At 39.1% G+C, this 1,021,879-nt stretch overlaps 5 protein-coding genes, 1 long non-coding RNA gene, 4 other non-coding genes and 1 pseudogene across 31 annotated transcripts; 6 read left to right on the top strand and 5 right to left on the bottom strand.

Annotated features, from left to right (window-relative positions):
- Positions 1-82,916: 82,916 nt before the first annotated feature.
- On the top strand, positions 82,917-232,580 carry CBR4 (carbonyl reductase 4). Of its 3 annotated transcripts, XR_004053655.1 has the most exons (7): positions 82,917-83,281; positions 85,816-85,936; positions 87,024-87,160; positions 91,187-91,321; positions 178,260-178,400; positions 186,721-186,856; positions 232,566-232,580. XR_004053655.1 is itself a non-coding variant. In XM_010364013.2 (5 exons), exons 1-5 carry the CDS (start codon positions 83,140-83,142, stop codon positions 103,553-103,555), a joined length of 714 nt encoding a protein of 237 aa, XP_010362315.1. In that variant the 5' UTR covers positions 82,917-83,139; the 3' UTR covers positions 103,556-106,119. The 3 variants fall into 3 exon arrangements, 2 of the variants coding, with proteins under 2 accessions (XP_010362315.1, XP_030774160.1); XM_010364013.2 differs by lacking the exons at positions 178,260-178,400; positions 186,721-186,856; positions 232,566-232,580 and adding an exon at positions 103,377-106,119; XM_030918300.1 differs by lacking the exons at positions 82,917-83,281; positions 178,260-178,400; positions 186,721-186,856; positions 232,566-232,580 and adding exons at positions 83,310-83,864; positions 103,377-106,119.
- Positions 178,505-612,927, bottom strand: PALLD (palladin, cytoskeletal associated protein). 8 transcript variants are annotated; one of them, XM_010384437.2, is made up of 23 exons: positions 612,820-612,927; positions 597,340-598,324; positions 441,952-442,130; positions 427,992-428,058; positions 426,274-426,379; positions 423,827-423,901; positions 418,679-418,820; positions 418,133-418,156; positions 398,430-398,549; positions 395,449-395,791; positions 228,473-229,141; positions 215,794-215,929; positions 211,800-211,898; positions 209,862-209,912; positions 207,794-208,015; positions 202,736-202,885; positions 192,908-193,002; positions 190,913-191,045; positions 185,197-185,404; positions 182,508-182,673; positions 181,860-181,993; positions 181,657-181,702; positions 178,505-180,711 (listed from the first exon to the last, which is right to left on the bottom strand). In XM_010384437.2, exons 2-22 carry the CDS (start codon positions 598,245-598,247, stop codon positions 181,689-181,691), a joined length of 4,041 nt encoding a protein of 1,346 aa, XP_010382739.1. In that variant the 5' UTR covers positions 598,248-598,324; positions 612,820-612,927; the 3' UTR covers positions 178,505-180,711; positions 181,657-181,688. The 8 variants fall into 8 exon arrangements, with proteins under 8 accessions (XP_010382739.1, XP_010382737.1, XP_030774134.1 ...); XM_010384435.2 differs by lacking the exon at positions 181,657-181,702; XM_030918274.1 differs by lacking the exon at positions 209,862-209,912.
- Positions 221,408-221,510, bottom strand: LOC115895787. The gene has a single exon (XR_004055903.1). It is a non-coding gene; the product is annotated as a U6 spliceosomal RNA (small nuclear RNA).
- On the top strand, positions 237,640-243,265 carry LOC115893598. Its single transcript, XR_004053656.1, has 4 exons — positions 237,640-238,239; positions 241,303-241,518; positions 241,917-242,009; positions 242,271-243,265. It is a non-coding gene; the product is annotated as an uncharacterized LOC115893598 (long non-coding RNA).
- LOC115895825 lies at positions 422,659-422,767 on the top strand. Its single transcript, XR_004055930.1, has one exon. It is a non-coding gene; the product is annotated as a U6 spliceosomal RNA (small nuclear RNA).
- LOC104678991 lies at positions 503,752-512,245 on the top strand (annotated as a pseudogene).
- Positions 612,928-629,460: 16,533 nt separating the features above from the next.
- On the top strand, positions 629,461-749,004 carry DDX60L (DExD/H-box 60 like). 13 transcript variants are annotated; one of them, XM_030918215.1, is made up of 39 exons: positions 629,510-629,601; positions 636,250-636,349; positions 637,379-637,497; positions 637,706-637,775; positions 638,292-638,481; positions 648,431-648,772; positions 652,483-652,599; positions 654,338-654,454; positions 657,204-657,362; positions 660,952-661,093; positions 662,151-662,306; positions 670,350-670,455; positions 670,895-671,010; positions 672,551-672,711; positions 675,885-676,143; positions 679,444-679,610; positions 680,536-680,685; positions 681,292-681,441; positions 682,958-683,077; positions 683,785-683,880; positions 686,362-686,477; positions 687,366-687,508; positions 687,656-687,765; positions 699,727-699,831; positions 700,353-700,481; positions 702,316-702,440; positions 705,441-705,602; positions 710,293-710,458; positions 711,806-711,958; positions 713,176-713,280; positions 719,964-720,164; positions 725,728-725,832; positions 726,051-726,192; positions 727,080-727,201; positions 729,996-730,143; positions 731,701-731,843; positions 733,763-733,914; positions 744,830-744,892; positions 747,683-749,004. In XM_030918215.1, exons 3-39 carry the CDS (start codon positions 637,494-637,496, stop codon positions 747,810-747,812), a joined length of 5,142 nt encoding a protein of 1,713 aa, XP_030774075.1. In that variant the 5' UTR covers positions 629,510-629,601; positions 636,250-636,349; positions 637,379-637,493; the 3' UTR covers positions 747,813-749,004. The 13 variants fall into 13 exon arrangements, with proteins under 13 accessions (XP_030774071.1, XP_030774066.1, XP_030774058.1 ...); XM_030918224.1 differs by having other exon boundaries at positions 629,521-629,587; XM_030918241.1 differs by lacking the exon at positions 636,250-636,349 and adding an exon at positions 630,102-630,225 and having other exon boundaries at positions 629,522-629,601.
- On the bottom strand, positions 638,687-638,816 carry LOC115896259. Its single transcript, XR_004056161.1, has one exon. It is a non-coding gene; the product is annotated as a small nucleolar RNA SNORA51 (small nucleolar RNA).
- A 36,506-nt stretch (positions 749,005-785,510) lies between the features above and the next one.
- On the top strand, positions 785,511-889,577 carry DDX60 (DExD/H-box helicase 60). The gene is given in 39 exon segments (XM_010384440.2): positions 785,511-785,692; positions 792,908-793,017; positions 793,209-793,278; positions 796,070-796,259; positions 797,541-797,882; positions 801,845-801,961; positions 810,302-810,460; positions 812,647-812,805; positions 816,526-816,667; positions 817,640-817,795; positions 819,422-819,527; positions 819,986-820,101; positions 821,323-821,483; positions 824,374-824,577; positions 824,579-824,630; positions 829,064-829,230; positions 829,735-829,893; positions 831,160-831,309; positions 831,829-831,948; positions 833,079-833,174; positions 836,246-836,361; positions 837,238-837,380; positions 837,527-837,636; positions 842,388-842,492; positions 843,030-843,158; positions 844,169-844,293; positions 849,095-849,253; positions 852,424-852,571; positions 854,038-854,190; positions 857,168-857,272; positions 858,841-859,041; positions 867,779-867,883; positions 868,151-868,292; positions 869,178-869,299; positions 879,855-880,002; positions 881,426-881,568; positions 884,014-884,165; positions 885,169-885,231; positions 888,860-889,577. Coding segments are annotated over 38 exon segments (5,139 nt in total). The 5' UTR covers positions 785,511-785,692; positions 792,908-793,013; the 3' UTR covers positions 888,960-889,577.
- LOC115896289 lies at positions 793,487-793,589 on the bottom strand. Its single transcript, XR_004056191.1, has one exon. It is a non-coding gene; the product is annotated as a small nucleolar RNA U13 (small nucleolar RNA).
- A 30,935-nt stretch (positions 889,578-920,512) lies between the features above and the next one.
- ANXA10 (annexin A10) lies at positions 920,513-1,021,622 on the bottom strand. The gene is made up of 12 exons (XM_010384441.1): positions 1,021,441-1,021,622; positions 983,277-983,358; positions 970,901-970,995; positions 949,427-949,540; positions 947,773-947,863; positions 946,735-946,814; positions 930,797-930,850; positions 930,607-930,700; positions 928,931-929,026; positions 926,783-926,841; positions 923,515-923,637; positions 920,513-920,832 (listed from the first exon to the last, which is right to left on the bottom strand). The coding sequence occupies exons 1-12, from the start codon at positions 1,021,456-1,021,458 to the stop codon at positions 920,764-920,766; spliced, it is 975 nt and encodes a 324-aa protein (XP_010382743.1). The 5' UTR covers positions 1,021,459-1,021,622; the 3' UTR covers positions 920,513-920,763.
- Positions 1,021,623-1,021,879: the final 257 nt, after the last annotated feature.

Here is a 1,021,879-nt window from a genome sequence, read left to right as displayed (position 1 = left end):
TGCTAGAAGTTGTCTTAGCCATAGAAGGAATAGCAGACCTGTAACCAATGGTATGATAACCCGTAAGTCTCAGCATGGCTTGGGGACAAAATCCCCCATCATGGTTTTAATCTCCCGTGAAATGAAAGGGCCATGTAAGTCGTGGTAAAAACTTTTCCTAGTAACTTTTGGCTACTGTCAAATGACTTATCAGAATTGAAAATCAGGAATTCTAGGTTGTATTGTAGCTTTGCCAAAAACTACCTCTGTAGCCACCTGGGCAAGTTGATTATTACTTAGTTTCCTCCTTTTAGTGTCCCATCTACCCCACTGGGTGAGGATGAGGAGCAAAAGAGATAATCTCACTGTTTTTGAAAAGTGCTATTTTAATATGTGGCATTAATTTTATCTCTGGTTTCAAATATTTCATCTCACTCTCTTGGAGTATATGATATAATGCTTTTCAGGGTCTAATTGGTTTTAGAAGGAACAGATTAAGGTGATGTTTCCAACTGCTATGCATTTAACTTTCTGTTCCTATAATATAACATATTTGCATACCTCCAGAAGAACATTCAGTTCTCTGAATATTTCAATCCAGAGCGATAAACGACATTAGAATTCAGGTTTGGAAAATGTGTTTAATAGATGTTTGACTAAGTTTAATAGATGTTTGACTAACAACTCTCTGTGTATTCGTCGAATTTTTAAAAATATGTTTGAATCAATTAAACTATGTCATTATCAATGTAGCATCCTATTTAAATTACTTCTTTTCCAGGAAAAATAATTAGCAGCCTACCAAATCAATAAGATATTTATAAGAGATTAATCATGTCCAAGCAAAGGGGTGTAGCCCTCGCTAACTCCCTGTGGCTGCAGGCTATAATGGGGTATACTGGGGGACTTTGCCCTGCCCATTAGTGTCACCAGAGGCAGGAAGGAGCTATTAGAGTGAGTAGTCACCTGCCAGTGTGAACAGTGACAGTTTTAGAATACCTTCTCTCAGATTTACAGGTGAACATCCCTTGGATTCCTTTTGTGTTTCCTACTAATACATTTCTGATTTGGCTAGTTTTCCATTTCAGAAACACCACCTGCATCTCACTCATTGCAAATTCTTACTGTACTGTGATGATCCAGGCTCTGTAAGCATGCTGCAGGCACCTGCAAGTGACATTAATCTTTGAGTCTCCATTCAATACTATTATAGAGTCAGACTACTCTAATAAGTCTACAAAGATAATGGAATTATCCCAGCCAGTAACCGGTGAGCCAGCTGCCACTTCTATTGCCTACACCTTAGATAAGAAGTTTGGTTCCAAGAGGTCTTTGACCTTGGGGTTGAATCTTTCAAGCTCTGAATCCTTGTGAAAGTACTAGAAGAAACCAGGATAGACTTTGGCATGAGAAGGCATTCCTAAATATGATTCAAAATTTAGAGACTATTAAAAAAAAAAAAAAAAACCTTGATAAATTGTACAAAAAACCAAAATAGTTACATGACAAAATACCATAATCAAAGTCAAAAGAATAAACAATGAAATAAATTATTTGTTAAGTCCTGTAGCAGGCAAAGAGATAATTTCCTTTACATATAATAAAACTTCTACAAATAAGAACAAAAACCCCAAAGTAACATTTACGAAGCATTTGTGACAGAAATTGCCAATTGTCTCTGAATATTTTCATTTTCTTTTTTCTTATTAACTGATATCTGGGCTTTGTGTTTAGTTAAAAAGTTCATGTTCGTCAGGGTGTGGTGGCTCATGCCTGTAATCCCAGCACTTTGGGAGACCAAGGCAGGCAGATCACCTGAGATCAGGAGTTTTGAGACCAGCCTGGCCAACCAACATCGTGAAACCCCATCTCTACTAAAATACAAAAATTAGCCACATGTGGTGGTGCACGCCTGCAGTCCCAGCTACTTGGGAGGCTGAGGCACGAGAATCATGTGAACCTGGAGGCGGAGGTTACAGTGAGCAGAGATTGCCCCACTGCACTCCAGCCTGGGCCACAGAGGCAGACTCAGTCTCAGAAAAACAAAACAAAAAAACTTATTTTCCAGTCTCCCTTAAGGTTAGATGCAGCCGTGTTACTAAGTTCTTGCTGAGACACGAGCAAAAGTGTCACAGGGAACTTCTGGTAAGGCTTTGTAAAAGGGGGAGGAGGCCGGGTGCAGTGGCTCACACCTGTAATCCCAACATTTTGGGAGGCTGAGGTGGGTGGATCGCCTGAGGTCAGGAGTTCAAGACCAGCTTGGCCAACATGGTGAAACCCTGTCTCTACTAAAAATACAAAAATTAGCCAAGCGTGGTGGGACACGCCTGTAATTCCAGCTACTTAGGAGGCTGAGGTAGGAGAATTACTTGAATCTGGGAGGCAGAGGTTGCAGTGAGCCAAGATCGCACCACTACACTCCAGCCTAGGCAAGAAGAGCAAGACTCTGTCTCAAAAAAAAAAAAAAATTTAAGTTATTGTCAGAACATAGGTGACTGTTGGAAACAGAATGCTTGTTCCCAGGTACCACAAGGAAAAATCAGTATTCAGACAAAAAGTTCTCTCAGCAAGGCAATTTTACTTTCTGCAGAAAGGGTGCTCTTAGCAGATGGAACAATGGCAAGAGTACCCTTTCTAAATAAAAATGATTTATTGTGGGATTGTAGAAAGTAAAGAGTTTCCTCTTCAAAGTTTCCCTTCTTGTTAAAGGATAATAGTAAATCATAAATGTTAGAAATAATTTAAAGACTAACTTTCTTCAAGCCTCCTTGCTTTGTGCTAGTAACTTTTTGTTAAGCCCTAGCCTGTGTAGCTGTTAGACATGCTCGCAAGGCACATAGGACATTCTGTGTCTTTGTATCTTAACCGAGATACTTGTGCTAGACATGCTCACAGACACATTCCAGCTTGCAGCCTAAGCCCTTTCCCTATTTGGCATAAGCACCTTCCTCTTTTCCTTTGTTCTCCCTTGCCTTTACCTGTTTAGGAAAGTTTTAAATTATTAGCCAATCAGGTTTTAGTTTAGATTGTGCAGTCTGGCTCCAGCCAGTGGAGACAGGACACAGTAGCAGGGACAAGCTGCGTAAGGGATAAAAATTGCTTCCCTCCTTTGTTCAGGTGTGCTCTCGCCATTGTTCCATCTGCGAAGAGCACCCTTTCTGCAGAGTAAAATTGCCTCACTGGGAGAACTTTTTGTCTGCTTGCTGATTTTTCCTTGCAGTACCAAGGAACAAGCATTCTGTTTCTAAATAAACATTTTACATATAACAGTGACTTTTAAGATGCAAGAGATGTACTAATGTGTTGGAACAAGAAAGAAGGAAGGAATATGATACCCCAGTAAACTTGAGCCTTCATGCCAGCCTGAACTACTCATCTCTAAGTATGATTTATTTGAGAACAAACCTCTTGAGTCCAAGCTACTGTAGTCTTAGCCACCACCAACCTGACTGGTATCAATACAAACTGACAGTTCATTAAAAATATATATTCGTATGTAAGCATTATTTCTATATTATTATTTATATATATACACTAAAAGATGTTCCACCTAATTCGTAATGTAAATGCAGTTAACAACAATGGAATATTTTTTACCTATAAAATGGGAAATTTCTAAAAATTTGAAATAACTGTTGGCTAAAAGAGGGACATTCAGTATTTTGCTGATGACGGTGTAATTTCAAAAAATGTATAGGGAAAGCAATATAGATAGAAAATACCAAAATTACAAATGTTGTTTACCCATTCGACTTTTAAGAATTTGTCCCAATATACTTACTCGTCAAGTGTAAAATGACAGTACCATATTCTTTGCAGTGTTGTTTAGAATAGAAAAATATTGGAAACGACCTAAATGTTTACCAATATGGAAATGGTTAAATGGATTACAGTAAATCTATACAGCAGTATTCTGCATAACCATAAAAAAAAAGAATGAGGAATTTCTGTATGCATGGGTATGGAAGCATCTTTGAGATAGCTAAACAAAAAAGATAAGGTAGAGTATGCTACCATTTAGTAAAATGTTAGGAGGGGAGAGAATATATATACCTGTTAGCTTGTATATGAATACAATATATGGAAAGAAACTGGAATGATGGTTGCATTACCACTGAAGATGAGACCTTGTGCTAACTTAAAGTACATTAAAGTCTCATCAGAAAACAGACACATCCAAGTGAAGTGGCTCCGTTGTCTGGGGTAAATACCTGGAGTTCGTCTTCTTGTCCCAGGAAAATTTAGGACACAGACGCTCACAAGGAGGTTAGGAGCGGAGGTTTAATAGGCAAGAGAAAGGAAAACAGCTCTCTCCCTAGTGAGAGACAGGGGACTTCTAAGAGGAAAAAGACCAGCCAGCAGGGGATGTGCTGGATTTTATAGCCAGGTGTGAAGTGGTGCTGTCTGATTTACATAGGGCTCACAGATTGGTTTGATCAGGCAAGATGTTTACATAGTGCGCAGGGAAGGCTGGCAGCCCCACCCTAATCTTATGCAAATGAACTTCCCCTTGGCCGGGGCCATCTTGTCTCCTCCTTACTGTACACGTGGCTGACGAAGAGGAGGGAAGATGGAGCTGCCATCTTGAACATGATGGGCACAACTGCCGGCATCTATGCCTGCAACTAGATTTTATAGGCTGCTCTTTGTTAAAAATGATTTGGGGCTGCTTTTCATTAAAAACAAAAGTCTTACCAAGGACTTCCGTGCCCTCACTAGCTGTCTAAGTAATTTCTTCTTAACTCCTGTATCAAAAGTAAAGTCCCTGACCTTCTATGGAAGCTGTATATTTAGAAGGGAGAGAGTGAAGAAAGGAGGAGACAAATGTTAAAATTGCTTTAGGAAAATGAGATATTTAAAATTAGAAAACAGAGGATACCCACTTTGGTGAGAATTATTATTTAATGATTGAGTTCAAAAGCAGACAGAAAAATGAGGTCATTTAGACAGCCTTACCGAATTTCTTCTCCTTTTATAAGTATTCAGAACACATTAAGAATTCAAGATAGCCCTGAGGTTGCCTTTCCACAAAGGATTAACTTCTACTTCTGTGCCATTACTTTGGGAAATTGAGAACCAACTGACTTATTTTATGGTGCACTGGAACCCGTGAAAAAGGCCGTACAATATAAATTGTACATGTATCTAAATCAATAAGAAGATGCTACTGGGGCCTCTGCATGTATTCCCAAGATGCAGAACCCCTGAGAGACTCCTTCCATGGTGTGAAGCTAAGGAAAAGTATCAACCAAAGGTGAATCTATGGCACACGCATCCAAACTGGGGTCTCATCTGAGGACAAACCTGAAACAAGGCAGGACTTCCTCAGGTGGCTGTCACTCCTGTGTCTCCTGGTACAGAAGCTGCCAGAGGGGTTGTCAGCTGTTCTAGTCAAGCACATTACTTAAACGTCCATGGAAACAGATTCAGATAACAGGTAGCTCAGCATCCAGGTATTGGAAGATGAGAGAGCAAGAGCAAGGGTTGTCTGCTTGGCAAATAGGAGCTCATAGACCTTGCCCACTCCTGTTGGTTCATGTGGAACAAAGCGGCCTTCCAGCCTTAATGCCACACCCCTCAATAGAGCTGCTTTAGGCAGGAGGGTGAAGAGAAACAACGAAAAACAAGACTTCTCTCACAAAGCAGAAAGCAAGTAAGGTGTGAAAATCAGAGGGTCCTTGCTGGCACTGTGACTATAACCATTCTACAGCTCTTTCTGCAGATTCTCAAGTTTAACTTCCAAAGAATTCAATTATATTTGAAGGTGGAGTCTGTGAAGATGCACCATTGAAGGGGACCAATCTGTTGCATTCAAGTGGCCATGAAATCACGAGGCCTAATTGATAGCTAAAACAGTCTGACGGCCGGGCGCGGTGGCTCACACCAGTAATCCCAGCACTTTGGGTGGCCGAGGCGGGAGGATCACGAGGTCAGAAGATCAAGACTATCGTGGCCAACGTGATGAAACCCGTCTCTACTAAAAATACAAAAATTAGCTGGGCATGGTGGTGCAGACCTGTAGTCCCAGCTACCTAAGGCAGGAGAATCACTCGAACCCAGGAGGCGGAGGTTGCAGTGAGCCGAGATTGCACCACTGCACTCCAGCCTGGGCAATATTGAGCAAGACTCTGTCTCAAAAAAAAATCAATCTGATGACATTTTAAAACTTACATTTAAATTGCTGCATAAATGGGCATTCTGAATATATAAATGTGAGCATAGGAGAACAACTTTATCAATCCATCTTTTCTAGAGCAGCACTGTCCTGCTGTTGAACTCGGAACAGTGATGAGGATGTTTTCTATCTGTGCTGCCCGATATGGTAGCGACTAGCCGCACGTGGCTACTGAACCCTTGAAATGTGGCTGCTGTGACTGAGGAAGTGAATTTTTTTTTTTTAACAAGGAAACCAAAGAAGCCAGGAAGTGAATTTTTATTGGTCTTTTTATCTTTTTTTGGGGGGGGGGGTGGTAATGAGGACCCAGGCTGGAGTGCAGTGGCACAATGACAGCTCACTGCAGCCTTGACCTCCCAGGCTCAGGCGATCCTCCCACCTCAGCTTCCCAAGTAGCCGGGATCCCCAGGCATGCGCCAGTGCACCTGGCCCAGTTTAAATTTAAGTAGCCACAGTGCCTAATGGCTACCATATTGGACACTTCCATTTTAAAGAATAAAATATTTTGTGTGTGTGTATAGAGACAGCGTCTCGCTATGTTACCAATGCCAGTCTTGAACTCCTGGCCTCAAGTAATCCTCCTGCCTTGGCTTCCCAAAGTGCTGGAATTACAGGCATGAGCAACCACGCCTTCCTAAAACTCTTATTTTTAAGTGATCACCCACAAAAAGAGAAAAACAAAAACAAAAACACAGCATTACAGTCCTGTATCCAGCTTCTCGTTTGGAGGCACCAACTTAGAACTTGATTGTGTTAGAAACCCTACCAGATACATGAAAACATCTTAACTGTGAGCAACACAGATTCTTTCCTTAATTTTATTTACTTTTTTAATTTTTTTCTTTGAGACGGAGTCTCGCTCTGTCACCCAGGCTGGAGTGCAGTGGCGCGATCTCGGCTCACTGCAAACTCCATCTCCTGGGTTCATGCCATTCTCCTGCCTCAGCCTCCCAAGTAGCTGGGACTACAGGCACCCACCACCATGCCCGGCTAATTTTTTATATTTTTAGTCACTCTATTAGCCAGGATGATCTTGATCTCCTGACCTCGTGATCCACCCGCCTCAGCCTCCCAAAGTGCGGGGATTACAGGCGTGAGCCACTGTGCCTGGTGTTTTTTTTTTCTTAAGACAGAGTCTGGCTGTGTCGCCAGACTGGAGTGCAGTGGCATTATCTCGGCTCACTGCAACTGCCACCTCCCTGGTTCAAGCAATTCTCCTGCCTCAGCCTCCCGAGTACCTGGGACTACAGGTGCCCACAACCATATCCAGCTAATTTTTTTTTTTTTTTTTTGAGACAGAGTCTTGCTGTGTCTCCCAGGCTGGAGTGCAGTGGCACGATCTTGGCTCACTGCAAGCTCCGCCTCCCGGGTTCACGCCATTCTCCTGCCTCAGCCTCCCAAGTAGCTGGGACTACAGGTGCCCACCACCACGCTGGGCTAATTTTGTGTATTTTTAGTAGAGACGAGGTTTCACCATGTTGACCAGGATGGTCTTGATCTCTTGACCTCATGATCTGCCCGCCTCAGCCTCCCAAAGTGTTGGAATTACAGGCGTAAGCCACTATGCCTGGCCTACTTATTTTTGATATAGGATTTCTCTGTGTTGCCTAGGCTAGTGTGCAGTGGCACCATCATGGCTCACTGCAGCCTCAAACTTCTGGGCTCAAGTGATCATCCTGCCTCAGCCACCTGAGTAGCTAGAACTACAGGCATATGTCATTATGCCCCAGCTAACTTCTTGTTGAGACTGGTTCTCACCATATTGCCAAGGCTGGTCTCAAACTCCTGGGCTCAAGCAATCCTCCTGCCTCGGCCTCCCAAAGTGCTGGGATTACAGGTGTGAGCACTGTACCCAGACAATTTATTTAATGTTGAAGTATCTTTTGCTTCGTGTCCTTCAAAAAATAGATGAAGAGAGTGGATTCAGTAAGAGAATTGGGGAATTCTACTAAAAGCTTTTGGTTTGGTTGAACGGACTGCTGACTTCCATGCAAGGGGGACCTGCACTTTCCCAAACATCAAGCCTGTCTCTTCCATGCATGTCTCGATTTTAACATTGACCGTGCTCTTTTCTTTTTCTTTTTTCCTTTTTTTTTTTTTTTTTTTTTTTTGAGATGGAATCTCGCTCTGTCGCCCAGGCTGGAGTGCCACTGCACAATCTCAGCTCACTGCAACCTCCACCTCCCAGATTCGAGCGATTCTCCTGCCTCAGCCTTCCGAGTAGCTGGGACTACTGGCATCTGCCACCACGCCCGGCTAATTTTTGTATTTTTAGTAGAAACGGGGTTTTGTCATGTTGCCCAAGCTGGGGGGCTTGAACTCCAGACCTCAGATGATCCGCCCGCCTTGGTTTCCCAAGGGCTGAGATTACAGGCGTGAGCCACCGCCCCCGGCCTGCCCATGCTCTTTCGTTCACGAAGGGTCACCAGCGTGAGCACATGACTCCCAAACTTGTTAGGATGATGATCCAATGATCTGCCTACTGTCAACTTAATGGACATTTTCTCAGCAGAGTAAGATTGGGGTTTATAAAGAAAAAAAATGGCACTCTGGCCCTCTAATTAAATATGAAATGACATCTCTGGAACAAAGGCCATGCTTCTTATTCCCCAACCCCTGCAGCAAGGTCATTCAAGTGAAGGCCAGTGCCTTATCTTTCCAATCACATCTAGTTCATTTCTTTTGCCAGCGAAAATTGAAAGCTTAATGGAATTACCTTCTCCTTTTTTCTAAGCACTCAAGGGTGCTACAAGACATAAAGCGAAAACGTCCTTTTGAGTAAAACCAATTTCCTTATAAATTATATCGCAAAAGCACATTCAACAAACTCCCTAGAGGCAGAAACACCGTAAAGACTGATACCTTGCCGCCAGCTCACTCTCTAATATAAGCTAATTCAGCCAGCCCCTGGAGTCGTAATTTGTAACTCCTCTTCCTTTTTTCCCTCTCTTACCAAGGCTTAGTAAGAGCTCCTGTTAAAAACGGATTCTGACTGAGAGCTGGGGGATGTGGGTGAGGATCCCATGAGTAAAATCCTTTTTTGTTTCAGATAAACATTAAAAGATAACAGCACCACCGAATCTGTGGATCTTCTGTGCAAAGCAACTGCTGGCTTTAAGCTACTCCATATCAAATGAGACCACCTTGTTTGTTGAAACTTATCTCTGTACAGTAAATAAAGATGGACACAGAGAATAAGAGGCATGGTGCTGAAAAGTGGTTCATGTATTATGTGGGCCCCTATGGTGCTCAAGCAGCCAAGCCCGTGAAAAACAGCAACCTCCAAGGACACAAGTCCCAGGAAAGGAGTGAAGGATCCTTCCCTCATTCCTGCCTGGAAAGGCAGAGCTGAGCTCCTGCGAGGCCGAGGAGGTGTGAGCTGCTTGCCTCCCTCTGTCGTACAGGCCACCATGGCAATAAGGCAGGCTCCATATATAGCCGGCACTGCCCATTCTACTGGGGTAGCAATTGTGGGATTCCTATGGTGTGCTGATGGTTGCAGAAATCCAAGTTGGGCTGGAATTTCTACCCTTTAAACCAAAATGCTTCTTTCCTGTGATTTATTTGCCCACTGAGACAGATGTGTGGGACTGGCATATTATCGGTCATTCCCTACAATAAAACCAAAGTGAGTGAAGCTTTCAAGAGGGTATCGCAAAGGAAGTGCTTCCCATGAGAAAGCTGCAATAATCTCTCCTACCATCTATATCTACCCAGTGGCTTAGGCCTAAAGAAAATGGCCTCAAAACATTTAAAATCAAAATGTTACCCTTAGATCCTAAACTATTCCTTATGCTAGAGAATGCATTTTTGCCTTTTCTTTAAAAAAAAAAAAAAAGTCCTACGTTTTGAATTGTTTCTTCGTGTCTCCCTTATCTCACCGTCTCCCTGTCTGTCTCCCTATGTCCGCATCTCTGCCAGCCCCACCCTCCTCTCTTCTGCTCCCCAGCCCCCAGCACTCTCTTCAGTGGTGACGTTGGTAATGGCGCTGGGTGTCTGGTGGAATGTTCCAAGTGTCCTCATCCAGAAATGGTGTTCTCAACTACTCCCCATAAATTCCCATCTGAAAAGCCTTTTTCTTTTTATTTATTTATTTTAAGGAAGAGTCTTACTCTGTTGCCCAGGCAGCTCACTGCAGCCTTGACCTCCTGGACTCAACAATCCTCCCACCTCAGCCTCCTGAGTAGCTGGGATGACAAGCACATGCCATCATGCCCTGCTAATTTTTTAAAAAATTTTTTGTAGAGACTGGGTTTTGCCATGTTGCCCTGGGATCAAGCAATCCTTCAACCTCGGCCTCCCAAAGTGCTGGGATTACAGACTTGAGCCATGGCTCCCGGCCACTGTTTTTTTTGTTTTTGTTTTTGTAGTTTGTTTTGGCCTTTTCTATCTCTTTAGTTTTAGTTGTACTAAGTCATCATGATCAGGATTCTGGGATAATAAAAGAGGACATCACGACTGAATCAGTGCGGGGGAAAAGACAAATTATTCCATTTAGATTCAGATTTTTTTTTTTTTCTTTTGAGACAGAGTCTCGCTCTTGTTGCCCAGGCTGGAGTGCAGTGGCGTGATCTCAACTCACTGCAACCTCTGCCTCCCAGGTTTAAGCAATTCTCCTGCATCAGCCTCCCAAGTAGCTGGGATTACAGGTATGCACCACCACGCCTGGATAATTTTTGTATTTTTAGTAGAGACGGGGTTTCACCATGTTGGCCAGGCTGGTTTTGAACTCCTGACCTCAAATGATCCACCCGCCTCGACCTCCCAAAGTGCTGGGATTACAGGCATGAGCCACTGTATCTGGCTAGATATAGATTATTAAAGGGCTGAAATATACTTTTTATTTGCCTAAAATTAATACACATGTGTTATATCCTAGTATATTTAAAAACCAATTACAGATTTACTGAGTGAGTTCTCACAATCCATTTTGTGTTTGGCTAATACAATAAAAGGTATTGTGGTGTGGTGGCTCACGCCTGTAATCCTAGCACTTTGGGAGCCTTGAGGTCAGGAGTGGGCCACTTGAGGTCAGGAGTTTGAGACCAGCCCGGCCAACACGGCAAAACCCCATCTCTACTAAAAATACTAAAATTAGCCAAGCGTGGTGGCACATACCTGTAATCCCAGCTACTCAGGAGGCTGAGGCAGGAGAATTGCTTGAACCTGGGAGGCGGAAGTTGCAGTGAGCTGAGATCACACCACTGCACTCCAGCCTAGGGACAGAGTGAGAAAAAAAAAAAAGAAATACTTTTTGTTTTGCATATGTTTGAGGATGGCTTACAAGAACATACACAGTAAAAATGGGAAAAATAAAAATCGGTAAAATGTAGGATAAGGAAAATGAGTAGGATAAGCAAGACGATGGGATAGGAGGAAGAAAGAAATGAAAAACATCGTCTCTGCCCTCGAGGAGATGACAGACTGATTCCGAAGCAAATACATACTCAAAATCATAAGAAATATTGGAAGACAATGTATCAACCCAGTAACTGAGGTGGAGACTACAAATACAATATGAACTCAGAAAAGAGGGAGGTCAAGGAGGGCATGAGTAGGCTTTTGATGGAAAAGTGATGAGACCTGGGCAATGAAGCACGGATAAATTTTGGATAGGTATTACAAAGTAAAGGACATGCTGGGGACAGGACTGCAAGCACAGGGGCTCAGCAGCAGACAGCAGGGCAGGCAGCTATGTGAGGAGATGGAAAACCCGTGACTAAGGCAGAAAATGTGTATATTTTGTAGTTGGCTGAGGGCCAGAGGCTGGCAACTCAATATAAAAGCCAAGCAGAGGCCGGGCGCGGTGGCTCAAGCCTGTAATCCCAGCACTTTGGGAGGCCGAGATGGGTGGATCACCCGAGGTCAGGAGTTCGAGACCAGCCTGACCAACATGGTGAAACCCCGTCTGTACTAAAAAAAATACAAAAACTAGCCAGCCATGATGGTGGGCGCCTGTAATCCCAGCTACTTGGGAGGCTGAGACAGGAAAATCGCTTGAACCCGACAGGTAGAGTTTGCAGTGAGCCAAGATGGCGCCACTGCACTCCAGCTTGGGCGACAGACCAAGACTCTGTCTCAAAAAAAAAAAAAAAGGGCCAAGTGGAAGTTTTACCTTGACGGTGCTAATGGGTTCTGCGTATGGAGGTGACACGGCAGAAAGATTAGACGGGCACTGGTACATGAGACTGGAGTTACGGAGAGAAACCAGGGAGAGCAGGGGCCAGGGAAATCATGATGAGATCATGAAGCGATCGCAGAGTTAGACCACAGCAAGTGGCAGACGAGTGGAGAGGAAAGTAAAGCTAGAAGAGATACTAACATTTTAGAAAAAAGAGCCAATAGGAATTGATGGCCAAATGAATATAGCAAATGGAGGAGAAAAAAAAAGTTACACCTAAGATTTATAGCAAGATGACTGTGGCAATGGTGGAGCCTTTGAAAGGGATGCAGGGGCTGGGCATGGTGGCTCAGGCCTGTAATCCCAGCACTTTGGGAGGCTGAAGCAGGTGGATCACGAGTTCAGAAGTTCAAGACCAGCCTCGCCAACATGGTGAAACTAACTCCATTTCTACTAAAAATACAAAATTTAGCTGGGCATGGAGGCGCATACCTATAATCCCAGCTACTCGGGAGGCTGAGGCAGGAGAATCGCTTCAACATGGGAGGCAGAGGTTGCTGTGAGCCGAGAGCATGCCATTGCACTCCAGCCTGGGCAACAGGGTGAGACTCCATCTCAAAAAAAAAAAAAAAGGAAAAACAAAGAAAGGGATGCACTGGACATAGTGGCTCACACCTGTAATCCAGCACTTTGGGAGACCAAGACAGGAATATCATTTGAGTCCAGGAATTCTAGAATAGTCTGGGCAACATAGGGAGACCCTCATCTCTAAAAAAAAAAAAAAGCTGGGCATGGTGGCATGTGCCAGCAGTCCCAGCTACTGGGTAGATGAGGTGGAGGATCACTTGAGCTCAACAGGTCTAGGTCACAGTGAGCCAAGATCATGCCACTGCACTCCAGCCTGGGCAACAGAGTCTCACACACACACACACACACAAAAAGGTGGTGGGAGGGATCCAGAAGTTGTATGGGAAGTATATTTCCAGGTCAAGATAGTATGTTTTATTGTGGAAATGTTGAGCTTGAAATGATGGCAGGAGTTTAAAATGTAAATGTCTTATAGGCAGCTGAAAATATGAATCTTAAAGTAGGGTGACAGAAAAATACCAGTTGGGTGATCTCGAACTCCTGACCTTAAGGAAAATGGTTATGTGTAGGTGGACAAGCCAATGACCAATGGCCGCGGTTTGGAAACGCTCAGAGTTAACTGCATCATGAAGAGGACTGTCCTAGAAGCTTTTTCTTTTTTCCTTTTTTTTTTTTCCTTTGGTAACAGAATAGGAAGAGAGGATCAGAATAAGTCCTGAAGCTAAGACAGGAGTTTCCAAAAGTAGAAGTCAGCAGCCTCTACCATAGCAGAGAGAAGAACTGAGAGAAACCTTTCTATTTCCCAATCTCTTCTCACATCACCAACAACCCCACCAAATCCCTGAATGGGATGTTACATTTGACATTCTGAGAGATTCTGCTCAAAATGCTTTGGAACCAAACCAAGAAGTTGTTGGCAGCCATCCTGGCCCTTTCCCCACTTCTGTTAAGAAAAAAAAAAAAAAAAACGCTATTTTTCTTCAGGAAAAGAATGCAAAGATCTTGTAGACCCAATCAGAGTTAAAATAAAATTTCTGTGTTCTCACTATAATGTGTGCAATGATGTGTAAATCCTGCTGGCAGATCATATGGGGATTGACATATAAAAAGGATGTCTTTAAAATCGTATAAAAAGCTCATTGAACACTGCATGACACTTGATGGATAAATATGACAATGTTTTCCTTACATTGATTTTTCTCGTGCAAAATAAGAGCATATCATTTCTAAGAATAGTCCCATATCACCCTCACCTACTGTGCTGTCATATAATTGTGTGCGGAGAACTTACATCCCTGGTATGAGGAGCAGTTTCGGCAAGTGCTTGCTGCTGTGAACACTTACAAGCATCTCCATTTGCTATTTGGATTCACATCTTGGCCAGTCATTCCCTCTCTGCAATTTTTTCCATCTCTAATTTTCTCTGCTTCTTATATTACATCTCTCTCTGGGCACATGGCCACAGAGAGGAAAGAAACACACATTGTTGTTGATTCTGCAGTTCTTGTGATGTCTATTAACTCTGCTGGGGATTTCTCAAGATCAAGAACATGGAGTGACTTTTAAAAATGTTTCCTTCCTGATGGGACAAAATGGAGGAGAAGTACCCAGAACTGTTTGTGTTTCTGCTTTGCAGTACAAAAACATCCCGGGAGCCAGACAATTCTTTGCTGATCCTCAAAGATAGCAAGTCCAGACCACAGATCTGTGTGTCTCAAATTGCAAAGCATGTTCCTGTGTGTAAACGCTGGGAGACTAAAGCTGTCCTCACAGTGCTGGCTGGCTTCATCGTGGGCTGGGAGACCTGGGATGGGCGCATTATCTGATGTGACTCAGGGTCCTCCCCCCAGCCCTGTGACCCATGCTTGTACCTTTCCCACCTGTTCCTTCCGTTCTGGGTTGATCAGTTATCACACACAACCATGAAAAAGAAAGAGATGATCAGAGATGCCACAGGGTCCCCACCTATGCTGTGCCAGGCAGTGTGGAGGGTGGGATTCTCCCATGCAGTCTTGCCCCCAGCTCGGACGCCCGGGCCCAGCCCTGCTCCTCTGCTTGTGGGTGACTCAGGCATCCATGAGGAAGCCACAGAGGGAGGCCCACCTGCAGTGTCTCCCTTTCTCTCTTCTGTAATTATTCACAGAGAATACAAAGTGAACATTTTCTAAGCATTTCTCCAGTTTCTTGCAGTGGTCTTTGAAAGGGGCCAATTAGTCTGGTGTTTCAGATCGGTCAGCTTTGCACTGTTTAATCTTTTGCTGTGTCTGCTGACTTTTTCCCCCTTTTGTGGAGAATGGGGTCTTGCTATGTTGCCCAGGCTGGTCTTGAATTCCTGGGCTCAAGCTATCCTCCTGCCTCTGCCTCCCTAAGTGCTGGGGTTACAGGCATGAGCCACCATCCTGGCTAATTTTTGTCTGTTGTGATCTTGCTTATTCTTAAAGAAAGGGGTCTGTGTGTATCTGATCATGGGGAATTAAGATGTGTCCTTGGCTGGACGCGGTGACTCATGCCTGTAATCCCAGCACTCTGGGAGGCCAAGGTGGGAGGATCATGAGGTCAAGAGATCGAGACCAGCCTGACCAACATGGAGAAACCCCCTTTCTACTAAAAATACAAAAGTAGCCAGGCGTGGTGGTGCATGCCTGTAATCCCAGCTACTTGGGAGGCTGAGACCGGAGAATCGTTTGAACCTGGGCGGCCGAGAGTGCCATGAGCCAAGATCACGCCATTGCACTCCAGCCTGGGGAACAAGAGCAAAACTCCATCTCAAAAAAAAAAAAAAAAAAAAAAAGGCCGGGCACAGTGACTCACGCCTATAATCCCAACACTTTGGGAGATCAAGGTGGGAGGATCATGAGGTCAGGAGTTTGAGATCAGCCTTGCCAACATGGTGAAACCCCATCTTTACTAAAAATACAAAAATTAGCCAGGCATGTTGGTGTATGACTGTAGCTACTCGGGAGGTTGAGGCAGGAGAATTGCTTGAACCCGGGCGGCCAAGGTTGCGGTGAGCTGAGATTGAGCCATTACACTCCAGCCTGGGGGACAGAGCAAGACCCCGTCTCAAAAAAAAAAAAAAAAGTGTCCTTTTAGAATGATGTGGATTCTTTTTCTGAGACGGAGTCTCACTCTGACACGCAGACTGGAGTGCAGTGGCGTGATCTCAGCTCACTGCAGTCTCTCCCTCCGCAGTTCAAGCAATTCTCCTGCCTCAGCCTCCTGAGTAGCTGGGATTAAAGGTGCCCGCCACCACATATGGCTCATTTTTGTATTGTTAGTAGAGATGCAGTTTCACCATATTGGTCAGGCTGGTCTTGAACTCCTGACCACAGGTGATCCACACTCCTCAGCCTCCCAAAGTGCTGGGGTTACAGGCATGAGCCACTGCGCCCAACCATATTTAGATTTATTATAGTTTTCTTTTTCTTTTTCTTTTTTTTTTTTTGGAGATGGAGTCTCGCTCTGTCGCCCAGGCTGGAGTGCAGTGGCGCAATCTTGGCTCACTGCAAGTTCCGCCTCCCAGGTTCATGCCATTCTCCTGCCTCAGCCTCCCGAGTAGCTGGGACTACAGGCACCCGCCACCATGCCTGGCTAATTTTGTGTATTTTTAGTAAAGATGGGGTTTCACCATGTTAGCCAGGATGATTTTGATCTCCTGACCTCGTGATCCACCTGTCTCGGCCTCCCAAAGTGCTGGGATTACAGGCGTGAGCCATACCTTACACATAACGATAAGTGCAGGTGGAAAGTTGTTAAGACCGAAGGCAGCCATATTCTTTGGACCTAACGTTTTCTTGTAGGAATAATTTGATTCATTTTACCCCCCGGGAGCAAGTGTTCAAGAACCTCTTCCCTGTAAGTGCAGAAAATTTAGATGTCTGTCTCGCTGAAATGCCCCAGCGCCCTCCTTCTCACTTGTCCGTGAGTTCCCCCATTGTTTGGTTGGGTCCAGATGGGCTTGGTCCCATGTCTACGTATAATGAGGGTGGAGAGGAGTTGAGGCATAGACCCTGGTGTCATCAGGTCATGTCCTGAGCCTAGATGGACAAAGCCCAGAACTCACCTAGTGGCCAAGGGCATTCAGGAGAGGCAGTGTGCCCTACAGAAGTTGATCTCAGCATTTGTGCTGCCATCTCTTCCAGTCTAACTGGCGAGGGACATTTAGGTGAAGACCTTTCACATTGCCTTCCTCGCAGTCAAGGAAGAGGTCAGCTAAATTGATCCAGGAACTTTGAATCAAACTCCTTCAATTCCTTGTCAGCTCATGGGTGTAGGCAGCAGTGAGTCATGGTGGGCACAAGTGGATAAGGAGTTGGGAGAGTTTGGGTCTTCTCAGTAGAAGGGGCTAGGTAGGGCTTGCATCTGCCTCTGGATTTTGTTGTTGTGGTTGGTGGTGGTTTTTTATTTGTTTGTTTTATAGAGACAGAGTCCCACTATGTTACCCAGGCTGGTCTCAAACTCCTGAGCTCAAGAGATCCTCCCGCCTCAGCCTCCCAAAATGCTGGGATTTCAGGCGTGAGCCACTATGCTGGCCCGCCTCTGAAGTTTATATCTTCTTTCCCTGCTGTAGCATTTAGGCTAGAACCAAGCCCTTTTGCAGCAGTTCTGAAAACAGACAGTTCTACAACCAGCCTTGGCTTCTGGGACCTCACTCCCTATTAGGCCCAAACTCAGAGTGTTCTATCTCTTAAGGACCAACTCTTTCATCATAAGTACATTCACCCCAGGGGCACATCCCACCCCAGGAAATGGAACCCAAGTCTATACCACCACAGAGAACACCGTTCCTTCTGGCTTCTGAGGGAATGATACTGCCTGAACCTGCGGGATGCGGCAGCGCCGCCAGGAGCCTGGCTTGGAATGGTCTCCCTCTCTGATTCTCGCCACCCTGTGGGCCAAGACCATCCCACATACCCGCTTTCCAGGGATCTACTCTCCTGGGAGCTGAGCAGATGTCTTCTTAAACCTGAAAGCCCAAAGTGTCTTGTGAGTTTGCCCCTTTTCTCCAGACAATGTGGATGCTTGACCTACTCCTACTCTCCCAAGGGAGGGTCCCCTCTTCCACTCTTACCAAGAAGGAGAGATGACACAACGTTCGTTTCTGGTAGGGTGCTACTTTAAAAGGCACCCACCACACACGTGCCTCAAGCCCATCTGACATTATCCAGGGTGCTGGCCTTTCTCTACCTATGCAGCTGCCCTCCTGGAAGCCTGGGTTGAGAGGGACCCAACTCGTTCAGCAGGCCGTCTATGCTGGGGTAAGCCCGAGCACGTTGGCAAGGTCTCCCCGGCATGGGATCCAGCATCCGGTAAGCTAAGGGGCATCAATGGGGCAAGCTGGGATGGTTCCAACTGCCCATGGCCTCCTCTCAGCCTTACCCCACCTCACCCCAACCAGAGAGGTTGGCAGGCTCCCTCTGGTGGTGCCTCCCTTCTTGAAGGCAGGATTCTTCCCTCCAAAGCAATGGATCATGACCTGGCTGGTCCTTCTTTCTCGCTGATCTTGGCCTCAGTCTAAGTTTCAGTTATGTGTATAACATTATCCCTTACCTATCAGGAATTGTATAGGTTTTAAAATACACACACACACACACACACTTTGGAATATTTGTATCAAAATGCATAGGTTTGGAATAATACTGCAATGCTTTTTTGTTTGTTTTGAGACGGAGTTTCGCTCTTGTTGCCCAGGCTGGAGTGCAATGGCGCGATCTCGGCTCACTGCAACCTCCGCCTCCAGGTTCAAGCGATTCTCCTGCCTCAGCCTCCCAAGTAGCTGGGATTACAGGCATGTGCCACCACGCCTGGCTAATTTTGTATTTTTAGTAGAGATGGGGTTTCTCCATGTTGGTCAGGTTGGTCTCAAACTCCTGACCTCAGGTGATTCACCCACCTCAGCCTCCCAAAGTGCTGGGATTACAGGCATGAATCACTGTGCCCGGCCTGTAATGCTTTTTTTTAATTTTAATTTTTTTGTGGAGACAGGGTCTCACTATATGACTTAGGCTGGTCTTGAACTCCTGGGGCTCAAGCAATCCTCCTGTTTTGACCTCCCAAAGTTCTAGGATAACAGGTGTGAGCCACCACATCTGGCCTGCAATGGTTTTTTTGGCCAAATATAAGTTAGCTATATTAAATGAGACTAACAGTGATGTTTAATGATACTAAATAAGACCTGGGTAATATAAACCACCTTTTATGTGATTATTAATATTTATGTGAATATTAATATTTATGTGATTTATAATCAAAATTAATAATTATTAATATTTAATAATAATATTAATATAGGCTGTATGTGTACAATGATAGAAATGAGGTTCAAAAGCCAAGCAGGTATGCCTGGGATAAGTCATAGCCTTTTGTTAGCTTTATGCCACTAACATTCATTCATAAGGTACATACTATATTCAAGGACAGCACTATGGTCTGAATGTTTGCATCCCTCCAAAATTCACATGTTGAAATCTTCTTTTTTTTCTTTTTCTTTTCTTGTTTTTTTTTTTTTTTTTACAGGTAGCCTTCTGAGCCAGAGTAGGCTCAGAGACTCCCTCATACGTTGAAATCAAATCCCAGTGTTTTGCCTTTAAGAGGTGGGGCCGTTGGATCTTGAGGGCAGAACCCTCGTGAATGGGAATAATCCCATCATTAAAGAGGCCTGAGGGAGTTTGCTTGCCCCTTTTCTCCTTCAGCCATGTAAGAATGCAGCAAGAAGGTGCCCCGTATGAGGCAGAGGGCCCTCACCAGGCACCGAATCGGGTGGTACCTTGATGTTGAACTTCTCGGCCTTCGGAACTGTGAGCAATAAAATTCTGCACTTTTTGTTTTTGTTTTTGTTTTTTTTGAGATGGAGTCTTGCTCTGTCATCCAGGCTGGAGTGCAGTCATGCAATCTCGGCTCACTGCACACTCCACCTCCCAGGTTCAAACTATTCTCCTGCTTCAGCCTCCAGATTAGCTGGGATTGCAAACTCCACCTCCCAGGTTCAAACTATTCTCCTGCTTCAGCCTCCAGACTAGCTGGGACTGCAAACTCCACCTCCCAGGTTCAAACTATTCTCCTGCTTCAGCCTCCAGATTAGCTGGGATTGCAAACTCCACCTCCCAGGTTCAAACTATTCTCCAGCTTCAGCCTCCAGAGGAGCTGGGCTTACAGGTGCCCGCCACCACGCCCAGCTAATTTTTGTAGTTTTAGTAGAGATGGGGTTTCGCCATGTTGGCCAGGTTGGTCTGAACTCCTGATCTCAAGTGATCTGTCTGCCTCAGGCTCCCAAAGTGCTGAGATTATAGGGGTGAGCCACCGCGGCTGGCCACATTCTGCTTTTTATAAATTACCCAGTCCAAGGTATTTTGTTATAGCAGCCCAAATGGACTAAGACAATGTATTTAGACTGGAGGGCATGGGGTTTGGGTTTAGATATTTGAAACTGCAGAGAGATGGGCTATGCCTCGCCTTCGTCTGCAGGGCTAGGACAGGTTCCGAGGAATGTCTGCAGTGTCAACTGGATGATGCAGTATTCAAACAACACAGAAAATGGAATTCCTTAACTCTTGCTTTGCTTCTGTCTTCTCAAAAAAGGACATTTTTCAAATCAAAAAGAACAAATCAAACCTATAAGGAGATTGTATGAGAATATTTTCATAGTAAAGAAAATGGAAAGAATCTGTGGAGGTGATTGAGAAATCTTTTGGATGATCTCTAGGAATCATGAAAAACAACAGAACCACCGAGATGGGAAAATGTAATTCCAATTTTCCAAAAAAAAAAAGAAGGTGGATTCTGTGACCTGTAGATCAGTAAGCTTGAGATTGATCCTCGGTGGGAGTCTCGAAGAGAATGCTAGAAGCTGGTTTCCGAGCTCTTAGAAACCAGGAGGCAGTGATTATGAAGAGTCAACCCCATGTCACTAAAAGCAAATTGTGTCAGCCTGAATCCATCTCCTTTTCTGATAGGATTACTCGACTGGCAAACTTAGAGATACGAGATGGATATGGTCCCACTACACGTCGGAAAGGAAAGTGACATGGTTGCTTGGGGACCCTGGGGATAAGGCAGAGAGGCAGAGTGTCACTCACAGTTTTTAGATCACAAAGAATAGAAACAAATTCTAGTGAGTTTGAACAGAAAAGGGATTTTATTCAAGGATATAGGGAAGTTTACCAGCTCTTCAGAAGGGCCAATCAGGCTCGGATATCCTACATCTGATATGTGATTTATGGATATTTGGATGCACAGCCGCATCCACAATCACAGCCCTGGTCTTTGGAGGGCACGACAGCTTGTCAACATCGGCACGAACACCAAGGTTTGCTCTGCTGACACCGCTAACACTAACCCTGGTGTCCCGAAAAGGGTATAAAGCGGTCCCCATCCTCTGCCAGAACGGAGTCCTTAGAGTCCCAACTTTTTTGCCTCTCCAGCTCCCGAGTCAAAGTTCAGCCCCATGCCTCTGTTTGGTGGAGCCCAGATCACATGCGCACACCTTAGCTATGGAGGGAGCTGGGAAAGCCAGGTGCTGACATGTTTCACTTCTCATAGGAGGAGGTGGTCTCTGCCTTCTGGCGGACTCACGAAGTAGGTAATTCTCCCATGTAGAAACGGGGGTCAGATGATAAGCTGCCGTAAAGAGTGGCTAATATTGCCCTCACAGGGGCTGAGGGATAGAGTAATCGTTGCCCTCACAGGGGCTGAGGGATAGAGTAATCGTTGCCCTCACAGGGGCTGAGGGATAGAGTAATCGTTGCCCTCACAGGGGCTGAGGGATAGAGTAATCGTTGCCCTCACAGGGGCTGAGGGATAGAGTAATCGTTGCCCTCACAGGGGCTGAGGGATAGAGTAATCGTTGCCCTCACAGGGGCTGAGGGATAGAGTAATCGTTGCCCTCACAGGGGCTGAGGGATAGAGTAATCGTTGCCCTCACAGGGGCTGAGGGATAGAGTAATCGTTGCCCTCACAGGGGCTGAGGGATAGAGTAATCGTTGCCCTCACAGGGGCTGAGGGATAGAGTAATCGTTGCCCTCACAGGGGCTGAGGGATAGAGTAATCGTTGCCCTCACAGGGGCTGAGGGATAGAGTAATCGTTGCCCTCACAGGGGCTGAGGGATAGAGTAATCGTTGCCCTCACAGGGGCTGAGGGATAGAGTAATCGTTGCCCTCACAGGGGCTGAGGGATAGAGTAATCGTTGCCCTCACAGGGGCTGAGGGATAGAGTAATCGTTGCCCTCACAGGGGCTGAGGGATAGAGTAATCGTTGCCCTCACAGGGGCTGAGGGATAGAGTAATCGTTGCCCTCACAGGGGCTGAGGGATAGAGTAATCGTTGCCCTCACAGGGGCTGAGGGATAGGGTAATTGTGTTGGTTTTCAACGGGTTGAAGGGTCATAGCCAAAGCTTGCTAATTAATTGATTCTTTTTCATCCAGAGCACTGTTTTTATTGGAATACCACAGGACTCTGCGTTTTCGTGCCACATGAGGGTTTGTTGTTGTTGTGTTTTTTTTTTTTTTTAACCAGTGGCTTGGCCAAAGACCAAACTAAACTTTTGTATTTGCAGGTGACACAGAGCATGAGTGCAATACTAATACATTCGAGGGCAAAATCAGAACGTCAGATCTCTAAAAGTCTGAATGAATCAGCCCGTATTACAAGATAAAGTCCATAATGGTAAATGGAAGGCTCTGGTCTTGATCTATAAAATCCAACCACTCAAATATGTAGTTGCTGGTAAGAAGAAAAGCCATAATTTCATGTGGTTGCCAAGAAAGCTCATTAAGTCCTCGGCTGCATTAATAGATGTGCGGTATTTACAACAAAGCCTTCTGCTTCATTTTGCACTGGAGAGACCACAGCTGAGCCCCGTGCCAAGCTATGTGCACCACAGTTTTCAAAGGGCTCGACAAGTTGGAGGCTGTTCAGAGGGGAGCAGCGGGGTGGTAAACACTCTCAGCCCCTGGATAGAGGAAGCATGATACCAGCACAGGAGCTTGGCGGTGAAGAAGAGCCACGGGGGAGCGATGAGATCGTGGTCACTGATTAGCTACAGAGCTTTCACCTGGAAGATGGGTGCGATTTATCCCACGGGGTATCAAGGCATGAAATTAGGTACAATCGATGTAAATTATAGGGAATCTTCAATTTAAGAAAGGGTTTCCATTGGAGCAACCCCAAAATGGATGCGTCTGTGTTGGGGGGGAGCAAGTTACCTCCCTGTCACTGAAGATGTTCAGATTCAAGACTGGATGGCCAGCATCCAGGGGTGCTGTCAAGGGGCCTCAAGCTATGTTTAGTCTAAATGAACTTTCAGCCTTAAGGGTTTTTTTTTTTTTTTTTTTTTTTTTTAATGAAAACATAAAGCATTACAAAGGAGAGAGAAGCCAGGTGTGGTGGCATATGCCAATGGTCTCAGCTACTTGGGAGGTGAGGTGGGAGGATCTTTTGAGCCCAGAAGATAGAGGCTGCAGTGAACCACGATTGTACCACTGCCTGGGTGACAGAGTGAGACCCTGTCTCTAATGTTAAAAGAAAAACCATAGAGACATTTAACTTAACAGAGTTTAACTGAGCAAAAAATGATTTGTGAACAGGGCAGCCCCTGGACCAGAAGCTCCAGCTTAGGCACATGGTGGAAGAAGATTTATGGACCGAAAAAGGAAAGGGATGTACGGGAAACAGAAGTGAGGCACAGAAAGAGCCAGGTTGGTTACGGCTTGATGATTGCTTTATTTGTTCATGGTTTGAAGAACTGCCTGCCTTTGGCCGGAACTCGGTGATTGACACAGGAGTAGGCAGCCGACTGTTTACACACCCAGTCAGGTGACAGTGCACTACGCACGAGCAGAGCTTTAGGCAGAACGTAAACTATAAAGGAGGCAGCTTGAAGATCAACTTAATTTTACACTACATAAATTTTTAAAAATTTAAAAAATCTTTAAAGGTAATATAAGTTGGCTCTAATGTGCATGTGAAGATTTCAACTACATTTTTAGTTTTTTTTTAAAAAAGGAAGTTTTGTGGCCATGGGGATGCTGACAAAGATTGCTTGGGATGCACACAGGCAGCTGCAAAGCCTGGGAGGAGGGGTGCTGCCAGGCCAGGCTCTCCACTGGCCACGCCCAGAATCTTCCTGGGCCTGTTTGGTTTGGCCTCTGTGAGCGTGGGCCACAATCACGGGGAAATAAATTGCTAGGAAGTCAATTCCTCTCTGAAGGAAGGACAGAGCTGAGGCTGCCGTGTTTTCTGGCCACCCACACAAGCCAACAAGCTATTCCCTGGGGGCAACCACTAATCTCTAACCAGACAACCGGTAATCTCTTATTCATTCTCTATTGAATTCTTGGGCTACACTCAATTTATAATAGAACTTAAAGAATGTCCTCATTTTACCTACAGGGTTTGTAATGCTTTTATTTCAATTCCTCGTGAATCATTATAGTCATGGATAGCTGGAACCGCAGCTTCCCTGTAGACAGGGGAGAGGGGAACAAGTGAAATTATTCCAGAGAAAGCAAACAAGGACGTTTAGCTCCAGGGCACGTGGAGAGTCACAGTCTGAGTCTCTCACCGGCACACCAGGAGATACATAATTCAGAGGCCTAACAAAGGGAGGCGGAGTAGTCAAACTGGTTGAACACCTGGTCGGCTGTACCCAGCTAAACAGGGCTGGTGTCTGTGAGGTGTTCCTAATCATTGTGGATGACATTTAAAGAGAACACTTGTAGCAAATGTTGCATTAGAATTTTCTCCTTCCAAGATACCAGTCAGAGTCGGAGGGGAGAGAAATGAGGGAAAGAACAGATACCCTACTACTTATCATATTGCCTTACAGTATACATCATGAAAGTAATTCTGATTTTCTTTTTGAGATGGAGTCTCGCTCTCTCTCCAAGGCTGGAGTGCAGTGGCATGATCTCAGCTCACTGCAACCTCCACCTCCTGGATTCAAGTGATTCTCCTGCCTCAGCCTCCTGAGTAGCTGGGACTACAGGCACCTGCCACCACGCCCAGCTAATTTTTGTATTTTTAGTAGAGGCAGGGTTTCATCACGTTGGCCAGGCTAGTCTCAAACTCCTGACCTCAGGTGATCCACCTGCCTCAGCCTCCCAAAGTGTTGGGATTACAGGCGTGAGCCACCACACCTGGCCTAAGTATGATTTTTAAGATGACAACAGGGCTATCAATGTTCATGTCTTTGTGTCCTCTATGAGATCGATGTATCTCTTGCCTCAACACTTCACCCAGATTAGATTTCTGGAAGCTCAAAGTCGTGCTGATCGCTGTCTAGTCCTGGTCTTGCAATCACACGCCACCAAAGGCAGGCAAATTGTCAGCATATAAGGCTGCCTCTGTGGTGGGAACATTTTGGGAACATAAAAGGAAGGCAGGGATTTCTTTTTTTTTTTTTTTGAGACGGAGTCTCACTTCGTCACCCAGGCTGGAGTGCAGTGGCACGATCTCGGCTCACTGCAACCTCCACCTCCTGGGTTCAAGTGATTCTCCTGCCTCAGCCTCCTGAGTAGCTGGGACTACATGTGCCCACCACCACGCCCAGCTAATTTTTGTGTTTTTAATAGAGATGGGGTTTCACCATGTTGGCCAGGATGGTCTCGATCTCTTGACCTTGTGATCCACCCGCCTCGGTCTCCCAAAGTGCTGGGATTACAGGCGTGAGTCACTACGCCTGACCTGAGGGCAGGGATTTCTAATGTGTAGTGGGTTTCAAGTTTACAGTGACATCTCAGAGGTGCAAAAATGAAACATTATTTCTCTATAACTGTACTCAATTTACTTACGAAGTAGTGGAAAACTCTTAATCTTGGCACTTTAGGATCATTGACACCCTTCTGGTTTCAAAGCTTTTTTAGGATAAGTCCTCAGTCAATCCAGGATTTTAATTCCATCAGGGCCACGCTCCCTCATCTCCTCCTCTGGATGAGCTCCAGGTCTGTCCCATGCTTCCTATTCTCTGGCCCACCTTGACCTTGGAGACATCTTGTTGCCTTGGTGGTAGGTGTCAGTCTTGGTCACTGTTGCCTTCACCATTGACCCAGTTTGTCAACTGCTCTAAGGCAGCAAGAGGAGAGGTGGCTGCTCCCTGCCGGCCAGGCCCCATCACTGCAGTGGTGGTGCTGCTCTGGCTTCATTCTCTGCCACCTTCCTCACCCCTCACCAGGTGCTACGGGCTCTTCCCCTGATTTCCCCACACAGGAAGGAAGTGGGGGAGACTCAGGTGGGGCGGTTCTTGGAGGCCCATTTGCAGTCCAGGTCTGCCCTTCCCGCCTTTCCACTCTGCTTCTCTCCCCTCTCATGTTCTTGCGGTGCTGGAGGCAAGGGTTTTAGAGCAAACAAGGGCCAAATCCCTTCTGCCCTTACCCCTGTACGCTCTGTCCCCTGCCAGTGAAATGTCGGCTAAGGAGGCAGAGCCACCGCCCCCTCAGGAAGAAGCACACCTCTATCTGTGTCTCTTGCAACTCTTCTCTCCTCCCCCATATCTGCTCCCCAGTTCCCTGGGTGCTGAGTCAGGAAAGCTTTTATTCCCCCTCACCCCCCACCCCCTGCCAATAAGCTTTTGCAGTCCCAGGAAAGCTGTGTTTTTAATGCTTATTTAAAAAAAAAATTTTTTTTTTGAGACAGAGTCTCATTCTGTTGTCCAGGCTGGAGTGCAGTGGCGCAAACTGCTCACTGCAACCTCCACCTCCCAGGTTCACGCCGTTCTTTGGCCTCAGCCTTCTGAGTTGCTGGGACTACAGGTGCATGCCACCACGCCTGGCTAATTTTTTGTATTTTTAGTAGAGATGGGGTTTCACTGTGTTAGGCAGGATGATCTCCTGACCTCGTGATCTGCCTACCTCTGCCTCCCAAAGTACTGGGATTACAGGTGTGAGCCACTGCACCCGGCCAAAAAATTTTTTTGTTTAAGGAATAGGGTCTTGCTATGCTCAGGCTGGCCTCGATCTCCTGGGCTCAAGCAATGCTCCTGCCTCAGCCTCCTGAGTAGCTGGGAATACAGATGTGTGCCACCATGCCTGGGCAGGAAAGCAATTTGTATTACTTTCTTTTGTGGTGGAGAAATGACCTTGCGCCATGACCTGCATCCTTAGAGCAGGGCGTCCAATACCTTGGCTTTCCTGGGCCACATTGGAAGAAGAATCATCTTGGGCCACATATAAAATACTCTAACACTAATGATAGCTAATTAGCTTTTAAAAAAATCAAACAGTCTCATAATGTTTTAAGAAAGTTTATGAATTTGTGTTGGGCTGCATTCAAAGCCATCCTGGCCACAGATTGGACAAACTTGCTTTCCCCTAACACCTATAAATGCTATGCTCTGTCCTCCAAGCTTTTACATCATCTTGCTCATTTATGCCTAGAGTTCCATTATTGGAACGCTAAGCATGTGGGAGTTATTTATATCCTACTGCTCAAGGCATTGCTAAGGTCTGATTTTTCAAATTAAAAAAATTGCCATCTCAGCCATAAATGGGTTAAAACTAAGCCATTTTGAAATTCAGAACAAAACTACCCCTCTCTCATGTGACTAGCTCTTTCAAGGACTGTGGCTTCAGATGATGTGAATTATCCATCAGCTTTGTTCTCGCTGTTTTCACTTTCTCCTTAAGTAATGAATGCCACTGAGCCAATGGGGGCAGAGTAAATAACTCTGAAGAAAAAGAACCTCAGTTTAAAATTTTAAAATATTATTTTTAATTTTTGATAACTCATATGCCTTCACTCCAAGTAAATGAAGACCAAAATATGTGAATAAAAGTCAAGATGACAGGCCAGGTGTGATGGCTCACGTCTGTAATCCCAGCACTTTGGGAGGCTGAAGCAGGCGGATCCTGAGGTCAGGAGTTCAAGACCAGCCTGACCAAAGTAGTTGAACCCCATCTCTACTAAAAATACAAAAATTAGCCAGGTATGGTGGCACACGCCTGTAGTCCCAGCTACTCATGAGGCTGAGGCGGGAGAATCACTTGAACTCGGGAGGCAGAGGTTGCAGTGAGCCGAGACCATGCCATTGCACTCCAGCCTGGGTGACAAAAAGAAAAAAAAAAAAATTCCAGATGACATCAATCTAGTTTGTCCCAATCCTGGTGTAGCTTGAGGAAGGAAAAGCAGATGCCCTCGTTATAGGTCAAAGTCTCTCACCAATGTTGCTCATGTTTCTGTTTTTAAATCATCCACAAAGAAAATCTCATGTAGGTCACACTGTCCTCACTGAAATCTAGTGGAGCCTCAAACCATCTGTATTCCTGTTTTCACCTATAAGATCTGATAGATTTTTTTTGAAGGGCAGGGGGAAGGGATCTTGCTCTGTTGCCTAGGCAGGAGGAGTGCAGAGGTGTGATCATAGCTTACTGCAGCCTTGACCTCTTGGGCCCCGGCGATCCTCCCACCTCAGCTTCTTGAGTAGCTGGGACTATAGGCATGCACCACCATGCCCAGCTGATTTTTTGTATTTTCAGTAGAGATAGGATTTTGCCATGTTGCCCAGGCTGGTCTTGAACCCCAAGGCTCAAAGGATCCACCCACCTCGGCCTCCTAATGTGCTGGGATTACAGGCATGAGCCACCTCATCTGGCAGAACTAGTGGGTTTTTTTCTTTTTTTGAGATGAAGTTTCGCTCTTGTTGCCCAGGCTGGAGTGCAGTGGGGCGATCTCAGTTCATTGCAACCTCTGCCTCCCAGGTTCAAGTTATTCTCCTGCCTCAGCCTCCCAAGTAGCTGGGATTACAGGTGTGCACCACCACGCCTGGCTAATGTTTGTATTTTTAGTAGAGATGGGGTTTTGCCATTTTGGCCAGGCTGGTCTCAAACTCGTGACCTCAGGTGATCCACCCGCCCTGGCCTCCCAAAGTGCTGGTATTACTGTGAGCCACCGTGCCTGGCCCAGTGGAAATGATGTTTAATGAGGCAGAGGGAGCAGCATTTGATTCACAGACATTTCGTGTATACTGTTTTCAACAGTTTACCACAAGCTGCAGGGGGCAGAGGTAGATCCAGGTTTTGAAAGGCCTGAAGCTTACAGAATCTGGGTACCCTTTTTAAGTAGAAGAATACAGAGTTATGTAGATAAAATTAGTTATCACATAATGAGCAAAGAATTTACAGCAAATCACATTATCAAAAGCTAACAAACCACACAAAATCACAAAACTCCAAAAAATACATAATATTTTATTAATTAACCACTCGCTATACTTCTTTTTTTTTTTTTTTTTTTTTTTTTTGAGACGGAGTCTCGCTCTGTCGCCCGGGCTGGAGTGCAGTGGCCTGATCTCAGCTCACTGCAAGCTCCGCCTCCCGGGTTTACGCCATTCTCCTGCCTCAGCCTCCGGAGTAGCTGGGACTACAGGCGCCTGCCACCTCGCCCGGCTAGTTTTTTGTATTTTTTAGTAGAGACGGGGTTTCACCGTGTTAGCCAGGATGGTCTCGATCTCCTGACCTCGTGATCCGCCCATCTCGGCCTCCCAAAGTGCTGGGATTACAGGCTTGAGCCACCGGCCCGGCTTTTTTTTTTTTTTTTTTTTGAGACAGAATCTTGCTCTGTCACTCAGACTGGAGTGCAGTGGCGCAATCTCATCTCACTGCTACCTCTGCCTCCCAGGTTAAAGCAATTCTCCAACCTCAGCTTCCTGAGTAGCTGGGACTACAGGCACGTGCCACCATGCCCAGCTAAGTTTTGGATTTTTTTAGTAGAGACAGGGTTTTGCCACGTTGGTCAGTCTGGTCTCGAACTCCTGACCTCAGTTAATCCGCCCACCTTGGCCTCCCAGAGTGCTGGGATTATAGGCGTGAGCCACTGTGCCTGGCCCACTTGCTAAACTTCTACCGTACTCCCCCACTCCTTATATTTTTTTTGGCTGTGTATTCTTACGTGACCTTTTGAGAGAAAACAATTTTATAATTTCATTTTCTCTAAAGAGAATAGAATCATTCAGTTTTTCCTCTGGCATGGTTGATTAGAATGTATTTATATATAGTTTGAAAATTTTGTTTGGTAATGTCATTTAAATTTTTCTTTTCTTTTTTTTTTTTTTTTTTGAGACCAAGTCTCACTCTGTTGCCCAGGCTGGAGTGCAGTGGCATGATCTCAGCTCACTGCAACCTCCACCTGTTGGGTTCCAGTGGTTCTCCTGTGTTAGCCTCCCAAGAAGCTGTGCTAATAGATGTGTGCCATGACACCTGGCTAATTTTTGTATTTTTAGTAGAGATGGGGGTTTCACCATGTTGGCCAAGCTGGTCTTGAACTCCTGACCTCAGGTGATCGCCCACCTCGGCCTCTCAAAGTGTTGGGATTACAGTGTGAGCCACCGCTCCCGGCCTGTCATTTAAAATTCTATCTAAGGTTGTTGTTAAATTTGGTATAACCTCTATCAAGTTATCTTGATATACGTACAAGTTATAAAATTGGAAAGAATATTCCCCCAGACTGGTTTCTGGCTCCAAACTGTGTTTTATGTTCATGAGACACATACTTGTGGTGCCAGAAGCCACAGCACGCATTTATATCACTATGCAAATTTTGGCCTGCACCTTCACGTCCTGATGCCCAGTGAGTTGGCACGGCCGGGGGAGGGGAGTGTTTTCCTGGAAGCTACTCCTACATCAGGATGAGTAGCAATAACTTCAACTATGCACAGACACATCTGCAAATCAGATGACTGTGTTTTACCAAGTCCAACACAATGTATCCCTAACTGAACTTGCCATTAGCTGGTTCCCCAAAATGCTCACAGCCACTTCTAGGGCCCATAACACAAGGGGCGTCAGAGCAATGCAAATGGTCTTAATCCCCTAAAGTTACAATTTCTTACTTTTAGAAATTTTATATAGAAACACACACACACAGCTAAGGGTCCTTGTAGGGCCTTGGAAAGAGCCCGTGCAGTGAGGGATTCTGAAGCTTCAACCCCATTAGCTTCACTGTGCAGACATAGCTGATGGGGTGGGAGGATGCTGAGCAAAGCCAGAAATCAGGTTCTTGCTGAGAAGACCAGCACAAAAGACCACAATGCCACAGTCCGCAGTCCAGTGACTTGCTGACTGTGTCACTCTGAAGGAGAGATGCGGGTGGGATAAATAAAGTCCTGCATGGCAGCTCAGAGAGAGCCAGGGGGGATTTTCTGCAGGCCCCGGTGCCCACAGTTACATCGCCCTCTTGGTACAGCCTCATCATGATGAGTTTCAAGAGAGAATTAAACAATGTCTCTCCTCTCTCAACTTTTTGGATGCTAAAGAGTTGTGATTTTTGTTAGCGCCCTGTTTTTGTTATTACTGTTTCTAATTCAGATGGCTGATCAAACTCAGTGTTTTCTGATGCATCTGTGAACAAAGATTACACTTAGATAATATCTAAAATGCAGTGTCAGCTGAGTGCAGTGACTCACGCCTGTAATCTCAGCACTTAGGGAGGCCAAGGCAGGAGGATTGCTTGAGCCAGGAAGTTCGAGACCAGCCTGAGCCATATTGTGAGGCCCGATCTCCACAAAAAATTTAAAAATTAGCCTGCAGTCCCAGCTATTTGGGAGGATAGGTGGGAGGATCCTTTGAGCCAAGGAGGTCAAGGCTGCAGTGAACCATGATCATGCCACTGCACTCCAGCCTAGGTGACAGAGTGAGACCCTGTCCCAAAAAAATTAACATAATAAAGCAAAATAAAATAAAATGCAGTGACACTTCCACCCTCATATGCTGGAGTTTGGTGGGGGAGCACATTGATTTAGATGCCACAAAAGCAGCATTTAGCTGTGGAATCACAGTTGTTACCCATTTGGGCATATTTTACTCTGCCTGGAAAGGTTAATGTGTTTCACGGTTGCTACTAAGGGAGGACGCAGGTCCCGGGAGATCCTGGTTCAACAATGACTGTCTTATGTAACAGAGTCATTCTCTTTATGACCACCTTAGGAACCACTAAGGAACATAATAAGAAATACACAGAACTGATTGTGAAACTGCCCTTTCTCCCTGCGATTCAGAGGGGAAAAGATAAAGCCACACAGCCCTGGGGCCTCTTGCTTAAGAACACATCTCAGTTTAACTGCCAAGGCCATTATGATAACAAAAGTCAGTATGGAGGCGTGAACATCAGGGGCTATTCAAGGACACTTCTCTGATCACTGCCATGTCTGTCTGCTGTGATCAGGACTATTTTATAAACACCCTTCCTACCCCATGCAATCAGAATTTTAGGGACGATGCTTCAGTAATGATCGTTTTTTCCTCCTTCCTCCCTATTTTCTCTTTCCTCTGAATAGCTGCCAAAGTAACGAGAGTCATATAATTTTAGAGCTGGAAGCTCAGGGAGAGAGGCTTGGATCCTGATGACCCAAGCACGGGAGGGACCTGAAAAAATGTGAGCAGTGCTCCGTTGTTGATCCCACACATTTACTTAATATGAGCTGGTGCGGGCGGAGGTTTATGTTGGAAAGGCTGCAGCTTTCTGTGCCCCACATACATGAGATAAAACTTGGGGAAAGAGGAAAATCTGGGAGTGTTGGTTTAAATTAGAAAGGCTCTGGTTTTTATTTGATACTAAACAAATCATGTAGTTTACAAGTCCGGTGACACTCTAAGAGTTAACCACCAGTTTTTAACATGCTACACAGGGTCTGCGAGAGACAGTTGCTAAGATAGGGGCTTTGAAAATATGAGACATCTGTAAATAATAACCTTTGGGTGCTTCACCTGTGGTTGCTTCTTTATATTACTTTTGTGTGTGTGTGTCTGTGTGTTTTTTGAGACAGGGTCTCTTGTCACCCAGGCTGGAGTTCAGTGGCGCAATCTCGGTTCACTGCAACCTCCACCTCCTGGGTTCAAGCAATTCTCCTGCCTCAACCTCCCAAGTAGCTGGGATTATAGGCACTTGCCACAATGCATGGCTAATTTTTGTATTTTTAGTAGAGATGGAGTTTCGCCATGTTGGCCAGGCTGGTCTTGAACTCCTGACCTCAGATGATCTGCCCGCCTTGGCATCCCGAAGTGCTGGGATTACAGGCATGAGCCACCGCGCCTGGCATACATTACTTCGTTCTAAAATTAATTTAGATCTGGCATCCTCTTTTTGTCCCTCAAATGTTATTTTACCAAAACATATATTATTGGGACAAGAGGCAAATTGCATGGCCAAGTTGAATGACGTTATTCTCCACTCTGACAGCTTTTGTTTTTAACTCTAGAATTTGTACATATGGCTTTGGAAACCTCATCCAATACTAAGTAATGAACATACATGAGGATATTACGTATTTTTCAAGCTGCAAGCCCAAGATTTCAAACGCTTTGGTTTATCGCCGAGAACACATCTCTCAAATTGCCCTCAATGAGTGCTGCAGGAGGCACATTCATTCGCCGCTAGCCCAGGAAGACTGCAGGAATTTCTTCAGAGGGAAGACGGGTAGGGGAGAAGTGGAGATGGTTAATGGGTACAAAAAAAAAAAAAATAGAAAGAATGAATAAGACCTAATATTTGATAGCACAGCAGGGTAACTATAGTCAATAATAATTTAATTGCACATTTAAAAATAATGAAAAGAGTATAACTGGATTGTTTATAACATCAAGGATAAATGCTTAAGGGGACAGATATCTCGCTTTCCATGAGGTGATTATTACGCATTGCTTGCTTGTATCAAAGTGTCTCATGCACCACATAAATATATACCCCCAGAAATTAAACATTCACAATTTAATCTTTTTAATTTTTGAATTTCTTTTTTTTTTTTTTTTTTGAGACAGACGTGGTCTTAGCTCACTGCAACCTCTGCCTCCTGGGTTCAAGCAATCCTAGTGCCTCAGCCTCCGGAATAGCTGGGATTACAGGTGTGTGGCACCACGCCAGCTAATTTTTGTATTTTTAGTAGAGACAGGGTTTCACCATGTTGGCCAGGCTGAACTCCTGACCTCAGGTGATGTGCCTGTCTTGGCCTCCCAAAGTGCTGAGATTACAGGCATGAGGCACTGCGCCTGGACAGAAAGTTAAAAAAAAAAAAATTGTTCAGAGGGAACCCATTTCCTCTTCTGCTACACAGATAGCCAGGCCTGACTTGCGCTGTTTCTATCCCCCGAAGAAAGAAGCAACAACATCACCGAGAAGATATTTCTGTTTGTCTTAACGATCAACATAGCTCTGTATAGTTGATTTTGTGCCAGCAACAGGCTTCAGTCACAACAACATGAGATTCCAGGCCTTTTTGCCTGCCATGCTGGACACAGACTGGGCCACAGAGAATCGAAGAACCTGTGTGTTCTTCTCAGTTGTCTGTGAAGAAACATACACGGGGAGAGGGGTAGATATGAGTTACTGGAAGAGTGGAGATGTGTTGGGAATTCTCCAGCGTTCCTTAATTAGACAACTCAGTGATGTTCTTTGGAGCCCAAGACCCCAGGAGGCACTTTGAGTCCCGTGATCTCAGGAAGCTAAAAATGAGGGCAAGAGTCAGTATGGCTTTAAAAATCTCTGATCACTCATTCCCCAGAATGAAATCTGGGACTCAAAAGCTCTGATGGAAATGAAGCAGACTCTTAGGAGGTCTGCTTTCGGGGGTGCTCCAAGAGCTGAATGTGAATGTTATTTGTTCCAGAAAGTCCTGGCAACTTGGTGCAGCAAATTTGATCAGCACCATACGTACGACCTGTCTCAGGAACGGTGCCATGCATGTGACTAGGACTGCAAAGCAGCCTGTGTTTGTGGGGAAAATGACAGGCACAGGAAGGAAAAGCTGAGAACACTGAAACTGTTCCTAATCATGCAGTGGGGAAAGGAGGGCGACTGCCGCGCAGAGTGGCACGTTGGCTGGAAGAGGGGATTGATCGGCAGCGCTGGCAGGAGCAGCACAGGCTTGTCGTGTGATCTGACAGAAAAGGCAGCAATCTGGAGGCGCCCCAGATCAGAGAAGAGACATCAAGCCCCAGGAGAAATGGATTTCATTTCTCCCCACCCATCAGCTGGGTGGGAAGCCCGAAGGAGCCTTTCATGGAACTGTGGGAAGGGCTCCTCCGACGCAGAGGGGATGAACTGGAAGCAAGATGCTGACGGTTTCCAAAGGCTTGACAGTCAGAGGCAGGCATGCTTCAGCCTACTGAGATACTTTACCCAAGAGGATTTCCACTTAGGTTCTGGCTTGAAAGAAATATTCGCTCCCAAATTTCCTCCCATCGAGAGTGCTTCTCCCTACAGAAGGCTAAGGCTCACAGGTTGTTCCTGGGGACACATTTCTCTCAGGTAGGCTGACTAGTATGTTTAAACTGAAAAGCCGATTTACTGGAAGATTGCTGTCACCCCACAGCCTACCATGTCGCTGGTGTGGCCGGTGTTTAACAGACAGTGGTGTTTCCAGTGTGGGCCTGAATGAAAGATGAAATAAAAAGAGAGGTGCGCCGGGCGCGGTGGCTCACGCCTGTAATCCCAGTGCTTTGGGAGGCCGAGGCAGCAGACCACTTGAGGTCAGGAGTTCAAGACCAGCCTGGTCAACATGGTGAAACCGTGTCCCTACTAAAAATACAAAATCAGTCAGGCATGGTGGCACTTGCCTATAATCCCAGCTACTCAGAAGACTGAGGCAGGAGAATCTCTTTAACCTGGGAGGTGGAGGTTGCGGTGAGCCAAGATCACACCATTGCACTCCAGCTTGGGCAACAAGAGCAAAACTCTGTCTCAAAAAAAAAAAAAAAAAGTTTCTCAGCTTTGGGAAATGCTGAATTTTCCAGCATGCCTTTGCTCAGAAAAGCACTATGATATAAAGTGACATAGGAACCTTGTCCTAGGAACCAAGCCCAAGCTCGGGGACATGATGTGGGGGTGACATAAAGGAGGCTCTTCTGTCACTGTGCTTGGGTTACAAGTAATTCTCGACATGGGAGCATGTTGACTTCTAACCATCGGTGGCAAAGCTATGACTTCCCAAACTGGTGGCTGACCTCAAGAGAACTATGTTAGACATTGTGGGAACACAGCCTGAAAAAGGATGGCTACCTCCCTCTCTATCCCATGACCTCTAATAGCCGAGTCACCACCATGGCCTTTTGTCCCTGGAGAGGGACAGGAACTTTGGAAAGTGGGGTCACTCTATTGCTTCCACAGGTCATCTTCCCAGACTTGCCTAAGCCTCAGAATCTCAGCCTTCTGTTCTGTTTTGCACATCTTTTTTGAAAAGTTTTTTAAAAGTACAAACTACTGTACAGAAGAATATACAGAAAATAATTTTTGAAAATAATGTAACAGATATCTAAGTATCCACCACCCAGATTGGACAGGTATTAACGTTTTGTCCCATCTAGATCAGATATTATTTATTTATTTATTGTTTATTTATTTTTGAGATGGACTCTGGCTCTGTTGCCAGGCTGGAGTGCAGTGGCGTGATCTCAGCTTACTGCAACCTCTGCCTCCCAGGTTCAAGCGATTCTCCTGCCACAGCCTCCCAAGTAGCTGGGACTAGAGGCGTGTACCACCATGCCCAGCTAACTTTTGTATTTTTAGTAGAGACAGGGTTTCACCATGTTGGCCAGGATGGTCTTAATCTCTTGACCTCGTGATCTGCCCGCCTCAGCCTTCCACGGTGCTGGGATTACAGGCATGAGCCACCTCACCCAGCCTATTTTTAATTTTTTTAAGACAAGGTCTTGCTCTGTCACCCAGGCTGGAGCATGATCTTGGCTCACTGTGGCCTTGACCTTCCAGGTACAAGCGATCCTCCCATCTCAGCCTCCTGCGTAGCTGGGACTACAGGAGCACACTACCACACTTGACTGATTAAAAATTTTTTTCTTTCTGCAGAGACAGGGTCTTACTATGTTGCCCAGGCTGGTCTTGAACTCCCGGGCTCAAGTGATCCCCCTGCCTCCGGCTCCCAAAGTAATGGGATTACAGGCATAAGCCACCACGCCCAGCCTATATCAGATTTTTTTTTTTAATTGCAGATAGAATTAAAAACTTGCATATCTATTTTTAGTAGAGGGAAAAACCTAAATAAGTTTATTTCCAGTAAGTTGCTGACTCTACACAACAACTTCCTTTCAGTCTTCAGATCATGGAAACTTTGTGGATTTATGCACAGCACTCAAGCCCCAGGGATCTGCCCCAAACAGAAAGATTGCCAACAAAATGTTTGTCCTAAGACTTGAACAAATTTTCCTCAAATTTACATTGTGTATTTTTCTCCACCAGTTTGCTATATGTCCACAAGGTTAATACCCACCCAGCCAAATGAAAAGATCATTGGGATCAGGTGCGGTGGCTCACGCCAATTATCCCGTTCCAGCTACTTGGGGAGGCTGAGGTGGGAAGATCTCTTCACCCTGGAAAATCGAGGCCGCAGTGAGCTATGCTCACGCCATTGCACTCCAGCCTGGCCAACAGACAAGAGCCTGCTCTAAAAAATGAAAATAAAAATAATAAAAGAGCACTGGGTCTCCACAGGTAACAGGTGTGAAATACACCTTAGCCTATCAGAATTTTGCCCCATGAAATAAGGATTACTAAATATTTCTAAATATTACTAAAAATTTACAATTTTTCAATGTCCACATCAGCCAAACCCATGGAAAGCTAAGCATTAATTCACCTACTGTAGGAGAGGCTAGACTATTTAAGGCATCGCTCCTGAATTCTGGTCCTGAATTTCCAATGCAACTCATGTCCACTAGAATGTTCTGTGAATGTTTCAAGCTTGAAACGCCTGCAGTCAAACTTGTTTTCTTTCCATCCAATTATATCCTCTTTCCAATGTCCCCCATTTTTCATTAAAGGCACCACTATTCTTCCAGCCACCCTGATTCACAGGCTCAGAGCCGGCCTCAATTTCCTTGTCTCCTTCGTCTTCCACATCCAATTATTCACTAAATCCTGTTGAATCTTTTCTCAAAGCATTTCTTGCATCTGTTTATTCCGTTCCACTCCCACTGCCACCTTTCAAATGGGGTATTTTCCGCCTGTGTGGTTCGGCTCCCGCAGCAGATTCTGCCGCTCCCCTTTCTCCTTTCAATGCATTATCAGTATCAGATTAATCTGCTGCAAGCAGCACTGTGTGCCATCCTGCTCAACATAATTCAGTGATTTCCAGGCGGCTTACCAAATAACAGCTTTTAAAAATATCCAGAACCTTCAGTGATTTTCATGATCTTTATATGCCCAGCTTCCTAGACACATCCCTTATTAGGATCCCACTGAAACCTCTGCCCTGGGCACATGGCACTACTGGCTCGCTAATTCTCTGATTCCTGTTCAATTATTTCTTTGGCCTAAGTCTTCCTTCTCCTCCTTCACGACATGAACCAATCTTCATGGTGCTTAATAGGAACCAGATCATCTGGTGGGCCTGTAATACAACAGTGAACAAGACAGAAACAACCCCGGCCTCTATATACTCCTTACAACCTAGTGGAGACAACAAAAGATGAATAGGCAGTTGGCATGCCAGGCTGTGCAGGAAGAACTGTGACAAGGAAAGACAAGGCCGAGGTGGGCAGATCACTTGAGGTCAGGAGTTCAAGACTGGCCTGGCCAACATGGTGAAACCCTGTCTCTACAAACAAACAAACAAATTAACTGGGTGTGGTGGTGGGCGCCTGTAGTCACAGCTACTCGGGAGGCTGAGGTGGGAGAATCTCTTGAACCCAGGAGGTGGAGATTGCAGTGAGCTGAGATTGCGCCACTGCACTCCAGCCTAGGTGACAGAATGAGATCCTGTCTCAAAAAAAAAAAAAAAAAAAAAAAAAAAAAAGACAAGGACCCCAGAGCCAGGCACGGGGATTCAGAGCAGACTTTTCAGAGGAAGGGACACACAAGTTATTATCCGTTCTTCATGATGGCTAGCGAGGTGAAGGAGAGGGAGAAGGGGCAGAAAAGAACTCTATAGCAGAGAGAATCATCCTGCTCAGCCCCTATCCATCCTTTAATGCCCACCTCAAATGCCTTTTTTTTTTTTTTTTTTTGAGATGGAGTCTCGCTTTGTTACCCAGGCTGGAGTGCAGTGGCACCATCTTGGCTCACTGCAACCTCTGCTTCCTGGGTTCAAGCGATTCTCCTGCCTCAGTCTCCTGAGTAGCTGGGATTACAGGCACCCATCACCATGCCCGGCTAATTTTTGTATTTTTTAGCACAGACAGGGTTTCACCATGTTGGCCAGGCTGGTCTTGAACTCCTGACCTTAGGTGACCCGGCTGCCTGGGCCTCTCAAAGTGTTGGGATTACAGGCATGAACCACTGCGCCCAGCCTCAAATGCCTTCTTGACCAGACCAGTGGTACTGTGAGAACACAGACTTAAAGTCATCCAGAACCAAATCCTAACCCTGCCTCTGCTACATGCTAGTTGTGTACATGACCATGCAAAATTTGCTAATTCTTATTACGAGTCAATCTCTTAATCTGTAAAAATACTCTTTTTTTCTTTTTTTTTTGACAGGGTCTCCCTCAGTTGCTTGGGCTGGAGTGCAGTGGCACGATCACAGCTCACTGCAGCCTTGACTTCCTGGGCCCAAGCTGTCCTTCCGCCTCAGCCTCCTGAGTAGCTAGGACTACAGGCATGCACTACTATACCAAGCTAATTAAAAGACAATTTTTTTTTTGTAGGGACAGGGTCTCACTATGTTGCCCAGTCTGGTCTCTAACCTCTGGGCTCAAGCGATCTTCCTACCTCAGCCTCCCAAAGTGCTGGGATTACAGGCATGAGCCACTGTGCCCAGCCAAAATACTCTTATATTACAGAGTTTATTCATTCAATAAATATTAAGCACAAGAACCACATACTCTTCTCGGTGATAAGGATACACTTTAGGATAGAAATCCTGGCTCTTATGGTGTTTACATTCTAGTAAAGAAAAAGTGACAGTAAATAGGATAAATATGTACATTATGGAGTATATTGGAGGGCGATGGATTCTATGGGAAAAATACATCAGAGAAGAGAGATAGAGAGTAGGGGGGAATTGCAACTTTATTCATTTGTTTATTATTTAACTCATTCATTTATTCCAACAAATAGTATTGAAGGTCTGCTACATGCCACGCCCTATTCTAGGCCCTGGGCATATAGCAGGTAACAACGGACAATAATCTTTGCCTTTGTGGAGCTTACATTCTGACGGGAAGGAGAGACAAGAAGCAAAATAAAAATAGAAAAATATGGAGATGTAGCCAGGCGCAGTGGCTCATGCCTGTAATCCCAGCACTTTGGGAGGCTGAGGCAGGTGGATCACCTGAGGTCAGGAGTTCGAGACCAGCCTGGCCAACATGGTGAAACCCCATCTCTACTAAAAATACAAAAATTAGTCAGGTATGGTGGCACAATGCCTGCAATCCCAGCTACTCAGGAGGCTGAGGCAGGAGAATCACTTGAACCCAGCAGGCAGAGATTGCAGTGGGCTGAGATTGTGTCATTGCACTCCAGCCTGGGCAACAGAGCAAGACTCCATCTCAAAAAAAAAAAAAAAAAAAAAAAAAGCCTGGTGCAGTGGCTCACACCTGTAATCCCAGAACTTTGGGAGGCCGAGGTGGGTGGATCATGAGGTCAGGAGTTTGAGACCAGCCTGGCCAACATGGTGAGGCCCCAACTGTACTAAACATACAAAAATTAGCTGGGCGTGGTGGCGCAAACCTATAGTTCCAGCTACTCGGGAAGCTGAAGCAGGAGAATCGCTTGAACCTGGGAGGCAAAGGTTACAGTGAGCCAAGAATGCACCACCGCACTCCATCCTGGGCGACAAGGGTGAAACTCCGTCTCAAAAAATAAAATGAATAAAAAATAAGAAAAAGAAAAATATGGAGATTTTAATGTAAAATAGAAAGATGGATAGGAAAAATAGATGAGTTCCAACATTCAACAGGGAGGCCAGCTAACCCGACTGAGAAAGCAGTCGTTATGAAAAGGTATGGCAGGATCTAGGCCAGCCATGTGAACAAATGGGGAAGAGAATTCCGGGAACAGCAAGTGCAAAGATGCCACAGTGGGACTGCGTGGTGTGGGCGGGAGGAGCGAGTGAGGGGAGAGCAGAAAGAGGCAGATAGGGGAGGACGAGGCAGGTCAGGGCCCTGTGGGTTATTGTAAGGACTTTGGCTTTTACTTGGAGAGACAAGGAAACCTAGTTTGGAGCAGAGGAGTGGCCCCGATCAGATTTGTATTTTAACAAGATCATGCTGGTGCTGTGTCAAGAATAGTCAAGAAGGCGGACCAGGGCAGATGCTGGCAGGGCAGCTGGGAGACCACCACAATCACCCAGACAAGGGGTAAGGTGGGTGTGGAAAAGTGTGATGGCAACAGAAGACGGGGAGCTGGCAGGGTTCTGGATATATTTTAAAGGCAGGGCTAACAGGACTTGTGGTGATCAGATACGGGGTGCAGAAGAACTAAATTGATTCTATTTTTGGCTTGAGCAACTGGGAGAATGAAATAGCTCTTTACTGAGGTGGGGAACTATTAGGAGTCCAGCTTTTGATGCACTGAGTTTGCTTTAGGGTGATCCCACAAAGTTTCACTGCAAAGGAGATGGTTCAGTAAAGACTTGAAGGAAATGAGGAGCAGAACTTGGGAAGTTAAATGAGAGGGTGTTTGAGAGGGCACTTCGCACGGTGCAGTGCCGGCCAGCTCAGGCTCCCTCAATTCCATTCCCTCATCCGTAACAATCTTCTTCCGCTCCAGGGGGCAGGGGCTGGGAAGCATCAGTACATTACTGGAACATCCTCGCTCTAGCGGGTAGGCTGCACCTTGTGCATTGTAGTTGCCAAACTCTATGTGCTGAATTCACGAAAGGAGTAAGCTATAATCAGTAAAGGAAACTGTTCCAACCGGCTTCCCTTTCTCCTTCCCTTCCAAAAAAGAGGTTTTAGCCAAGATGCTCTTGCGTCTGGGTGAGGGGAATTGGAGGTCTGAATCCTCTGTCTTATGGTGAACACAGTGTGGGGGTTCTCTGAGTGTAGAGCCACCTGCAGCCCAATGAGCAGGGATAGTGGTAAAATATGAATTCCTGGACCCTTTCCCAGACCTTCTCATTCTGAATTGTTAGGGGAGAAGCGGGGATCTTTCTGTTACAGACACATGCAGTGCTTCCTTGGAAACTAAAGTTTAAGAACTACCAACACTAGGGAAGATGGCCCTTCATTGACATTGCTCCTCGGAGGCAGATCATTTCCAGTCATGATGTGGTGAAGTACAGCCGCTCTGCAGTTTTGTGAATAATGTGTGCTCATCACCTAATCACACCTCTTCAGTGGAGGTAGAACCTGGCTGGCTCAGATCCCCACTCACATTGTCAGGTGATTGCTTTAGCAAAAGGCCTTCTGCCAAATACCTCTTGGTTGAACTTTGCAGCTTGAGGAGAGAAGTATGCGCGAACACATAAATGCCAAATCTCTTATTATTCTGAGTTTTCAAACAATGAATAAGATTCCACCCCACATTCTTGAGAAAGGGCAGCACACCTATCTCACCCTCAGCTATGATGAAGCAAGAAACTCAGTTTCTTCACATTGTTCGCTGAGTCTATACCACAGACAGGACTAAAAGTTACATGTTGACTTTGGGTACCATTTTACAGTGAGCCTTTCATAGCCCATCTTCCAAGGCTATTAAAATGTCAGCTCCATGAAGGCAACATTAGTGTCATTTATTGCTTTCTTCCCAGTGCCTAGAAGAGTGCGTGGCACACAGTAGTCATTCAGTAAACGGCGGAATGAATCCATTCCACTTCCTGAAGTGAAGAGCCAAATCGACACACATTTCCATCTGTGGAGTATCACAGTTTCCTGCAGTTTACTTCCACATACTTCACTCCACCAGTTAACTACCCCCTATATAAATCTGTGCAGTTTTCACTTAAGATATAACTTTCTGGTGACCCCATAAAAAATTGGCAGAAATTCTCGGAAAGGATGATAATGTAATTGGTCTTGTGGGGGATCCATGGAGGGATACATTTCACATTATTCATGTTTCCAGATGGGCTTCAGTCCCCAGAGCAGTCATTCCAGAACCCTTTCTCAGCGTTAAGTTTACTCCAAGAAATATAAATAGTGATTTAGGGCTTGATTGCTCCTACAAAAGGCGCCCCTGTTTTGGTGCAGGGTGGGAAGGGGGGCAGAGGAAGAGGCAGCTGGGAAGCCGAGTGAGGGGCCAGGCGCCTGCAGAGGGGCCACTGGGTGTGAGCCAGCGGCTGGTCAGAGTCTCTCTGGAGGATGAGGGTTTCACGGGTGGAGGCTGGGGACTAGCTCGAGATGGGATTGTCCATGGTCAGGCAGTGCAGGAAGCTTTCAGCAGCAATAAAACTTGGATGTGGGTATGCCAAGCTTGGAGGAGATATGGGTCCATTCCCATCCTTCTGAAAAAACAGTCTTCAAACACCACGGCTAGTGTCCAACGCTACTTAGCTCAGCTGGTTGGGGTGCTGAGCTACTAAAATTTTACTGTAGCATTTCTTGAACTCTTACTAGGCTCCTGTATTAACACCTTCAACAAATATTTGTGTGTCAGCCTCTATGCTGAGGGCTGGGGATACAGCTATGAACAAGGATGTGAACTAAGTACTATCTCTTTACCAGTGAATTCTTCTGTTTCATAGGCCTCCGATTCTGGCCCTAGTCAGATATTTCTCAAATACCTGACGTTGTTTCCAAAGGGGTACATTCAGAGTAGCTAGATCAGAGCAGATGCTTCAAGGGTTCTCAACAATAGGTCAGTGGGACCTTGATATTCTAAGGACATAATGATCTAATTTAGACTGAAAATCATCTAGCCAAACACACACTAGGCATTTAATTCATGTAAGTCTCAGTCAGATTGTCAGTATGAACCTGATAGGACAGAGTGTTCATTTGTAGAGAACAATATCCTGGTTTGCCTGGGTGGCTGCAAAGCCTTTAAACTGAAATCCTTGCTTCCACTCTTGTTCTGCACAGCAGCCAAAGCATTTTATCAACCCTCCACCGGCTTCCTGTTGCAATTGGAATAAAATTCCATCTCCTTACCAGCATCTATGCAGCCCTGGAGTCTGGCCCCTGGTTGTATCTCTGACTTCTCTGGAAGCTGGTCCTGGCCTTGGAGTTGACCTGAAACTCTTTCCTGCCTTATCTTTTCTCACCTGGCTCCTCATTATGCAGAGCTTTGTTCAAATACCTTCCCAGGGAGGTCCTTCCTGGCCAGTCTTTCTGCAGCAGTTCTGGACCTTCCCCAAGGCATCTCCTTATCTCCTTAGCATATTTCTTATTCTTCATAGCAGGAAAATTATAGCAATTTATAGCAATAAATATTTGTTGAGTGAATTAATATGTATCACACTTACTAAACACCCAAAGGTTTTCTGGGGATGTCTATAACAATTACCAGATTGCCAATGGTTTGACGGCACTTTATTTTTTATTTTTTTTTTACAGCCCACCCATAGGATATGCCAGTACTTTATTTTACTTTATTTTTATTTTAAGAGACAGGGTCTCGCTATGTTGTCCAGGCTAGTCTCGAACTCCTGGGCTTAAGCAATCTTCCCACCTCAGCTGCCCAAAGTGCTGGGATTACAGGTGTGAGCCACCACTTTTAAAAAGGGTGTGACAGCACTTTTTAAAATCATGTTTGAAAACCTGGTACTTGACACAGAGCCCTAGAACCTAGTATTAACAAAGTGCTTAATGTTTTTTTGTTGTTGTTAAATTGACTGTCACTAAATTAACACCAGACCAGTGACTGGAAAAATCACATGTGACCAGAGAATCCCATTGATGGTGCCAGACAATGACCCAGGAAGAGGGGTTCATAGCAGCTGCTTGTTTCCTTACTGGAAATGCAGGGTGATAGCAGAGCTCAGGGAACATAGTGCCATCTGGTAAAAGAAACAGCTCATAGGCGGGGTGCGGTGGTTCATACCTGTAATCCCAGCACTTTGGGAGCCTGAGGCAGGCGGATCACCTGAGGTCAGGAGTTCAAGACCAGCCTGGCCAACATGGTGAAACCCCGTCTCTACTAAAATACAAAAATTCACCGGGCATGATGGCGAGTACCTATAATCCCAGCTATTTGGGAGGCTGAGATGGGAGAATCGCTTGAACCCGGGAGGCGGAGGTTGCAGTGAGCCGAGATTGCACCACTGCACTCCAGCCTGGTGACAGAGTGAGACTGCATCTCAAAAAAAAGAAAAAAAGAAAGAAAAAGAGAGAAAGAGAGAGAGAGAGACATAGAGAAAGAAAGAAAGAAAGAAAGAAAGAAAGAAAGAAAGAAAGAAAGAAAGAAAGAAAGAAAGAAAGAAAGAAAGAGAGAGAAAGAGCGAGAAAGAGAGAGAGACATAGAGAAAGAAAGAAAGAAAGCGAAAGAAAGCGAAAGAAAAGAGAAAGAAAGAGAAAGAAAGAAAGAAAGAGAGAGAGAGAGAGAAAGAGAAAGAGAAAGAGAAAGAGAAGGAGAAAGAGAAAGAGAAAGGAAGGAAGGAAGGAAGGAAGGAAGGAGCCCATAACAGGGGCAGGGCTGTTTGCAGTGTGATGAAAGGGTAATGGTGCTGCAGTCTTGGGCCTGATGTCATACTGAGACTGGATGTCGGTAGGATGGTGCCCTTCTCTAATATGGTTGGTAGCTGCACTTGCTGAATTGACAGCCTCTCTGTTTAAAACTGACAAGGAGAAAATTAAAGTTTCCCCTGCTTTTCATGTCATGCATGAATAACTAATTGCTTGGCAGCTAGTTAAAATTCATATTTCCCTTGTCAGGTTTTTAGCGACTGTGAAGATCAGGTTAATGTAAGCCTTCCCTCCTTTTGCCCTCTTGGCTAACTAGCTAGTTATATTTGCATTTCTTTTTATATAAATCTTTTTTTTTTTCCTGTCCCTTAGACAGCATAGTATCAGAGATGGCATATTATCTTCAGATGTTCCATGCTGGAAAGCGTTTGCTCTTATATAAATATAGAGACAGAAAGAGACTGTCTTTCTTCGCATGTATCCAATCCTTTTAATGACTCCAAGTCAAAGGTTGTTTTTTCTCACCAACAAAAAGGATTTGTCAACTATCAGGCATCTGAGAGTTTTCTAATCCTGCTGGGGTGGGAAGTTCTAAACATTGTGACACAGACTTTTCTATTTGTATAGAGTCACTCACAGATCCTACACCATACAATTCTATCATTGCCTCATGGAAAAGAAGACACTCTTCAACTTTAGCATGGTTTTGACACCTGTGAAACACCTGGTAATGCTAGCTTTCTATTCAGTTCTCTTCTCAGCTCTGCAGAACCATCACATTTCAGAACTGTGGAAAACAGAGAATCTTTCCCTCTCTTCAGTTGTGTCTTCTTGATCCACAACTTGCATAGAATTGGAGCTGAGAGTCACTGGCAGCTGTAGCCACATCTTCTCTCCAAATCACAGAGAAATAACTGAGCAGGGAATTAAGAGTTGTCTCTGGGTTGCACAAACAATGTCTCAGGAACATGCTGGCCACCACTCTGTATGAGGAATGAGAACTGGAGAGCAGGATATGAATTTTTCTCACCCTCAAAAAACCCAGGAGAGATACCCTCCTAAGGTTTATAGGAAATTTGTTTCTGACCCAAGGGTCAGAGAATAGCTTACTATAAATTTTAATTGGCTCCCAAGTAATTGCTAATTCATCTCTGACTTTGGCAGGAAAAAAATTAAACGTTAAAGAAATGGATTTAGCAGGAAGACTTTTTTTCTTTATTTTCTTTTTTATATGAGCACAATCTTACAGCTGCTAAAGCCTAACAGAGAAGATGGTAAATAAACATGTGGGGCTAGGGGTGTTCATTTGCAGAACTTTCTGCTTGAAGAGGAGCCTGGAAAACTGCAGGACTCATTTTGGATTATAAATCTTTTTAAATTTTTCTTGAGATAGGGCCTCACTCTGTCACCCAGGCCGGAGTACAATGGCACGATCTCGGCTCACTGCAACCTCTGCCTCCCGGGTTCAAGTGATTCTCCTGCCTCAGCCTCCCGAGTAGCTAGGATTACAGGCACATGCCACCACGCCCAGTTAGTTTTTGTATTTTTAGTAGAGATGGGGTTCTACCATGTTGGCTAGGCTGGTCTCAAACTCCTGACCTCAGGTGATCCGCCCACCTTGGTCTCCCAAAGTGCTGAGATTACAGGCGTGAGCCACTGTACCAGGCCTGGATTATAAATTTTTAATGCTGACAAAGGAGTTATCCTGCTACTGCCAGAAAGAAACTACACCAATTTTGCGATGCTGTGAGGCAAGGCACAGTGGGTGGGAGATGCAGAAGGAACAGGACACAGGAGGGCCTGTCTCACCATGCAAGTCACATGAAACCAAAACCAATCTAACTTGGGTTTGAGAAACTAAAGTCCCAGGTGTTGGACTCACCTCCTGCCCTTGTGGACTTCAGAGGATCCGTCTTCGTCCCCACCCATTCCTCTCATTTCCTCCCTCCCCAATTTTTTTCCCTGACATTTCTCTGCTCAAACTCACATTTTCTCTTATTTGATGTCTGCTACATATATAACATATAATATGTTTTAAAATGTATAGTTGAATCATCAAACATTGAAATTGAGCATTCTTTCTGGGAATTTATGCTGCCTGGCAGATAATGTCCATCTGTTCACTCAGCAGGCATTGCCGGTCACCTCTGCCCTTGTCTTTCTCTGTCGTCGAGGCTAAAGAGAGAAATTTTCAACTTCCCCAATTGCCCGTGGCTAGGTGGAACCGAGGAGTCAGGTTCCTGCTTAAAAACCCAAGTACGGCTGGGCATGGTGGCTCACGCCCATAATCCCAGCACTTTGGGAGGCTGAGGCGGGTGGATCACCTGAGGTCAGGAGTTTGAGACCAGCCTGGCCAATATGGTGAAACCCCGTCTTGCTAAAAATACAAAAATCAGGTTGGTGTGGTACGGGTGCCTGTAATCCCAGCTACTCGGGAGGCTGAGGCAGAAGAATCACTTGAACCCAGGAGGCGGAGGTTGCAGTGAGCCAAGATCGTGCCACTGCACTCCAGCCTGGGCGACAGAACGAGACTCCATCTCAAAAAACCAAAACCAAAACCAAAACAACAACAAAGAAACCAAACCCATGTGTGATTTTTTTCAGGCCTGACCGAGTGCTATTCCAAAGGTATTACCCGTCAGGCCTCACGGGAAGGCTGCACAGCCGGTGCCACCTCTGAGAGTCTCCGGCAAGGGGTCAGGCTCCTCTGGCTGCTCCTGCCCTTTTGTGGATCTGCATTCCTAGTCCAGGTGCTGCGTTCAGAGGGCTCAGGGACCCTTAAGGAAAGATACTTTTCTTCACTCTGACTCAGTACTTTTATACTCTCAGCTTTTTCCCCTCTCACTACCCAACTCCCCAGCCCCTGGTGCACAACCCTTCAGGGAGCCTTTGGTTTGGGGTCCCCTCAACAGTGAGACGACCCCCATAGCTCTGCTGATGCCCCTGACCCTCAAACGTATGGGTGCATCATTCTAAGGGGAAAATGAAGCAGGGGAGCCCAGCACTCCCTCCAGTGTTAGCCTCTTGCTTGTAGTACTGCAGTGAGGGATTAAAGTCTCCGCTATTACTTCCATTTGGGCTTGTTGTAGCTTCAAGTGGCTACTCTAACACCTGACAGCTCAGCTCTCTTCCAGCTCTACAGAGCTCCTGACAGCCATGCAATGCAATTTGGGGCAATTTAATCTAAGAGGAATTCAGCTGCATGGTTATATAGGGGCACGGGTGGAGAATAAATGACATTCTGCCTAAAATACAGGTGTGATGACTGGAGACGCAGAAGCCATTCCATTATATGAACATAACATGATAAGCCAAGACCCTAAAGATGCTGAAAAGGGTCAACAGTGCTTGGGTTTTTTTTTTTTTTTTTTTTTTTTGAGGCAGTGGTCTCACTGTGTTGCCCAGGCTGGTCTCAAACTCCTAGCCTCAGGCTTCAGCCTCTCAAAATTGCTAGGATTACAAGTGTGAGCCACTGCATGAGACTGGGCTGTTTTTTGTTTGATTTGGTTTTTTTAGGGACAGGATCTTGCTCTGTCATCCAGGCTAAAATATAGTGATGTGATTACAGCTCACTGCAGCCCCAACCTCCTTGGCTCAAGTGATCCTCCCACCTCATCCTCCCAAGTAGCTGGGAATATAGACATGCACTACCATACCCAGCTAATTAAAAAAAAAAAAAAAAGAGTTTAGTAGAGACAGAGGTCTCCCTATGTTGCTCAGGCTGGTCTCGAACTCCTGACCTCAAGTAATCCTCCTGCCTTGGCCTCCCAAAGTGTTGGAATTACAGGCGTGAGCCACCGTGCCCAGTACTGTCTGGGTTCTTAATAACATTGTTGAACCCTTGCCATAGCCTTGGGATATTGCTCTTTGTACTTCTTCTTATGCAAGAAAAATAGATTCACAAGTTATTTGGCTCTCTTCCCATCAAAAGGAAAAGTCTAATTCTTTTTCCTTTAATTATGGATCAGCTTGAGCTTGTTCCTTCTAACAAATGGAAGATAGCAACATGCTAGAGCAATCACATGGAGGAAACTCAAAGGGATAAAAGTCCAAGGGATCCCAGCTGTTCCAGCCCCCAGACATTTGAATCTACTCAGGCACCAAGTAAGGAGGTGAACAGCCTTCAGATGATTGCGGCCCACTCCCAGCTGAAGCCAAGTGGAGCACAGATGAGCTGCCCCTGCTGAACCCTGCCCAAATTGCAGATTTGGAAGCAAAATGAATATTGTTTTAAGCCACAGATATGTGAGTGTTTTGTTACATAGTATAAGGGGCCAGAACAGCTCTACCAATGTAAATTATAGTCAGATATGTTGCTATTTATAACCAAAGCATTCCTAACTTATAAATGTTGCAACATTAATAAGCAGAAAAAAGTGTAATAATCTTATCAAGGTAATACAAGATACTTGTTTAGTGTAATTACCTTCATGGCAAGCCTCAATTTCATAAACTAACAACTTCAAGTACAACTTGGACCTAATGGGCAGCTTTTTTTTTTTTTTTTTCTGAGACAGGGTCTTGCTCTGTCACCCAGAATGGAACACAGAGACACAATCGTGGCTCAGCGCAGCCTCAAACTCCTGGGCTGAAGTGATCCTCTTACCTCAGCATCCTGAGTAGCTGGGACTAAAGGCAGGCCCCACCATGCCCAGCTAATGTATAGTTTTTTTGTAGAGATGGGGCCTCGCTATGTTGCCCAGGCTGATCTCGAGCTCCTGGGCTCAACCAGTCCTCCAGCTCAACCTCCCCAAGAATTGGGATTATAGGCATGAACCACCACTTTTGGCCTCTGCATAGCATCTGATAGAAAATATAAAGCTGATACTATAAATTTTACATTAACAGATTTCTATAATTAAAAATCTTGGCTAGATTTTTTTTCCTTTACTTTTTTTTTTTTTTTTTTTTTTTTTTGAGATCGAGTTTTACTGTTGTTGCCCAGGCTGGAGTGCAATGGCGCAATCTTGGCTCACTGCAACCTCTGCCTCCTGGGTTCAAGCGGTTCTCCTGCCTCAGCCTCCTGAGTAGCTGGGATTACAGGCATGTGCCACCACGCCTGGCTAATTTTGTATTTTTAGTAGAGACGGAGTTTCTCCATGTTGGTCAGGCTGGTCTCGAACTCCCAAACTCAGGTGATCCGCCTGCCTCAGCCTCCCAAAGTGCTGGGATTATAGGCATGAGCCACTGTGCCCGGCCTCTCTGCTCTTTTATTAGAAGAGTTAATATCCATTCATTGGGCACTTGCTGTGTGCCAGGTGCTAAGGACACAATAGTGAACAAGACTAGTCACCTAAGATCCTTGTCCTAATGAAGCTTACCTCCTGTGGGGGGGGGGGGGAACATGATAAAAATGCAGACAAGTATGTCAATATAATAATTTCAGATCGTAATGTTGTGAAGAAATTAGTGTGCAATATGTGGGGGAGATGGGGAACAGATAGTTTTGCTTTAGTTAAAATGTCAGGGAAGACAGCTCTAAAAAAGAAACATCAGAGATGAGACCTGGGTGATGAAGGGAGCCAGCCATGGGAAGTTCTGGGGTAGAAGTGCTTCAGACTAAGGGAATAGCCAGTGCAAAGGGCCTGTAGCCAGAATAAGGTTGGTAGAGTCCACAACAGAAGAAAAAAAAAAAAAAGTGGGGACAAAGGGTGGGGTGGGGGAGATGGTATTAAGTGAGAGAAGGGGAGCATGCAGGACCCATATCCCTTAGGTCCTTGTAGGCCATAGTAAAGAATCTGGATGTTATTTTTGCAAGTGCAATGTTAAAGGTAGTGACAGGATATGATTTGCACTTCTAAAAGATCACACTGTGGAGAATGGAGTGCAGAGGGGCAAGAGTTGAAGCAAGGAGACCGGTTAGAAGGCTGCGGCAGTAATGAAGAAGAGATGATTACGGCTTGATTACACACTGCCAATGGAGGTGGTGAGGAGCTCTGAGATCTGGGATAAATTGAGACAGAGCTTGAAAGAGAGCTGACGGAAATTGCCAATAGAGTGCCGACAGATTTCCACATTGACTAGAAAGGCAAATTATTAATTTATGTGAATCTCAGTGGTTTTGCCATCATTTGAGTGTACCATCCGGTTGTCCCCTGAGCCTACATGTATGGTATTTGGAGGATAAATAGAAGGAGCACAAGGATGCAGACACTAAGAGTTTAAAGCTGAAGCCAGGCATGTCCTGTGCATTATTCCAAGCAGGTGTTGTTAATTAATGCCTCTCTCTGGCTGTATGGCAACAAGCTGTAGAGTCCCCTTCTGGGGCCATCCCTCTAGCTCTCAGTTCCTTTTGTTCCAAATCAGAGCACTAGGATTTGGGTTACTTAGGATCTCACATGAATCATTCTTGGGGAACTAGGGGCAGGGTAATGAATGCTACTAATTAGCCTGCTAAGTATTCTCTGTAACTAGAGGATATTTGGTTGCAACTAGAAAGCTGAGGTAATTATCTCTTTATTATGTACAAATCTTATTTACATGAGCCACATGGGCATTTATGACCGATTAGCTCAGATAAATGGACATCCAGGCTAATGACAACATCACAGATTCATTCTCTGTAGAATACTTCTGTTTTAGGGCTGTAAACGGTATTCCTTGTAGTATGAGGTGGCCAGCAAGTCTGGGAACACAGATAATACTATTTTTATTATGTACGATTTATAAACCATTCATTATGCTTTTACCTGTGTTTTAAGAATTTGGTGGCCACCCTGGAGACACTTCTTGGGATATCTTTACCAAAACTCAACATACCAGCTCTCAAACCATTCTACCTTTCTGAGACGCACCCCATTCACAGAAGTGGGCTTCTAGGGACTCTGCCCATGTGAGTGATTCACCTAGCTGGCCTCAGGTGATTGGACAACAGCTGAACACTTGATTCAAGCAGGACCAATCAGATTCCTTCTCCCAGAAGTAAAAATGGAGAGACAGGCACAGAGTCTCTGTGAATGACAGAACAATCACCTCTAAACTTGCTGGGGTGGTTCAGCCATATTCAGCCTTGTGGATAAACAAGCAGAGAAAGCAGGACTCTGGTGTCAGAGAATGAGGTAGATGTGCAAAAAAAGTGGAGGAGAGATGAACCAAGAGTGCATCTTGGGAATGTGGATGCTTTTTCGTTCTCAACTTTGCCCTTCCTAAGGTCTGGCTGCACTCCTGCGTTTGGTTCCTCAACACACTTTTGTATACTTATACCAAACTCCCCCTTTGTGCCTAAGTGGAGTCCAGCTGGTTTCTGTCACTTGCCACCCAAGAGTCTTAACTAACATGACTTTAGATCTTGTCCACAGTCTCCCCAGCTATTGGTCATGAGGGTCAGGAAGGAATACATAGATAAGTGTTAATCCGCTGTCACTCAAGTGGAAACAATTTAAGAGCATCCTCTTCTAGAATGATGCCAATACTATCATCTGTAAACACGAGGGGCAGTTGCATCCCATCCTGCAGAGCAAGGAAAGCTCCCCTTTCTATTCCAGAATCGACATTTTTCTATTAGAAAACAGTTTCCCTGAGGTACTGACAGAGGAATCTGCTCTTTGAAAAACAATTTCAAATCCTTATACTCCAGCAGATCTGCACCAAATGAAAAGCTGGCCTCAGATATCCGTGGCTGAAATGTCCTCAGAAATTGTTTGCACTGTCCTTTACTAAAACTAACTCTATCAAGTATGACCAAATAGACTTGCTTTCCCGGTCTTGGTTCTATGTACAATGCCACTAAACTGCATTTTATTTGATGAAAAAGGTGATGTTTCCAGTTTCGAATGGTTAGCAAAAGGTGTGTAATGTCCCTTCTTGTGTTTAGCTATAAGGGTCAGCAAAAAGTATCCCCCCAAAATGGTAAAAGACTTTAAATATAACAAGAAACGCAAGAAATAAGGAAAGTAAAAGGCTAGGCTGGGCACAGTGACTCACACCTATAATCCCAACATTTTGGGAGGCTGAGGCAGGAGGATCACTTGAAGCCAGAAGTTGGAGACCAGCCTGGGCAATATGGCAAGACCCCATCTCTACAAAAATAATAAATTAGCCAGGTGTGGTCACATGCAACTTTTGTCCTAGCTGGTTGGGAGCCTGAGGCAGGAGAATCTCTCAAGCCCAGGAATTCAAGGTTGCAGTGAGTTATGATCACTGCACTCCAGCCCGGGCAACAGAGCGAAACTCTGTCTCCAAAAATAAATAAATAAGCTATATTTTTTAAACAAGAAAAAAAATAAAAAAGGCTAACTACGCAAATAGCACAACCAGAAGCAGTGGGTGCAGGGCCGATCAGGACGCAAATTCCTTAAGGGCAAGGGCCTTTTGCCCCAGAGCCAAGCACTTTGCCTGGAATAGAACAGGAAATAAATGTTTATAGAGTAAACCGATTGTATGAACACATGATTGAAAGCATTGATAAAATGAAAGCCAGAAAACTATATTACCCATTGCTAATAGGACACAAATTGGTTGCTGTCAAATTTAAAGTATTAAATCCTCCTGAATTTGCCCACCCAATTAGAATCTGATGTAGCCGCTGGCTACAAAAACTAAGATTCTAAAAGCTCATCAGGCTCCCGCAGTTACTGCTTTTTTTTTTTTTTTTTTTTTTTTTGAAATTGACTCCGTCGCTCAGGCTGGAGTTCAATGGCGAGATCTCGGCTCACTGCAACCTCCACCTCCTGGGTTCAACTGATTCTCCTGCCTCAGCCTCCCAAGTAGCTGAGAGTACAGGTGCGCTCAAGTGATCCGCCCGCCTCAGCCTCCCAAAGTGCTGGGATTGCAGGTGTGAGCCACCTCTTACACTATTTTGATTACAGGTGTGAGCCACCGTGCCCGGCCGCTGCTCTTATACTATTTTGAATATAGGCTGGCCACAGTGGCTCACACCTGTAATCCTGGCACTTTGGGAGGCCAAGGTGGGTGGATCACCTGAGGTCAGAAGTTTGAGATCAGCCTGACCAACATGGAGAAACCCCATCTCTACTAAAAATACAAAAATTAGCTGGGTGTGGTGGCGGGCACCTGTAATCTCAGCTACTCAGGAGGCTGAGGCAGGAGAATCTCTTGAACCCAGGAGGTGGAGGTTGCAGTGAGCCAAGATCGTGCCATTGCACTCCAGCCTGGGCGACAGAGCAAAACTCTGTCTCAAAAAATAAATTTTTTAAAAAGAATATTGATATAAGTCACAACCTGAAGACCCCAACCTCCCCACTGCATATGTGACTGGGGAGTTCCCTGTGGACTCTTTCTGCGTGACCACTCTCGAGATCTTAATGGCTGCTGTACTTGGGCTGCCGGACACCATAAAGGACAAGACTGAAAGATTCACCTCCAACCTGGTGTTTGCAACCTGAGGCCAGTCCTGTCACAGGTCACAGGGAACCACTGCCACCCCTTTTAATTACAGTGTCTGGAGGAAGAGGCCGAACCCCTTCTGATTTGGAGAAAGCCTGGTTTCTTTATCTTATTAACAACAACTTATCCCAGCTCCAGTAATTACAGACCCATTCCTGAAGCAATCAAATTGCTTATTTGAAAGAAAGACTATTTCCTTTCCCTAATGAATGTGAACAGTCCCCCAGAGCCTGAAGGTATGGGTATGAATGCCCCACTGTAACAATAAAAAATGATTATAAATAAAGACACAGAGCTGCTCTGTTCTTAAAAATGACCACATGATCAATTAGAAAGACTTGCATGAAGATGGGACTCACGAGATTTTGTTTTAATTATCCTGCCCAAAGGAAAATGATACTTTGCTCTTTGCTGGCACCATTATACAGAGAAGTTTAAAGAGACTTTGAAAACAGGATCCTGGTCATCCTTCTCAAACCACAGGCAAACAGGCAAACACAGTTGCCCTCATTTTTTGAAAGGGGAAACTGAGGTGTAGACAGATGAGTGTTTTCTGTGTTTAGCAGGCTATTTACAGACTCATTTATCATCATATCCAACATGTTTTTTATGTCTCTCCTCTACTCAGCTGTTCTGATCATTGTATTTGAAAACTCACCAAAAAGGGGAGAAATTAACAAAAGGCTATAGAAAAGGTGAGCTTTTACTTTTATAAGCTGCCAACTTCTTAAAATAATTTTAAAATGAGGCGTGTGTGTGTGCCTGCGTGTGCATGTGTGCACGCGCGCGCACACACACACGTTTGAGTATGCCTTGGTGTTGGGGTCAGGAAATAGTAAGGATAGAAAGATAGGAAGAGGTGAGGGCACTTCACTGCAGCCCCTGAATCCGGGAGTACCTGGCCCTCCTTGAAGGCTGCAGCCTAGTAGCCAGAGGGCCTGGGATATAGCCAGCGACTGGGACTGGAGTAGCGAGGTTGATGAAAAATCATCTACTTTATAGTTCTGTCAGACCAGGGTACCCTTGGAATAAAATCTTTTATAACTTGAAAAAATATCCACTTACTAGTGAATACAGGACCCCCAGCTGAGATTGCTGCCCAGGATGGCAGTTTATAATTAATATTTCATCAGGGGTCAAGCTGCAGACCACCAAGAAGGCCCTCTGAGACCATACTGAAAAATAAACTTGTAACTCTTTGCCATTTTTTAAAAAATAAAAAAGGGAATCCATTTGAAATTCATAGATAGGAGTCTGCAACTGCAAAATTTCCAATAAGATTAACTAAAAATTCCTGAGGAGCCTGAATATTTATATTTCCAGAGATTCTTTACTGCAATATCAGTACTTCTTAGATGTGTTTCTTGTTCATGGATGGCAAGTGCCTTTGCACTGCTTCTTTGTACAATTTGCCACATGACTTTCCTCAGGAGTTGACAGAGTCCCCCACTCTCCCCTCCAAAAAAATTCAGAGGTGCCTTATTTCTGCTTACTTTTAAAGGAAGAGAACAAAATTATTTGAAAGGGTTTCTGGAATTTGACTATCTATATGGTTTGACCGTGTTAAGTGAATCAACTAATCACATTGACCAAATCACTAGCTAATTCAGTAAAGCAATCAGCTTAACTAATTGTCCAGCTGATGATCAAATCAATGAACTGGTCTTGTTTTGGATCTTTTGTTTTCGGTTTGCTTTGTTTTTGACATTGGGTAGGCACAGCTCAAGTTGTGCAAGCTAGACATTCTTGCCAATGATTATAGAAAAGAAGTGGACAATATACTTAAAAATGTGAGAATCCATATGGAAAACAGAACTTCATTAAAGAATTAGATGGAATTAAATGGGTTAAGCTCATCAGAAAAAAAAAAAAAAATTAAAGGAAAAGGCTATTCTTACCAGAGAATGAAGTCTCTGCAAAAATTGATTATGCAGAGGGTCCCTTTGGGCCTTGGAACAATTAGCTCTCAGAAAATTAGAGGACAGCCTTTGGCTTCTGGGGATTCGAATGTAACAGGTGTCTGCTGTCCCTTAGGAAACTATTCACTCCTTCTAGCTGCTCATTTTTTGGCTGCCTGCCCCTGCAGGGTAAACCCAAACCCTTGAGAGTTGAAGATTTTGAATCATAGAGAACCTGAATAATTGGATTCTTGGAAGGCATTACTTTTGCAAGATTCCGCCACAGATGTACTTCCTGGGGTGTTTTCTGTGATAGAAAAAAAAAAAAATTCCCTTCTCCTACTGAGAACAGACAAGAACTAAGATGCCATATTTCCTGAAGTGGGTAACGGAGAGCAGACAGTATTTTTTTCTGTCCCTGTACTTAGGTCCCTGTACTTAGGACAGCATGAACACTGGGGGAGGTGACTGGGCCTCCATCTTCTGAATACCTGAGAAAAGTGAAATGTGATCTCTGTGGTGATCAGGGTAGAGTTATTAGGCATGGACAGAAAGCATGGAGTGCACAAATGCCTTTGTGCAAAGGAGAGTGATCTTCTCATTTTACCTGCTGAGAAAGTGTAGAGGTATTTATGCCAGAACGGGTGTTATCAAACAGATGAAGGACAATCTGACAGAGAGTTAATTAAGGATCTTGAGCGGTCAGGAGACAGAGAAAGAGAGATCTCGCATAGAAGGCAGGTATGGGAAAGGTAAGTCCGAGACGGAGGGTGAGTACTTTTCCCACAAAGGGGAGGCAGCACATTCTTGCTTCAGGGTGAAGGATACAACACATTCTGAAATGAGGTTTGGGATATTGTGTATTTTTAGCTGCTGCTGTGAAAATTCCTTCTAAGGAGGGAGCCATCTTTGCGGAAATTGCCTCTCCAAGTCTCCCTGGGTAGGGGCTAAGCCTCCAGGGTTTCGCTAGGCCAAGGCCCAGCTCTCAGAGGCCAGGGTGAGGTGAGGCTGCCTATAGAGGATGAAACCTGGGAAGAAGGGGAAGAAAGAGATGAAAAAGGCTTCCGGAGGGACCTGGGTGTGAAATGACTGGGTCTACACAGGATGTGACTCCTCTCTGTGGCTCTTCAAATCTTCGTAATAATTAAACTGACATGTTTGGTGGAAATCGATTTTTTTTTTTTTTAAACCAGTGAAATTGGGCCCCAGGAGTGGAACAGAGATACAACGTGTGGATGTAGGGTCTGGAGCGGAGGACCTCTAAAACTATGTCTATGCTAGGGGCACAGGAACCATGGTGGGCCCCACCTGATGTCTGAGTTTCAGAGTAAAACAAAGTGAGGCTTTGAGAGTGTTTGCTGTATGTTAATATGTGGTTGCAGAGATCAACACACAGCAGAAGAGAGAACCACTTTGCAATATAAAAATCTATATCCAGGCCGGGCGTGGTGGTTCATGCCTGTAATTCCAGCACTTTGGGAGTCAAAGGTGGGAGCATCACCTGAGGTCAGGAGTTCGAGACCAGCCTGGCCAACATGGTGAAACCCCGTTTCTACTAAAAATACCAAAATTAGCTGGGCATGGTGGCGGGCGCCTGTAATCCCAGCTACTCGGGAGGCTGAGGTAGGAGAATCGCTTGAACCTGGGAGGCAGAGGTTACAGTGAGCCACTGCACTCTAGCTTGGACAACAAGAGCAAAACTCCTTCTCAAAAAAAAAAAAAAAAAAAACTACAGTGGTGATTCTTATTTAAGTGTGCACATTGGCACTTTTTTGTTTTGAGGGAACTACGGTAGTATCTATCAAAACTTAAACTAGGAACAACCTCCAACTCAATAATTTCACTTCAAGGAGTCTGCCTTATAGGAACACTCAAATATGTGTACAGATATGTAAATGCAAGGAGGTTGTTTTGAAGCATAACTTGTAAGAGGAAAAACTTGGAAACAACCTGATGTCCATAAATAGGGAAATAGTCAAATTGATTATTATACAATTATATGGAAAGATCTCCAATAATTTTTTTTAATTGGGGCAAAATTTACATAACATAAAATTAACCACAAATCATTTTTAAGTGTACAATTTAGTGGCAATTAATACATTCATAGTGTGCAACTGAGTCAGCCAAATGCCTAGGCAGATAAGAAGGCGTCCCCAGAGACTCTCCAACCCGTCCCGCAAGCGTTTACAACGGATGCTTTTGCGCAGATGAGGGAACCGCCGGGGCTTGTCTGGGCATGCCCACAGTGGATGGGAGCTCCACCTGCGCACTGGGGGAAGTGGGTGGAGCCATGGGGAATTCGCGCCTTACCCAGGGGAGGAGCCTGCTCTCTCCAGTTCCTGTGTGGTGGCCTGGGGTTCAGCTTGTGAGGTGGAGGGCGTGTTACAGGACTCCATCTCACTTTGCTGAGTTTTTTTTTTCCTTTTTGCCCAATAAAGTCCTGCTCTACTCACTCTTCAATGTGTCCGCGTGCCTAAATTTTCCTGGTCGTGTGACAAGAACCTGGGATTTAGCTGAACTAAAGAGTAAGGTTCTACAATACAACCATTACCTCTGTTTAGTTCCAAGACATTGTTATCACTCCAAAAGGGAGCCTCATACACATTAAGCAGTCACTCCTCATCACCCTTGAGAAATGATTTTTTGAATTTTTGAGACAGGGTCTTCCTTTGTTGCCCAGGTTGGAGTGCAGTGGTGCAATGATGGCTTACTGCAGCCTCAACCTTTCAGGCTGAAGCAATCCTCCCACCTCAGCCTCCCAGAGTAGCTGGTATTACAGGTGTGTGTCACCGTGCCCAGCTAATTTATAATTTTTTTGTACAGATAGGGTCTCACTATGTTGTCCAGGCTGGTCTGGAACTCCTGGCCTCAAGCCAGGAGTTTCCCAAAGTGCTAGGACTATAGGTGCAAGCCAGCACACCTGGCTGAGAAATGATTTTTTTTTTTTTTTTTGGAGACGGAATCTTGCTGTGTCACCCAGCCTGTAGTGCAGTAGGGCGATCTCAGCTCACTGCAAGCTCCGCCTCCCAGGTTCAGGCCGTTCTCCTGCCTCAGCCTCCCGAGTAGCTGGGACTATAGGTGCCTGCCACCACGCCCGGCTAATTTTTTGTATTTTTTTTAGTAGAGACGGGTTGTCACCGTGTTAGCCAGGATGATCTCGATCTCCTGACCTTGTGATCCACCCTCCTTGGCCTCCCAAAGTGCTGGGATTACATTTGTGAGCCACTGCGCCCGGCCGAGATGTGATTTTTAAATGTCAGAGTAGTATGAACAGTGTCATCCTATATATGTATGAAAACCATCCAAACTATGTCCTGTGTTTCCTTTTACTGACAGAGGCGTTGTAGAATAGTGGTTCTAGGCAGAGCTGCAGAGCCAGGCCACCTGGCTTTCAAATCCTGGCCCTGACACAGACCAGCTGTGCATCACTGGGGGTGTGTTTAGCCTATCTGTGCCTCTGTTTCCACAAGTGTAAATTGAGCATAATAGTAGTGCCTATAGAGCAGTTGTGAAGAGGAAATCAGTGAGGACAAGCCTAATACAGTTACTGTTTAGTCTACTTACTTCTGTGTTTGAAATTTTCTTTTTTAAGTCAAAATCATGGGCAAATAAACCTATTGCCAGTGTAGGTAGCAGGTGCATGGAACACACATTCCTAGACTACTCCCTTTCAGGATACCAGCTGAGGGCTACCCCAACTCAGTGCTTGCCTCTTGCTTAAAGCAAAGGCTGCAGGGAGGATGCACATTTTCATGCCAGCACAGAGCACCCTTTAAATCTCCTCAACAGCGTGGCAGAAATGTAGGCTTTAAAGAGTAACAAAATCCTGACTGACAAGATTCAAGGGAAATACCTGATCAGAGAAGTACAAGAACAAGATTCAGGGAAGTACCTGAAAATGTAAGTTTTAGAACTTACATTTAACTCAAGGGCCAGCAGGCATTTCAGAGAGCAAGAGGGAGGGTCTCTGTGAAGCTGAGATATCCAAAGAAGAAGGAACAGAGGGAAGAAGGAAGGAAGGGAAAAGGAAGAAGGAAGGAAGGGAAAAGGAAGAAGGAAGAGGGGAAGGAAGGGAGAAAAGAAGAGAACAAAGAAGAGCGAGAAGGAGGAAGGAAAGAGAAAGGGAGGAAGGAAGAAAGAGAAGGAAGAAGGGAGAAAGGGAAGAAGGAAAGAAGGGAAGGAGGAAAGGGAAGAAGAAAGGGAGGAACAAAAGAAGAGGGTAAGAAAAGAAAGAAGGAGGAAGAAAGGAAAAAGGAGAGAGAGGGAATAAGGAAGGAAGAGGAAACGGAAAAATAAAAAATAGGATGAAGGAAAGGAAGAAAAGACAAGGTGAGGAAGTATAAGGAAACAGGTGGGCCCCAGCCCTGCTGTGATCTCAGGCCTCAGCTCTAAAGGGTTCAAGTAAAAACAAAGCACAGGCAAAGCCTTTCTTTTTTTTTTTTTTTTTTCCTAGATGGAGTCTTGCTCTGTCACCCAGGCTGGAGTGCAGTGGTACGATCTCGGCTCACTGCAACCTCTGCCTCCTGGGTTCAAGTGAGCCTTCTGCCTCAGTCTCCGGAGTAGCTGGGACTATAGGTGCGCACCACCACGCCCGCCTAATTTTTGTAGTTTTAGTAGAGATGGGGTTTCACCATATTGGCCAGGCTGGTCTCGAACGCCTAACCTCATGATCTGCCTGCCTCAGCCTCCTAAAGTGCTGGGATTACAGGCACGAGCCACCGCGCCTGGCCAGCACAGGCAGAGCCTTTCAACCAAAAGATCAAGAGATGTATTTGTGATTTCAATTTTTTCCTACTCAGTCCTAATCTAATATGGAGGTCAGAAACTGGACAATACAAAGCTACCATGCATCAAGGAAGGAACAAGCACAGCCGCCACCAAGCTCTCACATTCCCGGGTGCTTTCCAGGATGCCCCTCCAGGGTGCGAGAGGTGGTCCACCCCCAGAGGTGCCTGCAGAAATTGCTACAAGGGTGATCCCCTGAGAAACCTGTCACTTCGTTTCTGAATCAGAACCAGCGGACTTGGGGCTGCTGGACTGCCAGGGGTGTGCAAATATTTGCCAAGGTTTGGAGGCAGTGAACACAAAGCTTAGGTCCAGCCAATTTCTTAGCAGAAGGCGGAAATGCAAGTACGGAATTGTCTTGCAGAAAAATGCAGTTTTGAACTTCTGTCTTTTCAAAGACAGTATTTTAAAACTCAAATGCTACGAAACTACCAGATAATGAGGTAGTTAGATGGAATTTTGCTAGCATATATTTGCAAATATTTTAAGAATGCTTTGTATACTTCTGTTGATTTAATGAAGTGATTGAAAAGGGTTAAGCCGCGTTTGGCATCTTCAAAATGGCGATTTTGCTTCTGATAACTTTCCAGAAAAATTAAAGGTGTTGTGAAGGATAAATTATAGTTTGATTCGAGTCGTCTTGTTAAAATGTCATTCCTCTTTCTCAGCAACCTACTTCCCGTCTCATTAAGCCAGTTGACTGGATAGGTCTAGACAATTATGACGATGATTTACTAGCTTCATGCTCAGTTGTCACTGGGAGCCGAGGGATGGGGGAAGGGAAGTCACATTCCCATCTTAGGTGTCTCTTAGAGGGACAATCAAGTCCTCAGCTGTAGCGTTAAACAGCAATATAAAGCAGAGACACAGTAAAGCATTTTCACTGCTCTTATGAGCTGAGATATAAAATGAGATTTATTTGCAGCAATCTGATAGAGAAAATTGAGTCCTGAGAATTGATGTCCTAGAAAGGCTTTCAAGTCATCCGGAAGTTACTACAGGACGTGAGTCACACAGCAAAATATCAAAGAGTTGGAGGAGAAAAAAAAAATTGAGCTTTGACATTTTCTGCAGCCACTGTTAAAGAAATTGACCAATGTGTACAATATGAATTATGGTCACAATTACAATCTTCCCTGATTCAGTCTTTCCCAACAGTTGGACACCTTAGGCCCTTAGATTGATGTCATCATTCAGCTTTTTGCTTTTTAAAAAAATTCAGTTCTACTGCAGATAAATAAACAAACCCCCTAAATGGCTCTCTCCTTTCCCCCCAGAGGTTTAATCCTTATAAATAACTCCGAATAATTGTGATGTATCTTCTGGTATTTCACATTTTCTGAAAATTACCATTGAAATTTGAATTTAATGATATAATAACCCCCAGATATATTTTAAACTGAAAGTATAAACTAGAAGTTTTGGTGAAATCTCATTTACTCAGGAATTCATTTAGTGGCCACTATTTGCCATGATTTTAATGTGGGTCTGACATTGGTAGGTCATGTTCGGAGTGAAGATATATGCAAGTTTTCAATTTGTGTAATCCAGTTAGTGCTTCCAGAATGTTTTCCATGTCTCTGCATGTTTGCAAATTATCAGAGGTCACAGATAAAATTTTAAAACGTGAGAGTTGTTCATGAACATATTTGGGCTTTGTCAAAATCAGGATGTCTGCTTTCCCTGTGTAGCTTACATCCTTTCTTTTTAAATAAGTAATGGGTCTGAAGCTTCAGGACAAAGATGACCAAAACCAGTTTTTCTGCTGGGCCCTCTGAATTCTACCCAAGATAATGCTACACATTTATATAACGCCCACAGCTGCTTATGCTGCAGTAATTCTTTCAAAAGTTCTAGCAATCTAGACTCCTCTTTTTATCTGATTTGGGGATTTAGTCACTAATCTACAGTTACTTCTAGAAATAAGCAGATGACTGCTTCAAAAAGCAAAAACTTTCTGACACCTTTTATTACCCTCTAGATGAAAATGAGAACGGTAGTAATAGTCAAAGGTAACTGATACACTCAATGGTGGCTCACCACCTCATTTCAGACAACCAGTGGGGCTCAATGCACAGCTGCTCTTTTATTCTCTTCCAAGAGAGTTTGTGTAAGAACTTTGCAAGCATTTCCTGTACAATTTGTCTTTCTGGGAAAATTGCATGTGGCATAGGTATAACTTGCTTAATAGTCACAATTTGTTAATTTCACCTTTTTTTCTTAAGAGAGGTGGAAAAAAATGACTAATTGTGTGGTGGGTGACAGAGAGTCTTTCTTTGGACCATAAAAGGTAACTGGATCAACATTTCTTCAAACAATGTTACTGACTTTTACCGTATTTTTTGACCCATTGCTTATGCTTGATAAAGACTTTTTTTTGAGACAGAGTCTTGCTCTGTCACCCAGCCTGGAATGCAGTGGCACAATCATGGCTCACTGCAGCCTCCATCTCCTTGTCTTAAGCAATCCTCCCACCTCAGCCTCCCCAGTTGCCTGGACCACAGGCTCACACCACCATGCCCAGCTAAAAAACAACACTCCCCGCGCTGCCTCACCAAATTAAAAAAAGAAGAAGAAGAAGAAGAAGAAGAAGAAGAAGAAGAAGAAGAAGAAGAAGAAGAAGAAGAAGGAGGAGGAGGAGGAGGAGGAGGAGGAGGAGGAGGAGGAGAGGAGGAGGAGGAGGAGGAGGAGGAGGAGGAGGAGGAGGAGGAGGAGGAGGAGGAGGAGGAGGAGGAGGCTCTTAAGAAGTTCTCTTTTCTAAGTAAAAATTTGTGAAACTATGTTTGTTCTTTCATTACCATTCATTTCTAAGACCAAAGGATATTGTTCTCTACTTTCTTACCCCTAAACCAAATGTTTTTTTCTTTCTTTCTATGGTTATGTCATGTTAATTTGTTTGTTTGTTTGTTTTAGTTTTGGTTTTTTTTTTTTTTTTTGAGATGGGGTCTCGCTCTATCACCCAGGCTGGAGTGCAGTTGCGCCATCTTGGCTCACTGCAACCTCTGCCTCCTGGGTTCAAGCGACTCTCCTGCCTCAGCCTCCTGAGTAGCTGGGGCTTCAGGTGTGTTCCACTACACCTGGCTGATTTTTGTATTGTTAGTAGAGACAGGGTTTTACTATATTGGCCAGGCTGGTCTTGAACTCCTGACCTCGTGATCCGCCCCCACCTCCACCTCCCAAAGTGCTGGGATTACAGGCATGAGCCACCACGCCTGGCCATGTCATGTTAATTTTAATGAGACAAAGTATCTATCAAGCTTAAAATCATATGAGAAATTTGAAGGAAAATGATTATAGATTTTATTCAGAAAAGATACTCTGGGTCGTCAGTTATTCCTTTTTTTCTGATTATTAAGGCTGACTTTTTTTTTTTAAACCCTTTATTCTGAAATATGTATGGGCTCACAGAAAGCTGCAACACTTACACATAGAATTCCATGTACTTGTCGCCCATCTTCCCCTAGTGGTGACATCTTATATAACCATAATACCATATTAAAATCAATAACCTGGCATGGAATAACACTAGTAAGTAGAGTGTAGACCTTACTCTGTGTTCACCAGTTTTTACATGCATGTGTGTGTATGTGTGTGTGTGTGCCTATTTATAGTTCTATGCAATTTGACACCAGTTATAGATCGGTACACCATTACTGTTGTAGCTAACACAACAATTAGGATACAGAATTGTTCCGTCAGCACAAAGGAACTCCCTCATTCTACCCCTTTGCATCCTCCCTCCCTCCCCTTTTCATAATCCCTGGCAACCACTAATCTGTTCTCCATCTCTACACTTTTGTCATTTCCAGGATGTTCTATAAATGGAATCATACAGTATGTAACCTTTTGAGATTGACTTTTTCACCCAGCATAATGTCCTTAAGACCCATCCAGTTTGTCGCATGTATCCATAGTTCATTCCTTTGCATGGCTGAATAGTATTCCACTGTATGGATATGCCAGAGTTTGCTTAACCATTCGCCCTTTGAAAGACATTGGGATTGTTCACAGTTTTTTTGCTATTACAAATAAAGCTACTATCAGCATTCATGTACAGATTTATTCTGTGTGTATGAACATAAGTTTTCAATTTCTCTGGGATAAATGCCCAAGAGGATATGATTGCTAGGTTATGTGGCAAATGCAGATTTAGTTTTATGAAAAACGTTCAAGAAATTTTCCAGAGTAGATGTACATTTTATACTTCCACCAGCAGTATAGGAGGGGTCCAATTTTCCCGCATCCTTGCCAGTAACCAACTTTTTTAGATGAGTAAGTGAACATGAAAACATTGTGAGATGACAAAGGCCACATATAGACTGGGCAAAGTATGTGAAAGGAGATATTTGTCTTGTATATGAGCCTCAGACAGCTTTTTTAGGAGAGAAGACACAGCAACATTTGTTGTAATATAAATCTCCCCCGCTCTTATCAGCCTGTAGCCATGTATCAGTTAGCAATGCAAGTGACAGAAAACTCTATACAGCCATTTAAGCACATGGGGCTGTTTTCCTCACAGAACAAGAAGTGCGGAAATCAGCGGCTGCAGAGGCTTAAAGATGGCTGCTGCTGCTGCTGCTTCAGGAATCACAGTCCACATTCCTCCAGGAAGAAGACAGAAGGAGAAAAGGCAGTGTTTGTATCACAGAAAAAAAATTTTTTTTTTTTTTTTTTTCCAGAAACACCACTAGTGTTCTGTTTTGGTCACATTGCCGAGAACACTGCCTCAGATCCCCTCATGGCTGGAACAACACGGCAGGGAGAAGGGCCTTGGAATGCTGATTGGGTCTGGAATTCACTATTGTCTGCCACAGGGGACTGTCAACATTAATGGTCAAACTTTGCCAGCTTAAGGCTTCCCCCGATGATGCATGGCCACATCCTGTTGTAATGTCCTCCATCCTAAAGTATTTCTGGGTGTTTCTATGGGATAGCTCACTTGTGCTTATAAGCAAAGTCCAGTCCCACTGCTCAACACCATTGTCCTCTGCAGGTCCTTGTGAGGTACAATGTTGTCTGCAGGGCCCTCCCCTCCCCTAAGCTTCTGCTCTGGTCCTCTGGTTGTCGCCATGGAGGAACTAGAAACTTCACGCAGTTGGGGCTGCATTCCTTGCCAAAGTGGGGAGAGAGCTTTCCCCCCTGCTTTGGGCACCCTTTGTCACACTGTGTGCCATGCATTTCATGACTACCTTTCTGAACCCATTTCCTCACTTGAGCTTGGGAACCTTCACTCTTCATTGGTTCATACATTGTCCATGGGGTTGGACAGGTGACCAGACACGAGGCCATCCTTTCCACTAATAATGTATTTCTCATTCTTACATTCCCACAAAAGTACAACCTAACATGCCCTTTTTCCTTTCCTTTCCTTTTTTTTCCTTACTTTTCATTCTTCCCTTTTCATTCCTTTCTATTACGTCCTTCTACTTATTCCTGTTCATTCATTCTTTTCTTTCCTTACTCCTTACTTCCTCTCTTTCTTTCATTTCTCTCATTCTTTCTTTCTCTATTTCTTTTCTTCTTCCTTCCTTCCTTCCTTCCTTCCTTCCTTCCTTCCTCCTTCTTCCTTCCTTCCTTCCTTCCTTCCTTCCTTCCTTCCTTCTCTCCCTCTCTCTCTCTCTCTCTTTCTTTCCTTCGTTTTTTGAGATAGTCTTGCTCTGTCACCTAGGCTGGAGTGCAGAGATCCAATCTTGGCTCACCGCAGCCTTGACCTCCTGGGCTCAAGTGATCCTCCCACCTCAGACTCTTAGGTAGTTAGGACTACAGGTGCAACCACACCCAGCTAATTTTTGTAGAGACAGGATCTCCCTATGTTGGCCTGGCTGGTCTTGAACTCCGGGGCTCAAGCAATCTGCCCACCTTGGCCCCACAAAGTGCTGGGATTACAGGCATAAGCCACGATGCCCGGCCTAGCATGTTCTTTCCACGGCAAACCAGCTCATGCAAATATACAGCTGTGTAGGGGACTTACCCAGCCTTACCTGTCCAGACGTGAATCTCAGTGTAAGCTGAGAAAAGACCACCTGTGCACACTGTCTTCCTATTGGATTGCCTGTGTGAATTCAATTGGTCTGACTGAATCACTAACTCCTAACTCCTTCCTCCCTCACTGCTCACAGTTTCTTCCCCTGGTGTTTGTTCATGTTACAATGAAAAATGACAATTTTCCAATCAAGGATGTAGACCCAGTTAGAACTTCTTTAGATTCTAGTGGGACAAAGGAAGCTTCTTCTGTTTTATACTTGGTCTTACCCAAAAGGACAAAAAGTGATCCCTCCTTTTTTCATTGCTGCCTTTTTGACTTAGTGCATGCAACAGTAGTTGGGATGTGCATTAGTTACCATGAAAATGTCAGTTGCTATAACAAAAAGGCCAATAGAACAGAGATCTAAGCAAGAGAGAAGTTTATTCTCTCTCAGATCTCAGAGCTGCTATGGGACCTCTACCATGTCAAACACCCAGCCACCTATGCTGTTGTTACTCTGCCATACTCAACACACAGCTCCAAACCCTGTGTCCAGTATGGCTGCTCTGGCTCTCACCATCATGTCTATATCTAGCCAGCAAGAAGGTGGAAAGTAGAATAGGAGGAAATATTTCTTTCCTTTTATGGGCATGACCAGGAAGTTCCCCATACAATTTTTGCTTAAATCCTGTTAACCTGACCTTAGAAGCACCGCCCTACTTAGCTGCATGGGAGTTGAGGCTGGGAAGTATGGTCTTTATTCTGGATATTCTGTTATCACAACAGAATTATACACTTTGGTGAGCATCTAGCAGAATCAGGTACAATGACCTCTAGATTTGGGGCCAGACAGGAATGCTACAATTTTTGGTGGTGGTTCTCAACCAGGGGCGATTTTGCTCCCCTCTACCCTACTCTGCCCCCATCCCCTTCCAGGAGACATTTGGCAATGTCTGGAGATATCATTGTTTGTCACAACTAGGAGGATGTGTGTTACTGGCATCTAGTGGGTAGATGCTGTAAATATTCTGTGATACACGAGACAACCCCTGACAACAACAAAAATTACTCAGTCTAAAATCTCAGTATTGCTGAGGTTGAGAAATCCTGCCTTAGGAATCTGTCTTTACAAAGCCTTAGCCCACCACGTGTTAATCTCTCTCGGCTTTCATTTTGTGCTTTTCTAATAAAATTTATAAGATTTAGGCATATCAATATGCTTCAATAAATTAGAATTAGAACTGTAAGACACTGTTAGCTCTGTTTGCCATAGGTCATTTTCACAAGAAAATGAAACTTTGTTAACCCCTATCTGTAGTTCCACAACCACCATTACTAACCCAGCTTTAGTTCTGAAGAGGAAGGTTTCCTTCTTTGGGTTTTCTGAAGCTATTTAATAATATACAATATCCCACTAATCCCAAGTAAAGAAGAAAATCTATTCAATTAAAGGCAAGTGTAATTGTGTATAATTAATCACAGTCTTCTTAAGGGAAATAAACATAATTTGTTTTTAGTAAGAATGAATCTATAATTATTCAGTGACAGAGGAAAAACCATCCATTAGTATATCATGTTTACTTTTAATGTAATGAAATGCATTGTAGTTTTTGCTGTTTCAGGCATGAAAACCTGTGTGTTAAATCTTGTCATTTCTGGTTCTGATAATCTGCTTTGGTGACAGATTAAAAATGCAGTTTGTCACATCAGGACATAAATCTTAAATAATCAACCTGAGAGAACAGTACCAAACCCTCCGGAGAGGTTTCCAACATGAGATGGTGACACTTCTTAATAAGCTCAGGATTAATGATCTAACTTGTCACTGGTTCAGCTGGAAAAAGTAGAAAAATGACACGGTTGCTACAGTGTCCACTCAGGAGTTGTCTTCTATAAATCTGGAAAATCAACTTCTGGAAATTCTCCCCTGAGATGAAGATGTAGTGTGTGTCAGCAATGCATCACAGAAATCTTTCATTATTTTAGGTTGTTATTTAGACATCATACATTTTTCTTGGGGACAGAAACAAGCATACTGTTCTTCATTTCCTATTCGTCTAGATCCGAGCACTTTCCTTTTGGGTTCATGGGACTTTGTAATTATCTCTTTTAAAACATCATTTCACAGGGAGTCACGTGCTACCTTTGCATTTTTATTCCATTTCCACCTATTGTTTTTCATATCTTTATTATTTGCCTTTCCAATGAGACAGTGTCTTGGAGAAAATGTTTATTTCTTTTATTTTGTTTATCCCACGACATTTAGTACAATTCCTTACATGTACGATGCATCTTTACTGACTGTTGTGTTTTCCCTTTGTTTAATCTCATGGCTATAACTGTGCTCTTGTGGTCACAAGTAGACTTAAAAACCATTGTAAGACTGCATGCAATTACACTGTTATTATTATGATGGAATACAAAAGAATTTGGAACACGAAAGAGTAGAAAGGCCGGGCACGGTGGCTCACACTTGTAATCCCAGCATTTTGGGAGACTGAGGTGGGCGGATCACGAAGTCAAGAGCTCGAGACCATCCTGGCCAACATGGAGAAACACAATCTTTTCTAAAAATACAAAAATTAGCTGGGTGTGGTGGTACATGCTTGTAGTCCCAGCTACTCGGGAGGCTGAGGCAGGAGAATTACTTGAACCTGGGAGGCGGAGGTTGCAGTGAGCTGAGATTGCGCCACTGCACTCCACTCTGGCGACAGAGCAAGACTCCATCTCAAAAAAAAAAAAAAAAGATTAGAGAATAAAAGATTGGAATGTTGTGTGACTGTGACATATTTTAGGTAGGGAACTAAATGCACATATGTGTATTAAAACAATGTACAGAACTTTAACTTGTTGTTAATAATCTCTCTCTGCTTTCATTTTGTGCGTTTCTAAGAAAATTTCTGTTGTATCAGCAGATACAACAAATGATCTACCTGGTAAGGTCATTTAATGCAAAATGTGTCTGAAATATTAAGCTTATGTGGCAATGAAGCAAAACTTTTTAATATCCTTGCTCATTTGTGACGAAGAAGAACATGCAGAGCCTTTGGCATCCAGGCAAAGACTCAAGGCTCTTGTCACACTTCACCACTTACTAGCTGTGTATCTGTGAGTAACTTACTGTAACCTCAACTAGCTTCATTTTCACTGTGTGTACAATGGGGATTATGATACCTTCCTTTCAAAGATTAAATTAAATAAATTATCATTTACATCACCTAGCACACTGCCTGGCAGTGTCAGAGTTCTTGGGACACAAGCAATAGAAACCCACCCGTCCAAACTTAAATGAAAAAAGCCCATTTATTAGAGTAATACTGGGGGCCTCATAGAATCAAGGAAGAGGTAAACAACCCAGTTTCAGGACTGGGGGACTCTGGGCATCTTAGCAACAGGAAGTCCTGACAGCTTTCTGGGCACAACATCTCCATAGGTGACTGGGCTCATCTTCAACCACTCTTGGTTCTTCTTAAGACATATATTTTTAGGAGACAGATGCTTTTCTCTGGACTAGGTTACCGATTTTACAAAGGCTGGAGGATTGGGTTAAGTCACTGGCTGCCTCACTAGATCATCAGGAAAGTGGGAATGGAATTCTCTAGCCACTGGACTCCAGCCTGGGTGACAGAATGAGACTCTATCTAACAACAACAACAACAAAAAACCAAAACAACGAAAACAAAAACACCCTTCTATGGCTTTCTATTTTCTTTAAGATAAACACCAAAATCTGCAATGTGTCCTTGGAGGTTTAGCATAATCTGACCTATGCTTAATGTCTTTCCTCATCTTGTGGTTTTCTCTTCCCTTCTTTCTCAAGCTTCAGGCATGTTACCTGAGGTTCAGTTTCTGGAATGGTTTCTATCTTGGTCATCATGTAGCCAGGTGCCTAGACCTCTCTTCTCCACATTTCACAGCCCCTGCCCCACAGCTTTCTTCGCCTGATTAACCCTTTCTCATTCACCAAGACTCAACTCAAGTGGAACTTCCTGGGGAGTTTCTCCTGATTGCCCAGGCTAGGCTAATTGCCCGTTATTCATTTCTACGGCCCCTCCACCTGCACTTTCTTTTCTTCACATTTTTCATAACTATAATTACTTGTTCAGCACCCCTCTTGCCCTCTATTGGCAGCATGAGGGGAATAACTGCAGTTCACTGCCGTCTTCCTTGGCTCTACCATGGTGAAGGGAGTGCAACACCTTCTCACTGTGCATCTGTGGGCTCAGGTCTTCAGAAAAACGAATCCCCCAGATTAACAAAGATGTGCTAACTAAATATTAATTTAAAAATGTGAACACAGCTGATCACATAGTTTTATTATTTATTTATTTATTTGACATAGAGTCTCACTCTGTCACCCAGGCTGGAGTGTAGTGGTGTGATCTTGGCTCACTGCAACCTCTGTCTCCTGGGTTCCAGCGATTCTCCTGCCTCAGCCTCCCAAGTAGTTGGTATTACAGGTGTGTGCCACCATGCCTGGCTAATTTTTTTGTATTTTTAGTAGAGACGGGATTTCAGCACGTTGGCCAGGCTGGTCTCGAACATCTAACCTCAGGTGATCCCCCAGTCTCGGCCTCTCAAAGTGCTGGGATTACAGGTGTGAGCCACTGTGCCCGGCCATCACATAGTTTCAGAATTAGTCTTCTCCTTATTGATGTGGACCTGTGTTGTGATTTTTTTTTAAGTACGAAATATCTACAATATGAAGTATACATTTTCTGCTACTAAGGTTATTCTTAGATCATGTGAAATTAAATATATTGATATTTTGTGGTGCTCCACAAAAAATTCCGTGTCCTTAAAGATGGAGACAATAGACACTGGGGACCACTTGTGGGGGTTAGGAGGGAGAAGTGGGATGAAGGTTGAAAAGCTATTGGTTACTATGCTCGCTACCTGGTGGATGGGATTATTTGTATCACAAATCTCAGCATCATAAAATATACCCACGTAACAAACCTACACATGTGCCCCCCAAATCTAAAATAAAAGTTGGGCTTATTTAAAAAAAGAAGAAATAAAATTTTATTTCACAACTGTATTGGTATAAAGGTGAATATATTAATATTATACATTAGACATTTTATCCAACCTAAAAGAAAAATAAAGGTATTTGTTAAACACAAAAATAGGCCAGATGTGGTGACTCACACCTGTAATCACAGCTCTTTGGGAGGCCAAGGCATGCAGATCACTTGAGTCCAGGAATTTGAGATGTGTCTGGGCAATACAGTGAGATCCTATCTCTATAAAAAATACAAAAAATTAGCCAGGCATGGTGGCGTGCACCTGGGGTCCCAGCTACTTCAGAGGCTGAGATGAGAGGATTGTATGAGCCTGGAAGGTCAAGGCTACAGTGAGCCAAGATTGAGCCATTGCACTCCAGCCTGGGTGACAGAGTGAGATCCTATCTCAAATAAATAAATAGGACAAAAACAAAAAATAAAAAGAGAGGAAAGAAAAAAATTCCATGTCTTTCATGTGTCATCTATACTGTTACTGTGAGGCTGGTGTGTGTTAACATCTCTTCTTCGTAGATGCAATGAGGATGAGACACCCCTATGGTCATTTATGTCCAATACAAGTGCTTTGCATGTGTATCTATTTCTGTCGGATTCACCACTTCATCAGTAGCTTCGAAATGTCTCCCAGAATTCCACATAGGTCCAGACTTGTGCTAAAAAGGAAATTGAGGATATAATAGATGCTATTATGTTATTCTGAGGACTGGAACTTTAGAAACATATTTGAGGATAATCTTTTGCAAATAAAGAAACTTGCCCAGGTTGAACCCTCAGGCCTCAGATATATTTTTTTAATACATTGATTTGAAAGAAATGGAAGCTAGAAGCCAGAATTAATTAATTAATTAATTTTTATTTTTATTATTTTTTTTGAGATGGAGTCTTGCTCTGTCACCCAGGTTGGAGTGCAGTGGTGCGATCTCGGCTTACTGCAACCTCCACCTCCCAGGTTCAAGAGATTCTCCTGCCTCAGCCTCCCGAGTAGCTGGGATTACAGGCGCGTACCCCACGCCCAACTAATTTTTGTATTTTTTTGTAGAGACAAGGTTTCACCATGTTGGCCAGGATGGTCTCAAACTCCTGACCTCAAGTGACCCACCCACCTCCTTGGCCTCCCAAAGCGCTAGGATTATAGGCATGAGCCACCATACTAGACCCAGAATTGTGACTGACATATTTTGTGTGAGATACAAGAAGTAAGAAATATCAGAAGAACAAAAACAGAAGATGTTTTCTGACCTGAGAAATCAGAATAATAATATAAGGCAAGTCTGTCAATAGTGATGGCTGAACTATGGCTGTCTGATGCATAAATCCAGCATTCCTATTTCCCATTGAAAAGAGTTGCTACTAATTATTAATAATTGTAAGGGGATGACATTGTGCTAAGCATTTTATATAGGATCAACCTATCTTATGGCTGTCAATAACCTCATGCCAATATTATTTTCCCTTTTTTTTGCATAAAGAAATCTTAACCCAGAGAGTTTAATAACTTGCCCAAGATTACACAGCTTGTGGTAGAGCCAGAATTCAAATTCAGTAGACTAAATCCAGGGTTATATATGATGCTATATTGCCAGTTTTATATATGTTTATGAAATTTTACCTGAAACAGTTAGAGTCTATGTTGTGAATGATGTCATCTGTCACTTTTTTTTTTTTTTTTGAGACAGGGGGTTTCTGTCTGTCACCCAGGCTAGAGTGCTGTGGCATGGTCACAGCTGACTGCAGCCTAGACCTCTTGGGCTCAAGCAATCCTCCCACCTTTGCCTCCCAAGGAGCTAGGACCACAGGCATGCACCACTACACACAGATAATTTTTCAATTTTAATTTTGTAGACACAGGATCTCTCTGTGCTGCCCAGGCTGGTCTCAAACTCCTGGGCTCAAGTGATCTTCCCACTTTGGCCTCCCAAAGTGCTGGGATTACAGGCATGAGCCATGGTGCCTGGCCTCTGTCATCTTCTAAGTCAATTCTTTTCAACTTATTTATTCCATCTCTATTTAATAGAAGGGAAAAAGGATATTTTCCATAGTTTTGGTTAAGGATCATCTACTTTATACTCATTTATTTAAAATTATTGTGGTTTAATGGTTAGCCTAGAAAATTAGCCAAATAAATTAATGTCATTTTTTAAAATAAGATGAATTCTGGCCCATTTTTTTGCCCATTCATAGGTTATATAGGGACCCATAGATATGTACTCCTCAACTCAGCAACTTAAGAAAATTATAAGTGCTACTTGCCAGAGAGGACGGATTCATATTCCTTATAGGATTGGTGTCTGTTTCACTTCTTAAAAATTCATATCTCTCTCCTCATACATTATCACCTCCTTTTCCATTTCTCTTCATATTATTATATGTTGCTTGCTGGTTCTGGGACTCACTACTGGTTACTTGGAACAAAACATTTACAGATTTCATGGGACATTGAGTTCAGCTATTAATATTTGAAAAAGAGAAAAAGGCAGTAGTCTGTTAAGGAGACTAAACGGTGTACATGTTGCATGTAAAACAGAGTTTACTTTGAGCAAAGATCCCCTAGGGGAATGCTGCTTGTATGGTATATCTGATCTGCTGTGGAGCACATGCCCAGCCAAGCCTCCTTTAATAAGGCCGCCCACTCTGAGCCCCTGTGGCAACGGTGCTTGGCTGTGGGTGCACCTTCCGCCTTTGAGCACCCCACCCACTCACAGAGCAACCTGCCTCCCCCCGCCAACTGCTCTCCACAGGCGTTAATCCATCCCCTCATTAACGACCAATCCAATTCTCTGTCTTGAACAAAGGGAGTCAGAGTTTAGTCCCTTGAACTGAAAAGTCCTATGGGGCTCAGCCATTTTCAACTGTCTGATTAGTAAATAAAGTGGGTCTGCAGGAAGAAGGAGAAATTTAAAACAGAGGACAGCAGACAAGGGGGCTCTTATGGCCTCAGAGAGCATTAAGGGGGCAGAGGGATGTGCTGCTGTGGTCCCCGAGGTTCCCAATGAGGTCCATCTCCAGTTCCACGTGGTCCCAGCTTGCTTTTTGTTGATGTCATATTCTGCATCATAAACACATATTTGAATTGCTTTAGAGGACTTCTCTTTCTTGCAGCCAAAAAAAAATCTCAACTACAATTACAACTATAGAAAGTCAGTTTCCAGATTTGGATTTATGTGTATATGGTACATTTTCAGCATTCCTGGGAAGATGAGGGAGAGACAATACAATGTAGTGGTTGGGGAGAAGGCTCTGTAGCGAGACTGCTTGAGTAGAAATTCTAGAAGTTCTGCCACTTACTGGTTGTGTGATCTTGGACAATCTAACATCTCTGTGCTTTGGCTTTCTTGTTTGCAAACAGAAGGGTAGCAATATTTTTCTACATCATAGTTTGTTGTGAGAATTAAACACATATAGACAGTGTGCTTGGCACATAGCGTTTAAGTTACCCATTGAGCATTTGCTGTTATCTTGGAAAGGGCTTACTTTTGTTTTTTTTTTTTTTTTTTTGAGATGGAGTTTCACTCTTGCTGCCCAGGCTGGAGTGCATTGGTGCAATCTTGGTTCACCATAACCTCAGCCTCCTGGGCTCAAGCAATTCTCCTGCCTCAGTCTCCTGAGTAGTTGGGATTACAGGCATACGCCACCACATGGCTAATTTTGTATTTTTAGCAGAGACGGAGTTTCTCCATGTTGGTCAGGCTAGTCTCGACCTCTGGACCTCAAGTGATCCATCCGTCTTGGCCTCCCAAAGTGCTGGGATTACAGGCATGAGCCACCGTGCCTGGCCAGTAAGCACTTACTTTTACACACCCACCCACCAACACACTCTCACAAACACATATATGTATACACATACATATAATAATGCACACATACCTATAATATATAATAAAATATATGTGTGTATATATGTATATAGATGTCTACACACACACTTGCCCCCCCCCCCCCCCCACCTATCTGGCCTGAGCCTGAAGCTCTATGTTCCTATCTCACTTCATTCACATTTACAGCCTTTATCACACTGTATCGTAATCAGCTTAGTTGTGTTTCTCTCAACACACGTGAGCTCCACAATTCAGGTAATTGCCTTCTTTGCCCTCTTATCCCCAGAGCTTTACATCTGATACTGGGGATGTTCCTGAGCTCACAGTAGATTCATATTGTTGGACAGGGAGATGCTAGATGATATTTCACTGTTAGATTGTCTTCCCTTTAGCTTAACACTTGACTCTCTGCTCAATTTACATGTCCCTAGGTGACGTAACACTTTATGCTGTTACATTATTTACCACACAGAGAGAATGAATTTCCAAGTCCTCCCTGAAAGTAAGCTTTGGCGAGAAGATAGGAGAGGACCTCGAGGGGTCTGGATGCTGCGGGCCATGGGCAAGTGAAGAGGATGAAATTTACAGTCTTCCTATTTCTGCTCTGGAATAGGTCTCATAGTAACATCCTCTCCCCAACCCAACTCACACAAGCAGCAGTGGCTGCATGGTATTACCTAGCAGCACGTTGCAGCTTGCTTGTAGTAGAGAAGAAAGTGAACAGTCACATTCTATTGGTCTGCTGGGACTGCCGTAACAAAATACCACAGACTGGGTGGTTTCAACACCAGAAATTAATTCTCTCACAGTCCTGGAGCCTGAAAGTCTGAGATCAAGGTGCAATTGTGTTGGTTTCTGGTGAGGCTTCTCTTCCTAGCTTGCAGATAGATGCCTTCTTACTGTGTCCTCACATGGGCTTGTACAGGGAGGCAACAGAGAGGGAGGGGGAGAGAGAGAGAGAGAGAGAGAGAGAGAGAGAGAGAGAGAGAGAGAGAGAGAGAGAGAGAGAGAGAGAGAGAGAGAGAGAGAGAGAGAAAGAGAGAGATTTCCAGCACAAGCTCTCTGGTGTCCTATTGGATTAGGGCCCTCCTGTTAGAACCTCATTTAATCTTAATTATCTCTCTAAGGGCACTATCTCCAAATACAGCCACATTGGAGGTTAGGACTTGAACATATGAATATGGCGGGGAAGGGGGGGGAGGGGCACGATTCAGTCAATAACACACATTAATCCCAAGTGGAGGCCTATTTTAATTAAGTTTTGTGTATGGCCCAAGTATTCTACTCTGCGTAACTATTTAATCAAAATCCAAGCTGAGAGATGGGTCTCTGTAGCCTGTAGATGAGAAACAAAAAGCAGTGATCCTTAAAATGAGATTCCTACAATCACACAGGTGCCATCTGGAAATGCAGAAGCTGTTACATGCAAGTCAGTTTCAAATGTTAAACCACACAGTATCGATTCTGGCTTTCCCAGGTGACCTTGGAAGAGTGAGAACGTCTTGCAGAGCCCAAGTGCAGTGGAGGCTGCCAGGCCAGGGCCTCTGATACAGATCTAGGAGTCTGAGTAGCTGTAGGGCTTGGATGGGGAAGGCTCATTTAAGTCTGGGAAATGCAGCAGGTGAGTTGAGAGCCACATGAGACTATGCAACCAGAGGGTAGAGCTGGGAAGGCCCTGAAACAAAGAGATGGAAATGGAATAGTAGGAGGCTGGAGTCAGAGGATTGAGGCCAGTCTTAGAACTAATTTCAGGAACACTGAGTTTTCCTCTTCTATGTGGCTTGGCAGGCATGCTGCATTTGGGGCCTGATTTTAAATATCCAGAGCTGGCTTTACATCATTAGAAAATTTTTGGCTGGGAAAAAAAAAGAGTTTCATAAAAGTTCAGGCATTATGCTCTCCCATGGTACTTCCTGGTGAAATGTCCAACCTAAGTGATCTCATCTAGGCGTAATACTAACTCTACTTTGACTAACAATCTCTTTCATCATTAAAAGTGAATTTTTAATTCTGATTTTTATTCTTCATGTATAAATTGTTATCACCTAGTTGGCTTTGCAACATAATAAATGGATAGTAGCTGTAGTTATTCATTCTTTGCAATCTTTCTTTGTTATTATTCATTTATTTATAGAACATTATGTCCCAAAAGAAGAAGCCTTCTCTGACCCCAGGCCCCCACATTGGATCAAAACCCCTAGTTATGATCCCTTCTAGCAGCCTGTACTTCTCCTTTATAGGCCTTCCCACCATTGGAATTAAATAGTAATTGCATGATTAATTGTTTAATGTCGGTCTTCCTTGCCAGATTATTTTCCCAATGAAAACAGGAGCCAGGTCTATCTTAATCACAGCTGTATCGACACTGGTTCTTCCTTATAGCAATAAATTCCTTTTAAATGAGTTATTTCATTCACTCATTGATTCATTTGTTAACTCATTTATTTAGTATTCACAAGCCTTAGGAACTGTGCTACAACAGGGAAACAAAAACCAATGTGATCATTTCTGGATTCGAAGTGTTGGCAATTTAGTACAGAAAGTTTTTAACCATTTTATTTTATGTTTTATGTTTTTTTCTTTTTTTTTTTTTTAAAGATGAGGTCTCACCATGTTGCCCAGGCTGGTCTCAAATACCTGGGCTCAAGTGATCCTGCTGCCTGCATCTCCCAAAATGCTAGGATTACAGGCGTGAGCCACTACACCTGGCACTTAACCATTTTAGGTGAAAGTTCCCCTTGAGAACCCAGTGAAGGAAGTGGACTCTTGCAAGAAGCTACTCATCTAAAAAGCACATGAGATTTTGTATTCAGCTTGGTAGGTTCACAGATCCTTGAGAATCTATTCACTGTCTTCCTAAAATTATGTGGATTCTGAGGTCACAGTAAGTCCATGAAATACAGACTTGAAGACACATACAAGGTAAGAGGACGGATAAAGAAGGACATCAGCATGTCCTCCTTTGGGTCAGGAGAGGCTTCCACTGCGAGAGATGTTTGAGCCACGTTTTGAATGACAAATCTTATGTTACCAGGGGAAGTAGTGGGAGCATTCGAGGTTGAGAAGACAGTGTTTGGAAAAGCATGGATGTGTAGAAGTGGGAATGGTATTTAGGGAGGAGAATCAGTAGGACTTTGTGACTGATTGGATGTGGGATGTGTGAGAGAGGGAAGGAATAAATTCCATACTTCTGCCTTAGGCAACTGAGTACTAGGTTTAGGTCTCGGTGGGCAGCCTCAGAGGCATAAACGCCAATTCAACAAAATAACAAGCTCAAGGGCCACATTTTTTTTTCCACTCAAAATAAAATAAGCTTTTAAAAGTGATAAAAAGTACATTCCTTACAATTTAGATTACTCAGCAGATTGGATATAAGAAGGCCAATGAGGAAATCAACACGCCTTTTAATCATAAAAGTTGTATCTGTGCAGCCACACTAATGCAGCTTTCTAATCTTTCTTCTTGAAAGAAGAGCATGGTCTGTGTGAGAAGCTATGCTGGCCACATGCAATTTGGGTCATGCAGATTATCATCACCGCCTGAAGAATCCTGGGAGACTGCTTGCTGGCAGGAAGGCTTACACTTCAATTATGGATCTGATAAGCTGGATGTGCTTAGTATGGTGCATTTGTAAAGAGGATTCTCAATGAATATTCAGTCATAATTCATAAATTTCTTATAAATAAGTTTTCCTGCATATTTGGAATCTTAGGCATTATAAATCTTGACGTATGAAAAAATATTCATGAAAGGTACAACCCCCTTATAATTAGTTGCAGATTCAGATTTCATATAACAGGACACTAGGCTTTAAATTAAATTTTTTTCAATAACAATTCCATTGGGATATAATTTGCAAACCATGCAATTCACTCACTTAAAGTGTACAATGCTTTCAATGAGTTTTTATTTACTTTAAAAGTTTATGTTTTCTAACTTTTAGCAATTAAATGGTATTCCTTTTGTAATCAGAAAAATAATACAAAGTATGCATATTTAAAAACTTGTATAACAGTCCTTATACATAAGGAATTTTCTCCTTTGATTGTTGGAGACAAGAGAAAATATATCTTACGTGAGTTTAAGTTAAAGTATAAAATATGGTTAAAATATTACCACAAAAGTGGCATGTTTAGTTAGAAGGAAAGACTAAAGGTGGGTTGTTCTAATGGCTTTCTTCAATGTCCTGCTGGGTAGGGAGACCCGGTTTAATTTACAGATCCTCACTTCACTATTAGGGGCTTACAGAGAAACTTCCCCTGCTGTAACCTTCTCAGCTAATGGGTGATGTGCTGTGATAGGTGTATTCTCACCCAGGATAGTGGTGATATTGTATCAAGAGGGAAAAAAATAAATAATTACCTTGGGATTTAACCTGAGGTATGTGTTGAAGAAAAAGCCCAACTTATCCATTCACTGTATATATACAGTGAGAAAAGTTGGAAAGTTTTCACAATTCTGAATGTCACCTGATATCATGTGTTAGTGATCTTTGTGATAGATGGCATAGATCTAAAAACCATGTTTTTTTTTTTGCTAAAATAACAATGTGTAGAAAACAACAATCATTTTCCTAGAAAATAGAGAGAACTGTGCAAAAGATGAACCGCTCTGGTTTGACCTAAGGTGTAGAAATACAGTTGGCATTTAGGCTGACCCTTATATTGGTAATTTATGTAAAACAGTTTTTTCTTTCCAAGATTGCATAGTGTATAGTAGGAAGGTGAGTAGACAAATTTGATCTGACCCATTTTTACATCACTGGGAAACTAATGTTTGGTTTTTTTTTTTTTAGAAAAATTTTATTTTGAGACAGGGTCCTGCTCTGTCACGCAGGCTGGAGGGCAGTGGTACAATCACGGCTCACTGCAGCCTCAACCTCCTGGACTTACATGATCCTCCCAACTCAGCCTCCCAAGTAGCTGGGACCACATGTAGGCCACCATGTCCAGTTAATTTTTTTGGTATTTTCTGTAGAGATCGGGGTAGGAGGGGGGTCTTACCATGATTCCCAGGTTGGTTTTGAACTTCTGCTCAAGCAATCCTTCTGTCTCAGCCTCCCACAGCGCTGGGTTTACAGGCATAAGCCGCCATGCCTGGCCTGCTAATAGTTCTTAAATGCAGCTCTTATCTTGTTGCTTCTGCAGTTAAAGGCCTGTTTAATGCTTGGCACCTGACTTTAAAGCTGACTATAATATAGCACCATCCCAAATTTCCTCAGGCCTGTTTCCTCATTGTTTCAAACATATATTGTTTCAAAGACACGTTTTTTATGTGTGACTGTTTGCTTATATTATTTAACTTCCTTTGTATTTGCTTTTAATAAAGTCTAATAGATGCTATAAAAACAGCCTTACAATCTCTTTTTCTTTTCATGAAGCACACTGTCTACTACAATGCTTAGTGTGCCATTTAGGAGGACCATGAGGAGGGAGTTTTGCTCAGGCTTCTCTGCTGCATAACCAGGAGACTTATTTCTTACACAAATTACCACTTGTAATTATATTTTCTTTGTTGCTTTCACTGGCAGGAAACTCTAAGTTTATAAATCTCTTCTTTAATACTAAATAGATTCTTATAGCATGACTTTATTCGTATTTTTTCCACTGACTTAATTTATTATTCTGGCCTTGCGGGAGAAGGGGCAGTGATCCTCTTTGCCTTTTAAAAGCAAATACTCATGTATTTTTGCAAACCATTTCAAATCTTTTATTGGCTCTAAACGGAATAGGAATAACAAATTTAAAATAATGTTCAACTTTTTATAGACTTTTTGCTCTTATTTTCCTTTTTTCAAACCTCACCCAGCCCTCAAATCCAGCTTTTCCATGCATGCCTTCATTCTTCACTGATCTCCGTTTTCTCCGAGCTCTTGTGTTAATATAATTTTGCATTTTACTAAGTATGATTTTGGATAACTCCTAGTGTTTCATGTGTATTAGTCCTGTAGTTCTGGGGTGTAGTTTTTTTTAGTGGTAGGGACCATGGTTCATACTTTTCTGAATCATCTAGTAAAATAATATTGTATCAAGAAATGCTTTCTTTTTACACTATGATTGTAACAAACATTGAAATTTTTAGCTTATTAACTGTCAGAGCACCCAGCACATCTTTAGAATTGCAGGAACCCATTTTTGTTTCTTCACAGCAGCCGAAGCTTGTTTCATAGATCTTGCAAAACTATTCAGTCGTTCAGTTAAAATTCCTTGACCTCCTGCTGGATGATGTTCGACAGGGCATTCATCTTCACGACATCCTTCGCGATGAATGGTAACATCTGGGCGGGTAGAGGTCTATTTCTGCAGCATCCTGGGGGAGGAAAAGATAGGGTAAGTTTTGGTGTGGGTGCGATACTTGGGGACTTCTTCAACAGGTAGGACATCAAGTCTGTAGGCAAAACAAAACCTGGGCGAAGGGCAAATACCGGAGCCCCGACCGGCTTAAGCCCACTAATGCTTGCTCTGGGTTCTAACTACGTGATCAACTCGTCCCGGTTTGCCAGGGAAAGCCCAGCGTCTTGACAACGCTGTCAGTTCCGAACAAACCGGGTTGATTGGTCACCGGGGCTCGAATCCCGACTGATAACGACCCAGCGGAGACAGAGGATCCCCCTCAGTGCCGTTAAGTACATTTCCCACCGAGCAATGCGCCGGCGCCAGTTGCTCTCCTGCGTCAAGACTACAAGTCCCAGAATGCATCTAGGCACCCCCCCCCCCCCCCAGGCCATTCTTCCGCCGGGGGAGCTCTCGCCGGCGTACTTGTTAGGCGCGGCACGGAAGAGTCCGTGCGTGATGACGTCGACGCGGCGTCGCCGAGCTCTTCGCCCCTCTTTACGCCTCTTGCATTACCAGAGTCCGGCCGCAGGAGGTGTCGGTGTCGAGCGGCGTATTTTTTTTCTGCGGGTTGCCTTTTGTTTTTCCTTTGGAACCGCGGTTGTTCAAAAGCTTAACGGAACTTGGAAGGGGACTCCCACTCCCCTCCCTCTTTTCGTCGAGTCTGTGACTCCGAGATGGACAAAGTGTGTGCTATTTTTGGAGGCTCCCGAGGCATTGGCAGGGCTGTGGCCCAGTTAATGGCCCGGAAAGGCTACCGCCTGGCGATCATTGCCAGAAACCTGGAAGGGGCCAAAGCCGCCGCCGGTGACCTCGGCGGTAGGTACCAAACTGGAGTTGTCCAGTTGTATGGCCGCGGTCCAGGCGCTTAAAATCTTTGTGAAACGAGCGGGTATGGCCTTATAGGGCTCTGAGGTTTCTCGATGCAACCGCGTGCAGGCGCTTTCCCGTTCCAAGGGTAGAATGCGTCTCGTGCAGAAAACCCCGATCTCCCTGTGCCTCGCAGAACGCCAACAGCGCAGCCTGCCGCCGAGGGCTGAACACTTGGGGTTTTCTTTGAGACCTCGTAGTCTTATGAGGCCCCACTAATAAGCACTCTCCGCCCTGCGGCTAGTGCTAACCCTGAGGAACGTCGCTGTTGTGGGAGAGAGCCACGTAACCGTTTACTTTTAATGTAGGGAAAAGGGCGAGTTCTCGGCCCCCGGAGACAGGGCTGGGCCGAAAGGAGTTCAGGCAGGAAAGGTGGGAGTGCAGGTATTAAAGGGCTCCCTTCAGTTTTGCCCAAGGGCGGTGCTTTGGCCGTGCGCGAATGCACAAAGCAGTGTTTCATGAAGAAACCCTTTTGAGGACCAGCCAGTTTTGAGATATACCTGATTTGCTTTAATGTTACTAAATTGTTTTGGTGAGTTTTGCAAATGGACAGTTGAACTTTGTTCTGCCAAATTCTTTTTTGTTGCATTTAAACTTCAGGATTTTTTTATTTCCGGGTTATTAATAGTGGATTAGTCATTTTGTGAATTTAACTCTTCCTTGATTTAGGGAGAAAGGACGTTAGAAAGATCAGAAGATGCTGTTTAATTACTAGACTGGACAAAATTATACTTCATTTACTATCAGGGAGGCATAGGGAGAATAGAGGCCTAGGGGTGCGTCTTGCGGCTCTTACTGTTTTCGTGTGTGTGTGGTTTGTGTGGTTTTTTTTTTTTTTTTTTTTTTTTGAGACGGAGTCTCGCTGTGTCTCCCAGGCTGGAGTGCGGTGGCGCTATCTCGGCTCACTGCAAGCTCCGCCTCCCGGGTTCACGCCATTCTGCTGCCTCAGCCTCCAGAGTAGCTGGGACTACAGGCGCCCGCCACCACGCCCTGCTAATTTATTTTATTTTATTTTATTTTTTAAGTAGAGATGGGGTTTCACCGTGTTAGCCAGGATGGTCTAGATCTCCTGACCTCGTGATCCGCCCATCTCGGTCGCAAAGTGCTGGGATTACAGGTGTGAGCCACCACGCCCCGGCCTTTTTTTTTTTTTTTTTTTTTTTTTGAGAGGTCTTCCTTCCCATTTTGTTACCTGGGCTGGACTCCAACTACTGATTTACTGGGCTCTGGAGATCTTCTCACCTCAGCCTCCCAAGGACCTGGGACTATAGGCGCCAGGTGTGGCTGTTCTTTTTTAAGTTAACATTATTGATCGGTTTGGTATCACCTGTTCAGTGCCGGTTGGGAGAGTATTGGGCTCTCTAAAAGAAAAAAAAATCCTGTAAGTTATAACTCAGGGAGAGTGCCAGTGAATGCTTCTTGAAGCTCATATTCCTTGCCATTCTAACAAAGGAGGGGAAGAGTGGTGACCCTTACCGAGTCACCCCAAGCCATCAGTGTTTGCTGGACTGGATTGATGCCATTAGTTGAGCTTTCAAAGGTGATTTTGGACACCACCAGTCTTCAGGTGAAAACCAAGAGTAAGACACAGGATGCTTTTGGGCCCTGCATTCCTTTGAATCGTGTTCCATGAGTGATTGGTTTTCATCTAGAAAGTATAATTCCCCAGGTCACTTACTGTTTCCAAAGGCTTGATGTCGTAATGTTGGTGTAAGCATATTTGTCAAGGTCAGACAGGAAATAAGCAGTTGTTTTAGCTTTTAAAAACAATTCTACATTTTAGAGTATTAAAATGGTAGATTATTACATAGGGAATGATGCTTTATTTTCCTTTGAAGTGTTTTTTGGCATTTAATTATTTTTTAAAAAATGGTAACAGTTGCTTTTAGTAAAAAGTGTTCCCCCCCTCCCCCCCCCCCCGTGGTTTATAGTTTTAGCATTTTTACAGCTTCCTGTGTTGTCTCTCCTGATGGTCAGGTTTGAATAATAGTCGTTATAATATATGTGCCATAGTGCATCTGTAGCACTTAAAAAGAAGAAACCTCAGAGTTCCTGTTCAGGGCCAAAGAAACTAATTCAACAAAAACCTGACAGAATTAGACATAAATTTCAAAAAAGAATATAAAACCCAGAAGACTGTCTGATTGGGTAGCGTAAGTTCAGTGTTAAAGCTATAAATACTATTAGATGAATCTTACGGAGGCTTTATAACTTGAAAAAGCCCTCCCCTCTTTGTTGATTAAAAAGAAAATTTTAAAATTAACTTTCTGTAGTAGTACTTTATTTCCTCTTTGTTCCCCCATCCCAGTTTGATTAGACCAACTCTATGAAAGCCAGGCCTCATGACATTACTTTTTTAATCTCTAGGTTCTAGATTAGCATAGGCCTGCCATCTTAGGTAAATGCTTAACGAATGTGTATTGAGTACATTTAAAATTTGAGTTATAACTTATAATTAATTCTTATTTGACTTTTTTATGTAGGAGATCATTTGGCATTTAGCTGTGATGTTGCTAAAGAACATGATGTTCAAAATACATTTGAAGAGATGGAGAAACATTTAGGTCGAGTAAATTTCTTGGTAAATGCAGCTGGTATTAACAGGTTGGTCACAGATTTAAATAAATTTCTGATATATATTTACAACTTTTATTCCTAATATGTCTTTGATTAGTATAAGTTAATATGTTTATTTTATTTCTAACTGGGAGTAAAAACTATTTTAAAACTTGTCAATCCATAATTATTTTCTTTTATATTGAGATACAACATATAATAAATGTCCAGCTTAATCGATTTTTAAATTTTATTTTATTTTATTTTTTTTTAATTTTTATTTTTTGACGCGGAGTCTCGCTCTGTCCCCCCACACTGGAGTGCAGTGGCGCGATCTCGGCTTACTGCAAGCTCTACCTGCCAGGTTCACACCATTCTCCCGCCTCAGCCTCCCGAGTAGCTGGGACTACAGGCACCCGCCATCGCGCCTGGCTAATTTTTCTGTATTTTTAGTAGAGACGGGGTTTCACCGTGTTAGCCAGGATGGTCTTGATCTCCTGACCTCGTGATCCGCCCCCCTCGGCCTCCCAAAGTGCTGGGATTACAGGCATGAGCCACTGCGCCCGGCCCAGCTTAATCGATTTTAACATTGTAGTCATCACACATATTGAGGTGTAGAATGTTTCCAGTGCTCCAGAAGGCAGTGTCTTTTCAAGACTTTCTTGTTAGTAACTATTTTCTGAGTTTTGTCACCATATATACGTTTTGCCAGTTTGTGAACTTAACACTAATAGAATCATGGAGTGGATATTATTTTTTAAAAGATGAATTTATGAGAGAATATTTAGAATAACATATGAATTTTCTTGCTAAACAAGGCTTAGTATGACAGTTGCTCAGGTCATTCAAACTATTTTGGCTACATGGTACTACTTTTAGGGGTTAAGAATATTTCCACTCCAGCTGAGACGGGGTAAGAACCTGTCTTCCAAGTGGATCCTTTTTGGTTTATCAATTGTTATTTTAATGTTTCTCAAGCCAAGTTCAAAATGGGACTCTAGGTATTCTAGTTATTCTAGCTCAGATAGGAAGCACTTCTTGCACTCTACTTTCAGTAAAAATGTCATATTAGTCTTGACTTTGTTTGTTTGTTTTTATCTTACTATATACTGTTATATGCTGTTTCATTTTGTAGGGATAGTCTTTTAGTAAGAACAAAAACTGAAGATATGGTATCTCAGCTTCATACTAACCTCTTGGGTTCCATGCTGACCTGTAAAGCTGCCATGAGGGCTATGATTCAACAACAGGGAGGGTCTATTGTTAATGTAGGTGAGTCTTCACCTTTGTGAATTTATAATTATCCCATAATACCTTACCATAAAAATATTTAATCCACTAATTTGTAATTTATTGTGAAACATGAATGAAATTTATATTATCTATGGAAAAAAGGATTTAATTAATTGATTAATGAGTAAAATAAGAGTCACACATTCACATCCCTATAGGATTCAGGCCGGTGTTGAGTGAGTGACACCACTGAGTACTAGAAAAATGACAGTTCCAGCCATGTGATAAATGATATCCAGCGCCCATATGGAATGGTGGAGGCCACTACTTAGATTCAGTAGATTGTTGGTGTGCAAGAATGTGGTCCCAGTTTTGCCAGCAATTTTGATTTTTCAAGAGAAATTGGACCATCCTGATTTTTATGTGAAACTTTTTGTTTTTTTTTTAAATAGAGACAAGGTCACACTATGTGGCCCAGGCTGGTCTTTAACTCCTGGGCTCAAGTGATCCTCCTGAAGTGCTGGGATTATAGGCGTGAGCCATGTGCCTAGCCAGGAACCTAATTTTTAAAACATGGACAAGGAATTAAAGTAGACAGTAGGGGCTAAGTAATATTGTCTACAGCAGTTGCATGGGTTACTATTAAATCTTGTGTAGAGGTTTAAAGGAGGATAAAATTTCTCTGTTTTTAAGAATGGATGTAAGTAACCCTGAGTTTTCAGTTCATCTAACCCACAGGGCAGATAAACTGTGGAGTATATGCCTGTAGAACTTAAAATGCAAAATGACTTGAAATTTTATTTCAGTTTGGTAATTTGGAAATACTAGTATGCAATTTGTTTTTATTTTCAAATGGTAAAACCTTAAAAGGCCACAAAAGGGGGATGCTGCTCCGTAAAAGTAAATGACCCTGTTCTTTTAAATGTAGGAAATGGTTTTCCAAGTCAGAATTTAGGGTTTTTCTGTTTTGAAAACAAGAAAAGGAAAGAATACTATGCTAATAAACTGAGGGGACATGAGAGCATTTTGGACATTTACCCTTAAAGGTTTAAGAGATCCGTTTTCTTATATAAGAGATTAGTCAATGAGTCAACCTTTGCCTTTTAACACAGCCAGATAAGGACTTGGAATATTTATAAGCAGGCAGACAGGCCTGTATCTGTCACCTGATAACCTGAGGTATATTTATTTAACTCTAAAATATTCTTTTTGTTTTTAGGTGTATTTAAAAAAACCCATCAGTCCTCCTTATGCATGCAAAACTTTCAGAATTGAGCTAAAAGTAAATAATAGATAATAAAAAGTAAATTGAGAATCTTACTGCAGAAAGGACTACTTTAAACTGCCAGACACTTCACTGATGTTTCAGAAATTTTCACTTTTTGACCTGATGAACAGTAGTGCGTGGCACAAATCAAAGCTGCTAAAGCTTCTGTTTGGTATTTCTTTTTTTTTTTTTTTTTAAAGCCACTCATATTTAGCCACCAACTTTAGTGACACTATTGTTAATAAGTTCTGATAACCTGCTACCATCTGACCAGCCCTGTTTGGTATTTTTTTCGTGCATGTATTTTTCTTTTTTTGTGTCTCTCTGTATTTTTCTTTCTGATAAACACTTCTTTCTCTCTCCATATGCATTTCTTCGGTCTGATGTCTTTTCTCTCTGTGTACTTCATAGTTCTCTTCCTTTATTGTTAATTGGCCGACAATGTATAATGTAGATAAATATTCTAATACTGAACTTGTTGATTCTAATAGATGTTTGGAATGTTTTCTTTTTTTAAAATTACTTTTAAAAAATTTTGTGAGGTCCTTGATTAATTTTTATATCATAAGTACAGGTCAGTGGTGCAGAAAATTACTTCCCCACTTCTGTTTTGCAAGAATTTATTTGCATATAGTTGATACTTGAATTAAAAATTATTACATATTCATTAGATGTGGTCACTCAAGAATCTTCAGCAGGCAGTACAATTTACAATACATCACTGAATGTAATGAAATTGCACTTTTACAAAATGTTTATAATTGAAGCTTTGCCAATTTAGATCGACAGTACAGTCTCGCAGATATTGTAGCTTTGGTTCTACTCCACCAGAATAAAGCGAATATCTCAAGAATGTAAGTCACACAAATTGAATTGCTGCAATCTCATGATAAAACAAATGGGTGAGGAGTTGCTTCTTATGTATGGATAAAGTTGTTTCTCAAGATGGAATCTACTCCTTGTGAAGATATGAATAGTGTTGAAATGACAAAGAATTTAGAATATCCTATAAACTTAGTTGATAAAGCAATAGCAGGGATTGAGAGGAGTGGCTCCAATTTTTAAAGTTCTACTTGGATAAAATGCTATCAAACAGCATCACATGCTGCAGAGAAATCTTTCATGAAATGAAGAGTCAATCAGTGTGTCAAATTTTGTCTTATCCAATTGTTTAGTTTCTCAGTGCATGTAAAAGTTATATTATGATCTGTTAGGTATGCAGTAGCATTATATCTAAAAACAACGTAAATACTTTGTTGCTAAAAAATACTTTATTGCTAAAAAGTGCTAATGATCATCTGAGCTTCTTGCAAGTCATAATCTTTTTGCTGGCATTGGGTCCCGCCTTGATGTTGATGGCTGCTGACTGATAATGGTGGCTGTGGCAATTTCTTAAGACAAAATTTTTTATCCAAGTAGAACTTTAAAAACTGGAGCCACTCCTCTCAATCCCTGCCATTGCTTTATCAACTAAGTTTGTAGGGTATTCTAAATCCTTTGTTATTTCAACACTATTCACATCTTCATAAGGAGTAGATTCCATCTTGAGAAACAACTTTGTTTATCCATACGTAAGAAGCCACTCCTCACCCATTTGTTTTATCATGAGATTACAGCAGTTCGGTCACATCTTCAGGCTCCAGTTGTAATTCTGCTCCATTGAAGTCTTGAACCCCACAAAGTCGTCCATGAGGGTTGAAATAACTTCTTTCAAACTCCTGTTAATGTTGATATTTTGACGTCCTGCCATGAATCACAAATGTTCTGAATGATATATGGAACAGTGAATCCTTTCCAGAAGGCTATTTACTTTGCCCGGATTCCTGAGAGGAATTACTATTTATGACTGCTGTAGACTTATAAAGTGTTTCTTAAATAAGACTTGAAAGTCAAAATTATCGCTTGATCCATGAGCTGAAGAAAGGATATTGTGTTAACAGGCACAAAAACAACATTAATCTCCTTGCACATCTCTCCATCGGAGCTCTTTGGTGAGCAGATGCATTGTCAATGAGCAGTAATATTTTATTTGTGGCACCCCAACAGCAGTGAACATCAAGAAACACTGACCACAGATCATTATAACAGACATAATAATAATGAAAAGGTTTAAGATGGTGTGAAAATTATCAAAATGCGACAAAGAGACACAGAGTGAGCACTGCTCACAGTGAGCCATGCTGTTGGAAAAGTGCTAATAGGATTGCTTGATGAAGGGTTGCTACAAGCCTTCAATTTGTTAAAAAAAAAAACAAAAACCCACAATATCTGCAAAGCACAATGAAGCAGAACAATAAAATGAGTTATGCACGTAATTCAATTTTAGTGAGATTTGTCTTTAAATGAACTAGTTTTTAAAGAGAAAATGAGAGCTTTCTGCCTTATGTCTGTGTTGTAGAATCATAAAATTAGTCAGCTTTTGTCCGACTAATTTTTTTTTTGGCTTTAACCTCTACCTGCTGGAAGCCTTTATAAATACCACAGAATTTTCATACAGAGTTTTCATCATATCTGATATACTCAGAAATTAGAGTATGTCCCCTTCACATAATGGATCAATTTGCAAGCACCTGCATTGGCAGTTTTATATCAGCTGCTTTCAGATGCTGTTTTCTGTATGTATCTGGAGCAGACTTGGACTCTTATATCTTCCGTAAATGACTGATGACAATGGTTAGAATTTCTAATTTTAACAAAGGACAAGGTGAAGTGGGTTTTACCTTTTTGTTTACTATAAATTTTCTGAATTTTCAAATAACCCCATTAATTGAATTTAATATGCTTTTTTTTTGTCCTAGGAAGCATTGTTGGCTTAAAAGGCAATTCTGGCCAGTCCGTTTACAGTGCCAGTAAAGGAGGATTAGTTGGATTTTCACGTGCTCTTGCTAAAGAGGTAGCAAGAAAGAAAATTAGAGTGAATGTAGTTGCACCAGGTTAGTGAAAACTTTATTAAAATAACTTGATTATGATTATTGTTTTATCAGGAAACCATTATTTGGAATATTAGTAATTGACATCTTGGTGGAATAGTTTGTAAAATGATTGTGAAAAGAATGAAATAATGAACTGGGAGACTCAAAAAATTTCTTGTACCTCATATTCTATATAAAGTCTATCTGTTAGCCTGTTTGCATTTATATAAAGGACTATCTGAGGTAATTCATAAAGAAAAGAGGCTTATTTGGCTCTCGGGTCTGCAGGCTGTACAAGCATGACACCAGCATCTGCTCAACTTCTGGTGAGGCCAAGGAAGCTTTTTTTCAATCATAGCAGAAGGTAAAGAGGTAGCAGGCAAGTCATATGGGGGTAGCAAGAGCAAGAGAGAGAGGAGGTGGCAGGCTCTAAACAACCAGCTCCGGCGTGAACAGCGAGAACTCATTTGTTACCATGTGGAGGGCACCAAGCTATTCATGAAGAATCCGCCTCCATGACCCAAACACCTCCCACTAGGCCCACCTCCGACACTGGGAATCACATTTCAACATGAGATTTGGAGGGGACAAACATCCAAAACATAGGAGTCTTTATTTTTAAATTTTGCACTAATGGAATAACTTAAGGTGGAGAGGGTCTTAGAGATCATTTTTACCAGTCATTTTTGTAGATTAGAAAACTGTACCTGGGATTCAGAGTGACTTGCCTAAGGTTATACATCTAGTTTATGGAAGAACTGTTACTAAAAGCTTTGTCTTTTGATTTCCACCTAATGGAAGCTTAAAAATAATATCCTACCAAGTGTAGTAGCTCATGCAGGAGGCTGAGGCAGGAGTATTGTGAGGCCAGGAGTTCCAGATCAGCCTGAGCAACATAGCAAGATGCTGTCCGTACCGAAAGAAAAAAAATTAGCCGGGCATAGTGGTGCATATCTATAGTCCCAGCTACTTGGGAGGCTAAAGCAGGAGGATTGCTGGAGTCCAGGAGTTGGAGTTTGCAGTGAGCTATGATCATGCCATTGTACTCCAGCCTAGGTGACAGAGCGAGACCCTGTCGAGACTCTGTCTCTATAAAAATAAAAAATTTCTTTTTAGGTTTCCTTTATATCATTACACAAACTTTAGATAGTCTTGTTCTTTTACTACTATGGTCTGTGTAAACTATCTGGAACCTCCCATTTTCCTAATTTTTACTTTTCCATTATTTGCCTTTTGCCAGGTTACTAGTTGATAAAATTGCCTGGATTAATGAAAAGGGTAATAAAAAGGTGCTAAAACTCAAAAATACATTATCACTAATTAGCTGGTGTGCTAGAAATTTTGATTTAAGTATTTACTTGGTTTTTGAGTAACACAAGTGTTTTTATCTACCTCTGCCAGTTAGCCATGGAATCTTTGTCCTAGTCTACTGTAGGTACTTAAGAATTAATCACCTATATAAGAAAACGCAGTTTATTTTGGTTTGCTGGTCATTTGTAAGAAAGAGAGGGCTGAAGTAGACGTTTGCCACCTTTCCCTTTCCAGTCACTAACGGCTCCAGCTTGGACCTTACAGTTGGTGTTTTCTTTGGCACTGAGATTGAGCCAGCAGGTATCAGGGATTTATCAAAATATCCTGTTAACCCTTTTGGTCTATAGTGTGTCTTTATTTCAATTATTTCTTTTTTTTTTTTGGCACAGCGACTAGCTACATTCAGACATTCTAAATCTATGAATATTTGATAAGTGACTGTGGTTCAGATACATCTATTTTCTGGGAGTAGGGAGAGAAAGAAAAAGAAAAAGCAATCCAAAAGCAGCATTTTTGTTATCTTAGTGCTGTTTTCTCTTTGTGTATGCTTTATGTAAGCTGATTGATTTTTAGCGTTAGCCTAGATGAACCATCTATGGAATAAATTATTTGTGGTTTGGAACTACATGTATTTGCTTCCCTCTCTTTTCAGGATTGGAATACTGTGGGTAATGAAGGGTTAATTTTAGTTCATGATAATTTAAAAGCTGAATGGTTTACAGGAAATGCAAGTGTTCTTAGCTAACAGTAACTCATGCAGCAAACTTTCTGGCATGTCTCCTACATGCAGGGGCTGTGCTAGCTCCCCAAATACAGGAATGAATAGATATTTCTGCACAAGGAGCTAAGTATAGTGAAAAAGACTGACATGTAAACAAATAATTGCAATGTCTTATGATAAATATAAAATAGAGGTACATGTATGGTGCTATGGAAATATTGAAGAAGGAAAGAATGCTTAATTTTGTCTAGTTAAGAGTAAATAGTTGTCAAGGCAGTAGACTAAATAGTGGGAATCCAGTTTGCATACTAAGGGGAAGTTTTAAGATTGTTAGGGAAGTGTGGTTGTAGTCTTTCTTTCTTAAAGATTTTACTTTCCAGTGCAGTCTTTTTTTTTTTTTTGAAAGTGGTGGTTTTATTTATCACTCCCCTTTTTTGTTGAGCATAGAACCCTTATAGAGCATAATATATATTTATATATTATGGATTTCCAGTGCAATTTATACTACAGATAATGACCTGTAGCTGAACATGTTGCCATTTAATAGGGTGGCCTTTATGTATATTTAGCAAATTTGATGGTATGAATATGCATCATTGGTCAGAAGCAAAGTGCAACTTGAAATAGTAGAATTACATCAGTTCTATGGATTATTTACCAACTTTATTTTAGATAGTAATTTCAACCAGATTCTTCAACAGATCTTCTAACAGAGCTAACAAACATCAGAGTTAACAAATATGTGTCCTTTTATGTCAGTTTTCCTGGTCACCTTCAAATAGAGTTTCCAATTAGCAGGAAAACAGTTTAAAAGCAAATTAAAACAGGAAAAGCAAGGAACAAGGAAAATAATACATTAGGCTGCCATTCATTGCCTAATATTGTTGACGGTTCTTAAAGATCAATAGCTGCTAATCTTTGGTATTACTTTAAATATGAAATAAACTGTTCATGGTAAATCTTACTGATTGGAAAATATTGAATATTAGAAACAACATTTGATAAATGGAACCTATAATGGCTATATTACTTCAAAAAAATATGTGTTTTGAATAGATAATATTGTACAAAATTCAAAAGTACAAAAAGGCATGAAGAATCTTTTCTCCTCTGGACATTCAGTTACTTAAAAGTAATTGCTGTTAACTACATAGTTTCTTTTGTATTTCATATAAGCCAATAAAGCAGGCTAGGCGTGAGTGTAAGAAAACACAAATTGTATCATGCAATTCACAGTGTTCTGTATCTTCCTTTTTTCATAGAACAATATACCTTGGTGATGTTTCTATGTTTTTCCATTTAGAGCTGCTTCACTTTCTAAAATAACAGCTTTGTGGAAATACAATTCACATACCATACAATTCACCCATTTAAATTGTACAATTCAGTGGTTTTAGTAAGTCACAGAATTGTTCAATCTTTACCACAGTAAATTTTAGAATATTTTCATCATCTTTAAAGAAATCCTAAACCCATTAGCATTCATTCCCTATTTCTTTCCAATCTCCCCAGGTTTTGGTAACCACTAAACTACTTTCTGTCTCTACAGATTTGCGTATTCTGGACATTTCATATAAATGGAATCATGTAATAATTGGTGTTTTGTGACTGTTGTGTCACTTTTAATGGCTGAATGAAAACAGAAAATAATGTTTGTTTTAAGAGTATGCCTAACTTATTTAACCTGTTGTCTTTTGATGGGCATTTATTTTGTTCTGAACTTTTTCTGTTACAACTGCAGTGACAATACTTGTATATAGTTTATTTTGCACATTTGCAAGTATATGAGTGTAATCTTGGGACTGGAACTGCCAAGACCTCAGAGGTATATGCATTTTTAATTTTGACAAATAGTATTGTTTATTTCTAAAGGATACTTTAAGTGTTTCAGCGTTTTTATTTATTTATTTTTTAAGTTGAAGAGCTTTTATGTTTACTGCTTGGAGAAAATCTTGGTGACAAAGATTTGCATGGGTTTGGCAGCTACTCAGAGCAGATATTCTAAGTGTTCTTATGTGCTGTTTGGAATGAAGTGGATTTCTCACTCTGCTTCCTTCTACAAACATAATATTAAGACATAGAAATTTGTTCTGGTTAAAATCTTGGTTTGGTTTTTTGGTAAGAGCCTTATTTCTTCTCCCTTAGAAAAGTGTCTGTGGTGGTTTTTGTTATTTTTGAGTCCTGGAAACTTTAATCAAAGAGTGGACATCTGAGCTGGTAGATACATCAAATAGTGCCCCATCTCACAATCGTTAGTACTAGTGATAAGCTAAAATCCTGATGCCTTTTTAAATATAAAGGCTCTGCTGTATATAACAATGTTGAAAACTAAAATAATGACCTAGGAATATGGAAATGAAGTGTTTCTATTTATACTATATAGCTAGTCAGAAATAGATAAAGGAAACAACCTTTTTAAAAAAATTGTTAAAAATTTTTTTTGAGATGGGGTTTCACTCTGTTGCCTAGATTGGAGTATAGTGGTGCAGTCTTGGCTCACTGCAGCCTCGACCTTCTGGGCTCAAGCTATCCTCCTGCCTCAGTAGTAGCTGGGAATATAGGCATAAGCCACCACGCCTAGCCTGTATCTTTAGAGTTTATCAAATATAAATTCTCACTGGGCAGGAGCCATGCATTTACTTTTATGAGCAAGAGTATCCCTGTTCCTAAAGAGTTCCTGTAAAAATTGTACTGGGTTTTTAATCACATGTGTGGAACTAAACTAGAAGTATCTTTACTCTAAATTGGTTTAGTGCTTGTCATTTCAGTTATCTTTTCATTGATTTAAGAAGTGATAACTTTGTAGCCAATTGGAAACCTCTGACTGTCCAGGTGATGCAGTAGCATCATTTGTTGGACAGTGGCATCTACTGGTAGTTTGTAAATTTTATAGCCTATTTTGAAAGGCATTGTAAATCTATACCTGGCAAAAAGGGGAGTAGAGCACAATTTCCAGAATTTTATAACTGAAGTGAAAGAATGATATGGGGGAAGAGTCCTTTGGGGCCAAGAAGAGAGAGCACAGACCAGAAAGTAATACAAGCAGAAAGAAGGGTGTGTGAGTTGTTTAAGGACTGTTAATCTGTCTCTTCAAGTCTGTGATACATGATATGGAATCCAAGAGACTATTTATATGTCATGCCCTGGGTTGTGAATATATTTATAAATGAAGATCATGTGGTTCATAACCTTTAATATAAAATGACATGGAAGTTCCATACAGCGCAGAGTAATTTATCATTAGAGACTAGCTTTACATTTTTAATTTAATTTCTGATAAATTTTAATTTCTGATAAAGTGGGGACAGATACATGAGTTTTTTTTTTTTTTTTTTTTTTTTTTTTTTGAGGCGGAGTCTCGCTCTGTCGCCCAGACTGGAGTGCAGTGGCGCAATCTCTGCTCACTGCAAGCTCCGCCTCCCGGGTTCACGCCATTCTCCTGCCTCAGCCTCCCGAGTAGCTGGGACTACAGGCGCCCGCCACCTCGCCCGGCTAGTGTTTTGTATTTTTAGTAGAGATGGGGTTTCACCATGTTAGCCAGGATGGTCTCGATCTCCTGACCTAGTGATCTGCCCGTCTCGGCCTCCCAAAGTGCTGGGATTACAGGCTTGAGCCACCGCGCCCGGCCCAGATACATGAGTTTTAAAAAGCTACAGACAGATTATTAGGGCAGTAAAACTATTCTGTATGCTACTGTAATGGTGGACACATGATGTTATGCATTTGTCCAGACGTGTAGAACTGTACAGTCTAAAGAGTGACCTCTTAGCTTGTGAAGACAAAATGGTATTAAATAAATGAATAAATAAATACATAAAATAAAGAGTGAACCCTAATATAAACCATGGGCTTTACTTAATAATGTATCAATATTGGTTTATCAGTTGTAAAAAATGTGCCACACTAAGGTAAGATGTTAGTAATAGGGGGAAATGGGAAGGAGGGGTGAAAAGGGGGTGCATGGGATCTATCTGAACGTTGTGTTCAATTTACTGTAAACCTAAAATTCCTCAAAAGTGTAAAGTTTATACATGTTTTAAAAAGCTACAGAAAATGAAGAGAGGCTCTTTGGACATGTGCTTGTCCTCCATAGAAAATAACATAATCACAGAGGAAAAACCAGCACTGGTGAATTCATCCCTTCCTTTCAGCTTGGCCTCTTTCATGCGCTTTACTTTTAGTGCAGAGTTCAGTGATGGCTAGCAGCTGTCCCCTGATATTTGTTATCCCAAGTATCCATTCATAGGTCTCTGGAGAGGTTGTGGCAAGCTTTCCCCAAATAAATCACACCCTTGTCTTCTAAGCTTTAGCAGTAGAGGGAGACTCTTCATTCGAGGTGGGTGGCTGAACATCATTCCTGTTCTGGACTTCTTGTAATCATGTTGGATTCAGATTGTACAGATCCGACATAACATAGACATAGACCATAGCAGAGATGAATCCAGGCTGTAATGTTTAACAGGACCTTATTAAAAGCTTCGAGATGTCAGCCTTTATCTGTTCCATATCTAGCTTACTTGGTTGTTTTTGGGGATCACATGTCTGTCCTCCAAATTGGAAACCCCTTACTCTCCAGGAGATGCAGTAGCATTATTTGTTGGACAGTGGCACCTACTGGTAGTTTGTAATTTTTATAGCCTAGTGTGAAAGGCATTGTAAATGTATACCTAGCAAAAAGAGGAGTAGAGCAAAATTTCCAGAGTTTTACAAATGAAGTGAAAGGATGATATGGGGGAGAATCCTTTGGGGCCAAGCAGAGAGAGCACAGATTAGAAAGTAATACAGGCAGAAAGAAGGGTGCCAGCCTGTGTCCGTGTGGTAGAGGTTATCTTTCCATCTCTCTGGGATTGTCCCTGAAAGTGTCTCACTGCTTAGGTCTCCTTGCCTGTTTAAGGCTTGGAGACTTTCCAGTATCTCATGCCTTATTCTAGATCTGCTTTTTTCCCGAGGTGAAAAACATGTTCAAATGGTCACTCACAACTTTTGTGGCCTTACTTTTTGTGTCCAAAAGGACAAACATATCAGAAATAGCATCTACCCAGAAGAAGGGTCAATCAGTTCCTTTCAACACAGCATGGATGAAAACCCAGGTTAGCATTAGTGCTTCTTGAATTGGAAGTATTCTAACCTCTATGTACCTACCAATGTGAGAACTGAGGGCCCTTTTAGGGGAACTTACTTTCCTAAATTTCAAGTAAAGTTGTCATGAAGAGTACTTAATGAGGCATACTTTTAATCTTTGAATCATAGGGTTGCAGGGCTAACAGAAACCTCAGGCCAGGCTGCATGGTGGCTTACGCCTGTAATCCCAGTACTTTGGGAGGCCAAGGCAGTCTGATCACTTAAGGCCAGTAGTTTGAGACCAGCGCAACCAACCTGGTGAAACCCTGCCTCTACTAAAAATACAAAATTAGCCTGGTGTGGTGACGAATGCATGGAATCCTAACTAATCAGGAGGCTAAGGCACGAACCCAGGAGGTGGAGGTTTCAGTGAGCCGAGATCATGCCATTGCACTCTAGCCTGCGTGACAGGAGCCAAACTCCGTCTCAAAAACAAAACAAAACAAAAAACAAAAAAACCAAAAACTAGCCGGGCATGGTGATAGGCCCCTGTAGTCCCAGCTACTGGGGAGGCTGAGGCAGGAGAATCGCTTGAACCTGGGAGGCAGAGGTTGCAGTGAGCCGCAGTTGTGCCACTGCACTCCAGCTTGGGTGACAGAGCCAGACTGTCTCAAAGAAAAAAAAAAAAGCAAAAAAGAAAAAAGAAACCTCAGAGATCTGTCATTTTCCATCTATTTCATTCATTTTATGATACAGAAATAGTCATTCAGTTGCAAATAGTACATGACTGTTGGGAACAGGCCCCCAAATCTGGCCATAAACTGGCCCCAAAACTGACCGTAAACAAAATCTCTGCAGCACTGTGACATGTTCGTGACGGCCATGACGCCCATGCTGAAGGTTGTGGGTTTACTGGAATGAGGGCAAGGAACACCTGGCCTACCCAGGGTGGAAAACTTCTTAAAGGTGTTGCTGAACCACAAACAATAATAGCATGAGTGATTTGCACCTTAAGGACATGCTCCTGCTGCAGATAACTAGCCAGACCCATCCCTTTATTTCGGCCCATCCCTTCATTTCGACCCATCCCTTTGTTTCCCATAAGGAATACTTTTAATTAATCTATAATCTATAGGAACAATGCTTATCACTGGCTTGCTGTCAGTAAATATGTGGGCAAATCTCTGTTCGAGGCTCTCAGCTCTGAAGGCTGTAAGACGCCTGATTTCCCACTCCACACTCTATATTTCTGTATGTGTGTCTTTAATTCCTCTAGCGCTGCTGGGTTGGGGTCTCCATGACCGAGCTGGTCTTGGCACATAATTTTTCTCAGGTTATAGCTTTAATAGTATTAGCAGAGCAGGGAACAGAATCTAGTTTAATGTATCCTAATCCAGTGGTTTTTTTAACCACAAAATACTGCCTTTGAGAAAAGGCCAGGCCAGCAGAGTCAGAAGTTGAGCCTGGGATTTGCGTAGTCACAAGGTCTTTCTTGCAAACCACTTCTACTGTAGTTTATCGTGTTTTTCTGTTTTTGTTTTTTAGGTTAAAATGCATCGATATTTATGCTGAGAGTTTGTGAGAGTTACTGGGAAGTATTCTATGCTAATTTTGCTAGAGTTCGAAAAGAACTTAAAGGATAATTGTGTCTATCTTTGAGAAAATAACATGAACTTTTACATGTTTTTGACAACTTTTATTCATTCTGGTTTTATTATGAGATGAGGTTTGCTTCCTAGGATACTCTCTGAGACACTTTTGAAAATACTTTTGTTGGCTGGGCACAGTGGCTCATGCCTGTAATCCTAGCACTTTGGGAGGCTGAGGTGGGTGGATCACCTGAGGTCAGGAGTTCAGGACTATCCTGGCCAACCTGGTGAAACTCCGTCTCTACTAAAAATACAAGAATTAGCTGGGCGTGGTGGCATATGCTTGTAGTCCCAGCTACTGGGGAGGCTGAGGCAGGAATTGCTTGAACCCAGGTGGCGGAGGTTGCGGTGAGCCGAGATCACACTACTGCACTCCAGCCTGGTGACAGAGTGAGACTCTTGTCAAAAAAAAAAATAAAATAAAACAAAATAAAAAGGAAGATACGTGTGTCTAAAGGCAGAAAACTTTGGATAGCAAGAACCCCCATGATATTGTTAAGATGATTGGATTGCCTGTTGATTATTGTGACTCTTCACTGTAAATTAAGTTTCATTTACAGTTCGTTGGAAATTCTACAGAGGCTAGTACCAATATCTGTGTTAGCTGCTCCTCCTTTTATTCTTGCATTCCTTCTGGCCTTCTCATTCTTCTTAAAGATGAGAGGGTATGAAGGAAATATTGCTGACTTTTAAAATAAATGCGGTAAGATTTTATGGCAGAGAAGACTGTATTTCACAGTGTAATTTCACAGTGAAACACACATAATACAAAATTAGTTTTGTTATTCCAGGCCTTCATTACAGACTATCTGAAGGTAGTACTGTGTGTATTTTTCAACAACTTTATATCTGAATACAAAAGTAATATATGTATCTGTTGTAGATAGTTTGCAAAAAGCAGAAAAATATAAAGAAAATAAAAATCATTACCTGTAATTCTAGTATCTAATGATAATCACTGTTAATATTTTGGTATAATAATACTTTTTTCAGTCATTAGTATAAGTTTTTTGTTGTGTTTTTAATAGTGGTATAACAATTCATTTGTAACCTACATTTTATACACAAATGTTATTTTTAGATTTAAATATCCTTCTCTAGCATAATTTTAAGTTTTTATTTTTATCTTATTTTATTCATTTATTTGTATAAATACAAATGAATGCAGGTGCAGATGCAGTTTTGTTACACGCATAGATTCATAGTGGGAAGTCAGGGCTTTCAGGGTGTCTATCACCTGAATAGCACACATTGTACCCATTAGGTAATTTCTTATTCACCTCCGTCCCACCCTCTCACCCTTCTAAATCTCCATTGTCATCACATCCATGTATACACATTCTTTAGCTCCCAGTTACAAGTGAGAACATATAGCATTATTTTTAATACCTGCATTATTTTGTTGTATGGATGTATCATAACTTATTTAACCAGTTTCTTATTGAAAGACATTTAGCTTGTTTCAGTTTTTCCCTAATGAAAGTGTCATTCATAAGCTTCGTGATAGACAAATCTATGAATATTTTTCACAAGACTTTTAAGAATATGCATAGATATTTATAACTGCAAACCTAAAGAAAGGAAAGTTAAGTAATTACATAGTATTGCGTAATAAACCAATGGCCTAATGTTAATTCTTAATTCATTGTTTACTTCACATTTATTATGGTACTTTAAAATGTAATATATTTAGGTTTATCTATAGTTTGAGCTATAAATGATTTAGTTTTAACATAAGGCAATTTGGAAACTATATTTTTGCGATTGCACATTAAATGTTTACTTCACGTCATGTTGAACTTTTAGTCCATCTATTTTTCCTGACCTTAAAAAAATTTTTTTCTAACTATTCTTTTCATGAGGATAAATATTGCTTTCTTTTTAATATCCCAAATGATTGAGTAATATACAGGATACTGATTTTAAGTTAAGCATTTTATTAATAATGTGTATTTGTATGTCCTATATTAATCTTACAAGATTTTCTTCATAGGTCTACAGTTCTCCCTGGTATATATTTGCAATTATTTAGGATTAGTTGGTTATATAATATGTAGTTAGTTCTTTATACTGTAGAACTTTTTACTGAATACACCAGTACTATATTAAATTTTGAATTTTCTGTGTTTACTTGTATCAGAATTCGATATGATCATAAGATTTTAAAATGCGGATATGGGAAATGCCGGCCTTTCTAATCATCAGCTACCAAATCAGTTCATGTGTCCACTTTTGCGATGCCTTCCTTCCTTTGACACTACTTTCCACTCTCTTCTATCCCTACCTTAGTGAAAATTAATCTATTCGGTGGTATTTTATGTACGCTTCTATCAGGATATTCACCAGACTTCTTACATCATAATTGGGTATGCAAGTGACCATTTCCTCCACAAATCATAGGTTCCCCAAAGAGTGGAATTTTGTTTCATTCATGTTTGTATCTACCTACTTATATTTTGCTAGGTGGGCCAGATACTTAGGGGTCAGATATTTTAGTGTCCAGTAAATATTCATTGAGTTAAATTGTATAAAAATATAGGCTTGGTGTCTTGATTACTAACAAAACTATTTTGTTTTGTTTTGCTTTTTTTGAGATGGAGTTTCGCTCGTCACCCAGTCCTGGGGTGCAGTGACGCGATCTAGACTCACTCCAACCTCCGCCCGCCTCCCAGGTTCAAGCAATTCTCCTGCCTCAGACTTCTGAGTAGCTGGGATTACAGGTGCCTGCCACCACACCCAGCTAGTGTTTTGTATTTTTAGTAGAGACGGGGTTTCACCAGGTTGGGCAGGCTGGTCTCGAACTCCTGCCCTCAGGTGATCTGCCCGCCTTGGCCTCCCAAAGTGCTGGGATAACAGGCTTGAGCCACCACACCCAGCCAACAAAACTTATTAAAATTATTTAATAATTTCAAATTATAAGGTGGGTGTGGTGGCTCATGCCTGTAATCCCAGCACTTTGGGAGGCTGAGGTGGGCCGATCCCTTGAGTCCAGGAGTTTGAGACCAGCCTGGGTCACATGACGAAACCCCATCTCTACAAAAAGTACAAAAACTAGCTGAGTGTGGTGGTGCACACCTATAGTCCCAGTTACTTGGGAGGCTGAGGCAAGAGGATCACTTGTGCCCTGGAGGTCCAGGCTATAATGAGTCATCTTTGCACCACTGTGTTGTAGCCTGGGTGACAGAGCAAGACCTTGTCTCAAAAAAAAAAAAAATTTTTTTTTAAAAATAATTTCAAATTAAAATTTTCAGAAACAAATTTATTATGTTTTTTTAAAATTCAGCAGATGTCTTAGTGTGTACCCTTTTCAACTAAACAAACATTTCTCTTTTAGGATTCGTACACACAGATATGACAAAAGACTTGAAAGAAGAACATTTAAAGAAAAAAATTCCTCTTGGAAGGTTTGGAGAAACTATTGAGGTGGCACATGCGGTTGTGTTTCTTTTAGAATCACCATATGTTACAGGGCATGTTCTGGTAGTGGATGGGGGATTACAACTCATTTTGTAATTTATAGATTATTCAGTTATAGGGGTGGTTAGCATCAGGGGCACACTTTGGCTGCAGATTAGACAATTATACCTACATGGGTAACATTTGCTAATCAAATTTGCTGATGCTACAAATGTTAATTTCTGTCTTTATAAAAATATGTCTGAAAAGAACAATGTGTGACAATTTTTTTTTTTTTTTTGGTCTAAGTTACAGCAGTGTTATTTTGTTTAAAAAGCCTTCATGAGATACAATTCACATACCATATAAATCACACATTTAAAATATACAATTCATTGGTTTTACCATATTTAAATATATGTGCAACCATCCCCCCAGACAAATTGTGTTTTCTAAAGGGTATGTATCACTTAACTTCGGTTACCTTTTAGAATGTAGCAATCTTAGTGTATAGACATTTTGCAAGTCATGGAGACAAGTATTGATTTATATATTTTGCCTTAAAAGTGGAAAAATTATATTGTCTAATTATGATGAATTATTTTCTTGTATCAAGCTGAATTTTCTAAAAGTTAAGCTTATGGGCTATTGCCAAAATAAGAGTATTTAGAGGACACTGATTAGTTGTCAATACTTTAGCAAGCCCACTAACGATAAATATATTCCTTTTGCCTGTGCTTGGGTGATCAGTTTTTATACAAGTTGCAAAACATAGTGTTCATTAAAGACATGAATTTAGAATTGATTTCTTTGAGTGGTATTTCTCTTGATTGAGCAACTGGACAAAATAATCTGCAAATTTAAATGTGGCGCATTTGACCCATTCTTGAGAAATTCTCATAAGTGATGAGGATTAGCCCTTATCTTAAGGTTTTAATACCTGGTACAGTAGTGAGCTGCATAGATCTCATGAACTTGGGACGTGTTTTTTATTCATGAAGAACTTAGAATAGTGAACTATTAATATTTAAAAACAGAAATATAACATTTAAAAAATTAAGAGTATTTTGCATTAGTGATTATGATTCTTATCCCAAAATTCTAGAAAGTAATAAATTCTGTATGAATAACCATAAGTAATTAATAAATTTGCAATAACAATAAATTAAATGTCTTTACAAGAAGCAGTTAAAGCACTGGGTCCTAAGTGAGAATATTTGCCTGGGAGTAGAGATAAAGACACAAACTGAATGTAAAATACCAGGTAATGATTATTTTGCACTGAACTCTTTTATGGGGAATAGTATGATATTTTCAGTGTCACTCCATTCATGTTGATTTGGAGTTGACAATTATTTTGTGTAATTGTGTAAATATTTAATTTTATATTGAAAGTGCAAAATTATGAATGGGATATACTAATAAATGCAAAGTAATAACAAAAATCAAAGCAGTGTTCTAAATCAAGATTCTGGGTTCCTTAATTATTTTAATTATTTTAAATTTATCTTTGAAATAGTTTTCTAAGATTAATCTACTCAGGATATGAGAAAGTCAATTAAGTGTGAGTATCATTAAACAAATTGTCTATTAAATGCAAGACGTGGTAACATACAGAATTTATCGGGCATTACCAAGTCTGGGCACATATAGGAAATGCAGCACTCAGAATGGTTTCAAATGTAGTAGCTGATGCTTGTAAGGTAGAAGAGCTTATTCAGACATAGTAGATAGTTTCCCTAATGCTGTCTCACCTACTGGCCTTTGTCTACCTGTACTTCCCCATTATGGCAGTCCATTCAGTCTTGAGTTTTCTTCTCTGGACACCTTATGCTCTGAAATCACGAGCAAGGCTGATTCAACTGGTGATTTGGGTAGAAAGCAGTATCTTCTGCTGACATTAAGATGTAGATTATAGATAGGTTTAGCCTTTAAGTGTATGTTTTTATACTTTAAAATAAGAAATATAAACTTTTAAGCTATTCCACCTCCTCCCCCAGCCTATCTCATACTGGTGGAATATATGGAGAGATCTTGAAAGAGGTGAAATAAACCTTCACTGCTCCACTCCAGGTGAATCCATCCACTCCCACTGACCTAGTAGAATTTGTAATTTAATACTTACATTCTATTTCTGAAATCAGTTGTGAACTGTTGCCTTATTTTCAGAGGTTTGAGAAAACCTCAGTGAATTCGTTTTTTAAAATCTGCTATTCTGAGAAGCACTGAATGAATTCTTAACAAGAAGACTCACTCATCTGTAGCTGTTTGCAGACTCTTATAAGCCCATAAGGGTTCTGTGCTTAGCATTAACAAAATAAGGTTTATAGGTAAAGCCAATGTATTAATTTTTTTTTTGCATGGAGGGCTTTAAAATTTGTGCCCTTTTTCATGTTTTATTCATATTCAATTTATGGTTTATAACTGCTTTTTAGGGAGATAATTATATGTTATAAATTAGTTTTGGGGGAATAATTGTGCAAAGAGGATAATTTAATTTACATGCTTCTGTTATTCAAAATAAAGAGAGAAGACTACGCTGCATATTCAAGAGTTGTGCCTTACATTGGTGAAACATTTTTTCTAAGATTTTCAAAAGGAATGTATAAATTGAGAAATGATACCACTGTCCTAACTTGATAAACATACTGTTCTTAAATAAAGTGTTTAATGATTTTAAACTTTCTAATGTTAATTTTATCTTTGTCTGCAACTATAAGAGTTTAAAAATTTGTCTTTCAATTACATTGTAAAACTTTTGATGGACGAGACCGTACTGTTTTCCTTCATTTAACTAATTAAGTAATTCAACAGATATTGAGTGCTTACTAAATATTTTGTATTTGTTTTGATACCCACACCTTGCCTACTTATCTCTGAATATGTTGGATATGTGCAGTAAAATATTCATTAGTCATTACATTGTGCCATGGTTGGGGAAATCATTGAGATAATTCTGTTCTGACTCTCAGTTCAATATCTTGGAATAGTTCTTGGTCACATTCCTCTGGCTTTTTATGCGACTTTAATGCTTGCTTTCACTTTATAACTGAATTTGCAAAGTGAATCAACTATTTTCTCTTAGACAGTATGCTTTCAGTTTGAGTAATTGTTAATACCAGCAATTTAATTAGAAACCTTTGGCCTAATAATCCAAATGGAGATGGTATCAGTATTACCTGGAGAATATTTTTTAAAATAAATTTTAAACATACATCAGAAGCCCCCTCCCTGGAAATTTTAATAAGTGATAGGGTGAGGGAAATGTAGAGATACATTTAAGATACTTTTTAATTTATTTAATTAAATTGATTTATTTTGAGATAGGGTTTTGCTGTGTTGCCCCAGCTGGAGTACAGTGGCATGATCACAGCTCACTGCCGTCTCCAGCTCCTGGGCTCCAATGATCTTCCTGCTTTCGCCTCCCAAGTAGCTGAGACAACAGGTATTGAGTGCTTACTAAATATTTTAGTAAGTGCTGGATTACAGGCATGAGCCACCATGGCCTGGCTAGGAAAATTTCTTAAGGATTCAGATTGTTCATTCATTCACAAAATATTTATTTATTCATACTACATATGTAACACTCCTTGTCATAGGAGGTTAGAATGGTGAGAAAAAAATATTTAGTAAAATGTTTAGTAAGCCATGGATTTAGGAATCCATTTGGATTATTAGGCCAAAGGTTTCTAATTAAATTGCTAGTATTAACAGTTACTCAAACTGAAAGCATACTGCCTAAAATAGTTGATTCACTTTGCAAATTCAGTTATAAAGTGAAAGCAAGCATTAAAGCATTTAGTAAACCATGCCTGGCTAATTTTTTAATTTTATTTTTGTAGAGGCAAGGTCTCACTGTGTTGCCTAGGCTGGTCTTGAACTCCTGGCCTCAAGTGGTCCTCCTGCCTTGGCCCCCGAAAGTGCTGGATTACAGGCATGAGCCACCATGGCCTGGCCAGGAAAAGTTCTTAAGGATTCAGATTGTTTGTTCATTCACAAAATATTTATTCATTCATACTACATATGTAACACTCCTTGTCATAGGAGGTAAAATGGTGAGGAAAAAAACAACAAAAAAATGAACTCTTAAGTTTCTGGAGCTCACAGAGTAATACAGTATGGTGGGGTCAAGCAGACTTAATCACATACATGTAAAATTGCAACCAAAATAGGCATTACAAAAATGAGAAGCTCTTGTTGCTGTTAAGTAATTAGGGGAATTTGACTTATTCTAAAAGGTCAGGAATGACTTCTCTGAGGCAAGGATTGTTGAACTAAAGTTAGACTACAGTTGGCTCTGAATATGTTTGGGGATTGGTTCCAGGATCCTCTGAGGTTACCAAAATCTGTGGATGCTCAAGTCCCTTACATAAAATGTAGTATTTGCATATAGCTTATGCACATCCTCCCGTATACTTTACATCATCTCTAGATTACTTACAATATCTAATGCAATGAAAATAGCTGTTATATTTTTTATTTGCATTATTTTTGTTTTTATTGTTTTTTCCCCCAAAAATATTGTTTTTGGATATTTTCGATTTTTGCTTTCCAACTTTTATTTTAGATTTAAGGGGTACATGTGTAGGTTTGTTATATGGGTAAATTACATGTCACAGGGGTTTGGTATACAGAGATAGTTTTGTCACCCAGGTCATCAGCATAATACCTGATAGGTAGTTTTTCCAATCTTCTCCCTCCTCCCACCCTCCACTTTCAAGTAGGCCTCAGTGTGTATTGTTCCCTTTTTTGTGTCCATGTATACTCAGTGTTTAGCTCCGACTTATTCTAAATGAATTAATGCAGGAACAGAAAACCAAATGCCACGTTTTCATGTGTGGTATTAAGATACTTAGGATAATGGCCTCCAGCTCCATTCATGTTGCTGCAAACGTCATGACCTCATGGTCTGGTTTATTTTTTGTAGCTGTGTGGTATTCCATGGTGCATATGTACCACATTTTCTTTATCCAGTCCACTATTGATGGGGATCTAGGTTGGTTCCATGTCTTTGCTGTTGTGAACAGTGCTGCAATGAGGGCATGAGTCTTCATTTTTAGAATGATTTATATTCCTTTGGGGATATATGCAGTAATGGGATTGCTGAGTCAAATGGCAGTTCCATTTTAAGTTCTTTGAGAAATCTCAAGACTGTTTTCCACAGTGGCTGAACTAATTTATATTCCACCAGCAGTGTATAGATGTTCTCTTTTTTCCACAACCACCAGCATCTGTTGTTTTTTGGCTTTTTAAATAATAGCCAATCTGAGTGGTGCGAGATGGTATCTCATGGTGGTTTTGATTTGCATTTCCCTAATGTTTAGTGATGTTGAGCATTTTTTCATATGCTTATTGGCTGCACGTATGTCTTCTTTTGAGAAATGTCTGTTCATGTCCTTGCCCATTTTTTAATGTTGTTGTTTTTTGCTTGTTGATTTGAGTTCCTGATAGATCCTGCTTGTTAGACCTTTGTTGGATGCATAGTTTGCAAATATATTCTCCCATTTTGTAGATTGTCTGTTTATTCTGTTGATAGTTTCTTTTGCTATGCAGAAACTCTTTAATTATGTTCCACTTGTCAGTTTTTGTTTTTATTGCATTTGCTTTTGGAATCTTCCATCAAGTTTTCACCCGGGCCCATGTCTAGAATGGTATTTCTTAGGTTTTCTTCTAGGGTTTTTGTAGCTTTAGGTTTTACATTTAAGTCTTTAATGCATCCTGAGTTGATTTTTGTATATGGTGAAAGGCAGGGGTTCCGTTTCAATTTTCTGCATATGTCTAGCCAGTTATCCCAGCACCATTTATTGAATAGGAAGTCTTTTCCTCATTGCCTTTTTTTGTTGACTTTGTTGAAGATTTGATAGTTTTAAGTGTGCGGCTTTATTTTTGGGTTCTCTAACCTGTTCCATTGGTCTGTGTGTCTGTTTTTGTGCCAGTACAATGCTGTTTTAGTTACTGTAGCCTTTTAGTATATTTTGAAGTTGAGTGGTGTGATGCCTCTAGCTTTGTTCTTTTTGCTTAGGATTGCTGTTGCTATGACTCTTTGGGCTCTTTTTTGGTTCCAAATGAATTTTAGAATGATTTTTTGTAATTATGTTAAAAATGTCATCGGTAGTTTGATAGGAATAGCATTGAATCTGTAAATTGCTTTGGGCAGTATGGCCATTTTAACAATATTGATTCTTCTTATCCATGAGCATAGAGTTTTTTTTTTTTTTTTCTTTTGTTTGTGTTGCTTCTCATTTCTTTCAGCAGTGTGTTATAATTCTCATTGTAGAGTTGTTTTACCTCTCTGGTTAGTTGTTTTGCTAAGTATTTTATTTTTGTGGCTGTTGTGAATGGAATTGCATTCTTCATTTGACTTTCAGCTTGGATGTTATTTGTATAGAGAAATACTACTGACTTTTGTACATTGATTTTGTATCCTGAAACTTTCCAGAAGATGTTTATCAGACCTAGGAGCCTTTAGGCATAGATGATAGGGTTTTCTAGTATAGCATTACATCATCTGTGAAGAGAGATCATTTTACTTCCCCTCTTCCTATTTGAATGCACTTTCTTTCTTTCTCTTGCCTGATTACTCTGGCTAGGACTTCTAATATTATGTTGAATAGGAGTGGTGAGAGTGGGCATCCTTGTCTTGTTGCAGTTCTCAAAGGGAATGCTTCCAGCTTTTGCCTGTTCAGTATGATATTGGTTATGGGTTTATTTAGATGGCTTATTATTTTGAGGTATGTACCTTCAATGCCTAGTTTGTTGAGAGTTTTTAAGATGAAGAGATGTTAAATTGTTAAATTGTACCTAAAGCCTTTTATCTGTCTCTTGTGAAGATTACGTGGTTTTTGTTTTTAGTTCTGTTCATGTGATAATCACATTTATTGATTTGTGTATGTTGAATTAACCTTGCATCCCAGGAATAAAGCTTACTTGATCATGGTGGATTAGCTTTTTCATGTACTGCTGGATTTGGTTTGCCAGTATTTTGTTGAGGATTTTTGCATCTATGTTCATCAGAGACACTGGCCTAAAGTTTTCTTTTTTTCATTATGTCTCTGCCAGGTTTTGGTATCAGAAGGATGTTGGCCTCATAGAATGTGTAAGGAAGGAGTCCCTCCTTGACTTTTTGTAACAGTTTCAGTAGAATTGGTACCAGTTATTTTTACATCTGGTAGAATTCAGCTGTGAATCTTTCTTGTCCAGGGCTTTTTCTAGCTGGTAAGATTTTTATTACTGATTTACTCACTGTTTGTTATTTGTCTGTTCAGGGTGTCAGTTTCATCCTGGTTCAATCTTGGAAGATAGTATATTTAAGAATTTATCCATTTATTCTAGGTTTTCCGGTTTATGTGCATAGAGGTATTTATAATAGTCTCTGAGGATTAAAAAAAAATTCTTTGGGGTTGGTGGTAATGTCCCGTTTGTCATTTCTGATTGTGTTTCTTTGAATCTTTTCCCTTTTTAAAAAAATTAGTGTAGCTAGCAGTCTATCAATCTTATTTATTCTTTCAAAGAACCAATTTTTGGTTTTGTTAATCTCTTGAGTGGCTTTTCTCATCTATTTCATTCAGTTTAGCTCTGATTTTGGTTCTTTTCTTCTGCTAGCTTTGGAGTTGGTTTGTTCTTGTTTTTCAAGTTCCCTAGGTGTGATGTTAGGTTGTTAATTTGAGGTCTTTCTAACTTTTTGATGTGGGCATTTAGTACTGTAAACTTTGCTTTTGACATTGCTTTAGCTGTGTCCCAGAGATTTTCATATGTTGCATCTTTGTTTTCATTAGTTTCAAATAATTTCTTGAATTCTGCCTTAATTTCATTGTTTACCCAAAAGTCATTCAGGAGTAGATTGTTTCATGTCCATTTAATTGTACGTTTTGAGAGATCTTGTTGGTATTGATTCCTGTTTTTACTGTGCTGTAGTATGAGAGTGTGGTTGGTATGATTTTGGTTTTTTGAATTTGTTGAGAATTGCTTTATGAATGAGTGTGTAGTCAGTTTTAGAGTATGTTCCTTGTGCAGATGAGAAGAATGTATATTCTGTTGTTTTTGAATGGAGTGTTCTGTAGATGTCTGTTAGGTTCATTTGGTCAAGTATCAAGTTTAGATCCTGAATATCTTTGTTAGTATTCTGCCTCAGTGATCTGTCTAGTACTTTCGGTGGGATGTTGAAGTCTCCTACTGTTAGTTTGTGGTTATCTACATCTCTTTGTAAGTCTCTATGAACTTGTTTTATGAATCTGGGTGCTCCAGTGTTGAGTGTGTGTGTATATATATATATTTAGGATAGTTAAGTCTTGTTGAATTGAACCTTTTTATCATTATGTGATGCCTTTCTTTGTTCTTTTTGATCATTGTTGGTTTAAAGTTGGTTTTATCTAAAATAAGAATAGCAACCCCTGCCCCTTTTTGTTTTCCATTTGCTTGATAGATCTTCTTCCATCCCTTAACTTTGAGCATGTGAGTGTCCTTCCATGTGAGATGGTCTCTTGAAGACAGCATACAGTCTTGGGTCTTGCTTCTTTATCCAGTTTGCCATGCTGTGCCTTTTAAGAGGGGCATTTAACCTGTTTACATTCAAGATTAATATTGATATGTGTGAGTTTTATCTTGTCGTCATGTTTTTAGCTGATTGTTATGTAGACTTGATTGTATTAATATATTTGCTTTATAGTGTTAATAGTCTGTGTACTTGAGTGCATTTTGTGGTGGTCAGTAATGGTCTTTCATTTTCAAATTTAGTATTCTCTTATGGACTTCTTGTAAGGCAGACCTGGTGGTAACAAATGCCCTTAGCATTTGCTTGTCTGAAAAGGATTTTATTTTTCCTTCACTTATGAAGCTTAGTTTGGCTGTATATGAAATTCTTGGTTGGAATTTCTTTAAGGATGCTGAGTATAAGCCCCAAATCTCTTCCGGCTTGTAGTGTTTCTGCTGAAAGGTCTGTTGTTAGCCTGATGGAGTTTTCTTTGTGCGTGACCTGCCCCTCTCTTTCAGGGATGCTAATGAGTCATAGATTTGGCATCTTTACATAATTCCATATTTCTTGGAGGTTTTGTTCATTTTTAAAAATTCTTTTTATTATCTGACTGAGTTAATTTGAAAAACTGTTCTTTGAGATCTGAGATTCTTTCCTCAGCTTGATCTGTTCTTCTATTAATACTTCTGATTGTTATGAAATTCTTATAGGGAGGTTTTCAGCTCCATCAGCTCAGTTTGGTTCTTTTTTTTCTTTATTTTATTTTTTTGAGACTGAGTCTCATTCACTGTGTTGCCTAGGAGTGCAGTGGCACAATCTCGGCTCACTGCTACCTCTGCCTCTTGGGTTCAAGCAATTCTCCTGCCTCAGCCTCCCAAGTAGCTGGGATTATAGGCATGCACCACCAAGCCTGGCTAATTTTTGTATTTTTAGTACAGACTGGGTTTTACCATGTTGGCCAGGCTGGTCTTGAACTCCTGACCTCAAGCAGTCCACCCACCTCGGCCTCCCAAAGTGCTGGGATTACAGGTGTGAGCCACCACAACTGGCCTAGTTCTTTCTTAAAAGAGCTATTTTCATATTTTTATCTTTAGAATTGTTCTACTGGATTCCTTAGATTCGTTGGAATGGGTTTCAGTTGTCTCCTTAAATCTTGATAATCTGAATTGCCATCTAGATTCTGAATTATGTATCTGTCATTTCAGCCGTTGCCTTCTGGTTAAGAATCAATGCTGGGGAGCTAGTGTGGTCATTTGTAAATAAGGAGACTCTCTGGCTTTTAGAGTTGCCAGAGTTATTGCACTGGCTCTTTCTCTTCTGTGTGGGTGCTAATGTTCCTTTAACTGTGGTGTAACTTGACTATAGTCAGTTGCCTTCATTTCTGGATGTTTTCAGAGGGCCAGGTCTGTGCAGGGTCTTTATTTGTGGTTGAATTCTTTTTTCTTTTTCTCTTCCTTTTTTTTTTTTTTTTGAGACAGAGTCTTGCTCTGTTGCTTAGGCTGGAGTGTGGTGGCATGATCTCAGCTCACCACAACCTCTGCCTCCCAGGTTCAAGTGATTCTTCTACCTCAGCCTCCTGAATAGCTGGGATTACAGACATGTGCCACCATACCTGGGTAGTTTTTGGTAGAGACAGGGTTTCACCATGGTGGCCAGGCTGGTCTTGAACTCCTGACCTCGAGTGATCTGCCCACCTCTGTCTCCCAAAGTGCTGGGATTACAGGCGTGAGCCACCATACCTGACCTATTTGTGGCTGAAATCTTGTCTGTGTTTTCATAGGCGGGTAGATTAGCAAAGTATTTTTGGTGTTGAAGTTAGGGCTGTGATGTGTTTAAGCATACTGGCCAGTAGGTAGGTTCTTGCTCAGCCCTGCGTCTCCTTTTTTTGCGTCTCCTTCCATTTGCAGTCATGTGCCTTCTCAGCGCTCCAAGTGAACCCCTTCTCAAGTGGGAGAGGAGGGTGTGGGCTCCTCTCCCACTTGGGTGCTGTAGACCTCAGCTTGTCATTCCCAGGCTTGGCACTGCAGCCCTGGGGCAAGCCAGACTTTTTGTTCTCTCTCCGTCTTGAGGGCAGCAGAGAGGGGGGACCTTGGCAGTGTCAGTGGTAGAGGGCTTTTCATTTGTCTCTTTCGGTTGCACCACAGGGATATACATAGCCGTTGTCAATCAGAATAATCATCCCAGTGTGTTGCGGGCCCAAGCTAGGGAGGCCCTGCCTGATGATGAGCAGGGGAATTGGGGGCTCACAGGGAAGACAGACTGGCGTCTTCATAGGGCGGCTGCTGCATGCTGGAGGTGAGAGTAAGGCACTCAGGATCTTTGTTTCTTCCCCAGTCTGAGGGTAGGTGGCAAGGGCAGTACCACTGCAGTGGCAGTGGCAGAGGGGCTGTCAGTTGCCTGTGGGAGCTCCGTCCCTGGGAAATGCAGAGCCACTGCGAATGGGAATATTCAGCTGGGGGTGGGGCAACTGCTCTGGGGGCCAAAGCCAGAGGCCCTACCAGGTGAAGAGTAGGTGGCGGGGACTCACAGGGAAGAGAGACTGGTTCCTCTCCCTGTGGTGGCTGTGATGTGCTAGAGGTACCAGTGAAGCAACCAGGCTCTTTCTTCCTTCTTCAGTCCAAGGGCAGCTAGGGCAGTACCGCTGAAGCTGCAATGGCAGAGGAGTGTCTCTGGTATTTCCTCACCAGGCAAACACAGAGCTGCCACTGACTGATCAGTCAGGGGCTGGGTGGCTGTGCTGGGGGCCCAGTCCAGGAGGCACTGTGTAATGAGGAGTAACATGGACAGAGACCTGTGTGGAAAACAGTCTGGTTGCTTTTCTGTAAGGGAGCTGTGCTGTGCTGGGGGCCTGTGATAGTCCTGAAGCTCTTCCTTCCATTCCGAGCCAGAGGGCAGTAGGGGCAGGGGCTGCAGTAGTGGCAAAAAATGGTAGACCTGCCTCCTACCACTGGGAGTTCCATCCTAGGGAAGTGCAGAGCTGCTACCAGCTGAGAGCTCAGTGGGTGTGGGGTGGCTGTGCTTGGGGTGTGGGGCGCAGGGAGGGGGGCTTGTTGGGGGCAAGTCGGAAGGCCCTGCCCAAGGAGGAGTAACAGGAGGAGGAACCTGAGTGGAAAATAGTCTGGCCAATTTTTCCGCAAGGCAACTATGGTGTGCTGGAGGCTCAAGATAGTCCTTAACCTCTTTGCTCCCTTCTGATTCTGATAGCAGTTGGGGTGGGGGCTGTGCAGCAGCAAAAGTGGCAGGCCTGTCTTTTACTTCTGGGAGCTCTGTTTCAGGGAATTGCAGAGCTGCTACCAGCTTGAGAGCTCAGGCAGGGGTCGGGTGGCTGCACTGGGATCCCAGGCCAGTGGGCTTTGCCTAGGGTGGTGTAGTTGGGGCAAGGCTTGCAGTTCGTCTCCTTCTCAGTACTGTGGATGCAGCCTCTCTCCTGGGGATATGTGTGAGAACCTGGCCTTCTTTGTTGGCAGAGCTACAGCTGCTGGTGCAGGAGTGCTCAGGGTTCCAAGACCCTTGGCACTCCATTTGTGCCTAAGTGGCACACTCTACACGCTTTCTGTGTCAGTCTGGAGGCCGCAGGGGAAGGGAGTCAGGGGAGGTCTCCAGAGCCTGAAATTGCAAAGGTTTGTGGCAGAAACATGGGTTCCTGGGGCTCTTATTCATCATTTTCCTGCAGTGGGGAGCCTCCCTTGGCACCGTACCAATCCCAGGTGGGCTGCTGTCCTGTCTTGCTTTTTTCTGTTCTATGTGGGTTGCATTGCTTCCTCGATGAATCCCAACATGTCCTCTTGGACTGTTTAGTTAAAGAGCTAGCGTTTACTGGCCACTCTGTCTTCTTTCTGTGAGAGCAGCACACACTAGCTGCTTCTAGTCAGGCATCTTGCCACTCCCCTCCCCCTAATATTTTTGATCTGTAGTTAGTTGACTCCAAGGAAGTGATCACACAGACACGGAGGGCTGACTGTAAAGCCTTTCATTCAGAAGGAACAGCATGGGTAAAGATCTTTTGGTGACAAGGAACATTGTGAGTCAGGAATTGAATTGCTATGATACTTGGCATGCAGAGGAGGAGAGCATGGTATGAGATGAGGCTGTAGGTCTAGACGATGCAGATCTTTGGAGGTCATGTTAAGGGTTTTGAACTTTATCCTAAGAAGTCTTGAAAGATTTCAAGTAGGAGGATACATGATGTATTTGGAAAGATGATTCTGGCTATAGTGTGGAGAAGAGGTTGAAAGGGGCTGAACTAGTGCAGGAAGACCCATGTGTGTAGTAGTTCAGGTGAGAGGTAATGGAAAATTGAGCCTAGGATAGTGAGAATAGAAATGGAGACAAGCAGTCAAACGATATTTAGGAAACCAACAATACTTCGTGATGAATTGAATCGAGGAAATGTGTTTCTGATGTGTAAATCTGGATGAGTGGTGGTGCCATTCACGAAAAACACTGCGTAAGAGCAGGTTTGTTGATACTTGGCAGGGAGATTATGAGTTCAATTTAAAATATGCTGATTTTAGGGGCTTTGGAGATAGAAGAGAGACATCAAATATGTATGGGTCAGGAACTCAGAGGGGAAATCTGGGCAAGAAATATATCATCTGTGTAGAAACAGTTATTAAAGTTTTGAGCATTAAGGAATGGAAGAGATGGCTTAGGTAGAGAGTTTAGAGTGAGAGTTTAGATGATGATAATCACAAATACTCAGTATTTACTATGCATCAGGCACTGTTCTATGTGTGAGCATAGGATGGAACCTCGAGGAACACCAGCAGCATTTACTGACAAGTTAGAGATAGATGAGCCTGCAAAGGAGTCTAAGAAGGACTAGTTGGAGCAGTAAGTAGAAAATCAGGAGAAAGCTGAGTGCTAGAAGCTGATGAAAGAAACTTTTCTTGAAGGAAGGAGTTCTTGATATCAATACTGCTAGGCATATAAGATGGATTGCTAACATGAAAATCATTGGTAACTTCAATGGTAATTGTTTTTATGGGGGAGATGCTGGAAAAGTTGGCCGATAGGAGACAGGACTAATGTGCAGCTCCTGCTTAGATGGACAGAACAGGGTCTGGAGACTCACACTGTGAACCTTTACTCCAAGAACCACCACAGGAACATATCAGGAAAACTGCAAGAATTCACAGATCCTTTATAAGAAGTGACTTGTCACTGCAAATGCTGTGAGACAGCAAAAAACTTTGAGTTCCCGAAGTGTGAGGGGGGAAAAGTTGGCCTCCAAACACACATACCCAATGGGAAAATGTGTCAGGCCCCTAGTGCAGTTAGGGAGGCATGGCGGGAGTGAGACTCGTCTTGCTGACTGTGGGGGAGTTGGGTGAGGCCTGTCACTGTCAGCTTTCCCCCAGTTCCCTGGCAACCTATATGATGCAGCAGAGGCAGCCATAATTCCCTTGGGAACATAGCAAGCCCTGCCCAAGGAGAGTCTGAGCTCAGACCCACCTAACCCTGCCCCCACCTGATGGTTTTTCTCTCCCCACCGTGATAGCCAAAAGCAAAAGATGTAATCTCTAGGGAGCTCTGTGGCCCTGCCCATTACCCAAGAAACCTGAGTACTCATCCTGGCCAAAGTAGGGCAAGATTATATCTCCCTTCTACTACTGCAGCTGGCATGGTCTTGAAAGCATCACCTCTCGGCTAGAGGCCAATGAACTCAAGCCACTACAGCAACTCAGAACAACTCTGCTCCAGAGAAGGAGAAAACAGCAGGTAATTCTACCACCTGCCACACCCTAGCTAACTAGAGGTCCTGAGTCTATCCATGTGACAACTTCACTGCTAACATAACCAGCATTCAAGAAAACCAGTGCACTAAATTACAACCAAGGACTCCCACAGAGTCCACTTCACTCCCCTGTCACCTCCAATGGAGCAGGTGCTGGTATCCATGGCTGGGAGACCTAAAGATGGATCACATCACAGTATTTGTAGACATTCCTCAGTACCAGCCTGGAGCCTGGTGGCTCTGAAGGGTGGCTAGACCCAGAAGGGCAGTAACAATCACTGCAGTCTGGCTCTAAGGAAGCCCCATTCCTAGAGGAAGGGGGAGAGAACCACATCAAGGGATCACCTATGGAACAGAACCTGAACAGCAGCCGTTGATTTCCAGATCTTTCCACTGAAACAATCTACGCAAATGAGAAGGGACCATAACTCTGGTAATATGATAAAACAAGATTCTATAATAACATCTCCAGGAGATCACATTAGCTCTCCAGTAATGGATGCAAACCAAAAATAAATCTCTGAATTGCCAGAAAAAGAATTCAAAAGGTTGATTATTTAAGCTACTCGAGGAGACACCAGAGAAAGGTGAAAACCAACTTAAAGAAAAAAAAAAAAAAAAAAATACGGTATGGATGAAACAGTCTCCAGAGAAATAGATATCATAAAGAAAAGACAATCATAATCCAGAAATGAAACAGACACTTAGCAAAATGCAAAATACACTGGAAAGTTTCGGCAATAGAATTGCACAAGTGGAAGAAAACATAAGAGCTCAAAGACAAGGCTTTTGAATTAACCCAATCCAACAGACAAAAGAGAATAAAAAAAGAACAAAGCCTCCAAAAATTTGGGAATTATTTAAATGACCAAATCTAAGAATAGTTGGTGTTCTGAGGAAGAAGAGAAATCTAAAAGTTAGGAAAACTTATTTGAGGGAACAATCAAGGAAAACTTCCCTGGTCTTGCCAGAGATCTAGACATCTAAATACAAGAAGCTCAAAGAACACCTGGGAAATTCATCGCAAAAAGGTCATCACCTAGGCACATGGTCATCAGGTTATTGAAAGTCAAGATGAAGGAAAGAATCTTAAGAGCTGTGAAGCAAAAGCATCAGGTAATCTATAAAGGAAAACCTATCAGATTTCCAGCAGTTTTCTCAGCAAAAACCCTGCCAGCGAGAAGCAACTGGGGTCCTATCTTTAGCCTCCTTAAACAAAATAATTATCAGCCAAGAATTTTGTATCTAGTGAAACTAAGCTTCATAAATGAAGGAGAGATAAAGTCTTTTTCAGACAAAGAAATGCTGAGAGAATTTGACACTACCAAGCTAGCATTACAAGGAGTCCTAAATCTTGAAACAAAATCTTGAAATACACAAAAATAGAACCTCCTTAAAGCATAAGTCTCACAGGATCTATAAAACAATAACACAATGAAAAAAACCCCAAGGTATTCAGGCAGCAACTAGCATGATGAATAGAATAGTACCTCACATCTCATTACTAACGTTGACTATAAATGGTGTAAATGGTCCACTTAAAAGATACGGAATAGTCAGAATGGATAAAGATGATTCAAGACTACTATGAATACCTTTATGGGCACAAACTAGAAAACCTAGAGGAGATGGACACATTCCTGGAAATATACAACCCTCCTAGATTTAACCAGGAAGAAATAGACATTCTGAACAGACCAATAACAAGTAGTGAGATTAAAAGAGTAATTAAAAAATTGCCAACAATGAAAGGCTAGGATCACGTGGATTCAGAACTGAATTTGGTCAGACATTCAAAGAAGAATTGGGGCTGCGTGTGGTGGCTCACACCTGTAATCCCAGCACTTTGGGAGGCCAAGACAGATGGATCACCTGAGGTCAGGAGTTTGAGACCAACCTGGCCAACATGGTGAAACCCCATCTCTACTAAACATACAAAAATTAGCTGGGTATGGTGGCAGGTGCCTGTAATCCCAGCTACTCGAGAGGCTGAGGCAGGAGAATTGCTTGAATCCGGGGGGTAGAGGTTGCAATGAGCTAAGTTCACACCATTGCTTTCCATCCTGGGCTACAAGAGCGAAACTCTATCTCAAAAAAAAAAAAAAAAAAAAGAAAAAGAATAAAGAAACAAAACGAAAAGAAAAGAATTGGTACCAATCCTGCTGAAACTATTCCAAAAGGTAAAGAGAGAATCCTCCCTAAATCATTCTATGAAGCCAGTACTATCCTTATACTAAAACCAGGAAGGAACATAACAACAGCAACAAACTACATACCAATATCCCCAATGAACATAGATGCAAAACTCCGCAACAAAATACTAGCTAACTGAATTCAACAACATATTAAAGATAATGAACCATGATCAAGTATATTTCATGATGGGGATGCAGTGTTGGTTTAACATACACAAGCCAATAGATGAAATACACCACATAAACAGAAGTAAAAGCAAAAATAATGATTATCCCAATGGTTGCAGAACAAGCATTTGACAAAATCCAACAGCTTTTTGTGAGTAAAACCCTCAGCAAAATCGGTAAAGAAGGAACATAGCTTAAGGTAATAAAAGCCATCTATGACAAACCCACAGCCAACATTATACTGAACGGGGAAATGTTTAAAGTATTTCCTCTAAGAACTGGAACAAGACAAGAATGCCCACTTTGACTACTTCTATTCAACACTACTAGAAGTCCTAGCCAGAGCAATCAGACAAGAGAAAGAAATGGCATTCAAATTGGTAAAGAGGAAGTCAAACTGTCACTGTTTGCTGATGATATGATCGTATACCTAGAAAACCCTAAAGACTCATTCAGAAAGCTTCTAGATCTGATAATGAACTCAGTAAAGTTTCAGGATACAAAATCAGTGTATACAAATAAATATCACTGTTATACACCAACAGCGATCAAGCTGAGAATCAAATTAAGAACTCAACCCCTTTTACAACAGCTGCAAAGAAAATAAAATATTTAGGAATATACCTAACCAAGGAGGTAAAAGATCTCTACAAGGAAAACTACAAAACACTGCTGAAAGAAATCACAGATGACACAAACGAATGGAAACATATCCCATACTCATGGCTGAGTAGAATCAATATTGTGAAAATGACCATGTTGCCAAAAGCAATCTATAAGTTCAGTGCAATTCCCACCATAATATCATCACCATTCTTCACAGAAGAAGAAAAAACAATCGTAAAATTCATGTGGAACTGAAAAAGAGCCTGCATAGTCAAAACAAGATTAAGCAAAAAGAACAAATCTGAAGGCATCACATTACCCGACTTCAAACTATACTACAGGCTATACTTACCAAAATAGCATGGTACTGGTATAAATATAGGCAGGTAGACCAATGGAACAGAACGGAGAACCCGGAAATAAAGCCAGATACTTATCGCCAACTGATCTTTGACAAAGCAAATGAAACCATAAAGTGGGGGAAAGCACACCCTATTCAACAAATAGTGCTGAGATAATTGGCAAGCCACATGTGGAAGAATGAAACTGGGTTCTCATCTCTCACCTTATACAAAAATGAATTCAAGATGAATCAAAGACTTAAATCTAAGACCCGAAACCATAAAAGTTCTAGAAGATAACATCAGAAAAACTCATGTAGACCTTGGCCTAAAGACTTCATGACCGAGAACCGAAAAGCAAATGCAACAAAAACAAAGATAAATAGATGGGACTTCATTAAACTAAAAAGCTTCTGCACAGCAAAAGAAATAATCAGCAGCATAAACAACTCATAAAGTGGGAGAAAATATTCAGAAACTATTCATCTGACAAAGGACTAATATTTAGAATCTACAAAGAACTCAAATCAGCAAGAAGAAACAAATAATCCTATCATAAAGTGGGCTGAGGACATGAGTAGACAATCCTCACAAGAAGATATACAAATGGGCCAGGTGCAGTGGCCTGTGCCTCTAATCCCAGCACTTAGGGAGGCCAAGGCAGGTGGATTTTTTGAGGTCAGGAGTTCAAGACCAGCCTGGCCAACATGGTGAAACCACATCTCTACTAAAAATACAAAAAAAAAAAAAAAAAAAAAAAAAATTACTGCGTGTGGTGGTGTGTGCCTGTAATCCCAGCTACTCAGGAGGCTGAGGTGGGAGGATTGCTTGAACCCAGGAGGCAGAGGTTGCAGTGAGCCAAGATTGTACCACTGCACTCCAACCTGGGTGACAGAGTGAGACCCTGTCTCAAGAAAGATAAAAAGGATATACAAATGGCCAACAAACATATGAAAAAATGCTCAACGTCACTAATCAGGGAAATGTAAATCAAAACCACAATGTGATACCACCATATTCCTACAAGAATGGCCATAATTAAAAAATAAAAAATAATAGATGTTGGTGTAGACACAGTAAAAAGGAAACAGTTTTACTCTTGTGGGAATGTAAACTAGTACAACCACTATGGAAAACAGTATGGAGGTTCTTTAAAGAACTAAAAGTAGAACTACCATTTGATCCAGCAGTCCCACTACTGAGTATCTATGCAGAGGAAAAGAAGTCATTATATGAAAGAGACACATGCACACGCATGTTTATAGCAGCACAATTCATAATTGCAAAAATATGGAACCAACCTAAATGCCCATCAACCAATGAGTAGAGAAAGAAAATGTGATATATATATATATATATATATATATATATGGAATATGGAATACTACTATATATACATATATATATGGAATTCCATTTATATATATATAAATGGAATACTACTCAGCCATATAAAGGAATGAAATAACAGCATTCACAGCAACCTGGATAAAGTTGGAGACAGTTATTCTAAGTGAAGTAACTCAGGAATGGAAAACTGAACATCGTATGTTCTCACTTCTGAGTGGGGGCTAAGCTATGAGGATGCAAAGGCATTAAGAATGACATAATGGACTCTGGGGACTTGCAGGGAAGAGTGGGAGGGGGATGAGGGACAAAAGACTACACATTGGGTGCAGTGTACACTGCTCAGGTGATGGGTACATCAAAATCTCAAATCACACCTAAAGAACTTATCCATGTAACCAGATAACACCTGTTCCTTAAAAACTTGAAATAATAATTTGAAAAAAAAAGTAGCTTACTCAAAAAAGTTTTCTTTTGTGAATTGATGAGGACATAAAGTACAAATCAAGTAGGGAAAAAATTGAAATTGGTTCTTCACATGATACACAAAGATAAATTCCAGATGGAAAAAAGAACTTAAATATCAAAATAAGATGTTTAGTAGAACATATGGAAGTGAATATTTTTCTGATTCTGGGGTGTGGCAGGAGTTCTTAAACATAAAAAGGAAAAGTTTGGTCAAATTGACTATATTAAAATTAAGTCCTATTTATCAAAAAAATCCCTTAAAGATGGTGAAGACCGATTACAAACAGATAAATGTGTTATGCAATATAGATAACTAACAGTATCAAGAATATATAATGCACAATAAATCATTCAGAATAACCTGATAGGAAAATGGGCAAAAGATAAAAAACAGGCATTTCACAGAAGAGGAAACACATAGCCAACATATGTTGAACCTGTGTTCACACTAGAGATATGCAAATCAAGACCATGTGAGATTTCAGTTGACATTTGAGTGACAAAAATTAATAAGTCTGATAATATCAATTGATACAGGGCAGGGCTTCTCTAGCTTCAGCAGGAATTATCTATGGATCTTTTTTTAAATGCATCATTTGATTTAGAGGATTTGGAGCGTGGCCTGAGATGCTGTATTTCTAACAGATTTCCAAGTAATGCTGATTCCACTGGTCTGTGGACTGCAATTTCAGTTGCAAAGTTGGAGAGTATGTAGATCAGCAGGATCTCTTAAATATGACAGGTCCATTTTTGTTGTTGCTGTCAACTGGCGGCCAGTCTTTGCTTCTTGAGGCTGCCTGCATTCCTTCTCAAGTTTCCATGGGCAACATGGAGGCTCAGCAGTGGCAGGTTGAGTCCCACTCATGCTTTGAATCTGTCAAACTCCCTCCTTCTGCTGCTGTTTTCTGATTCCAACTAGAAAAATTTTCTTTGCTTTTAAGGGTCCATGTGATTATATTGGGTCTAGTCAGATTATCCAGGATGATCTATATTTTGAGGTGTATAACCTTGGTTATATTTGCAAAATCCCATGAGCCATGTCATGTAACATTCACAGGATCCAAGGATTAAGGAATAGGCATCTCTAGGGGGATCATTCTGTTTACCACAATGAAAAATTATGATCTTTCGCTCAGTTCCTAGACTTGGACAAGTTCTCTGATGCAGATCTAATCAGTTTAAGGGTCTCCTTGATGAAGAACCCTGCAATAATACAGCAAATGTACACAGAGCAGCTGTCCAGGCTTTCTCAAAGGAATCTGTGCTCACTTGTCCAAGTAACAGTACACTGGAGAAAGGAATCTAACCAGATATTTCAAAGATTATTGGGAATACAGTCAAGCTAACGTTACCCGGGTACCCAAAACACCATAGTGGCTCCCATGTTAATGGGAGCATATGGAGATGGGGTAATGAATGGAGTGCTGGCCCAAGTCTGTTTACAGTTGGGTCTACTGTGTCCCTAGGCATACTCTGTGGTCATTTTCCCACTTCCTGAATGCATAATCAGCATGGACATATTTAATAACAGGCAGAACCATCACACTGGTTCTTTGACTTATGGAGAGAGAATTATCATGGTAGGAAAATACCAATAGAAACCACTGAACCTTCTCTTTCTGTGCAAGATAGTAAATCAAAAATAATACTATATCCTGGTAGAATGGCAGAGATTCATGTCAGTCTCAATGACTTAATGGTTGAAGTGTGGTGATTCCTATCATATTCCTACTTAATCAAACTGTCCTTGCAAAGGACTGATGGAATGTGCTAGGTGATGGCGAACTATTACAGTACATTTAATCAAGCAATTTCCTGGCCACAGCTGCTGTACCAGAAATGGTATCTTAACTAAATGAGATGAACACAGCCTATGGTACTTCATAAGCAGCTATTGACATGGCGAATGCCTTCTTTCAGTTCCTGCCTGTCAGGAAAGAGAATCAGAAGGAGTTCACATTCACTTGGAAGTGACAAAAGTACACATTTATGGTCATGCCCTAGGACTGTGTCAACTCTTCTGCCCTCTGTCACAGTATAGTCCAAAGGGACCTTGATTGCCTGGACGTTCAGTGAAACATCATGATCCACTCTACTGATGATATCATGTTAGTCAGTAACACACTTTGGCAATGCCCTACAATCTTTTTCTCCCTTGCATTTTTATCACACTTGTTTGGTAAAATCATAAATTTACATGGTAAACTTTGGATTTTTTTTCCTGTAGAAAATGTAAGAGCTATATTAGAAAGTCATAAAAAAGGGCAGATTGGTTTTATGCTGAATTCACGATTACCAACCTCAAATGGTGACTTTTATTTTCTCTGAGAAATTACTTGCTGGCTTTTGGTGTGGCAAAGGAAAGGCACTGGTGTTTGAGGACAGTAGAGGATGTTTGAATTTGTCATTATGGAAAGAGAGAGAGTGAGGTGGTTAGAAGAAGACAGTATAAAGATCAGGTAGTGTTGAGGGCCATCTTTGGAGATGCGCTAACACAACAGTTGAGGCATGGAGTATCCTATAATCATGTTTCCTCCCATACTCATTTTTGGAGATTTTCTGGGATTAATAATTGCTTTGTTTTATATTGGTGTAGTTTGAATTGTGTCTATTATTATTCTGTCTTCAAACTCAACAGAACTCTAGAATTTCTCTCAATACCATGGTCTATCAGTTTTTGTTTATTTGAGATATACTTTTTAGTACCCCTTCTCACCCACTGTCCATCCATCTGCTCCAGTATGGACTGAATGGTTTTTTGTGTGCTGCACAATTTTTAAAGTGGGACTTTCCTTCACCACCATCCTAGAAATTTCTTTTGGCTTATTTCTGTTTTCAGTGACCTATTTCCTAAGTAGCAGAGACTGCTGGTTGTTTTCCAAGATCCCTTTCCTTCATAATAATAGAACTCCCTATTTTTAAAAAATTATACTTTAAGTTCTAGGGCACATAAAGGTTTGTTACATAGGTATACATGTGCCGTGTTGGTTTACTGCACCCATCAACTTGTCATTTTTACATTAGGTATTTCTCCTAATGCTTTCCCTTCCCCAGCCCCCACCCCGCAACAGGTCCTGATGTGTAATGTTCCCTGCCCTGTGTCCATGTGTTCTCATTGTTCAACTCCCACCTATGAGTGAGAACATGCCGTGTTTGGTTTGCTGTCCTTGTGGTAGTTTGCTTAGAATGATGGTTTCCAGTTTCATCCATGCCCCTGCAAAGGACATGAACTCATCCTCATCCTTTTTTATGACTGCATAGTATTCCATGGTGTGTATGTGCCACATTTTCTTAATCCACTCTATCATTGATGGACATTTGGGTTGCCTCCAAGTCTTTGCTACTGTGAGTAGTGCTGCAGTAAACATATATGTGCTTGTGTCTTTATAGTAGCATTATTATTTTTTTTTTTTCAGACGGAGTTTCGCTCCATCGCCCAGGCTGGAGTGCAGTGGCGTGATCTCGGCTTACTGCAAGCTCCACCTCCCAGGTTCACGCCATTGTCCTGCCTGAGCCTCCTGAGTAGCTGGGACTACAGGTGCCCATCACCACACCCGGCTAATTTTTTGTATTTTTAGTAGAGACAGGGTTTCACTGTGTTAGCTGGGATGGTCTCAATCTGCTGACCTCGTGATCCGCCCACCTCGGCCTCGCAAAGTGCTGGGATTACAGGCGTGAGCCACTGCGCCCAGCCCTATAGTAGCACGATTTATAATCCTTTGGTTATATACCCAGTAATGGGATCGCTGGGTCAAATGGAATTTCTGGTTCTAGATCCTTGAGGAGTCGTCACATTGTCTTCCACAATAGTTGAAGTAATTTACACTCCCACCAACAGTGTAAAAGAGTTCTTATTTTTCTACATCCTCTCCAGCATCTGTTGTTTCCTGACTTTTTTTCTTTTTTTTTTTTTTTTTTGAGACGGAGTCTCGCTCTGTTGCCCAGGATGGAGCGCAGTGGTGAGATCTCGGCTCACTGCAAGCTCTGCTTCCCGGGTTCACGCCATTCTCCAGCCTCAGCCTCCCGAGTAGCTGGGACTACAGGCATCTGTCACCATGCCCGGCATATACATATATATATATATATATATATATATATATACAGTGTAAGGAAATTAATTTTTGTATACAGTGTAAGGAAAGGATCCAGTTTCAGCTTCCTACATGTGGCTAGCCAGTTTTCCCAGCACCATTTATTAAATAGGGAATCCTTTCCCCATTGATTGTTTTTGTCAGGTTTGTCAAAGATCATATATATATATATGCTGGGCGTGGTGACAGATGGCTGTTTGTCTATATATTGGTATATATATATGCATATATATATATTTTGTATTTTTAGTAGAGACAGGGTTTCACCGTGTTAGCCAGGATGGTCTCTATCTCCTGACCTCGTGATCTGCCCACCTCGGCCTCCCAAAGTGCTAGGATTACAAGCATGAACCACGTTTCCTGACTTTTTAATGATTGCCATTCTAACTGGCGTGAGATGGTATCTCATTGTGGTTTTGATTTGCATTTCTCTGATGACCAGTGATGGTGAACATTTTTTCACATGTCTGTTGGCTGCATAAATGTCTTCTTTTTTTTTTTTTTTTTTTTTTTTTTGAGGCGGAGTCTTGCTCTGTCGCCCAGGCTGGAGTGCAGTGGCGCGATCTCCGCTCACTGCAAGCTCCGCCTCCCGGGTTCACGCCATTCTCCTGCCTCAGCCTCCCAAGTAGCTGGGACTACAGGCACCCGCCACCTCGCCCGGCTAGTTTTCTGTATTTTTAGTAGAGACGGGGTTTCACTGTGTTCGCCAGGATGGTCTCGAATAAATGTCTTCTTTTGGGAAGTGTCTGTTCATATCCTTTGCCCACTTTCTGATGTGGTTGTTTGTTTTTTTCTTGTAAATTTGTTTAAGTTACAAGATTCTGGATATTAACCCTTTGTCTGATGGGTAGAGTGCAAAGATTTTCTCCCATTCTGTAGGTTGCCTGTTCACTCTGATGATAGTTTATTTTGCTGTGTAGAAGCTCTTTAATTAGATCCCATTTGTCTATTTTGGCTTTTGTTGCCATTGCTTTGGTGTTCTGGTCATGAAGTCTTTGCCCATGCCTATGTCCTGAATGGTATTGCCTAGGTTTTCTTCTAGGGTTTTTGTGGTGTTAGGTTTTACATTTAAGTCTTTTATCCATCTTGAGTTAATTTTTGTATACAGTGTAAGGAAAGGATCCAGTTTCAGCCTTCTACATGTGGCTAGCCAGTTTTCCCAGCACCATTTATTAAATAGGGAATCCTTACCCCATTGCTTGTTTTTGTCAGGTTTGTCAAAGATCAGATGGTTGTAGACATGTGGTGTTATTTCTGAGGACTCTGTTCTGTTCCATTGGTCTATATATCTGTTTTGGTACCAGTACCATGCTGTTTTGGTTACTGTAGTCTTGTAGTATAGTTTGAAGTCAGGTAGTGTGATGCCTCGAGCTTTATTCTTTTTGCTTAGGTTTGTCTTGTCTATGTGAGATCTTTTTTGGTTCCATATGAAGTTTAAAGTAGTTTTTTTCTAATACTGTGAATAAAGTCAGTGGTAGCTTGATGGGAATAGCATTAAATCTATAAATTACCTTGGGCAGTATGGCCATTTTCACAATATTGATTCTTCCTATCCATGAGCATGGAATGTTCTTCCATTTGTTTGTGTCTTCTTTTATTTTGTTGAGCAGTGGTTTGTAGTTCTCCTTGAAGAGGTCCTCCACAGCCCTTGTGAGTTGTATTCCTAGGTGTTTTATTCCCTTTGTAATAATTGTGAATGGGAGTTCACTCATGATTTGGCTCTCTGTTTCTCTATTATTGGTATATAGGAATGCTTGTGATTTTTGCACATTGATGTTGTATTCTGAGACTTTGCTGAAGTTGCTGAAGTCAGCTTAAGGAGATTTGGGGCTGAAATGATGGGGTTTCCTAAATATACGATCATGTAATCTGCAAATTTTTAGTTTCATACATGGATACCAAAAACAAAAACAAAAAACATGTCCCAAATTGCCTTAAAGTTAAGTGTGACCATGTGACTGAATGCTGACCGATGAAATATAAGCCTTAGAATCTGGTTCATGGTAACTCAAAGTGCTGAACACAGTGATCTACACATACGTGCACAATAAATATTTGTTGACTTACTAAATCAATGTTTCCTCAGCCTTGGAGACCCTTCTTTCCTGAGAAGAGTTTTTCTTGCTTATTGAAATCTTACTTTTCAAGACTGCTCTCAAATACCATGTCATCCAAGAAGTTTTCCTTGTCCTCTCCTCCATCAGAGTTATTTCTTATATTAATGTTTATACTTCAGTTTGGGGAGTTACAGCTGATACCCATTCTCTTGATAGTGACCTCTGTGTGGTTGTTAACAGTGGCTGGGTTTGTTTGATATGAAGAGTATTGCATACTATTCTGTGACATTTTTACCGCTGCTTACCAAAAGAGAGACAGTACATTGGCTTGTGGGGAGAAAAATATATTGTTTTTAGGCTTTACTTGTTTCCATTGGATTGTGTGCTTCGATTGAAGGTCATCTTTATTTTTTATTTTCCTTGCCTTGCTGTGTGTCTGGCATTATGCATAAGAAAATCAATTGATTTTGACAAAACTTAATGGCCTCAAGAAAGCTGAGGTTAAAGGAAAGAGAGTTTGAGAGAACATATGCATACTCAGATCTTTGTTTTGTATAACAGCCTAAATTTTAACCAGACAGTTGTCTAATCATGGAACACAAGCAAGGGGAATGTAGTTGAATGATATTAATTGTCAGAGTACTGTTTGTGATGGCTCAGATGCCATTTCCATAGAAATATACCTACTTGCTTGATCATGCTGGTCAGAGCAAACTTTCCCACCTGCTGGATCCCATTTATGCATTTAGCTTGATGGGTTACTATACTACTGATGAACTATATTTCCTGCCAGTTGCATTTTAGTCATTCCATCCTGGGAGTACTGCCATTCACTGTGATTGGGTTTGGATGTTCCCCAACTGTTCTTGGGCATGACGTTAAAAAAAAAAAAGATTTTTGAATAACCAGCTAATCTTTACTGTGGATGGAGACACAGTAATTATACTCCCATCGGCGCTTTTTGTTTCTTTGGTCTTGGAGCATCCCTCTGCAACCTATTCTGTGGCTGATGGTACAGTAGCTATTAATAGTTTATACAGGAGGTCAGGCACGGTGACTTAGGCCTCCCATCACTTTGGGAGGCTGAGGCGGGCAGATCACCAGAGGTAAGGAGTTTGAGACCAGCCTGGCCAACATGGTGAAACCCTGTCTCTACTAAAAATACAAAAATAGCCGGGCATGGTGGTGAGCACCTGTAATCCCAGCTATTTGGGAGGCTGAGGTAGGAGAATTGCTTGAACCCAGTAGGCTGAGGTTGCAGTGAGCTGAGATCACACCTTTGTACTCCAGGCTGGGCGACAAGAGTGAGACTCCATCTCCAAAAAAAAAAAAAAAAAAAGTTTATACAGGAGTTTCTGAATTTGCTAATGTTCTTGGGAACTCAGGTGCTCTAATTGTCAATCCATTGTCTGTGGCATAAGACATCTGTGTTCTGTTATCTTCTCTGAATGAATAAGTAACTCTGCTTTCAACAGTTACCCACCTTTTTAAAGAACATCTGACTAGAGTAATTTATGAAGTATCTGGATTTTAAAAATTATTAGCATTTTAATTTTTCCTAGCTGAGGTGCTATGATAACCTCAGGATAAAACTGGCTTTCGGCAGTCAGTTGTGCTGAAACCAAGCATAATTTAAGTGAGGGCTTGTCCATCCACATCTTTCTGAGTGCTTCCTCAGTCCTTTCCATTAGTTTTAGTGGAACGAACATGGATTTTGAAATACTGGAATTAAAATTCTGTTTTAGCACTTATAGTTTTACTTGGACAATTATTTAAACTACCTGAATGATAGGTTCCTAATGCTCAAAATGAGGACTATACTTGTTAAAGTAAGTGTTTGAAATACTTTGTATCTAGTAAACATTTAATACAGGTTAGTCGCCCTTCTCTTCTCTATTTTTAAGAATTCTAAAAGTTTTTTTGCCCCTTAGGTTCTGTGACATCTCATTCCTTATTTTCTTTCTCTTTCTTATTTTCTTTATTGATTTCTTTTATGTGATCCTTCACTCTGCTGGTCTTTTAGCTGTTGATTTCTCAAAGTTCTGTCCTGGGCTGTCTTCTTATTCAACACATTTCCATTAGCAATCTAGATAGTTTTTATAAAAATGCGTATAATATCCAAGTATATCTTCACTGTAGCTTGTTTTTATAGTTTGGATTCATATATTTAACTGTATTTTTCTTGAATATCCTACAGATTCCTCAAATCCAACATGTACAAAATGGAACTCATCATCTTTCACTACCAACCAGCAATTCTTCTATGTTCTTAATCTTAATATTCACTCTCAGTTATTAAGTGGATCAAGCCAGAGACCTGAGTATTATCTTCAAGTCTTTCTTCTCTTCCATCCCACACATTTACTTATTAATCAAATCTTATTAAGCCTAATTTCCAAGCAACCTTGAGTTCTTTTAACTCCTTCCATCCTGATATCCACTGACGTGGTCTAGATTGGAAAATTATATCAGCAGTAAATCAGAATACCTACTTTTTAACATCTTCACCTGTCTTGAGTTATAAAAACACTTTGCTGTGAATGTAATATATGGTTGTGTATTTTCCATAAAGTATTTCCCTTTCAAGACGGGGAGAGAGTAGCAAAAAAGAAAGAAAGAAAAAAAAAAACAAACCTCAGTTTTTGACTTATCTTTTAATTTTAGGATTTTATTTGAAATACATAGTAAAATGGTTTTCCTTTGTGTTTTCTTTCATTGCTGTACTCTTTCAGAGATTACCTAATTTTTAATTTTTTACATCTTTTTTCTCTTTAAAAACATTTAACTCTTTAATATAGTGGTTTTTTTTTTTTTTTTGCCTGCCTCCTCTCCTCTCCTCTCCTCTCCTCTCCTCTCCTCTCCTCTCCTCTCCTCTCCTTCGTTCCTTTCCTTCTCCCCTCCCCTCCCTTCCCCTCCCCTCTCCTCTGCCTTCGTTTCTTTCTTTGACAGAGTTTCACTCTGTTGCCCAGGCTGGAGCGCAATGGCACAATCTTGGCTCACTGTAACCTCCGCCTCCTGGGTTCAAGCAATTCTCTTGCCTCAGCTTCATGAGTAGCATGGCGCCTGTGGCCATGCTCAGCTAATTTTTGTATTTTTAGTAGAGACGGAGTTTCACCATGTTGGCCTGGCTGGTCTCGATCTCCCGACTTCAGGTTACCCACCTGCCTTGGCCTCCCAAAGTGCTGGGATTACAGGCATGAGCCACCGCACCTGGCCTTCTTTTCTTTTTTTAATATAGTGTTTTTAAAGCTATTTTAGTTCATGGATCTCATGGAGAAACTGGAAACTGGACTTTCCACCTAGAAAAGTACACATATTGAATTTTACACTTTTAGGGGATTCACAGTAGACAGCTGGAAACCATGGATGTTTTAGATTCTTTTGGATAAAGCATCTCTAAACTGTCTAGAAATTCTTTTTTTGTTCATAATATAATATTCTATAGATATTGAGACAACTCTTTACATACAAGACAATAAATTTTTATGTATATATATATATAGAAAAGATGTAAGATTTACAGTTTCCAACTTACTTTTCATACACTTGGCATATGGATGAAAACTTGGCATTAGCTCCTTGTTTAAATCTGAATCTGCAACTGAACAAGGTATTCATATGATTTATGTCTCAGAGTTAGTGCCAATTATAGAAAAAAATGTCAATAGGACAGTAAAAGCGTCAGTGTCATCTCTTGCCTTTCAGTTGGTGAGTGCTGCTTTTATACTGTTACCTAGTACTCATGACCACTGCCTTGTAATATACAATCAGACTTGACTTTATAGGCTCTAAAGTTGCCTGTCCCCATCAAAGTCTCTTGTGGAATTGCTCAGAAAGCAGTTTGAGATTGGATAGAGCTCATTCAGATTTTGGTGTTCATGACTAATAATTTTGACTGGAGAGAGCTTGTGCTTGTAGAGTTGTGTTATTATCTAAGTTGAAATAGATGCCACCACATCCCTACCAGCATAATCTAGCAACAGGAAACATGCTCATTTTGGTAAGAGGTACTCTCTCTTCTAATATAAAGACTTTTAAATCTCAGCAAACATATTTCTTTCTTGTGGCAATCTTGTTTTTAGAAAGTACATGGATTTAAGAAAGTAAATATTAATATGATCGCTTACACTATATTCAAGAGTAGTTTCATGTAGTACTTATTCTAATAAAGGTGTTTTTAAAAAGGAAATAGTAAATAGCATCTATACAGCATTTACTGTGTTCTTGGGTTGGAAGACTCAATATTGTTAATTGATCTGTGTATCTTTTCAGTACAACTGATAGTATACAAAAGTGGAAAAACTTGTTTCTGCTATCTGAATGCCTCTGGTGAGCTTCTCTGGATCCTTCAAGACTTCCTGAATATTTCATACATTCTCTAGTTATAGCACATACTGCATATATTAAAATGATTTACGCATATTTTCCACTAGATTGTGAGCTCATATAGTGTTTGTTATATGGGTCCATGTTTCTTCTCCCTTGTTTTGGTACTTTGAAATAATAGTAGACACTGGAGAAATGTTTACTGCATTAAAAGCAAAAACAAAAGTGGTTAACTTTGAGATATGTGGCTATAATGTGTTTATGAAATAATAATTCCATGTAGAAATTACCCTCTTTTACCAGATAAGTTGTACCAAAGACAGAGAGTTTGCTTCTGGAATGGCAGCAAACAATAGGAAAATGGGAAGAAATTCCATTTACAGTAGCATCAAAAGCTGTAACATTTAGGAATGCATTTAACAGAAGTATAAAACCTGTATGTTGAAAATTAGGTAATATTGATGGATAGAAATTAAAGTTATAAATGATGAATTGAGGGGTGCTGACGAGTTGATGGGTGCAGCACACCAACATGGCACAAGTATACATATGTAACAAACCTACACGTTATGCACATGTACCCTAGAACTTAAAGTATAATAAAAAAAAAAAAAAAAGAAATTAAAGATCTAAATAAATAGACAAATTTACCATGTTCTTGGGTTGAAAGACTCAATATTTTTAATATGTTAGTTTTCTCTAATTTGATGTGTATATAAATTCAGTACAATTCAAATACAAATTTCAGAAGGTTTTTTTTTTTTTTTTTTAAACAAATTGAGGCTGGGCGTGGTGGCTCATGCCTATAAATCTCAGAATTTTGGGAGGCCGAGGCGGGCGGATAACGAGGTCAGGAGTTTGAGACCAGCCTGACCAACAAGGTGAAACCCCATCTCTACTAAAAATACAAAAATTAGCCAGGCGTGGTGGTACGTGCTTGTAATCACAGCTACTCAGGAGGCGGAGGCAGGAGAATTGCTTGAACCCTGGAGGTGGAGATTGCAGTGAGCCGAGGTCGTGCCCTGCATTCTAGCCTGGGCAACAGAGTGAGACTCTGTCTCAAAAAAAAAAAAAAAAAAAAAAAAAAATTGATAAGCTGATTTAAAAATTCGTGGGACTCTAAACCACATAGATTAGCCAAAGCAATTTTATAAAAGGTGAACAAAATTGGAGAAATTATATCACCTGATTTTAAGACAAACTATGATGTGACAGTAATCAAGATAGTGTGGTTACTGGTGAAAGGATAGATATATATATATAGATCAGTGGAACTAAAGAGAGAACTCAGAAGTGGATCCACACAAGTATGGTCAATTGATTTTTGACAAAGGTGCCAAGGTAATTTCAAAGAAGAAAAGGAAAGACTTTGAGCAAATGGGGTTGGAACAACTGGATAGCCATGTGAAAAAAGTTGACCTTAATCCCTACTTCACACTATACAAAAAAATTAATTTGAAATGGATAAGACATAAATCTAAAAACTAAAACTATAGAACTTCTGGAAGAAAATACAGGAAAAAAGTGACTTTGGGGTAGGCGGTGTGATTCTTTAGATAAGACACAAAAAACATAAACCATACAGGAAAAAAATTGTAAATTGGGTTTTATCAAAATCAATAAATTTTGCTCTTTGGAAGATACCATTAAGAAATGGAAATGAAAAAGAAAGTCACAGACTAGGTGAAACTATATATATACATACATACATGAAAAAGGACTTTTAACCAGGATATATAACAGACTCTTAAAACGAATAATAAGACAACAAAATAAAACATGGCCAAATGATTTGAATAGACCTTTCACAAAAGATATCTGAGTAATTGTAGGTATGTGAAAAGATGTGCAGTAGCTTTAGTCACCAGGGAAATGCAAAGTAAAACCACAATGAGATGCCACCAGATACCCATTAGAATGGCTGAAATGAAAAAGGCTGACAATACCAATTGGGGATATGGAGTAACTAGAACTTTGTTGCCGGTGGGAATGTAAAATATTACAAACTCTGCAAAACTGGCATTGTCTTAAAGAGTTGAACATACACTTAACATAAAATTCAGCCATTCTACTCCTAGATATTTTCCCAATATAAATAAAAATATGTGTTCACACAAAGATTTGTATATTATTGTTCATAGCAGTTTTATTCGTAATAGCCAAAATTGTAAGCAGTCCACATATTCATTAATAAGAGAATGAATAAACAAAATGTAATCTATCCATACAATAAAATATTACTTAGGAATACAAAATAACTATTATACACATAGATAAATTACAAAATAATTATGCTGAGTGAAAGAAGCCAGATTCAAAAAGAGTATGTATTTGTCTGTTCTCCTGCTACTATAAGGACATACCTGACAGTGGGTAATTTTTTTTTTTTTTTCCTGAGATGGAGTCTTGCTCTGTCACCCAGGCTGGAGTGCAGTGGCATGATCTCAGCTCACTGCAGCCTCCACCTCCTGGGGTTCAAGCAATTCTCCTGTCTCAGCCTCCCGAGTAGCTGGGATTACAGGTGCCCGCCACCACACCGGCTAGTTTTTATATTTTTAGTAGAGACAGGGTTTCACCATTTTGGCCAGGCTGGTCTCAAACTACTGACCTCATGGGTAATTTATAAAGGAAAGAGGTTTAATTACTCATAGTTCCGCAGGGCTGAGGAGGCCTCAGGATACTTACAGAGGGGAAGCATGGCAGAGGGGAAGCAAACATGTCCTTCTTCACATGGTGGCAGTAAGAAGTGCAGAGTGTAGGTGGGGAAAACCCCTTATAAAACCATCAGATCTCGTGAGAACTCACTATCACAAGAACAGCATGGAGGTAACTACCCGCCATGATTTAATTACCTCCCACTGGGTCCCTCCCACAACACATGGGGATTATGGGAACTGTAGTTCAAGATGACATTTGGGTGGGAACACAGCTGAACCATATCAGAATGCATATTGCATGATTCCAGTCATGTAAAATTCTAGAAGATGCAAACTAACCTATCATGGCAGAAAGCAGAACAATAATTGTGTAGACCTGGGAGTGAAGGGAGGGGTGGACTTCAAGGTGCGTGAGAACACTTTTATAGGTGGTGGAAGTAGTTTGTGTCTTGATTCTGGTAGCAGCTTCGTGGGTGTATATGTTTTCAAAATTCAGATACACTTTAAATGAATGAGTTACATCTCAGTTAAGTTGGTAAAAAGAAAGGGAGGATAGTGGTGATGGGAGAAGGTTTCTGAAATTTGGTTGAGGAAACAACCTCGGGCACACAGCATTTGGAGAACAAAATTTCCCCCTACCTACACTAAAGGGCACAATGTTTAGTCTTGTAGTGACTAGTCATATGTCATCTATTGTGACGTTTGTCAAAGTGATTTTTTACTCTTTTAATTAGAAGCCTCTTTAAGAGTAAGTACATCATTTTTAGTTTAGTCTAAATAAGAACGTTTAACATTGCTTTCCTCCTCTGAAAGCTTTTGAGTGATAAAGGCTTCAAGTGAATGGTGGCGATGTGGTATTTGGAATATGTTCTGAAGAGACAATTCTTCCTGGGAGTGATGGAAATCCATGCCTCATCTTTAAATAATTTTAGCTAACTCACATATTATTTAAGTATCTGTGGGCATATTTGAAATTAATACCTACTGCTTTTGCCAGGGGGAAGATAGGAATCTTGTTCATGTATATTTTTACTGGAATTTTGAGTGATGTCTTATACTACTCATCCACTATAAGGTGATTAAGTCACTAATTCTTAGTGTCCTTTCATAGATGTCAAACATCTCAGTATAGGGTTTCACATATTTTGCAGGGAGGTTAATGGAAAGATAAGGCCTTTGGAGCCAGATAGTTCTGGTTTCAAGTTCCAGTTCTGTAAGTAATCGTGGTTTTGGCAAATTATATCCTTTCTCTAAGCCTGTTCTTCACCTGGAAAAGAGAATAACTCTTCCTACACTTATTGTAAGGATTAAATGAAATAGAATTAAGGTACTGGTATAAACCTGACATGTAGCAGGTACTTAGTGAATATTATTTCCATTCCCCCCCCCGCCTTTTTTTTTTGAGACAGGGTCTGGCTGTGTCGCCCAGGTTGGAATGCAGTGGTGCAATCTCAGCTCACCACAACCTCTACCTCCTGGGCTGAAGCAATCTCCCCTCAGCCTTCTACATAGCTGGAACTATAGGCACATGCCACCATGCCCAACTAATTTTTGTGTGTTTTTTTTTTGTAGAGACAGAGTTCTGCCATGTTGCCCAGGCTGGTCTTGAACTTCTGGGCTCCTGCCTTGGCCTCCCAAAGTGCTAGGATTACAGGAGTGAGCCACCGCGCCCAGCCTATTTCCCTTACTCTTGATAAGGAATGCTGGTGCATTGTATCTGGTGTCCTCCCAGTGCTGGAAGCATTATGTTTTATATGCCAGTCTTTTCCACTTTGCTGATATACATTCTGAGCCTTGTTTTTCAAGTCCTATTTTCAAATTTATCTATTCATTTTGATCTGAAACATATGGGTTCTGAGCAGTATGATTTCTGGTTTGTTCACAAAATGTTAACTCTGATCTATATTGCTGAACATAATGTTAACTCTGATCTATATTGCTGAACATATCTCAGAGAGTGAATACTTTTTCTAAAAGCAGTGCTGCTGTGCAGATTGTATTTTATATACATCAGAGACTTTAATACCCTTAGTTAAGGGGTCAATTAGAAGTAAATATTTGTGGGGGCGGAGCAAGATGGCTGAATAGGAACAGCTCCAGACTCCAGCTCCCAGCCTGAGCGACACAGAAGACGGGTAATTTCTGCATTTTCAGCTGAGGTACCTGATTCATCTCACTAGGAAGTGCCGGACTATTGGTGCTGGTCAGCTGCTGCAGCCCGACCAGCGAGAGTTGAAGCAGGGTGAGGCATTGCCTTACCTGGGAAGCTCAAGGGGGAAGGGAATCCCTTTTCCTAGCCAGGGGAACTGAGACACACACCTGGAAAATCGGGTAACTCCCACCCCAATACTGCGCTTTACCAAGGGTCTTAGCAAAGGGCACACCAGGAGATTATATCCCACACCTGGCCGGGAGGGTCCCACACCCATGGAGCCTCCCTCATTGCTAGCACAACAGTCTGCGATCTAACGGCAAGGCAGCAGCAAGGCTGGGGGAGGGGCACCCGCCATTGCTGAGGCTTAAGTAGGTAAACAAAGCTGCTGGGAAGCTCGAACTGGGTGGAGCCCACAGCAGCTCAAGGAGGCCTGCCTGTCTCTGTAGACTCCACCTCTGGGGAAAGGGCACAGCTAAACAAACAAAAAAGCAGCAGAAACCTCTGCAGACGCAAATGACCCTGTCTGACAGCTTTGAAGAGAGCAGTGGATCTCCCAACATGGAGGTTGAGATCTGAGAATGGACAGACTGCCTGCTCAAGTGGGTCCCTGACCCCTGAGTAGCCTAACTGGGACACATCCCCCACTAAGGGCAGAACAACACCCCACACCTCACACTGCGGGGTACACCCCTGAGACGAAGCTTCCAAAGCAGGAATCAGACAGGTACACTTGCTGTTCAGCAATATTCTATCTTCTGCAGCCTCTGCTGCTGATACCCAGGCAAACAGGGTCTGGAGTGGCCCTCAAGCAATCTCCAACATACCTACAGCTGAGGGTCCTGACTGTTAGAAGGAAAACTAACAAACAGGAAGGACACCCATACCAAAACCCCATCAGTACATCACCATCATCAAAGACCAGAGGCAGATAAAACCACAAAGATGGGGAAAAAGCAGGGCAGAAAAGCTGGAAATTCAAAAAATCAGAGTGCATCTCCCCCTCCAAAGGAACGCAGCTCATCGCCAGCAACAGATGAAAGCTGGACGGAGAATGACTTTGACGAGATGAGAGAAGAAGGCTTCAGTCCATGAAACTTCTCAGAGCTAAAGGAGGAATTACGTACCCAGCGCAAAAAAAACTAAAAATCTTGAAAAAAGAATGGAAGAATGGATAACTAGAATAATCAATGCAGAGAAGGCCATAAACGAACTGACAGAGATTAAAAACCATGACACGAGAAATACGTGACAAATGCACAAGCTTCAGTAACCGACTCGATCAGCTGGAAGAAAGGGTATCAGCGATTGAGGATCAAATGAATGAAATGAAGTGAGAAGAGAAGTCTAAAGAAAAAAGAAGAAAAAGAAATGAACAAAGCCTGCAAGAAGTATGGGATTATGTAAAAAGACCAAATCTACGTCTGATTGGGGTGCCTGAAAGTGAGGGGGAAAATGGAACCAAGTTGGAAAACACTCTTCAGGATATCATCCAGGAGAGCTTCCCCAACCTAGTAGGGCAGGCCAACATTCAAATTCAGGAAATACAGAGAACGCCACAAAGATACTCCTCGAGAAGAGCAACTCCAAGACACATAATTGCCAGATTCACCAAAGTTGAAATGAAGGAAAAATTGTTAAGGGCGGCCAGAGAGAAAGGTTGGGTTACCCACAAAGGGAAGCCCATCAGACTAACAGCAGACCTCAGCAGAAACTCTACAAGCCAGAAGAGAGTGGGGGCCAATATTCAACATTCTTAAAGAAAAGAATTTTCAACCCAGAATTTCATATCCAGCCAAACTAGGTTTCATAAGTGAAGGAGAAATAAAATCCTTTACAGAGAAGCAAATGCTTAGAGATTTTGTCACCACCAGGCCTGCCTTACAAGAGACCCTGAAGGAAGCCCTAAACATGGAAAGGAACAACCGGCACCAGCCATTGCAAAAACATGCCAAAATGTAAAGACCATCGAGGCTAGGAAGAAACTGCATCAACTAATGAGCAAAATAACCAGTTAATATCATAATGGCAGGATCAAGTTCACACATAACAATATTAACCTTAAATGTAAATGGACTAAGTGGTCCAATTAAAAGACACAGCCTGGCAAACTGGATAAAGAGTCAAGACCCATCAGTTTGCTGTATTCAGGAGACCCATCCCACATGCAGAGACATGCATAGGCTCAAAATGAAGGGATGGAGGAAGATCTACCAAGCAAGTGGAGAACAAAAAAAAGCAGAGGTTGCAATACTAGTCTCTGATAAAACAGACTTTAAACCATCAAAGATCAAGAAGGCCATTACATAATGGTAAAGGGATCAATTCAACAGGAAGAGCTAACTATCCTAAATATATATGCACCCAATACAGGAGCACCCAGATTCATAAAGCAAGTCCTTAGAGACTTACAAAGAGACTTAGACTCCCATACAATAATAATGGGAAACTTCAACACCCCACTGTCAACATTAGACAGATCAACGAGACAGAAAGTTAACAAGGATATCCAGGAATTGAACTCATCTCCTCACCAAGTGGACCTAATAGACATCTACAGAACTCTCCACCCCATATCAACAGAATATACATTCTTCTCAGCACCACATTGTACTTATTCCAAAATTGACCACATAATTGGAAGTAAAGCACTCCTCAGCAAATGTACAAGAACAGAAATTATAACAAACTGTCTCTCAGACCACAGTGCAATCAAACTAGAACTCAGGACTAAGAAACTCAATCAAAACCGCTCAACTACCTGGATACTGAACAACCTGCTCCTGAATGACTACTGGGTACATCACGAAATGAAGGCAGAAATAAAGATGTTCTTTGAAACCAATGAGAACAAAGATACAACATACCAGAATCTCTGGGACACATTTAAAGCAGTGTGTAGAGGGAAATTTATAGCACTAAATGCCCACAAGAGAAAGCAGGAAAGATCTAAAATGGACACTCTAACATCACAATTAAAAGAACTAGAGAGGCAAGAGCAAACACATTCAAAAGCTAGCAGAAGGCAAGAAATAACTAAGATCAGAGCAGAACTGAAGGAGATAGAGATACAAAAAACCCTCCAAAAAATCAATGAATCCAGGAGTTGGTTTTTTGAAAAGATCAACAAAATTGACAGACCGCTAGCAAGACAAAGAAGAAAAGAGAGAAGAATCAAATAGACGCAATAAAAAATGATAAAGGGGATATCACCACCGACCCCACAGAAATACAAACTACCATCAGAGAATACTATAAACACCTCTATGCAAATCAACTAGAAAATCTAGAAGAAATGGATAATTTCCTGGACACTTATACTCTCCCAAGACTAAACCAGTAAGAAGCTGAATCCCTGAATAGACCAATAGCAGGCTCTGAAATTGAGGCAATAATTAATAGCCTACCAACCAAAAAAGTCCAGGACCAGATGGATTCACAGCTGAATTCTACCAGAGGTACAAGGAGAAGCTGGTACCATTCCTTCTGAAACTATTCCCATCAATAGAAAAAGAGGGAATCCTCCCTAACTCATTTTATGAGGCCAACATCATCCTGATACCAAAGCCTGGCAGAGACACAACAAAAAGAGAATTTTAGACCAATATCTCTGATGAACATTGATGCAAAAATCCTCAATAAAATACTGGCAAACTGGATCCAGCAGCACATCAAAAAGCTTATCCACCATGATCAAGTGGGCTTCATCCCTGGGATGCAAGGCTGGTTCAACATACGCAAATCAATAAACATAATCCAGCATATAAACAGAACTAAAGACCAAAACCACATGATTATCTCAGTAGATGCAGAAAAGACCTTTGACAAAATTCAACAGCCCTTCATGCTAAAAACTCTCAATAAATTCAGTATTGATGGAACGTACCTCAAAATAATAAGAGTTATTTATGACAGACCCACAGCCAATATCATACTGAATGGGCAAAAACTGGAAGCATTCCCCTTAAAAACCTGGCACAAGAGACAGGGATGCCCTCTCTCACCACTCCTATTCAACATAGTGTTGGAAGTTCTGGCTAGGGCAATCAGGCAAGAGAAAGAAATAAAGGGTATTCAGTTAGGAAAAGAAGTCAAATTGCCCCTGTTTGCAGATGACATGATTGTATATTTAGAAAACCCCATCATCTTAGCCCAAATTCTCCTTAAGCTGATAAGCAACTTCAGCAAAGTCTCAGGATACAAAATTAATGTGCAAAAATCACAAGCATTCTTATACACCAGTAACAGACAAACAGAGAACCAAATCATGAATGAACTTCCATTCACAATTGCTTTTAAGAGAATAAAATGCCTAGGAATTCAACTTACAAGGGATGTAAAGGACCTCTTCAAGGAGAACTACAAACCACTGCTCAGCGAAATAAAAGAGGACACAAACAAATGGAAGAACATACCATGCTCATGGATAGGAAGAATCAATATCATGAAAATGGCCATACTGCCTAAGGTAATTTGTAGATTCAATGCCATCCCCATCAAGCTACCAATGAATTTCTTCACAGAATTGGAAGAAACGGCTTTAAAGTTCATATGGAACCAAGAAAGAGCCCGCATTGCCAAGACAATCCTAAGTCAAAAGAACAAAGCTGGAGGCATCATGCTACCTGACTTCCAGCTATACTACAAGGCTACAGTAACCAAAACAGCATGGTACTGGTACTAAAACAGAGATATAGACCAATGGAACAGAACAGAGTCCTCAGAAATAATACCACACATCTACAGCCATCTGATCTTTGATAAACCTGAGAAAAACAAGAAATGGGGAAAGGATTCCCTATTTAAGAAACGCTGCTGGGAAAACTGGCTAGCCATAGGTAGAAAGCTGAAACTGGATCCTTTCCTTACTCCTTATATGAAAAGTAATTCAAGATGGATTAGAGACTTAAATGTTAGACCTAATACCATAAAAACCCTAGAAGAAAACCTTGGTAATACCATTCAGGACATAGGCATGGGCAAGGACTTCATGTCTAAAACACCAAAAGCAATGGCAACAAAAGCCAAAATTGACAAATGGGATCTAATTAAACTAAAGAGCTTCTGCACAGCAAAAGAAACTACCATCAGAGTGAACAGGCAACCTACAGAATGGGAGAAAATTTTTGCAATCTACCCTTCTGACAAAGGGCTAATATCCAGAATCTACAAAGAACTCAGACAAATTAACAAGAAAAAAACAACCCCATCAGAAAGTGGGCAAAGGATATGAACAGACATTTCTCAAAAGAAGACGTGCATACAGCCAACAGACACATGGAAAAATGCTCATCATCACTGGCCATCAGAGAAATGCAAATCAAAACCACAATGAGATACCATCTCACACCAGTTAGTATGGCAATCATAAAAAAGTCAGGAAACAACAGGTGCTGGAGAGGATGTGGAGAAATAGGAACACTTTTACACTGTTGGTGAGATTGTAAACTAGTTCAACCATTATGGAAAACAGTATGGCGATTTCTCAAGGATCTAGAACTAGAAGTACCATATGACCCAGCCATCCCATTACTGGGTATATACCCAAAGGATTATAAATCATGCTGCTATAAAGACACATGCACACGTATGTTCACTGTGGCAGTATTCACAATAGCAACGACTTGGAATCAACTCAAATGTCCATCAGTGACAGACTGGATTAAGAAAATGTGGCACATATACACCATGGAATACTATGCAGCCATAACAAAGGATGAATTTGTGTCCTTTGTAGAGACATGGATGAAGCTGGAAACCATCATTCTCAGCAAACTATCGCAAGAACAGAAAACCAAACACCGCATGTTCTCACTCATAGGTGGGAACTGAACAATGAGATCACTTGGACTGGGGAAGGGGAACATCACACACTGAGGCCTATTATGGGGGGGGAAGAGGGATTGCATTGGGAGTTATACCTGATGTAAATGATGAGTTGATGGGTCCTGATGAGTTGATGGATGCAGCACACCAACATGGCACATGTATACATATGTAACAAGCCTGCACGTTATGCACATGTACCCTAGAACTTAAAGTATAATAATAATAATAATAATAATAATAATAATGAAGTAAATATTTGTGCCCATAGATTATTAAGGAGCTGCCAAGCAACCATGTTTTTCCCATGGTACTAGGGTCTGACTCAATCTCACGTTTCTCTCTGGTCAAGTTGTATTGAGCTCAGATTAATCCCTTGTGGCCATTGCTGCTTCATAACTGGCAGCTTCTGTGCTCTAGGCCCATATTCCATGGTCTGTCCTGACCAGTCTTTTGACATAGGTAACTGATGTCAGTTCTAAGGCTGGTTTTCCCGGCCCTTAATCTTTGATCCATAGTTGAGGCAGGCTGGAGGTAGGGATGGGGATATATTCCTACAGGATACTTTGGAGTTCTACCTTGCATCGTAATCCTGCTTTGCTTTCCAGTTTTCCACTACTGGGAAAATAGTTTATCATTCTTGTGAGTGAGAAATGTCACCTAAGCTACAACCTGAAAGCAATTAAAGAGAAAACTATAGTAGCATAAAATACGTTCAGCTGTCTTTGAAAGAGTGTCTACTATCCATAGCTCCAGCAATACTATTCCTTTTCATCGTAAAAACCATAGTTACTTTTGCACCAACCTAATAGTTTAGTGTTTGTTTAAGTTTAGTTTTTCTGTTTATCAGGTATACATTATTTGGAGAGTTATTTCCTATTTCTCAAAGAGAATCACTTTAATCTCTGATTCATTTGGTATTAGCCCCCTTATTTCTAATTACCATATTTCTTGATTTTTCAGAATTAGGCCTCATCTATTGACTTCTCACTAAGGAAGAGGAGGATTTACCTCTCTTTGACCAGCACCTTACATTGGTATATGCAAGCATACTTCCCATCCTGCCATCCTCCAATATAGTTATATCATAATCATTAACTACATTATGACAATTACATAAATATAATTCACAGCTAAACTATGTGGGATTTGATACTTTTCCTTGCCTGCACAGTATTTTGTTTTTCCTGGAATTGATAATTCTATTTCTTGTTCATTTAATTAGTTATCTGCATTCTCAACACTAATTCATTAATTCCAAACTATTCTCAGTTGTATAAATATCCTGTTCATATATTCAGAAACATTGAGTAATTTATCATTTTCATATCTTGAATAAATATTTCCTGGAGTCTTCTGATCTGTTCCAATCTTGACTGATTGTTTCCTGCTACATAGCTATTGTTCAGGGGCAGTATATTCTTGTGGGTTTTCTTTGCCTCTCTAATACTTTGGATCCTCTCTTCCATGGATCTCATGTCTTCCTTTTCTTGGTTTATGACTTCATTTGGTGGAGTAAATCTTCAAGTAACTTTCCGAGAAAATGTGTTTGGGAGACAAAATATTTGAGACCTTTCGTATTTGCAGATGTTTTAATTTCCCATAGCTGAATTGACTGAGTGTAGAATATGCTGTGGTTTAAGTACCCCCTCCAAAACTCATGTTGAAATTTAATTGCCATTGTGATAGTATTAGAGGTGGTACTTTTAAGAGGTGATTAGGTTATGAGGGTGGAGTTTGGTTGCCTTTCTGCTTTCTGCTATGGGATGATGCAAAAAGAAGGCCCTCACCAGATGGCTAAGCAGATGCTGGTACCATGTCTCAGCCTTCAGAACCACGAAGCAAATAAATCTCTTTTCTTTATAAATTACCCAGTTTGTGGTATTCTGTTATAATAGCAGGAAATGGATTAAAGTTACTAGACTGGAAACATTTTCCTCAGAATTTTGAAAGAATTGTTTCATTGTCTTAAGTCTTTCAGTGTTGTGCTTAAGGAGTTTTAAATAAAATGTATTTTATTTGTATGTGTATGTGTTTTTGCCTCTGAAAGTGCTCAGGACATTTTCTTTACTTTCATTGTTATAACATTTTATTGTGGTAGGCTTTGATTTAGGTCTTTTCTCACCTGTTGGTGGATTCCATAAATCTCTCTTTCTCTCTTTTTGTACTACTTTCTGGGAGATTTCCCCAGTTTTATCTTCAAACTATGTTTGAGTCTTTAATTTTAGCTACTTATTTTTTTACTTTCTGAGAGTTTCTTTTCTAAATATTTCTTATCTATAGCATCCTGTGCTTGTTTCCTGGATGCAGTGTCTTCTGTTATTTCTTTGAGCTTGGACAAATTAGTAATAGAAATTTTCTTCTCTATGTGCTCTAACTTTCCAAGCTTCTGTATTATTTAGATCCCTATCATGTTAGATACTGTCTTAAAATGTTTGGCAATCCTTGGCTATCTTCTTATGCTTAACAGTGGAGTGTTAACAAGCAGATTGGGCTGGGCATGGTGGCTCACGCCTATAATCCCAGCACTTTGGGAGGCTGAGGCAGGAGCATCACTTGAGCCCAGGAGTTCGAGACCAACCTGGGCGACACAGGAAGATCCTGTCTCTACAAAAAATAAATAAATAAGCTTGGCAGATGGTGCACGCTGTGGTCACAGCTACTTGGGAGGCTGATGTAGGAAGATTGCTTTGTCTGGGGACATTGAGAGGCTGCAGTGAGCTGTGATTGTGATTGTGCCACTGCACAGGCAATGGAATGAGATCCTGTCTCCAAAAAAAAAAAAAAAAAAAAAGTTGATCGGAGAACCCAGGTTTTATTAAGCCTCTAAATCTACTGTTTACCTCTGGATCCAGCTGTCAATTTGTAGGCAATAGAAATACTGAGGACACAACCCTGCTTGCCCACTGTCTGGAAGCAGAAACAGATTTGGTGCTTTTGGGGGGGCACGTGGGAGTAAGACCAGCCTTTCGACTGGTGTGGGAGCTGAGTGAGGCCTGTGACTGCTGGCTTTCCCTCCCTTCCCTGACAATCTGCAGGATTCAGCAGAGGCAGCCATAATCCTCCCAGGTACACAACTCCATTGGTCTGGGAACCTCGCCCACATCCTCCACAGCAGCTGCAGCAAGACCCACCCAAGGAGAGTCTGAGCTTAGACATGCCTAGCCCTTCCCCCACCTGCTGGTCCTTCTCTACCCTCCCTAGTAGCTGAAGACAAAGGGTGTGTACTCTTGGGAGTTCTAGGGCCCTGCCCACTGCCAGTTCCTTTCCATACTACCACAGCTGATGCCCTCTGGAAAGTGCCACCTCCTGGCAGGAGGCCAACCACAAAAATAGAACATTAAACCACCAAAATTAAGAATCCTCGCAGAATCCATTTTACTCCCCTGCCACCTCTACTGGAACAGGTGCTGGTATCCATGACTGAGAGACCCATAGATAGTTCATATCACAGGACTCTGTGCAGACAACCCCCACCAGCCTGGAGCCTGGTAGACTTGGTGGCTAGACCCAGAACAGAGATAACAATCACTGCAGCTCAGCTCTCAGGAAGCCACATCCATAGGAAAAAGGGGAGAGTACTACATCAAGGGAACACCCCGTGGGACAAAATAATCTGAACAACAACCTTCAGCCCTAGACCTTCCCTCTGACAGAGCCTACCCAAATGGGAAGGAACTAGAAAACCAGCTCTGGTATGACAAAACAGGGCTCTTTAACAGCCCCCCAAAATCACACTAGGTCACCAGCAGTGGATCCAAACCAAGAAGGAATTTCTGATTTACCTGAGAAAGCATTCAGGAGGTTAGTTATTAAGTTAATCAGGGAGAGCCCAGAGAAAGGCGAAGCCCAATGCAAGGAAATCCAGAAAACGATACAAGAAGTGAAGGAAGAAATGTTTAAGATAATAGATAAGCGTAAAGAAAAAATCAAAACTTCAGGAAATATTGGACACACTTATAGAAATGCAAAATGCTCTGGAAAATCTCATCAACAGAATTGAACAAATAGAAGAAAGAAATTCAGAGTTCGAAGTCAAGGTCTGTGAATTAACCCAATCCAACAAAGACAAAGAAAAACGAATAAAAAAATATGAATAAAGTCTCCAAGAAGTCTGCGATTATGTTAAATGACCAAACCTAAGAATATTGGTGTTCCTGAGGAGTAAGAGAAATCTAAAAATTTGGAAAACATATTTGGGGAAATAATTGAGGAAAACTTCCCCAGTCTTGCTAGAGACCTAGACATCCAAGTACAAGAAGCACAAAGAACACCTGGGAAATTCATCACGAAAAGATCATCACCTAGGCACATTGTTGTCAGGTTATCTAAAGTTAAGATGAAGGAAAGAATCTTAAGAGCTGTGAGACAAAAGCACTAGGTAAACTTTAAAGGAAAACCTATCAGACTAACAGCAGATTTCTTAGCAGAAACCCTACAAGTTAGAAGGGATTGGGCCCCTATCTTCAGCCTCCTCAAACAAAACAATTATCAGCCAATAATTTTGTATCCAGAGAAACTAAGCATCATATATGTGGGAAAGATAGTCTTTTTCAGAGAAACAAGTGCAGAGAGAATTTGCTACTACAAAGCCACCACTACAAGAACTGCTAAAAGGAGCTCTAAATCTTGAGACAAATCCTGGAAACACATCAAAACAGAAGCTCTTTAAAAGCATAAATCTCACAGGACCTATAAAACAAAAATATAGTTTAAAAAGCAAAAAGAAAAAACCAAGGTACACAGGCAGCAAATAGCATGATGAATGGAATGGTACGTCGCACCTCAATACTAACATTGAATATAAATAGCCTAAATGATCCACTTAAAAGATACAGAACTGGCCAGGTGCAGTGGCTCACGATTGTAATCCCAGCATTTGGGAGGCTGAGGCAGGTGGATCATGAGGTCAAGAGATTGAGACCATCCTGGCCAACTTGGTGAAACCCTGTCTCTACTAAAAGTATAGCTGGGCGTGGTGGCGGGTGCCTGTAATCCCAGCTACTCAGGAGGCTGAGGCAGGAGAATTTCTTGAACCTGGGAGGTGGGGGTAGCAGTGAGCCAAGATTGTGCCACTGCACTCCAGCCTGGCGACAGAGCAAAACTCCATCTCAAAAAAAAAAAAAAAAAAAAAAAAAAACCAGAACTGCAGAATGGATAAGAACTCACCAACCAACTATCTGCTGCCTTCAAGACACTCACCTAACACATAAGGACTCATGTAAACTTAAAGTAAAGGCGTGGAAAAAGGCATTTCATGCAAATAGGCACCAAAAGCGAGCAGGGGTAGCTATTCTTATGTCAGACAAAATGAACTTTAAAGCAACTGCAGTTAAAAAAGACCAAGAGGGACATTATATAGTGATAAAAGGCCTTGTCCTACAGGAAAACATCACAGTCCTAAAACATAATATGCATCTAACACTGGAGCTCCCAAATTTATAAAACATTTACTAATAGATCTAAGAAATGAGATAGAAAGCAACAGTGGGAGACTTTGCAACTATTACTCCCAGAAAGTAATAGTGGGAGACTTCAGTACTCCACTGACATCACTAGACAGTTCATCAAGACAGAAAGTCAACAAAGAAACAATGGATTTAAACTATACCTTGGAACAAATGGGCTTAATAGATATGTACAGAACATTTCATCCAATAATCGGAGACACTTTCCATTCAGCAGCATGTGGAATTTTTTCCAAGATAGACCATGTGATAGGCCACAAAACGAGCCTTAATAAATTCAAGAGAATTGAAATTATATCAAGCGCTCTCTTAGACCACAGTGGAATAAAATTGTAAGTCAACTCCTAAAGGGAAACCTACAAAACCATGGAAATATGTGGAAATTAAATAACCTGCTTTTGAGTCAAAAATGAAATCAAGATGGAAATTTAAAAATTCTTCAAACTGAATGACAGTAATAACACAACCTATCAAAACCTCTGGGATACAGCAAAGGCGGTGCTAAGAGGAAAGTTCATAGCCCTAAGTGCCTAACAGAGCATAGCAGACATTCTAAGGTCACACCTCAAGGAACTAGAGAAATAAGAACAAACCAAACCCAAACCCAAACCCAGCAGAAGAAAGGAAATAACCAAGATCAGAGCAGAACTAAATAAAATTAAAACAACAACAACAAAAAAAAAAAATACAAAAAATGAATGAAACAAAAAGCTGGTTCTTTGAAAAGATAAATAAAATTGATAGACCATTAGGAAGATTAACCAAGAAAAGAGGAGAGAAAATCCCAATAAATAACCTCAATAAGAAATGAAACGGGAGATATTACAACTGACAGCACAGAAATACAAAAGATCATTCAAGGCTACTGTGAACACCTTTACCCACATAAACTAGAAAACCTAGAAGAGATGGATAAACTCCTAGAAAAATACAAACCTCCTAGCTTAAATCAGGAAGAATTAGATACCCTGAACAGACCAATAACAAGCAGTGAGATTAAAATGGTAATTAAAAAATTATCAACAAAAAAAGTCCAGGACCAGACAGATTCATGGCAGAATTCTACCAGACATTCAAAGAAGAATTGGTACCAATCCTTTTGACACTATTCCACAAGATAGAGAAAGAGGGAACTCTCCCTAATTCATTCTATGAAGCCAGCTTCACCCTAATACCAAAACCAGAAGAGAACATAACCAAAAAAGAAAACTACAGACTGATATCCCTGATTAACATAAATGCTAAAATCCTTAGCAAAATACTAGCTAACCAAATCCAACAACGTATCAAAAAGACAATCTACCATGATCAAGTGGGTCTCATACCAGGTATACAGGGATGGTTTAATATATGCAAGTCAATAAATGTGATACACCACATAAATAGAATTAAAAACAAACATCAAATGATTATCTCAATCGATGTGGGAAAAACATTCTACAAAATCCAGCATCGTTTATGATTAAAACTCTCAGCAAAATCAGCATACAAGGGACAATACCTCAATGTAATGAAAGCCAGCTGTGATAAACCCACAGCCAACATAATACTGAATGGGGAAAAGCTGAAAGCATTCCTTCTGAGAACTGGAACAAGACAAGGGCGCCCACTCTCATCACTCTTCTTCGACATAGTACAGGAAATCCTAGCCAGAGCAATCAGACAAGAGAAAGAAATAAAGGGTATCCAAATCGTTAAAGAAGAAGTCAAACTGTCACTGTTTGCTGAAGATATGATTGTTTACTTCAAAAACCCTAAAGATTCCTCCAGAGGGCTCCTAGAACTGATAAAAGAATTCAGCTAAGTTTCTGGATACTTAGATTAACATACACAAATCAGTAGCTCTTCTATACACCAACAGCGACCAAGTGGAGAATCAAATCAAGAACTCAACCCCTTTTACAATAACTGCAAAAAAATTTAAGTACTCTGGAATATACCTAACCAAGGAGGCTAAAGACCTTTAAAAGGAAAAGTACAAAACACTGCTGAAAGAAATCATAGATGACACAAACAAATGGAAACACATCCCATACTCATGGAAGGGTAGAATCAATATTGTGAAAATGACCAACCATACTGCCAAAAGCAATCCACAAATATAATGCAATCCCCATCAAAATACCACCATCATTCTTCACAGAATTAGCAAAAACAATTCTAAAATTCTTATGAAACCAAAAAATTGTCCATATAGCCAAAGCAAGACTAAATGAAAAGAGCAAATCTGGAGGCATCATGCTACCTGATTTCAAACTATACCATAAGGCCATAGTCACCAAAACAGCATGGTACTGGTATAAAAACAGGCACATAGACCAATGGAACAGAATAGAGAACCCAGAAATAAACCCAAATACTTAACAGCCAACTGATCTTCGACAAAGCACACAAAAACCAAGTGGGGGAAGGGATACCCTTTTCAACAAATGGTGCTGGGATAATTGGCTAGCCACATGTAGGAGAGTGAAACTGGATCCTCATCTCTCACCTTATGCACAAATCAACTCAAGATGGATTAAGGACTTAAATATAAGACCTGAAACTATAAAAATTCTAGAAGATAACATTGGAAAAACTCTTCTAGACATTGGCTTAGGTAAGGATTTCATGACCAAGAACCCAAAAACAAATGCAGTAAAAACAAAGATAAATAGCTGGGACTTAAACTAAAGAGCTTTTGCGTGGCAAAACAATCAGCAGAGTAAACAGACAACCCACAGAGTGGGAGAAAATCTTCACAATGTATACATCTGCCAAATGACTAATATCCAGAATCTGCAATGAACTCAAATCATTAAGATAAAAACAAACAATCCCATCAAAAAGTGGGCTAAGGACATGAATAGACAGTTTTCAAAAGGAGATATACAAGTGGCCAACAAACATATGAAAAAATGCTCAACATCACTAATGATCAGGGAAATGCAAATCAAAACCACAATGTGATACCACCTTAGTCCTGCAAGAATGGCCATAATCAAAAAATCAAAAAACAGTAGGTGTTAGCATGGCTGTGGTGATCAGGGAACACTTCTACACTGCTGGTGGGAATGTAAACTAGTACAACCACTATGGAAAACAGTGTGGAGATTCCTTAAAGAACTAAAAATAGAATTACCATCTGATCCGGCAATCCCACTACTGAGTATCTACCCAGAGGAAAAAATGTCATTATATGAAAAAGATACTTGCACGAACATTTATAGCAGCATAATTCACAATTGCAAAATCATGGAACCAACCCAAATGCTTGTCAATCAATGAGTGGATGAAGAAACTGTGATATATATGTACGGTGGAATACTGCTCAGCCATAAAAAGGAATGAATTAACAGCATTCACAGCGACCTGGATGAGACTGTTATTCTAAATGAAGTAACTCGGGAATGGAAAATTAAACATCATATGTTCTCACTGATATGTGGGAGCTAAGCCATGAGGATGCAAGGGCATAAGAATGACACAATGGACTTAGGGGACTTGGGGGGAAGGGTGGGAGGGGGTGAGGAATAAAAGATTACAAATAGGGTGCAGTGTATACTGCTCGGGTGATGGAGGGGGGTGAGGAATAAAAGATTACAAATAGGGTGCAGTGTATACTGCTTGGGTGATGGCTGCACCAAAATCTCACAAATCACCACTAAAGAACTTACTCATGTAATCAACCACCACCTGTACCCCAGTAACCAATGGGGAAAAAGAAAAGAAAAGAAAAGAAACACCGAGGACATAGGAACATACGGAATTGCACCGTGAGTAATCAGCAAACTCCAGGGTGCAGAACACTCTACTGGCCTAAACAGTCTGCTTTCATCGATAGATAAATTGTAAGAAAAAGAAAGTGATGGGAAGGAATTTTCAGACTAAAAGAGACTTTAGAAACTTACTAAATTTCAAAATAGGTAAACCAAACTGTACATTCAAAGTGATTAAAATGGGAAATATTATGTTGTATATCTTATCCCAATTAAAAAAAAAAACATGACAGGGGCACGACTAAATTATAGATCTGTGGGGCATGTAGAGGGACTTCTGAGGTGTCTGGCGAAGTTTTATTTCTTGACCTGGATGATAATTTCAAGATTGTTAGCCTTATAATAAATCGCTAAGGTATATATTTGTTTTATGTGGTTTTCTGTATCTGTGTTTTAAAGTAATTTTTAAAAGCAGATTGAAAGCTCCATGTGCATAGTTGGGATTGCTGGCAGTGGTCTTCGCTGTGGGATGGTGTATGTGAACAGACTTTTTACCTGGTGGAACCCCCAATATCAGTTTCTTTAGCTCATCAGTTCTCAAATGTTTTGGTCGCAGGACGCTTTTATGTGCTTAAAAAATGACTAAGGACCACAGAGAACTTTTGTTTATGTGGATTACATTTGTCAGTATTTACTATAATAGAAATTAAAACTGAATTTAAAAATATTTATTCATCAAAAATACAAGAGTAAACCCGTTATATGCTAACATAGATAATGTATTTTTTAATGAAAAATGACTCTATTTTTTAAAGTAAAATATTGGAAGAGTGACATTACTTTACATTTTTGTGAATCATTTTAATGTCAGCTTAATAAAAGACAGTTGGATCCACATCTGTTTCTGCTTTCAGTATCTTACAGTATCACACATGGTGCAGCATTTGAAAACTCCACTCTGAACTTTTGAGAGAATTAGAGTAAAACAGGCAAATGACATTGTAGAATTATTTTGCAAATAGATTTGACCTTGCTTACGCTCTGAGAGGAGGGAATCTTAGGAGTTCCTGGACCACACTTTGAGAACCATTGTTATAGCTGTTTTTCTCTCAAGCTGGTCAGATTCTCTAGAGAAGACTCTCCTGTCTGGAAAGCTGACTGTCAACATTTCTGACCATCAGTCTTCTAACTAGCAGCGTTCTGGAACCCAAAGAGGGAAGAAAGCTGTAAAGTTTGATTTTGCTCTTCAGTTGTCAGCATGGTAGTCTGTAATAAACTATTCCTGGTATCTCTCAGCTAAGGAAGCTTATATTTTAAGGTTCCGTCTCCCATGCAAGGTATAGGAGAGGATGAGAGAAGTCTAATTGCTATTTTAAGCACTGCCCTCCTGTCGACTTGCAGAAGTACCAAAATCAACTAATTTTATCGTCTTTTAGGAATTCTGTCATGGAAGTTTGATTGTTTTTCACTTTTTCCTATTTCTGGCCAAAATTCAGCTTTGTGGGTCTGCTTGTAAGTTAGTGCCTAACTCCCATCTGCTTTCTAGCATTTGTCTCTTCTTTCTTGTTCTTTTGGATTTATGCCTTTAAAAAGTAAACACATAACTGTCCAAGGTTTTGTTGTTGTTTGGGGACATAGTAGGGCTCAAGGTACTACCTTTAACTGGAAATCCCAGCAGTGCCATTTAAATGGTTGTTTCTCTAGCACTTATTTGTATTTTGTGGTAGTATACTATTTTCCTGGGATAAATGCATGTCCTTAGAGAGGCTTTGCCTTTCCCATCAGATAATCCTCATTCTCACATTGCGAAGGATTCTGGTGATATTATCCAGCATTCTTGGGAACCTGAACAAATCAAGTGAGGCTGCCTCTGCTGAAGCAGTAACCACTAATTCAGCAGATCAAGAAAAATGAAGTTCCTAAGGCCCCCTGAAGACAGGCTCATTAGCAGAGAACAGACTGTCTTGGTCTGTTGTTCTCACCAAGTAACTGTAAAGAACCATGTGCAAATACCACTGTCTTTCCTGAAGGAAGATTATTTAGTACTAACTTTATAGAGATTCTTTGAGGTTCTTGAGACTACAATGGATAAATTCGGACCTTAGTATCAGTTGAGCAGGGAGGGAATTAAGATACCTGATCCTCCTAAGACAGTGGTTCTTAAGCTTTGGTGTGTATTAGAGTCATCTGGAGAGCTTGTTGAAATTCGGAGTGCTGGGCTCCACTCTCAGAGTTTCTGATTCAGTAGGTTTGGGGTAGCGTTCAGGAATTTGCATTTCTAGTAAGTTCCTGATAGACTGGGGGTCACACTTGGAGGACTGCTTTATACAAGAGCTAACCTTAAAACTTCCCAAAAGAAGGAATTTAGTGAAAGCATGGTTATTGTCTAACACAGTTATTTCTAGTGAAGTAGGCGAACTCTTTAATTAGATAAAGTTTTAACATAGAGAAGAGAATATGAATAAAACAAAATGTCACATGCTACAAATGAAGTCCTGAAATGTCACATGCTCTGAGCAGCACAAGTTGTGATTGATATTTCTGGTTTTATTTGCTTGACAGGCTGTGTTTATGAGGATCAGTAAGCAAACAATTGAGAACTAGACCACATAGGAATATAAAATGAATACATATAAATTCCATTGCACTTTAGAGGCATGTTGGCATTAAACATCATCTTGTCCAATTCTTTATAAACACAAAAAGAATTACCTCTGACACTTTTTTTCCTATTAAATTCTTCCATGTTCTTTTCTTTTGAAGAAATACACTTTATGAAAATGTATATATTGTCTAAATTCATTATTAAACTATCCCTTGTGGTTGAGGAACTTAAGATCTCATGAAAAAAATAAAGGTTGCGAGACTAAGATTGAGAGTAAACTCATAACTTTTTTCTTTTGTTTTCTCTCTCTCTTTTTTTTTCTTTTCTTCTTTTCTTTTTAGAAGTAGGGTCTTACTTTGTCTCCCAGGCAGGAGTGTAGTGATGTGATCATGGCTCACTGTAACTTCAAACTCCTGGGCTCAAGCAATCCTTCTGCCATAGCCTCCTGAATAGCTGGGACTATAGGCAGTACCACCACGCCATGCCTGGCTAATGTTTTTTTTTTTTTTCTTTTTTTGTAGAGATGGGGGTCTCACTACATTGCCTAGGCTGGTCTCAGACTCCTGGCCTCAAGCCATCCTCCCACTTTGGCCCCCCAAAGTGCTGGGATTACAGGTGTGAGCCATTACACTCAGGTAAAAACTCAGAACTTTATGAGTGAACTCATAAAAATAGAAGTATTTTAGTTTGCTGAAATAATGAAGACGCTTTTTCAAAAGGGAAATGTCAACATTTTACAAATTTAAAAAGTGCTAAAAAGCATTTATTACCCTTTGATTGCTTGAAATCTTTTAGAGTCTCCCTGTTCAGTACTTTCTGTTAGATTCTTGTAAAATGGTGTTGCATTATCAGAGACTTTTTGTTTTTTGTTTTTGTTTTGTTTTGAAACAGAATTTCCCTCTTTCAGCCAGGCTGGAGTGCAGTAGGGCAGTCTTGGCTCACTGCAGCCCCCACCTCTCAGGTTCAAGCGATCCTCCCACCTCATCTTCCTGAGTAGCTGGGACTACAGGTCGTGCCACTATGCCCGGCTAATTTTTGTATTTTTAATAGAGATGGGGTTTCACCATGTTGGCCAAGCTGGTCTCGAACTCCTGACCTCAGGTGATCCACCCGTCTCAGCCTTCCAAAGTGTTGGAATTACAGGCATGAGCCACCGTGCCCAGCGTGTAGTGGTTGTTTAGTTCCCCATTCACATATTCAACTTCTCTCTGATACTTTGGCTTGAAGTTGTTCACTCCCAGCATATTTTGATGGTTGTGATGTAAAAAGTTATGGAGGACGTTTTAGAGCTCTGCTCAACTTACTAATGGCTGAGATAGCTTTCTCAAGCATGACTATAATGTATGTTGGATATAGTCATTTGGCTTTGCTTCTGGGTGCTTTCAGTGGAAAGGACCCTGTATGAGTTCCTTGGTTATTGATAGCCTTTGTGCGGTGGCTTTCTCAAATGCCAGTTGTAGTAGTGATATATTAGGCATATGAGTTGGCTCACTACCTTCTACAGGGCTGGGATTGCAGAGGTCTCAGGAGGCTTGTCTCATTCTCCAGTGCTGTATGTACCCTTTGTCAGTGGACTTTGTATTGGGTTGTGTAGTTTGACCTTCAGGCCTATAGGTGGCACAATTGTCGGTAGGGTGCAGATATCTCTGATATATTGATTTCCTTTCTTTTGGATAAATGCCACTAGTAGGATTGCTTAATCGTATGGTAGTTCTCTTTGTAGTTTTTTGAGGAATCTCCATACTGTACTCCATAGAGGCTGTGCTAGTCTACATTCCCACCAACAGTGTATGAGTTCCTGTTTCTCTACATTCTTGTCAGAACTTACTATTTTTTCTTTTTGTTAATAGGCATTCTAACTAGGATGAAATGATATTTCATTATGGTTTTGATTTTTATGTCCTTGATTAGTGATGTTGAGAATTTTTTCATATATTTGTTGGCTGTTTCTATGTCTTCTTTTGTGAAATACCTGTTCAGATCACTTGCCTATTTTTTAATGAAAATTTTTTTGCTGTTGAAATGTTTGAATTCTTTGCATATTCTGGATATTAATGCCCTGTCAGATGAAGAGTTGGCAGATATTTTCTACCATTGTGTGGGTTGTCTATTCACTCTGTTGATTATTTCCTTTACCGTGCACAAGCTTTTGGTTTGATATAATAATATTTATTTTTACTTTAGTTTCCTGTGCTTTTAAGGTCTTATTCATAAAATCTTTTTCTAGACCAGTGTCCTGAAGCACCTTCTCAATGTTTTTTTCTAGTCGTTTTGTAATTTTGAGTCCTACATTTAGGTCTTTGATCCATTATTTTTTCTTTTTCAATTAAGATTTGAATGTGGAATTTTAAAATTTCTTTTTTTTTTTTTAATTGTACTTTAAGTTCTGGGATACATGTGCAGAATGTGCAGGTTTGTTACATAGGTATACATGTGCCATGGTGGTTTGCTGCACCTAACAACCCGTTTTCTAGGTTTTAAACCCTGCATGCATTAGGTATTTGTTCTAATGCTCTCCCTCCCCTTGCTCCCCACCTCCCAATAGGCCCCAGTGTGTGATGTTCCCTTCCCTGTGTCCATGTGTTCTTATTGTTCAACTCCCACTTGTGAGTCAGAGCATGTGGTATTTGGTTTTCTGTTCCTGTATTAGTTTGCTGAGAATGATGGCTTCCAGCTTCATCCATGTCCCTGCAAAGGACAGGAACTCATTCTTTTTTATGGCTGCAGAGTATTCTATGGTATATATGTGCCACATTTTCTCTATCCAGTCTATCATTTATGGGCTTTTGGGTTGGTTCCCAAGTCTCTGCTATTGTAAATAGTGCTGCAGTAAACATACATGTGCATGTGTCTTTATAGTAGAATGATTTATAATCCTTTGAAGAATATGAACAGACACTTCTCAAAAGAAGACATTTATGTGGCCAAGAAGCATATATAAAAAAGCTCATCATCACTGGTCATTAGAGAAATGCAAATCAAAACCCCAATGAGATACTATCTCATGCCATTTGGAATGGCATTATTAAAAAGTCAGGGAACAACAGATGCTGGGGAGGCTGTGGAGAAATAGGAATGCTTTTATACTGTTGGTGGGAGTGTAAATTAGTTCAACCATTGTGCAAGACAGCATGGTGATTCCTCAAGAATCTAGACCCAGAAATTCTATTTGACCCAGCAATCCCATTACTAGGTATATATCTTTTTTTATTTTTCAGTTAGGATTTTGATGTTGAATTTGATGCATTTTTAGTTGATGTTTGTGTAGAGGGATGTTGAATTTTACCAAATGCCTTTTCTGCATCTGTTGAGAGGATCATATGATTTTTTCCCTTTATTTTATCGATGTGATATATCATGTTTACTGATTTGCATATATTGGACCATCTTTGTATCCTTGGGATATATCCTACTTGATCATGGTGTATGATCTTTTAAAAAAAATTTTTTTTATTATACTTTAAATTCTGGGATACATGTACAGAACGTGCAGGTTTGTTACATAGGTATACACGTGCCTTGGTGGTTTGCTGCACCCATCAACCCATCATTTACATTAGGTATTTCTCCTAATGCTATCCCTTCCCCAGCTCCCAACCCCTGACAGGCCCTGATGTGTAATGTTCTCCGCCCTGTGTCCATGTGTTCTCATTGTTCAACTCCCACCTATGAGTGAGAACATGCAGTGTTTGGTTTGCTGTCGTTGTGATAGTTTGCTGAGAATGATGGTTTCCAGCTATCATTGATGGTCATTTGGGTTGGTTCCAAGTCTTTGCTATTGTGAACAGTGCTGCAATATACATACGTGTGCATGTGTCTTTACAGTGGAATGATTTATAATCCTTTGGGTTTATGCCCAGTAATGGGATTGCTGGGTCAAATGGTATTTCTGGTTCTAGATCCTTGAGAAATCGCCACACTGTCTTCCACAATGGTTGAACTAATTTACACTCCCACCAACAGTGTAAAAGCGTTCCTATTTCTCCACATCTTCTCCAGCATCTGTTGTTTCCTGACTTTTGATGATTGCCATTTTAACTGGCATGAGATGAGATCTCATTGTGGTTTTGATTTGCATTTCTTTAATGACCAGTGATGATGAGCTTTTTAAATACATGTTCGTTGGCTGCATAAATGTCTTCTTTTGAGAAGTATCTGTTCATATCCTTCACCCACTTTTTGATGGGGTTGTTTTTTTTTTTCTTGTCAATTTGTTTAAGTTCTTTGTAGATTCTGGATATTAGCCCTTTGTCAGATGGGTAGATTGCAAAGATTTTCTCCCATTCTGTAGGTTGCCTATTCACTCTGATAATAGTTTCTTTTGCTGTGCAGAAGCTCTTTAGTTTAATTAGAGCTCATTTATCAATTTTGGCTTTTGTTGCCATTGCTTTTGGTATTTTAGTCATGAAGTCTTTGCCCATGCCTGTGTCCGGAATGTATTGCCTAGGTTTTCATCTGGGGTTTTTATGGTTTTAGGTCTTACGTTTCAGTCTTTAATTAATCTTGAGTTAATTTTTGTATAAGGTGTAAGGAAGAGGTCCAGTTTCAGTTTTCTGTGTATGGCTAGCCAGTTTTCCCAGCACCATTTATTAAATAGGGAATCTTTTCCCCATTGTTTGTTTTAGTCAGGTTTGTGAAAGATCAGATGGTTGTAGATATGTGGTGTTATTTCTGAGACCTCCATTCTGTTCCATTGGTCTATATATCTGTTTTGGTAGTACCAGACTGTTTTTATTACTGTAGCATTATAGTATAGTTTGAAGTCAGGTAGCATGATGCCTCCAGCTTTATTCTTTTTGCTTAGGATTGTCTTGGCTATGTGGGCTCTTTTTTGGTCCCATATGAAATTTAAAGTAGTTTTTTTTCTAATTCTGTGAAGAAAGTCAATGGTAGCTTGATGGGAATAGTATTGAATCTATAAATTAGTTTGGGCAGTATGGCCATTTTCATGATATTGATTCTTCCTGTCCATGAGCATGGTATGTTTTTCCATTTGTTTGTATTCTCTCTTATTTCCTTGAGCAGTGGTTTGTAGTTCTCCTTGAAGAGGTCCTTCACATCCCTTGTAAGTTGGATTCCTAGGTATTTTTTTCTCTTTGTAGCAATTGCGAATGGGAGTTCACTTTCACTCATGTCTTGGCTCTCTATTATTGGTGTATAGTAATGCTTGTGATTTTTGCACATTGATTTTGTATCCTGAGACTTTGCTGAAGTTGCTTATCAGCTTAAGAAGATTTTGGGCTGAGATGATGGGGTTTTCTAAATATACAATCATGTCGTCTGCAGAGACAATTTGACTTCCTCTCTTCCTATTTGAATACCCTTTATTTCTTTCTCTTGCCTGATTGCCCTGTCCAGAACTTCCAATACTATGTTGAATTGGAGTGGTGAGAGAGGGCATCCCTTTCTTGTGCCAGTTTTCAAAGGGAATGCTTCCAGCTTTTTCCCGTTCAGTATGATATTGGCTGTGGGTTTGTCATGAATAGCTCTTATTATTTTGAGATACATTCCATCACTACCTAGTTTATTGAGTGTTTTTAGCATGAAGGGGTGTTGAATTTTGTCGAAGGCCTTTTTTGCATCTATTGAGATATTCATGTGGTTTTTGTCACTGATTCTGTTTATGTGATGGATTACATTTATTGATTTGCGTATGTTGAACCAGCCTTGCATGCCAGGGATGAAGCCAACTTGATCGTGGTAGATAAGCTTTTTGATGTGCTGCTGGATTCAGTTTGCCAGTATTTTACTGAGGATTTTTGCATCGATGTTCATCAGGGATTTTGGCCTGAAATTTTTTGGTTGTTGGTTTTGTCTCTGCCAGGTTTTGGTATCAGGATGATGCTGGCCTCATAAAATGAGTTAGGGAGGATTCCCTTTTTTTCCTATTATTTGGAATAGTTTCAGAAGGAATGGTACCAGCTCCTCTTTGTACCTCTGGTAGAATTCGGCTGTGAATCCATCTAGTCCTGGACTTTTTTTTGGTTGGTAAGCTATTAATTACTGCCTCAATTTTAGAAATTGTTATTGGTCTATTCTTCCTGGTTTAGTCTTGGGAGGGTGTATGTGTCCAGGAATTTATCCATTTCTTCTAGATTTACTAGTTTATTTGCATAGAGGTTTTTTTTTATTTTTTATTTTTTTTATTTTTTAAATTTTTTTATTATACTTTAAGTTCTAGGGTACATGTGCATAATGTGCAGGTTTGTTACATATGTATACTTGTGCCATGTTGGTGTGCTGCACCCATCAACTTGTCAGCACCCATCAACTCGTCAGCACCCATCAACTCATCATTTACATCAGGTATAACTCCCAATGCAATCCCTCCCCCTTCCCCCCTCCCCGTGATAGGTCGCGGTGTGTGATGTTTCCCTTCCCGAGTCCAAGTGATCTCATTGTTCAGTTCCCACCTATGAGTGAGAACATGCGGTGTTTGGTTTTCTGTTCTTGCGATAGTTTGCTGAGAATGATGGCTTCCAACTGCATCCATGTCCCTACAAAGGACTCAAACTCATCCTTTTTTATGGCTGCATAGTATTCCATGGTGTATATGTGCCACGTTTTCTTAATCCAGTCTGTCACTGATGGACATTTGGGTTGATTCCAAGTCTTTGCTATTGTGAATAGTGCCGCAATAAACATACAAGTGCATGTGTCTTTATAGCAGCATGATTTGTAATCCTTTGGGTATATACCCAGTAATGGGATGGCTGGGCCATATGGTACTTCTAGTTCTAGATCCTTGAGGAATCGCCATACTGTTTTCCATAATGGTTGAACTAGTTTACAATCCCACCAACAGTGTAAAAGTGTTCCTATTTCTCCACATCCTCTCCAGCATCTGTTGTTTCCTGACTTTTTAATGATTGCCATTCTAACTGGTGTGAGATGGTATCTCATTGTGGTTTTGATTTGCATTTCTCTGATGGCGAGTGATGATGAGCATTTTTCCATGTGTCTGTTGGCTGTATGCACGTCTTCTTTTGAGAAATGTCTGTTCATATCCTTTGCCCACTTTTTGATGGGGTTGTTTTTTTCTTGTTAGTTTGTCTGAGTTCTTTGTAGATTCTGGATATTAGCCCTTTGTCAGAAGGGTGGATTGCAAAAATTTTCTCCCATTCTGTAGGTTGCCTGTTCACTCTGATGGTAGTTTCTTTTGCTGTGCAGAAGCTCTTTAGTTTAATTAGATCCCATTTGTCAATTTTGGCTTTTGTTGCCATTGCTTTTGGTGTTTTAGACATGAAGTCCTTGCCCATGCCTATGTCCTGAATGGTATTACCAAGGTTTTCTTCTAGGGTTTTTATGGTATTAGGTCTAACATTTAAGTCTCTAATCCATCTTGAATTACTTTTCATATAAGGAGTAAGGAAAGGATCCAGTTTCAGCTTTCTACTTATGGCTAGCCAGTTTTCCCAGCAGCGTTTCTTAAATAGGGAATCCTTTCCCCATTTCTTGTTTTTCTCAGGCTTATCAAAGATCAGATGGCTGTAGATGTGTGGTATTATTTCTGAGGACTCTGTTCTGTTCCATTGGTCTATATCTCTGTTTTGGTACCAGTACCATGCTGTTTTGGTTACTGTAGCCTTGTAGTACAGTTTGAAGTCAGGTAGCGTGATGCCTCCAGCTTTGTTCTTTTGACTTAGGATTGTCTTGGCAATGCGGGCTCTTTTTTGGTTCCATATGAACTTTAAAGCAGTTTTTTCCAATTCTGTGAAGAAACTCATTGGTAGCTTAATGAGGATGGCATTGAATCTATAAATTACCTTGGGCAGTATGGCCATTTTCATGATATTGATTCTTCCAATCCATGAGGATGGTATGTTCTTCCATTTGTTTGTGTCCTCTTTTATTTCACTGAGCAGTGGTTTGTAGTTCTCCTTGAAGAGGTCCTTTACATCCCTTGTAAGTTGGATTCCTAGGTATTTTATTCTCTTTGAGGCTATTGTGAATGGAAGTTCATTCCTGATTTGGCCCTCAGTTTGTCTGTTACTGGTGTATAAGAATGCTTGTGATTTTTGCACATTAATTTTGTATCCTGAGACTTTGCTGAAGTTTCTTATCAGCTTAAGGAGATTTTGGGCTGAAACAATGGGGTTTTCTAAATATACAAGCATGTCATCTGCAAACAGGGACAATTTGACTTCTTCTTTTCCTAACTGAATACCCTTTATTTCTTTCTCTTGACTGATTGCCCTAGACAGAACTTCCAACACTATGTTGAATAGGAGTGGTGAGAGAGGGCATCCCTGTCTTGTGCCAGTTTTCAAAGGGAATTTTTCCAGTTTTTGCCCATTCAGTATGATATTGGCTGTGGGTTTGTCATAAATAGCTCTTATTATTTTGAGATACGTTCCATCAATACCGAATTTATTGAGCGTTTTTAGCATGAAGGGCTGTTGAATTTTGTCAAAAGTCTTTTCTGCATCTATTGAGATAATCATGTGGTTTTTGTCTTTGGTTCTGTTTATATGCTGGATTACGTTTATTGATTTGCGTATGTTGAACCAGCCTTGCATCCCAGGGATGAAGCCCACTTGATCATGGTGGATAAGCTTTTTGATGTGCTGCTGGATCTGGTTTGCCAGTATTTTATTGAGGATTTTTGCATCGATGTTCATCAGGGATATTAGTCTAAAATTCTCTTTTTTTGTTGTGTCTCTGCCAGGCTTTGGTATCAGGATGATGTTGGCCTCATAAAATGAGTTAGGGAGGATTCCCTCTTTTTCTATTGATTGGAATAGTTTCAGAAGGAATGGTACCAGCTTCTCCTTGTACCTCTGGTAGAATTCAGCTGTGAATCCATCTGGTCCTGGACTTTTTTTGGTTGGTAGGCTATTAATTATTGCCTCAATTTCAGAGCCTGCTATTGGTCTATTCAGGGATTCAGCTTCTTCCTGGTTTAGTCTTGGGAGAGTATAAGTGTCCAGGAAATTATCCATTTCTTCTAGATTTTCTAGTTGATTTGCGTAGAGGTGTTTATAATATTCTCTGATGGTAGTTTGTATTTCTGTGGGGTCGGTGGTGATATCCCCTTTATCATTTTTTATTGTGTCTATTTGATTCTTCTCTCTTTTCTTCTTTATTAGTCTTGCTAGCAGTCTATAAATTTTGTTGATCTTTTCAAAAAACCAACTCCTGGATTCATTGATTTTTTTGGAGGGTGTTTTGTGTCTCTATCTCCTTCAGTTCTGCTTTGATCTTAGTTATTTCTTGCCTTCTGCTAGCTTTTGAATGTGTTTGCTCTTGCTTCTCTAGTTCTTTTAATTGTGATGTTAGAGGGTCCATTTTAGATCTTTCCTGCTTTCTCTTGTGGGCATTTAGTGCTATAAATTTCCCTCTACACACTGCTTTAAATGTGTCCCAGAGATTCTGGTATGTTGTATCTTTGTTCTCATTGGTTTCAAAGAACATCTTTGTTTCTGCCTTCATTTCGTTATGTACCCAGTAGTCATTCAGGAGCAGGTTATTCTGTTTCCATGTAGTTGAGCGGTTTTGATTGAGTTTCTTAGTCCTGAGTTTTAGTTTGATTGCACTGTGGTCTGAGAGACAGTTTGTTATAATTTCTGTTCTTGTACATTTGCTGAGGAGTGCTTTACTTCCAATTATGTGGTCAATTTTGGAATAAGTGTGATGTGATGCTGAGAAGAATGTATATTCTGTTGATTTGGGATGGAGAGTTCTGTAGATGTCTATTAGGTCTGCTTGCTGCAGAGATGAGTTCAATTTCTGGATATCCTTGTTAACTTTCTGTCTCGTTGATCTGTCTAATGTTGACAGTGGGGTGTTGAAGTCTCCCATTATTATTGTATGGGAGTCTAAGTCCCTTTGTAAGTCTCTAAGGACTTTCTTTATGAATCTGGGTGCTCCTGTATTGGGTGCATATATATTTAGGATAGTTAGCTCTTCCTGTTGAATTGATCCCTTTACCATTATGTAATGGCCTTCTTGATCTTTGATGGTTTAAAGTCTGTTTTATCAGAGACTAGTATTGCAACCCCTGCTTTTTTTTGTTTTCCATTTGCTTGGTAGATCTTCCTCCATCCCTTTATTTTGAGCCTATGTATGTCTCTGCATGTGAGATGGGTCTCCTGAATACAGCAGACTGATGGGTCTTGACTCTTTATCCAGTTTGCCAGTCTGTGTCTTTTAATTGAAGTATTTAGTCCGTTTACATTTAAGGTTAATATTGTTATGTGTGAACTTGATCCTGCCATTATGATATTAACTGGTTATTTTGCCCCTTAGTTGATGCAGTTTCTTCCTAGCCTCGATGGTCTTTACATTTTGGCATGTTTTTGCAATGGCTGGTGCCGGTTGTTCCTTTCCATGTTTAGGGCTTCCTTCAGGGTCTCTTGTAAGGCAGGCCTGGTGGTGACAAAATCTCTAAGCATTTGCTTCTCTGTAAAGGATTTTATTTCTCCTTCACTGATGAAACTTAGTTTGGCTGGATATGAAATTCTGGGTTGAAAATTCTTTTCTTTAAGAATGTTGAATATTGGCCCCCACTCTCTTCTGGCTTGTAGAGTTTCTGCCGAGGTCTGCTGTTAGTCTGATGAGCTTCCCTTTGTGGGTAACCCGACCTTTCTCTCTGGCCGCCCTTAACAATTTTTCCTTCATTTCAACTTTGGTGAATCTGGCAATTATGTGTCTTGGAGTTGCTCTTCTCGAGGAGTATCTTTGTGGCGTTCTCTGTATTTCCTGAATTTGAATGTTGGCCTGCCTTACTAGGTTGGGGAAGCTCTCCTGGATGATATCCTGAAGAGTGTTTTCCAACTTGGTTCCATTTTCCCCCTCACTTTCAGGCACCCCAATCAGACGTAGATTTGGTCTTTTTACATAATCCCATACTTCTTGCAGGCTTTGTTCATTTCTTTTTCTTCTTTTTTCTTTAGATTTCTCTTCTCGCTTCATTTCATTCATTTGATCCTCAATCGCTGATACTCTTTCTTCCAGTTGATTGAGTCGGTTACTGAAGCTTGTGCATTTGTCACGTATTTCTCGTGTCATGGTTTTCATCTCTGTCAGTTCGTTTATGGCCTTCTCTGCATTAATTATTCTGGTTATCAATTCTTCCACTCGTTTTTCAAGATTTTTAGTTTCTTTGCACTGGGTATGTAATTCCTCCTTTAGCTCTGAGAAGTTTCATGGACTGAAGCCTTCTTCTCTCATCTCGTCAAAGTCATTCTCTGTCCAGCTTTCATCTGTTGCTGGTGATAAGCTGCGTTCCTTTGGAGGGGGAGATGCCCTCTTATTCTTTGAATTTCCAGCTTTTCTGCCCTGTTTTTTCCCCATCTTCGTGGTTTTATCTGCCTCTGGTTGTTGATGATGGTGACGTACTGATGGGGTTTTGGTGTGGGTGTCCTTCCTGTTTGTTAGTTTTCCTTCTAACAGTCAGGACCCTCAGCTGTAGGTATGTTGGAGATTGCTTGAGGTCCACTCCAGACCCTGTTTGCCTGGGTGTCAGCAGCAGAGGCTGCAGAAGATAGAATACTGCTGAACAGCGAGTGTACCTGTCTGATTCTTGGTTTGGAAGCTTCCTCTCAGGGGTGTACTCTGCCGTGTGAGGTGTGGGGTGTCGGTCTGCCCCTAGTGGAGGATGTCTCCCAGTTAGGCTACTCAGGGGTCAGGGACTCACTTGAGCAGGTAGTCTGTCCGTTCTCAGATCTCAACCTCCGTGTTGAGAGATCCACTGCTCTCTTCAAAGGTGTCAGACAGAGTCGTTTGCGTCTGCAGAGGTTTCTGCTGCTTTGTTGTTGTTGTTGTTGTTGTTTAGCTGTGCCCTGTCCCCAGAGGTGGAGTCTACAGAGACTGGCAGGCCTCCTTGAGCTGCTGTGAGCTCCACCCCGTTCGATCTTCCCAGGGCTTTGTTTACCTACTGAAGACTCAGCAATGGCGGGTGCCCCTCCCCTAGCCTCACTGCTGCCTTGCAGTTAGATCGCAAACTGCTGTGCTAGCAATGAGGAAGCCTCCGTGGGTGTGGGACCTTCCCGGCCAGGTGTGGGATATAATCTCCTGGTGTGCCTGTTTGCTTAAAGCGCAGTATTGGGGTGGGAGTTACCCGATTTTCCAGGTGTTGTGTGTCTCAGTTCCCCTGGCTAGGAAAAGGGATTCCCTTCCCCCTTGCGCTTCCCAGGTAAGGTGATGCCTCGCCCTGCTTCAGCTCTTGCTGGTCGGGCTACAACAGCTGACCAGCACCGATTGTCCGGCACTCCCTAGTGAGATAAACCCAGTACCTCAGTTGAAAATGCAGAAATCACCTGTCTTCTGTGTCACTCATGCTGGGAGTTGGAGACTGGAGCTATTCCTATTCGGCCATCTTGCTCCGCCCTCCCATGCATAGAGGTTTTTATAGGATTCTTTGATGGTAATTGGTATTTCTGTGAGATCGGTGGTGATATCTCTTTTGTCATTTTTTATTGCGTTTATTTGATTCTTCTCTCCTTTCTTCTCCAGTAGCCTGGCTAATGGTGTTTTTGTTGATCTTGTCATGAATTCATTGATTTTTTGAAGGATTTTTCATGTCTCTGTCTCCTTCAGTTCTGCTCTGATCTTAGTTATTTTTGTCTTCTGCTAGCTTTTGAATTTGTTTGCTCTTGCTTCTCTAGTTCTTTTAAAGCACACTTTAAAAAGAGTGTTGAGTTTAGATCTTTCCTGCTTTCTCTTGTGGGCATTTAGTGCTATAAATTTCCCTCTAAACACTGCTTTAGCTGTGTCCCAGATATTCTGGTATGTTGTGTTTTGTCTTTGTTCTCATTGGTTTCAAAGAACTTATTTATTTCTGCCTTAATTTTGTTATTTGCCCAGTAGTCATTCAGTAGCAGGTTGTTCATTTTCTATGTAGTTGTGTGGTTTTGAATGAGTTTCTTAATCCTCAGTTCTGATTTGCTTGCACTGTGGTCTGAGAGACTGTTATGATTTCCATTCTTTTGCATTTGCTTAGGAGTGTTTTACTTCCAATTATGTGGTACATTTTCTAATAACTGTGATGTGGTGCTAAGAAGAATGTATATTCTATTGATTTGGGGTGGAGAATTCTGTAGATGTCTATTAGGTCTGCTTGGTGCAGAGCTGAATTCAGGTCCTGAATATCCTTGTTAATTTTCTGTCTCGCTGATCTGTCTAGTACTGACAGTGTGGTGTTAAAGTCTCCCACTATTATCGTGTGGGAGTCTAAGTCTCTTTGTAGGTCTCTAAGAACTTGCTTTATGAATCTGGATGTTCCTGTATTGGGTGCATATATATTTAGGATAGTTAGCTCTTCTTGTTGCATTGATCCTTTTACCATTATGTAATGCCCTTCTTTGTCTCTTTTGATCTTTGTTGGTTTAAAGTCTGTTTTATCAGAGACTAGCATTGCAATTGCTGGCTTTTTTTTTTTTTTTTTTTTTTTTTTGCTTTTTTATTTGCTTGGTAAATATTCCTCCTTCCCTTTATTTTGAGTCTATGTGTGTCTCTGCACGTGAGATGGGTCTCCTGAATATAGGACACCTATGGGTCTTGATTCTTTATCCAATTTGCCAGTCTATGTCTTTTAATTGGGGCATTTAGCCCATTTACATTTAAGGTTAATATTGTAGTGTATGAATTTGACCCAATTGTTATGATGCTAACTGGTTATTTTGCCCATTAATTGATGCAGTTTCTTCATAGTGTTGATGATCTTTACAATTTGGTATGTTTTTGCAGTTGCTGGGACCGATTGTTCCTTTCCATGTTTAGTACTTCCTTCAGGAGCTCTTGTAAGGCAGGCCTGGTGGTGACAAAATCTCTCAGCATTTGCTTGTCTGTAAAGGATTTAATCTCTCCTTCGCTTTTGAAGCTTAGTTTGGCTGGATATGAAATTCTGGGTTGAAAATTCTTCTCTTTAAGAATGTTGAATATTGGTCCCCACTCTCTTCTGGCTTGTAGGGTTTCTGCAGAGAGATCTGCTGTTAGTCTGATGGGCTTCCCCTTGTGGGTAACCTGACGTTTTGTGATCCTTCAAAGATGATCTTTCTCTCTGGCTGCCCATAACTTTTTTTCCTTCACTTCAACCTTGGTGAATCTGATAATTACGTATCTTGGGGTTGCTCTTCTCAAGGAGTATCTTTGTTTTTGTTCTCTGTATTTCCTGAATTTGAATGTTGGCCTGTCTTGCTAGGTTGGGGAAGTTCTCCTGGATAATATCCTGAAGAGTGTTTTCCAGCTTGGTTCCATTCCCCCGTCACTTTCAGGTACACCAGTCAAACGTAGGTTTGGTCTTTTCACATAGTCCCATAATGTTTGGAGGCTTTGTTCGTTCCTTTTCATTCTTTTTTCTCTAATCTTGTCTTCATGCTTTATTTCCTTAAGTTGATCTTCAGTCTCAGATATCCTTTCTTCCACTTGATCGATTTTGGCTGTTGATACTTGTGTATGCTTCATGAAGTTCTTCTGCTGTGTTTTTCAGCTCCATCAGGTCACTTATGTTCTTCTCTGAACTGGTTATTCTAGTTATCAATTCGTCTAACCTTTTTTTAAGGTTCCTAAGTTCCTTGCATTGGGTTAGAACATGCTCCTTCAGCTCGGAGGAGTTTGTTATTACCCACCTTGTGAAGCCTATTTCTGTCAATTCGTCAAACTCATTCTCCCTCCAGTTTTGTTCCCTTGCTGGTGAAGAGTTGTGATCCTTTGGAGGAGAAGAGGCATTCTCATTTTTGCAATTTTCAGCCTTTTTGCACTGGTTACTCCCCATCTTTGTGGATTTATCTACCTTTGGTCTTTGATGTTGGTGACCTTTGAATGGGGTTTTGGTGTGGACATCCTTTTTGTTGATGTTGAAACGATTCCCTTCTGTTAGTTTTCCTTCTAACAGTCAGGGCCTTCTGCTGCAGGTCTGCTGGAGTTTGCTGGAGGTCCACTCCAGACCCTGTTTACCTGGGTATCACCAGCGGAGGCTGCAGAACAGTAAAGATTGCTGCCTGTTCTTTCTTCTAGAGGCTTCATCCCAGAGGGTTACCCACCAAATGCCAGCGGAGCTGTCCTGTATGAAGTATCTGTTAACCTCTGCTGGAAGGTGTCTCCCACTCAGGAGGCATGGGGTCAGGGACCCACTTGAGGAGGCAGTCTGTCCCTTAGTAGAGCTTGAGCGCTGTGCTGTGAGATCTGCTGCTCTCTTCAGAGCTGGCAGGCAGGAACGTTTAAGTCTGCTGAAGCTGCGCCCATAGCCGCCCCTTCCCCCAGGTGCTCTGTCTCAGGGAGATGGGATTTTTATCTATAAGCACCTGACTGGGGCTGCTGCCTTTCTTTCACAGATCCTCTGTCTGACTATAGTGGCTCTGCCAAGCTGTGGTGGACTCCACCCATTTCAAATTTCCTGGCGGCTTTTTTTATGCTGCAGGGAGATAACTGCCTACTCAAGCCTCAGTATTGGCAGACGCCTCTCCCCGCGCCATGCTGGGGTGTCCCAGGTCGACTTCAGACTGCTGTGATGGCAACGAGAATTTCAAGCCAGTGGATCTTAACTTTCTTGCTGGGCTCCCTACGGGTGAGATCCACTGAGCTAGACCACTTGGCTCCCTAGCTTCAGCCCCCTTTCCAGGGAGTGAATGGTTCTGTCTCGCTGGCGTTCCAGGAGTCACTGGGATATAAATAGAAACTCCTGCCACTAGCTCAGTGTCTGGCCAAACGGCTGCCCAGTTTTGTGCTTGAAACCCAGGGCCCTGGTGGCACAGGCTCCTGTTCTATAGGTGCAAAAACCATGGGAAAAGGGTAGTATCTAGGCTGCAATGCACCGTCCCTCATGGCACAGTCTTTCACGGCTTCCCTTGGCTAGGGGAGGGAGTTCCTCGACCCCTTACACTTCCCAGGTGAGGCGACGCCCCACCCTGCTTCTGTACGCCCTCCATGGGCTGCACCCACTGTCTAATCAGTCCCAATGAGATGAGCTGGGTACCTCGGTTGGAAATACAGGAATCACCTGCCTTCTGCATTGATCTTGCTGGGAGTTGCAGAACGGAGCTGTTCCTATTTGGCCATCTTCAGTGTATGATCTTTTTGATGTGATGTTAGATTGAATTTACTAATATTATGTTGAGGATTTTTGCATGTATGTTCATTAGGGATATGTAGTTTTGTTTCATTAGGGTCTGTAGTTTGGTTTTTTTGTTATGTCCTTATCTGGTTTTGGTGTCAAAATTATGCTGGTCTTGTAAAATAAGTTTGGAAGAATTCTCTTCTGTTCAGTTTTTTGGAATAGTTTAAGAAGAATTGGTAGATTTTGTTTTTTTTTTCTTTTTTAATATTTGGTAGAATTTAGCTGAGAAGTCATCCAGTCCTGGTTTTTTCCTTGTTGGGAGGCTTTTTATTACTGATTTGTTATCATTACTTTTTATTGATCTGTTCAGGCTGCTTCTTTTTGGTTCAGTCTTGGTAGATTGTGTGTGTCCAGGAATTTATCCATTTCCTCTACGTTTTTAAATGTATTGACATATGGTTGTTTATGATAGATCCTAATGATCCTGTGTGTTTCTCTACTATCAGTTGTGACAGCTCCTTTTTTGTTTTTGATTTTGTTTATTTGGGTCTTCTCTCTGTATTCTTAGTCTAACTATTGGCTAGTTGATTTTGTTTATCTTTTCAAAAAACCAACTTTTTGTTGATGTTTTTTATTTTTTAAATCTCAGTTTTGTTTAATTCTACTCTAATCTGTATTATTTATTTCCTTCTGCTAATTTTGGATTTGGCTTGCTTTTGTTTTTTGTTTTTTGTTTTTTTTTTTTTTACTTTTCTAGTTTATTTTAAAACTTGTTTTGGAGACTGGGTCTTGCCATGTTTCCCAGGCTGGGGTGCAGTGGCTTTTCACAGGCTAAATTGGAGTGTGCTGTAGTCTCAAATTCCTGGCCTCAAAGCAATCCAGCCCGAGCCTTCGGAGTAGCTGGGGCTGTAGATGTGCACCACTATGCCCAATTTTTTCCTAGATTCTTAAGATGAATCATTCAGGTATTAGAAATCTTTTTACTTTTTTGATATAGGTGTTTATTGCTGTAAACTTCTCTTAATCATCCTTTTGCTGTATCCCATAGAGTTTGGTATGTTGTGTTTCTGTTTTCATTCATTTCAAGGAATTTTAAAATTTCCTTCTTAATTTCTTCCATCACCCATTGGTCAGTCAGGAGCATGTTGTTTAATTTCCATGTATTTGTACAGTTTTGAATATTCTTCTTGTTATTGATTTCCAGTCTTATTCCATTGTGGTCAGATAAGACACTTGATATGATTTCAGTGTTTAAAAAGTTTTTGAGCTTGTTTTGTGACCTAATATATGGTCAGTCCTGTAGAATGTGCTGATGAAAAGAATGTGTATTCTGTTGCTGTTGGGTGAAATGTTCTGTAGGTGTCTGCTAGGTCCATTTAGTCTGTAGTACAGTTTAAATCCAATGTTTCTTGATTTTCTGTCTAGATGATCTGTCCAGTGCTGAAAGTGGAGCGTTAAATTTCCCAACTGTTATTTTACTGAGGTCTATCTCTCCTTTTAGATCTAATAATATTTGCTTTATATACCTGGGTGCTTCAGTGTTGGGTGCATATATATTTACCATTGTTACGTCTTCTTGCTGAATTGATACCTTTATTATTATATAATGTCCTTCTTTGTCTCTATCACTTTTTACTTAAATAGCCTGTATTATCTGATATAAGAACAGCTACTCCTGCTCACTTTTTGTTTCTGTTTGCATTGATTATTTTTTTCCATCCTTCACTTTCAGTCTTTATGTGTCTTTTACAGGTGAGGTGAGTTTTTATTTGGCAGCATATAGTTGCATGGTTTTTTTTTTTTTTTTCGAGACGGAGTCTCGCTTTGCCGCCCAGGCTGGAGTGCGGTGGCCAGATCTCAGCTCACTGCAAGCTCCGCCTCCTGGGTTTATGCCATTCTTCTGCCTCAGCCTCCCGAGTAGCTGGGACCACAGGCGCCCGCCACGTCGCCCGGCTAGTTTTTTGCATTTTTTAGTAGAGACGGGGTTTCACCGTGTTAGCCAGGATGGTCTCGATCTCCTGAGCTTGTGATCCGCCTGTCTCGGCGGCCTCCCAAAGTGCTGGGATTACAGGCTTGAGCCACCGCGCCCGGCCAGTTGCATGGTTTTTTAAATTCATTCAATGTCTTTTAATTGGGGAATTTAATTTGTTTACATTCAAGGTTATTTATTGCTAGGTGAGGATTTACTCCTGTTGTTTTACTGATGGTTTTCAGGTTGTATATTCCTTTCTCTTTAATCCTCCTTATTGTTTATTTTTGTGGCTTAGTGGTTTTCTGTAGTGATAAGGTTTGATTTCTTTCTCTTTCTCTTTGTGTATCACCTCTACCAGTGAGTTTTATGATTACATTTGTTTTCATCATGGTGGTGATGAAAACAGATCTAAAACTCTCTTGAGTGTTTCTTGTAAGGCTAATCTAGTCTTCCCTTAGTTTTTGCTTATCTGAAAAAGACTTTATTTTCCTTCATTTCTGAGGAATAGCTTTGCTTATATTTAATAAAGAATATTAAAACAATATGCCTTACTGACAATATTTTTCTTTTAGTACATTGAATATATTTTTTCTTTTTTTCCCGGCCTGTAAGGTTTCTACTAAGATATCTGCTGTTGGCCTAATGGGTATTCCCTTATACGTGACTTGACATTTTTCTCTTGCTGTTGTTAGAATTCTTTCTTTGTATTTGACTTTTGACAATTTGATTATAATATGCCTCAGAGATGACCTGTTTAGGTTGAATCTCTTTGGGGACTTTAAACTTCTTAGATCTAGATGTTCATCTCTTTCCCAAAACTTGGGAAGTTTTTGCTATGATTTCATTAAATCTGCTTTTTATACATTTTTCCTTCTCTTCTCCATCTGGAGTTCCAAAATGTAAATATTTGGCCACTTAATAGTGTTCCATACATTCTGTAGGCTTTCTTTATTCTTTTTTTTTTTTTTTTTTTGTCTGCATGAGTTATTTCAAAAGGCCTACCTCCAAGTTCAGAAATTCTTTCCCCTGCTTTGTCTAATCTGTTGTTGAAGCTCTTGATTGCATTTTTTATTTTATTTATTGAATTCCTCAACTCTAAGATTTCTGTTCTTTTTTTTTTTAATGCTCTTTGTTGAATTTCTCATTCAAATCATGAATTATTTTCCTGATTTCATTGAACTGTTTAGCTGTATTCTCTTTACCTCACTGAGCTTCCTTAAGATTATTATTTTCAATTCTTTTTGTGGCATTTCATGTATTTCCTTATGATTTGGGTGTGTTACTGGAGCATTATTGTGTTCTTTTAGAGGTATCATGGTTTCTTGTGTTTTCATGTTTGATATGTTCCTTGATGTTGACTTCTACACATCTGGTAGAACAGTCACCTCTTCCAATTTGATGAAAGGTTTTGTAGGGAAAGACGTATTTGTATTGGTGGATGTTAGAGTGTCAGTTAGGTGGGGTGTGTTAGCTTTGGTTCTAGTTGGATGCAGTACTCTAGTGTCTGTGCAGATTCTTCAGCTGTAATCCACTCTGCTGATGTTTGTAAGTGCCCAGTGGCCTAGACTGTGAGGATTTGTAGCACTGGTGGTACAGCTTTGCTGGGGTGGGCTCACTGGACTGTTTCTCAAATTGGAGGCATGTGTGTGCACAGTGTCAACCAACTTGGGGTCTTGCTTGCTGGGATTGGGGCCACAGGGATGTTTCTCAGGCCCTGGATACAGGCATGCTCATTTGGCCTGGGACTGTGTCTGCCAGAGGTGGGCCAAGTAGGCTGTTTCTTGGACTTGGGACAGTGTTGTGCCTCTTAGCCAGCCAGGGGGTGTGTCCATAGGGGCTGAGCCCATGGGGCTCTTTCTTAGGCCCTGGGCATGGTCATGTGACTGCTCAGCTGACTTAGGGGTGTGTCCACTGGAAGTGAGTCTCCCAGGGCATGGGCACAGGGCTGCTGGGAACATCTAGGACTTGTATGCTGGGATTGGGCCTACTGGACTGTTTCTCATGCCCTAGCCTGGGCACAGGTCCACTGGGTAGGCCTGGGGGCATGTCCATGGAGGTAGGGGGCATTGGGCTGTTTCACAGGCTTAGGAGATAGGCTGGTAGTTGTTCTACCAGGGGCCCAGTTTGGCCAGCTCAAGGGTAGTTATGTATGCTTTGGGAAAATTTGCCAGACTGTTTCTCTGCCTGGAAGTGCAGGCAGTGATGGTTGGTTTTCCTGCTATGCAGGACCAGAGAGAGTCACAGCCAGTCCTGGGCCCAGGTTCTGAGCCTCCAGGGTTGTGGCATTGCAGCCACCCATGTGGGCTTGCTGGAATGACAGAGCCACGGGGCTGGAGAGGTGTATTTGCTACTGGGCCCCACAGCAGGCACCTGAGGGATGGAGAGTACATATCTCATGTTCCTCATCCAGAGGAATGCAGCTGTGCAAATCCACAGGGGCTCTCTAAAGTCAGTTTAGGGCTTGTGAGGACAGTGGAATTCTCCTGTAGTAGGGATTGTAGGTGTTTGCAGTGGTAATGGGGGCTGATGGGGCTCTGCTTACGTTTTCCCAGCAAAGGAGTTTCTTCTCTTGACTCCAGGCCAGTCAGGGTTGGGGGGTGCAGGGGCATGGGGCAGCAGAGACAAGGTGTCCCTATGCTGCCTTCTGGCCTTTCAGTGACTGACAGTACCTCTCCACTCCCCCACTGCACTCTAGTGCTCTTCCATTGACACTTCAGTTGAATGTTAACTGTTTGTTCATTTCTTGGTCCTTTCTTGGGGGGATGAATGCCAGGAACCTCTAGTTAGCCATCTTGCTGACATCACTCTTATGTAACTCCCCTTCCTTGTCAAATACTGTTTTTCATATTTATTCATGCCAATAGAAATGAATCCATTTCTTCACCTTTAACTCTGAATAGTAAGTAATATTTCATTATATGAATTAATCAGTTTTGTTCCTTCTTCTACTAATGGGAAATTAGGATTTCCTCAAATTTTTTATCCTTTTCTACATATTTAAGTTTCTGTGGGGACTGGTTCTTAATTTTTTTTGTGCCATATGCCTTTTTGACCCTCTAGTAAATCATCTGGATCCCTTCTTAAAATAATGTTCATGAGGCATAAAACACACAGGAAAAAATTATTTTTAAGTAATTATCAAAGTATTAAAAACAAATTTATAATACAAATGCCTATAAATTACAACATCTATTGGTAACTCTAACAACTGCCATAATTTTGAAGTAATGCTGAATTTAGATGGATTTTAAGATATTTCAGTATTTGTAATATAATTGCTACCAGGACAGTCCCAGGTATTTTATAGTGTTGTGTTTTGTGCCTACATTCATAATTGAGGGAAATTCTAAATTTCAGCTAGGGGATAATTTTTTTTTCCATCCAAGTTCACAAATTTTAACCATCTGTATAATTTTGTTGGGTGTGTACACATTTTGTAATTGAAATTTTAGTTTCTAACTACACGAAAATAATAGCTGAAATTTATTGAGCTCTTACTGTGTGTCAGGTACCATGTCAAAATTATCCCATATAATCTTCACAGCAGCACAGAAAGAGGGGTGCTGTTTTGATCTCCATTTTCCAAATAAGGAAACAGAGGCTTAGGGAGGTAAAGTAACTGCTTATGGGTCACACATGATCAAAATAGCTGGGATTCAAAGCCTGGCTGGCCAACTCCAACACTCAAGTTCCTCACCACCATAATATAGAAGTTGTATTTCTATAATTTAAAGGAGTCTAACTAAATTTACAGGATGATACAGTAGGTTCTAGCTACAATCCAAGGGGATTGTCATGTTACATGTTACACGTTCATAAAAGGGAAAATCAAGGACAAATTCAGCATTAAAATATATAATGAATCTTGTAAACTACATAGCAAGTCATGGGGTACAGAAGACAATGTGAAATACACAATTTAGTCTAATTCAAATGTATTCAAATGTATCCTCAAAGCTCCATTATATTGCTTATGTAAAAGATAAAATATTTTTACCTTATGGAGGCTGTGAATTACATAAGTGACCAACTTTCTCTTTCCCATAGTAGGAAAGCCTAGGCCCAAATATGTTGTCCATCTTTTGTAACTATGTAGATATTAATGCTATATGTATATATGAATATGGGTGTATGTGTAATCTCATTCCTTGTTCCATTTATACTTATTTTCTTCCTTTTTCCCCTCACTTTTAATTTATATCATCTTGCTGTATTTTATGTATCCTTGTATGTCATGACACTCATGTATTTACATGCATACCTACAGTACACTGCTGTGGCAGGCAGAATTCTAAGATGGCCCCCAATATTCCCATCCTCTGGTGTATACAAACCTTCTCTCAGTTATCCAATCAAATGGCAATCTAGCTGCTACTTTGAAGGAATTTGTAGATGTAATTAAGGTTCCCCAAGTCAGGTGACTTTAAGAAAGGGAGATTATCTGGATGGGCCTGACATAATTTAAAGGGACTGGGCCTTTGATGCAAGAGAAAGTGTGAAAGGGGTCTGAGGTGAAGGAGATTCTCACTAACCCTGAAGATGGAGAGGGCTACATGGCAAGGAATACAGATGGCCTTTAGGAGCTGAGAACAGCTCCTGGCTGAGGGACTAAATGAGACGTTTCTTCTACAATTGCACAGAGCTATCACAACCACTTGAATTTCGAAGAGGATCTTGAGCTCCAGATGAGAATACAGTCCAGCTGATACAATGACTTTAGCTTTATAAGATCCTGAACAGAGAACCCAGCTACATCCTGCCTGAACTTGATTTACAGAACTGTGAGTAATAAATGAGTGATGCTAAGCCTCAAACATCAAAGTTTATGCTGTTATGGCAGCAATAGAAAACTAAAACTGAATGTTTTGCTTCACAAAACTGCAACTATTATTTGTCAAATATTTATTGATGTTAAATCCACATTACACCAGCACAACAATCCAAAGTAGTATGATAGTACTTTTTTTTTTATAAATACAATATAAAGGTGGCAAAATAATGCTAGTTAATCCCAAACCCAGCAAATCAGCAAAAAAAGTCACATTCAGAACAATTTGGCAAGTAAGACGTAAGTCATAATTCTACAATAGAGATAGGTCCATGAGAGACTGTATGGTATCTTAAATTCCGTATTAGCAATGCATTGAAGTGTGGTTAAAGAAACTTGAACCACACTGCATAGAACATCTGCCACCTGGTGCTCAAGCCTATTAATCACTTAAACCTTGGTTGGTTGGTGTTCTTACAAAGAAGTAGAAAGCTGTACATGTGAAACAGTAATATGAAATATATGTGGTGGTACACAGATATAAAATTACTTTAAAAAATACTACGTATGAATTGAGTAACTGAGCTAAGAGAGGCCACTTATTATAAATAATGAAAGATACATGTGTTTTGCATAAGGAATACAGTGTTTTCTTTTCATAGCAAAGTACCATTAAAGCCTCATATTTTATACTACTAGGTCAAATTATATTTTCTCCTTTTAAAATTTATTGGTTCCGACTTAAAACCATCAAGTCTGGTCAGAATCAACTCAGTCTAGCTGAATCAACTCAGTCTAGCCGATGCAAAATCATATGCATTCAAAAAGCAGTCTTTACCGAGATGCCTTTATAAACCTTGGAATCCAGCACCTTCTTAAGGCAGTTTCATGGCAGCCGGGAAGTGAACTAATAATTTTCATTCACCACATCTTGGTGCCTTTGAAAAAATACTTTATGGCACAAACCTGTTTTTGTCTCTCCTTATGTCTCCACTTCCTTCAAGTAGACTAGATCCTACAGGCAATTTCTCATTTATGCCACCATGCAGTCTCAATCCATTTTCAACTTGCTCTACATACCTAAAATCCTCCACTACTACACAAACTTCAGACACACTGCAATTCCACCGCATATGTACTCCACACTTCCAGCTGGCCCTAGGTTCCTTGACTTGTGAATGGCAGTGCTTTTTTCACTTATGTTTGAAGAAAACCAAAGAAAAGCCTGGCCTTTGCTACCTCTCCTGCGCCTTTAACTTTTATCTAAATGAACACACTATAATTGTGCTGGTTGCATTTTCCTTCATTCTCCTCCCTACTCCTTCCAAACCTCTGATTCCTCCAAATACTATATATGCCTTGGTCATTTGGGTCGTTTGGATACTTTTTGTGGAATGAACTGTAATATATTTCTGCTTTATTCAGAGCACTTTATATTATTTATATTTAAATTAGCCTTTTAATATGGTTTGTAAATAAGTTTCCTACCAAGGTAGCATGAAAACACAACACATAAAGAAAAAAAAAAGTTAAGAACTAAGGTATTAACCTTGTTAGAAAACTCTTTTGATATTAATAAAATTTAAGGCAAGTAGTTCCTTCCTTATGATTTAATATAAAAACATTTGCAAAGACAAGGCATTTACTTGGATTTCTTTGTCATTTCTTCTTTTTTCATCCTTACATATTGCACTTGGTTCACTTATCTGTCTGAATACACTGTGCTTCAGAATCATTGTAGTATTGTTTGTGGTACAACTGCCTCATTAAACATTTCACACTATCAGGCTACACAGCACCTATATCTTGTGTTTAAAGGCACTTGTAGATAATACAAATTGTAGTTACCTGTGAATAATTGATTTCCTTTAGTATTTTGGCATTTTAGATCACTTTAATCAAAGCAATTCCAAAGTTTTAAATTGGACAGTAAATGTGAATTTTCTGTGCAATGTGTATATTTATATTAGCATTATCTACTTGAACTCTAAGTTTGGTATATCAAGTAAGAAAAATATTATTTTGGTGTTTTTTTTTTTTTTATTTCTTATAGTCAAAGATATGTTTCTGCCTTTTACATAATGTGACAAAGGAATATGTTGGTCAAGGCAATGGCTGTTTCAGTGTTTCAGCTTTAACAAGAATGCCGGATTACAGGTCCTCACTTTCTACCAAGGCAGTATTCAGTGTCAGGTGAGATGGGTTGGCTTCAGGTTGGAACGCTGCTTTGATGTCTAGTCCCTGGTCCGAAAGTGCTGCATAGCGACTGGCTGAGGGCCGCACTTTTTTTGGCTTGGTGCTCTGTGACTGCTGATGCCACTGGGCTACAAAGAAAAAGAGTAAATAAAGATTTTTAATTAAGATATACTTGGAGAGCCTTTAGATATTTCAAAAATATACAGAATGTCTAGATATATGCCAGGCACATACTCTGTGAAAACTGAACACATCCATGGTAGAAACATGGAAATTTAGGAACACTGTTGCATTTTATTCAAATGTTGCAGATTTACTGTCTATACAGGGTAGTGGGAATAAAGCAGCTAGATTACAAAGGTCAAGAGTAGTTTATCTTTTTTTTTTTTTTTAAACTAAACACTGCAGCACAGGGAATCCTTTGGAATAGCTGATAAGCTTCCTAATTCTTATCCCCCCTCTCCTTTTAAAAAATATTTTTTTCTTCAATAATTACAGCACTTAGGAATTCTGCTGGATGTGGATGCTTTAACACTAATCAATCAACTGAAAGGAATTGTACAGTAGGGAAAGTTGAGGCCACACATTTCTTGATGACCCTCACAAAGTTATTTCAAGAAGAGGCAAAATCTGAAATAAATTCTTAATTTTTTCTAGTTTTCTTTTTATGTCAATGGATCACATAATGTTTATTGTACTAGACTATAAATTCAATAGGAATAATTTTAAATTTAGGATGCATATACACAAATATACATATACAAACACAAGTCTACTGCTGGCTGCTTAAGATATATTAATGAGAAAAGCACTAAGCCACAAAAGTACACATTCCAGGATCAATGGAACACACGTTTAGAGTGCATTAGGACACTGCAATAGAATACAGGAAGAAATGTTAAAAGGCAGTCATTTGCAGAACACAGTAACAAGAACATGTGAAAAACATGGTTATGCCCTTGCCTACTGTTAACTCCTAAGGATGCTTGAGTAATGAAGCCACAACTAACTAGCCAATGTAAGAGAAATCAACATGCATATTTTGCTAATAATTCAAAGTTCCTGAATGATACTTGGGTATTTGTTTTCCTGGTGTGGTTCGCTATTAATGTCGAGAAACTATAAATAGAAAGAGAGAGAGAGCAATATGAATTTTTGACAAAACACAATAGTTGTTTATAAGATTATAAAGAGTAATGTGATTTGCTGTCTAGATATCTAATTTTTTCATAATTTAATGAGTAAATGCAATGAAATGAGATGAAGTGGCACTCACTGTAAACGTCCAGCCTGGCAGTACAGGACACAATCCCTGCTTCATTCTTGGCTGACACAGTATACCACCCAGCATCTTCTTTTGTGGCTCCCTGAATGAGCAGGCAGATGTAGCCATGGTTGTCCTGGTGCATGCTGGAGAAAAGGATAAAGTCATTAGGGTTCTAAATTTTTAAAAAATGGCTTGGACATGAAGCATCATTTTTTAATTAGATCATTAGAAACAGAATTGTGCAAGTTGCTGATAATAGGGTCATACTTATTCTGTAGAGACTACTAGCCCCATTAAAGTTAACGGGAGAAAGAACAGACGTCAAGAGTTGAATACATCTGTGTACTTAATTCCTAGTTGAAGAGTCGAAGATCTGCCTTTACAAAAACCACTGAATAGTCTTTTACCACTAAAGCAAATGAATTCATCTTTTCTTTTAGATAGAAAGATAAACACTTAAGAAATCACCATTAGATCAAATACCATTATAGCTTCCTTCTAAAAGCTTAATCCTACATTGGGTAAAGCATGGTTGTTGTCTTTGATTTCATCAACAGCATGGCTTTTACACAGATTTCCATGCTACATAAAATGTATCTTTTGATACATAAGTAGAACTGAACAGTTATGGATCAGGTTCTCATTGTGCATTCTTACCTCACTCGGTCAGTGCTGTGAGTGAGTGATTCATTTTCTTTCTTCCAAAATATCTGAGGTGGTGGCACTCCCAATACACGACATTCCAGCCGTACTGGGTACCCATCAGCAACTCCTGTGTTTTGGAGCTTCTCAATAAACACAGGGGGTTTGTGTGCTTCTTTAGCTAAGAAAACATGAGATGAATTCTCTATCAATGATACACAAAAGGAGCACTAGAAAGAATTCAGAAGCCTTTTGGAATATTGCTTGAATAGATCTTTTATGATACCATTTTTTACTCCAGGTGGTAAGATGCTAGTCACCTCTCCAAATTACTCTTTTACCAAGCAAAGTTTGTATACTTCATTCCGCTCATTTTTTCCTCAATTAATTCAAGTCTGATAGGCTCACACTGTCCACTGGCCATCTGCTCCACAGAATGCCTGTCTGACGTGCTGTGGGAGACTCCTAAGTCATTGCTAGCATCTGTGATGGCTTCACTACTAATTATGTTACCGATCATTCACAGCCTTAACCAACTACTGCCACCTAGTGGTGCTGAGGACAAGTAGTTCCAGGAATTTGACCACTTAGATTCCCTCACTGCCATTTGTGATCTTTGCCATGAAGATTCTGAATATTTGTAACTCTTAAGTGAGACATGCCATAGAATTTAAAGGGGGCAATTTAAAGGGGAGGCATCTTTATCTAAATTTGGCAGCTTTAAATAGTTACCTGTAAACTAGGAACATATCCTATAAATTACAAATTCCAATTTGTATTCTTTGAAGGAGGCTATAAAAAAGCTTTATTATAACCTTGAAGGAAGGAACCCATTAAAAAAAAAAAAAGGCAACTTTAGTACTTATTCTGAAAAAATCAGGACTGATTGTTAATAACACTCTGAATATTACCATCCAATGGGAAATTGTTTTGTTGCATCAATTGTAGTAGTGGTGGAAACTACTTCAGAGAATGAATAAAGTTTACTTATTTTCTTTTGAACTGCCAACAATGAATCTGAGAATGCATTCCTTTTCCACCACTACTCCCTCAGCTGGAATGACAGACATATAGCAAAGCAGCTAGGAAAGAACTCAAAGAGGATGAAAATTCTACCTGAATTTTTCAAATGCTTAAGACTTTCCAACACCATAAGTTAGTTAGAAGGTTGGATTTTTATTGAATTTTACATGGTTGCCCATCCTAGGCTATTCTGGGAGAAGTAGGAACAGAAGCTCACTTTGTATTCTTTCTGGGGCTCCAGTTTTGCAAAGAACATAAAATGTATAGGTCTTATTGTCGTAGCAACTCATTAGTAAGAATAACATCTACCACTTTGGAGCACTGCTATGCAGGGTACTAGTTATGTAGAGCTTCATACACATTTTTATGATTTAATCCTTAGGAAAACACTGTGAGGCATTATATTCCCATTTTATATATGGAGAAACTAAGTCACAGAGATACCTATTTGCCAAGTGTCACACAACTAGTAAAATAGACAAGAGCCAGGACTGGATCAGATCTGACCCCAAAGATTTTGCTTCCAATTACTGTACATCACCATCTTCTGACAGGAGTGCTAACTGATGCATACTGAGATATCTATATGTCTTTTGGATCCTGAGTCTGTGTCCTAAAGGACAAATATGATCAAAAGGCATATTTAACAGCAGAAAAATGAAATTTTAGTTTGAGGTTAGAGGAATGAAATCAATCGTAGCATGTAAGAATATAGAGTACTTTGTACAAAACTTGAAAGCATGGCTAACCTGTAGCACCACAGCCCACATATTTACCACATTTTTATGTGAAAACATCTTGGTGCCATTATCAGAATCATAATCCAAGAGTTTTATCAAGACCTCCTGAGTTTTATTTTCATTGCTACTTTATTTCTTGAAAGAGCTCAGTGACTTAGTATGTTTAGAAGAGCACTAGGAATCAACAGATTGTGTTAAATCCAATCATCAGCTTACTAAGTGGGACCCTGGTAAAAGTCAGAGAAGATTTGCTGTGATTATCTCATAAGGCTGATGTGAGGGCCAACTGATACATAACATAACTGAAGCACTTTGCATACAGAGGTATAAGAAATAAATGTTTTGTTATGTTCTTTCTTAAAAGAGATCAGGTAATCAGAATCTTTACTTACACCTAACTCTTAAGGATGGTATAAAAACCTTTCCATAAATGTGTTTTCCTTTTAGGCTTCTCAAAGCATAAGACTTCATGTAACAACACTTTTACAGAATAATCAGTGAAAAAGCAAATGTGAGTGTAGTTTGACAATGACTTTGAGGGTAGATGACAATGTTGTTTTAAAAACTAGGGGTGTATGTGTGTATACATATATATGTGTGTATATATATATAAGCAAATTATTTGGTTCTTGGATTCCATACTGCTGTTACTATTTCTCTGTGTAACACTGGGGGCCACTGCACACACGGGAGGTCAAATGACCCAAAAGAGCTAATGAAATCTTTTTCTCTCTTTGCCAGGTTAGTGGGAGAAATGAAAGATTTCTGTTTCTGTTTTGCTAGGCCTTATAACCATGTCCTCATTGGCTATTTTGATGATACAATCTACTTTTTCAATACTTTGATGTATTTTCCATATTGGTTAGTAATGTAGAATTAGTTTACATTTGTAAGTCTGATGTTCATGCTGTCAGAGAGCAAGGATTCACAGATGAGCCTACCAGCAACCACAAGCTCCAGGCTGAATGAGTTCTGTCCTGCTCGGTTGGTGGCTATACATGTGTAGATGCCGGCATCACGTGACGTGACTGGCTCTATGATCAGAGAGTGCACCCCGTTCTCACGCACCAGCATCTTGTGAGCACTGTCAGGGCGTATGGGCTTGCCATCCAGTTGCCAGCTTAGATCTGGGGTTGGTAACCCACTGACCTAAATCATAAAAGAAATACATGTAAATTTTTGTATTAAAACAGGGTGAAATCACTGATAGCGAAGAGGTCAGCATAAATTCCTCCTTCAGTAGCACAAGAGATGGCTTTTTTTTTTTTGACAGAGTTTCACTCTTGTTGCCCAGGCTGGAGTGCAATGGCACAATCTCAGCTCACTGCAACCTCCACCTCTCGGGTTCAAGCGATTCTCCTGTCTCAGCCTCCTGAGTAGCTGGGATTACAGGTGCCTGCCACTACGCCAGGCTAATTTTTGGTATTTTTAGTGGAGACAGGGTCTCACCATGTTGGCCAGGCTAGTCTTGAACTCCTGACCTCAGGTGATCCGCCTGCCTCAGCCTCCCAAAGTGCTAGGATTACAGGCGTGAGCCACTGCACCCAGCCAAGAGATGGCTTTTACTATCAGCTCATGTTACTCTTCTGCTTAAAACTTTTCAGTGGCTTCCTGAGCACTCACCAGCTTACATATAAACAATTCTTACAGAGCAACCTAGAGATGACTGAGATGGGATTTTAAAAATTATGGTCATTGTCTTACCTTGCCCAGGACTATAGAGATTAATGGGATGATGTCAGCACCAGGCTCTGGGCTTTTTTGAAAAAAGATGCTCAACAATAACAAATAGCTGGCATTTATACACAGTACTGTAAAGCTTCTCATCAAGGAGTAGCAGTAGTTATGGAGAATGCATTTGTCAGCACATAGGGCTGCTATTATTTTATAATCCTTGAAACTGAATAACAAGAGCAATACAAAATTATCCAGAAAGCCATCTCAACAAATTACCATCACAATGGAAACATCATAAAATCTTGAGGCCTTGACAGCTGTGTTGACCAGAGATCAGATAAAAGCACATTTAATTGCTAATAACATGTTGTGCTGCAAAGGGTCAGGATGGTTGCCATCTGCCAGCTTTTTAGTTTTGCCCTTGATTTTGAATGGAAGAAATGCACTGTTAAGGAAGGCCTTTTTACCCCCGACCCCCAGCTTTACTAGTAGGAAGTTATATACAAAAAAAATGTCACTTAGACTGCAAAACAGTTCTGAAGAACCAGCTTTGCCAGAATCAGCCAGAGGACTCACAAATTCCATTCCTGCTACGTGATACTCACTGATATTACCCGCAGGATGCCTCCCACCACACATGTAGCAAAGGGCTGCGGCATTTAAAGTAAATTTAAATGACTGGTTAAAAGGATAAAGAGGTTTTGGAAACAAACAGCAGTAGTTAGGCAGCTTGGCTTCTGAGATGCTCAGGCTCTGTGTTCTCCCATCTATCCACTTGTTGTCCCCAGCTCTCCATATACAGTGCTTGACCTGTTTGGATGTCATCAGAAGTGGTGTGGAGGAAGAGGGAGTGGACATCTTTGATCAGGCTCCTTGTTCCCACATCCAGAAACGAAGTGGCACTGCTTCTTCCTACTTTACCAGGTTAGATCCTATATAAGCCATCTACTGACTGAAGTAACAGTATGTTTAGTAGGAGAGATGCCCAAAGCATGGGTACTCTCAAACCACATGATTCACAGTGAACCTACCCAGTGGATAGTTATTCATGCTAGGGCAAAGAGAATGCCCCTCCTACCTTTTTTCTAACCCATTCTCCTGGCTAAGTAAAGACAGCATGATCTCAGGAGCTGAAGGTCCCCACCAGCAGGTCACAATGTAACTAGATCTCTACTCTTAGGGCACATGGACATAGTGGGGAGAGAAGAGCATGCTTGTTGCTATAGGAGTGGAATTCGTTATTTTCCTGAAAATTGAGTACCAGTCAAGGATAATCAGTGTCTAGGAATGTTCCTCAGGGGCTAAAAGGGGAGGGAGCTTTTTAGAGGAAAAGCAAACCACTGCTTTAGCATTTGGTGTTTGGCTTATCTTCAGGACTTTTTCCCCTTTCAAAGCTTAAATACACTGATTTTTTTTTTCTTCCTTATCTATCTGTACATGTGGCAAGATTTTTCACTTTTTTTTTTTTTTTTTTTTTTAAATAGACAGAGGCTCGCTCTGTCACCCAGGCTGGAATGCAGTGGGCACAGTCTCAGCTCATTGGAACCTCCGCCTCCCGGGTTCAAGCAATTCTCTTGCCTCAGCCTCCTGAGTAGCTGGGATTACAGTCACCTGCCAGCATGCCTGGCTGATTTTTTTGTATTTTGGTAGAGATGGGGTTTCACCATGGTGGCCAGGCTGGTCTCGGACTCCTGACCTCAGGTGATACACCTGCCTCGGCCTCCCAAAGTGTTAGGATTACAGGCGTGAGCCACTGTGCCCGGCCGATTTTTCACATTTTCTTTATCCAGGTCAGATCATCATAGTGAAATAAATAAGCAGTTTACTTTTTGTTTCCAATATTATTTTAATGGCAGGAGTTTTAAGGACACTTATGTGCCAGTCCCGTGAAAGACAGTACTATTATTTCTTTCTTAAATATGATTAAAAATAGAGATAACAGTATGGTGAATGTCTATATACCCATCATTTAGTCACTCTTATTTTTTATATTTTAAAATAAATCTCAGATTTCATATACTATTACCCCCATATAGCTCAGTATGCATTTCTAAAAACAAGACTTTTCTTATATAATCACAATTCCATTTTACACATAAAATAAATAATTCCTTGGTATAATCTAATGATCTATTTAAAATAAAATTCTCCTGGTTAACTCAAAACATCATTTTACAAGTGGTCTGTATGAATTTTTAAAAGTATTTTTTAATTGATAAAAATTGTATATAATTATGCACATATTTTAAAATATGTATATGCTGTGAAATAGCTAAATTGAGCTTATTAACATATGTATGACTTCACATGCTTTTTTGTGGTAAGAACACTCAAAACCTACTCTTAGCAATTTTCAAGTGTACAGTACGTTGTTATTAACTATAGCCACCATGTTGTAAGACGGATCTCTTGAACTTATTCCTGTCTAAAACTGAAATTTTATATGCTTTGGCTAACATTTCCCCAACTCTCCCTCTCCCCATCCAGCCCCTAGTAATCACCATTCTATTCTCTGCTATGAGTTCAACTTTTTTAGATTACACATGTAAGTGAGATCCTGTAAGTATTTATCTTTCTGTGCCTGGCCTATTTCACTTAACATTATGTCCTCCAGGTTCATCCATGTTGTCACAATGACAGGATTATAATTTTCCACCGTGTGTCTATGTATGTGTATATATATCTCGTATTTTCTTTATTCATTCATCTGTTGACACTTAGGTTGATCCCATAGCCTGGCTATTATGAATAGTGCTGCAATGAACATGGGAATGTAGATATTGCTACTAATATCTTTTTTTTTTTTGAGACAGGGAGTCTTGTTCTGTTGCCCAAGTTGGAGTGCAGTGACACGATCTCAGCCCAGTGCAACCTCTGCCTTCCAGGTTCAAGTGATTCCCCTGCCTCAGCCTCCTGAGTAGCTGGGACTACAGATGCGTGCCACCCACCTAGCTACTTTTTGTATTTTTAGTAGAGATGGAGTTTCACCATGTTGGTCAGGCTGGTCTCAAACTCCTGACCTCAAGTTATTCACCTGCCTCAACCTCCCAAAGTGCTGGGATTACAGGTGTGCACCACGACACACGGCCTCTGATTTCATTTTCCTTGGATATATAAGCACTAGTAGAATTAACTGGATCATATGGTGCTCTACTGTATAATTCTTAATTATAGACCAAAAATGAAGTAAATACTCATATATATATATATATATATATATATATATATATATATATAGACTGAAACCCAATTTGTGTATTTATACTGTAAAAAAATGATCCTGAGAAATAAAATATTTTTGTTATATTTATTTTTATACATTTCTACAATCCCAGATTTACTTTCTGAAGAAACAATGCCCAAATCCTCTAAGCAGCTTATATTTGTGTTCTGATATCCCATAGAAACCAGCAGAGGGAGCCCAAATAACTTTTTAAAACCTTATCCATATTTAAGAGTTAAACTGAATTTAAGATCAGTAAATAGTGGGGCAAAAAAGAAATCAAACGAAAAATTTTAGAGCAGTGTTTCTTAAACATTTTTTCCCTAGACTCCTTTGAGAAATGGATGAAAATTATCTTACACACATAATTTTGTAGGTAATTTCAGAGTTCAAACACCTAATGAAGCCTGCCTACCCAAGGACTGTGGGTTAAAAAGCCTTGCTATAGGCCGGGTGCGGTGGCTCATGCCTGTAATCCCAGCACTTTGGAAGGCCGAGGCGGGTGGATCACGAGGTTAGGAGTTTGAGACCAGCCTGGCCGACATGGTGAAACCCCGTCAGTACTAAAGATACAAAAAATCAGCCTGTTGTGGTGGCGCGCACCTGTAATTCTAGCTACTCAGGAGGTTGAGGCAAGAGAATCACACTTGAACCCGGGAGGTGGAGGCTGCAGTGAGCCGAGACCACGCCACTGCACTCTAGCCTGGGTGACAGAGGAGACTGTCTCAAAAAAAAAAAAAAAAACAAAAAGCTCTGCTGTAAAACAGACGAAAGAAAGATGTCACTCTCACTTCTCTTAGAATTAGAAAATGGGGGCTGGGCACAGTGGCTCACACCTGTAATCCCAGCATTTTGGGAGGCTGAGGTGGGCAGATCATGAAGTCAGGAGTTTGAGACCAGCCTGACCAACATGATGAAACCCCGTCTCTACTAAAAATACAAAAATTAGCTGGGCATGGTGGCGCATGCCTGTAATCCCAGCTACTCAGGAGGCTGAGGCAGGAGACCCGGGAGGTGGAGGTTGCAGTGAGCCGAGATTACACCACTGCACTCCAGCCTGGGTGACAGAGCAAGACTCCGTATCAAAAAAAAAAAGAATTAGAAAATGGGAGGAATAAAAGTCAGAGTAGATACATGGATACAAAATTTGTATGAAAAAAGAATGAAGACATGGTAGATTTATCATATTTATTATTTCAATATTTAAAGGGATAAATAAAACTCCTGATGACTTTCTAGAGTATGTCATGTAGGGTTCTGAGTAAAGAACATATTTAATTTAGATTTAAAAGTAAAGAATCATAGTAAACAATATATAAATATCCAGCATATTTCACTTTTCCCCCACTTAAGCTAGAATCATTTTATTTTTTGAGACAGGGTCTTGCTCTGTCAGCCAGGCTGGAATTCAGTGGTTCAATCACATCTCACTGCAGCCTTCAGCTCCCAGGCTCAAGCAGTCCTTCCAACTTAGCCTCCCAAGTAGATGGGACTATAGGCACATGCCACCATGCCTGGCTAACTTTTGTATTTTTGGTAGAGATGGGTTTCTCCATATTACCCAGGCTAGTCTTGAACTCCTGGGATCAAGCGATCTACCCGACTTTGGCCTCTAAAGTGCTGGGATTAAAGGTGTGAGCCACTGTGCCCAGCCCTCATTTTATACTTTATGTAATTTCCCCAAAAGGAACTATAGAGAAATGGCAAGTGAGAGAGAAGTGAGGCAATAGGATATGCAAGCAATAACAAAATCTTACTTTGCAGTCCATTCTGCAGAGTTTTCCTTCTTGAACAGTCAGATCTCCAGGAGCCTGCAAGAAGTGAGGTCTGAAGAATCGCTCCTGAATTGGTTCATTTTCGTCTCCACTGTCCCTTGATCTAGAACGAGGCCTTGAAACAAGAAAGATGACATATAGAAATATAGATAGTAGTTATTTACAGACTTTTAGTCATCTGTTTTCTTAAAATACATGGGTTTATAATATGATTTCTTTATCTGATCCCTATATCTAAGATTTACACATTAAAAAATCAGAAAAGCAAAATCTTAATTTGGAAGTTTACTATAAATTTAATTATCTGCCAATTGCAGGGTTCTATAAATCATAAAAGGGGAAATGGAAAAAAATGGGGTATTATATATTAACATTTTTCCTAAATGTTTTTAAACCTTTATGAAAAGTAGCATTATTGCTCATTTATTACCAAATCTTTTTGAACAGAAGTTACTAGAACTTTCCACTGTGATTTTCAAATTTGTAGGAAATTAAAAGTTCTGATGATCCTATAAAATTCAATATATTTTTAATTAAAATTCCTTTTTATATTAAACAGGAAAACAAATTACATTTTTAGGCAAGTTTTCTTTTGCATTAGTTATCCATATGCCTAGAGGCATTATTTTTTGCTTTAAAAAATGAGATTGTACAAATCTCCCAGATTCTGTGCATCTCTGTCACTTTTAAAGGTTGCCAGAGAAACCTTTAAGAGGAATACAGTTGAAAGTAATTGCAGGGAAGACTTAAAAGATGTTGAATACAAATTCTGTATGTAGTCACTACAAGAAAAGTTTTAAAACACTTCACTAGGAAAAGCAAGAGTGGAACAAATGAAAGAAGTATACTAGGCTAATAATTATTAGCTTTTTAATATAGTTTACCCTTCTCCAAGTATAGATCTAATTTATGAGAAAAAGCTTTCCAGGACCCACTGATATATGGAAAGGCTTAAATGTGTTGTGCACAACAAGAAAAGCAAAGAGAATAACGCAAGACAATGGACTGAATACTGTATATGCAGTGTTTATACTCAAAGGTACAGGCTAGCATCCTGTGAACAGGCATTGCCATGATGAAGTTAATCTGCACATGCTCTGGTGCCAGAACTGTCTTCCAAATGTTGAACAAAAGTCTTTGTGGATCCAGTCACACCAAGGAGGTGTAGACACACCACTTGTTTGATGCTTACTCAGTTTTCTGCCTACTCTCTGAGCTAACTATGTATTCTCTTCACTAAAGGCGTTTGCACCTATGGCCTGTAATTTAGAGTCAGGACTATTTGAGAATATTCTGTCTATAAAATATCTAAACAGGCCAAGTTGACAGTATGGTTGACTCACTGTATTTTTTTCTTTAAGTGCAAATTTGTTACTAAGAAGTAATATCCTTTCTCTATCCCTGCCTACCATTGTTCCATCAGTGTCCTTGCATAGACTCAGAACTACTAGGAATGGAAAGCATCTCTATTGCCAGCAGATATCTGAGTATTTAAAATGTGACAAATCTTACCTACAAGATTTGTAGTCTAATGGTCTTATGTTTTGAACTAAGTGACTGAAAAATGAACATTAATAAATGAGCTGATTTTAAGAAACCTAGTGGCAATAGTTTTTAATGGTCAACTCACACAGCTGTTGGTTAGAGAGGTTTGGTTTCCAACATTTGTGTACCATTTCGTAGTGTTTTCATATGCCATTTAAAAGTGCTGATTCTTGATTTATTTGTCTATAGAATATGTCTATTTAACAAACTAATAGAAAATCTGGATGGGCTTAGCACACATCAGCAAATGTTTGCTCCCATTCCCTTTCTGCATCGCAACGGAGAATAATCAAGGAGCCACACACTTCAGGTTTGTGTTCATATTGTCTTCCAATTATGTTTACTTTTGTGGTTATATGATTCTAATAGTACTAAATTTATAGTAATAAATAAAATAATAGCGACACTTATGGGAAGGAACATGTTAAATACCTTCTGACATGAGGATGGCCTGAGGGAGACCGGGGACTTCGACCTCTTTGGTTGACAGCCTGTACCATTAGCCGTCCAGTACAACTGATGCGGCCCTATAGAAATATTAGGAAATAAATGATTTGTTATTTAAAACTATTAACCACTAAGCATTATCATGCCTACTATCCTATTCTCTATAAGACATTATTTCATAAGAAATCAGTGTGCCATGTTAGTCATCGCTCTAACCCTTTTCAGAAAAACACTTTCCCTGTGAGTTCCATGCCTCAGTAAAACTGTTTTTACCTGAAGAACTTGAAGGTGACAAGGCCTTTTTTGAAAATCTTAAGTAAGCTTTACTGTTTTATCTAGGATGGTATTTAAAATGACAACCTTTGATTAATTGTAACCAGCAAAGGTCTCCATAACACACGACGCTGAATTGTAAAATATAGCAGGACATCAGTCTCTTGTGAAGATTCCATTTTCATGGTCATCTACCAGCTGTAGCCAATTCTGAAATCAAACCTAGATGATTTCAGTTTTTTTAGTAATATACTAATTATAGTAATATACTAATATATAGTATATAGTAATATACAAATTAAATGTTAGTGGCTGGCCGGGCGCGGTGGCTCATGCCTGTTATTCCAGCACTTTGGGAGGCCAAGGCGGGTGGATCATGAGGTCAGGAGTTCGAGATCAGCCTGGCCAATATGGTGAAACCCCGTCTCTACTAAATAAATACAAAAATTAGCTGGGCGCGGTGGTACACACCTGTAATCCCAGCTACTTGGGAGGCTGAGGCAGAAGAATTGATTGAACCTGGGAGGCGGAGGTTGCAGTGAGCTGAGATGGTGCCACTGCACTCCAGCCTGGGTGACAGAGCGAGACTTCGTCTCAAAAAAAAAAAAAAAAAAAAAGTTACTGGCATCCCTTTCTTAAACCATGTATTAAAATGAGCATGATAATGATAAAATGAGTGTTATGTAAGAAGTATGAGTGGGATGATAAGGAGAGCTTCATGAGTAAATGAAGCCATATTCTCATGAAATGAAAATATTTGAGATTTAAAAACCGGAAGCAGTTAAATACCTAAAATATGTGGGTCATATGATAAGGGCCTATGTAATAATAATAAAAAAAAAACCTATATTTTATCTCTTAAATTTGTCAATTGAAATTTTGATGGGGTGGTGGGGTCGGGGAGATAGCCAGAAGTTGGTGAATGGATACAAAATTACAGCTACATAGGAGGAATCAGTTTTAGTGTTTCACAGCACTGTAGGATAACAATTTATTATGTATTTTCATACAGCTGGAAGAGTGGATTTTGAGTGCTTCCAACACAAATGATAAATGAGGTGACAGATATGCTAATTACCATGGTTTGAGCATTACACATTTTATACATGCTTTGAAATATCACACTGTACCTCATAAATATGTATAATCATTATGTCAATTAAAAATAATAAAAGCAAAAAAAGAGATTGATAAATGCTGTCACATGTGAACAGACAAGTGATACTCAGGGCACCCAGATGACATGGATAAGCCACACATTGTTACTTTGGTTTTTGTTTCAGCTCCTTCTCTTAATTTTTTTTTCACTGTTACCAGCACAGTAGCAAAAAAGATGATTTTTCTCCTTCACTCTCTCAGAATGAGAAGATGTGCTTCTAAATTTTGATGACTGCCAAAGGTAACAGCAAGAGAGGAAAAACGAGAAGCAGATGTACCACCAATGATTAGACTTAGTGAATTCTAGCTCAGAGTTGATGAGAAGCCCTCATGCACTTACACTCAGAATATAATTATTCCATTGGCTCTCAGTTTCATTGCAAGCTGCCTATAGAGACAGGTAACAGAAGCTGCAGTGTTCTGTGTGTTTTGAAGAACTGCTTTCCAACTGTGAGTAGACTGGAGTGAGGGTCAGGGTGAGGGCACTAGTGGAGGGAATGCAGAGAAAAAAACCCATAGTAGGATTCAGTGAAGGGCAGGACTCTAACTGGGCGGGGGGGTCTCTGCAGGTCTCCTAAAACCTGGACTTCTTTAGGGCTACAACCACCCAGAAAAGGCAAAGACATAGGAATGTAATACAGACAGGAGAATGAGGAATTACCAAAAAGAGGTCATCACAAAGAAACAAACATAACTAGTTTTATATCACTACATATGTGACTCCCTCTGGCACTCACGGTGTTTGCTATTGAGGTCACAGTTAAAACACTGTGTTTCCCGAAAATTTCCAAGGAGACATGAAGTCTAACATTATGAAGGAGAATTATTTCTAACTCAGATTAACTGTATCTGAAGCACAGGCCACTTGATACAGATTCTCTCATGCTAAACTCTTGGCAAACATTTAGGATTCCCTAAACTAGCTTGAAATCTAAAAATTAATTTCATCCAACTTCTCCAGATCTGTACTTGCTATAGAAAATCTAGATATAACTTGCTTAGAAGACCCCCATCATGAACTACCCAACTGATGCATCATACAAGATAACAAATGGACACATAAAATTAATGATTCTTTTTGGAGGTTGAGGACAAAGAAGTGTGTGTATTGTTCTACACAAATAGCTTCAATTGTACTGATATGGGATATGGCTTCCTTATTATGTACTTTGCGGCTTCCATGATGAAATGCTTATAATTTGGATATATCCTTCCTTGTGACATGAAGCCCAGAAGATCCACAGTAAGTTAAAATGAACTAATCATTTATGCAGTTAGAAAAAGATATAATGTAAGTTAAATTCAGACTTAACCTTGAATTTGGACAAGGAGGTATGGGTTGTTACAAACAGTCAAACAAACCCACCCCACTAACCTGGATTTGAGTTTTGACTTTTCATAAAACTTCGAGCAAATCACTGAATTCGTTCAAGCCTTTGTTTCTTCTTCTATACAAACAGGGATGCTACATGTACCTCTCACAAGGATGTTTTAAGGGTTAAATGATGTAACCTAAATGCTCTTGTAAATATCAAATGATATGTGACATCATAAATTATCATTATTAAATTCCTCATAGCTGGTACTGTGTTACCACGGGTCTGAGATATTATGCATGGACATGCATCAAGATGGTTTTTAGGAGCCCCAGCAGCTTGGTGGACCCCAGTAAGAATTTCCATGTGAATATACTTTATGTGAGGTATATGCGTACCTCCTTTTAAAATTCCTTCATATTTAACCAATATCTCCCCTGCCACTTAGTAGTCTTAATCCTGGGATGGGCCTCAAATACCTTCGTGTGGCACTCAGTGGCTCTGGAATCAGTCTAAGTTTGCAAACCAGTTCTGCTGTCCCTTACAGACGAGTGACTTTAGGTAGGTAACTTAATCTTTCTAAGTTTCCTTCTCTGTAAAATAGGACTATATAGTTAATACCTAATGGGTTCTTATGAAGATTAAAGGCATTAATACTTGTAAAGCACCTGGCAGCATTGTGTTTTGCATGAAGCCAGTGCTCAAAATGTTAAATTATTGTAGCACTCACTATGGATATAATTATAATAACCAGTTTTGAGGCATCCTTTAGAATTGTTTATGTAATGGGATTTTATTTTTCTTGGTATTAGAATGTAATTTACTCCAAAGGAAAAACAAAATACCTTTGGCATAGGAGGCAGACTATGTGGGAAGCAGATTAACCTTTTTAACTTCTGTTGGTGCTTGAAAGGTGCTAAGCACAATCATACTGAAATGTGCTTGTTAGTGTGATGGCTGCATTTGAGGTGGAGGAGGAAATATGCCCTATTCAACTCTAAACAGATCCTTGATATGCTTAGCCTGCCTCTTCCTCCCCTCTCCACAAACAAACAAACAAACAAACAAAAAAAAATAGGTTGGCATACTACTCTGGAGAGATCACACATTTCTACACTGTTTTCAAGGTTTTCGCTGCTACTGCTTAAAACCATATATACAAATATTGCCACAGAATATTTCCTTAACTTCCCAAATTTAAGAAAAAGGAATAGTTACCATTTGTAATCTTTCTATTCTGATAGCAGCCTTCACTTCTGAACATGAAAGGGGAAGGTGTGGTCTTCGGGAGGCAGAATTATTAGTTTGATTTATATAGTGTTATTGGCTAAATATATTACTAACCAATACATAACCAGGAGCATTTAGAGAGCATCCAAACTAAGAAGTTGTATAATTGTGTCGTTTTTGTTTGGGAAAGAGAAAGAAAAAAACTCCAGGGTTCAGTGAAGCTTTTTTAAAAAGATGTCTTCAATGTGCATAATAGAAAGTTCAGGTTTTTAAGTCTCAACATACTGTTTTTGACAAAGATCATACAGAATTAGCAATAAGTGATTTTAATAATATGCCTAAAACCCTGGTAATCATAGTAGGCTCTGATGCACATTAATGCTGTTGCATTTGCTTTTATTAATTTTCTCATTTCTATCTGCTTTACTATTAACGTAAGAATAATGGAAGGGAATGTTTAAAGTGAAGTTTGAAATGAGCCAGGAAACCTTATAATGCTAAAACAAAACACAAGCAACAAACTAACATTTTATATTTAACTCAGTTGTGTGTTACTTTTCTATTCCAAACAAATCCACAGAGTTTAAAACTTACATTACAAGTAAGTTTGAATTTTTAAAGTGATTCTGTATGAAACATCCAGCCTGTAAACATTATTTCACACCTTGTGCGAGGCCAATTATTTATATAATATGGAAATAACATTTATATTTCATAGTTTATGAAATTTAATTTGTGGCACACAGGTCTTCATAAAAGCTTGCCACTTGTATACATAATGCAGTTTGAGGAAACATCAAACTGCAGAATACCCATTCCAAAATCCAAGTGCAATACAAAGTAACTTAGCAACACAACAAAACAAAGTAAAACATTCGTGTTTAGATGTAGTTGTTCTTAAAGACAGGATTAGAGTCTAAAATAAACTGTATTTGTGATCCTCATTTTGGCATTCTGTTTGGTGTAACTGCACAATCACTCATTATTTTGCTAAACTATGTGATTGCGTTGGTCTCTTCTGAATTGCTTGAGCTACACACATCAAGTGTGACATACAGCCCAGTATATGTTTGTGTGTTCTATCCCAAGTAGAATTTGGATGCAGTCAACAATATCTAATGTTTTTCTTATTCCCAAAAGATTAACCCAGGTGGAAAAATATCATATTCTATAAATATTCTGCTGAACTTGAATATTTTCCTCCCTCCTTGGTTCTCACTCTTCTCTTGGCTGCTTGCTGTAATTATTTTCCACTGCTCAGGAGAGCTCTACCGTCTGTGTTTCATTACTGAACTAATTTTTCCACTCTACTCTTCCTCTTCTCCTTGGTCATTTCACATCATCTGGGCTATAGTGTACTAGAAAACATACATGTATTCTCCCTTTCAAACCCAAATACTTTTTTTTTCTAAACCCTAATAACTTTTAACATTTCAAAATTTAAGGTAACTAAAGGGCATTAAGGAAGTAAGGAGTCAACTTCAGTTTTCTGTCAACTACACTTTATGCTTTTGGGATTACTATGTCTTGAAAGATTTAGCGATTTTGAATTTTTTTTTACCACCTTTTATGACATGACTATTTCAACTCATGTCTTAATTCATAAATTACAAGAACAAAATGTTTTAATATATGGTAACAGATGTTGTAAAGTTGAGATTCTAACAGTGTTAAACATTTCCAGAATGGCATCCCTATAGCAACAAATGGTAACTTATACCAAGAGTTAGGTAGAAAAATGGTCTGTCACTGGTCATGGTTTAAATGCCACTTTGTTTTTCTAATGGGTAGTAAAGTTCACTCCAATTTTTAAGTGATGACTCACAGAACTTATATCTGTCATATTTGGACATACCAGTTACTAAAGACCCCAAGACAGAAAAGAGGGGTTTTACTCTTGGAATTAAAATCAACCAGGCAACATGCTCAGAAACTTGGAACAAATACTACTACTGCAAAGTGCCGTAAATATCGAAATTCTCTCACAACAATTTCAATGGGACATACCCATCTACACACTGAGGCCTAGACTCAGAGTCATTTCATGAGTTTCCCTTCCTTTTGCCTGTCTTGGGTTATTTAGGTAAAGAAGATTCTTAGCCCTACCCCTTAATTAAGATATTGGGAGTGTCAACTGATCTTTGGAGTCGGTTGGAATACTTAATAGGTAGTGTTAGGAACTGGTCTGGTTACTGTGATGCCTGGGTTCTTTGAATCTTTGTTTTTTGGCTCCTTTTGATAGACCCAGAGTAGTTATTTTACCTTTGGCTGAAATCACAGGTTGGATAGGATATTCTGTTAGGAGGGCTGGTCTAGTCCACTTTTCATTGCTTTGTCTTCTCTCCAAAGGGTAGCTCAAAGAACCAGAGAGGGTTAACCATGGGGCTCAGCCTGGGATTTGTAAAGCAGTGAATTACTGGGGCCTGGAATGAGGGCAGTGATCACTCTCTTTTGGGGCTTCTCTTGGCCCTGAGGGTGCTGAGAGCAGAGAGCAGCTTCCCAGCTTCCTGTGTGGCTGATGTCAGCTGTGCTATGGGTGTGGCCGTCCTCTAGCTCACAGCTCCTCCACCCAAGCCCACAGCTGTGGCAGTTGTGGCACAGCCACATCTGCTGCCTAAGTTCTTTCCCATGGGGGTGATAAAATGGAAAAGCCGGGAGGTCAGAAGACCACACACCAACAACATACTGGGTAGAAATTCCACCCCAAATTGACTTGCTTACTTTCTGACAGTACTGTGGGAACGGAGTACCTAGACACGGAACTGATCCTTTACATCTGGTTCCACAGGCTTCTGTTATAGGCCTGTTGCTTTAAGATGGGGTAGTTACTGTCTCTGAATGAAAATAATGACAATAAGTAGCATTTATTGAAACTATACTATGTGCCAGGTAAACAGAATGCTTTTTACATGTACTATTTAAATCTGTATTACTATTATTCTCATTTTACGAAGGAGGAAACAGGCAGAGAAGTTAAGTGACTTGCTAAGGTCACACATGTAGTGAGTGGAAGAGCTAGAATTCCAGCTCAGATCCGCCTGATGCCAAAGTTCATGCTCGTAACCCCTGTATTGCACAGCCTGCCGGCCTCATCCTATGTTTTTTGGTATCATCAGTGTTGCCCTACAATCTTGGCGTTTGTAGTAACATTTCTGTTTTATTTCCTTCCTTTCTTTTTTTTCCTATGTTTACAAGGTTTTCTTTTTTTTTTTGGCATTATATATTGGGCTTTGGGTAAGATCACATTTATTTTCTAAAAGTTTAGTTTTGGCTAATGGCAGTGCTTTGGGAGGCTGAGGTGGGAGGACTGCTTGTGCCCAAGACTTCTAAGTTGCAGTGAGCCACGATCATGCCACTGTACTCCAGCCTGGGTGACTGAGGAAGAAGACCTTGTCTCTATGTAAATAAATAAAAATTTATTTTTTATTCTAATTGACAAATTATAATTGTATATATTTGTGGGGTACAATGTGATGTTATATGTATGTAATATGGAATGATCCAAGGGAGATCTGCAGCAGCTCACCTTCATCTAGTGACCTCATAATAATTTGTCAAGAGAGTTTAAATGATTGGAGACTACTGACCCCCGAGGCTGGCCTGCTGTCTTAAACTCTGCACACTGCCATTGGCCATGAGCATTAAGTCAGTCCTTCCCCACTGAGAACTTTTCCACATGTAAAAATTCATTACTATAATTTGAGGAAGACACTAAGCAGACTCACAATTGCAGTTTTACGTTTATGTTCTTTTGTTCTATAAAACGACTTATTCCAATAACAATTTATAACATGCTAAGAAAAATGCCTTGAAATTAATAGCAGGGTCCTAGTGTTGGAGATACTTAAGGACTACAGATAATTCCATCCCATAATATATCCCAGCCTTTCTAGGGCAAAAGAGGAATGAACGACCCAACACGAAGAAAAATTTTGGATTTTGTCAGTTTTCCACCATTTTCTTCAACAGGCAGAAAACTAAACTAAAAGCTAGAATTTGTTAATGTCAAGGAAATGCACTGAAAATATACTAAGGAAAAAAGAGGCCAAGGCAGGTTGATCACCTGAGGTGAAATCCCGTCTCTACTAAAAATACCAAAAATTAGCTGGGTGTGGTGCTGCTGAGGCAGAAGAATTGCTTGAACCCAGGAGGTGGAGATTGCAGTGAGCCGAGATCACACCACTGCACTCCAGCCTGGGCAACAGAGCAAGAGTCCGTTTCAAAAAAAAAAAAAAAAAAAGCAAGTTCCACTTTTGTTTCTTCATATATATCAAATATAAACACAAACATTAAAATGCAACTTCATAATAGTGATTTAGACTTTTTCAGGGTGATGGTCATGTGTTAATTGATTAAAAAGTTTAGAACTTCAAGAATGTGCATTAATATAGAAGCTTTTCATTAACAGTGAAGAGTTTGCTGTGTTCTATCACAACCTGATTAGCTGGATAATTTGTTTTCATTGTGATCTTAGTATTATTGCCGAAAAATATATGTATATGACCATGGAATATCAGAATATAATAAACCTTGAACAAACTTTATTTATTTAGAAACAGAGTCTCACTCTGTCACCCAGGCTGGAGTGCAGTGGCATGATCTCAGCTCACTGAAACCTCTGCATCCCAGGTTCAAGTGATTCTTGTGCCTCAACCTCCTGAGTAGCTTGGATTGCAGGTGCATACCACCACACCTGGCTAATTTGTGTATTTTTAGTAGAGACAGGGTTTTACTATGTTGGCCAGGCTGGTCTCAAACTCCTGGGCTGAAGCAATCCACCTGTCTCAGCCTCCCAAAGTGCTGGGGTTACAGGTGTGAGCCACTGCACCCGGGCCAGAAACTTTAATTAAGTTTGTAGCATCATTAAAATTATTTACATAGTTTCTAATGCTAAATATTTTCTTCAAAAGAAATAATATGGAATGATATAAATAGATCAGAGATTCTAAAAAGATGACTTCTAGAGAAAACTGTTCGTTTTGCCATGCCTTTTTTTTTTTCCTTTTTAAAAGTGTATTATTTATACGACTTTTACAGACTTAGTAAAACTACCTGTCATACATTGAGCTCTTAAGGTACAAAATAACTTCTTACTCATTTTTGTATCCCCTATATCCAGCATAGTGACTAAAATGTATAACATAATAAAAAAGAATTTGCAGGCTTGAACTGGCAACACAATACCTGCAGCCTCCTATTAAATTCTAAGAAGGCAACTGATTTTTTGACCCTAAGTTAAAGGCAAATACAAGAGAAAACATTTTGATGAAAACTGATAAACCTGAATGGTAACAAAATTACCATTTGTCTACTCTGGCACATTAAATCCCACTGATGTTTCTTTTAAAATATTTACTTTGTTGAGTTTTTCTTATACAGCCTATGTATGCCACTCACTCTCTTTTCCTCCTTTATTTTCTTCATGTAATTTTATATGATTTACTTAAAGTAATATAACTTCATGTAAAGTTATATTATTTATGTATTTGTTAATTGCTTTTTTTTTTTTTTAACCATAGGACTTTCTCCAGTCTACCACTGCAACCCCGTCACCCACATAGAAAGTGTGTACATATTAGACCCTTAATATTTGTGGAAGGAATGAACATCTGCACCATAATCATTCCTGTAGAACAACATCTGATGGAATAAATAAATATTCATGAAACAAAGAATTCTTCTATCCTCTGAAACCAAGATGGATGTAGAATTTGGAAAAATAGTTTCATAAATCAAAGAAACTTCTTAACTTCACCTTTTAAATAGTTCCTTTGTCCAATCAAATGCCTGTAAGCACTAGACACAGAACTGAGCCCAGAACTATATCCTTCTTTACCTGAGGGTTTGCAGCCATAATTGTATAATTCCCATCGTCATCTAGGGTGGAGGCTGTGGTATAGAGGGAGCAGGTCCCATCGAGATCTCTTTGAATGGTGTAGTGATCACTCTTTGGAGAGATCTGCTTCCCATCTTTAAACCAGTAGATCTGTGAATAGAAACAAAGATTAAAGATTAAGAGTTTGTGTATTCCTACTCTATTTGGAGAACTGAAAGTAGTAACAGTGTGGTTTGCAGAGCTGATCTGAGTTTTCATGTTAAAACGTTAAACCAAATACCTGAATAAGAAATTGATTTTTCAGTGAAAAAAAGCAGGTAAAAATTTAAATTCTATTGGAGTTTTTAAATTATATACCTTCCTTTTGTTTTTAAAAATGTGGTACTTACATTCATATATTATTTATATGAAGGGATATATTGAATTTTGGCAATGATTATTTCTATGAAGTGGCATTACAGGCTGTTTTTCTTTTTGCTTCTTTCTTTTTTCAAATGTACCAGCAATTAAAATGTATTGTTTATAAAATAAAAGTAAAAAGGTTGTTTTGGAGAACAAAAGCAGACCCCAAACTCTAACCATTTCACTGAATTGTGTTTGACAGATAAAAGAGGTTGGTAGGGAGGGAGGTAATGACTAAGGGCTGGTGATGGGTGGAACACTATTGCTTCATTTCTGGGCCAGGAAGCATATGATCAAAGGTTAAGTGTCACCTATCCCCATTATGTTAAAGAAAACACAGTAGTATTGAAAAGTATAATTTTCAGATATATAACTTGGGTTAAAAAATTAAATGTGGGCCAGGTACAGTGGCTCATGCCTACCTATAATCCCAGCACTTTAGGAGGCTGAGGAGGATTGCTCAAACCCAGGAATTAAAGACCAGCCTGGGCAACATAGTAAGACCCTGTCTCTACAAAAAAAATTTTAAAAAAAATTATCTAGGTGTAGTGGTGCATGCCTATAGTCTTAGCTATTTGGGAGGCTGAGTCAGGAGGATTGCTTGAGCCCAGGAGGTTAAGGCTGCAGTAAGCCGTGATCATGCCACTGCACTCCAGCCTAGGTTACTGAGGCCCTGTCTCAAAAGAAAAAATGTGAAAAATAAAAGTAAATTTTGACTAAATACAATATTTTAAAGTAGTCCAAAGGTCCTCTTTCCTTCCCTCACTTTTAAACAAAACCAATTGTCCATGGATGTCTGAGTTCTGAGGTTTTGTTTTGTTTTGGAGACAGGCCGCCCCAGGCTGGAGTGCAAAGTGCAGTGGTGCAATCTTGGTTCACTGTAACCTCTGCTTCCCGGGTTCAAACAATTCTCGTGCCTCAGCCTCCAGAGTGGCTGGGATTACAGGTATGAGCCACCATGCCTGACTAAGTTCATTATTATTTTTGATTTAGTGGAACAACACAGTTGAAAGATAGGCTCATCATAATGAATCACAGTGCCAACAGCCCTAACATGACTGAGATGCTGAATTAATAGCTACATCACCCCACCTCCAGACTTACTAGATAAGCAAATAAACCTTTCCTTTTTTAAGCCATGGCAAGTTCTTTGTTGTCATTTTTTTGTTCCTTGAAGCCAAAAGTATTCCTAACTGATTCCTAACAAAAGAAATATACTTTAGACCCTTTAGTTGTTAAAACAAACTTCTTCCTTCATGTAAATCAGTGTAAACTGGTAACATAGACTGGCATTCAAATTCAACTGTCTGTCAAAGTATTTGAATCTGAAAAAATCTTTTTGAAACCTCCATCCTAAGAAAGGAAAAGACTAGAAATATATAGCACTAAATAAATGCATGAATTATCAGGATATGACTGCTCTAACTTTTCAAACTCATATTTTTCAGATAGCTCCAAATTTACAGAAACTATATTATATATTAAACTCTAGAATCTAAAAAGTAATCATCAACTAGACGAATAACTTTCAGTTCTAAAACTTAAATTATGTAAAGTATCATACTTCATAATTATTTTACTTTTTAGTAGTTGATGCTTTCTTTTTCTTTTTTTTTTCCTTTAAGACGAGTCTAGCTCTGTCGCCCAGGCTAAAGAGTGCAGTGGCGTGATCTTGGCTCACTGCAATTTCACTTCCTGGGTTCAAGTGATTCTCTTGCTTCAGCCTCCTGAGTAGCTGGGATTATAGGTATATGCCACCATGCTCAGCTAATGGTTTGTATTTTTAGTAGAGATGGGGTTTCACAATGTTGGCCAGGCTGTTCTCAAACTCCTGACCTCAAGAGATCTGCCCGCCTCAGCCTCCCAAAGGGCTGGGATTCCAGGCATGAGCCACTGCGCCTGGCTATGGTTGACTATTTCTGATGGAAAAAAGAAGCTGTAATAAGTATACAATTACTTCCTTTTGCATTGTTGCCACAATGCCAGTTCTTGAGTTATTTCTTTAATCATATTTTTTCACCTCCATTATACTTAGCATACAACTTTCAAATAAGATCTGAGAAATATTTCCAGAATTTTACCAAGCCTACTAATGCAGGGAGAAATTCGGGAGGGCACGAGAATGAGAATAGGGTAAATTAGAAATTATTTTCAATCTTCCTATGGCTCGACTAGAACAGGCATGTCAAGGGAGGAATAAAATATTTTTAAAACATAAGCCTAAAAAACATGTATTTCTTTAAACAAGAATATTCCATAGTTTAACAATCCTAATGTAATTTATATGGCATATGCCAAAGTAGACCTTTAATAAATGAGAGAGGGAAGAAAAGAATGGGAAGGCGAATGAAGGTTGAGGGATAGGAAGGAGGGATGAAAGAATAACATTTAACAATAAAAAGTTTAAACAATTAAGTTAGCTGTGAAACATTTAAATTTATATTAGGAAGAAAATAGTTATATTAAAAACAAAAGCCCATCTTTCAAGTTAATGTAGTATTCTATAAGAATCAATAATCTTAGAACTTGATCAGTGATCTTAAGTCTTGTGTAAGTTTTGAAAATAATGTAGAATCTTTTTGTGAATATCTTGGAAGTTCAAGATATAATTCCTTGTTGAATTTCATTCATAAGCTACAAATACATGCATTTGATAACATGTTGTGAATACACAGCTGTTAACGTAAATTATGCCAAGAATATTGTAAAAAGTTTTCTACAACAATGGAGTTTATTTTAAAAATCCCATTTTATTAGGAAGTATATAGGGTTTGAAAATTGAAGGCTTTTTTCTTTGATCTTTGACTTTGGCGTTGCATGTCAGTTTTAAGAAAAGAATATGATGGTAAAACCTGCCATAGTGGAATAATAAAACAATGCATGGAGCTATTGGAAATTAACACCTAAAAGTGTCAGGTATATATATATATATTTATCACTTTTCCTTCTTTCATTTAATGCCACTATTAAGCTTTTTACTTCAATGAGTACATTGCTCTATGCTTATTTTATAAATTTGTATTCTTGTTCTTTCATTATAGTTTCCATTCTTTTTAAAATTTTTTCAATCAATTTAAAGTTATTTTAGAGGCTACTTAAGATTGTTCAATATTGTGCAATACTTAGCCTTCTGTTTTTCTGTTTCTTGTACTATTGGCTCTTACTATGGTTTGGATGTCTGTCCCCTCCAAATCTCATGCTGAAATGGGATTCCCAATGTTGGAGGTGGGGCCTGGCAGGAGGTGACTGGATCATGATAGTTTAGCACCATCCCCTTGGTGGTAAGTAAGTTCTTGCTCAGTTAGTTCACATGAGATCTGGTTGTTTAAAAGTCTGGGACCTCCACCACTTCTCTCTCTTGCTCCTACTCTTGCTGTGTGATTCACCTTTTCCACCTTCGCCTTCGCCATGACTGTAAGCTTCCTAAGGCCTCACCAGGAGCAGATTCCAGTACTATACCTGTATACCATGCAGAACTGTGAGCCAATGAAACCTTTTTTTTTTTTTTTTGAGACGGAGTCTCATTGTCGTCGCCCCGAGCTGGAATGCAGTGGCATGATCTCGGTCACTGCTGAGTAGCTGAGATTATAGGCGCCCACCACCATGCCCAGCTAATTTTTGTATTTTCAATAGAGATGGGGTTTCACCATGTTGGCCAGGCTGGTCTTGAACTCCTGACCACCCATCTCGGCCTCACAAAATGCTGGGATTACAGGTGTGAGGCACCATCCTTGGCCAATAAAACCTATTTCCTTTATGAATTACCCAGTCTCAGGAATCCCTTTATGCAAAAATGGCCTAACACAACTCTCCTCATGGTTATTTCTTCATATATTATTACCTTTATATAAGGCAATTTTTTGCTTGCTTCTAAGAATTTTAATCATCCAGCACTAAATTTCACATTTCTCAGCTTTTGGCTCCCTATCATATGATAGTGTAGTTTAGGGGTTTTAATTTTTTGCCTTCTTTATTCTTTTCACTCAAGTTCTAGGGAAAAGTGTACTCCTGTTTATTGCCTTGCTGGGCTAGTAAACAGGGATTCTAAGGCCTTCCTTTAAAGAGAGGGCAGCTCCTTATCCAGCATTTCCATATGTTTGCATGGAGGGCTCCCATCCAGGTCATCCTAGTCCTGCATGGTATCAGAATTTGTCATTATCCGTTCTAAACAATATTCCTCACCCCACCTCCCTCTGTAAATATTAATAGAAGGAGCTTTGGTGTTTTGATTAAAGACCGTAAGTTATTACAACCAGTGGTGAGCATTACTTCTCTGTATGGTACAGAGCACTGGATTCATATGCAGGCTTGGCCACTCACCAGCTCTCTGACCTTGGAAACTCACCTCACAGAACTCAGTTTAGTTATTTGCGATTTGGTAGTAACAATGAGGAATAACTGTATAGGTGTGTGAAGAGCTCCCTGTTAGTTATTCTGTATTCTATTCTTCAAACCCCAACTCCACTCCCCCACCACCTTTTTTGGTTTCTAATGCCTCCGGAAGATGGCCCAGAACTTCAGAATATTTAAAACCCTTTATATCGTGGGTATTGAGAAAGATCATTTGTATCTCTTTTCTCCTACCAGCATGCTATATTTTGGAAGCTAAACCTTTCCTCAGAGAATGACTCTTAAAAAGCCATGTTCCCAGCTCACCTTTGGCTTTGGATTTCCAGCCACTCTACATGTGAAAGTTACTGGCATTCCCTCAAAGATCTTGTAATGTTTCAGCTTCATCTCAAAGAATGGTGCCATTCCATTTTCCACAGACACATCTCCATACTGAACTTCATCACCTGATTCATCCACAGGAGACCTTTCTAGCCTATACTCTATTTCACTGATGAGTCTCTGTTCACAGCTGGAGACTTTGTATTCCTGTATCAAGGAAAGTTTAAGTTAGCAGACTCAATCCCTTCTGACAAAGTGTCAAGTCTATCCCTGCCCCCCAATAAGGACCTAGAAGACAGTGGTATTTTTACCATAGAGCTTAAAAACACAGTCTGAGCCCAATTCAATTGCATATGAAACAAAAAACATCTGGAAGTGAGTTTATATGGTATTGCAGATTGTCTTCAAGTCCTATCATCCAAAAAGAGCGGGGGAAGAAAGATCAATTTTTTTTCCTTCTTTTCTCTCAGGCAAGGGGAAAGAAGAGGAAGGAAAGAAAAAGGCAAAAGCAAAGCTATGTATTCCTAAACTGTTGATAACAATAAAATATAATGGAACGCTGATTTCCTTCTGCAGGGTAAAAGCTGATGCAGGGTGGTGCATCTCTCCAGAAGGCTAACAGTACATGTGGCAAACAGATGCCATATTAACACAATTTTAGCAAAAGAATAATGGAAAAAATGGTACCATTTTGTTTTGTTTTGTTTTGTTTTTTTCACCTATAACAATCCCTGCCTTGCAAGGGCCTCCTCCTCAGCTCTGCAGCTGCTAGGAACCCACCATCTTTAGAAGAAAAAATAGGACAGTCTAGTCAAAATTTGCCTAAAAAAAAAAAAAGCAAACAATCCATCGACATTCCTATGGTGATGAAGGTGGATCCTACAATTTCCTTGCCTATAAAGTGCAATAAAGGCCAGGTACAGTGGCTCATGCCTATAATTCCCAACACTTTGGAAGTCCGAGGTGGGAGGATTGCTTCAGGCCAGGAGTTTGAGACCAGCCTGGGCAACAAAGTGAGACCCTATCTCTACAAAAAATTAAAAAAAAAAAAAAAATAGCTGGGCATGGTGGTACATGCCTGTTGTCCCAGCAACTTGGGAGACTGAGGTGGGAGGACCGCTTGAGCCTGGGGAGTTGAGGTTGCAGTGGGCCGTGATTGTGCCACTGCACTCAAGCCTGGGCAAAAGAGTGAGACCCTGTCTCCAAAACAAAAAGGAAAAAGTGCAATGAAGACAAGGCAGTCTACGTAAAATATTCCCTACTTAATATTAAATGAAATATGACTTTAACGATGTTTCCTCTTAAAGAAGTTACTCAGTGTTTAAAAAACAGTTTGTTGGTTTGAGGGAAGAAGTACAACAGTATGAATAAAACTGCAAGAATTATACCACAAGTTGTTTTGCTTCATCTAATTGCTATCAAATTAATCACTTGAAGAATTAGCACATTTTTTCCCCATAGAAAGGTATAACAAATGAAAAACTTTTCTTGCTTTAATGTTCAGAGTATCCACTAATGACAGAATTAAATTCAAGTCGGAGGCCAGGCACTGTGGCTCATGCCTGTATTCCCAGCACTTTGGGAAGCCAAGGCTGTTGGATCACCTGAGGTCAGAAGTTCGAGACCAGCCTGACCAACATGGTGAAACCCCCATCTCTGTTAAAAGTACAAAATTAGCCAGGCATGTTGGCGTGCACCTGTAATCCCAGCTACTGGGGAGGCCGAGGCAGGAGAATTGCTTGAACCCAGGAGGCAGAGTTTGCAGTGAGCCGAGATCACACCATTGCACTTCAGCCTGGGCAACAAGAGCGAAGCTCCATCTCAAAAATAAATAAATAAATAAAAATAAATAAATAAATTCAAGCTGGTAAATACATGACAAGAAAACTCATGTTGCAGTAATTTTGTGTATCTGATATTAAATGAAATAGACACTGGTCATAACATTTATAATTAATATATGACAGAAAAGATAGAAACACACGTAAAACAGGAAGAACAGAAGAAAATAGACACAGTGAAAGACTGGAAGAAGAAAGGTGAAAAGCTTAACCTTTTGACCATCCAGAGGACTCCCTACAGAAGCATGAGGAGAACCAATGTCCTGTAATGGCAGAAAAAAGATGTGAAGACTAATAATAGAAATAATAAGAATGCAGCAAGATTTCCAATTTTCCTTAAGTGAAACTTTTGTGCTAGCAATAAGCATTTGATAGTAACGGTACTGTAAGTACTCACACAACCATTCTGCTTTTCACTTTCGGTACAGTACTCCATAAATCACATCAAATATTCAATACTTTATTTTAAATAGGCTTTGTGTTAGATGATTTTGCCCAACTGTAAGCTAATGTAAGTGTTGTGAGCACATTTAAAATAGACTAGGCTAACCTATGATGTTCAGTAGGTTAGGTGTATTAAATGCAGTTTTTTTTTTTTTGTTTTTTTTTTTTTTTTTTTTTTTTTGAGATGGAGTCTCGCTCTGTCACCTGGCTGGAGTGCAGTGACACGATCTTGGCTCACTGCAACCTCTGCCTGCCGGGTTCAAGCGATTCTCGTGTCTCAGCCTTTCACGTAGCTAGGACTACAGGTGTGCACCACCACACCCGGCTAATTTTTGTATTTTTAGTAGAGACAGGGTTTCACCATGTTGGTCAGGCTGGTCTCGAACTCCTGACCTCAGGTAATCCACCCGCCTTGGCCTCCCAAAGTGCTGGGATTACAGGCGTGAGCCACTGCGCCCGGCCTTAAATGCACTTTCAACTTACAATATTTCCAGCTTACAATGGGTTTATTGGGACATAACTTCATACTAAGTTAAAGAGCATCTGTATATATGTGAAAGAAGATAAACAGATAATATTTTCTATTTTTTTTTGACTAGCCATTAAGGCTAAACAGTTGACCTTTGAACAACACAGGTTTGAACTGTATGGGTCCACTTATATATGGATTTTCTTCCTCTTCTGCAACCCAAGACAAGCAAGACCAACCCCTCGTCTTCCTCCTTCTCTTCAGACTACTCTAATTAAAGATAATGAGGATGAAGACCTTTATGATGACCCACCTTCCACTTAATGAATTGTAAATGTAACTTCTATTCCTTAAGATGTTCTTCGTAACATCTCTTTTTTCTAGCTTACTTAAAAGTACAGTCTATAATACATATAACATACAGAATATGTGTTAATAAATTCTTTGTTATCAGTAAGGGTTCCAGTCAACAGTAGGCTATTAGTTAAGTTTTTGAAGAGTCAAAAGTTACATGTGGTTTTTTTTGTTTTTGGAGACGAAGTCTCATTGTACCACCAGGCTGGAGTGCAATGGCACAATCTCAGCTCACTGCAATCTCCACCTTCTGGGTTTAAGCGATTCTCCTGCCTCAGCCTCCCAAGTAGCAGGGACTACACGCATGTGCCACCACACCCGGCTAAGTCTTGTATTTTTAGCAGAGACAGGGTTTCACCATGTTGGCCAGGATGGTCTCAATCTCCTGACCTTGTGATCCGCCTGCCTCAGCCTCCCAAAGTGCTTCAATTACAGGCATGAGCCACTGTGCCTGGCCATATGCGGGTTTTTAACAGTGCATGGGGTTGGTCCCCCTAACTCCCGTGTTGTTCAAGGGCCAACTCTAATGGGAAATATTCACTAGTTATTTCAAACAATGTCAGTGAAAATGTGTTTCTCCACACAAAATTATTTTGCCAAAAACATAGGATAGGAAAATGGAAAGGTACTGGAAAGGAGAATAATCAAGAAGAAGATAAAAAGAACAGGCATCACTTGATGGAAGGAATTCTGTCAGTCACTTAACATAGTATGTGCTCAATAAAAATTAGCTGTGAGGTTGACTGATGATATTAATACTACTCTTCTGTGACTTGCCCTCTACTTTCCACAGAATGAATCCCAAAAACAGTATCCATAAGGAAGATGGAAAAAGGGGACATAATAAATGTTACCCTAAGAAGTCCAGAGCAACATGGTGTACCTGATTAGCTGTTTCCTCTTCTGGCTCCTGAATATTAAAGACAGTTGCACTGTCAGCACCTAGTAGTCGGCGAGCCATTCTTTCTTCGTATGTTAACCTCTAAACAAAATAAGTCCCAAAAAATATAAAATTAGCAAAATCACAAATATGTATTGCCCTATGAAAAAGAGTAAAAAACAACACATTTTAATGATTTTCTGCAACTGTTCTCTCTCCAGCTTCAGATACCTGCATATTTTCTTTTTCTTGCTTCAGCTGTTCTACCTTTTTACCTCCCTTTCTAGTACTAATGGCCTAATCCAGAGAGCCACCAATTGGTACAGCACAAATTTAAAGTGAGCAATAAGTGGTAAGGCAGAAACCACACAGAAAAGATTTGTCGTGTCCTTAATGAAAAACATAGAAAAAAAGATATTAAAACAGCAAAATACAATTTAAAAGAGATGTTATTTTTATAGTCGTCCATCAGCTTCAGAACAGCCAAGTCATCTCTAACACTGACTGAGAGAAAAAAGAGAAAGATACTCAAAGGAGAATAAACTGACTAAAAAGAAAAGAACGGGTATCACTAATGGAAATCATTCTATCAGTCATTTAACAGTATGTGCTCAGTAAACATTAGCTAAAGGAAGATTTGGATGAGCTGGCAGTGATGGGGTTCTCACCTCTAAGAGCATTTCCCAGGCTGCTGTGTAATGTAGGGGATTGGAGGCAATTATTATAATCCACAGAGAATGATGCACATGGCTGAATTAGCAATAGGTTTATGCAAGACACTTGCCAAAGCTAACGGGCTCAGTTGACTTGACTCAGAAGCAGACTGCTTGCCCATCAGGCAAAGAAAGTGGTAGTGTTCTTGCATCTCACAGCTAGCACTTTGGAATTGGCCCAAACCGTTTTACCTATGCCATTCTTATACATAAGAAATGCCAGCATTTTTGTGTGACTATTGGGGTGATGCCTGCTCTTGAATACTCATTCTAAAGTGCCTTAGACTTACAGGTCTGGAAGGAACTTTCAGACATCATCTGCCTCATCAGGGGCATTTTATAAGCAAGTGTTTGATTAGAAATAGAGAATAATTGGTAAGGCAGAATCTAAAAAATGTACAGAAATTATTTCAGATAAACTTCCAAACTTCTAAATATAAATGCAAATTTGACTGGAAGCTCTTTCTAATCAGGAAAATATGTTGGGTAAATTTATAATTTCCAGTAATTGCTGGTCTCAGTCCCAGCTGAAACCGGGAAGTGAAACACGTCAAATGCCAAATGACAAATAGTCCTGCAGTTCAAATTATTTCAATTAATAAAGAAAGGGCAGAGGACAAGAAGAGGCAAAGGTAGGAGTCTGAGTGCTGCATGAAGCATCTGAGTCCATTATGTTATTAAATTAATTTTCTTACACCTATTAAAAAAAAATCAGTGAATTCATTTTTCTTTTTTTTTTTTTCTTTTTTTTTTTTTTTTTTTGAGATGGAGTCTTGCCCTGCCGCCCAGGCTGGAGTGCAGTGGCCGGATCTCAGCTCACTGCAAGCTCCGCCTCCCAGGTTCACGCCATTCTCCTGTCTCAGCCTCCCGAGTAGCTGGGACTACAGGCGCCCGCCTCGTAGCCCGGCTAGTTTTTTGTATTTTTTAGTAGAGACGGGGTTTCACCGTATTAGCCAGGATGGTCTCGATCTCCTGACCTCGTGATCCGCCCGTCTCGGCCTCCCAAAGTGCTGGGATTACAGGCTTGAGCCACCGCGCCCGGCCTAGTGAATTCATTTTTCAAAGAGTCTTAAATATCTGATCTCTTAAAAAGCTTTTTTAATCTTTTCATGGAGAATTGTAACACATCAAAGGCAGGCCTGAAGTGATTTCCACTCTGTTCCTCATAAGCAGAAATATCAATTTCATATCTATTCCTTCACCAGAATGCACCTGCTACCACTAGAAGCCAAATATACCTCACAGTTTTGTTTCTAAGTCACTATGCCATCTGGCTATAAAAGCCCTTGTCTACAGACACCAAAAATAAGAAAGAGAATAATATATAATATTAGGAAAAAGTTGGTTGAGAATCCCATTTTCTAAAAAGGGAAACCTTACTTATCATTTTAAGCTCTCAAATATGGATAACTGTGGAACTTACTGTGAATGTTATTCACTGCTAAACAGATGAATATAAAAATACATATAATATATATAATGTGGGCTGACCAATAGCTTATGGAAGTCTTACCTTAACCAAGAGAATCTTAGTCCATAAGGAACACTGACATAGATAGCCAAAAAGAAAAAAAACAAAAAACAAAAAAAACTGGAGTGATGCCTTACCTGACTTGAAAAAGTTCTCATATGTATGTATTTTAATCTTTTAAAGGCTTTAATTGACAGAGCCAGGGAAAACTTCCAGAGTATGTACATTTACACATGCAATCACTTATTTCAGGGAGAAAATATTTTCCTTTTGTGAAAATCTTCTATACTCAGAGAAATGAGTAACTAACACAAAACTTCATTCAAATTTTAATCTTTCTTAATCAGATTAAGATACCCTAATAACTAAAATCAGCATTCAGCACCCCTCCTCTGCTCTTCACCTTTCTATTCAAGTGTGGTCTGTTCTCAGAGTTTTATTTATCAATGTTTGATAATTAAAATTCTCAGAAAACATAATTAGAGAGAGCTTTCTACTCTGAAAAAGGTGTGTGAAAGGGAGATTTTAGACAAAAAGATCCTTTTTTTTGTACTTAAGAGCCAGGCAAATTTTTCTGGTGATAATTCCTTAATAAAGCTACAGAAGGTTCTTCTCCTTTACCTGGTATGTCTTATTTTCTAGATTCGCTTTTCCCATCCCCTTAAAATATTCTGGAAATAGTATTTTAAAAAGAAAAGAGTATTTTAAAAGAATAGCATCAACAAAAGAGATGGAAAAAGAAAACCAAAAAACTGATGAGGAAAGACTTAAATCCAGTGGAGAAAACATCTTATCTATATATTTTACCAAATCTATTTAGGTATTGTACAGTTCTGCAGCTGTAAAATAATTATTTTTTCCTACAGTTTAGTTGTCTTGCTCTAGCAAAACAGAACAAGATTTTGGAACAGCCTTTACTCTTTCAGATGCTGAATCAATGTCTAGTAGTAGTACGAGAGAAAAGAACAGAACTTCCCCAATGGTTTCTCTAGTAGATTTTTGTGTGTGTGTATAAGCAGTACATACCATAGAAAACAAATTCTCTTTTTGATACTTTAATTGCAGATTGCTGTTTCTGGGTAGATATAAACCATTCCAAAGCACACCTTCTCCATCCCTCCCCAACCCTATCAGTCAGAATGGAATCCCTGTGTTGCTTTTTTTTTTTTTTTTTTTTAATATCATTGGCATTGCTCATTTGTTCCACTCCCAACCAGATATCTGCCCTTCCTTCTTCCTTTCTTTCCCACTTAACTCTCTTCATTCTTAGAAAGATTTTATGCATAGGAGAAAGCAGTGAAGACTGAATAGAAGGAAGGCCTTTCGTTTTCTCTTTTGTCTCTGGATTCAAATGTTAATATTAAGAGAAATGTTGACATTCAAGGGTAATAAAATAACGTGGCTGTGTGCAATGCCTCACGCCTGTAATTCCAGCACTTTGGGAGGCCAAGGCGGGCAGATAGCCTGAGCTCTGGAGTTTGAAACCAGCCTAGGCAACATAGGGAGACTCTGTCTCTATAAAAATAAAAAATTAGCCAGGCATGGTGGCATGTGCCTACGGTTCCAGCTACCCAGGAAGTTGAGGTCATAGGACTGTTTGAGCCTGGGAGGTCAAGGATGCAGTGAGCTGTGATAACACCATTGCACTCCAGCATGGGTGAAGTGTGACCCTGTCTCAAAAATAATAATAATAATAATAATAACAATAATAATAATAATGTGGACAAATATCAAGAGCCCTAAGTCTTAGAAAAAGGAAGAAAGGTATGTGGGTAGCTAATATTCCAAATGCGGGTCCCAAATCTATCAGTACCGGCTGGCCGTTGTTCAGGAGGTCCTCCTTGAAGCGAAGTTTTCGTTCCAGATCTTGAATAACAGCATCCTTTGTGCCTTGAATTTCCTCATCAGAGGCTATTCTAGCAGTTCTACTGGCCTTCTTTGGAAATCCTCTGCAGGACAAAAACACAAGGCAGTATAGTTAGTCGCCAGGCATATAAATCCAAGTCAAACATTCAAGTCCAACAAAGACAGTGCAAGGTGTCAGCATGTCCTCCCACTCTTTTTTATGCTACATCTATTGCAACTATTATGGAAAGAACCATGAAAGCTGGTTCAGGTAACACTAATTGGATCCAGGTTTCAGAGAAAGTTCACATACATTAGGGGAGTATGCCTTAGTGGGTAGGCAGATGCCAAGGATGGGGAAGGCCTACATTTTAGTCTCAGCAAGGCGGCAGCATAAAGTGAAAGAATGATATGATTTGTAAGTAGACCTAGGTTTAAAATCTGACTCTATCTTGTATTGTTTGTGACCTTGGGCGAGTTTTAAAAAAATATGTATCACATATGAATGTTGAGAGGAAAATATATACCACATATGAATGTTGAGAGGTTGAAAGAGACCATATTTCTGTCATATTCAGTCTTCTAGTGCTTTGTAATCATTATTCAACAATAGTGCCTAGCCCATTTGAAATCAATATTAAGTTTGTTACCTTCCCTTCCATCCCCTTATATCCTGATTTGATTAGGGTAGGCCAATGTTATTTGAGGTCTATTTTATACAAGAGGGCTCTGGGAGGTCTGCGGGTCCTGCTGTGCCTGGTGTCCCAAAGCCTCCTGAACTTTGGGCGAGCCCAGGGCTCTTAGTACAGGTGATGTCTCGCTGCCTCTTTCCTTCCAAAGGCAGCAACAATGACCTGAACTGTGTGAGCCAAGGGTCATTGGTGCTGGATGCTCGGGGGGTACAGAATCACTTCTGTGGGTGCCTTAAGCAAGTTGCTTCCTATTTTTCTTCCTTTTCTCTCACAGGGCAGTGGAGAAAAATTAATGAGAAACAGAATACTAAGCAATGGGGAAATGAATTGACCTATCGCTACCCATATCAACAAAGCTGAACTTCAAAAACAAAGTTCCGGTGGAAAAAAAGCAAGTCACAGAAGAATATATATGATATACTTGTGTTTATAAACAGGCAAAAGCAAAACAGTCCCCTGCTACAGCAGTGGTTCTCAAAGTGTGGTCCCTGGACCAGCAGCATTAGCATGACCTGAAGTTGTTAGAAATGCAGATTTTTGGCATCACTCCAGACCTACTGAATCACAAATTCAGAGCTGGGGCCCAGTAATCTGTATTTTAACAAGTTCTCTAGGTGATACATGCAAAAGTTTTAGCAAGAAATGGAGGGGGAGCATACGTACATGGTAAAACCATGAAGAGAAGAGAATGATTAACTCAGAAATTCAGGGTAGCAGTTACCTCTCAGGGAGAGTAGTGGATGCAATTGGGGAGGGTCACATGGGGGCTTCAAAGGTACTAGAAATGGGTAAGAGTTTCATTTTATTAAGGTATACATATAAATTGTATATAGTTCCTTATTTATATTACATACTTCATGATAAGATATTTCTAAGTTTAAAAATTTTACTGCAGGCCGGGTGTGGTGGCTCATGCCTGTATTCCCAGCACTTTGGGAGACCAAGGTGGGTGAATCCTCTGAGGCCAGGAGTTCAAGACCAGCTTGGCCAACACGGTGAAACCCTATCTCTGCTAAAAATACAAAAATTAGCTGGATGTGGTGGTGGGTGCCTGTAGTCCCAGCTACTTGGGAGGCTGGGGTATGAGAATTACTTGAACACTGGAGGCAGAGGTTGCAGTGAGCCGAGGTCGCACCACTGCACTCCTGCCTGGGCGACAGAGCAAGACTCCGTCTAAAAAAAAAAAAAAATATTAAAAAAAATAAACAAACAAAAAACTTAACTGCCAAAGTGTCAAGGCACTATGTGCCTCATGTCACTTCACTGATACAGTGGAAAGCACAAGTAAGGCTAAGGAACGTACCTAAACACTGGGTTCACCATTTCACCCACCAGTGCTGGGAACAAAACAGCCACTAAGTATGCAGCAGAAACTCTGAGGATCCTGTAAAGACTCTGCCCCCGTCCCTCCTGAGTCACGATGCCACGCACTCCTGAGGCCTGTGCTCCTGGTCTTCCCAACAGCCTTTCTTTCCTCTTGGCCACTCCCCTTTGCTTCCTTGCTGAATTTTTCCTGATGTTGCTGGGTGTTCACCCTTCAATGTGCTTATAGAAATGTGATCCCCCTCCCCAGACTCAGGGGGTAATTAATGTACACCAATTTAAATGACCTCAGTCCCCTGGAGAGTGATTAGCCTGGCCAAAGGCATGCGATATAGCCTGGGCCAATGAGAATGGGGGAGTGGCGGGGAGTGAGAGGGTGGCGGTGCTCTAGTTAAAATTCTCTCATCTCTGAAAAGAAACAGAAGGAAGAAATGCCCCTCTTCTTTCACTGGATATCACTGTGTCAGAAATGCAATGTCAAAAGCAGCAGTGTTCACTCTGTAACTGTAAGAGGAGAACCCAAATGTGCCAATGATGATAGACCGAAAAGACGGAGAGTACCTGGGCCTTGATAATGTTTTGGGGGCACTGTCTTAACCTACCACCAAACTGCCCTACCCCAGACTTCTTTCATAAGTCAGTAAACCCCGTAGATCGAATCTCCTTGTAGTTGAGTTTTCTGATACCTACGGTGGAAAATATGCTAACTGATTAAAACCTGCTATTCTAGGTTTGTCCCTTTTAGTCATTTGCCCTGAAGTTCAAATAAGATAACACTAGACTTTACGAACTGATTTTGATATTTAGGGAGACCCTGAGACAGTAAGAACCACAGGAATTATTTATAACTTCGATTTCTAGTACCATGCAATCCTTTAACAAACACGTACATAGCTTGCTAGTTTTCCTAAGCCTGGACCCTCTCTCCTCCTACTGCTTTACCTGGGGTTGTTATCATCAGTCTTCAGCTTAATGACTCCTTGGAAAGGATGTCCCTGAGTAAGCCTGTCCCATTAGTTGTTTTCTTGGTAGTTTCTATCATGTTTGTTTTCTTGATAGCATCTATCACTCTGCTATTGCTTTTTCATATTGTCTCTCCCTTACCATGGCTCCTTTGTTAATCACAGTGCTATTAACAGACACTCAAATAATATTTCTGAAATGAGTGAATGGATGTACTATCTATCTCTACTTCTGATTTCTCTCTCCCCTCCCCTCCTCAGTCAAGAAGACTTGTGCCAGAGCCATGTGAAATCAGACCATATATAAAAAGTCAGCCTCAGGACAAGTACAAATTATACAATTTTAGATGTAAAGTTCTCTGCATTTGACTACAGCCTTGCATCTGAGAACTAGAAGAGCTAGGTTCTGAAGTCATCTTAAAGGTAAACTGAAGACAGCCAGCTCTCTGTTACATCAGCAAGGACTGGGAATACACACGTTCCCATTATTACTGTAAGCCTGTGCGAGGTAAACCATTGCACAACTATGTGCTGATGAGCAACCTTCGATGACAGAAGGCACCACTGTGTTTCTGCAGGTAGACTACACTGAGAGCTGTGTTCTCAGCACAAATGAGAAAGAAACCGGGGACAGGGGGACCATCAAGGTCAGAACAGGTCATCTCAACAGAGGAGCAGAGAACTGGTTTTTAAAAGTCAGCCACAAGTTCCCTTGGACCAGAAAATATCTGTCTATTCACTGTAGAATAAGTCCTGTTCCTTGGGAAGCATTTCTCAGTATATTTGACTCTTAAAGGGACTTAGAACAACTGCTCTGGAACATTTCATAGAGTTGTCACCTTGGTTTGTGTCCCTGTCACAAGGGTAATTTATCCTTTCAAAGGGTACAATTACAATTAGTCTTTGGCTCAAGTAAAAACCCTGATTATTATTATTATTATTATTTTCACACTGTTGCCTAGGCTGGATTGCAGTGGCATCATCTCAGCTCACTGCAACCTCTGCCTCCTGGGTTCAAGCAGTTCTCCTGCCTCAGCCTCCTGGGTAGCTAGGATTACAGGCACATGCCACCACACCTGGCTAATTTTTGTATTTTTAGTAGAGACAGGGTTTCACCATGTTGGTCAGCCTGGTCTCGAACTCCTGACCTCGTGATCCACCCACCTTAGCCTCGCAAAGTGCTGGGATTACAGGCGTGAGCTACCACACCTGGCCTCTATCTTTTAACAAGTCAATTCCCTCAACATATCAAGATTTCCAGTGTTAAGGGCAGTTACTTAATTCCTAATTTCCCACAATGTTAAAGAAATTTTCCTCTTTACTTACAGAATTTAAGGTACTCATATTTTCTTGGTTCCAAATAATTAGCACAGAAATAAAAATTAATCAACTGAAATATGTTTTCTCTTTTTATAGACTGGGTTTCACTCTGTCACCCAGGCTAGAATGCAGTGGTGTGATCACAGCTCCCTGCAGCCTTCACATCCTAGGAGGCTCAAGCAATCCTCCTGCCTCATCCTCCAAGTAGCTGGGATCACAAGTGCATACCACTGTGCCTGGCTAAATTTCCATTTCTTGTAGGGACAGGTTCTCCCTATGTTGCCCAATCTGGTCTCAAACTCCTGGGCTCAAGTGATCCTCCTGCTTTGGCCTTTCAAAGAGCTGGACTTACAGGCATGAGCCACTGTTGCCAGCTGAAAGATATTTTTAAGTGTCTAATAGTGATTAGACAAATATTTATTGAGCATCTAGCAGAGCACAGTGCTAGGCCAATACATCAATACAAGGCCTGTAAAGCCTAGAAAAAAAGAGTTGGTTTCTAAGGTAAGTGATTGTTAATGCCTGATGACATCATGGAATTCTATGTATGAAGATTTTATGCATAAAAACGAAAATACATTTAAAAAACCCAAAAGCTTCATCATGATAGTCTGAACACTAACAGTTTTTGCTTCTTAGTACATTTAATTCAAGTTAGTATATTGAATAACTGTACCATTAATTACTTATATCTTCCTTTACTGATCTTTCTTATTTGTTTTTCCACAAAGAAAAATGAGAGAAAATTAGAATTTGGACTAATTTATATGTTTGTACATACATACATAAGTGGTGATGGGAACTGTAGGTTCTGTACCCAAATAGTTAGGTCCTGAAAGAGGACAATTTATAGCAATGATGACACATGCATTATTTACATTATTTGGTGCCTTGTAGATAGCATGTACAAATACTTGCCTCTATAGTTGGAATGATCATCACTATCTACTACACAGTTTATATTGCATTCATCCTTGAAGGCTATGAAAATTAGATTCTGAACCTAGAGTTTGCTGTTAGGCCACCTCTGCCTCCTACTAAAATGAATGTGTCCAGCCTATCAAAGATTCTCTTCAACAAGCATGAGCTCCATGACATATTGCATTGCAAATCTGACTTTCTGCAAATGTACGTGGCTGGAGATATGCCAATCTTAGCAGTCAGTACTTGAAATTGAAACTTGAAGGGGAATAAGAAAAGATTTCAGTGGGCAATATTTACAATGATTAATATTTGAACATTTTTAACTTACAAAAATGGCAGTTTCATAGAGGCTATATGGTTTAAAAATACAGAGTACTTCATGACTTTGTGTGTCATCCTTGCACAGAGGCCATGCTAATCTTCTCTGTATCATTCCAATTTTAGTATTCGCACTGCCAAAGTGAGCACTCAACATTATTTAAGTGAGATGGCAAAGACCTCCCAAATCCTAAAGGATGGTCCTTGATCACAGAGGCTGATAACCGAGTTGGGGAATAAGTTAAGGAACAAACCATGTGGAACCAATTCTAGATGCAACTGGAATAAAAAAGAAACAGAAAACAGTGCTGGCTAGAATGACTGCAGAAAGCTCCATGAAAGAGGCAAGTTCTAAGCCCTTGAAAGATAATAAGGATGTAGACAAGTAGAATGGAGAAGAAGAAGAAGAAATTCAGAGTCAGCAGGAATAAAGAAACAGATGTGAGAAGCTGCTTTTTTGTTTTATTTTGTTTTAACCACTTAAAAGCTGTGTCGTTTGGGCCAGTGACCTGATGACCATATGTCTCAGTTTCCTCCTTTGTAAAATGTGGGTATTAACAGCTTGTATCTCATAGGATCACTGGGTAAACTACATGAGCCAATGTGTACTAAACACTTAGAACAGCGCCTGGTATAGTAAGAGTGGATCTGAAATATCAGTGGATCAGAAAATATTCAGCATGGAAGTGAGTCACAGAGACGAGATTGGCCGAGAGAAACAGAATGGAAGAGGGGAAGGAGTTTAAAAAGATGCCAAGAATTCTTGACCAGAATTTCCAAGAATGTGCAAATAACCCTTACTGATTGCCTTCTCAGTGTTCAACTCTGTTCTAGGTGTAGAAATACAATGTTGAACTAGGTCATGGTAGTTAGAAAAACTGCATTTTTATGGTGGATATGGCAGAAAGAGATAAGAGAAAAAAAATGGAAGGCAAGACATATCAGGAGGTGGTAAACGCAATGAAACGGCAGAAGTATGAATAGATGACTGTATCAGTCAATGTGGTCCATCAGAATTCTGAGGTTGACTCTACAGTGGTGGCCTAAACCATAGGAAGTGGCTGGCTACGTGAGACCTACGGGGAGAGCATGGCAGTGCAGAGGTCCTGTGACCGGAACCAGCCTGGCAGGGCCAACAGATGGGCACTGTGAATGAGGAAAGAGGTATAGAATACAGTTTTCTCACACTTATTCTAATACGGAACCTCTTCTCTTTTTCAGAGCATCTCACTGGACTAATGTAATTCAGAAGCACTTTACGAAATTGTGTTAAACACTGAGGACAGGGTTTAGGGGTAGCATGCAAGGTGAGAGTTAGAAATAAAAGTGAAGTATTTTGAAAGGGGAGGCATGAGGAAAGAAAAGCAATGATAAGTTTTGAGGCAAAAATTTGGCAACTGAGTTTGTTTTCCTATAAAACTAATGCTATGTTAGAGTTTGTAAGATGGTTGTAGTTCTGCTCCCTGAAGTGGCACCTTCCTTTGATAAATGAAGAATAGCAACTCATTAGGAAATAAAAAGAGTGGTGACAAAGAGATGATCTCCTTTTTTTTGATGGTTTGTGCAATTAAAAAAATAAAATAAAGTAGTATTCAAAGTTAGTAGTTACCAAAACCAGAACTCTTCACAAAAATCCATACTGAGGCAAACCTTAACCAATAAAGCAATTCGTAACAGGCCTCCCGGACTAAATACTTCATTGTATACACACTTAGCCCAACTGTACAAAAAACATTACTGATCTGTTTACTCTGGCTTTAACAGTAAGTCATTTGTCATTTAAAAATAATATTGATGTGGTTATGATAAAAACATCTCAAACATATACACAAGCATCTGGAAGGTAAAGTCTTCCAGATTCAATCAGCACCAAATCCCAAGTGATTTCTTTTTTTGGCTACTGAATAGTCTTGAAAGCATCCTTCCCTTGATATGCTATTGTAGGTCAATTCCGTGAGTAGATTTCAGAAACTCAAATTTCCAGAGCACAATATTGATGTAAGAGATAGGGTACCAGAATCAACCAGATAATTTAACTATTACAAGTCCTGTTATTCTACTCTTCTCACATTCAGTGAAATCTGATGGTAACTAAATTCCACAACATTTCAGAGTGAGCAAATTCATTAACATGTTGGCATTTAAATATCACTTATATTCAAGAATATAATGCATTAATTAATATATAAAAGAGCCCAAGATATACAAACTGAGTTTTTGTATGTCAATTCTATTTTCCTTTTACTGAATTTTATGGTAAAGCAAAGGCTGCTAAAGTACAAAAAATGGGCACCTTAAGCTCATATTTAAAGGAAAATAGATAAATTTATTCTAATATCAAATTCTCCTCACATTGTATTTTGGGTTCTTTAAAAAAGAAAATGACAAAGGCACATGGGTTTTTTTTTTTTTTTTTTTTTTTGAGACAGAGTTTTGCTCTGTCACCAGGCTGGAGTGCAGTGGCGCAATCTCAGCTCACTGCAATCTCCGCTCCCCAGGTTCAAGTAATTCTCCTGCCTCAGCCTCCCGAGTAGCTGGGACTACAAGTGCACACCACCATGTCTGGCTAATTGTTTGTATTTTAGTAGAGAAGGGTTTCACCATGTTGGCCAGGATAATCTCGATCTCCTGACCTCGTGATCCACTGGCCTCAGGTTACTTCTGTTCATTCATTCTGTACAACTTGGTACACAGCCGTACAGGTCTGATTTTGAGCTACCCCAGGGGCAGAGACATTTCAACAGAATAACCCAGTAGCAGCGGATCCTGGAGGCCTCACCTACTAATTTGTTGGTAAATACTTGCCCAGGATTGGATACAACTTGGTAAGATACTGGACCCTAATGAGCCCATAATAACACCTCCAACCCCTTCAGGTCAGAGAATGAAAAGCCCCATGCTATCTGTTTCCCCAAAAATAGGAGAAAGATAGGTATAATGAGATGTCTGCAAAGTACATTGCAGCTTGTATCTGTTGGATTCTTTTTCACTGGTTACTATCTAACCACGGTCTTGACTTGAAAACTGTTTAAAATGCCCTGTGTCATGAATCTTAAAGTACAACTAAATTTGTTAACAAAGTTTTCCTTGACTCAGGGGATTCTGATTGGCTGCTTCTACAACAGTTTTCTTTAATCAAGAAATGTTAGACATTAGAGTTATTCGAGATGAACCTAAGTCATGCTATTCTCTCCTTGCTCAGGCATTTTTTCCAGAACCCTGGGAACTCCTGTCACCTCTTGAGTAACAATGATGACAGTGTCCCCACCTACCTGCTTCCTATCAGGGAGAAAGAGAGGGACAATGAGATAATGTCCATAAGGAGCTGTGGGCTTATATAATAAAAGCTCTTATTGACACATGCTCTTGTGACAAAGATGCGGCAACATTTCAAACCAAAGCCCTGCTTACATAAAAGAGGCAGTTAAGAGCATACAACATTGTGGCTCTGTGGCTATGTGGCACTCCCTTATGAGCACAGATTCCAAGAATGTGAAGATGGCAAAAGAAACAATGCCAGTCTGGTTCCAGAGATGGACCTGATCTGATTCACCTTTCAGACTTAGTACAGCTGCTCAGAGACCAGCAGAGGCAGAACTGCCACACTATGCCTGTCGGCACTGCCCAATCTTCTGGGTTTCTTCCATCTCTTAGGGCTGATTTACTATGTAGAGAAACATGGTTACAGCAATGATGGAGGCTGTAACACCAACTTACCAGCAATAGTGAGGGGAGTAGAATACATTAATTTTATAAAAGTGCAAACAGATTTCTCTCTAAGGCATGCTCTCCTTACTGCCTCCATCTAAAAGGGTTTGTCAACTTAGTATTTGTATCTGTCGACAGCTTTGAGCAGGGCAGTATTTTCTTTGCCAGTGACCCCAGTAAATTTGGGGAAGATGCAGCATAAAGGAAGAAAGGCATTTGAGGAACTGTATGTATAGAAGTTCCCCAGACCGCAGTCAACCTCTCTCCAGCTCACAACAGCAGCATGCAGTTGGCTGAATGCGGTCTGGGGAACTTCTATACATACAGTTCCTCAAACGCCTTTCTTCCTTTATGCTACATCTTCCCCAAATTTACTGTCCTTTGCCTTGGCTTTGTGGTTTATCACTGACATCCATGACCTTTGTTCCCTGCTTTGACCTCTGCTACACAAACATATGAGAAACAGAACCTTATCTCCACTGACTGTTTAGAAACTTAGTACTTACTAACCTTCCTGTCTACAGATTAAAATAAGAACAATGCGAAACAAACAGAATAAAACAGCAAGTATGCAAGTGATGATTAAGAAGACTAAGAGGGGCTGGGCAAAGTGGCTCATGCCTTAATCCCAGCCCTTTGAGAGGCCGATGTGGGCAGATCACCTGAGGTCAGGAGTTTGAGACCAGCCTGGCCATCATGGTGAAACTTCATCTCTACTGAAAATACAAAAACTAGCCGGGCATGGTGGCTCACACCTATAATCCCAGCTATTTAGGTGGCTGAGGCATGAATTGTTGGAACCCAGAAGCGGAGGCTGCAGTGAGCTGCAATCGCACCACTGCATTCATTCCAGTCTGGACAACAGAACAAGACTGTCTCAAAAAAAAAAGAAAAAAAAAAAAAAAAAAAGAAAAAGAAAAAAGAAAAACTAAGATATTGGAAATTTATATTTAACATTTTGGTAAAACAAGGCAGGTTAAAAAAAATCTAATGAATGTCTACTTCATTGCGTTATATGTAATCAGTCTATTTGTTGGTACTTGATATATATGGCAAAACCATCCAGCTAAAGAAATAACACTTATAAGTGAAACTGAATATATACATCTTGTGATAACTTGGCAGTTCCTGCAAGTTCCAGGATGCCAAAGTCATGGCAGCCCTGATAGGGACACTCAATCTTTAGCAAATTATTTGGATTATTATGATAAACAAAAATAGTAACATTTTTGTTTTTAATTCAGAATGCAAATGACAGATCCCATAGTATGCCAGAGGAAAAACATGTTTCAAAAGACATATGTATCAAACCAAAATAATGAATTCTTCAAGTGTGTGTGATTTAGCAACAGGAAAATTCCTTGAGGACAAAATGGTAACCACATAATAATGGCTTACTGGGCTGGCATGGAGCTAACAATCTGTAGTCGGGTATTTCCACTTAGATGTCACAGCATTTACCTATCTTTGGGTACAGTTTTCCATGGCCACAAAATCAGCATGACTTCCCCATTAATTTTTTTAAAATGGCAGGAATGACTGGACTCTTGTGGTAACAATTATAAGCTATTTTGACTCCATAAAATGAGTCACTTTGAAAGATGGTGACAAGAAGCAAGTGCTCCTGTTACTTGAAGTAAGCCCTTAAAACTGCTTAAGAAGGTTTCAAAGTCACTGATTAGCACAAACTGCTGTTTCTACTAAAAATGATAAATGGCACAGTCATTACCACCTTTGCCAAAGTAATCTTTGATCAAATTCTTTATGAGAAATATTAGAACAGATTATTTACAGTACTCCTCTTCCTGGGAAGCAAGACTTGGTATCCTTTTAATGAGAGAGGAGGAAAAAGTGTCATGCAACAAACTCTGGCTCTTTGGGTCTCTCTAATAGCTTCTTTGTACCAAGATAATACACTTCCTTTTCTAACAGCTAAATAAAAGCTCAAAGAGAAAAAGCAGGGGAGAAAGACAAAGGTTCTCCTCAGACAAGTTGACTGATAACTTTTAACAGAAGTCCATTATCACGTCATTACTATATTTGGCTCCTTTATTGGACTTGTTTCTTTACATATTCATTTGACTGTGTTTCGTCCAATAAGGATTTGAGAAGAAGGCAGATTTCAAATTCATGTAATCAACATTTAGGAAGTGCCCAACAAAAGAAGCAGTGCTAACTGAAGCTGCCTGGTACACCTCGTGGAGACCCGACATAGAAATGCTGGCCTTTAAGGTGGCATAAGTATATCCTAGCAATGGAACACTTTTATAGATGAAGGAAAATAACTTGAATTCTAAGATCTTCTCCTTTTTGCTCTTTAGTAGAGTTTCCTTCTTTTTCTCTCTGAACAATAGTATGCTTCTGGCAAACTCTGAAGTAGGATTTCAGCAGGAAGAGTTGAGATACTGGTGCTGGCTTAACCTTTGCGAGCACTTACTCATTTTTGAAATCTTCAGTAAAATGAGTGAGTGCTAGCTTTTACTCATTTTACTCTTCAACCAAACATGCCAAACATCTGTACTGTATTTCTTTTGAGGATTTTACTGTACTTCTGTGGTTGTTATTTATCCTCAAAGTTTTTCCATTTTAAAGACCTCATAGGGCTGCCACATCATCACTGTGATGTAAGGAGAGACATATTAGATCACCTGCAAACAGAAACAGATAAGAGGAGGCATGTAATGTATCTCGAGATCACAGGCCAGGGACAAAACTGGCAGCATCATTTCTCCACTAGGTTGCATACACCCTCATTTATCTACATTCTAGTCAATCACTAGATTCACACAAAGGCTTATTTCTTAAATCTGTTAATTTAAGTTTTTCAAAAACACTAAGTGTATACTTAATAACCAAACTCCTTTGCACCCATTGTAATGCTGGCATGAAATATTATAATAAAACACATAGTTTAGTGGTGAGAGCATGGATTCCTGTCTCGGTTTAGTGGCTATGTGACCCGGGGCAATGTATTCAACTCCTACACTCCTCAGTAGTTTAACTGGGGCGATGCTACCTCTTAGGAATGTAGTATCGACTGAAATAGTATCTGAAATAGTATACGTGAGTTGCTTAGCACAGTGCTCGGTAAACGGTAGCTAAGCCCCTCCCCCCGTCATTATTATTGAGAGCACTGCATAGATTTTGAATAGTTCCTCATGAGAATCTCATATTAATTCAGACGAAAAAGTTCTGATTTTGATCATGTCAAGTGGCCACGCAAGAATCACTGAATCAAATTGCCATTAAGAATTTTTACATCGCATGGAGGGAAATGTGTGAAATGTTACTGAGGTGCTCTGGGTTGCAGGCTGATGGGCGCGCCTGTATGGGATGTGGGAGCCCCAGGGCGACCCGAGGTGGAGAGGCAGGGAGGCGGAGGCCTGCGGCTGTTACTCACGCGGGGGTGACACCCTTGGGCAGCCCCAGGGCGTTGACGGCCGCCGCCGGCGGCTGCGAGGGCAACAGGGCGCTGAGGAAGGCCGCAGGCGTCTGGCTGTGGCCGAAGCGGGTGGCGGGAGAGCAGTGGGACGCCTGCCCCGGGCTCGGGAGCGGCGGTGGTGGCGGCGGCAGTGGGAACACGTCGGGCACCGGGAAGGCAGCCGTGGGGCTGAAGACCGGGGGCGGCGGTGGGGGGGGAGACGGCGAGGAGGAGCCCCACGGGGCATCGGGCTCGACGCCGAAGGGCTGCGCGAAGGGCGGCATGGGCGCGCGGCCAAACTGCCTTGGCGTCGGGGACATGGGCGACGGGAGGCTGGACGAGCTGGGGCTGGAGGCCGGCGTGCCGTGGCCCGACGCGGGCCCGAGGTTCTGCGCGGCGATGAACTGCTTGGGGCGCGCGTAGTTGAAAGAGCCGGAGGACTGCATGGCGGGGGCGGAGCGGGAGGCCAGCGCGCTCATGGGCTCCGGGGACGCCGGCGGCGTGCAGGCCGCGAGCTCGGGGAAGGCGGGCGGCGGCGGGAAGGGCGGCGAGGGCGGCGCGCTGCGCGGGGCTAGCGGAGGCTGCCGGGCGCCGGCCTCCTGCTCCAGTCGGATTTGGTTCTGGAGTTGCTGGATCTTCAGAGGGTCCCTGTGGGGAGAGAGAGAAGCGACACCTTCAGAGAGGGAACAGCAAGGAACGTGCATTCCAGGCGTGAGCTCAGCTTGTGAGCATCGCCTGGCACTTAGGCCAGCTGCAGAGAGCACCCAGGGAATGGGCACACATAGCAGCCCGAAGTGTGGTGTGCCAGCAGTTCATTCTGGACCAAGCGCTAAGTCAGTGAATTATGCTCGCCCATTTCACTGTCTCATTTAAGTTTCACATAAGGTGATCCCAACCAGTTTACAAATCCTGATGGAAATTTTGTCTGACTTCCAGGAGCCATATTTTGTTTTTAACGGATCAAGAAATATTAAGAGAAAAACATTTCGACATCAGTTCTCAATCCTCTCATTCGCAGTCAATTTTTGGTAAAAGAATTCTATCAAAATGAGAAAGTTAAAAGCAAAAAACAAAAAAACAAGCAAAAAAACCCACTTGGTTGAAGTTATATTTGGCAGATTTAGGTGAGTCCAACTTGCCTACTTCAGTGCTGTCAACTCTACATTCAATAAATACCACACGTGGATTTAAAAAAAATTACTTTAATCTCTACATTTGTCCCCTAAGAAAGTCTTTATGCAAAATTTTAGTAGTAAAATGAATTGCCAATTTCTTACACAAACCTTAATACACACTGATATTGCATGCTGTTTCAAACACAGGTAAACAAGTGACATCTATAACAGGTAGCTGTTCAATAAACAATAGGAAAATATTTTATAATAATGTATACTTAATTCCCCAAATATTTACCATTGGTAAGATATAGTTCAAATTTTTATTTCTGAAATAAGAGTAAGCAGCTAGCAATGATCTAGTATCTCACTCTTTTACTCCAAAACTTTGCTGTACATCCAGGATGTTTTCCTTTATTCACATGAGGTAAACATAGGGACCAATAGCTGTTACAAGAAACTTCAACTTCAGGTGGCACTATAACAAGCAGATGAAACAAGTATCTATGAATAGACAGTAAACCTTTCACAACTAAAAATCAGACCCCAAAACTTTCTTATCCATAGGCAAAAATCAAGCCTTCAGAGACTCAGCAACACAAAGAATTGAAGCGGCCAATAAAAAGTGAAAAAATATCTAGGTCTTTTCTCAAGTATCATGAGCTGTGGGAACATCAGCAAGTTCTAAACTCTGTCCTGTGTCTTCTGTTCCCTTCTATAATTATCCAGTAAAGTGATTACACTTAAGTCCATGAGAAGACAGACACACTTTCTTGGGAACTGAAAGGTGTAATGAGGAGATGGTTCTATGTTCTTAATAGGTACAGAGCATCAAATACTTGAACAACAAAGAACTTTGTGGGATCCTATTGAACTTGAGTGTTTTAAAAGTAGCCATGTCACTGCTGGGATTCACCACTGCCCTGAAATTCCAGATGTCTATGTGGTTTGGGTAGACTGTCCAGCACATGTGCTCTTGCATTCATGCATTTAGAACTGGCCCAGGAATAGAACTCATAAAAACCACCCACTAGCTCTAAAATCCATTATCCAGCACTCTCCATTCTGAGTCCCCAAATGCTTCATCTCCCTGCCTTTGCTGTCTCTCTTACATTTCCTCACTAGGGCAGCATGCATCCCCGTCCCAGGATGTTTACCATCAACACTCTTCCACAACCTTCAGCTGACCTCTGCATCTGGATTGGAAGCCATCTGTGTGGCTCTCCTCAAAGGCGCTGCTCCCCTACTCTGTCCCCACCTGGGCTCACAATGGCCAAAGCCACATCTGTGTTTTAAGTATTTTAGGCTTGGCCTGACGTCAGCAAATTGCTGTGTGTGGTGGCTCTGCTGAAGTAGCTACAGACATCATATCATGCCCTGTACCTGATGTGAGGATTCCCTGACCCCAGGATTAGGGAGTGCCTCTTGAGAGCCAGTCTTCAAAGAGACCAGGGCAGGAAAGCCCAGACCATGACTATATTGGTTCTAAACTTCTCTATGGGTCAACCTATTCATTCGGGCATTAAAAAGAACCACCATGTTTGCTAACCCAAGTGGGCTTAAAGCTGTGGAAGTGCTATCTTTAGTATGAAGTGACAGTTTAAGAAATTATTAATGTAGCATTTCACAAGAAATGAATGGGCATTCTAGTGATTTGGCTGCTAGTATATACTGCAGTGAAGAACTTTGCTAGAGTTTTGACCTCCCCATTTTTCAGTGGTTCAGTGAGGCATGAAGAATATAATATGCAGGGACTGGAGGGGGCGGGGAAAAGGAGCACAAACACATCTTTTGAATTTTAAAGTGTCTCACTTTATTTCTGTGCAAATGATAATCTTTTAAATACTTGAGTTAAATGAATTTCCTATCTGGAATGTGATGTGATGAAATGCACAATTTTACCATTTTCTTCTTCCTCATTAAGCTATTTTTAGAAAAGTTGATTTTCACAGAGATTAAAAAAGGCCAAAAGAATGAAAGGTACCAGAAACGCAAGGTTGCCTATAGCTTTTGGAAATTACTTCGAAGTTATTTGTCATAGGAAATTCATTACTTCTTTAGTTTCTCCATTTTTTTTCTGCTGTCTTTTCTCTGAAAAAAAAAAAATGAAACTGAACTTTTTGGAAATACTAGCCAGCTACTAGCTTGTGGGGTCATTGTGAGAATTAAATGATGAGCACAGTGCCTGGTTCGGAGTATGAGCTCAATAAATTATCTTTCGCAGAAGAAGAGAATCATATCAATCCTGGTTACTTTACAAACCAGACCTTTTAAAACAGGAACAATGTTTAATTATTGCAGGGGGTTTCTCTTCACCTATTTCCATTGCAAGTGACTGGCAAAGGAATAGCAGTGGCAGGTGGGCCGATGGGGAACTGGAGATGGGGCTGTCGTGAGACCAGCTAAGATGGCTGGTTTTAGCACTGCTCCTCCCCCTTCTCCTCATCACGAAGCCATAGGGCACTTACCATGTGTCTAGCACTGGAGACACACACCAACCCTAGGAGGCAGGGATTGTTATCCCCATTTAAAAAATTCACCATCAGTTAGTGAGGTCAAGTAATGTGTCCAAGGGCAGAACCTGGATGTGAAGTGCTGGCTGGCTCAGAAGGCCTGGTGCTACATCATTCTCTATAGAGTGCTCAGTAAACAAAAAAGGTTTGTTAAAATGTTGGCTATTATTACTACATATCACTTTTTCTCTGGGAAACTGCAACCCAAGTTTAAAATAAATGATGTGAAAGTAAACTTCCGCAAAACAACTTTTATTTAAATTGGAAATTCCTGGTAAGTCTCTCTGGAGCAATATTTCGATTGCAAGTAATTTATCCCCTGCTCATAATAATAAAGAAAGGGTATTCATAATCATCTAGAACAACTCTTGAGATCACAAAGCTAAAAAAAAATGGGTGATCTATGAATAAATACGCTGTTGGTTTATATGCTTTCTTTCATAGTTGACTGTATGATAGAAGCCATTGTATGAAGAGCTACAAGACTGCACCCTCTGAACCATAAGCTCCTCTGGTCCTGATATTTATAAGCACTTTAAAGGTAAGGAGGGTAACTTTTGGCATCTTCACAGCACCTGGCCAAACACTAAACATGGTGGACTCATCACTGTCAATGACAACAATGATACAAATTTCTTACTGCAATTTCTGTACCCCATTGGGTTCATCAGGCATATTCAATAGGACATTCCTATACTAGGAGGGTCCCATATTGGACTGGGAAATCTTAAAAATTTTCAAATGAAGGTAGGTAAATGAATTAGGGGTAAGCTGGTAGGTGTTCCCACAATGTATTCCCATCTGGCTAAGATTAGCTCAGTATCATATGCATGAGACTTCAATGTATCAATTATGGGAATGTATAAAATAGAAAATAAAACTCCTACAAGGGCTTCCCACTCAGGTAGTACCGGTTCAGTTCCATCTATAACTTTATTATAGTAATGCTTCAATTGTCTTTTAAAATTCTATTACTCATAGCTCAATTGATATCTTCATATCACAGAAGCTAGGTCCACTGCATGAAGGTCAATATCTAACAACTTGATTTGTTTAGCACTAACTTATGATTGCCCATTGGGAAAAGGCATATAAATCACAATCTTAAGAATAATCACAGTAAGGATTAATAAAAGACAAATAAGAATGTATTACACTAGGCTTATAGGAGGTTGTACGTACAAAAATAATTAAAATACATTCCCCTAAGGTTAGGGGAGAAGGCAGGGATAAAAATCTGGATTTTCTAGAAAGTACTATAAAAAAAAAAGAATTAAAATTGATTACTGCTTGGGAATATGTATAAGTTTAAAATGTATTGCAAAAGGACACAGGTTTCTTTACAAAGCCCTATTTGTTGACCTTCAATGCATTCTGAACCTTTTGTAAATTGTGTGACTTTCCAAACAAAGCCAGAACTGAACACAATTATGGAGGAGGGTTCAAGGGAGAAGTGACCTGAGTGAAATCAGCACACGACTTGAGTCTCTTTTAGAGAGACTTTTCCTTTGTACTTAGATAAGAGCCATATTTGGCTCTGCCACAGAAAAACAGTAGCTTTGTATGTCTTAATGCATAAAGTTGATCTCTATTTGAAGTCATTCCATGTACCGAGAGAGAGAGAGAGAGAGAGAGAGAGAGAGAGAGAGAGAGAGAGAGAGAGAGAGAGAGAGAAGGAGCAATTGAAATTGATGACCAATTCCTAATCCTCCTGGGAACTTCTGTGGAATATCAAAGGATGGCTGAGTCTCTCATGTAACATAAGGAATAGGAATGAGAGTTGGGGAGATGGTGCTCTTCAAGGGTCAGTAGCAATGTGAACTGTTTCTCAGAAGTTGACTCCTGCCGCTGGCTGCCAGATGTTGAGATCTCGTCTAGGAGGTCTGTGGAGATCCAGCTCTGTGGGATAAATGGTCACTTTGGCTCTGGGAGGGCTGCAGGATGTGGTCCAAAGCATTTATAGCCCCACCAGAAGAGCAGGATTTGTAGCCTGATATAAATTGCATATGATAAGGGACAGACTTTACCAGTGCCTGCAGTTGTGATGTGCCTGATGAATCTGACTAACACAGAACACTGGCGCTTCAGCCCCAGCCTGTTTTTTAGGGAGGAATCCGAGGTCAGCTTCTAAAACAGTTAACTCTGCATCACAGTTAAATGCCCAAAATGATTTTCATTTCTACTGATGCAAAGGCCAGTGAAAACTGCAGCAAGATATTAGTTGATTCTTATAAAAACTATGCTAATTTAGTGGACATTAAAAGGAATTAATACTGACTCTTCCTAATAGAAAATGTTTGGTTTTAATTCTTATCATAGACAAAGTACATTTTTGAAGAAAAATCTGTTTTTCAACCTTTTTTTTTCAATGCTTGAAGCAAAATCAGTGATCTCATTTCTAATCGAAACTCCAAAGAAAAGCTCCCTGTGAGACAGATTTTGAGGAACTTTAAGTTCTTAAGTATAAAATTTCTCTGAGATTTTGAAGAATTAGGGAAGAAAGGACAAATATTTTACTTTCTGTCTTCCAATGAAATGACGAATTTGGCATATTTTAAGGTTTCATATGGTTAATGTTTCCCCAACTTTTCATTTTCATTCATCATAGTGGCTGGTGCCATCCCTTGTGTCAGTCCCATCATAGCTTATGCTTGCTGGGTAGAATACATCCAAAACAGTGGTATGCAGTCAGTATTTGTAAGAGTTGATTACTACTAAGGGCAGAGTGTCATCTCTTTCCAAACAAATAACCATAATCTGCTCCCCAAATGTCTTTACAAAAAATAGCAATCCTCCCCTTCGCTGAGCCCTCCATTTTCAGTATCTTCCTCTTTACTCTCAGGGAAGCCACTCAATAAATATCTGTTGAATTGAAGTTAAATCCCTAGATTTCTATGCAATGTAAAACTCCCTGTTCTATCAAGCTATATGGCATTCAGCAACACACAGTTGCATTTTCCTAAGGGAGTACTCTTAGAAATAAAGCCACTATCGTGCAGGTTATTTACAAGAAAAAACATGGAGTCAGCCCAGTAGAGAAATGTTCCAATAGTGTGGCTCCAGCTCTGCCACATTCTGTTTATGACTTTGGATACTTCATTCATCCTTTCTGGGGTAGTTTTTCAACTTTAAGGTCCTAGTAAACTTTTAGATTTTATGACCTGTCCTCTTTAGCCCTGTAAGATTTAAACATTATAAAGAACCTAATTTCAAAGAAACGGGTAAACTTGGACAACTGAACAAGTCCAAGTATGGTGCTTATTTGTGTGTGTGCATATATTAACCTTATGCAGATGCTGTTTTCACACCGATTTCAACTGTTTTTGAAAAATGTATATATCAGTTTTTGGAAAACAGAAGATTTTAAAGGCATTTGAGAGGCAGATAAAAACAATTCCATGGTAAATCTTCTTACAAAAGGAATACTTTATTCTGTGAATAATCTGTTCTGTGAATATTCTGTCAACTAACTGGCTAACACTAATTGTATTTTTTTTTTCTTAAGACAGATATACCTATAGATAAGTTCTACCCAGATCAAGACAAAAATGGCTTTTAGGTTTTATGTGTCTCAAAATAGCTTCTATGGGGCTAGAGTTGGATGTGGTTCTGCTATATAATGCTTTCCCTTAAAGGAAACATGCAAACTGTTTCAGTGGTAAGTGGCCAATGTTCTGTTAATAACTCTTTCCCCTCTTTCTGCCACAGCTCTTTGGATGTTTTGGCCTGATTTTGTAAATCTTCCAAAAATTCATTTGCCATTTCATTCAAATATGAAGATAGGGTTGTGCTATGCTCAGCAGTCCCGTGGCTTTTCTCTGCCCTCATTCTTGATATCTCTGCAGCCTCTGACAATGGGCTCACCCACTCCATCTTTCTTGAAGCACTCTTCTCCCTTGACATCACTAACACAACTCTCCTTGTTCTACTTCTGGGACTGTGCCTTACTTCCTTCACTAGTTCTTCTCCATCACTCTAAATATGGGTATCCTACCAAGATCTAAACTTTATGCTCCTCTTTGCACAAGGAGTTAGTCAACTGCATCACTCTTGCTCCCTGATCTCTTTAACCCAGCCCTCAGTCCTGAATTCTATTATCCACTTCCATGTAATATAAATGTGCTACTTCACTTCAAACTTATGTCTAGACAGAGCTGCTCTCATCCCGACCTAACTTGTCTCCCTAAAATAATATCTGATATTTAAGATACCCACAATTTGGCCTCAAACAGTCCTAACAATCTTATCTCCAACTAATGCTGCTCTCTTTCTACCTTTTCATTCTTCTAAGTTTGTTACTCTTATTGTTCCCCAGACTGACTGAGTTTTCCTTCCTGTTGGCCTCTTCTCATACTGCCCTCTTTTGGAAGGCCACCCCCACCAATTTCTCTCCATCCACTGTCTTCATCCTTTTGTGCCCATTTCAATGCCCATTTCTTCTTGAAGCCCTCCCTAGTAACATCTAGCAGTTCTTACTCCCTCCTCCATACTACTCCAGCCCACAAGGCTGGCACGGTACTGTCAGCTTGGCAGTGGCATTATCATCTCACACACCAGCCCAGATCGCCCAGAGCCAGATGTGTTCTTTCTTCTTATTACAGTATTTTGCACATAGATGTCACTTACCACCTGTCAAAAGATTGCCAGGCATCCTTTTGTGTGGAATACAGGAAAGGGAAATGCAATCTTCTAATAAAGGAGATATATATGTATCAGAGCTCTTATAGTAACAGTACTTACATATTTCTGGCTTGTTAGTATCCAAAATGCGAAACTCCCAAACCCGAGTGAGAGCGTTTGTGAACCTGGTAATGCAGCTCCTAATTTGGCATCTGTGAGGCACTCCATCATGTTCCAGGCAGTGGCAGCCTGTACCAGTGCCCATTTTCCATTTTATTTGGTTATCATCAGTCAAAAATGCAATAAGTTTATGTTTACCTTGAAGAGAAGTGCCTCGGGGATATTTTCAGTACTTGGTGAGAACTTTAGTCATCTCTAGGCAGTACTTTGATAGGACCCATTCTTCCCATCCTGCACTGTTCTACAGCCACTTTTTCAAAACATAGACTGTATCCTGAGATAACAAAGTTGGTCCCTATACAGAGAGAGGAAACAGCTCCCTTGTGTGTCCATTGTGTAGTGTAGCAGGTCATAAAAGACCGGACAGAGTGTTTCTAACAAGGCCGCATTGAATGCCTGTGTTGGGGCTGGAATCTAAAGCACTGATGTCTGCCTGGAACATCACACTGATGTCTGTATTCATTTTTCAAGTGTTGTGAAGTACTGCCCGGAATTGCTTATGGCTGATACTAAGTTAAAGAATGTGTAGGTGGAGGTCATGCTTTATTTCTGGAAGGAGAATGAGGCCAATGGTTTAATGCATGGCAGTAAGCATTCACACAAGCAAGTAATGACTCACTCGTAGGTGGAGAATTGAATGAGTTTCTTCTTAAAGTCAATTTCCTGAAACTCCAAGTGTGGCAGACATCTGTTTTTATTCTCTACCATTCTTCTTTCATCTGGTAACCGCACTCCTCCCTCCCTTTACAGATCTGCTTCTACCCTATTCCTTGTGGGCCACAATCTTCTCGCCCTTGGTTGCAGGGTGAGCATGTGATCCAGGACTAGTCAACTGTTATATGGCTTCAGCAAATTATCCAATGATAAGTATATAATCCAGGTCAGGCCAATCAGAGCCTTTCCCTGGGACTTTTCATACTGAAGATGGAAGGGAAATGTGTCTAAAAGGATAGAATCACCTCGAGTTCCTGGCCATCATGGAAGGGTCTACAAAAAGGAAGCTAGTACATAAAAAACAGCCAATTCCTTATATAAAAGAAAAAGGGAGAGAGGCAGTTAAAATTGAAATACTATTTTAGCAGCTGGATCCAGATAACCCTCAGACCAGTTTTATCTCAGAATTTTTCTTTTTCTTTTTCTTTTTTTTCTTTCCACTTAAACTAGTTCAAATGGTCTCTTAACACTTTTTAGAAAGTGGCCTTGGAAACCAATAAGTCCCATTTCTTATTTTACGATATGCAAATGGAAACACAGGGAGATCAAGAAATTGCTGTTATCAGCTGGTTGGTACCAAAGGCCCAACAAGAACATCTTGCTGGTAAGAACAATACAAAAATTAATCTAATAGCACTATCAGAAGTTGATGAATCAGTAAATGGACGAATTCATATATTGTTCATAAACTTGTGAAAAAAACTACCAGAAGGGCTAAAAACAAATAGTTTAAAGTGTTTACCTCTGGAAAGTAAGACTAGAATGAGGTGGAGGGAGGATATCTTTTATTTTGTAACTTAAAGAAGGTCTTAGACAGTTACAAAATATCCTGGAAGCCTGAGAAGGGTATCCATTCATCCATTTCCTGTGTTTAAAGCCACCAGGGGAGGTCTTTTCCAAAGAATTTCATCAAGCATGACTATTGCTACTACTACTGCCAGCACCAACAGCGTCACCACTATCTAGTGATGAGAGGTAACTGTTACAGAGCACGTACTATGTACCAAACACCATTCAAAGCACTTTATCCATCTAAACTCATTTAATCTTTATAAAAACTCTAGGAGAGAGGCCACTTTTATTATCTCCATTTTACAGATGAGAAAATTGAGGCACAAAGATATATAGTAAGTTGTCCAAGATTATGCAGCTGGAAAGAAGTGGAGATGGGACTTAAACTGAGGAGCTCTGGCTCATGACCATGATGTTAGCACATCTGTAACCAAAGCACCACGACTTATCTCGTATTTACCACATGCAGTGTGACTTCCTCAGATACAGAGGACCTTTCTGATTTGGGCTCCACTCAAGACTATGGCTCTAAGTCTGCCTCTCCTATCCTCTGTTTCTTGGTTACTGAGATATAGATATTACAATGGAGCCTAAAACAGCTATAGAGACAGCCAGGCTATGTTCTGAACACATTCCATACATATAATTTTAGGTAGTTATGTCTTATATGCTACGCTTAAAAACATTTATTGGAAAAACTATAACAATGTACAAAGCAACCTGAAGGAGTTGATTTTGAAACTAAGAAATTAAATTTGCTTCCAGAATTTCTTATTTCAGCATAAGTACCATCAACTAGCACTCATTATATTGAGAAACTAATGAGTTGTTGGTCTGTACTAGCCAAACATCATGTATTTACAGCTAAATATTGTACTTCCAAAATGTGAACAGGAAGATGAAACCAATTAATAAAGGTTCTTACTTCATATTTTCCAAGTATCATATTAATTCGAATTTCTGAGAAAAATCAAGAGACATATATCACATAAGGGCAATAAATACTACCACGGAATTTCATGGTATGGAAGTTCCTACATACTTATGGTTTTGTCCTTCACTCTCCTTCTTGAACACAATGTTTGTGGTAGAAAAAAAATAAATATAAGAATAATAATTTCCAAAATAATTGGATTTGAATTCTTAAAAATAGCTTGGTATTTATTTATGTGTTTGTTTATGAATAACACACAGAGTCTTGCTCTGTCACCCAGGCTGGAGTGAAGTGTATCATCTTGGCTCACTGCAGCCTCAAACTCCTGGGCTCAAGTGATCCTTCTGCCTCAGCCTCCTGAACAGCTGGAAATACTGGTGCGTGCCACCACACCCAGTGGGTTTTTTTTTTTTTTTTTTTTTAGTAGAGACAGGGTCTCACTATGTTGCCCAGGCTGGTCTCAAACTCCTGGGCTCAAGCAGTCCTTCCACCTTGGCCTCCCCAGCTGCTGGTATTACAGGCGTGAGCCACGACACATGGCCTAAATAGCTTTGTTTTTAAATCACCGACAGCCCCTTTCAGCATCTCCTGCCACTGGGCTACTTTGTGCTTTCCCTGGTAGAAGTGACTGTGCCACCAATTATCTGTGTGGCCTTGACTAAATCATTCTCAGTCTGACTTTCTTCATATCTTTGCAGTATAGTTGGATTATTTTTAAATAGTCCCCTTTAAATATTTTTCAAATGTGCCCATGCTATAAAATTCACTCTTTAGTCTTTCAAGATTGTACATCTATCACTAATATCACTCATCTGTTATGCTGTTCCATCTCTTGAGATACTGTATCACTAAATATGATGCAATTTAGAAACATTATATCACATGGTGAACACTATAAAGATTACTTTTCAAATTTCTATTAAGATAGGCCTATAACTGAAGAACTAAACATTTCTGAATAAATAATAACAATGTAGCCAATAACATTTTCTACATATTTTGGTCTTGCAATCAATGTGAGGAATGCACATTTGGATCTGGATTCTCAGAGTAATTTACTTCCTCTTACAAGTCTACCATTGCTAGTTTAGGTGCTAATGGCCAAGATAGACAAGCCAAGGGGTCTGTGGTGTGAATGCAGGGCTTGCCTGATCTCCAGACTCCCTTCCCAACCTCTCATCTGAAGAAGGAGAAAGTTCTTGAAAAAGCTCAAAAATGCATTTTGGCAAGCTCAAGAGATGCAGCTTAGCAGCATGAATTAAGAGGCTTGTGACTGTGGAAAAGAACAGTAAATTTTAAATGGCTTTGGCCCTTCTTAGCTTTTGACCAGCTGACCTTGACATTCCTTAGAGGCCAAAGGATGAGATGCAGTGAAGACAGTGCTGCCTAGCCATTTCCCCTCAGGAGGCAGAACCAGTCCTTCCAGCAGTAGATGAAGTCTATCCAGTGTGTCTTGGGGAGAACTGTAATAAATGAGGTTCCCTCCCTGAGAAATGACTAAAACCACAAAAATAATTTCTTAGATGAAACAGCTCAATTATCTAATGTAATTACTCCTAAGGAAAAAATGAGAGAAATTTATCATAGTTACATGAAGTTTCCAATGTGGTTATATATGACTGTGTATAGTCAACAGTTATTCATCTGGCAGTTCTATCAAACAGAGTTTTCTTTAATATGGTATCTGTTTAATATGTTTCCAATACACTAAAAATGCTGTAAAATCTTGAAATGCTTTTCAAAAGAATACTTTATAGATGTACAGCTGTAGTATTGAGCTTATTTTGCTGTACTTTATTAATCTTTCCCAAAACATGTAAATAATGAAGTTTGTTGCACACCACATCTGGATTTCATGATTATTCTGTAAGACTTATACAATAGATGGCCCCTCATTTAGGGAAGTAGTATATACACCGGAATGTGCCTTTTCTTTTTAAGATTTAAAACAATGGAAAAAGTCACTGAAGTATGTATAGTATCTGTGTGCCGAGATACACAGGAAAGCATGGATCGTGTGGATGGAAGGAACCGGGATCATCTCATCCAGCTGAGTAATAAGTACGTTTGGTGCAGTGCCACACAGGAGGCCACCAGCAGAGCCCAGAGTAGTAACTGGGTTTCTTCACTCTTAGCCTCTCAAGTGATGAGACCAAGGTGAGAACTCCTTTCACTAAAAGGCTTAATCTTTTAAATAGCTGAACCAGAAAGTCATTTCTAACAAGAATACAGATAAACATTACAAAGAACACAGAAGAGATATGTTCAAAATCTGTCAGGTTCCAACAAGAGATACTTTTTCCCTGAAGAGAGAAGATGAACCATTGCCTAGAAGTAATGTGTAGCTGACTGTCCAGCGGTTCTATGTCTGAGTAGCACAGTCTCATCACTCGTGTGTATGTGTGCATATATACATGTATATGGCTATAGTGGTATCAGCAATCATGCATATTTTCAAGCTTAAATATGATGAAATTGTTAAAGGACTATAATTCTAAGTAAAACGAATACAGAGTATACTTAATTACACTTCTGTTCCCAACTTGTCCTTTTAGGCATGATCTTATCTCTTGATTGTGGCCACCAGTAAAGAAAAGCATATCTCTAATCTCAGAAGCACAAGGAGTTCATACAGGAAACCAAGATTAGTAAGTATTTTTGTGGTGACTACCTTTTGAATAAGACTGGATTAATGTAACAGTTAAAAGTATAGAAATAGAAAAGTTACGAATTTACTAGTGATTTTTTTCTTTGCTGTGGACATTTGTTGATCTTTAAAATATATCATGGGAACAAATAAAACATCTATAGAATTTACAAAAATGTCAAAATGAACCAGAAGACATTAAAGTCATTCATGATATACGTTAATGACCTAATAGAGGAAACTTTTTTTTTTTTCCTTTCAGGAGCATCATGTTATCATTTTTCAAAATTACTATGTAGGATCGGTGGAACACTGGACACTGATGGAGTGGGCCCTGCATCCTTCACTGCTTCCTCATGGCAGGATCTCCAGGAACGGGGCCCTCTTTGCCTGTCTCCTCCCTTTGTGGCGAATATGGGTGGGGGATGGATCTGGGCGTGCTCAGATCAGCCCCTCCCTTGCTCTTCTCTCTTTGGATCTTGCTCGCAATCAGAGGGCTTTTTCTTCCTGTTTTTTGGAGGGTGGGATCTGCGTGGAGCTGTTCAATGCTGCCTGTGACTGGGTATTAGTATGCTTAGCTCCCTTGCTAACAAGTGCACCTTCAAAGCAATAGTCATTATTTAGCATTTATCCGAAGAGGCTGGCCCCAGCTCTGGTGAAGGGCAGAGAAGGTGTGGGTGGCCTCATATGTTCTCAATGTCACAAAATGATAGCATTAAACAGACCCACTCCCTCATGGAAGGCAATGTGACGACCTTCTATTGATATTGCAACATGTGTCTCTGGCAGCAGGATCTCAGTCCTTACGTAAGGGATACGGGATGACTTCCTCCACTTCATGTATATGCTCTCCCTAAGCAGATCTGGCAGATGCAAATTTATCCGTATCTTTTCATTACCAATGAAGTTTTAGTATCCACATCCCGTCTTTGTAACCCTTTTTATTTCAGCTGATCTAAATAATTAGTTCAGATTTACCCTGACAAATGTCTTTTACCTTATATTTTTAGTTTCTTACCTTATAACAAAATACTACCATCAAGTTTTGATTATGAAAATGGCTGAAGGCAAGGGACCATATGAGAGAGTGCAATCAACAACATAGTCTTTTTGCCCAACAGAATTTGACATTTTTGGCTTAGAGAATTAAAGTACAATGACTGTTCCTGAAAATCAGCACAGTAGTCATGATAAAACTTTTTTCTTGGCTGGGCACAGTGTTGCATGCCTGTAATCTCAGCACTTTGGGAGGCTGAGGCGGGAGGATCACTTGAGCCCAGATCTTGAGACCAGCCCAGGCAACACAGTGAAACCTCGTCTATGCTAAAAATTAAAAAAAAATTAGCCAGGTGTGATGGTGTGAGTCTGTAGTCCCAGCTACTTGCTTGAGCCCAGGAGAACAAGGCTGCAGGGAGCCACGATCACGCCGCTGCACTCCAGACTGGGTGGCAAAACAAGATCCTGTCTCAAAACAGAGCAAAACAAAACAACTTTTTCTTTTTAAAATTGAACTCCTTATTATAACTGCAGACATTTCTATACAATATTTCTTTTTAATCTCTTTTGAAATTAAATCCTATTTTTAAAAGAATATACATGATTAAATAAAAACAAAAAACCCCTCCAAACCCTATTGGATTTCCAACCTCAGCTCACAACTGATACCTTATATAAAAGTTAACTAATATCAGTCTTCAACAGGCCAGGGATGGTGGCTCATGCCTATAATCCCAGCACTTTGGGAGGCTGAAAGGGGAGGATCACTTGAGCCCAGAAGGTTGAGACCAGCATTGGCAACAAAGTGAGACCCAGTCTCTACAGAAAACTAAAAAATTAGCCAGGCATGGTGATGCATGCCTGTAGTCCCAGCTACCTGGGAGGCTGAGATGGGAGGATCAAGTGGACCCAGGAGGTCATGATCTTATGGCCACTACACTCCAGCTTGGGGGACAGAGTGAGACCCCAGCTCTAAAAAAATAAAAATAAAATAAAATAAACAAAAAAAAAAATTCAACATAAATGTGAATCTAAAACTGTAAAATTTCAAGAAGGAATCACAGGAGAAAATCTTTGTGACCATAAGTGAGGTAAAGATTTCTTAGATAAGACAACAAAAGGGTGATCCATGAGAGAAAAAAAATTGATGCACTGGGGCTTCATCAAAATTAAAGACCTCTGCTCTTCAAAATGCAAAAGGTACAAAGAGAACACTGAAAAGTACATCTTCATCTCTTACTTTTTCTTACCAGTCCAATTTCCCTCTCCAGCATCAACCAAACACTATTACCATTCTCGAGTTTCCTCCTAAGCTACCCCATACATAATAAGCATATAGATACATACTGTATGGTGGTTCTAGTGCTTTTTTACTGAGTTTTTTTAAAAAACACAAAACTTCCATATTCGATAGATTTATTTGATTATTCAGTGTAGTCCTACACTCCCAACAGCATTCACTGGTCATCCATGTAGCTGAGGCAAAATTCTTTGGAAGTAATTAGTTTTGAAGTTTACTTAAGCAAATATGGAAATAAAACATGAAAATCTTTAATTTGTTTGCCTTGGTTAAAACAAACAAAAATATTCCCTAAGTTATCAGCTCACTGTGTATTATTTAGGCCATACTTCATATTTTAGCTATGTCAGCTGTGGTATCCTGGGGGAAAGATGTTGTCATCTGGGGCCTCACACCAAATATTATTTGAAGTTCATAGAAACCAGCTTCTTCAATTTCTTCAATTTCTTTGGGTATTGTGTTTTTAAATAATGAAATTCTCTCTTAAAGAAAAATAAGGATCTCTTTAGTCACATTGAGGACTAGAGGGAAGTATTTGCCTCAGGCTGAATTTTTTGTTATTTTGAGACTCTGTCACCCAGACTGGAGTACAGCGGCACGATCTCAGCTCACTGCAACCTCTGCCTTCTGGGTTCAAGTGATTCTTGTGCCTCAGCCTCCCAAATAACTGGGATTACAGACGTGCGCCACCAGGCACAGATAATTTTTATATTTTAGTAGAGACAGGGTTTCACCATGTTGGCCAGGCTGGTCTCAAGCTCCTGACTTCAAGTGATCTGCCCACCTCAGCCTCCCAGAGTGCAGGATTACAGGCTATTGCCACTGTGCCTGGCTCTCAGACTGAAATAAAATCACCTTTCACACTCCACAGCACAACTCACTTCCCAGATGACTCACTCAACTATTGGAGTGAGCAAGAAGAGTACTCCCATCTCTATTATCTTGTTTTATTTACTTCACAGCATTTATTACTGAAATGATTACATTGATATATTTGTTTTTAGACCTTCTGCCTCTGCCCCAACTCCAGCCCTGGGAGTCAGAGGGGGCTTCTGTCCAGCTGCACATGGCTGTGGTTGAAGATCTGGAATCAACAGATCCTTCTCCACCAAATCAACTCCACTTCTACCACTGGGATTGGCCCTTATTAGTGTTATCTGGTTTGTACATTCAGCAGCAGTTTTCAGACACGAAAAGATAAGAGATGAGCATTTAGATTAATTACCATCAATTCTGCAGCACTGGTTCGGGTGTAAAGGTTGTGTGTTTACCTAATTTCACATCCTCCAGACCTACACTGTCCCACTATGGTAGCCGTTAGCCACATGTAGCTACTAAGTGCTTGAACAGTGGTTAGTCAGAATTGAGATGTATTGTAAGTGTCAAATACACAGCAGATTTTAAAAATTTAGTTTAAAAAGAGATTGGAAAATGATCTTGACTAATTTTTATATTATTTACATGTTAAAATAATATTTTGAATATATTGGGTTAAAAAACATGTACTATTAAAATTAATTTATTTTTCCTTTTTAGTGTGACTACTAGAAAACTGAAACTGCATACATGGTCTGCATTTATGGTGGTTCACATTCTATTTCTACTGTACAGCGCTCCTTGAGGCCTAGTTCTAAAACTTCCCTCACTTCTCAAAAGGGTTACTGTCTGTCTGTCCTACTAGAGGTTCGCCAGATGCTCTACTGAACAGGAATCAACTGCAGAGCCTCAGAATATAAGAACGTGGTGGCCGGGCGCGGGTGGCTCAAGCCTGTAATCCCAGCACTTTGGGAGGCCGAGGCGGGCGGATCACGAGGTCAGGAGATCGAGACCATCCTGGCTAACACGGTGAAAACCCGTCTCTACTAAAAACACAAAAAATTAGCCGGGCATGGTGGCCGGCGCCTGTAGTCCCAGCTACTCGGAGGCTGAGTCGGGAGAATGGCATGAACCCGGGAGGCGGAACTTGCAATGAGCCAAGATCGCGCCACTGCACTCCAGCCTGGGCGACACAACGAGACTCCGTCTCAAAAAAAAAAAAAAAAAAAAAAAAAAAAAAAAAAAATAAAGAACGTGGTCTCTGAGGGACCAGTATTTGGGGTAGCAGTGATAGATTTGTCCACAATAGTGGCAAAAAGTTGTCCTCCAATTTTTTTACAAGTTTGCTAACTTATTTGCTGACCTCCCATCAAGTAATATTAGAAATGATTCTAAGATTGCATTTCTCAAACCTTTCCACTCTTCTAAGACATTCACACATACTCAGCATGTCTGGGGCACCGTCGGTGCTACCCATATACAGATGAGAGCCCCCCATCTCCAGCAGAGCCTTCTCCTTCAGGCAGTGAGAGAAGACTCCGTTTCCATAGAGAGGCTCATCCTATTCAGATCAACTACACGGCCACAGTTGTATAGGAGTCAGTTCTGCCAGCAGCCGTGAGCATGGATAACTATCAGTCATGGGGAGGAAGCTGTCCCCTCCAAAGACTTAGGGTAAAAGGCAGAAGATAGCAGGCTATGGGGTGGAGATGAATTTGACTTTTCTCTCACGTGAAACGCAGTGTAAGCCCTGAGTCACGCAACAGAGCAAAGCAAAAATGTTGTAACACGTTGACGAGAGGAGGGAATGACCAATTATAATGCTGAGGTTTTACGTTTAAATGCTACAAATTTGATTTTTCTCCAGTTTATAAATATGTTTAAATAAAAGTCTTAATGCAAAAGTACAAAAATGATAGTCTACCATCTTAAGACACACAGAGTATTTTTATATTTAGAGTAAGGTGAGGGGGATGGAAGTGAATCTAGATTGAATAGTGCCAGACAATGGGCAGAACATGACTCTTAAACACACATTATCTTTCTTCTAAGAGACTACTATTGCTTTCTTCTAAAAGCCTGCTCTGGATTTTTTTTTTTTTTTTTTTTTTTTGAGACTGGGTCTCATTCTGTTGCCCTGATTGGAGTGCAGTGGCGCAATCACCGCTCACTGCAGCCTCGACCTCCCAGGCCCAAGTGATCCTTCCACCTCAGCCTCTCAAGCAGCTGGAACCACAGGTATGTGCCACCATGCCCAGCTTTTTTTTTTTTACTTTTGTAGAGATGGGGTCTCCCTGTGTTGCCCAAGCTGGTCTCTAATTCTTGAGCTCAAGTGATTCTCCTGAGTTGGCCTCCTAAAGTTCTGGGATGACAGGCATGAGCACTCTGGAAAGTTAATACAGTCTTCTGAACCAAGGTATGATTATTAGTTATCTTTTGACCCAGAAACCAGTATCTCAGAGAAACGTGCCAAAGTAAAGAGATTACAATGGATACTTTCTTCACATGCGAAATAAAAGGTAGCATCTTAATAAAAGTATTTATGCTTGATCAAACTTTATAAAAACAGGATGCCTGGAAAAATATCTTTCAGCGCATTTATGACTGTATAACTTAAAGAAAAAATGCCCCCGATGTACTAACTTTGTGTGGCTAAATATAGTTAGCAGCCCTCATGCTTCATAGCGCATTTTCCCCTGGAATTCAGCTAATATAAATAAAACAAAGAAGGGAACCTGGACCCCCTCCATGAACATTACATCATTCTTCCTTATTAGGAAAACTTCTTCAAATCTGAAATTTTGCTCCAAATAATCAGAGTTTCTATTTCTCAATGAGTAACAAGGCAGGGGGCTCCCGTCATCAGAAGTGTTGCTGTGTGGGGAGCAATGTGTGTGACGCACAGGCTCACTGGAACAGTGATGTTTCCAACAGTAATAGTAACACCTGGGAAAGCATTAAGGTGCATTTAGGAAAGCGCATGTAATTCTCTCCAAATTTTCGCTTTCTACATATTTTTGGATATATGCCTGTGTTATGGTAAACAGAAAGACAAGAAAGCAGAAATTCTTAGGTTCTTTTGTAATACTGGTTCTGACCAAAGATTTTTGTATCTGATTGATCTTAATTAACAGGAGGACGCAGTGGTTAAAAATCTAAGGCAGACCTGCCGCTGCTCCCTGAAACACACTTGAGTTTCCTCTTAAGTGATGTCTAATTTGTTAGACAACTTTAGGTTATCTATTTTTGCTCTCAGCCCTCAGCATATTAACACACTAGTTGAGCTAGGCTTCTTGGTATGAAAGGTAAGATTTATGAAGTTAACGTGTACATGTAAAGTAAAAATCAATTAAAACAAACATCTTCTTTAAACATTACCTTTCCATGGATTTAAACAGGGCTGTTTATCAGTTTGCTAATTCTACCTGGTGTTTCACCTTTCTTTCATCTTGACGTTAAGGACTATTCTCATGAAAAATAAGTAAAAAAGAGTTGGAAAAAACAGTTCTAAATGTGAAGTCCACAATGGTGTTGACGAAGCTAATACCATATCCTAAAACAAATAATTTATAAATAAACAATCCTGAGATGCAATGGAGCATTAGCGTAATGTGCTAATGCAAACAATGAAGCCTTCTTACAGAGCCCTCTGACAGGCAGTACATACCAGCCCACTCACCGAGTTCTCATGCTACACTTTGGCTAGCTAACAAAATCAGAGTAGTCAATCACACTGTTCATGAAAACATGGAGGGCGAGGAATGGCCATGACAGAAGGGGTTGTCGAGAGAAGGAAGATTGGTCTAGAAAATATGAGGATGGTTCCAACAGTTACAAGTTTATACTTCTAAATCTCTTTTATTTCTGAACTTTTCTAACATTTATGTTTTCAAAAGAAAGAAAAACAAATATGCCTTGTGCTTTGTGCTCAGTTAATTGGACTGCTGGATGGTTCTCACTGTTTCCCATAAAGGGCCCCTGCACTGGCAAATTGGGAAAGCGTTTCTATTCAAGGACTCCAAGAACTTCCCAGTTCCAAAGGACCCTTCCATCGTCTAGGAGTTTTATTCATATACTTCTTAACTGGTTCAGGAATGAAAGGTAATGCTGTACTTCTTAGGCATGTAGGCTCTGGAGTTAGACTGCCTGTGTTTAAATTTTAGACTCTATTATTTACTGGCTGAGTTTCTTTGATCACTTAATTTTTCTGAACCTGATTCTTCATCTTTAAAATGGGGGTCGTATATTTCTCAAAGGAAGACATAAAAGCAGCTGACAAACATGAAAAAATGCTCAGCATCACTAATCATCAGAGAAATGCAGACCAAAACCACGAAGAGATGCCATCTCACACCAGACAGAATGGTTATTATTACAACGTCAAAAAACAACAGCTGCTGGCCAGGATGTGGAGAAAAGGGAGTGCTTATACACTGTTGGTAGGAATGTAAATTAGGCCACTGTGGAAAGCAGCTTGGAAGTTTCTCAAAGAACTAAAGATAGAACTACCATTAGACTCAGCAATCCCAGTATTGGGTATATACCTAAAGGAAAATAAATAATTCTATCAAAAAGCCCCACATGGTACATGTACGCTCTCTCATCATAGCACTGTTCACAACAGCAAAGACGTGGAACCAGCCTGGGGATGCCATCAATGGTGGACTGGATAAAGAAAATGTGGTACATACACACCACGGAATACTATACAGCTATAACAAAGAACAAAATCATGTCCTTTGTAGCAACATGGATGCAGCTGGAGGCCATTATCCTAAGCAAATTAAACCAGGAACAGAAAACCAAATACCTCCTGATAAGTGGGAGCTAAACACTGTGTACACACGAACATGAAGATGGCAACAACAGCCACTGGGTACTCCAAAAGCCGGGAGGGAAGGAGGAGGGGAGGGGCTGAAAAACTTCCTCTTGGGTACTGTGTGCTCCACCTGGGTGAGAGGATCAATGGAAACCTAAACCTTAGCATCATGATTATACCCTTGTAACAAACCTGCATGTGTGCCCAGTCAATCTAAAATAAACAATTTGGGGGTCCATCATAGCACTTACCTCCTCGATTGTGAAGATGAAATGTGTTAGTACATATAAAGTGTTTTGAGCAATGTTCGAGCATGTCTTCAATAAATGTGAGCTATTAGTATTCAGGATGGTTGTGTAAATAATTCACTGTCCAAATGTGGGCCCTTTAATCGGGGACACAGGCTGAACTACATAGAACTCTAGACGACTGGCAGATTGATTGTCCTGGGGAAAAGGGAACATGTAGCCATCCCATTCACATTACATAATGTCAAGGTCACACACTGCACAGACAGACTGACTTACCAAAATTAACAAAATTTGTGTATCCCTGGGTACTAGAGTGTATAAGAGATCAGATGGAATAAGAAAGCCTTAATTAAAAAATCATGAATTATAATTTAAAGCATTTAAGATAGACTGACCGCTTACATGTTAATCACTCATTTTGCTGAACATTCCTTTTCAGGCCGGGCGAGGTGGCTCACACCTGTAATCCCAGCACTTTGGGAGGCCGAGGTGGGTGGATCATGAGATCAAGAGATCGAGACCATCCTGGCCAACATGGTGAAACCTTGTCTCTACTAAAAATATAAAAATTAGCTGGGTGTGATGGCATGCGCCTGTAATCCCAGCTACGTGGGAGGCTGAGGCAGGAGAATTGCTTGAACGTGGGAGGTGGAGGTTGCAGTGAGCCGAGATCTCGCCACTGCACTCCAGCCTGGCAACAGAGTGAGACTCTGTCTCAAAAAAAAAAAAAAAAAAAAAAAAAAAAAAAAAAAAAAAAAGGAACACTCCTTTTCAGCATTATCCCAAATATATTGTCAAGTTTAGTTTAAATTATTTTTACAGTGTTTTCATCCTTCTTCATGGCCTCCTTCCCACAAATATCAGGAAAATGGGAACTGGTGAGGAGAGTAACGTTAAATAAAAGGGAAGTACAAGTAATTTTATTGTTGTGCTCAGCACAGACGGACCCAATTACAGTTCTACAAGTACCTAGGTTGCTTCCCTTCTGAGCTGGGGAACAGTCTCCTGGTACACTGTCATTGTGGAAACAGAGAAAACACATCTGTTAAAAATGAGCTTTAGTGGAAAAAATTCAGCTGGCATTCTCTTTTCCTCTCTGTTGTCCTTTTTTAATAGCACTCTTATGTAAGGTCGTTACTATATATAGTAGAGAACAGGGAGCTGTGATTTGACCTGTACAGAGGCAGTCAGATGTGGGCCATTTCCTACCATTTCCTACCTTTGTGGGCCCAAAGGCAGCTGAACCTGCTGGACAGCAGGAGCAGCGGCACCAGGAATCCTTGCCCTTTGAGACCTCGGTACGGCTGCATTGCTGTTCTCTTCTTGCATCTTCAGCCTCCCACCTATAAAATCGGCCCAAGGCCTACTTCTGATCTAACTCACTGGGGATGCCTGTGGAACCTCAGAGAACATCTGGGAAACATTTTTTTGGCTTTGTCAATAATGCGTATTTTTCCTCTGTATATCCATCCAAGATTTATGCAAGAGCTAAAATTCTAACATTCCAGTCTAAGAAACCTAGACCATCCTACCATCCCTGACCAACTTGTCCAAGCAAGATAATTGCTTGTTTATTGTCTTTTACTCCCACTAACAGTCTTTCTCAAGAGCAGAGTTCACATCTATTCTGTTCCACAATGTATTGTCTTAGATACAGCGTACAGTCCATGAATGAATGAACGACTCCGTGAGTATACAGAGGTAGTAGTAGCGAACATTTACTGAACACTTACCAGTGATTCTAGACAATTTAATCTTTTGGCACCTCTGTTTTCTCATCTGTGCAATGGGATAATAATAGAACCCACAGAGTAGGGCTGTTGCAGAGATTAAAAGAGAGCAGTGCTTAGTTGTTACTGGAATCCTCTCTTCTTCTCTAGTCAGTGGCACCATCCCTGATCCTGTTTCACAAGTCAGAACCGCAGGAGTCAGGCCTGCCTGTCCCCATCGGCCTCATCTCAACCACCACGAGTCCTGGCCTTTCCCTCTCCTACACTTCTCCTACACACTGTTCTCCTGCAGCCAGCCAGTTTCAAAACCCACATAGAATCCCGTGACTCTTGACTTCCCTGTCCCCAGTGGTTTTCGCTTGCTCTTGGGATCAACTCCAAATTCCTTCACCTGGCCCGCCAGGCCTGGTCGCCCCCTATAGCCTCTTCTTTTCTTCCTCCCACCCCCATTCTCAGAGTCTCAGCCCTTCCCTTCAATGTGCGATTCCTCCTGACTGCACACCTGTCTCTGTCTCCCACTTAGCCTTCAGATGTCAGGTCAAACATCACTTCCTGAGGCTCTTTCCTCAGGCCTCCAAACCACATGAGGTCTTTCAGTTTCCTGACCTCAGAGGTCGTGGTGCATTTTTTCACGGCATCTGCCACACCAGCACTGCCTACACGTCTTTTATCTGGTCTCTAATAATTCTAGGCACCCAGGCCCTTGAGGGTCTTTTCTAGCTTTGGTGAAATGCAAGCTGGGAAGCAGGATGCTGATAGAGGAGTGAGTAAAGGCTGGTCTAGAGAGCATCTGAGAGCTTCTGTGGACTTCCTCTAGAGGGCCCAGTGGTCATCTGTAAACTAACCTGGATTTGACTTTTAAGGCCAAAATTTCTAAGGAAAAAAATTTCTGTACACACATGGGAAAAGCTAGTAATTATGCTAGCTAAAAGAAAAAATAACTATGTGAGATGCTCATATACGAAGTCCTCTCAGAGGTTGCTATCTAACTTCTCATTTTCCTATCAATAATTTTCCTATTGATTTCCTGTCAACAATGACTTTTCTCCCTTTACATTGCAATGTGGTTTCTTCTGTTTTTCCCAAATGGCTAAAATTATGAAAACTAATTTATTAGTCCTAAAAAGCAAACTTGACATTTTTTTGTAAAGTTTAACAGTAAATAAACAGTTAATATTACCAAAAACAACTGAGGCAGGGAAAAGGGCAATTCCAGTGCAAAGTCTGCTACCCACTGATACCTGTCAAATATAAAATATTCTAAACACAACATGTAGGTTTCTTGATATCCACACCTAGAAAGCATTAGAGGGAATTAAGAGAAATTGTAGCCGATTTACTCATCTAAAAGCCCACAAAGCAGAACAAATCTAATTACCACAGCTTAAGGCAAATAATACCTCTTGCAAAATAACCAAAAAGTCAAACTTAAAGAGCAACTACACTCTTGTAAGCACTACTAACTTTGGGGATGGTTCTTTCTTTTTGAGACAGGGTCTCACTGTTGCCCAGGCCGGAGTGTGCAATGGCATAGTCACAGCTCACTGCAGCCTTGACTTCCTGGGCTCAAGCAATCCTCCTGCCTCAGCCTTCCGAGTAGCTGGCACTACAGGTGTGAGTTACTGCACCTGGCTAACTTTTGAAGAGACAGTCTAACTATGTTGCCCAGGCTTGTGTTTTTTGTTTTTTCTTTTCTTTTCATTCTACCTTCTTGCCCAGCCCTCTCAGTGAATTTAACAAATACTGATTGAGCTTTTACTACATGTTGGGTGCCAGAAATCTAGTAGTGATCAAAACAGACACAGCACTTGCCTTCATGAAGCCACATGAAGCCAGCAAGTACCGTGTGGCCTAAAACAGAAGAATGTTTAACTGCATGAAAGCAGGGTGCTTTGTATTGCTGGGTTTGGTGTATATTTCTTCGCTATCTGGTTTAATATATTGAGCTTTACATCTGTGCAGCCTTGCATGTCCATATACCTTTGCCGGGCATTTCTAGTCAGGTGGCATGGGGCAAGGGGTGTGCTATGGTTTAAGTCCCTCATTTCTCCAGCCTGTCCAGGTAGTGTCTATGTCTCCAGCTCACTCAGAAAGGCAGGAGACTTCCAGATTCACTCCACTGGTATCAAGAGTTAAGTTCTGGTGAGAGAGCTGGCAGAAGCTTCAGAGGACCTTGCGTCTCAGCCTCCTTTTTTTCCTGCCCTTAACAGCAAGTTGTTGCCTCCATTTTCCAGGAAATCTCAGCACATTTCCAGGAGACCTGAAATGCCGTGGACTGCTTCAACATTAGATTATTTTGGTAGACAGGGACAGTATTTAGTGTAATGTCACCTATATGCTTATCAAATAGGGGTAAGAGAATCATAATTATTTTAATGTCTAATATTAATGGTTCTTTAATAAATTACTTATTAAAGTTCCAAGGTATAAGTCTTTTAATAGAAACAGGTATCGGCCAGGCACGGTGGCTCATGCCTGTAATCCCAGCACTTTGGGAGGCCAAGGAGGGTGGATCACTTGAGGTCAGGAGTTCGAGACCAGCCTGGCCAGTACGGTAAAATCCCATCTCTACTGAAAATATAAAAATTAGCTGGGCGCGGTGGTGCTTGCCTGTAATCCCAGTTATTAGGGAGGCTGAAGCACAAGAATCGCTTGAACCCAGGAGGCGGAAGTTGCAGTGAGCCTACGTCGCGCCATTGCACTCTAGCCTGGGTGAGAAGCCAGACTCCATCTCAAAAACAAAAGAAAACAAAAAACAGGTTTGGAATGAATGCAAAACATCTACAAGAGACTGGCCAGTTGTACTATTAAGTTATCCAACAGTTTTATCCTGCCTCTCTCTCCTCCATTTTATATATTTAAGTCACTTTTAATTTATGGGGGTATGGAGGTACTCTGGAGATGGAGAAATGAAAAGCAAGCCAGACTGTGGGTCCACAGGCTCTGCAGCAGAGAATAAGTGTTGGTGCAATTGGCAGGTTAGAGACACATGGGAGGAAGGGAAGAGGATGTAACTGAGACAAAGACAAGGAGGGAGACTGCAGGAAGCTGTGCGTGTGCTGCTGGCTTGGGAGACGGCACCCACTGACCTCCTCTGGTCTCTCAGTCACACTTGGGCCAGATTCATTCAGCAAACTTTTCTTGCCTGTCCATGGAATGCCAGGTACTGAGCTAGGGTTCATGGACACATGCTAAGCAGCAGTAAAAAGTGCTTATTTTGTATAATACTCAGCTACTTACTACCTAGCTAAAACTAGGACAGCATATTAGAAAGGACAGACTTAGGCCAGGCGAGGTGGCTTATGCCTATAATTCTAGCATTTTGGGAGCCTGAGGCGGGCGGACCACCTGAGGTCAGGAGTTCAAACCAGCCTTACCAACACGGAGAAACCTTGTCTCTACTGAAAATACAAAAAGTAGCCAGGTGTGGTGGTGCATGCCTGTAATCCCAGCTACTCAGGAGGCTGAGGCAGGAGAATCGCTTGAACCTGGGAGGTGGAGGTTGTGGTGAACCAAGATTGCACCATTGCACTCCAGCCTGGGCAACAAGAGCGAAACTCTGTCTCAAAAGAAAAAAAAAAAAAGAAAAGAAATGACAGACTTAGAAATTATATGAGTGAGAAAAAGAGACTGATTTTCCCGACAGTATACTGCATTTTTCCAGGCTTTTCAAATAGGTTTGCCATGTGAACAATCATTATCTTTTAGAGGACTTTTATGAGGGATTTTAGTAGTGTAGGCCTGGACATACCATATTAAAAACAAACCATTTTAGAGTCAGGGAAATGTTTCCCTCTTATCTTTTAAATTCTTGGTGGAGAGTGGGGTCTGAAGGGAGAGCATTCATTCCTTCCAGGAGCCAGGTTGCAGAAGAAAGTCCTCTCACGCAGGAGCCTCGCGAGCTAACCCCACACTTGGTCTGGCAGATGACTTACATTTCAGGACCTAGGCAAATGAAGTTTCCTGGCTATATGTTAAGACAAAACTTTTCCTGCTTAAAGTCAGATCGTTCATTTCTTAGTATTGAGTACAAGGGAAGATTAAAAGAGTTTATTGCTTTAAAAATTAAGGAAATACCTGAAAAACTGGATAGGAGTTTATTCATTGTATTTTATGACACCAAAGATTAGCAAATGCATTTGTAAGTATACATAATAAAACAGAATAAATATAGCCTGGCATGTGTTTTAATGGAGGTAGCTTGGGGGTGAGAAGAGGGAATGGGGAAGAGAAGCTGGGGGCTGGCTCTGAATTCTTTATGAGCCCCCCGATACAGCCAGACACATGTGGTATGAATCTCAATAGTGCCAGTTAGTTTTTCTCTCCACGGGTGTTTTTTGCTTTAAAAATGGGGATAATAATACCTGTAATGAGATTTCTTGTAAAGTTTAAGTGAGGTTATAAATGTGAAAGTCTAATGTCAAACCTGGCTATCAAGAATTTAAATTTCCTTTCACTTTCCATCGATAATGATAAAACGTGAATATTAAGCGTGGTTTGGATTGAAAATCTTCTCAGGGTCTCAAAATCTAGTCGATAATTCAATTCAGACTTTAAAAAGCAGACATTCAGTTCTCTCCAGATTTGTGAATGAATGCATTGTTACTACAGAAGTTGAAGTGCCAAAATATACACTGTGTCTTCCTTTCTCCTTTTTCTTCGGCAGCTAAGTCAGCCAGAACATTCTAGAGATCACCTTAAAAACATATCCCTCTTCTCCTACTGGAGTTTATACATTGGCAAAAATCTGATCTGGCTTCTTCAAAAAGCAAACAACAAAACATACCAACACTTAACATAACCCTGAGTCTTTAAAAGAAAGCTGGTGCTTGCACCAGGGGCGTGCAGACGTCTGGAACCCTTTACAATCACCTCCCTGAGGGGCAGCTTATCTCTTCCTCTGATGCTATCAGTTTGCCAAGGAAAGTTAAAGACAAAAGTCAACTGTTGTACCCAGTTGGAATGTGAACACGTGTGAGAACTTGAAATACACTAATTTATGTTCCGATGGGAGTGGCTCTCATGGTAAGGACTGAATCAGTATATCCTGCTTGAACAAAAAAAATTCTCACAGCCTGCAGGAAGAGATGCAAAATAACCCCCTCTCATCTTTACTGACTCTAATTAGCGCTCTTGTGTTGCATTTTAGGGAAAGTTCATTTGTGTCTGCAGTGGACTTCGAAGTTAATCATACTACAAAACTGTAGAGAATGAACATCTTGAAATTATTTCTGAAATAAGAGCTCCAAGTAGCCTTTGAGATTGGTAAAGTCTAGAAATAAAGTATACTTAAAAAGCTGCATCTTATTATGTTGCAAAAGACTGATTTAGGATCATTATTCGGTGTGAAATACATTTTGCCAGTGTAAGCCTTTCCTTTCAACTGTTTAAGGCATAGAATACTAGTACATTCTACATTTAAGGTTTGAATTCTACCAGTTTTAGAGCTCAGAATTCAAATTAGCATAGTTCTAAGTTTGACAGTTATCCTCCTTTTGCTTTTAATAGTGTCTCCCTTCATGTACTGAGTGTGCCTACATTTTCCTTGAATTGTTTTCTCATCGGGGTGGTGTGAGAAGCCTTCTTTTAGGAGAAAAAACACAGAACACCCCCAACTAGATCTGTGTCTAAGATGTCCAGTGTATTCGGCACACTCTCTGGGCTGACAGGCACTGAACAATGGCTCTTGCTCAATAGGCCTGGTTTCCAGTCACTGACAGCAACGATTAGTACCTTCAATCTCTAAATTACACAAATTTACAGCTTTGATTTTTAGTCCTAGAAGCCATCAAGGACAGGCCCCAAGACAAAACAAAGCAGTTGGCTCCCATCTGCTGAGTAAGCAGAAGGGACAGTGGAGTTCCTCTCAGTTTGGTTCACTTTCACTTTGCCCAGGGGTGGGGTGGGGGGGGTGGGCGGAGGGGGGGGATGGGACGGGGTGGGGGGGGTGGGCGGAGGGGGGGATGGGACGGGGTGGGGGAGGGGGCGGGGCGGGGGTAGGGTTGCCAGAGGCGGCTTACTCAGTCCTCAGTCACCACCTGAGGGCCACTCTCCAGGAACTTAGCCGCCCTGGGTTTAGTTTTCTTAGAGTTATCAATGAGTAGATTAGGCTAAATTCTGGCTCTAAAATTGAGTAACTATTACAGGGAAGTGAAAAATAATTCTGAATAACACTGATTGGGAAATAGAGTGTCAGAATTAGTTCTACAGCTAATTAGTTCTCTCTTCATATGGCTGGGACTTAGTTTCTTCCGTTTTTTTTTTTTTTTTTTACAAAAGGAATATTCATTGTGAGAAATTAAAGTATCAGAAAGTATAAGCATAAAAGAGTATAACTGGATTGTTTGTAATACAAAGGATAAGTGCTTGAGGTGATGGACACCCCATTTACCCTGATGTGATTATAACGCATTGCATGTCCATATCCAAATAGTTCATGTACCCACACACACCTACTATGTACCCACAAAAATTAAAGATAAAATATTAATTAAAAAATAAAGTGAAAGTAGTACGATAATAAAGTAAATGTAAAGAATTTCCCCCATAACCACCAATCCTCATACAATTCCACTCCACGGGGCAAAACACCAATAATATTTTGGTGCTATCTTTCCAGAACCTTTACTATACAAATATAAATACTTATAACACCCACATATGTTTACATGTATGGGTTTTTGTTCACAGAAGTTGGATCAAGCATAAGCACATTCTCCCTCAGTGATCTTTTATCTTTCAACGACATGCCATGGGTATCCTTCCATGTTGGTACATGAAGATTTACTTCATGCTTTTGAATAGCCTCATGGTATTCCAAAGTACAAACCATTCTTTATTAATGATAGACATGCTCTCTTCAAGTACTCATTAGTGCAAATAGTGTAGCAATAAAGCTTCCTGTACAACTAACTTGTACTGTATACTTGTTTCGTGTTTTCTGTGGGAAACATGTCTAGAAATGAGATTATTGGGTCAAAGGATATGTGAATTTGACATTTTAATGGGTATAAATTGCCCTCAAAACAGTTCTTAGGACTTTATCTGGAAACAGAGGAAAGAGTAGATAATCTTTTTCTTTATTCACCTGAGCTTCCAATTCAATTAAGAAGCCTTAAAAGCTGGAATGGAAGATGGGAGCAGCTTGGAACTCCAGTCCCCTTTCAACCAGTCCACTAATTTCAAGCCTTTTCTTTTTTAGTACTTTTTTAGTACTTTTTTAGTATCAAAACTCTCTGTTTTGCTTTGGTCTTAACATTGTCAAATTAACATTTTTTCATGCATGGTAATATTGCTAACCATAAATGAATTGCTTATTTCTAGTAGTGGGTAAGAAATGGATGTCCTGGTACCTGCTGGATGCCATGGACATGTACCCAGTGATGGTGATGCTGACACCACGGTGTGGGCACCATACCCACACTTTGAGAGTCTCAGCTTTTCAGAAAGCCCTTTAATTCTTTGGAATAAGCCTGTAGTTAGAGGACTCCTATCTTCCTCTGGGTAGACTGTGATTTACATGTATTTGAATGGTAATCAGTCACCTTAATTAATATAGCTTTTCTGTTACATCTCACTACCATGACATGCAGGCTCTTTAACAGGTCACCTGTAAAGAGGAAACTGCAAAATTCCACATGGGCTTCCTGGAGTTCCTCTTACAGACCATACCTACACTCCCTCGCATAACGGGTGTTTAAAATTCATTTAAGGCAACTGCAAATAATTCCGTGCCTTGCTCATCTTATAAAGGGAACTCTTTGTTGACCAGATGTTTATTAGTGTTGCAATGGATTCCTTATATATTATTTAAGGTGTTAGATTAACATTAATCACCAAGTATCTGTAGCTGCTTAAACTACCCATATCAAACGGACATCTTTAACTCTCAGTTATCCAAGTTATAAAAGGAAACACGAGAAAACTTGAGACTTCTCCTTGACTGCATGCAGTGGATCTGTATAACACTTCCAATCTGCTTTCTGTTCTAGATCTTTTACGTAAGAATGAAAATAGTAAAGAGTGCAGTGGGTGTAGGGTTGAGCAAATGGACAACTTAATATTTGTAAACGCATGGCTGAATGCCTATTAGAGAAGAGGACTTGGTAATGAAATGACATTCTGTAAGGGACAGAAGAGTAGGAAAAAGAGGTATCCTAGAACAGCTACTTGCTAACTCAGATTATTGCAAGAGGAAGCCTCACTGATTGAGACCACATTAATTTGAAATCTGTGATACCTCTGAGATTTTCACTAACAACTGAAAAGGAGGCTTGTCAAATAAATCAGTGGTATAACAATTGGCAAAAGTGCTGCCTAAGGCAAACGACTTTCAAGCCCTTGGGAAGCATTCGTTACCTTACTATTTAAAACTGTGGCTTTACTTCCTACCAGTACTTTCTTAGTCTTGACTAGCTGAGTTCTTTGTATAAATAAATCTTCCTTTTTACAAAATGTTTTATGATTTAGGAGTCTCATAAACTCTAACAACCTGTCGCGTGAGTACAGTGGTCCCTCAGTATTTGAGGGGGACTGGTTCCAGGAACCCTTTGGATACCAAAATCCACAGATGCTCAAGTCCCTGATTTTTAAAAAATGTCCTACCATTTGCACATAACCTACATACATCCTCCTGTATACTTTAAATCATCTCTAGATTACTTATAATACCTAATATAATGTAAAGGCTATATAAATAGCTGTCATGCTATATTGCTTTTTTACTTGTATTATTTCTATTGTTGTATTATTGTTTTTGTTTTTCCAAATATTTTTGATCTATGGTTGGTTAAATCCATGAATGTGGAACCCAGGGATCCAGAGGGCCGACTATTATCTAAGACAGAAGATGCTATTGGAAAAGAAGAAAGGTGTTAGTAAGGGTCCGAAAATTCTTTAAAGGATCTAGAATGATTTCTTCAATGATCTAGATTTTTCCAATGACAGGTAGGAAATACTTTGATCAAATTATGACTGTATCCCTTGATAGAAAGCACATTTTCATGTTTTCCATGGCACTTTGGGTGTAGCAAGCAAGGCCTTCCACAGCTGGTAGAGCCTCCCTCACCTCCTTCACTCCGGTGCCTCTCCAGCCACACCAGTCACCTGCCATCCTCCAGACACACACCCCTCCCCCTCCAGCTTCTCTACCCAGCTTCAGCCTTCTATCAAACTCTCCACTCTCATGTCTTGGTTCTCTCCTGAAACTTCTCCTTACGCCCCCAGGCAGAGCTGGTCAGTCCCTCCTCAGAGGACACTGAATCTGTTTCACCCACAGAACTAATCAATTCATTCTGCATCCGGGCCCTCCCCTCCAAGCCTAACCCATGATGGCCTGGTCAGTGTCCTACTTACTCAGCAGAATGCTGAGCACAGAACAAACTCAGTACATGTTTGCTGAATAAATGATACTGGATGTGTTTGCTAGCTTTTTACAGCATTTGGAAAGACTTTCAAGTATGTCTTAATAACTTTTTAATATTTGGAGTTCATCCTTTATTAGGAAGTTGGCAGGGAAGATACGCTGTGGGATGCCATAGTCCAATTTCCTGTTGCACAACTTTTTTTCACCTCATATATTCTAATAAATCTCAGATAAAATTAGAATACCACAGAAATCATAGGGTCTTGCACTGATGGCAGTTTTTGAGGAGAGACTGGGACTTGGAGAGAGAAAAGTTGTGTTAGAAAAGCTCTGAGCTTCTCAACCATTCTGAAATCCACAAATTCTTGAAATTCTCAAGGCTTGTGGGGTTCCCCACTTCTCTGTGTGTGTAGATGTGTATTAACAAGGATAAACAATGATCTCACAGGACTGTTGAGAATTAATACAGAATGTAGATAAAATGCTTTGTAAATAACCAGCATCACTGAATATGTATCAACTAAATGGGTAAAGCAGTTCACTTGGACTTGGGTAGGAAAAGGCCAGTCAAGTGTAGTCTTTACTTCTAGGCACACTTGATCATGGTTTTTAATTTTTTACAGGTTATAATTTTCTAGAAAAATTGCACCCAAATAAAAACAAACAAAAAACAAACTGTCAAAGCTCTTTGATTTGCACAGCCAGAGAAATGACTTTCCTCCTAAGCAGAGATTCACAGTAGACAGACAGCCTAACAGCATCCTTGTTAACGCGTGAGGGAAGGACATCCACATCTTCCTCCTCTCGTTTGCTAAAATTCAAGGTTACCGACTCCTTTTCACCTTCGCTAAAGTTCTCACTAGATGTGCTATAAAGCTGTAATTACTCTTGAGACACCCATGAATAAAAGAGGTGCCCATGCTTTGGTGAGGTGTGGTAAATTTGGCAGGAAATTTCAATTTCCGTAACATTGTTTCCATCCCAGGAAATGTCTCAGGTGGCTTGGTATGGGTGAGCTGCTGCCAGGTTTTCAGGCATGGGCTTGCCACCCTTGGCTGACATCATTTGACTGGATTCTTTACTTTGCTTGCCCCACAGAAGCCTTTGCATTCAAGTAGTCTCCATTTTCTCAAACACCCCATGCGATCACCATCATGTCTATGTCTCCAAAAAGCCTAATACGGAAAGCCTCTAGTGCATGTGTGTACTCTCCTTGCCTATGAAAATAGCAAGAGCATTTACTACTACACAAATCAAAACCACAATGGGAAAACTTTGATTGTAGCATCGTTATTACCTGGGATAATGGGCTACAACTGTGACTGCGGCATTATATCAACAGAATTCTTATACTACATATGTGCTACACTGAATTTGTTTATCCTGATGCCCAAGAACTCTCTGAAATCATTAAATGTCAAATGTAAATTTAAAATACTCTTTTTTAACTAGGTAAACTTTCCTAACTTGAGCTAAACGAAGAAGATAAGTTGCTGACCAGGTGGAACCTGTGATTTTGCAAGCCAAACTTTCTTCTGTTCCCCTGGTCTAGAGGTTGTACCAATTCATTAATCATCCCATGTTTCCCAAATTAGAGTATATCCAGTGGGTATTATCTCCTGAAATATAAATTAGCATAAACATTTCCAAGAAGTTTGCAGGGAAGTCTTTTATGTTCTGTGGCCCAATAATGGCAAACCTTCCTGCATTTAGAATTCCTTTCTGACAAAACCACAGTAATTATGCTTAAAAGCTGGTTAGGTTAGGTGGCACTATGTATTTCCCTGGCCTTCGTATACTATGACATATACACAGCTACACATTTGTGGGACCCCCGTCTATCATCATTTTTTGGGTAATGAGTACTTGGGATTTTTGAGAAGCTTTTATTTCTAATATAGTTTTACTTATTATGCATAGGCTTATAATTTGAACTAGAATGTGGCACTTACTGATGTCTGAGATTCATCTTTTTATTTCTCCAAAACCAGGGAATCATATTCCATAAAGTCATCAACTTAAATGTTTTAACCAAATACTCCAAGAGCGCATGGAGAGAAGATGGAGCAGACAGAGAGAGAACTGGATGGGAATGCCTTTTAAGTACCTCCTTACATGGCAGGGACAGCAAGGCTGAGAAGAAAGTAGCACTTCTCTCCTCTAGTCTTTTTAAGAGAAGACTCAAGGCAATGTAGGTTGTCTGGGGGAAGGCTGCTGGCTGTGGATGGCCTGAATGAGAGCTACCAGCCCATCAGAAGATAGACTTGGAGTGACAGCCATTTTCTCAGCCAGTTCAGAAAATAAAAGAAAGTATCACAAAGCAAGAGGCCTGCAAGTCCCAGACACATTTCTACACTTGAGTCCATCATTAACTCATGATATCTACATCAGGATGCAGATTTCTGGATGACCACGGAAAACACCAGGTGTCTGTTAAGTCTGCCAGAAGATGACCCATATGTTCGGTCAGATCCTGTGGTTTCATAAGAGTTTCACCTTTAATCAGACTGCTGTGAGCTGGAATGTCATGTTTTCCCGGTTTGTAATTTCAACTGAATGCCCATCACCAGTAAATGTGAAGTCGTTTTTCCTTTTTTAACTTTGAAGAATGTAGCAGAAAGGAGGCTTATCTGAAACCAAACCTAAAAGCACGGTGAATGAAAGGAGGAGCAGATTACCTCAAGGTGAGAAGAAAATCCAAAAGCCACATATAAAGAGGGAAGACAGACCTAGGATTCAGAGCCCAGCAACTGCACAGCCAAGCTTTGTGGCAAGATATTCAGTCTCTATCACATTCCCTGCTAACTCTTCAAATGACAGTATTAACAGTGGAGGTGGATTGCTCTGTAAATGCTACATGCTTGCTTTATTTTTCACACAATAAACCAACAATTGTTGGACTACATAGGATAGGAAATCTTTCACCATCAGAGTAATTCTGAAATATATCCTAGAGATTTCAGTAGACTGCGATGGTGACAGGAAACAACGGGAGCCAAATGACATTGGGCAAACATTCAGGAGTCCAAGGTAATTATTCTTTCATTTTCAGATTTGCGTTTAACTTAATAAGTAGACAAAAATCAAAATAAACACATAGGAAAACTGAGCTCCAAGCAGAGTTGTAGAGGCTACATGGAGCTTACCCAGGAGCTCAGACATTACAGAGCCACAGAAGGAGCAGACAGAGAGCGGTCAGATGGTGCCTAGAACACAGCGACTGTCACTCCGTGGCTGAAGTGTCTACTCAACACCACCGCTGCATTTTCTCCTCAACTGCCAGCCCAGGGCAGCTGGCCAAGTTGTAGAAACTGCCACTGTGTGGTTCCCTCAGTAACCCAACCGCACTTTTCCATTGGAATTGCTTTCCCAAATAAACTGGTCTTCAGGATTTTAAGCATTTACCCTTCAAAACTTTCCTCCTGAACATGTAGTCAGTGTTCTCAATGAGACTTTGCCAGATTTGCCATCTGTGCTTAAGCTTTTGGAAAATTCTGCAGTTGCCCTTGCTGCACATTTTCAAGTGGTAACATCACTCCGCATCTCAAAGGATGCTTGCTGTGCTGAAAAGAAAAACACAGTTGGCCTCAGGAGATCCAGGTCCAATAACTCACCTTGGGAAAGTCCCAACCTTTTTACATGTTATTTCTTAAAAATTTGTAAAGTGGGGCATGGTGGCTCACACCTGTAATCTCAGCACTTTGGGAGGCTGAGGCGGGAGGATCATGAGGTCAGGAGTTCGAGACCAGCCTGACCAACATGGTGAAACCCCATCTCTACTAAAAATACAAAAATTAGCCAGGTGTGGTGACACACACCTGTAATCCCAGCTACTCAAGAGTCTGAGGCAGAAGAATTGCTTGAACCTGGGAGGCAGAGGTTGCAGTGAGCCAAGATTATGCCATTGCACTCCAGCCTGGGTGACAGAGCGAAACTTGGTCTCAAAAAAAAAAAAAAAAAAAAAAATCTGTATAGTGGAGGTGAGGATATCTACCCTACCCAACTCCCCTACTGAACAGCAGCAAATGTCCTGGTATTTTTAAATGAATGGAACTTGACCCTCCCATACAGCACTGCCTTTCACATATCTCGACCTTGACATGTTTTCATGAATCTAAATTTAGGCTTTAAAAAGTCTCTCAACTTAAAATCCTTCCAAATAAGTTTTTTAGGTGAGTTGTCAGACTATGTTGTTCATTTGTACCCTGAGTCAAAGAAGTTGATCTGGGTAAAGGTCTGGCAGCTTCACACCTCTGGTTGTTTCACTAGGCATCCACCACGCTGCTGAGTAGCTCTGGAAAAGTGGGAGATGAACTCGTATTACAATGGTATACTTTTCCACGTTTGCAAACTGACAACTCGTGGTAGTTGTGTATAAAGAAGAGCCAAGGAATCATGAACTTGGACAGCTGCTTTCTTAGCCCTAGCTGATATTTTCAGCCCTTCAAAGATATTTGCAAGTTCTTGTATATCACTCTCTCTTGCAAATAAAAGCTTCTCCCTGGGGAGGCGAGCTCCTTATCGCTTGTTCCTGGGTATCTTACAGTCACTTGCCAGGACAGATTTATAGTTGCTGGTGTGGACAGTATGTACTCAAACGTTCTCTGTTACATAACAAAATGGTGCAATGTGAGAGAAGTATGGAATACATTTGGATTCATTTTGTCTCTTAATAGAGCCAAAAATAGATTTTTTAAAAAATCGACATCTTCCACACAAATACATCCATTTATAGTTACGAAGATAAATGGAAAATGAGGCTTTACCAAGAAAAACCACAAGTTTTTCTTTTTTTTTTCTTTTCTTTCTTTTTTTTTTTTTTGAGTCGGAGTCTCGCTCTGTCGCCCGGGCTGGAGTGCAGTGGCCGGATCTCAGCACACTGCAAGCTCCGCCTGCCAGGTTTATGCCATTCTCCTGCCTCAGCCTCCCGAATAGCTGGGACTACAGGCGCCAGCCACCTCGCCCGGCTAGCTTTTTGTATTTTTTTAGTAGAGACGGGGTTTCACCGTGTTAGCCAGGATGGTCTCGAACTCCTGACCTCGTGATCCGCCCATCTCAGCCTCCCAAAGTGCTGGGATTACAGGCTTGAGCCACCGCACCCGGCCTAAGTTTTTCTAACTCCAGTTTTGAATAAATCTATTTGTGGTTTTACTGGAATATGCTTTATTTACTTCAATATTCTGTCCCTGGGCAGATTTTGCAAATAGAGCCTAGTCAAACAACAGGATCTTTAATCAACCTTGAAACACCGAGAGCCCAGTTTTCTCATTTTATGCTCTCTTTGTAGGCAAAGTCATCCTCTCCCAAGGCTTTAATTACCATCTATGGTGATAATTCCCAAATCATGGTCTCCCACTCAGATCTCCTCCCAGAATGGCAGCCTAGGTATATAATTGTGTCCTGGACATCTCCACTTGGAATGTCCAAAACTAAACTCACCTTACCTCTGTAAATGGCAGCTCTATCTACCCAGGGTCTGGTAGAGCCCTGGGAGTAACCTCTGATGTATCCCCCTCCCTCACCCCTCCCATTCCACCAACACCGCGTGCAGTCAATTCCCTCTCCTAACTAGCCTTGGAATCCACCTGCTTCATCAGTTCCTTTGCCACTCACTCAGCTGAGATCACCAATATTTATTTCCCGTGGTATTCTAACCGCAAGTGGTTTTCCCATTTTGCACTGACTACCTACCGAGCGCCCACAACAGTGTGCCAGCCAAGAAGGAGTCATGGAACAGATGTAGAAGGCTTCTTCACCGCCCCCAACAGGGGCACCATATGATGGGAATGAGGCTTGACTTAGGTGGTCCTCATTCAATATTACAAAAGAGTATACAATTAAGAATTTTTAGGCCAGGCACAGTGGCTCACGCCTGTAATCCCAGCACTTTGGGAGGCCAAGGTGGGCAGATCACGAGGCCAGGAGATCGAGACCATCCTGGCTAACACGGTGAAACCCCATCTCTGCTAAAAATACAAAAAATTAGCTGGGCATGGTGGCGGGCGCCTGTAGTCCCAGCTACTCAGGAGGCTGAGGCAGGAGAATGGCGTGAACCCAGGAGGCGGAGCTTGCAGTAAGCCAAGATCGCGCCACTGTACTCCAGCCCGGGTGACAGAGCAAGACTCCGTCTCAACAAAAAAAAAAAAAAATTTTTTTTTTTTAGCCAGTCACAGTGGCTCACGCCTATAATGCCAGCACTTTGGGAGGCTGAGGAGGGCAGATCACTTGAGCTCAAGAGTTCAAGATAAGCCTGAGCAACATGGCAAGACCTTATCTCTACTAAAAATACAAAAAATTAGCCGGGCATGGTGGTGCATGCCTGTAGTCCCAGCTATTTGGGAGGCTGAGGTGGGAGGATTGCTTGAGCCCAGGAAGTCAGGGCTGCAGCGAGCCATGATCATGCCACTGCACTCCAGCCTGGGTGAAGGTAGTGAGTCCCTCTCTCAAAAATAAATAAATAAATAAATAAATAATAAATAAATAAATCTTTCTTAGTCTAAAACTTAATCCCTTATGGGAATGAGATTAACTCAGTGAAGTAATTAACAGTAATTGCTGTTTTGGGAACTGTGAACATCAGAGCATTTCAGAGAAGGGAGAGAACAATGTGACAATTAGGACGAAAAGTTTAAATGAAATTTCTGGACAAGTGTGTAGTTTTCCTATCGCAGTCACTCAACAAGCATTAAACATACACGTAGTCAGTGCAGGACTCTGCTCCAAGTAAATGACACAGCAAAAAAAAAAAAGGAGTTAGAAGATAATCTCTCTCCTCAAGAAGTGAACTAGAGAATTCTGATCTACAATATACTGTGGAAGGACGTTAAGAGTCAGAATTTGACCATGGGCAGATCCTGAGTGTACACTTCACCAGCTAACTTCAGGCTCCCTTTCTGCCAGGTGACTGTTTCACATGTCTCTCCTCAAACTGCACCCCCCGCCCCGCACTCCCTCCCCAAGCCTCGCTCCCCATTCCACTGAGAAAACTGAAGAAACAGAACTTCCACGAGCTTCCATTGCTCCTTCTACCCAGCCCTCATCTGTACCCTCAGATTCCGCCTGTTTTCTGGCGATACAGGAGAATCAGCTCTGCGCTCTTGGCTAAGGTCAAGCCCTCTGCTTGTGCACCAAACTCCAGCCGCTCTAGGACATCCCTCCAGCAACTGTCCTTATCTTTCCTGACCATGGGATAGAAAAGGTCAAGCTCTTCACCAGTCATTCTTGGATACCTTCCCAGTCACTTGCTGCAGTAGAAGCAGTGACTGATGAGGGTGACATGTACTCAACATTTGGTGTTAAACATAAAATGGGTTGCTGCGAGAAACAATAGCATATGTACTCCTGGACTGATGATTTTGTTGACTCACAGCCACCCTTCAGCCCGTATTCTCTATTTCTCTGAATCGCGACCCCGACCTGGCATTCCTCATGCTCCCTAGATCTATTTTTCCGCATAGTACATAACTCCATCTGAGGCACTAGCTGCTTAGTTTGTTTTGCTTATGGTTTGTTTGTCTCTTTCCACTGGCATATAAGCTCCATGAGGGCAAGGATTTCGGCATATTTGTCCATTTCATTCACTGCTTTACTCCCAGAGTCTAACACAGAGCCCGGGCCACAGGACTTGCTCCAAAAATATTTGTTGAATTAATGAGGTCCCAGACTTGCCATTTCTGATCTGTGTGATCTTGACAAATTATTCTCTTAAAATCTCACTTTCATCATTTTTAAGATGGGAGTGCTGACAGTACTCACTACGTGGGATTGTGGTGAGGATTTAATGACATAAAATGTGTTCAACATTTTAGCAAATTTTCTGGTTTGAAGTACTCAACAAACAGTATCTATTCTATGATTAATTCGAATTTTATATCCATTAGCATCCAGGTTTACCTTGAGTCTATTCAGTTACTGATAGGTGCTGGTTTGGGCATTCAGTAGACTGGCATGAAAAAGAAAAATAAGATGTCTACATATGTGCTTTCCTTCTATTACTGAAGACTATTTAAAATCTAACCTTCACTTAAAAAATACTGAACAGACAACTAAGTAACATTAATGTCTAGGTCTAGGTTACTAGGTTCTCAGTAAAAATGATGTTTAGTAAGGAAATGATGTCAGTCAGCCTGTAGCTCATATTGATAAGCCATCCAGAATTGGTCCCATAGGTGATGACATCTAGACCTCACTTCTTCCGCTACCTGTGCCTCTTCCTCCTCTTCTCTTTCCTCTCTGTTGCCACAAAGCCAACTACTGCCAGGATCCCCCCTCCCCATCGCTCTGCAGTCCAGGGTGGCGTCTCTGTTAGCATAAGGAAGTATCAAAGGAAATGTATCTCTATGTACCTTTATTTTCCCTCCAGGGCTTAAATGGAAAAAGAGAGAAGGTGGAGTCCCTTTTGCCATTGTAACTGGAACTAAAAACCTTAAAAAACTGAAGTTGGAGCTCTGAGTGCATTTTCCCACAAAAACCATGTTATATATAGTGGCTTGGTTCTATGGTACTATTAATAAGACAGAATACTTCAGCTATGATTTCTGGGCTGGCCTGGGAAACTAACCACTAAATGTGACATAGTTTCAGTGAAAAAGCGTGTTCAGGGTTCCCAGCAGTGAGTTTTTATAAACTCACAATCAGAACACAACCCATCTGAAAGCTGAGGGCCGCCTACTTCACAGTAGGTTTGACAGCCTCGCAAAGGCATCCGAATGTCATAGATGGTAACACCAAGCTTAAGAGTCTCCTGCATGGCGCTCCAGCAGTACTTCATTTGTTTGCCTGATCCCGGTTCTCTAATGTGGCGGGCCTACCTCACACCATTTTGTAAGAACTGAAGCACCTGATTAGTAATGACTATTCAACAAAGGTTAGCTCTCTTCTCTCCCCTTCACTGGTGAAATTTCAGTGTCTGTACCTTTTACTTGGTTTCGTATGAATCTTATGAATTTTTCTTATGAATCTATTTTTAACACTTCTATATGAAAAAAAATACAAAGCTTTTGCCAGTAGAAACCAGGAAACGGTTATTGCTCATTTCTTCTGGCTGACACACCTTGTCTGCAAATGGCAGCTTCTCCCACAGCAGGAAATCTTTTCCATCAAATAAGCCATTACGCCTTCCAACAGTCTCTGCCAAACTGGAAATCACCATCTTGACTTACCATAGCGGCGGAGCTTTGGCAGTTGGGCTAACGCGCATTGAGCATGGAGACTCGGCACTGACATTAGCTAACCATCCCACATTTCCAACTTGTTTCCTCGGAGTCATTATCCAAAATACACAAGGAAGAGAGGCTCACCTAACTGGAATAGCTTATGTTACCAATTACGGTCAACCCTAAAGCACATAACCAGTAAGGCAGCTAAGATTGACTGTGCAGGAAGAAATCTATGCCCTAAGTAGCCCATGGAGTTGGGCAGAGAACTGTATCTGCCACCAGTTTCAAAATGCTCTTTCTCCTTCCCTGACACCTCAGGCTCTCCTTATTTCATTTTATCTCCACGTCTTTTCTATAAGAATGGGCCACTGTTTTCTATTCATTAAAAGTCTTCAAGCCAGGCACAGTGGCCCATGCCTGTAATCCCAGGTACTCAGGAGGCTGAGGCACGAGAATCGCTTGAACTTGGGAGGCAGAAGCTGCAGTGAGCCCAGATCACGCCACTGCACTCCGGCCTGGGTGACAGAGCGAGACTATGTCTCAAAAAAAACAAACAAAAGACTCTTTGGATGAAACATTTCTCATCTACCATCTCTAATTCTTTATCCTCTCTTAAAATTTGATAACACAGCTTCCCTGTTTTCTTACAAAAAAAAAAAAAAATCCCTCAAATTAGTGCAATCTCAGAGATCTAGGGCTAAAAACCTGGGAGACAGAACTAAGAAGAAATGAGTGTCTCAGTTTCCTCTCTGTATGGCCCTGGAACAAATCTTCACCTTCTCTGCATCTTTCTCTCAAATCTGGTCGAGTTCCAATTCTTGTATTGTGTCTCAAAAGAACATCGCTGGAATGAGCCAATATGTATCTAGTACCAGGAGCACTTTCAAAGAACACTTTAGTGCTCTTTTAATGTATTATTTTTAAAAAGTATATGGTTAGTATCTACTTTCCCCATTTACTTGAAGAAGATTATTTGGCAAGATACTGAAAGGGAGGCAATTTTTGAAGCATAGTGAATTGTGATTACTCAGTGTTTATCTGGATCTCCTGAAATAAGTGCTGAAAAAGTACCATACGTTTTGATACAAAATTGTTTAAGTGGAAAATATACACAAAAGAAAATGTCGAATACATCTTTTTATAGTTCCCAATGATTGTGAAAGAAATCTGGAAAGGGGGGAAATCAACAATTGTTTGGACAATTAAGAACTGTTGGAACACGCTAATAATTTCCCCTTGAAATAATGACTTTAGCACCTTGAGCAGTATGGACTCCATGAACATTGCCAGGAAATGCTTTATATGTTTCAGGAATAATTAGTTGCTTCAAATTTAACAGAGTCAAAGGTTTACTGTAACCTAGGGAAAATAATATTTTGGAAAAATGCAACTACCCTCAAAGGTAGTCTAAATAATATAGTTCATGAGCAAAGTTTTAAAGGCTTAAGACAATAGAGTAAAATTCTGAAGATCAAGTACAATGCAAGGTGGTGACATTTAATTTTTGTTTTTGTTTGTTTTGAGATGGAGTCTCGCTCTGACACCCAGGCTGGAGTGCAGTGGCGTAATCTTAGTTCACTACAACCTCCACCTGCTGGGCTCAAGTGATTCTCCTGCCTCAGCCTCCTGAGTAGCTGGGATTATAGGCACACACCACCGTGCCTGGCTAATTTTTGTATTTTTAGTGGAGACGAGGTTTCACCATCTTGGTCAGGCTGGTCTCGAACTCCTGACCTTGTGATCCGCCCACCTCGGCCTCCCAAAGTGCTGGGATTACAGGTGTGAGCCACCGCACCCAGCCTATTGTTACCTTTAAAAGTATTAAAAGTCAACTAAAAACTATCTAGAGCTCAGAAGGATCTACCGAAGCAATGCCAAGGCTGCTATGAGTAGGACATCTGCTTATTGCTTGCTAAGTCAATGGTCCTCACCTGGGACAGGCTGGGCCTGTAGTTATTACATTATTTAAAGCAGGTGAGCTACCACGCCATCCCAGCTATCAGAATTTTATGGTTCATGAATTCCAACAATCACAATAAAAATAAAGCTACATTATTTCCAACCATCCCCCATGCTCCTCACACAGGGCACCAAGTTTTCACATAGCCAGAGATGGTTTGGATGTTGGCATATTTTGCTACTTGCTGTACATGCCCAGTTTCTTAATGGATGCAGTCACTGGGAAACCAACCCCACTCCTTTTTCTAAAACAAAGTACAAGAATCAGTAAAAAAATAAGTAAAGCTTAGGGATTGGGGAAAAATCATTTATTATCTAGCTCTTGTCTCTCTCATATGTTTATGGTTCAAGGATGTGCTATTAACTGCCTCTCTCAAGTTATAAATCTTACATTCACACTAAGGCACAGGGGTACATTAGCTTCAAACTATCTCCTATATCCATTGATCTAAACAGACATGGGGAAAATCAAATTAACTCAAACCTCTTATCTAAATCAAAGTCGGCCAAGTCCTAAGGGGAAAAAAAATTGTTTTGGGAGGGCTGTGAAAAAAAAAAAAAAAAAAAGCAAGAAAGATGCTATCTTTGTATTGTGAGCTCTAGAAGCAATCCAAACCCAGATCCCTGGCCAGTTCTCTGGCTATCTTTTCCTTAGGTAGTGGGAGTTAAGCAGACATTCTTGACAGGAGCCTGCATAACACAAATCAAGAAACTATCCTCACAGCCAAGGCTGGTGACACCATTCCTTAACCTGGAGGAGGGGAGCTTTTCAAGGCTTATGAACCAGGATCATATTATTCTATGCCTCTGAAACTTGGGTCCGTCCCTCTGTCCTTTTCTCGTGCTAGTTTCTCTGTGATTACACATCAAAATGTAGATTCAGTCATCTCGGGCTCCTAGAGACTCCCAGGTTGATGAATGCACACCCGTCCTGGAATTTCGCCTGAAGACCAGTAACGGGGCTCGGTGTGCCCGGGCCTGTTCGGGGCGTGCAGCGCAAGACCCGGCTCCGCAGGGTGGGAAAATGCCCGAGCCCAGGGAGACCCGACTGAGACGCCCCCTCTCCTGCCCAGCGCGCCCTCTTCCGTCCCCAGCAAGAGAGCAAAAGTCCCAAGCCTCAATCCGGGCTCAAGCGACCAAACTCCTTTCTGGAGTCTGGACCACTCACCATTCGGGACAGAGCTGCCCCCAAAAGTTAAAATGAGACAAACGCGCGGTAAGCCCCCAGCCCCGGGACGGGGCCGGCCCAGAGCCCTGCGCTCCAGCTTTGGGAGCGTACCCAGGCCCGGGGAGGGCCAGCCTGGCTGCTCACGGGACCCTCCCTTTTTGGCTCGGCCGTGGCCTGGAACCCACGCGTGGCCCGTGCGCGCTGCCAGCGCTGCATCTGAGGTTCGAGTTCGGCCCGCGCCCGGCGTGAACAAAGCGGCGGCCACGGCCTGGGACTGCGGGGACTGAGCCGCGGGCTCCACACCGCCCCCAGGCCCGTAAGAAACACCGACTGCGGGTCGGGCACAGCACCCGGCCGGGGAAAGGACCCCCAAGTTACGCGCAAACTTTCTTTGAATGGCGCCCAGGTGGAGTGAACTATCCCAAAGAAAGGAGGATGGACTCGAGAAGGGGAGGGCTTGGCTCAGGTCGGGGGGACCCCTCCGTCCCCACCCCCTCCCAGCCAGCTGCCAGGGAATGATGTCATCGCCCCTCCCGGCCCTCACCCATGTCTCTGCCAGCCCCGCTTTCTCTGCCCTCCCACCCTGGGTCTGACCCCTCAGTGAGCGTGGCCAAGATTAAGAGAGGGGCGGGGGTGGTGGGTGCGAGGTGTTCAGAAAAAAGTTAGGAGAGCGAGAGGGATCGTCCGTGGCAGCAGAGCATCTTCTCCCGCCCCGACCCTGCCAAGATGATGCAAACATTCCTATCTGGAGCTCCGCTTTCAGGGTTCTGCGCTCCCGCGGGCCGGGGGAGGGAGAGGGCTCGGGAAGGGACTGGCCGGGTGGAAAGTGCGCTGACGAGTCTCCTGTCCTACCCGCCCCTACCCTGTTCCGCGCCCTCCACCCCCGACTCGCGGCCCACCCCGCACGCTGCCCTCCCTTTAATTCACACATTTCCTCCACCAGCCTCGGGGCCGACTCCCCGCGCCTACCTCGGCTCTCCGGCCGCCTCCCGCTGCTGCCCGATTCCGCGTCCGGAGCGAGCGGGAGCTGCAGCGGGCTCCGCGGGCCGGGCGCGGGGCAGGTACCGGGCTTTATACCTCGCCCGCCGGGTGACTCAGGAGGCTCCGAGGCTTCACCGCCGCCCTTCAAAATAAGAGTCCGGCGGCGCGGCGGCCGGGAGAGAGGAGGCGTGGCTCGCAGCTCTCGGACGCGGCCCCCAGGTTAGGGAGGCTTCCCCGCACCCACTCGTAACTTTGTCCCGCCTTTTGCATCTTTCTGGTCGCAGGCCCCTTCCTGGGGCAGCCAAGTTACAAATCGGATTTTCCTGGAACGATCGAGAAGTGCTAATAACGGGAAAGAATGTAACTTTTTTAGGCCCATAGATATGTTGTCGGCATGTTAGGATGATTCTCCTCCGGTGTGTTTTTTCCTTTACAGACTAGAGTGTCCAATAAACCCGACTCCAGGGCAGCGTTTTAGGGGAAAGCAATAGAAACTCACGGTAGCATGGAAGCTGCCCTGAAGGAATGGAACCGCGGGGCTGGGGCTGGGGCTGGGGCTGGGGCTGGGGCTGGGGCTGGGGCTGGGGCTGTGGGGAGGGAGAGTCTGAGGACGTATTTTCACATACAGTGCAAAATGATTGTGTGACATTAAATCGAAAAGCACAAATCATCATGCAGGATATTTCTTCTCTAAGGAAGAGGAAGGATAATTTTTAGATTTCCATTAATTAGTTTGCTGTGTTCCGTGTAATAAATAGCTAAATTCAGGAGTCCTTAAGGTGAGAGGAGTAAAGCACTTTGATCTAGCAACATCTGAGGAACCCGGTCCCTATTCTATCCTGTGGTCCTCTCAGGTCATAACCTACAGGAGGCCCTGAGTCACTTGTTTTAACACTCATTTACACAGGAATTTCTGTAGAAGTGTTTTCAAAGAGGAACTGGTCTCATTCGTTCCAGAATTAACATTCTATGCAAAATTTGTGACAGATTGTGGGCTTAGCCTTAAATCCAGATCACCAACTTTTCTTTCACCAGATCAGCTAAGGACACCCCGGCTCTGTGTATAATCCTCTGGTAGCTGGTTTGGCACACCATGTCACAACAATTTCAGTCCTCTTTCTGCTTCCAGCCTGTGCTCCTTGGCCACTGGGACCAAATCTTTCACACACAATAAGTTGTCAACAAAATGAATGCATGAATGAGGGAACGAATGGTAATATCTACCATTTACTGAACCTACTGTTGTGCCAGGCTGTTTCAGTAACGTGGTCACTCGGTAACTGCCAATAAATGCCAACTAGTTTTGAATAGCCAGTAGACCACTTGTTTAAAGGGTTTAGTACTGTAACTGTATGCTGCCTTCATTACTGATATCTAACACCAGCATTGCTAGGTTCACTGTTTTCAACCGGGTAGTCTATTCCTCTCTCAGAAATATCTTTATTGACTTTTAAATGAATAATGATGTTTGTAAAATATTGATAAACCAAATATTGCTCTTTAAGCAATAAATCAAAATTGAATGTCCCTGTGATTTTATTCCCAGAGATAAATTGTTAGCTGCCTAACGTATAGGCCTCCAGGCTTTTGTATGTGTATTTAAACACACACTTAAAATAGCTTAGATCATTGTTTCCATACAATTTTGTGACTTTTTTTTTTTTTTTTTTTGAGACAGGGTCTCACTCTGTTGCCCAGGCTGAAGTGCAGTGGTGCAATCATGGCTCACTGCAGTTTTGACCTCCCAGGCTCAAGTGATCCTTCCACCTCAGCCTCCTGAGTAACTAGGGCTGCAGGCACGTGCCATCATACCCAGCTAATTTAAAACATTTTTTTCCTCTTCAAGACAAGGTCTTGCTCTGTTGCCCAGGCTGGTCTCAAACTCCTAATCTTAAGTGATCCTCTCGCCTTGGCCTCCTAGATGTGACCACCGCACCCAGTCTATAATTTTTTTTTTTTTTTTTTGAGACAAATTCTCTGTCACCCAGGCTGGAGTGCAGTGGCATGATCTCGGTTCACTGCAACCTCCGCCTCCTGGGTTCAAGTGATTATCCTGCCTCGTCTCCCAAGTAGCTGGGACTACAGGTGCCTGCCACCATACCCAGCTAATTTTTGTATTTTTCGTGGAGACGGGGTTTCACCATGTTGGCCAAGCTGGTCTTGAACTCCTGACCTCAAGTGATCCACCTGCCTTGGCCTCCCAAAGTGCTGGGATTATAGGTGTGACCCACTGTGCCTGGCCTATAACCTATTTTTTTTTAACCTAAAAATATACTGACCATAGTCATCTTTCTGGGGATAATACAAAGCATTATTATCTCTTCCATTTTTAAGAGGGTGATAGACCAACAATTCATTGTCCTGGGATAAAAGCTTTAAAGGGTGAAAACGACTTTGTCTATTCTAATATTTCTAATAGTAGTTCCCTGTTTAGCTTCACCTTCCTTTGAATTCTCAGCTTGTTTACTCCCATGTCAAATGGCCCTTAGAGGTGCAGCAATGACATCACCTGGCCTGCAGCAGGGTTTTCTTGGGGGCTGTGATGTGACACTGAGTAAAGAGTGCCACCAGACAAGAGTTGGGACGTGTGATCTGTGCCATTAACTGTGGGACTCTGAAGCTTCCTTATTTCCACAATAATGGGATTAGCCTGATGGATTTTTAAGTTATGCTTCTTAAATTTTGTGATTTTATGATTTAGGAGTCCACTCACAACATAAAGCTCAGAAAGAATAAAACAGATGTCTGTTATTATCACCTCTAGTGTTTACCTGCCATGGAAGGGACTATGGGGTAGAACAGACTTGGAGAGTTGACTGTGAGAAAACATACCCACTTCCTTTACTCTGAAGAGGCAGCAAAAGAAGGATGATTCATTAGATCTGTCATCTCTATGTCTGCCTTATTCCAACTACAGGTGCCCAGAAAGATGCATGCACAGGGACCAGTTTTCACTTTTCAGTGCTGAAATCCAGGAAGACTGAAGACACTGATGCAAAACACTGAATATTCTAATGTTTACAACTTTGAAGTTTTTACACATGAACTGTGGGAGGTGTGGATACATCTTGGCCGTCACTTTGAACAAGCCCCAGAATTGCTAGAACTAGTATCAGTAGAAGCACTGATGAGAATTTCTGCCAAGTTTGAAAAAGAATATTCCATCCTCCTCTGAACACTGAAGATTCTGATCAAGTCTTCTCCTTATATTACTTTTATTTCATTCTTCCCTAACTAAAACTTCACATTCTATGGATTTGAGATAAGATGAAAGGGGCAGAGAACAAACACACAAAGAGCTTTTAGTTCATCAGGAGTGACCCTCAGGGAACTCCCTTCAGCTTTGCTGGCTGTATCTGCCAGAGGCTCTGCTTCCGGGCATGCATCTCCGGCTGTACCTTCAGCAGGCTTTGGCTCAGAGCCTATGGCTTCAAACATGCAAATTTACTTTGAGATGAAACATTGTGCTCAATTAGCCAAGTATTTGGGGAGAAAAGTGGAAAGGGTGAAAGTAACCCTTCAAATCATTCCTTTTTATATTTTCCTCACAATGAAATAGTGAAACATAGGTGGTTAAAAACTAAAACACTAAAACGAAAGAATTAAAACCAATAGTATTCACTAAAGAAAGAAGATCTTGGCAGCAAAACCAAATCACAGATCTATCTATTTATCAATTGACTGATTGATCTGTCTAACTACTAACAGGTATTATACACCATCTAGCTCAAAATGCTCAGCATAGGTAGTATATAATATTTTATAAAGTAGATACGATTAGCAAATGAAGTAAATGTCTTTTTCTTGCTACCACAAATCGACATTGTTCAATCATGCTTTTCTAACTTAAGAATTAAAGCCCAAAATCTGTATTTTCATTTATTTTATTTCCATGTAGCAGCAAAGGAATGTTAATATACCTTCAGGCATTTTGCTTAATATTTTAATGAAAACTTGAGATTTTCCTAGAAGATTCCTGGCTTCTGGCTTGGCACATTTTCTACGAGAAGGCTTTTGCTATGTATTTCCTCAGAGTGATCAATGGTGTCTATTAACAGATGTTCTGATAATCAGTTCAGCATCAGGATCTTGTTCCATTCACTTCTGGTGTTTCGATGTTTGTTGTTGTTGTTGTTTTGAGATGGAATCTTGCAGTGTCACCCAGGCTGGAGTGCAATGGCGTGATCTCAGCTCACTGCAACCTCCACCTCCTGGGTTCACGCAATTCTCCTGCCTCAGCCTCCTGAGTAGCTGGGATTACAGGCGCGCACCATCACACCCAGTTAATTTTTTGTATTTTAAGTAGAGACAGGGTTTCACTATGTTGGCCAGACTGGTCTCGAACTCCTGACCTTGTGATCTGCCTCTTTGGCCTCCCAAAGTACTGGGATTACAGGCATGAGCCACCGTGCCTGGCCTTTGATGTTATTTTTAAAAACTTGATTTAGCTCTTACTATATTTTTTAGTCACAGAATCTTGCCTGAATGGCCTATTTCTTCTATTGTAGTTGCTACCTTTGCAAGGGTTCCCAAGTACATTTATCAAACAAGAACAAGACTAAGAAAATAACAGATTAATTATAGATTTTACCTGATATTGATTCACAGTAATGTTACGTTTGGGAAAACGTTTCTGAGAGTGGAATGCTTAAGATCAGCTTTTAGTCCGTTCATTTTTAAGAATAAGCAACTTTTAACAATCTTGGACTATTCTGAATTTGGACTCTGTAATTAAGTATAATATTTTATACAAAACACATTTGTCTCCATATCAACAACTAGTAATTATTTTAGGAAAAGTGAGAAACTTTTAAAAACCAAAATGTGGGTCTTCTAAAGAGGCTTAGGCTCATGCATTATCTGATCATGAAGACAGACTATTAGGGGAGGAGGGAAAGGGCACCCCTCCAAGGACAACTCATACTTTGAACATAAAAACAAATTCATCTGTCCTATTGGTAAAGATAACTTCATGGTTCTTTGGTTTGTTCATAACTTTTTATTAAGAGCAGGGAGAAGGGATCAGGAAGAAAGAAATGGGACTGCTTGTACATATAGACACAACTAGAACCCAGTGGACACCAAATGCTATGTTGCAGGGAGCATGACAACCACGTCTGCAGTCGGAATGTAAAGAAAGGTCACGCTACGATAAACAAAAAACAGGCTGAGCTTGTGAGAGTGAGGTAAGCCTTGAACATCCGAGACAACTCCAGAGGACTCAAAATCAGAGTTGGGAGGGGGCTGAAGAGGTCATCTAGTGAAGGCATGTCCTGAAAAGAGCATGGCCTTTGGAGCTGGCCAGAGTGGGGTCAGTTCCACTGTTTCCCTTGAACTCATAAAGGTTTTGTTTTGGGAGTGGAGGTTCAGGTATTTACGCCACTGGACTGCTGTTGAAAAGACACAGCACGATGGTGCCAGGGCAGCGCCTAACCTACTCTGGTATGTAGCAGGTGGGGAGCTGGGTTTTGTTTGGTTTTGCCTTTTAATTTTGTTTTTGTTTTTGCAAAACACAGTATTTAGTTACAGATAGTAAAAAAAAAAAAAAAAACAGAGAAAAGGGGCCGGGCGCGGTGGCTCAAGCCTGTAATCCCAGCACTTTGGGAGGCCGAGACGGGCGCATCACGAGGTCAGGAGATGCAGACCATCCTGGCTAACACGGTGAAACCCCGTCTCTACTAAAAAAAAATACAAAAAACTAGCTGGGCGACGTGGCGGGCGCCTGTAGTCCCAGCTACTCGGGAGGCTGAGGCAGGAGAATGGCGTAAACCCGGGAGGCGGAGCTTGCAGGGAGCTGAGATCCGGCCACTGCACTCCAGCCTGGGCGACAGAGCAAGACTCCGTCTCAAAACAAAAAAACAAAACAACAAAAAAACAAAAAACAAACAAACAAAAAAAAAACAGAGAAAAAAATAATAATCTGAACTTTACTTTGGGCTGGCATTATGCCAATCGTGTCACATGCATTCTCCTGTTTATCTGACTATAGAAACCATGAGGAAGTATCACTATACCTATCATTCCACGGACAGTGAGCACAGAGAGGTTAGGTAACTTACCCAAGGGCACAGAGCTGGTAAGGGGAGGAGTGGAGATGCAAATCCTTAACTCCAGAGTCCAAGCTCCAAGGAACATATATATTTGAAGTAAAAAATACATATTTATGAGAAGTCCATTCACTGTCTGTTCACCATCCCTAAGATCTCCATTTTACCAATGGAGCAATTTATTATTGCCAAGTTTAATTGTGCCTAGTCAGGTCTGCTTGATCTGAAATAGTTAAGGCAGCTTCTAAACATGTCCCGCTTGATCCACAGAAGAATCTGACTCACTATTGAGCACCCTTTTCCAAATCAAATGAGTTACGCTGGCTCTGAAGGAACCATCCACAGATTCCATGTGGATTACTAAAGAGGCATAGTGGGAATTTGCCTGTTTATGTGATTTTCCTGAGTAAGTGGTGAAATACTATAATCAGTGAACTAAATAGTTGAACTTAACCCTACATAGGAAAAATCTTAAGTTGTGTCTTATAAATATAGTGATGGATAATAGACAAAGATGGCATATTTAGGCAAGGATTGCACATTTTCCATTAATCCTAGTGGCGATTCATGAAGTCATGGGTGAGATCATGCATAAAGTCCTCAGCTTGTTCTTTTAATACTATTAATATTACCTCCAGTGACACCATAACAAGGAATCTTGTGTCACATTTCATGTAGATTTCCAGGGTGGCCAGAAAACACCCACATCAGCCATGATTCCATTGTTGCTCCCAGAAATACAGGAAGTAAAACTCTCTCAGCAATGGAGCTGCTTAGGGTGTTACAGTGCTGTTTTCAGAAGAAAGAAGTAAATTCAAAGGAAACCACGGACTCCGACAGGCTATATATATAGTGGACTATGTTCACAAGAAGGAGGGAATCGGGTCTATTTCTCTAACGTTGATAAACCTGTCATCTCTGAAACCTTCCTTCTACCCAGCCCTTCACGTCTTAAACTTGAATATCCATTCCTTTGGATCAATACACAAACCCTCTGGGTCAAATAAACGGGATTATGTTATCTGAAGTACTTTCTTTTTCTCATTAGGAAAATACATAATGATTTGCTTCAGTGATGAAGTTAAAGGTTTTCTAGCAAAGACATCCAACTACTAAGAGAATTGTTGAGATTATTTTGCAGTATATATCTTTAACAAAATAAAATGTACAAACCTAGACTCCAATATGGAAATGGAATGAGAAGAGAGAGAGAAGAGAGAGAATAAGGGGAAGTCAAATATTCCAATTAAACTTTCTTTAAATATAAAAATGTAATAAATGTTTTTAAAATTAGAAAATTATCTGAATATAGACCATAAGCTCCATAGGAGAAAATATTTGATAACACTGGCAATTAAAGAAATGAATTTGGTCAGGCACAGTGGCTCACGCCTATAATCCCAGCACTTTGGGAGGCCAAGGTGGGAGGATCACTTGAGCCCAGGAGTTGGAGACCAGCCTGGGCAATATGGCAAAACTCCATCTCTACAAAAAATAGAAGCCAGGTGTGGTGGTGTGCGTCTGTAGTCCCAGGTACTTGGGAGGCTGAGGTGGGAGGATTGCTTGAGCCTGGGAGGTGGAGGTTGCAGTGAGCCAAGATCGTGCCACTGCACTCCAGCCTGGGTGACAGAGTGACACCTTGTCTCAAAAAAAAAAAAAAAAAAAAAAAAAAAAAAACAAAACCCCAAAAAACAACAACAAAAAAGAATTTATCTGATATATAGTTTATATAATTGACAGTTAAAACAATTGACAATAATATTGATAGTGCCTGTTATGGGCCCCTTGAATGAGTTACACTAGGTCGCTGCTGATACAGTGAAGTACTAGATTTCAGGAAAAAAAAAAAAAACCAAGATTTTTTTTTTACCTAAGGTTTCTATAGATGTAAATGTAAAAAACAATTCCATTGCTCCAAAGAATTAAGATCATTATTCTTGTATTAGTATATTTGTCTGTTTTTAGTAACTTTAGAAACAGTTCAATGATTTTGAGAAAATTTGGTCAATTTATAGGATTTATAGAAAGACGTTTCAAATTAAACTTTGGTTTAATCTGCTATGTTCAAAGGAACTAGTGGCCCATGAATATTTTCAAATGGCTATTTCTTTTACAATATGTAATGGATTTTAATAAGATACGGCTCATGAAAAGAGTTCAAAGAGAGAAGACTGCACTGAGAGAAACAGGAGTTTAGAACATCATTTAAAAAGTATTCAGTTAATAGGATTGGTAAAAAAATAAAAAATAAAAAAATGTATTTCTGGACAAAGTTGACAAGGTAAGATTTTGGAAGTAAAGCTTTCAATGCAAGTAAAAAGAAAATACGGGAACCATAAATAAAGACTAAATTCAGTCCTGCCTCTTTAAAAGCCAGGCCTTCTGCAAATCATGACCTCAATTTTAGCAAAAGTCTCATTAGAGATAAATTTATTGGCAATGGGTATATGCATGTTTGAACCCATTGTTGCATTTCGTTCATTAGCTTATAGGTGGCGACATTATTATTCCATCTTCATTTGTGGGTGGTACAAGTACAAGCTTGACATAACTTTGGTGTCATTGTTCCTTTGTTTGCCCACTGCATAACACTTAAGAAAACTTTGTGTAGCAAGGAATAAACTGGTCTGACAAAAATTCTCTGCACAAACGGACTCCATTTTGGAGAACACAGACACAGTCTTTTAGTATCACGGAGGAATTAATTTTTGATTCAATCACCTGCTTCACTGTCATATTATGAACAAAGGGCCCTACATAAGCAGCCCTGGCAGAGCACAGTAGACAGAAACACTGACTTTTCTAGGCCAAGTAGTGTTACATAAGGAGAAAGCGATTTCTTTTTTTTTTCTTTTTTTGAGACAGGGTCCTGTTCTGTTTCCCAGGATGGAGTGCAGTGGTATGATCTCAGCTTACTGCAGTCTCCATCTTCTGGGATCAAGCCATCCTCCCACCTCAGCCTCCCGAGTGGCTGGGACTGCAAGCGTGCACCACCACCTGCCTAATTTTTTTGTATTTTTTGTAGAGACAGGGTCTCACCATGTTGCCCAGTCTGGTCTCAAACTCCTGAGCTCAAGTGATCCATCTGCCTGCCTTGGCCTCTTAAAGTGCTGGGATTCCAGGCATGAATGACCTTGCCAAGAAAGGGATTTCTGATTCTTGAGCTGCCCATTGCTCAGAGACAACAGGAAAAACAGAAGAAAGGGGCCTATCTGTGTTCTCTGTTATAGTGACGGTAAAAATCGAGGGGGCCAGCTATGCTTCTATGAAGCCTGTTTGTTCATAATCTTAGGCAGGGTCAATTTATTCATTAGGTTCAGTGGGCAGGGCTGACACTTTGGGCAACCCATGAAAAAATTTTAATTTTAATAAACCCAGAAGGAAAAAGCGAACATAAATAAATATAATAATGATGACCATATAATAATGAATCCGGCCTGGATTACATTCATCGTTATACCAATACTACTATAAAATATGATTCCATTTTTTTAATGGAGAAACGGAACCACAAAGGCAAAAGTACCTAAGGCCCATGAAAGTCATAATGCAGCCCTATCCTTGGGTATGTGACATTCATCTGAAACTCTGCCACTTTTCTTTCATTAGCTATAAAGACAAGCTCTACCACCTATTCTCTATTCACCATTGTATTCTATGTGAACCTAAATCAGCAGGTGTCACAAGTTTTTAGAAGAAAACAACCTCCAGTATTCTCAAGCTCTTCATAATCAAAGCACAGAGACAAAAATCAGCTGTTGACAACAGGTGCTTTGCAGTTGTTCATTCATCTGGACATTTCTTTTATGAGTTAATTACTCATAACTCCCTGGTGAACAATCTGCACATCTGGGAAAATAAAACTGCCCACTGAAAGTGAATTACTAGAGTGTAGGTGAAACACAATAGTTAATTCATTTGGATATCCTTAAAAGGCTTAACAAAAGTCCCTGCAGCACTTGGAAGTTGGACTCCATGTCTGAAGAATGAGTTAGCATCAGGTTGAAGGCTGCGACATAGGAATATGTGATTCCAACTTCTCATTCAGCTCCGGACACTTCCCTGGGTCACCCACTCTCTCTTTTACACAGTCATCTCTCCCAGAGCTTCCCATTGATCAGTATCATTTGGCCTCATCGGCAAAACGTCCTACTTTTCATTTACGTACCTAAAGATTTCCTTTTCAATTTCAACTCATTTGTGGTGAAAAGAGTATTTTGCTACCTGCCTCCCCTCCCCCACCCTCCCCCGCCAAAAAAGAAAAACATCTGAAACCAAACAAAAGCTCTAGTATGCAATACAATTCCTAAGCGAGGTTCATTATTATCACACAGCTATTCAGACTTTACATATAACAAAAACCTCATCAGGTCCTGAGTCCTCTTGGAAATGAGGTCTTGAGACAGAATTCTCATACTCTCTTAGTTTCCCCAGGTATTCTGCGGAGGGGCTGGATGGCTGAACTCTAAAATTTCCGTCAGCTGGAGGGTTCTGGAATCAGGCCTCAGGCCAGCCCACCATGGCCTGGCATAGAACTTTCAGCAACTCTTCTAATGGGTGTTGGGTATTACACAGAGCAGTGGGCTTCAACAACAGTCTATTGAGAGATGATAAAAAAAAAAATACTAAAACTTTTTTTTTTTTTTTTTTTTTTGAGACAGCGTTTTGCTCTGTTACCCAGGCTGGAGTGCAATGGCACGATGTCAGCTCACTGCAACCTCCACCTCTTGAGTTCAAGTGATTCTCCTGCCTCAGCCTCCTGAGTAGCTGGGATTATAGGCACGCGCCACCACGCCCGGCTAATTTTTGTATTTTCTTTTTTTTTTTTTTTAGTAGAGACAGGGTTTCATCATTTTGGCCAGGCTAGTCTCGAACTCCTGACCTCAGGTGATCCACCAGCCTCGTCCTCCCAAAGTGCTAGGATTACAGCTGTGAGCCACCACACCTGGCCTAAAACTTCTCTTTATATATATATTCATCTCATTCTTCAAATTTTTCTCTTTGTGTATATCTGTATGTGTAATAATACATAAAACATGTATATATTTGTACATACATATATATATACCTGTATCTACATACACACAAATACATATACATGACATTTTACCAAAGCAGATAAATGAAGAAAAAAGAAAACCCTTAGTATCCCATAGTTTTAAGGTAAGATGAAATATGTAGAGAACAAATACATAATCAACTCATCAGATAATGTTTTGTAGAGGACTTAGGACTTCCATTTCTAACGTCATGCTTAGCACTATTTGGTTCATAAACATACTTTCAAACATGCAAATTTAACTTCAGGTGAAATAATTCAGTCTATTTTCCACTACTTTGGGGAGGAGGATGGATTGGGTAAAGATAATTCCTTCAAATCACTCCTTTATATGGAGACTCAACTAAATGCCCTCTCTGTGAGTTATAGAGTAGATTGTTCTGGGCATACATTTATGTCTGTGACATTTGGACCTTGGATGTTGTGGACAAGCAGAGCATGTGACTTGCTAAATCTTTTTCCCTACTGATATGATAGGAATCATAACCCAAAGAAATAGAGACATTCATTACTCAACAACTCTTGTTGAGATCCTCACTTCATAAATAATAGTATCCTTAGATTCCTTCACTGGTATGACATACAATATTACAAAATTTATATATGTCTGTCCTCCAGATTTTCACTGTTGCAGGTAATTTTTGGAGTTATCTGTGTAATTATCATTCTCATATTCAAATAGACAAATTATCACCTGGATACCTGACTTCTGCAAGCCCATCATTTTATTTACTCAATTAAAGTAGAAGTTCTGGCTCATACCTTTGGTCATAGTCAACAGAATTGTCATCTACTTGGGATACTTTAAGTGTATTTTCAAAAACTTTCACTGAATACCCACTGAAGTCATGCAAGTTCATGCTTAAGAGCTCATGCTTTGGGTGTAAATCCCAAGGTTGACACTTTGTCTAAATCTCAACATACCCACTGTGATGCGTACGTATCCATGCACATAACTGGTGCTGTTTCTCCATTTTCTTTTCTAGTCCTCAAAGCATAGCTATACAAATAATTTGCAATTTCACAAGGTAACTATTATTATATCATTTATCATAAACATTTTTGCCTTCGTAGGCTTGTTACCAGTTTTAATTGCTGCATAATATTCCATTGTTAGATGTAAGACTTTGGGGAAGTCATTTAACCTCTCTGTGCCTCAGTTTCCTCCTCTGGTAAAATGAGAATAATAGCACTGCACACCTCATGAATTGCTGCAAGGATTCAACGAGACGTTGGAAAGCATTTGGCACAGTGCACGTTGCACTGCTGCCAATAAATTTAGTTATTACTGAGAAACATGACTTCTTCCACTAAGGAGTTAATATGCAAAATAAGTAACTAGATGAAGTAGACTGTTAAAGAATCGCCTTGCCTAAGACAAGACTATAAATTGTCTAGAGTTCTTTCAAACTCTTAAGTCTTTCAAAGTAAGACCAGAAGTACTGTTTAAGTTCACCACAGGAGTGGGGCAAGAAGAAGGCAAGGGCAGTAAGTAGAGCTCCAGAGAACAGTCATTAAGAATTTAACTACTATTTTCAACAAAGGAGTTGGCTCTGGCATTAACTCCTTGTGAGACACTGCACAATTCACTTCGAGTCTTGTGTTTGCATTTTCAAATCTCCACTATAGAGGGTTGGATGAGATTACATTTAACATTCTATGATTACTCAATAGTTATTATAAGCCATCACAGGAAGTTCTATAAAGATATATTTACTTCTTTGCTTCTCCTCTGCTTTTTGAAACCGGGGTGTGTAAATAATTTCTGCATTGTTCTAAGTTGCAATTAATTTCCCCTGGAAACGGAATAATTCAAACAAGCTGATTTATGCAAAATGCTTTCTAATCACTTGGAGTTCTTCATAATTACTCCCAGCAGTAGAGAGGTCACCAAAACAAAAGCATCGAAAGATTAAATGAACTGCTCTTTGTGAGAACAGTTTATTATGTGATCTCAATGTCACGGTTGGCTCCCAGTTGCCATTCGGGGCTTTAGAAGGGGATCCTTGTGCAGGTGTTCTGAATCTTCTCTTTAAATCTCTAAAACGCTGCTGATGACGACGTTTAATCCTGGACTGACTCTGCCCGTCTTTGGTTACCTCACATTATTCACAGCTACACTGGAGGAATCATACACACACACACAAATGATCTCAGAACCTCTGCAGTTACATTTGTGTGTGTAATTGTTTTTCTCTCAAAAGAATTACACTTGATATTTTTAAATAATTGACATTTTGCTATTTTTACTAGCTTTGCTATTTTTAAATAATTGACATATCAAGTCAGTAGGTAAAGCAGTTCTATAAATGGCAAAGTCTATTACAACATCACTATCTATGCAAAACTTTGCGACTTATATTTGCTGGATAGGTAAATTCTGAAGCCTCAGTTCTTTCTGACTCTGGAATCCTGCCTCTTGCCTGTAAGCTTGTTCATCATCATCTTTTTTTTTGAAAGGCATTTATTATTAAAACACACAAAATAAAGATGACAAAAAATCTACCTCTATGCATAACACACTAGCACTATTTCGCCATGTTCTTTTCTAGTCCTCAAAGCATAGCTATACAGATAGTATGCAATTTTACAAGGTAACTTTTTGTCACTATCGTTTAGCATAAATATTTTTGCCTTCATAGGCTTAATCATCACGAGTTTTAATTGCTGCATAATATTCCATTGTTGAGATAAGAGAATATTCTGTGTATTCTAAATTTTTTGTTTTGAAATTATACAACATATGCTGTACTAAACATCTTCAGGCTTCTACATTTCTTTTCCCATTTTGAGTTACTTCTTCAGGGCAAATACTGAGAAGTATGATTTTGAAGTCAAATACTCTTTTTACCACTATTCATTCATTCATTCATTCATTCATTCATTCATTCGAGACAGGATCTTGCTCTGTTGTCCAGGCTGGAGTACATGGTACAATCATGGCTCACACAGTCTTGACCTCCTGGGCCCAAGCCATCCTCTCAAGTAGATAAGACTACAGGTGTGCACCACCATGTCTGAGTTCTTTGAAATATTTTTTTGTAGAGATGGAGTCCCATTTTATTGCCCAGCCTGGTCTCTAACTCCTGGGCTCAAGTGATCCTCCTGCCTCAGCCTCCCAAAGTGCTGAGATTACAGGCATGAGCCAGCACACCCAACCTTTTTTCCCCTGCTCTTGACATCTACTGCTAAATTGTTTAAAAAAAAAAGTCAACTGGTGAAGCATTGGTAGGATGGAGCTTGGTCATTAAAATGACTGTTTGTGGGCATAATGCTGGGTCTCATTTTAATTTTTTCTTTGTTAGTGATAATAAACATTTTGTCATAAACCTGACATTTTCTTGAAACATGATAAAGGTAGCTTATTCAATAGAGTTTATATTTCAATTTAAGTAGGGGGCAGGTTATTTTTGGAGCCAGAATGCACTACATTGTAAGATCATCTACATGCCGTGGTCAATCTTTGTGTGTTCCCTGTTTCACACTCCAGGTTAGCTCTCTACCTAAACTCTTCTGGGCAGGTTCTGGTAGTTTCTGATTCAAGTGTCGACTGTCCAATTTCGTATTTTGCACGAGAACAGAAGGATAGATTCGTTCACTTGCCAATCCTAGAGCCGCCAACAATTTAGATTTATTGAGGGTTTTCAAAAGTCTTACCCAGGATGAATGCCTTCTATTTATTCCTAGTTTTAGACAAGTGAATTGATTTCTTGATTAATAGAAATAATTTCTCAATGTTGGTTTTGTAGGACAAAAAAAAGGTTGTTTCAAATTATGTTTAGGAGTATCTGAAATTCTCCTTCCAAATCTCTATTCTCTTCCACCCACACTACAAAAAAGTATCAAAATAAAAGCAGTGTTAATCCATAGGATCAGTGACATATTATTTACCACTCTGGAGAGCTGGGAAGATGGTATTGAGAAGATTAAAACAGGTTCTGACAGCTTTTTTGCATAATTTGCCTCTTTTGACATCTTTTTCAGTAACTATCAACATAAGTTAGACACTGTATCTAATGGGCATTTAACTGATTTGTTAAGAGGTAAGATTTTTCTCAAAGGATACAATTATAATTCAGTGTTCAGGACATGTCTGAAAATGGGTTTCCAGATATTTCTGTTGGTTCTTGGAAACTTCCATCATCTTGGGCTAAAAGTTTCATGAATTACACATAAAGGGAATGTGATGGTGCTTTCATTTTTCTATCTTTAACAAAAGCATGCTTATTATTGCCGTTGCCACTAAAAGAGTTTCTAAACATCTCTCCAGACACGTCTATAAAAAGCCAGCAGAAAGGGATAGATACGATCTGTGTTTCTCACTCCAGCTGAAAGACCAGAGATACTTCTTTCCCTGTTTATTTTGTGCAACAAGTAAAACAAAAATCCTTTGCCATTTTTCCTTTGCCTATTTTTACTCTCCGCAATTGCCTTGAGTCCCTGACACACTGCTATTCTGAAATACTTCGGCACTGACTTCCTTATTTGGTTGCTGGAACTGCTCTTTGTCTTGTTCAAACATTCTGCTAAGCTTGCAGCCTCCCTTCACCCCCGCCCCTTGCCCACCGCTCCCCCTTTTCTACAGACACACACACACACACACACACACACACACACGCACGGGGTTGGCTCCAACAGGTCACTCTGACTCAGCCTTCTCTATAGCTCACTAGCCAATCCCCCATCGGTTATGCCCATTTAAGGAGTACCTTTTGGAAATCATAAGGGACCAGAGAGTTTTCAGCTGTTTAAAAAGACTGCTATGTTGTATCACTCAAAGTCACCACAAAGCATGCATTTCACACAATTGCCCTCATCCAGTGGCAGAGTATGTATTAAAAAACAACCACCACCACCAAAAAACCCAAAAACAAAACTCCAGGCTGCTTAATTAGTGGTCACTTTATTCCTCAGTGTTTTGGCAGTTAGATTTGGCTGATAGAACCATAGTTCGCTATCTGGTTAGTTTTCAATGTTCTCTAATCTATGATTCATGCCAAGCACTCCAATCTAATACTTAAAAAAAGTATACACACACACACACACACACACACACACACACACACACACACATATAACATAGGCCTAAGTAGATGTGCCAATAACATAAAGTAAAGCTCTGGGTTCCTAAGTGAAGAACATACATTTTCAATAAATGTTGTTCCCTTTGCCCTCTCAGAGTTGAAAACAAGCGGGCATTTGGAGTGCTGAAGGCTATTTTCTGGTTTCTCTGCTCAGATGTGAGTGAGGAAAACACAGCTCTCTGCATTCCCTATTTAAGAAAGAGCTGTAATGGTCCCATCCAATAACACAGAGCAGTGTTTCCTTACATATAAACAACCGAGACATTCCTTGGGCAAGCACATAGCCTTTTGGTTCCTGGAACAAAACAGATGGTGGTATTCATTATGTCAAATAAACACATCATCCACACTCCAAAGGGAAACCTGAAACAATAAGCTGAACAAAGCAGTTTTCGAGGTTTTAATCCTTTTGCAATTAGCCCTTGTCTAACTCAACTGAAAAATTAAGAGTGAGCTATTTTCCCAGAAGAAAGTAACCGAAGTGATTAAATATCCACAGTTTGTTCCCAGCACTTGTTCTGAAAAAGAATTGGAGCTCGTTTTCAGAGGCAAGTAATATAAACATACAGGATATCCTATCGCTTCGCATTACTTCTCATTTAGCCACGGAAAATGGTCTGTACCTTCCCTCGTCCACTGTATTAATTCCTGCAGCCCTGTTACTGGTCAGGCATTGGGCTAGCCACTCCAACCAACCTTTACAGTTACTACTTTGATCAGAATAAGCAGCAGATCAAATCCTATAGGAAGCACGTTCTCTCCCTGCCTTGTTACCATTCAGTCGATTTTGCTTATTTGTGTTCACCACGGTGACCAATGTGGAAACAGTGTTTAGCTTATGAAATTCCCAAAGTGTATTTCCCTATTTTATGTAGGACAGTTTTAGACTGGCTTGGCGGCATTCTTGTTGGAGGAAGACTCAAATCCTTCTTGGATATAGGCAAGGTGTAAATGACAAATACACTTTCAACTATTTCCACCAGTTAGAATCTCAACTTACAAAGTGGCTTGTGGGTTCAAACTTGTTTAGGTTTTAGAGCACATGGAAGTTGTGAATGTTTGCATACTATTACACTTCATTCTATTACAGGAGCACCAAGCAATGCTGCTAAAATAAAATGATCCTAGTGTATACCTGCAATATTGAAACAGCCACAAGTATATGTCCATGAGAAATGAAATCTGTCAAAGCCCTTCCAAGTTAATTTAAAAATGTTTACATTTGCTCATTCATCTTGTTCTTGAAAATAAAAATGGCAGAGGTCACTAAAAGATTAAAATATTTGCCGGGGGCGATGGCTCATGCCTGTAATCCCAGCACTTTGGGAGGCCGAGGCAGGTAGATCATTTGAGGTCAGGAATTCGAAACCAGCCTGGCCAGCATGGTGAAACCCCATCTCTACTAAAAATACAAAAATTGCCAGGTATGGTGGTACACAACTGTAATCGCAGCTACTCGGGAGGCTGAGGCAGGAGAATTGCTTAAACCCGGAAGGTGGAGGTTGCAGTGAGCCAAGGTCACGCCACTGCACTACAGCCTGGGTGACAGAGCAAGATTCCATCTCAAAAAAAAAAAAAAAAAAAAAAAAAAGATTAAAACAGCCATTGTTTTTTAGGAGAAAATTTTTAAATAGAGAAAATCATAGAGATTCGGGAAAGACAATCACTGTTCACTTTCAGCCCAGTGTCTTGGGAAGCATCACTGGAGAACTGTTGGAATCAAGAACCTAGTCCAAGACTGGGCTTAGAGACCTGCACTCTCCTGCCATTTTTGCTGCAATGCAGTTATGTCACTTTTGAGGAAGTAATTTCATCCCATGAATCTTACTTTCCACATTTATAAAGTACAGTCCTCATTTTAAATCAGAATTCCCAACATGGTTCGGTTTCATCCTAACAGAAATTATACAGTTGCTTAAGACAGCCCATATAGTCTATTAGTTAATGCATTTCCACCCTCACTGTCCCTGCATTGCTGGTAGACATATTTGATACATAAATTGAGGGATTCAGAATTTCAATTATTACTGAAAAAAAAATCAGGAATTGGTAGATTAACATGATTTCAAATAATTTCCCCAAATCTAAACTCACAACCTTTTAGAAGAGTTGGTTCTTATATTTTTGGTGTGTAGTCTTCCCACTGATAATTTCCAAATTCAGCCAAAATTTTAGGCTTAGACCCAATCTTTCTGTTTTCCTGGGATCAGTCTCAAACTTTCTGAGACTGGTTTGGAACATCTCAAAAATGCTCGCAAAACGTATTATTGACAATGTCTAAATACATTTTTGTTGTTGTTGCTGCTTCATCCCACACTTTCTCTATGGAGTTCAGAGTTTACTTTAACTTGATTCTTTCTATTCCCCATCACTGAAATTTCTCCCACTCTCATCTCACTCTGGGCTCAGGAATATCCTGAGGGATGCTGTGAGTTTCCATAATGAAAAGGGGCTCAGAGATGTGGGGAGAAGGTTTCTTATGCACACATGATTTGGTTATAATTGCCTTTCAAAAGCTTAATGAATGATTTGTTTTTTGGGGGAAGTCCAAATATTATCCAGATCAAGTTTACCATTTAAAATATATCCAATTATGTGAGACATAATCATACAGCAGTTCACATCTGAAATCCCAGCTACTCTGGAGGCTGAGGCAGGAGGGTCACTTGAGGCCAGGAGTTTAAAACCAGTCTGGGCAACACAGTGACACTCCCAACTCTAAAACATTTTTTAAAAATTAGCTGGGTGTGATGGCATGTGCCTGCAGTCCTAGCTACTGAGGAGGCTGAGGTGGGGGGATTGCTTGAGTCCAGGAGTTCGAGGCTGCAGTGAGCCATGATCACACCACTGCACTCCAGCCTGGGTGACAGAGCAAGACCTTGTCTCTAAAATCAGCCAACCAATCAACCAATCAATCAGATAATGCTATTTTTATTGTTGTTGTTGTTCTGTAACTGCCCTGCTCCAAGCAGGGGAAGAGACACATTAAAAGCCCTCCTTTTATAGCCCTTGTTTACCTAAGAAAGTGTTGGGCATGATGTAGAGTGAAGAGCACTAACTTGGAAGTAAAGAAGACATGTTAAATTCCATGATTCCACTAAAATCAATAATACTTTCATCATGTAATCTCCTCCTCACCTTCTATAGGCTTGAATTTTTACTGGGAGTTATAAATTATTTCAGGAAAAAATACATCTCCTCGGTCTTTAAACATGTGGTAGAAAATAGATTCAAATTCATTTCCCCTTCCCCAAATTACATTTTTCAAAAGAAAGAAAAATTACAGACTTAAAGAACCACAGGGTCACTGAGTTCTTCTGCAGCAGCATTCCAACCGTGGATTTGCCTCCGGGGAGGTCCCTCAGCTCCAGGCCCAGCATTCTTTCAAAGAGCCTGGGATCGAGCTGATGAATCTACATGGGGGCTGGGGACCAGTACAAATTTTAGGCTTCACTCTAATTTCCATGCCCACATTTATACTCCAGGTTTTGATGGGGAAAGAAGGAAAATAGTTGCCATCAACTTCCCCACCTTTGTTTCAAATGCAAAAAGATACACATACACTCTTCATTATAAAACTTCACATGAATGAGTATAATTGAAGGTTGACTGAATCTCAATACTCATCAAGGAGGCCTGATTGTGAATGTAACAGGCTCAGAATGTCTTCACTCTTAGGAAGAGCTGCAGAAATATCTCCTGAGATGGAAAATCTTTGCAAACTAGCAAGCAGGAGAGAGTGTGTAACTTAAATCATCACAGCAATGTGCTGGAAACGCATTCTCCCCTGACATCTGGCCATGACTCAGATTGCCATCCTGGAGGCTTCTTTGCTAAACTTTCTGCCAAACTCCCTGTTCCACAGATGCTGCGCTCCTTGTCTCTCCATGCAGATCAGCCCTATTTGACAGATTCTGTAATTACCCATAAGAGGCCCAAGGAAGACGTTTCTGTGTACACAGTGCCCCAACCAATCAACTCAAGCTAACCACCTTCATGAAGCGATAAACAGAAAGCAGCGATTCTTAGATACCCCTTACTAATCATCTGTACTGACGTATTTCTAAGGAGGCCAAGCTTGGACAAGGGGGCTGGGAACAATCCTTGCTTGGCTCTTAACTGGCTTCAGGCCACAATTTGTGGTTAGTTTCCCCGACACCAAAGTCTAGTCTTTGTCTCGCCAATCTAAGAGAATAAGGAGGGTTTTATAAAGCCATTTACTAATATGTTTCTCATCAGTCATCATAACCGCTCTCACCGCATGTTCTCTTCTTTTATGGAAACATGTTTGTTCACTGATGTCCTGCTTCACACTTTTGGCCTTTTCTATATTGTCAAACAAAAGTCCCAAAGCAGCTCCACAGCAACCACCTATCTTATCTCATTCAACAGATCTTCAGGAAACAGGCAAGGGTAGGACTGTCACCTTCACTCAATATTTTGATTTGGTTTTATACTTCCATTTGACACCCCTAATATTCAATGCTGAAAAAAAGCCACCATAATATCCAAAATTTCCTGTTTCTCTCAATTCAATAAACTCTGTGTATGTGTGTGTGTGTGTGTGTGAGAGAGAGAGAGAGAGAGAGAGAGAGAGAGAGAGAGAGAGACAGGGTCTTGCTCTGTCACTCAGGCTGTTATGCAGTGGTGTGACTGTGACTATGGCTCACTGCAACCTCTACTTCCTGAGCTCAAGCGATCCTCCTGCCTCAGTCTCCTGAGTAGCTGGGACTACAGACACATGCCACTATGCCCGGCTAATTTTTTTTTTTTATATATACTTTAAGTTCTAGGGTACATGTGCACAACGTGCAGGTTTGTTACATATGTATACATGTGCCATGTTGGTGGGCTGCACCCATTAACTCGTTATTTACATTAGGTATATCTCCTAATGCTATCCCTCCCACCTCCCCCCACCCCACGACAGGCCCCAGTGTGTGATGTTCCCCTTCCCGTATCCAAGTGTTCTCATTGTTCAATTCCCACCTATGAGTGAGAACATGCGGTGTTTGGTTTTCTGTCCTTGCGATAGTTTGCCCGGCTAATTTTTTAAACAATTTTTGTAGACGAGGTCTCACTATATTTTTTAGGTTGGTCTCAAACTCCTGGACTCAAGAGAACTTCCCAGCTTGGTCTCCCAAAGTGCTAGGATTACAGGTGTGTGCCATCACACCTGGCCATCAGTAAACATTTTTTGAACACCTACTGATTAAAAATATACTTCGTTATCTACTCATGACAAAAGAGAATCAAGATATTAATCTTTCCTTCCAAGCAGACACACACACAATTCCACTCCAAAACAGCCAGGTGCTAGCAGACAACAAAAGGAAAGGGAACACAGGTATGATGGCAGTACTGGAAAAGCACCAAGACGCTCTGAGAGTGCATCCTGAAGAATATGTTTGGGATGTCACTTTACATGCTGGGTGAACCATGAATCCAGGCAATTCTATCTCTTTTGGTTGTCCACATCTTATTAGCTTTTTGGGTGCAAAGTTGATTCCTTAGAAGATTCACTGTAATAAATGCTGCTGTTCTCTCCTATTCTCCTAAAGCCACCAAATCTCGTGTCTTTCAACATCTATTCTATCTAGGAGATCTCTGTCATCTGACCTGTGAGCACTCCATTTTTTCATCCTTAATCTCTGACTTTGGAGGAGAAGTGTTTCCATTCCCTCGAAATACTACCCAAGCCCCAACCTGTGGTCATGGTCCCACTCCTTCCAGACTCCTCCAGGGTCCACATCTAACTATCATACTTTGGTTATCTTGAATTTTCTTTTCCTTTTTTTTCTTTCTTTCTTTCTTTTTTTTTTTTTTGAGACAGAGTTTTGCTACTGTTGCCCAGGCTGGAGTGCAATGGTGCGATTTCAGCTCACTGCAACCACTACCACCTTCTCCTGCCTCAGTCTCCTGAGTAGCTGGGATTACAGGTGCCTGCTACCATGCCTGGCTAATTTGTCATATATTTAGTAGAGACGGGGTTTTGCCATGCTGGCCAGGCTGGTCTCAAACTCCTGACCTCAGGTGATCCACCAGCCTCGGCCTCCCAAAGTGCTGGGATTACAGGTATGAGCCACCGCGCTCCGTCTATCTTGAATTTTCAATCCTTAAATCTCCTCTTTTCAGCGGGCTCCTTACAAATTTCTCTTATACTAAGAAAATCTTTCAATGACCTGGCTTGGTGATCAAGGATCATTCTTTCTCTTTCTGTTCATCACCAAATGTTTTTAAAACATGGTCTATATGTGCTCTTTTCCCATTCTTCCCTCTTTTCCCATTCTTGCTCTTTTCCTGTTCTTCTCTCTTATCCCGTCCTTCTCTCAACCTCTTAAAATCTTGCTTCTTCCTCTCAAATTGTACCAAAATGCCTGAAAAAGTCCTGAGCAGCCACTGAGACACCAAATCTAACACCTCTTCCTAGTGCTCCCCCTTAAGATCTTCCGAATGTTAATCTTTAGAATGAACCCTGTCTTCCTCAGAGGCCGACCTCCACTGCTTGTCCCCACACTGTTCTCTCCACCCTCCTTCTAATAATACTTCCCTGATTACTCCTTCTTAGCTGTATTCACTGACTCCTTTTTGCCCCACATCTGATTTTTTTTTTTTTTTTTTTTTTGAGACAGAGTCTCTCTCTGTCACTCAGGCTGGAGTGCAATGGCACAATCTCGGCTCACTGCAACTTCTACCTCCTGGGTTCAAGCAGTTCTCATGCCCAGTAGCTGGGATTACAGGCACCCGCTACCACGTCTGGATAATTTTTGTATTTTTAGTACAGATGGGGTTTCACCATGTTGACCAGGCTGGTCTTGAACTTCTGACCTCAAGTGATCCGCCCACCTTGGCCTCCCAAAGTGTTAGGATTACAAGCATGAGCCACAATGCCCAGCCCCACATCTGGTTCTTAAACGTAGATATTTTCCAGAGTCTGCCTTTAGCCCTCCTCTCTTCTCAGTCTAAGACTTTCCCTCGAGCATTTCTTCTTGCTTATGGCCTTACGTTTCTCTCCAGATGGATAACTAAAATATGTCTTTAGTTTTAACCTCTGAGTTCCAGAAATATCTTCCAACCACTGCCCTCCAGCCTGGGCAACAGCGTGAGACCCTGTCTCTCAAAAAAAAAAAAAAAAAAAAAAAAAAAAAAGGAGAAGAAGGATTTATAAGGGAAAACAAAAGTGGGAACACACGGAAGCAGAGCACTTAAAGCTGTTTTACCCTGAGGGAATTTCTCAGAAGCTAGAGAATAAGCTTCAGTTTTCATGGCCTCATGAAGACAAGAGACAGAAGACAAAACCCAAGACTGGCCTGAGGTGATGAGGCCAATCATAGACCATTCCCTGTAAAGTGAATCAGAAACAGCAGCAAAAGAAACTCACCCACAAACCCTTCCAATATTGGATGTATTAGATGTAGGGTATATAAAAACAACACTGCGTTTAAATAAATAAGAGGACATTTTTCATCTCCTGGTTCCAAAGATGGTAGTCCACCCGACTGCAAATGCTTAAAATCCCTGGCCTGCTTATGCACTTGATATGGTTTGGCTGTGTCCCCACCCAAATCTCATCTTGAATTGTACTCCCATAATTTCCACGTGTTGTGGGAGGGATCCAGTGGGAGATACTTGAATCATGGGGGCGGTGTCCTCCATACTGTTCTTGTGGTAGTGAGTAAGTCTCATGAGATCTGATGGTTTGATAAGGGGAGACTCGTTTAGATTGGCTCTCATTGTCTCTCATAGCGCAGCCATGTGAGATGTGCCTTTTACCTTCTGCCATGATTGTGAGGCCTCCCAGCCATGTGGAACTGTAAGTTCAATAAGGCAGGCAGATCACGAGGTCAGGAGATCGAGACCATCCTGGCTAACACGGTGAAACCCCGTCTGTACTAAAAATACAAAAAAATTAGCCAGGTGTGGTGGCGGGCACCGGTAGTCCCAACTACTCAGGAGGCTGAGGCAGGAGAACAGCGTGAACCTGGGAGGTGGTGGTTGCAGTGAGCCGAGATGGTGCCACTGCACTCCAGCCTGGGCAACAGAGCAAGACTCCATCTCAAAAATAAATAATTAAATAAAATAAACAAAATAAAATAAATCTCTTTCTTTTGTTAATTGCCCAGTCTCAGGTATGTCTTTATCAGCAGCATGGAAACGGCCTAATACAATGCTTTACATAAAAGCTTCTCTGGATGTGCTTACTCTTATGTATCTACTCAATTTTCAACACAAATATTTTTTTTGTGTTGTTTCATTTTTTTGAGATGGAGTCTCACTCTGTTGCCCAGGCTGGAGTGCAGTGGTGCAATCTCAGCTCACTGCAACCTCTGCCTCCTGGGTTCAAGCAATTCTCCTGCCTCAGCCTGTTGAGTAACTGGGACTGCAGGTATATGCCACCACGCCTGGCTAATTTTTTGTATTTTTAGTAGAGACAGGGTTTCACCATGTTAGCCAGAATGGTCTCGGTCTCCTGACCTTGTGATCTGCCCACCTCGGCCTCCCAAATTGCTGGGATTACAGGTGTGAGGCACTTATATTCTTATATATATTAATATATTTTCCCTTATATTCTCATATATATTATTATATTTTCCTCTTATATTTTCATGGGCTTACTGGGATATGTAGTACTTATATTACAGATATGAGATATGCTTTGTTTTTCCCACTGAACTGCTAGCACTTGACACTCTAAATCTTCTCTTAAAACAAAATCTCTGGGCCAGGCATAGTGGTTCACACCAGTAATCCCAGCACTTTGGGAGGCCGAATGCTGGTGGATCACCTGAGGTCAGGAGTTCGAGACCAGCTTGACCAACGTGGTGAAATCCCATCTCTACTAAAAATACAAAATTTAACTGGGCATGGTGGCGCATGCCTGTAATCCCAGCTACTGTGGAGGCTGAGGCAGGAGAATCACTTGAAACAGGCAGACAGAAGTTGCAGTGAGCCGAGAGTGCACCATTGTACTCCAGCCTGGGCAACAAGAGCGAAACTCCGTCTCAAAGAAAAAAACAAGGGCAGCTTCGGTGGCTCACACTTGTAATCACAGCACTTTGGGAGGCCGAGGTAGGCAGATCACTTGAGGTCAAGGGATCGAAACCAGACTGACCAACATGGAGAAACCCTGTCTCTATTAAAAATACAAAATTAGCCAGGCATGGTAGCGCTTGCCTGTAATCCCAGCTACTCAGGAGGCTGAGGCAGTAGAATCACATGAACAGGGGAGGTGGAGGTTGCAGTGAGCCCAGATCGCGCCATTGCACTCCAGTCTGGGCAACAAGAGTGAAACTCCATCTCAAAAAAATAAAACAGAAAGAAAGAAAGGAAAAAATCTCTGAATGAGTCTCAATATGTGGAACAGTACTTTCTATACAGTCAGGAATCAGGAAGTGCTTGTTGAATTAGGTTAAACTGAGTATCATTCACCTTTTGTGTGTATGAGTGTGTGTGTGTGTATTCATAGCTTTTTATTGGCCCCCAAATTTCTCCCTAAAACCTTTAGTCTTGTGAATCTCCTCACCACTGCCTGCAAATTCCATGCCCATTTATACCTTCTAACCTTTATTTAGGTTGCTTTCTTTACCCTCCTCGAATCTTTCCCTCTTCATTCTGCTTACCAAGAAGTTATCTTACTTATTTTGTTTCTGGAACTCATCACCCTGGGTATTGAAGTGTTGTGGTTAGGCACGGTGGAGTCCGCATCTCGGCTGCCAGCACCCAGCACAGCTCCAGGCACATGTTTAGCACTCAATATGCAAGTGAAACTGCATGTATGCATGCGTGTAAATGTGTGTGCATATACATGTTTATACACATATACATATATATATATATACACACACACACACGTATCTATACATCTTGTCAGCCCAAATAGGTTGTAAGCTCCAGGAAAATAAGAACAAATATTTTACTTTCAAAAAATATTCTTCAAATGTAACTACTGCTTGATAAAAAGGAAAAAAAAGGATCTATGCTAAATGATAAAAGGATTAAAAAAAAAGGATCTATGCTAAATGACCACTTCTCCCAGCTGAAGACAGACCATCTACATTACATTTTTACTCAGTTAAGAGCAAATAATAACTGAATAGCAGCCTGATTCTGTATGTTAAAAATGATAGGTGATTGAATCTCAAATGTATTATGAGTCCATTCTCACACTGCTATAAAGAACTACCTGAGACTGGGTAATTTATGAAGAAGAGAGGTTTCATTGACTCACAGTTCCGCAGGCCGTGCAGGAAGCATGGCGGCATGGCTGGGAGGCCTCGGGAAACTTACAATCATGGCGGAAGGGTGAGGGAGAAGCAAGCAGGTCTTACCTTGGTGGAGTTGGAGAGAGAGCGAGCGAAGGGGGAAGTGCTACGCACTTTTAAACAACCAGATCTTAGCCGAGTTTGGTGGCTCACGCCTGTAATCCCAGCACTTTGGGAGGCTGAGGTGGGCAGATCAACTGAAGTCAGGAGTTCAAGACCAGCCTGACCAACGTGGTGAAAACCTGTCTCTACTAAAAATACAAAATTAGCCGGGCGTGGTGGCGCATGCCTGTAATCCCAGCTACTTTAGAGGCTGATGAGGCAGGAGAATCACTTGAACCCAGGAGGCGGAGGTTACAGTGAGCTAAGATGGCGCCATTGCACTCCAGCCTGGGTGACAGAGCGAAATTCCATCTCAAATAAATAAATAAATAAATAAATAAATAAATAATAAAACAAACAACCAGATCTTGTGAATTCACTCACTATCATGAGAACAGCAAGGGAAACGTCCACCCCCATGATTCAATTACCTCACACCAGGATTACAATTTGATATGAGATTTGGGTAGGGACACAGAGCCCAACCACATCATCAAAGGACTACACAATGAACATTAATTGATATCTACTAAGTTGTGCTAGATACCGGGTCAGGTACATGGGATACAAATCTAATGAATGAGATAAAAATCCCTGTCTTTAAGAATCTCACATTCTAGAGAAGCAGGAAAATCTATGACCTCTAACTGCAAGGTACTAAGTGCTGTAACTTACCAGGAGGTAAAACAGGTAAGACCAAAGCAATTACCTCTGTAACAGGGGAGTCAGGGGCTTCTTAGTTCACAAAGGAGGTCTCTGCAAGGATGAGCATGTAGGAGTTCAGGGGTGGGTGGGAGAAAGGGCATTCCAACTGGTGGAAACACACGCACCAAGGCGTGAAGTTGTGCAAGAGCCCTGCATGCTTAGAACAGTGAAAATCAGTTTGGACATAACCCCAGAGGAAATTCAGGCAAGTTTAAGCATCGGATTGGACCGAGAAAAGGAAAGACTGCTTTGGGCCTAAAATGAGAGGAAAAAATTCCTTAAATAGTTTTACTTTCTCTCTTCTCATATGTCCTTCTAACCAGTATTAGGGTTCATGTTTCTCCTTCCCTTAAAGCAAAGTTTACCTCAAATCTCACATTCTTTAAGAGAATAGTTACTAAGAAACCCTATGAGAAATTCAGCCTAGAGTCTTAGGAAATGCTTATTGACCTATTCAACACTAACTCTCTAAATACACAGTAGGGGGAATTTAGCCTCCCACCTCCAATTTTCGAGTAATGTTCTCACTTCGGGAACTCTTTTTTTTTTCTTTAGAGTTTCACCCTGCCACCCAGGCTGGAGTGCAATGGTGCAATCTCGGCTCACTGCAACCTCCGTCTCCTGGGTTCAAACGATTCTCCTGCCTCAGCCTCCTGAGTAGCTGGAATTACAGGCGCCTGCCACCAAGCCCAGATAATTTTTTGTATTTTTAGTAAAGATGGGGTTTCACCATGTTGGCTAGGCTGGTCTCAAACTCCTGACCTCGTGATCCGCCCGTCTTGGCCTCCCAAACTGTAGGGATTACAGGTGTGAGCCACCGCGCCTGGCCTCACTTTGGGAACTCTTGAAATAAAATAAGCACCTCCTAGTTATTTTCCTTCACAGAGAAAATATACATCTACCCATGCTTACTCTGAATACATAACTCTTGAGGTGAAAAGAACAATTCCTTTTAGGACATTGACAAAGATTTGATGTTATGGATCAAACTATAACATTTACTTAATTAAAGTCAATAGAAATACTAATTTCCATGCTTACTTAATAGTAGGTCAGGTGTGGGTACACGCCTCTGAAAACAGGCCTTTGCAACTGTAACTGTCGCTGCTCAGGGCTGCTGCCCTGATGGGCTGATGGGGGCCTATTTGTTTACCTTTGCATCCGAATTTGTCATCACCATGAGCCAGAAACATCACGCACCAGCAGAGGCAGAGACATAGGATGAGAAGGGACTTTAAGTACAACTGTTGAAGTTTTTTAAACTACCATGTATTGAACAATAATGGGCTTGAAAATCTGAAGATTCTCCTGAGAAGGGTCTATTTGTAGTTCCTTGATTGGCCTCTGGCTCTCACCATGTAGGTGAAAAAGCAGCTGGTTTCTGGCTTATACCAACTTGTGGGCAAATATATGGAGCCATATCCCAGGAGCCTCACTAATGAGCTGTGAAGTGCTGCATGTTAGTTTCAGGGTTAATATATTTCTAGTTAGCTCTGCACAGAAGGAACATCTCTCTTTCTTTTATAGGAAAAATTAAATATGTGAGGATACATTTTCAACCTGGGGGTGTTTTTGGGCAGTATTCTCAAGGGCAGTACTTATGTCATTAACATACATTGTTCCCACACCAGTGAGTAACAATGTAAAAAGCCCGGCCTGTTTACAACTGTAACAGCTCTACACTGTAAATGGAAAAGAAGAGGATGACAGCATACCACCAGCAGAGACATGCCTGAACAGCATTCCCAGGAATCCTTTAGCCACAGGAAAAACAATTCCAAACAAGCAACCCTCAGTCCAGCACAGGGTGTAAATTAGCTTCCGCTGACAACACACTTCGTACACCGTTTTGCACTGAAGTCCTCTCCCTTGCCAAAGATAGCAGAGCGCTAACAACACCGGGCCCTGACATTATCCTTTAAACCCTCATGGTTACTGTGCAGGAGAGAGCCAAAACAAAAAATTTTTTAATTCCTGGGACAATTTTCCTTTTTTCTTTTCTTTTCTTTTTTTTTTTTTTTTTTTTTTTTTTGAGACACGGTCTCACTCTGTCACCCAGGCTGGAGTGCAGTGCACCATCATAGCTCACTGCAGCCTTGAAATGCCAGGCTCAAGCCATCTTCCCACTTCAGCCTCCTGAGTAGCTGAGACTGAAGGCATGAGCCATAAAGTCCAGCTAATTTTTTTGATTATTTGTGGAGACAGGGTCTTTCTATGTTGCCCAGGCTGGTCTCGAACTCCTGGGCTCAAACAATCCTCTCACCTCAGCCTCCTGACAATTTTCTTTTTAAAATTCTTTTCAACTTTTATTTTAGAGTCAGGGAGTACTTATGCAGGTACATATTCCCCTTGCTGTTCTTGTGAGAGTGAGTGACTTCTCACAAGATCTGGTTGTTTAAGAGTATGTGGCACTTCCCCCTTTGCTCTCTCTCTCTCTCCAACTCCACCACGGTAAGACCCGCTTGCTTCCCCTTCACCCTTCCACCATGATTGTAAGTTTCCCGAGGCCTCCCAGCCATGCCGCCATGCTTCCTGTACAGCCCGCAGAACTGTGAGTCAATGAAACCTCTCTTCTTCATAAATTACCTAGTCTCAGGTAGTTCTTTACAGCAGTGTGAGAATGGACTAATACATTTGAGATTCAATCACTTATCATTTTTAACATACAGAATCAGGTTGCTCTTCACCTATTATTGTTTGCTCTTAACTGAGTAAAAATGTAATGTAGATGCTCTGCCTCCAGCTGGAAAAAGTGGTCATTTAGCATAGTTCCTTTTTATCAAGCAGTAGTTACATTTGAAGAATATTTTTTCAACCCATGTCCTCCCCGCACCACCTCTAGTGGTAACCTGCAGTGTCTATTTTTCCCATGTTTATGTCCATGTGTGCTCAATGTTTAGCTTCCACTTGAAAGTGAGAACATACAACATTTGATTTTCTGTTCTTATGTTAATTCACTTAGGATTATGACCTCCAGCTCCATCCATGTTGCTGTAAAGGACATAATTTTATTCTTTTTTATGGCTGCATAGTATTCTATGGTGTATAGGTACCACATTTTCTTTATCAAATCCGGGGACAATTTTCAGTGCTTATAAATTTTGTACCTCTGAGTGAGCCAGAGGTACAGGTAGATTGGCTTGAGCAATCCTATTGTTATGGAATATCTCTTGGTTTGTGGTGCTTGATCACTAAACTCTGGCTAGGTGAGAAGAATCTAGAATTTAGGCCATGATATTGACTACATAGATAAAAGAGGCAGCAATTTTTCTCAATGGAACATTCTTGAGAAGTAACTCCCCAGTTTTGTAGGCTCTCACAAACTTCTTAAATGGTGAGTGCACAAACAAAATAGTTATTGTGGCTGAGGCTGCTAGCTACTAACCTAATTTCACGTTCTCTTCTTCTTCGTGGAACATGGCTAGACTACTGTTCTCAGTCTATCTTGCGATTAGAACTCCTAAAAATCAATAAGAAAAAGGCAGAGCCAAGCATTATCTAGTTGTTACCTAGGCCACTCACCCTCTGGCTGAAGGAGAGATTCTTCATTTGTTCACAGGGACCATGTCCTAGAGCTGGTGTTATTTATGGGGTCATGAGGTGAGCAGCAGGTGGGTTCCCTGACACCCAGCGGTGCCTCTGCAAGCACCATGGGGTGTTAATCACAAAAGGAGAGACATCTTAACCCCTTTAATTACTTTCCTTGGGTGTGGATTCTTAGTGATATGCTACTTTATCTGGGGGACTTGGGCGCAGGTCGTTCTCTTTGCCTTGTAAGCAATTATCTAAGATAATTTCTATCTGCATGTCTTTCAAAAAAATATTTACAGGCCAGGCACGGTGGCTCATGCCTGTAATCCCAGCACTTTGGAAGGCCGAGGCAAGTAGATCATGAGGTCAGGAGATTGAGACCATCCTGGCTAATGTGGTAAAAACCTGTCTCTACTAAAAATACAAAAATTTAGCTGGGTGTGGTGGCACGCACCTGTAATCCCAGCTACTCAGGAGGCTGAGACAGGAAAATTGTTTGAACCTGGGAGGCAGAAGTTGCAGTGAGCCAAGATCGCACCACTGTACTCCAGCCTGGGCAACAGAGTGAGACTCCGTCACAAACAAACAAACAAACAAACACATTTTACACTTTAACAAAGAGTTATAGAGCAAACACCCAGATTGTAAACACTGCTCAGGTAAAAAAAAATAGAACCGAAGATTCCTGTGTGTGCCTTCCCCCTCATACTCCTGGGTTTCTCAGAGTAACCGCAATCCTGACTTGCAGAGTTATCATTTCCTTGATTTTCTTTCTAACTTTACTATTCAGTTATGCATCTCTGAGCAAGGTACTTGGTTTCTCCCTCCTTTGTCAGCTTTATATCAGTGGAATCTGACTGTACGTATTCTTTTTGCCTGTATGCTTTTGTTCTATATTATGTGTGTAAGATCATGTTGTTTCGTCTAGCTATAGTTCATTTATTTTAATTGTTGAATAATATTTAATTGAATTACTCTACCACATTTTCCTTATTTGTTCTACTGTTGATGGACTTCTGGAATACTTCCAATTTGGGGTTATGATGAGCAGGGCTGCTATGTACATTTGGGTTACGTGTCTCTGGGTGCACGTATGTAAGCATTTCTTAGAGAAATGTACTCAGGAGTGAAATTGCTAGGTCATAGAGTTCGCATAACGTTGGGTTTATCAAATGATGCCAAACTCCTTTCCAATGTGGTTTTTACCAATTTATACTCCCACTGGCAGTATATGAAATATCCTGTTACTTCACATCCTTGCCAGAGCTTGGTATTATCAGGCTTAAATTTTTGCCAATTAAATGGGTGTGTAATGGTATCTCTGTTGTTTTAATTCCTCTTTTTCTTATTACTTAATGAGACTGAACATCTTTTCATGTTTATTGGCAATTCGAATTCTCTCTTTGGTGAAGTGGCTCTTCTACTTTTCACTTATTTATTTTTTATTGCCTGGTAGCCTTTAAAAAATTGATTTGTACGAGATCTTCTTTATTTATTCCATTTGTAACCCATATATTCTGGTCCAGTGTTGTTTACACAAGTTGCAAATATTTTCCACTCTATGACTTGTCTTTTAATATACCTTAGGGTGCCTTTTAGTGATCAGACTTTTTTTTATTTGAACTACTTATCAAACTTTTCCTTTATTATCTTTTTATGCCTTGTTTAATCTACCTGGAATCAACTTTTGAATATAGCACAAGGAAGAAATTCCTTTTAAAACAGAGCATAAAAGTTAGCAAGTATTATTTATAAAAAGAGGAACTTTTAAAGCAAATGTTCTATATTTTTCTCCTTTACTTTAGATACGAAGCCTGCCTCTGATAAGAGGCAAATAGATCTTCATGTACCTTTTTTAGGGACATCAAAGTATCTACCTTTTAGTTCCATTAAGAAGTAAGAATATGTGTGATAGGCCCTCATGTAAAAATCATCCCCTAGGGTACCCTGTGTAAGTGCATCAATACACACAATACACAAATGCTCGTAAATGCATGAACCATTTTTGAAAAGATACATAGGAAACAATTATAGTTGCTACCTGTGGGAATGTATTGTTTACATTTTCTGCCTCAGGGAAAAGAATATAATGTTTAAGATAATTTCCATAGTAGCTTAACAGGAAAGTAGCATCAGATATACCAAAATTTATTTACATATGCTTTTTCAGGAACCCATCTATCCATCAGAAGTGCTGATTTTCAATTATTTTACATGTACTTTTTGCACACACACAAAAATCTTGGTTACTTAACAAGCACAGGAATTATTGCAATCCACAACTATACTGAATTGCCAGGTACTCAATATTTTCTAAGCTATGGGACTTGAATTCCAAACACTATTCCCAAATTCATTATCTGAATAAAAGGTAGCACAAGTGATAAGGGATTTGCCTATAAGTTCAAGGTGAGTGGGAACAGTATGACTTAAAGAATTTGTGTTAGAAATGTTTTGAAGTTGAGAGACTTTGGTTACCTTTCCAATCAACGGACTACCCTGTACAAAGCAAAGAACAAGGGTTTTCTCTTTTACTTCTGTTAAAACAAACTAAATATGGCCTGAGAAGGACTCTGTACTTCTATATTTGAGTCCTTGTGGATGAACTGCAACCTAACTTAATAGATATACAAGATTGACAGTCTATAAGTTGGTGTCTGTAACAGTAGTTGAGTCTTGGCCAATCCCAGGAGCCATACTTCAACCACTCACACACTGCTGAGTGTTCAAAGTGTTCAAATAAAGTAAACACTGACCTGTAACCAATCCAGCTGTATCTGTACTTCACTTCTGATTCCTGTACATCACTTTACTTTTTTTTTGTCTATAAATTTGTTTTGACCCTAAGGCACCCCTGGAGTCTCTCTGATTCTGCTGTGATTCTCTGGGCTGCCCGTTTCATGATTCATTCATTGTTCAATTAAACTCTTTTAAATGAAATTAAATTTGGCTGAAGTTTTTCTTTTAACACTTCTTTCTACATTTCCTGCTGAACAATTTAGCTGTACAAAGAATTAACTATGAATTCTCTCACGCTTTAACAAATGAGACTGTTCAAGTTTGCATGGGCAGCAATAAGTTAAGTATTACAGCAAATAAGTCAGAAAATACATGTATTTTGAAAAAATTTAAAACATTTCAGCAGATACTTAATGTTTGTTTTAGCAGCATAAAAATCAGTTTATAGAATGGTTCCACTTTTTAAAAATTTATATTTATGCATTAAAATTAACAGTGATTATTTCTATATAGGTAGGTTATAGTAACTTACTTTCCAATGTTACTGCAAATCTGTTTCTTTATCTAAAGAGAAATAGATACTATAGTAGAAGCGGTAATAAAATTTTACCAAATGCCTTTGTTTTAGTCATAAGAAGCCTTTTTTTCTAATGTTAAAACTTTATAAGAAATGATAAATTTTACTCTATTTCCACAACTCAGAAAATACTTGCAAATTTTTAAGTTTGAAATCAACTTTTCAAAACAAAAAACATCCTTTATTTTTCAACTTTTATTCCTTTACATATAATTTAAATTTCTTCTAGTGGCATTCTTATTTAGAGGAATTCACCAAATAGTAGCCTTACCTTTGATATGGCAAGGCCTTTTAGATAAGAAAAAGGCTCCCCGACTGGGGAGGCACAGATAAGTGTGGTGCAGTCTCAAACATCTACTAATCATAGAAAGCATTCTGGAATGTACTCCACATTTCCTTACATTGCAAACCCTGAGCCTTGGCTCTATTAGGGTAGGGACAAAGCGGGTGACTGGGCAGACTTTTCATAAAAATAAGGTTGGGCTTGTTTGTGTGCAATTTTGAATGTGACACGCTTAACAAAAGTGTCTGGTTCTGATTTGATGACACTGAACTCAAGAAAAATAGCCAGATTAGAATCAGAAGGGAAGTTGCAAAATTTCCTGATTTACTGAATATGACATTAATATACAGGGAGAAATATGCTTTGTAATGAGCAAGCGAGCAGCTGTATGGTGGTGGGGGTGGGGTTGAGGTGGTAGAAGAGGGAGCTAATACGGCAATCAGTATAACAGCAAACAAAAATTTGAGCTAAATCAGTTGTGTGTTCAACTGCTCATTTGGTCTCTGATATTTTTTAAATTAACTTTTTTTTTTATCTTGCAAGGTAACATATGGAATAGTTTGACCTTGCCAAGCAAACTGGCAATTCTGTGTTACCGTCACTTCTTCCAAGCCATCTCTTCAGAGTAAAGCTGAGAATATAAATTTGAAACATAAGTGCAGTTCTCACAAATCTAGTTTCTTTTTTGTAAGGCACCTGCTCTTTTCCAGGGCAAAAATGCCTAAAATTTCCTTGGGTATGAAATTATCCCAAAGTGATGTAATTGAGGGTGATCTGATAAACTCCTTTATTAGGAATTAACTCCATGTGTGGGATGATGATGAAGACAGATGAGTACTTCTGTTTACACTCTTAGATTGTCACGGTGGTCTAAATATACTCAACTTTTGGATGAGTCACAAAATATTGCTACATAGTATTTGGAAAAGAAGATTAGAAGTCAAAAACAGGATGGGGTGATATAGACAGAGGGATTTCAAAGCAAGCCTATGACCATTCAAAAGTATTGGAAAGTAATTTGATTATTTCTTTTTTCTTTGCTCATCCAACTGTGTCTCCCTCAAGCCAAGTAATTTTTCAGGAGGTAAAAATGTTCAAATATTCAAAGATTGGTACAGGTCAAAATCATAAGTGAACTGACATTACTACTGTACTTTAGTTATAGTTTTGAAAGGAAAGTAGAGACGACTCAATTTGGTGAGTTTCTTGGGAAATAAAACAAGTAAAATTTCTTCCTTGAAGCAATCTTCATTACTTTTGTAGAACAGGCCAGGTATTCATAATAAAGTCCAGGGGAACTGTGTTCACTAGAGGCAGTTCAGGCAGAACTGTCTTTGCTCTTTCTAGCTCAGCTTCACATGACCTTGAATTAGGAGACAAGGAAAGTAAAATGTGTTTTCTATAACAAATCTACTATTACTATCAAAAGGTAAGTGGGTATCCATCCCCTCAATCTGATCAAACTGCATTTTTATGAGAAATTCTATGATCTCATTTCCTGCGTATGAATATTTTTAAACTTCTCTTCAAGCACCTAATGGCTTTGACGTTCTATAACATTTACAGAAGATATGCCATTTGAATACTTATCAGCCACCAGGGGTTTTCATCTCATAGATGGAACCTCTTACTCATTCCACAAATATTTATTAAGCATAAGCTATGATTCAGATTCTGGGCCGACAGTACAGGGCTCAGTGGAAAGCCAGATGGACTCCTTTCTAGCCTGGTGTACCTTAATAACTGCCAATCGTGCAAATCATGCATGATGAGACAACAAGATGAGTTAGCTATCACAGGACAAGCGAAACAGCCAAACTGAATGTCAGACATCTGCTAGCAGTGACTGGCATTCACCTTTGCACTGGGCTGTGAAAAAGCGTCATCAGAAATGTAAAATGTCTTCTCTCCTCCTTATGTTTGGGGGATACAACAGTTATTCTCAAAAAACAATTAGGCCAGTCTGGGCAAGATGGTGGACCCTGTCTCCACAAATACTAAAAAAATTAGTTCGAGTTGGGAAGGACAATAGGGGGCTAGGTGGGAGATGAGGATGGTTGATGGGTACAAAAAATAGAAGAATGAATAAGACCCAATATTTGACTGCACAAAAGGGTGACTATAGTCAATAGGAACTTAATTGTACATTTAAAAATAACTAAAAGCATGTAATTGGATTGTTTGTAACACAAAGGATAAATGGTCGAGGGGACGGGTATCCCATTCTCCACAGTGTGATTATTTTGCATTGCATGCCTGTATCAAGACATCTCACATACCCTATAATTATATACACCTACTATGTACCCACAAACATTAAAAATTTTTTTAAAAAGTACCAAAAATAGCCAGGTGTGGTGGCGCTTGCCTATGGTCCCAGCTACTGGGGAGTCTGAGGTGGGAGGATTCTCTTGAGCACAGCAATGTGAGGTGGCAGTGAGCTATAATCACACCCCTGCACCCCAGCCTGGGTGATAAAGCAAGGCCCTGTCTCAAAAAAAAAAAAAAAAAAAGAAAAGAAAAAAAAGAGACAATTAGGGAAAGCTACAAAGCAGTTCATGATTAGCTCCCAATTAACTGTATTCACTGCAGAGACCTGTGGGGAATAGAAGGTTCTATATTCATTCCTTAGAGCTCATCCACAGAGGAACTTTTTTCAGAAAGACTTCCACATGTTAATCATCAAACTTTTTTCAGGAAGATCCTCACATGTTAATCATTGTGGCAGACAACTGGAAAACCTCAGATGCTACAGCCTTCAAATTTTGTCGACGGCAACCAATATAACACATACATTTAAAATCGCAACATATATATACTTATCTTAAATCACACATTTTACAAAACAACACCTATTACGCATTCTTGATTGTTCTATTCGTTTTTCTACGCTTCGATTTCATTTTCAAATTCCCATTCAAGAACCTTTAAATTGATTTTACAACAGTGGGTTACCAAAAACACTGCCAGGAACTGTACTTTTCAAATGGTGGTAAATCTATATATAGCGCAGGCATTTTAAGACCTTGCTAAAGACCGAATGTTTGTGTGTCCCTCTAATTCTTATGTTGAAATCCTAATCGCTGGCGTGGTTTTAGGAGGTGGGACCTTTGGGAGGTGATTGGGTCACCAGGGTGGAGCTCTCATGGATGAGATCAGTGCTCTCAGCCTCAGACCTCCCAGTCCCTTCCACGACATGAGCACACAGTGATTAGCCAGGCTTCTATGAAGCAGGAAGCCAGCCCTCACCAAACACTGAAGCTGCTGGTGCTTAGATTTAGGACTTCTCAGCCTCAAGAACCAGGAGAAATACATTTCTATTACTTATAAGCCACCCAGTCTATAGTGGTTGGTTTCAGCAGCCCAGAGTAAGACCATGAGAAAACACACTACTATTACTACTACTACTACTAATGATCGCTAATATTCATTGAGCATTTACTATTTACTAAGCACAGGGTTAAAGATATTACCTGGCAATTCTTTCAGCCTCACTTTTGGCTGATTCCCCACAGGCTGTAAGTAGTATGACAGATGCTGAGCACTCCACCCCCTGAAGGAAAGGGCCAAGCCACCACACTGAGAGGCTAAAAGATGGACATGTTATTTCCACAGAGCAAGAAACCAGTTCTGCCAGCCTGGCCACTGATTACCCCTCTAGCTAGTGAAAGAGGGGTTGAGAAAGCCAGAGGGGGTGTGTGTGTGTATGTGTGTGTGTGCGTGTATGTGTGCATATGTGCATGTATGTGTGCTTGTGTGCATGCATGGGTGCACACACACGTGTATGTGTGCGTGTGTGCATGCACGCCGTGTGCGTGTCTGTGTGTGTGTGCACGTGTGTATGTGCGTGCATGTGTGTGCATGTGTGTGTGCGTGTGCGTGTGCATGCGCGTGTATGTGTATGTGTGTGCATGCGTGCGTGTATGTGTATGTGTGCACACCCGTGCTTGTGTGTTGTGTCTCCCACCCTGGGGGAGGAGAGGATTGCTTCCCTCTCACATTCAGTGAAGTAGGAGGGGCCTCAAGGGGACCCCTTAGAGGACCTGAGTAAGTCCCTTGGAATTTCAGGCAGGTGGGAAAGGTGACACTCTTATGCCCGAGGACAGGCCATAGGCATGCAGGAGTTTTGCCTCAGGCCAGGTGGGCCTGGGAAGGAGCCTACCGGATCATTATCACAGGAACTCCATCCACAGGACCATCTTGCAGCGGCGGGGGTGGGGGTGGGAACCTAACTGAGACGGCAGCTGGAGGAGCGGGCCTGGAGAACCCGCGGAGAAGCCCTGAGAACAGGAGGAGCAGTGCCACTGGACCTAGAGGAGAAACAGCCCCTAGAAAGTTGGGAAGAGCCAGAGAGGAGGCCAACCCTGTGCCTCCACAGCGGATGCCCCAGGCAGAACACCGCCTTCCTGTAATAGTGTGAGGGTGGGGAGAGGTTTCACCTAGGCCTAGACCCAAGTTTAGATGATTGAACCAGACAAGATTTTAATTACTATACTGAGAATGATCTGTTTCTGATGGGAAGACTTCTATCTGAAAGCTGCTAGAAAGCTATGAGATCTCTTGGGATTTCACCCAGTGCAGAGAAAGAACAGAACCACAGGGTAGGAGTTAACGACTGCGGGAGGGGAAGATTAGCTCTGCTCCTCCTGTGCAGGTCTTCATAGCGTTGGACATGTCCAATGTGGACTGAGCACTTTACCCATTTCATCTTTCCAGCAACCCCACTTTGCCACCCACTCTTTACAGATGGGGAAACCTATGCTCAAAGAAGGGTTAAGTCATCTCTAGCCAAAGTTGCACACTAGTGAGTGGCAGAGCCAGGATTCAAACTCAGGTGGTCTCACTTAAATACTCTCTACCCGGCCGGGCGCGGTGGCTCAAGCCTGTAATCCCAGCACTTTGGGAGGCCGAGACGGGCGGATCACGAGGTCAGGAGATCGAGACCATCCTGGCGAACACGGTGAAACCCCGTCTCTACTAAAAATACAAAAACTAGCCGGGCGAGGTGGCGGGCGCCTGTAGTCCCAGCTACTCGGGAGGCTGAGGCAGGAGAATGGCGTAAACCCGGGAGGCGGAGCTTGCAGTGAGCTGAGATCCGGCCACTGCACTCCAGTTCGGGCGACAGAGCGAGACTCCACCTCAAAAAAAAAAAAAATAAATAAAATAAAAATAAAAATAAAAATAAAAATAAAAAAAATACTCTCTACCCTTCTTTCTGAGGCAACCTGATTTGGGGTGAGGTGGGAGAGAGCAGGAAGGCAGAGTTAAGTAATTTAACTAGTATTCATTTAAAGCACTGGTCTCCATTCTATATTTTTATTTGTGATATGTATATGTGTGTGTGTATATATATACACACACACATATATGTACATATACACACATATATAGTATGTAGGTATACTTATAAATTCCATGCATGTATTATGTACATTTAAAAATATGCCCCACTCCTGTAATCCCAGCACTGTGGGAGGCCGAGGCGGGTGGATCATTTGAGGTCAGGAGTTTGAGACCAGCTTGGCCAACATGGTGAGACCCCCCTCTCTACTAAAAATACAAAAATTAGCCAGGGGTGGTGGCCTGCACCTGTAATCCCAGCTATTCGGGAGGCTGAGGTAGAAGAATCGCTTGAACCCGGGAGGCAGAGGTTGCCCTGAGCCGAGATTGCACCACTGCACTCTAGCCTGGGTGACAGAGTGAGACTCCGTCTCAAAAAAAAAAAAAAAAAAGAAAAAAAGAAAAAAAAAGGAATAAGGTTAAATAGAATTTATCTGCTGGGTTGACACACCCAGCATCCTCCCACACAGATGTGTTTTGGAGTGGAATTCCTTGATTGTGTAGAGTACTTTGAACTGTGTCCCTAGAGCTCCTGGGCTATACAAGCTCTCCTCTCTCTTCTGTTTGGGTTACTTTTGTGGGAAAGTTTGGTGAGTGGGAAGCTTGAGTTGAAGAATGAAGGAAAGCTTCTTGGAGTGGAGAGGACTCAGGTGCACCTTAAAGATGACAAGATTTTGTGTAGGCAAGAGGAAGCAGAAGAGTCATAGAGAGACTCAGAGTAGGGGGCGGGGGAGGCTGCGGAGTAAAGACAAACTTCTTTTACTTGGCAATATTCCCTAGGTTAGTTCTGCTTTCCTCAACTCACTAGGTATCACGTAAAATTACTCTCCTTTTTTTTTTTTTTTTTTTTTTTTAAAGCAATCCTGTTCTGAGGCTATTTTTATTCTAAAAAGGGGTTGAGTAACTTTTGGGAGTCAGCCTCTGCTCCATGATGCAACATGAGGTGTGACAAGGAAGCTGGGGATACCAGAAGCCCCCACAGGAATCTTGATCCAGTGACGTGTACCTCACCAGACACTAATTATACAGAGATACGAATCTCTGCTGAGGGCAGCAGCCTTTTATTTTCTGAAATCCTACACAAAACTGCAGCTATGTACATATGTGCATTCTTCAGAGGAAAGGTGTCTACCATTTTCATCAAATTGGTGAAGAGTGCCTTGGTCCCAAAAGATAGGAATGACTGTTCAGTACCAAGTATTCATTTGAATAGTTCCTCCTTTAAAAGAGAACTTATCTTGGGAAGGGGAAAGCAATTTTTTTGTTTGTTTTTAGAAGATTTTATGTTATAAAAGAAGTACTTACTTGGAGACATAAAGTGACACAAAACAGTAAGCAAATATGTGAAGTACCCTTCCCCCAACCTCCTGATCCTGTTCTCCAGAAGGCAGCTTTGTTCACAGTTTGTTGTCTAGGAGCTTAAAACAATCTTCAGAATTATTTCAATCAGATAATCAACACCTAGCTTAAAATCTATCAGGATCTGATATGGTTCGGCTGTGTCCCCACCCAAACTCGCATCTTGAATTGTAATCCCCATAATCCTTATGTGTCAAGGGAGAGACCAGGTGGAGGTAATTGAATCATGGGGCCGTTTCCCCCATGCTGGTCTCGTGATAGTGAGTTCTCACCAGATCTGATGGCTTTGTAAGTGTGTGGTAGATCCTCATGCATTTTTTTTCTCCATCCTGCTGCCTTGTGAAGAAGGTACTTGCTTCCCCTTCGCCTTCCACCATGATTGTAAGTTTCCTGAAGCCTTCCCAGCCATACAGAACTGAGTCAATGAAACCTCTTTCCTTTATAAATTACCCAGTCCTGGGTAGTTCTTTTTTTTTTTTTTTTTTTTTTTTTGAGACAGAGTCTCGCTCTGTCACCCAGGCTGGAGTGCAGTGGCCGGATCTCAGCTCACTGCAAGCTCCGCCTCCCGGGTTTACGCCATTCTCCTGCCTCAGCCTCCCCAGTAGCTGGGACTACAGGCGCCCGCCACCTCGCCCGGCTAGTTTTTTGTATTTTTTAGTAGAGACGGGGTTTCACCGTGTTAGCCAGGATAGTCTCGATCTGCTGACCTCGTGATCCACCCGTCTCGGCCTCCCAAAGTGCTGGGATTACAGGCTTGAGCCACCGCGCCCGGCCCTGGGTAGTTCTTTATAGCAGTGTGAAAACGGACTAATACAGGGTCCCAGAGAGGAAACTGGAGATTGACTTATGGTGGTGGTGGAATAAAAGAGGGATCATTTTGGAGAAAGGACTGCTCTGCAGAGGGACACATGATTAGGGCATTGCATGGGGCTTTGGCCAGGCAGAGGTCACTGTGCAGAGGAGAGAAAGGGAGAAGTGGATTTAGGTCAGGGCTGCAAACACACTTCCTCCCGGGCCCTAGTGGGGAGTGGGTGTAGACTGCTTTGGGGATCATTCATGTGGTCTTGGATGCCAGTTGGTGTCAAATGATAGGTCTGATGTCTGTTATAACATAGGGATATGGAATAAGAATATACAAGGTCTATATGAAGACTATGGCAAAACTTTATTGAAGGCATTAGAATTAATGGAGAATCATTTTCATGGATGGTAAGAGTCAGTGATCTAAAGATGTCAAATCTCCACAAAATCAAATTTTAATTTTAAATCAATATCTCAAAATCACAATGGAATACTTTTCTGAAATTAACATATATATGCAAAAGTTTATCTGATAATAAACAGTAATAAAAGAGAGGAATACTCAGTGTGTGTGTGTGTATGCATGCTAATATCTCTGCTAGCAGATGCTGACAGATTTTAAAGGTACAATAATTAAAACAGCATGACACTGGCTAAAGTGAAGACATAGAGGACAACAGCATAGAACAGAAAATCGGAAAGAGACATAAGCATGAATAATTTCGAGAATGATAAAGGTGCCATTTCAAATCAGTGAGAAAGCACAGATTGGTCAATGAACTGCAGGGAAAAACAAATTTCAATCTGAACCCCATGTTAGATGACAATATAAATTCCAGATGGTTTAAATAAATTCTTACATAAAAAAAAAAAAAGATGCCAGGCATGGTGGCTCAGGCCTGTAATCCCAGCACTTTGGGAGACTGAGGTGGGCAGATCATGAGGTCAGGAGTTTGAAACCAGCCTGGGCAATATGGTGAAATCCCATCTCTACTAAAGGTACAAAAATTAGCCAGGCATGGTGGCACATGCCTACAGTCCCAGGTACTGGGGAGGCTGAAGCAAGAGGATTGCTTGAACCCGGGAGGTGGTGGTTACAGTGAGCCAAGATTGCGCCACTGCATTCCAGCCTGGGCGACAGAGCAAGACTCTGACTCAAAAAAACAAACAAAAAAAAACCCCACAAAATTTCAGTTTAGAACAGCAGTAGGATTTGGAGACATTCACATTGCCAGGCCTCCTGCTGCCCTATGCAAAACTGGAGAGAGGCAGTCCAGAGAGGCACGTCCAGAATTTTGCAAAATTCTGGTCTTACACTTAGGCGAAAGTCTTGTTTTTACACAATTTGTTTTATTTTTTTCACAGTGTTAAGTTAAAAATAAAGAGAAAAATCTTCTACCAGATTAGATTATACTTTTTCCTTAAAGAGAGAGCAAATTGTTTGCCTTCAGGGTAAGTACACTCTGCTAGTGAGTTAAATTACGATATATGAATGCTTTAAACCTGAAATGAAAACACAAAAGTGTTTGTGTTCAAGTTATCAGCATTACTTCCTACTAAATGTCTTTTTTTTTTTTTTTTTTCTGAGACAGAGTCTCGCTCTGTCGCCAGGCTGGAGTGCAGTGGCACGATCTCGGCTCACTGCAACCTCTGTCTCCTGGTTCAAGTGATTCTCCTGCCTCAACCTCCCAAGTAGCTAGGACTACAGGCACATGCCACCACACCCAGCTAATTTTTGTATTTTTAGTAGAGATGGGTTTTCACCATGTTGGCCAGGATGGTCTCAATCTCTTGACCTTGTGATCCGCCTGCCTCGGCCTCCCAAAGTGCTGGGATTACATGTATGAGCCACCACGCCCAGCCCTAAATGTCTTTTCTATACTGCATTAGAACCTAGGAAAATTATACACTTGCAAAAATTACAGAAGTAATAAATGTATTTTAAAACAAATCAAATATACTGGTTAACATTTTCTTCATATTTTTCCTCCTGCCCCAAATCTTCCCATTGCACAGTAGCATGCACTGATTTGAGCTCTCTTCTTAAAGATGGTATAATGTTCTAGTTGGGGTCAAGATATACAGAAATGCTCACCCACACTAAAAAACATGAATGAGTGTCAAAAACAAAATTTTAACACAAGAATCAAGATACGAAAGTGTATGTATGTCATGATTCCTCTTATATAAAGTTCCAAACCAGGAAATCTATATTGTTTTAGAAATGCATACATAGATCACACAATTATAAAGAAAATAAATTTTATCACGAAAGTCAGGATTTTGGCTTACCTCTCAAGGTGGGGAGAGTTGCAAAAAGGAAGTATATGAAGTTGGGGTGGCAAGGTTCTATTCTTTTGATCTGGGTGGTAGTATATGTATTAATTATGCTTTACTCATTCATTTATTGTCATTACTTTTAAAATAGACTTTATTTTTAAGAACAGTTTTAGGTTCACAGCAATATGAGCTAAAGGTACAGAGACTTCCCATGTATTCCCCGTCCCTACCCATGCCCAGCATCCCCCACTACCAACATCTCTCACCAGAATAGGGCTCTGGTTACAACTGATGAACCTCAAGACACCTGATTATATCATCCAAGGTCCACAGTTTACACCAGGGTTCACTCTTCGTGTTGTGCATCGTATGGATATTGACAAATGGATCGTGACAGGGATCCCCCATCACAGTTCCACACAGAATGATTTCACCGCCCTAAAGATCCTCTGTGCTCTCCCTATTCATCCTCAGCTCCCCTCAACTCCTGGCAACCACCGATCCTTTTATTGACTCTATAGTTTTGCATTTTCCAAAATGCCATATGGTTAGAATTATACAGCATGCAGCTTTTCCAGATTGGCTTCACATTAAAAAAAAAAAAATTTCTACTTGAAAATTAATGCTGCCTCTAAACACAAAGAAAGTAGAATAATAACCAGTCATTATGTATTTTCCTTTTCTAGACATTTTTCTAAGGAACGTCCAGTTCAAAGTAATTGTAAGGAACTTTGGAAAATTCCTGGATTGTGATTTAGTCCTTAGGTTGCTACTCAAATGAAAATTAGGAATGGGATCATTTCACTCACCTTCTATCTATGGGAGTGAGCAATATTTCTTGTTAAAAATCACTGAGATTTGTGGAATCACATGCTACACAGCAAAACCCAGTGAAATTTGACTACCTAACAACGATGCCAGTTTAGTTACAGTTTAACAACTTAACACTAATGACCATGTTTAGAGTGAAGTTATACAGACCTTTTTCCTGCTGTTGCAAACCTGAAATCTCATTTACGACCATTTCAAATTAATATTTAACCAAATTTATATAAATATACATAAGTGTGTAATGTTGGCCCTTTGATGCCTGCTCTCTGGAGCCGGTGCTGACAAATACTGAAATTCTGAAAAGCTCATTGCTTCGAGAGCTAGGAGCAAGAGCTTAGGGAAAGGAGGAATAAAAGAAATAAGTTGATTATCAACAAACATCTGCATTCTTAAGCAATGAAGAGAAAAAATGTGAAAAGTGCCTTTTTATACCCAAGTGTTCTCATCAATTAGGTTTAGACCAGCGTTGCCCAAGAGAACTTTCTGTGATGATATAAATGTCCTGTATCTCTACTGTTCAGTATGACAGCCACTGGCCACATCTGGATATTCAGCAATTGAAGTGTGGCTGGAATTATAGAGAAACTGAATTTTTACTTAAATAGCCACATGTGATTAGTGGCTACCGTGCTGACAGCTCACGTTTAGACAGTCTTACCAATGCAGTACCATCACCCTTCTAGAAAAAATGTTCAATTGTAAGAAAACTTCAACAGTACTTCCAGATAAAGTGCACTTATTATAAATCAGGATTGCAAGTAGTCTCCCTTGATCTCTTGTGCTCAGGAAGCACACACATAATATGACTGAAAACAGAAAACTTGAACAATGAAAAAAACTCTAATAGTTGAATCTTAGGATTCCTGATTACCTGGCTGATGGGCAGGTTCTTAATAAATATTTGTGGAAAAAATAGGTAAATAAGTTCATGAATGAATTAGCAGACATTTTTCACTCCCTGACTGGGGAAAAGAAAACCTTTCTGGCAAAGTGTAAACATTTCTTTGACATTTAGAGCCATTATCTCCCATCTTTCAAAAATGAGTTTCATGAATATACATAATAGCTGGACAGATGGATAGAAGGTAAGTTAGCTAGCTAGCTAGATGGATGGATAATAAAGATGGATGGATAATAAGTCTGATATATAGACCTTGATAAAAGATTGTCAAGCATTAACCTCCCATTGGGATGCATCCATCTTGCTTTGGGACCCTATGAAAGTTGCAAGCCACAGCTTTTCATGTTCTTGTAACCCCCAAATTGTTCTCAAATTTTGTATAACAATTTTAATTAATAACAGTGTTATAATTTTGCCTATCCAGTCAATTTTTTTCTTTATTGCTGACAATATATGTGTGTGCATATAATATTCTGAAATATTCTGAAATTAAAATTGAATTGTACTTCATAGTATATTTACTGCTTTCTAAATGTTCCAAAATTCATAAACATATACGTATTTTTTGAGACAGGGTCTCGCTCTATTGCCCAAGCTAGAATGCAGTGGCTCAATCATGGTTCACTGCAGCCTTGACCTCCTGGACTCAAACTATCCTCCTGCCTCAGCCTCCCAACCACAGGTGTGTACCACCATGCCTGGATAAGTTTTTTAAAAAGTAATTTTGTAGAGACGGGGTTTTCCTATGTTGTCCAGGCTGGTCTCAAACTTCTGGGCTCAAGCGATCTTCTGGCCTAGGCCTCTCAAAGTGCTAGGATTATAGGTATGAGCTACCACACCTGACAGGTAAACATATTTCTATATCAATAAGTATACTTCCATGAAAATAGTATGCTTCTTTTTTTTTTTTTCCTTTGAGACAGAGTCTCGCTCTGTTGCCAGGCTGGAATGCAGTGGTGTGATCTCGGCTCACTGCAACTTCTACCTCCCGGGTTCAAGTGATTCTCCTGCCTCGGCCTCCCAAGTACCTGGGACTACAGGCATGCATCACCACACCCGTCTAATTTTTGTATTTTTAGTAGAGACGGGGTTTCACCATGTTGGCCAGGCTGGTCTCGATCTCTTGACCTTGTGATCCGCCTTCTTTGGCCTCGCAAAGTTTCGGGATTACAGGCATGAGCCACTGCGCCCGGCCGACAATAGTATACTTCTACTGTACTATTTGAATCATTTTTATTGTCCACACAGTATTCCATTGCCCACAATATTAATGTGAATCACAAGCCCATGTCTCTCCCTCTATGCATTTTTCTGTGGCTTTCCGATGCTAATTCAACAACTTTCTCAAGTTGGTTTTAAAATGCTCTATATATCTCTACAATTTATTAGAACTGACTCTGTCCCTTCTCCCTTTATTTTAAAGCCAGTAGGGTAAACGCTAGGCCTCCCTGTTATGTCACTGTCTTCCTTTGAGATGACTGGACTTTAAATTTGTGGCTGAAATTGTTAACTGGGTCTCCTCTCGACCAGTAATGGGGTAAGTATGCCAAACCCAGACAGCAGCTGTCAGATCTTCTCAAACCAGAGGTGGGGTTTGGAAATGAGGAAGGACAATTAAGCTTATATAAGAACTTTCCGAAGACTGCAGAATTGCCCAGGAGTTACTGCTTCCCAGAATATGGGGAAACTCTGGATCAAAGGGTAAATGTTCAAATGTTTCACTATAGTTCTGAGTGCATTGTTTTGGTTTAACTCTGAAAGTCTTTGAGATCATCAGCATGAAAAATGAATTTCCACTGGATTTATTCAGTAATCCAAACTTGTATTTGTAGAGAAGATAAGGGTTGGATGGTGCACGGCGTGTTCTAGCAGAGTCAACTTGGAACCAGTAGAGGAGGCAGGAGCAAGGACTGTGATTAGCTCCTTAAAATCCGCATTCACACACATAGCTAGCATCTGAGATTGCACAGTGCTCCCCTTGTTAAAATGGAATGCCACTGCCTAGCTAATTGATTCACAAGTCTGCTAACGAATTCCATACTAACAGCTTAAATTAAAAGTTAATGAAACACAACCAGGGCCCCATTATATTTCCCTTGTAATAATCCTTTCATTACAAAAAAAAAAAAAAAAAAAAATGGCAAGAGGGAGAAAAAAGCTAGGGCTTCATTAAAAGGAAAATGTCTGGGACATCACCCTGGGCTGGAATGCACCCACAGCCAGAAGCATTCCTCAGACCAGCCTCTCTGCCAAATCTCAAGGAAGCCACTGCTCCGACAGGAAAGAAATCCTCACAGGTATCCGGTGACCAGACTGACCAGAGCTCATAAGGCAGCATTGTTTGTGGCTCTGCAGGGTCTGCTCAAGATGGGAAAATCTGTTCTCATGGACTTACTGTGCACTGAACAACTTCACCCTCTTCCTGCTATGAAACTCACGCCTGACTTGCATTCCCAAATAAGAGGAGGTGGAGAATCTCTGTATCCTCTTTTCCGCTTACCCCAGACTTGGGTTGACAGCAGCAGTTTGTCTCTTCCAAATGAATGAACGTGTGAGCAATGTTCAAGACTCAATGGCCCTGCTCTTTCTCCCGCCCACTTTCCTTGTCTCAGCACATTTGTGGTCTCTTCCGTGCTCATGGTTCCCAAGTGTCCATCTCTAGCCCCAACTCAAGCCGCCCTGTCTCCCCTTGGCACCAGTACCTCCAATACAACATGTGCAAAAGCATTCCTCAGCTTTTTCCCACGAAACAATTCTCCCACGTGGCTTCCTCACTCCTGCAGTGGCACTGTGTGCTGGAACCGGAGTTACCTTTCTTCTGTCTTTTCTTTTTCTTTTCTTTCTTTCTTCTTCTTTTTTTTTTTTTTTTTTTTTTTTTTTTTTTTTTTTAGAGAACAGGGTCTTGCTCTGTTTCCCAGGCTGGAGTGCAGTGGCACAATCATAGCTTACTGTAGCCTTGAATTCCTGGGCTCAAGTAATCCTCTTGCCTCATCCTCCCAAGTGGCTGGGACCACTTTTACATTTTTTTTCTTCATTGCGTAATAATTCAGATATCTGTTGGTAGCCAACTACTTTCTTTTTATTCCTCCTTTCCCTAAGCTCTTGCTCCTAGCTCTCAGACCAAATTTTTCAAAAAAATATTTTGTAGAGATGAGGTCTCATTATTGTTGGCCAGGCTGGTCTCGAACTCCTGGCCTCAAGTTATCCTCCTGCTTTGGCCTCCCAAAGTGCTAGGATTATAGATGTGAACCACAGTGCCTGGCCTCAAGAGTTACTTTTACATTCCTGACTTACTGATCACTTGTTTGGGATCAGGGGACAATTATGAAAGCATGGTTGGGAGTTTGGCTATTGTCCTGAAGGTAGTGGACATTGCAGTCCCTCACTATACAGTTACATGATCAAAGTGTTTTTGGAAAATTATTCTTGTCCTCAACCTGACTCCATCTTACCATATCTTATTAACCAATCCCCACCTCTACCTCCAGCATTTATTTGTCTGACAAATACTTATATAATATATATTATGTGTCAGGAACTACTCTAGGAATTTTACAAATATTAACTTTCTAAATTCTCATGACAGCCCTATGAGGAAGCTACTATTACTCTCCGTATCTCATGGATGAAGGTGAAGAGGCACAGCCAGTATGATCATCTTGCCCTGGCTAGCCTAGTTACCTGCTTTCTTTTAACTATTCATTTTCTCTGATTGTATAATCTTTGTTCATGATCCTCTCAGACTCATCACCTCTCCCCCAGATGCTCTCCTGTCTCTCCCCTCTTTAGAAATATGCGCTGGCCCTCAGGGCCCATCTAGATCCACACCTCCTCCTGACAATCAGACTGTCCCAGTGCACATGGGTCTCTCTGCATTATGCTTATTCTACTGCTTTGCAATATTATTGCTTAGCTCTCTTATACTATGAGCTCCTGGAGATCAGAGGCTGCCAGGAGTTTTAAAATCTCCCTTTAGTACTGAGTAAAGAGAGCATAACTGGTATTCAGCAATAAATATTTAACTAAATCAAAATAATAAATATTGCCATTATCCATGAAAAAAGAGGAAGTCACTTAAAGGTATCTTTTTCTTTTTGCAGCTACCATGAATATATGGTTTTATCTGTTTAACAGAAACAGTACTATATATATATGTGTGTGTGTGTGTGTGTGTGTGTGTATGTGTGTGCGCACACACACACACACACATATATATATAATTTGTGAGTAGAAATGCTGTTTTCTTTAGACTAGGGGTTGGCAAACTATGGTTCATGGTCCAAATCTGGCCCACTGCTTGCTTTTGTAAATAGAGTTCTTTGTTGTTGTTTTTTATTTTAAGGCAGAGTCTCACTCTGTCACCCAGGCTGGAGTGCAGTGGTGCAATCTCAGCTCACTGCAACCTCCGCCTTCCAGGTTCAAGTGATTATCACGCCTCAGCCTCCCAAAGCGCTAGGATTACAGGCGTACATCACCATGCCAAGCTACTTTTTGTAATTTAAAATTTTTTTTTAGTAAAAACAGGGTTTCACCATGTTGGTTACTTACGGTGGTCTCAAACTCCTGACCTCAAGTGATACACCTGCCTTGGCCTCCCAAGTGCTGGGATTACAGGCATGAGCCACCGTGCCCGGCCTGTAAATCAAGCTTTACTGGCACAAAGCCATGCCCATTCTCATATGCATTGTCTATTGCTGCTTCACACTACAAGGACTATGCAAAATACCTATTATAGAATCCGTATGGTCTTCTAAGCCTAAAATATGTATTTGGTTTTTGGTTTTTTTTTTAGAAAAATGTGCTCGTGTCTGGTTTAGACAAAAAGTAAACAGCACCTGAACAGGAAACACTTCTGTTCATTGTTTTTATTTTTAGCTTAAACTTACTTTTCTCTACCAATTTTCTTGACACTGTCTGCCTATTTTAAAAATTAAGCATCTACTTATGGTTTGGGATCAAAATTAGAGTAAACATATAATTTGCTCTGCGTTGACAGCACAGTTGCAAGCACACTCAACAAGAGTTGGCTAACAGAGGGTGCGCTGAAAAGTTTCTTTCCGTGAAGTTCTATTGCGCCTCAGTGTTCCACAGCAGTCAGCATCTTTGAATGTGTCACACGGTTGTACAATAATATTCAGTTTCAGGCATTGGTAGCAGGCTGGTCAAGTTTGCTTGTGGTTACCCAGATTTTCCATGCCAGTGGAGGCAAGAAGAGACATGGCTAGTAACATCAGATAATCCCTAAGCAAACCAGCCATGAACCTGGTTGGGGAAGGCAGGTAGAGATAGCATTTAGCTCTGATGGGCGTCAGGGTAGTTTTTTTTTCTTTTATCAAAACAAATGATAGGAAGAGAGGGCCTTCTCACTATGCCCAAGCAATAAGGCAAAATCAGTCAGTGGTACATTACTTTTTCATCACATATTTTCAATATAATGATGGCATGACTTTTAGCTTGTACTTGAACTTTAGTCCAGTCTTGTTCCTGGATTCTGTGAGCTGTGTTCCGAATTATCTGTCTTATCCCTCATTTCTGTATTCCTCTCCTGGTATCCTACCTTGTAACCAGCCCTCCTAAAATGGCATGATCTTAATAATCCTCAGGAGTTCTGACTTACAGCCCAGTGCCTGCATCACTGTGGTCTGCTGAGAGTTTTCCTCAATGCCGACAGCCTGCTCACCTCCTCAAATCTCCAAACAGCATTTGCTCGGAGGCTTCCTGTCATCATGTCACTGAAACATGCTGTGCTGCGATAGGCTTCCCGGCCTCTGCCCCTGGCCATACACCATGTCATAGTTATCCCCTCCACCGCACCAGCCAGGCTGAGCAACCGTGCTGTATGTGCCCTTGCACAGTGTGGTTCTCCAGCTGCTGGCTCCGGGCTTGCCCTTTTCCTTTGCAATTAACTAGGTTCTGCCCACTTTTGACTTGAAACTGGTCAAAATTCAGGGAAGGAAGATACTCCCAAAACCTCAGTAAATCTTCTCAAACATCATCCTGTTCAACAGTCACGAACCTGCTGTATACATAGCCAAAGTGCAGTAATTTTCCTAATTTTGATTCCATGCTGGTGTTATTAAAGGTCCCGAGGACAAACTGACTTACTACTCAAAAGTCAAATCCAACAGCTTTGTCATCACGAAAATTGAAAGAAAGAAAGCCATAAGTATCTGTGGCTCCTTTTTCCAGGAAGTATTCTGTTGACATTTTTAAAAATGTTCATTTTGAATGTTTTCAAATGTCAACTCCTATCTATGGCTCTTTTGAAAACTACACACATCTGTAATTCCAGCACTTTGGGAGGCCGAGGTGGGCAGATCACCTATGGTCAAGAGTTCAAGACCAGTCTGGCCAACATAACGAAACCCCGTCTCTACTAAAATTACAAAATTTAGCCAGGTGTGATGGCAGGCGCCTGCAGTCCTAGATACTCGGGAGGCTGAGGCAGGAGAATCACTTGAACCTGGGAGGCGGAGGCTGCACTGAGCCGAGATTATGCCACTGCACTGCAGCCTGGGAGACAGAGTGAGACTCTGTCTCCAAAAACAAACAACAACAACAAAAAAACCAAAACTACACATGCGGGCACATTCACATTAAATATATAATCTTTGACATTAGACTGCAACAGTGTCTGCCATGGCCACCCCTTTCATAACAACTGGCTACAGAAAAGGAAAACGATTAGGCAGGATAAGAGAGAATATTGGATAATCTTGTGTGAAGAGAAAATGTTAGAACAATTACACAGGACACCTATATTATGAGCAATGCAAATCTTAGTAAGAAACAGCAAAATATTTAGCCTCTCATTTTCCATAAAGCTAGGTGAGACTAAGAAAGCTGGATTAAAATCTTCAGAGAGCAATGCTACATCAGTCAGGGACTGCATCTTATTGCCAAGGGGCAGCTGCGTGTGCCATGGGAAAAAGGGTTGGTAAGAAATAGATCTGCTCTGTGCATGCCCTGCCTAAGGGAAAAGAGGGGAAAATAGGATTTTGGCACAGAGAGCACTAACAAAACCATATTAAGAATGTAACGTAGTGAGACCAAGTGCGGTGGGTGGCTCAAGCCTGCAATCCCAGCACTTTGGGAGGCCAAGGTGGGTGAATTACTTGAGGTCAGGAGTTCGAGACCAGCCTGGCCAACATGGTGAAATCCCGTCTCGACCAAAAATACCAAAATTAGCCAGTCGTGGTGGTGCACACCTGTAATCCCAGCTACTCAGGTGGCTGAGACAGGAGAATCACTTGAACCCCAGTGGTGGAGGCTGCAGTGAGCTGAGATCACTCCACTGCACTGCAATAGAGTGAGACATTGTCTCAAAAAGAAAAAAAAAAAAAAAAAAAAAAAAAAAGAATGTATAGTAGATTGGAAATGAAGAAAAAGAGGCACAGTAAAAGTTAGCCCAAAGTAAAGAACAGTAGAAGGAATTTGAAGGGAAAGTGACAAAGATATTAAATGAGGAACGAATCTACTCAGAGTCAAATGATTACATTTAGAATGTTAAAGGGAATTATTTGGAGTCAAGTAATTAATTAAAAATGTTGTAGCAACTTTTATATAATTGTAGTCTCCCCTAAGTGGGTAGAAAATAGAAAAATATGACAGAGTATAAACAGTTTTACTGTGTGGTGCATTAAAAGCCAAATAAGTCACAAAATCTAAAAATAAATGTTCATGACTATCTTAGAATTTATAAACTAGATGCAAGGGTGTGCGTGTGTGTGTGTGTGTGTGTGTGTGTGTATGATATTCACATTAATTTATATGTCTAAACTTTAACACAATATTTCATTATCAAAATAAAACATAGGAATGTTTTCTCCCCAGCAACCTTATGTTGGAGAGTTTCAAATGAACAGTTCCTGAAGAACAAAGGAGTAATTTAATGTTTTTAATACATTACAGAATGTGGAAAGAGTAAGAAACAAAATTGCAAAAGGAATCTTTAATTTCCATGTAGTAAGAGAAGAAGCACTGATGCTTTTTAAAGTAAAAATGTAATTAGTAATGTTGGTAAGGAGTACACTAATAAATGTATGCCTACTTATGGATCAACCAATATAGAATCAATAACCAGTGGGTAACTTAGGAAGTGAAGATATATTCTGATGTCTAGTTAACTGTCTTAGATCAATGAAATCATCATATAATCCCCATTTTTCAGGCAGAATCATATCACAATTTCATAAGCATCGTAACATTAATGACTGAAAAATTCAATGTCAATGTATTCTTAGCAAGTGTTTAGAGCAGGACCTCTTTGGCTGAGTACAGTGGCTCATGCCTATAATCCTACAGCATTGGGAGGCTATGGCAAGAGGACTGCTTGAGGCCAGGAGTTTGAGACCAGCCTGGGTGATATAGTGAGACCCTGCCTGTACAAAAAATTAAACAAACAAACAAAAAGAGCAAGTCTGCTTGGGTTCAAATGCTGGCTCCTCCCTTTACTAGTTGTGTGACCTTGGACAAGGTGCTCAGTCTCTCTGGATTCAGTTTTCTTTGTAAAACAGAGATAGTAATGACAGTTTCCTAACAGTGAATGAGGAATAAATGAGCTTATATTTTTGAGGTATTTAGCACGGTGCTTGGTACATAATCAGTGCCATGTAAAGGTTTGTTATGTAAATATTTACTAAGTATCTACTCTGTGCTAGACACCAGAGATCTGATCATGACCAAAGCCAGCTCTGCCCTAAAGGGATTCAGCAAGGAAATCATAGTTACATGCCATAGTATGACACACAAGCAAAGATGCAAGCTTAAGCCTCTACTTTATTAAAATCTATATTCTAAGTCCCATACATGAGTCAAATACATTGAATATAGTCATTATACAAGGTGTATCATCTATCTGTCTTAAACCACAAGTATTATTAACAATTTGGACCAATTCCTTAGAGATTCAGATGTTCTGGAGATGATTGGGTGATGCATATCTGCTCAAAAGTGCCCATCCTCCCACTGTCTCCCAGTAAGCTAGAAACAAAAAGATCCTGCTGAAAACATTCTGCCTTTCCTTTTTAAAAAGTTGAGGCTGGAATATTTGAAGACTTCTCTAGAAAAAAAAAATCAGGAAAGAAAAGAGGAAGGAAAAGCTGTCCTGCCTTTGGTTCTCCTACCCCTTTTTTCCTTTTCCTTGTTCATCCTTCACTGTGCTCTCCCACAAACACAAAGTTCACAAAGTTCATCCAAGATGGGGAAAAGTGGATCCAAAAAATAATCTGAGGTTGAGGTGAGCCTGGTGCCCCACTCTGGGTTCTTCAGGACTGATTATAAAACAGCCTGAGATTACTCACACTGTCGGCAGAGGCAGCTGGCTCCCTGGATTATAGTGCAGGGCCCATGATAAGACCCAAGAAGTGAGTGCTCCTCAGGCAGAGTTGAATGAAGGGGGTGGTGAGAGTCCCACGCATGTACAGTGCCACTGTCTTGTACCAACCTAAGGCCTGAACGTGGGTTGAGGCATTGTTCTCCAAGGAAGTAAGTTATTGCTAAACTGAGCTGGGAGGAGGAAGTATTTTCTGGATATATCAAGAAGAGGGAAAAACAAAACAAAACAAAACAAAACAGTATGCTCTCGGGTGAACAGTCTCTCTAGTCTACCCTTGGTGTTCTTATCTGTTAGTTGGGTATTGTGGCCTTGGGGTGCCACAGTCCCTGCTGCTACTGATATTCTGAGTCTATGTGTAAAATCCACGGGAACACACTGGGCTTGTTTCCTTCTTGTCTCTTTGTTTTTGCTTTCCAGTTTCTCTTATCATGCAGTTGTCTGATAATCACTTCCTAAACCCTGTCTCCCCCATCACATTTATCTTGGGGCAGTGATCCTATTTCAGTCTAAGGCAGTAGGGAGTCCTGTGTCAAGACTGGACAATGGAGCAATGATGGGATAAAGGAGTATTTACAGCATTCTTCCAAGCCACACTGCAGCAGTGCTTACTGCTTCTCCTCCATATCCCTCTTTCCCAGTTTTCACTGAGACTCACTGAGTAGGCTTAGTTTCATGTTAGCTCTACTCTACTCGGGAAGGTTGAAAAGTCTTGTGGACTGTCTCTCCTACTGTTTTCCTAATAAACTTCAGTCAGGACCTCACCATGTAAGATTGTGGAGAGAGAGAGTGTGTGTGTATGTGTGTGTGTGTGTGCCGGTGTGTGTGTGTGTGTGTGTGTGTATTCCCATCCTTGATTTTCAATGACCCTCAGCCAAAGTCATACAAAATTTAAAATGGAAGAAAATATTGTTACTTGGTCATTAATTAAGTAAACTGTAGCTACCGTAGCTAGAATTTAGTGCAGAGAGACTAAATCTAACAAGCCAGATTGGGATCCCAAATTATCAAGTGTACTGGGAATATTTAAAACATAAAAAAACTAACAATGATTTTAGTAAAGCAAATACAATAAAGGAAATTACATCATGATGAAATGGGGTTTATCTCAAGACTGAAGAGGTGGTTTAACATCTGAAAATCAACAGATACAATTTTAGAAAACTGTATGATCATCTCAATAGAGGCAGAAAAGCATTTAACAAAATCCAACATCCTGATAAAAAAATTCTAAGTGAACTAGGAATAGAAGGAAACTGCTTTAATCTAATAAGGGGTATCTATGAAGAACCATAAATAACATCATACTTAAAAGTAAAAGGCTGCATGCTCTCTCCCTAATATAAGGAACAAGGCAATGATCTGCTCTCACCACTTGATTCAACATTTTACTGAACGCTCTGGCCATTACAATATGGCAAGAAAAATAAATAGCAGGCATCTAGTTTGGAAAGGAGGAAGTAAAGCTGTCTTTATTTGAAACAATACTATTATGTAGAAATTGAATGGAATCTATAAAAATGCTACTAGAATAAGTTTGGTAAGGTTGCAGATTATAGAATCAATAATAGAGAAATCAATTGTATTTCTACATACTAGGAATAAATAATCAGAAATGAAATTTAAGAACTCGCAAGAGCATAAGAACATAAAATAGGAATAAATCTAACAAAAGATGTGCAAGACCTGTTACACTGAAAACTCATAGCTGAGAGAAATTCAAGAAGACCTAAGTAAATGGAGAGACATACTTTGTTCATGAGACAGGAGATGCAATGTTTTTGAGATGTCAACTTTCCTCAAGTTGATCTATAGATTCAACATAACCTTGATTCAAATCCCAGCAAGCTTTTTGGTAAAAATTGACAGACTGATTCAAAAATCTATACAGAAATGCAAAGGACCAACAGTAGCCAAAGCAACTTTCTATTTAGATAGAAGAAAGGTGAGAGGCTAACATTATCTGATTTTAGGATGTACTGTAAAGCTACAGTATTCAAAACAGTATAGTGTTGGCATAAAGACAAACAGATTAATTGAACAGAATAGAGTCCAGAAATAGACTCACACATATACGGACAACCAATTTTGACAAAGTTACAAAGGCAGTCTCACGGAGGAAAAGACAGTCTTTTCAGAAAATGGTGCTGGAACAATCAAATGCATATGCAAACAAATAAAAAAGAGCTTCAATTCATACCTCATACCATATAAAACTTAACTGAAAATAGATCACAGGTCTAAAACATAACATAAACTATAATATGTGTGCCTAGAAGAAAACATAGCAGAAAATCTTTGTGAGCTTGGATTAGGCAAGAATTTCTTTGATAAGACATCAAAGCATGATACATAGAAGTTGATAAATTTGACTTCATTAAAATTAAAAACTGCTCCATCACTGAGGGAAATTAAAAAAAAAAATCCACAGACTAGGAGAAAATATTTGCAAAGCACGTGTCTGATAAAGAATTTGTATCTAGAATATATAAATACTATAATAAGAAACTCAATAATAAGAGAACAAGCAATCCAATTAAATAATGGGCAATAGATTTAAGCACACTTCACCAAGGTAGATATGCAGATGGCAAATAAACACATGAAAAGATGCTCAAATCATCAGTCATTAGGGAAGTGCAAATTAAAAGCACGATGAAATTCTACTATACACCTGTTAAAGTGGCTAAAATTAAGAAAAACTGATGATACCATGTGCAGGCTAGGATGTGGAGAAACTAGAACTCTCATACAATGATGGTGGGAAGGTAAAATGATATAATCATTTTGGAAAAAAGCCCGTCCACTTTTAATAGTCACAAACAGCTTTGTAATAGTAAAAAATTGAAAATGATGTAAGTATCAACAAATGAATGAATTGTGATATATATGCTATATAAGCATAGAGATCATATTTATGTACATAAAATACTTTCTAGCAATAAAAAGGAATGAGCTATTATACATGTAACATGACAAGGATGAATTTTAAAGTAATTCTGTTGAGTGGAAGAAATCAAACAAAAAGAGTATATACGGAAAGATTCAATTTATGTAAAACCTTAGAAAATGAAGACAAATATATAGTGACAGAAAGCAGGTCATTGATTACCAGGAGGGAGCAGGTGGCAGGAGGAAGGGATTATAATGGGGTAGGAAGAAATTTTTGAGGATGATGGACGTATTTGCTATCTTTTTTTTTTGAGATGGAGTCTTGCTCTGTTGCCCAGGCTGCAGTGCAGTGGCATGATCTTGGCTCTCGGCAACCTCCACCTCCTGGGTTCAAGTGATTCTCATGCCTTAGTGTCCCAAGTAACTGAGAGTACAGGTGTGTACCACCACAGTTGGCTAATTTTTATATTTTTGGTAGAGACAGGGTTTCACCATGTTGGTCAGGCTGGTCTCAAACTCCTGACCTCCAGTGATCTGCCCACCTCGGCCTCCCAAAGTGCTGGGATTACAGGCATGAGCCACTGCATCCAGCCAGTATGTGCTATCTTAATTGTGGTAATGCTTCCAAGGGCATATACATATGTCAAAACTTATTACATTGCATACATTAAATATGTGCTCTTTCTTATATATAGCAATTATACCTCAAAAATGCTAAAAATTATCTGCAATGAAAAAAATCCACAAGGATGTAAGTACTATAAGTTAATATAATGCTGACTTTGAAGGTGGCAGGGGCTGTGACTGGGATGGGTCACATGGCTTCTGGGGCAAGTACAAGTAGAAAGTTCTATTTCTTTCATTCATTATATATACAAATTATATAATGAATTGTTTTATGCAGTTTTCTGAATCTGTTTTATTTTACACAGAATATATTTTTTTACTGCAAAAAAAAAAAAAAAAAAAGAAAAGAAAGAAAGAAAACAGTGGCTGGAGAGGAGGGGACACTTAAAATGTGACTCAGCTTATGATAGGCACATTTCCAACTCTTATTCCCAGGGCTATACAATACGGAGGAAAAGGAAACTGAAATAATACATGGTTAAATTGAAAATGAAGTTAAATAGACTTGTTAAATGGCTGGAGCATTTAATGAACATTTCCTCAGTGTTGGAGGGGAAGCTAACTAAATGCTATCTGAAGTTGGGTGTGTACCCATGACCTTTCAGATTTGAGAGAGAGAACAGGCGAGGTGGGTGGGGAGGCAGGGTGGGGCTCAGCAGATGCCATTGTCGCCAAGGAACAGACATTAATAAGAAAAGGCAAGGGACAGAAAATCAGCAGGTCTTGTCATATCCCAGATGAAATTCACCACGGGGCAGTACACGATGATGGCTGAGTGCAGAGGCTCTGGAGCTGGGGTAATATTTTTATTCTACCACTTAGACCAGTCACTTGCCTGTTGTCTGCCTCACTTTTCTCATCTGTGAAGTGGTGACAGTATGGGAAACGCTGAGACAGCTGTGAGATCACACCTGAACAGCACTTAGAAATCAGGCCTGACACTCAGTGGGTTACTTTTATCCCTGAATTTCTAAACTTACAAACTTTAAATCTTAGTGATTAAATAAAGGAGCATGGTTTTAAAAAGACCGGCTTGTAGTCCAGACTATTTCTAGGGCTTGCCATGATGAAAACCTGGTGGAAGCTCCTGCTGGAAATCTGTTCAGAGTGTGTTTTCATTTTGGACTTCTTCAGACACCAGGATTTTGATAGATAAGGGCAGGCTGGGGTTTTCAAATCACACTTGGCTTTACCGTTATTCACTTTAAGACAACGATTTAATTTCACTGTTATTGTTATATTCTAAACAATGTAATTTCAAACTGGTACCTGGAGTCAAAACAATGCTAATTTTACTTGTTACTATTATATTCTAAAATCCTCTCCTACTCTAAACTCTTGGGAGAATGTCATAGGCGGAAAGACAAGCCAGCACGGAGCCATCAGAGATGCCTCGTTTGGAAACAATGACTGTTAAGGAATAATGTAAACCCATTAAACATCCAGCCAGTGACCTACTCCATGCCCAAGAGAGCATGCATGAGCAGCCGTCTTTCTGAAGAGGCTCACCCTCCTTTCCTCTTTCTCTTTTTGTTCCTCGCTCGCTCCTCCTTCCTTCCCTCCTTTCTTTTTCCTTCTTTTCTTTTTTTGGCATGAGACTTATTGATCTTTGCAGTAATACTTTTATTCATACATTCAGTATATTTATTGAGCGCCCACTAGTGCTGAGCCCTGGAAATACAGAGACGAATGGGATGCATGTTTCTTGCTTTCAAGAAGCTGGCCTCCAGTAGGGCATCAGGCACACGTATGCAATGAGGGCACATACACGTAATACAGAATATAATTGGAACTATGTACCTCTATCATTCACAGAATAGAGAAACTCTCTATTTATAAGCTTTCAACTTAAAAGCTTCTATGGACAAGACCAAAGCTCAGCTCCAAAACTCATTGGCACGGCACTGGTTGCTGTGGTCATTTAAGTTTTGGGCATCACCACTCTGGGGCTGTTCGTGCTTTTTTTGAGGAGCTTTAGTAAGTATCAGCTCCATTTTGCAAAGTGAGAGACTTGCAAATACATGTAAGGGGAGGTGTACAATTAAGATGAAAATACGAGCAGAGAAAACATGAACATTGAAAGGGCGAGAAAACAAGTATCATTTGTATGGAATAACTTTGGCACTGACTTGGCTTTGGTGCCTGGTGTTAGGAGCCTAGATCCTGAAGACCAACAGCCTGTGTTCGAGTCCTAGCTGTCACTTGCTCATTCTAGTCGTTTTAAGAAAGTTATTGCACCTCTGGTCTCTGTTTCCTTACCTGTAAAATGGGAATAAAAATAGTCCTATTTCACAAGGCTGTTGTGAGTGTTGAATGCTAGGCACATACTAAGTATTATTAACCCTACTTAGTAGAAGAGGTTCTGTGTGTTAACCAACCATAAATGGATAAAGTATGCCTGTGCTGATGTTCTTGCTATCAGAAAAATGGTTTAATTATTAACAGAAAACAAGTTTCTATTTACAAAAATATATACTACCCCCCATGTTTCCTAAATACTCCTTCAGGGGTTCTCTCTTGATTAGCAAATTGAGTGACAACGACATGCTGCTGCCCTCCCTAGCATCCAGGGAAGGGGGACTTATACCTGGATTGTGGACAAATGAATCTTTCAAACATCCAGGATCCCCAAAGCTACAACCAACGGGTGCTGGCAGCAGGAAGGAGAGTGGCCCTGAGGGAACCAGGTGGTAAAGTACTGGGTGTGTTTGGGGGGTGATGGCTGAGACCAGTGTAGACAAGCCTTCCACGGTGTGGGCACTTAGATTTAGAAACAATTTCACTTCCAGCAGCTGGCCCACACCACACTGATGCTCTGCTTAAGTGAAGGTCAATGCCCAGCCTGGCAATCTTTGGGGAATGAGGTGACATTTTTGTGGGTGTGAATGTATGGGTACATGCCTTCTATGCCTCCGGGAAGGCACATTATTGAACAACAATTGGATAAGCAGGACCACACCACAGCAAGGCTTGTTGAGGCCCATTCCTGAATGTCTCCTCCAGGCTGTCAACAACTGTGCATTTTTGAAGTTGAGGTAAAGACATTATACATGTGTTCATGTTCTAATTCTGTCTTTAAAGTATAATATTTAATATGTCATGCTTTGAATATTAGGCTTGCATAACTCTGCAGTAGGGGGTATTCACACACTTTTGTTTTTATTATATTTTACATACTTAAATCTAAGGATTCGTACAAATTTATGCCAAAGGGATATGAGAATCATGTATTTCAAAAGCAATAAAATGTGTATTTTGAGATAAGAACATTGAGACCTTTGGAGGAATACATATTTGCATTACGGGTTTCAGAAACTAAGGGGTTTTCTTTCTTTCTTTTCTTTGTTGTTGTTGTTGTTGTTGTTGTTGAGATGGAGTGTTGCTCTGTTGCCCAGGCTGGAATGCAGTGGTGTGATCTTGGCCACTGCAACCTTCACCTCGCGGCTTCAAGTGATTCACCTGCCTCAGCCTCCCAACTAGTTGGGACTACAAGTGCCCACCCCCACACCCAGCTAAATTTTTGTATTTTTAGTAGAGATGTGGTTTTGCCATGTTGGCCAGGCTGGTCTCGAACTCCTGGCCTCAAGTGATCCGCCCGTCTTGGCCTCCCAAAGTGCTGGGATTACAGGTGTGAGCCATGGTGCCCAGCCCAGAAACTAAGTTTTGATTCTTAGGAATGTGTTAATTGACTCGTGAAGCTCTGGTTCTCTCTGAAGTGTATAGGAAACAGGCATCAGTTGAATGCTGATGGTCACAGAAAGTCATGGAAAACCCCTTGGTTCAGGGCTGACTTTGGAGAGGGTAGAACAATCCCATCTTCAATGGAAAAAGACAGAAGTACAAAAAAGATTTCAGTGCTCTATGAAAACCAGAAATACTTCCTTCTCCCAGCAAGATTAAAAACCAAGCTTAGGTTCTCTCCTTGTTTTGGGTTTGTCCTGAAGATCGCCGGCACTTATGTATCAGACCCATCTCCGTAAGGACCTGTTAAATGAGCAGGCAGCACTGGAGAGCTACCCATGGGTGCAGCTCCATGGTTATTGATTGTGTGAACTTCAAATAGCCCGGTTATTCTCAGGGCAGAGGGGTACACAAAAAAGCACAGGGCAGGACCTTGCCTGAAGGGAGACAGGCTTTTCCATTCTCACCAGCAATCCAACATTTAAATGCTAGCAAATTCTTTTAACTAAGCTTGAGTAACCCAAGCCTGAATATTACCAGAAAGGGCATAACCTTAGACAACCATTTCCAGAGTAGATGTTGCTAGTGATAGAAAGAAATCATTAGAATCAGTTTGCCTTTCCTGACCTATTAATTTTGTCCTCTCCCTCAACTCAGCCTTGACCTTCCAAGACCCTTCTCTTCCTTTCTCCGAGCCTCTGTCTCCTACAGAGATAGCACCGTTTCCCTTCAAGTAAAAAGAGTAGATTTGGATGTCTGCCTGCGCTTGGTATGGATGTTGCTGAAGGCTGTGTACATAGAAGGAAATTTGTGCATGGCCTCATTTGGGAGAGATGAAATATTCTAATAGCAGTGTTTATATTCTCCATCTGTAGATAACTAAAGACCAGCAAGATTTTACATCAGGCTTTGAAATGAAAAATATCACCCACTCAATGGAAATACAAATTTCATCCCTCCTGCCCTCTGGCCCTTTCAACATTATGAGTGTTCCTCTAGATTTTCCTGCTCTCCTTGAGATTTCTGAGTCACCACAGAGGGAGACCCAATGTGATGCCTGGCCAAGTTTTGCAGGTTTAGCATTCTCAAGAAAAGCAGACTTAAAAGGTTTCCTTTCAGAGTTCCCTAAGCTCCTCAGACAGTCTGGAGCAGAAACTGTCCTGGGACCCATGATAGAGCCGAGAAGAATTGTAGCAGGCAGGGGGAGTTCAAAAGGGTAACGTCAGCTCACGGTTGAGTTCTAGGCAGCAGCTTTGAGACCAGCCCAGCCCCATCTCTCGCAGACCGAGGCAGAGACACAGAGTTCCCAGACTTTGTGCTCAATCTCACCCTTTCAAGCTTTGCACTTTGAAAGATTCAAGCCTGAAATTCCCAATCCTTTCTCCTCCGTCTAAAGACGAGATCTTATACAGATGAGGCAAATTTTTCCACGTCACCATAAGGATAGTTCTAACGGATAGTTCCAGGGCAGGCATGTGCACAGATACACTCTTCCAGGATTGTGTGAGTGGAAATCTGATTTATAGAAGCCAGGAGAACAGCTCATTTTTAATATTTGACTGGGATACAATGGATGTTCTTCACTGGAAAAGTCACTGATACACACTCAAATGAAACACATACTGGCCAGGCAGTGGCTCATGCCTGTAATCCCAGCACTTTGGAAGGTTGATGCGGGTGGATCACGAGGTCAGGAGATTGAGAACGTCCTGGCTAACATGGTGAAACCCCATCTCTACTAAAATACGAAAAATTAGCCGGGCATGGTGGCGCATGCCTGTAGTTCCAGCTACTCGGGAGGTTGTGGCGTGGGAATTGCTTGAACCCAGGAGGCGGAGGTTGCAGTGAGCCGAGATGGCAGCACTGCACTCCAGCCTGGTGACAGAGTAAGACTCCGACTCAAAAAACCAAAAGAAAAAACATACCATTCAAATTCACTGCCATGGCCAGATTTATCTATTTTTATGTTAGTCTGTGCTCTCCAAAAATAAACTGAGTCTATGTGACACATGCTGAATGAAAACAATTTTAATAAATAGATCATATGCATATAGTCATGCATATAGTATATAAATGTAAGAAACTTTTCTGAAACTAATTGCCCTGAACCTATTAAATAGAACATATCTTTGTTTCTTCCCTCTATCCTTCATCTTGACCTTTATTCCACTGTCTGAGCATCCATGTCTTAAAACAAAGTGTTCCAGGTTCAGGGTAATTAATGTGAACATTTAAAGAAGAGCACTCACAGGTAGACCAGATGTTGTAGCTTTTCCTTTTTTGACACGGCTTTTATATGCTACAGTTTGGACAAACTAAAGTTTGCTCACTGATATTGTGGCTCCCAGGGTAGGACACATCCAATTAATTACAATCTCATGTGTTATAAAAGAGCAGTATCAAAGATCAACCGAAATACAGATAAGAGAACTGGGGATTCCAATGGAATGGGGATGGGAGAGGAAGTTGGGTAAACTTCATGGAGAAGGTAACATTTGAACTTCGTCTTGAAGGATGAACAGGAGGTTTTCCAAAAGGTCAAATGGGGGAGATGAGGGAAGATTCTAGGAGCTTACAGGGAGTATGGAAGTCTGAGCCATGGTGGGTATGGGTAACAGGGGCAATGGTGGAGACAAGCCTGGAAAGATGGGCTGGTGTAGGGGTAAAAGCCAGGCTTGGACTGAGGTCTTCCAATGAGGGTAAGAGGAATGATATAAGATCAGAGGCCGGGCGCAGTGGCTCATGCCTGTAATCCCAGCACTTTGGGAGGCCAAGGTGGGAGGATCACCTGAGGTCAGGAATTTGAGATCAACCTAACCAACATAGAGAAACCCCGTCTCTACTAAAAATACAAAATTAGCCAGGCGTGGCGGTACAGTCCTGTAATCCCAGCTACCTGGGAGGCTGAGGCAGGAGAATCTCTTGAACTCAGGAGGCGGAGGTTGTGGTGAGCCGAGATCATGCCACTGCATGCCAGCCTGGGCAACAAGAGTGAAACTCTATCTCAAAAAAAAAAAAAAAAAAAAAAAAAAAAAAAAAAAAAAAAAAAAATCAGAGACAGGGAGTAAATAAACCTCAGTATGTAAGGAAAACCATGAATGCTGACATTTTTCTGTGACAGACTGGATTAAGAAAATGTGGCACATATACACCATGGAATACTATGCAGCCATAAAAAAGGATGAGTTTGTGTCCTTTGTAGGGACATGGATGCAGCTGGAAACCATCATTCTTAGCAAACTATCACAAGAAGAGAAAACCAAACACCGCATGTTCTCACTCATAGGTGGGAACTGAACAATGAGGAAACTTGGACTCGGGAAGGGGAACATCACACACTGGGGCCTATCATGGGGAGGGGGGCGGGGGGAGGAATTGCATTGGGGAGTTATACATGATATAAATGATGACTTGATGGGTGCTGACGAGTTGAGGGGTTCAGCACACCAACATGGCACAAGTATACATATGTAACAAACCTGCACTTTATGCACATGTACCCTAGAACTTAAAGTATAATAAAAAATAAATAAATAAATAAATAAATAAATAAAAAGAAAATGTGGCACATATACACCATGGAATACTATGCAGCCATAAAAAAGGATGAGTTTGCATCCTTTGTAGGGACATGGATGCAGCTAGAAACCATCATTCTTAGCAAACTATCACAAGAAGAGAAAACCAAACACCGCATGTTCTCACTCATAGGTGGGAACTGAACAATGAGATCACTTGGACTCGGGAAGGGGAACATCACACACTGGGGCCTATCATGGGGAGGGGGGAGGGGGGAGGGATTGCACTGGGGAGTTACACATGATATAAATGATGAATTGATGGGTGCTGACGAGTTGATGGGTGCAGCACACCAACATGACACAAATATACATATGTAACAAACCTGCACGTTATGCACATGTACCCTAGAACTTAAAGTATAATAATAATAAAAAAATAATGTATTGGTATTAGCCTAAGTTAATAATATTATCTGTGGATACTGGAATTTGGGCAGCTATTGTTCAGCTTTGTACAATACTATGCATATATATTAATTGTATAGTGAACAGGGAGAAATCATTCAATGTGTATGTCCAGAACAGGGAGAACTGGCTGGAGAGCAGGTCATGTGTAAGGGCCTGGTGGCTGTACCCAAACACAAGCACAGTCTGTGGCACGAGATAACGATGGAGGCTGAAATAACTAACGCAAAGGCAAACTTAAGGGAAAAGCAGCACAGGGTCTAGATGAAGGGCAGAGGTAGTGGTGGAGGGTTGGGTTGTTATAGTCCCGGTACTTCCTGGGCTCTTATTTGGCTGGTTGTGAAATGTTGCATCCAATTCTGGGGACCATAATTTAAAGAGTTGAGTCTGTCTGGAAGAGGACTGTAAGGAGGAGGAAGAATTCTGAAAGCCAAGTCATAAAAGGAAGATTTACAGTATCTTGAGATGTTTATACTAAAGAAGAGATAGCTTACAGGGTCATTGCAGCCATCTTCAAATACTTGATGAGCTGCCATACCAATGAGATAAGACCCATCCTCTACAGCTCTCAAAATTAGAACTAACACCAATAGCTGGCAGTTAGAGAGGCCAGTTTTGGCCAGACGTAGAAAAACAACTTTAAATGATCATGTTGTTGCTAGAATGACTGAGATCATATCCAACAGCTTCATAGTTGATAAGTGACTCATTCTAAGGCACAGTGACTTCTCCCCAAGGTCGTTCAGCTGGTCAGTGGAAGAATAAGCACTGAACCAATTCCCATGCCTCCCAATCCTATATTATTTCTCCCTCATTACGCTCTGTCTTGCAGCCACTACAGATGCCCATCATGGCTTGGCCTTCTCAGGAAGCCGGCTCTCCATCTCTGCATGTGTCCATTCACAGGCTGGACGACCGCCTGCCTTGGGAGATCCCAGGGAATGTCTGTGATGGGCAAAATGTTGGAATGGACAGTCCCTAAGACTGCTTTCAAGTCCATGACACTACCATTTGAGTTTTGGGAAATGACCTGAAAATTTGGGTTCTTTCAGGTAGAACTCTAGTATTCACTAAAGAGAAGTCTAGGAACTTATTTTTTAAGTGAAAGCAAGTTTATTACGAAACTAAAGGAGTAAAAGAATGGCTACTCCATAGGCAGAGCTGCCGAGAAGTCTAGGAACTTAGGAGCAATGGTTGGTGTACAAAAAAAGTGGAAAAAACTTCTTAGTTCACTTTTACAGTTTCTTAAGAACTTATTGTGGCTACTATTGGTATTATTGTGTTGATATTATCACTCCCACACCTCACATTTGGCAGGAGTCAGGGGTGTGTTGGGTGGGGAAGAAAATCTTCCTGCTTTGGTCCTTACTCTGCCAACCAGAAACTGTGAAATCCCTACAGAAAGGGACTAAGCCCATATGGGTGTGCCCAGAGCCATGGCAGAAAGCCACCTGGACATGGTCACAGAATAGATTATAATAACACTCAAAGCATTTTCATTCATTTTGGCCTATGCCAAGAAAGACACACCCTCTTCTCTTCCTCCCAACCCCTACCCACCACACTTAAAATCCACACCCCCATGAGTAATTCAGCCATTTATTTGGCCCACAATCAGAGGTAAAGGGCTGAATTGCTGACCTCACTAGTACATATCCAGATCCTGAATCTACACTTAAAAGAATGTACGGCACAGGATTTCCCTCATTACCACTGAGTTGCAGATGACAAATTCATTAATTAAAAGCTACTTTCTGGATTCTGGTATGTCTGTTCTTTGGGAAAGAGATTACAATCTGTGGCAAACAGTAAGTTAGCTTATAAAACCGGAACCCAGTTCTGCAGCGTGAGCTGGCTCTGAACTTCTTGTCCATGAACATGTGGCTAAATTAAAACCACATTGTGAAGTGGGTGCTAGTGGGATGTAATATCACCTTGGCTCTGAGGTTATCCCATGCTCCCAAGTACCCATTCTGACTTGCATTACCTTGAGTCCTCTTTGGATGGAATTTCCAGAAGATTCCTACCCTTGTGTTCCCTTTCCCTACAAAATGCAGCCGTTCCTAATCTCTCATGTCCTCTGGGCCATTCTCTGTGTCTCTCAAGATGGCTACTCATTATTTAGCAATTTTCTCCTCTTCTTCTTCTACTCTGTTTTTCCTTCCCCCTCCCTCAGCATCATCACTTCCATTTACCAAACCTTCTCTATTTTCAAATATTATGCTGTATGTTTTACATATATGATCTCATTTGTTCATCATTCTTTTTATCTTCATTTTTTCAGATGATGGCAATAACTCACCCAGGTTAAAGCTAAGGACTAGAGATTAGGTTCAGACTAAATTTTTCTGACTGCTAAGCCTGATAACCAACACATTGTAACAGAAGACCTAGAGGGGAGGCTACCTACTACAAAGAAATGATGTTCTTTCCAGTTTATATTGGAAATGGCATATTGGGCAGTGTATAAACCCTTGATGCAAACGAGAAAAAGTTATCCGATGCAAAAGTGAGACTTTAAGTGAAGCTAACTCAGCATGCTGTGACCAGGAGGAAGCAATGGAAAGATTGACGAAGGTGTTGTTTATTGACACTTGGCTCCAAGAGAGGTGTGGGAACCCTAGGAACAGGTTAGAGAGAAAAGAAAACTTGCTTAGAGATGGTATGGTCATCTCTAAGCAAGTCTTTGAGATGAATCTCAAAAAGATGAATCTGAGAAGCTGGAAGTCTTTTTGCCTAACACATAGAGACCGGTTAGAAAGTGTTTGGAATAAACATACTGAGAGGGATTTTTCTGAACCAGAAAAAAAAATATCTCTAAAAGTTGGGCACACTGGCACACATCTGTAGTTGGAGCTACTCTGGAGGCTGAGGTGAGGGAATCTCTTGAGCTCAGGAATTTGAGGTTATAGTGTGCTATAACTGCACTTGTCAATAGCTATGTGCTGCAGCCTAGACAACATAGCAAGATCCTGTTTCTAAAAAAAATGTTTTTAAATGTTCCTAGGGCCAACATAGAGTGAGTTTTCCAGCCTAGAGGTGATTTATTTTATAAAATATATTTTAAATATATTTTATGTCAAAATATCATATGTAATATAGAAATATATTACTTATAGGAAAATGATAGAAATCGGTCCTTATTAAATTATGTTATCTTAGGTTGGGTAACAAGGGTCCATTATTCACTCCTCTATTCATGCATATGTTTATTCATTTTATTCATCTATAAATATGTACTGAACACTCACCATTTACAAAGTCCTGTATCTATAAGAAGACATATAGTAAGCATACTCTCTAAAGGAATTTCTTTCTTTAAAGTGGTTTCTTTTTCCTCCCATATTCATATCCATGGCGCTCTGATATCCACAAGGATGCTGGTTAATATTACTGCAGTAAATATTTATAGGTGAATAAAATGAATAAACATATGAATAAATAAATAGAGGCATGAATAACGGACCCTTGTTACTTGACCTAGAAGAACATGATTTAATACAGGACCATGAGCGAGAGGGCTTCTGAGGCTCTGAGGCTCACTCAGGGAGGAAACAAAGGTCTGTGGGAGGCCTGGTCACTCCTGACCTGATAGAAAGGGAGTTGCATTCATTTCTTTTCAGTTCTGGATTTTTGTACCTGATGCTGATCTAAAACAAAAACCATGGCCAGGGTACAATGGCTCCATGCACAGGTGTTCATGCTGTCTCTATCCCAGAGCAGCCCTGAGCTTCTTCACTCACTCAGAGTAGAAGTCAGCTTGTCCCACCTCCTGCTGCTGTGGTACCAGGGCAGCATCCCCAGGGAAACACCTTTTGCTCATCTCCTAGTGTCTTTTCTGTAAGTGTGTGGCTTACAAACAACCAGTCGTCTACTTCATTTAAATACCTTGGACACTGTGTGGCCTAAAAGTGCCATGTGTCTTCAAATCTTACTCAACCTTTTACTCCATGTGAGGCTTGGGGCTGTGGAATGGCTGTGAACCTGTTTCCTCACAGGTGGAAAGGAGACAATGCCACCTGCTTAGCAGGGTTGTTGTGAGAATTAAATGACAATTAAATGGAAGATTCTAATTAGAGTACCTGGCACATAGTAGGTACTCTATGCTATTTGAATATTGGGTCTACATTTCATGGAAAGACACTGAAATAATTTCATATATGAAAACAGTGTTGTAACTGATTTCAAGCTCTGAGATAAAAATATATCAAATTCTATAAAGAACGGCATTTTTAAAGTTATACTTCAAGTTCTGGGATACGTGTGCAGAATGTGCAGGTTTGTTACATAGGTATACACGTGACATGGTGGTTTGCTGCACCCACCAACACGTCATCTACATTAGGTATTTCTCCTAATGCTATCCCTCACTTTGCCCCCTACCCTGACGGGCCGTGGTGTGTGATGTTCCCCTCCCCGTGTCCATATGTTCTCATTGTTCAACTCCCACTTATGAGTGAGAACATGTCGTGTTTGGTTTTCTGTTCCTGTGTTAGTTTGCTGAGAATAAGGGTTTCCAGCTTCATCTATGTCCCTGCAAAGGACATGAATTCATCCTTTCTTATGGCTGCATAGTATTCCATGGTGTATATGTGCCACATTTTCTTTATCCAATCTATCATTGATGGGCATTTGGGTTGGTTCCAAGTCTTTGCTATTGTGAACAGTGCTGCAATAAACATACATGTGCATGTGTCTTTATAGTAAAATGATTTATAATCCTTTGAGTAGATACCCAGTAATGGGACTGCTGGGACAAATGGTATTTCTGGTTCTAGATCCTTGAGGAATCACCACACTGTCTTCCACAATGGTCAAACTAATTTACACTTCCACCAAGAGTGTAAAAGCATTCCTATTTCTCCACATCCTCTCCTCTGTTGTTTCCTGACTTTTAATGATTGCCAGAGAATGGCTTTTTTTTTTTTTTTTGAGATAGGGTCTCATTCCAATTGCCCAGGCTGGAGAGCACTGGCACAATCTTGGTTCACTGCAACCTCAACCTCCCAGGCTCAGGCGATCCTCCTACCTCAGCCTCCCCAGTAGCTGGCATGACAGGAGCATACCACCATACCCGACTCATTTTTGTATTTTTAGTAGAGACGGGGTTCCATCATGATGGTCAGGCTGGTCTTGAACTCCTGGACTCAAGCCATTTGCCCACATTGGCTCCCAAAGTGCTGGGATTACAAGTGTGAACCACTGCGCCCAGCCGAGAATGGCATTTTTATGTGTTTTAAGTTCAGTAATGTGTAAATGCGCAATAAATGTTTGCAATTATCACATGAAGCAATTTAAAATAATCAGAATTTGTATGTATGAGTCCCAAGTTATTTCACAATGTTTATGACTATTACGAAATGAATTTTTAACAGATCCCTAAAATAGACCTGTCATCCTTTCTTTTCTTCCCTTATAAATGAAAACCATAGGGAAATAAGACTGAGTTTGGAGAAGAATAAGAGAGTATTACAAAGTGATAAAACCTAAACATGGTTCATTAGGAAAGAATGACTAAAATTCTAATCCTGTGCACGTCCAGGATTATGAGGGATGCAAAACGAATGCCACCGACACTAGGATAGAATATTTCCTGCCGAGTGCGGTGGCTCACGCCAGTAATCCCAGCACTTTGGGAGGCGGAGGCAGTGGATCACTTGAGCCCAGGAGTTTGAGACCAGCCTGGGAAACATGCTGAAACCCCATCTCTACCAAAACAAAAAACAAAAAAACAAACAACAACAAAAAGAGCTGGGCACGGTGGTGTGTGCATGTAGCCCCAGCTACTCAGGAGGCTGAGGCAGGAGAATCGCTTGAGTCCAGGAGGCGGAGGTTGTAGGTGAGACTGCACCACTGCACTCCAGCCTGGGTGACAGAGAGAGACCCCAGTCTCAGAAAAAAAATTCTCAAAGCCACTTTCTGGCTACCTTACAAAGAAAGGTGCCATATATAATATTATATTTCATGTAAATCCTGTGGATATGACTTTAACTGGAGAGAGAGAATCTCCGAGTTTCACAAGCAAATAAGCCAGAGACTCCGAAGTAGCCCTACAGCGGACCACAGGAACACAGGGGACTCATTGGTGAAACTTCCAGTTGGAGAAATGCTGAGCCAAAGACAGAGGCTTTGGAAAACACTATGGGAAAAATATACTCCATGGAAATGTGTGTCTTAAAACTTTTCCGTATGAGAAACTAAAAATATTTCTTCCTCCACAGCAGTGTTCTAATATATAAGTAGATATTCATGTAAGTAGTTTATGAACTACTAAGAAGGAAAGAACTACAGAGATTTTCGTCTTTGGTTCAAACTTAACATTGATAAACACTTTGACTTACAACTCAGTCCTTGGGTTGCAAGAATGACTGAAAACAAAAAATGCATCAGACATTTCTAATGTGGCGCATTTCTCTTCCTTGAGATGGTAATTCCTATTTCCCTGTAGCTTTCCATCTGCTGAGGTTGAGCCATCCACACTTCTTGAAAAGGGTAGAACTCGATGGATAGCAAACAACCATTGTTCCATTTTGACATCAAAATACATTTTGAAAGTTATAAGAAAAACAATAGGCATAAGTGTCTAGGTTTCAATTTCAAGAACCAGGCACCCGAAGGAGAAAACAGAAGTCTTTTCTTGGTTTCCCATAGCTGGACATTCAATATCCAGAATCTATCTTTGGACATTGAAGCCAAAGAATTTTCCATCATGCTCCTGGGTGAGACGGATGTTAGATATGGGGTTTCTCTCCACAGAGGGAAGTAGTAAAACTCCTGGACTGGGGGAATATTTTTTAGGAGAAATTTGGAGGGATGAGACTATGGTGAAATTGCTCCTTGGGTACCTAAGCACCCGGTACCCCCTACTCCCCTGTAACTCACGAGAAAGAGAAGAGATGAAAGAGATCATAGAAACCTCATAGATTTGAGGGCAAAATGAAAAATCAGAAAAACCCCATGCTGCAATTTGGTATTTGGAAGTAGGTCAGCAAGCCAAGAGCCAAAAGGAGGTAGTTGCAGTAAGGTAACCAAGGGTTGGCTGTGTTTAGGACCCCCACACCCATTGCCAGAGTAACTAAGGGGCTGGCTGTGTTTAGGCCCCCCACACCCATTGCCAGAGCCAGGAACGAGGGAGAATCACAAGTTCCCAAAAGCTCCTGTGGCTGTGAGATGAGAAGGCCAAAGAACCTGACAACCCTGCAGCCAAGATGAGGAGGGCAGAGTCTGTGCAGAGACTGAGGCTTGTAGGCAGAGGAGATTTGCAATGAGGACAGAGGCTGACATGTCAAACACGGGGAAGTGCCATGTGGAAACACCAGGGAGGGAGAGAGGCCTCATGCCTTGCAGTTGTGACAGCACATAGCTTTCTTTTTTTCTTTTTCTTTTTTTTTAGACAGTCTCTGTCACTCAGGCTGGAGTGCAGTGGTGCCATCTCAGCTCACTGCAACCTCTGCCCCCTGGGTTCCAGCGATTCTCATGCTTCAGCCTCCCCAGTAGCTGGGATTACAGGCATGCACCACCACACCTGGCTAATTTTTGTATTTTTAGTAAAGATGGGGTTTCACCATGTTGGCCAGGCTGGTCTTGAACTCCTGGGCTTAAGCAATCCACTGCCTCCACCTCCCAAAGTGCTGGGATTACAGGCGTAAGCCACCATGTCCAGCAGGAAATATTCTATCCTAGTGTCAGTGGCATTCTTTTTGCTTCCCTCATGATCCTGGACCTGCACAGGATTAGAATTTTCATCACTCTTTCCTAATGAGCCGTGTTTTTAGGTTTTATCACTTTATAATGGTCTCTTATTCTTCTCAAAACTCAAAGTCTTATTTCCCTGTGGTTTTCTTCTTCTCACAGGTTCCTCTTTCCCCAAAGGTTCGAACAAAGAAAGGATGGATGGGTGGGGTCCTTTGAGGCTGAGTATGGTAAATGCTACAGAGATTGAGTTAACCTGGAAGAACTGTGGTTTGAAACAGGAAGTGACTCAGTTTCCTTGAATAGGTGAGTGAGGTCTAGGTACTGTCCTGCCAAGCAGAGCAAGTTGAGTTCATATATTATAAATAAAGGTGCTTTTCTGCATGTGAATGGTACTGTGCATCTCAGAATCCTACTACACACGAATACTTAGGGGATGATTGAACTGGAGAAACGGAGAAAGGATAAGATTGGTGGGGTCAGTATAATGAAGCATATATTGTTTCTATACTTCTTTTTTTTTTTTTTTTTGAGATGGAGTCTCACTCTTGTCACCCAGGCTGGAGTGCAGTGGCACGATCTCGGCTCACTGCAACCTCCGCCTCCCAGGTTCAAGCGATTTTCCTGCCTCAGCCTCTTGAGTAGCTGGGATTACAGGCATGTAGGCCTGCTACCATGTCCCCTAATTTTTTTTGTATTTTTAGTAGATACAGGGTTTCACCATGTTGGCCAGGCTGGTCTCAAACTCCTGACCTCAGGTGATCCATCCGTCTTGGTCTCCCAAAGTGCTGGGATTACAGGCATGAGCCACCGTGCCTGGCCTTGTTTTTATACTTTTAATCTAAAGAAATCCATTTGCACAGGCCCAGCCCATTGATGTGTGAGTCTAGCATGTAGTATTTTTTGGTGAGAGAAACTAGGGATTTCAACTATGCGCAACTGGGGGATGTGGGAGGGAAAAAATTTTTTAAACATTTAAAATTTACTGTTCGTGGTTACAAGTTTCCTTAGGAGACATAATATTTTTTTTCTCTAGTCTAAAAAAATAATTTGGACTAACCTCAAAAAAGCTGGGTTTAATGTTTCTCAGACTGTTTCCAAGCAGACTAAAATACCAACAAACTCATATCCACAGGGAGAGGTTTATGGTTCACCAAGTTTGCATGATTCATGCTGAAGAACCTACATGCCTGAGATGCATGGATGTGCCTTCTGAATGCAACGTGTAGAACACGCGCACCAAAGCAGTGGATTCTTTAGAAAGGTTGCCTGATGCGGAGGGCCACTGTAGAGAAAGTGGAGTCACTGAAAGGAAAACAGGAGAAAGAGGACAGGCAGCATTTCACATTCATTTTGTGAAAATGAAAAAGCATTCTCGTAGCAGCTTTGGAAATTTGAGTTGGATCAATAGCTGAGCCAACAGTTTAAGATGCTTATTCAAATCCTCTTCAAAGCAACAGCTCTTGAGCTTGAAAAGATGAGTTGTAAACATTAAAAAAAAAAAAAATAGCAGGAAGGAGCCATCAGGAGAGCTGAGCCAACCATGCTCAAACTGTCCGAGTTGGAGAACTAATTTAATATAAACGAAAGAGCATTTTAAATGGTCCCTATGATTAAATATGTTATTATTATTATTTTTTGAGATGGAGTCTCACTCTGTCACCCGGGATGGAGTGCAGTCGCGTGACCTCAGTTTGCTGCAACCTCTATCTCCCAGGTTCAAGTGACTCTCCTGCCTCAGCCTCCCAAGTAGCTGGGATCACAGGCATGTGCCACCACGCCCAGCTAATTTTTGTATTTTTAGCAGAGATGGGTTTCACCATGTTGGTCAGGCTGGTCTCAAACTCCTGATCTCGGGTAATCTCCTGCCTCGGCCTCCCAAAGTGCTGGGATTACAGGCGTGAGCCACCGCACCTGGCCTAAATACGTTAATTTTTATGAAAAGGCTTTGTAAATTCTAAAGTGGTATGATGATATCTGTTACTACTGCCATTGTCATTTTCACTTAGTCATCACTGCCACCAACAGCTACAGCAGCCCAGAGGTGATGTGTCATATAGCTCACCGTTGTGGCCCTTTGGCCATGAGGTCTAATTACAGATGGACATGGAACTGTCCTGAGATTTACTTCTTTCTGTCAGAAAACAATCACATGCTTATTTGAATCACAGAAATGGCTGTAAGTAAATTAATAAATGGGAGTTGTTCTCATAACAGAAGATTCAAATTATTTCTTAACATTTCCATTATTAGCTCAAATCATTACATGGGCATCGGATACAAATGATACTAGCAACCTCCCTAGTCAGTAATGACACCATCATATTTAGGGCAGCAGTAACCTGAGTCATGATTCTTTTTCACAGCTTAGCCTTTCAGGCATTCACCCTAGGATGCTTTTTTGACTTGGCAACGTAATACATTGGGATTTAGAAGTTATCTAAAATTTTTCACCTTGTAGATAAGAAATCTGAGGAAATAAACTTTCCCAGCTAGGTACTCTATCAGTTTTCTGTTTGTCCTCACAGCTAATTCCTTGAAAGATCTGTTTGTATTTTATGGTGTCTACTTTCCTACCTTTCATTCTTTCAACACACTTCACTCAGGTTGCTGTCTCCGCCCCTTCCTGGGATGTCAACCAGGACCTCGTCTTGTCCAATGCAAAAGATTATTCTCAGTCCTCATTTGTTTTGGACACTCTGCAGCATTGAGAGAATGAATCACTCATTTCTTTTCTTCCTGGAACATCGTCTTCATCTGGAAACTCTTCTGGGCTTTCTATCTTACGGGGTACCCCTTTTCACCTTCAGCCTCTAATGCTAGAATGTTTCAAGGCCGGTTCTTAGAACTTCTATTTACATTCACTCCCTTAAGAGACAGCAAATAGTCTCATGGCCTTAAACACTATTTCTCCTATGGTGACTCTCAAGTTTATATCTTGAGTCCAACATCTTTGTGATTTGTATTTCGAGCTGCCTACTCGACATTCCTATATGGAAATCTATAAACACACCTCAAACGTAACCTGGCCACAGATCTCTTGGTTCTCTCCCACCTCCCAAATTGCTCCTCCTTTACCGTTCACCACATCCATAAATGATACTGCCTTTCACGCAGTTCTTAGACCAAAACTCAATAGTTATCCTCAATCCTTTTCTTTCCCTTACATCCTGAGTGCTAGCCATCAGAAAATCCCATCATTCATGTCTTGAATCCTCTTCACTTCTTTATTTTTCAATAGCTGTCTTTTACTATTAAAATATCATAAATAGGTCTTAGGAATTATCCAACATCTTGTTTCTGTAGCTGTACAACTCTTAGATCTTACTCATCAGTCTGTCCCTTTTTCAGAGACATAGATACCATCCAAAAATGTTCTGATATCCTGGTTTTTAGCTGTTGTGGCTTGCTGAGTCAAAGCAGCTGAATTTGAAACAAGTTCAATGTCATTTCCTTTAAGGATGAACTCATCTTTCTGGGCTTGGGATACTGAACAAGCAATACCTGGGCTCACCCGAACCCTGCAGATATATTTTTCGCTCAAGAAAGTTCTGACTTCTGCAATAGAGCCATTCTCCTGCATAATGGCATTGATGGGGAAGTGAGCGCACAGAGACCTCATCTTGTCACAGATGCCCAGCGTAATGCCCTTGATCATCTTCTGTGCATGACTACAGATAGCATGCATGGCAGCCAATTCCTATCTTCTCAGCATTTGTCAATCCGGAGCCTCTGCTTTTTCTTTCCAAGGAGCCCGAGTTCTATACTCACGTGACTGAAGTCCCTCTGCAGGGCTCCTTTGGGGCCTTTCACAATAACTGTGTCCTTTCAGAGTGGTGTTGACATTTTCTGGAATGTAGACAGTCCGATCACTGAGAACAGCCTTCATTCTGCAGCAGATGCAGCTCCCATCACTTCTCATTGCCTCAACTAACTACTTCCACCCCACAAGCCACCATGGTTTCTGGACTGAACTATAATAACACATCAAGGGGTCTTGCTGGCTTTCTCGCTACCTCCAGACTATTCTTCATGCAGCTGCCAGTGTGCTATTTAAAAAATTAAATTAGATCATATAACTTCCTTGCTTGGAATTTTCTTGTGGCTTCTCATCATGCACTGAATAGACATCAAAGTCCTCACCCTGGCTTGCAAGTTTCCTGTTTATTTCTCCAATCTCACCTTCTACTGTATCCCCCCTTTGCCATCACGTCCTATGCACTCTGACAGCCTCTCTCATCTCTTACTCTTAAGCTCCCACATGTCAAGCTTCTGTTCACTAAGGACTTAAAAACGTGATCTTTCCCTGTTAGAAATGTTCTCCCCCATATCTCTGCATGGTTTGTTCTTTTATATAATTCAAGTCCCTGCCTATATTTTACTCCCCCGATCCTCCATCTAAATTAGATTCCTCAACTTTGTGGCCCTTGTCTATCCCTCTATCCTGCTCTTTTCTTTTTAGTACTTAACAATATCCCACATTATATTTTTTTATACTTGTTTTCCTATTAACTGTCTCCCAGACTAAAATGTCAACTTCATGAGGGCAGAACCTTTGTTTGTCGTAGTCATTGTTCTATCCCTATGTGTGGAATAATGCTTAGCACAGCTGAGCACTAAGCAATGTACACTAGGCATTCTTTGAACATCTGTATAGTGTGTATTGAATGAATGTTTAAGGACTTGGAGCCAAACACGGAACAGAAAGATGGGAGAGGGTCAGTGAGATGGGAATAGCACATTTTGAGATACTCCATATCTTGGTTGAATCCTGATTTTATCTAAAATCGCACAACTGTTTTTCTTCAGATTGTTCCCATATACAAATCATCACCATGTAATGAGCTTAGGAAGCACCAGAATGGAAAATAATAGTCAGCATAATGTAATAGTATTTGAAAAGTAATATTTGGAAATCCACAATTATGATCCTATCTCAGGATCTTTGTTCTGGAAGATGCCAATAGCAATTTTAGTGTATAGCACTGAGGAACTAGCATGCACATCAGCTCATTTGAATGAACATCAATCATTACCCTAGGCATGAAATAAACCATGTGCCAAAAGGAAGTTAACTAAAAGGTTTACTGATATATAATCATCTTATATATCATCTTATATAAGTAAGGGCGACTAAAACTTTAAACACATACAATGTGAGAGCACTGATATTTTGCCAAAAAAGTTAGCAGGAGATGCAGCTTCTGAAGTATAGATTGGCAGTGATTTCTTATGGGTTTTGTTACACATTTTCTCTAAATAGCAAAGAAGGAAAGTTTGCATCCTTCTTCAGATTATACAAGGACAATTACTAGAGGCTTTAAATACTCAAAGGAGATAACATTCTTATTTAAAAAGTTCTGAATTTTTTTATCCTTAGATTTCTGACTTTTCTTTTAAAGTATTCGTATTATTGTATACTATTGCATACCTATTGTATAGAATGTACTTGTTGCATAACCTATTACCTCAAAATTTATTGGCTTAGAACAACAATAAGCATTAACTGTCTCTTATGGTTTCTCTGAGGTGAGAATTTGGCAGTGGTCTAGCGGGGGGTCTGGCTCTGCCTCTCTCATGAGTTTGCAGTCAAGATGTTGACCAAGGCCGCAGTCAGCTAAAGGCTTGACTGTGGCTGAAGGATCCATTGTCAAGGTGGTTCGGTCACACGGCTGGCAAGTTGGTGCTGGTCATCATTGGGAGGTCCCAGTCCCTATCCACGTGGACCTCTACACAGGATGAGCGAGCAACCTCCCAAAATGGAAGCTGACAGGGCACAAGTAGGAAGCCACTGTGCATTTTTTTAACCCAGCCTTGGAAGTGACACACTGTCACCCCCACTATACCCTGTGAGTTACACAGACCAACCCTGAGCCCATATGGGAGGAGACTACAGAAAAAGCACGAATACCAGGAGACAAGGTTCCTGGGGCCATCTTGAATGCTGGCTAGGGCGGAGTTGGTATGGGTTCATTCTTCTCAAATCCCTCCCAACTCAGAAGCAAGGGAAGAGGAGGAGAGGGTAGGGGTGGGGAGAGAGAGAGAAAGACAAAGGGATGGGTTTTGGGGGTCAGGAAGCAGGAGAAGGAGGGAGGGAAGATGCTTAGTGACAGAAATGTTGAGGTATCTGAACTTGGGGCCAAAATGGGTTCTCAAATGTTAAAAGAACTACAAGCCTATATACCTCCCTACTTTCTCCTTGTACTTAAATGGCATATAAGGTGGGGATTAGTTTATTGATATTAAGAGGGGAGAGTCTTCTCTAGCATTAGCTGCTTTTGAGTAGTCGGGTGGTTGCTATATTTCCTCCAAGGATAAGCAATGAGAGTTTTCATAATGTCAACTGAGATTTGTCAAAATCCTTTCTCTTGCTTGTTCGCTTTGCCATTGTCTCATAAATGTACTCTTAATATAGTTTAGCGTTTTTTTTCACCCCATGTAAAAGCTTCGGTCACAAGTCTAGGCTGCCTCCTCTTTCTTCTCCTCCTCTTCTTTCTCTTCTCTCTTACTCTTTTCACTCTCTAAATTTCTCCTCAAAGTTATTTTGTAATTATTTATACTATAAGTTTTAACAGATTTTAGATACTGGAAATAATAATCAATATACATTGGGAATTTAAATAAGTTTTGTGGTCACTAAAAAGTAGCTTCAAGTTATGGAGGTCACCAGTAGATATAAATGGCAAAAAAAAAAAAAAAAAAAAAAAAAAAATTTACTACCATCTTTTCAAAGTATATAGATGCCAATGCTATCATATGAATGGAATAGTTATCAGGAACCATTCGGAAGTGTGTAAATATTCTCTGTAGAAACAGAGTAAGAAATTTAAAAAGGAATCACAATGCCACTTAATCTGAGAACACAGAACTGTACAACAGACTTTTAAAAAGGCACAAATCTAGAATGATCTTAGTACCTGCACCCTTGCATAAACACTTTGGCCAAGATAACTATCTCTATTCTATGGAAAGGCAACATCTGCCTTTTATCAAGAAAGTTATGGGAACTGATTCGATGACTGCAAGGAATGAAAATAACTCTAGCATGGTAGTTAAGAAATAGACCTTTTTTGGTTTTTTTGTTTTTTGTTTTTTTTAAGTTGGGGTCTCCCTCAGGTTGGACTGCAGTGGCGTGATCTCTGCTCACTGCAACCTCAGCCTCCTGGGCTCAAGTGATCCTCCCACCTCAGCCTCCTGAGTAGCTGGGACTACAGGTACATGGCACCAAGCCCAGCTAATTTTTGGATTTTTTCTGTAGAGACAGAGTTGTGCCATGTTGCTCAGGCTGGTCTTGAATTCCTGTGCTCAAGCAATCCACCTGCCTTGGTCTCCCAAAGTGCTGGGATTACAGCCGTGAGTGCCCAGCCTACAAGAAATTGACTTTTACGTTTGAGCCTGATCTTGTGAATTCTTACATTTGGCAAGGGAGACTGAGTGTTCGACAGAGCCCGGATCTGTCATAACATCCCAGCTCTGACTCACTCAAAGCAGCCTTTCATGTTCTATGTAATCCTCAGAACAGTGTTCAGGACAATCTTATTTCATCTCCCTTGGTTTTGTGAAAATGACCAGCCTTCTCACGCTATTGACTAAAACGGAATTCCTTATGTCCTGTGCCTCCACCCACTCTTTTTCTAGTATTCTAACCACTAAAAGCACAATCAAAGATGGAGGCTATTTATAAATAACTGTAGGAATGATCCAGTGTTTATTTAGTCTACATTTGCTAGCAGGTTACTGTCCTACTGAATGAACATGATACATGTGCATGCTAACTTCCTGGAGATGAGGTTAAACTGTGGAGTCTGTGCCCTGGTGTGAACTGTGTTAAGATACGTTCATGCTTCCAAGCTGATATTAAGAACAGCTTGGTATTTATTAAGTAATGACTTTATTAAGGAAAGTGAGATTTAGCGACATTAAGTTTCTTGCTCTGGGTCACACAGCCATTAATTGGAGATGTCAGGAATGAATCTCAGGGATATCTGATTGCAAAGCTGCTATGACAGGCTATTGCTCTCCCAGTATGATAATCTACACTAGATAGATTTTAGTATGCCTCAATACCTAAAATTAACTGCTTTTATAATTCATCAAATCTTATATTAGCATAGATTATACTGCCTGAGAGGCTTCAAAAATATAATATGTGGACTGGGTGTGGTGGCTCACACCTGTAATCCCAGCACTTTGGGAGGCTGAGGCAGGCGGATCACCTGAGGTCGGGAGTTTGAGACCAGCCTGACCAACATGGAGAAAGCCTGTCTCTACTAAAAATACAAAATCAGCCAGGCGTGGTGGCACATGCCTATAATCTCAGCTATTCAGGAGGCTGAGGCAGGAGAATCGCTTGAACCTGGGAGGTGGAGGTTGTGGTGAGCCAAGATTGTGCCGTTACACTCCAGCCTGGGCAGCGATAGCGAAATTCCATCTCAAAAAAAAAATATATATCTATATATATACACATACACATACACATACATACACACATAAAATATGTGATCTCATGAATGTAACATCTATTTGCTGAGTTTCTGTTACCTTCAGTTACTGTACAGACAGAGAGACAAATCATCTATCCAAATAATGGTAAAGTAAACCGGAAGTAATGTAATAACACGTGGGCACTAAAATGGAGAACACTTCCAGTTAGAAGTATTAGGAAAGTCTTTCCAGAGAAGATATTTGAGAAGGGCCTTAAGGCATTACTAGGGGATGGGGACAGGAGGCCATAGAAATAGTGTTTCTGTCAAATCCAGCTGAGCAGGATAACTTTTTTCTTCTAAACTCACTGAATTTTTCTTGCAATTGGAAGAAAAATCTGTCTTTGACGTCGACTTGCTAACTAATACTGTAGTCAGTGACTTTTTTTCAAAAGTGCTTCATATAAAAAGGAAAAGCACACTAAATAGCGGTCAATTTTGTTAAAAAAAAAAATATATATATATAATTTCTGCAACATGGTGAACATACCCTAAACCACAAGTCAAACCTCTGTATAATCCCCTGGACTTCAGTGTAGACAGAACCTGTGACTTGTTTTTAACCAACAGAATATAAAGGTGATAGGAAAATGTGGTCCATACACATCATGAGATACTATGCAGCCATAAAAAAGAACAACATTTTCTCCTTTGTAACAACATGGATATGGCTGGAGGCCATTATCCTAAGCAAATTAATACAGGCATAGAAAACCAAGTACCATATGTTCTCACTTATAAGTGGAAACTCACCAGGCGCGGTGGCTCTGGCCAGTAATCCCAGCACTTTGGGAGGGTGAGGTGGGTGAATCACCTGAGGTCAGGAGTTCGAGACCAGATTGGCCAACATGGTGAAACCTTGTCTCTATAAAAATACAAAAATTAGCTGGGTGTGGTAGCAGGCGCCTGTAATCCCAGTTACTCAGAAGTCTGAGGCAGGGAGAATTGCTTGGACCTGGAAGGTGGAGATTGCAGTGAGCAGAGATAATGCCACTGCACTCCAGCCTGGGTGACACAGCGAGACTTCATCTCAGAAAAGAAAAAAAAAAAAAAAAAAAAGTGGAAACCAAGCACTGGGTACACATGGACATAAAGGTGGCAACAACAGACACTGGAGTCTATGAGAGAGGAGAGGGGAGGGAGGGAGGGGGCAAGGGCTGAAAAACTACCTATTGGGGTACTATGGTTACTACCTGGGTGACAGAATCATTTGTAACCCAAACCTCAGCATCACACAATACCCCCATGTAACAAATCTGCACATGTACCTCCTGAACCTAAAATAAAGGTTGAAATTATCATTATTACTATTATTGAGACAGAGTTTCAGTCTTGTTGCCCAGACTGGAGTGCAATGGTGTGATCTCACCTCACTGCAACCTCTGCTTCTCAGTTTCAAGTGACCCTCCTGCCGTAGTCTCCTGAGTATCTGGGATTACAGGTGCCCACAACGCCCAACTAATTTTTGTATTTTTAGTAGAGATGGGGTTTTGCCATATTAGCCAGGCTAGTCTTGAACTTCTGGCCTTAGGTGATCCACCTGCCTCGGCCTCCCAAAGTGTTGGGATTACAGGAGTGAGCCACCGCTCTTGACCAATTATTATTATTATTTTTTAAAAAAGAAGGTGATAGGGAGTCACTCACTCAATTAGTTACATTATGTAGTGTATTAGGCCATTCTTGTGTTTCTATAAAGGACTGCCTGAGACTGGGTAATTTATAAAGAAAACAGGTTTATTCATCTCATGTTTCTGCAGCATGTACATGCATGGCACCAGCAGCTGCTCAGCTTCTGAGGAGACCTTAGGAAGCTTTTACTCATGGTGGAAGGTGAAGCAGGAGCAGGCAGGTCACATGGTGAGAGCAGAAGCAAGAGTGAGAGAGTGGCAGGGAAGTGCCACACACTTTTAATGAGAACTCACTCACTAAGCCATGAGGGATCTGCCCTCCTGCCCCAAGCATCTCTCACAAGGCCCCACCTCCAACACTGGGTATTACATTTCAACATGAGATTTGGCGGGGACATATATCCAAACTCTGTTGCGTGGTAAAGGTGATGGAAGGTCACTCCCATGATTATGTTATATGACATATATGACACCATCTTAGCAGACTAGAGAGAAACTCCTGCTGGCCTTGAAAGCTTTGAAGAAGCAGCAAATTGCTACACTGCGAACTGCCTCTGGAGAGGGCCACATGGCAGAGAACTGGAGTGGCCTCTAAGAACTGAGGGCAACCTCCATTAAATGGCCAGTAAGAAACAAAGGCCCAGTCATATAACCACAAGGAAATGCACTCTACTAATAACCTAAAGGAGCTTGGAAGGCCATTCTTTCCCAGTCGAGCCTCCAGATGAGAATACAGCCTGAGTGACACCTTGATTGCAGCCTTGTGAGACCCAAAGCAGAGGACCCAGCTGACCTGTGCTTGGACTCCTGATCCACAGGAACTTACGAAGCTTATTAAATGTGGGATGTTTTAAGCCACTAAATTCACGGTAATTTGTTATACAGAACAGGAAATGAATACACCACAGAAGTTGACCAAGCTTTTTTTCTCCCAAAGGATTTGATATATTCATCCCTATATTACGTAGACCTGTCATCTAATAATCTAGTTATGCTTATCTGGATGATTTGTCCATACCAGTGGTTAGAATGCACCTGGTGGGCTTGTTTAAACACATACAGATGGCCAGGTCCCACCCCAGAGTTTCTGGTTCAACTGATTTGGGGTGAGACTGAACATCTGCATTTCCCACAAATTCCTAGCTGATGTTAATGCTGCTGGTTTGGAGGACCACATTTTGAGACCCATTGTTCTCTAACAATTTGTTTTGTAAACATTTTTTGTGTCAATTTACATCTCTAGGGCAAAAGGATTACAAGATAAATTTTTCAAATATTTGATTATTTAGAATACTGAAACCTTTGTGTCAATATGATGCTAACATTTTCTCCTGTTCCTCCATCCATTATCCATCTTTCTCTCTTCTGAACAAATTATTACAAATAAATTCAGAAAGCTGAACACAATGGGGAACGTGAAGTGGGAATTGATAAGAAAAAGGATCTGACTTTTCCTGATATTTGAGTTTGACTTGGGAGTAAAGACTTTGGAATACGACTATAAAATGGACAAAATATCTATGGCAAAAGTAATTATTCTAGGAGTTATAATTGCTCAAAATGTTGGAATTCTTGAAGATATTTACAGTATCTCAACCACAAGATGTTAGTAATCTGTGTCTAAAACTCTCTTAATGCGAAGCTCAAGTTTAGGTTGGGAAAGTTACTTGGCTTCCTTGAGATTAGGAATTTTCTTTGTAAAATGAAGTGAACTGACAAGGTGACTGGCAGGTCCCCCTAACTCCATATCCCATGGCTTTAGGGAATGAAGTCTTGGGTCTCTTTCTCTACACACAATGAAATTTCCCTGTCTTCTCTACATATGGTAACCATATAGCCTGAATTTCCTTGGACATCTGTAGTTTCAAATATACTGTCTCATTGTCATAGTATGTGTCTGAAGTTTTAACTCTGGAAATAGTTATACTGACATTTTTCACTGTTAGGAATAATACCTTCAATTGGAACTAGGCTACATATCTTGTTTGCCTTTACGGTTCTCTCTTGATTTCTATGCTTTTGCTGAGAGCTGGGCATGCTTTTCCCACAGGAGTGAAAACTGACTCTTAGCCTGCAGGTTGGACTTCCTTATCTACTGCCTCAGCCTCAGGGTAGTGTCCTAGACATGCTGTCTTCTCCCACATTCCTCTGTGGTAGCAAGTGATTTACCCATTTATGCAGCTGATTAGAATGTAGCACCAATACAGTATGAGAAATCTCAGAGCACAAAAGATAAATAGTAGTAATTACAGCTATCTTTTAGGTACCTATTGTGTACCCTTTTCTATCTATACACTAAAAAATGTGTAGTAAATAGAATCCGATGTAATCAGAAACAGGTATCATTTCAGATCTTAGCTCTGATGTCTCCATGAGATGAACTATTTTAGCTCTGGTACTTTATGGTTGCCTTTCAGGTATAAATTTCTCTGGACACATCTCCAACTTATGTATGATTATCTGATCATGCAGTTATTTCACTTGGAAAAATGTGAAGTACCTTTACTTAGATCATACTCCTATGTCATTTTCATTAATGTCTTCTCAGTCATTCAACTACTATCTCAACCCCTTTTGATGACTTCCCTCTTCTAAGCAGGATCTTTACAACTTTAAATATTTCTAGGTTATGATCATTTATACCTCTTGGTCCCTTGATGTATCAGTTTGTTTATGTTTCTAGTTCTGTGAGTGAATGTCTGGGCAATTAAAAATAATGACTTTCACAAGAACCATGGTTCATAATTTTTTTCTGCCCTGGGAAGAAAATCGGTACAATACTCCTAAGTTGACCAGAATGGAGAAAGGGCTTGTTATTCACTCCAACATTTGTTCAAATATACTATGCGCTAAGGACTGTCCTAGCTCCAGAGACACAGGGATGAGTAAGACAGTCCTTACATATAAGGACTCATGTTCTGTGTCACATGGATTTTCTGCCTCAGGTTTCAAGGTTTCAAATCCCTCCTTTTGTGGAGAAGAATAGTTGAATGAGGGTAAGCCGATTATCCAGGCAGGCTTTTCAGAATTCACATATCTATATTTTATGTTTAAGTGGGGGAGGGAAAAAAAGGAAATGATGTTGAACTAGAGATTCTGATTCAAGCTGGTGAAAGAAGAGAAAAAGTGGTAAGAACAGGGACATTGTATGGGCCAAAATAAAGTGGAGCTCAAATCTGATTTTATTTTGGACCCATGATTTCACGACTTTTGTGTAGTCATGATGTAGCAAAACTTAATGAATAAATTTGAGGGATCAGACTCAACATTCTTGAGTACATAGAGCAGATACATTTAATGCACATACAGAAAATAATTTTTATTTTAAAGTTGGAAAAGTTTTGTCCAGCCCTCCTCTTTTCTCCTGCATAAAGTCCTCAAGCACCCAAAGCTCACCCATTAGTTTGGATCATTTAGATCACATGCCAAATAGTGCAGGCAGTTTTTACACCAAAATGGTCACTTGGAGTTCTTTAAGCAGAACATACTTAATTTTAGGAGTTTACGGTGTCTATACCGGAATGGGAAAGTAATGAGAATAATAAATAGGAGAGAACTCTTAACACATACTTCCTAACACCTAGCATGTGTTGTAAAAAGAAAATACCATTAAACTCTCATAGGATTGCAACCATACATAAACAAAATACAAAATCAATTTAAGTTACCTATATTACCGTGATGCATAATATTCTCTTTCAAAGTGTTACATCCCTAACCATTCCAGTTGAAGAAGGAAAAAAATAACATGTTACATCCCCTTTTTAAGAGAATGAATCATTATTTCCCCCCCAGTATCTCACAGCCTCTAACTAATGATGTCACCACAGTCTGTACTTAAGCTAATTTGGATTGGGGTACCCAGTGAAGTATTTTACAACATATGAAGGTGATTCAAAGGGCTGTTAAAAGAGGAATGCTGAGCTAGGAGGCTTGGGTCCCAGACTCTGGCTTTGGTGATCATGACAATGATGAATAGTTGCTATTAATTTTTAGGTACTTATTGAGTGCCATGTGTTAGGCTATGTGCCTTACATGAATTTTCTCTAATGTAATCATCTTAACAGTCCTATGGTGCTATTATTACTTTTATCAGTAAAGCTAAAGCTTAAAGAGTTAGCTAAGTGACTTATTCAAGGTCATAGCTGAACTAAAGAGGTAGAGTCAAGATTCTAGCTGATGCTTAACCCCAAAGCCTATACAGATGCTCCTTGACTTAGAGTGGGGTTATGGCCCAATAAACTCATTGTAAGTTGAAAATATCATAAATTGAGAATGCATCTGATATACCTAACCTACCGAACATCAAAGCTCAGTCTACCTTCAATGTGCTCAGAACACTTACATTAGCCTACAGTTGGACAAACTCATCTAACACAAAGCATACTTTATAATAAAGTGTTGAATATCTCATGTAATTTATTAAATCCTGTACTGAAAGTGAAAAACAGAATGGTTATACTTGAAATACAGTTTCTACTACATACGTATCACTTTCACTCCATCATAAAGTTGAAACATCATAAGTTGAATCATTGTAAGTTGGGGACTGTCTGAATTGTCCTCTTTGCCACCACTAGACCACGTCTTTTGAATCACTTTACACCTCTTGCCCTCCTAAAATAACAGAAGGGTTGGACCAGGTGACCTCTGAGGTTCCCTTTGGCTTTAAATTTTAGAAACCCTTTGATGCCCTGTTGGAAAGACCATGAGACTGGAGTTCTGTTTTTCCTGACACCTTGTCTTGGCTCTGTTTTGTTCTGCTCTATAGCCTGGAGACACAGAGAGCAAGTCTGTGACCCCAAGGCTGTGGAGGGTGTGCAGGCACCCTGTAGATTGACCATGGTACAGAGAAGAAAGAACTGGCCCAACAGAGATACTTTAGTCTCACTGATCTATATTCCTAAGCAAGCTGACTCAACACAAACAGAAGCAGAGAACAAAGGGGGCCCCCAGGGAGTCATCTGTTAGCAGCACTCTCTTCCTGGACACGCAGGATTCTCACACTTTATACACCATGCTCACCCCAGAGGTTAGGTTATTTGGAGAGGGAAACATCCTATGACTGAAGTGACTGTCCCAGAGTGTTGTCCTCTGGGCTGAGAGCTTTCATGAGGACAGGACTTTACTGGCTTCTGGCATCTGTTTGCTCTCCCCACACCCCTTTTCCAGGGAAGGCAAAGGCAGAGAACTCTGTGGAGCTTTCAGACTTAGATATTTTTTTCCTGGGATTCCCCTCTATCTATGGCAAAGATTTCTCAGACAGTGGAAGCAAATTTCCATCTGTTAAAAATCTGGAAATTTCCAAATTCCCCTTATTTATCTTGTGCTTGTTTTGGAAAATCTGGGAGATGTCCACAGATAGATATACGGCAGTCTCCTGAAGGATGTTTTTAAAAGATTGCAAAACTGAATCACAGTGAAAGTCAAACTGCAAGCAAGCTCTTAGTTTGAGGCTCCGTGCCAGACCTGACCAAACAAAACAAGCAGAAAATAAACAAGGACATCAAGTTAAAAGACCCAGTCAGCAACCTCATTTAAACTGTTCATCTATAACAGAGACCAGGGGGAGCATCACCAACCAGAATTCTAAGTTTAACTTTAAGTCACTTACAGACCTAAAATCATGGTACTGCTCACTTAGTAGGAACTGAACAAACCCATCAAATCTTACATTATAAGTTGAGTGGAATTTTGAAAAAAGGAGTGCCTTTTCATAGAACTGCCTAGTGATAGGACAGGAAACATCATCACTAATGTCTTTTATCGAAATCTGTAGTGTCCCCATTAAAAAAAAATCTCGAAAGTAGTTGAACCATATTAAGTTTCTGTCTTAGACACTGTGCTAATTGCTGGGGATTAAACCATGATTGATATCTTCATAGATATCATGTTCCTTCAGAATATGATAGCCTCGCGGTGTAATCAAACATCCAAATGGATGTCATTTAGTGTGACAATGAATTCAATCCACCCATTAAACAAATATTTATTGAGTGCAGATTATGTGCCAAGCACCAGGGCAGGGGCTGGGGCAAGGTAAAGAACAAGACATCACATAATCTCTGGTGTCAGAGAACCCTGAGAGAGTAATTGCGTGGGAGTTATCACGGGGGAAATCTCCATTGCCGGGGAGGACACAGAAGGGAATCCATTCTAGTCTATAACTCCTGGAAGGCGAAGAATGGCATTTAAACTAAAAGACAGTAGGAGGTGGTAGGGCAAATGGAGATTATAGAAGAGAATAACAGGAGGAAGGCCAGGAGTCCAGATGACCTGAATCATCGAAAATCAAAAGGAGGGAGTGAGATTGCCAAGGCATTCTTTGTAGTCTGAAGGAAATCCAACTACATTCAAAAAATTACTAAAATTCTTTCCTCATTTAGTGCTAAACAGAAAATATATAACTTTCAACCAGAGCTTATGATTAGCATATGTATGGTTAACATAGTGAATGTGATTGCCACTAAATGCAAATACACCCATCATTTCAGTGGACCTGTGCAACTAACTAGATCTGAACACTACTAAAAAATTCTGATTATTGATTTTCTTTTACCAGAGTTGTGAAACACTGTTCTACTAAGTAAGTATCTGGAGCAAAAGAACTCTCAAGTCAGGTATGTTCATGGAGCGGAAACTGTTCAGGTCCTCAAACCACCAGGCATTTGACCTTCTAGCCAAATGAATTACTTCTACGAAAATGAAAGAGCATCTTAATACTATCATAACACTTTAAATGAACCCAGCTTTAAAACATACAGTCTTCTCCTCTCAGTGACTTATTTCAAATGTACTTATTCTTTCCCTGGGATAAATTTGGCCTCTGTATTAACCCAGAGGTGAGAGAGCTAAGAACACCTCCCCTTTGAGGAACAAGCAAAAGCAGGAGCTGAGAGAGTGGATGCAGCCTAGGTGAGACAAAAAAGACGAATTTGTTCAAGATGCACTGGGTATGGAACTCAACAAGGATGGAGAGATGGACAACACTTGCCAGTGATGCAGAGAAGCCATGACCTCTACATTAAAACCCATAAAACCCCCTGAGTAGAAAAATCCAGTTGAGCACCATCCATATGGCTTCCTCATAAACACTTGGAATAGCGAAGCTCCCTAGATGCGGGGCAGCAAGAGCACAGGTGGTAGATCTGCTAGCACTAGAAAATCAGAAACCAGTAGGCTTTCTCTAGTGAAGCCAGGACATGTCGAAATGCAGCCACTTCCCCTTTTGTCCTGGTCACAGGGCACTGGGCTTTTGTGTGCTCTGACAAATCAAAAAATAAAGTCAGCTATCAATCAAGACTGGTTCCCTTGCTCTCCCACCCCTCCAAAATGTTGCTGACTACTCCTCAGGATTTGTCCAACAGGAGCTTTGCAGGACCACTGAGCCTCATCAGAAGAGGCACTCATGTTCTAGGTCTTTGCAGGATGAATTGCTCTATTTATTTTCTTTTCTCTCTCTCTCTCTCCAACCATTCTTTTTTGTTTGTTTTTTGTTTTTGAGATAGGATTGTACTCTGTTGTCTAGACTGGAGTGCAGTGGCACGATCATAGCTCACTGCAGCCTTGAATTCCTGGACTCAAGTGATCCTGCACCTCAGTGTCCCGAGTAGCTGGGACATCAGCCACCATGCTGGCTATTTTTTTTTTTTTTTTTAAGAGCCATGGTCTTGAGGTCTTGCTATGCTGCTCAGGCTGGTCTCAAACTCCTTGGCCTCAGGCAATCCTCCTGCCTCTGCCTCCCAAAGTGCTGGGATTATAGGCATGAACACCATGCCCAGCCTTCACAACTATTCTTATCAAAAAGATCACACACACACACACACACACACACACACAAATACCAGGAAGGAATCTTTTCTAGAACTTGGACTTCCTCACTAGCTCAGGAGCCAGTCACCTCATATTACAGTGATGAAGACAAATAAGAACAGTTTCTGAATTGTCACTATTCTCTGTAATTTCTTCCATTTTTGGTGTCCTTGAAACATGACAGGAGTACCAACTGGATAACAGTGATCCGCCACCCAGAGTTTGATCTGGTTTTATGGAAATGAACCATACATAGGGATAGATCATGAAGCCAATGGGAAAAATTTAAAACTTGAGATGAAGTTAATCAAACAGTCTTCTCTATTAAATAAAGGTCTCTTCCTTCAAGATACTATTTTGAGCAAATAAGATTTCTGCGATTCTGCAACACTGAAGTTAATTAAACAGCATAGCAAAATGGAAAACAGATGTCACAGAACATTTTCAAAGGACTTTAATGACATTCAGCCTGTTTTCTTAGACTTGTTTGCAGTTGCTATTGTACCCTGCACTTAAGTAAGTTCCTGAGTTGTTGGAATGGGAAGATTTATATCTATTTCATATAACTGGCAGTAGAAAATCTACTCAAAGAGAAGTACAGTTGTGGGAGTCTTGCAGAGTTTTTGCGCCATAACCTGACTGGCTCTTTTGGCTTAAACTCTTGAATTCTTTTAAATTAATGTTTTCCATCTTTCAAAAGAACTTTCCATACCACCAACTCTGATTCTAATTTTTAATGGTCCTTTCTGGTAGTCTTAGGCTTAATTATTCTGAAAGCACCTGCAAGAGTGACTAAGAAACTTAATATCTGTCAATTCCAGCTCAGAAAAAGATCACAGCATGAGGCAATTTTGGGAGGTGAAACTCCTTGTCAATCCAAGTACAGGCATCCACAGTTAGATTTTTAATGTAGTTTTTCATACATTGGGAAATATTATATTCGAAATTCAAAACTGCAAAGGTCTCTTTAAAGTATCAAAATTTCAGATTACACTGAAGAGAAGAAGTAAGTTTACTTTCCCAAAAAGTGCATTCAGAAGGAAAATGCAGAGTGACCAAATAGGAATTATAGAGAAACTTGTGACTAATTTTCTTCTTTTGTAACTCATCCTTTAAAACATCTTTTAAGATGTTTCCCAGTGCTTGAAACCATGTGATGATTATTGACATATGTCCCAAGTAGCATTACAAAATTTACAAGATTTTTTTTGTATACAGGAAGCTCAACTACCTATTAAAAATGGCATGTGTCATGTTTTTTTCCAGTTTCAACTGACATGGGAATTAAGAGGAAGCAATGAATTATCATGCTGCCTGTTGTTTATATGAGCATCCCATGCAACTTTCAAATCAGAGGCTGTTTTAAGCTGAAACATTGATATCTTTCAAATCAGAGAAGAGACGACATAAATACATGCTACAAGTTAGAAACAAAAGGACAAGAATTCTAATTAGAGCAGCAATAAAGTAAATCTTAAACAAAAAGTCACACAGTAAGTGGGTACCCTTATCTTGGGCAATGGCTTGCTTCTGGTGCTGCCTTTATGACGTGTGTGATGGAGAGGGCTGCACCTTCTTTTTTTTTTTTTTTTTTTTTTTTTTTTTTTTTTTTTTTTTTTTTTGAGATGGAGTCTCGCTCTGTCGCCCAGGCTGAAGTGCAGTGGTGCGATCTCGGTTCACTGCAAGCTCCGCCTCCCAGGTTCACGCCATTCTCCTCCTCAGCCTCCCGGGTATTTTCAGTAGAGACGGGGTTTCACTGTGTTAGCCAGGATGGTCTCTATCTCCTGACCTCGTGATCCCCCCGCCTCTGCCTCCCAAAGTGCTGGGATTACAGGCGTGAGTCACTGCGCCTGGCCTGCAACTTCTATATTATCATCAAAATGGGCCTTTTTCCCGTCTGCACTTTTAAAAAGTTGATGCGAGTATTTATACATATTAATGGGGGATATGATATTTTGTTACATGCATAGAATGTGTAACGATCAAGTCAGGGTATTTAGGGTATCCATCAGCTCAAGTGTTTATCATTCCTACGTTGGGAGCATTTCAAATCCTGTCTACTAGCTATTTTGAAATATACAACACCGTACTGTTAACTACGGTCACCCTACTCTGCCAATGAACATTAGAACTTATTTTTTCTAACTGTATGTTTTAACCTATTGACCAAGCTCTCTTTATCTTCCTCCAAAAACCCTTCCCAGCCTCTAAGAAAAGGGAAATTAATATATTATTGGTGGGAGTGTAAATTAGTATAGCCACTATGAAAAATAGTATGGAGATTTCCCGAAAACTAAAAATCGAACTACCATACCATCCAGCAATCCTACCACTGGGTATTGATCCAAAGGAAAATGAATCAGTATATCAAAGAGATACTTGTGCTTCCATGTTTGTTGCAGCACTATTCACAATAGCCAAGATATGGAATTAACTTAAATGTTCATCAATGGACCAATGGATAAAGAAATGTGGTATGTATACACAATGGAATACAATTTGGCAATTAAAAAATAATGAAAGGTTGTCATCTGCAGCAACATGAATGGAATAGGAGATCATTGTGTAAAGTGAAATAATCCAGACAAAGAAAAACAAATATTGCATGTTCCATTCATACATGGGAACTAAAAATGTTGATTCCATGAAAGTAGAAAGCAGAATGATAGATACCTGCCTGGACTCTATGCTTGAAAGTCTTCTCCTTTTATTTCTAAGAAAGCTTTATAATTTAAACTATTTTTAAAGAAGTATTATACAGTACTCATTAATGTTGCTGTCAGTAATTTTTGACATGCTAGGTATTAATATAAAAAAAGAGTAAGATAATGAAAACTGGAGGAATTAATTTGCTGTTAGTTGGGCTGGGTGTGAATAAGAGTTTAAGAAGGATTAACATGGGGAGATACTGAAGGGAGAAAGATCAGTTTAGATGTTGTAGAGCACTTGGAAGTCAGATGTCCAGGCCTACAACAGGGTGGTGGCAGTAGGAAAAGAAAAGTAGAGAGAACACTGGTCGGGCACGGTGGCTCATGCCTGTAATCCCAGCACGCTGGGAGGCCAAGGTGGGTGGATCACCTGAGGTCAGGAGTTCGAGACTAGCCTGACCAACATGGTGAAACCCCGTCTCTACTAAAAATACAAAATTTAGCCGGGCATGGTGGTGCATACCTATATGCATACCAGCTACTTGGGAGGCAGAGGCAGGAAAATTGCTTGAACCCGGGAGGCAGAAGTTGCAGTGAGTCAAGATCTCACCACTGCACTCCAGCCTGGGAGACAGGATAAGACTATATCTCAAAAATAAATAAATAAAAATAAAAAGTACATAGAACATATATTAAAACAACAAAATAAAATTTATCGAATATTGTGGACTCTTCTTAACACTTGCTGCATACAAGTCTCCTGTGTGTTCTGTGTCTTCCATAGAGGCTCCTTCAGCCATCTCAGTCCTCTTTCATTCTTGTCCTCCACCCCCACCCAATCTATGATCAAGCCATTGTTCTAAGTGTATGTCTTCTGAAAATGAAATCTTAGTTACAGAAAATGACTCTTGAAGCATAATTGATTCCAAACCCTGACTGACAGGTTTTAAGTTATCCTTTTCCATGTCAGTTTCTGGCCATAAATCAATGAAAAATGCAAAGTGAAATGGCCTTGAAAGTTGAAGGCTAGGACAAAGGTAATGTGGTTTTAAAATGAAAAAGAATGGTCAGATTCCTTCCATGCTTGGAATTCATGGACAGTCCTCCTCCAAGGGGACTTCATAGTTTAGAAAATGTGTTGGGAAACAGATGAGCCTCACAGCTGCTGCTGTCTCTGGTCAGCATGCTACGCATGTTTTGCTCAGCCCAAAACCACTGCCACAGTATCTCAGCAATCACCCTGTCCTCGGTGTTTGAAGCAAAACTACTAAACGACTAAGCTACGCCCTTTGGAAGGGTTAGAGGTATGGGCCGAATTATTTCTTCTCTTTCTTACTTGACCTTGATCTATTCATCACTAACAGACGGTCACCATAGACACCAGGAACAAAGATAGGTTCTTTGTAAAGTTAAGCATATATTGGGAGATTGACCAAATTGCCACACCTTCGTGGAAACAACCAGAATGTCACTGAGGAATGCAGAAAAGATGAGGAAAGAAAGCAAAGTGGTGTGCTTTTGTTTGACTGCAAAGCCCCTTGTTAGTAAAGAAACTGTTTTTCAAAAACAAACAAACAAACAAACAAACAAGCAAACTGGCATCTGTCATTTGTGTCACCCAATAAGTGAGCATGTTGCACACAGAGAAAACCCTTTCCAACCTGCTCGTTACTAACATAGCCAACAATGTTCTTCTACTGGGCCTTAATCTTGGAAGTGTGTTTTCTCTAGTTTCTCACTCTACAGATGTCTTCTCCATCTGGCACTCAAAAATATTATTACTTGCATATCGTTTGACATATCTATATATGTGTGTGTGTATATATATATAAAGAGGCCCCAAATGTGTTATAGCAAGAATCTTTGAGTTATCTTAAGGGATGTGAGCATTTTGTTCATTAGTGTCTATTCCATTCTTTTGAAGGCTTGATAAACGTGCCCAGTGTTTTAGTCCTATTTGTTTTGTAGGTCAGATTAAATCTGGGTGTTTAAAAGAGAAGAGAACAAACCCTGGTATTCTTTTTTGCATGCACAGAATGTAATACATTATAGCAATTGTGGTCAGCAATTTGCATATTCCAGTTGTGCTCCAAAAGGTACCTAAATCTGCCTTTTGAAAAGAACACACACATACAAATCTTCTTTACACTGCTGTAGACAATCACATTAAGCTTCTTGTTTCCTATCTTTGAATGTTTTAAACTTCATGTTAATAACCACTCCCCTCCCCCTCCCACTGTTTCTCCTGAGGGTCTGTTTTTCTCTCCTTGTCTCTTCATCACAGTTGTCAGCACATTTTTGACACTGAGGTCACTAGCAATTGGAAGCACAAACTTGAGGGTCAATTTTGTGAATGTTTTAAAACATGTTGTGGGAGATGCTGTTCCGCTCCCTCACAGCCATCTCCAACCAGGTGGAATCCTGATTTTCAGATGGTGGATGGGGATCCTTTGCATCTAGGGCCTTCTGCAACTCCAGGAATGAGTTATGCCTGGTCTCCATGAGGATTCCATTTGCCTTTGCCGGATCATCATTTCCCAGCCTTTCTTGCAATTGAAAATTGCCCCGAGTCACCATTGTGGTCAATGGGACTTAAGAAGTCTCCCAGAAAGGACATCGGAGTAAAATAAGCAGAGCCTCGCAAAATGTATTGCTTCTGCCCCATCCTTCCTGCTCTGGAGATGGTGACAGCACTTGGTATTTGAGCAGCTACAGTTATCTTACAATCATGAAGGAAAGGTTGAAAGCCTTCAAATGCATTCTGATGTTTCTGAGCTACTGACCCAAGCCTAAGCTACCAATACATACATACTGTGTGTGTGTGCATGTGCACACGTGCACGTGTGATGCTTTCTAAGTATGTATATATGCCAAAATAAAAGTGTAGTAATTATTATTCGTGCAAACACTTTGTTTTCACAAAATGAGGCCATTTTTGAGAAAGGAAAAACAAAAGCAATATTGTGGCAACAAATAGACTCAAATTAAAGATGTGGTCACAGGCAGACTTTCCACTGTTGCCTGAGCTCTGCCGCTCATTGAGCCACTGAATGAGCTCCAGTGGCAGAGCTCATTCCACTGATAACACATAATTGGAGAGTTTCTGGGTCTTTCTATGCTGTTTCCTTTTGGCAAAGCTTGGGTTAACCTGTGGAATGTCAGTCAAGTGCCCAGCTATTAATAGGAGTAATTCTGCTTTTCACAGAGTGGCAATAAAAGTAATTTGCAAATGTGGGAGGTAGAGGAACAAGGAAAGAGAAAGTCAAAGTCAAAACAATTAATTACAATTAATCCCCACTTCTACAGAAGACACACTTCCAGCAACCATCAAAGACTAAGACTCAAAGCTGAAACTTACTGCCCCCAGGCAGGAAGAAAAGAGAAAGAACAAGAAAGAAGAAAAAAAAGGCCCTGAGGGAGTTTTCACCAACATGATTGTTGACTGTGTATACTAGAAGCACCCAGAAACAACAGTACCTAATGGAAGGAGAGAAAAAGCTTTAAAAATTAGAGAAAAGGAGTTTTAAAGTATGAATGGGTTTTTGCCATCCCTCTCATCTTTCTGGCGCCCTGCCTCAGGTCGCAACATAATCGTCATGAAACAGTGAGAGGAAGAAGAGAGACAGGCTCAGAGAGCTTAAGAATGTATTCTATTATATGGCAATAGGTGGTTAACATGAGTAGGAGTGACGTTTCCTTTTCTTAAAGCTGTTCTCACAGGAAAGTGAAGGATGTATTCGAAAGACTCTCTTTCCTTCTCCTTGGCAGACTGGGTGGAAATGCTGTTTTGGGGATATACTGAATGGAACTGATGAAGTAAGGGCCAGGACCCCGAGGAGGAAGAGGCCAGTGGGGCGAGAGCAGTGACGGCAGGGGACAGGCAGTCTAGTCTGTGGTGTGGATGCCTGTCTGCCAATGGGGAGAGCACAGAACTTTTGAACTCAGTGGCCGTGCTGATTGTGTAGCAGTAAGACATTGTTTAGGGGGCAAACAGAATCACATATTATATTGCAAGAGCTCTTCAGTGAATAACAGGCTCAATCTTTGATATTCATGAGAATGACTCTGAGCCTCCAAGAAAAGTTTCAGTTATTATATAGAAAAGTAGATATTTCAGAACATTGCCATCCTTGTTACACTACTACTACTAGCACCACTCCCTCCCTCCTCTTTCTCTCTCTTAGGAGATGGGATCTTGCTCTGTTGCCCATGCTGGAGTGCAGTGGTGCCATCATAGCTCACTGCAACCTTGAACTCCTGGGCTCAAGTGATCTTCATGCCTCAGCCTCTCAAGTAGCTGGGACCACAGGTGTGCACCACCATGCCTGGATCCTCCTCTTCCTTCTCTCCTTTTCAGTTTTAGTGCTTAAAGAAAGTGTTAATTTTCTAATGCTATTAGTTAGTTTCCTGGAAAGGTCATTTTAAAATAGAATATTGTACTCCTTGAGGTGATTTTTAAAAATGTTTACAGCAGCTTATCCATAGTAAAGGCTAATGAAGATTGAAGACAGAGGAAGACAGATGAAATAATAGGTCAAAATGGCTCACTTGAACTGAAAGAAGCTCAAAGCAGAAATATGTTCAAACTAGAAAAAAGAAAATTGGCAACTATGTGCAATTTCAAGCTGCACCATTCCTCCACCACATCCCCTGCTCTCAAATCTTTTAAAACAAAAACAATATAGGAGACACATAGATTATGGCCAAGACATTCTATGTGGATGTTTGACCAGAGCTGTCAAGCCACAGATTAGCTTTGTGTCAGCAGGATGTACAGTTGGCTTCTCCACCTACTGAACACAGATAACTTCTTACACTTAAAAAAAAAAAAATCAAACCCAGGACTTACACCATTATTTTATATTTAACCTTGAAATAGTAAATTTTTTTTGGGAAACAAATGAGTTGCCATAGTTAACACTGATGTTACTAATTAAGATGCAAATTCCAATCCTAGATACACATTTGAAAAATGATTCCGGCGCTCATGATTTTCTAAGTATCAAACCGATATCTCAGATGCTCAGGATTTGAGATTTTAACAATAATATTACTACTTAAAACATTTCTGTAATCCCAGCCCTTCAGGACACTAAGGTGGGAGGATCACTTGAAGCCAGAAGTTCAAAACCAGCCTGGGCAGCAAAGCAAAACCTGTCTCTACCCACCCACCCCCACTCCCTCCCCCCCAAAAAAAGGAAGGAAAGAAAAGACAAAACATTTCACATTTTCTTAATTGCTAACACCTAAAGCACACTAATATTTTACAATTATCATCAAGTTGTACTCATCACATTGGTCATATTTTTCAACCCATCTCAAACACTTTTAAAAAATGGGATTAGTCAAATGGCTAATAAAAGTCAGCTAAGATGTTGAACTTGTCTGCTTAAAAGGAAGAGAAGATATACAGGAGTCAACCCTAAGCAGTAAATTTGTAGAATTTCAGGGTTAGGAATGAAACTATTTTTTATTTAAAGGTTAAATTAAGAAGTTGGTTAATGGGTACAAAAGTACAAAGTTCTAGGATTTGATAGAACAGTAAGGAAATTATAGTTAACAATAAATTATTCAAAGTAGCTAGAAGAGGAGAATTTTAATATTCCCAACATAAATGTTTGAGGTGACAGATATCTCAATTACCCTGACTTAATAATTACACATTATATATATATATGTATTAAAATATCACCTGTACTCCCCAAATATGACAACTATGATACATCAATTAAAAAAAGATACCAAGAATTTATACTTACATGAGTCCTAACCATTTCTTTTAACCATAAGTTTCTAGCTTATGTGTATTATCACACAATATCAAATTTCTCTTTGTGAGCACGAGCAACATCCCTGTAAGTTTTCTGACCTATCCTACTACTAACTGTGGAGCTCCTAGTTACACGATCATGTTCTGGTTAAGACTTTCTTTGTGAAATAGTTTAAATGGTACAAATAATGAGTTGTGAGGAATAGACCATCAGGTTGTATAAAATCTGTATCATAAGTATTTTAATGTTCTGATGAATCATATTTTAAATCAGTTCAACACTTTTGTCTTTGGGCAGTCTCAGCTTCATTAAGAACCAAATCACATCAAGATTAGAAAAGGAAGAAATTCACTTTGAGGTCATTTTTACCTTTGGAACCATCCTTAAGCCCCTATGTTTTTCTGAGTTTTCTGGGTATGTTCCTGGCCTTATGGAAATTTGTGTTTATTTTCACTTTTTAAACATTTCCAATCAATCCTGAATTTTCTGAGCTTCTAGTGATATTCTCTTGCCTAAGAGCAAACAAGAGTGGAAGAGCAAGTGGCTTTCTAGAAAAGGCTACTGGGCTCCTTCATTGTAAATTCAGGTTATTCTAGGCCTATCCCAGATAATATATATTACATTTCTTCTGTATATAATGATTCGAGCCTTCTCTAGATCATCTCTAGATTTGTTTTTTAAGTTATTTACTACTCAGCACTCACTCTAAGTCAATCAATCACCTGCCAGTAGGAGAGGAAAAGGGGAAATGAGAACTTCAAGAGAACTGACAAGAATTATGCCACAAGTTCTTTGGAAACTCTTTGTACACATGATATTGCGGAATAGGGATTTGTCTGATGCTACAAACTCAGATGAAAGTGCTAGGTACATTTTACTTGTGCAGCACTTTGTCACAGAATGAGATGCAGCAAATTCAGAAGTATCTCCCTAATGATATCTCCGTTGGTTGTTAAAACAAAATTCCTGGAGGGCTCCAGCATTTCAAAGCAGAAAGCATGACAAGTTAGGTATTAATTTTCAGCCTTTCACCATCCATGTGTAACATGTCTCACAAAAACCTCTGTCTAGTGGTCTGTCGAGTGTTTTCTGCATGATTTCATATCTAAATTTGCACAAAAGAACCACTTGTTTATCAATCTTTTGTAGCCCACAATCTGTAGCCTGGTATCAGCTACTTCCCCCTCATTTTTGATATTCGGCTTACTAGAGTTCATACATGCAATTTCCAGGAACTCTAGGGTGGTCTGAATTGAAACAAAACCTTCTAATTGGTCAGTAATTTTTCTATCTTTTTTTCCTTGCCACTTCTTGAAGGTGGAGGAAGAAAACTCAGCATAGCACTGGAAGAATTCATTTGTAGTTTTTTGCAAGTTTTGCAAATTGCTTATTTCTGAAACTTTCTATATGTGCATCAAATAACAAAGGATTCATTGTGAATATTCTCTTAATGATAACAAAAACAAAGACAGATAATATCAACTGGACTATTTGCCCTTTGGCATGCCCTGTACTAGCATTATTTCACGTGGCCACACTCCTGTCTAGTAGGTACTGTCACGATTCCCTCTTAATGAAGAGGAAACTGAAATGGGGCACTGAGTAGCTTATCTAAGGTCATCTAGCTTGGGAATAGAGGAGACTCTGTCTGTCCTAAACTGCTTTCTTTAGCTGGAAAGAATCATCTTCAAAAACAAGCTGTGAAGTCTCATAAATTGACATCTACTTAAAGATGGCAGATTGAATGGATGTGTTTATTTTTGTTCCTTGCTTCATCCTGATAAAACTGAGAGCAACAGATTGTGAAACTGTAAGTTCACTGGAATTAAAAGTAAAAGGATGAGTGGTCACTGACTTAGCAGGAGACGAAAACAGAAACCCAAGTGCCTACAGAGAGTGAATCAAACACGAAGGATGTTAATGTGAGCAGCAAAAACCTTGATCACTAGATTCCTCTGAACGTGGGAAAGAGGAATGGAGCTGAATACAAGTAGACTGGCTGAAAGTTGGTAGGAAGGCAGCTGGCTCCCTTCCCCCATTTCTTGTAGGTAGTCAACCATTCCTCCTCTACTACTCTAGAATACAGAACACTCACTTTATGGAGATGGAGAGTCAAAAGGGTTTCCAACTCGGAAACATCTGGCACAGCAGAATGAACAGCTAAGAGAAGAAGGTGAAAAAAGGGGGTAAGGAATTAGATGAATGTATATATGTCTACTAAATGATGAAAGCCAACCCCCTTCCCTTACTCAGCCTCCAAATGCTGTCTGCCAAGCATGTTACCTGCCCCCACAACCACCCCAACCATCCCAAGGAAGGTGGCTGAATGTCTTTCCTTCTGGAGAAACTGATTAACCCAAGACCTGAAGATATTGGCACTTGGAGGCCTTGTCCAATCCTAGGATAAAGCCCGCCCATTGACACATTCCAGCTAAGCATAGAGTTTCCAATCAACTTGCTGGTGCCAAAGATCATGCTTTCCATGTTTATGGAAAGCCTCGAACATGAAATTTAGTCCAGAAAAAAAAAAAAAAAAAAAAAAGGAATTTTCAGAAATAGAGACAATGCAGGAAACAGGGGAGAAAACAAAACAAAATGACAATAACAATAGGATTCCCTCCTCCAAAGTCTGATAATTAATATGAGGCAAAGGACACTACTGCATCCATGAGAGAACAGCATGCCATGAAAGAATATAGAGAATCAGAAAGAACTCTTGGCAATTAAAAATACAACAGCAGAAACAACAGATTCAGCAGAAGGTCAGAAGACAAAGGTGAAGAAGTCTAAAGAAAGTACAATAAAAATAGGCAAGAAAAGAAAAAAGTGAGAACATCAATTAGCAGTTTTATTATCGTAATAATACAAGTTTCGTAAAGAGAGAACAGGGAAAATGGAGAAGAAATTAAAAAATAAGAAAAATTTCAGAATGTATATACATTAGTGTTTTCAGATTGAAAGGGCCCACTATTTTCTATAATTTCTGAAAAATATTACATATCATCACAACATTTCAAAGCACTAGAGGTGGAAGAGATAGTTTCAGAATGAAATAAAATCAGTCATACAGGATCAGAAACCAGACTGGCACTGAATTTTGCTACAATAACTCTAGGAAGTAGAATTTGAAGCAATTCCTTCAACATTCTTAGGAAAAACCCATGCTCTTAAACCTAGCCAAAGAGTCAATTTAGTGTGAGGCTAGAATAAAGACACTTTTCAGACAAGCAGGGTGTAGAAGCTTAATGTGGTCTGTACGCTTGCTTTGGAAGCTACTGAATAATGTGTTTCTGGTAAATGAGATGATAAAATAAAAAGTGAAATATATGGCATTTAGGAACCAAGGGAGCCAGGAGAAGAAGAGGGTAAAAATGCAACGGAAGGATGTTGAAGGGAAGTCCTAGGAGAACAGCTGTCCATTGAACCTAGGGAGCAGTAGTCAAGGGTGGAATGAATGATGGGGAATTCCGGGAGGGAGTTTTCCTGCCTTTAAGTGGCACTACTTTTGGAGCAGGACAATGTCATGAGAAAACCAATGTTTAAGAAGATGCCCAGGCCAGGCACAGTGGCTTACACCTGTGATCCTAGTGCCTTGGGATGCCAAGGCAGTAGGATTGCTTGATCCCAGGAGTTCAAGACCAGCCTGGGCAACATAGCAAGACCCCGTCTCTACAAAAAACAAACAAAAACTTTAGCCGGCTATGGTGGTGCATGCCTATAGTCCCAGCTACTCAGGAGGCTGAGGTGGGAGGATCTCTTGAGCCCAGGAGTTTGAGGTTGAGATCCAAAGCAAAAGCACAGTAGTTGCCCATGATGTAGCACCCGGCAGAACCCTAGAACCAAACTCAGCTGGTGTCCTCCTTCCTTGTTCCGACTAAAAAGACCAAGAAATTGGACAAAATGTAAAACATGTACCTTCTTTTTATCCATTTCACTTTCCATTTTAATTGGAACACAATTCTAATTTATTTAGATCACTTACTGCTATCACCAAGAGTTAAAACAGAACTTCATCTTAGAAAGGCAAGACACAGATGTCCTAGTCAGAGCAATCAGGCAAGAGAAAGAAATAAAAGGCATCCACGAAGGCATAAGAATGATACAATGGACTTTGGGGACTGGGGGGGAAGAGTGGGAGGAGGGCGAGGGATAAAAGACTACAAATACTATACAGTATTGGGTGATGGGTACACCAAGATCTCACAAATTACCACTAAAGAGCTTACTAATGTAATCAGATACCACCTATACCCCAGTAACTTACGGGAAAATAAAAAAAAAATTTTAAAAGAAATAAAAGGCATCCAATGGGAAACAAGGAATTCAAACTATCTCTTTTCACTGATGATATGATTCAGCATCTAGAAAATTCCTAAAGACTACACCAAAAGGCTACTAGAATTGATAAACAATTTTAGGAAGGTTTCAGGATACAAAATCATTGTACAAAAATCAGTAGCATTTCTATACACCAGTAACGTCCACACTGAAAGTCAAATCAAGAACACAATCCAATTTACAATATCCACAAAGAAAATAAAATACCTAGGATACAGCTAACCAAGGAGGTGAAAGATTTCTACAAGAACTACAAAACACTGCTGAAAGAAATCAGAGACGATACAAATAAATGAAAAAACATCCATGCTAATGGATTGGAAGGATCAATATTGTTAAAATACCCATACTGCCCAAAGCAATTTATAGATTCAATGCTATCCCTGTCAAACTACCAAGGTCATTCTTCACAGAATTAGGAAAAACTATTCTAAAATTCATATGGAACCAAAAAAAAACCCAAATAGCCAAAGCAATCCTAAACAAAAAGAACAAAGTTGGAGGTATCACATTACTCGACTTCAAGCTATACTATTAGGCTACAGTAACCAAAACAGCATGGTACTGGTACAAAAACAAACACATAAACCAATGGAACAAAATAGAAAGCTCAGAAATAAAGCCACACACAACCATCTGATCTTTGACAAGGCTGACAAAAACAAGCAATGGGGAAAGGACTCGCTATTCAATAAATGATGCTGGGATAGCTGGCTAGCCATGTGCAAAATAATAAAACTAGACCCTTACCTTTAACCACATACAAAAATTGGCTCAAGATAGATTAAAGATTTAAATATAACACATCAAACTATAGCAGCCCTAGAAGAAAACCCAGGAAATAACTTTCTTGACATCAGCTGTGGCAAATAATTTTTAGTGAAGTCTCCAAAAGCAATTGCAACAAAATCAAAAATTGACAAGTGGGATATAATTAAACTAAAGAACTTCTGTACAGCGAAAGAAACTATCAACAGTGTAAACAGACAACCTACAGAATGGGAGAAAATATTAGTAAACTATGTACCAAACAAAGGTCTCATGTCCAGAACCTATAAGGAACTTAAATCGAAAAATAAAAAGCAATCCCATTAAAAAAGTGAGCAAAGGACATGAACAGACACTTCTCCAAAGAAAACATATAAGCAGCCAACAAACATATGAAAAAATGCTCAACACTAATCATCAGAGAAATGCAAATCAAAACCATGATGAGATACCATCTCACATCAGCTACTATTAAAAAGTCAAAAAACAACAGATGCTGGCCAGGCTATGGAAAAAAGGGAACACTTATATTCTGTTGGTGGGAATGTAAATTAGTTCAGACCCTGTGAAAAGCGGTTTGGAGATTTCTCAAAGAACTTAAAATAGAGCTACCATTCAACCCAGCAATCCCAATACTGGGTATATACCCAAAGGAAAATAGATCATTATACCAAGAAGACACATGCACTCGTATGTTCACTGTAGCACTATTCATCGTAGAAAAGACATAGAGTCCACCTAGGTGCCCATCAGTGGTCAACAGGATAAAGACAATGTGGTACATATACATCATGTAATACTGTGCAGCCATATAAAAGAATGAAATCATGTACTTTGCAGCAATATGGATGGAGCTGGAGGCCATCATCCTAAGCAAATTAATGCAGGGATGGAAAACCAAATACTGCATGTTCTCACAAGTGAGAGCTAAACACTGAGCACACAGGGACATAAACATGGAAATGACAGACACTGCGGACTACTAGAGGGGGGGAAGAAAGGGAGGAGGCTGTGGGTTGAAAAACTACCTGTTGGGTACTACATTCACTATACCCATGTAACAAACCTGCACATGTATCCCCTATATCTAAAATAAAGGTTGATTTTTTTTTTTTAAAGGGACAGCATCTCATCTGCCTGAAGGATGAACTCTATTTGACCTCTCAAAGTGTCTACTGAACCCTAGGCTGAGTGTAGTGGCTCATGTCTATAAACGCAACACTTTGGAAGGCTGAGGCTAGAGGATCGCTTGAAGCCAGGAGGTTGAAACCAGTCTGGGCGCAAAACAAGACCCTGTCTCTACAAAAAAGAAAAAAATTAGCCAGGCATGGGCAACAGAGTGAGATCTTGTCTCAGAGAAGAAAAAAAATTAAAAATGTCTACTGAACACAAGGTGTACCACACCTTAAAGAAGAGAGCATGAATGATCCTGGGTACCTGGAGTCATAAAAATAAAGTGAACACTTCACGAAAAAGAAAAGCAAGATGCATTATAATGTAAAATAAGAAAAATGCAAGTTTCTCTCTAGTTGATACCCTGATAAAAATGGGGTCCTCAGCGTAAATCAACTTTTCAAGTTATAGGACCTTCAGGACTCATCTAATTCCTTTTAGAAACTTCTGACAATTTTTAGTAAAAATAAAAAATTCCTAACATTTCTCTCCAGTAAGGCAGCTGTTCAGTATCAGGAAGTCTTAATTATGACAATAACCACACATATTTCTGCTTTTCAAAGATAGAATAATTACAACAAACATGAAGTGAAACTCTTGCTGTTGTTCTAGAATGCTTCATTATGAGTCATCCTATCTGTGTAAAACTGTTTTGTGATAGAATAAAACTACACATGAATATTTCACATTTGAGTTAGAGGATGCCCTTTGAAGAAAGCAGTGGCTATGAGGGAAGGGAAGGCACCTAAAAGCAGTCACCTGGAGCAAGAATTTGCCCCTATAACTAGCACTGTTCAGAAGACTAAGCTACCAACTCTATTTTAGAAATTAAAGAGAACAAGATAGATTGTTCTTTTTCACTGCATTGTACTCAAGCCACCTTTTATGGCTTTTAGGGTTTTTGTTTTTTTGTTTCAAACATTGAGCATAATGATACATCCCTGAAACCAGATGGTATATGAACTATTTTAACAGAGAGAAACAAGGAAACAAAAATATTCATGGTCTTTCCAGAAATCTTTTACAACTTTCTCATTTAATGGCAATTACTAGGAAAGCAGGTTTTGAAATTGTAGCTCAGGCCTATAATTACCCATTTTTGACCTATTTATAAACTTCTCTGAGCAAAAAGAATAGTCGATGGCTACACCTACTCTTTTCCGTTGCTGACATATAAAGTGAGGTGAAAATATTTGGATAGGCATTCAACTGTTAGTCATTCAATTGTTTTGCTAGCTTCACATCCAGAGGCTCACAGCTGGAGTCCCTCAAATGCTACCTATTGTGGATACACACATCATCACATTTAAATAACAAAACAGACCTAAAGAACATTGTGAAATGGAGCAGAGCATAGAGCAGACATTCCCAGGGCTTCAGAGTTGAGTTGGTGTAGATTAGTGAGCTCTAGGAAAACACAGGTGAATGCAGATACAGAAATTAAGTAAATGTACATATTTATGAAGGTCTTTCCTCTCAGCACCATAAAAATCCCTTGGCAGTGAGTGTGCGTCCTCACGACAGCCTTGGGCAAGAGGAGCCAGTATCATCCTACCAGGAAACCTTCACATCTGGAGGTTGGAAGGCATGGACCTGGTATGCTCCTATAGCAAAATCTGAGGTTCTGATCGTAATTATGGTTTCTCTTTGAATAATGAAGCAAAGATGTGTGTTCAAATTGACATGTGATTTATCCAGCCAACTTATTTTAGAAAAATGAAAAATCTACATTTGACTGAATCAGTTTAATATGTTCATCATTCCTAAAATCAAATGACATACTATCTAATTCCTTGTCATATATGGAAAAGATTTTTTAAAAACCACATTGACTCCACTGTCATCCACAAGGTTTGTGTAATCATCACTTTAGTCAGGTAAGGAAACAGTCACTCTCAGATTTGTTGGGAAAACGAACTGTCTGGTTTTACACTTGTAATAGAAACCAATTAAAATAAACCTCCCTGTAACTAATGTTCTCACTATTAGGTGATGCATTAGTAGGAATGAAAAACTCACACATTTGCAGAAAAAATAAATCAATGGCAAAAAATTGGCAACCTAATATATTTCAGCCTGTAGTAGACAAAAATAAATTCTCTAGTAGTAAAAGTTGAAAACATAAAATGAAATTAAGCATATGAATTAGAGAGTCATTAGTTGAGAACGATCATTTTAAATACACAAATTAGGAAATGGGCTTGTTCAATAAAAACCCAACTCAACACGAGGTCAAGAGATCAAGACCATCCTGGCCAATGTGGTGAAACCCCATCTCTACTAAAAATACAAAAAATTATCTGAGCATGGTGGCAGGCACCTATAGGCCCAGCTTCTTGGGAGGTTGAGGCAGAAAAACTGCTTGAACCCGGGAGGCGGAGCTTGCAGTGAGCCGAGATGGCGCCACTGCACTCCAGCCTGGCAAGAGAGTGAGACTCCAAAAAAAAAAAAAAAAAAAAAAAAGCCCAACTCAAGGTCATACTTAGAGGTTAGTAACCACAAAATGGATCAAGGTGCTACCATGTAAATAAAATAAACAGGAGGTTAAAAAATAAGAATTATATTGGAAATGGCTCTATTTGCTTCCAATTACAAGTAATCGTAGTCACTCTTCATGAAATAGCAGCAAGTGATCCTCAGGATGATGCTTTTTCTCCCCAGCATAGACGGTATAGAATAGTGTGCTCCAGCACAACACAGAGGGAATGCCGACACAGAATTTCTTTATCTGCCCTAGCATCCAGAGGTTTGTAGTGCAAAACTCTGCACTATAGCTTTCTTCCTCCTCCTCTTCCTTCTCCAATTGTCCCTTGAATTCCCTATTCTAGATCTCTTCTATTGCCTATGGGATTCCTTGGCCGTTTCTAATCAAACTCTCTGCTTCCTCAAACCTTTTCCTTGGAAATGCTTTGTCTTAACTGAAATCTGGCTTTCCCAGATGATGTCTCCAACCTCCTCAGTATCCTTCTGAGCAAGGAGGGTTCTGCAGGGTCCTTGTTTCCCAAGGCAATTCTCAGAAGAGTTTTGCCATCACTACGAAATATCTGCTCCTCTTTTGAAGTTGGTGCACCCCACCTACAGTCATTCTCTCTTGCCTGCTTTTCACCAACAACCTTGGTCATTTCCTCACTTTTCTCAATGACTTTACTATTTAGCATTTGGTTTTCTGCCATCACTGTTGGCCACCATCCATGTTAATGTTTCTTCTAACATCCTGGCTTCATGGTTCCCTGACCACTTCCTCTGCTCCCGTGACCTTAACTTCCACTTAAACCATCCACTCAAAAAGATGCATCTTACATTATTTTATTACTTGGAAAGAGTTTAAGATTTTTAAACTTTCAGAATCCTCTCTTTGGTCACAACCACTGCTCCCTCTCCATATTTTCTCATCTGACACTCCCCATTTTCATTCTTGGTGTAACTTCCATTTTCTTGACTCCTTTCTCTTTTCCCCTCAAGCCGGAATCTGGTTGAATCTGTTTCCTTTTCTGAACCTACACATGGCTTGGCTGATAATCTCAGTAATGTTTCTCAGAGATCATGTAATTAAATACCCCCGCATCCCCACTGTGCCAGTACTGCCAATGACATATGTCCTGTTTCTTCACAGTGCTCATTATTGCTGAAATAAAGTCATGAAACCATGCTCACTGAATTGAACGTGGGTTTACGCTCTCAAAATTCAAATGGGTTCTCTTGATTGCTAGGAAATACACACATTCCTTTCTCGGTATTCTTTCTCTCTCATAGTTCTCCTCCCCTTCTTCATGCTTCATAATATTACCCACAGTTACCACCACTGTCTTTCCTCTTTCAGCAGATGCCTTCATCTCATACTTTCCTGACATTCTTCTTATTTGAATTGAAATCTTTGTCTTGCCTTCATTGCATCTTTTCTCCTTCACCATTTTCTCTGAGGGTAAAGTTTTCATCCTACTTTCTGTGTTTTCACCCTACTTTCATACATCCTGCCTTGTATGGATTATACAATAAATGTTGGTCTTTAAAGTATTTGGTTTACTTTTAGCTTTAAAATTGGCCAGCTGTGGTGGCTCACGTCTGTAATCCCAATACTTTGAGGGGCCAAGGCAGGCAGATTGCTGGACACCAGGCTAGGCAACAATGGTAAAACTCCATCTCTACAAAAAACAAAAATATTAGCTGGGTGTGGCGTTGTGCACTTGTAGTGCCAGCTACTTGGGAGGCTGAGGCAGGATCACCTGAGCCCAGGGAAGTCAAGGTTGCAATGAGCTGTGATCAGACCACTGCACTCCATCCTGGGTGGCAGAGTGAGACCCTGTCTTGAAAATACATACATACATATATACTTAAAAAGCTTATTCATATCATATTCATTTCAACACCCCAGATGTACAATTAAAGGGATAAGAGTTTTGTTTGGTGGGGGCAGGTGTTGTTGGAAAACAGTGTTTGTGAAGGACTAAAGTTATTTTGGAATATAGGACATTTTTCTGGGGAAGGATTCCTAGGAAGAGTTCTAAAAATCCTGAAGGAATCCTGAAGGTCACTGGTTTCTAGAAGGAGCTCCAGCAGGGGAGGTGAGAACATTCAGTGCCAGAGCATTCCATTTCCAAATGTGCTCAAAATTAAGCTTACTTAGCAAGCAACTATTATTTAACATGAAGCATCCATGACGAAGAGTCAGATGAACTGAAGTTTAATGGAGGAAGGAGGATGGAAGAGAAAGAATCAAAAGTACCTATTTATTTTAAAATAATACTTTGTAATTATAAAAGCAAGCATTATCGTTGAAAAGTTGGAAAATCAGGAATAGTTAATGAGAAGATATAATCTGTCCAAATTTCCAGCACTCAAAGAACCACTGGTTACATTTTGGCGTATTTCCTTCTAATATATAATACACATTTTAGTTGGTTAAAGTGTATTATTTTTTATTTTTTCATAAAATTGACATTAAGTTACATATATCTTTTTGTCTATTTTCACTTAACACTATTTTGTTCATATTTTCCATCAAATTTATAGCTTTATCTACGAGCATATGTGGCTCCATCTTATCTCTGAGCTTAGCCACCCCCCTTTTAAAATAAAAGGACTCTACTTAGTAGGGATGACTACACCTTACTTTGTAATTACTAAAATAGCTCTCATACACACTTAGGTAAAATGAAAATATGTTGAAGAAATATTGTTATCATCATGTATTCCTTCATGTAAAACACCTAATATTTGAAATGGACATATGGTATTTCTTACGGATGATTGAGTCCCACTTCAAACACGGATAGGGTATCTGCAAGTATTTCCAATTATATTTTAGACATCAAATAAGACTCCTAATCATAAAAGTGGAGCTCAGCTTTCTTCTGGAAATGTAATTAAACATTACATTCACTAAGAGACTAGCACAGCAAAGCACAATTAGCCTAATATCTAAGAATGCGACACTGTGTCAGAGCCAGTATTTACATTAAAAAAATCATGAGGATGAATGCACCAAAATGTTATTCCTTAGTTAAAATAATTTTATACTTCAGGAAGCTCCTTGATTGGGCTTTTCATTTTCAGGGAGGGGTTGTTTGCAAAGTGATCCAAGACCAACACTGCTAACGCAAATACCTTAGTATGAATGAGTTTATAGGATATGCCTTTCTCTTAAGACAAGATTTATGGAACAGTCGGGGGTATCTAAGGCTGCGAGTGAGAGAAAGGAGGAAGAGAAATGCAAATGCAAAGTCATCATCACACTGTATTTATGAAGAGTCCATACCCGCATAGCCACGTACTGCAGAATTAGGACCCATGACTACTCCTACGTTCTTTATCACCCTCCAGTGTGTTTGGTGACTCAGCGTGTGTGTATAATTTTATAACAACAAACTGAAAACAACGACTTTCTGCTCTATCTTCCCTAATATTTTGAAGACCCCTCTGGTCCATACTTTATACTTTTGCCATTACTAAATTGCTTTGTTATTTGACTAGCCTTTGTGGATAATGAAAACCACTTAACCAGAAATGGAAGCTGGTGCATATTAAATCTTCAGAATCAAAAACTGAATGATGTATCTTCCAAACATTAAAGTGGGAAGAGAAGGCAACTGGATTGCACTGAATCTAATTTAGAGATTGGCCATTCTTCTACAAAATTTGTATGATGCTGAAAGATGTGTAGAATTTTGTGTATATGTGTGTGTATGTTCACATTCTTGCCAAAATCATTGTAGAGATCACTAGGTTATAGACTATTCAAAGGTACTGCTCTTGTCTCTTTCATTTTTGTGTTTTCAGCACTTCACATTACCCAACATTTTGCAGATGTTTAACAAACAGTGAGGAGATGAATGATGCTCTGCTATTCAGAATAGCACAGACATGGAATCAACCTAAAGCCCATCAATGGTAGACTGGATAAAGAAAATGTGGTACATATACACAATGGAATACTATGCAGCCACATAAAGGAACAAGATCCTGTCTTTCCCAGCAACATGGATAAAGCTGGAGGCCATGATCCTAAGCAAACTAACACAGGAACAGAAAAACAAATACCACATATTCTTACTCAGAAGTGGGAGCTTAACAACAAGAACACATGGAAACTGGGAGGGGAACAACAGACACTGAGGCCTGCTTGAGGGTGGACAGTGGGAGGAGGGAGAGGATCAGAAAAATTGTATTACCCGGGTGACAAAATTATCTGTACATCAAACCCCTGTGACAGGCAAATATATAACAAATGTACACATGTATCCCCGAACCTAAAATACAAGAAAAGCTTTTTTAAAGAATACTTGTGACTGGGCATGATGGCTCACACCTATAATTCTAGGACTTGGGGAGACTGAGGCAGGCAGATCACCTGAGGTGAGGAGTTCAAGACCAGCCTGGCCAACAAGGTAAAACCCCAGCTCTACACAAATACAAAAAATAACCAAGCATGATGGTGGGTGCCTGTAATCACAGCTACTTGGGAGGCTGAAGCAGGAGAATCACTTGAACCTGGGAGGTGGAGGTTGCAGTGAGCTGAGATTGTGCCATTGCACTCCAGCCTAGGTGACAGAGCAAGATTCTTTCTCAAAAAAAGAGAATACTTTTGATAATTACTTAGATCATTAAAAATTAGACTGGTGGCCGGGAGCAGTGGCTCACGCCTATAATCCCAGCACTTTGGGAGGACAAGAGGGGTGGATCACGAGGTCGGGAGTTCGGGACCAGCCTGACCAACATGGTGAAACCCTGTCTCTACTAAAAATACAAAAATTAGCCAGGTGTGGTGGCACACACCTGTAATTCCAGCTACTCAGGAGGCTGTGGCAGGAGAATTACTTGAACCCAGGAGGCAGAGTTTGAAGAGAACTGAGATTACGCCATTGCACTCCAGCCTGGGCAACAGAGCGAGACTCTATCTCAAAAAACAAAACAAAACAAAATTAGATTGGCAACGATAGAGAAAGGAATTATCAATCAATTACACAGTAAATATATACGATCACTTAAAAATAAGACTTTTTAATTATTCACATAAAACATCTCTAAAATCTATTGCTAAATAGAAAAGGCAAAAGGTGCAGAACAGCATATGTGGTGTGTAGGGGCACTTGTCTAAAAATAAAAGAAAAAATACACATTATATATATATATATATTTGTTTGATAGGCATGTAAACAATCTCTGGCAGGATACACAAGACAGTGACAACTGGTTACTGAGTCTGAGAGGCAGACTTTTCAGTGCATATATTTCTTTATACTTTAACTGTGTATTACTTAGACCAAAAAAAAAAAATTAAATTGAAAAGAAATGAAAGTAATGGCTAACTGAATATAAATGAAATTCCATAGAAATTATGGATAATTTAAGTCTACAGATTGCAGACATGTAAAAAATTAGAAATACCGGTTAAGAAAAAAAAGTGTGCTAGATTTTAAAATACATTTATGTACATTCAATGATTACATTTCTTTGACCTATTGCTAGTTACTTTGCCCCAACTTGTTTTTGCTTACCTTCTCTTTGCCTTTTTTGTTTTTATTTTGCTTTGCTTTTCAATCAACCAGATAAGGTTTACATTAGAATAGAACCTAGGAAACCATTTGTATTGTAACGTCAAACAGTAATACGGTGAGATCTTGAACCCTAACTAGTAGAGGTCGAAGGACGGGATAATGTTCAACTTTGTAAGTTCCATTGCCAAAGCTACACGTTGGAGTTGAAGCTGCAGTCCAACATAAACAGGACAGGAAGGGAGTAGCACAGAAGCTCTTGGCCCTTCATTACAAGTCTGGCATCTGATGGGGTGTTAACATGTCAAGTACACACACCTTGAAATAGCAGTTTGATTGCACTGTGGCCAACTGACATTGCAAGTATGTACTAGAGGGTAAAAACGTCCTCCTAGTCCTTCCGAATGTCTCATTTTTCATAATGTTTTAAATTAAAATGCTAATCAAATGAGAACACAGAAGAAATGAAGAAGGAGTTGAAAGGGTTCCCAAATTAAGTAACTTGGACAAACTTTTCTAATGTAATTCTATCCCATGAGATTCTTATTTAATTCTTCATACTCATTCGGTTTACAAGATAAATGATGTCAGTTGGAAAAGTACTGTAACGTGGGAAAACTCTGGAGTTGATGGGGTTTGAAAATAGAAGTCCTATGGTATATCTAGGTGAAAGGCAGATCAGCTGGGCACGGTGGCTCACACCTGTTATCCCAGCACATTGGGAGGCTGAGGTGGGTGCATCTCCTGAGGTCAGGAGTTCGAGATCAGCCTAGACAATATGGTGAAACCCCGTCTCTACTAAAAACACAAAAATTAGCCAGGCATGGTGGCGGGCGCCTATAATCCCAGCTACTCGGGAGGCTGAGGTAGGAGAATGACTTGAACCCAGGAGGCAGAGGTTGCAATTAGCTAAGATTGCATCATTGCTCCATTGTTCTCCAGCCTATCTTTCTTTTCCTCTTTTTTGTTCTGCTTTTGCTTCATTCAAAAAATATTGATGAGCATCTACTATTTGTTCTAGGGTCCTAGTGAAAGAGCAATGCAATAAGACAGTCAGGGTTCCCATTCTCAGAAAGCTACATTACAATATTGGAGGCAGGGAGCAATTAAAAAAAATGAAAAGCAAGTAACTATCAGAAATAATTATGTGTTTTGCGGTAATTAATGAGGATGAGTTATTGGAACATGGCTGGCTGGCTACTTTATACTGGGTGGTCAGGGAAATGGTGACATTAAGCTGAGATTTGAAAGACAAGTAACAGCCAGCCATTAGAGGCGGAACATTCTGGGGAGTGGAACATTCCAGGCAAGGGAACAACTTGTACTACAATTTGTGTCTAGGATTGTGGAGGAAACCCATCAGGAATTTCCAAATATAGAAAATCTCACTAATAAAGAGAATGATAAAGGCTGCAAGTTCCTCCTCTTCTATCTCTCAAACACATCATCTCACGAAATGGTATTTTCCTGATTTTCTGCAGTGCTTATTATTGCTTATTAAGATATCCTTCTCTTTGTTAGCCTAGAACTGGACTGAGGTGACATTAACAATTCCTAACAGCTTAACGTGAATGAGTTTACAGGATATATCTTTCTCTGGAGACAGGATTTGCAGAACAATAGGGTATCTAAGGGTGGGAGTGAGAGAAAGGAAGAAGAGAAAAGCAAAGGTTGTAAAATGCAGTAATTTTGAAAAGGTTGATTCAGCCTGAAATCGTTTTACTCTTTTAAGATAGAAAATCATAATACTGTTTCTTCTTTAGAGACTGGGGTAAGAGCAAGTAGTAAGAATCGGAGCAAGGGGAGCTGTTGCTTTAGCATGTAAACACTTAACAATCATTTCATTATTATTCTCCCAGGCAAAAGGACACAGACTTTTACAGCAATGCACATACTTTTGGCACTAGCGTAACAAATAAGCATCATTTTATCTGCTGATCTGTCCTGGTGTAACGACTTGCCCAGCGCATCACCCTTCAGTAACCTCCCTTTGGAGTTCTCATTTTGCTATCTACAGGCTTAGAGTCCCACCTCTCTCCCACAAGACAAAGGAAGAAGATAAAAAACGAAGTAACAAAAGGGGTTTGAAAGTAGCATATTGTTATTTATATATTATTTGGTCTGCTATAGGAGGTGAGCTCAGTGGAAAAACATGACTGTGCCTTTCTATATGCTTGGCAAATCGCCTACTACATTTTACCATTCACAGTTTCCCTTCGGAGTTTATTTCTAGGGATTCCGTGCATGTCCATCTTTTGAAGGACTGTTTCTTGGTAGGTATAAAGAGAAGCAGAGATTTTTACAGTGAACCCTACTTTTATTTTGAATCTTCAGGCATCATTTGTAATGAGAGGGCAGCGAGGAACCAAGGAATAGTGTATAAGTTAGGTTTACGCTTATTCCCTTTTTTCCTCCTGTTAAGATTTTGACTTAAGCATTGTGTTGCTTCCTTCATGCTGTGATCAAAGATTATGAGTGTCAACCACTGAGTTGCAGAGATAGCGCCATTAATTTTTTCTTGTGCAGCGATTAAGCACACTTCACAGTCCCACAGAAGGTGGTAAGGCGTTGCACAAATCCAGCGTGCGGGACATCTGGGACTCACCAAATGGCCTACATGTAATTATCTTCCGCTTATTCTTGAGGCAGAGTGTTAGAAACAAAGGCAGATGTAGGAGCTGAGGTGGATGCCTCCACGATACTAAGTCAGGAACCCCCACTTCATGAGAGGTACCACAGACTGGGCCAGGAACCTCCACTTTATGAGCGGTACCACGGACTGGACTGGAGGTCTGGGATGGCTGTGAGTCTGTTGGTGAGGACTTCTGTTGGACAGTACAGGGTGGGGGCTGGGCCTAGTTAGAGACAAGAGCTCATGACCTTTCTAGGTTTTTGTTTCATTCTTGAATTTGTTTTTCTTTTCCCACAATCAGTACTGGAGCTATTCAAGACAGAAAAAAAAAAAAAAAAAAAAAAAAATTCAGAGTTTCTTTTTTTTTCTAAAATGATCTTTTTTCCCCCAGACATCTGACACATCAGACACCATTTTCAGATTCATTGCGAGAGTAAATATTCTAGTTCCTATTACTTGTACCCTCCAAATTGTTTCCTATTAGTTTGTTTACAAATGATGAAGATGTACAAAGTGCCATAATGCCACCACATATAAGCCTTTCCCTTTGTGAAAGAAAATCAAATCATAGACAGATGAAAATAAGATTTGAGCAAATCATAGTTTTTCACTGCTGACCATATGAGGCAAATAAAATATCACCTTGTCCCACAATGAATGAAAAGAAAAAAATGAATGTGTAAGAATTTCACTTGGCAGTTACCTATAGTCATTCACGATCAATAACTCAGATGCTGTTCTAAATTATTTGTAGATGTCATTCAACAGCATTTCTCTATCAATAATACAACTTTGAGAACACTGAACAAACCTTTTTTAGAAAAGGTTCTGATAGACTGGATTAAGAAAATGTGGCACATATACACCATGAAATACTATGCAGCCATAAAAAAGGATGAGTTCGTGTCCTTTGCAGGGACATGGATACAGCTGGAAACCATCATTCTCAGCAAACTATCGCAAGAACAGAAAACCAAACACCGCATGTTCTCACTCATACTTGGGAACTGAACAATGAGATCACTTAGACACGGGAAGGGGAACATCACACACCGGGGTCTATTGTGGGGGGGGGGGGGGAGGGATGGCATTGGGAGTTAGACCTGATGTAAATGATGAGTTGATGGGTGCTGATGAGTTAATGGGTGCAGCACACCAACAGGGCACAAGTATATATATGTAACAAACCTGCACGTTGTGCACTTGTACCCTAGAACTTAAAGTATAATAAAAAAAAAAAAAAGAAAAGGCTTTGATAATACACCATGCCACACCTTTCAGAAGGGTAGGCTGGAAGAAGGGAAGCAGAGAGTGTAAACTTTAATAGCCTTTGTGTTGTTTGAATTGTCACATCAAGCATCCATTGATTTTGTAATAAAACAAAATCCAATAATATATTCTACATCATAAGAAAATTTAAAAATATATATTTAAAAAGCATCATCACATATTATTTTCTACCTAGTTAAATGGCAGGTAAATCTGCAACACAGAAAAACAAAAATCAAGTGATGCCCGAAGAATATGTTTAAACACATGAAGATTTGAAGAAAAAAAAAAAGCAGTGGGAAAACCTAGTACAAGTAAATGTTGTTTCTAAGCTGTGGGGCTTTGTGTTTAGGTGTTCTGCTTTTTCCCTTAAATTTCCTCATGAAGGGAGAATAACCCATTTATTTGGGCCTCACACATTTAAGTCCATTTTTTCTGCATCTTATTTTGTATTGAAAAATCTCACTCATAAGCAAATCCTGATGTTCTTTAAACTTGTGCTTAAGCTGTCATCCTCTTAATGAACACGAAGTTGTTTTGTCTGCATTCTGTAGATACTACCCCCTTGCCATATCCATTAACGTGGCTGCAAAGCAGAACTAAAAGCTGCAGAGTTGTTCAAACTCCTGAGATAAGAAGGGCTGTAGACGCCTCTTAACAGCTCCTCATGTTTGCTCCTCCTGTGATTTACATGCAATTTATGATACCCATTAGAGTAGATAGACTTTACTTAATCAAGACCACAGTCAAGTCCTAGTCATTCAACACATTTGCCCTTTTTCTCCCTGGAGAGCAGGTCCCTTGTTTCATTAAAAGCACTGCAAATACATATTCAAAATGCAAAGATGAAAGAAGTCAGCAGTGGCAATTAATTTTATGGGTTGCTACTACAAGAGCATAAATCTCTTTTAAGGCCACCATTTTTTAGCTCATTATACCTGTTCAGCCTCTGAATGGAGATGGCGCATAAGTATTAAATGTTCACCAACACCTTTCACGCTATTGTGTACAAGCTTAGTGAGTAGCCCTACTGTCTTAAAAGAGAGCCAGAACACAATGCAAAATTAAGTAGAGGGTAGCAATAGACAGATTTTTGAATCTGCAACACAAGATTGTCCAGAAGTCTAGTTTTATAAAATTGTTTGACCATTTGTTAACTTAAGGTATTCTTTTGACTGCTTTTGTTATTTGATTAGTCTAATGTTGTTCATGAAATCACTCAGTAAACAATAAAGTGATGTACAAAGGTAAGGTGTTAATCTAATTCAAGTATCTTTTAAATTCTAACATTTCTAACAAATGAACTGATCACAGAGAGAAAAGGGGAGGCTGTTCAATGCTAGGGAAATAAAGAATAACTGCTAAAGAAGCCCTTCCTGCCCCAAATCAAAAACATCACATACGGGTAAATAGAAGGGGCTTTCCTAAGTTCTGGTGAATACATTCTCATGGGAATGTGACCTCATAGAGTACATACACTTTCACTATGACTCTTACATTTCCACTGACCTCTGACAGGGCAGTAATTCAGGGTCTGTTGTGCTATGATAGAACCGTTTGAGCTAATTTATTTCTGCCTCTCTGACATTGTAATGGCTCCATTCATAACAACTCTCTGTTGTGCGTTGCCAATGGAAACAGCTCATGCAAATTTTATCATCCTAAGAAAATAATGGACATCAACTGTGAAGATGGTATTCATGGAAATACGCAGTTCCATGGAATTCCAAGCCAAGTAGCCTGTGTTGTGAAAGGCGCTCTTCTTGCCCACAAGCCTGCTTACCTCCGGTTTCATTGCCCTGCCAGGATCTGCATCCTGAATTTCCAGCCTCAGCTTTTAGTCTTTCCCTGCTTGTCTATATCAGACCTCCTTACTGACACTTAATATTTAAAGTAACAAATGTAAAGTACTTACACCCACTTTTGGAAATGCTTTTAATAAAGGGCTCAAAGTAGATCCCCCTTTTCCATGGCCTCCGGGGAGTGGCTACATCCTTAGCTGTATGTTGGAAGCCCACACCGGGCACAGATATTTTCATAGCCGTAACCAGTCACAGCTTTCAGCAAAGGGCAGATTTCACTAAGCTTTTCATTTCCCTTCTTTATTTTTAGGTATCTTTGCTATTGTAGAAGGATACCGCTTGGCAGCAAAGGTCACATGAGTCAAGGACAACTTGCCACATAGTTGAGTCCAGGCAAAAGTTTTTTCTCATCAGAAAGGAAATGTAACAGGGGTATGGAAATTATTATAAAACCATGCAGAAATACTCACAGTTTTGGTTTGGCAAGCAGAGGTGGTGGCTCCTTAGTGGGTGAAAGCAGGACAGCTGGTGTTGGAAGAGATTTATTACTGTTAGCTTTGCCGTTAATCAGGCCATTTACTCCATGGCTGGGATGGACTCCGTTCGTTTCCCTCTCAGCAGAATTGAATTGCATTTGAAGGGCTGGCCTGCTCAGGCCTAACTCAGGGTTGTTCACCTGCTGCATCTCAGATGGTTTCTTTGAAGCCAATTCCAAGGAACTTGTCTCCAAGATTGGAGGGGGAGGTGGAAAGTGCTGGAAGTGATCATTGTTGGATTCTCCCATTGACTCATAACTACAGTTTTCGGTGTTGGCTGAGGAAGGGGAAAGAGGAAAAACATAAGAAGATGCTACTAGTTCAACAAGTGATTTCACACTGTCAGAGTCTTCTGAGAATCCCTGTGTTGTGTGAAGTTGTTAAAGGAGAGGTGATTGTGCTGCTCTCCTCTGCTGCAGAAGCACTGCCAGCTGGAGGGCCTGGTTCTTTCAAGCTTGTGTTGAATGAGTGCTACCGTCTCATTTCCTGACTGAGCTCACATGTGGGGAACCCAGCTACCGAACCCTAAAAATTTCAAACAAGAGCTAAAGATAGAACTTGGCCAAAAAATAAAAAAATAAAAAATGACAACACAAACAGTATCAACTAATAATGCTTTGTCCTCTCACGTTTTGGTCCGTGGACCCGACTGAAAATCCTAGCTGTCATTACTCAAATTGGCTCAAGCTGTAAAGGTTTGATGTGGATATTCATCTAAAGCTAGGGAAGTAAAGCTCAGAGTCCAAGTAAAATTTCGTCATCTCATAAAAATATTCTTTTCCATATTAGATGATTGCTCCAACTATAACTCAGTACGAAAGATTTTTATTTGTTGCCCTCAACAGGCTGAAAGCATCTTGAGATCACGTCTTTTTTAGATTCTGCACCTTGCCCAGAGCCCAGCAGAGCTCCTGGCATGCACTCAAAAATGCTTATTGAGGTAAACGAAAAGTTCAAAAATAAAATATTTGTTGATTATGTTTGACCTATAGCAGATATACCAGCAGAAACAAATGGAAAATACTACACACAGATTTTTGCCTTTCAGACTCATAGAACCCAGGGTTTTGGCCATATTGTTTAAGCACTGCACTCCTGCTATGGCCATTTGACGGGACAGTGTTGAAGCCAACTCGAAATCAAAACGCTGAGGTCCTCCTTGCTCTGTAACTCCAATCCTGACACTTAGGTTTCTTTCAGCACTTACAGTAGTCTTTCATAGAAACCATTTCCCATTTAAGATGATTCTCCCATTTCGGTTCGTAATTAAGATGAAAAAGCATTTACAATTGCCACTCTAAGGTCCCTAAATAAGTTTTGGTTGTGTCTCTGCTGCCACCTAGCATCAAGTTCTTGCTCTTCTGAAGGAATCCAAGTACAATTCAGTTGTTATCTCCAAGTCTGTATCATTCAATGAATGACTCATTTATTGATTCCCTACTATGTACATTATATGCCAGGCTTGGTCAAAAACACATTTTAAAAATATATTTAAGATGAATGGCAGAGATGAGGCAATTAAAGTAAGCTAACGCTCATTAGTAACTGTAGAAAACAGTCAAATAAAAATAAAAGAAAAGAAAAAGAAAAAACTTTTTCACATTCCCTTCCCTAGTGGTAAGTTTTTGAGTTTAGAAAATATTCATGTATTTTTGAAAACTGGCTTCAATAATACATTGCTTTCTTTTTCATATTAGTTACATACTATCGCTGACATACACTATCAATGAAATTTGAGTTCGGGCCGGGCGCGGTGGCTCAAGCCTGTAATCCCAGCACTTTGGGAGGCCGAGACGGGCGGATCACGAGGTCAGGAGATCGAGACCATCCTGGCTAACACGGTGAAACCCCGTCTCTACTAAAAATACAAAAAACTAGCCGGGCGAGGTGGCGGCGCCTGTAGTCCCAGCTACTCGGGAGGCTGAGGCAGGAGAATGGCATGAACCCGGGAGGCAGAGCTTGCAGTGAGCTGAGATCTGGCCACTGCACTCCAGCCTGGGCGACAGAGCGAGACTCCGTCTCAATAAAAAAAAAAAAAAAAAAAAAAAAAAAAAAAAAAAAAAAAAAAGAAATTTGAGTTCGAAGGCCTTTACAGCTTCTCTGGGTTTATCTTGTATTACATTTTATACAAGAAGGCTTATCTTGTATTACCTTTTCCGAAGTTTCAGTAGTGGATTGGACAATGGCTTATTTGTACAAGTATCTCCAGATCTCATGTGTTGGCACTGCTGAGAAAGTGACTGTACCTCTGATGTAGAGGTGACTTTCCAATGTGAATATGATTCTAGGTTAGCAGGAGGATGTCAGGAAACCAGCTCCATTGTTTCCAAGACCAAGACTGCACGATGTTAAAGAAAGCTCCATGTGTGTTCAGTTGCTACACGATCATTATCTTTTTGTTGATCATCTCCACCTCACTCCCTCTCCTCCCCTCCCCTAAAGCCTTTGTTCCACCATGAAACTTAGATTGTTAGGGTGACTCCTGGGGTGGCCAGCATTCCTGAAGGCTGAGCTGAGCTCTCTTCCTGGGACAGTCCCTTTCTTTTCTTTTTTTAGACAGAGTCTCACTCTGTCACCCAGGCTGGAGTACAGTGGGACGACCTCGGCTCACTGCCACCTCCACCTTCTGGGTTCAAGTGGTTCTCCTGCCTCAGCCTCCAGAGTAGCTGGGATTACAGGCACACACCACCATACCTGGCTAATTTTTGTATTTTTAGTAGAGACAGGGTTTCACCACGTTAGTCAGGCTGGTCTCGAACTCTTCACCTCAAATGATCCGCCTGCCTTGGCCTCCCAAAGTGCTGGGATTAGAGGCATGAGCCACCACACCTGGCCGGGACAGTCCCTTTCTGCTGTGACCAACCACACTGGTGCTGGGGAACAGAACCCAGTCATTGTTTTTACTCCTCACATACCTGAGGTGACAACCAGCTGGGCAGTGCTGGTTGCTGATCCGTAATCATTTCTTGCTGAACATGTAAAGATCCCTGCATCTTCAGGGAAAGTCTCAGCGATAACTAGGGTGCAAATCTCCTCTGGAAGTGAAGAGAAGAGAATCATTCATCAGAGTTTAACCATGAAGTCACTTTTTAAGAAGTGAGACCCTCTGCCTTTCCTCAACAAACAAATTAGGTAATGATTATTACAGATTCACTTTACAAAAGTGTTTGTGATAGAATCTCTCTACATTTAATTTAGCAAGTCTGCCTAGCAGAAAAAGCTTTGGAGGTAGACCCATTCTTTGTGATGTTGGACAAGAGCAGTCTCGGTGTCCTAGTCTATAAAATGGGGATAATCACCTAATGGGTTACCTGTGAAGATAAAATGAGATGTCTGCAAGTGTGTAACTCTATACTTTGCATGTAGGAGTTAAGTTCCTTGCATGTCAGAGTTCTTTCTGTACATATAGCTACCTCTTATATCTATCTGCTCAGCTGCAAACTAAGTAGTGGGGAAAATAAAGCTCTTCTGAAATGCTGACCACAGGGGAAAAAAGAACATGACCTGTATATGTTTGACCTGTAGAAAACTATTCTGGAATGTACTATTAAATGGCATGGCAGTGTTGCAGAGCATGAAAAGCCCAGACTCGAAACAGCTGCCTGGGCTTGCATGAGGGCCCTGCCACATCTTGCCTTTGTGCCTGGGCTTGCATGAGGGCCCTGCCACATCTTGCCTTTGTGACTTTGGTCAGTCTCCCTGAACTTCAGTGTTCTTCTCTGTAAAATGGAGATAATAATAGAAGCTACCTCACAGAGTTTGTATTAGTCATGCATGACACACAAAACTAACCATCACAGGGTTATTGTGAGGGGGATGATGATGATGATGACGACAATAACAACAAGAGCTGACAGCTATATAACCCTTATCATACACTAGGTATTGTTACCAGCACTTAACACAGATTAAATCTAATCATCATGTCAATCTTATGAGTTATGTAAGTTTATTATTAGACCATTTTATAGCTAGAAAATGGAAGCACAATAAGGTTAATTCACTTGCCCAAGGTCACACAGCTAATAAATACTAACATAGGGATTCAAACCAAGTTGGGCTCCAGACTCCAAACCCTAACCACCACCTACTTTTGTGATATGACATATTGTGCTTTAGGACATTGCCTGGCATATAGCAAATGCTTCATAGCCAGTGTTAGCTCTTACCATTAAAAGGAAGCTATATCTAGAGTGTTAATTAGTTTTACTCATTGAATAATTGCTTATATTGTACCAGTAAAATAAAGACAATTACATGGGCAAATGTAAAGAAAAGTGATCAATTTCGGATTCCCACAAAGTTATTCCATCGGTTAGTCACATATTTTTGGGGTAGCATGAGGTCGTGTATTGTAGATTTTTTAGTAATAATGGCTGCAATTATTCCTTCCTTTGTAGACATGCCTCTTTGTAATGTGCCTCTGCAACTCCTTCCATCAAGTGGCAGAGTCTATTTCCCCATCCCTTGAACCTGGGCTGGCCCTGTGAGTTGCTTTAGCCTAGAATGTGGTGAAAGTGATGTTGTTGGCCAATTCTGAGCCTTAAGAGGCCTGGCCTGCTTCTGCTCCATCTCTTGGAACCCTGATGGACCCTTAGGTGAACACGGCTGTGGTAGCCTGTAGGAGGAAGAGACCATATGGAGCAGACATAAGCCCTTCCAAGAGAGACCATCCTAGACTAACTGACTCATTCCTAGTCATCCTGGCAGCTGACCATGGCCGCACTGAGAAAGCCCAGCTGCGGTCAGCCCAGCCTGGCACAGACCACAAAAACCGCCCAGCCGAGGCCAAGCCAAATAGTTTACCCACAGAATTATGGTTGCTGCTTTAAGCAACTAAATTTTGGGGTGCTCTGTGTTGCAGCAGCTAACTCATAGAATTTGATAAGATAAATCTCGTTCACTAACATTCTTCTAAGAGCAAACGTTTCAGACCATCAATAATTAAAATTAGCAAATCTGTTTCAAAACATTTTATGTTTTAAACCCTGAAACAAAAAATGTACTAACTGTAGGTAAAAGTGCTGTTTAAAAAAAAAAAATTGTCTATTGAAGAGAGCTTTAAATATTTTAATTTTTTACCTATAAATCAAAATAAGTGCAAAAGTAAATAAACAATAAAGTATAAAGTGTAAATGTTTCTCTTGATAATTGAATTTCCTTTATACACCTAATATCCCTTAATGATCTCTTCAAAGGCAAATGCAGTTTGTTATATTTGATTCTAGAAAAAAATTCATGTTATCTATCATTTCAAAATTTGTCCAAGTATTATCAAACTATGTAGTTTTTAATGTCATGTTATTGGGTCAAACATGCATTTTTTTTGTATTACCAAGTAATATGGCCTATAGGCGTCATTGAGTTTTACTCCATTTCTTACCTCATTCTTGGGTTTTATCAACCCCCTGGCCCCACCCACCAAAGCCTTTACTTATCCCCATTTCTGATGATGCTGATGGTAGTCTGGTTAACAGACTGCTTGAGATTTTGTCAAAAGCTAAAATGCAAGGATTCTTCTGTGTCAAAATGTTATGTTCCTTAGGAAAGATCTGAGGACTACGGTGACTATAAGCTTTTGAGAGGTTAGCATTGTAGTGTAGCTCAAGGTCAACTCATTTCTAAGATATATTAATACAGGTTTAAAATTGCGAGAGTTGTAAAAACACACACCTTATTCTTTCAGCATATTATTTAATTTGATGTTTAAATGGGGTGTGAAAAACTTAGTTTATTCTTTATGTTCTATTATTAATTTTATGTTCTACATTGAACCTAAATGATTTCGTTGAGGTAAAAGTAAAGGGCAATGACAGTAGGAGAACTATTGCAAAATTCCACTTAAGAGGTATCTAAACTAGTCATACTCTTAGAAGCAGAAAGTTGAATGCTGGTTGCCAAGCATTGGAGGCAAGGAGGAATGGCAGTTGCTGTTCAGTGGGCATAGAATTTCAGTCCTGCAAGACGAAAACATTCTAGACATCTGCTGCACAACATTAAGCATATAGTGAACAATACTGTAGTGTATACTTAAAAATTTAAGAAGGTAGATTTCATGTTATATGTTTCTTTAACCATAATAAAAAAAGTAAAGGGCAATGAAATCTATATTAAGTATTCATCCATTTAATGCTAATTTAAGACCGGGAGCAGTGGCTCATGCTTGTAATCCCAGCACTTTGGGAGGCCGAGGCAGGCAGATCACTTGAGGTCAGGAGTTTAAGACTAACCTGGGCAACATGGTGAAACCCCATTTCTACTAAAAATATATATATATAAAATTAGCCAGGCTTGGTGGCAGGTACCTGTAATTCCAGCTACTTGAGAGGCTGAGGCAGGAGAATTGCTTGAACCCAGGAGGCAGAGGTTGCAGTGAGCCAAGATCAGGCCACTGCACTCCAGCCTGGGCAACAAGAGTGAAACTCTGTCTCAAAAGGAAAAAAAAAAACAAAAACCAAAAATGCGAATTTAAGTCAAACACCGTGATAGGTATCATAAATGCAAAGACATTAAAATCAGGAAGAAGTTGCTCAAACATTCTACATCTTTCTTGAAGAACAATAAGAACAAATGGTTCCTAATTGCAGCAAGAGGGAAGAAGGTAGGTTACATGAATGAAAAGACTTGTGAAGGAAAGGTTGTAAGATGTCAAGAAAATTTTTTGAGATAAAGTGTGGAATCTTCATCCATGAACAGCTCCTAGAAGCTTTTAGAGTCATCTATCTACTTGTCAAGCACTTTTAAGAGTACACTGTCTTAATATGTTATAGCTACAGATATAATTAATGGTTCCTGCTCTTGAGTTGTCTGTAATCTTCTTAAGGGGTTGAGACACATCTTTTACATGAATTAGACTTGAATTAGAAAATCATCAGGTCTATTCCAACTCCAAAAATTTACACCCTTAATGCCCACATGACAATGGGATAGTTTGCTAAGTCCTCCTTCTTTCCTTCAACATTGTGCAGTCTTAAAAAGGCAGTTAAGTCAGCTGCAAGCAAAAATGTTTGCCAGAAACTATTTGGCAAAATTGTTTTGAAATATAACGTGGAAGTAGGAAATATAATATAGAATTAAAATTTTTAGGCAATTAAAAATTAAAAGTTTATTTCAGACTTCTGAAGAAATTAAAATTTTAGTTCATTATGCAGTGTTTTAAGAAATTGACCACATATCTGATCTACTGTAATGATCCTATAATCACAAAGACAGGATCTTTTTGGTCTTTTTCTCTTACTTGTCTTGACAGCTTTGCAACCCCTCCTACTGAGTCTGTAAAAACAAAATCGAATGTAGTTTCCTGAATTGTCTTCTTTTTCTTTATTCTTAAGATTCCTCTCTACCATTTAAAAAATTTTATTTTTTTGAATAGGTAATACAAATACAATGTACAAATTTTTAAAGGTACAAACAGGTATATGGTTCCCTATCTTTTAAATAATTAAAAATTTTCATGAAGCTTCAATTTTAAAACAGAGACAATACATTTCAGCTTGTATCTATACACTAAAACTTGTTACAAAGAGACAACAGAAATACCCAGTTATATAAAGGGATAGATTATTTCAGGTTATATACATATTTTCATATCTATATGTGAAAAACATATAGATACGAAATATCTCAAAAGTTATAATTAAAAATAATATATTAAAAATATATACACATAACCTGAGCTAATCTATCCCTTATATAACTGGATATTTCTGTTGTCCAGTTATAGCATAAATGCATAGGCATCATTATATGCATAGGCATCAATATATGAAAAACACCACAAAGTACAGCAATCTCAAGAGAGCTCAACGGCTTATATTTCAATCACAAGAGCTTTTGAGTTTTTTTTTTTTGAGAGGAGTTTCACTCTCGTTGAACAGGCAGGAGTGCAATGGCGCAATCTCGGCTCACTGCAACTTCCGCCTCCCAGGTTCAAGCAATTCTCCTGCCTTAGCCTCCTGAGTAGCTGGGATTACAGGCAGGCGCCACCACACCCAGCTAATACTGTGTTTTTCGTAGAGACGGGGTTTCTCCATTTTGGTATTATGGTCTCAAACTCCCGACCTCAGGTGATCCCCCTGCCTCAGACTCCCAAAGTGCTGGGATTACAGGCGTGAGCCATGGTGCCTGGCCTGAGACTTTGAGTTCTTAATAACATTGCTGTTTTGTTTCAAATAAAACAATTTTTCCCCCTTTTTTCCTGAAATGATGGTACCACTCAAGACTTCCTATGCTAGAAATAGTGGAAAATACTGGGTAATTTTCACAAACACCTGGAATACTTTTTTGGGCACTGTCATGTGGATGCCGGGTTATAATGCAGCAGGTAGTATTATATATGGCAACATTGGATCTCATCTGACTCATGGTGATGGCAGCTGACTTTGACAGCTCATTTCATGCCTCACCACTGAGTAACACAAGTTATGTTTTTAAATTTTATGATCAAATTAGACCTTTAAAGGACAACGTGTTGTGCCCAGCATGATTGTGGACTTATACGGATAACACGTTATAGAATTTTCTAGCGTTCCCAGTGTTGACCCAGGTGGAAAACAAAGCCAGTTGGGTTCAATATTACCGGGATATTTACTTTTGCTTTCTGTAGTGTTGATCAGAGCAAAATGAAAAATTAATCTATTGAAATCCTGAATCCAGGTTATATACTGTGCTTTATCATTTCAATACTGTTTCTCTATAAATAATAAGCACATTAAGACCACATCCCATAAAATAGGCAGCTGTGGTGTCATAGGGAGGGAAGGTGTAAACTCAGGCAGGCTCACCTCTGCTCACCGTAGCATCTCCATCAGGCAAATGTCCCCTCTCACAAGATGCATTGTGGGAACTGGGAAAACACCGTAACTCAATGGTGTAAAGTTATGAGGCATGATCCAGCAATCCCACTTCTGGCTATATTGCCAAAGAATTAAGATCTGCGTGTTGAAGAAATATCTACATTCCCATGTTTGTTGAAGCATCATTTACAATAGCCAAGGTATGAAAACAATGGAAGTATTTATCAGTGGATGAATGGATTAAAAAATGTGGCATATATGTACAATGCCATACTATTCAGCCTTAAAAAATCAGGAAATTGGCCGGGCGTGGTGGCTCAAGCCTGTAATCCCAGCACTTTGGGAGGCTGAGACGGGCGGATCATGAGGTCAGGAGATCGAGACCATCCTGGCTAACACGGTGAAACCAGTCTCTACTAAAAAATACAAAAAACTAGCTGGGTGAGGTGGTAGACGCCTGTAATCCCAGCTACTCGGGTGGCTGAGGCGGGAGAATGGCGTGAACCCGGGAGACGGAGCTTGCAGTGAGCTGAGATCGGACCACTGTACTCCAGCCTGCACGACAGAGCGAGACTCGGTCTCAAAAAAAAAAATCAGGAAATTCTGTCATTTGAGACAACATAGATTAAGCTAGAGGACATTATGCTAAGTGAAATAAGCCAGGCACAGAGAGACAAATACTGCATGATCTTACTTATGTGTGGAATCTAAAAGAAATGTAAAGTAGAAAGATGGTTAATCAGAGAGGGGTGTGTGGTGGACAGGAGAAGGGGAGACATTGGTCAACTGGTACAAAATTTCAATTAGGCAGGAGGAATAGGTTCATGGTGACTATAGTTCATAATAATGTAATGTATATCTTTTTTCTTTTTTTCTTTTTTTGAGACATAGAGTCTCGCTCTGTTACCCAGGCTGTAGTGCACTGGCATGATCTTGGCTCACTGCAACCTCCACCTCCCGGTTTCAAACAATTCTCCTGCCCCAGCCTCCCGAGTAGCTGGGATTATAGGTGAGTGCTAAAGATACAAAAAATTACACACCCAGGTAATTTTTTGTATCTTTAGTAGAGATGGGGTTTCACCATGTTGGCCAGGTTGGTCTCGAACTCCTGACCTCATGATCTGCCCGCTATGGCCTCCCAGAGTGCTGGGATTATAGGCGTGAGCCACCACACCCAGACAACAATAATGTACGGTATATCTTAAGATAGCTAACAGAGAGTATTTTAAAGAGAAATGATAAGTATTTGAGGTAATGGATATGTTAATTAGCTTAATCATTCTATAAGTATACACATGTCAAAAGCTTGCATTTTATCCCATAAATACTTACAATTATTTTCCCATAACATATAATAATGTATCTTCTATGTATTTATGTATTATGATATTTACCAATTCAAAATACGACAAAAACATAAAAACATGTCAAAACTATGAAGCAGAATGTATATTTAAACTATTTTGATATTTTAAAATCAGTGATTTTTGTTTAAAACAATGAAGAAAAACTAAAGGATAGAAAAATGAATTGGCAACTCTGAAATAGGCAGGACTCTGCACTACTCTAATTTTATTTCTATCTTACATGGGGCCTTTGGTATACACTCAAGGATGTAGCTATAACATTATTAACATTTGTATTAGATATGTCTTAATTCCTCAATAAGATTGAGTTATTCTGGTTGGGATGGGGAGATACGGCTATTTATAAGATCGGGTGGAGATTATTGTTAACTTTTTGAATCTTGAGTCTTTCATGGTGGTATTTTCCAAACTTGTCTGATGGGAAGAATCACCTGGAGCACTCACTGGTTAAATATATTGATTACACAGAGCCCTCCTCTCCCCTGGAGATTCTGATTTAGTGGATCCGGGTTGAGGCCAAGGGTTCTTTTTTTTTTTTTTAATGCCCTTTCCAGATTATTTTTATCTTCAAAAAAGTATAGAGAACTGTGTCCTAAAAAGACAGGTTTCAAACATTTTTGATTGAAATCCACAGAAGACATACATTTTATGTCTAACCCAGTCACATGTATAGGATAGGTACATACACACACACACACACACACATATATAATGGACATAAAAGTTTCACAAAAGAATATTTAAAGTTATTACACAAGGTGCATGCTACTAGTTTTATTCTACTTTTATAACATGGCGGTTGCCATCCACCTTCATGGGCCGTGAGCAGCAGTTTAAAAATACTGCCCCACAGCACAGTTCTTGGCTCAATAATTATCAATGAATCCTGAGTGACTGACATATTAAGAAAAGGGTTTCCAGATAAATGTTTGAGAGATGCGGATACATGCAGAGCATATAGCGATTATTTGATTAAAAAGTTCACTGAATAGAAGGAACACAATAAGATAACAGAGACAGCATGAAGTAATCCTGCGTTTTTCGACTGTACTATACACAGTTCTTGGCTTTCCATTTGAAGAGGAAGATAGAAAGTGTGGAAATAATTCAAGCTGGAGCTTCACGTCAGATGAATCATTTGGAAAGTGAGATGTCTCTGGAAAGGTACGAGGGATTGGGAATTTTTAAATTGAATGCATATGGTTACAGAATGAGTTAAAAGTGTGGTTAGCCATAGAAGGGGAAATACAAGATCAGTGCTGTAAGAGATTGATTAGGTGAAATCCCTCATTTCTGCAGGCTCAATATCAATGAATCCTGGGTGTTCAAAGGGATTCTCTCAGGGTCCTGGCTAATTAATGCTAGAGCCAAAATGCTGAAGGTCGGCATCCAGTCTCCCACATGCATATTCTTTTTTTCTTTCTTTCTGAGATGGAGTTTCCCTCGTCGCCCAGGCTGGAGTGCAATGGTGCTATCTCGGCTCACTGCAATCTCCGCCTCCCAGGTTCAAGTGATTCTCCTGCCTCAGCCTCCCAAGTAGCTGGAATTACAGGTGCACACCACCATGCCCAGCTAATTTTTATATTTTTTTTGTATTTTTAGTAGAGACAGGGTTTCACCATGTTGGTCAGGCTGATCACGAACTCCTGACCTCAGGTGATCCACCCACCTCAGCCTCCCAAAGTGCTAGGATTATAGGCGTGAGCCACTGCACCTGGCTGATGCTCTTTTTTGTCTAGAGCACAAAGCCTCTCTAGTTGTTCTGCATTTTTCCTAGTTCAGAACACAAGAAATCTTATATAAAGTGAGGTAATGAAAGATTTAAGTCAGGCAATGGAGTTTCCCGATGCTGAAAAAACTATAATTAATCTCATTATCCAAATGATTCATGAGAATTATTCATCTGCACAAGGGGAGGGCTATATGTCCTCTGAGGCATAAGACACATTGGAATAGGATATAAGCTGAGTCAAGAGTACATTATAATGTGAACATTCTTAACAGCCCCTTCTTATGAGGTTTGGAGCAGTGGGCTTCAGGCAGTGCTAAGTCACTTTCCTTCTCCCTTCGCAGATGCTGCTGAGAGTGGTGAAGGTTTCTCAGCTTTCAGTAACACCTGGGCACTTCCTGCCTGGACATCCAGGGCTTACGTCCCTGGACTAACTTCCCAGGGCTTAGCATTCTCTGGAAAGCACTTCTCTCAACCTTGAATCATCTACACCTGGAAAGACGGAGGTGCTGGGAACACTGAGAAAAATGTCCTTGCCAGTTCAATGCCTGAGGATGCTTCAACTATAAACATAGACATAATTCTGTGCCTTGAAACCTACATTTAAAAACGCAATACAATTTTATTCATTAGGGATAATATAAAGTGGTTTTAGAGCAATGATCTTGATGACTTGTAAAGAATTCCTTTTGATGCTTCTGTGACTTTGTGGTTCTTTTAGTCATGCCATTTTCAGAAAACCCGAGGATAAATATACAGTTGCCCCTTCTAAATCAGAGGACTTTCTTAATAAGAATGAAATTTTATCATCCTCCCATCCTTCCATGACTTTGAGGATAAAATAAAAAATTTTAACGTGGTCTCTGAAGCCCTGCATAATTAGGTCCCTGCTTCTCGTTAGGCTCCTTCTGTGCCTCGCACATCATTGCCTTCTGAGCACTGGGCACATGGGCTCCGGGGCACCTCCTTGTGAAGCCACGCTCTGATAAGTTTCTAAGCCCTGACTCCTCCCGGAGTACTTAGCACTCTCCTACGCAGTCTTATGTTTCCCCACAAACATTACTTTCTTAGAGAATCCTTTTTTTTTAATTAGACTTCATCAGTTTTGCCACCTAAAAGCAATTTTAGGATGGTAAACTTTTTTTGGAGACATCACAACTGTAATTAAATAATATCTATCACAAATAATATCACCACAACTGCAATTAAATAACATCTATCTATCTACTGATTGACTCATAAAGGTAGGGTCTTGCTCTGTTGCCCAGGCCTCTAGTGGGAGATTTTAGCAGATAGTAGAAGACAATCACAAAATCAAATAAAGCTGGTGCATTTTTGTTTTATTATATTTTTAAAATCTTTCTTAGAAACAGGGGTTTCACTGTTGCCCAGGCTGGAGTGAAGTGGCATGATCATAGCTCACTGCAGCCTTGACCTCCTGGGCTCAAGCAATCCTCCTGCCTCAGCCTCCTGAGTAGCTGGGACTATGTGCCACCTCAACCTGTTAAATCATTTATTGTGTAATTAGTTTGTTAGTTTCTGGTTCCCTGAAATATAACCTCTGAGTGCAGAAACAACTTTTGTTCATGGCCATATTCTTAGCATCTCACACATGGTAGGCTCCCTATAATTATTTTTAAATAAATGCATGCATGAAATTTAGATGAAGGAAAAAAACACTTCCTTTGTAAAAAGACTGTTTTCTAAAGGAATTCTCAGTAAGACCAATTTTCCTACAGGCTTCCTTTGTGTGTTTTAAAGTTGATTGAGTGGAATTCATTGAGTATGATTTTGTAGGAATACTTCCATGCATAAATAAGGTATATGCCTGTATAAAGTTCACGACACATGGAACATTTAGAAAAGTTACAGACTTAAAGAACAAAAATAGAAAAATAAAAAATAAACACCGGGATGTTCTCTTAGTGATCGTCATGCATTGAAATGTCACAGCAATTTTTACTAGATAATTTTTTTAACTAGATAAAATTCTAATACAATGTCCCAAAGGTTGCTCGCTTTTCTTCTCAAGGAAAATTTCATCTGAGTGACAAGAGGCTCACATTTTGTTGAGAGAAAGAAGCATCATAGCTTGTATGGTTCTGACATTATAAAAATGAAGAAAGTCATGAGGAAATGAGATGAGCCAGGTTATAATACTGGATTTTCATCTGGTAGCATCTTACTTGAAGAAAGACGTATAAGACATCTGTAATATAAATTTTGGTAAGGAATGGAAATCAGAAAATGACTGCTTATGTCACATAAAGGGAGTTAGAGACTTAACTTATCTGTACTAAAGAAACTGTCTCCAGTATAAGTGGAAAATTTTAAAGTTATTAGTAACCTTAATTATGATGCATTTTAATCTAATTTTCCCAGGTTTGGATTTCCTAAGGTTTTGAGGGCATTTAATAAATTACTAAATCAGAAAATGTTTTTACTGGTGATACATTCTGTTCTTTACAGTCACCTAAAAAGTACAAAGTCACAGCAGTATCTCCCAGAAGGCAACCCTGAGTTGCATTCAAGTTCCTGGACCTACTTAACACTTGGTTAAATACAAATAAAAACCATTTTGTTTGTGGAAACTCATAAAATGATGAGGCAGCAAGGATAAGATCACTGGGTCCCCTGGGTAATAAGGGGACATTTTCATAAATGGCTTCCTTTGCAACTATGTTTTATTTTGTCCCAAGTAACTAAAAAAGAAATCCAGCTTTTACCTTTCAAACCACATGGTTTGGCTAACACAGTTGGTAAGAAAGAACTCTGAGCTCAATCAACAAGATGAAATCCGGTGTGGGTAAATGTAATGCTTGTATCAATATTTGTATAGGAGGCTGGGCACGGTAGCTCACATCTGTAATCCTAGCACTTTGGGAGGCTGAGGTGGGTGGATCACCTGAGGTCAGGAGTTCAAGACCAGACTGGCCAACATGGCAGAACCCCATCTCTACTAAAAATACAAAGATTAGCTGGGCATGGTGGTGGATGCCTGTAATTCCAGCTACTTGGGAGGCTGAAGTAGGAGAATCGCTTGAACCTGGAAGACAGAGGTTGCACTGAGCCGAGATCGTGCCACTGCACTGCAGCCTGGGCAACAGAGCAAGACTCTCTCAGAAAAAATAAAATAAAATAAAATTGCAAAGGATTTTTTAAAATTGTCAATTGTATTTAATACCATATATAAAGAAGGATATTTAAAATGTACCATTTAAGGAATAACAGTGAAATGAACCCCTGTGTATCTATGCTCAAGTCTATGAAATAAGACATTTCCAGTGCTTTAGAAATACCTCATAGGCTCTCCCCAGTTTTATTTTCTTTCTCCTTTGAGATAATTCCTTTGATTTTCTTTATGTGTTTACCATATCCTTAAAAAATGCATTCTTTAATTTAAAAAAATTGAGTAGTGAGCACAAATCTTGGTTGACTAAAGAGAAGGTAACCTTGTCACTGTTAGGAAAAAGATCCCAAGAACCATCTTGGGCCATCCAGCTAGATTCAATGTCCTTGAAAGTTTCCGAAAGCCCCATGGGGCAGTCAGTGGGTAAGGTCTTGAGTGAGTCTGGGAAATACAAGGCTCACTCAGTGGGGCAGTCTGGTGGAGTCTCATGTGGGCATTCAGCAGGAATACAGTTATTGCTGGAGATGGTATCTCCATATTTTGTTTCTTTTTTTAAATTTAAAAAAATTGTGGTTACATAGAAAGTATATATATTTATTGGGTACATGACATGTTTTGATACGGGCATGCAGTATGAAATAATCACATCATGGAGAATGGGTATCTTTCTCTGCAAATATTTATCCTTTTAATTATTCAATCCAATTATGCTCCAATTAAACAATCCAATTACACTCATTTAGTTATTTTTAAATGTACAATTAATTTCTTGTTGACTACAGTCACTCTGTTGTGCTATCAAATACTAGGTATCATTCTTTCTAACTATATTTTTGTACCCATTAACCATCTGCACCCCCAGCCCCACCACCGCCCCTCAATACCCTTCCCAGCCTTTGGTAACCATCCTTTGGTACTTCCCAGCCTTTGGTACTGTTTTGATTTTTAGATCACACAAATAAGTGAGAACATGGGATGTTTGTCTTTCTGTGTCTGGCTTATTTCACTTAAAATAATGAGCTTCAGTTCCATCCATGTTGTTGCAAATGACAGGATCTCATTCCTTCTTATGACTGAATAAGTACGCCATTGAGTATAGGTACCACATTTCCTTTGCCATGCATCTGTTGATGGACACTTAGGTTGCTTCCAGATCTTAACTATTGTGAATAGTGCTGCAACAAACATGGGAGTGCAGTTATCTATTCAATATACTGACTTCCTTTCTTTTGGGTATATACCCAGCAATGAGATTGCTGGTATTTTCTGCTTTCTACCCATTTACGCCTAGTGTTCCACTATTGAAACACTAAGCATTTGGGAGTTATTTATATCCTACTGCTCAAGGTCATCACCAAGGTCTGATTGTAAAAGTTAAAAAAATTGCAACCTCAGGCAGAGATGGTTAATTAAACTCAACATGGCCAACTTCTAGATGTCACGACCGAGTCAAAGCAGAATGCTTCTGTGGGGGTAAAATGAGTGCTCCCAGCTGATCCAGGTGACAGTCCACGGAGGGGACAGCAGGACAGCCCAAGTAGAGATGAGGTTTTTTGGGTCAGGCTGACCGCCCTGGCATTCTGTCATCCAAATAAAAGACAGGCAGAGGCAATGAACCTCCTAATGACAAAAGCCTCACTGCATTTGTCTCTCGAGACACGCGGCTCCAATCTGAACTTGCCCTTCATTCCTGATGTACAACTGTCACCCACCTGGGGGTGCCCTTTGCCTCTTGCTTCGATGTGATCTCCTGCTTCCAGTGCCCCACCTCCACATCTTGCCCTTTCTGGGTGAATTCTCTTGCTGTGGTGGAGCACACTGTCGCGTTCCAGAGGAAAATTTTGGGGACCTTACAAGTCTGAAAATATCTCTGCTAGATTTCCACATGAAGTTTTGCCTAGGGGCAGAATTCCCAGTTGCAGGTAATTTTCTTCACAATTTTGAAGTTCTTGCTTCATTGTCTCTTTGTGTCTAGTGTGACTGCTGAGAAGGCCTATGCTATTTGCATCTTACTGGTTTGTATATAACCTGATGTCTTCTCCCTGGACACTTGTAAAATGACCTCCTTGTCCTGGAAATTCTGAATTTCATGATGATGCGCTTGGCTTTGGGTTTATTCCATATGTTCTGCCATCAATGGATTTTTCCATCTGGAAACGGATAACTTTCAGTTTGGGGAACTTTAAAAAAATTATTTCATTGATAATCCTGTCTCTCGCCTCTTCTTTCTTCTCTCCTTCTGGAATCCCAGTTATTCGGCTATGCATCTCCAATTTTGTTGCCTTTTCTCTCTTACATCCCTTCTTTGTCATTTTGCTGTACTTTGTAGGACATTTGCTGAAGTTTCATTTCTGCTATGAACCTTTTCATTTCAAGAACTCTGTTTCTCAAGTGTCCTCCCTCTCTTTTTTTTCTTTTTTTCTAGCTTTTCATTTTTATTTCTTGGGTGGAATGATTTCCTTATATCCTTTAAGAGATATTTTGTTTGTTTTGTTTTGTTTTACATTTTCCTCTCTTTGCAAATCCATTTTCTCAAAGTTCCCTTTTAGGAAGGTCACTTGTTTTTTTCTGTATCATTCATGCTACAGGATTTCTCCAGATGCCTTTTATCTCTGCTTGTCTGACGGGGATGGGAGTTTATTAAGCTCTGAGTACAAGAGAGGAACTTATCCACTTTGGTCTTCCCAATAGCACAATCTAAGTGGCATCTTTATAACAGAAACTCCCAAATCATTATCTTTGGATTTACTTTTTCTCTCAGGATGTTCAAATTGCCCAGAGAAGAATCCTTCAGTCTCTGCTGAGAGAGGTAAAGTTCACAGGCCAGCAAACTGGAATGTGAGTCCTGGAAGAGGACTGGAAATAGGCACATTTGGCATTTAGAATTCCAAAACCCACTCAATTTTCTTTTTGGTGTGTACTCAAACGTGTCTTGAGTCTTCCCCCCTCCCTCTAGCACAAGCTTGTCCAACCCATGGCCTCTGGGCCGCATGTGGCCCAGGACAGCTTTGAATGTGGCCCAACACAAATTCATAAACTTTCTTAAAACATTATGAGATTTTTTTTTTTAAGCTCATAAGCTATCATTAGTGTCAGAGTATTTTATGTGTGAACCAAGACAATTCTTCTTCCAGTGTGGCCCAGGGAAGCCAAAAGATTGGACACTCTTCCTCTAGAAAGTAACCAAACTTTCTTGGTTCATGGGACTCTAAGTTTCTCAATACTTTTTAAATGGTGCCCCTAAGCCAAAAGACATAACTAATAGTTATGTTTGTTACATAGTTATTTCCAAAGAACTTAATAAGTATTTATGCCCAAACAATTTAGTATTTAAAAATACCTATAAATTGAAGGAAAACTACTATGATTTTATTCTTAAATAGCCACTATTTCTTACTAATGGCTGTGTGCATCTGCTGGGCACTGTGCCTCCTCTCTTGGAATCAGATTCGATGAGCCAGCCTCATTTCATGTTTCACATGGATTTTCATGAGGTACTTACTTTTTATCACACACTCATCAAAAACTCAGTTTCACAAAGAGATTATGTCATAGAAAAGAATGGAGGGTGATCTAATGTTGAAATTCTGAACTAGTTCAAGCCGGTCATTGTGTCATATCTGTCAAATGTCAAGTTTGAATGTGTTTGCATAAATAAGTTTCAAATATATTACAGCATCCCTGTCAGCGTGGTGTGGCACTCCAGGGCATCCTGTCACACTCTTGGTGAACTGTAAGTTTCATATGGCCTACTTTTGTTCAACCCACCATCCTAACCTAGAACATGCATTAAGTTTTTACTGCATACGACCTACTGGGATCTCAAGAAACTTCCCTATCTTTGCCCTCCTACAACAGCACCTTAGTACATTTAACTAAGTGTAACTTACTTTATATTGTGAATCGCAGAATCAAAGCCTAGACTCTACTGCACAAGATCTAGCATGGGTCACACTGGTTAGCAGAACTTAAAATTGAAAGCAGGAGGCAATATATTTTTATACATATAATTCCACAACCAGTAAGACGCGTTTTTGTGTTTTTAATTTTGCACGCTATTAGACGGTGCTATAGAAGTAACTCAACACAGTTTGTGGCTGTTTCCAGACAGCTGAGTGAGTAAGAGACTGAGTATTAACAGCTGTCAAATGAGTCTTCTGTGCTCCCCACCCCCAGACTAGTCTTTGAAGGATTCTATCAGTACAAAGTCAGAATTTCAAAGAAGGTCAGAGAAGGTACTATGACAAACGGATGTTGGTCTTAAGTAAGCTAACTAGCTATTAATTCACAAAACAGTCTGAAAAGATTTGTGATGCAAGCTGACTTCTGTCTAGACAGAGAGGGGAGTGTAAAACACATCAGACAGATACGACGCAGCAGTGACAAGAAAAACCTGTTTCAGTTGCACAGATGCATTTGGAGACAACCTGCTATTTCCTTCTTTATCTAAATATCTAATTCCTAATGGGGCTATATCTAGGTACTAGGGAATTTCAATTTTATTTCTGGAGCTTTAAAACATCTTGCCCATGAATAAAGAAGAGAGTAAAGAGAAGAGAAAAAAAGAAACAAAAAGAATGAGGGAGTGAGACTGGAAAAGAGGAAGAGAGGGAGGGAATGAAGGAGGTGAGGGGAGAGAAAGAGACAGAGAGGGGAGAGAGAGTGAGCAAGAGTCTCTGTCAGAGGAAAGGAAAAGGGTAGGAAGAGAGAGTAACAAAAACAGAAAGCTTAAATGTTTCCCTGAATTTCAAAGGCTATTTATGTGTTAGCATTTGGAAAATATCACTGACCTAGTCCTATAAAATGTATCTCTTGCCTCAGATGTATTGTAGTCATGTCTGTTTTTCTTCCTTCCACTTAACAATGGCTAAGAAAACCGTTTGTAGGGAAGCCAGTTCCTACACACTTCCATACAGTTGAATGGCTCAGAGGTCCATTAGCTATAAGTCAATCAGGTCATTTAAAGAAGGCAAACAGTCATATTTATTTTTTGTTTTTTCCTCTGACATAGCAACTTCAAGGTCAATGTAAGGAAAACACTTGGCAACTAGTAGAAGAATCATACCTAGTTTTGACAGGTGTGACAAGACATTGTTTAAGCACAAATATGCTGTAACATTTGCTTGTTCTGAAGTTCTTACTCATAACAACTCATGTAATGAGTCACTTGAGTAGTCATTCATGTATTTAAGGGTTTTTTTTTGTTTAAAAAATATGATCATGGATTTTATTTAATGCTGCATGCCAACTACTGATTTCCTGAAGCAGAGCATTTTAACACTGGAAAAGGGAAAAAAGAAAGTCTCGTAGTGTCATGGTAAAAACAACTGTGGAGAAATCATCGGTCAGGAAAACTCACTGTGTTAGTTTTTAATAGCTCCTGACTATATAATTGTTTCTGGTGTATTGACAGATTTGCTTGAAATATTTCTCTGCCAGGAGAAATTTTTCAGAAAATGCTATTATTATAGTTGGAATGAAGGAGTCTGTTTTCTTAAATGCTTTCAGATCTAAGTATGTAAATAAGAAAATTCAGTGAACACACAGACGAAAAATTTTTCTGCATTGCTAGGACAAGGGATTTAAAAGGAAAGCCTTCCATATCTTGCTCTTTTCTGCATGATTTTGTTACGTTAAAGCAAATGGCATTGAAGAACGTTCTAGAGGTCAGGTGATTCCATGAAGCTGTTTAGGACTAATTTTATTAAATAATTCACGATCAAAACTATATTCTAGAAGCAAAGCAGCAAACTATAAGTGAAACAGGAGTGTGTGCAGGGTAAGTGATGAGGACGCAGGGCGCGGGGTAGATGTGAAACAGAAGGAGTGTGTGTAGGGTAAGTGATGAGGACGCAGGGCTCAGTGGAGATGTTTCCTTCCTCCCTCCTCATCCAAATTTATTCTTCCTTAGCCAGTATATTCTGAGTGTTTTCGATTTTCAAATATACACATACTGAAAACTAAGCTGCTCAGTTTCTAACCCATGTTTTGACTTTGCAGATGACAGTTTGTGATTTTCCAGTCTACATTTGATAAATCATCATCACCTATGTGCATGATGACAACATATAACAACACAATGAAAAGAGAGTTGCAGGAGTTCACTCTGAATCCAAAACGCAATGTCAAAGGCTGCCTTAAGTCATGCTAGCAGTAACATTTTTACAATTTCTGGCTCAAAATTTTAGTCTTATTTATACATAAAGCATTAAAAGACATAAATTGCTTTATAGGTTTGTTTCATATAATAAGCTATTTCTTGTAGATAAAAGATATTTGGTTCCTACTTTTATATCTACCTATCTATCTAAAGTTGTTTAAAACAGCAAACGCACAAGATGTGCCCTAACTCCCTATAGGATTCCCATATCAGCTCATGCAGCAGATTTAATCTCAGAAAATCCATGTATCAGAAAAGTAGTATTATGCAATTTTATTCTAAGACACTTCACAGACAAAATATGCAGTTGTATATTTCCACAGTCTGGAAAGTGACTACAGTGTTTGATATGATGAGTGACACATTAAGTGGGGTGACTTGCTCTGCTTGTAATTCATGACAAGAGGGCAGATCAATTCCAGTTGTTCCCTAAGGATGCTGTTCAGCCTCCCTCAAGCTTTGGATCCTAATAGGGTCAAACTCTGCTTTTAAAGATCCAGTACACAGACGTGAGAGGTTCAGGGACTGACTGCAGTAATCTGACCTACAGTGGCCCACAGAGAACTTTCCAGTTCCCCCAAGAAGAGTCAGAGCAAGGTCATGGCTCCTAAGACACATGTGGCAAGATCCGCTCGACACTGAAGCAGAGGAACAAACAGGAGAAACAGGAAAATGACTTGTTTTTCTACCCTTTGTTCAGAAATAAGTGAAACTGTGACTCTGCTGATGGGAAAAATACAGAAGAAAATAATCTTGCGGAGGACATACGATGTAGTACCTAGACAAAAATTTGTTTCCTTTACAAACACTGTTTCAGTCCACGAGGAACCATAAACGCAATATGTCTGAGGCAGGGAACAGCTGGATCACATAGCACTGTGATCTGGTCAAACGACCTGATAATTAAGAGTGATCTGGGGGCAAGATGACTTTCTTCATGCTTGCAGAATAGTAAAAGTTTATGGCTCAGGGTACATAAATGAGAAATGCCTGGGGGTCCATTTTGCTCACCTCTTTGAGCTGCTCTCATTTGAGACACATTTCTAAGCTGGGGTTGTCAGTGGGTTCTGATCAGTACAAATATGCAGTAGATTGTCCTTCTCTACTGGAATTTTAGGAGGATGTTTTTTCATCATCAGCTTAGTTTGCTTTCTGAGCCTAAAAGACTGTATTTTAAAAAGCCTGAAGTCACTGAGCTTGACCTTCTTGTCTGAATGGAACTTAATGTTTTGCTAATAAAGACACTGATGTAAAATGCAGTGTACAGACTCCATGATAAAGAAGATATTGTCTTTAAGGGGGTTTCACATTTCCAGGGAACCACAAAAACATTGTTCTGCTTACGGCTTTAAGATAGAAACAAAGAACTATTGAGACCCCAAAGATACATTATCCGCTCCCTCTCCCACCAAAAAAAACCCCTAAAAATATTCTTACCAGGTTCAGCTGTAGATCTAGGTTCTGTTAGCCACATGAAAAAAATAAATTAGAACAAAGTATTAGAATGGGATTCCATTAATTAAAAAACCTACTTCTTCCTTTCCATTACCTTATCTAGGACATGACTGAAGAAATGTTACAATCAAACTCCATCATACAAAAGATATAAAGTGATAGATCAGTTTATATTTCTATAAAACATAGAAACTCAAATTCCTGTATCAACTTACACTAGGAAATTTTTCCAACTGCAGTTCATAGATGGGCTCTGGGAGCCTTGTGAACCTCCTAAAATTATTCATGCAAATTTGAGTCCAAATGTATATATGCATTTTTTAAGAAGAAAGAATATATCACTTTCATTAGAGTTTCAAGGGGGTCACAGTTTCCATTTACTGGATTTCAACACACTGTAGATTATCTGATCTTGCCACTCTTTGAAAATAGAGATCAATTCATCTCAATGACTTAGCCCTTCTTGGTTTTCTTGAAGCTGGAGAGAACAAAATGGTCAGACTTCGGTACACGGGCACTTCTCCTTACTTTTCTGTAGAATTCGGAAATCTGGAGAGTCTTGGATTTCACTCCCTTGCCGAAACCACTGGACCTGCAGAGGGGGTGCCCCTCGGACCCGGCACTCCAGAACCACCACCTGGCCTTCCGCCACAGCTGTGTTTTGAAGTTCCTGAAATTCAAGGAAAATGTACCCCATCAGACTTTGGTGCATTTTAAAGCAATTTCACAACACAGAAGAAAAATTGCAAATCCGAGACAAAACAGATACAAACACAAAATGCAAACTTGTATCATAAAATAATCAGTACTGACTCAGGTAAGGACAAACACCTTTGAATCCACTGATTATCAGCTTTTCACCCTCTCCAAGTCATAAAATGAGTAAAGTTGACCAAAGTCCTGCAAAACTTTCTGGCCTGTCTGCGAATTTGCACTGACCGCTCTGCATTTATGGAATTTGATGGTAACCACCGTTAACTTTCTTTATCTACATTTAAGAGGAAGCGGGTGGAATGTGAATCTCTTGAAACAATCACACTCTAAATAAAAGTAGATTCTTATGAAAACCAGACAAGAAGAGAAAAAAGACATGCATTTGTTTTCACATGCCTCAGCCTTTTCATGTACCACCTCTGCCCGACTAGTTTCCGATGCTGAGTTTATTAAGCTCAGGGGTTTCTGTATTTTCTCATTTTGAGATTCTGAGTAAAGTAATGAAACATGCTGCACTTCTTCCTTATTGACTTTCATTTCCTCCTTCTTGGCTCCTGCCTTTGTTGTCCCTCACCGCACTCCAACTCCAGACCAATAAATCTTTACAATCTAACAGATTAGAAATTAATTTGGCTTTATAGATACAAAGAGGTAAAGCTTTTATACTTGTTCTTAAATATCAGGACATTAATATTTCCCTCACATATATCTTCTCTCTACCCTTCTTCTCCAGAATTAACTAGCAATAGGAACGTTTAAACTTTCTTACTATTTAAACTTCTGACTATAGAATATTGGATCTAGGCCAGGCATGGTGGCTCACACCTGTAATGCTAGCTCTTTGGGAGGCCGAGGCGGGTGAATCGCCTAAGGTCAGGAGTTCGAGACCAGCCTGACCAACATGGTGAAACCATGTCTCTACTAAAAATACAAAAATCAGCTGGGCGTGGTGGCAGGCACCTGTAACCCCAGCTACTGGGGGAGGCTGAGACAGGAGAGTCACTTGAACTCAGGAGGCAGAGGTTGCAGTGAGCCAAGATCACACCACTGAACTTCAGCCTGGGTGACAGAGCAAGACTCCATCTCAAAAAAAGAATAGTGGATCAAATGTAGGGTGTAGGACTCTCAAAATAACTCAAACATAATTTACCCATATATAGACTAAAAGCAAACAAATTCACATTAGGAAGTGTGAATTTTTTTGTTTGTTTGTTTGTATGTATGTGTGCTAAAATTATCTGATGGGACAACAAATGATGTTCTGGAAAAACCAATTCTGTAACCAATGTCCTGCAGTAAGTGTGCTAAAACCCTGAGGAAATTCTAAAAGCCTATGACGTTGGCAGAACTATAAAAGCGTAATGTGAAGTCTGAGAAGACATTTGATAAACATTTTGGTAGTTAACTAGAATGTCTTTAAGTGAAAAGGTTTAGATGATCAACTATTTCTGACTTCATTCTTTCTTCTTTCTTATATTTAAATGGAGAAAATCTCTGGTTTTAAATAGTATTTTTCTTTCTTTGTGACTGGGTCCATAGAATAGCTAATTTATTAGATCAAAACAGGGTAAATGTCACTTATGGGGTCCAGCTTCTATGGGTTAACCTATTAAATGTCTCTAGGCTTGTCCAGGAAGCTGTTCAGGATAGACTACAAATGGCACTGAAATATTTTTCATGCTTCAGCTTTGAGGCACCAAAAGAGACTTTGATTTATTCCTAAGATTATGCATTTTTTTTTTCAGTGTCAGAAAGTCAGAGATGTAGGAAATGGGTAGATGCCAAGCAACTTAAGCAGTCAAAGCTCCACAGTTATTCCAGGATTGTCATTTGGATCCTCCTGGAGCTAACATTTTTATCTTGGCAAAAGCCATGGCTAAACATAGTAAGCCATTAGGAGAACCTTCGGGAACATAGCAAGAGTCCCAAAGGAGACTGAAAGCCAACCTTTACAGGATGCACATGGCAACCTGGATCATCTACTTTGTGTAGTATCTTGGGGCCCTGGGGGTTTCAGGATCCATATAAGGACCCCTCTTGCCATACCATCAAGTCTGCCTGACACTGTGCTTCTTTGGAGGGGTCTATTTGGGGAGAAATGTCACATGTACGTCCATACTACCCACAGTCCTGTGGTCCACAACCCACCAATCTGCCAGGTGGCCTGCAGGCAGGAGCACTGGCTCTGCCTCCGACCAGCTGTGAGACCTAGGACCTAGGAATCTTTTCCAGAGTAGCATGAGAAAACAGATGGAGGCAACCCTTGGACTGTGAAACCAGCCCACCTGCCATTGACTGTCATCATCATGCTTAAGAGAAAGCCCAACGAAGGTGCTGTGAGTGACAAAGCAAAGGCTACTTTGATTTACAGAGATCAGCAGTATTATTTTCTAAACCTACCTCTCCAAAACCAGAGACCAGGCCTAAAAAGGACCCTGCAAATCAGAGACAGAAGCTGCCTAAAGTGAGAAAGGGAAAAGTAGATGCATCAAGGAAGGGAACAGCCCTGCAGAAGAGAGATGTTCCATGGTCCAGACACAGAAAGTGGAAGGCTGGAGAAGTGGCTCTGAGCTTCCAGTGGCTCTGAGCTTCCGTGGCTCTGAGCTTCCAGTGAATTGACAGTTTGAGAGTTCTTAAAAATCAACCTATATAAAAAACAGAGTTTTGGTTTACTTCTCTTTAAAGCTGCGCTGTTAGCACAAAGAATGCTTCATAGTTTTCTTTTGGGGAAACGGGAAAGACCACTAACATGACTATGTTGCAGGAGCTGGATTGCAAGGGAGGAAACAGGATTTTGTACTTAGTATTTGAGAGTTCCTCCTGGTGCCCAGGAGGAATTCCATAACATCTACACATGCCAGACCCATGCGGGAAAGCCCGGTAGTGAAAGAAAGCAAAACTTCGCATCCTTTTTTCCTTCCCTTGTGCCACTAGCATGGACTTTATTTATTTAAACCAAGAGGCGTGCTGGGCCCTGGCACCCCCAAATCAACTGTATCTTGGTTACCAATACATTGGGCAACACACCCTTTCTGGCGATGACCTTGGGAAGCTGCTTCTGCAAAACTCTTAAACTACATCCTAAATGTGGAGTGTCCACCCCTCTGTAAACATGTTCTGTTCTTAACATCAAAGGAAGACTTCATTGGTTATCAGATTGACATAGTTTTAGGCAGGGTTTTACATGATTTCTTTTTTAGCAGCCTAGCTAGGAGGGTAGTTTCCAAGTTGTTACCACTTCTTATCATTTGTTGCCTGTGCCCAACTGGAAATACTGTAACTGCTTATGAAAAGATATTTTATAAAGCTTGGATTCAACCAGCTGAAGGGAAAAAAAATCATTCCCTAAATGGAGATTACAAAAATGCTTTTCTTTTCTGCCTCACAAAAGTTTTATAGATTTGCTTTCACATTTGTCTTTAGTTTACTAGGAATTGTTTGTTGTGAAAAGTATGAGGTAGGAGTCCAACTGGATACTTTTTCACCTCTGCTGAAGAATCAATTCTTTCTCCAGTGATTTGCAAGTTTCTGTAAGTATTCAGTATCTCTGTGGGCTCTACTCCAATTACACATCAATTTCTCTAGCCTCGTACCAGGACCATACTGCCCTAATTACTATACCTTTAAAACGTCTTGCTATCTCATAGGACAAATCCCACTCCTTCCTAACACTACCTTATTTTCCTTCCTCAGGTGTATCCTGGCTATTCTTAGCCATTGCTTTTCCTCCACACAACTTTTTGAATTAGGTTGCTAAATTCTACATCAAACAAACAATTAAAAACCAGGAACTTGTGCTTGCTTTGGCAGCACATATATACTAAAATTGGGATGCTACAGAGAAGATGAGCATGGCCTCTGCACACGGATGACACACAAATTTGTGAAGCGTTCCATATTTTTAAATGTGGCTCATATATACCATGGGATACTATGCAGACATAGAAAAGAATGAGTTCATGCCCTTTGCAGGGACATGGATGAAGCCGGAAACCATCATTCTTAGCAAACTAACACAGGAACAGTAAACCAAACACCACATGTTCTTACTTACAAGTGGGAGTTGAACAATGAGAACACATGGACACAGGGAGGGGAACATCACACACCTGGGGCTTGTCGGGGGATGGGGGACAAGGGGAGGAATAGCATTGGGACAAATACCTAATGCATGCAGGGCTTAAAACCTAGATGACGGGTTGATAGGTGCAGCAAACCACCATGGCACATGTATACCAATGTAACAGACCAGCATGTTCTGCACATGTATCCCAGAATTTAAAGTAAAAACAAAACAAAACAAAACAAAAATACCCAGGAATCTGTTGGAATTGTAGCCAGATTTATATTAAATACAGATTAATCAGGGAGTCATGACTTTATAGTCTGTTGGTCTGCAAGCATGGCACATGTCTCCATTTATTTGGGCCTTTTAAAATGTCTTTTAATAAAGTTTTATAATTTTCTCTAAAAAAAAAAAAGGAAGGAAAAAAGAAAAAGGAAGAGAAGAAATGCTATATGGAACCATTTCTGACTTGAGAGGCTGACCAATGAACTGGATGCCATTCAGCCTGGCAATGCAAATTCTGGACTTGACAAATGGAAAATTAGTCAGTTTTTCTGAATTTCTATAAAACTTGCTAGATTTCCCAAGCAATTTCCTACACAGCAGTGTTTTTTTTGTTGTTTTGTTTGTTTGTTTATCTTTTTTCTACCTGTCTTGGCTTTTCCACTAGATTTTAGGCTCTATCAGGTTCCTGCTCACATCTCTCAGAGCCCATCACAAGATTATAGTCACACAGCAGTTGTTCAACAAGTATCTATTTAATCCCAAAGGTAACCATGGTAATCAGTCTACTAATCTGTTCCTTTTAATTTTTAAAGATTGCTACATGAAGCCACATGTAAATGAAATTGAAGGACCAAAGCAAACACAGAGAATGAGACTTCCAGATGTCAGACCTTTGTAAAAACAGGAGGAAAGTAGGCAGTGGTGGCTCCATCAGGTCGGCAGAGATATGAAGTTGGACTGTGAACCTGCAAAAGCAGAGACACATGGATCAAATTCTAAATATATAAATCGCCTAAAAGATGGGCTGAAGAAACCTTTCATTATGGGGATCGCCCCACTTGAATGAAACGAGTAAATGAAAGTATCGCCATACGTCATTTTACTTGTCTACTCTTACAGTACAGACATTGTTCCACTTCCTCATTTCACATCTGTTACTCTTCTCTGTTCAAAAGGATATTCAAGGTAAAAGTTCTCTGGGTCCTTGGGGATCCACGAGTTTTTAAATGCTATTACCAAATGGATTTCTGTGTGTGGGACTTCCACACAGGTCTTTTTAAAAGTTCTTGTAGACATTATATTTTATTTTTAAATACAGTTTGGATTCAATGCATAAAAGTCATTGGCTATCGGCAGTGGAGGGTAAGTTATCAAACATCTACCTATCCTTATTTAACTTGTACTCTTTTTTGATATAGGGATTATGGGAAAGGAGAGAAAAGATTTTTTTTTATTGACGTGCAAAAAACAAAGGCACTAAAATACCTATTGAATGACATTCATCTCTGGAGAAATATAAGGATTTCAGAGTAGTGAATGGAAAATACTTCTTTGTGAACTATCACTTATTTTTCAATAATCTGGATTTGTTCACGTATGGAAGCTGTTGTTAGCTTCTTAACCCAAGATGATGGTGATCTGGTATCATGTGTCTAAATATGCCACGGGACATCATGAAGAATTTTGGCAGAGCTGTAGAGATGCTAGGATGGTAATGGAGCTTATTCGCTACCCCTGGAAGACTTTACTGGCCTGTGATTCAAGAGGTCTGGCTTTCACTTTTCACTGTCTTTTTATGTCCCAAGAATATGTGAACACTCTTATAATATTAATATTTCCTCTATGCCAGGGACTGTTCCAAGTGTCATATGAAGATAAACTCACTGGATCTTCAGGACAAACTTGTGAGATACATGGTGTTGTCATCTTCATTTTACAGATGAAAACACTAGGCTTGAGGGGTTACATTATTTGCCTAAGCTTCCTCTGTTAGGAAGTGGTAGAACTGGGATTCAAACCCAGGCAGTCTGGTTCCAGAGCACTACTTGACGTCACATTGCCTGCAATAAGAAAGTGAAGGAGTTTCTCTGGGCACTTCATTCTCCCAACTATAAACATGGGATAAACTACCTTCCATTCCATGTCTTCGTAGAATTTAATCCATTTAAAAATACACTCTTTACATTACTATGGTATTTACATATCTAGGTGTGTGTGTATCTATTTCCTAGGCTTCTGTCTTACATCTAAATATATTCTGTCACATTCACCCCATTTGGGAATGGGGTGGGTGACACTTTTTTTCCTGTCATGAAATGCCTAGCACAGTACTAAGCACTCAATAAATATTTATCAATATTTAAATATCAAATACCAACAAATGCCCATTGATTTAATCAAATATTTCTATAAATTCCACTCTGGTTAAGGGGTTTAAAGGAAATATGTACTATAAATGCTATCTCTGAGTAACTGATACTGGTTGACTCAAGTTTATGGACCCAAATGTCTTCTCTCTACTGTTTGTATTTTCCACATATCGATAGTACATATTGGCCTCTATAGTGGCTGAAACATCCCTGAGCATTCAATAGGTAATAAAGGCTGAAGGAGGACATGGCGACACTTGTAAGACATACTCATTACTTAGGAATGAGTTTACATTTCAAGACTGTGGGAGAAAACCTTTCTGTGAGTGCTGTCTTTGAACATATTCATTAAATCATGATTTAGAGACATCCAGATGCAATTTTTTTTAACTTTTTTTTAAAAGTTCATATTGTTTGTGTTTGCAAAGTAAACTCATTACAATTACTCCAGTAGTTTATATTATTGTTCTTTGAGGGCTATAGCAGTCTTACAATAAAATAAAAGCAAGATCAAAAAGCATGGTGAAGTCAAGGAATTTGAGTTGTTTTTTCTTATTTGTTTAGCTTTTAGGAGTGGGAAAGCTTTTTGTTGGTATGCAGACTTGTCTTTTAATTTGTAATGAGCTAATAAATTTGGCTAAATGAAAGAGCATATACATGTGAGGGAATAATCAAATAGTTACAGCTAAAACAGATACCATTTTATCAGATTATTAGCTGTTAGAGAAAGAAGTTCCCAATGGAAATGCAAATGTTGACTAATTGGTGGTGTGGCTTTGGTTAAAGGTTATTTTTAGTGAACTGAAAGGAGAAACCATACCTACAATTTTCTTTGCTCCGAATTTTGTATCCACTCAGAAAATATTTCAAGGGAGTATACTAGTTAGAATCAAAGCCATATTCTTAAAATCCACAAGTTTGCTGATGAGTTCGACCCCTATATGGGCTCTGGCTCAAGGCACACTTACCTGTTGCACAGGGACAGATAATGGTTGAATCACAGCTGTGGTCACCCCTGTCTTTGGAGATGATGATCCTATTGTCAAGGAAACAGAAGTTGTTTTCTTTTGAGCTCTGGAAAACAAGAAGGTGAGTGTTTAGTCAGATTTTTTGTTTTGTTTTGTTTTGCTTTTTTAGCAGAAATAATCCCTTGAAACATTTCAACAGAAAAGCTAGGTTTCTTTTTGCATACTCAACCCAGTTCAACTGTAATTGCTTCCGCAATGGGAATGCATAACCGACAGCTAGAATAGCTGCGGTCAGTATATGCATGTACCTTATAGAATGTACCTTATAGACATTTAGCAAAATCAATACATGAGTAAAAGAAAAGTAGCTCGATGTAACTGAGACACTGTTGAAGATGCTAACATATTAAACTTGAAAATCCTAAGAGAAAATACTTGGAAAAAATCCAATCTTTATTAATAAGCAGAGATTTGAAATGTTTAGGGTTAGGGTCCTATATTTAACTCAAAGTTTTGATTGTCTATTTTAAGTCTAGCAGCTGTTCTTTGTTCTGGTTACTAATTTTGTTGCGGGTATCTTGGAATTTTTGTGTTTTCTTAGTGCATATAAGTTAGTGAGGTATTCACAGAGGATTAAGAAGAGTTGGTTTCTAGGCCTAGCTTTGCCAAGTAGCTGGCTGTGAAATCTGAAGCAAGCCATGTAACTTCACTAAACTTGAGCTCCTTATCAAAAATCAGGGGTGGTCAAATAATCTTACAAGGTCCTTTTAGCATCACTGATTATTTGATGCTGAATGGATATAATTTTTATGCACATACTAGCAGATAAAAGAAATTTATTAGAACAGTCTCAATATTTATGGAGTTTTCCATAATACAAATTTCTGGTAGATTTTATTTTTGTCAAATAATTAAGATATTAACGTTTTAATAATTGGTACGTCTTTGTAGGAATAACTAAGTTTTGTGAATTTCAGGTACAAGATCTAAATAAAAATAGATTGTATCCAAAGGGAAACGTACTTCTGGCCTAATTAGATATTTTCCAACTTGCATAAATAAATTAGTCCTCACATTTTAGTAATGATTTAACTGATTTTCTCTTAATGTAACTTCTCTTTCCATAGATTTAGACTAAGTTAGATGGCTGTCTTTGAAACTAACATTGCATACAATAAAATTCTGGCATATCAATGACGAAATGCAGACTTCAAAGTTCAAATTTTCAAGTTAAAAATTGTGTTGGGGCTGGACATGGTGGCTTGTGCCTATAATCCCTCCCAACACTTTGGGAGGTTGAGGCAGGAGGATCGCTTGAGTCCAAGAGTTCCAGATGAGCCTGGACAACATAGTGAGACCCCGTCTCTACCAAAAAATAAAAAAAGATAAGCCAGGTATGGTGGTGGATGCCTATAATCCCAGTTACTTGGGAGGCTAAAGTGGGAGGACCACTTGAGCCTGGGAGGTCAAGGCTTCAGTGAGCCATATCGCACCACTGTACTTCAACCTGGGTGACAGAGTGAGACCCTGTCTCAAAAAAAAAAAAAAAAAAAAAAAAAAAAAAAAAAAAAAAAAATTGTGTCCTAACCTCAGTATTTGGTCTCTGATTAACATCAGTTGACTTTTTCCTTCAAAGCACAGCAAGCATGGTTTCATACCCCAACCATTCTGTTGCCATTCTTTGTTTCCAGATAATCGATGGAATTGTAGGCACTTACTGTGGCATAGCTCCAGCTTTTGATTTGAAAGCTAAACTTTCACTGTCGGAATCTGTTGAACTGGCACCTGGGAAAGTATTAAAGATAATGGTAAAGTTAAGATATCAGTGTTATCTATAATAATTGCAAAGAATTATATTTCCCTTAAATAAAATAACATACAAAGTCTTTTTGACCGAAACACACAATAAAATAGAGTGATTCAGGCTCAGACCATTTTTTATTTGTACTGTTTCTTCAGAAACTCATTTTAAAAAAGTACTACTATAAATAGCTTTCTTCAAAGCAATATACTTTCAATGGCAGATTTATTATTAGTTTCATTTTTATCACCGTGGTCATCACAACCGTACTTTTAAATGGCTATAAACTATGAAATAAAGATGTGTGTGTGTCCGTGTGAAGAACACCCATGCTTTTAAACTGTAATCTTCTCCAGAGATTGCAGGGTAAGGACTGATAATGTCTTTATTACTCATGAATCAGAAGATGCTTTCTGGCTCCTGGGTAAAACTGAGTATGACAGCAGTTCTGTTCTTGAATAAGAAGGCCTTTGATTTTGGATCATGCCTTCCCAAATTCATTTGCATTATTACTGTTCTTAAATAAAGGGTCAACGTACTAGATTTTTAGTCAAAAGGTAAACCGCAGTCAGATTTTGATGTTTACATATTTCATGTCAAGAGATTTTAGGCAACAGACTTAAAAAATTGCAATGGTTCGAAGTATATTCTTAATGTTTCCAAGACATATTTAACTTGGGTCATTTATATTCTTTTATATAATAATACATGCTTATAAGAAAATAACCACAGAGCGTAGAATCGTGCAGCCTAATAGTAAAGATCAATGGGCACCTTCCTAAATGCCATTCCCAAATACCACATTAAGTCTGATGTGTATTATTCCTGATAAGTCCTTTTTTTTTTTTTTTTTTTTTTTGAGACGGAATCTTGCTCTGTCACCCGGGCTGGAGCGCAGTGGCGCAATCTTGGCTCACTGCAACCTCTGCCTCCTGGGTTCAAGCGATTCTCCTGCCTTCTGAGTGGCTGGGATTACAGGTATGTGCCACCATGCCCTGCTAATTTTCATATTTTTTTTTTAGTAGGGATGGGGTTTCACCATGTTGGCCAGACTGGTCTCGAACTCCTGACCTCAAATGACCCGCCCACCTTGGCCTCCCAAAGTGCTGGGATTACAGGCATGAGCCACCGCACATGGCCCAGATAAGTGTAATACAGCATATCAACATATTTACATTTATGTACATATTTATACAAATGGATTCACATGACATGTTCACTTGGCATTTGGCTACTTTTGCCTATCAGTGGATTTAGAATACATACGTTCACAGTATTCTCTTGTATAGCTGCCTGGTATTCCTTCCAGTGACTCTACTGTGATATGTTTTCCAGTCTTTTATTGACATTGAAAACAGCCATGTTTATGTAACTCTGCTGGAATGTTTGCTGTCCCTTCCTACTTATTTCTGTGTCTACCATCCAGTGTAGGCTTTCTTCGCCTGGGGCCTGGACTACCATAAACCATTCTTGTCTTCCCATCTCCTCCTTCTCAAATTCATCATTGCCCTCCCTGTGTCGGATAGATTTTCCTAGAGCAAGCCTTCCCTGTTAAAAATGAGATGATTAGAGTCTCTACTCAGTAACATAAAAAAACCCCAAATCCGTCATTTAATGACCCTCATGATTTCCGACTTCATTTTCTACCTCTATTTGCCAGAACTTCTTGGACTTTCAAGTTATGTAACCCTAATTCAGAGAGCTGAGTCCACCTGCACACCTATGGTGTGCACTCCATAAGGGGGATATGCAGTGAAGACACACACACACACACACACACCACCACACACCACACCCCCCCACACACATCACATCCATACTCACCCCACTCCACACACACACACACACACCACCACACACCACACCCCCCACACACATCACATCCATACTCACCCCACTCCACACACACACACACACACACACACACACACACACACATCCCACCACACACCACACACCACACATACCCGACATCCATACACACCCCACCACACACACACACCCCACCACACACCACACAAACACACCACATCCACACTCACTCCACCACATACACCCCACCACACACCACACCCCCTCACACACACCACATCCATACTCACCCCACCACACACCACATCCATACTCACCCCACCATACACACACCCCCTCACACACCACACACCCCCCACACACATCCATACTCACCCCACCATACACACACCCCACCACACACCACACACATCCATACTCACCCCACCACACACACACACACACCCCACACACCACATCCATACTCACGCCACCACACACACACACCCCACCTCACACCACACACCCTCCACACACATCCATACTCACCCCACCACACACACATCCCACCACACACCACACACATCCATGCTCACCCCACCACACACACACCCCACATACCACATCCATACTCACCCCACCACACACACACTCCCCACCACACACACCCCACATACCACATCCATACTCACCCCACCACACACCACACACACACCCCACACACCACATCCATGCTCACCCCACCACACACACATACACATACCCCCCACATACCACATCCATGCTTACCCCACCACACACACACCCCCCACCACACACCCCACACACACATCCATACTCACCCCACCACACACACACACACCCCACATACTACATCCATACTTATCCCACCAGACACCACACACACACACACACACACAACACACCACATCCATACTCACCCCACCACACACACATACATCCCACCACACACACATACACCCCATCACACACACACTCCACACACCACACCCATACTCACCCCACCACACACCACACACACCCCACACACACATCCATACTCATCCCACCACACACACACTCCACACACCACACCCATACTCACCCCACCACACACATCCACACCGCACACAATACTCACCCCACCACACACACCACACACATCCATACTCACCCCACCACACACACACACACCCCTCACACACATCCATACTCATCCCACCACACACACACACACATACACCCCACCACACACTACACACCCCCCATACACATCCATATCCCACCACACACACCCCACACAGCACACCCATACTAACCCCACCACACACCACACACACACACCACACACATCCATACTCACCCCACCACACACACACACCCCACACACATTCATACTCACCCCACCACACACACACCGCACACACATCCATACTCACCCCACCACACACACACCCCACACACATTCATACTCACCCCACCACACACACACCCCACACACATCCATACTCACCCCACCACACACACACACACCCCACACACCCACACCACACACACGCACCACACACATTCACCACATACCATGCCTATGCTACACACACCCACACCACACACACACCATACCCACACCACACACATCACACCCACACACCACACACACCCTGCCACACACATGCACATACACACACCACACGCACACACCTCACCACACATACACGCCACACTACACACACACAACCACACTCACACTACACACACCACACACGCACACCATACTCCCCCACAAAATACCCACACCCACCACATACACCACACACACACACACACACCCCTGCCCTTGTGAGGGCACAGAAGAGAAATAAGTACATGATACGGTGGTGAGTGAAGCAGGAAAATCATGAAGCAGGGGAGGGGCACGGGCCGTGATAGGACCTCCCCGGGGGGTTGCAATTTTAAGGATGGTGGCAAGGAAGGCTCCCCCAGGACCCAGAGAAGGTGGGGACTCTCTCTCCCTGCTTGTTTTCCATGCCTGTCCCTTAGTCATAGTTTTCACTCCCTAGGAAACTCCCCTACGTCTTTTCCTGATCCTGCTATCTTCTGCGGTCAGCCCGGGCACTGTTCTGTGCTCTTTCTCTGAACTCCCAGCGTTCTTGTTTACAACACTCATGTCACCTAGAATATCATACCTGCTAGAAAATGATGAGTTCCCTGAGGATGGACGCTGGGTTAGGAAGGGAACTACCGATTTTTGAGTATGTCCTGTGTGCCTGGCGTCTGTGGGGCATTTTACCTCATTTAATCATCATCATAATGAACTTCACTAAGAAGCGAGTTATGTCCAGTTTATAGATAAGGAAACCAAGGAACCAAGAGGTGAAGTAATTGGCAGAAGGTCACATAACTAGAAAGCAGTGGTGACAGGCACTCCTGTGGTTGAGCCTCGTGGTCTGTGACCGTCCCCCCACACGTGCCCTTCATGAGGTGCGCACCTGTGGGTTCCTCAGAGGGCCTAGCTTCATGCCTTGCCCACACACACCTTCCAGGCTTCTGCTGGAATGAAGAAATAGAACTGGGAAGTGGTAAACCTTGTCTGGGGACGAGGCGCAGATAGTGAAAGGCGAGAAGAGCAGCAGCCTGGGGGCAGTAACGGGAGGCAAATCTCGAAACACAGGCAGGACCTGGATGCCGGGGCTGACTTGTTTGAACCTGGTTGTGTAGGCACCGAGAGTGGAGACTGGGAAAAGTCAGTGTTCAGGATTAACTGGCGGAGTAGGGACACAAAGGGAGCAAACAACAAACCATCAAAAACAAGTTATGGGCAAGAAGAAAGTTTTCTCTGTGGTGAGGAGGTGCGGGGAGCTGAGAATCCCTGAGTAAAAGCCAGCGAAGGCGATCAGAAGGTCAGGGATAACCAGAGAGACCATTTTATTGGAATCATAAAAGCATTAGGAGAAGGGGAGGGGCGGCAAAAATCATACGGAAGTTATCACAGACACTCTCAAGGTAGCCAAAATTTGTGGAGAGAAAACAGTTTCACCAGATTCAAAATGTTTCAATCATTTAAAAAAAAAAAAAATTCCTTCTGATGACCTCTCTTTAGAAAGCCATTCTTGCTACTTTTTTCCAGCTGATTTTCAAAGGAAGAAGGGGCCGAAAAGGCTGGCGCCCCCTGAAATAAGCACACATTTGCTAGCTTTTGCACACCTGTCCAACCCTTGTAAAATCTGAAAGTGACTTTTTGTCTCAGGTGTCAGAGCAGCTCTTGCAAACGGAGGCAGATCAAATCTCCCTCTCTGTGCCAGCCAGTTCCCTGCCTTCCCCTCAGGGCGATTCTCCCTCCCTCTCCCACTGTTCCCACTTCAGTCATCTGCTTTGCACCTGCTGGTCAGGGGAAAACAAACAAACAAACAAACAAACAAAAAATCTTTCTCCATATTTATTAACTGTCACTTTCAGTTTTGGATGTAGGCTCCAATCTGAAAGAGTTACATGTTCTAGTCCTTGTAATTACTATCATCTGTTCACCTAACATTGACCTGCCTAAACCTTAGCTTTTCCTATTCTGCCTCCCACACGGAGTGAAGGAATCACACGCCGACGATCATGCTTTGGGCTTTGGCCAGTGGAAGTGTCACAGAAATGAGTCTCCTTGTCTTGACTTTAAAAGGTGCTCCCTTTTCATTTTAAAAACTTAGCCCACCGGGTGCAGTGGCTTACGCCTGTAATCCCAGCACTTTGGGAGGCTGAGGCGGGCAGATCACAAGGTCAGGAGATTGAGACCATCCTGGCTAACACGGTAAAACCCCGTCTCTACTAAAAATACAAAAAAATTAGCCGGGTGTGGTGGTGGGGGCCTGTAGTCCCAGCTACTCGGGAGGCTGAGACAGGAGAATGAGGTGAACCCGGGAGGAGGAAGTTGCAGTGAGCCGAGACCCAGCCATTGCACTCCAGCCTGGGCGACAGAGGGAGACTCTGTCTCAAAAACAAACAAACAAACAAACAAAACCTACCCAATGTAATACTTTCTGGTGGGAAAAGACCCAGGAAATACATGGAAGCAAAAATGAGAGGAAAAAAATCATTTGGAATACCACCACCCAGAAACTATTGGAATACTTTCTTCCAAAGTTTATCTCTGTGTACACAGACAATGCTATGTATACTGTTCCATTATTGCTTTTTCTCCCACTTAATTCTTGTAAAATGCCTTTACGTGTCAGTAAATAGGCACTTCATGATTGTCTAATGGTTGCTTCAAATTCATGTGTATGGATTTACCATAATTTTATCATTCCAATGTTATTGGATATATTATTTCCATTTTTTTAACATCTCCCCAGAGATATGTATAAAATTACAATATATCAAAATGTCCATTTCCTCATACTCATGGAAATGCTATGTTGTAATTATTTTTATTTTTTGTCTATCTGATATCTTCCTTGAAAAAATATATTTCCGAGTAGAAATAAACTAGATGGGAATCATATAGCTTCAACTTCAAGAAACAGGATGTCTTCACAGAGGTGGTTTTCAGCCATTAAAAATACATATTATATATATAATTAATATATATAAGTAAAATATATAAAAATATATAAATAAAATAAACATAATACATTATGTTTATATATTATATAGATATGTTTTAAATCTCTAACTGACTTTACTGAACTGAGTCATGGAGTTTATCCTTTTAGGCATATTTTGCCTTTCAAGATTTGGGGAATAAATACATCCTTTCTCTCATTTCTATTATTTGCTTCTTTTCCTCTCTTTTAAATCAGTTGCTATAATTACCAACACGGCAAGAATCATTCACAGATCAGAGTAACTGAAGCAATGTCAGTGACACATAACTTTATAAATGATGAACGACTACAAAGGAATTAAAATGGTTTTAAAGAACGTTAATGACATGGGAAGATGTCTGTGACAGAGTCGTTTAAATTAAAAAAAAACAGAGTTCAAAAGAGTAGATACAGCAAAATTTAAGTACTCACATGTAGGAAAAAAATTGGAAAGATAAAAATATTAAGAGTGACTGTCATAAGGCAGTGGGATTAGATATGCTTTATTTTTTGAGACAGGGTCTCACTCCGTCACCCAGGCTAGCGTGCAGTGGTGCCATCCCAGCTACTTCTCCCTTGACCTGCTGGGCTCAAGTGACCCTCCCACCTCAGCCTTCCAAGTAGCTGGGACTACAGGTGTGCACCACCATGCCTGGCTACTTTTTTTTTTTTTTTTTGTAGAGATGGGGGCGGGGGGTCTCACCATGTTGCTCTGGCTGGTCTTGAACTCCTGGACTAAATGATTTTTCTGCCTCAGCCTCCCAAAGTGCTGGGATTATAGGCATGAGCCACCATGCCTGGCCTAGACATGACTTTTATATCTCCTTTTTATCCATACATTTTAGCTTTTTAAAAATAAAAATACAGTATTTATAAATAATAATGGCCTACGCTGTGTGCTAGGTACCACCCCAGTGGATTAACTCATTCAACCCTTACAACAATCTGATTTTCTCCAGATGAAGAAACCAAAGCATAGAGCCATCATAAAATATCATGAAAAGTTATTTTCAAATAGATAACATGAAGAATGCCTAAAGCTGTGCTTAAACTGGTTTAGCTTTTCTCCAAAAGTTTTCCAAACCCAGTGAATGGAATCTATGCCTAGAGGGGCATGGCAGTGGTCCCAGCACCAAAGGCTTTACCCTATGTGGCTACCAGGAACAATTCCACATTTCACATCACAGCACACTTCACAATGTCACTTCAAAGGGGTACACATTTTATCTGATTATTCGTAGCACTGAGAACCTGTGTCAAACAGAACCTGCCAATCTGCGTCACGCTGGTTCCCTTCCCCACCTTCTTAATGCTGCCCTGCCCTCCTCTCCTCCTGACCCCAATCCTCTTTATCCACAAGGTCTAGCTTAATCCAGCTTCCTTCATCCCACATTTCAGGGCCACCATCCTGCCCTCTTTGGAGCTCATAAAGCTATTCATTTTACAGCCTGTATAATTCATTTTACAATCACAGGGGGAGGCAGTGGTGGAAAATTGAGATGTCTGTATTTATTTTACATGTTTACATGGATCTTTCCTATTTATATAGGAAATTATTGAGAAGCTCCCTCTGCCAGCTAGTTCTTGAGGGCACCTCTCACCATCTAGTACAGATTCCATTTCCTTTCCCCATCTTATTCTCCTCCCTCCTGCATGATCTATTTTTCCGTCTTGCACTATTTTCTTCAGCCTATAAACATATTCTAGTAACTCCAGCCTGAAAACACACACACTGTAAAAACCATCTTTTTTGACCCCATGCTCCATTCCAGATACCAGCCCCTATCTCTGTTGGCGGTTAAGCAAAACTTCTCCAACAAATATCTGTTATTTGCTGCTTCTCTTTCCATGTTTCACAAACTTTTCTCAGCCAGTTCCATTTGATCTTTGACCCTGTTCAGATTCCTCAAGCTCCTCTTGCTAAAATCGCTGACAACATCCACTGTTGCTGACCCCAGTGGTTTCTTCCTGGCCCACATCTGATTGGAGCTCTCAGAAGCAGCAGACACAGCTCGCAGCCCCGTCTTCTGGAAACTCTTTCTCTTGCCTTCCCTTACACCATTCTGCCTGGTTTCTCTCGCACCCTAGGGGCTTTTCCTTCTTATCTTGTTTGCTGGCAACTCCTCTTTCAACATGCAGAAGTATCCCAGGCTCAGACTCAGATCCCTTCCTCGTCTCCATCCCCTCTTCCTCCCTAGCTGATCTGTCTGGAGGTGTGTCCAGTCCTACAGCTTTAGTTGCCATCTATATCCTGATGCTCCCCAAATACTGCATTCTCATCCTGTGCTCTAGACATCTATGTTTATATCTGCAACTACCGGCCTGATATGTCCACGTGGCTAAGTAGAGATTTCAAACACAGCATGTTCAGACTGGACGCAGTGGCTCATGCCTGTAATTCCAGCACTCTGGGAGCCGAGGTGGGCGGATCACTCGATGTCAGGAGTTTGAGACCAGCCTGGCCACTATGGCAAAACCCCATATTTACTAAAAATACAAATATTAGCCGGACATGGTGGCTCGTGACTGTAGTCCCAGCTACTCGGGAGGCTGAGGCAAGAGAATCGCTTGAACCCAGGAGGCGGAGATTGCAGTGAGCCGAGATCGCGGCACTAAGCTCCAGCCTGGGCAATAGAGCCAGACTCCATCTCCAAACAGACACACAGACACACACACACACACAGACACACACACACACACACACACACACACACACACACACACACACACACACACAGCATGTTCAAAAGACAGCACTTACTTCCTTCTGTCCCCTAATCCTGTTCCTCTCCCGTCTTCCTCATTTCAGAGACTGGCACCATTGTCCTCACAAACGGTACAGCTGAAACCACAGAGTCATTCCTGATTCCTTTCCTCCCCTCGCCTCCACGTGGAACCACTGCAGGGCTTTTGGACCTGCCTGTGAACCCAACTTGAATCTGACTTACTCCCTCATCTCTGCCGTATCCCCCTGAGGCACCGGCAATAGGCTTCTACTGGTATCCCCAATTATAAACCAAAGTGTCAGTTAGAAAACATGAATCAGGCCGGGCACGGTGGCTCAAGCCTGTAATCCCAGCACTTTGGGAGGCCGAGACGGGCGGATCACAAGGTTAGGAGACCAAGACCATCCTGACTAACACGGTGAAACCCCGTCTCTACTAAAAAATACAAAAAACTAGCCGGGCGAGGTGGCGGGCGCCTGTAGTCCCAGCTACTCGGGAGGCTGAGGCAGGAGAATGGCGTAAACCCGGGAGGCAGAGCTTGCAATGAGCTGAGATCCGGCCACTGCACTCCAGCCCGGGCGACAGAGCAAGACTCCGTCTCAAAAAAAAAAAAAAAAAAAAAAAAAAAAAAAGAAAATATGAATCAGTTTAAACCCTCCATGATTTTCAGTTTGATTTAGCCTCGGCCCTGTGTCCTGCGTACCCCGGCTGCGTCCCAAACCCCTGAGCTACCTCCTCCATCTGATGTTCCAGACACCCTGGACTTCCTCCTGCTCCTTGGGCACATCTGGCTGTCCTCACCAGGGCCTCTGCATTTGTTCCCTTGGTCTGGAGCACTCTTTCCCCAGCCTTCCCTATTGGCTCCTTCTCAGGCTCCTTTCTGAGACCAAATGTCATCTCTTTGGAGTGGCCTTCCTGATCACCGCATCCCATCAGCCACCTTGATTTCTTTCACAGCACTTGCTGCTGCTGGAATGCCGTATGAGTTTTCTGGATTACTCTGACCCTCTTCTGGAGTGTTCGTGCAGTGAGGGCAGAGGCCTGCTTGTTCGCTGCTGTGTGTCTCAAGGGTGAACCACTGCCTCCCTTACAGTAGTCACTCACGATATTCTTGAGAATGACCAAAAAGTGCTCAATTATATGCTCTGAAAAATGCCGTGCTCAGATCCGAAATTTTGTTACCAGATGAAGGCGAGGAACTGTAGCTGCCCTAGTGATAATGAGTTTATTTGGATTTTATGCTGTAGGGTAGAGGGCAGATTCAGGAGTCAGACTGCCTAGGTTTGAATCCTTGACTCCCAGGTGTGTGTGTGTGTGCACGTGTGTATATGTGTGATCTTGGTCATTACTTAGCCTCTTAAAACTTCAGTTTCTTCAACTATAAAATAGACTGATTTTTAGTTTTCACATATGAGTGAGAACATGCAGTGTTTAACTTTCTGTTAAAAAAGTTAATCTTGGCCGGGTGCGGTGGCTCACGCCTGTAATCCCAGCACACTGGGAGGCTGAGGCAGGCGGATCATGAGGTCAGAAGATCGAGACCATCCTGGCTAACACGGTGAAACCCCGTCTCTATTAAAAATACAAAAAATTAGCCGGGCGTGGTGGCGGGCGCCTGTAGTGCCAGCTACTTGGAAGGCTGAGGCAGGAGAATGGCGTGAATCCGGGAGGCAGAGCTTGCAGTGAACCGAGATCACGCCACTGCACTCCAGCCTGGGCGACAGAGCGAGACTCCATCTCAAAAAGAAAAAAAAAAGTTAATCTCATAGAAGTAAAAAAGCAGAACAGGGACTAATAGGGGCTAGAAAGGGGAAGGAGAAGGGGGGGATAGGAAGAGACTGTTAAAGGATACAAAATTACAGCTGAAAGTGTAAGAGGAATACGTTCTAGTGTTCTATACCACTACAGGATGACTATAGTAAACAATAATACCTTATATGGTCTTAAATAGCTAGAAGGAGGATATTGAGTGTCTCAACACAAAGAAATGATAAATGTTGAGATGATGGATATGCTAATTATCCTGATCTGATCACTATACGTAATATATATCAAAACAGAACTACATACCCCATGTACAATTATTATTTGTCAATTTAAAAAATAAAAAAAATTAAATGGAGTGAATTTTGTAAGGATGAAATGAGGTAATCTCTGTAAAAATTAAGAACAGTACTTGGCTCCTAGGTGACACTAAATGAATGCTAGCCACTGTTCTTAAGCTGTAATCTCTTTTGTATCATTCTAAAACTTGATGCATGAGACAGTGGAATTTAGACAGCTTTTAATTAGTGGGTTGTTAAACTTTCAGAGAAGGCTTTGCTGAGATTTTAATTTCAAAAAGAAACCTTTCTACCCTCTGATAGATAGGCTGCCAACGACAGCTGATGTAGTAATAACATGCTTCAGGAAGCAATCAATAGGAATATAGGTGAGTCGAATTTAGTGCTAGAATAAGTAAAATATAAAAATTTCTTACTTTGAGTCATAAGTTGAGGCTAAGAATTTATCTGAGGTTCTCTTCCACTTCACATAATTGTTCTTAGGGATAAAAACACTAAAATATTTTGTTTTTAAAAAATTATTCATATTTCACAAGGCCAAGGAGCCAGTTTTCTAAAGCACTTTATGTTAAGCTTAGCAGACTGAATCTTCACAACTCTTCATTCTTGCCATGTCCAGCTTCCTTACCCTCCCTTCAATTTATCTAAAGTCACGTATGATCTATCTATAGTCAGAGGTACCCAACGGTGTCAGATGTCTCAGTAAGTTCAGCAGTGTCACATAGAAAGCTGTGCACTGGAAGAAATCCACTATCCCTGTTGAAGTCCCGAACATGATACATATGTGGCATATAGAACTAGAGGGATACTTTTCTTATATTTAGTGCCTCATGCAGATGATTTGAAAGGACTGGCAGAAGAGGACTGGCAGTTCAGAGACTTTTATACAGAAGAACGACATTTAAAGTTAAATATCAGTGTGGTGAGAGTTTGAGTCTATCTCAGTTGGACTCTGCAGCTGGTTTTAAGAGGCAGTGAAATATCTCATTTTATAGTACATATACATATATGATTTATATATATCTTATATATCATGCATTTAACTTTTATAAGTTCTTAAAATGCTTTTGATTTCTCTTATACAACTTATTATATTACTTTATCATTTTACATTCCTTTTTCTGTTTGTTTGTTTTTGAGACTGAGCCTCACTCTATTGCCCAGGCTGGAGTGCAGTGGCATGATCTCGGCTCACTGCAGCATCTGTCTCCCAGGTTTAAGTGATTCTCGTACCTCAGCCTCCTGGGTAGCTGGGACTACAGGTGCCCGCCATCATGCCCGGCTAATTTTTGTATTTTTAGTAGAGACGGAGTTTTACCATGTTGGCCAGGCTGGTCTTGATCTCTTCCTTGGCCTCTCAAAGTGCTGGGATTATAGGCGTGAGCCACTGGGCCTGACCTTTTTTTTTTTTTAATGTGTTTATCTGCTGTTAGATTGAGAACTCCTTGATATCAGGGATTGTCTCTTAACCACATTTATACCTGCACTGTGTAGCACTTAGTAGGGCCTTCATAAATTTTGGTTAAATTAAGTTGACAGGCTTTTACTTAAATCTAATGTGATTTCATTTAATATTTGTAGTATGAAAGCAGCAGAACCCAAAACTTACCATATTTCTAGCAATCTTGTAAGCAAATGAAGAATTTCATTTAAAAGTGCTCTACCTGTTAGAGGACACATCTGATCATCATTAGCAGACAGGAAGTTTAAGTTCCCATCACTGTATTCTAACATGCCTTAAGAAGTTTGCCACCCCTGAATAATACTGCCAACTCATTAGTGAAATTTTAAACATCTTTTGTCATTGACTTTTCATTCATGCAGCACTTTGAAATACCTATCTGTATGATAGCGTGGTTAATATGGACCCTGGAGCAAGACTGTCTTGGTTCAAATTCTTGTGTGACTTTGAACAAGTTTCTTCTACCTCTCTGGGCCTCAGTTATAAAAAGGGAACACTAATAATACCTCGTAGGCTACGGCAAAGTGTAAATGATTGTGTGTGTGTGTGTATGCGTACGCACACGCGCGCGCACATTTTGTAAGTGTCATGTAAGTGCTTAAAACACTTTCAACTATTCTAAATGATTGGTATTGATCAAAACACAATACAAATGTAAAATATAATACTTTGATATCAAGTTTTTTAACTCCCTGGAGATTGAATCCTGTCAAAGATGAACAGAACAACAGAAACAGCTCATTCTCTGCTTACCCCTCTTTAAAACAACATTGATTCTTGAATATTCTCACCTAGTGATTGCAAGTTTATAGTGCATTTAGCAGGAATAATGGGGTCTTAACAAAAGAGGCAAAATTCTAGAATTTAGTAAAAATGAGAACATAAATCACTTAAAATTCTCATGAATGATTTCCTGAGTCATTTATCGCTTAACTTTGCTTGATATGATATTTCAATTATGTTTCTATGCTTCATTTATTAGAGGAAGACAAAAATAATTTGGATGCCTTACATTTTAAATAATTCAAGTTAATGGAGTGGAAACATTCTACATTAAAAGGAACAAATGTTGACATCAGAGACAGTTGATGGGTGCCTAAATGTTGGAACAGTTCAATTTATAAAGGTTTTCAGGGAAATGAAGTTTGATTTAGAATACCACTGTGCTGTTTGCATTGGAAAGGCACATTTGCACACCCAAGATACTGGAGTGATTAGACCACTGACACACCTTTATCCCCCATTACCAGGCACCCCTCCTTACCTTCAATGAACACCTCAGCAGATGTTGTGTCTGAGCCGCTGGGATTCGTAGCCAGACAGGTGTAGCGACCTGTGTCGTCCTCAAAGGCCTCTGCTATGATCAGGGTATGGAGGTCCCCACCCTCACAGTGGATTTGAATATCAGGAGTGTTGTGCAGTTCTTTCCCTTCACAGAACCATCTGCAGGCCAAATGGAGGTCAAAGGACAGGAGGGAAAGAAAGTAAATGGTGATGTTTAAAACAATAAAGCAGAAGTGAAGTCTAGTTGCTATGCAAAACTATGTTTGATTAAAAAAAAATCAGTGTCAGTGTTACTAATGGAAACTCTACAATTTAGACTGTGAAATTAATGACTAGACAATTCCCATAGGTTTTCTTTGTAAAGTATCTTGTACATTTTATCAACCCAAGTGATGCTGTCAAACTCAGAAAGACCGTTTCAGTTATAAAATAAAAGGAACAGAAATTCAGTGTCTTATAAAATGCTTTATAACAAATACCTCCTCCATTTATTACAGTTTTATCTATTAGTCTTATCTAAAGAAAAATAGAAAAGTAATATAAACATTATGCTCAAAATATTTAATATATGAAAGGAAACTTATCATGTTAAAAAATCACAGGCAGCAATATTTTTGTTGACCTTAAGACTTCTGATCAGCTGAGCAGTAACAGATTTGATGCCTTCCACATTTCTGATATTTACAGAACTTTCTAGCAGACTGCCTTGGCCTCCAAGATGTGGAGAGATATAGCAGTTGTGCTGTGATTCATTCTTGCTGGTCAGCACTTTTCCTATCCCAAACAATCAGGCCCTTCGTGTGGGAAATTTCAGGCTGCCAGACTGAACACAGGTTCTCTCACTCTCTCTCCCCTCTTCCCCCAGCACCTCAAATTCTCAGTAACATTTGGTTGCCTTTACATTTTACCAAGAAACAAACATACAAACAAAACAAAACAAAGCCCAAAGCTGCCCTAAAAAAATAACCCAAATGGGATTTATTTTTAAAGAGATGTGTAGAAATCTGCCACTTACAACTAAAAGAATTGAATTCTCTGGGAAAATATTGTCCATTTAGCTCTTAATGAGCACCTAGAGATTTTCTCTTAGTTTCCTATAAAATTACTTGGATTTCACATCCTTTTGTGAAATATGACATGGAAGACTTTTTTATTTCTGGTTTAGAGTAGGATAATATAGGTTTTTGTCTAATTTAATTTGAAAATAAAGTTAATAAAGCAAATGAGCTTGCTAATATTCTGAGTATCAACCCCAGAAACCATACTCAACATTAAATATGTGATTCTCATCAAAGAAGAGACAAGACCTGGGGAATTAAAGAACATAAAATAATCAGCCAACTGAGCATTCTATGCAATGCAAACCATATTATTTTGGGGGCAATTGAGCAGGGCAGCATTTCTTGATTCTGGGGCACTGTATGGTTTTCTTTGTTGTCATAAAATCTTGAAGAACTTTCCAGCCCAGAGTCATCCTCCAGTCTCTTTTTTTTCTGTTATCTTTCCAAAGCCATAGTCCAGATCCTCACCTATCAGTGTTAACTGTGGCTTTAGTGTTTTAATTGGTCTCTCCATCACCAGCAGTCTATAAATTCTTTCTATATTCTGTCATCAGATTAATGCTCTTAAAGTTTTTCCCTACATAAATCATTCCCTAAACTTCAGATCTGTCATTGTGGGCTTTCATATAACTTGGCCCTATCGTTTTCTTACACTAATCCCCTGTTTCTGTCGAATATTTGCATGGACTTATTGCTCCTTACATAGCCCTAAAATATTACCTGCCTATTTTTCTGTGCCCACATTTTCTTCTCCTTGGAATCATCTCCTTACCTTCTTCATTAATCCCATCTAGGAACTACTCTTCCTTAAGACCAAGCTAAAAGCTTCTTCAACAGATTAAAATAAACTGAACACACACTAACGGAGCTTCTATGTGTGAGGAACTGCATTGCCTACTACAGGTAACAGAAAAAATAATGCCTGCTAAACTCTAAACTAGTTGAGTTTGTCTGTCTGTACTGTGAATTAGAGTGCTTCTACCTTCCATGAAAAAGATATAAACCACCTATTGGGGGAAAATGAAGCATAAAAAATTGCAACAGAGGTTCAATAGGGAGAAGGATTCGTTTCTTTTGGTTAGATGTACTCCATAGGGAAACCTTTGCCAACTACCTAAGCGACTAGTATCTTATCCTCTAACTCAGCAAACTTACAGCCTGCAAGCCTACTGCCTGTTTTTATATGGCCCTTGAGCTAAGAATGGTTTTTATACTTTTAAAGGTTTGAAAAAAATCAAAAGAAGAAGAATATTTTGTGACATAAAGTTCACATTTCAGAGTCCTTAAATAAGGTGTTTTTTTTTTTCAGTGGTGAGGGGAGAACATAACCATGCTCATTCATTTATGTATTGTCTATGTCTGCTTTTGCATTATAGTGACAGAGTCAAGTAGTAGTTGCAACATACTATATGAACCTCAAAGCCCCAATTATTTAGTATCTGGATCTTTATAGAAAAAGGTTCCCCACTCCTGCTTTTTGCTCCTTAAAGTGTGGTCCTGCGGCCAGCAGCATCAGCATCACCTGGGAACTTGTTAGAAATGCAGTATCTTGACCCTCACCCCAAATCTACTGAATCAGTTCAGGTCCCCTAGGTGATCATGTGCACTTTAAGAAGTGTTGGTCTGATAAGTTCTGGACCAGAATGACCCGCCTCACAGAGTCTTGGCTCTCCATCCAGGTTGCTCACTTGTTTAACATAGCAACCATTTTTAAAAAATGTACATTGTATCTCTGGTCCCTTGCATGCCAAAGCAGCAGAGATACTGAAAATTAAAAAGCATGCTTAATACATTCATATGCCAAACATTGTGCTAGAACCTAGAGAGTAAGTTAATATAAGACCAGGGGCTGGGCGCGGTGGCTTGCACCTGTAATCCCAGCACTTTGGGAGGCCAAGGTGGGCGGATCACAAGGTCAAGAGATCAAGACCATCCTGGATAACACGGTGAAACCCGCCTCTACTAAAAATACAACAAACTAGCCGGGCGTGGTGGTGGGCGCCTGTAGTCCCAGCTACTCAGGAGGCTGAGGCAGAAGAATGGTGTGAACCCGGGAGGTGGAGCTGGCGGTGAACTGAGATCACGCCACTGCACTCTAACTTGGGCAACAGAGTGAGACTCTGTCTCAAAAAAAAAAGACCAGGCCTCTACCATGGAAAAACTTACATTCCAATAGGATAGAAAGGCCCATCAAAAGCTAATTTCAGTATAACATGGAAAGTTAAGTACCATGGTTGTGATAAAGACAAGGTGCCAAATCCATCAATACATTTAAAAGTCCAATGTGGGCCTGTGATCTCAGAAACATGATTGTATCCTAGTATATTTCAAGTAAGCTAAGCCATTAATTTAGTTGCACCCTTCATCAAAGAATTTTCTACATCATTTCATGAAATACTTTTTAACACAGTCATTAAAAATACACGCTTCCATTTAACAAAAAAACCTTGACATTTTGTCTCCTCATACAGATGAGGAACCTGAACTGGAAGGCTAAATGACTTTCCTAAAGCCACAGTTGAGCCTCTTTGCTCTGCCATTGCTAGTTCCATTGAGCAAATGATTCCAATCATAGATCAAACACACATTCATCTAAATATTGGCCAGAAACTATGCTGCCCATTTTGTTTTTAGGGAGAGCCTGCCATCCAAATATTTGCAGTTTTTCTTTTCCTCCTCCCCTTGGGTCACACCCTAACTTACCACATTTTAACAACATAGAACTGGTGACTTGACAGGCACTTACGTCAACGACTGACTTTTCCTGGCTGTCAGTTGCTTTCCCTGAAAGCAATATGCATGGCTCATGCTAATTATTTTACTTATACCTTACTGGGCAAATTTATTCTTTTCTCTGCATTATTTCTTCTACGTGTTACCATCTGAGATGCTGTTTCAATTTTATTCAATGAGCTGGAGAACAAAAAGCATGCATATTTAAAAAGCAAAAACAGGTCAGCCTAGTGGTTTACAAGCACCAATCATTTTGCCATATGCAGTTGTTGAAGAGTTTCATTACATAATGAACCATTTCACTTGACTAAATAGATGAGTTAGACTGAGGCAGAAAGTGCATTCATTGTCTTAACTTCTCTGCCAGTATTAAGGTGTTATTTGAAGCACTTTATTGCACTTGCTGATTATTTTCTTTAGTCTTAAACTTATCATTATCACTCAGTTTATAATCAGTCTTTATTTTTTTTAAAAAGTACAAATTCCATGGAAGAAACAGGATAGAAAAGCATTCTGCAACATATTCCTGGGTTGTTAGCAGGTACCCAGTGAGAAAAAGTTTCATGGTCAAATAAGTTTAGTAAATGGCTGGATTGGGACAATGTTAAATAAGTTCTTTTCTGCAGGATTTCCCAGGGCCTTAAAAAAGGAAATGTGAATTGCAAACATCAAGGAGTGAGATGTAATATGTATGTAGCATTTTAAAAATCTATTGGAGCACAGATTTCTTCACTATTTGCTATTTCATCGGATGCATGTTCTAAAGTAACGTGGGGCTGATAATAAATATTTTAAAGCACCAACTAGGTGCAATACTCTATGGATCAATTTTAAAACTTAAAAATTGCATTTTTTTTAAACAATCAAGAAGTAGTTGATTTCTAGTTGGGGAAATTGGCATAAATGCATTTGATATCAAATAATGGCACGAGGAAACAATACAGATGATATCAGAAAGGGACAAATGATCAACTGTCAAACGAATGAGGTTAATTATTTTTGAGTACAGAGAGAAACATACAAAAAGAACATAATTTTGCATGCATTCAATTTTGCATCTGGGACATGGCTGACCCTGTAGGGACTGCCTCTCCCAGGGTTAGCCAGTTCCTAGAAGTGTTAAAGACCGTCCTGGGAGCGTGCCCTCCATATGCAAACTAACCAATACAGAGCCCACACACTCAGCACCCCCTCTGGGCTCTCATACTCAGGGCCACAACTTCCCTCCCCACATCAACCCAGGGCCAGATACCAGACAACCAGAAACAGCCCCTATGCTTGAGAACCCACTGAAATTACTCAAAACAGGCAGTTCTAACCCTGCTTACCTTGCCTCACCTATCCCTTTCCTGTGGATTCCTAGGCAAAGGCTCCTGTCCAAATTTCCCTCTTGCTCCTTGGCCTTCTGACTGACCCTGGCGCATTCCCTGCAGTCCCCTGTGGTGCGGCATGCCCCCTCCTCTTGGGAACTATGAATAACAAACTATTTAGTACCTTTCCAACGACAGTCATCTAATCTGTTTACCTCACCATATCTGAATAGCAGTCAAACCTACATTTTCAAACAGGGCACACTGCCATTGAGCTTATCAAAGAAGATGAAAGATGAAAAAAGGACTGAACAAATAGTTTAATATTGGCTACAGTTTCTGCTTTAAAATATATATGGAGAGAAGCTTATAGACTTTCACCAGCTCAAACTGCAGTGCATTTAAAAAGCATACACTTAAACTCAAAATAATCTAGTTAGTGCATATATCAGAAAAGGAAATCTGCCTCATCCACTCTTTATGTAGCTGATTAAAGACAAATCACCTTCTTGTCTAAGAGAATCTTAGAGTTTTGAAGTTTTGGCACCACACACTGGATGAGATGGGTGTGCTACAGTCATGTTTGTTTAGTTCAGTTTCTCAAAGGTCATAATTCCACCAGCCTCCCGGCAAAGAACTCAAAACATTTACTATTCTCTAAAGAGCGAAATGGGATTTCTGTTGGTTAAATTTTGACCTCTTGAATTTTTCTCACATTAAATTCTTGTTGCTGATGCCATTTAGGGAAATAGATACTAGGGTGACAAGCCAAACTGTGAAGCATACAAAATAAGAGGAAGTATAGGTTTGGTAAATGCATGGCACAGGCAAGGACACTATCCCCCTTCTTTCTGTGGCACACGTCACTCACTCATCAGAATGTTCTTTGCTAGTGAAATGGAATGTCTGAGAATCCTCAGCATAGCTGTTTAAGGCTACAAAGCAACTAAAGTGGAAGGTTGAAATGAAACACATTTGCCATCCTCAATCTGATCTCTTTCTAGGGGATACATTCTCATTTTCCTCCAGATCCTGAAAGCCCTGTTTAATTGCTATGGGCCAAGAGTGGAGAGGGGTTTGATTGAGAGAGGAGTGTGGGTGGAATGTGGCTAAGACAGAATCCACTCAAGTAAAATTTGACTTGACGATCCCCTCGGACATTTATTCGTTCCATTCTGAATACCTGGAAGCCTTGTATCTAGTGAATAGTATCTGGGTAGCATATCAAAAAATTAAAATCTTATTATCTACGTTCCCATTCTGAACTTCTGATAAATTTCAACTTCAATCACATTTTTTATTTTCTGCCATAAAATCATTAAACATATGTAATTATGATCTCATAATTAGGATGAAAAGATGATACAATATTTGGGAACAATGATAATTCTTGAGGACTTACAGAAATTCAAATTAAGGGAAAGAGAATATTTATTGAATGCATATTGTATGCAAATATGACCTTATTTTATTTTCACAAGTACCTTGTGAAGTAGTTGTCATTATATCTTTAGATATAGGCAACTCTCATTTATCTATAGCAATTAAAAAGAAGAACACAAACAATAAAAACCCGGGAGTCTCCAAAATTTCATTTTCCTTAAAGCTTTTGGCTTTCATCTTTCATCAAAACATGTATCTATGGATAGATACATGTTTTAACAAAGCTTACTGATTCTTCCTCTTTAATTCCTAGTGCAGCTGTTAAATAGCTATGTAATTGCCACACAAACAAGGAGCTGAGGGAAGCTGGAGAGCCAAACCTTGCAAAATTAGCGGGCATGGTACATGCCCCTTCAAAAGAATTAAGTTGCTAATATAAGAATAAACCAGTTGGGACTGGCTGTCAGATTTCAAGACCATAAACATGAAAATAACCTTGTACTAATTGGAAATAAAATGTAAAAGGATTAGAAGATGTAGTCATGCTCGTTCATTCATTCATCAATCATTCATTCATCAAGGGGCTTTTTTTTTTTTTCACTTAGACTACAATGCGGGAACGGGTTGGAAGCATAGATGTCAGTTAAGCCAGGTTTCTTAGTTCATGAGACTAGTAGCAGGGGCTAACAGAGAAGAAAATCCAATTGTAGACATAAGGAAATACAATGAATATATTTTACTTAATGAGCTTAAGTTTTTCCATCACATAGAAATCTGTACTGTGCGGGGCGCGGTGGCTCACGCCTGTAATCCCAGCACTTTGGGAGACCGAGGCGGGCAGATCACAAGGTCTGGAGTTCAAGCAAGACCAGCCTGGCCAGGATGGCGAAACCTCCTCTCTACTAAAAATACAAAACTTAGCCGGGCATGGTGGTGCATGCCTGTAGTCCCAGCTACTCAGGAGGCTGAGGCAAGAGAATGGTGTGAACCCTGGAGGCGGAGCTTGCAGTGAGTCGAGATCGCATCTGGGATCTCGACTGCACTCCAACCTGGGAAAGAAAGAAAGAGAGAGAGAGGGAAAGAGGAAGGAAGGAAGGAAGGAAGAAAGGAACTTGTATTGCTTCAAAAATCTTTCAAAGTTGGTTATAGCTTCATACTTATAGATTAAGCTTCTTTGGATATAATACTCAGTTTGAAATCAATTTGTTGGAGAGGAGATAATATTCACGATTCTTGAATTTTCCTTGTTCATAAAGGATTATAGAACAGAGTAGGAAAAAGGATTGTAACATTTATAGTTCTGTAAGATAGCATACTCCTTTATACTATTCTGTGCTGGGATTTTGAAATAGTTTTTTATAAATATGTATACATCTATATGTGTGTGTGTGTGTGTGTGTGTGTGTGTGTGTGTGTGTGTATTGCTGTTGTTGCATAATGATCCCTCCCTCCCCATAAGGATTTTCCAAACATTCCAGCTTAAAAATGAGATGGTGCCAAAAATTCAAGGATCACATTATGGCAGTAGCAGGATGTGACTGGATTGAAATTCAAGAAGGTGTTTTACATGAAAATGTTCAATATGTAATTGTTCACTTTCTACATTTCAAGGTGAGGTTAAATGTGACTGCTGACTTGGTCTGAGTCCAGTTGTTAGAGGAGAGTGGCTGCATCTGTCCACAGTCCTAGGGCTTTTTTGGTTAGGCATCAAAGAGTCAGGAGGATAATTAAAATCAAGGGGCTGCAGCTGCTTCAGACCAAATGGCTGTCCTTGAAAACCACCAGTCACTTCCATTCTTGGGTGGTGTAAGAACATTTAAAAATTCACCTCCCTGATGTGGCCTAGTAATATCTTTCTCTTGTGACCCCTGCAACTGGCAGTGGGTCTCAGAACTGTATACTCGAGCTGCTCAGAACACTCCGATTCTCCAAGATAGGGTCATGAGTGTTGATTTTTATGATAATAAATTCATGACTAATGAAAGGAACCAACAAATCACTGCAAAGTCTAAGATACACTTTCTAGTACAGAATACGAATAGCTTATGTTAAAAAATCACATATGGCATCGTTTGGCTTACAAGTTGACTTGTAGTATCTATTTTAATACTAACACTTCGCAGGAAATGTAGATTTTATGAGTGACAGTTTCTTTTGGCTATCTTTATTTTATTGAACCACAGCTATGTATCATGAAAATTTTCTGTGCACTGTATTTTAAACATGTGGCTTTTAAAATGAAACAAATCTGACTTATAACACTTATAAAGTTTCATCAATGAATCTTGGCTAATGTTCTCCAACTTTGCTAAGCAAAATGGTAAATGTTAAAAGCCAGTTAATGGAAACAATCAGGTGCTTATTAAATAAAAGCCTTTAAAAACTATTGAGTTTTTATTTTCTCCTTTAAATCAATTCCTTTATGCTCAAGAGGAAACAAGGTTATGTTGAAAGATGTCTCTCCACTTCTTCCTCACAACTCCACTGATTTGTGCTTCCTGACAAAATTTATCTTCAAAGGGATGTCACGGATGATTTCAGGATGGCAAATTTAGCCCCCAGCTGCCTCCTCCTCCCAAAGCACATGCAACCACATGGCTTCATGAAGTCCATACTTGAAGAAAACTGAAGCAACCAGTTTCTGTAATGGTATAATAATGAAACTAAAGCGTAGGAAAAAGCCCCAGAGAGATAAGTGCTTCAGCAATGGTTACATTTTCCAGGTGTTCCTTTTCCAAACTGGAGAACCACCAAAACAAAATTTGAAAGCGATGCCCGGGATAAGTTCTGTTGCTGCCTAAGCTCAAAGTCGGGCCATCTGTAAGTATTGCATTTCATACATCAACAATGAAACACTAATTAATTTTTATGGAGATTTTTTGTCTCGTCACCAAAGATTTCTTAATTTTTTACATGTGTTCACATTAACCACACGACAAACTATGTTTATTCTGTCATGTGGATTTACAGGCAGACCGAAGTGAAATTAATCGTTGTCTAAATTTACTATGGCTATAATTTCATGACTGCTTAGTTCGAAGGCCAATAGCTAAATTTGTGTGGACAACAGATGTACTTTAACCTTATGGCCCAAAAGAGACCAATAAATAGATTGGCTTTTTGAAATTCAAAGCCCAGGAAATAATAAAATAGAATTTGAACCAAAACCAGATTCATGTCTAGCAATTCTTTCCTCAAATAACCACTTTATCTCGTAAGGAAAAAGGATAAAATAGAAGGATGGACCAGCCCAGATAAAACTAAACTATGAAAATGATTTTATCTTGCCTTTTTTTTTTTTTTTTTTTTTGACCATGAGAGGTAGCTTAGTGTCTGACACTAGGAATATACAGATATTTATTCACCATCTTTTAAAAACAAATACAGGCTGTGCATGGTGGTTCACACCTATAATCCCAGCACTTTAGGAGGCCAAGGTGGAAGGATCACTTCAGCCCAAGAGTTAGAGACCAGTCTGGGCAAGACGACAAGACCCTGTCTCTACAAAAAAATTTTGAAAACTAACTGGGCATGGTGGCATGTGCCTGGAGTCCCAGGTACTCGGGAGGTTGAGGTGGGAGGATCACTTGAGCCCAGGAATTCGAGGCAGCAGTGAGCTATGATTGTGTCACTGCACTCCAGCCTGAATGACAAAGCAAGATCTCATCTCAAAAACACAAACCAAAACAAAACCAAATAAAAACCCACCACCAACAAAAAACCAAAACCTATAAAAATAGATTAGTGAAATCTACTAAATATCTGTGCTGCCAGAAGCTATTAAAATCTTAGATTGCTTCTGATATTTCGCTCATTGGTGATGCAGTGGAAAGGACCTAGGACTTGGAGTCAGCAGTTCTCATGAAGCAGCCTCATTGTCTGGGGTAAATACTTGGGGTTCGTCATTGTTTTGCACCAAAAAGATTAACGACATGGACACACACAAAGAGTGAGTTTAGAAGCAAAGACTTAATAAGCAAAAGAAAGATAAAGGAGAACAGCTCTCTCTCTTTTGAGAGACAGGGGCTCCCGAATGGGAGTGCCCTGGATTTTACAGGCAGGTTTGAGGTGGCGGTGTCTGATTTACGTAGGGCCCATAGATTGGTTGGACCAGGTGTGATGTTTTGTGAAGGGTGGCTACCCCACCCTAATCTTATTATGCAAATGGGTTTCCCACTTGGCTAGCCCATGTTGTCTGCTCCTTACTGTACATGTCGCTGGCAAAGAAAAGGGGAGAGGGAGCTGCCGTTTTGAACATGCCTAGTACCAGGTGCCTGTTTCTATTGGCACAACTGTTGGCATTCACCCATGCAAGCTTCCCACTTGCTTGTCTGTGTCTGCAGCTCAATTTTACAGGCTGATCTTTAGTATAATTCTTGGGCTGCTTTTCATTAAAAGGAAAACCTTACCGAGGACTCCTATACCCTCACTATCTGCCTAAATAATTTCTTCTTAACTCCTGTATCACTGAGTTCCAGTTCTGCCTGGTCCATAGATCAGCTAAGTTGACTGTGGTCCAGTCATTCTCTCATTTGGGGCTATAGTTTCCTTATTTGTGAAATGCAAGGAATGAGCTAAGACTAGAGTTTCCTCAAATGTGTACCAAGAAACTAGTTCTGTAGCAAGTTGACAGATAACATTGAAAAGGTTTCTGTGGCCACACAGGTTTACCAAGCACTGGGTTAAACAAAGTTAAACTTCTGTCAGAAAGTTAAACAGAACTTTTTAGAGCTCTGTGCCAATATACACTGAATTCCCGAGAGAGAAATATGGCAGGCATCATTCTCAATCTTACTGGACCATGGAACATGTGTTCTGTGAATCATGCTGAAGGATCAGTGTTCTGGGAACACATTTTGAAAACACTGGGTTGGATTATCACTAAAACCTCATCTGGCTCTATGGCGGTGACATTTAATACCTAGTATACATTTTACAACTAGCTTTTCCAGAGCTTATGGCAGACATCAGTAATAGGGCAAGCTCTATATCCCACCGATCCCCAGATCCCCAACTTGGTTTCAGAGTCCTTCTCCAGTGATGCTAGGGGCAGCCACTAGCAGCCAACTAGTGCTGGCCCTGAGTTGAAACATATTTGCTATGCCTGTTTTAACAGTCTATGTTTATGTATAATTTTCCTACACAGGAATTAATGTGAAATGTTGATTTCTAATCTCTCTCATATCCTTGACTATTAATTCCAGGAATTTTCTATTTTTTAAATAAGCTGCCATTTGGCCACGGCACATGAAAATACTGGGTTTTCCTCCACCATCTGGATACGCAGGGTAAACATATATTGTCCAAGCTAGGACATTTCTGAGAATGAAATAAATAGGTAACCATTGATAATTATAGGAATAAATAATGACTGTTTCAGGTAAACTAGGATGGGCAGTTGTCTTACTTATAGCTCATTGCAAGAGCAACTAAAAAATGTCATTTTGGCACTAGTGAATATTACGGCTTTTTGCAAATGTGACTCATTCCCATGAGTAGACAGACGTACATTTCACAATATGTGAAGGAAAAAAAGGTTCCCAACCCATCTGTCACTCATTCACAAATTCTCAAGTTACACTTGCTAGCTAAAAAAATAGATTCATCCTCACCAATTCTCTATGCAAGTACAAAAATAAGTCAGCATGACCTGACAAGTCACACTTCAAAGTCACCTATATTGTGAAAATTTGTATTGAATGCTTTCAAAGCTTCAAAGTGTTGGAGGGTGGGGGGGAAGAATGGATTATAGAGAGCTTGAGAATGAGAAATTGCATACATAAATCAGCTAGACGTGCACATTCAGCTATTCCGTTGCTGCAATTACAGCAGGTAATTATTAGCTATTGTTGTAACTTGGATTACATTCCAAACGGGATAAAAAGGGAGATGCTTTATCAGACAATGCTGTCAGTCTTCTGTGCATTTGGAACCTGTCCACTGAAATACAATGATCACCTCAGAATTACGAAACTCAAAAGGACTAAAGCCAAACTAGGGAAAGGGCCGGCAGCTCCTGTTGGTGTCTTCAATTCTATGGAGTTGCAGAAACCCACGTATAACAGTTCACGTACGGACTCCTAGAAAGTCCAGCAGTCATTTGTTTGCATTTAACAATTACATCCAATACAGCTTTTTCCTTAGCAATGGAGGCGCTTTTCCCAAAGTCAAAGGACAGGAGGTGTCCCTCAAAATTTCCCCGAGTTCATTGGCGAAACCCCCAGTTTCTTGCCTTAATCTATGTAATCATGACTAGGAATATGGGAGGAGAAAACTGAATGGAAGAAGCGATCGAGAATGAGAGGAAAATGCCCTACTTTTGGAAAAAGCTAAAACTTTAGAATTCAAAAGGCTTCACTTCTTTATTTTTCATCTGTTCTCCAAATGAGGCTTCCATTGGTTGAGGCTCCATCCATGGAGCCAAGTTCAATTGCTCAGGGCAAGGAGGACAGTCAGATTTGGTGGCGATTCTGTCAGAGGCTGAGGAAGAGCCTCCCTTTGCAGAGTTCTGGCTCTAGTCTAATCTGATGGTGTTCAAATGTGGCTAGTGTGGTCTCTGCGGAACCACAAAACAGGTACCTCAAACAGGGCATGAGTGCACACAAAGTTAAACTATAAACCGCCCCATCAGTCAATAATTGTATGTACAGAAATGGGTTCACTTTCTTTCTCAAGTTAAGGTTCTCCCAGCTAACTCCTTTCAAAGCCACCCTCCTTCCTAAATGCTTTTCCCTTGTTCTTATTTGTGTTCCTTCTAGAAGTTCACATTTAGAGGTCAGCTTTCCAAGGACAGCTATGATAAATGAAGTATCCACTGAGGAGAGAACTCTTTTAATTTGAAAATGAAACATTAGAGGTAGAAGGAATTATATTCTTAGCAGGTAGCACTTACGGGCCTTGCACCAACTATTCTGGCTAAAATTGTGAATGTGTTCATTTTTTAAAAAAGTGAAATTACACTATTACACACACACACACACACACACACACAAGTAGTCATATACATATATGCCTAGATTTAACATCTGACGCACTCCTTGAATCAAGTTCCTGAAAGATTTGCACATTCGGCAAATGCTGCCCCCTTTTCTTGTTCTAGTCACACAGGTAATTCTCTAAATAACACCTGTCTTCCTCCCAACCACTTTGATCAAATACATACTTTTGATTGTGTAGACAAGCGAGCTGTTGTCCAAGAAGGCTGCCTCCACTGCTTCTCCTGAGAGCCTGGGTGTGCAGAGCTGCAGCAGAGCTGGGAGGGGCCTCAGGTGTGTGAGCAAGAACAGGAAGTCAGGACTAATTACACCTTGTTTTATTTGGCCATTTGAATAACGAATAAAATGCCATGTTTCATTTCAGTTGGTTTTTCAGAGCAAAGTGCCTAAGGCTGACATTTCATTCTATTAATAAGACTAGATTTTTTTAAAAAGTGGGAAAACTAATGTTATGACTTGATACAGATTTAGATCTTTTTCTTTGAAAAATACAGATATCGTTATGTCATGATGAAAATGTTCTTCTTTCTGACTGCAATTAGAGCCCTCACTACCTGGCTACAGTCCATCATTTTGTGCTTATATCCTGTATGCCCCAAAGCAACTGTGATCCCACAATGCACAACTTTTAAAAATTGGCTACAGAGGCACTTAAGAAACTTGGCAAAAGACAAAAAAATACACATAACACCCCCTCCCTGCTCCCCACCAAAAAAACAACTCTAAAGCTATTACATGGTGTGGTGGGGAAGAGGTGGAATTAGAAAAAAAGGCTTTAGCATATGATATTTACTAGTTGCAGGAAATTATAATAGTTTCTTTGTTTGCATAAGCAAATAAAAATGTGTATTTTTGTATTTAAAAATATCACTGATGAGCCATGTGTAGTCCCAGCCACTTAGAAGGCTGAGGTTGAAGGATTGCTTGAGCCCAGGAGTTTGAAGCCAGCCTGGTCAACATAGTGAGACTCTGTCTCTTTAAAAAAATAAATAAATAAATAACTGATCTCACGACTGTAATCTCAGCACTTTGGGAGGCCAAGGTGGGCGGATCACGAGGTCAGGAGATCAAGACCATCCTGGCTAACACGGTGAAATCCCATCTCTACTAAAAATACAAAAAATTAGCCAGGCACAGTGGTGGGCACCTGTAGTCCCAGCTACTCAGGAGGCTGAGGCAGGAGAATGGCATGAGGAGGCAGAGGTTGCAGTGAGCTGCACTCCAGCCTGGGCGACAGACAAGACTGTCTCAAAAACGAAAAAAAAAAAAAAATGATGATAATGGCTATCTGTGTATATGTGTTTGCTGTGAAGGAAAAGAACAGCATACTCAAAGGTTGTCTTGTGGATGAATGTTCTAATTATCAGAGCCCAATATGTGTATAGCAGAAGAGCTAGATAATGTGATCTCTGCCTCAGCCATATCTCTCCTTGGGGTTCCCAAGAACCGTTTGTGATAAGGAGGACAGGTCGACAGCTTTCAAGTCTGTGTACATTGTGAGAAAGTATTTCCTCACTACTTTACCATTCTGGCAATTTATAGATGTTGGGAAAATTAAAAATTAATCTGTACTAGAAAAAAGTGGAGAGGTCCATTCTATATGTGAATGCTATTTACACACTTGCCTTTTTGCAATGCCTTTGGGCAAGAATGATCGTAGTCTCCCTATAGTCTTTAGTGTTCCATTGATCACTGCTTTTCCAGGTTGTTTGAAATTGGACTTAAAAATAGTTGTCTGGGTACTATGTTAGGTCTATGTTGAAGGAACTAAAAAAAATTCCCTGAGGTTTCTTACGGCTAAAATTATTCCATATGTTCGAAATGAAATAGATCAAAATAACTTAGTGAGTTCCCTGTCACTAGATGCTCTGAAGAGGAAGAAATAATTGACAGAGGTGTTGTAAAGAAAATTCAAGAACTAGATGGATGATTCCTTGAGGGACTACGATGACTGGTGCTATCATTTTTCTTTTCTTTTAGCAAGCATGACAACTGATGGCTGGAAGTGGAACAAATCATCTAATGTCTAGTGTGCTGAATACTAAAGAATGGCACAGTCCTCTTAATTATGATGCATTCATTAGATTAGCCTAATTTAATTAAGATAATGCTGGATATTTCCAGGGGCTTTCTAATTAGGATGGTTGATTGGGGACATGGAGCTTAGATTCAGCACACACACAAAAATACTGGGGTGTTTCCCTGTTTGCATCACAAAATATATTTTAAATAATGCTTTCATTCTTTGTACAAAAACCTGAATCAATATCTGACATTTCCTCTCCTAGGAAAGTTTTCTAAACTTAATCATATTCATTTGTAACTTCCTTTGTACTAAAGTTTCCAGTGTTTCTTCCCAAGGTTCATGTTTTAGCCTTATTTCATTGAGGTAGAACCTCTAACTTTAAAATGTTTACGTTAACCTGCACATTGTGCACATGTACCCTAGAACTTAAAGTATAATAAAAAAATAAATAAAATAAAAAAATAAAAATGTGTTAGGAAATCACATGCTAAATTCAGATCCAATGTGGTGTCATTTAATTTTTCAAAGGCCCATTTGAGAGCTTCGAAGAGATGTTTAAAAAGTTGTTATTTAACCGAAGAATCAGTTTCATGAAATGTATTTTCACATGTACATATTTTGGTAGTTTCCTGAATATCCCACCCTTTCTCCCATTTTTATATCCTTTCTGATTTTTCAACATTCTTCTTGGGGAAGAATATCATGGTTATCACCTATAGAAAAAAGAAAATCATGATTTCTGCTTGGGATTGGCGCACACATAAGACTATCCGTTGGGACAGAAAAGTGCTTTTCACTGCTCAAGGAACTCTCTGCCATGGTCAAGGGGTATGTGAGGCCTCACAAGCGACATCTGCCCCTCAACATTTTAACCCTCAGACCCCAGTGCCCTGAGAGGGTGTGGAGTGTTGAATCTGCCTCTGCCCCATCAGGTATGCTCAGTGTTGAGAAGCCAAAACAAAAACAAAACAAACAAACAAACAAACACAAAAAAAACTAAAGGAAAATCAGACCCTTGGTTGTACAGAATCACTATTTTTAGCTATTCACTTTTGTTAAAAAGCAATTCTTTTCAATAGGAGATAAAATTTACATTTTTGTTCAAGTAAACATAACATATGGATATTCATGGCTATAAGCTCTCCTTTTTGTTCTTTGCTCTCATGTCACTGAGGAGGAAGAGTAGCAATTCTTCCCTCCTCCCCTACCTCTTCTTCTTCTAAAGCATCATTACATTATTATGATTTCTAAGTAGCTAAGAACTAAAATACTTAATAGCTCTAAAATTTTGCTGGGATCAGAGGTTTTCTGGCCAGTGACTAAAGAGCTAACCCTGGGGAAAAAAAAAAAAAAAAAAAAAAAAAAGAGTTCCATCTTCAGAGATTCTGTTTCAATTGGTCTGAGGTCGGGCTGGGCTTTTTTGTTTAATTGATACATGGTGACTGTTCACACTTCTAGGGTGTAAGTGGTATTTTGATGCATGTGTGCGACAGGTAGTGATCCAGTTAGAGTGACCGGGATGTCCCTCACCTCAAACATTTATCATTTCTATGTGTTGAGAACATTCCAGATCTTAAGGGAAAAAAAGAGTTAACCTTGGATGTTACAAAGAAAATGTTAAATCTGTTGCCAAGCCATTTACTGCAGCGTTAAAAGCTAAAAGAACCAGTTTGCCCAACACTCTTGAGCCTCATAATGCAATTGTAACTAGTATACTGAGGAGGTGGAATAGCCTTCTAACACTGCTTTAGAAGTGATTTATTGATCCCTGCACAATAATTCTTTAGCGATTCATACAACCAGAATTTATAGATTTACTCCTAACCTCAGGAAAAATTGACTTCATTCTCGAACTTTTTGCCTTCTTGCATCAATCTTGGAATTATAATTAGCTAAGTTTAATTATGATCCTGAAAAGGCACTTTCCAAACCCCTTGTGAGCAAAATCTGATTTTCTAAAGTTTGGATTATATCACTTAGTCTTTAGAAAACCATCTGTAAATACATTTATGTTTTTAGCAAAAAATATCATCAGACTGTACATATTTTACACAAAGAAGGAAAGAAAGGGATATTCAGAAAGCACTATTATGCTTGGTAATACTGTTATACAATATGAAATGCATAGGGCATGCAGGGTTCTTGGTGGAGACGGTGGCAGGGGATGGGTACAGTTTTCCAATTGGGAGCTATGTGAACATCTAAAAGGAAAATGAAGATATTTAAAATACTAGCCAAAACTCATAATATTGAAGATTGCTACAACTAATGTGGGAATATAATTTGGTGTAAGCTGTTAAAAGGAGAATTTGACAAAATTTAGGATACATATGCAATTGACCCAGCAGTTTCATTTCTAACAAGTTGTGCTTAATTTACTCACAAAAGGACACAAAGACACAGGAAAGACAAGAATGTTCATTTCAGCGCTTTTCACAAAGGAAAACACTAAAGTTGCCCTAAATTTCCATCAAAAAGGGAACGGCAATGATGGTATCCTGTATAACGAAATACTATGCAGCCTTTAAAAAGAATGTTAGATGCAGCTGTCAACAATATATTGTAGACTTCCATTCTATACCATTGTGGTTTTATTAGACAATATAGTTTTGGAGGGTTGTAACTTATCTTGAGAGGAGGGGCAGAGGCTGAGGGAAGAAGTTAGAGAAGAACTTTAACTTTTCATTTTGGAGCATTCTGCATTTATTTTCACTGCAAGCAAATATAAATCTTTCTCTTTTCTTTTCCCTTTTTTCTTTTCTTTTCTCTCAGATGGAGTCTCGCTCTTGTTGCCCACGCTGGAGTGCAATGGTGTGATCTCAGCTCACTGCAACCTCCGTCTCCCGGGTTCAAGCAATTCTCCCGCCTCAGCCTCCTAAGTAGCTGGGCTTACAGGCACCCACCACCATGCCCGGTTAATTTTTGCACTTTTAGCAGAGATGGGGTTTCACCATGTTGGCCAGGCTAGTCTCGAACTCCTGACCTCAGATGCCTGCCTCAGCCTCCCAAAGTTCTGGGATTACAGGTGTGAGCCACCATGCCTGGCCACTTTATATATTTTAAACTTATTAAAATGTACACAAGAGAAACCTAAAGAAAAACAAAATGATATTTAGAATACCCCATTTATGCTGCATTTTAAAAAGATGCAAAGAAAGACATACTTTTTTGGACAATTATGTTGTATGAAAATATACTTGCGTTATTATTTCCTCATTCCTTAACTATGGAGGTCTTTTAAACCCATATTTCATTTGGTGCCTTCCTCATAAGGATGTTATGGGGATTAAACAAGGTAATGCACATCTAAGCTCTGCTGTGGGGCTTGATGCATGTTACCCAATAAAGTTAGCTGGCTGTTTTAATTTCTTACCAAAGCTAAGGAAAAAGACCATTGTGGAAGCACAGAAAGCAAATTAAGAAAATAAGTCTCTGACTTGGGATGCATGCAACTAATGTCTTCCATGTTTCCTATTTGAGAGCACTTCCATGACACCTGGGTTATATATTAATGTGTTCATAATATTGGCCTTTGTTTATGAAACATCCCACCATTATGAGGGCCATTGGGGGCTTTCTAAAAACATGGTCTTAATAAGAATCAAATTGAATCTGATTAAAGAAAACAAATGTTAGCAATTGTTTTATAAACTTAAGTAGTCTGAAAACTAGGTCTATTGATGCAAAGAGATGCTAAAAAAAACTCACACCAGCCAGCGATTATCTCACCTTGCTGCAGATAGGAGGTGAAAAATATCACACTGTATTATAAATGAGCGCATGTAGAATGTGACACGTCAGGGTGGTATTCTGTTGTGTTTCCCTAACAACCAAGCAATAGCTTATAGGAAAGTTCTTGGCTCTGCTGAGTCAAAGTCCCAAGAACAGGATGCTTTTTATCCATGAAGTGACTCTTGAAGAAGTAAAAGAAGTCTAAGCTCCATTCCTTAAGCAGTCTTTGGGTTGGAACTTGAAAGCCTTGCTGGGAGAAGAGGGAAGCTAATTAGGAAACAAAACGGAAACTTGAATAGACAGGAGAGGATGATAAGGCGTGTCCTCACAGGCAGCTGTGACTCCAGTGGTGATGCGAGCAGGGTGAGAGAGATAATAAGCACTTAAACTATACCACATGAATAAAATAATTTCAGATGGGGAAATGTTATGAAGAAAACAAAATACAGTAAGAGTGATTGGCGCATATCAGGTAGGGTAGTTGTAGAATACAGTGAGGTAATTTATGATGCAACCACAGTGCCTTCCGCCAAGTTTGTGTAAGAATAAAGATATCAGCACATAAGAAGAACATTCATGAAAAGACCTTAAAAGCAGATGCTTGGTACAAAAGTACTCATGCCAAGAGATTCTCTAGTAATGAGCAATGCACCACCTATCTCAAAAGAGGCTCCCCAAACCCTTGGATTTATTAGGACTAACTGGCCAGTCTCTTACTCTCCAGGCAAAGTACTTACCCTTGCTTCACTGACAGCATTCTCTCTTATTAATTTATACCCATATGGGCCAAAAAAGCTTTCACTTATGACATAATGTAGAATTTGAGTCTATCTCTACAGTAACATGACCCACTTCTTTTCCCTTCATTATGCCATAGATTTCTATTTTTTCTCTCTCAAGTTGTAAAACAACTATTTCTAATGACGGATTAAAAACCTGAAGCTGCTATTCCATTATGAACCTCTCTCTCTAGTAGCTACTTCAAACTGCTCAGCTTCTTTGTCTGAAACCCCAGGAGGGCTCTGGTGAGTAAGAAAAGCAGAAGAAAATTGCTTCTGGGATTGCTGGGTAAGAACTGGCTCTGGTGCTCTCTGGAGCATACTAGCTCTTTATAAGAAGCAGACAAACCAGAAGTCAGGAGGGAGTTCACATCAAATCACCTTCAGAAGCTCTCAACAGCCCCAGAGAAATACCTTAGTGGACAGAAAGAAGGATGCGGAAAAAGGAGAAATGATGCAGCCTTGTTTTACGTTTGCAAATTGGACAAATAAGGAAAATATTTAATTCTTTTAAAAAATGTTAAATAAATGGGAACTTTTCAACTTGAGGGGTGCATTGTAATAGAGTGATTACATGAAGGGAGCTCTGAAAAACTGCCAAGACTTTCTTTGCAACTACTTTACTACTTTTAAATATGCATGCTTCTTCTTTTTTTTTTTTTTTTTTTTTTTGAGACAGAGTTGTACTCTGTCACCCAGGCTGGAATGCAATGGCGCAGTCTCTGCTCACTGCAACCTCTGCCTCCAGGGTTCAAGCTATTCTCCTGTCTCTGCCTCTGGAGTAGCTGGGATTACAGATGTGCACTACCATGCCCGGCTAATTTTTGTATTTTTAGTAGAGATGGGGTTTCACCAAGTTGGCCAGGCTGGTCTCGAACTCCTGACCTCAGGTGATCTGCCTGCCTTGGCCTCCCAAAATGCTGGGATTACAGGCATGAGCTACCATGCCCGGCCGCATGCCACCTCTTTTTTAAGAGATTGTTTTACACATAGGCTTATGATTGGGATCTACTGTTATGATTTGTCTTCCTAGCAGACTTAGAAACATCTTTTGCTTTAAATATTTTAATAATTAATCCTGATCTCTAGGAAAAAACACATTCCATTGTAGTAAGTGAGCTAGAGAATCTTCTGTATTTTGCAGTGTTGTCTTTATAGTCAGCCTAACCTTTCTGAAGAACTTACTAGATCCTAACTAGACCCTTCAAAAATCTTAAATGCCAGCGAAAATATTCTACTGTCTAATCTTTACATTTGTAAGGACTTCTTCTAGGTTTCAAAGGCTGCTGAAATGTTTGGTCTCTTTCGTAGTTGATGGTTAACGTAGTATCTTTGAAACTGATTGAAGAAGGAAAGAGAACTATTTTTAATTTTGAGTGGTGGAATTTTTAATTACGTTTTTTCTTTTCCAAACTATTTTTTGCTATGCACATTGCAAGGTAGGCCATGTTTTTATAATATTTATGCATAAGTATTGGTTGTATGTGTTATAGATACCTTAAATTTGTTGGTAGTTTTGAGGATTGAGAGATCATATTTATACCATTATTTGGAAAGGCCATCAGTATTTTAAAACTATATTGTTACCAGAAAAGTATAAATAAAGGTACATGTCATGAAGTGCTATATTCTTGAGTGATGAGACTTAGACACTATCCTTATCTTCTAAGACTTTATAGTGTAAGACATCATGGCTAAGATATTCTTTATTTTGTAGCAAAGAGAAATAGGATGTTTCTGCAATCATTGCTTGGAGCCATAGAAATTAATCTTATGCCACTGATATCAGGGGGAAACCAGAGGCCCCAAGCTGTGTGGTGGCTGTGGGCCAGATCTTGATTCATTCTTGGACGCCTCCTGTACACCATTTCACAAGTGATATCTGGAGACCACTTTAAGTATATTTCATTTTAGCGTTAGGATTGGTTCCGGAGAGAGGAATGTCACAGGGGTGGGTGGTAAAGTTGTAAGTAGTGACTGATGGACTGCTATCTCCAGAATTACAGAGCTGTGTGCTCTCCACATACTTGTTAAGGCTTGGCAACGAAGCCCCGGCTTGGCCCAGTCTGGGACTGGAGTCCTGCTGTGGAAGCAGATTGCTGGTGGCCCCTAAGTCATCTGCACTAGTACCAGAGGGAATTTGCCATCAATATTCTACTTGGTAGGTTCTCACTTAGAATACCACCTCCCAGCTCTCCTCAAAGGAGGGGTATTTGGGCACAAGATATGGGAGGGAGTAGGCATAGCATCTGGCATGGGACCCAGCCCTTCTTTTTCGTGGGAAAGCTGAGCTTCCTGCAGCCAGGAAGAGACTGTGATGGCCTGGGATCTGCTGAGGTGACGCTGCATGCTGCCGTCCCTTGAACAGCAGCCAGGAGACCACTTTGTCACCTGGTGATGAAGTTGGCCTCTTGCCCCAGTTTCTTCTTAGAATAGCAAATAACATACAAGGCTCAGCATCCCTGTGAGGTCGTCTCCTGATTTTTAATAATTCCTTGTATTTATTTAGTGCCTTTTTCCTCTCCCAAGAGCTAACTCTAAGAGTTTTCCATATGTTACTTCAATAATCCCCATTACAGCCCCATGCCTGAGTTGGTTAGAGAACAGTGCTAATGGGGCCAAGGTCAGCACTCAGACTGCACGAGCCCCCTGTGAGCGGCCCAGTTTGCACTAGAAAATCTGTTTCATGGTCTCACTCTGCACAGCTCCTTTAATAAGCTTACAAGAGGTCACAGAGATAAATAAATAAATAATAATAATGGCAGCTAACATCGAATGAGTGTTCACTCTGGGCCAGGTATTTTCTAAGTGAATGTAGTATATAACGAATTCAGCCCTCTCAGAAACCCCACGAGAGAAGTGCTACTGTTAGACCCATTTTAAAGCAAGAAGAAACTGAGGCCCAGGGAGATTCAATAACTATGCCAAAGTCACACAGGAAATGGTGGAATAGGGATTTCAACTTCATCAGTCTACTTAAAGGGATTCAAAGAGTTTAACCACTACATATTATTGCAGCCCAATAAGTGACACTGTGGATGGCACAAGGCTGTTCACAAACACCCCATCTTATCTGTATTGTAAGCACTACTTACTAATATGGATGGCGAGGTGGGGAGTTGAGAAGAGGGACAAAAGCGACATGTAAAGGGCACTACTACTGATGCATACCAGGTACTGTACTGCACACACCATAGGTGTTATCTAATCTTTACAACAACATTTAGAGCTGGGTACTATTGCCTTCATTTTACAGATTGGGATACTGAGGGTCAGAAAGTTTACATAATTTGAATACTGATATTTAGTGGAAGATCCAGAATTAGAAAAAGTATCTTTTGCCTTTTTTTTTTTTTTTTTTTTTTTTTTGAGACTGAGTCTCACACTGTCACCCAGGCTGGAGTGCACTAGCACAATCTCAGCTCACTGCAACCTCCACCTCCTGGGTTCAAGCAATTCTCATGCCTCAGCTTCCTGAGTAGCTGGGATGACAGGCACCTACCACCATGCTTGCTTAATTTTTGTGTTTTTAGTAGAGACAGGGTTTCACCATATCGGCCAGGCTGGTCTCAAACTTCTGACCTCCAGTGATCTGCCTGCCTTGGCCTCCCAAAGTGTTGGGATTATAGGCGTGAGCCACTGCATCCGGCCGATATCTCCCTATTTCTGATGCATATGCTATTTTCATGAAACTTCAGATAACACTTCCACTTTAGTTACAGGAAATACTATAGGCACGAAAAAGGAACACAGGTACAGAGGAGATAAAGAGAATTATCGGCCGGGTGCGGTGGCTCAAACCTGTAATCCCAGCACTTTGGGAGGCCGAGACGGGCGGATCACGAGGTCAGGAGATCGAGATCATCCTGGTGAACACGGTGAAACCCCGTCTCTACTAAAAAATACAAAAAACTAGCCGGGTGAGGTGGCGGGCGCCTGTAGTCCCAGCCACTCGGGAGGCTGAGGCAGGAGAATGGCGTGAACCTGGGAGGCGGAGCTTGCAGTGAGCTGAGATCCGGCCACTGCACTCCAGCCTGGGCGACAGAGCAAGACCCTGTCTCAAAAAAAAAAAAAAAAAAAAAAAAAAGAGAATTATCATGAATGATGGTGTCTGGGATGAGAACCACATTTTTGGGCTTCCATTGCTGTGCCCTCTCTCCTACAACTACCACATGGCTTTTCGGTCCTATTTACATACTCCACTTGAACAGAAAGTTGGTCAACCCTTCGGGCCACAGGGGCAACACTGGATGATGGGACAGAACAGGTGGTTACTTGACAGTAAAACAGAGATGCTACAAGATACCTTATTTGCTTATTGGGTGGATTCAGTGATACGGTCTGTCTAACCCCTTGGGACAAGGTCAGTCCTCAACAAATGTTTGAAAGATATCAACATCCGGCCAGGCACAGTGGCTCACGCCTGTAATCCCAGCATTTTGGGAGGCCGAGGCGGGAGGATTAGTTGAGGTCAGGAGTTCGAGACCAGCCTGGCCAACATGTTGAAACCCCGTCTCTACTAAAAATACAAAAATTAGCCAGGTGTGGTGGCAGGCGCCTGTAATCCCAGCTACTTGGGAGGCTGAGGCAGGAGAATCACTTGAACGCGGGAGGCAGAGGTTGCAGAGAGCCAAGATTGTACCACTACCCTCCAGCCTGGATGACAAGAGGGAGACTCCATTAAAAAAAAAAAAAAAAAAAAAAAAGAAGATATCAACATCCAAAGAGTTCCTCTTCATCACTGGAAGCAAATGGGACTAATTACCAAACCATTTTTCTCTTTGGAGGCACCAAGTGGTTTTGAAAGAAGAACGGACTCCAAGAAGCACGGGTTCCGGAGTCAGGCACACCAGCATTAGTACCCTGGCTCTGTCATTTCCTCCATGAATGAATTTTCACAAACTACTTAGCCTCTCTGAGCTTCAGTTTCCTAACCAGGAAGTAGGGATATTAACAGACCTTATGTCCTGGGATTATTAAAGGAGAAAAAAAATGTTAAGAGACTTTTGATCAGGGCTCAGTAAAGGCCAACTGCTATTATTAAACAGATGATCTTCAGGAGAAACTAAAATGTAGAACTGTGCTTATATTTCGCAGTTTTTGCTAGGTCACCTGCGATCACAAATGGGAGTTCACTGGAGCTGTCACTCCAATGCTTCAGACACTCTCAACCAGCCTGCGCTCCTAAAAGTGTTCATTAGCAGAGGGAAATTTTGCTTTTTCAGCAGATAAAGTTTCAAAGTACATTGGCAGGAGGTGTTGGGTGCCTTGATTAATGGCTGGGTAGATGCTTATATTGGTAGTAATTACTAACACATGTGTATTGGAAGTCATACACGGCACAGAGCATACTTCGTGTTATGATAAACAGCAAGATCTTAAACAGGCACATTTTGCTTAGCTGGCTGTGATAACTGTTAACATTGCAAAGTCAGTTCCTAGACTTCAAGTTCCTTGTAACTGAAATATCAAAACCAAAAGAAAGAAAAACTCCAAATTGCTTCCTGTGTATTATCCTCAAGTCAGACAACGCAATCCGGATATGAATTCCACCCGAAAGCAATACTTCCACTGTGGTTAGCAAACCAGACTGCTTTTTCCCTTTTAGTTTAACTTGATCTAATTAAGGATAGGGTGTAGAATTCTGCCATAATGCTCTCAGATCCTTTAACAAGTCGTCCCACATTTGTATCATTACATAACTCGCCAAGTTATAACCCAACAGGCAACTGTTTCTTTCAGCACAATGTAAGCCTTCCTATATGGAGAACATTCTAAGACTCTACAGCTGGTCTCTAACAAGGCTCCAAACACCCCTTTCCCTCCAGCTCCAAATACTTTGCTATCTTCTCAAAGAGCTTTCACATCTGCTAACAATAAAGCAAAGTATACACCTGACAATCACTCAGGAGACTTATGTTTGGGAATTTCTCTTCAGATTGTCACAAGATAGTAGAGACCAAGGTACAGGAAAAGCACAGTTTCTTCGCACTGTGTTGGGATTTGCTGCCAACATATGTTATTGTGTGTTGCCCTGCTATCACAAGTTGGATTTGCTTCTGAAAAAGTGCAGGAAGAGTCAAGCCTATTGAGTAGAAGATGCCTGCCAGGTGTGGTGGCTCACATCTGTAATCCCAGCACTTTGGGAGACCGAGGTGGGTGGATCACCTGAGGTCAGGAGTTCAAGACCAGCCTGGCCAACATGGCGAAAACTTATCTCTATTAAAAATACAAAAATTAGCTGGTCGTGGTGGTGGGTGCCTATAATCCCAGCTACTCGGGAGGCTGAGGCAGAAGAATCGCTTGAACTCAGGAGGCAGAGGTTGCAGTGAGCTGAGATCGCGCCACTTCACTCCAGCTGGGCGAAACAGTGAAACTCTGTCTCAAAAATAAATAAATAAATAAATAAATAAATAAATAAATAAATAAATAAATAAAAATAAAAAAGAAGATTCCTGCATTTGGAAAAGGGAATAGAGAAGAGACAGTGAGTGGGACTTGTCTACCAAGACTGGGAGTTCGGCTGTGTCCCATGTCAATTTTCAAACATTCTGTTAGTCTGCTTTGAGTCTAAAAACTCTTCATCAGGGCTCCACTTGTTCCTTGATAAAACACACATAAGAGAATCCAGCCAGGGATCACTTGCAGATTTTGTGATCCTGAAAGACCAAGGGATGTGCAGGTAGCAGGGCTGTGTTTGTAATCTAAGGCACACACAATCCCTAAGTGCCCTGAGAGTAGACAGCAGGCACCAAGTGAAACCATCCTGGCTGTGCTCCTTATGGGTGAAAGGAGAAGACACAACTCATGAAAAGGAATCAGTGCAGCGCCTGTGTACTGTGCATGCCTAATCAACACTCATTGTGCCTGCCCATTCCCTAGTCATCTATCTGCCCTCCTGGAGTATCTGGTTTTTCAGGAACAATAGATTGTAAACTTAGTTTAGTAGGACTGCAAGAACCACAATGCCTCTCTGGGGAAACTGGCTGTGAAGCTTTTCCTCAGAGCAGTTTGTAAATGTTGCCCAGCTGGGGTGCACGGGATTAGAAAGTTCCCCAGATAAAGTTTTCAGATTCTCTCTCATGAGTCAGGTTTCAGATCCATTTTACAGCTGCATCTGGAAAGGCCTTAGGGAGACAGGCTTTCTGATCTGGAGCAGCCGACGCCGACATAATCAGGGGTGAGAGAGTATCTAAGACCCGAGTGGGAAGTCAAAGCAGAGTACTCAAAAGAGGGGAGTTCAACCAGTCAGCAAAACTGAAGAGGACAAAAACAGGACTGAACCAGGGTTGGTGGCAGGCTATGAGCACCACAGTCCTGGGTCTAGGGTCATCAGGGAGCCCTCTGAGCTACTGTCTGGATCAGGAGGTTTCTGTGGCTGGTTTTTATGTGCCAGCTTTATCTCGGGGCAAAGGTAGATCTGTAGTATTTAAAGGGCCTGGCCTAGACAGCATAGTTTAGGAGAGGGTTTCTTCAAGTATGGCCTGCAGAGATTTACTCAAAACCCTCTGCTGTGCTTATTAAAATGCAGATCCCAGGGCTCCACTCAGACTTAAGCAATCAGTATGTCTTAGAGCCAGGGCCCTAGAATCTCTACTTTTTTTTTTTTTTTTTGAGATGGAGTCTCGCTCTGTCACCCAGGCTGGAGTACAGTGGCGCAATCTCGGTTCACTACAAGCTCTGCCTCCTGGGTTCATCCCATTCTCCTGCCTCAGCCTCCCGAGTAGCTGGGACTACAGGCACATGCTGCCACGCCCGGCTAATATTTTGTATTTTTAGTAGAGATGGGGTTTCACTGTGTTAGCTAGGATGGTCTCGATCTCGTGACCTCGTGATCCGCCCACCTCAGCCTCCCAAAGTGCTGGGATTACAGGTATGAGCCACTGCGCCCAGCCTGGAATCTCTATTTTTCAAAGGCACCCTACCCAAGTCACACATGGAATTTTTAGGAATTCTAATATTTTGAAAACCTGCTGAAATACAGGAAAGTTCAAAAAATTTAAAGACAGGAAACATGAGTTCTAATCTTGGCTGTGTGACCTTAACCTCACTGACCCTTAATTTCTTCATCTGTAAACTGGGGTAATGTAATATCATTATAAGTGTAGCTTATGCTAATGGAGATAAGTGGTTTATAAATGCAAATGTTCATAATTATCACATTTCTGAGCCAAAGGAAAATCTTGGAGACTCCCACATTCATACCCAAGTTAGGTCTGAGTGTGGTCAGTTATCTCTGAATCTACCCATGTAATGATCCTTAGCTTCATGCCTCTCGAAAGGCTCTCTGGTGATCTCTAATTTTATCCAGAACTTATAACCCTGTGTGAGTGCCTTGTCTGTACTGGGAGATGGACTACTGGCTTTATCCAATCCTGGAGCCATGAAGGAGAAGTGTTTTGAGGGGCCAGAAGTCTCAGGGGTGAATTCCAGGGACTTTTAATGTGCTAAGCTACTTGACACAGTAGCTGGGGTTAAGAATTAAGAGGTGGAAGAATAGGATTAGAGTCCCAAATGAGTTGATGAATTGGAGTAGTAGTCAGGAACAAAGGGAAAAAAGCTCAATCGGAAAAGTTCTGGATGCTGCATGGAGGAAACGATCATTATCACAAACACAGGCTAAGCAGTGTCCAGCCAAATGAGGATAATATGCTGAACATGAGCCAATGAGGCCTGACTATCTCTTGAAACATGAGCGTGAAAGTTGGCCGCACCAACTGAAGCACAGTTTGAAGGAACTGTGAGGTCATCGTCACTTTCTCATACCTTCATGAGACTTCTTTGTCCACTTCTGGACTTCACAGTTTGAGAGGCATGGAGCACTTGGATATAGTTCAACAGATAGAAATAAAGATGATGAAATTGTTGGAGAACAAGAACTGTGAGAAAAAGCAAAAAGATCTGCTATTATTTAACCTAAAAGACAGGCAAGCTAAGGGGAGACTTAACTCTTCTTGGCCATGAATTAAAGTTGAGTGGCAGGCTGGGTGCGGTGGCTCACGCCTGTAATCCCAGCACTTTGGGAGGCCAAGGCGGGTGGATCACGAGGTCAGGAGATTGAGACCATCTTGGCTAACATGGTGAAACCCGTCTCTACTAAAAAATACAAAAAATTAGCTGGGCGTGGTGGTGGGTGCCTGTAGTCTCAGCTCCTTGGGAGGCTGAGGCAGGAGAATGGTGTGAACCTGGGAGGTGGAGCTTGCAGTGAGCCAAGATCGCACCACTGCACTCCAGCCTGGGCAACAGAGCGAGACTCCATCTAAAAAAAAAAAAAAAAAAAAAAAGAAAAATGAGTGGCCAATAGTTCTTTGTAGCCTATTGAGGAGTGAACAGGTTTAAGTTCAGCGGAAAAGAAGTATGTTAAGTAAAAGAAGACATTTCTTATGATTCACAGTCAGAGTCCAATCAGGCTGTTGTGGCAAGGGCGAAACTCCTTTCCAAACTTTTACCAAGGGGCCACACCAGACTGGAGGATGCGGACACAATAACATGCCCAGTTTAAACGATTTTGGCAACAATACTGACTGCATTTGGAATCAGCTCCAGCTCTGGCCTACAGCTATAATTGTGGGCAGTAAATTAACTTATCTGGGCCTCAGTTTCCTCATCTAAAAAATAAAGGCAACTGACCAACGACTTCCGTGGTTTTCACAGTTTCGAAAATTCACATTCTGTGATATTCAGAAGTAATATAGAGGCTGTATTTTACATGCTAAAATGTATTTCCAGTAAAAGGAAAAACAGTAAACATGCTGGGGAAACTGGCATTTGATCTAGGCTTGATGGGCTGATGTCATGGGCTGGGAAAACTGGGGAGAGCTACAAGATCCTTATGGGGAAGTATCTGCTTCTGAGAGAAAGGTGGGGAAGAGAATGTAGGATCTTCCAAAGAGGAATGTGTGGAGTGAGAGAGGAACGTGAGAGGGGTCAGCAAGCCACCCAGGAATAAGGACAGGAAAAGGAGAGGAGATGGTGAAGTTGAATCGGGGTAAGCTGATTGCTATGGTCTGGATGTTTATGCCCCACCCCCCACTCCCCCAAATTCATATAGTATTTAGGAAGTGGGGCCTTCTGGGAGGTGATTAGGTTATGAGGGTAGAGCCTCATGAATGGGATTAGTGCGCCTATAAAATAGGCCCAGGGGAGCTCGTTAGTTCTTCCAACATGTGAGATCACAGCAAGAAGGCGCCATCTATGAACCAGAAAGTGGGCCCTCACCAAACACTGCATCTACCGGCACCTTCACTTTGGACTTTTCAGCCTTCAGAACTGTGAGCAATAAACTTCTGTTGTTTATAGCGTATCCAGTTTATGGTACTTCATTATAGCCGCCAGAATGAACTAAACTATGGATTAAGATGAAGCTTTAGCTAAGGAACTAAGCAAACGACCTGATATAGACTCAGAACAGCTGAGGAGACCCCCTTGAAGGCCTGCCAGATCAACTGCAAACTGAAACCAAGAGGACTAGGGCTGTACTCAGGTAGGACAGGGTCCCAGTTCTTCAGAGTCCTGAAGGTCTCAAAGCACAGCTTTGTGGTGAGACAGACTTGGTTTCCGTTTTGCCTCTGTTACTTAGTAGCCATGTGATCTTGGGTAAGATGCTTATCTTTGTTAGAACATAGTTTCCAGATAATAAAATAGGGGTAATATATCTACTTCATAATATTTTTGTGAGGATTAAAGGTGATTATGTGCCTGACACATAGTAAGTGAGGATAAACTGCTGTGATTCTGATTTTGGCTTGGGAATGGAATTAAGGCAGAATAAAAAGAAACATCTGTGACCTTGTGGTTTATAGAAAAGCCTGAAATTGGACTCCTATTAATAATGATGCAAACTGTTACATAGCATGCTCATCTATGTTCCCCCATTTGATCCTCAGAATTTTTTTTTTTTTTTTTAAGATGGATTCTCACTCTGTTACTTAGGCTGGAGTGCAGAGGTGTAATCTTGGCTTACTGCCACCTCTACCTCCCAGGTTCAAGTGATTCTCCTGTCTCAGCCAACCGGGTAGCTGAGATTACAGGTACTTACCACCATGCCCGACTAATTTTTGTATTTTTAGTACAGATGGGGTTTCACCATATTAGCCAGGCTAGTCTCAAACTCCTGACCACAAGTGATCCACCTGCCTTAGCCTCCCAAAGTGCTAGGATTACAGGCATGAGCCACCGCGCCTGGCTAATCCTCAGAAATATTTAACTTTGAAATGGCTATTGTTAGCCCATTTCACAGATGAGAAATCGAGACCCAGAGTAGGAAATGCCTTGTCCAAGCTCAGTAAGTTGTAGAGTTGTGATAATTACTGATAATTACTTGTCTTCTGATCTCAGTCACTGCTTTTCTTTTTTTTTTTTTTTTAATATAAAGTAACATCTATTTCACGGGAGTGACATAGGAAGAACATGGAGACAGATTAGTTTTTAAAATTATAACCAGGTTAGCTGAGCAATGTGAGACTGAACTTGCAACTTGATGTGCTTGCTGGTAGTTGTCTACTGGTAGTCCCTTGTTCTAGAAAGGTTACTAGACACTAACTGGTACACCAGCCTGCTGAGACCTGTGCTGAGAGAGAAGGGAAGACTGGAGTGGGGCTCCTAGGCACCGTCTTCAGGGCAAAGCCCCTTTCATTCCCATTCTGCCACCAACCCCAATACAAGCAAAGTAAGTCTAGATCAGCACAGCTTTCTGCTTGTCACACCTGCTGAATGAACAGGATTCTGCCATTTCTATCTTTAAACAGAAACATTACCACTGATTTATAGTCATCACACTCTCTAGGAGTCCTTAATAAACTTTAAGATCATTACTGAGTCACTTAGCTCTTTTTTTCCTCTTCACAGAGTTACCAGTTTTCTGATCTCTCTTACAGAATTCTTTCTAACCAACAAAGCATGCTTGTGACTCTCCTCTCCTACTTCAGATATTGATCTCAGGGCTGAACATTCACATCCAGTGAGGCAAGACTCACTGCTTCCGAGTCCAAGAGATGGATCACCCTGCCGAGCACTGGCCCTGTAGCTCCTCGTTTCCTTCTCATTCCCAAATGTCCTTGGACACTCTCTGGGGCTCTTTTCTGCACTAAGACTGTAAGAAAAGGGCTGATATTTCTTTTCAAGATAGTTTAGATAGAGTCCTTCTAGAAGCAAGGAATATGACTAAGTGATTTCTTAAAGTCCCTTCCAGCCAGTGATTCATCAGACACAGAATTTTCAGCTGGAATGGCCTGTAATTTTCTGGGCCAAATCTCTCATTTTTGCAAATGAGGAGAATGAGTTCTATAGAGGTTGAGAATTGTGGGGGCTGCTTGCTACAGTGGACAGATCATGAGACTTGAAGTTAGAAGTTCTGGGTTTTTGGTTTATCTTCTGGGACAATCTCATTCTGTCACTCAGGCTGGAGCACAGTGGCACAATAGTAGTTCACTGCAGCCTTGAATTTCTGGGCTCAAGCGATCTTCTCGTCTCTGCCTCCTAGGCAGCTAGGACTACAGGTACACACCACCACACTGGGCTAATTTTATTTTTTGAAGGGATGGGGTCTCACTATGTTGCCCAGGCAGGTGTCGAACTCCTGGCCTCAAGTGATCTTCCTGCCTTGGCCTCTCAAAATATTGCGATTACAGGCAGATGCCTATGAGCCACCGTGTCTGGCAGAAGTTCTGAGTTTGAGGTCAAACTCTATCACTCACATGCTTTGTGACCTTGAGCAAGTCAGTAACCTCTAGAGCTCGTTTCCATACTTGCAGAATGGAAATAGTGCCACCTGCCCCACCTGCTTCCAAATGTGGTTCTGATGATCACATGTCATATTTAGGAAGGAAATGATCCAACATAATAGTGTTTTATCAATGCTGCATTATTAAATAGCTGGTTCAAGGTCACATAGTGGCAAAACCAGGATCCTCAATTCCAATGTAGTTTGATTTCCATCATACAATGTTGCCTTCTTGACATTTTTCCAATTCTATAAGATTTTCTCATCAGGTACACACTAATTTGGTCTCCACATGTTTTCCTTTAAATCCCTGGACACACACACAGACTCAAACTGTAGGAATCCAGGCTGGCTCAGATGGATCACAGACCAGCAACTATGAAGGGTTGGTGGGAAGATCTCATGCAGCCTTCCATTACATCACAATCATGGCCCTCAGACCCAGGGTTGATGGCTGCCAAGGGACTGGCCATGCTCACAAGCACGCTTTCCATGGCACTTCTCTAGCTAGTGTCATAACACCAAATTGCAAGTTGGAGCTGGCTATTTGATAGCTTGTAATGGACTGTTAGACTATGGCATATGCCTTGAGGATTGAAATAGGATGAACCGGAGCCACAGAGTGAAGTGATAATAGATACTTTAAGTTCATGCTGGACAGAGATTTGGGAACCTGTTCAGTGGTAATAGGTGGTTTACTGTGCCAATTTGTGGTAGCCCACATAGGAGAGGCAGGAGATGGCTGCTTAGTCTCACAAATGAAGTGTTGCACCCAAGTGTTATGTGTTCCCATGGACCACTAATGAGAAGGAGCCCCTGGTCTCTGAGCCCTATCATCACCATTCTGGCATTGGAAAAGATCGACCATGCTTTATTTGGCCCCATTATTCATCATAGGGTATACTGAACTCTTAGGAGGTTGAGCAAAACCATCTCTCCCAGTCAACAAGTGACATGGATGCACTGCCAGTGCTGATATGCTGTGGCCCTGGGGTACCCTGGGACAGACTGGCCCTTGTCTCTTTCATAACTGATGGCTTCCCAAGCTTGACATGAGAAAGAAACCTTCTTTCCGTTATTGGAGAGAATTGGGTCTCTTCTCTGGCAATGGTATTGGCCCTTGAAGAGAACAACAGACAAATCCTATGTTTTCCTGTTTTCTTTAAACATAAAAAGTTTTTCAAACTTTCAGAAATAATGGGGAGGTCAAGCATATAATAAATAGGGAGTACAGCTCTTCGCTCAGAGCAATAAAAAAGAAAAAAAGGGAAAAAACACTGAGAGCTAGTTCAGCCAACAATTTCCATGTTTAAAAAAAAAGTTCAAGTTGGAGCCATGTGGTCTCAATAAAGTAGTAAAATATATTTTCTTTACCCTATACTTCATATGCCCATAACCTTCCTTTTAAATCATCTCTAACCAGCCCCAAATCACTCTGACCGCAAATCATTTGGTGGCTTTGGTCTCCAGGAGATGGAATGTGCTAGAGTAGACGGGGAGTCGCTACCAAGTGTGCTCTGAGGGAGCCTCCACTCCCCTCACTCAGGCACACAGACCCCAGCAAAGCCTTGAAAAGGTTCCGCGCTGAGATAGCACATGACATCATAGACCAATCATTCAGGAAAAAAACTGCAAGGCTGCAGAATAGCACAACATGCCACAAACCACAGTGGGCAGATAAAGTCGAAGAACAGCTTTTCTTACGAAAACATTCCCAAATACCACAGGCAGCTGGCAGAGGCACGTTTAATTACATTTACAGAAAAACCACTGTATCCATTAGCCCCACCATCTTTGGGGCCGACCAACAAATGGGAAGGTCACTGAAGCCCGTCCTGGAAATGGAAAAGCCAGGAGAGCTCAAAGTTTATGTCATTACATTTTATAATACGTGTTACGATGAGAAATGACCCAACTGTGAAATCATTTGATAGGCTTTGAAAGGACGTCCAAGTGAACCAGACCTCAATCATAACCTATCTTTAAATGTATAGCTGAAGATTAGGTGCAGCCCAAGGTGTGAGAAATGAATTATTCAATCCATGATTAATTTAAGAGACACCGAGCTTGTTCTGAGCATAAACAAAGCTCATGCGACTGCCATCTGCCATCACATCAGAGGACCCAGTCTTGTCTTCTGCAAGTGCCATTGGAGCTTTTGTTTATTTATTATTATTTTTTTAAAGAAACTGCTCAAAGAGCTAAGTATACAGACTTTGAAGGGATGGTAAATGTATTGGATGTGCCTTTAGGCATCTCAGAGAAACAAAGTTCAACATACATTGGCAAAGTACGATTAAAGCTTGATGGAAAAAAGTGTCCAAATAAAAATGTTATTTTAGAGAGTAAACATCATCTTACAATAATTGCTTAAGTGGGAGTTTTAAAGAAAACTGCAGAACCTTCCATGAGACAAGAGGGATGTGCCTAAAAAGTCTCCTGTAGTTTCTAATTTTAGCCCTAGAGAACAATCATTACTATTTCTAGTCTGTGATTTCATTTAAATGAAGGGAGACTTTCAATAGCAAAAAGAAAAGAAAAAAGACTCAGCAAAACCATACAACAAATAAACAACAAATGTAAACACTATAGTGATCAAAGTAGGTCTCTTTCCTAGAGGAACAATGAAAAATTATATAATAGCTATAGACACTCATGTCTACTAGCTATGATCTTTTCAGAAACATGTTATTTTATAGCTTCCTAAGGTATCTGGCAACAATATTTTCCATCAGACACCCAAGGATAACTCTCCATTTCAGTTGGGGGTGGGTAAGCTCAAATGCATGCTCATAACATCTTCATGTAACCTCTGTAACAACCATGGGGGGAAACGTAAGAGTCTTGGGTTACTGAAAATAACCTGTTTGCCATTATATGGGCAATTATAAGTTGGAACTTGCTTTTTTAAAATTGCTGGGTTCAGCAGAGATTTCCCATGGATTTATCGGCAACAGAAATAAACAAGTATTCCATTGAGCTCCACTTGGAAGTGTGAGAAGGGCTGATAGAAAGTCTTCTTCATCATCTGGACAGGAATTCAACTTAACCTACTAGGATGTTAAATTACATTCTAATATCCTCATCAGAAAGCTGAAAACATGCTGGTCCTTGGAGGACAGCCCCCTTCTCAGGGGGCTTCCCCCACTGCCCCTCTCCTCACATTCCATCACCCCTTTCCTTGTCAGTAGCCTACCTGCCAGTGAAGCGAAAGGTGACTTCAGCATCCTGGGAGTGTTCAGGTGCCAGGGTCTCTATGCTTGTAATGCAAATAGGTTAGGGGAACTCTCTCCATAAAAGTCATGCTGTTACTTCTGGATTAAATAATTTCAGGAACTCACCAAAATTGAATATTTATAAAAGTGTCAGCAATGCTTTCCATAAAAACTAATGGAGAATGTCAGTTTTTCAGTCTTTCCATGGTAGAGGAGTCATCAGGAATGCATTCTTCCCTATTGTATTCTGCCTGCCACTTGTTCCCTAAGAACCACAGCCAACTGAATGCTAACAACAGGGACCCCGTCCAAAGGGAGAGAAGGAGAACCGGGAAAGTAGCATTGGATTTTGTTAGACAAAGAACTGCAATCAAGTGAAACCCAAGAAAACAAACAAGCAAACAATTTTGAGGCAACTGAAGAGCAACAGGTGTGAAAACGCCCAGATTTCTCATGGGAAAAAATCACCAAAACCTTGTGAGAAAGAAACAAAGCGTTTCCAGCTAGACCTCATTCAGCAACCGAGCAGCTCTTAGGCTGTCAGAAATTGATTGCTTTGTGAAAGTTTCCTTCTATTTCAACCGAGGATGGAGCCGATTACAAAGTAATTAGAAAAAATAAAAACACATTGGGCTCAAACCTCCGCAGGCAAGTTAAACACATGAAAGAGAAACTTCTCTGAAAGTATCAATTTTTTTTAATTAAAAAAAAAAAGGCGAGGGGGGTAAGAAAGATTATTCAACCTCACGCCTTTCTCCCCTCCCCCACCCCAACTCTAACAACAGACAAGTCCCGCGGAGCAGGACCCGCCCCCGCCAGCCCCCACCCAAAGAGGAGTCCGAAGAAGGGATTAGGAAAACCGTGATGGAACACGGTATTCTGAGTCCACTTCAACTAAACACCCCAAACAGTACTCTTCGCATGAGTAATTGCATGCCACTGCCTGGAAACGCTGCAAAGCTTTATTTCCTGCATGTTTACATAGATTTAATGCTGCCACTTACCAGTTGGGCACAAAACGCCGTCTGCCCCCACTCCCAAACAAGCTCCTCTTGGGGGTCTTTCAGATCTCGCTTATTCCCAGCTTGCAACTTCTGGGCTCTGAATGCGATCTAGTTTGCAGAATGCAACGAAGAAAATTAACAGCCGCGCTGCCGAAAGGCCGGCCCCTCGCCGGCTGCGCTCCAGACGTGTCCTGGGCCCCGCCGGCTCCCGGGAAGCCTCCTGGCGGCGCAGCGGCCACGACTCAGGCTCAGTGAGAGGCCACCCGTCTGCAGCGCGCGAGTGCGCCGCGTCTCGCCGAGGGGCGCGTGTGCGCGGAGTGTGTCAGAGAGCAGGGCTGCTGGGGAGGGGGAGAGGGTGTGTCCTGGGGAGGAATGCTGCTAATGTCCAGAAATAACTCCCCTCACTCCATGCCCTTATCGCACTTAGGACGGCTTTTGCGTTGCCCAGGGGCGGGGAGATTGCAAGAAGGTAACAGGCACGTTCCACTCGCGATTTCTAAAGCCACTCCCCATTCAGCCATGGTTTGAGGCATTCCCTAAAGACCTCTGTTCGTTTAGGAAATGTTGCAGCTCTCAAGGGGGAAATCCAAGAGGCAGCTAGTAATGAATTTGTATTACTGATAAAAGAAATCAACGTCCAGCTTGAGGTTCCTTCTACAGCCTTCCACGCAAGGTATCTTTCAGTTGTACTCTCCATCTCCGTTACCTCTTGTGAGTTAAATTGCCCCTCTGATGCCGCCTTACTGCAAAGCCATAAATTAATTACCCCATTACAAATAAAGTCCCTAGGAAAAGGAATGCCAAGAATAAATCTGGTCTTTGTTCTTTTTTATGTTGAACAAGTCTGCCATTAATCAAGTCTTTCCACCGATGTCTAGGGAACAGACCCAAGGTTGCGACTCATTGAGGGATGAACATGTGTACGTCTGGTTGTCCTGCAGTCTTTCTCTGAGGCATTATGTCATAGTGACTCAGTTACCACACGGACGGATATTAGGGAGAAACAATAGGAGAAACAAAACCAACCATTTAATAAAGACCTATCTGTTGCCAACTCTAAACCCACTGGCAGACAGTGCTTAATTTTTACACAATTTTAAGGATTATTTCACTACTTCCATCCTCCAGTCCCAGAACTGCTTGTCATTGGCCAGTCTGAGAAAGAGACCACAAACTGTTTGAAAATTTAGGGAAGAAACTCAAAAAGGACCCATGAAGCTATTAATTTTAATGGAGCCTATGAAATATCAAAGATGTGACAGATTTTTGAATTAGAAACCATATCAAAAAGTGTGTTCCGGAAATAGAATCATCTTGAGAGATAGATAATATAGTGCAAACAGTATTTTTTAAGTGAAAATAAAAATGTTAAAAGCGTTCAGTGTCTATATCTTTAGTTCATATTTATTATCCTGAGGAAGTGGTGAGTCATGAAATACTGAATTTTTTTCTTCCTTATTAAATTTTCCCCTCTTTGGGAATCAATGTAAACTTAATAAGGACGAGGTTACTTTTCAGACTGAAAATATTCTGGGGTTGGCAAGTTCAGTCCCTTCTTGTATGTCATTAGATCTTTTTATTTATTTTTTTTCCTCTACACTTCAGTTGTAAAATTTTATTAGGGTCATTGAATAACAAGAGCCGAATACTTCTGTTCATCTGAAAGGCATCACAGTGAAGCAGGGTGGCCCTGTTGGGTGAGTCTTGCTAAGACACATTTCAGGTCCTTACCACCTTTCTCATCTACAGCAAGGGTTGTTAGAAAGATCTTTCCTCTGTGAGTTAGGAGGGACATTTTATTAATTAAAATGCCAAGGTGAAAGTAGAAGGAAACATTTGGAGGGTTTCAGTATATGATCACCATGAGCTCAGAAATCTGAGGCAGCCCCTCCCACTACTTTCGCTAAACCTGTGAATGTTTTAGAAGTCTGAAATTTCGTCGAAACACCCAACATATATATATGTCTTAGACAGAGAGGACACTTCTTTTAGTGGTCCTGCTTGCTTGTGGGGACGAAACTGAAGGGTAGATGAAATTTCTGCTGTTCTTCCACACAAGTAGGCTACCTTTTGGGTGGCAGCTATTAGTGGTGTCAAATGTTACGGAAAACTCTGCCTTTTGTTTCTGTGATGTGCCTGCCCATTTGCTTGTGCTCCAAATGAGAACTATCCCAATGTTACACGTTTTGTGGCGTTTTGGGGTCAGGAGAGGTAGTGGTGACAGTGATTTTTGATGGTGATCTACCCCACCCAGGAAGGGATGGGAGGGTGGGGGAGCTTGTTGAAAATGCAGATTCCCCTGATCCCTACTCAGAACTACTGAATGACAATCTTTGGGAGCTGACATCAGCTTTTTTTTTTTTTTTATAATTTAAAGTTTTGAATAAGTAGAACATTTATATAATTTATATAAAAGTGCATGCACCACAGTCTCCTTTCTACCACTCTTCCCCATATGCCCAGTCCATGCATCTCCTTCCAGGTAACCACTGATAATAGTTTTCTCCATAGACTTCCAAGTTTCTTTTGGCCTAAATACATTCTTACTCTTTTTCTTTATTTCTTAAAAATACTATAGGCAGGACCATGCACAGGGGCTCATATCTGTAATCCCAGCACTTTGGGAGGCTGAGGCAGGCAGATCACCTGAGGTCAGGAGTTCGAGACCAGCCTGGCCAATATGGTGAAACCCCGTCTCTACTAAAAATACAAAAATCAGTTGGGCATGGCAGCGGACGCCTGTAATCCCAGCTACTTGGGAGGCTGAGGCAGGAGAATTGCTTGAACCCAAGAGGCAGAGGTTGCAGTGAGCCGAGATCACATCATTGAACTCCAGCCTGGGCGACAAGAGTGAAACTCAGTCTCAAAAAAAAAAAAAAAAAAAAAAAAAAACGGCAGAACAATAACTTGACTTCGCCTTACTTCTTCACTTAAATATATATACACTTTATAGTCCTTTCCACATTGTATGTTCATTAATTCATTTGTTTGGAAACAAGCACCTGTTGAAGACCTACTTCATGCCACGGACTATTATGTATGTTGGTGACACAGGAGGGGACAAGCTGATAAAAGTTTCTGTCCCTTGGTATTTGTATCTGGGGTAGGGGACACATTAGGCAGAAAATAAACATACTAAACAAGAGAATTCTGTGTTGAGTTAGGACATAATAAGAGCAGTTGAACACACTGAGCAAGAGAATGGGCGTTGGGAATGTCAGGGTAATTTTAATTTAGAATGGAGCGGCCGGGGGCGGCTTTCTTGAGACAGTGACGTGTGAGCAAAGACTTGATCATGGTAAGGGAGTAAGTGAGCACTGGGATTATTTGGAGAGTATGGTGATCCAGGCAGAAGAATCTAGTGTGAAGGTCTTAAGGAGGCACCATGCCTAGCACATTTGAGGAACAGCAAAGGGGACAATGTGGCTGAAACAGAGAAAGTGAGATGTAGAATGTCATATGAAGTCAGAGAGACAGGACAGCCAGATGGTGTAGGACCATGTAAACCAGTGTTAAGTATTTTAGGATTTACCTTCAGAGCAACAGCCAGCCATTGGGGGGGCTTGAAAAGAGGACAGACGTGATGAGACTTACATGCATATCAGTGCAGAGTAAACATGCTTATGTTTAATGTGGCATAGCATTCCCTTGGATAAATGCATCACAATTTATTCAATCAGAATCCCACTGATAGACATTTGACTTGTTTCCAATCTTTTGCTATTAAACAATGTTACAAATGTCCACACATGACATTTTACACTTGTGCAAGTATATCTACAGTATTAATTCCCACAAGTGGGATTACTGGATTTTACATTTCAAATTTTGATAAATACAGCCAAGTTGCCTTTCAAAGGGCTGAACCAATTTACACTTCCACTAACAATGTTAAATAGTACTTGTTTCCCCACAGCCTTGCCAGCAAAATGTGCAATCAAACTTCTGGGTGTTTGCCAATCTGATAGGTGAAAGGTGATGTCTCAAGATAGTTTTGACTTGCATTTCTCTGGTTTTGAGTGAAGTTGAGCAAGTTTTTTATACATTTAAGAGCCAATTCTATTTCCTCTGTTGTGGCCTTATTGTTTATATACTATTCCCATATTTTACTGGGTTCTTGGTCTTGTTCTTCAGAGTTCTTGAAACTCCATGTATGTTAAGGAGATTATCCCTTTGCGTTAGGAGCTTCAGATTGTTTTCTTATTTTGCCATTTGTCTTCTGACTTGGCTCATGATATCTTGCGACGTTAAAAAAAATTTCCAATTTTTATTTAATTGAATTTATCAATTTTTAAATGAGTCATAGATAGGCCTATCTTATCCTATGTACTCTTTGATTTTATTTTTGATATTTAGATATTTGATCCATATATATCTCTATATCTATATATCTATATATGCATGTTGGAGACAGAGTCTCACTCTGTTACCTAGGCTGGAGTCCAATTGTATAATCTTGGCTCACTGCAACCACTGCCTCTCAGGTTCAAGCGATTCTCCTGCCTCAGCCTCCCAAGTATCTGGGACTACAGGTGCATGCCACCACGCCTGGCTAACTTTTGCATTTTTAGTAGAAATGGGTTTTTGCCATGTTGGCCAGGCTGGTCTCGAACTCCTGACTTCAGGTGATCCACCCGCTTCAGGCTTCCAAAGTGCTGGGATTACAGGCATGAGCCACCATGCCTGGCCAGTTCATTTATATTTTATCCTGGTTTAGTGTATAAGGTATTAAGGGATGGATCTTACTTCATTATTAATGATCCAGTTGCCCCACTACCACTTTCAAAAAGAATAATTTTTTAAATATTAGTTTTAAAAAACACATAAAATGTACCATTGCAATCATTTTTAAGTGTACAGTTCTGTAGTGTTAAGTGTGTTCATGTTGTTGTACAAAAGATCTCCAGAACTTTTCATCTTGCAAAATGGAAAGCTATAGCATGGAACAACTTTCTATTTCTCCCTCCTCCAAGCCCCTGACAACCACTGTTCTTTTCCATGCTTATATGAATGACTACTTTAAATACCTCATATAAATTAAATCATGCAGTATTTGTCTTTTTGTGACTGCTTTATTTCACTTGGCGTAATATCCTCAAAGGCTCATCCATACTGTGGCATGTGGCAGGAGTTTCTTCTTTTTAAGGCTGAATAATATTCCACTGTATGTCCATACCACACTGTTTTTTTTTTTTTGGATGCAGGGTCTTACTCTGTTACCCAGGCTGGAATGCAGTGCCATAACTTTGGCTCACTGCAGCCTCAATCTCCAGGGCTCCAGTGATCCTCCCACCTCAGCCTCCCAAGTAGCAGGGACTACAGGTGTGTGCCACCATACCCGGCTAATTTTTGTAGTTTTAGTTGAGGCAGGGGTCTTGCCAAGTTTCCCAGGCTGGTCTCTTATCTCCTGGGCTGAAGCAATCCACCTGCCTCTGCTTCCTACAGTGCTTGGATTACAGGTGTGAGCCACGGCGCCTGGCCACCACTTTTTCTTTATCTGTTAGTCCAACAGTAGATGTTTGGGTTGCCCACACCTCTTTGCTATTGTGAATAATGCTGCTATGAATGTAGATGAGCAAATATCTCTTTGAGATCCTGCTTTCATTTCTTTTGGCTATGTACCCAGAAGTGAGACTGATTTCGATAGTGGCTGTACCATTTTACATTTTCACCAATAGTGCACGTGAGTTCCAATTTCTCCACACCCTTGCCTACACTTGTTAACTTTCTGTGTTCTTCATAGTAGCCATCTTAATGGGTGTTAGGTGATATCTCATTGTGGTTTTGATTTTCTCTTCTCTAGTAATTAATGATGTTTAGCATCTTTCCATATGCTTGTTGGATTACTATTGTAATTACAATTACTATTGTAAATGGGGTCTTTTACATGTTGGCCATGTAAATTTCATCTTTGGAGGAATGTCTATTCAAGTCCTTTGCCCATGTAAAAATCAGTTTGTTGTTGTTGTTGTTGTTGAGTTGTAGGAGTTCTCTCTCTCTTTCTCTCTCTATATACAGAAAATACCCTATTTACAATAGTAATAACAAAGATAAAATACCTATGAATAAACTTAATATATGTCCAAGACACATATGAAAAAAACTGTAAAACGTTTCCAAAGGACACAAGATAAGATTTGAACAGATAGAAAGAGCTACCGTTTTCTTGGCTAGAAAGACTTGATAACATAAAGAAGTCAACTTTCTCTGTTAATTATTTAAATTTCTCTCTCTCTCTCTCTCTCTCTCTCTCTCTCTCTCTCTGGACATTAATCCCTTATTGGATATGTGATTTGCAATTATTTTCTTCTGTAACATAGGCTGACCTTTCACTCTGTTGATTGTGTCCTTTGATACACAGAAGTTTTTAAGTTTGATATAGGCCCATTTGTCTATTTTTGCTTCTGTTGCCTGTGCTTTGCCTCAGCACCACTACTTCATGATAATAATCTTTTACCCTGTTTTGAGATGCTATTATCATCATGTATTAAATTCCTGTGTATAGTTGAGTCTATGGGCATTACATTTCTATTTCCTTGGTTGGTTTTTTTAGTTTGGATGCTACCACCACACCAATTAAATATCAATGCTTTTAATATTTACTTAATATCTAATATATAATCACTTCTATTATAAGTTTAATATCATTTCTCATTGCTCTTCTGTTTCCCAGTTTTCCTTATTATTTTTCCATATAAACTTCAGAGTAAACAATAATAGAAACTCATTCCTATTTGTATCATCAGAATTAATTTAAATAATTAACAGAGAAAGTTGACTGCTTTATGGTATCGAGTCTTTCTAGCCAAGAAAAAGGTAGATCTTTCTATCTGTTCAAATCTTATTCTGTGTCCTTTGGGAATGTTTTACGGTTTTTTTCATATGTGTCTTGGACACGTATTAAGTTTATTCATAGGTATTTTATCTTTGTTATTACTATTGTAAATGGGGTCTTTTCTCTCATTACATCTTCTAGCTGGATATAATTAACTAATTACAGTGTATTCATTGTGTGCCATTCTATCTTACTCATATTGTTTATAAATATTTCCCAATTTTCTTGTATTTCTAAGTATATAATATAATCTAAAAATAAAGATTAACTATCTTCTCTCCAATGTTTATACTTTCAGTTTCTTTTTCTGTTCAAATTTCATTATCTATTAGGTCTAGTGCAATGTTAAATAACAGTAGTAATAGTGGGCATTCTTGTCTTATTTTTTATTTTAATGGAAATGGCTTCAGTGATTACCCATTGCCTATTGATTCAGGGCATGATGTGGGCTTTGGGCTGAGAATGATCTATTTTATTGTCCTAAGAAAATAATAATTTGTTCTTGGAGACCTTTTATTTGGGAGGGGTGTGTGGTGGATCAAGTGTGATTATTGACTTTTGTCCAAATGCTCTTTTTGGTATCTTTGGAAATGATCATATTGTTTTTTTCTCCATAGAGCTATTAATTTAATGGAATATAATAAATTTCTTGGCCATGAATTATTCTTGCATTCCTACAACAAGCTCCATTTGGTCATGGTAATTATGTTTTAAATGTGCTAGTAAATGCTGTTTGCCAGTATTCATTTAGAATTTTCTGTATTGATATTGATAACTGAGATTTTGATAACAATTTTTTGTTTTATTGCATTGTGACAAAAAATATTATTTGTAATGTTTGTATCTTTTGGAATTTATTGACTTTCTTTGTGGGCCTAACCTATGGTCGATTTTCATATGTTTCCTGGCCACTTGAAAAAATGATATTAGATAATATGGAGATATTTTCAGGATACAGTTTGTTTCAGAATAACATATCTTATTACGTTATTTATGTCTTTTCTGAACTTAAGATATGTTGACTTATTTATTATGGACTGAGTTTTCATTTCTGTCTATTCTTTCATCTTCTGTAATTCCTCCTTTATACAGTGGCTACTGTGTGGTTTAATATATATTCATAATTGCTGTAGCCTCATTTTGAGTTTCACTATTTAGCATTACAAAGTGCGCCTTTTCTTACTATGTTAATTTCTGGCCTGAATTCCACTTCACCTGAGAGTAAGGTCATAACCTTGCTTTTTCAGTCCCCTTTCCCTGGTTCGTTCACACTTAGGCTTTCTGAACCACTTCGATCTATGTGTGTCTCTCTTGTACAGGGCTTCCGTCTGTTAGGCAGGTCGCCACCTACATCCTCACCTACCCAGTCCCTGCATCTGCAATTGCTAAACCACAGAGATAGCTTTCTACCATTGCTCTTCAGAGCAAGTCCTGCATCTTCAGAGAAATATTTTTTCCCTGGTGCTTTGTGAGATGCTAACACATAGTTTGCTTATGTGAGCATTAAAGTGATTATTTCACGAACCACGTGTTTGTATTTGTAACTAGGCTTATAATTAAAGTATTATTTCAGAAATCCCTATTATTTCTGTAATAGAGTAGCTTAAACAACTACTTCCAGATTCAGGTTTAGTGGTGATACAAATAATACCTTGGGCAGCCTGACACGTGATCTCTTTGGATCCTTCCAGTAGTACTATGAGTTTGGCACAGCAGGTATCCCCATTAAACAGATGGTAGAGACTGAGGTAAGGTTTCCAAAAAAGTGTGTTTCCTCATGGTTTCTTACACAAGTAGATAGACAGTTTAGCTTTCAGGTGTACAATAGAAAGGCCTTGATGTCGATATTTTCTAAGACTCAAAGGACAGAGTGTCAATTAAATAATAAGTACATTGATAGTGGGCTTAACTCTCCCATGACAACATTAATGCTGTTGAAACACTGAGGGTTTTCTTAGGGAGGCTATGGAATCTGCATCTCTGGGGAAACTTGAAAAATAAAAGGGATCCTCATTTCTTTGGAACAGCTTGAGTGTGGTCTTGCCCCAAGGCACGGGTGACTGGATAACCTCCAGTGTCCCCTTCCTCTGGAATGCTTCAAAGAACATCTCAGGGGGTCTGGGTCATTCATTTTCTAACTTAGGCACCGGAAGTATGATCTGTCAGGGGATTGTTATCAACGATATTCAGATTTAAAAGCATAAAGTGGTTATGTAACAAGATGCTACCTAATGGAGAAATTTAAGAAAGGACCTGATTACAGCATAATAATGCTACTTCTCTTTTGGGCTTAGGGACAGGGAGATTGCAATCAACTTCAAATTCCCTCATGTTAAAGAAAACAAATGCGCTTCCACATTTCTTCTGGACTGAAAGAAAAAAGGGGGAAATACATGGAAATATTTCACATTGAGACACTTCAGGATAATGTTTTTCTCTAACCAGAAATCCCCAGGTTGTCCTGAAACTCAACATCTGAATCATGCCGACTGGTGAGAGACATTGTTTGAGCAAGACTGGAATTCTGAACATTCTTCAAGGCTTCATAAAAATCCCAAAATGATGGACCAGTGCTTATGTTGTGGTCATGCAAAGAAAAGCCCCCTTGTGATTCGGGATTGAGCTTGTTCTTTTTATATTTATAGTATCTACGCTGAAGGAATGTAGAATTTGGCATGGGGAGGAGGATGGGGAAAGTGAGGAATGGAGACCAGATTTTGTCTGCCTGTGAGGGGCTGTGTATGTGTGTGTTTTGACCTAGAGCCTATGGAATAGGGGAGAGAGAGTATTTGATAGTTTTGTTCATTTGTTTTTAAAGCAGGATCTTCCTCAGTTCTCTGGTGCGAGGAGTGACTGGAAGAATTTTTTACTTTCCTTGTTAGCAGCACCATCTGTTTACAATGAAAGCTTGGCTTCCACTTTTTGGTGCAAATAAAAACCCTAGGGTGCCCATATAACTCAAACAGATGAAGCATGTGTTCGCAGACCTGAGGAATCAGGTCTTTTGCGTGCAAAGGACTTTTACGGTAGATTTACACAGCATCATATCCCTACATAAATTCAGGAAGAAGCTTCTGAGAAGCAAAGGTGGGCCATAGGCCACTGGAATTCACAGCTTGCTTATCTGCCACCTAACGAAGTGATGGACCCCTTGGGTCACACCTACCAAGAGAGAGGTTGGCAAATGGCAAAAGGGCCATTTAGTAAAATTCCTTTCACCACCTATGGGATTTATATACATTTGGGAGAGGGACTTATATACCAAAACAAGGAAATACGGAAATATGGTGAAATGGTCTTTACAAATTCCAGATAGAAAGGCATATTTCCATAAATAGCAAAGCTTAAAGTAAGCAGATGAGAAAAATTTCTAGGACTGACTATCAAGACTGCGGTGGCGGAAGGAGTAAGGAGCTGAAAATAGGAGCAGGGCGCCTTTTTTCTCACCCTGGTTTGTGTTGTGTAGCAGCCCAAGCAGAAGTTCCATAGAGCCTCACTTGTGGGCTAGGGATTTTTACCCTCTCCCCAGAAATAAACTCTAGGTAAGGATTTGTAAGACAATGGCAACAGTGAATAGACTGTACATCTGGAAAAGTTTTGGTAGTGATGAGAGAAGTTTTGCATAATATAATTTGCATGCCATAGATCAATCAAGTGTTCATTCATTGTTTATTGAGTCTTCCCTCAGCTAAGTTGTCTGGTGGAAGCCTAGGCTGAACTTTCAGAGGCTTATCAATGACTAGGGAAGAGAAAAATAACACAAAGCAAACTTATAGTTATTTGAGACAATTGGAAAATAATTAAATATGCATCTGCTAGTCTGGAATTGCAGTTTTCAAGTTGTGTGCATCAGATCAAATGGGTCTTGTCAAAATGTGGATTGCCAGGCCCCACTTGGATTCAGAGGGCCAGCACAGGCCCTCTGTATTTGAAACAAGTGTTCTCAGCTGTTTGATGAAAATGAACTTCAAAGCCTACTTTGAGAATCACTAATTTAGAATGTTACTTTATTTTTTAAAAAGTGGGGAAAGTAACGTTTGTTACTTTTACTACTCATAGTTTTTGCATATACTGTGCTGTTTAATTTTGAGGTAGAGACCCATGGTTTAGCCAGAAATTTAGTCAGGGTCTGCATCTAAAGTCTAGGATCTTCCCTTGACAAGCATGCTGCTGTCTTTTCCCACAAGGACAGAAAGTCAGGGCGTGTGAGGCTGGCCACACAGACTAGGGTGCCCTGTGTTTGTTCCCTGGCTTGTTCCTTAAGCCAGCCTCTACATGGTGCCCAAAGTTATCTATCAAATGCAAATCTGACTGTGGCATAATATTATACTTTATTACCCTGTGATGTATTTTTTTCACTGAGCACTATAATTTGGACATCTTTTTGGTTGAGTTCCCTGGTTTTTTGCCCAATGAAAAATAATAATAATTTTTTTTTTTTTTGAGATGGAGTCTCAGTCTGTCACCCAGGCTACAGTGCAGTGGTGCGATCTCGTCTCACTGCAACCTCTGCCTCCCAGGTTCAAGCGATTCTCCTGCCTCAGCCTCCTGAGAAGCTGCAATTACAGGTGCATGCCACCACGCCTGGGTAATTTTTGTATTTTTAGTAGAGACGGGGTTTCACCATGTTGGTCAGGCTGGTCTCGAACTCCTGACCTCGTGATCCACCTGCCTCGGCCTCCCAAAGTGCTGGGATTACAGGAGTGAGCCACTGTGCCCGCCCAGCCCGATAATTTTTTGTTGAAATACCATTAAAGCAAGCACAGAATTAAGTATCATTAATCAAGCCCATTAACTACATTTTTAGCATGGGGCTGTGGTGGTTCATGGCTTGGAGTCAGCTGATTTTGCTCTGTTCCATGTCAGCAGGTTGTGCGTTTACCCACTAGTCTTAAACATTTACATCGTGAGTCAGGAGAATGCATGGACCAATTTGCACAAATTCATCACTACTATTGGAAGAGCTTAAAGTGCAGACTTTACTGACCACTGGCTAGGAGAACTATATTTTTCATTGGTGATAACCACTCTAGTGACAGTTAAATCTGATGTTTTAGAAAACCTTCAGGAGACTAGGTTTGGGGTGGATCCACACTGATGAATTTCATCCTTTTAAGGAATTCACCAGCAATAAGAAGATACAGAAGTGTCAGTCCAACCCTCAAACATTGTGCATGTAAGATAACCTGGAACTCGTCATAAATACAGACTCCCCCATCACTATCTTCCTCCAGCTGTTAAGGATCCATAGATCTGAGTTGGTTCTACTGAAAGATTTCCCACCACAGTATAAGAAATAATTGATCGCCAAACTTCTCTAACTACGGTTATCAGCCCAACCTGAGTCACAGTTCTTTCCAGACCAGGCAACCAAAGAGGCCCCTAACTGGCTATCCCCACAACAGCAGTGACATCATCTTCATGTGCAGGTTGGATAGCTCAGTTCCCTGTTTAAAACAGCTAAGTGGCTGCCCATTTCAGTTAGATTAAAAGCAAAAGTCACTTAAGTGCCAACCAAATGACCTGACTGCTGCTTCCTCCTCCAGCTTCTGCCAGCTCCCTTCCACATTCCAGTCCACTGGGTTTCATTCAGCTCCTGATCCATATCAACCCCTTTCACACTTAGATGGCCTTTTGCACCAGTTCCTATCCATCCTCCGAGTCACCAAGTTATCTCGCTTCAGAAACTCTTCCTCCTTAGACTCTGCTTTCCTACTGCTTATCAAAGATGTATGTGTCTTTGTAAAAAGTGGATCTCCTGCTGAAAGGTGGCCTCTGTGAGCATGTTCCTATCCAAGCTCAGTGCCTGATACAGATCTGGCCCATCGTGGAGACTCAGAAAAGATGGAGCCATCAGGCCTCGACATGGCTCGGCATCCACATCCTTTAAAACTACACATCACATGTTAAACAGCCAGATCTGATGGATGTTGAGCGTGATAGAAATTATCACTGCCTTCAAGAAGCCTGAAAGTGAATCTAAGAGAGAGGATCCATGTGGAAGAAAAAATGTACTGTACAGGGATTTATATGGACCTAATTGATGCCAGTGAGGAGCTGAGCAGGAGGGAAGCTTGCGAATAAGTAAATACATATTTGATAGCAGTCAGTATTTTTCTTGGAAGGACTCATTCTTGTGGCTGGGCAGCGGTGACAGGTGGCATTTCTGATCCCTGATGTCATCTAAGAGCTTCAGACTGTGATGGAATAAGTACAGCCTCCATGCTATGCACAGCCACCCTACTTGAAAGTGATTTCTGCATTTCCTCCTAATACTTGATTATAACTGACCTTTCAAAGCCCTTTCTTTTTGTACAATGAAAGGGGTTAAATAGAGACTAAGATGGGTGTGTAACAAAAATTTTTTAGATGCCTTGATGCATTATTCTGGTGGTTTACCTGTAAGAGTATGGTCCTTCCAACCCTAGAAAGTCAGCAGCTGGAGATGATGGTGCCCAAAGCTTCTCTACCCAGATCCTCCCCGAAGTTGAGATTAGCTGGCACAGAGAAGATTTACATGAGAGAGTTTATGCTATCTCCAGGAACATAGCATGGAGTCTGAATATATAATAAAACCACAGAAATCTATAAGTCTTTATAAATGCCAAATTATATGATTATTACATATAACTACATTGTTATTTCATTCACTTATCTCAGTTATCATCTGAGGCAGATATGAGCTCCTTTCTACAGAAAAGGAAACTGAGGCTTAGAGTATAAGCGACTTGGTTGAGATCATCCAGTCAATAAACCAGTCAGAGGTGCTAGGACTGGAAGTTACCTCTCACTTTGTAGTGGCCTCTTATTCCACTTCCCTGTTCTCATTGGTGTTACTTTATTTTCTTTCCTAAGAAAAACACAGAACTCTACTGATGATTTCTTTGCAAAGCAATAGCAGGGACTTTAAAATCCTATTTAAACATCTCTCTTTCTCTTTCCAAAACTCAACTGCTTACAGTATTTATTTCTGTAGGTGGAAGAAAATCAGGTTCTGGGGTAACTGGTGGAGGGAGCTTCATAAGTACACTTCCTGATGGTTCATTTTCTTTCCTCTTACAGTTTTCAGTAATAATCATCATAATATTTGTCATTTATTGAGAACATTTGTTACTGAGATGCCAGACTTTACATATAGCATTTAAGTCTTATAGTAAGCCTTGTGTGGTTGGTTTTCTAAGTCTCCTCATTTTATAGAATTGGACACTGAAGTTCGAAGGAGTTGGGCAATTTACTGAAATGCACATGAAAAGTAAGTGAGGGCCCAGGATTCAGACCCAGGGAGTCTGACTCTGCCTATAGTCTTTACTCTTCATCCCCTCATTATACTCTCTTTAATTCTAATGATTGCATAAGGTTGCAGATAATCTTCCTACCGCTTGACTGGCCCCTAGTCTTGTTCTGGTGACCCAGGAGCTGCAAAGGTGGTGAATCTGCAAGCATGGAAACCCATCTCCATGCCTCATCCCCCACAATGGACTGCTTGCTTATAAGAAATCAGCTTATCAGGACCAGGCAGGTTCTAGGATTATGGAAGGAGAAGAAGACATTTTTTTTCTTGGTGTCTATATCATTTAGTTTAGGCTTAGCTGCACATAGCACCTACCCTACTCCATTCCACAACTAAAACCAAAACACCAAAATGAGAGACTTATGGATTAAACTAGGCAGACATTTATTTCTCTATCATATAAAATAAATGCAGAGTTGGGCTATTTGGGCCTGTTATGGCAGCCTCATGATTGTCAAATTCTTTCTCTTTGGCTTTTTAGTATGTTGCCTCCTTTCTAAAATGGATGCTTGAATGCCAGCCATGATGTCCCGATTCCAGCCAGCACAAAAGAAGGAGCAGGAAGCAAGTGCATGTGTCAATTAACTGTCTTTTAAGCTGCTCACAGCACTTATGCTCGCATCTCCATGGTGGCCTGGACCCATAAAACGGACATACCTAGCAGTAAGAGAGTCATGCCTGGTCAAGACTTAGGGGCTCTATTACTTGAGGTATGAGGGGAAAGCTGGCCTTGGGGTAAGCAGCAGCAATCCTGCCGGTCTCCATTCTGGAATCTCTTATGACATCATGGTAGTCATTCCCCAAACTTTAAGGTCTTAGGAATTGCCTGGGAAGCTTGTTAAAAATTCAGATTCCTGGAGCCACTGTTAGAGATTCCTTTTTAGCAGACTTGGGATGGGGCCTGGGAATCCTCATTTTTCTCAAGCACCCTACCTGCTCATTTCATTGATTTTGATGCAAATGGTTAGGGATTCGCCTCCCACTTGAGAAATACCATATGGGATTCCAATCAGAAACCAGGAGTAGAGAGGCCGAGGTATGAGAAAACCTGGTGAACTCAGGTAAGAAAATAAATTCCATCTGTTTCGCCCCTAGCGAAATTATATACATGATCTGGCCTGCTTCTGTAGTATCCACAGTGGAGTTACCTGACTGAAAGAAGGGCAACTAAATTCTCCTTTGTCACTAAAGAGGATGAAGTCAACAAAATAGTCTTTTAATTTGATGAGATACTCTACTCTAATTTTTTTTATATTTTTAGAATATAGGATCCCTTCTTTAAAATTTTTCTAATATAGATCTTCTTATCCTTAAGACCCAAAATGAGAAAAGGTTTAAGCGTCTCCAAAGATGCATGCAGCCATTCAAATTCCTTCTGTGTGTGATTCAAAATAAAACAACTTAGAGTTTAAGAGAAGATAGCATGGGGAGTACTCAAAATGAAGGCAGGATAGCTCTGATGACAGATTTTTTGTCACAAAATTAAAGTTGACTCCTTGAAAAAACCCAGTTTAAACTCAAGGCCAAAAGAAGTACGTAAAACATAGGCAAAAAATACTGTAGCAATCATCAAAACCCAAGGATGGTTTAAAAAAGGAAAAAGAAAAAAATGGGAACACTGTCATCCCTTCTTTAACAATCACATCATAAATAAGCTTTCTCAGCTAGCAACAAACTCCTTTCATCTATAACTTAAAGGCAAAGACCTCATAAATTGACTGGGGTATTCTTCCTCTGTGTGACTACAAGGCAGATTATTTAAAACTGAAGGCTCCTACTGATATGTTTTTTAGAAGGAGTCACTGCTGGGATTTGGACTGGTTGCCATTCATTGCTTTGGTGAGTAATATCTCAAAGATAACGCAGGAGAAATCACAAGCACTCCCCTTGGCTGGGGAGGCAGCAAAGTAGCCTTTCAGATGTCATGTCAAACCTCTCTGAGATGGGTGCTGAGGATCCCTTGGTGGAGCTGGCAAGGTGTGGGGACACATGCTTTTGATTATCTAAAGAGAATGAGTATAAAAACAAAACCTAATCCAAGAAGGAATGTAAATCCTGTCTCTTTGTGCCCTGTTGAAATGTAATGTCAGTACTTAAGAATTCCTTTTGCCACTAAATGGACTTGGGCCAGATACTGACATTTAGAGCCCAAGTTCTGTTATTTTCCTTGTGAAACTGTAAGGAGAAATGTCTTCATGATTACCAAAAGTATGTGTGGATAGATGGTAATGAAGATAAATCATTTTTCCCTTGCCTGATACCCGAGCCCTTTGTGGTATATGCCACAATGTAGCTTTTACAAAAATCATATTTATTTATATGCTGTTTGGGACAGAAAGTGTGTGAAACTGAAGCATGAATGTGATTTCTATTCTTAATGCCTTTTATATGAATTTTTTAATGTAATGCTTTATAAAGTTTTTTTTTTAACTTAGCATCTTTCCCAGGAATGAGAGCAAAAGTACTCCAAAAATGCATTGCAAGAAATATGAGCCCTGTATACAGCAGTTTATTCCCTTAGCCTATTTCTTTAATCATGTAACCCTAATCAATGAACCTCTTAATATCCATGCACTGGGGCTTATTGGCTCCAGCTATCCCTCATATTCAAGGAATCTTGCTGCCATTGTGTTTTAAATACCCACAGCCTATTGGCAATCTTGCTGCTGTTGCTTTTTATTCATGGACTTGGTCTTGGATATTCAAATAGCTTATTGAAATGGCACCGTCCCACAGTGATGTGGTTTACCGTGCAGGGCTGGGGAGGAACGCATGCTTTTGGAAAGAAGAGAGGTCTTTGTTATTAGGACTGATTTCATTTCATTGTACTTTTGGCTCCCTTTTCAGCATTAGGTTCTTTTCCTATGATTTTTTTTTTAAAATAGTTCATAGAGAAAAATATGCCCAAGTTAGTGGATGGTCTAGGGACCCAACTCCATCTGGCAGTTTACATGAGCAATGAGAGTCCACTATGTGAAAGCAAAGGCAAAATGATGCCATCTAATAAACACTTGTAAAAGTATGTATGATACTTATATATATATATATTTTACCAGTGTCCTATTTGTTTATTGCTGCTTTATGGTTTTTCAAATTGGAAAGAGCTATTTCAAACATGTATGATACACATAAGAGCAATTTCCAGATACAAAGAAATCTTTGGCAAAAAAACATTGACCAGGCCAGCCAGTGTGGCTGCTCTCTCCCTCTCTTGAGCTGGGAGCTGTTGTTCTGGGCACAAGGGTCTCCCTCGCGCAGCACGGTCACTGACGTAAGCCTTCCTTTAATTTATTACTATTATTATTTTAAAAATATGAGTAACAGAATCCACAGTGTCTTTTTTAAAAAATAATACAATCCAGGACTTTTTAGAAAAAATGATTAAGACCAGTAGAGTGCTCACATGACAGAGAAAAAAGACAAGAGGCAGGAATCCAGCCAAGAGGAAAACACACTTTTCATTTTCTTCCTGAGACTGGAGATTCTCTGCTAAAATGAAGGCGCCATCCACAAAGTTACATCTGATGGACATTACTTATGACATGACTTAAGCAGAGAAAGAACAGTCGAAACCAAATTCTCCAGCCTTTAAATGAATTCCCAGCTACAAACCAGAAGAATAACACTATTAGGTCTGGAGGGCAGCAGGATATGGAGCTTTGCGACTCAGATTTCTTTTCACGATGTTGGCATGACTTTGTAGGATCTATGTATTATTTATGTGGCACCACTACCACGTTTTAAAATAATCTTTGGACATATGCCCATGAATTAGTTTAATCGAATTCTCCCATTTTTATCCATAATGAGTTCTAGTCTTTGCAGCCAGCAAGACTTGGGGCACACTCTATGTCTCCTGGAAGTCTTGGGGTAATCCCAGAGGTTCATTATTTCTAATTACTTCATATCTAAATGTGTAGTCCTGAGCTCATTGCACAAACTAGCCAAAGGAGGTAGGATTCCTCTCTCCACTACTTTCCCCTCAAGTATAAATATGTATGTTTCACAACTGAGCCCTTATAGCCAAAATCAAAATCTGCATCCATTTCTGGCATTGTTATCTGGAATACAAGATGCAACACAATTAATTGCAGAGAGTGTTGACACATTTCCAAAAGATGAGGAGAAGATGATGTGGACAGGTAAAGATTGAGGCCGAGGATGGTCTGTAGGTGAGGTGAATTCTGAAAAGAATTACGGTACATGCTGTTTGATGTAGTATGGCTGTCAGAAATACATACACCTCAGTCAAGATGTTTATTTTAGTGGTATTTTGGTGTCTCTATTCATGTTGAGCATGAAACTGGGGTGAACAATTCATTTGGGTTTGTCTTGGACTTTCTTGGTTTCAGCATTGAATGTCCTGCATCCCAGTAAACCCCTCAGTCCAAGGCAAACTAGGATGGTTGGTCACCCTACAAGGCACCTAGACATAGGTATCTGAGATATCTAAATGTGTGTGATACATTTCAAAGGGTGACATTAGAAACTCAGTTTTTCTGTCATGCCACCTCCCAGAATATTTTCATTTTTCTCCACTAGTTACCGAAGGAAGTTGATAGGGGAAAAGGTATTCAGGAAGCAGAAACTTCAGCCCTATGCTGGAAAGGTGAATTCTTGATGATGAAAGACCAGTAGTTCCGAATCCAGTGAGGGCATAGTCCAGAAGGCTTTTTGAATTCCAGGGTTTCAGAAACATGGATCCTCCAATATAAGCATTCATTTTCCTCCACACTCCCTTCTAAGGAGCATTCTGCACTGCCCTGTTTGCCTCCAGGGCCCTGGGAGAAGATTTTCAGGAAGTTTAGCTCTAAGCACAGCATGAGCCCCTCAACTCTATCCCTAAACAGTTTCTAGTAAAACAGGAAAAAAAACTTTATAGATATTTTTGGTGACACATCTCTGTTTCTCTTGGATGGGTCACTGTGTTGAGACAGACTTTGAGGCAGTTGCAAGGCAGTCTGGTTTAATTCACCTTACGTTTGGGGGCAAATGTCCCAGATTTTCAACCTAAAGAACAATGCACAGCTGCACCTTAGATAAAATTGCCCCAGAATGCAGCCAAAGAAAACTTTCAGCATTGTTCAGCTCCTGGACAGATTGGACAAGGGAGTTGGGGCTCAACTTGACATAAGCCTTCATGGTTCTTGGAGTGATCATCCATGAATCAGAAAACTGTGGAGACGTCTCTGGGATCAGAATTATCACTATGGGAGAAATTCTGGGTTGGGGATGGAACTACATGGGGATGTGATATATCAGTTCCCTATTTCAAGGGAGTTGAAGAGATGAATTGGAAATAAGATAAACTTTTTTTTTCTTTTTTCTTTTTCTTTTTTTCTTTTTTTTGTAAACCTAGATTTCAGGGACACTGAATTTCTTACAACTAGGCATTTTAGGAAGCTAGGAAGAGGTCTGTGGTGGACATTTTTATTTTTATTTTTGAGGCAGGGTCTCACTCTGTCACCCAGGCTGGAGTGCAGTGGCAAGATCCCGGCTCACTGCAGCCTCAACCTTCCGGGCTCAAGTGATCCTCCCACCTCAGCTTCCCAAGTAGCTGGGACTACAGGCATGTACCACTACACATGGCTAATTTTTGTACTTTTTGTAGAGACAGGATTTTGCCATGTTGCCCAGGCTGGTCTCGAACTCCTGAGCTCAAGTAATCCATCCACCTCAGCCTCCCACAATGCTGGGATTACAGGCGTGACCCACGGCGCCCGGCCTGGTGGACATCTTTACACTGATGAATCTGACTCATTAATGGAGCTTGCATCCTCTGAGCTCTTTTAGCAGGACAGAGAATCAAGTAGGCTTTAAAACTTCAGGTGAGGAACATGTACTACCAGAAAGAAGAAAACTCTATGAGGAGGATCAGCCCAGGTCCCAGGTAGTTGTGCATTAAAATGGTACCGGAAAGGCACAACTGCAAAACAGACAAATGCCAGAAGTGAAATGTAGCCTGCAGAATTTGTCGTTACTACTTGGTCATAGAAGAAGTCTTCAAGGACCTCAGTTTTGCTTATAGATTAATCTGATAGTCTTCAGATACATATGTCAGATTGAAGAGTTGATATGATCTGTAGGTTGAGGCGTTTTTGTTTTGCTGTTTTCTCATACACTAACAAGAAGAAGAGAGGAAGGTGCTACCTTTGTGTTTGTGCTTTAGGATTTCTGGTAGCTGGCCCTCTGGCAGGATGTGATGGAACACAGCTCACAGGATCAGAGACAATCGATTCAGGTCAGCAGAGAGTGATTTATAGAAAGGAGTTTCTAAAGGAGCTTAGACTTCACCGCAAACTGGTGGGATGGCCTGAATTTTCATTGTTGGTGGAGCTCATTAGAGGGAAGAAAGAGAAAGGAGCAGTTGTGGCAGCTATCAGGAAACCTGAGCAAATGTCGGAGGATGGGGCAGGCTCTTGGAGTAGACCCAAGAGCCAGAAAATAACTCAGTTTGCTGATATAAGGTCCAGACCAGCAAGGTCCTGGTCCCCAGTGACCAAGGGTCCAGTCAGAGCCTCCTGGTACGTAATCATGGACAGCTTCCAGGATCTGCTTCCAGGATTCATCACACTAGTCAACTGTTCCAGCCAGGAGTAAACTCTAGATATTAGCAGGTGGGAGACAGATTTGATAATATATCTGTGACTGTACAAGATTTGGGAAGGTGGAGCCACACACAGCTTTTATTAGTTGTGGCAGAGAGGCCACCTTGTACCCATGGAGAAAAGAACTTCATGACTGTATGATCTTCCTCTGTCTACAGATAGGGAATCTGACAGAATAGAAGTGACCAGGCTGCTGGCTGCCATTCCTGAAGCCAACTCTAAAGATGCATGGAGGTGAGAGGGAAGATGTTGAAGCCAGCGTTACTATAAAAACTAAGAGAAATGCTTGGAGAGCCAGAAGGTGGTTGGATCATGATGTTTGTGTAAAAGTGCTGGCCCCGAATGGAAGCTGACCTCTAGAGGAGGGCCGGGGTTGGGAGCATGAGTTATCTCTGCCCCTTTGGTCTTGTGCCAGACTGCCACTGAATGGCTGTTAAAGAGCACCCGGTGATGCAGAAACTTCTGTTCCGTGAGAGACTGATAAGGAAATGCTGAGAGTGTCTGGCCAGCTGCGTGCATTGCCTTCCCCAGCATCCCTCCACACACAACCTTCGATGAAGTCCCCAGGGGCAGGGTCACCTGTGTGGGGAATGGGGCAATGCCCTACATGAAGTAATTGAGCCTGGAGAGTAGCACCTGAGCATCTCAGCCTTGAAATGGCCCTCTAGGAAGGGGACAGACGGAGGCCCTGGCTTCTAGCCCTCACTCCAGTGATCCTTAATCAACCAAGGAAATGAATCAGGAGCTCTGAGGGAAAAACACTGAGACTGCCAAGGAGAATAAAGAGAAAGACTCCTGGTGGAAAACTATCTGAGATGCAACATAGTTGATGGGCCAGGAAGATTAAAATAAGCATATCAAATATTATCAAAGAGTTGAGGGAAGATAGTGAGACATGAAGCAGCAACAGGAAGTTACGAAGAACCAATTGGAGAAACTAAGTAGAAAAATATATGCGTTGGAACAAATATAAATGGATCGAATGACAGATTGGACATAGACAAAAAATGAATTAGCAAGTAGGAAGACTGGGATGCAGAACTAGCTCTAAAGGAATCTGGAGGGGATATAAGGAAAGGGGATTTGTAAAAGAAAACTAAGCACTGTGGAGGACAACATCTGCATTGATATAGAAGCAATCCCAAAAGAAAAGAAGAGAATACATAGGATGACATTTTTGAAGAAATAGTAACAGAGAATTTCCCAGAATTAAGGAAGCATGCAGAAACCTCAGATTCAGAAGGTTCTGAGCTGTATGAGATGCGTCTTAGGTCCCACATCACATCCACACAGGAGCCCACCTTTTACTCCAGCCATCACAACTCCCTGCAAGGACATCTTGAGAGCACACATCCACTAAGCTGCCCTCAGCACCTCTTGTGTTCTGCCCCTAGGCATCTCTGATACCCCCACATGAAGGCATCCAGAACTCCACTCAGCAAACAAGCATGCACAGCCAGAGGGCTGGTGACATCCCACAGAGCAGCCCTTGTCCAATGTGGGGTCAGTGACTGAGGGATCAATGCCCTTTTCTTTCATCTGTTGGTTGGACAATTCTGAAGAACAATGTACGGGTGTCCTGGAGGGGTCGCAGCAGGAACGGGCCTAGTCATCCACCTGGAAAACCTCTTTTTTTTTTTTTGGTAACAGCTTTCACTCCTGTTTTCTTATCTCCCCCTCCTCCATTCCTATCTCCTGGGATCACTGCTTGACGAGTGGAACTGCTAAACCAACATCAGCAACTCTCTAAGGTCACACTTCTTGTTATAGGAACAAATAAACCCCTATTGACGTAAGCCACTGTAAATTGGGCTGCCTATTATTCACAGGTAAACATAATTCTGGCTAATATGTATCTTGACCCAAGCCACAGTATCTGAATGAAGGAAGTTTGAGTCCTGCTGCTGAAATTCAGGACAAGTCCAGATCCCCCAATTTTATGGAGAGGTAATGCTCTTAAGGCCTTGGAGAGAATTCTACTCAGCTCAGCAGGATACAGGAAGGAAGTGGGGTGGGGGGTGTTGAAACATGAACTGGAAGAAACTGGGTGCCTCAGGGGGATGTCCCCTTCTTCGTGGAAAACTGCAATGATTCCAGTGAGACAAAACTTGGTAAGGCAAAAAGATAGTTATAGCTTTCCCCCTTCCTCATCTTCTATGATCCCATGCCTGTTTCACTGATCAGAATCGTAGTACCAAAAAAAAAATGAAAGATACTAAAAAATGCCAGAGTGATTCATAGAAGTTGAGGTATAGAAAAATCCAAGCAAATGAAAAACCAAAACAGCAGCAGCAACAGAAACAACAGCAATAATAACAAATAGCTCTGGATATCAGAGACGGATGAAGAGAAAAGACAGTTTGTGGGTAGGAAGAAGAAAAATATCTAATGAGGCTTTCTAAAGAGGTTTTGATGCATGTTACATGATGTAGTAATTCCTCTTCTAGCTGCTTCAAGAAACTTCAATAAACACATTATGTATTGCAAGAATTTTGGATATGGATTAATGTTTCTTTGGGAAGTAATGTCATACTGATGTAGGTCATGAAGTCTCAGTGTCATGAAGACCAACACTATAATATGTCCTGAAAATTATATCATTTAAAAGGAGACTCAAATCATCTTGAGATGCAAATGGGGGGGCGCATTGGATGAGCTCATTGGCAGGGCTTGCCATGGGCAGGCTTCAGATTCATGCCTCTGAGAAATGGCAGACCACTTTAGTTATAAAGCGTGGAGTTACTCAAGGAATGGGCTCCTATTTGCTCAAGCATCTCTCTTTCTGCACCACATATTTATAGGTTATCAGTGCTGCTCCCAGTGGGACCCTGCTCTATAGCCACAGCAATTGTTTAACTAAACAGGTGGACCAACCAAGGTATCTTCTTTGGAATTGTAAAAATGGGACCCACTGAACAAGAGCCAGCTTTTTAGGTGGTGGCATCTATAAAATGCAAACTTGTGAGCAGCTGGTAGCCATATTTCCAGCCCTTTGGACTGCAGGAACACAGTAAGATTGGCAGCAAAGACAGGGAGGCAGGCGGCAGAATCCTAACTGTGTAGAGTGCCTTGTTACCATTTGTTTCTGAGGCCTGGTTTCTGAACCCTGTCCTTCAGTTCTCTTACCATAATGCTCTTTTATTTTTGCTTATGCTAGCTCAAGTGGATTTTCTTTCCCTTGCAGCCATTTTCTTCCCCCCAGAAAACACTCACAAATAATTAGCATTATGGAGGAACAGAATAACAGCCTCCCGACTACTTGGCTATCAAATTACCTTAGCTCTGCTGGTCTCCAACAAGTTACTTAAACTTTCTCTTTCCTCAATTGTTAAATGGAGATCAGGTTTGTTGTAATAATCAAAAGTGCCAATAACACAGGTAAAGCACTCAGAACAGTGTCTGGCTCTCAATAAATATTATCTGTTATAAGTATTATGGATATATAACTATCAAAGCCTGGAATACAAGGGTCTGCTGTAGTTGATTATTCAATTCTTACAGAAAAAAAGCTCACACCGAGTGCCAGGTTCGACAAAATTACAAGAGTCCGAATAGCAATCAACCAGGTACACCTCCGGTTACTGCGTGTTTTGTACTTCCCAGTTCCCTCTGCCATTGTTTATTTTTAATAAACTACATTAAAAGTGTGGTGGGAATGAAAGAGGAGACAGGCAGATGCTCCAAAGAATATGAGGGAGGGAATCTGCTTTCGTTATCATCCTAAATTTATTTCTGCAGATATGACTTGTCATCTGCACTGCCTCTTCTTCCTTTCACTTCCTCTCTTGTGCTGTTCATATTGTACCTTTTCTCAACTTCCTTGCAAGCACCTACATATAATGTTCCCCTCTCAACTCCTATCCCCATCTCCCAGCCCCGGTGCCTTTCGTCTTTTAGGTTCTTAGCATAGGTTAGTGAAACACATACAAAATATGATTTTACTTTTCTCCCTCATCTTAAAGAAAAATGGCTGGCCTTTCTTGCATCTTGTTACAACTTAAAGTTTGGAACTGAATGTTATGAGCAAGAGAAAATCTCAGCTTGTGCCTCAAGGTGGCTCCTCTGATTTCACGAAGGCCTCGGGGCCATGTGGGTTTTGCTGGCCCTCAGTGTATGCATTGGTGTTCCCACCCCAGGCTCTGAAGAGGATGGCAGTAAGGATTCAAAAGGAACACTGGACTGCTGGGGTGTTCAGCCACCAAGCGCTTGTCGTTTTGGAGAACACGTAGTGTATATGAGAAAACTGACTCTGAGGAAGTTTGGTTTTTTTTTTTGTTTTTTTTTTTTGAGACTGAGTCTTGCTCTGTCCCCCAGGCTGGAGTGCAGTGGCGCGATCTCAGCTCACTGCAAGCTCCGCCTCCCGGATTCACGCCATTCTCTTGCCTCAGCCTCCTGAGTAGCTGGGACTACAGGCGCCCGCCACCACGCCCAGCTAATTTTTTGTATTTTTAGTAGAGACAGGGTTTCACCGTGTGAGCCAGGATGATCTCAATCTCCTGACCTTGTGATCCACCTGCCTCGGCCTCCCAAAGTGCTGGGATTACAGGCGTGAGCCACGGCGCCCGGCCAGGAAGCTTGATCTTAAGTGAAGGGCACTGCTTCAACTCCAGCGGACGCAGGGCAATAGGGCGTAGCTGAGCTGTGGTCCTGGGTGGTCAGGGTCTGAAAGCAGCAGCCACCACTGGCACTATAATAAATTACAGGCACAAAGAGGAAAGTACAAACAACAACAACGAAATGTCCAAAAATCACACATAAGGATGCTCAACTTCCCTGGTAATCAAAGAAACACAAATTAAAACAACCGTAAGTTCCTGTTTTTGCCTGCCACACTAGTAAAGATTAAAACAACTTCTAATTCACTTTATAGGCAAGGACACAGAGAAAGAGGACTACTTATAGGAATAGAAGTTAATACAAGCTTTACAGAAGGTACTTTAGCAATGATTGTAGAAATTTAAAATATAGCTGCCTTTAATGAAGAAAAGAGATTTCTAGAAATTTGTCCTTAAAAAAATTAGGCAAACTCTTAAAAAAAAAAAAAGAAAAAAAAACCCCAAGGTATAAAAACCTATATTGACGTTGGCACAGCCCAAGTCGGCACACCAAAATACAAACAGTGAATTCTTCTGGTGGCAAGAATTCCTTCAATATATAATATCTTTTACACTGCTTAAAAATTTTTGTGAGGAGAAAACCATTTTATGTCTATTTATTTTGGGGGGGTACTGGTAGAGGTGATAGCACGGGTGGTAGCAGCTACAGAGACTGGGTAGAACAAACATGCCAGCTGCTGGTCCCCAGATGCACCAAGCCCAGTGTGTCCAGACAGCTCTGCAGAGCCCACGTTCAGTCCAGGCTCCCTTGCCCAGTCTGTGAGTCATTCCCTGGATCCTACTGACCAACACCGATTCACAGTCCTCACATTTCCTTGCTTCAACATGGGCCTGTCTTCTAATGTCTTATGTGCTGGTCCCAAACAGCCAGCTGTATGGCAATCACTGGTGGGGGCATTTTTTTCATGCTTAATTCTTTGAGATTTTTAGATCACTCATTGGAGACTAGGTTAGATACTCAGTAGCTGGACATGAACTTAACAGCAGTTTTTGGAGGCTTTTGACTTTATTTAGAATCACCTAGAAAACTTTTCACAAATACAGAAGTTCTATCCCTAGAGATTCTATCTAGTTGGTCCAGGGTGGGGTCTAGGCATGGGTATTTTTTTTTTTTAATGCCCCACATGAATTTAATGGGCAGCCAGGCTTGAGAACCACTGCTCCAAAGGCTAAAAACATAGGATCCAAGTCAGAGCACCGGGAGATTGATTAATTGGTTAGAATGACTTGAAGTGACCACCAGAAACATTACATTTAGAGCTCAGTTAATTACCCCCTTGATCATGCTCTGAACTGGAAGGGCAGTTTGTATTTGATATTCCAAAGAAGGCATCAGAGTACAAAGACTTTGACAAACAAAAAAGCAAACTCACTTTGTGGTGTTTTTCGTTTCTCCAGTTAACCAGAGTGGTGGCTGGAAGATCAAATATCCTTTGACCAATGTAATAGTATATCTTAACTTGCAGAAACAATAGAGCTTTATAGAAAACTGTATCAGTTGAGAACTTTGTTTCTTACCCTCTATTTAACACACTGAATAGGACTGAGTCTGCCAGGCATTCTCTCAGAAGCTCATTAGGCCTGTGTCGGAATTTTGGATGAGTCACCACCGATGGCATTGTTAGGTAGCAAGCATTTCCCCAGTGGGATCCTTTCCAGTCACTGACAGCAGGAATTCTCAGAGACATGCACTTTATGTAACTTTCTTGCTATTAAATCCCATGCACTATTAATATTCATATTGCAACATAACAAACTTAAGCTCTATGGACATATGCTCTTTGTGTCTTCCAAATTCTCTGTATGCCTTAATCAAGCGTTGTTAGTCTGGTAATGTAACTATGCTCTAATTGTTATGTCTAGAGATGTTCAAATTCAGGCACTGTTATATCATTTTTGCAGATTGTTTGGCTGATTGTTAAACTGGCCATGTTACGTGTTCCACGTATAAGATTTTACGAGATTTTTCTGGGTGTTGTGTGTTTCATAGATAAATTGAGACATTTCCTTTGGTTGGCTACATTTCTTGCTTAAAGTAGAACTGAGAAACATAAAGATAATGGATATATGGTTTACTCTTGGTCCCTATAGCTGTCCTTGATCCAGAGGAAAATTTGGCTTGTGATGAATCTCAAGTGTCTTTTTGTCCTTCTAGGTTTGTGTGACACTACAAATGTTACTGTCTAACCCCTCAGCTTCTATAGAATTTGTCAGGCTTGTTTATTTTCTTTCCTTTCTTGTTTCTCACTGCAGCTCTCATGAATTACTTTCCTAAGGCAGAGTTTTCAGAGTTATTTTCAATTACTACATGAGAAGAAGTCTAATAATGTGCAGTAGTTTTTTCCAGATTATGTTTCATGATTAATACCATGAGATATTTCTGGATATAAAAGGGATTTATACTCAAGTATGTTTGGGAAATGCTGCAGACTCTATCTTTCTACTTAGAGATTTATGAAGCACATTCATGTATATCCATTCACTAAGATGCCTGCAATTTTTTAAAAAGAACTATTTAATTTTTGTTTCATCCGAACTTTTCCAAACCACTTTTACTATGGAACCTTTTTGCATCCTGTGAGGATGGCAAATGTGGAAAGAATACACAAGTTCAACTTTTACTAGCTGTGTAACATTGGGCATGTTAATTTTTTTGAACCTTACTTGCCTCATTTGTAATGAAGAGAATAACACCTATCCCTACCACCTTGCAAAAATGCATTGTAATGTGAGGGCTACTACGAAAATAACAAGAAACATCCCAAATGAAACGTAATGAACACATTTAAGCAGCTGTGCCTAACACAGAACAAGCTGCACTTTTCAGAATTTTGAAAAATAGGTCTTTCCTGAAGTTATTGATGAGTGGTAATAAAATGTCATTGATAAAATTATACATTCATAATTAACTGGACACATTTTCATCTGTATAACATTTGATCACTCTTCTGCAAGTCTACTAAGAAGCACATCAACAACCTTAAAGTACTTTGTGATATAAAGTTTACAATATAAAGATTTTTAGATGAACAAAAAAACTGCTGTATGTTTTCTCAGAAAAATAAATCCTGAGACACTTTTAATTGTAACTTAGGTCAAGAATATTTAACTGGTCTATTAAAATGTTGATAAACCTGGAAGTTTTGATGGCATTGGGTTGCTTACTGCTCTTTAAAAGATTCTCCATTGTCAGTCTATAAATTAGAGATGAATGTGTATTCGATAGAAACAATTTCTATTTAGAGTGGTTAATCCATGACTGGGGTATCACTGCGTAGTTTTAATACATTCAGGGCCAGGTATGATGGCTCACATTATAATCCCAGCACTTTGGGAGGCCAAGGTTGGAGGATCTCTTGAGCTCGGGAGTTCAAGACCAGACTGGGCAACAAATCAAGACCTTGTCTCTGCATTTTTTTTTTTTAATTAGCTGGGCATGGTGGTGCATGCCTGTAGTCCCACCTACTCAGGAGGCTGAGGTGGGAGGACTGCTTGAGCCTGGGAGGTCGAGGCTGCAGTGAGCCATGATCATGCCACTGCACTCCAGCCTGAGTGACAGAGTGAGACCTTGTCTCTTTCTCTCTCTCTATGTATATTCAAGTTGGTATGTTTCTTCCCAAAGCTGTCCTCCAGAAACCATGTTTTTCTGCAGTTCTGTGGGTACTAATAGTCTCTTGCTTTTAAGGTAATTTATATTTTAATTTTCCTAATAACATCCGAAATGGCTAAAACAGAGTCTGGAAATGAGTACAACAAAGACAAGCTCAGGATACTCTGAGCAACACAGCTAGAGTTAAGTCCGCTGAACACAGGCAAATCCCATTGTACCTTCATACATGGCAATATTTCTCCATGGGTTCCCTTCCCTCTTGACTTCATCTAATTAATGGAACTTCACTCAAAGTTCACATACAGAGTCTTTTGTATTCCCTGTTTCTCTGGGTTCCCTAGACCTGAACACATTTCTCTTTTGCCAGTTGTCACACTGGGTGATATTTGTTGATTTACTTGTTAACCACTCTCCCTGGACTCTAAGGTCCTGGAGTTCAGAGTCTATGTCTTAACCAGTGTTTGTTTCTAGTGTTTAACCCTTAGTAGACATTCAACAAATGGTGGAATGGCTGGGTGAATAAGTGGCCTCCAAAGTGCCTGGCAAGTACATAACTCTCTTTTGACAGATATCTGTCCATTCCAAAATCTCACCCTGAAGGGTTTTCGATGCTTAGTTGCCATGCTTTGGACCTTGTGACCCTGTACTCTTGCCCTGACTGGCCAGACCAACTGTCTGACTCAAACGTTAATATCTGCAGACTCACCAGGAGTCACAAGAGTGCTCTATGCTGGAGGGTGGTTGCCCGGCCCTATTATCCCCTCCTGTCTTGGTTAGATTGAGTGGTTAGAAAATAGAGAGGCTCTGGAAGTTGACCCTTAGAAGACAGAAGTTATGCCATGGAAAACCAAGTAGAGGGAAGGTAGATAAGAGGTAGGAGGAAATAATGAAGAGATAGAAAAGTAGAGATGAGTAGTCATGAGCTCATTAATACGCCCATGCTTTTGGATCTCTGTGCTTTTGGATCTCAAAAAGCTACTCTTGGCCCCTGGAGCTCCTGAACTATTCTTTTCCAGCAAGGAATGAATTCCCATTTCTCCAAATCAAGTTGTGCAATTGCTGACACTTTGCTTTCTTTGATATCTCCTGTGTCCTTGCATTCAAATTCTATTATTTAAGCTAACCTGGGCATGTTAGATTATCAGACAATGTATTTTTATTCTTTTTTTTTAAATTTAATACAGATCAGGAAGCAGAGGGTTGGATCTATTCAAAGAGAGGAATGGGAGTTTGATTTGGCTTTGTGCATGTGAATTTTCTCTAGAGTAAACCCAAAGTTCCAAGGCAGGTTTGTCAATGTGGTCCTGAATCAGGATTGTGTGGTGGTGATAGTGGTAGTGGTAGAGGGTGGTTCTTTGTAACAGGCTATTCATGGCATTCTACACATTGAAGTTTATGAATCATTGCTTTCTGATGATATACAAATAGAGCTAATGCCTTAGAGGTCTTCTGGACTGAAGATGACCAAAATGACCAATCATGAATCTTATTCACCTGGGGGCCATTTGTGCACAAGCTGTTCTGCTCTAAAACAAGGCATTCAGTCTCCTGGGATGGGAGAGATGCCTCTTTCCCTCTATGTGTAATCTGTTGTGCCTATAGATACATGTTTAATGGATTAACAAATTTCTCAAAAAGCTAGGAATTTTGGACCTATGTTATAACTAGCTAAGATTTTTTTTTTTAAAAAAAGAAGAGCCTAAGGCAAATCCAAACTTGCAGAAGAAAAAACACGGAGACACAAGGAAATAGCAATAAATCATTGATTTCTTAATATCCTTGCATCATATTATGTTAAAGACAGCTCACTGGCAAGCCTGGACGTTCCCCTCTCTCCCCAGGCAAAGTCGACATTGCACCATAGATATCACAGCCGTCTTTAGGAGTTACCTTTTTCTTTTTAAGGAAGACACTCTGGCAAGTATTCTAGAATATTCCCATCATTCTCTCCTGAGATGACTAGAAGTCTTTTAGTCTCTTGTGTCCTGTTGGTAACTGCTTGCAGGTTAGACTTTCTTTGCATCCTCTCTTTAATCATGATGCTACCCCCCAATATAAAACTATTCTGATTTTTGAACAAAATACACTGAAATGGTTCCGATTACTCAATCATCATTATATTTAATTATGTTAAGGCATTATTTAAGAAATCCTGAGAAACTCTGGGTTCATGTTTTTCCTAAAGTTCTGGTCAGAGATTGCAATTAAAATAGAGGAATAAAAAACAAGACCTCAACTAAAAGCTAAAAATGGTATATATGATTTACAAGCAGGGGTTCTCAAATATTTTCATTTATTTATTGTTTTAAAAAGATGAGTTTAAAGAGGGAAGGTAATTTCAGCTTGAGAAGTCATAGAAATTGATTTGAGCAGCAGCTATAATTTTTTATTATGAAAGTAAAACATTTTGCTTAAAAGGGGGAGAGGAATAGAGTAAAAATACACAAGTTTTTGTAAGTAGAAGTCCTCTGTCCTTTTAGTCTAATCCCCCAAAATAGCCACTAGGAATGGTACAACATGTAACTGTTGAAAAATTTGTATAAATATAATATATAAACAAAATTGTGGCCAAACTATTAATACACAAACACAGTTTATATATGTATACACCCACACAGTTTAAATAGTGTGTATGTATATATATGTGTATACACATGTGTATATGTGTGTGTATAATACACATGTATTATATGTATGTATTATACACATGTATGATGTATATCATACACATGTGTATATATACACACATGCACTGTTTTAAACTACTTTTTCAAATTGAAATACAACTTGGATATATTTCATGGTGACATACATAGAAAGATTTAACTTATTCTTTTTATTTAAAAAATTTCTGTAGACACAGGGTCTGGCTATATTGCCCAGGCAGGAGTGCAATGGCTATTCACTGATGCAGTCACAGTGTACTACAAACTTGAACTCATGGCCTCAAGTGATCCTCCTGCCTCAGCCTCTGGAGTAGCTAAGACTACAGGTGTGTGTCACCATGCCTGGCTAACTTGCTCTTTTTAATAACTGCATAGCATATTGTATTGTAGATATCCATTATTACTTGCACTATTCCTCTACTTATGGCATTTCCATTTTTTCATCTGTTACAAACAATGCTTCATGGAATATTTTTGTACAAAATGTTTTGTTTGTCTGTGATAGTCTATCTGTAACAGTGAATTAGTAGAAATGGAAGTGTTGGATCCAAGGATGTTTAATTCTCAATTTTGGTAGATGCTGCCAACTTGTCCTTCAAATAGATGATTAGAATTTTGACTTTCACCATAAGGGTGTACTGAGGAGCATTTATAGTAAGCCAATTTATTGTCAGCCTCAAATCTTCTCACTTGTATGGTCTTCCTCCAAGTCCCCGCATAAGCCGTTAAAATGTGTAGACGTTTCTAATGTTTTTGTAAAATTAGCAAAAGTAAGACATTTCAACCACAATTGGTTATGACTACCATCTCTTAACTCTGAATTCTTCATGGTTACACGTAACCCTTACTTGCCACATGGATTTGGAGTGGCTATTGGCTATTTTGTGGATCAGGCTTGGAGAAGTTGAGTTGGGATATGTTATTTTAACAGAATTTTATAAAGACCTTTTAGAAAGTTTCAATATAATAAGGAATTACAGACCCTTGATGTCGACATATAGGAAGAATTTTTTTGTCATCTTTAAAATTATTTATTAAAGAAATAAAATTCAGATTGAGAGTCAGTGAAATACAAAACCAAGTGGTGGGATCTATAGAATTATTTTGATATACAGAAGTGAATTGTGATTTTGCCATTGCTGTATGCTGGTGTTGGAAGACCCTCCCTGCTTTGGAGTTACCAACAGTGTGAATCAAGAAAGCCAAACTTCAGGCCCTGGTCTAGATAGGGGGCGAGGGTACAGCTTGCAAAACAAAGGTGGAACCTAGAGAGTTACAGTAGATGACAGAAAGCTTCAGAGTTCTCTAACGAAACTGTCTGTGAATAATATAGCTGGTATGAAAGAGGTGAAGATGGGACAGTTTTTCATTTCAGCAATCCCAAAGTCTAACCTCTTTCTGCCCCAACATCTTTGCAATTACCTCTGCTCCTCTCTCTAGTCCTTCTCTCTCTGCTAACACCTTTGCAGTTACCAGTTATGCAGAAGCCAAACCAATCACACAAATGCTTCCTGGAATATTAAGTCAGCTTGGTGCTGACAGCTTAACAAGCTCAGGAAGTTAGCCAAACAGTTCCCATGGCAAGTCTTGAATAGAAAAGCACCAAACCCAGAAGACAATGAGGAGGAGCAGGATGTTTCAGATCTTGTAGAATATTTTGATGAGGCATCGAAGAATGAAGTGAACTAAAATTTTTTCTGGTGTTTGGAGACTGTCATGGACTGGATTTAACAAATAAGCCAGTGGTTCCAAAATGTTGCAGATACAGAGAGTATCACCTATTGCTATTCAATAATATAAATGTTATTTCTATTTTTTAAAAAGATGTACCTTGTTAAAAAAATTCATCATCTTGAAAAGCAGTAATTTATTAAAAGGACACAAATTTTTTCTTATAGGAGTAGTACATAGGCTCTTGGATTATTTGATAATCATGTTTATAAAGAAGAGCAAATCATATAAATACATCAAAAATGATGAAGTTCTTATTGATTTGACAGAAATACTGGCATGGACAATAACGTAAAGCTCATAACACACCACTGTGACAATGATATCAACTACAAAGAAGTGCCATCAATTGAAATGGTCTTAACATTGATTGGTTACTATGTAACCATACTTGAAATTCCCTGAAATATCATAGATCATATGTGAAATAAACTTTTTAGAGTTTTTTTCAAATTTATCAGCTATCCTAAAAATTATAAATTTCCAATAAGTTGTGAAACTGAAGAAACTTTTTTAAATATCAAAAATAAAAAGTTTTTTTTGGCCAACCATGCTGGATGAAAAACGACTTATATTCTCTCTACACAATATATTATAAAATTGTTGTATGAAATGATACTCAGAAAGTATGTATCAAAACTATAGGGAAAAGTTAGTAGAGAGGTATGCCAGGAAGTACGTCAATAAATATTATGTTATTATTCTAGATTTTGCAATGTTTGTGGTATTTGTTGTGTTTTAAAAATTTACAATTTATTACAATCATTCTCATTCTAAATAAAAATTCAAGAGCATGCTTAATATTGTATTCTTTTTCTTAAAGAAGTCTCCAAAAACTGTATGAGTTTCAGGCACAAATGTGGATCCATCCCTGAATTTATGAGAGTGCCTGTTTCCCCACACTCTTGCTAATTCTAGGCAGTATTAAAGTTTTGTATACTTGCCAATCTGATAAATAATATATGGTATATTTTTATGGTTTTCATTTATATTTAATTATAAATTAAGCTGAGTATTATCTTACATAGAAATCCCTTTCATTATCTTTGCCAGAGTTGTCTTTACTCTGTGACAATTCTGACTGTAACACAATTATCTCTCTGTCAATCATGCTTCAAATCCTTTTCTCAATTATTTGTTGATTCTTTGACTTTGCTTATGGTGTAATTTTTTTCTCCCATTAAAAAATATTCAATTTTTATTAGATTTACCATTGATGACAACATGTTGAAAAGAGTAAAAGTGCTATATTGAATATATTGGGCTTTAAGTATGGATTGACTCAATTAAATACCTTTAAGGTTAAATGAGATAAACACAGTTTAAAGAAACATAAAAACCTAGATATTTTGTCTTACTTTCTCCAAGTCAGAGAGATGGCAAATTGTAATTTTTTTTTTTTTAAACAAGGTCAAGTTAGTCTATACTTGGAATTGGTGAGGAAATCTATAGGACCAAATCTATAAGACTTGTATTTCCATTGTCAAGAGGTGACCCTGAAGTACCAACCTAAGCTACCTATGCTGCTGCCCTCCATGGGAAGTGCCGCTGTTTATTCTCTCTGGGATGAAATATCCAAAAGCGATTTCTCCAGGCTCTTAACTCATTATACATTTTGATGAGTGAACCATGCCAACCTCATACAGAAGACAAGTGTTCCCTACATAGAAACACATTTGGTTCTTTCAGTAGTCACCCCAGGACAACAGACCTGCTCGCCTGCCTGGCAAGCTACTTCTGTCCTTCCAGGCCCACTTTAAATGCTGCTTCAATAAAATGTTTCTGGATTCCCAAGGAATAAATAATTACACCCTCACTGAAGTTTCCGTAGCAGTAGGTTTATAGTATCTTTATAGCACTTAAGATATTTATAATATAATGTATATTCTGCATATTTCTCCTCTATTAGACAATGGACTTCTTACAGGTAGGAGTGTGTCTCATTCATCTTGAAATCCATAGAATAGGTACTGAAGACATTTTCATTTTTGTAGAATGTACAGAAAGTCTATAAACATGATTTAAATGGAGTATAAATAGTATACTTAAGCTACCAAGAAATCTAATTAGTATCAGCAGTACCTTTATAACAACACAAGCATGGTATGGGTTGCTTTGGTGATAACTGAAAGTTGGCTATTCTGTTTTGTTTGTTTTGTTTTGCTTTTCAACTTTTATTTCAGGTTCACAGGGTACATTACATGTGCAGGTTGGTTACAAGGGTAGTAAATTGCATGTTGCTGGGGTTTAGTGTACACAAATAATTTTGGCACTCAAGTAGTGAGCACAGTACCTGATAGGTAGTTTTTCTACCCTCACTCTGGTATTCTGTTGAGTAGACAAAAACAATACAGTGTAGGCCAGATTTTTATTTTTAGGTTTCTTAGATCCTTCACTCTCATAACTGAATTCATATCCATATTCACTTTAAAGAGCCAAGGACATTGTTATAGCAATTTGTAGACCCTGTCTCGCTTCACTATAAATGGGTTAACACATCTACTCCTACAACCACGCTTTAAATGAAAACTGCTAACATCTATAGAAAGGGATGGTTTTGGCACTAAAATGCCAATATACTTACTTTAATAAATGCTCATCTGTATAATTATACATAATAAGTGTTTTGGACAAAGACTTCAAAGTCTTTTAAGCATTTATCATAAATGATGTGAACTAGCATAGGAAAGAAGACCCCGGGCCCCACCATAGCACAGGCTGAGGCATTATTCCATGTTTATTACATAGTACAGATCTCAGTACATCACTATGCTTTGGAAAAGTGTCTAATTTATTCTTCCACACTTGCCAAAATATAGTTGCATTGGGAAACTTAAAATAGCCCAGTATTTAATTGGTTCTAGGCATGCACATAAACAGGTATTGTTAAAGAGACCAAGTTACTGATTCAATAAAAGACAGCAGATAACCGCAGGCGCCACCACAATTTATCCTCATGGAGGTCAAGGACAGCAAACATTTATTTGGGGTCTTTAATAACATCTAGTCAATTTCTCTAATCCATAGTCTTTTGGATTAGTCATTTATCATTCCTTTGGGAAAACAAATCCCAAAATGACTGGTTCAAATGCATTTGACCTTTAGCTACAAAACAGATAATTCATTTACATGAAACAGTTTACTCTCTAAGAAGATTCTGTTAATTGAGACTCTTTTTTGAAAGTCATAACCTTAGCAAAGTTTCCATAGCAACTCTGACAATTCCACATAGAATTCGTTATGTTAATCCTGTTCTTGATCTATTATCATCTTTAACATCCTACGGGTGTAAAATATCTACTGAATTTTTTACGGGTTCAAACACTACAAGGATATCACTGACACAACCTGTAAGGCATTACTGGCAGACTTCAGGAGCCTAGTAACTGTCAGTTATTGAATGTCTAGTTGACACCATATGTATATAATATCTTCGAGATGACTTACTGAATGCTCATTTGTAATATATCCCAATTCAGCACTAGAGAGGTTAGATCATTTGATCTAATATCACATGAACCAGAATTCAAGTCCTCTTTGGTCTGACTACAAATGATGCTCTTTCACTATACCGGTTTCATTAAGCTCTATACAAGGGTCTGAAAAGACATTCATTCTCTGTGTTACAAACATTTGATTGGTTAAGTGTTAGTAGGATACTACTTCCCTTAACACATCTGCTTTTTTTAAGGCTACTTCATGAACATCATCCTGTTTGCTCTGTCTAGGAACAAACTGTCAGGAATGATGGTATCACCTTGGGACTAAGGTAAAACTTATTCTAAGCTTTCACATGCCTTGCTTGTAGCCACATCTATTTCTTTATTCAGCTTTTGACTAATAACTGATCATCAAATTCCACCTTAGTCAAAGTCCTTTTCACTCCTACTTATACTATCCTTAACCATCTCCTTACCTTCCCTCTCTATTTCATTTTTATTTTTTCCTCTTTTAAAAAGTTTGTCCATTTATTTAAAAATAAATCAACTCCTTTATACACAACCTCTACTTCTTATTTGTTCTTTCAAGTATTTTCCTAGTTGTGACTGACAAATTTAAGAGTGAATAATGCTACACCTAAAATGAAGAGGCCATTAACATCCAAGGCTGTGAAACTACCCAGGTGGTCCTCTTTCTATAAGCCTCCAGTAAACTCATCTAACTAAACGTCTTTCCACAGCATAGCACTTTGGAAAAACAATAACACAAAATCACTTTATGTCTTTAAAATTTTTTCATCATTATAATTGCAATGGTATTTTTTTCTATTTTTTCATTTTAAACACAGATGTACATAGAGCACCCAACACAACCAAGTTGTTGGGACTGACATGGGAGTTTTGGTGGGCCTGCTTTGTAACACTAAGGGTTCCAGATTGGTTCTAAACACCTGGCGGTCAAGTACACTGTAATTCACTACTTTTTAAAATTGGGGACTTCCTGTGTTTGTTGGAGTGGAGATGTATATTTGCATTTTGATTATCTGTGGATGACCAATTTGACTGAAATCATCTTGCTTTTTGGCGTCTTCCTCCAGTTTCTGGGCTAGATTATAACTTGCCAAGAGAGGTGGCTGGGAAAGGCTGAGGTTGCGTGTGAACAGAGCATGCACTTTTGGTCTGAATTTCAAAGCTGAACTTTTGATTGGACCCGTCTTTTTTTTTTTTTTTTTTTTTTTGCCTGGTGACTGGTAATCTCTTTACTAAACAAAGTACTTTTCTTGGCTGACCAGATATATGCTGAGTAGAAAAGGTAGAGCTGAGAGGTCTCTCTTCCTCTCTAATTAGAACAGATCCAGCAGAGAGAAGCTGGAGCCCACGATGTTTGAAAGAATCCAAGAACCTTTAGCTGTGTTGGAAAAAAGCTTAGTAGGAGAGATGAGAGCTTAGAAGAATGGAGAGGGAAAATCTGATGAAAGTATGAGATGAAATTAACCATAAACATTTAAAAGTATATCATCATGATTTTTAACAATCCACCAGAGCCTATAAAATAAAATTTATAGAGAAGATTATTGGGGAACCAGTAATTTTACTGTGTGTTATACTTTATGAAGTCTCTTGTAGTAATTTGTGCATAGTTGACTTTTTTTTTTTTTTTAAAGGAAGAGGCAAATGACATTGCATTTTATTCAACTATAAATCTCAGGAGCAAAGCCTTAATTCATGTGACTATTTGGGGTGGTTCAAGACAAGTAGGTCTCTTCAAAATTTTAGAGCTCAGAACTGTCAGGACAATGACCTAGATTCCTCTTCAAGTTTGGTCCTGTAGGGCTTGTTGCCCCACACAGTATAGTAGCAGTAGTCTTTCTACCTTGGCTTCTAGACAGACCAGCAGACTGAGTTAGAAAAGATACACATTGTAGATAAAGATGAGTTTTTAAAAAATACTTCAAATGACTAATTCTATAGGAGTGCTATGATATATAAGGCATAGCCATAATAGAAGAAGAGTGAGGGTCAAGTCAAATAAGATCTTACTTGATCTTTTGCTGCAACTTGGTGATCTCCATGCAGTGGAGCTCCTGAATTTTAGGAACAGATCATTTTATTCTATTTTGTATTCATCTTCCAACAATTGTTTTTTTGAGGCACATTTTAGCATGACTTAACCAGTTTTTGAGGTCTCAAAGAAAAAACACTCCCAGGTACTTTAGGTTCTAAGTAAAGTTTCTCATCTTTTTATGACAATACTGTTGTTCTTCTCCTGTTAACTGAGATCTCACAGACATGTTCTATGGTATAGTTGGGACTCTTCCTCATGACCCCTTCAAGCCCATAAAAATGCATAACAGCCTGGGCATGGTGGCTCACACCTGGAATCCCAGCAATTTGGGAGGCTGAGGCGGGCGGATCATGAGGTCTGGAGTTCGACACAAGCCTGACCAACATGGTGAAACCCATATCTACTAAAACCCCATAGCTACTAAATCTTACAGGTGCGATTACAGGTGGTATGCACCTGTAATCCCAGCTACTCAGGAGGCTGAGGCAGGAGAGTCGCTTGAGCCTGGGAGGCGGAGGTTGCAGTGAGCTGAGATCATGCCACTGCACTGCAGCCTGGGTGACACAGCGAGACTCCGTCTCAATACATAAATAAATAAATCCATAAAAGTACCAAGCGTAGCCTAAGAGTAGCATTTCACTCATCCGTATTTTGGAAGTTATTTCTCAAATACACAAGTGACTTCTTAGGAAAATATTTTTATTGCTTCAAAGCCTTGTCTTTTATTTCCTTTTCATTCTCCACAGATAACATTGAACATTTCCTGGGGGCCAAATTAATAATAAATTCAGTCGTTAACATAAAAGGAAATGTAATTAAATTACTCTTTTAGGAAAGAAGATATAATGACATCTCAGGCCAGGAATTTTACAGTAAAAATCATACCATATTTTGGAATTTCTCAAAGTACAGTTTAAAAAGATACATCAATATTATACAGAAATAAGAGTTAGTCATACATAAAATTTGAGTTGATGTTATTGAGTGAGTTTCTGAGATTATACACAGGGTTGGAGGTGAGATTTTCATGAAAGGTCATTTTTACTGGTGATGAGAAAGAATCTATAGTAGTAACATTGTGACTACCTTTTACTCAGTGTGGGCTGTACTATGCACTTATGTCTTTAATACCCACATCAGTTTCATAGGGATATATTATGATCTCCTCTTTGTAAACTGGGACATACAGGAAATACAGGCTTAGGGAGAACGAGGACCCACTTATAGGTAAATGGTATCTGGCTCACTGGGATTTGAACCCATCGCCTGACTATAGAGTCCTAAGTTGTGTACTTTGGCATGCAGACTGACAGTATCACTGACATCACTGTAACACCATTGAGTGGGAGGAACCGTTACAGTAAATCTTTTGGAGAGAAGCCAGGAGGGTCTGAGAGAATGATATGATAGAAAATACACACTTTCGGCCAGGTGTGGTGGCTCACGCCTATAATCCTAGCACTTTGGGAGGCTGAGGCAGATGGATCACCTGAGGTCAGGAGTTCGAGACCAGCTTGGCCAACTTGGCGAAACTCTGTCTCTACTAAAAGTGCAAAATTAGCTGGGTGTGGTGGCACAGGCCTGTAATCCCAGCTACTCAGGAGGCTGAGGCAGGAGAGTTGCTTGAACCTGGGGGGAGGAGGTTGCAGTGAGCCGAGATCGTGCCATTGCACTCCAGCCTGGGCAACAAGAGTGAAACTCGCTCTCAAAACAAAACAAAACAAAACCACTTTCTAGGACCCCTTCTGAGTAAAGACTGCATACTCTTCTTCACCTCCTTTATCCCATTCTTCACTCCATGGTGTTCTACCCTATGCTGAAGTACAGGTTTGCTTAGTTATAGAGTAGGTCAGTTAATACCAGGATCCTACTGCATGCCACAGACATCTCCTAGAAGCCCAGCCAGTCCCTTGCTCATTTTCTTCCTGGTTCTCTAGGATAATCATAAAGAATTGTTCCTTACTCCAACTGGAAAAACAAAATTCAAAACCTTATTTCCTGCTACTTAAAAGCCACTAAATATTTCGTTATTTAATAGATGATACAAGTAGAAGGGAATTCTTGTCGTGCCATTACTGTACAGAAAACCAACATTTTCCTTGTGAATTTCTGATGGTATTTTAACAAGGTGGTTCTAACTGGCTCAGAATTTTTCTGAGGAATAATGCTATTTTTTGGAAAAAATACTTAGGTATGCACTGGGGATAAGTGGATATTGAGACTTTTGTGTAGTCATTAAGACTGTTTTTTGAGACAGAGTTGTGCTCTTGTTGCCCAGGCTGGAGTGCAATGGCACAATTTTGGCTCACTGCAACCTCCATTTCCCGGGTTCAAGTGGTTCTCCTCCCTCAGCCTCCCAAATAGCTGCGATTACAGGCGCCTGCCACCACACCAAGCTAATTTTTCTTTGTAGGTTTAGTAGAGATGGGGTTTCACCATGTTGGCCAGGCTGGTCTCAAGCTCCTGACCTCAGGTGATACCCCTGCCTTGGCCTCCCAAAGCCCTGGGATTACAGGCGTGAGCCACTGAACCCGGCCTGAGTGGTTAAGACTTCCAGTCAACCTGGGGAAAGAAATTTAAGTGTGCCAATCCTGGAGGCTTCAGTAAATTCTTCCACCATGTGACATTTGGTGCAAATGGAAGTCCTTGTAAAAACTGGTGAAGAGCTGGGTTTTACACTTAGGTGGACATGGGGCCAAAGGAGGCAGCATGCAGGTATACAGAACAGGAGCAAAGAGGATCATGAGAGGGAAAGCAGTTGGGAATCCTTAGAGACCTTCGAGAGTTTAAATCTTTCCAGTCTGGCACTGGGCAGAAAAGTCCATTAGGCTTGATTCTTTCAGTTGCGAGTGAGGCTCAACTAATATCTGGATCTCAAGATAATTTATCAACAATGCCTCTCATCCTTAGCAACTCCCCAAACTTTTCTTTCCTATCTTTAATATGGAGTGTCAGCTCTGAATAGAAATTTCAACTTGTTCTCCCCTTTCTTGAGCTTTCAAATATGAAGAAATTGACTCAGCAGTAGATCTATCGTTTTTACTGGTGGGGGTTGGTGGGAGTGGGTACAGTGGACTGGGTTATCCCAGGAAAGATTTCACAGTTATAGAACACTTTACTGTAAAGTATAGGCACTGATAGTCGCGGGAGGAAACAGACCAAAAAATCACCTTAAAAAAAGATGACTCAGAATTCTGACTCAGAGGGATTGGGGCCAATTTCTGATCTCATCTTGGAGCTTCCTGAAGCACCTGGACTTTCCCTGGAGGTCTCCTACCTAAATTGGAGCTTAGACCACACCTGTCTGGCCCTGAGGGAATAAGCTGACAAGCACTCAGCCTGCAGTGGATGCAGCTGTTCTCATTAGATCAGACGTGGATCAGTGATAACTTTCTAGAAGCATAATTTACCATACATTACAATCAAGAATGACAAATTACAGTACGGTAAAGCACTTTAGAAGCGACGCAAACTTTCCCTGCTAAGGGAGCCAGCTCTGACGAACCAGTACAGTTGTGCTTGACAATGGCCTGTTTGACTTTAGGAACTTTTGTCCTATTATCTAGTGTTTTACAGATACCCCTGGCATTAAGTTCATTTTGACACAAACATGAAAACTCACTGTCAAGGAACAGATGAAAGTTCCACAAATTGATTCAGTAATTTCATCTAGAGTTGCAAATTGAGTGTTTCATATAGGAGAATACTTGAAAGAAGAAGTGGCTGGAGGAAAATAATTATACTTGAAGCTGTTTCTGATAGAGATTAAACAAGGCTATTTTTTTTAAAAAAACCATTTTGCTCTTTCTACATTTAGGACATTTGAATTTCGTGAAGTAATCTGAGAAGAATGATAACCAGAGTATGCTTAAAAAGTATCTGAAACTCGGCCAGGTGTGGTGGCTCACGCCTGTAATCCCAGCACTTTGGGAGGCTGAGGCGGGCAGATCACTTGAGGTCAGGAGTTCGAGACCAGCCTGGCCAACATGGCAAACCCTCATCTCTAAAAAAAATACAAAAATTAGCTGGGCGTTGTGGCGGGCACCTGTAATCCCAGCTACTTCAGAGGCTGAGGTATGAGAATGGCTTGAACCCAGGAGGCAGAGGTTGCAGTGAGGTGAGCACACCACTGCACTCCAGCCTGGGTAACAGAGTGAGACTCTGTCTCAAAAAAAAAAAAAAAAAAAAAAAAGTATCTGAAACTATTTCTATTTCTCTATAAAAATCTGCAGACAACCATCTGGGTGTGACTAGGTGAGTAAATCTTCTAAGGTGCTCCCGTCTTTCCCAACCCCACATTTCTTCAACATTTGAAAATTCTCAGAATAATGGGCCAGCTTCATAGCTCAGGGTGTTTGGTTCCAGGAATTTTTCACGAATCCAAACTCCCAGGACTCCCAATGATCCCGGTAGGAAACTGGGAATGAGGTCAAGGGAGAAGAAAAGCAGAGCAGTGGCTCTCAGTCTCACAAACTGCTGAGAGGAATGGACACTCAGCAGACATTCCTAGACCCCATCAAGACTGACCCAGATTCAAGAGTGCCAGTTAGCACCAGATTTGACTTCAGAATGACTCAACCGAGTTTCTGCCTCAAGGGCTTTAGCCCTGGAGAAAGGCACCAGGAGACTCCCTTCTTGAGACACGCCTCGCAGTCTCATCTCCTGTCCACTTCCCGTCCTGCTTGCAGCCTTACCTTCCCACTTGAATCTCCCCTGCACCCCGTGAAGAGCACTCCACCGCATTTTCATGAATCATCTGAGTGCTGTTAGGCCAAGTGGTGACTCAGTTTTTTGGCTATTGAGAATGGCAGGAGAGTTCTCTGAACTCAGTTTTGTGGATTTCTGCGTGGTGGAAAATGGGAGGAGGTAGTGAAATCCTTAGTCTTAGTAGCACTAGTTAGGGAATTGGTACAGCAGGGGAGAGGTAGAATAGGGAAAAAAGAGACTGGCCAGGGATAGATAATCTTAGCCATGCACAAGGCAAGCTGAGGTTTGAGAAAAAATGGAAAAGTTGGGAGATGTTGGCACGGCTGTCCTTCATAACTGCCTTCATATCCGTTCTCCCTAGCACTGAAGCCTCCCTGCACTTTGGAGTCGCTGGCAGAGCCTGGCTTGGGCAGTCTTTCCAGTGAAATCTGGTGAGCTGTCTGCTGCTCTAGCCAAGCAGGGCTGCTACTGAATGACATAAACAGTTCCTTTTCTTCAAGGGTGAAAGTATATTGGTGTGTTCCAGCAAATGAAGCAAAACGTGAAAAATATTTCAATTTTTTAGGTGGCATTTGGTCAAGTGATTGCCTATGTGGTCTTCAAAGAATGTCTCCATTGGGGATAGATTATCATGATGTCAGAATTTTCCAAATCCCTAGACTTTTGAAGACCTTTCTAGCTGCCATCATTTGAAAGCTTAGCAGATTGTCGTTTATATCTACACACCCACATTCTTCAACGTCAGCACTGCTGGCATTTTGGGCTGGAGAATTCTTTGTCATCGGGGGGTGTCCAGGGCACTGTGGGATGTTTAGCAGCTTCTCTGGCTTCTACTCTCTAGTCCACCCCTCTCCCAGTTGTGACAACCAAAATGTCTCTAGGCATTGACAAATGTCTTCCGAGCAGAAGCACAGCTCTGCAAAGAGACTGTCTAGGATACTAGACTTTTCCTTTTTACTCACCCTCTTACTGCATGGTACCCCTAGCTATGTCTCCTTACCCCGACGGAACATTTGATTTTGTTCTTAAGGAAATTCAGGAGATATATTTTTTAACTCCACAAAAGAATTAATGGAGAATTGAGAGACTGAACTGACGATGATTTGTTGTATGAGAGTTTGAAAGACCTCTAATGTTTAAATGAGGCTTGTTCCATGGATGTCCAGAGTGCCCTGGAAAGTACAACCCATTTGAACCCAGGAAGCAATCAGCTCTGCCACCAGGAGCACTGGGCAGCCATATGATCAGAAACTGGGTTTGCCGTTCAAACCCAGTACTGTGTTCTAATCCATACTTGCACAATGATTCCACTTACATTTTAGCTTGGCAGTTCTAGAAATCTCTGGCTATCTCAGTTTTACCAGTTCTAAAGTAAAGAGAAGGACTCACTCCTCCTCTCCCTCCCACAATTCCCAAATTAATGATGAACGACAGCAAAACAAACTGGGTCCAGCATCCAGACAGTGGTGAATTCTGTACTTTGCTGGGCAAAGGAATCTCAAGTTGAGGCTCAATTGTGAGGTGTAATGAGGTGTGCAAAAATAAATGTTCTCTGTATTCTTAAGAAGGGAGTTGCTATATAAACTTAGAATATACCCAATTCCTAATGGTTTACCATGAGTTTGGGAATACTGGAATCAAGGGGTAAAGGGTCTCAGCTTTCTTTTATGTGGGGCCGGAAATAGTAGCTTGTTGGGCACTGCTTAGATAGAAAGCCTTTTTTTTTTCCTTTTTCTTTTTTTTTCTCCCAGGTCTCTTGAGGACCTGGAGAAGTGATGTGGTATACTAAAGATATATTAAAGTGCTCAAACACTCTGGCTGAATAAAAGTTTCTCAAGACATTTCTTTCCAACACGAACAAAGTTACCAAAATATGAGCCGATTGGTAACATTTAAACAGCAACTTTAATGCAGATAGACCTATAATAGTGAACAATACGACTGTATTTGGTTTCAGAGAAAGAAGTTTATCTAGCTAATGCTATTTTCCTGACATTCTACCAATGCAAAGGACCATGGATCCAATACTTTAAAGTAATATGTCATTGTGTGGAAATCTCAGATCTGGCCTCTTAAGAGTGCTAAGAAGATTCCACAAGCTAACTCTGACATTGTTTGGGAAACTTGGCTCCTAAGAACAGGCGTGGGCCGCCTGGTTCCACCCTGGGCTCAGGGAGCTTTTCATCAGGTATTGTGTCCAAGGCTCCCTCAGCTGGTGTCTCCGAAAATGACAGGCTGCTCCTCATACTGTCCTGAGTGCTCAGAATTAAACTCCTGGGGCCGGGGCACACTCAGTGCCTGTGCTGGGGACTGGATCCCAGGCCCCCACCCTTTTCTCTTCTATCTAAGAGTGCCTTCATCCTTAGACATGATGGCATTGAAATGCTGAGGGGTGGCTGCAATCCCTACTTCATAAAAAGGTGTGGGTCAGTAGAGAGGTGTGGGTCAGTAGAGAGAAGGCATAAGGCTGGTTGCAAATCTCTTTTCTGTGACCTGCCAGTATAACTGAAGCTACATTGTTAGTTACACCTCATCTATGAAATGGGTTAATCATTTCCTCTCCTACATGGACACAAACACACACACACACACACACACACACAGTCTCTCTTCCACACACACAGTCACATATTCTCATCGTCACATACACACTACTCATAAGGATGTTGTGAAAATTAAAGAAGATGATGGTTATAAAACCACTTGAGAAACTAGTGTCATAAAAATTTGAAACTATTGTTTTTGTTATACATCATGAACAGTATGTCCTGTGTTCCTACATCTTTTAGAGACAATTCAATACATTTGGAATCTATTACCAAATAGAAATAGTTGCCAAAACAAACATATCTATCTTCTTGTCAATTAGAATTTGTCAAATTTTTATCATAAATAACTATTTATTATTATATAAACCAGCTATATTGGAACTGGTGTAAAATAGCTAAGAAAGGGGGAAACTCTACTAGACATTCCAAATAAATGTGTAGCTTCTTTGTGTGTGTGTGCATGGGTACTTTGTTGAGGGAATATTTTGCTCACCATTGTGTTGTTAGTTCTGGCCTAGAATAAATGTTTGTTAAATGAATGAATGAAAATATACATTATATAATGACTTTCCATCAAACAGTCCCCCTCAAGTTTATCCATATTCTCAGCCATCGCAGGATTTTCCATCACACATGGTCCACATTCATATTCAGAAACACAGCTGGGTGAAACTAAAGTTTACTCATTTTTGGATGGCAGAAACAAACCACAGATTGAAATAGAAGACATTGTAAGCAATGTTTCTGCCATGCTTGGTGATTAAGATAGAAAACAATTCCTTAGATGCCTTAAAAGTGACATTTATTTTGTATATCCAACTTTTCATGAAGGAAATGTGTTAAGATTGTTAACACATACCCTAATGAAGGACTAAGTAGAAATTTAAATGAAAAGATGACAAAATCCAAAATAACAATGTTTGGTTGAAACCCAAGAAAGATGATTTATGAACACATTTCTTTGTTTAATGCCAGACCCAGTAAAAGTACCATCTTGGTTATCTGGCATCTGTTCCATGCCTATTGGCATTCTTAACCCACACTATAACAATACAGTGGTTTAGCAGAGGGATGCTTACACTTTGTTGAAATCTGAATGTATTAATTTTAATTGCTTTAAATTAAAACTGAAGACGAGGTAAAAAAAAAAAAAAAAAAAAACCTGAGGGTCTTAGAGTACTACATAAGCTGGGGCTAGATTTTACCTGATGTCTATACATAATGATTTCCAATTATGCAAAACCACATTGGACTGGGACAAAATAAAAGTGGGATAGGGATAGAATCTGATACTTATTTGGTTCCTTCTTTGTGTTAGACACTTTATGTGCCATTTCATTAGCTTCATATGCACCCATGCACAGAATTTCATGCTCCTTATTTCAGAGATGAGAAATTTTAGGCTCAGAAAATTTAATTGCATATACTAGAACTGGTGGAGAAAAAATGGAAACTATGCCTTTCTTGGTGATGGGAATACCGCCACCTCAGTTTGGATTGGAAGGTTGGAGGAAAGAAAAGAGATTGAAGGAGAGTAGACATGAGAACTAGGCTTGGTAAGCAGACGAGGTCCCAGTGGCCACCAAGCAGAGCAGAAGTATAGAGTAAAAGCACATTGGTAGAAAAAGAATAATATCACAGATATCCCAAGGGCTGAGATGTGTAATATTTATTTAGTCCATTAGTCTTAAATGGAAAATAAATATTCTTTTCAAGTGAAGTAAATCTTGATTCTCCCTCTTTATCCAACTCCATCAAACTGATTGGTGTACTGGAAATATTTCCAGAGGAACCAGGGCTAGAAAATAAATCTGGTGAACCAAGATGGCAGTCTGTGCAATCTAGAACCTTTGTATTCCAAGTGTGATGTGCAGACCAGCAGTATCAGTATTACCTGGGAGCTCTTTGGGATTGTGGAATCTCAGTCCCCAGCCCAGACCTGCTGAATCAAAATGTGCTTTGGAAAACTCCTCAGGTGATTTGTATGCACATGAGTGTTTGAGAAGCACTGATCTAGAATAAAATTTTTTAGTTTCAGCATCATCTATTCACTTTCACATCCTTTTTAGATAACTATAAAGGTTATTTCACTTTTTTCATCCATACCATACACATAGCAAAATATTGTAGGAACAATATCTTAGATGTCACTGTTTCTCATCCTCCTAACTTTTCCTAATGAAACAAAAAGAAATATCTCTATATTTATTTTAGTTTTGTACATATTCTACTTGGTCTTTTCTCTTGTTGCTAAAGACTATATGATAAGTACATTAGGGCTGAAATATATAGAAGAGAGTTAAAGTCCTATCAGGGAGAGAAAAGGAGAAAGTCCGCTGCTAATAATGAGTATGCTGTTCACTCTTTTATTATCAACTCGAATAATTTCTTTGTCCCAGTACTTCCTGGCTTTCAATGAATAGTAAAGTACTGGAAACAAGGAATTTGTTCAAGTAAGAGTGCAAAGCCTTTCATTTATTAGGCACTGGCTTAGGTTGCAGGCAACTATGCATTTTCCCACAACAAAATACTAGCAAACCAAATTCATAGCATATTAAAAGGATCATACACCAGGATCAAGTGAGATTTATCCCTGTGATGCAAGAATAATTCAACATATGCGAATCAATAAATGTGACATACCCCATTAACAGGATGAGGGATAAATATTATCTGATCATCTCCATAGATGCAGAAAGAACATTTGAAAAAACTGACATCCTTTCATAAGAATTCTCGACAAATTAGGTATCAAATAAATGCACCTCAATATACTAAAGGCATATATGACAAGCCCACAGCTAACATCATAAACAGTGAATAACTAAAAGCTTTTCCTCTAAGATCAGAAATTCAACATAGTACAGGAGGTCCTAGCCAGAGCAATTAGGCAAGACAAAGGAATAAAAGGGATTCAAATCACAAAAGGAAGAAGTAAAATAGTCTCTGTTTATAGATGATATGATCTTTTATATAGAAAGACCTAACGACTCCACAAAAAATCTAATAAACAAATTCAGTAAAGTAGCAGGATACAAAATCAACATACAAAAGTTAGTTGTGTTTCTGTACACTAACAATGGACTATATGAAAAAGAAATTAAGAAAACAATCCCATTTACAATAGCATAAAATCAATAAAATACCTAAAAAGAAATTTAATCAAGGAAGTGAAAAATCTGGACACACTGAGAACTATAAAACAGTAATGAGAGAAGTAAGATACTTGCATAAAAGCAGACATATAGACCAATGAAACATAGTAGAGAACCCAGAAATAAACCTACACATATATGGTAAGTTGGTCTTCAACAAGGGTGCCCAAATTATATAATGGGGAAAGGACAGTTTCTTCAATAAATAGCACTAGAAAAACTGGATATTTATATGCAGAAGAAGGAAAGTAGACTCTTAACCTCACTCCACATACAAAGTCAACTAAAAGTGAATTCAGGTTTAAATGTAAGACATGAAACTGTAAAACTACCAGAAGAAAACATAAAAAAAAAATTGACATTGATTAGGCAATGATTTTTTGATACGACCTGAAAAACATAGGCAACAAAAGTAAAAATAGTTAAATGGGATTGCATCAAACTAAAACCTTCTGCAAAGCAAAGGAAACAGTCAACGGAGTAAAGAGACAACCTATGAAATGGGAGAAAATATTAGCAAACCATAAATCTGGTAAGGAGTTAATATCCATAATATATAAGAAACTCAATTCAGTTGAGTTTACTGAGTAAACTCAGTAACAATGCCCCCAAATAACTCTATATCAAAATGGGCAAAGGACTTGAACAGACATTTCTTCAAAGAAAACAAATGGCCAACGAATACATGAAAAAGCACTTGATATCACTAATCAGAGAAATGCAAATCAAAACAGCAATGAAATATGACCTCACACCTGTTAGCATGGCTACGATCAAAAAGACAAAAGATTAAGCGTTGGCAACGGTGTGGAGAAAAGCAAACTCTTGTACACTGTTGATGGGAATGGAATCTGGTGCAGCCACTATGGGAAACAGTATGAAAGTTGCTCAAAAAAAAAAAAAAAAAAAAAAAAAAAAAAAAAAAAAAAAAACCCAGAAAAATAGAACTAGCATAAAATCCAGCACAATCCTGCTTCCAGGTATATACACAAAGGAAATGAAATCAGCATCCTGAAGAGACATCTCTACTCCCATGTTCATGGTAGCATTATCTACAACAGCCAAGATTTGGAAACAACCTAAGGATCTGGGTATTTTTTTAAAATATTTTAACTTTTATTTTAGGTGCAGGAGTAAATGTTCAGGTTTGTAATATAGGTAAATTTGTGACTCGGTGGTTTAGTATACAGATTATTTTGTTACATCGGTACAAATCATAGTATCTGACAGTTTTTTTTTTTTTTTCTCCTGAACCTCTCCCGCCTCCAACCTTCTTCCCTCCAGTAGGCTGCAGTTTCTGTTGTTTTCCTCCTCCTGTCCACACGTTCTCATTATTTGGCTGCCAATTATAAGTGAGAACACGCAGTATTTGGCTTTCTGTTCCTGTGTTAGTTAGTTAAGGATAATGGCCTCTAGCACCATCCATGTTCCTGCAGAGGACATGATCTCACTTTTTTTGGCTGCATAGTATTCCATGGTGTATATGTGCCACATTTTCTTTATCCAGTCTACCACTGATGGGCATTTAGGTTGATTCCATGTCTTTGCTGTTGTGAATAGTGCTGTAGTAAACATATGCATACATATGTCTTTATAGTAGAATGATTTATATTCCTTTGGCTATATACCCAGTAATGGGATTGCTGGGTCAAATGATAGTTCTCTATTTAGTTCTTTGAGGAATTTCCATACTGCTTCCCACAATGGTTGAACTAATTTATACTCCCACCAGCAGTGTATAAGCATTTCCTTTTCTCCTCAACCTCGCCAGCACCTGTTATTTTTTGTCTGTTACCAGCCAATCTGACTGGTGTGAGATGGTATCTCATTGTGGTTTTGATTTGCATTACTCTCATGGTTAGTGATATTGAGCATATTTTTCATATCCTTGGTGGCCACATGTATGTCTTCTTTTGAAAAGTGTCTGTTCATGTCCTTTGCCCATCTGTTGATAGATGCATGAAGAAAATGTGATACACACACACACGCCACAATGAAATATTATTCAGCCTTTAAAAAGAAGGAAATCCTGCAATTTGTGACAACATTGATGAGGCTGGAGGACATCATCTTAAGTGAAATAAGCCAGGCACAGAAAGACAAACACGGCACAATCTGACACATGTGGAGTGCAAAAAAGTCAAACTCATAAAACAGAAGGTAGAATGGTGGTTGCCAGGGTTTGGACAGTGGAGGAAATGGGGAGCTATTGGTCAAAGGGTACAAAGTTTCAGGCTGAATAAATTTTGGAGGTTTAATGGACAGTATGGTGATTATAAATAATAACACTGTGTTCTATATATAAAATTTACTAAGACAGTAGACCTGAAGTATTCTCACCACACACACACAAGCTGTAACTATGAGTTGGGAATATGTTAATTAGCTTGATTGCAGTAATCATTTTACAACATATATGTATAGCAAAACACCACATTGTATACTTTATATGCAATTTTTATCTGTCAAAATAACATAAAATTGCAGAAAAAATTATGTCTTAAATATAAGGTAAGAACTTATTTTTAAATAATTTTTATGGAATAAAAAACAATGCCCTGTTAAGCTAACAAAGAGTCATCTTCGCAATAGGGGCATAAACATGATTCTCACATTTTTTAATTTGCTATTTTTCCCTTAAATATTTATTTCAGGAACATTGACCTAGACCTTTTCCATCTTTACCCGATATTACATGCTTGTTTACCTAACTAGATATATGTTGATTTATACATATTTGTGCACTGGATTGCATAGCTAAAAAAAATTGCTGCAATGTTTGAGTATTTCTATGTTTTTCCAAATCAATTTCTCAAACATTTAGAGATTAAAATTTAGCAATTGGATGCATTTGTTAATAATGACAACTGACAGTCATTGATTACCTACTGCATGCTTCAATACGACATTTCATTTAATATCCTCAATGTCCCTCTGGAGGAGACATCATTCTTACCTGAATTACATGAAAGTACAAACTGAGGCTTAGGGAGATTAACCAACTTTCAAATAGCTGCACTTTACATGGTGCTATTAGCCATTGTGGTGAGCTACCTTGACCTCCCCACTGTGGGAGATTTACTAGGACTTTCCAGGGATTGAAAGCAGGGACTGCCTTGGGCAAAATTACAGAGGAGAAGCTTATTTTCAGACTTTCTCCTTTATCCCTTCCTTTGGTCTTCAAATGCTCTTCTTTTCCTGTGAAAACCCCTTCCCTACTTGAAAATAAAAATCTGCTAGGAGTTAAGACTAGAAATTGAGACATACGGCCGGGCGCGGTGGCTCAAGCCTGTAATCCCAGCACTTTGGGAGGCCGAGACGGGTGGATCACGAGGTCAGGAGATCGAGACCATCCTGGCTAACACGGTGAAACCCCGTCTCTACTAAAAATACAAAAAACTAGCCGGGCGAGGTGGCGGCGCCTGTAGTCCCAGCTACTCGGGAGGCTGAGGCAGGAGAATGGCGTGAACCCGGGAGGCGGAGCTTGCAGTGAGCTGAGATCTGGCCACTGCACTCCAGCCTGGGTGACAGAGCGAGCCTCCGTCTCAAAAAAAAAAAAAAAAAAAAAAAAAAAAAAGAAATTGAGACATACAGAGCACACCAACTGGAATTTTACAGAATAGTGTTTACCAAATGTTAATGGGTGAGCCTCAGTGTTCTCTGCTTAAATGAGTTTGGGAAGTAACAGGTTTAAAAACACAAATAACTTTCATTACTATAGGTTTTTTTTCTTTTTTTAAGCACTAGGACTATCTATCCATTGATCTATCGTATTACCTAAGATATTTATCTACCTATGATATCTATCTATCAATCATCTATCATCTATCTATTCTATCAATCTATTATCTAACTCCTCTGTGTGTTTTTCTTCACATTTAAAACATTTTCCACAGTCTTATTATTTAAAACACTGTATTAGTCTGTTCTCATGCTGCTAATAAAGACATACCCAAGACCGGGTAATTTATAAAGGAAAGAGGTTTAGTTGACTCACAGTTCAGCATGGCTGGGGAGGCCTCAGGACACTTACAATTATGGCAGAAGGGGAAGCAAACACGTCCTTCTTCACGTGGCGGCAGCAAGGAGAAGTGCCGAGCAAAAAGGGGGAAAAGCCCCTTATAAAACCGTCAGATCTTGTAAGAACTCACTCATATCACAAGGACAGCATGAGGGTAACCACCCCCATGATTAAATTACCTCCCACTGGGTCCCTCCTATGACACGTGAGGATTATGGAAACTACAAGATGAGCTTTAGGTGGGGACACAGCTGAACCATATCAAACAATTTTGGAAATACTTTTGTAAGGGCTATTTGATTCACAATTACATATTTCTTGAAATCCTAACTTAATGGAAGGTATATGTCCAGGGAAATTGCTGACCCTAGAAGATAATGTAGAACAAACCAATGTTATTTATTATTAAATTTCAAATTAACAAGTTGTTTGTGAATATTCTAGGCTACTTTGCCTCGGTATATGCTGCATCCAGAGGAAGCACACATTAAATTGAAAGAACGTTGAAAAGTAGCATGGGTCTTTGTAACGTTTTCTCCAGGAAGTGATGAGAGATTCACAACATCCCTCCCCATGCATGTGTCCTCTCTTATCAAAGTTCCACTTTCCAGGCAGCTGTTCAGCTGTTTGCTTTTTCTCTCCTGCTACCCATTGCTACATTCTGGGTTTGTCCTTTATTCCCCTTCTTTCTTTGGCCATGGTCCTCCAAGAGTTCCTGGAACTGATGGTCTCTTTTGCATAATGGTCAATTTAGACTTTCTTTCGGTTTCCAAATTGTCTCTCTATTAAATCCTGCCCCAGCATAACAAACAATCTCTTAGAGAAGAAAAATTGCAAACACTTTTGATTTATTTTCAATCCTTCCTATATAAGAAAAACCTGAATTAAATCGGTGCTAAAAAATGTTACTATCCTGTGAATGTCATGCATTTTTTTCAGATCTTTAAAAATTGATATACTGTATTTAATAGAAATAAGAATACTCATATTTTATCTACTGTTAAAGCAAACTAAACATGGCCTGAGGAGGACTCTGTACTTCCATATTTGAGTCCTTGTGGGCAAACCATAACCTAACTTAGTAGGTAGAAAAGATTGAAAAACCTAACTTAGGTGCATGTGTCTGTAACAATATCTGAGTCTTGGCCAATTCCTGTAGTCATACTTCAGCCACTCATACACTGCTAAGCATTCAAACTGTGTTCAAATAAGGCAAACATCAACCTGTTACCAATCCAGCTGTTTCTGTTCCTCACTTCCATTTTCTGTACATCATTTTCCTTTTCCTGTTCATAAATCTTCTTCCACCTTACGGCTGTGTCTTTGAGCCTGCCGGATTCATGAATTGTTCATTGCTCAATTAAACTCTTTTAAATTTAATTCGGTTGAAGTTTTTCTTTTATCACTACTAATCACTTTATGTACCACAGAGAAAGAAAATTCTGCCAATTATATTAAATAATTGTAAGCCCCACAGATTATGAGGTTTTCCAATTTTAGAGATATTGAAATATTAAAAAGTGCATCTTAGGAACAATTAAATGCAATGATACTTTTAAAAATGTATTCTATAAATAACTTACATATGTTTTAGACAATTATGTTTATATGAAAACTCCATAGATGATTTTATCCTTTCTAGACCAGTTTTCCTCCAATTGTGGACTATGGATTACCTGTAATAGAAACATCTGGAATTCCTCATTAAAAATACAGATTTCTGCTCCCCCTCCCCTGAAGGTTAATTGAAACAGAATCTCGTGGCAGGGCCTGGGCAGCAATATATTTTAAGCTTTTGGATGATTCTAACATGCAGCCAGAGGAGAGAACTTCTCAACAGTGGTCCCCAGGCCGATAGCAGCGGCATAACTTGGAAGCTTCTTAGAATGCAGAATCTCAAGCCCCAGCTCAGATCTACTAAAGTAGAATTTGCATTTTAACAAGATTTCCAGGTGATTCATAGGTGTATCAAACTGAGAGAAGCATTGTAGACCAGGAGTTCTGAAAGTTGTGGTTTCTAGACCAGCAACAGCAGCTCCTAGAGACTTGTTAGAAATGCCAATTCTTCATCCCCAAGTCAGATCTAACCAATAAGAAATCTGGGGTTAGAGTGGTGATATGGTTTGGCTCTGTGTCCTCACACAAATCTCATCTCAAATTGTAATCCCCACATGTTGAGGCAGGGAGATGATTGGATCATGGGGGCGGTTTCCCCCATGCTGTTCTCATAATAGTGAGTTCTCATAAGATCTGATAGTTTTATAAGTGTTTGACAGATCCTCCTACATACACTCTCTAGCCTGCTGCCATGTAAGATGTGCCTGCTTCCCCTTCCACCATGATTGTAAGTTTCCTGAGTCCTCCCAGCCATGCAGAACTGTGAGTCAATTAAACCTCTTTCCTTTATAAATTACCAAGTCTCAGGTATTTAGTTACAGCGTGTGAAAATGGACTAATCCAAGTGGGGTGGAGCTCAAGTTATCTATAGTTTAATAAGCCCTCCAGGTGATTCTGATGCATACTAAAGTGGAGAACTATTGCTGTCACTAATCAGGTTAACGCAAGGCAAAGAGATTCAGCTGGTGGCAGACACCTGTTTTGCAGTCATGGTGATTAAGAGGCATTAACTAGCATCTCAAGGGCTAAGTAAGCTTTTAATCCCAGATATTAAAATAATAGCAGATAGAACAATTGGGAAAAGACAGGACATAATATGCTGGTGAATGTTGATCTCTTATTTTTCAGTGAGTCAGAGAGTGAAAATACATTCTAAGCCTCAGGAATCTCTTCTAGCTTTAATCTCTTTAGATTTTGTTTTATTTTTCTGACTCTTTAGAGCCTCTGTGACAAAGCCATCATATTATGAGTTCTCTATAGTATCTAGTAAGTTCTACTTTGAAGTGCTGCCAGCTTCCAACTCATTCAGGGCAGAAGAGTGGGTACTTGATATTTCTTTTCTCCACTCATATAAATGGGAGATACAATGAAATGAAGGCTTTGGGAATGATTCATTCATTCCACTTGTTATGAGCATCTACCACAAGTCAGACAATATTGGATACTAAAAATTCCAAGATAGAATGGCAGTTATTTCCCTCAAGGAACATACAGTCTATTAGGGAGACAGACATAGCAAGTAAGTAATTTCACTGCAGTATGCTGCCTTGCACAATGGAGGCATAAAAATGATCATTTATTATAACTGGCCTGACAGTGGTTTGAAGATGAGAATAACAAGAAACGAAGACAAGTAAGAAGCTACTGGAACAGTTTAACCAAGAGGCCAAATAGTGGCAAAAGTTAGACGAGACATCTATGTGAGCATTTTCTTTCTTTTTTATTTTTTTGTTTCTTTGGGTCTGTGTGTGTGTGTGTGTGTGTGTGTGTGTGTGTGTGTGTGTGTAAGCATCTTGTAAAGCGCAATAATTTATAATCAGCGACTGATTCATTGTACCCACTGAAAGTAAGAAGTGACTCAGGATATCCAAAATAAGTTTCTAAACATTCTCTGACTTTGGGAGGTTTTCTGAAAGTCGTGTTTTTAACTATGCAATAAGTGTTTGATGCTTCTCAACATGCCCTTTTTATTATCTCCAGCATTCCATGACTATACTGTTTATGCCAGTATTATGCTTAATTAAGCACCATGACAATACCAATAACAGTCTGAAAGCAAGACGTGGCACAGATCATCCAAAAATGCAGCTATCCTGGCAAGCTGAGGATAAGAGAGTTGCTTCCCAGAAGTTGTTTTCTCTTTAATTAAAGATTCAAATGTAAAAGGTTGTATTCCAAGGATAAATGAACATAGTGATCAAGAGTATGTTAGTAGTCTCAAGCATTTAGAAACACAATACCAGGGTTACTGTTCCACACCAATAATGGTAAGCAGCTTCATATAACTTGCGAAGGGTACCTTTATGCTTTTGTACTGCAAAATGAACAGACCATAGGAAAGAGGGCCTCCTGGAAGCATGACTTTCTCCAGAGATCCTTTTCTAACCCTCTCAGCCTGAGATGGTTCCTTCCCAACTTCTCATGTTCTTTTAGAACTCTTTGTACCTTTCAGTCATAGCAATCTTCTCTCTAAATTGTAGTTACTGATTTACTGTCCCTTTCCCCACCAATAAAAGTCAGAAGGGTATTTGAGATATGTTTCCTTACATGACCATCAATCTTCTTAGCCATTCATTCATTCATTCATTCATTCAAACTATATGCCAGGTGTTTTGTACACTGCGGGTATAGAATTGGGAAAGACAGACAAACTCATTTGATAAGGAACTAAAGACGTACTGAAAGGAGAGAGAGAGTTCAACACAGAAGCAGGTAAATAAACAAATAACTGCAGAGAGTGCTAAATGCTACACAATTAACAAAATAAGGCAAGGAGGTGGAAAGAAATGGGGTAGGGGAGGGATCCTTTGGCGGAAGTGTTCAGAGCAAGGCTTCCTGAGATGGTAACTTTTGAGCTGAGACCTGTCACTATGAGAAGATCTAGGAAAAAGAGCACTCTAGGCAGAAGGAACTGGAAATGCACAGGCCCTCAGACTTCCTGTGCTTGGAAATCTTGAGAAATGGAAAGAAAGCTTACTCAGAACACAGCTGTAGGTGTGAGATGGGGAGAAGAGTGGTGGATGAGGGTGGAGAGGTGGACAGACTCTAGAACATGCTGTCTGGCCTTACTTGCAGATTATATTAAGGACAGTGGATTTTGTTCTAAATTAATAATAATAAAAAAAAAAATCTGCTCCAGACATCAGCCTGCCGACAACCACCTGTGCTGGTGGGTTGTTGGCAGGCTGATGTCTGGATCAGATTTACAATTTAAAAAGAGCATTCTGACCATTATATGGAGCACAAAAGACAGAATACTATTTAGGAGGTAGCTGCTGGAAAGATGGCTTGGACCAGGGCTGAGCAGTGCGGGTGGCAAGAAGCGTGTTCAGATTTGGAGGTTTTGCCCGTAGGACTTGCTGATGAAGTAAGCTGTGAAGGAACAGAGTTTGACTCTTAGGCTTTGGCTTTAATCAAGTGGCTAGATGGTGGTGCCATTTACTGAGACTGTATGAGGAACAGATTGGGAAGGGGGATATCAAATCAAGTGTTCAGTTTGGACACATAGAGTTTGAGAGGCCTATTAGACGTCCACACCTACTGAAAGCATTTACTAACCCAGAGCACATCAAAAGTGGAGGTTCCCCTTAATATTTTTCTACCACTGTGGAAAAGCAGTTAGAATCTTGGCCTTTGGAGAGACAATGACCTGAGTTTGTACCCCAGTTTTCCTATATAACCATTTTGGATAACTCTTCTTTTTGAGCCTTAGTTTCCATATCTGGCAAATATATCTATATCATGGGATTATTATGAAGATTAAATCAGATTGTGGACGTGGTATGCTTATAGAGTACCTGGACCACATTGAGTGCTGAACAGGGATACCACAAACTGATGGCTATGATGGTGGTGATGAGGCACTGATTAGGTGACAAACGCAGAGGGAGATTTCACTGTCAAGAAGAGAAAGCTGTGTCCACTGCACTGAGTACTGTATCAAGAAGGACAGAAAGTCGATTTCTTACTAAGCAAGGCCTTCCTCCTCAGGCTTTAAGCTTCTGGTGTTTCAGGTATTATAAGGGCCAAGCCTATTGACCAGCCACACCATACTACAGTAGATTCATCCGCCCCAGTCTCCCAAAGTGCTGGGATTACAGGTGTGAACCACCACGCCTAACCTGGCATTGATAATTCTTATAAACAAAAGTGCTGTAACTCAGTCATCTACAGTAGTCTCAAGGCAATAGAATTATTCAGAACATTAACTTCTTTTCAGGTTTAAAATCTGCAGAGAAAGCTTTAAGATTCTTTGGTTTAGTAATCTACTCAATAAGCAATTGTGGAAGGTTGATGTTCATAGCATGAAATTTACCTTCAAGAATCTTGCATTCTGCCAATAAAACCAGATTTCTAAAGAATGCTAAAAATTGTCAACAGACAACAAGGAGAATACAGAGAACTGAGTGGCATGGCTTCTACAGTTTTAAAAATTCTGTATCTGTGAAAAGGAACACATTTTTGGAGTCAACTGGAATTTAAATGAAGTCAGGGATTGCAATTAAAAATTTTTCCTTAGATATACTTAAAAACTTAGAATTGAATGGGTAAGTTATGTAAATATTAAGCTAACCTAAGAATTGCGAATAGAAGAAAACTTTTCCAGTTTCAGGTATATAATGAGTCAACTATCAAAGCAGATAAATTTGATTGATAACTTGGACATAGTGCTTACGTTTAGGGGAAAAAAGTTATCTTAGTTTTAAAATGGATCCAGCTAGAATCTTCTACTTCCAGTTCACAGAATCACACATAGAGTAAACAGATGAATGAACTGGTAAGTTTTAGAGCATGTGGTGCAGAATAAATGAAGTAGAAGGAAAAGAGGGAAGAACTGGAAGAAAGGAGAACTGAATGGTAAAGAGGGCAACAATGGTTAGGGTGAAATGCAAAGAAAATTCATGGCCTGAAAGGTTTTAAAAGTTCTGTATGTTTTTTCTTTAGATGAGAACCCTGCCATTATTTTCAAAGATGAGAGCCAAAGAAATAAGCTCCAGAGAATAAAAATCAAGATTACAAAACCAAGTCGGGCATAGAGCCTAAATAAATGCTTCACAAGGCATAGATTTATATTCACCGCTTTGTTATTCCCTAAAATGTGATTTGAGACTAAATGTGGATAGGAGAAAACTTTTCCAGTTTTAGGGATGTTGGAGGATAAGAACTGATCAATATTCAGGAATTAACCAGGGGTGTCAATCCAGGACAAAAATGAATGTGAACAGCTGTGTTTCCTAATTTGACTTCAGGACATTGGATCTTTAGTATTTCCATAATATGACTATAAAAAATATGTCCCTCTAGCCTTATTGCTTTCCTTAATGGATAATGCTTTTGGCTTGGATCTTTGTGTGGAAAAAAGGATCTTTTGTTTCATAAAATGTTACAGATGCTGCTATGGTAACACATTTTAATTTTATTCCTATCTCAGAAGATAAACATGGAAAAGTGCAATTGGCAATTTAATCTAATATTTAGCATTAGCTTTAAGTCCACAGAGCATTTTGGTTTTTGTTTTTAAGGAACATTGGCACTTTTGTTAACCTGCTGTACTCAATTAAGCAAAATCCTGAAGGCACGTCTAAAAGGTATTACTTTGCCAACTAAAAAATACCATGTGGCCAAGTTTTAAAACCCATAAGGGAAAGAAAGCATGCTGCTTCTAGGACAAAATTCTTAGGTGGCCAGAATGGGTTTGTATTTGTGGGAATTTTCTTCTGGGCTAAAAACAAAAACCAAACATTTCAGCATTTACAAAGACAGTATCTATTTGGTTTGAAATAAAATCTGCCCATTAAATAGACAGACAATTATTGAATGTTTGTTCTAGTAGTAAGCCCTGCAACATATTGCAGTAAAACTTTTGACAGTAAAGTAAGTTGTTTACTTTGTACTCGGTAAATAACCAAGGTTATTGCATCCGGAGGTTGTAATTCGAAGCCCAGTTCCCTGTTGAATTATAACGATATACATTTACATGGTAGATAAAGGCTTCCATACTTGCCAGCATCATAAGGCAAGGCAAAAAGCACAAGCAGAAGGGAAGAGACAGGAAACGTGGTCAATATTGCACGGCAGGAATTAAAATCCTGTGACGTTTCCTCTAGAATTGCAAAGAGACACAAGCCCCTGATGGTATTTTTCAAAAGCCATCAGCCCCACTGCACAATTTTTATTTTTTCTAGGCAGCAGAAGAGTTAATGAAGGGTGTGGTCAGTTTATACAAAGTTGCAGTTACAAACCTGCGGGGGTCAAGTCTGACTTAGACTCACCATATGCGGCACTAACCAGTTCCAGAGCACGTTTGGCCTGCATCTCAGACAAGAATCCTGATTCATTCATTACATGATTAGAAAACGTGCAGCCCGCTTAATTTTAGTTATCTTAGAGATCTTTTTCGAATAATAAAAATCATCACTGTTACTGATTCATACATTGACATTTAGAAATTTCCATAATGAATGTACTAACACTACAGCCCTTTTGAAATACCACAACATATGCAAGTTGCTAGTAATTAAACTGAAGTGCCTACCTAAGTTGTTCTTGAAGCAAACTTCAGCCCTTTGTAATATTTTCCCTTCATAAAAGTCCCCACGTATTTACAGTCTGTAGATGAGATCATTCTCTTGAAATGGTAGAGATTAAATGAGAAGGCGAATGAGAGTCAAAGAGAGGTTGTTCACACTAACACGACTCGTATTGAAAATATTCCACGGCACTATCTCAGTTCTCATTGGTCACTCGGCGGGCTGGAACAATATTTGCTCCAGTTGCTATGTAGAGGGGAGTGGCTGCCAATTCACTTCATTAATGAGCCTGAACCTGGCCTCTGCAGATAAGAGTAGTTATTGTTTGAGTTAATGTGCTTGCTGATAAGATGCTCACCAAGGCAGGTAAAGGAGATATTTTTCTTTTGTGAACATCTGTAGAGCTGCTACAGATATTTCTCTGTCAGTCTCTGAATTTTAACAGCTGTTGCAAAAAGTAAACCAGGAGACAATTTCTTTTCTTCTTTGTTTTTTTTTGTTTTATTTTTTTAAAATTAGTCTTTCCTTCTTCAGGAATGCACATCTATCTAAAAGATCACACTTAAATGTTTTCCTAAAAAGGGCACTATCCTTAAAATATAGAATAACTCACACACCCCAACTCTGAAAACCAATTAAAATATAAAGCATATCATGGTACTATTTTATAGATATATAATATATATGTAGAATATATATATTATATATAAATATTTACATATAAAATATGCATATATACCTATGTATACACATATATTTGTGGAAGTTATTTTAGGAAAAATTTCCCAAATTTCAAATGAAGTAGTTTGGATTTGCAGGTACCTTATACATACACAAACCCCATCACACTAAACTGTGTGTGAGCATACATAATGCACACATATGTATGAAAGTTTGAATAATATAGGACTAATGTAAAGCACATGTCAATTTAGGCAGGGTTTAAAAAAATTTAAAGACAGATTTTTTTTTTTTTTTGCATTTAGAGAAATACCCTTTTTTTTTTTTTTCAGTTTATACTGACCGTATGCGTTTTTGTGGGATTGTGTGAAGGAAAAACTTCAAATCCTGAATTGAACTTCATGTAATGAACACAGGTACATGAAAACAAGAATATTCAATATGCCTTTAATGACCAATTTTTAGTGTACCCAATATCATAAGAAAAATGGAATAAATTACTTATAAGTAGGATGCTTTTCAGTGCTCTGCTATGGAATTTCTAAATTTTGTCAATTATGATGGAAATTATCTATATACCTCAAATTTTCTCTTTATCACTAGGTCGATGAAGCCTAATGATTTTTTTGCTATATATTTATTGGTTACTAATAGAAATAAAAACTAATAAACTAATATATTCATAAAACTTCTCATAAAACCAAAAGGGTCCATGTTGCTTTAAACTCTGCCCTAGAATAATAAGAAATTTCAACTTTTATCTAGAGTATTTTTAAAAATTAAAATGAGAAATATTTTTAGATAATTGAAAAGAACCTCAATAGACAATCCAACAGAAAAGTTTGATTTTTAAAAAATTACTTCTTTTTAAAAAAAGTTTATAGATTTAGGGAATACAAATGTAGTTTTATTACAGGGACATATTATGTAGTGGTAAAGTCTTGGCTTTTAGTATACCCATCACCCAAATAGTGTACATTGTATCCAATAGGTAATTTTTCATCCCCCCTCCCATCCTCCCACCTTTTGGAGTCTCCAGTGTCTATTATTCCACTCTCTATGTCCATGTGTACAGATTGTTTAGCTCTCACTTATAAGTGAGAACATGCAGTATTTGACTTTGTGTTTCTGAGTCATTTCACTTAGGATAATGGCCTCCAGTTTCATTCTTTTTTATGGCTGGGTAGTATTCCACGGTGTATGTGTGTGTATATTTTATATATATATAAAATACATATATACACACACATATATAATATGTACGTACACACACACACTCTTACATACCACATTTTCTTTATCCAATCAACCACTGATGGACATTGGACACTTAGGTTGATTCCATGACTTTGCTTTCCATTTGTTTTGTGGTTTCAATTTATATTTCTCTGATGATCAGTAATGTTGAGCATTTTTTCATATGTTTTTGGCCCCTTATATATCTTCTGTTGAAAAATGTCTGTTCATTCCTTTGTCCACTTTTTGATGGAGTTGTTTATTTCTTGTTGCGTTGTTTGAGTTTCTTGTAGATTCCAGTTATTAGTCCTTTGTCAGATGCCTAGTCTGCTAATATTTTCTCCCATTCTGTAGGTTGTCTGTTTACTCTGTTGACTGCGTATTTTGCTGTGCAGAAGCTTTTTAGTTAAATCACATCTTGTCTATTTTTGTTTTTATAAAAATAAGTTTTGAACTCAAACATGTGAGAACCACATGATGCTACTAAAATTTGGCTACTTACAAAACGGAGCTACAGAGACAACTCACTGTTTAAGTAAGGTAATAAATGCTTATAGCTAGAAAAAGTGCTGCAGAAGGTGGTTCCAGTTGTTTTTCTGTGTTGCCTCCTCAATTAAGACAATATGTTTCCTGAGGAAGTTTTGAAAGAACAATCTGGTGTATCTCTGGCTTCACTGCATTTGCTGACCTCTGTTGGGCCTGACCAATCCACACTATCCAGAAACACTTCATCATGTGTTCATGAAAAACACACAAATAAATGAGCCCAATGTTTATATTCATATGCAGATTTCTTCTGCTTAGCACTTTATTTTAATAGCTGGTTAAAACTAAGAGTATAGGAAAATAATGGGATTGGTAATCCTCATGTCACTGTAGAAAGAAACATGCTAACAACAATATGTTTATTAAACAGACCAAGTTTATATCTTCATGGACTCTTCATGGACTCAAGAAATTAGTACAATTTCCATGATACAAATATGTGGAGATAGTTAAGTATGGTGGCTTATCCCTGTAATCCCAGCATTTTCAGAGGCTGGGATAGGAGGATCTCATAGGACTAGGAGTTTGAGACCAGCCTGGGCAGCATAGAGAGATCCCATCTCGACAAAAATACAAAAAATTAGCCAGGCTTGGTGGCACATGCCTGTAGCTCCAGCTACTTAGGAGGCTGAGGTAGGAGGATTGATTGAGCCTGGGAGATCAAGGTTGTAGTGAGCTGTGATCGAGCCACTGCATTCCAGCCTGGGTGACACAGTGAGACTCTGTTCCAAAATTAAAAATAAATAAATAAATAAGTGGAATTGATTAATATAGATAAATGTCTCCCTGTGTAAAACTGAAAGAATTGTATTCTCTAAAACAAGGTCTAAATCTAGAAAAGAAGGTAAACTGAGTTTGGTGTTTCTAAAAATAGATTACTTTCGAATAACTGACACCCTAGTGTTCCCAAAGAATATTTCCTGTGAGATGATGGCCAACGAGATTGGCTAAGTGCTAAGAGACTATATTCTTTATCTTATGTTATCTCTGACCTGTTTTGCACTATTATAACCAACAGTATCCAGAATTCGGTCACAGGACAGGTCAAAAGTTCTAAGAGTATTTTAAGGAAGAAAAAAAATCCACACCATTATATAATACAAAACACACTAACTCTGCAACTGCCGCTAGCATTATTTGGCTAGATTTAGAAGACAAAATTTTCTCAAGGCTATAAAATTTCATGGAGCATTAAAAAATATGACAAGGAATCAGCTTTTCTATTATGACAGCTTTACCTTTCAATTCAATACAGATTCCTTTTTACGAGCTATTCTTTTTTTTCATGAAGTGGGGTGATGGTGATAATGTAAAGTATATTATTCATTAATAAACTAGAAATACCATGAAGCAGAATTGAGCTTCCAGGAGTGGTCTTCTCGGGGTGTAAATTGGCACCTGTGTTTTCCTGCTGGAGGACCTCCTGGCTTTTCTTTGACCTCCAGATGACGTTAGAACTGGCCACCTGACCTCTCCAGTCTCCTCATGTGCCTCTCTCTGGAGCTCCTCTTGCTTAAGTCAACCTGGATAGGTTTTAGCTGAATGAATGCACTGTGTTCTTTCTTACCTCCAGGTTTAGTTTTCTTGGTCTGGGACACCTTCCTTCCTGACTTATCTCTAAGCCTCCTGCAGAGGTATTGCATCTCCCCCAGCTCTGTGTTGCACTCATCACATGTGTAACTACTTGTGCCAAGAGCATGGAATGGTCTCTAAATATCCCCTTGTATTCCCAGAGGTTACTGCAACATCTAGCCTGTAATAAACACCCAGTGAATATTTGTTTAATGAACATAAGTTTGAACAGTAATAGTTGCTTATGTTGGTGGCATGGGTCAGAAAAAAAAAGTGAAAGACTAAAGTTTCTTTTTTTGTGTGTGTGTTTGAGATAGGTTCTCATTCTGTCCTCCCAGGATCACTGCTGCCTCGACCTCCTGGGTTCAATCCATCTGCCACCTCAGCCTTCTGAGTAGCCAGGACTACAGGCATGCGCCACTATGCCCAGTAAAATTTTTTTTTTTTTTGTTAGAAATGTGGTTTCACCATGTGGCCCGGGCTGGTCTCCTAGGCTCAAGAGACCTGCCTGCCTTGGCCTCCCAAAGTGCTGGGATTACAGGCGTGAGCCACTGCACCTAGCCAAGTTTTCTTAAGGGTAATATACTATTGAATTTAAGAAAATATGTGGTCCCCTTATGGGAGCAAATATGAGGGTAGATCTGCTTTTGATCAATGTAGAGACCTATGACTTAATCTGTAGAGATTTTCTCTAAAAACATAAATATCTAAACTTAAAATGAATAATTACATTAATGTCCTTGAGATCCCAGAGAAATTAATTTTGTGCATATATAATAGTACATATAATTACATAGACTCTTAATTTATTTCCATAGGTTCAGCCCCTAAATGTTTAATTCCTCCATGGATTTCTGTCATTAGTCTCAGTCAAGAATTTTAATAGGCATTGTATAGTCCCTCCTCGACCGTATATAGAAAACATCTTGTTTAGTCTATCCACAATTTTAGATTATTTCATCTTTTCTAGTAAGACCTTGAAGAGCAATGTATTTCATTTGTATTTCTATCTGTGCCTAACAGTGTTATGTCATAGATACTGAACAGATCCTTGCTAAGTAGACAAATAAATGAATGTAATATGCAGTTATATGTTTATAGAAAACATTGTGAGAGATGAAATGCTAACATCATGGTAGGCTGAAGGGGAATAGGTCACCTAGCTTAAGACCTAGTTATGTTGGAGTCTATATGACCTTATCTAACCTCATTTCACCTCTAAGAAGCACTGGCTTTATTAACATTTGAACAAGAGAGTTAGAAATGTTAATGCAGGTTATCTCAGTAACTGTTGAATGAATTCCCTGTGAGTCACATTTGAATTCTGTGAACTATGATAATGTCATAGTAAAGGACAGCTAGGCTCAGAATAAAACTCTCATCTTCTCATCCTAATGAAGCCCAGACAGATTTTCTTCCACATGGACAGACAATGGAGACTGGGAAGGAGGAAGGGTGGGAGAAGGGTGATGAAGGCAGACTACTTAATGGGTACAAGGTATATTATCTGAGTGATGGATACCCTAAAAGCTCTGACTTCAATACTATACAATCCATGCATGTAACAAAATTATACTTGTTCCCCATAAATTTATGTGAATTTTTTTTAGTAAAAAATGTTTTTCTTCCACAGAACTAGAGGTGCTTCACAATTCTTGGTCATCAGTAGAACACAGACTGACAATCAGTGCCTTGAGAAAGAGATGTATATAATGGAGAGCTACCTGTTCTTGGAAAATCTTAGCTTGTAACTCACATCACATCAAGCAAAAGTTTTTATAATGCATTATATATGTAAATAGGGAACACTACCACTTTCTCATATGACTAACTGATAATGAATAGTTTGACCTTGCTAAAATGTCACACTTCAAAATCTACACTCATTTAAAAGACAAATTAAAATTACTAACAAAAGAAAAGGCTGAAGAGGAAAATTGGCAAATAGTTTTATACATAATATTTTTGGGGTTTCTTGATGTGCTCAGTTTTACTGAGATTTGGCTTTAATCATGGAGACGGAGTGATATAGTAGAAAGATATCTGACTGATGGCATGATGTTTCTGGTTATGGTCTATGTGTCTTTAAATGATAGAGAACCTCGAGGCTCTGCCTAAGTCTCATTTCCTAGCAGAAAAGACATGCCTTTAACTGCCTTATGTAAGCACCTCCAATCCCTTTCCCCCAAGCTCCAGATTCTTATGTACAACTGTTCTGAAATCACTAGTCAGATGCCTAGGTGTCTCCAACTTAACGTGTCTAAAACAGAAGCTTGACACCAACTCTTTTCTCAACCACCTGCCTGTGGAAACCTGCCCGCCCACCAGTTTTTCCCATTTCAGCTAACAGATCCACTATCCACTCACTTGCTCAGGCCCCAAATTATTATTTATTCTTCTGTCTGCAACTCCCCACAATCTGTCAGGAAGTTCTTCCAGCTCTCTCTTCAAAAATATACTGCAAATCCAGCTTCTTTTTACCATCTCTACTTCTATTTTCCTTTTGGATTCACTCATCTCTTGCCTTTCACACACCCTCCTATGTAGTCCATGCTCTACACAAAGGATGGAGCTGCAGGCATCTTCTGAAAACAAAACTCAGATCACTCTTCTCTCTTAGAATCATCTAATGGCTTCCCATTGCAATTAGAATGAGGGCCAACCTCCTTTCCATGACCTAGAATCCCCATATGGCTCCATTCTTTTCAGTGTCACCTCCTGGACCCTCCCCACTCAGCCACACTGGCCTCCTTCCCTCTCTTCAAACATGCCTGTCTCATTCCCATTTCACTGCCTTTCTCTATTGGCTTTCTCTTCCAGCAACACTTTCCTGTCAGCTGAACTATTACTTTCTCAGGGAGATCTCCCCTGACCACATCATCTAAAGTAATCCTGTAGTCCTTGTTACTTTCCAGCCTGCATCTTTATCTTTCTCAAGCACTTAACACCATTCAAAATTACATTACTTACTTATTTGTTTATGCATTTGCTATCTTTTTCCTCTTGCCAGCGCATAAACTTGAAGGCAGAAACCTAATCTGTCTTGTTCATAGCGATATCTCCAGTGCCTAGAACACTGATTTACTCCCAAACTTCTTTAATGATGGATGAATGAATGAATAAATGAAGGAATCTCAGGCAAGACTTACCTCCTCTGTGCCTTTATTTGCTACTTTATTTTTTTTTTTTTTTTTTTTTTTTTTTTTTTTTTTTTTTTTTTTGAGACGGAGTCTCGCTCTGTCACCCAGGCTGGAGTGCTGTGGCCCGATCTCAGCTCACTGCAAGCTCCGCCTCCCGGGTTCACGCCATTCTCCTGTCTCAGCCTCCCGGGTAGCTGGGACTACAGGCGCCGCCACGTCGCCCGGCTAGTTTTTTGTAGTTTTTAGTAGAGACGGGGTTTCACCGTGTTAGCCAGGATGGTCTCGATCTCCTGACCTCGTGATCCGCCCGTCTCGGCCTCCCAAAGTGCTGGGATTACAGGCTTGAGCCACCGCGCCCGGCCTATTTGCTACTTTAAACACTGGTGGGTTTAGAAATAATATATGTAAATCACCTAGTACAGTGCCAGAAACAGAAAAGGCACAGAACAGATATTCGGTGACCGTAGAAAAGATGTTCTTCCTATAACTCATGGCACATATTGGAAGGTAATTTGATAGAGTGAAAAGAGACTTAGAATTAGAAGTACTGGGTCTGCATTCCTTTTTATTTTTTTATCCTTATGACCTTTGAGCCAATCTTTCCACTTCTCTGAGTTTTAAGTTCGTCACCTGTAGATAATAATCCAGCTGTTATGAGAATCAATATTTAGGCAATGTCTGTAAAAGTGCCTTGTAAAGTGTTAAGTGCTGAGCAAATACATGTAATTTAAATATTATTATTATATGGAAATATCTGTTGATTAATGGAGGGAAAAGTCATGGTAGCTCTTATTTTTTCCACTGACATTCCTCCAGAAATAATTAAGTTTATATATGTTGAAGTCTCAAAACTGGCCTGATTTCAGATGCACCTACTCCCCCTGAATATCAATGGATGGGAACCACTCTACTTCAACTAAAAGTAATCCCCTTTACAGGGTTAGAAAAATAATAAGAGAAGTTTGAATAATCTGTGAGTTATATGCATGAATGAAGGTTAAGAAAAATAAGTTAAGAAAAAAGCTTATGAATATGTTTTGAATATCTTTTTTCTAACTTGAAAACGATTTTTGAAAGTTGGTCATCTGGGGCTGGGCACAGAGGCACAGACCTGTAATCCCAGAACTTTGGGAGGCTAAGGCAGGTGGATCACTTTAGACCAGGAGTTCAAAATCACCCCAGTCAATATAGAAGACCCCTATTTCTAAAAAAAAAAATTAAAAAATTAGCTGAGCATGATGGTCCATTCTCTGTAGTTGCCTATAGTCCCAGCTACTTGGGAGGCTGAGGCAAGAGGATCATTTAAGCCTAGAATGTGGAGGCTGCAGTGAGCTGTGATTGTGGCACTGCAGTGAGCTGTGATTGTGGCACTGCACTCCAGCCTGGGCGATAGAGTGAGGCCCTGTTTCAAAAAGAGACAGAGAGAAAAAGAAAATTAGTCGTCTGCTTATTAGCCCTTATCAGGTATTGTATCTGTCTATGGCAACTTTGGGAAAGGAAGGGGTGTTGGTGGTGATCTGGGCTTCACTGGCTTATCCTTGGCTGCATCCAGGGAGGCCTCAGAGGACAGAACCCAACAGGACTGGGTTGATATAGGGCTGCTCATGTCTCACCGTCATCTTCTTGGCTCCAGGGCATAATAACAGGCACTGAAATGCCTCCCTCTTGACTGCAGATGTGTTTTCCTACTTTTCCACTGACAGTGCTTTCTCTGTTATTGCAGGCAACTCTGCTTTGCAAAGCAAATAAATCATAACCAACAGCTTAGTTATGCTAGAGTATTTGTGTGTATGTATGCACTTAAAAAATAGAATAAAATATTTGCCCACATCCAGAGTGGGCATTCAACTGGTAGGTCAGCTTTCTGTGAATATGGATGTAAGGGTTAAAGCTTCCTAAAGACAGGGTTAGACCTGCCTTCCACAAAACTAATAGGTCTGGTGCTTATTATAGTACCTGGCACTTACCAGGAACTCAAATGTTGGTTGAATACATGTCTGAATGGGTTAATGAGCTTCTTCTCTGATCCCCTGAAAGCTTGATACAGAAACTGGTACTATGGGGACAGAGACTGCTTGAGAAAGTGCTATGAATCATTTAAATCATTTTAGGATCATTTAATTCATTTGGATTACTAAGAGTAATTTCTTTCTTGATACTCATACTCTTCGTCTTCCAATTTAAATGAAACTTTTAAGAGAAAGTTTCAAAAGAAATCTGTCTGGTTCAAATTATGCGTGAACCTGATACTAGGAACTGCTGAGTAGTTTCAGATTACACTGTCAACATTGTGCACATTTCTAGTGCTTTCCAGCATCTGCCTTGTTTCCAGCTGCAGTGTTACTGGACAAGAAGAACTTCATTCTTAAAGGATTCAGTAAGGTGATGGGTGTCACTGTGAAAAGCAAAAAACTGACCTTGCAGAATGAGAGTTTTCTTTTTTGAGAGGTCATGTATTTCACTTAGGGTACCTGAACTATTTTATTTCACAACAAGCTACAAATCTAGTTATGGGTCTTCAGAAAGAACATTCTACAACCCATTTCAGTTCATGTCTGTCATGAAGTTGCTGCATTGATCATTACATCCCTTTATACTCTACCTGACACCATATGTTGAGGGTATCTTGAATTATTTCTAGGAAATATACATTGAAATTTGTAAAAGATGCTATTTAAATTTCATATGAACTCAAATATTATTTTTAAAAGCGCCAGGTAAAATTCACTGGTTTATATATTGCTTGCTTGCGTGCGCTCTCTCTCTCTTTCTATTTCTCTCTCTCTCTCTCTCTCTTTGAGACAGGGTTTCACTCTGTCACCCAGGCTAGACTGCAGTGGTGTGATCATGGCTCACTGCAACCTCCACTTCCCCGGGTAGCCGGTACTACAGGCATGTGCCTGTAGTAGCTAGGCACACTACCACATCTGGCTAATTTTTGTATTTTTTGTAGAGACAGGGTTTCACCATGTTGCCCAGGCCTGTCTTGACCTCCTGGGCTCAAGCGATGCACCCACCTCGGCCTCTCGAAGTGCTGAGATTACAGGTGTGAGCCACCATGCCCGGCCTACATATTGCTTTCTTTATAAGACTCAAAAGTTCTCTACAAATGACTCTGATATTATCACTATAATAATGTTCTTTTACTTGAAATGTGCATATTTAAACATGTTATCTTAAACTTTTTCAGCTATGTTTGAATTTTGATATAATTCCATTTCTAGTGATTAAAATTCAGTATCAAGGTTGGGCCATAGTTTACTCAGTTCATCAGCAAATAGTTTTTGCATCATTTATCAGAAGGGTTGGGTCAATATCTTATGCTCTGTACTTTTAATGATTCTTCTTTTCAGCAAAACTGACCTGAACTTCTCCATTTGTGTATAGTCTTGCTGTGGCATTGGCTGGCTAACTTGTTAAACTAATTAGAGTTTTCAGAGGCTAAACAGTCGATATGAAGTGACTGAAGAACCTTAAGGCAGATATGTCAGGGGGAAATACAGTGTAAAAATCTTGTTATGGCCAAAAATCCAGAGTTCCTTTTGCACTTCACTATGTTTTTCCAGAGAAAATATTTCTGCTCCTGTTTTTAAGTCATTTGTAATTCAGGATAAGTTAAAAGGGGGAGATTTCTTGCATCATGCTGAAACTAACAGAAACTATATTAGGATAAATCAAATCATATGGATAATCCATTCATTCCAACCTAGTCCTGTAATAACCTCTCAGTCTGTGATAGCAATTGCTATGTGGAAAGTTACATTACAATTTGAACCTTGTCGTTTTATAAACACAGAAAAAGACACACCTAGGTCCTGTTTTACAATAAATGGCAGATCATGATTGCTTCCTTTGGTATTTCCTTTGTAATGTTGATTATGATGAACTCCTGGCACCATGACAATAAATGGCATTCCAAAGAAATTCCATTTTCACTTATGTAACAGGATGGGGCTCCTCTGGTCTCTGCTTCAATGGAAGCACAAGTGTGGTGGTGGATAACGGGTACCCACGTGTGTCTGAGACGGAACCACATATATGGATTTTCAAAGAAAGGAATTAAAAACCAGTTCCAAGACTCTTGGGCCCTTCAGTGTATCAAGGATATAAAAAGTGGTCAGAGTTCGGAGAGGCAGGAAGGGCTGGTGAAGAGACTCACTTGGAGAGAGCTGCTGCCAGGCACGTTTGTTTGTGAAAGAGCCGAGGGAGGGGTGTTATCTCCAAATCGTAAGCCTAGTGATGGAGGAAGGGCCACCTCTACAGCTTTGAAATGCATTCCTTGCACGTGGGATACCCAGAGGGCTGGCGCCTGACTCCTGCCTGAGAAAGGTAAAGTGTACTGTGGACTGGGGTCTATCCTGTCCTGGAAAATTTCACGGGAAAGGAGATCTGAGTGCCTGTGTGTGGAGGAGCCAGGGAAGCACTGATTTGCCAGCACTGGTTTTCACTTGCAGTTTGGGGGCCAGAGCTGAGGGGTGAGTGAACATGGGACATGAAGGATGGAGCTGCTGTTGGTACAACACAGCAGCCCGTAGGGGTGAGAGGTGACCTCATCAGAAAAAGGCTGGAGATGAGGAACTGATTTGCAGGAGCTGAGGAAGGAGTCCCAAATGGCCATTGGGAATGAGGAGACGAGGGGCTCTGCATAGGCTCTGTAGAGCCTACAAAGCACTCAGTGAGAAAAAGAGCTGGTTTTAGCCATCACCAGGACCAGAGAGAGAGAAGCCACCCAGCCAAGTAAGGATTATCCTATCTCCCCACCTTCGCTCCCTTTCCCATGTCCCTCCTGGCAGGAAGTGCATAGACAGGGGTGAGGGGGGAGAGATTAAGGAGCAGGAGGGAATCCCCCTGGTGACAGCTAACTCAAGCCTGAACTAGGTCCTAACTGGGGCAGGGGAGACAATCTCATGCCATGACAAGCTCAGAGGTTTGAGAATTACATGGGATTAGGCCTTCTTATTACTGAAGGAGACTGTGCTTTAGATTTAACGTGAGTGTAGGGCACCTTACGTAAGAGTGCATAGTGTCTATGGCGTTTCCACATTGGGACATAGGAAGATTACCGCAGCCCAGTGGAATAAATTTAAAGGGGCAGGGGACAAGAGGAACTGATTATGATGTGTTTACTTCTTGAGTTGTCCTACTCCAACATATTGATTATGCCTGTAATGAACTAATGAATATGACTTAATGGCTATAGTTTCAAAGTTAATGCTCACAGAGAAAAATATAAGACATAGTACAACAGGGATTCATTGCTTGGAAAGGGTCTAAGATTTGTTGGAATACTCTCAGATGCATGGAACTCTATAGGGCAAACGTATATTGAACAAACAAGCGGAGGCCGGGAGTGGTGGCTCACACCTGTAATCCCAGCACTTTGGGAAGCCGAGACGGGCAGATCACCTGAGGTCAGGAGTTTGAGACCAACCTGGCCAACATGGTGAAACCCCATCTCTACTAAAAATACAAAAATTACCCCGACATTGTGGCACACACCTGTAATCCCAGCTACTCAGGAGGCTGAGGCAGGAGAATCGATTGAAGCCGGGAGGTGGAGGTTGCAGTGAGCCAAGATCCTGTCACTGCACTCCAGACTAGGCAACAGAGCGAGACTCTGTCTCAAAGAAACAAAACAAAACAAAACAAAACAAAACAAAACAAAAACAAGTGGAAATGTGAGGTGAGAGCCCATTGAATACTGACATTTCCTGGGGGAGGCTGATTACGGGAACACTTGCTCTGCTTCCTGCCTTTTAATCTGTGCAAGAAGTTGTCTAGGAAATAAAGTAGGGCTATAAACCACAGGCAGAAGTAGCCACTTCTTCTAGGCTTCATGCCTTAGTCACGAGAGAGTATGAAGTACCCTGCACCTAAGAAGCAAAGAGACTTCGGGGCAGCTCCAAGGTGTGACACTTTTCCTCCCATCTTTTTCTCTAGCACAAATTTCTGTACTTTCCTATTTTCTCAGTCTTTTTTGTTAGGCCAGTTTGAATTAAGATGTTAAGACTGATAGTAACAATGATGTTCCTCTCAAGCATGACTTAAATGACTTAAAAAATAATGCAGGGTAAGAGTCTCAGACTTGTGTGGGAATGGTTAGCTTGAGCTTTTAAAAGGCAGGATACCAAGAGGTCGATTTGCACACATTGAAAGCATCCTGCTGTGCTCTGCTTCTGCTGGTACAGGAGTTTCACTTCCGGAAAGCCCATTTTTAAAAATGAAAAATATATGTGGATGGAAGACAGAAAACACTTTACCTTTTTCTTCACTTCTTCAACTTCTCGTCCCTATTTTAAAAGGTATTAATATGAACTGCATTTATGAACACTGACTAGACTATGTGTTAGAAACTGTGCTAAGAGGTCTTAAACATTTTCTCTCTAATCCATGATCTTGGAACTTTAGGGTTGTTCTATACACATTTTACAAATGAGGAAATGAAGATTTAAGATGGTTTTTAAATAGGGTGTCTTAGGTTACACAGTTAATTTGCATCTAAGCCTGGAATTGATCCCTCTTTTTGACTGGATCCCTGGGTCTAAACAACTATGCTATCCAGAGATCAGCTTTTGAATAATTTATTAATAAGGTGTCAAGATAGGCCATGATGCTGAATACATAGATGGATAATGAGGGATTAAATCAACTGCTTCGGAATGAGCTGCATTTTGTTTCTAAATCTGTTATGCTTGGCAAGTCTATTCTGAAATGGAACAGCTGGTCTATTTACTCTTGCGGCCCTCTGCCTCACCGGCTGGTTTAATTGTGTAAGAGAAAGTGGAGAAAGAGATGATTGATCTGCTAATATCAGATCTTTCATTCTAATACTCATATTCAGCCATCTAAAAGAAAAATTAGAACAGAGTCTCCAGGCTGCTCTGGAGAGAACCCGGGGAGCAGCAAGTTTTCTCAGCAAGCGGGTCCACAGAGGGCTCGCTACAGTGCGCAGGTCTGAACGAAGCGGTTCCACCTGCAGCAAATTATCCCTCTCCCCACCAGGCGGATTCAGCCACCTTCCTCCTTTTTGTTAGGGAAAGGCTGAAACCTGGTATGGATTTTTCTTAGGCCTCAACCCTCGGGACCAGTTTTAGTCTTCTTGGGTTTCTGTGATTCTATTCGCTATGCTCCGTTCCTAACCAGCATTAACAGATACCTGCTTAGCTCTCATTGCTGGCACTTAGGACTTACTCACAAGTTCAATTAATTGGGGAAAATACCCCAGGGAACATCCCTAATAATCGTATAAATCTTTAATAATAGTAGATCTGCGTGTTTCTCCTTTCTTTCATACTTCATTAGAAGACTGGATTCCAGTAAAATAAACTAAATATTTTGTTTGTTTTTTTTCTCCTTGCATATAAATCTCATTGTAGATAAATAAAAATACAAAAATAGAAACAAAAAACACTCAAAATTATGACATATGAAGGCAAACATGTTTCCATTTTAATGTATTTTGTTCCAGTGTTTTAAATTTGTATCTTGGTATAAACATGAATGATATAAATATAAATAGTATAAACTTGATAGTATAAACGTAAATAGTATAAATATGATAGGTTTTTCTTTTAAATATGAGTGAAGTTGTTGAGATAAGCTGAAAGCTGATTATTTATTTTAGAGAGCTCTAGGATTAAATTCTGGTAGCTTCTAAAATCAAGATTATTAAAGGAAAGATATATAAAAGCAAAATATAAAAAGTTTCTTTATATATGGAACATTAAAGACTTTCAAATTGCTCCATAACAAAAATCTTTTAAAAAATTAAGAGGGTACTTAGCTCAAATATTTTAATGTTTATCATGTCACCATTACAACTTGTTAAATAATAATGGTTGCTTTTGTTTTAAAAATTATAAAAATACAGATAACATGCATTGCTGTGAGACTATGAATATCTGTGGTGACCATGGATTGGCTGACACAGAGATGTTCAAGTCTTTTGCTGTAGTTTCATGGCTCTACAAATTTCTCCCCATTAAAATGGGATAGTGTCTTTGCTCCAGCATTGGTAGATTTCCCCACTAATTGTTGGTGACCCGAAGAGTAAGAGAGAAACTCAATAAGGGTATTGGAGAAAGTAAAAAGTGAGTTAGCTTTCCTTGCCAATCAGGAGTTTCAGGAAATATGTTCTTAACGGAGAGAAAAAAACTCACAAAAATAAAGCAAGGAACAAGGAATGATCTAATAATAACAGTTTTTCAGGTAGCAAATATTTCATAAACAATGGTGACCAGATGTTTCCCACCCCCATAAAATAGAGCTACGAGGCTTCATGTGCAAGCCGAAGGATCTCCTGCATTGAACCAGGACTTAGTGGTGGTGCACTGTGTGCCAGGCACTGCGCTGGCCTCAGTGGGGGCTGGACAGACATGGTCTCTGCTGCCATGGGCCTTGGACTCAGGGAAAGATGTGGTAAATGAACAGTTTTTAAAATCCCTGTTGTCATAAATATCAGAAGTTTCCTTCCAGAATGTAGAATTCCCTGATTTAGCAAATAGAAGTAACATAATGCCCTACCCTACCCAGAAGCCCTCTCCATTGAATGGTAGTAGGAGGGAGAGGAGAAAGAACATTCAAGTAAGAGGAAAAACACATATTCCAAGGCACTCAGATAGGGAAGCAGCTTGGTGCTTATCAGAATCTGAGAAATAAGGAAAAACAGTCCAAAAAACCAAAGTCAGGCCAACACCACAAAAAAAATGGGTAAGCATATCTGCATATCTGATGATACATTTGATACATTTTTGAAGTACAGATTAAGAATCATTATACACAAATGTACCGTCTAATTCACCCCAGCCTTCTTTTTCTGACAGCAATACCACAGGTTCTTTTGTAGGCAGACATAGTTATCTTTTTTTAGTGCCAACCCAAGCACAGAAATATTCTCTCCAGTAACTTAATTTTCCTGAATCCACTGATTGCAAATATGTCACTTACTAGTTTAAACATTTTACATTAAAAAAATTTTCAATCGTAGCACTTGCCTTAATGATTCTCATAAATGAATTACCTTATCTTGGACTTAGACTCTGTTTGCTTTAACTTTACCCATCTCTACCTTTTGCAGACTTTTACCACAGCCATTACAACATTATAAGGCTTTCTTTTTCCAGACTGACTTGCCCTCCTCACAGTGGTTTTGGGTCCGTTCATGGCTGTGGTTCCTTCTCTCACATTTGGGGACAGTAAAGAATAGGTTTTCAATTAGATTGGTTTCAAATCCAAACTCCTCACATACTGGCTGAGTAAGCTAGGGTGACTTACCTAACATCTCTGAGACTCAGTTTTCACATCTTTAAAATGGGCCAATGATACTAGAGATTTACGTTATAGGGTTGTTGTGTGGCTTTACTAACTCTGCCCAGCATGTGAGGTATTAGCACAATGCTTAACATATATTGTCTGGGTGCGGTGGCTCCCGCACTTTGGGAGGCCAAGGCAGGCGGATTACCTGAGGTCAGGAGTTTGAGACCAGCCTGTCCAATATGGTGAAACCCAGTCTCTACTAAAAATACAAAAATTAGCTGGTCATGGTGGCACATGCCTATAGTCTCAGCTACTCGGGAGGCTGAGGCAGGACAATTGCTTGAGCCCGGGAGACGGAGGTTGCAGTGAGCTGAGATCATGCCATTGCACTCCAGCCTGGCCAACAGTGTGAGACTCTGTCTCAAAAACAAAACAAAACAAAACAAAACAAAAACAACAAACAAAAAACCCCACATATTAAATACATAGAAATATACAACAATTTTAAATTTTCACCTCAGATTTCCACAGCTGTCTTCCTGTTTAGGGAGTTATGACTTTGTACTGGGTAGGATCATGTTTGCCACTGTGTTTCCAAACAGGAAAACTTAGCTGATGAACTGGGTGGATGTTGCTGGCGGGTTAGTGTTTAGAGCCTGTGTTGCCAGTAAGTGGCATAAGAAAGCGGATGGATTCCAGGGATTTATTTTCCTGTAGCACTGGACTTCCTTAAAAATATCACCTCTTACTTCTCCACATTTAAATCTACCTGCTTGTTTCTCACCAACTCAAAAAACCAAATGATTCCAACTTCCCAGCTTCCTGCCCTCCCCTCACTTCATGGTGGCTTTGGGTCCCTTCACAGGTGTCTTTCCTTCCTCTCTTACATTGGGAGCAGTAAAGGATAGGCTCTTATTTAGATTAGTGTCAAATACAAACTCCTCACTTACTAGCTGAGTAAGCTTGGGTGACTTAACCTAACATCTCTGAGACTCAGTTTTCACTTCTTTAAAATGGGCCAATGACACTAGAGATTGACCTTATAGGGTAAATCTTTAGGGTAGTACTTCAAAACCAAAGACTCACGGGAACTTCCTCTATCTCCCTTCCCAATTTGACTTGGTATTTCATGACTTGGAAAAACTCGGTGTCATCTGAAAATTGGAAATGTCATTGTGTATTTTCTTTTCCAAATCATTACTACAATATCAGAGTTAGATGTTTCCAGCACTTATCATAAGCCAACATGAGTGTTCAATTCTACTTCATTTAGTGGAGATTTGTCCTTGGTTTTCTACCTGCAAGTCAGTTCACTAGCCGTGGACAAGCTGCTCTAAATACATGATTCACATTGCCTATTTTGTTTTTTTAGTTGAAAAAACAAGTTATAAGATGTTAAAAGAAAATGAAACAGATCATTTTTATTCTAAACTATTGTCAAGGCCCATTGAAAGTCTTCGTAAATGTACCCCCAGGTTTGTGGATACATTGATATCTCCTTTTCAAAGAGTAGGTAACAAATTAGTCCATCAAGGTTACTATATTTTGAAATTTTGTTTTATTTCCTTTAATACCTAATGTACCAAGCACTCAGGAATTGTATCACTTACACAATAAAAGAATTGTGACTCCCAAGTTTGTGGTTATGAAGTATACTCCTGGAATCCTTATGTATAAAATCTCGATAAACTGTCATTGCCAGTTCCTAAGCAAGTTATAAAATGTGGCTAGCAGCTTCCTAATTTTACCCTAGAATTTCCTCAAATTGCTTAAATAATAGGCAAAAGACCTGGGCAAACAATTCACAAAAAAGAAAATAAAAACATTTGAAAATATAATTCCTATTCAAAAATGCACACAAAAATAGATTTATTTTGTATTCATCAAATTAAGAGAAATTGAAAAAGCAGACTACCCAATTCAGGCAAGAATACAATGATTTTGGCTTTCTGTGATTTGTAATAAGTCTTTCAGGGGTATAAAAATTATAATGTAACAATGGTATACACTATAATGCGTAGATAATTCTAAACTTTGTCATTGGATTTATAAAATGTGAAAATTCTTGAAGCAACTGCAAACTTTGTAGAAGCTACGTAAGTGTTGGCAAATTCTCCATTAATTCAAAGTATGCAAATTAGCACTAGTAACAAGAGAGTTAGAAACTGTTTTTCCAAAAATAATGCCAAGTTGGTAAAACATTACAGTTCAATGAAAGAACATGGATTGGGGGCAGAGTATCAAAATGAAAAACAAAACTAAATTACTAATTGAAGGATTCATAACATGTGCCTCTAAAGAGACAAAACTAAATACTGACCCCCTAAAGTGAGACTAATTTGCTTGCATAGCAAAAATTTGATTTTGAGTGCCCGGCTTGATTAGCAAAGTTCCCAAAGAGGACACCCCCATAGTGAGTGAGGAATGTAATCACAGAAGTTCAGGTGGGCACTGGGCACGGGGAGACTCTCCCAGTGGCTCTCTAGAAGCTCATAAATATCTCTAGCTTGAAGCCCAGATTAGTTATAGAGGCTTACTGTGTTTTGTCATTTTGCCAAAAATGCCAGTTTTGCTTCGGTTCCACATTTGGGTTTCCCTGTGAGTCCTGCAGGGTTTTATTCTATTTTATCCCAGAGGAACAGAGAATTAGAATAACTCAAATACTTGTAGGCTTGGGGGAGCTCCATGACTTGAATATTGTAATTCTCTGCTTTGGATGATATGATTGAAGGACTTACCATTTTTCTTTGTTTTCATTTTCTGTTTTGATAAAAAAAATGTGGTTTTACACTGACTCAGACAAAGTAAAGTCATCCCTTTTAACTTAGGATTAGCCCTGAGGAGCTCTTCTCTTCTTTTTATTAAGTGTGCTTTAGTTCCATTCCTTCCACAATCCCTGGCCCACAGTTATCTTAAGTATTTGCTGACACAGGGGAAATGGCACTGAGCATTGAGACAGATGAACCTGGCATTAATTTCCTAATATGCTGTATTCATTATGGCTAATGGAGAAATTACTCAGATTTATGTTCTCTATTTGTCAAATGATTACTCAAGGATGTTGGGAAGAATAAATGAGACAACATGTATGAAAGTGTAAATAATATAATTCTACATAAATGAATGATTGTCAGAATCATCATCAACTTCATTTTGGGGACAGAATTTCATTGCCTTTTGCTAAATGCTACTATAAAAAATAAGGTATTAAAAAATCTCTTGGTTTTCTGAGGGTTAAAAATTTGTTTCTTCAATTCTAACTCTCATTTTTTTTGTGGTTGTTGTTCCTTGAACTATTGTCCACGAATGTCTAATGGCTGGTTACTGTTTTGTTTTTCTAAGACCACCAGAGCGGGTACAAAAGAACCAGCGACTAGGCAAGGGTAGGAGCAAAACTGCAAGTTTATTTTGGTCACCTAGCTTCAAGGGAAGAAGGTGGGTAGGGAGAGGTCTGTTGGCCCCCGACAAAAGGGGCCCCCAGAGTCACCCGTACAGCTCTCGGACGGAGTTCCAACAGTCCCGACCGCAGTGGGGAACCGACCGCAGTGGGGAAGCTGGGAAGTCCGCGCGTGGCGATCCTCCGGAGCGGCTTTTCTAGGAGTGGGAGGGCGATAGGCGGGGCACGGGCGTGTCCGGGGGCGTTCCGCAGGTGCGACCAGGTAAATCTTGGCCTCTTCAGATTGACATCACCTGGCGCATGCCTAGTTGGTCTGCACCTTCCCGGGTGGCCGGCTGGATTTTCGCGCGCCCGGGAAAAGTTGGGGGGGGATGAAGAACCCGGAAGTGCGCCATCTTGCCTCCGTTCATCCAGTTACCTTTTCTAAAATTAAATAGCTCTTTGATGGATATCTTTGGTTTCTCATCTCTCACCACAATATTAAAACAAATTGTAGGCTCTAGCTTCCCTCTAAATAGGATACTTTTAAAAAGGTAATTGGGTGAAGTATTAATAAGACAGAGGGAATGTACTGGGTTAAAAATGCCAAGAGCCACCAGTACTAGATGTTTGAAAGATCCATAGAAATAAAGGATGGGAAAAATAAAATAATTGAGTAGTTGATTTCAATGCTATCTTGTTTACTTGACATTATATCAAACGAGTGACCATTTAAATATATAAACTGTTAAGACTGTGTTTTGAGGCTGTACAAACACATATACAGAGACATCTGACTTTAAAAAATGGTTTTGAACACCCACTGAGATGAACATCTGTTTTCCATTCACTGCCCTTATGCTTTTGGTTTAGACGCTGCAATACTAAATTTTTTTTTTAAAGTGTGACATCGCAATCAATTGGCAATTTTAATTATTTCAGTGATATCATTGTAAAAAAAGAAAATTCACTCAAAAAGTAGACCACATGGAAATTTAAATATATATATACAGTAAGTGACTTAAATTGTCAGATGGTGGCTTAAATCATCAAATGATGTTTTTTTCTGAGATAATTACATTTTCCTCAAGCTTTAATAGCAACTTTCTTTTTAATTTTTTTTCTTTTTCTTTCTTTTTTTATTTTTTATTTTTTTTGAGACAGGGTCTTGCTCTGTCACCCAGACTGGATTGCAGTGGCACAGTCATGGCTCACTATAACCTCACTACAACAGCCTCCTGGGCTCAAGCTATCTCCTCCTGCCTTGGCCTCCCAAAGTATTGTGATTACAAGTATGAGTCAACTGCATGCAATCTGCAACTTTCATATTATTTACCACGCTCCTCAAACTTGTATTTAAATAGTAAATTTCAAGAATAAAATCATTTAGGGTAACAATTTTAAAGCAACCTTTCAAAGGAAACATGTAAGATAGTTTTTAAAATAAGACTTGTATATCCTTATTATCCTTTATTATATCACAGGATGCCCTTTCACAGAGCTTTGAACTTCAACTCTCCTTACTTTGTCTCTCCTACAATGGTTCTCACCCAGGACTTGCATTAGATTTCCATGACAATACCCAGGCCCTGCCCCAGACCATTTCAACCGGACTCTCTCATCTCTCTCTCATATCAGTATTTTGTTAGCCTCTTTTGAGATTCAGCCTTGGGGAATCTCTTTATATTTAACTAGTAATTGGGAAGAACTTTGTCCTCAAAATCATCTCAAATCATTGCTTCTTTTCTTTGTATACACCAGAAAACAAAGAAGTGTAAAGATAATTTAGAAGTAATACGATCTGCTGAGAGTCCCTGTTTTTTTTTTTTTTTTTTTTTTTTTTTTTTTTTTTTTTTTTTTTCCTGAGTTAGAAGGAAATGGTCTATTTTCCTTTTTTCATCTGAAAAAAAGCAAGGAACAGCCTCTTCCATCTTTAAGTCAGAGCAATAAAATTTAACAGTAAATATTACCTCATTAGCGACTGAACTCTCTCCTTCAATCTTTTAGAATTTCTTATTAATGGATGTAGATAAGATCCTTTTGTCTCATTAATGTTTTTATGTTGAACACCTTGGGTCTGATGTGTAGTGGTGTTCAAGAAGCACATGCTGGATAATTAATTGTGTGTATCAAGAGCTGAGCCTGAAGAAGACTTTTTTTTTTTTTTTTGAGACAGAGTCTCACTTTGTTGCCCAGGCTAGAATGCAGTGGCACAATCTTGGCTCACTGCCACCTCTGCCTCCCAGGGTTTTTGTTTTTGTTTTTGAGACAGAGTCTTGCTCTGTTGCCCAGGCTGGAGTGGTGGCGTGATCATGGCTCACTGCAAGCTCTGCCTCCCTGGTTCCAGTGATTCTCCTGCCTCAGCCTCCTGGGTAGCTGGGACTACAGGCGCATGCCACCACGCCCAGCTAATTTTTGTATTTTTAGTAGAGACGGGGTTTCACCATGTTGACCAGGATGGTCTCGATCTCTTGACCTTGTGATCTGTCTGCCTCGGTCTCCCAAAGTGCTGGGATTACAGGCGTGAGCCACTGCACCTGGCCACTCCTCCCAGGTTTAAGCAATTCTTGTGCCTCAACCTCTTGAGTAGCTCAGACTCCAGGGACCTGCCACCATGCCCGCTAATTTTTTCCTTTTTGTTTTGTATTTTAGTAGAGACAGGGTTTCACCATGTTGGCCAGGGTGGTCTCAAAATTCCTGAGCTCAGGCAATCCGCTTGCCTTGGCCTCCCAAAGTGCTAGGATTACAGACATGAGCCACCACGCCTGGCCTGGAAGGAGATCTTAACAGTTACCCCAGAGGGCTCCACGTTCATTGTGACGTTATTGGCGGTGTTATGCTGGCCACACACACACACACACACACACTCCACACTTGGTTTTCATAATAACCCGAGGCAAGTTTGCAAGAAATTGGTTTTTCTACTTTACATACAGGGATACTTAGTTTCGGAAAGGTTAAGTCACTGGTCGGGTGCTTGTCACATTCCCAGTTAGTAGGCGTGTGGGGCAACAGTCCAGGACTTCAGATCTGTATTCTTTTTCTTTGTTCACAGCTCCTTATAACCCCTTGTCAGGTGAAGGCAGATGGATCAAATCTGCAGCTGACACAAGGGGTAACAGAATCAGAACTCTAAAATGTTTGAACAGGTTGGAATGCTGGCCACAAAATCCCAAAAGGAAAAATATAAGGTCTTAAGTTCAGATTACTTTAAAAAATTATGAAATACAGCTTTGGGGAATAGGGAGAGGAGACAGTTGTTCATGTGAATAAAAAAATCTGTGGCTATGAGATAAGCATGTGATGGATTGAAACACGTAATGCAAACCTAGGCTGCTTTATAGAAGTATAATCAGGTTCAGGAAATGAGAGAGGTCCCAACTTCTTCTCTGTGCTGGAAATAAATCATTTGGAATTTGTGTTTAGTTTTTGCCCTCACATTTTGAGTGGGACAGTGACAAACTGATGTTTCATTATAGTACACATATCAGCAGATATCCTCAAAAACTGGCTTATACTGGGCCACCTTTTTTCATTTCGGCACCTATGGAAAGTTTAAAGACCTGCAGGATGTCTATGAATTTTCAGAAAAGAAATTTTCATTTCTTAAATTATCTTGGGAACTCCTGACTCTAAGATCCTTCTTCAAGTTCAAATCCCAGCGTCTTGCCTGGGCTATACCTGTTCTTTGCTTTGTGGACCCCAATAGCTCAGCGTCTTGTTCTGATTTCCACAGAATTTCACTCACACAAAGATTTTCTGTGCTAAGAGATTTTACTGGTAATTTGGGGGAGGCAAGGAAAGCTTAAAGAGCAGGAATGATAAACATTTTAATTTGGAAAGTAGGCATCCCTGTTCTTAAACTTTCTTTTGGTGGGTGCCGGTGGAGGGGAGGGGGCGGTGGAATTTTTTACTGGCTTCCGATATGCTCTGAGCACTCTGATCTTGCTGGCTGCTCTCTCTCTCATTTTTGTTCTTTATTCTCTTCCTCTCAGATTTCCTGCAGGAACTCCATATGTTTCTCAGATGAATACATACAGTAATTCGTCTTTCTCTGTTCCTTACTCTCAAACTCAGTCCCAGGCCAACCTGTGCATATACAAAAGCTATCAAGCTGTTTGGTTAAATGAAACAGCTAACACCCAAATTTCTTTCCTAACAGAATCCATTCTTCTAGAATGGTATTGTGCATTTAAATAGCACTTTATTCCTCTATTAAGCCAGGAAAATAAAGGATTTGAAAATGGGAGCTTCCTAGCACTTATTTTAAGTAATTTAAAATCATGAACTCACTTAAAATTGCTGCGTAAGGGATCATTCCACCTTTCCCATCAAATTGTACGTGATAGAACTGTTCCTCTTTCTGACTGTAGGAAGTGCATATTATATATTGATAAACTGACATTATGTAATTACAAAACTCAGTTGTTTTGTCATTGTAAATAAATACTGGTATTCATAATGATACTGTGTTTGAAATAGGAAAGAGCAGTGCAATAGTCACATACCTGGAACGAATCTAGGACAGATGTGGGAAAAGGAGAATAGACAGAAGGCTCAGATTAAAAGAGTGAATAGGTAAAAAATCGAACAAGGTATGTAATTTGCTATAGATTAGCTGCAGGAAGCAATAGAGAAAAGGAAACTGAGGTTTTTTTTTTTTTTTTTTTTTTTTGAGACAGAGTTTCTCTCTTGTTGCCCAGGCTGGAGTGCAGTGGTGCAATCTTGGCTCACTGCAACCTTCGCCTCCTGGGTTCAAGTGATTCTCCTGCCTCAGCCTCCCAAATAGCTGGGATTACAGGCACCCGCCACCTCGCCTGGCTAATTTTCTTGCACTTTTAGTAGAGACGAGGTTTCACCATGTTGGTCAGGCTGGTCTTGAACTCCTGACCTCAGGTAATCCGCCTGCCTCGTCCTCCCAAAGTGCTAGGATTACAGGCGTAAGCCACTGCGCCCGGCCAATCTTGAGTTCTATTAAAAGAGAGTAAAGGAAATGGTCATTTACACTAAGGACTCAGGCTTTAGGGAGATACTAGGTAAGGAATTTGAGTTTTGGAAACCAGAGAGGATGAAAATAAAAAGCTCATGAGGAAATGATTTCAGTCTGAGCTCTGGGATTATTTCTGCCACCACTTTGATTTCCTCTCACAGGTTGAGAGAGTTAATCTAACTTTCCAAGGATTGAAGTTGCTGAATCTGAGAAATCAGACTTGCATTTGTCCTGACAACGCTAGCCTCTACCCAAGTGAGTGACGGTCATATATGCACATGTATGGTGTTCGTGTCCAAAGAGACCCACAAAATGTGGAGTAGCTTTTACCGTTGTGTCCCTGGGGATGACTTGGACAACCCTCAAGAAACAAGGCTAGCTGGGAGAAACATGGTCCTGGTATAAAAATGAGTCCCTTTCTGTTAGGGTGGGCTGGCTCATGAGATTACTTGCAAAATCAGTGAACTTTTTCAGTGAACAGCCTTGGAATTTTCTGAATAAACTAGGAAATAATAAGATGTGCAAAATTTTCTACAAATGCTGATAATAGAAGTAAGTGTAAAACGAAATTATCCTTTCTGATTTCACAATTCGCTTAAGTATTTTAGTAATTCAAGATGATTTTTAAAAGTCATATAATCTTATCTCTATTTTAAATTAGGATAAAAAATTCTAAGTAAATGGTTGGCTTAATTTATTTATAATAACAAGCTCACTCTCCCGTCTTTAAATGCCTAGTAGGTCCTGGGAAGTTTTCCATTAATGGATACACCTATAAATAGGTAATTAACACACACATCAACCTCAATAATTATCAGTACCATGAGCTATGCTGCAATATTATACTACTCAAGGCAGAACTGCATTTATTTATTTTGATATCCACAGGGCCTAGTATAATGCCAGGCATATAATAGGTGCTGAAAATATTTGTTGAAATGAACAAATAAGGCATGTTCTTATCTTGCTAACACCGCAGGGTATGCAGAAATGTGCACATAGAACTAAATTTCAAGTCATCCAATAATCAGTATGTATCAGTGACAGAAATTATAAACAGAACATGTAGTTTCTAATTTTAAAGTTGGAACACATTCACACAGATAAATACATGATTTATCAGTGACATTTGGAATGGCATATTATGTGGTATTTGCCTTGTAGAAGTAAGTCAAGAAATTTGTTTTCAGTATTCAGGCAGTAAAAATGGAGACAGAACATATATAAAACATTTATTGGCAAATATTCTGTATATATGCATATACATGAATACATCTTCATGTATATACAAATATACCAAATTCATTCATTATTCAACAAATTTTTAATGAGTGAGCAAAACTAGAAGGATCTCTTCCTTTGGGATTTTTTTTCCCGAAAGATACTAATGTCTCTGCTGAGAACTAAAATTTTGTGAGACTTTAGCAATGAAATGCAGTCTGCAGATTTAGCATTTCTTAAGACTTTTTGAATGGCTGGAGGGAGCCAATGGTGTCTATAAGGTGGGGTATCTTTTCCCAACTTGGCTGGGTGTGGGAAGGTATGCTTCAAATGATGACTCAGACTCTTGGGACAGGGTGTAATATAAAATATTTAATACAATTAATGCTTTAGCTCATTTCATCTACTTTATTTATTTATTTTTTTTTTTTTGCCCTCCTGCCATCTACATTCAATCATCTGCATCATTATGGAGGTAGAAATGTCTCTCTCTCATAACTGTGGCGGAGGCAGAATAAAGAAAAACTTCTGAGATTGTGTTTTATACATTAAACTAGATGCCCATTTAGTAGCACATCTTGCCTAGTGAGCCCAGTTAAACTTAACTATAGTCCCTGGAGTTGAGATGAGATTATGTGGAGAGGGAAGATGCCAAAAAAAAAAAAAGGTAAATATAATTTACATACTATCAGTTGTCAGGTATCATCCTAATTACTTTCTATCTATTAACTCATTTATTCCTCTCAACAATAGTACCATCTCCATTTTACAAATGAAGAAGATGAGGCTCAGACAAGGCAAGTGACGTTCTCTGTGTCACACAGCTTAGAAATGGTGGAGCCGGGAAGTGGTCCTAGCCGACATGCTCAGAGGCTGTGCTCTTCATTACTGTGCTATACTTTTTCGTAAAGTAGACGAGACAGTGTCAGCTCATGAGGATTTAAGGTCCATCTCAGTAGAAGTGGCACAAAATCTTACTATATCAAAAGACAGCAGGTAATTAGGTCATATGGAAATAGAAGAGGCAGAGGTCTGAGGAGCCAGGCGAATCCAGTGGGCTGGTGGAGACTGTCTGGAAACAGCCCTTGCTCTGGGTCCAGCCACATCAGAGGGCAGTGATGCAACAACGCCATCAGATAGGGCCAAACCTTTTTGAGGATGTGAAAGACTCCCACCCAAGGTTGGTATCTGCCTAAGCTCGCTCGCGCTCTCTCTCTCTCTCTCTCTCTCTCTCTCTCTCTCTCTCTCTCTCTCTCTCCCCGTGTATATATATATGGAAAGGTTAACTGGGAGAAACATGTAAACCATATATATATATATATATATATATATATATATATATGGAGAGCTTTACATAAATATATAGGGAGCCTTACATATAGCTTTACATAAATAGTCGTGGTATAATTTTTCTATTTATGGAAACTGCTGGATTGTGGTTGTGGTTGATACAAAGCGCCAAGTTAGGTAAAAGACTAGTTTCCCAGGTGGGAGCACTCAACCAAGTACTTCAGAATTCTTTGCCACTAAAAACCTGCCACAATAATTGTTAATAGGGTACAGCGGTTTGTTTTTTTTTTAATTTATTAAAAAAATTTTTCTTTTTTCTCTCTGTTGCCCAGGCTAGAGTGCAGTGGTGTGATCATAGCTCGCAGCAGCCTCGAACTCCCAGGGTCAAGTGACCCTCCCATCTCAGCCTCCCGAGCAGCTGGGACCACAGGCAAAACCCACCATGTCTAGCCATGAGTAGCGGTTTTAGTTACTATAAAACCACAGATCCCAGAGACAAACTGCTCAGGCTAGCATCTTGGACATGTCATTCACTACCTGGGTGACAGACACATTACTTATCCTTGCTGTGCCTCAGTTTTCTCACTTGCAAAATGTGGATAACAGCAGTATAACCTTAAAGATGTGTGTATGTGTGCGTCTGTGATGATGAGACCAGTTTGGGAAATATACACATACAAATTTGAGCACATAGTGATAACGCAAATGTTAGGGTAGATCCACCACCACTTTCCCCTCACCCCTGCAACTCAAATGTCAGCTTCAAAAGGCAGACACTTTTGTCTATTTTGTTTGCCCTTGTATTCTGGGAATCCTGAACAGTGTCTTCACTGAGTAGGTGCTCAATAAATATCTGTTGACTGGAAGGGACACTTCTCAACATTTTTATTTTTTTGCAACAAATAATTGGGCAATCAAATGGCTTATATTTCTGTAAAGACTGTATCTATTATACAATGAGTAAGAGAGGCTGGGCATGGTGGCTCATGCTTGTAATCCCAGCACTTCGGGAGGCTGAGGTGGGCGGATCAGTTGAGGTCAGGGATTCGAGACTAGCCTGGCCAACATGGTGAAACCCTGTCTCTACTAAAAATACAAAAAAATTAGCCAGGCGTGGTGGCGGACACCTGTAATCCCAGCTACTCGGGAGGCTGAGGCAGGAGAATCACTTGAACTTGGGCCTCGTGCCACTGCCCTCCAGATTGGGCTATAGAGACTGTCTCAACAGATAAATAAATAAATAAACAAAGAAATAAAATGAGTGAGAGAGTAAAATAAATACAAACCCAATTCCCAATTATTTTTAGTTTACAATGAAATATGTCACAACTAACAAAACAGTGTAAGAGAGGACATTTTTATAGGATGGGGGCTGAATTTTGTTATTGGATGTGCTGTCATCTGAACACTTCTCATATGAGGGAAAAGTAAACATAAAAAAAACAAGTAAAACCCCAAATAACACAAATGGATAAAGAATGAATGTAGTTACCTCCCTGAATATTTACCCCCATCTTGAGCCCTGAAGAATTCATTGACACCTAAGTAACAGTGAGTCAACATATCTGCATAAATATTACAATGTGTTTGTGCCACATTTTCCATTGTTTTAAGTATAAATTTCGTAGAACTGAAGTGTACTTATTAGTAGGGAGACTGCAATCATCTTTGCTCACAGGGAATTTGGAGACCAACTACCATCTGCATGATAAGTCAACGATTTAGAGTACATCTATAACCCTTGCAGAAAAATGCGATGAGAGATGAAGACTGGGGTGAGGTGAGAAGGAATGCCAAATAAAAACTCCAGCTCCTTATAGCTAATTTAATAATTTTGCAGTGAAAAATGGCTTTTTATCATCCCAGGAGCAAGTGTTTTTTTTTTTCTTCCAACCTGCTAAAAACTCTTTTCACTATAAAGGGGCTTGGAGAGCCTTTGCTTTGATGTAGGAGAATGTGTAATACCTGCAATATTTCTTGGCTAGAGAAAAATTATTTTTCATCTTCCAATGCTAATGACTCATTAAAAAGCAAAATAAGAAGACAAAAATAAAGAAGAATGTAAAAACAAGCAGACATGCATACCTTTTGCTCTTTTTTTTTTAAAAAATGTGCAAACTGAAACTCATTTAAAAGAATTTTTTTTTCCAGGCTCTTGTCTAACTGAAATAGAATTATCACCATTCGACATGACCCTTCAATCCTAAAACCCGTTTCAGAGTAAAAACATAATTAGCGTGATCCCTAAGGACAGAAAGAGGGTGTTTTGTGTTTCAGAAACAGAAAGAAGCCTAGAGAAAGACACAATGACTGTAACAGACACGAATCAAACGAATCACCCACTCACATACTGGGAAAGCCTTTCTGATCTTTTAAGCTTGCCTGTAATTTATTTTTGGAGCCTCTGCCTGTGAATGTGAAAAGTTGAGACGGAACCTGATAGTAGTCGCCTATGACCGTCAGTCACTATGGAAAGCCTTCATGGAAACCAGCTAGAGCATCTGCTAATGAGAAAATTGCTAGGGCTCATGTCACAGCACAGACTGGGATGACCTGGTCATAATACGGTGCCATAATTAACATTCTTTTTCAGCTTCAGGTGCCTTTAAGGTCTTGGACTACACAATAGTTGGTTTACATCATAAAAAAAGTATGGCATGGACATAAAGATGGCAACAGTAGACACTGGGGATTACTAGAAGGCGGAGGGAGGGAGAAGGGCAGGGGGTGAGAAACTAACTCTCGGGTACTGTGCTGAATACCTGGGTGACCGGATCAATCAATCGTACCCCAAGCCTCAGCACCATGCAATATACCCATGTGACAAACCTGCACATTTACCCCCAAATCTAAAAGTTGAAATTATTTAAAAAAAAATAAAGTATAATAAATCTGAATTATATGTAGCTGTGTTTTAGTTTGGAAGAATCAACAGGGTACCAACGGGGATGAAAAAGATAATTTTGAGACTGTGTGTTGCATTTTTCATAAATTAACTATGAAAAGAAATTGTGAGAGGCCTTTGCATAACTTTAGGTTTTCCAAAAAAACCTTATTTATTTATTTATTTATTTTTATTTTTTGAGACAGAGTCAATGGTGCCATCTCATCTCACTGCAACCTCCGCCTCCCAGGTTCAAGCAATTTTCCTCCCTCAGCCTCCTGAGTAGCTGGGATTACAGGGACGAACCACCAGGCGTGGCTAATTTTTGTATTTTTAGTAGAAATGAGGTTTCTCTGTGTTAGCCAGGCTGGTCTCGAACTCCTGACCTTGTTATCCCCCCGGCCTCAGCCTCCGAAAGTGCTGGGATTACAGGCGTGAGCCACCGCGCCCGGACAGGAATCATAATTTTTAAAGCCGAAATGCCTTGACTTGGGGTCTGAAAACTTGATCTGAACTCAGATTGTATCATTTCCTAGCTGACAAATTATGGAAAAGTTACTTAATTTCTCTAAGTCTCAGTTTTTCTTTATTTGTAAAATGGGATAGCACAGGTGTAGTGAGGATGACACAAAATAAGGCGTGCCATTAAAATTCATCCCTCAGGTAGTAGGTACTCACAATGTTCTTAAACATTTCAAAGTATAATTCTATGAGCTAGTTTTATTACACACTATAAATTTATCTAAATCTGTGAAATGCCTGTTTTTCACAGCCATAAGATCAGCCTTTTTGGGGGCTGGGGGAGGGCTAAATTCTGAACCACACGAACATAAAGTCGTGGCATCCAAAACTTGGAACATTCGTGTTTAGGAAACAGAGAAAGAATCCTAGAGAAAGACACAATGACTGTAACAGACGCAAATTGTGTGGAATCACCCACTTGCACAATGGGAAAGCTTTTCTGATCTTTTAAGCTTGCCTGTAATTTATTTTTGGAGTCTCTGCCTGTGAACGTGAAAAGTTGAGATGGAACCTGGGACTTTAGAATTGGGAGATGTTTTTTCCCCTAAGGTCTGGAATTATTCCAAAAGCATTCCCAACGTAACTTAAAATTCAGTAAGAAACCAAAATTTATTTTTATGTTCAGCTTTGTATGATTGTGTCTCTTCTGGAATGAACTATCACGGAATGAGTGCAGGTATAATAACTGAATCATAAGGTCATTTGAAAAACAAGGTCTATGGCTAAAATTGATTGAATTTTATTTATTATTTTATTTAAAATTTATTTAAAATAAAATTTAATTTAATTTAATTTAAAATTTATTTAAAATAAAATTTAATTTTATTTTATTTAAAATTTATTTAAAATAAAATTTAATTTAATTTAATTTAATTTAAAATAAAATTTAATTTAATTTAATTTTATTTAAAATAAAATTTAATTTATTTTATTTAGAATTTATTTAAAATGAAATTTTATTTTATTTTATTTTATTTAAATTTAAAACAAATTGTTCTGAACTTGGAATGTCATGACTGTAGGACTTATATTAAGCAATTTCTCATTAGATTAAATCTTTCAATTCTCTTTGTATACTTACCTTTTCATTTTAAGGGCAACGGCTTTAAAACACTTTATTAGGTTCCAGATAGAAAAAAGGAAGTGGATTGTTTACTTAGAATAATTCACTGGATCTATACTTCAAATACGAGGCACATTTTTTAATTCTATACATTTTCAATTATCATTCCCATTTTGCTTCTACTTATTTTTTAAATCCTACTTAATACCCTACTTGCTTAAGCAAATTCTTCAGTATATACTTATGATGGCTATGTATAAGCACAATTCAAATAAAAACACAGCTTGTTTTGGTATTGCCACTCTCATGTGTTAAAACAGGGAAAAGATCCAAGAATATAAAATATCTCACAGAAAGTTTCCTTACTGGTTATTCTCACCTGAAGGGGGATAGAATTCAATTTATTACTGTAGTAACAGGTTAAATGTGAATGTGGCAATAGGCATACATTATGTTGAACTGGTTTTAAAGAAAATAAACTTTCCCTTCTCCTGAACCTTTCATCCATTTCGAAGCTTTGAACTACTTAGATAAAAATTTCCCTCTCATTTTTGTCTGTCTTTGTAGTCTGACTTTGAGCCAGGACTTGAAGCAGACACTACGGCTCATGCAGAAAAAAACTTCTTCCCACAAGACTGCCAGCCAAGTTGTGCAGACTCAAGATGTTTGGACAGTTTGGACAATCATCACAGTTTTTGGACGCCTATCTGAGGTAAACATAAAGCCAAACCTTGACAGTCTCATTAGTAGTGTAAGTATGATTCAATATGAGGAATTTCTGCTCTTGGCTGGTTGATATAAGATAATTATAAGATTTCTTAATTGAAATTTAATTGGAGATACAAAGTGATACATGGCAGTTTGTAAAGCATCACAGCTAAACAATTTGCTCCCGTATACCCGATGAGCAGAAAACAAATCAACACATTCTTAGAACTGCTAAGTGAAAATTATGTAGAATAATTGCTTCAATCATTGAAAATACGATTTTTTTTTTAGCGGCATGTTTGTGTAACCAAAAATGTTATTAGTTATTGAGTGAGTAAAGCATTTATTTGTCATCACAGTTTGCACTTGAAAGGGTTACTGGTAAGAGCTGTTTTTTGTGCTCAAATTATTTCCTCAGTCCTATGTTCTCACCCTAAACAACTTAATGAAATTGGAAAGGCATATCCTTTTAGAAGTGCATCTGTAGTAAAGATAATTGGAAAGCACTAAACTCTAGACAACCTTTTCGGTCGGGCGCGGTGGCTCAGGCCTGTAATCCCAGCATTTTGGAGACCGAGGCGGCGGATTACAAGGTCGGATATCGAGGCCATCCTGGCAAACACTGTGAAACCCTGTCTCTACTAAAAAAATACAAAAAAATTAGCCAGGCGTGGTGGCGGGCGCCTGTAGTCCCAGCTACTCGGGACGCTGAGGCAGGAGAATGGCGTGAACCAGGGAGGCGGAGCTTGCAGTGAGCCGAGATCGCGCCACTGCACTCCAGCCTGGGTGACAGAGCGAGACTCAGTCTCAAAAAAAAAAAAAAAAAAAAAAAAGAAAGAAAGAAAGAAAAGAAAACCTTTCAATGCTGACATGTTTAGGCTTTGTGTCTCCACCTAAACCTCATCTTGAATTGTAATCCCATAATCCCCGTAATCCCCACGTGTCAAGGGAGAGACCAGGTGAAGGTAATTGAATCATGGGCGTGGTTTCCCCCATGCTGGTCTCGTGATAATGAGTGAGTTCTCACGAGATCTGATGGTTTTATAAAGGGCTCTTCCTCCTTTGCTTGGCACGTCTTCCTGCCTTGTGCAGCCTGGCGGAGGAGGTGCTTTGCTTCCATTTTGCGTTCCACCGTAATTGTTAATTTTCCTGAGACTTCTCCAACTGTGAGTCAATTAAACCTCTTCCCTTTATAAATTACCTAATCTCAGACAGTTCTTTATAGCATTGTGAACACGGTCAAATACAAATGCTAGAATGTTTTAAAAGATAATCCCAGGAAAGTAATAATGCAGGAGGCCCATGATCTGTGGCTTAATGCCTTAGGTGCCCAGAGAACTTTATCCTAAGCAGAGGGAAAACCTTGTTACAGGGTTTTTGCAAACTGAGAAGAAAGCCTTCTGTAGCATGTCATTTCGTTTTGTTTTGTTTTGTTTTGCTGGAAGGGCAACAGGAATCTATTTGAATTAAAGGACAGGCAGAAGTGGAACATCAGAAGTCAGGGGTCTTTTGGGAGAGTCCTGAGTAGCAGGTGTCATAGATCTGGCATAATTAGATTATTAAAATGAACACCTGAACAAAGGGGAACAGAAAGCTTTTAACCTTAAGATTCCAGACCATTTTGTTTGACTTTTTTTTAATCAAAACAAATAAAGGAGTGTAAGTTAAAATGTATTCCGTGAAGTCTCTAACCGACTCCAAGATACTGAGAGTTCTTTAAGTCTTGTAAATTACACACCACGTTGCTTATGTGATTATTAATGCGATGATATAATAGTTGTATTTTTATGTACAAAGAATATGAGCCTGGATTGTGTGCTAAATTCCTGCTTTTGCTCAGTTACCTCCTGTAAGACTAATTTTTGGAAACCTGCCATTGATATGTCTACCTTATTTCATTTTAAGAATAATGGTTAAGAATTCTGAACTTTTATAGATTTTTGATATAGATAGCATAAAGGAGGACTATTGGTCAGATATTTGTAGAGGGGGCTATAGTTCCCTTTATTTGCCTAAACTTGCTGAGTTTCTTAATAGGGGTGCAATGGGTATTCAAATGGAACAGTTCTCACCGTGGTGGCTTCAGTATTGCAAGGTGTTAAACACCCCATCCTACTAAATGCCACAATCACTTTTCAGCCATTGTGATACCCACCATATGATAACTCTGCACTTTTCCAACCTCTTCTTGGAAAGCGGTATACGCATACACCCCTGAAGTCTTCCCCTAGCCCCAGCCACCACCACATAAGAACCACTGGCCTAGGATGTGTGGGTTCAGTTATCTGAATCTCAATTACAGAAGATTAATAGAGCTTCTGATAGTAGAAGGTGAACCCAATTAAGAATTAAGAAATGTAGACTGTAGTTTGAATACTGAATCTTTTGGAAAATCATTGAATTATCTGAAGCTCAGTTTACTCATCTATTAAGTGGTAATCCACCCTCTCTCCCATTTAAGCCACTTAATTCTTGTGAAAATCAAGAGATCTTATGTACCTTAAAATACTTTAAAAAGGGTAAAGACCTATATAAGGAAATAATATAGTCATTCCTCCGTATCTGTGGGGGAGTGGTTCCAGGACCTCCCTTGGATACCAAAATTCAGAGATGCTCAAGTTCCTGATATAAAATAATGTAGTATTTACATAAAACCTTATGTACATCCTCCAGTATACCTTAAATCACCTCCAGATTACTCAGAATACCTAATATGATATGACTGCTATGTAAATAGTTGCTACACTGTATTATTAAGGAATAATCACAAGAAAAAAGGTCTGTAAATGTTCAGTACAGACACTATTTTTTTTCAAATATTTTCAATCTGAGGTTGGTTGAATCCACAGATGCAGATATGGAGGTTGTATTCGGAATAATCCTCAGTAGTCATTTTCTTTGGGTAATGTGATAAATGACAGCCAATTACTATGAGATAACCTATTATGTACACTATTCTAGTAGCTATAGAGGATTCAAAGGAGAATAAGACAGAATTGGTGCCCCTGTGGGCTGTCATGATTACAGAGGGAAAGATACAATGTATGTGGTTGAAAAGATGACAGTATGGAGGTAATAAATGATTAGAAGCAGACATGGGCTATTAGCAATATGTACTGGAGAAGTTCAGAAGAGAAAATGTGTTCAATGGAAGATACAAAAGCCAAGAATGATGAAGGAACCACTTGCCCTATTATACCATTTGAAATGAATAGTTCTCTTTCATCATAATACATATTAGAAAAGTATCAATCTTCTCTATATGCATATTTTATAGGTCATAGATCTTGAGAAGATAAATGATTAACACTTTCTTCTGTGGGAAATATTATCAGATAACAATTCATTTCCCTAATAAGGCAGGCAAGAAATAATTGAAGGTCAAGGAGGTATTAGCCTCATAGTGCCACTGTTAATATGTCCTCTGACTGACTCTCAGATGAACACATTTGCTACCGGTGTTTTTGTCTTCCTTGTCTGGTCTCTGGCTGTGATCTTCCTCCTGGTGGCTTTGGTCTCACCTCTGTGTCCTGACTTCAGCCCGTCTTTTCCTTGAACTTGGTATTCCTGGTTCAGGAATTGACCTCAGCTTGGAATTCTGGAGACTCATCTCTAAGGGGTGGACTCCTTGACTCCATGTTTTCTCCAGAAATCTAGATAAAGTGCAGCCTTGCAAGAGGTCTTCTACTTTTGCCTTGCTTAATTTGTTAAAAGCCCCTTCGTAACGAAGAGATGCCCATATGAGAACAGCCTAATGGACCATAGTATGTTATACAAGATTATTGGGCCATTCAAATATTTATTAACCTGAAATTCCTGAAGAAGAGATGACATTGTTAGTTGTCAAAAACTTGCATTTCAATTCTTCCTTCTTGTCTTCCTCAATGTGGCAAATCCTTCTCCTTTTTGGAGAAAATGTCCTCCTCTAGCTGTGACATTGATCTCTCCAGATCCTCCTTTCCCTATGAACACTCCTTCTCCTGTGGCACTGGCTTCTCTTCCCTCAGCTTTCCCTAGTGCAGGCTCTCCACATGGATCTGTCATGAGTCCTTTTCTTTCTTGTCTGCTCACCCCACGGCCCAGCTGTCTCTCCAGTCAACATCTCTCCCAAGCTCCAGCCTCCATTTCAGACCACAGGCAAGACCCTTTATATGAATGCTCCTCCTATACCTCAGACTCAAGTCTGTAGTGTAAACATTGTATGGACTTCTTCCTAACATCTGACAGAAATCTATCCCTCCTTTGGTCTTTCTCATCTGGATGGCGTAATTGTGTATCTAGTCATCTAGTCACTCAGGCTTGTAGGAATCACCTTTATTGTTTTTCTCCTTTATTCTTGATTTCAATAACTCACCAAATCATGAAAAATATCTTCAAAACATTCCTTGATTCAGGTCCCTCATTTCTATTACTGTAGGTTCTTCCCCTCTCAGTTTCTCGCCAGTGACTGTTATAACAACATTCTAATTGAGGTAACAGCGTCTAGTCTCTTTGCCTTCTAATTAATTCTGTCCATGGATAGAATTCTGTCCATGGATAGAATTAATTAGAAGGGAAAGAGATTTTTAAAAGAATTTAGTTATAAAAGTAATAAAAGATGACCTTACAAATTAAAACAACAGCAAGGTGGAAAGTAAAAAGCGAGTCTTCTCCCTCAACTCCCAAAGGTTTGATGTATATTTTTCCAGATGTCTTTCTAAAACATATACACACAAATATGCTTTGCATTATTGTCCTCAAGGGTTTTAGTGCTTCTGGTGAAATGTCAGGTGTTAGTCTGATTCTTCATTTTGGGTAACGTATTTTAACTCTTTAGAAGCTTTTAGAATTGTCTCTTCATCTTGAAATTGCATCAAGAGCTTTATTACTTTTTAAACATCTATCCTGCCCAATGCTTGATTGATGTGTCTTTCAATCAATCAGAAGGTTCCTGTATTTCTTCAGCAAAAGCTAATTTTCTTCTAATATTTCTTTCAATGGTTTCCCTTTCTTTCATTATCTTTGATTTCTTCTTATGGAATTCTACTGAATGCACCTTGGCCTCCGTGAATCTCCCTCAAGTCTCTATCCTTTTCCCCTATTTATGATGTCTTTTCCTGTGTGATCTACATTTTAAGAAATGTAATTTTTTCATCTACAAGATAATTATCTTTATCCTCTGATTTTTCAGATAATCCTCTGAAATTTTTACTTACATAATTCTATCCTAATTTTATTATGTCCTACTTCTTCCCAAAACAATATAGTGTTATTTTTATTGATGTTGTATTTTTCTATTGTTAGCTGGGATTTGAAAATCTTCTCTTCTAAAATTTTTTCTTGAGATACCTCAGCTTATTCTTGGATTGGTCCTATTTGTTCATTTTGGTGGAGACAGAGAAACCAAGTTCTTGTTTTCCTGTAATACCTGGCTATTCTGATAGTTAGACTATGTTTACGAATGAAGACTTAGGAGGACTGGTATAAGTAATGTGCTATGTTTCCTATGAAGTAGGGAAGATCTTATTTCCCTGTAGGGAATAAGAGTAGGGCTTTTGGAGAACGAGATCATATCCCTTGCAGGGATGTGCATGGAGCTGGAGGCGGTTATCCTTAGCAAACTAGCACAGGAACAGAAAACCAAATACTGCACATTCTCACTTATAAGTGGGAGCTAAATGATAAAAACACATGGACACATAGCTGGGAACAACAGATACTGGGGCCTACCAGTGGGTGAAGGATGGGAGGAGGCAGAGGATCAGGAAAAATAACTAATGGGTACTAGGCTTAATACCTGGGTGCTGAAATAATCTGTACAGCAAAGCCCCAAGACACAAGTTTACCTGTGTAACAAATCTGCACTTGTACTCCTGAACTTAAAGGTTAAAAGAAAATAAGAGAAGTAAAAATCTTACAAAAAAAAAAAAAAAAAGGGCTTTTGGAAGATTCCCCCTTCCCCTATAAAACTCCAACCCCTCAATTGCCAAAGCAGGAAAAGATTTACTTCAGAGATAGAGTGGTTCTCTGTTTAACATGACCTCTGTAGGGCGGCTGTTTTTGTTGACCTGGTGGCCAAGACTTTACGAAGACAGTGTTTTTACCTACATTGTATCTTCATTGTAGTAGCATCAAGGTGAGGGAGGGTTTTTCTATCAGCATTCGTGATTTTTCAGGGAGTATTCCTTAAGCATGCATGGCCTGACTTTTTTGGTTCACTGTATAAGCTTCACTTCCTGAGTTTCTTAGGCCGATCTTCTTCTGTCATGGGGACAGAAGGTATGTGAATGGTATCACTTAGTGTCCACTGTTAGTCATTCACACCTGCCGAGTTTTCAGCTTTGCTCTCGTCTGGAGTGCTGGACACTGAGTGATAATGGGATTGGTGTTATATCACTCCTCTGCTTCAGGATGAATTCCATCTTTACCTGGGATATCCTGTCCAAAAATTTGAAGGCAGCCTTCTCTGTAATTTGTTCAGGCAAAATAATCATAATGTTCTGGGTATAACCATCCATTTCAGATTGATCATCATCAGCTTAAAATTTATAGCTAGTCTACTTAAGCAATTTTTTTTTGTTACTCCAAAGCAGTCTTATTACCATTCTGAAACAAATAGTAGAAAAAGGGGGAAAAATCGCCACATGGTCCCACAGTTATATATATTCACACATACATAATCAAGAAATCTTACTACTGTAAGCAATCCCTAATAATATCATAACATTATTATTTTCCAGGCCTTTTTATTCATGCCTTGAATTAGGGGTGTTTGACAAAAGGGTGAATATTTTTAAAGTATGCTCCGTAATTTGCACAAATACTTCTTCCAGAGACTGGATTCTCTATTGGGAATATCTAGGTATCAGATGGTGCCAAGACTTCAGAGGAGGGGGACATTCCCTGTTTATTAGAGGGAAGAGAATCTGGAGCTTCTACAGTAATCCAGGTTAGAGAAAGCTGAGAAGAAAGCACGGTTTGGAGAGAGAGGTGAATAGTGGTCATTGATGGTTATCGGAGAATGTGAATGTCTTAAAATGATATTTAGCTTTCCAGATGATCTGCCTTCTTGGCTCACTTACAGATTGTGGACTTTCCTGTGATGTAAGTTCCTCATCTGTCTCCTTTTACACCATCTTCTGTGAAGTTTATTCGGCTCATAAATGTGAATAAAAAATTGTTAAATGTGACCTCAAAGAGACGGTGCACTTTCACATCTGAGTCCACTCAATGCATCACAGAAGCAGCACATGCAGCAACAGGAGTCCAATAGGTGAGAAAAGATATGGAAGACATGCTTTGAACTTTCACAAACCATAAAATTGGTGAGGGGAGGAGCCAATTATATCAATATTGTGAGAGGCAGGAACTTCCCGTTGCAGGTGTCTATCACTCTCCTGCAGTTCTAGGTTTATTGAAGGGATGGATTGAGTCTTTGTACCCTCCAATACCCAACAGAGCTTTACCCTCAAGGAGTGTTTTATAAATGTCCATCACATGCATAACATATTCCAAATGCATGTAATGGACATCAATAACAAGATGAGAGAATAAGGGCAGAGGCCTTATCTGCAAATAAATATTTTGTTTAATGAGAAGGTTGAGATTGTTGGCTAAAATATCAGACTTCCAGATTTTGAGAGCTTAACTATCTTCCTTTATTACCAATTGCAGTAGATAAATTAGAGTTAGCTGTTGTTATTCCATTTCTATCAAACTATATTCAGTCACTATTCTGGAGAGTAAATCCTCAAATACTTCTTCTAATTCTTCTCAGTATGTAATTGTCCTTCTTCTAATTCTTTACAGTATGTAATTGTCCTTCTTCTAATTCTTTACAGTATGTAATTGTTCTAACAGAGAACCAGAGGGCCATAGTAATAATGAAATATAAAATATTGTTAAATGTGCACCATTTAGAGTCATGGGAAACCTTGTTGAGAAACATAAAATTAGTTTGACGTTTACACACACTGTACAGGGGCTGGGTTTCATTAAAATGAAAATAAACATGTAAGCCAATATTTTAGATGAAGAAGGTATATGCTTTGCTTTAGTTGCAACAATTCTTTATTTATTTTCATTTAGCCTGGTTTTTATTTTTAAAAACAAAAGTATCAATACTTAGTCATTTTGTCTGTAATTATTTGATTTAAAATTATAACAGCTTTATTTGATTTTTGTAATTGTCTTTTGTCTGCTGAGAACTCCCACTACAGAAGCCATGGTTGAGTTGGATCTTAGATAGTTTTCGGTAATAAAATGTTTCAAAAAACATTTTTATATTAAATGATTGTTCTTAGGTTTTAATAAAACAGATGTAAGTTAAACATAATGATTTACCAGATTCATTTTTTTGGTGGGAAAACTAGCTGAAGGCTTTCCATCGTCATGTGCTAATGCAGTTCAGTGAGAGCCTGGGGAAGCCATGCCCTTCTTAATTGTGTACCATTCTCCTCCTTCACCTGGCTCCCTGCCCTTGCACTCATACTATGCTGCAGGTTGCATGACGGAGGCAGGGAGTCAGATTTTGAAGAGCAAAACACATTTTTTTTTTCTTGAGACAGAGTTTGGCTCTGTTGCTCAGGCTGGAGTGCATTGGCACAATCTCAGCTCTCTGCAACATCCACCTCCTGGTTCAAGCAATTCTCTTGCCTTAGTCTCCAGAGTAGCTGGGATTACAGGCATGTGCCACCTTGCCCAGCTAATTTTTTTGTATTTTTAGTAGAGGTGAAGTTTCGCTTGGTTGGCCGACTCCTGGCCCCCAGTGATCCACCAGCCCCAGCCTCCCAAAGTGCTGGGATTACAGATGTGAGCCACCATGCCTGGCCCAAAGCATAATTCTTAATGGCACACCTGGTTCTTATATTAGTTACTTCCTCCTTTCCATTGATTTGGATTCCTTTCTACCTTCCTTTTGGCGTGACTCCTAATTCAAACTCTAACCCTGTTGTGTCACAGTCCTCATCCAAACTCCATGATATTCTGTATTCTTTATTCTCATTAGAGTTTGCTCATTCCAGGATAACAGACGTGAAAAAAATGCCTGAGTTCCCCTGTGGTAGCCAGTCTTCAAATAGACTAGTAAGTGAGAGAAAATAATAAATTGTTTTGAGCCATTAAGTTCTGGAGTGGTTTGTTATGTACCATTAAATAACTCAAGCACCACTTCAAATGTATGAATCACTCATGGTTACAAATTCCACCAAAGAGCCAACTTTTGGTGTTAATAATCCCAGACACATTACTATCGGGTTATGTCTTTGGGTAGTTTGCCTACCTCTCTGAGTCTCAGTTTTCTCACATTTAAAACTTGTAATAACAGAGCCTACCCTACAGAGCTTGCGAGAGAACTGGATGAGAGACAGTATACAAAGTCCTTTGTAAAAAATGCCAGACACATGTAGCACTCCATTAGTGTTAGTCATTGCATTTCTCATTGACAGAGAATGAATGAATGAGAAAATTCCACTTACAACATCTAATGTCTTTTTGGACTTTCATATCAATGTGATTTTTTTACTAAGTTATAGAATTGGAGTTGAAGTTTACTTAAAAAGTCTAAAAGCAAAACAGTGAGAAGTAATAGGGAATATAGAGCTGGAAAAGTAATTTTGAAGCTGTGTAACTTGCCTGTGAGTAATCCTTAGCAATTTCAGAGGAAAACATTTCAGGAATTGCTTGTGTCACCATATCTGCATAATAATTATGGATCATTGCCATTTTAGGTATGGGCAATCAGGAGGAGGATGTAGCAGTTGTGGTCCCAGCTAGAAAGAGTGGGCACACTAAAACCCAAACAACACAAGGAGGGCTTCATGAAAAGATTAGATCTGAAGGTGTCCTCAGGGTATGAGGAAACCACAGGGATAAGGCATCACCTGGGGACTACAAAGCAGAATTGCCACCACCCCTAACCCTAAAGGAACAGAGAGTGGATGCACTTTCCTGAACACAGGGAAGTTTGTGTTGAGTGGAGACCTTCATTTGACTTGGAGGACCAAAGCAAACCCACAGGAGGAAGATGGGACACTAAGTACCTTGAGTTCCTCTCTTTCTTCCTTCTGATCTGCCAGGGCTCTCCAGGACTTCGCCCAACCAGAATCCTGAAGGAGTTTGTTCTAGTCTACACGGATCAGCCACTCAGGGCAAGACAGTGGGGTGGAGAAGAGTGGGAAGAGGAGGATCTGTCAGGGTCTATGGAAGATGATGAGCTAGAGGATAATGGAGCAGAAGTAGTAAGGGCAGACTTATGATCCTAATATTTAAAGACTTATATTTTAATAATCTTAACATAGTTCTGTGGCAGCTTAAACCAAAGGAATATTTAAGTTTCTTTTCTGATCTATGAAGAAAGCCTTTGTGAAGATGTACAGAACCCCAAAGAGGTTACTGTCTTTATTTCCTTTTGTATCCTACTCAAAGTCATAAGGAAGTAATGCCATGAGCATGACTCTTTTTTTTTTTGGCCCAGGCTGGAGTGCAATGGTGCGATCTCGGCTCACCGCAGTCTCTGCCTCTCGGGTTCAAGTGATTCTCCTGCCTCAGCCTCCTGAGTAGCTGGGATTATAGGTATGTGCCACCATGCCCGGCTAATTTTGTATTTTCAGTAGAGACAGCATTTCTCCATGTTGGTCAGGCTGGTCTTGAACTCCTGACCTCAGGTGATCTGCCGGCCTCAGCCCCCCAACATGCTGGGACCACGACTCTTCAACAATGACTCTTGTCACCTTGAGAGGATTGCTGTCGCATACATGTTTGTTATTGTGAGAACACACAATTTTTCACAGAGAGCCGAGGCAAATGCCATGAGTAGCTGGCAAAGGAGGAGACTGTTGCATATTAATTTCATTCCCTGTGAGGTCTGATCTGGAACCATTTGGGATATGGATGTTGTAATGGTCTCTAGCACTCAACTAGCACCAGCTCTGCCTTTTCTCATTGCTTCTTGGAACTGTTCCTCATGCCATCTGCTTCTAATCCTTCACCTTGTCTCTTTCAGATTCCCTTTCTGGAGCCTTCATTTGCTTCTCTTAATTTTTTTTTTTTTAACCCCTGGCTTCAAGCTTGCTTCCTGCTCTGATCACTAGGATCCACTTACTCTATTTGACTGACAAAATTATCCATATAGGTGAGGCTGTGAGAAAACACTCCAGGTGCTAAGAGCCTTGGGTAATTTCTAACACTTGCCCCCCCCATCATCCATTGGCTTTAAGCACAGATGATGAGTACAGGTGTAGCATTGTGTTTCCATGATGAAAGGAAAACTAAATTGTGTTTCTATAGACCTACCTGAGGATACGAAGACCTCCTGGCAGAAAGTGAGGCAAGAGGACAACAGATATCATTAAATATGGGGAGTGAAAAAGGACTGATTTGCAATGTGGATGTGAGAGAGAAATATGAACCCAATTCCTCTTTCATTTTGGATCATAATTTGCTTCAATTCCATGGATGTGAGAAAATTTAACATTTCAACCAGAACAAACTGTAATGAAAGACAGGTTTTGGCTGGGTTTGATCTTTTTCTGATTTGTCAAAATCCAAAGATCGAAATCTGAAAGCCAGAAAACCATCCAAAGGCAAAGAGAAGAAACACATGTGTGGCAGTTCAGAACTTGAAGATGACCCCATGAAGGGTCAAGAAACTGCTGAGACCAATTCTGAATTGCAGGTAGCTAAGAGCTGGCCTCATGTTCCAAAAAAAACCATGGTTCTTGAGATGTGTATTGGAAGCCGAACTCTATACTGGAAGGCAGGGGCTGCTCCTAGGCCATGTTAGAAGACACAGCTTCCAACTCCAAAGAGCTAAAGCCATTTTACATAGTACACTGGATGAACAAATGTTAAGATTTTAAGATTTGCAGGTGAAAGGGACTAGATCAGTATAAAATTTTAAAATTGGCAACATCAGTGTTATGGTATACATTATATATTATACGGTATATAATTATCTGTTGCATATTACACAGTGGTAGTAAAGTTACTTTGATTTGTAATAGGATAGAAACAGCTTGTTAATGGATTCATCATTTTACCTGCATTCTAAATCCTAGTAGGATTTAGAAAATAAAATACAATCCAAACACAATAGCTCTCATACTAGAGTAATTCTTCTAGTCCTTCTGTGGAATATCTTGTTTAAACTATTACTAAGAGTGATAGTATATTTAATTTGAGGTATAACATTGGCATTTTCCATTAACAAATAGTAAAACAAATGGGGCGCTTACAATGTATGTGCCAATCCCCTCCAATTAAAAATTTCTCCCAATTGCTAGTATCTAGGATGAAAATGAATTGGTCAAGATATTTGCAGAGCTGAGTGTGTACAATGGGGCAGCACAGATGTTCAGTCAGTGAAACTGACCCCAAACTGAGGCACATCATCCTTCGTCTGCACACCTAACACCTAGATTCACTATACCATGTGGCCCCCTGATCAATTTTACTGTGGGCTGAAGAATCTCATTTTGATGTGCTCATTGACTTTTCCTGCAGTGACAACAGTCTCTCGTTCCAAAGTTAATTTGATTTCTTCAGTCTTCATGCTTCCCTCTTATTAATTCCCTGTTCAAAGTTAAAATTATTTATTTCATAAAAAAATCTTGCTGAATTGTGTTTTGCAATAGTCTTTTGTAGAAAAGGTATATCAGAAGTCACTTGTACTAAAGTGTGGTTGGGGCCCTTTCTTCCTTGATTTTAGGCAGCAATGCTGTGTCCTCTGACTTGGCATATGGAAGAATTCCATGTTTCAGGATTCTGGCCAACATATGCCAACACATTCTTAATTGGAATTCTGGCAGCTAAACATAAGGATTAAATAGTACTATAACGGATTGCAAATCATATCTGTTATATTCTGCTTGGGATCAGTGCTCTGTTTATAAGAGAAAGAGAGAAACCCATCAAAATGGCTTTGATAGAGGAGGCACTGTAGCTCAGGCCCTCACAAGTTGCATCAAGGAAGGTTGTTGTTATGAGTAAAGATGCCGGCTCTTCTTCATGTGACACCTCAAAGTGGGCTGGGAATGTATACAGCACAGTTTTCTCATGAGGACCACTAAAGAATCAATCGTGGCTCTTTTCTTTTTTAAGATTTCTTAACATTGTCTGGGGGCAATGGAAGGAAGCCATTCACGAGGTTTGCTTTTAGAGAACTGCTCAGTATCTATGGTGGTGTTTCTGATGGTCAGGAGGACTCACCCAAACTCCATTGAGATAGATCTTGAGAAGGCTATGGCAGTAGAGTATAGCAGTTAAAATGTACTGATTCGTTAATGCTCAAGGGGAGGGATACTTCATTTTCTATGATGATGTGATTATTACACACTGCATACTTGTATCAAAAAATCTCGTGTACCCCATATATACATATGCCTACTATGTAGCCATAAAAATTAGAAACAAAAGAGTACAGACCCAGGAGCCAGTTTGTCTCAGTGTGAATTCCATCCCTACCAGTAACAGGACAATTGGGGAGTTTTGCTAAACTATTCATATCTTAGTATGTTATTTTTCAAATGGAGACAACAAATTTGTAATTCACTGAATCTAACATGCAATCACCACAAGATACCATTATTTTAGGAACCGCTAATAAAGAAACAGCACATAGTACTGACCAAGTAAATAATTAAACTGACAATTCTGACCAAATTTGTATGTGGACAAGCAATGCAACCACAAAATGAGTCATCTGACATCTGTTATAAGTATGTCCTTTTCTATAAGGAGTTCTGATTACAAAGATGTTAAAGTGTTAAACTGAAACATCTTCTGTCTCATCTCCCTAGATGTCAACAACTGTGTATCTGTTGCATTCTCTATGCACTAACACAATTAGAACATTCTCTGTCAAAGCAGTGGTCTGTAACGTCTGTATCATGGTGAAAATTATTTTGAAGATCTTTCTGACTTTAAAAGAACCATTCATCTTCAGATGAGAGTTTTCTTTGCATGTCTCCCTCCTTCCTCCCTCCCGCCTCCCTCCTCTCCCCCGACTCCCCTCCCCTCTCCTCCCCTCCCTCCCCTCCTCTTTCTCCTCCTTCTCAAAGATTCTCCTCTGTTACTTGGAAATTCATTTCCCTAGACTTGCTTTCAATTTCACTAGAAATACTCACCATTTTCAGCAACCAAGGCTAAAAGCTGTCATCTTAGGAAAAAGTCCTTATTCCCTAGGGTATTTTTATTTACATTTTTTGGACCACAACATGTGGATCATATAAACAGTGACTGGAAGCTTGTTTCTGTGGCCTAATTTACCATACGCTGTTATATGGAACTAGACTTCACCATTGGAACTCATAACTGAGAGAACAAAGTTAGTTTTCACTTACAATTAGTATTATTTTTGGCCACGCAAAGCTTTTGATTGGATTTCTCTATCAGTGTTCAGGAGACCAGTAGTTTAGTCCTATTTCAGCAGATATCCAATAGGATACTATTTCTTGGCTCCAATCAACTGAAATTAAATAGGAAGGAACCATTTCTATTGTTGTACATCATTCGAACACCAACTGGTAGAACTATTTTGCATCTTGGTCAGCACAGTAAGCTATATCAAGTTTCATACTTAAAATTGTATTTGCTACAGTTGTTTTTATAAAGTAACTCCAAAACGTCAAAAGAATGCAATGTCTAAATGGAGTCCTTGAATTGCTGTAATTATGCTTAAGCAGATTCAGTGATCCATGAGGAGGTACGGCCCCAAGGCAAATGAAGAAACATGTTGAAAAGTACTTAAAATAGACTCTGCAGAAAAGATTTGAGACATTGAGTAGTTTTCACTGTGAAGGTATCAAACTTCAGGGTCAAATTCTTTCAAAACAACTATTTGATACTGGTTTGCATACTAGTAAATTAAACTTCCAAAAAGCACATCCTTTTCCTTTTGAGAGCTTTACAGCATGGTATAATACTTAGTAAGAAAATGCAAAATAAAAGGTCGATTTATCTAGCTGAGGAAAAGCCTGCATTTGTTACTTAAATTATTTTTAGATTTTTCTTCCTGCTGAAATTATTGAAATACAAAAATAAGGAGTGGCTAAAGTGTTGGGGAACCACTTTCAATTAACTCTAGCAAATGTTTAGCAAGTGTTAACAAAGCAAACTGAGGGAAATTGCTAAACAATTTCAAAAGCAGCAAGAAAACAATAGTCAAAGAGACTTTATTTTTGGAGGCCGTTCTAAACCGACAGTAATCCATAGTACGCTAACCTTCATAGCTTCTAGATTTAGAGAGGATGGGGAGATAATTAGTTGTATGAAGGAAGAGTAGAGATGGAAACAAATCACTTTTCTTTGGCTTTGATCCCATACCCTGTAGCAGTGAAGAAACGGAAGGTCAAGTGAGGTAAAAATTTATAAAAAATAGTATGTTATACGGAGACCAAGGGAACATATCCCACTACTCCATGGCAGCCTTGGTGATGATTCTGACTCTGAGATACAAATCTAGGACTCAACACATAGTTAAAAGCAACTTTCAAGATGTATTGTATTTCTGATAAATCATTTGTTTATTTTATGCTGTTGAAGTGTTCCATCTCCATAGGCTCTATGTCATTGTGAATACTTAGTAGTATAAAAGAGAATGGCAGTCTGAAGATTTTAAAGAGAGGTTTTGAAACAGAGTCAGAGCTTTTTGAAAAGGTAGAGTGTAGGGAGTTTATACTAAGTCAATGACAATAAACAACAAAAGTAAACATTTTAATAAGTAACTTTTAAAATAATACATTATTAAGACACTATGATATGCTAATAGTTTCAAGCTCTTCCTCTGTGTTAATTGATTTAACATTCATATTTACCCTAGAGGTAGGTACTTCTATTATTTCCATTTTACCAACAAAGAAACTGAGGCACAGAAAGTTGAAATAACTTGCCACAGTGACCCAACTGATGTGTGATAGAGCCAGGAGTCACATTCTAGCTCTAGAACCTCTACTGTCAACCACTAAGCTCTTCTGATGCTTGTTTCACAAAGCCCTTTTAATTCCAAAGGGATTATCTGAAGAAGCTTCTTGTATACAGGTGGTGGGTTTTTTTTGTTTTGTTTTTTGCCATCTGCGCAAGTAAAGTAGGTAGATGATACCATAATATATCTATGGCACAAGACTGACTACGTGCAATATTCTACTGAAACACCACAAATTAAAAGCAAAAGACATTAACAAAATCTCTACCTTTATTCTTCAGCTAAATTTATTTTGGTGTTTATTGTTTTCTTGCTAAATCCAGAAACTTGGCCATTAAGATATAAACTGATGCTACTGTCTAATTTAGCTACTGCTACTCATGACTAGATACTGATGACTGTCATAACCATTTCAAACTTCTAACTGTATAGTGATAGTCCACTTTTGCCTTGCATATCAGCCTTACTTCTTGGTTCACTAAGATATCAGTGTGAGCAACATTGTCACAGCTTTATGCTTTTGTACAGCTGGAATGGGCTTTTCATAACATCATGGTGTCATGGGTTGACCAGAAGAGGTGATAAGGCAGTTGCTGCCACTCTGTAATATTCAAGTCATTAAACAAGAATTCTGTGCAACAAGGGCAATATTTCCTGGGCTTGCTGGATACTGAATTACTCCATTTCACTAAGGTCTGCAGAAATAGACTCAATATTCTCATTAATGATGGCCTTGCAGGTAACTACTGCAGAGGCATAGCTAGTTTTCCTGCCTCAGCCTCCCAAGTAACTGGGACTACAGGTGCCTGCCACCATGCTCGGTAAATTTTTTGTATTTTTAGTAGACACTGGGTTTCACCATGTTAGCCAGGATGGTCTCGATCTCCTCACCTCGTGATCTGCCTGCGTTGGCCTCCCAAAGTGCTGGAATTACAGGCATGAGCCGCCATGCCTGGCCAAAGGTGCCATTCTCTTGTTGAATTTGTTTTGCTTTCTAGTTCATCAGCAATTTGGTGTTCTAGGGAATATTTATCGTCCTCTGCAAAATAGAAAGGCTTTCGTTTTTTCAATTCAATGTAAATACACAGAAAGAAAAAAAGGATTTAAAATGAATTAAGAAATAAAAGAATGAGAAAATAGGCAACTATAAAATTAGGTTTTGTTTTCTTATGGATTCTGCCCTAATGTGCTTGTTTCTATTGTCTAGGTATGTAGGTGGGAGGAGAGGCAGTTGGGTTGGTGAGATAGTGACAGGCAGCACTTGTTAATTTTCAAATTCCCTTTCACTAGTCCTAACCAGGTCCATAGTGTGTGTGTGTGTGTGTGTGCCTAATGCAGACTTTTTCCTTAAAAACAAGAAGCTCATATATAGATTTTCTAATTGCAGCAAATAAAGTAGATAGACTATACCATAAAAGATTCATGGCACAAGACTGAATACATATTCTACTGAAACACCATAAATTCAAAACAAAAAAAATTTGAAAAGCTCTAAAATATAACTAAAACAATCCCCAAAATTATATGGACAAATGGCTAAAAGCCAACCTATCCGATTCACAGTGCTTAACACCAAGGTATTTTCTGGATGGTTTTTATGGAGTAAATCATAGTATTCATTAGAAACTTTGCTGCTGAACTTAATGATACATCATAAGGATAGTAGATTAACATAAAAGTCAGTATTTTTCACTATTAAGTATTAAAATGATGTAGTTTATATCTGTGTCTCTACTACCCGCCTTAAGATATGAAACACTGCCAACATAGTTGACTCTCCACAAATCGCGTGCTTTATTTCAAAGGTTACTGCTGTCTGGAATTTAGTGTTCCTCATTCCCACACATTTCTCTATACTCCTACTACATCCGTAAGCCTGAAATAGTACTATTTTGCAAATGTAGTTTCATATGCAAACATCTGTCCATCTAGTTTATGTGTAAGTTTTTACAACTTTCTTTTCTTTGGTTGATTTTATGGTTGTGAGTTTCATATATCCTGATACATGCAGCTCTAGTTCATTTGTTGTGTGACTATATCACAATTTATCTGTTTTCTCTTTTATAAATATTTAGGTTCTTTCCAGTTTTCTGAGCACAAATTTATTGAGCACCTGTTACATGCCAGACACTGTTCTAGGCTCTGAGGACTCAAAAGTGAGTAAAACAGATAAAGTCCTTAACACCCAAGGATTTTATATTCTAGTGAAGGAAGAAAGACAACTACAAAAATTAAACAAAATGTACAGTGTATCATATGAGATCTATGGAGAAAAACAAGCAAGAGAGTGGAATAGAGAGTGGGGTAGGTAGGACCTTTCTTTTACATAGAGTATTTATAGGAGGCCATATGGTAAAGGTGATAGAGATATGAAGGGGATAAAGGATTTAATCCTGCAGATACCTGGGGAAAGAGATTTACAAACAGAGGGAGCAGAAAGTGCACAGGCCCCGGACAAGAACAAGCCTGGCGGTGTGATGGAGGTGCAGCCAAGAACCCCACTGTGGCTGGAGTGGACTAAGCTTGGGGAGTGACAAGAGGTGAAGTCAGAGAGATGAGGCCTGATTAGGATGTATAAGAACTATGGATTTTACTCAGACTGAGTGAGAAGCTCCTGGATGGTGTTTGGGCAGTGCTGTGATCATGATTTCATTACAAAGAATTACTCTGAGTGCTGTGTAGACTGTGATGTACAATAACGAAAGCAAGGAGATGGATTGGAAGGTAATGCAAATAACAAAGAGACAGATGATGGTGGCTTGATGTATAGCCTCATTTATGGAGGTGGGGTGAAGTGGTCAGATTTGGAGACATTAAAGGTGGTGCCAACTGGATTTGCTGGATGAATTGGATTTGGGGTGTGAGAAAAAGAGGGGTCAAGGATGACTTCAAGGGTTTTTTCTTGAAGAGCTGGAAGGAGAGTTGTGTTTTGTTGACATGGAGAAGATTTGGAAAGAGAAGGTTTTTGGAGGACAGGAGAATCAGAAGTTTAGTTTTGGACAAATTTGGTAAGACTATCAGACATCCAAATAGTGAGGTCAAGTAGGCAATTGTGTATTCTATAAAGGTTTAGTGTATGCACATCTTAAGTTAATTGTGTATCATAAAACAGTTCTTCAAACTGGTTATACCTATTTACATTTCATGTTGCAGTAACACCACATGTATTGTCAGGATTTTTTCATTTTGATAATCTGATGGTATTATCTGGTATTTCATTGTTGACTATATTCTTTAACAACAATACTCCTGGGCTAAGCCATCTGGATCTTCACTTTACAAGCACTGAATATTCATAAACTATTGGCTACTGGTGCTGTTGCTACATTTTCCAAAACCAAACCAGCCAAAAGATGGGAGATACCACATACTGATACCTTTAGTAAGAAAAGTAAATTGATGGCTTGTTTTACTTGCTGTTGTTTTTGAGGAGATGGAAATTTCTACAGACAGAATTACATAGATTTGATATGGCTAATCCTCTTGTTTTGGCTTTTGATGATGATCAAAGTCTTGCTGATGTAAACTAATTGGAGGCATTGGATATGCTGTGTTTTGATTATAAAAAGAAATAATTGTATTACTTCTAATTGTATATAGTAAATAAAACTTTACAAGGCTAACAATGATGACCTAGTAGGTATCTTATGATTAGATATGAGTAATTGTATTTAGACTATTAAAGCACATTGCTGGATTCCAGTTTTACTATAAAAGTAGGGTGTTTAAAAGTGTTTTTTTTTTTGGCATATGTACACATTTACCTTAATAACTTAATATAAAGATGTGTTTGGACTACTTGTAGATAAAATGGGAATGCTTTGTTTTATTTGTAGTTATTTTCTGAAGAATAACTTTATTTGTAGTAATTTGATGGAGAATAACATAGTTTCTCCCCGTGTCCCAGTCCCTGTGTCTTGATCCTGCTGCCATGTTTTCCCATGGTGCATTCCCTGTACGTCAGCCTGGACTTTTCCAATGGCCAATTGCCAAGCTCCTTGGCACCACACTTCACTCACCTCCCCGTACAGCTGCCAACTACCCAACACTGAATGTTTCTACGCTGTCCCCACCTTAAAAAAATTTTTTTCTATTGATTGACCATTATTAACTTAATACAAAAAAAGGGAAGGATACCCATGAAGGGCTTTATTTTCTTTTTCCATATAGAAAGATACTGGAAAATTGCCAGGCTACCATTTTCTTTGAAGATATTTGGAATATGAATTCCAAGCGTAGATTTTTAAAGGTGGCTATTCCACTCTCTCCATTTCTGGAGGCTGTCAGTAAGCCATGCATAACTTCTAACACCGCAGTGACAGTGGCTAAGTCTTCTCATTAACAACTGCAGCACAGGATCAAGAATCCTAAGAGCTGGGTTATACTCCAGTCTCCATGACTAATGAATGATTTTTGTATCACTAGTAGTAGCATATCATTTCAGTTTTCGATTCCAGTCTCCTTACATTTAAATGGTTTAAAACATACAGTTGATAAAATATTTTTAAAGGTATAAATACTTTTAAAATAAATAAATAATACTTTTAAAAATAAATACCTTTAAAAATATAAGGCCTCCTTTTTATAATACCAGAGGTAATTCTGAACTAAAATTATTCACAAATTTTTTACCAACTCACAAAAGTCGAGTGGAGAGAACAGGGAAGGTGAGTGATGTCAGGGAACGGGTCGTTATGCTGTTTGGAAGGAGTATATGAGAATATGGAACATTTGAGCATAAGCAGAGAAAAAATGAATTCTCACTTGATTTCATTTAATGTAGTAATTCAAATTGTTAATACAATTTGCGTATCATGTGAATACTACCTCAATTGTATATAACTTCCGTTTTTATGCATACAGTTTTTTCTATCAGCTCTTTCTCTTGTTGGGATTTTGTTGGATATGTAAGAATAAAGGAGGAAAACATATTTTCAGTCCTGTTTGTAGTCATAACTGGTGTTCACACAGTGTGAGAGGGCGAAGTGGCTGTATATGAAGCACAAATGCCTTGCCTTGAAGTGACTGGCCTAGTTTTTGTTACTTCTTCCCTGAGCTGGGGCTACTTTATCCACATTTGTAAGGTTCATCATGCCAGCTTTCCAAAGCAAACAATCTCTATTGTTTAAGCTCCAGCTAGCTGCTTAGTAGCCCAGGCATGTTAACCTAGCAGTTGGTTTCCCTAATCTGGACCCAGTTTAGTCACTAAGATTCTGCTGTGTTGTTTTTGTCTTTCTGGAGCTATGGTCCTAACTTTCACTTGCTTAAACTCTTGCAAGGTAAAGTTTTCTCCCTGTGTTCCAGCTCCTGTATCTTGATCCTACTGTCTGCTGCCATGTTTTCCTGTGGTGCATTCCCTATAAGTCAGCCTGGACCTTTCCATTGGCCAAGTGCCAAGCTTTTTGGCACCATACCTCACTCACCTCCCAGTACAGCTGCCGACTACCCAACACTGAGGAGCGTCTCTGCTCTCACCAACCAGTGTCTCTTGGGCTTCTGCTTATGGCTTGCTTTAGATTCTCCTGACATCCCCTGCCTCTCCACACGTCTGTCAACTGCTTCTATGACCTCAGGAGATGGCCTGCCAATCAATAGGTCTGCCTAAGCTGCAGGTCCTAGGTCCTCTGGACTGATATAGTCTGAGCAAGGTTCTAAAATGCCCCATTGCAGGAAATCTTTAATAAAGGTTTTCTTCCTGATAGAAAATTTCCTTCAAAGATTGTCTCTTATGATTGTCGTATGTCTCATGTGGTCAAAAGAGCTCAATGTTCTTAGGCGTCTGGTACACTTACAAATATGTGACAAGGAGGATCAAGATCTTTGCAACAGAAATTAAGAAAATTCAATGTGAATCTAAACTCCCTCTCAAACAAAAACAAAAACAACCCCCAAAAAACTCTACAGGATACAAACATGACCAGCTAACTTTCAACAATGGAACATTTTATGAGACTTAATTATTCTGGAAGGGTGTAATTTGTCAACTTTGGACTTTCATAGACTGCAGGATAAGAGAAAACTAGTTAATAATACTGCAGACAGTAACGAAATTAAATTTTAGTTCTGCTACCCCCAAAGAGGCAGAAGTGTGAATTTGATGACCCCTAGAATCACCAAATGGTTAAGTGAATTTTAATACAGTCATTATGGTCTGCTCACTTGAATTAATCCTTCAATGCCAAATGTACTGCTTTCTGTCATTTTTTAAAAGGTTGTAGTATACTTTAAGGGTTATTTTGGAAGTAAATGTAGGTAGAACTATATGTAGTTTGAAAACCTGTGGAACTGTTTTGAGTGACATGAGAATGAATGTCTAATGAAAATTATTTGTTGGCAAGATTGGTAGGTTAAAAAATCTAAATAGAATCTGAAACATTCATTTCTATCAAAGGTAAAATGTAAAAAACAAATTCTTCATGTATATAAATAATCTACATAAATAACATATAAATGCAAAATTTAGAATGACATTTAATTAAATGAACACATTAAAAAGTTTTTTACTGCCCCCTGCTGTCAGTTTCTTAAAGAATTATAGTAACATTGCTGTAAAGCTGACTCAAGGTGAATTAGTTGAACAGATTGGTCGGGGGAAGAAATTGCCCACCTCTAATCACATCGCTTTTCAGCCAGTAATGCTAATGTTTACTTCATGTGTGTGCACAATGATATCAGATTAAGAAACCAACACTAGCAAAGCTTGTGTTAGTGAGCATAGGATCAGAGATACAGGGAAGTTTGTGATCTGCGAAATGCAATTAATAAGAAAGTACCAGTGTTTCAATACAATCTTTAGCCAGTGATGCCTACTTTACCATTTTTTCCAAATCAAATAATTTTAACTTTTTTTTTTTTTTTTTGAGTCAGAGTCTCGCTGTGTCACCCAGGCTGAAGTGGAGTACAGTGGTGTGATCTTGGCTCACTGCAACCTCTGCCTCCCAGGTTCAAGTGATTCTCGTGCCTCAGCCTCTTGAGTAGCTGGAATTACAGGCACATGCCTCCATGCCCAACTAATTTTTTGTATTTTTAGTAGAGAGGGGGTTTCACCATGTTGGCCAGGCTGGTCTCGAACTCCTGGCCTCAGGTGATCCATCCACCTCGATCTCCCAAAGTGCTGAAATTACAGGCATGAGCCACTGCGCCCGGCCATTGAGTTAACTTTTTAAAATTTATGTAATTTAGGTAAAGCATTCTGCATGAATAAAAGCAAAACTTCCAAGATAAGTGAAGATTCATTATTTTTGTAATAAAATCCTGACTTGTTATGTTATTTTCATTTTGCCAAATACAATTAAGAAATGAGAAATAATGAAGATAATAGATAACACTAATGCAGCAGTTACTAGCTGCGAGGCACTGCTTTAATTTTCCCCCATGTACTATTTTATTTAATCATAAAACAGATTGATGTAGGTATTATTATACTTCCCATTTCACAGACGAAGAAACTGAGTCACAGAGGGGTAGAGTACCTTGACGAAGGTCCCACAGCTGGGCAATGGAATCATGACCGGAAACCCTGCAGGGGGACGCCAGGGTCTCTTTTCCCTTAACATCTTTGCACAGGGGAAGGTATACTCTCTACAATGAAGTCAGAAGAATGTATAGAAATTCTAATGAACATGGTGGTGTGAGTGCTTATTAACTCTAAGTGCATACTCCCTTCACTGTTATTTATTGCTGTCTCCGTGCTCTAGTGACCAGAGCCTGTGTAGGAATAACAGACAGACCTGGGGAGCTCCTGACTTGGTTTATCTTTCTTTCTTAGGAAAGTTCTGCCTTCCTTGTTTGCATCACATTGAAGGGGTGCGTGTGTGCTTTATGTTACTGAATATGTGCCGATTTAGTCCATGCCTGAGAGTGGATTATCCATTTGGGGGATAATTTTTGTTTGATTTTTGTTTCTTGTGTATGAGAATCTTTTTTTTTTTTTTCCCTAAGCTTTATGTTCGGGGATACACGTGCAGGTTTGTTACATGGGTAAATTACATGTTGCAGGGCTGTGGCATACAGATTATTTTGTCACCCAGGTAATGAGATTAGTACCTGATAGGTAGTTTTTTGATCCTCAGGCTCCTCCTACTCTCCCCCCTCAAGTAGGCCTCGATATTTATTTTCCCTTTTATGAGTTATTGGGGGCTAATCTGAAGGTAGGCCTCTACACACTTGTGCCTTTCGCTTCTGGATAGCTGCTAGTGTTAGCCATGCTTTCAACCATCTTTAGCAACTCATATTCAAATATACACACACTTTTCACAGTACTTCGAGTAAATCAGTTTCATATCTTAAGTGTGCCTAGTCCATACTAGTTCCACCGTCTTAGAGAACAAACTGTTTCCACTCCTCTCTGCCTGCTCAAGTCGTTTGCCGTCCCTCCATAGCACAGAGGGGGCATGACCACAGATATATCCACCCAGGGACAACTAGCACCACTCGTAGTGGTGATCCTGGGCTGCTGCTCTCCTTGCAAGTACTCTCCCTCAGTCTCCAGAGGGCTAATGACACAGGAAATCTTTCTTCCTCCCATATTAAAGTAACACCAAAGTCAACAAAATCAGTTGTTGTGCATAATAAAAAAATTCATACCTGACTCGAGGAGTGGGGTTTCCAGTGACTCTACACTCCAGATAAACTCGGCTCCCTTCTGCTACTTCTTGGCTCCTCAGCTTTTGGATGAATCGAGGTGCAGCTGGGAAGTGGAGGGCACTGTGGGGCTGTGGGTGAGACTTGCGGTTGCGTGGCACTGCCAGGTCCTGGTTGGCCTGGTAGCAATGCCTGGCCCCAGGGGACTTAACCTCTCTTTCTGTCTCCCCTTGGTCTTCCGTAGGGCTCTGGCTGGCTGAGGCACTCAGCAGGGCTGACGGCTGAGTTTTAGGAGACAGGTACCCACTGTCTGGTGACGAGGACTCCCCATTTGGGCTTCTGTTTCTTGGCTTTGCGGCTTCTCTAAATATGGATGTCAGCTCCTCAATTAAATTAGCCGCCTTGTCACACAGCTGGCTCTGGGGGCCAGCCTTTCCTTGATGTGGTGTTTTGGGCTTTATGTTTGTGTTGGGAGCTTTTACACCACGCTTTTCAGCCTTTCGGAGGTTCCGGATGTAGCTGGGCCTGGTGAGCAGGGGTGACATGGCAGGTTTCCTCTTTGAAACAGGTGAAGAGATAATCTTAGTTTGTTCTTCTGCCAGAGGCTGGACAGGTGTTGACCTGTTATCCTGCGGTCTCCCTGAGGTGTGTTCACCCAATTTGGTCTTATGGGAAGGGTTTTCATGGAAACTTGCAGGGGAAGTATTGAAAATCTGCGAGATCTCCTTTTCCGAGTCAAAATCTTCTGTTTCGGAGTCGGCTATGGCTCTCCGGGCCAGGTCAAGACTCTTGTTGATCTCTTCCTGGCTGAGGAAAGCAGAAAGGCCTGGGAAGAAGTCAGCATTCTTGCTTTCTTCCTGCATGTCTGAGAGGGAATCATAGAAGGACTCATGGGAGGAGGTCCCTGACATAGTTGAACAGTCTTCATGCACTCTGTGTCTGCTTTCAATAGGAAGACCAGAGGCAACGGCAACTGTTTTCTTATGCTCTGAAAGACAGCATAGAATGTCATTAGTAGCAATGATTTTTCCCCATTTTATCATAGAAGTTCTAAGTCACAAATTGAGAGAAACATTAAAGTGAATAAGTTTTCTTTATTCTACAAGTTGGAAGAAATATCAAGTATACTTGTGTTCATCATTTTATGATTTTAATACATGCCCTGTGAGTGCTATCAAATATCTCACTAAGCAGTATCAAATCATTCAAAAAGATGATGTGTGCAGTAGGCACTGTTAGTAGGATAGGGCTCACAGCCAGCCCCCCGCCCACCTTACTCAAACTCTAACTTGATTAATGTAATGAGATCAATAGAATGTTGATATTTTTAGTAAATCTGACTCTGATCATCTAACTCTAAACCACAAAATGCATTTTAAGGATTCCAGTTTTAATTTATGTATAGTTTTCAGTGAAATCTTTGAAACTATTGTCTCCAGTTGTGTTCATTCATAGTCATTCACTCAACAGTCCAATAGATGGTAGTAATCATTTATTATTACATTTCAGGTGCTAGAAGTACAGCTGTGCTGTATGCTAGGGATGGGCAAACTTTTCTGGGAAGTGCCAGATGGTAGATACTCTTGACTTTGTGAGCTGTCCAGTCTCTGTTATAATTACTCAACTCTGCATGAGCGTGAAACTAGCCATAGGTGATATGGAAATGAATGAGCATGACTGTGTGCCAATAAAACTTTATGGATACTCATATTTGAATTTTATATCATTTTAATGTGTTAAAACTATTATTATTTTGATATTTGATTTTTAAACAACAGCTTTTAAATGAGAAAAACATTCTTAGTTTGCTGGTCATATTAAAAAAAGGGGTTGGGATGGATTTGGCTCAGGGGCTGAAGTTTGCTGACCCTTGATCCAGACTTAACAACACAGTCATCATATTCAAGGAGTTAAAAGTTATGGGAGGTAGTAAAGTGGAGAAGACAGAGAAGATATTAAACAAATAATATATTAATAATATAAAATTTTGATAAGACTTTAAAGGAAAGTGAGAAAAACCTAGGGGCTATGAGAGCCTAATCTAATCTTAAAGGGCGTGAGAGAGAACTAGAGGCCTGGCATAGAACACTTACATGGGAATATCAGCAAAATTAAGTAAAAGGTGTTCCATTATCTGTAAGCTATTACAACTTTAAATTCCACTGACATTTTGAACTAAATATTGTGAGGCAATGACTCCTCATTACTCGAAGTGTGCCATTCTTTTGCTATATATTGTTCATAGAATACTGAGAGGGAAGATCTAGAAAACATCAGCAGTGATGTCTGCCACAAGACTGAGTCTAGGAGTGAATAATGGAAGCTTCCTGGATGTGGTGAACCTCGACTTTCTACCTCGTGTCAGTCAGGAGTAAACTTGGTGAGACATTTCCCAGAAATGGTGTGTCTTCAGAGGACTGAATTGAGTTGCTTATATAGAAGTATCTTCCCGTCTAAGAAAATCTCTAATTTCAAAAAACATTATGCAAGAGTCGAGGGGGTTGTAGAAATCCACCTCAAGAACCTGCTGCTTCATTGGATGCAGTGAGTCATAGACATGCTGATTAAACAGGATATTTAATCTGAGATCCTGAAACTCAATATTAACATACCCCATTTTCTTAAGTGGAATACTGTACTTTTGCCTTAGATGTCTTCTTAGAAAGATAGCTACTTTTTTGTGCCTGAATTATTAGATTCCCCATATGCTAGCCCTACTCTATCTACTGAACCATATTTCACACTGTTCTTCAAGTAAATCCTTAGTCCTTCAGAGGATGTCGTCATTCTCCCTGACTTTACCAACCCAGATATCACTCTAATTCCTTTGTCCTGTCTGTGCTGCAGGATAGAAACATTCTGACTGGTCTCCAGTTACTCAGATATGGCTTATATATGGAGAACAATTATATTCAGTATATTTTTAATACTTGAATATATTTTCTTCATGAGAAACAGGCAGTTAAAGTATGATTTTGAAAAGGCAAAGGTATAGTCAACCTGTAAAAATCAAATAACATGTATTGAGTTTGTATTTAACAATTGAAAAAATCAGTAATATATTACAAGCATTTCAAAGGAGACACTGAAGATGAGACACATGTAGGCAATCAGGAATGCTGAAATGAAGTTGGTCATAGATTTGAAACTGGTTTGGAATCATTTATAAGAGTGGAAATCTATAGCATTTCTACTAGAAAAAATCATTTGTATATCTATGTACCAGTATAATTTGCATTGTTTTTAGATTTTTCCAACTTACAGAGTTGTAAAATTGTAAAGACAATAAAAGGCATAGACCCCTGTGGAATTAGATGACCCTGAAAGGTTCACCAGAGCCAATCCAGCATTCTATTGCAAGAACACCCAGTACCATTTTGTATATTTCAAAACATTTTATAGTTTGTCCTAGGAAGGCAGCCAGGTTTCTCTCAGTAATGAGCTCTGAAGTACAACTGACCCCTCAGTCAGCACACATGGTAGATAACTTTAGGGGAAGCCAGGATCAGGATCAACTCTTACAAGGTGTGGGGAGATGAGCTGTTAGGTAACATGGATCCAGAAGAGACATGAAGGTGGAGAGGGGGAGACTCGGAGGCTGAAAGTATGTTTGTGTACCAAAGGCACAACAGACTATATTTTCATTTATTGCATTTCTTGTAAAATTTATTTCTCTTTGAAAGAAAGCTACTGTGTTATTTATTTATTTATTATTTATTTATTGTGGCCTGAAAGACATTCAGTTTTTATTTATTTATTGTGGCCTGAAAGAAATTCAGTAGAAATCAGTGCTAAAGGAGATTGAAAAACATTTTGTGTCAACCAAACCTGTGGTAGGCTAAAATCCGAGGAGATAATTGCAACAAAACCTTTGATTCTTAACATGGCTAAATTGTGAAGACTAAGCTGGGATAGATGTACTACATGGACCAGAATTACCCATTCAAAATGTATTTATGGACTATATACTACATGCCCAGGTAGTGTGCTAGGGACCTTTAAAAAGAAAAGGTTTTTGCCCTCATGGAACTTAATACAAATTACAAATAAATAATAACCCTATATAATTGAGTATGTCTTTTTAAAATTGTATTTTATTTTTTAAATTGACAAATAATAATTGTACATAATTATGGGGTACCTAGTGATGTTTCAGTACATATCATGTATAGTGATCAGATCAGGGTAACTAGCATATTCATCTCTAACATTTATGATTTCTTTGTGTTGGGAACATTCAACGTCTTCCTTCTAGCCATTTGAAACTATAGAGTATGTTATTGTTAGCTATAGTCATCCTGCAGTGGTATAGAACAACAGAGTGCTGTGATAGCACCAAGAATCAACGGCAAGGTCAGGAACAGGAAAATTTTATGAAAGAGAAAGCTGAAAGAATAATGTGTGAGGGATGAGGAAGAGCAGGGAGGTGAAGAGGGTACTGGCAGAAACGTATTCTAAGACTTGGATCCCAGAGAGCGCATGACAGACTCAGATAACTCCGCTAAGCATTTCAGCTAAACAGATCTATCTGGAAATGGGGAAATCACCAGAGATAAGACTAGAAAGCAGGAGTTAGGGCAGAGAGGGCCTGGAGGCATGCAAAGAGCTTGCATTTTATGTTGTGAGTAGTCAGTAGGCAAGGAAGAGTGTTAAGTCCCTGAGAGATGTCACCAGACTTACATTTTTGAGAGATAACTGATTGCAGCCTGGATGGGGGACAGAGGTAGGTGAAGAGGAAGACAAGACTGACAGTAGGGCGGTCCATGAGAAGGCTTGTGCAGTAATCCAGGGAGTGCGCACATTTATCATGGTTTCACGTTTGGTTGCCATCATCTGGACGTCTTCATTTTGGAGAATTCCTCATGTTCTGAGGTTCAGTGAGAAATTGAGCTCACTTGTAATGGGATGTGAAATCTCCAAGTATTTTCTTTCCCAGCCCCTTGGAGACCAGACACAAGTCTTGGCACTTGGCCTAGACAGTGATTAGATGTGTTCATCTTGGACTCTGAAGTGAGAGCTGGTGATTCAGAGGAGCAGTGGGTCCAGGGTCCATAAGATAGATGATAGAAAGGAAAGAACTTGGTAATTGATTAAAGGCAGAGGCAATGTAGAGGCAGGATTACAGGTTTCTCACCTCAACAGCCAGATGACGGTACCATTAACTTACATGCTACAAGTGGAGGAACAAGTTTTCTGTTTTTTTGTTTTTTTTTGAGACGGAATCTCCCTCTGTCGCCCAGGCTGGAGTGCAGTGACCGGATCTCAGCTCACTGCAAGCTCCGCCTCCTGGGTTTACGCCTTTCTCCTGCCTCAGCCTCCGGAGTAGCTGGGACTACAGGCACCCGCCACCTCGCCCAGCTAGTTTTTTGTATTTTTTAGTAGAGACGGGGTTTCACCGTGTTAGCCAGGATGGTCTCGATCTCCTGACCTCATGATCCTCCTGTCTCGGCCTCCCAAAGTGCTGGGATTACAGGCTTGAGCCACCGTGCCCGGCCAGGTTTTTTTTTTTCAAGCTTGATTTTGATTTGAGCCTTTTGCAGTTGAGGGACCTTTGGTAACTCTGGTGTTGATGTCTAGGTGATTCGAGATGCTGATCTAGAGCCCAGGAGAAGGAAGAGCAGAGCCGGATTGGGGATTATTAGCCTATGGGTGGCACATTAAGACATGGGAATGCATAAGGTTATCGAGGAAAAAAGGAGAAGATAGAATCCTTCAAAGAATCAAAGGGAAGCAAGGAGAGCTAGATGTCACGAGAGCTGGGAAAGAATATCTCAGGAAGCAGTACGTGTCCTTTTGATTTTAGCAACTTGGGAATATTTAGCACCATCGCAACAGCACTTTTGGTGTACGCAACAGAAATATAAGCTAGGTTGCTATATGGAAGGAAAGGAAAGAAGAAGGAAAGAAAGAAAATATTACAGGTGTGGTGGATTGTTTTGAAAAGATCATAGAAAGAAGGAGAGACAGAAGGTAGTAGTTGAACAAAAGTATAGACTCCGGTGAGGTTTGTTGTACATTTTTAGGATAGAGCACTACAACGTGTTTTACACAAACCGAATTAGGCAGTAAGAAGAGAGAAGCTGACAATAAATGTAAGAAAGTGGGATGATTTATAGGTCAGCTCTCAAAAGATGTAGGAAGAAATGAGTTATTGTAGGACAAATGGAGTATGAGGTGTTCAGCTTTCAGTAGGAAGGGGGCAGTTCTTTCATTGTTAAAGGAGAGAAGTAACAAAGGGTGTGTGTGTTGGGGTGGGGCGGGGGAGGGGGGAAGGCAGTAAGAGAGAGAGAGAAAGAGAAAGATGAGATTCTCTGCAAAATTTGTAATAGAAAGAAAGGAGAGTTCCCATACTGAGACTTCTGTGCATTGGAAGTTTATGAGGACAGAAGATGATTTGAAATAGCTGTTGTAGAAAAAGGGAGAAAGAAGTTTCCTAAGAAGGATTTATGGGCAGAGGTGAGGGCCTGGTTGAAGTTAGATGTGATGTATTTATAGTGTCATTACTCTGTGTGATTGTGCGATTCTCTCCACCAGAGCTCAGCCATCCAGGTGAAGCCATCCAGCAGAGATAGATGATCCCGGTTTGACATGCAGGTAAAATGGGAGGGAAGTGAGCAAGGCCATTGAAAATACAGTCAAGGAAAAGGTGACCTTTGACATATATGCTGGGTTGGAATTCATGGGTAGGAGTTTGAATGTAGAGATTGTCTTTTGTTTTTTTGAACCAATGTCAGAGTTGAGTAGTTGCAACAGAGACTGTATGGCACGTGAAGCCTAAAATATTTACCTGCACTTTTACAGAAAAAAATTGTCAACCCCTTCTACAGAACATTAGCTGCCTGATGAATTCATAAGATATATATAAAGGCTATTAATAATCACGATGATTGATAATGATGATGACTAATAATGGACTGCTTACCCTGAGGTGGGCATTGTGCCCAGAGTCATCATGTAGATTATTTCATTTAAAATCTTCACAGCAGCCTCTCTGGTTTAGAAAGAAGGAAATCTGAGTGGGAGAACCAAGGTTTAAGCTCAGGGAATAACTCCAGAGCTTATGTTCTATGTACTTTACCATCTTACCATTGTAGTTTTCATAATTGAGAATCCTAAGCAATGTATCAGACTAACAAAACTGTGGGTCAGAAATCAGAGTTCTACTATTAATTCAATTGTATTTTAGTTCCAAATCAACATAATATGATACATTTTAAAACTTCACAAGACGCATTATATGAGAAAACTTAAAGCAAACTTCTGAATGATGAAAACACTTTCAATTCTTAAAGGGAGTGTTTGCTGGAGGCAGAATATCTCACCTGCTTATTAACTCATATTTTGGTTTTAAAGAGGCGCCGTCTGACAGGATCCAGTGGTCGGGATTAGGTGTAGCTTTAAAACTGCTTGCACATTGAAAAAGAAAATAATAGTTCTATGGCATATCTGGTTCAGGCTTAATCTGCAACCCAGTTATTGCTGTGGGAACACACACATGGGCTAGGGAAAATGCTCATTCAAGGAGGATGAACAAGGGCGGTTTCCAAGTGGGCCAAGTTCACTGGAAAATTGTCCTTCAGAGATTTCCATGTCAGTCAGCACTCCAAAGTGAAAAGGTCAAAATCAAAAGGCATGTAACACAGCCACAAATATCTCCATCATTTGCCTGAGATTTCATGTTTTCTGTCAAACAGTGCTCTTGGTAATTCTATGCTGGTGTGATAGACACAGAAGATGAAGTAGACTAAAATGACCCACTAATACTGCTGTTAATGAGTGAAGAGGAAATGAGGTACACACCAAAGCCATTAACGTGTTTCTACTCTAGTAAGTAGCATTGAAAGATTTTGAAATTTTGAGGAATAAAGGATTCTTTGGCATCTTTAAATTGTCCCCTCCCCTGCCTCCTCCCTTTTCTCGGAAAGAATCTGAATTTCCTAGAAATTCTTCTACTGCTTCTTTTTCTCATCCTTGTCTTATCCATCACCTGCAGTATTAGCAGTTTAGCTTAATTGTCATTTTTCCTAAAACACTCATTAGCCACAGCTATTCTTTTTTTTTTTTTTTTTTTTTTTTTTTTGAGATGGAGTCTTTTGCTTTGTCACCCAGGCTAGAGGGCAATGATGTGACCTTGACTGACTGCAACATCCGCCTCCCAGGTTCAGGGGATTCTCCTGCCTCCCAAGTAGCTGAGATTACCAGGCACCTGCCACCATGCCCAGCTAATTTTTGTGTTTTTAGTAGAGATGTGGTTTTGCCATGTTGGCCAGGCTGGTCTTGAACTCCTGACCTTGTGATCTGCCTGCCTTAGCCTCCCAAAGCGCTGGGATTACAAGTATGAACTACTGTGCCTGGCCAACCACAACTGTTCTTTAATTTGCTTGAAGTTGCATAGCTCTGCTGCGTTCTTCACCATGGAAGAAATGACTCCTCCTTGGCCTTGCCCATCTTATAGTCATGCTTCCTTTCTTCTACTTCCCTTTCCCGGAATAGTAAGTTGAACATGAAATCAATGGAGCAACTGCTTAGTTGTGCAAGAGAAGCTTCAAGGAGGACAAATATGAGCCAGGCATAGTTATTCTCCTTAAATGATCTTACAATCCAGGAGGAGGGATTAGACAAGAGTAAAAAATAACTCAGTTACAAGGAGGAGCGTGATAATTGCTATTAAAATAGTTTCAACAAATTGCAGTAAGGGATAAAAATGGTAAGAGAGATCATAGTTACAAACTGGGTCACGTCCCTCTTTTGGTTTTTATTTTTTTCCTATGATGCTCCCTGGCTGATGAGAAAAGCTCCAAAGCACGATGTGCAGGTTAAACGTGCCCGTGGACAGTCTGAGCTGATGGAAGTTCTCCAGCCTCACCCTCCATCATCACTAACACACATGCACTCAGGCCTCCCTGGCCCACTCACCATTCCTCAGACATTTCAGGTTCTTTCTGGTCTTCACACCTTTGCACTTGCTGCTCCTTTTGCTTAAAATGTGCTTTCTTTCTCTTTTTCTTTTCTTTTCTTTTCTTTTCTTTTTTTTTTTCTTTTTTTTTTTGAGACGGAGTCTCACTCTGTCGCCCAGGCTGGAGTGTGGTGGCACAATCTCGGCTTGCTGCAAGCTCCACCTCCTGGGTTCACGCCATTCTCCTGCCTCAGCCTCCCGAGTAGCTGGGACTACGGGTGCCTGCCACCACGCCCTGGCTACTTTTTGTATTTTTAGTAGAGACGGGGTTTCACCGTGTTAGCCAGGATGTTCTCAATCTCCTGACCTTGTTATCTGCCTGCCTCAGCCTCCCAAAGTGCTGGGATTATAGGCGTGAGCCACTGCGTCTGGCCCTCTTTCTGTTTTTCAACTTCCAGTTCATCCTTGAAAACTTGCTTAAATTTTACCACTTTTTGGTACTTTCTAACGATTCCCCAGTCAACATAGTTTGCTGCTTCTTCCAAGCATGTCGCTTCGCATTGCGTTTCTCATAGCAGTCATTATATTAAATTACACATATTTATTTAGAGAATGCTTTCCTCATTCAACTGTGAGCCCCATGGAAGCAGGAGCTGTGACTGCCGTCTTTGTATGGCAAATGCTTAGCACACTGTCTAGGTTACAGCAGATGATGGAGAAAAGCTAAGAAATACCGGGTGTTTGAAATGTGGTTTGAGCCCTGGATAGGATTTGACAGACACATGAACAAAGCCATGAGCAGGAAATGTTCTGATGTCTGATTTGCTTTCAGCCTCCCAGAACCTGCTGCGGCATTTCTCTGGGACATGCTCTCTTCAGCTAAATGTTATTCTGCTCTTTGGAGTGAGGGTCTCATTCTGTCTCCTGGCGTGGACTGAAATGGCATGATCATAGCTCACTGTAGCCTTGAATTCCTGTGCTCACGGGATCCTCCTGCCTCATTCTCCTGAGTAGCTAGAACTACGGGCGTGCATCATCAGGCCTGGCTAAATTTTAAAATATATTTTTGTAGAAACGAGGTCTCCCTTTTTTGCACATGCTGGTCTCAAACTCCTGGACTCGAGGCATTCTCCTGCTTTGGCCTCCCAAAGTTCTGGGATTACAGATGTGAGCCCCTGAGTGCAACTAAATGTTATTCTGCTTTTAAACTAGGTTTTTCCTCAATTTTATCAGCTGTTACTTGTGCCCCAGGCTCTATTTTCTGGTAAGAGCTTGATAGAGTAATCAGTGCTAAATGTTAGTGTATACCTACAACACATAGTGTCTACATATAAAATACACTTTACCCGCTCATTTCGCTAATACGAAATCAGTCATACGTCAGACATTGTGTTAAAAAAAAAAAAGGTATCTATAAAGACATGGATGTTAATGTTTCTCATTACCCTCAAAGACAGTTTCTTATGAAAAAATGTGGAACTAGAAAAGCATTTATCCTATTTTCTGGCAATTCTATTAGACAAAGAATTCGGTAAACTTCGATGACGCTTTCACATGGATACTAGCAAGCTCAGGGTTAAATTTTCTGTCATAGAAATTCAGATGTTTTAAAAAAAATGTTTTTTTGCTTACTTTTCTCATTGTTTTATTCAGTCAGCATTTATTCATTGAGTGCCTGCTATATGCTAGGCACCTCTTTCATAGGCCAGGGACACAGCTGGGAAGAAGATAGATTCTCTGTCCTGGGAGGTGAAGATTGTAAGAGAAAGGACAAAGGTAGTGAATTGAGAAAACACTTCAAGTTCAAAGCTTTTTATGCTTGGTTTGATCTTCTATATTTTCTTAATTGATTTTGGGCAATTGTGCTATGCTTTTATTGCATACAGCTTCAAACTAGCTTTGAAAGTTGTTAGGGTGCAAAAATATAAGGTAAAATGAAATGCACATTCGCATGTTAATTTCACATCTACAGACCACTGCTGTTTTGGGGGGCACACCCTTGGCGGGGAAGGTGGTGAAAGTCACAAGACGAGAACGTGCTCAGGTCAATGGTCCTTTAGGTTCCTTCAGAGTGTACCATGGGGGCACTGCTGTGTCACCTCATGGCGCTCTGAAGGGAAATTCTCCCAGGTGAATGCCGACATTTATGCATAATGCCAGACTCTTCATCTTAAGCAAACATTTAGTGAAGCAAAGGTTTGGGAGGGTTGGCAAATATTGTGAGTCATTATAGAATGCTATCCACCTTGAATTGTCAACAGGCAGTTTATATCCTTATAAGCATCTTGGCTTATCCTAAGCAAATATTGCTTTCAAATGTAAATGTCCATGGTGACCTATTTTGTTAACCCCCTGGGCATATCTCCTTCTCCTCTTTTTTTTTTTTTTAAATTTTGGAGATAGGGTCTCATTCTGTTGCCTAGGCTGTAATAGTGCAGTAGTGTGATCATAGCTCACTGCAACCTTGACCTAGTGGGCTCAAAGGACCCTTTTGCTTTAGCTTCCCAAGTAGTTGGGACTACAGGTGCATGTCACCAAGTCCTGCTAATTCTCTTTTATTTTTTGTAGAGACAGGGTTTCCCTTCATTGCCCAGGCTTGTCTTCAACTCTTGGCCTCAAGCAATCCTTCTGCCTCAGGCTCCTGAATTGCTGGGATTACAGGCACAAGCCAAGAGGCCTGGCTATTTCATTCTTTCTTAAGGAATTTTATGTCACTTAATTTATAGATTACTTCTAATTGTAATTTTATGGTTTGCAACTTCTTCTTAAGTTAGTGTCATCTGAATTCTGTTAGATTCATGTTATACTATAAAATACAGAACATATAAATAAGTTTTCATTGGTATGTATATTACACATTTGACATAAGTAATTTTATGAATCTTATCTTGGCATGACTATCTTAATATTTGGGAAAACATTTATTTTTTAGTTTCTGAATATGTACTATAGGCATAAATGTATATGGTTCACATTCATATATGAATATACAAATGATAGAAAAGATAAGATAGACAAATTTAAAAATTATGACTACCATTTACCTTTAAAGTTGCTGACTTTTGGGGATAGATTACCTGAAAGTCAGCTCTATGATACTTGGGAGAATCCTCTCTGTGGTCATTTAAGAAATATTTATAGGGGGCTGGGCATGGTGGCTCAGGCCTGTACTCTCAGCACTTGTGGAGACTGAGGCAGGAAGATCTCTTGAGCCCAGGAGTTCAGTACCAGCCTGGGCAACATAGTGAGACTTCATCTCTACAAAAATACAGAAAAAACCCCAAAAACTTAGCTAAGTGCGGTGATGTATGCCTGTAGCCTCAGCTACTCCAGAGGCTGAGGTGGGAGGATTGTTTGAATCGAAGAGTTCTAGGCTGCGGTGAGCTATGATCAGGTCACTGCATTCCAGCTTGGGCAACAGAGTGAGACCCTGACTCAAAAAACAAACAAGACTCCTGGGATCACCCCCTGGCATGATCACCCCCTGGCATGATCCCATGAATCAAGGCACTATTGACTGTTGAAATGGAAACAGGTTTCTTTGACGTGGAGGGACTTGGGGAAGACAAAGAATATACATAAGAAAGAGCAGAGTCCAGTAGAAAGAATTCACTGACAAACAATGCAAGTTGTTCCTACATAACAGCTTGGGAGTTACCTGCTTTCAAAAGTGCACGATTTGATCTTAAGAGCAATCCGTGGAGTAGATGTTATTTTTCTATTTTATGTTTTGTATTACCCACAACTGCAGCAGAAAAAGGTTTAATTATTTGTCCCAACCAGAGCCATCAGAAAGTGGCAGACTCAGGGTGGAAGCCTGCATTTAACTGCAAAGTTTTCTTTTCTTCTTGGGGATATTATAGGAAATTACTTTAAGAATTTAGATAAGGGGAAATCTTTTGAAGTCTGTTTGTGAAATACTTTTAGAGTCGATGAAGAACTGCTACAATTTTGAAAGAAAAAGTTCGATGTTAGAAAAACGCTGACAGTAAGGATCACTTAATACCATGTACCACATTCAGCAGATTCTTTAGAGAGTCCAGATGGAATAGCTAAATTCCCACAGTCATTTAAAAATGTATATATAGAAAGGAATAAATATATGAAAATGGTTGGAATAACATATACCAACAATCAACACTGACTACCTCTGTGGGGAGATTTAGGCAGGGGTAAGAGTTGAAAGGTGAGACATTTAGGGGGATCTTTTGTTGCTTACTTTGTAATTTTTGAAAAAAAGTTATAAGTGATTTTTAATTTTAGGTTTAGCAGTTTTATTTATTTTCATATTTAAGCAATTACTAAAAAAGTAATGGAAACTATTGATACAAAGATTTGATATTGAAATATCTTTTAATAAAACCTAAACTATGAAAAACAAAGTTACAAAGGCTTTAACACTTTATTTTCGTGCTTCAGAATCATAGGCAACCCCTAGACTAAATCAACTCCCTCCCTCCCTCCCTCCCTTCTCCCTCCATCCCTCCTTCCTTCTTCCCTGTCTCCCTCCTTCCCTCCCTCTCTCCCTTCTCCCTTCCTTCTTCCCTCCCTCCCTCCCTTCTCCCTTCCTCCCTCCCTTCTCCCTTCCTCCCTCCCTTCTCCCTTCCTTCTTCCCTGTCTCCCTCTTGCTACAAAGGGTCCTTTAGGGCGAAAGTCAAACATGAAAAATTTATGAAATTTTATATTTGATGCAGAAAATGTACTGCAATTTTATAATTTATTAATAAATACACATGGATTATTTTCCTTTCTAATTATTAAATAAATTATCATTGCAGGAAGATACATTTATCCTACAGTTGTAAATATCTCTTTAAACAGCATATTTAATCTCAATTTCAAGGATATAATCTAATAGCTCATTTAATGCCAAAACAGCCAAATAAGATACTTTACAGAGTTTTTGAAGTTATCCCATATCCTCTTCATCTTATCAACTTTATTCACCATACTGAGTCCATTGCAAATATTTAGATTTTACTTCTGAATTATCCATTTCCACTACCATTATCCAATTTAGGGCTTTATTCTTCTCACTTAAATTCAAAACCTGTTTACCAAATTTGCTTCTATATTCTCTAATATGATTTAACAGTTAGAAATTTCAGTTGAAGATGTTTTGTTCAATCTTTGTTTTCTTTGCTGTAATTTCACCAGGACACAGTCATTAACTCTAGATGGCCTGAATTTCTAACTGGAGCTCAGTCATTGCAATACCCTTTGACAGCCTCCACACACATATTGTTTAAGAAGTGGAGCTCTTGTCTGGGCCTTGCAGATTTCACTTGGTATCTCTTAAAGAACTTGTCAGATTTATTTTTAAACCTGAATAATGAGTGCCGTCTACATTTTTAAAAAAATGAGGTAAGGAGGTCAAAGTGATGGTACTTGTCTAGTGCAATCCAGATCCTCGTTCTATTGTGAAATATGCTATAAGGCCAGTTTTAATATTCAACTCTAGCAATAACACAGAAACCCAGAGGAAGAGCTGACACAGAACCCCTGGGATACAGACCCTAATCCATACCAGATTCTAGGATGCCGGAGGACTAATTTGTATTCTAGGAATGTGTAATCATGTATTTACAGGGCAGTTAGTGGCCAGATAAACCTCACTGGCCTTCTCTACTGTTAGCTATAACTTGTCAAAAAGACTTTGATTTTTAAAATCTGAATAATTGAGGTGAGTATTCAAGTTCTTTCTGTGAGAAAAAAAGATTGGAAGGCATCTTTATCATGCAATGAGGATTTAATTTCTGCATATATGTGACTGAATAGATTTTGAATAGTTTTATATTGCCAAGAAATGGGCTTTATATGTCACCACATTATTCATACTAGAAGGCAATTAGTATTTTTAGCAAATGTTAATAAGTAATATGAGTCTGAAATCATTTTATGTCAACCTCCTGTATTGAATTCAAGACAATTTCATGTGCAACTTAAAGCAACATGATAAAAATTATACTGTAATGTTTAAATTTGACTGGACTCCAGAGACTGCACTGTGGTTTCCCTTAGTAAGTGTTATCTTATTAAAAGTATGTAAATTTTATGCATGAATATAATTTAAAATACCTAATGTTACTATCCCAACTCATTATGTCCAGTGAGTTACTTTTAGAATCTTTTGAAAGTGTAATTAACAATTTATAATGGACTAAAATCTAAAGTCTATCACTTTAAGCCATCATTATGTATTTAGCTTAAATATGGGTGAGGGTCTAGTAAACTGCATTTTCCTTTTCTGTAAAACATAACATGTACACAATCTTGACAAAAGCTGGCTCCATAAATACATTAAATCCTTTTGGAATTGATAGCACCAACTTAGCATGCTTAAGCTTATAACAGAAAGTATAATTCTCTGACAGCAATGGCAGAGATAAAGTGGGCAGACAAATCTTATGTATTATGTGTTTTTGGCAAAACCATAACATTCTCATTACTTTTCCTCTCCAAGCAAAAGAATAATTAAGATATCTTCTAAATATATCATGTTTTCAGAAAAACTTTTATATTTTTAGTTTTTTAAGTTCTTAAAATGTTGCCCTACTAGTTAGTATATTAAGATACACCTTACAGACCTTTTCAGTGCTTGGTCAGTTTGAAGACTCCAGAGAGGTGATGAATTTCAGATGAGCATTTCTTCTTTTCTGGGAGAATGGAGGTTGTGGCCTTGCCTATTCATTAAAGACTGCCTGGTCCGTAGTCACTCTGAGGCAACTGTGGCCTCAGACTCTCATCTGTCCTCTTACTCCACTCAGCTATATTTGGTAACTGAGCTCATGTTTCAGCAGAGTGCCATGATCAGGAATTCCAGCAGCAGGCTGGGAAGCACCCCCAGGACTGAGGGCTGGGTTCTTAGAAATAAAACCACTTAACATAGAAGGAACGATATTTATGGATCTGATAAACATAGGATTTAAACACATTCTTCTGTACTTTGGACTTGTAGCTGGAAATCACCACCTGCCCCGTTAACATGTTCTTAATCAATTTAAAGTACAGTATGTGACTCCAAGTAGAAAAAGTGATACTCCAAATGGAAGCTCTTCTTACTGTGATCTTCTGCTCTGTGCATTTAAATTTTGGTCATGTGCTAGATTATCCTAAAATAGTAAATTCAGTAACTGAAAATTTAGCCACCTGGCAAATTGAGTGGAAAGTCCCATTGTTCTCTTACTTCATATTGCTAATTAAAAATTGATACACAACTATGGTATGTATTAAAAGCCTTGTCTATAATAGTATTAAATAAGTGTGAACACACAGGGACTGGTCTTATCCACGTTGCAACATTGAGTTCTTAGCTCAATGCCTAGGACATCATGAGCATCTAGTAAATATTCGTCAAAGAAATAAATAAATGTTGAATGAATAATATTCAGGAAAAGTAGCAACCCTCTTACAGTTGCAAAAAGTGTTTCACAATCATTTACTATTTTGATCTTTCAAATGACAAATAGAGATAGCAAGAGTTTAATATTTTGATCTTTCAAATAACAAACACAGATAGCAAGAATAGAAAGCTTTTCAGTTTAAAGGTCAGATAGCAGAGTCAAATACAAGGGGGCAAAAAGAGCAACACAGAAGCTCCCAGTTAACTTGGAAATGGAGTGCTGAGTCTTCCTTTGTCTGGATAACACCATCACATTTGATTTAGTTTAGTATCTAAAGATATTTTTTTTCTGATGGTAGAAAATTTGTGAAGTATTTTCTTTATAGGAAATTGTATTGTATTTTCTTTATAGGCAAAGCTGGTCCTTTATAAATGGTTCTTTCTCGAACTGGATACTTCTGTGGGTCATTTCATCTATTAATTAAGAAGCGATTTTAAAATTTATGCTTACGAGGGAAATACAAGTCTAGTTGATTGTCTTAGTTTGCGCCATTACAACAAAATGCCACAGACTGGGTAATTTACAAAGAGCAGAAATTTATTTCTCGTAGTTCTGGAGGCTGGGAAGTCTAAGATCAAGGTGCCAGCAGGTTTATTGTCCGGTGAAGTTCCCATCTCTGCTTCCGCAGTGATGCCTTGAGCACTGTGTCCTCACATGGCAGAAGGTGGAAGGGCAAGAGGGGGTCAAACTTCCTCCATCAAGCCCTAAGGGCATCAAATCCCATTCATGAGGAGTCCTCCTGAATCACCTTCTAAAGGTTACACCTCCCGACACTGTTGTATAGGGGATTAGTAATTAACATACATTTTAAAGGGGACAAAAACCTTCAAACCATAGCCTTGATTAAACACATGTTTATATCTGCTTTTTCATAAAGTCACGAGATAATTGTAAAAAACTGAAAAGGGCAGAAATTGGGAGGGAAGACAACAGAAGATATCAGAAGTGAACAAAACTATTGGAAAGAGATAGATGTAAGTATGCATGTAACTAAATTACAAAACTTCGATGCCTGCAGGAGGAGATGCAGAAAAGAAGCAAGTGATTCACCCCATGGAGTCTCAGAAAGGCTTGGGAACTGGAAGCAGTGAACCTGTCTTTAGAAATAATTTTAGTTGGCAACTCTGATTTTTGCCTCTGCCTTCTGGTGAACTGTGAGTCTCATGGTGAATTCCAGAGGCAATCGTATTGGACTCCTGACCAGATGAGGCCTCTCCCCCATTTCTTTGAATTGCTTGGTTCCTAAATCCTGGTACAACACCAGCGAAGTGATGAAGCCATAAGAAGAAAAAAGAAAAAAAAAAAAAACAGCTTGTGGTCCTAGGAGAGAGGCTTCAAAGCCGGGTATGCTTTTAGTCAAAAGGACAGAGAAATGTGACCTTTTTGTGTATGTATTGTAAACAGTGCAGCAAACCCAGCTTGTTTTAAAAATCTTTGAAGAATTTGAGAAACAGAAGTTCTTTTCCTTAGAAAATTGGCGTCAAAAAAAATTGAGAAAGTTGACCAACACTCTTAAGTTAGTATAGCAAGGTCCAATTGATATTAAGGATGAGATTAGTGTGTGGACAGTAGTACCATTTCTCATGCACTTTCATATTTCCCACCAGAGCCCGTTTCTGTGTGCACCAACGTTGGGAAAGGTGGTCTGTGGCTCCTTCACGGTGCTCCAGTTCAGCTTTCAAATGATTACTTCTTCTTATAGAAATTTCTGCTCTTTTGAAGCACTTACATTTGCATCAACCCTCCTCCATCCCACTTTTTAAAATTAAGACTTTGGATCTAGTTGGGCTGTTGGTTCTCTTCTTCACTCCACACCCTGCCATTATTCTGGGTGACTCAGCAGCCATTTGTCTATTCTATACCTTGGCATATTGGTTTTGGACCTGCTTTTCTCTGTGAATCTTCATCTCCGTTCCTCTTATAGATCACACAAACAGACCTCCTCCACCTCCAAAATCAGGTATAACTTATCTACTGCTTCATAACAAATTACTGCAAAAATTAATGTCTTAATACATATTTGTTATTTCACAGTTTCTATGTGTCAAGAGTCCATTAGTCTTAGCTGGGTAATTCCAGATCAGGGTATCATGAGATTGTACTGAAGATGTTGCCCCAGCTTCTTTCAGGTGGAAGCATGGCTGGGGCTGGAAAAGCTGCTTCCAAGGCAGCTCGCTCACATGCCTGGAAAGTTAGTCCTGTTATTGGCTGGAGCCCTGTTGACTTCTCTGTGTCACTGCCTGAGTTTCCTCACTTCCTGGCAGCTGGCTTCTGCCAGGATGTCTTTTTTTTTTTTTTTTTTTTTTTTTTTGAGGTGGAGTTTTGCTCTTGTTGCCCAGGCTGGAGTGCAGTGGCACGATCTCGGCTCACTGCAACCTGCGCCTCCTGGGTTCAAGCGATTCTCCTGCCTCAGCCTCCTGAGTAGCTGGGATTACAGGCGCCTGCCCCATGCCTGGCTAAGTTTTCGTATTTTTGGTAGAGATGGGGTTTCATCCAGGCTGGTCTCAAACTCCTGACCTCAGGCGATTCACCCACCTCGGTCTCCCAAAGTGTTGGGATTACAGGTGTGAGCCACAGTACCTGGCCCCATGATGTCTTTTATGATCCAGCCTTGCAGGTCATATTTCATCTTTTCTGCAGTATCCTTTAGTTATACAAACTGGCAGTATCCACTGGGGGAGGAGACTGCACAGAGGCGTAAGAACCAGTTGGCAAGACAATGCATTTGTGGTCAACTTGGCAGTTGGCTACTACACCTCTATTCCCTTTAACCCATCAGTCCTATAGCCACATTGGGGCATGCTCTGTTTTCAAAATCACACATTCAAACATGTTATTTGACTGTAAACTTTCTTCCTCTAGCTCTCTCATACACTGATTTTTCTTCTTCACCAGATTTTCCAGGCTGTAGATCACTCTGTTTTGAGATTTATCTATCAGTGTGCCTCCCAGGTTCAGGTCAGTCAAGGGAAACTGGTTTACAAACTTTGTTTTAGGAGATACTGTCGGGCAGCCAATAGAGAAAGTAAAGGTATTCTAAGTTTCCTTGATGAAAGGGGTGTGCAAAGAAATGCTGCAGACTTGCTCATTCATCCCCCTTTGATGTTTTCTTTCTCTTATGATCCAGGAAGTTTGAAAATCCTGTGTCAAGAAACAAGTCTACTTACTCCCTTTCCACTTTTATTCCTCTCTTTATTCCTGGCATCAACCATCAGGAAACAAGGATCACGGAGCATGTGAGAAAATGGTAACTGAGAAGTCTGATCAAAGAACACACTAAAATTGGAGGCATGAAACACTCGCAGAATTGTCCTAATGGTCCATCTGGTGATCCTGGGAACAAGTGTCTTTCAAAGCCATGACCAGTCTTTCTACTTCTTCCTCATACTTTGTATCTGGCTTGCGTACATGTCACAGAATCAGGTATGGCCCCAAAGACTTGTCTGATTAAACTGGTATATCTATCTGTACATAGCAGTGAACTCCACCTTTGTCCCTCATGAGCTTGATTTTATGAAATGTGGTTAAATCTGCTGCATAAATGTAGCCTGAGCCTGTGGGTGGTCTTTTGGTCAAATGTTTCTGCTACTTAGGATGTTTGCTAACTGGTGCATATGCACAAAAGTGAAGAGAGAAACATAATCTTACGATGGTAGGTAATAGAAGTAGAATTGAAATAGTCTGAAAACAAAATCGATGTCTATATACAAGTATTGGGGTACAGCTAGATATTATGATCCTTAGAAATAATCTCATTTTCTATCTGCCTTATAAGGTTCCAAATGTAGAGAAAGTATTATTTAGTGTGAAAAAGTCAGTAAAATTAATTTCAAAAGCAGATTTTATTGAATTTAAGCAAATAAAATAAGTCTTGGAATTTAAAACGAATGACATCATTATATCCCTATATTATTCCTTTATCATTGTGTCACTATTCAGTAATATAAAATTGAATGAAGAGAGATGATTGCACATTGCTGTTTTGAATAGTAAAATAAAATTAGAAAGAAATAGTAATAAATAAAAGCCAACAGTGTATTAAAAGAATAATACACTTTGGACAATTGGGTTTTAGCCAAATCATAAAAGTTGGCCTAACATCCAAATTTCTAGTATTTAATTCCTCAAAAGAAACTCAAACGAAAAAAGCCATATGGTCAGCTCCATATATTGTTATTGAGTCTTCAGACAAAATTCAGTATCTAGTCCCAATGAGGAAAAAAAAAGGTTTGTGAGAAGTGAAGAGAATGGTTCTACTTTAACATTATATATTAAGGTATAGGTGCGTGTGTGACTGTGTATACATATACATATATGATGCAATATATAGTAATGAGATAAAACACCAAGGAATACTAACAAGTAATATGCAAGTTTTAATGTATGCTAAAGAAGAGAAAGGAATGAAATAATGAAATAAATGGAACGCTATATCCCATTCTTTATATAGGAAGAACTGAGTTTGTAATGTAATCAGTTCTTTATCAGAATAATCTACAAATGTCATATAATCTCGATTAAAATAGCATTTTTGCCAGGTACAGCAGTTCCCACTTGTAATCCCAACACTTTGGGAGGCTGAGGAAGGAGAATTGCTTGATGCCAGGAGTTCAAGACCAGCCTGGGCAATAGAGTGAGACCCTGTCTCTAGAAAAACTAAAAAATTTAGCCGGGCTTGGTGGTGTGTTCCTGTAGTCTCAACCACTTGGGAGGCTGAGGTGGGAGGATTGCTTGAGCCCAGGAGTTCAGGGCTGCAGTGAGCCATGATTGTGCCACTGCACACTCCATTCTGGGTAACAGAACAAGGTCTTCTTTCTAAAAAATAAAAACGAAAATAAAAATTAAAGTAGCATTTTTTGCTTTACTTAGAACAACTGACACAAAAGTTTACTAGACAAATTAGCATGGCAGTATATTCAGGAAGATTGTGTGAAAAGGAACTCTAAGGGCAGAGGAGTAGCCCTTCAGTGCTACTGGAGTACTAACAAATTTCTTATGGCAAGACAAGGAATGGAGGAATGGGTGAATAAAATGACATATTTTATTCTTGTATGGAAAGAACATTAGTTTGAATTGGCAGCATATATGAAATAACTACATACATTTTTATTTATTTCTTGGCCTTGTTCAATTCCACTGACTTGCCCCTCATTATTAAAAAACTGGTTTCCTGTTTCTCTTCATTCAGCAAATTGAAGTTCTTTTGGCTCACATGAATTGGAAAAAAAATCATAGTGGAATGGATAAATACATATTTATAAATACATATAAATACATATGTAGTCATAGAAATATATTCAAGATTTAGGATAAAAAGTGTATACACAGGAGTGTGTTAGAGCATCATCATATTTGTATGTATAATTATATCTATTTTTATAATTTCTCTCTCTCTCCTGACATATGAATAAAACATTTTAAAGTTTTCCTGGAAGATGACAGTTTAATTTTAGTGAGAAAATGCATTCTGACTAGGATACAAATAGGGTTGTACATTGACTCCAAAGTACATGCTGTATTGTTATTTTAAAAATGGTATCTGAGAAAAACAATGACATCAGAGATTATCTTGACTGTTACTGTTTCTTACTCTTTATACTTTTCCCTATCAATAATTATGATTTTTAAAATGTATGTTCTAAGGTACTAAAACAAGTGATATAGAAATAAGATATCCCAAATATAGCATTAAGTGAAACGAACACATCATATATTGGTTATTATATCTGGAAGGTAAGATTAAAGGAAACTTGCATTGTTTTCTTTTTGTATTTGAAATTTGTATGTGTTTGCATTATATTTATCATCAGAAAAATTGTGGGGCTCAGTGGTACATGTCTGTAGTCCCAGCTACTTGGGAGGATGAGGCAGGAGGATCCCTTGAGTCCAGGACTTCGAGGCCAGCCTGGGTAACATAGTAGGACTCCATTTCTAAAAAAAAAAAAAAAAAAAAACAAAACAAAAAAAAACACGAAAATTCTAGTCATGAGCCTAAAGTCCATTTAATCTTTAGAAACCTTTCTTAATTGTTTAATCCACTAGAGAGTAAAATTTTTTGAAGTCTTTGGGTATAAAATAGAGAATAATCAATTAAAGAAATTTTGAATGCAGTATGTTTCTATTTGGAGAATAAAAAAAACTTTACTGATTTAAAAAATCTTAAACCAGATTTCCTCTACTGTGGATCAGCTCTTGTGTGAGGATTTGCACATCAGACCCGTATCCAAGTGAACGATATTCCGCATATACTGTATGGACATTCCTCTTCATCTGGCTACCTTTAAAATGTCATAACCTTTGATCCACTCTCTCTCTGATCTGCTCCAAGGACACAATCCTAACTACAGTAAAACACATTTTACTATATAAAACTATATAAAAACACATTTAATTCTATATTATTTATGGAAGCAAAAAAATTGAAGCAATCTAAATGTGCATGTTATGGAATGGCTTAATAAACTCATCGAATTTTAAAGTAACCATAAAATATTATTTTTCTGATGTGCTTGTATTAAAGGAAAAATGCTGATTATATTATGCTAAGGGAAACAGGAAGATAATAGTCTTTGAAGTCTGAATATAACTTAAAATAAGTTAAGACTATTTGCATGGCTGAAAGTTTTAATGCTTTGAGTTGCTTTGACATTTTACAACATATGAAGACATCAATAAACTGTATAGGGTGATTTGTTTTTTCCTCCACCAGAAAGAAAAGGCAAATCTACCAAGATAATTAGTTATTTAGAATGATCTAAATCAAAATGAACAATATTTTGTTTCTCTTAAACTGTGCATTTTATATGCCTCATAGAGATACTTAGCGATATTCAACAACCTTGCAAATGGAGTGGTCGCTGCCAGACAGCTACGAACAGCTGTAGAACAATTTCAGAAGCTGCTTATCCAAGAAGTCTAATGTGGAAGGACATGGCTGTCACTGCCTGGGGAAGCAAATAGGAAAGAATATGACAAAGGAGGAAATCAGCTGTTGGACCAAAGAATTTAAACATTGAAAAAATGCCAACCATCGAAGACAGTTGCTATCTCACACAAAATCCCAAGAACTGTCCATACTCGACTTCTGTCAGCCTAGCAATTTGCTCAGCTATTGCTATTTTGGGAAGGAATTTCCACCAAGCTGGCCTATCTTCAGCCCCTGAGGTTTTCTCTGATTGACTGATCAACAGGTGTTGAAAAAGCCTGTTGCAGAAAATATCACAGACCCAGTGTGCTCATTTGACTTCTGTAACTGTGACTGTAGTTTCATTGAATCTATTGTTTCTTAAGAAGGCTTTCTCTGCAGGGTAAAATCAAACAGATTATTTAGAACATTTTTAGGTAATTACTTTTCCATAGAGACAGCATATGCATTTGTTAATATGCTTTATTATTTGAGTTATAAATTGAATACTGTACTAATGATTGTACAAATGAAACCTAAATTAATATAACACAGAATGAACTTGTCAAAGCAATGTTGGCATTATAAGCATAAAAATGCAGTTAGCCCGCCATGGACTCTGCATTTGGTGATTCAGCCAACAGTGGATCAAAAATATTTAAAAAAATACAACAATGAAGCATAATACAAATAATATAGTATAACACCTTTTTATAAAGCATTTACATTGTATTAGGTATTATAAGGAATCTAAATATGATTTAAAGTATATGGGAAGATACGCCTAGATAATATAAAACACTACACCATTTTTTTTAAATAAGGAACTTGAGCATCTATAGATTTTGGTATCTGCAGGGGGTCCTGAAACCAATCTCCCTTGGATACTGAGGAACAACTGTAGTCCTATTTTTCTAAGCTATAAAAGGAAATTGAATGGAATTAAGGCTAGGTTATCCAAGTGTATCTGATTCCTGACAAGCCCAGTCTGAATGATGAGCAGGACTTTGAATTACTTTGACAGAGGGTACCCTATAGGGTGCCCACTCAATCATCAGTGAAGCGGGCACCCCAGAGCCAGGAGTTTCCGTGGAAGTCTTCACCTACCTTGCCTACCTCCAGTGAGTTGTGAGAGGACCTCTCCTGAACCCACAAGACAGGTTCAATCAAGTTCCACCTTCCATTCATGGACTTTCCCCTCTTCATTGCCTCACACAATGTCATAGCCGGAAGAATTGACCTTGTCTGACCTCCCAAGAGAAGATATCTTACCCAAGATCACAAAGCGCCAAATGTCAGCTGGGCTGAGAAGTGGCTGGACCTGTTCTTTGACTGTCTGGGCCAGCCCAGCCTGGGGAAGTGCTATCAGTGCAAGACCCATAGTCCCTGAAAGCTTCACAGAAGTGGGTGAAGATGGGGAGAGAGCTTCTCCCCTCCTAGTTAAAGACAAGAATAATCATTAATGTTGCTTAGTGTTGCCCAATAAACAAGCTTAGCAGATGACTGAGAAGGCAAGGAAAGAGGATCAGACTTGGGATCCAGAAGCTGAGATGACCCTAGGGAAACTATTCTGCCTCAGGCCACTCTGAGGAATTGGGAGCTTCTAACTGGGCTGGGTAGGCAGCTGTTACTCACTGGTGTTTATGCCTGGTATGAAAAGGTGACTGGGGGAGGTGGGGAGATTTTAAATCAGGCAATCATCATAGGTGTGGACGGCGAGTAATAGGGAAATAAATGGAGTTCAGTGGGTGAAGCCTCGGCCCTTGAGCTTTTCTGAGAAACCCAAGTGGTATGCAGCTAGGGGTGGGGGCTGTGGATGACAGTGGGCCAGAAACTTGATAGAGGGACACTGCTGAAATAGAAAGCCATGGGGGAAGGATGAGGACTTCAGTGATTGCTCTGAAGAAAAAAGAAGTAGCTTTGTGAGAGTAGATTAATTTGGATCAAGGGAGTGAGCCTGGGGAGAGGTTTTGAGTAAAGAGGGGTGGAGTTTTACAGTGTGAGTCAAGAGCCAACAGCCTGCTGGATCATGCAGGGGTGAGGATGTCGGTGATAGGGCAGACCCCTCCCAGGGCAGAAGGGCTGGAATGCAATCAGTGCTCCACAGAAAGGACTAAGGTCTACTGTCCCAGCAACCCAAGTTCACACCTGAAAGCAAGGGTATAGGATCAAGTTTCCAAAACCGGAGAGATCAGCTGCAGTGCATACCCTGCTCCCTGGCCTGCTCTAGTCCCTGTCCCCATCAGGGTCACCTCAGATGGGAGTGCTAGGGCTTACCAGCCATCTGTCTGAAGAATTAACTCTGAGGCATTCATTAAACACACTTAGACCATTAAACCTCACACCATACACCAACATAAATTCAGGTGTTAAATGGAAAAAAACAAAAAATAGCCATAATAAAATACATGCTGTTTTTTTTTTTTTTTTTTTTTTCCTCTGTGGTAGTGAAGGAGTTTTCTACCCATAAGGGCAAATGAAGAAAATATAAAGGCACAGTGTGATAAATCTGATGACTTCTAAAAGTTCCTAACTGTAAAACTAAAACAAAATCTTCATTTAAAAAGAAGAAAAGGCAAGTTAAAAAAAAAAGGAAAGGAAACCTTGGCAAGATGTGGCCTTGCAATTCAATAAGAAAAAACACATAGATAGGAAAATGAGCAGTATATTTAAAATTTATAAGACAATAAATATATGAAATAATATACAGTCAGCCCTCTGTATCTGTGGCTTCTACATCTGTGGATTCAACTAACCATGGATCAAAAATGTTCAGAAAAAATCTATTGAACATGTACACTTTTTTGTCATTCTCTAAACACAGTATAACTGTTTACATAGTATTTACATTGTGTTAAGTATTATAAGTAATCTAGAGATGATTTAAAGTTTATACACAAATATGCCATTTCATAAGGGACTTGAGTATCCACGAATTTTAGTATTCAAGAGGGTCCTGGAACTAGTTCCCCATGGAAAACTAGGGACAGCTATGTATTACATTATCTTGACTTAATTTTGTCTCAAAAACTGTCAAAAAAAAGTCACTAGAACAATGATCAATATTAGAGAAAAAACAAACCAAAAAAGAAAACAATCCAGTGTAAGATTGTCACACACGTAAGGAATACAATTGGTTATACTATTTTTGTATTAAATTTAATTTCTTGATTTTTTCTTTAACATATATCCAAAACAAAAGGAACATGTGTACATGAATTGTTCAAATTTTTAATTAAAGTATAAAATAAAATCTCAATGTATTTGCCATGACATGGCTTCTTATCACATTCAAAGTAAAAGCCACAGTCTCTTTTGTTCTCTGGGATCAGACATGATCTGCCTCCTCACCTTATCTTTGTGACATTCTCCCACTCTTGCCTGGTTCTTCAGCTTCAGCCACACAGGCCTCTCTAATGGTCCTTGAACCCACGTGGCTCACTGTATCTCAGGGATTTCCCTGTCCCTCAGCCAGTCTCGGTCTCTCCAAGAAAAAAGAATGGCCTAACTTCCTTCCAATCTTAAGTCACCTTCTTAGTGGGACTTTCCCTGTCTATTCTATCTAAAATTTCATCTTCTTTTCCCATCAGGATTTGATATTTCCTCTTCTCTGTGTATTTTTTCTCTTATAACTTATTTTTTCCTTTTTTTTTTTTTTTTTTTTTTTTTGAGGCGGAGTCTCGCTCTGTCGCCCAGACTGGAGTGCAGTGGCCGGATCTCAGCTCACTGCAAGCTCCGCCTCCCGGGTTCACACCATTCTCCTGCCTCAGCCTCCCGAGTAGCTGGGACTACAGGCGCCTGCTACCTCGCCCGGCTAGTTTTTGTATTTTTAGTAGAGACGGGGTTTCACCGTGTTAGCCAGGATGGTCTCGATCTCCTGACCTCGTGATCCGCCCGTCTTGGCCTCCCAAAGTGCTGGGATTACAGGCTTGAGCCACCGCGCCCGGCCCCTATAACTTATTTTTATCTAACACAATGGTCTTTTTACTTCTCTTGTTATTGTTTATATTCTTTACTCGAATGTAAACTCTGAAGGAAGGAGTTTTTAATATTTTATATCAGTGTATAAAAAGTGTCTGGATGTAGTAGGTCTCCATACACACATGTTTAGTGAATCCCTAGAAAGGAATGTCCAGAAATTATGATGTTTGAATGCATATGGATTGACATCACTGTTGCCACTCAACACAAGGCTTTAAGACTTTTTAAGACAGAGTAAGACCCTGTTATCTGTCTCATAACTCAAGGAAGGACATGCTACCTAGTGCTGCATTCATGGTTCTCAGTATTTCCTGAAGAGACTAAAAATAATGATACCTGCATCCTATTGCTTTGTATCTGATCTCTTTACAACATTGAAGTCACTTAATCCTTTAACAACTCTGTGGATGATTTTTAACTCCCATTTTAGAGATGAAAGACAGAGGCTAACTTACCCAATATGCTGAAGCTAATACATGATGGAACTGTTATTAGAGAGATCCTCTGAATCAAAACACTTATCACCATTAAGGTATAGTGTTTGGGAGCTCTTAAAAAAAAAGATGAAATACCAATAGGCAGATTTAATCTGAAAGCAAAGAGGAAATGCTAATGGATTTTAAGACAGGGAGCAACATGATCAGGTTTACATGTTAAAGAAATTACCCTGGCAGGAGAGTGGAAAACAGAATGGAGAGAACAGGCTGGAGTCAGGAAATGAATAGGCTTTTGCAATAAACCAGATGACAACACATGAAGCTCATCCTAGTGAGTGGAAGGAATCACATAAAAGAGAATATGGAATTCAGGTGTATCAGCTGTGGTGAGCCAAGATCAAGCCATTGCACTCCAGCCTGGGAGACAGATCAAGACCCTGATTCAAGGAAAAAAAAAAAAAAAAAAAAAAGGAGAGGCTGGTATAAAATCTCGAATATCACCAATAGGTCAATAAATCATGGACTACATTGAATTTGGCAATTAATAGATCATCATGAATGATGTTTGGCAGAGGTGCTTCAGGGCAGATTCTGGTCTAAAGGTAGACTAGACCAATAATATTTAGGACTTTGAAGGAGAAATGGAGATGATGAATGTATATTCTTATGAAGTGCCATGATCAAAAGGAGGAGATGAGGCCCTGGTGTGGTGGCTCACACCTGTAATCCCAGCACTTTGGGAGGCTGAGGTGGGCAGATCACCTGAGGTCAGGAGTTCGAGACCAGCCTGGCCAACATGGTGAAACCTCATCTCTACTAAAAATATAAAAATTAGCCAGGTGTGGTGGCATGCACTTGTAATCTCAGCTAACCAGGAGGCTGAGGCAGGAGAATCGCTGGAACCCGGTGGGCAGAGGCTGCAGTGAACCGAGATCGTGTCACTGCACTCCAGCCAAGGCGACAGAGTAAGACTCCATCTCAAAAAAAAAAAAAAAAAAAAAAGAAGTAGGGCAGGGCTCATTCTTTTAATTGTTTTGGAGAGGAAAGTGACTTTATCATTTTAGTGGAATGAATAGTAAATGCCAGTTGCATTAGGTTCCTATTGTTGCTATAGCAAGTTTCCACAAACTTGGCTTAAAACACACATTTGTTACAATTCTGGAGGTCAGAAGCCTAAAAATCAAGGTATTGGTAGGGCTACATTATTTCTCGGGGCTCTAACAGGGAGTCCATTTCCTTACCTTTTCCAGCTTCTGCAGGGCACATGTATTCCTTAGCTTGTAGCCCCTTTCTCCATGTATAAGCCAGCAGCACAGCATCTTCTCTCTCCTCTGATCTCCCGTTTCTCTCTTATAAAGACCCTTGAGATTACATCGGGCCTACTCTGGAAAATCTAGGATAATCCCCCATCTCAGGATCTTTAATCATATATGCAAAATTCCTTTTGCCATGTAAGGTAACATGCACAGGTTCTGGGGATTAGGGCATGCACAGCTTTGGGAGCCATTTATATGTCAGTGCACACTCTGCCCCAAATATTCTCATCAATTCCATATGCAAAATGAACCATTCTAAGGTGCCCGCAAAGTCCCAACGTATTACAATATCGACTTAAGTCCAAAAATCCCATCTAAATTTCATCTGCTGAAAAGACCTAAATGATTAAATCAGGTATGGTTGAGACTTTGGGTATGAACCATCCTGAGGCAAAATTTCTCTCCATATGTGAACCTGTAAGACTAGAAAACAAGTTATTTGCTCCCAAAATACAATGGTGGGACAGGAATAGGGTACGAGTGATAGATATTCCCGTTCACAAAGGGAGAAAATGGAAGGAGAAAAAGCCAAGAAATTTCAAAAATCTGCAAGGTTAACTCCATAGGTTTTAAGGCCTGTGAATAACCATTTGTGTCTCTAGGCTCTGTCCTCAGAGTCATCCTTCATGAAAGATAGCACAAGTTGTGGCTGAATAGTTTTATCAGACTGTTCGTTGCTTACGGAATTCTGGGAGTCCTATAACTGTCTTTCATTTTATTGTCTCTCTGTACCTTTCAGTTCAGGCTAGCAGTGTTTCTGCTGATATTCTCAGAAATCTTTTGGATTCCCTGTGTATGTCACAGAGTTCTTTTTGAGGCACTAGCAAAAGGTTGTCCAACCGCACTCATGACTTTCTCTTCAGAGTATGTTTTCCCAACAGTGAATCTCTTACTTTGACCATCCTTTGCAGTCTTGAAATCCTGATAATTTCCCACATTCTCCTTGTCCTGGTTCCTTTTTGATAACAGTCCTTCCCTCTTATAAGGACCCTTCTCATTATATCAGGTCCCCAGATAATCCAGCGTAATTTCCCCATCTCAAGATTCTTAGGAATATCTGCAGAGTTCTTTTTGCCACATAAGATGACATATTTATAGGTCCAAGGATTAGGATATAGACATCTTTGGGGGACCATTGTTCAATCTACCACAGCTGTAAATAGAGGTTAACAATATAGGAATGGAGTGAGATTCCTGAGGAAGCTGGAGGTAACCAACTCAAAAGGGAGTGGTTATATTGTATATGGAACACGTCATGGGCTTCTTGGACTAGATGGAGGTGTCAGACAGTTGAATCTCTTTAAAACAGATATATTCTTAGTGGACTTGAAGAGAACAGTAAGATGCTCTAGGGTTTTAAGGGCCACTGTAAAAAAGATCGGGGACATAAACAGTAAATTTGAGGTGAAAAATATTAGATAATTTCCTTCAATGTCCTGGTAAGGGCAAAAAATGGTTTACTAGATTCAGGTGATCAAGTTGCAGGGCAGGTGCAGAGGAAAGTGAGTGGATGGAGTAGTTGAGAATGTTGGTGAGAGGAAGGTTCAGTGCCTGTTCACAGAGTTGACCCTGGGGAGGTGAAAGTGAGGCTCCTAAGGAGGCTGAGAGATTGAGGCAAGGGGGAAGGCTCCACAAAGTTCAAATGGAGTTTATGACTTTCAAGTTTCTGAATAAAATCTAGGCTGGAGTCATGGTAATATCTTATTAAAGTGGAAGAGAACTGAATATTGATTTGGAGTAGAATCTGTTTATGTGCATTGTACATATACTTTGGGGTGGGAAGTGGGATGTACGGAGTTAATATCTAGGGAATCCCCACCTGATGTATCTATATCTTTAAGACAGAAAAAAAACAGCAGACAGTCAATTACATTAAGAACATGTAAGGCCCACTTCTACAATCAAAAGAGGAAATCCCCATTAAATTGTATGTGCTTTGGGGGCAGAATAATGACACTGTAGTATTTAAAAGAACTGGAATGAGATAATATATACAGAGAATATTGTAGATATTATCTTTGGAATTAAATTTTGAAGTCTTGGCTACCATTAACTACCTGTAGGGTCATGGACAAGTAATTGAATTCTCTAAGCCTTATTTACCTCTCCATAAAATACCAACAGTAAAGTTGCTCATGAGCTTTCTGTGAGATTTAATGTGATAATACATGTTAAGCTTTTAGCCTATTGCCTGGCACATAAAAAGCTCAATAAATGCTGTTACAGCAAATCCCAATTTTCTGCTGCTAGCAAATGCATTCTTATGATACAAAGGTCCAGTATCAGATGCTAGAGAAGAATCCATCTGAGATGAACTCATGACTTAATCATGAGTCATTTCAAGTTCTTTCTCAATGTCATCCTCATTGAGAAAGACAATCATAACTATTTTCAACCAAAAAAAAAAAAAAAAAAAAAGGAAAATCTCAACAGAAGTGAGCAATGTTTTCACCTCCGTTTTGAAGCCACTTTATATTCCAGAGTCTGAGAAAAAAACTACCCTTCTGGGCTCTTTCTATTGTGAACAAGTCACTTCCTCCCTTTCCTTTTCTTGAAGACAGAACTTCTGGTTTCGAATTCTCTCCATTTATTACCCAATGTCGTTACTTGGGCACCCTCACCACCATCTTGACTCTCAATATATTCTGCACATGCATAACATCATGGAATTAAGTGTCTGGAGCACTAAGGGCCACCATGGGCTGGGGTTGAAACTCGAATTTCCAACATTAATGAGCTTGATGACAAAACTAAAGAGCATTCTTCTCAATTTAAATTCTTTGTGATACATGATTGGCCTTTCAAATGTTCACACTGGACAGTTATACTATTGGAAAGTTTTCATAAAATGAACTTCTTAGGACAGAAACTCAAAGCCCCTAATCTTTTTTTACTCCATTTTTGCATGTCCGGTACCAAGCCAGAAAAGAAAACCACCACACCTCACCATAGACGTTCACAGTGCTTACAGTGCTGCATTTACTCTCAGCCTCAATTCCTTGTTTAGACTCCCAGGTTTCTCTGCTTTTACATGCATGTCCCAGATATATCGCATATCATCGCTTCTGCTATTACCTCCCTAAGTATCAGAGTAAACCAATGCAGACCTATATTCTACCTTCAGAAAATTGGGGAAATCGAAAACGCCCCATGATAGAGAAAAGAAATCGAAACTAACTCCCTAGATACAAACTCGGGTGCTGGCTGCTGTGTGACTCAGAGCTCCCAAACCGACACCAGGCGCTGTGCTCGGCCCCTCTGCTCCACCTCCTCCCCGCGGGGTGTGCAGCTCAGACGCTCTATGGACCTAACAGGTTCGGTGATCCGGGTGAGGATTGCAGGTGACATGGGGTGTCGCTAGGGACCTTGGAGCGGAGCTGTCCCGCGGGGTTCTAGATTTACTTCAACATCCCGATGGACCGGGCGGGGAAGTGGCCCCGTGGCTTCGCGCGCGCAGGGCGCGGGGAGCTGGGGCGCCCACTGGGCTCCAGCGGCAGCTTCTCGGGCAGGCGTAGAACGGGCTTGGGGAGGGGTAAGGAAGAGGGACGACCGCCTTGAGAGAGGAGAGTGCTCAGGCTTTTAACGGGTGCTCTTCACCCGAGGGGGCTGGGGATCTGGGGTACTGAGGAGAAAGTAAGGATCATCAGATCTGAGCACAGCCAGTCGGACCTGGACATTGACAGACAGCAAGCGGCTTCCTTTCTTTCGTCTTGGATTTAAGCTCTTAATAGCGGAAGTCAGGCTTTGTTATTTCCCCGGAAGGTACTTCGTTCTCTTTCCCCGCTTCTCTTTTGTTTACAAAGTTACATTGATAAATTTATAATGTAGTCCTCAAGGTTTTCCATAAAGAAGCTGACATCGTCCGTGATGGGGACTTAAGGATTATGAAGCTCCTAATGACTGCTAGAAAAAGCGATCAGAACCAGACAGAAGCAAGTCCTTTAAAGACACAGTAAGAAGTCCAAACCATAACATCAACGACATACAGACCTTCATGATTTCGAGTATTCTCCTGAAAGCAGTAACATATCATTCAACCTAAGATTTGCAGTTTGAAGTTTAGTGGAACTCAGGTGCTGAGATTTGAGGGTACTAAAATAAATGAGGGTGGATTATGCATACAAGGCCCTTCCCCTTCTATCCCAAAGATTTGGGGGTAGTTTAGTGTGAATCCTTCCTGACACTCTACAAAGAAACAAGTTTCTGTCTGTAGCTCCTATCTCTCTTTCTGTCCATCCATCCATCCATCCATCCATCCATCCATCAATCCATCATCCAACCATCCAACCATCCATCCATCCATCCATCATCTGGCCATCTCTATCTTTAAAAGATATTTTGGCTGTCATACTGGTATGCTTTTTCTCAGTTCATGATTTATTGGTACCTGTCAGACTCATTTAATAATTGCTGTATGATAACCCATGGTATGTTGGGTCATTATTGATCAGTTTTATTTGAAGCAGAAGAGAAAGACATAAAACAAAAATTAAATGCCCTTCTCTACTACTTTCCCCTTCATACTCAGTCTCACAGTTTTAGTTCTCCTGAGGCGCTACCACTCCAAATATATACATTTCTTTCTTGGTTGCTTATAACTTATATGCTTACAAATCAGTTTTTTGTTTTATCAACTTTAGACAGACTCCAACGACTCCCTGTGAAAGGAACACCCAAGTCACCCACTTTGTCTTCCAATATGAGTTATATATTTTAAAAATTTCTTCTCATGATTGGCTTTATGGCTTTTAATAAAATATCCATGTTAATTATCATCCACGGCTATGTTGATATGGGTGGAAATCTCTGTGGTTTTCCCTGCTGCAGGCTCATTTTCTGCTTTGTAAGTATGGAGACCTGCTGGTTGATTTACTGATACAACCCTTTTTTATAACCTGCTGCTTGTTTTACTGATGTAACCATTTTTAAGGCAGCTCATAGTTTATTTGGAAATACAGTTCTCTCAGAAATGTATACAGCTTCTGATGCTCTAGTTCCCTATGCTGTTAATTACACCCAGAGAGTTTCTATTTTCATCCTTAATTCCGTCTCAAATTAGCAGAATCTGTCTTAAGTTCATTTGAAATGATAGTCTGGCCTGGGAAGGTAACACCTCCACATAACACTTGCAGCAAGACTAAGTCCTTCTGTTTAACTGAGAATTCTTTATGAGTCTTTGTTGAGCAAGGTTTTTTTTTTTTTTTTTTTTTAAGTCTTGTCACTTTTTATTTGCAGTACAGAAACTGTCACCTGTGCGACCCAAATTTCTTGGCTCCCTTCCTTCTTCTCCTCCTTTCCCCTTCCTTCCTTCCTTCCTTCCTTCCTTCCTTCCTTCCTTCCTTCCTTCCTTCCTTCCTTCCTTCCTTCCTTCCTTCCTTCCTTCCTTCCTTCCTTCCTTCCTCAGTGCCTTCCTCCCTCCCTCCCTCCCTCCCTCCTTCCCTCCCTCCATCCCTCCCTCCCTCCTTCCCTCCCTCCATCCCCTTCCCTCTCCCTCCCTTTCCCTCTCCCTCCCCTTCCGTCTCCCTCCCCTCCCCTTCCTTTCCTTTTTTAAATAGGGATGTGGTCTCATTTTTGTTGCCCAGGTTGGTCTCGAACTCTTCACCTCAAGCAATCCTTCCACATCGGCTTCCCAAAGGGCTGGGATTATAGGTGTGAGCCACTGTGTCCAGCTAATTCTCTTCCTTCTAACTCTGCTTTCATACCACCGAGTTCTTTCTTAAGACGTTTCTCTTTTCCATTCTTCTTTGGTCGTGACTCCTCAAAAACAGCAACTAAAACACTATAGACATTGACCAGCAACCTTTTCCAATCACTTTTCTGTGAGCATCAGGCTTGTTGGCATGTGATTGGCTTCCTAGTTTTGAAGGGGATGATTTTTACTAGATATTTTGCTTTGCATCACCTGGGTTTCCAACTTTTAAGCCCAAGAAGCCTAGTTTCTCACTGCCTATTATCTGTCCATTAGGGTGGAGATACATACCATGTTAATGGTTTTATAATCCGCGTTGGTCTCTTTTTACATCTAAGATGAGGATGAAAATTATATCTGTGTGGTATGTTATAGTTTGTTAGTATTAAGAAAATTAGTGGTACACAAAATGATGGTGCATCTTGCAGTTCATGGCGTTTTAGATTAAGAGAATGATAGCACTATACAATTATGTAATGATAAGAAGGATTTCATTTTATTTATTTATTTTGAGACGGAGTCTCTCTCTGTCACCCAGGCTGGAGTGCGGTGGCAGGATCTGGGCTCACTGCAAGCTCCGCCTCCTGGGTTCAGGCCATTCTCCTGCCTCAGCCTCCTGAGTTCCTGGGACTACAGGTGCCTGCCACCAAGCCGGGCGAATTTTTTGTATTTTTAGTAGAGATGGGGTTTCACTGTGTTAACCAGGACGGTCTCGATCTCCTGACCTTGTGATCCGCCCGCCTCGGCCTCCCAAAGCTCTGGGATTACAGGTGTGAGCCACCACGCCTGGCCAGGATTTCACTTTTGTACCAATTTCTGTAGCAGTAAGGGAATGCTAACTTCTGTAGCAATTACAACTTCTAAGTTTCAGTGGCATTACACAGTAGAAATTTATATATATTGTCCTTCTAAGAGTTCAAAGCAGATTTTCCTGGCCAGTGGGCCCTATAGTGATTCAGGGACCCAGTTTCTTCCATATGGTAGTTCCACTGTTCCCTGGAGTCTTAATATTCTTTGCACCTAACTTTTTAAAGATAAGTAAGAGTAGAGAAAGGTATACCTACTTCTCAAAAGTCTGGCTATCACTTCCACTCAGATTCCATTGGTAAGAACTAATTTCATGGCTATCTCCAGATGCAAAAGAATGGGGAAAATCTAGTCATTGGCCAGATAGCTACTTCTCAGTGATAATTCTTACATGTGGAAGGAGGAGCATGAATTTTAGTGGACAGTTGATATCTCTGATCTGATTCATATGATTTTTTTTTTCAATTTTTTTAACTTCCATCAGAATCCAAAAGAAAGTCTTCACATTACAATTGGTATATAAATGTCTTGGTTTTTAATCTATAGGGTTCCCTCTTTCTCTCTCTCTCTCGTCATCTCTGACTCTGTCTCTCCTTGCTATTCTCTATTAGTTCTTAGAATTAGAGGCATAATCAGTTATTTTTAATTTTTTATATTTTTGTTAAGAGTTCACATACATGGCCTCATATTCCATTCAGAGACAGAGAATGTCTTGCTATCTCTATTTTTATGATGTTAGTATCCATTGATGTTCAATATCTAGATCTATTAATTTATTAGATGTTTCAACATGAGGAAAAAATAAATTCCTCATTTCTTCTTTTATTTTTTTGAACTGGGTTACTTCTGTAAAGACAAACTTCTCATACTATTTACTTAATCAGGGTTACACTTTGTATAACGTGACAATAGAGGATAAGTGTTTTGTTTTGTTTTTTTTGCATTCAAAGCATGTTCTTTTTAAAAACTTTTATTTCTTAAATCTTTATTTTTTGATTTATCTTCTCTCTTAGTTTGCTAAAGCTGCCGTAACAAAATATTATAGAGTGGTGGCTTAAACAACAGAAATTTGTTTCTCACTATTTTGGAGGCTGTGCAGTAGAAGATCAAGATTCTGACTGATTCAGTTTCTGGTGAGGGATATCTTCCTGGCTTGTACATGACTACCCTCTTTTTTTTTTTTTTTTTTTTTGAGACGGAGTCTGACTCTGTCGCCCAGGCTGGAGTGCGGTGGCCGGATCTCAGCTCACTGCAAGCTCCGCCTCCCAGGTTCATGCCATTCTCCTGCCTCCGCCTCCCAAGTAGCTGGGACTACAGGCGCCCGCCTCGTCGCCCGGCTAGTTTTTTTGTATTCTTTAGTAGAGACGGGGTTTCACCGTATTAGCCAGGATGGTCTCGATCTCCTGACCTTGTGATCCGCCCGTCTCGGCCTCCCAAAGTGCTGGGATTACAGGCTTGAGCCACCGCGCCCGGCCATGACTACCCTCTTGCTGTGTTCTGAGAGAGAGAGCGAGCACTGGGGGTGGGGGGTGAGGAGGGAGGCGGCAGGGGGAAGGGAGAAGGGAGAGAGTATGAGCTCTCTGATGTTTCTTCTTAAGAAGACTCCAGTCCTATCAGATAAGGACCCTATTCTTATGGCCTCCTGTAATCCTTATTACTTCCTGAAGCCCCCATCTCCAATTACCATCACGCTGGGGTTTGGGGCTTAAAAATATGAATTTTGGGGGGACATAAACATTTAGTATATAACATTATCTTTGGATGCTATTTCTGGGCTCCCTATATATATATGTATTTTTTTTAGAAATGATAATAATAGCATTCCTACTCTTTTCCTACCATTTTTCCCTCTTTGTACTTCTCAAATTGGTTAGCTATTTTAATATACTAACAATGTTGAAAGCATTTACATTTTAGTTCTCTGAATAAATTAAGTTCATTGTTATTTGTCTATATATTGAGTCTAAAAATTGAAAAACAACAACAAAAAATAACTGTATATACAGTATTCATTATGGAGTCAAGTTTTGTGACCAGATCCAAATAGGAAATGCATCCTATATCATTAAAACTTGATTACAGTGGACTTTTCAAAGCATTAAAGAGGATGAAGGATGTTAGTCATGTGTCAGAGCATTCAGTGTTGGCCATAATGTTAAAAGAACTGACTTTAATCAGTTTTCAACTATGTCCAGGTGCTCTTTAAGCAGTTTATATATTAACACATTTTATCTTGACAACCCTAGGATAATAATACTATTCCAAATTCACAGACAGGAAACAGAAACAGAGATGGAAACAATTTGCCTCAGGCCACACGACTAGTTAGTTGTACAATTAGGAATTCAACCCAGGCATCCTGGTTTCAGAGCTCATGTTCTTATTCATTTTAATGCCTCTTTCATTTTCATTCTTTTGTGACTAAAATGTCTTTCCTTTTTGCCAGATTTTAGATTTTCTCTTTATCTTTGGAGCACTAAAATGTTATCAGGATATCTCTAGCTGTGGCTTTCTCTTTTTTCATCAAATTTGTTTTGTTTTTGGAGAATCTTTTTAATCTAGGGACTCATATTTTTCTTCAGCCCTGAGGCAGTCTTCTTAAATTACATTTTCTCACATTATGTTTTCGATTATTTTTGCCCTCATTCTGGTATCCCAGTTATTTCCTCTGGGATTACCTTTTAATGGATTATATAAGCTTTGATCAATTTTTCATGTGTCTTAACGTTTCTCTGATTTCTATCTCATTGTCTTTCTGGACTCTGTCTTTTAACTTGGGATTCTGTTTTATTGTTCAGCAAACTAATTTATTTTATATCTGCAATCTTGCTTTGAATTTTCAAGAGTGCTTCCTTATTCCTGTATTTTCTCTTTTCAATAGCAGCATGCAAGCTCCTATTTCATAGATTCAATATCTTTGATTCTATATGAAAATTCTAGTTGGAATTTTTAAAATTTCTCTTTTGGCTTCCAAATTATCTCTGTTTTCTCAGTATGTCTTTTAGAATATTTTGATTTTTTTTAGTTTGTTTATTTGTCTTCATTTTTGGTGTTTATTTTCTGTCCGATCAGTATTTTATATCTGACGATCCTTACTTTTTTAAAATTTAAAAATCACAGTGCTTAATAAAAAAGCTGATTTAGGCTTTCCTAATCTGTCTCTCTCTTAAACGGGAGGGGCTCTTTGAATGACCACTCCATTCACTCCTTCAGGGCTCCTCTGAAATGTTGCTTTCTTGGAGATACTGTCTATAGCAATCCTGTCCAATTCGTTATAACTCTTTTATTTTTTAAATAGTACTTAACTTTTAAATATTTAAAATTTTATTTTACTTTTTCTACTAGATGATAAGCTCCTAGAGTGCAGCAAAGCCTACTTTTGTCCTTTTCACTAGACTCAAGTGCAGTGCCTGTCACACAGCTGGTGTTTGCTCATTCAATAGTTGTTGAATAAATGCATTCTGCTTTCTGTCCCTTCAGTTTCACAGAGACTGTACTTTCTTTGGCTATAATTACTTTTCTACTTACCAATCCTGTGGCCATGTTGAGTTCTAACCGTATATTGCTGCTATTCTTTATGGTAAGTATGAAGTGAAGAAATGAGTTCTCCCAGAATCAGCTCCCAAGACAAGGATTTGAGTGCCAATAGTTCATTTTGGGAGTGATGAGGAGTGGCCAGAAACTTATTTTGGGAGTGACCCAGAGTCACTAATAAGTGTCAGTGATTTCTTCTACCTGCAAAATATACTCATTTCCTCAGTTATCTTTAGAAATCAAATGACAGTTCTATTTCTAGCCCAGAAACTGTCCACCTTTCAGCATGCTTTGTCCAAGCCCCATCATCCATCCTCTTGTCCTTGCTAGGATCTGAGGAGTCATCTGTGACACTCCCAACTCTCCCTTCCCATGTGGAATCTATTGCCAAACTATGTCACATTCATCTTCAAAATGTCCCCCCGATAAATCCGCATCTCTCCAGCTCTAAGTAGCACCACATTACCTCAAACCACCATCATCTTTCTATAGGACTATTTCAGTAGCTTTCTCTATGCATCTCCCCTTCCAGTCTGCTCTCTGTACTAAAGATAATGTTTTCCAATTGCAAGTTTAATCAAATTACAACCAGTTTAAAACCCATCAGTGGCTGAATTTATCTCTGAAGATGAAGACGAAACACCTTAAAATCCCTTAGAAGACTCCCTAGCTTCCTTTTTCTCTAACCTTATCTGTCACAGCCTTACCCTCTGCTGCAACTGCACTCACTTCTTTTCTGAATCTCGTACTTTCCATACTGTCCTCTGTCACAGGGCCTTTGTGCATGCTGTTCCCTTTGCCAAGAATACTTTTTATTCCTTTTTTGGGGGGCAAATCAACTCTAAGGGAGTACTCATTCCTTCAGATCTCAGTTCATGCATTAATTCCTTAGGGAAGCCACCCTCATCTCTGCCTTTTGTCACATTTGTGATTTGAAATTGTTCGTATGATTATTTGATCAATCTTTGCTTATTTACTAGACTGCTTGCTCTGTGAAAGTTGTAACCATATTTTTTGGGTTCATTTCTTTGTTTCAGGAATAAATGCAGTTCTGTTTTTTTTTCATTTATTACAGAGGTGCCATTCACATCAAATGTAGCCATTTTAGAGGTACCAAAATAAAATATATCAGCCATATTTAATAAATTCCAGCTCTACTCTTCTACCCTATAGCCCAAGAAGCAGCAACGATGGGTAATTCTCAATCTTTGATATTTGTAGCCTATAAAACCACAATCTTGTAAGATATTCAGATTCAATAATGTTACAAAGTAATTGGATATCTATATTTCCTTTTCTTAATAATTACTAAATTATATAGCTGTGTAAAAATGTTGATGACTCAAAAAGTCTCTCTTTTTTTTTTTATTTTTTTTTATTTTTTTTTTTATTTTTTTTTTAGGGTTAAAGGATCATGCAGGATTTTTCAGGAAAATGACAAAGTTAATTTTGGATGAAATGCCAAAAGCTGGGTAAGTACTGTGAAGTGAAAAAAGAAGGAGCTATACTATTGTATACTCTGGGTATCGACATCCCTCTTAACCTGTATACATATACATGATCACTCAACCTATTTATCTTGGGGCAACTTGGAGAGGATGGGAACACACTCTTCTTCCTATAGTTGTCATAGCTGTCACTGAACAGATAGTTTCCTAGAGCAATCAGATTTATGGAGTTGGGGGTTATATATGTCCTTATCCAGAATAACAGCCTTTAGAATCATATTCTCAACTTCAAATCCTGGCTCTGCCATTTGGCATTGGATAAATTCCTTTGCCTCTCTGAGCCTCATTTTATTTTAATAAAATAGTAATTGTGCTATCTCCTTCTTATAAAGGACAGTTGCTTAAATGAGATATTTGAAAAGGTATCGTAGACTGGCATGAAGTACTCAACAAATAGTACCTTATGCAATAGTAACAACAACAGCAACAAAGTCTCTGTGAAACATCTGTGATTTTTATTCTCGTTGATTTTTATTTTAGGTATTCCAGCATATTAAATGATTTCGTGGAATCTAATTTTTTTGTGATTGATGGAGATTCCTTGCTTGTCACATGCCTGTGTGTAAAATCATTCAAGTGGGGACAGAATCTCCACTTTTTCTATCTGGTTGAATGCTATCTTGTGGATCTTATGAGTAATGGAGGACAATTCGCCGTAGTTTTCTTCAAGGTAATGTGTGATGATTGATGTCTTTTTAGTCCTTTGAAGACTATAACTGAAATCTCTTAACCTAAATAGTCTTTGACCTAAAATGAAGCATGCCATCATAGAAAATATAAAAAGACAGGTTAACAAAAGAAAACAATTACCCATAATTTCACTACTCAGAGATAACCATTCTTTATTTTTTATTTTATTAATTTTTTTTCCTCAACGCTGTTCCCACATTCACAATATAGATCAGGCACAGAGCCTTGGCTGAGGGGTATGTGGGGTAGTTTACTCTACCTCCTTTTCTATACAGTCGGTATAAGAATTCAGCCTGTGGTAAGCGCCAGGAAGCCCATTCTTTAGGTTTCAATATTTTGTTATAAAAATTTCAAATATACATAAGTTGAAAGGTTGTGGAGCAAATATCTATATTCCACCATCTAAATCCTACAATTATATTTTATTTTACTTCTTCATATATCTGTAAGCTTATCCAAGCCTTTATTCACCTTTCAATCCTTTTGTTTTGGGGGTACAGTTCAAAGTAGTTGTAGACATTACATTTAACTCTGAAACATTTCATCATACATGCCATTAACTAGAGTTCAGTACTTATTTGCACTTTTTTTGATGGTAAAATTTACATGAAATAAAATACACAGTTCTTAAATGTGTTACAAAAAGTTTTGCTCCAACCTAATGCCATTTAATGAGCTTTGGCAAGTGCATAGCATTTACCAGTCCATTGAGTTTTGACAAATACATGCATGTGTAACCCAAACTCTTGTTCCACAGTATGTCTTCTCATGCCCCTGCCCAGTCCATTCTCACTCCATCCCCTAGAAGCAACCACTGTTTAAATCCTTTCTATTGCCTCTTTAGTTTTGCCTGTTGTAGAACTTTTTTTTGTTTTTGTTTTTGTTTTTGTTTTTGAGATGGAGTTTCGCTCTTGTTGCACAGGCTGGAGTGTTGTTGCACAGGCTGGAGTGCAATGCCATGATCTTGGCTTACTGCAACCTCTTTCTCCTGGGTTCAAGCGATTCTACTCTCTCAGCCTCGCAGGTAGCTGGAATTATAGGCGCATGCCACCATGCTCAGCTAATTTTTGTATTTTTAGTAGAGACAGGGTTTCATCATATTTGTCAGGCTGGTCTCGAACACCTGACCTCAGGTGATCCACCTGCCTTGGCCTCCCAAAGTTGTAGAACTTTTAATAAATAGAATTTTGCAGTGTGAACTCTTTGTATAAACCTTTCATTCAACACAATAATTTTGAGAGGCACCCATTTTGTTGTGTGCAGTGGTATTTTGCTCCTTCTATCACTTTTGAGTAAGGTTTTATTGTAGAAATGTGCCATGGTTTGTTTCCCCATTTTCCTGTTTCAATATCTTGCCTAGATGAATAAAGCTCCTATGTGCATTCACACACAAGTCTTTGTGTGGACGTAAGTTTTCATTTTCCTTGTACATATATCTGTGATTGAAATACATGTTTTATAAAACTGCCAAAGCTTTTCCTAAGGTAGTTGTGCCCCTTCACACTAACTCCAGCAATGAATAAGAGTTGTGGTGCCCTGTGTAGTTGCAAACATTTGTATTTGGTCAGTCCAACTATTCTGTTGGATGTGTGGTGTTATGTCCCTGGGTTTTAATTGGTATTTATCAAATGACTAATGATGTTGCCTACTTTTTAAGTGCTTATTGTTCGTTTGTATACTATGATTTGTGAAGCATCTGCTCATATCTTTTGACCATTTTAAATTGGATTCTTTATCTTTTTCATATTGAGTTGTAATAGTTCTTGATATATTCTGTATACAACCTCTTGTCATATATATTATTGCAAATATATTTTCTCAGTCTGTGGCTTGCCAGTTCATTTTCCTTCTTTGTTTTCTTTTCTTTCTTTCTTTTTTTTTTTTTTTTTTGAGGTGGAGTCTTGCTGCATCACCTAGGCTGGAGTGCAGTGGCGCTATCTCAGCTCACTGCAACCTCCGCCTCCCGAGTTCATGCCATTCTCCTGCCTCAGCCTCCCAAGTAGCTGGGACTACAGGTGTGCACCACCACGCCCAGCTAATTTTTTGTATTTTTAGTAGAGATGGGGTTTCATTGTGTTAGCAGAATGGTCTCCATCTCCGGACCTCGTGATCCACCCGCCTCGGCCTCCCAAAGTGCTGGAATTACAGGCATGAGCCACCATGCCCAGCTGTCACTTCATTTTCTTAGTGCTATTTTTGGATGACCAGATATTTTAATTTTGATGAAATCTAATTTATTATTCTTTAATGGTTATTGTGCCTATATCCTGATAAGAATCATTGCCTATCTCTTAGTCACAAAGATATTTTTCCATTTTTATTAATAATTCTAAAAGTATGTAGTTTCAGCTTTTGCATTTTGGTCTATGATATTTCTTGAATTAATTTTTGTGTGTTTGTGATGTGAATTGGGGATTGAGGTTCATTTGTTCCAGCATCCATGGTTGAGAACATTTTTCTTCTTCCAGTAGATTGCTTTGGTTTCTTCATCAAAAATCAAATGATTATGTATGTGTAGGTCCATTTCTGGGCTTTCTACTATGTTCTATCAAAGGATTTAACAAATTACCAGTACCACAATGTTCTGATTTGTATAATTTTATAGTAAATCTTGAAACCCACTTTGTTCTTCTTTGTTTAACTTTGGCTATTCTAGGTTCTCTGCATTTCCACACAAATTTTAGAATCAGCTTGCCAATTTCTATTTAAAAAGAAAATGGGATTTTAATTGATATTCATTAAATTTATAGATCAGTATAGTCTTTCAGTTAGTGAACACAATGTATATCTGTTTTTTTTAAGATCTCTAATTTCTTTTATCAGTTTTGTAGTCTTCAGTGTGGAGGTCTTGCACATCTTTTGCTAAATCTATTTCAAGATATTTCATATTTTGATCTTACTGTAAATTGAATTTTTAAAAATAATTTATTTTTTGCTGTTTGTATATAGAAGTAGAATTGATTTTGTTTGTTAACTGGTATCCTGCAATCTTTGTTTTTTTTTTTTTTTTTTTTTTGGAGACGGAGTCTCACTCTGTCGCCCAGGCTGGAATGCAGTGGCCGGATCTCAGCTCACTGCAAGCTCCGCCTCCCGGGTTTATGCCATTCTCCTGCCTCAGCCTCCCGAGTAGCTGGGACTACAGGCGCCCGCCACCTTGCCCGGCTAGTTTTTTGTAGTTTTTAGTAGAGACGGGGTTTCACCGGGTTAGCCAGGATGGTCTTGATCTCCTGACCTTGTGATCTGCCCGTCTCGGCCTCCCAAAGTGCTGGGATTACAGGCTTGAGCCACCGTGCCCGGTGTCCTGCAATCTTATTAAAACAACTTATTAATTTCAGTTGATTATTTGTATATTTCTTAGATTTTTCAATGTCTTCAGTGAATAAATACATGCTTATTTCTTGTTTTACGGTTTTATTTTTTAATTGCTTTTTCTTGCCTTATTACAGTGATTGGCACCTCTAGAAATGCTGAAGTAGAGTGAGTGGGAATCTTTACCTGGTTCTTGATCTTAAAGGGAAAGTGTCCATTATTTCCCTACTAGGTATCATGTTAGCTGTAGTTATTTTATGTATATCCGTTATCAAATTGAGGAAATTTATTCTTATTTTAGGTTTTCCGAGAGTTTCTATAATTAATAGGTGTTACATTTTTAAAAATGCTTTTTCTACATTTATTGAAACTCTGATACACCTTTCTTCTTTTATTAATTTGGTAGATTACATTAAGTGATTTTTAAATACTAATTCAATTCAATCTTTTATTCCTGGGAAAACCTCAGTTGGTCATGATAGATATCATTTCTCTAATATATTGCTGGGTTTGATTTCCTAATATTTTAAGTGTTTTTGGTATATAGTCATGAAAAATATTAATCTGTAATTTTATTTATTTATTTATTTATTTGAGATGGAGTCTCACTCTGTTGCCCAGGCTAGAGTACAAAGGCACAGTCTCGGCTCACTGCAATCTCCGCCTCCCAGGTTCAAGCAATTCGTTTATCTCAACCTCCTATGTAGCTGGGATTACAGGCATGCGCCACCATGTCTGGCTGATTTTTGTATTTTTAGCAGAGATGGGGTTTTCCCATGTTGGTCAGACTGGTCTTGAACTCTGGACCTCAGGTGATCCGCCTGCCTCAGCCTCCCAAAGTACTGAGATTACAGGCATGAGCCACCTTGCCAGGCCAATTTTATTTTTTATATAATGTCTTTTTCTGATTTTGGTATCAGGATCATGCCGACCTGGTGAATGTGTTGAAAAGCCCATTTTCCTCTTCTATTTTCTGAAAAAGTCTTTATGAGATTGGTATTATTGCCTCAGATGGATCTGATAAAATTTGATCAAATTTTCCTGTGAAACCATTTGGGTCTGGAGTTTTCCTTGGAAGAAAATTTTTGATAAAAAAGTCAATTTCTTTAATAAATATAGGGCTATTTAGACTTTCTGTTTTATCTTGTGTCAGTTTTGTTAATTGTATATGTCAAGGGATTTGCCCATCTTATCTAAGTTGTCTGATATTTTGGCATAAAGTTGTCTATAATATTCTTTTATTTTCCTCTTATTGCCTAAAGATTTGTAGTGATGTTAGTGTTAGTTAGCAACCTCTTTCTTTTTTTCTTTTTGGAACAGAAACTAAATTTTCTTTTTTTCTACATTCAAGACAGGTTCTCACTCTAGCTCCCAGACTGCAACACAGCAGTAGCGTGATTTTGGCACACTGCAACCTCTGTGTCCTGGGCTCAAGTGATCCTCCCATTTTAGCTTCCTGAGTAGCTGGGACTACAGCCGTGTGGCTAATTTTTGTATTTTTTATAAAGATAGGGTCTTGCTATGTTGTACAGGCTAGTCTCGAACTCCCAAGGTCAAGCAGTTCGCTTACCTTGGTCTCCCAGAGTGCTGGGATTACAGGCATGAGCCACTGTTCCTGGCCACTAAATATTTATTTTTTCATTTATTTTCACATTATGCAGTTTTACACCGAATGACACAGAAGGAAACTAAAATTACCGACAGTTTATATATAAGTTTGATTCCTGTCTTAAGGAAAAGAAGAACGGTATAAAAGCAACATGTGTAACAAAAACCCTCTAAAAAGCTTTCATGTTACACTCCCATTTTGTGAATTGGCAGCTGTCCGTGTCCCTTAAATCTTTGATTATCTGCTGCTTTCTGTGTAGCAGGCTACAAAGCACACAGATCATAACTATAACTTACCAAAGGAGATACATGGACTTTATACCCATCACCTGGGTACTCTAAACCGGTTTTTAAACATAAACTGCAGAAATCCTGACTAATACAGCAAAATAAGACTATTTTCTGGCCAGCTGCTAGTGACAATCAATGATGCAATAACAGGAACATGACACCAACTCTTAGTAGGAGCTGCTCTACTTGAAATTCACATCTGGTGAAATGGGGACAGATTTTTATTCCTCTATTTCTGAATGATAAGTATCATCACATAATTTTACAAATTAAAATGTAATTTGTCATTGTTGTATCTCTGATTCTATAACCTGATATACTGCTAAGGGAAAAGAAGGAGTTAACTTTTAAAAAAAAGTATGAAAGCCATAGTATCATCTACTGTATGTGACGAAGCATCACAGATTCTCTATTGTGATAATTTCCATTTTCTTCTGCCCTCATCTATCCTTACATTGCTAAGTTGTGTCTTCTCTTTTATTGATTAATCTAGTTAGTGATTTATCAGTTTTGTTGATGTTTTCAAAGACCTAGCTTTTTTCGCTTTGTTAATTTTCTGTATTGTCTTTTTTTTAATTTCACTGATTTCTACCCTTGTCTTTATTTATTTCTCTTGGATTTTTCTTTCTCTTTTTTCCACTAGCTTCATAAATTGAAATTTTAAGCTAAGATGTTTTTTATTTTCTGTTTATGAACAATAAAATTTTTCTTGTAAGCTCTGTTTTAGCTACATATCACAAATTTGCATCTAATGGTTTTTTCCTTTACTATTTATTAGAAATAATTTCTAACATCTCTTGTGATTCTTTTTTGTTTGACCAGTGGATTATTTAGAAATTATGTGTTTTAAAAGTTGGGGGTATTTCACTACTAGATTTCAAGGTATTCCACAAAGCTCTAGTAACCCAAACAGCATGGTACTGGCATAAGAATAGACAGTTGGAGCAATGGAACAGAATAGAGAACCCCAAAATAAATTCATGCATTTATAGCCAAATGATTTTTGACAAAAATGTATCAAGAACATTCACTGGGGAAAGGACAGTGTCTTCAGTAAATGGTGCTCAGGAAATTGGATATTCATATGCAGAAAAATGAAACTGAGCCCTCACCTTCACTATATTAAAAAATCAATTCAAAATGGAGTAAGGACTTAAATGTAGGACCCAAAACTATGAAACTATTAGAAAAAAACATAGGGGAAATGCTTCAGGACATTGGTTAGTGTGAAGATCTTATGGAGACGACCTCAGAAGCATAGGTAACAAAAGCAAAAGTAGACAAATGGGATTATATCGAACTAAAAAGTTTCTGTGCAGGAAAAGAAGTAATCAACAGAGTAAAGAGACACCTTCAGAATGGGAAAAATATTTGTCAGTATTTATCCTACAAGGAATTAATATCCAGGATATGCAGGGAACTCACACATCTCAATAGCAAAAGACTTTTAAAAAGATAATCCAATTAAAATGTGGGCAAGTCAGCTGAAAGACATCTCTCCATAGAAGACATACAAATAGCCAACATGTGTATGAAAGCATAGTCAACATTATTAATCGTCAGAGAAATGCAAATCCAAACCATAATAAGATAGCATCTCACCCCATTAGAATAGATATTGTAATGCTAGTAAGGATGTAGAGAAGGGGAACTCATATGTTGCTGATATGAATGTGAATTAATTCAGTAATTATAGAAAACAGTATGGAGGTTCCTCAAAAAACACAAAAAGGAATTACTATATGGACCAACAACTCCACTACTAGGTATATATTCAAAGGATAGGAAATCAGTATGTTAAAGAGATATCTGCCCTCCTGTGTTTATTGCAACACTATTCACATAGCCAACAAATAGGAAACAAACTAAGTGTTCATCAACAGATGAATGGATAAAGAAAATGTGGTGTGTATATACACTATATAATACTATTTGGCTATAAAAAACAAAATTCTGTCATTTGTGGTAACATGATGATCTTGGAGGACATTATTGCACCATGGGGTGGATATAATTAATGGTAATTTATTGCATTTTTTCAAATAGAAGAGCAGATTTGGCATGTTTCCAACACACGCACATACAAAAATAATTGTGTCTGATGTGATCAATATGCTAATTACTCTGATTTGATCATTACATATTATATACATATTTATCAGAATATCACCCTATACTCCATAGATATATGCAATTAGTTTGGGTGAGGTGGCTCACATGTGTAATAGCAACACTTTGAGAGGCTGAGCAGGGAGGATCATTTGAAGCCAAGAGTACAAGACCAGCCTGAATAACAAAGTGAGATCCTGTTTCTACCAAAAATAAAGTACAATTATAAAGTCACTTAAGGATAATTTTAAAAATTAAAAAAACTATTGTTTTAATGTATGAATTCTTGTTTTTTTCTAGATGTGTTGTCATTGATTTCTAATTCCATTGTGGTTGGAGAAAATATTTCTGTATAATTTCAGTTATTTAAACATCTATTGGGACTTGTTTTGAGGTCCAATATGTGACCTGTTTTGGTGAATGTACTGTATGTTCTTAGAAATAATATATATTCTACAGTTCTTAAATTAATCTTCTAGAAATGTCATTAAGTTATAGTAGTTGATAGCTAAAATTAATTTGTATTCGCAACAATAGATACTTATTTTAAGGACATCTAGGAACATGAGATAGGAGGTAGACTTCCCTCAACAACTTTTCTTTGCTCTCTGAATTTGTATGCTTAAATTCTAGGAAGCCCTTTAGGACCAAAACTGAGAAGAAATTGTATTTACATTCCAGTAGAATGGCAAATTCAATAGGGGCACTGTCCTTATTTGGATTGATCTATATAAATATCCTCAACAGTGTTATACTATGGTTTTTAAAAATTACAGATTAAATGGCTTCCAATTTTAACAAATCTCAACCCAAATACAAAGGTATTTTATGAGCCCATTCCCTCATCCTACTCCTAGAAGCAATTGTTGTTTTACTGCTAAGAATTCTAGTCTATATTTGTTCAATCTTTATACACAGGATTTTTTGGGGTGGGGGTTAGTTTTGGCACCATTGAAAGTAAAAGCAGTGTTTTGATTGATACCTATAGAAAAGTCAGGGTTCTTTTTAAATTATGACAGTCTAGCAGGCTAGATTGTCAATATCATTTAAAAACAGATTTTTTTTTTTTTTTTTTACTTTTTAAGTTCAGGGGTACATGTACAGGTTTGTTATATATGTAAGCTTGTCTTATGGGGGTTTGTTGTACAGATTATTTCTTCACCCAGGTATTAAGCCTAGTACCCATTAATTATTTTTCCTGATACTCTCCCTCCTCCCATCCTCCACTCTTCACCCTTGCACAGGCCCCCGTGTCTGTTGTTTTCTTCTATGTGTCCTTGTGTTCTTATAATTTAACTCCCACTTATAAGTGAGAACATACAGTATTTGGATTTCTGTTTCTGCATTTGGGACATGATCTCATTCTTGTTTATGGATGCATGGTATTCCATGATGTATATGTACCACATTTTCTTTGTCCAGCCTATCATCGATGACTTAGTTTGATTTCATGTCTTTGCTATTGTGAATAGTGCTGCAGTGAACATACACGTGCGTGTGTCTTTATGATGGAATGATTTATATTTCTTTGGGTATATACCCAGTGATGGGATTGCTGGGTCGAATGGTAGATCTTTCAGGAATTGCCACAGTTTTCCACAATGGTTGAACTAATTTACACTCCCACCAAGTGTTAAGTATTCCTTTTTATCTGCAACCTTATCAGCATCTGTCATTTTTTTATGTTGAGTTATTTTAACCCTCATTTAAAAAATTTTTAATAGCCATCTGACTGGCATGTGATGGTATCTCATTGGGGTTTGGATTTGCATTTCTCTAATGATCAGTGATGTTGAGCTTTTTTTATATGCTTATTGGCTGCATGTATGTCTTCTTTTGTTTTTGTTTTGTTTTGAGACATAGTCTCTCTGTCGCCCAGGCTGGAGTGCAGTGGCATGATCTTGGCTCACTGCAACCTCCGCCTCCCGGGTTCAAGTGATTCTCCTGCCTCAGCCTCCCAAGTAGCTGAGATTACAGGCACCCGCCACTGTGCCCAGCTAATTTTTGTATTTTTAGTAGAGACAGGTTGGCCAGACTGGTCTTGTCCTCCTGACCTCAGATGATTCACCCACCTCAGCCTCCTAAAGTGCTGGGATTATAGGCATGAGCCACTGTGCCTGACCGTATGTCTTCTTTTGAAAAGTGTCTGTTTATATCCTTTGCCCACTTTTTAGTGGAGTTGTTTTTTTCTTATAAATTTGAGAAATAGAAATTTTGATTTGCTAAGAAAAGACTTACATTATTTAGGGAGGAGACACATCACCTGGAACATTACATTTTTATCTACTAATAGTGATTCACATCAGCTTCTCAATTCAGATGAAATACATCTATCCTCTTGCTACTTTGATCCCTATTTGAACGTAGAGAGTAAAAGAATTAGAAGTGAAGTAGTAGTGTATGCCTGCTCAAGTAAAGGAGATGAATCTATATAATCCACATTTTGACCTGTGGCATACACTTGTGAAATGAGTCAAGTTTAAGGCCGTTGAGCAAAACAATTAGATCACATGGGTTCAGTCCTATATGCCTTTGTGCTGTAAGCAACAAAATTAACAAATCACTAAAGGAAGATTTCAAAATGATGTACTTTTTTCTTTTTGTCACCACAGGATGCTGAATATGCATATTTTGATTTTCCTGAACTTCTTTCATTGAGAACTGCTTTAATTCTCCACCTTCAACACAATACTAACATTGATGTGCAAACGGAGTTTTCTGGATGCTTATCACAAGATTGGAAGTTATACTTGGAACAGCATTACCCGTATTTTCTGATAGTTTCAGAGGAAGGCCTGAGTGATTTACAAACGTACCTTTTTAACTTCTTAATCATACATTCCTGGGGAATGAAAGTCAATGTTGTGCTTTCATCAGGGCATGAATCTGATACTCTCAGACTTTATGCACATACTATGGAAAGCACAGACAGAAACCACACTTTTTCAAAGGAGGTAATTGACATTAATAACTCTCATTTTTTGTCCTGATTTCTTGTTTTAATTCTCAAAATCGCTAACTCAATATTTCTGTATTTTTTAATGGAACTTACTATAGGCAGTCTCCAAAGAGGTAAAAAATTTAATAATGGTAACAATGATAATGACGGACATTTATTAAGCACTTATGCCAATTCCTTTTCCTAAATTTCTCTTAATTCTCAGGGTACTCCTATAAGGTTTGTGGCATTATTATATCTATCTATTCATTTCTAATTATGATATTATCACCTCATCTGTAAAATAATATTTGGAGTATTGAAGTAATTTGCTCATGTTAAATACCTAATTGTGGTATAATAAATTTATTTATATGCAAACATAAGAAATATATTATTTACATACTTATCATATGCAAATATAATACAAAATATATTTGCACTTTGTCCCCAGTTGCTGTCACAGAGCTCCTAAAGCCTTTGGTATTTCTTGAGTAATAATAATGTCTTTTATTATTTGTAAGGAGCTGCTTTTGATCATATCTGAATTTTTTCCTAACGAGGTAACCTAGGGTGGGGCCCCTGAATAGCCTCAGGGTTGGGCTGACCACCAAAAGGACCAAGCCATGAGAGGCTGGAAGCTTCAGTCCCAACCACCAACCTCTGGGAAGGGGAGTGAGAGCAGCTATATATTAAGCTCTATAAAAACTCTTGAACAGTGAGGTTTGTTCAACTCCCGGGTTGGGAAGTCGGGGAGGGTGGTGCACCCAGGGCGTTACTGGGGCCACCTGCCCCTCTCCTCATACTTTGCCGTGTGCATCCATTCCACAATTGAATCTTTCATAATAAACTGGTAATAGCAAGCAAACCACTTTTCCTGAGTTCTGTGAACTATGCTAGCAAATTACCAAACGTGAAGAGGGAACCCCAGATTTGTAGCTGGTCCATCAGCATGTGAAGCCTGGCATTTGTGATTCATGTCTGAAGTGGAAGGCAGTCTTGTTGGACTGAATTCCTACCCTGTGGGGCCTGCGTTAACTTAGGGTAGTTAGTGTCAGAATGGAATTAAATTATATGGCACCCAGTTGGTGTCTGGAGAGAATTAGAGAATTATTGGTGTGGAAAACCCATACTTTTTTTTTTTGTTAGTGTTATCAGTAAAGAAGTGGCTTTCCTTTATGAATAAAAGGAATAAAAGGTTGACAGTGGATTTCAACAAAGGAGTATGTCTCTAGTCCTGCTACCCAGATCATGGAAAGTAAGAAATGCATTTAACTGGAAATCTATGTGTTTAGAGGTTCGTGTGTTGCATATAGGCAGTGAAATGATGGTTAACATGGAGGAAGGACTCTTAATGAGAAAGAAATGAAGAAGACTGACAAAGAAGCAAGTAATGAGATAATTTCTTTCCTTAACATAAACTCATGAAGTCTGTGGAATTTTCAAAGAATTATGATAGACTCATTATTTTGGTATAGTTGACATTAGGTTTATGCAGTATTTATGTTATGAAACTTGGGAGTCAAAAAATGTATTAATAATCTTATGAGTGAATCTAGTTTTGTTTCAGTTTTCACATTTTGAAATGAATTCTGATGATGCAGGCCATTTGATAGTTTATCAAAAAAATCTGTCAATATAATTCATATTTTTACTTTTTGTAGCAGATCTCTGCCCTTTGAAATTGGAGCTCCACCTTTGTTTTTTGTTTTGGTTGGGAAATTGCTTTCTAAATGTACAATATGGCAATAAAACCAACTAAAATTTATCATGTTTTGAGAAACACCCTTCATGTAATTAAGACATACAGATGTTTGTCATGCTTATTATTTGCTTTGCTTTTATTCTGTCATTAAAATATTTCCCAGGATTTTTTTTTTGAACTTTAGACTTCCTTGTCTTGTCTTGTCTTGTCTTGTCTTGTCTTGTCTTGTCTTGTCTTCTCTTCTCTTCTCTTCTCTTCTCTTCTCTTCTTTTTTGATTGAGTCTTGCTCTATTGCCTAGGCTGGAGTGCAGTGGTATGATCTTGGCTCACTGCAACCTCCGCCTCCTGGGTTCAAGCAATTCTCCTGTCTGTCTTGGCCTCCCAAGTTGCTGGAATTACAGGTGCCCGCCATCATGCCAGGCTAATTTTTGAATTCTTAGTAGAGATAGGGTTTCACCATGTTGCCCCGGCTGGTCTTGAACTCCTGACCTCAGGTGATCCAACTGCCTTGGCCTCCTAAAGTGCTGAGATTACAGGCGTGAGCCACCATGCCTGGCCTCTAGACTTTATTTTCATATTGAGAAGAGGTACTGTTACCAGTAAGTCTCTATTTTGCCTGAAAAAATACCAGACTCTGACTTAAAAATGCTATACTAAGGTCTTGATTGGTCTCTCCTTAAGAATAACCTTATTTATGTATTTATTTGTTTTTAGTAGAAATGGGGTCTCACTATGTTGCCCAGGCTGGTTTCAAACTTCTGGGCTCAAGTGATATTCCTGCCTCAGCCTCCCAGGTGCTGGGATTACAGGCATGAGTCATGGTGCCTGGCCTTCTTTTCTTTTTAAATTGATGATTTTATTTTCTGTGAAATTATTTCCTGATTCATTATCTGTAAGTATTTCTCTGAAAGTTATTTTTCTCACCCCCTTTGGACTGTTTAAATTAGTCTCAATAAATATTATAGATGTATTATATGTTGATAATTGTTCAGGATTGGGGGTTCATACTGCCTTCTCTAATTATCTATATTTTTGAAAGCTCCATGATACCAACACAATTCGTTATACTCTGAAATAAAAATTAATTTGGCAAAGAGGGAATATGCATGTTTATCAGAGCTTAAGAAAAATTGCCCTAAAGACATTTGAGGGTGATTTTGCTTAGTATACCTTATAACACATGTAGAATTCAAATATCTCATTAAAAAATTAATTTAACTTTATTTTAAGTTCTGGGACACGTGCAGAACATGCAGATTTGTTACATAGGTAAATGTGTGCTATGGTGGTTTGCTGCACCTGTCAACCCATCACCTAGTTATTAGGCCCTGCATGCATTAGTCACTTATCCTGATGCTCTCCCTCCCCCGTTTCCCCAATACGCCCTAGTGTGTGTTGTTCCCTTCCCTGTGTCCATGTGTTCTCATTGTTCAGCTCCCACTTATAAGTGAGAACATGTGGTGTTTGGTTGTCTGGTCCTGCATTTAGTTTGCTGAGGATAATGGCTTCGAGCTCCATCCATGTCCTTGCAAAAGACATGATGTTGTTCCTTTATACAGCTGCATAGTATTCCATGGGATATATGTGCCACATTTTCTTTATTCAATCTATGATTGATGGGCATTTGGGTTGATTTCATGTCTTTGCTATTGTGAGTAGTGCTGCAGTGAACATACTTATCCATGTATCTTTATAATAGAATGATTTATATTCCTCTGGATATATACCCAGTAATAGGATTGCTGGGTCAAGTGGTATTTCTGGTTCTGAGTCTTTGAGGAATTGCCACACTGTCTTCCATAATGGTTGAACTAATTTCATCCCCACCAACAGTGTAAAAGCATTCCTATTTCTCTGCAACCTTGCCAGCATCTGTTGTTTCTTGACTTTTTAATTATTGCCATTCTGACTGGCATGAGATAATATCTCATTGTGGTTTTGATTTGCATCAAGTGTCTCATTTTTTACAGCTGAGAAACACTTTATTTAAGGTATTTTATATGGTTTTCTCCCTTTTACAGAATGAAACAGTGATTCAGAGTGCATATAAAAGCCTCATACAACACTTGGAAGAAAGAAGGATTTTAGCATTAGCACCTCATTTTGAACATTTGAAATGGAATGATATGATGGAAGAGGTATTAACATTTTCATTTCTTTAAATAAAAGTTTGATAGAATTTGATAAATGAGAACCAACTTTTGATTAGTTCAGTCCTTAGACCAGACTAAAGGGTGCCATATACCTCCTTAGTACATGTATATTATCTGAATCTTAGAATGTCATGCTCTCAATGTACCTTGAATTCATCGGATGGCATATGTAATTTTATATTCATTTCTGGGAGCCATATTTTAAGACAGACTCTGCAAAACTAGAAAGTTATAGTACTTAATGCAACAGTAATGTTTATTTTCCATTATTCAAATTGAGGAGGGCTCTAAGATATCATTTGCCATATAAACAGTCAAAATGTGAAATTAATTATACCTTAAATCTAATTTTCTGATTATCTTCTCAAACTATGCTTTATACTACCGTTTATCGTGATAGATTACTAAGCACCTCTTTCTTGTTTTTTTTTTTTTCTGATTCTCAAATGGTAAAAGATAGTTGCATGAGAAAGTTTGGAAAAAACAGAAAAGTAGTGAGAATATTCATAATTCCACTACTTGATATTAGCATTTTAATGTATATTTTTATGTAACTGAGGACATACTCTGTGTGTGTGTGTGTATGTGTGTGTGTGTGTGTGTGTGTGTGTGTATAGTTTATATATGTGTTTTTGGTGTTTTTTCTTATTTTTTCAGACAAGGCCTCACTCTGTTGCCTAGTCTGGAATATCGTGGCACAGTCATGGATCACTGCAGCCTTGACCTCCCAGGCTCAAGTGATCCTCCCACCTCAGCCTCCTGAGTAGCTGGACCCACAGGCATATGCCACCATGCCTGCCCAATATTTCATTTTTATTTTATATAGAGATGGTGTCTCACTTTGTTACCCAGGCTGGTCTTGAACTCCTGGGCTCAAGTGATCCTCCTACCTTGGCCTCCCAAATTCTTGGGATTATAGCTGTGAGCCACCATTCCCAGACTGTATATATATTTTTAGTGTACATTTCATTAAGATTAGTACATATTTTCTTGTCATTAAGAAGTTTTCATAAATGTAATATGAATTTTACATATTACACTTATGTGTAATACTAGACACTTAAATTACTTCAAAATTTTGGCTGATATAAATAATGTTATAATGAACATTTTGATGTATACATTTTTTGTATACATATTGGATTATTATTCTGCTATGCTAAATTCCCAGAAATTCAAAACTGGATCATAAGGCATGAACATATTTAATGATCTTGATGGATGTTGTCAAAGAGCTTTGCAGAAATTCTATATCTACCTGTACTTTCATCTTTAATCTGTCAGAGAGGTGACTCACTGCACAGTTTTCAATGTTGCATGATATTATTTTTAAAATTTTGATATTATTGATATTTATAACAAGCTAATTATTGTTTTAACATATATTTATCTGATTTTTAGTAAAATGGAATGATTTCATTTTTATTAATAATCTATTTCCTCCTTTGTGAATCAGTTGTTCATGTTTTACTAAATCTTAATTTCTTATTGAGTTATTTATTTCTTTACATATTTAGGTTTTCATATTTCTCTGCCATATTGATTGTAATTATTTTTTAATTTTCTATCATTAAAATTATACATTTTTAAACTAAACATTTAAAGTTCTGTTTAGTCAAATCTATACAGTCATTTTCTTTATGTTTCTTACAAGTAAGAGCACTTCTGAGTAAAAGAATATTTCTAAATAATTTGACAGTTGAAGAAATTTCTTTTTTGTTAGGCGTGTCAGACTCTATTTCTGCTTCAGTGCCTATGTCCAGAAGGATCGGACATCCAGCGTGTTATCTGTGTCACGTCATGTTCACTATCCTTGAGAATGTACCATCATCATGGCTTAGTAAGTAAAAAGAAGGCAGCCGCCGGGCAGAAAGCTGTCATTCATCAGGTGTAACTGGTGTAGCTTCACTGGTGGCATCAGGTTCTCCACTGTTGACATACTCTTGGTTTCTGATGGCCATTTTCTTCATTAGGAATTTAGCTCCTTCCCACACCAAGTTATGTGTATTAAATAACAAAAAGGAGAGAACAATTAGAATCTGTATAGATAAGAAAATATTATGTTACATAATTTAGTGTTTTTCTTAAAATACAATGTACGGTAAGTTTTATCTGGTGTTTCGCTTAGTAGTTACTAACCCAGTTCTAACAAACAGAGAAAGGGAGAAGGAAGAAGAAAAGAAACAAATTGGAGGAGGGGCCCCCCTGTATGCTGTGTTTCAGGCTCTTTGTGTTACCTGACACCATGTAATCTGACGACGACTTTTCAGTAGAGCAATGGTCGCTCTCTCCTGTCGATTCAAGACTTTGAGACCAAGGCTTCCCTAACCTACCTAAAATCACATGGTAAAAGGCAGCCTAAATTTTGACTAGGGTGGTTGGCTCCACAGCTTGTAATGATTCTGCTCTGTTAAGCTGTGTATTTAAAAGAACAGTTCTGTTGTTGTTTATTAGTATCACTGAGACTATAGAGAACCTGAATTTGTATAATTGTTTTCAGCTTATAGGGCCCTTTAGGAATCTTGAGGAACATAGATTTTCCGCTCTACTATATGCATCCCTGCTTGCATAAGTACACACATACACACACACAGACACACACACAAAGTTTGTATGCAGTCTAGATATCAGTGTGTTTCAGGCTGAAAAACTCTGTTCTTAAAACAAACAGCAATAAAAGAAATAGGAAAAAGAAAGAAAGAAAAAGAAAAAAATGTGACTGTACAGGGCTCAAGAAATTAGTATTCTATAGGAGAAAATTGTCCATTTCTTAAATCTATCGGCATGATATACTTTGTGCATGGTAACACATGCCAAAAATAAATATATTTGGGGAGAGAGAAAAAATAGACATGATATCTACTGCTATTGATCACACATATCTTGGAAGGCAATTTTAATGTCCCTTTGAGATAACTAGAGAAATTTCAGACCTCTAGTCTGAACCACCAACTCAACATTTTCACTTGGATTTGTGATAGACATCTCAAATTTAGGATTTCTGGAACCAAACTCCCCAAACCTGCTCCCGCCTCACTCTTCTCCTTCCCAACAAATGACAACAATACCCTTCTAGTTGCTCAAAAAAAAAAAAAAAAAAAACCAAACAAACAAAATAACTTAACTCTTCAGGAGCACCATAGAGAATAGAGAGAGCCGTGAGCATTTTGTGCTTCTTCCTTCTTGATTCTTTCCTTAGTTTGAATTTCCCATCTTTGATTTTCTCTTGACTGATAACACATTTATTAATTCACTTAGCTAAGGATATTGATTGTCCAATGTGTGCTAATAGCTGCTTTCAACCTACAAAACTGGGATGTTATGAAGACTAGCTAATAATAGGTAATACTTAGGGTTTACTATGTATTGGTGATATTCTAGATATTTCACGTGTCTAATCTCATTTAGTTTTTCCAGAAACCCTATGAGAAAGTATACTGTTACTATCCTGATTTTTTACATATAGGAGAACTGACTCATGCAGTGTCTTGACTGGAATCAGTTTTCAGAGCCCAGATCCTGAATTATTGTGCAATAGTCTTTAATGTAGGAGACAGAGCACTCCAGTATTTTAATTTAGTATGTAATACAGTAGATCTTAGCTATGTAGATTTCTCTAAAATTGTGACCTTGAATAATTTTTGAAGATAAACAGTAAAAAATGAAGAACTTAAAAACTTTACATTATTTCAGCATGATTGTCAGAATTTTAAGGGCATACTTAAAAATGATAATTACCTTAATATATTCACTTTTATGGTATGCTGAAGATGTGCTGTGAGTGGGAGTGTGAATAGCACAGATCATAGGGTTCTGGGTATAAAAGTTGATTTCTCATAAAAGTTCATACTGATTAATTTGCTTCTTTCTTACATGATTTAGAGATCGATAGGGACCACAATCTCATTTGAATCTCCTTACTGTATTTTCCTAATTGTTTTTGGAAAAATATTTTCAGTATGACCATGCATGATATTTTTAGTGATTCTAATTTTAAAAAATGAACATGTTGAACCCAAATCAATCTCCTTGTAATTTCAGTTACCCCTAATTTTGCTCTATGAAGATACCCAGATTAAGGTGTTTTTTTTTTTTTAACCTTCCAGGTGATAACCCTTTTGTAAATAGGTCTGAAGTCTGCCACAGGAGCTGAAACTTGACCATTTCCTTCCCTGATTTCTCATTCATTATGTGTTACAGATAGATTGCCATCAGGGATTTCTCACCCTGAAACTGCCATGGGTTTGTGGAAATTATTCTTCACTCTCTGAAATGACAGAGCATTTTACATGGGACTCCATCAATGCTCAGACCTCAGGGTCAGGGACTTCCTTTGCTGCCAGCTCATTTAAAGTCCAGCTTCACTGAAAATCCTAGGAAATGCATTATGTAAACTACCAAGCCTGGAGCTTTCCCTCCCTCTTACCTACTTCTGTATCAGTGCAGCCAGATTTTGTATATGCGGAAGGGGACTTTCTCACAAATGTAGATGTAAAACTTTGAAGATATGTATCTTCATGGAGTGCCTATTTCAATGCCATTTCACAGCGTGACATTGTGGCTATTCTCAGCTTCTTTATTGTACACAGGTGCACAGTAATTGCCTATCCCTGCAGGAGGTGGAAGATTTCTGCAGACTGCGTTGCCTCTGTGTGGCTTTTCAACTCCACTTACCCCTTTCTCAGAGAGCTTGTTCTCGAGTCATCACATACTCTTGGCTTTGGGACAGTGATTATTTCTTAAAAATGGTAAACATATTTTATTATTTTGTCTGAACATGAGAGATGAAAACCATGATCACCTTTAAAACAAGAGTTATATTGGAATAATGCCAGATCTAATTAGCTGATCAGTCAAGGTCCTATTTTCAACAACTTTTATTTTTGGTAGTGTAATGAGGAAAACCACAATATATCTGTTTTATAGAAGCATGAAAGCCTTCCTCTTCTTCCTTCTTATCTCTGATGAGATCTTGTTTTTATATATTCAGTCATAGAAAATTGATTGATATTGTATTCTCTTTGTAGAGAAACTCAGGAAAAGTGTTTATGTATTTATTTTTTCTGTTTATAATAAAAGCGTATTAAAAGAAAGTTAAATATTGAAGCAAAATTAATAATATGTATTCCTAACCCACTGCTCAAATTAATACTGTTAACTGTTAATATTTTGGTTTAATTTTCTTCATTTTTTGTTTTAGGGCATAGTTTTTGTTTTGGTTGCAATCATACGATACATGCTACATGTTATTTTATTGTAAAAATATTTTCACTTTTGGTTAGCATAATTTTTTAAATGTTTAATTTTTGTGAATACATAGTAGTTGTACATACTCATTGAGTGTGTGAGATGTTTTGCTACAGGCATGCGATCCCTACTAATCACATCGTGGAGAACGGGGTGTCCATTCACTCAGGCTGGTTAGCATAATTGTTATGGCTACTAAATATGTTTGAGTGATCGTATTGTAGTTTACTTAATCATATCTCTGTCAAGGAACATTAGGATCATTTGAAACTTTTGTATCGTAAATGCTACTGGCCTTGAGGCATTTTGTGTTTAAAGTTTTCCTTTTAATTTGTAATGAACTACTTCAAATAGATTTTCTGAAATGGGAAAAGAGATGATAAGCCAAAAAGATGCTGAAAATTTGAAGATCTTGATAGATACTGTCAAATTGTTATCAAAGACATTTTAAAACCAATCTGTCAGGCAGCAGTCCACACACGTTTATTCAGTACATATTCACTGTGATCAGCACCAAGGAAGGAGTTGAGAGAAATACAAACTCTTATCTCTTCTTCTTCCATGGAATTTCAGTTTGCATTATTGAGTAAACAGTAAAATGATTACAAAGGTGCTGATGGATATGAAGGAGGGACTAACGAAGCTTTGGAAACTAATGATTAAGAGACACAACCCAGTCTGGAAAGGCTGACCCCTCTGAAGGGTAAAGAGAAAGTGAAATGACTCATGTTCTGAAGGATGAGTAATGGTTAGCTGGGGGAAGGGAAGAGCAAAAGGTTTTCAAGAGAGGAAGTAGCGCTTGCGAATGCCCCAAGGAGCTGAGATACGTTTAGTGTGACCAGAGAGGAGAAAAGCTGATGAAGCTGAGGAGGGGGTAGAAGAAAAATCACTATAGTACTTGTTGGCTTTGTTAAGGACTTAGGAAATCCTAAGAGTGGTGAGAAGTGATTGAAGGGTTTCAAGCTGAAATTGACATTTTTGTTTAAAGGTTCTTTGGCAGAAGTGCATAAAGCCCATTGTGGACATCCAAATATAGACATGAGGAAACCACCCCGGTGATCACATGGTGATGATGCTAACATGGTTAAAATGTTGGTGGCAATAGGAACAAATAGAAGTCGAAAATGAAAGAGTTCTTTAGTTCTTCAAGGCTTTGAAGCTGACAGAGTTAAGGAATAGGCTATGAGGCAGAAGGGAGAAGGAAGAGTCAAAGATGACTTTCTGGTTTCTGGCTAGGCCAACTGTGTGAATGCTGCCACTGTAAGAAGAACATTCTGAGGAGGAAAATAATGAATTTGGGAAATAGTGAGTTTGAGATGGTGGCAATGAGACTTCCAAAGGAAATACCTAAAAGGCAGTTTCAGTATTCTTTGGACTGGGAATAAAAATTTGGATCAGATATTTCAAAAAGAAGGGAATGGTTTATTAGTGTTAAATTCTGAAGATAATATGAGGATGCTGACAGAAAATTCAGTGACTTTAATAGCATGAAAGTCAAGGCCAATTATTATTACTGTTTTGAGACAAAGTCTTGCTCTGTTGCCCCGACTGGAGTGCTGTGGCATGACCATAGCTCACTGCAGCCTCAACCCCCCAGGCTCAAGTGATCCTCCCACCTCAGCCTCCCTAATAGATGGGACTATAGGCACACGCCACCATGCCTGGCTAATTTTATTTTTCGTAGAGGCAAGGTCTGGTCATGTTGCCAAGGCTGGTCTCGAATGCCTGGGCTCAAACAATCCTCCTGCCTCAGCCTCACAAAGTGTTGGGATTATAGGCATGAGCCATGGTACCTAGCCTAGGCTAGTTATTATTAAGAGCTGTTTTGGTAGAGTGATGGGGTACAAAATCTATGGAATATTCAACAATAATGAGTGGATGGTTATAAAATAAAGGTAGTGGAGGCAACTCTTTCCTTGGAGTTGGTCTTAGTTCATCTGTATTCTTTTTTTTTTTTTTTTTTTTAAGGGAGACCAGAGTTTTATCATTACTCAATTCAGTCTCCCCTGAGCATTTGGAGATCAGAGTTTTTAAGGACAACTTGGTGGGCAGGGGGAAGCCAGTGAGCCAAGAGTGCTGATTGGTCAGGTCATAGATGAAATCATAGGGCGTTGAAGCTGTCTTGTTGCACTGAGTCAGTTCCTGGATGGGGGCCACAAGATCAGATGAGTCGGTTTATAGATCTGGCTGATGTCAGCTGATTCATCAAGTGCAGGGTCTGCGGAATATCTCAAGCACTGGCTTAGGTTTTACAATAGTGATTTTATCCCCAGGAGGAATACTGGGGAGGGTCAGAATCTTGTAGCCTTCAGCTGCATGATTCCTAAGCCATGATTTCTAATCTTTTGACTAATTTGTTAGTCCTCCAAGGGCAGTCTAGTCCCCAGGAACGAAGGGGGTTTGTTTTGAGAAAGGGCTGTTCTCATCTTTGTTTCAAACTATAAACTGTAAGCTAAGTTCCTTCCAAAGATAGTTATAGTTCAGCCTATACCCAGGAATGAACAAGAACAACTTGGAGGTTAGAAGCAAGGTGGAATTCTTTAAGTCAGATCTCTTTCACCATCTTAGTCATAGTTTTGCAATGGTGGTTTCAATCCCTCCTTTTGGGTTTTATAACATCTTAATCTTAAGGTCTTGGCTAAAGAAGATGGAAAAAGGGCAAAGACTGCTCTAACTTCTTCCTGCTCACCAGGGGTGTAGTGGGGGTAGGTGCTGACCCCAAAGTGAGAGAAATGGAATCATTTGCAACTGTCTGAATGTACTTATGCAAGCCTGTGGGGGATTCCAGGACCTACATGACGAAGGTGTTAGTATTGTCAGCTATAGTTTTAGTACCACATTAAGGGAACAGTGTACTATAAGGTAAATTATGAGTACTAGGATAAGCAGTGCAATTCCTAGTTTTAAAAGTAAAGACATGAAAGCATTAGTCTGGAGACTTATAGATCACCATCTGTAATCTTTGTGGTTGTAATGACTTTATCATTCCACCCAGAAATGTCCCTTGTGACCTACCTTACAGGGGGTTAACCATGAGTATGAAATTATTCCATGACTCCCTGCTAATAATGTTTTATTTTTAATTTGCAGAACAAGTGGTGTGAACATTTCATTTTAAGCAACTTAAACGTTTTGGGATGCTGGAATCTGAATTTAAATCATGTTTCTGACTTGTATGATGAACAATTGTTAAAGAATATTGCCTTTTACTATGAATTTGAAAGTACTCAAGGTAGTACCTTAATTATGTATTAACATTATATCATAAACAAATTATATAAAACCCTTATAAATTTTCCATTACATACCACAGCAACATTTTTGTTTGTTGAAAACCTTTGTTTGTGTGTGTACATACTTTTTACGTATTTTATTTTTACTTCACTTAATAGCATTTGAAAATGAGTTTAATGCTATGACATAATATTGTTATATTTTTATTTAAGTGGTAGATGCATATTTTATAACACTTACTGTAATTAATATAATCCTTTCACTATTTTTGAACATTTAAGGATGTATTGCATTTTTCCTAAAAATAAATAAAACTGCATTTTGGTACATACATAATTTTTGCCTTCCTTTGAATATTTTTATAGAGTAAGTTATCTAGAGTGGCTTACATAGTCAGAGAATAATAAAACGTTTCAAAACATATCTTTCCTAAATGAACATTATTGAAGTTTGTTGGGCTTCTGGCATTTAATTCCCTTAGATGACAAACATTTGAATAAACTCACTGCATAAAATGTAGCAAATTTTACTAGTTTTAACAAAATTCTCACCCTCTCTATATTCTGTAAACTCTTTAAAAACTTGTTTTTAAATTAGTTTTTAAAGTTGCAAGCTTATATGTAGCATATTGTTCTTCATTATTTTAGGAAATAATTGTATATTTATCATTAGCATTATTTAATAAGGACTACGATTAAAACGGTGATGTTCCTTTGTTAATTTTTTTTTTTAGCGGGGAAGGGTATCTCAGTATGTTGCCCAGATGGCCTTGAACTCTTGGGCTCAAGTGATCCTCCTGCTTCAGCCTCCTGAGTAGCTGGAACCACAGGCCCATGTCACAGGAACTGGCTCTGCATTATATTTAAAGAGAAAATGACTTTAAAAAACTACTGTCATAGTGTCATGACTAATTTTCATGCATATATGTAACTCACTCTAAGTTTCCATATCTGATCATCTTCCCAGAGCTCTATGAATTTATTCAAAAAAGATGCTCTGTGTGTGTCTGCATGTATATGACTTTTAAGATTTTAATATTTTTTATTGTAATGCAGAACCACATTTGAATTTGGGAGATTCCATTAGGAGGGATTATGAACACCTGTGGAATGTTGTGTCACACCTGGTTAAAGAATTTGATGTTGGAAAGTGTTTTCCTCTGAGAACAACAAGAAGACCTTTTCTTGGACAAAAGAAATCAGTCATTCAAGGTATTAAATGGGTAAATTAAAGTGGAACAAAAGCATGTTTTTCCTGAACAACTTTTAGAAGCTCTAATAATTCAATTGTTCCAAGTGTAAATAATTTTCCTTCACTGTGCTTTCTTGTTTACCGCTTAATTGAGGTTTAAGATACATATAATAATGTGGTTAAAGTAAACCAGTGTGCACAGTAAAGTCTGGTGAAATTTTACACAGATATATACATCTGTGTGATAACCACCCAGATCAAGAGAGAGGCCATTTCCAGTACTTCAAGAGAAAGTTCGTCGTGCCACTTCCCAATCCATCCTCCCCCTCCTGTCATCTCTTTCACAGACTTCAATACAATTTCTTAGTTTTGTCTGCTTTGAACTTTGTTGGGATGGAATCGTATAGTGTATATTCTATTTTTTTTCCTGTCAGTATAATGTCTGAGACATTCCTGCCTGTTGTATTTACCATTATGCTTAAAAGTTATTGCTGTGAACTGTCTCTTTGTATGAATATATTACACTCTGTCCATTTGGAGCATTTCCTAACTATTGGCGATTGAATTGTTGAAGAAGCAGTAAAATGATTACAAAGCTGCTGATGGATATGAAGGAGGAACTAATGAATGCTGTGGGAACTAAAGATTAAGAGACACAACCCAGTCTGGAAAGGTTGACCTCTCTGAAGAAGTGAAGAGAAGTGGAATGAGTCATGGTCTGAAGGATGAGTAATAGCTGGGGGAAGGGAAGAGCAAAAGGTTTTCCAGAGGGGCACGGTACTTTAGAATTCCCCAAGGAGCTGAGATATGTTTAGTGTGACCAGAGAGGAGAAAAGCTGATGAAACTGAGTAGGGGGTACTTGTTGGCTCTGTTAAGGACTTAAGAAATTGTAAGAGTAATGAGAAGTGATTGAAGGGTAAAACTGTTATGAATATTCTTACATATAACTTTAGGTAGATATATGCATTTATTCACTTCAAGTGTATACATAGAAATGCAGCTTTATGAACTACTGTCCAAATATTTTCTAAAGTGATAGTTCCAAGTTAAACTCCTACCTTCCATGTGGGCATTTTGGAATTTTAGAATTGCTTCCCAGCCTTGTCAATCTCTCTTTTTTTTAATGAGACAGAGTGTCACTCTGTTGCCCAGGCTGGAGTGCAGAGGCACCATCATGGCTCACTGTAACCTTGAACTCCTGGCCTCAAGCAAACCTTCCACCCTGCCTCCCAAGCTGTTGGGATTACAGGTGTATGCCCAGCCTATTGTTAGTCTTTTTTATTTTGGCCATTCTGATGGGTGCGTGGAGGTAGCTCCTTGTGGTTTTAATTTGCATTTTCTTGGACTTTTCATCTGTTATTGGCCATTTGAATATCCTCTTGTGAAATGCCTGCTTATCTTTTGTCTGTTTATAAAATACAGGTCATGAGTATTTCACAAGTCTGTGATTGATCTTGAATTTACTTTTGTCTGGTGTAAGAGGGGTTATTTCTTCACCCTCTGTTCTCTTTGATAAGTTTATCCTTGATCCTTGTTTATCCTTGAACCAATATAAAAGTTGATTATGATAGTTCTGTAAGAAACTTTGGTTTTGGTAGTGTAAGTGCTCCAACTTTGTTCTTTTGAAGATTGTTTAGTTTATTCTGAGTCCTTTGCATTTTCATTTTAAATTTTATAATTGGCTTGTTAATTGGTAATAATAACTTGCTGACATGTTGATTATTGTCATATTGAGTTGAAGACCCTTTTGGGAAGTGTATCAGTTAGGTTTCTACCAGATAAACAGAACTAGTAGGATACATCTATTAAGAGATTTATTGCAGGGAATTGCCTTACCTGATTATAGGGACTGGCTCGGCAAGTCCAAAATTTATAGGGCAAGTCTTAAGGAAGGAGAGGCTGGAACTTTGGGGCATGAGCTGAAGCTGCAGGTCACAGGTGGAATTTATTCTACTTCAGGGAAACCTCAATTCTACACTCAGGGACTTTGAGATGATTGGATCAGGCTCATCTAGATTATCTAGGATAGTCTTCTTTACTTAAAGTAAATCGATTGTAGTCTTTAAGCCCATCTACAAATACCTTTACAACAACAACCAGATTTGTGTTTGATTGGATAACTAGGGAACTATAGGCTAATGAAGTTGACACCTAAAACTGACCATTTCAGTCTACCTCTTATCATCTGAGCACCCATATACATATCCTTAAACCATACTTAATCTCCCAATAAAGGCACTAACAAAACCACACTTGTGCTTAACATGATACAACTATCCTGCGTACAACCAACAGCATGTTAACTCTTCCTTCAAAAGATAACGCTAAGTTCTTGGGCAATTTTCACTCTTCTACTTTGATATCCTGTAACCTAATACTGTGATACAAAGCATACTTTTATGACTACATTGTACGTAAACTGATAAAAGAAGAAAACAAAAATGCCTGCTTAATAGATATATTTTCAAGACAAAATAAGGAAGAAATGCCCCTAACTATTACAGTCCTCATTTCTGCAACTGGTCACATGGTCATAGCTGGTATTTATGACTGCCTCCTCCTCCCATTACCTATTCCCTACACCCTTTGCACCAGCAAGCACCTAAGCTGGTCATGGTTCTTTGCCTGAAGTCCTCCTTTTCCAGGGCCGCTGTCACAAAGCACCACAAGCTGGTGGCTTGTAGCAACAGAAGTTTATTCTCTTACAGGTCTAGAGGTTAATGTCTGAAATCAGATTGTCTACAAAATTGATTTCTTGTGGAGGGTCTGATTTAAAAGCCAAACTGTAAATGGAAAAACTAAACTTTGTAAAATATTTCAAAGAGGTTTATCCTGAGCTATATGGGTGACTGTGGCCTGGGGAAAACACAGTCCCAAGAAGTCGTGAGTAAGTGGCCCTGAGGTGGTTGGGTTACAGTTTGCTTTTATACATTTCCGGGGGCAGGACTTACAGGCAAAGACATAAATCAATACATGGGAGGTATACACTGACCCCAAAAGGCAGGATATCTTGAAGCAGGGGCTTGCAGATTATAGGTAGATTTGGAGATGATTTCATTTGTAATTGTTTAAAGGAACAAAGCTTTGTCTAAAAACTTGGGGCCAGGCACTGTGTCTCAGGCCTGTAATCCCAGGACTTTGGGAGGCCGAGGTAGGTGGATCACAAGGTCAGGAGATCAAGACCATCTGTCTAACAGTGAAATCCCGTCTCTACTAAAAATGCAAAAAATTATCTGGGCATGGGGGCAGGTGCCTGTAATCCCAGCTACTTGGGAGGCAGAGGCAGGAGAATCACTTGAACCTGGGAGGCAGAGGTGGCAGTGAGCTGAGATCGCGCCACTGCACTCCAGCCTGGGTGACAGAGTGAGACTCCATCTCAAAAAACAAAACAAACAAACAAATAAACAAAAAACTTGGAGTCAGCAGAACGGTTTAAGTTAATACCAGGAGTCTGCTCATCATCATGTGATGTTCTGCCAGAGTCAGGTTATCAGAGCAAGTCACGGTATACTGAGTCATAGTGGCCTGTAGGGCGCATGATGTCACCTTTGGCATGGCCTTAGGTCTTGTTCATGATCTTATTGCCACAAAGAGTTTGTTCTGTCTGTCTTGCAATCTCTATTTTAACATTAATGCTAGTCAGTTTTTGTGTCTAAACTGCAAAAGGGAGAGGGGTATAGTGAGGCCTATCTGACTTCCCTTTGCATCGTGGCTCAGAACTCAGTTTTAAATGTTTCTCTGGAGTAACCTTGGCCATTAGGGGGTCCATTCAGTTAGTTGTGGGGGTTGGGCTTTGGATTTTATTTTAAATTTACAATCCCATGCCTCTCTCTCAGCTTCTGGCGGCTGCTGGCAATCCTTGGTGTTCCTTGGCTTGTAGATGCATCGCTTTCATCTCTGCCTCTCCCTTTACATAGTGTTCTCCTTCTCTCTGTGTGTTCCCTCTGGGTCTGTGTGCAAGATTCTCTGTTCTTATAAGAACAGCAGTTATTACATTAGGCCTCACCCTAATCCACAATAACCTTATCTTAACTTGATTTCATCTGCAAAGACCCTATTTCAAAATAAGGTCACATTCACAGATAGCGGTAATTAGGACTTGAACATGTCTCTTCAAAGAACACAGTCCAATCCAATCCTTTGTCCCTTAAGGGTACGGACCCATAGAGTACTGTTTGCATTGGGTTGTTGTAGTTTTCCATGGACGTTAATCACATGGCATGGTAGTACGAAGGGATGTACTACGGGATCCTTAAGGGATCGCCTGAATTCTGGACATACTTTTTCTTCCCCCTCCATTGAGTAGTAGCAGCCCAATGTCCCCTTGAGAATCAGGATCAATCACAGCAGCCAGCACAATAACCCTTTCCTTTGCCTGTTGATTCAGAGGCACAAGGAATTCAAAACGGCAAGATGGCAGTCCTAACTTCTAGTTCAACAGAATCATTGTGTCTCCTGGTGGAAACATTCCTCTCTTTGGAACTAAGATCTCTAAACAGAACATAGGGTTGCCAGAACAGAAAGCAGAAATTTTGCTAGCATATCACTTAGGGGTAATAGTTTGTGGAGTCATCCCTTTTCTATCCCTGGAATCCTGATTTTGTGAATTATGCCTATAATTCACAAACAACACTATATGTTGGACACTAATTCAGAGCAGTTACAGCCTTCTGGAGAACGTTGCCCCAGCCTTCAAAGTATTTCCACCTAGCTCACACTGTAACTGTGTCTCTAAAAGGCTGTTAGACTATTCTACTGAGGCAACTGCTTCAGGATGATGGAGAATGTGGTAAGACCTGTGCATTCCATGAACATAGACCCACCGCCACACCTCATTTGCTGTAAAGTGAGCTCCTCGATCAGAAACCATATTGTGTGAAACACCAAGATTGTGGCTAAGGGTTCTAGTAAGTCCAAGGATGGTGTTTTTGGCAGAAGCATTGCATGCCGGGAGGTAACTATATCCAGGGTAACTGTCTATTCCAGAGGGAATGACTCCTTTCATGAGGGAAGCAATCTAATATAATCAGCCTGCAATTGTGTCAGCCTGGACATGTTGCAGGGCCTTCTCTTATTCTTGGCTCCAATAAGAACTAGCAGCTTTTCAGGTCACTTGATAAATAAGCCAGAATAGCACACCTAAGTGAGAAATATGTTGCCTTCCAAATTCACAAAGGCCCACCAGGCATTATACTTTATTTTTTATTATAGGAGGGGGCCAGATGCAACAACTTCCCTTCTCCTAAGAAAGGATATCTTGCTATGGCCCGTACAACTGGACTCCTACAAGTTTTGCAGAGGTGGAACATCCTTGAATTTTTGTTCCATTCCTTTTCTACCATCAACAAATTTTGCTGAGATGGAAATTATCTGAATTTTTGCTGAATTTATTTCCTATCTTTGACATACAAATGTCTTATTGGTATGTCAAGTAGTGTCCACTTTTTAATCACTGGATCCGAGCAGCGTAATATCAACTATGTGATGGACTAGTGAGATGCTTTGTGGAAGAAAAACTTTTCTTCCAGAAAAATTCCCTGGGGGCTAAATTATGACATAGGGTTAGGGTAGGAGAGTGAAGGTGTATTTTTCTGGCCTTCCCAGCTGAAAGTAAAGGGTTCCTGGTGGTCTTTATTAACAGGAATGGAGAAAAAAAGCATTTGCCAGCTCGATAGCTGCGTACCAGGTACCAGGAATTGTATTATTTTGCTCAAACAACGAAACCAACCCTGGAACAGCAGCTGCAGTTGGAGTCATCATAGGGTTAAATTTACAGGAATCTACTGGCAGTTTCTAGAATCCGTCTGTCTTTCTGCATAGGCCAAATAGTCACGTTGAATGTGGATGTGAGGAAAATCACCACTCCTGTATTGTTCAAGTCCTTAATGGTGGCGTTAATCTCTGCAATCCCTCCAGGAATGCGGTATTACTTTTGGCTTACGGTTTTTCTAAGTATAGACAGTTCTAGTGGCTACCATAAGCCCTCATTCCATAGGTCAGGGAACCAACCCGGGGATTTGTTGAGTTGCTGGGTATGTCTGTCCCAGTTACACATTCTGAAACTGGTGAAATAACCACACAGTAGATTCAGGGACCGACTGTGAGATGAACTTGAGAGAAAACTTCATGAGTCACCTGACGCTCCACAAGCCCTTACTGACTGGGGGGTGGGAGGTTGGGGGCACAGTGACATTTTGGGTCGCCTGGAATTAGTGCCAGTTCAGAATCAGTATCCAGTAATCCCCTGAAGTCAGATGATTTTTCTCCAGTGGACAGTCACTCTGATAAATAGCAGTAGGTCCCTTTGAGGATGACTGAAAAAAGATGAACAGTATGAGTTTGGGCAGTGGAGCAGGGTCCTTCTTCAAAGGGTCTCAGCCTTCTCTCCAATCAAGGGATTCTGGGTCTGTAACGGGGCTTAAGTTTAAGAACTGATTAGGAGCCATGACTTGTGATTTAAATTAGGCATTTGTTCACTTTCGTTAGAACTCTTTCTCATACAGATCAATTTAGAATTTAGTGGAATGCCCATCTATTGTTTTTCTCTAGGAACACTAAGACCAGCTAGCCAATGCTGTAGGTTTCTGTGAATCAGACTATTCAGATTACTGCTTAGACTTTGCCGTCCATTATGGTAAGCATAACTACCTTATCTTTAGTGATTAAGTGCTGCCACTTGGCCCCTGCCACCCCAGAATTGAATTATCCCTGTTGCATTTAGGGAACCCAGTTTGCTGGTAGCATTTCCCACTGCAATTTCTGACTTACACAGTAGAGTAACCATGGAGCTATTCCAGAATTCTGGGGTTCCCCTTACAATTTTATTTCTCATAGTTATGGTGGAAGGTGTGTCCTCTGCACCCTTATGGGTTGAATGAGCAGATCTTACATGAGAAGTCACTCTGACCTTCCAATCTCTGTAAGCCTTTGGATACCTTAGGTCAATCACATGTCCAATCGGAGTTTCAGAAGCAGATAATAGAGACATCAGAGGAAGAAATATCCATAGATAATGACTGAAAATAATTTTTTTTTCTGATTTAATGAAAGACACAAATACCTGGAGTTAGGATGCAGAAATGAGTCTCATATAGGACATACACATATACACATTCACGCATCTATGCACACAACGCACACACACACCCAACTAGATACATTATAGTGTAACCACAGCATACCAGAAACAAAGTTCTCTTAAGAATTAGAAAGAAAACAGTTACCTACAAAGACATAAATTGCTAGTAGACTTCTCCACAATAACAATGAAAGCAAGATGGTAATGAAATAATATCTTTTAAGTAATGAGACAAAATAATGGTTGTTGGGGGATAGTGTAACCAGCGTAAATATAACTTATGAATGAGGAAATAATATAGATATTTTCAGATGCATGAGAACTGAGTTAACTAGCATCATATCCTCATTAAAAATATTTATATATGATACAATTCAGGAAGAAGGAAATAGTCCCAAGGGAAAGTGAGAGATGCAAGAAGAATGCAGGTGGGAATTGTGGATACATTGGCAGAAGGATATTGCCCAGAATTTAGGAATGAGGAAGGAGAAGGATTGTATTTTTTCATCTATAGTTTTGAACAAAGCTAAATTTAAAAATTACTCTAAAGAGTATTTGTTGATACATAAAATACTTTTATTATTAATTTTTTCCTATTTTTGTCATTTTCATGGAGACTTTTATGTAGGTGAATTCTGAGTGATGCTTCTTTTTTCAAGTGCTGTTATTACTATACTGTGACTCATTATTCATATTGTGAAATAATAAAAAAGAATAAGTATTTGGAAATGGAAAACCTACCTGTTCATCTATCTAGTGATCTGTTACCATCTACATACATATGTAAATGGCTATATACTAATTTTTAGTATACTGGCTTGCTATAACATGTTTGCTTTGAGGAATATCTCATTTGGAAGCTCTAACTTGGTAAACTTTAATAAAATTTATGTAAAACATTGTGCATTTGAAATTTTAAAAATAATGTTCAAAATTCATATCGGATAGTTACACCTTTCCTCTCAAATTTGTATTTGTTTTCAGAAATCTCCTTGGAAAAGATGCCTAGTGTGGGTTTTCTTCCAATGACATCTTCTGTAATTGATGAATTTGTTGGAGATATGATGAAGGATTTGCCTATTCTAAAGAGGTATAGAGTAAACGAAGTACCTGATTTAGTGCCATTAACTCTCAAATACTAGTGAAATGAATGACTCATCAAAATGTCTATGTAATATATCATATCAGGATATGGTAAATTCTATATAATGTGACTATAATACATTTAAGTGATTGTAACATCTAGTATGGCAATATGATTTGAACATTACTATATAAAAATCTATGTTATTTTGAAAATATAATAAAATTACTTCAGCTATAAAGTTTACTTCATAGTTGTTGATATGGATGTGACTGTTACAAGAATGACAGAAATTCAGGGGTTTTATGTCTCTGAGATTTTGTGACCCATATTATATCACAAAAATAGAAAAAGAGATTTTTTGATTTCTATATTATAGCCTGAAGTTTGTGCTAAAATTTGAAAAACCTAAAATTTAAAAAAAATTATTTATTTATTTTTACAGTGATGATCCAGTTGTTCCTTCACAGTTTAAAGAAAAGACATCTGATGAACTTTTGCACTGGCATGCTCAAAGACTCCTTAGTGACGACTATGACAGGATCAAATGTCACATTGATGGTGAGCTCTGTAACCACAATAAAATAGAGCTTATACGAATTGCCTTTGCTGCTCTTTTTATTAACAGTGAAAAGGCATTACACATTATATTTTGAATGAGATCTATCTATATATTATATATAATACAATATTTTGAATGAGATCTCTATATACAATATATACTATATATACACATGTATATATACACACACACTATATATATATACAATTGAAGAGGCACTGTAGGAAGCATGCTGTCTGAAAAAAATCCCACTATATTATCTGGTGTGCATATGTACGTATGCATGCAGATATATCTGTTAATTCAAATAGACATTTATTAATCTTTTAAGGACATACATATGCATGGTATTGTCATGAAAATATCAGATGCTGTTTAAGTGGGAAAGATAGTTGATGGTTTTAGGAATCTGTCTATACCTTGAAGTAAATATGCTGATACAGCCATAGTCTTCCTAAAATTTTAGCTCTTTTCCTGCTAAACTATTGTCTAGTTGATTGCATGCTGCTAAGTACCAGCATAATTGTGCCCATGAAAACTCAGTAATGAGGAGGGGTTGAATCTGCAAAAAGTAAAGCCATGAAACAATTAAAAATGGGTCGTAAGGAAAGAAATTCATGGATCTTTTCTTCCTGGTTCATTCTTTTAGTGTCTTTCTCCAGTCCCATGTTTATTTCCACCCATTTCAGAACTAGTAAAACTTTTCAGAAGGATGTAGAAATAAGTCAAGTAAGCATGCCAATTGCATATAGGAAGAAGTCTGTTTATTTAAGTGTCTTCCAAGATTCTGCATGGTGTGCTTCCAGAGTGGTTTGATTTGTGATCACATACACAAACACAGAAAAAGCAACAACATCCAAAACAACAAAACGTCAGCTTATTTATTATATCTTTTACGTTTGTAAAGAGTGTTCCTAGGTCTCAAGTGAGTCTAAACTTGCTTCCTGGAATTTTCTGTCATTTGAATTTTTGCATGGTGGAAGATAATTGGTATCAGCATCTGTGAACTGCAAGCTCCTAAATATTTGTGACCAGAAGTAGAGGTTTTCCTTTTTAGGAATGCAAACAGAATGTTTTAGGTCTGGGGTCAACAACCTTTTTCTGAAAGGTCTAAGTAATAAATATTTTAGGCTTTGCAAACCAAGAGACAAAAAGTGAGAGCATGATGTAGGTACTAATATAATCATTTAGAGTGTAACCAATTACAAAAAAATGTACTGATCAGATTTGACCATGTGAACCTAGTTTGTAGACCATTGTTCTAGGTGAATGTGCTATTATACTGTCCCCAACCTGCCTCTTCTTCTCTTCTCCTGCCAAATGACAGGGGGCAATGTCCATGCACTTGGAGCGGGACATTAGCAGAGCTTTGTCTTCTCTCTTCTTCAAATAATATAGGGAATTGTTTTGTCAGCATATGGTAGTCTGATTTCATTGGCAAATACTAAATTATTATTCTGGAGTCAAAAAAATGTGTGGGTACACATATATAACAATATTTTAAAATACATGTTTACATTTTAAGTCTTTCTATTTCAGAACAATCTAGAGATCCTCATGTTCTTGATTTCCTGAAAGAGAGTCAGGATTATCAGCAATTTTATGGGAAATCATTAGAATCAATCTCTACAAAAGTCATTGTAACTGAAACTACTCAACCAAAGGAGGATTCCAGTGGTGCCAGTGGTAAAATGTTACAGGTAGATCTCATATAGTTTACCTAATTTTTTCTTTGATGTTGTTTTGCTTTCTTTAGGCTCATATTTGTCTCTAGAGGTGTCTTCCATGCTCTTCTTTCTCATATTTGCTAACTATCTTAGTCCATTCTCATATTGCTAGAAAGATATACCTGGGATTGGGTAATTTATAAAGAAAAAAGGTGTAATTGGCTCACAGTTCTGCAGGCTGTACAGGAAGCATGGTGGCATCAGCTTCTGGGCCTCGGGGAACTTCTTTAATTTTTTTTTTTTTTTTTTGAGACGGAGTTTTGCTCGTTGCACAGGCTGGAGTGCAGTGGCGCAATCTCAGCTCACTGCACCCTTCGCCTCCTGGGTTCAGGCAATTCTTCTGTCTCAACCTCCTAAGTAGCTGGGATTACAAGCACCCACCACCATGCCCAGCGAATTCTTGGTATTTTTAGTGACCACAGGTTTTCATCCTGTTGGCCAGGCTGATCTCGAACTCCTGACCTCAGGTGATCCACCCACCTCAGCCTCCCAAAGTGCTGGGATTACAGGTGTGAGCGACTGCGCCCAGCTTTCAAGGAACTTACAATCATGACAGAAGACAAAGGAGGAGACAGCACTTCACATGACTGGAGTAGGAGGAAATGTTGGGGAGGTGCTACATACTTTTAAACAACCAGATCTTGCACAAGTCACTCATTCACTATCATGAGAACAGCACCGAGTGGGATGGTGTTAAACCATTTATCAGAAACCCCCTCCCCATGATGCAGTCACCTCCCATCAGGCCCTGCTTCCAATGCTGGGGATTACAATTCTACATAAGATTTGGTGGGGCCACAGACTCAAATCATATCACTTGCAAATGAGTTATTTCACTTGCTTGCCATTAGAAATTCTAAGATTACATAAAATCTAGTATTCTATCCTTTTTAGAATAAGAAAAGATAGATTTTTCTGATAACAAACTTAAAGCATTAAAGGATTACAAGCTTGGATTTAGAAAAGTCAAATTTAAGTTAAAAGAAATGTTTGTGATCTGGGTCCAGTGGCTCACACCTGTAATTCCAGCACTTTGGGAGGCTGAGGTGGGCAGATCACCTGAGGTCAGGAGTTCAACACCAGCCTGGCTAGCCAATGTGGCAAAACCCCATCTCCTCTAAAAATACAAAAATTAGCTGGGCATTGTGGTGGGTGCCTGTAATCCCAGCTACTCAGCAGGCTGAGGCAGGAGAATTGCTTGAACCTAGGAGGCGGAGGTTGCAGTGAGCCAAGATCATGTCACTGCACTCCAGCCTGGGTGATAGAGCAAGACTCTGTCTCAAAAAAAAAAAAAAAAAAAAAAAGAAAAGAAATTTTCATGTATTAGTTTAATTATAGTGAAAATCTTTTTACATAGAGGTGGCAAAAATAGGCCTAAAATTTCCATCAGCTTTATTATTTTGCCTGATTTTTGAAAACTGTCTATGTTTTTAAGTCATTTATGCCATTAATCTGTCCTGGACTTTTGTTTATATTAAAGATAAGACCAGGTCTTCTTGAAAGGGTGGGAATCCTCCATACCTATTTTCTTTTTCTTCCTGGCTTTACACTAGACCATGCTTGTTTACAAACTTAGAATCCCTATAATTAAAAAAAAAAAAAAAATTAAAAAGGTAATGTGGAAAAGTATCAGGTAACACAAATGATAGTGTTTATGACTGAACAAATGGTAGATTTTATGGCTCTGCTTGGGGAGGTACTACTTTGTGATCATTCTTCATCAGAGGGGATTTCATTAGGCTTCAGTACTTCTCTCTTGGCCTCATGGATGGGAATTAAGGAAAGGCATTTATTTGCTTTGGTAAATCCCCTTCCTGAGGTCAACCGTGCTAAATACGTGAAAGAGCACAAACCAAACTGTTGATGACCGATGGCACTTATCATGGCTGCCTTACCCTAATTGGAGTAGGAAAGGGAATGTTTTTGGAGAATGAAACATAAAAGCCCCAGAAGGAAAAGATCCAAAATATGAAAACATTTCTCTTTCCCACTAATGTCAGAAAATTCTTAATCAGAGATCTAGAGTCTTCCTTTTCCTTGCCAGACCATGAATTCATTAACCAGGCTGAAGTTGCAAAGGCTACAAGGAAATCTTATATATCAGTGAGAGGATATCTCCTCAAAGCCATTCTAGATAACAGTTATCACTAATTACGCTGTAGGTTTCTTAGCACTGCTGGTAGGTCTCTCTCCTAGAGCTATTTAAGGGCCCATCCAGCCACAGAACACATGCTTTCAACTGTAGAGGCTCCACCTCAGCCCACAGTCCTAACCTCCTCTGGGCTGAGGGTGGCCAGGTGGGGCTGGCTCAGGCAAAGGTCCAGGCTTGACTTCAAGCATAAGGATCAAAGTGAATACAGCTTCCTGAAGCAACCACCTTCTGCAGCTCTTGTGCAAGGGCCTTACCCAGCTGAGCCCTTTGCCAAGCCCTGTGCCCAAGGCTGGCCCCTGGGGCCCAGGCTGTGCACCTCTGCTCCTTTGGTAGCGCTAATTGTGGGGCCAGGAAGCGATGCGAGCTTGCTCAGTTCTGTTATGTTGATAGCATGAGGCCTAGGAGCAGCCTCTACACTGAAATAGAAGCAAAATGGGAATTAAATGTTTGATCTAGTTAGGGGAGGGGTGGGAAAAATTACCACCCCACTAAGTGTGTGTGATTCCTCCATTTTCCAGTGGGATTTCTGGTTTTTTCCCCACATTGACTAATTGTCTGCTTAGACCATTGGTGTTTTTCAACATGAGTCTCCAAAGAGTGAGCGGGATCTGAGAGGCCCAAAATGTTTTGTGGGGTGGAGAATGAATAAATTAATTAAGTTCCAAATCTCCAAGAAGCTCCCCTACAATCAAGCTCAGTGGCTACTCTTTCTCTTCTTTGTTTTCTTCCATTTACTCCTTTATTAATAATCTACACCATTTAGAAATCTAGAAAATCTTCTGCAGTAAGAGGCAATTTACATTTATATTGAAGTTTAAGTAGGTTTGCATCACACAGACTTTAATTTTAAGACAAGACATTAAGAATTCTTGCCTGTACAAGAGTAGAATGATGGCCAGAGTCCTCAGTAAATGCACAAAACATAATCTTAGTAGTGAAATGTCGTAATGGAATTTTCCCACTTGTTTCATATGTTCCTTTTATTATTGAGCAGAATACCAAACCCTCCCAAATTACCAAAAAGAAGAAGAAGAAGAAAAAGGCATTTCTCAAAGAAGACCAGAACAAAGATCAGCAAAAGGATGATCTGCTGTTTTCTATTGAAGAGGAGATGAAGACGAATTTACATTCTGGAATAAGGAAATTGGAAGAATATTTGACATCATGTGCAAGTAATTCAGTGAAATTTGGAGTTGAAATGTCAGGATTAATTGCCTGCTTTAAAGCATGGAAAGAACATTGCCGAGGTGAAGGTATGGGACTCCATACTCTATGGATAAAGAGTAGTGATGAAAATATTAATGATGTTAACATATTTACTGAATGCATGGTTGTGCTAAAACTTCGTATAATCCATTGTCTGATTTTATTCTCAATGTGACCCTTTAGGATAGTTGCTATTATATTTTGCAGACAAGGAAGTGGAATTGCAGAGGTTAGACAGAGGGTCCCAACAGGGAAAAGACAGCACATTCAAAAAGAAATGAGGAGAGTATAAAGAAAAAACTCTTTCCAAAAGTGTGGAGAGAATTAAGGGGATCAGCAAAGCAAGGTGAGGCTCAGCAGCAGCAACAGGGCCTATCAGAGAAGGAAAGCTGTCAGCAGCAGGGAGATGTGAAGCTGCTGCTGGGAGGTGATTCTCCTTCGGTTTTTCCATGTTTCTGCCCGCCTAGCCAATAAAGGCATTGACAGATTCACTTCCAGACTATCTTTTTAAGTATGTTTGTATAGTGAACAGGCTTGGAAGGAAGAAATTGTGTTTCTCTCTAGGGCAAAGGCCAAGTTTGTTTACTGTCCAGTTAATAAAGATTACATTTCCTTCCAGGGCAAAGACGTAGGTTTTACCTGAGACTCATTATAAAATATTTTGGTTTTCTAAGTGCAGATTTCCTTAGCTGTGACATAAACCTACGTTGTGTGGTTTCTGCCTGGGCTCTATATCTCCCCCATGGAGCACAAGGGGAACCGACATATACATGATGGTTGTATGGTTTACTGTGCCATGATAATAAAGCCTTTTGTCTCTGACCCAGGAGTCTCATGTCTTTTGCCAGCAACCATGAGACTATGAAAAACTAAATTGCTAACTTGTAAATAGGATAAAATCTCAGCCCTCTCCTAGTTTTTGACAAGAGCAGGGAAGTGGTTGGTTGCCAGAATTCCTTGAGAGCCCAGCTATGGGGGAATAGATGCCCAATAGCACCTGCAGTCCTAGGTAATGGTGCACAACCGTTTCCATACTGTGGGCTGGCAGGGAGGGAACTGGGTTGAAACAGGCCCTGCCTGCCTAGCATTCTAAGTGCTCCCTCAAATTTCTGTGGCTCCCTGTGCTCTCCTGTATCAATGTCTCCAACTGGCAGTAAAGAATGATTTTGGTGAAATATGTAGCAGAAATGATGTGTGCATACTATTTTCAGGTATTACCTCTTCACATGACTTACAGTGTGTGCTTTTATTACTTATTTTCCTGAAGACTGAATTGTGGAAGAGCTAACTAAGGGAAAGAATCAGAAAAAAACTGAGAAGAGATACGTGATTTTTTTTTTTTTTTTTCTTTTCTTTGGGACGGAGTCTCACTGTCGCCCAGGCTGGAGTGCAGTGCAGCGATCTCAGCTCACTGCAACCTCCACCTCCCGGATTCTAGCTTCAAGTGATTCTCCTGCCTCAGCCTCCTGAGTAGCTGGGATTACAGGCAACTGCCACCATGCCTGGCTAATTTTTGTATTTTTAGTAGAGACGGGGTTTTGCCATGTTGGCCAGGCTGTTCTCAAACTCCTGACCTCAGGTGATCCATCTGCCAGGGTGTCCCAAAGTGCTAGGATTACAGGCGTGAGCCACTGCGCCCAGCCTGAGATATGTGATTTTGATGCTAGACCAAGCTGACAGTTCCTCCTCAAGTTGTGGTTGATCACCCTGTCTTGAGTATCTCCTACTCAGACCCTTTTCATGTGTGGCCACGTGACTCTGTAGTCACGCTCACGTCTCTATTCTACTTCCCAGCAAAGCCAGTGCCTCAGTGGGCTCTCAGAGACCATGCTTATTTTCATCTCTAAGCTTTAGCATATGTGTTTTTACTTATCCATGATGCCATATCAGATAGGAATTGCCATTAACTATAAGCAGAGATAGGAATTAACAGTGGCTTAAAAAAAATAGTTTATTTCTCTTTCATGTAAAAGAAGTCCAGAGATAGGCAGTTCAGTGTCACTGGGAACTTAGGCTCCGCTATCATCATATTATACCGTTTTTAGTGCATGAGTTGTATTCTTAAAGTTATGTCATGAATGCAGTTGGCGACTGATGCTACAGCCGTGATAACTGTATTCCAGAACAAAGTAGAAAGAAGAAAAAAGGGCAAATGTGTACATTCATGCTGTATTTCTTCTATGTAAGGAGCCTTAATCCCAGAAATTCCACCAATTTCTGCTTACTTCTCAATGGCCAAGCTTAGTAACAAAACCACACCAAACCACAGAAAGATTAGAAAATGTGAACTTTGAATGGGACATATTGCAGTATCGATTAGTATGGGGATTTATAAGAAAGCATTGGGTGAGAATGGATGTTGAGGAGGTAATGATCAGTTTCTGCTACAGATGTTCTCCTGCTTGTCTTCATTGGCCTAAATTCAGTGTGTCCTTCAAGGCCACCCTCTTGTGGGGTCCTCCCAACTTCTCCTGCTCACATAACACTGCTTCTATCACTCCATTTGGACCCTGAATTGTAAATCACTTAGATATTTTACTGATCTGTTTCAACACTAATCCCTTGTTCTCCAATTAGACTGAAGGTTCCTCGATGGTAAGACCTCTGTCTTAAATTTCATTTGTACTTCCTTAAAGCATACATTGGTGGTCTGCATAAGCAGTTACTCAGTAGTATTTGTCAAGAAAGAGGATATTTCTTGACAAAGAGGAAAGAAGATAAAAAGCCCTGACTTTATATGGAATGTAGTAGTGGGATAGAGATAGAGAGGTTATATGTGAACAGGAGGTAATAGAAAGGCTTAGGAGAGTCTGGATAGAATGATTGGGATGCAGTGAGGCTGTATCTTAGCCCTCAATAATTGAGGGGTTCCGCTGATGGTTTCATAAATACAAGTACTGTATGTGGTCAAGAGTAGGCCTTGATAAATGTTGCTCATGTTTTGGTCAGGCATCTAAAATCATAGGACTTTTTCCTATAAACAAGAGAAGAAGACACAGAAGTAATATGTGGGTTATTATGTTATTTTTCTCTGGAAATGTGTACAGAGCTCAGTTTCAATGGTTCTTATTTCTGCTGGAAATCACAGTTTGTTTCTTTTCTTTTTTGCCTATACTTACCCAGCTATGTGTAAGTTACTTAAGATGATAATTAAATGTGGGTAGATGGAGTATTAATTTAATTTAATCATGAGTTTTAGTTTTTAATGTTCTAAAATCCCCTTTAAGTCAAGTAAAATACTGAGGTTTAATCGAATGAGGTTAATTGATTAACTCACTGATTGTCATGAGTGATCAAGCATTTATTTCTGATGTTCTTTATAACAATTTTATTGTTTCTTTAACAAGGCAAAATTTCAAAAGATTTAAGTATAGCTGTTCAAATGATGAAAAGGATTCATTCACTTCTGGAGAGATACCCAGAAATTTTGGAAGCCGAACATCATCAATATATAGCTAAATGCCTTAAATATTTAGGCTTTAATGATTTGGCAAACTCTTTGGATCCAACTCTGGTGAGAGAACTAGAATTTCTTATACTTTAAATTTTTACTCAATTTTAATACAGAAGAATAATAAGTCTAATAAAGTATCTCACATATAGAGTTATCAATTGAATATGTTTACTCTGATTATAGTTTATAAAATAATAGATTTGAGATTATTTATTAATAACCTAGCTGACAAACTTTGAAGTAAATTAAAATTAGAAAATTTGTACAGATGCTTTCTGAAAACAGAAATTAAATACTAGATGATATCCAGATGCCACTTTAAACCCTCTATAATAGGAATGAATCCTATACATAATTCTAGCACAATCTAAAAACTGTAATGTAGTGAGATTGAAGAATGATCTTTAATTGAGTTCCAGGTTTCAATTCCAGGATGAACTTTTTTTAACGTTAACATCTGCTTTTCCCAAGAATAATATTTTAGGTGGTAAAACTCTTCTTACTGAAATATTACACTATTTAAAAGCATAGTAGGCCAGGCATGTTAGCTCATGCCTGTAATCTCAGCACTTTGGAAGGTCAAGGTGAGCAGATCACTTGAGCCCAGGAGTTCAAGACCAGCCTGGGCAACATGACAACACCCTGTCTATACAACACACACACACATACGCACAATATTAACCACAGTTGATGGCATGTGCCTATAGTCCCAGCTACTCAGCCAGGGGGTGGGATAGGGAGTGGTGGGGCTGAGGCAGGAGGATCACTTGCACCCAGGAGTTCAAGGCTACAGTGAGTTATGATCGTGCCACTGCACTCCAGCCTGGGTGACAGAGCGAGACCCTGTCTCAAACAACAACAACAACAACAGCAGCAACAACAACAAAAGATAGCAAAAATGCCTTGTGCATAGAATGTGCTCAGTGGATATTTAATAAATGTTTATTCAATTTTGAATTTCAAATAATATATGAAAAAATAACAGATGATAGGAGATGACAAAATGAAGAAGAAATACTCCATTGACATTGGACCAGCTCGGTTTCAACTGCAATACATGGGCCATTACTTGATACGAGATGAAAGAAAAAATCCAGATCCCAGGATCCAGGATTTTATTCCCAACACATGGCAGGTAATGACAACAAACATTGTACTTTTCTAATCAGTGTGACTTCAGAACTTTTCCTTACTGTGTCTCTACATGTTAAATTTTGCATAAACTTCTTAATCTTGTTTAATGCCTTTCCTCTCCTGTGCCTGGAGAATGTAACCAGAGTATGAGAAATCAATCACTTCTTCCCCTTCTTGACCTCTTTATTTTCACCATCAGTGGAAGTTATACTGATATCTGTTTGTATGTGAAGGCATGCTAATGTGGCATTACTAGTTTTTAGCACTCAATTTTGGAAATTTCTTTCTGTACTTGCTCAATGAAAATTAGAAAAAGTGTTTTCTAATGGAAAAATATGTTTTACTCAGTCTCGCTTTCTATTTTGCAGAAATGAAACCTTCTCTCTAGGCCAAAATGTAAAACAAAATCTCTTTTCTGAGGGAATGGCATGAGTAATGCAGGCATTTTCCTGAATCCTTCAAGTGTTCACTAGACCTAATCTTCAGGGGTTCAGAGAGTTCCCCCAAAGGTAGCATAATACAGGCACAGGAGACAGAAGGTACAAAGGATACTGTCTGTGTTTTGGTAACATGCTGTTCACTTTCTTGAACGCTTTGTACCCTGCAGCGGGAACTCCTGGATGTGGTGGATAAGAATGAGTCAGCAGTGATTGTTGCCCCGGTGTCAGCAGGAAAAACCTATGCTTCCTACTACTGCATGGAGAAAGTGCTGAGGGAGAGCGATGACGGGGTGGTCGTGTACATTGCACCTGCAAAGGTAGTGCTTGAGTGACTTTCATTTTTTCTTTCATTCCTGAACATCCCTTTGAAAAGAATGCACACGGTCACATTCTAGATCTAATTTACTATTTTATTTAAATTTATTTTAATTTTATTTTTTTGAGACAGGGTCTTGCTCTGTTACCCAGGCCAGAGTACAGTGGCACGATCTCGGCTCACTGCAACCTCCGCCTCCCGTTTTCAAGTGATTCTCCCACCTCAACCTCTTGAGTAGCTGGGATTATAGGCGCCCACTGCCATGCCTGGCTAATTTTTGAATTTTTAGTAGAGATGGGGTTTCACCATGTTGACCAGGCTAGTCTCGAACTCCTGACCTCAGGTGATCCAGCCACCCTGGCCTCCTGAAGTGTTGGGACTACAGGTGTGAGCCACTGCACCCAGCCAAGAAGCTATTTTTGATATTTTCATTTCGTCTAATATATTAATATTTTCATTTATAGCTACTGCAATTATACTTATTTTTAGAAAATATTTCACTATCAAGAATGTAAAAATGATGACTATATAGTTTTTAAGGATTAATTTTTTTTTTAATTTACATTTTAAGTTATTTCCCTTTCTCTCTTCCCTTTCCTTTTTTCCTTTTCACTCCCTCCCTTGGAGTGGTATGCTATGATTATAATTATGAAGATTTATGTTTTGCTTTTTTTTTTTTTTTTTTTTGAGACGGAGTCTCACTCTGTCACCCAGGCTGGAGTGCTGTGGCCGGATCTCAGCTCACTGTAAGCTCCGCCTCCCGGGTTCACGCTATGTTTTGCTTTTAATTAATATTGTTTCAGTTAAAAAACACAGACAAGTATATATGACTTCCATTTCCAGCAAATGGCCATATAGGTCAACAGAGAAATCTCTTTGTGTAAAATATCTGAAATGCTGGATAAGAGACACCAAACATCTTTTTATATAATTATAGTTAAGCTCAAAACAATAGAAGGGGAATCCTAGAGGCTGAAAAATTTAAGAGAAGGCCACATGGACTCTTTGCCTCTTTTAGGCAACAAGTTGCAGGAGCTTAAATAAGAAAGAATTCTGACAAACACAGGCAGAGAGAGCACTAGGAGGATCCCAGGCAGAGCAATGGATCATGATACCTGGAATCATGAACTTTCAATAGAAAGTCAATGAAAATAGAAAATATTGATTTTCAACAGAAAGTTATTCATTTGCCCATTATCACCACATATACAATATGTAATCTCTATCTATCTCATGTGTGTGTGTGTGTGTGTGTATGTGTGTAAAATCAAGGAGGATCCAAGAGAATACTCAGTGGTATCAAATAATTTCCCTACCATCTGTATTTTTTCCCTACTTCTTTATTTCATTTTCATTAAAGTGTGTGAGTGTGTGTGTGTGTGAATGTGTGTGTGTGAATGTGTGTGTGTGAATGTGTATGTGTATGTGTGTGGATTCTGTTGTCCTCAAGGTTTTATATATCTGTTCTCTACTGAGTGACTAATGGTTTTGTTTTTTTTTTTTTTCTTGTCAATCAGTCCCTTGTTGGTCAAGTGGCTGCAACTGTTCAGAATCGTTTTACTAAAACGTTGCCTGTTGGCAGAACTCTATGTGGTGCTTTCACAAGAGATTATCGTCACAATGTACTAAACTGTCAGGTATGACATATTAATTAATGAGTTTATTATCAATTTATAGAGCAGTACTTATATAACTGTTTTGCTGGGAATCTGCACAGCACAAGCCCTTATAGAAATCATTTCACTGAATTCACAAAGAAAATGAAATTGCTCTAAGGAAAATTTAAGGTTGTTCTACTCTAAAAAGTAAGAACTAGGCTCACCATCTCTAAGGATACTCACATTGTGAGCTGAAATTTCAAATAGAAAGTTATGATATTTCATTATAACTTAGAAAGGGATTCAAGTAGATTTGACAAATCCAATGCATTACTAAATGACTACCCAACCTTTTCTTTCCATTCAAAATTGCCAGTTCTTGTGAATGATGTTTATGAATCCTTATAATAAAAACTTGTCTCAAAAAGATTGTGTGTTGACAGTGGACCTGTCAATAGGTAAATCATAGATTAAGATAGATTGTCTCCCTTATTGAATTCACCAAGTAGACATTTAAGACTAAACAAAATGTAAAACAATCATTACAGAGTAGAAACTTTTTTTTTTCACTTTCATTAATCCAAATGTTCATAAATGTAAAGATTTAAATGAAAAATGTCAAAGATGCAATGTTATCTGAATGAAACTGCTATCAGCAGCAGCATATTTTCTAGGTTCCTATTACTATGCCTGATATAAAAGTAATGCTCCGTAAAGTTAGCTACACTAATTGTTCATATTTGTAGGTACTTATTACAGTGCCGGAATGTTTTGAAATCCTGTTGCTTGCTCCTCATCGCCAAAAATGGGTGGAAAGGATCAGATATGTTATATTTGATGAGGTAGGTTTGGTGTTAGTTCTCTGGTTGATGTTCTAGTCTGCATACACACTGTAATTTGTAATTTAAAGAATATGGGGCTTTTTCGGTGATGGTATTATCTAAGTTGTGCGTCAGCCAGGGTACCAACTGAAAACAGATTGCATATTCATATTAGTATAATTTTTAGAAAAGTGTTTTTACCAAGGGGCTGTTTACAAAGGTTTGTACAAGGGAAACCACAAGGTAAGTACAGTAGTCCAGAATAGTACAAGCCTTTCGATCCTGTAAGGATGAAGGGAGGAGGAAGCAGGATGAACCTTAACAGAAGAGAGACTCTATAGATATGTCTCTTTGAGAAGAACAGTGACCTTGGTGAAGAATCGCAGCTGGCCAAAGTTGACCTCTTAGGGAGAGAGAGCAAAAGAACAAAGACCTTGAGCTCATGGTCTTCTCTCCTTCCCATTTCTTGCCTACGCTTCCCACTGGCCAAACCCAGTAGAAGTTAGAGAGCTAAGAAGGCTGGGTGAGCCAGTTCCCAAGATCAGACTCATTGGCCAGAGAGCAAGGTAGCAAATGATGTAGATCTGGAAGGACATAGCTATGTTATTATCAAAATGAACGAAAAGAACTGTAAACTAGAATTCAAGCTTTGTATTTTGTTGCTTCAAGGAATTTTCAACTTAAAGGAAAACTAGGTAACAAACCTATGTAGTGAATCTACTCCTTTTTCTGTGTGAAGTTGGGAGCTGGCGGACATGCTGTCATTCTGCTCTTTGTCCTGAAAGTAGTCTATTTCCTTTTATGCATCAGGCTGTATTGTGTGTTGCTGACTTTGAACATTCCCGTTTAAAGGGAAAACAAAGCAAAATCCTTGATCTTCATGATCTAGAACCTTGGATTGTGGTCTCATCTCAAAATGCCTAAGCACAATGATGTTAAAACGTGGGTAATGAGGCTGGGCGTGGTGGTTCATGCCTGTAAACCCAGTACTTTGGGAGGCCGAGGCGGGTGGATCACCTGAGGTCAGGAGTTTGAGACCAACCTGACCAACATGGTGAAACCCTGCCTCTACTAAAAATACAAAAATTAGCCAAGCGTGGTGACATGTTCCTGTAATCCCAGCTATTCAGGAGGCTGAGGTAGGAAAATCACTTGAACCTGGGAGGCAGAGGTTGCAGTGAGCCAAGATCACACCACTGCACTTCAGCCTGGGCAACAATAGTGCAACTGCATCTCAAAACAAAAAACAAAATGTGGATAACTTTGGTTTTCTGATTTATACATGCACAGAACTTGATTGTAAGAAAGCTTTAAAAATTGTTTATTCTAGAAAGTTCAGAGAAATTGCCTACTGATACAAAACATAAGATTAGCATTTGGTAAAGTGGGTGATTATCTCACTAGATCAAAGTCAGAATGGATATGAGAATATTCTTCTTTATGTATTTATTACTAGGCTTGGTTAGTAAGTCTTTCCAGCTGAGACCCAATTGTCAAGATGTATTCTGTTTAATTAAGACTAAAACTTGGACCTCCTTTCTAAGTCTTAATTTGCATTATTTAACCAAAGAGAATTCATTCAACAGATACTAATTGAGTACCTACTCTGTGCTAGGCACTGTGCTTTCTCCCTGGTATGCCAGTACTGACCTTGTGGTTTAGTGAAAGAGAGAGCAATTAAATAATTAAATGCACCAATGAAAATATAAGTAAACATTGTGATACAAACTCTGAAGAAAAAAAAATCAGTCAGTTTTCACCAAGATAATAGCAAAATGGGAAGTAAGAAGAACAACTTTGGAGCAGGTACTCAGGGAAGGTATTTCTGAGGCAATGACCTTCAGCTGGGCTTTGCAGGGATAAGCAGGAATGGTCAGCTAAGAGGTGGATGAGGATTTTAAGTAGCAGGGTCGTATATGTGAAGTGTGGAACACGTGTGTTCAAGGAATGAAAAGAAGGCCAGTATGTTGGGAGCAGAATGCATGGCTGGGAAAGTGGCCTGAGATGGGGTTGGAAAGGTGGGAAGAAGCAAGATCATGCAGGAAGTTACACTTCCAGTTAAGCAGCTTGTAGTTTGCTGTAAATGCATTGGGAGGACAGTGTAGGGATTTAATTAGGGATGTAGTCTAATTCGATTTTTGTTTAATAATATCATTAGGGCTATAATGTGAAGAAAGTATAGAGAAAGAGTGGAAGCTAAGAGAAAAATCAGAAGGCTATTGTAGAAAGCCAGGTGATGGTGTCTTCAATGACAAAAAATGGAGAGAAAAACAGCTTCAAAATAGATTTTTGGAATTGGAATCTGTAGGGATTAATAATGGATGAGTTATGGAAATTGGAGAGAGTTAAGTGTCAGTGATCTCTGAATTTATCACCATTCACTTTATTTAGGTTAGGTCATTTATAGGAAACTGGAAAAATATGCATGATGATTTTATGATTCTATTTTTTATTTACCATTTTGACATCAACTTTTCAACTGATTTTTTTTTTCTTTACTAGGTCCATTATCTTGGCAGAGAAGTTGGAGCAAAATTTTGGGAGCTCCTCCTTGTCATTATTCGATGTCCCTTTTTGGTTCTTTCAGCTACCATAAATAACCCAACTCTTCTCACTGAGTAGGTATAGGTAAAAAGAGTGGTAGTTATATATTCAGTGGTTGAATTATATACTGTCTATATGGTCTGAAGTCTTGAAGGTTTTTTCTATAATAACTTTCAAATAAATTTATTACCCAATCTTTGAAACGTCAGGGGTCTCGCTTTGTTGCCCAGGCTGGCCTTAAACTCCTGGGCTGAAGGAATCCACCTACCTCAGCCTCCTGAGTGGCTGGGACCACAGGTGCACATTACCATGTCTGGCTTTCTAAAATTTTTTTGGAGATATATTTCCTGAAAGTTAGAGAAGGAAAACATCTTCTCCAAAGAAAATCAAGGTCTCCCATAGCCAGATCTGAAATTGTGTAGGAAAATTTCTAAAAATTTTCAAATAAATGTCATCTGAAGTAAGAGAGTTGTATCCCCCTTTCTTTGTCCTTATCCAATAATTAAAGCTAAAATGGAAATAACAGGGACACAGTCATTGACCTTGCAGATGGCAGTCATAAGAACAAAAAAGCATTATATGAACATCAAGTATTGTTTTGTTACCAGACTTGATTTTTCCTAGTAACAGCAACAATGATAGCAACAGCATCGCTGGTAACACACACATAGTGCTTTCTATGTGGTGGGTATATTAACTCATTTAAGCCTTACAACACCCTTATTAGAAAGATACTTTTGTTATCTTCCATGTTATGATGGAGAAATGGAGGCACAGAGAAGTTGAGGAATTTGCCCAAAGTCCACGCTCTGAAGTAATGGAGCTGGGACTCAAACTCAGGTGGTTTAAATTGAGAGCACATGTACTAAATTTTTAAACTTATTAAATTTTCTTTGTTTAAAATATCCAAGTTCTTGATAAATACTTCTATATTTTATTTAAATTATATGTATGTTTGTAAGGTGGCTGCAATCAGTAAAACAGTACTGGAAACAGGCAGACAAGATTATGGAAGAGAAATTTATTTCTGAAAAACAGGCTGACAAATGCCTCAACTTTCTCCGAGACAATTCATATAAAAATCAATCATATGAAGTTAGACTTGGTAAGCTTATTTTCTTATGTTTTACTATATATTTTTATATTTTACTATAAAGCTTTTTATAGGTATTTTTGTATTTTACTACAAAGTTATCCATATTCTAATAATTATATGTCCATTAATTTGGATATTCTTGCTCTTCGTATCTAGTGCTCTGTGAAGAGAGAGACAATGATTTAGAGAAGCATATATGTTCAGTAAAGCATGATGATGTTTATTTTGGTCATTTTCATCCCTGTGCTGCACTAACAACAGATATTGTAAGTATAAAAGCGTATTTGTCCTGTTAGTGGAATTTTTAGTGTATATCACAACTGGAAAGGGACTCGATTAATCTTCATAGAATTGCAGCATGTACAGATAATCTTTTTCTTTTTTTACTGATTCTTTTATTCATTTATTTTTAAAATTTAATACATTTTTTATTTTTAATTTTGTGGGCATCTAAAGTAGCTGTATACATGTATGGGGCACATGAGATATTTTGATACAGACATGCAATGCATAATAACCACATCAGACTAAATGAGGTACATGTCCATTTACCTCAAGCATTTATCTTTTTTCGTGTTACAGACAATCCAATTCTAATCTTTTAGTTATTTTAAAATATACAGTAAATTACTGTTAGCTATAATCACTGTGTTGTGCTATCACATACTAGATCTTATTTATTGTATCTATTTTTTTGTGCCCATTGACCATTCCCTCTTCCACCCAACCCATTATCTTTGCTAGCCTGTGGTAACCATCGTTCTGCTCTCTGTCTCCATGCATTCAATTGTTTTAATTTTTAGCTCCCATAGATAAGTGAGAACATGTGAAGTTTTTCTTTTCTGTGCCTGGCTTATTTCACTTAACATAATGACATCCAATTCCATCTATGTTGGTGCAAATGATAGGATCTTATTTTTTTGTAATGGCTGAATGGTATTCCACTGTATTTAAGTACCACATTTTCTTTATTCATTCATTTGTTGATGGGCACTTAGGTTGCTTCCCAGTCTTGGCTATTGTGAATGGTGCTGCAATAAACATGAGAGTCTGGATACCTCTTTGATATACTGATTTCCTTTTTTTTAAGTATATACATAGCAGTGGTATTGCTGGATCATAAGGTAGCTCTAGTTTTAGTTTTTTGAGGAAGCTCTAAGACTGTTCTCCATAGTGATTTTATAACTTACATTCCCACCAACAGTGTACAAGGGTTCTCTTTTCTCTGTATCCTTGCCAGCATTTGTTATTACCTGTGTTTTGGATGAAAGCCATTTTGACTGAGGCGAGATGATGTTTCATGGTAGTTTTGATTTGCATTCCTCTAGTGATCAGTGATGTTGAGGGCCTTTTCAGATGCCTGTTTGCCATTGTATATCTTCTTTTGGGAAATGTTATTGAGATCTTTTACCCATTTTTGAATTGGATTATTATTATTTGGCTATTCTGAGCCTTTGGTGGTTCCATATAAATTTTAGGATTGCTTTTTGTATTTCTGCAAAGAATGTCATTGGTATTTTGATAGGAATTGCATTGAATCTATAGATTGCTTTGGGTACTATGGACATTTTAACAATATTGATTCTTCCAATCCACAAACATGGAATACCTTTCTACTTTTCTGGTGTGTGTCCTCTTCAGTTTCTTTCATCAGTGTTTTATAGTTTTCTTTTGCAGCAATCTTTTACTTCTTTGGTTAAGTTAATTCCTTAGTATTTTATTTTATTTGTAGCTATTGTAAATGGGATTACTTTTTTGATCTCTTTTTCAGATTGTTGGCTGTTGGCATATGGAAATGCTGCTGATTTTTGTATATTGGTTTTGCATCCTGAAACTTTACTGGATTTGTTTCTCAGTTATAGCAGTATTTTGGTGAAGTCTTTAGGTTTTTCCAAACATAAAATCATATCATCTCAAAACAATGATAGTTTAACTTCCTCCTTTCCAATTTGGATGCCCATTTTTTCTCTTTTCTGACTGCTTTAGCTAGGACTTCCAGTACTATATTGAATAACAGTGGTGAAAGTGGACATCCTGTCATGTTCCAGATCTTAGAAGAAAGGCTTTCAGTTTTTCCCCATTCAGTATGATACTAGCTGTGGGTCTGTTGTATATTTCTTTTATTGTGTTCAGGTATGTTCCTTCTATATACAATTTTTGAGAATTTTTATCATAAAATGATGTTGAATTTTATCAAATGACTTTTCAGCATCAATTGAAATGATCATATCATTTTGTCTTTCTTTCTAGTGATATCATTGATTGGTTTGTGTATGTTGAACCATTTTTGCATCACTGTGACAAATCCCACTTGGTCATAATGAAATATCATTTTAATATGTTTTCAAACTCAATTTGCTAGTATTTTGTTGAGGATTTTTGCATTAATATTCGTTAGGGATATTGGCTTGTAATTTTCTTTTTTTGATGTGTCTTTGCCTGGTTTTGGTATCAGGGTAATACTGGCATTGAAGAATGAGTTTGGAAATATTCCCTCCTCCTCTCTTTTTCAGGATAGTTTGAGTAGTATTAATATTAATTCTTCTTTAAAGAGAATACACTAACTAATAGTTTGAGTAGTACTGGTATTAGTTCTCTTTAAAGAAGAGAGGAGTTCTCTAAAAGAACTAACTCCAAAACTACTCTGACTATTCTGAAAAATGGAGGAGGAGGGAATACTCCTCTATTTTGGTAGAATTCAGCAGTGAAGCCATTGGGTTCTAGACTTTTCTTTGCTGAGAGACTTTTTATAATGGCTTCAATCTCTTTACTTGTTATTGGTCTGTTCAGCTTTTGGATTTCTTTGTGGTTCAATTTTGGCAGGTTGTGTCTAGGAATTTATCAGTTTCTTCTAGGTTTTCCAATTTATTGGCATATAGTTGCTTATAGTAGCCTCTAATGATCCTTTGAATTTCTGTGGTATTGGTTGTAATGTCTCCTTTTTCATCTCTGATTTTATTTATTTGGGTCTTCTCTCTTTTTTTTCTAAGTCTGGCTAAAGGTTTGTCTATTTTATTTATCTTTTTTAAAAAACAAACTTTTCATTTTATTGATTGTGTTGTTTCCTGTTTCAATTTCATTTATTTCTACTCTAGTATTTATAATTTATTCTGTTGATTTTGGGTTTGGTTTGTTCTTGCTTTTCCTGTTCTGTAAGATGCATAGTTAGGTTGTTTACTGAAGTTTTTCTGCTTATAGCTATAAACTTTCCTTTTAATACCGCTTTTGCTGTATACCATAAGTTTTAGTATGTTGTGTTTTTATTGTTTTAAGAAATTTTAAAATTTCCTTCTCAGTTTCTTAATTGACCACCTGGTTATTTAGGAGGCTATTGTTTAATTTCCACATGTTCATAAAGTTTCCAAAATTTGTCTTGTGGTATTGATTTCTGGTTTTATTCCATTGTGGTCAGAGAAAATGCTTGATATTACTTCAATTTTTCTTGAATGTTTTAAGACTCGTTTTGTGACCTAACATATGGTCTATTCTTGAAAACAATCCAGGTGCTTAGAAAAAGAATGTGTATTTTGCAGCCATTGGATGAAATGTTTTGTAAATATCTATTAGGTCCATTTGATCTATAGTGCAGATTAAGTCTGATGTTTCCTTGTTGATTTTCCATCTGCATGGTCTGTCCAATGCTGGAAGTGAGGTGATGAAGTCTCCAGCTACTATTGTATTAGGGTCTATCTCTTACTTTAACTCTATTTAAAATATCTATTTTTAAGATAAGTTTGCCTTATATATCTGGGTGGTCCAGTGTTGGGTGAGTATATATTTATAATTGTTATATCTTGCCAGTGAATTGACCCCCTTATCATTATATAATTAGCTTCTTGAAGGGGTGGCCTGCCCCTCCACACTTGTGGGTGTTTCTCGTTAGGTGGAAACGAAAGACTTGAGAAAAGGAATAAAACACAGAGACAAAGTGTAGAGAAAGAAAAGCGGGGCCCAGGGGACCGGCGCTCAGCTTACAGAGGACCCATGCCGGCACCGGCCTCTGAGTTCCCTTAGTATTTATTGAGAATTATCTTAGTCATTAAAAGGATAAGGGAGTGGCTGGACAATAGGATTATTGTAGGGAGGAAATCGGCAGTGAGACATATGAAAAAATCCTTGTAATGTGAATAAGTTTAAAGGAAAATGCTGTGCCTTGAGATGTATATGCGACATCTCCATAAACCTTTTAGCAGTATTGCTCCAGCAAGTCCCACCTTATTCCTAAAGGTGGTTTCTCCTCACTCAGTAAACAAGGCACACAATGGGTATTACCCGGAGATGTTCCATTGCCCAGGGAGGGGCAGGAGACAAATGTTTTTCTCTTTCTTAAGATTTAAGAGAATGGTGATGACTTTTAACCACAAGCAGCCTTTAGGCACTTGTTTAACAAAGCACATTCTGCACAGCCCAAAATCCTTTTAACCTTAAATCACCTTCGCACATGTCTCTTGCAAGGACAAAGTTGAAGGTAAGGTCACAGATTAGATTAACAGCATCTCAAATACAGAACTAAATGGAGTCTTTTATGTCTACTTCCTTATATAGACATGGTAACAAGCTGATCTCTCCTTCTTTTCCCCACAGCTTCTTTGTCTCTTTTTATAGCTTTTGTTTTGAAATCTGTTTGGTTTAAATATAGCTATGCCTTTTCTGTTTTGGTTTCCATTTGCATGGAATATTTTTTTCCATCTGTTTATTTTCAGTCCATGTGTATCTTTATAGGTAAAGTGTATTTCTTGTAGGTAGCAAATCATTGAATCTTTTTTTCATCCATTGAGCCACTACATGTCTTTTGATTGGAGAGTTTAGTTTATTTACATTCAGTGTTGTTACTGATAAATAAGGACTTACCTGCCATTTTGTTATTTGTTTTTTTTTTTTTTTCAGTTGTTTTGTGGTCTTCTCTTTCTTCTTTCTTTTCTTCCTGTCTTCCTTTTAGTGGAGGTGATATTCTCTGTTGGTATGTTTTCATTTCTTGCTTTTTATTTTTTGTGTATCTGTTGTATGTTTCTTGATAGGAAGTTACCATGAACCTTGCAAATATTGTGTTATAACCCATTATTCTCAACCGAGGACAATTTAACACTGATTGCGTGTACAAACAACCAACAGCAAAAAACAAAAAACGAATGAAAACTATATACTTTAACTTCCCACCCCAGATGCTTTTAAACTTTTTGTTGTTTCTATTTATATCTTATTATATTGTCTGTCTTGAAAAGTTGCTGTGGTTGTAATTTGTGATAGGTTCATTGTTTTGTCTTTCTACTGAAGATATACTCATACCACAATTACAGTGTTACAATATTCTGTGTTTTTCTGTGTACTTACTAGTAAGTTTTTTACCTTCAGATGATTTCTAAATGCTCATTAACATCATTTTCTTTCACTGAAGAACTCCCTTTGGCACTTCTTGTAGGACAGGTGTTGCTGAAATCCCTTAGCTTTTGTCTGAGGAAGTCTTTATTTCTCCTTCATGTCTGAAGGATATTTTCACTGGATATACTCTGCCATGATGAAAGATTTTTTCCTTCAGCCCTTGATGTCATGCCACTCTCTTCAGGTCTGTGAGGTTTCCACTGAGAAGTTTGCTGCCAGACATACAGGAGCACCACTAGGTTATTTGTGTCTTTTCTCTTGCTGCTTTTAGGATCCTTTCTTTCTTTGTGTGTGTGTGGGAGTGTGATTATTAAATATCTTGAGATAGTCTTATTTGGGTTAAATCTCTTTGGTGTTCTGTATCCTTCTTGTACATGAGTATTGGTATCTTTCTCTAGGTTTGGGAGGGTTTCTCTTATTATCCCTTTGAATCAACTTTCTCCTCACCGTAGGGGTTTTAAGCCCCTTTAAGGCCAATAAATCTTAGATTTGCTCTTTTGAGGCTGTTTTCTGTATCTTATAGGAATGTTTTATCATTTTTAATTCTCTTTTCTTTTTTCTCTTCTGACTATATATTTTCACATAGCCTTCCTTCAGCTCACTTCTGCTTGATGAATTCTGCTATCAAGAGACTCTGGTGCATTCTTCAGCATGTCGATTGCCTTTTTCAACTCCATAGCTTTTGCTTGATTCTTTTTAATTATTTCAATCTCTTTGTTAAATTTATCTAATAGGATCCTGCTATTATTCTATTGATATGACATATCACATTGATTTGTGTATGCAGAACCATCCCTACATTGCTGTGATAAACCCCACATGGTCATAATGAAATATCTTTTAAATGTGTTGCTTAACTCAGTTTGCTAGTATTTTGTTGAGGATTTTTGCATTAATATTCATCAGGGATATTGGCCTGTAGTTTTCTTTTTTTAATGTGTCTTTGCCTTGTTTTGATATCAGGATAATGCTGGTTTTTTGAGTTTCCTCAAAACAACTATTTTGAATTATCAGCCTGAAAAGTCACATATCTTTATCTTTCCATAATTGGTTCCTGGTACCTTATTTAGTTCATTTGGTGAGGTCATATTTTCCTGGATGGTCTTGATGCTTGTGGCTATTCATTGATGCTTAGACATTAAGTAGTTAGGCATTCATTGTAGTCTTCACAGTCTGGGCTTATTTGTACTTGCGCTTGAGAAGGCTTCCTAGGTATTTGGAGGGACTTGGATGTTGTGATCTAAGATTTTGGTTATGGCAGCCATTTTCTGCATTGGGGGTGGGGGCACCCCAAGCTCAGTGAGGCTGTGGCTCTTGTAGACTCATAGAGAAACCATCTTGGTGGTTTGGATAAGATCCTGAATAATTCTCTGGATTATCAGAGACTTTTGTCTTCTTCCCTTACTGTCTCCCAAACAAATGAAATCTTTTTCTCTGTGTTGAGCTGCCTGGAGCTGGAAAGAGAGAGCAACATAGCATCCCTATGGTCTCCACTGCAGAGACTGCACTGGGTTAGAACTGAATCAAGCACAGCATTAGGTGTTGCCCTAGGCTTGCAATAATCATTGTCTGGCTACTGCCAATTTTCATTCAAGGCCTGAGTGCTCCACAATCAGTATGTGGTGAAGCCAGCCAGGCTCGTGTCCTTTTCTTCAAGGTGGCGGGTTCCCCTGACCTCAGGTGGGTCCAGAGATGTTGTTTGGGACCCAGGGCTTGGAGTCAAATTCTACCAACTCTTCCCTTCTTTTTCCACAAGTAGAGGAGTCTCTCTCTCTGGCCACAAGTAGCCCTGGCCCATGGTGAGTTTTTCCTGGCTACTGCTAATCTTCACTCAAGGCCCAAGGCCTCTTCATTCAGCTTGTGGTGAATGCTGCGAGACCTGGGTCTCTCCCTTCAGGCCAACAGGCTTTTCTCTGGCCCAGGGTAGGTTCAGAAATGCCATCCAAGAGCCAGGGCCTGCATTTGGGGACCCCAAAAGCCCGCTCAGTGCTCTACTCCACTGTGCCTGAGCTGGCATCTGAGCTGCAAGACAAAGTCCCATTTACTGTTCCCTCTCCTTTCTTCAAGCAGAAGTAATCTCTCCCCATAGCCACCACAGCTAGGAAGGTGCTGGGTCATATCTGAAGCCAGCATGCTTCTATTAGGCCGTCTTAGATTCTCTCTGCCTGTCATGCGGCCACTGCTGGAGGATGTGGGATGGGTGGCATTGGCAGGTCGACACTGTCTTTCCTGCCCTCTTCTGTGCCTCCTTCAGTGATAAAGAGTTAAAACCAGATACTGTGATCACTCACCTGATTTTTGGTTCTTAGAAAAGTGCTTTTTGTGTGCATAGTTGTTCAATTTGGAGTTCCTGTGGGGGCTGATGCTCACAAGAGGCTTCTATTAGGCCATCTTTACCGATAATCTTCATCTCAGGTACACGGACATTAAGGATGGACTTCATAGAAAAGTGAAAAACCTTTAAAAATTGTGTGTGTGTATACTTTCTTCTAGCTTTCCTTAGATCTTCAAAGTCGTTTGGGACACTCAAAGTTTAATAACTGGAGAGGAAGTAATGGAGAGTTCTAATTTGGGTTCTTTGGTTAGTTTATTCCTTTTCTTTATTTTCAGACATTATTGTTTCCTATCTACTGCTTCTTAGTATCTATTTCTGTCTTCTACTTCTGTGAGACTAACCGTGCCACCACAACTGTATTGGCACTCCTTGTTCATGTCAGAATCTCCCATTACCAAATGGTCTGAACAGGGAAGAGACGTTTCCTACTAACATAAAAATCGAAACATGACTTTTTTCATGGTGGATTGATAAGATGAAGTTTTTGGAGATTTCACTTAAGGCCCTGGATTATGAGTGTGGGAAGACATTAATTTCTCTTGCTATTCTCTCCTCTTTTTCCAACGTATCTCTGTTATTAAATTCTATAGGTTCAAGTTGCCTTGTGTTATAGACATTAGCCAATAGTTGGTCCTTTTTTTATTACATGGTGTCCAAAATTATGCTGTTCCATTTATCTTCCTAAAACATAATTCTGATCCTCTCTTTATTCTACTCAGAATTCTTCAATGTTTCTCCATTGGAAATAAATTTCAGACTTTGTAGCTTGGCATTCAAGTCTTCTATAACTTAGACTTTCCTCAGCTTTTCACTCAAACCCTAGCTTACCTAAAGCTTTCATGCTGTGTGCTATACCTGGAATGCTTCATTCCAGATGCCAAACTCTTAAGTTTCCAGATTCTATTCATCTTCCATGTCTTTGCAAATGTGGGATTTTTTTTCAGAAGTCTTTCTATGATCTCTCCACATGGAATTAATCTTCTTTTCTGATAATAGGTAACTTATTATTTGTACTTTTTAAATGATACTAATTATGTTTAGCCTGCTGTTATAATTTTTTTTTTTTTTTTTGCTTTCATGTCTTCTTTTTCTTATTAAATTATAAGACTGTTAATGAAAAATTTTGCACTTTTTCACCCCTGGCTTACCCTATAGCTAGTTCATAGTGCCATATACACAAAAGTTGCTCAGTAAATATTTGTGGAATGATGATTGCCAACACGTGTTGAGAATTTATGTGGCAGGCACTTGTTAATATTTGTATGTATTTCTCTTTTAACCTTCACATCTTTATAATAAATGTACCATAATTGTTCCCAACTTACAGATGAGGAAAAAGAGGGCTAGGGAGATTGTTTAACTAGTCCAAGGACTCAGTTAGTAATTGTCAGACTATGGTACAGACTCAGAAGTTCTGACCCCAAAGCCTAGTGTTCTTAATCATAGTGTTATACTAACTAATTTATGGATTGAATGCATGAGTAAGGAATTAAATGGAAATGACTTCGTAGACTCTGAGCTATGGTGGTTAAGGGCATATAAAACTCACTTAAAGTGATTCTGTTTCCCAGAAATTTTCAAACATAACTTTATTATGTAGTTTTTTCTTGGCTTTGCAATGACTCATTCCAAATGGCATTCCTGTCCCTATCCCTCCCTATTCCCCTGACTCTGTGCTTAGAGAATAGATATATGATAAGCATACATCACTCTTTAAGCCTTCCAATTTTATTTTGATATCTTCAGCATTGAATTCTCAGCAAGTTTTTAGTTACGCAGTATTTTATAATGTTTTAATGGTTTACTCTGCTTAAAGTGATTTAAGGTAAGTTACCTTTAAGCGTTTGTGAGTACAGTGACCTGGAGTTCTTGGTAAGATCATCATTTTGGCCATGTGCCTTCCTCTATTCTCAGTAGCTATTAATGGAGTAATTGGAAAGCAACAGAACCATTACAGTGTGTTCTGACCCTGTATGACTTCTGCAGAGCTGTGCTGTTGTATGAATCTTCTCAGCTCTTTACTCTGTGATACTTTACTTTTGTATGCCTGGGGACAACTAGAGAGACATGCTTTTTAAAATGCTTAGACAACTGGTTGCATCTGTGAGGTGTGCATTTATATAAGAACTTTCTTTGTGCTCCTAAGATAGTAATAACAATAGCAAGATGGTCTATCCAAATGAGTATAGTATTCATGAAATTACATTGAAATTGTTCAAACATGAGGGGAAGCAGAATACATTGAAGCAACAAGAGAAGAATGTAAAGGAACCTTCTAACCTTGGATTTATTCTCTGTAACACTCATGGAAATAGCTTTGGAAAGGAAGGCATGGGAACAGGATGAGTGAGCTGGCTTTAATCCAGCTGTGATGAGGGATCACTGCAATCCATATATGGCTTGTTCCTGGGCTAAAGGAAGAGCTGCACAGCCTTCCTACAAATTATGCTGCCAGAAAAGAACAGCTGCTCAGTGCCCTAAGAGGCTGTTGGCACCAGGCAGTCCTCGAAAGAACTACTATCTGTCTCTTTCTGTGTAGTTCTGATAAATTCTTACCATATAACTTTTTAACTTATTTTTTATTCATTTTATTGAATTTTTTTTTCAGAAGGAGCATTGTGGTATGATATGCTTTTGTTTATGAATGAAGAAGTACAAACCAATACAACCATATAATGATCTTTTGTATATTGTCTTTCTGTATGATTTTATATATTATTTAGGCCAACTTAAGAGATGCCAGTTAATTACATGTTGTGCAGAGGAGAACAATTGAGTTGGATATATCCTTTTAGTGATACAGTTGACAAACTGATGAAAACGAATACTTGAAAGTTAATAATCAGTCACTATGATGGATGGAATACTAAAAAAGAGCAAGGCATTTTAACAACATATTATATACATTATATCATTTAATCCTCACAACAAATCTGTGGTGTAAGGATAATCATTCCCATTTTAAAGACAGGAAACCAAGGCATCCGTAAAGGAAGGGAGATGCTTTGAAAATGAGTCACTGTTATTCTAGAGACCAAAATAGAAGCATAGCATTAGTATGTACTTGGTAATTCTTAGAAAACTCTAATTACTTAAGTCAGCAGTGGCTTCATTTGTAGACAGAATATGTGGTCACCAAAAGATGCAGTTTATGAGATGCTGAAATCCTCACCTTCTGAGATAATACAGTTACTAGTGTGTTCAAATGAAGTCCCTGCCAACTAGCTAACTTCATAAATTCAATCTGAGAATTGCTAAATGATGATTCTTTATATTTATGTTGCATAACGTAGAATAAAAAGAAAATCTTGCTCTATTAACCTTTGGAACCTCACCACAATCTTGAAGGCAAGCAATGAAGACATTGTCATTCTCATACTGTAGACAAGAAAGTCAGAACCCCAGGGAGTAGTGAGTAGAGCTGTGATTAGAACCCAGATGTGCGGGACAGTCCACCAAACAGCCCTTCTTTGCTTTCTGAACTCTATGTTTGGAGTGGCTCCTTTAGTCCAGTATTTCCAATCTTCTAGGAACCAGTAATAGGTATTTTTTAAAGGAAGGGTTCCTTCCTCAAATAAGTTTGGGAGAAGTGTGATGTCCTATCCTTTTCTTGGAGATTCACAGTGCACATGAACATAACAGAAACCTTGACATAAAGATATTTGGTTAACTTGTTTAATAGGGTCTTTTCCATAGATTTCTCATGTTTAATTTTCTTTCTTGGTGTTATGGTTTAGATGTTACTTTATCCCTTTTGTACACAATAGATTAGAAGAAGTGGTGATTGAAGCCAGAGGAGTATAGAACACAAAGGTTATGCGGACAGAATTTGTTCTTGTACCCTACACAGTGCTTTGTGTGTAACATCAACAGTATTTGTAAGAGAAAGAGTAGTGCATGAGTTCTAAAGGCTTAAGACAAAAGCTGATCAGTAACCAGAGCAGCCATCAGGTAGAAATTTCTCTGAGTATCTGAAGGTTGTCTGAGGGTCTTTGTCCTTGTAAAGTTGATCCAGTTCTTATATTGGATTTCTAGGGGCAAAGCTTTGTCTCATTTTACATGTCTTGGTAGCCGTAAAATCTTCTTCATCACTGAACACATTTTAATGTCTGTTTCAAAGGGATATTTCAAAAAGAAATGTATTTTTTTTGTCTAAACTGAGGCTATTCTGTAAGAGCTCATATTTTCCAGCCACCTAGTACCCTCATTGGCATTCTAGGGATGTTTCATAGAGCAGTGTTAGTTTATTATCTAGTGCAAGTAGTCTCAGGAAATAGTACTGAAACTTATTAGTGGACTTTGGAGTTTTCCATTTCAGCAGGTTAGGGATGCTACTTTGTTAAGATTTTAGTAACAGATCCTTACAGAGATGAAATATTACAGTTTATTGCCTTTTAATGTCCCTGGATTCATAGATAAAGACTTGAGGGTTTAGCCATGAAAGATAAAATAAAGGAAATATAAACATTGTAATTTTATTTGTTCATCCATCCATTAATTTGTTTATTCACAGATTGAAAAGTATGGATTCCCACCTGATCTTATCCTCACCCCTCAAGAAAGCATCCAGCTTTATGACACAATGGCTCACGTCTGGGAAGCTTGGCCCAGGGCTCAGGTAAATGTAGAAATATATATTCATCAAAATGAACTTTAGTTAATGCTATTCCAGAATATAGCAAAATTCTCTTGAGGTAAGCACACGTATTCTCTCTATTTGCTGATGCTGCTATTTTGAAATAATCAGTAATTTTTTCTTTTCTTCAGACATTCTTTGTGACTTTATTATTGTACATAGCATGGAATATTCTATAATTCTGGAAAATATTTCTTCTTTTAACTTTTGGGATACTATACTACTTTAACTGTGTTTTTGGACTTATATTCCTTCATTCTCTTCTCTGTTGGTTTTCATCTTTTCATCAGCTGTGCCCTGTATTCTTTCTTTTGAAGAGTTCACCCATCGTCATAGGTTTATGTGTTAGAAATTATTGGGAGGTAGGAAGATTTTCAACAACCGCTGTCCTCAAGGAGTTTGCAATTTGGTTAAGGAGACAAGTAAACTTAAATACACCATTGTATCTTTCTTACTATAGATTGCATAGCTTAGCTTAATTTTGTAATAATTTTCCCCCCAAGGAATTGTGTCCAGAGGAATTCATTCTTTTTAAGAATAAAATAGTCATTAAGAAGTTGGACGCTAGAAAATATGAAGAAAACTTAAAGGCAGAATTGACAAATTGGATTAAAAATGGCAAAGTGAAGAAGGTAATTTTCATACTTTCTTGGACAAAGTTTTGCTTAATTGTTAATTGTTTGGAGTTGCATAATAATTTTGCTAATAACTGTTTTATAATCTTTTCATTCCAATTTTTGTTTTAGTAATTCCATTTAAACATGTTATACAGTGACTATGAGATAGAAAAAAGGAGGAGGGAACTGATTTCATTTCTTAGCTCAGTGACCTTTAAAATATGTGCCATAGGCTTTTGGTTTCTTCAGGTAACAGCTACAAACAGCTAAAAACAAAGAACCTTTAACTTTAACAAGAGAACCAATGTTGCTGAGACTTTCACAGAAGAGCAGCTGGCTCTAGAGGAATGATAGTTAAAATCAGGAATTAGTAGAGGGGCTAATCTGGGTAAGTCTTGTGCAAATAAAAATAAATTATTTAAAAATAACCAATCTCTGAAACTCATGTACGTGATGATAAATGAGAGAATATAAATATACTTGCAAGAGGCTCAGGCAAATTTATAGATGACAGACTCATAGGTGACTATGCTGAGAAGCAAAGATATCCTTGAGCATAACATTGATGGATCTTTGGTTCTAGTTTGCTGACTGACTGTCATGTTAATTTGCCTTTTTCACTCTGGTGGTGAAAGACATAAAGATAAAAATGGTATTGGTTGGCCAGGTGTGGTGGCTAACACCTATAATCCCAGCACTTGGGGAAGCTGAGGCGAGTGGATCACTTGAGGCCAGGAGCTTGAGACCAGCCTGGTCAACGTGGTGAAATCCTGTCTCTAAAAAAATACAAAAATTAGCCAGGTGTGGTGGCGCACGCCTGTAATCCCAGCTACTCTGGAGATTGAAGTCGGAGAATCACTTGAGTCTGGGAGGCAGAGGCTGCAGTGAGCAAAGATCATGCCACTGTACTCCAGTCTGTGCAACGGAGGGAGACTTATTCTCGAAGGAAAAAAAAAAAAAGATATTGATGTTAGGAAGTATTACAAATAATTTAGCCTATTTGGCACAGAATGCTGTGTTCCATTAAATGTTAATCGGGGAAAACTGAATACCAACGATGTCCCTATTTGCCACCCCTCAAATGATAATTAAAATGAAAAATAACTTTTTCAAGAAAATTTATTCATGATAGCACGTAACTATTTCATCAGATTTTCCATTGTATATTATGTAAAGGAATTTAATGTTAGTTTTCCTGATATAAAATAACATTTATTTTTTTCTGATTAAAAAAGAATTAGATGCTGTTTATAAAAAATTATAAAACATGGAATAGTAGGATAAAAGTTACCACCCACAATTTCAACAGTATCTGAGGTGAACAACTTGTTACACTTCTATTGATCATTGTATTTTGTGATTCATTCATCTCTTGAATTTTCAGTTAAGCATTATAAACATGTCTCTATACTATTACAAATTATTGGTAGACATAGTTAAAACTTTTTACTTTTAAGAGGTTCTTTTCCATTATTGATTTTATATACTTCTTAACATATTTGGTTATCTAATAATTGGAGAAACCCTTTGTCACTCTACCTGCAACAGTTGAAACAGCAACATTTTAGGAACATCCTTATCCTACTGACTTATTTCTAGTGCCTACAAAAATATCATATATTTTATATCTTTTATTGTCTATTCTTTAATATAGAGATGTCTGTGACTCTGTTGACTTCTACCACTACTTGATAATATTTCTAAAAGGACCATTTTAAAAACCTACCCAAAACTATATATGAAAAAAATTCTTCTAATTTTAGACAACAAAATAATTCCTTTCTTCTGTTTCTGCAAATTCTTTCTTTTTTTTTTTTTTTTTTTAAATAATTTTAACTTACTGCTGTAGGTCAAAAGAGTACTGAAGAACCTTAGTCCGGATTCATTGTCTAGTTCAGAAGATATGGTAAAAATGTTTCCTCTTCTTGTTGAAAAGTTAAGACAAATGGATAAGTTGCCTGCAATATTTTTTTTGTAAGTAACTGAAACTTAATTTATCTTTGTTTATATGTTAGAATTTTTTGTTTGGTTTTGTTTTCAATTAGTCTCATTTATATATAGTGGTTAGAAGTAACCCTACTTTTGCTATTTTGTTGCATTTTAGAAAAATAATATAGATTTTATTTTTAAAGAAATGAATCAGTCTTCTAGGTCAATCCTTATAAAATTTTTCATCTTATTACCCTCTTAATTCTTTGACTCTTGACTTTTAAAAATGTTTTTGGCTTTCCTAAATGTTTTTTGTAAGTAGCGATCATTAACTTTAGCAATGTTCCTGTAGGAACTAAATTGCATTTTTTATGTACAGATGTAAAACACATAAAGCATTCATAATTTATTGAATGGTTGGTTTTTAACTTATAGCTAAGAAAACTAAGCCCACAGTCTTTCCTTGATATTGTGTGGTATAATAAAAAGACCTTGAGTGGTATTTAGCATCTCTCATTGATTAAGAGAACTGAAGTGGTACACATTAAGTGGGTAACACTGTGTACCCTGGACCCACTCTAATAATCAGAACCAAAAAACTTATTTAGCCCAGAGAATTTTAAATTATTTTAACTATGAAAGTTTTGCATAAAATAAATTCCCAGCACCTTGATCTAATGGTAATGTGAAATTGTTTACAAAGACAAATCCACAAACACAAAGGTGTGTAGATATGTTAAATGGTAGCACTAAGCCACATGTGTATTGTTACGCATCCAAAGTCCGTGCTGGTGGTCAGTAACTAAAAGATGATGATGAGAGAAATTAAAGAGTAGTATGACTGAAGTCACAAATGTGGGGAATTACAAGAAAATTTCTTCTTCTTTTGTGCTTGGACCAGAGTAAACAAATGAGGTATTCTGCCAATATGTTATAACATTTATCTAGATTGCTTTCCAGTGTGGCTCTGAATTTTAGTTAGAAACAAATGTACGCCTATATGTCACTGAGGAATGGCTGAAAGTATGACTTTGGGATAGGAATCTGAATAGAAACAGGATTCATTATTTATGCACTTATATGCATTTAATTTTTTTTAAATAAATTATTTTTAAAAAGTTATTTTAAATGTTTGGGAACGAGATCTTTGCCAGCTTTAATGGAGTTTCCAGTTGTCTTGAAAGTATGCTACAGAAATCCTAGGTTGAGTCCACTGGTTTGTAGCTCTGGAACATTGAGAACTCTATGACAGTTGGTTTAGACTCAAGCTGGGTCAACTTCCCTTCCTTAATCCGGACTCTAGAAAAACGCATGGTGCTGACAAAATGCATGATTAGCGACTGGTGCCCATGTAGAGGTGCAGTTAAGAGCACATACTTTGGGTCAAATCTTAGCTTAAATTCCAGCTCTGCCCTCCTTTGGCTATGTAACTTCTGAAAATCTGTTTAGCCTCTTGCAGCCTCATTTGAAAAATGGAGATAATAACTAATTCATTGGGTTGTGATGTGGATTAAATGAGGTAATTTATATAAAACACTTATCAGTAGAAAACATGACTGATTGAGGCCCATTCACTAGCCTTTTTTTTTTTTTTTTTTTTTTTTTTACACTGGACTCTTGTCATAGATTAACAGAGGGATTAAAAAAGGAAAATTAATTCTAGATGTCCTAGGTTTGTTTGTGTTAAAGCAGTAAGAAGAATCGTTTAATGCTGTGATTTAGGGTACTGTTTGCAACCAGTAATATATGGGTGTTGCCTATTAACTTGTATTACTGTGAACAGGGAGGCAGATTTAGAAGTGCAGTTAGACATATAGCCTCTGCTTCAGTGAGCTGCAGTTGCGCCACTGCCCTCCAGTCTGGGTGACAGAGAAAGAGCCTGTCTCAAAAAAAAAAAAAAAGCCTCTGAAGTTGAAGCTGAGTTGCCCAGGTTCTAATCGCAACCTGACCAGTTACTAGACTATGTGACCTTGAAGACATTTTTAAATTTCCTTTGACAGTTACTTCTTCATCTGCAAAACAGAGATAATATTACCTTCCTCATAACATGATGGTAGAGATTAAATTGGTTAATATATTTAAGCCACATAGAATAGTGCCTGGAACTTGGTCATTGTTTGCTATTACTACTTTTGCTTTTTTACATACCAAATCTTCTTACCATGCGTAGTAGACTGATTTTCCTAGTCTTTGTTTCTTCAGTGTACTCATTTAATGCTGATCAGCTAAATAAGATTTCTTTTCGAAGTCTGTTTTCTAAACATGCTAGTAAACCCATGGCCTCACAAGTAATATTCGAAAAAATTCTATGGTGAACTCAGCCTATAATGGGTGTAATATTACTGGACATTACATATATTGAGCCAAAACATTTTTTTTTAGCAAACTATATGTCAAGATGATAGTGGTAGATGGACATGTGATATTGTCAAACTCCCCAAAATATTTGAAGATATTTATTCTGAGCCAAATATGAGTGACCATGGCCTGTGACACATCCCTCAGGAGATCCTGAGAACATATGCCCAAGGGCTGCAGCTTGGTTTTATATGTTTTAGGGAGATATGAGACATCAATCAAATATATTTAACATATACATTTGTTTGGTCCAGAAAGGCAGGACAACTCAAAGTTGGGGAGGGAGGCTTCCAGGTTATAGGCAGATTTAAAAATTTTCTGATTGGGAATTGGTCGAAATAGTTATCAACAGAAAGGGATGTCTGGATTATAGTAAAAGGTTGTGGAGACCAAAGTTTTACCATGCACATGAAGCCTCCAGGTAGCAGGCTTCAGAGAGAATGGATTATAAATGTTTATTATCAGACTTAAGGTCTGTGTTGGTGTTAATGCTGGAGGGTATAGTGAGGTGTGTCAAACCCCCGCTTCCCATTGTGGCTTAAACTAGTCTTTCAGTTGAAATTTTAGAGTGCCCTGGCCTAGGATGAAGTCTATTCAGATGATTGGGGGGTCTTACAATTTTAATTTTGGTTTACCAATATGGATGGAAACATAGTCTTTTCAAAGCACTATTTTATTTGTTTTAAGGTTTAATAATGGTGATGTGGAAAGAAGAGCTGGAAGTGTATGCACTTTTCTGGAGAAGATAGAGACAAAAAGCCATCTCCACACTGAATGTCATAGTTATGTCTTTGAAATAGATGAAGTATTTAAAAAAGTAAAACAAATGGAGAAAACACAAAAAAGGAGGTAAGTATTAATGTTTACTTAAACAAATTGGCCCCTAAGGACTTAAAATATTTACAAAACACTGTCAGAAATGTTTAGAGACCTGAGCCACAAAGGGGTTCTTGTTATTGTTATTGGTTCTTGTTTTTGCAAATAGAGTAAATTTGGGTGGGAGGATGGGAGGAAGGGAATCCCTCTTATACGTGTAGATAGATTTCATTTAGGAATCAGGAGAGGTGGGACTACATCCTGTAAGACTAAGAATCAACTGGGCCTCCTAGGAGGCCCTCAGTCTACTTAACCATAACCTGTATTCATGCCCCAGGGCACAACCTGGAGGTTTCCTGGTCTGTAGAACAGTTATTCACTATTGGTGGGAGTATAAATTAGTTCAGCCATTGTGGAAGATAGTGTGGTGATTCCTCAAAGACCAAAAGACATAAATACCATTCAGTCCAGCAATCCCATTGCTGGATGTCTACCCAAAGGAATATAAATCATTCTGTTGTCAAGATGCATGCATGCATATGTTCATTGCAGCACCATTCGCAATAGCAAAGACATGGAATCAACCTAGATGCCCATCAATGATAGACTGGATAAGGAAAATGTGGTACATGTACACCATGGAATACTATGCAGCCATAAAAAGAATGAGATTATGTCCTTTACAGGGACATTGATAGAGCTGGAGGCCATTATTCTTAGCAAACTAATGCAGGAACAGAAAACCAAATACTGCGTGTTCTCACTTATGAGTAGGAAGTAAATGATGAGAACACATGGACACATAGAGGGGAATAACACACACTAGGGCCTATCAGAGCGTGGAAGGTGGGAGGAAGAGGGAGAGAGAGGATCAGGAGAAATACCTAATAGGCACTAGGCTTAATACCTGGGTTATGAAATAATCTGTACAACAAACTCTCATGACCTACGTTTACCTATATAGCAAATCTGCACATGTACCATTGAACTTAAAATAAAACTTAAAAATAAAAAGAATGGCCTATAGAATGAATTGCCATACCAATTGTATACGTGGGGTAGAACTTCACTGCTGTGATTTTTTTTTTTTTTCTTTCTCCCCAAGGTCTGATTAATTCTGACAGTTCTATGGTCAAAATATTTCTTCTCTCCTTGCCATTCTGTCCGTCCTCACTTACTGGCTCTGCCTTGGTTCAGGTGCTTGCCATTTGTTATTTGGGATTCTTTGGAGTTTTTCTCATGTGTAATTTCTTGTTCCAGGTTCACCTCTTCCAATGTTATTGACGTACAGGTGCTGGTGTGATTGTTCTGTTTTGGGATTCTATAATGGGTGTTGCTTTTCTGGCCAGAAACCTCTGTGGCCAACGTCACCTTTGCTGCATACAGCCAGGCATGCTAGTTGCAGAGGGGTGGGCAGCTCCAGGCACTAGCACAGGCACCAGCTTCCTGTGAGGCTGGGGCTGGACCAGGCATACTGAAGGCAGCTTCCATGGCTGGCACTGGGGAACATGGTGGTGCCCAGAGATGCCAGGAACTGCAGAGCCTCAAAGAAGTTATCACAGCCCTGGCTTGGAGAGCTCCTAGGTCTGGGCTCCTCGAAGGGCTGCAGCTCTTCTCTCCTCTCTTCTCTCCTGCTTGTCACCCATAACGTGGCAAGCAAGTGGTGTGTTTCAGCCCCGTTTGTGTTATAGCTCTTTTAGCCCTGCCATTCAGTGGGTCCCAAGTTCTTGTCCTGCATCCAGGAAGAATGAGGTACACAGACAAGTGGAGGGTGAGCAACGTGAAGAAGAGCTTTACTGGGAGATGGAACAGCTCAGAGGACACCTGCAGTGGGTAGCTTCTCTCTGCAGGTGGGATGTCCCAATGAGTGTTGAGCTCTTAGCGGAGAAGAGACCCTGGATGGGTTGGTCCTCTCTGCAGGCAGGTAATCCCATCAAGTGCTCAACTCTCAGTGGAGAGGAGACCCTGGAGTGAGTCGCTCCTCTTTGCAGCTGGTTGTCCTGTTGAGTCCTCAGCTCTTAGCAGAGAGGAGGCCATGGAGTGGGTAGCTCCCCTCCACAGCTGGTAATCCTGACGTCTGCTCACCTCTCAGCAGAGAGGAGACCCTGGAGTGGGTAGCTCTTCTCTGCAGCTGGTCGTCTGTTGAGTCCTCAAGTCTGGCTGAGTCTGAGGTTTATATGGGATTCAGAGAAGAAGAAGTGTGTGCCAATTGGTCCATGGGTGGCCATGGGCAGGCCTGGAGAAAGCACCATAAGTTCCTATGCCAGTCCACAGGACTGGCAGCCCAGCCCCCAGGTTTCAGGCCTTCCCCAGCTTGAAGGTGGAACTTCACCAGGGACCCACTCCTTTCTGCTCGGAGCTTGTCTGCCTCCTGCTGCTGTTCATGGCACCCAGGCTGTTTGTGCCAAAGAGCCACCTGCAGACCAGCGCCGAGCTGCTCTTAGCCCCTACCTTGGCCTCCCTCCCATGCTCACTGGCACTCAATGTCTGGAAAGGGCCGAACCAACAGGGGGCTGGCATGTCAGCACTGTCCTGAGCGTGCACATACCTGGCTAGGTTGTGACAGCACCTGGGCTTGGCCTCAACTTTGCTCTGAGATTGGAGTGGGTGCCAGGAGCAGGGAGAGGCCAGGCAGCAGGAACAGACACTTCTGAGCCTGTGGAGTAGGGACTGGGAGCAGAGAGAGGCCAGGTAGTGGGAGCAGGCACTTCCAAACCTGCAGGGGCAAGGTGGCCTTCCTGGGCCCCTGAGAGCACAGAGATGCCTGGGCCCACAGTTGCAGCTTGGGTGGCTGCAGCTACACCTGGGAGGGTGGGGCTCCTGCCCACTCCTGGCACCCAAGTGCACAGGGAGGCCCAGGTCTGCAGCCATGGATTGGGTGGCTGCAGCTATGCCCATAAGGGCAGGGCTCCTGCCTGCTCCCGGCCCCCAAGAGCACAGGGATGCCTGGGTCTGCAGCTGCAGCTGCAGCTTGGGTGGCTACAGCTGTGCCTGGGGAATGCGTCTCCCACCCTGTCAACTCGGAAGTGGGCAGGACTTCCACCTATTCCCAGCTCCTGCTGGCTCCATGGAGCACACAGTCCTGGCCTTGCCTCCCCGACTGAAGCCAGTGTCAGGGCAGCGGCCGCCCCAGATTGGCCACTGCTGCCATCAGTTCTAACGTGCACATTTAGTTAGATTGTCCTACATACAAAGTTCTTCCTTCTGAATTGCTTGGTAGAGTTGTTAAAGGGTAGGCACTCACACGAATTGCTCTCTACCATCTGAATCTATGTACTACACACTGCATCTACATGGAGGGCCTTCCTTTCTGTTGGCTCATAAATCTGCTCATTTCCCCACATCTTTTGTTTTAAATCTGTCTTCTCTCTGAAGTTTATAATGATTCCCTCAGATAGATTTATTACCCTTTGTCTTTTGTTGTCATTCCACTTTGAATCATTAAAACATTTGGATCAATTATAACACTGCATTGCAATTGTTTCCATAGCTTTACTTTCTTTAGATTGGGAGTTCCCTTACAAGAACTGCATATTCTTCTTTGAGTCCCCTAATAATAGCATATTGCCTGGCATGTAGTAATAGTGCTTCATGAACACTTTTGAAAGACTAATTAAACCTTCCCTCAACATTTGTCGTAGTCCATAACAAATTATCATAGACTAAGTGGCTTCTAAACAGAAATTTATTTCTCACAGTTCTGGAGGTTAGGAAGTCCAAGATCAAGGTGTTGACAGAGCTGCTTCTTGGTTCATAGAGAGCTGTCTTCTCTGTGTCCTTACATGGTGGAAGGGGCGAGGGATCTCTCTGGAGGCAATTTTATAAGGTCACCCGTCCCTTTCAGGAAGACTTTGTCTTTATTACTTAATCACCTCCCAAAGACTCCACCTTCTGATATCACACACGGAGTTTAAGATTTCAACATATGAATTCGTTTTGAGGTGGACAAAAACATTCAGTCTGTAACAATATTGAAACAACTTTCATAGCCTTTGTAATTCAGATATTTCCTAAAGACTAGGGCAAGCTCTCTATTGATTTCACCACTGCTTTGGTCTTTTTTCTGCTTGTTGGACATAGGAGAAGGGAAAAGTACCTGGGAGAGAGATGTTGAAGCTCCAGGTGTTCTCGGTGACTGATTCTCTTCAGTCAGTCTTTTTTCAGGACTAGAAACTACATTTCAAGTTGGATGTGTAGTGAAAGATATTGGCCATGAAAATAAAGAGTATTTAATGGTATAATCAATTTTTCTCTTAGGCCTAGTCAGGAAGGGTCTCTGTTGTCAGCATGAATATTTAAAATACCCTTTTCTGTCTGGAACCCTCTTCATTAGACCAGAGTTAGTGGGATCAGAGGATGTGCCAACTCATTCTAGACTGTGCCACACACCCCACCCCCTTTGCTTTTCCACTTTGCTCTGGCCACTGCTCAAGAGATTCAGGAGCAGAAATTTTCCTGAGAAGAACTGGGTATCTGTTACAGCGTGAAGGAGGAGAAATTTTGCAGAGAAAAGGAAGAATATACAGGGGATTTTGCTGATGAGGGGCTCTGACTGCTAGATGAAATGGTGGAAGTACACGTGAGGAAGGGGAGACCAAGTCAGGATTGATGGAGCTACTGTCAATGTCGGATGACCAAGCGAAATTTGTGGGGCCTTAGGCTTCTTTCTGTAACTGAATATGAGTTTTCATTACTTAAAAGTTTATTTTTTTTTAAATAATAGCATTAAAAAAAACCCAAAGAAGGCTAAAAAACTGGAAAGAAAACTAATGTATAGAGCTGAATATATTAATTTCCTGGAGAATCTGAAGATTCTGGAAATCTCTGAGGACCACACGTATGCTGATGTCAAAGCCCTGCACACTGAGGTTACCAGGGACAAAGGCTCAGTACGTCAGAGAATTATTAATATAATACTTTACAGTTGTGACATTTTATCATAGTGATTGTTTAATATCTTTGAACACTGAAATGACTTGTGTAATACGTTTGAAATATGATTATCTCTGTGTATTATTTTGTCTGTTTTGCAATGATTATCCCAATTTAATGTGCTAAAGTTCTATAGGTGACTCTTCCTTGCTCAGTGTGAATGTCAGCCTCTTATTTTATTTCACTCTATTATCCTGGATTAGTTTATAGCCTGATTCTAGAATTCAATTCAACATGATATATTTTAATACTGGTCACGTTTGGGTTTATGTGACACAATGTATTTTAAATAATATCAACTGAAAGTTTCAATTTCAGAGACCTTCTATATAACATTCAAAATATTTTATTAAACAGATATTGAAATATCCAAGGATAGTATGGCATTTAAACATTTTTTATTATGCAAGTAATTTATGTCCATTGGAGAAGTACTTGAAAATAAAAAGTAAAAATAATGTCACAGCTCAGAGAGACTCACTGTTCTATCAGATATTTTTTTTTTCTATTGCCTGTAGTCACAAGCATGTCCACACTCACATAGACATTCCGTGTATTTATTTGTTAATAAGATAGGCCATATTATATACAAATTAGTCTGTAATCTCCTTTCCTCCCTTACCTATTTAGTTCTTGCCAACAATAGAGCTACATTATTATTTTAATAGCTTCATAGTGTATATTTATGTGGATGACTATAATTTATGTAACCAGTTGTCTTACTGTAGGCTGCATAGGCTATTTTTATTATTTTTTCTTGTTCTTGTAATACATTTTTACCTTTGACATCTTTGCCAACTGCTGGATTTCCTCCTGAGGATACATTCTTAGAAGTGAGGCTGTGAGGGTATGGACATTTTAAAGGGGTTGGATATGACTTCTGAGTGGTTCACAGTGAAAGTAAGAATTCTCTGAGCATCTAGAGTAGAGATCTTGCTCTGCCTTCTTGGAGAAGTCTCTCTCTCTTTGCTTGAAAAGGACTCTTAAGGTTCCAGTATAGAACTAGTCTCTCTCTCTCTCAGGCAGCAGAAGATCGTTTACTCATCTGTCCTGGGCATTTGATCTGCTGCTTCAATAGCATCTTCGCCTTTGGTTTATGAGTGCCTCTTCTCTGAGATAGTCTGTTCACAAAAATGGGCAGATTGTTTCTGTAGTCACAAAACATGTAGGCTCAGGGTCAAAGGACAGCCTCACTGTGTGCAAGATGTAAGTGATTTGTTCATGAAAATGTCCTTTGATTCTGACTGAACTTGAAATTAAATAAAATACATGATCAATTGTTTTATACTTCTCTCTTGTTTTAGACTTTGGATAGGGTATTACAACGAGTGCGATTTACAAGAAACGGCAAAGAACTGAAGGCTTTAGCACAAAGGGGAATTGGATATCATCACAGCGGCATGTATTTTAAAGAAAAAGAGTTCGTTGAAATACTCTTTGTAAAAGGGCTTATTAGGGTAGGTACATTTCTTTGCATTAAAAAAAAAAGTTGTGCATATATGATGCTGAATACCAGTAAAAGGTAAAAAATTATACCAGTTGTTTTTCTCATCTAACCAGTGTCTTTTTATTACAACTCGCTGGACTGTTCTGCTTCTCCATCTATCCCATTTATTGGAGGAGTTTAAAAATTATTTATACACTGAAAAATAATATTTATAATGAAGTAGTATAGCTGTGGTATCAACTCATGTGATCCACCTGCCTTGGCCTCCCAAAGTGCTGAGATTACCGGTGTGAGTCACCACACCTAGCCAGATACATTTTTTTTTTTAACGGTACTCGTTATGGCTAAATTCTGAAGTTTAGTGATTTGAGCCTTTCCTTTTTATTGATGAACTTTTAAAGATGAGCAAATAATGGGTTGAATTTGGATGGGTTTATAAATATCAATTAGAAAGTCTTTTTGCTTACTCTTCATCATTAAATAATTGAAATAATTATGGCACAGGTTAATATTAATGTATTTGACAGGAAGAGAGAGCAGCTATATGCACCTAGCACTAAATAGGTGATTGGGCACATAACTGATATTAAGAAAGTAAATAAGAAGGAAAATGTAACTTTATTATGCTTCAATTAATTAGATCAGTTATCTGTTTGGATAAAACCTCCATAAACAAACATGAGAATAAGAGAAGGTGGTTGTCCAGAATAAATAAGGCAAAACATTATTAACCCATCTTAAGGAAAATGTGTATGCTAGTTCTTCATTCATTCATGAATTAATTGGATACATGTTTATTGTGCATCTGCTCTGTGTCCAATACTCTTCCAGGTGTTGAGGGTACAGCAGTGGCTGAGAGAGATTAATGCCCATGTCCTCATGATACTTAAGGTCTTGGAGGGACAAGTAAACATGGTTATTTTAGAAATGATGGTGCAGGAAGTCTTTTTGGACATTTATGTAGAGATCAGAGAAAGCCTGCAAATGGAGATTTGGAGAAAATGATTTTAGGGCGAGCAAATGGCAACAGTTAGGATGCTGAAGTAGCAGTGTTCTTTGAATACTCAGGCAGTTGCAAGAACAGTGGGGCTAGTATGTTAGTTTTAATGATATGTGGTTTATTAAAGCTCTAAAAGTTGTTCAGTGACTGGAATGGAAAATAGACCTTGTCTCCTTATAGAGATGCTATATTGTGTATGAACTCTTCTTCTTTTTTTTTTTTCCTAGGTAGTGACAGCTACTGGAACACTTGCCTCAGGGATCCACATGCCATGCAAATCTGTTGTGTTTGCTCAAGACTCAGTCTATCTGGATGCTTTAAATTACAGACAGGTAACTCTCTGACTCTTTAACTCCCGCCGCTGAAGGCTGAGTGTGAAATAATGAACCATGTGGCACTCGCATCTGGTAACAGGCTACAGTTTGTGTCCTTCCTTTTACTTCCTATGTGGCATAGCATTTTTGAGTTGAGTGGCCTGAGATCTTGTTGCTTCATGTTGTGTGGTTTATCTGTTTCACTATTTTCTCACAGTTAGTGTTTATTGGCTTAATAATCTTAATGTAGTTCAGTTTTTAGTGTAGTTTTTATATTTCTTGAGAAATATACAGCTGTTCTGATTCTTGATCCTTTATAGTGCTCCTTTATTTTATTTTTCTGGCAGTATGTAAAATGGTCTGAAATTCCTTGCATTATCTGTTTCGTTTAATTTGCCTTTCTCTGTGTGTGGCACTTGGTATTATCAATTCCTGGGTCTTTTGGGAATCCTGTCATTTAAATTAGGTAGGTTTTGACTTCCTTACTTCAAGTTTAGTATTGAGTATTTAGGAGCCATTGACCATCTGTTTTCCAAATTCCAAAACTTTAATACCATTCACCTTCTTGGGGGTTTATGCTTTTTTTAAAAAAAGGTTTTCATTATCATTTTAGTGGAATTTCTGGAGTGAGAAATGTTACTTGGAGGTCTCTATAGATAACTTTTTAAAAATCAAAGATAAAAATATGTCTGTCTTATAAGGCGAGGGAGGAAAGAAAGATAAAAACAAGTTTGAGAGTGAGAAAAATAAAAATAAAAGAGAAGGGCTATATAACAGAGATTTAGACACAAAGACAAAGATGTTATACCTGAGCATCTTCTCATTTCCTTATGTGACATCCTATATGTGGTATAGATTGCAAGTCAAAGGGGAGAAAAATTACTTCCTCTCTACACACTGCTAAAAATAAAACCTGACAATAATTTTTTCCTAGTTTCAAAATATGAAAGATAAATTATAAAATATAAATTTTTTCATTTTGCTTATTCTTGAAATTTTCCTTTTCTTATTCAAATGTAGATCATGTGAACTCTCCTAGACTGGAATGTGAAGATTGTGATTTTACAGAGAAAAGGAGTTTATCTCCATTTCATGATGTTTTAGGATGTTGCTGTTTCACCCTTAAAAGCCATATTTTCCTTTTCTCAAGTATAGCTATAGACCATTTCACCTTTTACCATGTGCTGTTAGGAAAAACAGAAAGTCCCTGAGCTGGAATTTTTCAGTCTTTCTCCTTTTCATGTAGTGAGTAAAGTTTCTCTTAAGGGACTTTTGTTTCCTTCAGAATTATGGTCTCCTTTTTTCTCTTCCTTGCCAGAATCACTTGTTTGGAAGAAATCCAACATCATTTATTTACTATGGACCATAATGAAAGTGGAACTACTTTGTTATCCTGCCCCGATGACTTAGCATTATCTCCTAGGACAGAATAAAATATATTTTCTCTGTGAATGGATTTTGTTTGTTTCTCAAGGGTCAGGTGGCAGACCTTTCTGGGAATTACACCTTGCACTTAAACCCCTCAACAACCGCCTAATCATCCCAAATGTCAGGTTGCCCCTGTTTAGAGAAATGCACTTAAATCAGAAATGCATTTCCATGTTATTTACAATTTGTCTAGAAGGGTGTGTCATATGATGAGAACCAGAAAATGTTAGTTCTACTGCTTGCACTTTTGTACCAAAAGTATTTCATACATTTCAGTTTTGTCATGATCATATAGCTACAGCCTTAGTTTAGCTGTCATTATTTTGACTTCACCTCAGTATTTTGACACATCTTCCAAGTAGAAGTAAGCATTTACTATGTTTTAAACTTAAAAGTTTTAAAAAAGAAAATCTACCTGTGGATTTACATTTCTCACTCAACAGTTAATTATTATTTAGAAATATAAATAGAAAATTCAGTCTCCAAAGCTGGTTTCCCAGGAACTGACTTCAGTGACTTTGTCCAGCTGTATCAGAATCTTGTTCTTTCTCTAGATCTATTTAAATAGGAGGCATGAAGCTGTGCATCTTCCTTCCTTCTAGCTTTTTTTTGATAGAGGAATCTAGTCTCATGGGAGTGTGATTTTTCCTAGCACAGCGGGTAATACAGACCCCTGAACTATGTATTTTATATTAGGTCTTTAAAGCAAATAATATGCTTTACTGTGTTAATTGAAAAAAAAATGATGTGGATTTTCTGCTAACATGCCATTTTCTCCTTTTGGTCTTTCCATTTTCTATCATTTAAAATATACTCATTTATATATTCCTTCAAATGGCATTTATTATGAGTCAAATACATGTCATGACCTGTTCCTAGGTGTCTTCCTCATGTTACTCAATCTTCATAGGACTTTATTGCCTGTAAAATAAAGAGAATACTTGTTAGCTTCACCTTCCTGGCTTTTCTTCAACAATCAGGGAGTGCAGATTACACAAGGCTGTGAGTAGCAGGAAGCTGTGATTGTTAGAATCATTGGGAGCAGCCACTGAGAAAGCTGCCTACCATAGTCTGCTGCCTGGGTCCTAATGAGTCACTTCTCTCCCATAAGCAAAAACACATTTACTGCCTCCCAGGGTCTCCGGAAGTCTCCTTATTGGCATAAGCCTGGGATTTCTCTAGTCATCAGAATGCCCTTATTGCTTTCACAGTCTCTTGGTATCCTTTCCTGGGCCTCTTCACCACCATGTCAGCGTTACCTTGATTCTGCCTACATTCAAACCAGCCTGTTGCCCTGCCCCTGCCCTGGTGGCCTGGCTCAAGTCTTGCCTCAGGTACCTATGTGCTAGATCTTCACAGTGCTTCTGAAGCAGTGTGTATAAGGATGAATATAGGGGGATCTGGTCCTAGATTCCCTAGGCTTAAATCTGACCTTACTCTTTACTAGCTGTTCAACCACGGACACGTGAGTTAATTTCTCAGGTGTCAGTTTCTCAATCTATCTGTACGATGGTGAGAATAATTATATTTCAGAAGGTTATTATGAGGACTAACTGAAAAATGTACACCACTCAGAACTGTGCCCGGCACATAGTAAGTGCTCGATGAATGCCAGCTGTTATTAGTAGGGCCCTTTGCATCCTGATCACCATGTGATTTTTAAATATATATATATTTATTTCTTGTTTTTTCCTAGTGAGAACCTTCTGGCACAAATTGTTTTAGTAACTGACCTCTCATTTCTGCTATGCCTTGTTCATCAGGACCTTTGCTCTCCTTCTTCCTCTTAGAGACTTTCCCTTCTTTCCCCTGATTGAAATCGTAGCCCCTTTACAAGGGTCTGATTGAACTGTCTTTATGTGTTTTCTTGGAAGTCTTGTTTGATTACTCCAGCTTTGGGGAAATGTGATTGCACTTGTTCTCTCACTGTTGTTATGTACTCTTGTAAATTCCATTAAGGAATTTGTATCTCAAATAACGATTAGCATGGGAATGACAAGAGATGCTGAAGGTATTTGTGGAACTGATGATTTCTTCTGTACAATGTGCATCCATCTATGCTAGGCTGTCATTTTCAGTTGTGGTATAATGGAAACCATGATCACGGAAAATCTGCAGACATGAGGTGATTATTGTCAAACAGATGTGAGACTTCAGGTGAGATATCTGAACTGCTGGATCTTCCTTCACTATCTCCAGAACGGCTGTGATAATCACTACCCCACAGCCTCTGTAAGGATTAAGTGAACTAGGAAAGAGACACATTGAAGGTCCTTAATAAACATTTCCTTCTTCATTTACCATGCACACTTTTTCACTCCGGAGTCATCTTTAATGCTTTTTCTCTCCTTTGCTTTTGATGCTTAATCTATTACAAAAATCGTCCAATTACTCTTCTACAGTGGTGCCCTCAGATTTCTGTCTCACGATTTCTGTAGCCAGCATCCTTCTTCCTTCATTCTTTTCCCAGGGCTATTGTAAGAGTGTTAACAAAAGGACATGAGATCTGCAGAGGCAAAACAGTTTTATTTTCTGTAAAAAATAATCTGCAGATTGGAGAATCTCAGCCTTTACTGTATGTGAAAGTAGGCTCTTCAAAGAACAAAGGGAGGGTCTGGCTTAAATAGGGAAAGTTCTCAGCCTTATTTTCAGTCAGATCCTTTGTTTGCAAATGAAGGATTCAAACATCTTCCATTCTGATTGGTTGGAATAGTTGAGACCTGACCGAATGGTTTCCAAGCTTCGAACCAGAAGTTTCCATCAGATGTTTCAAACAACTAGGAGTGGAGATTTTCAACCACAGTTTATCTTAGCACCACCAACAGCAGCTGGTTTGGCTTGATTGTAGGAAGGGTCCTTTGACACCTTTACCTGTTTCTGAGAACACAGCGTGCATGACCACTCCCTCACCCTGCTGTGGCTACCTAGTTCTGTTTTAACTTTGAGCACCTCAGCCACAGGAGTCCATTCTGTCTGTTGACCAGGGGCCTACTTTAACAGTCCTCCTGGTTATCATTTGCCTGTATTCTATTCTGTGCCGCAGATGATGGATAGCATAGTTTTTCTTCATGTCATTTTCTGGCAAGGGAACATTTGATGGCGAATTCTACTCTTGGATCAAATATAGAAATGTTGGCAATATTCAAACCCTTTATCAACAAAATCCCTTTTGCTCTCTGTCTAAAATATGTATATTCTTATGCTCATGAACATTTGTCCTGATCAGTCTAATCTTCTTACTGTTTCTAATCATCTTTCTAATCTCTGTCTTCTTGCTCTCTTCTCTGGTATCATTTTTTTACATGGGTTGTCTACCATGTAATCTTCAGGAATCTCATTTTTAGGATTCCCAGAGGCAGGCTCACATGGTCCTTGGGGACATGACTTTGATTAAAAAAAAAAAAATCAGGGATTAGTTGAATCTGCTACTTCTCAGTTGTTAGATTGTGGCTAAGTTACTTAAGTTCTCTGTGCTCAGTTTTCTCATCTTTGTTCTTCTTCTTCTTTTTTTTTTTTTTTTTTTTCCAAAATCACATTAGAAGTCCTTCTTTATCTTTAACTGGGACTGACAATACTCTCTACCTCACTGGATTATTATGACGACTGCCTAAAACTAATTTATACAAAGGGCCTAGCACATATTAAGCATTGACTAAATGGCTGTTATTTCTTCTGCAATTAGTTGGTCCTTGACATACCTCTTCCACAAAGCCTTTCAAAATATTGTATCTTTCAATAAATTTACTTGATTTGTATCTCAAGAGGCTTAGGCACACTTTTTAAATTTCATTACTTTTAACTCTGTTTGTTAAAAGAGTTAGAGAAAATGGCTTAAATAGGGAACAGTTGCTGTTGGTGGTGCCAAGTGTGGTTAGAATTCCCCACTTCCAGCTGTTTGAAGGAAACATCCAGCAGACTCTTCTGGTTTGGAGCTTGAAACCACCCAGTCAGGACTCAACTATTTCAACCAAGCAGAACTGAAGAAGTTTGAATCCTTCATTTGCAAAAAAGCGTCTGATTGAAAACAAGGCTGAAAACTTTCCCTATTTAAGCCACTCTCTAGTTCTATTCCTCTCTCTCTCTCTCCCCCTCTCCCTCTCCTTCTCCGTCCCTCCCTCCCTCCCTCCCTCTCTCCTTCTCTTTGTCTGTGTGTGGTGAGAAAGAGTGGGGGGTATATGGACTCTAAGCTCCTTGACAGCAGGTTCCATTTGTAAGTTTCTTTTACATATCATCTTACAATCCCTGGTACAGTTGTCTGCATGATAGGGAATACCTGTTAACGACGCTACCTCTGAATATAAGGAAAAACAAACTGCTTTTTCTATTATCTCACTTTATAATAATCACTACAATCAACACACAAGACTTCTGTGACCAGACGTGTGGGGATTTCTGCTCACCACCAAGTGAGCAGTCAGTTCTGCAGCTCAATTCAATTCCGTGTTACCAACCTGAAGATATCATCAGATTCCACACATTGAGGGCTCAGTCTCCAAGACTGCCTCCTCTTCAGACACCAGTCACAAGTCCGGTCCTCTGGAACTTGTGACCAACTGGCTTCAAGTTGGGGTTCCCAGACCCCCTCTTTGGGTTCAGTTAACTTGCTAGAGTGGCTCACGGAACTCAAACACTTACGTTTTTCAGTTTATTATGAAGGGTGTTATAAAGGATACAGAAGAACAGCTATGAGGGCAAGGTATGGGTCAAGGGGCATGGAACTCCCATGCCGTCTCAGGCACACCACCCTCCAGGAACCTCCGTGTATTCAGCTGTCTGGAAGCTCTTTGAGACAGTCCCTTTAGGTTTTTATGGAAACTTCATTACACAGGCCTGATGAATTAAACCGTTAGCCACTGGTGATCAACTTAACCTTCAGCCCTTCTCCCTTCCCCGGAAATTGCGAAGAGGGGCTGAAAGTCCCATTCCTCTAATCAGGCCTTGGTCTTTCTGGTGACCAGTCCCCATCCTGAAGCTGCCTAGAGACTGCCAGCCATCAGCCAACTTATTTATACAAAGATGTTGGAGAGTCCAAGGATTTCAGGAGTCATATGCCAGCAACTGGGGCCAAAGACCAAATATGTATCACAATGCCTCATTATCTCTTTGGCCCAGCCACACTGTATTTTTTAAGTGCCATATTAACATAGATTAGTTTCAGGACTAAATGCACAATTTAACACAACCCCGGATAACAAGTGTAAAGTCATAGATCTTTGGACTTCATAGGAAATTATTTGGGGAGGTTTTACATTGTGATTCTTTGCTGCTTCCAGATGTCTGGTCGTGCTGGAAGAAGAGGTCAAGACCTGCTTGGAAATGTATATTTCTTTGATATCCCATTGCCCAAAATAAAAAGACTCCTTGCATCCAGTGTTCCTGAGCTGAGAGGACAGTTCCCTCTCAGCATAACCCTGGTCCTGCGACTCATGCTGCTGGCTTCCAAGGGAGATGACCCAGAGGATGCCAAGGCAAAGGTACCGTGATGGACGCTGCCTGAGGTTCAGTCTTCATTACTGACCTGGCTCTAGTCAGGTCTGCTGCTCTTTAGGAAGTCTGTCTTGAGAAAGAAAATAAACTTTCTTTTTGTTTGTTTGTATTTGTTTTTGGAGATAGGGTCTCACTGTGTCACCTAGGCTGGAATGCAGTAGTGCAATCATGGTTTACTGCAGCCTTGATCACCTGGGCTCAAGCGATCTTCCCATGTCAGCATCCCGAGTAGCTGGGACTACAGGTGTACATCACCATGCCCAGCTAATTTTTATTTTATTTTATTTTTGTAGAGTTGAGGGCTCACTGTTGCCCAGACTGGTCTCAAACTCCTAGACTCAAGCAGTCCACCTACTGTATTAGTCGGGGTTCTCTAGAACGACAGAACTAACAGGATAGATATATGTATAAAGAAGAGTTTATTAAGTATTAACTCACATGATCACAAGGCCCCATAATAGGCCATCTGCAAACTGAGGAGCAAGGAAGCCAGTCTGAGTCCCAAAACAAAAGAACTTGGAGTCTGATGTTCAAGGGCAGGAAGTATCCAGCATGGGAGAAAGATGTAGGCTGGGAGGCTAAATCAGTCTAGCCTTTACACGTTTTTCTGCCTGCTTTATATTCTGGCCTTGCTGTCAGCTGATTAGGTGGTGACCACCCACATTAAGGGTGTGTCTGCCTTTCCCAGCCCACTGACTCAAATGTTAATCTCCTTTGGCAACACCCTCAAAGATACACCTAGGATCAATGCTTTGAATCCTTCAATCTAATCAAGTTGACACGCAGCGTTAATCATCACACCTGCCTTGGCCTCCCAAAATGTTGAGATTACAGGTGTGAGCCAGCGTGCCCAGCCAAGAAACTTTTTATCTGAGGAATGTGAGTGCCCTTTAATTATCAGGCTCAGAGAGGCATTGGAATGTGACAGGGTGTGACAGCAGTCATGTCTCACTCCCCTCTTGAGCTAAATAATTACCTCTTGAGGCCACTTGCTATGCGGGCTCTAGGCTAACTGACATGAAGTAGCCATAAAGCACCATACATTGGACACCGTACCTCATTCCCTGTAGTTCAACAATGTATAGCCAATCACAAATCAATGTTATTTCTGTAAAACTATGAGAACTCCTGTCAAAAAACTTTGTATCAGCCCACTTCTTGTCCCCTTTTGCCTTTAAAAAAATCTTGTAACAAAAGCTGAGCAGAATATTCCTTAGGACAGCTTGGAAGTGTGTCTGTCCCAGACAGCTGTCCTCAACCTTGGCCCAAATGGACTCTATATTAATTTTGCCTCAGTATTTTTTAGGTCCACAGTAGCAATATCTCTTCAGTTTCATCACTCTTTTAATGCGTTGTATTTTCTTGATTATTAGATGTTTCTTCAGGACAGAACAAAATAATTAATTTTGTTTTACCACCAAAGACCTTAAGGCACTAAGAATTACCAGGGTTATTTTAATATGTGAAAAGCAATGTAGTATAGTGGTTGAATTTTGGCTATAGGCTCATAAAGGTCTGGAATACATCCCTGGTTTAATTGTTTACTGACGATTAAACTTTAATAAGGCGATTACATTTTCCTAAACCTCAGAACTGTCAGCCATAAAATGGCAATAACAACCACTATAGATTGTAGTTAAATTAAATGAACTAATTAATGCAAGTCAAGGACTTCTTAGCATCATATTCGATTAGTAGTAAACACATAAATGCTAGCTATTATCATTCATAGTCTCAGGTCTTATGATTTTAGTTTTAGGGTTTTTTTTGTTTGTTTTGCTTTAGTATTCATTAAAGAGAAGAATGGGAAAAGCACTTGCTAACTTTTTCATTCTCTTTATATGTTGTTTTTTACTTTTTCCTTTATAAAGGAGATCAAGTATAAGTGAAAACTGATAATATAACTTGTTTTTGACTGTCTATATATTTTTTGTGGAAAAATAGATTTGCTTCTACCTTAAATTCTGTTATGTTGTCAGCATTTGCCACTTAATTAGATCAATAAGAAATTTCTACATTAAAGAATTAACAGAAGAATTATAATTGAAATGAAAGATTGAATTTGTTCTCAAATGTATCACTCTTAATTCCAGGTAGGAATGAGGAAAACAGTATTGCTATATTAAAAATAAAAACTGTATTTTAAATATAAAATTACCTGTTTATAAAAGTTTATTTGGAACCATAGAAAAGCTGAAAGAAGGAAAACTCACCAATACTTAGTTCCACTACTCACTTGATCTTAGCCAAAAGGCCAAGAAGCGATAGTTCCGCTACTCAAAGGAAACTGCTTTATTATTTTGATATATTTCTCCCAGTCTTTTCTACCTAAATGTGGGTAAGTGTTTGCTTTTTAAAGAATGGATGCAGTTATGTTGAATTAGATACCAGAATTTGGTAAATTTGCCGGAGGTTTTCAATCAGAACAATTTTGGGGGGTATAACCCCATGTTGAGTAATATATAATTCACATTAAAATTTAAATTTAATAAAATGTCATTGTAAGGTTGCCAAGTTTTCCATATTCTTATATATTCATTATCATGACCAGTTACATCAGATTCCATTTGCCAAGATGAAGAGTCTTCCCAGAACCCTGTAGTGAGTCAGGTGTGTGCCTGTTGATAGTCACAGAGAACAGCGACACCCAGTTCTATGTAAAAGTGGCCCCATTCTTGAGCTCTTAATTTTGATTAATTTCCCAGGAAGAGAGAGTAGTACACTTTCAAGTTTTTTGTTGTTGTTTTTTATATAATAACATTTATGAGGGTGGCCTGTTTTCTGGGCTCCTGCATATTCGAGGAGATTTTTGTTTCTTTTGTAGTAAGGACAATTTAACCAGGCATAAATTTATTGGATTTGAGCCATTAGTTTTCAAAATTGTTGATGCTTCATTTTCTTTGGCATCTACTGTTGTAGAGATATAATCTGTGGCCCTACTGATTCCTTTTTTTTTTTTTTGTAGGTCACTTGACTTTTTCTGCCCATGTATATGGATCCTTTTCTTTATTCTTATATGTTACTTTTTTAGGAGAAGTTTCTATAGTTTTTTTTAATTGATAGTGTTTATCATATTCAGAACCTTTTCAATTTATCACATTCAAGTTGTTTTTGAAGTAATAAGTATATTAAATTAGATTTTTTATTTGGTTTCTATTTTAATTGCTTTGGTTTCTTTATTAGAAAAAGTTTCACTGGCTGGGTATGGTGGCATGTACCTATAGTCCCAGCTATTTGGGAGGCTGAGGCAGGAGGATCACTTGAGTCCAGGAATTTGAGGTTGCAGTGAGCTATGACCTACTGCACTTCAGCCTGTGATGGGAGGGAATGTTGCAAACGTCTCTGAAATGCCTATGAGGCCTTTTCCAATTGTCTTGGCTATCAGCATTTTCCTTCCTTTTAGTTATACAAATATATGCAGGCTGCTTGAATTCCTGCCCAGAAAGTAGCCTTTTCTTTTCTGCCACATGGCTAGGCTGCAAATTTTTCAGATTTACACTCTACTTCCCTTTCAAATACAAGTTCCAGTTTCGGGTCATTTCTTTGCTAACACATATGAGCATAGGTTGATAGAAGCAGCCAGGCTACATCTTGAACCCTTTACTACTTAGAAATTCATTTCTGCCACATACACGAAATCATTTCTTTCTTTCTTTCTTTCTTTCTTTCTTTCTTTCTTTCTTTCTTTCTTTCTTTCTTTCTTTCTTTCTTTCTTTCTTTCTTTCTTTCTTTCTTTCTTTCTTCTTTCTTTCTTTTCTTTTCTTTTCTTTTCTTTTCTTTTCTTTTCTTTTCTTTTCTTTCTTTTGATGATGTCTCATTCTGTCACCCAGGGTGGAGTGCAGTGGCGCAATCTCGGCTCACTGCAAGCTCTGTCTCTCGGGTTCATACCATTCTCCTGCCTCAGCCTCCAGAGTAGCTGGAACTACAGGTGCCTGCCACCACGCCCGGCTAATTTTTTTTTTTTTGTATTTTTAGTAGAGATGGTGTTTCACCATGTTAACCAAGATGGTCTTGATACCCTGACCTCGTGATCTGCCTGCCTCGGCCTCCCACAGTGCTGGGATTACAGGCATGAGCCACTGTGCCCAGCCGAATGATCTCTTTCAAGTTCAAATTTCTACAGATTCCTAGAGCAGGAGCTCAGTACAGCTAACCTCTTTGCTAACACTTAACAAGTGACCTTTGCTCCAGTTCCCAATAAGTTATTCATGTCCATCTGAGACCTTATTAGCCTGGACTTCATTGTCCATACTACTATTAGCATTTTGGCCACAACAGTTTAACAAGTCTTTAGGATGTTCCAAACTTTCCCTCATCTTCCTGTCTTCTTTTGAGCCCTCCACAAAATTCCAACTTCTGTCCACTACCCAGTTCCAAAACCACTTTCACATTTTCATATATCTTTGTATTAGTATCAACTTTCTGTATTAGTTCATTCTCACACTGCTATACAGAGACACTTGACACTGGGTAATTCATAAAAAAAAGATATTTTATTGGCTCATGATTCTGCAGGCTATACAGGAAGCATAAGCAGCTTCTGCTTCTGGGTAGGCCTCAGGAAACTTTCAATCATGGCAGAAGGTGAAGGGGAAGTAGGCATGTGTTACACGGCTGGATCAGGAGGAAGACAGGCAGAAGGGAGCTGCTACACACTTTTTTTTTTTTTTTTTTTGAGATGGAGTCTCGCTCTGTCGCCCAGGCTGGAGTGCAGTGGCTGGATCTCAGCTCACTGCAAGCTCCGCCTCCTGGGTTCATGCCATTCTCCTGCCTCAGCCTCCCGAGTAGCTGGGACTACAGGCGCCCGCCACCTCGCCTGGCTAGTTTTTTGTATTTTTTAGTAGAGACGGGGTTTCACCATGTTAGCCAGGATGGTCTCGATCTCCTGACCTCGTGATCTGCCCGCCTCGGCCTCCCAAAGTGCTGGGATTACAGGCTTGAGCCACCGTGCCCGGCCTACACACTTTTAAACAACCAGATCTCACGATAACTCACTCACTATCATGAGAACAGCACCGAAGGGGAAATTCACCTCTGTGATCCAATCACCTCCCATCAGGCCCCACCTCCCACATTGGGGGTTACAATTTGACGTGAAATTTGGGTGATGACACAGATCCAAATATTTCCATTCTGTTGACTGCAATCTACCTAGTTCCATCAGGTTTGATGGGATAACTCAAGACTCAGAACAATGTAATTACTCAATTTGCCTTCTAGGCCTAAGAGAGCTAAACTTGTAAGCCAGATTGGCTTTCATACTTTATTTGTTCAGGCCACTATGAGTCACCACTGCTTCAGAGATTTAGCAGATTATTTGCCAATCTGTGTTATGTATAACAATTCTGCTTTATGTGACATATTTAATTCAAGGAAGCATGTAGCATGTGAAGACACAGTCAAAGAGATAATGTGAAATCAAGTGAAATTTACTTTCACATGAGATCTGGTAACATTATCTATATAGTATGTATGTGTACTATTTATTACATATCAGTATTTACAAATACTGTTTAAAACTAGATAAATTAAAGTACTCTTCTTTTATAGGTGTTGTCAGTGCTAAAGCATTCATTGCTGTCTTTTAAGAGACCAAGAGCCATGAAGACTTTGAAACTTTATTTTTTGTTTTCTTTGCAGCTCCTGATCAAAGAGGTATGATCACGCTTTGGCTTTCTTGTTCTCTTTAATACTATGTAAATTTCTTTCTATGCTAAACCAACTGAACTTTCTATAAGCTGCATTCAATGATAATGTTGCTTATCATTTATTAATAAATGAAGTCAGGTAATATTTGTCAATCACTCACCCTGGTATTTTGTGGTATTTGAGTATATGGTAAGTTAAATCAATGTTTTTTTCCTTATTTTTAGGACTATTTGAATAAAAATGGTACTCCAAAAAAATTTGCAGGACTTGCATCATATTTGCATGGTCATGAACCTTCAAATCTTGTTTTTGTAAATTTTCTCAAGAGAGGCCTTTTCCATAATCTCTGTAAGCCAGCCTGGAAAGGTAAGCTTGGGTTTTATACCTGTAGTCCAAAAATGGCAACATATTTATTGAAAAGCCAAAACCTCAGATATGTTTTTCTCTTCTTCCTCCTTCTTCTCTTTTTTTTGAAGCAAATAAATACTAAGTATATGTTCAGATTTACAGATACCAAAAAATTAGACACTAAAAGTCAACTTATATTTATTCTAATAGAGTATTTGGGGGCTACTTATGTATTACTTAACTGACAAAGAATATTTGCAGAAGAGAATACTGAGAAGCATAGAAAGAGAATAAGTTTCTGATGGTCATGTGATTCTAGTATGCTTCAGAGCCCAGTTAATTAAACCTAGCCACCTCTTAATGCCTATGGTATGGTGCTCATGTGTTATGGGGAATGGAGAGTAGGTCAAGATGACCAGAACCTAGAACTAGTGTTTAGAAGTGTTGGTAGGTAAGTTTGGGAGCTTCGTTTTGACAGCATTTGAAACACCCTAAGTGGCAGGCCAAGGAACCTGGATTTTTCAATTAGCCATTGAGATAACCTCAAAGATTTTTGAGTAAGTGGGGGACATGCTTATATTCATTCTTTGGAAAGACTGATCACTCTCAAGATGGCCTGAAGAAAGGAGAGTGCAAGTCAGGAAACCAGTTAGTAAACATTCTGGGTTGGGAACTAGGGCTGGTATAGCAAGGATGAAAAACAAGGCACAGAATGTAAAAGCTCCTGTCTTAACCAAAAAATTAAATGTGTACGTAGTGTGGCAAATTGGTCAATTTCTGAGGTATATATTTACTGGAAAATTTTGCCTTCAATGGAAGGAAATGTAATATAAAAACAAATTTAAGCACAAAATACATGGAATCAACATTACTCTTATTTACCATAATGCTCTTTATTTAAATAGGCGCACAACAGTTTTCCCAAGATGTGATGGAAAAGCTCGTGTTAGTATTGGCAAATTTATTTGCAAGAAAATATATTCCAGCAAAATTCCAAAATGCTGATTTAAGTTTTTCTCAGTCAAAGGTAAAGTTTTGTTATACTTATAATGATGTAATAATGATAGTTATTAAATGTATGCTACTGGAAAGCATTCAGTACCTATAGGGTTACATTTTACATAAGCTACTCCGTTTGTTTTAATGTGTTGTCTTCTCATGATTAGAGTTCTATTTAATTTTTAGTTCAAACATCTTCCCCTGTTAATCTAACAAACAATTCTTAACCCTAAAGTTTTTTCATTTTATTGGAGCAAATTATGTAATTCAGTAGCAACAGAGATTACATACACAAATAGTCATTTAAATAGAATGACAGCCCTACTGCTGAACCTGTAGTTCCCTTGGGATTGTTTACAGCTAGGGATGGGAGTGCAGGGAAGGAATTACATCATGAGCTCTAATGTCCTCTTCAGACAATATTGAGGTAGTCACCTAAGAAAGAATCCCCTAACTTAAGGGTTGAGAGACTGAAAGAAAAATTATTTTCTAAGTTTATTTGTAACACTGTTTCCAATTTCTTATTTTTTTTTTTAAAGACAACAACAACAAAATAATAAGCAAACAAAACCTAAGAAAATGTGCAGTAGAACCTGGGAATGGAGAAGAAGCTTGTTGCTATCCAGTAACCCTAATAAATAGAGAACAAAAAGGGAATTAGCGTCAATCTAGGCTTTCTGACCTCACAGTGCCTCTGGATATACCTCCAGACTTGAGTACCCAATTTTAGTTACTGACATATATCCACATTGCACACCACTGGAACTGTTAATCCTTTTCTTAAATGCATACATATTTTAAAGTATTTAAAAAGGAAAGTTCATATTTACTACTACTAGAAATAGAAAGCCAGGATCTTTGGTTTCAAAATTAAGGAAGCCATAAGAATAGATGCAGTTAACATGGTTCTCAGCTAAAGCTGCTCTCTCTTTGCTACGAAAAGAGATTATCAACTTTTAGAGAAAGAATGGTGGTCTGTTGCCTCTGGACTTTCTAGGGTTATCAGAAAGAATAGAAGAGGACTGGAAAGAAGATATTTTATTGATTGATTGATTGATTGAGACGGAGTCTTGCTCTGTAGCCCAGGCTAGAGTGCAGTGGTGCAATCTCAGCTCACTGCAACTTCCAGCTCCCGGGGTCAAGCCATTCTCCTGCCTCAGCCTCCCAAGTGGCTGGGATTACAGGCGCTTGCCACCACGCTCGACTAATTATTTTTGTATTTTTAGTGTAGTTGAGGTTTCATCAGCTTGGCCAGTTGGTTTTAAACTGCTGACCTCAAGTGATCTGCCCACCTTGGCTTCTCAAAGTGATGGGATTACAGGCATGAGCCACTGTGCCCGTCTAGCTTTTCATTTTGTAAAACTGCTTTATAATTATTTAATGTTCTGTGTGTCATGCTAAATCATCTAATGTACCTGTAATATTATGTACCGTAATTTGGGATAACTACTCTATATTAGTCAGTGAAGATTTATTGAGCAATAAATATGTGCAAACTGTAACAAAAATCATGGTTGGGAAACATAGTTGCTACCTTCCAAGAGCTTGCTCTCCTGATGGGTCTGTATAGCATACACATTCGAGAAGGTGGCAAACAACACAAGGTGTAGGTGATAAGCAGCACATGTTCCCCTAGAACGGTGTCCAGTGGTGGCCCAATGGCAGGGTATGGAAGGCATAGCAGTAAAGAGACCATATCACTTTGACCAGAGTGTAGAACTGCACCTGTCAATTTGTTCTTTTGTCTTGGTCCATCCACAGATAAAGCTGAGTCCAAAGTAGGCTTGTGGAAATTGTCATACTATCTACTGTAAGGAGTTGGTAGGGGCATTCTTTATTATGTCCACACAGTGTGCCTTTTGTAAGAATCCTCCAGAAAATTCTTATCTGATATTAGTGCTGAGAATAAATAACTGTTTATCTGATAGACATTCTGAAATGTGTCATTCACACTTGCTCCTAGGAATCGTAGAATATAATTTGTGCCCCATTTTAGCCTGTCTTTCTTGCTTTTCTTTCCTTTTTACCAAATTTTGATTTATATGATTATAGTGTATTATCTTCACCCTTATAAAATACCTCAGTTATTGGAAAAGTACAGGGTATGAATAAAATAAGGAAAATATCAATAAATAATAAACCCATAATTGTAATAGAAGAAAACCAAGAACATTTCTAATATCATAGCTATTTCTAACCCACGCTAAGGAAACTTCTAGTCCAAATTCTGAAAGAATTTGTTTTTAAACATGAAATTTGGAAGCTGAGTTAGCTTGCAATACCAGCTACTTCTCTATCTACTACCTGTTGGATTTGGAACAAGTTTACCTCTGTGAGGCTTAGCTCCCTCATGTACAAAATGGAGATGAAAATGTTTACTGCATAGGGTTGTTCTCAGGATTAATTGAGCTAACAATCAACAAGTGCTTGGGGCAGCACAGCACAGTGTTGGCACATAATCCGAACTCAATAAAGAATTGCCGCTACTATTGCTACACTAACTTGTTACTTGCTCTCTAAATATGTCCCTCAAGTCTCTGAACTATACCTAAGTTTAAGATCAGTGTAGGACATGTTTCTATTAAATTGGTGGTTTTGGCTAAGTAGAGTCAAAACAACTTTTTTTAGGAAAGATATTTACATTTATAAATGTTGATTGAAATCAAAAGGAAATTTTACCTTAATCTCGTAAATGAATAAAGTAATCAAGGGCTTCGATGAATGAACATCAATCTGCAGAACCATGCTGCAGTCTATCACCAAGCAGTCTGATTTTTTAAATGAAAGTAAAGAGATCTCTCTGAAATGTATTTCGCCCATAGGTGATCCTTGCCGAACTCCCGGAGGATTTCAAAGCTGCTTTACATGAGTATAACCTGGCAGTAATGAAGGATTTTGCCTCCTTCCTACTGATTGCTTCCAAGTCGGTGAACATGAAAAATGAGTATCAGCTCCCTTTGTCAAGAATCAGTAAGCAAAATTTAGTTTCATTCTGGAACAATTTAAAGAGTAAACAATCTTGACTAAGAAAACGTCTGGATATTGGATGCTTCAAAGCTGGTAAAGGAGCTTATTACAGAGCAGCTGTGCTAACCCGAGTGTTTTATCCCCAGAAAACAATGTAGCCCATTGTAGGGTGTGGCAATGGCTCTGTTTTCCAAGTAAAGAAAAAACTTTACCAAGTATTTATTGGGCAATGGAGGAAAAAAATAAAAGTCATTCATGAACCATTTTGATGGAAGGTTGCCAATCTGTTCAGGTCGGAAAACTGGGTCAGACAATATGACAGATGAAAAAGAAAATGGCACAATTTCTGGTATTTTTTCCCCTGAGAGGTAGTAGCATAGTGGTTACAAATGTGAACTCTGGAAGCAGAGTGCCAAGGTCTAAATTCTGGCTCTGCTACTTATTAACCATGAGGTCTCATGCCAGTTACTTAATCTTTCTGTGTCTCAATTTTTTAATCTGTAAAATGAAATGACTAAAAGTATTACCTAGCTTACAGAATTTTAGAGGATTAGGTATATTAATGTTTACAAGGTTCTTAAAACAGTGCATGGCCCATAGTCAACATCATGTAAGTCTATTCTACCCCATATGGTAGCCACCAGCTAGCTACGTGTCACTATTTAAATTAAGTTGGTTAAAAATAAAACAATTGAAAAGTTAATTCTTTAGTCACTTTAGCTTTAGTCACTTTAACTTTCCAGTGCTAGTAGCTTCTACTTGGACATAGTAGAGGTAGAATATTTCTATCATTATGGAAAGTTCTAGTGGACATTGCAGATATCATTGTTTGCTTCAATTATTTGTTCTTGGTTGAGGAGTGACTGGTATTGCAAAGTAACTAAGCTTCCAAATTTCAATTTTATAGCAGGAAACTTCTATGGGAGAATAAATGGGAAGAACAAGCTAGATTAAGAGTAAAGAGTGGAGCCATAAAATGATTCCCGTATTCACCTGTCTCCTAATATAGTCTTAGTTGGAGTAAAAGACAGGGAGGTAAGCATTGTAGTTACTCAAGATTTGTTGATGTAGGACACAGCATGAGCAAATGCAGACAATAATGGTGGAAGCAAGGAAAGTACTGCAGAGAAAAGATGATGGGAGTGTGTGATTGTGTCATGATGGGAAAAAGGAGCCAGGCCTGAGTGCGTGACTTGGTGCCTTCAAAGTCCAGCGAGATGGTACTTGCTGGACGGAACCTGTGTTTTATCTCTTATGCCAGCTCCAAATCCACTGGTAGGAGCTGCCTGAACATCATGTCTAGGAGGTTTCTGAGGTTATATCTGAGTTCATAGGCAAAAATAACAGGTAATAAAGAGTAATGATAATAAGTTAATAGTCAACATGGATTGAATGATTACTCTGTGCCAAGCTGCGTTAATGACTTTACGCACCATATCTCAATCCGTTTTCGTTCTGATGAGATGAATGTCACCTACTGTGGCCTGACCTACAGTGAGTTTAACAGGGTTTTCTGGGCTGATTTTTAAAACCTAACGTGACCTAGTCCAAAATGGTCAGAATTCACAGGTAAAGAATGTGAAGACTCCCAGCTCGTGTCTCACTTGATGAGCTGCAAGGAAGGAAGAGCAGCTGTTTCACCATTTGTTTGTCTTTCGGGGAACGCAGATAATGATTTGCTTCGACCAGAGACTGTCAATCAGGTAAGTGAAGGATTCATCTTATGTACAAAACGTGTTTAACAGAGAGAGTGGGGTTACATTGCTGTGAAGCCTTGATAGGACCTCAAACCCAAAACACTGAAAAATGTCCACTGAAGCCAGCACCATTGTCTAAGAGAATGAAACCCTGGAGGCCAGTGTGATTTTATGCTGGGTGGAGTTGGTCTGAGAAACCCTGCTTCTTTGTCTAAAATTTCAGACACCACCTCTTTTTTTCTCATTTTTTAATGAGGTCTGCCATAGGTTTGCTGTGGGAAGAGGAAAAGAAAGTGGCTCACATTTTTCCAAAATTAATCATAGACCTCATAGTGCTTTCTCTACTCCAGACCACATGGGTCTTTGGGGACAGTGGTCTACAAAGCGGGCCACAAAGCATTAGAACTTCTGGGAGGTTCTGGATAAAATATTAGGGTGCTGGAAGATTTTAGATTTAATTTGAAATATGAGAAATAAATTCCACATTGATTATATTTAATAATAAAGATTGATACTGTGCACTGGCTTATTTTATCCCTGGGTCAGAGTCACACATCATGTCAAGAGTGGTCTTCAAGTATTTTTGCATATTTAACATTTAAAGGAATTTTAAAAAATCATGAATCTTCTTGCACAGTTTGAATTGACATCTAAAAATTTTGTTAACCAAAATTTAAATAGCTGCTAATGTAATTTCAGGTTCATTATAAATATTGGCATTTTAAAAGAACTGTTAAATTATTTAAAAGTTCAACCAAAAGAATATAGATATCAAAGCTATTTGATACCCAGAGTAAACAAAAAGAAAAGAACACAGATAATCAAACAACTTCTTCAAAGTTACAGATTCTACATTATGTATTTTCTTATTGAACTTATATATTTTCCCTTGCCTTCCCTCCCCTCCCCTCCCCTCCCCTCCTCTTCCTTCATCTCCCCTCCCCTCCCTTTCCCCCCTTTTTATTTGTGACAGGGTCTCACTCTGTTGCCCAGGCTGGAGTGCAGTGGCACTATCTCGGCTCACTGCAGCCTCAACTTCCTGGGCTCAGGGTGATCCTCCCACCTCAGTCTTCCACATACCTGGAACTACAGGCACGTGCTGCCATGCCCAGCTAATTTTTTATATTTTTAGTGGAGATGGTTTCATCATATTGCCCAGTCTGATCTCAAACTCCTGGGCCCAAGCAATCCACCCACCTCAGCTTCCCAGAGTGCTAGGATTATAGGCATGAGCCACCATGCCTCGCCTGAACTTGTACTTTTATTCCAACTTGCTCCACAGTTTAAATTTACCCATGCATGGGCAGAATTTGCAGATTCCTTCTGATTCTGTACAGATTAATTTATCTAATGTGCCCAGAACCATGGTGACTTAGTTTTTATTTGTTTGTTTTGCTTCTCTTCATTTTCTCCTCTTCTACCTCCTCCTCCGCCACTTTTTTCTTCTCTCCGGAACCCAAAGGTTTGTGTTGTCTCTTTTTATTCTCCTTGTGAGCGCAGGGAGACACTAGCTACATGACACTCCTTTCAAGGTCATTCTGTGCACCAACTAAGATCATGATGAAAATTCCACCTTAAAATCAGCTTCTATTTATTTTTCCTTAGTGAATGTTGCTAACAGTATTGTAGTTGGAAAGTTGAAATTGCCTTCAGTATGCTGTGAGAGTTCCTATTTGCCTCAGTGGGGCTGCCCATTCCCGAGGCATGCTTAGTGTGGCACTGGCCAGTGTCTGTAACATGCCCCTTGCCCTCTTATGGGCCCTATTTCCCTCAACCCCCATGGGAGTCCCCCTCTGCCTGCCTCTGTCACTTCGACTTATTCAGAACATACTTTAAGAAACAGATTCATACAAAAGAAATCTGAAACTGCAAACAGTTAGTCTTTACATATCAATAATGAATTAATAGAAAATGTCTTTCTTCAGGTCATTCTGCGCACAATCGGTGTTAGCGGCGCTCAGGCTCCTCTGCTGTGGCCAGGGAAATTAGATAACCGAGGAAGGAGAATGCCACTAAATGCATATGTGCTCAATTTCTATCGACACAACTGCTTGACAAGATTAGACCGAACTAATGGGTAGGTTTATGGGTGTGTTTCTATAAAATATATACATACATATATATCTATGTTTTATTGTATATTCATATTATATATGTAACAGCATATAATTTACATTATATAATTGTATAAACATAAATTTATATATTTTTAAATAGGAATTTTAATACATAATCTTTTTAAGAGTTTAAAATACAGACTAATCATAAAAAAAATACTAGATCACTTTGTAGAAGACTAATTTCTGGTGATTAGAAACTCCAGTATTATTTTGGATTTTGGGGCTACTACCAAAATCTTGGTACTTGAACTGGTTCTGGTGAATGTAATTCTGAAGACAGAAAATTTGGATACATTACAAAGCCCAAAAAGATATTTTAATTATACTAAAATTTCTAATTATACTAAAATGTATAATTTATACGTTTATTAGTATAATTAGTATAATTTAGTATAATTTATTGGTATAATTAGTATAATTAGTATAATTTAGAATAAATTACACTAAATTATTTGCATAATTTAGTAATATGTTATAACTAAATTATTAGTATAATATACCATTACACTATTCATTGTATAATTCACTAATTATATTATTAGTGTAATTTACCATTACACTAATTATCTATTAAGAAAGAATGTTGGATGATTTCCAGAAGTATATCAAATATTATTTTTATGAAATAATATTGTTAATGAAATAAATATTTATTTTTGTGAAATAAATTAATATTTATTTTTTTCCCACAAATGCAACACGGAGGGAAAAGATCTGAAACTTACATTATGAGATAGTTAACTTAGCAGGTGTCTGTTAGAAAGTGACACTTGTTCTAGTTCTTTGACATGGAAACTATTTTACAAAGCAGTAAAGAAGGATGAATACTTAGAATTCACATGGAAAGTGAATAATTTAGCCCTGGAAACAAGTAGGTAGAAATGGGGAAAGTTATGCTTTTAAACAATGATTCAGGAATTCTCTTTATATTTTACATAAATTGTTAAATAATTCTGATCAAAATAAGTTTTAAATATTTAAATGCTGTTCTTTTTTAAGTTTTTAAATTGACATATTGTAACTGTACATATTTATAGAGTACAATTTGATATTTTGAAACATATATGTTGTATAATGATCAAATCAGGTTAGCTAGGGTACCCATCACCTTATGCACTTACCATTTTTTTTTTTGTGGTGAGAACATTCAAAAGACTCTCTTCTCGCTACTTTGTAATCTACAATACAATACTGTTAACTGTATGTACCTTACTGTGCAACAAAACACTAGAACGTATTCCTCCTATCTACTTACTGTGATTTTGTACATGTTGACCAACCTCTGCCCACCTTCTCTCTCTTCCCCTCCCCAATCTTTGTAACCATTATTCTACCCTCTACTTCTATTATATTAATTTTTCTTCTTTTTAAATTTCACATGTGGGGAATATCATGCAATATTTTTCTTTCTGTCTCTGGCTTATTTCACTTAACATAATGTCCTCCAGATTGATTCATGTTGCCACAAATGACAGGATTTCATTCCTTTTTATGGCTGAATAGTATCTAATTGTGTATATGTACCACATTTTCTTTATTCATCCATTGTTGGACACTTAAGTTGATTCCATATCATAGGTATTGTAAATAGTGTGGCAATAAAGATGGGAGTGCAGGTATCTGTTTGACATACTGATTTAATTTATTTGGATATATAACTAGTAGTGGGATTGCTTGATCATATCGTAATTCTAGTTGCAATGTTTTGAATAATTTATACACTGTTTTCCATAATGGATTTCCTCATTTATAATCCTACCCACAGCATATAAGGGTTCCCTTTCCTTCACATTCACACTAACACTTGCTGTCTTTTGTCTTTTTATTATTAGTAGGCTTTCTAACTAGAGTGAGGTGGTATTTGATTGTGGCTTGGATTGGCATTTTATGATGGTTAGTGAACATTTATTCATATACCTATTGGCCTTTTGTATACTTTCTGTTGAGAAATGTCTATTAAAGTTTTTGCCCATTTTTAAATTGATTTTTTTTTGCTGTTAAGTTTCTTATATATTCTGGATATGAATCTTTTGTCTGATGTATAGTGTGCATATATTTTTCTGCCATCTTATAGGTTATCTCTTCACTCTGTTAATTGTTTTCTTTACTGTGGAAAACTTCTTGGTTTGATGTAATCTCTTTTGTCTGCTTTTGCTTTTATTGCTTGTGTTTTTGAGATCTTATTTAAAAAATCCTTGCCCAGTCCAGTATCATGAAGTTTTTCTGCTGTTTTTTTTTCTTTTCTTTTCTTTTCTTTTTTTTTTTTTTTTTAATGGCTATATTAGTTTGTTTTCACACTGCCATTAAAGACATACCCACGACTGGGCAATTTTAAAAGAAAGGGGTTTATTTGACCTACGTGTGAGTTCCACGACCTCACAATCATGATGGAAGGTGAAAGGCATGTCTTACATGGTGGCAGACAAGAGAAGAGAGCTTGTGCAGGGAACCTCCCATTTTTAAACCCATCAGATCTTGTGAGACTCATTCACTATTAGGAGAATAGCTCAGGAAAGACCTGCCCCCATAATTCAGTCACCTCCCACCAGATTCCTCCCATGACACATGGGAATTGTGGGACTTACAATTCAAGATTAGATTTAGGTGGGGACACAGCCAAACTATATCATTCTGCCCCTGACCCCTCCCAAATCTCATGCCCTCACATTTCAAAACCAGTCATGCCTTCCCAGCAGTCCCCCAGAGTCTTAACTCATTTCAGCATTAACTCAAAAGTCCACAGTCCAATGTCTTATCTGATACAAGACAAGTCCATTTCACCTATGAGCCTGTAAAATCAAAAGCAAGTTAGTTACTTCCTAGATACAGTGGAGGTATGAGGATTGGGTAAATACAGCCATTCCAAAGGGAGAAATTGGCCAAAACAAACGGGCTACAGGCCCCATGCAATTTGAAATCCAGCAGGGCAGTCAAGTCTTAAAGCTCCAAAATGATCTCCTTTGACTCCATGTCTTGCATCCGGGCCATGCTGATGCAAGAGGTGGGTTCCCATAGTCTTGGGCAGCTCTACCCCTTTGGTTTTGCAGGGTACAGCCTCCCTCCTGGCTGCTTTCACAGGCTGGCATTGAGTGTCTGTGGCTTTTCCAGGTGCACAGTGCAAGCTTTCAGTGGATCTACCATTCTGGGGTACAGAGGTTAGTGGCCCTCTTCTCACAGCTCCACTAGCCAGTGCCCCACTTAGGACTCTGTGTGGGGGCTCTGACCCCACATTTTTCTTCTGCACTGCCTGAGCACAGGTTCTCCATGGGGGCCCGGCCCCTGCAACTAACTTCTGCCTGGGCATCCAGGCGTTTCCATACATCTTCTGAAATCTAGGGGGGGTTCCCAAATCTCAATTCTTGACTTATGTGTACCTGCAGGGTCAACACCATGTGGAAGCTACCAAGGCTTGGGGCTTGCACCCTTTAAGGCCATGGCTCGAGCTCTACGTTAGCCTCTTTCAGCCATGGCTGGAGCAGCTGTGACACAGGGAACAAAGTCCCTACACTGCACACAGCACAGGGACCCTGGGCCTGGCCCGTGAAACCACTTTTTCCTCCTAGGTTTCCAGGCCTGTGATGGGAGGGTCTGCCGTGAAGACCTCTGCCATGTCCTGGAGACATTTACCCCATTGTCTTGGGGATTAACATTAGGTTTCTTGTTACTTATGCAAATTTCTGCAGCTGGCTTAAATTTCTCCTCAGAAAATGGGATTTTCTTTTCTATTGAATTGCCAAGCTGCAAATTTTCCAAACTCTTATGCTGTGCTTCCCTTATAAAACTGGATGTCTTTAACAATGCCCAAGTCACCTCTTGAATGCTTTGCTGCTTAGAAATTTCTTTCTCCAGACACCCTAAATCATCTCTCTCAAGTTCTAAGTTCCACAAATCTCTAGGGCAGGGGCAACATGCTGCCAATCTCTTTGCTAAAACATACAAGAGTTACCTTTGCTCCATTTCCCAACAAGTTCCTCATTTCCATCTGAGACCACCTTAGACTGGACTTTATTGTCCATATTGCTATCAGCATTTTGGGCAAAGCCATTCAACAAGTCTGTAGGAAGTTCCAAACTTTCCCACATTTTCCTATCATCTTCTGAGCTTTCCAAACTGTTTCAATCTTTGCCTGTTACCCAGTTCCAAAGTCACTTCCACATTTTCAGGTATCTTTTCAGCAGTGCTCCACTCTACTGGTACCAATTTACTGTATTAGTTCATTTTCACATTGCTGATAAAGGCATACCCAAGACTGGACAATTTACAAAAGAAAAAGTTTTATTGGACTTAGAGTTCCACATGGCTGGGGAGACCTGACAATCATGGCGGAAGGTGAAAGGCACGGAAGGTGGCAGATGAGTAAAGAGAGCTTGTGCAGGGACATTCCCATTTTTAAAACCGTCAGGTCTCATGAGACTCGTTCACTATCACAAGAACAGCGCAGGAAAGACCCGCTCTCATAAGTCAGTAACCTCCCCCTGGGTTCCTCCCACGACATGTGGTAATTGTGGGAGTTATGATTCATGGTGAGATTTGTGTGGAGAGACAGCCAAACCATATTAATTGTTTTATAGTTTCAGGTTTTACATTTAAGTCTTTAACCATTTTGAATAGATTTTTGTATATGGTGAGAGGTAGGAGTCTTGTCTCATTCTTGTGCATGTGTATATCTAATTTTCCCAGCATCATATATTGACATATTAGCATTATGCTATTATATTATATATATTATTAAAATAAACAAATTTATAAATTTATAGATAAAATTATAAAATTAATAAAATATTAAAATAATATATAATTATGCTATTATAATATAATAGCAATATTATGCTATTATATTTAATATGTTATTAACATATTAACATATAACATATTAGCATAACCTATTAAACACATATATATTAGCATATAATATATTAACATATAATGGCATAACATATTAAACACATATTCCCTTCTCCCTCATGTGTGTTCTTGGCACACATGAGGGAAAAGTTAATTTATAAAAAATCAGTTGGCTGTAAACGTGTAGATTTATTTCTGGGTTTTCTATTGTTTCATTGGTCAAAGTATGTGGTTTTTATGATGGAATCATACTATTGGTTATGATAGCTTGTAGTATATAGTGTCTTGAAGTCAGGTAGTGTGATGCCTCTAGCTGCATTCGTTTTGCTGAGGATTGCTTTGCATATTTGGGACTTTTTGTGATTTCCTACAAGTTTTAGGATTTTTTTCCTATTTTTGTAAAGAATATCATTGGTATTTTAATGGAGATTGTATTAAATTTATAGATCATTTTGGGTAGTGTGGCCATTTTAACAATACTAATTTTTTCATTCCATGAACATGGAATATCTTTTCATTTCTTAGTGTCCTCTTTAATTTCTTTCATCAGTGTTTTACAGTTTTCAGTGTAGAGATCTTTTACCTTCTTGTTTATTTATTATCTAATTTTTTGTAGCTATTGTAAATGAATTTGTTTTAAAAATTTTTATTTTCAGTTTGCTATTATTGCATAGAAACACTACTGATTTTTGTATATTAATTTTGTATCCTGCCAATTTGTATTTTTTATTGATCAATTCTAACAGTTTTTCACTAAGTCTTTAGGGTTTCCTATATATAAGATCTTGTCTGAAAACAGGGACAATCTGACTTTCTCCTTTCCAATTTGGATGTCTTTTATTTATTTATTCTCTTGTCTGGTTGCCCTGGCTAGGACTACCGGTACTATGTTGAATAAAAATGGTGAAAGTTGGCATCCTTGTCTTGTTCCTGATCATATGATGTTAGCTATGGATTTGTCATATATGACTTTTATTGTGTTGAGGTACATATCTTCTATACCTAATTTGTTAAGAGTTTTTATTATGAAGGGATGTTTTGAATTTTGTCAAATGCTTTTTCTGTATCTATTGAATGATCATATGGTTTTTGTTTTTCTGTTAATGTGATTTATCTCATTTATTGATTTGCATATCTTGCACTATCCTTGCATTACCAGGATAAATCCCCTTTGATCTTATTGAATAACATTTTTAATGTGCTTTTGAATTTGGTTTGCTAGTATCTTGTTGAGAATTTTTGGATTTGTGTTTATCAGAGAGACTGGCCTATAATTTTTGTTGTTGTTGTATCCTTGTCTAGTTTGAGAGTCAGAATAATATTGGTCTCATAAAAAAAAATTGGAAGTAGTCCCTCCTCTTAAATTCCCTTAATAGTTTGAACAGGATTGCTATTAGTCTTCTTTAAATGTTTGGTAGAATTCAGCAGTGAAGCCATGAAGTCCTGGGCTTTTTTTTTTTTTTTTTTCTGATGAAAAACTTATGATTACTAGTTCAATTTCCTCTCTCATTACTGCTGTGTTTAGATTTTCTATTTCTTCTTTATTTAATTTTGGGAGGTTGTATATGTCCAGGAACTTAGCCATTTCTTCCATGTCATCAAATTTTTTGGTATATAGTTGTTCATAATAGTATCTTATTATTTTTTGTACTTCTGTGGAACTGTTGTAATGTCTCCTTTTTAATATGTAATTTTATTTATTTTAGTCTTGCCTCTTTTCTTCTTAGTCTCGCTAATGGTTTACCAATTTTCTTTATCTTTTCAAAATCATCTTCATTTTGTTGACCTTCCAAATTGGGTTTTTAGCCTCTATTTTGTTTACTTCCGCATTAAGCTTTATTCTGTCCTTCTACCAGTTTTGGGTTTAGTTTGTTCTTGTATATTAAGTTTCTTGAGGTGCATCGTTTGATTGTTTAGTAAAAATCTTTCTTCTTTTTTGATTTAGGCCTTTATTGCTATAAATTCCATTTTAAAACGGCTTTTTCTATGTTCCGTAAGTTTCGTTATAATGTGTTTCCATTCTCATTTGTCTTAAGAAATTTTTAAATTTCCTTTTTACTTTGTTTATTGACCTGTTGGTTTTTTTTTTTTTTTTTTTTTTTTTTAGGAGTAATTGTTTAATTTCCATGTATTTGTAAATTTTCCAGAGTTTTTCTTGTTGCTGATTTCTAGTTTTATACCATTTTGCTCAGAAAAGTTACTTGATATGATCTCTATTTTCTTAAATTTGTTCAGACTTGTTTTGTGATCAAACATATGATCTATCCAAGAGAATATTCCATGTACAGTTGAGAAAAATGTGTATTCTGAAGCTGTTGGATAGAATATTCTGTTAAAAAAAAAATCAGCCAGGCACAGTGGCCAACACCTGTAATCCCAGCACTTTGGGAGGTTGAGGTGGGATGATCACTTGAGGTCAGGAATTCAAGACTAGCCTGGGCATCATAGCAAGACCCTGTCTCTTAAAAAAGGCTATTAGGTCAATTTGGTCTATGGTGTAGTTTAATTCTGATGATTCCTTGTTAATTTTTTTTGCCTGGATGACCCATTCATTGTTGAAAGTGGGTTGTTGAAGTCCCTAATATTATTATACTGCATTTTATCTCTCCTTTTAGATCTAATAATATTTGCTTTATGTATGTGGATGTGTTGGTATATAGAACTACAGTACTACAACCTCTTGTTGAATTGATTCTTTTATCATTATATAATGACTTTATTTGTCCTTTTTATAGTTTTTGTCTTATAGTTTATTTTATCTGATATAAGTATTGCTACTCCTGATCAGTTTTGATTTCTATTTGCATGGGATATCTCTGTCCCTTCCTTCACTTTCAGTCTATGCTTGTCTTTAATGGTGAGGTGATTCTCTAGTAGTCAGCATACAATCATATAGTTGAGTTAGTTTTTTAAGAGATGGGGTCTCTCTCTGTCACCGGGGCTGGAGTACAGTGGCACAACCAGAGCTCCCTGCAGTCTCAAACTCCTGGGTTCATTCAGTCCTCCCAGCTCAGCCTCCTGAGTAGCTAGGACTACAGGTGTGCGCCACCAAACCTGGCTAATTTTTTATTTTTCTTTTTTGTATAGACAGGGTTTTACTATGTTACCTTTAAAATAAAATCCATTCACTCTGTATCTTTTAACTGGAGACTTTAATCTATTTATTTTCAAGGTAATTATAAGTAGGTAAGAACTTACATCTGCCATTTTGTTCATTGTTTTCTGGTTGTTTTGTAGATTCTTTGTTCCTTTATTCTTCTGCTGTTGCTTATGTGTGTGGTTTGGTGGTTTTCTGTGGTGCTAAGTTTTATTTCCTTCTTGTATCTTATTTGCGTGCCTGCTCTAAATTCTTTCTTTGTGGTTATCATGTGCTAACATAAAGAGTCTTGTAGTTATAATAGACTATTTTATGCTTATAACAACTTAACTTTGGTCACATAAAAATATTTTAGATTTTCTTGCTTCCCCACAGTAATTTCTGTTTTTGTTGACTTAATTTACGTCTTTATCTATTGTGTATTCCTTAGTCATTAATTGTAGCTGTTATTGTTTTTTGACCATTTTGACTTAAAGCTTTCGGACTAGAGAATTGAAGGATTTCCGTAGCACCCAGACAACATAGGGTTATTCTGAATTTGATTATGAATTTACTTTTATTGATGAGTTTTAATCTTTCGAATATTTTTGTGATAGTAATGATCATTCTTTCATTTTTAGTTGTAGCATTCCCTTAATTTTTTGTAAGCCTAGACTAGTAGTGATAAATTTCCTCAGCTTTTGCTTGTCTGGGAAGATCTTTATGTCTCCTTCATTTCTGAAGGATAGCTTTCCTGGATATAGTATTCTTGACTGACTTTTCTTTTTTTTTCAGTACTTTGAATATATCATTTCATTCTTTCCTGGCCTGTGAGGTTTCTGCTGGAAAATCTGCTGATAGTCTCATGAGGATTCACTTATATGTGACTTGATGCTTTTCTCTGCAGCATTTAGAATTCTTTGTCTTTGACTTTTGACAGTTTGGTTATAATGTGCCTCAGAGTGTATCTTTGTGGGTTGAAACTAATTGGGGACGTTTGAGCTTCTTAGATACTGCATGTATCTCCCAAGACATGGGAAGTTTTCAGCTATTATTTTGTTAATAATAACAAAATATTTCTCTACTTCTCCCTCTGGTGCCCCTATAAGGTGAATATTTGTTCATTTAATGGTATCCCATAAATCCGATAGGGTTTCTTAATTCCTTTTCATTCTTTTTCCCTCCTTGATTGGTTATTTCAAAAGACCAGTCTTCAAGTTCAGAAATTATTTCTTTAGCTTGATTTAGTCTGTTGCTAAAGCTCACATTCTTTTTTAAATTTAATGCATTGAATTCTTTAGCTCCAAGATTTCTTTGGTTCTTTCGTATGATATCTACAGGAGGATAGGCTACAGATGTTGGTGGTGTAGTTTTGCTGGGGGAGGGGGCACTGAGCTGGTTATTTGGGGCAGGCAAATGTTTTGGTTCAGTGTGCCAGCAGGCTGTATGGTGAACTCTTCAGAGAAGTGAGGCTATCACCAGGTTGGCTCTTGAGCTGGGTATCTGTGGGTACAGTGAGCCAGACAGCTGTGCAGTAGTGTCTCTGCAGGGGAGGTAGGACCACTGTTGGACTGCTGTTGGTTTGAGTGCAGGCATGTGTGGGCTGGCTAGCTATGTGGTAGTGTCTATGGGGAGGTCAGGCTGCTGCTGAACTGGATATTGGGCCAAGTGCATGTCTAGTGGGCCTGCTGGCTGTGTGGCAGTGTCCCTGGGAAGGCGAGGCCTCTGCTGAACTGGCTGTCAGGCCAGGCACATGTACATGCATGCGGGGCTGGCTGGCATGCAGCAGTCTTTCCAGGAGTGGGGGGGCACCTCTGCCCTGGTGCCAGGCTTGGCATGGGTTGGTGCAGGCATGGTGGTTTTTCTGGGTATGCAGCATGAGTATGCACTGATGTAGTGACCTGGCCACCTGTTCAGTGGCTTTCTTGCTGTGCATGTCTGCCTTTTCCCCAGTGGGTTGTGGGCTGGCACGTAGCTTTGAATTTGAAATGATAGTGCGGCTTCAGGGATGGAGAGAGAGAGTGGCTACTGGCCTTCAAAATGTCATCATGCCATAGCTGCTTAGGTCATGAAGGAGGGGGATACACAATGTGGGGTCTTACTTGGGGGCAACGTAGCTACTTAAACTTGTAGCAACTCTCCAAAATAGATTCTGGGCGTGTGAGGTCTGGGAGACTGTCTTGTAGCAAAAACTTCTGGCATCTGTGATGACTGTGGAAACCCCTGGAAGTCTTTAGCATACCATTTTCCTGTTAAGAAGAAGCATCCTGACTCCCAGTCATTCCTGGTAGGAGAGACAGTGTGGCAGAGACAGGGTGCCTCACTCCATAGCCTCTATGGTGCTATCTTGGCCTCCTGTGCTCCGCAGGGATTTTGGTGCTCCCCTGGTGCTCTCCAGCATACCGAGTCACTCCAGTTGAAATAGAATTGTTAATTTGTTGTTTTGGTTCCTTTCTGTGGGGGAGATGAGCACCAGGCAACTCTCGTTTTCCGTCTTGCTCAATGTTCTGCCATCCTTGACAAATCTTGAGCTACATCTGTTTTTCTTAGGTCTAGTTCTTAGTTGTGAAGAACTAAGAAAGTAGAAATAGAACTAAGAAAGTAGAAGAAGTAAGTAGAAATAACGTTAGTCTAGTAGAAATAACATTAGTCTATCAGCTTGTTTTATTTTCACCCTAATCTCTAGTCCTCATTGACCCTTCTAAGCTTTACTTTTATGTTTCACCCTCCCCCTTTGATGATGGTCAAATTATCTGTTTAACAATTTTTTTTGTGGTTTTTACCTATGCCTCTCAATTTCGTTATGATTAATACAATAGAATGAAGTCTTAACTGGGAATGTATTTGGCAGATAAATTAACTGCCATGGACAGACCACTATTAAAGTTTGAGTTAATTCTTTTATGTTTATGTTTTTATACTTTTTAATTAAGAAATGTTGTTCTCTTTAGGATGCGTATGGGGCAGCTTTTAAAGTGTTTGAAAGATTTTGCATTCAGCATTCAGGCTATCAGGTATGTTTCATGCTGAATTTGATTTTCTCAATTATTTAATGGTACTTTAACAAACATATAGCTGTTCCTTTGTGTAAGTTGATGATTCTCATGAAGGAGCACTCTGAAGATACCATTGAGCCTCCCAGGTTCTCTACAACTCAGTTGTCCAAAGCTCTGTAGACCCATTCCTCAGGACACTGTCACACTGTTTTTTTAATTAAGATTCATCTCAAATCCATTTGTAATTGAATTTCATTCAGATCAGAGCCTGGAAGGCACTTCCTCATGACTTCATAAATCTCCGTGCCTCACTGTACTCAAGTTCTACCAATGCTGAGCAGTCACACTGAGTCAAATAACTTCAGTAGGTCTCTGGTTTAGATCTACTTCAAAGCACTTAAGTCTTTCTCATACTCGGTGCCTTTCCCAGACCCTGACATCTCCTGTTGATTTCCTGTGTTCATCTGCCCAATGCTCAACAGAGACCCAAGCAAATATGAACTCTTTGTGAGCACTCCTTTCTCTATGCTCCATTAGACATATAGTTTTTGTCTAGCTCCATTTTCCTTGTCTCTAGTCCTTACTTCTTTATCAAGTGTATGTGGTTTTTCACATAAATTCAGTTTTGGAAGGAGAATATTTATTTAGAGTTCCTTGTTAGTGAGGACACATTTGTGGTTTTCCTTGGTCTGAGCTGAGCCTGACCCTTTGGGAAGCTTTCTACAAAGAGTGAAAGTCTTAGGATGGCCCTAAGTGGCTTATAGCTATCAGAGCTACAACCTCTTTGAGCAGCCTGAGAAACTTTGGAGATTTTAAACTTATCTCAAGAGTTTAAACAGGAAAAATAATTCCTTCATTCATTTTTCAATTATAAAAGTATCAAGGTCTTACTGTGTTAGAGGCACTGTTCCAGGCACTTCAATGTCATGGGAGAAACTTTCTTGTAGACAGTCATATGTGGTAAGTGCTATGATTGAGTTACACACAAAATACTAAGATAGCATAAATAACTTTATGATTAATGCTACTATAATCAGAAAAAGCATTATAGAAGATGTAATTTCCAATCAGGTCTTAAAGGAGAAGTGAAAATTCATTAAGTAGATTAATTATACTAAATATAATTCTAGCTAATTAGGATAATTAAGTAGAATAATTAGGGTAGTCAGATTTTAAGCAGGGAGAATAGTGTATCCAAATGTACAGAAATATTAAAGGTCCTAATGTATTCAAGGATAGGCCCCCAGCTAATGATGGTGAAGTACAGAATGTGGGGGTTGTGACAGGGATCAGGGAAAATGCTGAGAAGTGAGTGTGGAGTCTTTGATAGGAATTTGGTTGTATATGCGAAGGGTCTTATTTGTTATGTGATGAAGTATGGATTTAAAATGGTAGACAAAGGTGAGGCAGGGGAGTTTCTAAGGATGAGTATGACATAGATCTATGTTTTAGAGATATTATTCTGGCAGAGTATAGAGATTAACTCAAGAGGTAGAGAAAATGAAAGCAGGGAGCTAAAGCTGGAGGCTATACCCATATTCCAGGTGAGAGAAAATGAAGGCTTGAATTAGACAGTGGTGGCAGAAATGAATGATGAGAATTGGAGACATATTTAAGAGGAGGAACTCATGCAATGGGGAAAGAGATATTATGACAAATTGGGTTTCTAATTTGGTTAATTATGATGTTAATGAAAGTAAGGAATACATGATGATGACTTGGGAACTGACAATAAAAAAGTATGAGTTGGAATTTAAAATGTCACATGTGTTATCTATAAGACATCCAGGGGGAAACGTTGAGCAGTCAGAGAGAACAATAGGTTTGAAACTCTGGAGGAATTTCAGACTTAGAGATAAAGATGTGATCATTCCTAATATTCAGCCACTGAGGACTAGTAAAAAACTGAAACTCTGCTCAAGAGTCAGTAAGGTGGAGCATGAAGACAAAAAGGATGGCAAAATGTCAAATCACAATTGATTTCGGTGCTCGAATAGCATGTCAGGTAGCTGAGAGACTCACTTTTCTGTGTCTCCTCTCATTCACCCTAGTTTCTATCCTAAGATATATGGATAGGGACAGTTTTTTTTCACTGAATTGGGTGACTGTGGGTTTTTAAAAATAATTGGTCCAATATTAGGAAGTCCATATGGCTTTCATGAGATGCGTAGAGAGAAGAAAAGAAGTTGAATAACACCTCTAGGGTCCAAGAATATGGAATTCTGTAGTCTTACAATACTCACAGAGCAAGTTTAGGTATAATATAAAGAGGAACTGTGGCCAGACACGGTGGCCCACACCGGAAATCCCAGCACTTTGGGAGGCCAAGGTAGGTGGATCACGAGGTCAGGAGTTCAAGACCAGCCTGGCCAAGATGGTGAAACCCCATCGCTACTAAAAATATAAAAATTAACCGGGTGCCTGTAATCCCAGCTACTCAGGAGGCAGAGGCAGAAATTGCTTGAACCCAGGAGGCAGAGGTTGCAGTGAGCTGAGATCAGATCACGCCACTGCACTCCAGCCTGGGCGACAGAGCGAGACTCTGTCTCAAAAAAAAAAAAGAAAAAGAAAAAACAAAAGAACTGTGTAAAGGTATATATCTTTATTTTTCTCAAGATACATGACGTATGTTGTAAAGATTTTATAAGAAAGATAACTGTGCATTTTGTTAATACTCTGCATACTTTTTCTCCATATTTACATCTGATAGGTTTTGGGGGGAATTACTTCTGCTAACCTTTTAATAATATTGCTTGTTATCAAAATGTGGGCTCATTATTATTTTTATTATTATTATCATTTATGCAGTGATTCCTTGAGTGAACTATGTGAAAATGAGCATGACAATGTAGTCCTGGCATTTAAACAATTGAGTCAAACTTTTTATGAGAAACTTGAAGAAATGCAAACTCAAATGCATCAAAATCACTTAGGATAACACCATGGAAAACTTTCAAGTCTGATTATGTGGTATTGATCACATATCTTTGCAAGGAGAGATATATTTGAGCTTACGCAACGAAATGGAAACATTTTTTGTCTTGGAGCCAAACACAATTGAACTCAAATATTAGCTCTGCTCTTTTCTAACTGAATGACCTTAAGTTATGTCACACATCTGAGCTTTAACTTTATTTTTGGCAAAATCAGAGTAAAAATGAATACTTCTAGTTGTTTTGAGGATTAAATGAGATAATGTATGAAAAGTGATTGGGATTGGGTGGTGACTTAATTAACAGTAGTGGGTTTTTTGGTAGTTAAAGTTAATATATAGCAAAATTAGTTTCTCATTGTCAAGTTTTCAATACATCCCCAAGTTAACTGAATTTTAAATTAATGGTTAATAAATCACAAAGGACTCAAGTCAATTCTGAACATCTGAACAACAATTTGGTTATGTAAGAAGACTTCTGAGATTACAAGAAAGTCACTGCTGTAGACTGGATGTTTGTGCCCTCCCCTCCAAAATTTTTATACTGAAATTCTAACCCTCAATGTGATGGTATTAGGAGATGATAAGTCATTAGGGTGGAGTTCCTTGGATGTAATTAGTGACTTTAGCTGAGACACAAGAGAGCTCGCTCTCCAATCTCTGCTCACTGCCACTGGATGATACAATGGGAAGACGGCCATCTGCAGACCAAGAAGCAGGCCCTCCACAGAACTGAATCTACTTACATCTTGATCTTGAACTTTCCAGCCTCCAGAATTGTGAGAAATACATGTTTGTTGTTTAGCCATCTGGTCTGTGATCTTTTAAGAAAACAATTAACTGAAAACTTGGTATTGTTGTAATTTATGTAGTAAGCGACTTGGCACTCATCAGAAAATAAAGGGCATTAAATTGATTTGCTATTGTGTTCCTTATGTTAAATCTGTTAGTCCATCCATTTGTAGACACATATGCATTAGGTATTTTGCGTTCATTGCTGTCTATCTTTACTGCAGCCCTAGGTCACGTACTACAAAATCTGTTTTAGACCCAGACCTTGAACACAGAGCATTTCTTTCTCAGGATGAAAGACATAACCTTTTGTATCATCCAGAATGTAACAAGACACCATTTGTTGTATGGCATTACTTACAGATATATTGCATAGGCTTAGAAAAACACTTTGTCTAGAAAGGGAAAAGCCTCTATTCCTTAGAATTTAACCCAAAATTGGTTTATATCAGTAATGTGCCAAAATCTTACTTGTGACTGTTTTCTTAGGGCTAATCCTAAATTTTTTTATTTAAAATAAGCATATAGTAACAAACATAGTAGATATTAATCCAGCTTTATAGATAATAACTTTAAATATCAAAGGCTTAAACACAACAAAAAGACAGAGATTGTCAGAGTGGATCAAAACACAATAACCAACTATATGTTGTCTACAAGAAACCTTTTAAATGTAAAGACACATGTAAATTAAAAGTAAATGGATGTGACTTATAGTTTCTGGTTTCTCATGTAAGAAGCTTAAAATCAACCACTCCATCCTAATTAGTGAAAACAAGAACAAACTGAAAAATTGACAATTCTTCTAGATCCCTGAGAGAAGTGATGTCATGGGGCAAACTGTTCCCCCTCAAATTGGAGCAAAAGACAGGTGGATACAGAGAATCACAACACAATGAGGCAAAAACCTGCACAGGAAACAGTGCTGGAGCAGGAAAACCTGAACTTTAATGAACAAATTGCTAAGTGTGGGCACATCTGAGAGCTAAAAACTCCAGGGGGATACATTCACCTGGGAGCCATGTTTCTCTGTGAGTTTTATATCTGGGAAATGAACCAAGATCTTACCTTAAATATTGGAGAAAAATTCCCTCATGCTTCTGGAAGGAGGAAAATAAAATAAACTGTTTTAAAATGTGCCAGAGCGCTCTGTTCTTTTTAATAAGGTCTGCCCTCAGGAGAAACTAGTTACTCAGAGCCTAGCCTGCTGGAGTTTTATCAGAGACTAACTCACCTGTTAGAAGGGAAGTACCCAACTTCAGCCCACCCTAGCCATCCTACCCCACCTAAAGCAGGATGTAGAACAAAGTTGAGGAACACTTGTAAAGTTCATAGTCTCGAGGCACAAGCTCACTAAATGTCAGAAATAATTATTGTCATAAGTCTCTTCTTAATGGGAATATGTTCTGAGGAATACATTGTTAGGTGATTTTTGTTAGGTGATTATAGAGTGTACTTACATGTACTTAGATAGTATAGCCTATTATAGTCCTAAACCATGTGGTATAAACTATTACTCTTAGGCTACAAGACTGTATAGCATTTTACTGTACTCAACACTGTAGGTAACTGTAACACAATGGTAAATATTTGTATAGCTAAACACATCTAAACATAGAAAAGGTACAATAAATATATGGTATTGTAATCTTAGTAATCTTATGGGACCACTGCCATATATGCAGTCTGTCATTGACCAAAATGTCATTATGCAATGCATGACTGTATACAACTATAGACCACTCCCCCTACAACTTACCATCACATTACTAAAGACCTATTGTTTACAGCAGTTCTTTTTACCCAGTACATTATATCTGGCTCTCAAGAAAAAATTACTAGGCAAAAAGTTACTAAAAGGCAAAAAAAACAATTTGAAGAGACAAGCAAGCATCAGAATCAGACATGGCAGAAATGTTGGAATTATCAGAATGGAAATTTAAAATAGTTAATTTAAAATAATTAATTTGCTATGGGTTTCCATGGATAAAGTAGGCAGCAAGCAAGAACAGAGGGGCAGGCATTATCCAATTTATTGAGGGACAGAATAGAACAAAAAGGTAGAGGAAAGGCAAATTTGCTTTCTTTGCTTGAATGGATGCATCTGTCTTCTCCTGCCCTTAGACATCAGCATTCCTGATTCTGGGGCTTTTGGACTCAGAGTGGGACTTACACCATTGGCAACCCATTGACTCCATCACCAATCTTCAGGTCTTTGGACTGGGACTGAATTATACTTCCTGCTTTCCTGTTTCTCTAGCTTGCAGGTGGCGGATCACGGAAATTCTTGACTTTTATAACCACATGAGCCAATTCCTAAAATCAATCCCCTCATCTCTCTCTCTATATGTGTTCTATTGTTTCTGTCTCTCTGGAGACCCCTAGCTAAAACAATACCCTCTTAAATAAAATTCTGGAATTGCTATAAATTGTTTTCTTACAAAAAGGCAACATAAAGTATAAAAAGAAATAAAATGGATTCATGAGACTTTTGCTTAGGCTAGGAATTCAGTTAGATAATTTTAGTCAATTTAGGTTTGACCTAATATATTACTAAAAATGTTCCTGTGTTTGAGACTTAAAAATTCTGAAATTCAGAACGTAAATGATAATTACACATACTGTTTTTATTCTTCTTTTGCTTTGCAAATATAATTAGTTTTTGAAGATAGTGTCTTTATATGAAACATCCAGTGAAATTAAATCGATGATTTACCTTTTCAAAATAAAAATCTCGAAGGGGATTGGGCCAAGATGGCAGACTAGAAGCACCGCTCTTATGGAAAAGAAACAAAATAGCTAGTGAAAACTCACCCTGAAGGCTGATCATTAGAGAAACCACATTGGGATCCATCAAGGTAGCAGGGGGACAGAGCAGGGAGTTGTGAAGCCAGCACCAGCCTGTCTGGGCTTGTCATAGAGCCAGAAGGACCTCTCTGACATGAGACAGGGTAAGTGAGTAAGAGACCCCTGGGTTACTCATGTTCTCCACAGGTACCTGTGCAAAACTTGAAATGAGAGAATCTCCTTGCCTGATTCCCCCTGTCCACATTTCCCCTACCCTGCTTTTAGGCTGAGGCATAGAACCACCTGGACATTTAGTGGGGGCAACTCTTGAGATAAAGGGACCATCTACAAGCCTTGGGCCCCATAGCAGACCAGAATCTGGCATGGTAGCTCCAGTGGAGGCTGTAGTTGTAGTGCCTGGGAGTAGTAAGACTGCTGTACCCTACCTGCCAAATGGGAGTCGGTGCTGGTGCTAGCTTCTGGCCCAGTGGTCCTGATTTGATTTGAACTCAGCTGGCAGCTGCAGCCTCCCATTGTCCCAGGAAATGCCCAGACGGCAGGATGGGCTACCTCACCCAACCTTTTCACTGATAGCCAGAAGGGCAATGCTTGCTAGAGCTTCTGGCCCAGCGGTCACACTTGTGTGAACTCAGCCCTAGAGCATAGTCCCTTGTTCTAGGAAGCACCCAGATGTCAGGATTGGTGAACCCACCTATCCCTATCACTGATAACCAGGTGAGCCATGCCAGCTACAGCCTCTGGACCAGAGTCCTACACGGCCTGATTAAGTGAGGGGCTTCACCTCCTGTTGCTCTGGAAACAGCCCAAAGGCAGGGTGGGCAGCTCTACCTACCCCAGCTTCTCATAGCCAGATGGCCCACATCTGCTAGAACTTCCAGCCCAGTGGTCCCACTTCTGCCTGAACTCTCTGGGCAGGTGCAACCCTATGTTCTCCTGGGAAGCATTTGGACAGGAGATTAAGCCTGTTTGCCAATAGGAGTCTATCTGCCTGAGGGAGCCTTGTGGACCACAACACACTACAGAAGAATTGTGGGCATGGAGACAGTAATCAGAAGGGGATCCTGCAAAACCCAGGAGCAGAATTAAAAACAGTATACTGAACCCATATTATGCCATAATCAAATCCCCAAGGGCCTCAAAGAAGATGAAAGCAAAATAACCCATCTAAACGATGGCGGTGTCAAAGACTTTAGGAACATCAGTCCACACAGATGAGAAAAATCCATCTCAAGAACTCTGACAACTCAAAAAGCCAGAGTATCTTCTTGTCTTCAAACAACTACACTAGTTTCCCAGCAATGGTTCTTAACTATGCTGAAATAGGCTGAAATGTCAGAAATAGAATTCAGAATATGGATAGAAATGAAGGTCATCAACATTCAAGAGAAAGTCAAAATTCAATCTTAGCACTCTAAGAAATATATAAAAAAAATACAGGAGATAAAGACAAAAGGGCCATATTAAGAAAGAACCAAACTGAATTGATAGAGCTGAAAAACTCACTCCAAGAATTTCAGAATACAATTGCAAGTATTAACAGAATCAACCAAGCTGAGGAAAGAATCTCAGAGATTGCAGAACAGTTATCTGAAATATCTCAGTCAGACAAAAACAAAGAAAAAACAATAAAGAAGAATGAACAAAAACTCCAAGAAATATAGGATTATGTGAAGAAACCAAATCTATGGCTCATTCTTGTCCCTGAAAGAGAGGAAGTGAAAACAAGTAGCTTGGAAAACATACTTGAGGGTATCATCCATGAACATTTCCTCAACAATTTTAGAGAGGCCAACATTCAAATCCAGTAAATACAGAGAACCCCTTTATGATACTATGCAAAATGACCATCACCAACACACATTGTCATCAGATTCTCTAAGGTCAAAATGCAAGAAAAAAAATTGTTAAAGGCAGTTCTAGAGAAGGGGAAAGTCAGCTACAAAGGGAACTCTATTAAACTAACAGCAGACCTTTCAGCAGAAACTCTACAAGCCGGAAGATATTGGGGGCCTATATTCAGCAATCTTGAAGAAAATACATTCCACTGAAGAATTTCATATCCAGCCACGCTGACTTTCATAAGTGAAGGAGAAATAAGATCCTTTTCAGACAAGCAAATGCTAAGGAAGTTAGTTACCATGAAGCCGGCCTTCCAAGAGGTCTTTTAGGGAATGCTTTAAATATGGAAAGGAAAGACTGTTACGGTCACCACAAAACACACTTAAGTACGTAGACCATTGACTCTATAAAGCAACTACACAATCAAGTCTGCATGATAACCAGCTAACAACACAATGGTAATGAAGGTCATCAACATTCAAGAGAAAGACAAAACCCAATCCTAGCACTCTAAGGAATATAAGAAAACAATACAAGAGATAAAGACAAAAAGGCCATATTAAGAAAGAACCAAACTGAATTGATAGAGCTGAAAAATTCACTTCAAGAATTTCAGAATACAATTGCAAGTATTAACAGCTGAATCGACCAAGCTGAGGAAAGACTCTCAGAGATGGCAGAACAGTTACCTGAAATATCTGAGTCAGACATGTGCAGTTTAAAATCTGCACATGTCAATAATATCCTTGAATGCAAATGAGATAAATGCCCCAATTAAAAGGCACAGAGTGGCAAGTTGGATAAAGAAGCAAGACCCATCTGTATGCTGTCTATAAGAGACCCATCTCACATGCAGTGACACCAGTAGGCTCAAAGTGAAGAGATGGGGAAAAACTTACCATGCAAATGGAAAACAGAAAAATAGCAGGGACTGCTATTCTAATTTTAGACAAAACAGCCTTTAAATGAACACCAATAAAAAAAGACAAGGCCATACATGGTGGCTCATGCCTGTAATCCCAGCACTTTGGGAGGCCGAGGTGGGTGGATCACTTGAGGCCAGGAGATCAAGACCAGCCTGGATAACATGGTAGAACCATCTGTATTAAAAATACAAAAATTAGCCAGATGTGGTCACAGGCACCTGTAATCCGAGCTATTTGGGAGACTGAGGCATTAGAATTGCTTGAACCCAGGAGCCAGAGATTGCAGTAAGTCGAGGTCTTGCCAATGTACTCTAGCGTGGGTGATGGAGTGAGACCCTATGTCAGGGAAAAAAAAAAAAAAGACAAGAACATTTGTATTAGTCCATTTTCACACTGCTAAAAAGAACTATGTGAGACTGGGTAATTTATAAATAAAAGAGTTGTTTGTTTGTTTGTTTTTGTTTTTGTTTTGTTTTGAGATGGAGTTTCACTCTTGTCACCCAGGCTGGAGTGCAATGGTGTGATCTTGACTCACTGCAACCTCTGCCTCCTGGGTTCAAGAGATTTTCCTGCCTCAGCCTCCCAAGTAACTGGGATTACAGGCACCCACCACCATGCCCAGCAAATTTTTGTATTTTTAGTATAGATGGGGTTTCACCATGTTGGCCAGGCTAGTCTTGAACTCCTGACCTCAGGTGATCCACCTGCCTTGGCGTCCCAAAGTTCTGGGATTACAGGTGTGAGCCCGCATCCCTCCAGAAAAGAGGTTTCGTTGACTCAGTTCTGCATGGCTGGCGAGGCCTCAGGAAACTTACCATCATGGAAGAAGGCAAAGAGGAAGCAAGGCACATCTTACATTGTGGTAGGAGAGAGAGAGAGAGTGAAGCGGGAACTGTCACACATTGTTAAACCATCAGATCTTATGCAAACTCACTATTTCATGGGAACTCATGAGAACAGCATATAGGGGAACCTGTCCACATGACCCAATCACCTCCCCCACCAGGCTCTCTCTTGACATGTGGGGATTACAACTCGAGATGAGATTTGAGTAGGGATGCAGAGCCAAACCATGTCAATATTACATAATGGTAAAGAGTTTAATTCAACAAGAACTAATTATCCTAAATGTAGATGCACCCAAGACAGGAGCACCCAGATTTATAAAGCAAATTCTTTTAGACCTATGAAGAGACTTAAATGACTACACACGAATAGTAGGAGACTTCAATACCCCACTGACAGTATTAGACAGATCATTGAGGCAGAAGACTAACAAAGATATTCAGGATCGAATCTTGACATTTGACCACGTGGGCCTAACAGATGTCTGCAGAACCCTCTACCCCAGAACAACAGAATATGCATTCTTCTCATGTGCACATGGCATATACTCTAAATTTTGCTGCACAATTGGCCATAAAATAGTCCTAAGCAAACTGAAAAAAACAAAGTCATACCAACCACACTCTCAGACCTAGTGCAATAAAATATAAATCAATACTAAGAAAATCACATGAAAGCATAGAATTTAAACAACCTGCCCCTGAATGACTTCTTGGGTAAACAATGAAATTAAGGCAGAAATCAAGAAATTCTTTGAAACCAAAGATTGCAAAGATACAACATACCAGAATCTCTGGGACATAGCTAAAGCAGTGTTACGAGGGAAGTTTATAGCACTGAATGCTCATATCGAAAAGTTAGAAAGATTTCAAATTAACAACCTAACATCACACACAGAGGAACTAGAGAAATGAGCAAACCAAACCCAAAGCTAGCAGAAGACAAGAAATAACCACAATCAGTGCTGAACTGAAGGAAATTGAGATGTGGAAAACCACACAGAAGATCGTTGAATCTAATAATTGGTTATTTGAGAGAATAAATAACATTGATAAATCACTAGCCAGACCAATAAAGAAAAAAATGACAAAAGGGGCATTACCACTCATACTGCAGAAATATTAAAAAGCACTCGACAGAGGTGACCATAAACAACTCCATGCACACAAAGTGGAAAACCTAGAAGAAACGGATAAAATCCTGGGAGCATAAAACCTCCCAGGATTGCACTAGGAAGAAATATCCTGGTCTAGGATGGGAACAGACCAATAATGAGTTCCAAAATTGAATCACTAATAAAAAACCTACCAACCACGAAGAGCCCAGGACCAGATAGATTCACAGTCAAATTCTGTTTTCTATATGTGTGTGTGTGTGTGCGCGCATATATATGTGTATATATATATGTATATATTTATATATATGTATATATGTGTGTATATATGTGTATATATATGTATATATGTATATATATGTGTGTATATATGTGTATATATGTATATATATGTATGTATATATGTATGTGTATATACATATGTGTGTGTGTGTATATATATAGCTTGTACCATTTCTACTGAAACTGTTCCAAAACATTGAGGAAAGACTCCTTCCTAACTCATTTTATGAGGCCAGGATCATTCTGATACCAAAACCTAGCAGAGACACAACACAAAAAGAAAACTTCAGACCAGTATTCTTGGTGAGCATAAATGCAGAAATCCTTAACAAAATGCTAGCAAACCAAATTCTGCAGCACATCAAAAAGCTTATCTACCATGATCAAGTAGGCTTCATCCTTGTGATGCAAGGTTGGTTCAAAATGTGCAAATCAATAAACGTGACTTATCACATACACAGAATTAAAACCTAAAAACAAATAATTATCTCAATATATGAATAAAATGCCTTCAATAAAATTCAATGTCCTTTCATGTTAAAACCCTCAACAGATTATACATTGAAGGAACAGACTTCAAAATAATAAGACTCACCTATGACAAAGCCATAACGAACATCATACAGAATGGGCAAAAGCTAGAAGCATTCTCTTTGAAAAGCAGAACAAGATAAAAATGCTCTCTCTCAACTCCTATTCAACACAGTACTGGACATCCTAGCCAGAGGAATCAGGCAAGGGAAAAAAAGACATTCAAACAGGAAGAGAGAAAGTCAAACTATCTCTGTTTGAAGACAATATGATTCTATAACTAGGAAACCCCATAGTCTCTGCCCAAAAGCTCCTTGTTCTGATAAACAACTTTAGCAAAATTTCAAGATATAAGAATCGATGTAGTAAAATCAGCAACATTTCTATATACCAATAACATCCAAGCTAGAGCCAAATCCAGAATGCAATCCCATTTATAATTACCACAGGCCGGGTGCGGTGGCTCATGCCTGTAATCCCAGCACTTTGAGAGGCCGAGATGGGTGGATCACAAGGGCAAGAGATTGAGACTACCCTGGCCAACACGGTGAAACCCTGTCTCTACTAAAAATACAAAAAATTAGCTGGGTGTGGTGGCAGGTGCCTGTAATCCCAGCTACTTGGGAGGCTGAGGCAGGAGAATCACTTGAACCTGGGAGGCAGAGGTTGTGCCATTGCACTCCAGCCTGGGCAGAAGGAGTGAAACTCCATCTCAAAAAAAAAAAAAAAAAAAAACTTACCACAATAAAAATAAAATTTGTAGGAATACAGCTACCCAGGGAGGGGAAAGACCTCTACAATGAGAATTACAAAACACTGCTAAAAGAAATCAGAGACGACACACACAAATGGAAAAACAGTCATTGCTCATGGATAGGAAGAATCAATATTGTTAAAATGGCCATACTGCCCAAAGCAATTTGTAGGTTCAATGCTGTTTCATCAAACCAATGACGTTCTTCTCAGAATTAGAAAAAAGTATTTTTAAATTCATATAGAACCAAAAAAGAGCTCAAATAGCCAAGTCAATCTTAAGCAAAGAGAACAAATGTAGAAGTGTCACATTAACTTCAAACTATACTACAAGACTACAGTAACTAAACAGTGTGGTACTGGTACAAAAACAGACACATAGACCAATGGAACCGAATAGAGAGCCCAGAAAAAATGCTACAAACCTACAACCATCTGATTTTCAGTGAAGCTGGAAAAAACAAGTGATAGGGAAAGTACTCCACCTTCAATAAATGGTGCTAAGATAACTGACTAGCCATATGCAAAAGATTGAACCTGGACCCCTACATTATACCACCTACAAATATCAACTCAAGAAGGATTAAAGACTTAAATGTAACATGTAAAACTATAAAAATCTGGAAGATAACTTACGAAATACCATTCTGGACATAGGATCAGGTAAGGATTTCATGAAAAGACACCAAAAGCGGTTGCAACAAAAATAAAAATCAACAAATGGGACCTAATCAAACTAAAGAGCTTCTGCATAGCAAAAGAAACCATCAACAAAGTAAACAGACAACTTATAGAGGGGAGAAAATATTTTCAAACTGTGCATCTCACAAAGGTCTCATAGTCAGCATCTATAAGGAACTTAAACAAATTTACAAGCAAAAAACAACATCCTGTTAAAAAGCGGGCAAAAGACACAGGCACTTTTCCAAAGAAGACATGCACATGCAGCCAACAAGCATATGAAAGAATGCTTACCATTACTTACGATGAGAGAAACAAAAATCAAAACTACAATGAGATACTATCTTGCATCAGTCAGAATGGCTATTATTAAGAAGTCAGCAAATAACAGGTGCTGGCAAAGTTGTGTAGAAAAGGGAGCAATTATACACGGCTGGTAATTAGTTCAACTCTTTCAGAAAGCAATTTGGCAATTTCTGAAAGAACTTAGAATTACCATTTGACCCAGCAATCCCATTATTGGATATATACCCAAAGAAATATCAATCACTCCACCATTGAGACATATACACACACGTATCTATCACAGCACTATTCATGGTAACAAAGACATGGAATTAACCTAAATGTCCATCAGTGGTGGACTGAGTAAAGATAAAATGGTACATATATACCATGGAATACTATGCAACCACAAAAAAGAATGAGATTATGTCATTGCAGCAACATGGATGGAGCTGGAGACCATTATCCTAGGTGAACTAACACAGGAACCAAAAACCAAGTACCACATGTTCTCACTTGTTAAGTGGGATTTAGACATTGAGTACATATGGATACAAAAAAGGGAACAACAGACACCAGGGCCTACTTGAGGGTAGAGGGTGGGAGGTGGGTGAGAACTGAAAAACTACCTATTGGGTACTATGCTTTATGACCTGGGTGATCAAATAATCATACCCCAACAACACGCAGTTTACCTGCAAAACAAGCCTGCACATGTACCCCTGAACTTAAAAGTTAAAAAAATAATAAAAACAAGCAAAGAAAATGTAAACATTTGGTTGGGAGCAGCAATGCAAAATTCTAGTATAGTACTCTACTTGAAAATGTCATGGAGAACTTCAATAAAGAGGCATTAAAGAATGTAATCTTACAGTCTTTAAATTTCAAAGTTATGACGTCATCTTCAGACCATATATGATGGAAGACTGAGAAATGGTGTTATCCGAATACTTCCCTACAAGGGTGAAATAGCTAAAAATGAAGCTGAATGGAAAGTCTCGGGAAGTATATGATACTTAATGGAAGAGAGGTTTATTTCTGTCATTTTGTCAGGGGAATTTTTCTTCAAAATATGTTTGGATTTTATGGGCTAAATAAAATGTTTTAAATGAAAAAAAAAATCTCTGAATAAATAAAGACCTGAATGGACAACTCACCAAAAAGATATGTGGATAACAAGCATATGAAAACATGCTCGAGGGGGCGGAGCAAGATGGCCGAATAGGAACAGCTCCAGTCTCCAACTCCCAGCGCGAGCGACACAGAAGACCGGTGATTTCTGCATTTTCAGCTGAGGTACTGGGGTCATCTCACTAGGGAGTGCCGCACAATTCGTGCTGGTCAGCTGCTGCAGCCTGACCAGCGAGAGCTGAAGCAGGGCGAGGCATCGCCTCACCTGGAAGTGCAAGGGGGAAGGGAATCCGTTTTCCTAGCCAGGGGAACTGAGACACACAACACCTGGAAAATCGGGTAACTCCCACCCCAATACCGCGCTCTAAGCAAACGGGCACACCAGAAGAATATATCCCTCACCTGGCTGGGAGGGTCCCACGCCCACGGAGCCTCCCTCACTGCTAACACAGCAGTCTGCGGGATCTATCCGCAAGGCAGCAGCGAGGCTGGGGGAGGGGCGCCCGCCATTGCTGAGGCTTAAGTAGGTAAACAAAGCCGCTGGGAAGCTCGAATTGGGTGGAGCTCACAGCAGCTCAAGGAAGCCTGCCTGTCTCTGTAGACTCCACCTCTGGGGACAGCGCACAGCTGAAGACCAACAGGGGAAACAGCGGGGGCCGGTGCAGACGCGAACGACTCTGTCTGACAGCTTTGGGGAGAGCTGTGGATCTCCCAACTCAGAGGTTGAGATCTGAGAACGGACAGACTGCCTGCTCAGGTGGGTCCCTGACCCCTGAGTAGCCTAGCTGGGAGAAATCCCCCACTAGGGGCAGTCTGACACCCCACACCTCACAGGGTGGAGTACACCCCTGAGAGGAAACTTCCAAAGGAAGAATCAGACAGGTACACTCGCTGTTCAGCAATATTCTATCTTCGGCAACCTCTGCTGCTGATACCCAGGCAAACAGGGTCTGGAGTGGACCTCAAGCAATCTCCAACAGACCAACAGACAGTCCTTCTGACTGTCAGAAGGAAAACTATCAAACAGGAAGGACACCTATACCAAAACCCCATCAGTACGTCACCATCATCAAAGACCAGAGGCAGATAAAACCACAAAGATGGGGAAGAAGCAGGGCAGAAAAGCTGGAAATTCAAAAAATAAGAGCGCATCTCCCCCTGCAAAGGAGCGCAGCCCATCGCCAGCAACGGATCAAAGCTGGTCAGAGAATGACTTTGACGAGAGGAGAGAAGAAGGCTTCAGTCCATCAAACTTCTCAGAGCTAAAGGAGGAATTACGTACCCAGCGCAAAGAAACTAAAAATCTTGAAAAAAGAGTGGAAGAATTGACAGCTAGAATAATTAACGCAGAGAAGATCATAAACGAAATGACAGAGATGAAAACCATGACACGAGAAATACGTGACAAATCCACAAGCTTCAGTAACCGACTCGATCAACTGGAAGAAAGAGTATCAGCGATTGAAGATCAAATGAATGAAATGAAGCGAGAAGAGAAACCAAAAGAAAAAAGAAGAAAAAGAAATGAGCAAAGCCTGCAAGAAGTATGGGATTACGTAAAAAGACCAAACCTACGTCTGATTGGGGTGCCTGAAAGTGAGGGGGAAAATGGAACCAAGTTGGAAAACACTCTTCAGGATATCATCCAGGAGAACTTCCCCAACCTAGTAGGGCAGGCCAACATTCAAATTCAGGAAATACAGAGAACGCCACAAAGATACTCCTCGAGAAGAGCAACGCCAAGACACATAATTGCCAGATTCACCAAAGTTGAAATGAAGGAAAAAATCTTAAGGGCAGCCGGAGACAAAGGTCGGGTTACCCACAAAGGGAAGCCCATCAGACTAACAGCAGATCTCTCGGCAGAAACTCTACAAGCCAGAAGAGAGTGGGGGCCAATATTCAACATTCTTAAAGAAAAGAATTTTCAACCCAGAATTTCATATCCAGCCAAACTAAGTTTCATAAGTGAAGGAGAAATAAAATCCTTTCCAGATAAGCAAATGCTTAGAGATTTTGTCACCACCAGGCCTGCCTTACAAGAGACCCTGAAGGAAGCCCTAAACATGGAAAGGAACAACCGGTACCAGCCATTGCAAAAACATGCCAAAATGTAAAGACCATCGAGGCTAGGAAGAAACTGCATCAACTAACGAGCAAAATAACCAGTTAATATCATAATGGCAGGATCAAGTTCACACATAACAATATTAACCTTAAATGTTAATGGACTAAATGCTCCAATTAAAAGACACAGACTGGCAAACTGGATAAAGAGTCAAGACCCATCAGTCTGCTGTATTCAGGAGACCCATCTCACATGCAGAGACATACATAGGCTCAAAATAAAGGGATGGAGGAAGATCTACCAAGCAAATGGAGAACAAAAAAAAGCAGGGGTTGCAATCCTTGTCTCTGATAAAACAGACTTTAAACCATCAAAGATCAAAAGAGACAAAGAAGGCCATTACATAATGGTGAAGGGATCAATTCAACAGGAAGAGCTAACTCTCCTAAATATATATGCACCCAATACAGGAGCACCCAGATTCATAAAGCAAGTCCTTAGAGACTTACAAAGAGACTTAGACTCCCATACAATAATAATGGGAGACTTCAACACTCCGCTGTCAACATTAGACAGATCAACGAGACAGAAAGTTAAGGATATCCAGGAACTGAACTCATCTCTGCACCAAGCGGACCTAATAGACATCTATAGAACTCTCCACCCCAAATCAACAGAATATACATTCTTCTCAGCACCACATCGCACTTATTCCAAAATTGACCACATAATTGGAAGTAAAGCACTCCTCAGCAAATGTAAAAGAACAGAAATTATAACAAACTGTCTCTCAGACCACAGTGCAATCAAACTAGAACTCAGGACAAAGAAACTCAATCAAAACCGCTCAACTGCATGGAAACTGAACAACCTGCTCCTGAATGACTACTGGGTACATAACGAAATAAAGCGGAAATAAAGATGTTCTTTGAAACCAATGAGAACAAAGATACAACATACCAGAATCTCTGGGACACTTTTAAAGCAGTGTGTAGAGGGAAATTTATAGCACTAAATGCCCACAAGAGAAAGCAGGAAAGATCTAAAATTGACACTCTAACATCACAATTAACTAGAGAGGCAAGAGCAAACACATTCAAAAGCTAGCAGAAGGCAAGAAATAACTAAGATCAGAGTCAGAACTGAAGGAGATAGAGACACAAAAAACCCTCCAAAAAATCAATGAATCCAGGAGTTGGTTTTTTGAAAAGATCAACAAAATTGACAGACCACTAGCAAGGCTGATAAAGAAGAAAAGAGAGAGGAATCAAATAGATGCAATAAAAAATGATAAAGGGGATATCACCACTGACCCCACAGAAATACAAACTACCATCAGAGAATACTATAAACGCCTCTACGCAAATCAACTAGAAAATCTAGAAGAAATGGATAATTTCCTGGACAATTACACTCTCCCAAGGCTAAACCAGGAAGAATTTGAATCCCTGAATAGACCAATAGCAGGCTCTGAAATTGAGGCAACAATTAATAGCCTACCCACCAAAAAAAGTCCAGGACCAGATGGATTCACAGCTGAATTCTACCAGAGGTACAAGGAGGAGCTGGTACCATTCCTTCTGAAACTATTCCAATCAATAGAAAAAGAGGGAATCCTCCCTAACTCATTTTATGAGGCCAACATCATCCTGATACCAAAGCCTGGCAGAGACACAACAAAAAAAGAGAATTTTAGACCAATATCCCTGATGAACATCGATGCAAAAATTCTCAATAAAATACTGGCAAACTGGATTCAGCAGCACATCAAAAAGCTTATCCACCATGATCAAGTGGGCTTCATCCCTGGGATGCAAGGCTGGTTCAACATTCGCAAATCAATAAACGTAATCCAGCATATAAACAGAACCAAAGACAAGAACCACATGATTGTCTCAATAGATGCAGAAAAGGCTTTTGACAAAATTCAACAGCCCTTCATGCTAAAAACGCTCAATAAATTCGGTATTGATGGAACGTACCTCAAAATAATAAGAGCTATTTATGACAAACCCACAGCTAATATCATACTGAATGGGCAAAAACTGGAAAAATTCCCTTTGAAAACTGGCACAAGACAGGGATGCCCTCTCTCACCACTCCTATTCAACATAGTGTTGGAAGTTCTGGCTAGGGCAATCAGGCAAGAGAAAGAAATCAAGGGTATCCAGTTAGGAAAAGAAGAAGTCAAATTGTCCCTGTTTGCAGATGACATGATTGTATATTTAGAAAACCCCATCGTCTCAGCCCAAAATCTCCTTAAGCTGATAAGCAACTTCAGCAAAGTCTCAGGATACAAAATTAATGTGCAAAAATCACAAACATTCTTATACACCAGTAACAGACAAGCAGAGAGCCAAATCAGGAATGAACTTCCATTCACAATTGCTTCAAAGAGAATAAAATACCTAGGAATCCAGCTTACAAGGGATGTAAAGGACCTCTTCAAGGAGAACTACAAACCACTGCTCAGTGAAATCAAAGAGGACACAAACAAATGGAAGAACATACCATGCTCATGGATAGGAAGAATCAATATCGTGAAAATGGCCATACTCCCCAAGGTTATTTATAGATTCAATGCCATCCCCATCAAGCTACCAATGAGTTTCTTCACAGAATTGGAAAAAACTGCTTTAAAGTTCATATGGAACCAAAAAAGAGCCCGCATTGCCAAGACAATCCTAAGCCAAAAGGACAAAGCTGGAGGCGTCACGCTACCTGACTTCAAACTATACTACAAGGCTACAGTAACCAAAACAGCATGGTACTGGTACCAAAACAGAGATATAGACCAATGGAACAGAACAGAGTCCTCAGAAATAATACCACACATCTACAGCCATCTGATCTTTGACAAACCTGAGAGAAACAAGAAATGGGGAAAGGATTCCCTATTTAATAAATGGTGCTGGGAAAATTGGCTAGCCATAAGTAGAAAGCTGAAACTGGATCCTTTCCTTACCCCTTATACGAAGATTAATTCAATATGGATTAGAGACTTAAATGTTAGACCTAATACCATAAAAACCGTAGAAGAAAATCTAGGTAGTACCATTCAGGACATAGGCATGGGCAAGGACTTCATGTCTAAAACACCAAAAGCAACGGCAGCAAAAGCAAAAATTGACAAATGGGATCTAATTAAACTAAAGAGCTTTTGCACAGCAAAAGAAACTACCATCAGAGTGAACAGGCAACCTACAGAATGGGAGAAAATTTTTGCAACCTACTCATCTGACAAAGGGCTAATATCCAGAATCTACAAAGAACTCAAACAAATATACGAGAAAAAACAAACAACCCCATCAAAAAGTGGGGAAAGGATATGAACAGACATTTCTCAAAAGAAGATATTCATACAGCCAACAGACACATGAAAAAATGCTCATCATCACTCGCCATCAGAGAAATGCAAATCAAAACCACAATGAGATACCATCTCACACCAGTTAGAATGGCAATCATTAAGAAGTCAGGAAACAACAGGTGTTGGAGAGGATGTGGAGAAATAGGAACACTTTTACACTGTTGGTGGGATTGTAAACTAGTTCAACCATTATGGAAAACAGTATGGCAATTCCTCAAGGATCTAGAACTAGATGTACCATATGACCCAGCCATCCCACTACTGGGTATATACCCAAAGGATTAGAAATTATTCTACTACAAAGACACATGCACACGTATGTTTGTTGCGGCACTATTCACAATAGCAAAGACTTGGGATCAACCCAAATGTCCATCTGTGACAGACTGGATTAAGAAAATGTGGCACATATACACCATGGAATACTATGCAGCCATAAAAAAGGATGAGTTTGCGTCCTTTGTAGGGACATGGATGCAGCTGGAAACCATCATTCTTAGCAAACTATCACAAGAAGAGAAAACCAAACACCGCATGTTCTCACTCATAGGTGGGAACTGAACAATGAGATCACTTGGACTCGGGAAGGGGAACATCACTCACTGGGGCCTATTATGGGGAGGGGGGAGGAGGGAGGGATTGCAGTGGGGAGTTATACATGATATAAATGATGAATTGATGGGTGCTGACGAGTTGATGGGTGCAGCACACCAACATGGCATAAGTATACATATGTAACAAACCTGCACGTTATGCACATGTACCCTAGAACTTAAAGTATAATAAATAATAAAAAAAAAAAAACATGCTCAACACCATATGTAATCAGGAAAATGGAAGTTAATAGAACAATTAGACACCACTACACGCCTATTAGAATGGCCAAAATCTAAAACACTATCGAATGCCAGCAAGGATGTGGAACAACTGAAATGCTCATTACTTGCTTGTGGAAATACAGAATGGTACAGATACTTTGGAAAACAGTTTGGCAGTTTCTTGCAAAACTAAATATACTGTTATATAATCCGGAAATTGTACTCCTTGTTATTTACTCAAATGAGTTGCAAACTTATGCCTACACAAAAATATGCACATGGATATTTATAGTGGCTTTATTCATAATTTTCAAAACTTAGAAAATAACCAAGATGTTCTTCAGTAGGTAAATGGATAAATAAACCATGATACATCCAGACAATAGAATATTATTCAACTCTAAAATGAAATGAGCCATCAAGTCATGAAGACACATGAAAGGCCTTTAAATGTATGTTATTACTAAGTGAAAAAGGTCAATTTCAAAAGACTACATATTGTGTGATTCCACTTATATGAGATTTGGGAAAAGTCAAAACTATGAAGACAGTCAAAGGATTTTTGGTCACCAGAGGTTGAGGGGAGGGAGGGATGAATGAGTGGAGGATTTTTTTTAGCGGTGGTAAAACTACTATGTGTGATGCTATAATGGTGGATTCATGTCATTACAAATTTGCCAAAACTCACAGAATGTACACCATCACAGGTGAACACAAATGTAGACTATGAAACTTGGGTGATTATTATTGTCACTATAGGTTCATCAATTGTAACAAATGTACCACTTTCATATAAGGATTTTGATAGTCTCAGAGGCTATGCATATTTTAGGATGGGGTATACAAGAAATCTCTATTCCTTCCTCCAATTTTTCCATGAACCTAAAACTGCTCGAAAAATAAAGTATATTTAAAAAATCACAGTGATGCCAGTTTAAGAAAAATAGAGACCTAGAGACTCTAGAAATGTTTACCATCTTTTATCCTTTACCATATGCTCAATGTAAGAGTGGTTTATTTCTGTCATTGAATAATAAATAATATATTACCAAATTAGCTTTCATTCTTTACTTGTTTTATACCCTTTACCACATTTCCAAGTCTTTGGCTGGAAGATAAAGTCTTTTTTCTTTTTTTTTTTTTTTTTTTTTTTTTAGATGAATGAGCCAATCTTTGATCCCTTCTTTTTGAAAGAATAAGAGAGGAGATGGGATGCAACCTGGTATCTATTTCAAAAGAAGATCTGTTTCTAAATTCTTTATTCACACCTCTTCTTGGGTAGGAATTATTGACAGTAATTGTGTCCAATCATAATTACATTTGAGGTAAGTCTAATAGCAGACACTTCGCTGTTGTTTTGTGTTTTTGTTTTTTAGCAGGAACTTTAAAGAGCAAGCTGGCATCATGATTTCATAGGGAGCTCTGGCAGCATTTCATGCTCTATTTATTATAATAATGTGAAATTTCTCTTTCTTTCCTTTTTTTTTTTTTTTTTTTTTTTGAGACAGAGTCTCGCTCTGTCGCCCAGGCTGGAGTGCAGTGGCACGACCTCGGCTCACTGCAAGCTCCGCCTCCCGGGTTCACGCCATTCTCCTGCCTCAGCCTCCCGAGTAGCTGGGACTACAGGCGCCCGCCACCTCGCCCAGCTAGTTTGTTTTTTTTTTTATTTTTTAATAGAGACGGAGTTTCACCGTGTTAGTCAGAATGATCTCGATCTCCTGACCTCGTGATCTGCCCGCCTCGGCCTCCCAAAGTGCTGGGATTACAGGCTTGAGCCACCGCGCCCGGCCTAAAATTTCTCTTTCAATGAGTTTCTTTTTCTGGAATTTTTTGGACATGAAAATACCAACAGAGAGAATATTTCTTTAGCAAATAAAGCAGTAACATGTAAAGCTCTCTGCTGTGGGTCAGAGAAGTAGAGTTGGCACAAAGAAGAAAAATACTTCACGGAGAGACAGTATTGACCACAGTTGAGTTTCTAGTTCATTGAACACCTGCTGTGCATCAGATGCTGATCTAAAATATGGACATAAATAAGCAAAAGAAAAAAGTCATTGCTTTTAAGGAGTTTACCTTCTAATGAAGTAGGAAGATAATAAAGAAACATATATGATATAATTTTATGTAGCAATAAAGTCTATGACTAAATAGGGAGTGATGTAGAATGTGGGAGATGAAATGAGCCAGGCACTTGTTTGGGAGAAAGAAATTTCCAGGCAGAAGTGACAGTAGGTCAGTGGTCCTGAGAAAAGAATGAACTGTGGTCAAGCTATAGAGAGAAGGCCAGCATAGCTAGGTGGCACAAAAGAGCACAGTGTGAGATGAGCCTGGAGGGGTTTGAAAGGTGATGGAATGTTGGATCTTGTAGGCTGTAAACCTAAATGCTAAAGAAAGCCATTGGAACAGTTTAGCTAGGATATGGATATGATCTGACTTGCATTTATAAAAGATGTTTCCAGTGACATGAGCATAGAGAGAAGGAGATGGGAGGAGAAGCATGTTACTATGATAGTCATGGAACGTGGAATCAGTTGGATACAGTTAGAAGGGATCAGTATTTGACCATCAGTATTTAGGTTAACTCTGAGTGAAGTTCCAGATAACTGGAAAATTCAAGAAAGAACTTGCTGATGAACCATATAATGGTTAGGAGGCGAAGAGAGGAAACAAGGATGACCTGGAGGATTTTGCCTTGTGATAGGGCGAGTACTATTTAGAGAGACAGAGAAGAGGAGGTATGACGATGTGGAGGATTCATGAGTTCTGTTTTGGAACAAACTAGTTTGAGTAGCATATGAGACATTCCAGGAATAGCTTGAACTCAGGCAGAGACCAGGGCTTGAGATAAATAGATGGCAGTAGTTAGCACAGAAATAATATATAAAGCCATAGGAGTTGGTGAAATCACCATGAGTGAGTATAAATAGAAGAGAGATGAAATTTTGTTCAGTCCAACATTTTAAAGTCAGAAATCAATTGAGGAGCTGGAAAAAAAGATTGAGAAGTAGCCAGTGAGGTAGGAAAAAAACAAGGAGAAGGAGGTGTTCTTTAAGTCAAGTGTAGAATGTGTTTGAAGAAGAGGGAATAATCAACTGTGTCGACGTCGAGTAGGATGAGAAGGGATGTAGCAATGTGGAGGTTGTTGGTTACCATGAGAGTGCAGTTTCACAAGGGAGTGGTCAGGATAAAAATGTTGATGGAGTAGTTTGAGGAGAGACTGGGAGGTGAAGAAGTAAAGAAGGCAAGTACAGACAAGTTTTTAGTTTTCATATAAAAGGGAGCAGAGATATGGAGTGATAGTTGGAGTCATTGATGAGATTAAGTGAAGATTTTTTTTTTAAATATGGGAGAATGACATCTTTTTTCTTGTGAAACTGGATTTGAGTTGGTTTTGGTGCCAGGCAAGTATGTCTTCTAATTTGTTTCCTAGGAATGTAAATAATACATTTGCTTATTAGCCCAATAAATCAGCCCCTGTCCATAATTGCAATACTTTAATGAGTCATCCATGATTTTATCATTTTACATAATTCATTTGAACAGTAGAGACTTTTCTCTAATTCACTGGAATATTACTCAAACTCTTAATCATATCTATATAAGATTTGATTATGGAAAGGGATATTTATCATGTAATAAGGATTTAATTTCTGTGCAACAGTGATTTACTTGATTTTTAATGGTTTAAAACCATTAAAAATAAACTTTTAGAAAGAATTTGTATGTGTTCTTCATTTATATATATTCTTCATACTAATAGGCAATTAGCAATTATAGCAAATGTCAAAAAAGATATGAGCCTAAAATTAATCTCTATCAGCTTCATATACTGGATGCAAGAAAATTTCACATGTAACTTAAAGCAATGTGATGTTATAATGCAATGTTTTAATTTAACCAGCAGCCAGAGAATATATAGTAGTTTTCTTAGGTAAGTTTTAAGTTTTTGAAAGAGAAATGTATACACTTTATGTGTTAATATAATTTTTAAGAACTTCTATTTAGTGTATCAATTACTTTATTATATCTAGTGAATTGTTTTTAAAAATCTTCTGAAAGTATAATCCACAACTTCAAATGTTACTAAAATATACAATGTATTGGTTTTTAGACATCAGTATTTAGCTTAAGTATGGGTGAAATTTCCTATAACTGCCTTATCATTTTCTGTGAAACATATGCACAATCTTGAGAAAAGTTCTCCATGAGTATATTTAATCCTTTTGTGATTGAAAGCACCAATGTAGCATGCTTGTGATTATAGTAGAAATGTAGTTCTCCAAGAGCATAGGTGGATATAAAGCCTGCAGGTAATCTTATGTATTGTCTATTTCGGAAAGATTATACTATTCCTATCACCTTTCCTCTCCAAATAAAAACAAAATCAAGGCATCTTCTAAGTAGCATCATAACTTCAGAAAAAAATATTGTTATGATTTTAGCTTTTTTTTTTTTTTTTTAAGTTCTTGAAATGTTGTACTATTTGTTAACATTTTGAGATACGCCTTAAAGACCTTTTCAACACTTGGTCAGTTTGAGGCCTCCAGAAAAGTGATGAATTTCAGATGAATATTTCTTTACTGGGAGAATGGAGGTTGGTCTTGTCTATTCATTAAAGACTGCCTGGTCCGTGGTCACTTTGAGGCAACTGTGGCCTCAGACTCTCATCTGTCCTCTTCCTCCACCCAGCTATATTTGGTAACTGAGCTCATGTTTCAGCAGAGTGCCATGATCAGGAATTCCAGCAGCGGGCTGGGAAGTACCCCCAGGACTGAGGGCTGAGTGCTTAGAAATAAAGCCACTTAACATAGAAGGAACTATATTTATGGATCTTGTAAATACAGGATTTAAACACGTTCCTCTGTACTCTGGACTTGTAGCTGAAAATGACCACTTGCCATTTCAGCGTATTTTTAGTCAATTAAAGGTACAGTATGTGATTCCAAGTAGAAAAAGTGAAACTCCAATGAAAGTTCTTCTTCCTATGATCTTCTATGTGCATTTAAATTTTACTCAACTGGTAGATTATCTTAACATAGCAATCCGGTAACTGTTACAACATAGCTACCTGTTTTACTCACATTGTTAGGTAAAAGTGGTCATTAATGATGGTGAATATTATAGACATAGTTCATGACAAGAAAATCAAATTGATTGCCAGGAATCATATAGGAGCTGGGTTTAAGCCAAGTTTGCCCAACTCATGGCCCAGGGTGGCTTTGAATGTGGCCCAACACAAATTTGTAAACTTTCTTAAAACATTATGAGATTTTTTTGATTTTTGTTAACTCATTAACTATCATTAATGTTAGTATATTTTATGTGAGGCCCAAAACAATTCTTCCTCTTCTAATGTGGCCAAGGGAGGTTAAAGGATTAGACACCCCTGGTTGAAGTCATGCATTGATTTCTCAGATCATTTCCTAACACATCAAGCATCCAAGAAATGTTTGTTGGAAGAATAAATAAATGGATGAATGGATGAGCCCAACTTACATATTTTTATTCTGTATACCTTTAAATTGGGGTGCTCTAAGATTGTATCTAGGATTAAAATAAAAAGCCCAAGCAATTATCTCTCTGTATTGATTTAATTCAGTTGATAATGACTCAACCTTCCATTTTTTCATCTATTAACAGCATTTTAAACGGGATTATGAATACTTATAAATAATACAAATGTAAGATCAATGTCAAAGATTTCTTTATATTGTTAATGGGTACTAGATCATAAGACATCAGAAGATGTCAGAATTAAATATAGCCTGTAGGGGAGGACACTTGTTCATAACAAGGGTAAGTCTTTTCGTTAGCTGTCAAAATGCCCCACAAGACCCGTATTATCTGTTCTGTAGCATCTGTGTTTAATGTAGTCTAATATTTTAATCCTCCAAATAGCAAATATAGGTAAATAGAACAAAAATCATGGCTGTCCCAATGTCTGGTAGCAGAACCATATCTAAAGGGTGAAACTATAATGAAAAATTCTTTGTTATGTTAACTTGGAATTGAAGTACTGAGTCTTTTATTTATATGATACTTCATCATCACACTTGATCCAGCTTCTTGTTTAAACAAGTTTCTAAGTGAGCTTGGCTGATTTAACATATGATTTTTCTTTTGAAAACTTCGCAAATATCATAATACAAACCTAACAGGACAAAGATTGGAGTAAGAGATAGTAAAATATGCTAGAAATCAACAAGATTGTTGGAAATGGTGAACAGATGAAGCAGTGGTGTAACTAAAGAGCAGAGCGAATCAAAACCGAAACCCCTTCAGAAAGAGATGCTAATGCCATACAAACGATTTGTCTTAAAGCCCAGGGAGACTCAGGAATTGGAGGCACCAGGGCACTTCCTTACAAATACTTTTAATGGCAAACTATGGATATACATAGTGAGGTGGGGGCTTCAAACCAGGCCGAAAGAATCCCTGAGGTGCACTACTTTCCTACCCCTACTTTTCTTCAGAAAAACTAATCTGGAAGACTTCAGACCTAAGAATGCACATCCTAGAAGACAGCAGATGAATCACTGGAAGAAGTCTGGGGAATTGGATTGAGGAAGGGAAAATAAGAGTTCAAATATGCCTGTAATTTTATTTCTTCACACAAGATATGGTACAATATGTAAAAATATTAACATTTAAAAATCTTGATGGTGGTATGAGCATTAGGGAATGGAATAGCAGGATTAATCAGATAAATGGTGAATAATATAATATATACAATATATTATTAATTTTTCAATAAAATAGATGCTTTTTCTCTTAAATTATATAAATCCACCATCATGTTAATGTTTTCAAATGTTTTTATTTAATTTTAAAAAGTTACTTTTAATTTTTATGCATATGCAGTGGGTATATATACTATGGGCTACATGAAATAATTTGGTACAGGCATGCAATGTGTACTAATCACATCATGGAAAATTGGATATCACCCCCTCAAGCATTTATCTTTTATGTTACAGACAATCCAATTATACTCTTTTAGTTATTTTACAATGTACAATTAAATTATTATTGACTATAGTCACCCTGTTGTGCTAGCAAATACTAGGTCTTATTCATTCTTTATAATCTTTTTGTACCCATTAACCCTCCCCACCTCCCTCCAATGTTTTATTATTGAAAGAATAGTACATATCTCAGAGTCTCACCGGGTTTTTTTTTCTCCAGACTGAGCTGAACCTAGGCAATAACTATGGTAAATCTTAGGCAAACTTTACAACCCCCTCTCAATGCAGTGCTGAAGAAATGTTCTCTCATTTAATATTTCCTTTAACAAAAACTTACTCATTTCTTTTTGCTCTTGTCGAATGTTTCCCTTCCTCTTAAGGTGTATCAAAAAATACAAGTTTTCCTTTCTACCTCTAAGGAAGTCTAGCCAAGTCTTATTATAGGTAGAGTTCCTCTATCCCAGAGAGAAATTCACATTTTGTATTTCTGAATTATAAGAATAAAAAAATTGCAAGTATAGGTGTAAAAACCCTCAAAATGATACAGATTTATACGTATGATGGAAGCAATTCTAGAAGCATCAGACGGGGCTGGTGCTTCTAGTGGAAGATTCTGGTCTCAGCCCGAGAAATAGTTGAGTTCTCAGAGCCTGGAAAAGCAGGTGGGTGGTGGGTTCTGTGATTGTCCAGGACACTCATGCAGGACAGAACAGTGTCCAGGCATAGTAGGCCTGGGCATGAACTCCTGGGCACTGAAATTAAGCATCATGGCCTTGAAAGCTGCAGTGAAAGTAGTGGATGCCTATTCTTTGTAATGGGCCATGGGGATTAGAACAATGAGTCTCATGGTGAACCGCAGTGGACTATGGACCAGAGGAGGCCTCCCCAACATTTGCCTGGGTTCCCTGGTCCATAAATCCTGGTATAAGGCGAGTGAAGGAAGAAATCCATAAGAAGAAAAGAAAAAAAGGAAAAAAAAAAAAGGTTATTCTTCTGAAAGGTCTGAAAACTGGATGTGATTTCATCAAAAAAACATAATGCAACATGACATTTCTTTCATTCTGTACAGAGTGGAGAAAAACATACCTGTTATGAAATATTGGAATATAAGAATATGAAATACGGAAGTTCTCTTTTATTGCAATACAAGAATATGAAATACGGAAGTTCTCTTCCTTAGAATATTTACATCAGACTAAGCCTCTTAAGTTATTATAACAAGGTTGGACTGATTCATTAAGGATGAGGTTAGTGCCTGGAAAGTAATACGGTGTTATAAATTAGTGTTTTAGATGCTGGTGGTGTGTGCCTAGAGACCCAGCTACTTGGGAGGCTAAAGTAGGAGGATCCTTTGAGTGCAGGAGTTTCAATGCAGCCCGGGCAACATAGGGAGACCCCCATCTAAAAGCCATTTTTTAAAAATGTTATCTTGAGGAGGGGCCAAGATGGTCAAATAGGAATAGCTTCGGTCTGCAGCTCCCAGGTGGAACAACGCAGAAGGTGGATCACTTCTGCATTTCCAAATGAGGTACCCAGTTCATCTCATTGGGACTGGTTAGGCAATGGATCCAACCCACAGAGGGTGAGCAGAAGCGGGGTGGGGCGTCTGTTCATCCGGGAAGTGCAAGAAACCAGGGGACCGCCCTATCCCAGCCAAGGGAAGCCATGAGGGACTGTACTCCCCTGCTGGGTTACTACAATAACCCCATGGTTTCTGCAGTCTGCAGATCAGGAGATTCCCGCGTGTGCCTATACCACCAGGGCCCTGGGTTTCAAGTACAAAACGGGGCGGCTGTTTGGGCAGACACCAAGCTAGCTGCAGGAGTTTTTTTTTGTTTCTGTTTTTTTTTTTTTTTTCCATACCCCAGCGGCGCCTGGAACCCCAGCAAGACAGGGGCCTGAAGCCAGGGAGCCAAGTGGTCTCACTCAGCAGATCTCACCTCCACGGAGTCCATCAAGCTAAAATCCACTAGCTTAAAATTCTCGCTGCCAGCACAGCAGTCTGAAGTCGACCCGGGATGCTCGAGCCTAATAGAGGGAGGGGCGTCTGCCATTACTGTGGCTTGAGTAGGCAGTTTTCCCCTGGCAGTGCTAAGGAGGCTGGGAGGTCTGGGCTGGGCACGGCAAAGAGATTGTGGCCAGACTGCTTCTCTAGACTCCTCTTTACTGGGCAGGGCATCTCTGAAGGAAAGGTGACAGATCCAGTCAGGGGCTTACAGACAAAACCCTCATCTCCCTGAAACAGAGCACCTGGGGGAAGGGGCGGCTGTGGGCACAGCCTTAGGGGATTTAGTCTTTCTTGCCTGCTGAGTCTGAAGAGAGCAGCTGATTCTGACAAGAGGGATTCTCCCAGTACAGCACACCAGCTCTGCTAAGTGACAGACTGCATCCTCAAGTGGGTCCCTGATCCCCGTGCCTCCTGACTGGGAGAAATCCCCCAACAGGGGTCGACAGACACCGCAAACAGGAGAGCTCCTGCTGACATCAGGCCAGTGCCCCTCTGGGATGAAGCTTCCACAGGAAGGAGTAGGCAGCAATCTTTGTTGTTCTGCAGCCTCCACTGGTGATACTCTAGTGAACGGAGTCTGGAGTGGACCTCCAGCAAACTGCAGCAGCTCTGCAGAAGAGGGGCCTGACTGTTAGAAGAAAAACAAACAGTAACAAAATCAACATCAACATAAAGAACCCCCCCACAAAACCCCATCCAAAGGTCATCACTCTCAAAGATCAAAGGTACATAAATCCACAGAGATGAGGAAAAACTAGAGCAAAAATACTGATAATTCCAAAAACCAGAATGCCTCTTCTCCTCCAAATGATCACAGTTCCTCTCCAACAAGGGCACAAAATGACAGTGAGACTGAAGAACTGACAGAAGTAGGCTTCAGAAGGTGGGTAGTAACAAACTCCTCTGAACTAAAGGAGCATGTTCTAACCCAAGGCAAGGAAGCTAAGAACCTTGATAAAAGGTTGCAGAGACTGCTAACTGGAATAAGCAGTTTAGGGAAGAACATAAATGACCTAATGGAGCTGAAAAACACAGCCCAAGAACTTCATAAAATATACACAAGTATCAAGTCAGCTTCATCCCTGGGATGCAAGGCTGGTTCAACACACGCAAATCAATAAACGTAATCCCAAGAATGCCCTCTCTCACCACTTCTATTCAACATAATATAGGACATTCTGGCCAGGATAATCAGGCAAGAGAAAGAAATAGAGGGTATTCACATAAGATGAGAGAAGTCAAATTGTCTCTGTTTGCAGAAGACATGATTGTATATTTAGAAAACCCCATCATCTCAGTCCAAAAACTCCTTAAGCTGATAAGCAACTTCAGCGAAGTCTCAGGATACAAAATCAATGTGCAAAAATCACAAGCATTTGTATACACCAACAACAGACAAGCAGAGTGCCAAATCATGAGTAAACTTCGAGTCACAATTGCTACAAAGAGAATAAAATACCTAGGAATACAATTTACAAGGGACGTGAGGGAACTCTTCAAGGAGAACTACAAACCACTGCTCAAGGAAATAAGAAAGAACACAAACAAATGGAAAAAAATTCCATGATCATGGATAGGAAGAATCAGTGTCATGAAAATGGCCATACTGCCCAAAGTAATTTATAGATTCAATGGTGTTCCCATCAAGCTACCATTGAGTTTTTTTGCAGAATTGGTAAAAACCACTTTAAATTTCACACGGAACCAAAAAATAGCCCGCATAGCCAAGACAATCCTAAGCAAAAAGAACAAAACTGGAGGCATCACGCATCCTGACTTTATACTACAAGGCTACAGTAACCAAAACAGCATGGTATTGGTACCAAACAGATATATAGAGAATTCTATATAGCATTTCTGGCAAACGCTCAGAAATAACACCACACATCTACAACGATCTGACCTTTGACAAATCTGACAAAAACAAGCAATGGGGAAAGGATTCCGTATTTAATAAATGGTGTTCGGAAAACTGGCTAGCCATATGCAGAAAACAGAAACTGGACCCCTTCCTTACACCTTATACAAAAATTAACTCAAGATGGATTAAAGACTTAAATGTAAAACGCAAAACCATAAAAACCCTAGAAGAAAACCTAGGCAAATACTATTCAGGACATAGGCATGGGAAAGACTTCATGACTAAAACACCAAAAGCAATGGCAACATTGCCAAACAGGATCTAATCAAACTAATGAGCTTCTGCACAGCAGAAGAAACTATCATCAGAGTGAGGAGGTAACCTACAGAATGGGAGAAGTTTTGCAATCTACCCATCTGACAAAGATCTAATATCCAGAATGTAGAAGGAATTTACATTCACATTTACAAGAAATATCCAGAATGTAGAAGGAATTTACATTCAAATTTACAAGAAAAAAAACAACCCCATCAAAAAGTGGGCAAAGGATATGAACAGACATTCTCAAAAGAAGACATTTGTGGAACCAACAAACATACAAAAAAGTGCTCATTGTCACTGGTCATTAGAGAAATGGAAATCAAAACCACAATTCGATACCATCTCACATCAGTCAGAATGCCAATTATTAAAAGGTCAGGAAACAACAGATGCTGGTGAGGCTGTGGAGAAATAGGAACACTTTTACACTATTGGTAGGAGTGGTCATAGAGACCATTTAAAGTGATATTGCACAGTAAAAACTCATTACTGAATGCTAATGGAAAGAAGAAGAAATTATTTGCATTTACACTATGAAGGCATTATTTAAAAATGTAAGTATCTTTTTTATGGCTGAAGGCTTTAATGTTTTAAATTGAGTTGAAATAAAGGATAACATGTTGACTAGATGAAACACTTTGCTTTTCTACATTATTTTATTTATTTTTCTCCACTAAAGGGAAAAGGGAAATCTACCAAAATAATTGAATATTTAAAAATGGCTTTAAGACTTATTTGACATAATTAAAAATGCACAGTGTTTTGTTTCTCTTAAAGTTTACATTATACATGCCTCATAGAGGTATTTGTCAAAGGGGATATTCAACTTGCAAGCTAAGAGGTCACCACTGGACAGCTGTGGACTGCTGTGGGACAATTTGAGAAGCTTCTTATCCAAGAAGTCTAATGTGGAAAGATGTGGCTGTCACTCCCTGGGAAAACAGATAGCAAAGAATAGGACAAAGGAGGAAATCAGCTGTTGAACCAAAGAAGGATTTAAATATTTAAGAAATGCCAACCACTGAAGACAGTTGCTCTGCTACTTAAAATCCTGAGGTCTGTTGTATATCTGTTGGCCAAGCAGTTTGTTCATAACTATTTGGGGAAAGAATTTCTACAGAACTGGCATATCCTGAGACCCCAATGTTTCCTCTCATTGACTGGTCAACAGGTGTTGAAAAAGCCTGTGGCAGATATATCACAGATGAAGTATACTCAGTTTAATTTTACACCTGCATCTGTGGTTTTGTTTGAATATATTCTTAAACAAGGAAATGTTCTTTGTTTCTGTAAATAAATTGTTATTGACATAATCACTTTTTCATAGATACACATATGAATTTATTAATACCATAGGTTTATTTCTGATTTATAAATTTAATATTGAAGTTATGGCTACACAATTCAAACCTAAACAAAATTAATAGAGAATGAACTCTCTTTGAAAAAAAGAAAATTGTTGGCATCCTAATTTTAAGAAAGCATGCAATTATCTGGGCTTTGTAAAAACCTATTGTAGCTGGAGAAATAGCAGTATTGAATTTTCTTACAAAGCCACATGTCAGGTAAAGCTCTTGAAACAACAATCACATTGGAGTCAGAGAAAAATCAAAGCTAAAACAATATGGTAACAGTGGGTAACAGCCCAATTTGCCATGGCCTGAAACCTTGAAAGAATTAACTTAATGTTCATTAATAATGTTCATTAATAAAGAATGAACTCACAAACTTAATGCTGTGGGCCCGTTTAAGGCTTTCATACATAGTGCTCAAAAAAAAGTTACTGATTCTATCCAACCAGAAATTTGTTTTAAAAAAAATCTGCTGGCCAGGCACGGTGGCTCAAGCCTGTAATCCCAGCACTTTGGGAGGCCGAGACGGGCGGATCACAAGGTCAGGAGATCGAGACCATCCTGGCTAACCCGGTGAAACCCCGTCTCTACTAAAAAATACAAAAAACTAGCCAGGCGAGGTGGCGGGCGCCTGTAGTCCCAGCTACTCAGGAGGCTGAGGCAGGAGAATGGCGTAAACCCGGGAGGCGGAGCTTACAGTGAGCTGAGATCTGGCCACTGCACTCCAGCCTGGGCGACAGAGCGAGACTCCGTCTCAAAAAAAAAAAAAAAAAAAAAAAAAAAAATCTGCTATAATAAATTCACCAACAAGTTCTGTTCAGTGAGTATTTCACCAGCCTCTTGACTGCAGTTTGGCTTCACTTCTGAAGGAACATAATACACCTCTACCAGGCCACCCATGGATACCTCAGCAGCCTTCTGTTGCACACAGTTTTTTTCAGGCAAGATCTTAACTGCTTCAACCCTTCTCCAGAAGCACAGGTACGATATTACATCGATGATATCCTCCTCTGCGTAGAGTTCATTTGGGACACTCATTCAAGACATGCAAATACTCATAAAGGAGCTTTGAAAAGGGGATGGATCATTGGTTCATGCATAAGTGTAAGACCCTGCCACCTTGGTTAAATTCCTGAAAATTATTTGGTGAACTGAGGACTACTCCATCTCTGATGCTGTCAAGATGAGCAGAGGAACATAACTGTCCCTCTCTGACATCTTTTATTCCTTTTGAGTTCTGGAGGCAACATATTCCACATTTACAAATTTTATTTAATCTTGCTGATGCTGTTACTTGCAAATCAGCCCACCTTAAAGAGGGGTCCCTCCAACAAATGCTATAAAATCTGTCCAAACTGAAATGGGCAGGCATCTCTGTTAGTGCCCTCAGAGACTTCTTCACTGTAGAGGTGGCTTTAACAACCTCTTCTCATGCCTCATGAATTCTCTGAATCACCTGTGATGGCTATAACTTGTCCGTGGACTTCTGATACAAAATATTGCCCTTCTTCAGCCCTGTACTGTACACCATTGTGTTGGCATTTTACTGGCCACATCCTGGACTCTCTTGAAAACAGAGGCTCTCACAGTCCCCAAGCCTGTGACCTTTTCTATCCAATTGCCCATTATGCTTTGGTCATGGAAGCAACACTCCATGGCCTGACTCCGCTACCAAGGCCTCCTGGATGCAGGATGGAGCCAAACTTGGGCTCTCTGGCATAGCTCCCTTGTAGAAAAAGGTGGTTTCCCCTGTCCTGAGTCTCTTGCCAGATGTCACATTGCTGGAGAAGGCCTCCACACTACCTGGTGAGCCTCTTGGATCAACTGAGTGAACAGAAATGGGAGTTCATAGATTTAATGAATGGAATCACCACCACCGTATGTGTTAGAGCTCAATGGAATGTGGCAACTTTCCATCCTTTAACCAGAAAAAGGATAGAACCCAAGCATCAGCACAGTTGGCTAAACTTTGAAAGTCATCTCAGCATTAGATGCCCTCATTGAGAATTGGTCCAATCTGTCTGCTGTTACATATTATTGGGCCATTCTAGGGCCATGTCCTATGAGTTCCTTCCTTCGGGGTAAAAAACTCTGGAAATCTCCTTTCTTACTGATACCCAAAATATAAATTAAGGCGATAAATACCTCTAGACATACTAAGGCCATAATACAAGCCCTCACAAGGACATTGCTTATCCCCTTTGGAGTTCTAGACATTAATAAATGTGAGAAAGGTGCATTTCACTTTTCAGAATGTATAACACTGGGCTCTTGAAAAAAGCATTCAGTGGAACTTCCACCTTGCCTGTATATTGGTACCAGTCAGTTTAAGAGGCCTAACAGACAATTCAAAGAGCTCTTATTAAAGTTACAGTGTGGCAAATAGATGTCCTGGTGGGTGTCACCACTGCTACATGCCTGCATTGATTAATGTAAACTCACAACCTCTGGGGACTCACACTCCCTATACCAGTGCCACAGGAGTCCCTCAGTTGTTTTTATTGGTCATAATGGGGGCACCTCTAAATTTCATGTTCTTGATTTCTGTCTCACTATTCGATCCTCTCCCTCCTGGTCAAGTACCTGCTTTGCTTCCCAGGAAAACCCTCCCACACTCAGAAAATCTCAGACATCATCAAATTTTAAGTGGATAGAAAAGTATTGTATTATAAGGTACAAAAATTTCATATGAAAGTTGAGGCTCCTTTGAGGCTCTTGGGGTCCCAAAGACCTAACCAGTAGTTCTGGGCTCTCACCAGATATACTGTGCACCCAGCTCCAAAGGCTTCCCACCTAGATCTTTCTCTGTCAGCCCTACCAATTGCACTTAACTTTTGGATTTCACTGTTTTGTCATCCAGCAAAATTATTCAATCAGACAATCATATCCTCCTGTGGGAAACAGGGAACTTCCTCCCATCCTTTGGTAATTGCAGAGCCTGGTTCCCATAGTCCCTGCTTTTTTACTTTGCTCCTGAGTTCCATCCCGGTGTGGCTCTGTGTGGTGCATAGTTTCCTCCTTCCTGGGCTGGGAGGACATGTGACTAATAAACTGCTGTCAATCTCCCGTGTCAAGTGCCATGAGTCTGGCCATCCCTTAACCCTAGGGTGGGAATCATTCCCTCACCAATGGAGAGAAGAGATGGTGAATAAGCTATATGGAGTGTTCTAAGAAGAGAGGAAGTATTGATAGGAAAGTTTAATCTGGAAGCAATGAGCATATATTGAAGTGTTTTTTAATGGGGTCTTGATGTGCTCAGTTTTACATGCTAAGAAAAATGCAGCAGAGTAGAAAATGAATTGGAGGGACAGATTGGAGTTAGAAGGTGAAGAGCTTGTTTCAATAGTCCAGATTAGAAATGATGAAGCTTGTTCTAGCCTTTGGAAAAATGGAAGAGACAAGAGATTCGAGATTCCGTAAGTGTTAGGAGTTGGAATTTACTGGGATTTGAGGGAGGTGAGGAGGCAACAATGGCTCCCAGGTTTCCAACTTGAGCAGTAGCTATGTGATGATTCCACCAATCCTTAGATAGAAGGTGGAAAAAGAAATTGACTTGAAGGAGAAGATTGTAACTGAAATCAAGGGAGATGAGGCACTTTGGAAGAGAGGGACTAGTACAAACTATCTTTCTAATGCTGAAGAGAGGCAAGTAAATCAAACATGGACTAAACAAGCATTGTTTGGATTTGTCAGTCAGTGGTTCCTCATTGGATATCTTTGACAGAGCAGTTCCAGATCAGATTTAGGCCAATGGGCCTGAGAAATTTGAAGGGAGGTGAAGAAGTTTAGCCAATGAGTGAAGACCACTACAGGGCACCATGCTGAAAAGAGAAGGGTTGAAATCAAGCATGACATCATTTTTGTTATTGTTTGAAAATGGAAGTTAGAACCTATTGAATATATTCAATTGAATAGATTCTAATTGAACCTATTAGTGGAATGAACACTATATTTTAGTTGACAAAGAGATTAGTTGACAAAAATACACAACAAACTGAAGAATGATGGGCTAGGATGCTTGAGGAGAGATCCAAACCCAGATCTAGAAGGCTAGTTATATTGTGGGTAAGTGGCATGCTGTGTGTTCTGCTTAAACTCTGTGTGAGACTGGAATATGGAGTTATCAGAAAGTTGAAGAGAATTCTCCTTGAAAAAAAAAAAAGAGATGTTCTGTCATTTAAAAGACTTGAGAATGGTAAAGTGCTGAATTTTAACAGTCATTGTGAAATGTGCAGAAGGCTGAGGGGAACAGAAAAAAGGTATCAGCTGTGTTGTTAAACAATACATTTGATAAGATCAAAACTGGGTCATTCCCCTTGGTGACCGGGTATCAAAAAGAAAAGAAAACTTGAATTAATCAGGATTAGTAAATCATAGGCAAGTGTAGAGGAAAGTCAGTGGATTCAAGCAGTTGAACATGTTAATTAAGAGGAGAGTTGAAGTGTTGGCTCATGGAGTTCACCCTGATAGGACAGACATTTGGGGGTACTGAGAGGTTAAAGTACAGGGCATAAAGGGAGGGGTCTAAAAGGAAAATTAAATTATGTGACTCTCAAGCTTCAGAACAAAGTCCAGGGTGTGGTCATGGGAGGAGGCTATTGAAGCAAAAAAGAAAAAACAGTCTAAAGTTTCTGTGTGTTTACATACTTTGGGGTGGAAAATTGAAGAGGATGAGTCAAGGTTTCCTTGAACCCTCATCTGATAAATCCAAAGTCACTGAAACTCAAAACAACCATGGAACATCATATGTTCTAAAAAACTTTATAATTTAAGCAAAATAAAATCATTTGTCCACTAGTTGAAACACTTTCAGTTGTAGAATTTGAAGCATTTGATGAATTTATGTAATAGAGAATATGGTAGATAGACCATTGGGTTAGACAGAGTTTTGAATCTTAGTATAATTTACTAGCTGTTTTATCCCTCTAAGCTTTATTTTTCTTGTCTACAGAAGAGACAGAAATCATAGTACACACCTCATGAACTTGCTGTGATCATTGATATGGTACTAGCATATTGCTTAGCACATAGTAGCCTTCTGAATTAATTCTACCTCTTATTATAACACAATCCATTATTTCTGCTGTTTGCAAATATGTTATTCATTTCCTACAATATAGTTCATAATACTCTATTAGTTCTCTATGGCTGCTGTAACAAATTACCACAAATTTGGTGGCTTAATACCACACAAGTTTGTTCTCTTACAGTTCTGAGCTCAGAGGTTCAAAATCAGTCTCTCTGGGCTGAAGTCAAGGTGTTATCAGGGCTGATTTCTGGAGGCTGTAGAAAAAAACAATGTTTCCTTGCCTTTGGTAGTTTCTAGAGACCAACTGACTCCTTGGCCTGTGGTCCCTTCCACTGTTTCCAAAGCCATCTGTGTAGTGTCCCCACCTTCTGTCACTGACTGTTTCTATCATCACATCGCCCTCTCGAACTCATCTCCCTCTTGTAAGGGCCCTTCTGATGACCTTGGGCCCACCTGGATAATCCTGGGTAAGGGGTTATCTCCTCTTCTAAAGATTCTTATTTAATCTATTTTGCAAAGTTACTTTTGCTATGAAAGTTACCATATTCATAGGTTCCAGGAATTAGGATTTTGGTCTCTTTTGGAGGGAGGAGTGCAGGGTATCATGCAGCCTACCCCAGGCAGGTACATCAGAGATCACAGTGAAGGAGACAGGAATATTGGCTGATTTAAGATAAATCATGTGTTAAATTCTAGACTCTTTTATTTTCTTTCTTAATCTCATCACTAACAAACACGTGAATTTCTGAACAAATGAATAAACAAGTAATTGCCTGATGGATGTGAGAAATGTCCTCCTTCCCCATATCCCCCTCTTTTAACAACTTGACTCTCTAATTTTTCACAAGACAAAGTATCATTCACTACTAGCTGTGTTCTGTGTTCCCTGTGAAGCAGTGCCTGTAGCTTCTTGGCTCTTTCCTTTCCTTGTAGACAAAGCAGCCTGTAGCTTCTTATCACCGTGATTACTCAAATTCACTGTTGTCTTTCCTCCTCACCCTCTTCTATTTCCAATATATTTGCACATTTATAGCATTAATGAAATCAAGCATACTACGACACTGAAAGGAAAGGAGATGAGTATTGAAACCCACATTGCAAGTATCAACAGGCAAAAATTAAGAGAACATTTCATCAATTTAAGGCAGAAATAAATGTGACCATTCTGCATTTTCAATTTATTTTTTAATGTTGATTCTTGGCCCATGAAAGTACCAATTACAGTTTATGCAGAACAGTAATCATCAGCTTCTCATAACAGAAACTCAAAGTTCATGTATTGTTACATACTTTCTTTTTTCTTTTTGCATACAAGTGGAAGCAGCAAGATCTACCATTTCATTGCGGGGTTTCAGATTCCACAGTGTCTTTTACATTTTATCTATTCCTAAATTCTAACTCTTCTTGATTTTATCTTGTTGAGATGTTACAAATTTTTCTGCCTGAATTTACTCTATATTTATGCCCAAATTCCAAAGCCCATTTTTATTGCTTTTGTCTCTCTAAGGTTTTATTTTTTTTTTAGTTTCATTTTATTTTTAATTGACACATAACAATTGCACGTATTTCTGGGGTACAATGTGACGTTTCAACATGTGTATACATTGTGTGATGATCAAAGGATAATTAGCCAATCCATTAGCTCAAAACTTTACTATTTCTTTGTGATGAGAATATTCAAAATTCTCTCTTCTAGCTATTTTGAAATATGCATTATTGTTAACTATACACACCCTACTGCAAAATAGAATACCAGAACTAGTTCTTCCTAGCTATTGTAACTTCATACCCTTTAACTAACATCTCGCCATGCTCCCTTTCTTAAGATTCTGACTGAAGGGAAGGATGCTAAACTTTCCACAAATGTGCCTCGCCTAATTCGTGCTGAAGGGAAACTGAAACCTAAGTGCTTCCGAGAGGAGAAAGGAAACCGAAACTCCTGCAGGCATAAAAGACGGGCTGCGGTGGCTCAGAGCGCCCAGTCTTAGGCCAGGGCTGGGGTAACCTGGAGCTTCCACCTGGGCTCTGCACTAGGTGTCTGTTTCACTCCTTCCCCGCGGGAGCGCAGCTCGCGGGTCTTTGGACACCGCCGGTCCTGAGTCCGCGGTGAGGAGCCGGGGATGTCCCTTTGGAAGAGCCTGGGGCGGAGCTGTCTTGTGGGAGTTCAAGGTGTTCTTTAACGGACCGGACAGGGAGGTGGCGCAGGTGGCTCCGGGCGCGGGAAGCCGAGGAGTCTCCTGGGCTCGCAAGGCAGTGGTGCACAGGCCCTCTGCTGGCCCTGGGAGGCCAGGCGTGGGGAGGGGCGGAGGAAAGGACAATCTTGATGAACGCTGCAAAGGCCTGAAGTCTGAGAGAGAGAGGAGTGCTTAGGCATTTAAGGAGTCCCCTTCAAAGGTGGGAGCTGGGTAATGGAGGTTGAGGAGAAATTAAGGGACATCATATCCGAGCACAGCCAGTAAAACCTGTACATCGACAGCAGCAAGAGGCTTCCACCTTCAATCCCTGCTCCAGACTTGTAGAATCAGAATCTGTATTTATTAATAAGATCCTCCAGGTAATTTCTGTGCGCCCTTACATTTCAGTGGCTTAAGACAATAGAAATTTATTTCTTACTCCAGTAACAGAATAATTTATTCCTGGTCAAAGGGCAGGTATAGTGGCTTAAAACATTACAAGTTTATTATTTTACAATTGCTATGGATCAGAATCCCAGGCATGGGTAAATTGAGTTCTCTGCTCAGCATCTCATCGAGCTGAAATCAAGGTGTTTGTCAGAGCGGTAGTCTCACGGGACGCCATGGGTGCTCATTCGGGTTGTTGGAAGAATTCAGTTTCTTGCAGCTAAAGGACTGAGGTTACCTGCTTTCTTCCTGGCTGTTGGCTGGGGATTCCCATGTCTTTAGATTTCACTCTGAGATCTTAGCTACAGTGGCCTTCTCACACCAAGGTGGCTTACACCTTTAAGAAGGTATAAGCCTTCTTTGGGGGAATCTCCCTAGTCTACTATGATGAAGTCTTACATAATATAACCGAATCATTAAAGAGACTATGCCATTAAATTCACAGGTCCTGCCCACACTCAAAGGGAGAGGGTTATACCGGGTACTGGAAGCCATTTTTAACCCACCAGCTCTCCCAGGCAGGGTTTCAGGAGCTTGATGCCTTTCATCAAGTAGCTCCACCATTTTGTTCCAATGCAGAATACATGATTTCCTTTCCCTTCCCTTGCCCCCATTTTTTCCTCTTTACCTCCCCTTTCCACCTTTCCTCTTCCCTCCTTTTTTCTCTTTTCCATTTCTCTTCCTCCTTTTCTTCTTCCTTCTTAAGACTGTTTGAATCAGAATATGGTTAAGACACTACTGTGATTGGATGGTAAGCCTTATAAGGTTTTTGCAATTTCTTCATCCCCTTTTAATTTATTCATTTGTAAGATGTGTGGTCTCATGATTGCTTGTTTTTGTTTGTGTGTGTCCTGTTGGGTGTGTGTGTGTGTCCTAATCCCTGTGGTGTCATTTAACATATTTTATTGGCCTCTAAACTTCTTGTAAATTAATCATTACTACTAGCGTTTTGATCAGATTCAGGTTTTTTTTTTTTTTTTTTTTTTTTTTTGAGATGGAGTCTTGCTCTGTTGCCCAGGCTGGAATGCAGTGGCTTGATCTCAGTTCACTGCAGCCTCTGCCTCCCAGGTTCAAGTGATTCTTCTGCCTCAGCCTCCCAAGTAGCTGGGATTACAGGTGCCTGTCACTACGCCTAGCTAATTTCTGTATTTTTAGTAGAGATGGGGTTTCACCATGTTGGCCAGTCTGGTCTTGAACTCCTGACCTCAGGTGATCTGCCCTCCTTGGCCTCCCAAGTTTTGTTTTTTTGTTTTTTGTTTTTTTTTGGCTGGGGGAACTACAGTACTTCAGTGACGGTGCAGACACTTGCCTCTATTTTTGTTGTGCTATCATTTAAAAATACTAAGATCTGTTAATTCATTAGGAGTTGTAAAAGGGTGATATTCTCTCATTCCTTCTGTGTTTATTAGCTGCATTATTTATAGAAATGAATCGCTCTTGTATCTACTCTTTGGTACTGCAATGGTGCAGTACTTAGAAGAAAAGCAGGATAATTTCTTGATTCCATAAACCATTATTTTTTTCATATATTGTCTTCAGATGCTATTGCTGGACTTCCTGCTGTGAAAGATGAAGAATTTAGCATTCATATTTATTTTTCTTTCATTCATCCCTTTGTGAACTGCCAAATTGGTTAATTATATTATTATTTTCCTACTGTCAAGGTTTATCATATTTTACAGCAGTTTGTAAAATATTTGATTTGATTCTTGTGATTTGTTTTTATGTTGACTCAACAGTAAAAAAGAAGTAAACAGCAGTGACAAAATTATGAGTATGTACACATTACTCAGTGTAGAAGCAATCTAGGAATTGCTAGGCTTAGACATGGAGTTCTATATTATTAAAATTACTGTTTGAAATAGACTTTTGTAAATTTGAAGTACCATGGGTTCTCTTGTTTTTCTTTATCACTTCCCCTAACTTTTCTAAATCATGCAGAGTTTCATTGTTTTTTGATTGTCTTCATTCTTGATGAGTTTTCCCCAATTTTCTGTATTATCTCTTTAAATAAAATTATCATTTAAGATATATAGTTGGCATTATGGAAGACAGTGTGGCGATTCCTAAAGAATCTGGAACCAGAAATACCATTTGACCCAGCAATCCCATTACTGGGTATATACCCAAAGGATTATAAATCATTCTCCTATGAAGACACATGCACACATATGTTGATTGCAGCACTATGGAACACTGTGCAGTCATAAAAAGAATGAGTTCATGTCCTTTGCAGGGACATGGATAAAGCTGGAAGCCATAATTCTCAGCAAACTAATACAGGAACAGAAAACCAAACACTACATGTTATCAGTCATAAGTGGGAGTGGAACAATGAGAACACATGGACACAGGGAGGAGAACATCACACACTGGGGCCTGTAGGAGAGTTGGGGGCAAAGGGAGGGAGAGAATTAGGACAAATACCTAATGCATGCCAGGCTTAAAATGTAGATGACGGGTTGATATGTGCAGCTAACCACCATAGCACATGTATATCTGTGTAACAAACCTGCATGTTCTGCATATGTATTTCAGAACATAACATTTAAAAAGGATATATGGTTGGTGAAATTTATGACTTCTTAAAAGTCTAATTACATCTTTTTGCCTTCTCCATGAATCGAATCACTGTTTAGATGCAGAATTCTAGGTTCAAATTATTTTCCTTTTAGAAATTTGAAAATGCTTTATTTTATCAAAACATCCAGGAATGTTGCTTATTTTAATTAGTTCTGTGTGCCACGCATTATTTTAATCAATTCATATCCATCAGTTCATACATTTAATTAGACTGAAAACACAATCAGAGGTGAGTAATATTATTGTTCCAATTTTATAGATAAGTAAATTGAGACTCAGAGATGGTAAATATCTGTCTAAGCATGTAGAACTATAGTATATTTCAGAACCAAGATTAAAATGCAAGTAGTCAGCCAACAGTGTTTATGCCTTAAACTAGTTCTCATATGGCCTGACTTCCATTTCTTTTTACCTTTTCTTTCTCTTTATTCTTGGAGCTCTGCAATTTTAACAACCTGTGCCTAGGTGTAGTTTTCTCTTTGTCATTATTTCTACTCAGTAGTTGGAGAAACATTTCAATCTGAACATATTATGTTGTTCTTTAGTTCTGGTCTAATATTGTTATATTAGTTTAAGTATATATCTTTGATTATTTTTATCCCCACTCATTTTGGAATCTTAGTTATCTCCTACTAGAATTACTAGTAGGGGGAGGAAGAGCTTACTGACTTATTTCTGTATATTTTAGTATTTTCAGAATTTTTTCATATCTTTGTCTTTTACTTTTATCCCTTACAAAATTTCCTGGAGTTTAACCCTCCAGATCACTGACTTAAAATTCCATCATGCTCATTTTATTGTTCTGCACATGACTTTCTTCTTTGTAAAATTATGTTTTAAATGTGTATGAACACTTGCATGCTTTCTCTTTCTCTTTCTCTCTCTAGCAGCCTGTTATTATTTTATGAGAAATATTTTTAATTCTTTGAAAGCAGTAATTAGAAAACTTTGAAGGTCTTTTCTGTCTCTGCATCATGCTTATTCATCTGGTTTCTTATTTTTGCTTTTTTTTTTTGTGCCTCAAATGTCTATTGGTACTAATGTGTGTGTGTGTGTGTGTGTGAGTATTCAATAATCAGTTACTACAGGTGGCTGGATCTCTAGCATGTCTCTCCCTTAAATAACAGAGAAGTGGGGATAATGACTGTGAATTCTGTTTAAGTGTTAGGGCGTGCATGTGTTGGGGCAGAGTTAATAGGGAGCTAGAGGGTATATAAGAGGAACGCCTAGGTTGTGTAAGCCTACTTTAGTGTAGGGCATGTAAGAGGAAAGCCTATTAGGCTTTACACACCCTGTCTTACATACCCTGTCCTATGTCATGTAGAGCAGCCTGTAGGATCTCAGACTTTCCATAGGCAGGCTATAGAATCCCTTGATTGTCAAATTAAGGAGGAATTGCCCATAAGGCAGTTTTATTTTGTCACCATAGTTATTGTTGAAAAGTTTTACAGGGTTTAACAGGTACCCACGTCTCAGTCATAGTTATATTTCATTATAAAAACTGTATTATTCCTTTTACTCTCTATATATTATTTCTTAAAACAATTTCTAAGTTGTCAGGACATAAATAGTTATTAATTTGTTTGTATCTAACTACTTAATAAATGAAATGGTTACATATTGATTTTGTCCTAGGAGTGGCATAAAAAAATTCCTGAGACTCTAGAAGCATGGTGACCATCTGGCAACCTGTAAATTAACTTATTTCATCTTGTAAAATCTGACGCTATACTTTCTGAAGTTTTCTGTAATATACTTGGGGTTAATTCTCTCTTGCCTGTTCAATTCTCACTGACCAATTTTTTTTCCATTTGAGCTTGGTACAATTTGGAGAGTTGAAGAAAGATAGTATGGCCAGTGCACAATTAGTGAGGTTGAGGATTGCATGAAATGGGTGACAGAGAGTTTTTATGAAGATACCTAGTCTCCTTACCTGGGCACAAGACCAGTGTCTGGTTCTTACCTCCCTTTCCAATATCATCTCCAATGAGTCACCCTGCCCTATGCCATGTAGAACAACCCATAGGATCTCAAACTTTCTTGTAGTTTTGCAACTTTTTGCATTCAACTGATGCTGATTTTGCTACCTGAAAAGTAAATCTCTATATCTCTCACTTTCCCCAACATTCTTTTGTAAGTCTTCATCATCTTTTCAACCTGCTCTTGAAACCTCAGAACACAGGACCCTGATCCCTTCGTTCTGATTTAGGAACTCTCAATTCTCTAATGGCTTCCTGTGCCATTTCTGCCAGAACACAGCAAATTAGATGTAAGTGTGACTTAGTTATCTTTAAACCTACCCCAGGTTGTACAAGGAGAGAATCATGCTTCATGCGTATTTGCATATGTTTCAGCAAGTACAATGTTTGGTAAAGTGTAGATACTCTATAATCTTTGAAATAAGACAGTAACTGGGTGAGTGAGAGACCATACTTATGCTCGTGTCTTCTTTAAGTGTCCCTAAACATCCGAGCCCACAGTAATTGCATTTTTCTTTAAACTTATTTGTCATTACAGTCATATACTTCCTTGCATTGTTATTGTAATATTTAACATCAGCATGTGCATCACCATTATATGTTTATATGCATGGTTAATCACCATGGAATAGGAATCTCTCTCTCTCTCTCTCTATCATCTATCTATATCTATGTATCTATCCATCTATCCATCCATCTCTCTCTCTCTCTCTCTTTCTCTCTATATCATCTATCTCTATCTATGTATTTATGTATCTATCATCTATCTCTATCTATGTATTTATCATCTATCTTTATCTATCTATATCAAACTATCTATCTACTATCTATCCATAAATCATGTATGTATCTACCTATCTATCTGTTTCACAGCCCTAACATATTGAATGGCAAATGTCTCAGTATTTAGTTTCCATGACAAAATGCTCAAGTGCATTTTCATTTACCTCTTTAGTATTTTCCTCTCTATTATCTTTGCAGACTCTTCCTCCTCTCTTGATATATTAAGTATTAGTATCTTCGAATGTGGATTTTTAGTACTCTTCTCCCATGATGCTGTCTCTCCCTGGCCAAGCAAGCTCATCTACACCAATGGCCTCATTTACCGTTAATACTGTTTACTCACCTCTTCAAATCTAGTCCAGACTTTGTATTTGTCCTCTAAACTTGTGTATTTTACTACTTACATATCATGGCTTATGGGAAATCTTGAAAGCAAGTCAAATTCAGGTGGTTCACAAATGCAGCCATAATCTTTTCCTGACATGTAGCCTTGTTCTAAAATTCCCAGCCCAGGGAATGGCCTAGTCATCCATCCTGTTACTTGAGCTAGAATCTTGTGTCATCCTGGACAATCCCCTTTCCTCTCTTCTCCATCCACATCCAATCCAATTCCAAATTATGTCAAACTATCCCCTAAATGTCCTTCAAGTAGATCCACATCTCTCCAGCTTCATTATCTCAGCTACCATCAAACTATATTACATCAAATTATCATCATTACTCTCCTGCACAGTAACTTTCTCTCTGCTCTACTAAGAAGCTTACTCTCATCCTATTCTTTTCTATATTGTAGCTGGACTAATCTTTTCAAAATGCAAAGCCAATCACAATACCACCTGCTTAAAATCCATCAATGGCTACTTTTTGATTCTAGGATGAAAAGAAAATTCTATAACATGACTTCAAAGGCTCTGCATGCTCTCTTATTTCTCTAGTCCTCTCTAGTCTTTTCCTGGATGGTCTCCACTGCAGCCCTACTGGCTTCTTTCTGGAATCAGTGTTACCCACAACCCTTCATGCCTCTGAGCTTTTACACATGATATTCTGATATTTCCTCTGCCAGAAATGCTACTTTTTCTCTCTTTTTGCTTAATTATTGTTTATTTCTTAGAACTCAGCTCAAGCATTATTTCTTTAGGGAAACTTCCTCTGACCTCTTGACTTTGTCCTTTTTGCAATGTTCCATTGTTTCTATGATTATCTGATTAATAATTATCTTTAAGCTCTGTGAGAGCTGTCAGCAATGTTGATTTGTTCATTCTTGTATTCCTTGTGTCTAATATTTTGCTTTACATCTAGTAGTTATTCAATACATACTTGTTGAATAAAGACTCATTATCTTTTCTTTTTTGCAGGACTGCCATTTTCATTAAGAACTGCCACTTAGAGATACCAAAGTAAAAGATATTTGCTAACTTTAATACTTGCCAGTTCAGGTTGGAGGCACAGGCAGCAGCAAGAATGGGTAATTTTCCACTTAAAATATTTATAGATTATAAAACAATGTTACTCTGTAAACTACATAGATCTAATGGAATTAAAATAACCACATTACTGTTTTACTTTCTTGAACAATAACTAAATGATAGCGCCTGTAAAAAGGACCAATTGAAAAATAACCCATTCTGTTTCTCTCTTTTTTTTTTTTTAATTTAGAAAGAAATGTTCTTACAACATTTTCACAGCAAATGTCCCAGTTAATTTTGAATGAAATGCCAAAAGCTGAGTGAGTATTACTACAGTAATAAAGATGGGAAATCATATATCATGTTCCCTGTATGTCTATTTGGCCTTATACTGATGTATAGACAGTTGACCATTGAACAATGTAGGGGTTAAGGGCACTGAACAACTATAGCAGTTGAGAATCCATGTTTAACTTCTAAAAAATTATTGTTAATTAATTTATTTTTATATATTTTTTTCTAAATTCATGCCAGACAGATAATGAGATAACTTTGTAACAAGGGTTAGTAGGGCACATCCAACACATACACATGAAAACCCAATCATCACATTTATGAACTGCAAAAGGATTGTGTTTGACTTTTTACTCCTCCAAAACTTAACTGTAGTAGCTTTCTCTCTGCTCTACCAAGAAGTTTGCAACCACCCTATCTATTGTCTATCTTGTAGCTGGACTAGTCTTTTCGAAATGCAAAGTCCATCAAAATGCCACCTGCTTAAAATTCATCAATGGCTAATATTTGATTCTAGGATGAAGAGAAAATTCTAAAACCTGCCTTCAAAGGCTCTGCCTGCCCTCTTATTTCTCTGGTCTTAGTATAGAAAGTTAAGAAAATCATAAGGAAGCAAAAATGTGTTTATTAAGTGGGAGTGGATCGTAACAATAGTGACATCTTCAATGGTGCCATCCCCCCAGACTTTCACAACATTCTGTCTGTCAGGCTTCTCTTTCATAGCATTGACAATTCTTTCCATAGATTACTGTGTGTAATGAGCCTTGAAGGTTCTTATGACACTCTGATCTGAAGGCTGAATTAAAGACATTTTGTTTGGGGGCGAGTAGACCACTTCAACATCTTTGGTGTTGAACTCATGGAGTTCTAGGTGGCCAAGGACATTGTCCAATATCAAAAGAACTTTGAATAGCAGTCCCTCACTGGCAAGGGACTTCCTGATATCAGGGACAAAGTATCAATTTAGCTAATTTGGAAAATGTGTCCTCATTGTCCAGGACTTTTTGTTGTACAACTGAAGGACTGGCAGCTGGTGTTTATCTTTTCCCTTCGAGTCTCAGGAATTGGCAGCTTTATAGATAAAGACAGGCCTGAAGATAAAACCACCTGCCTTTGCACAATACAGTAGAGTTAGCTTATTCCTTCCTGCCCTCAATCCTGGTGCTCACTTTTCTTTTGTACTAATCAATATTCTTTGTGACTTTGGTTTTTTTTTTTTTTTCCAGAATATTTTCATTTGCATTAAAAAAACCTATTCAAGCAAATATCCTTTCCCCTCAGTGATTTCCTTCTGTCTCTTAGTTGGATAAAGCTGCTTCTCTTGTTATCTTGACATTTTTCAAGCCAAACTTCTTTCTAAAATTATCAAACCATACTGTGCTGGCATTAAATTTTCCAGCTTTAGATATTTCATCTTCCTTTTGCTTTGTCCTATAGTTACTTTGCTTTTTCTTGAATCATATTAGAGTCTATAAATACGCCTTTTTAGACAATCCCACACCCACATAAAAGCTCTATTTTTGATGTGAGATAAAAAGGTCTTTCACAAAAAAAAAAAAATGCAAGATTTTTATGACTGCTGCAACAATGCCTTCACTAATTTCTTTAAAAAAATTTTTTACAATGGTCCTTATATTAGGTTTATTTATCTGGAAGTGGTGGGCAACTATAACTGCAAGCATCAATCTATGACACACCTCAGGCAATTCAGCTTTTTCTTGTAATGTCGTAACTTGCTCTGCTTTTGGGGAACATTCTGGCATCACTAGTGGCATTTCATATGGGTTCCATGGTTTTATTTAGGGTTTATGATATTGCAATAAACATGATGAAAAATACGCAAGAACCTTGAGAGATCACTTTTTACTGTGTTTGGAGAGAAATTTACTGAAGAAGAACTGCTGACTCACCACAATACAACAAGAAGTGGCTACAAAGTTATTACAGTAGTACAGTATATACTAGAGTTAATTTTATGCAGTTATGATTTAATAGTGCAGCTTAACATTTATTACATTTCTCTCAGCTCTGACAGGTGCCATGTATAGTCTATAAGTGTGTGCATAAATTTAGATAATTTTTAACTTTTACAATAGATCTGTGTATGTTTTATGTCAGTAAATGCTAAAATAGACTACATATACTTTATGCATTCATGACATAGCTAACTTAAATTTTTTTTTTTGTATTTGTAGGCTACACGGTTTGAGAGTTTTTTCAAATAGTAACAAATTTTCACAAATTTTTCTAATGTATTTATTGAATATGTAGTATACATGTATCAGTGTATGTATATATATCAGTATTTATATCAGTGTGTATCTATGTATTATGGAGTATTATATATAACAGTATATAGAACTATGTACACTACTATATATGTATATATGATTGTTCAACACAGCACTTTCAGAGCTGTATGATAGTAAATGGAAACAGTTTCCTCTTGCTTCATTTGTCAATAGCTATCAGTGAATCCACTTGTAAGGGGCTGAGTTTGATTAAGCAGAAAATATATATAATTTAGGTTTATATGCAGGGTACAAGTACTAGATTCGTGGTCCAATCAGGCTGTGCCATATGGCTTTGGATAATTTGCTCTCTCTGAGCCTAAAATGTGGATAATCCTGCCTTCTTCCTGTGAAGGATAGTTGTGAATGTAGATATATTTGAAAAGCCTTAGTGTAGACACTGCCATGAGACAACTCAGCAAATTTAGCTATTGATGATAATGATAATGAGCTAATAAGAACGCTGCCTTTTTGGAACATGATTTAATGTGTCTGTGATTTTTGTTTTAACTGTTTTTCATTTTAGATATTCCAGTTTATTCAATGATTTTGTTGAATCTGAATTTTTTTTGATTGATGGGGATTCATTACTTATCACATGTATCTGTGAGATATCATTTAAGCCTGGGCAGAACCTCCATTTCTTCTATCTGGTTGAACGCTATCTTGTGGATCTTATTAGCAAAGGAGGACAATTCACCATAGTTTTCTTCGAGGTAACATGACAGTTGAGTTCTTTTTTATAATATGATAACTAAAACTAAAATTTCCTAAATTATTTTATATATTTTTTTCTTATTACAAAGTAAATTGTATCTATAGAAGTTCAGAAAATTGAAAGAAAAGAAGAGAAAACATTACCCACAATCTCAGTATTCAGAAATCACCACACTTGAGATTACATTTTATTTGAATAAAGAGAACTTTATTGTAAGGACACACGGGATCATGAGAGAGGATAAGAAAGCTCCTCAATAGCAGCCCAGTTAAACTCTGGATTCTAGTTCTCCTGCTCTGAGAACAACTTCTGTTTTCAAAACTCAGCAGGCAATTTATATGAACCCAGAGGAAAATATATCTGAGTCTGGGGACAGTCATTAATAATGCTTTGTTGGCTAGGCACAGTGGTGCATGCCTGTAATCCCAGCACTTTGGGAGGCTGAGGTGGGAGGATTACTTGAGCCCGGAAGTTCGACACTGCAGTGAGCCATGATCACACCACTGCACTCCAGCCTGGGTGACAGAGTGAGACCCAGTCTCTAACAATAATAATCAGTGTTTTATTATGGTTTGTTCTAGGTATTTCCAAAATAAGACTATTTTTGGTTTGCTCTTTTATTATGAATATAATTAATATAGTTTTTAACAATTTCAAATAAAGATATGTATAACCACCCTTCCTAATCCTATATCTAAAGGTAAAGAGCTTTGGTGTGGGTCTTTTCAGTCATTTTGCAGTCCCAATTATTGTTACATTTCTGAACATGGCTGAATGCTCGCCAGCCATGTTTTGAATAAAGAGCTAGTTTTCCAATCTAATGTTTACAATCTAGTTGGCTGCCCTAATTTTGTTATGACGAGACAATCTCTATTGCTTAAGGAGGGTTGCAGTAACCTGGAGCAGTCCTCTAGAACACAGTGGTTCACCTCAGCTTCCTGATACAGATGATTTATATCTACCACTTGCCTTCTGTTCTTTTTCTTTCTGAAATGAAATTGGAGAGGAAAAGAATTAGAAAGCGGGAAGGGTAAGCGTGATAAGCTCCAAGTATTAAGTGCCTGCTTAAAGGAGACACATGCATTTAAATCCGAACTGCGATTTTTTTCGGTAAATATCTGTAAGATGGTAGTCAAGAGTTTAAGGGTCTATTCCCCAACCATCAGAGAGAACAAAACTGTTGGATTTTATTCCTTCAATGCCTTTAATGATGTGTTAACCAACTAAATGATGAAATGATAATTTTGAAATAAAATGTACTTCACCTCCTCCTCCACAGGATGCTGAGTATGCCTATTTCAGCTTCCCTGAGCTGCTTTCTTTGAGAACTGCTTTAATTCTTCATCTTCAGAAGAATACCACCATTGATGTTCGAACAACATTTTCGGGGTGCTTATCAGAAGAGTGGGGACGTTTCTTGGAGGAGAGTTACCCATATTTCCTGATAGTTGCAGATGAAGGCCTGAACGATCTACAAGCACACCTTTTCAACTTTTTAATCATTCATTCTTGGGCAAGGAAGGTCAATGTTGTACTTTCCTCAGGGCAAGAATCTGATGTTCTTCGCCTTTATGCGTACCTTCTTCCAAGCATGTACAAACACCAGACTTTTTTCCAGAAGGTAATTCATATCCAAAAGACAATTTCTTCTAGAAATTTTCAAAATATTCTAAGTTACTTGATTCGGTTTTTTCTCCTCCTCCTCTAGAAAATTATCAGAGGTTTAACAGGTAGGTATAACAATTAGTAATATTAAGTAAATAATAATAATGCAAATACAGTCATTTATCAAACACTTATTGTTATAAAATTGTGCTTGGTGTTTCTCATGAATAATTTTTATTTAACCTTAAAACCAATCCTGTAAGGTAGGTGTTAGTATTGTCTGTGTTTTACAGATGATGAAATAGATACTAGAATAAGTAATCTGCTCACCAAACACACCAAATGAATAGTAGAACATGGATTTGAAAAGACACAATCTGACTCAAGCCCCTGTGTCCTTAACCACTGCATAATATATTGACCTCAAGGTAATGAAGGCCAGAAATGCATGGAATTAGGCCAAAATTATGCCCCTGTTGCTGAGACATATTGACAAAATGCTATTAATATGGTAGCCTTTAATAAGAAAACAATGGAGATGGTCAATAAAGAAGGAAAATAACTGAAATAAGCTTATTTCTTATTCTTAAGTAATCAATAGGAGAATTTTCAAAGTTCTTAGAATTCGAATTCCATGTTATTATTTTGATACATTAGTATATTTGACAATTACTGTATTGAAATTTTGGGAGTAAATATGCATACAGATGTGTTTATAAATTACTATATTTATATATAAAATAATAGCTATAATAATATATAATAGAAATAATTATAATAAATTTATTTACATAATAAATTATTAAAATAATACAGTAACATATAGTACATTAATAAAATTGGTACATTAAATAATACAGTTATAAATTACTAAATTTATTTATAAGGTTATAAATACATCCAGTTTCTGCTTATTTTTCACTACTGATGGTGAATTGTGAATACGAAGGCCATTCTTTAATTCATCCAAATCATTTTTCAGACAATTAACATTTGTCACTGTTTGAGAATTGTGTCATACTCCTCATGTATTTGGAAACATTCACATGGTTGCCATAAAATAAGATAGTTTGTATTGCTTTAGTTAGTACAGTCATGCATCACATGGATACATTCCAAGAAATACATCATTAGATGATTTCACTGTGTGTAAACATCATTAGTGTACAGACACAAACCTCGATGGTATAGCCTATGACACCTTAGGTTATCTGATATAGCCCACTCTTCCTAGGCTAAACTTTTACAGAATGTTACTGTATTGAATATTCTAGGTAATTGTAACACAATGATAATTATTTGTGTATCTAAGCATATCTAAACATAGAAAAGGTACATTCAAAAATGGTATAAAAGATTAAAAATGATACACTTGAATAGGGTTCTTACCATGAATGGAGCCTGCAGGACCAGAAGTTGCCCTGGGTGAGTCAGTGAGTGAGTGGCGAGTGAATGTGTAGGCTTAGGACATTACTGTACACCACTGTAGATTTTATTAATATATACAGTATTCACTTTGGCTACATTAAATTTATTTTAAAAATACTTTTTAATGTAATATATTAACATTAGCTTACTGTGATTTTTTATTTTGTGAATTTTAATTTTTAAAAATTTTTTGGCAGCTGTACAAACACATTATACAACTGTACAAAAATATTTTCCTTCTTTATTTTTCTTGAGACAGAGTCTCTACTCTGTCACTCAGGCTGGAGTGCAGTGATGTGATCACAGCTCACTGCAGCTTCCACATCTCAGGCTCAAGTGATCCTGCTGCTTCAGCCTGTTGAGTAGCTGGGATTACAGGTGCACACCACCATGCCTAGCTAATTTTTGTATTTTTTGTAGAGACAAGGTTTTGCCATGTTGCCCAGGCTGGTTTCAAGCTCTGGGGCTCAACCAATCCGTCTACGTCAGCCTCCCAAAATGCTGAGATTACAAGTGTGAACCACTGTGCCTGGACTTACTTTCTTTATATCATTATTCTATCAGCTTTTTTCCTATTAAAATATATACTTTTTACTTTTTAAGCTTTTTTCTTAAAAGAAAAAAAGATGCAAACACACACATTAGCCTAGGCCTACACAGGGTCAAGATCGTCAACATCAACTGTCTTCTACCTCCAGATCTTGTCTCACTGGAAAGTCTTCAGGGACAATAACACACGTGGAGCTGTCATCTTCTATGATAACAATGCCTTCTTCTGGAATACCTCCTTAAGGGCCTCCTGAGGCTGTTTGGCAGCTGTTTTTGAAATATAAGTGAAAAGAGTATACTCTAAAATAATAATAAAAGATTAGTATAGTAAATCATAAATCAGTAGCAGTCATTTTTGTTATTATCAAGTATTATATACTGTACATAATTGTATATGCTGTCCTTTTTTTGTTATTTTTTTTTGGAGACAGAGCCTTGCTCTGTCATGGAGGCTGGAGTGCTGTGGCACGGTCTCGGCTCACCACAACCTCTGCCTCCTGAGTTCAAGCCATTCTCCTGCCTCAGCCTTCCAAGTAGCTGAGACTACAGGCACGCACCACCATGCTGGGCCAATATTTGTATTTTTAGTAGAGACGGGGTTTCACTATGTTGGCCAGGCTGGTCTTGAATTCCTGACCTCATGATCTGCCCGCCTTGGCCTCCCAAAGTACTGAGATTACAGACGTGAGCCACCACACCCAGCCTATGCTGTACTTTTATATGCCTGGGCAGCACACTAAGTGTGTTTATACCAGCCTCACGAACACTTGAGTAGTGCATTGCTCTGTGGCGTTATGATGGCTATGATGTCACTAGGCAGTAGAAATTTTTCAGCTCCATTATAATCTTATGGGATCACCAACATATAAGTGGTCTGTGGCTGAAGGAAATGTTGTTATGTGGCTCATGACTATTATTAAACTATTTTCAACTCTGGTTGCCTACTCTGAGCAGGAATAGCCCTGGGATTCATTTTTATATTGGGAGGAATTACTGTTATTAATTATCTCATTTTACTCTGTTAGAGCAATTTCTAAATCTGAGTTTTAAGAGTACCTACACATATCCTGTCTAATCTTTCCTTAAGAATAATTTTTTTTTTTTTTTTTTTTTTTTTTTTTTGAGACAGAGTCTCGCTCTGTCCACTCAGGCTGGAGTGTGGTGGTGTGATCTCAGTTCACTGTAAGCTCTGCCTCCCAGGTTCATGCCATTCTCCTGCCTCAGCCTCCTGAGTAGCTGGGACTACAGGCCCCCGCCACCACGCCCGGCTAATATTTCACATTTTTAGTAGAGACGGGGTTTCACCGTGTTAGCCAGGATGGTCTCAATCTCCTGACCTCGTGATCCGCCCGCCTCGGCCTCCCAAAGTGCTGCGATTATAGGCATGAGCCACTGCGCCTGGCTGAATAATTTTTTTAATGAAGAATTTAATGTTTGTTAAAGTAATCTATTTCTAATTTGTTGACTATTCACCTTAAAGAAGTTATGTTATTAGTCAATTTGAGGATTATTTGAAATATGATTAAAAATACAATGTGTATTGAAAATGGCTGCTGCTGGGTGATAGGTACCTGAAAGGGGGTTATACTGTCTTTTATTCATGTGTATGTTTGAAATTTGTTAAAATATATGGCATTAAATGGGGGTGTTTTGGAGGGTGCTGGAAGTGTTCTAAAATTAGATTGTGATATTGGTTCCAAAGTTGATAAATTTACTAACAGCTGTTGAATTGTAACAAAATGAATGAATTTTATGTTATGTTAATTATACTTTTATGAAGCTGTTAAAAAACAAAATATACTATATTCCTAGGCAAAAATTAACTTTCAGAGATACAATAGTGATGTTCAATGGGGTTTAAACTTACAATTACATTGGCATATTTTTTCCTTAGAAATATATTGTAACATAATTATATCTAAAACATGTAATTTTCTATAGTTGGAAAATACCTACATATTTTATTTATAACAATTTTTCTGATTTTTCTTTATTTCACAGAATAAACAGAACATTAAAGATGCTTACATAACCCTGCTTAACCAGTTGAAAAGATTTAAACTTTCAGCATTAGCACCTCTTTTTGGAAGTTTAAAATGGAATAATATTATGGAAGAGGTAACAAAACGTTTTAAAAAGCTTTGTGTTTGAACTAAGTTTTTAGTTATAGAAAGGTTGCAAAAATCATACAGAGTTCTCATATACTTCTCATCCAGCTTCTCCTAATGTTAACATCTTAAATAACCATGGGACATTTATGAAAACCAGGAAATTAACATTGTGTTGATCCTGTTAACTAAATTTTAGACCTTATTCCAATTCCACTGACTTTTCCACTGACATCCTTTTGCTATTTCAGAATCAGTCCAAGATACCACATCCATTCAGTTGTCAGTCACACTTTTGAGTGTCCTCCAGTCTGTAATAGTTGATCAGTATTTTCTTGTCTTTCATGACCTTGAAGGTTTTGAAGAATACCAATCAGTTATTTTCTGAATGTCCTTCAGTTTGGACTTCTTTGATGTTTTCTCCTGATTGGAATGAGGTTATACATCTTCGGTCAGAATGTCACTGAATTAATCTTGGGTCTTCAGTGCATCCTAAGAGTATGTCTGAGCATTGGTTAAGTTGGTGCCTGACAGTTTTCTCTACTGTGAGGTTACTATCTTCCCTTTGTAGTTAATAAGGACATGCTTTGTGACTCTGCAGACCCTGTTTCTTCTCAAACTTTAGTTGATTCACTTTAATGTCCATAGCAGATCTTGTCTGCAACAATGATTATTGATGATTTTGCCGAATGGTGATTTTTTATTTCACTCTTTCCTTGGAATTCACTGTAAGGGACAGCTGTCCTAATGCTGCCATTTATTTGTTTATGTCAGCATGGATAAATATATTTATTTTACATTACAGGTTAGAATCCAACATTATAATTGTTTTGGAGCTCAACATGTTCTGGGTTTGAACATTAGAAGCACCTTTAGGTTGGCGCCTGTGTTCTTTTACAAGCTTTCATCTTTCTGTACTTTCTGACTTTCTGAAATCACAAGATGGTCCGGTCTCATCTTGTATTTTCCCTGCCACACCCCTGAAATTAACTACTTTGCCAAGGAAGGAGGCATTTAGAAGTTCAGATCTGAAAACTTTGTTGGTGAATTGCTACTGGGGTGTCATTGCTACTAGGGCTTTTCAGCAAATGGAACTAGGATTCAAATCCGTAATGGTTTCTTTTACCCTTCCTCTTTCTTTATTTTTAATTTCTCTCTTCAATCAGGAGAAATCCAGCTTTTGTTATCTACAATATATTCACTTATTTGTTCAGTTCTAATACACACATGAAGTTATTCTATTTCATTGATTTTGATTTTTATAGATTCAGGGAATACATGTGCAGGTTTGTTACATGAATATCTTGCATAACGTTGAAATGTGGTTTTCTAGTGTACCCATCACCCAGTGTTGTACTCAGCAGGTAACTCTTCAACCATCACTCCCCTCTGATCCAACTCTTTTTGGAGCCCCCATGTCTATTATTTCCCTCTGTATAGTAATTTTGTAACTGCTAACCATACCCTGTGAGAAAAAGTCAATGATACTATAATATTTATGTGCAGTTCTCTTTTAACTGTAGCCATAGAATATGTTAATAACACTGTTTCCAAAGTTATTCAGGTTAGTGACTTTTTCATCTACCTCCTTTGGTGTGGTTATGTTAACCTTTCTTATTTAATACAGTTACATTCATTGGTTAGTGTTTGTATTTCATCTTGGGTTCCTCCCACCTATTTCCTGGTTGTTTTTAATTATGTTCATTTTGAAAGGGTGTGAAAGGTATAGGAAACATTACCACCACCACCACCACCACACACACACACACACACACACACACATTCTGGTGTTAAACACATAGATCGTAGCCTATATATATATATATGTGTGTGTGTGTGTATGTGTGTGTGTGTATATATATATATTTTTGAGACGGAGTCTCGCTTTGTCCTCCAGGCTAGAGCACAGTGGCGTGATCTCAGCTCATTGCAACATCCACCTCCCGGGTTCAAGCAATTCTGCTGCCTCAGCCTCCCACATAGCTGGGACTACAGGTGCCCGCCACTATGCCCGGCCTGTTTTTGTATTTTCAGTAGAGATGGGGTTTCACCTTGTTGGCCAGGCTGGTCTTGAACTAATGACCTCATGATCTGCCCACCTCGGCCTCCCAAAGTGCGTGAGCCACCGCACCCAGCCATAGCTTCTATTTTCTTGAGTGTTTTTATCATAAATGCATGAATGTTTATTAAAAGTATGGATATAATTATATGATTTTTCCTCCTCAGTTTTATTAGTATTATATAGGGTATTAATGATTTTCCCAGTATTGAAGCCTCTCTGTATTACTGGAATAAATCCAACTTAGTCATGGTGTATTGCTTCTTAATATGGTGTTGGATTCTGTTTACTTGTATTTTGTTTAGAATTTTTGCATCAGTATGCATGAATGATATTTCTATAATTTTGTTTCTTTGAATTGCCTTTATCTGGTTAGATGTCAGTGTGATATGTTCTTCATAAAAAAGATTAGAATGTCTTCTCTTCTTTTTCAATATTGTGAAATAATGTATAGATCATTGGGATTATCTAGTCTTTGAAGATTTGATAGAAATCGTCTGTGAAGCTATATGGTCCTGGTGCTTTTTTGTGAGGTAGTTTATTAATTTTCTGTATTTCTTCCATGGCAATTGACTTCTTTGGGCTTGTTAACTCTAATGGGGTCACATTTAGTAATTTATTCTTCTGTGAAAATTATTGATTTCACTTAAGTTTTCAAGTCTATTTGCATTGAACTTTGTGAAGTAGGCTTTTGTGATTTAATTTATCTTCTGTTTCAATAATTACTTTCCCTTTTAATTTTTGTTTTGTGTATTTGTGAGTTCTTTTTTTTTATGATCAAGTTAGCTAGTGGTTTGTCTGTTTTTAAGTTATTTAAAACCAAGAATTTTGATTTATTAATGAGATCTATTGATTTTTTTAGTTTATGATGTGCTTTCTTTCATCTTTTACTGTTTTTGGTTTTTATGTTGTTGTTTCTTTTTAGATTTTTTGGGGGGCTGGGAACTTACTCATTTAAAAAATTCATTTACTTTTATTGTTAAACATATTTAGTGAAATAAACTTTCCTCTGAATCACTGCTTTAAATATATCCCATAGATTATGCTGTAAATTGTTTTTGTCATTAAAATAAAATATGTAATTCCATTTTGTATTTCCTTTTACCCAAGTTTGACTGAATAGAAATGTTTTTAAGTTCCAGATTAAAGCATGTTTGTGATTTTTTTTTCTTTCTTTTCTTTTTTTTTTTTTTTTTTTTTTTTGAGACAGTCTCGCTCTGTCACCAGGCCAGAGTGCAGTGCCACAATCTTGGTTCACTGCAGCCTCCGCCTCCTAGGTTCAAGTGATTCTCCTGCCTCAGCCTCCCGAGTAGCTGGGACTACAGGCTTGTGTCACCACGCCCAGCTAATTTTTGTATTTTTAGTAGAGACGGGATTTCACCAAGTTGGCCAGGATGGTCTTTATCTCTTGATCTCGTGATGTGCCCGCCTTGGCCTCCCAAAGTGCTGGGATTACAGGCATGAGCCACCACACCCGGCTACATTCATAATTTTTAAAATTTATTTATTTTCCCATTACCTTTATTGTATTATGAAGATGTTAACATATAATTAATTTTTATGGATGTGCTGGGGACATTTAAGACAAATGAAGATTCCCTGTCACCACAATGTAGTTTGATTCATAAGATTTACTCTGTTCATTATTGTGGTTTAAGTCTTTTATCCCTTAACTTATTATTATTTTTTTTTTGTCCAACTGTCTCTCTTGTGTATTAAAATTTGTTATTATAGGTGAGTTTCTCTATAGAGTTTATCTTTTGTCATTTTTGTTTCGCAAAGTTGGTTGCCATGCTATATGTTGGATAATTTTTCATAAGGGATATATTTTCATTATAGATTATGGCTTTTAGAATAAAAGGCTGCTTTTCTTTTTCACATGTAATGCTTTTGAGTTTGAATTCTACTTAGCCCAATATAAAGAGACTAACCTCTGCTGTCTGTTTGTTTCCATTTACCTGGTAGAATTATGTCCATTCCTTTATTTTTAGTCTTTCTGAATCACTTTGTTTTAGTTGTGTGTCTTGTATATGGAATGCGGTCCAAGCTGAAATTATTTTTTTCTTTTATAGGTAAGTCTCACATTTACTGATATGACTGATACGTTTGGTCTTGATTCTATAATATGTTATAGGGATTTGTATTCCAGAGTGTGTGTTAAGTTTCTTTAATTATGAGATATGTATTCTTTGTTATTTCATTTAAACAATTTTAAACTTTGGTCTGTTTTACATGTTTTGTTATGGTAATTACCTTTGGGCTGTACCATTTTTATAAAAAGAATAATCTCAATTCTCTGTTTCCTTATTTTACCTTTCACTATGTGGTTTCTGAGGTTTTAGTTTTTCTCAGTATACTCTAGTACTCATTTATTGTGTATAGTGGGTTTTCTTGGATTATTATTTTTAAAATATTAATTTTATTATTAAATTATCATTATTACTAATCATGTTATTATTTATTATTTTTCATTGAGACAGAGTCTTGCTCTGTTGCCCAAGCTAGAGTGCAGTGACGTGATCTTAGCAACCTCCCTGCCTCCCTGATTCAAGCGATTCTTCCACCTCAGCCTCCTGAGTAGCTGGAACTACAGGCCTGCACTACCACACCTATCTAATTTTTGTTAGAAGTGAGTTTTTGTCATGTTGCCCAGGCTGGTCTCGGACTCCTGGCTCCAGCCTCACAAAGTGCTGGGATTATAACCAATGTGCCTGGCCCAGTTTTGTTGTTGATAAGATGTGCCATTATAAAAATATTTTTCTGTCTTTCATTTCCACTATTATTTTTCTGACCTTTTTTGGTTTTTATTTTATGTCATTTGGTTGTTTTCCTACCTTTCTTCATTAAATTTTATTGAGATTATTCTCCTTTGGGCATCTTGTAACTTATTCTTTATTTCTGGATATCTTTGCATTTTTCTAAGATTATTTTGCTGAATTAATTATTTATTGTCTCTTTCTTTCTTTCCAACTCTGTTTTTGTTTATCAGTTGCTGAATAAAGACCATTTTTTGGCTGGGTGCAGTGGCTCACGCCTGTAATCCCAGCACTTTGGGAGGCCAAGGCAGGTGGATCACAAGGTCAAGAGATCAAGACCATTCTCGCCAACATGGTGAAACCCCATCTCTACTAAAAATACAAGAATTAGCTGGGCATGGTGGTGCACACCTGTAGTCCCAGCTACTCGGGAGGCTGAGGCAGGAGAATTGCTTGAAAGTGGGAGGTGGAGGTTGCAGTGAGCTGAGATCGCCAAACCCAGGAGGTGGAGGTTCCAGTGGGCCCAGATCACGCCAATGCACTGCAGCCTGGCGACAGAGTGAGACTCTGTCTCAAAAAGAAAAAAAAAAGATCATTTTTTGTATTATCGAATGCTTGTTTGTGTATATCCATATTTAGAATGTAGACTTAGAGATTTCTTCTGCTTTATGGTTGCTGTTTTTATTACTACTTTCTGAGGTAATGATGAGATTTTTCACACACTTTGTGTGCATTTTTTTTCCTGCTATTATTTTTTGCAATAGCTCTCTATGTACTTTCCTTTCATTTTAATGATATTGAGGTTTGTTACAAGATACTTTAATTCAATTTAATCTAATCCAATTAATTTAATTTAATATAATTTAATTTAATGTTATCTTTTTCTGCTAGCTTGTCAGAGTCCAGGCATGTTAGTGGGGTTTTTGTTAGTTTGTTCATTTATTTGTTTTGGTAGTGGGTGAGTGGTTTTGAATCTTCAGATTATCTGCTTTTCTTCTGACTTGCAGAGCCCTCAAATTCTTCTTTGTCTTCTTTTACCCTTTCACCACTTAGTTGCCGAAGGATACTTCTTCCTTTTTTTAAAGCTTCCTTTTCTTTCCCAAAGCTGCTTTCAGAAAATTGTCCCCTTAGGTAGTTCCTATCTTTCAAATAGTCTCCATTCTTTTTAAAAATTTTAAATTAAAAAATTTTTTTGATTGACACATTGTAACTATATATTTATGAAGTACAATGTTTTGTTTTGATATATGTATACAATATGACATGATTACATGGAGCTAATTAACATATCCATCACCTTGCTTACCTATCATTTTTCATTGTAAGACATTTGAAATTTATGCACTTATTTTGAGATATATGACATTATTATTGGTTGTAGTCATCCTGCTGTATAATAGATCTCAAATCCCATTCCTCTTTTTTATCTGAAAGTTTATACCCTTGGATCAGCAAGTCTCCATTTCTCCCCTCACCCCCTGAAGAGAAGAGTTTCTCTTCTCAATTTCTATGAGTTCAACTTTGTTAGATTCTACATGTAAGTGAGATCATTTGGTATTTGGCTCTTTGTCTTGGCTTATTTCACCTAGCATAATTCATGTTGTTTCATTCATGCTGTTGAAAATGACAGGATTTCTCCCCATTTTAAATGTTCAATAGTATTCCATTGTGTATATAGACTTCATTTTCACTGTCCCTTCATCTGTTGATAAACACTTAGGTTAATCCACGTCTTGATTTTGTGAACAATGTGTCATTGAACATGGGAGTGCAGATATCCCTTCAACATACTGTTACAAGAAAAACTTCAGCTGAATTAAATTTAAAGGAGTTTAATTGAGCAATGAACGATTCACATATCAGGCAGCCCCCAGAATCACAGCTGATTCAGAGAGACTCCAGGGTGCCTCGTGATCAGAACAAACTTATAGACAAAAAAATATAAAGTGACATACAGGAATTGGAAGTGAGGTACAGAACAACTGGGTTGGTTACAACTCTGCATTTGCCTTATTTGAACACAATTTGAATGCTCAGCACTGTATGAGTGGTTGAAGTATAGCTGCTTGGATCGGCCAAGACAGTGATTGTTACAGGAACATACTCGTAAACTGGGTTCTTTATCTTGTCTACCTATTAAGTTACGTTGCAATTCATCCACAAGGATTCAAATATGAAATATGAAGTCCTTCTCAAGCCATATTTAGTTTGCTTTAACCATACTAATTTCAGTTCCTTTGGATACGTACCCAGACATGGGATTACTGGGTCATATGGTAGTTCTAATTTTAGTTATTTGAGGAAGTTTCATATAGTTTTCCATAATGGCTATACTGATTTACATTCCTACCAGCAATGTATTAGAGTTCTCTCTTCTCTGCTTCCTCTCTGACACTTGTTATCTCTCATCTTTTTGATTAAAGCCCTTCTGACAGATGTGAGGTGATATCTCATTGTAGTTTTAATTTGCACTTGCCTAATAATTGGAATGATTAGTAGCGCTGAGCGTATCTTTCATGTACCTATTGGCCGTTTGGTTTTTTGTTTGTTTATGTGTTTTTAGTAATGTCTGTCCAGGTCCTTTGTCTATTTTTAAATTCGATTATTTGTTTTCTTACTATTGAGTTTGAGTTGTTTCTATACTTTAGATCTTAACTCCTCATTAAATGTATGGTTTGGCCAGATGCAGTGGCTCATACCTGTAATCCCAGCACTTTGGGAGGCCCAGGTGGGTGGATCATTTGAGGTGAGGAGTTTGAGACCAGCCGGGCTGACATGGTGAAACCCTATCTATACTAAAAATACAAACATTAGCTGGGCAGTAGTGGCATGTGCCTGTAATCCTAGCGACTTGGGAGGCTGAGGCAGGAGAATCGCTTGAGCCTGGGAGGCAGAGATTGCAGTGAGCTGAGATCGGGCCACTACACTCCAGTCTGGGTGATAGAGTGAGACCCCGTCTCTAAATAAATAAATAAATAAATAAATAAATGTATGGTTTGCAAAATCTGTGGACTGCCTCTGTGTCATTTGTTGTGCAGAAGATGTTTACTTTGATGCCATCCCATTTGGCTAGTTTTGCTTTTGTTGCCTGTGCTTTTGTGGCCGGCTGTATCCAAAATATCATTGCCCAGATCAATGTTGTGGAGCTTTCCTCGTATGTTTTCTTCTAGTAGTTTTACGCTTTCAAGTCTTATATTTAAGTCTTTAATCCATTTTGAGATGCTTTTTGTATATGGTATGAGGATCTAATTTCATTGTTTCTCTCATTATACAGTGAGCTCTTTTATTCTATGTACACAGGTTTCCTTTCATCTCAGAAAAATTGTATCATTTCTTTTTTTTTTAACTTGACTTTAAGTTCAGGGGTACCTGTATAGGATTTTTATGGAGATAAACTTGGGTCATGGGGGTTTGTTTTACAGATTATTTTGTCACACATGTATTAAGCCAAGTCGTACCCACTAGTAAGATCACTTACAAATAAAACTATTTTTCTAAATAGCATGACACGTCACAGGTTTTTTTTCTTTGGCAGGCACACGAGACTGTATCTATGCTTACACAAGTCTGGCCAGAAGGATCTGACATTCGGCGTGTCTTCTGTGTTACTTCATGCTCATTATCTTTGAGAATGTACCATCGCTTTTTAGGAAACAGAGCGCCCTCCGCTGGTCAGGAAACTGAGATCCAACAGGTGTGGTTGTTATAACTTTACTGAGAAATACTATTTCCACTTTTGAAATTTTGTTGATTTGTATCTTTCATTTCCTCTATTTGGTACTTCATGTTTTTCTCTTATTTATATAAACTTCAAAAAATAAAACTGAAACTTGTGTCTATCAGGAAACACTTATTGTGCTGTTAAATGATTTAATGTTTTACTATGTGGATGTTTCACTTAGTGTATATTTAGTCTAAATCATCCAAAAGAAAACGAAACAAGACAGGATATTAGCACTTGGCGGAGGCCTAATATGCTACTATGTTTTGGGCTTTTTGTATGCATTGTGCCATTAAATCCTCACAACAGCATTGTGAGAAAGGCATTAGTATTCCCATTTCACCTATGAGAACACTGAGATTCAAATAGTCCAGGTAACGTTTTTCAAAACAAAGGTACTAAATAGCAATGTGGATTGAACTCAGGTCCATCTTGTGCAAGTTCCACAATACCAAACTGCCAAACTGCCTTTTTTTTTTCTTTTTTTTTTTTTTTTTTTTTTTGAGATGGAGTCTCGCTCTGTCACCCAGGCTGGAGCGCAGTGGCGCGATCTCGGCTCATTGCAAGCTCCGCCTCCCGGGTTCACGCCATTCTCCTGCCTCAGCCTCCTGAGTAGCTGGGACTACAGGCGCCCGCCACCACGTCCAGCTAATTTTTTGTGTTTTTAGTAGAGACGGGGTTTCACCGTGTTAGCCAGGATGGTCTTGATCTGCTGACCTCGTGATCCACCCGCCTCGACCTCCCAAAGTGCTGGGATTACAGGCGTGAGCCACCGCGCCCGGCCCCAAACTGTCTTTTAAAAGAACATTCCTACTGTAGCGTCTTGGCATCATCCTAGCTGGAGAGATACTAAAGTTTTTAACCTTATTTATGGCCAATAGGGTCCATTCAGAATCTGTTGGTCAGTCTGGATTCCTTTCCCCAATATACAGTTTTCTCTACGTATATGTGCTTATGGATGTGCATGTTTACACATACACACACACACACACACACTCAGACACATGTGTATACATACTATTCTGTATACAATCTACCTACTGGGGGATTCTTGGCTAAAGATTTATATTAAAGAGAAATGAAGTTTCTGAACATTTCAGAAATGTTCAGGGCTCATTATCTTTTACTTAGCATCCTTATAATTGTTTTTCCAATTATCAGACTGAATATATTTTTAGTGAAACATTTTTTTCACAACTAGACATAGTATTTTAAATCACTCTCACAAAAAGGATACTAAGTCAAATCTGCCTCTCTGGAATTTCTAATGATTAGACTCTATTTGGCCTTCTGGAGGTGCCCTGATGAAATCTTACACTTGCTTTGTTGACAGCCCTGCAAATGTTTGAAGATAGCTATGACGTTCTTGTCCCATGATGTCAGATGTGTCCACTTCTTTACCCGTGTTGTCACAGGGCAGATTTTTTAGATATATTACCATCCTGGTGTCCTCGCCCTGGTCATTTTCAATATTACATTTAAAATATGATGCCTTGGATGGAATAGAGCATTTAATGTGTGGCTCCATCAAGGTAGAGTCCTGTGAAATTACGACTTCATTAGTTGCTCTATCAGCTCATGTAGAGTTTGGCTTAACTAAAAATCCTGAAAAATGTTTTATTTTAACTGCTATTCAGCCGGCAGCTTCCCGTTCCACTTACCTCACATCTGTATAAATGCAGTAGAGTTTATGTTATAAAGAAAAGGAAAGTCTTAAAAAATGTAGAATGAAAAATGTAGTGATTCAGCTGGGCACAGTGGCTCACACCAGTGATTCTAGCACTTTAGGAGGCTGAGGCGGGTGGGTTACCTGAGGTCAGGAGTTCGAGACCGGCCTGGCCATGGTGAAACCCCACCTCTACTAAAAATACAAAAATTAGCTGGGCATGGTGGCAGGTACCTATAATCCCAGCTACTTGGGAGGCTGAGGCAGGAGAATCACTTGAACGTGGGGTCGGAGGTTGCCATGAGCTGAGATTGTGCCACTTCACTCCAGCCTGGGTGAAAAAGCAAAACTCTGTCTCAAAAAAAAAAAAAAAAAAGGAATAATTCATGATTCCTGCACAGCAAAGGTGGCTGCCAGCTTCTGTGGTCCTACATGCTTATTATGCAGTATCACATCCTGCTGTTCTCTGGCTTACCTTCTTTATTTTATTCAGGTGAACAGTAACTGTTTAACCCTGCAGGAGATGGAAGATTTGTGTAAACTGCATTGTCTCACTGTGGTTTTTCTACTCCATCTGCCTCTTTCTCAAAGAGCTTGTGCTAGAGTCGTCACTTCCCATTGGGCTAAGGACATGACGCCTTTATTACAAATGGTAAATGGATTCTTTATTAGTTTACTATTTTGTGTTTTGAATGTTTGGTAGATAAAAACTGCAGTAACTTTCAAAATTCCCTTTTTTGGGACTACTGTTAGCCCCTTGAGGGCTATGAAAGTTTAATGGGCTATATCAATCACTTTCCAATTTCAGCATCTGTGTTTAGGAGAACTAACAAATAGCATAATATATATCTAACCTAAGGAAAAAGCCTCTCTGTTTTTCCTTCGTTAAATCTCTGCCAAGATCAGATTTTTGTGTTATCAACCATAGTTGATGGTTGGTGATCACTGTGGTTTAAGAGGAACTGAAGAAATCAATGTAATAATTTATTACTTTCAACTGTTATAGAGAATATTTAGAGACAATTTGGAGATTTTAGGAAAATAGAAGCAAAAACAGAAGAAAAACTTCCCTGGAGGACCACCACTTTAATCAATGCGGATAACTGTTAACATTTTGGTTTATTCTTTTTATTTTAAATGCATATGTTTTTCTGATGTTTTATTGTTTCTTATATTGGAGCTCTCTATATATACCTATATATTTTTTTCCTTCATGTTTTTCTGTTTTCTTTCACAATATTAGGATCATTTTTTAATGGCTACTAGTTATGTTTTAGTACCATGCTTTACTTACCCATTTCTCTATTATGGAATATTTAGAAGACTTTGATGGTTGTCTTATAGATGCTGTTATTCTCTTTGTATATAAGCCTTTTCCTTTAATTTGGGGTTATTGATTTTGGCTTGAGAGCTAGAAATGGGATTAAAGGAACAATTGGCACAAACTTTTATTAAGGATCATGATACATATGCTGAAAATGTTCAACAAAAGCATTTTATGACCAATTAAGTAGGAAGCCAGTCCACAAACATTTAGTGCATGGTGCTAATCACTGGGATAGAGTGAGAAAAATAAAAACATATTTACCCTTCCCACTCCAACCCCTTCATAGAGCTACATTTTCCAGAGAAGATAGATACTAAATTTTAAAAGTAATTATAAGGACAGAACCTTAGAATGCTTTATAATCTGATAATAACAAGATTCAACGTAGTCTGAAAACAATGGTTCTTTTTAAGAAAGAAAGAGATGTGGGGCACAGTGGCTCACGCCTGTAATCCCAACACTTTGGGAGGCCGAGGTGGGTGGATCATAAGGTCAGGAGATTGAGACCATCCTGGCTAACATGGTGAAACCCCATCTCTACTAAAAAAATACAAAAAAATTAGCCAGGCATGGTGGTGGGCACCTGTATTCCTAGCTACTTGGGAGACTGAGGCAGGAGAATGGCATGAACCCGAGAGTGGAGGTTGCAGTGATCCGAGATTGCGCCATTGCACTCCAGCCTGGGAGACAGAGTGAGACTCCGTCTCAAAAAAAAAAAAAAAAAAAGAAAAAGAAATGAAGGGAAATGAAGTGACTCAAGTCCTGGAGGAAGAGAAAGAGTTAGCAGGATGGAGAGAAGATGAAACTGGATTCTAGGGCATGAAGCAGCATGTGTAATTATCCTGAAGATGGTATAACCGAGGAACTGAGATACATCTATCACAGCAGGGGTAGGAAAAATATGGGAAAGTGATGAAGCTGAAGAGGCAGGTAAGAGACAAGTCACATAGGATTCTGTAGGCCCTGTTAAGAGAATGGAGATGTAACTTGATAGAAGCACAGTGAGGATCCACTGGATGGTTTCAAATGGATGTGTGGCACTTGCATTTGCAAAAACTTTCCCTGCTTGCAATGCAGAGAGTGCATTGGAGAGGCAGAACAGGGGGGATTTGGGGAAATTAGGTGGCTATTACCTCAGTCATGTAAGTGTTGATGGTGTTAGGGACCAGCGAGAGGTAAGTAGGGATGAATAGCAGTGGGCAATTTTAAAAGTTATTTAAGGTGAAGAATGACAAGTTTAGTGTTTGAGTGTGGGTAATGAGGGAAGGGAAGGAGTCAAGTAATTCCTAGACCCCTGGCTTCAGCATTTGTGGGGATGCTGCCATTGTATGAAGGACATGTTAGTGGGGAAGGATCATGAGTTTCTTTTTTGGAAATACCAAGTTTAAAGTGCCAAAGAAATGTCCACATGGAGATATCTAGTAAACAATTTGAAATAATGGTTTGGACTTAGAAGGGTGGAATGGGCTGGAGATAAAGTTTAGGAACCATTACTCGATGGATGTTAATTGAGGCTCTGCTAAGACATGAAATTATTTTGGAAGAGAGATATGGTAAGAGAGCTGAGGACAGGGAGCTCAAATATTCCAATATTAAACACTTAGTTATGGGTTGAGACATGGGCAAAATACACCGAGAAGGAACTACTTAGATAAATGGGAATAAAATCAAGGAGAATGGGTTTTCCTGAAGGTCGAAGGAACTGGGCAGTTCAAAAGGTGGATGTGGTTAATAGTATCAGCTGCTTTAGAAGACTGTAATAGGTTGAGGACTGAAAATACATTGGTTTTAATGAAACGGAGCTCACTGTTGATCATAATTAAGAGACTAAGGTCTAGGTTATACTTTTAGCTAACAGAAAACATTAGTTTTTAATTAGACATAACAATGATCCTCTTATGTCCTCATTTTGCAAAGGAAAAACTTGGGCTGAGCTATATGGTCCATGAGCACAGCTAATGAATGATCAAGTTGAGATCTGACTTCACTCTGTCCAGCTTCCAAATATTTGCCCTATGGAGTAACAGCTGATCAGCCCATAGTCAGCCATCCTTCCTGCCTTTCCCATACTCCATGCCTGATTTTTGGTAACACTCTGTAGCGTGAAGTGTAATTTCATGTAGCCCTAATCTTTTCACAATAAAAGAAATTTTTAACATTTTTTGAGGCCTCTTGAGAAAACAACTAAGCAAATCATGGAAGGGATCGTTCCATGAGATTTACTCTGAATCTTGAGGCATGGAGACCAACCAAGTAGATGGATGGGAATCTTTTTTTTTTTTTCTTTTTGGAGACAGAGTCTCGCTCTGTCGCCCAGGCTGGAGTGCAGTGGCCAGATCTCAGCTCACTGCAAGCTCCGCTTCCCGGGCTCACGCCATTCTCCTGCCTCAGCCTCCCGAGTAGCTGGGACTACAGGCGCCTGCCACCTCGCCCGGCTAGTTTTTTGTAGTTTTTAGTAGAGACAGGGTTTCACCGTGTTAGCCAGGATGGTCTTGATCTCCTGACCTTGTGATCCGCCCGTCTCGGCCTCCCAAAGTGCTGGGATTACAGGCTTGAGCCACCGCACCCGGCCGGGAATCTTAAAAGTTTGAAGGATTCAGCATCTTCTAGGTCCCTGAACACTCAAACACATTTTTTAAAAATGCTCTTTTGACCTAAAAGTTAAATCTGAACATATTAAAATCTAAATAAAGAACAGAAGCACATTTCAAAGCAGGAGTATTTCTGTAGCTTTGGGATTCTATCTGTGGGTAACAGTGTGAGAAAAATACTATTTTGAGAGTCAAATGCAGATTTCCTTGATTCAGGATAAATAACTATACAGAATGCAATTTTGGATCAGTTTTTTTTTTTTGTTTTGTTTTGTTTTAATGCTTTAATTCCTTAAGGAGTAAAGCATTCACCATTACCCAGCCTGAATGAGCTTACATTAACAAGAATTGGAACGACCCTGCCCACTGCCTTTCAGTTCAGAAGCATATGAACCCTATAGTTTATTGCTAATATGAATATTGCCAATAACTTGGTTTTCTTTTCAATTTTCAGAAAAAATGGTGTGAATATTTCATCTTAAGAAATATACATACTTTTGAATTTTGGAATCTGAATTTAATTCACCTTTCTGACTTAAGTGATGAGCTTTTGTTGAAGAATATTGCTTTTTACTATGAAAATGAAAACGTAAAAGGTACCATCTCAGTATATTATAATCATTATACTTCCATCCACAGATAAACTTTATAAGGAATTTAAAACTACAAAATAATTTTTCTGTACTTCCAACATATAACATAGCAATTATTTTCATCTTTGTTCCCATATGTATGTAATATTTTAGTTGCAGTCAGAGGGAATGCTGTATTTTAAAATATGTTTTTCACTTAATATTACATTGAAAGTATTTCAGGAGAAAATACATGTTTTTGTGTCCAGCATTTTCAAATTTCAAAAGTTGAACTTTTCATTTAAATGCACGCATAATATTTCTTCATAAAATTTAATTAGTTTAATTATTTCACTACTATTGCGATATTTATGAAATTTAATTTTTTTCTAAAAGATAAGGCTAATTTATATGTTTTTATATGTAATTTGTTTTTCTTTCTTTAAAATCTTTTCTTAGGGTAAGGTTTCTGATGTTTCCTGATAGTAAAACCAAATGATACAAAACAAAAACATATTTGGACAGAACTCTAACTGATTGAACATTATTGAAGCTTTGACCACTTTGATGTGGTTCCTTCATATTGTAACCATTGTAATGAATTAACTGCATATAAACTTAACAATCCTTTACCAATTTTCTCATCTCTCAAAAATGAAAGTTTTTATTCTGTTTTGTTGGTTGTAAAGTTATGTGTGGCATAACATTTTTATTACCTTAAAGAGTAGTTAAATGTTCACGATGCATTTTGTGAGATAATATACTTACAAAGGTAATACTTAGTTATTAAAATGAAAAACAAGATAAACTTTATGGTCTGTATCTCGTAGTCAACACTAGTGACCATTTTCATTTATGTCCAGTGTGGAAGTCACCAAAAATTTCACTATGTGGAAAGTATTTCAGAATTCCATGAATTTACCCAAAATGTGACTAATGATTCTTTGTGTGGGTGTGGATGGCTTCTACTCTTTAGTGTTTTTAATTGTTATGTAGGCCTACATTTGAATTTGGGAGATACCATTATGAAAGATTATGAATATCTCTGGAATACCGTATCAAAGTTGGTCGGAGACTTTGAGGTTGGACAGCCATTTCCTCTGAGAACAACAAAATTTTGTTTTCTTGAAAAGAAACCATCACCAATCAAAGGTAATAAATTTCTCAATTAATCTGAAATGAAAACATTATTCCTCTGAAAATGTTTAGGAAATACCACTAATTCAATGCTGCAAGTATAAATAATTTTCTGGCACTTGAATTTTAATAATAAAAATAAATTACCTTTGTTCTTATATCCTGGGCGTGGTATGCTATGACTATAATTATGAAGATTTACATTTTGCTTATAATTAATATTGTTTCAATTAAAAAACACAGCCAAATATATGTGACTTCCATTTCCAGCAATATGGCAGTTATAGGTCAACAGAAAAATCTCTTTGTGTAAAGCACTTGAGATGCTGAATAAGAGACACCAAACATCTTTTTATATCATTATAGCTAAGCTCAAAACATCCTAGGGGCTGAAAAATTTAGGGAAGGCCACATGGGCTCTCCACCTCTTTTAGGCAGCAAGTTGCAGGGGCTTAAATAAGAAAGGATCCGAACAAACACAGGCACAGGGAGTACCAGGAGGATCCCAGGTAGAGCAATGGTGGTTTACCTGGAATCATGAACCAGACATTCGATAGAATACAAAGTCATTCATTTGTCTATTATCATCTTATACATGATATGTAATATCTATCTATCTATCTATCTTGTGTGTGTGTGTGTGTGTGTGTGTGTGTATAAAATCAAGGAGGACCCACAAGAATATTGTAATCATATCAAATAATCTCATTACCATCTTCCCTACTTCTTTTTTATTTCATTTCATGAAAGTCTGTATATATGTGTGTGTATATGTATATAGATATATAATCTCTGAGGCTTCCATCGTCAAACTCTTTGTCTTATAATAAGGAATAATAAAAGGAATTCACATTTGAAAATAAAAGGCATAGGTATTTTTCTTTATCTTCCTTCCTTCCTCCCTCCCTCCCTCCTTCCCTCCCTCCCTGCTTGCTTGCCTTTCTTTCTTTCTCTTTCTTTCTTTCCTTCCTTCCTTCTTTCCTTCCTTCCTTCCTTTCTTTTTTCTTTTCTTTTCTTTCTTTCTCCTTCCCTCCTTCCTTCTATCTTTCCTCCTTCCTCCTTCCCTCCCTACCTCCCTCCTTTCTTTCTCTCTTTCTTTCTTTCATTCTTTGCCCTTCCTTCCTTCCTTCCTTCCTTCCTTCCTTCCTTCCTTCCTTCCTTCCTTCCTTCCTTCCTTCCTTCCATCTACCTACCTATCCGATTTATCCATCTATCATCTGTCTACTTACCCATCCATGCATCCATCCACCCACCCATCCCCCATGCATATCCACGTATAATGCCAAAATGCTGTCTTAATTCTTTATGCTCTACTGTGTTCCAAAGTGTTTTACTGCAGGAAAAAACTTTATGAGAAGGGCTGAACTTGATACATGTAAATAAGATTAATGTAAAATGTTTTTGTATTTTTAGTAGAGACAGGGTTTCACCATGTTAGCCAGGATGGTCTCGATCTCCTGACCTCGTGATCCGCCTGTCTCGGCCTCCCAAAGTGCTGGGATTACAGGCTTGAGCCACCGCGCCCGGCCTAATGTAAAATGTTTTTAATGTGAGTTTTAGAAAATAATATGTAATATTCTTGTCTGAAAGTTTTACATTTGACCTTGTCTCTCTCTCTCTTTTTTTTTTTTTTGTTTACAGACAGCGCCAATGAAATGGTGCCCAATTTGGGTTTTATTCCAATGTCATCTTTTGTGGTTGATAAATTTGCTGGAGATATTTTGAAAGATCTGCCTTTTCTAAAGAGGTATAAGACCAAAACTGTGCCTCAATAAATACTTGTATGGAATACATGAGTTACTCAACAAGGATTATTTGAAATGCAGATGATTAGAGTACATTACATGTAGTATGTGTTTGTAATACATAATGAATTTAAAATCAAAATTTTCAATGCCTTTTGGCCATTATTATGTAAAAATCTGTATAGTTTTTAATCTTAGAATAAGTCACTACAGCTGCATATTTTAAATTAATGAATTAATGAATGCATATTAATTGATATTGATGGGACTGTCAGAGACGTGGAGTAGATTTTGATTTATTAAACCTCTAATAAACTGCTCTTTGGATTCTACCACCCACATCATATTGCAGAAAGAAGAAGGGGAGCTATGATTTTCAAAAATATTATAAAATAAAATCTGTGCTTTGTTATATTTAGAAGTGTGCAATTTAAAATATGCTTTTTTTTTTGTCTTGCAGTGATGATCCTATTGTTACTTCACTGGTTAAACAAAAAGAATTTGATGAACTTGTGCACTGGCATTCTCATAAACCCCTGAGTGATGATTATGACAGGTCCAAGTGTCAGTTTGATGGTGAGCTCTGTGACTCTAGTGAAATAAATTTAAATCTACTTTACTCTCTGCCTTTTGTTTTATAGTGGAAAATTATATCATGAGACACAAATTAAATTTTTTTGAATAAAAATAGTCTACAAGATATTTAGATGTGCATTGGGAAAGATGGTAATGAAAAATTCTCTTTTTCTTCTATGACAGTCATATGCGTGCAGATATATATGTGTTTTAGGAGAAAGTGCTAGAAGTTGTTTTAAGGAAAGATGGTTTGTAGTTTAAGCAATATATGTATTCCTTGGAGTCAAATATATTGAGACCATAGTATTCCAAGCAATTTTCACTGTTTCATACCACCCGATTGGCTGCATGTAATAAGCACCAGCATTCTATCTGCCTTCATGCTCAGGGTGGTTGAAACTACAAAAGGAGGCCCATGAAACTGCTAACAGTGGATCAGCAGAGACTGAATTTAGGATCTTGTCTTCAACTCAACTTTCTGTATCCCTATGCTTACCCCTACCCCCGTTAGAGTTGACAAAACTTACTCTGAGAATAATCTAGGAGTAGGCATATCAAGTATGCTCTTATGAAGTACTTATTAGCCTGGGTATGTAAAAAATGACCAAGGTGTTGGGGGAATACTTCAGATGAACCGTTAACATGCTTCAGAGTGGTTTGGTTTGATGTATATATTTACAGACATAGAAAAATTAGCTTAGTTATTTCATTTCTGTGAGTATTATGGAGGTAAGAGAGTAAGGCATACCTTGATTACTGGATTTCTTACGTTATGAGATTTTACCATTTTAGCTGCGATGCTCTGGGCTCTGGCTCTGTGGCTATGGTCTGGAGTAAGGATTTTTTCTATCCAGTGATGCAAGAAGCCAGAATATCTTAGATGGTTGTCTTCTTGCCTCTGTCTCTACCTTCTTCTTAAACTAATTCACAGGGCAGAGGACATACGTCATGCCTGGAATCTGTCATTTTTTTTGTTGCATCCTGGTACCTGATTTAGGAGGTAGACCATGAAAGTGTGTTTTGTCACTTCCACCCTTTGAATAAGAGAAGGAGTTATTATCCATAGATAACTTGATTTTACATTCTCTCTTTAAGAAAGATAATAAGATTAAATTACTTTTCCACTAATTTAACTAATGGATGTGGGATAATATGAAGAATTGATGAGAATGCTATTGAAAAACTAGGATAAAGTTACATTTTAAGTCTTTTCTTTTTCAGAAAAATCTAGAGACCCTCGTGTTCTTAGATCTGTGCAAAAGTATCATGTTTTCCAACGGTTTTATGGGAATTCATTAGAAACGGTCTCCTCGAAAATCATCGTGACTCAAACTATTAAGTCAAAGAAGGATTTTAGTGGGCCCAAGAGCAAAAAGGCACATGTAAGTTCTATACATTCTATCAAGTTAAAAAAAAAATTCTTTTTCTTTTCTCATGTTGATATTTGTTATCCCTTTGGTGGTTTCTTTTTATATAATACTTTTTCTTTATATATATATACACACACACATATATATATGCATGTATTTTTATATATGATTACTTATTCTTTTACCTCTTGCTGAAAAAGCCTAACCTGCATAAAAAAGTTGTAATGGTATTCTATACATAATAATGTATGTATCTATTTGAAGAATAATTAAGTGACTAAAGTTTTGAGTTTAGACATTTTAAACTAACATTAAAAATATAGTTGTTTATTAGTTAATGACAGTGAAAATCTTTTTCATATAGGTAGTAAAAATAGATATGAAATGTTTATCTACTGTTTTCTAAATTATAAAGAGTGTTTACACTTTTTCAAAGTATTTAAATGATTGATCAATCCACCACATTTTGTGAGTAGAAGGTTAGAACTGTCCATTTCCTCTTTCTGTGTGGGTTGGACTCCTGCAACCTTACATTTTTCCTTCTTGGGATGTCGTTTTTCTACTCTTTTCCCAGGAGACATAACTGTGGAATGGAATACAAGGAGTAGATAAGAAAAGTTCCAATCTGTTTCTGGAATAATAATACTAATAGTTTATGATCTAAAATTATCAGTTGATAATTTCTGCAACATTAATGTCTAAGTACAGATATTTTTATTTTAAAACTGAATTTTCTGATTATTTGACTTTAGAGACAGGTCATAAAGGTTTCCATCTTAAACAAATGGAAAAGTCATCAGGCTTTAGTATCTTTCAGTGGGCCTCAAAGTTGGGGATTTGGTAATGGCATTTATTTTCACAAAAAGTTTCTCTCGAGATGAAAGGTTTTAATATATTAGAGAAAGTACCAGCTTAACAAAACCAATCACAAATAAAGGCATTTGTCACATATCTACCTTAACAAATTGAAATAAACATGGTGAAGTTATCAGGAATGAAACATATAAAGACCTCAAAAAATATTTTTATTCTCACTTCTGAATAATTACTTTTGTGAAAATTTTGGCAAGATCAGGAAAATGTGCATCTCTTTGTCAAGCCTTCAGTGGACATTTCAGAACTCCAAGAGACAGATAGTTCATCAGTTCAAGAACTTATCCAAAAAGCTCTTGTATTTTTTACTCAAGATAACATCAAAAAATAATCACAAATTACTCTAAAAGGTTCTCAGATGTTCTATGAAGGCTCTATTCTTCAACTGCTTCAAAAGTTTAAGCAGTTGGGCTGTCCCATCTTTTGTTTTAAGAGCCAAAGAGAAGCCTGTCTGAGCCCAACTATGTGATCATTGTTTCTCTCCTCCTTTTCATTTTTATAGCCAATTGTATTGTCAGTGAGACTATTTAATTGAACATTTACTTTTTTATTTATGGGTAACAAAAAGCTACTGCTTTTCAGTGATGTTTGTTGTTGTTGTTTTGAGAGATGTTATGAAATGGTAAATTTGCAGAAATTCTTGTCACATAATACAATGTATGAAAATAGAAAAATCTACATGGCAAAGGGTCAAAGGTAACCCTTGTACTGTTGAGACAGAACCATGCTAAATTGGCCCAACACAGCAAATTAGGAAGGCTAAACACTGGGAAAGCTCAAATATTATTGATTAGAAGGATTTGTTTCTAATTTAGAGAGTGATGACAACTAAAATTGACTTCATTATAGGCAGGCATTTACAGATTAATTTCGTGACTAACAAGAAGAGTGGAAGATGTGTTGGAATCCTCTTGCTAATACAACAGTTCTCTAATTTGTCTTTGTAGATGAATGAGTCAGGTTGGTAAAAGCATGGTAAAAGTGGGCCCATACTATGTTTAAGTTAATTGGAAGTGCTTATTGAGGAAGATAAAATCAATTGTATTTGTGTTGTTCCTCTTATCCACTCCTCTTCTTCCTCTTTCCTTATTCACTCATCAAACATTATGGACTAAATGCTTTGTGCTTGAGACATACAGACAACAAAGGCACATTCCTGTCTCAGGATCTCAATTAAGAGAGGAGGAATGACAAGTGAAATTACAACTATAGTTTGTGCTAATGAGTGCTTCAATAGATGTCTGAGCAGAGGAAGAATACATGACTTAGACTTGGGAGAGTCAGGGAAATCTTCATGGAGGAAATATATTAAACAAGTAGAGAATACGGAAGTGATGTGGGAAGAATGGAAGAGGACAGGCGATTCCAGAGGGAGCAGCAGATATCATAGCATGGAGACATGAAAAGAGAGGCGGCCTCTTGTCTCTGATTTTGTGACATTAACTCTTCTTCTTCTTCTTCTTTTTTTTTTTTTTCTGAGACAGAGGCCTGCTCCATCGCCCAGGCTAGAGTGCAGTGGCCCAATCTCGGCTCACGGCAACCTCTGCCTCCCGTGTTCAAGGGATTCTCATGCCTCAGCCTCCCAAGTAACTGGGACTACAGGAGTTTGCCACCATGCCCAGCTAATTTTTGTATTTTTAGTAGATAAGAGGTTTCACCATGTTGCCCAGGCTGGTCTGAAACTCCTGGTTTCAGGTGATCCGCCAGCCTCAGCCTCCCAAAGTGCTGGATTACAGATGTCAACCACTATGCCTGGCAGCATTTACTCTTTTATTAATAAACCACACCACTTACAAATCTAGAAAATTATCTACAGAGAGCCTTTATACTCCCTAAATTAAATTGTCGTAAGTTATAAATTAACACAGGCTTCATTTCTGAAAGAAAAAAAAATTTTTTTCACATCTACTCAAAATGGGATGATGGTCAAAGTCATCAATACACCCTTAATATTGTCTCATTCATGACCTCTTATCTTAGAATATTTTCAACTTATTTTAAGAGATGCTTTTTTTTTCCTTTGGGGCAGGAGACCAAGGCTGAAATAATTACTAGAGAGAATAAGAAAAGGTTATTTGCCAAGGAAGAACAAAAGGAAGAGCAAAAGTGGAATGCTTTGTCATTTTCTGTTGAAGAGCAAATGAAAGAGAATTTACACTCTGGAATAAAGAACCTGGAAGACTTTTTGAAGTCCTGTAAAAGTAGCTCTGTGAAACTTCGGGTTGAAATGGTAGGGGTTAACTGCTTGCTTGAAAGCCTGGAAAGAACATTGCCGAAGTGAAGAAGGTATGTGATTCTGTTTTCTTATTTCGGTGAGTTGGAGAATTAATACAAATGTAATGATGATAGTTGCCATTTATTAACTGGAAATTTACATTAGAAGACTTACTTGCACTATCTTATTTTATGTGTTATTACCTTTAATATGTTCTAAGACCCACAATGGTTGCCTGAAACTGTGGATAGTACCAAATGCCATGTATACTGTTTTGTCCTATGCATACATACGTATGATAAACTTTAATTTCTAAAAAGGTACAGTGAGAGATTAACAACAATAACTAATAATAAGATAGAATAATTACAACAATATACTATAATAAAAGTTATGTAAATATGGTCTCTCTTCCTCAAAATACCTTATTGTACTATACTCACCCCTTTTCTTCTTGTGAGAATGTGAGATGGTAAAATGGCTACATGATGAGGTGAAGTGAGGTGAATGATGAACGCTGTTGTTGACCTTCTGATGATACAACAGAAGGAGGATCATCTGCTTCAGGTGATCCTTGCGTCATTAAGCCATGATGGAGTGAATGACTGATGTTAGGAGCAGACGATATTGATGATTGGGGTCCTCCATGATTGAAAGAGTTTTGCTGAAATCTTTTAGAAGAATAACATTAGCAGTAACTGTTGTCACTTTTTTTTTTTTTTTTTGGAGGGGGGATGGAGTCTCACTCTGTCACCCAGGCTGGAGTACAGTGGCACCATCTGTGCTCAGTGCAACCTCCGCCTCCTGGGTTCAAGCAATTCTTCTGCCTCAACCTTTTGAGTAGCTGGGACTACAGGTGCATGCCACCATGCCCAGCTAATTTTTGTATTTTTAGTAGAGACGAGGTTTCACCATATTGGCCAGGCTGGTCTTGAACTCCTGACTTTACGATCCACCCACCACGGCCTCCCAAAGTGCTGGGATTACAGGCATGAGCCATCGTGCCCGGCCACTGTTGTCACTCTTTAACTCATCAAAGTGTTTCTGTGAAGGTTGCAATTCTTTTGTGATTTTTTGGGTGACTTTAATGCTGTATTCCATCTGAGAATTGTATTCCATATTTTTTCTTTTAATATCTATGTAATTTGAAACACTTCAGCAAATTCAGGTTCTGCTTCAGGTTCTTCATCTTCCTCCCTAGATGACTCAATAAGTTCTTCCATTTCCTCATTTGTTAACATTTCCTAATGAACTTCAATATGTTGTTTCACTTCTTTATCAAACACGTTGGCAAATCTCTCTCTATCAATTAGTCTTGCTGCGTGAATTATTTTCCTAACTTCTCCATTGATCCCCAAGAAGTCTTGAAAATCACTCAGGACTTCACTCCATACATTCTTCCAGCAGGCATTTCTAGTTGTTTGGTTTAATTAATCCATTGCATCTTTGGAGAGTGTTATTGCATCAGCAATAGTGAATAATTTCCAGCACCTTATCATGTCCAGATTAGGGTCTGCATCAATTGCTGATTGAATGTAATCAAACACCAGGCAGGTGTATGTGGCTTTGACAAACTGAATGATGCTGTAGTCAAGGCACTGAAGCAGTGAGTTTGTATTTAGAGGTAAAAATACAATCTCAATATTTTCATTTTCAACAAAAACAGATTTGGGATGGCTAGGTGCATTGTCTAGTATTCTAAGCTTTCCTCTTTCAAGTATTTTTTCACTTCTGGGAAGAAGCATTGGTAGAACCATTCCATAAAAATGTTGACTGTCATTCACACTTTCTGATTATGTTGCCAGAACACAAGCAGATAATTTTTGCTTTTGGGTTTGAGAGTGTATGGCTTCTTCATTCTGCATGCTATGCCTCTCTTTATTATATGCACTGCAGCATTGCCACCTAGCACCAGTGTTAATCTGTCCTTCCATGTTTTATGTCTTGGTGCCTCCTTTGGACTTTTAAGAATGTAGGTTCTATTGGGCATCTTCTTGCAGAAGAGCCTGGTTTCATCACAATTAAAACCTTGCTTTGGATGGTATCCTTTCTTTCTAACCAACTTCTTCAACTCTTCCAGAAATGTGGCACCAGCTTCTTCATTGGCAGATGGAGCCTCTTCAGTCAGTGGTTTTTTGTTTTGTTTTGTTTTGTTTTTGAGACGGAACCTTGCTCTGTCGGGACCAGACTGGAGTGCAGTGGCGCGATCTTGGCTCACTGCAATCTCCGCCTCCTGGGTTCAAGCGATTCTGCTGCCTCAGCCTCCCAAGTAGCTGGAACTACATGCACACGCCAGCATGCCCAACTAATTTTTGTATTTTTACTAGAGATAGGATTTCACCATGTTGGCATGTTGGCCAGTATCATCGATCTCTTGACCTCATGATCCGCCCACCTTGGCTTTTCAAATTGCTGGGATTATAAGCATGAGCCACTGCGCCTGGCCCTCTTCAGTATTTTTTACACTTTTCAGTCGAAACCTGTTCCCAAATTTGTTTAACCATCCTATATTTGAAGAAAATGGGTCATTGTCACTCGTTTTGGAGGATGCCTTGCTGAAGTCTTCATACAGATTCAATGCTTTCAGGTGCAACATGTTTCCATCACCTGGAAAATATTTTCTATTTATGCCTTCCACCTTCTATCTTAACTAAGCACTTATCAAATACTGTGGCCAAAACTTTTGCCATTTGAGGTGCAACAGAAAAAATAGCACAGATTTCTTTTTTCTTCTTCACAACTTAATGGATAAAAGATTGTTTCTGAGTGTAGATCTTAGCAACCTCAGCATGTGAGTTTTTCTTTACTTATTAAGTCAAGAACTTTCATGTTTTCACTTAAAGCACTTTATGGCTTCTTTTTTGGCACATCTGAATTGCCAACATCACTTATTTTGCAGTTTGGGGCCATTTTAATAAAGAAGGGTTATTGAACACCAACACTGAGGCATCAGTGCAGTCAATCTGATCATCAAGGTGGCTATTAAGTAACTAATGGAACATGGTATCTACAGTGTGAACATGGGGGACAAAGGAAGGATTCATGTCCTGAGCAGGACGAAGTGAGATGGTGCGATATTTCATCACACAACTCAAAATGGTGTGCAATTTAAAAACATATGAATTATGTATTTCTGGAATTTTTCATTTAATAATTTTGAACCACAGTTTAGCTTAGATCCCTGACACTGCCAATAAAAGGAAAATTTTGTATTTTATCAATGAGTAATGAAATCTCAGAGAGGGTCCAAAGGGCAAATATATAGCACATTCATAAGCACCTTCAAAGACAGGTGCAAAAAGAACAACTTATAAAGTTGGGGACATGGTTAAAGGAACCAACAAAAACGATGAGACACCCAGGAAGAATCTGTCATTCACCTTTGAGACCAATGAGTAAACATTTCCTTTTTGGGTAACACTGTATTCATGCTTCCCTGGCACACTGAGTTCTTCCAAAGCTGCTGTGGATACCATGTGCTCTACTTTACAATTTCCATAACAGGTAGTAAAAGAGAAAAGAAGAGGCAGAAAGAAGAAGATACAGGTGAAATGGGATCACATCAAGATGTGTAAATTCACAGCAAGTGAAATGGTCTTGTTCCATAATACCTCCAAACTGACAGCTCTTCTGAGCAAACCTAGTTGATCTGTCAGTTTTGAGCCATCTCCACACTTTGATCCATTTAACACCTGACCTCCATGTTCTCTCCAACACCCTGACCCCCCCCCCCACCCCCACCTATTGTTTCTGCTGCTTAACTGGGAATGATCAAGTGTTATGCATTGTTTTTCTAAGTGAACTGCTCACTTAGAATAACAGTGCATAACAATCAGTATGGACTGTATTACATTTCCTTTGTAGCCTCTTACTGTATTCAGTAGGTGTTAGTTAATATTGTTAAATAGGTGAAATATAAATCATTGATTAGAAGAAATCCTGACATAATAAGTATGAAATAATTAGCAGAACAGAGGAACAAAAAGGATATGTATGAATATAAAGCATTGGAGAGAGATTAGCAACATCTAGAATGTGACAGTTGGAAGAGGTGGATTGAATTGAAGGCCTCCAATGATTATACCAAATGCTTATCTGTGGTCAACCATAGGACTCAATAAATGTTGTCAAGGTTTTAACCAGATATTTCAAGTCATAAAGATATTTTTCTTTGAACACAGTAGAGCAAATATGAAAATAAAATATGTAGAAAATATTTGTTATTCTTCCTAAATTTTTACAAACTTGAGCTTCTTTGATCTTATTTCTATTATGAACTATATATTTTTTCCCAACACTGATGTGGCTGTGTCTCAGTAATCCACGGAGATGATGAAGTGTGGATAGTTGAACTTCAATTTTACTTTATTTGGCCCTTTCTACTCCAAAACCTCCACTAATGCCAAGTAAGATAGTGAAGCCATCTAGACGATTAACCTTGGGTAATCAGATGAATTATTTTTGATGGTCTTTATAACAATTTTATTGTTTATTCTTTACCAAGGTAAAACCATGAAAGATTTAAGTATAGCTGTTCAAATGATGAAAAGGATCCACTCCTTGATGGAAAAATACTCAGAAATTTTACAAGAAGATGATCGACAACTCATAGCCAGATGCCTTAAGTATTTAGGATTTGATGAGTTGGCAAATTCTTTACATCCAACTCAGGTAATATTATCGGAATAGCTCAATTTCAACAGGGTAATTACTAGTTATACATAAAGTGTTTTGCAAATATAGTTATCTCTTCCAGATTTTTTTTTTTTTTACTGAAAATACTATTATTAGTAGTAATCCAACTGCCCAATCTTGAAGTAATGCATAATTAGAAAATTTGTACAAATGCTTACCTGGACAAACATTAAATGCCAGATAATCTCTGCAGATCCTTAAAACTAACCGTATACTTAATTCTAGCAAAACATCTCAAAACTATAGTGTGATTATTCAATTGTCTTTAAATATATCAGGTTGTAGCTACAAATATCATGATATATATTTGAAAATCTTGATGTCTACTAATTTTTTCTAGTTAAGACAATGATTTAAAAAATTTAAATTTAAAAGGAGGTAAAATGCTTTTCACATAGAAAGTGCTCAGTAATGTTTTACTTATTTAAATGATATTCTAATTCAATGTCATTTTCAAAATGGACTTTTAAAATAACGCAGGATGCAGAAAATGATGTAAAAGTGAAGAAAAGGAATAAATATTCAGTTGGCATCGGGCCAGCTCGGTTCCAACTGCAATACATGGGCCATTATTTGATACGAGATGAGAGAAAAGACCCAGATCCCAGGGTCCAGGATTTTATTCCTGACACATGGCAGGTAATACTGCAAATGAAACAAAAATTACTGTATTTTTTTTTTATTATATGTGATCTCAGAGGTTCCTCATTATTGTGCCTCTACTTATTATATTTGGTATGAACTTGTTGATGTCATTTAAAGATACCTTGTTATTTAAAATGTCAAATGTGGACATTTTTTCCCCATTTAAAGAAAGTGAGATTTTCTTTTATTATATAGACCATTTCTTTGGAGGTACATTAATGGATTCATATGTTTAGCTCTGATGTTATCTCAGTGTCATCCAGCTGTATCATTATGGAGCAGCCTCCAGGTTTTCCCTGTGTCAATAGGATTTCATATGTAAATATATAAATGTGCATAGAGAAATCTGGATAAATAGTAGGGACAATTGTTTAGATATTTACACATTGCATCCGTCACCATAGTAGCTATTCTAAAAATGTATATAAAATTAATATTGATGGATATAAAATTTAGAGGAAAAGGATGCATTTCTACATGCATTGAACCATACAAACTTGCTGATAAATTGAACATGTTTACCTACAGAAATGCAATTTTATAGCTTCAGTCTAATAGACTGCCCCCTTCAGAATCTTTCTTATGATGGTGGGGTAGGTTAAAAAATGCATGCTGCCTTTTCATGAATAGGAAGACCGGTTCCTACTTCAGTGCAGGACAAGAGACAGTATGCTCTCCATTAATTTCATTCACATTGTAAATTTTCTGATGCCTATTTCACTCTGAGGTGTGGCCAGGAGTGGACCGGTTGGGGTTTTGAGTTGTTTTCCCACCTTCTACCTATTACATAGACTTATTATCATTCTTTGACTAGTCAACATTCTTCGGCTGAAGGGGTGGAGCTCTCTCATCCTGGCATTCTTCTATGTAGAAAGTAGAAGATCAGTAGCAAAATTAAGAATATTTGATGTTTCTTCTCCTCAGCTATTTTTTTCACCATCAGTAATATACATATTGTCTCTTTCTTAGAACTTAGTTTCTCAGCCGCACTTACTAAATAGCAAATAATTACAAGATGTTTTCTCAATAATAAGATATTTTGTTCGACATCCTCTCCATTTTTCACACATAAAACCCACCTTACAGATGTTCAAAAGCATAAAAATGATCTCTTCTGAGAGAATGGCATGAGACCTTCAGATGTACCTATAGATCCTTTGAGGTTCAGAAAATCATATTGGAAGTCTATTAATATACTGTCTTTGTTTTGGTAACATATGGTTCACTTTCTTGACACGAATGGTACTCTTCACCTTGCAGCGAGAGCTCCTTGATGTTGTGGATAAGAATGAGTCTGCAGTGATTGTTGCCCCAACATCCTCAGGCAAAACCTATGCCTCCTACTACTGCATGGAGAAAGTGCTGAAGGAGAGTGATGACGGGGTGGTTGTGTACGTTGCTCCCACAAAGGTAGTGCTCAAGTGACTGTAATATTCTCTTTCATTCCTGACCTACTCTTCAAAAATGATGAACGTGGTCACATGGTAGATCTAGTTCACTTTATTTTTTAACCTGCGTTTTCTAGTTCCAGTGTCTGAAGCTAAAATAACATACATATACATATACACACACAAACATATATATAAAATAACATATACATATGCAAACTTTAGACATCAGGGGAAAGTCACCAAATATAGGAGACACAATTTTTTTCTGATGCATAAGCAACATTTTCTGTTTTTCCTTCTGATGAATACTTTTTAAATTTCATTTTACTTTAGGTTGAGGTTTATCAGTGAGGTTCGTATGCTGAGTCAACTATCTCAAAGAGAATATGTTAGTGTGTTTAGAGTGGTGGGTTGATGAAAGGGGTTAGTAAGCTTTCTGCACTGAAAGTAGGACACACTTTTAAACAGTTCTTGTTGTCCTCTGATATTTCACCTCTCTCTATTATGTGGCTAATGGATCTTTTTCTTTGTCAATCAGGCCCTTGTTAATCAAGTGGCAGCAACTGTTCAGAATCGTTTTACGAAAAATCTGCCAAGTGGTGAAGCTCTCTGTGGTGTTTTCACTAGGGAGTATCGTCATGACGCCTTAAACTGTCAGGTAGGGTATTTTAATTAATAAATGTGTTATCAAATTATATAACTGTACTTGTGTGTCTCTTTGACTAGAAATTCAGCATCTTCACAAGGCTTGTGAAAATAATTTCCTTGAATTTATGAAAGACAAAATACTTTTAGAGAAAATGTAATGTCACATTTCAAAGAGTGAGAACTAGAACTCATCTTTCTCTAAAGATACTGACCTTTGGATTTCTGATTTCATTTATGTTTTATTGCATCGTCTTGGTTTGTAAAGGGATTCAGAATGATCTGAAAATGCTATGTTATAGAAAACTAAAAAATCTCAATTTTAAATCAATTACTTTATCTTCATAAGTATCTATTAAGGATACTCATGATTTAGAAAATGTATTATGGATTGTATACCTGGTGCTAAATCATAGACAGTTTTCTCCCCTCTGAACTCACAGATCAACAATTAAGACTAAATAAGAATGAACACATGATTGTAGAAGATTGCATGGTAGACATGGAGATGTTCTACCCAGATTGCCTTTCAAAGAAGGATTTGATGTGGGGAGTGTGGTTAAGATAGATGCCAGCTATCAGCTCCACTCCCCCAGTTCTGCCTCCACAGTCTATACCCTGCAACTGAGCTAAGTAGAAGTATAAACAGCAGGCTGCTGTGACTTGATGTGGAACAACAGCAGTCCTTACTCCAGAAGTCCAAGCTAGCTTGGCAGAGGCTCCATCAGGCCTGCCTTGCAGTTAGGCTTCCTCCTCTGCTCATTCCTGCTTCCCTGCTCTTTTCACACTAGCTGATTCTTAATAACACCTTTCAATCCAAACTATGTCAGTGTCAGGTTTTAAAGAATCAAACTTGTGACAATGAATAGTTTCTATTTTTTAAACTCTGAATGCTCATAAACAAGGATGTAAACTTCAAATCTGATTTTCTACCATTTTTAACCTACCAAAATTTCAGTTTAATATGGTTCCAATGAATATGGCACAGTTTTGATGAAACCCTGAATTCTCAGAAGCAATGTTATATGCCAATTATCAGCAGATACATTCAGGACTCATAAGTCTATCTTACATATTCTTGTAACTATGTCTACACATAGTAAGTGCTCAAAATGTTACTTCACACAATATTATTCTTTGTAGGTACTTATTACAGTGCCTGCCTGCTTTGAAATTCTGCTGCTTGCTCCTCATCGCCAAAACTGGGTGAAAAAGATCAGATATGTTATATTTGATGAGGTAGGTTTGGTGTTCTTTCTTTGCTTAATTTCCTAGTGCACGTTTGCATAGCAATGAAGATAGTTGGTATTTCAGGACATCTATCCCCTTGGATGGAGTTCAGATTGAGAAGGCCTCCCTTTTTTTTTTTTTCGTGAGTGATTTTTCCTGGGAATTCCAGTTTTTTGGCTCCCTTTTCGTGTTGTGACTCAATAGGGTAAAATGATGCACCCTACAGAGTTCTGTATGGGAGTGGAATCTTTCACTGACAACTGTTTCAGGGAAAATAGAATTCAACCATTCTGGTACAAGTTCCCCTGGACAGAGATTTCAATCCAATCTTTGACCTCTAAAGTAAATAATTTTTGGCTCTAACAATGATGTCAGTTACATAAGTTTTATCAGTCATGATCCCAAGAGAAAATTAAATGACACTCTTGAAATACAATAATTCAAGAAGGGTATTTTTCAAAGGTGTATGTGAGGGAATCCATAAGGGTTAGTGCAGTAATCTAGAGCTAGTAGTTTACCCCTAGGCTTAAAGGAGCAAGACGTGGAAGCATTTATGGAAACTCAAAACGAGATTCCAATTGAGTTGACCACATTGTAAGGAACATAGCTGATTCAAGGTAGCTTTGCAAGAAAGGAGCCAATGGAAAAATGACCTCAGTCTCAGTCTCCCTGCTTCTTCTGATCTGTGGCCAAGGCCCTCCATAGGCCAAACCCAGTGGAACCAGAAATCATAAGAGTCCTTTTGACGAAGTGCCTATAGGTCAGCTTCCCTGGGAAGAGACAGCAGGATAAAAAACAATGTAGATTTATAGCGATTTATTGGGGCAAATGGAAGATACTTTGCAAAGCTATATTGCAGCATTATTAGAAATGTTTATTGGTCAGGTGCAGTGGCTCACACCTGTAATCCCAGCACTGTGGGAAGCCGAGGCGGGCGGATTGCCTGAGGTCAGGAGTTTGAAGCCAGCCTGGCCAACATGGTGAAACCCCATCTCTACTAAAAATACAAAAATTAGCTGGGAGTGGTGTCAGGTGCCTATCATCTCAGCTACTCAGGAGGCTGAGGCAGGAGAACCTCTTGAACCTGGGAGGTGGAGGTTGCAGTGAGCCACTGCACTCCAGCCTGGGTACCAGAGTGAAACTCCATCTCAAAAAAAAAAAAAAAAAAAAAAAAAGGAAAGAAAGAAAAAAAGGGGGAATATTTATTAAAAGAGATTTAAAACACGATAGGAAGATGCATTCTTTGGCTCTGTGGAATTTTACATTCAAAGGGGAAAAGTTTAACAAATCTCTGTAACTTACCTTTTCCTTGCTATAAACTTGGAACTACCAAACAGGCTGTGCTTTGGATTTGTTTGATACTGATTTATTACATTTACTTTTGGTTAATCTCATATTTCATCATGAAGGTCTTGAATATTATTGTTTTCAAAAATCCAACAACTTTGTCTGTGCAATCTAGAACTTTGAATTAAAATCTCATCTCAAAACTCTGAAGTGATATGATGATACGACTTTGGCTATTTCAGTTTTTCGAATTTTGTGTAAGGGATAAAACCGAAAGGTTTTAAAGGCTAACGTCTACTGGCAGAATCAGGGAAAAGTGCTATCTAGGGCAAGGCATAAGGTCAATATTTGATGGAGTGGTATTTTATCTCACCAGGACGAGCCCAAATGGGCAGTGGGTATGCGTATTCTAATAGATAGATAATTTGACTTTGATAGTAAGTCTTTTCCAGTTGCTTGCCAGGTGTCATACTTTAATCTGTTAAATGAAGACCACAACTGAGACTCTTTTCTAGATCTAGTTTGATTTGCTCATCCATTCATTTACTCAGCAGATATTTAAGGAGTGCGTGCTCAGTGTTAGGTTTTGTGTCAGTGGCTAGGAATAGAATATTCAGGTCTAAGGTTACAGTTTACTTAATGCTTTATCTATTAGACACTGGAGCTGACAGCAGTTTAATCAAGAAAGAGGAAATAAACAAGTGAGCTCACAAATGATGATGCCAGCTCACATTGGTACAAACTGTGAAGGGAGAGAGCAGCTTGCCATGACTGCAGTCATGGTAGGGTGTCAGGAGGAGGCAACTCTGGAATAGGTGGTCAGAAAAGTCTGTTTTATGGAGTGGCATTGAGCTGAACTCTACCGTGTGAATAAGAGAGGGTAAGAGTAATTTAAGCAGAGGGAATAATATACGTGAAAGCTCTTGGGTAGGAAGGGTGAGTTCAAGGAACAAAGAAAAGGTCATTCTTTCTGGACCATAGTAAAGGTGGAGACAATGGATTGAAATAAAGCCAGAGAGGCAGCGGTGGCCAAATGATGCCAGACGTTATACATCCCATTAAGGAGTTTATATTTTTTTTCACATGCAAAGGGAAGATATTAAAGCAATTTATTTAGTGACATGACTTGATATAGTTTATCTTTTTAAACTTTTTTTTTTTGTTTTTGAGACAGAGTCTCACTCTGTTGCCCAGGCAGGAGCGCAGTGGTGTCATCTCAGCTCACTGCAAGTTCCGCCTCCAGGGTTCGCGCCATTCTCCTGCCTCAGCCTCCGGAGTAGCTGGGACTACAGGCACCCCCCACCATGCCCGGCTAATTTTTTTGTATTTTTAGTAGAGATGGGGTTTCAACATGTTAGCCAGCATGGTCTCAATCTCCTGACCTCGTGATCTGCCCGCCTCGGCCTCTCAAAGTGCTGGGATTGCAGGCATGAGCCACTGCACCCGGCCAGCATTTTTATTTTGGCTGTGATGTGAAGAATTTAAGGGCAGATAGGGAGGCTAGTATAGTAATCAAGTGGATATTGTGGTAGCGCTGCTGAGATGTGAGAGTAGCTAGGTTGGCGGTAGACATGAAGAGAAATGCATTGAGTTGAAAGAAATTTTTGAAAGTAAAGTAAAGCAGAATTGTTGGTGAATTGGTTGTGGGGATTTTTAATATTTCTTTAAACTTGGCATGGTCACTTAAAGGTGATGGGAAGGCAGGCATGACAATTTCAAGACTCCATGTCTTACTTTCATTTGCTATTTTTAAATCAACTTTTCAGTTGAGATTTTTTTTTTTTCTTTAATAGGTTCATTGTCTTGGTGGAGAAATTGGAGCAGAAATCTGGGAACATCTCCTTGTCATGATCCGATGTCCCTTTTTGGCTCTTTCAGCTACTATAAGTAATCCTGAACATCTCACTGAGTAGGCATTAAGTTCAATTTGGACAGAGTGTTTGTCTATTTTGAATGTTTGAATTTCATAATTTCTCAATGGGTTCTGAGGAGTTTCATAATTTTCTAGTGAATTTAATAGTTTATTTCTGGATCTTCAAGAAACTGCATCTCTCTCACCTCCTGGCCATTGCTGAGGAAAGCCACCCTCTATACAGAAAAATCAAGGACTTCCCCACCCAGATCTGCAATTGAGTAGGAAATTTCCCCCATCCTGAAAATTGTTCATCAGAAAAGATATATTTTTGTTTCTTTTTTTGTCCTTCACCAGTAAATAAAAAATAAAATGATATAATAACACACTCAACCATGGGTCCTGTGGTCCATTTTCCCACTTCTTTGAGATATTTAGAAAGATAGCAAATTCTTATTAGTTGAAAGCCCAATTTTATCTTGTCATTGGGCTTGATTTTTGCCTACTACTAGTAATTTTTTTTTTTACTTTACAATATTTACTTATTTACTGATAACAACCCTGTAATACCTCCTATGTGCCCAGTACTGTTCTAAGTGCTTTACATGTAGTAATTTATTTTAAGTGCCCAGCAACCCTTATGATTTATGCTTACTTCCATTACTACTATTAAATAGTCACAATTCTAATATTACTACCATATTTCCATTTTAAAATATGGAAAAGTAGGTACAGAAAGATGAAATTATTCAACCAGGAGACACAGCTATTAGTAAGAAGGTTGGGATTTAATTTCAAGTAGTCTGGCTTCTGAGTCTATTCCCCCAAGTATTAATTTATAAGGAACATGAAACTGTCTTTACTTAAACTACTTAATTTCACAGAAAGTAGTTCCATGTTCTGCCTAAATAATATGTACATTTATTTTTTAAGGTGGCTACAATTGGTAAAATGGTACTGGAAACAAGAAGACAAAATAATTGAAAATAATACTGCTTCTAAAAGACATGTGGGTCATCATGCCGGCTTTCCCAAAGACTACCTGCAAGTAAAACAGTCATATAAAGTTAGACTTGGTATGTTTGATATATTTCTATAAAGTGTGCCTTTTACTTTATTTTTTAAAAATCTACCATTATCTTGATCTTGATGCCTTTTACTTTAAATTTATTTCAGTGATTACATTTCCATTGATGTGGAAATTCTTGTTCTTCATTTTTAGTGCTCTATGGAGAGAGGTACAATGATCTAGAGAAGCATGTGTGTTCAATAAAACATGATGACATTCATTTTGATCATTTTCACCCATGTGCTGCACTAACCACAGATCATGTAAGTAGTATTTTAGCCATATTTGTTCTGAGTAATATAAAATATTTGTATATATTATAAATAAATGCTGCCTAATTGATATTTATCAGAATTATAGAATTACAGAATTACAGAAACTGATACTTTAACCTTAATTTAAAAAATAACAAGAGTATTCTTTCTAATTCTCATTGGTTCTTCAACAATGCCTGAATACACAAAGATTAAAAACCACTACAAATTTGACCTGAATTTGTAGCTAATTTTATTTATTCTCAGATGTTTTCTTTGCCAATTTTTCTTCTTCTCAGCACCCATGTCTGTCTACCCCTCTGACACTAATTCTTCTTACAGTGCAGCCATGCAATTATATGTGGACAATCCCTAGTACATAGAAAAATCAGATAAAACACATTCTTGCTAACATAGCAATCATGACATGCTTTTTTGGTGGTGAGCCAGTAAGGTGGAGGTCTTAGGAGGATTTCAGCTGGGACACCAGGGTGTGAGTGGGGAAAGATTTCTTAATTTTTCTTGCACAGTTCTCTTCCTGTCTCATCCTACTCCCATAAATGGCCCATTTAAACTTCCTTTGGCTTTCAAAGTGATGATTAGTCAATAGTTTTGTCTTCCTTCTAAAACCTTAAATATATTCCAAATTCTGTCATATTAAACATAATAGGACATCCATCATAAGACTGTTGTGATGATTAAAGAAGGTAAAATATGTAAAATTTTTAGAGCACAAAAGTCAACATAATTTGACATGAATATAATCAAACATAACTCTCAACTTTCTTTAAAGATAATTTTGATCTTTCCAAGTCTCTTTTGGCTTTCTTTTGGAAAAAGCTAAATGCATACCTCCTTAGCTTGACAGCCGAGGTCGTCTATGACCTGGCCCCAACGTCCTTTCCATTCATCCACTAGGGATATCTTACCTGGCAGCCCTCATGCTATGTATTGCTCTTGGAATATTTCAACCCAGATGCCAACTACCAGTTGTTCAGATCCTGTTCATCTTCCATAATTCTTCTAATGTGAAACCTTTTCCAAATTCTTCTCTAACTTTCTTAGCTAGATGTAATCTTTCTTCTCTCCATAATACCTTGTCTGTGTTTCTAATATGACACCAGTCATGATGAGGTTACTGCTTAAGTCGTTTACATGCATATAGTCTTACTTACTAGAATAACTCTTTGAAGATAAATTTTATGTCCTTCGTTTCCTAACAAACTGCTATGTATATAAAAGGTACTACGTGTATGTTCAATAAGAACAGCCAACCTAAATTGAACACTTACTCCGTGTTCTAAAAATTCTACATTTTTAAACTCTCTTAACCATGACAACAATCTTATGATAGATGTCTTAATACTAGTCCCACTTTACAATGAGGAAAGTGAGGCATAGAGAACTTAACTAACTCAGTGTTCTTTCATTAAGTAAATGGTGGGGTCATGATGCAATCTCCAACAAGTTGGCTTCTAAAAGCAAGCTGGCTGATGGTAATTTTCTAATAGAATTTTGTTTTGGAAACTTATCTCTTCTGTGACAATGGCCCAATCCAAATTCTAAATAAACCTAAAATATGGACAATATTCTTGTGACTTAACTCATACCCCAAACATAGAATATGGATGATAACCCACATGTAAAAATAAAAGGCACCTTATTCTATGTTTTTTTTTTCCCTTCCTTTCCCTTCCCTTCCCTTCCCTCCTTCCCTCCCTCCCTCCCTCCCTCCCTCCTTCCCTCCTTCCCTCCCTTCTTTCCTTTATGATATCCAGGAGTTATCTGCCATTTTCATCATTACCTCGCATTTTAAAAACAGTATAGTATTTAAAAATTATTCTGTGTAGGATGGTTCAAGGCAGGTTATCTTTAAGCAGCAATGCATGTAGTGATTTGGAGTACTTGCTGAAATTGTCATTTTGGTCCAAGTGCCTTTCCTCTATTTTCAGTAGCTATTAATGGAGTAACTGGAAAGCAATAGAACTGCTACAGTGTGCTGTGACCCCAGATGACTTCTGCAAAGGTCAAGCTGTTGTATGAGTCTTCTTAGGATGTCTAGACTTTTGTGGCAGGAATGCAGGATAAACATAAAGACTTAGGTATTAGTAAGTCTATTTTGACAGCTGTGTGTATAGCATGTGTTTATATAGGACATATCCTAAAGTAGCAGTGATAAAAACCAAGGAGGCCTTTCAACTGAGTAAATAATTTCTGGTCTTGTGTAGTCCATTTCAGATTAATATGAAAAAAATGGAGTGGCAAGAAAAAACATAATAAACTGTGGCAACATAAAAGGGCCATCCACCTGGGTCCTTTCCTCTATAGTTGTAGTATAAAAATGATTTCAGGAGTGGGGCAGGATGAGTGAGCTGGTCTGAATCCAACCATGGTGAGGGATCGCCTTCAATCCATACATGGCTTGTTTCTGGCTAAGGACAGTGTATTTGGCCTTTGGCCCAATTTTCATGCCACACAGGAACAGCTGCTGACTCCTGGAGAGCTATCAGCCCCAGGAAGTCCTTGAAAGAACTGCTATCTGTCTCTTTCTGCTCAGCATAGATCAATGCCTACCCTCACCTATGACATTAGGGACAATGTGGTTTACAAAAATAGCACCATGGTATAATACTATTGTGTTTATAAATAAAGAATGGTACAAATCTATGACCTTTTATTTCTCTTCATTTTCTGCCTAGACTCACTCAACTTTTGCAGGATCATTAGTCACTATGTAGTGGAGAACAACTGAATTGGATCCCCAGTATTTAGGCATAGGACTGTTAAACTGATTTAAAAAATTAAGAACTATAAGGGATAATTAATCAATCATATTGATGGCTGTGTCATTAATCATATGCCAGGCATTTTACTAGGCCTGTTACATATGTTATCTAATATAATTCTCATAAAAAAATCTATGTCACAGGCAGAATTATCCTTCATTTTAGAAATGAGGAAACTCAGACGTCTAAAAGGCTAAGAGACTTAAGAACTCATAAGCATTCTAGCAACCAAAAACAGAAGATTTATATTTTAACATTATAATAAATCTTAGATTTATTGTATGTTTTTATTTTAGTTAGGTAGAGTAAGTAACCACTTTCAAGTAATACCTAACAAGAGAGCAAGATGCCAACATTACAAAATAATAGGTGTTTTGTTCTATTTAGTATGTTGACATAATATAGTCCTTAGCATTTAGCTATTTTCAGTGCTCCAACTGAGATGTTAAATGATGATTCCGGGAATTGTTTTATGTTCTATAGTTTTAAAGGTTTGAAGAACATATGTTGATTTTGTTTGCTCTCACTGCAGTCTTTAGGGTGGAAGTAAATATATTGTATTTTCATTCCTGTATTATGGATGAGGAACCAGCATTTATAGGTGCAATTAGAACCAGATCTTCTGAATCAAACTCTCCTGTACTTTCCATTCTACCAAACTTCATCTCCAGTTTATTTCAACTGTGTTGTGTTTGGAGTGGCTTTTTTAGCCTTGAAATTTGAAACCTGAATTTTAAAACCTATTAATAGCTATTTACGAAAACAAGTGCCCTATTGTCAAATTATTTTGGATAAATTTGCATGCTATATTTACTTCTTTGAGATTTAACATTTCCAGTGAGAAACCCCAAAGAATCCTATTTGATACAATACATATCATTTCTCCCTCCTTTTTCTTTTTTGAAGAATACTGTCTTAGCCCATTCAATAGGCTTCTATGACAAAAATATCACAAATTGAGAGGCTTTAGAAACAAAGATTTATTTTTCAGAATTCTGGAGGCTGGGAAGTCCAAGGTCTAGGCACTGGGAGATTTGGTGTCTTGTGAGGGCCTGCTTTCTGGTTCATAGATAGCTGTCTTCTTGCTGTGCCCTCACATGGCAGAAGGGACAGGGGAGACTCTGTGGTCTCTTTTGTAACAGCATTAATCCCATTCATGAGGGTTCTTCCTTCATGACCTAATCATTTCCCAAAGGATTTGCCTCCAGATACCATCACATTGGGGATTTGGTTTCAATGTGTAAGTTTTGGGGGAAGACAAACATTCAGTCTGTACTACATTCCTATTAACATCTCAGAGAGTATGTTTTTACATGCAAATGATTTGTAGCACTAGTGATTGAAACCAGTAGAAAGTACTACAGTGAAACTTTTTGAGAACAGGAATTTTTTATTTCCACTTAAAAACATTTGTGGAAAAAATGAATGGCGTACATTATTAAGAAGACTTAGAGCAGACCTGTCAGTGACCTTTGGGAGAAGTTTCTTGGAGTCTCGAAGGTGGTTTGAGAGCCTTTATCTTGAAGTTGACCTAGTTCTTATCTTGAAACGTAAGCAAATAAGATTTTCCCATTTTAGCCTGGCTTGGTACACTTAAAGAATCACATTCTTAATTACATCAATTTTGGTGTTAGCTGTAAGGTAGAGGTTATATATTGTCTAAACTGAGTCCACAAACCTTTCAGCTTCCCATTGCTCTGATTTCAATTATGAAGTCATTTCATAGAAAATTAGCACAATGAAAAGATCTTGGAAGTAATATTAAACATTTTTGGTGGGCTTTTGGCTTTTTTCCCTCTTTAGTGATTCAGTGACCTGTGTAGATAGTATTTTGTTAGCCTTTAGGACCTATCAGCATTTGAACATTTTAGTTTTTTGCCTTTCAGTGTCTTTGGGTTATGATAGTGACTGAGAGGCAAAGGATAAGACATAAAATAAAATAAAGAGTAAGAATTTTAATTTTATTTTAAATAGATTGAAAGGTATGGATTCCCTCCTGATCTTACCCTTTCACCTCGAGAAAGTATCCAGCTATATGACGCCATGTTTCAAATTTGGAAAAGTTGGCCCCGGGCCCAGGTAAATAATAATGATTTAATTAATCCTATTATAGAGGATGATAACATTGACAAACTCTCACCCTTTCTAATCACTTGCATCTAATCTTTTAAAATTATTAGTTGACTCTTCCTAAAATAAAAGTGCTTCTTCTCATATTTCTAACATTATCTGTTTGTTTTTTAATGGGTTTTAATTTGTATTTTATTTTAATTCCTGAGAATATTTCTTTTTTTTAATCTTTTCAAATTCTCAAACACTATTATATTTCAATCTTTTTACATCTTAGATTCATATTTCTTTTTATTACACTTGCTTCCCTTCTAAGTCCCAATTGCCATTTATTTTTATCTTCAACTTTGTTTTGCTTTGTATCCTCTCTTCTGAAGAGCTCATCCATCCTAGTAATGTTATGCATTAGAAGCCATGTGGAGATAAAAAGTTTAACCATGTCTACGCTCAAGAAACTTGTAAGGCTGTTAAAGAGGTATATAATTGATAAATACTTTTGGATTCTCTTGAATGATTGTACCCAATTTTGTAATATTTGTTTTCAAGGAACTGTGCCCAGAAAACTTCATTCATTTTAACAATAAATTAGTCATTAAAAAGATGGATGCTAGAAAATATGAAGAGAGTCTAAAGTCAGAATTAACAAGTTGGATTAAAAATGGCAACATAGAGGAGGTAATTTTCATATACTTTTTGGCCAAACTATATTTACATTGTTTTCTTGAGTTATATCATTCAGTTAATACTATTTTCTGATTTTTTTAATCCTCAATTTTTATTTTAAAATTCTAAGTTGAACATGAAGTCTAGTGATTCTGAGATAGAATAAAAAGAGCAAGTAAACTGGTCTTTGTCTTATCCTCAGTGTCTTCTGAACCGTGTGCCAAAGGATATTGGTTTCTTCTAAATGGCATAGCAGATAAGAACAGAAGGTTCTCTATCCAAAGAGATGATATTATTAATACTTTAACAGTAGAGAGACTGAACTCACAGTAATAGTTTCTGAGAAGAATGTTTTACTCCTCTTTCTTTTTTGACTTGGAGTTTACTGTTCTTTTCTTATTATTATTTCAAGTTGTAGGAACTATTTGGGTATTGAAACTTTTCCTGGAATTATATAAGTTACAGATATTTATTTTAATAAGTTGATGGTATTCATATTTTGAAATTTGATTTATTGGCACAGATTGAGGAATGACATATATTAGACTTTTCTCATTGGATTTTTTTTTTCTGTAATACGTTAATCTACTCCCATTCAAAAACATAATATAATTGAGTTACATTTTCTTCTAGCTATTTTGTCATTTACAAACCTTGAAAATATATTTGGATGTGATTTTTTGACATAATGTAGAAACTGATTCACACTTGCCCTCCTGTCATAGTGAAACCAGCATTATTTGCTGAAAAATCCTTCTATTCCTGATTTGTATCGCCTTAAAAATTGCAGGTTAAATTGCATATGTGTGTGTGTGTGTATATCACTGCCAATTTTTTGTTCTCTGGTGTATTGATTTGTATGTTTCTTTGATGGTTCTTTGCCTAATTTTATAATGTACTTTCATAGGACTATTTTAAAAAACCCAGAAACATACATTAGACAACTAAGAAAATACTTTAGCAAAAAGCAGTACTTTCTTTCTCATGCAGAACTTAAAATTGTTTTGTATTCACTGCTATAGGCCAGAATGGTACTTCAGAATCTTAGTCCTGAAGCAGATTTGAGTCCAGAAAACATGATCACGATGTTTCCGCTTCTAGTTGAAAAACTGAGGAAAATGGAGAAGTTACCTGCACTATTTTTTTTGTAAGTTATTTAATTTAATTTGGTTTTGCTTGTAATTGTATTAGTCTCATTCCTTTAAGGCAGGGGTCCCCAACTTCCGGGCCACATACCATCACCAGCCCAGCCCATGGTCTCTTAGAAGCTGGGCCACAGAGCAGGAGGTGAGTGGTGGGCCAGCGAGCATTGCTGCCTGAGCTCCACTTCCGGTCAGATCAACCATATTGTGAACGCACATCTGAGGGATCTAGGTTGCACGGTCCTTATGAGAATCTAACGAATGTCTGGTGATCTGAGGTGGAGCAATTTCATCCCGAAACCATCCCCCCACCCAGTCCTTGTGTACCACTTTCCCACTGCCACCCATTGCCAGGTGGTTTTCCAAGGAACCAGTCCCTGGTGCCAAAAAGGTTGGGGACCGCTGCTTTAAGGTGAGGGGAGTTATACAAACTTTCCTATCATAGTGCAGTGTTCATTACTGTTTCTGGGGCCCATTGGTTATTTGAATGCATATGTTTTGTTTAAAAATACAACTTTCTAGTTCAATTCTTATATTTGTGTTTGTGCTATTATGAATTACCATCTTTATGTAGTTTGCTACTCTATTTTTGTTTTCTTTCTACTGTAAACTATTATTTTTTATTTAGCCTTGTTAATTTTTAATGCATACCTAGGGTCTTTGCAAAACAAATTGAATGTATATGCACACAAGTATCCCACATAAAACTAAAGTATCTTCACAATATACTACTTATTGACAGTGTATTTTATTATATTTAATTTATAGTAATGAGAACTGTGATCCAGATACGCTGATATCTTTCTAAATTTTATATATTATAATATAAACTAGCTTAAAATTGAACAAAATAGTGCAATTTCATTGGATATCAAAGTATAATTTATTAAATGGATAACATACTAGATCCTGGATTAACTTTGATAAAATAGTTTGGAACTAGAACACAATACTCTATTTACTTTGGATAATTTCAAACTACACTTAAGCCATGGAAGCTGAAGTAAATAAATCCAGAGTCTTGGTCAGGTGGAAAAGTTTAATGAAACTTACTGACATGTAAACAGACATATAAGAATGAATCATTGATGATATATTTCTGAAATTACAATGATGGGTGAATGTAAGATTGTGTTTGGAAATTTGGGGGATTGCAATAATATTACTCCTTTTATCTTTGTTGTTGGGATAAGGAAAATACATTTCTGCACTGCCAAAGATTTACAAAGCTCATCTGTCTCACTTTCAAGCGTGGCTGTAGGTTGTAATTAGAAACAAAAGTAATTCTGTACCTCTGGGATATTTCTGAAAGCCTCACTACAAAACAGAAACTTAAAAATAGCTGTTTATTATTCATACCTTCATACAAATATAGGGGAGGCAAAATTTTACTTCTACCACCTTAGGCTTTTTTACCTGGGCTTGAGAATTAAACTAATATAAGACAAACCAATAGAAAAGCATGCACATGTATGTAGTATGTTTTATATGGCGCAGAAGACTTCATAAGGAGATGAAGACCCAAAGAGGCAGTTAGAGTTGGACACTTACATAGTGAATTGGACAAAGAGTGGTAAATTGTGAAAAATGTGACAAAGTAAAGGGGCGTGGGCTAGGGTAACTTGGGTACAGATGTGATTAAGAAGGTAAGAGTTAGTTTAACAAGGTTTGTTAGTATAGATTTCCCTTGGCTTCAAGTTCCCTTCTTTGAAGACAGGAGTGTTACTCTCCTTCTGGTATAAAAACGTTTTTTATGGGCATTTAATCTGCTACTTTTAAGAAAAAGAAAGAAGATCAGAGTGATCTTCTTGACCCTGCTGTTTTTTCTAGTGCTTTCAACTCAAAATAGTTAATATGCCAGAGTGGTATATTTTGGGAGTAGCATGTTCCAAAATCCTTCACATACTTAAAATATTTTAAAACTAAAATATTTCACAAAACATCAAAAGTTTAATTCTACTTGAAGAATTGAAGTTTGGCGTGTTTACATGACTCTTGAATTCTCTACAGAATAAACTGTGAACATCCTTGGTCTTACACAATTTGATTTGGTGCTAAGTAGCCCCAGATCATCAAGAGATCTGAGGATTTGTCTGGGCTTAAGTTTTACCTCTAGGAGCTTTTCAAATAGTAATGTACCCTTAAGCCTTCTGCAGTCTGATCTCTTAAAAAAAAATACATGGAGCATATTCAGTGTTTCATGGCAATGGCAGTGTGTGCTTAAGGGCACACACTTCACGGCCAGGCCCAAACTTGGATCCCACCTCTGCCCCCATGAACTGTGTTATTTCTGGACAGCTACTTAATGACTTTAAGCCTTAATTTCCTTATTTGCAAAATGAGATGATCAAAATAATAATGCATAGGATTGGGGTGAGAATTAAATAAACCTAAGTTATGAAAGCACTTAGCACAGTGCTGCAAAAATGTTATTGAATACGGTCTAATCTCTAGGCCGCATTCATTCTTATAAAAGCTGCAGATACCAGGATGATCCCTTTTTGTCAGATCCAAACAGACTCGAGCTGAGAGAGCATGAAGGCGGGGTGTTCATGCTTGTATGGCTGAGATAAGCTGTCTCAAGGACTTTCTAAAATAATCCCACAGGCAGTTCTTTCTTTAGGGCTACAGCAATTCAGATAAGATGCCCTTGAAAGAACACCACCCAGTAATGGCATCGCCACTGATAAATTGATGCCAGCTCTGGTTTTGCGTCTCCAAAACCCATGAACTGTGTTTCTAAGCAGCTTATGTAAACTTTGCCTTTTGCCAATACAAGCTTCCTTTTATCTTTGTCCCCTCAGACACATGTATGGCTTGCCATGACTGTGTATCTTGGGTTATAGTTCTCATTTCTAATTCTAAATATAGTCAACATATTTGGAGATATTTTTTCTTTGGTTTTGTTTTGATTGACATACTATGTAGATCCGAGAGATGTAAGAGGCAACATTATTTCCAAGTGATCTTTGAACTTTATTTCTAAGAGTTTTTTTTTGTTTTTTAAATGAAGTACTATGATGAAAGTGACACTATTTTAAAAAGTAATATATTCCTAGGCCCCAGTAATTCCTAGGCCCATTAATGTAAAAAGAGAAGCAACATATGTCAGTTAAAAACAGGGTTTGAGAACAGAGGCCTGCAGGCCAGACTCTGCCACGTATAAGCTGTGGGTTCTTGGGCAGGCCACTTAATCTTTTTGTGTCTCAATTTTTTCATCTGGAAATAAGGATATTAATAGAAATATTAATAGTGCCTTCTTCATATGATTGTTGTGAGTACTAAATGAGTTAATACACTGAAGTCACTGAGAATAATGCCCGACAACTGTATATAATTTTTTTTTTTTTTTTAAGGGAGATGGAGTTTCACTCTGTAGCCCAGGGCTGGAGTTCAGTGGTGCAATCTCAGCTCACTGCAACCTCCACCTCCCAGGTTCAACCAATTCTCCTGCCTTAGCCTGCTGAGTTGGGATTACAGGCATGTGCCACCACACCTGACTAATTTTTGTATTCTGTGTCACCCTGTTGTCCAGGCTGGTCTCGAACCCTTGACTTCAGGTGATCCACCTGCCTCGACCTCCCAAAGTGCTGAGATTACAGATGTGAGCCACCATGCCCGGTCAACTGTGTATAACTTAAATGTTTACTGTTATTATTATTTTATTATCTACTATATGAAATTTCTTGCCATGTGGTGTAGACTGTCACTTTTAAAATTCTTACTTCACCAGTGTGCCAGTTTATTTACTGTTTACTAGCTAAACACATTTCCTTTTGATGTTAGCTCTATAAAAACTTTAGAAAGGCCCTTTGCTTCACAGCATAGATTTAAAAAGCTTTATTATACAAACCAGACCTATGACTTGCTATAATAAGCTATGGTTAGTATAGTAACAATAGCTATTGGCTACTTGCAGCCACAGCATTTTGCCACCAAGAAACAATGGGGAAATAGGACCTCCCTGGGCTTTTCAGTGCTCCTGTAAAAAGCCCTAGCTTCCTGACACAGGGAAATGCATGTGAAATAAACATAGGAAATGTTTGCCTTTACTTCCTCTAGAAACATTTTACTCTTCAGGTATCAGGAGAATTTGATCTGTAGCCATTTGTCTATAAATGTCTTTACCAATTTGTGGCTAATTGCTCAGATCTGAGAAGGCCAACTGAGTACAACCTAGACTAGGTTGCCGGGTTAAACCCCAGGGTGCCAGGAAGTATGGATCACTATATTCCTAGGTACTTACATTTAAAGAACTATAAAGCCCAGAGCTTAGAGACATTTCTGCATTGCAAAATCCAGCAACACCTAGGGTTTTTTCTTTTGGAAAGAATCATAGGTTCTCACCTTCTACCAAAATAACAATTTTTTTTTGATTAATCTTTTTTTTCTCATTTTTAGAGAAGGGTGGTGATGGGGATAGCTATCTGTCTTCTGTATATAAATGGAGATAAATGGAGAAAAACCATTGTTCTCTGTTCCTTGCTTATGGAATATTTGACTGCTATTAGAGGAAAAATTTCCACGAGTTCTCATTGCATTGTCCCAGGGGTAATGTCTGTGTGGCGGAGTGGGTGAGGGGACTGGGGTCGGGGGAGAGAGAAGGGGAGGGTCGGCAACATTATTTACTATAAGGTGGTTAATAAGGAGTCGGCTGATTCGGAACACCTGATGTGCACATTCTGGATAACATTTATAAAGGTGGGTATTAAAAACCCAACAGGGGATGATAGCAGTAGATGGAAATATGATTTTGAATTGTATTTATGATGTTATTTTCAAGGCGCACATTCTTTTTATTTCCAGATTCAAGTTAGGAGCTGTAGAAAACGCAGCTAAAAGTGTGAGCACTTCCCTAAAGGAAAAGCAGGAGACAAAAAGGCCTCCCAAAGCTGATAAAGAAGCCCATGTCATGGCTAACAAACTTCGAAAAGTTAAAAAATCCATAGAGAAACAAAAGATCATGTAAGTAGTTAACTAAAAAATTGACAAGTAGAGGGTTAAAATACTCCCCAAATCCTAGTAGGAAACATAAATTGAATATGTTCTATAAATAAGTTCTAGTTGTTGCTTGGACTTATTTCTAAATTGAGTACATTTGGGTGAGAGAATGGGGTAAAGATGAGTGACCATAATTGTACATTCATTCCTTAATTGCATCGAACAGTCTCATTTAGGACTTGAGAGTCCTACCACAGCCTGTCAGCCTAGGTAGATTTTATAACCTGATGTAATCATCTTACACAATAAGCACATCTTTGACACATATATGAACTCTGGCTGTCACTTAGTCCTCAGAAGGTTTAAATATAGACTACACACTTTGTCTTTGGTCATGACAAAGAAGTCTCACTATTATACCATCACAGTTTTATCAGTGATCATAAAAAGAACTTGAGAATGGATGGAAATTCTGATTTGATGCTTGGAAAGACTTAGCTAATGTGACTTCTCTTCCTTGCTCTCAATGTCTAATTCTGTCAACTCTACGGCCATAATGTTTATCCCCTCTCTATGATCCTCTCCATCTTAAGTAATTTCCTGGCTTAGAAGCTCCTCATATCTTGCCTGGATGATCACAGAGGTCTTTTTTTTTTTTTTTTGGACTTCAGAGCCTTGAGGTTCACCACTCTCCAATCTAGTCAACAAATGATCTTGCACACGTTTGAATTGATAAAATTATCCCATGCTCAGTGTTCTCCCTTCACCCTTGCTTAGTTGATGAAGTCTACACTTCTTGACCATTATGCCGAAATGTTTTGGTATTTGCCTTAACTCTATCAGTCTCACTTCCTACCACTCTCCTCTATCAATACTCAATATTTATGATTCTCCTCACATGACTTACTTTTCTACCTCTTCCTTTCCATGAACTGACCCATCTGCCTTGAGTGCCCTCCTTCCTGATTGCTCCCAAAGCTTGTACTCATAATTTTTGGTATCTCATTTCTGAATCTTTCCCTGATTCCTGCAGTTAGACTTTCTACCCTCTCTCCTATGTTCTTCTACACTTTCAATAGCTAGTAGATCAATTATTGTAATATATTGTTGTTTGTATATATTTCTTTTTCCTAAATTTTAAGTTCCTTTACAACAGGAACCATGTATTTTTCTTTTTGTGTCTTCATTGCTTAGCACATTACCTGGCAGGTAATATTATTCCATAAATATATTTGAATGAATGAAAGATTTCTCTCCAAGTTGAAACAACTTTTAGAGCATCTCTGATTTAGGTTTTCCAAATTCCAGAGCAAACTAGAATTTGCTGCTGAACCTTCTGCTTGTATTTCCTCTACCTATTTTTCTGTTTCCTTAGAAGTATGGGAGGTGAAAACCCAGGGATAGCATAGGAGGTGTAAGCCTTCTTAGCAACTGATCCTCAACAACCTTTCCTGAGGGCACCAGGAGCCACATTTCAGGTTGGATTAGTGACCAACAATTCAAGTTATAAAAATAAAGTGTGATTTAATGTGTTATTCATCACCGTACTGGGGGTGAGGGGGCCTTTAGATAGTCCCACTCTGGCCTCTTCCATCTGCATCCATTCCCATGAAGCAAGGGGCCAGTGGAGCTAAGGAGACGTGCCCACCCAGAGCTCATTCTCACCCTTGAATTCCAGGTTACTATGGAGCTATATTTGTCAAGGTAGGTGGATAGAATTTATTTTATTTAACAGTTTATTACCTTGACTAAAAACTTAAAGTGAGGCAATAATATGTGGATCTTTGCCACATGCTCTGCAAATTTTAGGGCCAGGCCCTTCCATAGTCAGGGCATTCTCCCCTGAGTTAAGGGTAACATTAGTTAACACATAACAATGAAATACAAGTGAGCACATCTTCTCATATTTAGAATTTTCTTCCATGCACAGTTAAGAGAAAAATTTTTAAAAATCAAATAAGTGGTAATTGATTTGAGTGCATGTTACATTGAGGGGTGATGGATGGACAACACAGTATGTTGATATAATAGCCTAAACCAGGGTTTATGGAGGGGTCTCCTAGGTCAGATTCCCTAGTAGTATACACTGAGATGAGGATGTCTGTGGAAGGGATTTATTGAAGGTGTGTGCTCATGAGGGACCTATAAGAAAATGAACGAAGCAAGAAAGGGAAGGTGAAGAAAAGCAAGAATGTGGTTTCTGCTAGAAGATAGCCTGATTCTAACCCTGCTGGGAATGCTGGGGCACCAGAGAATTGCCCCACCTTGAGTCACGGGGGCTGATTTTTATACTTCATATCAGTCAGACTTTGGGTGTGGGCTATTTCCCATCCACAGGAGAGGTTGTCACCACCCAGGCATCTCCAAGAGGCCCCTGTCAGTTTAGGGCAATTCTCCAGAGAATGGTGCAGCTGAGAGCCTTAGCAACCAAACTCAGAGCAGCTGTAGCATCCACTACAAGCAGGGAAGGAGAATGACTAGAATTGGCAATGTGGAACAAGGAGAACGCCTGCTTTACCTCCGAGCCTAGGGTCATGAAGGCCGAGGAAGAGAAAATTATCATCACTTTAGCAAGGAGAAACAGAGTTATCTCAGGAGAACTGGGTTTGGCAAGACTACAGCCAGAAGGAAAGGGAACATCCCAGAAAATATCAATATGTGATAGAATTTTCTCATAGTGGATCATAACATCCAGAGGCTAAAGAGGAAGGAAATTAGAGGAAGACTGAGTTACTGAAGATGCACAGCAGGCCGGGCACAGTGGCTCACACCTGTAATCCCAGCACTTTTTGGGAGGCCGAGGCAGGCAGACCACGAGGTCAGGAGTTCAAGATCAGCCTGGCCAACATGGTGAAACCTTGTCTCTACTGAAGATACAAAAATTAGCCAGGTGCAGGGATGGACACCTGTAATCCCAGCTACTCAGGAGGCTGAGGCAGGAGAATTGCTTGAACCTAAGAAGTGGAGGTTGCAGTGAGCCAAGATCATGCCATTTCACTCCAGCCTGGGTGACAGAGAAAGACTCCATCTTGAAAATAAAATAAAATAAAATTTAAAAAAAGATGCACAGCAGTGGAAGTCTGGGTGAGAAGACTGATTTGGGAAGTCTTGGGCATCCTCTGGTGGCCAAATCAATTAATTACTTCATTCATTATTTACAATTTCATTAATTAAAGTTTTATTTTTATGAACAGAGATGAAAAGAGCCAGAAAAAAAACAGAAATGTGGATCAAAGCCTAATACATGAGGCTGAACATGATAATCTGCTCAAGTGTCTAGAGAAGAACCTGGAAATTCCACAGGACTGCACATATGCTGATCAAAAAGCAGTGGACACCGAGGTCAGCACTTACAGCGCGACCGTTCTCCAGACTATTTCATTTGGCAGCCATAGCTTCTTAATTGTAGACAATGTTTAATAAGATATATGCATAATATAATACATAATTAATACAATCCCTACCAAAGGAGAAATCTCCTTTAGCTACATATCACTCTTGAAGGCTTTGCCGTGCGTATCCAAAAAAGGACATGATAGTCTAAGCCAGGGTTTATGGAGGAGTCTCCTAGGTCAAATTCCCTAGTAGCACACACTGAGATGAGGATACCTGTGGAGGAGACTTAGAATTTGTAGATTATTTCTTGCTTGTTAACAGTTCACCTCTGAAAATGTCTGCCATTTCATAATTTATTTCTATTACATTGTTTCCAGTCTGAATTCTAGACTTCAATTTCACATGCTTCATTTGAAAATTTGGGTGCATGTGGTCCAATACACTTTAAATAATATTCACAGAATTTCTCAAAATCAGGGGCTTTTTACATTATAGCTAAAACACCAAAGAGGCATTGGAATATCTAAAACTGGTATTCAGAAACCTTTTAAAATGCAAATTACTCATGCTTATGGTAAACAAATTTGAAAGTATAAATTAGTAATAATAAAAGCAATGTCATCACTCATAAGTACTCACTGCCCTTCCAGACCAACCTTTTATCTCATTTTCCTGTGACTATACACATACAAACTTACATACATTTTGTGTATGTGTGTATACATATATGTATACATGTATACAGACATATGTATGTATATACATATACGTATACACACACACATATTCATTCTATTGTGCACCTTCTTTTGTAAGCTTCATGGTGTCTTATTTTTTATAACCATGTATTTAGATCATCATTTTAATGAATGCTTGATATTCTGTTGTATGAGTGAATACATAATTGAAGTAACCACTAACCAGCCTTTTGCTTTTGGAAGGTTTTTTTTTGTCCCTCTTCCTTCATAAGCAGTGTTTATCTTTGTCCATCTATCTCTGGACACAACTGTATTTCTTCTTTAAGGCCTGGATATTTTTAAGGCCATTTGTGCTCAGTTTCAATGGGAAGTAGGCATACCCAGACCACGTAGGGTAAGGAACCCATTCTGCCTTCTTGGAGAAGTCTCTCTGTTGGGGAAAACTCCTAAGGCTCCAATAGCCAACTGATATCCCTCAGGCAAGAGCAGTCATGCACTCACCGCTGCTGGGTGTTTTATCTGCTATTTTGTCAAAATTTTCTGCCCCGGAAGTGGAGTAAGACAGTTTAAGATAGTCTGTCCAAAGAAGTGGGAAGATTTTTCTTGTAGTTACTGTTCCTGCCATAAAAGGTTCTTTGTATTCATGTAGAGTCAATTTCAAATAGTTGCCTCATTTAGCCAAATTATTACATAGTATACATGTTGTTTTCCTTTAGACATTTTTAATTATAATTAAAATTAAATCATAATCCCTAACTGTCTTGCTTCTTTTAGACTTTGCAGAAGGTATTTGGTCGAGTAAAATTTGAAAGAAAAGGTGAAGAATTGAAAGCCTTGGCAGAAAGGGGTATTGGATATCATCACAGTGCTATGAGTTTCAAAGAAAAACAATTAGTTGAAATCCTCTTTAGGAAAGGATTTCTTAGGGTAGGTAAATGTTCTTTATTCTAAAAATTGAAATTGTGACTGTTTCAAGCTGAATGTTCAGGAAAAGTAAAGAATACAACCACCAGTTTTCTTTTTTTCTCATGTAATTGTCTTTTAAAAAGTAAGTTGGCCGGGCACAATGGGTCAGCACTTTGGGAGGCCAAGGCGGGTGGATCACCTGAGGTCAGAAGTTCGAGACCAGCCTGGCCAACATGGTGAAACCTGCCTCTACTAAAAATACAAAAATTAGCCGGGTGTGGTGGCAGGTGCCTGCAATCCCAGGTACTCAGGAGGTTGAGGAAGGAGAATTGCTTGAACCCGGGAGGCAGAGGTTGCAGTGAGCCGAGATCATGCCATCACAATCCAGCCTGGGGGACAAGAGCAAGACTTTGTCTTTAAAAAAAAATAAAAATAAAGGCCCGGCACGGTGGTGGCTCAAGCCTGTAATCCCAGCACTTTGGGAGGCCGAGACGGGCGGATCACAAGGTCAGGAGATCGAGACCATCCTGGCTAACATGGTGAAACCCATCTCTACTAAAAAAGTACAAAAAAAAAAAAACTAGCCGGGCGAGGTGGCGGGCACCTGTAGTCCCAGCTACTTGGGAGGATGAATGAACCCGCAAGGCAGAGCTTGCAGTGAGCTGAGATCTGGCCACTGCACTCCAGCCTGGGCGACAGAGCGAGACTCTGTCTCAAAAAAAAAAAAAAAAAAAAAAAAAAAGTCCTGATGAGACTGCATGTCATCTGTCTTATTTAATTGAAGAGGGGATTAAAATGCACTACTCAGTTTATCTCTTTTTGTTTGTTTGTTTGTTTTTGAACCTCCTGAGTAGCTGGGATTACAGGCATGCACCACCACGCCCGGCTAATTTTGTATTTTTAGTAGAGATGGGGTTTCTCCATGTTAGTCAGGCTGGTCTCGAAATCCCGACTTCAGGTGATCCTCCTGCCTCAGCCTCCCAAAGTGCTGGGATTATAGGTGTGAGCCACTCCACCAGGCCTAGTTTATCTCTTTTTCATGAGAATAAAAATATTTCCTAAACAAATACTTTGGCAAATATTTCTACCGTGAAATATATCTATGTGCTCTCTCCTATCAGTGATAATGGACAAAAGGAAGACTAAAATAACTTTCAGACTGAACCCTTGTTATGTTTTGTGCAATGTGTCCTGTGACAGTGCACAGGGATTTTCTGGATACATTCACGAAGGAGCTTTATATAGTTTGCTTGTAAATTTGGATCTTTAGTAATATTCAAAAATAGACTGACTTTTAAAAATTATTCATATTAAATTTTGTATGACATATATTACATTCACAAAAGAGAGAGAGAGAAAGACAAAGAGATTGAGAGTGTTTCTGCTACTCTAGGTAGCATCTTTTAAACTAAATGTTGAGGAAAATCTGACATCATAGTTAACAATGCTATTACCTGAAAAACAACCTAAGATGTAGCATTAACAACTTTGCTATGCTTTTCTCTTAACTAATAACAAATTATGTATTTATTTTAAAGGCTAATCACCACATACAATATTTTCTACATGATTATCAATTGATAGAAGAGAGACACACCTATTTTGATCAGCATATTCTGTGTTTAAAATAGTACCTGTTAAATAGTAGTTGCTCAATTACTGATAGGTTAATGAGATCACTCCACGAAAGTACTATGAAAATAGTGACAGCTTTGCTCTAGAGAACATTTTTTAAAAAGGTATTTATTATGGTTATTTTCTAAATGTATTATTATTTTCTACATTTTTGTTCTTATCAAAAAAAATTGATAAAAACAGGTAATAAATGATGTGTTGCATTTCCCAGATATATAGATTTCAGTTACAGAATAGTTAAAGAAGATCATTCTGTATACTTAAACATTAATACTAACCACAGCATTTACGACAATCACTATAAAAAGAAAGAGAAGATGATCAGAAATACCCAGTATTATATGAAAAGCGTATTATCTAAGTAAACTTTTAAGTTTGTCCTGCTCCTTTTCTGGTCAGTTATGGCAATTCAAGGGGGAAAAGACAACTTTTTAAAATTACTGAGGTATGTTATTTCCATAGGCATAATCTCAACAAATTTTCGTAGACAAAATAGGTAATTGTCCAGAAGTGGATTTGTAAAAGTATTATTTCCCTATCATAAAAAATTTTCTGTCTAGTTATTCATTTAAAAATATTTACTGGGCCGGGCGTAGCGGCTCACGCCTGTAATCCCAGCATTTTGGGAGGCCGAGGTGGGTGGATCAACTGAGGTCGGGAGTTCAAGACCAACCTAGCCAACATGGTGAAACCCCATCTCTACTAAAAATACAAAAGTTAGCCGAACATAGTGGTGGGTGCCTGTAATCCCAGCTACTTGGGAGGTTGAGGCAGGAGAATCGCCTGAACCTGGGAGGTGGAAGTCGCAGTGAGCCAAGATCGTGCCATTGCACTCCAGCTTGGGCGACAAAAGTGAAACTCTGTCCCAAAAAAAAAAAAAAAAAAAAAAAAAAATTACTGAACACCTATAAGTTGCCAGGTACTCTTATGGGTGCTGCAGATATAATAATGAATCTTGCTTGGAGTCTGGTATAAGACAAGTGAACAAACAAGTAATGTTATTGAGGTAGTCATTAATGCTATGAAGATAAATCATGTGAGACAGAGATAGATAATGACGGTAGGGATGGTTATTTTGGATATGGTGGGCTACAGATTCCTCTGTGGCATTTCAGCAGACAGCTGAAGAAGCCAGACAAATGAATATTTGGGGAAGAATATTCTGTGCAAAGCAAACAGCGCGTTTGGGAATGTACTTGTGGTGCTTGTGAAATAGCAAGAATACCAATGTGTCTAGTTTCTCTAGCTTTCCCACTGTGGCTTCATTGAAGCTCAAAGAGTTTTTCAGCAACTTTATGACAAGAAATACTTGCATTCTATTAAAATGCTATTTTATGAAGTAATTATTTTATTCTCTTTCAAGGTGGTGACAGCTACTGGAACACTTGCTTTAGGTATCAACATGCCTTGTAAATCTGTGGTGTTTGCTCAAAACTCAGTCTATCTGGATGCCTTGAATTATAGACAGGTATTGCAAAATGCATAAACTTGCTTGTTGTATTGCTGAAATACGGCCATAGCATAGTATAAAAAGTGAACCTTTAGTTTACAAACATACCGCAATTCACAGTAGCCTAACTGGGCATTCATCCTTGCCTGGCTTTCAGTTTTAGTTGTGGTATAGTTGAAAGCACCTGCATTTGGGATTGTGTGATTAACCAGATGTGTGACCTTGGATGAGATATCTAAACTGCCCAATTCTCATTTTCTATCTCCAAAATATGGGTAATAATTACTCTCCCACAGCATTTGCAAGAATTAAATAAGTGATTTGCATGGAAAATAGACATCAAAGGTGCTTGATACACTTTTACTCATTCATTTGCGGTGCGCAAGATTTTGCACTCTAGAATTATCTTTAATGCTTCCCTCAGCTTTACTCCTGACACTCAATCTATTACCAAGCCCACTTCATTACTTTCCTATAGCAGTATTTGATTTTTGCCTTTTGATTTCTGTATCCACCATCTTTCTTCATACGTTCTTAGCCTTGTATTATTAGTACAATTTCCCTGATTCTCCATGCTCTTTATTCTACCACATCCTGCAGATAATGTAGTTTATCTTCATATGATTTCCCTGCTCAGAGACATTTGATAACTATTTCTGCTAGCAGATTCAAATTTAGATATGTCACCCACATTCAGGTTTTTATCAACGTTCTTCCCTCCCTTTATCTCTAAACACTTTTTGTTCTCCTTATAGGCCTTGTTCCTACCCAATATAAAATCCTTATATAATTTCCAGCATGTTACCAACCCCTCTTTTTTATTTCTATTGCTGCTGCTGTACTCTGAATGAATTCTTCTAGTGCATTTTTGGGAATCTTCTACTTTGGGCTCTGGAGCTAGGGTGTTTGATATTTGGGATGATGGACTTAGGAATGGAAATGTCAGGGTCTGAATTCTGGATCTTCCACTTTGTGGTTGTTTCAGTATGGGCACATCTCTTATATTCCCAGTGCCTTAGCACAGTCTAAGCACTTAATCAATAAGAGTTAGTATAACCTCTGTAAAGATTTTATTCATAACTTGCTTTTTCACAAGTAGCATTTCTGAATTTTATTTCACTCATGTATTTATTCTGGTTGTGCACATATTTTATTTTGTGATTCGTAATTCAACACACTTGTGTGTCAGAGAGGGCAGAAAAGAGATGAGAGATGGGGAAGATGGGCAGGGAGAGAAAATGGGTACATTAGAGTTCAGCTGTAAGTGATTTTGACATCATTGTTTTGCCGGTGTTCTTTGTTTCTTCAATAGATCATTATTTCTTTGGGATATATTATACAAATGCCTACTGCAATTAATGGCTTGAAATATTTACATAATGATGACAAATGTCTCAGTTTTTAGATCTGTCTCAGTCATAGCAAATTTCCTAAGCACTATGTAGTTGCATGTTAGTGTCCGTTCCTTAATGGTTAGACATATGCACAATTTCCAAACTCCAAACCAGAGTAAAGGGCTCATTCTTACACTATGGCAGTAGAAGCATTTAGGGAAGTTATACATTGTAATTCTGTTCTCTTTTCAGATGTCTGGCCGTGCTGGAAGAAGAGGTCAAGACCTGATGGGAGATGTATATTTCTTTGATATTCCATTCCCCAAAATAGGAAAACTCATAAAATCCAATGTTCCTGAGCTGAGAGGACAGTTCCCTCTCAGCATAACCCTGATCCTACGACTCATGCTGCTGGCTTCCAAGGGAGATGACCCAGAAGATGCCAAGGCAAAGGTACCGTGCTGGACACTGCCTGAGTTCAGTCTTCATCACTGACCTGGCTCTAGTCACCTCTGCTGTTCTTTTAGAAGTCTGTAGCAATCACCCTTGAGTTTCATCAGTCCTTTAATGTTTTACAATGTCTTGAATAGTATAGAATTGGGAGTAGCTAGGGAGAATAACAGTTTGGTTTGTTTCTACCATCAGACATGGAATTTGTGGCTTGATGAGCACTGAAAAGCACTCAGGATTACTATTTTCAGGTGTGAAATGCAGTGTCCTATAGTAGTTAAGTGCTGGCTATGAATTTTAAAAGCTCTAGGCAATTAATAGATTCCTTTCTACAATTTAGAAAGAAAAGAAAGATTTATTTTTATGATTTTGTAACAAAAAAGTTTAAGTGTTTCATGAAAAAGTAACTCAAACTTAGGAATACTTGGGAAATGTAGAATGTTGATATAAGAAAAAAGTGCCCCTGTTTCACTCCCAAAGACATTCACATTATCTTTTTTTTTCAGTCAGTTTTCTAGGCATGGTGTGTATTTGATTTTTAAGCACTGATAACATTGTATGTAACTGAACTTCAAAATATGATTGTAAACCTTTCCTGATGTATGTTGCCCGGATAAAAATTTTGTAGCCAGTCTCTCAATGACGGATTTAAGATTCATGATTATGTAATTTGATTCTCGTCTTTATGGAGACGCATTGTTAGTGATGCCTGTTCTTTCTGTTTTTGTGTAGTGATTAGCATGCCCAGGTAAATCAGATACTGGTTTCTCAAGTTAGGATTCTTCTAGAAATCTTTTGATGAGTTGGCTGATCCTACAGAACAGTCATACATCATTTTTAAGACCAAAATTTCCCCATTCTTGAGTTCTTCTTTTATACCTGTCTCTAAAGAGGAGTACGTCTTCTAATAAGGTTTCTTTTTTTTTTTTTTAAGTGGTTATCAGGGTGGTTCATTTTCTTTGCCTTGCATGTTTGAGAAGACATACATGTAAACTTCTCACATATGGGACTCTTAAAAGTGGGCATAACATTCATAGAATATTATTGTCTTCATTCATTAAATCAAACTAAGATTGTTTCCATTGCCTTCTGGCATTTAATGTTTTACATAGAGGAACCATGGCAGTTTCTGTTCTCTGGCAGTTAACTTGATATTTTTTTCTGTATATGCAATTATATGAATCTGTTGCTTTATTCTATTTCAAATGTTTTATTTCCTAGGATTTTCTGGATTTATGGATCCTTTAAAAATTGCTGTTTTAGTTATTATATGAGAACTTTCAATCTTTGTGCTCAGGTTTTTATTTATTGTGGTGAAATGCACATAAAATTTTCCATCTTTAACCATTTTAAATGTACAGTTCAGTAGTGTTAAGTATGTTCATATTGTTATGCAATGCTCAGGTATTTTTCAAATGAAGAAGAGATCCTTGAATTGTATCTTTGTTATTTGCTTCTGTTAATTGTTCAGTGGTTTTTTCAGGAAAAGCTGTAATTTTTAAATTGAAACTCACTTTTCTGTTCTTCATTCCTGTTTTTTTCTTTATGAGAAAACATGAAACTTATCTTCCATATCACTGATGGCCTGAAGTGCAAATGTGGGTTTTAATTCTGCTACTACTGGACTTTTGTTTTTCTGAAATTCTTTTTTTTTTTTTTTCTTTTTTTTTTTTTTTTTTTGAGATAAAGTCTTGCTCTGTCACCAGGCTGGAGTGCAGTGGCGTGATCTCAGCTCAGTGCAACCTCCGCCTCCCGGGTTCAAGCAATTCCCCTGCCTCAGCTTCCTGAGTAGCTCGGACTACAGGTGTGTGCCACCACACCTGGCTAATTTTTTGTATTTTAGTAGAGATGGGGTTTCACCATGTTGGCCGGGATAGTCTCGTCTCCTGACCTTGTGATCCACCCATCTTAACCTTCCAAAGTACTGGGATTACAGGTGTGAGTCACTGCACCTGGCCCCTGAAATTCTTTACTACTCCATCCATCACTCTTTTATATCATAATCATGTATTTTTAAATGTCAATTTATATTGTCTCTATACTATAGGCTGTAGTGCGTTGTCTCAAAGAGGTCATATCATTTGGCATCCATTATGGGTGACAAATAATTTTTCCTTTTTTTCCATCTTCTTATTTTAAGTTCTGAGTCACATGTGCAGAATTTGCAGGTTTATTATGCAAACATGTGCCATGGTGGTTTGCTGCACCTATCAACCCATCACCAAAGTGTTAAGCCTAGCATGCATTAGCTGTTTTTCCTGATGCTCGCCCTCTCCCTGCCCCAACAGGCCCTGGTATGTGTTGTTCCTCTCCCTGGGTCCATGTGTTCTCATAGTTCGCCTCCCACTTATAAGTGAGAACATGTGGTGTTTGGTTTTCTGTTTCTGCATTTGTTTTCTGAGGACGATGGCTTCCAGCTCCATCCATGTCCCAACAAAGTAGATGATCTCATTCCTTTTTATGGCTGTATAGTATTCTGTGGTGTATATGTACCAGTTTCTTTATCCAGTCTCTTGTTGATGGGCATTTGGGGTGATTCCATGTCTTTGCTATTGTGAATAGTGTTGCAGTGAACATATGTGTGCATATATCTTTATAATGGAATGATTTATATTCCTTTGGGCATATACCCAGTAATGGAATTGCTGGGTCAAATGGTATTTCTACCTCTAGTTCTTTGAGGAATCTCCACACTGTCTTCCACAGTGCAATTGAACTGATTTACACTCCCAGCAACGGTGTAAAAGCATTCCTATTTCTCTGCAACCTCACCAGCATCTATTGTTTCTTGACTTTTTAATAATTGCCATTCTAATTAGTGCGAGATGGTATCTCATTGTGGTTTTGATTTGCGTTTCTCCAATGAGTGGTGATGTTGAGTATTTTTCATATGTTGGCTGCATGTATGTCTTTTTTTGAGAAGGGTCCATTCATGTCCTTTGCCCACTACCTAATGGGGTTGTTTGTTTTTTTCTTATAAATTTGTTTAAGTTCCTTGTAGACTCTGGATATTAGACCTTTGTTGAATGGATAATTTTCTCCCATTCTGTAGGCTGTTTGTTTTCTCTGATGATTGTTTCTTTTGCTGTGCAGAAGCTCTTTAGTGTAATTAGATGCCATTTATCAATTTTTGCTTTTGTTGCAATTGCTTTGGGCATTTTCATCATTATATTATTCCATGTTCATGCTGCTGATAAAGACATACCCAAGACTGGGCAATTTACAAAAGAAAGAGGTTTAATGGAGTTACAGTTCCACATGATTGGGGAGTTCCTCACAATCATTTCAGAAGTCAAGGAGGAGCAAGTCATGTTTTATAATGGATGGCAGCAGGCAAAGAGAGAGAGAGCTTGTGCAAGGGAACTCTACTTTTTAAAAGCATCAGATCTCATGATAGTTATTCACTATCACGAGAACAGCATGGGAAAGACCCTGCCCGCATGGTTTAATTACCTCCCACCAGTTTCCTCTCATGACACATGGGAATTGTGGGAGTTACAATGTAAGATGGGATTTGGGTGAGGACACAACCAAATCATATAATTCCACCCCTGGTCCTTCCCAAATCTCATATCCTCACATTTCAAAACCAATCATACCTTTCCAACAGCCTCCCAGAGTCTTAACTCATTTCAGCATTAACTAAAAACTCCACAGTCCAAAGTCTCATCTGAGACAAGGCAAGTGCCTTTTACCTATGAGCCAGTAAAATCAAAAGCAAGTTAGTTACTTCCTAGATACAGTGAGGGTACAGGCATTGGGTACATACAGCCATTCCAAATGGGAGAAATTGGCCAAATCAAAGGCACCACAGGCCCCAAACAAGTCCAAAATCCAATGGGAAAGTCAAATCTTAAAGCTCGAAAATGATACCCTTTGACTCCATGTCTCACATCCAGGTCACACTGATGCAAGAGGTGGGCTCCCATGGCCTTGGGCAGCTTCACTCCTATGGCTTTGTATGGTATAGTGCCCCTCCTGGCTGCCTTCATGGACTGGCATTGAATATCTGTGGCTTTTCTAGGCTCATGGCACAAGCTGTCAGTGGATCTGTCATTCTGAGGTCTGGAGGGTAGGGGTCACAGCTCCAATAGGTGGTGCCCCAGTAGGGACTCTGTGGGTTCTCTAACCCCATATTTTCCCTTTGCAGTGCCCTAGCAGAGGTTCTCCACGAGGGCCCCATCCCTGCAGCAAACTTCTGCCTGGACATCCAGGCATTTCCATACATCTTCTGAAGTCAAGGCAGAGATTCCCATACCTCAGTTCTTGACTTCTGTGCACTCTCACGCTCAACACCATGTGTAAGCTGCCAAGGCTTGGGGCTTCTGCTCTCTGAAGCAATACCCTGAGCTATACCTTGGCCCCTTTTAGTCATAGCTGGAGCAGCTGGGATGCAAGGCACCAGGTCCCTAGACTGTACACAGCAGAGGAACCCTGGGCCTGGCCCAGGCAACCATTTTTTTTCTCCTAAATCTCTGGGCCTGTGATGAAAGGGACTGCCACAAAGGTCTCTGACATGCCCTGGAGACATCCCATTATCTTGGTGATTAATGTTTGGCTACCCATTACCTGTGCAAATTTCTGCAGCCGGCTTGAATTTCTCCTCAGAAAATGGGATTTTCATTTCTGTTGCATTGTCAGGGTGCGAATTTTCTGAACTTTTATGTTCTGCTTCCCTTATAAAACTGAATGCCTTTAACAGCACCCATGTCACCTCTTGAATGCCTTGCTGCTTAGAAATTTCTTCTGCAAGATACCCTAAATCATCTCTCTCAAGTTCAGAGTTCCATAACTCTCTCAGACAGAGGCAAAATGCTGCCTGTCTTTTTTCTAAAACATAACAAAAGTCACCTTTGCTCCAGTTCCCAACAAGTTCCTCATCTCCATCTGAGACCACCTCAGCCTGGATTTCATTGTCCATATGATTATCAGCATTTTGGTCAAAGCCATTCAAGAAGTTTGTAGGGAGTTCCAGACTTTCCCACAGTTTTTGTCTTCTTTTAAGCCCTCCAAACTGTTCCAATTTCTGCCTGTTACCCAGTTCCAAAGTCACTTTCACATTTTCAGGTATCTTTTCAGCAGTGCCCCACTCTACTGGTACCAATTTACTATGTTAGTCTGTTTTCATGCTGCTGATAAAGATATACCCAAGAGTGGGAAGTTTGCAAAAAAAAAAAAAAAAAAAAAAAAAGGTTTTAATGGACTTACAGTTCTGCATGGCTGAGGAGGTCTCATAAAAAAGTCAGAATGCAAGGAGGAGCAAGTCATGTCTTACAATGGATGGCAGCAGGCAAAGAGAGAGCAAGTTTTTGCAGGGGAATTCCTCTTTTTAAAACCATCAGATTTCATGAGACTTATTCACTGTTATGAGAACTGCATGGGCAAGATTTGCCCCCATGATTCAATTACCTCCCACTGAGTTCCTTCCATGACATACGGGAATTGTGGGAGTTATAATTCAAGATGAGATTTGGGTGGGTACACAGCCAAACCACATCAGTCATGAAATATTTGCCCATGCCTATGTCCTGAATAGTATTACTTAGGTTATCTTCTAGAATTTTTATAGTTTTGGGGTTTACCTTTAAGTCTTTAATCCATCTTGAGTTAATTTTTGTATAAAGTGTAAGGATAGGGTCCAGTTCAATTTTCTGCATATGGCTAGCCAGGTCTTCCATCATCATTTATTAAATAGGAAACCTTTCCGCATTGCTTGTTTTTGTCGAAGATCAGATAGTTGTAGATGTGTGGTCTTGTTTCTGAGTTCTCTATTCTGTTCCAATGGTCTATGTGTCTGTTTTGGTACCAGTACCATGCTGTTTTGGTTACTGTAGCCTTGTATTAAAGGTAGAAGTTGGGTAGCATGATTCCTCCAGCTTTGTTCTTTTTACTTAGGATTGTCTTGGCTGTATGGGCTCTTTTTTGGTTCCACTATGAATTTTAAAATAGTTTTCTTTCTAATTCTGTGTAGAATGTCACTGGTAGTTTAATGGGAATAGCACGGAATCTATAAATTACTCTGGGCAGTATGGCCATTTTCACAATATTGATTCTTTCTCTCCATGAGCATGAAATGTTTTTTCATTTGTTTGTGTCCTCTCTGATATCCTTGAGAAGTGGATTGTAGTTCTCCTTGAAAAGGTCCTTCACTTCCCTTGTTAGATGTATTCCTAGGTATTATATTCTCTTTGTAGCAATTGTGAAGGGGAGTTCATTTGTGATTTGGCTCTCTGCTTGTTTGTTGTTGGTTTATAGTAAAATGCTTGTGATTTTTGCACATTGATTTTGTACGCTGAGATTTTGCTGAAGTTGCTTATCGGCTTAAGAAGCTTTTGGGTTGAGATGATGGGGTTTTCTAGACATAGGATCATCTGCAAACAAAGACAATTTGAGTCCCTGTCTTCCTCTTTGAATATCCTTTATTTCTTTCTCTTGCCTGATTGCCCTGGCCAGAACTTTCAATACTATGTTGAATAAGAGTGGTGAGAGAGGGCATACAAATATTTTTTCAAAACAACTTTTTTTTTTTTTTGCTGCATATAGAAAACAATTTTCATATGTCAGATCTTTTCTTTAGAGGAAAAGATGTCCTTGTCACAGTCTATGAGGTCCTGTAGTATATGATCTCTTACCAGCTTGCAGACGTCACTTCTTCCTCTCTCCCACATGGCCAGCTGCCCGTTTCATGAACACGCCAGACACATTCCGGTCTGAGGACCATGGCTCTTACTGTTTCTTCTCCTTCTAAGATCTTCCCTGAGACATATACATGGCCTCACTCTCTTACTACGTTAAATTCTTTACTGTAACATTACATAGTGAAGCCTACCCTTACCATGCCTTCTAAACTGTAAACGTTTCCCCTGTCTGCTGCATTGACAGTGTTCCTTATTCAGTTAAATAGAGTTCTCATCAGTTCCTATATAGCATCAAATTATCTATGTATCTATCTACATTGATCTATCTTTATGTTTATCATCTATATTTCTATCCATCTACCTACCTCTACCTACCTATCTCTATCTCTATCTATCTATCTATCTATCTATCTATCTATCTATCTATCTATCTATCATCCATTTTCTATCTGCTGTCTAACTACCTTTCTATCATGTATCATTCTATCATTTATCTTTCTATCCATCTATCTACATCTATCAATCATCTATCCACCTATCTATCACCTGTCTTTCTATCTTCCTATCTCTATCATGTTTTTATGTATTTTATCTATATTTCCCACTAGAATGTAAGCACTCCAAGGACAATAATGTTCATTTGTCTGATTTTCTGATGTAGACATTCCATAAATATTTATAGCATGACCGTAATTTTAGGAAGATGATAAATTTTTCTTAAGAAGAATTGGTCTATTGTGGGTTTTTCTATTTTATCACTTTGGATACATCTCTCCAAATCTGATGGTTTGCCAAGCAATAGGATGTATGAAATTTCTTCTGGATTCATTCTATCCACCTAAATGCTAATCAAATACCCTTTCAGATCTGAGCTGGATGAATAGTTTTTGGCTCAAATATCAGTGTTTAGCAGATCTTCATCTATATAGTTTTCTGAATTGAAAGGTCATGTTCTACTTCTGCTGGTCTTATTACACATTGATTATCTGGACGACATTAATCACAATAAACTATAGTATGCAATGCCATCAGGATTCTTATCATCTTTGTATGACTTTAATATGAGGTCTGTACTTCTGTGGTTATAGTGAACCACCATGAAACCCTCATACCTTACTATGCTGTTTTCTGACTGTTGCCATCTCTGACTAAAAGTGGCATATGAGAGAGAAGAGGTTGCAAATATACCATATATATTGCCCTCAAAAAATATCATCCCACAGTAAGGAGATGGAAAGTGCACTCCCTTCTTCCACCCTTCCACTCTTTCTCCCTTTCTCTCTTCTTCCTTTTCTCTCTCTTCCCTTCCTCTTCTCTTCTCTCCTTCTTTCCCTCTCTGCCTGCCCTTCTTTCCCTCTCTGCCTGCCTGCCTGCCTTTCTTCCTTCCTTCTTTCCTTCCTTCCTTCCCTCCCTCCCTCCCTCCCTCCCTCCCTCCCTCCCTCCCTCCCTTCCTTCCTTCCTTCCTTCCTTCCTTCCTTCCTTCCTTCCTTCCTTCCTTCCTTCCTTTTTTCCTTTTTTCCTTCGCTCCCTCCTCCTAGACCATTAGCCTTATAGTAAGTAGAGATTCTTTCTAGGTTCTATAAACCCTCAGGCCTAAAGACAGCTAAGTTTCCATTTTGGCGATACTGGGATTTTTTTTTTTTTTTTTTTTTTTTGGAATTTCATGGACATTTTAGTGGGAAGTTGAAAGATATATGTACTTTAATGCAGTTTTATGCTGGAAAGCAAGCAATATTTTTATAACATTGGTTGAAATCAACCTAGTTACATGACTTTTTGTAATAATACTGCAGAACGTGGGATAATATCTCTTTTTACTTCTAGAACAACTTAAAAGCTATAAGCTCCTGAACTGGAATGGCTTTTATAATCAGACTCTTTGGCAATACGTTTCATTTCTGACAATTCGGTTTATGTGCTTTATTTTGTTAAAAAAAGAAGTTGCCATATAACACTATAAAATAGTATGAAATCAAATTTTATCTGATGCATTTCTAATGTCTGTGTGGTATAATAGATATTGATCTATCATTTATTATCATTTGCAAATGTATTTTGTGACACTTAACATTGTGTGTCTAAAAGTACTCTTTTCTTTAAAGGTGCTATCAGTGCTAAAGCATTCATTGCTGTCCTTCAAGCAACCCAGAGTCATGGACATGTTAAAACTTTACTTCTTGTTTTCTTTGCAGTTCTTGGTGAAAGAGGTATGCATTACTGCACTTTTTTGGGGGCGGGCGAATAGCATTACTACTATCTAGATTTCTTACCATGCTGAACTAATTGTAGCTTTTAGAAGGTTCTATCCAATGATTGATATTACTTATAAATGGTATAATTATAAAAGTTGGGCCCAGTAATAGTTATAAATATTTCTTATATTGGCATTAAATACTATTTTAAACTGATACTTAATAAGTTACTAATTATGTGGTAACTTGAGTCAAACTAATAAATTGTTTTTTGTTCTTTAGGGCTATTTAGATCAAGAAGGTAATCCTATGGGGTTTGCTGGACTTGTATCACATTTGCATTACCATGAACCTTCTAATCTTGTTTTTGTCAGTTTTCTTGTAAATGGCCTTTTCCATGATCTCTGTCAGCCAACCAGTAAAGGTAAGCTTGAGATTTTATATATATATGTAGAGAGAGAGTCCAAAAATAGCAACAGTTTTGTAGAAAACCAACACTTCAGGAATATTTTTTAGTAAAGAAAATACAATTAATATGTGTATAATTTATAGCTCTTCAATTGATAAAGTAAATACCTACTAATATATATTAAATGATAGTCAGCCATATTTTATGACATGTATTTACAATGTCAACACCTCCAAAGTATTAACTTCAGTGATTCCTTGCCACCAGGATTAATGACATATTAAATAATATACAAGTTTTAGAAAATATATATTCATCATAGGAAAAGGATATAGGAAAGCATTAAGTTAAAAAGAAAAAATTACTCATAGTTACACTATCCACAGATAATCACTATTAGTATTTGTGAATATTTTCTTCCAATCATATTTTCTTTGAATATTATTGTATAGTATACCTAAATAGCTGACATTATATTAATAGCGTAATTTAGAATCATATTTTCCCCTAAAAATACAATTTTATCCATATTGAGTAAATTTTTAAATACATTTTATTTAATACATTTTTTATTAAAATCCTTTGATTTTTACATTTAAACACTAAATCTGTATGGTGTTCTTAAAATCACGAAGATAGACTAAAGTGAGGAAATCTAGGTAAGGAAATAAGGCAATTTGTGTGGGATGATTAGGATCTAAATTAGGGTATAGGTAGCAAGGATGAAAAAGAAGGCACAGATAAAAACCATTAGCAGATATATGGTAATTCTTCAATTGCTATATTTATCATAGATTTTTAGTTTCCATAAAATTAAATGTAATATGACATTCCATTTAAACATGAAAAAATAGAATTATACCCTTTCATATTTACAAGAAGACACTTTGTTTTGTATAGGCTCAAAACGTTTTTCTCAAGACGTTATGGAAAAGCTAATGTTAGTATTGGCACATCTCTTTGGAAGAAGGTATTTTCCACCAAAGTTCCAAGATACACACTTCGAGTTTTATCAATCAAAGGTAAACTGTGTGATTCTGATAAAATTTAATAATGTAAAATCACTAAATAGGTCTTACCTAAAATGACTTAGTGGCTGTAGAATTTTAATTCAAAGGATAATTCATTTGTTTTATAGAATAATTTGTTCTTTTTGTAATCAGTATGATATTTAATCTGTAATTAATGTCTCCCTCTGTAAATCGACCAAAAAAAAAGTCTTTGTGAGAAAAACAGGATCAACATTTTATTCATGTTTTTCATCTGATTGTATCAAATTACAACATCAGGTGACTAAAGAAAAGATATGCTAATTATACATTTAAGTGAAACAACTAGCTATATCACCGAATATACTGTTCTTTTAGGATGCTTTTACCTTAAGGTAGAACTATGGAAGGGACATACATGTTGTGAATTATAATGTCTTCCCTGAGAAAATATTAGAATAGTCGTCTAAGAAATCGTTACTTGACTCACAGAGATCAAAAACAGAGAAACACTTTCAGTTTTATTTGTAACATGCAACATTTTCTTTGGTTTTGATTCTCTACCATCAAGTCAACATCAAATACTATTACTATTATACTTCCCTAGAATAAAATGGGATATGCTGGTTTATACTAGATAACCTTAGTGAAAAGTTGCTATGGAACAAAAAGAATTAGTATATATTTTCTAATCCCACAATGCTGGATTAAAAATCTGTGCTCTCACAGAATGCCCTCTAGAGCAGTGAACACAATTTTAGTCATTGACCTATCATCTTTACACTTTTCACCACCCGTACATTTTTGAAACAATTATTTAATTGTTCTGTTTAAATAAATTTATATTTAACATAGAAAATTCACTATCTCTATTTTGAACAAAAAGATCATGATAAAAATACACTTTACTGCATAACAGTCAGATCTGCGTGAAATGTTAGGGTGCTACACCAAAAAGCTTTAAAAAATAGGCCAAACATGGTGACTCAAGCCTGTAATCCCAGCGCTTTGGGAGGCAGAAGTGGGAGGGTTGCGTGAGCCCAGGAGTTTGAGACTGGCCCAGGGAGCAGAGGGAGACCCCATCTCTAAGAAAAAGGAAAAATTAGATAATAATTTCTAAAGTCCCATATATTAAATAAAAACTCACTAGAGAAAAGGATCTGGGTCTGCCTTCATGGGTAGGCTTGTATCGCCCTCAAGATATTTTTGAAGCCATCTAGGACTGGAAAATTAAACAGCAGGTTAGAAGGTGCTACAGGAAAAAAGGTGGATCTTTAGTAGTCTTTTAGATTTGAGAAGACTAAGACCAACTATCCTTATTCTCAAAATCTTAAGAAATCCATGACCTAGAAAGAGAGACAAAGCATAAATGAGGCTTACTAAAACTGTGAAACAATACCCACTGCAGTCCGTACTGTCTGTACTTGAATTGAGGTGATCATACTTTCACTCTCTTGGCCAAACTTGAAAATGGGGGCATTCACCCTGGTGAAAGATAACATCTAAAGCCTATAAAGTCCTTTGTAAACAATTTCTGGTGCAAAACCAAAACCAAAACAAAACCTAAAAAGGTCAGTAAGCATGAACATATGACCCATAAACAGGAATAAAAGAGGTCGATAATTGTAGATCCGTAAATGATCCAGACATTAGCATTAACACATAAGGATTTTAAGTGTGATTAATATGTTCAAGAAAATAGGAGAGACAAGATTAATGAAAGGATGGATTTTTTACTAGATAATTACAATATACAAAACGAAATGGACATTTTAGAACTGAAAATACAATATCTGACTATCAGAATATGCATTTCAGAAGTCATGATCGGTAAGTTGACAGCATGATAGAAAGCATCCAAATAGCACAGAGGTAAAAAAAATTTTAAAAATCAGACAGCATAAGAAACATGAATCACATGAAAAAAGTTGAATGCATATATAATGGGAGTCCCAGAAAAAAAAGATGGAGAAAAATGGCCGAAGAGTATTCAAAAAGATAATAGCTGGGAATTTTCCAAAGCTGATTAAAGATAGCACACCATAGTTTTAAAAACCTAGTCAACTTCAGGGAGTATAAATGTAGAAAAACATTAAGCTAAAACTGCTGAAAAGCACAAAATCATAAATCTCCTAGGACAGAAATAAAGTGACACATTTCCTTCTAAGAAGTAATAATGAGAATGATAAATCTCTTTTTAATCAAAATAATGGAAGCTAGTGGACAATGGAACAATATTTTGTTGTGATTCAGATATTTTACATGCAAATACATACATTCATCAGATATATACATATAAAAACTCTTGGTGTTACATAACTAGAATTATATTAGACCTGCTATTGCATTTTTATTCTTAGATCAAAAATACTTTTCCAGATGACCACATATGAAATTTTTGGTATTTTTTTTAAATTTCAATAGGTTTTGGGGAAACAGGTGGTGTTTGGTTACATGTATGAGTTCTTTAGTAGTGATTTCTGAGATTTTGGTGCACCTAAGCAGTGTACACTGCACCCAATGTGTAGTCTTTTATTCCTCACCCCTCACAACCTTTCCTATGAGTCTCCAAAGTCCGTTGTACCATTTTTATGACTTTGTGTCCTCATAGCTTAGCTTTCACTTGTGAGTGAGAAAATATGATGTTTGGTTTTCAATTCCTGAGTTATTTCACTTAGAATAATGGTCTCCAACTCCATCCAGGTTTCTGTGAATGCTATTATTTCATTTCTGTTTATGGCTGAGTAGTATACCATGATACATATGTACCACATTTTCTTTATCCACTCATCGACTGATGGGCATTTAGGCTGGTTCCATATTTTTGCAATTGCAAATTGTAGTGCTGTAAACATGTGTGCGCAAGTATCTTTTTTGTATAAAGACTTATTTTCCTCTGGGTAGGTACCCAGTAGTGGGATTGCTGGATCAAATGGTAGATCTACTTTTAGTTTGTTAAGGAATCTCCATACTGTTTTCCCTGGTGGTTGTACTAGTTTACATTTCCACCAGCAGTGTAAAAGTGTTCCCTTTCACTACATCCACGCTAACATCTATTATTTTTGATTTTTTGATTATGGCCATCCTTACAGGAGTAAGGTGGCATCGCATTGTGGTTTTGATTTGCATTTCCCTGATCATTAGTGATGTTGAGCATTTTTTTATGTTTGTTGGCCATTTGTATATTTTCTTTTGAGAATTGTCTATTTATGTCCTTAGCTCACTTTTTGAAGGGATTGTTAGTTTTTTTGTTGCTGATTTGTTTGAGTTCCTTGTAGATTCTGAATATTTAGTCCTTTGTTGGATGCATCGTTTGTGAAGATTTTCTCCCACTCTGTGGGCTATCTGTTTATTCTACTGATGATTTCTTTTGCTGTGTAGAAGCTTTTTAGTTTAATTAAGTGCCACGTATTTATCTTTGTTTTTGTTGCATTTTCTTTTGGGTTTTTGGTCGTGAAACCTTTGTCTAAGCCAATGTCTAGAAGGGTTTTTCCAATGTTGTCTTCCAGAATTTTATGCTTTCAGGTCTTAGATTTAAGTCTTTGATCCATCTTGAATTGGCTTTTGTATAAGGTGAGAGATAAGGATTCAGTTTCATTCTGCTACATGTGGCTTGCCAATTCTCCCAGCACCGTTTGTTGAATAGGGTGTCCTTTCCCCATTTTATGTTTTCATATGCTTTGTCGAAGATCAGTTGGCTGTAAGTATGTGCCTTTATTTCTGTTCTTTATTCTGTTCCATTGGTCTATGTGTCTATTTTTATGCCAGGACCTTGTGGTTTTGATGACTATAACCGTATAGTATAGTTTGAAGTCAGGTAATAGGATGCCTCCGGAATTGTTCTTTTTGCTTAGTTTTGCTTTGGCTGTGTGAGCTTTTTGTGGGTTCCATATGAATTTTAGGATTGTTTTTTCTAGTTTGTGAAGAATGATGGTGCCATTTTTATGGGAATTGTATTGAATTTGTAGATTGCTTTTGGCAGTATCGTCATTTTCACAGTATTGATTCTACCCGTACATGAGCATAATATGTGTTTCAATTTGCTTGTGATATCTATTATTTCTTTCAGCAGTGTGTTGTAGTTTTCCTTGTAGAGGTCTTTCACCTCCTGGTTAAGCGCATTTCTAAGTATTTTATTTTATTTTTTGCAGCTATTTTAAAAGGGGCTGAGTTCTTGATTTGATTCTCAGCTTGGTTGCTGTTGGTGTATGGCAGAGCTACTGATTTGTGTACATTAATTTTGTATCCTGAAACTTTACTGAATTCGTTTAGCAGTTCTAGGAGCTTTTTAAATGAGTCTGTAGACTTTTCTAGGTATTCAGTCATATCATTGGGAAACAGTGACAGTTTGACTTCCTCTTTACTAATTTGGATGTCCTTTATTTATTTCTTTTGTCTGATTGCTCTGGTTAGGACTTCTAGTACTATGTTGAATAAGAGTGGTGAAAATGGGCACCCTTTTCTTATTCCAGTTCTCAGGGGGAAAGCTTTCAATTTTCCTTGTAAAGTATAATGTTGACTGTGGGATTGTCATAGATGGCTTTTATTACCTTAAGGTATGATCCTTCTATGCCAATTTTGCTGAGGGCTTTAATCATAAAGGATGCTGAATTTTGTCAAATGCTTTTTCTGCATCTATTTAGATGATCATGTGATTTTTGTTTTTAAATCTGTTATGTAGTATATTATATTTATTGACTTGCATATGATAAACCATCCCTGCATCCCTGGTATGAAACCCACTTGATCATGGTAGATTATCTTTCTGATATGCCATTGGATTCTGTTAGCTAGTATTTTGTTGAGCGTTTTTGCATCTATGTTCATCAGAGATATTGGTCTGTAGTTTTCTTTTTTGTTGTTGTTGTTATGTCGTTTCCTGGTTTTGATATTAAGGTGATATTGGCTTCATAGAACGATTTAAGGAGGATTCCCTCTTTCTCTATCTTTTGAAATATTGTCAGTAGACTTGGTACCAAATCTTCTTTGAATGCCTGATAGAATTCAGTTGTGAATCCATATGGTCTTGGACTTTTTTTTGGTTGACATTAAAAAAAAATACCATTTCAATCTCACTGCTTGTTATTGGTCCGTTCAGAGTTTCTATTTCTTTTTGGTTTAATCTAGGAGATTTGTATATTTCCAGGAATGTATCCATCTCCTCTAAGTTTTCCAGTTTGTGTGTAAAGGTGTTCATAGCAGCCTCAAATAATTTTTTTTTTTTTTTGTATTTCTGTGGTATTAGTTGTAATATCTTCTGTTTCATTTCTTTGGATGAAACTTATTTGGATCTCTCTTCTTTTCTTGGTTAATCTCACTAATGGTCTATTTATCAATGTTGTTTATTTTTTCAAAGAACCAACTTTTACTTTCATTTATCTTTTTGTATTGTTTGTTGTTTGTTTGTTTCAATTTCATTGAGTTCTGCTCTGATCTTTGCCATTTATTTTCTTCTGCTGGGTTTGGATTTGGTTTGTTCTTATTTCTCTAGTTCCTTGAGTTGTGACTTTAGATTGTCCATTTTTGCTCTTTCAGACTTTTTTGATGTAGGCATTTAATGCTATGAAGTTTCCTCTTAGCACCACTTTTGCCATGTCCCAGAAGTTTTAATCAGTTGTGTCACTAATATTGTTAAGTTCAAAGACTTTTTAAATTTCTGTCTTGATTTCATTGTTGACCCAATAATCATTCAGGAGCAGGTTATTTAATTTCCATGTATTTCCATGGTTTTGAGGATTTCTTTTGGAGTAGATTTCCATTTTTTTTCCACTGTGATCTGAGAAAGTACTTGATATAATTTTGTAAACTTACTGAGGCTTGCTTTGTTGCCTATCATATGGTCTTTCTTGGAAAATGTTCCATATACTAATGAATAGAATGTATATTCTTCAGTTGTTGGGTAGAATGTTCTGTAAATATCTGTTAAGTCCATTTGGCCTAGGGTATAGTTTAGGTCCATTATTTGTTGACTTTCTGTCTTTATGACCTGTCTACTGCCATCATGGGGTATTGAAGTCCCCCACTATTATTGTGTTGCTATCTTTCTCATTTCTTAGGTATATTAGTAATTTTTTATAAATTTGAGAGCTCCAGTATTAGGTGTATATATATTTAGGATTGTGAAATTGTCCTGTTGGAGTAGTCCTTTTATCATTATATAGTGTCCCTCTGTCTTTTTAAACTACTTTTGCTTTAAATCTGTTTTATCTGATATAAAAATAGCTACTCCTGCTTGCTTTTGGCGTCCATTTCCATGGAATATGTTTCTCCACACCTTTACCTTAAATTTATGTGAGTCCTTATGTGTTAGGTGAGTCTCTTGAAGACAGCAGATACTTGGTTGGTGAATTCTTATCCATTCTGCTATTCCAAATCTTTTAAGTGGAGCATTTACACCATTTACATTCAATTTTAGTTTTGAGATGTGAGGTACTGTTCTATTTATTGTGCTAGTTGTTGCCCGAATACCTTTTTTCTTTTTCCATTGCACTATTATTTTATAGGTCTTGTGAGATTTATGCTTTAAGGAGGTTCCATTTTGGTGTCTTTCAGGGATTTGTTTCAATATTTAGAGCTCCTTTCAGCAGTTTTCATAGTGCTGTCCCCCACCCCTAAACAGCACTGAATTTATTTCCAGGCAATCTGTGAGCAGGGCTGAAAACTTGCCCCAGGCTACAAGCCTCCCCTCTGAGAAAACAAGCAGAGCACTTGGGTTTCACACCTCCCCACTTGCTGCAGCCTCTGTGCTTGTATCTGCACTTCCTGTTTACTCCCCAGCCCCAGGTTCTGTCAAGGAAAATTTGTGTTCCATTGAAATTGTTACAAAGTTAAGCTGGAAGTTTCCTTCTCCATGTGGTCTTTCCCCAATTCCACTCAAAGCCCTCCCCAAGGACCCCTGTGAGACAAAGTCAGAAATGACTTTTCCGGAAACCAAAAGTGCACCTAGTGCTCATCCCACTGCTTCCTCTACCCCTCTATTTCACTTGGCTCTCTAAATTTGTCTCAATTCCAGATCATTCTCCCATGATCTGGACCTTCAGTTTCCCCAGTGATGATGCATGTTAAGGGGTGGATGTTCCCCCTTTCACACTTTGGACATTCACAGTTTTTCAGCTTGCCTGAAGTGGCAAGCTACTTCTTTCAAGCAGTCTGTGGATTCTCTTGGCTTTCCTTGTGTGTTCTTGTGGCAGTTCTTGGAGCAAAAGTTCATGGTGTGAGTCTCCACATGCTGCTCTGTCTGTCCGAGAGGGAGCTGCAAGTTAGTTCTGCCTCTTGTCTGCCATTTTTTTTTCTCTCCAGACAATGGAACAATATTTTTTGTGTGCTTAATAAAATAACTCCTATCCCTGAATTCTACACTTACAGGAAATATTCGTCAAAATAAAGATAAAATTAAGGTGTTTTCAGACATGAAATCTGAGGTTATTCACTGCTATCAAGTCTGCAGTTAAAGAAATATATACTTTAGGTAAATAGAAAAAATCAAAAATTTGGAAACATGAAAATGCAGGAAGGAATGAATCACAATAGAAAAGATTATGTGTAATTACATATAAGGGAATACACAATGTGTCAGAAAATAGTTGTAACATATAATAAAATTTGAAATAATATGTAGAACTGAAATTTATGAAAATTATAATGTAAGAGTTCAGAAGGTTAATACACTTATATGTTTTACAATTTTGGAAGTATTAAGAAACATAAAATTATAGCTTTTTTTTTTTATCATTTCTGGGGTAACAGCTAAAAGACTAGTAAAATAGTGTGCACATACATGTTAACAAAAGGAAAAACTGGTAAAAACAAGAAGGGAAGAGAAAAAAAATATAAAAAGTGGTTCAAATTCAGACAGAAAACAAATGACAAGGTAGAAAATAGCTATATAAATAGTTATATTAAATGTAAACATACCAAATACACTAAGTAAAATACAAAGATTTTCAGGCTACATCTTAAAATATGGAGAACTATAGTCATCTGTCAGATAATGACATTTTGGTCCATGATAGAGTGCATACATGATGGTTGCATAAATATAATATTGTATTTTTACTGTACCTTTCCTTCATTCACATATATTTGGATACACAAAATACTTACCATTGTGTTACAGTTGCCTATAGTGTTCAATTCAGTAACATGCTGTACAGGTTTGTAGCCTAGGACCAATAGGCTATACCATAAAGCCTAGGCAATGTGATCTAGATTTGTTTAAGTACACTTTGTGATGTTTGCACAATGACAGTATCACCTAATGCCACATTTCTTAGAAAATATCACTGCCATTAAGTGACATCAGACTATATATGCTGTTTATACAAATCACACTTTAGGTATAAAAACTGAGAAAGCTTGAAAGTAAGGTGATTAAAAATATATGTCAGGTAAACACTAACCAGAAGAATCAGAAATACCTCAATTGTGTGAAAAGTTAAAAAATTAATTTATAAATACACACCAAGGATAAAAAAAAGACATATAATGGAAATTTAAAAATATTTCACATTAATTAAAAATAAAGAAAACATAACAATGCTTATAAGTTGAAATTTATTCAGTGCTTAGAGGGGAATTTGCAGCCTTAAAATCATAAATTAGAAAAAAATACAGGCTGAAAAATCAATGATTTAAACTTTAGCTTAAGAAAATAACAAAATGAACAAGAAAATCTAACCTATAGTAAGTAGAAGGAAAGAAATAATAAAACAAGAACAGATATGAAGTAAATTAACAACAATTGTATGAACAGGAAATCAACCAAGCCTCTAACTTGGTTCTTTGTAAAGAATGGTAAAATTGATTGTCTAGCAAAACTCATTAAGGGAGTAAAAGCACAAATATCAGAAAAGAAAATGGGACAGTACTACAGGCTCTATTTTAGACATTGAAAAGAGCAAAGGAAGATTTTGTGAATGACTTTATGGCAATATATTTGACTATTTAGGTAAAATGGGCAAATTCCTAGGAAGTACAACTTTCCAAAACTGAGTAAGGAAGATATAACTAATCTGGTACTGATACCTAGTAAAGAAATTTAATCTATTGTTTTAAAAAAACATTCCCACCAACAAAACCCAAGGCTCCGATGGCTTCACTGGTGAATTCTTCCAAACTTTGTAAGGATAACATCACTATATATGTATATTAAAACACAAGTTTGTATGCCTTAAATATGCATGATTTTTATTGTAAAAAGAATAACACCAACATTTTACAAATTTTCTTTTAGTCTGTTTGGGCTACTGTAATGTAGCAGTGATTGGTTGGTTAATAAACAACAGAAATTTACTTGTCACCTTTCCAGAGGCTGAGAAGAGATCAGTCTTTCTGGCTATTTTTTTGGTACCCACTAAACATTCACTTCTCTGTCCCCCAGCTACCCTTCCCAGCCTCTGATAACCATCCTTCTACTCTATCTGCATAAGTTCAATTGTTTTAACTTTTAGTTCCTACAAAGTAGTGAGAATATGTGAAGTGTATCTTTTTGTGCCTGGCTGATTTCACTTAACATAATGACCTCCAATTTTTTTCATGTTGTTGAAAATGACAGGATCTCATTCTTTTTTATGGCTGAATAACTAAAAGAATATAATTGTATTGTTTGTAACACAAAGGATAAATGCTTGAGATGATGGATACCCCATTTACCCTGATGTGATTATTATGCATTACATGCCTGCATTAAAATATCTCATGTAATCCATGAATATACACACCTACTATGTACCCACAAAAATAAAAAATTAATAATTAAAAGGAAGTTCTAAATCAAGGTGTCTGGTGGGGGCTGCCCACCATCATAATGATGGTTGTCTTTATGCTGTGTTCTCACATGGTGGAAGGGGCAAGGGGGGCTCTCTGGGGTCTTTTTTTATGGACACTAATTCCAGTTATGAAGATGCCACCCTCATGACCTAATCATCTCCAAAGGCCCTGCGTCCTAATCCCATCACATTAAGTGTTCAAATTTTAACATACAAAGTTTGAGAAAATATAAAACATTCAGTCCACTACACTCTTCTGGATAATACAAAAAGAGGGAATATTTACTCTTTCTAAGGGCAAAAGTTAACTTTAATACCAAAACCTAACTAGGACATAATAAAAAGGGAAATTAGAGATACTTCTCTTTCATGAATATAAGTGAAAAAATAATTAACTAAATATTAGCAAAATGAATCCAGTGAGGTTTAAAAAACCCTCAAAACAAAATGAGATTTACTCTAGACATGCAAATGTACTTTGTCTCATTGCTTGCTGTTCAAATGTGTCACTAGAGTCTTTGAAATTTTCACAAGTCTAATGTTATTTGAGGGCATGCTTCTATTTAAAAGTGGTTTTGATTCAGTATGTCAAAATACATTTTTAAGGGTAATGAGTAAGGTATTTGTTTTCATAATTGCACATAGAAACAAAAGATGAAGTTACCTGAACTTCACCAGTGAAAAAATAAAACTGACATTATTGAATAAATATTAATAGATAACTATAGAATTATATTGCAGTGTTCTTTACCTTTCTTCTTCCAACGATTCAGTTTTGAAGGAAGGTAAATAGATCTCTCTGAAAATTTTTCGGCTTCTAGGTCTTCCTTGATGATCTCCCTGAGGATTTCAGTGATGCTTTAGATGAGTATAACATGAAAATTATGGAGGACTTTACCGGTTTTCTACGAATTGTTTCCAAACTGGCTGATATGAATCAGGAATATCAACTCCCATTGTCAAAAATCAGTAAGTATATTTTACCTCCACAGTGGAACAATTTGAAGAATAAGTAATCTTGCCTAAAAAGAGTTTATTCTGGAAGAAGAGTGGAACCCCAGAAAGGTTATTCTGCCCTCAAGTGAGGAGATTCCTTTTCCTTTCTAAAGAAAAATATTGTGCTTATTAGACATTAAAAGGGCAAAAGAGACTGAAACTAAGTAGGGCCATTTATAACCATCTTGTTAAATGCTGCTTCAGGGTCAAGCCTGGAAAACAGAGTAAGGGCATCTATGAGATGAAGAGAAATTAGGGACTAATTCTGTCACTCTGTCTTGAGAGGAAATACACTTAGTGTTCATAAACACAGATTCTGAGCATATTTCCTGGGTCCAAACTCTGGCTCGGCTACTTATTAGCTGTAATTTCTTGAGCGAGAGACTCCACACTCATGCCTTAGTTTTCTGAATAGATATATGAGAAAAGGAATAGCATTATCTACCTAGTTTTGATGAGTTTTAAATGATTAAATTAACATATATGAAGATCTTAAAATAGGGTTTTGTACATGGTTAACACTCTTAGCATTTGCTCTTTTTTTCATGAGCTAATAGATGGAAGCCTTCTAAGGGAAAATAGACACAATAAGGTGACCATCACAGGTGGGGTGAGATTGGAGTCTGTGAATATTATGCCTCAATAACAAATTAGACCAGTTTGAATGTCTGATCTGGGTTTTATAAGAAAATAAGTGGAAAATATATTTATTCTCATGCACTACTTCCAAACTTACTAATTGTGGTGCATGGTTTCAGGAAGGATTCTGAAGGCAAGTCTGAGTTCAGTAAGAAAAAGTAAAAAGGTTTGGGAGGCCAAGGCAGGAGGATCACGAGGTCAGGAGACCAAGACCATCCTGACTAACACGATGAAACCCCATCTCTACTAAAAATGCAGAAAAATTAGCCGGGTGAGGTGGCGGGTGCCTGTAGTCCCAGCTACTCGTGAGGCTGAGGCAGGAGAATGGCCTGTACGCGGGAGGTGGAGCTTGCAGTGAGCCGAGATCGCAACACTGCACTCCAGCCTGGGCGACAGAGTGAGACTCCATCAAAAAAAAAAAGAAAGAAAGAAAGAAAGAAAAAGTACAAAGGTAATAACAATAATTCTCTGATAAGAGTATACAATTTAAATTTAGTCTTTCATTTCTTATTAAGGCAACTAAAATATAATACACATTTTTATAATAGTGATACTAACATTAATAGCCAACTTTCACTGAATGTATTCTGTGCCAAGCTGTGCTGCTCACCTTATGTGATCTAACTTACAAAACATTTCAGTCTTCATTACATGAAGCTGAATGGCTCCCCTTGTAACATGGTCTAGAGAAAGTATCTGAGGTTTGACAACTTGCCTGAGTTCAAAACACTAATCTATCCCTAAGTATTATTGTCAGAATTCACAGGTAAAGAATGTGAAGACTCTCAACTCGTATCTCATTTGATGAGCTGCAAGGAAGGAAGAGTAGCAATTTCACCATTTGTTTGTCTGTCTGGGAACTTTGATGATGATTTGCTTCGACTAGAAACTCCAAACCATGTAAGTGAAGAGTGGGGTGTGTTAATAAAAGGTGTTTAAGAAACAATGGATTTATATTGCTAGGCGGCTTAGAAGGAACTTCAAATTTCCCAGATTAAAAAGGAAAAAAAATCTGGGTGTATCAACAGATACATTCAGGAATTGGTGCTCTTGAAGTCAATATGATTTCAGTTTCTCAGAGTTGGCCTGAGGACCCTGCTCAGAGAGTTTCCAAACACCACTACTTTTCTTCCATCTTTGAAGACTCTACTGATACTGACACAGGTTTGTTGTGGAAGAACCATGTAAAACTATCTTCAGGCTTTCTCAGTACTACTGTAAGTGCTGTAAATACTACTTATAGTCTGCATCATTGATGCCTAAAATGGAATGCAAAGAACTAGACACATTTGGAAGATCCTGGCTAATTCATATGAATGTTGACACTTGGTGAAATTTAATTCTTTTAATACAAACTTTGAGAAAACATGTTTTATTACATTTGATATTATGGATTGACATTGGTGTCTCAACTCTAATACATACATGTATTGGATTTTATTCCAAAATCATAGTCATGTATCACTTAAAATAATTTTGAAGACTATATACATCTTGTGCATTTTAAATTAACACATATATTTTTATCCTAAATTTAAATTCTGAAGATACAGTTTTTAGTTTCAAATAAATGTTGATGTGTTAAAACCAATGCATCATTCTTTCAATTGTATAAAATGGAATACCAACAAGAAAGTGTTTTCATACCCATAGTCAGTAAGTTAAGAACAAGTCAGGAAAACTTTTTATAAGGATTTATAAATTTGCAGTTCTTTCTCTCTTGAACTCACATTTTCTTTCCATATTCCCTCACATTTACCTTACCCAACTCACTTTATACAAATGTACTTTACTAGAGTAAGTTATAACCTCTTAAACTTGTTTTGCTTTTATTGTTTATTTTAATTAACAAAATTAATTTTACATTGTAATATAATGCTAAGTATACATACAAATATATCTTTTATAGCATATAGATAAGTTCTAAAGCAGTGAACTTATCTATAACATATAGATAAGTTCTAAAGCATTATTTTATAGCATATAGATAAGTTCTAAAGCATGGACACCATGTACTAAGGATCGGTGTACTCCTCCTATGTTTCATTTTCTTGTCTCCCCTCTTCTCCCAGGCCATCAACCTTTCTAAACTTGGTGTTTTTCACTTTCCTTTTTAAAAACTACATATTACGAAATCCTTTTTTATATTTATTTGCTTTTGAATTTTATGAAAAGTGAAGGAACAGTTACTGCAGTCACCTGAAAGTCGCTTTTATTTACATTCAGTGCTATGCCTTAAGGTTCATCCCTGTTGTAACATCAAACTGTCTTTTATTTTTACTATTTAATAATATTTTATAGTGTGAATATCAAACAGCCCATTAATCTGTTCTCCTGTTTCAAATAGTTGTGTTTGTTTCTCATCTTTGCTATTACACACAGTGTTGCTATGGATGTCTCGTGTGTATGTGCAATAGTTTCTCTTAGGTATTGATTTTCTGGGTTAAAATAATTTTCTGAGTCATATAGGAATAAGAATATTCAAATATTAAACTTCTCAAACTACTACCAACTCATTTAAAAAATAGCTGTGCCAAACAAGTCTTAGCAGGGGTGAAGGCAGTTGATACCTGTCACTTGAATGGTTACCTGCAAATTATTAAGTTTTAATAATAGAGTCTTGTTTAGATACTGTTACAATTTATAATTTGCATCACTGATCTGCATAAGTACATGGAGTCAACTCTTGTTATTCATAGATATTTATGTATGAATTTGCTTAGTTGTTAAAATTTATTTGTAAGTTCCAAAAAAAAAAAGTAGCTGTGCCAATTTACACTCATACTAATGGTATGCTAGAGTTCTATTGATTCTGTATAGTAGTTTTCAAAAAATGAGCAGACATGGGAAACTATTCGCCTTCTTCTTTTTACTTTCCTTCTTTTTGTTCTCCTTCTTTTTGTTCTCCTTCTTCTTCCTCCTTCTTTTTATTCCGGTAATTGGGTTCCAAAGTTGTTTGAGTTGTTCAGTTGATTTTTTTTCTTGTGATGTATAATCCTCTAGCTCATTGATATCCTGTTTACAAGTAAATTCCTTTCACCAATAAGGAGAATGAAATGGTGTTAGGTTTTCTTTCCTAGTGTTTCTATCTTCCAGTGGATGGATGGTTGAAAGTGTCATCGGTATTTTGTGGATGCAATAATCCTCATGGGATGGAGCTGAGCGACTCTCCAGTCTTGCTTAGGATGATGCTACCACAATGTGTGGGTAACACCCTCTTCCTTCACAGCGAAGAATGGGCTTTAAAAATGGTGACTAAAGGATGTAACTACAAAGCACCACATAAGAAATTATCAACTTTCTTTATACATAAGTAATACATTAAGAAAAATCGTGTTTTCTCAGGTTACTCTAGGCACAATCAGTATAAATCGCTCTCAGGCTCCAGTGCTGTTGTCACAGAAATTTGATAACCGAGGAAGGAAAATGCCGCTTAATGCCTATGCACTGGATTTCTACAAACATGGTTCCTTGCTAGGATTAGTCCAGGATAATAGGTATGTCCTCTCTGTCTATGTTTCTCTGTACCCCAATCTCCGTCTCTAATGAATTAATTTAATGAATTTTAAGAAAGAATCCTCACTATAGTTTCAAATATAGGTTAAATCATACTAAGCATACTAGATTTTATTTTTAGAGACTAATGGCAAGAGAGAATAACAAATTTGGTATTATTTTTGTTTGTGGTTTTCCAGCAAAATCTTGGCACTTAGGCCAGCTCACATGACATGATGTTGTACTCTAACAATATAAATATTTGCATATGCTCATAGATATATTTTTATTTATTACTCTCCTGTTTATTCATTATTAGATATTTTAAAACTGAAAAATAATGGCATGCTCTCCAATATTTGAGAAGAGTAGATATAGGACTGAGTGCATGACAATTGTTTTAGTTCTGTGGCAGGAAAAACATTTTCAAAAATAGTAACCAGGGGTAAACACTCTTGGATTTACCTAGGATGAAGAAATTGACTTGGGCACTGAGCACATAGATGTGGGGAGGGGCATTTGGTCACACCAAAGCAGGAAACCAATTTTGTTTGTTACATAAAATGTTGGAGAAATCCTTATAGAATGAAGGTATTAAAATATCTGACACTCTTCAAAGATGTTGAGCACTGTTTTGAAAAAAAGTGACTCACTGTGAATAAAGCAGCTGTGACATTAGTAACTGATACATCTGTTTCTTCCCTTTTGAGTCTCTAGCTCCAATTTACCCTCCTGAGCTTTATTTTCCTATTTTGGTTATCTCCTGAGATGGCCAGCCTCCGATTTGTATTGCTTATCTATGATGGTGAAATTTCAACTCTTGAATTCATAATCACCATTGCTATAGATTAAATCAATATCTAGGAGTCTGTGGCAGAAATAATTCTTGGAAAGAGATCTTGACAGACAAAAGTACCTGTTACTGATAAATTCAGCATTTAAATACAAGATAGGATGTTCTTTAATGTTTTGTGTTATTAATTTTCAAAATGTTGTTTTGTTTAGGATGAATGAAGGAGATGCTTATTATTTGTTGAAGGATTTTGCACTCACCATTAAATCTATCAGGTGTGTTACATATTTAAATATTGATTTTAGATTTTTTAATTATTTATTTATAATTTTAAAAATGTTGAGCTCTAACTATAAGCCAGGTACATGAAGATGCCATTAAACTTCTTCTGTGCTATGCATTTCAACTCTCCAAAGGCTCTGCAGAATATCTCCTTATCTCTGTCAAATGCCATATACATATACAGGGTATTCCTGTTGTGTTATTTCTATAACAGAATTAATTCCGATGTCTAGTTGAGATGAAGTTTCATCCAGACTAGAGTCTCAGCCCCAGGCATCATGCACTGACAGGCAGCAATATCTGAAAGCTTCACTGAGTCCTAGATCCTTGTATTCTCAATTGCCACAAGCAATGTGTGTCAAGGACATGATATTTCAGAGGGCTCCTTAGGGTTCTATCTGGTTCCTGGTTTATATTCACTTACATACTTTGAATTTCATGTTTTCTCCGATGTTTTCTGCAGGCTCCCTCTGACTCTGACCTTTCATGGTGGCCTTCTATTTTCATCTGTAACAAAACCTAGTGGGGTCCCAAGCAACACCAAACTTTATGTGGGTACCCCATTCTTAGGTTTCATTGACCATCTAATGTTGCTTAGTTGGATGTCCATCTTTCTTTTTCTTTTCTTTTTTTTTTTTGAGACGGAGTTTCACTCTTGTTGCCCAGGCTAGAGTGCCATGGCGTGATCTCGGTTCACCGCAACCTCTGCCTCCTGGGTTCAAGCGATTCTTCTGCCTCAATCTCCCAAGTGGCTGGGATTACAGGCATGTGTCACCACACCCGGATAATACTGTATTTTTAGTGGAGACGGGGTTTCTCCATGTTGGTCAGGGTGGTCTAGAACTCCTGACCTCAGGTGATCCGCCCGCCTTGCCCTCCCAAAGTGCTGGGATTACAGGCGTGAGCCACCGCTCCCAGCCTAACTGTCCATCTTTCTAAAGCCTTCAATCTGCATGCAGCTCAATACTTTATGGGTGTGGCTTTGTCCTGTCACTTTTTATATGTTTAATTTGCCACAAATCTCTCCATTATTAGGTTCTTGCTAATCAAGTCTCTTTTTATATCTTGGATCTGAGCAGAATCAGGCCTGTTTGGACTTTTTATACAGACAGTAAAACTTTTGGGAGCAGAAGGAAACTGCTTTGTCCACTTGGAATATCTTGAATAGGGTATTCCTTGAGTGGCTCATAGTTATTCAAGTTATAATCTCCAGAGCAGCCCTAGAAACTCCACAGACTTAGAAGCTGCTCAAAAGCCTGAGCAAGGAAATCACTCATTTGTGCATTCATCTAAGAAGTATTAAAGCGTTATTGGTATGAGACACTTCCTAAGCATTTGGGCTATAAAGGATCATAATTTTTTTTTTTTTTTTTTTTTTTGGAGACAGAGTCTCGCTCTGTCACCCAGGCTGGAGTGGAGTGGTGCGATCTTAGCTCACTGCATCCTCACCTCCCAGGTTCAAGCGATTCTCCTGCCTCAGCCTCCTAAGTAGCTGGGACTACAAGTGTACACTACCATGCCCGGCTAATTTTTTTTTTTTTTTAAATTTTAGTACAGATGGGGTTTCACCATACTGCCTAGGCTGGTCTCAAAATTCCTGAGCTCAGGCAATCCACCCACCTTGGCCTTCCAGAGCGCTAGGATTACAGGCAAGAACCACTGCACCTGGCCAAAGGATCATTAAATTGATATATATGTTTTAAAAAAAATTCTTACATGTGTAGTGAAAGAAGTTGACTTATAGACCTTACAAACACGGTCAGAGCTATGATGGCAGATAAGGGAATGAATAACTCTACTTGCATTCAAAGAAAGAGTCTCAAATGAAGTAATTTTTTGACTAAGCCTTAAATTATGGGGAAGAAGAAATAGTATTTTCAAAGTACAGACATGAGAAGGGGCCTGAGGGTCAGGGATAGACTCCAAGCTCACTACACGGACATGGAGAATATGGGCATTTGACAGAGATGGGGGAAGATGCTGGGTTGTTATAAGAGACTTTACATGGAATTTGGATCTACATCAGGAAAGGTCTTTATGTTAACATTAAGAAGTTTGGGCTTCGTTTTTTGAGCAATGTGTAGACAGTGCATAAGCATGAAAGGGGCATGAGCATGTAGATTATATATGTGGCAGAAATGTGTAGGTGCAAAGGCTGTAACAGTCATTCAGGTGAAAATGAGTGAAGGTCTGAATTAAGGGAATTGAAATATGATGCAGAAGAGTGATGAGAAAAATATTTACGAGGTAAAATTCAAGAAATTGGTAAAAAAATTTTATGCAGTTCGTAAAGATGACCAAAGTTCCTATTTTTGTTAAGGATGCATAGGAAACAAGGATAAGCATGACACGTGGGGATGAGAATGAGAAATAGTGAGCTAGAATTTATACACATCACATTATATCTGGGAGATATCAATCAGGAGTAAAAGATAGTAGTCAAATGATAAGTCTCTAACTCAGAAGGAAATTTGGTGTTGTAGAGACAGAAGAGATCAGTTTTTGTGGTAGGTCAGTGATAACACTAGAAAATAACTGGAATTCTAGTGGAAACAGGTAGGTGCAAATAATAAAAGGCTGATAAGATGTCAGATCATGATAGTTTTCTGCCCTTGATCAGCCCAGCTGTACTGTTCATTCTTGGATTTCTTCTTTCCTTTTTTGTTATCTGTACATTAGTTTCTTAATGCTGCTGCAACAAATTACCACAAATCTAGTGGCTTAAACCGACACAGATTTATTATTTGACAGTGCTGGAGGTCGGAAGTCCAAAACCTATCTTCTTAGGCTCAATCCAGTTGTCAGTAGGGCTGCATTTCTTTGTAAAGGCTCTTAAGGGACAATCTACTTTTATTGCCTTTTCCAACTTTTAGAGGCTGCCAGCATTCCTTGGCTTGTGACTCCCTTTGATCTCCAAAACCAGCAATGGTTCGTAGACTCTCACACTGCATCATTCTGACTCTTTCCTGCCTCACTCTTCCACTTACAGGGACCTTTGAGATTACACTGAACCGGCCCAGATAATCCAGGATTATTTTCCTATCTCAAGGTCAGCTGATTAGCAACTTTACTTCACTCTGCAGCCATAATTCATTCCCCTTTGCCATGTAACCTGACCTATTCATCGGTTTCTGGGGAATATATAATGTGGACATCTTTGGAGGGACATTATCTTTTTTACACATTTAGGTAAAGAAAGGAATATTTTCCTTTTCGTAGATGTAGCTGCCTGTGGATTTCAGTATACACTGGACACACTAGCATAAACAAAACAAAATGATTTCACAAGAGATACATAGAGGAAAGAAAAGGAATTTGCACTGCACTATTGAAGGGAGAAGGGATCGAGTTATACGGAATTTGATGGCTTTTCAGACTCTCTTGGTTCTCTCTTGACTATTAGTCAAGGAGAAGAATTGCATGGGGGTTGTTTTGTTATCTTTTCTTAAATGTTGTTACAAGTTTTTTTAGGAGACGTATGTTTCTTATCATTATTCCTCATATTTTGCTGACATAATTTCATCATCTGATGGGATTTACTTCTGCTTACCCAAGGAAAGCCTTTCTTATAATATTCAATCTCAGTAAAATGGATCCTATATTTTTTTTCCCCATTTCCAGTGTTTCCCTGCGTGAGCTATGTGAAAATGAAGATGACAACGTTGTCTTAGCCTTTGAACAGCTGAGTACAACTTTTTCGGAAAAGCTAAACAAAGTCTAAAAACAAAGTCTATGCAAACCACTTAAAAATAATTCCATAGTAGTTTTTCACGTCACATTTTTCATTCTCATGCTTCTTGCCAGAAATACATTATGATAAAGTGGAAAGATCAAGCACTTTGGAATCAAACAGAGTTGCAATCAAACCTGCCATGTTCTATCATGAATACTCACAAATTATTTAGTATACCTGAATCTTGGTTTCTTTTTATAACTGAGTAATAATTGTTACGTCTCAGGTAGTTTGAGGATTGACTAAGAAAATGCAGGAATGTTGTATGTGACTGAATAACAATTTTTACTCTGTGAAGCCAAAGTAAATATAATATTGTCAGTATTTTTATCCCCAGTGTCAATATTTATAAAATGCTTATTAAGGCTAGAAAAAATGAATACAATATCCTGAAGGTGAAATATATTCTCTTCAATTAGCATAAATATGATTACATAAGTTAGCTGTACAGCTATTGAGATAGTCCTTTCTAGTAAACTTAAATTACTTTTTAAACATACATTTTGTGATGATTTAACAAAAATATAGAGGATGATTTACTTTATTGTAATTGTATATAAGTGACTGGAAAACCACAAAGAAATAAAGTGGGTTCGATCTGTTTACCGTTGTTCTCATTGTGTTAAATATCTGTATCTGTCAATCCTCTGGCATAATCTATTCATCATATATATTGTAATTTATATATAATAATCTTCCCCCTTTACCCTTAGTCTCAGGTCACAATTCTAGAATCTATTTTAGATCCTAAACTGAAACGTAAAATTTTTTTCCTCAGAGCAAAAAGTCTGCTGTCTCCTGCCACCCAGATGTCTTACTGAAAGAGGATCTTTTGTATGCTATTATTTATAAATAGATTATATTGACTTAGAATAAAACCTGTTTTTCATTTTGTCTGGAGATAGAAGAATATTCTGATTTCTGGGACTAACCCATCATTTCGTGTACCATGTTATAAATCTCTACCATTTTTGGGCGAATCTCATTTTCATTACTTAAAATAAGCACTACAAGTACCCTGAACACCAAGACACTTAGAAACTAAAGTGTTTTCTGTTTTGGGTTGGTAGGCTATTAATTACTGCCTCAATTTCAGAACTTGCTATTAGTCTATTCAGGGATTCTACTTCTTCCTGGTTTAGTCTTGGGAGGGTGTATGTGTCCAGGAATTTATCAATTTCTTCTATATTTTCTAGTTTATTTGCATAGAGGTGTTTATAGTATTCTCTGATGGTAGTTTGTGTTTCTGTGGGATCGGTGGTGATATCTCTTTTATCATCTAGCTGCACCCTATTTCTGTAATTTTGTTATTTCAAGACCTATATACATGGAGGCCAGGCGTGGTAGTGCATGCCTGTAATCCCAGCACTTGGAGAGGCCAAGGTGGGCAGATCACGTGAGGTCAGCAGTTCGAGATCAGCCTGGCAAACATGGTGAAACTCCATCTGTACAAAAAATACAATAAATTAGCCAGGCGTGGTGGCTCATGCCTGTAATCCCAGCTACTCTGGAGGCTGAGGTGAGAGAATCGCTTGAACCCAGGAGGTGGAGGTTGCAGTGAGCCAAGATCATGCCACTGCACTCCAGCCTGGGTGACAGAGCAAGACTTTGTCTCAAAACAAAACAAAACAGCAACAACAACAAAAACCTATGTAAATGGAATCAAATCATACAATATGTAACCTTTTGAGATACGCTTTTCTCACTTAGCATAATTTCCTTAAGACCATCCAAACCACTGTTTATATCAATAGTTTATTTCCTGTTTATTAATGAATAATATTCTGTGATGTGGATGTACCATAGTTTGTTCACCTTTCAACCCACTGAAGGACATTTAACTTGTTTCTAGTTTTAGGTTATGCCGTAAATATTCATGTTTCTTCTGTTTTTATTCTCCTATTTCTCCTTTCTTGTATTCCTGTGAATTACCTGAACATTTTTAGGCATACTTCTTGACTTACTTATATTGTTTTTGAGTATATCGCTATATGTAGTATTCTTAGTGGTTTCTCTAGGTGTTGCAATGTACATGTCTTTGTTTTCTGTTGCTATAACAGAATATTACAGAATGGATAATCTGTAAAGAACAGAAGTTTATTTGGCTTCCGGTTTTGGAGGCTGAGAAGTCCAAGGCCATGGTGTTGGCATCTGGTGAGGGCCTTCTTGCTGCTTTACAATGTGGCAGAGAGCATCATACAGTGAGAGGGCATGAGTATGTTGGCTCAGGTCTCTTCTATCTGGAGGCTGCATTGCAGTGGTGTGATCTGTTTACTGCAGCCTCCGCCTCCAGATTCAAGCAATTCTTGTGCCTCAGCCTCCTGAGTAGCTGGGATTACAGGTTTGTGACACCACATCCAGCTAATGTTTGTATCTTTAGTAGAGATGGGGTTTTGCCATGTTGACGAGGCTGGTCTCAAACCCCTGACCTCAAGTGATCCACCCTCCTCAGCCTCTCAAATTATATTTTTATCTTCTTATAGTCATCAGTTCCACCATAGGGATCTCACTCAGATAATCTTACCTGATCCTAATTATCTCCCAAAGGCCTCATTTCCAAATATCATCAACATATGAATCTGGGAACTAAGTTTTCAAAACATGAAATTTGGGGGACACATGGAAACCATAGCAATACACATGTAACTTATCACAGTATACTGAGGTATTAAAGTTTTTATCACCTTATTTTTATTTAGGTTTGTTTACCCTCCACACATTTAAAATATAATTTCCTTAAATATTTCCTCCAAATACATTGAGCACCACATTAGATAATGTGCTTCAACTCTCCAATATGATTTAAAAAGCTCATGAGAAGAATATTCTATTTAGCCCTATTTCTTTTCCCTTCTGGTTTTCTTCTTTCCTTTCTGAAGTCCCACGCTTTCTTTGGTATTCATTTTCTTTCTGTTGAGAGAATTTCCTTTACCCACTCATTAAGAATAGGTTTGCTGGTGATAAATTCTCTTTATTTTTTCTTCATGGGACAGTTTTCATTTCCTCTTTATTCCCAAAGAATATTTTCACTGGATGTAAAACTTATGATTGAAGTTCTTTTAAAAAGTTCAGTTCTTGAAAAATGTTGTTCCACTTCCTCTGGCCTTTATGGCTTCAGATAAGAAACTCACTATCATTTGAATTGGCAATTCTTCATTAGTTATGTGTTACTTTTCTCTGTTTACTTTAAAGTCTTTTTTTTCTGACAGATTTCAGAAGTTTAAGATGTTTCTTGGCATCACTTTCTTTCAAGTCTTACTGGGGGTTCACTTAGCATCTTCAATCTGAAGTTGTCTTTTGTTAAATTTGGGACTTTTCAGCCATTTATTTGAATACTCTTTCAGACCCATCCTTTTTTCCCTATCCTTCTTTGCCTCCAATGATATGTTAGCTCTTTGGTTTTGTCCTGCATGTTCCTAAAACTCTGTTTATTTCTTTTTTCAGTCTACTTTCTGTTATTCCGATGGGTAAATTTTATTGACCTATCTTCAGGTTGACTGATTCTGTTCTATGTAATCTTCCTTCTACTATTAAAGCCTTGCAAAAATTTTTGAAGAATGATTTTGCTATTGTATTATATTTTTCCATTCAATAATTTCCACTTGGTTCTTCTTCATAACTTCTATTTCTTTTCACAGATTTTTCCAGGTTTCCATTTGTTTCCAGAGAATATGCATTTGCTTGCTGAAACAGTATAATGATAGATGCTTTTAAAGTTCTTTTCAAATAATCCTAACATCAGATTGATCTTAGTATTGGCATCAGTTGATTGTCTTTTCTTATTCAAGTTTTGATTATCCTAATTATTGGTATAATGAGTAATTTTTATTGTATCTTGAGCATTTTGGATATTATGAAACACTGAAACATATTTAATATACTTTTTGAACAGGTCATCTCCTTGGTGAGGTGTAGCCTCACCAGCTTGAGAGCCAGGCAGGTATTAGTTTCCTGCTGGGTCTTGCTGGTATCACTATGACAAACGCAGATAGTGGTGTTGTTGAAGTTTAGCTTCTCCCATACTTCCACTGAAACATTTCTGGTGTAAAGTGAGACAGTGAATTCCCCTGCCTTGTTGCCTTTTAGTGGGGGGCATATACTTAACTCGCTACTGGGCCTTGCTGACAACCTGGGAGAATGAAAACAGAGGCGTGGTTCACATGGCTTTATTGTTTCAGGGTGGGGATGGAAGCTCAACAGCCTGCTTGGCCCTGCTCCCACCAGGAGTATGTATGGAGGAAGAGCTGATTAGTCCTGCTTTGCTCCGCCTCATTCTTCCTCATTGATGTTGATTGTGAGTGGAAGCTCAGCATTCCTCTGCTGACCATCCCAGCCCCAGTACACACTGTGAAGCAGGTTCACTGAGCACTGGTTTACCAACTTGTCTTAGTCTGATGAGAAAGAATATACTCATGCACAGCAAACTACATGAGGCAGATTTATTACTCACAGATAGGCAGCAAGGTACAACAGAAGCCTCTGATTCATTGCAAACTAGTGCCCCAAGGCTCAGGAAAGCTGGCAAGGAGGATGAAGTCTCAACTGTGGGGGCCTTACTTGCACCACAGCTGAGGGACTTTAGAAAGCAGCCTGGTTTGGGTTTTATACCCCATAGCAAGAGGAGTCACTGGGATAAAGAATTTCAATGGACAGCCTATTCTGGGGAAGACTAAAACGGAGCCTAGATGATTCCAGCCAATTCCCCCTTATCTCAGAATGTTGCATTCACAGCACATTCCACAGTTATTCTTGAGGCCATCTATAAGCCAGAAAGGGAGGAGAACTGGGTCACTTCAGGGACAGATGGAGAATTGTCAGGGAGGGAGGTAAAAGGAGAGTAACCAATGAGCCCCACTTCACACTACCTCATTCATTCTCACTGACGGCAAGTCAGGGAGAGACTCAGATGGCCCTAATGCCACCAGGAGAGGGTAAAACATAGTGGTGATTAGCCAGACCTCTTAGTTCTTTATCAATTCTCATTGCTGCCAGGTAAGGGTAGAGGCTCAGTTGGCTACTGGACCTTGCTGACATTATCCTGATAAGGGAATCTGAACAACACCTGCCTTTTTTAGGCGGGGGATGGAATAATAGCTCCCTGCTCAGCCCTGCCAACACTAGCAGGCAAGGGAACCCGAGTGCCACTGTCTGCTTCTGTGGGGCAGGGGCACAGGGCAGTGGATTAGCTTCTCATTCTTCTCTGCTGAAACTGCAGTGGAGGAGAGTTGCTGTATTTTATCTGTTGGGGTTTGGAAGGAGTAGGATGGATGTTTTAGTTCATTTTTGTGCTGCTGTAACAGAATGCCACAGATTGGGTGATTTATAAACAATGTAAGTTTATTTGTCTCATGATTCTGGAAGTTGAGATGTCCAAGATCAAGGGAACATGGAATGGTGAAGAACGACTTGCTGCATCATAAAATGGCAGAAGGCATCATGTGGGGGAGAGAGAGAGCACATGAGACAGTAAGAGACTGAACTGGAAGCTTCAAGCCCTTTTGTAATTAGCATTAATCCATTTATGAGGGTGGAGCCGTTGCAATCTAAACACCTTCCTTTAGGCCTTACCTCTCAACAATGTTTCATTGGAGATTAAGTTTCCAATTAAGTTTTGGGGGCAACATATTCAAAGCATAGCAATGGATATTGCCAAAAAGGCTTTCTACATTAGACCACTCTTTTTTCAGGTCCTTTGGCTGAGGGAAAATAGGCTTTTCTTGGACTATTTTTATCTGTGCCAGTTGGCAGTTCTAGGTCATGAACTTCTGTAGCACCATGGCCAGGATATGTGGGAGTCAATAAGAAAACCCAGGAAACATATTGCCATGTTGTTCCTTGACTTGAGGTTACTAGGTAGTTCACTTTCTTCTTCTCACGTTTCAGTCTTCCTATGCTTATTTTTGTATTGTGTCGAGGATTTTTGAGTTGTAAGAAAGAAGATCTTTTTTGAGTTTTAGGAAAAAAGACCTGGAAGAAATGAGGTTGCTCCATCTTGTCCAGAAATGGAAGTTTTTGTTAATGAGATTTTTATCAAAAGAAAGGAAGGTCTGAACATGTTGGGGGATGTTTGATACTACAGTTTTTGCATGAATCAGTAACTGGATCAAGGGAAGCTTTACCTCTTCAACTTGAAATGCTGATCTTTATAGGAATTTTTGCTACTGCAAGAAATCTTACATAAGTGAGCAAGGCTTCCATAACCAGAGAATATGCTCAAAGCTAGTCCCTCCTCCTCTCAATATCCCTTTGTGATCCTGTTTATATCTTCCTGTGCAATAAAGACCCACTTTATCATCTTCATATCACAAGCAGCTGAAGTCCCTACTATGTTGAGTGCGTGTGAGAAAATATGTGTCTTACCAATGCATTTGATATTAGCTCTTATTATTTACGTGGGTGTACCAATCTGAAACCAAATCTAATTTCCCAGTAATAAATGAATTAATGCTTGCACTGCACATCTTTGTGACTCTGAAGTTGATAAGCCTTTATCATAGCTGATGCAGCTGAACAATAGCCTAGAAACCAGAAAATGTAGACCCTTTTATTACAGTGCCTAGCTTTCTTGATACAACTCTACATAGATGTTTAATTCTTTGAGAAAGAGTCATACCCCAACCCTGGCTGATTTTATGCAGGTTGAGTCTGCAGTTCAGTAACACTGAGGCTGAAATATTAGGTTGGTGCCAAAGTAATTGCAGTTTTTGCACACAAATATGTGACATAATTATGTCCTATTAGAGTCCCTGACAAAATAGGATAAGGGTCAGATAATTATATTAAAACTGTTGGGAATGGGGAGGGAAAAAGTCACACAAAGGTTTGGAGAAAGAAATTTTCAGGCAGGTCAGGTGCAATGACTTATGCCCATAATTCCAGAACTTTGGGAGGCCGAGTCAGGTGGATTGCTTGAGCTCAGGAGTTCAAAATCAACCTGAAAACATGGCAAGACTCCATCTCTACCAAAAATACAAAAATAGCCAGGTGTGGTGGCACATGCCTGTGGTACCAGCACCTCAGGAGACTGAGGTAGGAGGATCGCTGGAGCCTGGGATGTCGAGGCTTCAGTGAGCCTTGATTGTGCCACTGCACTCCAGCCTGGGCGACAGAGTGACACCCTGTCTCAAAGAAAGAGAGAGAAAGAGAGACAGACAGAGAGAGAGAGAGAGAGAGAGAGAGAGAGAGAAGGGGAGGGGAGGGGAGGGGAGGGGAGGGGAGGAAGGAAGAAAGAAAGAAAGAAGGAAGGAAAAATTCAGGCAGAGAAACAGCAGAGCAAATGCTCTGATGGGAGAATAAAGTTGTGTTTAAGATATACTGAGAAGCGTAGTGTGACTGTGTGAAGTAAATAAGGAAAGTGGTAAGAGATCAGAGTGGAACAGAAGAAGGGGGCCTTGTAGGCTATAGATTTGAAGAATACACTGGAACATTTTGACAGAGACATGGTCAAGACATGCCATGATTTGCATTTACAAATGATGTTCTTTTACCTTGTGAGAAACAGACTGTAGGAGGCAAGGAGAGAAGGAGGCTGTGATAGTCATCATGACACAAGTGTGTGGCTTGGATTAAATTAGCTACAGTAGAAAGGGAGAGAAGGTGTAAACTCAAGTAGGCTTACGTTGTTGATGGATTATATAAGGAATATGACTTTGTGAGAAAAATGAAGGATGATCTAGGTTTTTGCTTATTGGTAGCAGGTTATAAATTGGGTTATAAATCTTGTAGCATCTTGAAAAATCAATCCAACATGGCTGTAGACAGTACACTTGCTGAGGCATAGGAAATGAAAAGTTATTATGCTCACAGGTTCTAGAGGGAGAGGAATGACCACCATTCAGGCTCAACCAAGTAGGTGGGGAGCAGAGAGAGGGAGAGGACACCTGGGCGAGTGTCTTTATTGGGGATCAGGGATGAGGGGATTTCATTGGTGTGTTTGAATGTCAGTAAGTGACAGTCAGTGGAGGAAAAGAAGTGCACCTGGATGCCTGGGCAGGGGTTCACAGCCTGTTTGTAAGGATGTTGAAGCATTTAGAAAATATGAAATTTAAAAAAGGTACAATGCAGACAAGTATTTTAGCAGACATCTATTAGCACATATTCATGTTCTTTTCTGGTACATGACTCTTACGGCCCTCATTATTTTTCCACCTTGGCTTATTCAGTTACTTTGTAGATCCAGCCTTTCCCCTATCTAGCAAAGAAAGAACCCCCATTAGAGCCTCCAGAAGGGAACACAGTCCTGTCAACCACTTAGTTCTAGCATGTGAGGTCCATTTTAGACATCTGACTTTGAGAACAGTGCTATTACCACTAATTTAATAGTAACTTATTAGTAGCAGCAATAGAAAATTTACTATAGTCAGAAGGCTGACATTTGTATTTCCATTCATCTATCACCTGTGTCATTTTCCAATTGACTCAAACCATGTAAGAATAAAAACGTTATTATTTATTATTAACTTCCTAAAATACCATCATTACTTATGTTTATAGTTTGGGGATAAGTTGCAAGGTGAAATACAAAAGTGAGGAAATATCTCTTGACATAAAGGAGTTGTGGTTATCTCACAGCACTAGAAAAGGGGAATTTCAGGGGAGACATTTAGTATACATCTCAATCTGGGTTCCAAGTAGTTTCCTTTCCTTGTTTACCCATTACTTTATTTTATTCATTGATTTTAAATTTATATTCTATTTTTTACATATATAACACAATATGTATTTGTCTGTTCTAATACTGCTATAAAAACTACCAGAGACTGGGTAATTTATGAAAAAAAGAGATTTAATTGATTCAAATTTACTCAGACTGTACAGGAAGCATGACTGGGGAGGCCTCAGAAAAAATATTACAGTGGAAGGATGAAGGGAGCAAGCACATCTTCACATGGAGGCAGGACAGAGAGAGAGGGCAAAAAGGGAAGTGCTACACACATTTAAACAATCAGGTCTTATAAGAACTCATTATTATGAGAACAGAAAGGGGGAAATCTGCCCCATGATCCAATCATCTGTCACCAGGTCCCCCTCCTAACATTGAGAATTACAATTTGACATGAGATTTAGGTGGGGAAATAGAGCCAAACCATATTATTCTGCCTCTGTTATCTTCCAAATCTCATGTCCTTCTCACATTTCAAAACATAATCATGCCTTCCCAATAGTCCCACAAAGTCTTAACTCATTCCACCATTAACTCAAAAGTCCAAGTCCAAAGTCTCATCTGAGACAAACAAGTCCCTTCCATCTATGAGCCTGTAATCAAAAACAAGTCAGTTACTTTCAAGATACAATGTGAGTATAGGCATTGGGTAAATGCTTCCATTCCAAAAGAGAGAAATCAGCCAAAACAATGGGGCTATGGGGCCCATGCAAGTTTGAAATCTAACAGGGCAGTCATTAAATCTTAAAGCTCTAAAATAGTCTCCTTTGATGCCATGTCTCACATTCAGGACACATTGATGCAAGGGATGAACTCCCAAGTCCTTGTACAGCTCTGCCTCTGTGGCCCTTCAGGGTACAGTCCCCACAGCTGCTTTCACAGTGTGGTGTTGAGTGCTTGCAGCTTTTCCAGGCACAAGGTACAAGTTGTTGCTAGATCTATCATTTTGGGATCTGGAAGATGGCAGCCCTTTTTTCACAGCACCATTAGGCGGTGCCCCAGTGAAGACTGTCTGTGGGGCTCCAGCCACTCTGCACTACTATAGTAGAGGTTCTCCATGAGGGCTCCACCTCTGCAGCAGACTTCTGCCTAGACATGCAGGCGTTTCCATACATACTCTGAAAAATAGGCAGAGGCTCCCAAAGCTCAACTCTTGATTTTGTGCACCTGCAGGCCCAAGCCTTGGAAGGCACCAAGGCTTGGGGCTTTCACCATCAGAAGCAATGGCTTGAGCTATACCTTGGCCCCTTTTAGCCACTGCTGGACCTGGAGTGGCTGGGATGCAGGGTGCCATATCCCAAGGCTGGAGAGAACAGTAGGGCCCTGGGCCTGGCCCATAAACCCATTTTTTCCTCCTAGGCCTTCAGACCTGTGATGAGAGGTGCTGCCATGAAGGTCTCTGAAATGCCCTGGAGGCATTTTCCCAATTTTCTTGGCTATAAACATTAGGTTCTTCTTTACATAAGCAAATTTCTGCAACCTTGAATTCCTCCCTAGAATTTTTTTTTCTCTTTTCTACCACATGGTTGGTCTGCAAACTTTCCAAACTTTTATGCTCTGCTTCCCTTTTAAATATATGTTCTCTAGTGTCAGGTAGTTTGTTTATGCAAATTAGCCTAGGCTTTTAGAAGCAGCCAGGCCACTTCTTGAATGCTTTGCTGCTTAGAATTTTTTCTGCCAGATATCCTAAATCATCTCTCTCAAGCTTAAAATTCCACAAATCCCTAGAGCAGGGAAGCAATGCCCCAAGTCTCTTTGCTGAAGCATAGCAAGAGAGACCTTTATTCCAGTTCCCAGTAAGTTTCTTATCTCCATCTCAGACCACCTCAGGCTGGACTTCATTGTCTGTATCACTATCAGCATTTTGGTCACAACCATTCAATATATCTAAGAGCTTCCAAACTTCCTCACATCTTCCTCTCTTCATCTGAGTGTTCTAAACTGTTCCCACCTCTGCCCATTATCCAGTTCCAAAGTCACTTCCATATTTTCAGATATCTTTATAGCAATGCTGCACTTCTTTGGTACCAATTTTCTGTATTCTCACACTGCTATAAAGAAGTACATGAGACTGGATAATTTATGAATAAAAGAGGTTTAATTGACTTCCAGTTCTGCAGCCTGTACAGGAAGCATGGCTGGGGAGCCCTCACGAAACTTACAATCATGACAGAAGGGTGAAGAGGAAGCAAGCACATCTTCTCATGGCAGCAGGAGAGAGAGTGAAGGGGGAAGTGCCACATGCCTTTCAACAACCAGATCTTATGAGAACTCACTATCACGAGCACAGCAGGGAGAAATCTGCCCACATGATCCAATCACCTACCACCAGACCCCTCCCCCAATATTGAGATTCAATTCAACATGAGATTCAGGTGGTAACACACAGCCAAGCCATATCAATGTGTAAACAAATCTCTTTTGCAGCAAGGTGTGGTATAGACAAAGACACAAATAGAATAAACTGAAAGTAAACCAGAGTGAAATAAAGGATTTAAAGCCTAGAAAAAACCTAGACATCAGGGAGTATTGCCAGGGACCTAGACATGAGGGGGTGTTGCCAGGGGACATTGGAAAGGGTGTGTATGTGTGTGTGTGTACGTTTGTGTGTGTGTGTTGGTGGATTCTTAGTTCTTTACTGTGTAACAATTCTTTCTTCACTGTAAAATGTGAATTCAATAATAAACTGCCACTAGTATTCCCAGAGAATGGTACTATTAGGCATCGGCTGTTCCCTTCTTTCTGAGATGTTCATGTATGTTACAATAGATGAAATAAATAAAAGCATAAGGTTGTCTGCAAAAGTTTTGTTTCTTATTGTCATAATGAATTTGTCATCCTTGAATTAATTTTCCACTTCTGGATGCAATCTGTATCCATGTCCTATTGACATACTTTTTACATTGGATCTCCCACTTACTTTCTTTTTTATTTCTACCATTATGCATGTCCAAGCTCATGTTGTTGAACTATTATTATTTTGAAATATAGTCATGTGCTACATAATGACATTATAGTCAACAGTGGCCCACACATATGAAGGTGGTCCCGTAAGAATATAATGGAACTGAAAGATTCTTATTGCCTAATGTTTAGTATGCTATGCTTTTTTATGATTACTTTAGAGTGTACTCCTTCTACTCATCAAAAATTAAGTTAACTGTAAAACAGCCTCAGGCAGGTTCATCAGGAACTATTCCAGAAGAAGGCATTGTTATCACAGGAGGGAACAGCTCCATGTGTGTTATTACCCCTGCAAACCTTCCAGTGGGACAAGATATGAAGGAGAAAGACAGTGATATTAATGATCCTGACCCTGTGCAGGCCTAGGCTGATCTGTGTGTTTGTGTCTTAGTTTTTAATAAAAAAGTTTAAAAATTAAAAAAAAAAATAGAAAAAAGCTGATAGAATAATGATATAAAGAAAGAAAATATTTCTGTACAGCTGTACAACATGGGTGTGTGTTTTAAGTGTTATTACAAAAGTGTCAGAAAATTTAAAAAATTAAGTTTATAAAGTAAAAAAGTTATAGTAAACTCATGTTATTTTAATAATGAAGGAATAAAAATTTGTTTATAAATTTAGTGTAGCCCAAATGTACAGTGTTCATAAAGTTTACAGGGATGTACAGTAATGACCTAGACCTTCATATTCACTCACCACTCACCCATGAACTTACTCAGAGCAACCTCCATGCTGAAAACTCCATTCACAGTAAGTACCCTATATAGGTGTACCATTAGTATGTTTAGATATGTTTAAATACATAAATAGCCTACAGTATTGAGTACAGTAACATCCTGTGCATGTTGGTAGCCTAGAAGGTTAGGCTATACCACATAGTCTAGGTATGTAGTAGACTAGGTTTGTGTAAGTACATTCTATGATATTTACACAAGGATGACACATTTCTTAAACGAATTCTGTTGCTAAGTAAGGCATAGTCATAGTTGTATTTAGTTTTGGCCTTATCAATCGTTTTTCTTTTTTATGTGTCAATAAAATTTTAATGTTAATTGTATCCTTAATTTACTTTCTTAGAAAATAGTCTTCCTTTAACTTTTTTTCTTGGTTCTTTTAATTCCCTTAGCTAGGTTGGATGCTTAGCTCACTAGTTTTCATTCTAACTCCTTTCTAATAAAAGTATTTAAGATAGAAATTTTTCTAATCATAATTTTGGATGCATTCCATACATTTTAATAAATATTTTAAAAGTTATTTCATTTAATGTATTTTGACTAATTATTTTTTGCCTCTTTAGTTATTTAGAACTAGTCTATTTTTTATTATTATTATACTTTAAGTTCTAGGGTACATGTGCATAACGTGCAGGTTTGTTACATATGTATACTTGTGCCATGTTGGTGTGCTGCACCCATCAACTCGTCAGCACCCATCAATTCATCATTTCTATCAGGTATAACTCCCAATGCAATCCCTCCCCCCTCCCCCCTCCCCATGATAGGCCCCGATGTGTGATGTTCCCCTTCCTGAGTCCAAGTGATGTCATTGTTCAGTTCCCACCTATGAGTGAGAACATGCGGTGTTTGGTTTTCTGTTCTTGTGATAGTTTGCTAAGAATGATGGTTTCCAGCTGCATCCATGTCCCTACAAAGGATGCAAACTCATCCTTTTTTATGGCTGCATAGTATTCCATGGTGTATATGTGCCACATTTTCTTAATCCAGTCTGTCACAGATGGACATTTGGGTTGATTCCAAGTCTTTGCTATTGTGAATAGTGCCGCAATAAACATACGTGTGCATGTGTCTTTATAGCAGCATGATTTATAATCCTTTGGGTATATACCCAGTAGTGGGATGGCTGGGTCATATGGTACATCTAGTTCTAGATCCTTGAGGAATCGCCATACTGTTTTCCATAATGGTTGAACTAGTTTACAATCCCACCAACAGTGTAAAAGTGTTCCTATTTCTCCACATCCTCTCCAGCACCTGTTGTTTCCTGACTTTTTAATGATTGCCATTCTAACTGGTGTGAGATGGTATCTCATTGTGGTTTTGATTTGCATTTCTCTGATGGCCAGTGATGATGAGCATTTTTTCATGTGTCTGTTGGCTGTATGAATGTCTTCTTTTGAGAAATGTCTGTTCATATCCTTTGCCCACTTTTTGATGGGGTTGTTTTTTTCTTGTAAATTTGTTTGAGTTCTTTGTAGGTTCTGGATATCAGCCCTTTGTCAGATGAGTAGATTGCAAAAATTTTCTCCCATTCTGTAGGTTGCCTGTTCACTCTGATGGTAGTTTCTTTTGCTGTGCAGAAGCTCTTTAGTTTAATTAGGTCCCATTTGTCAATTTTGGCTTTTGCTGCCGTTGCTTTTGGTGTTTTAGACATGAAGTCCTTGCCCATGCCTATGTCCTGAATGGTACTACCTAGGTTTTCTTCTAGGGTTTTTATGGTATTAGGTCTAACATTTAAGTCTGTAATCCATCTTGAATTAATTTTCATATAAGGAGTAAGGAAAGGATCCAGTTTCAGCTTTCTACTTATGGCTAGCCAATTTTCCCAGCACCATTTATTAAATAGGGAATCCTTTCCCCATTTCTTGTTTCTCTCAGGTTTGTCAAAGATCAGATGGCTGTAGATGTGTGGTATTATTTCTGAGGACTCTGTTCTGTTCCATTGGTCTATATCTCTGCTTTGGTACCAGTACCATGCTGTTTTGGTTACTGTAGTCTTATAGTATAGTTTGAAGTCAGGCAGCGTGATGCCTCCAGCTTTGTTCTTTTGACTTAGGATTGTCTTGGCAATGCGGGCTCTTTTTTGGTTCCATATGAACTTTAAAGCAGTTTTTTCCAATTCTGTGAAGAAACTCATTGGTAGCTTGATGAGGATGGCATTGAATCTGTAAATAACCTTGGGCAATATGACCATATTCACGATATTGATTCTTCCTATCCATGAGCATGGTATGTTCTTCCATTTGTTTGTGTCCTCTTTGATTTCACTGAGCAGTGGTTTGTAGTTCTCCTTGAAGAGGTCCTTTACATCCTTTGAAAGTTGGATTCCTAGGTATTTTATTCTCTTTGAAGCAATTGTGAATGGAAGTCCATTCATGATTGGGCTCTCTGTTTGTCTGTTACTGGTGTATAAGAATGTTTGTGATTTTTGCACATTAATTTTGTATCCTGAGACTTTGCTGAAGTTGCTTATCAGCTTAAGGAGATTTTGGGCTGAGACAATGGGGTTTTCTAAATATACAATCATGTCATCTGCAAACAGGGACAATTTGACTTCTTCTTTTCCTAACTGAATACCCTTGATTTCTTTCTCTTGCCTGATTGCCCTAGCCACAACTTCCAACACTATGTTGAATAGGAGTGGTGAGAGAGGGCATCCCTGTCTTGTGCCAGTTTTCAAAGGGAATTTTTCCAGTTTTTGCCCATTTAGTATGATATTGACTCTGGGTTTGTCATACATAGCTCTTATTATTTTGAGGTATGTTCCATCAATACTGAATTTATTCAGCGTTTTTAGCATGAAGGACTGTTGAATTTTGTCAAAAGCCTTTTCTGCATCTATTGAGATAATCATGTGGTTCTTGTCTTTGGTTCTATTTATATGCTGGATTACGTTTATTGATTTGCAAATGTTGAACCAGCCTTGCATCCCAGGGATGAAGCCCACTTGATCATGGTGGATAAGCTTTTTGATGTGCTGCTGAATTCGGTTTGCCAGTATTTTATTGAGGATTTTTGCATTGATGTTCATCAGGGATATTGGTCTAAAATTCTCTTTTTTTGTTGTGTCTCTGCCAGGCTTTGGTATCAGGATGATGTTGGCCTCATAAAATGAGTTAGGGAGGATTCCCTCTTTTTCTGTTGATTGGAATAGTTTCAGAAGGAATGGTACCAGCTCCTCCTTGTACCTCTGGTAGAATTCAGCTGTGAATCCATCTGGTCCTGGACTTTTTTTGGTTGGTAGGCTATTAATTATTGCCTCAATTTCAGAGCCTGCTATTGGTCTATTCAGGGATTCAACTTCTTCCTGGTTTAGTCTTGGAAGAGTGTAAGTGTCCCGGAAATTATTCATTTCTTCTACATTTTCTAGTTGATTTCCGTAGAGGCGTTTATAGTATTCTCTGATGGTAGTTTGTATTTCTGTGGGGTCGGTGGTGATATCCCCTTTATCATCTTTTATTGCATCTATTTGATTCTTCTCTCTTTTCTTCTTTATTAGTCTTGCTAGTGGTCTCTCAATTTTGTTGATTTTTTCAAAAAACCAATTCCTGGATTCATTGATTTTTTGGAGGGTTTGTTGTATCTCTATCTCCTTCAGTTCTGCTCTGATCTTAGTTATTTCTTGCCTTCTGCTAGCTTTTGAATATGTTTGTTCTTGCTTCTCCAGTTCTTTTAATTGTGATGTTAGAGTGTCAATTTTAGATCTTTCCAGCTTTCTCTTGTGGGCATTTAGTGCTATAAATTTCCCTCTACACACTGCTTTAAATGTGTCCCAGAGATTCTGGTATGTTGTATCTTTGTTCTCATTGGTTTCAAAGAACATCTTTATTTCTGCCTTCATTTCATTATGTACCCAGTAGTCATTCAGGAGCAGGTTGTTCAGTTTCCATGTAGTTGAGTGGTTTTGATTGAGTTTCTTAGTCCTGAGTTCTAGTTTGATTGCACTGTGGTCTGAGAGACAGTTTGTTATAATTTCTGTTCTTTTACATTTGCTAAGGAGTGCTTTACTTCCAATTATGTGGTCAATTTTGGAATAAGTGCGATGTGGTGCTGAGAAGAATATATTCTGTTGATTTGGGGTGGAGAGTTCTATAGATGTCTATTAGGTCTGCTTGGTGCAGAGATGAGTTCAATTCCTGGATATCCTTGTTAACTTTCTGTCTCGTTGATCTGTCTAATGTTGACAGTGGAGTGTTGAAGTCTCCCATTATTATTGTGTGGGAGTCTAAGTCTCTTTGTAAGTCTCTAAGGACTTGCTTTATGAATTTGGGTGCTCCTGTATTGGGTGCATATATATTTAGGATAGTTAGCTCTTCCTGTTGAATTGATCCCTTTACCATTATGTAATAGCCTTCTTTGTCTCTTTTGATCTTTGATGGTTTAAAGTCTATTTTATCAGACTAGGATTGCAACCCCTGCTTTTTTATGTTCTCCATTTGCTTGGTAGATCTTCCTCCATCCCTTTATTTTGAGCCTATGTATGTCTCTGCATGTGAGATGGTTCTCCTGAATACAGCAGACTGATGGGTCTTGACTCTTTATCCAGTTTGCCAGTCTGTGTCTTTTAATTGGAGCATTTAGTCCATTAACATTTAAGGTTAATATTGTTATGTGTGAACTTGATCCTGCCATTATGATATTAACTGGTTATTTTGCTCGTTAGTTGATGCAGTTTCTTCCTAGCCTCGATGGTCTTTACATTTTGGCATGTTTTTGCAATGGCTGGTACCGGTTGTTCCTTTCCATGTTTAGGGCTTCCTTCAGGGTCTCTTGTAAGGCAGGCCTGGTGGTGACAAAATCTCTAAGCATTTGCTTATCTGTAAAGGATTTTATTTCTCCTTCACTTATGAAACTTAGTTTGGCTGGATATGAAATTCTGGGTTGAAAATTCTTTTCTTTAAGAATGTTGAATATTGGCCCCCACTCTCTTCTGGCTTGTAGAGTTTCTGCCGAGAGGTCTGCTGTTATTCTGATGGGCTTCCCTTTGTGGGTAACCCGACCTTTCTCTCTGGCTGCCCTTAAGATTTTTTTCCTTCATTTCAACTTTGGTGAATCTGGCAATTATGTGTCTTGGAGTTGCTCTTCTCGAGGAGTATCTTTGTGGTGTTCTCTGTATTTCCTGAATTTGAATGTTGGCCTTCCCTACTAGGTTGGGGAAGTTCTCCTGGATGATATCCTGAAGAGTGTTTTCCAACTTGGTTCCATTTCCCCCCTCACTTTCAGGCACCCCAATCAGATGTAGATTTGGTCTTTTTACATAATCCCATACTTCTTGCAGGCTTTGTTCATTTCTCTTTCTTCTTTTTTCTTTTGGTTTCTCTTCTCACTTCATTTCATTCATTTGATCCTCAATCGCTGATACTCTTTCTTCCAGTTGATCGAGTCGGTTACTGAAGCTTGTGGATTTGTCACGTATTTCTCGTGTCATGGTTTTCATCTCTGTCATTTCGTTTATGACCTTCTCTGCATTAATTATTCTAGCTATCAATTCTTCCACTCTTTTTTCAAGACTTTTAGTTTCTTTGCGCTGGGTACGTAATTCCTCCTTTAGCTCTGAGAAGTTTGATGGACTGAAGCCTTCTTCTCTCATCTCGTCAAAGTCATTCTCTGACCAGCTTTGATCCGTTGCTGGCGATGAGCTGCGCTCCTTTGCAGGGGGAGATGCGCTCTTATTTTTTGAATTTCCAGCTTTTCTGCCCTGCTTCTTCCCCATCTTTGTGGTTTTATCTGCCTCTGGTCTTTGATGATGGTGACGTACTGATGGGGTTTTGGTATAGGTGTTCTTCCTGTTTGATAGTTTTCCTTCTAATAGTCAGGAACCTCAGCTGTAGGTCTGTTGGAGATTGCTTGAGGTCCACTCCAGACCATGTTTGCCTGGGTATCAGCAGCAGAGGTTGCAGAAGGTAGAATATTGCTGAACAGTGAGTGTACCTGTCTGATTCTTACTTTGGAAGCTTCCTCTCAGGGGTGTACTCCACCCTGTGAGGTGTGGGGTGTCAGACTGCCCCTAGTGGGGGATGTCTCCCAGTTAGGCTACTCAGGGGTCAGGGACCCACTTGAGCAGGCAGTCTGTCCATTCTCAGATCTCAACTTCCGTGTTGGGAGATCCACTGCTGTCTTCAAAGCTGTCAGAAAGAGTCGTTTGCATCTGCACAGGTTTCTGGTGCTTTTGTTATTGTTGTTGTTTAGCTGTGCCCTGTCCCCAGAGGTGGAGTCTACAGAGACAGGCAGGTTTCCTTGAGCTGCTGTGAGCTCCACCGAGTTCGAGCTTCCCAGTGGCTTTGTTTACCTACTTAAGCCTCAGCAATGGCGGGTGCCCCTCCCCCAGCCTTGCTGCTGCCTTGCGGTTAGATCGCAGACTGCTGTGCTAGCAATGAGGGAGGCTCCGTGGGCGTGGGACCCTCCCAGCCAGGTATGGGTATAATCTCCTGGTGTGCCCGTTTGCTTAAAGCTCAGTATTGGGGTGGGAATTACCCGATTTTCCAGGTGTTGTGTGTCTCAGTTTCCCTGGCTAGGAAAAGGGATTCCCTTCCCCCTTGCACTTCCCAGGTGAGGCAATGCCTCGCCCTGCTTCAGCTCTCGCTGGTCGGGCTGCAGCAGCTGACCAGCACCGATTGTCCGGCACTCCCTAGTGAGATGACCCCAGTACCTCAGTTGAAAATGCAGAAATCACCGGTCTTCTGTGTCGCTTGCGCTGGGAGTTGGAGACTGGAGCTGTTCCTATTCGGCCATCTTGCTCCGCCCCGGGAAGCTATCGCTTTACACGTTCTAGAACTAGTCTTATTAACTTCCAGACATAAGGCATTTTATTGTGATTTTCTTATTTATCTTTCATTATTGATCGTGTCATCAGAGAACATAGTTCCTAAGACACTTATTCTTTGAATTTTGTAGAGTGGTTTTGTGACTTAATACATGGTTGTTTTCATAAACATTTCTTATATGCGTGAGAAGACTGTATATTCTCAAATTATTGCATGTACTAGCAATCAGAGAAAGTTTCCTAATTGCATTATTCAAATTTTCTCTAACCTTACTAAATTTTGATACTTAAGAAGTGAAGAAATATGAAGATGGTCTTATCACAATGAAGTACTATTTCTTGCATCTCATTAAAACCTTGAGCGTTTTAATGAGGGTAATTCATTGTGCTAATTCTTTACATAGCACTGTCCATGCATAGAAGCTCTCCACCATGCTTTTATTTTTTTAGTTTTTACTGGACATCAGATTCCATTCAGCAGATAGTTTTTTAGTACAAAGTGTTGATTTGTACACTCATTAAGACTTTTGAGCTGATGGAGAATAATTTTTAGTGACTCTCAAGACTAATTAATCACCCCAAGATTTTCTCTACCTTGCTCTGATTTTTATCACATTTAAAAATCAGATTTGAAAAAAGAAGAGAAGAATAGAAAATAAAAGGAGAGGAAGAGGAAGAAGGAAAATCAGGAGAAGGAGAAGCGACAAGAGAAAGAAACATGACTGGGAGTCTAAGGGAGTGGCTGGGCTGTGTCCTTGAAGTAGTTGGTAGCTGGGGCACATGCCAGACTGCAGGTGTGTGTGCATATACTCTCAACCTTTGCCTTCAGTGTTCCAGACATACTTTTCTAGGGGCTTTGACTTTTAAAAAATGGGAGTCTGTGATAAGCTACATACTCTTCTTTTATTTTCTAAAGCTGTGACAAAACACAAAGCTCTGTGAGGAAACAAAACCTAAAGCAGTCTGACAGCTGGTACAGAGAGGGTGCTGCCACCGATTCAGTTCCAGGAATAAGTGTAGCTCTGCCTGCCTCTCTAGAGCTTCTCAGAACACATCTGAGGACTCACTCCACACATCTTGTGACTACTGCCAGCCGTTGGACTGTGAAAGGGAAAACCACAGACCACTCACAGAGGATGGTTTGGTGCCTGCATATAGATGAAATAGTGAGAAAAATGAGTGTGTCATTTCAATGTCAGGGTGATGCTGGCTTCATAGAGTGGTTTAAGGAGTAACCCACACCCATACGCCTTCACAGTTGAATTTGATCAGAAATATAAAGAGCTGTTACACTATTACCAATTCTACTAAAATTATTCCAAAACATAATTTTTCGGTTGGTAGGATTTTTATTACTGATTCAATTTTGGAACTTTATATTGGTCTGTTTAGGGTTTTAGTTTCTCCTGGATTCAATCTTGGGAGATTGTGTGTTTCCAGGAATTTATCCATTTCCTTTAGGTTTCTTAGTTTGTGCATAGAGATGTTCATAATAGTCTCTAACTATCTTTTTTATTTCTGTGGAATTGGTTGTAAAGTCACCTTTGTCATTTCTGATTGTTCTTATTCGGATCTTCTCTTTTTTTCCTTGTTAATCTGGCTAGTGGTTTGTTAACCTTGTTTATCCTTTCAAATAACCTACTTTTGATTTCACTGATTCTTCATATGGATTTTTGGGTCTCACTTTTGTTCAGTTCTGCTCTGATTGATTTATTTTCTTTGGCTAGCTTTGGTGTAGTTCTTGTTTTTCTAGTTCCTCTGGGTGTGATGTTAGATTGTTTATTTGAGATGTTTCTGTTTGAAGTATACATCCAGTGCTATAAGCTTTTCTCTTAATGTTGCTTTCACTGCATCCCAAATACTTTTGTATGTTGAGTCTTTGTTTTCATTTATTTCAAAGAATTTTTTTGATTTCTGCCTTAATTTCATTGTTTATCCCAAAGTCATTCAGGAGCAAGTTGTTTAATGTTCATGTAATGGTGTGTTTTAAGATACCTTCTTGTTATATATTTCTATTTTTATTTCACTCTGGACTGAAAGTATGGTTGATATTTCATTTTTTTTTTTTTTAATTTATCAACACTTGCTTAATGGCCAAGCATGTCGTTGATCTTGGAGTATGTTCCATGTGCAGATGAGAAGAATGTGTGTTCTATGGTTGATGAGTGTAGTCTTCTATAGATGTCTATTAGATCAAATTTGTCAAATGCTGACTTTAAGTCCCTAATATTTTGTTAATTTTCAGCCTTGATTATCTTTCTAATGCTGTCAGTGGGGTGTTGAAGTCCTGCACCATTATCATGTAAATGTTTAAGTCTTTTTGTAGGTCTGGAAGTATTCATATTTGTTTTTTTAAACTGGCTGCTTTAATGTTGGGTGCATACATATTTAAGATAGCTAAGTCTTCTTGTTGATTTAAGCCCTTTATCATTATAGTGCCTTTCTTTGTCAGTTTTTACTGTTGTTAGTTTAAAATCTGTTTTATCTGATAGAAGATTAGCAACCCTGCTCTTTTTTGTTTTCCTTTTGCATGGAGAATGTTTCTCCAAATTTTTACTTTGAGCTTACTGATGTCATTACACATGAAATGGGTCTCTTACAACAGCAGACAAATGGGTCTTGTTTTTAATCCAACTTGCCACTGTGTGCCTTTTAAGTGGGACATTTAGACCACTGACATTCAAAGTTAATATTGATATGTGAGGTTTTGATTCTATTATGAAGTTGTTAATTGGTTGTTTTGTAAGTTTCTGTTATGTGGTTGCTTTATGTGTTCACTGTATACTTAAGTGTGTTTTTGTGGTAGGATATATCATTCTTTTGTTTCCATGTTTACAACTCCCCTAAGGATCTCTTCAGGGCCTGGTCTAGTGATCACACATTCCCTTGGTTCTTACTTGCCTAGAAAATATTTCTTCTTCATTTATGGAGTTTAATTCGGCAGGACATAAAATCTTTCATTGTAATTTGTTGTTTTTAAGAACAGTGAAAATAGTCCTGTGGTCTCTCATGGATTGTAAGTTTCTGTTGAGAAGTCTGCTGTTAGCCTGATGTGGTTCTTTTTGTAAGTGACCTGTCCCTTTTCTGTAGCTGTCTTTAAGATATTTTCTTTACTGTTGACCTTGCATGGTCTGGTGACTATACCTTGGTGATTTTCATTTTGTATAGTATCCCACAGGTGTTCTTTCTGTTTCTTGTATCTGGATGTCTACCTATCTAGCCAGATTAGGGAAATTTTTTTTCTTTCTTTTTTTTTTTTTTTTTTTTTTTTTGTTTTTGAGATGGAGTCTCGCTGTGTTGCCCATGCTGGAGTGCAGTGGTGTGATCTCTGCTCACTGCAAGCTCCACCTCCTGGGTTCATGCCATTCTTCTGCCTCAGCCTCCTGAGTAGCTGGGACTACAGGTGCCCACCACCACGCCTGGCTAATTTTGTGTATTTTTAGTAAAGATAGGGTTTCATCATATTAGCCAGGATGGTCTCGATCTCCTGACCTTGTGATCCACCCGCCTTGGCCTCTGAAAGTGCTGGGATTACAGGTGTGAGTTACCATGCCCAGCCGGGAAATTTGTTTGAATTACTCCTTCAAATATGTTGTTCATGCTGTTTACTTTTTCTCCTTCTCTTTCAGAAATGCCAAAATGTATAGATTTGGTTGGTTTAAGTGTGTGTGGGATCCCAAAGTCTCAAAGACTTTGTTCATTTTTTTAAATTATTTTACCTTATATTTTTTAACTCAGTCTGAACAACCAATCTTCAAGCTCTGATATTATCTCTTCCTTTTATTCTATTCTATTAATAAAACTTTAAAGCTTTCAATTGTATTTTGAAATTCCATAAATGAGGTTTTCAATTCCAGGAGCTCTGATTGGTTTTTTAAAACTATGTTAATGTTTTCCTATATTTACTGAGTTTCTATAGAATTTGTTTTGTGTTGATTTTTACCCTTGTCTTGGATCTCATTAAACTTCTTTGCAATCCATGCTTTCAGTTCTTAACTTGTCATTTCTTAGTTTCCATTTTGTCTAGTGACCATTGCTAGAGGGCTAGTGCAATTCTTTGGTGGTGCTACTACAATCAGATTTTCATGATGCCAGAATTCTTGCACTGGGTTCTTTTCATCTGGAGATGCTGGCACTTCCAATATTTGTAATTATCTTGTGTAGGTGGGATTTTTTGTGTTTTATGTCTTTTCCTATAATATTATTGGCTTTTTTTTTTTCTTTCCTTTTCTCTTCCCTATCTCCCTAGGGGGTGTGACTGTAGAGAATGCTGAATATGGTCTTTTGGGTTTTCTTCTATAGCCCTATTTACTTCCTTCAGCAGGTTTTATATTAGGCTGTGCATTTCTGCCTACAAGATAGTATATGGTGCTTATAGAAAAGAGCCAGCTGCAGCCAACACAGCTTTGTATATACTTAATCCTTATTTTCTGGCAGAGGCTCTCTTGCCTCAGGCAAAGGGCTGATTCATGGAATGCACATTTATTTGAGTTCCCTGCTCAGCCCTGGAGGCAGGGGACAGGGGCTACAATAGATAGGGACAGACTAGGCAGGCTCACCTACCTATCCCCCAATGTCAGGCACAGGGCCAATGCCAAGAGAGAATCCAGTGGGTGGCCACCAGGTGCCCAGAGGTGTGCCTAGGCATGGAGCTGGGAAATCTCCTTGGCTCCAAGTTTTCTGCATGGGGATGGAGGGTGGCTTAAGCTCCTATTTGAGGAAAGAAGGTGCTCTGGGTACCTGGAGATCTACCTGGATGTGAAGCAGAGAGGACCTCCCCTGCACCAGGTTGTCTGTACAGGAAGGGTGGGGCAGCTTGGGATGGTAATACAGGTGAATTGGTGCTCTGAATTCCTGGAGATCTTCCTGGGGACAGAGTGGGGAGGTGCTCACTGCATCATAATCTATGTCCAGGAACAGTGGGGTGGTTCAGGCTACTGAACCAGATGAGTGGGTACTCTGAATGTCTGGAGATTTGCCTAGGCGTGAAGCAAAGAGGGCCTCCATGCACCAGGATATCTGTACAGGAAGGACTGGGCAAGTCAGGATGTTGATCCAGGTAAGCATGGTGCTCTGAGTGCCTGGAGATCTGCTTGGGCATGAAGCAAGAAGTCCTCCACTCTACCAAGATCTCTGCACAGGAGGGATGAGGCAACTTGGGCTGCTGAATCAGGCAAGCAGATTCTCTGAATACCTGGAGCTTTGCCTAGACATGGAGCAGAAAGCCATGCTAGACCACAATTTATGCCCAGGAAGGGTGGGGCAGCTCAGGCTGCTGAAGCAGGTGAATGGGTACCCTGCATGCATGGACATCTGTCTGGGCATGGAGTGGAGAGGGACTGACTGCACCACAATCTATGTCTATGAAGGATAGGGTAGCTTAGGCTGCTCGTCCAATCAAATAGATGCTCCAAGAGTCTGAAATTCTGCCTGTGAGTGGAGTGGTGTGGAACCCATTGCATCATGATCTCAGGATAGCAGGCTGGGGCACCAATAAATGGCACATGCAGACTGATTCCAGATTATTAAACTTGCCCTGGCTGCAAATCTCACTGTCCAGGAGAAACTGCAGCTTTAGAAGTACTCCTCACTCCCCAGGATTGCAACAGGGTAGCATACAATTCCAACACCTACTGCTGAGATGCTTTCCACAGTTCTGGCTGTGGAGACCCCTACCCAGCTCCAGGCCAGGCACTCCAGTCTCTCACCTGAGACTAAAATGCCTGTGTGGCAACACTGCCAGGTCACCACAGAATCTACAACAGTTTCTGACTGAAAATCTATGTTGTCTGATATTAGTATAGCCAACCAAAATCTTTTATTTGCTGTTTGCATAGAATATCTTTTCACATCATTTTACTTCCAGCCTCTTTGTGCTTTGGGATCTAAAAAGAGTCTTTTCAGACCATATATATTGGATTATGTTTATTTTTTAAATCTATTCTGCCAATGTCTACCTTTGGATTGGAGTGTTTAAACGATTTACATTTAAAGTAATTACTAATATGGATTTTTAGTCTTATACTATTGTTCCTCATTTTCTCAATTGCCACTTCCTTTTATTTCCATTGAGTTTTATGTTTTATCATTTTGATCCCTTCTCATTTTCTAATGTTTTTGAAATATATCTTCCTTCTATTTTTGAAAATAAATTTGAACATATATATGTAAGGTATACAACATAATGTTTTAAGATATATATAGATAGTAAAATTATTACCATAGTGATGCAAATTAATTTGTTCATGTTACCTAGTTATCCATTATTTTTCTTTCCTTGATATATAATATTTTACATATTTATGGAGTACATGTGAGTGTTTGTTACAGGGATAGAATATGTAATGGTCCCATTGTTACTGAAAAACCAAGGGTTTTGTCTAGGCCCTAATGTTCACTGCACAGAAAGCCAATCACTGAGATGATGAGTACTGCCAAGGAAGAAGGCTTTAATTTGGCGCTGCAGCCACGGAGATGGGAGCTCAGTCTCAAATTCATCTCCCTAACTGACTAACTATAGGTTTATGTAGCAGGGAAGAAATGTAACCATGCATAAGAAAATGGGAACTAAGGAGGGGCAAGGAAGCCATCATCATGAATGAGAGGTCTGACAACTGGTGCTGTGATCTGGTGAGTTTCAGTTCTTTGATACTTTTCTGAGAGGCCTGAAAATCCTGTCCAAAGGAAGTAACTCAGATAAAACAAATATAAGCTTCAAGCTTTCAGACCAGAAGAATCAATTTCTATGTTTATCAAAAAGAACAATATATGGGACTATTAGGTTGGTTTCAACATCAGGGTACTTGGGGTATCTGTCACCTTGCAGTATTTATCATTTCTATGTTTTGGTATCATTTCAAGTTTTATCACAATATTCTTACTTAGTCATCATAGTCTGCTACCAAACATTAGGACTTATTTTTTTCCATCTAATTGCATGTTAATACCCATTAACCAACATCTCTTTATACAGCCTCGTACATACCCACCTTTCCCACTCTCTGGTATCTAGCATTTTATTATCCATGTTAATGAGATCAAGTTTCTTAACTCCCACATATGAATGAGAAGATGTGGTATCTGTCTTTCTGTGTCTGACTTATTTCACTTAGTATAATAACCTCCAGTTCCATTCATGTTGCTGCAAATGACGTGATTTCATTCTTTTTCTATGGCCAAGTAGTATTCTATTGTGTGTTTATGCCACATTTTCTTAATTGAGTAATCTATTGATAGACACCAAGTTGATTCCATATCTTTGCTATTGTGAACAGTGATACAATAACTATGAATGCCGGCATCCCTCTGATATACCAATTTATTTTCCTTTGGATAAATATTCAGTAGTGGTGTGTCCAGAGTTGGTTCCTTCTGGTGGGTTCTTGGTCTCGCACACTTCAAGAATGGAGCCGCAGACCTTCGCAGTAAGTGTTACAGCTCTTAAAGATGGCACATACCCAACGAGTGAGCAGCAGCAAGATTTATTGTGAAGAGCAAAAGAATAAAGCTTCCACAACATGGAACAGGACCCAAGCAGGTTGCTGCTGCTGGCTGGGGTGGCCAGCTTTTATTCCCTTATTTTTCCCCTCCCATATCCTGTTTCTGTCCTATCAGAATGCCCTTTTCTCAATCCTCCCCATGATTGGTTACTTTTAGAATCCTGCTGATTGGTCCATTTTACAGGGTGCTGATTGGTCCATTTTACAGAGCACTGATTGGTGCATTTTACAGAGTGCTGATTGTTGTATTTTACAGAGCACTGATTGGTGCATTTTCCAGACCTCTTGCTAGCTACAGAGTGCTGACTGGTGCATTTTACAATCCTGGCCACAGAGTGCTGATTGGTGCTTTTTTTTTTTTTTTTTTTTTTTTTTTTTTTTTTGAGATGAAGTCTCACTCCTTTGCCCAGGCTGGAGTGCAGTGGTATGATCTCGGCTCACTGCAAGCTCCACCTCCCAGGTTCATGCCATTCTCCTGCCTCAGCTTCCCGAGTAGCTGGGACTAAGTCGCCCACCCTCATGCCTGGCTAAATTTTTGTATTTTTAGTAGAGGAGGGTTTCACTGTGTTAGCCAGGATGGTCTCAATCTCCTGACCTTGTGATCTGCCCACCTCGGCCTGCCAAAGTGCTGGGATTACAGGTGTGAGCCACTACTGTAAAACCCAGCCGATTGGTGAGTTTTACAATCCTCTTTTAAGAACAGTTCTCCAAGTCCCCACTCAACCCAAGAAATCCAACTGGCTTCACCTCTCAGTGGGATTTCTGGATCATGTAGAAGTGAGAGGGGACAACATGCTAGCAGTGCTCGCTCGCTCTCGGCACCTCCTCGGCCTCGGCATCTGCTCAGGCCACATGCGAGGAGTCCTTCAGCCTGCTGCTGCCCTATGAGGGCCCCTCTCTGGGGCTGGCTGAGGCTGGAGCTGGCTCCCTCCGCTCATGGGGAAGTGTGAAGAGAGAGGTGTGGGCAGGAGCCAGGGCTCACGACACTCATGGACTGGCATGGGTTCCAGGTGAGGATGGGCTCAGCAAGCCCTGCACTCGTGGCCAGCCAGCGCCTGCTGGGCTTGATCGGGGGACAAGCTTCCTCTGGGCTGCTGGAGTGCCTGGGCTAGGTGCTGCAAAGTCCCACAGTGAGTGCCAGTGAGAGGTGCTGGCTGGGACTTGGAGAACTTTTCTGTCTAGCTGAAGGACTGTAAACACACCAATCAACACTCTGTGTCTAGCTAAAGGTTTGTAAATGCACCAATCAGCACTCAGTGTCTAAAGAAAGGTTTGTAAATGCACCAATCAGTGCTCTGTGTCTAGCTAATCTGGTGGGGACTTGTAGAACTTTTGTGTCTAGCTGAAGGATTGTAAACGCACCAATCAGCACTCTGTGTCTAGCTAAAGGTTTGTAAACAGACCAATCAGCACTCTGTCAAAACGGACCAATCAGCTATCTGTAAAATGGACCAATCACCTGTCTGTAAAATGGACCAATTAACTCTCTGTATGGACCAATCAGCAGGATGCAGGTGGGGCCAAATAAGGGAATAAAAGCAGGCCACCGAGCCAGCAGCTGCAACCCACTCGGGCCCTCTCCATGCTGTGGAAGCTTTGTTCTTTTGCTCTTTGAAATAAATCTTGCTGCTGCTTACTCTTTGGGTCCACACCACCTTTATGATTTGTAACACTCACTGGGAAGGTCTGCAGCTTCACTTCTGAAGCCAGTGAGACCACAAACCCACTGGGAGGGATAAGCAACTCTGGATGGGTGGACTGAACAACTCCAGATGCGCCACCTTTATGAACCGCAACACTCACCACAAAGGTCTGCAGCTTCACTCCTGAGGCCAGCGAGACCACGAACCCACCAGAAGGAACGAACACCTCCAGATGCACCGCCTTTAAGAGCTGTAACACTCACCGTGAAGGTCTGCAGCTTCACTCCTGAAGTCAGTGAGACCACAAAACCCACCAGAAGGAAGAAACTCTGGACACATCTGAACATCTGAAGGAACAAACTCTGGAAACACCATCTTTAAGAACTGTAACACTCACTGCGAGGGTCCGCGGCTTCATTCTTGAAGTCAATGAGACCAAGAACCCACCAATTCTGGACACAGTAGTACTATTTTTAGTTTATTGAGAAATCTCCACACTGCTTTTTATAGTGGCTGCATAATTTACATTTCACTGACTGTTTAATAGTTCCCTTTTCTCTTCATTCTCACCAGCGTCTGTTATTTTGTGATTTTTAAATAAAAGCCATTGTAACTGAGGTGAGGTGATATCTCATTGTGGTTTTGACTTGCATTTCCCTGATGATTAGTGATCTTGAGCATTTTGTCATATACCTCTTGGCCACTTGTATTTCTTCTTTTGAGAAATGTCTGTTTGTCTTAGCCAAATTTTTAATGGGACTATTGGGTTTTTACTGTTCAGTTGTTTGAATTCCTTATATATTCTGGATATTAGCCCCCTTTTGAATGAGTAGTTTGCAAACACTTTCTTCTATTCAAGTGGTTGTCTCTTCACTTATTGAATGTTTCTTTTGCTGTGCAGAAGCTTTTTAGTTTAATATAGTCCCTTTTGTCTATTTTGGGTTTTGTTGCTTGTGATTTTGAGGTTTTAGCCATAAAATCGTTACATGGACCAATGTCCTGAAGAGTTTTCCCTATGTATTCTTCTAGTAGTTTTATAGTTTCAGGTATCACATTTAAGTCGTTAGTCCATCTTGAGTTGATTTTTGTACATAGACATAGAGGTCTAGTGTCATTCTTCTGCATATGGCTAGCCAGTTTTTTTTTTTTTTTAATGTGCCATTTATTGAAGAAGGTATCTTTTCCCCAGTGTATGTTCCTCATGGCTTTGTTGAAGATCAATTGACTGTAAATATATAGATTTATTTCTTGAGCTTCTATTCTGTTTCTTTGGTCTATATGTCTATTTTTACATTAATACAATGTTGTTTTGGTTACTATAGCCTTGTAATATGTTGGGAAGTCAGGTATTGTGATGTCTCTGCCTTTGTTTTTTGCTTAGGATCATTTTAGCTTTTCTGGCTCATTTTGATTAATACAAGTGTCAGGATAATTTTTTCTACTTTTGTAAAAACTAACATTGGTGTTTTGATAGGGATTGAATTGAATCTGTATATTGTTTTGCATTATATAATCATTTTAATGATATTAATTCTTCTGATCCATGACCACATAGTATCTTTCCATTTCTCCTCTTTAATTTTTCATCAGTGTTTTGTAGTTTTCCTAGTAGAAATCTTTCACCTCCTTCAGTAAATTTATTCACAGGCATTTTTTTTTGGTAGCTATTGTAAATAGGATTTAGTTTCTTTGTTAATTTTATTTCTCAATGATCTGCCTAATGCTAAGGGTGGGATGTTGAATTCTTGCAATATTATTATATTGGAGTTCATCTCTCTGTTTAGATCTGGTAGTATTTACTCTGTGAATCTGGGTGCTCTAATGTTGAGTACATATATATTTAGAATGTTATTTCCTTTCACTGGATTGCTTCCTTTATTATTGTGAAATGACTTATGTAGTCTTTTTTTTTTTTACTTTTTGAAATAAAGTCTATTTTATGTACATAAATATAACTACTCCTGCTTGCTTTGGGTTTCTGTTTGCTTGAAATACTTTTTCCATAGCTTTATTTTCAGTCTTTATGTGTCTTTATAGGTGAAGTGCATTTCTTGTAGGCAGCATATAGTCGGATCGGTTTTTATCCTTTCAGCCAGGGTGTATCTTTTCAGTGGAGAATTTAATCTGTTTATATCCAAGGTTATTACTGATATATGAGGTTTTGTTCTTGTCACAGTGTTAGTTGTTTACTGGTTGTTTTGTACATTCTTTCTTTTTCTTCCTCTGTTTATTCTTGTGGTTTGGTGTTTTTCGGTGGTGGTACCATGTGACTCCTTTCTCTTGCTCATTTGTGTGTTTGCTTTACTAGCAAATTTTACACTTTCATGTGTCTTCAGGATGACAATTTTCTTCCTTTTGGCTCCAAGTTACACTCACCCACCCTGCCTCTGGTTTCAGTCCTGACTAGATTGTGGCATCAGTTTAGGTTATTCCCCAAATCTAATCTCAGTGAGTATTTTTCCTTTGTCAGTCCTAACTTTCTGAACCTTGAGAGACAAAAGAGACCATGCTCTACTGATGGCACAAAGCATATCATAACTTCCAAAAGTCGTAGAGGCTGCTGTTAAAAGGAGAAGATAGAAACAGAGAGAAATGGCTTTTCTCACATAGCTTGGGCAAGTAGTTGGTTAAGTACCGCCTCAAAAAAAAATAGCTGGAAGTCAAACACACACACACAACTATTTTTACACCCAAATCTCTTATACATCTAATCCAGACAAGCATATATCTGGCTGCATTTTGCTGGTTTATATCTTTTTTTTTTTTTTTTTTGAGACAGAGTCTCGCTCTGTTGCCCAGGCTGGAGTGCAGTGGTGTGATCTCAGTTCACCACAACCTCTGCCTCCCGGGTTCAAGTGATTCTCCTGCCTCAGTCTCCTAAGTCACTGGGATTACAGGCACCTGCCACTATGCCTGGCTAATTTTTGTATTTTTAGTAGAGACGGGGTTTCACCATGTTAGTCAGGCTGGTCTGGAACTCATGACCCAGTGATCTGCCTGCCTTGGCCTCCCAAAGTGCTGGGATTATAGGCATGAGCCACAATGCCCAGTTGCATTTTGCTGGTTTGCATCTTTACTTATTTTTAAAGCCTGCTTTAGATGATCACTCTAGCTTTATCATAATTGTACAGGAGTCTCAAAAATTCCCCAAACAAGGATGGTCACACTACATTTTCCTTGGTCTTTCAAATCATGATAAAGACAGCCTTGAGCAGACTCTCTTGTTGTAGGTTGTTGATGGCTCACATTTAAATAAAATCTATTCCAATGCAATTTTTCTATTATGCCATCATGCACAATTTATTTAATTGCTGATTAGATAGTAGGCAAATTCAGGATATTAGGCAAATTCAGTATCATATACTTTCATTCATAGTTTTCTTTGGCTTAGAATAATTTCAAAGAAGAGAAAATATGATTGTATAGTTTTGTTATAGTGCCATGAATGGTACAAATTTATGAGAAAATCTCTATTTGGAAGTATCTAGAAAGAGGAGTGCACAATACTCCAAGTCCTCTTCATTTTAGTAGTCCTCAGCATCACCAGCACAGATGGCAAGCAGTGCTTTCTCGTAATGCCCTGAAGCAAAATTCTGAAAAGAAAAAATATATTTGAAATAAAATGTCATAATAGTTCTAAAAATGAAGCATAATTCCTCTGAACTGCACTATGAAAGAGCCATGGACCATTAGCCTTTCTAAACTTATTTACTTTTCTCATATAAAGATTCAACACGTCCCAAGTACTATTCCCACTGAAAGTTGTTGAAGAATGATGATCTGGTTAGAGTCAGTAGTATGTGGTTTATATAAAGTTGGTTGAACCTGAATGTGTATTTATAAGAACAATAACTTGCCTTAGAATAAAATATTCTCCTCAACTTTAGGAAGATGTGCCCTAATATTATTATTATGATTGTTATAAATGAATGTAGAATGTGGAGAACAAATGAATATGTCTCAAAAGATTTAAAAATGTTTATAATTATTAATGCAGTAATAATTCTACCTCAAGAAATATATATTTAAAAAGTTACTATCAATCATTGATAAGCACAAAGTTTTGCGCTAAAAATATATACACCATAATGGTACATATAATAGTGAAAAACTGAGAAACAATGTATAATAATGTAAGGTAGTTTGTGTACTTCATAGCTTATACAGTAGAATACCATGATTCGGTAAAAATACTCTTTTACATAGCAAAACATATTATTATTTATATAGTTTTAGAAAATGAAAGTACCTGTCTTAGTGTGTTCTGGCAGCTGTGACAAAAGTACCATAAACTGGGTGACTTATAAACAATAGGAATTTATTTCTAACAGCTCTAGAGGCTGGCAAGACCAAGATCAAGCAGATGTGGTGCCTGCTGAGTGCCTGTCTCTCACAGACAGCCTTCTTCTCATTCTAAGCTTACATGGCAGAAGGGACAAAGGTGATCTCTTTGGCCTATAAGGACATTAATCCCATTCATGGGCTCCACCTTTATGACCTAATCACCTCACAAAGGCTCCACCTCCTAATATCATCACTTTGGGGTTAGAATTTTAGCAGATACATTTTGGGGAGACACAAACCCGCAGACCAAAGCAGCATAAAAGTTTATTAATGATTATCTGTAGAAAATTAGGGCAATTTTAATTTTCTTATAATGGTCTTCTATAATTTCTACATTTTCCAAAATCAATGGTAGTAATAAATATTATTATAAAATGTTTCTTTGTTAAGTATCAACTTTCATATTAAGGTGCTTTGGCACAAAGTCATGTAATGATAATTCAGTACTTTAAATGCACATAGTAAAGTTGCATTAATTACATTTTCATATTAGCAGACTTTGAGGCAGCTGTGATTAATTATAATAAGTGCCTAAGAACTAATTTATTCATTTAGAAAGTGAATTGTGCCATGCATTTCTCATCACTAAAAGAGTTTAGAGTTTTGAAGGTAGCTGTAGGAGAGTTTTATCAAAGAAGAAGGAATAAGATTTCTCTTAACTGCTCCATCAACTCTTCCTCTTAGAAACCATTTCAGCTCTCCAGAGGCCTACAAAGTCTTCTGTGTTATGTGATCTCTTGGGCTTTAGATTGCTTCTAGATTACTCTTTCAATAAACTAAAGCACTGCTTCTTGCAATTACAAATTCCAGTAGAAAACAATGTGAACAAGGTAACAGCTCTTAGCTCTGGGCAAAATATAAGTTTAGCTCTATTCTCACGTCTCTGTGCTCAGCTTGGTTTAATGCTCTGCTTTCACCGTCTCGGAATTCTTTAAACTTTTTTGAACAAGGTGCCAAGCATTTTTATTTTCCACTAGACTCAGTTAGGTAAATGGTCCTATATATTCTGAGAGTTCTTTGTTAGGTTTTATCAAAATGCAGGGTGAAGTTTAAAAGTATCAGAATGAAAACACTGGCTTGTTCAGTACTGAATCATTACTCCTTTGCCCTTCAAGGGCTAAAGGGATAAGGATATGTAGAGTTGTACAGAGCTAGGAACATTAAGTCCCTCCGAATTAGCAGTTTATGATATTTGACTGACTGCCCTGCCTTCTATGACAATATGAGAGGAGAGCTGAACTGATTTAAGATACCTCTTCACAAGTAATGCAGCCTTTTGCAATGTATATTTTTCCTGAGCCTGATCACACTTCAGAATTGAGCTCTTTAAGCACAATTACAGAGAATTAATATTTCACACGACTGCATCAATGCTTCTGGGTAAAACACATCAAAGAGGAATAAGTTATGTCGCTGAGGTAAAGGGTTTTCTTTTTTCTTTTTTCTTTTTCTTTTTTCGAGAGGGAGTCTCACTCTGTCGCCCAGGCTGGAGTGCAAGTGGCATGATCTCGGCTCACTGAAACCTCCGCTTCCCGAGTTCAAGCGATTCTCCTGCCTCAGCCTCCCAAGTAGCTGGGACTACAGGCGCCCGCCACTATGCCCGGCTAATTTTTTTGTATTTTTAGTAGAGATGGGGTTTCACTGTGTTAGCCAGGATGGTCTCGATCTCCTGACCTCGTGATCCGTCCGCCTCGGCCTCCCAAAGTGCTGGGATTACAGGCTTGAGCCACCGCGCCTGGCCGAGGTAAAGGGTTTTCTAAGTTAGCACCTGTTGATGTTCTAAAGACTGTGTAGAGGAAAAAAGTAGGTTATCCCTGTCTGAATAGTTACCTTTTTAGACTCTGCCATGAAGTTATTTGAATGAGAGCTTTTATCTCAGTTTCAAAAAGGAGGAAATGTGGGTCCAAACAAATCATATGTCGGAGACTTACTCTGATATCATGAAATAGGGATTTTCCATATCGCTCTTTGTATCGTTTCCTTATGGTCAGCAGGTCTATTTCACTTCTGGCAATGATAATCCTGATTACAGTTTTATTATGGAAACCAAAGTCCTAAAAGATACAGAAAAGTGGGGGAAATGAGAAGACAGCATCTTAAAAGTTAGTCTGTCCCAAGTGGAGACACCCTTTTTCCGTAGTCATTTTCTCTTCTTCCTGAGTTTTTCCAACACTGGCATCACCGGCTGTGGCTCAGATCCTGAGTGGCTCAGATCCTGAGTCATTTCTGTCACTTCTCGCTCTCCCTTACTGCATGCTGACATTGAATTATTCTCTTCTATTTTCTGAATGCCTTGTGCTCTCTATTCCAGTGCCACCACCTTGACTCTGACCCTTATCATTTCACCCGGGTCTGATTCTGCAATAGTTGCTCCCCCTTTTTAGTCTTGTCAGCCTTCACACTGTCCCGCTCACACTGCATTATAAACTACAAATCTGATCCTGTGGTCCTTCTCGGTAAGAATTCTTCCTTGGAGGGGAAGACATTCTGAGCTCTGTCAGATGGGCATTGATTTGTGTAAGAGAGCAATAACATTTTAATTTTATTTTCTGGTCATTATTGAGAAATTATAAAAATTAGAATTCTAGGTGCTTCAAATATTTGCTGATTTAAATTCAAACGCAGAAAAATACAAAATCAATGTCTGAATGCTAGCCCCCCAAATACTACACCCTAACAAATCAGTTTCAAATTGTCTTTCCAAACGGAGTAATCGTGACATCTAGTGGCCAGAAAACAGAATCTAATTTTTGAAGCCTGAATGTTTTGGATGTATATTACTAATAAACTTTTCATAATTTGAGGTGGTTAAAATGAATGATCTAACCAAGTATTCAAATTTAAAATGTAGATCGTTCACTTTAGAGTGCACTGGAGAAGAACACAGAATGTATCTTTGGTTCAGGAGTGATTAAAGCAGCTTTTTAACAAATATTTGACATTTGAGGTCTTCATGTATCAAAAATTATATTGCTTGAATATACAATCCTTCTCTGTACCTACAAACCACTTGTGAATACACATATCTTCCTTTTGCCTTATAACAAATACACAGCAAAAATACAGTTTTCATGTATTATTAGAATAAGTAGCCTTGAATTTGTGCAAAATTGGAATCAAGGTAATTGTGATTATTTTCCCATAGTCATTCACAAGAGAAGCTTCATACTATTGTTGTAGTGGTTGGTTCTTTGAGAAAGAAACGATTGAAATCATCCTATAGCTTTTCCCAATACACTATTTCAAATAAATGTTTAACCAAATCAACTGTTTCTCCCAGAAAATAGAATAAAAGAGAAGCAAGACTGTGAGCATCGATTTTCCTTTTGTGTTCTGGGGTCACCCAGGTTCTTCCTTTGCATAAATGAGAAATACATTGTAGAAGATATATAATAACATATTTCTGACTATTAACATATTTTCCCAGCATGCTGGCTACTTTTAAGAAGTATATCTGTTAAATTTACTTTGAGGATAAAACTGGTTATTAAAATTACTGTATTATTGGATTTATTTTTAATCATTTTCTTTGAGTTTTCAAGGCTATGACATGTGTATAATTATCTGTATGAGGCTTTCTTTTTCTTTTTCTTTTTTTTTTTTTTTTTGAGACACAGTCTCCCTCTAACGCCCAGGCTGGAGTGCAGAGGCTCTATCTCGGCTCACTGCAAGCTCTGCCTCCCGGGTTCACGCCATTCTCCTGCCTCCGCCTCCTGAGTAGCTGGGACTACAGGCGCTTGCAACAACTGCCCCGCTAATTTTTTGTATTTTTAGTAGAGACAGGGTTTCACCGTGTTAACCAGGATGGTCTCGATCTCCTGACCTCGTGATCCATCCGCCTCAGCCTCCCAAAGTGCTGGGATTACAGGCGTGAGCTGCCGCGCCCCGCCGAGACTTTATTTTTCTAACTATGTTTCATGTACATATGGATAAGTTGTGCATTATGTGATGCACTTGTGTCTTTTTAAAATACGAATGCTCCAGGCTGGGCGCGGTGGCTCACGCCTGTAATCCCAGCACTCTGGGAGGCGGAGGTGGGCGGATCACGAGGTCAGCAGGCCGAGACCATCCTGGCTAACATGGTGAAACCCCGTCTCTACTAAAAATGCAAAACAAAATTAGCCCAGGGTGGTGGCGGGCGCCTGAAGTCCCAGCTACTCGGGAGGCTGAGGCAGGAGAATGTCGTGAACCCGGGAGGCGGAGGTTGCAGTGAGCAGAGATCGCGCCACTGCACTCTAGCCTGAGAGACAGAGCGAGACTCCATCTCAAATAAATAAATTAATTAATTAATTTAAAAAATTAAAAAAAAATAATGCCCCAAAGTATGTGTGACTGAATAACGTACTGAAGTATAAAATACATTCCCATTTAATTACAAAAATAGATTTAGACTTTATGGTTTTTTTTTTTTTTTTTTTTTTGCGGAGTATCCCTCTGTCGCTGGGGCTGGAGTGCAGTGGCCGGATCTCAGCTCACTGCAAGCTCCACCTCCCAGGTTTACGCCATTCTCTCGCCTCAGCCTCCCAAGTAGCTGGGACTACAGGCGCTCGCCACCTCGCCCAGCTAGTTTTTTGTACTTTTTTGTAGAAACGGGGTTTCACTGTGTTAGCCAGGATGGTCTCGATCTCCTGACCTCGTGATCCGCCCATCTCGGCCTCCCAAAGTGCTGGGATTACAGGCTTGAGCCACCGCGCCCGGCCGACTTTATGGTTTTCTAGTTGTCACTTTAAATACTTTTTGAAAATAACACAATGTTTAAAAATATCCGTTGATATAATTTCGTGTATTGAAACTTCAGGAACGTGGCAATTTCTTGCTGAGAGTTTGTAATATTTTGACATTTTCTGCTTACTGCCATATGTTTTGTACTTGCATAAGTCCGATGTGGGGATCTTTGGAAACAAACAAAGACATTTGAATTTACCAGTTTCTGCAGATGTTAACTAACCTCTAAAGTACACGGGGATATATACCCCAAATATGGTTCCCTAAATTTGATACAGAAAGCAGAGAATTATTTTTATCGGATATGTCTTATTTTTGGTGTCTAAACCATTTTTTTTTCACTTGGATGTATTTTCTTTGTACATATAAGTTCAAAAATGGTAATGAACATTTAAATGATGGAAGTAAAATTAATCCTTTGAAAAACAGACACAATTTCTGGAGAAATTTTAAAAATATATGAGTCTTACTTACATGAATTGCACTATATAATCTGTAAGCAAAATAGGCTGGTTTGTCTCGAACACAGAGAACTGGGAGAAATCAGAGAGAGAAGAAGAAACATTGAGAGTGAAAACATGTATTTTCGTCAGAATTTGAGAAACAATAGCACTTTTCCTGTTACAATTCTTACATTGTATTATAATGTCAACACTTACAATAATGGTAACACTATAAGCCACAGGAGAAAAATGTAAAGCAACAACATTATAATGAGTCATGCAGATTTTCACTTGGTCTATTTCTGTCTGTTGGAACTCTTGTTAGTTCCTTCATGTAGCCTAATGAAGAAAACTTTATCATCTTTATCTGAAAATTAAATCAAAAGAGCTTCAAGGAAACCCAGGTTATTACCACTATTATAGATTATTATTATCATCATTGTAGGATTCAATATGATATAGCTCCCATGTAATTTGTTCATCTATTTGAATACTATTTTTAGTAACTTATAGATTTGTGAGTAGACCTGAAAGCTCTGAAGGAGAAACTGTATGGACCACAACTGGTCTAGACCAGTTTTAGAAGTCATCTAATAAAAACTGCTAAGGCAATTAGAACAGCCTAGAGCCTGGTCAACAGTTATCCTTGCTGGAAGTCAGTTGATGATCATAAACTTTCAGTAATGTTTATTTGAATAGGTTAACAAATTAATACATGAGTGGGTAATGTATGAGAGGCTATCATTTCTAGCCAGAATGAAATCATCATAACAGTGTTTCCCTAGTAGTTTAAGTAATTATTTTAGGTTGTGAGATTATACCCTCATCTTTTCTTTCATTTTTAATACATGAAATGTCATAATCGCTTTTGAGTCACTAGTCTTTATAACCTTGAAGGCAGTGACTTTTGCTGTTTTTGTTGTTTCATTGTTCTATCTGTAGTGCCTAAGTCAGTGTCTAGAACAGTAGGTGCTCAATAAATGTCTACTGAGTGAATAAATCAGTTGAAATGTTTTCTGCTATTTATAATGTCCACCACTTCCTCTCTTATGTCCACTGCTTTGTGGCAGGGGTCTATAGTGGAAAGCAAGCTATCTTGAGATTTGGATATTATGAGTTTTGGTCATAACTTTGTTGCTAATCAGCTGATGGGCTTTGAGGCAGTCAGTTAATTTCCTTAGGCATTGTTTATAAAATGAAGGATTTTGATGTGGTATGTGGTTATTAAATTTTGTAGAGAATTTTCTGGAATAAATGTGACATTCTCAGAAAAAATACACAGTTATTAATAGTCATTTCTTGCATACTATTTTAGGGGCTTCATCAAACTGTTTTCATGGAACCCTAGCTTGAGACTTCTTTACTGGATAAGCTACAAAAGTTCCTTTATCTCACAGCTGTCACACTCATGTATGCCTCTGCCGTTCAAGGATGGAAAATCACAATATTCATTTATTCAACTAGTATCTAAGTGATTACTTGACTGTGCCTTCGATGGAGATATTTCACAATGACCCCCTTTGGTCGTCCCTGAAATGTGTGCTGTCAACTCACAGCACAGTACAAGACAAAGGTAGTTCTATTGCACAGGTAGTTCTATTGCAGTTTTTCTGGATAACTAACCCTGTTTTGTCCTCTATGGAGGGATATTATTTCTTAGGAAGGAGCAAGAGGTGTGCCACCATCACAATAGCCTGAGGAAAATCACTACTTAGTAAATCTCTTTTATGGTAGGATTTACTCCTAAACCAAAATTTGTTAGTAATGGTCACTAAAAAATCCTTTACCTCCTAAAGAGAAGAAAAGCACACTGTTAAGTATTTATCTGCTCTTGAGCAAGGGAATGGAAGTCAGTAAAGATAAAATGGATTGAACAGTGTGAGAAGCCAATTCCGAAGAGAAAATACCTGAGAATGATGTGTTTTCTGGTATGAAAGTTGAACTAGCTCTTAGGGAAGGGTATCAGTTCATTAAAGTCATCAGGTTGCCAGTTCAGTGCATTTTATTAGTAACTGATGTACTCTTCCCCTATGGAGTTTACGTCCTTTTAAATAATAAAATTCAAGGGAAAAAATGACTCGATCAAGAGCTTACTCATCCATCTTTAGTTTATTCACAGCCACTCAGCATTTATTGAGAAATAAAATGTCTGCTGTACTTCAAATAATTTATTACTTACCAATTGCAACCAACAGCTCCTGAAAGTACCCATCATAACATTCATTAATGGCATCTACCATGTCTTGCCCAGAAATATTTTGAAATTCCTGAAAAACTTCAACAAATTGATGTAATTCAAAGGAGATTTTGAAAATATTATAAATGTATAATATAAATATTAATTAGATTGTTACACATACTAAAAATCCATATTTTCCATAAAATAATTAAAAGTACGACTGCTACCAATTCTGTTTACTATAAATACCATTGAAACAAATACAGATACTCTTAGTAGAGTCATCATAAATCTTGAACTTCAAAGACCTGTTATTATTCTCTTCTCCTGGGAAACAAATGCCACCTCCAGTGAGACCCACTAACTCACTGCTGATTTAAATTGAGAGGAAGCACACAGCAAGCCATTATTTATGGACCAGTCATTTAGGACATATATAATAGGCTTATGTCAACAACAAACTTCCTACTAGAGCTTAAATATGAGAATTAAGTGTAAAATTCCTCTCTGTGATGATTAAAATAGCAAAGTATCTATAAAGAACATTCTGAGAAAGATGAAGTCAACTTTATGGTTGTAGACTAGGGTTTACTAATTTAGAATTGTGTTAAATTAAGATTCCTTATTTCAAGAACTTAGTTATCTGACTATCCCAGGCAACTTTAGTTCTCATCCATTGTTACTAAAAATTAGAAGCAAGAAGATGTCTTTTTTTTTTTTTTTTTTTTTTTTTTTTTTTTTTTTTTTTTGAGACAGAGTCTCGCTCTGTCGCCCGGACTGGAGTGCAGTGGCCAGATCTCAGCTCACTTCAAGCTCCGCCTCCCGGGTTTACGCCATTCTCCTGCCTCAGCCTCCCCAGTAGCTGGGACTACAGGCGCCCGCCACCTCGCCCGGCTTGTTTTTTGTATTTTTTTAGTAGAGACAGGGTTTCACCGTGTTAACCAGGATGGTCTCGATCTCCTGACCTCGTGATCCACCCATCTCGGCCTTCCAAAGTGCTAGGATTACAGGCTTGAGCCACCACGCCTGGCCAGAAGATGTCTTTTCATTATTATTATATAATTATCATTAAGACAGGTAATGTCTCTTATTGACTTGTAAAGTCCAGATGTGGGATTGGGGTAGGGTAGGCCATCTGTTGGAAATTTTCAGCCATTTTTGTATTTTATATAGAAAAAACAAAATTTGTTTTTAATAAAAGAAAAAGAAAGATACTGTAGTTTAGGGAATAAACAAAGGGCAAACTAACATGAGTGCACTCTCTAAAACCAATAAGTTTCTATCAATATTGCAGAAATCATGACATCAATAATAATGACCTTGATGCAGTATTGACTGGTTAAACTATATTTACTATACATTTTTGCAAGACAACATATAATATACCTAATAAGAAATAACTAATATATTTGAATAAGTACTCCATCAAATACAGAGACAATTTTTAAAATGCTCAGTATTTGAAAGTTATTGGAAAAAATATTAAGGAAATACTTCTCCCTTAGTAATGTCATTAAATAAGGCACATCTTATAAACAAAATTCAAAATAAGTACCTTTGAGGTAACTGACTTTCCTCTATTCCCTTGTAATATATCATTTTTGTTTCTAGTAAACCACCTTCTTTTTGTCATATAATAGGTTGAGTAGCTGGAAAGAACCCCAGTTAATAATTACCGAGCCACAGCTGCTGGTAGCTCTTGTTGCACAGGATCATTTGCAGCATGGTTTTGTGCTCCCCCGTCTTCTGCTGACAGGCTTCCCATAGGACCTGGAACATTAGCCAGCAGAGAAGTAGCATCAGAACCACTCCAGCCCATTTTAACCAAGGTTCTTTGCAGTCAGTCTGAGAACTGGCTCTAGTTACCATTGCATCCTGAGCAGCCATAGCAGGGTCTGCATATCCTTCCTCTCTGGTCCCCTGTAAAGTAAGCACAGGTTTTCCATGTAAATGTTCTTAGTCAGCAACTCATATAGGATTAGTGGGACCAAAATCCTTGAGCTACTAAACATTCTGATTGTCCCTAAGGAACTTCTATTATTATCTGGAGTAAGTGTTCATTTCCTGATTTCCTGAATACTTTAGAAGATAGTATATAAGGTGTTCTCTTAAAATGTGCATTATTTTATTTTACTTTTTCTTTGCAGCATTAGTAATGTTTGAAAGACATTGAGACATTTTTCAGTTTTCCAAGTCTCTGTGCAGTATCTTCTCTGTTATCAAACTGAGTATCCACTGCCTGACCATGGCAGTGGGTGTTAGAAATGAGTGTTAACACTGTTAGAGCAAAAATGCAGAGAAGGTCCATCTCTGACTTGCACAATAGGACTTGTACAACAACAAAATAGTAATGAAATTCAGACTTTGTGCAGTTAGAATATGTTGTAAATCTGTTTAACTCTCACTCCATTATCATTTAGAGAACAGACATGGTCCAATTGATCATTTCAAACAGGAGGGAAGGGGCACTAACCAATGCAGGGAACATTGATTCCTGAGGGTTATGAGGGCCAGTGGGGAGAAAGAGGTAGGGAGGCATGTTATCAGTCTAATGAACTGTTTCTTTTGGGTCCAGATATAGAGGGGAGGCTTTCTCACTCCAATTATGTTAAGAGAACACTGAAAGTACAGTAGTTTCTGCTTCTACCTTTTTTTTTTTTTTTTTTTTTTTTTTTTTGAGACAGGGCCTTACTCCATTGCACAGGTTAGAATGCAGTGGCACGATCATAGTTCACTGTAATCTCAACCTCCTGGACTCAAGCAATCCTCCTGCCTCAGCCTCCCGAGTAGCTTGGACCACAGGCATGTACCACCATGATTAGCTAATTTTTTTTCTCAGAAAGGGGATCTCGCCATATTGACAAGGTGGACTGGTCTTGAACTCCTGGCCTCAAGCGATTCTTCTGTGTCAGCCTCTCAAAATATTGGGGTGACAGGCATAAGCCACTGTGCCTAGCTCTATCATCTTTTAGGACACTGGAAATAGCCACAGTGTAGTGAACCCAGTGAGACAGCAAGATTGGGCACAGGGAGGTCTTGAACACAACTTCCTTGAATTAACCTCAATCCCTAAGTAGTATGAATGGAATCCCAAATTTCTTACATGTGGAGGAACTTGCAATCTAGCTGAGAACCTGTGGGGAAGCTTGCCAGATTGAGTTATTTATGACCATGGCAGGGACAGTGTTCCAGCAGTCAAGGGCTACAGGATAGACCACATTGACTTGAACTGTGTGGGAGACACAGCTAGACCTTTAGGGGAGTCTTCAGCTCCCGTGAGAGTAAAGGTGAGGCTAAATCATCCTGAAAGGTTACTCTGACCAAACTGGTCAGTTTGGCTCTGACCAAAGTGAGACAGAGAAAAGATCATAAGTTAAATCAGTGGCTTATCTTGGCAGCTAACACTGATAAATGCTCATATGCTGGTCATTGACACCTCATATGTTCTTGTCCAGAATTGCCAAGAATTGCTACTCCATAGTCAAGACCAGCAAAAATGTGGGCAATATCTTGATCTAAGGACACAGTGACCTTCCTGTTCCCAAGATATTTCATTAACCACACACACACATCTCTCTACCAATTGCCTTCTTAGAGAGAAAGGAGGAAGATGGCCAAAATCTGAGAGTCAAATACTTAACCCAATAAAAGTATGAATGAGATTGAACATGCACCCACATTCACTATTCGAAGTATTACAGAGATTAAATTTGCCACTTTAGATTAAATATTAGGGCTTTTTTTCTTGATAACAAAAAGCTAGAGGCATATGAGAAAGTGCAATTTATTCACAAAGAAATAAGAAAGCTACCATTTGTGAGTAAATTTGTAGCCCTGGAACATTTAATGTTTAATCATAACTCTAAAGTTGTATGTCCCCTAAAGGTAAACAACTGATGGGAAATAGGCATGAGTTTGTCAGTCACATTTCTTCTTCTTCGATTTCCTTTGCTTAAAATACCAAGAGACTAAGGCTGCACATATGCAATTCTTAATTTGAAATCTGTGTATTAAATTAAAGGAGTGAATAATGTTATTGAGTGGTAGGACTCTGGGTATTATTTTCAAATCACGGAAATGTTGAGGTGCAGGTACCCTAAAAGTTCCACCTCATATTTTGGAGACAAAAATTAGAGATATTAAGTGAATTGCCCAAGTTCTGATTGTTAGAGAAGAATGTTTATTAATAAATTTCAGTGGCATTTCTGACTCTGAGGTCTGGTTACTATACTCTCCCTTAGCCTAAATAACTTATTATTTTTACACAATATCCTCTGGCTCACTTTCAAATTCTCTTTTATGATTTTAATTTATACCAAGTAACAAACAATTGAAAATAATATGCTATATCTTCTGTGACAATATGCCATTTATTTAATAACATACATTTGTGGTAATTCTTAGTCTTCATCTTATTTAATCTATCAGTAGGGTTTGATATAATTGCCATTCTCTTCTTCTTGATATACTTTCATCACTTGGCTTCCAGGATCCTGCAATCTATTTTATTTTATTGGTTACTCCTCAGTCTTATGAACTGGTTTCTCTTCTTTTCAATCTCTTAATTTTGGAAGGTCCAGGTAGTCACTCTTTGATCATCTTTTTGTCTGTATTTACATTTCTTCTCTTGATAATGTTATCTACTCAGGTGGCTTTAAATTTCATCTATATTGTAATGATACCCATTTATCTTACCTATTTATTTATTTACATCTCTAGCAAAGATCTGTCATCTGAACTTCAGATATGTACATTCCAATTGCGAAGTCAGCATCTCCAGTTGATTTTCTAAACTACATATCAGGTTTAGCATGTTGAAAATCCATTGCCTTGACTCCCTGCATCTCAAACTCTTTCTATAGTCCCAGTCTTCCACACTGCACTTCATCCTTTCTGTTGCTCAGACTAAGAAACAGAGTCACATTTGATTCCGTTTTCTTTGGCCTTTTTATAGCCCACATCCAATTCCTCAGGAAATAATATAGACACTGCCTTCAAAATGACACAGCATTTTTTTCTGTGCATTTTGCCAGTTGGAGGCCTCCATGGCTGGCAATGCTCCTGCCTGGGCCTTGCTCACCCTGGGCTTGTGGCAGGAGGTACCCTGCCCATTCAGCCTGTTGGGCTGTGTTTGATATGCAACCTGGCCTGGATCCCATGGCCACTGTGACTGCACACTCAGCCCACAGAGTGAGGGAGTGTGTGAGTGAGTGAGCATGGGGTCCAGCTGGCTGCTCCAATCACTGGCACAGGTGTGGGCTCCATGTGGGGCTTGTGGCTGGACCAGGCATGTCACAAGTGACTTCAGCGTCCAGATGAAGGGGACATGGTGGTGCCTGAAAACTTAGAGATGCCTGGTAAATGGGGGTGTGTTAGCTATTTTAGTTCCACCATCCGCAGCCTGACTTAAGGGGGCATGTGGAGCCAAGCAGCTCCTTCTCCCCTTGCTTGGTGAGTGGAAAGGGAGTGCTACATTGCTGCAGCTCTATTCCTACTCGCTGTTTGGCAGGTCCCAAGTTCTTGCCCCACATCCAAGGAGAATGAGATTACACTGACAGCCAGTGGGTGAACAAGGCGAAGAGTCTTGTTGAGTGAAGAAACAGCTCTCAGCAGAAAAGGAGACCCAAGCTGGGCAGCCCCGTTACCCAAAGTCAGGTAGTTCCTCCCCCACCACCCAAAGGTGGACAGTACCCTGGTCTGGCTGAGTCCAGGGTTTTTATGGGCTCAGAACGGGGGCATATGTGCTGATTGGTTTGTTAGTATGTAAAAAAAGGCTAAAAAAAGGCACCACTCAAAGATGGGCACAACAGTGTCAAAAACCAATTAGGGAAGGGTAGGAATATGTAAAACAGGTGAAGGGTAGGGATCAACCAGAGGAAAGCACCTCACATGGGAAGAGTGGTTCCCAATCCGGTCTGTGGATTTATCTGAGACTTGTAGATGAGTTTTCGGCTTTAAACTGTGTTTGGTGTGAAGGTTGGGTTTCACCGCCCCTATCTGCCTAAAGATTTGTCTGTCTCCTGCTGCTATCTAAAATACATCCAGAAACTGGGAACTTACCACCACTGCCAATGCTCTCCTATGGGTCCAAGTTAATATTACAGGTAGCTTTACTGTTGAAGCAGCCTCCTTACAGGCTTCTGTTTCTACCTTTGTCTCCCTGTAGTCTTTTCTTAGTATAGCAGCTATTGTGAATATTTTAAAGCATAAGACCACATTCCTTCGCTAAAGACCCAGCAATGACTTACCTCATATCCATTTCACTCAAAGGAAAAGCCAAAGTCCTTAAAATGGCTTCAGGATTTGACATAATCTTACCACGTGCTACTTCTCTGAATTCACTTACTATTATAGTACGTTTCCTTTGCTTGCTCAGAGGCCACCAACTGGCCTTCTTGCTATCCCTCATACCCATTAGCTTTTTTTTACCTTACATTTTTCTCTAGCTATGCTCTTTACTTGGAACATCCTATCACATTGATTTATTTGTTAACTCATTCTTTTATCCATATTTTTGCTCAAATCTCATCTTCTCAATGAGGCCTACTCTGACCAACCTATATAATATGGCAGGAGGGGCACAGCGGCTCACGCCTATAATCCCAACAATTTGGGAGACTGAGGCGGGTGGACATCTTCAGGTCAGGAGTTCAAGACCAGCCTGGCCAACATGGTGAAGCCCCATCTCTACTAAAAATACAAAAATTAGCCAGGTGTGGTGGCAGGCACCTGTAATCCCAGCTACTTGGGAGGCTGAGGCAGGAGAATTGCTTGAACCCAGGGGGCAGAGGTTGCAGTGAGCCGAGATTGTGCCATTGCACTCCAGCCTGGGTGACAAGATCAAAACTCTGTCTCAAAAAAAAGAAAAAAAAATGGCAACCCATCCATTATGCTCAGCCCTACAATACCCTCTCCCTGTTACTCTGTTCTGCCATATCTTTCATCAACCTTCTAATATTTTATATAATATACCTATTTATTAAATTTATGTTTAATTGTCCATATTCTCTTGCTAGAATGTAAACATCTTAAGGGCTGGGATCTTTGTCTCTTCTGTTCACCAATAATTCCCAATTATCTAAAATCATGATTGGCACATGGTAGGCATTCAAGAAATGTTAGTTGGAAAAGTAAAGAAATAACTTTAGATAGCAGACTTCAAAGATGCATCAGTGGATGTGGGAAGATTTTCTGGATTATTGATATTTTCTTAGTGATCTTCAGCCTTTATAGCTAAGTAAGCTCTGCCCTTGCAAAGTTTGTGAGAAATATTTAAGAATTTTCTGCAACTTTACATATCTGAAATATTGTTTGGAAAGATCATTGTTTTGGACATTTAACCTGAAATGGTGCTTCTCTGTTTATTTTCCTATGCAGCTAATTGCCAAGAGCACTTTAAGCACACTGGTGGATTTAAACAACGTGAATAAGTAAGATTGTGATTTGGCTTTGACAAAGGCAGAGTCAAGCTGGCTTTGTCATGTAAAGGGCCTGAGATGGCCATGTGGTATATTTAATTGATGTAAATACCAGAAAATGGCATAAATGAGTACAGAATTTAGTTTAAGGGCATGATAAACATGGGAAGGGAAGAAATGAAAAGAAATAAGATGTGGGTGAAAATATTTGGAGGCGATAAATTGATTACAGATGATTATTGAAAGCTGTCGGCAATAACACTCCCAGAGGCCTCATTGTACGAGTTCAAGAAACTGTCAAAGGAGAATCCTTAAAGCCAAGGTAAGGAGTAAGTATCCAATTGGGTAGTTTCCATTCTCTCTCTTCCTGAAAACATTTATCATTTCCAGTGTGATTTGCACATATTGATTAATTAATCTCTAAGTGACTAATTTTTCATTATTTGACAGATAATTAGATCTTTCATAAATCTGTGTAATAAAAACATGCAGGAAGCATTGTGAGTCAGCTTAATAATTGGCATTAGTTTTCAAGAAGAATGTGTTCTAGCTCAGTTGTTTCCTTATTAGAAATCATCCTGTCAGGAAACACTTTATAGATAAAGCAAAAGATCTTCTCTTCTGGAAAATATGACAATGATTTTTAACACTAGCCATTTTATAAAATCCTAAGGCTCCTATGCTCCAATTACTCCAGTCTCTATTAATTCAAAAAACTGGGTGTGTCTGAATTTTAGTGACGTTAAAAATATGAAAACTGTGGGTCAGCTTTCCTTTGATTCTAAAAGTGAAGGTGCATAGGGAGGTAGAGGACTTGATTATAACAACCAAAGAATTAGAGAATATCTGTATTGGAAAGGAATTGAAAGAAGGACAAGCTCATATCCTTTAATTTACAGAGTAAAAACCTGAATCTCATAAAAGGTTAAGTGATAAATCCAAAGATACAAAACTGATGGGAGAGATTTGATTACACTGTGTCCCACAGTTATCCACTAGGAACTCACCAGCTCCAAATTTCACCTCCCTTCAGGAAGAAACTCCATTTATTTTTGTAAAATATCTAGACAGATTCCCTCTAAAATGGTGTACACCACAGACTATGATGAAGAGAAGTGATGGACTTTTACAATCCCATTATTCACTTTACATCTTTTCCAATGTTCTGAATTTACTGATCGAAATCCTAAGTCAGTGGTTTCAAACTGAGGAGCCATTAATGTAGAAATGAGAAGCCAATAGAAAATCTTCGAACTATTTAACAATCTAAGAGAAGTCATACATTTCACTAACAGTATAAATTATCATGGAACTTCTGATTTTCAAAGAGACTATTATTAAAAGAGATTATATTAAGTTTTTTAATAGTTTGTTACCTCTGTTTTCTATTATGAGTTAAATAATCTGTATGAAATGTGTATTATTGTATTTTTGTGTATTTTACATTTTAAGGAAAATGTACTGTGAAACTTTATAAGTATATATTGTTAAAGTAATAAAGTTAATTAATTTTATTAATTTTCCTTGGTTTCTTATAAAATGTAAGTCTTGATTCACCCACACTTTTTGGTATTATATGTTGAAAGGAAAATTTTACTATACTTAAAAGTTGTTCCAAGGTTAAATACTCATACATATATTTAATGTTCCAATTCTGGAAATCGAACTTAAGAAGTAACACTTTTGGTGGAGCCACAAACTGAAAAGAGTCTTGGGTCCTGAATCATGGTTTGGAGAAGAGCTTTATGCCTATTAGGAACCAAAAGCCTAAAACTCTAAGCTTAAAACACAAGCAATAAAATGGTGATTCTGTCCTGTCTGCAGTATACAGGATTAGCTTTTTCTGTTAAGATAAATCTGGGAAATAAAGTTGTGTGTGGAAGCAATAAAAATCTGAGCTATTCATACATGTAATTCATAGAAATTTATAGGTGCTATGTTTTTTGAAAATTTTAATGAAATATGTAAGAAAGAAAATCAAATTAAAAATTCAAGTTGATGTTATATTTAAAAAAGTAAGAGTTCATCCTATACATTCATAATCCAAATTAGGTAAAAACCAGTGATAAAATATTGTGTTATTTTAAAATATATGTATATCTATACAAATATTATATATACAAATACTCATACTCATGTACACACCCTATCATTAATAAAGCATATTGTTTAATTTTAGGAAAAAAATAACTACAATTGAGAATAAAATCGATTGCACTATTATATCCAAAAAATCACCATTCATTGATTATTTGTTCCCTTGTGATTTATTTTCCCTTGCGTTTCATTTTCGGAACTTGCGCTTTCCCCTGAAATACAAGAATGTTTGCTTTATAAAAATACACTGTGATCCTAATCCTTAGATGTCAGTTATTTTAGGTGGTTTATAGCTCAACCTTTAAGGAGGTGCAGAATGCTAAGAGGGTTTGAGTTTTGATCGTTGACATTTTACCAAATAGAAGTAGAATTGGAGTGGAACCAAATGGGGTTGGAGGTAGGAGCAATACAATTCAACAGCATAGGTATAGTGCATCTAGGCCTGATTTCATGTCAGCCCTTTCATTAAGTAGACCTGTAATGTCAGGCACACCACTTAACCTCTCTAAGCTTAAGTCTCCTCATCTCTAAGCAGAGGGGATATTGCCGGTTGGGTTTCCTGGGAAGCTGACCTTGAGACGGAGATCAGCATACAGCCTGTTAATGATGGAATGTTCTTGGGATCAACACCTATGGGAGGGAGGGAACACAGCAGGATCTGGCTGTGATGTAGTCCTAATGGAATTAAATGAAGTCCTTAGGAAAATAATTTTCTTTCTACTAAACAGCTTACTTTTTTTTTTGACAGAGTCTTGCTCTGTTACCCAGGCTGGAGTACAGTGGCCTGATTTCAGCTCACTGCAACCTCTACCTCCTGGGTTCAAGTAATTCTTCTGCCTCAGCCTCCCGAGTAGCTGGGAATACAGGCGCATACCACCAGGCCCAGCTAAGTTTTGTATTTTTAGTAGAAACGGAGTTTCACCATATTGGCTAGGCTGGTCTTGAACTCCTGAGTTCGTGATCTGCCCGCCTCGGCCTCCCAAAGTGCCGTGATTACAGACGTGAGCCAGTGTGCCCGGCCACGTTTTTCTTAAATGAATTGAAATACATTTGTAGGTAGATATTAAAGCAATAAAAACTTGTTTGATATTAGGATTTATAATGGTTTATAATGGAACTGTTGGCTTCACTCTGTTAGGTGTAATACCTGTGCCAAGAATCTCTGAGTGGAAACTGTTGCTTTAATTTATATTATTGTAGCAACATTATTGTAAAATTACCTTTTATTTTGAAAAAAAATTTTAATTAAAATTAATCTTATAAAATGCAAAAGTTAGAAAATATTCAATTGGCATCTTGTCAAGTGAGATTATTTTAAAATAGTAATTATTATTGCAAATGTATTTTTCTACAAATGACTTCAACTTCTGTTACAAATTAAAATGAGCTTATACCTACATTTTACCAGAAGCTTCAGTTTGTACTATGAAAAACCAAATTATCTTTTCTCCACTGACATGGATAAACCTGCAGATGAAAATCTTAGAATAGGATCATTTACTGAGGGTGGTGACATGGGAGTTTTATGAACTTTGCAGACAAATCACAGAAATCCAAATTCAACTAAGCCAAACCAAAACCAAACACAACAAAGCAAATTCTTGATATTAATTAAAATTTGATATAAAATTGAAATTTTTAATTGAAGGGTCAGTGAGTTTACTTGGTAATATGCCACATTTTCCAACTAATTCCTGTCAGCCCTTTCATTAAGTAGACCTGTAATAATGTCAGGACATCACTTAACCTCTCTAAGCTTAAGTCTCCTCATCTCTACACAGAGGGGACATTGCTAGTTGGGTTTCCTGGGAAGCTGCCTTTTAAATGGAGATCAACATACAGCCTGTTAATTATGGAATGTTCTTGGGATCAGCACCTATGGGAGAGAGGGAATAGAAACTGAATGATTTGAAAGACTCCAATCAGCCCAAATGACCAGTCTTTCTTCAATGTAGGACAGGTAATACTTAGCTTCCTCAGCAGTTTTTTATGGAAGACTGCTTTATTCCTAATGCAAAACTGACAATGGCTTGAGTGCATACATGTATGCACACACACAGACACACACATGCACACACAAAGGATAAAAAAGGATTAGAATTTGTATTGCTTAGCAATGAATGGCATTATTAGTTTAAATTATAAGTTTGTATTCCAGTCTGGCATATATATATACATATATATATATTTTTTTCATTCTTTAATTGAATATTTAATTGAAATTATATTTCAAATATAATTTACATGTTACAAAGTTTTAAATTATATTAAAACTTTTTTAATTACAATGAGCACACATTAAAGGAAATTACATCCCCTGGGTTTCAACATGTTAATCCACTCCAAATGAGGAAAATAGCAAAATAAATAATAAGAAAAAAAGGGAAAATAAGTATTAATTTAAACTTGCACACTGTCACTGATATTTTAGAGGAACAAGTTATCATTAAGAACCATTTTCTTTCTTTAACTATTTTCTGTATTCAGACTAGTTCTAGACAGGGTAGAAACAATTATTAACTTTAGCTTTTTGGCACGTAATGATATAACACTAACTTCAGAAATATAAAGTTATCGTTTTTACATATTTGTAGAATAGAAATTAGGAATATCTTCAAACATTTAAAAATTGGCAATTTTGTGGAAAATCAGCCTATGGTATGGGTTTATTTTCCTGATTGATTGGGGAATTTTCTGCACTTGTTTCCTGACTTGAATGTTTCCTTGTTTCTGTTCATTCTGTGACAGGAGCTAAGACACCAAGAATTCAATGTAGCAGCGCTCATTGCTAAAATGTGACTATTAAGAGATTCTGAGCAATAAAATAAAATTCTTCTTAATAGCCTTTTCCTGCCTAAATATATGTTCCTTTCCTTCCGGTGAATTTTCTCATAGTTTCTTGTACTCTTCAGCATATAGTAATAATACAGTATACTGTACTAATAATACTATATATGTACACATATAGTATTAGTAAATGTACATATATACTGCATTATTAGTACATAAATATACAGATATGTACATATATACATATCAATCAGGGTATGTCTGATTTGATCAATACAAACTCAAAGAGAAGAATGGGAGTATAGAAATTAAAGAAATGCTAAGAAGGAAAACTGGTTTTTATCTTGAACAAATCAAGTTCTCTTAAGTCACAAGTGAGGTACTCACTACAAATGAGTGGTAAATTATGTGCAATTTTAAAAACTTCCTGATCATCTCACATTCTGCTCAAAAATGTCCCCATGGCTCTTTCCTGGTTACAGGAACTCTTCTGTCTAGCATCTCTACCAGCTCTCTAATCAGAAAAACTTGCCCTATTCAACAAAAGTCCTCTGAGCCAGCAGATTCTCCAGCAGCACCTGTCTACTTATCCTGAACCACCCTTTCTTCCTCCCCTCATGTTTGCAAGTGATGCTAATTTTTCAGAATCCTGTTAAAGACACATCATATATGAAACCTTCTTCTTTTACTTTATCCAGCATTGAGTTTTATTCACTCAGATTTTCTGAACTGTTTATCCTTCTGTCCGTTTATTTCCAAAAAATATGAATTGCTTACCATGTATCATGTGCAGAGCTTAGTTATAAGTTACAAATTTGAATAAAGCTAGATTTTATGCGCAGAGAACTCAGTCTAACGGGAAAGATGGATATGCAAACAGATTCAATACCACATGGTAAGACTATAATAGAAATGTGTGTAAAAGGCTTGGAGGAGAGCAGTTCTCATAGAGTGGAAGAAGGCTTTGGAGAGTAAATTCTTTGAGAGGTCTGATGGGGAATTGTTAACTTCATTCCATACTAGCATTTTTGAAATTTGCTTTTGTTCTCTGTTGGAACAATTTTCTGTCTTACTCCATTCGTGTTGCTAGAAAGGAATTTCTGAGGCTGAGCAATTTATAAAGAAAATGAGTTTATTTGGGTCACAGCTCTGCAGGCTGTACAAGAAGCGTGGCTGCAGCATCTGCTAATGCTGAGGGTTTCAGGCTGTTTCCACTCATGACGGAAGGTGAAGGGGAGCTGGCATGTGCGGAGATCACATGGTGAGGATACAAAGCAAGAGCAAGAGGAGGAAAATGCCAGGTTCTCATTAAAAACTAGCTCTCCTGGGAACTGATAGGGTGAGAACTTGCTCATTACAATGAGAATCAGCATCTCGCTCTTCATGAGGGCTCCATCCTCATGACCCAAACACCTCTCGCTGGACTTCACCTTCAGCATTGGGGATCACATTTCAACATGAAGTGTGGGGACAGATGCATGCACACTCTAGCAGAAGAAAAACTATGTTATATAGATAAATGTTTAGCTTCATATTTTAAAACATACTTAATGGCAAAAACAAAACAGAAGGAATACAAAATTAAAATATAGCCTCATCGTTGGCCTTTTATTTGTCTCCTAGAAATGAATTATTAATGGTAGGATTAATTATATAGAAATATGATATATATGTAACATATTTCTATACATTTTATATAATAAAATGTTTTAATCTGATATATTCAGATTAAAATTGCATATTTTTGCTCTTTACAGTTTTTTGTTTCCTTTTTGATAATATAATAAACATCGCTCTAAAAGTGAGATTAAAAGTAGGAACAAGATTATTGGAAATGGTGGCACAGTAAAGACATGTTCAAAAACATAAAGCATGAATACAAATACAAAGACATTTTCCTTTTTGAAGTATATTGAAGAAGGAATGCAGTGCATTTTGTGTTTTTTTTTTTCCTTTGTTTATATATGCTTCCCTTTTAGAAATTCTATTTGGGCCTAATATAGTCATCATCAAAAGTTTTCTATTTATTGACAAATATGTCTTTACCATCTTCTGTTACCCATTTGTATTTCTTGGTTGCAATGTTCAATCCTCTTTCACAGCTTTGAAATACACTGATTGGCAAGGCGTGGTGGCTCACGCCTGTAATCCCAGCACTTTGGGAGGCTGAGGCGGGAGGATCAAGAGGTCAAGAGACTGAGACCATCCTGGCCAACATGGTGAAATCGCATCTCTACTAAAAATAAAAAAATTAGCTGGGCTTGGTGGCATGTGCCTGTAATCCCAGCTACTCGGGAGGCTGAGGTAGGAGAATCACTTGAACCCGGGAGGCGGAGGTTGCAGTGAGCCGAGATCTCACCATTGCACTGCAGCCTGGGCGACAAGAGCAAAATTCCATCTCAAAAAAAAAAAAGAAGTAGAAATACACTAACTACAGATTGTAAAACTCGTTTCAACTTCCTTGAAGACAGATAACTTCACTACCTTTGATATTAAGTAGGCCTACTTGAGTGAGGGTTTAGCCAATGATACTTGATTAAAAATGGGTATGCATTACAACAAGGCTCATAAACACTTCCAGGAAGAAACCTCTATTCTCTTTCTGCTTCCCTGGGTTAAAGACAGACATGATAAACTTAAAAGCCAGTAGTAACGGTGGAAAGGGACCAAGTCTCTGGATCACTTCTTGGAAGGGAAATGCACTCTGATCGGTAGCACCTGTTCTGGTCTTCCTGTGAGCTTGAGAAATGGCATTTACTTTATGCTTTTAGTCATCTATTACAAGAAAGAGATGAGCTCAGTAAGTAACTGGCTAGTTTGCAAGCAGACACACAAGGGAGAAGAGAGAAAGTTTAGAAATTTGGTGCCTTGAAGAGTTAGAAAGAGAAACCACTTACTGATTCCAAGCAATGTAAGCTGAGACTTGAAGAGGTTTTGAAAAGTAAGGGTCTTTTATGGCCCAGCCCTCTAGTAATACCTGGCCAGTTTTACTTTCTGAGAGATCCTTCAAGGAAATGTTTTTGAGTCGTGAAAATAAAAAAGGCATAAATGAGGGAGCAGGGATGCAAAGTCATACTGCAGAAATATATCTAGGAAAAATCTTTGCATGTGGTTAAGTGGTAAATGGACCCAACCAAAAGCAAGTAGATCACAACTCTTCTAAGTTTTTAAGAGAGCCTCATTTTCAAAGACATTACAAACCCAGATTAAAGAAACGTTGATAACGTATGCTATAAACAAAATGTGAGGACTCTAAATTTGCCAGAGTTGAGCTGCTATGAAAGTGGTACAACCTTCAAGGATATAGAGAGGCTTCTCGACTTATGATGGAGTTACATCCTCATAAATCCATTGTAAATTAAAATATCCCAAGTCAAAAATGCATTTAATACACCTAACCTATTGAACATCATAGCTTAGCCTAGCCTACCTTAAATGTGCTCAGAACACTTGCAGCAGCCTACAGTTGGGCAAAATCATCTAACATAAAGCCTGTTTTACAATAAAGTGTGTTACATATCTCACATAATTTATGGAATATCAACTATTATGTGAAAATTGCAGTAGTTTTGCACCATAAAGTAGAAAGGTACCATGAAGTAGATAAGTCAGACCATAAAAATTCAGGGACTGAGGACTGTCTGTTCTCCAAAGCACCTCTTCAGATAAAGCCAAGCAGGATAAAGGACAGAGTTTATCAATAGTAGCCACAGAAAAGTTTAGATTAAAAACAAATCTAAGAATTCATGGAGACAATTGACACTGGAGTGGTTCAGAGAAAAGGAAGAAAGAATAGACAATGATCTATCTTGTATTTTCATCTGGTGATTGTAACTCCTCACCTAAGAGTGTGGGGCTCTGGGTTCCTGAAGGCTTTAGGCAGGATTCTCACTCTAGTCGCCTCCACCTGGATTACAGAACTTTCTCTCTCCTAGGTCCTACTCTTCCAGCTTTGTTCCCACTAAAAAGGCTTTCATGTATTCTTCTCTAATTTCATGTTCCCATGTACGAAATTCTATCGACTTCTTGGTTTTAGTGAAATTCTTTGGTGTCTACTAATTCTTTGCTAACTACTATGCCTTTGATGTGTAAAGGAAAGGTTTGGGGGTTTAGAAACTCTTGTTTCATTTCAAACACACACACATGCACACACACACACACACACACACACACACACACACACACACACACACGAAACGCAAAACCAAACAAAAATTCCAGCTTTTAAGACATTTTCCTCAACTGTGGCCTTTGAGATTCTCTTTTAGAAATTAAGAGCTGAGCACTGACTCTCTCTCTCTCTGCATTCCTGGGTGCCTTTGTTAAAATAGGATAGCAGGTATATTGGAGAACATGTATAAAACAGGAGATAATTATGTCTTTACAAATATTGTTTGTATTACAATGCTAATATGTGGAATATTTTCAAGAAATAGTCGATACATGGAAATATATATCATTTAGTCAGTACAAAAACATAAATGATAAAATCTATTTTTAACTTAAAGTAATGTTTCTTTTTGGTAATGTATAATACCATAGAATTTTTATAGGCTGCATTGAAGATCATATGCTGGCTTTTAGAGTCTCTATCATTCAATCAAATTCTGGATTTCTACTTATTAGCTCTTTAGACAATCATAGAGCTCGAACTTTATACTTTTTGATTATTCTTTTCTGAAGTACTTATGAGAATATTTGTATTATAGTGTTTTGTTATTAAATGAGAACATTGTTTCTCTCCTCACACAGTACTAGGCACATTGTAGGAGCTCAGAAATGTTAGTGTGCCCTAAACTCATGTAGCAGTTTTAAAAAGTAAATTATTTCTAAGGCTGGGCATGGTGGCTCATGCCTGTAAACCTTGGGAGGCTAAGGCAGGCAGATCACCTGAAGTCAGGAGTTCGAGACCAGCCTTGCCAACACGGCGAAACCCCATCTCTACTAAAAATACAAAAATTAGCTGGGTGTGGTGGCACATGCCTGGACTCCCAGCTATGTGGGAGGCTGAGGCAGGAGAATCACTTGAACTCAGGAGGCGGAGGTTGCAGCAAGCTGAGATCACGCCACTGCACTCCAGCCTGAGTGACAGAGCAAGACTGTCTCAAAAAAGAAAGAAAGAAAGACATTATTTCTAATTAGAATTATTAATTTTAACTGTAATATTTTTAATCTTTTAATTTTCTCGGAATATATAATTAATTATACATATGTTATACATACATGTATATTTATAATGTCTTTAGAATATATTTTTAATTTTTTGAAAATAGAGCTGATGCATTATCCATACTTGTCTTTAACAACTTAAATTTCTAGTTGAGTACTTTGAACATGAATTCAGTAAATGTTACTACACAGAATTTACTGTTGAACTGTAATATACTGGAGTTTTCTGTTCTTTTTTTTTTTTTTTTTTTTTTTTTTTTTTTTTTTTGCAATGACATATACCTATTTTCTTAGAGAGTGCAAAGTGGTGTAAATTTTGGAATGCCATACCTGGACCAAGTTCATAAGAGTATCTCTGAAGTGTCCCGAGGTCTCTGAATAAATGTCCTCTTGGAGGTTATTGCTGTATTCTGCATAAGGAAACACATTAAAGGTATGATTTATTATAGAACTATATATCAATGTGTTTTGAATAAGTTAATGTTATTTCCCAGTTGTGAGTACAAAGTCCAGGAAATGTAGTCCACCTGTTGACATTTCTTTGTTAATGAACTATCTGCCAAAGAATTCTGTCACCTAATGGTAACATCAGCATAGGACTGTTTTTTAAAAATCTTTATTCCAAAATTGAAAAACAGGATTGAGAGTCATTTCACATTCTCTGATTCTCAAAATACAGTATTATGCATTCTATTTCCATAGACTGCTGCCCAGCCCAATACTTTTTCTAAGTGCTTCATCTCATTTTAACATTTTAGTGAAAGTTGTGACTTCATTCCCTTCAGAAAAGTCTTGTTTTTGTTTGAATGCAATAGAGATGACTGTCCGCAACATTTTCTTGACACACAATGTCACATAGTACATAATGCAATAGAACTTAAGGCATTATATCTTTGTGAAAGTGAAAAGAGTTACACTTTCTACTTTTGAAACGTATAAAAATCTGATTTTGCGGTAGATTACAGGAATGTGAAATTTATGTAAAGCGAAGCAGATGTATTTGTAGAATTCACTGAGCCATTATTGTACTTTATTTTTTCTATATGCTGGGTCTTTCCTGGGTAAGAGATGAAATACCCCCTGAATTCAAGTGTGGGGCACTTTCCTGTCTTAATGAAAACATTCACCTTATAGAGATTTGTAATTATTTTCCTGGAAAATTTGCTTAGCTTGATTGTCTAGGGAACTGTTTCATTTTTAGTGCACTAATAATCAATTTTACCTAATGAGTTAATTGGTCCTCAGTGAATCCTATGTTAAATATAAGAATGTCTTAGATAATTCTTCAAAATACAGAAACTGGAATATTCAACGTGTTACAAAGTTCATATATGTGTAAAATACATTCACATATGTGTATTTCCTTACGCAAGCAGTAGGCTTCTCGCATCTGGAAAAGTTCTCCATTTGTTCTTGAAGCTAGTATTTCAATGAGGCAGTTCTCATCAGTGCCTACTCCCTAGAGAAAGGAAGAAAAGAGATAAATGTAAGGATATTCTTATTGGGAGTAATAGCGCACCTTTTGTACAAGAAAGGGATATAGCATTTCCAGTGTTTTGAGAGGTGGCAGGGGAAAGGAAGTGTGTTTAGGATGAAGGCAGGCACAATCTTAGTTCCAACTTTGCCATTTACTACCTATTTCATCCTGAAGAATTAATATTATCTGAAGGAAACTCTGTTTCTTCATTTAGAATGAAACAGTATGAGCATTTCTAAACAATGCAGAGGAAGACATGTTCAAGCAAGGCTCATGGCACTGAGCATTTCCATTTGCTCTTGAAATGATATTTGATATTCCATTTGCTGCTGCAATATTAATTCTTTAGCAGGCTGACATTAGCATACAGGTTTTCTAATTTGCCAAGAATATTTTAAGGACCTGTGGCTGCCTCTCTAGATGTGGAATTTTGTACAATTTGCGTAAATATTTGGAAGGATGCTTTCTGTGGTCTCTTGCAGACATATGCATATATTGGTCTGTGAAAGTGATCTAAAGACAACACACCTTTTTTAGGAAAACCTCAGAAATCCTTAGCATTCTATGAAATATTGATAAAATACACTTGTTTAATCAAACAGCAACATATAACTTTATTTTTAAAATAATTTTTAGACACGTAATTTTGCAAGAGGGAGGAATTGACATGCAACGTTTGTTAAAAGTGATTAGTTAAAATTCATATACTTTTTGTGCAATGCCTATTTGGATCAGTAAATATGATGGCCAAAATCCATGTCCTTTAATTTTTTCCTGTTGCCTCTTTTCTGTCACACATTGTTCACAGATTGTGGTAATCTGGTCATTGGCAAGCATCGCACTGGAATGATTTCAACGGTTCTGCAGGTGTTTAATATCTGCATTTGGAAAGAAGTAAAGCCAAGGCCCTCTTTGTTCCCTGTCCCTAGCCAACAAAATCTGTAACAAATCCACAGTCAACTTACTTCATGGAATTGACTTTCCTCTAAGAAACACGGATTCTAATTCTTCCGAAATAAAATTTTTATACATTTGAGAAAAAAAAAAAAAAAAAAAAAACTGTTTCTATAAAGAATGAACTTCAGGTCATAAAAAGAAAATATAAAGACATCATCTATATATTGTCCCGGATTCAATATCTTCTTTTGACTTAATCAAACTTTTACTAATAATGTAACAAGAGTCACATCATTTTTAATACATTCTCCTCAATATAGGAATACATACTCAGGGACCAATCTGAATAGCCCCGGAGGCTTGTTCCCTTTTCCTTGTTGGAGGTCAGCATTGGGGCTGGTTCAGTAAGTTTGTGACTCTGTACAACAAAAGAACAGGCTGATCCCAGCCACTGAGCCTGGGAGGCTCCAGCTTCCTAACAAGGCCACTTCCCTTGACCACAACATTTCCATTGTTACATTGTTGCTTAGATATTCCCTCCCCTCTCCTTGATCATATAAGTATGTAGGAGCATCACAGGGCAGTTTCCCCTCAATTGAAATACTGGCCTGTACTTGTTACAGGCATATTTTTGGATCAGATCACTACCTTCATGGCATGCCAGAGCTCATGAGCATCATACAGTGGTGGTGGGTACATGAGGCCAACCATCACATCTTTGAAGTGATCTGAAAGCTGCTCCTTCAGATCCCCAATCAGGTCCTGTGGGGGAAAAAGTACATATTTTTATTGTATGTTACCAATAAAAATGAGATATGAGAAATGAGATAATTGCAAAAAATCTGTTAATATTTTCTTTTCCATGTCATTTCATAATAACAGAATAACAAGTCCGATTCTCATGTATATGTATGCATTACATGAGATGATGAACTTGAAAATTATTGATTTAATCTCACCCCTGCATGACATAGCTTATGCACATTGTAGTCATTTGAACATAGAATCATTTTCTTTTTCCAGCCCCAAACTGCAACTCCTCTTTTTATCTCATTATGAAAATATGTAAAAGTTAAACTTAAAAACATTTAATTGGGGTCTTTAGTTTTCTTGTGGAATTACTGAAACATTAGTCCTTAAAGAAAATATGCACTTTATTTTATTTTATCATTGCAACGGTCTCTTTGAGCAGAAGTCCCTGGTTATACTAATGCCAAACAGCTTATGTAAATTCATTAAGTAGTCTTAGAACTTTCCTCAAATAACAAGCAATATAATTTTAAATACTGAAAGTCAAACACTTAAAGAGAAATACATGCATGCTAAATGCTTGTGCTATGAAAACTGACAAAAATATTTTGCATTTTATTTTAAAAGTGTAAAGCAGATTTTAAAAATACATATGGTCCTCCTATACACCAACAACAGGCAAGCCAAGAGCCAAATCATGAATGAACTCCAATTCAAAATTGCTACAAAAGGAGTAAAATACCTAGGAATACAGCTAACAAAGGAATTGGAAGATCTCTTCAAGGAGAGCTACAAACCACTGCTCAAAGAAATCAGAGATGACACAAACACATGGAAGAACATTCCATGTTCATGGATAGGAAGAATCAATATCATGAAAATGGCCATACTGTTCGAAATAATTTATAGATTCAATGCTATCCCCATTAAACTCGCATTAACATTCTTCACAGAATTAGAAAAAACAACTATTTTAAAATTCATATGGGACCAAAAAAAGAGTCTGAATAGCCAAGTCAATCCTAAGCAAAAAGAACAAAGCTGGAGGCATCACACTACCCAACTTCAAACTATAATACAAGGCTACAGTAATCAAAACAGCATGGTACTGGTATAAGAACAGACACACAGACCAATGGAACAGAAGAGAAAACTTAGAAATAAGACCACACACCTACAACCATCTGATCTTTGACAAACATGACAAAAATAAGCAATGGGGAAAATATTCTCTATTTAATAAATGGTGCTGGGAGAACTGTCTAGCTATATGCAGAAAACTGAAACTGGACACCTTCCTTATGTCGTATACAAAAATTAACTCAGGATGAATTAAAGACTTAAATGTAAAACCCAAAACTATAAAAAACCTAGAAAAAAATCTAGGCAATACCATTGAGGACATAGGCACAGGCAAATATTTCATGATGAAAGCTCCAAAATCAATTGCAACGAAAGCAAAAATTGACAAATGGAATCTAATTAAACTAAAGAGCTTCTGCACAGCAAAAGAAACTATCATCAGAGTGAACAGACAGCCTACAGAATGGGAGAAAGTTTTTGTAATCTATCCATCTGACAAAGGTCTAATAACCAGAGTGAGTCTGCAAAGAACTTAAGCAAATTTACAAGAAACAAACAACCCCATTAAAAAGTGGGCAAAAGACATAAACAGACACTTCTCAAAAGAAGACAGACATGCACCCAACAAACACATGGAAAGAAGCTCAACATCACTGATTATTAGAGAAATACAAATCAAAACCACAGTGAGATATCATCCCACCCCAGTCAGAATGGTGATTACTAAAAAGTCAAGAAACAACAGATGTTGATGAGGTTGTGGAGAAAAAGGAACACTTTTAAACTCTTTCTGGGCATGTAAATCAGTTCAACCATTGTGGAAGACAGTGTGGCGATTCCTCAAAGACCTAGAGGCAGAAATACTATTTGACCCAGCAATCCCATTACTGGGTATATGCCCAAAGGAATAAAAACCATTATATTAATATTATAAAGATACATGTATGCATATGTTCATTGCAGCACTATTCACAATAGTAAAAATATATAATCAGCCTAAATGCCCATCAATCATAGACTGGATAAAGAAAATGTGGTAAATATCTGCCATGGAATACTATGCAGCCATTAAAAAGGCATGAGATTATGTCCTTTGCAGGGACATGGATTGTTGGAAGCCAGTATCCTCTGCAAAGTAACACAGGAACAGAAAACCAAACACTGCGTGTTCTCACTTATAAGGAGGAGCTGAATGATGAGAACACATGGACGCATGGATGGGAACAACATACACTGGGGCCTGTCAGGAGCAGGGGTAAGGTGGGAAAGAGAGCATCAGGAAGAATAGCTAATGGATGCTGGGCTTAATATCTAGGTTATAGGTTGACAGGTGCAACAAACCATAGTGGCATATGTTTACCTATGAAATAAACCTGCACATCCTGCACATGTATCCCTGAATTAAAATAACATTTGAGGGAAAAAAAATATATATATATGCTCAATTTATTTTCTGTAGGGTTACCAAGAAATCTGAATGATGTTTAAAATAATCTCTCACTCAAGTGTGTAAAGCATATTCAGTTTTACTTAAAATCATGCAATACTTTAGTTCTGAGGTGGTTCAATACTGGAATTCAAGTAAAAGATTCCACATTGAAATAACAACAAAATAGTCCTAATTTTCATTTTATTTGGCATAATCCAACAACACCTTTCATATACTGTGGATTTTCTTTTTTAGTAGATAAAAGCATTATAAGAAGACAGAAAATATGAAGTACCAATATTGGAAGTGTAAGAGTTGTGTGTATGTATACTATAGACACTAAGGGTTAAGATGAAAACATTATAAACAAATTTATGCCACTGTATTTTAAAATTTAGTTGAAATGGACAAATTCCATGACAAATACAAATTACCAAAATAGGCTGAAGCATAAAAAGAAAATTTAGATTGCCCAATGTTAATTAAATAAATTGAATTTGTAGCTAATGCTCCCTCCTATCCCTAGACCCAGGTGGAATCACTAATGTAATCTATCAAGCCCTTATGGAAGGAGAAGAGTAAATCCTACACAAAATCTTGAAGAAATTAGTGGATGATAGATTTCTCAATTTACTTTATCTGGCCAGCATTGCCATAATACAAAAATTAAAATAAAAACTTCATAAGAAAGTTGCAGACTGATATCCCTTATAAACCTAGACACAAACATATGTATTCAAATATTTATAAAGCACATCTAGTAATACATAAAAAGAATGACACCTAATGAGCAAGTAGCGTTTATCCCAGGAATGCAAGGTTGGTTTGCATTTGAATATTAATCAATGTAAATTTCCATTTTAGCAGTATAAGGAGAAAAGGTATATGATGATATCAATAGAAGTAGTGTGTTAGTCCACTTTGTGTTGCCATAAAGAAAAACCTGTGGCTGGGTAATTTACAAAGAGGTTTAATTTTCTCATGGTTCTGCAAGCTGTACAAGAAGCAGGGCAACAGTATCTGCTTCTGGGGAGGCCTCAAGAAGCTTACAATCATGGCAGAAGGCAAAGGGGGAGCAAGAGCTGGAGGGAGGAGCTGCCAGGCTCTTTAAGGAGAATTCATTACTGATGGAAAGAGCTCTTCATGAGGAATCCACTGCCATGACCCAAACACCTCCCTTGGGGCCCACCTCCAGCAGTGGAGGTCACATTTCAACATGAGATTTGGAGAGGACACATATCTAAACTGTAGCAAAAGCATTTGAGAATGTTTAGCACACAACCATAAAAAAAATTCTTAGCAAAGAAAGAAGGAATCTTTCTCAAACTGATAAAGGACATTTCCAAAATTTCTACAGGGAAGAGGATACCAGTGAAAAACTAAATGCTTATCCTCTAAGATTGAGAACAAGGCAAAGAAGTCTGCTCTTACTGATATATTCTATTTGAATTTGTACTAGAGCTATATACTTAAAAAGAAAAGCCAAAACTCTAAATCTTCTAGAAGAAAGTATAGGAACAAATCTTTGCAACTTGGTGTAGACAAAAAAATCTTACGTGATACATAAAAGAATAAACAATATATGAAACAATGATGAATTTAACTTCTTTGAAATAAAAATCTTAAATTTTTGAAAGGAACTTTTAAGAAAGTAAAAGCAAACCACAGTTGTCACTTCACATATTTGACAAAAGACTTGTGCCCAGAAGATATAAGAATCTCTTAAAACCCAAAAAGACATTCTGATGAAAACATGGACAAGACCTTTCAACTAGAACTTCACCAAATAAAACATTCAAATTGGGAATAAGCCTGTGGAATGTTTAAATGTTTTCATGCTTAAAAGATTAGTCATTAGACTAATGGAAATTAAAACCATCATGAGATACCACCACATATTCTCTAGAGTGGCTACAGTTAAAAGACTGATATTACCAGGTGTTGGTAAGGATGTGGATCATTTGGAACTGTCATCACTGATGAGAATGTAATATATTGCAACCACCTTAGCAAACTCTTTTGTAGTTTCTCATGAGTTTAAACATATATTTAAAAACAATCCATCAAATCCACTCCTCAGTATTAACCAACAAAAACAAACATTGATAAACCCAAAGAACATGAATATTTATAGCACATTTATTCATAATAACCTCAAATTGAAAAGGAATGTCCATCAACAGGTGAATGAATAAACAAATATTGGTATATATATGGCCTAGAAAAATACTCAGCAATAAAAGTACACACATAGCTTCACAAGTGAATCTTAAAAACATTATTCTGAGAAAATGAATCTAGACACAAAAGAGCACATGACATGATTATATTTATATTAAATTCTAGAAATAGCAAAATTTCATCTGTAAAGACAAGTAGAAAGCAGATCAGTGGTTTCTTTCAGCAGGAGGATGTCAGGAGATGGGCTGCAAAGGAACAGGCACAAAGTCTGGAGGTATTAGAAATGCTCTATACTGGCCAGGCACAGTTGCTCATGCCTGTAATCTCAGCACTTTGGGAGGCTGAGACAGGTGGATCATGAGGTCAGGAGTTCAAGACCAGCCTGGTCAAGATGCTGAAACCCCATCTCTACTACAAATACAAAAATTAGCCTGGCGTGGTGGCAGGTGCCTGTAATCCCAGCTACTTGGGAGGCTGAGGCAGGAGAATCGCTTGAACTCAGGCAGCAGAGGTTGCAGTGAGCCAAGATTGCACCACTGTACTCCAGCCTGGGTGACAGAGAAAGACACCGTCTTAAAAAAAAAAAAAAAGAAAGAAAGAAAGAGAAATGCTCTATACCTTGATTGTGCTGTGTTCAAACTGCATCAACATAAATGAATTTTATTTTATAGAAATTGTATTCAATATTCTGAATTTTTAATTTTAAAATGTTATTTTGGCATTTATAATTTTTTTTAATCTTCAGTTTATTCACTTCTTTCAAATTTATATGCCATACCACTTGATCACTGGTTTCAAGTTATTTATCAGGTAATTTAGTAGTTTTAGCATTTTTTCCACACTAGTGTACCTTAGAAAAAATATGAACTTCATCATTAATATTGGTGCCCTAGAGGAATGATTCTTTAATAGGACTGGGGATAGAGGTGACATGAGAATCCTAGGTAAGGGGAAGAGTTTGTAAAAATTATTCAAAATTAATAGAGTCTCCTGTTTGGAGGCCAGGTGTTTTTCCCTTTACTCCAGCTAAACATCACCAGGATGGATAAAAATGAGAAATATATACTTAAAAGCAAGGTGGTCACCTACTATATATAAACTAAGGGCTAACTTGAGAGAGACCCTTAAGGGCAAGGCAACTTACAGAATTGTATGAATGTATAAATGAGAGATATTATTCATAAAATGAAGGTTCATGGAAAGCCTAGTTGTGAGGTAAGCCTTGAACGATGAAGTGGGATTTGGTCAGGCAAAGGCATAGGAGATACCAACAATAAATAATGTTTCACTACAGAGAAAGTACTGTTCTGGGTAGAGTAAAACATGCATGTGAAGTATACAGCTAGCTTCCAATAAATGTTGGGTTGATTTGAAATCTGAATATTTCAAAAGAGACTTTGGATGTCCTTGTAGTGCAAAGGGTATATCCTGAGGCCCTAATAATGGAAAGTTGAGTAGGCCAGGCAGAAGATTGTGATGATTATCATAACAACCAGCATTTACTGAATACTTAATATATGCCAGACAGTATTCTGAATATTAGAATAACTGTAATAATTTATTACAACAACACTGTGAGTTAGGAACTGTATTCATTCCACTATGTAGACAAGAAAATCAGGCACACAAAGGTGACCTAGCTAGCACCATAGGATGCCACTAATTGCATGCCACCAAAGTGATGAACATAGCAAATAGGTGGTACCTGTGGCATGCTTTAGGCATTCTTTAATAAATCTGGTGGCAGTGCATTGAAGGTTTGAATGCAAGTGGATCAATTCAATATACTTTTATCTCTACAGGATAGTGGCACTTGACAGTTGATAGAAAGGTAGAAACATTAAAATGATCATCGCTTCCATGAACCTTCTTCTATCCCTAAGTGAAGTTGATTATTTCTTCGTCACCACTGCTTTATCTTTGCATTTATTATATTTCAGTGACCACATTATATGATAAATATATGTGCATATTTCCCCTAAAAGTCTATCAGGACATGGACTTTCTCACAAATTCTTCAAAATTCAGCATCTAGCTCTAGCAAAGTACTGAGTGCACAAAATATGTAGAGTACAGTGTATAAATAATACATCAATGAATGTATAAGCAAATGAAAGAATAATGGATGAATGTGGATAAAGAAAAACTTGGTAAAGGATAAAAAAGGCAATGTTCAAGCTGAAGATGATGCAAACATTGCAAAAGTTTGTTATTTAACCTTTAGTCACATTTCTTTGATCACTACTCCCACCCCACACATGTATCACAACATATTTCTTCCCTTTACATATTATATTTTTATACTAATACTGAACTGTAGACTGAGATTAGTAGTGCCACTAGATGGCGCCTGTATCTTTGTTTTTATCTCAGGCGCACGTGCGTGCGTGCGTGTGTGTGTGTGTGTGTGTACATAGCTATACTTACAGTGAACTAATTTTGTAAAAAAAAGTAATATAATTTTAGGAAAATAAACAATATCAGATACCATCTAATGTTAGAATGTACAAGTTCTGGAGGTAGGGTGTTTAGGCTTGAATCCTCACAGTGCAAAATACCAGCTGTGAGATTCCAAATATGTTCCTTAACTTGTTTGTGTCTGTTTCCCAGTCTGCAAAGTGAAAATAATCACAGCATCTGCCTCGCAGGGTTGATATAAAATGTTAAAAGATTTAATTCAGGTAAAATTCTGAAAATATTTTATGGCATATTGTAGGCATCGATATATGTCTTTCCAACCCCACAAAACCTCAAGTAACTTGCTGCAAATAAAACATGGTTAGTGTCAATGCCAATACTAGGTTGTTTCCCTCTCTCCCATCTCCCATCTTTGTCTGTCTCTCTTCACCTCACAGTTTCCTGTATTTCTTGCAACTTTTACTATATCCCAAGCTTGTCCAATCTGTCTTATTTTGTTGTGGTTATTGTGGGTTTTTTTTTTTTCTTCTTTAGGCTTTTAGCAGCTTGAGGCCATGCTTTTTAGTTTTTATCTCTAGTGATAAGCAGAAAAGAGGGATGGGGAAGGGCCTTTACTGGCCCAACCAGAAACAGAAACTGAGAACCTATAACTGTATTTTTCTCCTTAGATACCCCTGCTATGTCCGATTGTCCATGGATTCTATTGTCTCCAACTTACAAATCTATCTGGAAACTGATGAATTGTTACTGCTTTTACTGCTACAGTCCTTACCCGGGCCACCATTATCACTCTCCTTTGTTAATATAATAGCCTCTGGCTGGGCAGGGGTGCGTGCCTGTGTTTTGGGAGGCTGAGGCCGGCGGATTGCTTGAGCCCAGGAGTTCAAGACCAGACTGGACAGCATGGAGGAGCCCCGTCTCCACAAAAAATGCCAAAAACTTGCTGAGTGTGGTGGCATGCACCTCTAGTCCTAGTTACGTGGGAGGATGTCCTGAGCCCGCGAGGGGGAGGCTGCAGTGAGCTGTGATTGTGCCATGGCACTCTAGCCTGGTGACTGACTGTGAGACCTTGTCTCAAAAAGTATATATATAATATTAAATAAGCCCTATGAGTTATAGTTGATTTACATAAAATATATTTTATATAAATAGAATTGCTGGATGGCTATATATATATATATAATTTACTTATTTATTATATATATAAAATAGCCTCCAAGTGAGTTTCTCTTCTGTCCTTGTACCTTGCAGCCTCTGTCAACACCCCTGAAAGTGTGATCCTGGGAAAATAAAAATCAGATTAGTTACTCCTCTGCTCAAAATGTTTTCTCTCACTCCACACTCCAAAGTGAACTATACCATTATTTTATACGGGTGATCTTAGAAGAAAACAAACACTCAGAGTGTTTTATTCCCATGTAAATGACAAAGTCCTTACATGGTCAGCAAGATACATGATCTCTTCTTGGTAACTTCTGTGACTTCATCACCTACAATTCTCCTTGCTCCTGAGTTCTCTGCTCTGGCTACAGTGGGCTTCTTCCTGAACCTAGAACAGCAGACCTGCTGGAGTCAGGGCCTTTACTTTTGCCCTTCACTGTGCCCTTAATGTTCTTCCCCTAGGTATTCACAGGGCCCACCCCCTCTGCCTTCTTAGTGAAGCCTGCCCTGTTTATCCTATTTCAAATTATACTCCATCTCCCAACACTTGCTGTATTTCTCACTTGGCTTCTGCTATTTTCCAAAGCATTTATTGCCTTCTATGCATGATCTCTCCCACCCAGGTAGAGCAGGTAGAATGTAAGCTCCATCATGCAGAGCTGTTGGTCTGTTTTCTTCATGGCTATTTCCCCAGCCCATAGAACTGTGCCTGCGACATAGTAATCACTTACAATATAGGTACAAAATGAATGAGTGAATGAGGACCCTTGTAGTTCAAGAATTATTTGTTTGGAGTCATTCTTGGCAATTTGGACATAAATAAGTGAAGGTCCTTATCATCAAGCAGTTTTCTTCAGTGGAGAGAAATACAGGAATTACAATTAAATTACAATACAAAATTTGGTAAGGGCTATAGTAATGGGAATAGCATGCTATTATCAGGACACTGGAAGAAGGTGTTACTTTCAGTTGGGAAGATAAATATTGAATAATATGTTTAAATAACTAAACATTGCAAGTTCAAAGTGGAGCCTTCAAATAGGTTCTCTAATTAGAGTATCACATTCTCACTTGGACTTATATACATATACCGCTTTTCAAATGCAACCTTTGGAGCGTGACTTTCCCCAGCCTGACTGCCTCTGCTTGCCTGTTTTCTGAAGACTTGCCCTAAAGCAGACTCTGCTGGAATCACAGCTTGGCCTTACATTAAGCTAATGAGTACTTGCTTTGCAAATTGAGCTGTTGTGTTGCCAATGAAACTGCAGACTACCCCTGCTGCAGCGATTCTAACCACTCCATTTAAATTAAAAATAAAATGGCATTTTCTTATTTCTTATTCATCTTACTTTTATCTTATTATGGATAAACAGGGGCAAGAAATAGAAGTAAGACCAGCATTTTTCTTGTCTGAATATGCTCAGGGGAATAGTTTCATATGCTTTTCACTTACATGGCTTTTTCTATTATTATTTAAAATGTTATTTGCTGTTTAAATATCAATGATGCATGCTGTATAAAGTGAAATTTAGAATTTGTCTTAATTCTATCTCCTTCCCCCAGTGGTCACTATGTAAATACTTGCATAATTTTATATTATATTGAAAAATTAAAATGAAATCCTAAGTCCCTCAACTGACTGGATGAACCCCTTCCTGGCCAAGGGGGCCCCAGAGCAATCTTGAAAACTGAGTTCCTAGCAATGATGGGATGGAAGGTAGAATATACCTTATGATACCCTCTCCCTAGCTCACTGCCTTTCTTTCCTAAGAGTTAACCAGAAACCAGCCCTTTGGAAAGACTTACTCCACCCCTGATATCAACCAACCCTCTTACACTGCCCCTCCTTTTTGTGATTTAGACAAAACAACCAGCCAGCATTCTTTCCTGGCTAGAGACCACCGACCACTGAGTGGTTCTGGCCAGTCTATGGAGGATGTGCAGTGAGGGTTTTTTGTCACCTTTCAGTGTCAGAGGGCTGAACATTCCACCCTTGCAACATGCTAACACCACCATGTTTTGAACATCGGTCCCGTGGAGAGGTGCGAAGCTTAACTGCGCATGTGCATGTTTATCCTTTCATAAATATTCATGACTCCTAGAACTCACTGAATATGTATATTCAACCACCCTGTTCCGCATAAATTCCTGTCTTATTTCTGGCTATCAAAGTGTCTGTTTCCAGTTTCGGGCAGGAGACCATGCTTCCCAGTCTATCAGAATGGCCACCCTGCAGGCTACAACCTTTTATAAAAAATAAAGCTTCCCTTTCCAAATTCATGAACCTTGTTATTCTTCAGTTGACAGTATTATAAAAATGTTTGTGCAAGTTGCTTTGTCACTTTGCAGTGGTAAGAGAATATTCTTTCGAATAACTTCATTTTACAGATTTTTTGCAGTTTACATTATGATTTAATTTTCAATGAAATTTGTTTTTTTTTTTTTTTTGTCTGATAATAATGATAATACTTTGGTCTTCTAGACACATATAGTATATTAAAGCTAAAACTCTCCCCTTTCAAATACCTGATTAAAAAGTAACAAAAATACTTTTAACAGTATACATGATTTCAGAAGAAAGAGAAACAGCTTGATGTAAAAATCAGGGAAAAAATGAAAACCAGAAGATAAGCAAGTGAGCTGACCTTGGAGATGATCCTGCAGGTGACTGGGGAAAGTAGAGGTTGGTTTTGAAAACTATTCGGTTTGAGCTTTAATGCCTAATTTACGGCACTCTATGAAGAGAAAAGAACATTTACTGGGCAACGCAACACAGGGAATTAAATCTGAAACCTCCCATATGAGGTTGCTATCCTCAAAGGGTTGTATCCTCAGGAGCAGAGTGAACTAGAAGAAAAATATCATTCAGCATTGAAAGATTGGCAGAAAGCTCATGCTTACCACTCATTGCCTGGGCTTTGACTAGGAGAACATTTTCCCTGATAATCTGAAACAATAGATTTGTGCTTTCCTTGGGCTTGAAGCTCAAATTTATTTAACTCATATGAACTGAGACCTCCACTTAGAAAAATCATCATGAAAGCTGATCTTAAACTGGTAGTTCTCGTGGAACAGAAGAAGCAAATGCAAAACCAATCTTTAGAAATTCTCGGACACTCTAGAACAGAAAAAGATTCTCCCTAAAGAAACAAAAAACCAGACCCATATCCCAGATGATATAGTGGACTCTGCAACAATCAGAATTGAAACCCCATGAATTTGAGATCATTAATAACAATCTGAAGGAATGCTATGAAAAAAGTTAACAGACTTTTTAAAGAAAGCAAATAAAATTCTAGAAATTAAAAACTAAAAAGAGTAGCTAACAAAAAACTAAAAATGAAATCAATATTGGGAAAATACATTTTAAAATGACAAAAATATTCCACATATGCAGACAAGAAATATATGGTATTTATATGGTAACATAAAGGTAACAGACTTCAAAGAGTGAATTAGAAGGACAGACTTTGGTCTAATAGAATTTACAGTAGGAGAGAATGTGAACAATGCTGGAGAAACATTATTTCCAGTCTTCCAGAATATGTGAATCCTCAGTTATTTAGACAAAAAATATACAAGCCTGTTGACTACCACAGTGAAACTACAGAATACCAAAAATAAAGAAATCTATCTTAAAAGCATCCAGAGAGTAACAGAGAATCTATAGAAAAAAGGACCAAAAGAAACAAAATAATATCTCTCAATGTCAGAAGAGTTTTCTCAGAAGTGTCGATAAGGGCCAGAAAAAACAAACAAACAAACAAACAAAAACACTGAAGTTATATTTGCAAAGATGTGGGGAAAAATAACTAGAATTGATCCCAGAATTCTATAGCTATCTAAACTAATATTTAACAATGAGAAAATAATAAAAATATTCTCAGGAAAAGACTGAAATAACTTAACATTCATTTGTTATTTCCAGGAAAAAAGGAACTGTTAATGAATGTCCTTTTGAAAAAAATCACATTGAAATCAGAAACATAGAATCGGGTATTAGAAGAAAACTGTACAAATAAATTAAGAATCACAAATAAAACTAAAGATACACTAATTTATGCAATGGCATAATAATGACTAATTTGGGGGAGTATAAAACAAGGTGAAATAAAAATACTGGGCAAAAATTATATGCACCTAGAAAATGTCCCCAGCTTTTATGTCAATTACAGGAGAAAACTTGAGATAAGAGATGTTATTGTGAACATAGGTTAGCAAGTAAGATAGAGTCCATTTCAAAGACTGACTCATTTAACAAAAAATTGTCATGGCCGGACACAGTGGCTCATGCCTGTAATCCTAGCACTTTGGGAGACCAAAGCGGGTGGATCACAAGGTCAGGAGTTCAAGACCAGCCTGGCCAAGATGGTGAAACCCTGTCTCTACTAAAAATACAAAAATTAGCTGGGTGTGGTGGTGGACACCTGTAATCCCAGCTACTCAGGAGGCTGAGGCTGATTGCTTGAACCCAGGAGACGGAGGTCGCGGTGAGATTGTACCACTGCACTCCAGGTAACACAGCAAGACTCCTCTCAAAAAAAAAAAAAAAAAAAAAAGTCACATACAGATCAAACCCAAGTCACTCAAAGGGCTCAAACCCCTTGACTGTGACAGAAATAACTGTGGTTCTGACCTCTGACTCAAGGGCCCACAAAGCTGAAACACATGGGGTCAGTAATGATGAAGTTGCCCTGGATGGAGAATGTTGTGCAGGCCAAAACCAATGGAAATTCATTTGATTGAGGTGTGCACAGCCACTGTACAGGAAATCAACGTGCCATGCTGACTGATGCAGAGCCACTGTCTCCCTCATGTCCCCTGATCTTTTCTTTCTCTCTACACCAACTTCTACTGCTTTCAGGAAAAAAGTGAGTGAAGGTGGGACAGAGATCTTCCTGTTCCCATTGTGGATTAGGGCCATGGCACATTTGCCTTTGTGGAGCTGGAGGACTCAAGAATATGTGAATTTGTTGGATGCAGGTGTCCATGTCACCATTCTACCTGGGCCCATCATCAGTGAAAGTACACCCACAGTGAAAGTACACCCAAATTCAAAGGATGGGTTTGAGCAAGGTTTGAAATGGAGAAGGAAAGTCAAAAAACCTCATGAATGGAGACCTTTAGACTAGTGTAACTTCCACTGTTGAATGTACTTGGTATTCATGTTTACTTGTTTCTTCTGTGAATGCTCCTAAATACTGGAGGGCATGCTTTCCATGGGAAAACAGCATACGTAAGAAGTGCTACTACCTATGAAACCCCATAAGCCTGATGATCACTTTCAGGTACAAGTTTCTGTGATAGATCGTTTGCTGATTGGAGCCTCTGGCAAGGGAAAGCAGTCTCTCAAAGGTGCCTCTTGATGTTTTAAACTTGTTGCCTTCCTGATACAATTCTGGGTATATCCCTTTTGAAAAGCAGCTACTGGCCTCTATTGGACTTTTATAGAAACTGAATGCCTGATCCATACAGGCCTTGTGACCCTGATGCCTGACATTCCCATATTGGAGTAGGTCAACTGGGACTCAATGAATGGCAAGGTGGAAGGAAATCAGCCAATGTCACCCGTCAAATAGAAGTGGTACATCGAAGAATCCAGTAGACCTGTACCCTGCAGTGTCTTGCATTTACATGAAAAAAAAAAAAAATGGTAGCTATTCCTTTGGGGGAAACTGTTGGGGAAATCAGCAAGCTGCTGATTCAATGGGGACCTCAATCTGTTGCCCTAAATGCCATGGCCTGGTTCACTGGCGATTCAGATGAGCTGAAACCAGATAGCGTCCACTGGGCTGCTGTGGCTGCTCAACTCAGAAACATCTGTGCAGAACCAAAAATTAATGACTATTGCCCCATGGGCAGAAATCAAGGCTATTATAGCTCTGAACAGTGTTCCCCTCGATAAACTCAATCTTTTTATTCACTCTTGGGCTGTTAGCCTTTTCTTTGGGTTAACTCTTGGAAAAACACAAACTGCATATTAAACAGGAGTTTCCTTCTGTAGTCTGTGGGGAAAAATTGCAGGTGCTGATAACTTTTGTGTCCTTCTTGCAGCTGTCCACAGTAAGGACTGATTCTCTGATGAGACCAGCTGGAATCCAGGTGTTGATCCAGCCTGCATTGCTCACATCCACAATTACTACCTGGATTAATCATCAGACTGGGCATGTGGTAAAGCATTCTATGTTTCTGATGCCAAGGTTACCACCACTTGCCAATCTTGTCACTTTCGTCAAAAGTTGACTTGCATTTTTTCTGGCAAAGGAAATCACAATTCATAGGATATTGCCCCTGCAATTCTGGCAGATGGATTGCTTCAGACTTTGAGCACCTCATAGGCTTCTGCAGGTCCTCACAAATGATAACACTTTTTCAAGTTACAATATTGCTGTTTCAGTTCAATCAGCTGACTTCTGCCCATCACTGTGGCCCATGAAAATAATCTGTGCCATGTTTCTGGCTTTCTAAATCACTTGAAGTCTGACCATCATGCGGTTTTATTAAAAATGCCACTCAAGGCTGGGCATGGTGGCTCATGCCTGCAATCCCAGCACTTTGGGAGGCCGAGGCAGGTGGATCATCTGAGGTCAGGAGTTCAAGACCAGCCTGGCCAACATGGTGAAACCTCGTCCCTACTAAAAATACAAAAAATTAGCCAGGCGTGGTGGCATGCATCTGTAATCCCAGCTACATAGGAGGCTGCTTGAACCTGGGAGGTAGAGGTTGCAGTGAGCCAAGATCATGCCACTGCACTCCAGCCTGGGTGACAGAGCAGGACTCCGTCTCAAAGAAAAAAAAAAGCCACTCAACAATAGACTAAGAGTCAAGGTATCTGATGCTCTCCACCACCCCTAGGTATTGCTGCAAATTGACCAGCTCAGTAAGACTTCTGACTCTATCTTCTTGACCTTCGTCTGGCCTACTTAGCTTAGCAGGGAAGTTTGGTTCTGGAATTCAATAGTTCCTGGAAAATATTAACCTCCTTTCAGTTTCTTGGAAAACGACCATGATGGAGGAAGAGGGTCATATAAACCTATTTTTAAAATTTGGGATTTCATTCTGACCTTTTCTAAGCATGATGCTTCTTTCTTTCTCTTAATACCGAAACTGCCTTTGCAAAACTTACAACTGAGGCAATTACAGTGAAAGAGTGCTGGCTTGACTCCATCTTGCTTCCAGCGTCCAAGCTGTACTTGTTTATTCCTGGTCATAGGCTGAACTAACTTTGGGAGGAAGTTAGGTTATAGCTTAACTTTGAAACAAAGACGGTAACAGCCCTTTTCTAAAACAAATCCCCTAGGCTGCCTTTGCAAGACTAACAAATTAGCTACAAGATGAGAAATCATGGTTTAGGAGTCTTGCAGCTGGAGGCTGTGACATTCTGAACCTCCCTAAATTGTTCCTCAGGAAAACATCAGTATTATACACTTGATCTTAGCCAAAGGGCTGGGAAGAAATACCACATCAGTATTATAAAACCTAGGGTGAGTGCTTGAGATATTTTGCAGACCCGGTACTCAGTGGATTAGCTGGCAACACCCAGGTTGATAAGCCGGCTCATCTCGTCTTGTGGGCCCCACCCAGCAACTGACTCAGTGGAGGACAGCTTGGACTCCCTATGATTTCATTTCTGAACCAGCCAATCAGCACTCCACACTTTCTGACCCCTACCCACTAAATTATCCTTAAAAACCCCAGTCCTCAAGTGTTTGGAGAGACTGATTGGAGTAATAATAGAACTCCCGTCTCCTGTACAGCTGGTTCTGTGTGAATTAAACTCTCTCTATTTATATTCCCCTGTCTTGATAAATCAGCTCTGTCTTGTCAGTGGGCAAGGAGAAACCATCGGGCAGTTACAATACCAACCTTAGGGTGTCCTGGTTGATCTATTCTCTGGGTGGCAGCCTAATCAAAAGTGGACATAGGAATTCAAACTCAATTCTGGATCAGTCACTTGGATTCTCTCTGGAATCATAAGGATAAGGATCATTGTTTTGGGTACACTATGTGTGCGACGTAACAGCTTTCTGGAAATTGTATACAAATGGTTTTGTCCCTCTTGCACCTGACCATTCCATATTAAAGTTCTAGGTGTAAGTTGGAAACGATAGAAAAAAACTGAAGTTACACCTACTGGAATGGAACAGGTCAATTTTCTAGTGGTAGAGTAAGAACAACAATTGGACACAGTGGCTCGTGCCTGTCTGTAATCCCAGCACTTTGGGAGGCCAAGGCGGGTGGATCACCTGAGGTCAGGAGTGTAAGACCAGCCTGGCCAACATGGTGAATCCCTATCTCTACTAAAAATACAAAAAATTAGCTGGGTGTGGTGATACACTCCTGTAATCCCAGCTAGTTGGGGGGGGTGCTGATGCAGGAGAATTGCTTGAACCCAGGAGGCGGAGGTTGCAGTGAGCTGAGGTCGTGCCAGTGCACTCCAGCCTGGGTGACAGAGCGAGACTCTGTCTCAAAGAAAGAAAAGAAAAAAAAAAAAAAAGAACAACAATCTTGGTACTTGGAGAGAGAACACCTAATTACACCATTTTGGCCTTAGAGGCATTCAGGATTGCCTTAACTCACTGGCTAAGACTGGTAGATGATAAGCTTGCCCTGGACTTCCTCCTGTGGGTCAGGTGAGGGGTATCTGGAGCTCTCGCATAGGGCTTGGAGTCAGTGACAACTTTAGATTAGGCCCTCTTGAGTAGTTGATACTTAGGCAAAACCTTGAAGGATGTGAGGGAATTAGCAGTATAGATGTCTGCCCTTGTAAGCCTGAGTGTTTGCTCCATTGAGAACAGTGGGCATTACTGAGAAGTTGTGGAAGAGACAAGTCAATAGTCAGATAACCTTGGTTCAAGTTTTACTTTTGGGCAAGTCAGCCTGGGCACTAAGTTGCTTAACCAACAAAGCGGGTTAAATGAATGACAGAAACCAGTATATTTTAGACCGGATAGTCCCTGTTTTAGATGAAAAATGAGAAAATGAATTGCATCAATGCTGAATTTGAACTCCTTCAAGAATCATTGTCTGTTTGTTCTTCTTCCCATTCACAAGGGCATTTCATTGTTCCCTTGGTGTCACTGCATTGTTTTTAATTAGTGCTTGCTTTGGTGTGGAAGATCAGAAGTGACCTCATGAATTACTTTGATAAATATGTCAATCAATAGAATTCCAAGTGGATTTTCAGTTGAGTCTAGGGATTAATTTCTGCAATAGGTGAGGCAAAGCTGATGAAATTCAGCCACTCTGCACCAATGTAAACTGTCAAGTAAGAAGTGTCTATGGAGCCTGCTGAGAATTATACTTCACTCAGCAGCTAAGAAAATGATTCTGTCAACTCTTGATTATTCTTGTTAATGAAAATTTAAAATATCATTGTTTAACATAGGGGCTAATGTATACATTCTCACCACAGAAAGGGAAAAGTAGCAGGAGATACACCTTGGCCAGGTGGAAGAAGAAGTCCTAAATGTGAGCAGTGGTAGATGTCAAGAAGACCTTACTGATGGTCAGGGAAATTAGCCTGTCGCCAGGGCAAAGAGTGAGGGAAAAGAGAAATCTAGGCAATTGGCGTAGATTTATTTTAACTACAGAGTGGATAATGAAAGGATGACTTTCCTTTTCTTTAAAAAAAAAAGTAAATAGGCAGAACATAATGCCTTAGATGCACTGATTCTGTAAACGAAATGCCTTTTCTATGCCAGACCGAGGCTGGGCTCTGGAGGGATAGCAGCAAATATTACACTCCCTGCTTTTCCAGGAGATGACAGTGTTCTTTTCAAGATGTAAAAGTGAACCAACACAACTCAGTAGCATTATGCACAAGAACCTCTTGGAACCAAGCAGGAAACACAGAGCAGAGGGTGAGCGTGACAGACTGCGAAGGTTTCCAGGAGCAGTCAAAGCCTGCCTGAGTCTTATCGGAGGAACTGCAGTTAGATGCACCTTTACAATGTCATTCAATAAACATTAATTAAGCAATCTTGGTATGCTAGACAGACATTTGTGGTAAGCTCTAGGATGAACAAGAACCATCCCAGCTTTCAAGGCTTTAGACTGTGGTAAAGTGAAACAGATACAAACAAACTCACAGAGGTGTCGTTAGTTACTGTGAGGAAGTTACAAAAAGGATGTATTAGCAGCCCAAGTCTGTTCCACTCCATCTGGTGGAGGGCTGTGAGGTCTTGTGTCCAGTACCTGGAAGGAGGATAGGTGTCCAGCATGTGGTATTGAAATCAGGTTATTGCCGATAGATAAAACAACGTGACTGGAGGTGAGGGGCAGCCATGGTGAATTTGAAGGACTACAAATAGAGCAGTTCCATTTGGCTGCAGGTGAATGCTGTGTTAGGGAAGGGGAGAGGGATGAAGATGGAGAGCAGAAACAAAGCAAGGAAGGCTTTGTGCGCCCTGAGAAGGCATTAGGTTTATTCCATGTGTAGGAATATGTGTAGGCAGATGACTAGACATGAGCAGGTCGGGAGCCTTTGAGAAAGGAAAAGCTTGGGAAGTCTCAGGCCCAAGGGACCACCCACTATTTACAAATTAATAGCATCTCTAATGTTGGAATGGGTGGACAATTAGTCAACTGAGAGCAGAAAGAAAGAAAAAGGGCAAAGAAGAAATTCTTACGAGATATACAGGCACAAGTACAAATTTGACTGCTGTAAGACCTTCCTGGGGTGGCGGTAATGAGCAATGCAGCCATTAGATAGAATTCGTATCCAACACCTGGCCCACGCATGCGCACCGACTAGTAGTAAGTGAGGGCCCCACAAACCTGGAGTGGAAACTAGGCAGGGAAAAGGCAAGGGCTTACGGCAGAAGGAGGAAAACTAGGTAAAGAAAAAAGGCAGAGACTTGAGACAGAGCGGGAAACGTGAAGAAAAATCCAACGTTGTAAAAACCCAACCCAGGACTCTGCTGGCCCATTCTCTTTCAGCAGCCTGCTCTGCCTCATCTTTCAGAATGTCCCGTCCCTTTGAATAAACTCTCTGCTCCCTCTTTCCCTTCAAGTAAAGATTTCTGCTGTCTTTGAATTGTCACTTGGCCATTATCTTACTCCCAAGATGACTAAGGACTGAGGATTCCCCATACTTTTGAGTAACGCATGGAAACACGGATATTTGTAGGGAGAAACAAGATAAACATTCAAGGATTAAAGTGACAAAGTGATGTGTGAAAATTTAGATTTTGAGTCATTCTGGCTACAGTTTGGGGATAGACTGGAGTGGGAAGGGACTAGGGGTAGACAGGACCATTTAGGAGTTTCAGCATTAGCCTGGGCACAAAATGATGAAGATCTAAATCAAGACTGTGTAAGTGAGTTTAAAGAGAGAAATGTGTGAAGAGAAGTAATTTATAGAACTTGCTAATTGATTGCAAATGACAAGGGTATTTCAGAGGAAAGAGGCAAACGTGACTTTCAGTTTTCCAGGCAGTGCAATTTAGTGTATCAGCCAAGGTTTTCCAGGAGGTATGAATTATTCAGCAAAACTGAGGGTTTAACAAACTCTGAGACTTTATATGTACAGTGAAAAGTTCTTCACTAGAGTATAAATTCTTTAGTAGATTTTAAATTCCTTGAGTGTAAGTACTTCATTTTAAAATTGTTTTAATCTGCTTTAGCATCGTTTTGTAGAGCTTGATAAAGTAATGTTTTCAGGCTAAATTTAACCTGATATGTAAAAAGCAAAAAGGTATGTAAACTTTGGGTTAAAAGAAAAGTTACTTAAAAATGACATTTCTTGTCTGGGCACAGTGGCTCACGCCTGTAATCCCAACACTTTGGGAGGGCCGAGATGGGCAGATCACCTGAGGTCAGGAGTTCAAGACCAGCCTGGCTAAATGGTGAAACCCCGTTTCTACTAAAAATACAAAACATTAGCTGGGCGTGGTGACGCATGCCTGTAATCCCAGATACTCAGGAGGCTGAGGCAGGAGCATCACTTGAACCCAGGAGGTGGAGGTTGCAGTGAGTCGAGATCATGCCATTGCACTCCAGCTTGGGCAACAGGAGTGAAACTCCATCTCAAAAAAAAAAAAAAAAAAAAAAAAAAAAGACATTTCTTACAGCACTATGCATATTAAAACAATGTTAGATTACCAATGATACAACTTTTATAGTGTTTATATTCTCTTTCAAAAGAAAGCTAGTACTGGTGTCAGTGGAACATAGGCTGAGGTAACAGTTTATGTGGAAAAGAAGGTATAACTGGTCTTCTACTTTGGCTTAATTCAATTGAGGTCACTACTGGTAGTAGCTTTTGGATTATTAAGTCAATCTAAAGCTGACGGATATCTTTTATTTCATCTATTATAGTTGTGCAAAGATTGGGGTTTAGAGGTGGAGTAAATTTACATGGATTAACTCTACAGAGAAATTTTTAGGCGAGTGTTTGATCAATAAAGCTCAGCTGAAGAAGTAATTGTTGTTTCAGGCTCTTTTGGCCTGAAGAGCTTTTGTTCTGAATTTGTGCTTTAAATGCATAACAAAAGCAAGGAATCTTTAATGGTACTTGCTTTGAAATTAGAGTGTGATTACTTTAAAACACTATGGATAGTTTTATTGCCTGAAACTATTGTTAAACTGCCATTCTTTTTTAATGGTCTCCATAGCTGCATGCTGGTGAAAGGAAAAGCTAGTAGAGAATTCACTTTGGTTGAGAGTTAGGTGAGGACTTGCAGGGAACTGTAGGAAAGGCTGTTATATTTTGACCTGGTGATGATTAGTTTTTTATATGCCTTCCCTAAAGCTCTACACAGGGGCGTTCCCAGCACAACACTTTAAGCCTAATTGGACCCACTGGCAATGTAAGGTTCTCAAAACTTTTCATTTGGGGACACTGAATGATTTTGGGGAAAGAACTTGTGGTCACTGATCAGTGTGATTGTGAACATATCTCACATGTATATTTGTTTCATAATATAGATTTTATTCCTCGAAACATGCTAGAGGAATATGAACTGTTTCTGACATATAATGATGTCTGAGATATCAGCAATCTGTGAGATTGAAAAAAAAAAAATACCTATTATCCGCGAGTGTGGTTAGTTCTCAGGCAATTGCCCTAGAAATAGGTCAAGATAAAGTGACCTTACCCGGCCGTACATGCTCTGGTATGCCTCTGCAATCATCAGCCTTTGTGCATTGCAGCGCTGAGTCAGAATGTTGATCAGCATGTCTTTGTCACAGTCTGGAAAAGAATAATATTTGAAGATTAGTAAAGTTGCTACTTTGTAGTTGGGAAGAATCCATTATCTAACAATCATAACCAGTGTGCAAGCATTATCCCTGATGGTATTTTACAGCAGGGAACAATTTTAACTAAAATTGGAAATCATGTAATGATGCTTGATGAAGCCTGGATCCTTCCTATCTCCTAATTTAGTGCTATTACTACAAACTAGGCATTGAAGGAACATTCCTCAAAATAATAAAAGCCATATATGACAAACTCACAACCAACATCATACTGAACAGGGAAAACTTTCCGCCTGAGAACAGAAACAAGACAAGGATATTTCCTTATCCACTCCTATTCAACATAGTACTGGGAATCCTAGCTAGAGCAATCAGGCAAGAGAAAAAAATAAAAAGCACCCAAACTGGAAAAGAGGAAGCCAAACTATCTCAGTTTGCTGATGATATGATCTTACCATCTTAGAGAAAACTATAAAGACTCCTCCAAAAGACTCCTAGATTTGATAAATGACTTCAGTAAAGTTTCAGGATACAAAATCAACATATGAAAATCAGCAGCATTTCTACACACCAACAACGATCAAGCTGAGAACCAAATCAAGAACTCAATTCCATTTATAATATCTACCAAAAATAAATAAAATATCTAGGAATACATTTAACCAAGGAAATGAAAGATCTCTATAAGGGTAACTACAAAACACTGTTGAAAGAAATCATAGATAGCACAAACAAATGGAAAAGTATTTCCTGCTCATGAATTGGAAGAATAAATATAACTAAAATTATTATACTGTCCAAAGCAATTTACAGGTACAATGCAATCACTATCAGTGCCATTTTTCATAGCACTATTTTTCATAGCACAATCATTATCAGTGCCATTTTTCATAGAATTATGACAAACAATCCTAAAGTTCATGTGGAGTCAAAAAAGAGCCTGAGGCCAGACGCGGTGGCTCAAGCCTGTAATCCCAGCACTTTGGGAGGCCGAGACGGGCAGATCACGAGGTCAGGAGATCAAGACCATCCTGGCTGACACAGTAAAACACCGTCTCCATTAAAAACACAAAAAATTAGCCGGGCGTGATGAAGGGTGCCTGTAGTCCCAGCTACTCAGGAGGCTGAGGCAGGAGAATGGTGTGAACCCGGGGAGCGGAGCTTGCAGTGAGCCGAGATCATGCCACTGCACTCCAGCCTGCGCAACAGAGCGAGACTCCATCTCAAAAAAAAAAAAAAAAAAAAAGGAGCCTTAATAGCCAACACAATCTTACACAAAGAGAACAAAGCCAAAGTCATCACATTACCTGATTTCACACTATACTACAAGGCTACGGTAATCAAAACAAGCATGGTACTGCTATAAGAACAAGAGAAAACAAGTAACTCTAAAGTGGGCAAAGGATATGAACAGACTTTTTTTTTTTTCCAAAAGAAGACATACAAGAAGCCAGCAAACATATGAAAAGTGCTCAACATCATGAATCAGCAGATAAATGAAAGTTAAAACCACAATGAGATATCATCTTACGTCAGTCAGAATGACTATTACTAAAAAGTTAATGTCCGGGCATGATGGCTCATGCCTGTAATCCCAGTACTTTGGGAAGCTGAGGAGGGTGGATCACGAGGAGGGTGGATCAGGAGATTGAGACCATCCTGGCTAACATGGTGAAACCCCGTCTCTACTAAAAAATACAAAAAATTAGCTGGGCGTGGTGGCAGACACCTTTAGTCCCAGCTACTCAGGAGGCTGAGGCAAGAGAATTGCTTGAACCTGGGAGGTGGAGGTTGCAGTGTGCTGAGATTACGCCCCTGCACTCCAGCCTGGGCAACAGAGCGAGCCTCTGTCTCAATAAATAAATAAATAAATAAATAAATAAATAAATAAATAAAATAAAATAAGGCAAAACAATAGATGTTGGAGAGGATGTGCAAAAAAAGGCATGCTGAAAGACTGTTGGTGGAAATGTAAATTAGTATGATCTTTATGGGAAACAGTATGGAGATTTCTCAAAGAACTAAAAATAGAACTACCATTTGACTCAGAAATTTCACTACTGTGTGTACATACTCAAAGGGAAAGTAATCATTATGTACAAAGATACTTGCATTTATATGTTTATTGCATTAGCATTTATAATAGCCAAGATATGTAATCAACCTAAGTGTCTATCAACAGATGATTGGATAAAGAAAATGTGGCATATACATACCATGGAATACTACTCAGCTATAAAAAAAAATGAAATCTTGTCTTTTGCAGCAACATAGATGGAATCAGAGGCCATTATCCTAAGTGAAGTAACTCAGAAACTGTCAATTACCATATGTTCTCACTGATGGGTGGGAGCTAAACAAAGGCTACACATGGACGTATTGAGTAGGACAATAGATATTAGAGACTCCAAACAGTGAGAGGGTGAAAGAGGAGCAAGGGTTAAAAAATTACCAATTGGGTATGTTGTTCAGTATTCAGGTGACGGGTACACTAAAAGCACAGACTCCACCAGTATATAATATATGCATGCAACAAATCTGCACTTGTACACCGTAAATCTATAAAAGGAAAATAAAACTCCAGTCAAACGCACAGGGGAGTGAAGAAAATATAGTGTCTCTTCAATCAGCTCTTATTCCACCAAAAATGGCTTCCTTGACCTTTAAGCTGATTAGTGTTTAAATGGGAGCAACATCTGATATTTGGATTTATGTCCCCACCTGGCTACCCTGCACAACTTTGGGACACTGCTCTCTGCATCTCAGCTGCTCCAGTTCCAGCCTTGGTTAAAAGGACCCGAGATACATCCCAGGCTGCTGCTCCAGAGGGTGCAAGCTGGAAACTGCCAAGGCTTCCATGTGGTGTTAAGTCTGTGAGTGCACGGACAGCAAGAGTTGAGGTTTTGGAGCCTTTGCCTGGATTTCAAAGGATGTATGGAAACACATGGATGTCCAAGCAGAAGTCTGTTGCAGAAGCAGAGCCTTCATGGGGAACTTCTACTAAGGTAGAGTCGAGGGAAAATGTGGGGTTGGAGCCCCCACTCTGGGGCACTGCCTAGTGGAGCTGTGAGGAGAGGGCTGCCATCCTTCAGACTCTAGAATGGTAGATGCACTGACATCTTGCACCATGCACCTGGAAAAGCACCGGGACTCAACACCAGCCTTTGAGAGTAGCCGTGGAGCTGAGCTCTGCAGAGCCATGGGGGCAGAGCTTCCCAAGGCCTTGGTCCACCTTTTGCATCAGTGTGGCTTGGATATGAGACATGGAGGCAAAGGATATTATTTTAGAACTTTAAGATTCAATGACTGCCCTGCTAAGTTTCAGGCTTGCACAGGGCCTTTAGTTCCTCTGTTTTGGCTGATTTTTCCCCTTTGGAAAGAGAGTATTTAGCCAATACCTGTACCCCAATTGTACATTGGAAGTAACTAACTTGTTTTTTATTTTACAGGCTCATAGGCAGAAAGGACATGCCTTGTCTCAGATGAGACTTTGGACGGTGGACTTTTGAGTTAATGCTGAAATGAGTTAAGGCTTAGGAGACTGTTGAAAATGGGTAATTATATTTTGCAATGTGAGAAGAACATGATGTTTGTGGGGGGACAGGAGCAGAATGATATGATTTGGATTCGTGTCTCTTTGCAAATCTCACGCAGGATTGTAATCCCCAGGGTTGGAGGAGGGGTCTGGTGGGGGAGGTGAATGGATCATGGGGGCAGATTTCCCTCTTGCTGGTCTTGTGATAGTGAGTGAGTTCTCATGAGATCTGGTTGTTTAAAAGTGTGTGTCACACCTCCCCTTTCCTCTCTTCCTCCTTGTAGGAAGGCCATGTAGGATATGCCTGCTTCCCCTTTGCCTTCTGCCATGATTGTAAGTTTCCTGAGGTCTCCCCAGCCATGCTTCCCGTACGGTCTGCAAAGCCATGAACCAATTAAATGTCTTTTCTTTATAATTTACGCAGTCTCAGGTAGTTCTCTATAGTAGTCTGAGAATTGACTAATATTGCATCTTTCTGGTTGAATAGAGAGATATGACTTATAATGAACATATATTAAGGAGAGAGGAGTAATAGAGAAGGAAATCATGAAAGTACAAGGCATCTATGTGCCTCTGAGGGATACAGTGAACCTGTCATGCTTTTCATGGAATATCGGCCACCCTGTCTATCTCCTCCTTAATATAGACTGTTTCTGGTCTGTGTATCCTTCACTTCCTCATGTACCAACACACCAAGCTAATAGACTGGTTTAGTGCACAACTAGTTTGGATAAATTTAGGTGTAATTGTAGCCATAGTAGAGTCAGCAATATGACATTTACCTTTCCCTCAGCTTGACTAAAATTTAGACAGGTTTCTTCCCAACTACAGGCTCCTAACCTCCCTTTTATTAGAGCATTTATTTTAGAAAACATGCAATTTTAAATTCTTTCTCTGCGTCTTAGAGATGTAAATCTCCTCCCAGCCTCTTGCAGTTTGACAACCCAAAATTGTCTTTCTCAGGAATATGGGAGCCATCCTTTTGAAATGTAATCATTGGGAAGATAGAAACTGTATTTCCTATTTCCCAGTGTCTGTGTGAGGACAGGAACCTGACTTTGTTAAGTGCCAATTAGCAATCACAGATAGTCTAATCACATTGACCAATGGCCTCCCTGCCCAACATCCTTCAGTTCTTTCTGACTATCTCACCATACTGCTTAAAAACTCTCTTGCCTTTGTTTCATAGGATTTGAGTTCACTCTCTCTCTCTTCTTGCAATGGTCTTGATCCCTACTGCAGAAACTTCCTTGCTGTTTAATTCCATCTGGTATAATTTTTATTTGACAAGGGGAGATATATAATGGAGATGGGGAGAAAAATGAATTGAAAAGCTAGAACGTTAACCAAATCATCTTTTTTGAAATTAAGTCCATCCTGGATGGGCTTAGGATCACAGGAAGGCTATGAATAAGGTGCTGAAATATCCAGTGAACGAGAACAAGTGTTAAGAATTCACAAAGATGACTGTACCACTGAAAAGCAGGGGGAGCCTCAGGGTATTTTATGCACAGACAAATGGTCTGAAAGCTATAACAGGGAGGGAGGAAGGCCTAGAACTGGCTTCAAAGATAGAAATTAATGGCTACTGAGAGAAAAGGCAGACTCCACTGAAAAGGCATAGAGAAAGGTGATGTCTGCCTCAAGCCTGGTTAAGACCCTGAACTAAAAGGCAAAAAATAAAATAAAAATAGAAAAAATAGCTGTAGGGGAATCTGTTAATGGCATGATGGACATTCTAAAGTGGACATATATTTAATAATAAATAGAAGATTTTAAAATTACTTTCTATGTCTTATTCTTACTGTTATCACATTTATGAAATTATTATAGTCTTGTTTTTTGTTCTTGTTCTGTTGAGATTATCCACAATTTAGCCCTCTGAATTTCTCTCTTTTTAAGTTTTCATGGCAATTCTTGTTTATTTATTCTTCCGGAGATATTTTATATGAATCTCAATAATTGTATTATAATTTTTAAATTAAAATAACGGTAAATTTAGGAATAAATTTTGTAAGTGTTGTCTTTCTGTCACTTACATGATATTTCTGCCAACCTATTATTTAAGGTTATTTCTTTTCTAAATGACTTAGTAAAGATTTGCAGAGCTTTTTGCTAATGACAAGAAGCTTTATCTTGCTAAAGTTATTTATATTTGCACTTCTATTGATATTCCCAGTTATGTTATTTTTGTTTTATTTCCTAACACATAATTGCTTAATTGAAGAAGTGATATTGATTTTTGTGTTTACTTTGTATCCTGAAAAGTCACTGAACTCTCTTATAATATTAAGTAACTTTTTATTAATCTTGAATTTCTAGATACATAATTTCTTCTTCATATAATCAAAACTTTGATTTCTTCTTTGTAATCATTGTATGTTTTTCTCTTTCTTCTCCTACTGCTTTAGGTCAGGGATTTCTAAGTAATTCATCTTTTTCTGATTTTTAATGGAAAATTTGGGCATAATGAACCATCACAATTTTATCAAATTTTATTTTGTACAATTGACTCTTGTTGTATGTGATATTTATATTCTACAAATTTGTCATGAACACTGAATTAGTAAATACTGAACTATTGTTCCTAGGGAAAATGCAGGGTTAGGTTTCTGCAACCCTATGGTTACAATACTTTTGTCAACTGAAATGTCGTTTGCATTATGTTTGTTTGCAAATGTCCTTATGAAACAAGCGTCTTGTAGCACTGAAAACTACCTTTCCACATATCCTTCTCCTGTATAAACATTTAAGAGATATTTTTAAAGCTCTTCTACAGCCTCCTGATCTACAGACTTTTTCTAACCTGCCACCTGACACTACTTCCAAAAGAAAGCTGACCACTTTGATTATTTTTAAAAATTATTAATTTTGTTATCAGTTAGCATCTCACGAACCCACAAATTCAGCTATTTTTTCATCTTTTCCATACTTCATAATGTAGAATAGATGTTACTTCAGCATTTTCCAAACAGCACTGTGCATATATCAATACATTTTCTATTCTTTTTTATGGATGTACTGTTTTATTAATTCATTAACATTAAACTCATGGCCAACAGTACTATAACTAATTCTCGAATTTCATTTATGTAACACACATTTTTTTCTTGAATACTTCTTTTTGTGCATAGGAACACACTAGGCAGTACTTCAACACTATGCTTAGGGCCATTTTAAACAGCACAATCACCAAGCAAAGCATACAAATGCAAAATTGTGTCACTACATAGACTGCATAAAGGATTTATTTACAGCATGAAAGCTGAAAGAAGACAGCAGAGGTCACCTTGTTTGATTTCAACTGGGAATATGCATTCTAGTGACTGAAATTTTTCACCTTTCTGCACTTGTCTGCAAATGACCATGAAATATCTGTGAATATTGATTTGGGGATTATAAAACAATTTTAGTGAGTAGATAAATTTATAAATATAGCATTTGTGAATAATGAGAATTGACTGTATGGTCAAATAGGTAAAAGTGGTCTCCTAGGCAAGAAAATAATTATTACTAAAATTTAAAATTATTCCTTAATTTTTAATTTTTGTGGTTACATAATAGGTATATATATTTATGGAGTACACAAGATGTTTTGATACAGGCATGCAATATGAAATAAGCACATCATGAAAAATGGGTTATCCATCCCCTTAAGCATTTATCCATTGAGTTGCAAACAATCCAATTACACAGTTTTAGATATTTTAAAATACATAGTTATTATTGACTCTAGTCACCCTGTTGTGCTATCAAATAGTATGTTTTGTTCATTCTTTCCAACTATGTTTTGTACCCATGAACCATCCCCAAGTCCCCAACAGCCCTCCACTACCCTTCACAGCCTCTGGTAATCATCCTTCTACCTTTTTATGTCCATGTGTTCAATTGTTTTGAATTTTAGATCTCATAAATAAGTGAGAACATGTAATGTTTATCTTTCTGTGCCTGGCTTATTTCACTTAACATATGATCTCCACTTTCATCCATGTTGTTGCAAATGACAGGATCTCATTCTTTTTTGTGGTTGAATTGTACTCTGTTGAGTATTTGTACTACATTTTCTTTATCCATTTATCTGTTGATGCACAGGTTGCTTCCAACTCTGAGCTACTGTAAATAGTGCTGGAACAAGGCCGGGCGCGGTGGCTCAAGCCTGTAATCCCAGCACTTTGGGAGGCCGAGGCGGGTGGATCACGAGGTCAGGTGATCGAGACCCTCCTGGCTAACACGGTGAAACCCCGTCTCTACTAAAAATACAAAAAACTAGCTGGGCGCCTGTAGTCCCAGCTACTCGGAGGCTGAGGCAGGAGAATGGCGGGAACCCGGGAGGCGGAGCTTGCAGTGAGCCGAGATCGCGCCACTGCACTCCAGCCTGGGCGACACAGCGAGACTCCGTCTCAAAAAAAAAAAAAAAAAAAAAAAAAAAAAAAAAAAAAAAAAAAAAAAAAAAATAGTGCTGGAACAAACACAGGAATGCGGATATGTCTTTGACATACTGATTTCCTTTCTTTTAGGTACGTACCCAGCAGTGGATTTTCTGGATCACATGGTATAACTCACTTTTTAATTCTTTTTGAGGAACCTTTAAACTGTTCCACATAGTGGTGGTACTAATGTACATTCCCAGCAACAACGTACAAGGGTACTCTTTTCTCCGCATTCGTGCCAACATTTGTTGCTGCCTGTCTTTAGGATAAAACTCATTTTAACTGAGGTGAGGGAAACTGTTTCTTGATAGCACTAAGTGATCTACAAGAAATCAACACTAAAGACACAGAGAGATTAAGAATAAATAATGAAGAATTATATAACATGCTAATGCAATCAAAAGAAAGTTGGAGTAGCTATATTAATTTTAGACAAAGAATACTTCAAAGCAAAGAAAATTATCAGGAATAAAAGGGTTATTACAAAATGATAAAAGGGTCAGTTTTCCAAGAAGATATAACAAACTTTAATATGTATGTACCAAACAACAGAGTGCCAAAAGAGATGAGGAAAAAAAAAAAATAGAATTGCAAAGAGAAATACAAGAATCCACTGTTATACCTGAGCAATTTAACACCTCTAGAGTAATTTGTCAATTACGAATTAACATCTATAGAACACTTATTGCCACAAAAGCAGAATACACATTCTTCTCTAGTTACATGTAGTATTAACCAAAATAGACCACATTCTGGACCACAAAATACATCTTAACAATTTAAAATAATAAAAAACGTACAAAATATGCTTTGAGGCCACAATGAAATTAAACTAGAAATCAGTAACAGAAAGACTGGCTGGAAAAATCCCCAAATACACATAGATTAAACAGCACACTTCTAAATACACATGGGACAAAGAAGAAGTAACAAGAGAATTTTTAAAAATTTCAAACAAATTGAAAGTAAAAATATGACTCAAAATTTATGAGATGCAGCAAAAGCAATGCTTAGAGAAAAATGTATAACATTGCATTTAGAAAAACAAAAAGAAATCTGAAATCAAGAATCTAAGCTTGCATCTTAGGAAACTGGGAAAAGAAGAGCAAATTAAATCTAATGTAAACAGAAGAAAAGAAAGATTACAGCAATAATCAATGAATTTGAAATTGGAAAATCGAGAGAAAACATCAATGGCACCAAAAGCTGGTTTTTTAAGGGAAAACATCAATAAAATTTATAGGCCTTTAGCTAGGATAAGGAAAGAGAGAGAAAGCAAGAGAGGAGAGAGAGAGAGAGAGAGAGACAGAGAGAGAGGAAAAAAACCTTACTAATATCAGAAATGAAACAGGAGCCGTTACTACCAATCTCAATGGACATTAAAATCATAATAAAATATTATTCACAACTCTAAGGCCACAAATTTGATAGTCTAGATGAAATGGATCAATTTCTTCAAAGACACAAGCTATCCAAACTCATAGACAATCTGAATGGGCCCGTATCTATCAAAAACTTAAGTCAGTAATTTATAACCCACAAAATAGAAAGCACTAGGTCCATATGGCTTCACTTATGAATTCTACCCAACTTTTAAGAAAGAAATATCAATTTTCTACAATCTTTTTCAGAAATTAGACGCATAGAGAATGCTTCATAACTCATTCTACTAGGTCAGCATTATCCTAATACCAAAATCAGAGAAAGGCACAAGAAGAAAAGAAAACTACTGACCAACATTTCTCATGAGCATAGATAGATGCGAAAATCCTCAAAAAGTATGAAAATCAAATATAAGAACGCATACAAAGCATTATAATTCATGATTAAGTGGATTTATTCCAGATATGCAAGGCAGGTTCACCGTCTAAAAATCAGTTAATGTCATCCATTGCATCAACAGGAAAAAGGAGAAAAATCATGGGATTATATCAACGGATAAAGAAAACTCACTTGACAAAATCCAATACCTATTCAAGATAAGAAGTGTTAGCAAACTAAGAATAGAGGGGAACTTCCTTAACTTCATAATGAACATTTTCAAAACTCCTATAGCTAACATTGTACTTAGTGATCAGAAAGATCAGGAACAAGCTGAGAATGTCCGCTCTGAATAGCACTGAGAGTTTCAAAAAAGATTAATTTTGACTTGTGTTCTCCTTCGTCAAGATTTAGGAATGTAGGTTAAAAATGATTCGGTTGTCCAGGATCTCACAGGGCTGACCTAGCAATTATACATGTTAATAGATACAAAATAATAATAGTCATAAGAATTCATGAGCTGGAAAGTATCTTCAAATGATGAGAAATTGGAAAGTAGACTGCATTATTAGGGAATGTTAACTAAGAAGTGCTTCCTTTTGTAGATGATGAGTAAATTTTTATACAACTTAAAGCAATTTATATCAAAGCTACTCATTTTCATTTGTTTCAGAATATGTTTTTGCTTTCAGATTTTTCTAAATAAAACACAGCAACTTAGAAAAACATTAGTAATTGTCTTTTTCAATAACACTTCGCCAGAGTCATGGGGATGGATAGACCTTTAAAGCAATTTGAGCTGTGTTCATGCTCTGGCATGCTACAGTGGACACCATGCAATAAAAGCCAAAACCTCTTAATGTACTTCAGCCTAACACACTGACAAGCAACAAATTATGATGGTCAAAATGAATTGTTATTCTGACCCTAAAATTGCAATGACAGGAACATTGAAACTGGAGCAAAAAAAAAAAAAAAAAAAAAAAAAAAAAAACCAACGTTTTGGTGAACAGATTGTGTGATCTACAGTTTTAAAGCAAAAATTGCACTCCTCAATAAAAAGCTAATTCATAACTTTGTGTTAACTTGTCTTTTTATTTTTCTAGTGATGATCGATATTTTAAAAGGCATGAAAGCATTGCAAACTCCTAAAGTCAGCTTTAGCAAGCATATTTTAAGTCCTCTATTGTTTTCCTGTGGGATGCTGCTAGTGAATAAAACACACAGATGTGCATTCGTGCATGCACACACACAGTCAAGCTCCTGTAAAAGCGACCTTGTCTTTAAAATTAAGAGCTTGCTTTCTTAGGAAAGGTTTTGCATGTCTTATGCAAAGATTTCTTTTATGTTGTCTATGTTTATCTTTGTGCTCATCAGGAGTCTTCTTAAAACAGGTTTTATTCTAGGAAACTATATGAAAGTTTAATACCTCCATATGATATCTTAAAAATTATATATATATGTATTTGTAAAAGAATCCCAAAATTTTCCTGCCTTCTTCTCTCTATATATTCTTTTTTCTAAACTCTAGTCTCATTCATTACTAATCACCTCTATGTCAAACTCCAAGCTCTGGGAGTTCACAGTCCAGTCAGCAGGTGAGACAAACACAAGCACAGTGCAAATGAGATTAGGGGAGTGAGAGGTAGGAAGCAAGGTGCCTGGGGGCTGGCATAGCTGGTTGAACTTGCAGTGCCTAGAGAAGGATTCAAAGAGGAAGGCTTAGCTGAACAGACTCTTGAAGAAAGAGAATTTTTGAAGACAAGAGAAGACAATAGCATTCCAGGTGAAGTGATTGGGCCAATTTACAGAGATGTGAAAAGCAGAGTCATTTGGGGGAATAGCAAAAAGTCTGATCTGACTGGAAGTGGAAATAGCAAATAGCAAATGAAGCAAGCTAGAAAACAAAAGCAAAGGTTAAAAAGAATGCTCTATCCTAGATTAAGGTGTGTTAGCTGAGATTTCATTTAGTAGTTAGTGATGAGGCACTTAGGGATTTAAGGCAAACATTTTAAGATTAGAGAAGCAATTTCTTTTTTTTTTTTTTTTTTTTGAGACGGAGTCTCGCTCTGTCGCCCAGGCTGGAGTGCAGTGGCTGGATCTCAGCTCACTGCAAGCTCCGCCTCCCGGGTTCCCGCCATTCTCCTGCCTCAGCCTCCCGAGTAGCTGGGACTACAGGCGCCCGCCACCTCGCCCGGCTAATTTTTTTTGTATTTTTAGTAGAGACAGGGTTTCACCGTGTTAGCCACGATGGTCTCGATCTCCTGACCTCGTGATCCGCCCGTCTCGGCCTCCCAAAGTGCTGGGATTACAGGCTTGAGCCACCGCGCCCAGCCTAGAGAAGCAATTTCTAAAGGCAAATTTGTTCATCATTATTGTCTTTTTTTATATTATTTTTCTTCTCATTCTACTTCTTTGCTCAGTTTTTGTCTAATCTGTATCTGTGTTTTGCAAGACATTAGCTATTTTACACCCACAGTAGAGTATTAAAACAAGGTGAAGCAAAAAATAATTACAATAAAAGATGGTAGAAATAATCAGACTTACAGAATCCTTGGAGTGCTCCTCCTAGCATTTGGGCATCCATTATGGGATTGAAATTGGGAGCTGGGAAGATGGTTCCTTGCACCTGGTGGGAAAATCAATGAGAAAGTGATTGTAATGATTCATGTTAATGTTTCAACATCGTGGCTGGGTGCAGTGACTCACGTCTGTAATCCCTGCACTTTGGGAGGCAGAGGCAGGTGATCACCTGAGGTCCGGAGTTCAAGACCAACCTGGCCAACATGATGAAACCCTGTCTCTACTAAAAATACGACAAATTAACTGGGAGTGGTGGCGCCTGTAATCCCAGCTACTCAGGAGGCAAAACAAAAAAACAAACAAACAAACAAAAAAATTCAACATTGTTTTCCAGACAAATGAAAGCATATTCTGTATGTTTACATTACTACAAGACATACACACAAGGCGTGTTAAACAAATGCCTTACTTGTGTGTCAGTTGCTGAGAGAAAATTTGGTTGAGTTCATTTTATCCATTGGTCTCTACTACTATCCGTTGGTATCTATTATTCAACTAAGAGACCATGATACAAAAACCAATTGTAAAAAAATGTAGGAATCAAATTAATAATATATATCCTCTTGACTAACAGTAAGTTTTTTTTAAGGAATGGAGCTTATTTTATAGAAACTGAAAAAGAGTATTGTATTGGTGGGATTCATTTCATTCATATGAATTAGAAATGGCACTTGCTACCACAGCTTTTTTCTATAGAAGGGACCTTAAAATTATATTAAAAAAATAAAAATAATTGAATTTGGATTATGAGCTTCATAGAAATCCAGGTGATATAGATAAGGCAGAGATTATCTAGCCAAAGCTCATGACTGCAGAGGTAAACATAAAAACTTGTAAACATAAAAACTTGATAGACATTCTATTTAAATTCTCTCTCCTGACAATCATAAAATGGTAGAACATTTAAAGCAGGCTTGTGATCCACATGGTGCATTATTTTAGACTGAACCCGCCAGGACTAGCCACCATATAATCACACTCAGCACAATACAGCTGTCAATCAAAATTTATTAAGAAGGGCAGCTCTCCCTGTTTGTTGTCAGCATGCCCAGACACATTGGGGAATTTATGCCTTCCCACAGCAAATGAGTCTTCTAGGCCCTGAGATGAACTCAGACATTCCTATTAATTAAGTTAATTAACTAATGAGAACAGGACTAGACCATAATTTCGAGCTAAATGAATATACATATACTGATACCAAAATATTTGTAAAAGGAATTTGAAGGACTAAGAACTCAAAACTAAGAATTGAATTCAGTTTGAATTCTACCTCACTGATATTAATAAATATGAAGTTATCTATTTGAAGTAGACCAAAAAACATGATGATTGTGATATGTCTATATTTTCATTCCTAGAAGTACAAATTAGTGGAATTCTTATTCTGTGAATTATGCAGATTCTTTCAATCATTATACTTATCGTGTTTAATGTTTTGCATCAGGAAAACAAAACAGAAATAAATATATCAGACAGACTCATAAGAATTACCCTGGAGAAGAAGATGTGGGGGAAAGAGCTGGTCCTAGATGAGAGGGTGTAAATTTCCCCCAACCACATGTATGAATGAATAAGTGATCTGGGAAGTGGGACTGCAGCCTTTCCACAGCTGATTGTATATAAGTTGCAAAAGATAGTTGGAGGTGGCAGCCACAAGGTTACTAAGTAAAAGAGTGATACAATTTGATTTGAGTTCCAGTGGTAACACTTTATAACAATGCAAAGAATGAAACAAAAAGAAGCAATACAAGTTGCAAGAGTGGCTAATTTCGAATCCCAGTTGAGCTATCATGTAAACCCGAACTGAGGCAAATAGCATGTTTTCAATAAACACAGATTTCTTGGTTAACTAAATGTAATTTAACCTACTAATTTTTTTTGAGACACATTTTTAACTTAACCTAATAATGGCAGTTTACCATGAAAAGTTACCTTGAACAGTCACAGACTGTTTTAGGAGTTTTCCAGAATTTATACCTTTCGAACAATGCCCTTTTTATATGCATGATTTTTTTTTTTATGCTGGCCTTAGAGTAAATTGGAAATTTTGAAAAAATGTACATTTTTTCAATGTGACAGTGAGAAATAATGTATATCCATATGTATCAAGATTTTTTCATTTCTTTGAAAATGGCCAGATTTAGAAATAGTATATATAATTTGTCTAAGGCAAAATAACTTATAATACCTGTCATCTCTATTTAAGTTTTACCACAAGGTAATCAAAATATAATATTTGCTTCTAGTTACATATGAATTTGGGTTTTGAAAAAGGAATAAAGAATGTGCTCCTTTTAGAAGACAGAATAAACAGCCACATAAACTTACTATACAGAAGAGTATGAGTAATTTGTATGTTTAAAATTTGGTTCTAGAAACTATCTTTCCACCTCCGTGAATACATTAAATGACAGAAAAATTTCAAATTTATTAATTCCTGAGACTTAGTACAAACTGGAAAAAAAAAAACACATTTGTTTTGCATGTGAAGTTGATAAAAATATTTTTACTATCTCATATCAATAGGTACATCAACATATGGATCATATTTCACTTATAGCCAATTAGGTGGCCAGGATTCATAAAACCACATCCCTCCAGATCCAACATCCCTAGGCTTCCCACATTTGAATACTTTTTCTCATGTGGCTTTTGAGTCACATGCACCTTGACAATCTGAGTGCCTCAAGACTTTTTGGGTTTGAAATGTCAGCTAGGCAAGGTGACAGTTTGACTAACAAGACACGTGCTAGAGTGTGAGTTTCAATGGATAATTCAGTGTGTTTGAAGTACCTTAGTTTTAGTGCAGTTGATACTAGATCTCTAGTTAATTAAAGACTTTAAGAGTCCTAAGAGGAAATTGTACAGGAATCTTAGGATTTCCTTTCATGAGGCATTTACCCTGAACATGGCATCGACTTAGCTTTGGAGCATTGCTCCTTGGGATTTTACTTTGGACAGAACTAAATGCTCTAAACTCTCCTAAAGGTCTTCAGTCATTTATCACCCTCTGCCTCATGTCTCCCAGGAGTTCTTCCAAAGTGGTTTCAATGGCTTTAAACACAACGAACACTAAATGGTGGATTACTGAACACATTGTTTCTCTTCCTTACCCTTCCACAGCTAATGAGCCCTTCAGTCTCATTCCCTCATTCCTAGCCTTACAATACTTTTCATGTAATTTGCCTTCTTTTAATTTACACTATTACTACTTAATACAGACCTTTGCCAATTTTTCTTTCAGTTATATCTGATAAGCTGCCAAGTAGATCCTATTTGTCTACCAAAATGATCCTTCTAAAACATCAAATATTATTTGCCCTTCCAGGCTTAAAATCTTTAATGCCCAAAACAATGTTTCTCAATATTTGTTTTGTACTCTGGCCTACATGATACATGGTTTTCAGAAGAAAGAAACATCCTTGGGAGCATCTAGGCTTATGAACATGTCCCAGTATGCTATAGCTTTAAGTACATCCCATTCGTGCCCACTCAAGAAAGTATATTGCCATCCAACTGAGTGACAGTATCATATAAGCAATGTAGGAATCACATAGGATAGAAAAAGTCAAACTTTGGTTCTTCAGTGTTAAACATTTTCAATGCATGCCATAACATATTCCTGTGACTCAGAATAGATGACTCATGGGATTCACTTCAAATATTTTAACAGAGTATACAACATTCTTCATGACCTGATTCTTTACTCCCTGGATAGTTTCATATTTTATTTTCTCTCTCCTGAGCCCCTCTGTCCCATACCGTGACTCACAGTCACACACTCCAGCTAAAAGGAACTTCTGTGTCATTGCTCATTGTGTTCCATCTGTGTGAATATTTCCTCCCCAACTCCCATCTCTTGACTTCACCTTATGATCACGGCAAACATCTATACAAGATGTTATCTTTCAAGCTTTGGCTCTAGAGTCATCTTTTACATGGAGCCATTCATGATGCCTCTAGTAGGACTGTCCACTCCCATCCTGGTGCCCTCTATTTTATCCTGGGCGTGGAACTGTAGCACACGCTACTAGAGCATCAATTGCACTTCAGCAGAAAATTTCCATTTTTAATTCTACTGGCTTTCTGAGAATAACGGGTCCTATTAGCAAGGCTTCCTGAGTTTTCTTGAGAGTAAACCTGAATGTGAGCGGCTGTGCAAATCTGGAAATAGAACTGTTCTTGCAAGTAAAGGAAGAAGAATTTGGATATCCAGGAAATAATTTGGGAAGATAACTAACAAGGAACAAGAATGGAAAATGAGGCAAAATTCCTCTCTGTGACCTCACCTTCCTTATTAGTAACAATTTTTCATTAACATTTGTTAAAATGTTGTTATAAGTGATTTTTTTTTTTTTTTTAAGTAGAAGTTGGGGAAAAGAAGGAGTTATTTGGGTTTGTCTGGGTGAAAAAAAATATAACATGCTGACAAAGGCTCTGTTCAGTTTAAACTTTAGTTAGTCAAACTTTAGTTGGGCACCTTTGAATCCTGTTCCCAACTAGACATCTACACTTGGGGGTCTCTCAGTCTTGGCATCACTCAATTGTAATGAGAATCTTGCTAAGTCAGTTTAAAGAAAATGTCCCAACTGTGATATCTGATGAACCTCAATGTCTGATCAAATTCCTCATCCCCCAAGTGCTGGCTGGTCACTCCGGCCTGCCTTCAGCAAGATTCCTGTTAGGTACGTTAAACAAGAATCAACCTTCTACTTTTGATGCTTAATCTCAGTAATTTTTCATTCCAGACTGCCTCCCTTGAATATAAATCCCCACTTATCCATGATATATTTGGAATTGAGCTCAGTTCTATTCAATACTGAAGTCTTTTTTCCCCTATTGCAATAGTTCCTAAATAAAGTCATTTTTTGTTTGTTTGTTTGTTTGTTTTTACCATTTTAACTGCTACTCAGCTCTGGTTTCTTCAACAATGCACAGCTATAGAGCTCACACAGGGAAAGAATCAAGGCAGCATAAGATGCTAGGAGTCCGAAGAAACCTGGGAAGGCCTTGGACTCCATATTGCATACACAGGGTATTTGAGGCAATCTTATATGTAGAACCCCACAAAAACCTACATGGTTTCCTGCTTCTTCTAGACTGTAAGCTCTCAATATCATAGATTTTGTACAGTGTAATTTTATTAATAGTACTGTATTTGATTTGAAATAATTTCTGATTTCGCCTTTTCAAAGTTTTCAATAGACTGGAAGAATTTTGATTACACAAATTCCTTCACAAAATTAAGTTGAAATGAAGCTAAGAATGTGACATGATTTGAATATGTGTCCCCTCCAAATCTCCTGTTGAAATGTGTCTCCAGTGTTGGAGGTGGGGCTTAATGGGAGGCACTGGGTCACAGGGGCAGATCCCTCATGGCTTGAGGCTGTCCTCACAACCTCTTTTCCTTATAAATTACTCAGTCTCAGGTATTTCTTTAAAGCAATGTAAGAATGGCCTAATACAATATGATATATTGACTTCAGTTCTAGGTATTGCCTCAGTAGTTGTAATTCACACAAGTGGAATTTAGTTCTATAGTACATAGTATTATATTGGGCTTAAAATATATGTGCAAATTTCAAGGTAAATTACTTTCTAGACAATCCAGTCAGAGGTAACTATTTTCTGATCACCTGATCTCAGTCAGAAACTTCCTCTCCATCCTCTTATTACCCTTATATTTCTAATGAGATTAGGAGGTTTAGAAACAATATCAAAACACCACAGATCTGAAGAGATTTCAATGGATATGGATTTGAGAAAATGAGTCTCATTCACGGAAGATCAAATGGAGGATTAAAAAGCTGAAAAACTGGCCCGGCATGGTGGCTCACGCCAGTAATCCCAGCACTTTGGGAGGCGAGGTGGGTGGATCACAAGGTCAGGAGTTCAAGACATGCCCGGCCAAGACGGTGAAACCCCATCTCTATGAAAAATACCAAAAGTGGCCGGGCGTGGTGGCGGGTGCCTGTAATCCCAGCTACTCGGGAGGCTGAGGCAGAGAACTTCTTGAACCCGGGAGGTGAAGGTTGCAGTGAGCAGAGATTGCACCACTGCACTCCAGTCTGGGAGACAGAGCAAGACTCCATCTCAGAAAAATAAAAACAAAACAAAACAAACAAAAGAGCTGAAAAGCTAAAGGGAATGTTTCCCTGTGAAAAGAACATGTTCAATGAAAAAAAATTGAGGGTATATGGGAAATAAATATTTTTAGTGTATACTGTAACATATGAAAATACGATTTTTAATATTCTAAAACAATGAAACTTGGATCTTTGTCGAATAAGCACCGACTGCTCTCAATTTTTAGCTCTAAGCATTTAATTATTTGATAATGTTTTTAATCAAATTTTTGAGATTAACTGATATTATTAAAAAAAGAATTAAACTATTCACGTTAAAAGTTATGTGCATCTTGATTAAAATTGTAGCCCACACTTATTGTAATTTTATAGAATTTAACTTTCCTAGATTCAAATAACTAAATGTCATGTTACTTTTTGAAGAAGGTTAAATGGCTAACATGTGTAATATAGTTTTACTATTGTAAATTAAATGCATATACACAATGGATTCAAGGAAGATGATACACTGTATCATAAAAGTCTAACAAAATTCCATGGAATTTGAAGAAAAATGACTAATCTTCAAGTGAAAAATAGAAAAGAGTTAATGTCTTGTTAGAATGTGTGTGTGTGTTTTTTTTGGTGTGTGTAAAAGACGTGTTTACTCAAAGAATGTAAACAATGAAGAAAACTACAAATAATTTTTAAAAACCCTCAGTCTCACTACTCAGAATTAAAAAATATAAACATCAAATGAAAACATGATTAGGAGAATAAATATTTTTAAAAGATAAAATTGCTTTTTAAAAACTTTTATATTAAAGAAACAGAAATACACTGAATGAAGTGCCAAAAACTTAGGCAGACAGCTAAATGACTTCTTCCTTATGGGCCAAAGTAGCTGTTTCCTAGATCTGGATATAAAGCAAGAAATACCTTTTACTAAATGCAATTTGGGATAAATACCACTTAGATTAAATGAAAAAAAAACTAATGAAGTGATATTGAAAAAATGTGCTGATTTTTAACAGATCCACCATAAGCACTATTAGTACTGACATTTTAAAGTGTCACTTTCAGGTTAAGAGATAAAAACATTAACATTAAGTCATTATATTTTATAAACAATTTTTCAATTTTAGATGGATTCAAATACAAACATTATGTAAAAGATGAGGATATTGATACTTTCACATTGCTTCCTAACTTCCCTCTTCTCCCTGTTAATATTTTAGGTAGTTTATTAATATTATGACGTCATCAAAATTTATTATGTGTACATTCTGTACCATTACCAAAATGACCACAATTGTCCAACAATATTCCAATAAATTTCTAGAAATATATTAATAAAGTTAAGTCTTATAACCAATTATTTACCCAGGCTTTTTTGTTCCTGGAGTGTTAATATTTTCTTAAATGAATTTTGCCAACAAGTATTTTTCCCCCAACATGTGCTTATGAGTGATGTTTTACTTGAGGTGAAAATTTTATGCTTGATTAGATTGCAACAGGTGGAAAGACATTGCTTGGAAATTTTATATTTCTAGGAAACCAGCTTTAAATAAAAATTATTTAACAAGTTTTCACATCTGGTAATATTTCTAGGTTCGAGGCTTCCTATTTTGACTTTTTTCCAATGAGTTTCACATTTATGAAGTTCATAATATATTTCAATGTTCCAGTAAAATCTCGTCTCCATTAAGTGTTTTCTGGTCACCAAACTTATAAATAATCTTTTATGAGTTGCTATAATAGCTGCCGTTTACAGAGTGTTAAGTATTGCAAAGCTCTATTTCTCGGTATTGTATTTCATCCTTGAAGCTACCCTATGCTATTACAGCTATATTATTCCCCATTTTGTAGATGAAAAAAGTGAGACACAGCAAAGGTAAAGAACTTACTGTGGCAATACAGCTACTGAGTGGCAAAGAAGAGGGCTGAATCCGAATTTATCTGGTGCTGAGCCAAAAAACTTAAAATCCTCTCCTAATTTCTTGTACCAGTTCATCTGGTGTGTATATACTTATTTTCCAGTGCTATCTTATCATGGAAATAATTTGTTTGGGGGACACAACCAAATTTCATGCGCCCCATAATTAGAAATCATGCTTTGTGCAGTACTTTCTGTTTCTCAAAGTTCAAGGCCTAGCACTTTGGCTGGGCTTGTAACTAACCAATTGTTTGCCATGTATAACAATATTTCAAAATATCTCATATATTAACCAAAGAGATACATATTAATATGGTTCTAAACATTTTGAAACATATACAGGTGAACTGCAAAGCTCAGTCTAAGCTATTAAATCCAGGTACCTATAAATCATGTAGCGTAAACACGGTCCCATTGTATGGTGGTTGCTTTGGAAGAACTCAGAACTCAATTGAAAATCAACAATTCTGTGATTCCGTGACAATTGCTTGCTTCGCTCCACCTGTATATGAGAAGGTGTGCTAAATGAAAATCAGCCTTATGAGTCAAGGACATCTGCAATCATTTTGGTAATTCCTAGTTTGCTATCATGGCCTATTTCCAATTATGTGGATGTGTAATGTACTTTTTTCTGACTCCTCTTAACGAGGTTATCTCTATGAGGTTCCACCTCATTTCCTGAGATAGTTTTATGGGCTGACAGTATTAGTTCCTTTTTCACTATGTCATATTATTTCCAGTCTTATTTCCTCATCACAAATCGAAATAGTAGTAAATGCTTAGAACTAAGAAGAGAAGAGAACAAGACTTATGAGATAGAATCTTACACATTGTGGAAGAAAAGTATATATCAAGAGACACTAAATAAAAATCATGTCATGAGTAAATATAAAAACAAGCATAGATATGAAATATTTTCAGCTAGTTTTTATCATCTTTGATTATTTGCACAAATATTGTTCTCTGTTAGCCAGACACTTTAGACTTAGTTATAAATTAATACAAAAATGCCGAAAAACATGATTAATAATTTTTGCTTCTTGATATTATTTATTTCTCCAAGTAAAAAATAGGATGTACCATGAAGGTGTCTTTAAACATTTCAGCAATGTTTGCAGAATTGTTTTCTTCTTGGTTAAAAATATATATATACACATATATTTTTTAAAAGCAAATCTCTAAAAGTCTGCTTCCCCATCATGAAATGGCTCTGAAGGGCAAATCCTCTAGAGTACAGAGTATATTTTCTAAGGAGAGTACACCCTTTTTGCGCAAAATACCAGCCAGGTTCTCCATAGTTTGGGTACTAACTCCCCATTCGTTACTGGAACTCATTACAAAAGACAGAACACTACTAGTGCCATCATAGAATCCCTACTGCTCTGAGAGAGCAATCAGACTACAGTCACTTCTCAGGTTGTTCTAAAGAACTTTTCAGGAGCTGAGAGCACAGCATAAATCAAAGTGAGTGAGAACCTGCAGAGTGACACTAGCTTCCTCCCCGAAATAGAAAATACATGGCTGGGACACGGCTGGGACTGCTGGGACACTGATCATCACATAATATTCACTATACCCATTTCAGCTGAAAGAGGAAATGCTTATGTGTATATCTAATCTTTTGAAAGCTCAGTTGTTTGCTATCCCATGCTAATTAGGCCAAGAGCCCATTTTTTCCCCCTTGTTTCTTTAGAGTTTTACAACTCCTCAATTCTTTCACACAGCTGATCCTCTAGTAACGTCATTTTGATCCACATTGTTTGGTTATAAATTGATGAGAAAATAAAAAAGAATCCCCGGCAGTGACACTGTATGGAGTTTGCATGTTTTCTTTATGTCTATGTGGATATTCTCCAAGTGCTCCTATATTCTCCCACATTCCACTGATGTGCACATTAGGTTCATCCGCTTGTCCCCATGGTCCCACTGTCAGTGAGTGAGTGAGTGAGTGAGTGAGTGAGTGAGTGAGTGAGTGAGTGAGTATTGTCTGAGTACACCCTGTGGTGGACAGGCATCTTGGCCAAGGTCAGTTGCCGCCTTGTGCCTGAGCTGCTGGGATAGGCTCTGGGGCTGCCCGTAACCCTGAACTGGAATAAGTTGGTAAACACTTATCTTGTTTTTACTCATCTTTCTTCAATGTATGCATAGCTCACATTTATTTCAATTTTAATATTGGAAGTCTTTGGTCTATTTAGAACTTCAGTGATGTTTTTGTGATGAGAGATGTAGGAAGCTAACTCTTGCATGTATCAATTAGCCTATGGGTAAAATTGATTTTGTTATACATTGTTTTCCTTAAAGGTGCAGATACCAAGAGCCTATCCATGACATTAGGTGAGGACTCACCGTACAATGACAGAGCTCCACATGGAAGATTCAGTCCCTATTCACAAAGAGTTGGTAAATGCAGCTGGGACAAAGAGTGTTATAAGAAACCATGAAGTTCAATTAAAAGAACTAGAGAAGCAAGAGCAAACACATTCAAAAGCGAGCAGAAGGCAAGAAATAACTAAGATCAGAGCAGAACTGAAGGAGATAGAGACACAAAAAAACCCTCCAAAAAAAATCAATGAATCCAGGAGCTGGTTTTTTGAAAAGATCAACAAAATTGATAGACCACTAGCAAAACTAATAAAGAAGAAAAGACAGAAGAATCAAATAGACGCAATAAAAAATGATAAAGGGGATATCACCACTGACCCCACAGAAATACAAACTACCATCAGAGAATACTATAAACACCTCTACTCAAATAAACTAGAAAACCTAGAAGAAATGAATAATTTCCTGGACACTTACACTCTCCCAAGACAAACCAGGAAGAAGTTGAATCCCTGAATAGATCAATAGCAGGCTCTGAAATTGAGGCAATAATTAATAGCCTACCAACCAAAAAAAGTCCGGGACCAGATGGATTCACAGCTGAATTCTACCAGAGGTACAAGGAGGAGCTGGTACCATTCCTTCTGAAACTATTCCAATCAATAGAAAAAGAAGGGATCCTCCCTAACTCATTTTATGAGGCTAACATCATCCTGATACCAAAGCCTGGCAGAGACACAACAAAAAAAGAGAATTTTAGACCAATATCCCCAATGAACATCGATGCAAAAATCCTCAATAAAATACTGGCAAACTGAATCCAGCAGCACATCAAAAAGCTTATCCACCATGATCAAGTGGGCTTCATCCCTGGGATGCAAGCCTGGTTCAACATATGCAAATCAATAAACGTAATCCAGCATATGAACAGAACCAAAGACAAAAACTACATGATTATCTCAATAGATGCAGAAAAGGCCTTTGACAAAATTCAACAGCACTTCATGCTAAAAACTCTCAATAAATTCGGTATTGATGGAACGTTTCTCAAAATTATAAGAGCTATTTATGACAAACCCACAGCCAATATCATACTGAATGGGCAAAAACCAGAAGCATTCCGGTTGAAGACTGGCACAAGACAGGGATGCCCTCTCTCACCACTCCTATTTAACATATTGTTGGAAGTTCTGGCTAGGGCAATCAGGTAAGAGAAAGAAATAAAGGGTAATCAGTTAGGAAAAGAAGAAGTCAAATTGTCCCTGTTTGCAGATGACATGATTGTATATTTAGAAAACCCCATCATCTCAGCCCAAAATCTCCTTAAGCTGATAAGCAACTTCAGCAAAGTCTCAGGATACAAAATTAATGTACAAAAATCACAAGCATTCTTATACACCTGTAACAGACAAACAGAGAGCCAAATCATGAATGAACTTCCATTCACAATTGCTTCAAAGAGAATAAAATACCTAGGAATCCAACTTACAAGGGATGTGAAGGACCTCTTCAAGGAGAACTACAAACCACTGCTCAGTGAAATCAAAGAGGACACAAACAAATGGAAGAACATACCATGCTCATGGATAGGAAGAATCAATATCGTGAAAATGGCCACACTGCCCTGGGTTATTTATAGATTCAATGCCATCCTCATCAAGCTACCAATGAGTTTCTTCACAGAATTGGAAAAAACTGCTTTAAAGTTCATATGGAACCAAAAAAGAGCCCGCATCGCCAAGACAATCCTAAGTCAAAAGAACAAAGCTGGAGGCATCACGCTGCCTGACTTCAAACTATACTACAAGGCTACAGTAACCAAAACAGCATGGTACTGGTACCAAAGCAGAGATATAGACCAATGGAACAGAACAGAGTCCTCAGAAATAATACTACAGATCTATAGCCATCTGATCTTTGACAAACCTGAGAAAAACAAGAAATGGGGAAAGGATTCCCTATTTAATAAATGGTGCTGGGAAAATTGGCTAGCCATAAGTAGAAAGCTGAAACTGGATCCTTTCCTTACTCCTTATACGAAAATTAATTCAAGATGGATTAGAGACTTAAATGTTAGACCTAATACCATAAAAACCCTAGAAGAAAACCTAGGTAATACCATTCAGGACATAGGCATGGGCAAGGACTTCATGTCTAAAACACCAAAAGCAATGGCAACAAAAGCCAAAATTTACAAATGGGATCTAATTAAACTAAAGAGCTTCTGCACAGCAAAAAAAAAAAAAAAAAAAAAAAAAAAAAAAAACTACCATCAGTGTGAACAGGCAACCTACAGAATGGGAGAAAATTTTTGCAATCTACTCATCTGACAAAGGGCTAATATCCACAACCTACAAAGAACTCAAACAAATTTACAAGAAAAAAAAAAAAACTACCCCATCAAAAAGTGGGCAAAGGATATGAACAGACATTTCTCAAAAGAAGACATTCATACAGCCAACAGACACATGAAAAAAATGCTCGTCATCACTGGCCATCAGAGAAATGCAAATCAAAACCACAATGAGATACCTTCTCACACCAGTTAGAATGGCAATCATTAAAAAGTCAGGAAACAACAGGTGCTGGAGAGGATGTGGAGAAAAAGGATCACTTCTACACTGTTGGTGGGATTGTAAACTGGTTCAACCATTGCAGAAAACAGTATGGCGATTCCTCAAGGATCTAGAACTGGAAATACCATATGACCCAGCCATCCCACTACTGGGTATATACCCAAAGGATTATAAATCATGCTGCTATAAAGACACATGCACACGTATGTTTATTGCGGCACTATTCACAATAGCAAAGACTTGGAATCAACCCAAACGTCCATCAGTGACAGACTGGATTAAGAAAATGTGGCACATATACACCATGGAATACTATGCAGCCATAAAAAAGGATGAGTTTGTGTCCTTTATAGGGACATGGATGCAGCTGGAAACCATCATTCTCAGCAAACCATCACAAGAACAGAAAACCAAACACCACATGTTTTCACTCATAGGTGGGAACTGAACAATGAGATCACTTGGACTCGGGAAGGGGAACATCACACACCGGGGCTATTATGGGGAGGGGGGATAGGGGAGGGATTGCATTGGGAGTTACACCTGATGTAAATGACGAGTTAATGGGTGCAGCATACCAACATGGTACATGTATACATATGTAACAAACCTGCACATTGTGCACATGTATCCTAGAACTTAAAGAATAAAAAAAAAAAAATCCATGAAGTTTGTGATTTGCTCCTGCTAAAGATTAGACAAATTACAGCATAAATTTAATCTTAAGGCTGTATCATTAAAAGGAGTTATTTTGGAAAACACACACATTTTCCAGTTGTTCAAATATCACTTTGGGATAAGTATTTCAGAATTGCTTTCAGAAATATTTGAATACCTCTTCTTCTTATTAGTATTTTTGAGACAGGATTTTGTTCTGTTGCCCAGGCTGGAGTGCAGTGGTGCAATCATGGCTCACTGCATCCTCAACCAACCAGGCTCAAGTGATCTTCCCACCTCAGCCTCCTGAGTAGCTGGGACCACATGTGCCTGGCTGAGTACTTATTATTTTATGATGGATTTGATGTTTACAATTAGCCAAGGCTAAGACTAATGAGATACAGAGTAATAAAGCTGTTAATAACACCACTGTGTGTGTGTGTGTGTGTGTCTGTGTGAAAAATTTGTTGATATTAGTGAAACTGGAGGAAATTTATAAAATTAATGGATAAATAATTGCTAGTAAATTTCATAGTATTTCACCACTTAGTGACTTCAATGAATCAAACTTCATTGTTAGGTCACAAAGAACATGGATTTAAAAAAATGAGAGTGGATTTGGCTCAAACACATCCCTACTTCTGGAAAAATATTTGCCTTACTGAGCTCTGGTTGGTAATCATCCTATATGAAAAATGACACCAGTTTATAATACCACCTTTATTCCATAATGGGATGTTTTTCTTAGTTATTAAAACAAATTGCATATTGGATTTCTTCTACAATAATAAATAAAATATGAAAAGTTAAAATGGTGCCTTTTTGCCTCTCTGATTCAGTAGCTTACTGAAAGTTCTAGTTATTTTTGGGGGGGGGGTTGGGGACGATATCTGGAGATACTCATTCTTTTATTTATTTATTTTATTTTGTTATTCTGGCTATAGAGGATGCCATAATAAACACCATACTTCTGTTATTCTTGAAGTAAATGGTCACCGGCCCATTACTGGCTCATGCAAAACAAAATTGACTCAAAGGAATACTGCACATATAATTTACACAAAGATGCATAGATTCAGAAGAAGACAAATGGAATATAGTGATTTTGTCTAAAATCTCCAAGCTGGTCACATCTGTAGGCTCAGTCTTTGGGTTTTACTCGTGCCTGTCAATAGACTGTTTAATAGTGATTTCTTAAATTCAAAAAGTCAAATTATTTTTTTTCTGCACATGTTTTATCTATATGGATTGTATTCCACCCAAAATTTGAGACCTAGCTCATACTCAAACTACATTATGTGAAGTCTTTATAGATTTTACCAAGTATTATTACTATTCTCTTTGCATCTCTATTACACATGGCCTTCCTTTTTTTTTGCATTTGTCTTTATCTCTAAATTTAAAACTTCTGGAGGGCAGGTACCTTTCTTTTCTTGCTTTTCAAAGCATCTAGGGCAGTGCCTTACATGTAATGTGAGCTCAGAGAATGTTTATAAAGTATAAAAAAATCCATGTACCACAGTGACATCTTTTGTTTACCCAGTGGTTTTAAAAATTCATTATTCATATAAGCAGGCTATGCTCTAGGCATCTTCACCTGCGTTTCCTTGGTAATCACCTCAGCAGTCTTGTGAGACTGATAATATTAATCTTATTTCACACACGAGAAGACTATGAGGCTGAGTAAGTTGTTTAAAGCCACACAGGTATTGACTCATGAAGCCAACATTCAAATCCAAATTTAACTTCACGGTTAGTGCCCTTTCCATTATAGCTGTAATTTGTGTAAAATAAAATAACATATACTATTAAGACTTTTTTTCACTTATGTGAATAAAAACATTTCCATTTTCAAAGGACCCTACAAGTAAAAACAAAATTCTACAAGGATGAGCTCTTATTTTTATGTCAGTTCGAAAAGAAAGAAGAAAGAGGGGAGTGTGTGTGTGTGTGTGTGTGTGTGTGGGTGTGTGTGTGTGTGTGTATTGTAGGGAGGGATGGAAAGAGGGTAAGAAAGACACCCAAAAAGAAATTCCCATTGTCTGGGTTGCCGAAATTTGTTAAGAACAGAATGTCTAATATTTGATTTTAAGTTATTTGCACAACCACTGTGTAAACCCATCTGTGGTCATGAACTTTCAATAGAGGTTAATTGGAATAGATTTTAGTTGGTGGTATTTTGGGGGAGTGAAGGTATCAGGGTTTTCCCTATGATAGGGTTGTTCAGCATCAAGAGGAAATCAGCCTAAATGCCCACCAGTGATAGACTGGATAAATAAAACGAGGCACAGAGGCTGGGCGTGGTGACTCATGTCTGAAATTCCAGCACTTTGGGAATCTGAGGCGGGCAGATTGCTTGAGCCCAGGAGTTCCAGACCAGCCTAAGCAGGCAACATGGCAAAACCCTATCTCTATACAAAATTAGCTGGGCATGGTGTTATATGCTTTTGGTCCCAGTTACTTGGGAGGCTGAGATGGGAGGATTGCTTGAGCCCTGGAGGTGGAGGTTGTGGTGAGCTGAGATTGTATCACTGCACTCCAGCCTAAGCTACAAAGTAAGACCCTGTCTCAAAAAAAAAAAAAAAGAAAAAGAAAAAGAAAAAGAAATGTGGTACATATATACCATGGAATACTATGCAGCCATAAAAAAAAACGATACCATGACCTCTGCAGGCACATGGTTGGAGCCTGAGGCCATTATCCTTAGCAAATTAACACAGGAACAGAAAACCAAATATCGCATGTTCTCACTTATAAGTGGAAGCTAAATGATAAGAACACATGGACACATAGAGGGGGAACAGCACACACTGGATCTTTTTAGAGGGTGGATTTTGGGAGGAGGGAGATGATCAGAAAAAATAACTATCAGGTACAACAAACTTTCATGACACAAGTTTACCTATGTAACAAACCCTGCACTTAGATCCCTGAAATTAAAATAAAAGTTTAAATTATTGCTAAAAAAAAAAAAAAAAAAAAGAGGGGCAGTATGTATGTGTTTGCTGGATGGTCCTTAAACTAATTAGTCAAATAACATGAAAACAGAGCTTCAGATGAGTAAGATAATTGTTAATCTTTATTTCCTGTGTTCTTCTAGCCTCAGGAAAAAATCTTTAGGGAGACAGTCACTGGAATAGAAATTCTGAGAACCTGATTTAAATCTTAAAGCTTACTTCAGCTTCTAGCAGTGCTATGATTGTAAAGAAAATATGAATATATTATCTAATCAATATAAAATTTAATGAACTGATGGATAGTTCATTAGCACTAGTACAGTCAGTGATATTAAAACAGGCTTAGTAATATTATTTTTTTCAAATTTTATGCCAAAGTATTATGGCCAAAAATCTTAAATTCTTTCCCTCATTTCTTGTACCACTTAGTTTAGTGTGTGTATACCTTATTGCAGTACTTTCAAATCATTGAAATAATTTGTTTGGGGGACAAACCTAATTTTATGCCCCCATAATTAGGAATTATGCTTTGTACAGTACTTTCTGTTTCTCACAGTTCAAGGCCTAACACTTTGGCTGGGCTTATAACTATTCAATTGTTTGCAGTGTATAACAATATTTCAAAATATGTATTAACCAAAGATAAGCATATTAATATAGTTCTAAACTTTTTGAAACAGATACAGTTGAATTGCAAAGCTCAGTGCAAGCTGTTAAATCCAGATACCTATAAACCATGTAGCATAAACATGGTCCCATTGTATGGTGGCTGCTTTAGAAAAACCCAGAACTCAATTGAAAATTAAAAATTCTGTGATTCTATGACAATGGATTACTTCACTCTACCTGTATATGAGAAGGTGCGCTAAATGAAAATCAGCCTTATGGGTCATGGACATCTGCAATCGTTTTGATAATTCCTGGTGTGCTATCACAGCCAATTGCCAAGAAACTTGCTACATGACCAAATTTATGCTAAATCAGTTGCCATACAGTCATTACAATTAAGTAGGTAGATGTCTGGAGTGAAAAAAGAGAGAGAGGGGAACTGATTTCACTCACCCATCCTCTTACAATTAAGATCTAAGCATATCTTCAACTAACATGCTTTTACTATTTTAAAAAACAATTTTCTAGGAAGATGTCATTGAAAATTACTTCAGTAGAAGACTACTAAACTTAAAAGAGATAGTATCATATGGCTAGTTACTATTCAAGGCTCAAGATATCCTATCTCCAATCCCTGAACCCTATCAATGTTGCCTTGTATGGAAAAAGGGAATTTGCAGATGTGTTTAATTAAGATTCTTGAGATTATCCTGGATTATCTGGGTGGGCCATAAATAACTTTCCCGTCTTGTCATAAGAGGGAGGCAGAGGAAGATTTGACTTATAGAAGAAGGCAGCATGATAATGAAAGCAAGATGCTGTGTTACCAGATTTGAAGATGAAGGAAGGAAACACAGCCCAAGGAATGTAGGTGACCTTTAGAAGCTAGAAAAGGCAAGGACGCTGTTTCTTCCCTAGAGTCTCCAGAAGGAATCATCTTTGCTGCTACCTTAACTTTAGCTCAGTGAAATTGATTTCAAAGTTTATGACCTCTAGAACTGTAAGAGAATAAATCTGTGTTATTTCAAGCCACTAAGTTTGTGCTAATTTGTTATAGTAGCAACAGGAAACCAATACATTTACTCTGAAAGCCATGTATCTTATATGCCCACCAATCCTAAACTCTCATGCCACCTATATAACCTTTCCAAACATAATATTAAAGAGTAAGTCCAACCAAATGAAAGCTGAATAAATGTAAAAAAGTTAAGGGAAGAAAAGAAGTAGTTCAATATGATGAATAATAGTATTCATAGTAAATAAGTGTTCAAAAGTCATAGTCAACACACTGAGTTTTCAATATATATCAAGAATAGTGCTAAATAATTTATATTACCCTGTGCTATGGTTTGAATGTGGTGTCTTTTCCAATATCTACAATAAAACCTAATTACCAAGTTGATGGAATCAGAAGATAGAGCGTCTGAGAGGTGATGAGGCCATGACAGCTCTGTCCTCATGAATGGGATTATGTACTTCTATACAAGGGCTTGATGAAACAAGTTCCTCCATCTTCTGTTACTTGAGAACACAGCATTTTTCCTTTAGAGAGGACACACGTTCAAGGCACCATTGTGGAAGCAGAGACTGGGCTCTCACCAGACCAAGTGAGATGAAAGCAGAGACTGGGCTCTCACCAGACCAAGTGAGAGCACCTTGATCTTGGACTTTCCAGCCTCCAGAACTGTGAGAAAATAAATTCCTGCTCTTTATAAATTGCACAGTTTTAAATATTGTGTTATAGCAGCACACAATGAACGAAGACAGCATATTTAACTCTTAGGCATTAAGCCATCAAATATAAAAACAAATGGGATTGGTCCTATTACTAAAGTTGAAGAAACGGGTTTAGAGAGACTGATTTCTTTATTTCTTTCTTTCTTTTTTTTCAATGGAGTCTCCCTCTGTCACCCAGGCTGGAGTACAGTGGCATGATCTTGGCTCACTGCAACCTTTGCCTCCCAAATTAAAGTGATTCTCCTGCTTCAGACTCCTGACTCGCTGGGACTATGGGCATGTTCCACCACACCTGGCTATTTTTTTTGTATTTTTAGTAGAGAGGGAATTTCACCATGTTGGTCAGGCTGGTCTCAAACTCCAGACCTCAAATGATCTGCCCACCCTGGCCTCGCAAAATGCTGGGATTACAGGCATGAGCCACCGTGTCGGCAGGCAGATTCATTTCTGTTGCTAGGTCATATGGCTAGTAAAGTATGGAGCCTACACTGAAACCCCAATCTGTCTGATTCCAAAGGCTATGCTCTTGATTGCTAGACTAGTCTTCCATATGAAGGAGAAATACAGATGGGAATATTTTTTAGTCATTAGAAAATTAATATATACTTAATGTATTAAATTTGGCAAATAAAAAAACCTCTGACATAAAAAGTTTAAGAAAAGTCATTTATGATCTCATTGTCTACAAATCATTGTTAAATACTTTAATAGCTGTCGAAAGAGAAAATAGTTCACCAAGTGCTCTTCTTGTACTTTCCACATCTTTATATATAGTCATAAGGTATTTGTTTCTAAATGAAACAATGAAGTCACATTTACACTTTTTTTTTGTAATCTGGCTTTTCTTTTGTTGCCTTTTTTTTTTTTTTTTCCAGACAGAGTCTTGCTCTGTTGCACAGGCTCTGGAGTGCAGTGGTACAGTCTTAGCTCACTGCAGCCTCTGCCTCCCAGGTTTAAGGAATTCTCCTGCCTCAGCCTCCTGAGTAACTGGGACTGCAAATGCATGCCACCATGGCCGGCTAATTTTCATGTTTTTTCTTAGTAGAGATGGGGTTTCTCCATGTTGGCCAGGCTAATCTTGAACTGCTGGCCTCAAGTGATCCACCTGCCTCGGCCTCCCAAAGTGTTAGGATTACAGGCATGAGCCACTGCACCCAGCCTGGCTTTTCTTTTCATAATATGCCACTAATAGGATATTTCTTGAAGTCTATTGTGCTTATCTTGAAGATAAATGTCATGGAGCAGATCTGAAAATACTACTCAGTTCTCCCTATAAATAGTTTAATAATAAGATGTCATTACATGCTTTTTATTCATCAGTACTATATTATTTAAAAAGAACTGAAATAATGTTTAAATTCAGTGAACATACCTGTGCCCCAAATAAAATAGTGATAAGTATATTTTGCAAGTCACGACATTCTAGAAGTGAAGGAGGCATTATACTATGTGTATAGCTACTGTGCAGGTTAAACAGCACCTCCATATTCTTTATCTTATTTAATGTTGAGTGTATTAAGCAAGGTAAGTGTTCCTATTTCTATAGTATATATGAAAAAACGACAATATTTATACAAAGCCAGTGGCTTTCTAATTGGCAGCCTAGAATAGGTGCCTTGAGCATTGTGTCCTCCCTAAAGTGTTCTGGATTTAAACCAGCACTTTTATAGTGTATCTTACCTGTTAATTTTATGCTTTTCTACTCTTTTTGGTTATTATTCTCACATTTTGAAAAATTAAGGCTTATTTTATGTTTTTAATGTTGCATAAAGTGGTTAAAAGGCCTAGTACACATAAATTAATCTAGAAAGGATAAAACATAGTAATTTTGAAGGGTTAAACATAAAGCAAATTTAACATGGGTTCGAAGTGTTTGCTCATCCTCAAGGAACGTATGCACTCCTGAACCTCACACCTAAAACGGAGATTATGTTGACATTTAATGTGTGAAGGACTGAATTCTGTTGAAGTATTAGAACAATTTCTACAAAATGGTATTACAAACCTTAGATGAATGGTGATTCTAAAATTTCAGCAACTTTAATCTCATTTGATGTTTTTAGATAGGTTAGTAATCAGCACTCACAAAGCACAATCATCTATTTCATAAACAGAAACAGCTTCCTGGAGATTAAAAGTTATTTGGCTTTCAGTAGCAGAGACCAGTGATATTGTTATCTACAGAACTGTATGTTCTTGAGATGTTAATGAGAGAAAGAATGGTCCTTTAGATTACCTTTTACTTTCCTCCTTTTTGGACACTGATAGACTATTCTCGAAAGTATTATGAAATTCTACTCGCAGCAGATTTTTACCTTTATAATAATGCTTGGCTGTGGTTGGTTTTATGTTGTTTTTATGTACCTAACATTTTCCTAACATGTACTTAAGTCCGAATCAATTTTCTGATATAAATTGCATTTGGAGTATTTGATACCATTTTCCTTCATTTAAGAAATGTAATAGCTACAAAGATAGAAGAAGTAAGAGAATTTTGATAATTAAAAAAAAAAAAAAACTTGAGCACATATGCCTAGGAGACTAAAATCCACTAAAATTCATACTGTGTTTTATATCAAAATGAAAATTTTTGCTGAATAAATATAGTATGTTGAGCAGAAATCAGTTATGGGTTGCTCTGCACCAAACATATATTGCTCCTTTCTGGAAAGTGAGGGCTGGTAGAAATTCTCATTTGATGGGTGCATAGTAGAAAAAAATATGGGAAACAGTCAAAGTGTTCATGTACCACCTTAACAAGATTTTAAAATTGGTCCCTTTGTAATTCAGTTTTTGCTGAGGCTGTAACCTGATGGCAAAATAATAGCTGCCAAGAGCATTCACATTCCAAAGTGAAGAATAGATTCCCTAGAACAGATTCGCAAAGAAAATTCTAAAAATCAGTGTTGTTATTCATAGCCACTTACCAACCTAGATGAGGTTAGAAATGGGATTTATTTGGGTAGAGGTGATAGTGTTCTCTGAGACCTCCTTGTCCTGCAATGGGGAATGAGATGAAGGGTGGCGATGTCAGCATCAAGGAGACCACCCAGAGAACTTGAAATGTGTAACGTATTTGGGGAACACAGTAGGCACACATTGAGAAATGTCTAAAGCTCAGAGTGCGTGGCTACGTAGCTGTTTTAAGCGAGAGGGTGACTTCACCACGGATGTCTGAATTCCAATAATTTGTTGCACTCCCAGAGTTTATTGGGACATAAGATGTGAGACTTTGCCTCAGATTACATAAGTGCTACAAAGTGGCAGGAGTTGGCCATAAACCATTTTAAAGGGATCTGGCTCCAAATTTTCCTTTAGAAGGAATGACAGGAACTCTAAGAGGGAGCAGATTGATAAGAAGATGGCAAGAGAAGATTGTTTGCCATGAGAAATATCCTAAAAACCTACAATGGACCCAAAGAAACATCTTTGAAGGCCATAGTGTATCAATGCGAAATGATTATAATACCAGCTAAATGATACCAGATGTCAGAGGTGTTTCAAAAAGAGTAACTCCATCTTGAGTAGGGGCTGAGTAAAATAAGGCTGAGACCTGCTGGGCTGCATTCCCAGACAGGCATTCTAAGTCACAGGATGAGATAGGAGGTCAGCACAAGATACAGGTCATAAAGACCTTGCTGATACAACAGGTTGCAGTAAAGAAGCCGTGTAAAACCCACCAACATTAAAAAGGCAATGAGAGTAACCTCTGGTTGTCCTCACTGCTCATTATACTCTAGTTATAATACATTAACATGCTAAAAGACACTCCCATCAGTGTCATCACAGTTTACAAATGCCATGGCAATTTCAGGAAGTAACCCTATATGGTCTAAAAAGGGGAAGAATTTTTACCTCAACACAAAATTAGACATTTTAAATTTCTATAAATTTTTGTGAGTGCAAGTGACTTATGAACATTTAATTATCTAAGAGTAACAGAAAAGTAATGGTACTTAAATGGACTGGATGTTCATATCCCCCAAAATTCATATGTTCAAGCTCTAACCCCCAATATAATGGTGTTTGGAGATGAGGCCTTTGGGAAATAATTATATGTAAATGAGGTCATGAGAATGGGGACCCTATGATGAGATTAGTATCTTTATGAGAAAGAGCTGAGTCTCTGTCCCCTATGTGAAGACACAGCAAGAAGGTGGCCATCTGTAAGCCAGGAGGAGGGCCCTCCACAGACACTGAATTTGCTGACACCTTGATCTTGGACTTTCCAGCCTCCAGAACTGTGATAAATAAATTTCTGTTATTTCAACCACCCAGTCTATGGTATTTTGTTATAGTAGCCTAAACTTACAAATATAGGACCTATGGAAAACTAGTCCTACTGAGTTTAAATGAACAATTTAAGAATGAAATAAAGGCCATGGTTTTTGCCTCCAGTAATTATCCTGAGTTTAATTAATTAAATTATCTGAAAAAAAATTTCAGTGTTGTTCAAAAATATATTTTGGGTAAAGGCTAAATACAATAATTTCTCATCACTTTAAATAATTGGAAAGTAAAATTAACAATGTCAGAGAGATATTCACTAAAAAATCTCTAAACACTTAAATTGCTCCTATTCTCCACTGAAGCTCTTTGTTTCCTTCATTCTGTTGCCCCTTTTTATTGACATTCTTGGTCTAAATCTATTTTATCCCCAAAGAACTATTTAACAGTTTTGTAATCAAGTAAATTCATATTTTTTCTTTTTGATTGGTCTGCTTATATTACTGCCAATGGAATCCATATAAAAGGAATTCTAATGTGATAATTTTACAGTATTTTGGTCTTTTGAAGAGGTTCTCAACTAACCTGCAAGGTGGGGGGGCTAGTATTCCTAAGAACTCCATGAGGCTTTCCATACTTTTTGCCACTAATTTAAATGCCTCCATATTTGAGGCATCTCATGGGAAACACATCTAAAAATAGCAGGAACTTTTATATGTAATGTATTTTATCCTATGTGATTTAACTTTTTTTTTTTTCTGATTGGGAAGAGAAGGGCATAAAAAGAAGCATACGTCTATCAAGTAAGTGACAAACTGGAGCAAAAATAATGTATCATGTATCCAAACATCTGATAATTTTACCTTCTCTGGGCATTGTAAAAAATAAAGCATTGCCAGAAAATGTTAGAACCTCCTGTTCATTTCTCTTGTGATAACAGACATAGATATCTCACTAAAGTAAGTCAGTAAAGCAGACTTGATTTTAAATGATCTTTGTTTCTTGCTGGACAAAGTAGTAAATTATTTTAACTCCCCTACTTCACACCTTGTAAAGTAAAAGTTGTAGATGTTTTGTAAGTTTCAGTTACTATGAAGATTAATGAGATATGTATTTCAAGTAATAGTAATTATCATTCATTCTATTTCTCTTCTTTCTTCTTCTTATAATTAGCACCTGCCTGTAATATCACACTGGTTTTGGTTGTTCTTCCAAGAGTTCCATGGCACACTATATTGTTTTCAAGAATCACACTGAGATAAAATTAGACTTGCCTAGCTTATTGAGTTGTAAAATTAAAACTTTAAGATTTTTACAGGTCCACAATCTATATTTTATCCATTTTCCATACATTATACTATAGAAATTCATAATAAATGATTTTAAAATATCATTGACCCAAACTTGTTTGTACTTATTGTTGACCTAGAATTGTTTGCATTAAAAAGTACCCAAGTAATAGGAATGGACAAAGATTTCATGACAAAGACACCAAAAACAATTGCCACAAAGGCAAAAATGGACAAATGGGGTCCAATACATTCCAACAAAAGAAGCCGTCAACATAGCAAACAACCTGCAGAATGGGAGAAACTTTTGCAAACTATGCAGCTGACAAAGGTCTAACATCCAGCATTCATAAGCAACTTAAACAAATCTACAAAGAAAAAGCAAACAACTCCATGTTTGGAGTATGTGTGAAACACTCCAAAAAGTGAGCAAAGGACATGAACAGATACTTTTCAAAAGAAGATATATACGTGGCTAAGAAGCATGTGAAAAAAAAGCTCATTGCTGATTATTAGACAAATGCAAATCAAAACCACAATAAGGTATCATCTCACACTAGACGGAATGGTTATTAATAACAAGTCAAAAACTAGCAAATGCTGGTGAGCTTATAGAGAAAAAGGAATGCTTATATACCGTTGGTGGGAGTGTAAATTAGTTCAACCATTGTGGAAAACAATGTGGTGATTCCTGAAGGAGCCAAAAACAGAACTGTTATTTGGCCCAGCAATCCCACTACTGGGTGTATATCCAAAGGAATATAAACCATTCTATCATAAAGACAAATGCATGTATATGTTCACTATAGCACTATTGACAATAGGTAAGACATGGAATCAACCTAAATGCTTATCAATGGTAGACTGGATAAAGAAAACGTGGCCCATATACAACATGGAATACTACACAACCATAAACAAGAATGAGATTGTGTGCTTCACAGAAACATGGATGGAGCTGGAGGCCATTATCCTTAGTAAACTACTACAGGAAGGGAAAAACAAATATTACATGTTGTCGTTTATAAGTGGGAGCTAAATAATGAGAACACATAGACACACAGTAGGGAACAACAGAAACTGGGGCCTACTGGAGGGAGGTGGGTGGGAGAATGGAGAGAGTCAGGAAAAATAACACAGGGGTAATAGGCTTAATACCTGAGTCACAAAGTAATCTGTGCCACGAACTCCCATGACATGAATTTACCTGTATAACAAACCTGCACATGTATTCCTTAACTTAAAATAAAAGTCAAAAAAAAAAAAAAAAAAAAGTGCCCAAATCTACAGATCCCAAAAGCTTTCAAGACTGCATGGACCTTTGCTGATCAAAACAAGAGAAGAAACAAATTCAGTCATCTACATTTATCACACAAGTCTGCCACTTTTAATACTCATTTGTTTCAGTGCCTAAAGGAAAATTTATAACATTAAATATATATATTAGAACAAAATAAAATTTTCAAATCAAAAATTTAAGTTTTCACCATAAGAAATTAGAGAAATAATAGAAATTTACATGCAATGCAAGCAGGAGGTAGGAGGTAATAAAGACAAGAGTAAAATTAATAAAATTAATAAGAGAAAAATAAGGAAATAAAATGAAGTAAGCTTATTATTTGAACAACAACAGAATTGATAGAACTGTAGGCAATTTACAAAGAAAAACTAAGATACAAACTATAAACATAAAAATTGGTGAGGATATTCCTATCAAAAGGAATGCTATGAATGATTCAATGTCCATATATATTCAATTTAAATTTCTTGGCAGACTAAAATTACCCAAACTCATTCAAGAAAAGTAGTTAACTTAAATTGCCTCATATCTATTGAGAAAATTGAATTTGTATTTAGAAACCTTTCAGCAAGGAAACCTCTAGCCTACATGGTTTTACTGGATATTTCTGCCAACCATTTAAGGAAGAAATAATACCAATTCTACCAAATTTATTCTAGAAAATACAGTAGAACACTTTCTGACTCATTTTATGACTCTAGATTATACTAATACCAAAACCAAATCAACAATACAAGAAAAGAAAATTGTAGGATAGTAACCCTTATGAACATAAATGCAAATGTGCCCAACATAATACAAGAAGATTCAATGCAGTAATATATAAAAAGGAGGATGTGGTACAACTTAGTTGTGTTTATCCCAATAATGCAAAACTGGCACAACGTTCAAAAATCAATCAGTTTAGTTCACCTTATTAACAATTTAAGAAATAAAACTTATATGGTCATCGAAACATGATGCAGAAAAACCACTTAACAAGTATAGCATCTATGCATGTTAAAAACTCAGCAAACTTAAAGGACAAAGCAACATCATTAATTTGGTAAAAGACACCTACAAAATCCCTACATCTAAAATTTACTTAAAGGTGAAATATTGAATGCTTCACCTCCCTTTCCACTGTCCCAGTCTCCTCTAGACTAGGAAGAAAGCAAGAATGTTATTTTTCATCTTCAATACCATACTGAAAAATCTTAGGCAATGCGATAAGAAAATTAAAAGAAATAATTAGTATAAATATTGGAATAGAAGAAACAATACTCCTGACAGTCATTAAAGAAGACTTATATAAATAAAGATGTATCATTTTCATGGGTAGAAAACTTAATATTATTAAGATATCAGTTCTCCTTAAATTGGCCTACACTTTCAACAAAATCCTAGTCGAAATCCTAGCAGAATTTTGTGTCGATGTTGACAATTTTATTCAAAAATTTTTGTGGAAATGCAAAATACCTAGAATAGCTGAAACAAATTTGAAAAGAAACTCCAAGATTGTAGGAGTAATGCTAATTGATTTTAAGAATTATTATTAAGTTATATTACTAATGCAACTGTGCTCTTAGGTAACAGTCTTGAAGTATAGCTTGATTGAACAGAATAAAGAATCTAGACCCACTTAAATGCAGACAAGTAGCTTTTAACAAAGTAGTGAAAACAATTTGATAGAGAAAAAACAGTGTTCCTAAGAAATGGTACTATAAAAATTGGAGAGTCATATAGAAAATTAAGCTTGACCTATATACTTCATGCCTTATACAAAAATTGACTCAAAATTTGTCATAGACCTAAGTAGAAATGTAAGTCTATAAAACTTCTAGAAGAAAAATATATGAAAAAATCTACATGACTTGGGTTAGTGAAAGAATTTTTAGAAATGACAACAAAAATATGATCCATAATGGAAAAATAAATTAGACTTTGTCAAAACCGAAAACTTTTGCTTGGTGAAAAGCACTGTCAAAGACTGAAAAGACAATCCACAGAATGAAAGGAAAGGTGTGTAAGTTACATTTTCATAAAACATTTATTCCAGAATATGTATAGGATAATATAAATAAACAAATAAAATTGAATAAAAATAGGGAAGTATTTTAAACAAACACATTCACAATGAAGGTATAGTAAATGAGCACATGAAGATACGATCAATATCATTACCCATAAAGAAATGCAAAGTAAAACTACAATGATATTCTACTGTAATATATTGCTGGTGAGAATGCAAAAGTGTATAGCCACTCTGGGAAAACAGTTCGCCAGTTTTTTCTAAAGCTAAACATACTGTTACCATATGACCTAGCAATCTCGGTCCTAAGTGTTTACCCAAAAGAAATGGAAACATAACTTCACTCAAAAATTTTAACTTGAATATTTATAGCAGCTTTGTTTATAATCACTAAAACCTGAAACAACCCACAGTTTATCCATTCACAGTTTATCCATTCAAACTGTGAATAGATAAACAAATTGTGGTATGTCCATACAACAGACAACAACTCAGCAATAAAATAGCAGAACTATTGATTAACACAATATGAATAAGGGTTAAATGTGTTCTAGTAAGTGGAGGAATCCATGTCCAAAAGTTTAAATAGTTTATGATTCTGTTCGTATGACGTTCTGGAGAAGGTGAAACTATAGCAGTGGCAAACAGTGCAATATTTGCCAAAGTTTGGAGTTTGGGGTCGGTAGCTGACTACAGGCAGGCAGTGTGGAAGGATTTTTGGATAATGGAAGTCTTCTCTAAGGAAATGTGGCATTGGATACATGACTTAAATCACAAAATTGTATACTACAAAAAGCACATTTTGTTAAATGTAAGTTTAACCAAATCAACAAAGATGTATGGGAAACCCAACAGAAAATGCAGTTTGTAGCAAATTTATCTATTTATATAACAAATAAATCTCATAACCACAATAAGCTCAGTGGAGAGAGGGAATGTGCCTTAAGTAGCTTTAGAAAATAGTGTTTTGACTGAACTGTAAAGCTAAAAATAAAAATAATCCAAACAATGTACTCTTCTTGGTAAAGTTGTTTCTCACAGAATAATGGCTTAGCAAGTTTTAAACTACATGTATGGTAGAGTTAAACAAATAAGCAAACATGTTTCAGATATTGATAGTCTTATAGTTTTTACTGTTTGAGAAAGAAGTAACAAATAATGGTGAAGGTTAGAACAGTGTTGTTGATTAGATTGGAGGTATTAGTATGAAGATAGATGGTAGATAGATGTATACATAGAAACAGAGAAATAAGTAGGAAGGTAGATGGAGACATGCATACATGCAAACATATATGTATACACATGTACAAAAGTAAATATAGATGTGTGCAGATAAATGGGTTAGTATACACACATATTTTTTGCTCTGTACTCTAAAGAGGGCATATAAGCAGTGATATCCCAGTAACAATGAGTATAACTAGTATCCAAATCTTGGTTTTAAATACCGGTCTTCAATGAAAGGAATCAGAGCTTTTTGGAGAAGTGGTTAATTCCAGGGCTGGAGTAGAAAAAATACAAGATTAGATGAATGCATCTTGTAGTTGTAAGTAAGGAAAAGCTTCCCCCTGCCTCCTCCCCCCCGCAAAAAAAAGAGAAAAGAAAGAAATGCCAAAAGTAAGATGAAGCCTAAAAGTGTTCCCAATGGCCATTAGCTCCTGGGAGCAGTGTATTAGTTCATTCTCACATTGCTATAAAGAAATATCTGAGGCTGGATTATTTATAAAGAAAAGAGGTCTAACTGACCCACAGTTCCACAGGAACAGGAAGCATGATGCTGGCATGGGCTCAGCTTCTGGGGAGGCCTCAGGAAACTTACAATCATGGAGGAAGGCAAAGGTGCAGCCGGCACGACACACAGCCAGAGCAGGAAAATGAGAGAGCGAGGTGGGAGGTGCTACACACTTTTTTTTTTTTTTTTTTTTTTAGATGGAGTCTCGCTGTCTCCCAGGCTGGAGTGCAGTGGCGCGATCTCGGCCACTGCTCCGCCTCCCTGGGTTCACGCCATTCTCCTGCCTCAGCCTCCCAAGTAGCTGGGACTACAGGCGCCCGCCACCACGCCCGGCTAATTTTTTTTGCATTTTTAGTCGAGATGGGGTTTCACCGTGGTCTCGATCTCCCTGACCTCGTGATCTGCCCGCCTCGGCCTCCACAAGTGCTAGGATTACAGGCGTGAGTCACCGCGCCCTGCCGGTGCTACACACTTTTAAGCAACCAGATCTTTGAAGAACTCACTCTCATGAGAACAGCACTAAGGGAATAGTGCTAAACCATTCACGAGAAACAGCCGCACTATCCAATCACCTCCCAGCAGGCCCCACCTTCAATACCAGGAATTAAAATTCTACATGAGATTTGGTGGGGACACAGATCCAAACCATATCAAACAGGAAGCCAAAAGATTAGCAGAAAAACTGGTATAATCTAAACAATATCTGTGGTTTAGTTAGTTGCACTGTGCTTATGTTAATATCCTGTTTTGATAACTTCAATATGGTTATATAAAATGTAAACATTAGGGAAAGCTTGGGGAAGGGTAATTCAAATTATGAATTATTTTTGCATTTTTGTAAATCTAAAATGTTCCCAAAACAAAAAGTTTAAACATAGTATTTTCAGGTGCACATCTAGTCTCATAAAACCAAATATGGCAAACTTTTAAATCAGAAATTACCACATTGGTTTGAATTTGGCTTCAAACTGTATAGTTTGACAAAATAATTTCACAAGAATTACAACTGTAGAATTAAGATGGACGTTCAAACATAAGAATAATAATGAGTTGTAGCAGGAAACAGATCCCAGTTGTTTTTATCTTCACTTTGAAGAGCACCCGATACAAGGGAGAGAAGCAGAGCACTTATAGCTAAAGATGAAGGAACCTGTATGAGAGCTTAAGGAGGCAACACATTTGTGAATAGAAAGAAGGGTGACGATCATCTTAACCATATGGAAATGTCCTGCCTCACACAGTGTCACAGTGAGGTGACAGAAAGCCTTCCAGGGAAGTACAATTTCATAATGAATCTGTTTCATATCCCAGTCTAAGGAAAGAATGTTCTTGTAATTCAAAATCAGATGACAGAAGAATAAGCTACATTGCCAACGAAGCTAAGTATTTTTGTAAAATTCAACCTGTCTACATGTCTCTAAATCAGAGATTTAAAAAATCTAGATTAAAAACATGACTCAATGTAAGAAAAGTTAATCTGATGCCTTTAATTATAGTACACCATTTGACTAGTTTTCTGAGTTTAGCGCACCTATCTTAAAAATTTCTATGACTGGTTCTAGATTGCATGAATTTTTATTTGAAAACTTTCTCAATATGCAAAAAAAGTTGAGAAAGAACAAAAAGGCAAGGAGCCTAGATTATAAAGCTGAACACTTGCGTGCTGTGGGAGAGAGAAGGAAGCCTAATGTCTGAAAGGGACCAACCCACTTCTTATATGTTATACGTAACCCCGTGATTCTGAGAGGAAGTATTATTTGATACTGATTTCCCTCTGCCAAATGACTAAAATAACATTTTATAAAAGACATTTCTCTGAAGCATTCAGGTTACTCCACATATGGATCATATATTAAAAAAAAAAAAAAAAAAAAGACCAAGTCCACTAAGTCATCAAATTAGAAGTCATTTAATATCTTGCAGGAAAACCAAGCATAGCCACCCACAGTCATTCTAGTATTCACAATATCTGGAATGAAACAAAATAAGAACCAGAAGGGAGTGAGATCTCGAAGAGTTTCTTCTGGTCGTTAAGCTGTATTGAGTTCAGTTGTAACCATTGTTACATGAAAAAGTCTTATTTCAAAACCAGTAATTACCTTTCACTGGAGGTTCATGAATCTAACCCTTTCTGCTGTGAAGGGACTACTGTATTCACTGTGAATATTTACTTTTCTATATGTGAGTCGCACTCTTGATTAAACACACAGCAGTCGGCCCACAGATGAGGAAAGGTACACAGAAGGTGCATGTGTCCCCAGGTACTGACGCCTCTCTCCTTCAGCACCTTTGACCGTTTTCTTACTTACCTTTTCAAACAATATTTTCAGACTGGCAACAAAATGAATGCTTAGAAGAATATGTACATATATTCAGTATCTCCAAAGGGTTGAAAAATAATTCAAGAAGTTTACTACTCTACTAACAGCAACAACAAAAGAATAATGCACCAACAAAATACTATATGATTTACATATTTTAAAACAATTACTAATTCACAGTACTAAGAATGCTATATTTGCTGGGATTAAAGTGCTTCTTTTTACATAACTGAAAAAGTATGACTACAATGCCTTCCATTCTGGCTTATTTAAAAATAAGATAGCAGAAATGTTTCGATTAAGAGATAAAATGATAAAATACATGAAGACATTCTGTGGCTTTATTATTACAAATTGCCACCAAATAAAGATGAAAAAGTCAATCCAAAGTTGCTGTGAGTGAAGCTGATTCCCACTGTATCTATAATAGGAGTATATAAAACACATTATCTTGTGTAGATTTACTTTTATGTTTTGTACATGATACTTGTAATAGTCTTTTTTTTTCTGGTTCCTTCTAGCATGATTACCCAGAATGTCTACAGGATATAAATAAAAGTGTAACTGAGGAAGAATATATTCATAACTGTGTGTTGTAAGATTGTGATGCTGGCAAAGAAAAATAGGCCCCAGGAAGAAAGTTTTACTCTGCGTTTGATTACAAATGCATGTCCAAAAGCTATGAGTAAAGTCTTATGAATAGCTGGAGACTATTTAGAAGAAGCTGATGCTGGGAGATTGACAGAATAAATTATGAAATCTCTTTTTAAAAAATATTGCAGTCCCTTCCTTTCTGATGAATCAGGCTGAGCTACTTTTGATTACAAATAATTTCTACTGATAGAAGAACTCTAAAGTAGATAAGGGTCGGATGTTGGTGTGTGAAGCTGTATTGAAAAATGAAAAGTTGGTAAGTAATGACCTTTAATGGCTCCTTTCTTTCGCTTTTTCCTCTCCACCTAATTGCAGAAATACATGACTCATTAAACCAACTATGATTCATATTGCTCAAACATAATTTCTGAAGACTTCACCTTAAGGGTTAAGGAAAGAAGTATGTTCTTAATGCTTGTCACTTGTGATAATCTAATGACTTTCTTCCTTTACTGTTTGTTAAATGAGTTGATTAATTAGGAACATTAAAAAAATGAACATATAGTTAACCATATTTTTTTTTAATTTCAAAAATGCCTTAGATTTAAAGTAATACTTATTTAAATGGGCACAATGTATTAATGTTAATGGTATAGGTATAATGTCAAAATAACAGATAATTTTATAATGATCTCAAAAAGTAGCCCATTCAAGAGAAACCAACATATCTAGAGAGGTGTTCTAACTTCTCACTTGGAAAAATGCAAGTGATTCTACAAATTGAAGTCTTCTTATTTTTCTAGCTATTATGATAAATTAAGAACTTGCAAACCGGGATGGCTTTCTCAAAATCTCCTCTTTGATGACTTTTACCTCCTATTCCATTACTTTGTCTAATTTCAGAGTGATTATGAATCCTGTACATCAATGGAATACATGTATCAAGAGGGCAGGGTTTATGACATCATATTTATTACTGTCTGCCCAGTACCTGGAGGCAGGACCAGGGACACCAGGTAGGAAGCCACTGTGGAAGTTGGCAGGCAATGATAATGTAAGGTATGAGAGAACCTGAGCCAAGGATAATAACAAGGCTTATTCTTTTTTTAACTTTCCTTTTTCTGTACTAATAAAAGGATGAGTTTCTACTCACTGAATAGACACTTGGTTGCAGGAATCTGGGGTTCAGGCATAGGTTCTGGGTTGAGACATAAATTCAGAAAAGAGTCTGTATATAGAATATAATTAAAACCATTATACTGGATGTTATGACCAAAGGAGAGGCTATAAGGAGAAAGGAGAGGAGTTTCAAGAATTTAGCTCTGGAATATTTCTGGCAAAGGCGTTTGTGTCTAATAACATCCATATATCTAGAAATATGAGAGGAGAGAATTAGGCATGGGATTTAACCATATGAAGGTCATTGTTTACCTTAATAAGAGCAGTTCAGGCAGGGCATTTGAGAAAGAAACCCGATGAGTGGATATGGAGAGAATTGAAGGAGAGGAAATGTATATAATGGGTGTAATACGTGTTTGAGGAGTTTTACCATAATAAAGAAGAGAAGTTAGTAGAAATTGAAGTAAGTGGGTTTATGAAAGTTTTTTGCATGATACAATCTATGTACAAATAAACATTATGCTGAGTACAAGAGAAAATATATTTCCCTTTGTGAAACTTTTGATGTTTCTCAAATTTCTTTATAAAATTTGGAACTATTGTATACACACACACACATATATGCTTATGTGTGTGTTATATATACACACACATTTGTATTAGTAATGGATACAAACTTAACCTCCCTTCTGGAAGCAGTGCATTTGGGCTGCTGAAGGACAGGGCTTTTGAATTAGACAGAGTTGGATTCAAGCTTTGGCACTGGTACTAAATAAAACTGTGAATAATAGCTCATCTTTTTGGGATGCTTCCATGCTGCAGATAGTCTTCTTGGTGCTTTATCTGCCAAACAATTCTCAAGAGACCCTTATAAGCTAGATGCTATTATCACACTCACTTAACAGGTTAAAAAAATTTGAGATGCAGAAAGATTCAGCAAATTGTGCCCAGTCACATAGATCCTATGCAGAAAGGCTAGATTTCAGTGTATGTTTAGCCACTATGCTATAGTCATGTTTGCCCAGTCCCTAGATTAAAAGCAATCTACGGTTGTTATAATGGTATATTTTAAAAAATTAACAACATGTGTGCATGCCACTTCAAGGAAAAAGTTACATTTAGTTTTTCCAATCCAATTCTTGTTAGTTCTACAGAAGCTTCAGTAAAAGTTGAAGCCATAAGAGCATGATTCATAACTTCTGTTGAATCAAAGAGTGTAAAGTTCAGACAATGTAGTCTTGTGATGGTGAAAAGCAATCTGAAGTATGAATAACCTTTTAATAATATTTGCTCAGTAAGTCATATTGCAGATAAACAATCAAAGTCAGATTTCTTGGATGGAAGTTTTTGTCCTGGGAATTACTTTCTATAGGAAAAGACAGTTTTGAAAATAATCTTGCCTTATCAACAGCTTCTCCTCCCATGAGATGTCTTCTCAGTCTGCAATCACTCCTAGGTAATATGCCCTGAATTCGTTTCTCATTTATGGAGTGATTTTCCTTTGCTACATGTAATCCACTACTAAAAACCAATGCATTTATTTTATCTAGTTAGGCTAAAATGCTGTATGTCTCATTGCCCATAGTAGATACTGCCTAACATGCTGTTACCTGACTTTGGTGCTCCTGAGCTATTCTGAGGCAAACTCATGAGTCAAAGCATCTTTGTAAAGATACTGCTGCTAAGTTTTTCTCGTTTAATTGGGGTCACAAAGAATGATCATACCTAGGCATTTTGTTTCTCTCTCTCGTTGTGGTAGAAATGATTTTGGAGTTACACAGGATCCTATGTATCTGTCACCTCCTGGCTTTTAACTCCTGGGAAAAGTATTTAATTTCTCTGAACCTCAGTATTTTCGTCTGGAAAAAGGGGATGATAATACTGCCCTAGAAGGTTGCAAACAAAAAAATAATATGTATAAAACATTTGGGTAGAATATCTAGTACCTCCAAAAGAACTTCAAACCTTTGCATGTTAAATGGTATTCTTATGGGAAAATTTGCTGTGAAGATTAAATTAAACAAGGTATGGATGATGTTTGTAGACATTCAGTAAATTATTTTAATAATTTCTCTATGTTTGTATAATACATAGTGCTATTTTAGGTAAGATAGATGATATCAACATGTATCTTACTTTTCATACTGCTATGATTAACATTTTCTGTCAGTCAATGAAAATGATAGAAATAGGAAAAGGTGTCAAAAGGGTAGAAAAGGGAATAGGATTAAAGTTAACTCTAATCCCATTAGAGGTCAAAAGGAAGGGTATCATCTAAGAAATGAATCTCTATTAAATAAAATGGTACTGTATGAAAAAGGGGGATCAGTTGATGACAAAACAGGACAAAATCAGTGAACAATTTTTATAAGAAAATTGTATTCTAAAGAGGCATTATATATTAATAAAAAGAATTTGAGCTCCAGGGACGTAGAGGTACCTGGGTTTAGATCCTGACTTGGGCAAGTACACTGTATAGTACAATTTCCTCCATTCTAAGAGAGCTATTATAATATTATAATAATATCTTCCTACAATGTGATTTATATCTGACTAATATATCAAAACTCAGGCTTGCAATAATCTCTTAATTAAATCTTGCTTTTGAAAAATGGTCTTACAGTCAAGCACATAAGTAAAATACACTGCTGCACCAAAGATAAATTTCCTTCTTAATGTAACAAGCACACTTAAACTACCTTAATCACTGAGGCCCACCTAACTCCATAAATATAGAAAGTAATTTTAACATATTATGTATGTTTATCTCCTACAGAAATGTAACCATTTTTCCATGATTCTTATCTCTTGCTTGATGTATATTTAAATTTTCTATACTTTGTAATTGAGAGTAATAAACTTCCTATCTCTGTGGCTCTCAAAAATGGTAACCCTTTTATATCAAGTGTATAAGTTCAGATATCATATATACTGCATGAGGACCGCCAAATAAGGAGGATCTAGGGATGTATCTTCAACAAACAACTCAGTCAATTACTACCCACTTTATAAAATAAGAAATTACTTGTCAACAGAAGAGCCTGTCTCTTTCTTGAGAACATCAGACTGAAGAGATAAGCTTGGCCTCAAATATTGGCCTTTTTAACACTAAATTCTAACCGCTGGGGTCATACACCTTAAGATAGAAAATTACTTTAAACTATACTGATATTGACTATGTAAAACCATTTTACCATCCACACTTGCTGAGATTATACATAGAACATAACATTCATCTCTAAAATAGCTAATCAAAAGTACTTAAAATGGATTCTTAGGTATGCTCAAGTCCAAATCTTCAATCTTCAGTTTTCTTTATTTGCTTCAGAAGCTTAGCAAATAATTGCATTTAAAAAAATCTTGTTACCATAGTAATGTTTAATAATCTCGGAAATATAATTTGAATATTCTATAAATGTTTTTTTTGAGAAATTGGCATATAAATAGTAACATTAGACCACACAATGCATATAATATAATAGTAACTACTCCCAAATAATAATACTCAAATGAACAGAAAGCGAAAACAATAGGCATTTGCAAATTTAATCATTTACCACGCTGGCCTAATTACTTGATACCTTTTTTTCTCTATAGTGAAATATAACTACCTCACAATTAATAAAACAAAAATGGTAACTTTCAACTGCAAAATGAGATCTTGAAATCTTAAGATGAAATTAAGATTGTTAAACTAACAGCGATGGAAAATAGCTGCATTTTAAGTCCTAATTCAGTATTTATCCGAAGAAACACAATATATAAGTAACGTTTTCCTGCATTGAATATTTTGTTTGAGTAAACAGTATGTTTTGTGTGCCAAAGTTTAACAAAATAATTATAATTTTTTTTGCATAAAAGTTCCCAGAAAGTTTTTTTGTTTTTTGAGATGGAGTCTCGCCCTGTGGACCAGGCTAGAGTGCAGTGGCGCGATCTTGGCTCACTGCAGGCTCCGCCTCCCGAGTTCACGCCATTCTCTTGCCTCAGCCTCCTGAAAGTTTTTTTATAATATAGATTTGTAAAGAATCATCATTACACACATATACTTGTATATAATTTCTAAGACTACAAGACATAGATTCACATTTGTATATAATTTTCAAAACCATGTGAAATGGAGACCTTTTCATATAAAGCATATTCAGACAACTTAATGTTTATGTTGGCTTTTTAAAAAGTTAATGACTATTAGAGCAGTTGCACTAAAATGATTCAGACAAGGCCAAAAAAAAAAAGGAAAAAAGACTAAATCTTGTTATACATTGCTTCTATTCAACAGAAAATTATTCAAAAATAAGCTATCTTCTAAAGAAAGCATGGATTTAGAATAAAATTAGTAGTCAAAATTATTTTAATTTTTTATAGATAGAAACAAATATAGAGATAAAAATCTTATGATAACTTTAGTTAGAATTTTCAATCAAATTACATATGAAAGCAGGGACAACTAACTTGCCTCTGTGAGATAATACATTGTTTCAAAATTAGCATGGATTTAAGATTTCATAATATTAACTCTATTTAATAGTTATATTGAAGACCCACTAATTAAAATTTAATAAAAACAAATTAAAACTATATTTTCTGTTAAAAACATCAAAAACACAGAAGAAATTTTATAAATCAATTTTCAGAAGACTGAAAAGCTTTACAGAAATAAGCATTATACTCACATAGTCTCCACAAAACATTTTGATGATAATCGTTAACTTCAGGGATGAAAATATTTGATCAATTGCATAAACTTGTTTCACTGTGAAGCCAGAAAGAATTGAGGTTCACTGTTAAATCAAATGTAAATATGTTCACTGTTCACCTCAGACTCAGGTAAGAAAATGTAAAAGCAAATCTGGATACAGCATGACTTGAGATACTGTATTTATACTTAGTTATCAGTCATAGGTGAGTAGGCAGAATTATTGCACAAAATAAATAGAACCATTAACCTAATCCCCGGTTGTATGTTGATTTAAGACACATAAAGTAGCCAACTAATGAAAGAAATGTAATCTTTTGAAAAAGCTGATGACTTACGGAAAGCTTAGTTGATTACCCACAAAGTTAATGATTTATTTTCTGCTTAATTGCTGTTAACATGGAAACTCTTTCAGG

Source organism: Rhinopithecus roxellana, chromosome 2 (genome assembly GCF_007565055.1).
Source record: "Rhinopithecus roxellana isolate Shanxi Qingling chromosome 2, ASM756505v1, whole genome shotgun sequence".
Taxonomy (NCBI): domain Eukaryota; kingdom Metazoa; phylum Chordata; class Mammalia; order Primates; family Cercopithecidae; genus Rhinopithecus; species Rhinopithecus roxellana.
This window is presented reverse-complemented; position numbering and strand designations above follow the sequence as displayed.

What these genes read in the sequence shown, in the direction of transcription:
- CBR4 (XM_010364013.2), top strand. Translation starts at nt 83,140, where the DNA reads ATGGACAAAGTGTGTGCTATTTTTGGAGGCTCCCGAGGCATTGGCAGG. An exon ending in CGCCGCCGGTGACCTCGGCG is followed by an intron (nt 83,282 to 85,815) that starts GTAGGTACCAAA and finishes TTTTTTATGTAG; the next exon opens with GAGATCATTTGGCATTTAGC. An exon ending in AGTGAATGTAGTTGCACCAG is followed by an intron (nt 91,322 to 103,376) that starts GTTAGTGAAAAC and finishes TTTCTCTTTTAG; the next exon opens with GATTCGTACACACAGATATG.
- PALLD (XM_010384435.2), bottom strand. Translation starts at nt 598,247, where the DNA reads ATGTCAGGGACCTCCTCCCATGAGTCCTTCTATGATTCCCTCTCAGAC. An exon ending in TAGATCTACAGCTGAACCTG is followed by an intron (nt 398,550 to 418,132) that starts GTAAGAATATTT and finishes CTTCACTTCCAG; the next exon opens with AGGAGATTTGCACCCTAGTT. An exon ending in TTATGGCTGCAAACCCTCAG is followed by an intron (nt 193,003 to 202,735) that starts GTAAAGAAGGAT and finishes ATATTTCTATAG; the next exon opens with GGCCGCATCAGTTGTACTGG.
- DDX60L (XM_010384439.2), top strand. Translation starts at nt 629,575, where the DNA reads ATGGACCTAACAGGTTCGGTGATCCGGGTGAGGATTGCAG. An exon ending in GGAATGATATGATGGAAGAG is followed by an intron (nt 652,600 to 654,337) that starts GTATTAACATTT and finishes CTTTTTTGTTAG; the next exon opens with GCGTGTCAGACTCTATTTCT. An exon ending in AAAATGGCAAAGTGAAGAAG is followed by an intron (nt 700,482 to 702,315) that starts GTAATTTTCATA and finishes TTACTGCTGTAG; the next exon opens with GTCAAAAGAGTACTGAAGAA.
- ANXA10 (XM_010384441.1), bottom strand. An exon ending in ACCAGAGCATGTACGGCCGG is followed by an intron (nt 949,541 to 970,900) that starts GTAAGGTCACTT and finishes TTTCCCCCACAG; the next exon opens with GACCTGATTGGGGATCTGAA. An exon ending in GCGAGAAGCCTACTGCTTGC is followed by an intron (nt 946,815 to 947,772) that starts GTAAGGAAATAC and finishes TTCCTTATGCAG; the next exon opens with AATACAGCAATAACCTCCAA.